Source organism: Rhinichthys klamathensis, unplaced genomic scaffold (assembly GCF_029890125.1).
Source record: "Rhinichthys klamathensis goyatoka isolate OS25496 unplaced genomic scaffold, OSU_Roscu_1.1 h1tg000076l_1, whole genome shotgun sequence".
In the NCBI taxonomy this organism is placed as follows: domain Eukaryota; kingdom Metazoa; phylum Chordata; class Actinopteri; order Cypriniformes; family Leuciscidae; genus Rhinichthys; species Rhinichthys klamathensis.
Genome location: NW_026606618.1, coordinates 4,107,964 through 5,261,396, shown reverse-complemented (window position 1 = coordinate 5,261,396; position 1,153,433 = coordinate 4,107,964). Strand labels below are relative to the sequence as shown.

The window sequence follows — 1,153,433 nt, the reverse complement described above, 5'->3', positions numbered from 1 at the left end:
GAGGACATGTTCAGGGTGCTTGGGAACCGATATGGGAACAAGTCTACAATTGCCTTGGAGACAGTTGAGGATCTGGAGAAAATTCCTGCTTTAAGAGCAAATCAGCCTAGAAAAGTTATCGATATGATCCAAATTATAGAGAAGGCCCTGGATGACCTCAGAGCTTGGAAACACAGGAGCCATCAACAACCCTCTAGTGATCAAATCCATAGAAAGCAAGTTACCTGATAACATCGAGCGAGATTGGCTTGTCTTCATGGTTAACCCGAGGAATAATGTCACGCCGGACGAGAACCTTCTTAAATTCCTGAAAACACATGAGGAAATTCTTGAAAAATTAGAGCAGCTGGGAGTAGGTGAAAAGCCAGAAAATAAATATGCTTGTATGGAAAGAAGATATGCGTCCACACGTTCCACAAGGAAAGGCGGCTGTGTTGTCTGTGGAGATGAAAAGCATAGAGAAAAGATCTTCTTTTGTAAGCGTTTCAAAGAACTGAAGCCTGTGGAAAAGTTGGATGCTGTAGAAAAGCTGGGGGCCTGCAAGAGGTGTTTGGTCTGTCATGGAGAAGATGATGAATGCAAAGACACTTACCTGTGCAGGAACAGAGACTGTAAAAAAGACCACCATTTCTTTCTTTGCCTGAAGGGAGATTTCAAGAGGAGTGATTCAGACAGAAGACAATCAAATGTGAGAAGGCATAAGCTTACAGAGGAGCAGGAGGAATTTGTATCATCCCCAGAGATGGCAGAGAAATTCAAGAAAGCATTCACCAACATCACTGGGAAAACAAACTGTATTATTAAAAAGAATCAGCTTGGAGTGACTGAGTCAAATGCAGTAGAAGAATTGCCAGTTATTCTAATGCTGCTCGAATATACTAATAACTAATAACTACATCACCCACAGAGCTGCCAGGAGATTAAATCTTCAAAGTGAAAACATCACTTTAGTCGTTCATGGAGTCGGAGGAATGGCCATGAAGGTTAGAACCAGAAGATATCTCCTCAGAGTGAGGGTTAAAACGCCCATAGGCACGGAAAGAGCTCATGAGCTTATCTGCTATGGTTTGAATGAAATTGCCAACATCCACAGAGTCATCAAACCTGAACAACTCAAGAGGTTCTTCCCAGAAGTCAAACTAGGAGATCTGAGGAGACCAGAGATAATTGAGCTACTGATAAGCCACCGTGAAGGAAGACTTGCTCCGCAAAGAGTGAAGGTGATTGGAGACCTTGTCTTATGGGAAGGCCCTCTAGGAAAGACTGTTGGTGGAGAACATCCAGGTCTGTTTGAAGAAGTGTGGAAAATAGCATACACAGCTCAAGTCCATGAGATGGTGGAGAGAAGAGCAGCAAAGAAACTCACCAAAGAGATCATTCCCAGCTGGAAAGGGCCAGTATGGTATGTCAGCCACTTAGTGGCACCAAACCCACACTCTCTCACAACACCTGTGCGACAGGTATGGAACAGCAGCCAGAAGTTTAAAGGGGTCAGCATGAATGACCTTCTGCTGAAAGGGTCTGATGTCCTCAATCCCATCCGAGCAGTACTACTCAGGTTCAGAAAAGGCATCCATGCTGCCCTTGGCGACATCAAGAAAATCTACAATTCTGTGTGGTTGGAAGACCTGGAGATGCACCTCCACAGATTTCTCGAGAGACACTGAGGAGGAAGAGATTGAAGAGAATGCGATCACCAGAGATCCTGAAGGCAGGCGGGTTCTTCCTCAAGCCCTGGGTCCGGTCAAGTCAAAGCGGGAGGCAGGAGATCGTACCAGGAGAACAAGGAGCGGAGTCAAGCACAGTACTCATTCTCCCAAACCAAATGAGGGAAGGAGACAATAAGGCCCTTGGAGTTGGATACCTTGTTGAGGAGGATAAACTGTACCTCATTACTTCAATCAATTTCTCAAAGAGGAAAAATAAAATGAGAGTCGGCCAAAATCTCCTTAATGAAGAGGTGAGAGGGAAAACTCCAAACCCACTGACGAGAAGAGAACTGCTTAGCCAATTTAGCCTGTATGACCCAATAGGCCTCGTCACACCTGCCAAACAAAAGGGCGCCATTCTTGTCAGAAAAGCGTTTCAGGACAAACCTTTGTCTGAAAAATTGAGGGAAGAAGCCATCAAATTCTTTGAGGAATACATACGTCTTGGCCAAATCACTTTCCACAGAAGCCTCACACCAGTCAACTGGATTGGAAAACCTTGGGGAATAACATTCTCTGATAGAAGTGACAAGAGCTATGGAGCTGTAATGTATTTCAAATGGGAGACCGAGCAAGGCATCCAAATCAGACTGGTTGAGTCTAAAGCAAAGCTCACACCATTAGACCAAAAGGAAGAACCAGTAAAAGCTTAAATCTGCGGTGCTGTCTATGCAGCATGACTAAGAAAGTATGTCGAAAAGCACAGTCGAATAGAAATTGAACGATGGCTCCATTTACTGGACAGTCAAACTGTGTTGGGAGCAATCCAGAGAGACAGCTATGGATATCAAACTTTCTTCGCAAATAGAGTTGGAGAGATCTAGAAAACCACATCCGTCGAAGACTGGTGGTGGATCCCGGGAGGCCTGAACAGTGCTGATGTCATAGCAAGAGGGGCAGCCCCAGAAGACCTTCAGGAAGATTCTATGTGGCAGAATGGACCAGCGTTATTGTGGCAACCTGTGGAAGAGTGGCCACATAAGTCAGCCAAAGAAGTCGCCGCATATGCCAAGGAAGGCATAAACAAACTTCAAAGGAAAGCTTTCTCGGCAGCACTAACTAGAGCGCAGGTTAAGAGCAACAAGAGTGATGCACAGCAAAATAACCCAGATGAACCTAAGACTCAGATCCAAAGATCACCAGCCGGCTCTGCGGTAACCAAACTGATTGACATCAGGAAATTCAGCAGCTTGACCAGGCTGATCCGGGTCAGTGCCTGGGTTTGGAGAGCTGCAATGAGATGGAAAGAGGTGTTGACCAAGAATTCAGCCTCAGATAAACCAAAGTGGGAGGAAGCTCTTTCAACAAACTGGAGGTCCAGAGCCAAACAAGCTGTACTCACTGTCGGGGAGTGTGAAGATGTACTAAGAGACCTGTTCCTTGCAGCTCAAGAAGGTATAATCTTTCAAGACACCACTCTCAACAGACTCGCTGTTTACAGAGAGGAAGAGACTGGGCTCTTAGTTTGTGGAGGAAGGTTCCAGATCTTTGATGAAGACGAGACTGCCGTACCAATTCTACCATATGAGGCATGGATATCCACTCTCCTAGCTCAAGAGGCCCACGATGCAAACCATGAAGAAATAGCAGGCACACTCCTCCGGATGAGGAAGAAAGCCTGGGTGATAAAAGGCCGGAAGCTGGCTAAAAAGAGAGTTGATAACTGTGTGGTGTGCAGAAAGGCCAGGGCCAGAAAGTGTCAGCAGATCATGAGTGACCTTCCATCCGAGCGGATAACACCAACCAGACCATTTGAGTACACAACAGTGGACTTATTTGGACCGTATGAAGTCAAGGACAAGGTGAAAAAGAAAACCAAGCTCAAGGTGTGGGGAATTGTCTTCTGTTGCATGGCACCCAGAGCTATACACACAGATGTTGTCAGTGACCAGTCAACTGAAGGCTTCCTACTGGCTTACCAAAGATTCACGGCACTGAGAGGGCACCCAAATAAACTGTGGTCAGATCCTGGAAAGAACTTTGTGGGTGCCAGACCTGCCCTCAAAGAACTCTACCTCTTCCTGGATCAACTGAGTAAATCTGAGCTTCCAAGCATGGGACAGAATGGAGCTGGAAAATCCACCCAGCAGACTCCCCTCACAGGAATGGAGCTGCAGAAGCAGCTGTTTGCACTGTGAAGCGGGCTTTGTATAATCTGGGAGGAGAAGGACTCTTCACATGGGGTGAGTTTCAAACATTTCTCTACACGGCTGCTAACCTTGCCAATGAGAGGCCCATAGATGCCAGAACTTAAAGCCGGGAGGACTGCGTAAAATACATCAGCCTAAATTCCCTTCTGCTTGGACGGACTGGACCCAGAGGAGATCTTGGATGCTTTGATTTTGAAAACTACCCATACAAAAGATTGAGAGTTATCCATACAGAAGTTGACCGGTTCTGGAGGAAGTGGAGTCAGTTAGCTGGGCCCAATCTATTCATGAGGAGTAAATGGCACACAACACATAGAAATGTGACTGTTGGAGATTGGTGACCAAAACGCCTGGAGGGGTCAGTACAGACTTGGCAGAGTCATCAGTGTCAGCATTGACAAGAAGGGCATCGTCAGAGATGTGCATGTCAGAACTTTTCCCAGCTACCCAGTCCCAACTGTAAAGTCTGCTCGAGAGAAGTCAAAGAAACTCTCAACCAGTTCTTCATAGGGATGTCAGACGCATCATTGTTTTACTTCCTGTTGAATAAGGAAAAAACCTGACAACTGAAATCAAACCTACCCCAACACAGAGGTTCGTGTGACCTCCTTGGGTTCAAGAACCAGGAGGTCAAGTGGGAGGTGTTGCGTCAAAGAACAGAACACACAAAAAACATGAGTACAATGGCACCTTTTCCTTTAAAGGGTTAGTTCGCCCATTTAAGACATGAAGTTGAATGCAATCCTTACCAGCACTATAGTGCATACACACTGACCCACTCTCTTGTCACCTCCCTGGTCAGAGTTCTGGCCGCTGGAAGTTTTTCAATGAAGTACTCCCGGTTATTTTACGGGGTCACAAAACTGTGCGTTTTTAAGTGAAAAAATGATTTGCGTTTCAAAGCTTGATTAATTTACCACACAAAAAACACGCCGGTCAAAATTCATACCTCAGTTTTAATCGGCACTATTTTCTATCCATTTCTATCAATCCGCGCTGCTGTCAACGTCAACAGTGCGCACGTTCCGATCAGCTGTTGATAGCGCGACTCGCTGACAACATGTCTGACTGCGAAACTTCTGATGATAAAACCAATTTTAGCACAATGTCAGACGGATCAGATGATGAAAGTATTTTTTGCACAACGACAATGTTATTGATTGCAACACCAAACCTCAATTGTGTGTGTGTTCAATCAAATAGTTTTCTCAGCAAATTGTACCAATATCCCTATAGGCTATACTGTTTTTATATTAGACATCTTTTCACGTGTTTTATAATGGAGTCTAAACATCAGCTTGTTTACCGTACAGTTTAGACATGGGATCATAAATTTAGTAAATAGAGCTTACCCGTGGTACTGGTACAGCAAAACTCTTTAATTTTCCTTTTCCTCCTTGGTTGTAATCGTCTTTGCTGAAGTGAGCACTACACACACAAAAATCCTTTATTCTGGACTGGATATTTTAGCTCCCGCAGAGTAGCCGATGGCAACCAGCCAAAGCTGTCTCATTATATTCGAAACAGGAAAACGATGGAATCTGAACTTTGATCCCGGTACATCGTTGTGGTCACAGCCTGGGAATTTACAAGTTCGCACCATTGTTAATTTAATACTTTTTACGTCGTTGTCAATCGATTGTGTAAACACTATGGAACGCGTGATTTTTCCCCCCAAACCACTTCAGCGGAAATCCCGCCCTGCAGCCGATTTCATTGGTTTAGGTTACAGTGACGGGTAGGTTTAGCTGATCGGAACGTGCGCACTGTTGACGTTGACAGCAGCGCGGATTGATAGAAATGGATAGAAAATAGTGCCAATTAAAACTGAGGTATGAATTTTGACCGGCGTGTTTTTTGTGTGGTAAATTAATCAAGCTTTGAAACGCAAATAATTTTTTCACGTAAAAACGCAGTTTTGTGACCCCGGAAAATAACCGGGAGTACTTCATTGAAAAACTTCTAGCGGCCAGGACTCTGACCAGGGAGGTGACAAGAGAGTGGGTCAGTGTGTATGCACTATAGTGCTGGTAAGGATTGCATACAACTTCATGTCTTAAATGGGCGAACTAACCCTTTAACCCTCTGGGGACCAAGAACGCACCTGTGCGTTTTGGCAGATTTTTTTCACATAGCAGAAAAATAGACTTAAACTACTCCATCATTTCTGGTCATACAGAGTTATGAAACATATTAAACAAAACTGTTAAATGTCTACTTTTTTATGTGCCCAGCTACAATCGGAATAAAATATTGTGCTTTTGTAAAATAAAGAAAATAAACAGGGTGTGCGTTCTGCCTCTCCGTGTCCGTGAACTTTTTTTCTGGAGCACGTCTCTAAACTTAAAAAAAACTCCCACGGAGAGCGCGCGCTATTCAAACGCTAATGATCTGAAGCAACACATTGACACATGTAAAACACCCATATAAACTCTGTAAACACACTTTATTTACTCAGATTAATGTACTGTCGTTTTGCGCGGCTGTGAGGAATAATCCTGGGACATTTACCTACCTCAGAACAAGTGCTGGTTTATTTTCACTTCGAGGAGCGAGCTGAACTGTAAGTGCTTTATTCTTGTGCTTTGTTCTAATCGCGATATATAATAACGTTAGTGTCTGTAAATGCAAAAATAGCCTACTGTTTAAATTTGAATCATGTTTCTGTGTGTGTGTTTGACTAGGATAGATTATAAAGTTTTAACTCTAAAATAGACATCAAATAAGCTTTTGTTAGCAGTTTCTGCTCATATGTTAAATATATAGTATGTTTTGTCAAAAATAAACTTATCAACTGTTATAGTGTTTGTTCCAGCTAGGCTATATCAAAATAATGAATCCTTAACTTTGAAATATGTATAATAAAAAATTTATTGGCATACTTTAAAAAATAATACTTTATAAGAGATTTATGGAAAAATATATTTTCCTTGCATTCTTTCTTGTGACACACCTGAATGAAATGAATGCATCTTTGTCTTCTCAGGTGAGAATCACCTAATTATACATGAGGGGGTTGGGCCGTTCACGCCCATTCACATATTGCCTTTCAAACAAAAAAATGTTTTTTCACAATTTAAAGCAATCTATGGTGTTATGTGAATGATTAGAAAGGATGATTTTCAGATCATTTTGAAGCAAATACTCTAGGCCACAACTTCCATTAGTCAAAAGTCTTGTGGACACATATTTAGTATGTGTTTTGTGGCCTTATTTCAGAAACTTTAATTTTTACTTTTATCAATAAACATGCAGAAACAATATTCTCTCAAAAATACAAACATGTACATACATGTTGCTTACATATTATGGTAGCCCTGTTTGTGCTAAATAGAGTGTAATTTCACCTGTACCAGTAATATGTTTATAAGCAACTGAAAAAAGCACAAATGTTAGGGCATGTCAAAACATCTCAAGGACCCCAAAAACACCTTGGTCCCCACTCCCCAGAGGGTTAAAGAACTCCAGGGCATATAATCCAAACACATGAGTGGAACTAACAATTGAGCCAGCATTTCTGGAGGCACTGCTTTTACCTGCACACCTGGCAGATAAGCATGGGTATAAAATGTTTGGGGTTAGCTTTTGCTTAATTCCTCAACCTACAAAAGAGAGAAAAAACAACTCATTGTTCAACCCTAAAGAAGCAACTGGTATGTAATGTTTGGAATGATTTATAATGTTGCATTCAGTGTTTAATTCCATGTTTAATTCTGGTATGAGTGGTGACTCCTTTTATTGTGAATATTTCCTGCCTGCAGATTAGGGATGGGGAAATTAAGCCTTGTGAATCAAGAGGCTTTCCCCTGACTGTTCCGGGAAAAGATTCAAAGCTTCGAGAGTGTCGAGAACAGCGCCATCTGGTGCTTATTTAACATAAAGCAGCCAGAAGCCTGCGTTAAAAGCTCTGTCAGATGAAGCAACCACAACACACTCCATAATTTCATGGTATGTGTACAAATAAAAAGCCTTACACGGAACATCGGAACATACATTGGAAGCTATAAGCTAAATATATTCCCAGTTAGGGGAAGTCTTCCTTTTTTTGGCTGTTGCCATTGCTGTAAATACAAACCCTTCACCAAACACCAAATTACCTAAAAAACACCAAAAGTGCAACGATCTTACAAAAACAAAAAGACACAACAACAAAAAAATAATAAGTAGTTTTGGTTATTTAAATGTAATGTATTGATTAACTTTCAAAGTACAGCACTCTCCTCACAAACCCATCAACCAGACTGAGCCAACAAGGACCTTTGAGCCCTTTTGACACCCAAAGCGAAACGCGCACGTGATTGGACAGAAAGTGAGGCTTTGTTTGTCATCGATCACGTGACCTCTGGGAAACCAATACACACCCCGATACGGGGCTTCAATGGGCTCTATGCACGGCGGTATTTCCGGTGAAGGTCTAAGGATGCTGGATTACTTACGCCGATCGTAGAGTCCAATGATATACCGAGAATTTATATTGGTTTTTATACTCTATTGCTATACTAAAGAAACGTTAGTCACAAAAACAGACACCCCTCATTTTGTTTATGCTTCTTTGTTTATTATATTAAATAAACATAACTATATATAAAATTACATCTAAACGTATTAAAGTTTCGTTTCAAAGACGAGAGGACAGTACATTTTGAAGTTTCTGCTATAATCCCGTTTTCCTCGGTTTTCCTCCGCTTTAAATCTCCCCAACCGGAAACGCAAGAGCATCCTTGCATCAAACGCGGGAGTTATGCGTGCATATAGCCCATAGAAATTGCTTCGCTTTCGCGATACGCACATCGAAGCTTCAGTGTCATATGTAACATCACTACTGCAGATAATGTGGCAGTTGAAGTAATTGCTTAAAGTGCTAGATTACATTGAGAATGTTTAAATGTTTACTTTATTCAAAGCCATGCTTTGTTGCTGTGTCATGGATTGTTTATTGTGTAAAGTAATGCATGTTTATTTTCTGTTTTAAGGTTATCAGCCTATTCCCATTCATTAGTCCCTAATCATCTGTCATTCAATTCATTTCAACTGCTCTATTCAACAATTCAACTGTTTCAACATATTCAACCAATGCCATCAAAACCATCTGGAAGAAAAATAAGCATTTAAAAGGAATTGAGTTGTCCCTTTGCATCCTTCATGTGTTGAGCAAGCCATTATCAAGTTTGGGCAGAGCTGAAGTTATTATAACACCTAGACAACTTGACAATAGTGTATCACACCCCCTGATAAGAATGAAAGTAAATGTAGATCAAACGTACACGAAGGGTTGTGATGAGAGTTTCTGGAAAAATACCGGGGGGTGTTTGGGGAAGGGCGGCTGCCTTGTGTAGCATCTGGAGCAATCGGACACACAAATTAGTCATTATATTTAATGAATCATCCAGCAAACTGTGGAAGTTCTGTGGAACTTCCCCCAAATCAAGCTAACACGCTGGCAAAACTCTGTGTCCTGTTACAATTCAAAGGAATGTGCAGGGAATAGTGACTTAATTCTTGCTGAGAAGGAGAAATTAACCCTTTTAATCCTATCTATATATATATATATATATATATATATATATATATAACCATGTGATAAATGTATTAACATGTATCTAATTTTTCATCTCATGATTTTCCTTTTATGTGGTTTGGCCTATGTCTTCATTCTCTCTTCTAAACTATTTTGGTTTGAGACATGACTTGCATACTATGGTTAACCAAAATCATATGTGTAGCATGTTTAGTCTCCATAAACTCCAATCTTCTTCCCCGATTTGTTAATTTACATTACATTTTGCTAACTTTATGACACATTAGTATTATAAGAATCTTGAAGATTCTTTTCGTAAACATCCAATGAAATTAAACATTCAAATGGCCTGCTAGAAAAAAAAAGGGTCGTAAAAAATTCCCTCCAAAGGGACGGCTTCGTATTGGCTCACGACACCTCCAGAGGGTGTGACATCTTCACACTTTAAAAATCACTAATCACAAGAATAGCCCTCTTGTCATTTTTAGCTCCCTTGTTCTCTTAGCCTCTTGCTCTCTTACTCTCTTGGTCCTTCCTGAGAAGTCATAATGTGAAGATAATGCTGAACTAGAAGTCCCTCAAGGACCCCCAAGTTTGCGCCAGGCTGCGGCCTTGTCTTTCCATTCACCAAAGATCCTCTGACTCCCACTGGTTCTCTCTCATCAAGACCACATCAGCAAAGATCAACTGGAGCCTCAACAAATTGCATCAGGACAGTTTAATTCAAATGGGCGAGACATGAAAGTACCAAGCTTATTATTTGATACATTATAAGTATCCTTATCCCTTTTAAAGAAGGGTGTGTTAGAACTAAACTGATGGTTTGCTCAGGCTGTTGATCTGCTGAACTTCAAACAATGCTATAACTCTCTTTCCCCTGGTAAACTGTATGGATGTGTATGTTAAATGTTTAGTCTAGTTAATAAAATCTTGTTCATGTCACACTTAAAGTTGTCCTTTTCTTGGATCTGTGATTTATCATGCTCATAACATAGTCATTAGCCAATAAGCATATTTGGCTTCAAGTATATGTTTTGACTAACTATCAGATGCATTATGTGATTAACATATTGTAATGCATAACTGGCAGGGCTCTACGCTTACATTTCTTTTTAGGAGCATTTGTGTAAATCAAAAAACATTTCTGATTATTTTCAGTTGTACACTTTTTTTTCCCCAGGATTCTTTGAATAGAAAGTTCAAAAGAACAGCATTTAAGTTATCTGAAATAGAAAGCACTACTGTTCAGTCAGTACATTATTTATTTATTTTTGGTTGTTGAATGAAATTAATACTTTTATTCAGCAAGGATGCATTAAATTGACCAAAAGTGACAGTAAAAACAATAGGTTACTGTCGTAACCCCGGTTCTCTGAAACATCGAGTGGAGAGATCCACCTATGGGAAGGGTATCCGTACCTGACCTCTGCAGAAGCATCCAATTGCACCAAGTCTGGCTAACAGACAGAAGCGCGCAGCCAATGCCAGGTGAGGCCACACCCCCTTACCTACGGGCATATCACAGCTGGGCGCGCTGCTATTCCTCAATAAGTATAATCGCTTCTCGTGCGGCAAGCGGGGCATAGCTGGTGGATCTCTCCACTCGATGTTTCAGAGAACCGGGGTTACAACAGTAACCTATTGTTCTCTTTCATCATCTCGTTTCGAGATCCACCTATGGGAGAGACATGGACAGCTCCCCGATTGCCCAATACACTCACAGTGAGGTTCTGAAGGCCAGAGAAGGACGGTCACCTCAGAGAGGCGGTACCTGACACGTCCCACAAACATGACCCTGCAAGTTTTCCGCCACGCTAACTGCTGTGGACAAGCAGGGCATGAAACATGCATGAGACACATACATGATAATGGCCCCCGCACCACCAATGCACATAGCTAAACCCAAGAAGGAATGCGAATGCTTGGTGACAGGAGTGAACATGGCCAGCCGGCCCATTCACTCCTCGTTGGTTAAGCAAATGGGTCTGTGGGAAAGGGCTAAGAGGACCCTACCCCTAGGACCAAGTGTGCCACCGAAGTTCTGGTGACATCCAACCGGTAGTAACGCTCAAAGGTATGAGGAGAGGCCCAGCTGGCCGCGGAGCAGATGTCCTGCAGTGGCACTCCCCTGAACAAAGCCCAAGAGGCGGCTAAGCCCCTTGTGGAATGAGCTTTTGATGCCCCTTGGGGCTGCACTCCCTTTGCTTCATAGGCCATAGTATAGCGTCCACGAGCCAATGTGAGAGGCATTGATTTAAAATGGGACTCCCCTTGTGCAGAGGAGCCCTCGAAACAAAGAGCTGGTCGCTCTTGCGGAAAGCACTGGTCCTGGTCATATATGCTTGCAGAGCACGGACGGGACACAGAGCATTCAGCCCCTGATCCTCCAGGGAGGCAAAGGGTGGAGGGTGAAAAGCGGATAGCTCCAAAACCTCCGAAGTGAACGCAGGGAAGCATTTCGGCATGAAGGCCGGGTTAGGCTTAAGGAAAACCTTATCTCCACTTAGCTAATACTATTCACCCAGACATGAGCAATATATGTTTATGATCATTTAAGTTTGTACTTTTAAATTATCTAATTTAAAACTAAAATAAATATTCCCTGTTTATCTAATCTATATAAAAAGAGAGATGTGTCAGCCATTCTCATTATCGTTCTCGCATCTCATTATTCCGCTAATGTGACACGCCCACGGAGAGCGCGCGCTATTCAAACGCCAATGATCTGAAGCAACACATTGACACATGTAAAACGCCCATATAAACTCTGTAAACACACTTTATTTAGTCAGATTAATGTACTGTCGTCTTGCACGGCTGTGAGGAATAATCCTGGGACATTTACCTACCTCAGAACAAGTGCTGGTTTATTTTCACTTCGAGGAGCGAGCTGAACTGTAAGTGCTTTATTCTTGTGCTTTGTTCTAATCGCGATATATAATAACGTTAGTGTCTGTAAACGCAAAAATAGCTAGAGTTAAAAAGTTTTAACTCTAAAATAGACATCAAATAAGCTTTTGTTAGCAGTTTCTGCTCATATGTTAAATATATAGTATGTTTTGTCAAAAATAAACTTATCAACTGTTATAGTGTTTGTTCCAGCTAGGCTATATCAAAATAATGAATCCTTAACTTTGAAATATGTATAATAAAAAATGTATTGGCATACTTTAAAAAATAATACTTTATAAGAGATTTATGGAAAAAGACAATTTTCTTTTCAAGATGTTGCAACTCTAACTTTGAACCAATTCTATTGAATGGCCCATATAACCTATTTGAACAGGATTTGTTTCCAGGTATGACTAAAAATGTGCTTTTGACTTTCATTTATATTTTGATTATATATATATATATATAGTGTGTGTATATATGTATATATATATTCCTTGCATTCTTTCTTGTGACACACCTGAATGAAATGAATGCATCTTTGTCTTCTCAGGTGAGAATCACCTAATTATACATGAGGGGGTTGGGCCGTTCACGCCCATTCACATATTGCCTTTCAAACAAAAAAATGTTTTTTCACAATTTAAAGCAATCTATGGTGTTATGTGAATGATTAGAAAGGATGATTTTCAGATCATTTTGAAGCAAATACTCTAGGCCACAACGTCCATTAGTCAAAAGTCTTGTGGACACATATTTAGTATGTGTTTTGTGGCCTTATTTCAGAAACTTTAATTTTTACTTTTATCAATAAACATGCAGAAACAATATTCTCTCAAAAATACAAACATGTACATACATGTTGCTTACATATTATGGTAGCCCTGTTTGTGCTAAATAGAGTGTAATTTCACCTGTACCAGTAATATGTTTATAAGCAACTGAAAAAAGCACAAATGTTAGGGCATGTCAAAACATCTCAAGGACCCCAAAAACACCTTGGTCCCCACTCCCCAGAGGGTTAAAGAACTCCAGGGCATATAATCCAAACACATGAGTGGAACTAACAATTGAGCCAGCATTTCTGGAGGCACTGCTTTTACCTGCACACCTGGCAGATAAGCATGGGTATAAAATGTTTGGGGTTAGCTTTTGCTTAATTCCTCAACCTACAAACAAGAGAAAAAACAACTCATTGTTCAACCCTAAAGAAGCAACTGGTATGTAATGTTTGGAATGATTTATAATGTTGCATTCAGTGTTTAATTCCATGTTTAATTCTGGTATGAGTGGTGACTCCTTTTATTGTGAATATTTCCTGCCTGCAGATTAGGGATGGGGAAATTAAGCCTTGTGAATCAAGAGGCTTTCCCCTGACTGTTCCGGGAAAAGATTCAAAGCTTCGAGAGTGTCGAGAACAGCGCCATCTGGTGCTTATTTAACATAAAGCAGCCAGAAGCCTGCGTTAAAAGCTCTGTCAGATGAAGCAACCACAACACACTCCATAATTTCATGGTATGTGTACAAATAAAAAGCCTTACACGGAACATCGGAACATACATTGGAAGCTATAAGCTAAATATATTCCCAGTTAGGGGAAGTCTTCCTTTTTTTGGCTGTTGCCATTGCTGTAAATACAAACCCTTCACCAAACACCAAATTACCTAAAAAACACCAAAAGTGCAACGATCTTACAAAAACAAAAAGACACAACAACAAAAAAATAATAAGTAGTTTTGGTTATTTAAATGTAATGTATTGATTAACTTTCAAAGTACAGCACTCTCCTCACAAACCCATCAACCAGACTGAGCCAACAAGTACCTTTGAGCCCTTTTGACACCCAAAGCGAAACGCGCACGTGATTGGACAGAAAGTGAGGCTTTGTTTGTCATCGATCACGTGACCTCTGGGAAACCAATACACACCCCGATACGGGGCTTCAATGGGCTCTATGCACGGCGGTATTTCCGGTGAAGGTCTAAGGATGCTGGATTACTTACGCCGATCGTAGAGTCCAATGATATACCGAGAATTTATATTGGTTTTTATACTCTATTGCTATACTAAAGAAACGTTAGTCACAAAAACAGACACCCCTCATTTTGTTTATGCTTCTTTGTTTATTATATTAAATAAACATAACTATATATAAAATTACATCTAAACGTATTAAAGTTTCGTTTCAAAGACGAGAGGACAGTACATTTTGAAGTTTCTGCTATAATCCCGTTTTCCTCGGTTTTCCTCCGCTTTAAATCTCCCCAACCGGAAACGCAAGAGCATCCTTGCATCAAACGCGGGAGTTATGCGTGCATATAGCCCATAGAAATTGCTTCGCTTTCGCGATACGCACATCGAAGCTTCAGTGTCATATGTAACATCACTACTGCAGATAATGTGGCAGTTGAAGTAATTGCTTAAAGTGCTAGATTACATTGAGAATGTTTAAATGTTTACTTTATTCAAAGCCATGCTTTGTTGCTGTGTCATGGATTGTTTATTGTGTAAAGTAATGCATGTTTATTTTCTGTTTTAAGGTTATCAGCCTATTCCCATTCATTAGTCCCTAATCATCTGTCATTCAATTCATTTCAACTGCTCTATTCAACAATTCAACTGTTTCAACATATTCAACCAATGCCATCAAAACCATCTGGAAGAAAAATAAGCATTTAAAAGGAATTGAGTTGTCCCTTTGCATCCTTCATGTGTTGAGCAAGCCATTATCAAGTTTGGGCAGAGCTGAAGTTATTATAACACCTAGACAACTTGACAATAGTGTATCACACCCCCTGATAAGAATGAAAGTAAATGTAGATCAAACGTACACGAAGGGTTGTGATGAGAGTTTCTGGAAAAATACCGGGGGGTGTTTGGGGAAGGGCGGCTGCCTTGTGTAGCATCTGGAGCAATCGGACACACAAATTAGTCATTATATTTAATGAATCATCCAGCAAACTGTGGAAGTTCTGTGGAACTTCCCCCAAATCAAGCTAACACGCTGGCAAAACTCTGTGTCCTGTTACAATTCAAAGGAATGTGCAGGGAATAGTGACTTAATTCTTGCTGAGAAGGAGAAATTAACCCTTTTAATCCTATCTATATATATATATATATATATATATATATATAACCATGTGATAAATGTATTAACATGTATCTAATTTTTCATCTCATGATTTTCCTTTTATGTGGTTTGGCCTATGTCTTCATTCTCTCTTCTAAACTATTTTGGTTTGAGACATGACTTGCATACTATGGTTAACCAAAATCATATGTGTAGCATGTTTAGTCTCCATAAACTCCAATCTTCTTCCCCGATTTGTTAATTTACATTACATTTTGCTAACTTTATGACGCATTAGTATTATAAGAATCTTGAAGATTCTTTTCGTAAACATCCAATGAAATTAAACATTCAAATGGCCTGCTAGAAAAAAAAAGGGTCGTAAAAAATTCCCTCCAAAGGGACGGCTTCGTATTGGCTCACGACACCTCCAGAGGGTGTGACATCTTCACACTTTAAAAATCACTAATCACAAGAATAGCCCTCTTGTCATTTTTAGCTCCCTTGTTCTCTTAGCCTCTTGCTCTCTTACTCTCTTGGTCCTTCCTGAGAAGTCATAATGTGAAGATAATGCTGAACTAGAAGTCCCTCAAGGACCCCCAAGTTTGCGCCAGGCTGCGGCCTTGTCTTTCCATTCACCAAAGATCCTCTGACTCCCACTGGTTCTCTCTCATCAAGACCACATCAGCAAAGATCAACTGGAGCCTCAACAAATTGCATCAGGACAGTTTAATTCAAATGGGCGAGACATGAAAGTACCAAGCTTATTATTTGATACATTATAAGTATCCTTATCCCTTTTAAAGAAGGGTGTGTTAGAACTAAACTGATGGTTTGCTCAGGCTGTTGATCTGCTGAACTTCAAACAATGCTATAACTCTCTTTCCCCTGGTAAACTGTATGGATGTGTATGTTAAATGTTTAGTCTAGTTAATAAAATCTTGTTCATGTCACACTTAAAGTTGTCCTTTTCTTGGATCTGTGATTTATCATGCTCATAACATAGTCATTAGCCAATAAGCATATTTGGCTTCAAGTATATGTTTTGACTAACTATCAGATGCATTATGTGATTAACATATTGTAATGCATAACTGGCAGGGCTCTACGCTTACATTTCTTTTTAGGAGCATTTGTGTAAATCAAAAAACATTTCTGATTATTTTCAGTTGTACACTTTTTTTTCCCCAGGATTCTTTGAATAGAAAGTTCAAAAGAACAGCATTTAAGTTATCTGAAATAGAAAGCACTACTGTTCAGTCAGTACATTATTTATTTATTTTTGGTTGTTGAATGAAATTAATACTTTTATTCAGCAAGGATGCATTAAATTGACCAAAAGTGACAGTAAAAACAATAGGTTACTGTCGTAACCCCGGTTCTCTGAAACATCGAGTGGAGAGATCCACCTATGGGAAGGGTATCCGTACCTGACCTCTGCAGAAGCATCCAATTGCACCAAGTCTGGCTAACAGACAGAAGCGCGCAGCCAATGCCAGGTGAGGCCACACCCCCTTACCTACGGGCATATCACAGCTGGGCGCGCTGCTATTCCTCAATAAGTATAATCGCTTCTCGTGCGGCAAGCGGGGCATAGCTGGTGGATCTCTCCACTCGATGTTTCAGAGAACCGGGGTTACAACAGTAACCTATTGTTCTCTTTCATCATCTCGTTTCGAGATCCACCTATGGGAGAGACATGGACAGCTCCCCGATTGCCCAATACACTCACAGTGAGGTTCTGAAGGCCAGAGAAGGACGGTCACCTCAGAGAGGCGGTACCTGACACGTCCCACAAACATGACCCTGCAAGTTTTCCGCCACGCTAACTGCTGTGGACAAGCAGGGCATGAAACATGCATGAGACACATACATGATAATGGCCCCCGCACCACCAATGCACATAGCTAAACCCAAGAAGGAATGCGAATGCTTGGTGACAGGAGTGAACATGGCCAGCCGGCCCATTCACTCCTCGTTGGTTAACCAAATGGGTCTGTGGGAAAGGGCTAAGAGGACCCTACCCCTAGGACCAAGTGTGCCACCGAAGTTCTGGTGACATCCAACCGGTAGTAACGCTCAAAGGTATGAGGAGAGGCCCAGCTGGCCGCGGAGCAGATGTCCTGCAGTGGCACTCCCCTGAACAAAGCCCAAGAGGCGGCTAAGCCCCTTGTGGAATGAGCTTTTGATGCCCCTTGGGGCTGCACTCCCTTTGCTTCATAGGCCATAGTATAGCGTCCACGAGCCAATGTGAGAGGCATTGATTTAAAATGGGACTCCCCTTGTGCAGAGGAGCCCTCGAAACAAAGAGCTGGTCGCTCTTGCGGAAAGCACTGGTCCTGGTCATATATGCTTGCAGAGCACGGACGGGACACAGAGCATTCAGCCCCTGATCCTCCAGGGAGGCAAAGGGTGGAGGGTGAAAAGCGGATAGCTCCAAAACCTCCGAAGTGAACGCAGGGAAGCATTTCGGCATGAAGGCCGGGTTAGGCTTAAGGAAAACCTTATCTCCACTTAGCTAATACTATTCACCCAGACATGAGCAATATATGTTTATGATCATTTAAGTTTGTACTTTTAAATTATCTAATTTAAAACTAAAATAAATATTCCCTGTTTATCTAATCTATATAAAAAGAGAGATGTGTCAGCCATTCTCATTATCGTTCTCGCATCTCATTATTCCGCTAATGTGACACGCCCACGGAGAGCGCGCGCTATTCAAACGCCAATGATCTGAAGCAACACATTGACACATGTAAAACGCCCATATAAACTCTGTAAACACACTTTATTTAGTCAGATTAATGTACTGTCGTCTTGCACGGCTGTGAGGAATAATCCTGGGACATTTACCTACCTCAGAACAAGTGCTGGTTTATTTTCACTTCGAGGAGCGAGCTGAACTGTAAGTGCTTTATTCTTGTGCTTTGTTCTAATCGCGATATATAATAACGTTAGTGTCTGTAAACGCAAAAATAGCTAGAGTTAAAAAGTTTTAACTCTAAAATAGACATCAAATAAGCTTTTGTTAGCAGTTTCTGCTCATATGTTAAATATATAGTATGTTTTGTCAAAAATAAACTTATCAACTGTTATAGTGTTTGTTCCAGCTAGGCTATATCAAAATAATGAATCCTTAACTTTGAAATATGTATAATAAAAAATGTATTGGCATACTTTAAAAAATAATACTTTATAAGAGATTTATGGAAAAAGACAATTTTCTTTTCAAGATGTTGCAACTCTAACTTTGAACCAATTCTATTGAATGGCCCATATAACCTATTTGAACAGGATTTGTTTCCAGGTATGACTAAAAATGTGCTTTTGACTTTCATTTATATTTTGATTATATATATATATATATAGTGTGTGTATATATGTATATATATATTCCTTGCATTCTTTCTTGTGACACACCTGAATGAAATGAATGCATCTTTGTCTTCTCAGGTGAGAATCACCTAATTATACATGAGGGGGTTGGGCCGTTCACGCCCATTCACATATTGCCTTTCAAACAAAAAAATGTTTTTTCACAATTTAAAGCAATCTATGGTGTTATGTGAATGATTAGAAAGGATGATTTTCAGATCATTTTGAAGCAAATACTCTAGGCCACAACGTCCATTAGTCAAAAGTCTTGTGGACACATATTTAGTATGTGTTTTGTGGCCTTATTTCAGAAACTTTAATTTTTACTTTTATCAATAAACATGCAGAAACAATATTCTCTCAAAAATACAAACATGTACATACATGTTGCTTACATATTATGGTAGCCCTGTTTGTGCTAAATAGAGTGTAATTTCACCTGTACCAGTAATATGTTTATAAGCAACTGAAAAAAGCACAAATGTTAGGGCATGTCAAAACATCTCAAGGACCCCAAAAACACCTTGGTCCCCACTCCCCAGAGGGTTAAAGAACTCCAGGGCATATAATCCAAACACATGAGTGGAACTAACAATTGAGCCAGCATTTCTGGAGGCACTGCTTTTACCTGCACACCTGGCAGATAAGCATGGGTATAAAATGTTTGGGGTTAGCTTTTGCTTAATTCCTCAACCTACAAACAAGAGAAAAAACAACTCATTGTTCAACCCTAAAGAAGCAACTGGTATGTAATGTTTGGAATGATTTATAATGTTGCATTCAGTGTTTAATTCCATGTTTAATTCTGGTATGAGTGGTGACTCCTTTTATTGTGAATATTTCCTGCCTGCAGATTAGGGATGGGGAAATTAAGCCTTGTGAATCAAGAGGCTTTCCCCTGACTGTTCCGGGAAAAGATTCAAAGCTTCGAGAGTGTCGAGAACAGCGCCATCTGGTGCTTATTTAACATAAAGCAGCCAGAAGCCTGCGTTAAAAGCTCTGTCAGATGAAGCAACCACAACACACTCCATAATTTCATGGTATGTGTACAAATAAAAAGCCTTACACGGAACATCGGAACATACATTGGAAGCTATAAGCTAAATATATTCCCAGTTAGGGGAAGTCTTCCTTTTTTTGGCTGTTGCCATTGCTGTAAATACAAACCCTTCACCAAACACCAAATTACCTAAAAAACACCAAAAGTGCAACGATCTTACAAAAACAAAAAGACACAACAACAAAAAAATAATAAGTAGTTTTGGTTATTTAAATGTAATGTATTGATTAACTTTCAAAGTACAGCACTCTCCTCACAAACCCATCAACCAGACTGAGCCAACAAGGACCTTTGAGCCCTTTTGACACCCAAAGCGAAACGCGCACGTGATTGGACAGAAAGTGAGGCTTTGTTTGTCATCGATCACGTGACCTCTGGGAAACCAATACACACCCCGATACGGGGCTTCAATGGGCTCTATGCACGGCGGTATTTCCGGTGAAGGTCTAAGGATGCTGGATTACTTACGCCGATCGTAGAGTCCAATGATATACCGAGAATTTATATTGGTTTTTATACTCTATTGCTATACTAAAGAAACGTTAGTCACAAAAACAGACACCCCTCATTTTGTTTATGCTTCTTTGTTTATTATATTAAATAAACATAACTATATATAAAATTACATCTAAACGTATTAAAGTTTCGTTTCAAAGACGAGAGGACAGTACATTTTGAAGTTTCTGCTATAATCCCGTTTTCCTCGGTTTTCCTCCGCTTTAAATCTCCCCAACCGGAAACGCAAGAGCATCCTTGCATCAAACGCGGGAGTTATGCGTGCATATAGCCCATAGAAATTGCTTCGCTTTCGCGATACGCACATCGAAGCTTCAGTGTCATATGTAACATCACTACTGCAGATAATGTGGCAGTTGAAGTAATTGCTTAAAGTGCTAGATTACATTGAGAATGTTTAAATGTTTACTTTATTCAAAGCCATGCTTTGTTGCTGTGTCATGGATTGTTTATTGTGTAAAGTAATGCATGTTTATTTTCTGTTTTAAGGTTATCAGCCTATTCCCATTCATTAGTCCCTAATCATCTGTCATTCAATTCATTTCAACTGCTCTATTCAACAATTCAACTGTTTCAACATATTCAACCAATGCCATCAAAACCATCTGGAAGAAAAATAAGCATTTAAAAGGAATTGAGTTGTCCCTTTGCATCCTTCATGTGTTGAGCAAGCCATTATCAAGTTTGGGCAGAGCTGAAGTTATTATAACACCTAGACAACTTGACAATAGTGTATCACACCCCCTGATAAGAATGAAAGTAAATGTAGATCAAACGTACACGAAGGGTTGTGATGAGAGTTTCTGGAAAAATACCGGGGGGTGTTTGGGGAAGGGCGGCTGCCTTGTGTAGCATCTGGAGCAATCGGACACACAAATTAGTCATTATATTTAATGAATCATCCAGCAAACTGTGGAAGTTCTGTGGAACTTCCCCCAAATCAAGCTAACACGCTGGCAAAACTCTGTGTCCTGTTACAATTCAAAGGAATGTGCAGGGAATAGTGACTTAATTCTTGCTGAGAAGGAGAAATTAACCCTTTTAATCCTATCTATATATATATATATATATATATATATATATATATAACCATGTGATAAATGTATTAACATGTATCTAATTTTTCATCTCATGATTTTCCTTTTATGTGGTTTGGCCTATGTCTTCATTCTCTCTTCTAAACTATTTTGGTTTGAGACATGACTTGCATACTATGGTTAACCAAAATCATATGTGTAGCATGTTTAGTCTCCATAAACTCCAATCTTCTTCCCCGATTTGTTAATTTACATTACATTTTGCTAACTTTATGACACATTAGTATTATAAGAATCTTGAAGATTCTTTTCGTAAACATCCAATGAAATTAAACATTCAAATGGCCTGCTAGAAAAAAAAAGGGTCGTAAAAAATTCCCTCCAAAGGGACGGCTTCGTATTGGCTCACGACACCTCCAGAGGGTGTGACATCTTCACACTTTAAAAATCACTAATCACAAGAATAGCCCTCTTGTCATTTTTAGCTCCCTTGTTCTCTTAGCCTCTTGCTCTCTTACTCTCTTGGTCCTTCCTGAGAAGTCATAATGTGAAGATAATGCTGAACTAGAAGTCCCTCAAGGACCCCCAAGTTTGCGCCAGGCTGCGGCCTTGTCTTTCCATTCACCAAAGATCCTCTGACTCCCACTGGTTCTCTCTCATCAAGACCACATCAGCAAAGATCAACTGGAGCCTCAACAAATTGCATCAGGACAGTTTAATTCAAATGGGCGAGACATGAAAGTACCAAGCTTATTATTTGATACATTATAAGTATCCTTATCCCTTTTAAAGAAGGGTGTGTTAGAACTAAACTGATGGTTTGCTCAGGCTGTTGATCTGCTGAACTTCAAACAATGCTATAACTCTCTTTCCCCTGGTAAACTGTATGGATGTGTATGTTAAATGTTTAGTCTAGTTAATAAAATCTTGTTCATGTCACACTTAAAGTTGTCCTTTTCTTGGATCTGTGATTTATCATGCTCATAACATAGTCATTAGCCAATAAGCATATTTGGCTTCAAGTATATGTTTTGACTAACTATCAGATGCATTATGTGATTAACATATTGTAATGCATAACTGGCAGGGCTCTACGCTTACATTTCTTTTTAGGAGCATTTGTGTAAATCAAAAAACATTTCTGATTATTTTCAGTTGTACACTTTTTTTTCCCCAGGATTCTTTGAATAGAAAGTTCAAAAGAACAGCATTTAAGTTATCTGAAATAGAAAGCACTACTGTTCAGTCAGTACATTATTTATTTATTTTTGGTTGTTGAATGAAATTAATACTTTTATTCAGCAAGGATGCATTAAATTGACCAAAAGTGACAGTAAAAACAATAGGTTACTGTCGTAACCCCGGTTCTCTGAAACATCGAGTGGAGAGATCCACCTATGGGAAGGGTATCCGTACCTGACCTCTGCAGAAGCATCCAATTGCACCAAGTCTGGCTAACAGACAGAAGCGCGCAGCCAATGCCAGGTGAGGCCACACCCCCTTACCTACGGGCATATCACAGCTGGGCGCGCTGCTATTCCTCAATAAGTATAATCGCTTCTCGTGCGGCAAGCGGGGCATAGCTGGTGGATCTCTCCACTCGATGTTTCAGAGAACCGGGGTTACAACAGTAACCTATTGTTCTCTTTCATCATCTCGTTTCGAGATCCACCTATGGGAGAGACATGGACAGCTCCCCGATTGCCCAATACACTCACAGTGAGGTTCTGAAGGCCAGAGAAGGACGGTCACCTCAGAGAGGCGGTACCTGACACGTCCCACAAACATGACCCTGCAAGTTTTCCGCCACGCTAACTGCTGTGGACAAGCAGGGCATGAAACATGCATGAGACACATACATGATAATGGCCCCCGCACCACCAATGCACATAGCTAAACCCAAGAAGGAATGCGAATGCTTGGTGACAGGAGTGAACATGGCCAGCCGGCCCATTCACTCCTCGTTGGTTAAGCAAATGGGTCTGTGGGAAAGGGCTAAGAGGACCCTACCCCTAGGACCAAGTGTGCCACCGAAGTTCTGGTGACATCCAACCGGTAGTAACGCTCAAAGGTATGAGGAGAGGCCCAGCTGGCCGCGGAGCAGATGTCCTGCAGTGGCACTCCCCTGAACAAAGCCCAAGAGGCGGCTAAGCCCCTTGTGGAATGAGCTTTTGATGCCCCTTGGGGCTGCACTCCCTTTGCTTCATAGGCCATAGTATAGCGTCCACGAGCCAATGTGAGAGGCATTGATTTAAAATGGGACTCCCCTTGTGCAGAGGAGCCCTCGAAACAAAGAGCTGGTCGCTCTTGCGGAAAGCACTGGTCCTGGTCATATATGCTTGCAGAGCACGGACGGGACACAGAGCATTCAGCCCCTGATCCTCCAGGGAGGCAAAGGGTGGAGGGTGAAAAGCGGATAGCTCCAAAACCTCCGAAGTGAACGCAGGGAAGCATTTCGGCATGAAGGCCGGGTTAGGCTTAAGGAAAACCTTATCTCCACTTAGCTAATACTATTCACCCAGACATGAGCAATATATGTTTATGATCATTTAAGTTTGTACTTTTAAATTATCTAATTTAAAACTAAAATAAATATTCCCTGTTTATCTAATCTATATAAAAAGAGAGATGTGTCAGCCATTCTCATTATCGTTCTCGCATCTCATTATTCCGCTAATGTGACACGCCCACGGAGAGCGCGCGCTATTCAAACGCCAATGATCTGAAGCAACACATTGACACATGTAAAACGCCCATATAAACTCTGTAAACACACTTTATTTAGTCAGATTAATGTACTGTCGTCTTGCACGGCTGTGAGGAATAATCCTGGGACATTTACCTACCTCAGAACAAGTGCTGGTTTATTTTCACTTCGAGGAGCGAGCTGAACTGTAAGTGCTTTATTCTTGTGCTTTGTTCTAATCGCGATATATAATAACGTTAGTGTCTGTAAACGCAAAAATAGCTAGAGTTAAAAAGTTTTAACTCTAAAATAGACATCAAATAAGCTTTTGTTAGCAGTTTCTGCTCATATGTTAAATATATAGTATGTTTTGTCAAAAATAAACTTATCAACTGTTATAGTGTTTGTTCCAGCTAGGCTATATCAAAATAATGAATCCTTAACTTTGAAATATGTATAATAAAAAATGTATTGGCATACTTTAAAAAATAATACTTTATAAGAGATTTATGGAAAAAGACAATTTTCTTTTCAAGATGTTGCAACTCTAACTTTGAACCAATTCTATTGAATGGCCCATATAACCTATTTGAACAGGATTTGTTTCCAGGTATGACTAAAAATGTGCTTTTGACTTTCATTTATATTTTGATTATATATATATATATATAGTGTGTGTATATATGTATATATATATTCCTTGCATTCTTTCTTGTGACACACCTGAATGAAATGAATGCATCTTTGTCTTCTCAGGTGAGAATCACCTAATTATACATGAGGGGGTTGGGCCGTTCACGCCCATTCACATATTGCCTTTCAAACAAAAAAATGTTTTTTCACAATTTAAAGCAATCTATGGTGTTATGTGAATGATTAGAAAGGATGATTTTCAGATCATTTTGAAGCAAATACTCTAGGCCACAACGTCCATTAGTCAAAAGTCTTGTGGACACATATTTAGTATGTGTTTTGTGGCCTTATTTCAGAAACTTTAATTTTTACTTTTATCAATAAACATGCAGAAACAATATTCTCTCAAAAATACAAACATGTACATACATGTTGCTTACATATTATGGTAGCCCTGTTTGTGCTAAATAGAGTGTAATTTCACCTGTACCAGTAATATGTTTATAAGCAACTGAAAAAAGCACAAATGTTAGGGCATGTCAAAACATCTCAAGGACCCCAAAAACACCTTGGTCCCCACTCCCCAGAGGGTTAAAGAACTCCAGGGCATATAATCCAAACACATGAGTGGAACTAACAATTGAGCCAGCATTTCTGGAGGCACTGCTTTTACCTGCACACCTGGCAGATAAGCATGGGTATAAAATGTTTGGGGTTAGCTTTTGCTTAATTCCTCAACCTACAAACAAGAGAAAAAACAACTCATTGTTCAACCCTAAAGAAGCAACTGGTATGTAATGTTTGGAATGATTTATAATGTTGCATTCAGTGTTTAATTCCATGTTTAATTCTGGTATGAGTGGTGACTCCTTTTATTGTGAATATTTCCTGCCTGCAGATTAGGGATGGGGAAATTAAGCCTTGTGAATCAAGAGGCTTTCCCCTGACTGTTCCGGGAAAAGATTCAAAGCTTCGAGAGTGTCGAGAACAGCGCCATCTGGTGCTTATTTAACATAAAGCAGCCAGAAGCCTGCGTTAAAAGCTCTGTCAGATGAAGCAACCACAACACACTCCATAATTTCATGGTATGTGTACAAATAAAAAGCCTTACACGGAACATCGGAACATACATTGGAAGCTATAAGCTAAATATATTCCCAGTTAGGGGAAGTCTTCCTTTTTTTGGCTGTTGCCATTGCTGTAAATACAAACCCTTCACCAAACACCAAATTACCTAAAAAACACCAAAAGTGCAACGATCTTACAAAAACAAAAAGACACAACAACAAAAAAATAATAAGTAGTTTTGGTTATTTAAATGTAATGTATTGATTAACTTTCAAAGTACAGCACTCTCCTCACAAACCCATCAACCAGACTGAGCCAACAAGGACCTTTGAGCCCTTTTGACACCCAAAGCGAAACGCGCACGTGATTGGACAGAAAGTGAGGCTTTGTTTGTCATCGATCACGTGACCTCTGGGAAACCAATACACACCCCGATACGGGGCTTCAATGGGCTCTATGCACGGCGGTATTTCCGGTGAAGGTCTAAGGATGCTGGATTACTTACGCCGATCGTAGAGTCCAATGATATACCGAGAATTTATATTGGTTTTTATACTCTATTGCTATACTAAAGAAACGTTAGTCACAAAAACAGACACCCCTCATTTTGTTTATGCTTCTTTGTTTATTATATTAAATAAACATAACTATATATAAAATTACATCTAAACGTATTAAAGTTTCGTTTCAAAGACGAGAGGACAGTACATTTTGAAGTTTCTGCTATAATCCCGTTTTCCTCGGTTTTCCTCCGCTTTAAATCTCCCCAACCGGAAACGCAAGAGCATCCTTGCATCAAACGCGGGAGTTATGCGTGCATATAGCCCATAGAAATTGCTTCGCTTTCGCGATACGCACATCGAAGCTTCAGTGTCATATGTAACATCACTACTGCAGATAATGTGGCAGTTGAAGTAATTGCTTAAAGTGCTAGATTACATTGAGAATGTTTAAATGTTTACTTTATTCAAAGCCATGCTTTGTTGCTGTGTCATGGATTGTTTATTGTGTAAAGTAATGCATGTTTATTTTCTGTTTTAAGGTTATCAGCCTATTCCCATTCATTAGTCCCTAATCATCTGTCATTCAATTCATTTCAACTGCTCTATTCAACAATTCAACTGTTTCAACATATTCAACCAATGCCATCAAAACCATCTGGAAGAAAAATAAGCATTTAAAAGGAATTGAGTTGTCCCTTTGCATCCTTCATGTGTTGAGCAAGCCATTATCAAGTTTGGGCAGAGCTGAAGTTATTATAACACCTAGACAACTTGACAATAGTGTATCACACCCCCTGATAAGAATGAAAGTAAATGTAGATCAAACGTACACGAAGGGTTGTGATGAGAGTTTCTGGAAAAATACCGGGGGGTGTTTGGGGAAGGGCGGCTGCCTTGTGTAGCATCTGGAGCAATCGGACACACAAATTAGTCATTATATTTAATGAATCATCCAGCAAACTGTGGAAGTTCTGTGGAACTTCCCCCAAATCAAGCTAACACGCTGGCAAAACTCTGTGTCCTGTTACAATTCAAAGGAATGTGCAGGGAATAGTGACTTAATTCTTGCTGAGAAGGAGAAATTAACCCTTTTAATCCTATCTATATATATATATATATATATATATATATATATAACCATGTGATAAATGTATTAACATGTATCTAATTTTTCATCTCATGATTTTCCTTTTATGTGGTTTGGCCTATGTCTTCATTCTCTCTTCTAAACTATTTTGGTTTGAGACATGACTTGCATACTATGGTTAACCAAAATCATATGTGTAGCATGTTTAGTCTCCATAAACTCCAATCTTCTTCCCCGATTTGTTAATTTACATTACATTTTGCTAACTTTATGACGCATTAGTATTATAAGAATCTTGAAGATTCTTTTCGTAAACATCCAATGAAATTAAACATTCAAATGGCCTGCTAGAAAAAAAAAGGGTCGTAAAAAATTCCCTCCAAAGGGACGGCTTCGTATTGGCTCACGACACCTCCAGAGGGTGTGACATCTTCACACTTTAAAAATCACTAATCACAAGAATAGCCCTCTTGTCATTTTTAGCTCCCTTGTTCTCTTAGCCTCTTGCTCTCTTACTCTCTTGGTCCTTCCTGAGAAGTCATAATGTGAAGATAATGCTGAACTAGAAGTCCCTCAAGGACCCCCAAGTTTGCGCCAGGCTGCGGCCTTGTCTTTCCATTCACCAAAGATCCTCTGACTCCCACTGGTTCTCTCTCATCAAGACCACATCAGCAAAGATCAACTGGAGCCTCAACAAATTGCATCAGGACAGTTTAATTCAAATGGGCGAGACATGAAAGTACCAAGCTTATTATTTGATACATTATAAGTATCCTTATCCCTTTTAAAGAAGGGTGTGTTAGAACTAAACTGATGGTTTGCTCAGGCTGTTGATCTGCTGAACTTCAAACAATGCTATAACTCTCTTTCCCCTGGTAAACTGTATGGATGTGTATGTTAAATGTTTAGTCTAGTTAATAAAATCTTGTTCATGTCACACTTAAAGTTGTCCTTTTCTTGGATCTGTGATTTATCATGCTCATAACATAGTCATTAGCCAATAAGCATATTTGGCTTCAAGTATATGTTTTGACTAACTATCAGATGCATTATGTGATTAACATATTGTAATGCATAACTGGCAGGGCTCTACGCTTACATTTCTTTTTAGGAGCATTTGTGTAAATCAAAAAACATTTCTGATTATTTTCAGTTGTACACTTTTTTTTCCCCAGGATTCTTTGAATAGAAAGTTCAAAAGAACAGCATTTAAGTTATCTGAAATAGAAAGCACTACTGTTCAGTCAGTACATTATTTATTTATTTTTGGTTGTTGAATGAAATTAATACTTTTATTCAGCAAGGATGCATTAAATTGACCAAAAGTGACAGTAAAAACAATAGGTTACTGTCGTAACCCCGGTTCTCTGAAACATCGAGTGGAGAGATCCACCTATGGGAAGGGTATCCGTACCTGACCTCTGCAGAAGCATCCAATTGCACCAAGTCTGGCTAACAGACAGAAGCGCGCAGCCAATGCCAGGTGAGGCCACACCCCCTTACCTACGGGCATATCACAGCTGGGCGCGCTGCTATTCCTCAATAAGTATAATCGCTTCTCGTGCGGCAAGCGGGGCATAGCTGGTGGATCTCTCCACTCGATGTTTCAGAGAACCGGGGTTACAACAGTAACCTATTGTTCTCTTTCATCATCTCGTTTCGAGATCCACCTATGGGAGAGACATGGACAGCTCCCCGATTGCCCAATACACTCACAGTGAGGTTCTGAAGGCCAGAGAAGGACGGTCACCTCAGAGAGGCGGTACCTGACACGTCCCACAAACATGACCCTGCAAGTTTTCCGCCACGCTAACTGCTGTGGACAAGCAGGGCATGAAACATGCATGAGACACATACATGATAATGGCCCCCGCACCACCAATGCACATAGCTAAACCCAAGAAGGAATGCGAATGCTTGGTGACAGGAGTGAACATGGCCAGCCGGCCCATTCACTCCTCGTTGGTTAACCAAATGGGTCTGTGGGAAAGGGCTAAGAGGACCCTACCCCTAGGACCAAGTGTGCCACCGAAGTTCTGGTGACATCCAACCGGTAGTAACGCTCAAAGGTATGAGGAGAGGCCCAGCTGGCCGCGGAGCAGATGTCCTGCAGTGGCACTCCCCTGAACAAAGCCCAAGAGGCGGCTAAGCCCCTTGTGGAATGAGCTTTTGATGCCCCTTGGGGCTGCACTCCCTTTGCTTCATAGGCCATAGTATAGCGTCCACGAGCCAATGTGAGAGGCATTGATTTAAAATGGGACTCCCCTTGTGCAGAGGAGCCCTCGAAACAAAGAGCTGGTCGCTCTTGCGGAAAGCACTGGTCCTGGTCATATATGCTTGCAGAGCACGGACGGGACACAGAGCATTCAGCCCCTGATCCTCCAGGGAGGCAAAGGGTGGAGGGTGAAAAGCGGATAGCTCCAAAACCTCCGAAGTGAACGCAGGGAAGCATTTCGGCATGAAGGCCGGGTTAGGCTTAAGGAAAACCTTATCTCCACTTAGCTAATACTATTCACCCAGACATGAGCAATATATGTTTATGATCATTTAAGTTTGTACTTTTAAATTATCTAATTTAAAACTAAAATAAATATTCCCTGTTTATCTAATCTATATAAAAAGAGAGATGTGTCAGCCATTCTCATTATCGTTCTCGCATCTCATTATTCCGCTAATGTGACACGCCCACGGAGAGCGCGCGCTATTCAAACGCCAATGATCTGAAGCAACACATTGACACATGTAAAACGCCCATATAAACTCTGTAAACACACTTTATTTAGTCAGATTAATGTACTGTCGTCTTGCACGGCTGTGAGGAATAATCCTGGGACATTTACCTACCTCAGAACAAGTGCTGGTTTATTTTCACTTCGAGGAGCGAGCTGAACTGTAAGTGCTTTATTCTTGTGCTTTGTTCTAATCGCGATATATAATAACGTTAGTGTCTGTAAACGCAAAAATAGCTAGAGTTAAAAAGTTTTAACTCTAAAATAGACATCAAATAAGCTTTTGTTAGCAGTTTCTGCTCATATGTTAAATATATAGTATGTTTTGTCAAAAATAAACTTATCAACTGTTATAGTGTTTGTTCCAGCTAGGCTATATCAAAATAATGAATCCTTAACTTTGAAATATGTATAATAAAAAATGTATTGGCATACTTTAAAAAATAATACTTTATAAGAGATTTATGGAAAAAGACAATTTTCTTTTCAAGATGTTGCAACTCTAACTTTGAACCAATTCTATTGAATGGCCCATATAACCTATTTGAACAGGATTTGTTTCCAGGTATGACTAAAAATGTGCTTTTGACTTTCATTTATATTTTGATTATATATATATATATATAGTGTGTGTATATATGTATATATATATTCCTTGCATTCTTTCTTGTGACACACCTGAATGAAATGAATGCATCTTTGTCTTCTCAGGTGAGAATCACCTAATTATACATGAGGGGGTTGGGCCGTTCACGCCCATTCACATATTGCCTTTCAAACAAAAAAATGTTTTTTCACAATTTAAAGCAATCTATGGTGTTATGTGAATGATTAGAAAGGATGATTTTCAGATCATTTTGAAGCAAATACTCTAGGCCACAACGTCCATTAGTCAAAAGTCTTGTGGACACATATTTAGTATGTGTTTTGTGGCCTTATTTCAGAAACTTTAATTTTTACTTTTATCAATAAACATGCAGAAACAATATTCTCTCAAAAATACAAACATGTACATACATGTTGCTTACATATTATGGTAGCCCTGTTTGTGCTAAATAGAGTGTAATTTCACCTGTACCAGTAATATGTTTATAAGCAACTGAAAAAAGCACAAATGTTAGGGCATGTCAAAACATCTCAAGGACCCCAAAAACACCTTGGTCCCCACTCCCCAGAGGGTTAAAGAACTCCAGGGCATATAATCCAAACACATGAGTGGAACTAACAATTGAGCCAGCATTTCTGGAGGCACTGCTTTTACCTGCACACCTGGCAGATAAGCATGGGTATAAAATGTTTGGGGTTAGCTTTTGCTTAATTCCTCAACCTACAAACAAGAGAAAAAACAACTCATTGTTCAACCCTAAAGAAGCAACTGGTATGTAATGTTTGGAATGATTTATAATGTTGCATTCAGTGTTTAATTCCATGTTTAATTCTGGTATGAGTGGTGACTCCTTTTATTGTGAATATTTCCTGCCTGCAGATTAGGGATGGGGAAATTAAGCCTTGTGAATCAAGAGGCTTTCCCCTGACTGTTCCGGGAAAAGATTCAAAGCTTCGAGAGTGTCGAGAACAGCGCCATCTGGTGCTTATTTAACATAAAGCAGCCAGAAGCCTGCGTTAAAAGCTCTGTCAGATGAAGCAACCACAACACACTCCATAATTTCATGGTATGTGTACAAATAAAAAGCCTTACACGGAACATCGGAACATACATTGGAAGCTATAAGCTAAATATATTCCCAGTTAGGGGAAGTCTTCCTTTTTTTGGCTGTTGCCATTGCTGTAAATACAAACCCTTCACCAAACACCAAATTACCTAAAAAACACCAAAAGTGCAACGATCTTACAAAAACAAAAAGACACAACAACAAAAAAATAATAAGTAGTTTTGGTTATTTAAATGTAATGTATTGATTAACTTTCAAAGTACAGCACTCTCCTCACAAACCCATCAACCAGACTGAGCCAACAAGGACCTTTGAGCCCTTTTGACACCCAAAGCGAAACGCGCACGTGATTGGACAGAAAGTGAGGCTTTGTTTGTCATCGATCACGTGACCTCTGGGAAACCAATACACACCCCGATACGGGGCTTCAATGGGCTCTATGCACGGCGGTATTTCCGGTGAAGGTCTAAGGATGCTGGATTACTTACGCCGATCGTAGAGTCCAATGATATACCGAGAATTTATATTGGTTTTTATACTCTATTGCTATACTAAAGAAACGTTAGTCACAAAAACAGACACCCCTCATTTTGTTTATGCTTCTTTGTTTATTATATTAAATAAACATAACTATATATAAAATTACATCTAAACGTATTAAAGTTTCGTTTCAAAGACGAGAGGACAGTACATTTTGAAGTTTCTGCTATAATCCCGTTTTCCTCGGTTTTCCTCCGCTTTAAATCTCCCCAACCGGAAACGCAAGAGCATCCTTGCATCAAACGCGGGAGTTATGCGTGCATATAGCCCATAGAAATTGCTTCGCTTTCGCGATACGCACATCGAAGCTTCAGTGTCATATGTAACATCACTACTGCAGATAATGTGGCAGTTGAAGTAATTGCTTAAAGTGCTAGATTACATTGAGAATGTTTAAATGTTTACTTTATTCAAAGCCATGCTTTGTTGCTGTGTCATGGATTGTTTATTGTGTAAAGTAATGCATGTTTATTTTCTGTTTTAAGGTTATCAGCCTATTCCCATTCATTAGTCCCTAATCATCTGTCATTCAATTCATTTCAACTGCTCTATTCAACAATTCAACTGTTTCAACATATTCAACCAATGCCATCAAAACCATCTGGAAGAAAAATAAGCATTTAAAAGGAATTGAGTTGTCCCTTTGCATCCTTCATGTGTTGAGCAAGCCATTATCAAGTTTGGGCAGAGCTGAAGTTATTATAACACCTAGACAACTTGACAATAGTGTATCACACCCCCTGATAAGAATGAAAGTAAATGTAGATCAAACGTACACGAAGGGTTGTGATGAGAGTTTCTGGAAAAATACCGGGGGGTGTTTGGGGAAGGGCGGCTGCCTTGTGTAGCATCTGGAGCAATCGGACACACAAATTAGTCATTATATTTAATGAATCATCCAGCAAACTGTGGAAGTTCTGTGGAACTTCCCCCAAATCAAGCTAACACGCTGGCAAAACTCTGTGTCCTGTTACAATTCAAAGGAATGTGCAGGGAATAGTGACTTAATTCTTGCTGAGAAGGAGAAATTAACCCTTTTAATCCTATCTATATATATATATATATATATATATATATATAACCATGTGATAAATGTATTAACATGTATCTAATTTTTCATCTCATGATTTTCCTTTTATGTGGTTTGGCCTATGTCTTCATTCTCTCTTCTAAACTATTTTGGTTTGAGACATGACTTGCATACTATGGTTAACCAAAATCATATGTGTAGCATGTTTAGTCTCCATAAACTCCAATCTTCTTCCCCGATTTGTTAATTTACATTACATTTTGCTAACTTTATGACGCATTAGTATTATAAGAATCTTGAAGATTCTTTTCGTAAACATCCAATGAAATTAAACATTCAAATGGCCTGCTAGAAAAAAAAAGGGTCGTAAAAAATTCCCTCCAAAGGGACGGCTTCGTATTGGCTCACGACACCTCCAGAGGGTGTGACATCTTCACACTTTAAAAATCACTAATCACAAGAATAGCCCTCTTGTCATTTTTAGCTCCCTTGTTCTCTTAGCCTCTTGCTCTCTTACTCTCTTGGTCCTTCCTGAGAAGTCATAATGTGAAGATAATGCTGAACTAGAAGTCCCTCAAGGACCCCCAAGTTTGCGCCAGGCTGCGGCCTTGTCTTTCCATTCACCAAAGATCCTCTGACTCCCACTGGTTCTCTCTCATCAAGACCACATCAGCAAAGATCAACTGGAGCCTCAACAAATTGCATCAGGACAGTTTAATTCAAATGGGCGAGACATTAAAGTACCAAGCTTATTATTTGATACATTATAAGTATCCTTATCCCTTTTAAAGAAGGGTGTGTTAGAACTAAACTGATGGTTTGCTCAGGCTGTTGATCTGCTGAACTTCAAACAATGCTATAACTCTCTTTCCCCTGGTAAACTGTATGGATGTGTATGTTAAATGTTTAGTCTAGTTAATAAAATCTTGTTCATGTCACACTTAAAGTTGTCCTTTTCTTGGATCTGTGATTTATCATGCTCATAACATAGTCATTAGCCAATAAGCATATTTGGCTTCAAGTATATGTTTTGACTAACTATCAGATGCATTATGTGATTAACATATTGTAATGCATAACTGGCAGGGCTCTACGCTTACATTTCTTTTTAGGAGCATTTGTGTAAATCAAAAAACATTTCTGATTATTTTCAGTTGTACACTTTTTTTTCCCCAGGATTCTTTGAATAGAAAGTTCAAAAGAACAGCATTTAAGTTATCTGAAATAGAAAGCACTACTGTTCAGTCAGTACATTATTTATTTATTTTTGGTTGTTGAATGAAATTAATACTTTTATTCAGCAAGGATGCATTAAATTGACCAAAAGTGACAGTAAAAACAATAGGTTACTGTCGTAACCCCGGTTCTCTGAAACATCGAGTGGAGAGATCCACCTATGGGAAGGGTATCCGTACCTGACCTCTGCAGAAGCATCCAATTGCACCAAGTCTGGCTAACAGACAGAAGCGCGCAGCCAATGCCAGGTGAGGCCACACCCCCTTACCTACGGGCATATCACAGCTGGGCGCGCTGCTATTCCTCAATAAGTATAATCGCTTCTCGTGCGGCAAGCGGGGCATAGCTGGTGGATCTCTCCACTCGATGTTTCAGAGAACCGGGGTTACAACAGTAACCTATTGTTCTCTTTCATCATCTCGTTTCGAGATCCACCTATGGGAGAGACATGGACAGCTCCCCGATTGCCCAATACACTCACAGTGAGGTTCTGAAGGCCAGAGAAGGACGGTCACCTCAGAGAGGCGGTACCTGACACGTCCCACAAACATGACCCTGCAAGTTTTCCGCCACGCTAACTGCTGTGGACAAGCAGGGCATGAAACATGCATGAGACACATACATGATAATGGCCCCCGCACCACCAATGCACATAGCTAAACCCAAGAAGGAATGCGAATGCTTGGTGACAGGAGTGAACATGGCCAGCCGGCCCATTCACTCCTCGTTGGTTAACCAAATGGGTCTGTGGGAAAGGGCTAAGAGGACCCTACCCCTAGGACCAAGTGTGCCACCGAAGTTCTGGTGACATCCAACCGGTAGTAACGCTCAAAGGTATGAGGAGAGGCCCAGCTGGCCGCGGAGCAGATGTCCTGCAGTGGCACTCCCCTGAACAAAGCCCAAGAGGCGGCTAAGCCCCTTGTGGAATGAGCTTTTGATGCCCCTTGGGGCTGCACTCCCTTTGCTTCATAGGCCATAGTATAGCGTCCACGAGCCAATGTGAGAGGCATTGATTTAAAATGGGACTCCCCTTGTGCAGAGGAGCCCTCGAAACAAAGAGCTGGTCGCTCTTGCGGAAAGCACTGGTCCTGGTCATATATGCTTGCAGAGCACGGACGGGACACAGAGCATTCAGCCCCTGATCCTCCAGGGAGGCAAAGGGTGGAGGGTGAAAAGCGGATAGCTCCAAAACCTCCGAAGTGAACGCAGGGAAGCATTTCGGCATGAAGGCCGGGTTAGGCTTAAGGAAAACCTTATCTCCACTTAGCTAATACTATTCACCCAGACATGAGCAATATATGTTTATGATCATTTAAGTTTGTACTTTTAAATTATCTAATTTAAAACTAAAATAAATATTCCCTGTTTATCTAATCTATATAAAAAGAGAGATGTGTCAGCCATTCTCATTATCGTTCTCGCATCTCATTATTCCGCTAATGTGACACGCCCACGGAGAGCGCGCGCTATTCAAACGCCAATGATCTGAAGCAACACATTGACACATGTAAAACGCCCATATAAACTCTGTAAACACACTTTATTTAGTCAGATTAATGTACTGTCGTCTTGCACGGCTGTGAGGAATAATCCTGGGACATTTACCTACCTCAGAACAAGTGCTGGTTTATTTTCACTTCGAGGAGCGAGCTGAACTGTAAGTGCTTTATTCTTGTGCTTTGTTCTAATCGCGATATATAATAATGTTAGTGTCTGTAAACGCAAAAATAGCTAGAGTTAAAAAGTTTTAACTCTAAAATAGACATCAAATAAGCTTTTGTTAGCAGTTTCTGCTCATATGTTAAATATATAGTATGTTTTGTCAAAAATAAACTTATCAACTGTTATAGTGTTTGTTCCAGCTAGGCTATATCAAAATAATGAATCCTTAACTTTGAAATATGTATAATAAAAAATGTATTGGCATACTTTAAAAAATAATACTTTATAAGAGATTTATGGAAAAAGACAATTTTCTTTTCAAGATGTTGCAACTCTAACTTTGAACCAATTCTATTGAATGGCCCATATAACCTATTTGAACAGGATTTGTTTCCAGGTATGACTAAAAATGTGCTTTTGACTTTCATTTATATTTTGATTATATATATATATATATATAGTGTGTGTATATATGTATATATATATTCCTTGCATTCTTTCTTGTGACACACCTGAATGAAATGAATGCATCTTTGTCTTCTCAGGTGAGAATCACCTAATTATACATGAGGGGGTTGGGCCGTTCACGCCCATTCACATATTGCCTTTCAAACAAAAAAATGTTTTTTCACAATTTAAAGCAATCTATGGTGTTATGTGAATGATTAGAAAGGATGATTTTCAGATCATTTTGAAGCAAATACTCTAGGCCACAACGTCCATTAGTCAAAAGTCTTGTGGACACATATTTAGTATGTGTTTTGTGGCCTTATTTCAGAAACTTTAATTTTTACTTTTATCAATAAACATGCAGAAACAATATTCTCTCAAAAATACAAACATGTACATACATGTTGCTTACATATTATGGTAGCCCTGTTTGTGCTAAATAGAGTGTAATTTCACCTGTACCAGTAATATGTTTATAAGCAACTGAAAAAAGCACAAATGTTAGGGCATGTCAAAACATCTCAAGGACCCCAAAAACACCTTGGTCCCCACTCCCCAGAGGGTTAAAGAACTCCAGGGCATATAATCCAAACACATGAGTGGAACTAACAATTGAGCCAGCATTTCTGGAGGCACTGCTTTTACCTGCACACCTGGCAGATAAGCATGGGTATAAAATGTTTGGGGTTAGCTTTTGCTTAATTCCTCAACCTACAAACAAGAGAAAAAACAACTCATTGTTCAACCCTAAAGAAGCAACTGGTATGTAATGTTTGGAATGATTTATAATGTTGCATTCAGTGTTTAATTCCATGTTTAATTCTGGTATGAGTGGTGACTCCTTTTATTGTGAATATTTCCTGCCTGCAGATTAGGGATGGGGAAATTAAGCCTTGTGAATCAAGAGGCTTTCCCCTGACTGTTCCGGGAAAAGATTCAAAGCTTCGAGAGTGTCGAGAACATCGCCATCTGGTGCTTATTTAACATAAAGCAGCCAGAAGCCTGCGTTAAAAGCTCTGTCAGATGAAGCAACCACAACACACTCCATAATTTCATGGTATGTGTACAAATAAAAAGCCTTACACGGAACATCGGAACATACATTGGAAGCTATAAGCTAAATATATTCCCAGTTAGGGGAAGTCTTCCTTTTTTTGGCTGTTGCCATTGCTGTAAATACAAACCCTTCACCAAACACCAAATTACCTAAAAAACACCAAAAGTGCAACGATCTTACAAAAACAAAAAGACACAACAACAAAAAAATAATAAGTAGTTTTGGTTATTTAAATGTAATGTATTGATTAACTTTCAAAGTACAGCACTCTCCTCACAAACCCATCAACCAGACTGAGCCAACAAGGACCTTTGAGCCCTTTTGACACCCAAAGCGAAACGCGCACGTGATTGGACAGAAAGTGAGGCTTTGTTTGTCATCGATCACGTGACCTCTGGGAAACCAATACACACCCCGATACGGGGCTTCAATGGGCTCTATGCACGGCGGTATTTCCGGTGAAGGTCTAAGGATGCTGGATTACTTACGCCGATCGTAGAGTCCAATGATATACCGAGAATTTATATTGGTTTTTATACTCTATTGCTATACTAAAGAAACGTTAGTCACAAAAACAGACACCCCTCATTTTGTTTATGCTTCTTTGTTTATTATATTAAATAAACATAACTATATATAAAATTACATCTAAACGTATTAAAGTTTCGTTTCAAAGACGAGAGGACAGTAAATTTTGAAGTTTCTGCTATAATCCCGTTTTCCTCGGTTTTCCTCCGCTTTAAATCTCCCCAACCGGAAACGCAAGAGCATCCTTGCATCAAACGCGGGAGTTATGCGTGCATATAGCCCATAGAAATTGCTTCGCTTTCGCGATACGCACATCGAAGCTTCAGTGTCATATGTAACATCACTACTGCAGATAATGTGGCAGTTGAAGTAATTGCTTAAAGTGCTAGATTACATTGAGAATGTTTAAATGTTTACTTTATTCAAAGCCATGCTTTGTTGCTGTGTCATGGATTGTTTATTGTGTAAAGTAATGCATGTTTATTTTCTGTTTTAAGGTTATCAGCCTATTCCCATTCATTAGTCCCTAATCATCTGTCATTCAATTCATTTCAACTGCTCTATTCAACAATTCAACTGTTTCAACATATTCAACCAATGCCATCAAAACCATCTGGAAGAAAAATAAGCATTTAAAAGGAATTGAGTTGTCCCTTTGCATCCTTCATGTGTTGAGCAAGCCATTATCAAGTTTGGGCAGAGCTGAAGTTATTATTACACCTAGACAACTTGACAATAGTGTATCACACCCCCTGATAAGAATGAAAGTAAATGTAGATCAAACGTACACGAAGGGTTGTGATGAGAGTTTCTGGAAAAATACCGGGGGGTGTTTGGGGAAGGGCGGCTGCCTTGTGTAGCATCTGGAGCAATCGGACACACAAATTAGTCATTATATTTAATGAATCATCCAGCAAACTGTGGAAGTTCTGTGGAACTTCCCCCAAATCAAGCTAACACGCTGGCAAAACTCTGTGTCCTGTTACAATTCAAAGGAATGTGCAGGGAATAGTGACTTAATTCTTGCTGAGAAGGAGAAATTAACCCTTTTAATCCTATCTATATATATATATATATATATATATAACCATGTGATAAATGTATTAACATGTATCTAATTTTTCATCTCATGATTTTCCTTTTATGTGGTTTGGCCTATGTCTTCATTCTCTCTTCTAAACTATTTTGGTTTGAGACATGACTTGCATACTATGGTTAACCAAAATCATATGTGTAGCATGTTTAGTCTCCATAAACTCCAATCTTCTTCCCCGATTTGTTAATTTACATTACATTTTGCTAACTTTATGACACATTAGTATTATAAGAATCTTGAAGATTCTTTTCGTAAACATCCAATGAAATTAAACATTCAAATGGCCTGCTAGAAAAAAAAAGGGTCGTAAAAAATTCCCTCCAAAGGGACGGCTTCGTATTGGCTCACGACACCTCCAGAGGGTGTGACATCTTCACACTTTAAAAATCACTAATCACAAGAATAGCCCTCTTGTCATTTTTAGCTCCCTTGTTCTCTTAGCCTCTTGCTCTCTTACTCTCTTGGTCCTTCCTGAGAAGTCATAATGTGAAGATAATGCTGAACTAGAAGTCCCTCAAGGACCCCCAAGTTTGCGCCAGGCTGCGGCCTTGTCTTTCCATTCACCAAAGATCCTCTGACTCCCACTGGTTCTCTCTCATCAAGACCACATCAGCAAAGATCAACTGGAGCCTCAACAAATTGCATCAGGACAGTTTAATTCAAATGGGCGAGACATGAAAGTACCAAGCTTATTATTTGATACATTATAAGTATCCTTATCCCTTTTAAAGAAGGGTGTGTTAGAACTAAACTGATGGTTTGCTCAGGCTGTTGATCTGCTGAACTTCAAACAATGCTATAACTCTCTTTCCCCTGGTAAACTGTATGGATGTGTATGTTAAATGTTTAGTCTAGTTAATAAAATCTTGTTCATGTCACACTTAAAGTTGTCCTTTTCTTGGATCTGTGATTTATCATGCTCATAACATAGTCATTAGCCAATAAGCATATTTGGCTTCAAGTATATGTTTTGACTAACTATCAGATGCATTATGTGATTAACATATTGTAATGCATAACTGGCAGGGCTCTACGCTTACATTTCTTTTTAGGAGCATTTGTGTAAATCAAAAAACATTTCTGATTATTTTCAGTTGTACACTTTTTTTTTCCCAGGATTCTTTGAATAGAAAGTTCAAAAGAACAGCATTTAAGTTATCTGAAATAGAAAGCACTACTGTTCAGTCAGTACATTATTTATTTATTTTTGGTTGTTGAATGAAATTAATACTTTTATTCAGCAAGGATGCATTAAATTGACCAAAAGTGACAGTAAAAACAATAGGTTACTGTCGTAACCCCGGTTCTCTGAAACATCGAGTGGAGAGATCCACCTATGGGAAGGGTATCCGTACCTGACCTCTGCAGAAGCATCCAATTGCACCAAGTCTGGCTAACAGACAGAAGCGCGCAGCCAATGCCAGGTGAGGCCACACCCCCTTACCTACGGGCATATCACAGCTGGGCGCGCTGCTATTCCTCAATAAGTATAATCGCTTCTCGTGCGGCAAGCGGGGCATAGCTGGTGGATCTCTCCACTCGATGTTTCAGAGAACCGGGGTTACAACAGTAACCTATTGTTCTCTTTCATCATCTCGTTTCGAGATCCACCTATGGGAGAGACATGGACAGCTCCCCGATTGCCCAATACACTCACAGTGAGGTTCTGAAGGCCAGAGAAGGACGGTCACCTCAGAGAGGCGGTACCTGACACGTCCCACAAACATGACCCTGCAAGTTTTCCGCCACGCTAACTGCTGTGGACAAGCAGGGCATGAAACATGCATGAGACACATACATGATAATGGCCCCCGCACCACCAATGCACATAGCTAAACCCAAGAAGGAATGCGAATGCTTGGTGACAGGAGTGAACATGGCCAGCCGGCCCATTCACTCCTCGTTGGTTAACCAAATGGGTCTGTGGGAAAGGGCTAAGAGGACCCTACCCCTAGGACCAAGTGTGCCACCGAAGTTCTGGTGACATCCAACCGGTAGTAACGCTCAAAGGTATGAGGAGAGGCCCAGCTGGCCGCGGAGCAGATGTCCTGCAGTGGCACTCCCCTGAACAAAGCCCAAGAGGCGGCTAAGCCCCTTGTGGAATGAGCTTTTGATGCCCCTTGGGGCTGCACTCCCTTTGCTTCATAGGCCATAGTATAGCGTCCACGAGCCAATGTGAGAGGCATTGATTTAAAATGGGACTCCCCTTGTGCAGAGGAGCCCTCGAAACAAAGAGCTGGTCGCTCTTGCGGAAAGCACTGGTCCTGGTCATATATGCTTGCAGAGCACGGACGGGACACAGAGCATTCAGCCCCTGATCCTCCAGGGAGGCAAAGGGTGGAGGGTGAAAAGCGGATAGCTCCAAAACCTCCGAAGTGAACGCAGGGAAGCATTTCGGCATGAAGGCCGGGTTAGGCTTAAGGAAAACCTTATCTCCACTTAGCTAATACTATTCACCCAGACATGAGCAATATATGTTTATGATCATTTAAGTTTGTACTTTTAAATTATCTAATTTAAAACTAAAATAAATATTCCCTGTTTATCTAATCTATATAAAAAGAGAGATGTGTCAGCCATTCTCATTATCGTTCTCGCATCTCATTATTCCGCTAATGTGACACGCCCACGGAGAGCGCGCGCTATTCAAACGCCAATGATCTGAAGCAACACATTGACACATGTAAAACGCCCATATAAACTCTGTAAACACACTTTATTTAGTCAGATTAATGTACTGTCGTCTTGCACGGCTGTGAGGAATAATCCTGGGACATTTACCTACCTCAGAACAAGTGCTGGTTTATTTTCACTTCGAGGAGCGAGCTGAACTGTAAGTGCTTTATTCTTGTGCTTTGTTCTAATCGCGATATATAATAACGTTAGTGTCTGTAAACGCAAAAATAGCTAGAGTTAAAAAGTTTTAACTCTAAAATAGACATCAAATAAGCTTTTGTTAGCAGTTTCTGCTCATATGTTAAATATATAGTATGTTTTGTCAAAAATAAACTTATCAACTGTTATAGTGTTTGTTCCAGCTAGGCTATATCAAAATAATGAATCCTTAACTTTGAAATATGTATAATAAAAAATGTATTGGCATACTTTAAAAAATAATACTTTATAAGAGATTTATGGAAAAAGACAATTTTCTTTTCAAGATGTTGCAACTCTAACTTTGAACCAATTCTATTGAATGGCCCATATAACCTATTTGAACAGGATTTGTTTCCAGGTATGACTAAAAATGTGCTTTTGACTTTCATTTATATTTTGATTATATATATATATATATAGTGTGTGTATATATGTATATATATATTCCTTGCATTCTTTCTTGTGACACACCTGAATGAAATGAATGCATCTTTGTCTTCTCAGGTGAGAATCACCTAATTATACATGAGGGGGTTGGGCCGTTCACGCCCATTCACATATTGCCTTTCAAACAAAAAAATGTTTTTTCAAAATTTAAAGCAATCTATGGTGTTATGTGAATGATTAGAAAGGATGATTTTCAGATCATTTTGAAGCAAATACTCTAGGCCACAACGTCCATTAGTCAAAAGTCTTGTGGACACATATTTAGTATGTGTTTTGTGGCCTTATTTCAGAAACTTTAATTTTTACTTTTATCAATAAACATGCAGAAACAATATTCTCTCAAAAATACAAACATGTACATACATGTTGCTTACATATTATGGTAGCCCTGTTTGTGCTAAATAGAGTGTAATTTCACCTGTACCAGTAATATGTTTATAAGCAACTGAAAAAAGCACAAATGTTAGGGCATGTCAAAACATCTCAAGGACCCCAAAAACACCTTGGTCCCCACTCCCCAGAGGGTTAAAGAACTCCAGGGCATATAATCCAAACACATGAGTGGAACTAACAATTGAGCCAGCATTTCTGGAGGCACTGCTTTTACCTGCACACCTGGCAGATAAGCATGGGTATAAAATGTTTGGGGTTAGCTTTTGCTTAATTCCTCAACCTACAAACAAGAGAAAAAACAACTCATTGTTCAACCCTAAAGAAGCAACTGGTATGTAATGTTTGGAATGATTTATAATGTTGCATTCAGTGTTTAATTCCATGTTTAATTCTGGTATGAGTGGTGACTCCTTTTATTGTGAATATTTCCTGCCTGCAGATTAGGGATGGGGAAATTAAGCCTTGTGAATCAAGAGGCTTTCCCCTGACTGTTCCGGGAAAAGATTCAAAGCTTCGAGAGTGTCGAGAACAGCGCCATCTGGTGCTTATTTAACATAAAGCAGCCAGAAGCCTGCGTTAAAAGCTCTGTCAGATGAAGCAACCACAACACACTCCATAATTTCATGGTATGTGTACAAATAAAAAGCCTTACACGGAACATCGGAACATACATTGGAAGCTATAAGCTAAATATATTCCCAGTTAGGGGAAGTCTTCCTTTTTTTGGCTGTTGCCATTGCTGTAAATACAAACCCTTCACCAAACACCAAATTACCTAAAAAACACCAAAAGTGCAACGATCTTACAAAAACAAAAAGACACAACAACAAAAAAATAATAAGTAGTTTTGGTTATTTAAATGTAATGTATTGATTAACTTTCAAAGTACAGCACTCTCCTCACAAACCCATCAACCAGACTGAGCCAACAAGGACCTTTGAGCCCTTTTGACACCCAAAGCGAAACGCGCACGTGATTGGACAGAAAGTGAGGCTTTGTTTGTCATCGATCACGTGACCTCTGGGAAACCAATACACACCCCGATACGGGGCTTCAATGGGCTCTATGCACGGCGGTATTTCCGGTGAAGGTCTAAGGATGCTGGATTACTTACGCCGATCGTAGAGTCCAATGATATACCGAGAATTTATATTGGTTTTTATACTCTATTGCTATACTAAAGAAACGTTAGTCACAAAAACAGACACCCCTCATTTTGTTTATGCTTCTTTGTTTATTATATTAAATAAACATAACTATATATAAAATTACATCTAAACGTATTAAAGTTTCGTTTCAAAGACGAGAGGACAGTAAATTTTGAAGTTTCTGCTATAATCCCGTTTTCCTCGGTTTTCCTCCGCTTTAAATCTCCCCAACCGGAAACGCAAGAGCATCCTTGCATCAAACGCGGGAGTTATGCGTGCATATAGCCCATAGAAATTGCTTCGCTTTCGCGATACGCACATCGAAGCTTCAGTGTCATATGTAACATCACTACTGCAGATAATGTGGCAGTTGAAGTAATTGCTTAAAGTGCTAGATTACATTGAGAATGTTTAAATGTTTACTTTATTCAAAGCCATGCTTTGTTGCTGTGTCATGGATTGTTTATTGTGTAAAGTAATGCATGTTTATTTTCTGTTTTAAGGTTATCAGCCTATTCCCATTCATTAGTCCCTAATCATCTGTCATTCAATTCATTTCAACTGCTCTATTCAACAATTCAACTGTTTCAACATATTCAACCAATGCCATCAAAACCATCTGGAAGAAAAATAAGCATTTAAAAGGAATTGAGTTGTCCCTTTGCATCCTTCATGTGTTGAGCAAGCCATTATCAAGTTTGGGCAGAGCTGAAGTTATTATTACACCTAGACAACTTGACAATAGTGTATCACACCCCCTGATAAGAATGAAAGTAAATGTAGATCAAACGTACACGAAGGGTTGTGATGAGAGTTTCTGGAAAAATACCGGGGGGTGTTTGGGGAAGGGCGGCTGCCTTGTGTAGCATCTGGAGCAATCGGACACACAAATTAGTCATTATATTTAATGAATCATCCAGCAAACTGTGGAAGTTCTGTGGAACTTCCCCCAAATCAAGCTAACACGCTGGCAAAACTCTGTGTCCTGTTACAATTCAAAGGAATGTGCAGGGAATAGTGACTTAATTCTTGCTGAGAAGGAGAAATTAACCCTTTTAATCCTATCTATATATATATATATATATATATATATATAACCATGTGATAAATGTATTAACATGTATCTAATTTTTCATCTCATGATTTTCCTTTTATGTGGTTTGGCCTATGTCTTCATTCTCTCTTCTAAACTATTTTGGTTTGAGACATGACTTGCATACTATGGTTAACCAAAATCATATGTGTAGCATGTTTAGTCTCCATAAACTCCAATCTTCTTCCCCGATTTGTTAATTTACATTACATTTTGCTAACTTTATGACACATTAGTATTATAAGAATCTTGAAGATTCTTTTCGTAAACATCCAATGAAATTAAACATTCAAATGGCCTGCTAGAAAAAAAAAGGGTCGTAAAAAATTCCCTCCAAAGGGACGGCTTCGTATTGGCTCACGACACCTCCAGAGGGTGTGACATCTTCACACTTTAAAAATCACTAATCACAAGAATAGCCCTCTTGTCATTTTTAGCTCCCTTGTTCTCTTAGCCTCTTGCTCTCTTACTCTCTTGGTCCTTCCTGAGAAGTCATAATGTGAAGATAATGCTGAACTAGAAGTCCCTCAAGGACCCCCAAGTTTGCGCCAGGCTGCGGCCTTGTCTTTCCATTCACCAAAGATCCTCTGACTCCCACTGGTTCTCTCTCATCAAGACCACATCAGCAAAGATCAACTGGAGCCTCAACAAATTGCATCAGGACAGTTTAATTCAAATGGGCGAGACATGAAAGTACCAAGCTTATTATTTGATACATTATAAGTATCCTTATCCCTTTTAAAGAAGGGTGTGTTAGAACTAAACTGATGGTTTGCTCAGGCTGTTGATCTGCTGAACTTCAAACAATGCTATAACTCTCTTTCCCCTGGTAAACTGTATGGATGTGTATGTTAAATGTTTAGTCTAGTTAATAAAATCTTGTTCATGTCACACTTAAAGTTGTCCTTTTCTTGGATCTGTGATTTATCATGCTCATAACATTGTCATTAGCCAATAAGCATATTTGGCTTCAAGTATATGTTTTGACTAACTATCAGATGCATTATGTGATTAACATATTGTAATGCATAACTGGCAGGGCTCTACGCTTACATTTCTTTTTAGGAGCATTTGTGTAAATCAAAAAACATTTCTGATTATTTTCAGTTGTACACTTTTTTTTCCCCAGGATTCTTTGAATAGAAAGTTCAAAAGAACAGCATTTAAGTTATCTGAAATAGAAAGCACTACTGTTCAGTCAGTACATTATTTATTTATTTTTGGTTGTTGAATGAAATTAATACTTTTATTCAGCAAGGATGCATTAAATTGACCAAAAGTGACAGTAAAAACAATAGGTTACTGTCGTAACCCCGGTTCTCTGAAACATCGAGTGGAGAGATCCACCTATGGGAAGGGTATCCGTACCTGACCTCTGCAGAAGCATCCAATTGCACCAAGTCTGGCTAACAGACAGAAGCGCGCAGCCAATGCCAGGTGAGGCCACACCCCCTTACCTACGGGCATATCACAGCTGGGCGCGCTGCTATTCCTCAATAAGTATAATCGCTTCTCGTGCGGCAAGCGGGGCATAGCTGGTGGATCTCTCCACTCGATGTTTCAGAGAACTGGGGTTACAACAGTAACCTATTGTTCTCTTTCATCATCTCGTTTCGAGATCCACCTATGGGAGAGACATGGACAGCTCCCCGATTGCCCAATACACTCACAGTGAGGTTCTGAAGGCCAGAGAAGGACGGTCACCTCAGAGAGGCGGTACCTGACACGTCCCACAAACATGACCCTGCAAGTTTTCCGCCACGCTAACTGCTGTGGACAAGCAGGGCATGAAACATGCATGAGACACATACATGATAATGGCCCCCGCACCACCAATGCACATAGCTAAACCCAAGAAGGAATGCGAATGCTTGGTGACAGGAGTGAACATGGCCAGCCGGCCCATTCACTCCTCGTTGGTTAACCAAATGGGTCTGTGGGAAAGGGCTAAGAGGACCCTACCCCTAGGACCAAGTGTGCCACCGAAGTTCTGGTGACATCCAACCGGTAGTAACGCTCAAAGGTATGAGGAGAGGCCCAGCTGGCCGCGGAGCAGATGTCCTGCAGTGGCACTCCCCTGAACAAAGCCCAAGAGGCGGCTAAGCCCCTTGTGGAATGAGCTTTTGATGCCCCTTGGGGCTGCACTCCCTTTGCTTCATAAGCCATAGTATAGCGTCCACGAGCCAATGTGAGAGGCATTGCTTTAAAATGGGACTCCCCTTGTGCAGAGGAGCCCTCGAAACAAAGAGCTGGTCGCTCTTGCGGAAAGCACTGGTCCTGGTCATATATGCTTGCAGAGCACTGACGGGACACAGAGCATTCAGCCCCTGATCCTCCAGGGAGGCAAAGGGTGGAGGGTGAAAAGCGGATAGCTCCAAAACCTCCGAAGTGAACGCAGGGAAGCATTTCGGCATGAAGGCCGGGTTAGGCTTAAGGAAAACCTTATCTCCACTTAGGGAGAATTTTGGCGCACGAGGGGTGAACCGAGAGTGCATGTAGCTCACTGACCTGTTTAGCAGATGCCAAGGCCGAGAGCAAAGCTGTCTTGAGGGACAGCAGCTTAAGGGAAATACTCCCCAGAGGCTCAAAAGGATACAGAGACCGCGCTTCCAGCACCATGGAGAGGTCCCACTCTGGAACAGATCTCCTGATGACCGGCAAAGAGCGGCGTGCACCCTCCATAAATCTGCGGGTTAGAGGGTGCTGCCTGACGGTGGAGCCCCGGTGAAAACACAGCCAGGTAGACCTTAATAGTTGAAAAGGACCTGCCTCTTTCCATGAGGTCTTGCAGGAAACACAAAATATCAGGCACCAAGCACTGATAAGATGTGAAACCACGCCCATCATGCCACCCTTCGAACACTTGCCACTTACAGCCATATAGGGATTGCGTGAAAACGGCCCTGGCATTCTGAGTAGTGGCGAGCCCCAGTGCATTTAGGTTCGTCCTCTCACGGGCCAGGCCCAGAGAGCCACCCTGTCTGGGTGGGGGTGGTAAATCTCCCCGTTGGCTTGGGACAGTGTGTCCGTGCGAGGGGGGAGGCGCCATGGCTCGGCGTATAACAGAGGGATTATCTCTGCCAGCCACGGGGCTTTGGGCCACCTGGGTGCTATCAGAATGAGAGACAGGCCGTGCTCTCTCACCCTGGCCAGTGTGAAAATTATCAGGCACAGGGGAGGAAAAGCATACAGCAGCACTTTGGGCCATGGGTGGGCCAGTGCGTCTGCCCCGAGGGGCGCGTCCATGTCCTTTAGCGATAAGAACATAGGACAATGGTGATTTTCGCGCGAGGCGAAAAGATCTACGGCTGCCTGTCCGAATCTCATCCATAACCTCTCCACTATCTGCGGGTGAAGACGCCAATCCCCGTAGATTTGGTTTCCCCTCGATAGCAGATCCGCGCCTCTGTTCCGAATGCCCGGGACATGAGTAACGCGTAATGACAGAAAAACCTGTCTGCTCCACACCAAAAGCCTGTAAGCTAGAGCGTGGAGTTTTGACGAGCGCATGCCGCCCTGACGGTTGATATAAGCCACTGCCGTGGTATTATCGCACCGTACTAGAAACGGGATGTCCCTGCAGGCAAGGCAGAAAATGATTCAGAGCTTTCCAAATAGTAAAAGCTCTAAATAGTTAATGTGCGCTGAACGTAGTCTGCTCAGCCACAGACCGTTCACTGTTCTGCCTTCCTGGGTGGTTCCCCAGCCTGTTAAGGACGCATCTGTCGTCAAAACTTTTTGCATTATACCGTCCCGAGGGGGGTTCCCCGTGCATAAAATTTCTCGCTCTCCCAATGACGCATGGCCGCCGAGCAGGCGAGCGTCATCGTTACCGAGCGGCAGAGATCGCGAATCAGGCTGAAATGTGGTGACAAAACCCATTTCGTGAACGCTCTCATTTTCAGGAGACCAATGGCACAACTTGGATAGATGAAGCCATGAGATCCTGCAGCCTGAGGCATGTGCGATATTGTACTCTCGCCCCTTCTCTGAACTGAGAGCGAACGCGCTCTTGAGAGAGACGCGCTCGCATGGAGACTGAGTTCAATTCCAAGCCCAGTAAAATGACATTCTGACTGGGAGTCAGATTGTTTTTGCTCGCATTCACCTTGAACCCGAGGGATGTGATGTGCGCGAGCACCCGGCCGGTGTCCAGCGACACCTTCTCCTTTGATTTGGCTATGATGAGCCAGTAAGTCAGAATTCTCAGCCCTGATAGTCTCAGGTGCGCCACGCCCACCTCCGCACACAGACAAAAAGTTCGGGGACTCAAACTGCGCCCGAACGGAAGAACTGTGAATTCGTAACAAATGCCTTGGTAGGCGAAACGAAGATATTTCCTGTGTGGAGGGTAGATGCTTATGTGAAAGAAAGCATCTTTCAGATCGACTGATGTGAACCAGTCGTTCTGCTTTATGGCACAGGCGAGAGAGCCTTGTGTCACATTCTGAAATTGTATTTCCTCAAATGTTTGTTCAACACTCGAAGGTCCAATATAGGGCGGGGGGCGCCACGCCTTTTGAAATATGAAAATACCAGGAATAAAAACCATGGTTTATCAGATTGGGCGGCACCATCTGAATCGCTCCCTTGTTAGGAGGGAGGAAATTTCCTCTTTCAGAATGTGTGAGGCGTTTTCTTCTGTGTGAGGAGAGAACGCCGTTGAAAAGCGGAGGTTTAATTGTAAACTGCAGCTTGTAACCCTGGGTTACGTTACGCAAAAACCCACTCGGGCGCTGAAACGGCTTGCCAAGCCGCTTTGTGACTCGCGAGCGCCCCCGCTCGGGCCGGAGCGGAGCTGTATGGGCCCAGCTGGTTCATTTGTGATGCAAAGGCGCCATCTAGTGGGCACACTAGAGGCGACATGCAGGGGTTAGGGATTTCCTCTCTTTGCAGTGAGAAGTTTTCTCTGCGGAGAGAGGTCTTCTCTCCAAAACGAATTCATTTGATTTGTAGCTTTGTGTGTTTTGTGTTGGGCAAACACTGGGGCCGAAGCCTTTATTGACAGAGTGAGGGGAACATAGTGTGGTGTCCACTGTGCTGAACTTTCCCTCACAAGGTGCCCCCAAAAGTGGGGAAAAACACATATCTCCTGAACACATGAACTGGGCAGTCTCAAGTGCAGGCAGAAAAATAATATCCGCGGAGAGAGATACTCTCTCTGTAACGGATTTATTTAATTCGTTTTTTTTTTTTTTTTTTTTTTTTAAAGTGTTATTTAGTTATGTGTATGTTTTGTGTTGGGGAACACAGGGGCCTTCCACACACAACGTCCACTAAAAACACATCGGCTGGACAGCCGCAACTGAGCTGTGTGAGCCCAGTTGGTTGATTTGTGAGGCAATGGCGCCCTCTTGTGGACGGACTCAGGGCGACATGAATGGGAACAAGAGAGATTTGCTCTTTATGTTGGCAGATATATAAATCTGAACGAATTCATTTGATTCGTTTATTAAATGTGTTGTTTAGTAATGTGTGTGTTTGTGTTGGGAAACACTGGGGCCGAAGCCTTAATAACTGGGTGAGGGGAACCAAGTGCGTGCGGTGTGGTAACACTGCTATGTACTTTTCCTCACGACAGCCCCCCCCCCTGTAACTTGTTGTTGTGGGGGGGAGGGGGACACACACACACAACGTCCACTAACACACGGGCTGGGCAGCCACGAGACGGGATTAACTGACCGTAGGTGGGAGACCCTGAGTTAACGTTAATCCCAATGGTCGAACAACAGGCAGGGCGCTTGCGTCCGGGACCGCCTTCCTAGGAAGGCATAAATTGAAAACCTCAACGCGTAATCGTAACACATCAAGGCCCGTGAGACCGTGTTAACAGTCTAGGAGGACGCTCCAGCCGTGCTTATGAGCTTCGCGAACGCCTTTTTTTTTTTTTTTGGTGGAAAAAACGTTCTTAAGAGTTGTTTCCTCCGACTGGGCGGTGGTCCCAGCGTTTACACGCCGTAAATATTCCTATCCTGGTCGGTGGCGCTCTGTGGAGCTGGCCACACAATGTTGAGACGAACGGCCGCTCGCTCACAAACTTCCAGGAGGATGGACTGAGGCAAAGCCGCGTGAGCGCTAGCCTAGGGAACGCTAAAAGGACCGCGTCATCCCCGTTCGCTGGAACCGACCGGTTCGTCAACGAGAGTGAGGTTTTCCCGCGAAGATGTCCTCTTCAGGGAATGCGGATTGGGCTGATGTCAGCTCAAATATTTTAGAGAGGTGGCGCTCCGGGAGTCCCCCGGTAGCGCGTCATCATCACCGTGTCTCCCCTCCGAGTCAGAAAGGCCGAGCACGGCGCGCTGTGTCGTGCAACTAAAAGCCGGCTTAGTAAAAGCTACATGGGCAGCAATTACAATGACCGCAATCCTCCGGGTTCTCCAAAGCTTGAGCGTGTTAAGCCCAAGCAGACCGCGCAGAACGAGAGGGTCCTTAGCGGCGATGAGAGCACCACACGCGGCCGGGCAGGCTCGTCGTGATAGGCTGTTCCCCGGGGGACGCGGCTGTTTAGACGGTCACATAGCCATGGGTGGGCCAGCGGTGAAGAACTCGGAAAAATCCGTGGCGGGCAGCCATGTAAAGGAGGAGCAGGTGAAGGACAGCGAGAGCTCGGGCGGCTCCGGATGCAAAAAACACAGCGGATAGGCTGAAGAAACGACTGTCACTCATGTCTGGCGGAGGCTGATCTGGCGATATGTCCTCCTGAAGACTCGAAAGTGAGCAGCGTAACGTTAATCCAACCGAACTGTGTCAATGCAGAGATCGCGAGAAGCGAATGTCAACTGAGGAATAGCAGTGCGCCCAGCTGTGATATGCCCGTAGGTAAGGGGGTGTGGCCTCACCTGGCATTGGCTGCGCGCTTCTGTCTGTTAGCCAGACTTGGTGCAATTGGATGCTTCTGCAGAGGTCAGGTACGGATGCCCTTCCCATAGGTGGATCTCGAAACGAGATGATGAAAGAGAACATTTGTAATGTTTCAAAAGCTTTCTATTTCAGATTTAAGTTTGAAGGGCTATAAAGTTACTCAGTGTACCTTTTACGTAATTGTACATTCAGGCAATTAATAGAGTTCCCTAACAAGGATGTGCAATAAAGCTATATAAGCAGTCTGTTGTGATTGGTTTACCGCGCACAGAGCGTGTGTCGAAAACAATAACGCCAATGCTATAACAACGTCAGCTGTCCTGAGGCTTCCTACACTGTAAACTAAACACAGTAATGAACAATGACATCGATTTTCAATCCGAGCACGAGTCCAATAATGAAACACTGCAATAACTAGTTATTCAACCCGAACCTCTATCGCAAGGACGACTCGAGCAGGATGTTTCGCAGTGATACATTACTCAGTTTGAGGTACATTATGAGATGTTGCAACTGTAATTCCTCACCATCAGCGTTAACAAGTGCATGTCCATCAACAACCCGATTATTTTACTTGTACTTAATTTTTTTTAATTAAAATTAAATTTATTAAAGAGTATTTTTCTAATTTATTGTGGTGAACATGTGGAAACCAATAACAGTGCATAGATTAGCCAAGCTCTAGCGTGAATGACTGATGTAACATAGACATTGGTAAAACAAATCTTGCTCCATGCTTAATCTTTCCTCGAAGTAGTGAGAACGACAGACAATCTGCATTAATAGACACAGTTTCAGGTAATAATGGCCCACAACTGACAGTAATAATGTGAGTTAACCAGTTAGCAGAAGATCTACACAATTTAAAACTCAAAACTAGTGAGTTACTAGTATAACTCAAAAAAAGTATTTGAACACCATCTTTCAAGAGCAAGCGGTTTGCGAATCCTGCATGAAACTCAGAGATTTGAGAAGCTGTTGTCAGTAAAATAAAGGGAACACAGCAAAAGTTTAGGATTATATTGCTGTGGTAAAATTTTAACCACTGATTCTTCACATGCTCGTTCTTTTGGCAGTGGAAAAAAACTGGCTTTACCTTCACATTGTAGACCACAGCGTCTTCTCGACATAATGCAGTATCCACAGGAATCAGCTGCAGTGTTCGAGGGGGTTCAAGTTTTCCCTGGTGTCTGCGTGCGCAATAAGTGGGCGGGCAATATGCTAATGTTTCATTCGAAACATGACTCGTTTGAAAAACGATTCATTTCATTTACTCAGACTCTTACTTTTGAAAGACAATAACTTTATATACGGTGCACTTTCAGATTTAAAACTTTGCAGGATGTCTTCATTCACTTATGTTACACACTACATGAAAGGTCACACTACATGAAAGGTCATTTTCAAAAATCCATAATAGAGGCACTTTAATTTTCCTTGCTTTTATTTTGTGATTATTTCAATTCCTTACTGTGTAAAGCACTCTGAATTGCCAAAGTGTATGAAATGTGCTATATAAATAAAACTGCCTTGCCTAATATTGCATCACAATAAATAAATAAAATGGATGTAATTGATTGTGACAGGGAAAAAAGAATATGCTGATGTACATGGACTCAAGTCACTTTTTTTTTGGAATTGATTAAATTTAATTGCATTCATGCAAAATATAAATTAAAGTAAATTGACTGTTTTATTCTATAAAAATAAAGTGCAGTAATGGCAATATACTGTTATATGAAATTGCGGTAAGGGCATCTTACTGTAAAATGAAATTGCAGTAAGGGCATCATACTGTAAAATTAAATCACGTTAAGGGCATCTTACTGTAAAATTAAATTGCAGTAAGGGCATCTTACTGTAAAATTAAATAGCGGTAAGGGCATCTTACTGTAAAATGAAATTGCAGTAAGGGTATCATACCATAAAACACATTTACAGGTAAGCTACTGTAAAGGGGAACTTACAATAACGTACTGTGCTGCCAGTAAAAAATTACCGCAAAAATACAACAAAATGTCTAACAGTGCTGATAACAATCAAAATAAAAGTAAACACAAGGGGTTTTATTACGGTATTCATTTATCTGGAGAAGTCCATAACCGTTGCAAGCTAAAACAAGATTTAATTTGGGCTCAGTGAAAATTTAATAGACATCGATCTAACCATAGCCCAAGTCATCAAACAAACAGCTATGACTTTATACATCTAATAAACAAAAACAAACAAACAAAAAAAATAGCTAAAGGATACTTTTAACTAAAATATAATAAATGGCAATCCATCAAAAAAGAAATTATATAAAGCTTTTTTTAAGAAAAGTATTTTTTTAACAACTTAAGATAAGACAAAATAGTAAAACAAAAACATATATAAACAAATTAATGACAAAATAAAATATTATAAATACAATACAATTAAATATAAAGATTACACATCAAGATTATAAAGAGGGACAACAGGAACTTTTGGGGACATTAAACATCATCAAGCTGTGTTTAAAGTCTTGTTGTGTTCATGATCTTGCAAACTAACTTAAACTTTCCAATTTAGATTTAAAGTTATTGAAAGGTTGGTGGTGGTGATGTCACACGACCGTGCAGTTTGTTTATAGCCTAACTTTAGCTTTTTACCTCTGCTTTTTGTATTTATGCTTCAGAATTTATAAAAGTTGTGATCATTTGTGAAGACTATCTTGATGAATAAAACCTGTAAGGTTCATAAATTTTTGTTGGTCACAGAGTTTATTTTCTGCAATAATCCAAAAGCCAATTAAAAAAATCTCATTGGCTTTTCATCGAGGTAACCAGGATAATGCTTTTGAAACTTCTGGGTTGGCCTACAACATTGCAGAGTTCCTGCAGCACTTGCTGTAGCAAGTTTTGACTGGAACTGGGCATTTTACGGGAAAACGAAAAGGGAAAATGAAAGCAAAGTTAGTCTAAGAAAGAACATATTGTGTTTATGGATGTCTGTTATAAGTTTCACCTTTCCGAGAAATCAAAAGGGTCGAGAAAAATATGTTTTAACAACTTAAGATAAGACAAAATGGTTAAACAAAAACATATATAAAAGAACTAATGACAAAATAAAATATTATAAATACAATACAATTAAATATAAAAATTATGATAAAAATGGAAAATTGTAACTTAAGATAATACAAATATAAATGACAAAATTAAATATTTTAAATAATTCAAAATAATAAATTTAATACAAGTACATTAAAACACACTTAACATTAAAACATTATGGATAAATGACAAAGTAAACCATAATATGTTCACCCTTTTGTTGGTTTACTTATTTCAACTAACAAACTACCAACAGTGTGGTTTCCGCACCCATTAGTTTTGCCATTTAGACAGAATTCCACTCACAAAGAATTCACCTCTGAAATCATCTCACATGTTTTTTTTAATTATTATTATGTGTATGTTATTCACATTAAACTATATAGATTCTTGGGTGAATTTTGGTGATCTCAGCATGAGGGAGAAGGGATGGGAGAAGAGGGAAATAAATGTAGATTAAGTTCATTCTGAGGCGAGACTTGCATCTCGAATGGTAATGCTATACCTTCACAAGAGTGAACTCAAATGTTCATTTCCTTTGTTCTCTCAGAGAGTTTAGCCCTCTCTTCAGTTCCTCCAGTTTTTCCAGTCTTACACCTCACCTGTCTGTCACGTGTTCTACCTCTTTACATGGGCGTGTTTCACTATAAATTCAGTCTGCAATAGATTTGATTTCTCTTCAGCATCACCTCAAATGCTCTATTTGGCTGAAACCTAAATTATACAATTTACAAGAGGCATCTAAATCTAAGAACATTATCTTTTCTCAGAACTGATTTTTTAAAAGAATTCCCTTTTTATCCAGAAAATGTCTACTTCAGACTTATCTTCTTTATTGCTATCTCCACTTCGAAGAAATGCTTATGATGATGATGAAGAAGATAGTGACAGTTCTCAAGATGAAAGGTTAGTATTTTATTTGCTTATTATTAAACTGAATTATTTAGTAAATTGTTTTTTTTTTAAATGTAGAAATATTTGTACATGCTTTTATTGGCCATGTTAATTTCTTGTCATCTAGACGTAAAAAAGAAAAGAAAAATGTACATTTATATACAAAGTAATGTGAGTTTATTAGGGCAGGTCACTTGAGTGTATTCAGAGCAGCGCCATGACAAGTATTAAAAGCGAGGTTGTGAGGAATAGACTTACCGTCTTTTCAGTGGCACCCGCTGTAAAAAGCTGCATAAAGCTCCTAGATCACTCATGATTTTACATAGCTTACATAGAGTTTTTTTTTTCTGGAGCAGTGTTTCAAAACAATTCAGAACAATACAAAAACACATTAAATAATACAACCCTCTAAAGGGATAAATGTCTGTCCCTCACAGCATCAATCATTCCTGTTAAAAACGGCAAAGATGGCGCTGTTATGAATATGTTATGGGGGTGACCAAATACGCACTTGCGGTCTTTGCACTTGACTACTTGTATATATTATGTATTTCCTGTATTTTGGCAAAGTGTTTGGACTGCAAGTGTGTGTAGAACTTTTGATTGGCAATGGGAAACAGACACACTTAGGTTTGGTTATGGTTTCATTAAACTTTCTGCACACTAGTGACAGAGTGATTTGTCTCCTTTCTTCATACTCATAAACAACATCTAAGAATGTGACTGAGCACTTCTGGTGGTAGCTGGAAAAACATATAGAAAAACTATTTTAAAATTAAATAACTCTAATGAAATATATTCAACCGTACATAACCAAGGCCTCCTTTTGGGTCCATGACTGCATTTTTTTTTGTTGCAAAGCATACATACATCTTTATAAAATTGTAAATGACAATTGGTAGTATTGTTTATATCTATGAAATTACAACTACATATTCCACATTCACTAAGTTTTTAGATGTGCATTAAAAGAAAAATAGGTGTAAAAAAAAAAAACATTTAACATTTAATTTTCCAAGAAACTGCTGATTTGATTTCTTTTTCTTTTTCAATCATTATGGGTTAGTCATTGAAGCCCTAATGTTTTTCCATTCTCATGTTTTTAATATATTTTTACATATGTTTTATATTTTAATCTGTTGAACATACCAGATTTGACTTCACACGGACCTTCAACCTGCATCTTTTCTGTGCCTTTTCCGATCTGTATAGGAAACCTTAAAATTGAGAGAAAGAGATAGATAGATAGAGAGAGAGAGAGAGAGAGAGAGAGAGAGAGAGAGAGAGAGAGAGAGAGAGAGAGAGAGAGAGAGAAAGCTTGTCTGAAGTATAAAATCATTGGTTACCCGTAAGCTTATCACATAATGTTTGGTTATGATGTGTGTTATTCACCAGCTCAGCCGCATCGAACTTCCACTGTAAACACATGTATGATGCTAAAACGAAACCATCGAGCGAAATAACAGAGTGAACATGGCTGACCGAGTTTTGCTGCCTCCTTAACCTGATCCTCCATGAGTGCAACCAAGGGGGACACAATCACAACTATCGCCTTGCCGATCCCCCAGTTTCTCGCTGACGATCGGTAATATTTGATAAATTAAACTTTTACCAAAACCTGTCGGGAGTAGGGCCACGACATCACCTCCATTCAAAATGTTTAACAAACACTCTTATTGTTCGGGCTTCAGTTTGGAAATGCCAGGAATATTCTCCACAACAGAGCGAATTGCATCCAAGGGGGTAATCCATCAGCCGGAAGTTGAAGCCTCGCGGGAGCCGCCATTGTAGCAGAACTTCACCTGCTGTTAGCATTCCATTGACTCCCATTCATTTTGGCGTCACTTTGACAGCGAATAACTTTACATCTGAGGCGTTTAAAGACTCCATTTGTCCATTGTTTTTTTCTAAAGAAACACGACAATGTATAAAAGACTCCATTACCTTGTATCTTATGTTATGGCCCCGTAGAAGCAGTTTTTGTAAAAATAGGCTAACGATTGCTTCATAACGAATTGACTCTCCGTCGCACAGTAGAGAAATTATCGTATAGACAGGAGGAGAAGCTCGCAGGCAATCGGGGGGACGTGGAGGCATAAAGTTCGATAAAGTCGAGGGAGAAGCCCATAGAGAGTCATAAAGTTGATCCTGCTGCTAGCTCGTGGACAGCTAATACTCACTCTCTCCGTCTCTGTGAGATTCGGAAGGGAATTATTCAGATTTCACTCGGCACAGCTACTATAAGACATACAGGTTGCTCACGTGACAGGCTCAGTTTGAGCTTGCGCAGTACTCCTGGCTATCAGCTTTTAACGGTCTTCAATTTTCTCCGTTGAAATCAATGGGGTCGCTGTGTCCATTTCTTTTACTGTCTATGATTGCATCCCGTGTCTCCATATCCGCGGTCGTTTTCGATTTCCCCAATCTTAAACTCGGCGCTTAGCGTCTACGTCATGGCTCTCAGCCCACCCTCTGTTCGTTGATTGGCCGGCTGTTTTCAGGCCGGAGGAAAACGTCCCGGGTTACGTATGTAACCCTAGTTCCCCGAAGGGACGGATGCTGCGTGTAATCGCAGTGGGAACCCCCCCCCCCAGTGTAGCGCGTCTGAAGCATGAATGAAATCAGTCAATGGAGCGTCACAGCGAGTGACGTCACCGACCAGGAAGCTATAAATATCCCCTGAATACACAAGCCACCAGCTTCTAATGTTACTGAAGCAAGCGATCCAAGGGGATGCCGAGAGTATGGCAGGACACGCAGGCAGCGTCCGTCCCTTCGGGGAACTAGGGTTACACACGTAACCCGGGACGTTCCCCTTCAGGGACTACCGCTGCGTGTAATCGCAGTGGGAACGCAATACCCACATCCCCATACGACCAAATCCCCGTCGTGTGTCATAAGGAGACACAAGCCGACGAGAGAACCTGAGCCCCGGGAGTGGAGCTAAGGTCAAGGGAATAAAATCTGACGAAAGTGTGCGGTGAGGACCAGCCTGCCGCATCACAAACGTCCTGAAGAGAAGCTCCTGAAAGAAGAGCTGTAGAAGCAGCCATACTCCGGGTGGAATGAGCACTTACAGAAGTGGGCCTCGACCACCCACTTGCTCATCCTTTGCTTAGATGCTGGACACCCCTTCTTAGGTGACCCAAAACAGACAAACAATTGTTCTGATTTCCTCCACAGGGCAGCTCTGTGGACATACGCATCTAAAGCCCTAACGGGACACAGCAAATTAAGTTTCTCCTGGTCTGACGTCAAAAAAGGCGGAGGACAGAAAGCCTGCAGAACTATAGGTCTAACCGAAGTGGTTGGTACCTTATGAACATACCCTGGTCTCGGACAGAGAAAAGCTTTTACCATACCAGGAGCAAATTCCAGGCACGAGGGAGCCACCGAAAGTGCTTGAATATCTCCAATTCTTTTTAGAGACGAGATAGCAAGAAGAAGGATAGTTGGCACGACCGAAATGTTCCCATAGGAGCTCCACCACCTCGGGGTGAAGACTCCATTCCCCGGGCCTCGGCCCCTGCCTCGACAGGATGTCTGCCCCCTGATTTAAGTACCCTGGGAGATAAATAGCTCTCAAAGAAAGAATTCTCCCCTGGGACCATAGGAGAATCTGACGTGCCAGTTTGTAAAGTGGGCGAGAACGCAGACCCCCCTGATGGTTGATATAAGAGACCACCGATGTGTTGTCTGTTCGAACAAGAACATGGTGGCCCCTTAGGTCTGGGAGGAAGTGTTTCAGAGCCTGAAACACTGCCAACACCTCTAGACAATTTATGTGCCATAGACGGTGATGGTCCTCCCACAGACCCCGAGCTGGGCGACCACTCATGATCGCCCCCCACCCCGTGAGAGAGGCATCTGTCGTTAGCATAACACGACGACAAGGAGCTCCCAACACCGGGCCTTGGGACAGAAACCGAGGATCTTTCCACATAACCAGGGCGCGAAGACATCGTCGCGAACTCATGATCATGCGAAACGGATTTCCCCTCGGGGAGAATCCCCTGGTTCTGAGCCACCACTGTAACGGTCTCATGTGCAGGAGGCCAAAAGGTATCACGTTGGACGCAGCTGCCATGAGACCTAACAGTCTCTGGAACGGCTTTACAGTGGACGACTGGCCTAGCTTGACCTGATCTACTGCGGCGAGAATCGAAGCAACACGAGCAGGTGACAACTGTGCCTGCATCGTCGTCGAATCCCACACTACACCGAGAAAAGTGGTTCTCTGTAATGGAGAAAGAACACTCTTCTTGGCGTTGAGCCTCAACCCCAACCTCTTGATTTGAGCAAGAACGGCATCTCGGTGCCGAACCGCCTGCTGTTCTGATTGAGCTAGAATTAACCAATCGTCTATATAGTTCAGAATACGAATGCCCTGCAGCCTCAGCGGGGCTATAGCTGCATCCATACACTTCGTGAACGTGCGAGGTGACAGTGCTAGGCCAAACGGAAGAACCCGATATTGGTACGCTTCGCCCCCGAAAGCGAACCTCAGGAACTTCCTGTGTTGAGGGAGGATGGATACATGGAAGTAAGCGTCCTTTAGGTCTATCGTGACAAACCAGTCCTCGGATCTGATTTGTGACACGATCTGTTTGAGAGTGAGCATCTTGAATTTGAGCTTCCCTACAGTGCGATTTAAGAGACGCAGATCTAGAATGGGACGCAGCCCTCCATCTTTTTTCGGAACGATGAAGTACCGGCTGTAGTATCCTAACTCCCTGCTGGGCGGAGGAACCCGTTCTATAGCCCCTTTGTGCAGCAGAGTTTTTACCTCCTGTTCTAATACCAGAGCCTGCTCGGGGCCCACCACCGTGGGCAGAACCCCTCTGAACCGAGGTGGACGCGTTCTGAACTGAATAGCGTACCCGTTCTTTATAATATTCAGGACCCACTGAGAAACATTGGGAAGCATTTCCCATTCCGCCAGGAACTCTACTAAGGGAACCAGCCTCTCGAGGCTGGCCTCTGGATGAACATCCCGAGTGACAGACACAGCGCCCTGTAACATACTGGCAGGAAACAGCTGGTCTGAGCACTCCACAACCCTCCTCGGAGGGGGCGAGCATCCCTCGGGAAATCGCTCGCCGAGTCTCTCTACGCCCTGTATAGGCAGGGTTAGTAGAACAGACCCCTGAGGGCATCGAGAAAGACAGGGCGCCGTGTCTTTGAGCGGCGAACTCAAGTCTTTCCCGATGGGGACCACCCTCAGAGTCCTGACGTTCAGCCCGTCAGGACTTTTTCGACGCGGCCTTCCTGGCGACAATGACTGTCCTCAGATCAGTCCTGCCCCGAGAAGGCCGCGCCGGAGAGTGCCCCGCCTCGTCCCTCCAGTTTGTCTGCGGGGGGGCACGAGACGCGACACTCCGCTTCTGCTTTGCTCTTTTAGAAGACGAACTCGACGGCTGGGACTGCCCTCGCTCAGCAGCCCCAGTGACGCGCACTTTGAGAGGGATAAACTTATGAAAAGCAGCCGCCTGTTTTTTCTCTTCCTGGAACCTCTCAGTGACAGAGTGAAGAGCGTCACCGAAGAGGCCCACAGGCGAAACGGGAGCATTTAATAGGAGAGATTTATCTTTTTCTTTCATAGAGGTTTGACTCAACCATAAATGCCTTTCTGTGGCCACCATGGCTGCCATAGACCGGCCAACAGATTTAGCTGTTTCCCTGGTGGCCCGGAGAGTGAGATCAGCAGTCTGCCTGAGCTCATTAATCATATCTGCCGAAATTTCTCCCCCCTCACACACATCTTTGAGCAGGTCAGCCTGATAAGCCTGCATAATGGCCATTGTATGCAAACATGTAGCCGCCTGCCCAGCCGCCGAGTAAGCCTTCCCCACCAGCACAGAAGTATTTTTCAGTGGTCTAGAAGGAAGAGCCGGTGCTTTAAGCGAAGATGCCGAGGCAGGAGAGAGATAGCTCGCGAGCGTCTCCTCCGCCTTCGGCATCGTCACATATCCAGCAGACTTTGCACCAAAAATATTACCATAAGCATTGGATTGATTAGTATATATTCTGCTCGAAACCGGTCTAACCCAGGTCTTTGAAACCTCAGCATGAAGGTCTGGGAAGAACGGTAAGCACCAGCGAGAAGGCTGAGGACGTGCAGAGAGAAATCTATCACCTAGTTTACTTTTATTTCTAGATTCCTGTTTATCAGTTGGCCATTCAATACTGAGTTTTTCAACAGCCCGAGATAACACATCCATCAAACCTTCTTCAGCAGTATAATGAAGTGAGCTAGTTTCCTCTGATGCCAAACTTTCGACATCCAGATCCTCAGAACTGGATAATCTAAGTTCCACATCATCATGTGCCTCCACTCGGGTGGAAGTAACCGCCGCAGCGCGTGCTTCCAGAGCCGGGTGAGAGGCACTGGATCCCGCCGGAGAAAGCTGAGATAGGGCGGGGCCCGTCTCAGCGTCGCCAGTGAGATCCATCTGCGAACCCCAAGTCAAGCGCCGCCGCTCTGCCTCAACAGAAGCGGGACCCGAGCCCTGGGGAGCTCGCAGCAAACCACTCTCCTCAAAGAGCGATCGCCGCGAGCGCAGAGTTCTCAAAGGAAAGCGCTCGCAATGCTCACAATCGACTCCCTCGAGAGCCGACTGAGCATGCTGAACTCCCAAACAAGCTACACATAACTCGTGAGAATCCCCACCCGTGATGTAACGTGTACAGGGGGGAACACACTTTCTATACTGCTCGCTCATTTTGTTTTTTTTATATATATATATATATATATAGTGAAAACTCCTGACAGAATCAGACAAACACAATCGAAAGATATCAGACACACACAGAGCGCTGCTGAAGTAACAGAAGCTGGTGGCTTGTGTATTCAGGGGATATTTATAGCTTCCTGGTCGGTGACGTCACTCGCTGTGACGCTCCATTGACTGATTTCATTCATGCTTCAGACGTGCTACGCTGGGGGGCGTTCCCACTGCGATTACACGCAGCGGTAGTCCCTGAAGGGGAACTGAGAGACATGTCGATGTCTCAGACTAAGTACAGAAGCGAAATGAAATTGAGCGGAAGTACGAAGTCTGACGTAGTCAGGCTACTTAAATCTACCTCCTCATTGTAAATATATTCCCTATACTCGTGATATATATACATTTCAACTTTTGTAAATAAAACACTTGTTTGCAGTTAAGTTCAGCTGTGTTTCTGTGTTTCAAATTAATGTTTCTCCCCTTTACCCCTTGATCGACCACCTCAGGGGTCGTAACAGGAGGACTTTGTACTGATATGCCCGACCCTCGAACGCAAAATGTAGGAACGGTCTGTGCTGAGGGAGAATCGAGTCTTGAAAGTACACGTCCTTCTGGTCGATCACTGCAAACCTCAGGGACGGATGCATTCGAAAATGTGTTTCTGCATCAGCGATTCAAAACTCTCAGGTCCAAGACTGGCTGTAACCCACTGTCGTTCTTGGGTGCAATGAAGTAGGAGCTGTAGAATCCCAACCTCATATCGGCTGGAGGGACCGGCTCTATCGTGTCCTTCACCAGCAGGACTACAATCTCTGCTCATAAGACAGGAGCATCCTTGTCCATCACAGAGGTGACCTGATTGCCGTTGAACTTGGGGAGATGCCGGGCGAACTGAATTGCATAGCTGAGTCTGATGGTCCGAATGAGCCAGCCAGGTGGGCGATAGCAGAGGGGGATGAGAGTGGCAAGGCAAAGCGTCGTGCAGTGATATGCATGCCCTCTTGGGGCCCAGAGAGAGAGAAAACTGCTCTTTTATTGATCATTTGGGTACAAAAACAACAACAAAAACAAAACTGAACTAAGGATTTTCTCTTGACACTTTACGGGTTTGGCTGGGGCCTGGATAGGCTGCGACACTTTCCTGCGACCTGCTCCACGCTGTGGCTATCTCTCACGGAGGAGCGGAAGCATAAAAGGAGGAGCGACGACAGTGACGATCGAAACCAGTGGGTCGCGGAGGTGCAGGTCAATCACGTCACCGGCCTCGCTCCGTTCTCTCACGGCCCCGGGCCTCGTCCTGCTCGCCACAATGAATTTGGTTTTTCATACTTATGTTCATAATCACTCGTATATGATTTTAAAAAACTCCAAACAATGATAAACAGACAATATTGTAGGCATTTATTATTTTTAGTATTGAAATTCTCTTGATCAAACAGCATTTTGCACTCAGATAAGATATTACAAAGGGCATAGTGCCCTCAGACGACCACAATAATAAGATTATTTCCAATATATTAGAAACAATATGTTACCATGTGATTTTTTGAAGATAGAAAACTTGTAGCATTAAGCTCAATTAATGCCTAAAAACTGAATTAATACTGTGCAATAATGAGATTTGTTTATATACAAATGTACGTTTTTATCTTTACAGTCAGCAAATGAAGGGAGCAGTTCACAGTTATTTAGAGGAGAGCATTCGTCCGTACATTGATCTGATCGACACTCTGCGGTCAGTTGGCATTCAGAAGGACGTGGCATTACCGACTATTGCAGTGATCGGAGATCAGAGTTCTGGGAAAAGCTCTGTGTTGGAAGCGCTGTCTGGAGTTGCATTACCAAGAGGAAGCGGTGAGGACTGGTTTACTCTCCTTTGCTATTGGAAATTCGTATAAACACAATGACCATTTTAGGTAGCCTACACCTCTCCAGTTTTGCTTTATTGCACTTCCAGCCTGAAAGGTAGGATGGATCAATGAATTCAAATTGTTTATGCCAAAGTCTGACCCTACCATCTGCATGTCACAGCAGAAAGTTAGTCTGGCAGCAACAAACCACTTAAATAAGATTTCATTAGAAAAAAAAATTGTCAAAAAACTGTCATAAAAATTGTAAGCTTGGGAGCACAGACTTAAGTTTGGTCTCATTATAAAGAAGACCATTGGCAGATTATTGCTGGAAAAAATTTTGTATAAAGTAAAAAAAAAAAAATAGAAGTCATATAGGTTTAAGTTTATGAAAATGATTTATGATTTTTTTTAAAAAATTTATATTTTATGAAACATGTTGAACTCTAAAACGGCTAGAAAATCAAAGCCATAAATCTAAACAAGTTGTGTTCCAAATTTGAGGTTGATATCTCAAAAAATGAGCTTTCGGTAAGATTTTGTTTGGGCACAGTAACAGATTTTCCCATTGAGAATGAGAATGTGACGTCACGCGTTTCACTCCGCGTTGCATTGTGGGAAGACGTCGCCATCTTGGAAGGATACGCTATCCGTTGTCATGGTTACTTCGACAGTGAGACCGAGAGAAATAGCAGCAGAGAGAGAACAGCTTGATATTTGTTTGCATTTTTGCGATAAGGCACAGTTTCTTGGGAATAAATGAAGAAGGGGGAAGCAAAAGGAAAGGGGCTCTATCGGGAGAGACTAAATAATCAAGCAGCAGATTATTTAGAGAAACTACTTGACATCAACAACATGGACCCGTACGACCTGCTACAGAATGGACGAAAGACCCAAAGCACTACCACCTTTCACATACCCTGACATAGTCAATTACCTGGTTTATGGTATCAGTGCCATAACGTTACTGCCTACACAATGCAAGAGTTCAGAAGCGTTAAGTCATTAGAAGCTTATGAACAATTCTGCTGCGGCTGGGTGGAAGACTTAGAAACCCCCAAACCTGTAACGTTAAACTGCGAGAGTTCAGTCATACTTGATGTTTCAGGCCTCATTAATATGTGGAAATAAATCTGATATGAATCATGCATGCATTTGCACCTGCCGTGTTGAGACCAACAACACGATGGGAATGGGAAAGCTTGTATGGCGACGTACACAGTGACGTAACGACGTCGTTCGCTGGGCTCTCTAGTCAGTGGAAAAACAAACAGGTTCGCAAGTTGAACCAACTTTGAACCAGCACCAGTTCTGAACCAGTTCCTTTTTGGTGGAAACACGGTAATAGAGAGGCCAACTGAGGTGGCTCGGCTACCTGTTTCGGATGTCTCCTGGACCCCTTCCCCGGGGAGGGGTTCCGGGCGGGTCCCACTGGGAGGAGACCCTGGGGAAGACCTAGGACACGCTGTAGGCTGTCTCCCGGCTGGCCTGGGAACGCCTCGGTGTCCCCCCGGTAGAGCTGGAGGAAGTGTCCAGGGACCACTGGTTTATATAGAATGACTGGATAGCTCATGACGTCATAAAGAGTGAAGCCACCGCGCCGCCATATTGGTATTCCCAAGTGAGCTCACGCATTCTATTGAATCAATAGGAAATTGTAGATTTGACTGAGAAAACATTGCATAACGAGACACCGTTTTTAAATCTAAAGTCTCCCTGAACAGTCTTACAACGCAAACATCCTAAGCATTTAAATGGGTATTTGTTTAAAGTCGGAAATTATTCCTGCTTATTAAAAATTAAGTGTGTATTGTGTACTTAAAATATAGCTCTTTCAGATTGTGTTTTACAGATAGATCAGTAGTCTGTTCAAGTGTTTGATTATTTAGCAAGAACATGTTCAGGAAATGCATATACAAATTGTATGGGTTAATGTACGCCTGTTTCCCCTCTTATTTACCCCTTATTTACACTGCACACGTCTGCGGCGCGTTACGGCTGCGACACGGCTACCGGAGCTGATCGAGCCCACTCTAGTCAATGGATGTGTGAACCAGCCGCGAGTCATTATATAGATCAGTGCTAGGGACAGGGAAGTCTGGGCATCTCTGCTTAGACTGCTGCCCCCGTGACCCGGCCCCGGATAAGCGGAAGAAGATAATGATGATGATGATGAAGTTTATGAAAATGATTTATGAACATTATTTTATATAAAATCTATATTTTATTAAACATGTTGAACTCTAAAACTGACAGAAATTCAAAGCCATAAATCTTAACAAGTTGTGTTCCAAATTTGAGGACGATATCTAAAAAAATTAGCTTTCGGTACTGTTTGGGCGCAGTAATAGATTTTCCTCAATATATACCAGCAAAACTCCACACACAGTTTTTCTCTCAAATATTACAAGCACATACACACATTTTTCTCCAAAAGGCGCTGAGAGGAACTATTTTGTGTACCTAGTGCAAAATAGATTTTTTGGGGGTGAAATAGTAAAAATCCAATAAAAATACACACCTGTGCCACAGTTTATGGAGTTAGCATTAACACAGGCAAAGTGATCAAAAAAACAAAACTGAAAATGACATAAATGTCCATAATGGATTCTGATTTGCTTTCAAAGTTTTTATAGTTTATCAGCTGGAAAAAACATTCTGAAAGTGATTCCATCAATATATTTTTTTCTATGCCGATAATATAGTTGTGGTTTGGATTCTGCTATTCATTTACATACGTACAATTTTTTTTAGAACAGTATCTTTATCGCTATCGTTATCGTCCATGGTGTGATTAAAGAATGATTACTTTTTGTCAGTACATGCACTGTTGTTACACCATTTTCCACTGTCAGTTTTCTTGGTTGCTAACTGAACTGTGTTTGCAATAGGAATTGTCACCAGATGTCCACTAGAGCTGAGGCTGAAGAAGGTAACTGGTGGAGTCAAGTGGAAGGCTGTTCTGTCCTACCGTAAAAAGAGAAATGAATCTGTGGATTCTTCATTTGTTGCAGGTTTATAAATTGCTTGGAGTCTTTTTTGTGTTATTAACTTGATGTTTTTTTGCAACTGACTCGAAATTATCAATCTTACAACTGAATTTAAATCATGAAATTTTGCAGGTCCTATTAAACCCAGCAAATTGGCAAATGGAAAGGTAGCACATTCAACAAATGATGTGAAGAAATTTGAATTTGGAGATCCTTCATTAGTTGAAGAACATGTTACAGCAGGTAAGTAAATCTGCAGGAAAACTCCTTTCTTTTCAGAGTTACTAGAATATAATATAGAGATCAAAATCCCAAATAAATATAAAAATTAGTTTTGTCTTAAAACATTGATGGCTGTTGTCTTGGATGCTGATTCAGTCAATTAAATGTATTATTCCAGTTCATCATATCACTGCACACAGAAGAACTCATATTGCATGGGACGTCCCGCCTGACGTCACGCCATTTGGCGCAGCCATCTTGACGGAATAGAAAATGCTAAACCGCCGGTGATAATAGGGGCTACAGCTCGCCGCGAAATATTCCTATCATGCCTGAGCGATGCTGTGCACTTGGATGCGATCAGATACGTCATCATACAAAAAGAATATCTTTATACCGAAAGCTGATCTTGTATTTTATGACACTTCTTATAAATCGTCAGAAACACAGGTTGAGACAGTATCAATGACAGTTTATCATACAGTGACAGTCAGTGTCACTGTAGTATGATAGTTACAAGTATAAAAAAGTATATAGGCCTACGCATATTATTTAGTTTTTCTTGGATCAAACTAGATTCAACAAATTCATTTAAGATGCACTTAATCTTGTTGGTGATTTTGTTTTGTGTTTTTCCCTGTAAACTCAGTTTAAAAATTATTACAGGTATAATTTGGTGATAAAAATACATTGATCAACCTTTGCGGTGATGATTGAAAAATCCTTCCCCGCTGGAGTCCAGATCAAAGAGTTGCTGACCCATCCGGACTCGTGATACCGATAGCCTGCTTTTGTATGCTTTTAATGAATCTCCGGTGTAGCGTGATGGGAAGTGAATAAGGTAGCTGTAGATGTCACCGAACTCAATGTCAGGAAGTTTTTCTACACATTTAATGCCTGTAAAAAGAACGTGTGGTGGTTCATATGGATCTATGATTCCTAATTCCTTTATCTACCTCTTGTACAGGCTATTTCTTTTTGTGATGCTAATAATATGTGCGATGACATGACGTGTAGAGTTAGCTGACGGCCGCTGCGCTAATAATAGATAGTGGTGGAGGAAAAAAATCGATTCTGTTCATTATCGAGATATTTTGCGCACACAATTATATCAATACTGTAGCGCAAAGTATTGCTATATTTAGGCTAATTATAAAGATAATTATACTAATATTTATATTATTAGTATAATAATATACTAATAATATACATTACCCACGGCAATGGATCTATTAATAGGGGTGGCCCACCCTAAATAATAGATCCGCCACTGAGTAGCTGACGGTTGTATTCCGTCAAAATGGCTGACACGCGGTTAGGGGTCATGTGACTGGGAGATCCCTGCACGCCATGTCGTAATTACTGTAATTATGAGATTCCGACTTGTAAAAAGCACCCATGTCCTCGTAGAAACTCGTAATTACAACTCAGAATTTTCGGAGTTATACCACGTGGCCGCTTTACCCCCTGACTGCTGCAGATTCATTTTGGCATTGAAAGTCTTGGCATAGAAACACATTATTCTGAGTCTCAGGACGTGTAAAGCTCTGAGTAGAACCAGTGTCCCTTTAAGGCAACTTATATCTCTTTGAATCGGAAACATCATATTCTCCAAAACTGTTTGCAAAGCTTACGATTAAATTTCATATTTGTAATCGCCAATGAAATTTGACAACAACTGTCTTATAAATTTTGTTTCTAAACGCTTGTATCATGACAATTTTTTTTTTAAAGCTGGACCAAGCTAATGCGCATGTGGATTCCTAAGCACGCGTCTCAGAACACTGACTGTGACTGTTTCTATAACAAACGGATCTTCTAACGGCAACTGCAGTGACGCAATGACTTTACCAATCGCCAATTGGCTCTTTTCTTTAGAAGGCCATATTGCACGTTGCACTTTCTCCCATTCACATACATAGGAATCATTGCACTGGAATTGATTTATATTGTCATTCGCATATTGCTAAGCTAATAGTAAGAGAAATGCAGAGTATAATTATTGGGTAAAATAGTGTTTTTTAATTTTTAACATTAAAATTACATTGAACTATTTATTTTTATTGATACTTCTAAGTACTGAATGAAATATGTTTAATTAAAATTAATTAAAATTAATTCATTTGTATCAATGAAAGAGCTAAAGGGAAGCTTCAGGCTCATGCTGCTTTAAAGGGATACACCGTTTTTTCATATTAAACTATGTTATTCCCTTAACTAAGACGAGTTGATACATACCTCTCTCGTCTCAGTGCGTGCACTCAATCGCTCTGGCGCGCGAGACACTTTGATAGCACAGTTCATTCAATACGGGCCAAGCAGAGAAGCGACTAAACACCTCCACGTTTTCCCTATTTAAATACAATTACACGAGTAGTGTAACTCGACCAAGAATGGTGACACAAAATAAAACGTTGCACTTTTCTAAGCGTGTAAAGTGGATAACTATAATGTATGGCGGAATACCACAGCAAGTGCTTGGGAGCACTTTGACTCGGCGCAGTAATATCATCACTTGTGAAAAATCCTCTCCCTCTCCGGAGTGATGATATTACTGCGCCGAGTCCATAGATATATATGCGCCGAGTCGAAGTGCTCCCAAGCACTTGCTGTGGTATTCCGCCATACATTATAGTTATCCACTTTGCACGCTTAGAAAAGCGCAACGTTTTATTTTGTGTCACCATTCTTGGTCGAGTTACACTAGTGATGAGAGAGAGGTATATGTATCAACTCGTCTTAGTTAAGGGAATAACATAGTTTAATATGAAAAAACGGTGGAGTATACCTTTAAGGACTATTTTTTCTTATAAACACAGTTAATTTTGCAGTGTGTGTGTTGTTACAGCCCAGAATGAGCTGGCAGGAAGTGGGGTAGGAATATGTGATGAACTCATCACTTTAGAGGTCATGTCACCAGATGTGTGTGACCTCACAGTGATCGATCTACCTGGAATTGCCAGAGTCCCAGTTAAAGGACAACCCCAAGATATTGGAAATCAGGTGAGCAGCATAATCTGATTTTACGCACCACATTTTAGTACCATAGACATCCAGTTTTAAAGCTACGTCTTCATGTCTTGCAGATAAAACATCTGATTATGAAATTTATTAAGAAGCAAGAGACTATAAACCTGGTAGTGGTTCCTTGTAACACTGACATTGCAACAACAGAGGCATTAAAAATGGCACAAGAAGTAGATCCTGAGGGCGGAAGAACTGTCGGTAATGAAGCAGATGATACGCACACAACATCTAATAACATCAAATATCTTTGAGGATTTGAGGACTTCAAATCATCAAATGCACTTTTTACAAAAAACATTTTTTCATTCTCACAGCCATTTTGACCAAGCCAGACCTCATAGACAGGGGAACAGAGAAGGACATCCTGGACATTGTCCACAACAAAGTGATTCCTCTCAGCAAAGGTTACACCATGGTGAAGTGTAGAGGACAACAGCAGATCGATGAGAACATTCCTCTGGAGGAGGCGACACAAATAGAGAGAGATTTCTTCCAAAACCATGACCATTTCAGGTTACAGACTGAAAAGAATATAATTAAACTTTTAGCATGTCATTTCTGAATTCAAATTCATTTTATGTTTTGAGGTGCAAAAAGTAAAAAAAATAAATAAAAAAAAAAAAAATTTAATAATAAAAAAACATTCAGAGTGACACAACTGTCCTGATATAAGTAAAAAAACAAACAAAGCAAAAAAAAAAAAAAAAACACGTAAGAATGAAATTAATGAAAAGAAAACCTTAAGTAGTTTGGCATAATCTTTTAGTAATATTTCTTAGGAAAAACATTTTTTCTTCGCTTCGCTATTAATATTCTTGGAAAAAAGTTTGTCCACAAAATCATATAGACATATAGACTCAAAAAAATGTATCACAGAAAGAAGCCTTGCAGACCCTTAAAACTGTATTAAGGTCAATAAGTCTCAGATATATTTCACCTTTATGTGACAAGGCAAAGCTAGTTGTTCAGATTGTAACGCCCCCAAAACTTAAAAGAATACCTGTTTGCCAAGCTACAGTATGAGCTAAAGTAAGCCCCATCTAAACTAACTGCCTTCTCTTTTTCTACAGAGATCTCTTGAATGAGGATAAAGCGACTATTAAATGTCTTGCTGTCAAGCTGACTCAGAATCTTGTTGATCATATCAAAGTAAGTTTGTAAATGTCTCAAACTAAAAGTCCTAAATTTGGTGAACTGCATTTGTGGTTTGTGAGAAACTATAACCAAATTGTTTCTTACCCATCTTTGTCAGACATCACTGCCACAGCTCAATCAGCAGATTAAAAAAATGTTGTTGGACGTGAAGATTGAGCTTAAGGAGTGCGAGCCTGGACCACCAGAAGATCTTAAGGGAGCCAAACAGTTCCTCGTTGAAGTAGGACCTCAAGTCATCACATCTTCTTGCTTATAGGAGAATTATGATTAGGGGTTCAAGAACTGCTGCTCGAACCCTATGAAATGGAATGTAAACATTTCTTAACCCTTTATAGGGCACTCATTGAAATATTTGGAAATTCTAAATTTTAACCTCAGAAAGCTAATGTTACAGGACATTAAAAAAAAAAAAGAAATTCTAAATTTTTTTCATCTTTGCATTGCAAATCAAGGTCAATGAAGTTACCATATATGAGCACTTGCCCGTCTTGGTAAAATAAATTACCGAGAGTGAATTTTAACAAAATATGAGAAAAACACACAAACTGCAAGGAACATTTATATATTATAGGCACAAACTGCAAGGAACATTTATATATTATAGGCACAAACTGCAAGGAACATTTATTTAGAGACATCTATGTCTTGAGGTATCTGTCTTCTTCCTCTGAGCAATCATCATCGCTGATGGCAGGGTTTATGGGAACAACAATGGTATCCCTCTTCCCATAAAATAGCCAAGCAGACAGCTGCAAAAGTAATATGCTTAGTCAATATTAAACCAACTCTGATTTATTTGTTGAGAGAAACAGTAACAGTGTAATGTAGATCTAATGGGAAAAGAGTATGGACATAGAAAATATAAAAACACAATAAAAACAGAAAATACAATTATAATTATTGTTAGTACCACTTATATTTGCTCATAATTGTGTTTTATCACAAACCAATATTCAGTAATTAAAATCAATTCACACAGTATAGGCCTCACACTAACAATAAGCACCTGTGTATGCCATTTACCTATAATAAAAAAAACATACATTCATAAGGCATATGTCTAAAAATGGACACTTGTGCCACTTAGGTGAACGGGGCATATGATCAAATATGGTGCCTTTAGTTTTCAGCCGAACATTAAGCTAAGCTATGCAAATAAAAACAATCTTAATCTTTAACACAACTATTCAACCAAATAATTTGTGAGTTACATCAACTTACCATGTTTAGTTATGATGTTATTACTATAGCTGTGGGAAAAGCCTAACCTGACTCCGCCAGATGGATTTGCTCCGCATATCCATCTGGAAACCTTCCGTTGAAGTAGTTTTGGTAAGGGGCGAAAATACTGGTTAGCTGATTGGCCTATTTTGGTGATAGACGGGCCAAATCAACCAATCAGATCAACGAAGCATATGACGTGCTAACAGAGCGTATCTTTTCCTCTGAGAAAGGCCTCCAGAGCAGTGTTTTGCTCTTCTTTCAGTGAAGAAATACTCTGTAATTCCGATAAAACTTGCTCGATAGCCACGCTGATGCTAGTTTCATCCGCTGAAGCCGACATGTTCTTTAGACTGAACTGTCGCGCTTCTCGTTGCGTCACACCTCAACCCGTCTCAAAGCCAACGCTGATTGGACGTTCGTTTGGTGAACTGCTCCCAAATTTTCTTTAACGGAAAGTATCCAGACTGATCTGCGAGTGAAACCTTGAAACCTTGAAAGCTCGCGAGATCAGGATGGTCTCACGAGGCTAGGAAAAGCCAGGTTCAAAAAAACAATATTTATGATTTCTCCAAGATGGCTGTGTTTGAGGTGTTCCAGGCCACTGCTGATTGGTCAGATGCCTTGATGTCAATATCTGTCAGATAGCTTGATCTCCCCTGATTGGCTGAGAGAAAACCATATGACTCTACAACTCCAAATGGAGACAGGGGGAGGGCATTTTAAATGTGTGCGGAAGTGACTAAATATGGTTACTTGACCCATAAAGGGTTAATATCCATTTTGTGAAACAGACAGATCCTTTCATGCATAAAATTAGCAGCCCTTTAAAAAGATAAAAACACAGAATACAGGAAAAAAATCAAAATTGCGAGACACTTTTTTTTTGTGTGTTTGCAAAAAAAAAAAATCAGAATAACAAACTCACAATTCTGAGAAAAAAGTTTGAATTGCAAGATTTCTTTCTTAGGGAAAAAAGAATAAGAAAATATTAAATCAGAATTGTGAATAATATTTTGCAATTACCTTAAAGGGGTCATATAATGCCATTTTTGTACAAGCTAGTATGATTCTTTAGGGTCTAAATTAAAAGTTTGTAATATACTTTAATTAAAAATTCTCATTAGTATTGTAAGAAAACACTTATTTTACTTGGTCAAAAACAGCTCTGTTTTCAGCACGCCGTTTCAGTGCATATGACTTTAAATGATCATGAGCTTTGCTCACCCCGCCTCTCTGTTCTGTGTGTACACCGTTTGTAACTCAATAACACAATAACCATAACGCGTTGTTCAGTATAAACGTGGGATTATGAATTATATTGAGAACATCATACATAGAAAACATGCCGTAATCTACCGAGTGTAAACCTTAGACACATTCATTGTGAAGCGTGCAGCTAGCGATTTGCAAAGATTAATATATTAATATAAAGTTTAATAAAACGTTAGACTCACTTCAGTTGTTCTAGAGGTTCAGCAGGAACACGAATATCTGGTACCGATCCTTTATTCATGGCAGCTTCTTCCTTTATTCGAGCAGCTTCTTAGCAAAACCAGCTTTATGCTGACCCTCCTTTATAAAGCAGTCTGCTGAGAAATGATTCGCGCAAACATGAGAGCATTGACGTTGCTCGTGGGGAATATTCCCTTCGAAAACAAACTCAGCCACTGCGTCTTCAGCGGTTCGGATTTAGGAACATTAAAATGACTGCTGTGTTCGTTATTACACCCAAGAACAGAACACCACAATCGCTTAGACGCCATTGTGCTCATAGACAGTGCTCCAGCATATCAACAATGACCGCGCCGGTCCGCGCAGACTATGATTGACAGCTCACGAGCGAGCGAGGTCGGGTCTGTGTTGAAACGCTGCTGTCAATCAACAATCGTGGGAGGGGCGTGCGACCTTGTGACGTCACACGCTCGAACAGCTCGATTTGAGACAGGGGAAAACATATAAGGAGATTAAAACAAAAACACTGGATGGATTTTTATAATTTTATGATGGTTGTGTACAGGCACTGCCAACACACATTTCAGTACAATCAACTTGTAAAAGTGCATGTACCATTATATGACCCCTTTAACGTCAAGTTAAAAGAAGTAAATGTTTGAAAAGCAAGATTCATTCTGTTTAAATCCACTATTGTCTCATGTCTTGTGTGAACAGCCCATGAAAATGTTCTCTGTTCAGATAATACCTCTTTTACCTCCTCAGAAGATTCACTTTTGCATGATATTGTAAAAGGCTAATGAAACAAAAAAAAAACATTTCTTCACAGACCCTAAAAAGATTCAGTGATCAAATCGACTCTTTATCATCAGGGGAACAGATGAGTGGGGAAAACTTGTTTGTCCAGCTTCGGGCTGAGTTCAAGAAGTGGAATGATCATCTTAACAGCACAAAAACAACCTGTCAGTATTTACAACATGCTACAGCTTTGAATTCACTGTTGTTGTTGTTGTTGTTGTTGTTGTTGTTGTTGTTTTCTTAGAGTTCTGATAAAAATGAAAAAGTCAGTAAATTTCATAAGAAATCCATTTTGTTTCCAAACAAGTCAGCAATTCAAAAGAGTTGAGCCAGACTAACAGAGGGAGGGAACTGCCCGGATTCAGTAACTACAGATTGTTTGAGTCGCTTCTGCAAAAACATGTGGCCAACCTTAAGAAGCCAGCCGTTGAATTACTCAATGCCATCAAAGGTACCATCACAAAAGACTTTATGGTTATTGTAGAGAGCCCCCATTATAAATCCAAAAGATTAGATGACCAATTTAATGACATTAATAGTTTTAACAAATGTGGCTGTTTGTCTTCTTGACTTGATGTATTTCTCCTGATTTCTCCTGAAGACATCATCATCGCACATTTGACTGACGTGGTGAGTCAGTGTTTCAGGAACTACTCTGTCCTTCAAAAGACCGCTAAGGTAAATATTGCTCCTAATTGGTGGAAAAACTAAATTTTTTAATCCAGTTTAATCAAGTTCTCTTTCCTCTCTACTTTTTCATTTGACTTTTTCATTTTGCCCATAGGACAAAATCAACAACATTCAGTTAACCCAGCAAGAAAAGATGGAGCAGATGATCTCAGAGCAGTTTGAAATGGAAAACTTGGTCTACACTCAAGATCCCAAATACTTTAAGGTCTTGAGTGAGATTACGAATGAGAAGTTTTCAGAGGATCAGTTACCCATCTTTGACAAAAATTGCAAGTACAGTAAAATGATGGAGGCGTATTATGAGGTAGATCTTCTTAGTTTTGAGAAACAAATAGCAGTGCAGTGTATGTGGAAGTAACTTAGTATCTCTTTGTTTTCTTTCAGATTGTGGTGCAGCGAATGGCTGACCAACTGCCCATGATGATCTTATTTTTCATGTTGAAGCAGACTGCTCAGCTCCTGTCTACTGACATGTTGTGTTTAGTGGATGGGGCAAATGTGAGTGAGCTCCTGTTTGAGGACTCTGATGTCAGCAGAAGGCGCAAAGAACTACGAGAGCGCCGGGATCGTTTGAGTGCTGCTCAGGAAGCACTTAACACGTTTTTTTTCTACTAACTAGAGGGTATATCTGAAAATTCATATAATGTATCTATGTCAATCTTATAATGTATCTGACAACTTCTAAACAAACATCCATTTTCCATAAATAAACCTATACAATTTTCTTCAGAATATTAAAATATACATTCATAAACCCACATTTTATACTTTTTGATTGTTTCCATGTTACTCACAAAATTGGCTAAAGCAGGGCCGATACATTTTGTTTTAAATAGCTAAACAAGTTATCTACAAGTTAAGGTCTAACTTAAGATTAGGTCTAACTTGACATTTAATTATTTTTTGGCTCATATACATTTTTTGAAAATATGCTAATAAAATATATATTTATAATTTTTGAGGGCCAGTGAAAATGATGGCAGTGCATGTATAAGATTGTGTACACTGATGCTTCAACGGTCACCAGCACTCCACAGACTATCATGATACCCTCACAACTACATTTCCCATAACTCACTGCCCGGACAGTGGCGGCTCCAGACAATTTTGATTGGGGGGGGGGGGGGGGGGGGGGGGGGCAATGGGGGGTCCTGGTCATTTCAAGGGGGGTCTCATGAAAACCAACAAAAAATACAGTGGACACGGCTAATAACTGAATATTGCTGCTACTTAACAACAAAAACAACACAGCATTTCAACTACTTTGTTTTTAATTAATTAATCAATTGCAGTTTGCAAACAATATGCTCGAACTTTAATTGCCATAGCCACACCCATGACAGAAAACAAAATAGTATCCTCCTCATCCTCCAATTCCTCGGTGTCCTCTGTTTCCAGTCTTTACTAAGAAATCCTATGAAAAATTATTTACAAAATCTTCTGCAGGACAGTTCAATTCTTTACAATAATATAATATATTATGAAAGAAAATTAAGCTGTTACACTGAGATGGTTTAGGAAAACCATAAAGTGTTTTTGTCCAGTCAATTAATTGTACAGACAGCATTAAACCATCAAAGTTAAAGGAACACTCCGACTTTTTGGGACTTTAGCCTATTCACCCTATCCCCCAGAGTTAGATAAGTCCATACATACCTTTTTCATCTCCGTGCGTGCTATAAGTCTGTTTGACGCACCCACCGCTAGCCTAGCTTAGCACAAAGACTGGATGTAAATGGTTGCAGCTAGCATACTAATCCAAATAAGTAACAAAATAACGCAAACATTTTCCTATTTACCTGTTGTGATTTGTATAGTCACAGAGTGTACAAAAAACAAAGTCACATGAGACACAGACATATTTTAACCGTATAAATACTGGGAACTATATTCTCTGTAGGCGAAGCACTGCTACTTGGGCGGAGTGATAACCGCAGCACATGAGACGCGCTCTCTGCTCCTCACCACGGCTCGTCTCAGGTCCCACCTGTGTCTCATTACTAAACCTAACCCTAACGCAGGTGTTGATCACCTCAGTATTGTCTTAATCTACATCTCTTTCCCTTCACCCCCTCTTCCCCCATCTCTTATTCTCCTATGCCAAAAATCTATATAGTTTATCGTGAACAATTATCATACAACACTATACATGTTTGGTGTCATTCGAAATGTCTGTGCGACTGGTCTCATCCCCACAGAAGTAAACCAAAAGATGACAAAAGGCTTTATTAGTTTAGAGATAGTCTGGGTATGTAAAGAAATATTGCAAGAGGCTCAAGGCACGATTTGTAGTCAGATCAGTCCCAGATGTACTCAGACACCCAGCATTATGTATTTTTTACTCTGTATTTCTTAGCATTTGGTGTTTTGTATTGATTATCTTTGAATTGATTATGTAATTGGCATGATACACTTCCTGAATGTTAATAAATTGTTACATTTAAATGTATTCTGACTTACTCTGAAATTATTAACTCTAGTAGATTACTTTAAATCCATGACCCCACAAATCTACGGTCAGGTTAGTTTAACAGACTAAAATACAGCTTAGGTGGAGCAGAGACTGAAGACTGGTGTATTAGAGCTCTAAATGACACATTGGCATTAGTCATGTATACGTAGAGGCTAATCATGGGTTTTCCCTTTAGAACAACTCGGTGTTAGACCAATCTAAATAGAGATGAGCCTCAACCTCTAATTATTGTAATATTATTCTTACCGAGTGTATGCGGAAAACCACGGCATGCTTGTATAAAGTTACCATTAGAGGAAGTTAAGTTGGTCAGCTTGGTTCTATGGTGATGGTCATTACCTCTGGTTATATAGAGTCTTACCTTAAAGGGATAGTTCACCCAAAAATGAAAATTCTGTCAGTAATTACTCACCCTCATGTTGTTCCAACCCCGTAAGACTTTCGTTCATCTTCGGAACAAAAATTAAGATATTTTTCTTTAAGATATAGGCTTCTAAGGGATCGAAACTGGCCGGCCCAAAAGTCATGAAAGACATCGAGCCACTGTAGTCACTCGGACTATTTTAACGATGTCTTTCATAACTTTTGGGCCGGCCAGTTTAACCTAAATTTGAAGTTGTGATAAAATGGAGGCAGATAACAGTTTAATTGGAATTAAATTACTTTGCCACACTGAAAAGACAGAACGGGCAGAAACCTTCATCCGGTCATCGGAAACATTGTTGGGCAGATCGAGAGGGCCCTACAAGAACAATACATATGGTATTATTACATTTTTTTTATAAACTTTTGGTAAACTTTTTTAGGTAGGCCTAATGAACAAATTATTCCCACCAAGTTCAGGTTTATGAATGCATTGAAATATTTGTTTTCTTTTGTGTGTGTGTGCGCACTCTACTGAACACTGGAGTGTCTTACAAAATCCGTACCTGAATTCAAAGACCCTCAAAAAAATCTATAAACTCATAGGTGTAGAGGACCAAAGGTTAATAGAACATGAGTTCATGTGTCTGTTTTAATAATTTATCTAAAGTGACTTCTAGAGAGGTTAAGTGCTTTGGTCAAACCTACAACCTTCTGGTTGCTATACCTGATCAGCCATTGGCCACTATTAAACGTCACCCTATACAACACACCTTAAAGGGATACTTCAGTTTATACAAAATAAAAATTCTCTCATCATCTACTCAATTGCATGCCATCCCAGATGTGTTTACTTTCTTTTGTCTGTCCAACACAAATACAATTTTAGAAAAATAATCAGTCTCTGTCACTCTGTTTGCACTTCTGCACTCAGGCAGACATTACAGATCTCTGAGCACTAGAACATCTAGCTATAAAAACAGTTCTTTCCCTCAGGCTCTCTCCTTAAATAGCTAGCAATTACTGCCAGTTTTTATATAATTCAGTACTCTTATTGCATTTTTGCCATCTGAGTTAGGCAATATAGATACTATGTGAATACATATACAGTTGTACAGGACATAATGCACACATCTGTAAAGTCTTTTGATCTAGAGATATATTACTTTTTATTGCAAATACATTTTTAAATATTTTTCTTTCTATTCTCTTGTATTCATGAATGTACACTACTATATCCGTCCCTCATTCAGCTGTTACGTGAACGTAGCCTTAGTTTCACACAGATACGTGTTTTCTGGTGCCATTTTAAATGACCAAGCCATTTAAATCTCTTTCCACACAAAGAACAAAAATAATGTCTGACATCTGCATGACTTTTCAGATGTATCTGTAAGTGTGATGGAAAATTACATTTTTTATCACACTTATCACATTCAAATTGCCTTTCTTCAGAGTGGATGCGCAGGTGATTTTTGAAACCGCTGCTTTTTGTAGACTTCAGACTTTTATAGACTTTTGTAGACTTTTTGTCACATTCAGAGCCCTGCGATTTCTTTCTAGAACGAGTTTGCAAATGACGCTTCAGGGCTCCTCGATATGTGAAACTTTTCTTGCACTGAACACATGTACAAGGTTTCTCTCCAGTGTGACGTCTCATGTGAACCTTAAGGTGTGTGTTCTGATTGAAACTCTTTCCACAGTGAGAGCAAGTGAAAGGCTTCTCTCCAGTGTGAATTCTCATGTGAACCTTAAGGCATCTGAAAGTCTTTCCACACTGCTGGCACTTCTCACCAGTGTGAACTAGTCTGTGCTTGTCAAGGCATTTCTTGTCTGGGAATCTCTTTCTACAATGAGGACATTGCTCTCCTGAGTGAATCTTCATATGTAAATTAAGGCCAGAGTGACGTCTAAAACATTTTCCACACTCAACACATACGAATGGCTTCTCTCCTGTGTGAACTGTCATGTGATTCTTAAGATTTCCCTTTTGTGTGAAGCTCTTCCCACAGAGTTCGCAGGTGTAAGGCTTCTCTCCAGTGTGAACTCTCATGTGTGCATTAAGGGTTGATTTATTATTGAAACTCTTTCCACACTGATCACACGTGAATGGTGTTTCGCCAGTGTGAACTATCATGTGTGAATGAAGGGATGATTTATGATTGAAACTCTTCCCACACTGGTCACATGTGAATGGTGTTTCTCCAGTGTGAATTCTCATGTGAATCTGCAGAATCCCTTTTCGTGCAAAGCTCTTCCCACACTGTTCACAGGTGAACGGGCTTTCTCCAGTGTGTCTTCTCATGTGCGAAACAAGGAGTGCTTTATGTGTGAAACTTTTGCCGCACTCTTTGCATTTGTAAGGCTTCTCTCCAGTGTGAAGTGTCATGTGCCTCGTGAGGCTATCTTTATTGCAGAAACTCTTTTCACACTGATTACATGTAAAACGGTTGTCTCCTGAGTGAATCCTCATGTGGTTTTTAAGGCTCACTTTAAGTTTGAAACCCTTTCCACACTGACCACATGCGAAAGGCTTCTCTCTAGTGTGACTGCTCATGTGGGAATTAAGGACGTGCTTCTGTGAAAAACTCTTTCCACACTGGTCACATGCGAAAGGCTTCTCTCTAGTGTGGGTTCTCATGTGGGAATTAAGACCTCCTTTGTAAGTGAAACTTTTCTCACACTGTTCGCATTTGTAAGGCTTCTCTCCATTGTGAATTCTCATGTGGAGTCCAAGGTCATATTTTTGATTGAAACTCTTTCCACACTGTTGGCAGGTGAAAAGCTTCTCTCCATTGTGAATTCCCATGTGGGCTCGAAGGCTGTCATGTTGTTTGAAACTCTTTCCACACTGAAAGCAGGTGAAAAAGCTTCCAGTGCCCGTCTTCTGAGCTCTTTTTCGTGAGAAACTCGTTTTAGTCTGTATGGATTTATCTTTATTTGTGACATCATGCTTCTCATGTTGGTCTTTCGCTTCTATTTCATTCAGTTCTTGACTCTCCTCTTTCAGTGTCATCAGGTCTAAAGCAAAAAAAGACAAGTTAATGTCAGTTTACCATCAAAACCAACAACATGCTATTGGATATTTCGAAGACATAGACCACAACATTCTTTTGAATAGCTTGAGAATTATGCTGGCATTTGTTGACAAACGTTAGCATGGTTTAGGTCTCATCTATCTGATCTTTACCACCTTCTTGTGCAAACAATGAGGCATCTCATCAAACAAAAGTATGATTATTATATGGACATTATAATTAAATTTCACACTATGATAATGACACTCAGTTTTACATTTCCTCACAACATGACCAAACTGCACAACATAGCAGTTTGCAGCGATTATTATTGATATTAGGGCTACATCAAGTAACTGGTAATATCAACAAAAAAATTAATATTATTTTTGATAATGAAAATAATCACCAATACATTTTTTAGTTGATTAATCATGTCTGCATGCAGTGCATTGAAAAATAATAATACTGCAATAATACAGACCAAAATATACAGATCCTAAGTTTACCTGCCAATTTTAACAATATACTTTTTTTATTTAATCCTGCTCTGAAGAAGATACTTCACATAACAGATGTTCATCTATAGTCCACAAGACAAAATAGTAAGTGTATTTACACAAATTACCCAGTTCAAAAGTTTAAATATGTTTGATTCTTAGGCGTGTTGGAAGCGTTTCCAGGCAAAATTGAATAGGAAAAGATGTTTATATGTAATTTTGACACGAATAAATATTAATAAATTACATTTTTATGTTTATAAGTCTATAGGTTTTGACATACCGGTAAATGCAGATATAATTGTAATTTAGAAAAATAATAATAAATAATTATCGATTTTCAAATATTGCACCTGTAAATACAGAACGAAATATTCTGTAGCCTATTTTGTCTTTGCTATATCAGTAGGCTATAACTCTCTATTCATATGTCGTACAAGGGTGATCCAAATCACGATGCAATGTGGACGATTCTGCATCGATGCACTAATAGAACATAATTGTTACAGCCTACTGACGTTTCTCTGATGTGGAAGAATAACAAAATGCAGTAAATGGTAAAATAATTTGCATAATTACATAATTTGCACTACAAACCGTTGTGTTTTTGATTAAATTATGACACAGTTAAGTTACAAACGGCTGTGCCTGCTCTTACTTTAAAAATAAGGTAAATACAGACACGAAGAGCCCTCTAGCGTCTATTAGCCAACATTCAATTAGAAACCTTTGTAGTCAATAGACTTACTCAAAAGACGTTTTATAATCTTGATAATTTTGCACACCTAAGCTATATGATGTATTGATTTTGTATTTAATTATTTATTATAGATGCGTTCCTGAATGTGAATGTTGTTAGCTTAATGTGGATCGCACAAAAAGGTGAAAAACATAAAAACAGCAGTCACTGCATTTCCACATTTCATTTTATAGATGTCTCTCCCACAGCCAATTTCAACCAGTCCGCCTGGAAACAAAGTTGAGCTTACAAGACGGGTTCTGAGTTCAGTTTTTTCAGCTTTGAGAATGAAACCAACCTGTTGTTTCCTCAGTATCTTCTTGTTTCACTCTGAATGTTTCTTCAATCTTTATATCTTCACTCTCCTCTTTAATTAACGCCATCATTAGTGTGTCACTGTCACGTGGATCGCAGTCGCTTCAACTGGAGTTTTTCTGTGTGTTTGGACAATTTGTCATGTTAATATCACTACTTGTCAGTGAATTGATTCGCGTTTACGATAAGCTCATTCAGGATAGAGAGCAAAATGAGACGCACATTTTCTCTTATTGTGCCTATGCGCTTTACTAATAAAAATAAACCTCAATATTGTAAAAACTACTAAATTGTCTGAGGGGTTTACATTGATTTAAAAACTTTTTTAAACGATAAAAGCCACAAACCTTTTTTCAGACGACTCACATCAGATGCAGGAGCGTGGCGCATCCTTATGACGTCATATAGCCAATCCAAACACATATGGCTGTGTAAAATCCATAGCAAAAAATATATATTTAGGCTACTTATGTAAAAAATAAATAAATAAAAAAAGTACAAAAAAAAAAAGGTTTGTCAAACTCAACTTTTATTAGGGTGAGCAATAGGCAATTCCTACCTTGGTCTTAAGTAGGCTATCTGTGTTTTCTAAGTATCTGGGGGAAATATAGAAATAAAAACAACAATTAATAATTTAATTAAAGTTCACTGTTGTTAGTTTGTTAGTTGAAATAACTAAACCAACAAAAGGGTTAACATTTTTTTGTTTTACTTTGTCATTTATCCATAATGTTTTAATGTTAAGTGTGATACTTGTATTAGATTAAAAATATATATATATATTTTAAATATTTAATTTAGTCATTTATATTTGTATTATCTTAAGTTACTATTTTCCATTTTTATCATAATCTTTATATTTAATTGTATTGTATTTATAATATTTTATTTTGTCATTAGTTCTTTTATATATGTTTTTGTTTTACCATTTTGTCTTATCTTAAGTTGTTAAAAAATATATTTTTCTTTATAAAAGCTTTATATATATATATTTTTTGATGGATTGCCATTTATGAGAACCTATTATATTTTAGTTAAAAGTACCTTTAGCTATTTTTGTTGTTGTTGTTGTTGTTGTTTTTGTTAAAGTCATAGCTGTTTGTTTGATGAACATTCTTGGGCTATGGTTAGATGAATTTTTATTTATTCGGTTTATGAAATGAATAATGTGACGGTCCCCTACCTCTGGCAGGGTATTTGTGTGTGTCTCTGTCTGTGTTTTGTTGCAGGGTGAACTTCCTGGTAGAGTCTCGCCACCTTCAGCGATCCGTGCCTGCTACGCTATCCGGCGACAGTATCCTTTTAAGCCTTCTCTTGCTTTCTCTCTGCGTGTGCTTGCCGCCGCGACGCCCAGTACACCGTATATCAGTACACCGTCCTGCCGTTCGGCCTGTCTTTAGCACCCCGTACGTTAACGATGTGCATGGATACGGCTCTCGCTCCCCTGAGGGGACACAATCAGAGGAGGAACTCGTTTCTCACAGAGCGGGGCTTCTCAGCCACCTGGAAAGCCTGGGTCTAACGGTCAACTGGACCAAGAGCTCGCTACTGCCCAGCCAGTCAGCCTCTTTTCTGGGCATAGAACTGGACTCTGTAGCAATGACGGCCCGGCTGTCGACACAGCGCGCGCGCCGTGTCCGGCTCCTGGCCGCGTCTTTCCAGAAAGACAGCGTTGCATCTCTAAAGACATTTCAGAGGATGCTGGGTTATATGGCCTCAGCTGCAGCAGTACTTCAGCTGGGTCTACTGCGCATGTGACCGCTACAGCGCTGGCTGATCGCTCGAGTGCCTCGCCGGGCCTGGGCGTCCGGCGACATTCGAATCAGAATCACTCAGGGCTGCGTTTCAGCGCTGAAGCCCTGGCTAGCGGCCAGTTGGTACCAGCGGCGAGTGACAATGGGAGCTGTCTCACACCGACAGGTTATCGCAATGGATGCCTCCAACTTAGGTTGGGGCGCTCTGTTCAATGGCAGACCAGTCTTCGGCCTATGGTCAGACCGTGAGAAATGCCTTCATATAAACTTTAGGCGCTCCTTTAGGCGCTCCGAGCAGCTCTTTGTTTCGTTTGGAGGGCGCACCAGGGGTCTCCCCGCCTCGAAACATAGCCTGTCCAGATGGATAGTGGATGCTATCGCAGCAGCTTACACGTCAAAACACCTGCAGTGCCCTATGGGCATCAGGGGCCATTCCACTAGAGGCATGGCCTCGTCATGGGCTTGGTCCAGCGGGATTTCTATTCACGATATCTGTATGGCGGCAGGCTGGGCCTCCCCCTCTACATTCGTGAGGTTCTATAACCTGGAAGTTCCCGCCTTGCAGGCGAGACTTTTGTCAGTCTAAGGGGATGTGTGTGTTCTGCCCAGTTGTCATGTGCAGACCACTCTCATTTCAGCGAGGCGAGCCTCGCCGTATGTAAGCCGGCTGAGCCTGTTCGTGTTTCCCTATGACGCGTCAGTATGCATGTGCGGGCCCGCGTTGCTGGCCGCCTATTTCCCTAAAAGCTGCGCGAAGGTTTTTTTTCGCTTTACATAGTCCAGCAAAATCTTGCTCTATTGTGTGCTTGTGAACTGTGTTGGCCCGCGTTGCTGGCCGCCTTTACTCTAAGTCTATACATAGACCGGCAGTGCCGCTCTGTGCTCATATCAAGCGTCTATTACATGTGCTGGCCCGCGTTGCTGGCCGCCGTTGTTCTGCATGTTTGTTCCACGGGTCTCCCCGGGTCTCATGCAGCGGATGCTTGGCGCGCACGGCGTTGACAATGGGTTCTCGTAGCGTAAGCAACTTACGCAATACGAGAGAACCTCTCGTAAGAGAACGTACTTGGTTACCTAATGTAACCTAGGTTCTCTCTAGAAGAGGGAACGAGTATTGAGTAACCTGCCGTTCCCGCGCCGCAAGCTTATTCGCTTCAGTCAAATGAAAACCAGAGTTCAGCCCGTTGAGCCCCTCTTTTATATACGTTGGCCACTCCCACTCTGGCGGGCCGTGACGCGTAGAGGGCGGCTCACCGATAGGCTGCTGCATTTGCCGCAGGACAGCCAATGAGCACTCTTACTCAGTCTGCTATGGTCTGCTGTCTGCTGCACTGCGTTGACAATAAATACAAAATTAAGGATAATTTTTGGCTTCAGATCTCGAGAAAAGATGACTTTACCCGTAGCCTAAGCAACTTAGGCAATACGAGAGAACCGAGGTTACATTAGGTAACCGAGTACGTTTCTGCGTGTTCTGTCTTTTCAGTGTGGCAAAGTAATTTAATTCCAATTAAACTGTTATCTGCCTCCATTTTATCACAACTTCAAATTTAGGTTAGAATGCCAATTGATTATTGACCATTATATAATAATTTATCTAGACTTTTGATTATTCTATTTAACTCTTTATTGAAATTACACTCGTTCATTCGGATTCCTATTAACACTTGTCTTGTACCGGCCGGGTATTTCAGATCTTAAACTCGGTCATTAGACAGAGGTGGTTGACTAATATTCTAGACGGCTGCACTCTACTTGCTCATTAGAATATACAATTTAGTCCTCATAGATCTGAACACACTTAATTAAGGTAAGACTATATATAACCAGAGGTAATGACCATTACCATAGAACCAAGCTGACCAACTTAACTTCCTCTAACTTCATACAAGCATGCCGTGGTTTTCCCCATACTCTCTGTAAGAATACTATTACAATAATCAGAGGTTGTGGCTCATTCCTTTTTAGATTGGTCTAACACTGAGTTGTTCTAAGAGGGAAAACCCATGATTAGCCTCTACAGTCTAGGTATACATGACTAATGCCAATGTGTCATTTAGAGCTCTAATACACCAGTCTTCAGTCTCTGCTCCACCTAAGCTGTATTTTAGTCTGTTAAACTAACCTGAGCGTAGATTTGTGGGGTCATGGATTTAACGTAATCTACTACTCGCCAACAGCCATATCACCCTGTAGCCCAAGACTGGTTGCCCACTAAAGCTAAGCAGGGCTGAGCCTGGTTAGTACCTGGATGGGAGACCTTCTGAGAAAACCAGGTTGCTGCTGGAAGAGGTGTTAGTGAGGCCAGCAGGGGGTGCTCCCCTGTGGTCTGTGTGGGTCCTAACACCCCAGTATGGTAATGGCGACACTATACTGTCAATTGAGCACTGTCCTTCGGATGAGACGTTAAACTGAGGTCCTGACTCTCTGTGGTCACAAAAAATCCCAGGATGTCTTTTGAAAGAGTAGGGGTGTAACCCTGGCATCCTGGCCAAATTTGCCCAGTGGCCTCTGTCCATCATGGCCTCCTAATCATCCCCATGTATATATATACCAATTGGCTTCATCACTCTGTCTCCTCTCCACCAGTAAGCTGGTGTGTGGTGGGCGTTCTGGCGCAATATGGCTGCCGTCGCATCATCCAGGTGGATGCTGCACATTGGTGGTGGTTGAGGAGATTCCCCCTTCTATGTGAAGCGCTTTGAGTGTCCAGAAAAGCGCTATATAAATGTGATGAATTATTAATTATTATTATTATAGAGTTAATAATTTCATGCAAGCATCCTGCAGTCAGCGCGGGATTGGAAATTGGAAGTGGACCTTGATAAGAAGCTTGTGTTTCCCCCAGAAATAGTGGCTACAACACTCCGGCCAGACATGGTCCTGTGGTCTCCATCAACAAAGCTGGTATATGTTGTGGAATTAACAGTACCATGGGAAGATGGGGTTGAAGAGGCTTATGAGAGAAAAAAAATAAAAAAATTCCGATCTGGCAGCTGAAGCATCCCAGAACGGCTGGAAGACCAGTATCTTCCCAGTAGAGGTGGGATGCAGGGGATTTGTTGCCACATCTACCACCAGGTTGCTGAGAAAAATAGGGGTGAAGGGTCGCTCTCTCCAACAGGCCATCAAGTCCATGTCAGGTACTGCCAAAAAAAGCAGTAACTGGCTTTGGATCAAGCGCAAGGACCCCAACTGGGCAGCAAGGTAGAGACAGATGGTATGCGGTCAGGCTTAAGCCCAACTCAGGGAGAAGGACGCCCCTGCCATGCAGAGCCCATCAGGAATATGGAGGGTATGGCATGGAGGGGGGTGTACCTGGGACGCTGGGTACACCGTTGAGCCTTCTGGAGACGTTGTGGGCTTCAATCAACGAAACGTCGATGAAGCAGGGTGCCCACCTGATGACCCCAATGACATACCTTACCCTCCTTTTCACCACTCCACACCGACTGCTACTGTCAAGAGTTTCCTACTTAAGGGATTGAAACATCTAGTTATATTAGCTTTACTGATCTTCTGGAAGAAAATCCAGTGACTGTTGTGAAAGTGCAGCTGACGACAAGGGAAAGACCGTGTGACAGCATGGAGAGACAGCTGACAGGAGGAAATAGACCCCAACAGGGCTGTTATGGGCTAGCTACCCATAGCAGCAGGCTCCGTCACCCTATTAGGGCACAAGAGCCACCTTTTCTGGCTACGAAAAGTTCAAAAAGAAGAATACCCCTAGAGTCTGCGAGAGCAGGGGCGCAAGAAGACTCACAGACTGACCTCCCGGTAATGACCCTTGGAATGGACATGACATTGAATAAAGGAAGTAGCAAGGCTCTTGAGAAACTAGCAGCTGGACATGTTCTTCAGACTTGCGTGTGTGGATGGGCGAAAGTAACATCAACCCATGGTCTCAAGGTACATCAAGGACGGAAGAAATGCCTGAAAACCACCAACCCAGGGCCCCGCATTGACCGGATGCTGTCAAGAAGAAGGTTAAATCAGTCGGATGAGAATCAGCGGCAGGAAAAAAACCACAGTCCGCAGAGAATTAGCACCCCAGGGAATGAGCAGGAAGCTTCAGGCAGAACCACCAGTCCAAGACCACAACCAGCCCACCACAAAAAAGAAAACATGCAAGGACGTAAGCCGTTGGTCAAATGGCCGAAGTCTAACAGCAAGGAGTGGGAAACCATCAACACAGACTTAAGCCTTATCCTAAGTAACATCAGAGGATCAGCCGAGAAGAAGCTGGAGAAGATGGGCGACCTTATCTACAGCTATGGAGAGGAAAATTGTGGAGTGAAGGAGCAAGTCAGAAAGAAAGACGTGCTTCCCGCCCCCAAGTCCCGTCGGCTGAAAGAAATCCAACAACTGGTGAAAGAGAAGCGACGGCTAAGAAAATTGTGGAGAAAGGCGACAGTAGAAGAAAGGGAAGGCATAAATTTCCTTCAAGAGGACCTAAAGCACAGACTCTCAAAACTCCGTCGAGCAGAAAGCCTACGGATGCGCCGGAACAAGAAGGAAAAAGCCAGAACCGATTTCTACAAAGACCCTTTTAAATTTGTGAAAGGCATATTCATAAAGGAGAAGAGTGGATCCCTGAAAACGTCAAAAGACCAGGTTGAAGAGCATCAGAGAATCATCTATACTGATGAGAAAAAAGATGAACCTATCGTTGTCCCCACTGACATCCCTCCAATATCACCACCACAACATCAGTTTGATATCAGCCCTCCCAAGCTGAGTGAGGTAAAGCAGGCAGTGAAAAAGGCAAGATCGGCATCTGCACCAGGCCCTAACGGCGTACCGTATAGTGTCTACAAGAACGCTCCAGATGTTTTGAAAATCCTGTGGAAAAACATGAAAGTGGCGTGGGAAAAGCAAATCATCCCGAAAGCCTGGCGAAGAGCGGGAGGGGTGTTCATCCCAAAAGAAAAGAACTCAACGACCATTGAACAGTTCCGCCAGATAAACCTTCTGAACATTGAAGGCAAGATCTTTTTCAGTGTGTTGGCACAGCGACTGACACAGTATTTAAAACAAAACCACTTTATTGACACATCAATTCAAAAGGCTCGCATTTCAGGCTTTTCGGGATGCCTGGAACATAACAGCATCATATGGCATCAAATTCAGACTGCAAAGAAAGAAGGGAAAGATCTCCATGTCTTGTTGCTTGATCTGGCCAATGCCTATGGGTCAGTCCCTCATTCAATTCTGTGGGCTGCCTTTGAGTTCTTCCAGGTGCCGACTATAATCACAAATTTAGTGAAACACTACTTCCAGGATCTACAGTTTTGCATTACAACGTCAGGCTTCACCACAAGTTGGCAACCACTGGAAGTAGGCATCATGGCGGGGTGTACCATCTCCCCATTGGCCTTCACAATGGCAATGGAGATCATTATTAGAGCCTCGAAATGGGTCGTGGGAGGAGAACGACTACAATTTAATCAGAGGTTACCACCAATTCGAGCCTATATGGACGATCTAACAACACTCACAACAACTGTCCCCTGCACCAAGAGATTGCTGGAAAAACTTCATCAAAATATAACATGGGCGAGGATGAAGTTAAAGCCCAATAAGTGCAGAAGCATCTCCATAGTGAAAGGCCAAGTTACAGACCAGAGATTTCACGTCGGCGGAACACCTGTCCCAACTGTCTCAGAAATGCCAGTAAAGAGCTTGGGGAGATGGTATGATGCGAAGCTCAAAGACACCGAGCAGTTTGAACAACTAAAAAATGATACCAGCATGTATATGGAGCGCATCAACAAGACCTTGTTGCCAGGAAAACTCAAGTTATGGTGCTTTCAGTTTGGCATACTCCCAAGACTCTTGTGGCCGTTAACTGTGTATGAGATCCCCATCTCTAAGGTTGAAAAGTTGGAACGGCTGATAAGCACACAGCTAAAGCTTGCACAGGCTTGGAATTCCACGTTGTTTAAGTTCCGTCGGACTTTATGGACATGGCAAGTTGGAATTACCAATCACAGGGCTCGTGGAAGAGTTCAAATGCACCAAAGCAAGGCTCGTCATGACCCTAACTGAATCTGAGGATGCAGTCATTCGAACAGCGGCCCCCCGGGTGGTAGCTGGAAGGAAGTGGACTCCATCAGAAGCTGTTCAGAGTGCAAAGTCTGCGCTTCAGTTCAGAGATGTGGTTGGACAAGTACAGCATGGGAGGGCAGGGTTCGGACTTATCCCAAAAACTGTTCTGTGGCATAAAGCAACATCAGTGCAGAAGAGACAGCTAGTGGTAGAAGAAGTCAGGAGACAAGAGGAGGGAGAGTGACATGCAAAAGCCGTCTCAATGGCCAAGCAAGGGAGATGGACCAATTGGGAGGGTCTGGAGAAGAAAAAGCTCAGCTGGCGTGACATCTGGCAGATGGAGGGAGCACGGCTGAGTTTTGTCATCAGAGCCACATACGACCTGCTACCCTCCCCCCAAAATCTGAAAGAGTGGTATGGAGAAGATCCCGCCTGTTCCCTGTGTCAAGTACCTGCATCCCTAAGGCACATTCTATCAGGGTGCACTACAAGTCTCACCCAAGGGCGCTATACTTGGCGGCATAACCAAGTACTCAGAGAGCTGGCATCAATACTGGAACAAAAGCGAACCACCACAAACAATCTCCCACAAACATCGGCAAGACAGGTCAACTTCACAAATTTCGTACCAGCTGGCCAATATCAAGAGCATAGTATAACACCTAAGGATGCAAGCATCCTGCAGTCAGCGCGGGATTGGAAATTGGAAGTGGACCTTGATAAGAAGCTTGTGTTTCCCCCAGAAATAGTGGCTACAACACTCCGGCCAGACATGGTCCTGTGGTCTCCATCAACAAAGCTGGTATATGTTGTGGAATTAACAGTACCATGGGAAGATGGGGTTGAAGAGGCTTATGAGAGAAAAAAAATAAAAAAATTCCGATCTGGCAGCTGAAGCATCCCAGAACGGCTGGAAGACCAGTATCTTCCCAGTAGAGGTGGGATGCAGGGGATTTGTTGCCACATCTACCACCAGGTTGCTGAGAAAAATAGGGGTGAAGGGTCGCTCTCTCCAACAGGCCATCAAGTCCATGTCAGGTACTGCCAAAAAAAGCAGTAACTGGCTTTGGATCAAGCGCAAGGACCCCAACTGGGCAGCAAGGTAGAGACAGATGGTATGCGGTCAGGCTTAAGCCCAACTCAGGGAGAAGGACGCCCCTGCCATGCAGAGCCCATCAGGAATATGGAGGGTATGGCATGGAGGGGGGTGTACCTGGGACGCTGGGTACACCGTTGAGCCTTCTGGAGACGTTGTGGGCTTCAATCAACGAAACGTCGATGAAGCAGGGTGCCCACCTGATGACCCCAATGACATACCTTACCCTCCTTTTCACCACTCCACACCGACTGCTACTGTCAAGAGTTTCCTACTTAAGGGATTGAAACATCTAGTTCTATTAGCTTTACTACAGAGTAAGTCAGAATACATTTAAATGTAACAATTTATTAACATTCAGGAAATGTATCATGCCAATTACATACTCAATTCAAAGATAATCAATACAAAACACCAAATGCTCATAAAAAAATACAAAAGGCTGAGTGTCTGGAGTACATCTGGGACTGATCTGAATACAAATCGTGCCTTGAGCCTCTTGCAATATTTCTTTACATACTTAGACCTATCTCTAAACTATTAAAGCCTTTTGTCATCTTTTGGTTTACTTCTGTGGGGATGAGACCAGTCGGGCAGACATTTCGAATGACACCAAACATATATAGTGTTGTATGATAATTGGTCACGTTAAACTATATAGATTTTTGGCATAGGAGAATAAGAGATGGGGGAAGAGGGGGTGAAGGGAAAGAGATGTAGATTAAGACAATACTGAGGTGATTAACACCTGCGTTACCCTGTATATAGCTAGCTCTTAGTTATAGGAAGTATATTTATTTTTATTGTGTAGGAATAAGGTTTTAGCTTTGTTATACTGGCAGCCAAGTAATCGACATTTCGTTGTCAAATTTCACTGTGTGTTTTTTGTACAATGACAATAAAGGAAGTCTATTTGTTAGGGTTAGGTTTAGTAATGAGACACAGGTGGGTGCAATCAGGGATGAGTTCGGGCAGTGAGTGAAATGTAGATGTGAGGGAATCATGATAGTCTGATGTGGAGTGCTGGTGACCGTTGCAGCATCAGTGTACACAATCTTATACATGCACTGCCATCATTTTAACTGGCCCTCAAAAATTATAAATATATATTTTATTAGCATATTTAAAAAAAATTGTATATGAGCCAAAAAAATAATTAAATGTCAAGTTAGACCTAATTTTAAGTTAGACCTTAACTTGTAGATATTTAGCTATTTAAAACAAAATGTATCGGCCCTGCTTTAGCCAATTTTGTGAGTAACAAGGAAACAATCAAAACTTATAAAATGTGGGTTTATGTATGTATATTTTAATATTCTGAAGAAAATTGTATAGGTTTATTTATGGAAAATGGATGTTTGTTTAGAAGTTGTCAGATAGATTATAAGATTGACATAGATAAATTATATGAATTTTCAGATATACCCTCTAGTTAGTAGAAAAAAAACGTGCTGAGCAGCACTCAAACGATCCCGGCGCTCTCGTAGTTCTTTGCGCCTTCTGCTGACATCAGAGTCCTCAAACAGGAGCTCACTCACATTTGCCCCATCCAGTAAAGTCAACATGTCAGTAGACAGGAGATCAGCAGTCTGCTTCAACATGAAAAATAAGATCATCATGGGCAGTTGGTCAGCCATTCGCTGCACCACAATCTAAAAGAAAACAAAGAGATGCTAAGTTACTCCCACATACACTGCACTGCTATTTGTTTCTCAAAACTAAGAAGATCTACTATAATGCGCCTCCAGAATTTTACTGTACTTGCAATTTTTGTCAAAGATGGGTAACTGATCCTCTGAAAACTTCTCATTCGTAATCTCACTCAAGAACTTCAAGTAGTTGGAATCTTGAGTGTAGACCATGTTTTCAATTTCAAACTGCTCTGAGATCCTCTTCTCCATCTTTTCTTGCTGGGTTAACTGAATGTTGTTGATTTTGTCCTATGGGCAAAATGAAAAAGTCAAATGAAAAAGTAGAGAGGAAAGAGAACGTCTCAGGTTACGTATGTAACCCTGGTTTCCTGATAGGGAACGAGACGCTGCGTTTGAGACGTGGTGGGAACGCTCTGCGTGATTGCGTCATGAAGCACGTGTAAAATCAGTCCAATGGAAGCCCGATACGTCATAGGTGACGTCATAGACCAGGAAACTATAAAGCACCCCTGAAAACAGACCGCGACAGCTTCTGAAAAGTCTGAAGCTAGTCGATCAGGGCATGCAGGAAGTATGGCAGATAAACGCAGCGTCTCGTTCCCTATCAGGGAACCAGGGTTACATACGTAACCTGAGACGTTCTCTTTCAAGGGAACTCGAGCTGCGTTTGAGACGCGGTGGGAACCCCATACCCACTATGCCATAGTGACAAATGCCCATTCTGTGTGAAGTCCTGCGCACACTAAGAAGCAAGCAACCTCGCCCCTGGAGTGGAGAGGTCAAGGTCATAAAACCTGACAAATGTATGCGGAGAGGACCGACCTGCCGCATTGCAAATATCAAGAAGGGAAACACCCGAAATTATTTGCTCATCACCTGTTTAGATGCAGGGCACCCTCTCTTGAGTGACCCAAAGCACACAAATAATTGTTCAGACTTACGGCACAGGGCAGCTCTATGAACGTAGGCATCTAATGCCCGAACTGGACATAACAGGTTCAGTTGTTCCTGATCTGGGGTATTAAAAGGTGGAGGATAAAAGGCCTGCAGCACTATTGGGCCCCCAACATTAACTGGGACCTTAGGAATATAACCCAGTCTAGGGTAAAGAAATGCCTTCACCATACCAGGTGCAAATTCCAAACATGGAGGAGCAACCGACAGGGCATGCAAATCTCCAATTCTCTTGATAGATGAAATAGCGAGGAGAAATAAAGCTTTCAGGGTGAGGAATTTCTCTGAAACCTCTTCAATGGGCTCGAAGGGAGCCAAAGCCAGACCCTCAAGTACAATGGCCATATCGCAAGCTCTAGAGTGCAGTGCAGGTCTCAACCTCAATGTACCATGGAGAAAACGAGTAATAAAAGGATCTCTCCCGATAGAAGCACCCCCCAGAGGGGTGTGGTAGGCCAATATAGCCGCCACATAAACTTTTAAGGTGGAAGGAGATAATCCAGCAGAGAAACGGTCTTGCAGGAAATCAAGAACTGAACCAACAGGGCAGTTAACAGGATCTAACTGACGCTCACCACAGCAGGTGGAGAATAATTTCCATTTCAGTGCATAAAGTTTTCTCGTGGAAGGAGCTCTGGATTGGAGAATGGTCTCAACGACCTCAGTCGAGAGACCGGATTCTATGAGCCTGGCCCCCTCAGAGGCCAGGCCCACAGTTTCCACAACTCCGGCCAAGGGTGAAATATCGTGCCCCCTGCCTGAGACAGCAGGTCCCTCCTGAGTGGAATCTCCAAGGGAGAGCCGTTCAGAAGTAGGGTTGGGTATCGGTTGGGTTTTATCCGATTCCAGTACCTACTCGGTATTTTTTAAACGGTTCCGGTGCTTAAACGGTTCTTAAATCGGTACTTAAGAAGATGAAACCGTACACACTTTATAAAAAAATAATACCCTTTAATTTACAGGGCCAAACTGGACACAATATTAACTTAAATCTTTAAACAATATAAATACAAGTAACATATGGTAATAATAAAACCAATATAAAATAAAAAATCATATTTACATAATATCAAATGAAACAATATTGTATCAAACAATGTAATAATACTGGAGATTAATAGAGATTACTAGCAGGCAGAGCTGCCAACTCTCACGCATTGACCGTGAGACTCACGCAAATGACCCTTTTCACACAGAAAAATCGCGGACAAAGAGGACACTGACACCGACAGACAAGACAGAGAAGGTTACTTTTGATATGGAACAAATCCACAGCTGTCAGATTCTGTCAATATTTTTACGAGATTCACACAATAAATAACGTTTTGGCTCTTTGAAATGTGACAGATCGCTGTAGCGCGTCAGTTCAAACGGCACGTGATACAGCAGCCTACAAATCCACTGCTTCTTAGCTACGCAGCGTTGAGTGAACCTATGAAAGAGAACATCTCTGGTTACTGGTGTAACATATCCCTCAATAGGGAACGGGACGCTGCCAAGCTCCTCGCGCTGCCGACCAGCTTCCTTTTTCGGCAGAGAGCAGATGGCGCGCGCCAACATAATATGACGACGTAAGTGCGTCGATGCGGCGCCCGCGCCATCAGCCAATGAATTGGCTTGATTCTATATGGGATTCAGACTATCGGCCCACCCAGAGCGCGTTCTGACACGTAATTTTACACGTGAAATGCAGCCAAACCTTGCGAGAAAGAGCGCGCATGCGAGACAGAAGAAACTGTGCTCCAAACTGTGTAGCACACGCACGGCGGAGAGGGAGAGAGCGAGAGACCTTGCGCGTGTGTGTGTGCCTAATGAAGTTAGGCACCGAAATCAGGCACCGAAATTTTCGTTCTTATTCGGTCTGGTTACAACCGTTAACGTCGGAACCGGTTCCCTATTGGCACCGAGTTTCGGTACCCAACCCTATTCAGAAGAGACACCAAGTCCGAGAACCAAACTCGGGTCGGCCAGTAAGGGGCTATCAGTAGCAGACGAGCCCCTTCCCGGCGAACCCTCTCCAGAACCCTCGGAAGCATAGATATCGGGGGAAATGCATACAGGTGCAGCCTCGGCCACACCTGCACCATTGCATCCAGTCCAAGAGGAGCTGGGTGTGTGAGGGAGAACCACATGGGACAATGGGTTGAATCTGACGATGCGAAAAGATCTACATGAGCTCGACCAAATCTCTCCCACAGGAGCTCCACCACCTCGGGGTGAAGTCTCCACTCCCCGGGCCTCAGCCCCTGCCTCGACAGGATATCCGCTCCCACATTCTGATATACTGAAATACTGCTCTGAGAGATAGCAACTTCCCCTGGGCCCATAGGAGGATCTGATGGGCCTGCTTGCAAAGGTGACGTGACCTCGGACCCCCCTGATGGTTGATATAGGAGAGCACCGATGTGTTGTCCGTGCGGACCAACACATGATGGTCAACGACCTCAGTCCACAAAGATTATTGTGGACTTCCGCAAAAGCAGACCCAATCACTCTCCTCTCTGTATTGGAAATGAAGTGGTAGAGAGGGTGCCATATTTAAAATTTTTGGGCGTATCTGTGACTGATGACCTGTCCTGGGGAATCAACATCACCTCTGTGATAGGGAAGGCCCAGCAACGCCTCTACTATCTGAGGCAACTGAGGAGCGCCAGGATTCCTAAACAGCTGATGGTCAACTTTTACAACTGTGCCATCAGCAGTGTTCTGACGTATGGCTTCTTAGTGTGGTTTTCCAGCTGCACTAAGGCCCATCAGCAAGCACTCCAACGAGTGGTAAATACAGCGGGTAAAATCATTGGGACCACTCTTCCAGAGATCAGCAACATCTATGATACCCGCTGTCTGAAGAGAGTGCATAGCATCTTGCGGGACCGGCATCACCCGGCCCATCATTTGTTCCACCTGCTGCCTTCAGGGAGAAGGTACAGGTCTATTGGTGCCAGTAAAACCAGACTGGCTAACAGCCTGTACCCTTACGCAGTGAGGCTGCTTAATGCTGCTTAATGCTGCTTAATGATGCCCTTCCTCACCCTCCCCCCAAGGACAGTAAACTATATCTCATTGTGAAACAGCTGTGAACAGGACGTTGCATTGTTGCATTAACCACATCCATCCTGCTTAATGATGCTTAATGATGCCCGCCCCCTCCCCCTCATACCCCTCATACCCCTTGTAGCGACATTGAGATGTGCCTTAATTATCATACGTAACCTGTATTATATGAGATAACTTTAAGGGAATCAATTGGCTATCAAACAATCGGTTTGTCCAGCAAACGGCTGTAAGATTAACCCATCAATTAATTCAACAACGTTATCCCTTTTTATAAACTCCAAGAAATCTCAATGTTCCGGCCGTGAACATTAATTTTCTCGTGTTTATAAAATTTACGTTACTGATATAGTAACAACTTGTAAAGCTTTGTAGCTAGGATCGCATTTCATTGACTTGTAAAATATGAGCATTCAAAACAATCAAGAATATAATGGTTTTAATAAAATGAAACTACGGATACAGAATTCTACATTTAAACACGGGATACATGTATGTACAGTAAACAGTAAAACTAACGAGACAGACGAATAACAAACAGGAGTGAGAGAGAGAGAGAGAGAGTAAGAAGATGAGAGATCTTCTAGTTTGGCAAAATTCATCACAGACAGAACCTTTTTAGACACCAAGGATCAACAGATCTCAAATAAGCATAGTAAAACGGATACTTGCACAGGTACAGCTCTTGGGTGTGACCGATCTGAAAACGGCGTGTGCGTGTATCTCTGTCAGGTGGATGCCGAGCGTTCGGGTTCTTCCAGCGAGCGCGGCGCGTTTGAATGTCCTTGTAGGTGAAGCTTGCCAGTCTGGCTGTGTTCATTTTCTTCGCGAGAAGACATGAACAGAGGAGACTTCGAAAAAGATAAAATAAACTTAAAGAAAACAAAAAGAGAAACGATGGATCATCACACTAAGGCGATGTCCAGACGCACGAGGGGTCACATGATGAAGCCACGAAGAGCAGGAAGAGCCAGGGAGTTTTGGCAGAGGGTTTTCAGGAAGCTTTCAGAAGGGTTTCAGAAGGGTTTCAGAAGGGAACAAGGGAAGCTCGGCGCGTCTCTTTAAGGACACTTAGGTTCACGCCTCTGTTTGCGCGAATCACACATGACCGTCCGCGGATCTGAAGCGGACACAGTTCTCTTTGTCCTGTGGGGGATGCCCACTTCATGTGGAGATTGCATTTGAGCCGTTTGGCTCCTGAAATATGAAATGTTTAAAATAATGCACCTTACTTCATCATGCTATCGGAATTCGGCTCCGTTAGATTGAGCGAATTACAGACATATCAGACACGTCACATGAAGATTATCGGAATACAGAGTTACATAAGATATGCATTTTATAAGCATTTAATGTTCCTTCACACGATTATAAAGCCATAATACCGGCTACCGTGACCTAGGAAATATCAAACTCATGTTTATGCATTTCTTAAGTGGTTATACTTATAGACAATATAAGATTGCAGAGGCTATTCCCCTTTCTTCATCAGAATTCAAGTGGGAGCTGTGATTTCCCTTGGAATTTCTTTTGGGAGTCATAAAGTTTTATGACCTAGCAAGAGGGAGAGTTATAGAATCTTTCTTTAGAAATAAACTTTAAGGTTCGAAGTTACAGAACAGTTAAAATTACATCTATAGAATAAGACAAGACTAATTAGATATGCATGCATACCGGAAGGTTGGATACAATTTCTGTGTTATACAGTATACATTTATATACACATTATAGGACATTTGTGTGTGTGTGTGTGCAATCAATGTGTGATTGTCCTTCAGCGTTCAGGCAGCTTTGTGGACTCTTTCTGTGGGGGGGATGCGTGTCCCGTGAGACGGCGAGGTTTGAATGGTTGACTATTTGTTGAAGACAACGCTGGCTTGTTCCAAATGTGTCATGTGCTAGCCATAGTGGCACCAATCTGGTCAACATGCCCGAAGGGGGTCGTATACAGAATGCCCCTTTGTTTACTCACGAATGGAAGAGACTTTAGTAAATTAGAATCTAGTTAATTTACTCCACATACCAGAGCTGGCTCGATTACCTATCTGATTATCACTACATTCCCCCTTTTGGCGGTTTGGCAGGACCCGTGTGGGCGGCCTCGTTAAACCGTCACATTGGTCAGATGGTAGGTAAGTCATGAAAGTAGGATGGCAGGTGGAACCTGATGGTAGGATAGCAGGTAAGTCATGAAGGTCGGATGGCAGGTGGTCGTTAGGACTGAGGGCTCAGCCCGATGAGGTTCGGCGTGGTCTCTGACTTGGCTCCCCCTTTTCCGGGGATGCTGTCTGAGACCTTCAGGCACGGCTTTCGTGAGTTTGGCTGAAGATGTTTGCATCTCGTTGAGTCTCCTTTGCAGAGTGGAGGCCAAACCTAGTGTCAGAGTGTGGCCGGTTACCGTAGAGATGCACCGCGCAGTGTCGGCTGCGGTCCAGGCTTGGACCACAGGTGCGGTAGTCAAGACTGGCGGTTGAGACAAGGCTTGGAGGGCTGTGTCGATAGGAGCAATGTCAATTCACTGGGACCCCCCCTTTTGCAAACCACAATTCCCGTTCTGGAGTTAGGGTGACAGTGTGGTTCCGGAAGAAGGATGGGGTTTCCAGTGCTAACCTGTACTCTTTGCTTGGAAGATGGAACAATGTCAGGTCATCCAGGTGGAGGATGGTACCTTTCGGTACTTGAAACCACACGCTCTGGTTAAGCAAGGTGACACGGGTGGCAGTCTCATGTTGGTTGTAAGTGAGAGTAGCTGTTCGCACGGGAGTGTTGACGAGCCATCTGTCACCTACAGTCTCTGCTTGTATCTCGGTGCCTTGTGTGCGAGGCTTGGCTTCCGCAAGGCAGCGTGTGTCGCTGATCATAGGTTGCACACCGCAGATTCCGTCAGTGTTGTCTCTGAGGAAGGGTTTACTAGGGCAGAGATAGTGAGTGTCTTTGGTCGTGGGCTGCACATGTGGGGCCAGGTGCAGCGGTGTGTCGCTGGTCATGTGGTAGGCCACCCCGTCCGGGGCTGTGACCAGCGGAGTTTGAGCAAAGTCTTTCTGGAAGACAGTAAACAGCTGTTTCATGGATTTTACTGTCTGGTTCAGCAGAACGCTGTGAATGTTGAGAATTACCACAGTTCCCATCAATGTCTTTCCGATGGTCTGCAGGGATGCACTCTGTGTTGTGAGTTGCAGTCTTAGCTGTGGGACCTCAGTCCGAATTTCAGTCATATGGTTCACTGCGTTGGCACTGGGCATACCAATGCTTAACAGAGTTCTGACAGCAGCGGCGGCTCCGAGCAAAGCTCCCAGGAACCGTTTGAAACGGTGGTTGTGTCCACCTAAGTCCGCTTGTGTGACAAACGTTTTATCAAGTTGGTTGAGCATGTGCTCGGCCTTGGCCTTGGCGTGAGCGAGGGAGTCCTCTGTCCATCGGGCACGGGTCCAGCTGTACAGCTGGGCTGCTGTGCTGGGGTGAGGTGCTCTGTAGACGTTGCGGGGGTTGCGTCGAACACACACTTTCTGGGTGTGGTTCCTGCAGTTGGTGATCAGGAGTTGTTGTCCTCTCCGGACGATGCCTGCTGTCGGACCTGGTAAGATGTCCGATTGCGGCTGTCCTCTGGTTGGCTGGAGGCACAGGCATCGCGAACCACAGCAGCATCCTGGTAAAAGTGAAAGGGAGAGAGAAAGAGAAAGGGAGGAAAAATTTCAGCGAGTGTCGTCCTCGGTTGGCTCGGACAGTCTTTTCGCTTTGAGGATGCCGGTATGCCACTTGCTTCGGTGTCTTGCAAGTGTCTCTGGTGCTGAGCAGCACGTGGTGCGTCCAGGGCGTACATTGGCATGACCCCCCTTTTGCACTGTGGCATCACAAGCTTTGGCGCAGTGATGGCATCAGGTGCAGAACGCTGAATGTTGTCCTGTGCACGCAGCATGTGCTTGTTGACGTAGGGTGTCAGGGGCACTGGTTGTCGCTGGGTGCAGACGTCGTTCGTGGGTGGTTGGCGGGGTAGAGAGGTGGTGTCTCATAGTGTCCATTGTTTTTTTTCACAGTCTGTGGTAGCTATAAGGTTAAGGTCAGGTGAAGCAGGGGCTCTGTGACATTTGGTCATACTTGTGGTGAGAGGCTAATGCATGACCCTAAAAGTTCAGAACCACGGTTTAATGGGTTCGCTAGATATGTAGCATAAAGTTAGGTGTTTCATGTGTATCTAGCTAGTGATGTGTATCTAGCTAGTGATGTGTCTCTTTTATCTTTATCATCTTGGCTGTGGATGTTAAGACTTATGTGGTTCCGAGAGTATTTCCTGGAAAGGGCATAGCCGAGATTAAATAAATGACTTAAGATGGCTCTTACGACTTAATTATTTCTCTGGACTTAAGTAGTGGTTCACTACGGCTTGACGAAGTGAATGATGGGGAGAAAAAGGACAGCTTTCCCATTCCAATTATGCTTATTATCAATCCTTTGGACTATAGTTGTGCCCTAGTAAATTGTTGAAATTACCTGTGTTGCAGGGTCACAAAAATGAGTGCACTTGTTGAAAGTAAGCACAATCACAAATAAAGGTGTCTCTGTTTCCTTTCTGGGCCCAATGGGAAATGGAACCACATTCGAACAAGAGAGTAAATTAAATTAAATCATATAGATGACCAAATAGACCGGGGAATAGCTGACTGCTATTATTATCAAAGTGGGAAAAGTAAATAAATAAATAAATAATGAAAACAAAAATTTAAAAGAATAAATAAACATAAAGTAAGTAATCAAAACAGCGGTAATGATCTGAATGTGATAATAATCAGTAGCACTAGTGACTAACTTTGGATTTGCCCAGACCAACACTCCACAGTGGGTTACAGCGGTTACGTGTTCAAGGCCACACTCTGTGTGTCCCTCCAAATGTTAAGTCAACATGCTGATGGAAATTCTCATTACTATACGAATTCTTCTCTAGCTGCACAGTTAACATGTAGTTAAACTTAAGTTTATTTGACAGGGCATCTGCAAATTTAGCTTACAGCGCTCAGCCAGGACTATGGTTAATAAGTGAAGGTGAAAGTTTAGCTGAGAGGAATTGAAAGTAAGGAAAGTGAGGAATTACAAACCCTAACTGGGGTAAAAGAAAGTATTCGAGAATACTTTGAATTGTGTAAACAAAAGCTGCAATTAAGGCTTTCAGTGAATGATGCTAACTGCTAACTGTAGAAGTTATTATTTAGCTTAGCCTAAGCTGGGTGAATGCTAGGGTAGGTTAGCCTAGCCATGTAGGCTGGTTTGTTTACAACGTGACATCACAAGTTAGCACTTCCTGTGACCAGTTGTTGTCATGGGAACCAGATCATGTCAGAACAATTCAACAGTATCTGCAGAGTGTCTGCACATTTTACTGAGTTATGCATGTTTAAACGGTTTAGAAGGGGATTCCTATACTTTAAGTCTTTCAAGAACTTGTTACATTCAGTAAAATGCAAATGTGTTTTGGCATTTGTTACTTTTACTCATGGAACTCTTCTCTTTACTTTAAACAACTTATTCTATTTGTTTACAGAGTAAGAAAATAGATTAGCTGTACGTCAAAGCTTGTCTAAGCCTATATAGTTTTGCCCTCTTATGCATAAAAGCAGACTTTTCAGCTAGTGAACAGTTTTGACCGCTAGGTATCACTCTGCTTGTAGATGCAGCAAAAATTTAGGTTTTGGTGAGCACACACACAAAAGGTTTTGATTATCTTAGTAGATGTGCATTAAGCAGCGTCGACTGGTGACTGGTTTCTTACATGTCATAACCTATTACTCAAAACAAAAACAAAACAAAAAAAATTGCATGTTGGTTCTTTTCAGATGTTATACCTCGAGAGTAACAAAATAGAGTAAAAACAAAAATAAGAGATAGGATGAAACCAGAAATGAAGAGGAAGAAAGGAGTGTTTTACCTATTTAAGTTTAGCTAGGAGACATAAGTAGACTGTTGTTCCTTATGGGTAAGCTGCTGTTTTAGACTAAACTGGCAGGGACACATCAAACATCAAGGTCAACAGAAGAAGAAACCAGGGGAAGTGTTTGCAGTTCTGTCTGGGGCCTGCTGTGCATTGGTGTCATCTGTACTTCATGTACTTAGCTTGGTGCTAAGGAGTGAGGAGGGGTAAAACACAAACAGGAAGTAGAATATTACTGACCTGTGTAACTCGCTAAGGAAACAACAGTCGCTAGATATTGTAATCCTATAGAGAGAAAGAAGATGAGGATAGTGACTAGTGATAGTGACTTTATCTAAAATAAAGTAAAGGTACAGTTAGGGCGTCCTTATAGCTCTATGAGACTAGAGGGAGAGCGTATCAGGCAATGTAATTAAATTTCAAATCTAGTTAAGCTTTGTTGAGCTGAATAAGGATTCAGGCTGAAACCTGAAGTAAATAAATTGAAATAAAATCAAAATAAAAGGGTAAACATCGAGTGTTCTCATAGCTCTAGTAACTAGAATGGAAATCGACTAAGCAAATTGATTTAATTAAATCCCAAATTTAATTTAATTCAACTGAACTGAGTGGGAATGTTCAGGCTCAACAGGTGTAAACACTCACAAATAAAATAGGGGTCGCCTTAAGTCAAAAATAAAATAAATAACAAATGAAAACAAAAGTATCTGGGTTTCAATTTGAAAGTGAAAGTGAAACCAAGAGGGAGGGGGTCAAGAGGTGGTTAAGCAAAGTCTTTATTGTGTCAGAAGCCCGCATCCGCTATTTTGGTTGTCGTAAACAGCGGAGCCAGCGGAAGTGGCTCTGAGGTAGGCAGTTTAGTTCGTAAAGTTGCCAAGCAGTGTTTATTCACCTCAACCTTGAGGGTTGAAAGTGGCCTCAGCTCGTTGTTTAATGCGCCAGGTTTGGCAAGGGCATGTGTTTGATCATATAGCTGCAGGTCAGTCATGACCTTTGGGCAGCAGGTGTCAAAGTCTTTTAGTGAGCTGTAAGGTGCAGGGTAGCACAGTTGAACCTTGACCTGGTGTTGAGTCTGTGTCTTTTCATGGCTGGCTGTGGGAGTTCCTGTGATCTCTGTGGCCTGCCAGTCTGGCTCTGGTGACCTGTGTGACTGAAGGGGGTCAGGTTCTCGCACTTGAGCCCAAACTTGCAGTTGTTTGAAGTCTATTAAAGGCTCAAATCGATCTAGCAGCTCTTTGCCAATTCGAAGTGAAAAAGTGTTCATCTGTGAGATGAGCACGTGATGGGCTGGACTCGAAGGACCAATTGTCAGGTGGATGTGAGCTACCTGTTCTAGCCAGATGTTGTTCGGGCTGTACGACTGCACGTTCAGCTCACACGTTTGAGATGTAAGAGTTCGATCTTGTCTCTTAGCTTTGAGTCTTTCAAAAAGTTCAGCTGATATCAAAATCAGGTCTGAGCCTGTGACTAGCAGGGCTTTAATGCTGAAATCATTGTCTATCGTGATGGCTAGGTAGAGCTTTCGGGCCGCCCCCTTTTGGATCAGGTTTCCCAGGAGTCTTGGCGTTGGGGCTGGTGTGTTGATCGATGGGCGGTTAGGGCCGGCCTTGTGTGGGTCGCTGCGGAGGCAGGTAGCCAAAACAGCATTGCTTGGTCTTTCGGGACTTTGGTCCCAGTTGTGTGACACTGTGCTGTCATGCTCAGGCTGTGCAGCGGTCAGCTGTGGTGGCTGGGTGATGCTGTCACTTTGTGGTGTGACGGCTGGCTCTGTGGCCTGGGGCCGACGAGCAGTGTTCAGGGTGCTTAGACACAGGATGTCGGGCTCGTACCTCTTGTTTCTCTTGTGAGATCTCCCGTGACGAAGCTCTTTCAGCACCTTCCGGATCTCTGCCGTCTCTGACGTGGCTGGGTGTTGTGGGGCGCCCTCTATGGGCAGCTCTGAGTAGTGTTCAGAGACAGAGTAGATTGTTGGGTTTTTCAAAGTCTTTTGGACACAGTCTTTTGCTTGGTGTAAGCTTTTTGGGCCACGTCTCTTAGCTGGTGGTGTTTTTTTTTTTGAACGGTGGACTTTCACCTTTCTTTTCAGCTCTGTGTTGTTGGCTGAAAGGTGCGGACCGGCTGGTCAGGGGAAACCTTGTGGTGTGCGTTTCCCCTTTCCGGTCGCTTTGTAATCTATAGGAGTGTTTCAGCTCTCTGTGAACAATGTCAATTTTGTATATGATATTGTCTTTGTGCTGAATGAGTTCATGGATTTCAGCTTGGGCCGCTTGCAAGTGTTTTTCGCAGGCCTTGGCTTTAGTGTCTATTTCTTTTAGTTCAGTCTCTGCTCTTGCAAGGAGAGCTTCACCGTTTTGGAGTTTCATGTTGAGCTCCTCTCTGGTTTCTTTCTCTGACTGCTCTTTTCGGTCTGTGTGTAGACGAAGATCAGACAGGGCAGTTTGAAGTCTTTCCACTTCCTTCTGTAGCTTGGGGTCGGTGTCATCCTCTTCCTCGGTTTCGAGGAGTAGTTGATCTAGACGATTGACGATCTGGGCCTCCTCTGCTTGCATCTTTAGCGTTGCTCCTTCATGCTCCAGGGCGATGCGGCTCCTTTCGTGGAGGCGTGCTTGTGCGATGAGCTTGTGAGCGAGGTTTCCGACGTGTCGGGCCCAGTCTTTGTCGTTGTAGCTTTGGCTCGGTTTGTGAGCCATCAGCTTGTCCAAGTCGGCGTCCAGCTGCTCTTGGCTCGGGGGCTCTGAGTCACTGGCGACCTTGGGCAGGAGTGGAGGTGTTGTGGATCTCGGCCATGTCTCCAGGTTGTCCCAGCGGGCTGCGGGACAGGAAGACCGGAACATACTGGCTCACTGCGGGCGAGATGGAGCACAGCACACACACACAAGAAAGCAAAACCACTGCAAGTTCGTTTACGAGCTAAGGAATTATGCTAATACGGGCTATGCCGTCTATGAGAATTTTGGCTAACTGATGCAGACAGTTAGATTGGGACAATTTGCGTAGGTCAGCGCAAGGCCTAAATAAAGAGTTTGACAGGGCGGCAGCCTAGTGGGTCACATGGTGACGCTAGCTGCTCAGTGGTCGATCTTTTATTTAGCTGTCCTTTGTGTCATAGGTTCTGTCTCAAGGTGAACTGAAAGAAACAAATCACAACAGAACGAAAAAAATAGTGTGATAGAAAAGATTGCAGTAAAATTAAACAGAACAAATGAATAGGTCTGTAATAAAAGGGGAGATATACTAACACAGAGAGTGTTACAGGGGATAAGGAGGCCTGGTGCCTGCTATTCAGCTGGATTTATAGCCGGGCCCACGGGCTAGTGGGTTTACCGGTGGGAAGCCTAGGAAAAAGGGGTGTGGCTTAGAGAAGAGAAGATGGGCTCAACACTTAAATGGCCAGGGGAATATCTAATATTCTCTGGCCTAGCCTAAGTGGATGGATTTTACCTTATTTAGTTTGCCTGGGTGAATTGAGGTCACTCTGGTTGGAGCCAGCGTCGTGGTTAATCCTTCCGTCGCCCCCCACGCTCAACCGCCGTGTCCTCGGGCCTCTCTGTTCATCTGTACCAAGGTGCGTTCCTCTCAAACAATCTGCGACTTTGGAGTGCCAGATTTCTGATGACACAGTTTTATGTGTCGCACCAATGGGGAGAGACAGAAAAGTCCGAGACTCACTCACGGTCCGCGCCGGTAACGCCAGTCAGACAAACCAGCTTGCCGGAAACCAGCCAGAGATGATCGTCAAATCACGACAGCGCCCTGGGGAATTCTACGTACAAATACAGAACAGGATTTAGCAAGCGAAACTCAAAGTGAATTAAGGTTTTCTTGTTTAACCCAATGGAGTAATTATGTATGTAGAAATAAAGGCAAAGGCTTTATTAAATAATAGTAAACAAAAAGGAAATTATGATAATGTTGGTAATTATCAAAATGACCTAACCCAAAAGAGAAAATAGAAAATAACAAAAGCCAGAGGCACAAAGGAGGAGGCAGGTAGTAGCGTGTTTGTGTCACTTGAATAGACAAACTTAATTCAAATTTAATTCAAAGAGGGTTAAATTAAATTTAAATAAGCATGTACGAAGAATTAAAGGGAAAATCAGAATAATATCAAATAATCACTAATGATAGCAGTGAAGTATCATCCACAATTATTAGATAATCAAAAACGAAAGGTAGAACGAGAGAGAGCAGGCTGAACGCAGGAGGAAGTGAACCGTAGTAGTGGGTTTTTGCCACCAGGGGGCGCACTTGTGGTTAACCTGGTTGAATCAGCCACCTTAATTTAAATTTAAATTCAAAGGAGTTGAAATCAAATCTAAATATGCGTGTAAGGGGATTGAAAAGTCAAGATGATATCCTATAATAATTAACGATAACAGTGAAGTATCGTCAATAATTATACAATAATCAGAAGGGAAAGGTAGAAATAAAACAATTCAAAACGGAATGAAAAGAGAGAAAAGAGAGAAAACAAAATTGGCATGAGAAACTTAATTCAAATTAAAGTTAGGAATTTGATATTCCAAACCGAATTTGAATAAGTGTAAGACGAGTTAAAGATCAGCATAATATCTGATGATAAATCAGATGGCTGAATAGGCAACTTGATTTAAATTAAAATTAAAATTTGTTAAACTCAATTTAAATAAGCGTGTACCGAAAGTTAAAGATCAGAATTATCTCTGATAATAATCAAGATTACTGCAAGGTATCATTAATAATTATGAAATAATCCAAAGAGAGAAGTAGAAATAAAACAATTCACAACGGAATGGAAAAAAAAAGGAAAAGAGGAATTGACATGAGAAACTTAATTCAAATTTAAATTAGGAATTTGATATTCCAAACCAAATTTGAATAAGTGTAAGACGAGTTAAAGATCAGAATAATATCTGATGATAATCACGACTACTGTAAGGTATCCGTGATGGCACATCAAATAAAACCAACTGGAAATTGACCACTTCAAAACAGAATGAAAGCAGGAAAAGTGATAAACCGACTTAGCAGGGGATGCCACGAGGGAGCGCCCCTTTTTAAGTGGGTATCAGTGACTGAGCTGAGAGTCTTAACTTAAATTTTAATTCAAATCTTGTTTGAATCAAATTCAAAATAATTGTAATCAGTCAGGGGCAGGAAAATCTAACATCCAATAATATTTAGCACAAGCAGAGCTGTTAATGCACATATATATATTGAAGTTAGACCGCAGAGTTCATTATCACAGGGAAAATGAAAAGGAGAAAAAAAAAAACAAGAGAGAATTTGAAAACAAAGTGACCTGTTTGCCAATACCCACACGGTGGCGCAATTTAGCTCGCGCAGAATGATGTCACGGAGCGGAAGTAATCTGAGACTATACTGGAATGCTGCCCTCCAGTGTTCGTCAGCGGAATTACATTCAGTGTGATTTTACGCTGAGAATTTCTTTCTCCTAACGTCCACACGATGGCGCCATTTGAAGTCATGGGGTTGAAGTAACTTGCACTATTAAGCACTAAAAAGGTGTCTTTAGTGTTTGTCAGCGGAACTGAGCACTCGGCTTCAGAGTGATTTAACTCTGAGTGCGTTTCTATGCGTCAGTTGTCTGCAAAAATCACAATTATTTCAAAATCTCGGCGGATTTTTGGTGCTATATTTCACAAAAGTGTGTGGCAGGATTTCTTCACTGCACTACACGTAAATTGTGGACAACAGGAATTATTCATCTGTTGCTTCGGCTCCCGTACACACACAATCAATAGCACTTATGATTCAAATGTGTTAGGTTTACAATTGGTTAGCTACGCCAATTTGTACCAGGAGTTATCGTTAATCTAACGATTATATATCAGGCCTTTTACTACTGAATCAAAGGACTCTCGCTTTGATCAGATTGTCTCACACTAAAAAGAGATTCCTTCGTCTTAATAGGCGGTTTTAGACATATTAAAATGTATCACCTGCAGAGAGTTGTCTTCATCTCAAAACAGGACATTCGTGATATTAATACTGCAGTGTACTCATTTAACAGTGATAAAAACATGTCTATGCATATTTTAGCAGCTGTTAACATGTAACGTTACTGACTGACGTCGGGTTTTTGCCTGTCAGTTAGGAGTGAGTTCGCAGTGCGACTTATCTCACAATTTCAAAATTCCATATCGTGCGTGCACAAAATTATTAATAACCATATAAACAGATTGAAACTGAATTTGCTCATAAAACAAAGTTTGAAATGCGTCGCGTTCTCCACCATCTTTGTAGCGACATTGAGATGTGCCTTAATTAGCTCAAATTATGCATAGGGAATTTTAATAATTAATCATGAATATGATTAATATATTGCATATTACAGTTAAATTATCGAAATTGAAAATAGATCGATTGTATATATGAATGATCAATCATAACGAATTATAATTCCTCATTCATATATCAATGGTCTCATTACAGATCGATTATATGAGATAACTTTAAGGGAATCAATTGGCTATCAAACAATCGGTTTGTCCAGCAAACGGCTGTAAGATTAACCCATCAATTAATTCAACAACGTTATCCCTTTTTATAAACTCCAAGAAATCTCAATGTTCCGGCCGTGAACATTAATTTTCTTGTGTTTATAAAATTTACGTTACTGATATAGTAACAACTTGTAAAGCTTTGTAGCTAGGATCGCATTTCATTGACTTGTAAAATATGAGCATTCAAAACAATCAAGAATATAATGGTTTTAATAAAATGAAACTACGGATACAGAATTCTACATTTAAACACAGGATACATGTATGTACAGTAAACAGTAAAACTAACGAGACAGACGAATAACAAACAGGAGTGAGAGAGAGAGAGAGAGAGTAAGAAGATGAGAGATCTTCTAGTTTGGCAAAATTCATCACAGACAGAACCTTTTTAGACACCAAGGATCAACAGATCTCAAATAAGCATAGTAAAACGGATACTTGCACAGGTACAGCTCTTGGCTGTGACCGATCTGAAAACGGCGTGTGCGTGTATCTCTGTCAGGTGGATGCCGAGCGTTCGGGTTCGTCCAGCGAGCGCGGCGCGTTTGAATGTCCTTGTAGGTGAAGCTTGCCAGTCTGGCTGTGTTCATTTTCTTCGCGAGAAGACATGAACAGAGGAGACTTCGAAAAAGATAAAATAAACTTGAAGAAAACAAAAAGAGAAACGATGGATCATCACACTAAGGCGATGTCCAGACGCACGAGGGGTCACATGATGAAGCCACGAAGAGCAGGAAGAGCCAGGGAGTTTTGGCAGAGGGTTTTCAGGAAGCTTTCAGAAGGGTTTCAGAAGGGTTTCAGAAGGGAACAAGGGAAGCTCGGCGTGTCTCTTTAAGGACACTTAGGTTCACGCCTCTGTTTGCGCGAATCACACATGACCGTCCGCGGATCTGAAGCGGACACAGTTCTCTTTGTCCTGTGGGGGATGCCCACTTCATGTGGAGATTGCATTTGAGCCGTTTGGCTCCTGAAATATGAAATGTGTAAAATAATGCACCTTACTTCATCATGCTATCGGAATTCGGCTCCGTTAGATTGAGCGAATTACAGACATATCAGACACGTCACATGAAGATTATCGGAATACAGAGTTACATAAGATATGCATTTTATAAGCATTTAATGTTCCTTCACACGATTATAAAGCCATAATACCGGCTACCGTGACCTAGGAAATATCAAACTCATGTTTATGCATTTCTTAAGTGGTTATACTTATAGACAATATAAGATTGCAGAGGCTATTCCCCTTTCTTCATCAGAATTCAAGTGGGAGCTGTGATTTCCCTTGGAATTCCTTTTGGGAGTCATAAAGTTTTATGACCTAGCAAGAGGGAGAGTTATAGAATCTTTCTTTAGAAATAAACTTTAAGGTTCGAAGTTACAGAACAGTTAAAATTACATCTATAGAATAAGACAAGACTAATTAGATATGCATGCATACCGGAAGGTTGGATACAATTTCTGTGTTATACAGTATACATTTATATACACATTATAGGACATTTGTGTGTGTGTGTGTGCAATCAATGTGTGATTGTCCTTCAGCGTTCAGGCAGCTTTGTGGACTCTTTCTGTGGGGGGGATGCGTGTCCCGTGAGACGGCGAGGTTTGAATGGTTGACTATTTGTTGAAGACAACGCTGGCTTGTTCCAAATGTGTCATGTGCTAGCCATAGTGGCACCAATCTGGTCAACATGCCCGAAGGGGGTCGTATACAGAATGCCCCTTTGTTTACTCACGAATGGAAGAGACTTTAGTAAATTAGAATCTAGTTAATTTACTCCACATACCAGAGCTGGCTCGATTACCTATCTGATTATCACTACACCCTCATACCTCTCTGTGAAATAACTGTGAACTGGACTTTGCATTGTTGCATTAATCACATCCATATCCAACTCTGATTATCATACTCATCATACTTTTTGTCCTGGTTGTCTTTTTGTTTTGTAAAGCCTCTTGCTGCTATTAAGAGTGAATGTCACTGGTTCTGTGTTTTAAACAACTATATACTTCGATGTGCCATGTTTACACAGGGGTATTTATTACTTATTTGTTAGTGCACTCTAAGAAACCATGTACGGTTGTTGTATGCTCCAAACACAATTTTCACGAGTTCACACTTACAAATAAGTCAGATAGAATAAATGCATATTTGGCGTGCTGTCCGAGGAGAGGGCTCCGGGCTCGATATGCGGCCCGAAACCCATAGTACTCCCCCGTTCCTGACTGTGGAAGAATGAGCCAGGAGTGAGGAGTCGGGGTGGTGGAGGGATGCTGAAACTGTCAAGGAATGTTAGGTGAGTTGACAGTGGATATTTATATATGCTTCCTCTCGTGCTGATAGGGTAGACATGTAATAGTTTGGTGACGAGTTGATTGGAATGATTTATTTGAACGTGCTCCTCCCGAACCTTGTTTATAAAACATCATTCGTTGTTGTTCTCTGGATGACAATGACAATAAACGTGAAATGAATGGCCTCTCAGGTCTGGCAGGAAATATTTGAGAGCTCGAAATACCGCCATCATCTCCAAACAATTTATATGCTAAGAAAGTTGATGGCCCTGCCAAAGACCTTGCGCCGAGCGGCCACTCATGACCGCCCCCCATCCCGTGAGGGAAGCATCCGTCGAAAGCGTGACGCATCGACAAGAAGCCCCCAGCACTGGGCCCTGGGCGAGGAACCAAGGTTTCTTCCACATGACCAAGGCAGGAAGGCATAGCCGCGTGACCTTGATCTTGCGGAACGGATTTCCCCTCGGAGAAAACCCCTTGGTTCTGAGCCACCACTGCAGGGGTCTCATGTACAGCAGGCCAAAAGTAATCAAGTTGGACGCCGCTGCCATGAGCCCCAACAGTCTCTGAAACTGTTTTACAGTAAGTGACTGGCCTAGTTTTACATTCTTTACGGTTATGAGAATCGCAGAAATACGAGCAGGAGACAGACGTGCCTGCATTGTGGTCGAATCCCAAATTACACCTAGAAAAGTGGTCCTCTGAGCCGGGAGGAGAACACTCTTTTTGATGTTGAGCCGCAAACCCAAACTCTTTATGTGGGACAGAACGACATCTCGATGCCGAACTGCCAACTGCTCTGACTGAGCTAAAATCAACCAATCGTCGATGTAGTTTAATATGTGGATGCCCTGGAGTCTCAAAGGAGCCAGACCTACATCCACGCATTTTGTAAAGGTGCGGGGTGATAAACCTAGGCCAAATGGAAGAACCGGATACTGGTATGCTTCGCCCCCGAAAGCGAACCTAAGGAACTTCCTGTGATGAGGATGGATGGATACATGGAAGTACGCGTCCTTCAAGTCTATTGTGACAAACCAGTCCTCGGACTGAAACTGTGATACAATCTGTTTGAGTGTAAGTATTCTGAACTTGAGTTTCTGAACTCTGCTGTTTAAATGGCGCAGATCTAGAATAGGACGCAACCCTCCATCCTTCTTTGGAACAATGAAGTAACGGCTGTAAAACCCTGACTCTCTGCTGGGAGGAGGCACCCCCTCTATAGCTCCTTTTTGAAGAAGTGTCAGTACTTCCTGCTCCATAACCAGAGCCTGCTGAGAGTCCACCACTGTGGGAAGGACCCCTTGAAATCTGGGCGGACGAGAACCGAACTGAAGTCGGTAACCCTTTTCTATTATGTGCAGGACCCATATAGAAATATTTGGCAGAAGTTTCCACGCTGCCAGAAATTCTGATAAGGGAACCAGCCTCTCGAGACTGGCCTCTGGATTTGATTGAACAATCATTTCGGCGCCCTGAAGCGGCGAACCGGCAGGGAACAACCGAACTGACCGTTCTACAACCCTCCTCAGAGGATTGCACGGGGACGCTGACACCTCGGTGCCCTGAAACGGCGAACCGGCAGGGAACAACCGACGTGGCAGCGCTGCGACTCTCCTCGGAGAATCGCCCCCCGGAGGGCGCCAAAGAGGGACGGTTCCTCGGAATCGTTCCTCCCTGGAGGGGACCACCCTCAGAAGCCTTACAGACTCGGTGTCAGGACTTCTTCTTAGTCCAAGCTCTCTTGGAGATGACAGTCCTCATATCCTGTCTACCTCCAACAGGCCTGGACTGCGAAGCAGAAATGATGTATTTTTTAAAGGTTTGGTGGGTAACGTCGGGGGTTTCAGTGATGACGATGACTCGGGGGAGAGATAGCTCGCAAACGTCTCTTCCGCACGAGGCATCGTCAAGTAACCATAGTGATCAATCCCTTTAACTTTACTATAATTACTAGTCTGTGGATTATGCACTCTGAAAGACGCCGGTTTATTCCACGACCTCGATACCTCGGTGTGGAGATCGGGAAAAAAACTGGAGTTTCCGACGAGGAGGTCGTGATCTAGATGGTAAATAATGTTCATCTAAAAGACTCTTTCTAGATTCCACATCAATATCATCAGCTGGCCAGTCGATATTTAATTTAGCAACACCACGAGATAAGACCTCCAAAAGCTCCTCATCAGCAGGGGTATGAGCTGTCGAAGACTCAAATTCCCCCATATCAACGACATCCAGTTCCTTAGAACTGGATAGCCGCAACATTGGTGCCTCAACCTGGGGAGGAGAAACCGCAGCGCGGGCTCCTTCCTGGGCTGAGACACCGGATCCAGCAGGTAAGGGCTGAGAAAGGGCGGGGCCCATCTCAAACCCCGCTACTAGATCCATCTGCGAACCCCAAGATGCACGCCGCCGCTGTGCCTGTGCTGAACCGAACCGTCCTCCTCAAAGAACGCGCAGCGAGAGCGGAGAGTTTTCATGGACAAACTCATGCAATGCTCACAATCAGCCCCCTCGAGGACCGACTGGGCATGCTCCACTCCCAAACAAGCAACACACATCTGATGTGTGTCCCCACCCGTAATATAACGAGGGCAGGGAACAACACAACGTTTGTTATCTTGTTTGCTCGCCATACTGATAAATCAATGAATATATAATGCTTGACAGACAACAATAAATAGACAAGGACAGATTCACAGAGAGCGCTTGCTGAAGACAACAGAAGCTGTCGCGGTCTGTTTTCAGGGGTGCTTTATAGTTTCCTGGTCTATGACGTCACCTATGACGTATCGGGCTTCCATTGGACTGAGTTTACACGTGCTTCATGACGCAATCACGCAGAGCGTTCCCACCGCGTCTCAAACGCAGTTCGAGTTCCCTTGAAAGGGAACTTGATTAAACTGGATAAAATTTTTAGTTTTTCCACCAATTAGGAGCAATATTTACCTTAGAAGGACAGGTCTTTTGAAGGACAGAGTAGTTCCTGAAACACTGACTCACCACGTCAGTCAAATGTGTGATGATGATGTCTTCAGGAGAAATCAAGTCAAGAAGACAAACAGCCACATTTGTTAAAACTATTAATGTCATTAAATTGGTCATCTAATCTTTTGGATTTATAATGGGGGCTCTCTACAATAACCATAAAGTCTTTTGTGGTGGTACCTTTGATGGCATTGAGTAATTCAACGGCTGGGTTCTTAAGGTTGGCCACATGTTTTTGCAGAAGCGACTCAAACAATCTGTAGTTACTGAATCCGGGCAGTTCCCTCCCTCTCTTAGTCTGGCTCAACTCTTTTGAATTGCTGACTTGTTTGGAAACAAAATCGATTTCTTATGAAATTTACTGACTTTTTCATTTTTATCAGAACTCTAAGAAAACAACAACAACAACAACAACAACAACAGCGAATTCAAAGTTGTAGCATGTTGTAAATACTGACAGGTTGTTTTTGTGCTGTTAAGATGATCATTCCACTTCTTGAACTCAGCCTGAAGCTGCAAAAACAAGTTTTCCTCACTCATCTGTTCCCCTGATGATAAAGAGTCGATTTGCTCACTGAATCTTTTTAGAATCTGTGAAGATTTTTTTTTTTTCATTAGCCTTTTACAATATCATGCAAAAGTGAATCTTCTGAGGAGGTAAAAGAGGTATTATCTGAACAGAGAACATTTTCATGGGCTGTTCACACAAGACATGAGACAATAGTGGATTTAAACAGAATTAATCTTGCTTTTCAAACATTTACTTCTTTTAACTTGACGTTAATGTAATTGCAAAATATTATTCACAATTCTGATTTAATATCTTCTTATTCTTTTTTCCCTACGAAAAAAATCTTGCAATTAAAACTTTTTTTCTCAGAATTGTGAGTTTGTTATTTTTGCAAACACACAAAAAAAATGTGTCTCGCAATTTCAATTTTTTCCCTGTATTCTGTGTTTTTTTTTCTTTTTAAAGGGCTGCTAATTTTATTGATGAAAGGATCTGTCTGTTTCACAAAATGGATATTAAGAAATGTTTACATTCCATTTCATAGGGTTCGAGCAGCAGTTCTTGAACGCCTAATCATAATTCTTATAAGCAAGAAGATGTGATGACTTGAGGTCCTACTTCAACGAGGAACTGTTTGGCTCCCTTAAGATCTTCTGGTGGTCCAGTCTCGCACTCCTTAAGCTCACTCTTGACGTCCAACAACTTTTTTTTAATCTGCTCACTGTAAAAAATTCCTGTAAATTTACATGGAAATTTAGCAGCAAAATGCTGTTTTCATGTAATAACTGTAAGTTACTGTTTTTTTGCAATGCATTATGGGAGAACTTGGTCGCTTCAAATTTCGTCTTGACCAGCAACAGTATGACACTGTTATTTAACAGTATAATACCATATTTTCCCATGTACATGTGAGAAGACATTTTAGTTTCTGCATGAGGTCATTTTGCAGCTCTGCCTGTTATTCATTTATTTGTAAACTACTACTTTTAAATATTACATTTTAAACATCCAGTGATGTTTTTGGGATTTCAATCGGATAAAGAGACTGTTTTAATCCACGAGATACCACAGGAACGTGATCCCATTGTAGGCTACAGACTGTCATCACATCACATTCAAACGGGTAAGAAACTTTCATCTAACTTGCACATTTTCCTAAAATTTATCTGAGTATAAAAATTAGTGTGAAATGTTTTTCTTCTTCTTGTGTGGTTACAATTTTAAAGTGAGATTCACTGTTCATTATCTGCTACTGTTATTTGCAACTATGTATTTGATTTGATCTGTAGCCTAAGTTACCAAGTAGGCTACCTCCAAATATTAACATACAGTATAAAAATGATCCAGCTAAGTGTAAGATGACATGATAGCATGTTTTAATCATGGAAAAAGTAACCGAGTAAAAATATGATAGCTTGTTTGTGAGCTCGTTAGCATTCTCAGACTGCATTTGGTTTGCTACCGTCACATGCACACTTTATGCATATGCAACGGACACATGTCCCAATCTTTAGCTTAGCAAAATATACGTGAGGTATGATAAAAATTCATAATTCTTGTGTACTGTGAACGTGCGTGTTCAAACCGCTGCAGAAATAGTGACCGTAAAAAAATGTTTCATTTCTAAGGCTATAAAAATGTTACTGAATGATCTATCAGTGCATTTCCAACAGATATTGAAATAATAAAGGGTCTCAATGAAATATGTGCAGTGTCACATGTTTACTGTAAATTGTCACATGACCAGAGCTGTTTATTTCCTGTTTGTGCCAAGAGAAGAGGATTGCAGCAAGAAAGCTCCCAAAGAAAAGATCAGTAAAGCATGTTAACATAAAGATAGGACTTAGATTTTTGGTACACATCATGTTTAAGGTGTCTAGTATTGATATATGCATTTGCAATTACTCAACATTGTTTAATGTGGTCATAGAACTTACAAACATGTCACCGGCAACAATAGTGACCGGTGGGATAACCCATTGTATCTACATGCTAATACACATAGGCTAACTGTTCTACCTTACTTTCTGCTGCTACCTAACTTTCTACCTAATTTTACACACACACACACACACACACACATACACACACACACACACACACACACACACACACACACACACACACACACACACACACACACACACACACACACACACACACACACAAAGACTAGCTAGCTAACTAATTCTACCTAATTTTCCACACACACACGCAATTACAGGTAGGCACACACACGCACACCACACACTCCACACACGCACCCCGCACACACCCCACACACACGTACACCACACAACCCACACGCACCCCACACACACGCGCACCACACACCACAGACCCCACGCATCACACACCCCACACACACGCACACCCCACACACACACACACACACCAGACACCCCACACACACGCACACCCCACACACACACACACACACACCAGACACCCCACACACACGCACACCCCACACACACACACACACACCAGACACCCCACACACACACGCACACCCCACACACACACACACACCAGACACCCCACACACACACACCGCACACGCACGCACACCGCACACCACAGACCCCACGGACACCAGACACCCCACGCACCACACACACACCACACACCCCACACACACACACGCACACCCCCCACACACACAAAACAGACACCCCACACACACACACACACACACACACACACACCGCACACCCCACACGCACGCACACCACAAACCCCACGCACACCACACCACAGACCCCACACACAAACCACACACCCCACACACACACCACACCCCCCACACACACACCACACATCCCACACACACGCACACCCCCCACACACACACACCAGACACCCCACACACACACACCGCACACCACACACGCACGCACACCACACACCACAGACCCCACGGACACCAGACACCCCACGCACCACACACCCCACACACCCCACACACACACCACACACCCCACACACACACGCACACCCACCACACACACAAACCAGACACCCCACACACACAATCCGCACACCCCACACGCACACACACCACAAACCCCACGCACACCACACCACAGACCCCACACACAAACCACACACCCGACACACACACCACACCCCCCACACACACACCACACATCCCACACACACGCACACCCCCCACACACACACCACACATCCCACACACACGCACACCCCCCACACACACACACCGCACACCCCACACGCATGCACACCGCACACCGCACACGCATGCACACCACACACCACAGACACACGCACACCACACACCACAGACCCCACACACACACACCACAGACCCCACACACACACACCGCACACCCCACACGCATGCACACCCCACACGCATGCACACCACACACCACAGACCCCACACACACGCACACCACACACCACAGACCCCCCACACACACACACACCAGACACCCCACACACACACAACGCACACGCACGCACACCACACACCACAGACCCCACGGACACCAGACACCCCACGCACCCCACACACCCCACACACACACCACACACCCCACACACACACCACACACCCCACACACACACACACACACCGCACACCCCACACGCACGCACACCACAAACCCCACGCACACCACACCACAGACCCCACACACAAACCACACACCCCACACACACCACACCCCCCACACACACACCACACATCCCACACACACCACAAACCCCACACCACACCACACCACACACACACACCAGACACCCCACACACACACACACACCACACACCCCACACGCACGCACGCACACCACAAACCCCACATGCACCCCACAAACCCCACACACATACACACATACACACGCACACACACACACACACACACACACACACACACACACACACACACACACACACACACACACACACACACACACACACACACACACACGCGCGCACACACACACACACACACACGCACATGCACACACACACACACATGCACATGCACACACAAACACACTGCACAGGTCCTATAGACCTATATTCAGTCTGTCCAATGGTTGATACAACACATTATCCCACCGGTCACAATTGTGACCGATCATAAAACTCACTTTTTCACACACTTTTCCAAGAAAATTTAAAAAAATTATGATTGATTGTTTCAAAGGGATACTAATGACACATGATTTGGATATTTTTATGTCTGGAAAAAATTTGGGATTAAATGGGTTAACCTAATGTTGTCTCTTTCTCTTGGAGGAAAAATTAAGATATTGTCGAGGAGAAATTATGTTTGTTTGTTTGCCCAAACAATGGAAGACGAATGGGGACCAAGCTCCAAAAGGAACATAAAGGTACAGTAAAATTAAAGGGATAGTTCACCAAAATTTGCCCATGATTTATTCACCCCGAAGCCATCCTAGGTGTATATGACATTCTTCTTTCAGACGAATTCAATCAGAGTTATATTAAAAAATTTCCTGGCTCTTCCAAACTAATGTCAGTGAATGGGCCCCATTTTTTTAAGTCTCATCTATCCATCATAAAAGTGTCCAAAACAGATCAGAGGGGTTAATAACGGCCTTCTGAAGTGAAGCGACGCGTTCTTGTAAGAAAAATGCCCATATTTAAAACTACGCCACAAGAGTAACACATAAAAATGTATGACATAGATGTAGGAGTAGCGTAAGCTTTGACGCCTCTCTCAGTTCAAACACACAGGGCTGGGCAACTGCATTCGTCATTACGTTGTGTGTCAAGTTCAAATGTTATTCTTTTGCCGTAAATCAATGCGTATGGCCTTTGCAGGAAACTAGTTATTTTAGTTGATAAAGTTTTATGGATATTTGTCTTACACCAACTAGGGGTGTAACGGTACATGTATTCGTATTGAACCGTTTCGGTTCGAGGCTTCCGGTTCGGTGCGCATACAAACCGAACGATTCCTTGGACCATTTTTCCTGCCGACAAAATTCGCGCTGGCGCGATCACCACAACGTTGCGCAACATCAAATGGCAAGCGTAATGATAGCGGAACGAAACTGCGCTACTCATTATATTGTGCTTCACGGACCGTTTATAAGTTCGGACCAGCAACATCTGTGCAGCGCGAGCCGATCTCGATCAAGCGACACTGTTACTACACAGCGCTAAGAGATCCAGTGAAGAAAACATTTGAATTCGCCACTGAAGTAATAACATCGCTGCGAGATCTAGTGAGAAGCATTCACATTTCTCCGTTATTAACCGTAGATCTCTATTAGATCAAACAGCGCTGACGTGGACACCAGGAGAAACATTGTGCCGTGAATGAACTAGTAATACTTTACGTCCACAGACCAGCAACATTCACCATGGATTTAATATAGTAACACTAACTGTAACCAGTTTGGCTGGAATAGTGAAATGCTTTCAAGTACTTCACACATCTTTTCCCAGCACTTCAAAACTCAAATATTATATAAATAAATATATGAAGAGTTCAGATGCAAAAGCCTCTAAATGCCATTTGAAAATTTCTTCTAGAATGATCTTTTTATGAAGCTTGTATATTTAAGTTCAGTAATTTCACTCAAATGACAATTAATAGGTAATCTTCATTGCCATTTAAGTGAAATTACTGAACTTAAATATACAAGCTTGATAAAAATGATCATTCTAGAAGAAAATTTCAAATGGCTTTTGCATCTGAACTCTTCATATATTTAAATGTTATTTTTAATGTGATGATGACCAAAACATTATTTGTTCATCCTTCAAAGATGACACCCATTTATAAACCTGAAAGTTTTAAGATGTAGGAAAACTCACACTTATTTAAAAAATATTTTTTCTTTTAACAAATAGGAAATTCTCTGGCATTTCTTACTTTTTGCTGTATCGAAAACGTACCGAACCGTGACTTTAAAACCGAGGTACGTACCGAACCGTGATTTTTGTGTACCGTTACACCCCTAACACCAACACATCGCTTCACTTCAGAAGACTAGAAGGCCTAGATGTACGATGAAAAGTGTTTGGTCTGTTCTCACCCAAACAAATTGAATCACTTCAGAAAACTAGTTAAACCATGTGACCCATATGAATTACCTTTATCCTTCATTTACTATGACTATTGGTGTTTGAAAGTTTGATCCCCATTCTCTTCTTTTGCATTGTAGGGACAAACAGACATTTCATCCCAATGAAAATATCATCTTTTGCATCATTGGAGTTTAAATTTAAATAAGGGTGAGTAAATGAAAAAAATATAATTTTTACATAAACCATTCATATTCTGAATGATAGGCCTATTGCCTCTGTAGAATATAAGCAACAAGTAGCACATTACGTTTTAAAAATATTATTTGCAGATACTGTCAGTCATCTTAATTGTTTTATTTACCAATAGATGTCTGCCACTCCTGCTGACCTTGAGAAAATTCTTGCCTGTGTCTCCTTGTTTTATCATTCTTGGTAAGTATGTCATATATGTCTGCATTTTGTTTCACTAAAACAAAGCTCACATTTCCAGACTGACACATAACTTGACCTGTGCAGTTTATTCCAAGTCTTCAGTTAATTATCCAGTAGTTTTTGATTAGACATTTTTAAATAATCAAAATTAGACACTGCAAATCATTGGAATAAATCTGTAAAAGAGGACCAAAGCTGCACGGAGAAAAGAGGTGTGTAAAATAACTTGGAAAACTGTGCAGAAAAGACTTTAACCATCAGTCCAAAAGTATCAAATACTGATATTTATTTTATAAACTATTTGTTTTGATATAAAGTAATGGGCTAATGTTCATTGAAACCTGACTTGAGAGTACATTTGTATTTTATGAACAGTTAAGGTATGCATGTATGTAATTACTGTATGTATGCCTGTTTTAAGGCATATTGTAAAAGTCTTTCTAGTGTTGTATGAGAATAAATCTAAAAGTTTATCTAGTGTTGTGTTCTCTTTTTTATCCACATAACAGAAAATGCAGGGTATATTTAAAATTGAGATGGGGTTGTGAGTAGTAACACAACTACTATGATGAGCGTACAGTGATGGCAAAGGCTCTAAATGTAATGGTGCGTTCAAGCCATGTTGGAAAGATCGTATTTACGAGTTGCACATGTCGTTAATATGAGTGGAAAGCTTGGGATTTTCTTTAAGCCCTGATTTTTATGAGTTGGGGGCATGTCAGTGAGAAACATGGCAGAATACCACAGTACTTAAAGGTATTTACACTGTAAAAAAAATAATCCTGTAAAAAAACGGTAAACTACTGGCAGCTGTGGTTGCCAGCATCATACCGTAAAAATACGGTGTGTTACTGTTTTTGAAATTAACAGCTAAATACCGTTTTGTCAGCTACAGCTATATGCTGTTAATTTACAGTTATATGCTGTAATTTAACAGCATATAGCTGTAGCTGACAAAACGATATTTGAGCATTTGATCATTCAAATAAACCTCGTCTATAAAGCAGTCTGGTGAGAAATGATTCGCGCAAACATGAACGCATTGACGTTGCTCGTGGGGAATATTCCCTTCGAAAACAAACACAGCCACTGCGTCTTCAGCGGTTCGGATTTAGGAACATTAAAATGACTGCTGTGTTCGTTATTACACCCAAGAACAGAACACCACAATGGCTTAGACGCCATTCTGCTCATAGACAGTGCTCCAGCATATCAACAATGACTGCGCCGGTCCGCGCAGACTATGATTGACAGCTCTCTCATGGAGCTGATCTCACCCGCGAGGGCGGGTCTGTGTTGAGACGCTCCTGTCAATCAACAATCGTGGGAGGGGCTTCCGAGCGTGTGACGTCACACGGTCGAACGGCTCGATTTGAGGCAGGGGAAAACATATAAGGAGATTAAAACAAAACCACTGGATGGATTTTTATCATTATATGATGGTTGTGTACAGACACTGCCAACACACATTTCAGTACAATCAACTTGTAAAAGTGCATGCACCATTATATGACCCCTTTAAGAACGCAAAAAAGACTGCAAGCAATTTATAAACCTGCAACAAATGACGAATCCACAGATTCATTTCTCTTTTTACGGTAGGACAGAACAGCCTTCCACTTGACTCCACCAGTTACCTTCTTCAGCCTCAGCTCTAGTGGACATCTGGTGACAATTCCTATTGCAAACACAGTTCAGTTAGCAACCAAGAAAACTGACAGTGGAAAATGGTGTAACAACAGTGCATGTGCTGACAAAAAGTAATCATTCTTTAATTATTAAGGCCCATTCACACCATGGACGATAACGATAGCGATAAAGATACTGTTCTAAAAAAAATTGTACGTATGTAAATGAATAGCAGAATCCAAACCACAACTATATTAACGGCACAGAAAAAAAAATATTGATGGAATCACTTTCAGAATTTTTTCCAGCTGATAAACTATAAAAACTTTGAAAGCAAATCAGAATCCATTATGGCCTTTTTTTTGTGTGTCTTTTTCCGTTTAGTTTTTTTTTATCACTTTGCCTGTGTTAAAGGAGAACTCATTTCGGCGCGAAATGAACCTTTGGTCTAATTACACATTGTTACCTAGTCAACCGTTATCTGAGATTTGTTTTCATGATTATCGAATGTAAATAGTTTTATCTCTAAAAACAGTTTAGCCTATAACGCTAGTATATTGGGCACAGTGTAATGACAAATAAAAATCGCTTGTTAATACCACTAACAAGGCTGAAAATAGACCCACACTAACACGTAAGCATAATGAGGGTCCCTACCTTCAAACCGAAGCATTGAGAACTTTGTAAGTGTACAGACAGTTTAATAAGAAGATATTTTAAACATACAGTCAACTTCGCGTATACAGGCAGAATCTATCTTTGAAATACAGCCTTTACCAGTCGATCTACGAACGCCGATCCAAGCCTGCTGTTCGCGCTCACCTTATCACAACTTATAGCTCGTTCACATCTCACCAGCGCACTTGGATCGGCGTTCGTAGATCGACTGGTAAAGGCTGTATTTCAAAGATGGATTCTGCCTGTATACGCGAAGTTGACTGTATGTTTAAAATATCTTCTTATTAAACTGTCTGTACACTTACAAAGTTCTCAATGCTTCGGTTTGAAGGTAGGGACCCTCATTATGCTACCGTGTTAGTGTGGGTCTATTTTCAGCCTTGTTAGTGGTATTAACAAGCGATTTTTATTTGTCATTACACTATGCCCAATATACTAGCGTTATACTAGCTTTATAGGCTAAACTGTTATTAGAGATAAAACTATTTACATTCGATAATCATGAAAACAAATCTCAGATAACGGTTGACTAGGTAACAATGTGTAATTAGACCAAAGGTTCATTTTGCGCCGGAGTTCTCCTTTAATGCTAACTCCATAAACTGTGGCACATGTGTGTATTTTTATTGGATTTTTACTATTTCACCCCCATTTCCTTTAAAAAATCTATTTTGCACTAGGTACACAAAATAGTTCCTCTCAGCACCTTTTGGAGAAAAATGTGTGTATGTGCTTGTAATATTTGAGAGAAAACCTGTGTGCACCAGTGGAGTTTTGCTGGTATCTATACTGCGCCCAAACAGTACCGAAAGCTTATTTTTTGAGATATCGTCCTCAAATTTGGAACAACTTGTTTAGATTTATGGCTTTGAATTTCTATCAGTTTTAGAGTTCAACATGTTTAATAAAATATAATGTTCATAAATCATTTTCATAAACTTCATCATCATCATCATTATCTTCTTCCGCTTATCCGGGGCCGGGTCGCGGGGGCAGCAGTCTAAGCAGAGATGCCCAGACTTCCCTGTCCCTAGACACTTCCTCCAGCTCTTCCGGTGGGACACCGAGGCGTTCCTAGGCCAGCCGGGAGACATAATCCCTCCAGCGTGTCCTAGGTCTTCCCCGGGGTCTCCTCCCAGTGGGATCCGCCTGGAACCCCTCCCTGGGAAGGCGTCCAGGAGGCATCCGGAAAAGGTAGCCAAGCCACCTCAGCTGGCCTCTCTATGTGGAGGAGCAGCGGCTCTACTCTGAGCTCCTCCCAAGTGACCGAGCTCCTCACTCTATCTCAAAGGGAGCGCCCAGCCACCCTAAGGAAAAAGCTCATTTCGGCCGCCTGTATCCAGGATCTTGGCCTTTCGGTCATGACCAACAGATCATGACCATAGGTGAGAGTAGGCACGTAGATTGACCGGTAAATCGAGAGCTTCGCCTTGCAGTTCGGCTCCTTCTTCACCTCGACAGACCGGTACATCGACCGCATTACTGTAGAAGCTGCACAAATCCGTCTGTCAATCTCAATAGCTTACGGCCATACCACTTTGAGCACGCCCGATCTCGTCTGATCTCGGAAGCTAAGCAGGGTCGGGCCTGGTTAGTGCTTGGATGGGAGACCTCCTGCGAATACCAGGTGCTGTAAGCTTGATCCTAGGAGCTATGTTGTCCGGGGCTATATGCCCCTGGTAGGGTCTACCAAGGCAAACAGGTCCTAGGTGACGGGTCAGACTAAGGGCCCCAGCTAGAAATTTTACGTTCCCAGAACGTTCTGAGAACGTCCCCGCTGGTGTCAAGGACGTCGCCTGGTAACGTTCCCACAACGTTCCCAGACAGACACGATGTGGAGTTCTTTAAAGGGTTTGGGGACGTTATTTGGAGGACCTTCAGGGAACATTCAGGACGTTCTGGGAATGTTTAGAAGACCATATTTAATTCAGAAATCCAATGTTTCCAAAACATTCTGAGAATGTCCCGCTGGTGTCAAGGACGTCGCCTGGTAACGTTCCCAGACAGTCATGATGTGGAGTTCTTTAAAGTGTTTGGGGACGTTATTTGGAGGACCTTCAGGGAACATTCAGGACGTTCTGGGAACGTTTAGAAGACCATATTTAATTCAGAAATCCAATGTTTCCAAAACATTCTGAGAACGTCCCGCTGGTGTCAAGGACGTCGCCTGGTAACGTTCCCACAACGTTCCCAGACAGACACGATGTGGAGTTCTTTAAAGGGTTTGGGGACGTTTTTTAGAGGACCTTCAGGGAACATTCAGGATGTTCTGGGAACGTTTAGAGGACAATATTTAATTCAGAAATCCAATGTTCCCAGAACATTCTGAGAACGTCCCCGCTGGTGTCAAGGACGTCGCCTGGTAACGTTCCCACAACGTTCCCAGACAGACACGATGTGGAGTTCTTTAAAGGGTTTGGGGACGTTTTTTAGAGGACCTTCAGGGAACATTCAGGATGTTCTGGGAACGTTTAGAGGACAATATTTAATTCAGAAATCCAATGTTCCCAGAACATTCTGAGAACGTCCCCGCTGGTGTCAAGGACATCGCCTGGTAACGTTCCCACAACGTTCCCAGACACACACGTTATGGAGTTCTTTAAAGGGTTTGGGGACGTTATTTGGAGGACCTTCAGGGAACATTCAGGATGTTCTGGGAACGTTTAGAGGACAATATTTAATTCAGAAATCCAATGTTTCCAAAACATTCTGAGAACGTTCCGCTGGTGTCAGGAACGTCGCTTGGTAATGTTCCCAAAACGTTCCCAGACAGTCACAATGTGGAGTTCTTTAAAGGGTTTGGGGACGTTATTTGGAGGACCTTCAGGGAACATTCAGGATGTTCTGGGAACGTTTAGAGGACAATATTTAATTCAGAAATCCAATGTTTCCAAAACATTCTGAGAACGTTCCGCTGGTGTCAGGAACGTCGCTTGGTAATGTTCCCACAACGTTCCCAGACCGTCACAATGTGGAGTTCTTTAAAGGGTTTGGGGACGTTATTTGGAGGACCTTCAGGGAACATTCAGGATGTTCTGGGAACGTTTAGAGGACAATATTTAATTCAGAAATCCAATGTTTCCAAAACATTCTGGGAACGTCCCCTGGTGTCAGGAACGTCGCTTGGTAATTGTAATGATGCAGCGGACGAGGAGAGATCCATTTCCAGGCTTTATTAAATAACAGGGTCAGACAGACAAGGGTCGAATACCAGCGATATAAGCAGAGCAGAATACACACAATCAGAGTCCAAAAACAGGCAAAGGGTCGGGGCAGGCGGCGAAACAATCAGAATTCAGGCAGAGAGTAAGGCAGGCAGCAGACAACGAGAGGTAAGGTCCAGATAAAGTCGTAACAGGTAAACAAACACAGGGTACAAACGCTCAGAATAGTTCACTGGGAAAGCAATACTTTGCACCGAGTGAATGTGAAAACCAGGTATTTATGGTGTGAGAGAAACAAGGTGATAAGACACAGGTGAATGAAATGAGTGCTGATGAATCCGGGCAGTGAGTTATGGGAAATGTAGTTTGTGAGGAAGTGATCATAGTCTATTGTGGAGCGCCCTCTGGTGGCTCTCGAGGGCACTCCAGCTGGTGATCGTTACAGTAATGTTCCCACAAAGTTCCCAGGCAGTCACGATGTGGAGTTCTTCAAAGGGTTTGGGGACGTTATTTGGAGGACCTTCAGGGAACATTCAGGACGTTCTGGGAACGTTTAGAAGACCATATTTAATTCAGAAATCCAATGTTTCCAAAACATTCTGAGAACGTCCCGCTGGTGTCAAGGACGTCGCCTGGTAACGTTCCCAGACAGTCATGATGTGGAGCTCTTTAAAGTGTTTGGGGACGTTATTTGGAGGACCTTCAGGGAACATTCAGGACGTTCTGGGAACGTTTAGAAGACCATATTTAATTCAGAAATCCAATGTTTCCAAAACATTTTGAGAACGTCCTGCAGAACTTTTAGGGACCAACTTAGAATATTATTTTTTTGTCCTATTAAGGTCTTCTGTTATATTTAAAGAATAAGAAGCTGATGCTTCTCCGCTTTAACCTGATCTGCAGGCTCTGTGTGTGTGACAGGAGTTTTTTTTTTATATATACTATGTACATTTTGCTGCCATTGTTGCTGAGCTTAAAACGTCTGCATTCTTGATTTTATAATAACAATTGTAAAAGACTGTTTTACATCAACGAGCCAAATAGCGGGATCACCACAACTTTTTCCCCATGGAAAAGTGGTGTAGCCTTTACCAAATAATAGGAAAAAATGACAATAAAAGAAAAGAGACAAAAATAATACAAACATATTCTAAAGACCCTCGCATTGAACTTTATGCCACTTAGATTTCGTGAGGAGACCCTGCAGGCTATATAAACAAGAGTTAAAATAAGCAAATTGGAATAGGCCTAGCGCTTACATTAGCTTGTTTATCTAAAAAAAAAGCCAATATAGCCTACGCGAGAATGGTTCATTAAAATAACTTTACATGATAATCACATTGGCTTTTTCTGGCTCGCTGTCGGTGAAGAAAACAGGAAAAAGACCGCCGTCAGGTGTCCGTCCGAGAAGGGTCCAGCCCGCAGACAAACCAGATAAACGCGACAGAAGTTGACGGAAGTTGAACCTCGGTTCGTCCCACGTCACCGCGCACAAAACGTGATGTATAGACCATTTCAAGGACGTAAACAATAACAAACGCGTTGGAATGCTACTGCGCATGTCTGGCCCTGAATCATTTCCGGTGGCGCCATTTTAGAACCACAGATCTGTGAAAACCATAGGTGAAAACAAGCTCGTACTTTTTAAGTCTAGCAAAAGGCAAGTTAAAGTATTTCCAAAAACTGATAAAAGGTCCGATGATTTTAATCATCATTTATTTTAAGACGTTGATGCGTAAACTTTTTACCTGAATAGTCTGACGGCTCATCTGATTGCGTGTTGCGGCTGCTTGCGTGTACACGAGAGATGCGATAAAAGCATATCGCAGTCTGGATGCTTACAATTAATTTCTTAGCGGAAAGGTTGGGAACATTTATTCGTACAATGTGGATGACATCTGTCTTGTGTTTGGTGCAGATGAAGCAAGTCAAACAGCGTCAAAAACGTACTTATGGTTTGTCCGACGAAGTTACGAGTGGGCATTTCACTTGCATTGCTGGGTCAGTCTGTATATCTATGCAAATATTCATATTTATTTGTACAGCGCAATTCAAAATACATATCGTTTCAGAGCAGCTTTACAGAACATGCATGTATATTACAATGCTAAATGTACGCTAGTAAACTAATCGCTGTATGCCATTACTCATTTCATACGTTTCCAAGGGTGTGTGTTTAGTTAGGTGAAGTTTGTTGCTGTGGAACGGTGTGCGAGGGTTTAAATGTCCTATCTGAGCCATTCATGTGGTCACAAATAAATAGAAGGTGAATGCAATTTAATGCTGGCTGTCTTTATTTTCTAATGCCTGTATTAGCCATTTAAGAGAAACATGCAGATTAATAATTGTACAATTAAGAATAAAACACACAGAATACACTTTTCAGGTCCTTGAAGGTAATTATGTTCTTTTATGGTTTTCAAGTAGTCACATACAGATTTGCTGTGTATGTATACAGGTGAAACTCGAAAAATTAGAATATCATGCAAAAGTTCATTTATTTCAGTAATTCAACTTAAAAAAGGTGAAACTAATATATTATATAGACTCATTACATGCAAAGTGAGATATTTCAAGCCTTTGTTATAATTTTGATGATTATGGCTTACAGCTTATGAATTCAAAATTAGAATATTGTGAAAAGGTTTTCACAATATTATTGACACCTTTTAAGTTGAATTACTGAAATAAATGAACTTTTGCACGATATTCTAATTTTTCGAGTTTCACCTGTAGTAGTCAACTTTTGAAGTGGATCAAAAAAGTTAATCAAAGTTGTCCTAAGACAAGAACGTGTTTTGTTCAATACTAATGTATAACTTTGATGAAAGGGTTAGGTCCACTTCAAATGTTGACTAAATTTCTTATTGTGTGTTTACTTGTATGAACACAAAATGCTTCAACAACTGAGACAACAACATAAAACACATTTCACAGAATGTTTTTTTTTTTACAAACAGAAATGGAGTTATGAGTCCCTGAACAAAGGGGGTCAATATCAATCCTCAAGTACTCCAACACATCTGGGGGTTCATACAGTGTGTGCAGAATTATTAGGCACGTTGATTTTCTGATCATATTTTTTTCAGGCACATTTTACCAATTCCAAACCACATTAATCTTAATAACTACTATTCATTTAATTTTGTATTTAATCATTTACAAGTGATATATAATTGTTTATGAAGGCTGGAAATGAAAAACGCCTTATATTCAGGTGTGCATAATTAGGTATGTTTTCATAATTAGGTAAGCAAAAATCGCCACTGAAAAAAATCACAAGCTGAAGTGTAGTAGAATACATGATCTTCCAGAATCTGACAGTAACTTTTGGGAGTTCATTTTTAGTCCATCTCTGCAAAACGGACTTCAGGGTAGGAGATGGACTAAAAATTAACTCCCAAAACTTACTGCCAGATTCTGGAAGATGAATTCTTCAAACAGTGGTACAAGAGGATGTGGTGCTGGTCCTTCAGGAGTCACTCTCGATCTGTCTGTCCATAAAGCCATAAAAAACAGTCTTCATGTATTTTACTAACTTCAGCTTGTGATTCTTATTAAGAGGGGGTAATTTTTTAGGATTCTTTACCTAACCTAAGTCTCTGAGATCCTGATATCTTGCTCTTCTGGAGACTCCAGGTAGGTAGCAGTTCTGGAAAATGGCGGCGCTGGAGACTAAAGGGTTCCTGATGGTTTCACGCTTAATTCTTCACCTTAATTGTTTTACAGTTAACATGCGTCTTTTCTTCTCCACCTGTTTTCGTCTGACCCAATGAGCATTTCACTGTCCAATGGTCATGCCTTAACTGCAATTCCTAGTATTGGATCCTTCTCATGGGCATTTAATGATTTTTGACTTTTCAGTCTGAGTTAAATCTCTTTTTTTGGCTTATTTAATCTGTAAAAGAAAACATGCCTAATAATTATCAATTATTATCCACCTGAATATAAGGTGTTTTCATTTCCAGCCTTCATAAACAATTATATCACTTGTATATGATTAAATACAAAATGAATAGTAGTTATCAAGATTAATGTGGTTTGGAATTGGTAAAATGTGTCTGGGAAAAAAAATATGATCAGAAAATCAACGTGTCTAATAATTCTGCACACACTGTATGGTCACATGTGGTTTGGCACTGCAGGACGATTAGCTGTCTCCCTGTAGCAGTGTTAAGCGTCTTAAATTACAGATGATGGCTTTCCTATTGAAGACAAAAGTAGAAACACAATTATTTAACTTAATCTGGTTAATGCACAATATTTAAAAAACAATGCTATTGTGTAATACATCAGTAAATGTTGGAATTAACATTAGCCAAGCTTAATAGCCTAAGTGATGAATTTTTTTTTACCTTTACCATTTGTAAACTACTGCAGTTAGCTGTTACACACCATTCTGCAGTTGTCAACTGACTAGACAGCTTGACAACAAATGTTAACTCCTAACTTAATTAATTACAGCCCACAGAACATTTAGGGAAAAAAGGAAATAAAAACTTGGCCTTTTTTCAATACACGCGCGTCAAATTGCTAGGTGCATAATATGTAAACAATTACGGTCGGACCCACAGTGCTATCTTAAATTATGCTGCATCACACTTAAAACAGTTAAAGTAGAGAAATACAAATAATCCAATGAAAAAATAAGTATTTTACTTACCAGAATCGAAATGTGTACACTGTATATTGCTAGTTGCTTAGTATCCATTCTTCTCGCTTCACTGCTGCAATCCAGGCGCAGCAAATTTCGAAAATATAAACGCTTTGATTACCGAGAGCAAGTTATTTCCGGGCCTGAGAGAACATCCAACCACTGAACAACATGCTCCTAATTTTAATTTTGACATGTTTTATTCGCATGAATAAGAAAATTATCGCACAATTGCGGTAAATAGACAGTAAATAAAGCGCTTCCCGCCGTTGTTTCGAATGTGCGCTCTAACTAACCGGAAACGTCTGAGGGCCAAACACGTCACTTCCGTACATCTACAAATAGCCGTTGAAATGGTCTATATGAGAATGTTCTCATTAAGTTAGTCACAAAATGTTCTCATATGGTCAAAAGAGAACCATATGGGAACGTCCTTATTATGTCCTCTTTGTAATGTTGCTATGTGACCATAAAATAACCAATATGGAACGTCCCCCTAAAGTCACATAAAGAACGTCATTGTATGACCAACTTAGACCCATATGAGAACGTTTTGATTACATCCTCTTTGTAACGTTGTTATGTGACCATAAGATTACCATTACGGAACGTCCCCCTAAAGTCATATAAGGAACGTTATAATAGGACCAACTTAGAACCATATGAGAACACTCTGATTATGTCCTCTTTGTAACGTTGTTGTGTGACCATAAAATAACCAATATGGAATGTCGCCCTAAAATCCTATAAGGGAGGTTATTTTTATGACCAACTTAGACCCATATTAGAATGTTCTCATTAAGTTAGTCACAAAACGTTCTCATATGGTCAACAGAGAACCTTATGGGAACGTCCTTATTATGTCCTCTTTGTAACGTTGTTGTGTGACCATAAAATAACCAATATGGAACGTCCCCCTAAAGTCACATAAAGAACGTCATTGTATGACCAACTTAGACCCATATGAGAACACTCCGATTATGTCCTCTTTGTAACGTTGTTGTGTGACCATAAAATAACCAATATGGAACGTCCCCCTAAAGTCACATAAAGAACGTCATTGTATGACCAACTTAGACCCATATGAGAACACTCTGATTATGTCCTCTTTGTGACGTTGTTGTGTGACCATAAAATAACCAATATGGAATGTCGCCCTAAAGTCCTATAAGGCAGGTTATTTTTATGACCAACTTAGACCCATATTAGAATGTTCTCATTAAGTTAGTCACAAAACGTTCTCAACAGAGAACCTTATGGGAACGTCCTTATTATGTCCTCTTTGTAACGTTGTTGTGTGACCATAAAATAACCAATATGGAACGTTCCTCAAAAGTCACATAAAGAACGTCATTGTATGACCAACTTAGACCCATATGAGAACGTTTTGATTACGTCCTCTTTGTAACGTTGTTATGTAAGGGCATGTTTATCTCGCTCGGCTCGAAGGATCATGTTGTTCATTTGTAACTTTTCTGGTTCGGAGAAATTGAATGGCTACAATGAAGTACACTGGGGGGAAATGTGATCAATAACTCGTGGCTTAAATTTTTTTTTTTTTACATTAACTATGTAGTTTCACAGTCACACATGTAGACTTTCACAAGTCAAAGCAATTCATAGGTTTAACAGTTGATATGACTGGACAGCCATTTGGATTATCGGCTTACTTAATTTAATGCAGCAACAAATTATTTTACAGTGTACTAGGATCATTTAAAGTTCATTTACCAGCAGTGAAGGTGTTGCTGCTCTGGCTGTGGGTCTGAGGAAGAGCTGAACCCAGGGATGCCCTCCACAAGGTTCACAATCAACCCAAGGGCCAGCTCTTCTGCCTGGGTAATGTGAGGGTGCAGGACCACCACCTGTTTGTTTTTCTTTTCTTTTTATTTCTCAGCAGCAAACATTTATTAATAGTGCCTTTTTAAAAGAGACTAGTATAAGTAGTACAAATTACTATTATGTAGAATATTCTAGTACTTCACTTTTACTTGTTCCCATGTTCTAGTAGTGGGTGGTGACTCTGACATTACAATGAACAAAGTTATTCATTATTTAGAAATTATTAAATATATACTGTAATAAGTGATAAAAACATCTAACTACAAACTTAATTTGTCTGCTACTTTTTTTCCAGCCCTCTCTCTTGGCTTTTGCACACTTTAAGGTGTTCCCTGGCGTTTTAATTAAGTTTTCAAATTCAGCATATCCTTCAAGCAATAACTCTTGCTCTTCTGTGGAGAAAAAAAACTGAGCGTGCTCTTTGGCCACGGTGAGCAGCCAATAGCAGCGTTGCTGATCAATGTTTCTACTATCGATACATATCCCCTTTTAACCAAGCGCATGAACGCACAATAATCTCAGATAACTCAATCCAGCTATACTAATCATAACCGGCAGGAGCCTATTGTTCTCTTTTAAAATGTTTGATTTTAAAACTCTGATATCATGTTTTATGTGTATCAAGTATGTGTGGATATTCCCAAACTCTCTGACCGTGTGATCTATCTATGTGATGTAATTTAAATTAAAATAAAATAATATCTCTATTAAAGAAAAAATGATTGATAAATACATAGGCCTATTTAAAATGGAATTAAATAAGTACTTTTGGTGTCTTGTTCCTTATATTTATTTTCATATTCAAGCAACAAAACTTCAATTACATCCAGTTTATTAGCAACATGAACCACTATATGGATAACATCATGGAGAAGCTCACAGCTTTGCAAAGGCAAATGGATCGTTTCGGAGACCAAAATGGACCAGGAGCTGTGTAAATCGGAATGCGGCTACTCGTCCCAAGACCAAACAATCCCAATCTTATCTGCTTTCGGCCCCCCTCATCCAGCACTGGCCTTGGCCAAGGCTGCTGTTGGAACAACAACTCCTCCGGAAGAGCACTGCAGTGAGACGCTCTTGCGTTCCTTCCCCGACTCCCCACAGACACCTGCTGATTGTTGACTCTGTCTGGGACATGATCAGGGTTATCTCCATGGCAACTTGCTGTGTATCGCTATGACAATCCTGCGGACTTGAGGCACCTAGATTATGATGCCAGGCATAGCGACTCTCCAGGCCTACACATACACAAACTCTTACATATATACAGATATGCAATCACCCCCCCACCCCCCATCCCTCGCCTTCAACGCTTTGTACCACCAGTCTGACAGGCGGGTCTGTGACCAGCGCCGAGAATGGCTGCAGGACCGGATGGCTGCCTGCCTGTGCTGGGTTACCTCCATCCCCTAATCCCCTCCCCTGTTGCATGTCTTTTGTGTTCATGTTGTAGAGTGTACTGATTATGTGCTAATGTTGCTGAGGTGTTTTTTACTGTTCCCAAACTGTACTCCTCACAGGAGCATAGTCTGGGGGTTGCCTTTTTTTTTCTCCTCACCTCTCCTCATGTTATGCTGTATTTTCTTCCTAAATGCTCTGTCTTCCTGTCCTGTCTACCCCCTTGTCATATTGTATGTATGTTTGTATGGACAGGTTGATGGCTAATTTCGTTGGTACTTGTGACCAATGACAATAAAGGCTACTACTACTACTACTACACCGTGCACGGGCGTGAATCCCGTGAATCCCGCGATATCCACCTTTGATCTCACAGGAGTCTGATCCACTGCGAGAAGCGAGATCTGTCCGGCTTGCCTGCGCTTTTTTCACTCCTCCTCTCACTGCAGCCGCCTACTCTCGACTACATTTCAGGCGAGGCAAGGCGCATCTCAAACAAGCCTATTGTTATTTGTTATAAAACTGTAAAAAGCCCCTTTGGAGTCTTCCAAACTCCCCCGCCTTTGTTCGTGATTTGGACTGTTCCAAAACTTTCCGGGAAGTTGGAAAACATTAGATGAGAGGAAATGTGTATACTTGTTCAATGTAAATAATAGTTTAAATCATCAGAAGTGTTGTCAGCTAAGGATTTTGAGGATTATGTGTGTGCGTCCAACTAATTGTAAGTAGCTACCTTTGCATATTTTATTGTATTGGACGTTTATAAGAGAGAAGGAAGATCGCTATATCCAGGCATTCCGTCTAAGGCTGAATGTTTACATTGTTAATTATGCTTGCACTTTCTATTATTACCTAGATGTCACATGATCTTCCCATGTTATTTATCTGTACAGTATTTAATGTTATGAATATCGTGTAGACTTCGACTGTGTCTCAGGGAACATGAACGGACATGTTTGTCCGTTTCGAAGGGCCGTGTTGTTCACTTTTCTCAACTTTTCTGGTTCGGAGTAGTTGAATGAATGACTATATGATGTCCGATTAAAACAATATAATGCTTAGGCACAACAGTTAGTCATCTACTTTGTATTTATTAACGTGGTGATCAGCTTGTATCTTGTCCACATTGTAAATCCGCTCCACTCCGCTATGAAAAGCGACTCGTCTTTCAAGTCTCTCCAGACCCTAGTAAAAAATAAAATCCAATCTCGCTCTGTGAAAACCAGATCGGTAGTGATGGGGACGAGACCGCCTATGCCGAGTCCGAGTCAAGACCGAGTCTTTGAAGGATCGAGTCCGATTTGAGACCGAGTCCATTGGTTTTCAAATACAGTCGAGTCCGAGTCAAGACCGAGTCTTTGAAGGGTCGAGTCCGAGTCGAGACCGAGTCCGTTGGTTAATACAGTCGACTCCGAGTCAATACCAAGTCTTTGAGGAAGCAAGTCCGAGTCGAGATTTTGTCTCGACATGTCAGTTTTGATATTCATGATTTAATATCACCCCAGTTAATAATCAACAGTTAGGCCTACAGACTAAGCTAGATTGGGAATTGTTTAGAGGAGCAGTCTTAACTTGTGATGGGGACGAGACCGCCTATGCCGAGTCCGAGTCAAGACCGAGTCTTTGAAGGGTCGAGACCGAGTCTTTGAAGGAACAAGTCCGAGACGAGTCTGAGAAAGCAGAAAACGGTCTCGAGTACTACATCACTACAGATCGGGTTGTATTTGATTTAAATCTCTCATCGTTATCCACATTGTTTTGTCAAAATCATACGTGCGTCCGCCAGACAGGTGAAAAAGTATACCGTATTCCACATATTCCGTTGGTTCACGGTGAAACCTTCCACAATTTTTCGCGGTGCTAAAGTCAAATCCACCATAGCTTCAGCAATAATTCTCTCTGGAGTCTTTGGTTCTGCAGTAGCCATTGTAGCTGAATAGTTCTCTTACGAGAGTATCTCTCGTACTGCGTAATATCTTACGCTATGGGGGAAAAACCTCTTTTCCACGAGATATTGAAGCCAAAAATTATCCTTAATTTTGAATCAATGTAAAACGCGTTGCGACAGCATGCAGACCATAGACAGTAAAAGAAATGGACACAGCGACCCCATAGACTTCAACAGAGAAAAGTGAAGTCAAATAGAAGCACTGACTTCCTGATTGCCAAGCGAACTGCGCAGGCTCAAACTGAGCTGGACGACGTAGATGTGACGAAAGCAACCTGTCTCACAGTTGTACGTCTTCTAGTAGCTGTGCCAAGCGGAATCTGAATCATTCCCTTCCGAATCTTGCAGAGCCGGAGATCGTAAGTATTAGCTGTGTATGAGCTAGCAGCAGGATCAACTTTATGACTTTCTATGGGCTTCTCGCTTGACTTTATGCCTCCACGTCCCCCCGATTGCAAGCGAGCTACTACTTCTGTCTATACGGTAATTTCTCTACTGTGCGACAGAGAGTCGCGTGTTATGACGCAATCGTTAGCCTATTTTTTATAAAAACAGCTAATACGGGGCCATAACGTAAGATACAAGGTAATGGAGCCTTTTATACATTGTCGTGTTTCTTTAGAAATAAACAATGGACAAATGGAGTCTTTAAACGCCTCAGATGTAAAGTTATTCGCTGTCAAAGTGACGCCAAAATGAATGGGAGTCAATGGACTGCTAACAGCAGGTGAAGGCTTGTTAGCCAATGGCGGCCCCGGGGAGACTTCAGTTTCCGGCTGATGGATTACCCCCTTGATGCAGACATAGGCAAGGCGGCTCGCGTTCCTATTGGCTGACCTGTGGCAACAGCAGCAGCCTATCGAGAGAGGCCCTGCGTGACGTGATACCCAATGGGGGCGCTTCGCGCCCATTTACATCACGTCCCGCCAGAATAGGCGTGGGCTTGGCCTATAAATATAGCTCGACAGGCTGATACAAACTGATTTTCATCTCTTCAGCGAAGCACTACTGCATCGCTGGATCCGGAGTGAGAAGCCGCGCCGTCTGAGAAAAGCCTTCTGCGGGACGAGCCTTCGAGCCTGAAGCCGCTGGCCTTCACCTCGCCGCCTTCAGCCGCCGTACCTGCTACGCTTTCCGGCGTTTATATCCTTTTACTGCTAAGAGTGTGTGTTCGCCGCTGCGACTCACACTCTCCCTGTCTATATCTCTCTCCTAAAAGAGGTTCGTCTTTTTAAAGATGCAAAGATCCTGCGGCTCGTGCCGAGCCACACTCAGCGACGGGGACCGCGATGTGATCTGCGTTCCTGCCTGGGTGAGGATTATGCGGCTCTCGCTCTCGTCGACGGCGGATGCCCTCACTGTGAGCTGATGCCTATGGTGACTCTGAGGACTCACCTGGCATCCTTCTCAGAGCCCGCACTTCTGCCCGCTGTAGCGCCGCGCCGTAAAAAGCGCCGTGCTCAGCGCGCCCCCGAGCCTTCTCCTGCCCGCCAAAGCTCGCCGGTTCGCCCGCCAGCTTCGCCGGCATCGCTTGAGTCGCTCACCGACAGACAACGGCCGCCGTCTGCCGCCGCTTCCGCCTTTGAGATCAACAAAGCAGCCCGCTGTAGTGCCGCGCCGTTAAAACGCCGTACTCAGCGGGTCCCCGAGCCTTCTCCTGCCCGTTAAAGCTCGCCGGTTCGCCCGCCAGCTTCACTCGAGTCGCTCATTGACAGACAAAGGCCGCCGCGCGCCGGCGCTCCTGCCTTTAATGACGACGAGATAGCTCCATCTGTAGAGAAGGACCGCGGCTAGCTTTCTTTACGTTATAAGAAAGCTACCCCTCCCCCCGTGGGCATGCGTCACCGGCGAAATGAGGAAAGAGTGTGTTTTTAGTCCCGCCGAGGCCGGACCAATCTCCATTTCTCAAACATTTCTCAGCTCCTCTTAGTTTGAGGGGCTGAAAATGTCAATATTGCACTTACGAGCCTGTTGTTTAACACGCACGCCTGCAAACAAACGCCGACACACACACAGAACTGTGATGACACTCTCTTATCTGCACAAGCTTATGTCGTTTTCCCCTGTGGCTCAGTGGCGAAACCCAAAGCCTTCACACGAGAGACCCGTGTTCAATCCCAGCTCTCGCAGCAGAAAGAAATTTAGTCTCGCCGCGGCCAGACTTCCACAGAAACTTTTTGCTCGTTCAGTTCCAGAAAATGCGACTGTTCCAGTGTATTTCGCAGTAAACAAGCCGGTACCACGGCCCGCTTGCCTGCACGCAAACGCTATTTTTACGCCGACCCAGATAAATCTCAAAAAGAGTGTATTTTCTGGTATTCCGGCCACGGCCGATGGTGTTATGAGTTTTGTAAGAATGCCCACGCCTCAGTGCCCATTCCCACACACAGACACAGCCCGCCAAAGTACAGGGCTAGCACAAAAAAATATCAACTCATGTCAATTGTGCAATAAATGTAGTGAACGTGCCGACAACACAGTGGCCACAAACACTACACGATGCGTGTCCTGCGGTTTCTATAAAAACAAAACCAGCACACATTCAGTCAGCACAAGCTGACGGTGTTCTCAGTGCAGTGAGTGTGCCCGCTGTCCCGCGCCCACATTCCCCCACAGACACGCTCAACCCCACGGGGTTTGTCCCGCTCGCTCGCTCTCTCTCCACAATCCGTCATAGAGAAATCGAGCGCGGCCAGGCTGCCCGCCGTGATCGGCGTGCCCCCCGCCTCGCACACTGTAAACACGGTGTTTATATCTCAGCACACCGAAGCTCTGCGGCCGCCGCTATGCCGCGGCCAGAGCCCGGATTTCATTCCACCTCCAGCTATTCACGCACAGGGACGTGCACAGGGGGGTTGCTCAGGTTGCCCGGGCAACTGCCCATATGCCCTTCTCACTCAAGTTGCCCTTCTCACTCAAGTTGCCCTTCCGAGAAAAAAATTAAATCGTACAATGGATGCAGAATTTCACGTAGGCCTAGATTTTAAAAAAATCGCAAAGCCTCATTCACTTCCATTCGGGCACCGAAAGTGAAAGTCAGTATGAAGGGCAAACGCTGCACGCGACCATAGACTGCACGCGACTGGCGTAGGGCCACGCAAATTACTTAAGGCCACGCCTCCATCTCGTGTCATAGTCATAGGGCGCCGTCAAATGTGTAGCTACAACATCCACGACAAAATGAAGTGAAACTATCCTTCTGGTCACGAAAAGAGGAAGAAGAAAAAAACTATGAGAGTGAATTGCGGGAACAACAATCAGGTAAACTTGTGTTCTCTCCTCTCTAAGTTTGATGTCAGCAAAGTTTAATGTTTTTCTGTCTTGCTAACCTAGCTGGGCAGGCAGTGCATCTCTTGCATCACTTTGTGGCTGACAAAAGTGAGAGTAAAATACAATTATTTATTACGTTTGATTTTGATAAACGACCAAGTGCAACGGTGTTTGTTTACTACAGCTCGGAAAACATAACCGCGTCGCGTGTGTTATCGTGCGTTCATATGCGCGTGCACGAAATGAAACTCGCATTTTTCAAGGAGAAATATGTGGAGACCAGACATACTGTACAATACATGCACGTGAATGATGGCACTCCCAGTCAAAGTACACATTATACTTTTAAAACAAGACACTGATTATCTAGTCTCAGTGTAGTTAAAAACTCTAAACAACTGCACTAATTATGCAAGATAGAAAGCAATGTATTGACAATTTGACATTGATTGACTATTGATTTATAGGCTATATTGAATTTAAAATGTTGATTAGCTGGACATACTGGTCAATATGGATGCACATCCCTCAGTAAATAATAACCATAAATCAAGAATTGCTTCAACATGCATAATAAAAAATTTAAAAAATCATACTGATGCCGAAAATGCCCAGGCTGTAGAAAGAACCAAAGTTAATCCCAAAAGCCAAAGCTCAGGGTTATAATTTATTATTTTCTTCTTATTTATGTTTACGTTAATATTCACTTACTTAATAATATTCATTTATTATCTTAACAATCTATAGAAAATACTCTATTCAATAAATATTGTGTGTTTGAACCTCATTCTGTTCTATATTGTTGTACTTATTCTTTGACTGTTTTGTTTAAAGGAGGGAGGATTGTATGGGAGCGCTGAAGTGTCTGTCAGGTGTGACTGTGGCAATGGCAAATGGTTTACATAGCTCACGACATCACAGGTCAGGTAGAGGGCCCCTTAGCAGAATTTTGCTTAGGGCCCCAGGGAGGTCAGGATCGGCACTGGGTGTAGCAGTCGATTCTGTTCCTTACCGGAATTCCTGTTCCCTTTACGCAATCATACTACAAATCATGCGTAGTTTCCCAGATGAGCAAAAAGCACAATTGAATGTACGGGAAGCCAAAAGGTTAAAAAAGGATTGTATTTTTTTCGAAATCTAAGCGTTTTTTTTTATTTATTAGAAGTGAGTTTTTCCCCATCTGTCAATTCAATCCAGATTAATTATTTAAAAAAAAATAATAATAATAATAATAATTAAAAAAACAATAAACAATAATATGAGGAACTCTTTTTCTTATGTGTATTTTGGTGACATTTAACATATTGTTAACCCATTTGGTCCCACTTTATATTAAGTGGCCCTAATACCTGTGAACTTACATGGTACCTAGATATGTACTTAGTATGTAACTACAGTGTAAATACACATTGGTACATAGTATTTACAACTGTAATATTTGTGTAACTACACATATGTAACAACCCACGGAAAGGTATGTGTAAGTACAAATGTGTAACAGGACATTGGTAACAACACTTTTTCCACTAAAGTAAGTACACATGTGTAACAGGCATTATGTAACTACATTTTGTAACAACAATATGTATTCACACAAGTTGTTCCACTTCCACACGCAGTCTTCCATACTGTAGTTACCAGTTAAGAACACACTGAAACCATGATGATTCCTATGTGTATACCATGTATTTACTATATGACCGGCAGGACTTATGTTGAATTGCAGCTAAAGTTTTCCCTTGTGGTACCAGTGTACATACATGATAACTCCTCAGGAACTGTCCACTTAATATAAAGTGTAAAATGGTCATAACTTACTGTGTATTATGCAAAACCCAAACCTCTGTGCAACTGTACTAACAGTGTACATACATGATAACTCCTCAGGAACTGTCCACTTAATATAAAGTGTAAAATGGTCATTACTTACTGTGTATTATGCAAAACCCAAACCTCTGTGCAACTGTACTAACAGTGTACTTACATGGTAACTCCTCAGGAACTGTCCACTTAATATAAAGTGTAAAATGGTCATAACTTACTGTGTATTATGCAAAACCCAAACCTCTGTGCAACTGTACTAACAGTGTACATACATGGTAACTCCTCAGGAACTGTCCACTTAATATAAAGTGTAAAATGGTCATAACTTACTGTGTATTATGCAAAACCCAAACCTCTGTGCAACTGTACTAACAGTGTACTTACATGGTAACTCCTCAGGAACTGTCCACTTAATATAAAGTGTAATTGTTAGGGTCATTGTTGTGTACCACAGTAAATACAACCACAAGGTTACATAGTGGATATTAAACTCTGAAATATAAATGTGATAGTTATGCTTTGATAGATTCTGGGATATTACGGCATAGCACTTTTAAAGATTTACTCTTTATTTTAGATTTTTTTTATTTGACATTGTGGTGACCTATTTGCCTTTACAGTAAATTACAGTGTTCTGTAAACAATAAACAAGAATAGCATACACTTTAAAACCTTAAAAATACCTTGTTTAATCGTTTAACCATTTTGTAGTATTTAGTTCATTTACCGTGAGACACAAAAAGCGTTTTCTCCAATAAAACACAACATAAATTCACAAAAAACATAAATTGTATTAGCCTGATGTAAATGTAAAAAATGGTCATTACTTACTGATGGTCAAAAATGGTCATTACTTACTGTGTATTATGCAAAACCCAAACCTCTGTGCAACTGTACTAACAGTGTACTTACATGATAACTCCTCAGGAACTGTCCACTTAATATAAAGTGTAAAATGGTCATTACTTACTGTGTATTATGCAAAACCCAAACCTCTGTGCAACTGTACTAACAGTGTACATACATGGTAACTCCTCAGGAACTGTCCACTTAATATAAAGTGTAAAACGGTCATTACTTACTGTGTTTTATGCAAAACCCAAACCTCTGTGCAACTGTATTAACAGTGTATTTACATGGTAACTCCTCAGGAACTGTCCACTTAATTTAAAGTGTAAAACGGTCATAACAGAGACCATCTCAGCAAACCCAAACCTCTCATAGTTTTATTAACAATAGCATTAAAATATATTTTGAGCCACTAATCCTACTCATACCCCTAAACCTACCCATAACCATTCCTTAAAACTACGTAGGCTAACGTTACACTTATGCAGAAAATAAAAACATAACAGACAGACAAGTAACGTTATAAATTTCACAATAATTTGTTTATTGCGAAAAATGTTTAAAAAAACGGTACCAAAAGACGTCGTTCACATGATGATGCGTTGCAGCCGCTGAGCCGCAGTCCTCTCTGGCAGTATTATAACAGTTGTGTATGAGGTACAGATCAGAGTATAAATTATTAATCCATGAAAATGTTAATCCGGTTTCGGTTCGCTCTGTGAAGGCAATGGTGAAGGCGCGCGCGCTTCTCCATTTCAAATGTACTACACCGACTGAAACACGGCATGTCGCAATCTGTGACGAAGCAGGCGAGAGCCAATGAGCGTTTGACATCACGGCCGTAAAACATGTCGTAACGCTTCTTGAAGGCGCATTTTTTTAATTTGAATTCATCACCAGCGCGCCTGAGCGCGGGATTTGACGTTTGCGGTCGCTGCTGAGAAATGGAGATGAAGATCATAAAGGGCTGAATTTGGATCTGTTTCTTGCAAACAACGTATGGATTCTAAAGATTTGGATTACATTTACATCAGGCTAATACAATTTATGTTTTTTGTGAATTTATGTTGTGTTTTATTGGAGAAAACGCTTTTTGTGTCTCACGGTAAATGAACTAAATACTACAAAATGGTTAAACGATTAAACAAGGTATTTTTAAGGTTTTAAAGTGTATGCTATTCTTGTTTATTGTTTACAGAACACTGTAATTTACTGTAAAGGCAAATAGGTCACCACAATGTCAAATAAAAAAAATCTAAAATAAAGAGTAAATCTTTAAAAGTGCTATGCCGTAATATCCCAGAATCTATCAAAGCATAACTATCACATTTATATTTCAGAGTTTAATATCCACTATGTAACCTTGTGGTTGTATTTACTGTGGTACACAACAATGACCCTAACAATTACACTTTATATTAAGTGGACAGTTCCTGAGGAGTTACCATGTAAGTACACTGTTAGTACAGTTGCACAGAGGTTTGGGTTTTGCATAATACACAGTAAGTTATGACCATTTTACACTTTATATTAAGTGGACAGTTCCTGAGGAGTTACCATGTATGTACACTGTTAGTACAGTTGCACAGAGGTTTGGGTTTTGCATAATACACAGTAAGTTATGACCATTTTACACTTTATATTAAGTGGACAGTTCCTGAGGAGTTACCATGTAAGTACACTGTTAGTACAGTTGCACAGAGGTTTGGGTTTTGCATAATACACAGTAAGTTATGACCATTTTACACTTTATATTAAGTGGACAGTTCCTGAGGAGTTACCATGTATGTACACTGTTAGTACAGTTGCACAGAGGTTTGGGTTTTGCATAATACACAGTAAGTTATGACCATTTTACACTTTATATTAAGTGGACAGTTCCTGAGGAGTTACCATGTATGTACACTGTTAGTACAGTTGCACAGAGCTTTGGGTTTTGCCTAATACACAGTAAGTTATGACCATTTTACACTTTATATTAAGTGGACAGTTCCTGAGGAGTTACCATGTTAGTACACTGTTAGTACAGTTGCACAGAGCTTTGGGTTTTGCATAATACACAGTACGTTATGACCATTTTACACTTTATATTCAGTGGACAGTTCCTGAGGAGTTACCATGTAAGTACACTGTTAGTACAGTTGCACAGAGGTTTGGGTTTTGCATAATACACAGTAAGTTATGACAGTTTAACAAATTGTATCAAGATGTTGCCTGAGGAGTGACCATGTATGTACACTGGTACCACAAGGGAAAACTTTAGCTGTAATTCAACATAAGTCCTGCCGGTCATATAGTAAATACATGGTATACACATAGGAATCATCATGGCTTCAGTGTGTTCTTAACTGGTAACTACAGTATGAAAGACTGCGTGTGGAAGTGGAACAACTTGTGTGAATACATATTGTTGTTACAAAATGTAGTTACATAATGCCTGTTACACATGTGTACTTACTTTAGTGGAAAAAGTGTTGTTACCAATGTCCTGTTACACATTTGTACTTACACATACCTTTCCGTGGGTTGTTACATATGTGTAGTTACACAAATATTACAGTTGTAAATACTATGTACCAATGTGTATTTACACTGTAGTTACATACTAAGTACATATCTAGGTACCATGTAAGTTCACAGGTATTAGGGCCACTTAATATAAAGTGGGACCATACATTTTGTATACTGTTTACAAAGTTGTATATCATAAACCTGTCATCTTTGACGTTTGCAATCTTTATAAATAATAATAAGACCATAATATGAGGCATTGCGTTTGGACATAAACACGATCAGATAAGGCAATTTGTATGGGCAAAATTCAACTGAATATATTCCTTCATATAGCCCGTGAGTTTTGGGGGTAGTGCCCTTTTTTCAGGTCAGAGCAACTGCCCCACAAAATTCCTGTGCACGTCCTTGTTCACGCAGATGCGTGGGCAAAGCTCCCCGGGGTATCAGAATGGGTGTTGAACACTATAAAAAGAGGCTATTCACTACAGTTCGCTCGACGTCCCCGCCGTTACACGGCGCGAGTCGAAACCACGGTAAACAACGAAGTATCTCATCTACTTCGAGCCGAAATAGCGAAACTACTGAGCAAAGGGGCCATAGAACCTTTATCTCAGGCTCAGAGCCAAGGGGGGCTATACAGCAGATATTTTCTGGTACCGAAAAAAGACGGGGGTCTAAGACCCATTCTAGATCTGCGACAGCTGAACAGAGTGCTTGTGAAGCGCCAGTTCAGAATGCTGACAACCAGGAAAATCCTCGCGCAAGTTCGCCAGGAAGACTGGTTTATGTCAATAGATCTGAAAGACGCCTATTTCCAAATACAAATAGCGTCACGTCACAGGCGATTCTTGAGATTCGCCTTCGAGGGCCAGGCATGTCAATACACAGTCCTACCGTTCGGCCTGTCCCTAGCACCCCGTACATTTACGAAGTGCATGGACGCGGCTCTCGCACCCCTGAGACTTCAGGACATGCGAGTTTTGAACTACTTGGACGATTGGCTGATTCTAGCTCGATCACACTCAGAGCTCATAGAACACAGAACCACATTACTCAAGCATCTCGAGAATTTGGGTCTCACAGTCAATTGGACGAAGAGTTCGCTGTTTCCCAGCCAGAAAATTTCTTTTCTGGGAACAGTGCTGGACTCGCTGTCTATGACAGCACGTCTGTCGCCGGAGCGCGGACTGGACATTCAGCGCGCCGCGAAATCCTTCCGCCGCGGCTCTATAGTCCCGCTCAAAAGGTTTCGGAAAATGCTGGGCCTCATGGCCTCAGCATCTTCGGTACTCCAGCTGGGCCTGCTTCGCATGCGCCCACTGCAGTTATGGCTGAAAGCGCGAGTTCCACCCCGGGTATGGACCTCTGGTCTGTTTCGCCTCAGGGTCGACATGAAATGTGTTTCGGCTCTGGGACCTTGGAAAATAGCCGACTGGTATCAGTCAGGCGTGAGTCTGGGGACTCCCTCGAGTGTGAAGGTGGTGTCCACGGACGCCTCCACCTCGGGATGGGGAGTGCTGCTCGAGGGCAGACCGTTCTTTTGCCAGTGGTCAGAACGGGAAAAGCTTCTACACATAAACTGTCTGGAAATGTTGGCAGTCGACAACGCGCTACGGCGCTTTTGTCCCCAGATAAAAGGCCACCACGTCTTGGTCCGGTCGGACAACATGTCAGTGGTGGCATAAATAAATCGCCAGGGCGGCATCAGGTCCCGAAACCTTTACAGGCTGATGGAATGCCTCCTGGTCTGGGCTCAGCACAACCTGCTTTCACTGAAAGCAGCGCATGTGCCTGGTCACCTGAATCTGGGACCAGACAGACTGTCCAGAAACAACGTCCCAGCAGGGGAATGGTCACTGCACCCGCAGACGATCCAACTGCTGTGGCAGACATTCGGCAGAGCACAGGTGGACCTGTTCGCGTCCCAAGAAAACGCTCACTGTCCAAACTTTTTCTCCAAGAGCAGGGATGCGCTGGCCCTCGTATGGCCCCGCTGCCCCCTCTATGCTTTTCCCCCCGTCTCGCTCCTGCCTCAAGTGTTGGAACGAATCAGGGAAAACAGATGCCCAGTGCTGCTGCCCGTGGCTCTGCTCTGGACAAACCAGATTTGGTTCCCAGTCCTGATGCGGCTGACCAGCACTGCCCCGTGGCCTATACCGGTGAGGAGAGACCTCCTCTCTCAGGCAAAGGGCTCGATTTGGCATCCTCGTCCGTATTTATGGTTCCTACATGCATGGGCCATCAACGGGTACCCGCTAACCTACCGGAGGGAGTGTTAACCCTCTGGGGTCGGCGGTCTCGCCGGCGATACCAGCTCACTTTTTTCCTTATCAGTGCAAAAGAGACTCAAATTACTCTGTTGATTTTGATCTTACATATAAGTGTTGTACATCATTCGATCCTGTTAAGTTTGTATTTTTTTTATAGAACCTCATAATAAAAACAAAGTGTTGTGCTTTTCGCCTAATAAAGAAAAATAAACATGATGCGCGTTCTGCGTTCTCTCTGTCAGGGAAGTCCATTCTGAAACGCGTCCGAAAAATTAACTGTAACTCTGCAAATACTCAGTCAAACAGGTATACAGGCACACAGGCATGAAGCCTGAATTATCTTCTTTTAAATGAAGTAATTTATATAAAAAACAAATTTTCTCATTTTATGTAATCTGTACGAAAAGAGAGAGATGATAGTCGTTCTCGTCTCAGGTCATTAACCCTCTGGGGACCAAGGTGTTTTTGGGGTCCTTGAGATGTTTTGACATGCTCTGACATTTGTGCTTTTTTCAGTTGCTTATAAACATATTAATGGCACAGGTGAAATTACACTCTATTTAGCCCAAACAGGTCTACCATAATGTGTGAGCAACATGTATGTACATGTTTGTATTTTTGAGAGAATATTGTTTATGCATGGTTTTTGAAAAAACTAAAAAATTTAGTTTTTGAAATAAGGACACAAAAAACATACTAAATATGTGTCCACAAGACTTTTGACTAATGTACGTTGTCGCCTAGAGTTTTTGCTTCAAAATGATCTGAAAATCATCCTTCCTAATCATTCACATAAAAAAATAGATTGTTTTAAATTGTGAAAAACATTTTTTTGTTTGCCAAGGCAATATGCGGATGGGCGGAACGGCCCAACCCCTATCATGAATAATTAAGTGGTTCTCAGACAGTGACCCTGCATAATAATGAGCCTTTCATTCAGGGGTGTCACACAAGAAAGAATGCAAGGACAATATATATATATATATATATATATATATATATATACACTCAGCGGCCACTTTATTAGGTACACCTGTCCAACTGCTCGTTAACACTTAATTTCTAAGCAGCCAATCACATGGCGGCAACTCAGTGCATTTAGGCATGTAGACATGGTCAAGACAATCTCCTGTAGTTCAAACCGAGCATCAGTATGGGGAAGAAAGTTGATTTGAGTGACTTTGAACGTGGCATGATTGTTGGTGCCAGAAGGGCTGGTCTGAGTATTTCAGAAACTGCTAATCTACTGGGATTTTCACGCACAACCATCTCTAGGGTTTACAGAGAATGGTCCGAAAAAGAAAAAACATCCAGTGAGCGGCAGTTCTGTGGGCGGAAATGCCTTGTTGATGCCAGAGGTCAGAGGAGAATGGCCAGACTGGTTCGAGCTGATAGAAGGGCAACAGTGACTGAAATAACCACTCGTTACAACCGAGGTATGCAGCAAAGCATTTGTGAAGCCACAACACGCACAACCTTGAGGCGGATGGGCTACAACAGCAGAAGACTCCACCGGGTACCACTCATCTCCACTACAAATAGGAAAAAGAGGCTACAATTTGCAAGAGCTCACCAAAATTGAACAGTTGAAGACTGGAAAAATGTTGCCTGGTCTGATGAGTCTCGATTTCTGTTGAGACATTCAGATGTTAGAGTCAGAATTTGGCGTAAACAGAATGAGAACATGGAACCATCATGCCTTGTTACCACTGTGCAGGCTGGTGGTGGTGGTGTAATGGTGTGGGGGATGTTTTCCTGGCACACTTTAGGCCCCTTAGTGCCAATTGGGCATCGTTTAAATGCCACGGCCTACCTGAGCATTGTTTCTGACCATGTCCATCCCTTTATGGCCACCATGTACCCATCCTCTGATGGCTACTTCCACCATGTCACAAAACTCTAATCATTTCAAATTGGTTTCTTGAACATGACAATGAGTTCACTGTACTAAAATGGCCTCCACAGTCACCAGATCTCAACCCAATAGAGCATCTTTGGGATGTGGTGGAACGGGAGATTCGCATCATGGATGTGCAGCCGACAAATCTGCGGCAACTGTGTGATGCCATCATGTCAATATGGACCAAACTCCCTGAGGAATGCTTCCAGCACCTTGTTGAATCTATGCCACGAAGAATTGAGGCAGTTCTGAAGGCAAAAGGGGGTCCAACCCGTTACTAGCATGGGGTACCTAATAAAGTGGCCGGTGAGTGTATATTGTTTGTCCTTGCATTCTTTCTTGTATATAGCCTATATATATATATATACACACACACACACACACACACACACACACACATATATATATATACAAACAATCAAAATATAAATAAAAGCCAAAAGCACATTTTTAGTCATACCTGGAAACAAATCCTGGTCAAATGCTATATGGGCCATTCTACAGAATTGGTTCAAAGTTACAGTTGGAAACATCTTGAAAAGAAAATATTCTTTTCCCATAAATGTCTTATAAAGTATTATTTTTTAAAGTAGACCAATACAATAAAAATAAACCAGTCGCATTTCAAAGTCGCTCGCGAAATGACCGCCAGGTGGAGCAAAGGGACATTTATCAAAACGTAAGTGGGGCTAATGTCAATTAACAGTAAGGATGAAATTCTACAAGTTATGGTAATTTACAAATAAGCCTACAACAAACATTTATTTTTAAACAAATATTTTTAAATATGCAACATGCACGTTTAAACAACAAACAATACAATCTGAACCAGCGCTTCTGCTCCTGTATTGAGACATGCAGCGCGTTTCAGTTACGATCCTGGTTCCAGTGGCCTTAATACATTCACGGCTTTTTAAAATGTCACAAAGCGTTTTGAGATGGTTTTGAATGAAATATTGAAGTTTATAATTAGGGTATTTTGGCACACCACGCCGAGTGGCTATGCATTATTCTAAAATCTGGCTTTATTCTGGCATGTTGAATTAGAGTTTGACAAACGCGGCGGCGCGTTCATTTGAATTTATTTTTCTCATAACAGCTAAAAGAACGTACTGCGTAATTGTTGGTCATACAGATAAGATATCATCTTTTAAAACTGTAAAAGGTCTACTTTTATTCATGTAGGCTAAAGTAGGCCTACACTCACAGGCTAACGACAAAACGTTTTCTCGCTCATGTGAGAAACAAACGTTTGGGCATTTCTCAGTGAGGAAATTAATAGCCGAGCGGTAGAACTGACGGTTCAATCATCAAGATGACACGGGTTCGAATCTCGAACAAATATTGTGTACTGTAAATTTTATATTTATTAAGGCAGAGAGATATGTCTAGCTCTAAAACTCTGTTACACCATACAGTTTTTTGCTTATATTTATAAAATAAAATTACCATGCATTTCCATTTTACACTAAGGAACAATAGTATCCAACAGAACGACTTTGCATCTGTACCAATCGGGTACCAATCGTAATTTCAAAAGCAGTTCTGTAAAAAAAGTAATTTTATATATATAGCCTATATATATATATATTTTTTTTTTATTAGGCCTTTTATTATTATTTTTTTGATTCCCTACAACCTAGAGTTTTTAAAAACATGGTTTTAAAGGGGTCATATAATGGTACATGCACTTTTACAAGTTGATTGTACTGAAATGTGTGTTGGCAGTGCCTGTACACAACCATCATATGATGATAAAAATCCATCCAGTGGTTTTGTTTTAATCTCCTTATATGTTTTCCCCTGCCTCAAATCGAGCCGTTCGTTTTTGTGACGTCAATAAAACGGACGCCCCTCCCACGATTGTTGATTGACGGGAGCATTTCAACACAGACCCGCCCTCGCACATGAGGTAGCTGTCAATCATAGTCTGCGCGGCGCGGACCGGACCGGCGCGGTCATTGTTGATGTGCTGCACTGTCTATGAGCAGAATGGCGTCTAAGCGATTGTGGTGTTCTGTTCTTGGGTGTAATAACGAACACAGTCATTTTAATGTTCCTGAATCCGAACCGCTGAAGACGCAGTGGCTGAGTTTGTTTTCGAAGGGAATATTCCCCACGAGCAACGTCAATGCTTTCATGTATGCGCGAATCATTTCACACACCAGACTGCTTTATAAACGAGGGTCAGTATAAAGCTGGATTTGCTAAGAAGCTTTGCTAAAAAGGATCGGTACCAGATATTCGTGTTCCTGCTGAACCTCCAGAAGAACGGAAGTGAGTGAAACGTTTTATTAAACTTTATATTAATATATTAATCTTTGCAAATCGCTAGCTGCACGCTTCACAATGAATGCGTCTAAGGTTTACACATAGGGTACATTACGGCATGTTTTCTATGTATGACGTTCTCAATATAATTCATAATTCCACGTTTATACTGAACAACGCGTTATGGTTATTGTGTTATTGTGTTACAAACGGTGTATGCACAGAACAGAGGGGCGGAGTGAGCAAAGCTCATGATCATTTAAAGGCATATGCACTGAAACGGCGTGCTGAAAACAGAGCTGTTTTTGACCAGGTAAAATAAGTATTTTCTTACAATACTAATGAGAATTTTTAATTAAAGTATATTACAAACTTTTAATTTAGACCCTAAAGAATCATATTAGCTTGTACAAAAATGGCATTATATGACCCCTTTAAGTAAAGTGTGATTTGCCAGGGGGGACGGGGATTTCCTTCTGGTCTAAACATCCCTGCTTCTGCTGAATTATTTGAATCCCCACACCCCTCCCTCCACAGTAATCAATGCTATACGCTACTTCACCAATAGACCATATCAAATATAAAATAGAGATATGCAACAAGCACGTTTAAACGACAAACAATAAAATCAAAACCAGCGTTTCAGTTGTTCATTAGTTCCAGTGGCCTTAATGCATGCACGGCTTTTCAAAATTTCACAAAGCGTTTTGAGATTATTTTGAATGAAATATTGAAGTTTATAAATAAGTGTTTCGGCAGACCACGCCGAGTGGCCCTATGCATTTTTCTAAAGTCGGGTTTTATTCGAACTTTTGCTAACGACAAAAGTTTATCTGTCGTCTCTGTCTCCGGGAACTGCGCGTCACAAAAATGAACCGAAAGCCACTTCAGCTCAGTCACTATAAGAAATCGGCTATGTCTAAAGCCTTTAAATGTCTAAATATTCAGGCTAATAAATGTTATCTGATTATGTAATCCATAATGAAAACGAGAGGTACAGAGGATCTACTCAAACATGTAGCCTGTGTAAGCGCTTCCCAATGAGAAAATGACAAGACAAGGGTGAAAATCTCGCTCTAATTAAATGTAGCAGGCTAAATCGCCCTGAATTAAAATGTAAAAACAGATCAAATAATGTATTTGTCGAAATGTTGCGATATTGTTTAATTTAAGTTCATAATTATTCTATACATGTTATTTAATTTAGCAGCATTACCACGAAGCACCGTGGTTCGATATTTATTTGAATAATAAAGAAAGAAAAAAACTTAATTCACAAATTGCATGCCTGGTTGTAAGGATCCAAAGATCCCTGTAGAATTTAATATTGAGTTGAACATTTTGTTCATGACAACAAATTAACATGCGTTTTTTCATATTATATTTAGTTTTGCTTGGAAAAAGCTGGCCCAAACCAGTTTTATTTCATCAATTACTGAAATAATGAAATATTTAGTAATAAACTTTTATGACAGAAATATCACTAGGCTACATGTAACTTAAATCATTTAATTCCTTCATTATCAACACTGTCTAGAATAGCGATTTAAGTGTGAATTGCGACTTCTCTTTGTGTTAAATCAGCCTCAGACTCCGATAGCCGGTGGGGGGTTGGAGGGATAGTTCAGTGCTGTATCGAGCGCGCAGGACAATAGGCCTAGGTGTTAATGTTCCTCTTTCATATGGAGAGCGAGGGAGACTAAATAAACTTGTTAAAAAGAGATTCAGCGTGAGAGAGGCAAAGAAAAACGCATGTTTTAATTTAGTTATGTTGCTTTGGACAATTTTCGTTTTGTAGGCCTACTGTTTTAATTGTTTAATATAGCTGTCATTTCTTTGGCAATACAAATTTAAAATGTCGCAAGAATAAGATTAGCCTAGTGTTTCTTATTTTGCATCGCAAAAGAAATAAACTCTAAACCCGATGCAACCCTGTTTTAAATAAAAAAAAACTGTCCCGACACTTTATTTAAACCTTGAAATGTTCGAACTTGGTTTCAAACTTAAGTAATTTTAGTGTTCTTTTACATTACACAATAATTTAGCAGACTAAAGACGTGCTTCTTCATTTTCATTTTCTGATGCAATCGGCTGACAATCTTCCTTCATCAGTTTATGTCCTTTGTGCAGCGCTGCGGTTCCAGGAATGTAGCAAATTTATGTTGTAATAATAATTAAACAAAACTCTTGACTTTAAATAAGTAAACAGTTATAAACAGTTAGCTATTTAAGCATCAAGAAGGTAAAATATAAACTCTGTTGGCCAACATCGGTTAACAACATGTATGCTACATTGAGTTTCGATCTTGGGTCGATTGAAGCTCCTCGAAGCTCGTGTTGTTGCGTTAACCACTGAGCTACCGTCTGTACGTCTGTAAATGTTTTTATTGCAATGTTTTATTTTTTCATTATTTATTCAATTTCATTTTAGTAGCCTAATTTCAGTATTGTGATTATGAATTATTTTAACTACGTTTCACTTGTTGAATTCATCTGCTACCAGCTTTCAATCGCGAATGAGCCGCGGTGCGGCGCAGATTACGCATTAGAGAGAATAAACAAACACTTTTCAGAGTCTATGATTGTAGCGCCTCTTGGCGGTAAAAGGCAGAAAATACACCCCACATTTTACCGCCGCGGTGGAACGGCTGATGTGGGCATTGTCATGGCTTGCCTCAACATTTGCGTTTGAATAGCGCGCGTCCTCCGTGGGCGTGTCAGATTAACGCGTAATGAAGTGTAATGAGCTGGGGGGGGGGAAAATCTGACAGCACTCTCTTTTCATACAGATTACATAAACTGAGAATATTTGTTTTTTATATAAATTACTTCATTGAAAAGAAGAGAATTCAAGCTTCATAAAGAAAAATCTCTCATGCCTGTATGACAAGTATTTGCAGAGTTAGAGTTAATTTTTCGGACGTGTTTCAGAATGGACTGCACTGACAGAGAGAAGGCAAAACTCGCATCATGTTTATTTTTCTTTATTTGACAAAAAGCACAAAACTTTGTTTTTATTGTGAGTATACAGAAAAATAATAGACAATTAACAGGATCGATTGATGTATAACACTTATATGTACGATCAAAATCAACAGAGTATTTTAAGTCTATTTTTCTGCTATGTGAAAAAAAAACGGCAAAACACGCTGACGCGTTTCTGGTCCCCAGAGGGTTAAAGTTAATTTGACCACGCCCACGGAGCGCGCGCTCTATTCAAACACAAATGCTCTGAGGCGATCCACGCCCACATCAGCAGGATAACCCACCGAAAGAGACTCATATTTACGACGCTGTAAGGAATAATACTATCTTAATAATAATCCTGGAAAAAATTACCTCAGAAGTAGCCTACAGGTAGTTTCATTTGGAGGAGCAACGGATCCAGCTGAGGAATAGGTAGGCTACATTCTTTATTTTCAAGTGCTTTGTTCTAATCGCGATATGAAATAGTGTCTGTAAACAAAAAGACTGTTTGAAAATGAATCGCATTTTTGTGTGTGAATGAATGAACAGCTTTTACCTAACTATATTCCAATACTGAGATGAGTAAAAATCGACTGAAATATGTTGAAATAAAATATTTTTGTATAAGCAACGTATTAAACTGCAAATTAACATTTATATGTCCTAATCATAAAAACGATATGTTAAATATGAAAGACAAGATGTCGTTTTTACTGTAAAATACTGCCACATCAAATAAGCTTGTTTGCTAAGATGTTATTATAGTGTTTGTTCGATTGTAGGCTATATTCAAACTAATTAATCCGCAACTGTGAAATATGTATGATAAAATGTATACTTTAATATATACAAAGAAAGATTACATTTGAAATATAGTTAATTTTAATTGTTGTTGTAATTGTAACCTTTTTATTAAAATAGCAAAAATATATGTAGGCTACATATAAATAAATCTTAGGTAAATCTTAAAAGCTCAATATAAGCCTCCTCTTTAAATTATTTGTATTGTGTTTTATTAGTGACACATTTGGGATATATTCCCAAACTTTCTGTAAAAACAGTATGAGAATTAACTGCACAATTACTAGAAATGTTTACATTTGATATTATACAATTTGCAAGCACAATTTGAAAAATAAATAAATAATTGGAACTGTGAACCAATTTTGTATTATATAGGCATATATATATATATATATATATATTGTAAGGACTGGGCGAGGGTGAATCTGAAAGGACTAAAAATATCCGTGCTAAAGTCCCAAAGCCCCGAAAGACTGAATGTAACACACACACACACACAAGCCCTTCCCTCCCCCAACACACGAGGGAAGCTCCTGTTACGAGACTTTATAACCCATCGGAATGTCGCAGAATGTCTCTGAACAAAGAGACGGACATTTCTGTTGGGTAAAGACATAAAAACCATTAAATATATTTTGTTAAATGTATATGTGTTTTTCCCCATGTCACAGTGAAATATCTTTGTTTGGCCACAGCATAAATAGACATTAGAAATACCTTCTTTATGCATATTAAATACCTCTGTATTTTTCCTTTGACTTTCATTTGATGTGTTTGACACCTCTAAAATGCTCATGGAACGGGCTATCTGAATATGCACTGAGATATAAAGTAAAGTGTATTTTTAATAGGTTTTACCGCCATTGAAGATTCAAACTGTTAAACTATACACCCTCCTTGAACACACCCCTGTACCACGAGGGGCACGTTCTCCCAAACAAAGGACAATAAACCGAGGGTTCCCGCGTGCAACATCCATTCCCCGATTGGCCCAGTGAACAGGAAGGGGATGGATTTCTCCGAGGTGATAAATGTAGGAGCGCGGCTCCGCCCAACTCTCTCTTGAACTTTCCAGCGCGTCAGAAACATGTAATTCACGCGGATGTCCCCTCAGGGGATCAGATCCTATCCTGGATCTTTTCTTTACTTTCTAGCCTAAGATCTGTTTTCTGTACTCAACTTGTTTCACTACCACGAAGTGAAATGACCTGAGCCGATTTATTTCCGTTGGTAACGTGACCTAAAAGACTTCCGACTGCTGTTCAAAGACTCGCGCCACATCACGTGACTCCACGGAACCAAGGATTCAGCTCACGCACGCAGCTAAACCATGCGGGCCGCACGCGCACGGAGAACAAAAGATCTGCCGTCCAAAACGCGGCTAGACCATGCAGGCCGCTCAAGGAACGCAGCAACACATGAGAGAACCCTTCCACATGCAAGTAAATTTGGGTTACCCTGTTTTCAGAGCATTAAGAATGTGTTTTCGTATTGTTTCAGGAAAGTTGACTGTCTAGGTGAACGTAACCCTCTCTCTCTCTCTCTTACTCGCTCTCACGCGTGTAATTTATCCATATCTCTATATCTCAGACACTTTCTCGTTCATTGATGTCTTATTGTGTTGTTTATGTCTTTTTTGTTTGTAAATATATATATATTCCTGTACCGTAGTAAATATATAAGTAGACATGCCTTTATTAAATCCATTATATTCATTTTGATTGATGTTACTGTGTCTGCTCATACTCCAGGTCTCTGAAATGACTAGATCAAGCTACGGCTTTATTAATTAAAGATACTTTAAAGAGTATGTGTTTATAGGGCAGAAAACCCAGCTCTTCTGGCCAGAGAATTGCGTTTCCTGAAATCCTATGAAGTAAGATGATATGTGGGATTCCCCCAATATTAATCTGACAATTGAGCTAATTAAATTTTACCTGTCTGTAAAACGTGATCTATGCAATCAACTTGTAGTTAAAATGCAAGGATACACGTATGCATGCAGGTAAAATGACAGATCCTCCCTTAGAGGGAGATTAAATTTAATGTAAGACTGATCTAATCCAAACATGTATGAATAATTATTAATTACCAATGTGTAGTGACTGTGACATACATAATTCACCTTTGGGTTAAATGTAGTTCTATACATTGTTGGTGATAAATGCAGTACTTTGTTCTTAGCGTTTTTTTCCTCATAACTGTTCAGGGATCGTGGTCCCTTTAAATGTTCTGTATGGGTGATGACGTAGGACGCTTGTCAGCGCCATTGGTTTGCTGTTAGTTTTGTCATACGAAATAAACGACACACGTATTTGTGTGCTCAAAGTGAGAAGTTGTCTCTTGCTAGTTACTGCAATTTCCACACTGGTGACCCCGACATTAGTCTGCTGGACGTATCCAGAGACACGACACGACCATGACCGCGAACGCTGTCACCCTCAAACTCCCCGAATTCTGGGAATCGTCGGCATCTGCATGGTTCGCACAGACTGAAGCGCAGTTCGCGCTGCGTGAGATCACCGCGGATACAACAAAATACTACTACGTAGTGTCGGCTCTCGGTAATTCAACGGCATCCAGAGTGGTGAGCCTTCTAACAAATCCTCCGGAAAACGAGAAATATGCAGCACTCAAAGCCCACCTGTTGAAAACGTTCGGACTGTCGGACGCTGAGAGAGCCGGCAGGCTTTTCTCCCTTCAAGGACTGGGTGACAGCAAACCGTCCGAGCTCATGGACCGCATGCTGGATCTTTTGGGAGAGCACAGACCCGATTTTCTGTTCATCCAGCTTTTCCTGCGTCAGCTGCCTTCACAAGTGAGAGCTGCATTAGCCAACACCACAATCACTGACTGTCGGAGACTGGCTGAGGAAGCTGATAAATTTTTCCTGGCGAGTCACGGACATTGTGCGGACGCGCTTTTTCCCGCGCACATCGCTTCGGTGACACGTGACGACTCCACCTTCGTCGCGGCAACTACTTCTCGGCGGCAGTTGTCTTCTGGCCCCCAACAACTTCCAGGCTTATGTTTCTACCATGCTAAGTTTGGAACCAAGGCTAACAAATGTCGCTCACCATGCAGTTTCGGCGGGTCGGGAAACGCCGGGGCCGGCGCTCAGTAGTGGCCATGAGCGTCGGCCGCGTAGGCAGGCTGCTTTTCATCCACGACAGCATCTCTGGACGGCGTTTTCTGTGCGACACAGGAGCACAGAGGAGCGTCCTGCCTGCATCCCGTTTGGACATGGTGACCGACAGCCACGGCCCTCCTATGGAAGCTGCAAATGGTAGCCCCATCCGCACATATGGAACGAGGTACATCGAACTGTGTTTAGGAGGACAGCACTTCGGCTGGAACTTTGTTACCGCAAAGGTTGCCGTTCCCCTCCTCGGCGCTGATTTTTTGTGTGCACATAGACTGTTGGTGGATGTAAAGAATCGCCGTCTGATTGACGCTGTCACGTTTTGCTCTTATACATGCACGCTCAGCGGGACTGACTCCATACGGCTGTCTAGCATGCTTTCAGCTTCTGATGATTTCCACCGTCTGCTTGCCAGTTTCCCAGCCCTCACTCAGCCCACTTTCTCTGCATCAGCCGTGAAGCATGGTGTGGAGCACCATCTCGCCACCACTGGTCCACCCGTCTACGCCCGCGCTCGGCGCCTCGACCCAACCAAGCTTGCCGTTGCAAAGGCTGAGTTTGCGAACATGGAACGCCTGGGAATAGTTCGCCGATCTGACAGCCCATGGGCATCGCCCCTCCACATCGTCCCCAAACCTGGTGGCGGCTGGCGCCCGTGTGGCGACTACCGGCGGCTTAATGAGGCAACGGCGCCTGACCGATACCCAGTCCCGAACATACAGGATTTTTCAGCACACCTGTCTGGCAAGGTGATTTTTTCCAAGGTCGACCTCGTTCGTGGATATCATCAGGTGCCGGTACATCCACTGGACATCCCCAAAACGGCAGTGATCACGCCGTTTGGTCTGTTTGAGTTCCTGCGTATGCCGTTCGGCCTTAAAAACGCCGCCCAAACTTTTCAACGCCTCATGGACTCTGTTTTGCGGGACCTGCCTTTTCTTTTTGTGTACTTGGATGACATTCTAGTAGCGAGCACGTCCAAGTCTCAGCACCTGGCGCACCTCCAAACCCTTTTTGAGCGGCTTAGCCAACATGGATTGATTGTCAACCCCGCCAAGTGCCAGTTCGGCCTCTCCACCATTGACTTCCTTGGACACAGAGTCACTAAGGACGGGGCGGTCCCTCTCCCATCAAAGGTGGAGGCAGTCACACAGTTCCCACGCCCGCTCACTGTCAAATCCCTGCAGGAGTTCCTCGGCATGGTGAATTTTTACCACCGCTTCATTCCTCGAGCTGCTCTGCTCATGCGGCCTTTGCACGAGGCCTTGAAAGGTAAACCACAGCACGTTGTGGACTGGACTGAGAGTAGAGACAGGGCTTTTGCCGCCACTAAGGCAGCCCTAGCGAACGCCACCATGTTGGCACATCCTTCTCCAACAGCCCCCATCGCCATCACCTCGGATGCCTCAGACTATGCTGTCGGTGCTGTCTACGAGCAGTGGGTAGGCGGTGCCTGGCAGCCGCTGGCTTTCTTTAGCCGTCAGCTGCGCCCCTGTGAGCGGAAGTACAGCACTTTCGACCGGGAGCTGCTGGGTCTCTACCTCGCCATCCGACATTTCCGTTCCCTGCTGGAAGGCCGACACTTCACTGCGTTTGTGGATCACAAGCCGTTGACTTTTGCCATGGCCAAGGTGGCTGAACCGTGGTCCGCCCGCCAGCAACGTCATCTGTCCTACATTTCAGAGTTCACCACGGACTTGCAGCACGTTGCTGGTAAGACCAACCACGTGGCTGACTGCTTATCACGGGCTGTGGTGGGGGCAGTCCACCTGGGCTTAGATTACAACCGCATGGCGGCCGCTCAGGCCACAGACCCGGACGTGCAACTCCTGAGGACCTCGACTACAGGTCTGCAGATCGAGGATGTAGTTTTTGGCGATGCCGGCACCACGCTCCTGTGTGACATCTCCACAGGTAGTCCTCGGCCAGTCGTTCCCTCGGGATAGAGACGACAAGTTTTTGACGCCATCCATGGTCTCTCCCACCCAGGTTCGAAAGCGTCACAGAGACTGGTTGCAGCTAAGTTTGTTTGGCACGGCCTCAAGAAGGACGTTAGGGATTGGGCTAACATCTGTGTTGAGTGCCAACGGGCCAAAGTCCACCGCCACACTAAAGCCCCGTTAGGTTTGTTCCCGGTTCCGGAGAGACGTTTTGACCATGTAAACGTGGACCTGGTCGGTCCTCTGCCCTCCTCTCACGGTTTCACATATCTGTTCACCATGGTTGACAGGACCACCCGCTGGCCCGAGGTTGTGCCTTTGACGTCAATGGCATCTGTCGAGATGACACGGGCATTTATTAGCACCTGGGTTGCCCGTTTCGGCACTCCTTCGGACATTTCCTCTGACCGAGGCGCGCAGTTCACGTCTGAGCTGTGGGACGCTGTCGCACAGAGCCTCGGAGTGAAACTCCACCGCACGACCGCATATCACCCGCAGGCTAACGGACTCTGTGAACGTTTTCATAGGTCAATGAAGGCTGCCCTGCGTGCCAGCCTCAAAGACAGCAACTGGGTCGACAAGCTCCCATGGGTGTTGCTGGGCATCAGGACTGCGCCAAAGGAGGACCTTCAGTCCTCATCTGCGGAGCTTGTTTATGGACAGCCACTGCGGGTAAGCTTACTAAGAACCGGTTTGCCTTTCCACCGGCTAGAGAGCCACAACAGAGCCAGATCTTACGTCACTGCATACGTCTCATGTTGCCCAGCAACGCTAGTGGGGTAGCGCCAAACAAACACAAACACGCCAGGCTTGTTCGAGATGCATAGGGTTCTCGCAGATCGATCGCCGCATGACATCAAAGGAGTCGTATGATCTCCAAACACTCCCGCAGCTCCGATCGGTCCGCGCCGCTCCGATGCATCTCGAACAAGCCATCAACAATAATGGACGTTGCGTTACTATGGATGCTCATGGGTTTGCAAAAATACATCGGAATCCAACGCGTTTGTGCAGCTCGCCGTAACTTACATAGACGGATATTAATATAATCAAGCTGCTATTAGCTCGACTAGCTGCTATTTAAAAATGGCGGTCACAAGTTTCTATTCGTCTTGTTGGTCACGGTAACCCCGCCCCCAGCCCCTGACGCAAGCGGTTCTTACTTGGCTCTGTTCTAGACCAGCAATGATTTGGTGCTACTTAAGAACCACTTTTCCTGGTTCGGAGCTGGTGCTTTGCGTGTGGAAAAACAAAGAACCGAATTGAAACTAGGCTCTGGTTCCGAACCAGCACCAGCTCTGCCTTGGTGGAAAAGGGGTACCAGACCCCCTCCAGTCCCTGTGTGGGAACTTTCTACGGTTTGGAAGCCATGAAAGGTGCCCCATTCGAGCCAATCCATTTGTCAGACATGAAACATCTGTCTTTCAAGACAGTGTTTCTTATGGCTCTTGCTTCAGTGAAGCGCATAGGGGACTTACAAGCGCTTTCTGTAAGCGCGTCATGCATGGAGTTTGGCCTAATGACTCAAGTCATACTCAAACCAAGGCACGGGTACGTGCCCAAATCCCTCAACACACCGTTCAGGGCCAAGGTTATTTCCCTGTGCGTCCTCCCGGTTCATGTTGAGGAGGAGGACGCGAGTCTCCTTTGCCCTGTCAGGGCACTGAGAGCTTATGTGTCCCGCTCGTCTGTCTTCAGACAGACCGAGCAGCTCTTCGTTTTGTTTGGCGGACGCTCCAAGGGACTGGCTGCATTAAAACAGAGCCTATCCAGATGGATAGTCGATGCCATAGCGCTGGCTTACACTTCTAAGGGCCTGCAGTGTCCTTTGGGTGTCAGAGTGCACTCCACGAAAGGGGTGGCCTCGTCGTGGGCGTGGTCTAGCGGGATTTCCTCGCAAGATATCTGTATGGTGGCAGGCTGGGCCTCGCCGTCTACATTTATAAGGTTTTATAACCTAGAGGTTCCCGCCTTACAGGCCAAGCTGCTGTCGGTCTAGAATTCAGTACTATCTGCCCCGCTGCGCCGGCTCAGAATGCTGAGTTTTGCTTGTGCATCGTTCACTGATCGATAGAACAGCTCCATGGGTGTTGAATAACCCGTACTGTTACCCAGTTCAGGCTGAACGCGTTCACCCTGTCTGCGTGAAACACTGTTAACATAACTAGCTCCTGTAGGATGCTATTTCATGGGGAATGATGCTTGCAGCCTCTCTTCTCCGAGTCTCTGTGAGTCTATGGTGATTATGCACTATATGAGCCCCGGGCTACTGCCCTTGGGACTTTGGTGTCGGATCCCAGTACGCACGGCGTGTTGCATTGTGTTCCCCATAGCGTAAGATATTACGCAGTACGAGAGATACTCTCGTAAGAGAACGTACTCGGTTACTAATGTAACCTCGGTTCTCTCTAGAGAGGGAACGAGTACTGCGTATCTTGCCGTACATACAACAGCTCTGGTTCGCTTCAGCGATGAAAACCAGTTTGTATCAGCCTGTCGAGCTATATTTATAGGCCAAGCCCATGCCTATTCTGGCGGGATGTGACATAAATGGGCGCGAAGCGCCCCCATTAGGTATCACGTCACGCAGGGCCTCTCTCGATAGGCTGCTGCTGTTGCCACAGGTCAGCCAATAGGAACACGAGCCGCCTTGCCTATGTCTGCATGCTGTCGCAACGCGTTGTAGCAACATCGAGTTTTGCCTTAATTAGCTCAAATTATTTATAGGGAATTTTAATAATTAATCATGAAATATGATCAATATATTGCATATTACAGTTAAATTATCGAAATTGAAAACAGATCGATCGTATGTATGAATGGTAAATCATAACGAATTATAATTCCTCATTCATATATCAATGGTCTCATTACAGATCGATTATATGAGATAACTTTAAGGGAATTAATTTAGTTATCAAACAATCGGTTTGTCCAGCAAACAGCCGTAAGATTAGCTTACCAACTTCTCAACGAAGATATCCCTTTTTATAAACTCCAAGAAATATCAATGTTCCGGCCGTGAACATTAATTTTCTTGTGTTTATAAAATTTAGGTTACTGAAATAGTAACAACTTGTAAAGCTTTGTAGCTAGATCATCATTTCATTGACTTGTGATATAAGCCAGAAAGCAATCAAGAATATGGTTTTAATAATTGAAACTACGGATACAGAATTCTACATTTAAACACGGGATACATGTATGTACAGTTAAACAGTAAAATTAATGAGACAGACGAATAACAAACAGGAGTGAGAGAGAGAGAGGTTGCGAGAGAGAAAGATTGGGAGAGAGAGAGAGAGAGTAAGAAGATCTGGAGAGATCTTCTGGTTTGGCAAAATTCATCACAGACACAGAACCTTTGAATTAGAAGAATCAACAGATCTTAAATAAGCATAGTAAAAACGGGTACTTGCACAGGTAAAGCTCTTTTGTGGTTGATGTGAAGAAGGCGTGTGTGTGTATCTCTGTCCTCGAGTCACGCGTTCACGTGGTCTTTCAGAGCAGCCAAGCGCGTTAGTTTGAATGTCCTTTGAGGTGAAGCTTGCCAGTCTGGCTGTGTTCATTTTCTTCGCGAGAAGACATGAACAGAGGAGACTTCGAAAAAGATTAAATAAACTTGAAGAAAACAAAAAGAGAAACGATGGATCATCACACTAAGGCAAGGTCCAAATGCACGAGGAGTCACATGATGAAGCAGGAAGAGCCAGGGACCAGGAGGCGCGCGTTCAGGAAGAGAGTTTTTAGGAAGAGAGAGTTGGAGTGAGCGCGCCGACATATATCACCGGAAGAGATCCAGCCTCTCCCTGTCGGCTTGGCCAATCCGAGAGTTGGAAGTCACAGGCGGGAATTCAGTTTTTATTACTCTTTGTCTGAGAGCGCACGCTCCTTATCTCTGTGTGCGAGTGGGGAGGGTTTACAGTCTGAAGACACTTCGATCTTGAATGAGAGTAAAACTGATAAAAAATACACTTTACTTTATATTTGTATGCAAATTCGCGTTGTTCACGCCACGAGTGTTCTACAGGTAGTAAGAACGTTATTGTAAGAGGAATATGCAGTTATATTCAAAATGCATAATGAAGGTATTTATAATTCACTTTATGCTACGATAAAATCGTAGTTATTCCCATGTGACATGGGCAAACAGACACACATAAAAACACATCGAATACATCTGGTTAACCCTTTGACGCGTACGATCACACCGGTGTGATCAGTCTTGGCTGGTCCCTGGAGCGTACGATCACACCGGTGTGATTAGAACGGTCAGTGCATCACGTGATCAACTGCTAAATTCAAACTTGCTTTCGCGCTTTGGCTGGCGCTGAGCCAGAGACGGACGCACTCAGTGCTGTCATATATCACAACTATTGAGTATTTTAAACCACATAATGTTTATTTTAGGTTTCAGACATTTAAATACACATAAGTACCAGCAAAACAGTGATTTTGAATTAGTAAAATAGACACTGATGTCTATGGAAACGGCAACAATAATCATTTCCATTATAATAAGACGAAACGTTTTATTCATATCAGATACACATTGTGTAAGTAGCTTTACATTTGACCCTATTCTTCTCCCAGTTCACCGGCCACTTACTTTCATGTATTTCGTGAGAAACAACAGATCCGATTCTCTGAACTGTGAAACAAACTAACATGGCGCCGCCCATCGCGCATACAGCTCAACTAACGCGATCGTTATAAAGATGTTTAAACAACAAAACACATCCACTTGCACATAATTGACAATCGGAATATCAGTGTTTCATGCTGTAGCTAATACATTTGTGAATATTTTGAATAGAAAAGGAAAAAAGACATAAAAGCAGATCATCACTCATTCAGCTCTGTGTTGTGATTGCGCTGTGTCACGTGACAAGAAATGACGCGTCACCATGGAAACATTAAAGTGACAAGTTCTAAATAACGGTCGCCTTGAAAAACTCACGCTGGGGGGTCAGTTAGAATATTTTAAACTTACGTGTGAAAGGGTTAAATGTCTTTCAGTGAGGATATTGGAGAGGGTTTGTGTGTGTGTGTGTTGGAGTGGGTAATTGTCAGCATTCAGGCATTCCTTTGTGGATCGACCCACTCATTACACAATGCTCTGTTTGTGAGGTGATCAAATCAGAGGAGACCCTAAGGGGCTGTTCTCTGGAAAATCTTCGGCCAGACTCATGAGATCTCATCTCGAGTCACATGTCCAGAGCTGGCTCAACTCGTAAGCAAAGCACTTCGTTGTTCATGTGCGAATGGAGTCAATGATTTAATCAATTCAAAACACTGTCCCCTTTGTTTCACGAATGGAAGAGTGAAGGGGAACTTTAGTAAATTAGAATCAAGTTAATTTACTCCACATACCAGAGCTGGCTCGATTACCTTTCTGATTATCACTACAGCGTTTTACATTGATTCAAAATTAAGGATAATTTTGGCTTAAATATCTTGTGGAAAAGAGGTTTTCCCCCCATAGCGTAAGATATTACGCAGTACTCGTTCCCTCTCTAGAGAGAACCGAGGTTACGTTAGTAACCGAGTACGTTTTCTACTTGAATAAAAATCACAAGTAACTGCGATTTTGCAATCCTTTTTAAAACACTTCAGGCCAACCCCCTTAGAGTGATGTCATCGCGTGCGTCATCCAAGTGGTCCAATGAGACAATAAGGACATCCTCTGTGCGTGTGTGAGGAGGTGTGTGTGTTCTATTTTCCTACGCACGTCATCTGGGTGGTTGTGTCGTGGGAGGAGTCTGCGTCTTTTTTTGTGACTTTTTAACATCTAAAAATGTTGTTTTAGATATTATTTCTCATTTTTTTCAATAAAAACACAGGCCCCTATCTCTGACTCTATCATTTATTGTACATTTCTTAAAATATATTGTTTTTTAATGTTTTTTCATCATTTCTGAACATTTTCCTACATTGAACATACAAAAACCCATAATGCACCTCTAGTACTGTGGGAACTACCTGCCCGTGGGAAAACTCCCACGCTCCAGGTGTTCAGCCCATAAGGGGGTAAGAAGAGGAGGGGCTAGCCTGGGAAAACTCCCACGCTCCAGGTGTTCAAACCGGAAGTGGGTGGGTGGGGTAGAAAGGGGCGGGGCTTGGAGCGTGGGGACCTTTTTATTGGGCAATAAACCTGTCAACTTGATGGCTTATGCCCTTATAACTCTCTCTGATCGCCTCGTTCAGATAATGTTGCACAATTGAAATGAAAAATGACATGCATAGTATCATGTTATACAATGTTTATTGTAAGGTTCAAATAAGTTTCTTGTCTAAACTGCGTCTGGCCATTATTTAACATTATTTATATAACGTCCACTTGTGAATGCCAGCCCATTCTCATCCCAAGGCGGCATCTAACTGACGCTTTTGACCATGCGTCAACATGCCGATGCACATGGTACCCCTTAAGCGTCAATATGAGACGCGCCTCCTAGTGGTCTAAACCTAACCCTACCCCAGACCTAAACCTACCCATAACGGAAGCGTCATCTAACTGACGTTAAAGGGTGCCATGTGCGTCGGATTTAGACGCATGGTCAAAAGCATCAGTTAGATGACGCCCGAGGATGAGCGTCTCATATTGATGCTTAAGGTGTACCATGTGCGTCGGCATGTTGACGCATGGTCAAAATTGTCAGTTAGATGACGCCTTGGGATGAGAATGTGTTGTGAATGCAGACACGATGCCTTGATTGCGTTTACATTACACTTGAGATCTGATCGCAATGTGCCCTCGACTACCTCCAAACTTGGACACGCTGATCGGATAACATTCCGATCAGAATTGCGTTTACACTTGTCTTTTCAATGCTATGTGGACAACATCTGGATACAGGTCGCATGTTAAGGCCAAGTGTAAACACAGACATAAATACACAGTGATAATGAGACAATGACAAACAGCTGTGATAATTAATGAGTGTCCATGGAAACTGATGAGTGGCGGGAAACTGAACAAAGGAAACAGGCAACAGATGAATACAAACTAAAAGTCAATGAAAACTATGGGATTAAAATCCTGCCATGATTCAAAACTGAAAATAAAGTTCTGAAAGGTTGAAACTAAGTGTTCGAAAACTCAAAATCTTACAAAAAAAAGTTTTGCAAGATCGAAAAATAAGATTTGCAAGCTTGCAAAATGTAAAAAAATTAAAAATATCTCTGCAAACATTATGTTGTTTTTGAGATTTCCTTCTTCAGAACTGCAACATTTTTTTTACGATGTTGCGCAAACAATTTTTCAGAGTTTCAAATTTGTCAGTGTTCTCCCACTGTATTAGTTTGTTTTCCAGGTTTAAAACCTTGTAAATGGTGATCTGAAAACTGGTGTGCGAATGTGTGAAAAAAAGTTTTGAAACTCTGAAAACAGACTTTTGCAGGCTTGCAAAGGGGTAAAAAAATTTAAATCTCTGCAAATATAATTTTGTTTTTGAGTTTTCCTTCTTCAGAAGTGCAACACTCTTTTTTACGGTGTTGTGCAATCATTTTTTCAGAGTTTCGAATTTGTCACTGTTCTCCCAGTATATAGTTTGTTTTCCAGATTTGAAACCTTGTAAATGGTGATCTGAAAACTGGTGTGCAAATAGGTGAAAAAAAGTTTTGAAACTCTGAAAACTGAGGTTCGAAAGGCCGAAACTTATTACATTACATTACATGTGCACTCCTATTGCAGACTATTTTTTCAGAGCTGAATTTACAACACCCACTTTGCGGAGATACGCCCACACAGTTGCGAGCTTGCGACTCACATGATTTGTGGCAGCGTTGTCACGCAGTTCTGCTCTGAAACTCAGACTGAGCGAAAATGAAGCTTCGCAACTTAAAAAAAAAGCCTGGAGGGAGGGCCTTCTGCTCTTGGCCAATGCTTTGCTGTCTGCTGACGTACAGTCCAATCACAAGTCGTATTTACTGGAAAGGTGGGATTGACTGACTGCTCCGCCAATGACGAAAGCGTAGGGGATGAATATAATATATTCATGCATTCTAGAAACGGAGCAATGAATGCACGCATGTCACCTGTCAAAAATTGCACATCTTGTTGCATGCACAAGTTCTGAGCTACATTAATACAAAATCGAGGTTTTGTATTAACAACTATATGGCTCTAGTTGTACAAAATGCTGCACATTCATGTGATTCTGGATTTTGCGCACACATTGAATTGTATTAGTTTAAATGTAGTGACGCACATTTATGAATTTGTCAAATAGATGTGTAGTTGTGCCCACATTAATAATTAGCAAGCTTGCAAATCTTATTTTTCGATCTTGCAAAACTTTTTTTTGTAAGATTTTGAGTTTTCGAACACTTAGTTTCAACCTTTCAGAACTTTATTTTCAGTTTTGAATCATGGCAGGATATTAATCCCATAGTAAACAAAACTAACTAAACATAGTTGTGACAGACGGTCAGCAGCAGGTTTATTAGGCTGCTGTCACTTTAAGACCTGCTACTTATCTGACATGCATCTTATTTTCTCATAACTCTTTACGTTAATTTAAGACTTAGGTCACACTTTAGATCAGGTTCCAATTCTCACTATTAACTAACTATTGACTATGACTTTTGCCTCAATAAACTCCTAAATACTGCTTATTAATAGTTAGGCAGTTGTTAAGTTTTGGTATTGGATAGGAACTGGGTAGGATTAGGAATGTAGAATATGGTCATGCAGAATAAGACATTAATATGTGCTTTATAGGTACTAATAAACAGCCAATATCCTAGACATATGCATGCTAATTAGCAATAGTCAGTAGTGAGAATTGGACCCTAAACCAAAGTGTTACCAAGACTTTTACTTATTTAAGACTGTGCTTATGATTATACTTGACAAAATGGGCCTTTTGGCATAATTTTGTGTTTCTGTCTGTTTAAGCATGAAATATATACTCACATATACTCACCAGCCACTTTATTAGGTACACCTGTTAAACTGCTTGTTAATGCAAATACTGTATCTAATCAATCAGCCAATCACATGGCATCAGACATGGTCAAGACCATAGACATAATAAATACATAGACGCCCTATTGGCCGCTTTGGAATGTTGCTGCGATACGTCAACGCGTCCGCCATTTTGCGGAGGGCAAGACTGCACTGTAATCAAATGCAAGTGAACGGGGAGCTGCGGTTTTTCTGGATAAAAAAAAACAAAACAAAAAACATTTATCAACCGATTTCAGTTGTTTGTATACGTGGTGTACAAAAAGTTCCATCTCTATTTATTTAAAATCTCGATAGTTAGACTTATAAAACATTTTAATTTGGAATTGTCAAACATTTGGAATTGTCAAAGCTCAGGCTTGTCATGTAGGCTATCTGGCTTTTTATTCTTGGATAAGAATTGAAGATATAATTTAATTTTTACATTAAATAAAATAAAGTTTTCTTATTGTGGAAAAAGCTTTTTCTGTGATTGACCCGATTTTAGCAATAACAAAGATAACTGATGGATCCTTTATGGTAATACATGATATGGTACAACTACAGTGCAATGCAAATAGTAAATATAAGATAAAGTGAGAAGTAATAGTAAATAGTTTAGTCAATAAAATAAACAAACTAGTAATTAATAGTAGCTATAATTATGTAATATTAGTACATCATATAATAATACAAATATTGATAATAGCATATAGTTTATGTATAATACTATAATAATAGCAATCGAATAAGAAATATCAATTACAGTATAGACAATAAAAAATAATAAGTTAAATAGTGACTATGAATAGTACAATCATTTAACAGCATACAATGTAATATCAATTGCAGAATAATATAGACAATATGAAAAAAATATGAAACATTATAATATTGATCATTAAACTGACATTTAACAAAAAGATTTGTCATTTTATTTTATATAGGCCTACAGTGAAGAGAATGTATAAAATAATTTATATATTTTAAAATATTCCTACATAGGCTATATAAAATAAAATGTCACAACCCTGTTTATTTTTGTGAGACCAAATATCGCCCGTAAGATATACACAAGACGAAATATACCTCATGTTTAACCACTAGACTAGAGACATCAGAACCAGCGGTAAACATCAGAAGCTCTAGCCGAGGTAAGGCTGTTCCAGGCGGGGTACATGAGCGCTGAGCGCCCGCTGATCGCATGGATCTCACAACTCCGAAAACGTCAGATACAATTTTTAAATAGGCGCTATCTTTATAAATAAACCACAGATTTGAGCTTTAAACAACTACATTGTCGACTGAAAAACTATTAAAACTACATTTCGTGACACAATAACAGTAGTATTTTTAAATTTCGCGGCCTTTCTCATCTGAACGTTACTATTAATAATTATATCATGACCAAATACAACCAGAAACAAATGTTCAGTCTTGCTTGTGAAAGATAATTCATCGAGACGTGTTGTCAATTGTGTGGCGATTTGTACAGCCCGAACAGCACACGAAACAGGCATTTTTCTCAATTCTCGTTATGAGAAGTATAAGAAAGTTGCCCTCCGCCATATGGCAGCGCAGTTGACGTGCGCTCCAGCGGCCAATAGGGCGTCTATGTATTTATTATGTCTATGGTCAAGACAATCTGCTGAAGTTCAAACTCAGCAATCTTAATAGGAAAGAAAGGTGATTTAAGCAACTTTGAATGTGGCATGGTTGTTGGTGCTAGCACAGGCAGGTCAAGACAGGTCAGGACAATAGAAGATCGGAAAAAACATTGCCTGGTCTATTGAGTCTTAATTTCTGCCGAGATATTCTGATGGTAGGGTCAGATTTTGGCGTATAAAACATGAAATCAAGGATCTATTCTGCCTTGTATCAACAGTTCAGGCCGCTGGTTGTGTCATGGTGCGGACGATATTTTCTTGGCACACTTTCGGCCCCTTAGTACTGACCGAGTAACGTTTAAATGCAACAGCCTACCTGAGTATTATTGCTGAACATATCCTTCCCTTTATGACCACAGTGTACATCTGATGGCTACTTCCAGCAGGATAACATGTCATGTCACAAAGCTCAAACAATCTATCTCAAACTTGTTTCTTGAACATGACAATGCGTTCACTATACTCAAATGCATCTACAGTCACCAGATCTCAATCCAATAGAGCAACTTTGGGATGTGTGGGAATAGGAGATTTGCCTAATGGATGTGCAGCCAACAAATTTGCAATAACTGCATGATGCTATCATGTCAATATGGACTAGAATCTCTGAGGAATGTTTTAAGCACCTTGTTGAATCTATGCCATTAATAATCAAGGCAATTCTGGAGGCAAAAGTGAGTCATACCAGTGGACTAGCAAGGTGTACCTAAAAATTGGCCGGTGTGTATACAGTGGGTACGGAAAGTATTCAGACCCCCTTAAATTTTTCACTCTTTATTATATTGCAGCCATTTGCTTAAATCATTTAAGTTCATTTTTTTTCCTCATTATTGTACACACAGCACCCCATATTGACAGAAAAACACAGAATTGTTGACATTTTTGCACATTTATTAAAAAAGAAAAACTGAAATATCACATGGTCCTAAGTATTCAGACCCTTTGCTGTGACACTAATATATTTAACTCAGGTGCTGTCCATTTCTTCTGATCATCCTTGAGATGGTTCTACACCTTCATTTGAGTCCAGCTGTGTTTGATTATACTGACTGGACTTAGGAAAGCCACACACCTGTACGGTGGCCGAGAGAGCTCAACGCGCTGCAAATGAGAAAACACATGCAAATAGAAAAAAACACATGCAAATAGAAAAAAACACATGCAAATAAAAAAAAACACATGCGAATTAAGAAAACATCTTCATCAATTTTACAAAACACGTGTGCTCCAAAGACTCACAACACAACCAAATACGGAACGCGCTGCAACTACGGAAACGCGCTGCAATTACGGAAACGCCCTGCATATATGGAAACGCGCTGCAACTACGAAAACGCGCTGCAAAAGTTCACAACACAACGGAAATGATTCCAGGGGACCCAAACAAGTGACGAACCCGGCTGGCTGGGACATGCGTAGACCTTAATAAGACCTCGTCAGTGGTGTTGTCGTCTGTCCATGACCTGAAAAGTGAGTTTGTTTTACTTTATTTTAAAATCCTGATCGTATTCATTGGCCCTTTGGATATTATTAGCCTAAATAATCTGAAATACACAATTAACTGTGAAATGTTATGTTCATGTTACTGGATTACTCTAAATGAACAGGGAACAAGCCAGTAAAACTACCTATAGGTTTTGCTGACACTACTAATATGAAATTAAATCTTTTTATTTCTTATCAGTTAAAAATTATTAACCTTAACTTAACTAAACTCTGATCAAAGGATACTAATACCAGTTATATAACTTTATGAAGCTAACAAAGTACATTGAGCATACAATTTAGAGAAAATAGCCCATTTCTTATGAGTGTTGACAAGCTATATTTTCATTCAGTGACAATACGTATGAATACCTTTTGTGTATGTTGAGTTTCTCAAATATCTGTTTTCCATTCCAAGTCAAAATGACTGCTGTAAAAATGTCTAGGCTATATCAGTGGCTTTAATTTGCTTAGTTACATGTTAGTATTGTTTAGTACTAAGCAGTCACATTGTTTCTCTTCCAGGTTATGTATTGTCCATATTGTGGACTTGAATTGGCTGGATATATTGGATGCTTTTGTGGTTCCTGTGGTAGCAACATTAGATTTCTGGCACCTTTTCTACAGAATGGTAAGCTCTGATAATACACTCAATCAGTTGTTTATTTAATTATCAAGTTGAGCCAAGTGATTGTATGATACACAGAACTAAACACAAATTCATGGAATCAACATAGACCTCCTGATACGGCCTGTTAAAAGTGGTAAGCTTAAATGGCAGCCCAAGTTGTACTTTTGTTCTTTGTGCCTTTTAGTACCTGGATTTGTGCAGAAATGAGCAGATTACATATGTACATTTTTCAAACTGCATCAAATAGTTTACCTGTTTATTTCTTTGTTAATGCTGAAACTATAGGGGCACAGATGTTTTTTACAAGTCTGGTTTTGACGTGTGCTTCTGCCTTGAGTAAAATAAACACATTGTCCATACCTTCTGGTTAAAGTCGGATATGCCAAACTTAACTTCTACTTTCTGCTAACAAACAAATTCAAGATAAAGTGCTACGGGCACGAGCACAGTCTTGCATGATATGCTGCACACAGGGCCGCATTAAGAGCTCACTGGGCCCCGGGGCTATGAGTTACTGCAGGGCCCCCCCCACCACCACTTTAGGTCACCAACTACATGAGCTAAATGTTCTATCATTATACGAGTAATTTTATTCATCTATGATATACTTCACAGTTAAGTTACATTACTTTTAATACGATTTTTTATCATATCAAAATTCTATGCCACTAAAATTTCATAATTCTTGTGACCAATTTCAATATCACAAAAAATAATAGTAGCTTAAGAAAAGAATCTCAAGCTTACTGATGACAAGAGTCACAAATAACAATAGAACAAAGGCACATAAGAAATCGACCTACTTGAAAAACTTAAAGCACTGAATAATATTATATTGTAAATAATACATAGTTTTCACTATAAATTCAACATTCATTCTTATTAATTTTACAAAAGTGATTCAGTCAAGGGCAGTAAATTACTTTATTTCTGATGTTTGATTAACATTATGGACACAAATGGCGACAGCAGCTTTATTAGCAGCTACTGTCACTTTAAGACCTCAGGGTCGGAACTCAAGTGCGCTGTGCAAAACCGTCTCAAGTTCACCATGGTCTCAAAACCAAGAGTTAAATAGAGTTTGATCAAACACAAAAAGCATCATACATCCATCAAGTTAATAATCAAACTTACGAAAATTTGTGGGGTCGATGATGACGCATGTGTTTTAAGAATAGTCTAATGAAGTGAAGAGTGGAGGCGATTGATTGGTTGATGCATATATTCTAATAAGGCGCAGGCAGCCATCTATAGGCCTACGTGCAGCAGCAGGTAGATGTTCACAAGTTAAATATAGAATAAATGTATTTGTTATATCAAATTAAAACGTGACGCTTCAATTTTATAGAATAAATGTATTTGTTATATCAAATTAAAACGTGACGTTTCAATTCACCATTCCTTGCTGCCCACGGGGGTTTGATTGACAGGTGAACTGGCCAATCATAACGCCGAATACGCAATTTTGTCCGACAACAAAGCTGTCAGTAGATTAACGTCGGTGGACTTGAACTTGAAAACGGTATTGTTTAAATTACTTAAATGACAATATTTGAAAGTTGAGACTTTGTTTCATATCAACAGTAAGCTGCTCTGAACTCTCTCTCGTAGTCAATTGTGTAATGTTAGTCTTTGCCCCGCGATGTATTTTCCAGTGCGTGAGTGAGAACATGATGTGCGTGACTCGTGAGAGCCAACTGGCTTGTCACACAGTAACTAAAAAAGGCGGGTCTTTGCGAACGGTCACTATAATATTAATGATTCCATGATAATGAATGGAATATACGGCAAAGCGCCACTAAATAACAGGGCTAATTTGTGGGGGGCGTTGCGTGGTAAGGCTTTGACAATCAGATGGCTAGTATCTACTCCACAGCCAATCACGGGCCCCCTCCTTGCTCGGGCCCCGGGGCTTTAGCCCCGCCTAGCCCTATTGTTAATGCGGCCGTGGCTGCACAGCATGCTCGACACGGCTTGTTTGACCTTCCATTGTGCTACCTGTAACTGTATAAAAACAAAAACTCAATATAATGTCTCTAACAGAAACATTTTTATGTTTAAGATTATATTTTTGGATTCTTGCATTCCTAATGACGCTGTTCTCTTTTCCCTTCAGGCCCAGAAACAGTGTCAGCTGAACTCACAGAGGCAGACCTTATCCATAAATATTTCTCAGAGGGCCACACATATGAAGTGATCCTTGATTTTCTTGGAACAAAGCATAATATTTTCCTGAGTCTGAGCACCTTAAAGAGAAAGCTAAGGAATGCAGGCCTAACAAGGAGGACAGAGTATACTCCCATTAACACTGTGAATGCCGCTATTACACATGAACTGACAGGCTCAGGTCAGCTTTTGGGTTACAGAGCTCTGTGGCAGACATTGCGACAGAAGTATTTCCTGACAGTTAAAAGGGATGATGTAATGCATACAATTCGCAGACTGGATCCATCTGGAGTTCAACTTCGCCATAGGCACAGATTTGTCCGAAGAGGATACATTACAGCAGGACCAAACCAAGTGTGGCATGTTGATGGGTATGATAAGCTCAAACCATTTGGTGTTGCCATCAGTGGCTGTATTGATGGGTTTTCTAGGAAAGTGATGTGGCTCAGCAGTGGCAGCTCTAATAACGACCCAGGGATAATTGCTTCCTATTACATGCAGTGTGTATCAGACTTTGGACTTCCAGCACGCCTTCGCACAGACTGTGGGACAGAAAATGGCACTATGGTAGCCATTCACTGTGCATTAAGAGCACAGCATACAGATGATTTTGCAGGAGCCCTCAGTCACATGTATGGCACCTCAACTGCAAATCAACGTATTGAAAGTTGGTGGTCCTTTTTCAGGAAGCAAAGGTACAGGCCTTTTAAGATTAATCGCAAAAACAAAAATGTAATGCTACTAATTAGTCAGGTTTTTTTTGTGTGTTGTCACATGATCGAGGGTTTAAGCTGTGCCACAACATATATTATAACACTAGACTAAAATTTAATGTAAATCTTTTTCCTGATGCTATAAGGTTTTATTTACGAATACAGTTTAACTAATACCATTTGTTTGAAACATTTGTTTTAGAAATAATTTCCATATAACATTTATTCAGCACTGAAGTAAAACATTGTGTATACTGTCATTTCATCATTAGGACCCAGTTCTGGATTGAGCTCTTCAGTGACCTGAGAGAGAGGCACCTTTTCAATGGCAGCCATGAGCATAAGTGCCTTCTACGGTATGTCTTCTTGAGCATCTTGCAGAAGGACTTTGATGAGTACAGAGAACTCTGGAACAACCACACCATCCGACCTGTTCGTCAGTCTCGATGTCATTCTGGTAAACCAGAAGCAATGTATCACCTGCCTCACAGGTTTGTATTTAATCCATGCAATGTGTGACCATTTTCAGTAAAAATCAGATTGCGTTTTCACATGATTAAATTTAATCATTAATTATTTAAGAAATTAAATAATTATTAAATCATACTATATGATTGCCTAAAGCTGACGCAGAAGTGTATAGTGGAATGTCTCAGAAATTTCTACTGGGACCCTTTCCACAAGTCCCTCACTTGACGATTATCCTATTTTTTTTAAATCAGAAAACAAGATTGATATTTAAAAAATAATTCCAATACTCTTAGACAAAAAAAAAAAAAAACACCATTCCACAACAAAACCGAAATGTACAATGCACAAAGCAAAAAAGGTGGATTTTTCAGATTCAGTAACGCAAAGTGCCTTTGTAGTCGAAGCAAATATAATGACCATATTTGACCTCAGTCAACCTTTTGCTGATTTGACGTCAAATTCAAAATAAAAAATTGGGTTATAATTTATTACAGCTGGGGAACTGACTTGCATGAGCATTTTTTCCCACCTCAGCCTTTGTAGTTTTTAATATTAAAATTTGTAATGAGTTGACTCGTAGTGTTTTGATTTCTGACTGGCCTTAGGTTTGATGAAAGGGATTGTGGATTCCCAGTGTCACAGGAAGTCATTCAAGATTTTGAGGACATTCTACCACCACCGCAGCCCAGTCGTTGTGGTGACGGTAATCTCCAAGTTCGCTTTGCAGACTTAGAGAGACAGAGTGGGCTGTCTCCACCAGTCAACTGGATAAATGCTGTTGAGAATTACATAACACTCAAAAATATGTCTGGACTATAAAATCATTAGTTTATGATTCTGTGATATGATTATTTGTGTTACACATGCACATGTTACTGATGCCAATACAGTTAAGTCTTCTCATAATCTACTGGGTAGCTTGATCTGCTATTTGCAAAGAACATTTATGCTTCCAGGAGGGTATTGATTCTGGAGATCCTGTGTGAACAGCCTTCACATACTTTAAAGCACAGTATTTGTTATAATCCCTATTTTACTCATGTACACAGTATAGTGTAACTTATTAACTATTGACTGGGTAGATACATGTGCAGAAGTCAGAAGATTTTCACTTTTTTTCTTCTTCTTTTTTATAACTTTGTCATTTCTAAATGAAGTACATCCAACAGCTTTATACATTTTAAACAACTTTATTTGTTCACTGCATGTTTACACCAGTGTTTTTCTGAACATCAGTGATTTAAGCTCTGTGTATAACACAAAATCTTAAGTTTTGTGCCAAGAACATGGCATGCATTTATGTACTAAAAAAAAGTTTTGGTCCTTGATGAAAAATGTCTCTTGTGAAAATATTAAAACTGTTATATTATTCCTCAAAACTCAGCAGTGCATCAATACAATCAAAACTGTTAACCTGAGCTTTCCTTCCTTTGAGTGGCTTGAAATGTTTAACTAGTGCAGGTTAAAATGTACAAGTTATACAAACACACCTGCATTTCAAAATAGTAAAGAAAAAGATGAAAAAGATTTCAATAAAACCGTTAACTCTGACCTAAACTCTGGTCTATCAGCCAAAGATGTTTAGTTTCAAGGAAGCCCAAAACCAGGGGAGTTTTGCAAGCCATAATCCATGGCTTCTTGAAACTCTTCATAACTGGGTAAGATTGGAATTTTGATTGTATTTGAACATACATTTGCCATGGGAAAGCGTGAGATCTTCTGAAAGACTAGCAGTGGCTGTGGCTGTATTGCTGCAGGAGGAACTTCCTTCAGCCCAGTTCCAAACATGAGGACATCTTCCAAAGAAGGACTAGTCTCTTTTTCTAGGGCGAGCAAAAGAAAAATATGTTAGACATTATGTTTTTTAGTTTGTTTCCATTTATTTTTTACTTGTTGCTACTTTCAAATCAGTGTAGTTATCACCTTACAGCTGTAAAAGGGTTTAAGCACAGTGCTGATTTGTTGCATGGAGGTGGTTTGCAGAGGTGTAAAGTCCAGGGGTGTATTCCAGAAAGCAAGGTTAACTTACCGTCAGATATACCTTGAACTCTCGGTAGATTAACCCAAACCTTACTTACTCGAGGTATGTTGGTTCCAAAAACGCGTGCGGGGAGTAAGTTAATCCAACCCAGAGTATGTTCCCGGTTAACACACAAGACATTCTCAACAGAGTAACAGACGCTAAGAAAAAGCGTGCCATTCTACTTCCTCCTTTTGTTTAATGGCGATTTATATAACCTACTTAGTGCACATCGCCAACTATTTGGTGGATCTTTTCAATCTTTATTCATTGAGAATAAGGATTATATTGTTTATTTGATGCTAATTAATTGAATGTAGATCCATGTCTGAGATGACAATAAAATAAATATATTTGAATTTAATAAACATTTAAACATTACCTTGTTATAATAGTGCTTTAGAATTTATAGTGCAACTATATAACAAATTTTGTTTTATTAATTATATAACGTATCTGAATACCTCTTAAGCAAACTACTTTCCGTGGTTGCTATGGCTACTTACATACCCTGAAATGTTTTTGGAACCAAAATTTGAGATTATCCCCTTACTTACTCTTAAATATACCCAGATATGTCACATAACCTGCTTTCTGGAATACCCCCCAGGTTCAGAAAGTAAAAGTCCTCCTCAGTATTCTGTTCCAATCACCTGGATTTGCTAATTAGCACAGTTTTTCAGCCAGGAAATAGAACTAATTAGTGAAATCAGCTGGCTGAGTTCATGGGTGGAATAAACATATGGCAGGACTTTTACTCTCGTACCCCTGGACTTTACACCTCTGGTGGTTTGTCATTTCTCCTAAACCACATGTGGCATAATGGAACCCAGTTTAAATTCTAATGGACCGCATAGCAAGCAATTGTGGATTTGTCCTTTGTGTATAACACTAAGGTTCTTTGAACTGATGTAAATTTCTGACATAAATTACTTTATCTCACCGTTTGCTGTAGTGATAATTCAGCACATTTCTTATAATTTTAACCATAAATAATACCTTCCAGGTAGAGCAGATAATCTCGCCAGTAGCTCAGTACTCTGGCCTCCTCCTGACGGTTGGTGCTACCAGGTTGACTAAACTGCACTTGGAAGATGTTCTCCACAGCATCAGCTGTCAGCTTGGTCTCAGTGTAGCACATGAATGAGAAGAAGAGTGAAGGATGCTGTTCCAAGGCATTGACAAAATCAAGAGTTTGGTCAAAATTGAACATCTGTATATGAGGTGACTACTTCAACCACCATATTTAGCCCTTATTAGTATAAAGTGTTGAAAGTATTAAAGTAGTCATGTTATTAAAAATGTATATTTAACTTTATATTAAAGTTTTGTTACATGCCCACAGAGTAAGTAGAATATTATACCTCTGGATGGAAACATGGTTTCGGTAGATGAAATACCACTGAATGTAATCATCTACTACTTTATTCTTATCCCCCAGAGTCCTCATGAACCGATAGCAGCCTGCTGTCTGAAGCATGCTGGAGTGTTTTTCTGTGAGTCCCTGGAGTTCACTCAGTGATGTAGCATTCTTTATCTAGAGGAAAATAAAAAGGAATGAAATGTATTTATTTTTATTGGACCAAATAATAGGCCACATTACATTTATACAAATTAGTAAGGCTTGGACTATTCATAATTTTTCTTTTTAAAAAGTGGTTTGCAATGACACAAATATAAAGCAAGATGGGATCATCTAAAACAGATAGCATAGATACAAACAGAGCAGCATTGAACAGTAATGTCAGATTCAAAAGAATGAAATACTGTGACTCATTTCTTTCTATACTGTACATATTTAGGCATATATTGATCATTTATGGTCTTCCTTCCAGCACCTATGCAGACTGAATAAAGGCTTTTTTGGGTGTGGCACATCAAAGATTCTGATAAGAATATCCGTTTTCAAGCACAAATGTAAACATTTCTTTGACCTTCGTAATGGCAACCAAAACATCTGATTCTGATGTTGAATAAATTGACATTTTGAGGGATTAAATTAAAAATCAAATGAACTCATATTGATAATGATATTAGGTTAAAAAATTTCCAATAATGACATTTATTTGAGACATTAAATTCAAATGCTAGAGATTTAGAACTACTGCTTTGAATTTACACTGACTGCCCATATAAAAGCGTACCCTCTATTACAGTATTGTCAATCGTACTGTTTGTACAGCTATTAAGGTATCAATACTAAGGATAGTTTTGTGTCAGTTGATGAAAGTAATGTCTCAAAATTGTTTATAATCCCAGCCTAACAAATTACCTCAAGGAGGGTCTTCTTGACCTCATCATCAGGTATGTCCTCAACTGGGGCCTCAATTGTCTTTACTTTACCAATTAGGTAAAGGAAGAAATTTGGGGAAAGACAACGAGGCCCTGGACCTCCATGGACAATTGAGACAGCAATCATTTTTCCAATCTGGAAATACTCATTGTCTTCTGCAGCTAAAAATGCCAATATTGCAATGTTAGGACACATTGATTTGCAACATTGTAAAAACTTCACAAAAAAAGCATTACCTTTACAATCAAATGAGAGGTATTTGGCATTTTCTTTGCCTTCAAATACCCTCCTGGTTTTGATGGTGTCCATCAGCAGGGTCAGAAATTCACGAGAAGGGCCCCCGCTGTCCAAAGCCTCTTCAGTCAGCCCCGCATCATCTGTGAATTTCACCATCAAGCTGCAGGTGGGGTCAAATGAGGATCGCCTGAAACCTCTTAAGGCACCATCCCAGACATTTGCCCGGTTAATGTTAAATCTGCTACAGGATGATTTTTTAAGATTAAGTGACAGATTTGACACTACGTCTGCAGCTGTTAGCCCATCATGTCCATCACTGTAAAATAAAGAAAACAGTCTGTGAAAAGCAAGAAATATTAACACGACCTCTTCTTAGTTTGGTGGATTATTTAAACCAGGACTTTTTAGGTTTATAGTCTTTTATGGGCCCTTTATAATGAGTAAGCTATACAACACTGCTCAAAAATGATAAGCATAATTTGGACATCAAAACTTTAGTAATAGATTTTGAGACTCCGTCCACAAAACCACATTCTTCTGCAGAGGGATAACTGAAGAGAAACAGCCTGACAGATTTTTACTTCTAAACCTGTTGCTGAACTGGTAGAACATTGCGTTAGCAATGCAAAGGTCATGGATCCGAGTCCAACGGAATACACATACTGATAGAATATATAGCTTGAATGCACTGCAAGTCACTTTGGATGAATGCGTCTGCCAAATGCATAAATAAATTTTACACTCTATTTATGACTACTGAAGGCAATTAAAAATGTTGGTTTGTTTGAGACAATAAATATTACCAAAATAAGAAAGGCTGAAGAACAAAGTGCAGAAGTACTTCTTATGTGATAGTACCTGTCTTTCTCTGGCAGTTTCTCTACTTCCTCAAGATCTGAGGAACTGCTGTCAATGGTGATAGGTGCATATATATTGGTATATGTACTGTGGAAGAGAGGTACAAGAACAACAATAACAGAGAGTTAATACAGAAAGTATTCTGACACAGACATGTTTTGTTGTTTTGGCTGTAGTCCAGTACTTTAGTCTAATAGTTTTATTTCAAATCTAGTGTTCTGAAGTACAGAGCCAAAACAATAAAAAACTATGTCCTAATACTAAAGATGTGATATAAAGTTATGTCTTATAACCGACCTGTAGAAGTCACTTGACTTAAGTTCACCCACTGAGGAGGTCGTCTGTTTGGGTCTTGTTGCACTGTTGGCCTGCAGCACCAACATCACAGCACAATTAGAACTTACAGAAATACCTTGATTATTAACAAATTCCAGTGTATTATATTGCGGAATATGACATACTTGCTGGGATCTCTCAGATGTTGTGGCTGACCTAAAACATACAAACAATTTAGTAGAAATTTTCACTGTGTTATAGAGAACATAGAATGCTTTCTTTATAGCAATTTTTTTAATGAATGAACTAAAACATACTGACATTCATATAGGTGGCACAGGGACCAAAAAAATGTGTCAGCAGAAATTTCACTTACCAAGGTCTATGCTCTGGTGTACTGCTTTCGGGACCAGACCAAAGCTGAGAGGTGTAAACATAAAACCCTAAAGTTATCCATAGCCTTAACACTGTCTGTATATGCTTTTCTATTTCTAATGGTTGACCATTCCAGGAGATTTCATTACATTATACTGTAGCTGCACTGCAAAGACATCTTGAACACCTAAATCCCTGTGATGTACCTACCACTGTGTCAGAAAGAGGTGACATATTGGGTTGCACCCTAACAACTTCATCCTCATCCTCATCTTCTGAAACGGAGTCATCTTCATGACCTCACAAAAGATTTTGTGATCAATCTTTATTTCATATTACATGTGCAGTATTGTTAAATGTGTAGGCTGTAACTGTAGTTGGAATCCCACTGTCATCATTTACTCAGCCTCAAGATGTTCCAAACCTGTATACATTTCTTTGTTCTGCTGTACACAAAGGAAGATATTTGGAATAATGTTTGTAACCAAGAAGCTCTCACCCCCCATTGACTACCATGGTAGGACAAAAAATACTATGGTAGTCAATGGGGGGTGAGAGCTTCTTGGTTACAAACATTCCAAATATCTTCCTTTGTGTACAGCAGAACAAAGAAATGTATACAGGTTTGGAACATCTTGAGGCTGAGTAAATGATGACAGAATTTTGGCTGAACTATCCCTTTAAAGCACTTATCACATAAAGTATTTTGTTTGTAGTTTAAATGTGCATAAAATATATATAAAACATACTACTTCAATACTTACTCTTTGACAACAAATCCTCAAGGGTACAGATGTACAATGTGATCCTTTGAAACGCCTTTCCAATGGCCTCTTTGTATTGTCCAATGGTAAAAGGTGTGTCAGTCCCAGGGATATTTTTTATCTGAGAGCCATCTGGATAAAGCAAGACATATTCTCCATCTTCCATGTCTTGATTGAAATCTTTTTGTTTTTTCACTGCAGCTGCCAAGAGTTGCTCAGATGCCCACTGGGGGTCAACATGTAGAGGTAGGTTTTTCCCTCTCATGGGCTTAAAGCCATTCCTGGTCTTGCTCATGATCCCAACAGAAATCTAGATGATCAGTGAGAAAAGATGGAATAATGATAATTATCAACGTCAACAACATCATTAACTTAAAAATAAAAATTTGCTTACCTTTACTGTTTTATTTGATTTCTTTTTACTTTTAGAAAATGTCTTCCTTTCAGTTTCTTTTACTTCTCTGTATTTCATAAACTGGAGAACAGTTGGCTTTGATGGAATGGCACATGCATCAGTCACTGAAACACAATCAGAAAGAGAGAGAGAGAGAAAAAGATTGACTCAATGTAGTTGCTATAATTTGATGGATGGAACAATAGAAATTGAAATTGATATCTCTGTAAGAGAACATTACCTGCTCTGGGCACAGTCATACGTGACACATGGTCATCACCTGCAGTTCTAGAGGCGTTCTCTACAAAGCTTACATCTCGCCCACAGGTGCTACAAAATCTGGGCAAAGTCGGCCATTGAATGCCACAGAAAGGACAAAACATTTTTATCTGAAAAAGATGAGTAGACTGAAGTTAGCACAATGTACTCTTTTGTCCATTCTTTCAATAGTAAAAGGGTCTGAATACATTTTTAAATATTATTATTACCATCAATCTGCAATTTTCTTTGACCTGGTTTTAACCATTACAGTAAGTTTTTCAATTGCTAACAAGCATTGGTCAGTACTAAAGCCACATTTTCAAAACTCTTCATATAGTCTGCATTACCAAGATCAATCTTGGCCCAAAACTCACTCAGACCAACAAAACACTTCATATTTGTTTCAAAATTAGCTCATTCCACCAATCACTGGCAACAATTCTCATTCAGAAAACATACATGGCATTCATAACACAGTGACCTAAAAAAGACTAACAACAGGGAGCATTACATACATTTAATTACCATTTTTCTATGTTTGAATGATTTTTTCACATAAATATTCATTATATGATAAGAATAAGATCGTTTCTTTTTACTGACTGTATTACAGCATAAAGAATAAATGAGAAATGCAGAAATATGTTAAAAACATAACATTTTCAATAAAAAAAACTGTATTTTGCATTGCGGAATTTATTTTCCTGAACCTTGATGTTATTTAGTTGTGAAAGTAATTAGCCTGCTTACATACTAACGTTTCACAGTTAATTGTGTATTTCAGATTATTTAGGCTAATAATATCCAAAGGGCCAATGAATACGATCAGGATTTTAAAATAAAGTAAAACAAACTCACTTTTCAGGTCATGGACAGACGACAACACCACTGACGAGGTCTTATTAAGGTCTACGCATGTCCCAGCCAGCCGGGTTCGTCACTTGTTTGGGTCCCCTGGAATCATTTCCGTTGTGTTGTGAACTTTTGCAGCGCGTTTTCGTAGTTGCAGTGCGTTTCCATATATGCAGGGCGTTTCCGTAATTGCAGCGCGTTTCCGTAGTTGCAGCGCGTTCCGTATTTGGTTGTGTTGTGAGTCTTTGGAGCACACGTGTTTTGTAAAATTGATGAAGATGTTTTCTTAATTCGCATGTGTTTTTTTTCTATTTGCATGTGTTTTTTTCTATTTGCATGTGTTTTTTTCTATTTGCATGTGTTTTTTTCTATTTGCATGTGTTTTCTCATTTGCAGCGCGTTGAGCTCTCTCGGCCACCGTACACCTGTCTATATAAGACCTTACAGCTCACAGTGCATGTCAGAGCAAATGAGAATCATGAGGTCAAAGGAACTGCCTGAAGAGCTCAGAGACAGAATTGTGGCAAGGCACAGATCTGGCCAAGGTTACAAAAAGATTCTGCTGCACTTAAGGTTCCTAAGAGCACAGTGGCCTCCATAATCCTTAAATGGAAGACGTTTGGGACTACCAGAACCCTTCCTAGAGCTGGCCGTCCGGCCAAACTGAGCTATCGGGGTAGGTATAGCCTTGGTGAAAAAGGGTAAAGAAGAACCCAAAGATTACTGTGGCTGAGCTCCAGAGATGCAGTCGGGAGATGGGAGAAAGTTGTAGTAAGTCAACCATCACTGCAGCCATCCACCAGTCGGGGCTTTATGGCAGAGTGGCCCGAAGGAAGCCTCTCCTCAGTGCAAGACACATGAAAGCCCGCATGGAGTTTGCTAAAAACACCTGAAGGACTCCAAGATGGTTGTGGCGAGGGGGGCGTGGTTCAGCGGAGTCTGTAGCGGGAGAGCGAGGGCGGAGCCGAGCGGTGAGTAAGTGGGTCAAGTTCAAATGACAAACACCTGTTTGTGATTTCAGTAATTGGCGTGAGGAGACCGCATATAAGCGGGCTGTGCTGATAACGGAAGAGAGAGAGAGACTGGAAGCTCGTGCACGCTGACGATCGGGACCAAAGGTTTATGAAGCTGTGAACAGTGGAAAGAGTGCTGCCTCGTTGGTAACCTGAGAAGCTGTAGTCAGCGGGAAGAGTATTGCCTTACATGTGAAAACTGAGTGTTTTGTTTTGAGTTAATTCTGAGAGCGCAAGAAAGCGCTGTGCAAAGAGCATCATTAATAAAGTGCACGAGCTCCACTACTTGCCGACCCCGAGTCTCCTTCCATCACCCACACACGAACCCTGAGCTACATCACACTGGTGCCGAAACTCGGGATGGAAGGAGAGGCCGCCGCCAGAACCACTCTGTCATCGCCATTTGCGGACATCATCAACACGCTAGCGGGACTCCACCAACAACACCAGGAGGCTCTGCTGAAGATGGAGGATCAGCAACAGCGCCGTTTCGAGGCACTCCTCCAGACCCAGCATGAGGACCGCGAGCAGTTCCGGAGCTGGCTAGACCGGGAGGCTCGGGCGTCTACTTCATCGGCCCCGGCCACGGCCCTTCCCCTCCACAAGATGGGTCCCCAGGACGACCCGGAGGCGTTCCTGGACCTCTTTGAGAAGTCGGCCGAGGCCGGGTGCTGGCCGCCCGCGGACTGGCCCATGCGTCTGATCCCGCTGCTCTCGGGCGAAGCGCAGATCGCCGCCCAGCAGCTGCCAGTCCGCAACCTCCTGGTCTATGAAGACCTGAAACGCGCCATTCTTCAGCGGGTCGGCCGGTCCCCGAGCACAGTCGTCAGCAGTTCCGCTCTATGGAGTTCGGGGAATCCGGCCGGCCCTTTATCTTTGCGCAACAGCTCCGGGACGCGTGCCGCAGATGGCTGATGGCCGAGGCCCGCGACGTCGATGGAGTCATCGAGTTGGTGGTACTGGAACAGTTCATCGCCCGTCTGCCAAAGAAGACGGCACAGTGGGTCCAGTGCCACCGCCCGACGTCGCTGGACCAGGCCATCCAATTGGCAGAGGACCAGCTGGTGGCGTGCCCAGGGGTCGGCGAACCCCTACCGACATCTCTCTCTCTCTCTCCCTCTCTCTCTCGCCCTGTCCCTGCTCCCAGGTCCCGAGGTGGCTTTCCACCACGCCCGGCGCCCCGCTGGAGGACCAGCCCTGCAGCTGATCCGGCCCCTGCACCACGTGCGCCACCCCGGGGAACCCCATCGATGGTTGGCGGTCCGCCAACCCCGGCCCCTGCGGTCTCCTCACGTCAATCACCTGACCCACTTCCCGCCACTGGGATGGCGGGGAGGCCTGGGCCGGCCTGCTGGCGTTGCGGGGACCCTGGGCACTTCGTGGATAGGTGCCCGGTGATGGAGGTCGGAACGCTGGTCAGGGTCCCCGACGCACCACAGGTTGCCCCCGATCAAGCTGGGTTGTACAAGATACCAGTAAGTGTAAAGGGGGGTACCTATCAAGCTTTGGTGGATTCAGGTTGTAACCAGACCTCCATCAATCAAAGTTTGATTCATCCAGTGGCATTTGATAGGAGCCGCGTGGTTAAGGTGCGGTGTGTGCATGGTGAGGTAGTGGGTTACCCCTTAGTGCCAGTCACTATCCAATTTTGGGGGAAAAAGCATAGTGTAGAGGTGGCAGTTAACCAGCACCTCCAGCACCCGTTGATTTTGGGAACCAATTGGCCGGGGTTTAAAACATTATTGGCTTATTTATGTACGGGTGCTTCTGGGATTAATAGAAGGCAGGAGAAGAGAGCGGTGGTTCAGGTTGGAGAGGCTGTGCCGGGAACCTCGGGGTCTGTCTCAGAGGAACGAAGCGCTTCAGAAAGGGAAATCCTTTTTGACCGCGATGATTTTCCTCTGGAACAGTCCCGAGATGATACACTTAAAAATGCGTTTGATTAGGTCCGCGTGATCGACGGACAGCCTGTCCACCCAGACCAACCGCTCTCGTATCCTTATTTTGCCGTGATAAAAGATAAGTTGTATCGGGTGACCCAGGATACCCAGACAAAACAAGATACAACTCAGTTGTTAGTTCCAAAGAGCTGCCGGGAAATGCTTTTTCAGACGGCTCACTGTAATCCGATGGCTGGGCATTTAGGGCAAGCAGCTACACTGAATCGTCTAATGACCCGATTTTTCTGGCCAGGCATTCACGAGAATGTGCGCAGGTGGTGCGCGTCTTGTCGTGAATGTCAGTTGGTGAATCCACCGGCCAACCGAAAAGCACCTTTGTGCCCCCTTCCATTAATAGAGGTCCCCTTTGAGAGGATTGCCATGGACCTCATCGGGCCGTTAGAACGATCCGCATGGGGGCATCGCTTTGCATTAGTTCTGGTGGATTATGCAACGCGATACCCCGAAGCAGTGCCGCTTCGCAAAATTTCTGTTAAAAGTGTTGCGAGTGCACTGTTTCAATTAATCTCCCGGGTGGGAATCCCGAAAGAGATTCTCACCGATCAGGGCAAGGCGTTTATGTCACGCACAATTCGCGAACTGTACGAATTATTGGGTATTAAATCGATTAGTACCAGCGTCTATCACCCACAAACAGACGGCTTGGTAGAACGATTTAATCGCACGTTGAAGTCCATGATTCGTAAGTTCGTACAGGAAGACGCCACAAATTGGGATAAGTGGTTAGAACCCCTCTTGTTCGCTGTACGCGAGGTCCCCCAAGCCTCCACGGGGTTTTCCCCTTTCGAGCTGCTCTTTGGTCGCCAGCCCCGCGGGGTGCTGGATGTACTTAGGGAAGCTTGGGAGGACGGACCTTCGAATAGCAAAAACGAAATTCAATACGTCCTGGACCTGAGAACAAAACTCCACACGTTGGGGCGGCTCTCTATGGAGAATTTGTTACAGGCCCAGGACAAACAAAGTCGGCTGTACAACAGGGGGGCTAAACTACGTAAATTTGCACCGGGAGATAAAGTCCTTGTATTGCTTCCCACATCCAGCTCTAAATTACTCGCCAAGTGGCAAGGACCGTTTGTGGTCACACGGCGAGTCGGGGATCTCAACTATGAGGTCCTTCGATCAGATAGGGACGGAGCACATCAGATTTACCACCTCAACCTGTTAAAAAAGTGGAATGAGGCGGAGTCAGCGATGCTGGCGACGGTAGTGAGTGGGGAGGAGGATCTCGGGCCAGAGGCGAATTTAAAGTCTCAATCCTCCGCTCTGGCCATTTGCGGAGACCACCTCTCACCGTCCCAGATCGCTGACATTCGAAACTTACAAACAGAGTTTGCTGATGTGTTCTCGCCCCTCCCTGGTCGAACAAACCTCATAAAGCACCATGTTGAGACCGAACCGGGTGTGGTAGTACGCAGCCGGCCATATAGATTGCCTGAGCATGAAAAGAAAGTAGTTCAGGCTGAATTAGAGGCTATGCTGGATATGGGAGTAATAGAAGAATCCAACAGTGACTGGGCGAGCCCGATAGTTTTAGTGCCTAAAACTGACGGCTCAGTGCGGTTCTGTGTGGATTATCGTAAGGTGAATGCTGTATCGAAGTTCAATGCATATCCAATGCCACGGGTGGACGAATTGCTTGATCGGCTCGGCACGGCTCGATTTTACTCGACACTGGATTTAACAAAGGGTTATTGGCAGATCCCCTTGTTTTCAATGACTAAAGAAAAAAACGCTTCCACGACGCCGTTTGGATTACACCAATTTGTCACCCTTCCTTTCGGTTTGTTCGGGGCACCTGCCACCTTTCAGCGCCTAATGGATAGAATCCTCCGGCCGCATGCTGCATATGCCGCGGCGTACTTGGATGATATTATCATCTATAGTAATGACTGGCAGCGGCATATGCAGCACTTGCGAGCTATCCTCAGGACGCTGCGAGGGGCGGGGCTCACGGCCAACCCAAAGAAGTGTGCGATTGGGCGCGTGGAAGTCAGGTATCTGGGCTTTCACTTGGGTCATGGGCAGGATGGAGGCTGCAGACGGGCGGTGGGGGTATGTGGCGAGGGGGGCGTGGTTCAGCGGAGTCTGTAGCAGGAGAGCGAGGGCGGAGCCGAGCGGTGAGTAAGTGGGTCAAGTTCAAATGACAAACACCTGTTTGTGATTTCAGTAATTGGCGTGAGGAGACCGCATATAAGCGGGCTGTGCTGATAACGGAAGAGAGAGAGAGACTGGAAGCTCGTGCACGCTGACGATCGGGACGAAAGGTTTATGAAGCTGTGAACAGTGGAAAGAGTGCTGCCTCGTTGGTAACCTGAGAAGCTGTAGTCAGCGGGAAGAGTATTGCCTTACATGTGAAAATTGAGTGTTTTGAGTTAATTCTGAGAGCGCAAGAAAGCGCTGTGCAAAGAGCATCATTAATAAAGTGCACGAGCTCCACTACTTGCCGACCCCGAGTCTCCTTCCATCACCTACACACGAACCCTGAGCTACATCACAATGGTGATAAATAAGATTCTCTGGTCTGATGAGACCAAGATAGAACTTTTTGGCCTTAATTCTAAGCGGTATGTGTGGAAAAAACCAGGCACTGCTCATCACCTGTCCAATACAGTCTCAACAGTGAAGCATGGTGGTTACAGCATCATGCTGTGGGGGTGTTTTCCAGCTGCAGGGACAGGACGACTGGTTGCAATCGAATGCGGCCAAGTACAGGGATATCCTGGACAAAAACCTTCTCCAGAGTGCTCTGGACCTCAGACTGGTCCGAAGGTTCACCTTCCAACAAGACAATGACCCTAAGCACACCGCTAAAATAACAAAGGAGTGGCTTCACAACCTGAAAATGGCTGTCCACCGACGTTTACCATCCAACCTGACAGAACTGGAGAGGATCTGCAAGGAGGAATGGCAGAGGATGTACCCAAATCCAGATGTGAAAAACTTGTTGCATCTTTCCCAAAAAGGCTGTATTAGATCAAAAGGGTGCTTCTACTAAATACTGAACAAAGGGTCTGAATACTGAATACCATGTGATATTTCAGTTTTTCTTTTTTAATAAATGTGCAAAAATGTCAACAATTCTGTGTTTTTCTGTCAATATGGGGTGCTATGTGTACAATAATGAGGGAAATGGCTGCAATATAACAAAGAGTGAAAAATGTAAGGGAAAATGAAAGTCTGAATACTTTCCGTACCCACTGTATATCACAATATGTTAAAGGAGAACTTCGGTCATTTTTAACATTGAGCTCATTTTTTTGTAAATTTGGAGTGCTGTCAGTACAGAGAACAACGACAAAAATCGGTGTTGCCTACACCGTGTTATCCTCTTTTTAAGATTTGCACCCTGTTGACTTCAATGGGGTAAGTTTTAAACCTGCTTTTAGCCTCTTAACATCCTTGATTTGTCATTACAAGTGCACAGCCATGTGAGTGAGTATATTCAGAGTGAATACGGTGAATCTGACTGCAGTAGTTGTGAAAAATATGAATAAAAGTGATGTTAATTCAGCCAGCTTACATACCTGTGTTAACTTCCTGTTTTCGGTCAAAGTCCACAGTAGTCGATTGTCGAGTTCACGCATGAGATCATTGCTAACTAAGCAAGGTAATGATCGCGTGCGTGAATTCGACAATCGACTACTGTGGTGTAGGCAACACCGATTTTTGTCGTCGTTCTCTGTACTGACAGCACTCCAAATTCACAAAAAATTGACCGGAGTTCTGCTTTAATATGCTGAAGAAAGTTATCCAGACTTAGTTATATCTAGTGTTATCTATAGAGTTTATACATAGCCTAAGATTAGCATATGGTACATCAGATTTCCTTTCAGATAATTTCCTCTAGTCAGTAGATTGCTCAGATAAAATTGCTAATTCTTTCCTGACAAATGCTCAAACGATCCAGGCGAGCCTGTGTGTCTTTGCGCTGTTTACCGACATCAGAGTCCTCAAACAGAAGCTCACTCACATTTGCCCCATCCAGTAAACACAACATGTCAATAGACAGGAGATAAGCAGTCTGCTTCAACATGAAAAATGAGATCATCATGGGCAGTTGGTCAGCCATTCGCTGCACTGCAATCTGAAAAAAAAATCAAAGAGGTACTAAGCACTGCAGTCCATTCAGTCTCTAAGCAAACTACATATTTGTAACTGAAAACTAAGAAGATCTACCTCGTAATATGCCTGGATTATCACACTGTACTTGCTTTTTTTGTCCAAGATAGGTAACTGCTCTTCTGAATACTGTTCTTTGGTAATCTCCTTCAAGAACTTAAAGTGGATTGCATCTTGAGTGTAGACCATGTTTTCAATTTCAAACTGCTCTGAGATCCTCTGCTCTGCCTTCTCTTGCTGGATTGACTGAATGTTGTGAATTTTGTCCTATTTAATCCAGTAAAGATGTACAGAGGAGGCTTGATTAAAATGGAAGATTGTTTAGTTTTATTTACCACTAATAAGGAGCAATATTTACCGTAGTGATATCTAGAAGAACAGGGTATTTCTGGAAACATTGATTTACTACATCAGTAAACTGCTCGATGATGATGTCTTCAAGAAAAATACAAAATCAAAAGGACAAATAGCCACAAATGTCTCACAATTCTGATAAAACTACAAAAACATTTACAGTGTTAATCTTTTGGTTTTAAAATGAAATTACCCCAGTGAGCAAAAAGATCTTTAGCATGGAGATGCGTGATGGTACCTTTGATGGTGTTGAGTAAGTCGATGGCTGGTTCTTTAAGTGTGGACACATGCTTTTGCAGAACGCCCTCAAACATTTTGTAGTTGCAGAAGCCGGGCAGTTCCCTCCCTCTGTAATCCTGGATATTTGCTATCTTCGCTTCAGTTGATTCGTTAACTTATTTGGGAACAAGGCAGATTTCTTTTGAAATTATTTGACTTTTTCATTTGAAGAGCACAAACATCAGAGTCAATTAAAACTTGTTTATATTTTTTAAATTTAAAAATATACTAACAAGTTGTCTTTGTGACATTAAGATGAGCATTCCACTTCTCATATTCAGCCCGAAGTTGGGCAAACAAATTTTCTTCAATGATCAGCTCTCCTGATGATAAGGACTTGATTTGATCATTGAATCTTGTTAAAGTCTGTGAGAACAAAAAAAAACATTTGTTACCTAAAAAGTTACATTACATAATAACATTAATCAAAGACAAATACAATATAAACTGATATCAATTATTTATTCTGGCAAAACTTGAGGACTTAGTATAGTCAATATTGCAATAATTTATTATAGCCATTACGGTTACACAATTACTGTGAGAAATGTAATTTAGCATAATATGGCTGCATCTCACAAAGTTTGGTACACATCAGCTGCTTGGACCCCAAATTATAATTTTGAGAAGCAAGGAAATCAAAGATTAAAGTGTTACTTCAGTGAGGAATAGTTTGGCCCCCTTAGGATCCTGTGGTGGTCCAGCCTCAAACTCTTTAAGCTTATTTCTCAGATCCCACAGCTGCTTTTTTATCTGCTCATTGAGGTGTGGCAAAGATTTCTGACAAAAATGAGTAAAAAATAAATTCACACAATAGATTTGGAACACACTATGTTCAATAGATCTAGTGATAGAAACATATGACCAGAAATTTATGCTCAAAACCAATGGCATTTTTTGCCATTTGGGCCTTGTTCATACTGCTAATGAGGTGTATGAAACAACATAGGCTACTAAACATACAACCAGATAAGAAAAATACAAAATTACTCAATTGTCATAGTGTAGGGCAGGGTTCATCTAATTCAGCCCCTGAGGGCCACTGCCCTGCAAAGTTTAGCTTAAGCCCTAATCGAAGACACCTGAACAAGCTCAACACTCAGTTTCGCTGACCCTTATTTTTTTTTCACACACACACAAAAAAGGGAATGAATAATTTAAAATATTAACTCTTTCCTGCAATTGATGGAATTTTCTGGCAATAAATGTTTACACTGTTATACGGTAGGGAGTGCTATTACACATCTTCTGAAAGAGTACAGAATTTCTGGATCAAAACACAAGTTGCGAAGAAGCAAAAACAAGCATTAAAAGCGTTGGTTATGAACAATGTAGTCTTTGACAAAAATTGTATTTGTTTTTTTTTATGAAACTTGCCCACATTCAAGTGTTGATTAAAAAAGAATGCATGAAGTTAGAATAATTTTTTTTTGTTTATTTGCCTTTTTTATTTTTTTTATTTTTTTAAGCAGAGGCTCTGTTCTTTATTTTGATATATTGCTTGTTCAGATATTCATACAACAAAATATTCTGGGGGGCAATGTTTTGAGAAAATGATAAAAAATGCTGGAGGTGGCTGGCAACTTCAAAAATAAATGCTGCCAGGGAAAGGGTTAACTGTATCAACAGTAAAAAGTGTAGCCTTTATGCTTAAAAAAATAGTGGGGGTTAAACCTTAACCTTTTACTCAGGTCCCTATCTTACACCCAGCGCAATGCAGCCCAAGCGCAACGCAAGTGTTTTTTGCTAATTTCAGTCCGACGCAGTTATCATTTTCACGTCCTGCGCCACGTTGTTTAGCAAATGCATTTGCAAAACGAGGTGTGTTCAGGCGCATTGTTGGCGTGTTGCTATTTTGAGGCAACAGAAATAGACTGCGCCATTGACCAACTGAAACCTGGTCTAAAGTCAATGGCGCAATATTTTTTTTGTTATTTAATAAGCGCGTTAGTAATGTGTGCCTATAGGCGGATCCACAACACGTGTACACTCTGCTTATTAAATACACAGGGACGCACAAGCAGCACACAAACATGCCAAATATTTAAAATAAAAGGACTATAATGTAAAAGATTATTATTGTGTACATACAGATATGGCAGAATCAGGCTTGTCCTGTAGATGGTCTGCTTGCGCACTTTTACCTTGCGCACGAGCAGTTCCGTTCGGCCTTTCTACTATCAAATTCCGTCACGTAAATAGCGAATCTGCGATGGCGAGAGCTCAACTGGCATTTAAAGGGAATTGGAGATGAGACTCTGATTGGTTTAACGCACGCAAATCCCAAAACACACCCATTACTCCTTATGAGAATAGGGACAACCCTTTTATACCATGCGCTGACCATTTTTCCAGTCGTTAAACTAGCAAAAGTGGATTCGGATATGCCCTAAGTGAACTTGTGCCGTGCGGTTTAGACCATGCGCTTCGTTAAAATAGAGCTCTAAAAGTCTTAAGTCTGCTCCCTTTTACTTAAACTCATTACTTCAGACTTATGTGCCATCCAGAAACTTGTGCTCTGCAAGTGAACACTGTCTTGTGGTGCCATCTCAAAGAGGCATAAAATCTCTTTCTCAGACCTTTTCCTGGTCTGTTCCATGCTGGTGGAATGACCTGCCCAATGCAACCAGAGCTGCTGAGTTCATTGCCATTTTCAAGAAACGTCTGAAAACACATCTTTTTAGGCAACACCTGATCCATTAATACTAACACTTTATCATCTATTCTATATCTATTATCTTCAAAAAAATTACTGCGTTAGATTAAACTATGAAGGGTCATAGCACTTGCATATTGTTGTCCTATTGTTAGTTTCACTGTGTCTATTGTTCTCATTTGTAAGTCGCTTTGGATAAAAGCGTCTGTGAAATGAATAAATGTAAATGTAAACGGATTATTACGTTATCTCTACAGACCAGCTACAGTTCGGCACACTTGTGATTCGCAGAATAAATGTATGTTTAGTGTTATGTCTGAAAACTTCCGAATCTTCGCCACGCTCACCTTATCGGATGATAAGTACGTCACAGCCACGACCGCCTTGAAGGCCCACTTCAGCTCCGGAAGAAGCCGGCGGATGCACCGTTTTGAGTTCCGTCAGAGAACGCAAAAGCCGGGTGAGACCATTGTCCATGTATCAGCATTACGTGAGCTGGCTAGACTTTGTGATTTTGGGGCTTTGGAGGATGGACTTATAGTTGACCAGTTAAGAGAAAACGTCATGTAACCAACTGAGGGAGAGACTTTTACTAGAGCCAGACTCCACGACACTAGCGGATGCTTTAGTAATTGGAAAGCAGTTGGAAACGGCCCTAATGGAGGCGCGCAAGTTTGGCCGCGCTGCGCACGAGCCTGTGACATCATCACCACCGTCAGTTCAGCACACAGAGACTGCAGATGCGGCTGACTGGGTGAGTGACCATTTGGATGTACAGAGAGTGGACAGGGGGCCCAGGGAGAGTGGGCACAAGAGCTGTAGCAACTGTGGCTCCCCTAAACATGCAACCAGAGATCAGTCATGCCCTGCCCAGGGGAAACGTTGTCGTAACTGCAACAAGTTGAACCATTTTGCGCTGCTTCCCCTGCTTGCCATGATACTGCGGCTGTCCCCATAAACACTGTACAGACCTCACAGCCTTCGTTCAAGCTCTGCACATGCCGTGTGGGCACAGCTCTCATTCCACTCCTCGTGGACACAGGGGCGAAAGTGTCAATTCTAAACAAATGCACATATGATCGCTTTTTCAGTCGCGTGCCTCTGGAAGCAGCGGCTAAACCCCTGTTAGGCTACGGCCATTCTCCCATCTTCACTCTGGGTGTGGCCCGCCTGCCCGTCAGGTATGATCAACAATGTGCGCCTGCCACCAAGTTCTGCATCACCCGGAAGGGAGCTAACATTATGGGCCTAGACTTGTTCCTTGCCCTGGGTTTTAGTGTGAGTGATGCTAGGGGCCTGCATGTCCTGCAAGTTGCCACCTCATGGGCTGACCGCTACCCATAACTGTTCAACGGGTGGGGCCGCATGACTGGTTTTGTACACCAGCCCACTGTAAACCCGTCAGTCCGCCCTGTAATCCAGCCCCTACGGCGCATTCCCCTTGCCCTCCGTGACGCGGTGGAGGCCGAACTGCATCGCCTTGTGGAGGCGGACGTCATAGAGCCTGTCGACGCCTCGCCATGGGCGTCTAACCTGGTGATAGCCAAGAAAAGGGGGGGTCGGACTGCGGCTCTGTGTCGACCTCACAGATGTCAACAAAGCCATCATCCCTGATAAGTATCCCCTACCTACGGCTGAGGAGCTCACTAGCCATTTCCACGGCTCCACTGTTTTCAGTAAGATGGACGAAACGGCTACCTCCAGGTCCCTCTGGCACCGGCCAGCATGGATCTTACGGCGTTTGTCACGCACATGGGGGCTTTCCGGTTTAAACCTATGGCATTTGGACTTTCATCAGCCCCGAGCTGTTTTCAGAAGATAATGTCACTCATATTGGCTGGTATCCAGGGTGTCTCCATCTACCTGGATGACGTGGTGGTGCATGCGCCCTCCACCGCACTGCATGACGATCGCCTGGAGCAGGTCTTTCAGCGTTTCGAACAGCATGGGGTCAAACTGAACTCTGAGAAATGCATTTTCGGGGTTGAGGAGGTCGAGTTCCTGGGCTTCAGGCTCTTGAAGGAGGGCATCGCCCCAATAATGTCCCACACAAGGCCATTCTGTCCCTGCCAGACCCGCATTCACCATCCCAGCTGTCTTCCTTCCTGGGGATGGCCGCTTACTACCTCAGATTCATGCCACACTACTCTGACTCAACGGCCCCCCTCCGCCAGCTTCTCAGGAAGGATGTTCCGTGGGACTGGACCCCGGCCTGCCACGAAGCCGTGTGCATCATCAAACGGCAGCTCACGACCCCACCCACACTGTCCCATTTTAGCCTGACCGCGGCCACTATGGAAAGATTGAATAAAACTCTTAAAAATGGAATCTGAGCTTGTCTGGAGGAAGGGAAAACCTTCAGCAACGCACTCGACCAAACTCTCCTGACCATCTGGGCATCCAAACATTCCACCACTGGAGTGTCACCTGCATTGCTCATGATTGGGCGCGAACTAAAGCAACCACTGGACTCTTTGAGAGCTGAGCCAGCCCCTACACGTGGAAGCCCAGGGCTCCAGAAAGCCAGAGCTCAGGTGAAAGGTTCGCAGGCTCGGATGAAAGCGATGTTTGATGTCTCGCACAGAGTGCAAAACCCCTCACTTTCTGCAGGGGTTTGGGTCAGGATCAAACACCTCCACCGCCAAAATAAGCTGCAGTCATACTGGTCAGAGCCCTTGCGGGTGACTAAGCAGTTGGGTCCTGCCACTTACAGACTGGAGAATGGGACTCGTTGGCACTCAAACAACCTGCACAGAGTTGCAGCCCCCACAGCACCTGTATCACCTCCGTCCCCAGCAGTGGCTCTAGGTTGGCAGCCCAGGCCAAGAGCTAACCGGTTGGGGGGTAATCCACCAGCTCCGCCCGACGCAGCATCACGGCCAGCACGCCCTCAGAGAATGAGGGTCCCGCCCGTCTGGCATGGGGACTATGTGACAGGGTGATTGTGACACTGGGGAATGGGGGCTGAATGTTATGTTTCAGTTTCCAGGGGGGGGGGGGAGTTATGTCTGAAAACGTTCAGTATTGTTTCCTGTTGGACTCTGTATTGTTATGCACTGCGAGTGACAGGTTACGGTGCCTTTAAGGCTTACGGCAGTTATTTACGTCAAGGGTCAACAAATGTAATGTTTGCGTCAGTTCAGTAAAACGCAACATGAACGGAGCTACACGGTGTGGTTATTGAGTCTTTCACAAACACAACATTTAGTTGCCATAGAGTGAAAGGTTATCATTTGCACGTGTTTTGTCTTGCTAGTTTATACATTCAATAGATAAACCATTCCAGTGCTGTAAAGCCTGGAACACACCAAGCCGACAGTCGGCTGTCGGCCAGTTTTTGTGCCTCGGCCGACTAAGTTTTCTCAGTGTGTTCCGCACCGTCGGCTGAAATTGGATTTTCCCATAGGCTTTTGGATTATTGCTAAAAACAAACTCAGTGATGCCAGATGTAAAAAGCTAAAGGTAGGCTGTAAACGAACACACCAAGGTCCCACAAATTCAACGTCACCATCACTAAGCTTTCAGTTTTTATCTAAAAACATTTTCCCCAAATGTTTGAGTTAGAATAGTTTGTAAGAGCACAATAGGGGCTTTCGCACTGGGTAGTTCTACTAGCCAACAGGGTGGTTCCCTGAGAACTATCCAAGTGCGAAAGCCCCTATTGTGCTCTTACAAACTATTCTAAGTACGGAAGTCTGAAGTGACGTAAGCCACGCTTATTGTTGTGACTTTTATTTTGACTTCGCGGCAGACCTCTATTTTGACAGCGCTGAGAACGCCAGCCAGAGCCTGTGCACACAGTGCTCACATTCTCCGTGTTCATTCGTTTACAATCTGTTTAACAGTCCTGTCTAAAACGATATTATATAGATCTATTATGCATAGAAATTAGACAGTATATGAAAAGGTAGCATATGCCGTGTAGTTTTAATGTCCAGTGTTGCTAGCTGAGCAGAAATACGTAATCATGCTTCGCGGTAAGAAATTTTGTCTGACTTGAGACAGCACTGACGCCACATGACTGTGACGTATGCTGTCAAAAAGTACAGTGAGAGCACATATTTCAGACACATACTGTATATTACCAATACCTTTGTACCATATATTATATATTACATTTGTACATAAACTTTGTCCAAACACAGTACATTTATACACATTGTCAATATAAATATAAAGAACATGAATCATTAGGCTAAATCTTACTAACCACGTTTGCTAAATGGGGTAAGCACACTAACCTTCTAATTTCAGATGTGTTCTGAGTAAAAGATTTGTTATACACAGATTCAGACAGTGACGTCTCGTGAGTTCAGTGTTGGACAGATCAGTTGTTTTAGCCATTCATTCATTCAAAATTGATTGGTTCAAAGGAGTCATTAGGTCGCGAATCGGACATTAGCGGACGTGGATTCTTTATGTGCTAATCCCAGCTGTTAGGACATCGCAAAGGTTTCTTTTCAGTCGGTCATGTTAGCTGCTACTGACCGACGAATAGAAATCTCGCTAGAGAGGCCAATCTACTTCGAGTGAAACTAAAACGAGCCAATGAACATTGGCATGCGATAATTGCATCAGCTGCTCTGCCTCGCAGTGCGGGTTTATAAGAAGCAGCAGGTGCATACATCTACAACTTTTCGCTTCGTAATGGAGAGCCGTTCGTTTGTTCCTATCTCCGATCTGTAAGCAGTGTTCTCTAAAAGATCCAGTTCTTCAAGGAAGAAGCTTTCTCTGATCGAGTCTTCTTGTTTGTGTGTGTGCACCTTCAGTGAGCGCTAAAAGGCTGTTCTTAAAGCTGGTGATGTTGCACTTTTTCAGAGCGCTAAAAAGCTGTTATTACAGCTGGTAAGAGCTGCGCCTTCAATGAGAGGGAATGCACACTACAGGCTGCACATTCCCTGTCAGTGTTACCGCAATCTTTTCCTGTGTGCTTCAGCATCAAGAGAGCGAGTCTCCTATAAGAGCTTACATTGGTTTGAGTTGAGTCTTTCTAAAAATGACATTCCACCCGTGTGTTTCTGTTTGCATTGGCCTCCATCAAGAGCTGCTCCTGACAAGCTGGATGACCTTCCAAATGTTGTACTGCCCGGTCTCCGCCCAGTTCATATGTGTATTCTCCACGTTACCTCCCTTCGGGCAGAATGTGGCTTCCACAGCGTCCCTTACTTCCATGTACAGGGAATAGGGGTGTAACGGTACATGTATTCGTATTGAACCGTTTCGGTTTGAGGCTTCCGGTTCGGTACGCATACAAACCGAACGATTCCTTGGACCATTTTTCTTGCCGACAAAATTCGCGCTGGCGCGATCACCACAACGTTGCGCAACATCAAATGGCAAACGTAATGAAAGCGGAACGAAAATGCGCTACTCATTATATTGTGCTTCACGGATCGTTTGACCAGCAACATCTGTGCAGCGCGAGCCGATCTTGATCAAGCGACACTGTTACAACACAGCGCTAAGAGATCCAGTAAAGAAAACATTTGAATTCGCCACTGAAGTAATAACATCGCTGCGAGATCTAGTGAGAAGCATTCACATTTCTCCGTTATTAACCGTAGATCTCTATTAGATCAAACAGCGCTGATGTGGAAACCAGGAGAAACATTGTGCCGTGAATGAACTAGTAATACTTTACGTCCACAGACCAGCAACATTCACCATGGATTTAATATAGTAGGCTAACACTAACTGTAACCAGTTTGGCTGGAATAGTGAACTGCTTTCAAGTACTTCACACATCTTTTTCCAGCTCTTCAAAACTCAAATAATATATAAATAAATGTATATATATTTACATGTTATTTTTAATGTGATGACCAAAACATTATTTTTGTTCATCCTTCAAAGATGACCCCCATTTATAAACCTGAAAGTTTCAAGATGTAGGAAAACTCAGTTATTTAAAAATATTTTTTCTTTTAACAAATAAGAAATTTCTCTGGCATTTCTTTCTTTTTGCTGTATCGAAAACGTACCGAACCGTGACTTTAAAACCGAGGTACGTACCGAACCGTGATTTTTGTGTACCGTTACACCCCTAACAGGGAACGCTTTCCCAGTGGTCCTGTAAGAACAGCAGTGACTTCCCTGGCCTAAGCCCTGTCCCTCCCCGCCTTAAATTGCGGGGGGATCTGGAGGCTTTGTCTAGGCACTGGAAGGTGGCAGCACTAGATGGCGTTTTAATTGGCATCCCAATCAGTCGACACGTCGACTACGTCGACCGTGAGCGACTGAGAGGGAATGTCTCGGTTACATATGTAACCTTCGTTCCCTGAAGGAGGGAACGGAGACATAGTCCCGTCGCCACTATTGCTGGACCACCGCTGACTCCGAGTTACACTCGGCTCCTCGGGGAAAAACAACTAGTGCGTGCATCCACTTCCGTATTTATACCCGCGCCGCGAGGGCGGAGTGTGTGATGCATTTCACACACGCCAATGTGCATTGGCTCGTTTTAACAGTACTCGAAGATGACAGGCTCTCTAAGCGAGATCCCAATAAGTCGACACGTCGACTACGTTGAACGTCAGACATGTTATTCAGACTCGCTATTGGCTGCTGCAGGAGTCAACCACACAATTAGCAGCTATTAGTCAAACGAACACTTTCAAATATGTTGGCAGCAACAAGAATAAATGAATAAATAATAAAAAATATTGCTGTGAATGCCATTACCTCTTTCAAAACAGTGAATTGCTATTTCAAAATCCCTGACCATTAGGAACTTACTTTGATATGATCAACGAGATGCTGAGTCAGTTTGATGGCAAGACATTCCATAGTCGCTTTATCTTCATTCAACAGGCGTCTGTATAAAAATAAAAGCCACTTTTTGTAAGGTGGTATACTGTATAGCTTGATAACCTTTTTTTATCATAAGATGATTTGGTCAAAGTAAACAATACTACAAACTGAAATTATTAAAAGTAATTTTAAGGAATGAGCTAACTGATCAGAAATGCTACTGTAATGTGTGTTGCGTTTTGGAATATTGTCCAACTCATTAATGGGACTGATTGGGGAATGAGGAACACAGGGCAGGAGCTGTGTATTCAAAGATGGGGGTGGGAAAAGACTTAAAAAGAGCGCAAAAGACAATTGATTCGGGCTCAGTTATGGTTAAATTGGAGGAAACAGGACGGCAGTACTTGCAATTGTTGGGAGGGGTTGTTGTTCGTGGTCGGTTAGGTCGTGATAGCGTTGTCACCATCACTGAGCGGAGTTTTGCCGCTGTTGTGGACAAGCACCGTAAACAAGGCTTTATACACTGTACGCCACATCCGCACGAGAGTGAACATGGGCGCGGCAAAAATGACATCATAGCGGTGTGTGCGGTTTGTGCGCGTTGAGTGCCCTATGTGAGTGCCCGAGACCCCATTTCAATTTGCGTTGTGCATTGCATTTTTTTTTTTACTTTTCGCACAGCTCCGCTTCCGAAAGTGCATGACTTTGAGCCTATTCTGGCTGAGAAGGTACATCTGTACCGGCATCAGCACCCAGTTTGCACTTGTCCAAATTAATTGCTGACATTTACAAAATGAGCCTACAATAGCCGAAATAAGACTTTTTAAAGAAAATAAAGGTCCATGTTCAATAAACTTTTTTGATGAAATTAAATGTTTAATGAAGCATTTTATTCTAATGTCACAAGTAATAATCTCAAGGGATTTTACACAATTCTTTAGCGTGGGTTTGGTGAAGTGTAGTAAACTACAGTGGCCCAGTAGTGCACAACAGGGACTAAAAAGCAAACATAAGTTCACAACACAACAAAAACAAGCCACAACACAACGGAAACAAGTCACAACACAACAAAAGCAAGCCGCAACACAACGGAAATGCTCCCGACCACTAGTTAACTCCAGGAGCACGGTCCCTTGCCACTGTTCTATAGAGTAAAATCTTACAAAGATATCAACATCACTATTAGTTTTAACAGTATGTAACCATTGTATATCGACATGAAATATTAATTCAAAATCACCTACGTGCATTACAGCTCTAGAATGCTTTGATGCGCTACCACAGCACATTATGCCTAGCGGTGCGGATCCACTTGCCCGTGCGACACTTCTGTCGCGCCGCACTCCACTTTATTCCTATGGGTGACATCAAGCAACTTTAACGCGCCCGCAAAGCATTCCGGGAAGGCGGCGCTGCATTTGGAAATGGCAAATGCTGGCCGACAGAGATATGTCTATGCTGGCCGATGCCCATCTTTATTCAAATGGATCCGTTGAACGTGACGCGACTATCCAATAGAAGTAGAGCACATGGAGACGGGGGGAAGTCTCTCGAGGGTCCTTTGTTCTAGACTGCCCGCTGGCTCAAAACCACGCCCATAGCGGTAAACTTGAGGAACGCCCATCAACGTACAAATGAGGAGAGGCATCGCAACACCACGCTTCGGCTTCAGTCGTGTCCATACCGAAAAGTGGATCCATACCGTAACGGTGCGTGTCCACTGGCACGGAGCGAGCGGAGCAGAGCGAGCGTTTTCAATTAATTCCTATGAAAGTCGAGCTTCACGCTCGCACAGTGCATTCTGGGATTGACAGCGGACCAGAGAAAGCGTACAGAGCGGCCGAAGAGGTTGGGCAGTTCTCGAATATACAATTAGCAAGCGGAAAACGCGGTCGGCTCTGCAACCAATCGCTGTGAGGTTTGGGTTTTGACGTCTGTCTTTAGAGTTTCAAAATATGTAGATTGTGCTTCGTTTTTTTTTACGAATTATAGGCTTTGCAGTTGTTATGTTAAATATTTTATTTTGGATGTGTTCATTGTGATTATATTGGCTGGGTTTATAAAAGTTTATAAAATTGAAAGGATATCTTTGCTTGGTGCATTTGGAAACCAACCTTGTCTATTTCTAAGTGTAATCGCGTGTATCTCTGATGATTATACTGTCCGTTGAAAAAAACTTAGATTAAACACACTCGCAACCGACACACCCCAAAGCGGAGGTGTTATAGAGTTGCCAGTGGTACTGAGCGGAGTTTTGGCGTAAGGGCGTCGAGTAGAGTTGAAGTCAGGTTAAATTTATGGTAATGAGCTATGACGCAGTTAGGCGGCAACAAATTGGAATGTAGAAGTCCTCCGCTTGAGAGGATTCCAGAGAACGCAGTCCTGTAAACTTTGGTTCTGACCACATTAGTTCCCAAGCATAATGGAGGAGAGGTTTGACAAGATTTGACAAGAAGGCGCGCAATACTATAGGCAACATTTTCGCGCTAGAACGCTTGTTTTTCAGTGGGAATGTAATTCATTTGATCAAAACAACACCGATTTGACCAATAGCCTGCACACAAATTAATGTTAATGTTAATTTTTAAAACCAAGGCTACCACACGTCTCCTATAAACTGCATGTTGAAATTAGACTAGGACTTAACCATGAACACAAAAGCCACATTAGCAAACATGTAGCGGTTGTTTGGGGTCAGCCTGATCTAAACAGTGCAAATCAAGTCCCATAGACACATACATTTTAGAGATCAAAATGTTAAATTATGGTTAAAAGGCTAAATATTCTTTTCAGACTGTAACCTGAAATGGTCATGGTTTTGGAAGAAATCTCTCTCAATTTCTGTTGCCTTCTCCAGAGGAATTTTATCATCGATCTGCTGTTGTCCTCTACACTTCACCATGATGTAACCTTTGCGGAGTGGAATCACTTTGTTATGGACAATGTCCAGTATGTTCTTCTCTGTTCCCCTGTCTATGAGATCTGGCTTGGTCAAAATGGCTGTGAAAAAGGAAAAAAATTGTAAAATTTGCATTTGTTGGCAGAAGTGCTTTAAGATATTTGTTGAGAAGTGTTGAGCAGATCATCTGCAAATTACCGACAGTTCTTTTGCCCTCAGGATCTACTTTTTGTGCCATTTTTAAAGCGTCTGTTGTTGCAATGTCAATGTTACAAGGGACCACCACCATGTTTATAGTCTCTTGCTTCTCAATAAATTTCATGATCAGACATTTGATCTACAAGACATAAAGACAACTAAAAAACGAAGGTACTGAATGTGGCGTGCAAGACAATAATAAATCAGATTATACTGCCCACCTTGTATTCAATATCATCCGGTTGTCCTTTAACTGGGACTCTGGCAATTCCAGGTAGATCGATCAGTGTGAGGTCACACACATCTGGAGACATTACCTCTAAAGTGATAAGGTCATCACATATTCCTACCCCTTCTCCTGCCAGCTCATTCTGAGCTGTAGAAAAAGCATTCCGCATAATTACATGTGTTTCTCAACTTGAATGCATTGGTCAGGTTAAATACAGAGCACTCCTGCATGGTTGTGCAAGGCTAAAAGTTGTACAATACAGCAGTCTACAGTAGCGTCAACCCACTGTAACAGAGAAGCATGCTACAATTACAAAAGACTATCCCCAGTGTCCAACTTGGAACCATTTGACAAGATTGTCCCAAATGTTGACAACACCCTCACTACATGATTTTTGCTTGGATTTTTCCATTACATAGATTTTGAGTCGACATCACTTTGGAGTTGACAACAGAGCCGCAACCCACAACCTATATAAAAACTTTTGATTATGTTTGCTTGTGTGAAAGGGATCCCTTGCCTGGACTGCAATATCAACCGAGTCCCCTTGAGACATATAAATATATAAAGCCTGGGAAAGGTTCACTTTTCACAGATTCACAAAGATTGCGCTCCCGCATGTCATGTGATGTGATATTGTGTATTGTTTCAAAACTGTTGCTTTAAATCTCAGTGACGTGAAGCACGAGGTGGTGTGTTGCAGGTTGTTAATAAACGCGGTGTTCATCAGAAGCAACTTCCTATTTACGGTCATTTTACATGGTGTCAGAAGTGACGGATAATGGCGAAGTTTAATCCAACAACATGTTTTTCCAACAACATCATTGTAATGTTGTAAAATTTAAATAAGACAACAAAAACCCGGCAAAAGAGCAGAAGCGTTAATCAGAGCGTTGTGCGAGCTGTCCGAGCACTGTGAGTTCGACGTCATGAGAGAAGAAATGCTGCGCATGCAAGTTTTGAGTGATAGCTAAATTGTAGTAAAAGTTTGTATTGGAAACTTTAAATTTTCCTTCATCCTCTTCTGCCCGCACCACACCGTGACAGAAGATTGGACCACCCTAAAATGGACGATGGGGTAAGAATAATCGTCCTGGCTCAGGAGAGCCAAAACCTTTTTTGCGTTTACCCTAGGCTTTTGCCGCCTTGCTGTCACCAGCGCCCTTGACGACGAGAGCCTGTGCACCTTGTTCCGGATCGGGGCCACATTTAATCATCCTATAGACCTCCCAGACACCACCGGACTGGACTGGAGGGCAACTGTCATCCGGTGTCTGGAGAGTGTCGTGCCTCAATCCGTACATGGCCAGCCCCAAGGGATCTTCACGTCACGCCTGACCAGCCTGATCCTGATCTTCACGTCATGTCTGACCAGCCTGATCTTCACGTCAGTCATGCCTGACCAGCCTGAACTTCACGTCAGTCCTGACGAGCCGGGCGTTCTCCTGAACTACCGCTACCGTCCTGGAGTCTTCAGTCCAGGTGACACAGGTGCCATGGGTATTAATTTTGTTTTGCCTATATGTTTTTTTGACTCCCAAAGTGAGATAAATTAACAGCGAGTTTTCACTTATGGGAACTATCCTTTTAACCCTCTGGGCTTCTTCGTTTAGGGGTTACACTTAGCTTCCTTTCGGTTAAAAAAGACCGAAGCCTTAAAATCTTTAAAAAAGAGAGAGCAACTACGCGCGACTGCAGAATCCGACACGTGCGCCTTGCGGTCGCGAGAGTTTTTTGACACACGTCAGCATGACATCAGAGCAAGGCGGACCGCACTCGGACACATTTCTAACCAGCATGCGTCTCGCGGTGATCACCGGTGATCGGTTCTGCGCAGATTTTGCTCATCTCAAACAAGCCTATTGCTCCATTGGGCTGTGATTATGGGGCGTGTTTAACCGAACCAGGAAAAAAATGCCTGTGCACTCAATTGGATCGACAAATGCCTTGATCACGGTTCTCTGTTCCTCTTTTAAAATGAATGCACTGTCTACATCTTCTATAACAGACGCGATTGCTAAATCTACATATCTAAATTCTCCAGCGGCAGCCATTCTTTGTTGTAACAAATTCAACCCAAGCGCTCTTTGGTGACGTGGATGATACGTTACTGTTGATCATCTGTCCATCATCGTATAAAGCGCGCCCTGACAATTTGATTGGTCCGAAGGGGCTAAGTTCGGCTGGCATCCATGCTAGCGTTGACGTGCAGACAAATCTACAAATAAGTGGACTCCACCCACCGTTTCCTCAAGCCAACCAGATAATGGCTACATTTAGCTGACCAATCGTTGCGCGTTCTCACTACTACCAATCACCTTAGGCTTTACACTCGGGGCGGTCTTGCCCTGAAATAACTTTGCTCTGCATTGGCTCAAATAGGAAGGGTAAATGATCATGTTGGAGTTGGAGCTTATCGAGGTGGAAAAACAGTTCATTTTAGTAAAATTACTAAAACTAAAAGGCAGAAACGAGAGAAGAACACGCCGGAAATGCGTAAGAGGAAATGCGATGATACCAAGCCGACCAATCACAGATCTTGCGGTCCGCGTCGTCGTGACGTGTATGGTACACGTCTATGCGTATGCTACGGCGTACCTATTATATAAAGTATAAATTGGCCTTAAAAATTTGGATTTGGCCTTAAAAATTTGGATTTCGTTATAGTTGGACCATTAGATTGTGTATCAAACCAAGACACATTTTTATGAGCCTTTGAAAATGGCAGAGAAACAGCGTGTACATCTCTTTTATAGGAAATGTAGCTTCGCGTAAGTTCTGCCGGGAAGACTCAATCATTACGTCACTGTCTATCTTCTCTTATCCAATCGTACTCTAATTACTCGTGGTATAAAAGATCGAAACTTACACGTTTGAGTTTGCAGATGCTGACGCTTCCATTCACCTCCATCCTCCCCTCCACCACCAAGATGTCCCTTCTCCTCCACCCACCCCAACACCACCACCAGGATGGCCCCGTCCCATAGGGGGGTCGGCTGCGCCACTGCCTTCGTCTTCAGGCAGGATATGCAGATTCCGTACCCTCGGAATGCGAAATACGGACGGGGCCTACGCCAAAGAACCTCATATCATATTATGCTTGCTGAGTGTTAATGTTCACTGGTAACGGCATTATTCTCCCGAGTCTTTCTGGTAGAACAATGCGTCATGGAAGCGTCACGTTATTCATGATAGAACAGAAAAGCATCAATAAGTTGCTGACTAATGAATATAGATTCAACGTCGTGATAAATACGCAAGTTTGTGTAATATACTGTAGGTGTAATTACTGTCACAACAGCCATCAGCTTTTCCCACTTCTTCAGTCAAGTTTTAAATATGTAGCAGGTCCGTGGATCTAAATGATATAGAGCATTAAATATGTTAAATAGTATTTTAAACATTAAATACCTGTACTACGATTTCTTTTGTTTGTAGAGAAGAGGTGGGTTCTATGAACCAAGAGGTTGGTAGTAGCGAGAACGTGCTACGATTGGTCAGCTCAATGTGGCCGTTATCTGATTGGCTTCAGGAAACGGTGGGTGGAGTCCACTTATTTGTGGATTTGTCTGCACGTCGACCCTAGAAGTGTTTCAAAATGCACAGATGCATGAGGGGATTTAAATGCACAAGAAGCAATTCACAAATGCGTGCAGCGATTTACAAATGCACAAAGCTCATTTTATTTATTTGTGAATTTGATACATTTTTGTGAATCTCTTTACATTTGTTTGTGAATCTCAATCTATTTATTTGGAATAATGCAACAATCCTAACCCCATAGAATAAGTCTTGCCTTCAAAATAAAAGAGCCTATCAACGATTGGTAAAGTCATCGCATCACTGCAGCTGTTGTTAGAAGCTCCGGTTGCTCTGGAAACAGTCAGTGCGCATGTGCATTGGCTGCTCCAGCCTGAAAAACAAGCTTTTTAACTCTATTTGTGCATAAGAAACCACATTTATGATACAGTTGTTGCCCGATTTCTTTGGTCATTTCAAATATGAAATTTAATCTTAAGCTTGGTGAACTGCTTTGGAGAATTTAATGGTTGTCCGTTCAAAAAGTTGAGAGCTGCATGACTGAAACGGCTGCCAGTAGTTACAACATTAAATCACAGCATGCCACAGGAAATGTGTTCAAAAGCATCCACTACAAATACTTCCTTAAAGTTAAACGAACTTAAAGTTCATATACATTTTTTTACTTCTGGATAATGATTTTATATAATTTCAGTGCTTAACTCCTTTAATAAGAGTGGCATATTTAATCTAAATGTGGAAATGGAAAACTGAGTTTAAAATTATTCTTCCTTACTTCGCTCCATCAATAAAAGAGTGTGTGTGTACTGTCTAGAGTCCGCAAATATTTATGCCTAGTTTATTTTTCTTTATAAATTCCTATGTGTGTAGAAAATTGCATCTGCACATTTCTATGCCTATGTAAGACTTGAGAAATTAGGGCAGTCTGGTTGCGGAGCAACCACTCCCTGAGAGGACAAAGGACCTTGCTGGAAATCAACATTTGAACTCTGTCTTGTGAAGTTAGCATCACCATTTGAGACGAAAAGTCTCACCTCAGAATACATCTCTATCTCTCCCCCCACTCCTTCTCCCTCACGCTGAGATCACCTGAAATTCAACTGAGAATCTATATAGTTTAATGTGAATAATTATCCTACAGTATTACAGATATCATTTGAAATGTCTCAGTGCGACTGTACAAAGGTCTCATTCTCAAAGAAGTAAACCAAAAGGTAATAAGGTATTTAAGAGTTTAGAAATAATCCACATACAGGAGGGTGTGTCTTCCAGGCATATGGTCTCATGTTCTCAGTAGGTGTAAATCAACTTTTACCCCCAGTAAGTCTGGGACGGTGATTAATGTGAATTCCCACTGTGAACTCATGTTTACATTTGAAATGAGGTTTCTGCCTTCGTCTGTCTGTATAATGAAATGCGACTATAGAGCTTGGCGCGTTTTCTGTAACCCAGATTAGCCCGTGATGCGAAGTGTACGCAAAACACTTCGCATCTTTTTATAATGTCATGGTATTGCATCTTCTCTCTTTATTCTAGAGCATTTGATGTTTGTATCTATTATCTTTGAACTGATTATGCAACTGGCGTGATTCATTTACCGGACATAATAAATTGTAAACATTTGGTTTTATTCTAATCAATTTCAATTTATTAATGGATAGCCCCTTGAGATGCAACATCTCATTTTCAAGAGGGTCCAAAACATATAAACATAAAACAACACCAACAACACCCCCAAAAAAAAAAAAAAAACTAAGCAGCTCACACCATTACCATAAACCTAAGACACATCATAGCTCTGACATAACTGTCTCAAAAAACACATCACATTTACTCATTGTGCAAATGGAATCATAATGCAGGAAATCAGTAAACAAAAAGATGCCACATAAGAACCTGGGTTAAATCAACAGGAGATAAATCAATTAGAGTCTGGACAATTTCATAAAACAAAAGACAATTACAAGCATTACTATGCAGTCCAACATCAATAGCATGCACACACAGTGTTTAGATATTGGAATAAAGTTAACTTGAATCTACGAAAAGATAAGATGGACCTCAGGAAAAGAGGAAGATTATTCCAATCACTAGTAGCTTTGTAGTGAAAAGATTTTTGACCAGTGGCTGAAACGATTCCTGGTACGGTAAAGACAAGAGATTGCATATCTCTAAAAGGATACAAAGAACTACGTGGAACCAAGAGTTCTCTCAGATATGGAGGACATTCGAAGTAGGCACATTTGAAAATAAAAAGAAACCAATGAAAGTCTCTTCTTGATTTCAGCTGAAGCCAATTCAATGATGCATACATTAAGCAATGATGTGTTTTAAAAGGACATCTCAAAACAAATCTACATAAAGAATTAAAAACAACATTAAGTGGCTTAAGAGCAGCATCACTAGTGTTCATATAGATAATATCAGCGTAGTCGATAATGGGCAATATCAACTGGGCAATTAACCTTTTCCTAACTTCAAATGTAAAGCAATTGACAGATCTATAAAGTGTACTGAGACAGCCATATATTCTCTTTGTGATATAGTCAATGTGAGGTTTAAAGGTAAGCTCGGAATCCATCCACAACCCAAGATACTTTAATATGTCAGATTTCACCATAGAAGACCCATTAGCAAAATACAGTTTTAAGTTAAGTGCACATGGACTTCTATGCCTCGTCCCAAACAACATACAACAGGACTTGTCCATATTCAACACTAGATTGTTCCTGTGAAGCCATTTTTGAATCATAATAAAGTCATCTTGTAACCTATTCTGGATCTGGTGAATATCAGAGTCTGCAGTATAGATCACTGTATCATCAGCATAAAGATGAATCTTACTCATGGAGCAGGTGTGTGATAAATCATTGATAAAGATCGAGAACAAAAAGGGTCCTAAAGTAGAACCTTGAGGAACACCCTTATCAACCAATAAGTAATCAGACAATGAACCTTTAAAAGCAACACACTGCCTTCTATTTTGAAGATAAGAGTTAAACCATAATAAAGCACTTTGATTCAGACCTATTGCATAAAGCTTGTCAAGAAGAATGTAATGATCCACCATCTCAAAGGCCTTTGAAAGATCAATAAAAATAGCACCAGTTAGCTGTCCCATATCACAGGCAGAAAAAATATCATTGGTGAACTTTAATAAAGCTGTGGTGGTAGAAAAATTAGGCCTAAAGCCATGAAATGCATATTATTCTGAATAATGAATTTTGATAATTGATTAAAAATAATTTCCTCAAATAATTTGGCAATGGAACATATAATATAAATAGGACGGTAATTATTCATAATAGAAGCATCACCAATGCTTCTATAATCGACTCGGATATAAGTTTTATAAGCACAAATGCTCGCCTTGCTCTGTTCTGTGATGCGCGTTCGTGACGTCACGTAATACGCAATTACGTTGAAAAGGTCTCACAGAACAGAGTCATCACAGAACATGATTTCCATTACACGAGAGTAGATGTTAAACCTCATGCTGATTTGTACTCGGCTTTCGCCAAGATAAGCACAAACTAAGACGTAGCTTAACAGTAACCTATGCTTCTCTCTCTCCATCTCTCCATCCATTTACGCTTCTTTCCATATGGTGATGTGAATCTTCTTCTGTCCAGAGTTAACGGCTGCAGTGTACTTGGCGCGTCAGTACACACAACGGCTGCAACTACAGTGTGGTCTCCCCAGTGGACCAGCACGACAACCGCCTGGATTGAGCCGAGTAGGGGACATCTCTAGGGTCTTTAAGTGGGCACCTTCCATCCTCAGTGTTTCGTCGACTAGCCCACGACACATCAAGAGGGCTCGACAGTGACTCTGCGTCCCAGAGTCACCCCACTCCGTCCCCCACTCAACTCAGCCCAGCTTACTGACCTTTACATCCCTCCTGCTGCTGAGGTTGCTCCTTCCTCGTAGTTCACGTGTGACCTAACCGCAATCTCACAATCTCTCCGCAACCCAACCATACGCGCCAACCCGTTTGACCAAGGCTGTCGAGCCCCACTGGTGCGTTAATGCAGGTGGCCTGTACACAGCCAGCCAGAATCTTTCCGTCTCAACCACAGCCATTTGCTGCTCCTCTCTGCTGCTTCAGATAAGTTCTTTACTGTGCGACGCAACTCTTGGCCACTGAATCTGACGTCTCTGAGGAACCGGGTTGTAGAGTGTGCCACAAATTCTCGACAACCCACTTCCACTGGATAAACCTGGACTCTCCATCCTCGCTGTTCTACTTCAGTGGCCAGATGAGCATGCCGCAGTTTCTTCCTCTCATATGCCTCATCTACAGCATCCTCCCATGGCACTGTTAACTCTATCATTTGAACAATGCGTGCTGATCCAGACCACAAAACAATATCTGGTCGGAGGTTAGTGGTGGCAATCTCAGGTGGAAAAATAAGCCGTTGATCAAGATCAGCCAGCATTTTCCAGTCCCTAGCAGCTTCCAGTTGTCCTGGGCGAGAATTGGTTTTAACACCTTTTCTTGGTGGTTGCTCGCCTGGGCGGAGGAATATGTGGAATATGTCTTCTGTGTGTAATGTTTTGCTAGAACAGGTGGCAACTTATTGGTCATGTTGCGCTTGCCTTCCAATGCTAAAGCCAAACATCGCAGTACTTGGTCATGGCGCCAAGTAAACCAACCTTGGCTAAGAGCCACCTTACATCCTGTCAAAATGTGCCTTAATGTGGCAGGTGATGAACACAAAGGACAAGAGGGATCCTCTCCTACCCAGAGGTTTAGGTTCTGTGGTGATGGGAGAACATCATTATGTTGACCTGATAAGGAAACTGATCCTACTCTCTTCCATTGACCAAAGGTCTTGCCAGCCCATCTTGCGTTGTTCCACAGTCTCCCATCTCATCCACTCTCCCTGATTGGCCTGGGAAATGCCCTTTATACACCTCATCCTCTCCTCCTGCGTTCGCACCTCGTTGACTACCAGCTTCCTCCTTTGAGCTGGGCCTGCCTTGTGCCATTTAGGAGGAGCTAAACTTAGTCCAAAACCCCCTCTTCCATGCTGTACCTGTCCCACGATATCACCAATTTGAAGGGCAGCCTTTGCCTCAACCACCGATTTCTTTGCTGACCACTTCCTACCAGTTTTTAACACAGGTGCTGCGTCCCTTACACATTTGTCGCGTGACTCTACTAAGGTCATTTCCAGTCTGACCTTGGCGCACTTAAACTCCTCGGTTAAAGCAGAGACTGGCAGCTGCAATATTCCTTTACTATAAAGTCCCACTCTGCTGAGGCAGCGTGGAACTCCCAACCATTTCCTGATGTATGAACTTATTAACGCTTCCAGCTTATCCACTATTGTCAAAGAAACCTCGTACACAGTCAGTGGCCACAGCAACCTCGGCAGTAGACCAAACTGAAAGCACCAGAGTTTTAGTTTGCCTGGTAGAGCACAGCTGTTTATGCTCTTCAACCCTTCCACTGCTTGTTGTCTAACTTCTCCCACTCGAACTGTGTCCTTTAGATCCCCATCGTACCATCTCCCAAGACTCTTCACTGGCTTCTCAGAAACTGTTGGTATTGCCTCACCATTAATGAAGAATGTTTTATCTACTACCTTTCCTTTAACTATCGAGATGCTCCTAGATTTAGAGGGCTTAAATTACATTCTTGCCCATTCAATATTATCGGTTAACTTACCCAATAACCGATTAGTGCAGGCTACTGTTGTAGTCATGGTTGTCATGTCATCCATGTATGCTCTGATTGGTGGTAGTCGCAACCCAGAAGCCAAGCGCTCTCCTCCTGCTACCCATCTCGATGCCCTAATGATTACTTCCATTGCCATGGTAAAAGCCAGTGGAGAAATGGTGCAACCTGCCATTACTCCAACCTCTAAGCATTGCCATGTAGTGCTGAATTCTGGAGTTGAGAAACTAAATTGCAAATCTCCAAAATAGGCTTTCACTAAATTTGTTATTGACATTGGTACTCTGAAAAAATCAAATGCTGCCCAAAGAAGCTCATGCGGCACTGAACCATATGCATTAGCCAAATCCAGGAATGTCACATGGAGCTCCTTCCTCTCCTTTTTAGCTGATTGAATTCGTTGCCAGATAACACTGATGTGTTCTAAGCATCCTGAGAAGCCTGGAATGCCCGCTTTTTGAACTGAAGTGTCAATGAAGCCATTCTTTAATAGGTAGGTGGACAATCTCTGAGCAATAATGCTGAAGAAAATCTTACCTTCAACGTTTAATAGCGAGATAGGACGAAACTGACTGATGCTTGTAGCATCTTTTTCTTTAGGTATAAAGACTCCACCTGCTCTCCGCCATGCTCTAGGTACAACCTGTTTTTCCCATGCCACTTTAATCAATTTCCACAGAATTCGTAGAACTCCTGAAGCACTCTTGTACACTCTGTAAGGAACTCCATTAGGCCCTGGAGATGATGAAGCCCTTGCCTTTCTCACAGCCTGCTCTACCTCTTTCCACTTAGGTGCACAGACCTCCATTTGGTATTCTGGTGGATTGATAGGTGGGATGTCTGATGGAATTGACATAGGCTCATGCCTTTTTGCATCTGTATGCGTTTCCTCCAAATATCTCTCTAGCTCAACCCTAGATGCTTTTAAGATGCCATTCTTCTCACTGGTGAATAACTTCTTTACGAATTTGAATGGGTCTTTATAGAAATTAGCCCTTGCACGTTCCTTCTTTTTGTAGCGTTTCCGTAGGCACTCAGCTCTGCGTAATGTTGCCAGCTTATCTTTTATGGCCCTTTGTAAGAGATTGAGTCCCTCCTTCTGACTTTGTTCTGCTCTTTTCCATTGCTTCCTCAGCTGTCTCCTTTCTCTAACTAAGCCTTCAATTTTCTGCTGCCGTCTAGACATTCCAGGAGTAGTTTGTACTTTTTCCTTCCTTTTTTCGACACCAAACCTCTCACTTCCATATGCGTAAATGATGTCCTCAAATTTATCCAGCTTCTTTTCAACTGTACCAGTTAATCTTTCCAATGCGAAGCATAGATCTGTGTTTACCGTGTCCCATGCAGTTTTCTCACAAGCTCTTGGCCATCTAACTCCAGGCCTATGCCCGTTGAGGTTCTTTTCTCTCTTATGCTGGTTAGTCTGACCGGGTTCACAAGTATCAATATGTTCATGACCAACTGTGCAAACCCTCCTCTCCTCTATGACAGGGGTGCTGATATCCTGCGAGCTGTGGTTTGCTTCCTGTCGCTGGATTTCATTCGACTGACTTGACTGACTTCGTAAGAAGTACTGATCAATGCGAGCCCCTTGTCCCTTCTCCCTCAAGCATTTCATTTTCCCTTGATGAATCTTCAAACCCCTGACCGTTGTCGCCTTGCTCCAGCCACAGACACAAGCTTGGAGTTCAATGACTTTACTAACTGCAGATCTTGAACTAGTCTTACTCTCCATACTCACATCCGTTTCCATTCCTAAGTTGTTAACCATGTTGTCCAACATTGAGTCATCTTCCGCCCCCGCTCTCACAGACTCTAGGGGTATTTTTCTCTTTAATTTCTCAGAAGCCTTGGGCGGGTGTCTCCAGCATCCTGTAAACACGGAGCTGGATACTGCCGACAAGGGTAGCTAACCCTTACCAGCCCCATTGGGGTCTCTTTCCTCCTGTCAGCTGTCTCTCCAGGCTGTCACAAGGTCTTTCCCTTGTTGCCAGCAGCACTATTCACCGCAGTCACTGGACGTATCCAGATCTTCAGGATTTCCATTACACGAGAGTAGATGTTAAACCTCATGCTGATTTGTACTCGGCTTTCGCCAAGATAAGCACAAACGAAGACGTAGCTTTACAGTAACCTATGCTTCTCTCTCTCCATCTCTCCATCCATTTACGCTTCTTTCCATATGGTAATGTGAATCTCCTTCTGTCCAGAGTTAACGGCTGCAGTATACTTGGCGCGTCAGTACACACAATGGCTGCAACTACAGTGTGGTCTCCCCAGTGGACCAGCACGACAACCGTCTGGATTGAGCCGAGTAGGGGACATCTCTAGGGTCTTTAAGTGGGCACCTTCCGTCCTCAGTGTTTCGTCGACTAGCCCACGACACCTCAAGAGGGCTCGACAGTGACTCTGGCGTCCCAGAGTCACCCCCCTCCATCCCCCACTCAACTCAGCCCAGCTTACTGACCTTTACATCCCTCCTGATGCTGAGGTTGCTCCTTCCTCGTAGTTCACGTGGGACCTAACCACAATCTCACAATCTCTCCCCAACCCAACCATACGCGCCAACCTGTTTGACCAAGGCTGTCGAGCCCCACTGGTGTGTTAATGCAGTTTCAGTGGCAACGGTTCCGTATGGCATACTACCTACCGCAAAACACAATATCTGCCCAAACACTCCTGAACTCCCAACAGAGCAAGGCGCACAATTGTGCTTATAAAACTTAAACTTTTTTATTTATTTTTGAAATGACAGATCGTTTCGTATCTGGTATCGTTTAAATGTTATATTAGCCTACTACATATATTTCACTCAGTTTTGAGATTAGTCTATGACACTACTTATGTGTAAATAATACCTTATGTGTAATGCATTTTGTTTGCAAATAACTGCTTAGGTTATAATGATTTAGTGAAATATATTTCAGACTCCAAAAAAATATGTGAAACTGTCTAAATACAATATATTTTTTATATATAAATGTTCAGTTTTGGTTAGCCTATGACACTACTTATCATGCGTAAATACTGCCTTATGCACAGATGTTTGTGAATAGATGTGTAAATGTTTGAAATGTAGTGATGTGTACGTCGTTCGCGAACGATCCGTTCATTGAGTGTCTCAGTAAATGCGTGCGGTCTATATGGGCCATAAACAGATACTCGCGGTGACGCGGTCTATACGGCCCATCAATAGATTTTTCTCCGTCCATCAACAGATATATACTTACATTGTGCATCCATACCCATTAATTGTCCATCAGTTTACTTTGGATAATGTATGCTAACAGTTGTTTTGTTTTTTAGGAATGTGGCTGCATCATGCTCTCCTTCTCCAGCAGGTGTCGTTCAGTTCTCAGTGCGATCGAGAATCATACTAAGTGCATAGATGTAATATTTTATAGATGTAATGTAGCCTAATTGTGGTTACATCGTCATAATGTAAAAGTTCCTATTCTTGTGTGAAATTACAAAAAACTTATATTTTTTTATCCATGGCAATTAGTGATTGATAATGATAATAATACAGTTTCTTTGATTGTGTTATCAGCATGCTCACACTTTTTCTTTCTTCTTTTTTATAACAGATGTGACAATGAACATGTCCAAGCACCAGTTCCGAAGAGAGCCAAGGCAAACAAGCAGACGAGCAACAGGCAGTCACTCTGTCATGGAAAACAGAGACCGATGTTGACATGGTTCCACAGACACTGCGATTCCTTCCTACACGGGAAACTGGACCGCAACTGAGCTCTGTAGACTCGCATTCGCCCATGAGTCTATTCAAACTATTTTTTTCAGAAAGTGCTGTGTCAACTCTGTGCCACAACACCAATGCCCAGGCTGCCAAGGCAACTGCAAAAGGCTGCAAATATAAATGGTCAGATGTCAGCATCAGTGAGATGTACCGCTACATAACTAACCATCAGCCTTCAAAAATCATTCTGATATGATTTTTTTAAAATCAATGTTGGAAACAGTTGTGCTGCTTAATTTTTTTAACTTGTGGTAGTTTTTTTTTAGGATTCTTTGAATACATTTTTTTTATATAAAAAAAAACAAGTTTGGTCTTTTTATGTTTGTTTTTTGAAAGGATGTGTTGAGTGATAGTAATGACTTTAAGTATTTACGTTCTTAGGAAAGATTTTCTTCTTGAATAAATGCTGTTCTTTTTAACTTTTTATTCATCAGTGAATCATTCTTAGTTCAGGCTGCCTCACAGCACCTTGATGGGGCATTGGGCATTGGGGGAGTGTCTTTAGTCTCCCCAGGTGTAAATCACATTAATATTCATGGCCATTCACACTCCCACACATACAGCAGTGCTGACCCAAAAACTGACGTAATAACTGATGTGATAATATATTGATTACTTCTGTACTGGTTTGCGCTTGGCAAAGATGTTCAGATAGCCATTGTTTTTTTTTTACAACCAAAACAAACGACTAAACTCCTGCTTTCTCATCTTACTAGGGCGGTAACGATAGACCAAACCTACAATTCGGTTCGTATCACGATTTTTGATTTGAAAAAAAAAATTCATGTTTTCGGTGCTGATGCAGTGGTGACGCGTTCATGTAAAATGTAAGGGTGGCGCTGCCAATAAAGTATCTTAAGCTGTCACAAAGAACCGGCAAAAGTAATGATTATGAATATGCCAAATATAGCAAGGAGACATTTTAATTGTTTATTAATAAAGGAGTCTTTGTCAGTGTTGGGTGCAAATATAAAGGTGACGATGCTGACTCGCGATCTTCGCAGTAGTGAACGCGCCAGAGAGAAATGCACATTTCATACGGATTAGGCTACATAAGCAGAGAGCAGTCTGTAGTCTGTTTTCTTTCATTTTGAATTGTTCTGTTAAAAAGTACACATTTCAAGCTTTCTAGGCTATTTATCAGGTCTGTGTCTGTGAGGCAAGCAGCCTACCGTAGGCTATACGCTGAATTTTGGTTAATTTATTAGAGGAGAGTTCAGTTCACGCGCCGGCGCCTCCGTGTCAAGATTATCTATTTTCTACTATATTTACTTCTTATTTATTAAATCCAGGCAATTGGTTGATGAAACATTGATTAAAATTAAGATACAATTAATAAAAAACGAAATTCACTTTAAAGAAAGGCTTTGTGCTTTCTGTAGGTCTCTGAAAGTTTTAAAGTCACTTTCAGAGCGGTCATGTCCGTAACCGAGAACTGTCACGTCCCTAACATTTTTTTTCCCTCATAAATGCGAACACGAAAAATAAAATAAAAATAATATTTTATGTTATGTGGAGGCCAACCCTTCTCTTCATCCGGTGGGTAGTATTACTTTTGTTTTGCGCAGCGTAGTTCATAGAATTACTAAATTTTGCCAACTAAAAGTTAAAGATTTTTTGTGTCACATCACATGTGTATTTCCCTCATATTAAATATAAAACGTGTATGTGTATACTGATATTTTTCTAATGTCTGGACTCCTTTATTAAGGGAGTATGAATAAGTTATATAAACAGACGTTTCAGTGTTAAATGCATTTTCTGAGAATTTATATTTCAAGTTTTGACTGCAAATGTCACGTCCATAACGCTGGAATTGCCCAATTTTAAAGAATTTATCCTCGACTAGTTTTTTTGGTGTAGGTCTACGTATTATGTTAACTTCAAATAATACTAATAGTAGGCTAATTTAAAAATGTGGTAGCCTAACACAATTTCAGTAGATTTACTCACTAACATTGTTATGAGCCGCGTTTCCACCGCAGGAACTTTCCCCAGGAACTAGGAACTTTGGGGTGGTACTCGGTGTGTTTACACCGCAGGAACCAGGGTCTAAATGAAGTTCCGGGTAAAAAATTTTCCCCCCAGAAAGTCCCTGCTGGCGAGGTAGTACTTTTTCAGAGTTCAGGAACTTTCGGGGTGGGACTTGTGCGCTGAACATGCTGATTGGTTGAGCTCACGTCACATTTGATTGGTTGACTCCACACAGCATTTTATTTTAGCCGCCATTTTTAAAAACCGCGCTTCCTGGCTTTGTGCAGTAAAGAGTTGTCGGGAAATTAATATGGAGTTTACCAAAAAATACGACCGCTGGACCGACGACGAGGTCCAGGCTTTAATAAGCGTATTTGCGGAAGAAGAAATCCAGCGGGAACTGGAAACTGCAATCCGCAATGAAAAGGTATACCTGAAAATATCGAGTCGGTTATACGAGCTGGGCATTGTTCACACTGGAAAACAGTGCAGAGAGAAGTTAAAAAAATTAAAACAAGACTACAAAAAAGTCAAGGATCACAACAATAGAAGCGGATCCGATCGGCGTACTAACAAGTGGTTTGACCGCCTGGACGCGTTGTTGGGACACAGGCCGGCATTCTCTGGAGCAGCGGTGACAAAAGACTCGGCAATTGCATTTTTGGAATCCATTCATGATTCTGAGGACCAGTCAGTTGAAGGTAAATTATCACACCTCTACATGATATTGTCTTAACTCTTTGCAGTGATAAAACAAACTAACTTTTTTCAACGTGTTTTTACAGATGAAATGAATGGCCCCAATGATGTGCAGGCAACAGAGACCAGCGTGTTTTCCCCTGCAATCACCAGTAGCCCTCGTCCCATGTCTTCCGCCGAAACACACACACGACGAGGTATTAAACAACGTTGTCTATTGATAAAAATATACTTCAAAACTAGGGGTGTAATAATATATCGTGCAACAATATATTGCAATACAAAAATGCAACAATATGTATCGTGGACAGTTCACCCAAAATAAAATTACTGTGTGAGAAAAAATTTCAGGTTTTCAGAGTTTTTTAGTGTCAGTACTACATTAAAATTATGTTGATATTAATGTATAACCTAATGCAATGGGGGAATATTTGTGGGTCCTAATAATGCCAAACATCTATGTTACCAATGTTAAACATATTCGTCTAAAATAATTCAGTATTTTCAGCTTCAGAATTATGTTTATTCTGGTGTCACCATTGTCCTTGAGTTACAAGCACCAAGTCCAAGCATGGAGCATGATGGCAAAGTTTTAAATTTAATATTTTGTAAAGAAAACACTTAAAATACGTATTTTATGGTTTTCAGGGTGGGCTTGTGTATTTATTGTCATGTGTTTCTCCACTTAGGGAAGAGGAAAAGGGATTGTGACTTCCTTGATGCGCTGAGGGACATGGAAGATTCTAACCGGACCGCCCTGCAGCTTGGACAAGAACAGCGCGACAAATAGGCTATGCAGCTGTTACTTGAGAGCCAGGCTGAGGAAAGAGAGATGAGGAGGCAGGAGTTGGCGTTCCTGCAGTCGGAAGCTGAAGAAAGCAGACGGCAGCAGAGGGACTTTCAGGCCGGGTTTCTGTCTGTTCTTGGACAGTTTGCCCAGTCATTCAAAAAGTAGCCACTGAACTCTGAGATTGGACTTTAAATTGAACATTTGCATTTTTTGTTTTTATTTGCACAATTCTAATTTTTATGAGGGCCGGGTTTTTGTCTGTTCTTGGACAGTTTGCCCAGTCATTCAAAAAGTAGCCACTTGAACTCTGAGATTGCACTTTAAATTGAACATTTGCATTTTTTATTTTCTTTGCACAATTCTAATTTTTATGTATTGTTTGCATTCCTGCAGAGGGCCAGGTTTCTGTCTGTTCTTGGACAGTTTGCCCAGTCATTCAAAAAGTAGCCACTTGAACTCTGAGATTGCACTTTAAATTGAACATTTGCATTTTTTATTTTCTTTGCACAATTCTAATTTTTATATATTGTTTGCATTCCTGCAGAGGGCCAGGTTTCTGTCTGTTCTTGGACAGTTTGCCCAGTTGTTCAAAAATACATTTGTATTTGTTTTTCTTTACACAATATATTACTGTTCTCGTAATTTATTTCTTTTCACATGATTGTATTTTAAAATATATATATTTAGTAAGCAGTACTTGCCTTGTGTTAAATAAAGTTTGTAAAATGTCACTTTGAGATCAAGTGCCTTTTCATCTCAATGGTAATTTTAGCTCTTACATAAGGTTCCCTTTCGTTGTCACTCCGAGTTCCGTCGGATGACGACGAATGGGGGTTTCGCTTAGAAGCCAATCAACTTCAAATACTTCAAAACGAGCCAATGGCAAAGAAATGCCATGGGTCTGCGGAATTTGCATAGCGTAACTCCGCCTCACCTCGTGAGTATATAAGGAGAACGCTGGCAGCAAATAGCATGTTTTCGCTTTGGAGCCAAGTTAATCCTTCGTTCCACAAGCCATTCCTGAAATTGTCAGTTCTTCAAACGAGCAAGATTCTCTGGTGTTGGTGTGACGGCGATCTTCGGCGAGCGCGCACTTCCTGCTTATCTGTCTGTGGTTCGACAGCGAGTGTGTTTCTCCCCGAGCGCTTCAACACAATCAGGTTTCTATTCTCACAAAAGAGCTTGCACGTGGCACGTCTTTTTAAAGATGCCTCGCCCGTGCACTTCTGGTTGCGGTAGGCTGGTTGACGACTCTGATGGGCACGGGTGCTGCATAGTGTGTTTGGGCATTGATCACGCTAGAGCAGCACTCGTGGATGACTCATGTTCTCTCTGTGGGAACATGACCATCGCAGCATTACGGTCAAGACTCGGTGATCTCGCAAGAGTGAGGGTCCCCTCATCCACACCCCGATCTACTGACTCTAGAAATAGAGCTAGTACTTCGGCTGGTGGCCAGGGTGATCTGAGGGTGACGGTTTGGAACCAAGCGCCGACTATCAGTCCGTGCCCAGCCGCACCCTCTCCAATGCTGCAACCCGTGAGTGTTCAGGGGATTCCGGCGAGATCATCTTCGGGTGTCCCGCGGGTTTCCTTTGGCGCTCCAGAGGAAGATGCCATGTCTATTGCAGCATCACAAGGTGGGTCGGAGTCTGCTGGAAGTGAAGACTCATCACTGCTGCCGCCTTCGGGTGTGACTACAGTTGTGCCAGAGTCAGATCCAGAGATGACGGCCATGCTGTCTCGAGCCGCCGCGAGCATCGGGTTAGAGTGGAACCCTCCGCCCTGTCCCGAGCGCTCGCGGCTGGATGACTGGTATTTGGGTCAGGCTGCGGACCCCCGTCCGCGTCAGGCCCCGATACCTTTCTTCCCGGACGTGCATGATGAGATCTCGAAGTCCTGGAAGACTCCCATGTCTTCCCGTGACCGCTCGATGATCTCATCCGCCTTTCCTCCCCTCGATGAGGCCGCTGCCCGTGGGTACACTGGGCTTCCCCCGGTCGAACGCTCTGTTGCGATGCAACTGTGTCCTCAGAGCGCTTCGTCTCGTGGTGAGCCAAAGCACCCATCCAAAGCCTGTAGGTATTCGTCTACGTTAGTGGCGAAGTCCTACAGAGCTGCGGGACAGGCAGCCACCTCTTTGCATGCCATGGCCATTCTGCAGGTCTACCAGGCCCAGATGCTCAGGGACATGCACGAGGGTAGGACGGACCCAGGGCTCTTCAATGAGCTGCGTGCCGCCACCGACCTTGCTCTCCGAGCGACGAAGGTGACCGCACGCTCCCTGGGTTTGGTGATGTCCACAGCCGTGGTCCTGGAGAGACATCTTTGGCTTAATCTTGCCGATATGAAGGATGCCGAGCGGTCCCGGCTGCTCGACACCCCCATATCGCAAGATGGCCTTTTCGGCGGTGCAGTCGAGGACTTTGCCCAACAGTTCTCGACTGCGCAGAAACAGACTGAGGCTATCAAGCATATTCTGCCCCGACGGCCCGCTGCTGCCTCCACCCAGCCGACCGGGCAGAGTACTCAGTCTGTTCGCCGCCGAGGGCGCCCTCCTGCGACTCCCGCCCCTCCCGCCCGGCCCAAGCAGCAGCCTCCACCCGGGCCCGGTCGCGGAGGAAGTCGCAAGAAGGCGCCCCAGCCCTCTCCAGCCCCGCCCCCCGCTAAACGCCGGGCCAAGCGGCGCTCCTGAGACGGGCTGCTCAGGGATGACGTGTTTTTCTCAGGAGGTGGTTGCAGGACCACTCCTTCCCCCGGTGGAGGGCCGGGGGAGAATCTTTTGTTCTCCACTCCCCGCTGCTCACCCACGGGTGGGCAGTACCCTAATGTGGTTAAAGAAAGAAATAACACGTTCATCCCTGAGCACACAGAGTTCTTGGACGACACGGTGCGCCGCCCCCGGGCCGTGCACCCCTCGTCCTCCTCTGTCCCAGAGCCGGATGACAGTGCGTGCCGTCCCCGGACCGCACCACTCTCATCCCCCTCTGTCGCCAGACCCCTGGCAGAGCAGACCCCCGTGGAACGTTCGTCCTTCCCTGGTCTCCTCTGTCAGGGCGCGGTTCATGACTGCACCCCCACATCGGGCCGCTATGCCGTCCACGTCTGGGTCAGTCATACCGCCTCGCTGCCCCACCGACGGGAAGTCTGTGGTTCGCATGACCCCGCTGGTGCAGTCCTTGGGAGCTTGGTTAGAGCTTCCCAACCTGTCCCGCTGGGTCGCACGAACGATCAGGCTCGGCTACGCGATTCAGTTCGCGCGGTCTCCTCCCCGCTTCAGGGGAGTCCGCTCCACTTTGGTCGGTGGCAATGCCCCTATCATGAGAGCGGAGGTTGCTACCCTGCTGGCGAAGGGTGCGATCGAGACTGTCCCTCCAGCCGAAATGAGGTCCGGGTTTTACAGCCCCTACTTCATTGTCCCGAAGAAAACCGGTGGGTTACGGCCAATCCTGGACCTGCGCGTATTGAACCGCTCCCTTCACAGGCTGCCGTTCAAGATGCTCACCGCCAAACGCGTTTTCGAATGTGTGCGGCACCAGGATTGGTTTGCAGCGATCGACCTGAAGGACGCCTACTTTCATGTCTCCATTCTCCCTCGACACAGACCGTTCCTACGGTTTGCTTTCGAGGGACAGGCATATCAGTACGCAGTTCTCCCATTCGGGCTAGCCCTGTCCCCTCGCGTCTTTACGAAGGTCGTCGAGGCAGCCCTTGTTCCCCTCCGGGAACACGGGGTTCGCATTCTGAACTATCTCGACGACTGGCTGATTCTAGCTCACTCTCGAGATCAGCTTTGCGAACACAGGGACTTGGTACTCCGCCATGTAGCCCGTTTGGGCCTTCGGGTCAACTGGGAGAAGAGCAAACTTTGCCCCGTGCAGAGGATCTCTTTTCTCGGTATGGAGATCGACTCGGTCGCCATGTCCGCGCAGCTTACGAGCGAGCGCGCGCAGTCACTGCTGACTTGCCTGAGACAGTTCGAGGGCAAGAGTGCGGTTCCACTGAAACACTTTCAGAGGCTCCTGGGGCATATGGCATCTGCAGCCGCGGCAACGCCGCTCGGATTGCTTCATATGAGACCGCTTCAGCTTTGGCTTCGCGACCGAGTCCCGAGGTGGGCATGGCAACACGGCACGCTCCGAGTACCAGTTACTCCGACCTGCCGTCAGACCTTCACCCCGTGGGGGAACCTCAGCTTTCTACGGGCAGGAGTGCCTCTGGAACGAGCTTCCCGGCATGTTGTTGTAACGACAGATGCCTCCACCACGGGCTGGGGTGCCATGTGCAATGGACGTGCTGCCGCGGGCTCCTGGACAGGACCCCACCGCTTATGGCACATCAATTGCCTCGAGTTGCAGGCTGTACGTCTTGCTCTGCGCCGCTTCCGGGCCGTGCTCAAGAATCAACACGTACTAGTCCGAACAGACAATACCGCCACTGTAGCGTACATCAACCGTCAAGGTGGTCTGCGCTCCCGCCGTATGTCGCAACTCGCCCGCCACCTCCTCTTATGGAGTCAGAAGCATCTGAGGTCGCTTCGAGCCATTTACATCCCTGGAGCCCTGAACTGTGCAGCCGACGAGCTGTCACGGCTTCAGCCCCTCCCCGGAGATTGGCGACTCCATCCCCAGACGGTTCAGCTGATTTGGGACCAGTTCGGGGACGCACAGATAGATCTGTTTGCCTCTCACGACTCGACCCATTGCGCCCAGTATTATTCCCTGACCGAGGGCACGCTCGGCACGGATGCTCTGGCGCACAGCTGGCCGCGGGGCCGCAAATATGCGTTTCCCCCAGTGAGCCTTCTTGCGCAACTCCTGCGCAAGGTCAGGGAGGACGAGGAGCAGGTCACTCTGGTCGCGCCGTACTGGCCCACCCGGACCTGGTTCTCCGAACTTGTACTCCTCGCGACAGCACCTCCTTGGCCGATTCCTCTGAGGAAGGACCTCCTTTCTCAGGGACGGGGCACCCTATGGCACCCTCGTCCCGATCTGTGGAACCTCCACGTGTGGCTCCTGGACGGGACGAGGCAGGTTTGAGTACCCTGCCACCAGCGGTGGCGGCTACCATCACTTCCGCTAGAGCGTCGTCCACGAGACACCTCTATGCGTTGAAGTGGAACCTCTTCGTCAGCTGGTGCTCTTCTCGCCGAGAAGAGCCCCGGAGTTGTTCGATCAGTGTTGTGCTTTCCTTTCTTCAAGAAGGGTTGGAGCGAAGGCTGTCTCCCTCCACCCTTAAGGTCTATGTAGCCGCTATTGCCGCACAGCATGACCTTATAGAAGGTAAGTCTTTGGGGAAGCATGACCTGATCGTCAGGTTCCTGAGAGGAGCGAGGAGACTGAATCCTCCTCGCCCTCCTCTCGTACCCTCTTGGGACCTCGCAGTGGTCCTAACTGCCCTGCGTAGTGCTCCCTTTGAGCCTTTGCAGTCAGTCGAGCTAAACTTCCTATCTATGAAGACAGCGCTTCTGACTGCATTGGCCTCCGTTAAGAGGGTGGGGGACCTGCACGCATTCTCCGTTGACGAAGCGTGCCTAGAATTCGGGCCGGGCTATTCTCACGTGATCCTGAGACCCCGGCTTGGATATGTGCCCAAGGTTCCTACCACTCCCTTCCGGGACCAGGTGGTGAACCTGCAAGCGCTGCCCCCGGAGGAGGCAGACCCAGCCTTGGCACTGCTCTGTCCAGTACGTGCTCTTCGCATCTATGTAGACAGAACGCAGTGTTTCAGGACCTCAGACCAGCTCTTTGTCTGTTATGGTGGGAAGCTGAAGGGAAAGGCTCTCTCCAAGCAGAGGTTGTCTCACTGGATAGTGGACGCCATTGCTTTGGCATACCAGCAGCAAGGTCGACCGTGCCCCCTTGGTGTGACTGCCCACTCCACCCGGAGTGTGGCATCCTCTTGGGCTCTAGCGCATGGCGCCTCGCTAACAGACATCTGCAGAGCTGCAGGCTGGGCAACACCTAACACATTCGCCAGATTCTACAATCTCCGAGTGGAGCCTGTGTCCTCTCATGTACTCGCTTCAACCAGCTAGTACCGGACCCGCTCAGGTGTCTTCGCTTGCTCGCCATTCCACTCTACGGACTGGATACGTGCGATATTCTCCTCAGGTGAGCTTCTCCGAAAGCCCTGAGCTCCTCCAGCACTCCTGACGTCGGCGCCAGTGTCTCTTGCCTGTGCGTCGGCTAGGTGCCTCCCGTGTGCATGGTACCTCCCGGAGCTACCCCCACATGTGTATTCCCACTGTAAGCCTCTCTGAGCATGTGTCTTTCCCTTGGCAAGCCACCTTGCCACCCCTGGGGTTGAAATATTCCACCTGCGGCTGGATACCCCAGTGATTCCCCATATGCATCCCTCGGGGTCATATGTGTATTTCTAAGTCCCCCCCTCTGGGTTGGCAGTAATTGCATACTTCCCTAAGACCTGGGATATGCTCCCCAGTGTACCTTGGTTTTCCTGTGTTAAATAGGAGTCCTTCGTCCGTGCTAGTCTCACGACAGGGATCTCAGATTTACGCAGGGCACTGGAAGACAGCTGAGAAGTGGCGTGATTAGACTGGTATCCCCATTCGTCGTCATCCGACGGAACTCGGAGTGACAACGAAAGGGAACGTCTCGGTTACGGATGTAACCCTCGTTCCCTGAGTAGGGAACGGAGACGTTCCGTCTTCCTGCCACTTCCGCTGTACCGCGGGGATCGCCTGAACTCAGGTTGGCTCCTCAGCGAAGAAACATGCTATTTGCTGCCAGCGTTCTCCTTATATACTCACGAGGTGAGGCGGAGTTACGCTATGCAAATTCCGCAGACCCATGGCATTTCTTTGCCATTGGCTCGTTTTGAAGTATTTGAAGTTGATTGGCTTCTAAGCGAAACCCCCATTCGTCGTCATCCGACGGAACGTCTCCGTTCCCTACTCAGGGAACGAGGGTTACATCCGTAACCGAGACGTTTTGAAGTGCTGGTTAGATGTAAAACATTTCTGGTGAAAGTGCACAGGTTAAAATAAGCAAAGTGTAGGTAATTTAAGTCACTCATGAAATTACATTTTATATTTGACAGCCAAATATACAGGTGAAACGTCTCTGGTTACTCACGTAACCGTAGTTCCCTGAGAGGAGGGAACGAGACATTACGTATGGGGAAATCCATTTTCCTCGAATCATGAAGTCTGATAGAATAACTCTTTTGCTTGCAAATAGCCAATGGCGGTCCCGCCATCACCTGATTGGCTGACACTGCTCAATATAGGTGACGGCGGGCGCCAAAAACCTCAGAATCTTAGCTGAACGAGAGTAAGGAGACTGAGAGTCCCTCCCACACGGCAGGTTACGTAATGTCTCGTTCCCTCCTCTCAGGGAACTACGGTTACGTGAGTAACCAGAGACGTTCCCTTATCGAGTCGGTCTCTCGACATTACGTATGGGGAACAATAAAACCCCCGCCGCGTGGGAGAAACCCCGCCCAGCTCTCAAGAACAGACACCGGACCTGGTTGAAACATCTATTGGCACAGAGCCAACTCGGCATCTGCACCAACGAAGGCCCCTCCCATCAAGCTAAGCACGCTGAACTGAATGGAGGGAGATTGCAGCAAGTGATTGGTGCTTAGGAAAATACTGCCGGCTAAGAATGCGGACATAACAAAGGGCACAATATAGTGAACATGATAGCTATGGTAATAATAACTCGCACTGTCTGACGACCAGGGGTGGACTGGCCATCTGGAGCACCGGGACTTTTCCCGGTGGGCCGCTGGCCAATATGGGCCGGCCCGGCCGGTACACAAATATATATTATATATATTATATATATATATATATATGTAAAACAATGACGGAAATCACAATATTACGTTTTCTACGCAAATGGATGAGGGAATCGATCGCGCGGGCGCGGCTGACAAGGAGTGTGTTTCGTGTGCATGCATGTGAGTGTCCCTCCCTGTTAATTAGTTTGGTCCAGAGCCATAGAGAGAAAGAGTTGCGACACTCCCATAGACCGCCATAGGAACTTTGGAATGCGGAAGTAACGCGTGTCGTGGAGCAGCCAATAGTTCCAAACTCTGATAGTTCCCCCATTGAACCCCATTCATTTTCAGTGCTTCCGAAGTACGTTCGCTGGTAAATGAATGAAATTACTGTATTTTTTTACTTTTACACACATTAGCCGACCTCTCGTGAATCTAGTCTGTAGTTATATTTTATGTAGCCAGTTTTAGTAAATGTTTATTGGAAGATAATAGGTTAATTGCAGCTATAGCTTATGTGACCAACACTTCCCTAACGTTAGCTAACTGGTAACCTGATGTATATAATATATAATATTTTTAATAATATTTTATATGTATATATATATATATATATATAGCCTATATATAATATTATATACACACACACACACACACAATTAATTTATTTAAATGGGTTAGGGCTATGCATGTGCTTATATGTATTTAGGAACATAGTTAATTCACTCATTAACTATCTCTCCGGTTTAATTTTATGAAGAATATTTTTCGGTTGAATATTTACCGAACATTGCTGTATATAGTCGTTGCTTTCTACGTTATGGGAGCAGTCTATTCCCTCCTAAATCATTCATTTGTACATGCACAGCGTAATTATTTATATTTTATGTTGGTTGGAATTCTGAACGGACCGCAGACCTCTTTGCGTGATCACGAAGCGGAATTTATAAGCAAGATCACGGGAATCAATAGCCTAAAACAGCCCAGTTGTGCTAAAATAAATATCATGAGACGTCCATCATCAGATGAATGACATGGAAAAGTTAAGCTAGAGCCGCTAAAGCCAGTGCTATTACTACCCATGCGAACATGAACACTAGCGTTTCCCTCCAAAAATATAGCCTAAAACCTATCTAAGTTGTCACCCTGCCTCTCCAAATGCAAAACTGACATTAACAAAACGCAATAACAGTGTTGTGATGTCTGTCTGTGTTCCCCCTGTCTTTGTGCACTTGGTTCAGTCCTGTTCCCTGTTTTCCCGCTCCCCGTTATCTCTATTAGTCTTCCCAGGTGTTTCCCGTTAACCACGCCCCCTTGTTATCCTGTTTAGATCGTTTGCCCTTGTATTTAAGCCCTGTGTTTCAGTCCAGTCCTTGTGAGTTCTTGTTGTTGTAACCTTGATGTTGGTGGTTCTGTTCCTGAGTCTTGTGCCCTAGCCTGAGTCTTTATGTAGTTTGAGTTTATTGAATAAAGTGTGCTGCAATTGGATCCTGCTTCCTCCTTGCTTCCACCTCATCATAACAGAAGAACTCACCAAAGATGGATCCAGCAGTTGCCAGCAATGGAGTGCTAATAAGAATGCTTTCTTCAATGTTCCAAGACGGACAGCCGATAGAGTGGTATGTGAGGGACTTTGTGAATTGCTGTCATCTGGGATCCTTGGATGACACCCAACTCTTGGACCTGTTCTGGAGCGGGCTGGATGCGGATATTGCTCAGCGGATGCCGGACGACTATACCGGCTGGACCCTAGAAGGGTATATCGACCTGGCCCTTTACTTGAGCGGTTCAGCTTTTACTGTGGGCTTGGCCGATGAAACACCCCGCAAGCTCACAGTACCCCCTGAGTTCCTTCACGTCAGCCTTACAGAGACCGTCCAGCCAGAGACCGTCCAGCCAGAGACCGTCCAGCCAGAGACCGTCCAGCCAGAGCTTCACATCCTCCACGGTCCTGCGCCAGAGACCGTCCAGCCAGAGACCGTCCAGCCAGAGACCGTCCAGCCAGAGACCGTCCAGCCAGAGACCGTCCAGCCAGAGACCGTCCAGCCAGAGACCGTCCAGCCAGAGACCGTCCACGTCACGTCTGCCCAGCCAGAGACTGATCACGCCACGCATGCGCCGCCTGAGCCCTCAGTGACCGCAACACTGGCCATTATGGCCACAGCCATGTGGTGTGTGTGGGCTACGCACACACTTGAGCCGGTGTCCGCTGATCCTGCGCCAGAGCCCGCTGATCCTGCGCCAGAGCCCGCTGATCCTGCGCCAGAGCCCGCTGATCCTGCGCCGGTGTCTGTTCCTGCTGGTGACCCCATGGCTGCCCCTAAGAAAATTTTGGGGGGGGGGCAGTAGGACCCTGGATGGGACTGTGAAGGCCGCACCGCCATGGCCGCCCGAAGGGTCCTCTCCGCCATGGCCGGCCGAGGGGTCTTCGCCGCCGTGGCCGCCCGAGGGGTCTTCGCCGCCGTGGCCGCCCGAGGGGTCTTCGCCGCCGTGGCCGCCCTGAGGGGTCTTCGCCGCCGTGGCCGCCCGAGGGGTCTTCACCGCCGTGGCCGCCCGAGGGGTCTTCACCGCCGTGGCCGCCCGAGGGGTCTTCACCGCCGTGGCCGCCCGAGGGGTCAGCTCCGTCCTGGACGCCCGAGGGTCCGACAGCTCCGCCCTGGACGTCCGAGGGTCTGACAGCTCCGCCCTGGACGCCCGAGGGTCCGACAGCTCCGCCCTGGACGCCCGAGGGCCCACAGCCTGCTCCGCCCTGGTCACGCCCTCAGCCTGCTCCGTCGTGGACACGCCCACGGCCTGCTCTGTCATGGACACGCCCACAGCCTGCTCCGCCCTGGCCGCCTGCACGTCCAGCTCCGCCCACGTTCCATGGCCCAGGTCAGCCCACGTTCCATAGCCCATGCCCGTCATTGCAAGGCCCTGGTCCCGTTCCCTGCGCGGACCTGGCCCTCCGTCCCTCCCCCGGGACCGCCTCCACTCCACCGCCCTCCCGAATTGTCTTGTGTCCTGTTTTGTTGGGCGTCGGGAGCCGCCCATAGAGGGGGGGCTATGTTGTGATGTCTGTCTGTGTTCCCCCTGTCTTTGTGCACTTGGTTCAGTCCTGTTCCCTGTTTTCCCGCTCCCCGTTATCTCTATTAGTCTTCCCAGGTGTTTCCCGTTAACCACGCCCCCTTGTTATCCTGTTTAGATCGTTTGCCCTTGTATTTAAGCCCTGTGTTTCAGTCCAGTCCTTGTGAGTTCTTGTTGTTATAACCTTGATGTTGGTGGTTCTGTTCCTGAGTCTTGTGCCCTAGCCTGAGTCTTTATGTAGTTTGAGTTTATTGAATAAAGTGTGCTGCAATTGGATCCTGCTTCCTCCTTGCTTCCACCTCATCATAACAAACAGCTTAAAAAGTACTTGGGTGTGTGTTTTATTTTATATTTACCGTTTAATAATGCAATCGCTGCTGTCTGTCCATAGAAGAACATGACAGCCCGCGTACGTTTTGGAACTATTGGAGCTTACATGAACCACGTGACAGCCGTCGCGGCGACATCAAAGAGTGTCGCAACTCTTTCTCTCTATGGCTCTGGTTTGGTCTACTCCGTTGCGTATCTTTAAACACGCCCTCTATAACGTCCTGGAAAAACACAACACCAAGCCGCGCAGATGAAAGCCGACTAGCTCGCGTCGCCTGTGTCGTGGGAAAAAAAGCTTCATTTGAACACACCGAGAGAACTACAGCCGACTGTTAGCTAAAATGCGCGTTCTGCGCCTGGGTGTAAATGAAACAACTGTCTATTTCTGCAGATATATTCGTCTATATTCGCCATTCAAAAAGAGAAACCGACTCTGCCCGCTGCAGTGCGTGCTTACCGTTTTGAATCCTCCTAAAGACTTTCTTTATTCCACTCCGCTCATGTTAATATTTAAATATTCGCCAAGGAACACTCAGGTAAGAAGACATAACATTAGAACAGCCATGGATGAAAACGGGAAGAAAAGAAAAGGTGAAGATGTAAAGTTACGCGTTAAAAAAAGCATTTAGAGGTAGATGCTGTGAAATGCTTCAACAGATTATACATTTGGCGCGAAGAGTAGCAGTTCAGCAGGCTCTGAAGGCTCTAGCTCCCCCTTACTAGTTGTGTTACTTAAAATAAATGTTTAAATGGCATTTCTTTTTGTATTGTGTTATATTTGTATGCTATAAGTGGTGTTAAAATATTCTGCACATTAATGGGCCAATTTGTTATGATCTGGGGATGTGGTGGTAAGGTGGCCGAGAAAGCTCAACGCGTTGCAACTGAAGAAAACACATGCAAATAGAAAAACACCGCAATCTTCATCAGTTTCACAACACCACCCAAATACAGAAACGCGCTGCAAAAGGTCACAACACAAATACAGAAATGCGCCGCAAATAACACAATGGAAATCTTTCCAGGGGAACCAAATAAGTGACTAACCCGGCAGGTGCTTACAGCTTAAAATTCTACTTTATGTATTTATTTATTTTTGCAAAACATACAGAGATTACATTTTTATGACATACAACTTATATACAATATACAAAATGTATTAACAATATGTTCAATGTCATCAGAATACAAATGAGAAAAGAACAATGAGCTGAAAACTAAACTAAATAAATAAAAAAAGATAGAGAAGAAGAACAAGAAGGAAAGATATTGCCCTTCGAAGGGAGTAGGGCATAGGAAAGCTCACGAGCAATAAGCACGTCCCAGCCGGGTTCGTCACTTATTTGGTTCCCCTGGAAACATTTCCGTTGTGGTCTGTGTTATATTTGCAGCGTGTTTTTGTATTTGGTTGTGTTGTGAACTTTTGCAGCGCGTTTCTGTATTTGGAGCACACGTGTGTTGTAAAACTGATGATGATGTTTTTTTCTATTTGCAGGCGGTTTTTTCTATTTGCACGTGCTTGCTTCAGTTGCAGCGCGTTGAGCTCTCTCGGCCACCGTACGGTGGGCTGCTGTGGGCCAGAAAGTCCAGGGCCACTTTTTGATCCCAGTCCGCCCCTGCTGACGACTAGTCGAACCGTAGCTAGAGCGCGCGCCATCGGGGCAGTCTAGCCTAGTCCAACGACAGCTCAGCTTTCTCTCCCTGCACTGACAGACATGTGGTGCGAATGAAGGGATATTCAAGTTATAGAATCTCGCGAAGGTATTACGAGACGACCAACCTGCCGCGAAACAAATGTCTTGAATAGACATGCCTTTCGCCCACGCCCATGATGACGCCAAACTCCTAGTGGAGTGGGCGTGCACCCCTATAGGGAAACGGCTTCCCGTGAAGCATAAGCCAGCCAGTGCACAGCCTCCACTATCCAGTGAGATAGCCTTCGTTTCGACAGCGCGCCGCCTCTTAGCACCCGCGTAGCAGACGAAGAGCTGCTCTGAAGTTCGAAACTGGCTAGTTCTGTTCACATAAGCACGCAGGGCACGCATGGGGCACAAAGCGTACTTCTGAGGCCCCGTCCACACTACTGCGTTTTCGTTTAGAAACGGAGACCTTTTGCTACGTTTGCATCTCCCGTCCACACTAAACCGGCAAAAACGGAGACCCAAAACGGAGAAGTTTAGAAACGCTGCCGACCCGTTTTTCGTTTTGAATCTCCGGAGGACGTTTTAGTGTAGACGGGTCAAGACGGAGGACTTTAGAAACGATGACGTAGTAGAGGCTCACGCTCGACTCTATGATTGGGTGTCATCAGTCATGGCGTATATCTTTGCTAGCCGCTGTTGTACAAGTAAATTCTGCATTTTACAACGCTATAACTGCCTACATGCTGTAGTGATAATCAGATAGGTAATCGAGCCAGCTCTGGTATGTGGGAGGGAATTAACTAGATTCTAATGTAGTTAAGTTCCCCTTTAACTTCCATTCATGAAACAAAGGGGATAGTGTTTGAATTGATTAAATCATTGACTCTGACTCGCACAATGCAGCATCTTTCTCTAATGAATGAACAACGAAGTGCTTTGCTTACGAGTCGAGCCGCTCTGGACATGTGACTCGAGATAAGACCTCATGGGTCTGACCGACGATCACGGGGTCTGCTTGATTTGATCACTTCACAATGCTGCCTGAACGCTGAAGGACAATCACACATTGATTGCACACACACACACACACAAATGTCCTATAATGTGTATATAAATGTATACTGTATAACACAGAAATTGGATCCAACCTTCCGGTATGCATGCATATCTAATTAGTCTTGTCTTATTCTATAGATGTAATTTTAACTGTTCTGTAACTTCGAACCTTAAAGTGTATTTCTAAAGAAAGATTCTATAACTCTCCCTTCTTGCTAGGTCATAAAACTTTATGACTCCCAAAAGGAATTCCAAGGGAAATCACAGCTCCCACTTGAATTCTGATGAAGAAAGGGGAATAGCCTCTGCAATCTTATATTGTCTATAAGTATAACCACTTAAGAAATGCATAAACATGAATTTGATATTTCCTAGGTCACGGTAGCCGGTATTATGGCTTTATAATCGTGTGAAGGAACATTAAATGCTTATAAAATGCATATCCTATGTAACTCTGTATTCCGATAATCTTCATGCGACGTGTCTGATATGTCTGTAATTCGCTCAATCTAACGGAGCCGAATTCCGATAGCATGATGAAGTAAGGTGCATTATTTTACACATTTCATATTTCAGGAGCCAAACGGCTCAAATGCAATCTCCACATGAAGTGGGCATCCCCCACAGGACAAAGGGAACTGTGTCCGCTTCAGATCCGCGGACGGTCATGTGTGATTCGCGCAAACAGAGGCGTGAACCTAAGTGTCCTTAAAGAGACGCGCCGAGCTTCCCTTGTGCTCTGCTGAAACCCTTCTGAAAGCTTCCTGAAAACTCTCTGCCTAAACTCCCTGGCTCTTCCTGCTCTTCGTGGCTTCATCATGTGACTCCTCGTGCGTCTGGACCTCGCCTTAGTGTGATGATCCATCGTTTCTCTTTTTGTTTTCTTCAAGTTTATTTTATCTTTTTCGAAGTCTCCTCTGTTCATGTCTGCTCGCGAAGAAAATGAACACAACCAGACTGGCAAGCTTCACCTACAAGGACATCTTGCTCTCCGAGCGACGAAGGTGACCGCACGCTCCCTGGGTTTGGTGATGTCCACAGCCGTGGTCCTGGAGAGACATCTTTGGCTTAATCTTGCCGATATGAAGGATGCCGAGCGGTCCCGGCTGCTCGACACCCCCATATCGCAAGATGGCCTTTTCGGCGGTGCAGTCGAGGACTTTGCCCAACAGTTCTCGACTGCGCAGAAACAGACTGAGGCTATCAAGCATATTCTGCCCCGACGGCCCGCTGCTGCCTCCACCCAGCCGACCGGGCAGAGTACTCAGTCTGTTCGCCGCCGAGGGCGCCCTCCTGCGACTCCCGCCCCTCCCGCCCGGCCCAAGCAGCAGCCTCCACCCGGGCCCGGTCGCGGAGGAAGTCGCAAGAAGGCGCCCCAGCCCTCTCCAGCCCCGCCCCCCGCTAAACGCCGGGCCAAGCGGCGCTCCTGAGACGGGCTGCTCAGGGATGACGTGTTTTTCTCAGGAGGTGGTTGCAGGACCACTCCTTCCCCCGGTGGAGGGCCGGGGGAGAATCTTTTGTTCTCCACTCCCCGCTGCTCACCCACGGGTGGGCAGTACCCTAATGTGGTTAAAGAAAGAAATAACACGTTCATCCCTGAGCACACAGAGTTCTTGGACGACACGGTGCGCCGCCCCCGGGCCGTGCACCCCTCGTCCTCCTCTGTCCCAGAGCCGGATGACAGTGCGTGCCGTCCCCGGACCGCACCACTCTCATCCCCCTCTGTCGCCAGACCCCTGGCAGAGCAGACCCCCGTGGAACGTTCGTCCTTCCCTGGTCTCCTCTGTCAGGGCGCGGTTCATGACTGCACCCCCACATCGGGCCGCTATGCCGTCCACGTCTGGGTCAGTCATACCGCCTCGCTGCCCCACCGACGGGAAGTCTGTGGTTCGCATGACCCCGCTGGTGCAGTCCTTGGGAGCTTGGTTAGAGCTTCCCAACCTGTCCCGCTGGGTCGCACGAACGATCAGGCTCGGCTACGCGATTCAGTTCGCGCGGTCTCCTCCCCGCTTCAGGGGAGTCCGCTCCACTTTGGTCGGTGGCAATGCCCCTATCATGAGAGCGGAGGTTGCTACCCTGCTGGCGAAGGGTGCGATCGAGACTGTCCCTCCAGCCGAAATGAGGTCCGGGTTTTACAGCCCCTACTTCATTGTCCCGAAGAAAACCGGTGGGTTACGGCCAATCCTGGACCTGCGCGTATTGAACCGCTCCCTTCACAGGCTGCCGTTCAAGATGCTCACCGCCAAACGCGTTTTCGAATGTGTGCGGCACCAGGATTGGTTTGCAGCGATCGACCTGAAGGACGCCTACTTTCATGTCTCCATTCTCCCTCGACACAGACCGTTCCTACGGTTTGCTTTCGAGGGACAGGCATATCAGTACGCAGTTCTCCCATTCGGGCTAGCCCTGTCCCCTCGCGTCTTTACGAAGGTCGTCGAGGCAGCCCTTGTTCCCCTCCGGGAACACGGGGTTCGCATTCTGAACTATCTCGACGACTGGCTGATTCTAGCTCACTCTCGAGATCAGCTTTGCGAACACAGGGACTTGGTACTCCGCCATGTAGCCCGTTTGGGCCTTCGGGTCAACTGGGAGAAGAGCAAACTTTGCCCCGTGCAGAGGATCTCTTTTCTCGGTATGGAGATCGACTCGGTCGCCATGTCCGCGCAGCTTACGAGCGAGCGCGCGCAGTCACTGCTGACTTGCCTGAGACAGTTCGAGGGCAAGAGTGCGGTTCCACTGAAACACTTTCAGAGGCTCCTGGGGCATATGGCATCTGCAGCCGCGGCAACGCCGCTCGGATTGCTTCATATGAGACCGCTTCAGCTTTGGCTTCGCGACCGAGTCCCGAGGTGGGCATGGCAACACGGCACGCTCCGAGTACCAGTTACTCCGACCTGCCGTCAGACCTTCACCCCGTGGGGGAACCTCAGCTTTCTACGGGCAGGAGTGCCTCTGGAACGAGCTTCCCGGCATGTTGTTGTAACGACAGATGCCTCCACCACGGGCTGGGGTGCCATGTGCAATGGACGTGCTGCCGCGGGCTCCTGGACAGGACCCCACCGCTTATGGCACATCAATTGCCTCGAGTTGCAGGCTGTACGTCTTGCTCTGCGCCGCTTCCGGGCCGTGCTCAAGAATCAACACGTACTAGTCCGAACAGACAATACCGCCACTGTAGCGTACATCAACCGTCAAGGTGGTCTGCGCTCCCGCCGTATGTCGCAACTCGCCCGCCACCTCCTCTTATGGAGTCAGAAGCATCTGAGGTCGCTTCGAGCCATTTACATCCCTGGAGCCCTGAACTGTGCAGCCGACGAGCTGTCACGGCTTCAGCCCCTCCCCGGAGATTGGCGACTCCATCCCCAGACGGTTCAGCTGATTTGGGACCAGTTCGGGGACGCACAGATAGATCTGTTTGCCTCTCACGACTCGACCCATTGCGCCCAGTATTATTCCCTGACCGAGGGCACGCTCGGCACGGATGCTCTGGCGCACAGCTGGCCGCGGGGCCGCAAATATGCGTTTCCCCCAGTGAGCCTTCTTGCGCAACTCCTGCGCAAGGTCAGGGAGGACGAGGAGCAGGTCACTCTGGTCGCGCCGTACTGGCCCACCCGGACCTGGTTCTCCGAACTTGTACTCCTCGCGACAGCACCTCCTTGGCCGATTCCTCTGAGGAAGGACCTCCTTTCTCAGGGACGGGGCACCCTATGGCACCCTCGTCCCGATCTGTGGAACCTCCACGTGTGGCTCCTGGACGGGACGAGGCAGGTTTGAGTACCCTGCCACCAGCGGTGGCGGCTACCATCACTTCCGCTAGAGCGTCGTCCACGAGACACCTCTATGCGTTGAAGTGGAACCTCTTCGTCAGCTGGTGCTCTTCTCGCCGAGAAGAGCCCCGGAGTTGTTCGATCAGTGTTGTGCTTTCCTTTCTTCAAGAAGGGTTGGAGCGAAGGCTGTCTCCCTCCACCCTTAAGGTCTATGTAGCCGCTATTGCCGCACAGCATGACCTTATAGAAGGTAAGTCTTTGGGGAAGCATGACCTGATCGTCAGGTTCCTGAGAGGAGCGAGGAGACTGAATCCTCCTCGCCCTCCTCTCGTACCCTCTTGGGACCTCGCAGTGGTCCTAACTGCCCTGCGTAGTGCTCCCTTTGAGCCTTTGCAGTCAGTCGAGCTAAACTTCCTATCTATGAAGACAGCGCTTCTGACTGCATTGGCCTCCGTTAAGAGGGTGGGGGACCTGCACGCATTCTCCGTTGACGAAGCGTGCCTAGAATTCGGGCCGGGCTATTCTCACGTGATCCTGAGACCCCGGCTTGGATATGTGCCCAAGGTTCCTACCACTCCCTTCCGGGACCAGGTGGTGAACCTGCAAGCGCTGCCCCCGGAGGAGGCAGACCCAGCCTTGGCACTGCTCTGTCCAGTACGTGCTCTTCGCATCTATGTAGACAGAACGCAGTGTTTCAGGACCTCAGACCAGCTCTTTGTCTGTTATGGTGGGAAGCTGAAGGGAAAGGCTCTCTCCAAGCAGAGGTTGTCTCACTGGATAGTGGACGCCATTGCTTTGGCATACCAGCAGCAAGGTCGACCGTGCCCCCTTGGTGTGACTGCCCACTCCACCCGGAGTGTGGCATCCTCTTGGGCTCTAGCGCATGGCGCCTCGCTAACAGACATCTGCAGAGCTGCAGGCTGGGCAACACCTAACACATTCGCCAGATTCTACAATCTCCGAGTGGAGCCTGTGTCCTCTCATGTACTCGCTTCAACCAGCTAGTACCGGACCCGCTCAGGTGTCTTCGCTTGCTCGCCATTCCACTCTACGGACTGGATACGTGCGATATTCTCCTCAGGTGAGCTTCTCCGAAAGCCCTGAGCTCCTCCAGCACTCCTGACGTCGGCGCCAGTGTCTCTTGCCTGTGCGTCGGCTAGGTGCCTCCCGTGTGCATGGTACCTCCCGGAGCTACCCCCACATGTGTATTCCCACTGTAAGCCTCTCTGAGCATGTGTCTTTCCCTTGGCAAGCCACCTTGCCACCCCTGGGGTTGAAATATTCCACCTGCGGCTGGATACCCCAGTGATTCCCCATATGCATCCCTCGGGGTCATATGTGTATTTCTAAGTCCCCCCCTCTGGGTTGGCAGTAATTGCATACTTCCCTAAGACCTGGGATATGCTCCCCAGTGTACCTTGGTTTTCCTGTGTTAAATAGGAGTCCTTCGTCCGTGCTAGTCTCACGACAGGGATCTCAGATTTACGCAGGGCACTGGAAGACAGCTGAGAAGTGGCGTGATTAGACTGGTATCCCCATTCGTCGTCATCCGACGGAACTCGGAGTGACAACGAAAGGGAACGTCTCGGTTACGGATGTAACCCTCGTTCCCTGAGTAGGGAACGGAGACGTTCCGTCTTCCTGCCACTTCCGCTGTACCGCGGGGATCGCCTGAACTCAGGTTGGCTCCTCAGCGAAGAAACATGCTATTTGCTGCCAGCGTTCTCCTTATATACTCACGAGGTGAGGCGGAGTTACGCTATGCAAATTCCGCAGACCCATGGCATTTCTTTGCCATTGGCTCGTTTTGAAGTATTTGAAGTTGATTGGCTTCTAAGCGAAACCCCCATTCGTCGTCATCCGACGGAACGTCTCCGTTCCCTACTCAGGGAACGAGGGTTACATCCGTAACCGAGACGTTTTGAAGTGCTGGTTAGATGTAAAACATTTCTGGTGAAAGTGCACAGGTTAAAATAAGCAAAGTGTAGGTAATTTAAGTCACTCATGAAATTACATTTTATATTTGACAGCCAAATATACAGGTGAAACGTCTCTGGTTACTCACGTAACCGTAGTTCCCTGAGAGGAGGGAACGAGACATTACGTATGGGGAAATCCATTTTCCTCGAATCATGAAGTCTGATAGAATAACTCTTTTGCTTGCAAATAGCCAATGGCGGTCCCGCCATCACCTGATTGGCTGACACTGCTCAATATAGGTGACGGCGGGCGCCAAAAACCTCAGAATCTTAGCTGAACGAGAGTAAGGAGACTGAGAGTCCCTCCCACACGGCAGGTTACGTAATGTCTCGTTCCCTCCTCTCAGGGAACTACGGTTACGTGAGTAACCAGAGACGTTCCCTTATCGAGTCGGTCTCTCGACATTACGTATGGGGAACAATAAAACCCCCGCCGCGTGGGAGAAACCCCGCCCAGCTCTCAAGAACAGACACCGGACCTGGTTGAAACATCTATTGGCACAGAGCCAACTCGGCATCTGCACCAACGAAGGCCCCTCCCATCAAGCTAAGCACGCTGAACTGAATGGAGGGAGATTGCAGCAAGTGATTGGTGCTTAGGAAAATACTGCCGGCTAAGAATGCGGACATAACAAAGGGCACAATATAGTGAACATGATAGCTATGGTAATAATAACTCGCACTGTCTGACGACCAGGGGTGGACTGGCCATCTGGAGCACCGGGACTTTTCCCGGTGGGCCGCTGGCCAATATGGGCCGGCCCGGCCGGTACACAAATATATATTATATATATTATATATATATATATATATGTAAAACAATGACGGAAATCACAATATTACGTTTTCTACGCAAATGGATGAGGGAATCGATCGCGCGGGCGCGGCTGACAAGGAGTGTGTTTCGTGTGCATGCATGTGAGTGTCCCTCCCTGTTAATTAGTTTGGTCCAGAGCCATAGAGAGAAAGAGTTGCGACACTCCCATAGACCGCCATAGGAACTTTGGAATGCGGAAGTAACGCGTGTCGTGGAGCAGCCAATAGTTCCAAACTCTGATAGTTCCCCCATTGAACCCCATTCATTTTCAGTGCTTCCGAAGTACGTTCGCTGGTAAATGAATGAAATTACTGTATTTTTTTACTTTTACACACATTAGCCGACCTCTCGTGAATCTAGTCTGTAGTTATATTTTATGTAGCCAGTTTTAGTAAATGTTTATTGGAAGATAATAGGTTAATTGCAGCTATAGCTTATGTGACCAACACTTCCCTAACGTTAGCTAACTGGTAACCTGATGTATATAATATATAATATTTTTAATAATATTTTATATGTATATATATATATATATATATAGCCTATATATAATATTATATACACACACACACACACACAATTAATTTATTTAAATGGGTTAGGGCTATGCATGTGCTTATATGTATTTAGGAACATAGTTAATTCACTCATTAACTATCTCTCCGGTTTAATTTTATGAAGAATATTTTTCGGTTGAATATTTACCGAACATTGCTGTATATAGTCGTTGCTTTCTACGTTATGGGAGCAGTCTATTCCCTCCTAAATCATTCATTTGTACATGCACAGCGTAATTATTTATATTTTATGTTGGTTGGAATTCTGAACGGACCGCAGACCTCTTTGCGTGATCACGAAGCGGAATTTATAAGCAAGATCACGGGAATCAATAGCCTAAAACAGCCCAGTTGTGCTAAAATAAATATCATGAGACGTCCATCATCAGATGAATGACATGGAAAAGTTAAGCTAGAGCCGCTAAAGCCAGTGCTATTACTACCCATGCGAACATGAACACTAGCGTTTCCCTCCAAAAATATAGCCTAAAACCTATCTAAGTTGTCACCCTGCCTCTCCAAATGCAAAACTGACATTAACAAAACGCAATAACAGTGTTGTGATGTCTGTCTGTGTTCCCCCTGTCTTTGTGCACTTGGTTCAGTCCTGTTCCCTGTTTTCCCGCTCCCCGTTATCTCTATTAGTCTTCCCAGGTGTTTCCCGTTAACCACGCCCCCTTGTTATCCTGTTTAGATCGTTTGCCCTTGTATTTAAGCCCTGTGTTTCAGTCCAGTCCTTGTGAGTTCTTGTTGTTGTAACCTTGATGTTGGTGGTTCTGTTCCTGAGTCTTGTGCCCTAGCCTGAGTCTTTATGTAGTTTGAGTTTATTGAATAAAGTGTGCTGCAATTGGATCCTGCTTCCTCCTTGCTTCCACCTCATCATAACAGAAGAACTCACCAAAGATGGATCCAGCAGTTGCCAGCAATGGAGTGCTAATAAGAATGCTTTCTTCAATGTTCCAAGACGGACAGCCGATAGAGTGGTATGTGAGGGACTTTGTGAATTGCTGTCATCTGGGATCCTTGGATGACACCCAACTCTTGGACCTGTTCTGGAGCGGGCTGGATGCGGATATTGCTCAGCGGATGCCGGACGACTATACCGGCTGGACCCTAGAAGGGTATATCGACCTGGCCCTTTACTTGAGCGGTTCAGCTTTTACTGTGGGCTTGGCCGATGAAACACCCCGCAAGCTCACAGTACCCCCTGAGTTCCTTCACGTCAGCCTTACAGAGACCGTCCAGCCAGAGACCGTCCAGCCAGAGACCGTCCAGCCAGAGACCGTCCAGCCAGAGACCGTCCAGCCAGAGCTTCACATCCTCCACGGTCCTGCGCCAGAGACCGTCCAGCCAGAGACCGTCCAGCCAGAGACCGTCCAGCCAGAGACCGTCCAGCCAGAGACCGTCCAGCCAGAGACCGTCCAGCCAGAGACCGTCCAGCCAGAGACCGTCCAGCCAGAGACCGTCCAGCCAGAGACCGTCCACGTCACGTCTGCCCAGCCAGAGACTGATCACGCCACGCATGCGCCGCCTGAGCCCTCAGTGACCGCAACACTGGCCATTATGGCCACAGCCATGTGGTGTGTGTGGGCTACGCACACACTTGAGCCGGTGTCCGCTGATCCTGCGCCAGAGCCCGCTGATCCTGCGCCAGAGCCCGCTGATCCTGCGCCAGAGCCCGCTGATCCTGCGCCGGTGTCTGTTCCTGCTGGTGACCCCATGGCTGCCCCTAAGAAAATTTTGGGGGGGGGGGCAGTAGGACCCTGGATGGGACTGTGAAGGCCGCACCGCCATGGCCGCCCGAAGGGTCCTCTCCGCCATGGCCGGCCGAGGGGTCTTCGCCGCCGTGGCCGCCCGAGGGGTCTTCGCCGCCGTGGCCGCCCGAGGGGTCTTCGCCGCCGTGGCCGCCCTGAGGGGTCTTCGCCGCCGTGGCCGCCCGAGGGGTCTTCACCGCCGTGGCCGCCCGAGGGGTCTTCACCGCCGTGGCCGCCCGAGGGGTCTTCACCGCCGTGGCCGCCCGAGGGGTCAGCTCCGTCCTGGACGCCCGAGGGTCCGACAGCTCCGCCCTGGACGTCCGAGGGTCTGACAGCTCCGCCCTGGACGCCCGAGGGTCCGACAGCTCCGCCCTGGACGCCCGAGGGCCCACAGCCTGCTCCGCCCTGGTCACGCCCTCAGCCTGCTCCGTCGTGGACACGCCCACGGCCTGCTCTGTCATGGACACGCCCACAGCCTGCTCCGCCCTGGCCGCCTGCACGTCCAGCTCCGCCCACGTTCCATGGCCCAGGTCAGCCCACGTTCCATAGCCCATGCCCGTCATTGCAAGGCCCTGGTCCCGTTCCCTGCGCGGACCTGGCCCTCCGTCCCTCCCCCGGGACCGCCTCCACTCCACCGCCCTCCCGAATTGTCTTGTGTCCTGTTTTGTTGGGCGTCGGGAGCCGCCCATAGAGGGGGGGCTATGTTGTGATGTCTGTCTGTGTTCCCCCTGTCTTTGTGCACTTGGTTCAGTCCTGTTCCCTGTTTTCCCGCTCCCCGTTATCTCTATTAGTCTTCCCAGGTGTTTCCCGTTAACCACGCCCCCTTGTTATCCTGTTTAGATCGTTTGCCCTTGTATTTAAGCCCTGTGTTTCAGTCCAGTCCTTGTGAGTTCTTGTTGTTATAACCTTGATGTTGGTGGTTCTGTTCCTGAGTCTTGTGCCCTAGCCTGAGTCTTTATGTAGTTTGAGTTTATTGAATAAAGTGTGCTGCAATTGGATCCTGCTTCCTCCTTGCTTCCACCTCATCATAACAAACAGCTTAAAAAGTACTTGGGTGTGTGTTTTATTTTATATTTACCGTTTAATAATGCAATCGCTGCTGTCTGTCCATAGAAGAACATGACAGCCCGCGTACGTTTTGGAACTATTGGAGCTTACATGAACCACGTGACAGCCGTCGCGGCGACATCAAAGAGTGTCGCAACTCTTTCTCTCTATGGCTCTGGTTTGGTCTACTCCGTTGCGTATCTTTAAACACGCCCTCTATAACGTCCTGGAAAAACACAACACCAAGCCGCGCAGATGAAAGCCGACTAGCTCGCGTCGCCTGTGTCGTGGGAAAAAAAGCTTCATTTGAACACACCGAGAGAACTACAGCCGACTGTTAGCTAAAATGCGCGTTCTGCGCCTGGGTGTAAATGAAACAACTGTCTATTTCTGCAGATATATTCGTCTATATTCGCCATTCAAAAAGAGAAACCGACTCTGCCCGCTGCAGTGCGTGCTTACCGTTTTGAATCCTCCTAAAGACTTTCTTTATTCCACTCCGCTCATGTTAATATTTAAATATTCGCCAAGGAACACTCAGGTAAGAAGACATAACATTAGAACAGCCATGGATGAAAACGGGAAGAAAAGAAAAGGTGAAGATGTAAAGTTACGCGTTAAAAAAAGCATTTAGAGGTAGATGCTGTGAAATGCTTCAACAGATTATACATTTGGCGCGAAGAGTAGCAGTTCAGCAGGCTCTGAAGGCTCTAGCTCCCCCTTACTAGTTGTGTTACTTAAAATAAATGTTTAAATGGCATTTCTTTTTGTATTGTGTTATATTTGTATGCTATAAGTGGTGTTAAAATATTCTGCACATTAATGGGCCAATTTGTTATGATCTGGGGATGTGGTGGTAAGGTGGCCGAGAAAGCTCAACGCGTTGCAACTGAAGAAAACACATGCAAATAGAAAAACACCGCAATCTTCATCAGTTTCACAACACCACCCAAATACAGAAACGCGCTGCAAAAGGTCACAACACAAATACAGAAATGCGCCGCAAATAACACAATGGAAATCTTTCCAGGGGAACCAAATAAGTGACTAACCCGGCAGGTGCTTACAGCTTAAAATTCTACTTTATGTATTTATTTATTTTTGCAAAACATACAGAGATTACATTTTTATGACATACAACTTATATACAATATACAAAATGTATTAACAATATGTTCAATGTCATCAGAATACAAATGAGAAAAGAACAATGAGCTGAAAACTAAACTAAATAAATAAAAAAAGATAGAGAAGAAGAACAAGAAGGAAAGATATTGCCCTTCGAAGGGAGTAGGGCATAGGAAAGCTCACGAGCAATAAGCACGTCCCAGCCGGGTTCGTCACTTATTTGGTTCCCCTGGAAACATTTCCGTTGTGGTCTGTGTTATATTTGCAGCGTGTTTTTGTATTTGGTTGTGTTGTGAACTTTTGCAGCGCGTTTCTGTATTTGGAGCACACGTGTGTTGTAAAACTGATGATGATGTTTTTTTCTATTTGCAGGCGGTTTTTTCTATTTGCACGTGCTTGCTTCAGTTGCAGCGCGTTGAGCTCTCTCGGCCACCGTACGGTGGGCTGCTGTGGGCCAGAAAGTCCAGGGCCACTTTTTGATCCCAGTCCGCCCCTGCTGACGACTAGTCGAACCGTAGCTAGAGCGCGCGCCATCGGGGCAGTCTAGCCTAGTCCAACGACAGCTCAGCTTTCTCTCCCTGCACTGACAGACATGTGGTGCGAATGAAGGGATATTCAAGTTATAGAATCTCGCGAAGGTATTACGAGACGACCAACCTGCCGCGAAACAAATGTCTTGAATAGACATGCCTTTCGCCCACGCCCATGATGACGCCAAACTCCTAGTGGAGTGGGCGTGCACCCCTATAGGGAAACGGCTTCCCGTGAAGCATAAGCCAGCCAGTGCACAGCCTCCACTATCCAGTGAGATAGCCTTCGTTTCGACAGCGCGCCGCCTCTTAGCACCCGCGTAGCAGACGAAGAGCTGCTCTGAAGTTCGAAACTGGCTAGTTCTGTTCACATAAGCACGCAGGGCACGCATGGGGCACAAAGCGTACTTCTGAGGCCCCGTCCACACTACTGCGTTTTCGTTTAGAAACGGAGACCTTTTGCTACGTTTGCATCTCCCGTCCACACTAAACCGGCAAAAACGGAGACCCAAAACGGAGAAGTTTAGAAACGCTGCCGACCCGTTTTTCGTTTTGAATCTCCGGAGGACGTTTTAGTGTAGACGGGTCAAGACGGAGGACTTTAGAAACGATGACGTAGTAGAGGCTCACGCTCGACTCTATGATTGGGTGTCATCAGTCATGGCGTATATCTTTGCTAGCCGCTGTTGTACAAGTAAATTCTGCATTTTACAACGCTATAACTGCCTACATGCTGTAGTGATAATCAGATAGGTAATCGAGCCAGCTCTGGTATGTGGGAGGGAATTAACTAGATTCTAATGTAGTTAAGTTCCCCTTTAACTTCCATTCATGAAACAAAGGGGATAGTGTTTGAATTGATTAAATCATTGACTCTGACTCGCACAATGCAGCATCTTTCTCTAATGAATGAACAACGAAGTGCTTTGCTTACGAGTCGAGCCGCTCTGGACATGTGACTCGAGATAAGACCTCATGGGTCTGACCGACGATCACGGGGTCTGCTTGATTTGATCACTTCACAATGCTGCCTGAACGCTGAAGGACAATCACACATTGATTGCACACACACACACACACAAATGTCCTATAATGTGTATATAAATGTATACTGTATAACACAGAAATTGGATCCAACCTTCCGGTATGCATGCATATCTAATTAGTCTTGTCTTATTCTATAGATGTAATTTTAACTGTTCTGTAACTTCGAACCTTAAAGTGTATTTCTAAAGAAAGATTCTATAACTCTCCCTTCTTGCTAGGTCATAAAACTTTATGACTCCCAAAAGGAATTCCAAGGGAAATCACAGCTCCCACTTGAATTCTGATGAAGAAAGGGGAATAGCCTCTGCAATCTTATATTGTCTATAAGTATAACCACTTAAGAAATGCATAAACATGAATTTGATATTTCCTAGGTCACGGTAGCCGGTATTATGGCTTTATAATCGTGTGAAGGAACATTAAATGCTTATAAAATGCATATCCTATGTAACTCTGTATTCCGATAATCTTCATGCGACGTGTCTGATATGTCTGTAATTCGCTCAATCTAACGGAGCCGAATTCCGATAGCATGATGAAGTAAGGTGCATTATTTTACACATTTCATATTTCAGGAGCCAAACGGCTCAAATGCAATCTCCACATGAAGTGGGCATCCCCCACAGGACAAAGGGAACTGTGTCCGCTTCAGATCCGCGGACGGTCATGTGTGATTCGCGCAAACAGAGGCGTGAACCTAAGTGTCCTTAAAGAGACGCGCCGAGCTTCCCTTGTGCTCTGCTGAAACCCTTCTGAAAGCTTCCTGAAAACTCTCTGCCTAAACTCCCTGGCTCTTCCTGCTCTTCGTGGCTTCATCATGTGACTCCTCGTGCGTCTGGACCTCGCCTTAGTGTGATGATCCATCGTTTCTCTTTTTGTTTTCTTCAAGTTTATTTTATCTTTTTCGAAGTCTCCTCTGTTCATGTCTGCTCGCGAAGAAAATGAACACAACCAGACTGGCAAGCTTCACCTACAAGGACATCTTGCTCTCCGAGCGACGAAGGTGACCGCACGCTCCCTGGGTTTGGTGATGTCCACAGCCGTGGTCCTGGAGAGACATCTTTGGCTTAATCTTGCCGATATGAAGGATGCCGAGCGGTCCCGGCTGCTCGACACCCCCATATCGCAAGATGGCCTTTTCGGCGGTGCAGTCGAGGACTTTGCCCAACAGTTCTCGACTGCGCAGAAACAGACTGAGGCTATCAAGCATATTCTGCCCCGACGGCCCGCTGCTGCCTCCACCCAGCCGACCGGGCAGAGTACTCAGTCTGTTCGCCGCCGAGGGCGCCCTCCTGCGACTCCCGCCCCTCCCGCCCGGCCCAAGCAGCAGCCTCCACCCGGGCCCGGTCGCGGAGGAAGTCGCAAGAAGGCGCCCCAGCCCTCTCCAGCCCCGCCCCCCGCTAAACGCCGGGCCAAGCGGCGCTCCTGAGACGGGCTGCTCAGGGATGACGTGTTTTTCTCAGGAGGTGGTTGCAGGACCACTCCTTCCCCCGGTGGAGGGCCGGGGGAGAATCTTTTGTTCTCCACTCCCCGCTGCTCACCCACGGGTGGGCAGTACCCTAATGTGGTTAAAGAAAGAAATAACACGTTCATCCCTGAGCACACAGAGTTCTTGGACGACACGGTGCGCCGCCCCCGGGCCGTGCACCCCTCGTCCTCCTCTGTCCCAGAGCCGGATGACAGTGCGTGCCGTCCCCGGACCGCACCACTCTCATCCCCCTCTGTCGCCAGACCCCTGGCAGAGCAGACCCCCGTGGAACGTTCGTCCTTCCCTGGTCTCCTCTGTCAGGGCGCGGTTCATGACTGCACCCCCACATCGGGCCGCTATGCCGTCCACGTCTGGGTCAGTCATACCGCCTCGCTGCCCCACCGACGGGAAGTCTGTGGTTCGCATGACCCCGCTGGTGCAGTCCTTGGGAGCTTGGTTAGAGCTTCCCAACCTGTCCCGCTGGGTCGCACGAACGATCAGGCTCGGCTACGCGATTCAGTTCGCGCGGTCTCCTCCCCGCTTCAGGGGAGTCCGCTCCACTTTGGTCGGTGGCAATGCCCCTATCATGAGAGCGGAGGTTGCTACCCTGCTGGCGAAGGGTGCGATCGAGACTGTCCCTCCAGCCGAAATGAGGTCCGGGTTTTACAGCCCCTACTTCATTGTCCCGAAGAAAACCGGTGGGTTACGGCCAATCCTGGACCTGCGCGTATTGAACCGCTCCCTTCACAGGCTGCCGTTCAAGATGCTCACCGCCAAACGCGTTTTCGAATGTGTGCGGCACCAGGATTGGTTTGCAGCGATCGACCTGAAGGACGCCTACTTTCATGTCTCCATTCTCCCTCGACACAGACCGTTCCTACGGTTTGCTTTCGAGGGACAGGCATATCAGTACGCAGTTCTCCCATTCGGGCTAGCCCTGTCCCCTCGCGTCTTTACGAAGGTCGTCGAGGCAGCCCTTGTTCCCCTCCGGGAACACGGGGTTCGCATTCTGAACTATCTCGACGACTGGCTGATTCTAGCTCACTCTCGAGATCAGCTTTGCGAACACAGGGACTTGGTACTCCGCCATGTAGCCCGTTTGGGCCTTCGGGTCAACTGGGAGAAGAGCAAACTTTGCCCCGTGCAGAGGATCTCTTTTCTCGGTATGGAGATCGACTCGGTCGCCATGTCCGCGCAGCTTACGAGCGAGCGCGCGCAGTCACTGCTGACTTGCCTGAGACAGTTCGAGGGCAAGAGTGCGGTTCCACTGAAACACTTTCAGAGGCTCCTGGGGCATATGGCATCTGCAGCCGCGGCAACGCCGCTCGGATTGCTTCATATGAGACCGCTTCAGCTTTGGCTTCGCGACCGAGTCCCGAGGTGGGCATGGCAACACGGCACGCTCCGAGTACCAGTTACTCCGACCTGCCGTCAGACCTTCACCCCGTGGGGGAACCTCAGCTTTCTACGGGCAGGAGTGCCTCTGGAACGAGCTTCCCGGCATGTTGTTGTAACGACAGATGCCTCCACCACGGGCTGGGGTGCCATGTGCAATGGACGTGCTGCCGCGGGCTCCTGGACAGGACCCCACCGCTTATGGCACATCAATTGCCTCGAGTTGCAGGCTGTACGTCTTGCTCTGCGCCGCTTCCGGGCCGTGCTCAAGAATCAACACGTACTAGTCCGAACAGACAATACCGCCACTGTAGCGTACATCAACCGTCAAGGTGGTCTGCGCTCCCGCCGTATGTCGCAACTCGCCCGCCACCTCCTCTTATGGAGTCAGAAGCATCTGAGGTCGCTTCGAGCCATTTACATCCCTGGAGCCCTGAACTGTGCAGCCGACGAGCTGTCAAGCTTCAGCCCCTCCCCGGAGATTGGCGACTCCATCCCCAGACGGTTCAGCTGATTTGGGACCAGTTCGGGGACGCACAGATAGATCTGTTTGCCTCTCACGACTCGACCCATTGCGCCCAGTATTATTCCCTGACCGAGGGCACGCTCGGCACGGATGCTCTGGCGCACAGCTGGCCGCGGGGCCGCAAATATGCGTTTCCCCCAGTGAGCCTTCTTGCGCAACTCCTGCGCAAGGTCAGGGAGGACGAGGAGCAGGTCACTCTGGTCGCGCCGTACTGGCCCACCCGGACCTGGTTCTCCGAACTTGTACTCCTCGCGACAGCACCTCCTTGGCCGATTCCTCTGAGGAAGGACCTCCTTTCTCAGGGACGGGGCACCCTATGGCACCCTCGTCCCGATCTGTGGAACCTCCACGTGTGGCTCCTGGACGGGACGAGGCAGGTTTGAGTACCCTGCCACCAGCGGTGGCGGCTACCATCACTTCCGCTAGAGCGTCGTCCACGAGACACCTCTATGCGTTGAAGTGGAACCTCTTCGTCAGCTGGTGCTCTTCTCGCCGAGAAGAGCCCCGGAGTTGTTCGATCAGTGTTGTGCTTTCCTTTCTTCAAGAAGGGTTGGAGCGAAGGCTGTCTCCCTCCACCCTTAAGGTCTATGTAGCCGCTATTGCCGCACAGCATGACCTTATAGAAGGTAAGTCTTTGGGGAAGCATGACCTGATCGTCAGGTTCCTGAGAGGAGCGAGGAGACTGAATCCTCCTCGCCCTCCTCTCGTACCCTCTTGGGACCTCGCAGTGGTCCTAACTGCCCTGCGTAGTGCTCCCTTTGAGCCTTTGCAGTCAGTCGAGCTAAACTTCCTATCTATGAAGACAGCGCTTCTGACTGCATTGGCCTCCGTTAAGAGGGTGGGGGACCTGCACGCATTCTCCGTTGACGAAGCGTGCCTAGAATTCGGGCCGGGCTATTCTCACGTGATCCTGAGACCCCGGCTTGGATATGTGCCCAAGGTTCCTACCACTCCCTTCCGGGACCAGGTGGTGAACCTGCAAGCGCTGCCCCCGGAGGAGGCAGACCCAGCCTTGGCACTGCTCTGTCCAGTACGTGCTCTTCGCATCTATGTAGACAGAACGCAGTGTTTCAGGACCTCAGACCAGCTCTTTGTCTGTTATGGTGGGAAGCTGAAGGGAAAGGCTCTCTCCAAGCAGAGGTTGTCTCACTGGATAGTGGACGCCATTGCTTTGGCATACCAGCAGCAAGGTCGACCGTGCCCCCTTGGTGTGACTGCCCACTCCACCCGGAGTGTGGCATCCTCTTGGGCTCTAGCGCATGGCGCCTCGCTAACAGACATCTGCAGAGCTGCAGGCTGGGCAACACCTAACACATTCGCCAGATTCTACAATCTCCGAGTGGAGCCTGTGTCCTCTCATGTACTCGCTTCAACCAGCTAGTACCGGACCCGCTCAGGTGTCTTCGCTTGCTCGCCATTCCACTCTACGGACTGGATACGTGCGATATTCTCCTCAGGTGAGCTTCTCCGAAAGCCCTGAGCTCCTCCAGCACTCCTGACGTCGGCGCCAGTGTCTCTTGCCTGTGCGTCGGCTAGGTGCCTCCCGTGTGCATGGTACCTCCCGGAGCTACCCCCACATGTGTATTCCCACTGTAAGCCTCTCTGAGCATGTGTCTTTCCCTTGGCAAGCCACCTTGCCACCCCTGGGGTTGAAATATTCCACCTGCGGCTGGATACCCCAGTGATTCCCCATATGCATCCCTCGGGGTCATATGTGTATTTCTAAGTCCCCCCCTCTGGGTTGGCAGTAATTGCATACTTCCCTAAGACCTGGGATATGCTCCCCAGTGTACCTTGGTTTTCCTGTGTTAAATAGGAGTCCTTCGTCCGTGCTAGTCTCACGACAGGGATCTCAGATTTACGCAGGGCACTGGAAGACAGCTGAGAAGTGGCGTGATTAGACTGGTATCCCCATTCGTCGTCATCCGACGGAACTCGGAGTGACAACGAAAGGGAACGTCTCGGTTACGGATGTAACCCTCGTTCCCTGAGTAGGGAACGGAGACGTTCCGTCTTCCTGCCACTTCCGCTGTACCGCGGGGATCGCCTGAACTCAGGTTGGCTCCTCAGCGAAGAAACATGCTATTTGCTGCCAGCGTTCTCCTTATATACTCACGAGGTGAGGCGGAGTTACGCTATGCAAATTCCGCAGACCCATGGCATTTCTTTGCCATTGGCTCGTTTTGAAGTATTTGAAGTTGATTGGCTTCTAAGCGAAACCCCCATTCGTCGTCATCCGACGGAACGTCTCCGTTCCCTACTCAGGGAACGAGGGTTACATCCGTAACCGAGACGTTTTGAAGTGCTGGTTAGATGTAAAACATTTCTGGTGAAAGTGCACAGGTTAAAATAAGCAAAGTGTAGGTAATTTAAGTCACTCATGAAATTACATTTTATATTTGACAGCCAAATATACAGGTGAAACGTCTCTGGTTACTCACGTAACCGTAGTTCCCTGAGAGGAGGGAACGAGACATTACGTATGGGGAAATCCATTTTCCTCGAATCATGAAGTCTGATAGAATAACTCTTTTGCTTGCAAATAGCCAATGGCGGTCCCGCCATCACCTGATTGGCTGACACTGCTCAATATAGGTGACGGCGGGCGCCAAAAACCTCAGAATCTTAGCTGAACGAGAGTAAGGAGACTGAGAGTCCCTCCCACACGGCAGGTTACGTAATGTCTCGTTCCCTCCTCTCAGGGAACTACGGTTACGTGAGTAACCAGAGACGTTCCCTTATCGAGTCGGTCTCTCGACATTACGTATGGGGAACAATAAAACCCCCGCCGCGTGGGAGAAACCCCGCCCAGCTCTCAAGAACAGACACCGGACCTGGTTGAAACATCTATTGGCACAGAGCCAACTCGGCATCTGCACCAACGAAGGCCCCTCCCATCAAGCTAAGCACGCTGAACTGAATGGAGGGAGATTGCAGCAAGTGATTGGTGCTTAGGAAAATACTGCCGGCTAAGAATGCGGACATAACAAAGGGCACAATATAGTGAACATGATAGCTATGGTAATAATAACTCGCACTGTCTGACGACCAGGGGTGGACTGGCCATCTGGAGCACCGGGACTTTTCCCGGTGGGCCGCTGGCCAATATGGGCCGGCCCGGCCGGTACACAAATATATATTATATATATTATATATATATATATATATGTAAAACAATGACGGAAATCACAATATTACGTTTTCTACGCAAATGGATGAGGGAATCGATCGCGCGGGCGCGGCTGACAAGGAGTGTGTTTCGTGTGCATGCATGTGAGTGTCCCTCCCTGTTAATTAGTTTGGTCCAGAGCCATAGAGAGAAAGAGTTGCGACACTCCCATAGACCGCCATAGGAACTTTGGAATGCGGAAGTAACGCGTGTCGTGGAGCAGCCAATAGTTCCAAACTCTGATAGTTCCCCCATTGAACCCCATTCATTTTCAGTGCTTCCGAAGTACGTTCGCTGGTAAATGAATGAAATTACTGTATTTTTTTACTTTTACACACATTAGCCGACCTCTCGTGAATCTAGTCTGTAGTTATATTTTATGTAGCCAGTTTTAGTAAATGTTTATTGGAAGATAATAGGTTAATTGCAGCTATAGCTTATGTGACCAACACTTCCCTAACGTTAGCTAACTGGTAACCTGATGTATATAATATATAATATTTTTAATAATATTTTATATGTATATATATATATATATATATAGCCTATATATAATATTATATACACACACACACACACACAATTAATTTATTTAAATGGGTTAGGGCTATGCATGTGCTTATATGTATTTAGGAACATAGTTAATTCACTCATTAACTATCTCTCCGGTTTAATTTTATGAAGAATATTTTTCGGTTGAATATTTACCGAACATTGCTGTATATAGTCGTTGCTTTCTACGTTATGGGAGCAGTCTATTCCCTCCTAAATCATTCATTTGTACATGCACAGCGTAATTATTTATATTTTATGTTGGTTGGAATTCTGAACGGACCGCAGACCTCTTTGCGTGATCACGAAGCGGAATTTATAAGCAAGATCACGGGAATCAATAGCCTAAAACAGCCCAGTTGTGCTAAAATAAATATCATGAGACGTCCATCATCAGATGAATGACATGGAAAAGTTAAGCTAGAGCCGCTAAAGCCAGTGCTATTACTACCCATGCGAACATGAACACTAGCGTTTCCCTCCAAAAATATAGCCTAAAACCTATCTAAGTTGTCACCCTGCCTCTCCAAATGCAAAACTGACATTAACAAAACGCAATAACAGTGTTGTGATGTCTGTCTGTGTTCCCCCTGTCTTTGTGCACTTGGTTCAGTCCTGTTCCCTGTTTTCCCGCTCCCCGTTATCTCTATTAGTCTTCCCAGGTGTTTCCCGTTAACCACGCCCCCTTGTTATCCTGTTTAGATCGTTTGCCCTTGTATTTAAGCCCTGTGTTTCAGTCCAGTCCTTGTGAGTTCTTGTTGTTGTAACCTTGATGTTGGTGGTTCTGTTCCTGAGTCTTGTGCCCTAGCCTGAGTCTTTATGTAGTTTGAGTTTATTGAATAAAGTGTGCTGCAATTGGATCCTGCTTCCTCCTTGCTTCCACCTCATCATAACAGAAGAACTCACCAAAGATGGATCCAGCAGTTGCCAGCAATGGAGTGCTAATAAGAATGCTTTCTTCAATGTTCCAAGACGGACAGCCGATAGAGTGGTATGTGAGGGACTTTGTGAATTGCTGTCATCTGGGATCCTTGGATGACACCCAACTCTTGGACCTGTTCTGGAGCGGGCTGGATGCGGATATTGCTCAGCGGATGCCGGACGACTATACCGGCTGGACCCTAGAAGGGTATATCGACCTGGCCCTTTACTTGAGCGGTTCAGCTTTTACTGTGGGCTTGGCCGATGAAACACCCCGCAAGCTCACAGTACCCCCTGAGTTCCTTCACGTCAGCCTTACAGAGACCGTCCAGCCAGAGACCGTCCAGCCAGAGACCGTCCAGCCAGAGACCGTCCAGCCAGAGCTTCACATCCTCCACGGTCCTGCGCCAGAGACCGTCCAGCCAGAGACCGTCCAGCCAGAGACCGTCCAGCCAGAGACCGTCCAGCCAGAGACCGTCCAGCCAGAGACCGTCCAGCCAGAGACCGTCCAGCCAGAGACCGTCCACGTCACGTCTGCCCAGCCAGAGACTGATCACGCCACGCATGCGCCGCCTGAGCCCTCAGTGACCGCAACACTGGCCATTATGGCCACAGCCATGTGGTGTGTGTGGGCTACGCACACACTTGAGCCGGTGTCCGCTGATCCTGCGCCAGAGCCCGCTGATCCTGCGCCAGAGCCCGCTGATCCTGCGCCAGAGCCCGCTGATCCTGCGCCGGTGTCTGTTCCTGCTGGTGACCCCATGGCTGCCCCTAAGAAAATTTTGGGGGGGGGGCAGTAGGACCCTGGATGGGACTGTGAAGGCCGCACCGCCATGGCCGCCCGAAGGGTCCTCTCCGCCATGGCCGGCCGAGGGGTCTTCGCCGCCGTGGCCGCCCGAGGGGTCTTCGCCGCCGTGGCCGCCCGAGGGGTCTTCGCCGCCGTGGCCGCCCTGAGGGGTCTTCGCCGCCGTGGCCGCCCGAGGGGTCTTCACCGCCGTGGCCGCCCGAGGGGTCTTCACCGCCGTGGCCGCCCGAGGGGTCTTCACCGCCGTGGCCGCCCGAGGGGTCAGCTCCGTCCTGGACGCCCGAGGGTCCGACAGCTCCGCCCTGGACGTCCGAGGGTCTGACAGCTCCGCCCTGGACGCCCGAGGGTCCGACAGCTCCGCCCTGGACGCCCGAGGGCCCACAGCCTGCTCCGCCCTGGTCACGCCCTCAGCCTGCTCCGTCGTGGACACGCCCACGGCCTGCTCTGTCATGGACACGCCCACAGCCTGCTCCGCCCTGGCCGCCTGCACGTCCAGCTCCGCCCACGTTCCATGGCCCAGGTCAGCCCACGTTCCATAGCCCATGCCCGTCATTGCAAGGCCCTGGTCCCGTTCCCTGCGCGGACCTGGCCCTCCGTCCCTCCCCCGGGACCGCCTCCACTCCACCGCCCTCCCGAATTGTCTTGTGTCCTGTTTTGTTGGGCGTCGGGAGCCGCCCATAGAGGGGGGGCTATGTTGTGATGTCTGTCTGTGTTCCCCCTGTCTTTGTGCACTTGGTTCAGTCCTGTTCCCTGTTTTCCCGCTCCCCGTTATCTCTATTAGTCTTCCCAGGTGTTTCCCGTTAACCACGCCCCCTTGTTATCCTGTTTAGATCGTTTGCCCTTGTATTTAAGCCCTGTGTTTCAGTCCAGTCCTTGTGAGTTCTTGTTGTTATAACCTTGATGTTGGTGGTTCTGTTCCTGAGTCTTGTGCCCTAGCCTGAGTCTTTATGTAGTTTGAGTTTATTGAATAAAGTGTGCTGCAATTGGATCCTGCTTCCTCCTTGCTTCCACCTCATCATAACAAACAGCTTAAAAAGTACTTGGGTGTGTGTTTTATTTTATATTTACCGTTTAATAATGCAATCGCTGCTGTCTGTCCATAGAAGAACATGACAGCCCGCGTACGTTTTGGAACTATTGGAGCTTACATGAACCACGTGACAGCCGTCGCGGCGACATCAAAGAGTGTCGCAACTCTTTCTCTCTATGGCTCTGGTTTGGTCTACTCCGTTGCGTATCTTTAAACACGCCCTCTATAACGTCCTGGAAAAACACAACACCAAGCCGCGCAGATGAAAGCCGACTAGCTCGCGTCGCCTGTGTCGTGGGAAAAAAAGCTTCATTTGAACACACCGAGAGAACTACAGCCGACTGTTAGCTAAAATGCGCGTTCTGCGCCTGGGTGTAAATGAAACAACTGTCTATTTCTGCAGATATATTCGTCTATATTCGCCATTCAAAAAGAGAAACCGACTCTGCCCGCTGCAGTGCGTGCTTACCGTTTTGAATCCTCCTAAAGACTTTCTTTATTCCACTCCGCTCATGTTAATATTTAAATATTCGCCAAGGAACACTCAGGTAAGAAGACATAACATTAGAACAGCCATGGATGAAAACGGGAAGAAAAGAAAAGGTGAAGATGTAAAGTTACGCGTTAAAAAAAGCATTTAGAGGTAGATGCTGTGAAATGCTTCAACAGATTATACATTTGGCGCGAAGAGTAGCAGTTCAGCAGGCTCTGAAGGCTCTAGCTCCCCCTTACTAGTTGTGTTACTTAAAATAAATGTTTAAATGGCATTTCTTTTTGTATTGTGTTATATTTGTATGCTATAAGTGGTGTTAAAATATTCTGCACATTAATGGGCCAATTTGTTATGATCTGGGGATGTGGTGGTAAGGTGGCCGAGAAAGCTCAACGCGTTGCAACTGAAGAAAACACATGCAAATAGAAAAACACCGCAATCTTCATCAGTTTCACAACACCACCCAAATACAGAAACGCGCTGCAAAAGGTCACAACACAAATACAGAAATGCGCCGCAAATAACACAATGGAAATCTTTCCAGGGGAACCAAATAAGTGACTAACCCGGCAGGTGCTTACAGCTTAAAATTCTACTTTATGTATTTATTTATTTTTGCAAAACATACAGAGATTACATTTTTATGACATACAACTTATATACAATATACAAAATGTATTAACAATATGTTCAATGTCATCAGAATACAAATGAGAAAAGAACAATGAGCTGAAAACTAAACTAAATAAATAAAAAAAGATAGAGAAGAAGAACAAGAAGGAAAGATATTGCCCTTCGAAGGGAGTAGGGCATAGGAAAGCTCACGAGCAATAAGCACGTCCCAGCCGGGTTCGTCACTTATTTGGTTCCCCTGGAAACATTTCCGTTGTGGTCTGTGTTATATTTGCAGCGTGTTTTTGTATTTGGTTGTGTTGTGAACTTTTGCAGCGCGTTTCTGTATTTGGAGCACACGTGTGTTGTAAAACTGATGATGATGTTTTTTTCTATTTGCAGGCGGTTTTTTCTATTTGCACGTGCTTGCTTCAGTTGCAGCGCGTTGAGCTCTCTCGGCCACCGTACGGTGGGCTGCTGTGGGCCAGAAAGTCCAGGGCCACTTTTTGATCCCAGTCCGCCCCTGCTGACGACTAGTCGAACCGTAGCTAGAGCGCGCGCCATCGGGGCAGTCTAGCCTAGTCCAACGACAGCTCAGCTTTCTCTCCCTGCACTGACAGACATGTGGTGCGAATGAAGGGATATTCAAGTTATAGAATCTCGCGAAGGTATTACGAGACGACCAACCTGCCGCGAAACAAATGTCTTGAATAGACATGCCTTTCGCCCACGCCCATGATGACGCCAAACTCCTAGTGGAGTGGGCGTGCACCCCTATAGGGAAACGGCTTCCCGTGAAGCATAAGCCAGCCAGTGCACAGCCTCCACTATCCAGTGAGATAGCCTTCGTTTCGACAGCGCGCCGCCTCTTAGCACCCGCGTAGCAGACGAAGAGCTGCTCTGAAGTTCGAAACTGGCTAGTTCTGTTCACATAAGCACGCAGGGCACGCATGGGGCACAAAGCGTACTTCTGAGGCCCCGTCCACACTACTGCGTTTTCGTTTAGAAACGGAGACCTTTTGCTACGTTTGCATCTCCCGTCCACACTAAACCGGCAAAAACGGAGACCCAAAACGGAGAAGTTTAGAAACGCTGCCGACCCGTTTTTCGTTTTGAATCTCCGGAGGACGTTTTAGTGTAGACGGGTCAAGACGGAGGACTTTAGAAACGATGACGTAGTAGAGGCTCACGCTCGACTCTATGATTGGGTGTCATCAGTCATGGCGTATATCTTTGCTAGCCGCTGTTGTACAAGTAAATTCTGCATTTTACAACGCTATAACTGCCTACATGCTGTAGTGATAATCAGATAGGTAATCGAGCCAGCTCTGGTATGTGGGAGGGAATTAACTAGATTCTAATGTAGTTAAGTTCCCCTTTAACTTCCATTCATGAAACAAAGGGGATAGTGTTTGAATTGATTAAATCATTGACTCTGACTCGCACAATGCAGCATCTTTCTCTAATGAATGAACAACGAAGTGCTTTGCTTACGAGTCGAGCCGCTCTGGACATGTGACTCGAGATAAGACCTCATGGGTCTGACCGACGATCACGGGGTCTGCTTGATTTGATCACTTCACAATGCTGCCTGAACGCTGAAGGACAATCACACATTGATTGCACACACACACACACACAAATGTCCTATAATGTGTATATAAATGTATACTGTATAACACAGAAATTGGATCCAACCTTCCGGTATGCATGCATATCTAATTAGTCTTGTCTTATTCTATAGATGTAATTTTAACTGTTCTGTAACTTCGAACCTTAAAGTGTATTTCTAAAGAAAGATTCTATAACTCTCCCTTCTTGCTAGGTCATAAAACTTTATGACTCCCAAAAGGAATTCCAAGGGAAATCACAGCTCCCACTTGAATTCTGATGAAGAAAGGGGAATAGCCTCTGCAATCTTATATTGTCTATAAGTATAACCACTTAAGAAATGCATAAACATGAATTTGATATTTCCTAGGTCACGGTAGCCGGTATTATGGCTTTATAATCGTGTGAAGGAACATTAAATGCTTATAAAATGCATATCCTATGTAACTCTGTATTCCGATAATCTTCATGCGACGTGTCTGATATGTCTGTAATTCGCTCAATCTAACGGAGCCGAATTCCGATAGCATGATGAAGTAAGGTGCATTATTTTACACATTTCATATTTCAGGAGCCAAACGGCTCAAATGCAATCTCCACATGAAGTGGGCATCCCCCACAGGACAAAGGGAACTGTGTCCGCTTCAGATCCGCGGACGGTCATGTGTGATTCGCGCAAACAGAGGCGTGAACCTAAGTGTCCTTAAAGAGACGCGCCGAGCTTCCCTTGTGCTCTGCTGAAACCCTTCTGAAAGCTTCCTGAAAACTCTCTGCCTAAACTCCCTGGCTCTTCCTGCTCTTCGTGGCTTCATCATGTGACTCCTCGTGCGTCTGGACCTCGCCTTAGTGTGATGATCCATCGTTTCTCTTTTTGTTTTCTTCAAGTTTATTTTATCTTTTTCGAAGTCTCCTCTGTTCATGTCTGCTCGCGAAGAAAATGAACACAACCAGACTGGCAAGCTTCACCTACAAGGACATTCAAACACGCCGCGCTCGCTGGACGAACCCGAACGCTCGACATCCACCTGACAGAGATACACGCACACGCCGTTTTCAGATCGGTCACACCCAAGAGCGCCTCTGCAAGTATCCGTCTTACTATGCTTATTTAAGATCTGTTGAGTCTTGTTCTAATTCAAAAGGTTCTGTGTCTGTGATGAATTGTACCAAGAAGATCTCATCTTCTCTCTCTCTCTCTCTCTCTCTCACTCCCAATCTTGCGCCCTCGCAACCTCTCTCTCTCTCTCCTATGTGTACTCGTCTGTCTCGTTAGTTACTGTTTAACTGTACATACATGTATCCTGTGTTCAAATGTAGAATTCTGTATCCGTAGTTTCAATTATTAAAACCATATTCTTGATTGATCCTGAAGTGCTCATTTACAAGTCAATGAAATGAATATCTCGCTAAAAAGCTTTACAAGTTGTTACTATATCAGTAACGTAAATTTTATAAACACGAGAAAATTAATGTTCACGGCCGGAACATTGAGATTTCTTGGAGTTTATAAAAAGGGACAACCTTGTTGAGAAGTTGGTTAGTTAACCTTACGGCTGTTTGCTGGACAAACCGATTGTTTGATAACTAAATTGATTCCCTTAAAGTTGTCTCATATAATCGATCTGTAATGAGACCATTATATGAATGAGGAATTATAATTCGTTATGATTTACCATTCATATATACAATCGATCTATTTTAAATTTCGATAATTCAACTGTAATATGCAATATATTAATCATATACATGATTAATTATTAAAATTCCCTATGCATAATTTGAGCTAATTAAGGCACATCTCAATGTGGCTACACAATATGGTGGAGGACGCTTAGCACATTTCAAACTTTGTTTTATGAGCAAATTCAGTTTCAATCTGTTTATATGGTTATTAATAATTTTGTGCACGCACGATAGGGAATTTTGAAATTGTGAGATAAGTCGCACTGCGAACTCACTCCTAACTGACAGGCAAAAACCCGACGTCAGTCAGTAACGTTACATGTTAACAGCTGCTAAAATATGCATAGACATGTTTTTATCACTGTTAAATGATTACACTGCAGTATTAATATCACGAATGTCCTGTTTTGAGATGAAGACAACTCTCTGCAGGTGATACATTTTAATATGTCTAAAACCGCCTATTAAGACGAAGGAATCTCTTACTAGTGTGAGACAATCTGATCAAAGCGAGAGTCCTTTGATTCAGTAGTAAAAGGCCTGATATTATAATCGTTAAAGTAACGATGAACTCCTGGTTTGAAAAAAACATTGACTTAGCTACTCAATTGTAAAAAACCGAAAAGCATATTATCACAAGTGCTATTTGATATATGCTTGGAGTCGAATACAGATGAATAATTCCTGTTTCCTTTTGCACGACGCAGCGAAGAAAACCTGCTAACGTGTTGAATAAATATAGCACCGATAAAAATCCAAAACTGAAAACATTTTTAAATCAATGCCATTTGATAAATGTTATCGGGAGCCGAAGCAACAGATGAATAATTCCTGTTGTCCACAATTTACGTGCAGTGAAGAAATCTTGCCACACACTTTTGTGAAATATAGCACCAAAAATCCGCCGAGATTTTGAAATAATTGTGATTTTTGCAGACAACTGACGCATAGAAACGCACTCAGAGTTAAATCACTCTGAAGCCGAGTGCTCAGTTCCGCTGACAAACACTAAAGACACCTTTTTAGTGCTTAATAGTGCAAGTTACTTCAACCCCATGACTTCAAATGGCGCCATCGTGTGGACGTTAGGAGAAAGAAATTCTCAGCGTAAAATCACATTGAATGTAATTCCGCTGACGAACACTGGAGGGCAGCCTTCCAGTATAGTCTGATTACTTCCGCTCCGTGACATCATTCTGCGCGAGCTAAATTGCGCCACCGTGTGGGTACTGGCAAACAGGTCACTTTGTTTTCAAATTCTCTCTTGTTTTTTTTCCCCTCTCTTTTTCATTTTTCCTGTGATAATGAACTCTGCGGTCTAACTTCAATATATATATGTGCATTAACAGCTCTGCTTGTGCTAAATATTATTGGATGTTAGATTGTCCTGCCCCTGACTGATTATAATTATTTTGAATTTGATTCAAACAAGATTTGAATTAAAATTTAAGTTAAGACTCTCAGCTGAGTCACTGATACCCACTTAAAAAGGGGCGCTCCCTCTGGCATCCCCTGCTAAGTCGGTTTATCACTTTTCCTGCTTTCATTCTGTTTTGAAGTGGTCAATTTCCAGTTGGTTTTATTTAATGTGCCATCACGGATACCTTACAGTAGTCGTGATTATCATCAGATATTATTCTGATCTTTAACTCGTCTTACACTTATTCAAATTTGGTTTGGAATATCAAATTCCTAATTTAAATTTGAATTAAGCTTCTCATGTCAATTCCTCTTTTCCCTTTTTTTTTTTCTTTCTTTTTCCATTCCGTTGTGAATTGTTTTATTTCTACTTCTCTCTTTGGATTATTTCACAATTATTAATGATACCTTGCAGTAATCTTGATTATTATCAGAGATAATTCTGATCTTTAACTTTCGGTACACGCTTATTTAAATTGAGTTTAACAAATTTTAATTTTAATTTAAATCAAGTTGCCTATTCAGCCATCTGATTTATCCTCAGATATTATGCTGATCTTTAACTCGTCTTACACTTATTCAAATTCGGTTTGGAATATCAAATTCCTAACTTTAATTTGAATTAAGTCTCTCATGTCAATTTTGTTTTCTCTCTTTTCATTCCGTTATGAATTGTTTTATTTCTACCTTTCCCTTCTGATTATTGTATAATTATTGACGATACTTCACTGTTGTCGTTAATTATTATAGGATATCATCTTGACTTTTCAATCCCCTTCCACGCATATTTAGATTTGATTTCAACTCCTTTGAATTTAAATTTAAACTAAGGTGGCTGATTCAACCAGGTTAACCACAAGTGCGCCCCCTGGTGGCAAAAACCCACTACTACGGTTCACTTCCTCCTGCGTTCAGCCTGCTCTCTCCAGTTCTACCTTTCGTTTTTGATTATCTAATAATTGTGGATGATACTTCACTGCTATCATTAGTGATTATTTGATATTATTCTGATTTTCCCTTTAATTCTTCGTACATGCTTATTTAAATTTAATTTAACCCTCTTTGAATTGAATTTGAATTAAGTTTGTCTATTCAAGTGACACAAACACGCTACTACCTGCCTCCTCCTTTGTGCCTCTGGCTTTCGTTATTTTCTATTTTCTCTTTTGGGTTAGGTCACTTTGATAATTACCAACATTATCATAATTTCCTTAAGTTTACTATTATTTAATAAAGCCTTTGCCTTTATTTCTACATACATAATTACCCCATTGGGTTAAACAAGAAAACCTTAATTCACTTTGAGTTTCGCTTGCTAAATCCTGTTCTGTATTTGTACGTAGAATTCCCCAGGTGGTGATTTGACGGTCATCTCTGGCTGGTTTCCGGCAAGCTGGTTTGTCTGACTGGCGTTACCGGCGCGGACCGTGAGTGAGTCTCGGACTTTTCTGTCTCTCTCTCCATTGTTACGACACATAAAACTGTGTCATCAGCAAATCTGGCCCTCCAAAATCGCAGATTGTTTGAGAAGGAACGCCCCTTGGTAGAGATGAACAGAGAGGCCCGAGGACACGGCGGTTGAGCGTGGGGACGACGGAAGGATTAACCACGACGCTGGCTCCAACCAGAGTGACCTCAATTCACCCAGGCAAACTAAATAAGGCTTTCCACCGGTAAACCCACTAGCCCGTGGGCCCGGCTATAAATCCAGCTGGATAGCAGGCTCAGGCTCCCTATCCCCTGTAACACTCTTTGTGTTAGTATATCTCCCATTTTATTACAGACCTATTAATTTGTTCTGTTTAATTTTACTGCAATCTTTTCTATCACACTATTTTCTTTTCGTTCTGTTGTGATTTGTTTCTTTCAGTTCACCTAGAGACAGAACCTATGACACGAAGGACAGCTAAATAACAGATCGACCACTGAGCAGCTAGCGTCACCATGTGACCCACTAGGCTGCCGCCCTGTCAAAATCTTTATTTAGGCCTTGCGCTGACCTACGCAAATTGTCCCAATCTAACTGTCTGCATCAGTTAGCCAAAATTCTCATAGACGGCATAGCCCGTATTAGCATAATTCATTAGCTCGTAAACGAACTTGCAGTGGTTTTGCTTTCTTGTGTGTGTGCTGTGCTCCTCTCGCCCGCAGTGAGCCAGTATTGTGCCGGTCTTCCTGTCCCGCAGCCCGCTGGGACAACCTGGAGACATGGCTGAGATCCACCACACCTCTACTCCTCCCCAAAGTCGCCAGTGACTCAGAGCCCCCGAGCCAAGAGCAGCTGGACGCCGACTTGGACAAGCTGATGGCTCACAAACCGAGCCAAAGCTACAACGACAAAGACTGGGCCCGACACGTCGGAAACCTCGCTCACAAGCTCATCGCACAAGCACGCCTCCACGAAAGGAGCCGCATCGCCCTGGAGCATGAAGGAGCAACGCTAAAGATGCAAGCGGAGGAGGCCCAGATCGTCAATCGTCTAGATCAACTACTCCTCGAAACCGAGGAAGAGGATGACACCGACCCCAAGCTACAGAAGGAAGTGGAAAGACTTCAAACTGCCCCGTCGGATCTTCGTCTACACACAGACCGAAAAGAGCAGTCAGAGAAAGAAACCAGAGAGGAGCTCAACATGAAACTCCAAAACGGTGAAGCTCTCCTTGCAAGAGCAGAGACTGAACTAAAAGAAATAGACACTAAAGCCAAGGCCTGCGAAAAACACTTGCAAGCGGCCCAAGCTGAAATCCATGAACTCATTCAGCACAAAGACAATATCATATACAAAATTGACATTGTTCACAGAGAGCTGAAACACTCTTATAGATTACAAAGCGACCGGAAAGGGGAAACGCACACCACAAAGTTTCCCCTGACCAGCCATCCGCACCTTTCAGCCAACAACACAGAGCTGAAAAGAGGGGCGAAAGTCCACCGTTCAAGACACCACCAGCCAGCCCACAAGAACCCCCGTCAGCGAAAGGGGGAGAGCCTTTCCAAAGAACCCTGCAAGAGGCCACGACGTGCACGCCTACCTGCAAGACATTGACTTTCACTTACAGACTGTTACCAACACAACCGCGTGGGACAGACTTTACCTGATAAGGATTACGTCCAGCCGTGAGGTGCGCAGCCTCCTAAATCGTCAAAAAAGACACTGTCAAAACTGACTACCAGCAGCTGCAACAAGCTTTGATCCGTGAATTCTCTGATCCAGAATCAGACCAAGGGTTATTCACCGCCATGGACCTCAAGCAGGCCCGACTTGAAACCCCACAGACCTTCAACAACCAACTCCGACAAGCCTATTTCGGAGCCCAAAATCACCCAGGTATGGAAGAAGATTTCAACTTCAGAACTCTGTTTCTCCGAAATCTGCATCCCACAGTAAGTCATCACCTAGGTGTCCTGGCCTGTCCCCGTAGCATGTCTACCCACCAGCTAAGAGACTTGGCCCAAAAGGCTTACACCAAGCAAAAGACTGTGTCCAAAAGACTTTGAAAAACCCAACAATCTACTCTGTCTCTGAACACTACTCAGAGCTGCCCATAGAGGGCGCCCCACAACACCCAGCCACGTCACAGATCCTGAAGGTGCTGAAAGAGCTTCTTCACGGGAGATCTCCCAAGAGAAACAAGAGGTACGAGCCCGACATCCTGTGTCTAAGCACCCTGAACACTGCTCGTCGGCCCCAGGCCACAGAGCCAGCCGTCACACCACAAAGTGACAGCATCACCCAGCCACCACAGCTGACCGCTGCACAGCCTGAGCATGACAGCACAGTGTCACACAACTGGGACCAAAGTCCCGAAAGACCAAGCAATGCTGTTTTGGCTACCTGCCTCCGCAGCGACCCACACAAGGCCGGCCCTAACCGCCCATCGATCAACACACCAGCCCCAACGCCAAGACTCCTGGGAAACCTGATCCAAAAGGGGGTGGCCCGAAAGCTCTACCTAGCCATCACAATAGACCTTGATTTCAGCATTAAAGCCCTGCTAGGCACAGGCTAAGACCTCATTTTGATATCAGCTGAACTTTTTGAAAGACTCAAAGCTAAGAGACAAGATCGAACTCTTACATCTCAAACGTGTGAGCTGAGCGTACAGTTGTACAGCCAGAACAACATCTGGCTAGAACGGGTAGCTCACATCCACCTGACAATTGGTCCTTCGAGTCTAGTCCATCCCGTGCTCATCTCACAAATAAACACTTTTCCACTTCGAATTGGCAAAGATCTGCTAGATCGATTTGAGCCTTTAATAGACTTCAAACAACTGCAAGTTTGGGCTCAAGTGCGAGAACCTGACCCCCTCCAGTCACACAGGTCACCAGAGCCAGACTGGCAGGCCACAGAGGTCACGGGAACTCCCACAGCCAGCCATGAAAAGACACAGACTCAACACCAGGTCAAGGTTCAACTGTGCTACCCTGCACCTTACAGCTCACTAAAAGACTTTGACACCTGCTGCCCAAAGGTCATGACTGACCTGCAGCTATATGATCAAACACATGCCCTTGCCAAACCTGGCGCATTAAACGAGCTGAGGCCACTTTCAACCCTCAAGGTTGAGGTGAATAAACACTGCTTGGCAACTTTACGAACTAAACTGCCTACCTCAGAGCCACTTCCGCTGGCTCCGCTGTTTACAACAACCAAAATAGCGGATGCGGGCTTCTGACACAATAAAGACTTTGCTTAACCACCTCTTGACCCCCCTCCCTCTTGGTTTCACTTTCACTTTCACTTTCAAATTGAAACCCAGATACTTTTGTTTTCATTTGTTATTTATTTTATTTTGACTTAAGGCGACCCCTATTTTATTTGTGAGTGTTTACACCTGTTGAGCCTGAACATTCCCACTCAGTTCAGTTGAATTAAATTAAATTTGGGATTTAATTAAATCAATTTGCTTAGTTGATTTCCATTCTAGTTACTAGAGCTATGAGAACACTCGATGTTTACCCTTTTATTTTGATTTTATTTCAATTTATTGACTTCAGGTTTCAGCCTGAATCCTTATTCAGCTCAACAAAGCTTAACTAGATTTGAAATTTAATTACATTGCCTGATAGGCTCTCCCTTTAGTCTCCTAGAGCTATAAGGACGTCCTAACTTTACCTTTTCTTTATTGTAGATAAAGTCACTATCACTAGTCACTATCCTCATCTTCTTTCTCTCTATAGGATTACGATATCTAGCGACTGTTGTTTCCTTAGCGAGTTACCCAGATCAGTAATATTCTACTTCCTGTTTGTGTTCTACCCCTCCTCACTCCTTAGCACCAAGCTAAGTACATGAAGTACGGATAACACAAATGCACAGTAGGCCCCAGACAGAACTGCAAACACTTCCCGTGGGTTCTTCTTCTGTTGACCTTGATGTTTGATGTGTCCCTGCCAGTTTAGTCTAAAACAGCAGCTTACCCATAAGGAACAACAGTCTACTTATGTCTCCTAGCTAAACTTAAATAGGTAAAACACTCCTTTCTTCCTCTTCATTTCTGGTTTCATCCTATCTCTTATTTTTTGTTTTTACTCTATTTTGTTACTCTCGAAGTATAACATCTGAAAAGAACCAACATGCAATTTTTTTTTGTTTTTGTTTTGAGTAATAGGTTATGACATGTAAGAAACCAGTCATCAGTCGACGCTGCTTAATGCACATCTACTAAGATAATCAAAACCTTTTGTGTGTGTGCTCACCAAAACCTAAAGTTTTGCTGCATCTACAAGCAGAGTGATACCTAGCGGTCAAAACTGTTCACTAGCTGAAAAGTCTGCTTTTATGCATAAGAGGGCAAAACTATATAGGCTTAGACAAGCTTTGACGTACAGCTAATCTATTTTCTTACTCTGTAAACAAATAAGATAAGTTGTTTAAAGTTAAGAGAAGAGTTCCATGAGTAAAAGTAACAAATGCCAAAACACATTTGCATTTTACTGAATGTAACGCCAAGTTCTTGAAAGACTTAAAGTATAGGAGTCCCCTTTTAACCCGTTTAAACATGCATAACTCAGTAAAATGTGCAGACACTCTGCAGATACTGTTGAATTGTTCTGACATGCTCTGGTTCCCATGACAACAACTTGCCACAAGAAGTGTTAACTCGTAATGTCACTTTTGTAAACAAACCAGCCTGGGTGGCTAAGCTAAATCTAGCCTAGCATCCAGCTAACTTAGGCTAAGCTAACCTAGCCTAGCATCAAGCTAACTTAGGCTAAGCTAACCTAACTTAGCATCAAGCTAACGTAGGCTAAGCTAACCTAACCTAGCTCCCGTACAGCATAGGCTAAGCTAAATAACTTCCACAGTTAGCAGCTAGCATCATTTACTTGAACCCTTAATCACCGCCTGTGTTCCACAGGGCAAAGTATTCTAGAATACTTTCCTCAACACCAGTTAGGGTTTCTAATTATCCACTTTCCGGGTTTGCAATTCTTATTAGCTAAAGTTCACCTTCACTGGTTTAGGAATACTCCTTGCTAACCGTTGAAGACTAACTTCGCAGATCCCCTGTTAATTAAACTTCAGTTTAACTACATGTAAACTGCGTAACTAACTACAGAAGAATTTGTATACCCATAGGAATTTTCATCTGCATGTTGACTAAACCTTTGGAGGGACACACACGATGTGGTTTTGAACATGCAACCGCTACAACCCACTATAAAGTGTTGGTCTGGGCAAATCCAAAGTTAGTCACTAGTGCTACTGATTACTATCACATTCAGATCATTACCGCTGTTTTGATTACTTACTTTATGTTTATTTATTCTTTTAAATTTTTGTTTTCATTATTTATTTATTTATTTACTTTTCCCACTTTGATAATAATAGCAGTCAGCTATTCCCCGGTCTATTTGGTCATCTATATGATTTAATTTAATTTACTCTCTTGTTCGAATGTGGTTCCATTTCCCATTGGGCCCAGAAAGGAAACAGAGACACCTTTATTTGTGATTGTGCTTACTTTCAACAAGTGCACTCATTTTTGTGACCCTGCAACACAGGTAATTTCAACAATTTACTAGGGCACAACTATAGTCCAAAGGATTGATAATAAGCATAATTGAAATAGGAAAGCTGTCCTTTTTCTCCCCATCATTCACTTCGTCAAGCCGTAGTGAACCACTACTTAAGTCCAGAGAAATAATTAAGTCGTAAGAGCCATCTTAAGTCATTTATTTAATCTCGGCTATGCCCTTTCCAGGAAATACTCTCGGAACCACATAAGTCTTAACATCCACAGCCAAGATGATAAAGATAAAAGAGACACATCACTAGCTAGATACACATCACTAGCTAGATACACATGAAACACCCAACTTTATGCTACATATCTAGCGAACCCATTAAACCGTGGTTCTGAACTTTTAGGGTCATGCATTAGCCTCTCACCACAAGTATGACCAAATGTCACAGAGCCCCTGCTTCACCTGACCGTAACCTTATAGCTACCACAGACTGTGACAAAACAATGGACACTATGAGAAACCACCTCTCTACCCCGCCAACCACCCACGAACACCGTCTGCACCCAGCGACAACCAGTGCCCCTGACACCCTACGTCAACAAGCACATGCTGCGTGCACAGGACAACATTCAGCGTTCTGCACCTGATGCCATCACTGCGCCAAAGCTTGTGATGCCACAGTGCAAAAGGGGGGGTCATGCCAACGTACGCCCTGGACGCACCACGTGCTGCTCAGCACCAGAGACACTTGCAAGACACCGAAGCAAGTGGCATACCGGCATCCTCAAAGCGAAAAGACTGTCCGAGCCAACCGAGGACGACACTCGCTGAAATTTTTCCTCCCTTTCTCTTTCTCTCTCCCTTTCACTTTTACCAGGATGATGCTGTGGTTCGCGATGCCTGTGCCTCCAGCCAACCAGAGGACAGCCGCAATCGGACATCTCACCAGGTCCGACAGCAGGCATCGTCCGGAGAGGACAACAACTCCTGATCACCAACTGCAGGAACCACACCCAGAAAGTGTGTGTTCGACGCAACCCCCGCAACGTCTACAGAGCACCTCACCCCAGCACAGCAGCCAGCTGTACAGCTGGACCCGTGCCCGAGGGACAGAGGACTCCCTCGCTCACGCCAAGGCCAAGGCCGAGCACATGCTCAACCAACTTGATAAAATGACTGTCACACAAGCGGACTTAGGTGGACACAACCACCGTTTCAAACGGTTCCTGGGAGCTTTGCTCGGAGCCGCCGCTGCTGTCAGAACTCTGTTAAGCATTGGTATGCCCAGTGCCAACGCAGCGAACCATGTGACTGAAATTCGGACTGAGGTCCCACAGCTAAGACTGCAACTCACAACACAGAGTGCATCCCTGCAGACCATCGGAAAGACATTGATGGGAACTGTGGTAATTCTCAACATTCACAGCGTTCTGCTGAACCAGACAGTAAAATCCATGAAACAGCTGTTTACTGTCTTCCAGAAAGACTTTGCTCAAACTCCGCTGGTCACAGCCCCGGACGGGGTGGCCTACCACATGACCAGCGACACACCGCTGCACCTGGCCCCACATGTGCAGCCCACGACCAAAGACATTCACTATCTCTGCCCTAGTAAACCCTTCCTCAAAGACAACACTGACGGAATCTGCGGTTTGCAACCCATGATCAGCGACACACGCTGCCTTGCAGAAGCCAAGCCTCGCACGCAAGTCACCGAGATACAAGCAGAGACTGTAGGTGACAGATGGCTCGTCAACACTCCCGTGCGAACAGCTACGCTCACTTACAACCAACATGACACTGCCACCCGTGTCACCTTGCTCAAACAGAGCGTGTGGTTTCAAGTACCGAAAGGTGCCATCCTCCACCTGGATGACCTGACATAGTTCCATCTTCCAAGCAAAGAGTACAGATTAGAACTGGAAACCCCATCCTTCGTCAGGAACCACACTGTCACCCTAACTCCAGAACGGGAATTGTGGTTTGCAAAAGGGGGTCCCAGTGAATTGACATTGCTCCTATCGACACAGCCCTCCAAGCTGTGTCTCGACTGCCAGTCTTGACTCCCGCACCTGTTGTCCAAGCCTGGACCGCAGCCGACACTGCGCGTTGCATCTCTACGGTAACCGGCCACACTCTGACACTAGGTTTGGCCTCCACTCTGCAAAGGAGACTCAACGAGATGCAAACATCTTCAGCCAAGCTCACGAAAGCCGTGCCTGAAGGTCTCAGACAGCATCCCCGGAAAAGGGGGTGCCAAGCCAGAGACCACGCCGAACCCCATCGAGCTGAGCCCTCAGCTCTAAGCTCCACCTGCCATCCTACTTTCCTGACTTACCTACCATCTGACCAATGTGACGGTTTAACGAGGCCGCCCACACGGGTCCTGCCAAACCGCCAAAAGGGGGAATGTAGTGATAATCAGATAGGTAATCGAGCCAGCTCTGGTATGTGGGAGGGAATTAACTAGATTCTAATGTAGTTAAGTTCCCCTTTAACTTCCATTCATGAAACAAAGGGGATAGTGTTTTGAATTGATTAAATCATTGACTCTGACTCGCACAATGCAGCATCTTTCTCTAATGAATGAACAACGAAGTGCTTTGCTTACGAGTCGAGCCGCTCTGGACATGTGACTCGAGATAAGACCTCATGGGTCTGACCGACGATCACGGGGTCTGCTTGATTTGATCACTTCACAATGCTGCCTGAACGCTGAAGGACAATCACACATTGATTGCACACACACACACACACAAATGTCCTATAATGTGTATATAAATGTATACTGTATAACACAGAAATTGGATCCAACCTTCCGGTATGCATGCATATCTAATTAGTCTTGTCTTATTCTATAGATGTAATTTTAACTGTTCTGTAACTTCGAACCTTAAAGTGTATTTCTAAAGAAAGATTCTATAACTCTCCCTTCTTGCTAGGTCATAAAACTTTATGACTCCCAAAAGGAATTCCAAGGGAAATCACAGCTCCCACTTGAATTCTGATGAAGAAAGGGGAATAGCCTCTGCAATCTTATATTGTCTATAAGTATAACCACTTAAGAAATGCATAAACATGAATTTGATATTTCCTAGGTCACGGTAGCCGGTATTATGGCTTTATAATCGTGTGAAGGAACATTAAATGCTTATAAAATGCATATCCTATGTAACTCTGTATTCCGATAATCTTCATGCGACGTGTCTGATATGTCTGTAATTCGCTCAATCTAACGGAGCCGAATTCCGATAGCATGATGAAGTAAGGTGCATTATTTTACACATTTCATATTTCAGGAGCCAAACGGCTCAAATGCAATCTCCACATGAAGTGGGCATCCCCCACAGGACAAAGGGAACTGTGTCCGCTTCAGATCCGCGGACGGTCATGTGTGATTCGCGCAAACAGAGGCGTGAACCTAAGTGTCCTTAAAGAGACGCGCCGAGCTTCCCTTGTGCTCTGCTGAAACCCTTCTGAAAGCTTCCTGAAAACTCTCTGCCTAAACTCCCTGGCTCTTCCTGCTCTTCGTGGCTTCATCATGTGACTCCTCGTGCGTCTGGACCTCGCCTTAGTGTGATGATCCATCGTTTCTCTTTTTGTTTTCTTCAAGTTTATTTTATCTTTTTCGAAGTCTCCTCTGTTCATGTCTGCTCGCGAAGAAAATGAACACAACCAGACTGGCAAGCTTCACCTACAAGGACATTCAAACACGCCGCGCTCGCTGGACGAACCCGAACGCTCGACATCCACCTGACAGAGATACACGCACACGCCGTTTTCAGATCGGTCACACCCAAGAGCGCCTCTGCAAGTATCCGTCTTACTATGCTTATTTAAGATCTGTTGAGTCTTGTTCTAATTCAAAAGGTTCTGTGTCTGTGATGAATTGTACCAAGAAGATCTCATCTTCTCTCTCTCTCTCTCTCTCTCTCACTCCCAATCTTGCGCCCTCGCAACCTCTCTCTCTCTCTCCTATGTGTACTCGTCTGTCTCGTTAGTTACTGTTTAACTGTACATACATGTATCCTGTGTTCAAATGTAGAATTCTGTATCCGTAGTTTCAATTATTAAAACCATATTCTTGATTGATCCTGAAGTGCTCATTTACAAGTCAATGAAATGAATATCTCGCTAAAAAGCTTTACAAGTTGTTACTATATCAGTAACGTAAATTTTATAAACACGAGAAAATTAATGTTCACGGCCGGAACATTGAGATTTCTTGGAGTTTATAAAAAGGGACAACCTTGTTGAGAAGTTGGTTAGTTAACCTTATGGCTGTTTGCTGGACAAACCGATTGTTTGATAACTAAATTGATTCCCTTAAAGTTGTCTCATATAATCGATCTGTAATGAGACCATTGATATATGAATGAGGAATTATAATTCGTTATGATTTACCATTCATATATACAATCGATCTATTTTAAATTTCGATAATTCAACTGTAATATGCAATATATTAATCATATACATGATTAATTATTAAAATTCCCTATGCATAATTTGAGCTAATTAAGGCACATCTCAATGTGGCTACAATGCGCCGGAGTCAAGCTATGATTCCAGCGATCTGTAACAATCCCGTGTGCAGCGGCGGCGTTGACCGTACATGGAGCGTCGGTTTGGGGTTAACCCAGAGCATGGTGGGATAATTGTGTCAATGAAGTTGTGTTTACACCGGCACGCGCACGCCCAGTGTTGGTGAATGGTCACGTGATCCGCGTTTTCAGTCGTTTTAATGTGGACGGAGATCAATTCTAACACGCAGCTAAAACGCTGGTGTGGACGGAGATCGTATTCGTTTTAATTATCCGTTTCTAAACTAAAACGCAGTAGTGTGGATGGGGCCTGAGACTCTGAAACACTGACCTCATCCGGGCAAAATGCTGGAATTGCAACCACCTGGGCTCTGATGAATATACGCAGTAGATAATAGCCCCATAATAGCATAGCACCTCAGTAAACAACAAACACATAGCCGTAGCTACAACTGTGAGTAGACGAGTTAGCACAGAATAGCCAGTTGTACTGAAGGAAACGGGGCAAAATAACAGCATAGCACATGTACGTAACAGCATCGGTCGCTGTAGCGCATCCATGCATGTACATAACGCAGCATAAGTCGCCGTAGCGACAGAACTGCGTAGAGACAGAAACTGAGATGTACAGTTCGATCAGGATGGCTAGCTGCACGGAAACGGGGCAGCATTACAGCATAACACATGGTAAATTGCACATCCGTGCACGTACATACATTCAGAAACTGTGAGTATGCACAGTAGATTAAGATAGCTAGTTTTGCACTGAAAGAAACAGAGCAAGAAAATAGCAACACGCGTCCTTATACGTACATAAGTGCAGTGTAGTCGCTGTAGCGACAAACTGAATATGCAGTTAGATAGGATAGCTGGTTGTTGCACTGAATGATAGAGGGCAACATAACAGCATAACACATCAGTGTGCACATTTTAAACATCCTTGTGTATAATGCAGCTCAAGTTGCTGAAGCGACCGAAACTGCATGAATATGCGTACACAATGGTCCATTACATTGAAGGGCAGCATAACGCTTCAATATCTACACAGCTGCAATGCAAGTCGCCGTAGAGACGACTGAGACTATGCACAAGCATAGTTACATTTTTGTGTACAAAAAACACAGCGTCAGAGGCATAGCGACATCGACTGTAAATACGTAGTTAATCGGAATAGCCGGCTGCACTGAGGATACAGGGCAACATATAACGGCATAAATCATAGACACATATCAATGTACATAACACAGCGTCTGTGGCATCGCGCAACAACTGGGACTACACAGTAAAAGAGTAGCCAGTTGCACTGAAGGATACAGGGCAATATATAGCGGCGTAATAGTTACACATATCAGTGCGTTGTGTGTACACAGCGTCAGTTGCATCGTACAACAATTGTGAATACGTAGTGATCAGAATAGCCATTTGCACTGAAGGATAGGGCAAAATATGACGGCATAGATCATAACACATATCAGTGTGTAGTGTGCACAAACACAGCGTTCGTTGCATCGCACGACAACTGTGAATACGCACTGCGTAGTAATCAGGATAGCCATTTGCACTGAATGACACAGGGCAATATATAATGGCATAAATCATTACACATAACAGAGTGCGGTGTGCACAAACACAGCGTCAGTTGCATCGCACGACAACTATGAATACGTAGTAATCAGAATAGCCATTTGCACTGAATGACACAGGGCAATATATAAGGCATAAATCATAACACATATCAGTGTGTAGTGTGCACAAACACAGCGTTAGTTGCATCGCACGACAACTATGAATACGCACTGCGTAGTAATCAGGATAGCCATTTGCACTGAATGACACAGGGCAATATATAATGGCATAAAACATTACACATAACAGAGTGCGGTGGGTACGTAACAGCGTCAGTTGCATCGCACACGAACTGTGAATACGTAGTAATCAGAATAGCCATTTGCACTGAATGACACAGGGCAATATATAAGGCATAAATCATTACACATATCAGTGTGCAGTGTGTACAGCGTCAGTTGCATCGCACGACAACTGTGAATACGTACTGCGCAGTAATCAGAATAGCCATTGCACTGAAGGATACAGGGCAATATACAACGGCAAATTCATATAGTGTGCAGTGTGTACATAAACACAGTGTCAGTTGCATCGCGCAACAACTGTGAATACGTACTGCGTAGTAACCAGAATAGCCATTGCACTGAAGGATACAGGGCAATATACAACGGCAAATTCATATAGTGTGCAGTGTGTACATAAACACAGTGTCAGTTGCATCGCGCAACAACTGTGAATACGTACTGCGTAGTAACTAGAATAGCCATTGCACTGAAGGATACAGGGCAATATACAACGGCAAATTCATATAGTGTGCAGTGTGTACATAAACACAGTGTCAGTTGCATCGCGCAACAACTGTGAATACGTACTGCGTAGTAACTAGAATAGCCATTGCACTGAAGGATACAGGGCAATATACAACGGCAAATTCATATAGTGTGCAGTGTGTACATAAACACAGTGTCAGTTGCATCGCGCAACAACTGTGAACACGTACTTGCAGTAATCAGAATAGCCATTGCACTGAAGGACACAGGGCAATATATAATGGCATAAATCCTTACACATAACAGTGTGGTGTGTACGTAACACAGCGTCAGTTGCATCGCGCAACAACTGTGAACACGTACTTGTAGTAATCAGCATAGCCATTGCACTGAAGGACACAGGGCAATATATAATGGCATAAATCCTTACACATAACAGTGTGTAGTGAGTACGTAACACAGCGTCAGTTGCATCGCGCAACAACTGTGAACACGTACTTGTAGTAATCAGCATAGCCATTGCACTGAAGGACACAGGGCAATATATAATGGCATAAATCCTTACACATAACAGTGTGGTGTGTACGTAACACAGCGTCAGTTGCATCGCGCAACAACTGTGAACACGTACTTGCAGTAATCAGAATAGCCATTGCACTGAAGGACACAGGGCAATATATAATGGCATAAATCCTTACACATAACAGTGTGGTGTGTACGTAACAGCGTCAGTTGCATCGCGCAACAACTGTGAATACACACTGTGTAGTAATCAGAATCGCCATACAGGGCAATGAATGCTGCGGCGGGGGCTGGGCGCCAGCCACCGGGAAAGCATTGACTGCTATATGAAATGGTATAGCTCGTCCGCGGCATCATGCACGGGGACATTGATAGCCATCTCCTCGGGTTTCCCCGAGCTTCCGCTCTGCGATGCGTCTCCCGTCTATGAAGCGGGTAATAATGTTGGGGAGAGAAGCTCTTTTGCTGAGACATGTAATGTACCTTGTTATTGAAACAGAACACAGCGGTTTCAGAAACAACACATTCTCGTCGAACTCTGGGCGGGAACACGCCCTCTTCGCACGGGTCCGACGAACACGTCCCGCGCTCTTTCCTCCCTGACACGCACATCAGGAGCGCTGTTTTTTTTTTTGTTTTTTTTTAGCGACTTCCTGAACTGCCTCTCGCTTCAGCTTTACGGCCCGCGCCGAGGCCACCTTTCCGACGGCAGCTCCTTGGGCGCTGTCCACTCCAGCACCATATCTGCCACCGCCTCAGTGAGAATGGCCATAAGCTCCGCATCCAAAGAGGCGAGGGCGCCTTCAGACGGAGACTCGGACCATTGGCGTCGTCATCGTCGTAACCGGACGAGATAATTCCCGTGCTTCCTCAAGAGGGCGGTAAATGGCCTCAAGAGTAACTCACGGGCTCTGCCACGTGAGGATGGCGTGGACCTTGGGCCGACGTCAGCGCCTCAACAGAACCCGCGAATGGAGATCTCTGCCGTCTCCCGGTCCGCGGCTCGACGGCGGTAGACTGGGGAGAGGCAGGAGACACAAGGTCGTCGCTACGTGTAACGGCCAGCCTTGCACGAAGGATCTGATGGGAAGCTCCTCACAGGCGGGACATCCCGATCCCTCGAGTGCCGCCTCTGCGTGGTCCCGACCCAGGCACAGCACACAAGTTGTGTGCGTCCGGGGATTCGATGGGTCCACCACACGGGCGACAAAGAGACATAATATAATCCACCGGAACGCGAGAGGGGAATTAAAACTCCTTAATATACTCCGCTCTGAATGCGTACATCAACGGTGAAAACAGACTCGAGTGAAGAAAAAAGATTCTGAGGTTTTTGGCGCCCGCCGTCACCTATATTGAGCAGTGTCAGCCAATCAGGTGATGGCGGGACCGCCATTGGCTATTTGCAAGCAAAAGAGTTATTCTATCAGACTTCATGATTCGAGGAAAATGGATTTCCCCATATGTAATGTCGAGAGACCGACTCGATAAGGGAACTCAAATTTAGAAGTATTGTGCAAAGTTGTTTCAGTAATTCAACTTAAAGGTAAAACTCGTATATGGACTCATTACATGCAAGGTGTATTACATTTTCAAGCCTGTTATAGTTATGACTATATGGCTTACAGCTTATGAAAAGTTCACATTTATTCTAATTTAGAATTTTATTTTTATAGCTGAAATATCTCACTTTGCATTTAAGTTGAATTACTGAAATAAAGTTTTGCATGTTATTCTAATTTTCAAGTTTCACCTGTAAACAGAAGGTGATAACAGAATAAATTAAAACCAAAGCATGATTTAGAAGTAATCATTTTTATTTACAAAAAAAAAGTGTTACACAGCAAAAACAATGTACAACAGGTGTATACAGCCTAAAAAAGTGCATTACAGCACCTGAAGGTGTTTTTCCCTTACCAAAAAAAAAACTTTATGGTGTGTAGCCAGTGATAGTGCAGTTTCCTACACTGTAGTCAAAAACTTCATTAGGCCTGTACGTGCATCAAGACCCTCGGCCTCTACAGTGGATGACAGTGCCCCGTCAGGCTGGTTGAAAGTACCCGTAGTCCATTCTTCTCTGAACTCATCACCATTCATTTCACAGAGGTTATGCAGAACACAACATGCGACCACCAGGGATTTGACCTTGTGTGTATTGCAGTCATTTCGTTTTAGCAAACACCTCCATCTGCCCTTTAGTCTGCCAAAAGCATTCTCAACCACCACCCTGGCTCTGCTTGTTTTATGGTTGTACACAAGTTGTTGGGGTGTCAGTCGTCCGTTGTCGGTGAAAGGTTTCATCAGCCAGCTCTTCAAAGGATAGGCTGCATCACCAAGGACATAGTACCCCACATCATGTCCACAAATGTTCTTGGTTACATCAGGTAGTAACAAACCCCGATCCACTAGGTCCCACAATCCTGACAAACGTAGCACTCTGGCATCATGCAGGCTCCCTGGCGCTCCTAAAAAAACATTCCAAAAGAGGCCTCTTCCGTCCACAACAGCCTGTAGGATGATCGAATGCCAGCCCTTCCGGTTCAAGTACTCTGTGTGGTACTCCTCTGGTGCAAGAATGGGGATGTGTGATCCATCAATTGCACCTACACACTGTGGCAAACCCCATCTGCACTCAAAATACGTCGCCATTTCTTTCAACTTTTCACTGTTTGGTAACTGGATAACTTCTTGCATGAGTACCTTCTCAACAGATGAGCAGAAATCGTGAACACAGTGACACACAGTAGCAACTCCGACTCCAAATAAATGAGAGATATGCTTCTATACTCAGAGTTGGTCGCAAGTTTCCACAGTGCAATGGCGATTCTTTTTTGAATGGGTACACAATGTCGGTAGTTTGTGTCATGTCTCTCCAGTTGGGGTTGCAATCGACGACAGAGGTACAGAAAAGTATCCTTAGACATCCGGAAATTCTTTATCCACTGTGCTTCGGTGAAAGTTGGAACCACGCTGTCCCACCATTCTGTTGTTCTAGTGTGCATCCAAACCGATCGCGAAACACGACGCATTCGATAGTACTCCCATATCTAAAACACACATAAGTTGCAAAAAATAAGTTGATGTAATCGATAATAACATTATTCACAACTCTTGTTAATTTTGGTGGATTAATTTCTTACCAATCTTGTTCTTTCTGCCCGATGGCGCGCGTTCGTCCCATCCATCTCACGGTCAATGTCCACTATAGCTGATAACAAACGCTGTCTACTTTTATATCTAGCATTACGAGCTTTCTGAATACGCTTTAGTATTAATGCTCGTCTCTTTTCTGCCGTTTTGTTAATTACCTCGTTAGTAAACCAATAGATCGCACACAAAAGCAGCACAGCTTGAATATCCTCCATACTCAAAACAAACGCGTCGCGCAGACTGGGAGGGAGGAGCAGTCGCACGCAGTTCCACGTCACCAGACTAATTTACATAATCTTCCCGGTACTTTAGACCGCGGTGTAAACGCAGTAGGCAACCGGTCTGGGGCAAAAAAAAGTTCCTATGAAAAAAGTTCCTGGGACAAATAGTTCCTGGTAATTGCGATGGAAACGTGGCTATGGAAACACAATAAGAATGGAAACTAAAATATAGTATCGTGCTACAGTGCACATTATATCATCAGCAGTTCTGGCGCCTCAGTCCCAATACTGTAAAACTCGACGTACATTCACATCACATGTTAATGCCGCGGTAGAGTTACACTCACAGCAGGACACTGCACTTATTCGCAATCACAAAAGTTCATTATTTGCTCGTGCTTTAAAGCTTTGCCGGGTAAACATTTGATTGGAGTTCTGTTCTTGCACTTTCTCTGAGCGTGTACTGAAGTGCGCGCGCACTTCAGCGCCAAACTGGATTTTTGTTGGGTCAGACCCATCTGATAGCGATGGGGGGCCCAGACCGAGAGAGCTACATGGAGCTACATGGAAACAAATCTGCACCAAACAAGCCACTTTGCAATTTTGCTGTTTTCATGAATACAAAAGTTGGGTGACCCTCACCCTAGACTAAAAAAAAGTTGGATGGCCCTCCCCTCAACAAAGAATAAAAAGACATGACCCTCCCCTATTTTCCTCCGATGGCCCTTTCCATAAATACCGAACGGTCCCATTGAATAATAAAGGTAATGGGTGTGAAGTTTTCGGACAACATGCACAACACAGTTTAGCCAACTACAACACCGGCCCAACTAACCAATCTGAGCCCATTGCCTGTTTCTGAGGGAGTGGTTTCATAGAGTCAGGAAGTCAGCAGTCGTTCAAATGACAGAGGAGAAAGCGGATTACAATAAAGGTGAAATTTATGAAAAATAGGCTTTTTAAAATAAAATAAAACACACGAAGACATGTTATATTGCACCCCATAAACCCCAACCCCCCACACACACACACCCCCACACCCGTTGGCTGGGTCTCCTATCTCGCACCAGGTGTCCAGGATTCTTATCAGACATAGGTGACAAGGCAACCCTAGCTCTAGTACAGTCTAAGTATACATGACTAATGCCAATGTGTTAGTCGGAGCTCTAAAACATCAGTCTTCAGTCTCTGCTCCACCTAAGCTGTATTTTAGTCTGTTAAACTTATGAGTGTATATTTGTGGTGTTAAGGAATAAAAGTAATCTACTAGAGTTAATCATTTCAGAGTAAGTCAGAATAAATTCAAATGTAACAATTTATTAATATTCAGATAAATGTATCATGCCAATTACATAATCAATTCAAAGATAATCAATACAAAACATGAAATGTGCAGAAATACAGAGTAAAAAATACATAATACATAAAAAGACATAATGCTGAGTGTCTGGAGTACATCTGGGGCTGATCTGACTACAAATCGTGCCTTGAGCCTCTTGCAATATTTCTTTACATACTCAGACCTATCTCTAAACTATTAAAACCTTTGTCATCTTTTGGAATGAGACCAGTCGCACTGAGACATTTTGAATGTCACTAAACATATAGAGTTGTATGATAATTGTTCACGTTAAAACCTATTGATTTTTTGGGTGAATTTCAGATGTTCTCAGCATATGAAGAGAAGAGATGGGGGAAGAGGGGGTGAAGGAAAAGAGATGTAGATAAAGACAATACTGAGGTGATCAACATAGTGTGACTGTGCCTTGGATGGGGACGCTAATTTCGCAAGAGAGTTCAAATGTTAATTTTCAGAAAAGTCCTTTGATTTCTCAGAGTATACCTTCTCTAAGCCAGATGGCTTGACTCCAGTCTTACATACTCGCTAAACTACAGTGATTGAATGCTATTCACTCCATCAGTGAACACAATCTTATACATGCACTGCCATAATTTTCACTGGCCCTCAAAAATTATAAATATATATATTTTTAAATTGTAATTTTTTAAAAATATATTTTTAAACATTTTATATGAGTCTAAAAATTATTAAATGTCAAGTTAAACCTAATCTTAATTTAGACATTAACTTGTAGATAACGCACTGACGCTTTTAGCTATTTTAGAAAACAAAATGTATCGGCCCTGCTTTGGCCCATTTTGTGAGTAACATGGAAACAATCAAAAAGTATAAGATGTGGGTTAATGTATGTATATTTTAATATTCTGAAGAACATTTTATTTTTATAGCTTTATTTATGGAAAATGGATGATTGTTTAGAAGTTGTCTGATACATTATAAGATTTATATTATGTATTTTCAGATATACCCTCTAGTTAGTAGAAAAAGTGTTAAGTGCTTCCTGAGCAGCACTCAAACGATCCCGGCGCTCTCGTAGTTCTTTGCGCCTTCTGCTGACATCAGAGTCCTCAAACAGGAGCTCACTCACATTTGCCCCATCCACTAAACACAACATGTCAGTAGACAGGAGCTGAGCAGTCTGCTTCAACATGAAAAATGAGATCATCATGGGCAGTTGGTCAGCCATTCGCTGCACCACAATCTGAAAGAAAACAAAGAGATACTAAGTTACTTCCACATACACTGCACTGATATTTTTTTTTTCTGAAAACTAAGAAGATATACCTCATAATACGCCTCCATCATTTTACTGTACATGCAATTTTTGGTAAGAAGAGGTAACTCCTCTTCTGAAAACTGCTCATTTGTAATCTCATTCAATAACTTCAAGTAGATGGGATCTTGAGTGTAGACCATGTTTTCCATTTCAAACTGCTCTAACATCCTCTTCTCCGTCTTTTCTTGCTGGGTTAACTGAATGTCGTTGATTTTGTCCTATGGGCAAAATGAAAAAGTCAAAGGAAAAAGTAGAGAGGAAAGAGGAACTTCTGGATTAATTTTTTTTATTTTTCCACCAATTAGGAGCAATATTTACCTTAGCAGTCTTTTGAAGGACAGTGTAGTTCCTGAAACACTGACTCACCACGTCAGTCAAATGTGTGATGATGATGTCTATAGGAGAAATACATCAAGTCAAGAATACAAACAGCCACATTTGTTAAAACTATTAATGTCATTAAATTGGTGATCTAATCATTTGGATGGAGGCTCTCTACAATAACCATAAAGTCTTTTGCGATGGTACCTTTGATGATGGCATTGAGTAATTCAACGGCTGGCTTCTTAAGGTTGGCCACATGTTTTTGCAGAAGCGACTCAAACAATCTGTAGCTACTGAAGCCAAGCAGTTCCCTCCCTCTGTTAGTCTGGCTCAACTTTTTTGAATCGCTGACTTGTTTGGAAAAAAAATTGATTTCTTATGAAATTAACTGACTTTTTCATTTTTATCAGAACTCTAAGAAAACAACAACAACAGTGAATTCATAGCTGTAGCATGTTGTAAATACTGACAGGTTGTTTTTGTGCTGTTAAGATGATCATTCCACTTCTTGAACTCCGCCCGAAGCTGGACAAACAAGTTTTCCTTACTCATCTGTTCCCCTGATGATAAAGAGTCGATTTGATCACTGAATCTTTTTAGGGTCTGTGAAGAAAGAAAAAAAAGTTTCATTAGCCTTTTACAATATCATGCAAAAGTGAATCTTCTGAGGAGGTAAAAGAGGTATTATCTGAACAGAGAACATTTTCAGGGGCTGTTCACACAAGGCACGAGACAATAGTGGATTTAAACAGAATGCACCTTGCTTTTCAAACATTTACTTCTTTTAACTTGATGTAAAGGTAATTGCAAAAAAAATAGTGTCACACTTTGGATTTAATATCTTCTTATTCTCTTTTTCCTAAGAAAAAAATATTGCAATTCAAACTTTTTTTTGTGAGTTTGTTATTCTGACTTTTTTTTCTTGCAAACACAAAAAAATGTATGTCGCAATTATTGACTTTTTTCTGTATTCTGTTTTTATATTTTTAAAGGGCTGCTAATTATATGGATGAAAGGATCTGTCTATTTCACAAAATGCATATTAAGAACTAGGGATGGCCCGATACCATTTTTTTTCAAACCGATACGAGTACGAGTATTTACATTTGTGTACTTGCCGATACCGAGTACCGATACCGATATTTCTACCGCAAAAGTAATAGGCTTCCAGAAAAGAAGACGACTATTTTAGAACACAGGTTAGAAGACTGTTTTTATTTTCTTCTCTGCTTGTTTTAACAAGTCTAAAAAATAAATAAAAATTAGTAAAATAATAAATGTATTAACACACAAACCACTGTTAATTTAACATAAAAGCAAGCAGGCTACTGCGTGCATGGTCTGGCATGACTGAATGCGCGCAAAGTGCGCTCCCTTAATAAATCCTAAAAGCTGACAGTTCATCGCGATCTCACACATCTCTGTTATTATCAATGAAGCTGACTGCACAATCAATCTTTCATAATATCCACACTTTGTTTGTTATAATTAGAGGATTTGCCAGCATGCAGAATTCAGCACTGAACAAAAAAGTCCGTTTTGAGCGGTGAGGGGAGTCTATCTTAAATGCTTCTGATTGGCCATTGCGTTCCAGAAATCAACACATATGTCTGTGATTGGCTACATCGCTCAACGCTGTAACCATGTTATGAATAGAAACTCTGTCCTGTAAATCGTTTCTATTTTGTTGTAGTTGTTCTTGTTGCTTTTCTGCAAGAGATTAATAAAAATCTTTTAGTTTTTATGTTTTATTCATAGATATTTCTAGTTTGCGGGAGTCCCGCGAATCGTTTTATTCTCCCGCACCCGCACACACAGAGTGAGTGCATTACCGCCCGCGCGCGCGCTCGGCCATCAGATCTATGATGCGTCTTCAGATGTTTAATTAGATTGCTGGTGTTAAACGATGTACTTTCTTTCCCTCCTCTCGACACCTTAGCTGAACATAACTCACAGTCTGCCTTGCTGTTGTCATCATCCCTTATCTTGAAATGAGCCCAAACCGCCGACATTAGCCTATACTTTCCTATGCCTCAGTTCACCTCGACAAAGCACTCGCGGCGGCCAGTTTCGTTTTGCAAAATGTACGTGGTATCGGTGCGTGGTATCGGCGAATTTTTATGAGTACGAGTACGAGTATATTAGGACAGTATCGGCCCGATCCCCGATGCCAGTATCGGTATCGGGCCATCCCTATTAAGAACCCCTAATCATAATTCTCTGAAGTAAGAAGATGTGATGACTTGAGGTCCTACTTCAACGAGGAACTGTTTGGCTCCCTTAGGATCTTCTGGTGGTCCAGTCTCGCACTCCTTAAGCTCATTCTTCACTTCCCACAACTTTTTTTTAATCTGCTGATTGAGCTGTGGCAGTGATTTCTGACAAAGATAATAAACAATTTGGTAATAGTTTCTCACAAACTACAAATGCAGTTCACCAAATTTAGGACTTTTAGTTTGAGACATTTACAAACTTACTTTGATATGATCAACAAGATTCTGAGTCAGCTTGACAGCAAGACATTTAATAGTCGCTTTATCCTCATTCAAGAGATCTCTGTAGAAAAAGAGAAGGCACTTAGTTTAGATGAGGTTTACTTTAGCTCATATAGCCTGTAGCTTGGCAAACAGGTATTCTTGAAAAAATAATAATGGACAAAGTGAACATCACAAAAACCTAACAAAAAATCTTTTTTTTTAGGTTTTGGGGTTGTAATACCACATGACATTTTACAATATGAACTAACTTTGCCTTGTCAAATAAAGGTGAAATATATCTGAGACTTATTGACCTTGATACAGTCTTAAGGTTCTGCAAGGCTACTTTCTGTGATGATAATTTTTTTTTTTTTTTTTTTTTGCATGTAGTTTATGCCATATGGCTATATGATTTTGTGGACAAATTTTTTCCAAGAATGTTAATAAGCAGCGAAGCTGACGTCTTGTGAAAATATTTTTTATAAAAGAAGTATTACTAAAAGATTATGCCAACAAACTGCTTAAGGTGTTCTTTTCATTAATTTCATTCTTAAGTTTTTTTATTTATTATTTGTTTTACTTATATCAGGACAGTTGTGTCATCCTGAATGTTTTTGTTGTTGCTGTTGTTGTTGTTGTTGTTTTTGTTACTTTATGCACCTCAAAACATAAAATGAATTTGAATTCAGAAATGACATGCTAAAAGTTTAATTGTATTCTTTTCAGACTGTAACCTGAAATGGTCATGGTTTTGGAAGAAATCTCTCTCTATTGCTGTCGCCTCCTCCAGAGGAATGTTCTCATCGATCTGCTGTTGTCCTCTACACTTCACCATGATGTAACCTTTGCGGAGATAAATCACTTTGTTGTGGATAATGTCCAGAATGTTCTTCTCTGTTCCCCTGTCTATGAGATCTGGCTTGGTCAAAATGGCTGTGAGAATGAAATTTTTTTGTTGTAAAAAGTGCATTTGATGATTTAAAGTCCTCAAATATTTTGATATTTGATGTTATTAGATGTTGTGTGTGGATCATCTGCTTCATTACCGACAGTTCTTCTGCCCTCAGGATCTACTTCTTGTGCCATTTTTAATGCTTCTGTTGTTGCAATGTCATTGTTACAAGGAACCACTACCAGGTTTATAGTCTCTTGCTTCTCAATAAATTTCATAATCAGATGTTTTATCTGCAAGACATGAAGATGTAGTTTTAAAACTGGATTTCTATGGTACTAAAATGTGGTGCGTAAAATCAGATTATGCTCCCTACCTGATTTCCAATATCTTGGGGTTGTCCTTTTACTGGAACTCTGGCAATTCCAGGTAGATCGATCAGTGTGAGGTCACACACATCTGGTGACATGACCTCTAATGTGATGAGTTCATCACATATTCCTACCCCTTTTCCTGCCAGCTCATTCTGGGCTGTACAACACACACACTGCAAAATTAACTGTTTATAAGCATAAAATCATCCTTTAAAGCAGCATGAGCCTGAAGCTTCCCTTTAGCTCTTTAGATAGAACAGCCTTCTAGTTGACTCCAGTGGACATCTTCTTCAGCCTCAGCTCCAGTGGACATCTGGACATTTGGACTCCCTCCCCCACCCCCTTACAGCGCCCCTGAACACTCAGTGGGACTCAGAATTATTTGTTTCTATGGCAACACTTTCAATGGCAAAATTAAACTGCAGCCGTCAGCGGTCACGTGGTAAGTCAAAGCTCTCAGAAAATTCTGAGTTGTAATTACGAGTTTCTACGAGGACATGGGTGCTTTGTACAAGTCGGAATCTCGTAATTACGACATGGCACGTGCATGCACCTATCCCTTCATATAACAGGATGTTGCTATGCAATATGAGTTCTGAGCAGTGATTAAATGAACTGGAATAATACATTTAATTGACTGAATCATTATCCAAGACAACAGCATTTAATTTCATAAGACAAAACAAATTTTAATATTTATTTACTGATTGTGACTGCAGCTTGAGATTTTAATCTCTATTTTATGTTCTAGTAACTCTGAAAAGAAAGGAGTTTTCCTGCAGATTTACTTACCTGCTTTAACATGTTCTTCAACTAATGAAGGATCTTCAAATTCAAATTTCTTCAAATCACAAGTTGAATGTGCTTCCTTTCCATTTGCCAATTTGCTGGGTTTAACAAGACCTGCAAAATTTCATAATTTAAATTCAGTTTTAAGATTGATCATTTCGAGTGATCCATGAAACCATCAAAAACCATCAAGTTAAGAACGCAAAACAGACTGCAAGCAGTTTATAAACCTGTAACAAATGACGAATCCACATATTCAAATATCTTCTTACGGTAGGACAGAACAGCCTTCCAGTTGACTCCAGTTACCTTCTTCAGCCTCAGCTCCAGTGGACATCTGGTGACAATTCCTATAACAAACGCAGTTCAGTTAGCAACCAAGAAAACGTCTCGGGTTACAACTGTAACCCTTGTTCCCTGAGAAGGGAACGAGACACTGCGTCGATACGACACATTTGGGGAACACCCCCTCTGGTTGAATAAGCCCTCACGACCAAAGGTGAAGGCAAACTGCGCACCTGATAGGCCATAGATCTGGCCTGAACAATCCAATTGCTGATGGTTTGTTTGGACGCGCGAAGCCCATTCTTGGGCGACCCGATACACACCAGCAACTGGTCTGACTTCCGCTATGAAGAAGACCTCTCAATATAAATTTTTAAAGCTCTGACAGGGCAGAGCAAATTAAGTCTCTCCTCATCCGCCGTCACGTGAGGTGGAGGATGAAAAGCCTGCAGAACTGTCGACCGTGCCACATTCAATGGTATTTTAGGCAGATAGCCCGGCCTGGGATGCAAGATAGCCCTAATATCGCCTGGAGAAAACTCCAGGCACCCATGAGATAATGAAAGCACCTGAAGATCTCCTACTCTCCTCAGAGAAGTAATGGCTAGCAAAAAGGCTACCTTGAGGAAAAAAGTTCTTGGCCTCAGCCGACTCCATAGGTTCGAAGGGGGCCTCGACCAGCCCTTCGAGAACCACTGCCAGGTCGCATGTGGGAACTCTGGTAGGAGCTGCAGGTCTCATCCTCCAAGCTCCACGGAGGAAACGTACGACCAACTGATGTATCCCCAGAGGCCCATCACCCAGCGGAGCGTGGAAAGCCGCAATGGCAGCCACGTACACCTTGAGTGTGGACGGGGTAAGACCAGCCGAGAAGAAATCTTGGAGGAACTCCAGCACTGAAGCCACCGGGCAGTTAACTGGATCCACCTCATGGTCTCTATACCATACGGTGAAAACATTCCATTTTAGGCCGTACAATTTCCTTGTGGAGGGAGCTCTAGAGCTAAGTATGGTCTCGACTACTCCTGCTGACAGGCCGGCCTCTTGGTACTGTGCCCCCTCAGGGGCCAGACCCACAGTTTCCATAGCTCTGGCCGAGGGTGAAATATTGAGCCCTCTGCCTGCGTCAGGAGGTCCCTCCTGATGGGAATCTCACATGGAGGGCCTTCTAGGAGTGATATTATGTCGGAGAACCACACTCGAGCCGGCCACAACGGGGCTACTAGTAGTAGACTAACCCCGTTGCGACGGACCCTCTCTAGAACTCCCAGGCGCAGAGCGATCGGGAGGAAATGCGTTCAGGCGCAGCCTCGGCCACGTCTTCACCATGGCATCCAACCCCAGCGGGGCTGGATGTGTGAGGGAGAACCACAGTGGACAGTGGGTCGTCTCTCGAGATGCAAATAGATCCACTTCCACTGGGCCGAACCTCTGACATATTGATTCCACCCCCTCGGGGTGGAGTCTCCATTCCCCGGGCCTCAGCCCCTGCCTCAACAGGATGTCTGCTCCCTGATTTTGATCCCCTGGGATGTACACTCACCGGCCACTTTATTAGGTACACCTGTCCAACTGCTCGTTAACACTTAATTTCTAAGCAGCCAATCACATGGCGGCAACTCAGTGCATTTAGGCATGTAGACATGGTCAAGACAATCTCCTGCAGTTCAAACCGAGCATCAGTATGGGGAAGAAAGGTGATTTGAGTGACTTTGAACGTGGCATGATTGTTGGTGCCAGAAGGGCTGGTCTGAGTATTTCAGAAACTGCTAATCTACTCGGATTTTCACGCACAACCATCTCTAGGGTTTACAGAGAATGGTCCGAAAAAGAAAAAACATCCAGTGAGCGGCAGTTCTGTGGGCGGAAATGCCTTGTTGATGCCAGAGGTCAGAGGAGAATGGCCAGACTGGTTCGAGCTGATAGAAGGGCAACAGTGACTGAAATAACCACTCGTTACAACCGAGGTATGCAGCAAAGCATTTGTGAAGCCACAACACGCACAACCTTGAGGCGGATGGGCTACAACAGCAGAAGACTCCACCGGGTACCACTCATCTCCACTACAAATAGGAAAAAGAGGCTACAATTTGCAAGAGCTCACCAAAATTGAACAGTTGAAGACTGGAAAAATGTTGCTTGGTCTGATGAGTCTCGATTTCTGTTGAGACATTCAGATGGTAGAGTCAGAATTTGGCGTAAACAGAATGAGAACATGGAACCATCATGCCTTGTTACCACTGTGCAGGCTGGTGGTGGTGGTGTAATGGTGTGGGGGATGTTTTCCTGGCACACTTTAGGCCCCTTAGTGCCAATTGGGCATCGTTTAGATGCCACGGCCTACCTGAGCATTGTTTCTGACCATGTCCATCCCTTTATGGCCACCATGTACCCATCCTCTGATGGCTACTTCCACCATGTCACAAAGCTCTAATCATTTCAAATTGGTTTCTTGAACATGACAATGAGTTCACTGTACTAAAATGGCCTCCACAGTAACCAGATCTCAACCCAATAGAGCATCTTTGGGATGTGGTGGAACGGGAGATTCGCATCATGGATGTGCAGCCGACAAATCTGCCGCAACTGTGTGATGCCATCATGTCAATATGGACCATACTCCCTGAGGAATGCTTCCAGCACCTTGTTGAATCTATGCCACGAAGAATTGAGGCAGTTCTGAAGGCAAAAGGGGGTCCAACCCATTACTAGCATGGGGTACCTAATAAAGTGGCCGGTGAGTGTATGTTGCTCTGAGAGACAACAGTCTCCCCTGGGACCATAGGAGGATCTGATGCACCAGTTTGCATAGAGGGCGGGATCTCAGACCCCCCTGATGATTTATATAGGCCACCACTGACATATTGTCTGACCTAACAAGGACGTGTTGACCTATGAGGTCTGGCAGCAAACACCTCAGAGCTCGGAACACCGCCAACATCTCCAGGCAATTTATGTGCCAGGAGGAATGATGGTCCTGCCATAGACCTCTCGTAAAGCGGCCGTCCGTGACCGCGCCCCAGGCCGTGAGCGAGGCGTTTGTCGAAACGGCTTTCCGGCGACATGCCGCTCCCAACACAGGACCTTGGAACAGAAACCAAGTTATCTTCCACATAGATAGGGAACGAAGGCATCTGCGCGTAACCCTGATCATGCGGAATGGGTTCCCCCTTGGGGAAAACCCCTTGGTTTTCAACCACCACTGCAGGGCCCTCATGTGCAGCAGGCCAAATGGAATGACGTTGGACGCTGCTGCCATGAGCCCTAACACTCTCTGAAAATGTTTTACAGTGATGGCTTGGCCAGCTTTATCCTGGTCACCGTGGCCAGGATGGACTCGATCCGTGCAGGAGACAATTGTGCCCGCATCGTGACTGAGTCCCACACCACTCCCAGGAACGTGGTTCTCTGGGCTGGTGCCAACACGCTTTTTTTCATGTTGAGTCTCAACCCCAGGCTCTGGATGTGGGCAAGGATGATATCTCGATGCCGAACTGCCAGCTCTTGTGACTGGGCCATAATAAGCCAGTCGTCTATATAATTTAGCACCCTGATACCCTGAAGCCTCAGCGGAGCTAGAGCGGCATCCATGCATTTGGTAAATGTGCGAGGGGAGAGAGCTAGGCCGAATGGAAGAACCCGATATTGGAACGCTTCGCCCCCGAAAGCGAACCTCAGGAACCTGCTGTGAGATGGAAGGATGGAAATGTGGAAATATGCGTCCTTCAGATCTATCGTGACAAACCAATGCTCGGATTGAATTTGGCTCACGATGATGGGAATAGTGAGCATCTTGAACCTGAACCTCCTCAGAGACCGATTCAAGTGTCTGAGATCTATTATTGGACGCAACCCCTGTTCCTTCTTGGGAACTATGAAGAAGCGGCTGTAAAACCCGGACTCCCTGTCCGGTGGAGGAACACGTTCTATGGCCTCCTTTACCAATAGGGAGTTTAGTTCTTGTTCCGAGCCTGCTCTGGGTCGACTGCAGCCTGTACCCTTTTTGAATGGTGCGCAGGACCCACAGAGAAATATTCGTTAGATTTTTCCAAGATTTGTTTTCGACCCCCTGAAGCGGTTGTCCGGCAGGGTTTAACCGAAAACGATTCTCAGTGTGCTAACGCGAATGCTGCCTGGCCGTAAGCCTGTGGGGCAGACAGTGCAGCGTGCAGTGCACTTGACGGCGGGAAGCCGAGATCGATTTCCTGGAGGCGACCTCGATTGCTCCGCCACGGGTGGGGCAGCCCGAAGAGACTCAACATTTGTTAGGATCTCTTCCCCGAAGCCTTTTTCGCCTGCAGGACGGCCCTCAGATCGCCCTGATTTTGTTGAGACTTCGGTTGAGAGCGCCTTCTATGCCCCCATGCTCCTTGAGGGGAGGCTCTAGAAATAACACTCTTTTTTTGTGCCTGTCTGTAGGCGGGGGAGCTGGTGGATGGCTGCGGCTGCCCACTAGGGGCAGGCTTCTTCAATTTAGAGCGGCGAGGGAGATATTGTCTAAAGGCTGTAGACTGTTTTTTCGCCTCCTGAAACCTGTCGACAATGGTATTTACGGCGTCGCCGAACAGGCCAGAAGGAGAAATCGGGGTCCTGTCCTTCTCCTTAATGCCTGACAGATTTAACCATAAATGTCTCTCCGAGACCACCATAGCCGCCATGGAACGGCCGATAGCGAGGCTGTTTCCTTGGTGACTCGGAGAGACAAGTCTGCAGCCTTTCTCAACTCCGCAACATCTTCTGGAGTTGTCCCCTCTCCCTCATCAATCGCTTTAAGAAGGTCGGCCTGGTATGCCTGCAGTACTGCCATAGTGTGCAGACTGGCACCAGCCCGACCCACAGCCAAATAAGCCCTGCCCACCAAACAAAGTAGATGTAATGGCAACTCATGGCAAAGTTGATGGAGTAAGGAGGAGAAGAGCCATCCGCAATACCACTGAAGCGACAGAGAAAGCCTCAAGATGGCTATGGCTCAAGAGAGGAGATCCAATGGGGCAGGGTAGCTAGATTTGCCAACTGGACACAAGCTGGGGTCTGACCAGCTGGGTCGCCTGGATGAGGGTGTATGATGTTGAAAGACCCGAAACACCCAATGATTCCAGGAACATCACTGAAGATGTGTCCAGTAGAATCAGTAGATGTATTTGCACAGCATAAAATATATATTTTATATAAAATAATGTTCATAATGGTCATAAATCATTTTCATAAACTTTTTTTTGGTTTCATTTTTTCCCATTTTTCTAACTTCAGCAATAATCTGCCATGGGTCTTCTTTAAAATGAGACCAAACTAAAGTTTTTTATGACAGTTTTTTGACATGGACATTTTTGTCTACTATGGACCTATGTGTAACTTTTTTTTATTTTGTAAATGCTAACTGCATGCATTTTGGAATTGGAATTTACTATTTCATTCCTGTTTTTTGCTTTGGCATATTATAGAGCCAATTGGATAAATTATGCAACGATAATTGTGTGGGTGTGTTGATATGGATGTCAGAGCGTTTGTATGTGTGTTATAAAAAAAATATCTGCGTTTGTGTTTGTAATATTTGAGAGAGAAAAACTCAACTGCAAACAACAAATCCAACCACTGTGTGCAACAGTGGAGTTTTGCTGGCATCCAATGGGGAAAATCTGTTACTGCGCCCAAACAAAATCTTACCGAAAGCTAATTTTTTGAGATATCAACCTCAAATTTGGATTCCAACTTGTTTAGATTTATGGCATTGATTTTCTAGCTGTTTTAGAGTTCAACATGTTTCATAAAATAAACATTTTACATAAAATAATGTTAATAAATAATTTTCACAAACTTAAACCTATATTACTTTTGTTTTACTTTAAAAAAAAAATTCCAGCAATAATCTGCCAAGGGTCTTCTTTAAAATGAGACCAAACCTAAGTCTGTACTCCCAAGCTTAATATTTTTATGACAGTTTTTTTGACACGGACATTTTTGTCTACTATGGACCTATAGGCCTCTACCAAATGGTTGAGATGCTGCATGATGGTAAAAGTACCTATTACATAATTATAAATGTATAATAGCATTTAAATTATCATTTACCTACAAAGACAAAAACAAATTTGAAAATGTAAAAATACCAGGAAACAATTCATATCAAGTAAATTTTATTTCAACAAAAGAACTTCGCTGTGTTAATTTTTGCATAAAATTCCAACAATTTTAACGACAATTGTATTGTCAAAAACATATGGGGCCCTCTCCAACTTCTCAGCTCTACTGTGTATAATCTCCAAAGAACTTTTGTTCTTGCATTGAATGAACTCAAAAACAAAACAAATCTTTCAAATAAAATGCACAAACAAAATAAGGACCTAAGTATCCAAACAGGGGGAAGTACCAGCGTCGTGACTTGGCAGGGGTCTTGTACAGGTGAACCAGCATGTCAGAAAGATCAATGCCACCCATATGCTGATTGTAGACAGCAATGAGTGAAGGGCATGGGACAGCAATCTTCGCTTTCTTGTCTTTGCTCCACCGTTGGACACTTGTAAGGGGCATTATCCCACAGGCATTGCTCAGGAGGGTAACACATTTATTGCCATACCATTTGACTGCGAGTACTCCTTCAGCAGACTTATAGTCAAGAGCTCCACGTCCTCTCTCCATCAGCTTTTTGTCTTCTATCAGGTGAGTTCCCCCGATGCGGTTTGATCGGGCTGTGCCGATGCACTTGATGCCCAGATTTGCGTGCAGGCTCAGGATCAGGTCAAAACTAGTGAAGTAATTGTCAAAGAAGACAACTGAAAGCCGTGGCTGTGTTATGGTTTTGCATAATGTTGTCACCACTTTGCTCCCTAGAAGTAACTCCTGCTCTTCCTCACTTAGATCAACTTTGCAGAATGTGGACGGCCCTTGATAGAGCAGTAGGTCATGGATGATGCCAGATGAACTGGCATGACAGAACACTTTAAAGCCCTACTTGTCAGGTTTATTGGCAATGTATTGGCGGAGATTGCCAGCCCTTGTCCCTTAATAAGACACCATGGCTGTGTCCGAAATCTCCACTCAAACCACTACTCCCTAACCCCTATGTAGGGGGTAGGGAGTAGAGGACTATATAGTGAGCTCACCAGCATAATAGAAACACCACTTTCGGACACTACTCGATCGTCTCTCGGCGCCGTTGATTAAACGCGCCATCATCTGTCAGCTGGTGCCGAGGCAGCTCTGGGCTAAATAGATTTTTTTTTTTTATAAATACATTACATTATATTGAGCTTATTTCTCCAAAATTGTAAAATTAAAAGTCATTTCTTGCCGTTTCTGTTATAATGCGTTACTCCACACATGATTATAACTTATAAACATAAATAAAATTAATACACATATTTCATATATTTTCATTTTCGCGCCACACCGTTTTCTCTTGCCTGTCGACATAGAAGAAAAAAAACAGATCTACGTTATCAAATATCTTGCTCATAATACTCTTAATAAAACAGCTTTTACTCTGTGGAGATGCCACTCAATATTTATCTTTTTTGTTTGTTTGTTCTCGTGATTCAGAAGATTTTGCGGATTAGCAAAAGAAACAGGATTTCAAGACACAGAAAACGACGTGCTGTTCTTGCTACGCTAGCGAGACGTCGTCAAATTGTAAGTTAAAGATGAAGATGATGCTGATAGGTCTTTTACGATCAGCGCAATGCATGATGGTATGTAGGGCTTGGGTTAGTGACCATCGTTTGTACACTACTTTTCAAAATGCATTCTGGGATACATTGAGTGGACTATATAGGGTATAATAATCATCACTATACATTCGGACAGCACTACAAAATGGCGAGCTCACTATATAGTCCACTATATAGTGAATAATGGGAGATTTCGGACACAGCCCATGACTTCATCCACACTGTGCTTGTAGGTGGATGGGATGAGGAGACATTGCTTACGAAGCATCTCAAAAAGGGGTCGGATTTTGTAAAATCGGTCAGGGCTTACATCACACTGCTGATTATCATTGAAGTGAATGTGGCTTGAATCTCCTCTGCGGCATGATATCAGCAATCCCGTTGAAGCGTGATGCAGGGTGCCAGTAGTCCTCCATGACCGGGAAGTAAAAAAAAAACATCAAAAGTAGCATAGCAAGGAAATCTTCAATCTCGCAGGGTTAGTCTTGATCGGATCCCCCAACTCCTGGGCAGAGTAGAGATTGGTTTCATGAGCAATATGTTGAATCATCTCATCAGTGAAGAGCCTTTTGAAGTACTGGAAGGGTGTCTTGACAGCATCAGGGGGTGCAAAACTTGAATCAGAAACCTGGAATTCCTCAATATCTACATGCTTCCAGATTCTCCTGGATTCTTTATCTTTCTTTTCAGCCATTTTCTTCTTCTTTGTGACTGGGGCTGACACATCCAGCTCTTCCATGGCTGTTTTTAGGGTGTTTTCCCCTTTTATCTTCTTCTTAGCAGATGTGCTTGTTGAGGGCATCTCCTCCTCATCCGATTCAGTGGAAAGGTCCCTAATCATTTCTGCTTGTTTGGGCAGATAATCAGGATCCCCTATCATCATCATCATCATCATCATCACTCAGATCAGCCTCAGAGTCTTGAGGATCTTCTGGTACAAGTGCCAGAAAATTCTGTGGCCTTGAAGCATAAAATGATTTAGCATTCATCGTTTGCTTCTAAAACACAGAAATACAAGGCGGGAATATGGAAATGATGCACCATTACATATACATGTCAGCATGTTACAAAAATCATACATATTAAACCATTTAAGTATAATAACACTATAACTGTAACATTAATAACAATGCATGAACAGCAGTGTTTTTATTCCATGGAAAATAGTGCATTTTAATAAAATTAGCATAACTTCACCAAACTCTTACCATGCGGTTGAGCTGTCATTCCATTCCAAGGTTTACCATGGAGTGCCAACTCAACCGTATGGTCAAGCATGTTTTAAAAAATTATTTGATCATTATAAGATCTGTTTTGCATCAATTTACATAATTCTGTTAAGTAACGTGTTAGATGATATAAAATGTTGACAAAACTAACTCACCTTTGAAAGTACAGCCAAAAATAGTCCACATTAGCCTGGATGCCAGCCCGAACCCCGCCCATAACATTTTTTGTTCGGGAAGTTCGGTCTGGACTCAATCCATTGAGGAGTAATTATGATCAGTCAAAAAATGTTCGGGCCAATCAAATTGCCAGGGCGGGCTTTATACGTTGATGGACAGATGGTCTGCAGGGACGTAATCATCACGTTATCAAAGAGCGCGATGACTGCAGCTGGAGAATTGAGATGTATAGATTCCGCTGTCGCGCCTGTTGTAAAATAAATCGACAGCGCATTCATTTTAATAGACGAACAGAAAACTGCAATCAAGGCATTTATCGATCGGAAAGATGTGTTTGCCGTCCTTCCTACAGGATTCGGCAAAAGTGTAACTTATCAGCTGGCTCCGATGGTCGCTAAGAAGATGGGACGCAATGAAACCCTGTGGTCGTTGTGGTTTTTCCTTTGGTCGCACTTATGGAGGACCAAGTAAAAGAAGCAACACTCGTTATTTTACTTCTTCCAGCGTGCGTGCATTTGAATTCTGTAGTTGACAACTGTGCTATGCAAAGTAGTTGACTTACTGCGTTGCTTTGATTGGTTGTAGGTCTATCCAATTGAGTGCAGAGTTTTTTTTCTTCCTGGTTCGGTTAAGACACGCCTCATAATCAAAGCCCTATAGAGCAGTATCAGACACACATTCTGACTAGAATATGAGTATGACGAAGTCAGGCTAAGTCCACATGTCAGAGGTGAATTTTAAATTTTAAACTTGCTAGCAGCAGGATAAGTGAAAAGTTCTACTAGTCAAAAAATTGAGTGACCTCTAGTGGATGTTTGAAGCATAGCATACCTCAACCAAGTTGTAGAGATGACCCAATCAGCTTGAGTTCAGTTCCAAACATTTTTCCAATAAGAAATAGCGACTCAAAAAGTGATCTACCAAATGGTTGAGCAGAATATTAAAGGGAGCATTTAAAGAGACAGACTACAAAACTGTAGTGTGCGCTTATAATAAACAGAACATTATAGTTCCCTTTCGAACGGTCACTTCGTATTGCGTAGCTATTCGCAGTGGGGAAACTCCCTTTCCTCGATTTACTGAAGCTTATATGTAAAACGCATTTGCAGCTGCACAGCCAGCCCCCTGAGCGTCTGACCTGCTCATAGGCTGTGCTGCAGCAACTGCACATCCAATGGCGCGGGCGAATCTGACGCACAACCAATAAGCTAGCCCAATGTCAGAGCCCGTCGAGGGGGCGTGCCCCGCCTATATAGACCCCCGAATTCGCCATTATAGCAGATTTTACTCCTTCAGCGACAGTACACATGTCCCTGAGCTTTTTACTGTAGCATTCGCCGTCGAACAAGCCTTTCAGCCTGAGCGTGCTTCTCTTTAGCAGACTTCGCCTGCACGTCGATTTCTCCTGACGCCGTCTCACCTGTGGCTATCCGGCGACATTTATATCCTTTGTGCTTATTGCTAACATTCTATTTCAGTATGCCTCGTCCATCCTGCGCCACGTGCGGAGGCCGTCTGCACGAGGCAGACCAGCACACGAGCTGCATTTCCTGCCTGGGGATCGACCACGCAGAGAATGCTCTCTCTGCCGGCGGATGTGAGGCCTGTGACTGCATGCCTATATCCGCGCTGCGCAATCGGCTAGCTCTCTCCCGGGACGGCGAGGCCGCTTCATCCACGCTTTCCGTTCCAAGGAAGAAGAAGCGTCGCAGCCAACGGCAACCGGTGGGTATGGAGATTTGTGAACGCACGCCGGCCGCGTCCCCGCGTGCTTCACTTTCTCCGACTCAAACGCCATCACCGGTCCTGTTCGCAGGAGACCAGCGCCTCCGAAGTCGTCCTAGCACGGAGGAGAAAGAGAGAGGGCTCGTGTCTCGCGCTAGCCGGACCACCCTCGAAGAAACCAGCAAAACTTCCCACAGCTCCCTGTTCAGTTCAGGCGGCTGGGGATTTTATTATTGTAAACAGGCCCGCAGCAGTGAGCGCGTCTCTGCAAACAAACGCCGTTTTCACGGCGGCCCAAATAAAGCACAAAAAGAGCATGTTTCACAATCACAACACACGGGTTCACGGTCCCCCTCCACTAGGCGGCCCCCGCCCTGTTGTAACACTGACTTCCCCCCAGGCAAAAGCCTATATAGTCAGTCAAACACTCAGTATGTGCACAAAACACATTATAAGGGTATCAGGTCCTCCTATGTTAGGCGGTCCCCCCCATTCAGTGTGTCACGCCCTAGCCACACGAGTGATGGCCTGGCAAGCCATCCCTGGTGTGTCGAGTTGGGTCATAAACACTATAAAGCGAGGCTACTCGCTCCTACTTCGCTCGCAGACCCCCGAAATTCCAGGCGGTTATCGAGACATCGGTGAGAAGCGGCGTGAATCACGTGCTTCGCACCGAAGTTCAAAAATTATTAGCAAAAGGAGCGATAGAGTCAGTCCCTCTCGCGCTAATGTATTCGGGGTTTTACAGCCGCTATTTCCTAATTCCAAAGAAAGACGGCGGGCTCAGACCCATTCTAGATCTGAGGCGTTTGAACAGGGCTCTCATGAGACGGCCTTTCAAAATGTTAACACTCAAACAGATTCTCGCACAGGTTCGCCCGGGGGACTGGTTTGTTTCAATGGATCTGAAAGATGCATACTTTCATATTCAGATCGACCCTCGTCACAGGCCATTTTTGAGATTCGCCTTTGAGGGGAGGGCATATCAATACACCGTTCTGCCGTTCGGTCTGGCTCTGGCACCCCGTACATTCACGAAATGTTTGGATGCGGCGCTCTCCCCGCTGAAAAGCCAGGGAGTGCGTGTGCTGAATTATCTCGACGACTGGCTGGTGCTAGCGCAGTCGAGAGACGAACTAATAGTGCACAGGGATTTGATTCTCAGCCATCTAAAATGCTTGGGTCTCACAATCAATGTTGCCAAAAGCGAACTGAATCCCAGCCAGACTGTGGTCTTTCTGGGCACGGTTTTGGACTCGGTGACAATGAAAGCGCGGCTCACTCAAGAGCGCGCGCTCTCGGTGCAGACACTGGTAGCCGCATTCAGGGCGCGCGAGCGCGCACCTCTGAAGAGGTTTCAGAGACTGCTTGGTCTAATGGCAGCTACATCATCAGTACTCCACATGGGATTACTGCACATGCGCCCGCTGCAGCACTGGCTGAAACGCCGTGTGCCAACCCATGCATGGCAGTCAGGCAGCCTGCGCATTATGGTGAATCAAGGGTGTTTGAGAACACTGGTTCCCTGGCGGGCTCAGGACTGGTACTGCAAGGGGGTGACCATGGGGATAGTTTCCAGGAGGAAAGTGGTTTTTACAGACGCATCCAACATGGGTTGGGGAGCGCTGCACGAGGGCAAGCCTGCCTCCGGCCTCTGGTCGAGCACGGAGCAGAGCTTACATATCAACTGTCTGGAAATGAAAGCGGTTGGTTTGGCCCTAAAAGCTTTTCTGTCAAACCTCAGGGGTCACCACGTCTTGATCCATACAGACAACATGTCTGTGGTGGCCTACATAAATTGCCAGGGTGGCATCAGGTCAGGCAACCTGTATGTGATGGCGAGGGACCTCCTCATGTGGGCACAAGCCAATCTGAGCTCTCTGAGAGCAGCACATGTCCCGGGCGTCCAGAATGTGGGCGCGGATATGCTCTCAAGGGGCAACACTCCCCTAGGCGAGTGGTCCCTGAACCCTCAGACGGTCAGACTAATATGGGAGAGGTTCGGCGAGGCCGAAGTAGACCTTTTCGCCTCGAGAGCCAACACCCACTGCAGGATGTTCTTCTCGAAAAACAGGGATGCGCTGGCTCATCTCTGGCCCAGCCGCCCCCTTTACGTGTTTCCCCCCGTCTCGATGATCCCACAGGTTATCGAGCGGGTCAGGGAGAGCGGATGCCCAGTCCTTCTGGTGGCTCCTCTCTGGAAATCCAGACCATGGTTTCCGGAACTGGTTCAGTTGTCGGACACGACCCCCTGGCCTGTTCCGATGAGGAAGGATCTCACACAGGCCAACGGAACGATGTGGCATCCCCGACCCGATTTATGGGCCCTCCATGTGTGGCCCCTAAACGGGTATCCGGGGACCTGCCTGACAGGGTCTTAAGCACTATCTCTGAAGCAAGGGCCCCGTCTACTCGGCGCCTTTATGCTTTAAAGTGGTCGGGTTTTTCCAGCTGGTGCTCGAGAAATCGTATTGACCCAGAGTCATGTGAGGTTTCAGTGGCGTTCGCCTTCCTGCAGGAGCTACTGGACGCGGGCCGCACCCCGTCCACGCTCAAAGTGTATGTGGCAGCCATCGCAGCGCACCATGCTCTGGTGGCTGGCCAATCACTGGGAAGGAATGGCCTGGTGGTAAAGTTTCTGAAGGGTGCTAGGAGGATTAACCCCTCCAGGCCCCCTTCGGTGCCGCCTTGGGACCTCTCCACGGTCCTTAGGGCCCTGAGGGGACCACCTTTTGAGCCGCTCCAGTCGGTTGATCTAAAACCACTTTCGCTAAAGACTGCTCTCCTGTTGGCATTGGCATCTATCAAGCGAGTGGGAGATCTGCAGGCCCTCTCAGTGAGTCCTGCATGTTTGGAGTTTGGATTGGATGACTCCAGAGTCATTCTCAAACCCAGGCATGGTTATGTGCCCAAGGTGCTCTCAACGCCGTTTAGAGCACAAGTTATTACGCTATTAGCCCTTCCCCCTTCTGCTGAGGATGGGGAGGTTAATCTTCTCTGCCCTGTCAGGGCGTTGAGAATCTATTTGGAGCGTTCTGCGTCTTTTAGACAATCAGAACAGCTGTTTGTCTGCTTTGGGGGCCGATCTAAGGGTGATCCAGTCACTAAGCAAAGACTGTCTAGATGGATAGTGGATGCCATCTCTTTGGCTTACACCGCAGTGGGTCAGGTTTGCCCCATAGGTGTCAAGGCCCATTCGACCAGAGGTATGGCCTCGTCGTGGGCTTGGTCTTCTGGTTTTCCCATTCAAGATATTTGTGATGCGGCCGGCTGGTCCTCGCCTTCCACATTTATGAAGTTCTATAATATGGAGGTACCTTTCCTGCAGGCGAAGGTGCTTTCGGTATGATTGAGACCTGACAGTGGCTGGTCTTGTCTACGAAAATTACTGTGCATAATCACATACATATTATATAACCCGCTTCGGCCGGTAATAAAGTTATACTAATAATCCCGACGGGGTCTGGTTTTGTTAGTATATTCTGTTAGTGGTGACTGACTTATTATGTATATTATTCAGACCCGACTGTGTCTGGTCTGTTATATATACATGTATATGCATATGTTATTGGGTTCTGGCTGGTTCTGTTAGCTCAGGGGTCCTGAGTGGCAGGACAACCAGTTACTCAGGGTGCGGCGTTTTGCATGGTGTCCCCACTGCGTATAGCTACGCAATACGAAGTGACCGTTCGAAAGGGAACTACTCGGTTACTATCGTAACCTCAGTTCCCTGAGATAGGGAACGAGTATTGCGTAGCCGGCCGCACTATGGTAACTGGTGAAGTTGTCGCTTCAGTCATATAACCTGTTATAATGGCGAATTCGGGGGTCTATATAGGCGGGGCACGCCCCCTCGACGGGCTCTGACGTTGGGCTAGCTTATTGGTTGTGCGTCAGATTCGCCCGCGCCATTGGATGTGCAGTTGCTGCAGCACAGCCTATGAGCGGGTCAGACGCTCAGGGGGCTGGCTGTGCAGCTGCAAATGCGTTTTACATATAAGCTTCAGTAAATCGAGGAAAGGGAGTTTCCCCACTGCGTATAGCTACGCAATACTCGTTCCCTATCTCAGGGAACTGAGGTTACGATAGTAACCGAGTAGTTATCGCGTTATAGTTATCTTTATGGTTCTTGGTGTGAACAGGCCTTCAGAATTCAATTTGAACATCTGACCCGTTCGAGAATTGCGGGTACATTTCAATAGACAAAGAAAACAAAAATAGGAATAAATATATGGTTAAATTTTATTCCTTTAATATTTTCAATATTTGCTGATCTTAAACTTGTAAGATTTAAAATATTAATTCTGAAAATCAATGTAACAGAAAAAGCTGTCAACTCTGTTATAGACAAATTGGGTCAAACAAATACAGTTAACATATGTAACACAATTAAAAAACATGTCTAACTTTTGTTTCTTCTTCCATTAATTCAATTTTAAGCCTAATAAGATAGAGACTTTTTGTTTTGGAGTAAAAATATCAACATGTTTAACTGAAAACTTGACAAGATAATATGCATTTTTACTAAACAGCTTTAAAAATGAATAAAATCCTTTAAAATTCCATGTAGTAAGAATACTAGTTATGCTAATCAGCTTCTGATCAATTTGTTGACAATAAAACACATAATGATAAGCAAAAGATATCAATAACAGAGTTGACCACCCGTAGTTAAAAGACCAAAAACAACATCTTCTGCCAGACTCCAGAAAAAATATTTTAAATGTAAAAACAACGATCTAATCCTTACAAATACATCTGAATTACAAATCTTTCATAAACTTAAAAATTAACTGCATGTGTCTCATGCATTACTGATCTACTTTACCTTTACACCTGCTTTTTGATGCAAATATCTGATTAGCCAATCTGATCAAATTTGATTTAAGTGGTCTGTTGCTGCCAGACTAACTTTCTGCTGTGACATGCAGATGGTAGGGCAGACTTTGGCATAAACAATTTGAATTCATGGATCTATCCTACCTTTCAGGCTGGAAGTGCAATAGAGCAAAACTGGAGAGGTGTAGGCTACCTAAAATGGTCATTGTGTTTATATGAATTTCCAATAGCAAAGGAGAGTAAACCAGTCCTCACCGCTTCCTCTTGGTAATGCAACTCCAGACAGCGCTTCCAACACAGAGCTTTTCCCAGAACTCTGATCTCCGATCACTGCAATAGTTGGTAATGCCAAGTCCTTCTGAATGCCAACAGACCGCAGAGTGTCGATCAGATCAATGTACGAACGAATGCTCTCCTCTAAATAACTGTGAACTACTCCCTTCATTTGCTGACTGTAAAGATAAAACATACATTTGTATACAAACTAATCTCATTATTGCACAGTATTAATTCAGTTTTTAGGCATTAATTCAGCTTAATGCTACATGTTTTCATTTTCAAAAATCACTCGGTAACATATTTTTTTATAATATATTGGAAATAATCTTATTATTGTGGTCGTCTGAGGGCAAATGCCCTTTGTAATATCTTATCTGAGTGCAAAATGCTGCTTGGACAAGAAAAAATTCAATACTAGAAATAATAAATGCATACAATATTGTACACTTGTTGAGATCTGTTAATTATTGTTTGGAGTTTTTTTAATTCATATTCGAATGATTATGAACCAAATTAACATTGAGGCGAGCAGGTCGATGCCCAAGGCTGTGAGAAAACGGCGCGAGGCCGGTGACTTGATTGTTGATGAGCGACCGGCCTCGATCTTCAGTCATCGCTCCTCCTTATATGTTTCCGCTCCTCTGTGAGAGATACGAGACCGGTGCGTCACGCAGGTGTCGCTCATCATCAATCACTCCACCGGCCTCACGCCATTCTCTCACGGCCCTGGGGCCTAACCGTTGCGTATACGCACAAAACAGGCCCTGAAAGAGGCGAACGCCACTTCCGCCATTTCCGCCACTTCCTTGTTTTGATTTATAAAAACAACCTTGACCGGAAAATTTGCGCACCTGCACGCACTCTCTGACACATGTGTACGAACGTTTTGGAGATAGAGCAGTTTGGCGACACCGATGGTGAGCTGGAGTAGAGGAACTACTAGAGGAACTTAATTTCCTTACATCACTGCATCAGGCCCAGTTATTAAAAACATTATACTGGGCACTTTGAGAAGGCATGGCTTTACTTTGGTAGATTCTGTGATTTCAGAACTGGTGGAAGCCCTTTGCCAGCTAAACACATTCTGTGCTGCTTTAGGGGTGGATGGGCCTTTAGGCACAAACTATAGGAGAGAACAATTTACAAAGGAACACCTCTCACTGACTGAGCCAGTTGAGTACATACTTGATAGTAGCAAGAAAAAGTTCCTTCCAGTATGTTCCAATTCTCCCATTATTGTCTCTAGCAGTAGACACATTCAGGACACAATATTACAGAATAGAAGGCCATGTCATGTTTCTACTGAATGCAAATCATTGCATGATGGATCTTTACACAGAAAAAAACAGCTTTTTATCTGGAGATGAACTTAAACTTCCACTCATTCTTTGCATAGACGACTTTAAAGCATGCAACCCTTTGGGGACGTTCCGCAAGAAGCATAAAGTCACGAGTGTGTATTGTGTTGGCAGACATGCCTGCTACCATGCGATCTAATCTAAGTTCCATTTCTCTAGCCGTACTTTGTAAGGCAGATGATGTCACACAATAAGGATACCCAGAAGTGTTGGGGCCACTGCTAAAAGATTTAAAATGCTTGGAAGATAATGGTATTTTTGTGCCAAATCTGGGCAAAGTGGTAAAGGGCACTGTATTTGCTGTAGTAGCAGATAATCTTGCAGCTCACTCCATCGGTGGGTTTGTTAAAAGCTTTTCTTCCTCACATTATTGTCGATTTTGTATTGGAGAGTGTTCACAGATCCAGGAACATGAAGTAAGAGCAGGAATGTTTCCTCTGCGGACTAAGTCCAGCCACACCTTGCATGTCGAAGCAGCATTGTCTGACACTTCTGAAGCTCATCATTGTGGAGTAAGACAGTGTCCCATCTCTCACAGTGTCCCATCTCTGACAGATTGAGTTACTTTCATGCCACATCAGGTTATCCACCTGATCCTTCCTCTGGGACCACGGCCAGGGAGCTCGGGCTAGAGGAGTGGTTACGAACAGAGGCTGAGTTTACCTGAGTCAGGAGACGGCAGCACCAGATGATTCTATAGCTATACCAGCTAACATCAGCATTAAAGACTTTTAAAATAATTTACCTCGAAACTCATTTCATGTTTGAATGCCTTCTGTTTGTGATCCGATGTGGATTCTGATCACCGTATAAGGTAGAAATATTTATACGCGATGCAAAAGACTATGCACGCTAACCATTACCATAGTAAATATGAACGCTTGAAGAAATCAGTCAAATCATAATGGATATCACAATCATGGTTTTATTTTATCTGTCAGGACCCTACGTCTAGTCTCTTTATACCGGACTATCATAAAATAAAGCGTGATTATGCTTTAATCATTTTTTAAAAGGGATTATGCGTGCTCCCTTTTTGGGAGCTTTCTTTTTTTTTACTGAAAATATAACTGTAGCCTACTGGGAGAGAGTGCTAAAGGTGCTATCAGGTTGTATTTTTGGTGGCATATTTGTAGAAATTATCATTCTTTCTAAATGTGATGTAAATATGTCCAGTAACTACACTGTAAAAAAACCCCGTAAATTTACAGGTAACGACCTGTTTTTTTTTACAGAAATTTGCCGTTTTGTCATTATACAGCGAATTCCTGTTATTTTACAGATATTTGCTGTAATTTAAAGGTCCACTATTAAATTTACAGGTAATTGCTTGTATTTTAGTTTTACATCAATTTTACGTTTTTTTAAAGGAAATTGTCTGTATTTTTACAGGGTTATGTGTAATTTTACATAAAATATTCATAATATTTTACAGATTTTTTCTGTTAAATTAGAAAACACAGAAAAGAAGGTATAACTGCAGAAATCAGCAGTCATTTAACATGTTTTCCTTGAAGATCATTAAGCATGTGGGTGTTAAAGTGAGTTTTAAGGTTAAATAATAGTATTTCCGTACTATATACGGTAAAAACTGTGATAGATCTAATGGTACATTTAATGTAATTTTACTGTAAAATACATTTAAATTTACAGTTTTTGAAAGTGAAAAAGAACAACTCGTTTAATTTACAGTGAAAAAACGTAAATTGACATTCCCACAATTCTCTGCGTGACACTTAACATTTGATGTGTTTTTGTTGAAAAAACTATGTTTCTTCATAGTTTTCTTAGTTTTTTTTTTATCAGTTATGTATATTAGGGTTTTATGTTACATTTAATGTTGTTAAACTAATGTTTATTGCATTTTTAAAATTTCATGTGTCACCATGATGGTGTTTAATGTTTGTGCGAATGACACTGTGCAGTTTCTATATATTAGTATTAACTCTCTTGTGGAAGAGCTGCTTGTGATGAGCTTTGAATGATCATGTGACTCATCACCACTGTGGTTGTTGGTTGTCAGTGTATTACAATGGTACAAAACCGAAATTAATACTTCAATAGGTCAGTAAATTAACATTATATCAGATAATAAAAGATAATTTTGTGTAGAATAACAGTAATAAACCATAATTATAGGATAAGAAATTACCATTTTTTTACAGTTTTTTTACAGTTTTTTTCCTGACAGTATTTTTCCGTTTTTTAACAGACATTTTCTGGCGCCCCTGCTGCCAGAAAATTACCGTTTTTTTACGGGGTTTTTTTTTACAGTGTACCAAACAAACAGAAACAGGTCTGAATAAGTAAGTCTGTCCTCTTTCTTTTGTGAAATAGACCCAGAGCCGGCCCGAGGCATAAGCGAACTAAGCGGCTGCTTGGGGCCACCAGGGGGCCCCCAATCGAGTTTTTTTTTTCTTCTAGGTGTAAGGGTAGCAGTTTGAATAAATAATAAACATAGCAGTTTGAACTCTTCTCCACTTTATTATACCACACATCAGATCACAAACTCCAGTATCAAGTGCGCGTGACCAGTTTCAAGTGCGCATGACCCATTCCTATCTACTGCAAGCCCCGAGGGGAAAAATACATTGCATACACACATATACAACGAGCATCCAACAAAGTCTGTTACAATAATAATAATAAAAAAGATCTTGAGGAGTGTTCCACTGTATTGAGTCAGTGGAGAAAAAATAATATTTTTACAGATTTCAATAATAATTGCCATTGTTGAACCCTTGCTTTTATTATGTTTCTGATTTCTCAGTTTTGTCATTATTTTAGCAAATTATGTTTCTGATATCTCAGTTTTGTCATCATTTTAGCAAATAATTTATTTGATATGTTTTGAGACCGTTTGTTTTAAGAAGTTTCAAAGAGTTAGTAAAAGAGTAAAGTAAAAGTTAAAACTTTTTTATTTAAGTATCTATTTTTTATTAAGTATTTATTTTGTATTAGTACATAACCTCACTGTATTAATTTATAATGTATCATTATTGCATGACATTTGTGTCAATAATCGTCAAGCACAGGTGACTCCGCATAGTGCGAGGGCCGGCTCTGAATAGACCTAATGGTAAGCCACTTAATTTCTGTGTGACTAATGTGCAATTTTTGACACAAATTTATCACTTTTGGTACCTGTGGTAAAACATTGATTTTTGGGTTTGAAATATTTAAGTAAATAACAAAAATGCCAGCTATAGGTCGATTTTATCATGTTTGTTTTGTGATAATGCTGTTTCCAGTCATTTCTTTCTGATTAGTTTTCTGATAAAACTTCCATTTGTTGATGAAATTATGGGTTTGTGTGACGTTGTTCCAGAGAGGCTTGTTACGGGCGAGTTTTAGTGAAGCGCTGTGGAGCTTCTGACCCGACAGTTGAAACGCAGTGTTTTGTTCTAGGTGCTACAGGTCCGGGGCTTTTAGCCCGGCATGGCCCGTTTAAAGCCCTGGCTCGCACTGGCCCGACAGTGGAACCGCGGCTAATATGCTTATAAATAAATCTTCAGGAGCTTAATTCTTCAATTCATCGATTTCCCTACAAATGGAATGACATTTTGCATCACGTAAGAGTATAGGAGGCAATGCGCACGAAAACGTCTCGGTTACGTATGGTAACCCTCGTTCCCTGAGTGGGGAACGGAGACGTCTCGTCGGAGGAGTTTCCAACAAATTGGGATCACGCTAGGGAGACCAATTGCCTTCGAGTGAATTAAAACGAGCCAATAAATATTGGCATGCGGGAATTGCATTCCGCGTCCCGCCTATCAATGCGGGTATAAAAGCGGAAGCGAACGCACATACCATTGCTTTACGCTGAGGAGCCAGACGGTGTCCAGTCCCCCGCGAAGGTACAGCAAATATGGCGACGGGACGAGACGTCTCCATTCCCTACTCAGGGAACGAGGGTTACCATACGTAACCGAGACGTTCCCTTTCGTATGGGAACTCCTACGTCTCGTCGGAGGAGTTTCCAATGAATTGGGATCCCAAATAAAACGGCATGGTGCTGGCCCCTTCCAGCGCCCAGCTGAGCTACCCGCCAAGCAGTTTCTTAGTTTCTTTAGGGCGGAAGCTAGCTAGGAAAAAAAATCACACTGCTGTTCCGCAAGACCCGCTCAGTGGACTTGGATAACACTGGGGAAACGTGCCCAACCTGTAGGAGGGAACGTTGCCGAGCCCCTGGCCTGCCCGAAAGGAGGCACTGGAATACACGCATGTACTAGCCCGCAGGGTAGTGAAACATACAGAAGTCCTCGAGGTAGCCCCAGCCCGTAGGGTGGGAGCGTACTCAGCAAGGACGACAGAATGAATCTGTCGAGGGGAAGACACAGAGCTAGCCCGGAGGGTAGCTGGAACGTGGGGAGTGGTCACGTAGAAACCACCGTGAAGGTCACCCAGTCAATTAACAACTTCTTATGAGAGGTAATAGACCTGGCGCCGGGCGATCTGCCTCGCCTGGTGCCGGAGGGTGATGGAGGAACTCACGAGGTTAGCCGTATGTTGGGGAACCAACGGAGCAAAAAAGCACACGGATCCGGCTCATAAAGCGGGAGTGGTGCAGCAAGCCGACAGAACCTATTCCCTTGCGCCACTGGCCGTAGCAAGTAAACAGGAGGAAACCGGTTCAACACGTAAGCTATAAAACCTGGCAAACGTGTTAGGTGTCGCCCAGCCCGCAGCTCTGCAGATATCTGCCAGCGAGGCGCCTTGTGCCAACGCCCAGGAGGAAGCAACACTCCTAGTGGAGTGAGCCGTCAACCTGGGTGGGCAAGGCACGTCCTGGGATTCATAAGCCCGGACGATAGCATCCACTAGCCAGTGGGCTAGTGCTTGGAGACAGCCTTCCCCTTCTGCTGGCCTCCGTAACAGACGAAGAGCTGCTCTGAGGTCCTGAAGCTTTGCGTTCTGTCCGGGACAGAGAAAAGCTAGGGCTGGGTCTGCCTCCTCCAAGGGCAGCACTTGCAGGTTCACTACCTGACCCACAAACGGAGTGGTAGGAACCTTGTGCACATATCCGAACCGGGGTCTCAGGACAACGTGAGAAAAGCCCGGTCCGAACTCCAGGCACGATTCGTCGACCAAAAATGCCTGCAGATCCCCGACCCTCTTGAAAGAGGCCAGAGCCAATAGAAGAGCTGTCTTTTCAGACAAAATGTTTAGCTCTATATCATTTAAGGGTTCAAAGGGTGGCCTCTGAAGTCCCAAGAGGGTATAAGGTGCAAATTACGAGGGGGATTTAACCTCCTAGCACCCTTAAGGAATCTGATGATCAGGTCGTGCTTCCCTAACGACTTCCCGTCAATCATATCGTGCGGCAACATACACTTTGAGGGTGGAGGGAGACAGTCTTCGCTCCAACCCATCTTGTAGGAAGGAAAGCACGACACTGATCGGGCAAGTTCGGGGGTCTTCCCGGCGGGAAGAGCACCAACCGACAAACAGGTTCCACTTCAACGCATAGAGGCGCCTCATAGAGGGGGCTCTAGCGGAAGCGATGGTGTCTACCACAGCTTGTGGTAGGCCATCTAGAACCTCCGCGTCCCGTCCAGGGACCAGACATGGAGTCTCCACAGGTCTGGACGCGGGTGCCATAGAGTGCCCCGTCTCTGAGAAAGCAGGTCCCTCCTCAGAGGGATGGGCCAGGGAGGTGCTGTTGCGAGGAGCATGAATTCCGGGAACCAGGTCCGGTTGGGCCAGTACGGCGCAACTAGCAAGACCTGCTCCTCGTCCTCCCTGACTTTGCACAGTGTCTGTGCGAGAAGGCTCACTGGGGGAAATGCATATTTGCGAAGGCCCCGGGGCCAGCTGTGCACCACTGCATCCGTGCCGAGAGATCCTCCGGTCAGGGAATAGAACAACTGGCAATGGGTCGTGCCCGGAGAGGCAAACAGATCTATCTGAGCGACTCCGAATATTCCCCATATCAGCTGAACCACCTGGGGATGGAGTCGCCATTCTCCCGGAAGGGGCGGCTGCCGTGAGAGCTCGTCGGCTGCACGGTTGAGCACACCAGGTATATGAATGGCCTGAAGCGACCTCAGATGCTTCTGACTCCATAGGAGGAGATGGCGGGCGAGTCGCGACATACGATGGGAGTGTAGACCACCTTGATGGTTGATGTACGCCACGGTCGCAGTGCTGTCCGTACGGACCAGTACATGCCTGTGCAGAAGCAGCCCCTTGAGCCGGCACAAGGCTAAGCGTACTGCTTGCAACTCTAGGCAATTGATGTGCCAATGCAGCTGAGGCCCCGTCCACAGACCTGAGACTGCATGCCCGTTGTATGTGGCCCCCCATCCGTTGGCAGAGGCATCCGTGAAAACCACAGCATGCCTGGACATCTGGACTAAGGGCACTCCGGCCCGCAGAAAGGCAGGGTCCGACCAAGGACTGAAGGTTTGGCGACAGTGCGGGGTAATGTTGACCTGGAACGTGCAGCTCTGCCACGCCCATCTCGGGACTCGATCGTGAACCCAGCGCTAAAACGGTCTCTTATGCAACAGGCCGAGCGGCGTTACTGCGGCTGCCATATGCCCCAGGAGCCTCTGAAATTGCTTCAGTGGGACCGCTGACCTGCCTCGAAAGGACCTGAGGCAGTTGAGCACTGACTGGACGCGCTCCTCGGTGAGGCGCGTAGTCTGACTGACCGAGTCCAGCTCCATACTGAGATAAGAGATCCTCTGCGTGGGGCAGAGTTTGCTCTTGTCCCGGTTGACCTGAAGTCCCAAGCGGCTGAGGTGCCGGAGCACCAGGTCCCTGTGATCGCACAACAGATCTCGCGAGTGAGCTATTATCAGCCAGTTGTCGAGATAGTTGAGAATGCGAACGCCATTTTCTCTCAAGGGAACAATGGCCGCCTCCACGACTTTCGTGAAGACGCGGGGCGACAGGGCCAAGCCGAAGGGTAGGACCTTGTACTGATATGCCCGACCCTCGAACGCAAACCGAAAGAAACGGTCTGGATCGAGGCAGAATCGAGACATAAAACTACGCGTCCTTCAGGTCGATCGCTGCAAACCAATCCTGGGGATGGATGCACTCGAAGATGCGTTTCTGCTCAAGCATCTTGAACGGGAGCTTGTGAAGGGCCCGATTCAAAACACGCAGATCCAGGATTGGTCGTAACCCACCGCCTTTCTTGGGTACAATGAAGTAAGGGCTGTAGAACCCAGACCTCATCTCGGCTGGAGGGGCCGGCTCGATCGCGTCCTTTGCCAGCAGGGCAACGATCTCTTTCCTCAGGACAGGGGCGTCGCCACTCCGCACTTGGGTGAAGAGGACAACCCTGTACCTGGGAGGCTGGCGGGCAAACTGAATTGCATAGCCGAGCCGGATGGTGCGAATGAGCCACCTGGACGGTCTCGGAAGCGCTAGCCAGGCTTCGAGAGACTGAACCAACGAGCCCACTCGGACCACCGGTGTACCCCCGGAGGGGCAGCGAGGTGGAAGGCAGGGACCCGCCCTCGGAGGCATTGCTACGGCAAAGGTGGGGTCTGTGTTTGGTGCAACACTTACCTGCCTCCACCGGGGGGCAAACAGCAGGGAAGGCCCATCTTTCTCTGGGGCGTTCGACTGCTGACTGTCCCGAGGCGAAGGTCGGAGGGGAAATGGGGAGCGAGGCTGGAGGGCGTCGAGTCCTGGCTTCCGCGCCTCCTTGCCCAACGACAGACGAGAGTGACGAGGCCGAGGCGGCATCACTGGCATCTGAGCGCTGGGGCGAGGGGAATGAGAGCGGCGAGGCAACGTGGCGGCGCACACTGTCATTCTGGCCCTCTTGGACGGAGGAGACTGAGAGTGACGATGCAATTGAGCGTCGTTCTTGACTGCCAGTCTCGACCGTGGGAGACCCAGAGGAAACGGAAACTGCTCTTATTGAGAATTTGGGCGGAACAGAAACAAAAGGAAATAGAAGATTCTCCACCCGGCCCTCCTCCGGGGGAAGGAAAGGTACAGAGGCACCCTCCTGAAGAGCAGAAACCGCATCCTCTGGGTGGCCCGTCTCAGGGTCGCTTATCTCCTCTTGCCGGGGGGTTTGGTCGAGGCCTGAGCGGGGTGGGCATCCTTCTTGCAGCCGGCACCCTGTCGCTTAGCTGGCTGCTGCTTGGGCTGAGCAGGGGCGGAGGCGGCGGCAGGAGGGCGCCCTCGGCGATGAGCAGCCGGAGGCGTGACCGTAGGGGCGGGGCAGCCATAGCCCGCTTCCGAGGCATGATGTGCTTTATAACCTCTGACTGCTTCTGGGCGCCGGAAAACGGTTGGGCAAAGTTCTCCACCACATCGCCGAAGAGGCCACCCTGGGATATGGGAGAAGCAAGGAACTTGTTCTTGTCCGAGTCCTTCATATCCGACAGGGTAAGCCAGAGATGTCGCTCCAGGACCACGAGAGTGGATATCGCCCAACCCAGGGAACGCACGGTGACTTTCGTCGCCTGTAGGGCAAGGTCCGTCACCGTGCGCAGCTCTTGAAGCACCCCTGGGTCAGCAAAACCCTCCTGCATGTCACAGAGCGCCTGGGCCTGGTGGACCTGCAGGAGCGCCATGGCATGCAGGGCAGAGGCAGTCTCTCAGTGGATATGTATATATAGGCAGAGGCAGAGGCAGTCTCTCAGTGGATATGTATATATAGGCAGAGGCAGTGTAGGCCTTTCCAGTCAGACTGGAAGAGAACTTACAAGCGCGGGAGGGGGGCGAAGGGTTACCCCGCCGGGAGGAAGCGGAGGTGGGACACAGCTGCATCGCCCCCGCCCTCCACTGGGTTTAGCCACTATGGTGGTGAGGGAGGAGGAGGGAGTCAATCTCAGTCTAGCTGCCAGGGGGTTCGACCAAGACTTCATCACCTCCTCATGCACCTCCGGGAAGAAAGGCACCGGAGCGGGGCACTGAGGACCAGCACGGGCCGCTCCAAGAAACCAATCATCGAGCCGGGAAGGTTCGGGACATGGTGGAGGGTTCCACACGAGCCCAACCCTCTCGGCCACCCGGGCGAGCATAAGCGTCATCTCTGGGTCCGGCTCGGACAACGTTACCACACCCGAAGGGGGCAACGCAGCCGAGTCGTCATTCCCAGAGCCCGACTCATTTCCCTCCGATGCCGCGATCGACATCTGTTCCTCCGGAGGGGCCCCGAAGGAAACGACTGGAGCCACATGTGATGACCCAGCGCGCTCCTCCGAAGACCCCAGTGGCACGGCTGAAGAGGAGTGGGATGTCCGAGGGGGTCTTTCACCCGACAGATCAATCCGCACTGTAACCCTCAGACCACCAATGGGATTAGCCGAAGTAGCCTTCTTCTGGAGAAGAGAAGAAGAACCAGAAGAAGAACTAGATCGGGGAATCTCCAAAGGGACTCCCCCTCTGGTGAGGGATTGCAGTCTTAGTCTCAACACCGTGACGGTTATGTTCCCGCAGTGAGAACATGACTCATCCACGAGCGCTGCCTCAGCGTGCGTGAGGCCCAAGCACGTGAGACAGCGATCGTGACCATCAGCCGGAGGCAGAAGTTGACCGCATCCAGAAACACACGGGTGAAACGTCATCCTGAAAAGGACACGAACTTCACTCGTGTTGCTCTTTCATAGAAAAACGCTCTCTTTATTGTGCTGAAGCACACAGGGATCAAACGCGGCAACACAGGGGGAAACTGCAAGCCCGATGCGTGCACTCAACCGATTTCCAGCTGTGACAACAGCTCTTTTGAAAAAGCCAGATCGCGTGCAGCAACAGCTGGCAACCGGGAGATCGCTAAGATCGCTGATGCGCCGTCACACCAACACAGAGAGGTCTTCAAGGAAACAGCAGACTCATTGAGCGTGAAGATAAATGTAATCTTGAAGCTTATCACTCAGAGGACACTGTGGCTCCGAAGCTAAAAGCAATGGTATGTGCGTTCGCTTCCGCTTTTATACCCGCATTGATAGGCGGGACGCGGAATGCAAATCCCGCATGCCAATATTTATTGGCTCGTTTTAATTCACTCGAAGGCAATTGGTCTCCCTAGCGTGATCCCAATTCGTTGGAAACTCCTCCGACGAGACGTAGGAGTTCCCATACGAAAGGGAACTGGTGCTTGTTACGGATGCCACCTTTGATAATAGGTGACAAAGTGCCAGAAGATGACACAGCGTGGCAGGTTTTCATGACCTTGAAAGATGTTGTTGAGCTTGTCATGGCTCTTGTCCACAACGATGAAACACGAGGATACATGGAAAGCAAGATAACTGAACACCGTCATAGGTATTTGGATGTGTTCCCAGAAGAAAGATTTAAACCGAGACATCACTTCCTTGAACATTATCCATTGCTAACAACTGCTTTTGGACCACTTGTGTTTCTCTGGACCATGCGATTCGAAGCCAAACACAGATTCTTCGAAAGAATTGTGAGGCAGACTCTGATTGATAAGGCATGATTGATTCATGCCTTATCAATCATGTGTGGGTGTGCCAAGTAAACGTGCCAAATGTTAACAAACTGCTATCTCTTCTTTTCCTTTCAGCTGAACACATACTGCCAAAAGAAAATGTTGGTCCAGTTGCAAGTCATCATTGAAGAAAACAATATCCGAAAATGTATGTTTCCATCGGGAATTCCAAATGAAGTAGAAGATCTTGTTTCTAAAATTGTTCAAACATTCAAATTACAAAGGGAATTTGGACTACTCTATGAAGGCAAAAGCTTTGGGAACCAATTTTTCACCGTCACTTCAACTGTCGACCTGGAAGACAAGACCACCATGAAATTAGTTAGAAAAGAGCCTTTGATCACCCTTGACTTGCTTCCACTAGATGAATCAGGACTGCCCTCTACTCTGAGTACCTACACTGTGGATGACGTTATAATGTACACCTCACTTGCAGATGGAGGTGAACTGTCAAGCTCACAACATAATGTTCTTCTCCCTAAATCATGTGGCTCAGTTCTTCTCCCTAAATCATGTGGCTCAGCTCCATGGCCAGTGCCGTTTCAAGTGCCAAAGTTTTCCCATGACATTGAACTTATCCTTCCAGAGGCAAACAAGTCATATTATCCCTCTGGTACTCACTTTCATGATGCAAGTTTAAATCTGCAATAATGCAAGACCTTGCCCAAAGCTTTTTTCTCTTACACAGCCTACCCTTCAAATATACAAATATCCTCAGTGGCGGAAGCCCTTGTTGAGAAGTTTCGATGCTTAAATGGACCTGGGTCATTTGCAGGGATGTATGGCTGGCAGCAATACTTCAAGTACAAGATGCACAATTTCCGTGCCAAGCTTGAAATCACAAAAAATATACATATCCGGAATTGGAAGTAAATACATTGAAGAGAAAGCTTCCGACCAATGCAGCGCCAGCCAAAAGTGTGAAAAGGCCAAAGAAAGCGGAAGTAAATTATCTCCCTCCACATCCTGTTGGAGAAACCCAGGACACATTGGAAAAGGAGAGGCTTGAGTTAGGCACTGTAATTTGCTCTGGACCCCTTCCTGTACGTAGGAGTGATGAGATAGTTAGCAGATTGGCCTCACTCAATGGTTGGCTGTCGAAGTGGTGTCCGCAGAATAATATAGAATTCATAGACAATTGGAAAAGTTTTTGGGGCAAGCCTGACCTGTTGAAAAGAGATGGTATCCATCCCTCCTGGGCTGGTGAATCTCTTCTCTCTAGTAATTTGGCTCATAGTCTTAGAGATCAAACATGACAATCTGGGGCTCAGGTCAGGAAGCAGACAGACTTGCTAAACCGACCGTCTGCTAGCGGCCTCACGTCACCAAGGTCAGATAAATCCCATCACATAGAGCCTCTTTCACCTAGATATCATCATATAGAGAATCCACTCCATGCTTTACACCGAACACACTCAGACGTACAGGGATGCCCTCGATGCTGCCCGCTCAAACTATTATTCATCACTCATAACCTCCTCTATGTCCAGGCCTAAAACCCTGTTCAGGACCTTGGACAAACTCATTAAACCCCCTGTCACTGCCTGTCCTAAGACCCCTGAGCAGTGCCAGGCCTTCTTACACTTCTTTGATGACAAAATTAGCCAAATCTACCAATGCTTCAACCCAAATGCTATCTCTCACTCTTCTTCTCCTTCCTCTCTGGGCCCTCAGCTTTCCCATTTCACTCCTATAGACTCCCTCACTGTCACTGACATTATAAATAAGTCTAACTCCACATCGTGTCAGCTTGACCCTGCCCCCACCCCTCTACTTAAAACTTGCATCACATCCTTATCTGAACCCATTGCATTTATTGTAAACACCTGCCTCAACTCTTGTGTTGTGCCTGCTGCCCTTAAGACTGCTGCAGTCACACCCATTCTCAAAAAAACGGACTGTGACCCCACATCACTATGTAACTACCGCCCTATCTCCAACCTCCCCTTCCTGGCCAAGGTATTGGAAAGAGTGGTGGCCTCACAACTACACACCTTTCTGAATCACCATGACCTGTATGAGCCTTTTCAATCTGGTTTCCGTTCTTGTCACAGTACAGAGACTGCCCTTCTGCGCATCGTTAACGACCTTCTACTGTCTGCTGACTCTGGTTCACTTAACATTCTCATACTCCTTGACCTTAGTGCTGCCTTCGATACCATCAACCACAATGTTCTAATCACCCGTCTGTCTGCTATTGGTGTTTCTGGTACAGCCCTCATTTGGTTCCAGTCTTACCTCTCCAACAGAAAGCAGTTTGTGACGCTTGGTCCTCATCAGTCTTCCAAGTCCCCTGTCACCCGTGGTGTCCCCCAGGGTTCGGTACTTGGGCCCCTCCTCTTTCTCATATACATCCTCCCTATTGGCCCGATCATACGCAGCCACGGTCTTAAATTCCACTGTTATGCAGATGACATCCAACTCTATTTGACCACTCACTCTCCAACTGATTCACCACCGTGCTCCCTCACTGACTGCCTCTCTGACCTAAAATTATGGATGCAAAACAATTTTCTTAAACTCAATACAGATAAAACTGAAATTCTGCTGATTGGCCCTAAAAGCATCCTTTCTAAATCTCCCCGTCTCACTCTCAATATTGATGGTTCATCTGCCCACCCTACCCCTGTTGTCAAAAACCTTGGCATTTTGCTTGACTCCACCCTTAGCTTTGATCCTCATATCAAATCACTCACTAAGACTGCCTTCTTTCACCTCCGCAACATTGCTCGCCTCAAACCCTTCCTCTCTGTTAGTGATGCACACACTTTGGTTAACTGCTTCATTATGTCCCGTCTAGACTACTGCAACTCACTTTTCCTTGGTCTCCCTGTGAAATCACTTCAAAGGTTACAATATATTCAAAACTCGGCAGCCAGACTCCTCACCCATACCAGACGATCAGCACACATCACCCCCATTCTCTACCAACTCCACTGGCTACCAGTTCCATCCCGGATCAAATACAAAGTACTACTACTCACCTTCAAAGCGCTCCATAACCTTGCTCCCCCCTACATCCGCGACCTCCTGATCCCGTACACTCCATCACGCTCACTCAGATCCTCTGACCAAAATCTCTTGGCTATCCCCCGCTCCAGACTTTCCACCCTGGGTGGCAGATCCTTCAGTGTCTTGGCCCCCAAACTCTGGAACAGCCTCCCTCAATCTCTTCGTGACTGTCCTTCACTTTCCCTCTTTAAAGCTCATCTCAAGACCTTTTTGTTTAAGGAACATTTTTCCACACCAAACTCATAGCTTCACACAGATTACTTGTCTTTGTTGTATTGTTTTGGTTGTTTCTGGTGTGTATACTTGTCTTTCCATTATGTAAAGCGACCTTGGGTTTGAGAAAGGCGCTATATAAAATAAACTTATTATTATTATTATTATATAGAGAATGTGTCTGTTCCCCAAATTTGGAAATCCAAAAAACGTCAGGTTAAAAATGTAATTGATGTTCAACAATTAAAAAACAGATGTAATACAGATGAGAAAATGATAAAGCATGGGTTGCTGAATATTCAATCCCTTACTTCAAAATCTCTCATAGTTAATGATATGATTTCAGATTATAATCTAGATGTGCTGTGTTTGACAGAAACCTGGCTAAAACCAAACGATTACATTATTTTAAATGAGTCAACCCCACAAGATTACAGTTATAAACATGAACCTCGTCTTAAAGGCAAAGGGGGAGGTGTTGCTGTAATTTATAGTAATATTTTCAAAACCATTAAGAAATCTAGTTTTAAATATATTTCTTTTGAAGTATTGGTGCTTAATGTAAAAATGTATAGTGTAAACGATAAATAACATTTGAGAATTATGCTGGCTACTGTATACAGGCCACCAGGGCACCATAAAGATTTTATCAAAGAATTTGCGGACTTTCTATCAGAATTAGTATTGGCTGCAGATAAAGTACTAATTGTTGGTGATTTTAATATACATGTAGATAATGAAAAAGATGCATTGGGATTGGCATTTAAAGACATAGTAAACTCAATTGGAGTTAGACAACACGTGTCAGGAACAACTCAGAACTTGATATTGCAACAGAAACTTTTAACTCTCTCTTTTCCTGCACTTTAGACGCAGTTGCTCCGTTGCGCTTAAAGAAGATTAAAGAAAATAGTCCAACGCCGTGGTACAACGAGCACACTCAGGCCCTTAAGAGAGCAGCCAGAAAAATGGAGCGCAACTGGAAGAAAACTAAACTAGAGGTATTTCGGATTTCATGGAAAGAGAGCTCGATTGCTTACAGAGAGGATTTAAAAGCTGCTAGATCTGCTTATTTTTCAACACTATTAGAAGAAAATAAACATAATCCAAGGTATTTATTTGAAACAGTGGCTAAACTAACGCAAAAGAAAGCTTCAAGCTCAGAAGTGTCCAAGCAACACAGCAGTGATGACTTTATGAACTTCTTCACTTATAAGATTGATAATATCAGGGACAAAATTATAACTATGCAACTGTCTAACACAGTATCGCATCCGGGAGTGCATTGTAGTCTCCCTGAGGAAAAATTTGATTCATTTGTTGCTATAGGAGAGGAAGAATTCTGCAAACTCGTTAATTCATCTAAATCGACAACTTGTATGTTAGACTCTATACCGACTAAGCTACTGAAAGAGATGTTTCCAGAGGTCACATATCCTCTTCTTAATATCATTAATTCATCTTTGTCTCTAGGATATGTACCAAAAACCTTAAAACTGGCTATGATAAAACCGCTTGTTAAAAAACCACAACTTGATCCTACAGAATTACTCAATTACAGGCCGATCTCGAATCTGCCTTTTCTGTCAAAGATATTAGAAAAAGCAGTATCTTCACAACTGTGTTCCTTTCTAGAAAGAAATGATATCTGCGAGGATTTTCAGTCCGGATTTAGACCGTACCATAGCACTGAGACTGCTCTCATTAGAGTCACAAATGATTTGCTCTTATCATCCGATCGTGGTTGTATCTCTCTATTAGTGTTACTCGATCTTAGTGCTGCATTTGACACAACTGACCACAACATTCTTTTAAATAGACTAGAAAACTATGTTGGCATTAGTGGAATTGCACTAGCATGGTTTAAATCATACTTAACTGACCGTTATCAGTTTGTAGCAGTAAATGAAGAGATGTCTTATCGATCACAATTTCAGTATGGCGTATCACAAGGCTCAGTACTAGGACTGTTGCTGTTCACTCTGTACATGCTACCATTAGGAGATATCATTAGGAAACATGGAGTTAGCTTTCACTGTTAAGCCGATGATACTCAGCTGTATATTTCTTCAAAACCTAACGAAACTTACCAATTCACAAAATTAACGGAATGCATAGCTGATATAAAAAACTGGATGACTACTAATTTCCTACTACTAAATTCTGAAAAGACAGAGATTCTAATTATTGGACAAAAAACGTCCACACGTAATAACGTCTCGGTTACTGATGTAACCCTCGTTCCCTGAAGGAGGGAACGGGAGACGTGACGTCGACGTGACGACGTTAGGGGATCACTTCAGGGAGCCCTATCAACTTCGAGTATCTAAGAACAAGCCAATGAACGTTGGCGTGCTTGAACGCGTCACGCGCCCCCGCCCCGCAGCGCGGGTATAAAACAGGAAGCGGGCGCGAGCACCCACCGTTTTTCACTGAGGAGCCGAGTTTAATGACGGCCGTACAGCGATGGTCAGCAACTGTGGCGGCGGGACGTCACATCTCCCGTTCCCTCCTTCGGGGAACGAGGGTTACATCAGTAACCGAGAGGTTCCCCTTCAGTCGCTCACGTTCGACGTGACGACGTTAGGGGATACCATGGAAAACGCCATCGGTTGCTGCCACATCCAGTGCCCTACGCAGGACTCTCAGACCCCCAATGCTGGGGCGGAAGACCTGCGTAGAGGGAGAACCTGCTGTTCCACATACCCACGCAGTGAACTCTTGAATAACACTGGGAAGCGTGCCTCTCCAGGGGAGAGGGACGCTGCGGAGCCACATCCTGCCCGAATGGAGGTACCATGTGGAGAATACACATATGGACTGGCCGGTTGGGGCAGTGCAACATATGGAATGTCACTGGGGTGGCTCCACCTAAGGAGGGGGAGGCTACACCAGACAGTGACAGCAGAGCGAGCTCTGCCAAGGGAAAGACACGGGCTCACCGCAGGGAGCTGATCGTGGAAAAATACTCATATGGGATCGCAGCAGGGATCACACATACGGAACCCAGCCTAGCACAAGTTACACAAGCATACGAGCACTAGGCCTGGCGTCGGACGCTCCGCAACGTCCAACTGCCGAAGGGGTGTGGAGGAACTCACAGGGTTCACCTGGTGGGGAACTCGACTGGAGCAAAAGAGCGCACGTATCCGCTCCGTAGAGGGGAGTGGCGCAGCAAGCCGACACTAGAGGGGGAACTTCGGTGTTACCGGCTGGTTGAAGCGAGCACACAGGAAGAACCTACGGGTTGGGCGACACCTAACACGTTCGCTAGGTTCTATAGCCTACGTGTTGAGCCGGTTTCTTCCTGTGTGCTCGCTTCAACCAGCCGGTAACACCGAAGTTCCCCCTCTAGTGTCGGCTTGCTGCGCCACTCCCCTCTACGCAACTAACTCTACAGATATCTGTCAGCGAGGCGCAGTGTGCTAGCGCCCAAGAAGAAGCGACACTTCTTGTGGAGTGGGCTCTCAACCCGGGCGGGCAAGGCACGCCTTGGGCTTCGTAAGCCAAGGCGATGGCATCCACTATCCAGTGGGCCATCCTCTGCTTGGAGACAGCCTTTCCCTTCTGCTGGCCTCCGTAACAGACGAAGAGCTGGTCTGAGGTCCTGAGGCTTTGCGTTCTGTCCACGTACAAACGCAGAGCGTGGACGGGACAGAGAAAAGCCAGGGCTGGGTCTGCCTCCTCCAAAGACAGCGCTTGCAGGTTCACCACCTGGTCCCGGAAGGGAGTGGTAGGAACCTTGGGCACGTATCCGGGCCGGGGTCTCAGGATCACGTGAGAGTTATCCGGGCCAAATTCCAGGCACGATTTGTCGACCGAAAATGCATGTAGGTCCCCTACCCTCTTGATAAAGGTCAATGCAACCAGGAGAACTGTCTTACAGGACAAGATTTTTAACTCAGCTGATTGCAGAGGCTCAAAGGGTGGTCTCTGAAGTGCCGAAAGGACCAGAGACAAATCCCAAGAGGGTATAGAGAGTGGGCGAGGAGGATTCAGTCTCCTCGCTCCCCTCAGGAACCTAACGATCAGGTCGTGCTTCCCCAAGGACTTACCATCAACAGCATCGTGATGTGCGGCAATAGCGGCAACGTACACTTTAAGGGTGGAGGGAGACAGCCTTCGCTCCAACCCATCTTGCAGGAAGGAAAGCACGGCTCTGATCGAGCATGATCGGGGGTTCTCCTCGTGAGAAGAACACCATTCAACGAATAGGTTCCACTTCAATGCATAGAGGCGCCTCGTAGAGGGGGCTCTAACGGAAGTGATGGTGTCAACTACCGCTGGGGGTAGGTCACCTAGAACCTCCGCTTCCTGTCCAGGGACCAGACATGGAGCTTCCAGAGGTCTGGACGCGGGTGCCACAGGATGCCCCGTCTCTGAGAGAGCAGGTCCTCTCTCAGAGGGATGGGCCAGGGAGGGGCTGTCGCGAGGAGCACTAGTTCCGGGAACCAGGTCCGGTTGGGCCAATACGGCGCAACTAACAAGACCTGCTCCTCGTCCTCCCTGACTTTGCACAAGGTCTGTGCCAGAAGGCTCACTGGGGGAAACGCATACTTGCGAAGACCCCGGGGCCAGCTGTGTGCCAGAGCATCCGTGCCGAGGGTCCCCTCGGTCAGGGAATAGAACAACTGGCAGTGAGACGTGTCCGGGGCGGCAAACAGATCTATCTGTGCGGTCCTGAAGCGCCTGAAAATCAGCTGGACCACCTGGGGATTGAGTCGCCATTCTCCCGGTAGCACCTGCTGCCGTGAGAGCTCGTCGGCTGCACGGTTGAGCAGGCCCGGAATGTAAACGGCACGAAGCGACCTCAGATGCTTCTGACTCCAAAGGAGGAGATGGCGGGCGAGTTGTGACATGCGGCGGGAGCGTAGACCACCCTGACGGTTGATGTACGCAACGGTCGCAGTGTTGTCCGTACGGACCAGTACATGCTTGCCTTGTAGCGACGTTTTGAAGCGGCCCAGCGCAAGATGTACTGCTAACAACTCGAGGCAGTTGATGTGCAAATGCAGTTGAGGCCCCGTCCACAGACCTGAAGCTGCATGCCCGTTGTACGTGGCCCCCCAGCCGGTGATAGAGGCATCCATGGAGACCACAGAGTGCCTGGACACTTGTTCTAGGGGAACACCTGCCCGCAGGAACGAAGGGTCCGACCACAAGCTGAGAGTTTGGCGACAGTGCGGGGTTACTGGAACCCCGCACTAGCCGCTCTGCCACGCCCATCTCGGGACTCGATCGTGAAGCCAGTGTTGGAGCGGTCTCATATGAAGCAATCCGAGGGGCGTTACCGCGGCTGCAGATGCCATATGCCCCAGGAGCCTCTGAAACAGTTTCAGTGGTGCCGCTGTTCTGCGTCTGAGTGTACTCACGCAGTTCAACACTGACTGGACGCGTCCTTCAGGTCGATCGCTGCAAACCAATCTTGGGGACGGATGCATTTGAAAATGCGTTTCTGCGTAAGCATCTTGAATGGTAGCCTGTGAAGGGACCGATTCAGGACGCGCAGGTCCAAGATTGGCCGTAACCCACCTCCTTTCTTGGGTACAATGAAGTACGGGCTGTAGAAGCCGGTCTTCATATCGGCTGGAGGGACCGGCTCGATTGCGTCCTTCGCCAGTAGGACTGCAATCTCCGCTCTGAGAACAGGGGCACTGTCCGCCAGAACACGGGTGAACAGGATGCCCCTGAAAACAGGGGGGCGCCGGGCGAACTGAATCGCATAGCCGAGTCTGACAGTACGGATGAGCCAGCAAGACGGACTGGGAAGCGTTAGCCAAGCTCCCAGAGACCGAGCAAGCGGGACCAACGGCACAACAGACGTACCCGGAGTGGGGCAGCGTGATGGAATGCAGGGACCCGACTCGGGCGGCATAGCGGCCCGGAGTGGGGTCTGAACGTGTGGTGCAAGACGTACCTGCTTCTGCCGGAGGGCAGAGTGAGTGTGCGGAGGCGACAGTGCGTCCAGGACACAGCCACTGCTGCCCGCTGGCGATGGAAGAGGGGCTCGGGAGTGACAAGGCATAGCGTCGTCGACTGCCAAGCGCGCCCTCTTGGGGCCCAGAGGTTTCAGAAATTGCTCTTTCTTTGACAAGGTGGGTACCACTTGGGTACCCGTGGGTCAGTGGCGGAACAAAAAGAAAAGGAAACAAAGGATTCTCCACCCGGCCCTCCACCGGGGGAAGGAGTGGCACGTCCGCCATCTCCTGAAGAGCAACTTGATCCACCTCTGGGCCGCCCGTCTCAGGGATGTTTGCACCGGCGCTTGCCTCCTGGCTTAGCAGCGGCCTGGACGGGCGGGGTCGACTTCCTGCAGCTTGCTCCACACTGAGGCCTGGATGATGGCTGCTGCTGGGGCTTAGCGGGAGCGGAGGACGCCGCAGGAGGCCGACCTCGGCGACGAGTAGACGGAGGAGCTGCGGTCGGCGGGCGGGTGGGAGCAGCAGCGGTCCGCCGGGGCAGGATGTGTCGGATGGCCTCCGTCTACTTCTGTGCGGCCGAGAACTGCTGGGCAAAGCTCTCGACCGCGTCGCCGAACAACCCAACCTGGGAGAGAGGGGCATCCAGGAACCGGTACTTATCGGTGTCCCTCATATCCGCCAGGTTGAGCCAAAGGTGGCGCTCCTGGACCACCAAGGTGGAAATCGCCTGACCGACTGAACGTGCGGTTTCCTTCGTCGCCCGGAGGGCGAGGTCGGTTGCCACACGGAGCTCCCGGAGGAGCTCTGGGTCAGAACCACCCTCGTTCATGTCCATAAGCGCCTGGGCCTGGTGGACCTGCAAGAGCCCCATGGCATGAAGAGTGGAAGCAGCCTGTCCACAGGTCTTGTAAGCCCTCGCCGTTAGACCGGACGAGAACTTACAGGCCTTGGACGGGAGGCGTGGGTCACCCCGCCAGGAGGAGGCGGATGCCGGACACAACTGCATCGCGACAGCCCGCTCCACTGGGGGGATCCCCACATACCCCTTAGCTGCCCCGCCGTCGAGGGTGGCGAGGGGAGAGGAGCCACTAGGACGGCTTCGGGCACTATACGGTGCCTTCCACGTCCTAGAAAGCTCCTCATGCACCTCCGGAAAGAAAGGTACCGGGGCGGCGCACTGAGAACCAGCACGGCCCGCCCCGAGAAACCAATCGTCCAGCCGAGAAGGTTCGGGACGTGGTGGAGGATTCCACGCAAGCCCGACCTTCTCGGCGGCCCGGGAGAGCATAGCGGCCCATTCTGGATCCGGCTCGGACAACGCTACACACCCCGAAGGGGGCAACGCAGCCGAGTCGTCATCTCCAGATGACCGCTCCCCCTCCGATGCTGCGATCGACATCTGATCGTCAGCTGGTGCCCCAAAGGAAACGACTGGTTGTTCCGGAGAAGGACCGAGCCGTTCGCCAAGGGGCGCCGATGGCAACAGCACATGAGAGGCGTGAGGGGCCCGCGGAGATTCCCTCGGCGGGGAAGCCCTCACGGTAATCCTCAGATCACCCTGGTCATGCGCCGAAGTAGGCCTATTCTGCGGGGCAGAATAAGCACTAGATCGGGGCATAGGCGAGGGGACTGCACCTCCCTTGAGGTAAGCGAGTCTCGATCTAAGCGCTGTGATAGTCATATTCCCACAATGGGAACATGAGCTATCCACAAAAGCTGCTTCAGCGTGCCGAACGCCCAAACACGAGATGCAGCTATTGTGGCCATCTGCTGGCGCCAGGGAACGACTGCATCCAGAAACGCACAAGCGGAATGACATCTTGAAAAAGACGCAGGGTCCGCTTGTGTTGCTCTTTTAGTAAAATAAAAAAAAGGAAATTGCTCTCACAGTGCTGAGGCGCCCAGGGGTTGCCACTGTGTGGACACACACACACACACACAAACAATAGTGCTGTGTGAACAGCCGTAGAGAGCTGCACTGATCGCGGCCACCGCTGATCGCACCGTCACACCAACACTGGAACAGAGAGATCTTCCTTGAAGTCTTCAAAGGCGTTGAATCTTTAGACATCAGTCACAGGAAACTCGCGCTCCGAAATGAAAGACGGTGGGTGCTCGCGCCCGCTTCCTGTTTTATACCCGCGCTGCAATGTGCAATCAATTCCGCGCTGCAATCAATTCTGAATGTGCATGTGAACGCCGTCAGCGTTAATCACAGGTTCGCGTTTAAAGTCTGATCATTTCGACGGAGGTGAATCAATCAAAATTAACTTTAGCTGGAAAATAACATTATTCAAGAACCGCTATAAAGCCAAACAATCTCTGTTTCTTTAAATTATATGTTTATCTCTGTAAAGCTGCTTTGAAACAATTCATTGTTAAAAGCGCTATATAAATGAATATGACTTGACTTGACTTGAGTTAGTCGATGAAATGAAGAAGAACAACAACGCAAAGGTAATTGAAGAAAAAATGTCAAAAACATTTTCAATTCGAAGACTGGAGGTTGTGACCATCAGCCCGACTGTCAGTCACTTCAGAGAGAGGTGGCTGGGATTATAGGCTCAAGTTTGTCATCTCATTTGTCTAATTAAACTTTAGACCTTTATATTTAGTAACTATAACTGAGAAAATGTTTGTTTCCCTAATTTTCTGGTTTCACTTTTAAGGTGTGACCAGAGAATGTCTAATAAGGGGAGAACTTCCACTCTCAGTGAACTTCCGGCTTCTGAACTGGTTGCAGTTCCACTTTGGGCTCTCACAGGACGAGTGCAGAATGAATGGAGGTCTATGGAGCTATACCCCTCAAAATCCTCTTTTCTCAGGATATAATTTTTTTGTCTAGTAATTTGAATGTGTGTCTGGCCATTTTTAGGTAAATTTAACCATCTCTGAATAAGTGATGTTTAATTATTTCTATTGACTTATTATTAATAATAATAATTAAGTAAATTTTTACCTCACTTTTATTAAGTAGATTCTATAGGTTTGTTTTTACAGTGTATGTATATTTTGTACAACATTTAACTGCTCTTTATCACTCAATTAGAAGCGCTACAATTTAAAATAGAAAAAATAGAAAAGCTCTGTAAACACTTGCATTTGCAACACTATAAGTGTGTCTGTGTCCCATCAGGTAATCAAAAGTTCTACACACACTTGCAGTCCAAACACTTGGGTTAAATACAGGAAATAAATAATGTAAGTAGACACGTGGTCTACAAAAGACCGCAAGTGTGAGTATTTGGTCAGGCCCATAGAACAACACGAGTCAACGATATGGTGCAACCAAACTGATACTGTTACATGATTGTCTGTTAACGTGTCACTCCCTACGTTGCTAGGTTACCAGAGAGTGAGTGCCTTTGTTCATGCAACCAAACTTGCTTCGCAACCTGGTTTCTTCCGACGAAGAAACATAAAAATGATCGAACGTTTTATCGAACGCATTTTTATTGATATTGATTATTCTCGTTATCTTTTTATCGCCCAGCCCTACTTGAATATAAATGTAGGCCTACATTTCTTTTTCTTTTCTTTTTTACATCTAGATAACAAGAAATTAACAAGGCCAATAAAAGCATGTACAAATATTTCTATTTATTTCTATAAATTACTAAATAATTCAGCATTAGTTTAATAAAAAGCAAATAAAATATACTAACCTTTCATTTTGAGAATTGTCATCATCATCATCATCATCATCATCATCATCATCATCATCATCATCATCATAAGCATTTCTTCGACGTGGAGATGACATGAAAGAAAATAAGCCTAAAGTAGACATTTTCTGGATAAACAAGGAAACAATTAAAAAGTCAGTTCTGAGAAAAGAAAATGTTCTTAGTTTCCTTTCGAGAACGGTCACTTCGTATTGCGTAGCTATACGCAGTGGGGAAACTCTTTTCCTCAGATTATTGAAGCTTTTATGTAAAATGCATTGCAGCTGCACAGCGAGCACAGTGAGAGACTGGCTCACTCATTGGCTGTGCTTCAGCAACTGCACATCCAATGGTGAAGGCACGTGTGCGCCAATCAGCTATCAGAACGTAGTCAAGCGTCAGAGCGCCTATAAAAGGAACCCGAATTCGCCATTATAGCAGATTTTCTCTACTTCAGCGACAACATTTGTCTCTGTGTCCTCTGGATAGATTTGAAGCTATCGGCGTGGAAACTAGCCTTCTCTGCCAGAACGAGCCACACAGCGGACTGCGCCTTCACTCACCGCTCTCTCCTGTCGCCGTTCTCCAGTGGCCATCCGGCGATCATCAGCATTATATCCATTTGATTATCTGTTATTTCTTACAGTGAAGGATTCGAACAAGCGTTATTTCAAATGCCTTGTTCGACATGCGCCACATGCAGATCCCATCTGCACGAGGTCGACTGGAATTCAGAATGCGTGTCATGCCTGGGGCCTGCCCACATGGAATCTGCACTCTCTGCTGGCGGCTGCTCTCTCTGCGAGGGCATGCCTGTTTCGGTGCTGCGGACGCGGCTAGCCCTCACCAAGGATGGCGACGCCGCACCTCCTGTTTCCCGCGCTGCAGCCAGCGGCAGCCTGAGAGCATAGATGTTAGCAAGCCCACGCCGGCCATGACCCTGCGTGCTTTGCTTTCTACGGCTCGGACACCATCACCGGTCCTGTTTTCACAGTCAGACCAGTGAAAATGAATCGCATTATGGTGAATCACGGCTGTTTACGAACCCTGATTCCCTGGCGGGTTCAGAATTGGTACCACGGGGGCGTGGCCATGGGTGAGGCCTCCAGGAGGAAAGTGTTTTTTACAGACGCTTCCAACCTGGGTTGGGGAGCGCTGCACGAGGGCAAGCCTGTCTCCGGCCTCTGGTCGAGCGTGGAGCAGAGCTTACATATCTACTGTCTGGAAATGAAAGCAGTTTGTTTGGCCCTGAAAGCATTTCTGTCGAGCCTCAAGGGACACCACGTCTTAGTCCGCACGGACAACATGTCAGTGGTGGCATATATCAATCGCCAAGGTGGTCTCAGGTCGGGCAGCCTGTACTCCATGGCGAGAGATCTCCTTATTTGGATGCAAGCCAACTTGAGCTCTATGAAAGCAGCGCATATCCCTGGCATTCAGAATCTGGGTGCGGATATGCTTCCTCGAGACAACACTCCCCTAGGCGAGTGGTCTCTAAACCCTCAGACGGTTCGTCTGATATGGAGTGTTTTTGCCGAGGCCGAGACAACACTCACTGCGCTGTGTTCTTTTCGAAGAACAGGGATGCGCTGGCCCACCCCTGGCCCAGCCGTCCGTTATATGCCTTTCCCCCCGTTTCCATGATCCCTCAGGTAATCAAACGGGTCATGGAACTGGGAACCAGTCCTCCTAGTGGTCCCCCTCTGGAAGTCTTGACCGTGGTTTCCAGAGCTGGTTTAGATGGTGGACAAAGCCCCATTGCTGGTCCCTGTGAGGAGAGATCTCCTCACGCAGGCGAAGGGGACGATTTGGCATCCTCGTCCCGACTTATGGGCCCTACATGTATGGCCCCTCAACGGGTACCCGGGGACCTCCCTGTGAAGGTCATGAACACGATTACTGAGGCTAGAGCCCCGTCTTCCAGGCGTCTCTATGCTCTGAAATGGTCAGTGTTCTCCGGCTGCTGCTCGGTTAGACACTTTGAACCTCAGTCATGTGAGGTATCAGTGATTCTGATAGACGCGGGCCGTTCCCCGTCCACGCTCAAAGTATATATGTGACAGCAATAGCAGCTTATCATGCTCCGGTGGCTGGCCAATCGCTAGGAAGATATGACTTGGTCATACGGTTCCTTAAGGGGGCCAGGAGGATGAACCCTCCCAGGCCACCTTCTGTAACATCCTGGGACCTCCCACGGTCCTGGGGGCCCTGAGGGGTCCTCCATTTAAGCCGCTTCAGTCGTTGATCTTAAACCACTTTCGCTAAAGACTGCTCTCCTGCTGCCACTGGCATCTATCAAGTGAGTGGAAGATGTACAGGCGCTCTCTGTGAGCCCCTCATGTTTGGAGTTTGGAATAGGTGACTCCAAAGTTACTCTCAAACCCAGACATGGCTATGTCCCTAAGGTGCTCTCAACACCGTTTAGAGCACAGGTGATTACATTATTAGCTCTTCCCCCTACCGTTAAGGATGGGGAGGCTAATCCACTTTGCCCTGTTAGAGCTTTGAAGGTCTATTTGGAGCGCTCTGCGTCCTATAGACAGTCAGAACAGCTCTTTTTTCTGCTTCGGTGGCCGATCCAAAGGATCTCCAGTCACGAAGCAGAGGCTGTCCAGATGGATAGTGGATGTCATCTCCTTGGCATGCGCCTCGGTGGGTCAGTTTTGCCCTATAGGCACTAGAGCTCATTCAACTAGAGGTCATGGGCGTGGTCCTTTGGGTTTCCTATTCAGGACATTTGTGCGGCGGCCGGTTGGTCCTCGCCCTCCACATTTCTGAGGTTCTATAATATGGAGGTCGCTTCCCTGCAGGCTAAGGTCCTTTCTGTATGATATTAGACTCGACAAGATCCAGTCTCATCTATGTGTCAGGTCACTGTTCATAAGCACACTATCCCTTGCTCTAAACCAGCTTTGGCTGTTTTTTGTCCATGTATACTGTATAATCAGATCCAAGGGTATCTGGTCTATTAGTATATTTATTTTGGGGTATGAGCTTAGTGATTTCACTATATATATGATTTACACCTGACGGTGTCTGGTCTTATCAGTGTATATATATAAACAAGCCAGAATTCATGTATTTATATTTATATATATATATATACACTCACCGGCCACTTTATTAGGTACACCTGTCCAACTGCTCGTTAACACTTAATTTCTAAGCAGCCAATCACATGGCGGCAACTCAGTGCATTTAGGCATGTAGACATGGTCAAGACAATCTCCTGCAGTTCAAACCAAGCATCAGTATGGGGAAGAAAGTTGATTTGAGTGACTTTGAACGTGGCATGATTGTTGGTGCCAGAAGGGCTGGTCTGAGTATTTCAGAAACTGCTAATCTACTGGGATTTTCACGCACAACCATCTCTAGGGTTTACAGAGAATGGTCCGAAAAAGAAAAAACATCCAGTGAGCGGCAGTTCTGTGGGCGGAAATGCCTTGTTGATGCCAGAGGTCAGAGGAGAATGGCCAGACTGGTTCGAGCTGATAGAAGGGCAACAGTGACTGAAATAACCACTCGTTACAACCGAGGTATGCAGCAAAGCATTTGTGAAGCCACAACACGCACAACCTTGAGGCGGATGGGCTACAACAGCAGAAGACTCCACCGGGTACCACTCATCTCCACTACAAATAGGAAAAAGAGGCTACAATTTGCAAGAGCTCACCAAAATTGAACAGTTGAAGACTGGAAAAATGTTGCCTGGTCTGATGAGTCTCGATTTCTGTTGAGACATTCAGATGTTAGAGTCAGAATTTGGCTTAAACAGAATGAGAACATGGAACCATCATGCCTTGTGACCACTGTGCAGGCTGGTGGTGGTGGTGTAATGGTGTGGGGGATGTTTTCCTGGCACACTTTAGGCCCCTTAGTGCCAATTGGGCATCGTTTAAATGCCATGGCCTACCTGAGCATTGTTTCTGACCATGTCCATCCCTTTATGGCCACCATGTACCCATCCTCTGATGGCTACTTCCACCATGTCACAAAGCTCTAATCATTTCAAATTGGTTTCTTGAACATGACAATGAGTTCACTGTACTAAAATGGCCTCCACAGTCACCAGATCTCAACCCAATAGAGCATCTTTGGGATGTGGTGGAACGGGAGATTCGCATCATGGATGTGCAGCCGACAAATCTGCGGCAACTGTGTGATGCCATCATGTCAATATGGACCAAACTCCCTGAGGAATGCTTCCAGCACCTTGTTGAATCTATGCCACGAAGAATTGAGGCAGTTCTGAAGGCAAAAGGGGGTCCAACCCGTTACTAGCATGGGGTACCTAATAAAGTGGCCGGTGAGTGTATATATATATAAATACATGAATTCTGGCTTGTTTCTGCGAGCCCAGGAATCCTGGGTTTTCAGTTGTAGCCAGTTACTTGGTGCAGTGTTTTACATTGCATCCCCACTGCGTATAGCTACGCAATACGAAGTGACCGTTCTTGAAAGGGAACGTACTCGGTTACTAACCTAACCTCGGTTCCCTGAGAGTGGGGAACGAGTATTGCGTAGCCTGCCGCACTGTAGATTTAAACCTGCTATAATCGCGAATTCGGGTTCTTTTATAGGCGCTCTGACGAGTGACTACGCGCTGATAGCTGATTGGCGCACACGTCAGAGACGCCTTCGCCATTGGATGTGCAGTTGCTGTTGCAATATGTTTTACATAAAAGCTTCAATAATCTAAGGAAAAGAGTTTCCTCACTGCATATAGCTACGCAATACTCGTTCCCTACTCTCAGGGAACCAAGGTTATGTTAGTAACCGGGTACATTTTAGATGCCTCTTGTAAATTGTATAATTTAGGTTTCAGCCAAATAGAGCATTTGAGGTGATGCTGAAGAGAAATCAAAATTAGTTTAAATCTATATTTCAGACTGAATTTGTACTGAAACACACTCATGGTAACAATGCAAACAGATAGAACTCGTGACAGATAGGTGAGTGGGTGTTATATTGCACACTTTTAACCCTCTGGTGCTGTTCAGTCATTTTTGACAGAACAATTTTACGCTTTGGTTCGGAATGATAAACTTGGAACAGGGTTCTTGCTGTTCAGTCATTTTTGACAGAACAATTTTACGTTTTGGTTCGGAATGATAAACTTGGAACAGGGTTCTTTCTTCTCCAGAATGCTATTAACTGAAGAGTTCTCTTACGAGAGGTTCTTTCGTACTGCGTAATATCTTACGCTAGGGGAAACCCTCTTTTTCTCGAGATATTGAAGCCAAAAATTATCCTTAATTTTGAATTAATGTAAAACGCATTGCAGCAGCATGCAGACATAGGCAAAGGCGGCTAGCGTGCCTATTGGCTGCCCTGCGGCAATTGCAGCAGCCTATCGAGAGAGGCCCTTCTGTGACGGTCCAATGGGGACGCTTCGCGCCCACTGCATCACCCTCCTGCCGAAACGGGTGTGGCCTAGCCCTATAAATATAGCTCGATGGGCTGATATAATCTGATTTTCATCTCTTCTCACGCTCATCGCTGGATTCAGAGTGAGAAGCCGCGGCGTCGAGACAGCTTTCTGCGGGACCGAACCTCTGCACTGAAGTCGCTGGCCTTCACCTCGCTGCCTTCAGCCGCCGTTCCTGCTACGCTATCCGGCGTACTATATATCCTTTACTCTGCTCTGTGTGTGTGTGTGTGTGTGTGTGTGTGTGTGTGTGCTCGCCCCGTGACTCACACGTCTATCATCTAAAAGAGCCGCGTCTTTTTAAAGATGCCATCCTCCTGTGGCTTATGCCGAGCCACACTCAGCGACGGGGACCGCCATGTGATGCGTTTCCTACCTGGGAGAGGATCATGCAGCTCTCGCGCTCGCCGACGGCGGCTGCCCTCACTGCAAGCTATTGCCTATGGTGACTCTGAGGACTCACCTGGCATCCTTCAGCGAGACTGCACTTCCACCCGCTACAGTGCCGTGCCATAAAAGCGCCATACTCAGCGGGTCCCCGAGCCTTCTCCAGCCTGTGAAAGCTCGCCGGTTCGCCCGCCAGCTTCACCAGCTTCACTCGAGTCGCTCACTGACGGATAACGGCCGCTGCGCGCCGCCGCTTCCGCCATTAATGACGACGAGATAGCTGCATCTGTAGAGAAGGCCAGCTGCTCTATCCTGGCGTCGGACAGTGCAGTGAGGATTGGGCGAGCTCTGTGGACCTCCCCCTTCTGTCCGTGGGTCGTCAGGGAAACGGGCCAGCATCAATACCGCGGCTAGCTTTTTTTACGTTATAAGAAAGCTACCCCGCCCCCCATGGGCGTGCGTCACCGGCGAAATGAGGAAAGAGTGTGTTTTAGTCCCGCCGAGGCCGGACCAATCTCCATTTCTCAAACATTTCTCAGCTCCTCTGAGTTTGAGTGGCTGAAAATGTCAATATTGCAGCAACGAGCCTGTTGTATAACACGCACGCCTGCAAATAAACGCATACATAAACTGTGATGACGAGCCCTAAACCGTGACTAGCTTTCTTTACGTTATAAGAAATCTACCCCGCCCCCGCCCCCCATGGGCGTGCATCACTGGCAAAATGAGGAAAGAGTGTGTTTTAGTCTCGCCGAGGCCGGACCAATCTCCATTTCTCAGCTCCTCTTAGTTTGAGCGGCTGAAAATGTCAACATTGCAGCAATGAGCCTGTTGTATAACACGCACACCTGCAAACAAACGCCCACAAATGTTCTCCCCTGTGGCTCAGTGGTGGAACCCCAAGCCTTTATGCGAGAGACCCGTGTTCGATCCCGGCACTCGCAGCAGATAAAAATTTAGTCTCGCCGCGGACAGACTTCCACCGAAACTTTTTGCTCGTTCAGTTCCAGAAAATGCGACTGTTCCAGTGTATTTTGCAGTAAACAAGCCGGTACCACGGCCCGCTTGCCTGCACACAAATGCCGTTTCCACGGCGACCCAGAAAAATCATATAAGCATGGTATTTTCTGGTATTCCGGCCACAGCCGATGGTGTTATGAGTGTTATAAAATGCCCACAGCCCAGTGTTCATTTCTACACACAAACACAGCCCGCCACGGTACAGGGCTCGCACAAATGAAATTGACGCGTGTCAATTGTGCATTAAATGTAGTGAATGTGCCCACAACCCAGTGCCCACAAACACTACACACTGCATGTACCACGGTTTCTGTAAAACGAAACCAACACAAGTCTTCCTAACCTCCTAGGAAAACGACGGTGTTTCAGTCTCGCCGCGGCCAGACTTCCACCGTAACTTTTCGCACGTTCAGTTCCAGAAAATGCGACTGTTCCAGTGTATTTTGCAGTAAGCAAGCCAGTACCACGCCAGCTTGCCTGCAAACAAATGCTGTTTCCACGGTGACCCAGATATGAGTATAATAAAAATGCCCACAACCCAGTGCTCATTTCTACACACAAACACAGCCCGCAAAAATGCAGGGCTCGCACAAACAAAATTACCTCATGTCGATTGTGCACTAAATGTAGTGAATGTGCCCACGTCTCAGTGCCCACAAACACTACACACCACATGTCCCACGGGTTCTGTAAAAACGAAACCAACACACATTCAGTCAGCTCAGGCCGACGGTGTTTTCAGTGCAGTAAATGTGCCCGCTGTCCCGCGCCCACATTCACTCACAGACATGTAAAGCCCCACAGGGCTCGCCCCGCTCTCTCTCCCTCAGCAAACTGCTATAAGGGATTTGAGCGCGGCCAGGCTGCCCGTCGCAATCGGCGCGCCCCCTGCCTCACACACTGTAAACACAGTATCTGCGTTACAGCGTGCCGGAGCTCCCTTGCCGTCACTATGTCACGGCCAGAGCCCAGATCTCATTCTACCCCTAGCTATTCACGCAAAAGTGTGGGCACAGCTTCCTGGGGTATCAGAATGGGTGCTGAACACTATAAAAAGAGGCTGTTCGCTACAGTTCGCTCGACGCCCCCGCCGTTATACAGCGCGCGTCAAATCCATGGTGAAAACAGAAGTAGCACATCTACTTCGAGCCGAAATAGCGACACTATTGAGCAAAGGGGCAATAGAGCCCGTTTCTCAAGATCAGAGCGAAGGGGGTCTGTACAGCAGATATTCCCTGGTACCAAAGAAAGACGGGGGTCTCAGACCCATTTTAGATCTAAGACAACTGAACAAAGCGCTTATGAAACACCGGTTCAGAATGCTCACAACCAGCAAAATCCTCGCGCACATTTGCCAAGGGGACTGGTTTATGTCGATAGATCTGAAGGACGCTTATTTCCAGATACAAATAGCGTCACGTCACAGGCGATTTTTGAGATTCGCCTTCGAGGGCCAGGCATATCAATACACAGTCCTACCGTTCGGCCTGTCCCTGGCACCCCGTATATTTACGATGTGCATGGACGCGGCTCTCACGGCCCTGAAACTTCAGGGCATGCGAGTTTTGAACTATTTGGACGATTGGCTGATTCTAGCTCGATCTCATTCAGAGCTCATAGAACACAGGACCATATTACTCGAACACCTCGAGAATCTTGGTCTCACAGTCAATTAGGCGAAGAGCTCGCTGTCCCCCAGCCAGGAAATATCCTTTCTGGGCACAGAGCTGAACTCGCTGTTAATGACAGCGCGACTATCGCCAGAGCGCGTACTGAACATTCAGCGCCTCACGAAATCCTTCCGCTGCGGCACTATAGTCCCGTCAAGAGATTTCAGAGAATGCTGGGCCTCATGGCCTCATCATCATCAGTACTCCAGCTGGGTCTGCTTCGCATGTGCCCACTGCAGTGCTGGCTGAAAGCACGAGTGCCGTCTCAAACTTGGGCCTCCGGTCTGTTTCGCCTCAGGGTCAATCAGAAATGCGTCGCAGCTCTGAAACCTTGGAAGGCGACCGACTGGTACCAGTCAGGTGTAAACCTGGGGACTTCCTCGAGTGTGCAGGTGGTGTCCACGCACGCCTCCACCTCAGGATGGGGAGCACTGCACGAAGGCAGACCGTTCTTCGGCCTATGGTCAGAACGAGAGAAGCTCCTACACATCAACTGTCTAGAAATGATGGCAGTCGATCATGCGCTGAGGCGCTTCTGTCCCCGAATAAGAGGTCACCACGTCTTGGTCTGCTCGGACAACATGTCAGTGGTAGCCTACATAAATCACCAGGGTGGCGTCAGATCCTGAAACCTTTACAGGGTGACGGAACGCCTCCTGGTCAGGGCTCAGCACAATCTGCGCTCACTGAGAGCAGCACATGTGCCTGGTCACCTGAATTTGGGACCAGACAAACTGTCCAGGAACAATGTTCCAGCAGGAGAATGGTCTCTGGACACGTAGACGATCCTCCTGCTGTGGGAGACATTCGGCAGAGCGCAGGTAGACCTGTTTGCGTCCCAAGAGAACGCTCACTGCCCGAAGTTTTTCTCCAAGAGCAGGGATGCGCTGGCCCACGTCTGGCCCCGCTGCTCCCTCTATGCTTATACCCAGAATACTACAATCGCTTGAGCGCAGCTCGCTAACCGACCAAAAGCTAACATGGGCAAAGTAAGACCCATGCTGTTGCACAGCTCAGGCCGAATGTTTTTCACCCTGACAGTGTGGAACACTATAAAGTGATTAGCTCCCTTAGGATGCTAAAAGTTATTAGGAATGATGCTTCTAGCCTCTCTTCTCAGACTCTCTGTGAGTCCATGGTGATTGTACACTATATGAGCCCCGGGCACCTGCCCTTGGGACTTTGGTGTCGGATCCCAGCACGCACGGCGTTTTACACTGTGTTCCCCTAGCGTAAGATATTACGCAGTACGAGAGAACCTCTCGTAAGAGAACGTACTCGGTTACTAACGTAACCTCGGTTCTCTCTAGAAGAGGGAACTAGTACTGCGTATCTTTGCCGTGACTGCAACACGCTCTGGTTCGCTTCGGCGATGAAAACCAGATTATATCAGCCCATCGAGCTATATATACAGGGCTAGGCCACGCCCGTTTCGGCGGGAGGGTGACGCAGTGGGCGCGAAGCGTCCCCATTGGACCGTCACAGAAGGGCCTCTCTCGATAGGCTGCTGCAATTGCCGCAGGGCAGCCAATAAACGCCTTTGCCTATGTCTGCATGCTGCTGCAATGCGTTTTACATTAATTCAAAATTAAGGATCATTTTTGGCTTCAATATCTCGAGGAAAAGAGGTTTTCCCCTAGTGTAAGATATTACGCAGTACTCGTTCCCTCTTCTAGAGAGAACCGAGGTTACGTTAGTAACTGAGTACGATTTCAAGAACATAACAACTTATGTTATCTTTGTCTATAAATGGATTGAGAACTGTGTTGAAATCTCCAGCAATCACCAGCAGCCTGTTCTGTTTTGTGTCTATTTTATGGTTATAAACACTAACAAGAGTGTACAGCTGACCTTCCAGTTTACACACAACATTTCAACACAACATATGTTCCAGTTATCTTTTTTATCACTTATACATTCAAAATCTAGTGGTTCTCTTACGAGAGGTTCTCTCGTATTGCGTAAGCTAGCTTACGCTGCGGGAAAGATTCATCTTTTCTGAGAAATTGAAGCCAAAAATTATCCTATAATTTTGTATCCATTGTCAACGCAGTTCAGCTGCAGCAGACCATGAGCAGGCTAGCTAGCAGCTCATTGGCTCGCTCACAGGGAACTGCTTAAGCCTATGAGGAGACACGAATGAACTCTCGGCCAATGAGAGTCTGACCTGCTCTCATTGCGTCAGAGCACGCCGAAACGGGCGTGGCCAGAGAGTATAAATTCGCCTCTCAGGCTGCAAACTCTGATTTTCATCTCTTCAGCGAGGCTACACGCATCTGCTGATCCTGAGAGAAGCCGCCGTCGTGGAAAAGGCACCTTCTAGCGAGCATCTGGGAGACTGAGGAAGCCGGCCGTCTTCGCCACCTTCAGCCGTCCTGCAAGCTAGCGCCATCCGACGGATTCATATCCTTTTACCAAAAAGCTTCTTGTATTGTGTGTGTATCTAAAAGAGCCGAGCGTCTTTGTAAAGATGTCTCGTTTTTCCTCCTGCAGTTATTGCCGCGCTCCCCTCGAGACTGGAGACCGCCACGTCATCTGCGCTCTTTGCCTCGGATTGGAGCACGCCGAGCTCGCCCTCGCCGATGGCGGCTGCGATCTCTGCGAGGAGATGCCGTTGTCGACCCTGCGGGCTCGACTTCAGGCCACTAAAGTTGCTTCCGCGCCGCCTCTGACTTCGCCACGTAAGAAGAAACGCCGCTCTCAGAGGCCCCCGGAACCCCAGCCAGAAGCGTTCATCCCGCCGGAGCCTGTCGCCTCCCGCTCTCCTTCTCCGCCGCTTCCGGACATACAGTTGCCGCCGAGTGGCCGCTCTGTCGCCTCCGATGACGCCGCGGACATCAAGGAAACATGTTCGCTTCTCGCTTCAGACAGTGAGGAATGGTCCGGTTCTCACGCCTCTTCGGCCCGAGAATCCTCTGGGACCCGCGCTGGAATCGAGGAGGAATTAGTGCGCCTCCTCTCACAGGCCGTCGAACGCCTCGGGCTCGATTGGTCTCCTCCCCCCGAGCAGACCATCAACCGTATGGACGGCAGCTATTTCCGCCAGCGCTCGACTCCCGTCACTAAACGGGCCGCGCCCTTCTTGCCCGAACTGCACGCGGAACTCACGAAGTCCTGGAATGCCCCGCTCTCTGCCAGAACTCGCTCCGACTCTTCCGCCCCGCTTCGCGTTGTGGACGGAGCCGCAGAAAAGGGCTATCTTTCCATTCCCCCTGTAGAGGACCTGGTCGCCGCACATTTGTGCCCACCCTCCACAGATGACCTGTGCTTCCTTCTAAAGCCTGCAGAGCGACTTCGAGCTTCCACGCCCGCGCTTACTCAGCCGCCGGCCAAGCAGCCTCTGCACTTCACTCCATGACCGTCCTTCAGATTCTACAGGGTGATTTACTGCGTGAGTGGGACGAGTGCGGAAAAAATCCCCCCTCAGTCGCGGATTTGAGGAGCGCCACGGACATTGCCCTTCGCGCTACAAAATCTGCTGCTCAAGCCCTGGGGAAATGTATGGCCGCCATTTGCGTGTCTGAAAGACATTTGTGGCTCACACTCGCCGACATGGGAGATTCTGAGCGCGCCGCTTTTCTCAACGCCCCGCTCTCTCCATCCGGCCTCTTCGGATCTTCTGTCACGGGTATCGTTGACCGTTTCTCCGAAGTGCAGAAAGCCTCCCAGGCCATGAATCTTTTTCTGCCTCGTCGCGCTAGCTCCTCTGCAGGCCGCTCACGTGACCAGCCTCCTGCACGAGCCCCACCCCAGCGCCCAGCTCAGCACAGTCAGACTTCTCAGCGACGCCAGGGCGGCCGCCCTCGTTCTCGCTCTGACAGCTGCCACAGACCGCCGCCTCCCCGGGGGCCTCGGTCCAGGAACACGCTGAAACCTGATCACTCAAAGTCTGCATAGCACAGCTGAGAAAAGACGGCGCTCTCCCGCCGAGGCCGGACCGCCGTCAAAGTTTCGCCCTCTGTTAGTCCCCGCTCACGCGGCTACTACAGCAGTGTACCCCGCCATTACCAAGCCGGTCCCCTTTCCCGCTTGCATCAGCACAAACGCCGTTGTCATGGCGACCCAGAGAAATCTCAAAAAGAGCATAAAAGCCTCACGTGTAGAAAATGTGCCCACAACACTGTGTTCACTCATACACAAAAGCATTTCAGTTCCCGTGTGTCTCACAGAGCCCACTCTCATAAAGCGGTTCCAACCCCCTCGAGTTTCAGAGTGCATAAGCGCGCCCACGAGCCCGTGTGCACGTCCCACCTCTGCTCACTCTGTTACACGGCCCTTAAACTCCTCTCTGAGTGTAAGTCCCGCTGTCATAAACACTATGAGCGCGCCCGCACGGCCCGCTGTGTGCAGCAACGGGGACCATGTAGCCATTCACCCCTTAGCATTACGCTTCAAAGCGTGGGAAGCTATTCCGGGAATTTCCCAGTGGGTGCTAAACACAATAAGGCTAGGCTATCGCTTACAATTTCACCGCCGCCCTCCACGTTTCCGAGCGCGGCTAGAAACTATTGTGAACCCAGAAGCAGTGACTCTGCTCCGTTCAGAGATAGCAAAACTATTGTGCAAAAGGGCTATAGAGAGAGTTCCTCTATCTATGAGCGAGTCGGGGTTTTACGGCCGTTATTTTCTGGTTCCAAAGAAAGACGGCGGCCTCAGACCAATCTTAGACCTCAGATTTTTGAACAAAGTTCTCATGAAGAGACCGTTCAAAATGCTCACTATCAGAAAACTCCTCGCGCATGTGCGCCAGGCGGACTGGTTCATTTCACTAGATCTGAAAGATGCTTACTTTCAGATTCAGATAAATCCCCTTCACAGGCCATTCTTACGTTTCGCCTTCGAAGGCCAGGTTTATCAATACACCGTCCTTCCGTTCGGCCTATCCCTAGCACCCCGCACGTTTACGAAGTGCATGGATGCGGCGCTCGCCCCCCTGCGGAGTCAGGGGCTGCGAATACTGAACTATTTGGACGACTGGCTGATTTTGGCACAATCACAGAGAGAGCTACTGTCTCATCGTACAGTTCTCCTCGACCATCTGAAAAGTTTGGGCCTCTCTGTCAACTGGACAAAGAGCGCACTTCAACCCAGTCAGACTATCTCCTTCTTGGGTATAGAGCTAGACTCGGTCTCGATGACGGCTCGTCTGTCTACACAGCGCGCGCGCCGTGTTCAGCGTCTCGCCGCATCCTTTCAGATGAACAGACTCACACCTCTGAAAACTTTTCAGAAGGCGCTGGGTTACATGGCCTCAGCCTCCGCAGTGCTCCAGCTGGGGTTACTGCGCATGCGCCCGCTTCAGTTCTGGTTGAAGAGCCGTGTGTCTCACCGCGCATGGACCACGGGCCGCCAGCTGATAAAGGTAACGCAGACCTGTATCACAGCTCTGCAGCCATGGACCATGACAGAATGGTTTCAGCGGGGCGTTTCCATGGGGACCTTTTCTCGCCGAAAAGTCATTTCGACAGACGCATCCAACACGGGTTGGGGTGCGGTCTGCGAGGGCTCACCGGCCTTCGGCCCCTGGTCAGCTCAGGAGAGTCTCCTCCACATAAACTGTTTGGAGATGCTGGCGGTCGAGAACGCGCTCACGCGCTTTCTGCCGCGCATTCACGGTCACCATGTGCTGATCCGTTCGGACAATATGGCCGTGGTCTCCTATCTAAACCGTCAGGGCGGAGTCAGATCCAGAAATCTCTTCCGGCTGACAGAACGCATCCTAGTTTGGTCCCAGTGTCACCTGCTCTCGCTCAGAGCGACGCACGTGCCGGACCATCTGAACGACGGTCCAGACAGTCTGTCCAGGAACCCCATGCCCCCCGGGGAATGGTCCCTGCACACTCTTACAGTCCAAAAGCTGTGGCGAATATTCGGCAGAGCAGAGGTGGGCCTCTTCGCCTCAGAAGAAAACACCCACTGCCCAATATTTTTCTCAAAAGGCGAGGACGCGCTAGCCCAGACCTGGCCCAGCCGCCCGCTTTATGCATTCCCTCCGGTTTCTCTGCTACCGCAGGTACTTCAGAGAATCCGGGAAACACGCCACTCGGTGCTCCTCATAGCCCCGCGTTGGGAGGGTCAGACTTGGTTTCCGGAGCTCACTCAGCTGTCACAGACAGCCCCGTGGCCCATTCCAGTCAGAACAGATCTCCTCTCCCAAGCTCGCGGCACGATCTGGCATCCCCACCCAGAGCGCTGGGCGCTTCATGCGTGGGTGATCAACGACTACCCGTTGCTTTGCCAGAGGGAGTTCTAAACACGATCATGCAGGCTAGAGCGGCTTCTACTAGAAGGCTCTATGCATCTAAATGGTCTGTGTTCTCTAAGTGGTGCACCGACAGAAGCTTAGACCCACGGTCATGCGAGGTTCCTTCCTTGCTAGGTTTTCTCCAAGAGATGCTGGACAAGGGCAGGTCCCCGTCCACTCTCAAGGTGTATGTGGCAGCCGTCGCGGCATTCGCTGAACCCCGGCGCGGCCAGTCACTGGGCAAAGATGGCTTAGTCATCCGCTTCCTCAGGGGAGCTAGAAGGATGAACCCCTCACGCCCCCCTTCGGTGCCGATTTGGGACCTTTCCATAGTTCTCGAAGCTATGAAAGCCCCCCCATTCGAACCGTTAAACACCGTGGACCTCAAATACCTTTCGCTCAAAACCATTTTTCTGCTCGCGCTCGCGTCAGTGAAGCGTGTGGGAGACCTTCACGCGCTGTCCAGTAGCGCTTCCTGTCTGGAGTTTGGGCCCAATGACTCCTTAGTCGTTCTCAAACCTAGACATGGTTATGTCCCAAAAGCGATTGGTACCCCGTTCAGGGCACAAGTTATTTCCCTATCGGCTCTGCCTGCATCCGATAGCGAATCTGACTCTAATCTCCTGTGTCCGGTCAGGGCCCTGAGATTATACTTTACTCGCACTGCTCCGGTCAGACGAGCTGAGCAGCTTTTTGTTTCGTTCGGTGGGCGCACCAAAGGGTTGGCCGCCTCGAAACAGACTCTGTCCAGATGGATAGTTGATGCCATTGCAGCCGCATACGCGTCAAAAGACCTGCCATGCCCTCTGGGCATCAGGGCCCATTCCACTAGAGGCATGGCCTCATCGTGGGCGTGGTCCAGCGGAATTTCCATTCATGATATTTGTGTGGCAGCGGGATGGGCTTCCCCCTCCACCTTTGTCAGATTTTACAATCTAGAAGTTCCCGCCTTGCAGGCTAAACTACTAGCAGTCTAGTATGTTACAGCTCTTCTGGTTGAGCTGCACTATAGGGAGTTATTCACTCAGACCGATTTCGCTCTGTCCCTCCTTTTCATGTGCTTATGTACTTCACAATCCCCGGCCCGCTCTGCTGGCCTTTGTCACATGTACATATATTATTCCCACTCATAAGGGTTCCCCGGGGTCCCCCCTGGGACTCATAGTGGATGCTTAGCACGCACGGCGTTGACCAGGTGTTCCCGCAGCGTAAGCTAGCTTACGCAATACGAGAGAACCTCTCGTAAGAGAACGAATCGGTTACCTAACGTAACCTCGGTTCTCTCTAGATGAGGGAACGGGTATTGCGTTCCTGGCCGTGCTTGTGCTACTAGCGTTCTCGCTTCATTCTATGAAAACCAGAGTTTGCAGCTTGAGAGGCGAATTTATACTCTCTGGCCACGCCCGTTTATTTTGTTATTTTATTTCTGTTTTTATTTGACTGGGACAGCGCACAATTTAAAACAATTGCACCAGAGTTAGCTAACAGCTAATTTGCATCTGTTGTCCCTAGGTTTCGGCGGGCTCTGACGCAATGAGAGCAGGTCAGACTCTCATTGGCCGAGAGTTCATTCGTGTCTCCTCATAGGCTTAAGCATTTCCCTGTGAGCGAGCCAATGAGCTGCTAGCTAGCCTGCTCATGGTCTGCTGCAGCTGAACTGCGTTGACAATGGATACAAAATTATAGGATAATTTTTGGCTTCAATTTCTCAGAAAAGATTAATCTTTCCCGCAGCGTAAGCTAGCTTAAGCAATACTCGTTCCCTCATCTAGAGAGAACCGAGGTTACGTTAGGTAACCGATTCGTTTTCTAGTATGGCTGTTCCCTTTTGGGAGGTAAAAACTCCTTCTCCAATGTGTGTCTCTTGAAAGAAAACAACCTCCACATTGTGTAGTTTTTTGTCATTTTCCACATCTCTGTTTCATTAAAATAAAATAAAAAATTAGCCATTAACAGATCTGCTCCAAATATCCCTATTAAACAAAGAGGAATGGAAGGTAGGATTTTTTTTATTTATTTTTTTGTTGGGGAAGGAGGAGGCGGAAACCGATGAACATTTAACAAACTTTAATACCAAAAATAAAACAAATACAAAATGAAAGTAAAAGACAGCAGCCCCTCACGGACTACTGCTGTCACATATAATAAACAAACACAACATAAATCCAGGCCTGGCCTCTCTCGCTCTCCACTGTCGTCGCTCCTCCTTTATGCTTCCGCTCCTCCGTGAGAGATACGAGACCTGTGCGTTGCGCAGGTGGCGCAATCACGCCACCGGCCTCGTGCCGCTCTCTCACGGCCCTCTGCCCTGTCCTGCTCGCCACACTGAGTTTTAAACATTCTGGTGTCCAAAGATATTGCTTTTCTATTGTTATATTCTTTGTCTTACGTTAATTTTGTCTTGGTTTTGGCAACAGTGTTATCTTATACCGGTTTCTCCCATAACAGCTTTCTTTTTAACCAGGTGTTAAGATTCTTACTGAACACAGCCTGGTCTCATTACTTATACTTATAGGTACATAATATTTAAAGGGACAGAACATATTTTTTTGTATGTACAATATGGAAGTACAACATCAAACATGTAAAAATAATTAGGCTACAGCTATATGTATTTAATTTAAGATATTTACAAATCTATCATAATATAATTTATATTGGTATTGGTTTTTTTTTTTATGATTTATTTTAGACCATTAACCCAAACTTTGTGCTTAGACATAACCACTTTTATAGAGAATAAAAATAAATAAATAAATAAAATGCAACAATTAGAAAAATATCTAAATTATGTAAAAACGAAAAAAACAAAAAGCAGAAAATCAAAGATCTTGGAGATTCTTTAGGGGCCATGAAGTTTACATAGGGTGACAAAAGCACACAATGTGCTCTTACGTGTACACCACATCCTGTAAAGATGGGCATTGTGGGTGAACATGGGTGAATATCTTTCTGGGGGAGAAAAGCATTGTTATGTGTAACTGCCAAATATGAAGACAGTTAGGAATGAAATGTCTAGAAAGGAGAAATCTAAAAAATGTACAATAAAAAACTGTGTGTATTGCTAATGCCATTGACCGAAACGTAAATAAATGTATTGATGCCAGTAAATAGAGCATTGACACCAGTAATGTAAAAATGTACGCAAACAGTAAATATGTTAATGTAAGAAGCAGCAACATGTGTGTAAATGTAGAGATGATGTGTTTCAATAGTGATTATAAAAGATTATAAAATTTTAACCCTCTCAGGAGTGGAAGATCTTTTGGACAGAGAGAAAAAGCAAGCAGCAGCAGCAAGCAGAAGTCAGCTATACAAGACCACATCCTCAGATTACAGCTCACAAATAACATAAATATTTATGATCATTTTATGTTGTGTTTTTAGTGTATTTAATGGTCATTGTCCCACAGCAAACACAATAAATATTACATAATGTAATGGTTAAACAATTAGTGAAATATTATTCAATTTAGACATTAAAGTGTGTTTTTGTTTAACATTACATAATCCATAAATTAAATTTAATATGTTGTCAATACGTCATTATCATACGTTTAGTGTTTGTCGAAACGTCACTAAATAAGTTGCTGTCCAAATATAAAGTAAATGTGTGTGGTAAATGTAAAATACAGATTCAAAATAATAATAATAATAATAAAATACAACCCTTCAGTTGTTTTTTTAATGGTATAGACCTTTTAATAATGGGTTTTTAATAAGTGCCTTTTTGCTTTGTCAAATGTTTGTTGGATAAATCAAAGAACAATACTATTATGTATTTCTTTGAATTGTTAAACTATTTTTTTACATTTTTTAAGCATCATAACAATTTGAAGGAAGTTACCTTATATCTACAGAAAAAGTCTGTGTGGAACAGGAGACTGTCGTCGATTCAGCTGTCAAGTTGACTAGATTCACTTATGCACGGTTTGATAATTGTTTCCTTATATATCTACATTTCCTGAACCTGCCACACTTTTACTTTCATTTCTACATAAGTGTGCTCAGAAAAAAAAATTTATATTTCTGAAAAAACTGCAGGAAATGTCACATTGTTGTCAGTTTACATTGTCAACTTGTTTCCAGAGCTCCTTATTTATTACAGTGTTTACTTTTTTCTTTATTTACCCCGAAAAATTTTTAGTGAAATGTGACAACGTGCCCCATAGTGTGGGGCACATTTTAACATATGAGGGGCATGTTGTAACATGACCAAACGACACCTTAAAATGTTATCTGATCTAATGAAAAATATATAGATACAAGACAAACTAAAATATTTTGCCACTAAAATAATTAACTTTTTTAAATATAATAGTGGCTTCTTTTTTTTTTACAATTTTTTACAAAGTTTGACAATGAACTCATTGTGGGCACCATGCTTGGGACGGCCCTGATCACAACACACAGCTATAGCATGGTTTAAAACAATGTGGGCAAATATAAGAAGAAACATTCAGAAAAATACAGAGACTAACACAACACTCACCTTCCCTCCATACACAGCTCTCAGAACAGCCTATACTCTAATGTAATTATGAAATATCAATATATGGAATATATGCTCATATCAAGTCAAAACATATACGGACAACAATATGAAACATAAATTGGAACAATTACATATATTGAAAAATTTATCCCATATAAAAATGTTAATATATGTATTGCAGGCCACATTCACACAGCAGCAGAATACGGTTGTCACGTCATACAGTGCGAGGGAGCCACTCGGCTAAGGGATCACTGTTAAGTCACTGTCATCAAGTCACTGTTCTCCACCATAGCAGCTTCCGTCAGTTTTGTGTTATGCGCGACTTAATGAATTGAGTTTTATCTCTTCATCTCAGCCCTTAACGCGGTCTGTGCCGCTCACATAGCAGCGCTGCACCACTGGAGGAAGGCTGAGTTTTACATGCTTGGGAGTCGGGACCACTGTAAGGGTTATTCATGGATATCATCAACTTAACTAATTACAAAACAAGTACATATTTATTCTCTGGAAGCCGGGCTAAATAAGCAAGCACTGTTGCTGTATTCCTAGCATGGTCTAGACCCGGGGCCTGTTTCAATAAGGAGGTTCAACCAACTCTGAGTTAAAACTTAGTTAAAAGTTGATTTACCCTGAGATGAGTTTTTGGTTTCAGAACAGCTGAATTGAGCTAGTTCAATCAACTCTGAGTAGGTTGACTCCGAGTTAAGCACGTGCACCACGACTATGAATATGAACTATACTATACTATACTTCTGAGTCAATACACAAGTATAATTCTTATTCACTGTTATATTATCCATTGAAAACTGACAGAAAGGCAAGTTATTAAACTAATACTCATTTTCATGGTATTCCACAGGCAAAAAAACACAGTGCTGCACCGCACTGAATTAAAGTGGCAGCGCATTGTTCACATTAAAATAGACATAGATTGACAAGAAACTGTAATAATTTCATCATATACGCATAATTACAGTTAATGTGTAATACAGTTACTAAATTATATGGTCAAGAAAACGATTATAGTCCCAAAAGTTGCAAAATGCCATCATATATGATTTCTCCCCCCACCCCCTCAAAAAATACATATTTGGGGGGAAACTACATGTAAAAAAAATCATTTTTTATACTGTTTCAATGTCTTAAACAATGTCAAAGTTAACTTTTGGATTTAAAATCAAAATGACTTACCCATTTTTGATTTTGTGGCACACAGAAACTGCGGATCAGTAGCGCACTGCAAACGCAGCATATGTGAAAGCAAGCACTAGTGCGTGCTGCTCCTGTACCGTATACTCACTGCATACGCACTGCACACAGAGCTGCATAGGCTGCATAGATTAGGTCAGCCGGAACTGGGAACACTTCCCTTAAATCTTGATGTACTCGCTACATCATAAGAAGAATGGCATCTACGCTAATATTAGTGTCTTTGTTTATCCCGAGGTTTTCCCGCAGCCTGCCGGATCCAGGCCGTGTCCAGATCTGACGAGGGAGCTTTGCCTGGACCCGATGACAATGCAGTGCTGAAGTATCCACTATCCTCTCCCTATGGAGGATCCCTTTCCCACTCTACAGATAAAGCGTTGTGAATTCCGGCTCGCGTACCCCGAAGTGATAAAATAAAACAAAATTCTGTATCAAAATTTATAGGCAAGAAAAGTAGTTTGTTTAGGCTGGGTTGTATGAATTACAAACCTGCGCACATATTTTAAAAAGCACATAACTATAGAATTCTGAATGAGCATGTGAACGCCGTCAGCGTTAATCACAGGTTCGCGTTTAAAGTCTAATCATTTCGACGGAGATGAATCAATCAAAGTTAACTTTAGCTGGAAGTAACATTATTCAAGAACCGCTATAACGCCAAAACAATCTGTTACCTTAAATTATATGTTTATCTCTGTAAAGCTGCTTTGAAACAATCCATTGTTAAAAGCGCTATATAAATGAAGATGACTTGACTTGACTTGACACAGAGTATGTGTGAAATGGGCGTAAGTTGTAACTTATGCACAGTTGGTGCAACCGGCCCCAGGTATACAGCAGTGCAGAGATCGTTTCTTGGCATAAACTGCCTGAACGCGGCCGACTGAGACTTAGCGGCGCGGAACTTCTCAACCACCGTGTTGACCGCCTCCCCGAAAAGACCTGAGTGTGAGATAGGGGCATCCAGGAGGAAACTCTTATCCTTGTCTCGGATCCCCGTGAGATTCAACCAGAGGTGGCGCTCTGCAGCAACCGAGCCCGCCATAGAGCAACCTACAGCCCGAGCAGTGTGTTTGGTGGCTCTTAGGGCCAGATCTGTGGCTTTGCGAAGCTCTTTGACAGCTTTTGGCGTCAGTCCCTCTCCTTCATCCATGTCCTTCAAGACGTCCGCTTGGTAGGCTTGAAGGATGGCCATGGTATGCAGGGCCATGCCTGCTTGACCAGCCGCCATGTAAGACTTCCCAATAAGGGAGGAAGTAGTCCTACAAGCCTTGGAAGGAAGAAGGGGACGCGCCTTCCAGGACGGTGCAGACGACGGGGCGAGGTGGTTAGCCAGCGTGTCCTCGACCGCTGGAATAGCGGAATAACCCTGCTCCACAAAACCCACAAGGTTGGTGAAGTCAGCGGCTGCCGCATTAGTTAGGCGTGCGGAGAAAGGCTGCTTCCAGGATCTGGAGATCTCGTGATGCAGATCGCTGAAAAAGGGCAGCTTTCTTCGCTCTGGCCGAGAATTGGGGCCAGTAGGAACCTCTCGTCGAGTTTGGACGATTGAGACTCGCGGGGCTCATCAGGCCAGTCAATAGAGAGCTTCTCTGTAGCGCGCGACAGCACGTCAATAAGCTCAGTGTAGGCCGGAGTAGGCCGCGCGTCCTGGCCGCTATAGGGATAACGTCATCAGCCAAAGCAGGCCCGAAATCCTCGGAGTCGGAGGCTGCAGTGTAAATCACGTCATCCCAGGGACGTGCACAGGAATTTTGTGGGGCAGTTGCTCTGACCTGAAAAAAGGGCACTACCCCCAAAACTCAAGGGCTATATGAAGGAATATATTCAGTTGAATTTTGCCCATACAAATTGCCTTATCTGATCGTGTTTATGGCCAAACGCAATGCCTCATATTATGGTCTTATTATTATTTATAAAGATTGCAAACGTCAAAGATGACAGATTTATGATATACAACTTTGTAAACAGTATACAAAATGTATTAACAATATGTTAAATGTCACCAAAATACACATGAGAATAAGAGTTCCTCATATTATTGTTTATTGTTTTTTAATTATTATTATTATTATTATTTTTTTTTTTAAATAAATAATCTGGATTGAATTGACAGATGGGGAAAAACTCGCTTCTAAAAAAAAAAAAAAAAACGCTTAGATTTCGGAAAAAATACAATCCTTTTTTAACCTTTTGGCTTCCCGTACATTCAATTGTGCTTTTTGCTCATCTGGGCAACTACGCATGATTTGTAGTATGATTGCGTAAAGGGAACAGGAATTCCGGTAAGGAACAGAATCGACTGCTAAACCCAGTGCCGATCCTGACCTCCCTGGGGCCCTAAGCAAAATTCTGCTAAGGGGCCTCTACCTGACCTGTGATGTCGTGAGCTATGTAAACCATTTGCCATTGCCACAGTCACACCTGACACTTCAGCGCTCCCATACAATCCTCCCTCCTTTAAACAAAACAGTCAAAGAATAAGTACAACAATATAGAACAGAATGAGGTTCAAACAAACAATATTTATTGAATAGAGTATTTTCTATAGAATGTTAACATAACAAGTGAATATTAACGTAAACATAAATAAGAAGAAAATAATAAATTATAACCCTGAGCTTTGGCTTTTGGGATTAACTTTGGTTCTTTCTACAGCCTGGGCATTTTCGGCATCAGTATGATTTTTTTATTTTTTATTATGCATGTTGAAGCAATTCTTGATTTATGGTTATTATTTACTGAGGGATGTGCATCCATTTTGACCAGTATGTCCGGCTAATCAACATTTTTAATTCAATATAGCCTATAAATCAATAGTCAATCAATGTCAAATTGTCAATACATTGCTTTCTATCTTGAATAATAAGTGCAGTTGTTTAGAGTTTTTAACTACACTGAGACTAGATAATCAGTGTCTTGTTTTAAAAGTATAATGTGTACTTTGATTGGGAGTGCCATCATTCACGTGCATGTATTGTACAGTATGTCTGGTCTCCACATATTTCTGCTTGAAAAATGCGAGTTTCATTGCGTGCACGCGCATGAACGCACGATAACACACGCGACGCGGTTATGTTTTCCGAGCTGCAGTAAACAAACACCGTTGCACTTTGTCGTTTATCAAAATCAAACGTAATAAATAATTGTATTTTACTCTCACTTTTGTCAGCCACAAAGTGATGCAAGAGATGCACTGCCTGCCCAGCTAGGTTAGCAAGACCGAAAAACATCCAACTTTGCTGACATCACACTTAGAGATGAGAGAACACAAGTTTACCTGATTGTTGTTCCCGCAATTCACTCTCATGGTTTTTTTCTTCTTCCTCTTTTCGTGACCAGAAGGATAGTTTCGCTTCATTTTGTCGTGGATGTTGTAGCTACACATTTGACGGCGCGCTATGACTATGACACGAGATGGAGGCGTGGCCTTAAGTAATTTGCGTGGCCCTACGCCGGTCGCGTGCAGTCTATGGTCGCGTGCAGCGTTTGCCCTTCATACTGACTTTCACTTTCGGTGCCCGAATGTAAGTGAATGAGGCGTTGCGATTTTTTTTTTTAATCTAGGCCTACGTGAAATTCTGCATCCATTGTACGATTTAATTTTTTTCTCGGAAGGGCAACTTGAGTGAGAAGGGCATATGGGCAGTTGCCCGGGCAACCTGAGCAACCCCCCTGTGCACGTCCCTGCGTCATCCAGACCGAAAGAAACTGATTCGCGGGCTCCCGGGCTGGGGCATAAATAATCATCCGCGAATTCAATCGCGCCGCGTGCGTGCTCGGGAGAGGGAGGGAGAAAAAGGGCGAGGCCCGTCTGCTCATACTCAATATCCTCGAGCTCAACATCCGAGCCCCAGGCCGCGGATCCACGAGAGGCCTCAGCAGTCTCGGGAGCGCGACGGGGGGGAACGTATGACTCCTTCTCAAAAACCGCGAGTCTAGAGCGGAGGGTTTTGAGAAGGAGATTGTCACAAAATTTACATTTTGACAATCCTAATACAGCCTCACGCGCATGCGAAAAACCCATACATTTAACACACTTACTGTGAGGGTCGTCGTTCGAGATAAAACGAACGCATGGCGGAGAGCAGCGTCGATAATCCATGACACTTCACTGTAAGGAGAACAGAGTTCCACTTATACCCGTCGCTGAAGTGTCGAGAGGAAAGCTGAAGTTGAATTTGAAGAATTCGGGCTCAGAAAAACCGAACGAAGGGCGAGATGTGACCGCTTCGTGAAGGCAGAGAAATCTGAGGAGAAGATGGCGCGCGCGTGTTCATCATGCTACGACGTAAGAGCGTCGGGGCGGAGCCAGCTTTGCGCGAGCGCCATCAGCAATGAATTGGCGTGATTCTATAGGGCTTCAGGCCATCGGCACATCCAGAGGATATCCCACTGCGCTTTCCGCAACGTTGAGTGAACCTATGAAAGAGAACTTGTGCATGCTTTTATCACCAGCAGGGTGAATTATTGTAATGGACTCCTCACTGGCCTTCCCAAAAAGACCATAAGACAGTTGCAGCTCATACAGAACGCTGCTGCCAGGATCCTGAGCAGGACCAGAAAATATGAACATATCACACCAGTCCTCAGGTCTTTACACTGGCTCCCAGTTACATTTAGGATTGCTTTTAAAGTATTATTACTGTGTATAAATCATTCAATGGCCTAGGACCTCAATACATTGCAGATATGCTCACTGAATATAAACCCAACAGATCACTCAGATCATTAGGATCACATCAGCTGGAAATACCAAGGGTTCACATTTTAAGCATGTGAGTCCGCTTTTAGCTACTATGCTGGAACCAGCTTCCAGAAGAGATCAGATGTGCTCCTACAGTAGTCACATTCAAATCCAGACTCAAAACACATCTGTTTAGCTGTACATTTAATGAATGAGCACTGTGCCACTGTTCGTTCAACTGTTTAGTGTATTTTATTTTTCATTCTAAACTGTTTTAATTATTCTTATTTCATTTGATTATTTAAATTTATTCGATGTAAAGCACTTTGAATTACCATTGTGTCTGAAATAAACTTGCCTTTCCTACACCTATAAGTTTATCGATCTTTGAATTCAGGTACGGATTTAATAGAGCGCGCACACACACACACACACACACACACGAAACATTTTATTTCAATGCATTCATAAACCTGAACTTGGTGGGAATAAATTGTTCACTATCTAAAAGAGTTTACCAAAAGTTTAATTAAACAATTATTATACATTTTGTATTGTTCTTGTAGGGCCCGCCCGATCTGCCCAATGATGGTTTCCGATGAGCGGACGAAGGTTTCTGCGCGTTCTATCTTGTCAGTGTGACAAAGTAATTTAATTCCAATTAAACTGTTATCACGACCTCAAATTTAGGTTAGAACGCCAATTGATTATTGACCATTATATAATAATTAATTTAGACTTTTGATTATTCCATTTAACTCTTTATTGAAATTACACTCGTATACATTCGGATTCCTATAACACTTTTAAGTCTTGTACCGGCCAGGTATTTCGGATCTCAAACTCACAAGCTCGTCAGTCTCGGTCATTAGACAGAGCCGGTTGACTAATATTCTAGACGGCCGCACTCTACTTGCTCATTAGAATATATAATTTAGTCCCCATAGATCTGAACACACTTAATTAAGGTAAGACTATATCTAACCAGAGACCATTACCATAGAGCCAACCCGACCAACTTAACTTCCTCTAATGGTAACTTTATATAAGCATGCCGTGGTTTTCCACATACACTTAGTAAGAATAATATTACAATAATTAGAGATTGAGGCTCACCCCTATTTAGATTGCTCTAACACCGAGTTGTTCTAAATGGAAAACCCATTATTAGCCTCTACAGTCTAAGTATAAATGACTAATGCCAATGTATTAGTCGGAGCTCTAAAACATCAGTCTTCAGTCTCTGCTCCACCTAAGCTGTATATTATGAAGGACTAAAAATGACATAAGGGAAAATAAATAAATAAATAAATAAATAAAAGTAGAAATAAATAAATAAATACAGAAATATAGTAAAAAATAAATACATTTTGGTAATATGGATGGCTATTTCTGTATTTTTACATGTATTTATTTATTTATGCATTTCAATATGTATTTATATATGTATTTATATATTTATTTCTACATTTATTTATTTCTGTATTTCCACATTTATTTATTTCTGTATTTCCACATTTCTACATTTATTTTTCCCTGCGCCTGTATGCTAATTGAGTGGGGGGTGCCAACATCAGTCTGAAGCAGGATTGGTTAGAGAGATGTGATTGAATCTACTACTACTGCCTTGATTTCACTGGTACAAGGAAGCCTACTCGCCTGGGTTAATATAAGCTGTTGATAGAACATACAGGATGAGAGACTGAGGACAGAGATAATTAACCCTTTCTACATGTTTACCTTACACACAGGTGTACTGATAATTATAAAGTATTGTCTTTTTACTCGCAAAGGTTTTATTGCACGTAAGGAGCGTAGCTGTCGGCAAATTGAGTAGTTTGGAGCTAACTTAACTTCCCCGTCTCCACAGCGACGAAGCGGCGTCTGCGTCTCTGCAGGGCGCTGTGTGCGCGACAGAATGGAGGGGAAGCTGCAGCCTGATCATAAACAGTCCCGAGCCCGTTTAATACCGCGTTTCGGTGCCATCATTACAAACAGTAGCAGTAGCCTCCGATAAGCTCGGACCTTATTGATTTTAGAGAAAGTTTGGGTCCTTTCAGAACCGGGTCTCGATCCCCATCCTTAATAAAAACTATACTGAGTAACAAAAGAACGATGGTCTACACATCATTAGTTGACAGTGTATGGTTTAATTTTTCTAACATTATATTCAATGCACAAATTCTTCAGTGTGGGTGCATCTGAAATTAAGCAAAATGTTCTTGGATCCGCTGATGGATGTCACCATAGATTAAGAAGATGTCAATCAGTAGAACAGGTGTTGTGCCTAATTTCGACCCCCTGCCAAATTATTACCCCCCTCGTTGAAGTCAATACCTGATTGCCTAATCCCAACCCCGCCCGGCAGTGCATGATGGACCCGTCCAAAGCAAAGCATCAGGCTCACAACTAACTGTAAAACTAGGCAATGCTGATCAAATTGATCAGCATTGCCTAGTTTTACAGCTTGTTGTGAGCCTGATGCTCAAGATTCTGTTGCTGGATTGTCTATTTCTCGCTTTGAATCTTTTCAGAAATATATTTCAGTGTACTGTTGAAAACTGACGATCCACAGTTAAGCACTGCCCGACTCAAGATGGTATTACACACTAGCCGCAGCATTCATAGGTAGCCTGCGTGCAGAGATGGATAGATGGATCGTTTGCTTCTGTCTGTTTAGCGATGCGGCCCCCAGCTAACCAATCCTGCTTCAGACTGATGTTGGCACCCCCCACTCAATTAGCATACAGGCGCAGGGAAAAATAAATGTGGAAATGTGGAAATACAGAAATAAATAAATGTAGAAATGTGGAAATACAGAAATAAATAAATGTATAAATAAATATATAAATACATAATTGTATAAATAAATGTATAAATACATAAATAAATACATGTAAAAATACAGAAATAGCCATTTATATTACCAAAATGTATTTATTTTCACTATATTTCTGCATTTATTTATTTCTACTTTTATTTATTTATTTATTTATTTATTTGTCCTTATGTCATTTTTAGTTCTTCATAGTATTTTAGTCTGTTAAACTAATCTGAACGTAGATTTGTGGTGTTAAGGAATAAAAGAAATCTACTAGAGTTCATAATTTCAGAGTAAGTCAGAATAAATTCAAATGTAACAATTTATTAATATTCAGGTAAATGTATCATGCCAATTACATAATCAATTCAAAGACAATCAATACAAAACATCAAATGCGCAGAAATACAAAGTAAAAAAGACGTAATAATCTGGGGCTGATCTGACTACAAATGGTGCCTTGAGCCTCTTGCAATATTTCTTTACATACTCTACATAGAGTCTATCTCTAAACTATTAAAACCTTTGTCATCTTTTGGTTTACTTCTGTGGGAATGAGACCAGTCGCACTGATACATTTTGAATGACACCCAACATGTATAGAGTTGTATGATAATTGTTCACGTTAATCGATTTTTGGGTGAATTTCAGATGATCTCAGCATATGAAGAGAAGAGATGGGGGAAGAGGGGTTGAAGGAAAAGAGGTGTAGATTAAGACAATACTGAGGTGATCAACATAGTGTGACTGTGCCTTGGATGGGGATGCTAATTTCGCAAGAGAGAGATCAAATGTTAATTTTTAGAAATGTCCTTTGATTTCTCAGAGAGTATACCTTCTCTAAGCCAGATGGCTTGACTCCAGTTTTATGTACTCGCTAAACTACAGTGATTGAATACTATTCACTGCATCACTGAACACAATCTTATACATGCACTGCCATCATTTTCACTGGCCCTCAAAAATTATTAAAATATATTTTTTTTTTCAAATTGTAATTTAAAAATATATTTTTATATTTTTAAACATTTTATATGAGCCTAAAAAATCATTAAATGTCAAGTTAGACCTAATCTTAATTTAGAAATTAACTTCTAGATTACGCACTGACGCTTTTAGCTATTTTAGAAAACAAAATGTATCGGCCCTGCTTTGGCCCATTTTGTGAGTAACATGGAAACAATCAAAAAGTATAAGATGTGGGTTAATGTATGTATATTTTAATATTCTGAAGAACATTTTATTTGTATAGCTTTATTTATGGAAAATGGATGTTTGTTAAGAAGTTGTCTGATACATTATAAGATTTACATATATTATGTATTTTCAGATAATACCCTCTAGTTAGTAGAAAAAGTGTTAAGTGCTTCCTGAGCAGCACTCAAACGATCCCGGCGCTCTCGTAGTTCTTTGCGCCTTCTGCTGACATCAGAGTCCTCAAACAGGAGCTCACTCACATTTGCCCCATCCACTAAACACAACATGTCAGTAGACAGGAGATCAGCAGTATGCTTCAACATGAAAAATAAGATCATCATGGGCAGTTGGTCAGCCAATCGCTGCACCACAATCTAAAAGAAAACAAAGAGATACTAAGTTACTTCCACATACACTGCACTGCTATTTTTTTTTCTGAAAACTAAGATGATCTACCTCATAATACGACTCCATCATATTACTGTACTTGCAATTTTTGTCAAATATGGGTAACTGATCCTCTGAAAACTTCTCATTTGTAATCTCATTCAAGAACTTCAAGTAGTTGGGATCTTGAGTGTAGACCATGTTTTCCATTTCAAACTGCTCTAACATCCTCTTCTCCGTCTTTTCTTGCTGGGTTAACTGAATGTCGTTGATTTTGTCCTATGAGCAAAATGAAAAAGTCAAAGCAAAAAGTAGAGAGGAAAGAGAACTTGATTAAACAGGATTAAAAATTTGAGTTTTTCCACCAATTAGGAGCAATATTTACCTTAGTGATGTTTTGAAGGACAGAGTAGTTCCTGAAACACTGACTCACCACGTCAGTCAAATGTGCGATGATGATGTCTTCAGGAGAAATACATCAAGTCAAGAAGACAAACAGCCACATTTGTTAAAACTATTAATGTCATTAAATTGGTCATCTAATCTTTTGGATTTATAATGGGGGCTCTCTACAATAACCATAAAGTCTTTTGTGATGGTACCTTTGATGGCATTGAGTAATTCAACGGCTGGCTTCTTAAGGTTGGCCACATGTTTTTGCAGAAGCGACTCAAACAATTTGTAGTTACTGAATCCGAGCAGTTCCCTCCCTCTGTAATTCTGGCTCAACTCTTTTGAATTGCTGACTTGTTTGGAAACAAACAAAATGGATTTCTTATGAAATTAACTGACTTTTCCGTTTTTATCAGAACTCTAACAAAACAACAACAACAACAACAGTGAATTCATAGCTGTAGCATGTTATAAATACTGACAGGTTGTTTTTGTGCTGTTAAGATGATCATTCCACTTCTTGAACTCAGCCCGAAGCTGCACAAACAAGTTTTTCTCACTCATCTGTTCCCCTGATGATAAAGAGTTGATTTGATCACTGAATCTTTTTAGGGTCTGTAAAAAAAAAAAAAAAAAAAATGTTTCATTAGCCTTTTACAATATCATGCAAAAGTGAATCTTCTGAAGAGGTAAAAGAGGTATTATCTGAACAGAGAAGATTTTCAAGGGCTGTTCACACAAGGCACGAGACAATAGTGGATTTAAACAGAATGCACCATGCTTTTCAAACATTTACTTCTTTTAACTTGATGTTAAGGTAATTGCAATATATACACATACACTCACCGGCCACTTTATTAGGTACCCCATGCTAGTAACGGGTTGGACCCCCTTTTGCCTTCACAACTGCCTCAATTCTTCGTGGCGTAGATTCAACAAGGTGCTGGAAGCATTCCTCAGGGACTTTGGTCCATATTGACATGATGGCATCACACAGTTGCCGCAGATTTGTCGGCTGCACATCCATGATGCGAATCTCCCGTTCCACCACATCCCAAAGATGCTCTATTGGGTTGAGATCTGGTGACTGTGGAGGCCATTTTAGTACAGTGAACTCATTGTCATGTTCAAGAAACCAATTTGAAATGATTAGAGCTTTATGACATGGTGGAAGTAGCCATCAGAGGATGGGTACATGGTGGCCATAAAGGGATGGACATGGTCAGAAACAATGCTCAGGTAGGCCGTGGCATTTAAACGATGCCCAATTGGCACTAAGGGGCCTAAAGTGTGCCAGGAAAACATCCCCCACACCATTACACCACCACCACCAGCCTGCACAGTGGTAACAAGGCATGATGGTTCCATGTTCTCATTCTGTTTACGCCAAATTCTGACTCTAACATCTGAATGTCTCAACAGAAATCGAGACTCATCAGACCAGGCAACATTTTTCCAGGTCTTCAACTGTTCAATTTTGGTGAGCTCTTGCAAATTGTAGCCTCTTTTTCCTATTTGTAGTGGAGATGAGTGGTACCCGGTGGAGTCTTCTGCTGTTGTAGCCCATCCGCCTCAAGGTTGTGCGTGTTGTGGCTTCACAAATGCTTTGCTGCATACCTCGGTTGTAACGAGTGGTTATTTCAGTCACTGTTGCCCTTCTATCAGCTCGAACCAGTCTGGCCATTCTCCTCTGACCTCTGGCATCAACAAGGCATTTCCGCCCACAGAACTGCCGCTCACTGGATGTTTTTTCTTTTTCGGACCATTCTCTGTAAACCCTAGAGATGGTTGTGCGTGAAAATCCCAGTAGATTAGCAGTTTCTGAAATACTCAGACCAGCCCTTCTGGCACCAACAATCATGCCACGTTCAAAGTCACTCAAATCAACTTTCTTCCCCATACTGATGCTCGGTTTGAACTGCAGGAGATTGTCTTGACCATGTCTACATGCCTAAATGCACTGAGTTGCCGCCATGTGATTGGCTGCTTAGAAATTAAGTGTTAACGAGCAGTTGGACAGGTGTACCTAATAAAGTGGCCGGTGAGTGTATATATTCACAATTCTGATTTAATATCTTCCTATTCTTTTTTCCTAAGAAAAAAATCTTGCAATTCAAACTTTTTTTTCCTTAGAATTGTGAGTTTGTTACTCTGACTTTTTTCTTGCAAACACAAAAAAAAATTCTCTTGCAATATTGACTTTTTTCTGTATTCTGTGTTTTTATCTTTTTAAGGGGCTGCTAATTTTATGGATTAAAGGATCTTTCTGTTTCACAAAATGCATATTAAGAACCCCTAATCATAATTCTCTGAAACAAGAAGATGTGATGACTTGAGGTCCTACTTCAACGAGGAACTGTTTGGCTCCCTTAGGATCTTCTGGTGGTCCAGTCTCGCACTCCTTAAGCTCATTCTTCACTTCCCACAACTTTTTTTTAATCTGCTGATTGAGCTGTGGCAGTGATTTCTGACAAAGATAATAAACAATTTGGTAATAGTTTCTCACAAACCACAAATGCAGTTCACCAAATTTAGGACTTTTAGTTTGAGACATTTACAAACTTACTTTGATATGATCAACAAGATTCTGAGTCAGCTTGACAGCAAGACATTTAATAGTCGCTTTATCCTCATTCAAGAGATCTCTGTAGAAAAAGAGAAGGCACTTAGTTTAGATGAGGCTTACTTTAGCTCATATAGCCTACCGTAGCTTGGCAAACAGCTATTCTTAAAAAAAAAAAAAAAAAAAAGTGAACATCACAAAAATGTGATTTTTTTTCAAAAAAAATGTTTAGGTTTTGGGGGAGTTATACCACATGACATTTTACAATAAGAACTAACATTGCCTTGTCACATAAAGGTGAAATATATCTGAGACTTATTGACCTTGATACAGTCTTAAGGGCCTGCAAGGCTACTTTCTGTGATGCATTTTGTTTGCATGTAGTTTATGGCTATATGATTTTGTGGACAAACTTTTTCCAAGAATAATAAGCAGCAAAGATGACATCTTGTGAAAATATTTTTCCTAAGAAATATTACTAAAAGATTATGCCAAACTACTTAAGAATGAAATGAAAGAAACGAAAACCTTAAGTTTTTTTTGTGTGTGTGTTTTTTACTTATGGACATTTTACTTAGGCTACAGGACAGTTGTCACCCTGAATGTTTTTTTTTGTTTTGTTTTTTTGTTACTTTATGCACCTCAAAACATAAAATTAATTTGAATTCAGAAATGACATGCTAAAAGTTTAATTATATTCTTTTCGGTCTGTAACCTGAAATGGTCATGGTTTTGGAAGAAATCTCTCTCTATTTGTGTCGCCTCCTCCAGAGGAATGTTCTCATTGATCTGCTGTTGTCCTCTACACTTCACCATGATGTAACCTTTGTGGAGAGGAATCACTTTGTTGTGGACAATGTCCAGAATGTTCTTCTCTGTTCCCTTGTCTATGAGATCTGGCTTGGTCAAAATGGCTGTGAGAATAGAAAAAAAATATTTTTATTTTAAAGTCCTCAAATCCTCAAAGATATTTGATGTTATTAGATGTTGTGTGGATCATCTGCTTCATTACCGACAGTTCTTCTGCCCTCAGGATCTACTTCTTGTGCCATTTTTAATGCCTCTGTTGTTGCAATGTCAGTGTTACAAGAAACCACTACCAGGTTTATAGTCTCTTGCTTCTCAATAAATTTCATAATCAGATGTTTGATCTGCAAGACATGAAGACAGTTTTAAAACTGGATTTCTATGGTACTAAAATGTGGTGCGCAAAATCAGATTATGCTCCTCACCTGATTTCCAATATCTTGGGGTTGTCCTTTTACTGGGACTCTGGCAATTCCAGGTAGATCGATCAGTGTGAGGTCACACACATCTGGTGACATGACCTCTAATGTGATGAGCTCATCACATATTCCTGCCCCTTTTCCTGCCAGCTCATTCTGGGCTGTACAACACACACACTGCAAAATTAACTGTGTGTATGCACAAAATCGTCCTTTAAAGCAGCATGAGCCTGAAGCTTCCCTTTAGCTCTTTCATTGATACAAATTTAAATGTTGAATTAAAATCACAATTTTAATTAAACATTTTATTCAGTAGGCCTACTTAAAAGTATCAATAAAAAAAAAAAAAATAGTTCCATGTCATTTTAATGTTAAAAATTAAAAACACTTTTACCCAATAATTATATAGGCCAACTCTGCATTTCTCTTACTATTAGCTTAGCAATATGCTAATGACAATATGAATCAATTCCAGTGCAATGATTCATATATGTATACTAATTAATATATATATATATATATATATATATATATATATATATATATATATATATATATTATGTTCTACTAAAGACTTTATATACATAAAGACAGTTCACTCCTTTTACTTATGAATGGGAGAAAGTTCAACGCGCAATATGGCGGACTAAGGGACGTCCCGCCTTCTAAAGAAGTTAGAAGATAGTTAGAAGATCCGATTGCTATAATAGAAACAGTCAGTCTTCTGAGACGCGTGCTTAGGAATCCACATGCGCATTAGCTTGGTCCAGCTTTAAAAAATTCAGTTCCCTTTCGAGAACGGTCACTTCATATTGCGTAGCTCTCTTTTTCTCAGATTATTGAAGTTTTTATGTAAAACGCATTACAGCTGCACAGCGAGCACAGTGAGAGACTGGCTCATTTATGTTGTGCTTCAGCAACTGCACATCCAATGGCGAAGGCGCCTCTGACGTGTGCGCCAATCAGGTATCAGAGCACCTATAAAAGGAATCCAAATTCGCCATTATAGGCATAATTTTCTCTACTTCAGCGACTACTTTTGTCTCTGTGTCCTCCGGATCAATTTGAAGCTATCGCCGTGGAAACAAGCCTTCTCCAGAACGAGCCGTCACACAGCGGACTGCGCCTTCACTCACCTGGAAGCCGCTCTCTCCTGTCGCCGTTCTCCAGTGGCCATCTGGCGATCATCAGCATTATATCCTTTGATTATCTGTTATTTCTTACAGTCAAGGATTCGAACGAGCGTTGTTTCAAATACCTCTTTCGATATGCACCATGTGTGGCAAGGGCGACGGGCATTCGGAGTGCATGTCATGCCTGGGGCCTGCCCACGAGGAATCTGCACTCTCTGCTGGCAGCTTCTCTCTCTGCTAGGGCACAGAGATAGGGACTCGAGTTTGAGACTCATACTCGAGTGCGACTTAAGTCGCACACAGAGTGACTTCAGACTTGACTTCAGACTCATCCTCGAAAGACTTCAGACTCGACTCGGACTCGAGCTGCGGGACTCGTGAACAATGTTTATTTTTAGGAAACGTCTGATGAGCTCGCTGTTATTCCCCTCCCTCCGTTACCTATAACCTATACGTAACACGTACTACGTATCGGCTGCGCGCGCGCGACCACGCATAAGAGGACAACAAACAAACATGTCAACTGCATCGGCCGCTGCTGCGCCATTCATTGTAAGTTTTGGGTTTAAAAACTTCAAACAAGACAGCTCAAACAAAAAAAGCGCTCAATGCTAAATATGCGGTATCAGGACAAAAGATTCTGGCTCAACCACATCTAATTTCATCAGGCATCTGAAAACACACCCTGAGGTCAGTAAACATGTTTAGCTCAGCATTGACCATCTACCGTTAGCTTGCTTCTTGCTTTAGCTACAACCTAACGTTATGGGAGGTTAACTCCGACTGTCTTCCTTATGAAATAATGCTTCCATTACGTTAATTATTAACGTTGTCTGCAAACAGGTTACAGGATTATTGTTGTTTCATTTAGTTATAACGTTACACTGGTTTGAGAGTCTGGGATGTGTTGCTGACTTACAGTAGTTTATAAGCTATGATTAGTTGCGTAGGCAGTGCACATTAGGCCTACATGGATCTGCAAGTGATGGCGGGGGCGTGGAAATCACGAGCCACACGCGGCTGAGAGATTGCACAAATTTTTCACGGCAAAATACAGATATTAACATACAAGTAAAGCATTCTTGGTGTTTTTGTCATATTGCAATAGCCTGTTTACACTGATTATATACCAAAATCAAAGCTGATACTTTATGCTAATAGATAAAGGAGTCATAATAACATATTACATGCTTTGAATTCCTTATATATAGATATGCAGTGTTCTATGCAGCCTGGATGGGTCGCTGTACGTGATGCAACACTTATTATAACCACAAGAGACTTGGACTCTAGCACAGAGACTTGAGACTTGACTTGGACTCTAGCTCAGAGACTTGTGAGCATCTCTGCTAGGGCATGCCTGTTTCGGTGCTGCAGACGTGGCTAGCCCTCACCAAGGATGGCGACGCCGCGCCTCCCGCTCTCTCGTTTCCCACACTGCTTCGGCCGAGGACGAAGAAGCGTCACAGCCAGCAGCAGCCCGAGAGCATGGAAGTAAGCGAGCCCACGCAGGCTACAACCCCGCGTGATTAGTTTTCTCCGGCTCGGACACCATCACCGGTCCTGTTTTCACAGGCAGACCAGCGCCCCAGTCACAGGCCTGCTCTGTTCTTTCCTGAAGTTCACCAGGAGCTGACCAAGACGCAGCGTGCTCCATATTCTGCACGTACAAGTTTATCTATGTCCGCAACACTCTCCTTTGTGGATGGCGCATCAGTGTATCAGTGATTCTCTCCTTCCTACAGGAGCTGTTAGACGCGGGCCGTTCCCCGTCCACGCTCAAAGTATATGTGGCAGCCATAGCAGCTTATCATGCTCCGGTGGCTGGCCAATCGCTAGGAAGAAATGGCTTGGTCATACGGTTCCTTAAGGGGGCCAGGAGGATGAACCCTCCCAGCCCTCCTTCTGTACCATCTTGGGACCTCTCCACGGTCCTTGGGGCCCTTGAGCTGCTTTAGTTGGTTGATCTTAAACCACTTTCGCTAAAGACACTGGCATCTATCAAGCGAGTGGGAGATCTGCAGGCGCTCTTACCCCTTTTCCACCAAAGCATTTTGAGAGCCGGTTCGGAGCCGGTGCCTACTCGCGAACCAGTTCTTTGTGTTTTGACAGCCAAAGAACCGGTTCTCCAAAGGATCTCCAGTCACGAAGCAGAGGCTGTCCAGATGGATAGTGGATGCCATCTCCATGGCATGCGCCTCGGTGGGTCAGGTTTGCCCTATTGGCACTAGAGCCCATTTAACTAGAGGTATGGCCTCATCATGGGCGTGGTCCTCTGGGCTTTCCTATTCAGGACATTTGTGCGGCGGCCGATTGGTCCTCGCCCTTCACATTTGTGAGGTTCTATAATATGGAGGTTCCTTCCCTGCAGGCAAAGGTCCTTTCTGTAAGATTAGACTCGACAGGGTCCAGTCTTTTCTATGTGTCAGGTCACTGTTCATAAGCACACTATCTCTTGCTATAAACCAACTTTTGCTGTTTTCGTCCATATATATATAATCAGACCCGAGGGTATCCGGTCTATTAGTATATTAATTTTGGGGTATGAGCTTAGTGACTTCACTATATATATATGATTTAGACCCGACGGTGTGCGGTCTTATCAATAAATATATACATTTATGAATTCTGGCTTGTTTCTGTGAGGTCAGGGATCCTGGGTTTTCAGTTGCAGCCAGTTACTTGGTGTGGTGTGTAGGGTATCTGCTCTGTGTCAGGATGTCTCATTCGATTATACATGTAAAAATGCTCCTAACCTCTCTGACTCTGGTCCATAACTCCGGCCTGGAACCACAGAGTCTGGGTCCTAATTGCCCCCACTGACACTTTGTGGCATACGTGAGAGAAAAAACCAACAGCCATAAACTTGAACGCCCGAGCCTCAAAGAGATCAGTATCTCCTAACACCTCCTCCCTGCGAAGGCAAGAATGTCAGATGGACAAGAGCACATTCCAACACACACACACACACACACACACACACACGTATTAACTTCCTGATATAAAGACTTTACCGAGATACAGTATATTTGATATGTTTTTAAGTGGACTTGCTGGCCCACTTCACAGTGGGATACCTGTGACGTTATCATAGTATTAAATGGACTGTAAGAGCCTATATTATGCATTTTAATGTAACCTTGCAAGATTATCCTCTGTACATGTTGTTTTTGATACCTACAGAATCCCCTGGGGCTGACCAAGCCATATATGTATATGAACATACCGAAAATTGCATTTTACTGAGTGTACCAGCTTTGCAGTGATTCTGAAAACATTTCTGTCACTGTCATAAAACATGCAAAACAGGCCTCGACAGGACAAAGGAACACTTTTGCTGCGCACTTTTCTCACAGGTGATTGGTTCATTCACGCGAGAGAAGGCGTGAACCGAATTGCTTTAAAGAGACGAGCCAAGCTTCTCTATCCCTCTTACCTCTTCCTCGCATTACCATGTAACTCCTTCGTGATCCTCCTCCGGGGATCTTTTTCTTTCGTTTAAGTTTTATTTTTCCTTTCGACTTTGTTCATTTCCCCAGACAGGTAAATGAACTTAGCCTGAATTGTTTCTTTGGTAAACTTTAAGTCAACGGAGCTTTAAACCTTTAAAGTACGCGCCTCAGACACCTCCGCAGACCACGTGACGATCCAGACGGAACACGCATCCTCATGCCTTCGAAGCAGCCACACAAAGAGTAACTGTGCAAGTATTCGTCTAATCGAGCTTTCAGCATTAAAATTGTGTTTTTCCGTGTTGTCTCTTAACCCTCTGGGGACTGTGTGGTACCGCCCAAAATGGCATACTTTTACAAATGTGTAATTATCTATTAATGATAGAGAGGTGCAGTCTTTTTTACCGTCTTCCTCAGATTCCGCTGAAAAGAGTGATAGCCAGCTTGTAAATATACACACTTCCGTGTTGCGCAATACCACTATGTAAAATGCCAATGAAATCGATGTTGTTTGGCAGATTCCGTGAGCAACAACTAATGGAAAAATTGCCGATGGAGAAATATTTTTTCTTACCCAATCAGAGGAAGGTTACCATGACGTATTCTAGCAAATCAGAGGACTCTGTAGCCTTGCAAGGGGTGGGACTATATAGTTAGGGATATGACGCAAACAGCGTTGAATGGAGAGAAGGAGAGAGAGCGAACGGAGGCTTACGGAGCGGATTATCAGAGATTTATATGAGAGAGAGACAGAACAATTATATATATATATATATATATATATATATACACACATACAATTATGGCATTATAGTTGTTTTAGCACTTGTAGTGATAATCAGATAGGTAATCGAGCCAGCTCTGGTATGTGGAGTAAATTAACTAGATTCTAATTTACTAAAGTCTCTTCCATTCGTGAAACAAAGGGGACAGTGTTTTGAATTGATTAAATCATTGACTCCATTCGCACATGCAGCGTCTTCTCTGATGAATGAACAACGAAGTGCTTTGCTTACGAGTTGAGCCAGCTCTGAACATGTGACTCGAGATGACATCTCGTGAGTCCGGCCAAAGCCCACGCGACCCCTTAGGGTCTCCTCGGTTTTAATCACCTCACACACAGAGCATAAGTGTAATAACGTGATCACCACCACTCAAATGATTAAACTCATCAACTCAGAGGAGTACGCACACACACAAAACTCCCCGGAGGGGGAGTGAGCGAGAGTCCACCACCCCGGCAAACTCTAACTGAACTCTGCTACACACACACACGCAGAAACACTCATTCATGAACTTTTAAATTCCTACCTCTTTAAACGTATGAAGTGTTTCTCTTGTTGTGTTTTACAATCCCCATGTGACCAAATTGATGTAACTATAAGCTTTTATGGTATGTAATCAGTTTGACATTCGTTTAATCACGAAAAATCATCTATCTGCATTTTACTAGCCCTAGGAATGTCGCGCTTGGTATGATTGGAATCAGAGGAATCGAATAAGATCGAATCACTGGAATCAGAGGAATCGAATAAGATCGAATCACTGAACCAAAGTGCAACATGAGGCATACTTTTATCAATACCAGTTTAGAAGTGTATTTTTACTAAATGTTATCTTCCATGCACATGACCCGAAGGGCGTGTGTTTTCGCAAACACAGAAGTTTGACAACACGCATCCTCACAAAAACGATTGGATCAGACACGCAAGAAAGGCGTGGCTCTAAATCCTTCAAAACTCGAACGCCACAATCTGTTCGAAGCAGTTTCTACGCCACATGAGAGCTTTTCCTGTGAGAGGATCCATGGCTCCTTCGGGGAGCTTTCTCCGTTTTCTTTAATCTTTCTTTATTTTCGTCTTCGGACTTTTCTTACGTTTAGTTTCAGTGAAATGAACGTAATCGGCAACTTCAACCTGAAGGAGACTCTTCGAATCTGCAGCGACCACGCTCGCCCAGAAGAGCTGAGAAAGCACGCACCCGCTCCTAAGGACACGCACGCAAGACGCGGTTTTCCTCAGCAACACCAGGAGAACCAAAGACCTTTAAGCCTTCATTCAAACTAACGCGCTTTGCCCGCTCTGAAATAACCACGTGAACGCATGACGCGAGGACAGAGACACGCACCCTTCTTCACATCAACCACAAAGAGCTTTACCTGTGCAAGTAACCGTTTACCATTCTTTCGAGGTTTAAGATCTGTTGATTCTTGGTGTCTAAAAAGGTTCTGTGTCTGTGATGAATTTCGCCAAACCAGAAGATCTCTCATCTTCTCACTCTCTCTCTCTCTCTCCCAATCTTGCGCTCTCGCAATCTCTCTCTCTCACTCCTGTTTGTTGTTCGTCTGTCTCATTAGTTTTACTGTTTACTGTACATACATGTATCCCGTGTTTAAATGTAGAATTCTGTATCCGTAGTTTCATTTGATTAAAACCATTATATTCTTGATTGTTTTTGAATGCTCATACTTTACAAGTCAATGAAATGCGATCCTATAGCTACAAAAGCTTTACAAGTTGTTACTATATCAGTAACGTAAATTTTATAAACACGAGAAGATTAATGTTCACGGCCGGAACATTGAGATTTCTTGGAGTTTATAAAAAGGGACAACCTTGTGGAGAAGTTGGTAAGTTAATCTTACGGCTGTTTGCTGGACAAACCGATTACTTGATAAACTAAATTAATTCCCTTAAAGTTGTCTCATATAATCGATCTGTAATGAGACCATAGATATATGAATGAGGAATTATAATTCGTTATGATTTACCATTCATATATACAATCGATCTATTTTCAATTTCGATAATTTAACTGTAATATGCAATATATTAATCATATTCATGATTAATTATTAAAATTCCCTATGCATAATTTGAGCTAATTAAGGCACATCTCGATGTGGCTACAATATGGTGGAGAACGCGACGCATTTCAAACTTTGTTTTATGAGCAAATTCAGTTTCAATCTGTTTATATGGTTATTAATAATTTTGTGCACGCACGATATGGAATTTTGAAATTGTGAGATAAGTCGCAACGCGAACTCACTCCTAACTGACTGAGGCAAAAACCGACGTCAGTCAGTAACGTTACATTTTAACAGCTGCTAAAATATGCATAGACATGTTTATCACTGTTAAATGCTGAGTACACTGCAGTATTAATATTGCAGATGTCCTGTTAAGAGATGAAGAAAACTCTCTGCAGGTGATGCATTTTAATGTTTAAAACCGCCTATTAAGACGAAAAAATCTCTTTTTAGTGTGAGACGTAAATCTGATCAGAGCGAGATTCCTTTGATTCAGTAGTAAAAGGCCTGATATATAATCGTTAGATTAACGATAACTCCTGGTAAGAATTGGCTTAGCTAACCAATTGTAAACCTAACACATTTGAATCATAAGTGCTATATTGATTGTGTGTGTACGGGAGCCGAAGCAACAGATGAATAATTCCTGTTGTCCACAATTTACGTGTAGTGCAGTGAGGAAATCCTGCCACACACTTTTGTGAAATATAGCACCAAAAATCCGCCAAGATTTTGAAATAATTGTGATTTTTGCAGACAACTGACGCACTCAGAGTTAAATCACTCTGAAGCCGAGTGCTCGTAGTTCCACTGACAAACACTAAAGACACCTTTTTAGTGCTTAACAGTGCAAATTACTTCAACCCCATGACTTCAAATGGCGCCATCGTGTGGACGTTAGGAGAAAGAAATTCTAAGCGTAAAATCACACTGAATGTAATTCCGCTGACGAACACTGGAGGGCAGCCTTCCAGTATAGTCTCAGATTACTTCCGCTCCGTGACATCATTCTGCGCGAGTTAAATTGCGCCACCGTGTGGGCATTGGCAAACAGGTCACTTTGTTTCAAATTCTCTCTTGTTTTTTTTTTCTCTTTTTCATTTTCCCTGTGATAATGAACTCTGCGGTCTAACTTCAATATATATGTGCATTAACAGCTCTGCTTGTGCTAAATATTATTGGATGTTAGGTTTTCCTGCCCCTGACTGATTACAATTATTTTGAATTTGATTCAAACAAGATTTGAATTAAAATTTAAGTTAAGACTCTCAGCTCAGTCACTGATACCCACTTAACAAAGGGCGCCCCCTCGTGGCATCCCCTGCTAAGTCAGTTTATCACTTTTCCTGCTTTCATTCTCTTTTGAAGTGGTCAATTTCCAGTTGGTTTTATTTGATGTGCCATCACTGATACCTTACAGTAATCGTGATTATCATCAGATATTATTCTTATCTTTAACTCGTCTTACACTTATTCAAATTTGGTTTGGAATATCAAATTCCTAATTTAAATTTGAATTAAGTTTCTCATGTCAATTTCTCCTTTCTCTTTTTTCCATTCCGTTGTGAATTGTTTTATTTCTACTTCTCCCTTCTGACTAGGGTATAATTATTGACGATACTTCACTGTTGTCGTTAATTATTATAGGATATCATCTTGACTTTTCAATCCCCTTACACGCATATTTAAATTTGGTTCGAGACCAGTTTGAACTTAAAATTTAGATTGTGTTGGTCTGTCAGCCACTGATATCCACTTGGAGGAAACAGCGCCACTGTGTGGCCTTGTGGATACCAAATCGGTATCACTCTTTTCCCCTTTTCACTATCTGGGAGTGTGCATGTATATCGTCTTTCTCTCCTGATTATTTTATAAATAGGACTGATACTTCAGTGTATCTGGACTATTGTAGGATATCATTCTGATTGTTACATTACCTTACACATTTATTTAGATTTGATTTCAACTTCTTTGAATTTAAGTTTAAATTAAGGTGGCTGATTCAACCAGGCTAACCACAAGTGCGCCCCCTGGTGGCAAAAACCCACTACTACGGTTCACTTCCTCTTGCGTTCAGCCTGCTTTCTTCAGTTCTACCTTTCGTTTGTGATTATCTCATAATTATGGATGATACTTCACTGCTATCATTAGTGATATATTATTATTTTTATTATTATTATTATTATTATTATATATTATTCCGATTTCCCTTTTAATTCTTCGTACATGCTTATTTAAATTTAATTTAACCCTCTTTGAATTAAATTTGAATTAAGTTTGTCTATTCAAGTGACCTCAATTCACCCAGGCAAACTAAGTAAGGCTTTCCACCGGTAAACCCACTAGCCCGTGGGCCCGGCTATAAATCCAGCTGGATAGCAGGCTCAGGCTCCCTATCCCCTGTAACACTCTCTGTGTTAGTATATCTCCCATTTTATTACAGACCTATTAATTTGTTCTGTTTAATTTTACTGCAATCTTTTCTATCACACTATTTTTTTTTCGTTCTGTTGTGATTTGTTTCTTTCAGTTCACCTAGAGACAGAACCTATGACACAAAGGACAGCTAAATAACAGATCGACCACTGAGCAGCTAGCGTCACCATGTGACCCACTAGGCTGCCGCCCTGTCAAAATCTTTATTTAGGCCTTGCGCTGACCTACGCAAATTGTCCCAATCTAACTGTCTGCATCAGTTAGCCAAAATTCTCATAGACGGCATAGCCCGTATTAGCATAATTCATTAGCTCGTAAACGAACTTGCAGTGGTTTTGCTTTCTTGTGTGTGTGCTGTGCTCCTCTCGCCCGCAGTGAGCCAGTATTGTTCCGGTCTTCCTGTCCCGCAGCCCGCTGGGACAACCTGGAGACATGGCCGAGATCCACAACACCTCCACTCCTGCCCAAGGTCGCCAGTGACTCAGAGCCCCCGAGCCAAGAGCAGCTGGACGCCGACTTGGACAAGCTGATGGCTCACAAACCGAGCCAAAGCTACAACGACAAAGACTGGGCCCGACACGTCGAAAACCTCGCTCACAAGCTCATCGCACAAGCACGCCTCCACGAAAGGAGCCGCATCGCCCTGGAGCATGAAGGAGCAACGCTAAAGATGCAAGCGGAGGAGGCCCAGATCGTCAGTCGTCTAGATCAACTACTCCTCGAAACCGAGGAAGAGGATGACACCGACCCCAAGCTACAGAAGGAAGTGGAAAGACTTCAAACTGCCCTGTCTGATCTTCGTCTACATACAGACCGAAAAGAGCAGTCAGAGGAAGAAACCAGAGAGGAGCTCAACATGAAACTCCAAAACGGTGAAGCTCTCCTTGCAAGAGCAGAGACTGAACTAAAAGAAATAGACACTAAAGCCAAGGCCTGCGAAAAGCACTTGCAAGCGGCCCAAGCTAAAATCCACGAGCTTGTTCAGCAGAGACAAGATCTCGAATACGAACTTGATATTGTTCGCACAGAGCTGAAAAGGGGGGGCGAAAGTCCACCGTTCAAGACACTACCAGCCAGCCCACAAGAACCCCCATCAGCGAAAGGGGGAGAACCTTTCCCAAGAACCTCTGCCACTAACCACGGCATGGCTCCCAAAGAACTTGACAAGCTGGCCAGAAACATCCCGACCAGTGATGGGAATAACGGCGTTATTACTAACGGCATTACTTTTTCCAGTAACGAGTAACCTAATTGATTACTCTTCTCATCTTAATAACGGCGTTCCCGTTACTGCCAAAAAATGCGGCGCGTTACTATAACTGATGAAGCTGGGTTTTTTTTTTTCATCAGACCAACTAGATCTCTGAGCGAGAGACAAATACTTTTTTTACTGTTCTTCCTTGGTTAGTGGGTAGAGCACGAGACAGGCGCATAAATCCTGACGACTGAGGTAGAGTAAAATGTCATTGTAAGCCAATCAGAGGTAGAGTTGGGCGGGTGTTCGAAAGCACGCATAGTAGTAGGCATTCGGCACTTTTGACTCAGCTCACTGAAAAGAGCCGGCTCTTTTGGCTCACAAACGGCTCTTTAAATGACTTTGACTATAATATTTAAATTTTTATTACATAATTATTTAATTTCTATAGGCTAAATTTGTAAAAATAGAGTCGGCTCTTCAGATATGCTAGCCAGCTCCCGACGTTCACCTAAAAGAGCCGGCTCTTAGAGTAACTAACTCTTAGAATCGCGAACGACCCATCAAAAGCTCATTCGCGAACGAGTCGATCCATCATCACTAACGGCTAACGCTCATGAATTGCGAACGACCCATCATAACGCATAGTCGGACAGGACAGGACACACAATGAACAACACAAGCAAGCCAGTCAGTCAACGAGAGAAAGGTATGGCGACGAGCTTAACAAGCTTAATTTAATTTTGCCCAGTTGTGGCCTGTTGAGGGGCAATAAATATCAAAAGTTCCAAAACATCTATTGTGTTATTTGCATTGATCCACTATATAAACATAATATCTACATGGCATTTGATTGGAGGCTAGTCCCACAGCAACATTTATTTTTTTTAGATGTGTGTAATGTTTCATGTTTCTGTTAATAATGTATTGTATTAAGTGTCCATTTCATTATAATATTAAGATTTATCATAAATAATTGAACATGCACATGTATTGTAAAATCCGTTAAAGAGGGGTAGAGGTGGGGTCACATTTGAGCATTTAAAATTTAATTTTACTTGAAAGTAACGCAATAGTTACTTTCTTAAGTAACTAGTTACTTTTAAAATTTGTAACTGAGTAACTAAATTAGTTACTCAGTTACAAATTTTAAAAGTAACTAGTTACTTTTTGGAAGTAGTAACTAGTAACTGTAACTAGTTACTTTTTGGAAGTAGTAACTAGTAACTGTAACTAATTACTTTTTAAAAGTGACTTGCCCAACACTGATCCCGACGTTCACTTCGAACCCTGCAAGAGGCCACGACGTGCACGCCTACCTGCAAAACCTTGACTTTCACTCACAGACTGTTACCAATGCAACCGCGTGGGACAGATTTTACCTGATAAGGATTACGTCCAGCCGTGAGGTGCGCAGCCTCCTAGATCGTCAAAAAGACACTGTCACAACTGACTACCAGCAGCTGCAACAAGCTTTGATCCGTGAATTCTCTGATCCAGAATCAGACCAAGGGTTATTCACCGCCATGGACCTCAAGCAGGCCCGACTTGAAACCCCACAGACCTTCAAAAACCGACTCCGACAAGCCTATTTCGGATCCCAAAATCACCCAGGTACGGAAGAAGATTTCAACTTCAGAACTCTGTGTCTCCGAAATCTGCATCCCACGGTGAGTCATCACCTAAGTGTCCTGGCCTGTACCCGTAGCATGTCTACCCAACAGCTACGACACTTGGCCCACAAAGCTCACGTTAAGCAAAAGACTGTGTCCAAAAAGACTTTGAAAAACCCAACAACCTACTCGGTCTCTGAACACTACTCAGAGCTGCCCATAGAGGGCGCCCCACAACACCCAGCCACGTCAGAGACGGCAGAGATCCTGAAGGTGCTGAAAGAGCTTCTTCACGGGAAATCTCACAAGAGAAACAAGAGGTACGAGCCCGACATCCTGTGTCTAAGCACCCTGAACACTGCTCGTTGGCCCCAGGCCACAGAGCCAGCTGTCACACCACAAAGTGACAGCATCACCCAGCCACCACAGCTGACCGCTCCACAGCCAGCCATGAAAAGACACACTCAACACCAGGTCAAGGTTCAACTGTGCTACCCTGCACCTTACAGCTCACTAAAAGACTTTGACACCTGCTGCCCAAAGGTCATGACTGACCTGCAGCTATATGATCAAACACATGCCCTTGCCAAACCTGGCGCATTAAACAACGAGCTGGGGCCACTTTCAACCCTCAAGGTTGAGGTGAATAAACACTGCTTGGCAACTTTACGAACTAAACTGCCTACCTCAGAGCCACTTCCGCTGGCTCCGCTGTGTACAACAACCAAAATAGCGGATGCGGGCTTCTGACACAATAAAGACTTTGCTTGACCACCTCGTGACCCTTTTCACTTTCACTTTCACTTTCAAATTGAAACCCAGATACTTTTGTTTTCATTTGTTATTTATTTTATTTTGACTTAAGGCGACCCCTATTTTATTTGTGAGTGTTTACACCTGTTGAGCCTGAACATTCCCACTCAGTTCAGTTGAATTAAATTAAATTTGGGATTTAATTAAATCAACTTGCTTAGTCGATTTCCATTCTAGTTACTAGAGCTATGAGAACACTCGATGTTTACCCTTTTATTTTGATTTTATTTCAATTTATTTACTTCAGGTTTCAGCCTGAATCCTTATTCAGCTCAATAAAGCTTAGCTAGATTTTAAATTTAATTACATTGCCTGATACGCTCTCCCTTTAGTCTCCTAGAGCTATAAGGATGTTCTAACTTTACCTTTAATTTATTTTAGATAAAGTCACTATCACTAGTCGCTATCCTCATCTTCTTTCTCTCTATAGGATTACAATATCTAGCGAACCCATTAAACGGTGGTTCTGAACTTTTAGGGTCATGCATTAGTCTCTCACCACAAGTATGACCAAATGTCACAGAGCCCCTGCTTCACCTGACCTTAACCTTCTAGCTACCAAAGACTGTGCCAAAACAATGGACACTATGAGAAACCACCTCTCATACCCCTCCAACCACCCACGGACGCCGTCTGCACCCAGGGACAACCGGTGCCCCTGTCACCTTACGTCGACAAGCACATGCTGCGTAAACAGGACAACATTCAGCGTTCTGCACCTAATGACATCACTGCGCCACAGCTTGTGGTGCCACAGTGCAAAAGGGGGGTCATGCCAATGTACGCCCTGGACGCACCACGTGCTGCACAGCTCAGCACCAGGGACACTTGCAAGACACCGAAGCAAGTGGCATACCGGCATCCTCAAAGCGAAAAGACTGTCCGAGCCAACCGAGGACGACACTCGCTGAAATTTTTCCTCCCTTTCTCTTTCTCTCTCTATCTTTCACTTTTACCAGGATGCTGCTGTGGTTCGCGATGCCTGTGCCTCCAGCCAACCAGAGGACAGCCGCAATCGGACATCTCACCAGGTCCGACAGCAGGCATCGTCCGGAGAGGACAACAACTCCTGATCACCAACTGCAGGACCCACACCCAGAAAGTGTGTGTTCGACGCAACCCCCGCAACGTCTACAGAGCACCTCACCCCAGCACAGCAGCCGAGCTGTACAGCTGGACCCGTGCCCGATGGACAGAGGACTCCCTCGCTCACGCCAAGGCCGAGCACATGCTCAACCAACTTGATAAAGTGACTGTCACACAAGCCGAGTTAGGTGGACACAACCGCCGCTCCAAACGGTTCCTGGGAGCTTTGCTCGGAGCCGCCGCTGCTGTCAGAACTCTGTTAAGCATTGGTATGCCCAGTGCCAACGCAGTGAACCATGTGACTGAAATTCGGACTGAGGTCCCACAGCTAAGACTGCAACTCACAACACAGAGTGCATCCCTACAGACCATCGGAAAGACATTGACGGGAATTGTGGTTTGCAAAAGGGGGTCCCAGTGAATTGACATTGCTCCTTCGACACAGCCCTCCAAGCTTTGTCCCGACCGCCGGTCTTGACTACCGCACCTGTGGTCCAAGCCTGGACCGCAGCCGACACTGCGCGGTGCATCCCTACGGTAACCGGCCACACTCTGACACTAGGTTTGGCCTCCACTCTGCAAAGGAGACTCAACGAGATGCAAACATCTTCAGCCAAGCTCACGAAAGCCGTGCCTGAAGGTCTCAGACAGCATCCCCGGAAAAGGGGGAGCCAAGTCAGAGACCACGCCGAACCTCATCGGGCTGAGCCCTCAGTCCTAACAACCACCTGCCATCCGACCTTCATGACTTACCTGCTATCCTACCATCAGGTTCCACCTGCCATCCTACTTTCATGACTTACCTACCATCTGACCAATGTGACGGTTTAACGAGGCCGCCCACACGGGTCCTGCCAAACCGCCAAAAGGGGGAATGTAGTGATAATCAGATAGGTAATCGAGCCAGCTCTGGTATGTGGAGTAAATTAACTAGATTCTAATTTACTAAAGTCTCTTCCATTCGTGAAACAAAGGGGACAGTGTTTTGAATTGATTGAATCATTGACTCCATTCGCACATGCAGCGTCTTCTCTGATGAATGAACAACGAAGTGCTTTGCTTACGAGTTGAGCCAGCTCTGAACATGTGACTCGAGATGACATCTCGTGAGTCCGGCCAAAGACCACGCGACCCCTTAGGGTCTCCTCTGTTTTAATCACCTCACACACAGAGCATAAGTGTAATAACGTGATCACCACCACTCAAATGATTAAACTCATCAACTCAGAGGAGTACGCACACACACGAAACTCCCCGGAGGGGGAGTGAGCGAGAGTCCACCACCCCGGCAAACTCTAACTGAACTCTGCTACACACACACACGCAGAAACACTCATTCATGAACTTTTAAATTCCTACCTCTTTAAACGTATGAAGTGTTTCTCTTGTTGTGTTTTACAATCCCCATGTGACCAAATTGATGTAACTATAAGCTTTTATGGTATGTAATCAGTTTGACATTCGTTTAATCACGAAAAATCATCTATCTGCATTTTACTAGCCCTAGGAATGTCGCGCTTGGTATGATTGGAATCAGAGGAATCGAATAAGATCGAATCACTGAACCAAAGTGCAACATGAGGCATACTTTTATCAATACCAGTTTAGAAGTGTATTTTTACTAAATGTTATCTTCCATGCACATGACCCGGAGGGCGTGTGTTTTCGCAAACACAGAAGTTTGACAACACGCATCCTCACAAAAACGATTGGATCAGTTTCAGTGTAACAAACTTACGTTTAGTTTCAGTGAAATGAACGTAATCGGCAACTTCAACCTGAAGGAGACTCTTCGAATCTGCAGCGACCACGCTCGCCCAGAAGAGCTGAGAAAGCACGCACCCGCTCCTAAGGACACGCACGCAAGACGCGGTTTTCCTCAGCAACACCAGGAGAACCAAAGACCTTTAAGCCTTCATTCAAACTAACGCGCTTTGCCCGCTCTGAAATAACCACGTGAACGCATGACGCGAGGACAGAGACACGCACCCTTCTTCACATCAACCACAAAGAGCTTTACCTGTGCAAGTAACCGTTTACCATTCTTTCGAGGTTTAAGATCTGTTGATTCTTGGTGTCTAAAAAGGTTCTGTGTCTGTGATGAATTTCGCCAAACCAGAAGATCTCTCATCTTCTCACTCTCTCTCTCTCTCTCTCACTCCCAATCTTGCGCTCTCGCAATCTCTCTCTCTCACTCCTGTTTGTTGTTCGTCTGTCTCATTAGTTTTACTGTTTACTGTACATACATGTATCCCGTGTTTAAATGTAGAATTCTGTATCCGTAGTTTCATTTTATTAAAACCATTATATTCTTGATTGTTTTTTAATGCTCATACTTTACAAGTCAATGAAATGCGATCCTATAGCTACAAAAGCTTTACAAGTTGTTACTATATCAGTAACGTAAATTTTATAAACACGAGAAGATTAATGTTCACGGCCGGAACATTGAGATTTCTTGGAGTTTATAAAAAGGGACAACCTTGTGGAGAAGTTGGTAAGTTAATCTTACGGCTGTTTGCTGGACAAACCGATTGTTTGATAAACTAAATTAATTCCCTTAAAGTTGTCTCATATAATCGATCTGTAATGAGACCATTGATATATGAATGAGGAATTATAATTCGTTATGATTTACCATTCATATATACAATCGATCTATTTTCAATTTCGATAATTTAACTGTAATATGCAATATATTAATCATATTCATGATTAATTATTAAAATTCCCTATGCATAATTTGAGCTAATTAAGGCACATCTCGATGTGGCTACACACTTTTATGATGGCAAGCAGTAAACTATTTACGGTGGTACAAGCTCTGGAACAATTACTGGAGAGTGACAAGGAGAAAGCATTGCTTAGAAATTTCTAAGCATTCCTAAGAAAAACGCCTGGGAGTATTTGTAAATAAAGTTACATTTTTCATTGTTCTTTACACATTTTATTTAACAATTACACATGTCTGTTGTCAAAGGCTTTGACAAATATATTTTTTGTTCAAAAACTGTTCACTATTGTTGTGTGATTTTCAGAAATAAATGACAAATCTAATTTCCGTTTTTGAAAATCTCTAGTTTATTGTGCATTTTACACTCATACTTCCTTTATAAACACATTACATGCATGCTTATGTTAGCTTAGGGTCTTCCGAATCCATAGATACCAAACACATAGGGCCCTATTTTAACGATCTGAAACGCAAGTGTCAAGCGCAAAGCGCAAGTAACTTTGTGGGCGGGTCTTGGGCGCTGTTGCTATTTTACTGGCGGGATAAATGACTCTTGCGCCCGACGCAAGTTTAAAAGGGGTTGGTCTGAAATAGCTTCATTATTCATAGGTGTGGTTTGGGCGTAACGTGAAATAAACCAATCAGAGCGTCATCCAACATACTCTTTAAGAGCAAGTGCGCATGTTGCATGGCAGATTGCTATTATAACGGCGGATTTACCAGGCGCGCGCCAGGAGCGGTTCACAGCCGAGGAGACCAACGTTCTTGTCAGGACCGTGAAAGACAGAGAAGTGACGTTGTATGGGGATGGGAGAAACCCACCCAAATCAGCGTCGGTTAAACAGGCGTGGGAGGAAAAAAACTAAAAAATGTTACATCTTCATGGACACTGCACAATGATTTCCCTCATGTGTTAATATTTTTCCTTGTTATAATTCATGATTTGCAAAAATAAAAACTGCTGCATATGTGTTGATGAGAGAATCAAAGTGTATGCGCGTTGTGCACCCGCTACATTATCGCCAAGCATGCGCGCTTAAAATAGCATTATGAACAACGCGCCACTGACTTTAGACTAGGTTTTTTCTGGTCAGTGGCGGAATTGTTTTCTGGAACTGCAAAATAGCACTAGGGAATGTTTGCGCCAAAACACGCACCCTTTTTGCGCCCACCCGCCCAGGGAGCGCAAGTTCATTTCCTAGTTTACCGACGTGCGTCTGTGGAGGGAAAAGCGCGCTTTGCACGGGTGCAAAATAGGAATGATACATGCGTCAGTGTACAAAGTTATTTGCGCCGGGTGCGAGATAGGGCCCATAGTGGTCCATCTCCATTACATATGGTTTATAAGGCCAAATGTAAAAATAGAGAAAACGGACCAAAAAGGGCTTAGTCCCCAGAGAGTTAAAGGTTTAACTGTCCAGGTGAATTTTGCCAAACTGTGATCCTTACAGAGATCTATCTCTATCTCTATCTCTATCTCTATCTGTTTGTATATACATCTATCCCATGTAATGTTAGTAACTGTAACGTAGTTTTCATTTATTAAAATACATTATATTCATTTATTGATTCTGTCTCTTGCTCATATACTGAGGCACCTTCCCCTTTGAATGTGCAGTTGCTGCAGCACAGCCAATGAGTGAGCCAGTCTCTCACTGTGCTCGCTGTGCAGCTGCAATGCGTATTACATAAAAGCTTCAATAATCTGAGGAAAAGAGTTTCCACACTGCGTATAGCTACGCAATACTCTTTCCCTACTCTCAGGGAACCGAGGTTACGATAGTAACGGAGTACATTTTTTGTCATGGTACAAGCATTTAGAAATAAAATTTATGAAACAGTTGTCAAATTTCATGGGGATTTCAAATATGAAATTGAATCATAAGCTTTGCAAACAGTTTTGGAGACTTTAATGTTTTCCCATTCAAAGAGATATGAGTTGCCTTAAATGGGATGGTTCCTTAAAGGGACTGGTTCTACTCAGAGCTTTTCACGTCCTCGGACTCTCTTCGAATTATTTGTGTATATCTGGCAACACTTTCAATGCCAAAATGAATCTGCAGCTGTCAGGGGGTAAACCGGTCACATGGTATAAGTTGAAGCTCTCCGAAAATTCTGAGTTGTTATTACGAGTTTCTACGAGGACATGGGTGCTTTTTACAAGTCGGAATTTCGCAATTACGACATGGCACGTGCATGCACCTATCCCTTCACATAACAGGGTGTTACTATGCAATATGAGTTCTGTGCAGTGATATGATGAACTGGAACTTAATGAATTTAATTGAATGAATCAGCATCCAAGACAACAGCAATTAATTTCATAAGACAAAACAAATTTTAATATTTACTGCAGCTTGAGATTTTAATCTCTATATTATGTTCTAGTAAATCTGAAAAGAAAGGAGTTTTCCTGCAGATGTACTAACCTGCTGCGACATGTTCTTCAACTAATGAAGGATCTCCAAATTCAAATTTCTTCAAATCATTAGTTGAATGTGCCTTTCCATTTGCCAATTTGCTGGGTTTAATAGGACCTGCAAAATTTCATTATTTAAATTCAGTTGTAAGATTGATCATTTCGAGTCAGTTGCAAAAAACTTAAGAACGCAAAAGAGACTGCAAGCAGTTTATAAACCTGCAACAAATGACGAATCCACACATTCAATTCTCTTCTTACGGTAGGACAGAACAGCTTTCCAGTTGACTCCACCAGTTACCTTCTTCAGCCTCAGCTCTAGTGGACATCTGGTGACAATTCCTATAACAAACGCAGTTCAGTTAACAACTAAGAAAACTGACAGTGGAAAATGGTGTGACAACAGTGCACGTGCTGACAAAAGTAATCAGTCTTCGGGTCATTTTGACCCGGAGAAGATTTTCTTTTTACCAAAAATACTAGTTAATGTTATCGCATTGGACTGAAACTTAGTGACTTTGTTCCCAAAGGGTATAACAACTTCGCAAATGTTTTTTTGAAAATTTTCGTACTTTCGGGGGGGGAATGGGGGTTTGTTACCTTGTTACACTTGGTCTTCCCGGGTCAAAATGACCGGCCTATAAAAAATACTTATAAATAACTCATACCATATTTTCATCCAATCTTGGATTCAATCTTTTTGTCAACTTGTTCTCTTTCAATTAGGACTAGTTTTGTATTTCCATTTGCATCTAATTAATCGTGGGCCTAATTTATCTGAGAATAGACATCTCATTTTTTGAGTAAAACAAACTTTATTTTTTAATAATTTTGGATTTTTTTTATTTATTTTTTAGAAAAATGGTACTGTTGATGACACTAGTCTACTTTAAGTGTGTGTGTGTGATAATGTCAGATAGATGAATGGATATTAGATGCAGTTCAGGGTAGGATCAATTTCATCACTGTGAAAAAGAATGTGTCATTCAGAAAATAGTTTGTGTGTGTGTGTGTGTGTGTGTGCGCGCGCGCGTGTGTGTGCGCGCATGTATCCACGCATGCACATGTCCAAGAGCTCTATGTCTTCAAGCACACATGTACATATGTGAACATGAACATGCTCCTGACAACTACATTTTTCTCTAATTTTTAGTCTCCCCCATTCACTTTCAATGACCGGGAACACCACAAGTGTGACGGTGTCATTTTGTGCAAAAAAAACCCCACACATTTCAAAACAAACGGTGTCATTAAATATTAAAGTAGACAAGTGTGATCAACAGTGCAATTTTTTTCATATTTTACTCAATATTGCCAAAATTATTAACAAATAATGCTTTTTTTCACTCAAAAACTGAAGTGCATAAGCTCGAATAAATGACTCCTACAATTAAACCGTTTGAAAATTAAATACAAAACCAGTCCTAATTGAAAGAGAACAAGTTGGCAAAAAGATTGAATCCAAGATTGGGTGAAAATATGGTATAATGAGTGATTTATAAGCTGTTTTTTATAGGCCGGTCATTTTGACCCGGGAAGACCATGCACAAATGTGACTGTGCCATTTTTTTACAAAATAAAAGTTTTTCAAAACAAACTTCCTGATGAAACATTAAAGTAGACTAGTGTGATCAACACTGCCAACTTTTTAAAATGTTTTTATTTAATATTTCCAAAATTATTCAAAAATATAAAAAAATAATGCTTTTTTTTACAAATAAAATGAGATGCCTACTCTTAGATAAATGAGGCCCACGATTAATCAGATGCAAATAGAAAAATAAAACCAGTCCTAATTGAAAGAGAACAAGTTCACAAAAAGATTGAATCCAAGATTGGGTGAAAATATGGTATAATGAGTGATTTATAAGCTATTTTTTATTGGCCGGTCATTTTGACCCGGGAAGACCACAGGTGTTATAGGGTTTTGAACACCACATGAGGGTTAATTATTAAGGCTCACTCACACCATGGACGATATAACGATAACGATAAAGATACTGTTCTAAAAAAAAATTGTATGTAGCCTATGTAAATGAATAGCAGAATTCTTTTTCAAGAATTCCCACTGTAAACTCATGTTTACATTTGAAATGAGGTCTGTCTATATAACGAAATGCAACTAGAGCTCGGGTGCACCAGAGCACTTCGCATCATGTCGTTTTTATAATGTCACGGTATTGCATCTTCTTCTCTCTTTATTCTAGAGCATTTGAAGTTTGTATCTATTATCTTTGAACTGATTATGCAATTGGCGTGATACATTTACTTGACATAATAAATTGTAAACATTTGATTTTATTCTAATCGACTCGGATATTATTTTCAATAAAGAGTTATAAAGAATAGTCAAACATTCGCTCACACTTGATGATGCAGATATATCATTAAAACCTTTTTCATTTATGGAGTCAGATGAAATAACGAGTTAAGGGATGTCCCGATCCGATCCACAGCATCGGTATCGTGCCGATACTGGCCCAGAACGCTAGATCGGAGATTGGAGGGGAGAAAAAAATATGATCTTATAGGCTACCTATCCAACAATGCTTGAAAATTAGCATTTCCCTTGCTGCGACATCCAGTTAAGCGGCGGGGGGAACCTGCAGATTGGACAGTTTTGCAATCTATTTTGCGGGCAAAAATAGGTTTGGGTTGGTGGAAAAAATTGGGCTGATTTTGGATCAGTTCGGCGGGTTTTTGTCGCCGAAAACACCGGCACTTCAGATCCTTCTTTCGGCGACCGTCTCACTCACTCACTCACACACACACACATCTCTGGCTGACGCGTGCCTCCTACAGTAGCACCTCAATGCAGTACATGAGATCCATGGGGAGAAGGCGGATCAAGATCCAAGGGGTGGAGATGGGTGGGTTTAGGGATTAGGGGTGGGTTTAGGGATTAGGGGTGGGTTTAGGGATCAGGTGGCAGAGATGGGTAGGTTTAGGTATATGTAAGGTGGGAGGAGTTGGATCTGGATCCGACTCCTCCCCGTGGATTTCATGTTCTGCAGTGGACCATCTCTCCTCCTAAACTCACATCATACACTCCCTCCCACTATACCTTCATTGTACTATAAACACGGTTTCCCAATCCATCTCCTCAGTTTATAAACTGTAGGCTACACAAGATTTTGACACATATCCAAGCAAGGGTTTGTGCAGAGTGTGGAGCGCGCACTGTATGGCACGGAGCGCGGGCGCGAACACTTGCGTTTTCCTTTCAGTGGAAACAACTTAAAATACTCTATCATTTCTGGTCATACAGAAAATAACTTATTTACATTTAACTTACGGCAATATTTATTTTTTTTGCGCAGCTTTTGGTGTGCATACAGTTCCAATTCAAATTTTGGTGTTCAACTTTGCGTTTTAAAAATACAACCGTTAATTTTTCATTTTACGGGTTATAAAAGGAAAAACGAATGGACGCAAGAGTACACGGATCAATGGGTAATTTTAAAGCTTGTTAATGATTAACTTTAAACCCGCTACTGAAGTAGCCTACCTGTATTTTTTTTTTTAGTGTTTGAATAAAGGGTGGCAGTCTTTCATTATCAACTGTTGTTGTGGACTAGCCTATAATGGAGAAGTATTTGTTCTCCATTTGAGTGAGGTTGCTAATTGAGCAAAGTGCTTCCATATATTTTATTAGTATTAGTTCAAGAATAAAATAGAATAAAATAAAAATATCGGATTGATTTCGGTATCGGCAAAAAGCCAAAGCTGCAGAATTGGTATCGGTATCGGAAGTGAAAAAGTGGTATCGGGACATCCCTAGTTAATACATATGAGAAAATGTATTTTATTTAATCAAATTATTTTGCCACACAGAAAGATGGTAACGCGCAGAGACCTTCACCCGCTGACCGGAAAACCTTCTTTGGGCCGATCCAGCCGGTTTTTACAGTACACAAAACACTTCCTCTCAGCGCCTTTTGGACAAAAATGTCTGCTTCAAAATATAAAGTTTTACTATATTTTACCAGATGGTGCCATTTTCTCAGGTTTGGCCTATAAAGCAATTACCCGCTTTATACCCGTTTTGAAGTTCGGCATATTATAGAGCCTATTACTTTCTGCCAAGGGTCTTCTTTAAAATGAGACCAAACTTAAGTCTGTTCTCTTTAGCTTAACATTTTTATGACAGTTTTTTGACACAGACATTTTTGTCCACTATGGACCTATGTGTAACTTTTTATAATTGATGCACAAGGGTTAAGAGCTCAAGCATTTGAAGCAGACTACAAAACTGTAGTGTGCGCTTCTAATAAACACAACATTATTGTTCACTGGTGTGGTTATCGTTATATAGTTATCGTTATTGTTAAGAAGACACCGCAAATGAAAGCACTCTACATCAATAAGGGCGATCTCCAGCCAATAAGAGCGCTCTCCACTGCGTGACGTCAGCCAGTGTGTGCCTGCTGAAGAGAGATAAGCATTAATGGCGCTTTTCCACTGCTGGTACGGCTCGGTTCGGCTCGGTACGGTTCGACTCGGCGCGGAACGGTTCGGCTCGCTTCGCTTTTCCACTGCGTGGTACGACTCGACTCGGTACGGCACGGTTCGGTTCGCTTTAGCTCGGTTGCTTTTCCACCGCAGTTAGTACCCCTTCAAAGTGGGTGGGACTGATCGTTATTTTGTCCCTACACTGTTTGTAGGTCCGGTGATAGCCGTGTGCGGCTAAGAGCTGAGCTTCATCTTGGAACACTTTTTCATTCCGTTTTGCCCCATCCAGCTCTCGCTGGATCCGCTCCTCGGCAACCAACGAGAGGAACGTCTGCACCTCGTCCACTGACCACGATTCAGCCATTTCTTTTTAAAGTTTAAAAAACAGATGCTACCGCGTTGGCTGTTGTCTACTGGTTATTTAAATCTAGCGGGTTTAGTGTCCAAAGACGCTGGTAGTGACGAATCTGTCTGACCAATCAGTGATCTGCAGTGTTTTTACGTCACATTTTAGTACCGGTACGGTACGCTTGGAACCTCAACAGACCAGGTACCATTTAAAGCGAGCCGAAGCGAGCCGTACCGTACCGGACCATGCAGTGGAAAAGCACCACAAGTGAGCCGTACCGAACCGTACCGTACTATGCAGTGGAAAAGCGCCAAAGCGTGCCGTACCGAACCGAACCGTACCGTACTATGCAGTGGAAAAGCGCCATAAGTTTCCTGAGGCTGAAACAACAGCAAAACTTCTCCATAAAGTGGACATTCCTTTTAGTGAGTCATTGAAAATACGTAAGTGCGATTCTCTGTACTTTATTAGGTGACTTTATTTGCTAGTCAAGTGATTGTATGACTTATTGGTTTATTATCGTCAGCTTGTTCACTCGCACGAGCAGTATAGTGATTCGTGTGTACAAGTTCATCTTCTGTATTGCCGCCTAATAAGTTTAATTCTTCATTTAGTAGTTTAATGGATGTTTGTAGGTAATACATTTACAGTATTTAGTATGTTACATGTGTGGATTATTTATTTCATGTCGTTCGTCACATTTACCGTGCCATTTAATAACGTAGCAAAATTACCTTTTACCTACTTTATTCCGCGCGCTTCATGCGCCACCTGGTGGCACTACATAGTATTGTAATTATGTTTATTTCAGAACATGTTATATACTTTATGATTGTTTCTAGCCAATGGTAATAAGTTATTGTGATTATTGTTTACTCATTGTTATCTTTGTTATTTACAGACCACATCTATAAATGTCTACTATATGAGACTTTTGAACAATAAATGCCCGTGGTCTGACAGTGCTGTCATGTCTGAATAATTTCATTCAATTCTGGAAACTGAATCCTGACTCCGATGTCCTGACCGACACACCAGTGCGAACACGCACCCACCTGAACTAGTGCATATGGAATAAATCCCTTTTTCATAGTTATAGTTATCTTTAGTTATTGTTCTTAGGGTGAAAGGGCCTTCATAATTCAATTTGAACATACGACCCGTTCCAGAATTGCGGGTACATTTCAGGGGCCGGTTTCACAAAGATAGACTTTGACTATGGCTTAGATATAGTAGATAGACTTCAGATAGACATCTAAATCAGACCGTTGCACAAAGCACTTAAGACTCTGACTATCTTAAGTAGGACTACACTGCAATGCATTCTGGGTAAAATGAGACACTTTAAAAAAAAAAAAACATGGCCGGATCGAGTAAGCGCATTCATCCGCTCAGTGCCGTTTACCCCAGCGGAAAATATGTGTTTGTTGGAGGAGTATAACAGTTACAAGGACATTTTACTTGGGAAATTCAGCGGAGAATGTAGTAAGAAGAAATGTTTAATTTGGAAAGGGCTATTTTCCCTTTGTAATGTAACTGATTGTTACTGTTGGTTGCCAAGGTAACAGAGTCTTAAGGTGATGATACACAGGGCAACTTTTTGAGCAATGTTGCTGGGCAATGTTGCCGTCAACGGGCAACCAGATGAGACACAGGGCCCACGACCGATCTAAATTATCCAGATAGAAATGTATTGCCCATTTCTAATGGGAAAGTGCCCAAGCAACAATCGCTCGGCAAGATTGCCCTGCAACATTGCTCAAAAAGTTGCCCTGTGTATCATCACCTTTAGACCTAAGTTAGCCTGGGGCTAAGGGGTCTAATTTTTTTGGTCTAAATTAAGTCAGTCTTTATTTTTATGAAACAGTCTAACTTGCATTAGATTAGTCTATGAGCAAATTTTAGACTTGTCTAACACTATAGACCGGTCTAAAATAGCTTTGTGAAACCGGCCCCTGGTAGACAAAGAAAACAAAATTAGGAATAATTATTCGGTAAAACTTTTCTATTTTCATGGAACACACTTTAATATTTTCAATATTCGCTGATTTTAAACTTGTAAGATTTAAAATATTCATTCTGAAAATCAATGTACTAACAGAAAAAGCTGTCAACTCTGTTATAGACAAATTGGGTCAAACATATACTTAACATATGTAACACAATTAAAAAACATGTCTTCCTTAAGATAACTTTTGTTTCTTCTTCCATTAATTCAATTTTAAGCCTAATAAGATAGAGACTTTTTGTTTTGGAGTAAAAATATCAACATGTTTAACTGAAAAGTTGCCAAGATGGTATGCATTTTCACTAAACAGCTTTAAATTTTAAAATTCCATGTAGTAAGAATACTAGTTATGCTAATCAGCTTCTGATCAATTTGTTGACAATAAAACACATAATGATAATTTTTAAAGCAAAACCTTAAAACAAACAGAGTTGACATTGATGGTAACAGAGTTGATATCAATAACAAAGTTGACCACCCGTAGTTAAAAGACCAAAAACAACATCTTCTGCCAGACTCAGAAACCATTTTAAAGCAACACTATGTAACATTTTTTACCTTAAAATAATGTTTCCAAAATCTTATCAGTGGTTTATCAAGTCGTAACAGGGTGAAAGGCACTTCTGCCATAGCCTGACGGGGTCTGTATCGCTTTTACTGGCACTACGGAACTTCGGGGTTCGGGTAGTAACCCGACCACAAAAAGAACTACAAAATTCGACTGCTTTACGTCAAGCGCTACAATGGTCATCATTACGTTTTTCTTCCTTTCTGAGGTCGCAATACATCATCCTTTCATGAAATCATGTAACATACTCTACCTTGTCTGTGGACATCGTTCATTCTAAAGCCGGTGCTGGATAAACAGCGAGCATGCGTGCGACGGTAGGCTAAATTATTTACGACAGCGGTAAAGGACAATTTAGTTTCCAACCAGTAGGGCGACCGAAGAGGAAAAGTTCCATGGTGTTGCTTTAAATGTAAAAACAACTATTAAATCCTAACAAATACACCTGAATTACAAATCTTTCATAAACTTAAAAATGAACTGTATGTGTCTCATGCAATACTGATCTGGTAACTACTTTACACCTGCTTGTTGATGCAAATATCTGATTAGCCAATCGGATCAAATCTGATTTAAGTGGTTTGTTGCTGCCCGACCAACTTTCTGCTGTGACATGCAGAAGGTAGGGTCAGACTTTGGCATAAACAAATTGAATTCATGGATCCATCCTACCTTTCAGGCTGGAAGTGCAATAGAGCAAAACTGGAGAGGTGTAGGCTACCTAAAATGGTCATTGTGTTTATATGAATTCCCAATAGCAAAGGAGAGTAAACCAGTCCTCACCGCTTCCTCTTGGTAATGCAACTCCAGACAGCGCTTCCAACACAGAGCTTTTCCCAGAACTCTGATCTCCGATCACTGCAATAGTCGGTAATGCCAAGTCCTTCTGAATGCCAAAAGACCGCAGAGTGTCGATCAGATCAATGTACGGTCGAATGCTCTCCTCTAAAAGACTGTGAACTGCTCCCTTCATTTGCTGACTGTAAAGATAAAAACGTACATTTGTATATAAACAAATCTCATTATTGCACAGTATTAATTCAGTTTTTAGGCATTAATTCTTAATGCTAAATGTTTTCATCTTCAAAAATCAGATGGTAACACATCGTCTCTAATATATTGGAAATAATCTTATTATTGTGGTTGTCTGAGGGCACTATGTCCTTTGTAATATCTTATCTGAGCGCAAAATGCTGCTTGGACAAGATAATTTCAATACTAAAAATAATAAATGCATACAATATTGTACACTTGTTCAGATCTGTTAATTATTGTTTGGAGTTTTTTTTAAATTCATATTCGAATAATTATGAACATAAGCATGAAAATCCAAATTAACATTGCGCCGAGCAGGACGAGGCCCACGGTTGTGAGAGAACTGCGCGAGGCCGGTGACGTGATTGTTGATGAGCGACCTTCTGTAGCCGCGTTTCCCTTACCCTTCAAATTGCGCAAATTGCGAATTGAAAATACGCCCAATGGAAACACGTCGATTTCGCAAAAACTTTTGCGATAAATGGGAGTTTTTACGCTCGCACAAGGTGGTTTTTCAGGCAATTTGAAAAATAAATATTTCGCAAAACTGCAATGGAAACAGTTTTTGCGCATTTACAGGTCACTTGATGTAGATGACGCGGTAATATTTGGACAGAAAACGAGACAGAGTTCTTTATTAGATTCATAAAAGACAAAAGAATTACAGGAATACTGGATTCTAAACATCAAAGAAATGCCACAATCAAGACTTTGAAGCAGATATGAGGGAGAATCACCAGCCGTTCCGAGTAGGCTATAAGGGTCTTTCCTTACCATTGATGCTTGGATAAACACACATATGTCTCCTTCGATAATAATAATGGCCAGCATCCGTCGCTGTGATTTTTGGAATGACTTATCGCGAGAGGAAAAACATTAGGCTACGTTTTAATCATATAACATCGGTCAATGGAAACGCCGTCATTTCGCAATAGTTTTTTGTTGACATTTAAAAAAAAACGCGAAAGTTTTGCGAAAATCCGTATGAAAACACGGCGTCGCTCCTTTTATGCTTCCGCTCCTCCGTGAGAGATACCAGACACGCACGTCAAGTATGGAGGACCAAACCTGCAGAAATTAAAAATGAATAAATAAACTTATTATAGCCTACTTTATTAATTATTTAATTATTAATTATACTATAAAATAATACTTATTTTTGTAAAATTATATTTTTTTCCACTTTTATTTATTTTCATATTTATTTAAGTACATATGTATTTATGTTTACATTTATTTATGTATACATTTATTGCTCTGTAGGCTAATGAGGGGGGCGTGTTTTACCTCAGACATAGCCATCCAGCTCAGAGTGGCAGTTTGAGGCCACGGTGACACCTTGTGGTGTGACCAAACAATACGCAAGAGGTTTGTGAACCTGACTTGACAGGTCACACAGGAAATAAATGGGTGTATTCACACCTGGCTTGTTTGGTTCGATTGAATCGAACTCTAGTTCGTTTCCACCCTTGGTGCGGACCTTTTGGGCAGGTGTGAATACAGCAATCGAACTCGGGTGCGGACCAAACAACTGAACCGAGACCCAGCCGAAGAGGTGGTCTCGGTACGGTTCCAAACGAACTCTGGTACGGTTCGTTTACGGTGTGAACATGAACCGACCCAATTGCAAGAAAGCACTGCACCTTTGAGTTAACAGGCTTCCGTAGTCGGAGTTGCGTTATGGGAAAGTGATCTGTTGTAGCCTACTACATTTGATAAAATGAGTCGTGGTTTGACCTGGAGCTTCGAAGAGACGAGCTGCGTTATTAACATTTGGGCAGATGCCCATCTAGCACAGCTGCTGGAGAGGACACATAAAAATACTGATGTGTTCAACAGGTTTACTGAACGGATGAAGGAGAGGGGATATGAGAGTTCTCCCGCACAGTGCCGCATTAAAGTAAAAAAAAAACTTCGGCAACATTACTTGAGAATCCTTGTCCAATGAATGGACGACCTTAGCTTACGTGTGGTTTTGTTTACAAATTTTGGTTCACTTGCAAAAAGAGCAGTGTGAAAGCGAACCGTACCAAAAAAAAAAAAATTTATTTGGCCCGGACCAAAGCAAGTGAACTATCGGACTTTCCTGGTGTGAATACACCCTTAGATATGGGCAATATGGCCAAAATCTTATATCACGGTTTATGTCATTTAATATCATCCTAACTGTATAGCTATAGGTTTACCATACATAGGCCTACTCTTTATTCCGGGCATGGCCTTAAAACATTATCAGGTCGGAATTTCTAATATGTCTGGGCCAGGGGCGTGAACTGAGGGTGAAACCAGTACTGATTAACAGGCCCCCAAGGGGAGAGAGGGCCCTTTAAAAAGTCTGGAGTACATTTTATTTTACCTATATATTTTCATTTCCTAATTCAATTTCCTAATGAATGTCAGATGAAATGTAAAGTTATTGTATTGGCTGAATAGCTTGGTGTCACGAACGCACACAGGGAAAGACAGATCCATTAGCAGTATGTTTAATAGGGTAATCCGTACTCACAATCCAGTCCAAACAAGGTTCAAAATCCAAAAGGCAGTCCAAAACATAAAACACCAACAAGACTCAGGCAAAGGCAGGGCACAGAAGTGTGAGGACATAAAACAACGACTCCGTCACACATACTGACACAGACAGGGATTATATACACACAGATCTAACAAAGAACTAACAAAGAACTAACAAGGAACAGCTGGGTATAATGATTACGGGGAACAGCTGAGTGCAATGAATAGTGATTGGTACAGACAAGGATTGTGGGGAATGCAGTTCATGAAAGGATGACACCGTGGGGAAGAGGACCTCTAATGGATAACCGGGGAAACACAAACCAGACACTGTGACACTTGGTTGATTGACTGACTACATTTTGTGTACAAAATAGTAAAGACTATCTAAGGTCTCACAGGCCCACCCCTTGCTAATGCGCCAAATGGTATAGTCCATCTGCACACATTTTGTTTATCTTAGTAGTTGAGCATCTGGTGTAGCGCAAACTTCTACTGTAGAAATGTCTTTCTCAAAGAAAGCCAAATCAGGCTGCCAAAGAAGAAAGAAAATGGGGTTAAGGGAGTTTGAGGAACAAGCGGGCCCATCAGGACTGCCTATGCATAGGGACCGGGATCTTGTGCTACGCCCCTGGTCTGGGCACAGAATCCGCTGATAACAGACACTTTGACACGGAAGCGTGTCAAATTAACCACTATTAACCACATGTTATGCTATTATTACACATGTTTGATATCATTTGAAATGTATCAGTGCGACTTGTACAAAGGTCTCATTCCCAAAGAAGTAAACCAAAAGGTAATAAGGTATTTAAAGAGTTTAGAGATAATACGCACAGATGAGGGTGTGTCTTCCAGGCAAATGGCATCCTGCTCTCAAAGGTGTAAACTCTGAATGTAAATTCTCATTGTTAGCAAATGTTTCCATATGAAAAGGTCTGTATAATGAAATGCACCGAGAGGCTCGGCACGATTTGTTACTCAAATTGGCCCGTGATGCAGAGAGGATGCCGGCACTCCGCATCATGTATTTTATAAATGTCAAGGTTTGCATCTTCTCTCTTTATTCCAGAGCATTTGATGTCCGTATTATCTTTGAACTAATTATGAAATTGGCATGGTACATTTACCTGACATAATAAATTGTAAACATTTGATTTTATTCTAACTGACTCTGACATTATTTTCACAGTAAAGAGTTAAAAAGAATAGTCAAACATTCACTCATATTTAATGATGCACAGATATCATTAAACCCATTTCATTTATGGAGTCAGATGAAAAAACGAGTTGTTACTTATGAGAAAATGACAATGACAATCTATTCCAATCAATTACAAGATGTTTCTGTCTGCAAAGGATTAGATTGCTAATTGTTTTATTATGGGATACTGGGGTCAATAATTCAAGTATTGCTTTCGATTTGTTACCTGCTTAGATTGAAGTGATGATTAATACAGAAACCCTGCTTTGTCTTGAAATAAATGGCCTGACGAAAAAGACAACTGTATTGGAACAACATGTTGTTAATATGCAACATATTTTACTAACGTAAAAAATGTATATGCTTTTTCTTTTTAACAGGAGGACGAACTTGAGGGCCACACAAACCAAATAATGAAAGTTGTGATGCATAATCCCGTGGTTGTTAGCTTAGAGGGCAACAAAGTACTGACTGGATGTGGAAACAAGTGGAACAACCATAGAATGCATTCTATTGGTGAGGCTGATGTATGCCCTCAAACCCAAAACCTTTACTTTTGACATGTTCCAAAAATATTTTTGGAACTTGATGCATGCAGCAAAACCACTCAAAAAGGTTAAAAGCCTCAAGTGCAAGTTAATGGAATGCACTGTTCTACTGCTACATGCTACTGGTTATTTTTTTTTATTAGAAGTTCAATGTTATTGATTTAGGCATGATTCCTCTTCTTGGGGGGAATTCTATTTTCCCCTAATTTTCGGGTTTCACTTTTAAGGTGTGGCCTTGCGTTGCCTCTGCGGCGGTTCAATATGCAGCTGTGTTTTGAAACCAGCGAAAATTGCAGGATGTGGAACATGGATGCACACAACGTCACATCACGCACTTAAAGCGCTCCTGTGAACGGAGAAAAACAGAATAAAAACTATAACTAAGGCTGTGCATATGCTAAATAAATCTCACTTAAATTACAGATTAACAAAACGACATTTTTGATGGCAGTCGGCAGAAAACGGCATTGTGCTTGTTTTCTGCATTTTACAAAAGCTTTACAGTTTTGAATCGTGTAGCCTATTGCTTCTATCCGACCATCCTCAGAAGGACACACAAATACCCGCGTCGCGCACACAACATAAGCTAGCATTACATCGCACTCTGTTAATTATCAAAGTAAATACAGTCAACCAAACATTGAAAGTTACACTGCTCAATTTAAATAGTCCGAAATAGGCTACAATCTGTGCCGTGCAGCGTGACCACAGTAGCTATAGCCTATGTGAAGGATGATAAGATTTTACGTCGATAATGCGAGTGGTGTGAGCCTGTTGTGTGAACCGGCGTCCGACATAACATGCGATTTTCACTGAATTGTAGGACTATTGTTTGACAGTTAGGCTACATATCTTCGGAAAAACTAACACCGGCGCATTGCCATTGCAACTTGATGACTTGACAGCTGAGCGCGATCATATCACTCACGTTGATCTTGGCTATGCGTCAATATCACATTTGCACATGTCTGTAGGCTATACTATTCGAATTCGAGATTGGTTGTCTGGCAAATTAAAATATTAAACATAACGATACAATGTTATAAACGTTATGGCCAGTTAATGGCATTTCAAATAAGCGTTTCTGTTCAGAACGATTCAATTTGATTTTGTTTTCAGTAATTTAACCGGTTCGGAGCCCTGCTTGCTGCTACATTTTAAACTTGAAAGTAGCCTACAACGTTTAAACATTCATTTTATTTTATATATTTTATGTTCGGCCTATAATGAAGTTCTAAATAAAGGTTGAAAAAGAATCCCATATGAATGAGTACATTTTTTTAATACATATAGCCTACTTTAAAATGTAGAAAAGAAAAGAAATAGTCCTTTCCATGTGGTCATATTAATTTATTGAATTTACAGAAAATAGGCTACTATATCGTGATATACAGCTCGTTATCGGGATATGAGATGACTTGTATCGTGATATGAGATGTTGGTCATATCGCCCAGCCCTAAATATCTCCCTAGTATTTCCCTATCCCTAGTACATTTATTTTTCTTTTCTTTTTTTACATCTAGATAACAAGAAATTAACTAGGCCAATAAAAGAATGTACAAATATTTCTACATAAAAAAATAATTCAGCATTTGTTTAATAAGCAAAAAACAAAATAGCCTACTAACCTTTCATTTTGAGAACTGTCACCATCTTCATCATCATCAAACGCATTTCTTCGAAGTGGAGATTCTCCTGAAATAGACATTTTCTGGATAAACACGGAAACAATTAAAAAGTCAGTTCTGAGAAAATATAATGTTCTTAGTTTTAGATGCCTCTTGTAAATTGTATAATTTAGGTTTCAGCCAAATAGGTTTGAGGTGATGCTGAAGAGAAATCAAAATGAGTTTAAATCTATATTTCAGACTGAATTTATAGTGAAACACACCCATTTTAACAAGGCAAATGCAAACAGAGGTAGAACACGATACAATAACACCCACTCACCTGTCTGTCACGTGACAGACAGGTGAGTGGGTGTGGTGTTATTGCACACTTTTAACCCTCTGGTGCAAAAAAAAAATGGTGCTGTTCAGTCATTTTTTACCGAAAATGTTTACGCTTTGGTTCGGAATGGTACGAAACTTGGTAAAGGTTTTGGCACTTGTGTGAATACACAACAACAACAAAACATGGACATGATTCGCAAAGGTCAATGGTCCTAAAAAAATAGCCCCACTTGTTCGCGGTCAAAAATGATCGAATTGGAAATGAATGGGAGATGAATTTCTTAATGCATGACTTATCTAAATGCTTGTAAAATGCCTTGAATGCCTGGGTTGTTTTGTTTTTTTGTTTGTTGACCCTGAGTCTGCAATAGTAAAGGTTTGGTTGATCTTTTAGTGGATAATTGTGGTAGATTTTCCCCTGCACCTGAATTAGGGTGAACCGGGTGTCCTTGACACGTGAAAATATTATACTGAGTTAGTATACCTACATCTGAACGTGCAGGTTGACGCCTAGGAGTTCTTACAGCATTCATAAAAATTCCCAAGAATTAAAGGTGCCATGTGGAATGTCTGCCAAAAAATAAATTCATATTCCACATATTCCATACCAGATGGGGGCAGTATACCTCCAGAAAGTTGGCCTACTCTAGTCTGTTTTTTAGTTTCGATTTGTTAAGCTTCTAAAACCGTCAAATCGTCCGCTTTGTCCCGCCAAAGCCTATTTTGATCGGTGAATGATGTAGAATATAATGACTGCTGCGCTTGACAGGGCGCATAACGAGCAGAGAGAGAGAGAGAGAGAGCGCCCCGGCCGCGCGCGCGCACTCTCACGTCTTCAAACAACACGAGCGCAGTCCTCCTGCTCTCTCTCTCCCTCGCGCATATTAATCAAATCAATTGACACGATAGTAAGACCGCAGTTCATTTGGAGATTAGAGACTCAATGAACAACATCTCAACACTAAATTAATGTTGACATATATATTAATATATATATATATGAATGTTGTTTTTACTCTGTTCCACTTTAGTCAAAGAGGTCTGAGTAAATATTTGACTAAATTACTTTGTGTGTGTGGTCTGTTTGTTCATTTGAACAGCTACTGCAGCAGTAATAGATCTTAAATCTTATCACAGCTCGCAATGTTTTGACAAAATAATACCTGTCAGTAATTGTTTATAAGCTCATTAAGGTATGCAGGAAAAACTCAACATTTGGCCCTTCATACATGACATTTAAAAGTGTATTAGTGCTAAACTAAAATTCTGCATGATTATATTCTAAAATATATTAATTTATTAATTGACTAACTTTTTTTATTGTATACAATTTTCAAGAAATCACTTTTCGAAAAAGAAAATATAATGCCCCAGCTAATTATAGATATGGTTATAATGGTTTGTCTGTTTTTACAGGAGCTGGTGTTTATCAAGAAGAGCACACTGGAATGGACGAAGGGAGGCCTGAAGAAGAGAGTCTTGCATCTGTCCCAAGCCCCATGCAATCTAATGTTGATGACCACGGCTGTACATCTAAAAACGTTGCCTCTGTTGGAACACAATGGGAAGACCACATCTTCGAGGAGCATTGTTATAGCAAGAGACAGCACAGAGTAACTTATGTAAACCAGTCAACACAGTGTGATACAATCAAGCCTCTTACTCTGATGAGCGACTCTGACTCAAATCTGTACACCGGGCTCCCACTCCACTCATTTCATACGCTTGTAGCTGTTCTGCGTCCCCATGCGAATGTGGCATACCAGACTGAAGTTGAACAGCAAATCTTGCTCACACTAATGAAGCTGAAATTAAACCTTTTAATAGAAGACCTAGCCATTCGATTTTGTATATCAGTGAGTCAAGTGAGCAGGATCATTTCTTTTTGGATTGACACTATGGCTGTAGTCTTGAAGGATCTAATACCATGGCTCCCCAAAGAAACAATAAGAGCCACAACACCAGAGGCATTTAAGCAACATTATCAGAATGTTACCTGTATCTTAGACTGCAGTGAAAGTGAAATCCAAAAACCAAAGAACCTTGACTCAAGGTCTGAATCGTACAGCCACTACTATGCTTGCAACACTATCAAATACTTAGTGGCTATTGCACCTTGTGGTCTAGTAATGTTCATATCAGCAGCATATGGGGGCCGCTGTAGCGACAAATTTATTACGTGTGACTCTGGCATTCTTGAAAACCTTAAACCGGGTGATGAAGTGATGGCAGATAGGGGTTTTTTGATAAGAGACTTATTGTATGAAAGACAGGTCAACTTGATAATTCCTCACTTCGCCAACCAAACACAGCTGACAGAAGAAAAAGTCACGTGCAGTCGCAGGATTGCAAATGTAAGGATACATGTTGAACGTGCAATTAGGAGACTGAAAGTGTACAAGGTGTTGTCACAAACCTTGCCTATCAACCTTATGCCAAAGATTGATAAAATTCTGCGTATATGTGCAGCTTTAGTGAATCTGCATGGTGACCTGATCCGTGAAGCAGAAAATTAATGCTCAGTCTACATGTAATCAAATTTGTACATATATATTTAATCACAATACTTTACATTTTTAATTCTAAACAAATCTCAATGTTTTCTGTTTTTGTGTACAATGTACATGGATAGATATATAATTGTTAATTTGTTTAAATATTATACAACACTTGTGCAAAACCTGTAAACAAGGAACTACTATCAAATAAATTCAAAATGTTTTTGAAAACTTGCCTTGACACATTGCCAGAACCTTTTTCCTCCTAAATGTCAGGATCTATACACTTATACACAAAAAACGGTTAGTCTTTGTACAAGTTATTTATGCTTTTCTGACTATATGCAGGTATTTGCCATTCAGTTTGAGTCGTCCGGCAATGAATTCATCCACTACTCTAGGAAGCATCACAGAGAAGTAAAAGCCTCTGAGACGAGTAACCTGCTCTGCTACATACTCTGCATCATATGGTACATTTATCAGAATGTGTTCCTTTGATGACCAGACAAGTAGTTTTGCCATTCTTAGCCCAGTACAAAACATGCCTAATTGTATCTGTCTGTAGTAGCCCCTGACTCCATTCCTCTGTAATTCAGGCTTCCCATCAACCGCTTTGATGTCACTATAGCTGCTCATTGTGAAATGGTCTGCTAGAGAGGTGGTATTGTTCTTAGGGATAGGGCACTTTATTTCCAGAAGTTCTACACCACTTATTATGCCATCAGGGCTTGCAGACAGCCATGGCTCTGTCAGGCTGACCCTGGTACCTGAGACGGACACCTGTAGACCTTGTTCTACAAGAAGGTTTCGAGCTATTACCTCTTTCTCACTCCCATACTTTGTAGCCGCATTACCCCGAAAGGTAGGGAAGAGATGCTCTCTCAGGAATTTATCAGGATTTGTTGTTGCTCGTACTGGTACACCTTTAGCTGAACTAGCAGTGATTCTTATCTGTCTTGCACTATGCCAAACCTCTGACAAGCTCTGATTCTGTGTTTGAATCTCCAATATAGCTGCCTGGTCGCTGTTCATCTCTATGTAGTTGCTGTAAAATGCTTTACATTTACTGCAAGTCAAAGTCTCCCCATGTGGCTGGTGGGGTTCTACACTATCAATGTCATCTGCCTGCTCTGGTACATTTGCATTGTAACACTTTTCTAAAAGACTATTTTTTAGTTCAAACAGAGCTTTTGTATCTGAAGAACTGACTCTCTCCCTGAAGTCATGATGCGTGTCATAGCATGGTGTCGGTGCTAGTCTTTCTCCCTCCCTGGCTGATGACGCATCATATACTTCCTCAGCTCTGTGATGTCTAAATGTTATCTGGCTGATTCGTTTTTGTTCATGATTTCTTCTGGTCCCTGCATTCCATCTACGCTGCTCATCAGTGCAAGATATCCCTGTTATACCACTGGCCACTGCATTCTGCACCTTTCAAAAATCAGAGCATATTGTTTACTTCATTACTTATTGCACAGTACATCACCATTAGCACACAAAACGTTTTTTTCAAGCCAAAGAATTTTATTAATTTACATTTATTATTGTTTAAATATTGCTGTAAAAATTAATTATTCAAGTTGAATCACTCTGCACATAGTATTTGCTGTATGTTAAGCCAGACTAGCAGTGTTGCTCTATTTATAAATACCCACCTTCCACAACACAGCAGCAGCATGACTACAAGACCTACCAGGGCCAGCTACGCAGGAGCATCCAGCTGTTTCCACTACTCCGTTATTTTGTACCATAACCCACGCAATGTGATGGGGTTTATTTATAGTCTGACTCGGCTCTACCTCCGCTTTTAAGATTGTGAACTGCTGATGATTATGGCAAAGAATTCGTCCAATTTTGTTACTGTGTAAGTAGTTGTATGCTTCCGTGCTTTTATAATTTCTAAGCTCCTCGCCGTCGACACCCTCAGACAAAACAAGATAATTAAATATGTCAACATATGTGACTGATGGCCATTGTGTCATATCATCAATCCAGGAGGTGGCGCTTGTCAATTTCGTAGGATGAGGGACAGACAAAGTTACGTTTTTAACGGTTTTCGTCAAATAATCTTGCCCGTGCTGCCACCGCAAACTAATGTTGCCATTGCTTGTTGCCATAATTGCCATTAAAATTAAGTAAAAGAGATTACAAACTTTGTTTCAGAAATGTCCAATAACGCCTACATAAACAACATCAAGCTGCGAACCGGAAGTTTTGAGCATCCTGTCTACGCGCACGCGCAAAGCATGACGGGTAGTTTCGCGTCCCGTGAAAAAGGTGAATAGGGCTCACAAAGACTCTCACAAAGAGTCGAACGACGTCTCGCCCTATTGACACTATCACTTGGAAAATATGGTCATTAGTGTTTAAGGTCCGGGTATCGTTCGTTCATTTGTTTTTGCTTTCATACCTATATGAAAACGTTTTTTTCGTTTTTCGTTTTTTTCGCTTTTTTCGTTTTTTCGTTTTATTTGAAAAACGAAAAAACGAAATTATGACTTGATTTTTGGTTTTCTCGTTTTTGCACGGAAATTAGAGAAACCACTTGATATTCCGATTTCCCCCTGTGGGTGGGGCTAAATCTGATTGGCATGAAATGCATTCATTATTTTTCAAATTAAGAGTTTTCCAAACACTGTATTTGTTAGCCTGTAAGATTAATAGTCTATATGCATGCTATTTGTCACCCAATTATCTGGCTTCACTGACTGAAAAAATCTATTGAAATAGCCTCAATGTAAACATTTTCACGCATTGAAGTTGTCACGGTGGTTATCAAACAAAAGGCAGAATGGAGAGAAGGCCCTTCTTATTGTTTATATTGCATTCCATCACAATATAGGTTACTTTTGCCTCCCCTATACTCCTGCTCACTACAGTTTAGAGGATGCCTTTCAAGACAATCATTGGCAAACACCATAGACAGTAAAAGAAATGGACAGAGCGATCTCATTGGAACTCAGTTGAGACAGTTGAAGCCCACTTTTAGCGATTTTTGAGAACTTCCGTTCCTGACGCGCAGACTCAGACCGACTCAAACTAAGCTTGATGACGTGAGCAACCTGTCTGACAGACGTTAATCTTCTAGTAGCTGTGCGTGAAAATTGCCAATGTTAATCTTGCAGAGACGGGGAACTTGAGCAAAGAGTTATTTGGCGTGAGTGAGCAGGAGTAAGTATTCCGTTGCTTTTATGGACTCATTATCTATGGGCTTCTCCCTTGACGGGACGTCCCCCCGATTGCCTGCGAGCTTCTCCTCCTGTCTGTACGGTAATTTCTGTACAGCGCGACAGAGAGTCGAGTGGTTATGACGCAATCGTTAGCCTATTTTTACTAAATCTGTTTCTACGGGGCCATAATGTAACATAGAAGGTAATGGAGCCCTTTATACATTGTCGTGTTTCTTTAGAAATAAATAATGGACAAATGGAGTCTTTAAACGCCTCAGATGTAAAGTTATTCGCTGTCAAAGTGACGCCAAAATGACTGGGAGTCAATGGAAATGCTAACGCAAGTGAAGTTCTGCTACAACATGGCGGCACCCGGCCGGCTTCAACTTCCGGTCGATGGATTACCCCCTTGGCAAATACCTACAGTAGTCAACCAGAATGCCTCGCCGCAGAAAAAAATAAACCAGTCGCATTTCAAGTACTTCGCGAAATTACCTCCAGGTGGCGCAAATGGATACTGTGCAAAACAGCAGCAATTGCCGCATTTTGAAATGTAAGTGGGGTTAATGTCAATTAACAGTAAGGATGAAAAACTACAACTATGGTCAACAGAATATATATATATTTTTTTTTTTAGGCCAGAAAACGATAACAATATATTTCATATTGTAGGCCTATCTAGACGTCGGTTGGCGACATAAGCCTCTTCCCCGGGGGAGCAGCGCGAAAAAATTAGGTGCAATGAAGCTGATTTTTACTATTCTATTGAGGAATGAATGAAGAGCGCTTTTAGTCCAAAAGAGCGCACATTTAGAAAAAAATATTATGTTCACGTCTCATTGCTTTAGAGAGAATTATTATTTCTATAAATTTGTTCACTAAATGATGTGCTCTCGAGGGGTTTGAGTGCTCTCTCCACTGCCACCACAATAGAATAAGCATAGGCCTATATGTCATCAAAATGGAAAAAAAACCCCGAAAAAAAACAAACGTTTTATATAACACGAGCCTATAATATGTGAGTTATCACACCAGCAAAAGTGCTGATTTTCTGAACATCTGCACAATCGCAAATGGGAAATGATACAACAGTTCAATAAAGTTACTGAGTAACTTTTATAGATAGGCTACCTGGCTACATTCTTTTTTTTTGCTCTGTCCAAGAAAACGACTCGGTTACTAACGTAACCTCGGTTCCCTGAGAGGAGGGAACGAGTATTGCGTAAGCTGACTCTATGGGAAAACTCCTTTTCTCGAGAAATATTGAAGTCTTTATGTAAAACGCATTGCAGCTGCACAGCATACAGCAATGAGCGAGGCAGCTCGGTCATTGGCTGTGCTGCGGCAACTTGCACAAACCAATGACGGGGCGACTCTGAACCCGCTTCCAATGAGCGTGCTTCGCGCCCACGCGCGTCAGAGCCCGCCAAGATGGGCGTGGCCAAGGGCTATATATTGGGCGCCCCGTCGTCTGAGTTCTTTAGGTTCAATCGACTGAAGCAAACTGACCAAGCACAAGCACGGCAGATTACGCAATACTCGTTCCCTCCTCTCAGGGAACCGAGGTTACGTTAGTAACCGAGTCGTTCCCTTTCGAGAGGTTCCTCCTATTGCGTAAGCTTACGCTATGGGAACGCCATGTAAAACGCCGTGCGTGCTGACTTCGCTCTATTAAGCCGGAGGCAGGTGCCTGAGCCTTTGAGCGAAGTAATTATCCAACAAGCCAGCCGAAGGCGGGCTTTATAAAAGGACAACATGGAACGGCCCGATGGGCGTCCGGAGACACACACAAGCACATTTTTATGTACTGTCATGTATGAAAAATCCTCCTCATCAGTTTCAAAGATGTGATTCTATGAGGGAGGAGACAATGCTCAGCATGTACACACCCCAGCCTATGCATAGTTAGACCGACAGTATGTTAAAGTGCAATGAGGGGACCTGTAGGTTATAAAACCTGATAAATGTGGACGGTGAGGCCCAGCCTGCAGCCGCACAAATATCTTGAATGGGTATCCCACTCGACCACGCCCACGAGGAGGCCATGCTTCTCGTAGAGTGAGCTCTGATGCCCAAGGGGCACTGAAGGCCCTTGGCTTCATAAGGCAGCGCTATAGCATCAACTATCCAGGGCGATATTCTTTGCTTTGAAACAGCCAGACCTTTAGTGCGGCCGCCAAAGCATACGAACAACTGTTCTGTCTGTCTGAACAGGGCAGAACGTTCCAAATATACTCTGAGTGCCCTGACCGGGCAGAGTAAATTAGCGTAGCTTTCGTCTGCTGGGGACGATAGCGCGGCCAAAGATATCACCTGTGCTCTGAAAGGAGTAGAGAGCACCTTAGGAATATACCCGTGTTTTGGCCTGAGGACAACCCTGCTGTCGTTAGGTCCAAACTCCAGGCAGGTAGCGCTTGATGACAGCGCGTGCAGGTCGCCCACTCTCTTGACCGAGGCGAGAGCCAGCAAGAGAGCAGTTTTGAGCGAGAGCTGTTTAAGGTGCACAGTTCGGAGGGGTTCGAACGGGGCACGCTTAAGTGCGTCCAGGACCGTGGCCAGGTCCCAAATCGGCACCGAGGGGGGGCGTGGGGGATTTATCCTCCTGGCGCCCCTCAGGAAACGAACAACTAGGTAGTTTTTCCCTAGTGTGCGTCCTTCGGCCGGGTCATGTGATGCCGCTATGGCAGCCACATATACTTTGAGCGTGGAGGGGGTGCGGCCTGCCTCCAACAGCTCTTGTAAGAAAACGAGCACACTCGGTACTTCGCATGTCCCAGGATTCAGGTTCCTGGATTTACACCAGTCACTGAACACCTTCCATTTCTGGGCATATAAGCGCCTCGTAGAGGGCGCTCGCGCCTCAGTGATGGTTCTCAACACTCCACTGGGGAGGTTCCCGGGAATCCGTTGAGGGGCCACGCATGGAGGGCCCACAGATCGGGGCGGGGATGGAGGATCATCCCGTTGGCCTGCCTGAGGAGATCTAGCCTCAGTGGAATCAGCCATGCGGCAGATTGCATCATCTGCATCAGTTCTGGAAACCACGTCTGGTTCTTCCAGAGTGGGGCTACCAGGAGCACTGCACATTTCTCCTCCCTGATCCGACTGATGACCTGAGGTAGCATCGCGACCGGAGGGAAGGCATACAGCGGGCGGCTCGGCCAGACTTGGGCGAGCGCGTCTGTGCTCTTTGAAAAGAAGAGAGGGCAGTGCGCATTTTCCTTGGAGGCAAAGAGGTCGACCTCTGCTCTGCCAAAGGTTTGCCATAACCACTGAATCGTCAGGGGGTGGAGAGACCATTCTCCTGGGAGAACTTTGTCTCTGGACAGCATGTCCGCTCCCTGGTTCAGAACACCTGGCACATGCGCTGCTCTCAGCGAGCGCAGGTTGCGCTGGGACCATAGGAGGAGCTCCCTGGCCATCGAGTGCAGGGAGCTCGATCTGAGTCCACCCTGACGATTTATATGCGAGACTACCGTCATGTTGTCCGTTCGGACTAGGACGTGCTCGCAGGGGCGTAGCCATCATTTCAAAAGTGAGGGGGACAGAATGTCAAGTTTTTTTCTTGAGACTTTTGTTGACAGGTTTTTGCATAATTGGTTTAATATGCAATTTATTTTTAAAGCAAAAAAACAGAAAGAAAGAAATGCAGATGTTCAGTACTTTATATTGCACATGCAGGGTTTTTGGTTGAAAACGAGGCGGAGGTGGTAAAATCCCGACCATGTATTTAAATTAGATAATAAAATGTTTATTTTTCGTAGATCACCATATAGCCTGTGTTACCCACATTATTTTTTTAGGTGGATCTCGGTACTTCTAGGGGGGTCCGGGGGCATGCTCCCCCGGAAGAAAATGTTGTAATTTTTAAAGATAAATTCATTAATCTGGTGCACTTTGAGTCCCCCGAATCCACTGTTAAAAATAAATAATCCACCCGTCAACCGCCCAAACATATGATATTCTCTGATTTATATTTGATCATCGCATTTCAATTATTAAAATTATCAGTGTTAAACATGATAATATGGTTAAATATCACACTGAAGTAGACTGATTTAAAAATAACATTTAGGTTACTTAGAATAAAAGTTCTTCTTTTGGCAAAATTAAATTTCCTTAAAAGCCTAAACAATGTCTGTCTTACTAAACTTTCCAATTGAAAACCTTCAAACTTCAAGCTTTTAAAACTTTCTAGTTAGGCTTTTTCAAGAGAACTTAAAGTTTGTCTATAACTTTTTTATCTAAATGTAAAGTGTTACCGAATTATGGTAAACATCATGTAAATGTTACAACGCTGCCTGATTCAAGCAGATCGTGGCTGTTATTGCATGAAAATACAAATTCAGCATTAACAATCACCATGTTTATTCTAATTTGAAGGGCTTTGATAACATATCTGTGAAAATAAAAGACATTACGAATAAAAAAAGATTGAAAATAGTGCACGTTTTTGCGGGTAGTGAATATTTTCAATTTACAACAAAACTTCTTAATTCAACAAGAGAAATAGGCAGAGTTATTCATCATTGTGCAACACAATTCGGATACCACATGACAACTTACTTACAGTGCTTGACTTTTTCGTGAAAAACGAGTGAAGAGTTTTTGCCGTTTTGAACTGATACTGATGGATTCGGCGCAGGTGCGAGCATGGGCGTGTAGGCTAATGCACGAGTGAATGATTACCATGGAAACGTGAAAGTCACGTATGTAGATAGACTATCCTTGACTCTTTGGATTTTAAATCTCGATGTAGGCTACACACACCCGCGAAAACCTCAGCTTGTTGTATACACACTTGCCCTATGAAAAAGTGCGGGGGACGAATTTACATTTTATAAAAAGTGGGGGGGACACGTCCCCCCCGTCCCCCGCGTAATCTACGCCCATGCGTGCTCGTCCTTCAGGTACGGGAGCAGGGCTCTGAGAGCCAAAGCGACCGCTTTCAATTCCAGACAGTTTATATGTAGGCGCTTCTCCGGGTTTGACCACAAGCCGGAGACAGGCCTGCCCTCGTAAAGGGCCCCCCAGCCTATTTTGGAGGCATCTGTCGTGATCATTTTTCTCCTTGTGTTCACGCCCAAACTCACGCCGGACTGATACCAGTCGACAGCTTTCCAGGGCGTCAGGGCTTTTATGCAGCCGTGATTTGCTCTGATTAAAAAGTGGCCCGAGCGCCACGCGTGAGTGGGGACACGGCTTTTGAGCCAGCGTTGGAGAGGACGCATGTGCAACAATCCTAGCTGGAGTACAGCTGATGCTGAGGCCATGAGACCGAGCATCCTCTGAAATCGCTTGACGGGGGCGCGCGCACCCGCTCTGAACGATGTTGCAAGGCGCCGGATAGTGAGCGCGCGCTCTGATGAGAGGCGCGCCGTCATCTGCACTGAGTCTAGCACTATTCCCAGAAAAGAAATATTCTGGCTGGGGAATAGTAGCCTGGCTCCGCCCTCCTACGCACTTCCGCTCAATTTTATTTTCCTTCAGTACTACGTCTGGGATTGTGCTGTAGACTTTGGTTTCCAGAAATAATTTTTTTACCGGTCCAATCAGCGAACAGAGGGAGTGGCTGAGAACGATGACGTTGATGTAGCGCGTCAGTTTGAGTTGGAGTTCAGTATTGGCAGCGGAGAAAGACGTGAGAAAATCTATTCGGTCCGTTGTTGCAAAACTGCCGAATATCCAGAAGTTAAAGCCCGAGCAAGATCAATGTTTGCTAAGTGTTGTTGGTGGCCATGATTCGGGAAAAGTTTAATTTTCCAGCTCACTCCGCTAGTGGTGAATGAGTTAGCTAAGGCGAACGATAGGATGCAAAGCCGATAGTTGTTGTCGTCTCTTCTTGTTGCACTAATGGAGGACCAAGTGAGGGAGGCAGAAAGGTTAGGAGTTGGTGCTGGGCAGCTCGGCGTGCACGATGATCACTGTAACGTTACAGCATTTGCGGCAGATCCGAAACGACCGCAGCGGCGTATTGTTAATGATTACACCCAGCTTCGACAGTTGATTGAATACATCACTGTCCTTAGTGTCAAATATACATTTAGAATTTAGAATTGTTCCTTGAACTCTTAAATTCGATGAACAAAACATGCAGCTCTCGTTGACAGACATCTTATTCTAAACATAATCCTCTGATCATTCGGACTTGTTTTTTTTTATTGCTTAAAACAATACACAAGTAATAACAGAAAACATAATACAAAAACAAACAAAAAATAATAATAAAAACAAAACAAAAATAAAACAGTAGGGGGATAATATAAAATAAACATGAACAAGTTAAGAGAATTACATGACACTGAAAAAAGGAAAATAATTACAAACAGATAATGTTTTTAAGGCTTTTTTTGTTCTCAGACAACTTAATTGAAAAGAGGTATTTTTAAAATTCTTTCACAAATATAAGAAAGAGAGGTTTAGCATTTAGATATTTAGATTTATGAATATGGAATTCGGACTTGTTCTTTCCAGCCGGTTTCGGCGCATGACATACGTCACGACCACACGTTAGCGATTGGCTATGGCAGATCCTGAGTGACGCTGGGCAGATCCAATAGTTTTGAACTTTAACAGAGAACCCGCCTACAAGGAAGTAAACGTTTCTCAATGGAGCGAGGCCAGACTCTCTGTACAAATGAAATGTACGAGAGTCTGGTAGAACCAGGCTAGGGGAATAGCATGCTCTTTGCAAAATTGATTTTTAGACCTAGGCACTCTAGATGACTGATAATCCAAGACCTGTGTGTCACTAACTGGCTCTCTGATTGTGCTAGGATTAGCCAATCGTCGAGATAATTTAGTATTCGCACTCCCCGCTGTCTCAGGGGGGAAAGTGCTGCATCCTTACATTTCGTAAATGTACGGGGTGCCAGTGACAGGCCGAATGGTAGTACTGTGTACTGGTATGACTGTCCCTCGAAAGCGAATCTCAGAAATGGCCTGTGATGAGGCGCTATTGGAATGTGAAAGTAAGCGTCTTTCAGATCCACTGACAGAAACCAATCCCCCGGGCGAACTTGCGCGAGGATATGCTTGGTTGTTAACATTCTGAACGAGCGAATCATTAAAGCTTTGTTCAGATGTCTGAGATCTAGAATGGGGCGGAGACCGCCATCCTTTTTCGGGACGAGAAAATAGCGGCTGTAAAAACCTGCCTCGCTCATAGAGGGAGGGACTGTCTCTATAGCGCCTTTCTCTATCAGTTTGAGCATCTCGGTGCGTAGAACATGTGAAACATCTTTTCTCACTTTCGTCTCTACCACTGCTGTGAAGCGGGGCGGTCTGCGGGCGAATTGAAGCGAGTAACCGTGTTTTATTATGTTCAAAACCCATTTCGACATGTCGGGGATATTTTCCCAAGCTTTCGCTCGCACAGATATGGGCTGAATGCTGGCCGGAGGCGTGTCGCAGTGACGTATGGCTCCCGCCAGCGAATCGTTCTGTGTTAATACCGAGCTTACAGCTCTCAGCGGTGCGGGCGCGCGCTGAGCAGCTCTGTTGAATGCCGAGTGCAGGCAGGGGCGGACTGGCCATCTGTGTGATCTGGAGAATCACAGAACGGCCGGTACTCCAGGACGGCCGGTGGGCCGGCCCACCACCCGCCACACACGCAGTCACAGACATCCCAAGTCTCCCGGAAGTTCCCCGCATATTTATAGCGGCTCACTGATGCCCGCAAATTAGTTAAAATCTCTCGGAATCTAGAGCGAATAAGAGTGCGCATGCGTAGTGCGCGCACGGCAGAAAGAGGGAGCGAGCTAGAGACCTTGCGTGTGTGTGCTAGTGTGCGCGTGTGCCTCACGAAGCGCATGTAAGGACCCAACCAATCAAGTGCGGGCGGGCTTTTATCTCTACTACTGACGAACCGAATTAATCAGAAATTACTTTGCAAGTTACTTGCTAGGGATGATGTTAGGAAGTGATATTCAGCTTGCTACATTTTTAATGATTACAGTAGTTAAAACAGCTAAACTTCAACATTTTAGCTGTAAAATGCCACATGCAGTAGCTAATATTAAGAAATATGTTGTGCTTTTACTTTTAAAAATGTTGGTAACGTTACAGTTAATTTGCTTACAAACTTTGAAGATTTTGAATACAGAAGTTACATTTGTAATGGTGTAGCCTATTTTCATTTAGATGTGGTATTATTATTTGTGCAGTAGCTAAGATTAATTACTGCATAAATTAATTAAGATTATTAAGTAATAAATTCATTTTAAGACAGCATGGAATAGATTGTATAATTTGCTGTTAGCTAGGTATAGTATTATGAGCCACAATTAAAGTCTTGTGACACTCATGCCAGGCAGCAGGCGTTATTGTTGTTGTTGTCGAGTTTCCGCGCGCCGATTGCTTTGGGCCGGGCCTAGTCAAAGTCCAGGGCCGTTTTTTAGTCCCAGTCCGTCCCTGAGTGCAGGGGTGCGTGTGAGATTACAGGCACGCTCGCTGTAATGCTCACAGAGTGAGATGGGGAAATGTTTAACACTGTGTGTATAGTGCTTATGGGTGGGGGTGCATAGACTGTGGTAGGCACGCGCGCCACTTTCATAAAACTTCCCGCTCGTGGCGGGAGGTTTTTGGTCATATAAACAGTGTTTGTGAGTTGGGGTGCGTGCATAACAGCGGGCACACGCGCTACTCTTATTCAACTTCCCGCTTTTACTGGGGAAGTGTTTATAACTGTGGGAACAGTGCTTGTGTGTAGTGGTGCATACGTGACAGTTGGCACACAATCTACATTTATGGGGCGTCCAGCTTGAGCTGGGAAAACATTTGGCACTGCGTTGACAGTTTTGATATGTGGGAATGCGCACTTTGGTGTGGACACGTGACCCTTTAATGACACAGGCAGAAAATAGCTCTTTATGTGATTTCTGTGTGTCGCCGTAAAAACGGCGTTTGTTTGCAGGTGGGCGAGCTGTGTGGCTGGCACATTGGCTGCTGTATAGACATTTCCAGCCGCCTGTAAGGGGACTGGGTAATGCTTTAAACGTTTTGGAGAGAGCGGTCCGGCTCTTGCGAGACACGCGCTCTCCCTTTTTCTCCCTGTAGCTAGGAGGACTTATGAGGCTCTGGGTTCAGCACAATCTTGGGCCGAGGTCCCCGTCGCTCGGGCGGTTGTTTCCTGTTGGCAGAGCGCGAGCGGCGTCGAAAATCCGTTTCAGGTTTGGGCTGAGAGACGGGGGGCGCCGTCTTAGCTCGCTGCTGCTGAGGCGGCCGTTGGCGGCTCTGCGATGAGCTAGATCGCTTGGGCAGGAAGTGACGCATAGCCTGTGAGTCCTTACGGGCTTCGGTGAAGCGCTCGGCGAACTCCTTCACCGCTGGTCCAAACAGGCCGCTTTGGGAGATAGGCGCGTCGAGAAATGACGCCTTATCTGCATCCTTCATCTCTGTTAGCGTCAGCCACAGATGGCGCTCAAGGACAGTCAGGTTAGCCATAGCACGGCCGATGGATTGGGCGGTGGCTTTTGTAGCTCGCAGCGCTATGTCAGTGGCGCTGCGTAGGTCCTTAAATGCCTCAGGATCGGGTCCAGACTCGTCCATACTGCGGAGAAGTTTAGCTTGAAACACCTGGAGGACAGCCATAGAGTGAAGCGCTGATGCAACTTGGCCGGCGGCGGCGTATGCGCGACTGGCGAGAGCTGAAGTAGACCGGCAAGGCTTCGAGGGATGAGAAGCTTTAGCTTTCCATCCAGCGTTGGAGGGTGGACACAGATGATTGGCCACAGCCTCCTCGAGGGGCGGAGTCCCCTCATAGCCTCTTTCTTTCGCGCCGTCCACAGAGGAGAGCGACAAAGAAAAAGAAGGCTTCAGGCGAGCGGAGTGCGGGGCTTTCCACGACTTCGTGAGTTCGTCGTGAACTTCCGGGAAGAAGGGGGAGGGTCTTTGTCGAGGGGCCTGTCGGCGCCCCTGCAGGAACCACTCGTCCAGTCGGCTGCGGGCGGGTTCTTCCGGGGAAAACCAATCGAGCCCGAGGTCTTCCACGGCCTTAGATAGAATGCGGACGATCTCCGAGTCCATGCTGGAGCCCGCGCTCGTGCCCGCTAATGTCGATGGCGCGGGGTCAAAGGACGAGCCCGGCCAGTCGTCGGATGCAGCATCACAGGAAAAACTGTCATCCTTATCATCGTCATCCCCTGACGCGCCAAACGAGACGAGCCCCATCGCTCCGCTGGAGGGGTGCTGGTCCGCCTGTGTGAACTGGACTGGCGGCGGGGAGTCTTCGGGTGGTGGTGAAGCACGCGGGGATTGGCCCGGCGTGACATCACTGCAAACCGCGTGCTCCGGCGGCCTCTGTGAGCGGCGTTTTTTCTTTCGCGGCTCGACTAGAGGAGATGGCAGCACGGAAGAGGTGGGCTCTTTCGCGGTGAAAACGGCGAAGCGAGCGAGCAGCTCGGTGAGGCCCAGGGCGTCACACTCGGGACATCCGCCTCGAGTAAGGGCAGCCTCTGCGTGGTCCGGTCCCAGGCAGCGGGCGCAAATGATGTGACGATCCCCGTCCTGAAGAGGGCCTCGACACGAGGCGCAGGAAGGCATTTGAAACAACGCCTTGTTAAATTTGCTCTTTTAGAAAGTGTCGCGGGGGCGAACACTGATAGCTTTTGAAAGGATATTAGATGATGCGCGCCGGATGGCTTAGCAGAAGGGCGATCGAAGGCGGCTGAAGGCGCCGGCGTCCTCGAAGCAGTCCTGCTGTAGGCTTGTCGACGGCGGCGGCGAAAAGACTCCAACAAATCCGGAGGATCCAGCGAAGAGAAGGTTCTTTGCAGAAGGAGATTAAATCTAAAGAACTCAGACGACGGGGCGCCCAATATATAGCCCTTGGCCACGCCCATCTTGGCGGGCTCTGACACGCGTGGGCGCGAAGCACGCTAATTGGAAGCGGGTTCAGAGTCGCCCCGTCATTGGTTCGTGCAGTTGCCGCAGCACAGCCAATGACCGAACTGCCTCGCTCATTGCTGTATGCTGTGCAGCTGCAATGCGTTTTACATAAAGACTTCAATATTTCTCGAGAAAAGGAGTTTTCCCATAGCGTAAGCTTACGCAATAGGAGGAACCTCTCGAAAGGGAACAGAACAAACAGCAGAACCGCTGCGCCTCCGAGCAACACGCGTTTTGTTCCTCAAAATATCTGCATTTTTGACAGATTCAGACGAGTAAATGATTCATGTAGACTACCCATTCATAAATACAGTCGTTTGTTAGGTTAAGCGAATTAGGATTTTTAAACGACTCTTTTTAATAAAGGATTCAACTCCCTCATTAAGATGGAGACTTGCCGCCACCTACTGGCGCCTGGCGGTGTTAGTTTCATAGTTAAAAAGTAGACGTTTCACTTTTTTTCAATCATTTCATATTTCTACCTACAATTGTTTTACATTTAAAACATTAATCTCTTAACATAATTGATGCAATTATAATTTGCTGTGTAAATCATCATGCCATGTCTAAACAGCCTGTGTCAATCCAAAAATGTATTTTATTGATACCGACTTTCTTTTATTTGGTCATAGTAGCCATAGGCTACACCATGTCTTTGCATTCTGATTGAATTTGTTGACTAAATGTAAGAATCTGTCATAAGAGGACAGATATATGACAATGATCCTGCATTATATTGTATTATAATGACGATGTAATATTAGCCTACCACTAAACTTTGACTATATGCCTAGGCATGCTTATTACTTGTTCTAGGAACCTCAAAGCATATTTACATTTTTGTCTAATTTGCTACTCCGTCATGATGTTGTAGGGCCCAAACATTAACTCAAGCCCAGGAGCTCCCAGCCCCCTAAATCTTGCCCCCTAAGTCCTGTATGTGCATACAGGCCATACATAACAAATAGACATTATAAAAAATATATTATTCATGAGTATTTAAGTTAATAAAAACATCTAAAACAAAGAATAAATGTATTATTTAAATTTGTATAATGACAACTGTCAGTGCGTGAACACTGGCTTCACGCACTGACAGTTATAATCTGTCAAAACGAAAAAACGAAAAAAGGAGTTGTTTTCTACTTTTTTCGTTTTCATAAAGAAAAAACAAATGAACGAACGATGACCGAGCTGGTTTTCATTTCTCGTTATTCCATTCCAAACAGAAAATGAAACGATCAAAAAGTACACGGACCCCTAATAGTAGCCTAGGCTAAATATAAATAGGCACAGTCAATAGTAAATTGTAAATATAGTAAATAGCAAATATAGCCTATAAAATAGTAAATATAGCCAAGCTTTTAGAACGGTCATAATATGCAGCACTAACGTTATACCAATGTAACGTTAGAAGAAGAAAAAAATCAATCAATAAATAGGCTTATATAAACCTGGACCGAAAGAAATGTTAGCAATGTTAGGTTTTTTTTTTTTTTTGTACTGACTGACCTACAAATCTGCATGCAGACACCCAACAACTTTACACATTAATAACACTTATGTAGAATAGAGTCATACTATTCAGTAGCCCTCTGCTTGTTTCCATGGCAAGGACCCACCCAATCTCACCTGATCTCACTTCCTCCTAATCAATGGTTCACTTTATAAGCCCCACCCATTCCTTTGTTCTGCCTGGCAGCAACACAAACCACAGGTGAGGACCCTCAGTCTCTGTGATTCAGATACTATCCATGGTTGTGCGTGATAAAAAAAACATAACCGTCAAGCCTAATCATCTCACGTTGCTCCACATGTGTGAACAGTGGCAATAAATGGCTTAAACGGAATCCTTTGTCCCTTCTCCATTCTTATCGATGTACCATGGTGATGCTCAAACTCCTGTGAACCAAAGCTAGATAGATTTTACAACTTATCAGTCCTGACCCTGAAGGATCATGTTGTGCAGAGTTCAGCTCCCAACACACTTTCCTGGACATTTCTATACATTCTGAAGACCTTGCTTTGGTTCAGGTGTGTTTAACTAGTCTAGCTAAACTTTGCAGGACATTTGCCCTGACATTAGCTTGTTACATTAATTGAATGTGATTTATCAACAGCGAGTAGCTACATCTTAAAATATAGAGCTCATGACAAATAAAAGTTCCAGATGGTCAAACATTAAATGCAAAAACCAGTGTGAATAACAATAGGCTATATTAAAATAAACCAGAGAGTGGCAAACTTTGAAGTAGGGTTCAAGTTTTAATTAGTTGTACAACTTGAAGTGTAAAGCTTGTTCTCATACACAGATGTGGCCTATTTACATTTAAACTGATGCAAACAGGGAAAGGGAGTAGAAAAGACTTATCCTGTCGCCCCCTCTAGTGGACAGCATTAAGTATTACGACCTTCATTGCTCAGATAACGCAAGTCAATGGTTTTTTTGGGGAAGTAAGTCTGACCAGTTAGAAAAGATATAAGCGAGTCAGACCAGTCTGAAGGTCTGAGCCGAGTTTGGTGAAGCATTTAAGTTATAAGCGGAGTCAATTTCTCATTATAATAATAAATAATAATATTTAACCCTCTGGGGTTGTTCGGCCCAAATGGACCCGAATCATTCAAAAAAAATTTTTTTTTAAATCACAGCTTCTTCGGAATGGTCCGAAATTTGGTGACTTTGTTGGTATTTGGTATATGAACACCCAAAAAAATTGGGGACAGGATGTGAACAGTCTAAGTGGTTGTAAAAAAAAATAGTCACACTCAGGACCTTCGGGTCCAAATGGACCCCCATAGGAAATGAATGGGAAATTGGCAAAAATGTGAAAAAACAGAGTTTTTTGGTGCGTACAATCTACAAATCAGCCACAATCCATAAAAAAAGCACACAACAGTGAAGGGGTGAATCTATAAAACATCAACAGTGCAAAACAGACATCCACACACACACACACACACACTTTTATACACATACACACTCATAAATTCAGATTACATAAATCTGTTTTGAATTTTTTTAAATCACAGCTTAATCGGAATGTTACGAAACTAGGTGACTTTTATGGTATTAGGTATGTGAACACACAAAAAAATTGGGGACAGGATCTGAATAGTCTAAGTGGTTGTAAAAAAAATAGTCAAACTCAGGACCTTCGGGTTCAAATGGACCCCCATAGGAAATGAATGTGAAATTGTCAAAAATATGAAAACACAGATTATTCAATATGAAAACACAGACTATTCAAATAGAATAGTCTATTTGAATAGTCTAAGTGGTTGTAAAAAAAAAAAAAAAATACTCACACTTAGGACCTTCGGGTCCAAATGACCCCCATTGGAAATGAATGGGAAATTGTCAAAAATATGAAAACAGTTTTTTTGTGCATACAATATACAAATCAGCCAGAATGCAGAAAAAATGACTCAACGGTGAAGGGGTGAATCTCTAAAACATCAAGAGTGCAAAACAGACACACACACACACACACACTGTATTATATATTTATAATAATCTGTATTATAAAGTAAAACTGGCACTTCAAATTACCATTTAAACCAAACAAACAAACAAAAAACAAGACAAAAATAGTCTTTGAGAATCTGTTATTATATTTTAAAAATCAACAACCTGAAAAAAATTGGTATATATTTGCAAAAATCACTAGAATCCCCCAGCCTTTCTACAGAGAGCTGTAAATCCACTAGTGGTAAAAACGTGCTATTGCGTGATAAAAATGCTCAGTGTGTCCACCAGATGGCATCTATATTTTTTCAAAAATTGCTTTCATGAGGCTTCACTCTAAAATGTTACTCCAGTTCACTCCAGTTAAAAGAGGAGTTAAAATCTGCTGGTATTAATTGTCTGAGATTACAGAATGTCCTTATAAAGGTCATAAACTCTTATAAATTTCCTGAAAATTACAGTTATATAATAAAATATAGGTTTTACATTTACTCTTGATATCAACACCTCATACTCCATCCCAGTTGGTGGTTGAATATGCACCATAAGCTGGTTTGACAAAAATGAAAAACAAGATCAGGGGAGTTGGTCAGCCATTCGCTGCACCACGATCTGAAAGAAAATCAAAGAGTAACATCCACACACAAGTATAGCCTACTGCAGTCCATTCAGTCTTGGAGCAAAACAATTATATTTGTTACTGAAAGAATATCTACCTCATAATATGCCTGGAGCATTTCACTGTACTTGCTCTTTATGTCAAAGACAGGTAACTGATCTTCTGGAATTGTCTCTTCGCTAATCTCATTTACCTGATTAAAGGGATATTTCGGGACAAATTAAGTTCAATTAAAAGCATTTGAGGCATAATGTTTATTATCATTACAAAGATGGATATTTTAATTAAAAAATTAAAACTTTGTCATCATTTACTCACCCTCATGTCATTAAAAACCCTACCACTACCACTTTGACATTTTAAAAAGTTCAGAAAGAGATTGTGAAAATAATCCATATGAATAGAGCGGTTTAGTCCAAATTTTCTGAAGAGACACAATCGCTTTAAATGATGAACAGACAGTAAACTTTTTTTAGGCTTTTTCACACATAAACATTGATGACGAACATAAATAGAAGCTCAACCTTCTTGCAGTTCTTGCGGAAGCTCAAATGTGCTGCGTAAAACATAAGCATGAACCTCATTGGTTCTTGCACATCAAGCAATCATGCTTGAACTTCCATTTAGCGTCTGGACCAATCAGACACACACAAAGTATTCATTATATATAATGAATAATACAGTAAACTCACTATCCCAACAAAGGTCTGTGAAACTTACTACATCAGCAAAGATCAACTGGAGCCTCAACAAATTGCATCAGGACAGTTTAATTCAAATGGGCGAGACATGAAAGTATCAAACTTAGTCTAATTATTTGATACATTAAGTATCCTTACCCCTTTTAAAGAAGGGCGTGTTAGAACTAAACTGATGGTTTGCTCAGGCTGTTGATCTGCTGAACTTCAAACAATACTATAACTTCTTGCTTCCCTGTATTCTGCTTCAGCTCTCTTTCCCTTGGTAAACTGTATGCATGTATGTATGTGTTAGTTTAAATGTTTAGTCAATAAAGTCTTTGTAGTTAACCTTTATATGACCAAAAAAGTTGGTCATGTAAGAGCTGCTTATGGTTGTAGAAGGATATCTCGGTTAAAAATTGGACACTCTACTCTTAATAAATCAATCAAGATGATAGGAAAACATGAATCAGTCAGTGTAATTGTGGACTTCCAGAAACAGTAGAGCATGTGTTGATTAAAAGTATGGCATTTGAGTGGGAAAGACTCCAGTTAAAAGAGGAGTTAAAATCTGCTGGCATTAATTGTCTGAGATTACAGAATGTCCTTATAAAGGTCATAAACTCTTATAAATGTCCTGAAAGTTACAGTTATATAATGAAATATAGGTTTTACATTTACTCTTGATATCAACACCTCATACTCCATCCCAGTAGGTGGTGGAATATGCACCATAAGCTGGTTTGACAAAAATGAAAAACGAGATCATCATGGGGAGTTGGTTAGCCATTCGCTGCACCACATATAATTTAATAATTTCTCATTAAATTAACTTTAACTTTCTTATAAAATCCCAACAACAGGGAATTTAAGGTTTAATGTAATGTTGAAAATATACTGACAGGTTGGCTTTGTGCTGTTAAGATGATCATTCCACTTCTTGAATTCATCCTGAAGCTGGATAAACACGTGTTCTGCATTAATCAGCTCCCCTGATGATAAGGAGTTGATTTGATCATTGAATCTTGTTAGGATCTGTGATAAAGATTAAATATTTTTTACATGAACATGTTATTGTACATTATCATTTTACAGAAAAAGTGTCTCTGGGGAGGTAGACAAAGACAGTTGGGTGAGAAAATAATTTAGAATACAACAAAACAACAATACAAGGAGTTCAATAGATGCAGCTTTTCAATCATGATCTCTAACCATAGCACCACCTATTGTCAGACAGTGGTGTGTACGTGTGCCTGAACAGTGATGAGATTTGGGACTATCTCTGATGCCAAGATATTTTTAGTGCCGGTACATAAGGAAAAAGGAGAAAATCACAACAAACACAGGGTTCTAGCAGCTTGAACTCCAAATGATAATTCTCAGAAGTAAGAAGATGCAATGACTTGAGATCCTACTTTAATGAGGAACTGTTTGGCTCCCTTAGTGTCCTGTGAGCCTCACACTCTTTGAGCTCATTCTTCACTTCCCACAACTGTGTTCTGCACAATGAGCTGTGGCAGTGATTTCTGGCAAAGATAGAAAAAAACATGATTTATTATAGTCTCGCAATCTATCTGCATTTTTTGCAATACACCAGTAAATTCATGTTCAGTGTAAACAGGCCTTTAGAGTGAGACATTTAAAAACGTACTTTGATATTGTTATGTTCCACCCAGTCTAGGATAGGGGAAGCAACATTAAATAACTAAAATTACAACAAAACAATGTTTGGCTCCAAAGGTTACATACCAATCAACAACAAATGTGGTACAACAAGATTTATTTGGTGTATCACAAGTATATGAAGTTTTAAGACTTCAGGAGTGAGAAAAGCCAAAGAAAATACATAAAGAAAATACCTCTAACTAGGGAACCAATAGGCCTATCTATTAATTTTTTGGAATGCTTTTCTCCTGTTTAAAGTAGAGAGGGAGGCAGGGAACTATTTTGTTGTTTCTTTCCTTAGGTAAGTGTAGATTGGTTCCCTAGTTTGTTGCTGAACCCAACTGTTATACTGTTTATTTTGATGCTTCTTTTACAAAAGAAGCATCAAAATAAACAGTATAACAGTTGGGTTAAGCAGCAAAAAGTGTATACATCAACGTAACACCATTTTAGAGGCTTTTAACAACAAGAAGAAAATAAAGTGGGTTGATTTTGAAATTGGTCACAACCAAACAGCAGCAGCAATGTAAAGACACAACAAAGTCAAATCCAACCAGCAGGAAAACAAGCCTTCCTTCAGTGGAGATCAGTGAGGCTTTATATTCTTCTTTTCCTTTGAAGACCAATCCCAACCGAGTAGTCATCAGCAGAGGTGATCACCCTCACCTGGCTTTACCTGCACAGAAGGAGGCAGAGAAACAACCACTACTGCCACCCAGTGGCCTGTCACACATAATATACAGAGAAACTAAATAAAATGACACTGTAGGACGTAACAGATATGATCAACAAGATTGTGTGTCAGTTTGACAGCAAGACATTCAATAGTTGCTTTGCTTTATCCTCATTCAAGAGGCATCTGTTGAAAATGACAAAGCACTTTTTGTAAGGTGGTTTAGTTGTCCAAATATCCTGCTAACCAGCTAGGAATAGTAATGTCCATGGAACACTTTTAATCCATTTTCTTTATGGAAAAGGATGCTAGTGTATAAAATGTTCTTCACACTAAAACATTTTTTTAAGAACTGTTCACTGAAAGGTTCTTTGGAGAACCAAAATTGAAAATGTTGTTGAAATTGAAAACAAAATATGACCTAAACCGTATGAATCAAGTCTTTCAGAATAATTTTTTGGAACACAAAGTTAAATTAGAAAAACAGGTTGTAACCTGAAATGGTCATGGTTTTGGAAGAAATCTCTCTCTATTTCTGCTGCCTCCCCCAAAGAAATTTTCTCATTTGCTGTTGTCCTCTTCACTTCACCATGATGTAACCTTTGTGGAGAGGAATCACTTTGTTGTGGACAATGTCCAGAATGTTCTTCTCTGTTCCCTTGTCTATGAGATCTGGCTTGGTCAAAATAGCTGTGAAATGAGAATGAAAAATAGATAAGATAAAACTTTATTAATCCCTGTAAGGGGAAACTCATTTGCCACCATTGCACATTACAAACAACACAAATAGACAATTGAACACTGAAAAGAATAACAATCAATACATACAAAAAATGACACAACTTCATTAAAAAACCTAACTGCAGTAGGAATTTAAAAAAAACTTCTAAATTGCTCTGTAGAACACTGATGCATTACTAATCTTCCACTAAATGAGCTTTTAAATCCACTAAAGTGTAGTGGATGACCTTTGTAAAACAGAATCATTTTTAATTTTGCCCTTGTTCTCTTTTCCACAATGACCTCAAGTGAATCAGGATTAAGACCAATAACCGAACCAGCCTTTCTAATCAGTTTATTAATCCTATTTTTATCATCTACAGTGATACTACATCCCCAACAGAGCGCTGCATAAAACAAAACACTGACCATGATTCCCTGATAACAAACATAAAGAAGCTTCAGTTCTGACACCAATGGAACTCAACTTCCTCAAAAAGAATAGTCTTGATTATGCCTTCTTAAAAACAGTCTCACTGTTCTTCTTCCAGTTTAATTTACTATCCAAATGGACGGCAATATTTTTATAAGACTGAACAATCTCTATTTTCTGACCTTTAATTGTCATTGGTAGTATCACTTCTTTTTTCCCCGTCTTAAATCAATGATCAACTTCTTCACATTCAATTTTAGGAAATTTTCATCACATCATGTAACAAATAATTCAAACTCTCCTCTATAGTCCACATCATTACCTTGATTTATTAAACCCACAAGAGCAGTATCGTCTAAAAACCTTTGTATACAAAATGTCTGAGTGTGCCTATAGTCAGAAGTATACAATGCAAATAGAAAAGGTGATAAAACTGTGCCTTGTGGTGGATATAATAATGTCAGATATTTGATCACCCAGTCCCAGCCTAACAAACTGGGGTTGACATAGAAGATAATGCAATACCTACATAATAGTTGTACTATGTAGGTTAAAACGCAAAAACATAATCCTAACAGAACTGGCAGTTGTTTCCAAATTATTATAAATATTATCCAACATAAAAAGTATGACATTTCCCACGCCTTTTCGATATGCAAATTGTAATGGATCTTGAAAAACGAAAAAATGTCTACCCAGATAACCAAGCATAATCCTTTTAAAACATTTCATTATATATCAAACATTTAAAAAAATAGTTAAATGTTAAAAATATGAATAGTTACATCAGTAAAATATATATATACTCTCACCTAAAGGATTATTAGGAACACCATACTAATACTGTGTTTGACCCCCTTTCGCCTTCAGAACTGTCTTAATTCTACGTGGCATTGATTCAACAAGGTGCTGAAAGCATTCTTTAGAAATGTTGGCCCATATTGATAGGATAGCATCTTGCAGTTGATGGAGATTTGTGGGATGCACATCCAGGGCACGAAGCTCCCGTTCCACCACATCCCAAAGATGCTCTATTGGGTTGAGATCTGGTGACTGTGGGGGCCATTTTAGTACAGTGAACTCATTGTCATGTTCAAGAAACCAATTTGAAATGATTCGAGCTTTGTGACATGGTGCATTATCCTGCTGGAAGTAGCCATCAGAGGATGGGTACATGGTGGCCATAAAGGGATGGACATGGTCAGAAACAATGCTCAGGTAGGCCGTGGCATTTAAACGATGCCCAATTGGCACTAAGGGGCCTAAAGTGTGCAGAAAACATCCCCCACACCATTACACCACCACCACCAGCCTGCACAGTGGTAACAAGGCATGATGGATCCATGTTCTCATTCTGTTTACGCCAAATTCTGACTCTACCATCTGAATGTCTCAACAGAAATCGAGACTCATCAGACCAGGCAACATTTTTCCAGTCTTCAACTGTCCAATTTTGGTGAGCTCTTGCAAATTGTAGCCCTTTTTTTCCTATTTGTAGTGGAGATGAGTGGTACCCGGTGGGGTCTTCTGCTGTTGTAGCCCATCCGCCTCAAGGTTGTGCGTGTTGTGGCTTCACACATGCTTTGCTGCATACCTCGGTTGTAACGAGTGGTTATTTCAGTCAAAGCTGCTCTTCTATCAGCTTGAATCAGTCGGCCCATTCTCCTCTGACCTCTAGCATCAACAAGGCATTTTCGCCCACAGGACTGCCGCATACTGGATGTTTTTCCCTTTTCAAACCATTCTTTGTAAACCCTAGAAATGGTTGTGTGTGAAAATCCCAGTAACTGAGCAGATTGTGAAATACTCAGACCGGCCCGTCTGGCACCAACAACCATGCCACGCTCAAAATTGCTTAAATCACCTTTCTTTCCCATTCTGACATTCAGTTTGGAGTTCAGGAGATTGTCTTGACCATTGCTTGATTAGATAATTGCATTAATGTGAAATTGAACAGGTCTTCCTAATAATCCTTTAGGTGAGTGTATATATGTATATATAGTTAAAATGTGCATTTGTTGACAAAGGTGCTCATAAATCAAAGTTATTTGATGAGAGTACATTACCGATAGTTCTTCTGCCCTCAGGATCTACTTCTTCTGCCATTTTTAATGCTTCTGTTGTTGTAATGTCAGTGTTACAAGGAACCACCACCAGATTTATAGTCTCTTGCTTCTCAATAAACTTTGTTATAAGACTTAATCTACAAGACATTAAACATAGTTTAAAGAATGTGACCTGTAAAATCAGATTATGCTGCTCACCTGGTTTCCAATATCCTCTGGTTGTCCTTTTACTGGTACTCTGGCAATTCTAGGTAGACTGATCAGTGTGAGGTCACACACATCTGGTGACATGACCTCTAAAGTGATGAGCTCATCACATATTCCCCTTTTCCTGCCAGCTCATTCTTGGCTGTAACACATTTGTATGTTTTAGTTTATTAATAAATGAAAATATGTTGTTTTAACATGTGTCTTTCTGTTTCACTTTCATAATTTCTACACTTCTACAATAATCTGGCAAATGTCTTCTTTAAAACAAGACCAACCATCTTTATTCCTAAGGATTCTTGAATTACAACCATTTATGTTTGGATAGTGATTTTTATGTCTATGGGAAAAAAAGGGTGACAGTCAAAGGGTAAGTAAGAATGACCTAAGAACTTCTACAGCATTTATTCGTGTTAATTTCACATTTATTATTGTCTTATTAAAATCGAAATTTGTGTTTTTAACATAGTGACTGTGAACTGACATGAACAAACAATGAACAGTTGTATTTTTTATTTACTAATGTTCATAAGGATGAATAAAAACTGTAAAAAATGCATTGCTCATTAGTTAATGTTACTACATTACCTACTAACAAATGAGACCTTATTGTAAAGTGTTATATAAATTTCCAATTTTTTTGTACATAACAAGAAATCAATTAGGCCTATAAAAACATAAAAAAATTATTTGTAAATAAATGTACAATTAACTATCTTAAAAAATAGTTTAGTAACAAGCAAATTACATTTTTGACTAACCTTTTGTTTTGAGAGTTATCACTGTCTCTCACTGTTATCACTGTTGAGAATATATCACCGTCATCCTCACTTCTTCGATCTGGAGAAGAGAATTAAGAAAATGTGCATGAACTGTTCATTTTATGGAAAAACAAAAGAGGAAAAAGCAAAGTTAGTTCTGAGAATAGTTAATGTCCTTGTTTTTGGATAACTCTTAAAAAAATATTTAATTTAGGTTTCACCCAAACAGAGTTCATGTTGATTTGAGAAATCAAAGAGAGTTGAAATGTGTGTGTCAGACTGAATTTATAGTGTATAAGAATGAAATTGAAAGTAGACAGAATATGGTTAAACATTTTCATAAATTTGGATTAAAAGGAAATGCATTTGTGTGTATGGGTTTACCTGATGTGCCTGCAGGGCAGGATCAGGGGCCAGTTGCACTATGCGACTGTTAAAACTGTGTCTTGGATGTGTTATGTAGTTTGCTTGGTTCTTTTGATCCTAATCAAAAAAGAAAATGATACATTTAGTTAAAAAAAAACACAAAAAAACGCTTTTACGATGTACATTTTGTGACAAAAAGAATGCTGTGTGTTGGGCTAAATGTGCTCATTTTTTGTGCGTACATGTAATGGTTTATTGAGACCCATGAAAAGGTGGGACTCCTCTTTGTTTTGCACACCATGTGTAATGAAAGCAGTTTGTTTTATTGGCAACCCAGTCTAGTGTATGTTGCCTCATATGCAGAAAGTGAGCAGAGATGGCCTAGTGTGTGTGTGGTGGCAGGATGCCACTGTTTTGGCTGTTAATAAATGTAAATGTTCCTCTTCAATTGATGTTGAGTTTGTTTATTAAAAAGGAATACTTTCTTAAATCGGTCTTAATTGGACCTACATAATTTTTTCATGCAACTGACTTTTAGGTATGACCAACTTGTAATACCAGTCAAAGCAGTTTATGCATCCCTCCTCACTCTTTGTTGCCAGAAACATTTGGTAACGCTTTATATTACGACCCGCAAACAACTGCGTAAGTACACCGAAATTACGGTGTACGTTTCTGTCATTTTAGTGTACCTCTGTGTAGGTATAAGGGAACAATATGTTAAGTTTTGGGTAATAAAGGGGTAACAAGCAGATATACAACCTGCAAAGAACTTCGTAAGTAAACCGAAATTACGGTGTACGTTTCTGTAATTATAGTGTACTTCCGTGTAGGTATAAGGGAACAATATGTTAAGTTTTGGGTAATAAAGGGGTAACAAGCAGATTATACAAGCAAATTATTTATAATGTAATTATTTAAAAACAGGTACCTATTCTGTTAATATATTCCAGACAAAAATTGTACGTCTGTTATATATAAAAGTTATCATCACATTTCTGGCAAAATATGTTCTTAACGTATATATATGGCTGTATTTACATAGTTTTTTATTGAATTTATTGGCTTTTTTGCTAAATTATTAATAAGTAAAAAAAAAAATAGTTTCTGCTATGATTTTAATTTAGACCGTACCATGTAGTACTTAGTAGGCCTACTTACCTTATCACATTGTATTGCAATGACACTTAAATGTCAGGGCAAATATACTGTGTAATTAAGCGTTTTTTTTTGTTTGTTTTTTTTTCTGCGCTTGTTACCCCCTTGTTCTGTGTAGTTACAGGGTAAGTGCAACTCCTGCGGGCTGTAAATTAAAGTGGTGCTTGTTACCCCCTTGTTCTGTGTAGTTACAGGGTAAGTGCAACTCCTGCGGGCTGTAAATTAAAGTGGTGCTTGTTACCCCCTTGTTCTGTGTAGTTACAGGGTAAGTGCAACTCCTGCGGGCTGTAAATTAAAGTGGCGCTTGTTACCTCCTTGTTCTGTGTAGTTACAGGGTAAGTGTAACTCCTGCGGGCTGTAAATTAAAGTGGCGCTTGTTACCTCCTTGTTCTGTGTAGTTACAGGGTAAGTGCAACTCCTGCGGGCTGTAAATTAAAGTGGCGCTTGTTACCTCCTTGTTCTGTGTAGTTACAGGGTAAGTGTAACTCCTGCGGGCTGTAAATTAAAGTGGTGCTTGTTACCCCCTTGTTCTGTGTAGTTACAGGGTAAGTGCAACTCCTGCGGGCTGTAAATTAAAGTGGCGCTTGTTACCTCCTTGTTCTGTGTAGTTACAGGGTAAGTATAACTCCTGCGGGCTGTAAATTAAAGTGGCGCTTGTTACCTCCTTGTTCTGTGTAGTTACAGGGTAAGTGTAACTCCTGCGGGCTGTAAATTAAAGTGGCGCTTGTTACCTCCTTGTTCTGTGTAGTTACAGGGTAAGTACAACAAGTATGCTGAAACAGACAAACCTACCTTCACCATTAGCATTATCAACAAATTTCTAAATTAGTACTTGTAAAAGAACAGTAGCACAATTAAACCAAAAACATTTATTAAAACAAGTTTAACAAAAAACAATCAACACTGTACAAACTGTAAACAGAACAAAAATAATATTGAAATCACACTGTACAGTGTATAACTAACAAAAATAACCAACAGTTGAACAGAGAAAACAAACAATTGGTTTAAACAAACTGTACATCAACAACAACAACAAAAATATCAATGGCGAAACTTATTTTTTATTGGTAGCAGCTTTTTGTTTTTTTTCATGTCCTCAATTTTCAACTTAAGTTGGGGACAGGAGGCCACAAATTGCTGCAAGTCCTTGGCATAGGACTGCAGAGTTGTCCCTGGGGAATACGTGGGGACAGAAAACTGTTCCCCATCTGATGCTATTGCCACCTGTAATCACAAGTACAGAAATGTAATTAGTAGAATATTAAAAAAGGTTGCACTAGTACACCAATAACTTTTTGGGTATCACATAAACAGTGATGGCCCTATCATACACCCGAACGCAAGTGTCTTTTGCTAATTTCAACCCGGCACAATGATCATTTTCACGTTTAAAACTATGTAAATACAGCCATATATATACGTTAAGAACATATTTTGCCAGAAATGTGATGATAACTTTTATATATAACAGACGTACAATTTTTGTCTGGAATATATTAACAGAATTGGTACTTGTTTTTAAATAATTACATTATAAATAATTTGCTTGTATATCTGCTTGTTACCCCTTTATTACCCAAAACTTAACATATTGTTCCCTTATACCTACACGGAAGTACACTATAATTACAGAAACGTACACCGTAATTTCGGTTTACTTACGAAGTTCTTTGCAGGTTGTATATCTGCTTGTTACCCCTTTATTACCCAAAACTTAACATATTGTTCCCTTATACCTACACGGAGGTACACTATAATTACAGAAACGTACACCGTAATTTCGGTGTACTTACGCAGTTGTTTGCGGGTCGTAATAATATAAAGCGTTACCAAACATTTCAGGGACTAAAATATTGGTTTTGCATCCAGACAGCTATTTCCAATCATATACTTGATCCTGATGGCTCAAACCCTCATTCAAACCCTAACCATATAACATAGTTGTTAATTATACTCTGTACTTAAATGTATAATTACACTGTAACAAGGACGCCTTAAAAAAGTGGGTTACACTTTATTTTAAGGTGTTCTTGTTACAGCGTAATTATACATTTAAGTACTGAGTAACACTAATTAACTACATGCACTTACTATAAGGTAGGGTTAGGATTAGGGTTTGATGTAGTCTTTGTTGCATGTAATTATGCATAATTTACTGTTATTACTATAGTAAGTAAATGTAATATTTGTAACAAGAACACTATAAAATAAAGTGTTACCAAAAGGTGTAACCAAATAAACAAACATATTGTGTGTTTTTTTTTTCATCCTGAAGTTCACAGATAGGAATTAATTATTTGATTGGAGTCTTGATTCAGTTATAAACGTACCAATTTTTTGGTCTTTGCAGGATTTACTCAATTAAGGATGAATTTAAAAGCAATAGATGTTAATGGGCCCCAGTAAGGAAGCATGCATTGCATTTTGTTGGGGGTTTGATGAAAGAATAGTGTCATAATGGACACTATCATTGTGCTCTCATCCACACTGTGTTTTTTAGGGTTGTGTTAGTCCTGCATCACAAAATATGTTACCCATGCCATGGCTACATCAAGCTGAATAGATGTGCTATATTTTACAACAGTCTCTGCCTCAGTCTATGTGCTTTCCATGTTGTAATTTGAAACATACATTATTAGGTCATCCTGAGCACGTAGTTCACATTTCTTTTTAGTGAATCAAATGAGCGAGCAGGCAATTCCGACTCAAGGATTTGTTCTTGAATTGGATTGATCAGAGTTGTCTTTTATTTAATTTCACTTGGCAGGATTCATTAATAAAATAATCTATAAGCAATCATAAGCCATTATATATATAAAATAATCACTGTATAAGCCAATCAAATGTAAGTAATTTTAATCAATGAAAAAATAATTCATTTAGTGTGATTTTCCAGTTTTTCTCACACAAAATAACAATACGAGGTGATGTTGGACTGTATGATAAAAAATGGATTTTGTGTATTTAAAAATATATGAAAAAACTTATGATGAAATTTTATTTGAATGAAGGCCTATTATTTGTAAGATAATTTGTATTTTGAATTTAAGTATACATGTCGGTATGTTTAGTTAAATTGTTGTTAGAGAAAAACAAGCTATACCTTTTTTTATTCTGATCTTTATTACAGTAGGTAAGCAAACTATCACTGATGGTTTGTCATTTACATAACATGTTATATAATTAACCACAGTCATTTATTTTGAGGGTTTATTATTTCAGATAAATATCTTTTTTTAAATGGATCTTAAACAGTTTCAATCTGATCAAATACATTTAAAAAAAATCTAAATGTGCATTAAACCCCACAAACACTGGACACTTTGTAAGAATATTATAATGTTGATCATCATCTTTCCTTCGCTGCTGACCATAAAATAGCCTGTTTCATGTTTAGTGGCTGGTCCATTATGTCAGGACAGCTCTTTACCAGAGAAAACGTCTGTCTCAGAGGTATATACTGATGCGTTCATGTGCCAGACGCAACCGCTCCATGCGTTGGTGTAAGTCTGCTCTCTTCAGACCAGACTCTGAGTCCTCCAAGAGCAGCTTCACAACATCCGCTCCATCCCGCAGGTCCATCGCGTGAGCCCGCAGCATCACGGCAGCTTCCTTCAGTATGAACAGCAGGATCACCATAGGAATGTAGTCGGCCAGACGCTGATACACAATCTGTTCGATTGAGAGACCATGTGGGAGTTTTTTAGTGCAATAAAAACCAAATATTCAGCTAATACTGAAGTCAGAAACTGATTTACACCTCGTAGTAGATGATCAGTTTATCAGGTGTCAGGCTCCTGGTGTCGAACACAGCACAGTTGTTGGGTGAGGTTGCGTTCTCTCCCGTATCCAAACTAATGGACTCATGCTGCTGTCTCATTTCCACAAACTTGAAGTCTACAATTTTCTGGGTAAAAATGGGATCCTGCGTGTACACAAGCTTCTCCATGTTAATGTACTCATGGATCCTCTTATCCACCTTGCTTTCTTGTTTTGAGTGAATTTCATCAATATGGTTCTAAGGGAACATCAGAGATGTTATGTTTAAGACTTTTATTGTCTTTTAAGATTATTTAATGTGATCAACAAGTGTAATTTTAACACACCAGTATTACGTGTCTCAGATGAGGGAAGTTTGGGAAACACAGCTCACACACGACTCTAAACTCCTTTTGCACAATACCTAAGGTTATATTAAATGAGAACTGTTATTATAAATAATTTCAAATATAAACCATATTCAACGTAAAAAAAAAAAAAAAGCCAGTTAATGTTCAGGCAGATACCTCGGATGAGCTTCAAAGTATCCAATGCTGGTTGTTGAAGATCTCCAACATGTTTCTTTACCATTGATTCATACACACAGTAGTCACTGAAGGTCACTATTTCTCTCCCACGATGGGCCTCGTCATATTTTTCAGTCATCTCTTTTACAGACTCTCTGACTAAAATAAAATAAAAAACACAAATTATAAGATTAAAGGTCAATGGTTAAAGTTTTGCATGTTAGTTCCTCAAATTTGATTGGCCGAGCAGCAGCACTTTGGTCTTTTCACTGTATCACTCGCTATATGTCCAGCGAGGAGGAGCGAATGTAATTTGGGCCTAATGGGTGGAGATAGAATATCCTAATCGTGCTAAATCATACCAAGAGAAAAAAAACTGAAGAAAAATTGGTTCTCAATAATGTTATGTCACCATATGACGTACACGATGCTTTGGAGTTACTCAGCTGACATTCCCATTGCTTGAACACTGGTCGAAGGACCGAGTAGATGTTTCCATTGTCTGATTCTCCTGTTCTACACAACTCGCTTATCTGATCACCGAACTCCAGGATTTTCTACACGTACAGAGAAACAGAAGTTAATTTTAGCCAGGATTGCTCAGATATTGGACAATCCAAGGAATAGCTAATGCTTGCACTTACTGTACCTTGCTGAGATAAGGCCCCATGCGCTCAAGCTCTAAAGGAGGACCTTCATCATAACACTTGAGCTCAACTCTCACTGCAGACAAGTTGATGTGAATTTGATCACTTAGAGATGGAAGTGAAGCCTGTAAAATAAGGAATAACTCTATTATAAATAATAATTTAAGTGTTTAGAGAAAGTTTCAGAATATTTTGCAATGTTTAGACTTGCCTTGATATGTGCGACCAGCTCTTTAGTGAGTCTGGTGGCCAGGCAGGATATTGTGGCTCTTTGCTCTTTAAGAAGATAACTGGTGGCAACAGAATAAAAAACTCTTAAGTGGCTTTGAACATTACATAAAATACTACAGATAAATGAAGAATATCTACCAGGTTAAATGCAACGTAATACCTGAAGTCCGTGTGATTGGCGAAGAACTCATTTTCCTGTCTTGTGGCTTCACCCAGAGAAACGTTTTCATTGATGTCACTCTGGCCTCTACATCGGACAATGGTGAAGCCCTTTTTGAGAGGAACCACTTTACCCTGCAGTACTTGTAAGATGTCAGCCTCTGCTCCTTTATCTATCAGGTCTGGCTTTGTCAATATTGCTGAAGCAATAAAAAGTGTTTGAACAGACATGAATGAAATTGTCGTGCGGTGATATTATGTGTTGTATCAAGCAAAACTAATTTTTTAATCTAAATACTCAGATGTGTAATAATACCTAAAGTCCTTGAGCCATCAGGATCAACACCCTGAGCCATTCTAAGTGCTTCTGTGGTTGCGATGTCAACATTGCAGGGAACAACAACTAAATTAATGGTTTCTTTTTTTCCAATGAATTTCAATATCAGGCGTCGAATCTGCAATTGATCAAAGGCTAATTTATAAGAAAATGAAGACCTGAAACATTTCAAACTGTAGTATGCATGGAACATCATCATGTTGCAGGTTTTATTCAGCAAGTGGTGTCCAGTTTTCAAATTTATTCTTTTATATTAAATTTTATAAATGTTTTTCTCATTTTTGGATGCACCTTATTTTACAGTACGTGTACTTGCATGTACTTACACTGTACCAAGAAAATACTGGGTATTATAAGGTAACTACAGGGGTTAGTACCTAGTTATTACCCAGTTATTGTAATTACTGTAACAAGTACATAGTATGTACACGGGGAACATGACTGTAAGTACTTATTCTAGTAATAACGGGGTAATAACTAGGTAACCCTATATGCACATACTGTAAAATGAAGTGCAACAATTTTCGTATCACCTGGTCTCCAATGTCTTCCGGTTGCCCTTTTACAGGTACTCTTGTTATACCAGGTAGATCGATCAGTGTGAGGTCGCAAACATCAGGTGATGAGATCTCTAAACTGATGAGATCATCGCAGATTCCTACCCCATCTCCAGCAAGCTGATTTTGTGCTGTTAAAGACAAATACATACTTACTCAACATTCATTCATTCATTATATATTAAGCTATATTATAATGATTATTTATAAATGATAATAGCTTGATATATAGCCTCACCACTTCTGACGTATCTTTCAACTTGTGCGGGATCATTAAAGGTCTCTCGCACATCATTGTAAGAGATTATGCCGGTCCAGACGCACCCACTTTTCAGTTTCCTGAGTTTAAGCTCCAGTGGACAGCGAGTTACAATACCTGAATGGACCATCAGAATATATAGATGCCTCCTAACGTAAGCAGAAGAATGTAAATAAGATATATACAGTGTTTTATAGGTGTACAACATACCACTCCCACGAGGCAGAGCGACTCCTGACAGCGCCTCTAGAACAGAGCTTTTCCCTGAGCTCTGGTCTCCCACCACTGCAATGGACGGCAGTGCAAGTTCCCTCTCAATGCCAATCTGCCTCATGAAGTCAATCATCTCAATGTAGGGCCGAACCTGTGCTTCCCACTGCTGCAGAAATATTCCACTGTTCTCGGGACTTAAAAACACATTTGACAGTTACACTGAATTTGTTTCCAAAAAGAAGCATTGTGGAAAGTTTGAAGCCTGCTTTGTAAGTTTAAGTGCAGAATAAAAAATGTTCCTTACCCATTTTCATCTGAAGAATCAAAATCCAATATTTCTGGTGAGCTGTCCATGACTGAAATGATATAAATCTCACTGATTGATCCTAAAAAATGTTTTTTTAAGTGCTTTCCTTTAGCTGCAAATGTGTTTTAATTCAGAAAAAAAGTCCTGGCAAATCAGTGTCAAATGCATACTATGAACCTTTTATAGGGTTAATATAAGGGGGAGGGAGGGGGGGGGGGGATGTCCACAGATAACAATAGTAAACCATAAGCAGAATTTAGTTTTACAGTTTTACAGAAAGGATATGGTCAGCACTACAGAATGCAAATATACTGTGGTTTGGGCCATTGTTTTATGGGAACTAGTTGCTTTGTGTAGCCGTTGTATTATTGTGTTTCATGTGCTTATTTTTCAACTATCAAACTTGGAAAATAATTGTTTTCTTAAATTCCATTTTTAATAGTTTAACAGACTCAGATTCCACAATGAGAAAATTATTGAACGATAATTTGTCGCTGTGCTGTATATTTAAGCTATAATATTATTGACGAGACCTGAATGAGGAAACAGTTACCACAAAAGCTGAATTGCAAAATCTTATAAAAAGATGTTTTGTTTTGTCTTTTGCATTTGTTGTAAACATGCCATGCAGTTTCAGTAAATGATTTCCATACAGCTACAAAAAAATTAAAATGCTATCCCTCGGGTTATGGGTTGCAGCATAAGTTATTACAAGATGTAATGTATTATAAAAATACTGTGGATCTACAATCTCAAATACTATTTCAACATACTTTTATCTTGGGCACTGCATTTTTAGAATGCTGTGTCAGCAAAAAAAAAAAAAACGGTTAACGGTTAAATATATGACGTGTATCTAGCAGCAATATTTTGTGAGGAAGAAAGGTCCATTGTCAATAATGTAGCTATGTATGAAGAATGTCTCACACAAAAGTCACTTTCAAACCAAGTAGCTTTCTATTGGTCAACACAGCAAATCCATGTAACCAACTTGATCCCGTTACAAAATCTGCAATGTGTAATTCCATTTCGCATGGATTCCTATTAAAATTGCTGGATTTTTTCCAGATAAAATTTGCCGAACATCAGTAAATGCGAGCCCACCTTTAATCTCAATTTAAAGCTGTCATATCAATGCTCGAATAAGTCCCCTCATCAACTCTCTCTACGAAGAAAACAATAGGAAAACATATTCTACTTACTATCTCCATAAAGAATATTTCTAATTTCGAAGGCTGCATCCTCCTGAGGTCACATTTGTTGGTCACATACATACATCATTAAAGCTGCCCCATTTCAGAAAAGTAACCATTACATTCCAAAGGAAGAATGATATTAGAGTAATTTATGCTCCATGAGGAATAACTGTCAGTTTTATAATGGTTACTTTTCTGAAATGAGAAATCCTCAATGACATATGCAGCCTTCAAACTGGGACGCTGCTCTTCTTCTAGTCAAGTGCCTGGTTTCACAGACAAGGTTTAAGTCGAGTCCCAGACCAAAATGCATGTTTGAGCTTTCTCAACTAAAAGCAACTCGCACTGACAGGTCTTGAAACATGTCAGTGCCATTGTTTTGTCTCAAAAGGCACAGCAGTAATGTATTTTTTTAAGCCACGTTTATAAAAGCGACTTAAATGTTCTAATTGAACTAAGGCCTAATCCTGGCTCAATCTAAGCCCTGTCTGTGAAACCAGGCCTAGATTTTGTGGCACTAAATAAATATGAATGATTTAGCACAAAGACTGAAACAATAGCTTTAATCAATGCATCCAAGAACCTGAAAATAGTGGGAATAAACTTAACATGAATTATCCATTAGGTTTTGTACTGAACTGCAATGTACTAGAACTGTACAGCTCTGAACACAGCTGGGAACACATTTCCTCTAAATGTGTCTCAAGTAAAAGGGTCAACTTAACCTGAACCACTTTACCTTAAATAATTTATTATTTTAAATACCTACAGAAAGAGCAACATTGATGCTTTTAAGTGCTTCAGAGTGATTTCAAAATCTCTCGATTAGTTTCTCGAACAAAAATATTAATCTTTTCCTGTCCTCGGCATATGGGGAGTGTGGTTCAGTTTGTCCCGTGGCATTTGTCTCAAGAGCCATGGCGGTTAAAGTCTCTCTGTCTCTTTCAAGGGCCGCTCTGTCCCGCTCCAGTCTCGCTCTGTCCTGTTCCAGAGACGCTCGTTCCCTGTCAATTGCAGCTCGGTCCTTTTCCAACTGCGCTCTGTCTCTCTCCAGTGCGGTTTTCTCTCTGTCTGCGACAGCTCTCTCGCGCTCCAACAGCACTCGCTCTCGGTCCAGGTCTGCGTGCTCCTTCTCCAGAAGCTGTCGCTCTCTTCTGAGTTTGGCTTTTTCATAGTGTAGCTCGTCATGAGTCTCTGGGGGGCTTTTTTCCATCGGTCTCTCTTTCACGCTTTCTGCTGTGTCTGATGAGGGTCCATCATCGGCTAGCGTCGCTTGAGTATTGACCTCGATGACTGAATGAGTCAGTAGTTCTAAAATATCACTCCCCATTTCTACCTGATACATCTTCTTGCAGGGCTGGGCTGCACATTCGGTCTCATCCGCCAGGTTGGTCAGTAAGGTCGGTTTAGGAGGGTCGACGTCAGTGGGATCGCCATCTACTGCCTTTTCCATGAGTCTGAACCACCGCCAGGATTCAGGTTTAACCGTTTCAACATCCTTCGCAAGAGCTTTTAAAACCTAGGCAAAAAGCGGAGAGAAAACTACATTAGGACAATTGCATGCAACTAGATTTGTATATTTTCTGAAGAAAATAAAGAATGAGTGGGGTGCAGGTATACAAGTAAATCATTTTAATAACATAAGACAGACCCTATGCATCCATCTTACCTTGTATTTGCATTTTAGGTTCTCCCACTTTCGTTTTGCTCTTTGAGAAGTAATATTTCCATTCAGGTTTGATTTTGTCTCTTGAATGAACATCCTACAAACAGAAAACTCTCTTTGTCAATTTCTCTTTTTCAATTGAATATAGATAAAGACTGGGGATTTTAGAACTGTTTGGGTGACACTAATGTCTATGAAAAATTTGAGATATTTAATTTTTCTTTACATTTTTAGGGCTGTCACAATTTTAATTAGAATTTAATTCAATTTTTATATTATTATATTTGTAGATTTTTTTTATATTGTTATTTAATATTTTAAGAATAATTTCTAAAAATATATTATTTTATAAAATAAATTATATTTATATTATAACCATTACTTGTGCTGTTTATTTCTAATGAGATCTCTTTTGCCAGTGACCTTAATCTGGCTTGTTTGGTGCTGTATGAAAATATTCTCTGTAAATCTGCTTTGTAACTATATTTATTGTGAAGACTGCTAAAATAATTAAATGTATTTAATTTAACATTAAATTGTAATCTAACTAATCTAAAGTGGGTAGCAACAAATACAAAATCAACTTAAAATAACTAAACCATAACTAAACATTTGCCAAATATTTTAAATGATTAAATAGCATTCTAACTTGCATAGCAACTTAGAAAAAAATAAACGTAAATAATTTATATACAATACAGGCAGTAATTAATATAATCAATATTTTTATTGTTAGTATTACACAATATAAATAGGTTATTATTATATATGAAGTATGTATCTTTATATATTAGAAAGGGGGTTACAATAAATGGGGGTCCCTGGTAAGAAAAATGTGAAAACCCCTTTATTAATAGTTCTTTATTGTAAAACAATTGCAACAACAAACAATAAGCATAGAAAATGAGGATACAAACAACATGTACATCAGATGCAAAAAGAATCACAATGAATACATACTCCCAGCCATTTCTGCAAGTGTTTCTCCAGCCTGAGAATAAATAGCCATGGGCCATGCGCCACCTGATCAGTGTCTCTGTGTCCTTGTGAGACCCTGAAACAGAACCGCAATGCAAACAAACAGGACAATATGAATTCACTATAGGTTTGTACATGTGATTTTATATAGAAAGCAAACAGCCCAGTCAAACCACATTATAAACACTGATAACTGACAGTCTGAAATAATAGTAATAAATCCTCATTTATTAAGTTATTTGTAACTGCGCATGTCATATACATTAAACTGGTTTTAAATCCACGTTGAATTACATATGAACTCATAAAAGAGAGTTACAGAAATGTGCGAAAGTTTTGCATGCGTGCAGACACAGTGCAGCTTTACAGAATGACACTCACACTGTTGAGATGATTGCGCCATTTCTTAAAGTGAGAGAGGTGGCCAAACTCCTCTAATGAGATATAAAGTAATATCATGAATATTATGGATTTCTTTCATCTCTTCTTCATCAACCGTTTGTGTCTGTTGCAGACAACACTTCTTCACAGCTTTTCCCGTTTCTAACAGATAGACGAATGATGTCAGATTATTGCCCTCTAGCTGTCAGGAGCAAAACAGCTGAATGAAATTGGATTTCATATTCAGTTAAAATAAATAGTAAATCTACACGTTTTATGAGAAATCGAGTCTAAATAATGCAACAACAAAAAGCGCTAAATAATTTTCTTTTAAAGCTAATAAAATAAAAGCTAAAATAAAATACAACAGACATATTATAGTTATAAATATTATTAAAAACTTAAACTAAAGGAATATTAGAATGGTTTCCTGCAAGTAACTGAAATAACTTTAAGATGAAGCACTTAAATCTCTGGAAATATAAAATAACTGCGAGAAAAAAAAGAAAACTGAAAATATAAAAATAAAAGTTAGTTTAAAAGATTATTTAAAACTACTAAAATAACGCTGATCTCAACAGTCACTGGGTAAATGATTACATGTAATCTGGATTATTTATCTGATTCCAAAAAAAAAAGTACTTGTTATAGCCTAAATTTTAAAATACTCGTAATTAGACTACAGTTACTTTTCTAATGATTAGCTACATGATTACATGTTATTCTCACAATGTAAATTATTCATAATTCATTGATTCACCCTACTACTTTTTTTTAAAACACAGCATTTGATCACAGGATTTACAGAAACTTTTTTTACTGCATATATCTAATCAACTCTTGGGAACACATTATTACTATTTGAATTATCACGCAGTGAGTCATTTAACCATGTATTACTGTCTTTGGAAGGCATTCAAGTACAAATTCACGTCATTTCGATTTTTATTTCAATATGGTACAAAGTTTGGTACAATATGTTATCCTGTTCAAATCAATGTGGAAAACGAGTTAGGTCAAAAGTAATCTAAAAGTAATCAAAAGGCCATATTATCTTAATTTAAATGTGTAATGTAATGAATTACATAACTACAGTTTTTGTCATGTATTTGCAATCAGTGACTAATTAGTAAGTAATCCACTGTCAACAGTAAGATTTTTCTGAGAGAATTAAGATTTCGTGTTGATATACTTGGATCCAAAAGTCTAAATGCTTTTATTTTGAATTATTTTCATGTAAAAAAAAAAAAAAAAATGGCAAATTTCATCTTATTTTATTTCATCTGCATTATTTAATATACAGTATTAATATACATTTATTATAATAATATATCTTTTTTTATTTATCATTTTATTTCATGTTTTGTTAACATTTGAGTGGAAATTACACTTAAAAACTGTGAGACCAGTTGTTACACTTTGTCTAGTCAGTGTATATTTTTTAGTTATGTTTATTGTTGACACCTTACCACTCATTGAAAAAACATTGATAATTTGTGAGTTTTGTGACTAAGTTTTCACAAATGGAACCTGTCATTAAACAGCTTTTTATACTTTTTAGCAAACTTTTAACACTAAAGTAATAAACAATAAAATCTAAAACCCTGGTAAACTATATTCAACTCTCCCTTGCGCATCTGAATGAAAACACAGTGGACCACCAATCTTGGGTTTTGACCTTTATGGCACAAACGGTATACTTAGACAGACAGACACTATTATATTACATTATATCAGAAATAAAGCATCACATCCTGTGTTTCTTAGTCAACACTCACAAATAATTTAACAAATCTCAAAAACATTTTAATTTAGGGGCCCTTGTGCACCCTACCAATCTATGTGGTAAGGGAACTCCAGTCAAGTCAATACTGTGTTTGATAAATGTGATGGATTTAGGAGTGAAAATTACAAAAAACATATTTCATAATTTCAATAAAAGACTGCGAAGACAACAACCCAAGGAGCGTTCAGATATCCTATCTCACAGTATTTTCCCTGAGGTTTGCTTCATTCTCAGAGTTGCTTCACATTTTTTCAATTACTCTTTCAAGTAAGAATATTAATTTTTCTCTGTTCTTTTCATGAGGGCAGTCCAGTCCATTGCATCCTGAACTGCTTTTTACGTGATTTGTAAAATCCGCCGACTTTCTGTCTCTTTCAAGGGCCACTCTGTCCCTGGCCAATGCGTCTCTGTCTTTCTGCAGACGGGCTCTGTCCTGTTCCAATGACACCTTGTCTCTTTTAACTGCAGCTTTGTCCTTCTCTACCTGGGCTCTGTCCCGGTGAAGAGCCGCTCTTTCCCGATCTGCAAGGGCCCTTTCCCGCTCCAGAAGGGCTTTTTCTCTGTCCAGGCCTCCAAGCTCTTTCTCTAGAAGCTGTCTATCTCTTTGAAGTTTGGTTCTCATGATGTCCAATGAATAGCTCTCTGCTGTATGTTTGCCTTTTCCCTCCTTAACCAGATGTGGTTTGGTGGCTGCTGGCACATTCACAGAAGTTCCTTCCTCTTCCAGAAATTCCAATATTTCCCCTTTGACTTTGATCTGACGTAACCTCTTACTCGGATGAGGTGAATTATCATTTTCAGCTTCTGATGTGATCACTTGCTGGCTGATCTTTTCTTCAAACTCTTCACTCAGAGCATCGTCCATGAGATTGAACCATTTCCAGCAGGTGGGGTTCTTCTCCACACCGGTGGGAGGATATTTTGCATCCTTGAATTGGTAAATTCATTAAACTGTTGAATATGTTGGCATTTAAAAAACACAATTGGCAGTGAGACCAACCTTGTATCTTGCCTTCAGGTTTTCCCACTTTTTGGCAATCTGCTCAGTTGTCATCTTTTCATCAAGCCCCATTTCTCTGAGTATTGCACTATAAGGGGGGAACAATTAACAATATAATAACTTTTAATCAGAATACAGGCTGTGAGAGATCAGTGCAAATTCTAAGGATACAAATCGCACCTCCAGGCTGTTTTTGACGAATTTTTCCTCCCGTCAAAAAGCGCTGAGTTGCTCGACCGCAGCTGTATCAGTTTTGTGATATCCTCAGTAGACACTAGTGTACATCAAAGAGCCAGTTAGTTAGCTTAATGCTCACATTACTTATTATTTTCGCGCAAAATCGAACGACTTACTTTTATAGATGTGTTTAGAGCTGGTCGACGCTGAATCCATATTTTATATCACTTCGTAAAACAGATTTCTAGGGCCCTTAATAGTGCACGTTGGCAGTGTGCTTCTGTTAACATTCCCTCCCAGGGAAAATGGCGCCGTACAAGCACATCCTGGATAGGCTGCCTACTAAGTTCCCTTATATTGAAGGAGCGAATATGCTTCTTTGGAATGCTTATAAAACTACTTATCGAAATGCAAAATCTAGTTTGACCTAAACAGAATTACTACGTGTGCTTAAAACATTAAACTCGAACGCACTAACGAGCTCTTTCTATGGCTACTGACTAGGCTAGAAAAGACCAAACCAAAGACCAAAGAAAGGAATTAACATTAAACGGGGCGTGGCTTATTGGACCGGAGGTTGTCTCTAATATGTATAAATAATAATTTTAGCTACTCTCTGTGTATTTTCGATTAAAAGACTATTTAAGTATTTTAGTAGGTTTAAATTCTTGTCATACGGTATTCACAAACAACTGTGATTAGTCTATCCCGAACAGCGCTGAGAAAAATAACAGGCACCACTGGACAATACAATCCAGTGACAGCTGTTACTTTTCTCAGCGATGATCAGAATTGACCAATTAAAGTTGTTTGCGAAGTTGAAGATTTTTAAAATCATTTTTCGTGGGTCAGTTTTGCATGCTAACTTTTAACATAGGATATTGATAGATTTAACCAATTATACTTTTTAGTGAACAAAGGTATCCAATAATAACGTCCTGAGATTTTTAATGCACTCGTTGAGGTTGCGGTTCTCAGCCATGCGCCACCTGGAGGATGACCACTTTTGTCCCATAGAAAACATACCAAGCAACACATTTGCACCCAATGGTGAAGGGGAGAAATTAGATATCCCAATATAAGCAGATGGTCGTTGTGTTTAGGATATGAAAAAGTACATCTTTCCACAAATTCCACAAGATTAAAATGTAAAAGTTTAAAGAATAGTTGGGTCTATGAAAGTATGCCCTTTGCCCAGTGAAAAAAAAAACATTGTATCACTCTACACGAAGGCACGACGTAAGATTGGTTATAATTAATATAATAATGGGTTGTAACATCTCCACGTCAGATTTACTTGAAATAAGTACAGTGCTCTTGTGCTATTACTGTATCCTATCCAGATGATCATGTTTGAAATCTCAACCAATGCATTTGACCTTTACAAGCCTCTGCTAAACTATTAATAATAGAGAGGGACTTCTTCCCTAATGAAGAAACAGTCAACAAGTCCTGTCAAGATGGAGTGTCAACATACAATTCATCAACTAATTGGACAAGAGAGATGTGGCCCAGTTAATGCATGATCTGCCAAGCAGCTAATGCATAAAACTTTCAGATGCATTTAAAAGGCAGGAAAGTGTGTAAGTATGGCACGTCATTTGTGCCCAAAAAAAAATGTTTGATTGGTTTGTACAATGCATTTGTCTATGTCTATATTGTTAAACCTGTATTGACATTCTACCCGACAAGCGCCTATTCACCATGTTCAACCCGAGAAAACAAGACTAAAAACTATAGTCTTTATGTTTCATCTTCATGCTCCGTCATAATGTTTTAGGGTGTTTTCACACGTGGTTAGAATGCCTGGGGTGAACCCGCGGTCTGATTTTGCCAAGTAAAGACATAAAGACATGTTCCTGGATCAACATCTTTTGTGCTTGTGTAAAAGCACCCCAACAGATTTTGTTTTTGGCACAAACAGAATGCCGTAATTTTATCAAAACAGCCTTTCATAAATGACAGAACAAGATGACATAAACAAAGAACATACACATCTAATTTTTCATAAATTTCTCAACAATTTTATCCCTTAAAACTCATCTTTGATCACCAAAATTACATATTTAAAAGTTTTTTCCTTCAATGTCTTCATGCCTTAAAATAGCTTGAATGTAACTCTACACCTTTGCCTTATTTAGTAATCTATACGGAGTTCTATGAAAATGCAAATTAGCCCTGCCTCCACTCACTCACACCAGCTCAGAGATCCACTTGTTGACGATCACACGTTGACGTGATTGGTTACAAGGTAGTTAGTGACGTCAGAAACACCAGCGATTTAAAACCGTGATTTTGAGACTGTTTTTGGTTCACTGCAGTATTACAGTAAGGAGAAAATGCTCAGCAATGGTGTGACTTATGCATTTGCAAATGGTTTGTCTTAAAGCATATTAAAAATACCACATAGACATAAACAACATTAAAGGTTGATTTTCACAGGGGGACTTTAAGTACACAATGACATGGACAAATTTATAGTAAAAAAGCAGTCGATTCCTTTCTGGCACATATTGAACATCATACGGAAGTGGAACGAGCAAAACTCTGTTACATCGATATATTGCCCACTTTACTTTATCGTATTGATAACAAAATGCATTTTGCATCATCAGTTCAGTCATGTGAAAGGGTGTCTTTTGTTGTCCAGCGTGGCGCAAGGGGGCTAATCTCTGTGCATATGTCCTTAAAAGCACTGATGCTGTTTTCCTCTTAAATTATTAAGCTTCTTCAGCGGCTTTAAACCATTGAGAGAAGATTAGAGAGGTTTTTCTGTGACGGTGTGTTTGTGCGTGCGCGTGTGCACATGAAGTGTGTAAGGTTAATGGTGTGTTTGTGTCTTCTACGTTCTGTTTGTGCAAGGATGCTATTCAATATCTCAATGTGAGCACTCCAACAGAGGCTGATCGATCCAACGGTGCCAATTAAACCTCAAGCCCTTGTCTTTCAGAATCACGTTGGCCCTTATGTAAAGTGTTGCATCTGTCACTCAAATGGGTATTTTGTACTTACAGTAAAATCAACATCTGGATCAGATACGGATGTGTATTTAACATGTTTAGGTGTATAAATACAATCTTATTAGAGCATGAATGTGTTTTTATTCTCAACAGTGCATTTGAGAGAGTTTTTGACATGCACTGTATTGTAATTTCCCTCTATGTAAATCTGTGTCTCTCTAATCCAGCAGTCTGTATCCTGTGTTGGGGAAGAAGAGGGGGTTGTATGTGTTTCTGTAATCTTGCTATGTCTGTGTGGAACTGTGTTGGTAATCCTGCTGTGTGTGTGTGTGTGTGTGTGTGTGTGTGTGTGTGTGTGTGTGTGTGTGTGTGTGTGTGTGTGTGTGTGTGTGTGTGTGTGTGTGTGTGTGTGTGTGTGTGTGTGTGTGTGTGTGTGTGTGTGTGTGTGTGTGTGTGTGTGTGTGTGTGTGTGTGTGTGTGTGTGTGTGTGTGTGTGTGTGTGTGTGTGTGTGTGTGTGTGCGCGTGTGTGTGTGCGCGTGTGTGTGTGTGTGTTCGCTCGAGTGTGTGTCTTCAATGTAATCCTGTGACAGCGAGCAGTTGTGTACGTGAATGGTCATCAAAGTTGAAGCATACATGCCTTGTGCGTTTAGTATCATTTTACGCCGTATGGCCGGCTGCACAGGCACACACTCGACTCCATGTGTGGGCAGGGTTTGACATCATCGGCCGTCATTGCGGCACTGAGGTGATACGGGAGGGCAGGGCCTGGATCAGGAAAGACATTTGGCTTGATCTCTAATTTACCAGAGGCGTGGCTGGGGGAGGGGAACGACCGGTTCGGAATGACAAACTGGAGTTATGATGAAGATAGTAAGTAGTCTCAGATCAGCTGTTCCAACTTTTTAACCATTATGGAAAAATCTAAAAAATCTGGTCTCATGTTGCAGATTTTGTGGGTTTAAAAAAATAGGAATGTGAATTAATCCAGGTGTTTAAGCGATCAGTAGTGGTGACGAATTTGCAATTTAGTACCTTTAAATGTAAATAACACTTAATTATAATCAAGTAGGCCTACTTCACATCTGCTTTGGTATGTTGGTCAACACATCAAAATATGTGTATGTAACAGAGGCCAACTAGTAAGAGCTGTGCATGTAAACCTCACTCCCCTGGCCTCAAGAGGCACTGTAGCGACTGACGCTAGAGGCTGCGGTCTTTAGCGTCCTTGTTAGCCTGCCTGCCTCCCAAGCCAAATCTCGCACGGAACAGGTCAAGGACCGATTACATTTGGTGCCGTGACCCGGTTGAGAGTGAGGTTTAGAGGGGTGAGTGTAACGGAGGCCAGCTAGTAAGAGCTGTGCGAGTGAACCTCACTCGCCTGGCCACAAGAGGCACTGTAGTGACTGATGCTAGAGGCTGCGGTCTTTAACGTCCTTGTTAGTCCGCCCGCCTCCCATGCTGGAGACGCCAGTTCGAGTCCCACTTGGAGCGGGGCGAGTAGGACTGGAGCGGTTACATGTAGGCTAGTCTCAGCCTCAGACGTCACGCCCACGGAACGTTGGCTAAACGTCTGATGCATATGGTACACTTAACTGGAAACACTTCAGGAATGTCGAAGTCGTCATCTGATTGGTTGAATTTTATCGGATTTCCGGGGGGCGCGAGTGTCGCGTTTATTTTCGGTCCGCCGGGAAAAAAAGCGCAGACGTGTGATTGCGGAAGAAAAACTGTTGTGTTTACATGAGTGACAATGAGCATTTATCAAGATCAGCTAAACGTAGGATTCTCAAAAGTATGCGAGGTTCACGGCATAGACTCTTGAAGTTTTCTTCTCCTTCTTTGATTTTCTATGCTGACTGACTTGTTGCACGCCGGTCTGTTTGTGGGGACATTTCCACGCCCCGAAACGTGACGCTGAACGAAACGAACTGTAATTGGTTGTTTGACATGTCGGTCAAACGGCCTTATGGGCCGGCCTTGGCCAAAGAAAGCTGCTATGAATTCCAGACCTTCAGCCGTCAGTCTGAAGGTCTGGCTACGCGAGACTACATGTAGGCTACCTCTTTAAAACATGACAAAAGATTATTAAAATATTAATCAAAATGTACTTTAAAGTTAAACGTTTAATTTGACCTTATTACAAAGTGCACTTTTTTTTAAAACTGTGCTTAAGTGTGTTAAGAAACATCATGATACTCTCTTTAAGTACACTTAAGTAGCATTTTATTTTAATCATATTAGGCCATCTGCAGGTCCCTTTTTTTAACGGTTAATTTTTTGAAGTAGCCTACACTACAAGTGCATATTACATTCAAATAAGCACATATCTTTTTTTCCTTATTTTTTTTTTTTTACCAGGGGTTGATATGGCAAAGGTGGAGGTAGAGATGGATGCTCAATCAAACCTGAGCTACAGTGCAGCGGGTTTAGCGATGGAGCGCGCGTCGCGAGAGTAGAGGATAGGCAGAACTATTTATAGCTAATCCTGTTTAAGCGAGGTCATGCTCTCTACCGTCCCTGAGACAGAGCCGTGGAGTTAAACGCTCGCGTGCCAGCGTACGAGGAGCATCGCCTGCGCTTATGGTGCATACCAAACACACACACAAAAAACACATCCCAAGAGACTATATAGCATTATAAATATCACAGAGGATTTTTATATGCTTATTATTTGGCTTATATGGGACGACACATTCCAACTATTTTCAGATTTATTTTTATAAATAGTATTCTTCAACAGCCTCTATCCTCAATCTTTAGACAAAAATACTAATTCACTCAGTCTTCATTTTATGTGGCTGGATAGTGGAGCTAAAGCCTTCAATAAGATAATTCTGTAGGCCTACTATGGCCCTCCTCTTGTTGCTAATAATAATACATCAAGTTTATCATGGCCCGCTTGTCCATCACATCTCCCTATCTTTGCTGTTTGCTGGTGATGACAGCTGTTTCAACAAGGGATGACACCTGTACCTGGGACAAGCCCTGGCCAATGGGAGTCTGCGTTAAATCCCGAGCCGTGCCTCTGACGTAAATCTTCCACAGACTCCAGCGCGGTGGGCGGGTCGTTACGGATCGAGTTGTAGATCCACTGCGCGAGACTACTGATGCCAAGTGGAACTGACGCGCACCGGTTCAAAGTGAGTACACATGTATACAATTAAAATGCATTATTATACGGTATATAAAATGATTGTTTCAGATATTACAGTACCTAGGGACCAAATTACATTTTTATCAAATGGCAAGCGATAACAGATTCGGGTTATTAGTGGAAACAGGCTACGGTTTGAAGTTATCCTAACATTTTAGCTTGTGGAAACCGCTTTGTTTTTGCATGCCTTTTATGATTTCCTCCTTATGTTCTGCTTTATACTTTCTGACAGCAAAATATGATTCTTTATAAAAATTAATTACTGTTCCGTCACTTTCTAAATATTCCCCCAGACTTAGGCTATGCAACGAAGAAAAAAATAATGTTTTTTTTTTCTCTCAGATGAATTTTAATGTAAAGCAGTATTACATGTTTAGATACTAAGGCCTATTTCTGACAAAGTTCGCGTGCGTCAGTCGAGTTATACATGAGAACTGTGATTGAGAGACTGTCGTTTACTCTTCCTTCTTGTAGCCTAAACTTCATGCTCATAAGCAACACAGAATCATATATGGGCCCATTACTGCGCGCAATGCTGTTTGTGTCGCCATGAGGATTTTGCATGATGGCACAATGACTTCATAATCATAACTGCCTGCATCATGCTTTCTGCCTTGGGGGCCATGAGCTTTAGGTTTGATTTGTCTTCAGGCCATTTCATGTTTATAATTTTATGGTAATAAAATAGACCAATAGTAGAATATGTTTATAATTTTATGGTGATGAATGTCATAATATTAACATTTTATCCCATTCACTGAGGGTGCAAATTGTGGGGAGTAGTCAAAACAAAATGTGGTAATGTTAACACTTTATTTTAAGGTGACGTAGTTACACGTTACCACATGTACTTACTAATAACAGTAAATTATGCATAATTACAAGTAACTAACCCTAAACCAAACCCTAACCGTAAGTCTTTACGTGACGTGTAGTTAATTAATATCACTGAGTAGGCTACTTATTTGAGTAATTACAATGTAACTACGTCGTCTTAAAATAAAGGGTTACACTTTATTTTAAGGTGTCATTGTTACAGTGTAATTATATATTTAAGTACTGAGTAATTACTATAGGGTTAGGGTAGGATTAGGATTTGGTTAAGGGGTTAGTTGCATGTAATTATGCATAATTTACTGTTATTATTATGGTAAGTACATGTAACATATGTAACAAGGAAACTGTAAAATAAAGTATTACCAAATAAAGTGTAACCCAAAATGTTGATGGGGGTCTCAAAATATGTACAATTCAGCAAAGTTTTTTTGTTTAAGTAACCACAAAGTTAATATACACAGACACTAGCGAACAGATGGTGATGATAACCATAGCAACAGTTAGCTGCTCGAGAGGTTTCCACACGTCGACGAAACGTACATACCACTATCTTTTATTATAGGTTTACACATTTGTCACTCAAAAAACGTAAGTATTTTGCTTTAAAAGTTCTTTAAGATAAAGCTAACTATTAACTCACTTTGCAAAAGACAACCTGGGGTGTAAACATCAAATAAAAATCCCTTAACGCCTTAAAGGCTTTTGATACTTTATTTTGAGCCGTTTTAAAACACTAGTTATTCTTGTTTCTGCCATATGTCTAAATATTGCCATTGCCAACATAGACTATAGCCATTGTGCCTATCTATGCAAAGTGTATTATGATAGAGTTATGTGAAAGTCATGTGATATTTCATGTCATACAGCAAAAATATACAATACTGAACATATTAGATATAGTTATAGATATATATAGTCCTGTAAAATAACAAGATATTCCTGTCAAATGCTCATTCATTAACACTTCTCACTTATTCCCTTCATTTAGACAGTAATATTCCATATCTGATGCATGAATGTGACTCACACTTCTCATTCACAGCATGGATAAATATGGATTTTAGTTTGACACATTGAAGAAGGTGCAGCTGTGTGTGGATAAAAGTCAGATTTTATAATCTTACAATACCAGTTTGGACGTCACATAAAATGATTGTGTATAAAACCTCAAATAGTGACATTCAAGCTGTTCTTTCAGCCTTCTTTATGAAATTCCCCTTAAGTTTATTTGTGATTCAAATAAATGTACCAAATAAAAGCTTCTTTGTTTAATAGGAACTCTTGGGCCCCAGGCTCTATCCGGCTCCCTCAGAAGGCTGAATGAACTGAGGGTACTATCTAGGAATGAGTAAACGTGTTTGTCTGTGTTCAACAGTGCATACTCTTCCATATACACAGCAGCCGTGGCTGTGTGTCTCACTACTGCCACGGATTGTCTAATTAGATTAAGCAAGAAGCTTTCCTAAGATAATCATTCAGCAAGCCATTTCCTCCAATGGAGACTGTGCTCCTCAAGACTGTAAACTGAAGGTCAAATAATTTGAAGTAAAGGATCATTTTTGGCATGTCGCTTTGTAATAGAGACTTTTATGTTGTTTGGGGTAATTGTACATGACAGCGAGTCACACAGTCTCTGAAACCAGCACCTTCTGACTGTGCTGGTCAAGGTGCTGCATTTGTCTCGTTGCAGGAATGGAAACAAATCTGTGAGTATATACTTTTTCGTCTGTTTAATGATAATGAATTGAAGTATGTCGACTGTCACGGTGGGTTTTAGTTTAGCGCTTCTGTAAAATAATGATTTCAATCGTTTGATTGGCATGTCAAGGTTGGATTTTGTTGTTTTCTTCTCTAATTGAGAAAAAGACTTATTTGACACTGATCAAAAGTAAAGATGAAACTCCAGTAGTATTGCGAACAAGCATTTAATGTCTGAAGAAATATGAGGTGCTTTAAACTGCAGATTTGTTCAAGATAACCAGAACATATTGTGTTGTCTATGACCTTTGAGAGGACTTTAGATGTCACTCCAAACAGCCTTTAAATCCTAACATAATTTACAATTACAATAATGCCGGACTTTATTGCTGATTTGCAGTGAAAATTGTTTGTTCATTTGTTTGTTTGTTCAATCCAGAGTTATTATTGTTAAGTAAACTATTTGCAAAATGTTAATGAAAACTATAATAGTATAAATAAGACTAAAATAACACTGGTTTGATCATCTGTTCATTCAGTTATATCCTCTAAAACTTTATTTCCCACTCTGTATTTTGAACAGAACTTTTGAGTCACGTCTATTGTTTTTGGCAGGTCTCTTCTAGACGAGATGCCAGTTTTATGTAACAGAACTAATTTTAGCATTCCGCTCTTTAAGCAGACGTAACGGATCTTTCCACTGAAGGGTCATTACAAAAGCCTAATGTCACTTTGTATACCTATCAACATCATATTTAACAGTGACACATGGTTTGATGTGACTTCCTTTGTTGATTGACAGTGGTATCACTGGATCTGGCAGTTGTGACAGGACACGAATAATCACATTTTATTTGGCTTCAGGAGCTAAATGTTCATAAAAGCTGACATTGGAATGATAGAGCATGTAATGAACTTGCTTTCTGGTTTTGTTTCAGATGTAACTTGGTGCACACCTGATGATTTGACCTTCAGTGACCCCAATCAAACGAAGATGAGAGAAGATACACCAGAAAATCAAGTAGAAATGGCATTCGAATTACACCTGGTTTGTCATCAAAAGAGTCGCTTTTTGCATCCCTGAGGAAATAAGTCTGGATATTGTCACCGCTTGCCCAAGGGGAAGCCACTTCTCCTCAGTTTGTTGGTGCGCTTCTTCGGGACCATGGCCAGAAACTCATTCCGTGGGTCGAAGTACAGGGCAGAGGCCAATCATGATGGAGAGTTTGGCTGTACACTCAAAGAGCTACGCTCTCTCATGGAATTCAGAGGGACAGATGGATTACAAAAGATTCAGGAGTGCTTTGGAGATGTTCAAGGACTCTGCTCCAGGTTAAAATCATCACCAACAGAGGGTAAATATTTCATTAATAATTGACAATAGTATTGTCTTTTTTGTTATTTCCAAAACAAGCCCACTTTGTGCATAACTTTATATTTGGGTAACCTGGAAAACTGTCACATTTACTGTGCTAGTCAGGTTTGCTGTTTAAGTCATTTCAACTCAATTTTTTAAATATTGCCTAGATGAATCTTGTATAACTTAAAAACAAAGTTGAAATTGGTCAAAACACGAAAAACACGTTTCCATGACTTATTGATCTTTTAAAAAAATTTGATTACAGTGCGTAGGAAATAAGCATGCACAATTAAATATCCAATATCAACTGATACGATAAATGTACAAAATCTCTAATATCGTCCGGTTACCGATATGGTACCGATATATCATGCATACCTAGAAAGAAACATCACTTTCAGCTCTGCTGAGCCACAGGTCTTATTAAACCAAATAGTTTAGTGACGCTGAGGCTGATTTAGTCTGGTGGGTAATTATACTATAGATCTGAGCTGAGCAAAGGTTGAATCTGATCCATGACCTCTCACCATTTCGCTCTTGAGCAAGGCATTTAACCTCAGGCCCCACCAGGAAGATTGTCTCTGTAACAAGTGTACTGTACACTTTGGATAAATGCGTCAGTTAAATAGCTAATTAGCAATTAGACGTTTCAGACTTCTTTTTCCATTTGCCTGTGTGCGTAAGCATTGTAGCTGTCATCAAGGACCATATAGGTTTGATCAAGGACAAAATATTAGCTTTTAAGACTCTCTCAGCATCTCCTTTGGATGATGGAGCCCATAATGAGGTATATAGTTCGTCTCCAGGTGACCACTTTAAAAACATTGACAGCCAATCAGAATCCATCCTGCTTTAAAGAGCGTGAGCATTCAAAACGGCAGGCTACAAAACTGAGAATAAACAGAACGATATCATGCATTAGTGTGAACGCTAATATAGTAATTGTTATAGTTATTGTTCTTGGTGTGAACTGGCCTTAACTCATGTCTTACAGTATAGGCCTATGTCATTTTGCATTACCATTGAAGTCACTTTTAAATAAAAAACAATACTGTGATTGACTCGACAAGCAGCATATTTTGCGATATGTCACATAAATTTAATGTGATCAATACAAATGTATAAAACATGCACAATGCATAACACAGGCCTACATAATTTTCATTACATAGAAAAGGAAATGAAAAAATCACGATAATAGTGATTATTTTGGTAAAACTTTACAATGTTTAATTTGTTAACATTAGTTAACATCAACTAACAGTAACAATGAAAATACTTTTAGCATTTATAATTTAATGTAAAATTCAGCATTTACTAATACATTATTAAAATCAAAAGTTGTATCTGGTGTTAATATTTTTTAATGGACAATGAACATTTGTATTTTTTGCTAATTGTTATTTTTATGTTAGTTTATGTATTAACTGACATGAACTAATGGGACCTTATTGCAAAGTGTCAATGAAATTTCAAATGATTGACAACCCTAACATTTTAGTCATTATGTCTGTTTTTCTAAGTGTCTTTCTAAGTGCCCATGGTTAGGAATCAAAGCTATAATGAATAACAATATTTAAAAAGTTTAATTAACCGCCCTTACACTTGTAGTTAAATCTCAGTTATTATGTGTCAGTCAGTTCAAATAGTTTAACCACTGCACTGGAAATGATTGCCTTTCTTGCTTAGCAAGTGGCATCTGGCATTTGTCACTTAATCATCATGGTTATCAAACTGACCATGTCGTCTTAGATTTTACAGTCGCTTTCCAGTTTGTACATTTCACCTTTTTATTCGTCTCCTTCTGTGCTTAGTTTAGACCAATCCGTTTTCATAATATTCCAACAAACTCAACTCCAATCATTTGTCTTACACCATGATAAGCTTATGTTTCCCTTGATAATTCCAGTGAAATATGTTTACAACTACTCTTGTGATTCTTTCATTTAAGATTTTTTATGTGCATTATAAATACACAACCTTTCTGTTTTGAAAGACTCTCTTGTAACAACCTGATCTTGATTATTGGTGCATTAAGTCCGATTTATCTTGTCATCCATCTATATTGTCTGGTTCGATTTGCACTGGCTTACTGCTCTGTGCTGAGTCTGCTGACATATTTAGCTTTGTCATGAGCCATAACAGACAGTTGTAGTTGTGACAGGTGGGACCAGATCAGTTTACCTCATGTAATCCCACTCACCTCAAACCAAGGCAGGCTCTTCATTGCTCCGCTTCACGCTAATCTCACTGGCCGCTGCTCTGCTGCATAGGGTTTACATTCATTTTTGCCCTTGCCAACAGTGGGTAAACCTTTGAGGGGACAGAGGACTAGCGTTTTGCAATTGAGCAAGGGCAGGAGGAGAGGGATTACACTGTGTTAGTGTTCAGGCTGTGCTCTTGCTTGCGCAGGGGTTGGCTTGATATGTTTTGGAATCCATTATGTTTAAAATGAAAAACAAAACAAAATATAAACCCTCTCCAAATCCAATTCAATTTCTCAAGCATTGGAAAATAGAACTAGAATAAGTCCCAAGTTTGAGGATTGACTTATTCACTCAACTTGATCCATCCGTCATTTTACAAAATGATTTATCATTGCAAACTTAGTACATATTAACCTCAGCCTCATTCAGACTGTCAGTCCACATACAATTTTTGGAATATAAAGCCACGCATACCAGCCTTGTACGTTTCTGCCACTCCCTCATAAGACACAGTAGTCCAGCGTTGCATCTACACATTGTCATTTTGTAAATAAGACAACATTTGTATTGCAAACCCCTCCATGCATATACCTACCAATGCAACATCATTGGCCCTGTCCCAAATGGCACCTTAAACACTCGCAGTCTTCTTACAAGTCTCTGCAAAAGTGTGCATCAAGGGTGCCTATCAACCGCAAAGGGGGGCGTTCACACCCTTTTGAAACCTAAAATGACAAATGGGATACGCGCACGTGCACGCGGCAGCCATTGTAAGTCCACAAGACCGAAAGTGCATATGAAGTGTGCCATTTAGGACAAGGCCATTGCCATAGAAACCGATGCAGCTTTTCCGGAAAATAAAGGAGTGGCATAGGACAAAATTCGGATCTGAACAGTTGCAATACACAATGTGGACAGTCGATAATTTTAGATCAGATTCGGATACACAAATAATCAGATATGGACTGACAGTGTGAATGTAGCCATAGATACCCCATAAGGTGTGATTTATAGATATTTAGGTCATCTAAAAGTCAAATCTGATTCAAACATTATCTTACTAAGAAACCTTTCAGAAATCTCTTCATCTTTGAACAATGCAGGGGTGTTAAATTATGCAATTAGAAAATCCTCTTTGACTGTAATGGTGGTATAATATTTTTACAATCAGAACCATAACCTTCCCAACCATAACCATAACCTTGGAATCAGAACCAAGAAATTGTTACAATACAATATTATAAATACAATATTTGTTGTGGTTATTTGCCCTTAAAATCCACCACAACATTTTTATTATCTATACATTATTGTTTTCTGTAATAGTAATGCATAAGTAATCTTACCCTGCTCTTTCTCTTTGTCTAGGATTAAGTGGTCATTCTGATGACATTGCAAGAAGAAAAGAAGAATTTGGAAAGAATTTTATACCACCTAAAAAGCCCAAAACATTCCTTCAGTTGGTGTGGGAAGCATTGCAGGATGTGACTCTAATTATTTTGGAAGTTGCAGCCATAATATCCTTAGGCCTTTCCTTCTATAAACCTCCTGATGGCGAGAGAGAATGTGAGTATCGTAGGGCTTTTAGGCTTGCAATGAATAATATTCCTCTGTTTCTCTTGCTCAGTGGTACTCTGGAATAACAATGAATTTGAAATTGTAACATGGCCTGAAGGTGACGTAGTGCTATTATGTATTCAGCTCACCCAGGGCTTCTGGTTTTAGCAAAAAAATATTTTCAAAAATACTTTTATCTGAGCCCTGCTCTGCATTTAGCAGTAAAGTCCTGCATACCCTGCTGAAAAATCCAGCATAAATTCCATTTTGGTCCAGGCTGGTTTATGCTGGTTTATGCTGATTAGAGCTGGTTTAGTGCTGATATAGCTAGTGAACCAACGTAGTCATGCTCTTCTCAATCAAAACTGAGCTGGCGTAGCTGGTCCACCCGCATTACCGTTTCCCATTCTGGTACCATGCAAAACACACCTTTTATTGTTTAACGGCAATGCCAGATTTTCAGCATGGCATCCTTTACTTATAAACAAGGTGCAAAATCTATGAAATTGCCTTCCATGGGCCAGATTAACGTGAGACTGCAATCCCGTAAAAACACCAATGGGAGTGGAAATTTCTGCATGCTATTTACTGACACAGACAAATTCGCATAGGGTCTCAAACAAGCAGAGCTGATGATAATCGGGTGTGTGTGATCTACTAACAACACAGGCAAAGAATGCGTTAAATAATCGTTCAAATACCAGTGAATTGAATACCGCAAACCTTAGTAAATCATGTTGCATGATTCATTTAAATACTCTCCTCCCATAAATATTGCGGAAAAAAAGGAAAGTCCTACAAATGCATATGCAATAAGGTCAGGTGTAAAAATGACCGTGTCCACACCATTTCATCGCTGATTTTTCACTGTGGGTATTTACTAAATCCTGACAGTAGTTTTTGCGCTGGCCCCAAATATGTTGTAATATTTTTATTTGAAAAAACATGGGTCAACATCAATTATTTTCTTGCATGTTTGTGACATGCAATGGGTCAGTTGCAGCATCATATTCAAGATGAGTCAGTCTCTCAATGTTAAATTTGGACCCTGCTTATGCTGTACATGCAACTAAAGTACCTGAAATTCTCCTAAATTAACACTTCAGACTTATATACACTAATCAAAAGTTTGGAGTCTGTAAGATTTTTTAATGTTTTGGATTTGAAAGAGGTCTATTATGCTCACCATCTGCATTTATTGGATAAAAAAATACAGTAAAAACTGTAATATTGTGAAATATTATTACAATTTAACATAGCTGTTTTCTATTTTAATTTATTCCTGTGATCCAAAGCTGAATTTTCAGCATTATTGCTCTAGTCTTCTTTAGTGTCACATGATCCTTCAGAAATCATTCTGATATGCTGAATTGCTTTATTATTATCAATGATAAAAAACAGTTGTGCTGCTTAATATTATTGTGGAAACAGTGATACATTTTTGAAGAGTAGAAAGTAAAAGAAAAACAGCATTTATTTGAACTAGAAATCTTTTGTAACATTATAAAAGTCACTACTGAACTGAACTGCTGAACTGTCACAACTGAATTGAATTGCTGAATAAAAGTATTAATTTCTTGCAAAAAAAACCCCCAAACTTTTGAAAGGTAGTGTGCGTTTAAAATATATCTAGTCTTATAATCTAAGACTTATATACACAAGTTGCCATTGTAGCTATTTCTTACAGTTGCTTTCACATTGGTGCAGACTGTGGTAGGGCGGCTGGAGGAGCTGAGGACGAGGGTGAGGCAGATGCGGGCTGGATTGAGGGTGCTGCCATCCTCTTGTCCGTCGTTTGTGTGGTTCTTGTCACGGCATTCAACGATTGGAGCAAAGAAAAACAATTCCGAGGACTGCAGAGCCGCATCGAACAAGAGCAGAGGTTTACTGTGCTTCGAGGCGGTCAAGTCATTCAGATTCTTGTATCCGAGATTGTGGTTGGAGACATCGCACAAGTAAAATATGGTAAAATGATGGACTCCCTTAAGATTCAAAACTGTTTTTTATATATTACAATTAAGAATGAGTCAGACATATTTTTTAGTATGTATTCAAGATTTCATTATTTGCTCAACCCTCGTGTTGCTTTAAACTCACATGCTGTTAGATGGAAGTTTTGAAGAATATTTATACAGCTCTAGCCATAAAGTGACTGGTTATGGTGACCATATCTGTCAAGCTTAAAAAAAAGACTTTTTTTTTTTAATTCTGCATGTGAAAGTGCTAGATGAAAGGTTCAAGGGAAGTCAATATTATCAGTAAATGACATTTCAGTTTGATTCTCACACAGACCTATAACTTCAATAGAGTCGTGTGAACTGGTTTTGTGGTTCTTTAAATTGTCGTTGTATGAAAAGAGCTGTATGAAGGGGAAACAAGCTGCATACTGGTTTGGAACAACACGAGGATGACAAAATCATCTTTTTTGGATGAACTATTCCTTTAAAAAATAATATTAAAGTATATAAAATACAGGTTTTTTGCATTAGTCTGTTTTTTGTTCTTGCGTTTTGGTTTGCATCGGTCTTGCTCGTTTAAAACCTCTCTTTTGGCTTGCAAACATCTGTCTGTTGTGTCTCAGACGACACCATCTGTCCTTTGTGCTTGCAGGTGACCTCCTTCCTGCTGACGGTGTACTAATCCAAGGCAACGATCTGAAAATTGATGAGAGCTCCCTCACTGGAGAGTCAGACCATGTCAAAAAAACTCTGGACAAAGACCCTATGCTTCTTTCAGGTTTTTCCTCTGCTTTTCTTGAAGTGACAATAATCGTACAATTCTAAAGGTCAAGACTGATGCAGTTTTGCCATTGCAATACTCAGATCCCTATATACATGTCCATTTTTATCCTGTTTGCTCAGGCACGCATGTGATGGAGGGCTCCGGAAAAATGCTGGTCATTGCAGTGGGGGTGAACTCTCAGACGGGAATCATCTTCACTCTGCTCGGAGGCGGAGATGATGATGATGATGATGATGATGACGATGAGGAGAAAAAAGAAGAGAAGGAGAGGAAAAAGAGGGAGAAGGAGGAGAAAAAGAGGGAGAAGGAGGAGAAAAAGAAAGAAAAAGAGAGGAAGAAGAAGGAGAAGAAAGATAAAAAGAAAAGTATGTTGCTCAAGATGAGTTACTGAAATGCATTTCCAAAATAATTCCTCAAGTATCGATTCTTTTCTAACCGAGTTTAGAAGTTTGAAATGCATTTATTTTGAAATGTTGGCCAGGAACTGTGTAGATACATCATTTTAAACATACATGACTAAAACCTCACATCATCTCCAAATGATCTGTATCTATAAATATCACAAATATGTGATTGATCCATGTCACTTTTCAGACAAAAAGCCAGATGCAACAGATAAAAAGAAAGGTGTGTATGAGCACATATGCTGTAATCGTAGATCATAGCATTTCCTTTAGATCAGTGGTTCTCAGCTGGTGGGTCGTGACATAAATGTGCCGCAAGTCTGTTCTGATGGGTTGCAGATTTTGACAGCTGGCAAAAACACTGCTAAATGCAAATGATAAAATGCGACTAACCATTTAATCAGACATTGCTTTATTTATCTTTGGTTGTTGATCAATCAAACCAATGAAACAGTATTTTTTGGTGCAAATTCATCTGCCACTTGGATAAATCTAGTCAAATTAGGTAGATGACATGACCTCATTGTCACAAAGTCATTTTGATGGGCCTATGCAGTGATGATATTAATGCATTTTAATGTTTGGCGTGACATTACCCCCCCCAGTTCAGCGTAAATCCCGCCCTGCAGTTAATTTCATTGGTTAAGGTTACAGTGACGGGTAGGTTTAGGGATCAGTGTTTGGTTTAGTAGGCAATCAGTACAGTGATTAACATGACCAATGAAATCTTTAGAATCGGCTGCGTTGCGGGATTTCCGCTGAACTGGTTTAGGGGGGAAAATCCCGCATTTAATATTAAGGACATTTTCACTTTTGTATGACAAAACCAGTTGAGAACCACTACAGGAAAATTAGTTACAGGAAGTAGCAGTCACTGACATTGTTCAGTCAATAGTTGCTCTTTTGCAGTAAGAAGACTGATATGATTAGCAGTAAGAAGATTAGCGCCTTTGGCCTTACAGCTCTACTTTTTCCTCTTGTCCACATACAAACACACACAGGCAGACACATACTGTAGGTCTCCACAGTAAACAATGTGTCACAGTTTACACAAAAGTATTAAGCAGAACAACTGTTTTCAACATTGGTAATACTAAGAAATGTTTCTTGAGCAACAAATCAGCATATTAGAATTATTTCAGAAAGATCATGTGAAATTGAAGACTGGAGTAATTATGCTGAAAATTTAGCTTTGCCATTACAGGTATAAATTACATTTTCACGAGTTCACACTTACATACAATTAGAGGGAGTAAAGTTTAATGCGTATTTGGCGTGTTGTCCGGGGGGAGGGCTCCGAGCTCGTAATTCGGCCCGAACCCAGAGTACTCCCCGCCCCGTATGTAAATGGTTAGGACTAGAAGAGTGGAGAAGGGGTGGTGGAGGGATGCTGCTAAACTGTCAATGGATTGAGGTGAGACTGCTGAATATATATACACCTCTTATCGTTGATTGCTGAGTGCTCTCCACCCGTGTTAATTATCTGAACGTGCTCCTCCCGAACTTTGTTAACAAAACATCATTTAAAAAACGGAGCAATTCCAATAGGGTCCTCACACCATCGGTGCTCAGGCCCTAAATATATTAAAATAGAAAAGTTAATAAACACTGTAAAAAGTTAACATACAGTTACATTATGAAGCTATTTAGTATATTTACGTAGCGCAATGTATTCGGGTTAAGTCATTTTGACTTTAAAAATCACATTTTTAGGTTACATGACAAATCATTTTAGTTCAGTAACAGTTCGATTACATGCACTTGCATAGTTTTAAACTTCACTTTTTGGTTTCTGCCTCATTCAGAGAAGGATGGAGGCACAGTGGAGATGGAGCCCCTCAACAGTGATGATGGAACAGAAGAAGAGCAGAAAAAAACCAAGATACCAAAGAAAGAGAAATCGGTACTTCAAGGGAAGCTTACTAAACTAGCTGTACAAATTGGGAAAGCAGGTAAAAAAAAAAAAACATAAATCTGTGATTTCTTCAAATTTGCAAGATACTAAGATTATTTTTGGTCCAATTTATATGTGTTGCCTTGTTTCACAACTCATAGAGGTGATGTGCATGTGCCTGTTTTTTTTTATTCTTCTTCTTCCAGGTCTCTTAATGTCAGGCATCACAGTCCTCATTCTTATCGTGTTCTTTTTGGTGGACACTTTCTGGATCCAGGGGCTTCCGTGGATCAAAGAATGCACTCCCATCTACATCCAGTTCTTTGTCAAGTTCTTCATCATCGGTGTCACTGTGCTGGTTGTTGCCGTGCCTGAGGGTTTACCCCTTGCCGTCACCATCTCATTGGCCTATTCTGTAAAAGTATGTGGTTCATGTTTTGCAGAACTTTAATTACAAACTTGTACATACAAAAGGTACTTGTACTGAAGTAAAGTCATCTATGCCATTATCTGTAGAAAATGATGAAGGACAACAACCTAGTGAGACATCTGGATGCTTGCGAGACGATGGGCAACGCCACTGCGATTTGCTCTGATAAAACGGGCACCCTTACCATGAACAGAATGACAGTGGTTCAGGTGTATATTGGAGACAGACACTACAGGAAGGTCCCAGATCCTGATATGATTCCTGGCAACATCATGAATCTGCTCGTCACAGGCATCAGTGTTAACTGTGCGTATACTTCAAAAATAATGGTAAGAAACAATATTTTGCATGAATGTGTGTTTGTGTGAGAGAGTCCTCAAAGACCAGCAGTTATCATCAAAATACTTTTAAATATACAGTGGAATCCCCAAAAATGTGACCACAGGAGAAAATTATTCTAATTTGCATATTTGTTTTATTACAAATTATATTATCACTTAGTATAGAAATTTGAGTGACTTTAATTATGCCCCATTTTGATTTAATGGCACCAACACATGAGCTGCGTGAACTCCACAAGCTTCTGTAAAATAATCAGTGTCACAAGTTAGTATAATAGATTAAATATAATATAGTATAATATATTATATAAAAATGTCTTCATTTTATGTATATTATACTATATTTAATTAATTTCTTCATTTTATGTCATATCCTTTATTTCTAATTCATGTCTATATATATATATATATATATTATTTATTTAAAGATAAATCAATGTGGTTTCAGACTTTTGGACCACACTACATTCAAACTTTTTTTTTGTCATCATTTATATGATTTAAGCTCTTTTTTGTTAGTTTAGACTTGGTTTCATGATTTTTATAAATCCATTTTTTCTGTCTAGGCTGCTGAGAAAGAGGGTGGTCTGCCGCGACAAGTTGGGAACAAAACTGAATGTGCCTTGCTAGGGTTTACCACTGATTTACGGAAAGATTACCAAGCCATTCGCTGTGAATATCCGGAGGAAAAACTGTACAAAGTATACACATTTAACTCAGTCAGGAAATCCATGAGTACCATCCTTAAAAATTCAGATGGAAGTTACCGTATGTTCAGCAAAGGAGCGTCAGAAATCCTCCTGAAAAAGTAAGTACGCATTTAATATTTCAGATGAGAATGATTTTGAGATTATTTGCTACCTGCTAGATGGTTACAGGTGGTATTATTAGGGGGGAGAAGCATTCTCAATACAGCATTTGAGTGGACAAAAATCTGTATAGTTCAGGGTGAGTCATCATTATTTTTGATCCAGTTTTCCTGGAAGAGACGGAGCATTTAATAGTTTGGAAAAACTAAAGGCACAGTCACATTACCAAAATGTTGGTGAAATTAACTGGCAAAAAAGGTCCATTGTCTGTTGTCAATAGATGCACAAAGCACCATTCATATGGAAGAAAATATGGAAAAAAACTTGGATCAGCATGGGGAAATGCTTCACCCTTTTGGAATATTACAGATATTGCTGATTCCTGTTGAAATGACTTAATTTAGCCTGCTAAATGTGACCGCGGTTTTAGATATTTCTATGTTTTTGAAAGAAATCAACACTTGTATTTACCTAGAATGCAATAAATGGAGCAAAAATGACTGTAAATACATTTGCAATGAAAGAAATGAAAATGATGATGTCACAAACGAAAGCTTAGTAATACTAATTGGTTTGAACGCGAGACTACGTACTTGTATCATTAACTTACAAGTTATAATCTTTAATATTTCCCCAGGTGCTGTAAAGTCCTGTCAACCAATGGCGATGCCAGAGTCTTCAAGCCCACTGATCGGGATGACATGGTGAAAAAGGTGATTGAGCCCATGGCCTCTGAGGGCTTGAGGACCATCTGCCTCGCCTACAGGGACTTCCCTGTTTCAGATGGAGAGCCTGATTGGGATGATGAGGCCGATATCCTGACTGGTCTCACCTGCATTTGTGTGGTGGGCATTGAGGATCCTGTTCGACCGGAGGTAATTTCTCACATGACCCTTAATCCTATTCCATCCACTTTCATACATGGAAAATGTGCATTTGATAGTGAAAACAAAGCAAGGACGTGCTGAAGTGCTCATTACTGTGAGTCAGCATGTGTTTGTTAACACCTAAACCCTGGGTGGTATAATCTCCACAGGTCCCAGATGCTATTAAGAAGTGCCAGAGAGCAGGTATCACTGTGCGCATGGTCACAGGAGATAACATTAACACCGCTCGAGCTATCGCAACCAAGTGTGGCATTATCCACACCGGTGACGACTTCTTGTGCCTTGAAGGCAAAGAGTTTAACAGGCGGATACGCAATGAGCTGGGAGAGGTGAGGTGGTCAAAAAAAGTTCTTGATCATTTTTCATTCAAATAAAAGGTTGACATTAAAGGCCTCATCGTCTATTCAGATTGAGCAGGAGCGCTTGGACAAGGTCTGGCCCAAACTGCGCGTACTTGCAAGATCTTCTCCAACTGATAAGCATACATTGGTCAAAGGTAATCAATTTTAAAACAGGACTGTTGCTAATACTTGTGGTGCGTATTACAGTCTGACTGCATTTGAAATGTTTTGCTGTTTCTTCAAGGTATAATTGATAGCACCGTCGTTGAACAGAGACAAGTAGTTGCTGTCACTGGAGACGGAACCAATGATGGCCCTGCGCTAAAAAAAGCTGATGTTGGATTTGCGATGGTATGATTTTTCAGTTTTAAACAACTGACTAGCACATCACCGTAACTGACCTAACAATTTCAAATGAAAACTGAAGTTACGACAAATGAAAAAAGAAACAATCTCACTGTTTCAATCCATGTTGCGAATTTAATCTGAATATTGCAAAAATAATGAGCAAATGAAGCAGTGTTTCATCCGATGTGTCCCAATAGAGCAAAATGTTTACTTATGGGGAAATAAGCGCAAATGAAAATTCCCCAGGATAATCACTGTGTGGGCACATTAAACCATATTCAGTGGTCACAAGTCACATTCAATTAGACAAAAATTTCCCTGGGCAAAAAAAAAAATCCTTGTCCATTGTCAATAGTGTATGAAGTCACTTGCACAAAAGTCACTTTCATTTGAAATGCAATATCGCAAAATTAGCATGAACAAGCTTACTTGGAAAATGAATGAATGTTGAACATTGAATGAATGTTGAGTAAATTAATACATTTTGACAGTGATGTGTCATTTGTAGGGCATTGCTGGTACAGATGTGGCCAAAGAAGCATCAGACATTATCCTGACAGATGATAACTTTAGCAGCATTGTGAAGGCAGTGATGTGGGGGAGGAACGTCTATGACAGTATCTCCAAGTTCCTCCAGTTTCAGCTGACCGTTAACGTGGTGGCTGTCATCGTGGCGTTCACTGGAGCCTGTATTACACAGGTACTGCTCCTTCTTTCTTCTGTCTATATTTCTTGTACCACTTCATTATTTCCCTTAAACTTTTTTGCTTTTTGTACACAGGACTCCCCACTCAAAGCTGTACAGATGCTGTGGGTGAATTTGATCATGGACACGTTTGCATCACTAGCTCTAGCGACGGAGCCTCCCAATGAGGCTTTACTGTTGCGCAAACCGTACGGCCGCAACAAGCCCCTTATTTCCCGCACTATGATGAAGAACATCCTTGGACATGCTGTTTATCAGCTAACCATCATCTTCACACTGCTGTTTGCTGGTGAGCAAATATAAATATCGAAATATTTAGCGCATCCAATTGGAGGAAACCGGCTAATATATCTCTGACTTTCCCTTTCTCACAGGTGAGCAGATATTCGATATTGACAGCGGAAGGAACGCTCCTCTTCACGCTCCTCCTTCAGAGCACTACACCATCGTCTTCAACACCTTCGTGATGATGCAGCTCTTCAACGAGATTAACGCTCGAAAGATTCACGGTGAGAGAAACGTTTTTGAGGGCATCTTCAAAAACATGATCTTCTGCACCATCGTATTCGGGACCTTTGTTATCCAGGTACGTCGCATTTTAATCTCTAAAAGCCTGCGTCAATTATCAACAATTGTTCTGAATTCCAACATGGTTGTGTTTTTTAGATTGTAATCGTGCAGTTTGGAGGGAAGCCTTTTAGCTGTGTAGGTCTCTCTGTTGAGCAGTGGATGTGGTGTGTTTTCATCGGTTTTGGCTCTCTTCTTTGGGGGCAGGTAGGCCTTTTAAAGCATTTAAACTCCTGCTGACTTTTTTGTTTGTTTGTTTGAATTTTTCTTAAAGAAACCACACATGCACAATACAACCAATCAATTACTATACAACAACTCCTGCTGAACTTTGACATGATTACTGGTTGAAATGTATTGTTTTCCTCACCAAAACCCCTATGACTTCTGACAGTTGGTTACCACCATTCCCACAAGTCGCCTGAAGTTCCTGATGACAGCAGGTCATGGCACTCAGAAGGAGGAGATCTCTGAGGATGAGCTGGAGGAGATGGAAGACATGGATGAAATCGACCATGCTGAGATGGAGATGAGAAGGGGGCAGGTTTTGTGGTGTAGGGGTCTCAACAGAATTCAGACACAGGTACTGAATAAAGTTTTCACTCCTTTGTTTTGTATTTTTATCAATATGTTTCTTCAACTTCAGGCACTTTTACGTCCCAGTATTACATTTTTTTATTAAAGCTAACAGAATATTTTTCATATATAAAGGTCACATACTGTATACTCACAAAGGTCACAAAACTGATACTTTCTTCTACTTTTCAGATGCCTTCTATGCATAGATTTTGTTTTTATCCCTGTCCTAGACTCTCAATCTTAAAATATAAAATCTATCATAAAAATGATTACAAGTTAAAGACCTATAATCTAAAAGAAAAAATATTGTGAAAGTTATTTTTTCAAAAATAAAAAAAGGACACAAAATTCACAATTTCAACCAGATTCAACAGCTGTTCCCCTAATAGGTTTTTTTTAAGTTTCTGTGTTATAAACACAACGGTGTCAGTGAGAGATTGTGAGCAGAATATTTTAATTGTTTGTCATTGCCAATCAAGCTGTAATTGTGTACAAATTATGTACAAAATATGAAAATATTTGTGTATTTAAGATAAATAAAATGCTAGCTATGAAATGAGCCTTAGGTCAATTTTCCATTTTATTCCAAAAATGTTTAACCTATTATGCAAAATTCACTTTTATATATATATTTTTTAACATAATTATGTGTACACAACCACCCTATTGTGGTAAAATTCCATCCACTCCATTTCCCTGCTTTTTAGGTTCACAGACAAACCTTGTGTGTATTTGTTAGTTTAAGCGCAATAAGACGCGAAAGAGGAATTAGTTTAATACTCACGCGACTTGCTGTGTGACAGTCAGTTTTCTGTGCGCTCAGAAGATTATCAGAAGTTTAAACTGATATGGCTTTAAAACGCATTCTAATAATGAACTTTCATGATGACGAAGAACTGCAATGTCACGTGAGCTTGAGATTATAATCAAAACCAAACAGATGTTTTGTTAGTTTTTGTCAGAGTATTCGAGGCACGAGCTGGAAAGGCACAGTACTATTCTGGATGGGGAGCAGCAACTCATTTGCATTTAAAGATACATGCACGAAAACAGCACGTTTTTGCTTCCACTTAAAAATGGGTATTTACCACATGGTAAATGATCTCTGGGCTATTTTGAGCTGAAACTTCACAGACACATTCTGGGGACACCTGAGACTTAAAATGTAATCCATCACAGAAGGATATTAAAAACAATACATCATTTTGAGGTGTGGCATAAATGACACTGTAGTGGAATTTAATTTAAATAATACTTATCTAATATATGTATACTGTTTGATATGGTTAGTTGACAAATAATTGATTGATTTTTTATTTATCAAAGAATCCTTAAAAAAATTGCTTATAATAAAAATGATTATTGAACACAAAAATCAGCATATTAGAATGATTTCTGAATGATCATGTGACACTGAAGACTGGAGTAATGATGCTGAAAATTCAGCTTTGCATCAGAGGAATAAATTGCATTTTAAAATAGAAGAAATCAGGGTTTTTTTGTTTGTATTTTTGATAAAAATAAATGCAGTCTTGGTGAGCCTAAGAGACTTCTTTCAAAAATATGAAAAAATCGTACTGACCTCAAACATCAAATTGATATTTTAAACCTGCAGTGCAGAAAGTGTCATTGGTTAAAGAAACACCCAATTGGGGATGTTGTTGTTGTTGGTGGTGGTGGAGGGTTATGTTGTTTCGCTATCTGAGTTCACTGACCTCTGATTTCCATTGGGTTTTGGTGCTTTTTCTTCAGATCCGTGTGGTTAATGCTTTCCGGGACACCATGTCCCCTTATGACGGCCTGGAGACGCCGGAGTCTCGCAGCTCCATTCACAACTTCATGAGCCACCCAGAGTTCCGTATCGAGGATTCAGAGCCATCCATCCCCCTCATCGATGACACCGACCCTGAGGAGGATGCACCTACTAAACGCAACACGGTTCCTTCCCCACTGCCTCTAGTTTTATCCTCCCCTAATCAGAACAATAATGCAACCGACAACAGGGGTTACCATCACCACAAAGATCTAGCAAAAACTGTCCTTCCTCCAACTCCTGGAAGCCCCCTTCACAGCCTGGAGACCTCTCTCTAATCCAGTACCACCTACGTCAGACCACGCCAACAACCGAGGGCACATTAAGGACAAGGTCAGGGCTTCTGGGCCTCTGATAGTGAACTGGAAAAGTAGTAAAACTTGTTTTTTTTTTCATTTTGTTTTTAATTTCATAGGGGGGTTGTTTCGTTCTTTTTATTTTATTTTACCTGCACACCTGGAAAGTGTATGGTTTGGGAATGAAAGTGTTGCTGAATTGTTCAAATTCTTTCCCTTTTATATTTTGTTTACTTATACATTTTGATAAATGATAGTTAAACCATTTTGAGACGGTTTTGGACACTTTCTTATTTTGGATGAAAAAAAGATTCACATGTAGTTGCTGTTTTGAAGGTGCACTATTTGCCTCTAAATAGGTTTTGATTTTGATTTTTAGAAAGCTAGAAGATGAAAATTAAATGGGAAAAGATGCAATGCCTCAACATTTTTTAAGGGGTACTGCAGGACAGTTAAAGGTAGGGTAGGCCATTTCGGAGAGGCTAGCAATAGCAAGCTAGCTTTGAAAGCATTGCATCCCACCCTCCCTTCAGAGTGTTTTTCAAAAGAGCCAGAGCAGAGTCTGCAAAGCGTACCACCTGACTGCTGACTGGAAGAACATCACGGGTTGCCATCTTGTAATTACGGTTACGGGATGGCGTGAACGCAGCATAAGCTCATTGTTTTGGTTCAGAAGGAACTGTAAAAGGCGGCTGCTGTTTGTTTGTGGCGCTGTCTGTCTACAACTCTGCATAGTCTTACGGAACAGGCTGATGACGTGTGATGTCTGTGCGAGCAGGGGCATGGAGGTATGGAAATACATATGTTGACAGGCAAGTAGGACATTGTATCATTGCATTCAGACCAATTTTTTGGTCTTCCACAGACTCCCACAGAAGATATATGAAAAATATATATATATATATATATATTTAGACCACTTCTATTATTGATTGCTATCAGGATGTAAAGAGAGTAACAAAAAGTGTTTATGAAAAAAATTGCCTACCTTATTTTTAAAGATTTTGAGCCTCTTATTTCATGGAAAGTAACTATACTCACAAAAATGACACATCCAAGGTGTTATTAAGGGAATTAAATTCTTTCTTTCTTTAGTTGACCAAATAAAAATGAAGAAAGGACATGTGGTAGTTCAGGGAGGCCACGCTAAAATGTAACAGTGCATTTTCTGTTTGAAGTGTTTTTATCAGCTTTGATCCACTCCACCTCCTCAAAGACGAGGGCTCAAGCACATTACACAATTATGAGGTTCAGTCAAGAGGCTGTTGTATGAAATATTGTGATGGTAATATGTGGGGACATGAATATGGTTTCAGCAGAATGTGGTTTAGGATTTGTTACAGAAGTGTAAACAATATAAGAGTAGTACAAGCAAATAGGAAAGAATTGGAGAGAATTTGTGGGTTAATTTTGTTATTTCACAGTAGCTTCATTCCCATTTTGGGAATGAATATTTTCCATCTGTTTATGGAATATAATTTTGTAAATGTAAATGGTTATTGTGGTTTAATTTACATTTGAAAAGTCTTTAAGTATGTGTATGGTTTTTGCCAATAAAATATTCATATTTAGCTTAACCTAATCATTGGTTTTAATTTGGATCTTGGTTATAGAATACACACTCCACATTTATATGCACATTATGACATTATAAAATAGCATTAAAGTGCATTAAACTAAATTAGAAATGTAGTTTCTTCAACTATTTATATTTAAATATACATACTAATTTCTTAAGCATAGTTATTCAAGTAAAACAAATAATAGCATAAACATGGTCATACACATTTTCAATTAAAGGGTTCATCCAAAAATAAAAATTCTGTCATTGCTTACTCACGCTTATTTTGTTCTAAACCTGTATGAGTTTCTTTGTTCTGTTGAACACAAAACAAGAAATTTTAAGGTGTGTTCAACGGAAGAAAGAAAACGTATACAGGTTTGGAACATGGTTTGTAACAACATGAGGGTGAGCAAGTGATGACAGAATTGTTAGCATAGCAATTTAGCAATTTTTAAATGTTTATTTTTGGGTGGACTATCCCTTTAAGTAGTCAGTAGATTTTGCTCTGGGCATTGCTCAACGTCAACATGACGACTGCTGCGTTCCGGAAACTTGCTCCACCAATCCTGTAGCAGGATTCCTGTCACGTGATCTTCGAAATCAGACTGGCCAGTGGCCACGAAATTTGAAATGTGGAAACTGATCGCAAGTGCCAGTTATTTTTTGTGAACAGACAACAACAGTAAGATTAATAAATATAACCATAGTACTGCAAACGAACAGTAAGTACTTTGGCTGTAGTACATGTTTATAATCTGTTTTTAAGATTAAATTAGAATAGCATCGTTGATTAAACCGTATGAATCCATGAGCTTCCACGACTTCTATTATGTTTATGTAGCGTTAGTTATACGATAAAGTGCTCGTTTTATTGAGTACCGTTTGTTTTATTTCGAGTATTTTAAACTGCATTTGGGTTAAAATGTACTTTTTGTTTTTTCGAACGTGTTGTAATCAAAAATTGGAACCACATTAACTGTAAACTGATGTTAACAGGATTTTGGCCTCCATTTGTTTTCCTTCCTGGCTGAAGATGGCATCACTCACTCACAGTGGTAATGACGTTTTATCTGATCACTTTCTAAACTAACCTTACAAAAAAGTACTGTAGTGGTACTATAGTACTTGACAGAATAAAACAACAACATTAAAATGGTACATGCCAAAAACACCATAGTATTTGTACTTTTTTTGTAAGTGTAGTATAACAAGATAAAGAAAATAAACACTGATTTGGCTTGTTTAAACATTTTTTTAACATAATTTTAAAAACTGTTTTTGTGTGTGTGTTTTACTTCTAGATTTTGTTTCACTGGCTGAGGAGAAATTTGACTTTGATGTTTCACTGTCACCTGCAAGGTTTGTTTTCAATGTTTAATTTAAGGCAGTGTTGTTATTGTTATCTAAAACTATTAAAACTAATTTGTTAATTGTGATATAAAATATAAATACTAGAGAACAAACTTAAACTTAAAAAATGAAAGTTAGAATAAAAACTGAAATAAAAAATAAATAAATAGAAAACAAATCTAATAAAAATGACTTAAGCACATAATAAAATTACTCAAACTTGACCTTACATTAAAAAAGAAAACTGAAAATACAAAAAATAAAAGCTATTTCAACTAAATTAATATACTATTACAGTATTAATACTAAAAAATAATTTTAACTCCCATAGCCATTACAATGTTAAAGGATTAGTTCACTTTAAAAAAAACTTTTGCTGATAATTTACTCACCCCCATGTCATCCAAGATGTCCATGTCTTTCTTTCTTCAGTCGACAAGAAATTAAGGTTTTTGATGAAAACATTCCAGGATTTTTCTCCATATAATGGACTTAAATGGGAACCATACGGTCCAATGTCCAAAATACAGTTAATAACAGTGTCAGATGCAGCTTAAAATGTCTTTAAACGACACCAGACGATGAATAAGGGTCTTATCATGCGAAACGATCGCTCATTTAAAAAATAAATAACAACGTTTAAGTTTTATAAGCTCACATGCCCGCCTTTCTCTGTTCTGTGTGACTCTCCTGTTCGAACTCGTTCATCTAAATGAACAAATCTTTTTTCGAGTCATTTGATTCATTTAACGACCGAAATGAACGAATTGACTCGGAAAAAGATTTGTTCATTTTGATGAACGAGTTCGAACAGGAGAGTTACACAGAACAGAGAAAGGCGAGCATGTGAGCTTATAAAACTTAAACGTTGTTATTTATTTTTTAAATGAGCGATCGTTTCGCATGATAAGACCCTTATTCATCGTCTGGTGTCGTTTAAAGACATTTTAAGCTGCATCTGAAACTGTTATTAACTGTATTTTGGACCTTGGACCGTATGGTTCCCATTTAAGTCCATTATATGGAGAAAAATCCTGGAATGTTTTCATCAAAAACCGTAATTTCTTTTCGACTGAGGAAAAAAAGACATAGGCATCTTGGATGACATGGGGGTGAGTAAATTATCAGCAAAAGTTTTTTCAAAAGTGAACTACTCCTTTAATGTGTGCTATACATGAATTATAATGTGGTTTTAACATTTTATGATGATATATGTCCTATGGAAATGTTCTCTTATAGCTCTAAAGGAGATTACGATGTTGAGGATGAGGTCTTCGTGGGTCCGGTTGGTCATAAAGAGAAATGCATTTCTCATGGAGTGGAGATTCACATGAAGGACAGTGTGAGCAGTGGTCCGTCTCTGGGAGAACAGCCCAGCTGGAGCCCTCTCACAGGAGAGAAGTTTGATGAAATCTGCAAAGAAGCTCATCTAGTCGCCAGCCACCTCGAGCAAATCATCACTGACTCTGTAGCCGAGAGCAGCGTAGTGTCCTCGTGCCAACCTGAGGAGGCCGAGGCGTTCGAGGAGGACACAACAACCAAACTGAGCATGTTCATCAAGCCAGCTGGTGTGCTGAGTCCCATCAAAAGAGAGACCTTTCTTGTGCAGGACAGCCCGATGAAGCAGCTTCCACCCGCCATTCAGAAGCAAATGCTGAAGTCTAAAGGGATGGCCAGGTTTGGCAAGCCACGTCTCAGTACGTCGAGTCCAGTCAGGACTGCTGTGACGCAGCCTAAGATGGCTTCTAGAGGCAAAGTCCTTGTGGCTAGTTGTGGGGTGTTACCCAGCAAACCCACAGCCCAAAGGAACTCACGACTTTCCACCAGCACAAAACTCCCAGCAGCCACTAAAACTAGGCTTCCTCCTCCCAGCAAAGTATGAATACTTCTCTCCATTTATTTATACACCATTACAGTTTGACATATGAGATTTATTTTGAGTTTATCAATGTCTTTCAGGGTAATTTTGGGCTGAAGCTCAGTCCTAGCAGTAGAAATTCAAGTATAGCTGGTTCTTCTGAAGACCTTCTCTCTGATACCACCAGTGTTGCTTCTGATGTCAGCGATTCCTCATTTAACACTAGTTTGCCAGGAAGAAGCAGCATTCCAACCCGGAACAAGGTAAAAGGACCTGTTGTTGTTGTATACTGTTTTATTCTTCAAGAATTGTTGATAATAGTCATACATCACTGTTTAGAAACCACTTTATATTTTTGATAGAGGTCTGTTATGCTCAACAAGGCTGCATTTATTTGATCAAAAATACAAAGATGATTTCTACAAAGCCTCTCCTTCCGAAAAGCTCAGTGCTCTGATTGGCCAGCTGACCCAGTACTCTGTGATTGGCCGAACACCTCAAGCATGTGTCAGAAATGTAAAGCCCCTCACCATAATCTGTTCACAGTGGAAAACCCCCCAAAAGTGAGACGTATCGAGCCGTACCATGCAGCGGAAAAGCACCATTTGTAACTTTGCAGATCGTATACATGCACAAACAGATAAATTACACTCTAAAGGAAAAGGAAACCATTAAAAAGCATCATATGACCCCTTTAATATTTATGTGGGTACAGTGATAGACTTTTTTCAGGACTCTTTGATGAATAGTTATATTAAAAGAACAGTATTTATTTGAAATAGAAATCTTTTGTAACATTATAAATGTCTTTACTGTCACTTTTGATCAATTTAATGCATCCTTTCTGAATAAATGTATTAATATCTTTAAGCAAATCTTTTCTGACACCAGACTTTTAAACAGCAGTGTACATTGTTTTTAAATGTACAATAGGCTTGGTTTGTAATTTACCACTAATATTGGAGGAAGCACAATTTTAGGTAATTGTTCGACAATGCAGAATAAAATGTATTTATGTATTTAAACATTTTTCAATATGCTTCAGACAGAAATGCGAGCTCCATCTGCTCTTAAAGCTCCTTCACTTCAGAGCTCTAGAGTTGTGGACAGGAGGAGAAACACCTCGTCCTCGTCATCTTCGGTGTCCAGCATCAACTCTAGTCTAACCATCTCTCCAGGAAGCAAAGGTGACCTTTGCCATCATCTAATGCTTACTTATAGTTTTTAATAATTCAATAGCTTAAAATTATCTTTAGCAAATTTTAAAATGAGTGTCATTTTTTCATGCTTTACATTATAATGCTGAGATGCCTAAATTATCAAAATTATTTTTTTGTTCATTTTCTTATGATTTAATTGTTTACAAGCCTATGAAGATGTAGTTTTGAAAAGAAAATGTGGTTGAATTTGATTTCATTTAGACTTTAACCTGTTAACTGTCACCCCCCTTTTTTTGAATTGACATGAAAATGCACATTTCGAACATAAATGGTTGTAATTCAAGAATGCTTTGGAATATAGACGTAAGATTGGTCTTGTTTTAAAGAAGACATTTGGCAGATTTATGTAGAAGTGAAATAAATTAAGAAAGTGAAACAGAAAAAAAGTTATAGAAGTTTGAGTTTATGGAAATGTACAATGTAAAAAAATTATTTATTCATATTTTATATAAAATATATATTTTCAAAACCTGGGCTACTCTAAAACTGCAGAAAAATCAAAGACAAAAATCTGAACAAGTTGTGTTTCAAATTTTAGGTTGATATCTCAAAAAATGAGCTTTCAGTAAGATTTTGTTTGGGCGCAGTACCAAACTTTTTCACTAGATGACAACCAGACTCCATTACTGCCCATATAAGGGCGCTTCCATTTCCAAATGTGTTTTGAGTGATATGAACCATTATTTCCATAATTTTCATACAATTTATGAAGTAGAGATCCTATTCAGAAGTAGTATGGGAAAGTTTGGCAGATTTTGATATGAATTCAACCTCTAATAAACACATACAAAGAACACGCATGTGCGTCATAGCTCGCTGCCACATCACAAATGGTGAATTTATTATTTTTTTCCTTTATATTTAAAACATTTTCAGACCTTTTTTTCTAAAATAATTTAATGGATGCTATCTTTTGAACTCTTGGCATGAAAACAAACTAGGTTTCTACAATTTTTTTCATGATTTTTCATGTTCATTGCTATTTCAAAATAAAGGTCTGAACACGCCTTAGGAGTATGAAAATATTATTGTTGCAAATTGATAAATTACGGCTCCTCTGTAATTTTTTTTGAAAATCAATCACCAAATATGGAAACTAGGGATTGTAAGCTTTCAAATGATATATAGTTTGTCAATATTACTTAAGGTTTTAACTAAGATATTATTGTTTTAAAAATATAATGGCAAACGTCCCACCTGTGGGACGGTGACAGTTAAGGGGTTTTAAAGTGCAAGTGATGCAACTTATGTATCTACTGCCATCTGCTGGTTGTTTACATGTATCAACTCCTCCTTTCACCAGCCAAACTCAATTCATCCTTAAACTCCAGCACTAACAGCATCGGTGCTCGTTCACACAGCAGCATGAGCAGGTTGCCCAGTTCTAGCCGCAAATCCTCTGTTGTTACCAGAAACCCAGAGCCACCCGTCAGCAGACGGACCTCCATCTCTACACAGGGGAGGAGAGCATCTGAACTTCTCCCCAGGCCTGTCAAAGCTACGCCCATTAAGAAAACGGTCCCATTTCCGCCTCCACAGTTTCATACCCCAGCAAAGACTACTGCTGAAAAGACCACTACTTCCAGCATCCCTGCATCTAATGCTAAGATGGGAAGTGCTCTAAGGGAAAACCCTAAACTCAAGGTCACAGTGGTGCCAACACCCACTAACTACCTGAAGGGAGTTCACAAATCCGAGGGTGAGGGAAAACATAATCATGTTAATGTATAGGAGCTGTTAGGATGAATCTCACTCAACCTGTTTCAAGAGCACTTCACACTAAAATCAAAAGAAAAAATGATATATATTTAGCATATGAAAAATGAAGCCTTTTTTTGGGCCATCAAGATTTTTTGCTTTGAGAAATTGTTTTCTTCACCATTGAAGACATTTTCTTCACAAATGCTCTTTATATAATAAAAATTATTATTAAGGGAGAAATCATTTAAAAGAAAAATTAAAGAATAAAATGCTGTACAAATACCCAATATATGTTTACAGTGACTTTTTAAATTTATTCATAATAAAATATTATTTTTACACACGCATATAAATATTTTTGTTTAGAATTTCTATATTTAATTTAATACGTATTACCTTACTAAAATATTGTATTTAAAGTATTTAGATGACTATTACAATGAGAATTTGCAACAAAAATATGAAAATAATCTTAATGATCCTACAGAGAGAGTTATTTTTATGTTGAATATAATTTCCTAATTCTTTTCATTTTGATTTTGAGGTGAAATGTGCCCTGAACATGTTTTTGTGGGATTTAACCAGGACATTATTGCATTCAGTCATGCTAACTTCTATTGATTTTATAGTTTCCTCCTCACCTGACGTTCCTCGTATCATCAAGCCAAAGAAATTATTATCTGCATACAGTGTGGATAGGTAATATAGTAATATTTTCTCAGAACATCATTCCATTTCTTTTAAAGGATTCTCTTAACTCTGATACATGTCTTGGTAGTATTCCTGATAATCTAGTGGGTCTCCTGACGCCCTCGGCTATGGGCTGTAAACTGCGGAGACCCTCGGCTCTTCCCACCCCAGTCAACCGTCGTATCTCTGGCATCCCTGCTCTCACACCCAAGAGCGTGTCACGCCTGAGTAAACCTTCCCAGCTCACAGAGCGCTCATCGACCTCCAGCCAAGTGGCCACTCATCCAAGGTGCTACTTTATGGGCTTCTGAAATACTTCAGTTGATCTCAGTTAATCTATAGCTTATCTCAATCTCTGTATAAGTAGAAATCTAAGTCAAACTGTCTATCTATGCAGCCCAGAACACATGAAGGAAACTGAGAATCAGGAAGATAAGGAAACCTCAGTGTCAAATGAGGAGACCTGCCCTCCAGCTGACCTCCAGCCCTGCTCCCTGGTCTTTAATTTGGAGGATGACCCTGAAGGATCTCCTGCCTGTGAGCCAGCAGCTGTGGAGAATCCCTCTGAGCCTCTGTCATGTGATCCAGAGCCTCCTCAGGTCGACATGAAACCCCCAACACTTCCGAACACAGTGGACACCCAAAAACACAACCTACTCAAGAACGAAGAGAAAAAGGATGTTAAAGAGGTAAAATAAAATCAGTTTAAATGGATTTTTTTTTTATAAAATGTGTTAGTAAAACAACCGATCTGAAAATGTTGCAATTGTAGGTTTTGCTTGTGGACGCACCTGCACCAGCACCTCAGCTGTCAGAGAAGCTGCTAATTGATCTCTCCAACACCCCAGACCTGATCAAAACCTCCTCTGCAAAGCCCTGGGGAGGACAGGTGAGAGGACATTTGATATACACACACTTTCTTTCAAAAGTTTGGGGTCGGTAAGATTTTAAAAAGAATATTCATTAAACATTTTTTTATATTTAATATTTTACTGTAAAATCATTACTCCAGTCTACATGATCCTTCAGAAATCATTCTAATATGCTAATTTGATGCTAATGAAACATTTCTTATTATCAATGTTGAAAACAACAATAATTTTGTGGAAACCATGATACATTTTTTCAGGATTCTAGTTCTAAATTCTAAAGTCAAGTTCTAAATAGCTGCACTTATTTGAAATCTAACATTAAAAATGTATATTAATTTATAAAAATATTATAAAGACTTACTGACTCCAAGCTTTTGAATTGTAGTGTACAGTGTGTAGTGTTCAGTTATTGCTTGCATTCATTTATGTATAATTTATCCCACAGTTAATTGACCTGAGTTCACCTCTTATAAAGTGGAGTCCAGAGGACAAGAAAGAAAATGCTGAGAACGCGGCTCCACTGATCGACCTGTCTTTTTAGAGGACCTGCAAATTGTACTGTGAACCGTGCCAAGAAAAAATATTAACTTCAAACAACTAATGAAATGAATCTACGAGGGAGCTTGGATGCTGCTGTGCTTTATTAGTCTTCGATTGTGACCTTCTTTTTATTTGTATCGTCTGTCTTGCATAATTGTATGTAATTATGGTGATCTGCAGTATTTTATAGATGAAAGTTGAAAAGGTACAAATAAATGTTAAATTTACAATGTTGTCAAAGTTTTATTTATGATGCGCTAGCACCCAAACAAACTCCCATACAGCAGGGGGCAGTAAGCATTCAGTGGTTTTAGAACTCTAGCATCTGAAATATAGAATAAGACGCCCATAGATAGAGCGGCATGATCATTTAGCAGATTCAATGTTTATTTAGATCACTCAATTAAATGAAGTTTGATTCATATTTGTACCTTAATGCATTCGCCTCCCTCATCTTGTGATTTAAACCAGTACGTTTGAATAACTGAGATGTGAAAATGTCAACGCTCGTACTGGATAATGGTGCGTACTTTGCCAAAATCGGTTACAGTCATGAGAAAGTCAGGTACAGTGTTTTTATTATGCATTTCCTTGATATGTAAAACGTATTATAGTTTTTGGTAGTTATGTTGAGCTAAATACCGAATCTTTTTTTTTAGTGTTATCCCAAATAGCCAATTCCGTTCGAAGACCTCTAGGTTGAAAACTTTCACTGCCAATCAGCTGGATGAAATCAAAGATCCGTCCGGACTCTTCTACATCCTCCCTTTTCAAAAGGTATTGCCTCAATATGAATTATACACTTCCCTGCACATTGATAAATAAAGCACATTGTGTCTTACTTCATCTCGTCTGCATCAATATTAGGGTTATCTTGTGAATTGGGATGTGCAGCGCAAAGTCTGGGATCATCTGTTTGGAAAGGAGATGTTTAAGGTACTTGAATGATTACAAACATATCAAATTTTTCTGTTTCATAAATGTACACTATGAGATATTGAGCATGTACACAACATATTTGCAGGTGGACTTTGCTGATACCAACATTGTGATAACTGAACCGTACTTCAACTTCACCTCAATTCAAGAATCCATGAATGAGATTTTATTCGAAGAATATCAGTTTCAGTCAGCTCTCAGAATTAATGGTACGTTTAGTGTACTAGGATGCAGCCTACTTAGATTATGTATGCGGAATCCATAAATCTGAAAATCTTTTTTCTTTAAAGCTGGATCATTGAGTGCTCATCGATACTTCCATGAGAAAAACTCTGAGTTGTGTTGTATTGTGGTGGACAGTGGATTCTCCTTCACACACATCATTCCTTATTGCAGGGGAAGAAAAATGAAAGAGGGCATCTGCAGGTGAGCTGCTCATTAGCCATATAAGTCATATAAATGCTGAACATTTCATAAGTCTCTGTGTCATTCCTAGAATAAATGTAGGAGGAAAGCTGCTCACCAACCATTTGAAGGAGACCATTTCATACAGGTACACTTGCCACCATTTGAGTAAAGAAATTCTTTGGTTTTTCTTACAGCAGATTTCTCCTTGAGCTTGTGTCAATTTTTTGTCTTAAAGGCAGCTGCATGTGATGGATGAGACCCATGTGATCAATCAGGTCAAGGAGGATGTGTGTTATGTGTCTCAAGATTTCTACAAGGACATGGAGATTGCACAGTAAGTTTGCATCAACTTGATCGTAACAAATTAGCAATTTATTGCATAAGCAAATTGATTCAGCTTTGATCACAGGAATACATTACATTTTACAATACATTTAAATAGGAGACAGTTTAAATTGTAATAATATTTCACAATATTACTGTTTTTACTGTATTTTTTATCAAATAAATATAGCCTTGGTGAGCATAATAGACCTTTACTCACCCTCATGTCGTTCCAAACCCGTAAGACTTTCGTTCATCTTCGGAACAAAGATTAAAATATTTTTGATGAAATCTGAAAGCTTTCTGTCCCTCCATTGATAATCATCGCTATGTATGATGAACAGATTGAATTTAGGCTATTATTCACATATAAACATTCATCAACTCACACATTAGTTGTGGTAAACGGAAGCACAAGCATGTTTACTTGACGTGTGAGAACCAATGAGGTTCATTCTCGTGTTACACAGCACGTTTGAGCTTCCACAAGAGGTTTGTCCTCATGTGTCAAGCAGGTTCGGTTGAGCTTCTGTTTATGTTCGCTGATCAATGTTCAAATGGGAATAAAAGCCTAAATTCAATCTGTTCATCACATAAAGCAATCGAGTCTCTTTAGAAAATTTGGACTAAACCCCTCAATTCATATGGATTAGTTTTAATCTCTTTAGAAAATTTTTGAAGCGTTAAAGTGGTAGTTGCGCAGCGGTCAATGGAGGGACAGAAATCTCTCAGATTTCATCAAAAAGATCTTCATTTGTGTTCCGAAGATGAACAAAGGTCTTACAGGTTTGGAACGACATGAGGGTGAGTAATTAATGGCATAATTTACATTTTTGGATGAACTGTCCCTTTAAAAAAATCTTGCCAACCACAAACTTTTTGGACAGTAGTGTATATATAATATAAATATTTTTGGTGATTTGACAGATTTAAAGGAGAAGATAATATGGTCATGAAAGACTATGTGCTGCCAGATTTCAGCTCTATCAAAAAGGGATTTTGCAAGGTAAACCATTTGGCATACTATGAAAAAATAAAACACAGTACACTTTGTCTTTTACTAATACAGCATTTTTTTTTTCTTTGTGCTGCAGCCTCGAGAGGAGATGAATTTTACTGGAAAATATAAGACAGGGGAGCAGATTTTGCGGCTCACCAATGAGAGGTTTGCAGTCCCAGAGATGCTCTTTCACCCCTCCGACATCGGCATTCAGGAGATGGGCATACCTGAGGCTTTGGTCAACTCCATTAACAACATGCCGGAAGGTATATTTCATCTGGCATTAGATGTATTTAAAATGTTATTTCATTTAAAGTACTCTAATATACGCTTACTTTTTATGTCCAGAGATGCAATCCCACTTCTATAAGAACATTGTTCTCACTGGAGGCAACACATTGTTCCCTGGATTCAGAGATCGGGTTTACAAAGAAGTCCGTGCACTCGCTCCCGTAGAATATGAAGTTTCTGTCGTTCTGCCACAGAAGTATGTTTTGAGAGTTCTGAAAAAATGATTGACATTTTGTCTGGTTATTCTTTACTGAATATATTCTTTTGTTTACAGCCCTATTTGCTACCCATGGGAAGGGGGGAAGTTATTGGCCGAAAATCCTGACTTTGAAGAGATGGTGGTAACACGAGACGATTATGAGGAAAATGGACATTATGTATGTGAAGAGAAGTTTGATATTTGACCTGCATATTAATTATTTGTCTTTTGGTGCAGAAATATTGAACACTGCACATATGTTTTTGTATGAAAACTAAGCTGTACATTGGCAACTGTACATTACACTCTATATTACTCAAGTCAACAGGCTTTTTGACTTTGAATGTGATAAATTTGTATTGGTTTCCCTTTTTTTTACAAGACATTTCTTTTTGTATTAAAATGTGAACTGTAAAATAAAACTACTTTTTTTACTCAGTTTCTTGGTAAGAAAATGTATTTAACCTAATTTGTATATGACTAATAGCTTACGTTTACGTTAAAGACCTATGATTTCACTAGTCTAATAATTTATTATGAAGTGCATCTTCAGTCAGGCAGCACGTCACGTGAGCCGCGCGCAGTCATCCTCTCGCGCTCAAAATACATTCCGCGCGAAAAATCACTTTAGAGACGCAGATAAAACCGTCGCCAAAACATTAAAATAATTAAATATTTTTCTCTAAATAGTTCGAATAATATCATACATCGGTGATAGTTATTACATTTTGGATAGTTTTCTAGGCTGGAGTGATTGATTAGAGTAGAGAGATCACACACTCGTCAGGTAAGTTAACGTTACAGATGATTCTGTGTAGATTCTTGCAGAGAGGTAACTTAACCTTACATAAAGTATTTTTTTTTTAGCTTTTGTGAATGAAAATAGTTTTATATAACCTATTATATCTCGTTTCAATTATTGTAATACAATGCTTTCATTATGAACGATGTCACGTTAGAGCTAATAGTAAGCTCAGTGATATTTTTTAATTGATTAACTTAGCATGTGCGGGTTTGTATTTGAATAGATCATCAGTCTACTGCTAAATACTCTTCATACAGTGAGATTATGGCAGCTTCAGGGAGAAAACAAAACAAGAAGACCAAACACACTGACAGCTCCACAGACCTGAAAACGTTTGACTTCAAAAATCTTGAGGAAAAGAAAGGAAGCGGATCTGAGGATGATACGAGAGATGGTGTGTCTGTGTATTTTATTACTAAATAGTTTATTTTATAATTATATACTATTAAAAAAAAAGAAATTGGTGTTACAGTGATGGCATTAGACGTAATACCATGGTAGCGAACACACACACACCGGGAGCAGATATATAAAATGTTTATTTAATTTAAATATAATTATATATTTATGTGTGTGTGTGTGTGTGTGTTTATATATAGATAGATAGATAGATAGATAGATAGATAGATAGATAGAAAGGCCTAGATAGAGAGAGAAATAAGTGAAAAGGTTTTACCATGGTAATTAATGATATAATTAAATCGAAATTAAATGTCTATATAATTTATATGTATATGAGAGAGAGGGAGCAAATTATATAGCTGTGAAGCATGTTTAATTTTGTTCTAATGTATTAGAAACTCCAATCATTGACAAGCTGACCAAGAAAAGATCTGCAGAGGCGTTTGATGATGATGAACTAGTACATCCTGGTATGGGGTAAGTCAGCAAGATATATAAACCTAGCCAAAGTTATGAAGCCTTTCTCTGGATCGAAAAATCATTTGCTGTCCTTTATCTCAGGAATGAGGTTCAAAATATGCTGGAAAGATTCGGTGGTAAGTGAAGTCAACAACTGCATATAGTCTGCGTTGAAATACTGTTTAATACTCAAAAACATGACTGAACTGCCATTTAGCGGACATCAGCAAGGCCATGCAGACCAAAAGGAAACGCTTGGAGGTTCTCACCAAAAACTCCTTAAAAGGCAGCACTCTGAAACTGGAGCAGATGTGGAAATCCCAGCAGAATCAGAGGTAAATGAAAGCACTGTATGGAAAATGACACATTCTTCTTTATTCACATCCACTCTGATGTTCATGTTGATTTTTTTTGCAGGCAGAAGCTGACACAAGATTATTCTCAGCAGGTGCTGTCTGTGCTTCAGCAGTGGGAGACTGATGTTCAGAAATCTGAGGAGCAGGAGGAGAAACTAAATGTAAGAGCAGTGCGGGTCCTCTTTATATGCATAGGACGCCCCCTTGCTCTCAAGAATGATTTAGGGCTGTGTTTTAGTTTCGTTTTTGATTTTGCCTTCCTACGATTATGAAAACATAATGCCACTTTCCGTTCTTTTCCTTTAAAGCGGTGCGCTGTCACCCAACATCCAAATCAGTCCAAACATGTAACGTCACGTGTAAAAGCTTATTGAGCTTCAAAAGAGACTGTTCAACATGCGGCTTTTTGTCCGCGCGATCTGAGATAGAGAAAAACACGGACAGTACAGTAGGGGTGGGCGATATGGCAAAAATGTCATATCACTTTTTTTTTTCAGGAAAATCTCGATCCATGATTTTTATCACGATTCTTTTTCAAGTTGGTTTTACTATTTTGCAAGTGCACCTTTAGTCCCTGTGCGCTTCGGGTGTATGTACTCAGAAAAGCACATGTTAGAACAGAAATGTTATGCGAATATCATGCGAATGAAATGTTTAACTGGCAAGGCTTTAAAGCACATGCAAATAATGAACTGCAAATGAATTGCAGTGTCCCGTAGGCCTACCTCTGCATTAATATGTGATTTGTATGTATGTCGCGTTGGACAGTATGTTGGGACGGCGGTGCCAGAACTGCAACTGATAGAATGCACTGTAACACAATACTACAATATTTCTTCAAAAGCAGATCGTGGAGACATTTTAATCATCCACGATTAAAAATCGTGATATCGCACACCCCTAAAGTACAGGTTACTTTGGGCTTCAGGCGTGTGCTTAAACGGACAAATACACAAAAATGAGTCAAAATGTCTGTCTTGGGGACTTTTTTAACCTAAACGCATTCAGTTATGTCTTCAGTAAACATAAGCAGCTGGGAAAGTAATCGAATGCTTGCCAGTGTATTAGATCTGTCCATTTGATCTTAAAGTGACAGCAGCCTAACTGCGTTCACACCGCCGCCGGCGAGAGCGTCAAAGTGCCCGGAAGTCATTAATTTTCAATGAGAGCCGGCGGCGAGGGCGGCGCGGCGCGTCTTGGACGGTGAGAGCGGCGAGGAAAGTTGACGTCATGTCAACTTTATGGTAACAAGCAATGACTCGGAATGTAGAAGTGCTCCGTTTGAGAGAATTCCAGAGAACGCAGTCCTGTAAACTTTGGTTCCGACCACATTAGTTCCCAAGCAAAAAAGAAGGCGCGCAACACTATTTATAGGCAAGATTTTCGTCCTAGAACACTTTTTCAGCGGGAATTCAAATTATAATAGTACTTAACCATGAACACAAAAGCCACACCACACAAATGGCTTTTAATTTGTTTATTTCATTAGCAAACATGTCACTATAATTGTTAAAGTCAATTTAAAAAAAAAATTCTAAACACATTAGAAATGTTAGAAATGTATTGCTAAAACATATTACAAAGACTGTGAACTGTGAAGTACTGAATTGTGGAGCTAGATCGTTAAACAGTTTTTCACCATTGATATTTTACGGATTTTTTGGGCGGGGCTAAAACGGGGCTCGATGACGCACTGGAGCCCCTGAGCTCCTGGACACGCCCCTACTTGATGACGCACTGGAGCCACTAAGGCTGTCCGCTCCCCTAACAATATAGAGCACATTCACATCTGTTTTGCCACTCAATCTGAGTTACGGTCAGTACTATTAGTTACTACAGCAGCCTACAGATTGCTAGCTAGCTATGCCTTCGTCACAGAAAAGCGTCGGCCTACTACCTGGATGCGATCACCGGATCACATACAAAACAGATCGGTGTCCTTATTTAAATTTCCGAAAAACGATTACATCAAGAAGAAGTGGATTCATTTTGTGAAGAGCCACCTTGATGGAGAGCTGAGGATCACTGCCAAAACCCGCCTCTGTAAGTGATCATTTTACACGGGATAGTTTTATAAACTTTCGTCGGAGACAACTGAGACATTCACTGATAATCCGTTGTAACTGGTGAATGGGGCCGAACTGACTATCTTCCGCCTCGGCATTCATCCTCCCGTCGCACCGACAACTGGTGCCATCATCGGCAGTGCGTGCCCACCGTGCGAGCATCTATTCCGGCTGTAGAGTTGAGTGTGGCGACGGCAGCTTTCCCGCGAGTGGGCGTGGTTTCAGTGCAGCCAGCGGACACGCCCCTAGCGTTTGAGAGCAGAGAATACTGCTCATTTTTTCAAGATTTTGATAGCTTATTTTATGTACTTGCTGACTTTTTTTATCATTCAAATTTGGCAGGGTGGCTAATAACACATTTTTCTGTGGTGTGACAAACTCAGAACACATACAAAATTTTGACTTTACAGGGACTTTAAGTTCTTTCCATCGATCAATTTTCTGCAAAAATAATGATCGACATGCTTGTTTGCTTTGCGGCCCCTTTAAATACAGTTTTAAAAAAGACCACGCATTCGATCTACGTCAGAGCATCAGAGCGTCCACGAATCTTTCCACGGCGTCGGCGGCGGTGTGAACGTACGGTAATAAACCTGCTGCCATCTGTGTCATTTAATGTTAATCAAACAACAAAAGAAAATGAGAGAATCATTTACTGCTCTACTCTGAATAACATTATTACTTTAATAAGAACCAATGTATATTTAATTTAAATACGTAGAGTGAAGACTATGAATTTTTGTATTTATTATTATTTTATTTTTTTACATTTCATTTGTCTTTATTCAATTTCTATATAGTAGGCTATTAGTAGCAGTAGGTTAAATTGTTCATTTAATTTCTTGTATTTGTCCTTGTAACGCAGTTCGTTGTTATGGGAAGAAGGAGGCGGGAACCCGGCGAACTTTAACACACATTTTAATACCAAATTCAAAACGAAAGTAAAAGACAGCAGCCCCTCACGGACGACTGCTGTCACATATAATAAAACATAAAACACAACAAGTCCAGGCCTGTTCCTCTCTCGATCTCCACTGTCGTCGCTCCTCCTTTTATTCTTCCGCTCCTCCGTGAGAGATACGAGACCGGTGCGTCGCGCAGGTGTCGCTCATTATCAATCACTCCACCGGCCTCGCGCTGCTCTCTCACGCCCCTCGGCCTCATCCTGCTCGCCACAGTCCTATTGTTTTGATTTTTATTGTATTACTGAACGTTTTAACTCACTGTTGTTGGTTGACAGTGAAACTGCTCTGAAAGAATAGATTAAGGGGTTTGGGGTCATTTGGTTTTTTTTATGAACGCACTGACAGGGGCCCCCAGACAAAGTTTTGTCAAGGACCCCCAGAAGTCTAGGACCAGCCGTAAGTAAGACTCAGTAAGAGCCAGACATTCGTCATAAAGATGAAGCCAAGAAGTTTTAAAAGTTGCAAGATATCATTTTGGGTCACAACATCCCACTAAGGGAATTGTTAATTCTAGGATTAAGGGTCTCGTGAAAAAAATAATACCTCTTTTTGGGATATCTAGCAGCCATTTAGAGATATTTGATGTGAACGTCTCTCACTTTGCCTTTGAACTTCCTAATTTCTGTTTTCACAGAATTTGTTTCGCCAGCAGCAGAAGCTCTTCCAGCAGGCAAGGGTTGTGCAAAACCAAAAAATGAAAACCATCAAAGACCTGTATGAGCAGTTTGTCAAGGTTACTGATGCAATCATCACTTTAATTATTTGAAAATCAACCAAGACTTTTTTTTTCATCATTTGGCTGACCGAGGGAGGTCTTTCATTTCTGTGCAGAACATGGAGGAGATGGAGAAAAGCCACGAAGCCTTCCTGCAGGGCACCCAGATGGAGCTTAGAAAGGAGATGGCTCTTCTGCAGAAGAAGATAATGATGGACACTGTGAGTGCTTCACAAAAAGATTTCACACAACAGAGTTTAGACTCTGAATATTAAACATGGCTGCTTTAAATAGTCTTTCAGTGTAACGTAATTAATGCTACATCACCAAAGTAACTAAACCAGGCTTGGAGCTCATTTATGAAAAACAAGAAGGAATTTCTGTAAATTGTTCATAAAACATTTTTTTTATTTTTACATAAATAGCAGATTCAGTTCAATGTAAGAATGAATTTCAAAACAATGAAAATGTATTTAACATTTATGAACAATGTTTTTATTTTATTGTTACAGCAACAGCAGGAGATGGCCACTGTTCGGAAGTCCCTCCAGTCCATGCTGTTCTAAAAACATCTTTCTGTTCTAATGTCATCAACAGAAATGTGGTGTGGATGACTTAACCTTATGTTCTAAAAGGAAGGTTTCTTTTAATGAATATGAGTTTATAAGTTATCTCTGTTTTGTTTTTTTACATCACTTTTTTCATTTTAATAAACAATTGTACTCCTGTTGAATTATATAAAATTATCCAAATAGATTCTTGTGTATTTTTTTAATCTAGCGTCAAGATTAAAGGTTTTCCTTCCTGTGTTTAGGAATTTTCTATTGAAACAGAATGGTTTGGGTGGGACATGTCAAAGAGCTTTCCCTTTTTTAAAATGGCCCATTGGCTTGTTACATCACAGCCACGCATCTTTTTTTTTTCTTTTTTTTACTGCTTGCTTGTAGGTTACAGATGGCGTTGGGTGGGATATTCTCATTATAGAGAGCGTTTGATTGGACAAAATTATGTGTAGTGCAGGATGAGCAATATTTGGGGGGGGGGAAGCCCCGAAGAATCCCATTAGGGGAAAGTTTTGAAAAAGACCAATTCTTTTTCTCACGTGAATAGGGTAAAAATGTTAACCTTTAGATATCATCATGAAAATTACTGAGTTGATTACTTACCTCAAGACAGACGAAAAATGTAAGTTTTTTTAAATTGTTTGTTAACATGGGCAAACAGTGCATAATCTAATTGCGTATGTGCTAATTTGCATAAATAACACAACATATCTAAACATTGGGTATAGCCAGGTGAAAATGTATTGTAGAATCTTGTTGACATCTTACAGTAAGACTATAGAGGCAAACAAATGTCACCATAAGGGGCAGAGATTCAGCCATTCATTCAAGGTCCACTCGACTGTCACTCGGGTAAGAAAGATTTCCTTTTGTTTCTCCTACGTGGATTAACTGGATTGTCTGATCCCGAAAGCTTTAATTTTACCTACCTTTTGTCTTCTGGATTCTCCTTACCCGTGTCTCGATCTTGTTCTTCCCTCAGACTCATCCCCTAGAAACAGACCCAGACCCAACACCATCTCTGCAATAATAATTAATAAAGGCTGGTTTCTAAAGTACTTCTTCCTGCTCCTATGTATTAATGCTCATGGGTAGCCTAAATGGTTAAGTATGTTACTTTTATATGTCAACAAGATTCAACAAGACATTTTCACCCAATGTTTCAAGATCTGTTGCGGTATTTATGCAAATTAGCTCATACGTAATTAGATTATGCACCGTTGGTCCAAACAATTAAACAAACTTGTAATACACATTTTGTTTGTCTTGATAAGTAATCAACTGAATAATGTTCATGGGGATATCTAAAGGTTACAATGTTTACCCTATTCACGTGAGAAAAATGAATAGGCGTTTGAATAGGCTAAATTTGGGTCTTTTTCGAAACTTTCCCCTAATGGGATTCTTCGGGGCTTTTTTCCCTTACTCATATATCGAGGAGACATATTGAGGATACAACATCAGTTGAGTTTGCTTCTGTTGCAATTTGTTCAAACTTTTTTCATAAAATGACTGGACTATTGAATAAGATAAGGCTTTTTCTTTACGTGAGAGTAAGAAAAAATAATATGTTTCATTTAAATACAACTATCCATGTGCCGGAAGTGGCGTCACCGGAAGAAACCTCGAAAGTTCTATGGCGGTGTTTTCCATTGTGACTTCCCTGATCGCCGACGCGGTATCTAAGCGAAGATTTTTGCTTTTCACAGTGGTATGATTTGTAAATATGGTGAGTAAAGTTAACATATTTCAATTCCATAATAAACCAGTGGAGTTTTCGTAAACTATGACCCTACGATCTAATTGCTTGTTACACGGTTACCAGCTTCAGTTAAACGTCGAATCCAACCGACTGCTTCGTCGCAGATCAGTTAAACTCCTCGGTACTGTTGTTTTCGCGCACACCCGGGGGACCGCGAATTCCTGTCAGTGGATATAATGAATAACTAATTCACTAACAAAGAACTGTACTGTTTTACTTGTCAGTGAGATATTGTTAAGTGTAAAATGTTTGCATTTAAAAGGGGCATAATTACAAAGCGTCATGGTCTTGGTGCGTTTAAAGAGGCTTTTATGTTTCTTCATGTCTTGTTTCCCCTCTTCCTACACTCAACAGCACACAGCCTGTCAGCTATAGCCAAAATACAAACACTTTAAGCCATATTCAGAAGTGATGGATAACCTACAGGACAGCTCAGACTCAGAGGCCGGTTGTCCTCTGTACAGTCCCCGGATGGAGCCAGACACTCCGGACTCCTTGAACAACGCCTGTCTGTTGAATGACAGCGAATACCTGTTTGAAGACCCTGGGCTCTCTCACGAATTCTCCTCCACTTTTGTTCCCGAGACCCCTAGGTAACATTTCATCTGTAAATATCATATTTATATAAATTATTTGTATGTTTGGCATGTAATAGACAAGTCGTCAATTCATATTAACGAGAGCAAAGAACTTAATTTTACAGCCCACTGATTCACAGAGGAAAACGACACTCTCAAAAAGATGACGACAAAAGTGTGGTAAGAGAAAAAGGGCTAGTTCACATTGCCATGCTACTATACTAATTACTAATTAAATACTCATTTCTGTAGTATGTATGCAGTACACACAGTATACCATTTTCTTTATGCATACCAGTATCAGATGTCCTACTACATTTGCTAAAATGTGCAGTGTGCATCAGAGAATACTGTATCCCAGCACGCTTGATATTACTCCGTTACAAGTAAAAATGGTAAAGACAGAGTTTTACTTAAGGAAAAGTACAGAAGTACTCGTTTTTAAAAGTAAATGTCAATGCTTTGTTTTATATTGTTGTATGTAATACTGAATCTATGCCTGCCTAGTGCCTACCTATCCTCATATCAATATCAAATTTATTTCTATAACACAGTTCCAGGGGGATTGAATGTGCACTCAATAACGTCCACAATGGTTTCGGACACTCAAATGGCTGTTCCCTCAAATAGTGCCCTATTTCAAGTTTTTTGTCTTTTAGTATGAATATGTTAGCCACACTGTTATCTATAAGCTAGTGTGCTCCAAAACAATGACAAAATTTGCATTTAGAAGACCAAACCCAACGTTGAAAATGAAAATCAGGTTGATGTCAGAATCCAACGTCAGATTGACATTGATCTCCAACGTTGGACAGACGTTGTATTGTGGTTGAAAATGAAAATCGTGTTTACATCAGAAACCAACATCAGTCGGGTTCTGACGTAAACCAGACTTTAATTTCTAATCAAAATGCAACCCCTCAACCAAAATCATCCCGACTGACGTTCCTACTTTCTACTCAAGGAGTAAAATGTACGATATTTGTCTTTCAAATGTAGTGAAGTTAAAGTAAAAAGTTTCCAGATAAAATCATGCTCAAGTAATGTACAGATACTCAAAAAGTGTACTTAAGTACAGTAAATATACTTTGTTACTGTCCACCTCTGCTATAGACCATTTCAAGGACGTAAAAAATAACAAACTCGTTGGAATGCTACTGCGCATGTCTGGCCCTGAATCGTTTCCGGTGGCGCCATTTTAGAACCACGGATCTGTGAAAACCATAGGTGAAAACAAGCTCGTACTTTTTAAGTCTAGCAAAAAGGCAAGTTAAAGTATTTCCAAGAAGTGAAAATAAATGATAATTAAAATAATTGATGACCCTTTTAAGACTTTGATGCGTTAACTTTTTACCTGAATAGTCTAACGGATCATCTGATTGCGTGTTGCGGCTGCTTGCGTGTACACGAGGGTCGAGAAATGCGATAAAAGCATATCGCAGTCTGGATGCTTACAATTAATTTCTTAGCGGAAAGGTTGGGAACATTTATTCGTACAATATGGATGACATCTGTCTTGTTTGGTGCAGATGAAGCAAGTCAAAATAGCGTCAAAAACGTACTTATGGTTTGTCCGACGAGGTTACGAGTTGGCATTTCACTTGCATTGCTGGGTTTGTCAGTCTATCTGCAAATATTCATATTTATCTGTACAGCTCTATTCAAAATACATATCGTTTCACAGCAGCTTTACAGAACATCCATGTATATGAATGCTAAATGTACGCTAGTAAACTAATCGCTATATGCCATTACTCATTTCATACGTTTCCAAGGGTGTGTGTTTAGTTAGGTGAAGTTGTGCTTCACGGTGTGCGAGGGTTTAAATGTCCTATCTGAGCCATTCATGTGGTCACAAAAAAATAAATAGAAGGTGAATGCAATTTAAAGCTGGCTGTCTTTATTTTCTAGTGCCCGTATTAGCCATTTAAGAGAAACATAGATACATGCAGATTAATAATTGTACAATTAAGAATAAAAACACACAGAATACACTTTTTAGGTCCTTGAAGGTAAAATGTTCTTTTATGGTTTTCAAATAGTCACATACAGATTTGCTGTGTGTGTGTATGTATATAGGTGAAACTTGAAAAATGAGAATATCATGCAAAAGTTCATTTATTTCAGTAATTCAACTTAAAAGGTGAAACTAATATATTATATAGATTAATTACATGCAAAGTGAGATATTTCAAGCCTTTATTTGTTTATAATTTTGATTATGGCTTATGAATTCAAAATTAGAATATTATGAAAATGTTTTCACAATATTATTGACACCTTTTAAGTTGAATTTTTTTCACTTATATCACAATATCACTGTGATATTGTCACAATATCACTTTTGCATGATATTCTAATGTTTTGAGTTTCATCTGTAGTAGTCAACATTTGAAGTGGATCAAAGAAGTTAATCAAAGTTGTCCTAAGACAAGAATGGGGTTTGTTCAATATTAATGTATAACTTTGATGGAAGGGTTAGGTCTCCTTCAAATGTTGACTACTGCATTTATTCATAAATACATAAACAAAAGAAACATCCTCTAAGTTTCAACAGCTTTTATTTTCAGCAAATTTCTTATTATGTGTAAATACTTGTATGAACAAAATGCTTCAACAACTGAGACAACAACATAAAACATTTCACAGAATGTTTTTTTTTTTTTTTTAACAAACAGAAATGGAGTTATGAGTCTCTGAACAAAGGGGGTCAATATCAATCCTCAAGTTTTCCAAAACATCTAGGGCTTCATACAGTGTCTGCAGAATTATTAGGCACGTTGATTTTCTGATCATATTTTTTTTTTCAGGCACATTTTATCAATTCCAAACCACATTAATCTTAATAACTACTATTCATTTTGTATTTAATCATTTACAAGTGATATATAATTGTTTATGAAGGCTGGAAATGAAAAACGCCTTATATTCAGGGTGTGCATAATTAGGCATGTTTTCTTTTACAGATAAAATAAGCCAAAAAAGAGAGGTAAAGAATCCTTAAAAATGACCCCCACTTAATAAGAATCACTAGCTGAAGTGTAGTAGAATACATGATCTTCCAGAATCTGACAGTAACTTTTGGGAGTTAATTTTTAGTCCATCTCTGCAAAACGGACTTCAGGGTAGGAGATGGACTAAAAATTAACTCCCAAAACTTACTGCCAGATTCTGGAAGATGAATTCTTCAAACAGTGGTACAAGAGGATGTGGTGCTGGTCCTTCAAGAGTCACTCTCGATCTGTCTGTCTATAGGGCCTATAAAAAAACAGTCTTCATGTATTTTACCAACTTCAGCTTGTGATTCTTATTAAGAGGGCATCATTTTTTAGGATTCTTTACCTACCCTAAGTCTCTGAGATCCTGACATCTTGCTCTTCTGGAGACTCCAGGTTGCAGTTCTGGAAAATGGCGGCGCTGGAGACTAAATAGTTCCTGATGGTTTCACGCTTAATTCTTCACGTTAATTATTTTACAGCTAACATGCGTCTTTTCTTCTCCACCTGTTTTCCTCTGACCCAATGAGCATTTCACTGTCCAATGGGTCAAGCCTTAACTGCAATTCCTAGTATTGCATCCTTCTCATGGGCATTTAATAATTTGTGACTTTTCAGTCTGAGTTAAATCTCTTTTTTTTGGCTTATTTTATCTGTAAAAGAAAACATGCCTAATAATTATCCATTATTATCCACCTGAATATAAGATGTTTTCATTTCCAGCCTTCATAAACAATTATATCACTTGTATATGATTAAATACAAAATGAATAGTAGATATCAAGATTAATGTGGTTTGGAATTGGTAAAAATGTGTCTGGGGAAAAAAATATGATCAGAAAATCAACGTGTCTAATAATTCTGCACACACTGTATGGTCACATGTGGTTTGGCACTGCAGGACGATCAGCTGTCTTCCTGTAGCAGTGTTAAGCGTCTTAAATTACAGATGATGGCTTTCCTATTGAAGACAAAAGTAGAAACAATTATTTTACTTAATCTGGTTAATGCACAATATGTAAAAAAAAAAAAACAATGCTATTATTGTGTAATACATCAGTAAATGTTGGAATTAACATTAGCCAAGCTTAATAAGTGATGACAAAATGTTTACCTTTACCTTTTGTAAACTACTGCAGTTAGCTGTTGCACACCATTCTGCAGTTGTCAACTGACTAGACAGCTTGACAACAAAAGTAAACTCCTAACTTACTTAATTACAGCCCACAGAACATTTAGAAGAAAAAAAAGGAAATAAAAACTTGCCCCTTTTCACTACGCACGCGTCAAAATGCTAGGTGCATAATATGTAAACAATTACGGTCGGACCAACAGTGCTAGCTTAAATTATGCTGTATCATACTTAAACAGTTAAAGTAGAGAAATACAAATAATCCAATGAAAAAAATAAGTTTTTTACTTACCAGAATCGTGTACCAAATGTGTACACTGTATATTGTTGCTTAGTATCCATTCTTCTCACTGCTGCAATCCAGGCTCGAATTCATATCGAAAATCTAAACGCTTTGATTCTAAAGTTAGTTCCGGGCCTGAGAGAACATCCAACCACTGAACAACATGCTCCTAATTTTAATTTTGACATGTTTTATTCGCATGAATAAGAAAATTATCGCACAATTGCCGTATATAAAGAGTAAATAAAGCGCCTCCCGCCGTTGTTTCGAATGTGCGCGCTAACTAACCGGAAACTTCTGAGGGCCAAACACGTCACTTCCTTCCATCTACAAATAGCCGTTGAAATGGTCTATAAAAACATCTGAAGTGATATGAAATTGCAAAATAACCATTTTATGTATTATATAAAAACGCAAAACAAAAATATACTTGTAAAATTACAAAAAATAGTACAATAAAAAATACCAAAAAATTAGTATGCAGTTTAGAGAAGTATGCCATTTCAGAATTCTAGTATTCCATTCAGAAGATACCATTTTTTCAATTATATTTATAAATGTTTTTATGCTTGATTAAAACGTTGTTTTTAATTTTAGGCGACTTCGTCCTGTTTGGATGAGAAAAAATGGGAAAGACGAGAACACATCCCAGGATACCTCAGCACCACTCCAGCCTCCCTAAGAACAATGAAGCGGCGCAGACTGGAGGACTCAAATGCAAGTGCTCCGCGCGGACACTCCGGCATTACGCCGGGAGCAAATGGATTTGTAACGGCCTCGTCTCTTTTACACTCTGATTTCACATGGTTGGAGTCTCCACGTCCAGCAACCTCCTCTGCCTCTCATGTTTCTGCATCTTGCAAGCCTTCATCCTCAGCTGGGTCTTCCACATGTGCATCAGATCAAACTAGTGATCCGACATATTTAAACGAGCTGCTAGTGACCGGTCGCACCTCTATGCAAAAGACACTAAGCACAAGCAATGGAAGGGAACCGAGGTCCAAAAAGAGCATCTATAGCAAGACCAGATCTAAAGCCTCTAAAAGTACAACATCACACTTCCCTTTACTCGCCACTGAGGATGAAGCTTTACTGCTGGACGCAGGTACAGTTAACCAGGATCCAAACGTTTGGATATTCCTCATCAACCTTTCTATAATGAGTCTTTCTGTTCGTTTATAGCAAAGAGAATGCAAGGACCAGCAAGTTCACCTGTATGTCCGATACCTGAAGATATTGTCGTCATAGAGGATGATGCTGATGATGTTATGGTCCGCTCCGTTCAGATGGCTGAGGATGAGGCGTATGCCAAAAGCCTTCAGGTACGACTCGCTCTGCTGGTCCTTATCGAGCAACAATAGGGAAGTGACTAACTCTGTTGTTCTGGTGTGTGCAGGAACAGTTTGATATGGAGGAGCGGATGGAGCAGCAGAGGCTACAGAGCAGATCGCCAAGTAGAAACAGCCTCAACCATATGGTCAGTTTATTCGTATTGCCGTTTTTCTTCCGAGCGTTGAATGATGGTGCTGTGATCATAGGCAAACAGAAAGTGATGCAGGTTTCATGCAGGTTGATCCGTACGTTGGCTTGGGCTGGATCTCTCCTTGGGCCTCATTGATGAACTCGGCTTCGTTCTCACATGGACACACTGAGCTTTCAGAGCTACAGCAGGCCATCTTTGGAGAACAACCCCGTAAGTCACCATAGATGATCCAGATATATCAGCTCAAATAGAAATCATTTGATTCTGTCCTGATGATTTCATTTGAATTAAAGATTTTAATCATTTATACATATTATATACTGAGAAAAAATAATAATAATTCAGCAGTCATTACTCCAGTCTTCAGTGTCACATGATCCTTCAGAAATCATTCTAATATGCTGATTTGCTGCTCAAGAAACATTTCTTATTATTATCAATGTTGAAAAGAGTAATATTTTTGTGGAAACCGTGATAGATTTTTCAGGATTCTTTGATGAATAGAAAGTTCAAAAGATGCATCTTAAAAAAAAAAGTATTTATTTCTTGATAAAAAAAAAAAGAAGACCTTTGAATGATAGTGTTAGTACGGAGCCCCTAAAGGGACCTTTGCAAAAATAAAAAAATGCACGCGATACTTTCTCGTGAACACGTAAAAGTCGGTATATTTTTATTTTTGCCAAGGTCCCTTTAGGGGCTCCGTATGTACATTTTTTTATTTATGAATGAACACATTTTACATTCAGTTTTATTTAATTTTGGACAGGCAGACAGGGTCGTCGGCAAACCAGCAGAACTCATAATTCCCGGCGCAGACCGGCCGCCCGCTCACAAACGGACTTGTTTGATGACAGCCAGGGAAATAATTATGAGGTTTGAGTTATGCTACTTTACAGAAATCACATGCTTAATTATTGCGTGCTTCCTCATCTTTGATATTGTTCATTGTTTTATAAGGCTCTCTTAGCGTTCGAGGAGCAACAAGGTGCTGTAGTATCCAAGAACACTCTGACTAAGGCCGAGATCGAACGGCTGCCCATAAAAACCTACGATCCCGCACACAGCGCAGGAAAGACAGAGTAAGTCACAGAGCAGGACGCCACAAATGAGATTTCCCATAATGCAATATTGTAATCATACTCTCTTTGCAGCTGCCAGATCTGTTTCAGCGAGTACAAGGCGGGTGAACGACTCAGGATGCTTCCATGTCTCCACGATTACCACGTGAAATGCATCGACCGCTGGCTAAAGGTCTGGCTCGCTTTAACGACACAATCCCATAATTCATTTCAAAGTCATGTTTTGCTAATCATTTTTCCTATTTTCTTACAGGAAAACGCCACCTGTCCCATCTGCAGAGCGGATATATCAGATATCAGTGGTGGTTTTTCTTGAGCGCGCACAACTTCAGGACTCAGTATCTACCTCACAGCTGGTCATGTGACTCCGTTTGTCTTTTAGTCTTATTTTAAGTGTTATTTAACGCTTTTTAAATTAGTAATATTGTCTGGTGTTTGAACCAGCATAAGGCACCGCCAAGCAACTGATTTATTAGAAAGATCCTTCTAAAACATATCAGATATGAAAATCACACCAGTGGCAACAAATCGACACTGTTAGCAATAGCGAAATTCTCATTTGTTGATCTTCAAATAAAATCAATTTCTATACATTTTTGCCTGTTTTTATTGTAACAGTGGTATTTTTTGTAATGTAATTAGGAGAATAAATTATACATGTTGCTATTGCAGTCATACTATTGTTATTGTTCTGTTGTTTATGTAAATGACAGGCACAAGCGCAGCATGAGAGTTTATTCACTCCGTTTCGTAATATCGCTTCTTCAAAGTTCTGTACTTCCGGAGGTAATACAGCGCTTCGAGCTCTTTCACCACAAATTCTCCTCGGCTGATGAGCTCTTTGATCTTCTCTGGGTCTCGCACATCTTTATTCTTGGCAAACGCAGCCCTCAGTCTATCTCTGAAATAGTCGGCTCCTTTCGGATACTCCCGTCCAAGAAACACCAACTTCAAGCAGAAGAATCATAAGACAGGATTATGACTTTCTACTGCCTGGAGTCACAGATGTTTGCAGGCAGTAGAAATACTTAAATATGTTTATTTTCTTAAAATAAAGAAAGGCTGTGACTAGAACGGGGCTAGTTGTCACACTGTTTACAACAATTCATATATTTGAGTGTATAGATATTTTGGAGGTCATTCTGGGTATAGACAAAAGTTGTTTTGCTGACATTTCACTGTAATCGAACTTTTGACTCAAAACCTTGTATTTACTAAGGTTTAAAACCCCTGTGACTTACAATTTTAAACTTAATTTAGTGACACATGTATGTGTACAGTATATTACATATCACACACATGGAATTTAAAAGCAGAAGGGGGCAGTGTACTCACAGTTTTGTACAGTTGCACTACCTCTGCTCGGAGTGGATTGGCCATTTCCCAGTGATAATTCTGATCTCAGCCAAACAACCTGCGTAAACAGCGGACTAGTTGCCTCTCATTCAAGGTTTTTGAAAGGCAGACAATCTCAAGACTGAATACTGATAAGCTTTAAGTTGTAACAATGAAAATAAAAGGTCAAGAGTTGTTTTTAATCTACTTACTTGCTAATGTGTCATATTGCCCTTTGGACGCTTTGAAAACCATAAGCAGGAGTGTTACATCTGCGGTCGTCGAAAAAATGAAGTCAAAATAAAAGTCCTCAAAAGTTTAAATAAAGAATTAATACACTAGCTGGCTACGAATAGAATGTTATTACTACTATTATACGTTAAAAGTATAAGGGTGATATTTACATAACAATATACATTTTATTTACAGACCACAGATATTTTAGGCAAAATAAAAGTCCTCAAAGTAAAAACAAACCTAACGCCTGACATAAAACAATTGTCTACGCATAGCTTTTGTTTTGCTACAGTCATGCTTGTAGTGAAACAGAAAAAAAGAAAGAAAAAAAAACCTATACATGAATGCAGAAATAATTTATTAGGAATAGGAAGACACCTTACAAATGCAGATTCGGTGCACAGTGTACAGGACAATGTTTTTGAGTTAGTCTTTTGCTTTTTATTGCCAAATGCACTGCCAAGATCATATGAAACTGATTCAAAAGAAGTCATGTATTGAAGCACTAGCATTCACACAATCTCCATACACTCCTTTTGAAGCTGCAAAACACCTACAACTCTACTCTTATCCAAAATCACCAATGTCCTTTCATTTTTAGCATGTGGTTTGCACAAATAATCTGGACAACAATTTCAAACGAGTACAATTCAAAAGTGGCAAAATCCACGCTGAGATGTTTCTTCACTATCACATTCATGCTTTTTACATCCTAAGTGCCAAAACGTGTCATTTTTTCCCCCTATAAACTAGTCAGGATATACAAAACACACACCTTGGAGAAAAAACAAAGCGTGTTCTCTTCCTTGCTATTTGATTATAAGGCATATAAATCTTACAAAACACGCTTTATAACCTAATACAAAATTGTGTGCCAATATGACAAATGGAAAAGCAGACTGTGAGCGGTGGTCTGCAGAGTAAAGGCACTAGTAGAAACTTGAGCTACTATCCGTCCTCTGTTTCCGGTCAGTATTGCGGACCGCCGCAGTGGGAGACGCGGGTCCATGGATGTCTTTAATAATTGGCTCGCAGTCGTTTGTTTTCTTCCTTCAGTCTCTCTATCTCCTCCACGAGCGAATCATTCACCGAGTACTTCTCAATCAGACCATGGATTTCATTCTGTAAAAGATAAATGGCACTATTAAAGAGGTGTAATATTAATTTTTACCTTTTAATTTCTTTTTTCTAGCTATTTAATTATGGATTTGGTTGGTAAAAGAAACATGTACCAGCTGAATATAGAACTGGCGAACCATCTCCACCTGTAGATTAATGATGTCTCTATGACTGGTGTCCCTGGAGGAAACAACAAACAGTTTCGAGTTAGTTTAGTCAGTAATATCAAAATGACTAAAGAATGTCTGCTTTAATTAGTGCATATACATACATAGTTTCAATTCATAAATTCAATAAATTTGATGATAATAAGAAATGTTTCTTGAGCAGCAAATCAGTATATCAGAATGATTTCTGAAGGATCATGTGACACTGAAGACTGGAGTAATGATCCTGAAAATTCAGCTTTGCATCACAGGAATAAATGACAAAATATTATATTTAAAAAAATATAAAAATACAAAACAATTATTTTAAATTATGTTTACCCAGTCTGTGACCTCTAAATGACGAATATGTGGTGACTCACCTGAAGTCCTCCAGTGCCTCGTGGATCATGTTACGGACAAAGCTCATCTGAACGGCGGTGAGTGGAGCTCCACGGCCCTCGGCTACAGATACGACTGCTGCAGCTGGAGCTTTAGATCAAAACATCTGTCACACATTGTGTCCCATTGAAATGACTTTTAATCTAATTGTGGCCCATTCAAACATACCGGGTGCAGCTGCAGGAGGAGCTCCGCTGACAGGCGAATCATAGGTGAGCTGGGTGAGCAGATCTCTCCTCTGATTGGCCTCAGGAGTGTTGAGCGGCTGCGTGGACTGAACGCGTGTGCTCTGAGCAGCAGGTGGCGTGGTTATGACATCATACTCCTGGCGGAGGCCGTTATTTTTCTCCACCTGTCAATAATCCAGAGGAAAGTAAGTTGAATTCATGAATACAAAAATGTTTTGGGATGATAATCAAAACGAGTTGGACCTTGGTGCCATTCTGTGCATCAGTCTGTTGTGGTGGGGTAGTGATTGGCTCCTCTTCTTTGATTGGTGGAGGAGTGTGAACCACAGATGGACTGTAGCAGCGACTTCCTGGAGTGCCCAATGGGGTCTTCCTCTGGGACGACCCACCAGGGAAAAGAGGTAGGTATTCAAAGTCTAGTAACACAGAAAGTGCTTATGTTGGTAAAGGTAAATAAAACCATGTTGTTTTGCTCATTACAGTTGATTCAAATGTCGATAGGAAAAACTTGCCTTTCTTTCCACTTGATGCATCACTCAGTCTGTGCCCTTTGTAATCTATAAAGATATGGTTTAATTAGTAAATATGTATATACATGTGTACACACACATACACGATCAATGAAAAGTTTGGGGTCAGTAAGCTCAGTATGTACTTGTATTCATAAAGGACCAATTCAATTGATCAAAAGTGTCATAAAGATTCAATTTCAATATTTCTTATAAATGCTGTTCTAATCAAAGAATCTTTAAAAAAAAAATTATTACAGTTTCCACAAAATATTACGCAGTACAACTGTTTTCAACATTGATGATAATAGGAATGTTTCTTGAGCAGCAAATCAGCATATTAGAATAAATTCTGAAGGATCATGTGACACTGAAGACTGGAGTAATGATGCTGAAAATTCAGCTTCGCACCAGGAATATATGAAATTGTAATCATATTTCCAAATTTTACCGTTTTACTGTATTTTTAATCAATAAATGCAGCCTTGGTGAATTTTTAAACAGTAACAAATCTTGAAAATGCCAACGGTAGTAAGTGTACATTTATTAAATAGAGGCCAAAGCTGTGAAAGACCGGTTGGAAAAGTTCCCTCACCATCTCGTACAGGTGAAAAGATGTCCAAGCTGTTTCTGCCGACTGTGAACCGGTCAGTGCTGTGCTGACCTTCTGCTTCCCTCGAGAACATATCTATACTGCCTCCTACGTGTCGAACAATCATTGAGCCATGTAATCATTGCACGCCACATTCATAATCTCTTGAACTCTGCCATACATGATTGAACATAATAAACAAAGATGAAAAAACTCACCATTTCTTGAAGTTGGAGTATCACCAAAACCATGTGTTTTGAAACCTGCAGAGAGGATGGAAAAGCACAGTATGGACCCATGAAATGAGAAGACAAGGACAATATATGAAAAATGCAAATGAAGCAACATCAGCGATTTTACCATCATTAAGTGGGGAGAAAATATCCAGGCTTAGGCTGTTCCGACCTATGCCGCTAAATTTCTCCACGTTGGGCAGCTGATCTTGACTGTGCTGACCCTCGCCCTCTCGGGAGAACATCTCACCTGCAGGGCCTATAAGAGACGACACCGTTCAGCACCGTTAAAAATCATTACAAAAGCTACAAACAAGGCTTTAATGCCAACTGAGCAAAAATAAAACCTTCTATAGCCATAAAGAGGAAGGTTGACCTGTGACTTGGGCTTGGCCATCTCCAGGAAATTCAAAGCCAGGCACACTTGGTGGGACTGCAGATGTTGGAGTGGAAGGTCCCGTCTGTTGACCGCTCAGTTTGACTGAAATCCGCTTATTTGATTGAGAAGACTTGCTGGATGTTTTAGTGGACTGTGGAAACAGGGCTGGATTTTAAATATGCTCTATAGTCAGAAGTATTCAGAAGTAAACATTATTGAATATAGGGACAATACTGTATTTTCAAGGAAAATGTGTATCTTTTTATTTTTTAAAATAATTAATTAAATCTAATAAATTAAAATTTCGAATGTCTTATAAAACACATGGCATGTTACATACTTTAATCATAATCACAATCATTTATTAAATATTCCTAGAACAGATTTTTAAATCTATATCAGATGTTACAAAAAATTAAAAATAAATCAATTATATTTAAAACATGAATTAACATTTAATTAAATTAATTCGAACTAATTAAATAAAAAAATCTAAATTCATAAAAACACACTGCATGTTACATAATTTAATCAATGAATTAAACATTCTTCATCTGAAAATTTGGAATAATTATTCCTAGGACAGACTGCTTTAAAATTACAAAATATGTTACAAAAAAAGTAAAAAGTCAAATAAAATTTAAGAAATAATTATACATGAATGAAAATGGTATTAAATTAATTAAAACTAATGAAATAAAATTTCTAATTTTATACAAACACACTGCAAGCTACATTACTTCCAAAAATACATAAATCACTAAAACAGCATAAATTACACAAAAATCATCAAAACTACATACATCAATTAAAGTATATTCTCAATCTGAATAATTAATTATTCCTAGAACAGATTAAAAAAATTATATAACAGATTTATAACTATATTATGTTACAAAAATGTGAAATAAATAAATTAATAGATTCATTATAATTCAATTAAATTAGTTCAAACTAATTAAATAAAAAATTTAATTTAATATAAAATGCATGTTACATGCTTAAAATACATCAGATGTCACAAAAAAAGTAAATAAATACAATTTAAGAAATAATTATACATTAATTAAAATGTAATTTTTATCAATTAGTTAAATTAGTTAAAATATATTCTCAATCTGAAAAATTTGATTAATTAATTGTTCCTACAACAGAATTTTTAAAGCTATTTCTTCATAAATAAATAAATAAAAATGTATGTGCGTTATTTTTGTCTTCATTTTTTAAATGTTGTCCCCCATATTCATTCATTTCTGTAATGGTGATACGGAGATAAATCAGTTCAACAAAAACAAACACTACCTCACATGAAACATGAAGGGTGCTTCTGTAGAAATGTGTTTATGTACACATAACGTAGTAGACAGCTGTACCTTTAACTTGGAGGTGGAGTTCTGGAAGCGAATGCAGGTCACTGACGTCTTGTGAGCTGTGGTGATTTTGATTGGCGCGCTGAGGTTTCTCAAATCATACAGGTAGATCCTGCCCTGCGTTGAGCCCACAACCAGTCCAGCCCCATCAGGGGTAAAATCGATGGCTGTGAGTGGAGACTCCACCTGCTTATTACGAAACACCCTGTGGGGATGCGCACACACATTAAATTAACTAAATCAAATTCCAAAATGTCCAAAATGCATACTAAATGTGATGATTTTCTTACATTTTGCTGGAGGTATCATAGCAGATGATCTTCTTATCAAGCCCAACAGTGATGAAGAGCAAATCATTGGCTGGGGAGAAGGCCAACCCTGAACACGGGGCTTTGTGCGCCCCCTCGAACAAGTGCAGCTCCTTTTGAGTGTTAGCGTCCCAGAGTGCCACAGAGCCACTGTCAGATACAGTGCCCAGCAGAGACCTCTTCACCAGCGAGTACCTCAGATCATGGATTGGCTGAAGAGAGATCACATGGTGTATTTTTTATTAGGGCTGCACGATTAATTGAAATAAAACTGAAAACTTATGGCTTGGTGTGATCATGAATTGCAAATGCCGTGATTTAATTAAATAAAAGATGTGGAGATGTGATCTCTGCATCTGCTTTGAGTCTGGGTCGCTTATAACATGCATTTGGAAACATAACATGAACAAACCATCTTCCCCAAACTTGTAATGTGAAGCGTTTATAATCGAGCTGTTACAGAAGCTTTAATGGCACTGTGCGGCTTTCCACCTATATAAAAGCTTTATGGTTTAACGTTTGAAAATGAAAAAATTAAGACAGCCATAAATATTAGTATTTTAATTTAACAATTGTACTGTAAAATAGTAATAATTCTTACTTTGTTTAATATTTCATTTAGTGATGATAATAATAATCATAATAAAAAATATCCATTTTTTCATATTGATATATAATCACTATATAATCACAAAATTTAGGGATAAACTGTGCAGCCCTACAAACAAGCAAAGCAAACCTGGAACTTTATATATATATATATATATATATATATTTAGCCATATACGTCTTTAGCCATACAAAATATTATAAAACATAACATTTTATAATATTTTGTATGGCTAAAGACATCAAACTCACCACATTTGGCCCATGGCCGAAGGGTTTGCTGGACAGGTTGGTTGTGATACTGTGGAGGATGATATCTCCACTAGTGGAGCCTGAAGCTATATAGCTATCGCCTCCATTAAAAGACACACATGTCACTTCCTCCTTGTGGTCCTATACAGAAAGAGACAAGGGAAATGGATTAGGATGTAGATGTCTGTGTAGTAGATGATCTAAACCTTCCCCTGAGTGTCTTTTGTAACTTGCAGTTATGCCTGAAATATGCAAGATATACGACAACAAACGGTTTGCAACAATGCGATACCTTAAGGGTTCGATGCAACCTTTTTGTCTTTAGGTCCCAGATATTAACGCTGTTATCCAGTCCTCCACTGACCAGGAACTGTGACGTGGAGTTCAGACTGACACGGGTTTGTTTTTTCTATAAACAAAAGGCCATTATGAGACACACATAATCTTGATATATTGAAAAACAGTAAGGTATCAAGTTTGTCAGCTCACCCCTTCACCCAGCTCCATCACTGGTACTGGTGACGACTTGAGACTGGAAACCACCAGCTTGTCCCCTATACTGCTGGCACTGACCAGGTACTGATCTGAACACTGTCAAGGCAAAGCGCTTTCATCTATGAAATAATAAGAAAACTAAGTGCTCTGTTATTAATACTTATGCACCATGTTTCTCCAAACATGTTTCTCTTTAGTGTATAAAGACCTAACTATGACTCATTTAAATTGGTATACAATACTATACCAATTTAAAATGTTATTTAAAAAAATAACAAGTTTCTATTGTTACATTAATCTTTCTTTTCTATTAGTACTGTACTGTACTGCACACTTCACTTGGTAAACCAAAGGGAATATCTCTTCTAAAAGATGCTACACACATTGTCATGTCTTAAGCATACTGGCATTACTGTGGGACATGTGAGTGATGCTGAAAAAAGAGTGATTTCACAATGAGAGAGGATACTGCTGCTGCTCCAGCACACTTGAGCCACTGGATGTGTGGCACTGTGAGGGTTGAACTGCTCCACCACCGTCATGGAGGTCGAGTCCCAGATCTTCAGACAGTCACCTGACGACACCAGCCGCGTGACATCCTCCATAGCGACGGCTGCCAGGAGAAAAAAAGATGGGACAGCTGTCAGGTGCTAACACTATCAAGTTTGACTTAAATAATAGATGATTCACTTTAAAAAAAAAAACAGTAAAGGAAAAATAGTTTTAAAATAATCATGAAATCCGACTGTGCTGCACTTTAAAGTGCTGTTAATGCAATTTTGTTACTTTTTATGATTAGCAACAGACTAAAAGATTACACTTTTTTTGTACAGAGTCTGTCATTTATGTAATTTTGTCATTTATGTGACCGGTTTAACAGACAGGCTTTTAGATTAAGCCAGGATTAGGCCTTAGTTTAATTAGGACATTTGAGTAGCTTTTATAAACATGCCTTAGACTAAACATTACAGGTGTGCATCTTGAGACAAAACAACATATTTTAAGATATGTCAGTGCAAGTTGCTTTCAGTTAAAACTACTCAAACATACATTTTAGTCTGGGACTCGAATTAAGCCTTGTCTGTGAAACCAGGGGATGGTGTAATTCTTAGTCGGGTTTATTTTTTATAATCTGAATTGTGCCAAAACTAAGCTTAAAATATCCTCAATGACTCTGACTACATTATATGCAAGTTAGCCAACAAGCATAGCAGCTAGTTCATGTCAATCTTCTTTAACTTTAAAGAATCAGATTCAGTTACATAAAAGTGACTTTAACCGCTAATTCTGACGAGAAACATTTAGAATAACCCCGTTACACTCGTTAAATATATTTTACTCTCCAATTCGCACTTATTTGTTGCTGTTCGTGTTGTTGTGCTAATAGTTTCTGCATTCATCAGCTGATTAGCAACGGCTAGCTACTTACCCTTGGTTTAGACTATAAAAAGTATGGAAAATTTGAACGCTATGCTGGTAAACACTTCACAATACATCCACGGTGATTGAGTAAATGTATCCTTTTATTTGAAAGTAAAACTTTTTCATATCAACAAGAGTTTGAACATCCGTGGCTCCAGTAAGGAACCGCCACTACGGCGCGCCGCTGGGCTCAAAACAGGCAAACATTCGGAATTACACCAACGCCAGTGTGGGGAGAGCAACTAGATGTCATTGCGTTTCTGTGGCAAAGTTTGCTTTAATAAACACGTCTGAGAAGGAATATGCGTTTAAATATTTTTAGGACTCTTAAATAGCAAGTAAACATAGGTTATTTTACTATTTGATTTATATTCATTTCATAGTGAGAACACTGGATATTTAAGCTAGCAGATTGTAATGCAGTTCAGTGCACATTGGGATTTATGTCTATCTTTATTTAGGACAAATAAAGATAGAAATATTCGCTCTTGAGAAGGATCACATACATCAACATTCATAGTGCACATAGGCTATAATATAAAGGATATTTAAGACTTTAATATAGCAGCATATTTATTTAACATCTTGAGATTCATAAAAAAATCATCAAATAAGGAATACAAGGCAGGGTAGATGACTTTGCATAGTGATCATACAGATAAATATACAGGGCTCAGAAGTGCTTGACACATTATTCTTTATCAAATAATCAAAGTTTCTGAATCTCCAAAAGCTTGAAAAGTTCATGTTGTCCAGATGCAGTGCTTTCCCACCGTCATTGTGGCAGAGGTACAAGGACTTTGACGTAGTTCATGGGAAATAAGCCAGACACCCCTCTGATCATACCCTCATACCAGTTCTCGTCAATCTGGTTGGTCAGAATGATGATGTCACCCTCCTTAAAGCCGAGCTCTCCCTGGTTTTCTGTCTGGAAACTGTAAAGTGCCCGACAGCAAGGCTGATCCAAGGGGGGAGCGCTATCATCTAGCACACATCAAGAAAATAAGCTTTATTTATACAGCTTCTGTCTCAAGGTTAAGGTCACTTTAAAGCAAAAATTGAAAACTATTATGCAAGTTTCCTTCTTTATTTATGTTACTATTATATTAATATACTATTATATGTTACTATACTATTATATTATATTAATATATAGCAAATTAAAGTCTAAGAGCACATTGCAAATCAATATTTAAACCTCTAAAAAATGTTAAATAAAGAAGCATTATGTAAACTGAATAAAAAATAGGATTAACTCTTAGTTATTTATAAAATAAAAATATACAAAAGGTTTTTAAATGTTTGGTTTTTTTTAAATACAGTAAAAACAGCAATACTGTGAAATATTATTACAATTTAAATGACTGATTTCTATTTGAACATATTTTAAGCTGTTAAGCTGAATATTCAGGATCATTACTCCAGTCTTCAGTGTCACATGATCCTTCAGAAATCATTCCAATATGCTGATTTGCTGCTCAAGAAACATTTCTTATTATTATCAATGTTGAAACCCGTTTTCAGGATTCTTTGATGAAAAGAAAGTTCAAAAGAACAGCATTTATTTAAAATAGAAATCTTTTGTCACACAATAAATGTCTTAACTGTCACGGTTGATCAATTTAATGCATCCCTGCTGAATAAAAGTATTCATTTCTTTAAAAAAATCTTACTGACTTCAAACTTTTGAGACATTTTGAGACATTTTTTTGGAGGCAAAATGATCTTGCTCACTGTTGCTGGTTGGCATGTCTGTTGTTTGAGGGTTTATGTTGACTTTCTCGGGAGGGTGAACCACAACCGGGGCATCTGTTAAAGTAAAATTGAAAGACATTAGTAGCAAAACTTGCTGGTGTACCTCAAACTACCTATAAAAAAAAGAGTGAGAGTTTGTGTATCACATTTAAAATGACTTGCATTTTGTACTCAAAGCTTCAGTGATCTCAGTATCTGTGGTACATAATACAGTATTTCAACAGTTCATGTTTAACACAATCAAATAACCTATTACCACACCTGATGACTGTCCTGATGAGCAGGCGGAAAGTCCATAAATATCCGTGTAGCACACTGTGCTCCTAACTGATTTAGATGCAAATTCCCTTTTGGGCTGATTGCTTGCATCTGTTATCCTATATACAGGGGACAAATAAGAGGGCATATTAAATGAAACCAAGGTTAGTACAGGGACTCTGACGTCTATGGACTAATCATGATTCTAACCTGCTCTGCAAATTGCTCCTGAGATTTTCTAGAATCTGGGATGACTGGCGGTGGTAGTCTATTACTGCTCCTAAAAGACCTGAGAGGTGTTGCATCCGTTGGACCTAAAACAAAATGTCAAACGATCCATTTAATAATACATCATTCTAAACTGTAAAGGGTCTACTTTTACTTGTGTAATGTCACAATAACTACAAAACGTTGTGCTTTTGTAAAATAAAGAAAACAAACAGGATGAGCTTTTTGCAACAAACTTTGCACACACAAAATTGACGTCACTGTAAATACTTTTGGTCATGGCTGTATTTATACATATACTAACTTACATCTCTCTCTAGGAGATTAAACATGCTTCTCTCAGCCAGTTCTTTGGATTCTTCAAACTTCTCGAGTGCTATCTTCATTTCAGAGTCTGAAATCTTTCCTTTACGTCTCTTTTTGTAATCCAAATCTAGACGGCGGCCTTCAAGTTTTCTCAGATGATACTGACAACCAGAAAAAGAAGGAAAGCTATGGTTATGTCTTCATTCACAACGAAAATGCATACTATTTTCACTTCGAATACATTTAAAGTCACACAATCACAACATTACACTAATGCTTTCATGATGGGGATTAAATGCATCTGCAAAAGGACAGATAATCTGAACATTAGTAAATTGAAGCATACAAATTTATCAACAAAATTATATTTATATTCAGGACTGACCTCAATTTCCTTCAGCTCTCTGTGCTGCAGGGACTGCAGAGGATCAATGAAGGTTCGTTTCACTCGCGCATCCATACTGTCTCTTGCCTGCGCTACTTGTTTCAACGCCTCTCCCATTTCAAACAGAGCATAACCTACAATTGTAGCCAAACTCAAAACTGATATTTTGACATTTTAAAGCAGTAAACAACATCATTGTGCTTTGTTATTGTGCAAACATACCAAAACCAGACTCAGCTCCAAGCTCACTGCCATAGTGCAACATGCAATCTCCCAGAATGCCCTCTGTCTGTGGATAGCCCACAGCCTTCACCTGCCCACGCATTCTGGACACCGTGTTGAGCATGCTGAGCTTTGCTCTGTATGCTTGAAGAACAAAAAAGAAGAATCAGCGACAGACATATAATAAAAGAAAACACTGAATAAACCTTCAAAATAATAACCGTCCTTTAATATTAAATACCTGGGTTTGGCTGAAGATATCCTATAGTTTTTGGAACAAGGTCAAGAATCATTTTGTGGGTAATATCAGTTTTCTACAATAAAGCAATCAATAAAATAGACAAAGAAAAAAAGCGTTTTTATGCATACATTTTTGAATATTTTAAATAAACTATTTTCTTTATTTTGCTGGGATTCATATTATACCCTTTCCATGTTGAGGAATTCCTCATCCAGTTTTGTTCCTTCAACTCCATTGATCTTTTCCTTTAGCAACTGTAAGGATAACCAAAGAGGGGAAAAAAATAATATTACTTATTTGTTGAGTGGGCTTAACAAAAAAGGTTTATGCGGTGAGTTAAGATATGTGATCGGACTCAATTCATCAGATGAACATTTCACTATTTTGACACATAATAGCTTTTCATAACTTCTATGTTATGAAGACTATTATGTGTTTATATAGTCACTAGTTTTTCTGCAATGTCCTTAATATCATGATTAGAGACTATTTCAGCACATAATAGTCTTTATAACATATAAGATGAAATTAAAAGACACTACAGATAGAGTTGGTTTATTACCTTTATAGTTTAATAGCAATCTTTACACTATGATATGATAAAGAGTGGCTGATCTAATAACAACACAATCCAATGTCTACAACATTTCAAAACAAAACCAGGAAATCCGCAAGCTTTGCCGTTTTTAACACATTGTGATGACTGAGCATCTGTTTCCTGCGGTTCATAAGCAAAACTGTTTATGAAGGTCAGTCATTTGGCCAATGAATCCAAAATAATAAGAGAATTCAGATTATCATGAACGAATCGAAAGAATGTGACCTTGGAAAACATACTTTGGTGGCTTGAGTAGACTACCTAGAAACCGTCCCTAATACTGCAAACAAAAACTCCAGGGGTGAATGATCAGGCTTTATTATAAATTCCAGTATATTTTATTATCCACAATGAACTCAATATGAACAAAAACAATAGCAGATAGTTAGTGGACTTTGGATCCAAGATACCAGACAACACCCATGGCTTGTTTCTCACAAGTTTTCATATTAGCACACTCAGTCCTCAAACCTCTGCATTAACAATAATTCAATAACACAAGGTGAGAAGGACATGTTTGATTAAATAAGGTGGGAGAAGCACAGTTCTAGCGTGGAACTACTGAATTTAAACATTTACATTTAATGCCCTTTATATTTTAATATTGTATGTTTCCGTCATGCTTGGTGGTTGTGAACACTAAGACAATTCATCATTAACTGGGCCGTGAGGTCACGCACGCACAGTTAGCTACTACAGCCTAGATGTGATGAACAGAGAAAGATTGCAATGAAGTGAGGAAAAGTCCTATTAATGTTCGAGAATCGGTTCCTTCGAACGCATCTTTTCAAAGAATCGGTTCAAAAACGGTAATTACGTCATCGCATGGTTCAAGGGACAACACATCGTTAATGACATATGTTTTATAATTACGATATCATTTTAAGGGTGTTGTTCATTATACTTTAAAATATATCTCAGGTCAGGTCGTTGCTGCCATGATTCAGTTCAGGAGAAAAAGTTATTTAGGCTTGCATTTTGCATTATTAACTTCTCTAAAACTTTTTGCACGTTTTAATAAAATGCAGCTCTGTTTTTATGTGTCATAAAAGTAAACATAAAATATTTTCGTACGCTCCAGTCCAATGAATCGAGTTGTTCACTCAAGAACCACCGGATCGGATTCAGTCAGACTCGCTTGTGAAGCAGTTCGACTGATTCATTAAATAGAGCCGACTCAAAAGAACAATTGGTTCGCGATTCGGGCATTGCTATTAGGCTACTATACTATTCACGCAGTCAACAAACTCAGAATGTCACACAAGTACTCAAACTCTTTAAAACCGCGATTTAAAGCGCCGTTAACAAAGTCGTCAAGGCTGTATCACTTTTTTTTAATGATTAGATCACTGAAATAAACCTTGTTTGCATCGTCGCACAAAAGCTTTACCTGACTTGCTTTGTGAAACTGTTTCTTCAATCCTGCCACTGACATTCTTATCGGCGTTCGTCCTCAATTGTTTCACATGAACAAACGTGTCGGGATGGTTCAGTCTAGGCTACTATCCGTGAGTCCACATTGTTCTCCACCCTCTTCCGTCCGTCGCAATGTAGCCTGTACTGTGATTTTGCACCTTGGGACATTGCCCAGATTTCATTGGTGGGGCTGTACTGAGATCCTGCAACTATGACAGTCCTAGAGGTCACTCATCGGTTACTGGCATGTCTACTGCAAGAATTTCACTAGAAGGTGATACAGACGACTGTTTTGAAGATGTAGGGCAGTATTAGCCTACATAAAGACTTATATTCTAAAAGTTTCCATAAATAACTAGACTATAGGGAAGAGTTTTCACACTTTTTACTCCAGTACATTTTTCTCAAGATGGCTTTTGTTCAAAGTCAGTTTTGGTTGAAAATAATGGTAACACTTCATAATAAGGTTTCATTTGTTAACATTAGTTTATATGAAATAACCATGAGCAATACATTTGTTTCTGTATTTGTTAATCTTTGTTAACGTTAGTTAATAAAAATACAACTCTTCATTGTTTGTCCATGTTAGTTCACAGTGCATTAAGTAATGTTAACAAATACAACTTTTGATTTTAATAATGTATAAGCAAATGTTGACATTAACAGCATTTATTAATCTTTGTTAAAGTAGTTAATTATTAGTTAATGTTAACTAATGAAACCTTATTGTAAAGTGTTACCAAAATAATTATTAAATTGTATAGATTTATACACTATTCAAAAATATTGTTTAGTCTCTTATGCTCTCCAAGGCTGCATTTATTTGATCAAAAATACAGTAATAAAATAATATTGTAAATATATATATATACACCGGTATATATATTTCAAGATGTCATTTATTCCCATGGTGGCAAAAATGATATTTTAAACAGCAGTCTTCAGTGTCACATGGTCCTTTAGAAATCATTCTAAAATGTTGATTTCATATTATTATCAATGTTGAAAACAGTTTTTTTTTTCTGCTTAATATTTCTGTGAAAACTGTGATGCATACCATTTAAAAGTTTAGGGTAAGCAAAAGAAAAAGAAAAGGGAAAATAAATAAATGCATGCTTTTATTCAGCAAGGATGCATTAAATTGACCAAACAAACGGAAACAAACAAAAGCACAACTATTTTCAACATTGATAAAATAAGTGATAGCTTGCCCCAACCTGACATTTAGGAAAATACCCTTAACACAGTTCAACTGTGTTCAATTGTTTAACAGTTACAGCAAAAATAAGATGACACTGGAATTTGTGCAGATGTATTCATAATGTTTGAAATGAATATTGAATCAATAAACACATGCTGCTGCAGCATTTATGAAAAAGGTTTCAGTCCCTTTCAATAATTCCTAATAAGCAGTGAGAGTTTATCTGGGACTGTTGCCAGCAAAATACAGACTTTTCCATCCAAGCCTTTGCTGCTCTTTATAACCTCCTCTTCATTCCAAATATATTAATCATAAACTCTCTTCGTAATCGGTGTATTTCTTCAGACACTGGATGGCAGGGTCTTGATTGCATCGCATGGCCTCCTGTAATGCGTTGTTACCCCACCTGTGAACACCGGCAGCATAGATTAGTCCTGTTGGCTGGTAAATGCTGTGACGTGTGATAATAGTCATATCCTACACGACTTTCACAAAGTTACCTGTCCTTGAGTGTGCAGTTTGCACCTGCGTTCTCCACCAGGAACTTGATGACTTCCAGACGGCCCTCAGAAGCTGCGACATGCAGCGCTGACCGGCCATCATAATCTACAGCGTTCACATCTGCTCCTGACAGAAGGTACCTATGAAAGAAGAATCAACTCTTGGTTTCAGTATAGTTCACCATTAACAAACTTTATTCAAATATACATTTTTAGCTATATTGACGTGTGTGTGTGTTCCCCCTGCTACTCCATATCATATCTTGGTGATCCTACCTTCGCAGAGACACCATGTCCCCTCTGTAAGCAGCTAATAGTACATTCATGATTTGGTATCCCTGTATTTCAAGAAAGCAATATATTTATTCACCTCCATATCCCCCAACAGTGTCAAGAATTTACATAAATGATTTAAATACAATTCTGTAAGCTAAAAATAAAACTCATTAACCAGACCTCTGACTCCACCTTCCACTGTCTGTAACACAGCACCTGTCTGAAGGGAGTCCTGATGTCAAAACTGTGCAGCTGGAAGGTTGAAACCAGCTCCTTTGACAAAACAGACAATAAATAGTCGCCATTTTCTCAAGACCAGACCCTCTTTTTCAATGGACAATAGGCTTAGTTTGTCAGAGGGCTAGACAGAGGCTGTGGTATTAGGGTGAGAGGCATTATTATACAAAAGAGAATCTGATTGGCCATACATTTACAGGAGGAAATATTAAACAAGATGTTTTGCATTAACAGATAAACATTCTAAAACCTTTTCAGGTAAAATCTCACTAAACAAGCTTACTACATAAAAATGTTGTATATTGATCCAGTACTTTACCTCGCAGAAATGGACACCCCTCCAGGAATTTCCATTGCAGTCCAGGCCAGGTGACCAGCACATGAGTCCCAGAACTCCAGGAACCACGATCAGCACGACACCAGACTGACTGGACTTGGCGGGCACAGACGTCTGTATTGCATGATGATATTGAATGCAAATATATTATCCAACCTAAATTTTGCTTAAAATCCTCAGCAGTTTACCATTGTGAAATATGCAAATGATCCCATAATTTACTCACCCTCAAGCCATCCTAGGTGTATATGACTTTCTTCTTTCAGCCAAACATGATCAGAGTTATAGTTATAAAACTATTATAAATATGGATATTTTATAAATATTTGTAAAAAAAAGTTATAAATATGATATATATAATATAAATATTTTTTGTACAAAAATGCATCGCTTCAGAAGGCCTTTATTAACCCCCTGGAGCCGTATGGATTACTTTTATGATGGATGGATGCGCTTTTTTGGGCTTCAGAAAAATGGTACCATTCACTGCCATCATAAAGCTTGGAAGAGCCCAGATATTATTTAATATAACTCTGTAACTCTTGTGTTTGGCTTAAAGATGAAAGTCATATACACCTAGGATGGCTTGAGGGTGAATATATTGTGAAATAATTTTCATTTTTGTGAGAACTAACCCTTTAAAGTGACAATATAAAGCAATTTGGACTGTCTCCATTAGAGGGCAGTAGGGGAATACATAATTCTTACAGACATTGTTTAATTCATGGACACCTCCACTGATGTTCATTACTGACCATTGTTACCATTATTGCTAATTATGTTCCAGGGTTCGGGCCGTTTTAATTAGTTTAATTAGATGAAAGTGTAAGCATCTTTTAGAGATGTGGGAGTACATTTGAACTGTATTTCGGTGGAAATGAAACTGAGCTGATGCTAAGCCTGCAATATATCACACAAATATGACTCATTATATACCCGTCACAAACTCACCCTGAAATGAAATGTTCTGGAATAATCATTCATTCCAGCCACCTGCATCATGGAAAGTGCACTGCGGACAGCGTGGGGGGACATCACTTGGTCACCTGACAGAGGGCACAGTCCTCCATTAGCTAGGGTTGCGGCCAATGCCGCGCCGGACTCGCAGGTGACTTCTGTCGATAAACACTAAGATATATGCAAAATTAAAATGTAATCATCTAGTCTTCCTTTTCAAGAATATATGTCAATCTGAATACCTGTAACAGTAAATCCAGTGTAGAATTGATCCCCACACCTTCCGGAAAGCACTGGAATGCATGGTTTAGTTATTAAACACAGATGAGTTTTGCCATGTAGAAACAAGATTGATCGTGTGAGGAATTATCCAGGACTTACTTTCTTCTCTTGCAAGTAAAATGAAAGAGCGTGGAGACGGATGATGTCTTTTCGCAAGGTTTGATAACTGCAATGGCAAAGCTGACAGTTGAAATTAACACCAACAAATAAACAGAAAAAATCAATTTCTCATAGAAATACCTGGTGCAGTTTAGGTTTGCATGCTCTTTGTTGCACAGTCTTCTGATGATATTCAAAACCTGCGTGAGAATGGTTTGCTTGAAAGATTGCTTTATGCCTTTTTTTTTATTAAATGTAGCTGGCTGATGTAAAAGTTAAGCTTACAGACTCGTACTTTTCTTCTTCATCAGTGACTTGCCTGGTTGCCAGCTGTTTTAGGACAAAAACAGTCAATACAAATACGTTTTTGTACTTTTATAAACAAGCTACGTTATTACCTGTAATAAAGAAGTGCAGATAATGGCTCCTGTCTCAACCAGCGGACTATGAGGAACACCTGTAAACAAGTTTACTGTAATGAAGCCTAAAAATCTTTGAACTGAACATCAAACTGTTCTCGAATCCAGAACTGGACATAAATCAAGGTAATGGAATATGTGGAATGAACTGAGGGAACTTACCTTGCTTGGTCAGGGTAAATGGAGACTCATATTTGGAATATTCCTCCATTCCAACAAATCTGTGCACGTAGTCGGATCCTTGCTGGTCCACCGCCAGGCTGTATACGAGAGGCCAGGATATCTCTCCCAGAATGCAAGGTTCAGCCCAGTCTCCTAAGGAAAGTCTAGAGTCCAAAAACAACAGCATCTCATTTAAACTTCAACAGGCAAACTGAAGTCATAACTTTAAATTTGAGTATTAAAAAAAAGATGTATTGAAATGGTATATATTTGTTTATATAATATATATTTATATAACAAAATAATATAATTAACTATAGCTGAACTTTCAATTCTTACTTGTAGCTTTGGTCAAGATAAATTCAACCAAGATAATGACGTTTACGAAAAATGAAAATGTTTGTTAAAATACTAATTATATTATTATAATGATTATATATATAATATATATATACTGTATATATTCAATATTGTTCAGAAGTTTTTTAAGGTTGTTAATACGTATTTTATGCTGACCAAAGATGTGTTTATTTGATAAAAAATAAACAGGTTTTTTTTCTATTTTCTTAGATTTTAAAATGTAATTTATTCCTGTGATGCAAAGCTAAATTTTCAGCATCATTACTCCAGTCTTCAGTGTCACATGACTCTTCAGAAATCATTCTAATACCGGTATGCTGATTTTGGTGCTCAAGAAACATTTCTTATTATTATCAATGTTGAAAACAGTTGTGCTGCTTAAAATTAATATAAAACTGCGATATTTTGGGGGGAGTATATATGTGTGTAACATGTATTGGTTTAGTTTCATTGTGTTTTGGATCTGTTTTCCCTGTTCTGGTTTGCCTGTTCCCTAGTTGGTTTCCTTGGTTTTTTAATTAGTTCTACGTAACGCACCTGTTTCTGTTCAGTTGATTACTCTCCCTTCTATTTAAGCCCTGTGTTTCCTTAATTTCTTTGTCCGCTATCGTCAATGTTAATGTGGTTGCGTTTATGTTAAGCGTGGTTATTTCTTGAGCTTCTTCCCTGTGATTCTCCTATGTGTGGAATTTACTATTAAAGACTCCTTTTGTTATCCTTCATGATTGTGCGCTTACTTCAGCCTACACAGCTCCTGACAATATATATATATTCAAATCATTTGAATTGGACTTCTGTGTGATACCTCTGCCCATCCACAGTACAAACTGAAATGCCCCATTTTGTGCTGCTCTCTCTTACGTCTTCTTTCTCCTGTTCATAAATACACAGGATATGAGTCACGTTGTGATATTTTTCATGCAAAAAATCAATTAGAAAATAACCTGTGCACTTTAAGTCTTCGTTGCACACCAGACTGTTATATAAAAAGAACAACAACAGCGGAAACGGATTTGACGCACCTTAACAGGGGACAGTTGTTTGCATTTAATAAACAGCTTTTGTGTTTCCTCTGCAAAGGTAGAGAAATCTGGAATGACAAATCTTCCCTGCAATGCCTTCAGGATGAAAGACACAAAGCCTGTCACGCACCTGCAAGATGTTCAGAAATAAGGCATATTAGCAGCACAAAAGATTAGGGGTGTTTAGAATGTTCTTTGACATGATTTGACTATTGGTCTGTTCTGTCTGGCCTGTGAAAAGTGTTCCTGTCAACAGTTCCATCTGCTTCCTGTAGTTTCCGCATCAGGCTGTAGCAGTCTTTAATCCGCGGGTCTGTTCGGATGATTCCTGAGCTCCACAGGGCCTGTCAATGTACAGACAGATACGACATCCTGCACTTTTGAATATAATACCCAATATTAATGTTGCTTCTCAAGTACCTCAAAAAACTGATTGCAGTTGACTCTTCCCCCAGAGGCGAAACTATCAAAGAGCACATCAGCAGCCCTTTTGGAAAACAATGTGTTGTGTATAGTCAGTCAATATACATATTGTATGGCTAGTAGCATGTTGAGCGAATGCTTTGAGACTCACACTTTTTTCTTAAAATGACCTTGAGGGGTCTCTGGTCGGCCCAAGTGTTGCCATGCTTGGCTAGCTTGAAGTTTGTCCTGCTGTGGTACTGTCCGTTTTGTGCCTCCGTTGCTTATAAAAAATGGCATGCCTAGGGAAAAGAATGGGAATTTTATTAGAGCGGAAAAATGAATCCAGACAGTACTTGCTAGGCAACTATCTGTACAGTAATGTTCAAAAGTGTGTGTGTGTTTTTTTTGTTTTTTTAAAGAAGTCTCTTATGTTCACCAAGGCTGCATTTATTTGATCATATATACAGTAATATTGTGAAATATTATTATAATCTTAAATTACCATTCTCCGTTAGAATATAATTTAAAATGTCAATTTATTCCAGTGATGGAAAGCGGATTTAATCATGATTACTCCAGTCTTCAGTGTCACATGATCCTTCAGAAATCATTCTAATATGCTGATTTCATGCTCAAAAAACATTTCTTATTATTATCAATGTTGAAAACAGTTGTGCTGCTTGATATTTTTTTTGGTTTAAAACCAGGATACATTTTTCTTTCAGGATTATTTGAGGAATAGATGGTCAAAATAACCTTATATGACATTGTAAATGTCTTCACTGTTCCTTGATGTATTCATTCTAAAAGTATTAAAACCTCCCCTTTTGATTGGTAGTGTACATCAAAAATTACGTAAAGAAAAAAATATGGCTTAAATTATATTATATATTATTACATAATATAATACATTTTTATATTTATATAACATTTATATAACCAATTATGCTTTGGTAATATGATGTCATATGTCATTTAAGAAGACATTAGGATATTTGCATGATTAAGACTAAATGTGTGTAAGCCAGCTACTGTGCAGTGGTAAGGCAGCAATTAAATATGTATGGCAGAAGAAATCAATCACAATTTATAATGCAAATAGATGTTTAAATGAAGACCAATCACAATTCAGCATGCAAATATAACAATGGCACCATTGTTTTAAAAAAAATTAAAAATAATAATAATAAAAACGACACTGAAGTTATCTACAAAACAATGTTTGAATGGAGTCCATACGTCAAGCAGTGCATGGCCAATTAATTGCAGATATTTAGTACTAAGGTTAGAAGTGTAGAACAAACACTAACCAGAATGTTTGAGAAATATTAATACACTGCTGCTACATGAGAGCTGTAATAATTACAACAAAAGGAAGCAAGTGTACAAAGGCACATAAAAGCAAAAGCGAATTAACAGGAGGCAGACATGTGTGCCATTGGAGATAAGAGCACATAATGTTTTATTTAGCTTTTTCACCTGTAGAGCCTGGAGAGACGTAATTGACTGGCCTCTGGGATGGAAAGGTATTTCTTGGCACAGAATGTGGAATGTTCCCGGCGGATTTTGTTTCCTAGTAACACAAAAAAACAAACAAAAAAAACATGAATTGAGAGCTTGGCTGCATCGGAAAAATGTACTATATATAGACCATTTTATATTAGCATCAGGCAAACAGTCTGCATTTGAGTTTATGGGCCTAGATGTAATGATGACTTAGCTTATCTAAGCGTTTTACACTTTTTGAAGCCTGATGAAATACATGCAACATAATGCTGGTGCCAGACGTGTCTTTGAAGTCTAACTAATTGCAGGTGTTTAGGTTTGCGAGGAAACATATTGAGACAGATATTACTCTCTCATGTCAGCATGCTAGCTAACAAATTTTAGCCTCAAGCTGTAACAACGTCTACAGGGCAGGGATTTTATTACAGGTGAGGTACATGCTAACTTTCTGCCTTTGTACAGACATGCTACACTAAGCAGCACTGAACATTTGTCTTTAATGTCAAGCACACTGGAATTAAGGGAATATTCTGGGTTCAATACAAGTTAAGCTCATTCCAACACATTTAATAATCTTAAATACCACAAAAAAAAAATTATTTCATCCTTAACTTGAAAAAAAAAAGAAGCAGAAATATGGATTACAGTGGGGCACTTACAATGGAAGTGAATGGGGCCAGTTTGTAAATATTAAAATGCTCACCGTTTCAATATTACAGCCACATGATGTAACCATTAACCAATACCCTTGTGAAAAAGAGGTGCACTTAATTGTATTGAAAGTGCACTTGTAGTGTAGGCAATTTAAGTATACAACTTAAAGAGAGGCACTTTACACTTCTAAAAAACTGCACTTTGTAAAAATGTCAAATTAAAAGCTTTACTTTAAAGTACATTTTAAATCATTGAATAACCTTTTGTTGCGCTTTAAAGTACACTTATTTTGATGTGCTGACTAACATACTAGCACATGTAAAATACTTGATTATAATTTTAACTGTACTGTTTTTTAGTGTTAAACATTTTTAAATGTTCTAATACATCATTACAAATGTGTATTACAAATATATTTAAATACATGACATACACATTTCAATAGAAATGACATTAAGATATATTAGTTTACCTGTACTGTTGAATGTCAGTACATTCAACACTAAAACATATTTCAAATGAGTAATTATGAAATTACATATAAAGATGTACTTATGTCCTTAAGTGGGTTAAAAGCACCTAATCCAGCTAATTTCCGCTAAAAGTCCGGCTAATTACATTTAATATTAATTTAAACTATAATAAAAAAAAAATTAATTGCAATTAAGTGTCTAAAAAATTACATTCAGCTAGCAGTTAAGTTAAACCCTATTTAAATATCTTTAAAGAGCGCAAGTTTAATCATAAGAATTAATCAAAGTGCTTTTATAATATTATGGGCTGCACATTTCTGCTTTTAAAACCCCCCAAAATGGCCCCATTCACTTCCATTGTAAGTACCTCAATAAAAAAATAAAAGTCAAAATATTTTTTTTTAATAATCAACCATTTGAGCTTAACTTTGAACCTGGAATATTTCTTTAAATCAGAACATCTCTTTTGCAAACGTCAGCTGAATGAGTCTCGTTTTAGAAAGCAGTAAAACAGCACATTAGCACAGGTGTATTGAAATGTCCCTGGCCTAAATCTTTGTAATAATGCTGGTCATAGTTTCCACCTCCAGGTTTGTTTTATAGTTGTGTGTGTGGGTGTGGTTATGAGAGCAATACAGGTCTCAGCACGTACCTTAGACGCAGTAAACTTCACAGGGTCTGCGTTCCTGTTTGTGAGGGCATCTGTCATCTCTCCATTTTCTGAATGAGTGGGGGGTAAAAGAATAAGAACCCAGGATAAGAAAAAAATCCTCCTTTGCTGAATCTTGAGAGAGGTTTAAAGATTAAGATTAGTGCTTATTTGTGAGTGCGAGATTTAAAAAGGATTTTCCAAGTTGAAAACCACTAAGCATTGCCTCAGCAAAGAATGTATATGAGGCTATTTTAGAATCTAGGACACCATGTTTCTTGCGAGTTTAAGACATTGTTTGTGTTGTGTTGTCCTCTCAGTCCAAACCCTCAGCAAATCCCACACAATAACTCTCTTTGAAAGCTAAAACATATGAAATCATGGTGCTGTGGATATAGGGAACAGATTTAATTTGTCTATTTTTACTCTCAATCTTCCATCCAAAAGAACAATAAATCGTAAAGGGATAGTTCGCCCAAAAATGAAAAACAAAAACAAAATTCCTTTATGTTGTTCCAAACCTGTATGACTTTCGTTCTTGTGCAAGACACATAAAAAAGATATTTGTATCGATAAAATAAAAGTCAATGGGATACAGTGTTGTTTTGGACCCCATTCACTTTCATTGTACAGACAAAAACACTTAAAACATTGTTCAAAATATCTTTTTCTGTGTTCCGCAGAAGAAAGACATGCAGTCAAAACAGTGATTTACATTTTTTTGTTTCTGAGTGAACTATATGGCTTTAATAAACATACAAATGTACAGGATGGCCACAGCAATTTTAATGTAAAAGATATTTGCAACAACAGCATTTTTGAGGGCTCGTACAGCCATCCTCACCTCAGGAAGTTGATTTGGTGCCCAGCTAGGGTGGTACATGCCAGACGAAGTTATGAGACAGTGCTTCCACCCCTTAGGGTGAAACTAGAAAGTGTGTGTTTCTTTTAAAGGAAACCCACATAACTTAAATATGGTTTACCAAACAATGTCAATGTGCTCCATAATAGTCTAAGGAGTTTTACTCCTTGCCACAAGCCTTTGCTATGAAGGAACATTTTTTTATTGTGAAAATGCTGTAGAAATTAATATAAAAACTCAACTGTTTGTAAAACGGGCTGTATTAATTGCTTGTGTGATTTAAGTAAACAACAAGCTAAGTTTCGGTGCACTTATAAAATCAATTCATTCATTATGAGTCATTAGCTTTCCCGAGGAAAGTTGAGTGATTAAAAAAAAATAAGAAAAAAGCTGCTTGACCAAATTGATGCACCTCTTGATGGAAATAACATCACAAAATTTATTTCCATCAAGGGGTGCATCCATTTTTGGGCAAGATCTTGTATTTACAGTCAAGCACTCTGTAAAGTCTCCTCCAGCACATCCCAAAGACTTTCAATGAATTAAAGTCTGGACTCAGAGGTGCCAATTCATCTGTGAACCTCCCATTCTATTACAATTTGAGTCTGATGAATCTTGACATTGTCATCCTGGAATATGGCTTCTTACATGTTTAAGAAATGAAAAGCTACACACTCCATAGTTAGAAGAACTGTTGCCAAACATATAACATGTTAGAAACATAATAATCACTGCAATAATGATCCAAGCATTGACTCTTAAAGGAGAACTCCGGCGCAAAATGAACCTTTGGTCTAATAAAACATTGGTACCTAGTCAACCGTTCTCTGAGATTTGTTTTCATGATAATCGAATGTAAAGAGTTTTATCTCTAAAAACTGTTTAGCGTATAACGCTAGTAATGGGGGCATATAATAATAAGTAAAAAGAAATCTCTAGTTTATACCACTAACAAAGCTCAAAATAGCCCCACACGAACACAGTAACATAATGAGGGTCTCTACATGCAAAACGAAGCATTGAGAACTTTGTAAGTGTACAGACCGTTTAATAAGAAGATAAAGATAAAGACAGTCCACTTCGTGTATACAGACAGGAGCCATCTTTGGAAAACAGTCTCGACTAATCAAACCACGAACGCCATTCATACAGTTCAGAAGTTCACTGAACTTCATACAGTTCAGCTCACTTAGCACGTCGTTCGTGGTTTGATTAGTCGAGACTGTTTTCCAAAGATGGCTCCTGTCTGTATAAGTCTTTATCTTTATCTTCTTATTAAACGGTCTGTACACTTACAAAGTTCTCAATGCTTCGTTTTGCATGTAGAGACCCTCATTATGTTACTGTGTTAATGTGGGGCTATTTTGAGCCTTGTTAGTGGTATAAACTAGCGATTTCTTTTTACTTATTATATGCCCCCATTACTAGCGTTATACGCTAAACAGGTTTTAGAGATAAAACTCTTTACATTCGATTATCATGAAAACAAATCTCAGAGAACGGTTGACTAGGTACCAATGTTTTATTAGACCAAAGGTTCATTTTGCGCCGGAGTTCTCCTTTAAGTATTTGCCCATTTAAATCCAAACAGCGACTTTTTTTTTGTTTTTTGGGCTGGGCAGAGTCTGCCACATCACTTTTCCCCAGAACACACCCACTGCCGTTGCACATTTTTATGGCCCAGATGTTGACCACAAGCCTTGTTAAATGAAAACATCTGCAGAACCGTCCCATTCATTTGGCCTAGTTTCAGAAGCTCTCTTACACTGATCTTGGAGTTTTCCTGCTAATGTGAGATCAGTGTCGCAGAGTGGTAATACTTGGGATTTGGCAGTGACCCATGATCCATGATAAAAATAAATATAAACACTTTCCCAGAGCTAAAGTGACGCCCACACCCCAGGTCACTGTCAGTGGAAATCACCAAGTTCACAGCATCTAAATGACACGTTACAGTAATTCGTTCTTGTACCTCTTGTCTCGTCCTCCTTATTTGGCTCCAGCAGTTTGTTGCCATCCAGGCCTCCGTATCGCTTTCTCCATTTACGTCTGAGAGACGGTGTTCTCTGAAAACTTGAAAAACTTTTTGTACTATGTGCTCACATGGGTTTCTATAAAAAGCATACGTCTCATTTTGAGTATGGATTTAAAAAAAAGTTAGAAGTGCAAGTGTTTTCTTGACAGCTTGCCTTTGGGCATAGTAAACATAAGTAAACTACATTAATATCTAATTCCCACACAGGATTTTGTGAATATACACGGAAGACCTTGGGATCAAAGCAAGCGTGTCTGTGTAAAGACAAGTCTAGTCACGAAGAGAAACATCTGACACAGTTATCAATTGTCAGCTCAATGTCAAGGCTGTGCCTGAGTGCTTGATGAGAGAATATATTTTGTACTTTATTTGACTTGAATTAGTTAAAGCACTCAGGGCTAAACTGAATAGAAAAGACTCAAACTTTACGCATCTAAAACATAATTTCTGTATTTAAAAACAGTAACAGTTCTTACCACAGATAGGGATTTTCCTCTGCTTCGTGGCTTAAGCTGTTCTCCATGTTGATACTTCTCTTTGTGCTTTGGTAAAGGCAAAATCAACTAGAGTTTTAAGAAATCCAAATGGTGTGTTTGTCTAGCACCTGCAGACAAAGATGAGTCTCTTTGACAGCTGTGCATACAGTCAGACAAAGTGTTTGAGCCGGTCTCAGTGTGAACAGACAGTTTTTAGCTGGATGAAAATAGGAGGAACTAAACTGCATCTTGGAGGAGGGATCTCTGGAAAGGAATACTTTGTAAATAATAGGAGAACAAAATAGACAAGAAACAAAAATACTACTAAACAACAACTACAGAATTATTATTATTATTATTAACAACAATAATAATAATCATCATTATTTGTATTATTATTAAAATCAGCACTACTACTAACCATCATTTAATAATATGCATTATAATATATTTAATATATTATAAGAATTTAACTTTTATATTATTATATTACATTACAGTTTTTCTCGATTGCTTAAACACATTTCTTGAAACTATGCCTCGTATTCTCAAAACAGTAAACACAAATCCATAACGTCTCACCCAATTCCCCAAACATCCTATTTTCAGGTCAAAATGAAGCTCTACACTCAAAACCATTCACTCTTGCTGAAAAACCAAACTCTGCCCTCAGACAGGACACACAAGCCCTCAAAAATACACACACTACAACATAGTCTTACACACTAGTGCAATAAATTCAAAACAACATTTCCAAAACTGGGAAGTCATGTTGCTTGTGGTGGTCCCGCCACCCCACCTCCCTGTGATGATGGAGGCGACGGTGAAGCGACTCAAATTTGGCTGTACTCGTTGCCCAGCCTCCCTCATAGTCATACCATGGACAAGGACATGGCCAACTAAAGTGGCTTGAATTTAATCCGAGACTGCTTGTCTTCTTGCCCTTGCCCTTGCCCTTGCCCTTGCCCTTGCCCTTCCTCCTCCTCTTCCTCTCCCTCCTCCTCCTCCTCCTCCTCCTCTTCTTCATCTCCCTCTCCCTCCTCCTCCTCCTCCTCCTCTCCCTCCTCCTCCTGCTCTTCCTCCTCCTCTCCCTCCTCCTCCTGCTCTTCCTCCTCCTCCTCTTCCTCTCCCTCCTCCTCCTGCTCTTCCTCCTCCTCCTCTTCATCTTCCTCCTCCTCCTCATCCTCTACCTCCTCGACCTATTGCTTAATTTCTCTGTGGATCCATTGTTCCAAAACTCAGTAAACTGATTTGTATCTTTTATAAAAGATTGTATAACCTTTTATCTATCTATTGAAGGATTTGACTGATGTGTGTACAATTTTGACTCTTAGTGTTTTCACCTGGGTAATTGTGTACTAACTGAGCTGAAGCTGAGCTGACTTGAGTGAACAATATTGAATGCTAGTGCTTTCTAAATGACCACGTGGTGTAGGCAATGAGAAATGAAGGGATTTGTGTGTAGAGTTTTGCTGTGACAGTTCAACAAATCTGACTAATGTGTCAAAACAGGGGAATAGTGTTCATAGTTTAGTGAAATGGGTGTGCTTTTTGATAAATGGCATTATGGTTTTGAAATTTTAGTTCAAAAGCCTGGTTATAGTGTTTAAGCAATCGAGAAAAACTGTAATAATGCTAATAAAATCAGCACTACTAATAGTTCTTTATTTAATGATACGTCTATTATTATTACCGATACAAATACTAAAATCACTACAACTAATATCAGTTATTTATTTAATAATAATTTAATAATATTATTATACTTATGTAAATATATTTTATTTTATTTATTTTTATTATTATTACTACTACTACTACTACTACATCTAACACAACAAAAAACTACTACTAGTATTTTATACTACTATATTATGTATGTAATTTATGCCAGCAGATGAAATATCTGCTCAAACACCGCAGCAAAAAAAAAAACTGCACACTGTTCTGCGCATTTAGCGCGCATATTTGACGCTCTAAACGTATATGCATGGTTTGTTGACATGCGCGCGACCTGCAAACTGCTATCATCACAAGAAACTCATGCTGGTCAGTCTCTCACTCAAGATTATGTCTTTTAGCTCATGCATTCCCAAATTCTCGGTTTTGTTCGAATATCTTTTCCCCCACTCGTACACCCCTCAGCATCGTGCAGTCGGACGCGTTTGACGCGGAAACTCACACTTTACTCGCAATACAACACGATGCCTAAAAAGGACAAGACGGTAGGGCTCATTACAACTACATGAATATGAATGTATTTTGTAGTGATTACAAGCCAAAATTTGATTACAAATGGCTCTTGGCCTTAATATGAGTCAAGTGTTGACTTTAATTTTGTCTTTACGTAGTACAATGATTGACTGACTGCCAATTAAAGAGATTGATCTTGTAACAAGTTAAAACGGTATTCCCATTTAGAGCAAAAGCAACCCCAAACCACCAGAGACACCTCCAGGCCCCGTAACTAAAGTTAAAGACGGGACAATTACAATAGCAATACATGCTAAACCCGGGGCCAAACAAAACGCAATCACAGGTAGAGTATCGTAAATATATGAATAAAGAAATAGCTCTTATCTATGAGGAGTCCATGCACCACAGCCGTTGTTTTTGTGGCAGATGTGTCCGAGGAGGCGGTGGGTGTCGCCATTGCTGCTCCTCCGACAGACGGAGAGGCCAACGCGGAACTGGTGCGATATTTATCCAAAGTCCTGGAGCTGAAGAAGAGTCAAGTATCATTAGATAAGGTCAGCATAGTGTATTTAAATGTGTTCTTCCCAATATGCAGAATGAGACATTATTAATTATTAATATGGTTTTTAACTGCATCATAGGGCTCCAAATCCAGAGAAAAGGTTATCAAGGTGACTGCAGCTGTCAGCCAGGAGGAAATCCTGAAGAAACTGAGGACAGAGGCTAGTGGCTGACATACTGAAATGGATTGTTTGCTTTAAAGGGATAGTTCACCCAAAAATGAAAATTCTGTCATCATTTACTCACCCTCATGTTGTCCCAAAACTGTATGAATTTCTTTCTTCTGCTGAACACAAAAGATATTCTGAAGAATGTCAATAACCAAACAGTTGATGGGCCTCATTAACTTCCATATTATGGAAAAAACACTATGGAAGTCAATGGCTCATCAACTGTTTGAATACCCATATTCTTCTAAATATCTTCTTTAAATGATGACAGAATTAATTTTTAGGTAAGCTATCCCTTTAAACCACATATTCCGGCATATCCTTATTCCAAGAAGAAGAAAAAAACAGTCACATTTTCTACATGTCACCGTGCAATATTATATTTAGCCTAGGTTTTTGTTCAATAAAATTAAATGTTATTTTTGTGTATTTACCATTTTTAATTATTTTGTGTGTAATAAGGATGCTATTGCTGGGAATGTTGAATGCAGTTAAAACATGTTTGTAAGGATAGGGAAATGATGATCTTATTTTTATAATAGTATATACATAACAAAAAGACTCAGAAATAATCATTTTTGGTAACACTTTACAATAAGGTTCATTAGTTAACATTAGTTAACTATCTTAGTTAGCATTAACTAATAATGAACAATACTTCTACAGCATTTATTAATCTTAGTTCATATTAATTTCAACAATACATTATTAAAATCAAAGGTTGTATTTGTTAACATTAGTTAATACACTGTGAAGTGTGAACTAACATGAACAAACAATGAACAGCTTTATTTTTATTAACTAACGTTAACAAAGATTAACTAATACAATAACAAATGCATTGATCATTGTTAGTTCATGCTAGTTAATGCATTAACTAATGTAAACTAATGAACCTTATTGTAAAGTGTTACCGAATTATTTTTACTAGTTCAAGTTTTAGCTACTTGCCCTGCAACATCACCCTTGCACAAACAAAAAGGATACATTTTATTTTTAACAACATATTTTATGTCTTTTATGTCACAAAGTATATTTTTCCATTTAATATTTAAAATCCATAAGAAATTCATGGAGGTTTTGCACATTGCAGTGGATATTTCTTTAATGGCATTAAAGTTCAGGACAATTATCCAGCTCCTGCCTTTTTTTAAAGACCACAGCTGCGCCTGAAGCCCTCCACCAGTGACAAATGTGTTCATTAAGAAGAAACCTAATGAGTATAGTTATCAGACATTCGCTAAGAGCCCTTCAATGAATATTAAAGCTGCTTAGAGTCTTAATTTATGAATTTAAATCCTATGTGGTATCATTTTGGAGATCAAGAATGTGTTCCTAGTCATTTTCAACAGCATATATCATACAAAAGCGTCACACACAAACATATCAGTGCAATTCAAACTCTTTCTGCATCTCACATCATCTGTGAGCTTCACGCATGCATGAAAAGCAAGCAAAGATTTGTGATGTAAAATTAGAAATTAGACATGGTTTTGATTACAAAGTGAAGATGCAAACACTCTATTTTTCTTTTACTAAGTGACATTTGAGGCATCCCTCTATTAGAGGAGCCAGGAGGACTGAAACATGTTTACATTTAATCACGCAGCCGTAGCTCTGCATCCTCCTACATTCATTATTCTTGCAATATAACCTCTCCATAAATGGAAATCTCTGGTTACTTGCCTGTTTCCCAGAGCTCGGTCTGTAATAAACCGATATTGCATATTAGGCCTTATGAAATGTAAACAAATGAATTTTCATCTATAAATGTTATGACTTGTTCAATTAAAAATTAGTTGTCAGAAATATCCTTACACTTGTTATACAATAAAATAACACATAGAAGTAGGTCTTGCATTAAAATGTTTGTTTGTTTTGTGAATAACTAGAAAGGGTTACTGAGAGCTGAAATAATAAATTCTGTTTATCAGCTAAAATCAGTGATGGGTAAGTTACTCTAAAAAAGTCATTAATAAATAACATCTTCAACATTGTAATTAGATTACTGTACTAATTACTCTTTCTAAAAAGTATTACATTACTTTTACTAATTACTTTCTAAATCCCATATCAACTTTGAGCAGTTTACCAATACAAGTATAGACATGAAACTGCAATTTTAATTCTTTCAAATAAATAGTATAAAATTGTAAAAAATATTTTTTATGTGACCAGAGTATTTAAAGGAGGAGGGTTACATTAAAAACATACATTTTATCATTAGACATTCAATTTTGATGTTGAATCCACTATTGTTTTTCTATTTCTATTTTCCATTCTAATTTTTCTAGTCTACACAGTATTTAATGCAATTACACCAGAAGTAACTAATTAAATTACAGAAAAATGAAGAGTAATTTTCAAGAGAAATGTTACTAATTACTTAGTGATGCATCAACACTGGCTATAATTCACCACTGTTAGTGTTACAATTAAATGATGGTAAGATTTATGTTTTATATTCTTAATGTTTTAGGGATGTACACACTTAAAATCCCATGTGAACCTGTAAAACATTGAAAATATAATTAATATGTACTTTACTATATTTGAAAAAATAAATATAGACTTTATATTTCACTTTATTTCTATAAAAAAGACTTTATTTTTCATAAAAAAGTTTTATTACATTTAAAAATGCAAATAGAAACATATTGTCTGGTCATCTCAGACTTTTGGGTCCCACATGTATCTTAGATTGCATTTTGATTTATGTAACCTTAAAATCATGAGAACTCCACAGGTTGTTTCGTTTTCGATCTTTAGATTTACTACAAGTGACTCAATGATTTTTTCTTACTTGTACAACTAGGCTTGATTAAACCAATGTATGCTGTCATTACCACAGTCATGAAGACATATGTTGTTATTACGAGACTGTGTGAATGATTTATGCCCTGTGGATGGTGAAATCCTAGTAGTAATTGAGGAGAAAAGTCTCTTTCAGAGCTAAATGAAGAAGAGTGGGAGGGAGGACACACTGGCCCTTCGTCTACTAAAGTCATATTTCACGAAGCTGCTTTTCTGAAAGCCATAGAGCCACACAATATGTCATGGTTCAAACACTGTTTAATGGGATGAGTATTTATTAAAGTCATTGTGTGACATATGTTAATTGCAGGATTACTTCATTCAACTGCTGCCCTCAGCTATTAAATGTGGCTTTTCATGTAAATCTCTCTGAGTCACTGAAATGAAGAATTCATATGCAAGATCTCATCCTTGACTTCAAATACGGCCCTCCGCTGGAAGTGCAAAAATACATTCAAAAATAAATACCTTAGCCAAACTAAATTTTACTTACAGCTACATTGTAGATTTACATATAAATCAAAGTCTCATGAATATTAGTTTTGTTATGATGATGTGGAAGCAGGATCCACTTGCAGCACAATTTATTGAATAAACTCAAACTACATAAAGACTCTGGCTAGGGCAAAAGACTCAGGAACAGAACCACCAACATCAATGCTACAACAACAAGAACTCACAAAGACTGGACTGAAACACAGGGCTTAAATACAGAGCCAAACAAGCTAAACAAGATAACAAGGGGGCGTGGTATAACGGGAAACACCTGGGAAGACTAATAGACAGACAGGGAACCACTAAACATGACAAGACAAACCCACACCGTGACAAGTTTAATCTTTCTTTGCAGATTAATACTGGTGATGTATGGTGATATACTAAACCAGATTTATCTCTTCTGCTAGCAACATCATATTTCAGATCAGCCTATAGCAATGAAACCCCTCAAGCCCTTAAGACTTACACATTGATGTATTGAACTGAGACCATTGTACATCTATAAGATCAGTTTAATAATGAATGTTATATTTGTAATTACCCAAGAGGACCCACACCAAACAGATGTGACAATACCACTTCTATTCTCAGGCGACATCCTACTTTTATTGTTTATGATGACGTTACTCTAATATAAAAATGAATCCAAAAGGTTTATGGAGTAAAAGCTATGATCTGCAAATCATTTTATTTAACGCACTTCGAATAAATGTTTACAGAATGAACATTTTGATCATTCATCATGAATGGGACATGATCATTCATTTGATGTTTTCAGTGTTTAAGAAAGATATCAAGCAGAGACAGAAGAAACCATTTATTATTATTATTTCCATCCATCCATCTTCCAAAACATTTCTCCTATAGGGTTGTGAGTACATTTTATTTTATTTTTAACCAAACCACTTGCCCTACTGTGGATTTATTGATTTCTTTTTCATTTTCTGATATCACATACATTTGAAAGGTTGGACTCCAAGATTTCTCCTTGTAACACCAAAGATTTGAATACTGAATAAGCAAATATGTAAATATTGGAATCATTGAACAATTGCTAATTTAAATATACGTCAGAATACTTGAAATATTTTTTAAAGATTAACACATGCAAATATGTGGCAAAATAAATATGCTTATTTCATATATCAAACTTAATGAATGGTGTGATTCAGGTAAATGAGGTGTAAATACACAAAGGGAATGCATAAATGGTTTGAAGTTGGTTAAAAAACATATAGGGTTAATGCGCTTAAAGAAATATTAATACAAACCAATTGAACATGAAACTTTTGGGAATTCCTTGTCTTTTTGAGCAAAGTACAGGAAAATATTCTCAAATTTCAACCCCAATCAAGCAGTTTTCAATGCATCATTCAATCATTGTTGTTCTGTATTAGAGCAGATTTCCCTCCCTGCTATCAGCATTTTAATTAAGTATGCTTTTTTTTGGTAATACACTATAACAAGCAGCAGCTGTGCCCATGTGAACGTGTACATCCCGAGCACATGATGATATTCACTGGTGATATGGGAGTGGAGGATGAATCAAGAGGAGATAATGAGGCCTGGTCTCTCCCACACAGGAAAAGAGAGACCTCTACAGGGATTCATCTTCAAAGAATGGGTATGTGCTCTCGTTCTCACGCACACAAACTCATATCCTTACATAGTTACTTGGGCCCTTGTAATTAAACACTTTCTTGCCTGGATACACGCAACATTAAATTATGCTTAAACTGACATAACAAACAGATTTTGATCATGCATTCCCCTTCAAGAGTCAAGGGTCTAATATTTTACATAAAGACACTTTGCGCCATGCAGTTTAATACTTACAATATCTGCAGTATTTTGTAAGCTTCGCAGAGCTGATGTCACATGGTACCCATGACCAGCCAAGAAATCTCAGAGATCATTAAAAACGTGGCCTTTGAAGAGTTTCTCTATGATCTCCCTAAGTGTTATTTCTCGTTATTCGCCTCTTTAATCATGGCAATCCTCCAAACACAAATTCCTACCAAAGTAAATGAACATCATTTAGTAATGTCTGACAAATCAGCTTATGAGAAAAACTTTACTGGGGCTGCTCAAGTGATGCTCGCACCATTCTACTGACATGAAAAGTAACGCAAAACAAGATGACAGCTTAACCCCTAAGGCGCTGATAAAATCAAATTTGCTACCAGCCACTTGCATTGAGGCTGATCTGCCTGTCAGAATGAGGAATTGGGCAGATGTAGACAACAGCTGTAAGTGACATGGCCTTTAAATTCAGGGGCCTGTAAGCACCAAAGGCTGTTCTGCCGTCCTGTCTCCTCAGGCCTGAGACATGAGAAACAGCTCTGCGGTGGCCAGTAAATACACACAACTGCTGCTAGCTAGCAAGAGAATTCAAGAACCTTATGAGTGTTGCCTTGTGTCATTTGTCCTGTCTGTTAACATCTGCAATCTAGCAATGCAATTGACATTTGTGGTAATGAGTTTGGTTGTATAACACTTCAGATATACTACATATAAAAAAAAAAATGTATTTTTCTATAATTTAATTTAATATAAATACATGATTTTTGATTCCTGACTATTCATGTAAAGTCATCTATGTAATGTATAGTAGGTAGGGGAGAGCGGGGCACAACCTAATACATTTTGGTTTTGGCTCAATTATTAAAAAAAGAATTAAGTTAGATTCACCTTTTTTTTACACAAGCAACATACACATCTCTGCAACAAAGTTTTTTTCTAGGACCTTCCATTTTCGTACAGTTGCACTGAAAGTGACAGAAGTGCAAATGTTACAACCTACCCCATATGCGGGGTTAATTGTAACAGACAGAGGGGTTATAGTTGTAACACTTGTATGTAACACAGAATTCAGTACTATTTTATCTGTATAGTTTTATATTGTTTGTGCATCTCTATAGATAGATATCCATACATCCATCCCTCATCCAATCATCCTTCTATTATGGATCAATATCATGGATAGAGATATGAAAGTGCTGCACAGTTTTGCAAGCAATAAATAAATAAATAAAATATTGTAATTGCAATTGAATTACATTTGTGTGTGGCAGCTGCATGTAAAATTGTTATTATTGATAACAGTAATAATAATAAAAACGAGCTTAAAATACAATTATTGCATTAAAACCAGGCTATATTTTTTCAATAAAGAAACAAGTGATCAATGCATAGTAAACTAAATAATTTTTTTTTACAATTCCAACATTGTTTGTGAAAGTCCAACAAAGTTAAATATATAAATAAATACTCAAACCTGAAAAGTTGTGTGGCTCCGTTTAATTTGATTATCATTGTACACTTGGCGGCTTAGTTATAACACTGTGCTACAACTAACCCCGCTGTGTAAAACATATTTTAAGCCTAGCTAACAGTTGCTAGGAGTTGCTGACATGTTTCAAAACGGTGCTATGTTTTAGCAAATAAGACAGTGATTAAGGCAATATAAAGTTAGATTTGGTGACGTACACACCCAACTCAGAAACCGAAAAAACCTATTATGAAAAAATTTGTAGAGTGTGGGTAACTCCAAGACTCAAGAAACCGGGCGCTGATCCTAATAATTTTTCCAACTTTCGCCCAATTTCCAATCTACCTTTTCTTTCAAAAATCCTGGAAAAGGTTGTTGCATCTCAGGTTCATGCTCACCTATTAAAAAAAAGAACCTGTGTGAAAAATGTCAGTCTGGTTTTCGTCCATTGCATAGTACAGAGACTGCCATGGTACAAGTTGTTAATGACCTGCTGATGGCAGCTGATTCTGGACTACTATACGTATCCTACTTAGATCTTGTTTAGATCGTATCTCTTCAGATCATACTCTTCATCTGTTTCCACTGGTGTCCCTCAAGGCTCTGTTTTGGGCGCTCTTTTATTTATCATTTACTTACTACCTCTTGGTTACATTTTTAGGAAATACGGTATTAGCTTTCATTGCTATGCGGACGACACCCAGCTCTACTGGTCTTCTAAGTCCAGTTCTACTCTTCTTTCTTCTTCTCCTTTATACTGTCAAGAGATTAAATCCAGGTTTTCATGCAATTTTCTCAATACTGATAAAACTGAGGTTCTTCTTGTTGGTACTAAATCCAATTTGGAAAAATCCAACAGCTTTTCACTCTCCATTGATAATTCTACAATCTCCTCAGGTTAAGACTGAGTCTGGGTGTTGTCCTTGATAGTACATTGTCTTTTGAAAGACATGTGAACAATGTTATTCGGTCTGCATATTTCTACTTACGGAATATCTCTACTTATCTTCATCCATTTCTCACACAGTTCCACAGCCATTCTTGTACACGCTCTAGTCACTTCACTTATTGATTATTGCAACTCTCTCTATGTGGGTTACCTCACAAACTTCTTCATAAACTTCAGTTGGTCCAGAACTCAGCTGCCTGTATAATTACTAGAACCTCCTCCATTGAGTATCTCTCCTTTTCTCGATCATTTACACTGGCTTCCTGTTAAATATCAAGTAGCGTACAAGATTCAGCATCTCACTTTTAAAGCTCTTCACAATCTTGCACCCTCTATCTTTCCAATTTGCTTTCATAAGCGTATTCTTAGATCTTCTTCATCTGTTTCCCTTGTTGTACCCTCTGTTCGTTTAGTCACCATAAGGTCCAGGGCGTTCAGCTGTGCTGCTCCTCCTTTTTGGAATTCTCTTTCACATTTTTTAGCCAACGAGAAAGAGATTGTCTGACTACTTTAAATCCCACCTTAAAACGTATCTATTTAAATTACCTTTCTCTGATTAATATTAAATTATGTAATATTAAACCGCTTTTGTTTTGTTGTATTGCTGTCTTTTTTTATGATTGTACGGTGTTTTGAAAGACACCTTTAAATAAAATGTATTATTGTTGAAAGTTGAAAGTCCAAGTTGGGAAAGAGGTTAGTGACCTCTGAGAGGTAAATTTGATTCTTTCAAGCAGGATGTAATTAGATGTTAAACACTATCAGGGTGTGATAAGTACTTTGTCTTGCTCATTTCTGAGGCCAGTTGTTTTGTGTTGTTGCCTAATGATCAATGGGCAAATCAATTGGCTGATTTTGTTTCTCCCCCACAGGACTTCATTTGACTGTCACATTGATAAACGAAACAGTCGGAAGTGGAATGCCTGAAGTCTGTGTTTAAAACGCACACAATAATGGCCAATTTGTTCACATTCAGTGACTGTCACTTTATGATAATTTTACATCCTTCCAACCTAATATGAAATTATTATGATTCCAATCCACAATCTTCCTTTCTGCAACAATGGATATGATGCACTAACGAATTAATAGATTGTGAAACATTTAACTTGCTTCGTTGAACTTCTTTATGACCGGGCTGATTCCAAACAACCTGTAATAACCTTAATTGTAATTCCTGTCCTGTCTTTAATAAACTGCAGCAGGTATGTCATATTGCAACAAAAGTATTACCACTATACGATCATAAGTGTAAATTAGCCAGTTGTTTAGGATAGGAACAAGCGACCAGTCATAAACAGAACAGTGCTTCCCTCATGAAATATTTACGCGCTATTTACAGTAACAAAAACTTTCACGCGCTGTATTTCCTTACAGCGTTTGAGGGGGGAAACCAATGAGGGAAAACGCGTAATTTGTAAGATGTCGTTTTTATAGTATTACTAAAGTCTGTTCAGGATAAACTACATTAAGAATTGTGCCCAACTGACACGTAGTTTTTTAATCGGGTCGCGTGATATATTCGTGAAATCAATGATGACATTGCGAACATGCAAAAATACTGATGTAGGCTAGTCTACTCTGAATGAAACAGATATGGGTTAACTATTTTAAGTGTGAAAAACCAACGTGTAGCCTTTAAGTGTATATAACCACTCTAATTTGTGGGGTAGCAGGTAATGTGGTTTAATTTGATCTTGATGCGACACTCACCCGTATAGCCTATGGTGCAGGAAACCGTCCACGATCAGGATATGAGGGTATATTGACTTACTTGGCTAAATCACGTTGTGCGTCACCTTTAACCTGTTGAACATAGCTCATTTATCGTTTATAAACTGTAACCATGAATTCAGATGTCTTTGCACTTTTCTCAATGCATAAATTACAGAGAGACTGATAGGCTAATCATGGGGAAAAGCATGGTATGTCAAACACTGCAGGGGTTATGGGACTGGGGATGAAGTTTGCGAGGTTGAGGAGGCAAATGGGGGTTTTGGAAGACGTGCAGACGTGGGCAGACATAAGCGGATCCCAAGGAGACAAATGGGAATCAAATCATGCCCCATAGCGAAGACCGAATATGGCAGTGGAACAAGGGTAAGATTTTAAACCCCTTAACTCAACACTCACTGCAGTGCTAAAAATAGCTGAAGGTCTGTGCACTTGCTGTGAAAACACCCTGTTTCCAAGGCCTTGGGCAAATATCACTGGCAGATTTTTGATTTATGTGATTTTAACATCTGAATAGCTAGTTGATGGATGATGACCATCCTTTTGATCATAAACTGTCAATATTCCATGGTTTTCCGGTTTAATATGTGAAAAACAAAATATTTGTCTTCAATACCCATGAACTGGACAGTTGCTTCTGGTAAAGCTAGTTAAATGCTTCCCAGACTAGCCAAGCATCCAGATAAGAGAGGTACTGAATGTTGTGATATTTAGTGATATTGAAACCATACATGTGCACACAAATTTCTGATTTTTCAATATAAGCTTGTCTGGTGGATATATTTTTAATGGGAGTTCGGGAACATGTAATGAAAATGGTTTTCATTCACCCATAACCTCTATTTCCGATCCAGTCCTGTTTGGAAAGAAGAACGAGTTTGCTCACCACACTGTTTGATTTATGAACTCATTGACAGGGGTTATGGGCCAAATCTTTCCAGTTAGTTTCTTATTATGGCATCCATTTTCATTTAGAAGAATGAGAATTTTGCAACAAAATTAAATATGGAAGTGAACTTTTCTCTGTGAACACACCCCAGTCTGTGTTTTTAAAAGCTTTTTACAGACGAGATTGGCTGAATTTTTCTAAAAACACTTGGTGTGTTTGCCATTGATCGGTTATATTTTGATATGAATGTGGACTAAGGAGAATGAGTCATATGCCTCACACCCATTGTTAAAGGGTCCTGTTGGGAAATTAAAAACCATCACCTTTGATATAACGCTTGTACGGGTTAATCCCAGGCATATATCTAACAGGAAACTTATTTTATTTTCACAAATGAATGTAACACCCTAACTATGAGATGTATTCTCCAAATGAATGTGAATGTTGTCAGGCAGAAATGATTTGATCTGCTGATACACAAATAGCCTATCAAATTCAACCGCAAAATAATTTCTCCTACATGTGACGTCACAGACGGGCAAAAATATTTACCCAAGTAAAAAGCCTTCCATTGGAAAACTATTTTTTCCCCCTTGAAATAAAAAAAAAAACCTTATTCACCTCCCAGTGAGGCTTAGACGATTCTAGACGTGCTTAAGTAGTTGGGTGTCACTTTCAGAGTGCAGATGGCTCTTGGCTCCTTGCAATTAAACATATAAATGAGAGCATTATTCAGCTTTTCTCAAATCACTAATAAGCAAACTTCCTCTTCAAATGATCACTCTTCAAATATTAGAATGTTTTAGTTCTCATTTGAAGTTACTGAGAAGTTTAGGCATTGAAATGCTAAATAAAGCAAAGATCACACATTTAATTTATGCAACCACATGATTTCTAATGCATGTGCTTTAAATATAATATTCATTCAAATGTAGGGAGATAGATAGATAGATAGATAGATAGATAGATAGATAGATAGATAGATAGATAGATAGATAGATAGATAGATAGATAGATAGATAGATAGATAGATAGATAGATAGATAGATAGATAGATAGATAGTATATTTGAATGGACATGTATATGAATATTCATACAAAGTCTTATGTAATCAGACTTAAACAGCTATGCATGCCCCAAAATGTTCAAAAGCTGCGCTTATACAATCATCAGCGCCTGCAGTATTTTCATCTGCTCCTCACCACTGAGTCAAAACACATAGACCGATGTGTCCTTAGTGAAGTTGAAAACATAACATTCCGGGGGCAACATTAACGCATTTGATGACTTGTCTTCAGCGCATTTACGCAATGAATGATCGCGCTTACGTGCGAATGAAATCAATGATAAAGGCGGGGCGACAACAGATCACATAAATGCATGCATTTTGGAGCACATAAAAGGGTGCAAGGCTGTCGAGATGGTTTATTTGCGCCAAAACTTTCAACAGAGACGTATAACGACGTTGCTCGCTCAAGTGCCAAAGCTCTCTCCATTCAGGACCATGGAGAGCTCCAGTCTGAGGACGCGCATGGCTGTGTGCGCGCTGCTGCTCTGCTTGTTGACCGGAGCCAGAGCGAACGAATCTGAGCCGGAGATAGAGGTGGAACTGGACACGAGAGCCATCAGAGACTTTTACCCCAAAGACCCAAACCTGACAAGTGAAAAACAGCTTGTGAGTAATTCATATTTTTATTGCGCAGTAGAAAGCTTAACACTCTAAAAAATGCTGGGTTGTTTTAACCCAATTTTGGGTCAAATATGGACAAACTCAAACATTGGGTTAAAAATTTAACTTAAAAATGTAACCCAATGGCTGGGTTTGTCCATATTTGACCCAAAATTGGGTTAAAACAACCCAGCATTTTTTTAGAGTGAACTTAGACAACATCGTGTATTTACACAAAAGTGTCACAACTTTTAATAGTTTTTGCTTTATTTTTTTTTCCGTGTGAAATGTTATATTGACATGTTTTTAAAGAGACTTGACTGAAGGGACTGAATAGAAACATGTTTTGTCAAACCAGCTCGGGGCTCTGCAAGAAGTTCTGGAAAAGCTGCAGACGAAACGAATTCCACCTTGGGAGAAGAAATTTGGTCAAGTTCCCATGGTATATTTATATTATACATTTTAACATTACGTATAAGTGCGTGTTGCTTGTGCTGGCGACATTGGTCATTGCGCAACACTGGTACTGTTGCATGGATATTGTCTTGGCTGTTTTTTTATATGTTCATCATGTAATAAAACATCGTTTTGTTTATCAATAAACAGTATTTGTTAGATGAAAATTGAAAATTCCTATTATTGTATGATCCACTACGTATCCAAACATAAGCCTTTACCAAGTGCGCTTTTACGCAGTGACTCAAATGCTGTAATGGCAAAAGTAACATGATCTCTCCTGTTTTCTCTTGCTAGTGTGATTTGGGGGAGCAGTGCGCGATCAGAAAAGGCTCGCGAATCGGGAAGATGTGCGATTGTCCGCGCGGAGCTCTCTGCAACTTTTTCTTGTTAAAGTGTTTGTGATGAAAAACACACATTCCGGAATGGATTGTAATGAGATTGAGGGAATCCATATGCATTATATATCATAAATAACTACAATTTTATTTATATTAATATTTTTTTAAGTGAAGAGACTGAAGACACTGACGCAAAGTTGTAAAGAAGTTGTTCTTCATATATTTGTGATGTAAACATGTAATACTGTCATATTTAATGTTAATCTGCTGTTTTGTGCATTAAAGTGCAAACTTGTTTTGTAAAATTGTCTGTGGATCAGTTGCCTACTTCTATATTTGCATAATAAGGAAAATGTGATTATGTTTTTGATAAAAAGACAATAACAATTATTTTAAAGATCACTTTTTTGCCATAAGACTTTAAGATAGCCTATACAACACTGATTATAAAGGATTATTTAAATAATTGGGAAAGTTTCTACGAAAGTAAAGCTAAATAAATAAATAAAATAACACAAAATAAATAAATTGAATGTGATCCATACACTGCACAATTAGTTGAAAATGTTTAAATTTTTGTTAAAATTGGACAGCAGTGTTTTATGATAGCAGTGTTGAGATAAGAATAGGTTTAATAGAGTCTATTGCCCCTTTATAGCTGGACTCACCTCCAAAACATTAGTGAGGTTTAGTTTCCATATTCCATATTCAGATTCTGTAAAATTAATTCATAATAATAAAATAAATAAATAAATACGTACATACATACATACATAGACATACATACATACATATATATACATACATAGGCTACATACATGCATATGCATACATAGGGCACATACATACAAAAAAAATTCACATTGTGTTTAAACAAATCAATTCTTCAACTTTTTCTACAGTATTTATTATCATATTTATTTCATATTACATTTAACTAGGCCAATAAAAGGATACAAAATGCTACTGCATGTCCACAGGAGAAGCATACATATATGTAGGTAAGGAAAAAAATAATAGTTAAAAATAATAATAGTGGACAATTTCCAAATAGCCTACTGCATAACGTATCACCATAAGCATCATGTTGTCATTCAATCTGTACAGACCTGAAAATACTTATCTATCCTTTACCTGTAAGTGCTGTATTTACATCTTCTTTCTATTTTTGGAATCAATTAGTTGCTACTTGCTCAAAACAAAAGCTAAACAAGGTTCTGACCATGTTCAGACTTCACTTTACTTTGCTTTTGCATAGCTGTCTCTGCTAGCGAGGTCTTAACATACAAGTCAGAGTCTGATTGTTGTGATCAGGGCTGAGTTTCCCGATAACGTTGTCTCTTAGCGCGCTACGACGAAGACTCTTAAGATATAACTTAACTGAAGGTATACCATTTCTAGGCGTGTTACTTCCCCGAACTATTACCTAGAAAGCTGCTTAAGATATACCTTCTTACGTGCGACGTTACCGGGTGCTGTCCGTGGCGATGGTGCTGAATCTGTTGATATCGATGACTCGAGAATCAATTATTCTCTCGTGCAGGGGCTGTTTATGTGAGAAAGCGCTGTTCTTTATAAAAGAAGTACTTCAGAAATAGTTGAAATTGCATTTACTAGGACTCATGGGATAATCCAAACTATAACAGCCTAATAGCCTTGCCTACATATTTTAAAATTGTATCTCATATTGCTGCCATAATAACCATTAACATTTTTTATGTGCTTTCTTCTCTTTCCCTTTTTTGTTCGCTGAGGTGAGCTGCGATGAAATATTGTTCTTGTAAATACTTTCAAGCATTTCAGTAATAGAAGTGTACGTCACGTAGCTACGGTGCTCGGCAGTGATCAAAAAGGATTTAAACAGTGAATTTTGAATCTCTTCTTGTAAACTCAGAGATGTGGATTTAGACGGCAATTAAATTACCACACGACCTGTTTGTCAAAAATCAGTAGGTACTAATTTGGACAGAGATTTTTACGCGGGTTGGGTAAGAAAAAACACTGATATTATGGATTCGGACGGCACTAAAATAACCGACTTACCCCTGTAAATGCATGATAAACAATATTAGCGTCCGAATAGGACTTAACTGACAGTAGCCTATGCTTTCACTGGCCTTTAAAAGCGCTCTTTAATTAAAATAAATTTATAAAATTTTATTATATAGGCTATAATAATATAATTAAAATTCTAACAACAATCAGTGTAATGACAATTTTATTCTTTGCATGAAAACACTTGAATTAGCCTAATTAAACACTGTCTGGGTGTATTAAAACTTCAGAATTATATTTATAGACCTTTAACAGTGATAAGGTAAGGCTAAGTGGTCCAGACCAACCTTCCGAACGTATGACTTAAGGTATACTTAAAGGGATACTCCACTTTTTTTTGAAAATAGGCTCATTTTACAACTCCCCCAGAGTTAAAATGTTGAGTTTAACCGTTTTTGAATCCATTCAGCCGATCTCCGGTTCTGGCGGTACCACTTTTAGCATAGCTTAGCATACATCATTGAAGTGGACAAGACCATTAGCATTTCGAAAAAAAAAAATGACCAAAGAGTTTCGATATTTTTCCTATTTAAAACTTGACTCTTCTGAAAATAGTTCCGTTGTGTTGACGGAACGGTAGCCTATTTTCAGGCGCTGCGTCATATCATTACGCCTGCTGCTCTCATGGTACGGCAGTGAAGTTTCTTGATTACTACGCAGGAATGAGAGTATAGTTCCTAGCCATATCAGCCTAGAAAATCGCAACTTTACATTTTCCGTCGGTCTTAGTGCACGATGTAACTACAGAAGAGTCAAGTTTTAAATAGGAAAAATATCGAAACTCTTTGGTCATTTTTTTTTTTAGAAATGCTAATGGTCTTGTCCACTTCAATGATGTATGCTAAGCTATGCTAAAAGTGGTACCGCCAGAACCGGAGATCGGCTGAATGGATTTAAAAACGGTAAAACTCAACAGTTTAACTCTGGGGGAGTTGTAAAATGAGCCTATTTCCAAAAAAAGTGGAGTATCCCTTTAACTAAGAGCGTTTCGGGAAACACGTATTAACGATAAGGTACAGCTTAAGGTGTAACTTAAGAACGACGTATTGTTAAGAAGGTTTCGGGAAACTCAGCCCAGAGCCTTCAAAAGGAATCCATAATGTAGTTCGAAGCCAATAGGGGAACATAAGTTGATAAAAAAAAAAGTGAAAATGCTTGACTTTAGTCTTGAGTTCAGTATTCCCTCTGACTTGTTCAAATTATGTCAAAATTGCCTCTCGTACGGAATACGACGATGATGACAATTAGCATAACATGAATTGGCGTCTTCGCAGAAAGGAGCTGTAAATCAATATTTGAAGTGCCTTGCTTTGACTCAGCTGTCCGGAACTATTTCAGACAGACAATTTGATCTTATGGTTATTTGATAAGTTGTTATTCCCAACACAGGCTACATCCGTCCTCACCTTCTTTAAGGTGCTTATGTGTGCCTTAAGACTTATTGCTCGGCTTTGTCACTGATGCCACAAATGTATGCTGCTCCCCAAAACCCTTTTTGCAGATCAATATTTCATCATTTTTGGAACGAAAAAGGGGTGTGATGTTGCCCCCTAGAGACATAAAAGAAAAGTTGGGCCAGGCTTGATATGGCTTTGAAAAGCTGAATGACGGTAGTGCTGAATTACTTCTACCTGGTCCTTGAATGGATTTCTGCTGCTGTCAATGTGGAGGATTGAAAATGTTCATACCTGTAATCACTTGGTGTTTGTGAGGTTGATTGAATGGCCACTTAATCAGGACAGTAACAGCTAGGAGATTATGCTTCTTGTATGATATTGAGATTGGCAGAGCTCAATTATTTGCTCAGTACTAATACGGTTCAATTTCAGAAAGAACAAATTTGGTCTGAGATCTAATACGGTTTGATAGCTCTGAGGAATTTTAGAGAAGCTTAACATAGAACTCAACATTAAAGGGATAGTTCACCCAAAAATGAAAATTCTGTCAGTAATTACTCACCCTCATGTTGTTCCAACCCCGTAAGACTTTCGTTCATCTTCGGAACACAAATTAAGATATTTTTTACAGGGCTCCAGACTAACTTTTTTCACGAGGAGCACAGTGGCCCCCAAATGAAAATTTTAGGGGTACAACCAGAAAATTTAGGGGCACACACCGTAAATCAACATGCTAACCAAATATTCACATTTCTACTAATTTCAACTGTATTACTAATAAATACTTTGATAATAGATACAGAAATTACAATGTGCTGTTTCAAATTCAGTGTCACATTTTATTGTGCACGTTTGAAGATGCAACAACAAGGTAAACCGACCGCACATGTCAACAGGAGAGGAGCAAGCAGAACAGAACGAGAATCTTTTTACATTTCACTTTGACACCAAATATTCCGCAGTCACCTTTATTTATTAAGCAGACATTTTCAGTTTAATAGTGTCTGTTCTCTAACTGAACTAAATGATTTTATATATAAAAAAATCAAATCGACAGTGGGGGGCGGTGCCGCGGTGGGCAAGAGATGTAACCGGTGTTGCTGAACACACCGGTAACACTGACTATCGTAGCAAGCCTAGTGCTTAGTAGTCTCGCGTAGCCAGACCTTCAGACTGACGGCTGAAGGTCTGGAATTCATAGCAGCTTTCTTTGGCCAAGGCCCGCCCATAAGGCCGTTTGACCGACATGTCAAACAACCAATTACATTTCGTTTCGTTCAGCGTCACGTTTCGGTGCGTGGAAATGTCCCCACAACAACAGACCGGCGTGCAACCCGTCAGTCAGCATAGAAAATCAAAGAAGGAGAAGAAAACTTCAAGAGTCTATGCCGTGAACCTCGCATACTTTTGAGAATCCTACGTTTAGCTGATCTTGATAAATGCTCATTGTCACTCATGTAAACACAACAGTTTTTCTTCCGCAATCACACGTCTGCGCTTTGTTTCCCTGCGGACCGAAAATAAACACGACACTCGCGCCCCCCGGAAATCCGATAAAATTCAACCAATCAGATGACGACTTCGACATTCCTGAAGTGTTTCCAGTTAAGTGTACCATATGCATCAGACGTTTAGCCAACGTTCCGTGGGCGTGACGTCTGAGGCTGAGACTAAGTGCTTAGTAACAAAGTGCTTAAAGGGATAGTTCACCCAAAAATGAAAATTAAGTCATTAAAGTCCCTGTAAAGGCAATAAAAAAAAAAAAAATCTAAACACTTTATAAATGTTAGAAATGTATTGCTAAAACATATTACAAAGACTGTGAACTGTGAAGTACTGAATTGTGGAGTTAGACCGTTAAAGGAACACTCCGACTTTTTGGGAGTTTAGCCTATTCACCTTATCCCCCAGAGTTAGATAAGTCCATACATACCTTTTTCATCTCCGTGCGTGCTATAAGTCTGTTTGACGCACCCACAGCTAGCCTGGCTTAGCACAAAGACTGGATGTAAATGGTTGCAGCTAGCATACTAATCCAAATAAGTGACAAAATAACGCAAACATTTTCCTATTTACATGTTGTGATTTGTATAGTCACAGAGTGTACAAAAAACAAAGTCACATGAGACACAGACATATTTTAACCGTATAAATACTGGGAACTATATTCTCTGAAGGCGAAGCACTGCTACTTGGGCGGAGTGATAACCGCAGCACCTGAGACACGCTCTCTGCTCCTCACCACGGCGCGTCTCAGGTGCTGCGGTTATCACTCCGCCCGAGTAGCAGTGCTTCGCCTTCAGATAATATAGTTCCCAGTATTTATACGGTTAAAATATGTCTGTGTCTCATGTGACTTTGTTTTTTGTACACTCTGTGACTATACAAATCGCAACATGTAAATAGGAAAATGTTTCCGTTATTTTGTCACTTATTTGGATTAGTATGCTAGCTGCAACCATTTACATCCAGTCTTTGTGCTAAGCTAGGCTAGCGGTGGGTGCGTCAAACAGACTTATGGCACGCACGGAGATGAAAAAGGTATGTATGGACTTATCTAACTCTGGGGGATAAGGTGAATAGGCTAAAGTCCCAAAAAGTCGTAGTGTTCCTTTAAACAGTTTTTCACCATTGCTATTTTCCGGATTTTATGGGCGGGGCTAAAACAGGGCTCGATGACGCACTGGAGCCCTTGAGCTCCTGGACACGCCCCCACTTGATGACGCACTGGAGCCCCTGAGGCTGGCCGCTCCTAACAATATCTAGAGCAGATTCTAGAGCAGATTCACATCAGTGTGCCGCTCAATCGCGAGTTACTGTCAGTACTATTATTAGTAACACAGCCTACAGATTGCTAGCTACTAGCTATGCCTTCGTCACGGAAATGCGTAGGCCTACTACCTGGATGCGATCACCGGATCACGTACAAAACAGATCGGTGTCCTTGTTTAAATTTCCGAAAAACGATTACATCAAGAAGAAGTGGATTAATTTTGTGAAGAGCCACCTTGATGGAGAGCTGAGGATCACCGCCAAAACCCGCCTCTGTAAGTGATCATTTTACACGGGATAGTTTTATAAACTTTCGTCGGAGATAACTGTCTGGGATTCACTGATAATCCGCTGTCACTGGTGAATGGGGCCGAACCGACTCCCGCCTCAGCCTTCATCCTCCCGTCGCGCCGACAACTGGTGCCATCATCGGCAGTGCGTGCCCACCGTGCGAGCATCCATTCCGGCTGTAGAGTTGAGTGTGGCGAGTCGACGGCAGCTTTCCCGCGAGTGGGCGTGGTTTCAGCGCAGCCAGTGGACACGCCCCCAGCGTTTGAGAGCAGATTACTGCTCATATTTTCAAGATTTTGATAGCTTATTTTATGTACTTGCTGACTTTTTTTATCATTCAAATTTGGCTGGGTGACTAATAACAAATTTTTCTGTGGTGTGACAAACTCAAAACACAAGTTTTGACTTTACAGGGACTTTAATTACTCACCCTCATGTTGTTCCAACCCCGTAAGACCTTTGTTCATCTTCGGAACACAAATGAAGATATTTTTGATTAAATTTGAGACCTGGATCACTCCTCCATAGGCTTCCTAAGGGAGTGAAACTTGACGGCCCAGAAAGTCATTGAAGAAAATGTTTAAATAGTCCAAGTGACTACAGTGGCTCAACTATAAGTTTATCAAGCGACGAGAATACTTTTTGTGCGGAAAAAACAAAACAAAAATAACGACTTTATTCGACTATTCCTTTTCCTTCTTTGTGGGCCTGAGACGAGAGGTCAAGAGATTTCCACGACGCATGCGCGAGAACTGAACAAGAAGTAGTAGAAGAAGAACGTCCTCTTCTCAGTTCTCGCGCATGCGTCGTGGAAATCTCTTGAACTCTCGTCTCAGGACCACAAGGAAGAAAAGGAATAGTCGAATAAAGTCGTTATTTTTGTTTGTTTTTCCGCACAAAAAGTATTCTCGTCGCTTGATAAACTTATAGTTGAGCCACTGTAGTCACATGGAATATTTAAACATTTTTTTCAATGACTTTCTGGGCCGTCAAGTTTCACTCCCTTAGGAAGCCTATGTAGCAGTGATCCAGCTCTCAAATTTAATCGAAAATATCTTCATTTGTGTTCTGAAGATGAACGAAGGTCTTACGGGGTTGGAACAACATGAGGGTGAGTAATTAATGACTTAATTTTCATTTTTGGGTGAACTATCCCTTTAAGAACCTTTAGGTCATTTCACAGTTACAAACAATACTTAAGAAATATTTGTAGACATTGGGGGCACTGGCCAATAACATTCCACTAGAACAAGGTAGCGACTGCAACTTTCGCAGTTCATTGATTTCGTTTCCTTCCAGTACCTCAACCAGCTGAATTCTCGCAGCCAGTCTTCCCGAAAATGGTGGGTTCGGACCTTTTTCGCCACACAAACCTCTGACTCTGAATCACCATCCGACTGTGATACTGTAGACTCTGGCACTCGCCGCAGGTCAGAAGAACGAGTCGATACGATAGATCGCTTGCTCATTGCTCAGACGCACAAAGCAGGTTGTGATTTTTGTCTCCGTCTCCTTCCCACAGACGTTTACGCGCGCTCGATTATCTCTAGGACCCTCCCCCTCCACACATTATCCACTTACAGTGGCCATTCCCTATTCTTGTCACACTCATTGGCCTCCCACTCATTCCGGATTCACGTTTAATGTGTAAAAAAAAGGGGCAAATTTACTGGTCGCACATGTGCGATTGACTGGATGTAATATTCTGTCCCACACTCTCAAATTTTGGTCGCAGTCTGGAGCCCTGTTTTATTAAATCTGAGAGCCGTCTCACTCCTCCATAGGCTTCTATTGTAATTGAAACCTGCCGGCCCAGAAAAGTTAGTAAAAACATAGTTAAAATAGGCTAGTCCAAGTGACTACAGTGGCTCTACCCTAAGTTTTTTAAGCGACGACGAGAATACTTTTTGTGTGCAAAAAACCCCCAAAATAACGACTTTATTCAACTATTCATTTTCTTCTATGTGGGCCTCTGAGTGAGTTCACGTAGTGTAACAGCGCAGCGCTACGTCAGAACGTAGGCTCACTATTGGCCAGTATCACACTCATGACCAGCGTCGGCCAATAGTGAGCCTACGTTCTGACGTAGCGCTGCGCTGTTACACTACGTGAACTCACTCAGAGACCCATAGAAGAAAATGAATAGTTGAATAAAGTCGTCGTTATTTTTGTTGTTTTTTTCGCACAAAAAGCATTCTCGTCGCTTGATAAACTTAAGGTGAAGCCACTTTAGTCACTTGGCCTATTTTAACGATGTTTTTACTAACTTTCCGGGCCGGCAGGTTTCAATTACAATAGAAGCCTATGGAGGAGTGAGACAGCTCTCAGATTTAATAAAAAATATCTTAATTTGTGTTCCGAAGATGAACGAAAGTCTTACGGGGTTGGAACAACATGAGGGTGAGTAATTACTGGCAGAATTTTCATTTTTGGGTGAACTAACCCTTTAATTACATCTACACACATAAAGAAGATGTCCCGGCTAGTAAGTTATATTGATGACTTTTTCCGGTGAAATCTGTGATTCCAAATGACAGTATCCACTGACTGTGACTGACAGCCGCACATTCTCCTCAAAACATTGGATTCATCCGGGCTGTGCTGTGCTGTGCCGAGGCACAACCCACGTAAAGTTGATAATTCCACGAATGACTGCAATTGCATATTTCGAACAGAGATGGCGACAAAGAGGAAAAACTACAGACTGCAGCTTTAAAAATACATTAATAAATATGATTAAAATATTTTAAATGATTATTTAATAATTTAATATTTTCATAAAACATACAATAAAATATAATAAATAAAATAAATTTAAAATAAGAAAGGATTCAACTGCATGTGCCACTGTGTTTAGGTAACACATTGTTACCATATTGGGAATTCTTAGCAACTTTTGCACTTTTTCATTCCACTTATGTTGAGATTCAAGATTGCAACCTTCAGATGACTTACTTTACTAATTTCTGTCTGCTTGCATTCTGAGCCTTTTTAGTTATTATCCAATAGCTTGCAGCTACAAAAATGTAGAACTTAATATAAATTATATGTAAAATACATTAATAAATATTATAAAAAGTGAAATAAATCAATATAAATAATATGTAACATATTTTACCATTTTTATTTAAATGTTTTTTTTAGTTAAATGTTATTATTTTAATTTTTATTTGAACTTAATACAAATTATATGAAAATATTATGCCAATGAACATTATAAATAAATAAAAAATGAATCAGTTATGATTTATATTTTTATATTAGCCTATATTTTATATTTCAAATACAAATTTCACTGATGTTGAGATTCACCGATGTTGGACCTTAAAGGAACACTCCGACTTTTTGGGACTTTAGCCTATTCACCTTATCCCCCAGAGTTAGATAAGTCCATACATACCTTTTTCATCTCCGTGCGTGCTATAAGTCTGTTTGACGAACCCACCGCTAGCCTAGCTTAGCACAAAGACTGGATGTAAATGGTTGCAGCTAGCATTACTGCTCCAAATAAGTGACAAAATAATGGAAACATTTTCCTATTTACATGTTGTGATTTGTATAGTCACAGAGTGTACAAAAAACAAAGTCACATGAGACACAGACATATTTTAACCGTATACATACTGGGAACTATATTATCTGAAGGCGAAGCACTGCTACTCGGGCGGAGTGATAACCGCAGCACCTGAGACACGCTCTCTGCTCCTCACCACGGCTCGTCTCAGGTGCTGCGGTTATCACTCCGCCCGAGTAGCAGTGCTTCGCCTTCAGATAATATAGTTCCCAGTATGTATACGGTTAAAATATGTCTGTGTCTCATGTGACTTTGTTTTTTGTACACTCTGTGACTATACAAATCACAACATGTAAATAGGAAAATGTTTCCGTTATTTTGTCACTTATTTGGATTAGTATGCTAGCTGCAACCATTAACATCCAGTCTTTGTGCTAAGCTAGGCTAGCGGTGGGTGCGTCAAACAGACTTATAGCACGCACGGAGATGAAAAAGGTATGTATGGACTTATCTAACTCTGGGGGATAAGGTGAATAGGCTAAAGTCCCAAAAAGTCGGAGTGTTCCTTTAAGCACAAACTCCATGACTTACCGTGATCAAATCCTTCTGCTTGCATTTTCTGGGTGAGCCTTTCTAGTTACTATCCAATATGGCAGATTGCAGCCAAAAATACCAGCATTACCTGATGGATCATTGAGTAGGACTGCAATGTCATCTTACCTGCTGTCTGGATTTGTGAAGTATTTGCTCTTCAGCTTATGTGAAAAACTGCCAGATCCATATCAGCTCAGCATCTAAGTTAGGGCAGTAGTGGCCAAACAGCAACATTTTGGACTTGTCAGTCAAAGTGTCTGTACTTTAAATCCCAGAGGTGCTGAGGAATCAGACAACAATTAAAGAGTCATTGAGGTTACAAAATTGTTGACGCACTGCTCACCGTCCAAACAAAGCATTTATGTTTATTGTATCTGATATGTTGTGTATGCAGTCTGTCTGTTCATTTGTAAATGCATTATAATAAATGACAAACAACAATTACTGTTACAAAAATATTCAGAAATGTGAGTACTGCACTTGTCTATTAAGTCCAGCAGAGTGCAGTATGGGCTCATTTCTGTTAGACTAACAGACTGCTGACTCACTGGAAAATCCAGCCCAAGACCAGACAGGTGCTTCTGCATGCAAACTCACCTTCAGAGGGAAAGCCCAAGCTCTTATTTATTTATTATCATCGCGTCTCCCTCCTTTTCTCTCTCTGTTTTATATATCGTTAGTTGCCTTAGGAAATGTCTGATGTATGCAGCTTTAAGGATGAATGAAAAAATACATGTAGAGGTCATTCCTTACCCCACTCGGACCCACATGTGTCTATTCACTTTTCTCTGTGTATTTTAATTAGTTTTTGTCATTTAATCCCAGCTAACCATATTTGGTTCCAAGAACTTTCTGGGAACCAAATATGGTTAGCTGGGATTAAGGTTAGCTTTGTTTTTGTTAGCCAAAGGTTTCGTGACAGAATTTAAAAAAAAAATTTTTTAGGTTTGCAGAACGTTCCCCTTCCCATAATGTTCACAATCTTAAAGGATTATTATGCAGGTAAGTCAGTCTATTATTAGTATTATTTCACACATCATTTCTTTTGACTGATAATATTAATGATAATGATAAAGGAAACGGACAAATTCACACAAAATTGTGTCAAAAATGCCATTATTATTCTAGTAAACATAATCAGTTATGGCTTAAGAACGTAAACAGAGAAAAACAACACGTGTGTCAGTGCATCAGGCTAAAGTGACAGCAGCCTAAAATTTATGCTGATGTCTGTGTTTTTGATGATAATCAAACAACAAAGGACAAAGAAAAAAATCACTGAATAACTGAACTGAATAACTTTAGTTAATCTATGTTTAATTTATACAGTGAAGACTATGTTATTTTACATTTGATTACTTTATTTAAAACTACTGTTATTGTAACTTTTAATGTTATCTATATTCATCAACATTTTCAACATTTATATTATGTCTACAGTAGGCTATATATATATAATTATAAAAAATATTTGTAATGTTACTTTTAATGTTATCTATATTCATCAACATGTTCAACATTTATATTATACAGTATATAGGCCTACAGTAGGCTGTATATATATATATATATATATATATATATATAATTATAAAACATTATTTTGATATATTCAGAAATGTAATTATATACAGTATATATATATATATATATATATATATATATATATATATAATTACATTTCTGAATATATCAAAATACATTTTTATAACAGTCTAATTATTTTACATTTTATTGTTGAATGTTGAATTAAATAATTAAAACCAGTGTCCATTGTAACACCAGGAATAATTCAACCTCATTAAACAACAGTTGATTAAACAACAGTTAGATTACAGATGAATATTACATTTTTTGGCGTCTATTTTTTGGCGTCGAGCGTGACATCACACAGCTGCATGGTCTTTCGTCCAATCACAGGCAGGTAAACAGCGCCTAGTTTCGCCTGGTGTCAGCAGCAGCCCTCCCGGTCTTAACTCTGCAGACGGGGCAGGTGGCAGTAGTTGTCATGGAGATAACTGCGGGCCTGGCGTCGGCTCCAGGGGTTGTTTCCATGGAGATCCCGCCCCGAGGACGAGGTGCGCTTGCAGCGGTGGAGGAGGACGAGGACCGCGAGCAGTTTCAGCATCCCCGCCGCCGCGACCCGACCTCACGCCAGGGAAACTTTTACATGCTCATCGTGATCGGTGAGATCGCGACAGAGCATCAGCTGCACGCCGCCAGACAGCACATAGAGCGCGGTGAGCCTCTGTTATTGAAAGCATGCCTCTTCTGACACTAAATATGCCTAATATATTTTTCTTTCAGAATTTAAAACACGTTTAAATATGTACTCAGAGAGAATTATGCCAGATAACGAGTAGGCTTATGCATCCTTGTATTTATATTAATTCATTATGGGATATTGTCCAAAATAAATCTGAGAAATGTCTTGCATAGGCCTACTTCATTTAACTTGATTTAAATGAAGTTTACAGCTTTAGACTGCATACTTTGCTGCGGTGGGCGTGTTCATTTAATCATGGACGTTTCTTCAGTCTGACGCTGCAAATGCCTACTTCCAAATCATTCCCAAAGATATAATTTGTTTAATGGAGCATCATTAAGGACATCTCTTGTCTTCTGTACTTCCTCTGAGGGATATAATATCCGATGGGACCATTATTGCATAGTAAGATCAGCACACTGCGGCGACCTCGCGTGACTGCACTGAGCACTGCGCCATGAATTGTGCATTTTTAGATGAAATTGATGAAGCTGCGGTTTTTAGGGTCGGGGATCTCATGATATTATTGCTGTTTCAAATGTTGTTTATTTAGCAGTATATTTTTGGGCACGTGTTTAAACTTACTATAGGGCTGTGATTAATATGACAGCAGATGTTGATTATCTTTTCAAGTATAAACGAGTCAATGAAAAGGTGCACAGCCTATTTATTCAATAGAATCATCTTCATGAACATTTGTGAAACGGGACCACAAAACCAGTCACATGGGTCTTTTTTTTTTAAATTGAAGTTGAATTTATACATCAAAGCTGAATATAAGCTTTCCATTTATGTATGGTTTGTTAGGATAGGTCGGACAATATTTGGCCAAGATACAACTATTTGAAAATCTGGAATCTGAGGGTACAAAAAAATCTAAACATTGAGAAAGTTGCCTTTAAAGTTATCCATTTATGTTCGCGATTGTGCTGCATTCACTCACAAAAATTAATGTTTTATATATTTTACGAAATATCTTCATGGAACATGATCTTTACTTAATATCCTAATGATTTTTGGCATAAAAGAAAAATCTATAATTTTGACCCATACAATGTATTGTTGGCTATTGCCACTAATATACCCGTGCTACTTGTGACTGGTTTTGTGTTCAGGGTCACGTTTAAGCTTGTGTATAATGAACAGTTTGAAAATTGTAGCCCTTTAGCTCTTGTTATATGATATAGGCTAGATATAGAATTTTCATTGCAATTAAAACACTGTATTATTGTAGAATTCTTAAAACATATTTGTTTCCAACCTTTTAGGTTCTCACAGGAATTTCCATCATTTTGGCATGATTTAATGTTTTTCAACTCTGATTTATTCATCTGTACATTCAAAGTGGCCAAAAATCATTAGTACTTTGATTTAAAATCAGCAAATGAATGTAACATTTCAATTTTAGTGTGTTGAATTTTTTTCACTGTGCACATATCATGTAACTATAGTTTACAGAAAATACATCAAATTTAAAAGTACAAAGTTAAGTGTTTTCATCATATGGCAGAACTCATCTACTGTTTGCTGTTCTTTTTAAAAAAAAATTATCGTTGCTTTAGTACTCTAAAATATGTTTATATGGTATTTTTTGTTGTCATAAAAATTTGGCTTTGCTAAATTACTAGCTAGTACTACTACAAACCTGAGGAACCTGCCTGTGGGCCTATTGGTTAGAGAGTCAGGCTAATAACCCTAAGGTTGCAGGTTCGATTCTCAATACTGACAGGAAATGACCGAGGTGCCCTTGAGGAAGGCACCTAACCCCTAATCGCTCCCCGGGCGCCACAGCAAAAATGCTCTGGGTGTGTGTGTCCACGGTTTGCAGTGTGTTTGTGTGTGTGTTCACTACTCACTACTCCTAATGTGTCTGTACTAACTTGGATGGTTTAAATGGCTGAGGACAAATTCCCAGTATGAGTTTAAATACTTGGCCTTTACATGTCAAAAAAAAAAAAAAAAAGAAGAAGAAGAAGAAAAGAAACAACCAAATTCAAACACAATATTTAGGGTCAAATGGTAGACTTGTTACATTCAGTACATTTACAATCGTGCAGCATTCTCTAATGTTTGGACATTTAGAAACCTCCCATTCTTCCTGACAGACATTTAATAAGCAATTAGCATATCGATGAGAATAAAATCAATACTATAAGGAATGCTGTGTTTCTATAGACTGTGTAAATCTTATTCTGGGAAAATAGAAGTATCCGTTCATCTCTGCGGTCATTACCTGTTTTAAATCCCAAATGACACAGCATTTCTGAGGACAAACACTGCAGTGTTTGCAACATTTACACTTCATCTACAAAGCAAAATAGAATCTGAGGGAAACAGCTCTTCATCTGTATGAAGAAGAGATGATGAAGGACACAGCCGAGGAGAGTTAAGAGTCATAGAGTTCATTTCATTCCCTAATTCTCCAATTTACACTTTGAAGTTCAGCACAGTTGGAGCTTAAGAGACTAGAGCATCTGAACTTTTGGGATCTTAGGCTATGTAATCCTCGATGAATATTCTGAGCATAACACACTGAATCTCATGTGAAGAACTATATGGCAGATCTGAAAATACAGGGTCGAAATATCGAATTTAAACTTATGAGAAATAAGAAGAATAAGAAGAAACTGGATAAATTAATTTAAATATTTGAATGATTAATATTACAAGTAGATTATTAATATTAGAAATATAATAAAAAATAAAATGCAGATTCATTTTTGAACAAATGATATAATATATCATATTAAGTAATATAAAATATTAAGTAATGTAATAGTTTGTAATGAATAAAATGGAATGATATACATACGAAAATTTAAGGAAATCTATTTGAATTTTTCAACACAAATTGTTATAATAATATAAAATAATAATAATGAATTGTAAAAGAAAGAAGGATGATATATGAAAGAAAGATGCCAAATGAGGGTGTGGATGATAATTGCATACACATGTAGCTAATCTTTAAGTGCTGTGCTCATATTAATCATGTCACATTTCTCTCTGTACCTGCAGGTATCCGATCCTGGGACATCAATGTGTCAGAATGTGACCTGGACCAACAACTACAGCTTTTCATAACCAGACATTCCGCCCAGTTCTCAGCCGAGGTCAGAGGTCAGTTCGATTGAAAGGGTGACATCTAGATCCTGCAGCAGTGTTGAATGCAAATTAAGTCAGAAGTATACCGTATATATTAAGATAAACTGTATAAAAAGATAAAGCTCAAAGCTAAATGAACAATTACATGATTACATACATTTCTTTTCATTTATTAATGCCACACATAAATAAATATTTTCAATGAAAAGTTGGGAATCAAGCTATTGATTCACATACTGCCAGCCCAAGGTCACACTGCAGTGTTCTTGCTTACAGCAAGCTCACAGATAGCATGCACAACATGCAGCCAATCAGCATGTGTGTTTGCACGGGTGCTGCCTGGCACAGTGCTAATCAAAGAGCTGTGTCAGGAGGAGAGGAGCTGCAGAGCCCTGCTTGACTGCTGCAGTGTGTGTGTGTGTGGGGTGGGACGGGACGGGGCTTGAGCTGAGGCACAATCGGTTTCAGTATAAAAGTGATAAAAGGCTAGCATGCTATTCATTTCCTAACTGCTGAGAAAGTGCTTTAGTAACCATTTTTAAACCTTAAGCTGCTGTTGATGGGGTGAATTATAAAGTACCTGGAGACAGATTAATGTAAATGGCTATAATTTGGTAATCACGCGACTAATAGTGCTTTTATTTTCAGAATATATAGGCACTTGACCGTAACCACATAATCACAGTCAATATTGAATAAATGATAATCAGAGTGTGCTGCAGGAATTATGTTTTTCTGTAGGCCAAAACCAGGAAACTAGTTTTAGCACTTCTGGTTCCATCATCCAGAAGTCAATGTTTTTTTTAAATGTTTTTTTAGGGTGCTTTCACACCTGAGCGTTTGTTTCGGAACCTGGTGCGTTTTCTCCCTTGGTTGGGTTTGTTTAGGTATATGTGAACACGGCAATCGCGCTCATATCCGCACCAAAACAATCGCTTCGAGACTGCCTGAACATGCCGGTCTCGGGCCGATTGCAAACGAACTCTGGGGCGGTTCGCTTGAGGTGTGAAAGCAATCCGACCCAACGGACCAATTCATAACGGGAAATGTACTATATAAATAGCAGTAGTGTCTGATTCTGTGAGTGAGTACATTAGTTATCACAGTTGAAAACCAAAAGAGCACCTCTTCATCTTAGAATGTTGTGCAATTGCGCTTCTCCGTGCAATAATGCTGTCCCGATGAAGCCTTGTTTCCTGCTCTAGCTGCATTATAACATTCGTATAGTGTTTGCGTGTGTCTTGACACTGTTAACCTCTAGACAGCGCTGGGAAATCCAGAGAGAGCGCGCGTTTGAATTTGCTGCAGTATTAATACGAATGTAGTATATAATTTAACAGCGGGAATGACGGCTACATTCGTATAGTGTTTGCGTGTGTCTCGACAGTTACAAACAAAGCCACAATAAGCTCATGGAGCGAACTTGTCAATCATCTTGATGGATGACGAAGAGGAAATGCTGACCAATAAGAGGACAGTTTCTCGGCATGTAACTTGCGCGAACACATTTTGGTACGCTTTAAAGGTTGCCTTGTAAAAGCGAACCAAACCAAGAAGAAAATGCAACATTGTAACAAATTAAATCCCTGTTTCGGAACAAAACAAACGATCTATAGGTGTTAAAACGCTCATGTTAAATGTCTGAAAAAAAGCTCTAGAGATGTTTGAAATGAAGCCACAAAAGAACTGCTGCGCTTCTCCTATAGCAACACACATTCATTCCTGAATGAATGTGGTTTTGAATGAATCAGTTGAGTGTATAATTCAATGACTTGCTCATACAGACTGGTTTTGTTCCTATATGAATCAGTGTTTGAACGAATCGCTTGAAAGAAAAATTCTACGACTCACTCACAAAGACAGTGTCCGCATTCGAAACCGCATACTTCCCTACTATATATTAGGCGAAAAAATGCGACAAAAGAAGTATGTCCGAATTCATGGTACTCATAAAAGAGTAGGTAAAAAAAGTACCGGGATGACCTACTTCTTCCGGCTAAATTCTGAAGTGTGCATACGATGGACACTTTACTATCCCATGAGGCCACGGGAGAGGATTTATGAATGGCAGTGAAGCATAACTGACGCTGGTAGGTCACATGATAATGACAACACAACGAATGTAGTACGTCCAGATTACATTCATACTACACACACTCATACTATACAGAAGAACATACTTTTTTAGCAGTCGTGGAGTAAGAACTTATTCTAAATAGGTACCTACTCAAGAGAGTATGCGATTTCGGACGCAGCCACAGACTTGTTTTGTTCCTGAATGAATCTGTGTTTGAACAAATAGCTTGAAAGAATGATTCCGTGATTCAAACACAAAGACAGTCACTTTTTGCCCCCTTTTCTGTGATAATTTTGCAATGTGTTTTTTAAGTTGTTCTGAATTTTTCAAAAATCATAAATCTGACCGTCTAGAATAGGAATAGCACACTTCTCCTTAAGCTACACTATCTGAGGTAGATACACGTCTGTAGCACAGTATGTGAACTATGTGCCGAAGTGTATTGCTTACTAGGGTTAGAACAAAAGAGCACCACTAATAAACTGCAATGCCAAAAAATGATCAAATGGCGCTTGGGAGGTGGAGAGACGCCCTCTGACCCTGCTGAAGGGCACAATGTGTGCTTAGATTAGATTGTGATGACTGGTCTGTGGGGTGATACAAGGTTAACAGCCACTAAAGGTTGATGTCTCAGATTGTGCTTTTCTGTGGCTCAAGGCCTGTCAGACACAAGGCTCCTGGGTTGATGGTTCAAATGAGACCACAGTATTGATTGTACCCTATCATATTCAGCATGCACCTTAGCATAGATCAATTACATTCAAGCTAATGGGAATTCAGTGGCTGTCCTACGGCACAAATAGATTTGTTTCTATTCTGATTGGTAACAAAATGGAAAATAAAGTATTGGCTAAATTAATTGCTTTGTCTAGGACTGATGGATATTTTGCTAAAAATGTTTGGCCATATAAGCACTTGAAGTTGAATTAAGGATATACTGCATGTTTTTTTTATTTTTATTTTATTGTGTTCTCAGTCCTTTCCCATCCTGTTCATAAATATAAAATGATGAGCTGCTGCCATCTAATGGATATTGTAAGTAATGGAGAACAGATTATACACACAGACGCACACACACACACACACACACACACACACACACACACACACACACACACACACACACACACACACACACACACACACACACACATAAAAGCAACTGTTTTCAACATTGATAATAATAAGAAATGTTTCCCGAGCACCAAATCATCATATTAGAATGATTTCTGAAGGATGGGTAGTAATGCTGTAGTAATGATGCTGAAAATTCAGCTTTGCATCACATGAATAAATTAAATGTTAAAATATATTCAAATAGAAACCCGTTATTTTAATAATAGTTCACAATATTCTTGTTTTACTGTATTTTTAATCACATAAATGCATCTTTTGTGAGCATATGAGACTTCTTTCAAAAACATTAAAAAATCTTATCGACCCCAAACTTTTGCACAGTAGTGTATATTTTTTTAAATCATAAAATCACATTTAAATTCTCATAAGAGTGAATTTTAAATCACTTCATTCACTCTGGCTTTAGCAAATGTTGCGATTTTTCTTATAACACTTATAACATGACAAAAATGGCAATTTATTAAGAAATTGTCTTGGTTCCCTAATGACATCATCAACCAGGAAGTGACGTCTATATTGATTGACGAACAACAGCACAAACATCAGCACAAAGTTCATCAAGTTTATCTTGTACAGAAATTGTATGTTTTTCAAATGTAAAAAATTGTTTAAAAAGTGAATTAACTGTATATTCCTCACAATGACTAACTTTATATATTTATACACACACACACACACACACACACACACACACACACACACACACACACACACACACACACACACACACACACACACACACACACACATACCTTTGGTTTTAAGTGTCCGAGCTTGACCAGAGCATATTATTAAATTGTGTTATGCCTTTTTTAATACTTTCCTTACAACACAAGCATATCATATTTTAAAGGTTGTAGAGTTTAAAAGGTGCCGCGTAACAGGACTGATCCCTTCAATGTCTCACAGAACCAAGGAAATGAGGCATCAACAATCTCCCAGATTATATAAAAGCGCAAACATCAGCAGGTATAACTTCAGTCCCTCGTCTCACAGCAGAAATGACCTCGATCAGTCAGAGCCACAGTGTCTTGAGGTTTAGCTTCTAAAACTGTGGCTGATGGGGAGGTTCAGAGCGAGGAAACGGCATGATCAGTGTTTTCATTTTTACTGAGTCACTCAACCTCCTCCTCTCTTCTTCTACTATGTTTCCATGGTGACCTGCATCTTGGCATGAGCCAAGGTGAGCGCCGATGTGAGGAGCTAATGAGTGCACTTTGTCAGGAGAGAAGTACTATATGCACACAATGAAAGCAATGACTCTTGTTCCCCTATTTATATAATGACACTATGGATTTATGATATCTAATGTATTCCGAGAAATGACATAATGGCCTACAGTAAAATTAAAGTAATTGTTTAGACTGTGATTTTTTTTAATGCCAGATTCTGCCATAATTGGTTTCAATTAAACTGTGACCATATCCCGCATTAACTGCTGACAGGCTCCATCCCCTCGAATATCCTATTATAGAGGCCAAATGAGACGTTTCAACCACCGTTATGCTCTATGAGTCAATGGTTAAGAAGACTGATTGTCTGCAGGCTGGAAAGTAATGGTCTGGAGAAGAATTTTCTGATATTTCTGGCCCGTCTTATTCCTGGAGAAAGCTGTCTGTTAGCGTTCCCATTCATCACAAAGACATAGTAGTGAAGTAACCAGCCGAACCTTGACCCCTCACCTTGTCTATCTCTTCTGCGAGTGCCCTGGTTAACAGCACCTAGCTGGCGCTATACCCATAATCTGGTGTCTGATTCTGTTATCAGGGATTTCTTTGCTAGTTTGTATGTCTCCTGTGAGTCGGAAACCCTCAAAGCAATACTTTACAACCCCAAACACTTAGAGTGTTATGCTTATGTTGCTTATGTAAAGTTTGCATGCATAGACAAAATCTTTACTTTCACGGTTTAAAAGGGGGTGGGAAAGAGTCATTTTCTGTAATGGTGTCACCGGGAGTGCAACAAGGACCTCAATGTACAAGTTTATGGTCCACATTTGACTCTTTCCTTTTCCTCCCAGGATACACACAAAGGAAATTGGTACAGTAGAGCTGAAAGCCTCAAGCTGGACCTATTTATAATACAAGCACTGAGCCATAATTATGAATTTCACTGATGCTGAGGGGGAAGTGAACGATCACATGACTTTCAGACAGACTGATAATTAAGGCCCTGAGCCAAAACTTCATACCTCTGAACATTTTTAAAGCACTTTTGAAGTAGGCTTATGTAACGGCTCAGGAAAGGGCTGCTGCTCTTGACACTAAAAAAAAAGAAAAAATCACACACATACATTGAGGTAAATAAATTCATCAAATATTATCCATCTCTGAAAATCAATTTATCCAGTTCTGGTCTGTATGACATTTGTAATCGCCAGACAAACACAATCCCCCTCAATTGTTTGGGCAATCTTCAGTGGGCTTTTGTTTTTGACTGATACAAAAGGCCAGTGAGACGTCCGTGGCTCCGCACAGGCACTGAAATGAGGAACAAAACAAACACTCAAGCTGATTAGACAGATTTTGACTATGCAGTCTTATTTAAAAAAATATTTTATATTATGAATGTCACCACGATCGTGTTTCAGAGGGGATTTCTTGTGAAAATGTTTACAGTGAGCTGACCTTAGAGAGGGCTGTCATACATTATAGATGAACAGTGAGCAGGGTACATTGGAAGAAAAAAAAACACTCAGAAGTTGGCGGACTTTCTCCGAATTCCTGCTTTGTTACTAACCTTGACTTTGGAAATAATCACTTGTTTTGGTTAATATAGAAGTGTGGAAAATAATTTCAGATTATATATCATACCCAGCTAGAAATTTTACGTTCCCAGAACGTTCTGAGAACGTCCCCGCTGGTGTCAAGGACGTTGCCTGGTAACGTTCCCACAACGTTCCCAGACAGACACGATGTGGAGTTCTTTAAAGGGTTTGGGGACGTTATTTGGAGGACCTTCAGGGAACATTCAGGATGTTCTGGGAACGTTTGGAGGACAATATTTAATTCAGAAATCCAATGTTCCCAGAACATTCTGAGAACGTCCCCGCTGGTGTCAAGGACGTCGCCTGGTAACGTTCCCAGACAGACACGATGTGGAGTTCTTTAAAGGGTTTGGGGACGTTATTTGGAGGACCTTCAGGGAACATTCAGGATGTTCTGGGAACGTTTAGAGGACAATATTTAATTCAGAAATCCAATGTTCCCAGAACATTCTGAGAACGTCCCCGCTGGTGTCAAGGACGCCGCCTGGTAACGTTCCCACAACTTTCCCAGACAGACACGATGTGGAGTTCTTTAAAGGGTTTGGGGACGTTATTTGGAGGACCTTCAGGGAACATTCAGGATGTTCTGGGAACGTTTAGAGGACAATATTTAATTCAGAAATCCAATGTTCCCAGAACATTCTGAGAACGTCCCCGCTGGTGTCAAGGACGCCGCCTGGTAACGTTCCCACAACGTTCCCAGACAGACACAATGTGGAGTTCTTTAAAGGGTTTGGGGACGTTATTTGGAGGACTTTCGGGGAACATTCAGGATGTTCTGGAAACGTTTAGAGGACAATATTTAATTTAGAAATCCAATGTTTCCAAAACATTCTGAGAACGTCCCGCTGGTGTCAGGAACGTCGCTTGGTAATTGTAATGATGCAGCGGACGAGGAGAGATCCATTTGCAGGTTTTATTAAATAACAGGGTCAGACAGGCAAGGGTCGAATACCAGGGATATAAGCAGAGCAGAATACACACAATCAGAGTCCAAGAACAGGCAAAGGGTCGGGGCAGGCGGCGAAACAATCAGAATACAGAGTCCAGGCAGAGAGTAAGGCAGGCAGCAGACAACGAGAGGTAAGGTCCAGATAAAGTCGTAACAGGTAAACAAACACAGGGTACAAACGCTCAGAATAGTTCACTGGGAAAGCAATACTTTGCACCGAGTGAATGTGAAAACCAGGTATTTATGGTGTGAGAGAAACAAGGTGATAAGACACAGGTGAATGAAATGAGTGCTGATGAATCCGGGCAGTGAGTTATGGGAAATGTAGTTTGTGAGGAAATGATCATAGTCTATTGTGGAGCGCCCTCTGGTGGCTCTCGAGGGCACTCCAGCTGATCGTTACAGTAATGTTCCTACAACGTTCACAGACAGTCACGATGTGGAGTTCTTTAAAGGGTTTGGGGACGTTATTTGGAGGACCTTCAGGGAACATTCAGGACGTTCTGGAAACGTTTAGAAGACCATATTTAATTCAGAAATCCAATGTTTCCAAAACATTCTGAGAACGTCCTGCAGAACTTTTAGGGACCAACTTAGAATATTATTTTTTTGTCCTATTAAGGTCTTCTGTTATATTTAAAGAATAAGAAGCTGATGCTTCTCCGCTTCAACCTGATTTGCAGGCTCTGTGTGTGTGTCAGGAGTTTTTTTTAATATACTGTGTACATTTTGCTGCCATTGTTGCTGAGCTTAAAACGTCTGCATTCTTGATTTTATAATAACAATTGTAAAAGACTGTTTTACATCAACGAGACAAATAGCGGGATCACCACAACTTTTTTCCCATGGAAAAGTGGTGTAGCCTTTACCAAATAATAGGAAAAAATGACAATAAAAGAAAAGAGACAAAAATAATACAAACATATTCTAAAGACCCTCGCATTGAACTTTATGCCGCTTAGATTTCGTGAGGAGACCCTGCAGGCTATGTAAACAAGAGTTAAAATAAGCAAATTGGAATAGGCCTAGCGCTTACGTTAGCTTGTTTATCTAAAAAAAAAAGCCAATATAGCCTGACCATCTACGCGAGAATGGTTCATTAAAATAACTTTACATGATAATCACATTGGCTTTTTCTGGCTCGCTGTCGGTGAAGAAAACAGGAAAAAGACCGCCGTCAGGTGTCCGTCCGAGAAGGGTCCAGCCCCCAGACAAACCAGATAAACGTGACAGAAGTTGACGGAAGTTGAACCTCGGTTCGTCCCACGTCACCGCGCACAAAACATGATGTATATGAGAATGTTCTCATTAAGTTAGTCACAAAACGTTCTCATATGGTCAACAGAGAACCATATGGGAACGTCCTTATTACGTCCTCTTTGTAATGTTGCTATGTGACCATAAAATAACCAATATGGAACGTTCCCCTAAAGTCACATAAAGAACGTCATTGTATGACCAACTTAGACCCATATGAGAACGTTTTGATTACATCCTCTTTGTAACGTTGTTGTGTGACCATAAGATTACCCTTACGGAACGTCCCCCTAAAGTCATATAAGGAGCGTTATAATATGACCAACTTAGAACCATATGCGAACGCTCTGATTATGTCCTCTTTGTAAAGTTGTTGTGTGACCATAAAATAACCAATATGGAATGTCGCCCTAAAGTCCTATAAGGGAGGTTATTTTTATGACCAACTTAGACCCATATGAGAATGTTCTCATTAAGTTAGTCACAAAACGTTCTCATATGGTCAACAGAGAATCAAATGGGAATGTCCTTATTCTGTCCCCTTTGTAATGTTGCTATGTGACCATAAAATAACCAATATGGAATGTTCCCCTAAAGTCACATAAAGAACATCATTGTATGACCAACTTAGACCCATATTAGAACGTTTTGATTACGTCCTATTTGTAACGTTGTTATGTGACCATAAGATTACCATTACGGAACGTCCCCCTAAAGTCCTATAAGGAACGTTATAATAGGACCAACTTAGACCCATATGAGAACGTTTTGATTACATCCTCTTTGTAACGTTGTTATGTGACCATAAGATTATCATTACGGAACGTCTCCCTAAAGTCCTATAAGGAACGTTATAATATGACCAACTTAGACCCATATGAGAACGTTTTGATTACGTCCTCTCTTTGTAACATTGTTATGTGACCATAAGATTACCATTACAGAACGTCTCCCTAAAGTAATTTAAGGAACGTTATAATAGGACCAACTTAGACCCATATGAGAACGTTTTGATTACGTCCTATTTGTAACATTATGTGACCATAAGATTACCATTGCGGAACGTCTCCCTAAAGTCCTATAAGGAACGTTATAATATGACCAACTTAGACCCATATGAGAACGTTTTGATTACGTCCTCTTTGTAACATTGTTATGTGACCATAAGATTACCATTACGGAACGTCTCCCTAAAGTCCTATAAGGAACGTTATAATATGACCAACTTAGACCCATATGAGAACGTTTTGATTACGTCCTCTTTGTAACATTGTTATGTGACCATAAGATTACCATTGCGGAACGTCTCCCTAAAGTCCTATAAGGAACGTTATAATATGACCAACTTAGACCCATATGAGAACGTTTTGATTACGTCCTCTTTGTAACATTGTTATGTGACCATAAGATTACCATTACGGAACGTCTCCCTAAAGTCCTATAAGGAACGTTATAATACGACCAACTTAGACCCATATGAGAACGTTTTGATTACATCCTCTTTGTAACGTTGTTATGTGACCATAAGATTACCCTTACGGAACGTCCCCCTAAAGTCATATAAGGAGCGTTATAATATGACCAACTTAGAACCATATGCGAACGCTCTGATTATGTCCTCTTTGTAAAGTTGTTGTGTGACCATAAAATAACCAATATGGAATGTCGCCCTAAAGTCCTATAAGGGAGGTTATTTTTATGACCAACTTAGACCCATATGAGAATGTTCTCATTAAGTTAGTCACAAAACGTTCTCATATGGTCAACAGAGAATCATATGGGAATGTCCTTATTCTGTCCCCTTTGTAATGTTGCTATGTGACCATAAAATAACCAATATGGAATGTTCCCCTAAAGTCACATAAAGAACGTCATTGTATGACCAACTTAGACCCATATTAGAACGTTTTGATTACGTCCTCTTTGTAACGTTGTTATGTGACCATAAGATTACCATTACGGAACGTCCCCCTAAAGTCCTATAAGGAACGTTATAATAGGACCAACTTAGACCCATATGAGAACGTTTTGATTACATCCTCTTTGTAACGTTGTTATGTGACCATAAGATTATCATTACGGAACGTCTCCCTAAAGTCCTATAAGGAACGTTATAATATGACCAACTTAGACCCATATGAGAACGTTTTGATTACGTCCTCTTTGTAACATTGTTATGTGACCATAAGATTACCATTACGGAACGTCTCCCTAAAGTCCTATAAGGAACGTTATAATATGACCAACTTAGACCCATATGAGAACGTTTTGATTACATCCTCTTTGTAACGTTGTTATGTGACCATAAGATTATCATTACGGAACGTCTCCCTAAAGTCCTATAAGGAACGCTATAATATGACCAACTTAGACCCATATGAGAACGTTTTGATTACGTCCTCTTTGTAACATTGTTATGTGACCATAAGATTACCATTACAGAACGTCTCCCTAAAGTAATTTAAGGAACGTTATAATAGGACCAACTTAGACCCATATGAGAACGTTTTGATTACGTCCTATTTGTAACATTGTTATGTGACCATAAGATTACCATTACGGAACGTCTCCCTAAAGTCCTATAAGGAACGTTATAATAGGACCAACTTAGACCCATATGAGAACGTTTTGATTACGTCCTCTTTGTAACATTATGTGACCATAAGATTACCATTGCGGAACGTCTCCCTAAAGTCCTATAAGGAACGTTATAATATGACCAACTTAGACCCATATGAGAACGTTTTGATTACGTCCTCTTTGTAACATTGTTATGTGACCATAAGATTACCATTACGGAACGTCTCCCTAAAGTCCTATAAGGAACGTTATAATATGACCAACTTAGACCCATATGAGAACGTTTTGATTACGTCCTATTTGTAACATTGTTATGTGACCATAAGATTACCATTACGGAACGTCTCCCTAAAGTCCTATAAGGAACGTTATAATATGACCAACTTAGACCCATATGAGAACGTTTTGATTACGTCCTATTTGTAACATTGTTATGTGACCATAAGATTACCATTACGGAACGTCTCCCTAAAGTCCTATAAGGAACGTTATAATACGACCAACTTAGACCCATATGAGAACGTTTTGATTACGTCCTATTTGTAACGTTGTTATGTGACCATAAGATTACCATTACGGAACGTCCCCCTAAAGTCCTATAAGAAACGTTATAATAGGACCAACTTAGACCCATATGAGAACGTTTTGATTACATCCTCTTTGTAACGTTGTTATGTGACCATAAGATTATCATTACGGAACGTCTCCCTAAAGTAATTTAAGGTACGTTATAATATGACCAACTTAGACCCATATGAGAACGTTTTGATTACGTCCTCTTTGTAACGTTGTTATGTGACCATAAGATTACCATTACGGAACGTCTCCCTAAAGTCATTTAAGGAACGTTATAATATGACCAACTTAGACCCATATGAGAACGTTTTGATTACATCCTCTTTGTAACGTTGTTATGTGACCATAATGGCGCTTTTCCATTACCAGTACCAGCTCGCCTCGACTCGACTCGCCTTGGCTCGCCTCGACTCGGCTCGCTTTTCGCTCCGTTTTCCATTGCAGAAAGTACCGCCACAAATAGTACCCGGTCGTCATAGCGACGCATTTCGTTCCTCGTTGCCCCATCAAGCTCTCGCTGGATCCTCTCTTCGGCAACCAAACAAAGGAATGTCTGCTAGGGATGGGCATTATTAATCGACGATCGATAATTGATCATTAAGAATTTCGTCGATCATGTTAATTTGTTATCGATAAAACTAAAACTAAAAAAAAACTAAAAAAAAAAAAAAAAAAAATCCTTTCCTCTAAATCCTCGCTTGCCTGGCTTATGCTACTCCGAGCTATGTCTGAACTTTGTATTTTGAGCACTTCTTGCGTTGCTTTTGCCTCTTCACGATGACTCGCTTGGTTTAGTCCTCAGTTGTAAGTCGCTTTGGATAAAAGCGTCTGCTAAATGACTAAATGTAAATGTAAATGTAATATGGTTGCGTTGCGTAATGTGAGCCTTGAAGCAATGAACCGCTGGATTGCACCACTGCAGACGGGTGGAAAGTGAACGGAATAAGTTGTTTCCCGGGCTGGTCAAGTTAGCGCAGAGGTACCTGTGCATCCCGGCAACGTCAGTCCCCTCAGAGCGGGTGTTTTCGGCGGCTGGACTGAAGAGTTTGTTTACACTCGACCTCGACGCGTCCGCACTAGCACGAGCAAAGGTGCGCGAGGCAAAAATGACGTCATTGCGGTATTCGGCGTTTTACAGGCGAGCGCGTGGAGTATAAACGCCTCGTCCGTTTGCGGAGAATCGCGCTGCAGAGCCAGGCAAAAGTATAAACGAGGCTTGACGGTCACCATGTTGCGGTCGCGTCTGACCCCAGGCCCAGTCCATGTCATCAACATGCTTATCTTTCTCAACAAAAATCAGTAGACTGGTGCAGAAGTTTTATGTGAGTTAATAGATATTTTTTTTGAGGCTTTGTTAAGTAGCCTAATTTGTTGCTAGGTAGGCTAATCTCTCTCACACTCTTTCTCGACTTCGTACCTTGGATAGTTTTGAGTTACATTGAGTATTATTATGTTTTTGGTTAATTTATTGTTTAACATGATTTTTTTTATTATTATTTTGGAACAAACGATCGGGTCTCTGTTTGAGGACGCCAACTCGCAGCTGCAGGTTTTGTTGCTTTTTAGAGCACCGCAGCGCATATTTCAAGTTTAGCCGAATGTCCAGTTTAACTGCCGCAAGTTGATTATCTTGTAATAAAGATCTCATCGAGGAAAAACACGCTGTATTTTTGTATTTTCATTGCATTTTTAATTTATAAAAAGTTAAATAAATAATTAATTTTAATATATAAAAAATATTAATGATTAATCGATAGTCGATCGTTAATTCTCCCGACGATCGACTAAGAAAATTTAATCGAATGCCCATCCCTAATGTCTGCACCTCCTCGTTTGACCACGGCGTATTCTTCCGAGTTGCCATAATAATAGTAGTAAGTTTAGTAACTATCTCTGGCCAAACTATTTAAAAATGGCGGGGTTATTCTGGATACTCCATCTGGCGCGTGCAATGATGACGCAGATTCTCTGTGACCAATCAGCAGTCGGCATTGTTTTCACGTCACATTTTAGTATCGGCTTAGCTCGCCTCAGCTCGCTTAGAACCTTGCCGGAGGTGGTACGAAAAAAAGTACCCGAAAGCAGGTACAGGTACAACTTTTACACGGTGGAAAACCAAACAAAGGTGAGTCGAGTCGAGCCGAGCCGAGCCGAGCCGAGGCGAGCTGGTACTGTGTAGTGGAAAAGCGCCATATGATTACCATTACGGAACGTCTCCCTAAAGTAATTTAAGGAACGTTATAATAGGACCAACTTAGACCCATATGAGAACGTTTTGATTACGTCCTCTTTGTAACGTTGTTATGTGACCATAAGATTACCATTACGGAACGTCCCCCTAAAGTCATTTAAGGAACGTACTGAACTGCAGCACTTTCATTACCAAAAGAGGACGTTTCAGGAACGTCCCTAATGTTCTGTAAAGGTTCGGAATGTTCGTCACCTTTAGAGAACTTTTAGGAAACGTTACCCATGGTCGCGGGAACGTCACCTTCTACCTGGGTAGTCACCTTCTACCTGGGTAGGCTACATTACCTTTCCAAAGTTTTCCAAATATTACTACTTCGAGTTTTAAGATATTAATACTTTGATTTAGCAAGGTGTTTGTAATGAGTGCACAATGACGAAGGAGTACAAACAAACGGTTTTTATAGTAAATCCAAATGGAAACACGCTTGAGAATCACAAGGAGTAATAGTATAAACAACCACGTAAACTGAAACGACACGGAACCATGACCAGAGGGTTTAAATACACAGACAGAGAAATCAACAGAACTAAGAACAGGTGAAGAACTAATGAGTAACCATTGGAACAAACTAGCAGAATGAACTCAGGCAAATCAGAAAAGAAAACAGAAATAAACTGAAACCAAAACAGAACTAGAACGTATTGATTAAAAGTGACAGTAAGAGCATATATAATGTCACACACACACACACACACACACACACAAAAATCATATTAGAATTCTGAAGGATTATGTGACACTGAAGACTGGATTAATGATGCTGAAAATTCAGCCTTGCATCACAGGGATAAATTACATTTCACTTTAAAGAATAATAACAGAAAACATTTATTTTATATTGTAATAATATTTCAAAATATTACAGTTTTTACTGTATTTTGATCAAATAAATGCAGCCTTGGTGACCATAAGAGAAAAATATTAAAAAAAACGTACTGACTCCGAACTTTTGAACATTATTTAGTGTATACTATATTAAACTTACTGACAATGTTTTTTCTTCTTCAAAAAGACGTAATATAATAGTGTTTTAGAGCCGTTCATTCATACATTTGTGCTGACATCCTAAAGAGTAGAGGAAGGCCAGACATGCATAATTGAGGCTGCTCAATAATTTATGATTTGGATACTGATAACACTGCAGATTCTGTTTGAGTCAAAACACAAAACCATAGCATAAAAATCACCTGGCACTGATTTTAGCATACTTTGTCTTTATGATGTTTTTAATAAATCATTATATTGATGCACTGGTTATGACAGTAAGTTTCCCAGTGCATTTTAAGGTGGAAAACAACATGATTCATTCATTAATTACAAGAATGAATAAAATACACCGAGGGAAAGAGAGAGAGAGGAAATCATTCATTTCACAATTACTACCCATATAAATGAAGAATAGATTAAGACAGTGAACCTTCATAAATGGAGTCTTTTCTGGTTATCTGTGCTGATTTGACCGAATTACACCTGAAAAACTGATCAAATTAACGTGGATTGTTCCACAGAGAGAAAATTGAGCAGAATGGACACAGAAAAAAAACACTGCACCAAAATTCAGTTCTCTTATCATGAAGGCACTTTTTTTATATTAAAATAATAATAAAACAAACAGAAATATTGAGAAATATCTTAAAAATGATGCAAACTCACATGAGATGAAGACTCCAGTGAATCAGTGGCCATTCACACAAAGTATTTTGCATTGAAAAACGCAATATGCTGCAGTGGAATGGGAAAAAAAAGTTGATATTTTTTTAACATGTTTTTAGAAAGTCGTATCATGATGCTGAAAAAGACGTGAGCGCAATGGTCATAGACGTCCGAATAGCGCACATTTACATAGAAAAACAATGGAACAGCTGTTTTAGGGGCTTTTCACACAGAGCGTCCCAGACAGCGACATAGTGTCAGCCCAGATCCGGCCCACATCTGGTACGCGTGGAATCCCCATACAGTCCCGGATCTGGGCCGACACTATGTTGCTGTCTGGGGTGTTTTGGGGGTTAAAAATGTGAGACACGGGGCAATGGAACAAAACAAACTTCTTCAACTTCTTATAACTTGACTGTGGCATTTTTTAGAATAATGTGTTGTGTGAAATGCTGCAAAAGACACTAGATGCAAGAGCAACGGTCAAACACATCTGTCTAGCTCATGTTGTCTACATAGAAAAACAATGGGAAAGCTGTTTTAGGGGCTTTTCACACAGAGCGTCCCAGACAGCAACATGTCAGCCCAGATAAATGGACTGCATTTATATAGCGCTTTCACAGACCCAATGGCCACCAAAGCGCTTTACATTTTGCCTCACATTCACCCGACGGCGGTGTCAGCCATGCAAGACGCCATCCAGCTCGTCGGGAGCAGCTGGGGTTAGGTGTCTTGCTCATGGACACCTTGACACTTGGTCAGGTGGAACCAGGGATTGAACCACCAACTTTCTGGTTTGTAGACAACCTATATGAACCACTGAGCCAGATCCGGCCCACATCTAGTACACGTAGGAATCCCCATACAGTCCCGGATCTGGGCCGACACTATGTTGCTGTCTGGGGTGTTTTTGGGGTTAAAAATGTGAGACACGGGGCAATGGAACAAAACAAACGCAAGTTCAACTTCTTATAACTTGACTACGGCATTTTTTAGAACACTGTGTCGTGTGAAATGCTGCAAAAGACACTAGATGCAAGAGCAACCGTCAAACACATCTGTCTAGCTCATGTTGTCTACATAGAAAAACAAAGGAAAAGCAGTGCAATGGAAAGCAAAAACATGTTCTGTGTAAATGGACATTAACTTCTATTCTACATGGAGCAGGCCGTCGCCTCATGGATGCCACCATATGTATATCACATGACTGGGCGTGTGATGCAGCCATTTATATTGCAATTTCAGGCTTTATAAAGAGCTTGCGTGAGGCCGGTGCAATGCAGCAGCCAGAACAAACCACCAATAAAACAAAGAAAATCAGTGAGACTGAACCCACAAATTCACGAAAAGGAACCAAACAAAAGATACTAAATATAATATTATAAATATAATATGATGATGTAATATAATAGACAAGACCAGACAAGACATGAAAGGGTTACTTGTGGTGCATTGAAAGTATCACTAACTCCCCCTCCTCCCCCTCCCCGCCTGCCCCTCTTCTTCAGACAGTAGCTGCATCTGTAGTTTAATCGGCGGGTGGCTGCAGCCAGAGTTGCTGCAACCATCCTGCTCTTCTCGAGAACCCAAATCTGCCAGCCTCACACACTCCCCGGCCCCTCCCACACACGACTGCGCTCCAGAACACCCATCAGTCGCGAGACACACGACGCACTGTTAAAGTGGCCCGCATCAGCATACGGTATGTATCACTTTCTGTCATGCAGACTACTGAGACAGCGTTCTAGCATGCGATGCGGTGACTGGCGTGACTTTTACGCAGTGTCGCAGTGGCCGGGACAAAGAGTCTTGCGATGCGAGCTGCTAAACAGTCTGTGACACTTTGCTTTATGAGACTGTGAGGTCTTGGAGGGTGCGTATCCTTATTTGACCGCATATTTGTATACTTCTTGACATTATTTATGACTTTGGTCGGGTAATCGGGGCTTATGGCGCGCGCGACATGCGCATAATGATGTGTTTTTGACGCGTTCCGTGACGGCGAAAAAAATTGGTAATTAAACACCCAGACAGTCGTTTAAATCTACCTGTAATTGCGATTTATGTCTGGGGACAGAGTCTACGATGAACACCTTCCTGTGCTTTATCCAACTAACTGGATTAGTTTAAAGGTGATGGACGGAGGGAGGTTGGTTGGTGGAGAGCTCGCGCGGACAGACGAACTTTGTTGCTTTGAAGATCTGTTTTATTTGGCTGTTTAACAGGTTGTGAAATTATGTGTATTTGACAGTTGCTGTTTAAAGTTGTTTTGATTTGTATTATTTTGTGCTTGTGCAAAATGATCACCTCAAATGATTATTTGCAGTATGACGCACGTATACGTGTTAAGATGCTAAACGTGTTAGTCTTTGTCTGTGAATAATATATTAGCCTATGCTCAAAAGTTTTGAGGCGTAATCTGAAATATTAATGTTAAAGTTGAGGAAATTATTTAAACGATTTCAGTTCATTAACGATTCTTTTTGTAGCCTACTTTTGTGGAAGAAATATTTGGACAAAAGAAATGTAATTTCATTGCTGCAGTCAGATATCTGACATTTGTCAAATGATGAGATCGTTTCAGATTTCCACTAAACAGTCATTCTGCGAAAGATTTGTTTACATAATCTTTTTTACTCATTTTTCAAAGATATTTTGGAGGCATTAAATATAGCCTGTAGGCCTATAGGAGATTTAATAAAAACCGAGTTCATTCAGTTCGTTCCAAAAATAGCTACAACAGATTGCAATAAAACAGGCAGTAAATGAACTGTTTTAAGTCTCACTAGCCCTACTGTATAACATACCACAACACCGTTATTAGTTTATGATACCATAATATCTAGTTATAATTAAATACAAAACTTGCGGTTCATTATGAGTCATATGAATACATTAAAGAGTCGGCTCGTAAGAGCCGCTGTATGTTTTGATTCACTAAAAAGAATCGACTCTATTCATTCGTTCTGGAATTGGACTACACTATTCACACAGTATGTTTTGATTCACTAAATCAAACTGTCTCAAAAGTCATCAGTTCGGGAATTGAACTACACTGGATGTGCTTTATGTTTTTGATTCAATAAAAAGAACCGACTCAGAAGACTCATTCGTTCGAATCAATTTAAAATCGAAATAATGCAACATAGCCTACTGGCTCTATCTCAAAATCTTATAATGCCCAAAAATGCTGTCTAGGCAAGCGGCTCAGCAGGTTTTCATAACAGTCAATACACAGTCATCTCTACCACTCTTCTTTTAATTTACTGGAATACATAATTAATATCCCATAAAATCTTGATACATTCAAACAATTATCAATCCACCACCAAGCTGCCTACTTAGAAAATGTTCCATTTGACTATGATGACCATAAATATTTTCTAGCTTGTCAGTAGGTTTTGAGACACAGCCTGTGATTTGTTTGCCGCTCCGTGACTCAGCGTTGCTGTGACTCGTTCTCTCTTTCCCTCTTTCTCTCTCGTTCTGTTTGCAATACGTTCGCACATCTAGCCGCTTAAGGACCATTCATGAAAAACAATGACTAAATTGATGACTCGTTCCATGTTTGAATATCATTGTGGAGGCTAATTAAACTCACAAAATGACTCTTTGCCTCATTTGGCACAGCTAACATTTGAAACTACTGTATTAATATATTCAACTGTTCTGCTCTTGATGAACTTATCTACATCATACAAGTACAAACAACATCAGGGAACTAAATTAGACCAGCTTGAACTAAAATAAATCTAATTGATACCATGAAGAGTTGATAGTCTAAATCATTGTTATCTTTTGAGGAAATGCTGCTATTTTAAATACATTTGTTTGTCATTTCACAGTTCTGAAATGATTCAGTGCTTCTCTTTTCTGGCACAGCTGTCTGGGTGGGATTCTTACATAGAGAAACACCCACTGACATCAGTGGGTCTAAACAGCATTAGCTGCTGAGTCATTTTTCCATTGCTACTGTTTGTAGCCTAAAGCTGGTAGAGGTGCAGAGTGGACCTGCTTTTCTTTTATTTCTAATATGAGATGGAAGTTCCTTCAGTATATAATCTTAATTAATTGAAATGTTTTGTGGCAGTGTGTTGGGTTATTAGGCTTAGGAAGATCCATCATTAAGCTTTCATGATATCATTGGTGTTAGGACACTGAAGGGCACATCCATCTGCCACAGAGTAAAAATGGGCCATTGAAGACTTTGAAGACAAGGGTGAATGTTGTAGGGCTTTACCAAAGTGACTCATGCTTTGTTCCGTTTGACATTGGAAAATGCTGGGGGGGGGGGGAAAGAAACAGCAATTTTAGACCTACTGATTACAGTTTCCATGGACAACACAAATGGTCCAACCTAGAAAATATTAGCAATTCAACTTTGGACTTACTGGATAATCTTTCAGGATTTAGAAACGGCCAGTTGAGACAAACAGACTCAAGGGACACGACCTAAGTGGCAAGAGGTGCCCGTCTGTGGATTGTAGCGCTTTTAATTAAAAGACAATCTCTTAGACAGGCATACAGTTTTGTCCATATGTTTTCCCTCAAACATTTAACCGTAACCTTTGCTTTGCTGCCATCAAAATAAACCGTTAAATTCTAATTTACTTGTTTACTCTCAGTATTTATACTAAGTCAGCTCATTAGCCGATTTAAATGCATATCGGCAGATCTTTATGTAACAGCTCATGGCGCCTGCTCATTAAGTTTATATTAAAGTTGCATTCAACAGAGGGAATTTAAACAGTCTTGATGAAAGTGCAGCTGACCAGCCATGCACACTAGTATGGCAAGCCGTTTTAACTTTTATTCATTTCCAGGATATGAATTGTTGATATCAACAATTACATTTTTGATATCAACAATTACATTTTTTAATATCAACAATTACATTTTTGATATCAACAATTCAATTGTTGATATCAACAATTGAATTCTTGATATCAACAATTCAATTCTTGATATCAACAATTGAATTATTGATATCAAAAATGTAATTCTTGATATCAACAATTGTATTTTCACTAGTGAAATGTCACCATAGACTGCCATTCAAAATCAATTGTTGTTATCAAGAATTGATTTCTTACTAGTAGGAATATAATTTTTGATATCAATAATTACATTGTTACTAGTAAAAATGCGAATTCCTGATATCAATAATTAAATTATCACTAGTCTAAATGTCTATTCTTGATATCAATAACTGAATTGCTACTAGTAAAAATTTTCATTTTTGATATCTGAAAATGTATTTCTGATATCAATATTATTTTAGATATCTAAAATGGCTTTCTTACTAGTAACAATCACAATCATGATATCAGAAATGAACATTGTCACTAGTGAAAATTGAATTATTGATATCAAAAATGAACATTGTTACTAGTAGCAATTCAATTGTTGATATCAAGAATAGACATTTCAACTAGTGACAATTTAATTCTTGATATCAAAAATAAAGGTTTTTACTAGTAAGAATTGTATTTCTGATATGTGAAATTGGAATTTCAACTAGTAAGAAATCAATTCTTGATATCAAGAATTGATTTTGAATGGCAGCCAAGCCGTTTTAACTTTTATTCATTTCCAGGATATGAATACTTGATATCAACAATTACATTTTCACTAGTTAAAATGATAATTATTGATATCAGGAATAATATTTCTACTAGTAACAATGGCAATTTTTGATATCAGGAATTACATTTTCACTAGTAACAATGCTAATTCTTGACATCAACATTTACATTTTCACTAGTTAAAATGATAATTCTTGATATCAACAATTGAATTGCAACTAGTAAAAACTATAATTCTTGATATCTGTAATTGTATTTTCACTAGTGAAATGTCACCATAGGCTGCCATTCAAAATCAATTCTTGATATCAAGAATTGATTTCTTACTAGTTGAAATTCCAATTTCACATATCAGAAATACAATTCTTACTAGTAAAAACCTTTATTTTTGATATCAAGAATTAAATTGTCACTAGTTGAAATGTCTATTCTTGATATCAACAATTGAATTGCTACTAGTAACAATGTTCATTTTTGATATCAATAATTCAATTTTCACTAGTGACAATGTTAATTTCTGATATCATGAATGTGATTGTTACTAGTAAGAAAGCCATTTTAGATATCTGAAATAATATTGATATCAGAAATACATTTTCAGATATCAAAAATGAAAATTTTTACTAGTAGCAATTCAGTTGTTGATATCAAGAATAGACATTTAGACTAGTGATAATTTAATTATTGATATCAGGAATTCGCATTTTTACTAGTAACAATGTAATTATTGATATCAAAAATTATATTTCTACTAGTAAGAAATCAATTCTTGATATCAACAATTGATTTTGAATGGCAGTCTATGGTGACATTTCACTAGTGAAAATACAATTGTTGATATCAAGAATTAAATTTTTGATATCAATAATTCAATTGTTGATATCAAGAATTGAATTGTTGATATCAACAATTGAATTGTTGATATCAAAAATGTAATTGTTGATATCAAAAATGTAATTGTTGATATCAAAAAATGTAATTGTTGATATCTAAAATGTAATTGTTGATATCAAGTATTCATATCCTGGAAATGAATAAAAGTTAAAACGGCTTGCCTAGCCTATGGTGACATTTCACTAGTGAAAATACAATTACAGATATCAAGAATTATAGTTTTTACTAGTTGCAATTCAATTGTTGATATCAAGAATTATCATTTTAACTAGTGAAAATGTAAATGTTGATGTCAAGAATTAGCATTGTTACTAGTGAAAATGTAATTCCTGATATCAAAAATTGCCATTGTTACTAGTAGAAATATTATTCCTGATATCAATAATTATAATTTTAACTAGTGAAAATTGAATTGTTGATATCAAGTATTCATATCCTGGAAATGAATAAAAGTTAAAACGGCTTGCCATACACTAGCGTAGACGTGTTGTGGCTGAGTTAAATGTGCTGAAAACGAGATGTGATGCAACAAACCGTTGCTGTGAACTGCTTGCTGTCATGGCGAGGTTGTATGATGTAAGGCTGTCCCATTTACTCCAAAGTCACCTTTTGGTGAAATATTTCAGTCTTTTATTCATTCTTTTGAAGGCGTTTGTGTTGGTGGGTATGTGGGTGAGAGCACAAATGGCCATTATCCCTGGGAGCTTGCAAATTTAGAGTGGGAGGATCACCCTCTCTTTCCTATGTAGTGCTGCAGTGAGAATTCCTCCACTGCTGCTGAATCACTGTGGTCCAAGTTGGCCAATTATTGTTGCATGTTCTGGTTTAAGATCTTTTACCTTTTTATTTGCTAATCGTACAGATTGCCTTAGGACATTTTCTGTTTAAATGGTGTTTCTTTGGCACAGTTCTTTGTATGAAATGTAACTGCGGCAGGATATTGGAAATGTGGAGCGATAGAATCTGTGTAAGCTGTGAGTTAAATATAAGCTTGAGCTCAGTAATAAATCTTGGATTTACTTAATGCATGGAAATGAGACATCGACAGCCAATATGTAAAGAGATACCGTACAGGGAGTCGGTCATTAACATAAAATAAAAAACCCAGGCATCAGGAATTAATTTGGATCTATTATTTGATAATGACTGTCTGACTATACACTATTTGGTTTATTAGATTGCTGTTGATCAAATAAAGAAATATTGAATTATACCAAATTTTTTGTAGATTATTTTAAAACTTTAAAAATAGTTCATTACAACGTAGAAAATCAACCTCCCTACCTAGCAACGAGACAAAAGAGAGCAACAATATTAATAAATAGATTTAAATATTGTTATTATTATTAATCTCCATTCCAAGTTACTTTTACTATGGACTAGTTTGCTCAATTAGTCCATAACATATTTAACAACAACATAACATATTGTCTGCGATGTTAAGGTTATAACTTACATTTTTAGTTCCTTCCTTGTTTTTCTGAACAATTTTTGCACAGTTTTATGGTCAAAATGTTAATTTGTCTACTGTTTTAACTGTTTAAAGTCCCAAGATAAGAGACCATGAGCGATACGAGAGACAAAAAAGTAGCAGCGGTATGTTGCCACAATGGACAATGGCCAAATATATACTTTAGTGCTCATGATACAAAAAATACTTCAGTGCTCAACACTCAAGTATTCCAAAGAGGTGTGTATAAAAGAGATAAAAGATTAAATCATTTTGGATTATTATTTGGAAATATCATCACTATAATTTTAATCATTATCAACTTTTAGGTAGATGGGCAGTCATGGCTGAGGTTCAATGGAGCAAATTTGACATGATTTGCAGTCACTACAGCTGGGAAGATTTGTAATAGGATCTCTTCAAAAGGCTGAATAATGATTAGGACAAAAAGATTTATAATAGGCCTAAATACAACTTCTCTGGTTCTGTTCATGTAACTTCTAAAAGCCTTGTTGTTAACAGTCATTTGAAACCTTACTCTAATGTTAAATGAATTATGCATGAAACATTGCACATGATTTACATTAAAATTACCTTATTTATATACTTTGATTTTAAAAATGGCAAAATTAATACTCAAGATCTATTTACATACTATCAAATGTTATTATTAGACGTACTGTATATAATTAAAAAAAGGTTGAAACCTCAACCTGTCAGTTGCTAATTTTCAAGTCGCTGTCTATAAATCATCTGGTTAAAGGACCAAGGAAACACTGACATTTCAGAGGAGATGCTGACTCATAGAACAAACCCATGTTCTCTCAGAAGATGTTTAGTAGCCTCTGTATTGCAGTTCAAACCTGTTATTAACTTTTCCATCACTTGCTTTATCATGACATTTTCCTTTATTTGAACTGCTAATGTGCTGGGTATATGTGCTTTACTCAATAAAGCCAATTATAAAAGATGCACTTATCGAGCACTTAATATTTTCTTAGGTCTAATGCTTAATTGTTCTTTTGTTTCTGCCTATTGACCATATTATGTTTATAATGATAAGAAGTCTTTGTGGCACCAGGACGATGTGGAGTCTCGTCAGTATTGGAAAAACATCCAGCCTTTATTCAGAAGCACAAAGACGTGGCTTCAAATGCTAATGAACGGTCTGTGTGGTGGCATGATCTCATAGTTGGCTCAGGTTTAGGCTGGAGTTTTCTGGCCCCCCAGGAAACAGTGGTACAGCACCAGCAATCTTCTCGTAACCTTTTCTTTCTTTAAAACTTGCTTCCTCCTTAGCCCACACCTAATGTGCTCTTTTCACAATGTGCAAACTTAAAATCTATATGTAATGAATACTTAAATGTCTAATGTAATGTAATGCAATCATTTTTATAAAATTAAGATTATTTTGCATATGCTGCTTCATTTATGTTCCATTTGTGGACTGCCAACTTATTGTGCAAGTTATCAGATGTTACTATGTTCGAGTTCTGTGAACCAAAGAACTTTGTATTGTGCCAGTATAAAAGTTAATATCAGAAATCCATGCAAATAAGGCATAAAATCAGAACATGCTGGGGCATTGTGCCGTTGCCACACCCTTTACCCAGGTGGCTGTCTGAGATTCAGTGACACATCTGCGATAAAAGAGGCTTTAATATGCTTAACAGCAGAATCATTCGGCATTGCCAAATCACAGGACTAGGATTACCAGAAGAAACTAGGGCACTCGCTTCTTGTGTAGATGCAACACAGAGCGTCAAAGTCCAAAGAAATTTTGGGCAACTTGTGTTAGTATTGTTTTAGGGCTTTATGGAGTGTATAGAGCACTTTCATCATGTACAATTATATATTAACTGTAGTTTATAATAATTTCTGATTATTACTTTAATGGTATTTTTAAAGGCACAATATGTGGGATTTTTGGATGAAAATCACCAAAAACCACTAAAACAATGTTATATATTTTGTTGACTTGTGTACTTACATTATCCCAAATGTTTCCAACAATGTTTAAATCCAGAGAAATCCGCTATTTTAACTGATGTGTAACGGACAATGTCATTGCTTCGCCTGTCAATGATGTCTTATATGTGCTACCCTTGATTTCCTTAGAAAGCAAGGAAATGCCTTATACGCTTTAATATGTTATAATATGCTTTAATATGCATTTTATGAGACAGGTGAGCAACTGTTTGGAGACTTTTATTGACAGAAAACTAATTGTTATATAGCTCAACACAGTCTTATTGTTTGAATCTCGATTTCTTGATTTACCGCTAGTAATGTACCATGGCGTACGTACCGTAACAGTAATATAGCATTTTCTCCACCATAAAATATATTTTAAATTTAATTGCATTTCATTTAGGAACACAAGTCATCCAGTTTTTATTAATATGAAATTCTAATATCGATCTAGCTTACTGCAGTGTGCAACAAGTGTCTCATACCAACCACTGAGCTAACGGACAGAGTAACGTTAACTTTCAACACACTCAAATGTATTTAGTATGATTCTTTTGACAAAGTAAAACAGGATAGCGTTACACCACAATTTTAATTAGTCAGATAAAGTGACCTGTATGAGTAGTAAATTAAACATTTGCAGCTATTTCATTAGAATGAAATAAAATAATGTGCATTTAAGTGAACAAACATAACAAGTTCAAGTTCAGGGACGAAGGAGGCAAACGTTAAACAACTTTGATCGTAACTTTAATCATAAGTTATGCATAAACTACACAACGTAAGGAGGGGTAGCGGCCGTTTGCGGCATATAAGCATAATAAAAACTGCAACAGAAAATGTCCCGGTGCTCTTGGCCCTCCCCTGCTTCTTATAGTAACGTTAATAAAACTTTTATAGAGCCCCTATTATGCTATTTTGAAGGTTCCTAATTTTGTTTTGGAGGTCTTCTACAACAGTTTTACATGCACCAAAGGTCAAATAACACTTTCATTTTCTCATAATTTTCTTTGCTCTGATTGGCCAGATGGCCCAGTCTGTTATGATTGGGTTACCGCTTACAGCTTTAAGGTAATATTCGAAAAAACATTAGTTCACCAATTAACATGATTTCTGCCTGAGTCCTGTTTTGTTTTTCCATCGGCTGTGGAGGTGAAGGCGACAATGATTCCACGCTCATTTATGGCGTCATCAAGCTTTTTTGAAAAAACGACCTCTAGCGGTGAAACTTACACACTGTGCCTTTAAGTCTCCCATCATACTTCTCTCAACCAGTGGTGTGGACTAAGTCTGGATTGATGACACATTTATGGGATTACCATAAGCCCTTTAAAAGTAACATTAATTCTCTTCGTTGTGAAAAGCTAGTTAGATAAAAACAAACACCTGTGGTGCTTTATGCTTCATGAACGTTCATGTCATATTTTAAATAAAAAGAAATGTCATAATATTGCTAACCTCTGTGTCATCTGTACATGAAATGGGACTTAAATGGCTTGTTCCACTGGGATAAACAGATTTAGCATCACTAATACAGTGCACCACAGCAAAACGTTCAGAAGGTTATTTGCTCCCAAAAGCACATAGGATGGTGGCATGAGTGACTGTTTTAGATGCTCGGATGAGGCGATTCTGTTCCCAAACTTCCAGAGGCCTCAATCTCTTGGGTGACCATATCTAGAGCAAAATATCTGGAGCAGTGCGGATGCTTGGTCTGTCTTCTATCACAGCACTGTTTGAGCTTATTTTAACAGAGTGCTCTAATTTTTAGAGTTCATGAGTGGATATTTATACCAAGCGGGTCAGGTGAGGTAGGACTGGATCTCTACACTGAGATCTTAAAAAATAACTGTTTTATGATGCTAAAAAATAACTGTTTTATGATGCTAATGCAATTAAGAAGTTTCTGTAGTCAAACCTAAGTCATTAATTAATAATCAGCAGTTATGAAGATGCTTGTACTTCAACAGATACACTGGATACCTTAACTTAGCCTTGGACTTAATGCTACATTCTTTCCCATTCTTTCGCGACTGTGGAAAAGTGCCAAAAGGGAGTCGTGGAAACTGGAAGCTGGCTGAACACACTGCTCTGCAAAACCATCTGTTTATTCAAAATGGCAAAGGAGTTTTGTGGTTCTTAAGCTCTACTCCTCAAAGTTGACAAAATTCACTTCTAACAAATATATACATTTAAAATTCTTTCTAATTGCAGGTTTGTAAAGATCCATCCACAATTATATATTTTCTTTGTATTTAAAAATGAAATTTAAACTTTGTATTGCCCTAATTTTTTCAGCTAATTCTGATTGTCAAGAGTTCAAAAAAGTGTCATTTTTTTATCACCTACATTTGTTAATCCTCTGAGTTCTGCCTCCTCCTAAGATTTTCATCAAACAACAACAAAGAGGGAAACACGCAATGTATTAATTACAAAAAGCCAATAGACCAATGTTGTTTTGGGCATTGTGCCAATGGGGAGGCATTGCAGTGCCTGAGACTTTCATGCCTTTCTTGTTTATTTGTACTTTGTCACTCTGCTGAGGGCAGCAGGGTCGAAGCTACTAGTTTGTCGTTTCCGTGGCAGCCTGTATTATTTGCATTCAGTTTGTCCTGGTGAGATCTGCCTCACCAGTCTTCACATATGTTGTACTTTCACTTCTGTACTTCCATCCCACACCATCTGGCTCACTGAAGCAACACTGGGCTTAGGCCAGCTTGGTCCAAACCCCAGTCGTGCTGCGTTCAGCAGCTCTTTGATTATCCCTCTAATTCCTCCATACACCCTGCTCTTATAACCCTCTTTACACAACTGAAAACACAGGATAAATGTGTTTGGACTGGACTCTTCAGACCATGTAAAGACTAATGTTGCATTTGTGATTTCTCCCTATTAGCTTCACATGGATATCCTCTTATCGTAATATACACTTAAAACCCTAAACCCCTTACTTCTGACTGTAATCCAAACATCCATGATGCTGTGGACATGCTATACTGTACACCTTGGAGTCCTTTTCTAAATCAATGAAATTTGATTTGAGTGATAGCTATGCCTTTCAGGTACATTAATTTTGATTAACATTAATCAATCATATGGCTGCTATCATTGACTTTCGAATGAACAAATCAATGCATTGTTACGGGACATGCGTTTGGAGGATTAAGCTCAGGCTGCTGTGTTGTGCATTTCAATTATAAAAAAGCATTTAGCGCTTTCCCAAATAAGTTTCCCATATAATTTAGATGAGTCTGTTTCCCTTTTTTTCAGAATACTGGCATACAGTTTTGGTTACACTTAAACAAGTAACCTAAATTAGTTTGTCCTAAAGTTTGATTCAATCTAGTGAATTGATTCATCCTAAAGTGTGATTCATTGAGTTGAATCAGTTTATTTGGACAGTAAATTAACAGAATAAAAAAAGAATCATTGATTTAAAATCCATATTTACTTTACCATGTTTTTGATCCAGTTATATACCTAAAGAATATTCTTATTTCATTTGTTATATTTATTGTAAATTAATGAGATCAAATTTGATGTCACCCTATTTGGGATCATTCATTCATTCCCTCATTCATTCAAACCTTTAATCTTTTGTGCCAGAAAAGTGCAGTTTTGATGAAATTAAAATCATAAAAAATGTATATAGTTCTATATACTGTATATATATACACTCACCGGCCACTTTATTAGGTACCCCATGCTAGTAACGGGTTGGACCCCCTTTTGCCTTCAGAACTGCCTCAATTCTTCGTGGCATAGATTCAACAAGGTGCTGGAAGCATTCCTCAGGGAGTTTGGTCCATATTGACATGATGGCATCACACAGTTGCCGCAGATTTGTCGGCTGCACATCCATGATGCGAATCTCCCGTTCCACCACATCCCAAAGATGCTCTATTGGATTGAGATCTGGTGACTGTGGAGGCCATTTTAGTACAGTGAACTCATTGTCATGTTCAAGAAAACCAATTTGAAATGATTCGAGCTTTGTGCCATGGTGCATTATCCTGCTGGAAGTAGCCATCAGAGGATGGGTACATGGTGGCCATAAAGGGATGGACATGGTCAGAAACAATGCTCAGGTAGGCCGTGGCATTTAAACGATGCCCAATTGGCACTAAGGGGCCTAAAGTGTGCCAAAAAAACATCCCCCACACCATTACACCACCACCACCAGCCTGCTCAGTGGTAACAAGGCATGATGGATCCATGTTCTCATTCTGTTTACGCCAAATTCTGACTCTACCATCTGAATGTCTCAACAGAAATCGAGACTCATCAGACCAGGCAACATTTTTCCAGTCTTCAGCTGTCCAATTTTGGTGAGCTCTTGCAAATTGTAGCCTCTTTTTCCTATTTGTAGTGGAGATGAGTGGTACCCGGTGGGGTCTTCTGCTGTTGTAGCCCATCTGCCTCAAAGTTCGACGTACTGTGCGTTCAGAGATGCTCTTCTGCCCACCTTGGTTGTAACGGGTGGTTATTTGAGTCACTGTTGCCCTTCTATCAGCTCGAACCAGTCTGGCCATTCTCCTCTGACCTCTGGCATCAACAAGGCATTTCCGCCCACAGAACTGCCGCTCACTGGATGTTTTTTCTTTTTCGGACCATTCTCTGTAAACCCTAGAGATGGTTGTGCGTGAAAATCCCAGTAGATTAGCAGTTTCTGAAATACTCAGACCAGCCCTTCTGGCACCAACAATCATGCCACGTTCAAAGTCACTCAAATCACCTTTCTTCCCCATACTGATGCTCGGTTTGAACTGCAGGAGATTGTCTTGACCATGTCTACATGCCTAAATGCACTGAGTTGCCGCCATGTGATTGGCTGCTTAGAAATTAAGTGTTAACGAGCAGTTGGACAGGTGTACCTAATAAAGTGGCCGGTGAGTGTATATAAAAAGTTACCTCCTTAAGTAGCTTTCTTTACAGGATGACCTTTAACTTGTGTACCTCTCCATGCTGCATCTGTTTTAGATCATGAAAATCATGATAAGGGCTCAAAAGCCGTGTTTCAACTGTTTTTTTTTTTTAAGTACCACCTCGCGAGCAGAGACTTTCTGTGGGGGAAATTTTTCCAGGAACTTCATTTAGACCCCGGTCCCTGCTGTCGAAACACACCGAGTACCACCCCAATGTCCCTAGTTCCTGGGGAAAGTTCCTGTGGTGGAAATGCAGCTATCGAGACTAGTCACAATAGAAATGTGTAACTTTATATCTGAATATAAATAAGAAAAAACATATTTCTTTCTTCCAGGACAAAGGACTCTGCACCACAAAAGTGATGTTCTTGAGACGGTTGTATTAGTAAACCCGTCAGAAGATACTGTTATCTCTGAGGTAAGTTACTTAAAGAAAATCTCTGTTGGACAAGGTGCTGTATGTTTCTAATAAAGATTGATGAATAGGTTTGATGTTGGACTTAATAACCTTGTTTAAGCACAACCTTGCTACAAACAGACTGACTCTAATACACTAATGTGTTTTAAATGCCCTCTATGTCTCTTAATATGTCCTAGATCCATTGTCTTATATCTGACCCAGCTGTGCATAAACTACTGGTCCTGAGTGGGCAGAGCTCTGACCAAGGTGACCTGGTTCTCCAAACCGGAGTGCTCAGTCATCAAACCTTCTCACACGTGTTTGCTGATCCTGGAGTAAGTTTAGATAATATAATTGTATTCAAATTGATAAAGCACAATATATCTTCACAAATTTTTTACTTGTTTTCCTCATGTAGGTCAGTAATTTGCTGGTTAAAGCCAGCTCTGGACAGCGGGGATCACTGACTGTGTCTTGTCGTGGTGAGGCAGGCTGGAACTCTCTGGGACAACAGCAACGCATTAAGGAGTTGCTGAATTATAGGCTGAATCCAGAGCCCATACTCCCTAAGATGGAGGGGGTCACTGAGTTTACCGAATATATATCTGAGACTGTGGATGTACCATCCCCATTTGACCTTCTTGAGCCTCCAACCTCTGGAGGATTCTTAAAGCTCTCAAAGCCTTGCTGCTACATCTTTCCTGGTGGACGGGGGGATTCTGCGCTTTTTGCTGTCAATGGTTTTAACATTCTGATTGACGGTGGCTCTGACAGAAGGTCGTGCTTTTGGAAGCTTGTCAGACATTTAGATCGTATTGATTCTATCCTTCTCACCCATATTGGTGCTGATAATCTTCCTGGGATCAATGGACTCCTTCAAAGGAAGGTTGCAGAGCAGGAGGAAGAGCAATCTCAAGGCTCAACCACCTACAGTGATTGGATGAAGAACCTGATATCGCCAGAGATCGGAGTTGTATTCTTCAATGTACCTGAGAAGCTTCGCACATCAGAATCGAATTTGAAAGTTAAGCGAAGTATTGAGGAAGCCTCTCTTACATTGCAATACCTCAACAAGCTGGGAATTAAGTCTGAGCCTCTTTTTCGAGTGGTTAGTAATACCATTGAGCCAATTACACTTTTTCACAAGATGGGTGTGGGCAGGTTGGACATGTTTGTCCTGAACCCTGTGAAAGACAGTAAGGAAATGCAGTTCCTCATGCAGAAGTGGGCAGGTAACAGCAAGGCCAAGACAGGGATAGTGCTTCCCAATGGAAAAGAGGGAGAAATATCTGTACCTTATTTGACATCTATTGCTGCTCTCGTCGTATGGCTTCCTGCCAACCCCTCAGAGAAAATTGTAAGGGTTTTATTTCCTGGAAATGCATCTCAGAACAAAATCCTTGAAGGGCTTGAAAAGTTGAAGCACCTTGATTTCTTGCGGTATCCAGTAGCCACACAAAAAGACATAAATTCTGCCGTTTCACCTTCAGCTGTAAAACAAACAAAGCTAAAGCAAAGAACTGACAGCAAAGAAAGTCTCAAATCATCTCCCAAGACTCATGCACCAACTAAGCCAAAGAAAGAAACCGACGAGCATGAGGATGCATCCATGGTCGAAACGAAGAGTGACTCTGTCAAAGAGAACAAGATTGAGAAAAAAGAAGAAAAGAAGCACACCAAGCCATTGAAACCGAAAACAGAAGTGACAGAAAAGAAAAAGTTATTGAAGGAGAAATCACTGAAAAAACACCCAAAGGAAAGGTTGTCCAAAATGGATGAAAAGAAAGACAAAGAAAAGAGGGAAGTTAAGAAAGAAAAACGTGAAATTAAAAAAGATGATGGTTTGAAAAAAGATGAGAAAAAGTTTAAAGCCAAGGACACTTCAAAACCCGAGCTGAGGAAAATTACTAAACCTGACCTGAAACCTTTCACACCAGAGGTCAGAAAGACCCTCCACAAGGCCAAAACTCAAGGTAAATCCAAAACAACAAAGAGCAAACCTACAACTGCCAAGGCAGAGTGTGCAGAGATTGAGGCAGAACCAGTGGCTGAGAAGATCAAGCTTGAAAAACAGGAGAATGGGACAGGAGAAGCTATATTTTCTCCATCTACTCTTAAAGATTTAACAAAAGACTTTGATAAAATGAGACCTACTGAAGCGACAGATCACTCTGAAGCCCCTAAAAGTGCCCTTACTGTCTCCAGATTACCAGGTGAAAGAGACGATGGAACTTCAAATGCTGCTGAGGAACGAGAACAAGATCATGTTACAGAAACTGATATTGTGGAACAGGAAACTACAGAGAAAGAAGTAGCCCTATCAGCAGAAATCAAAGAAGTGCCATCAGCAGAAGTAAAAGAACAGGATGAGCCCCAAACATCAGAATTAGAGAAATTTGAGGATGAGGGTGCTGCAATTGAAGATGAGGATGAGGAGGAGGTTGAGATAAAGCCTGTTAAGAAGACAGAGGAGGAGGAGGAGGAAGACATGGGAATAGGAGATGAAGAGGACGAAGAGGGAGCAAAGGAATCTAAAGACTTGGAGGGAGTGGACAGAAAACATGAGGTTGAGGAAATGGAGAAGCAAAAACAAGCAGAGGTGAAAAAGATTGACGTTGAAGAGGAGCAGCTTGAAGAAGAGGATGTGATTGAAAAAGCTGAGTTAGAGGAGGCAGAGGATTTGGATGCCATTGCAGATGAAGAAATAAAAGATCTCTCTGCTGAGAAAATCAAGGAAGAAGAGGATGCATACTTGTCAAATGTTGGAGGTGTCACAGCTGGCATTACCTCTACAGCCCAAGGAGCTGCTGCAGCAGAAAACTTATCATATATCCAAGATGAAACCATACCAGGTTACTCTGAGACTGAGCAGACCATCTCAGATGAGGAGATCCACGAAGAAGCAGAGGACAGGATACCACACCTTCAATATGAGGTTGGTAGCTATGATGTCTCTGTCCCAGACCAACCAGGCTCCTTTGATGCTATCCCTGGAATGAGAGAAATACAAGCAGCTGCAATGGGCAATGGAACAGGCAAAGTATTGATGGGTGCACAGGAGCCAGCTATTTCCATCTACACCAGCATACTCGCAGCTCCATTAGCTGAAGAGGAACATGTTTCTTCAGCAACATCCATAACAGAGTATGACAAACTGTCTTCTTTGCCCACTTCCGTTGCAGAAGATCAGTCAGTGGCATCAGTCACAGCACCTCAGACTGAAGACACTGGAAAAAGCTCCCTGGTCTTGGACACCGTTCAACCAGTTACTCAGACTGAGGCCACCCAAGAAAAAGAGTACCTACACTCCGCTGGAACCATCTCACCAACATCCTCCTTAGAGGAGGACAAGTGCTTTAAATCATCTCCCTCTGATGAATCTCCTCCACTTCCCTTAGAAGGTAAAACCGAGGGAATTGAGTTGGCTGCTCATTACGATGATGAAGAGGAGGATGAATATGAAGATCAAACACCAAATGTTGACATTTCACTTGGAAAGTTACAAGAAGGATATGCCTCACCTGATAAACTTGAACACAAGGAGAAAGAAATGGACAAACCCAAAAGTCTTGTGCCTTTAGTTCCTGATACTTCATCTGATGAAAAATTCTCACCTCCTGAGATGGAGAAGGCATCGGTGTCACCTCCAAGGGAGGATTCATCTTTCGAAGTACAAACAATACTCTCTTCCCCATCGCACAGTGATTCTAAGCTTCCTGTTTCTGAAGCTAGTGTTTTTCCAGAGGTGGAAGACCGGTGTATTAGCCCCGATGACAGCACTGTGAAAATGGCTACTCCTACACATTCTGGACCACCTAGTGCATCTCACTCTCCCTTCAGAATGTCACCTGTGGAAAGGAAAGATAAAATGCTCCTTAAAGACACCCTTCAAGAAGAAGGAGTGCCACTTAGCACCACTGAAATTAAATTTGAAAAGGAGAGTGGGAAACAAAAACCTGACATTTTAGATGAGAAGGAAATACCTCACGCAGAGGAGGAAGAAAAAAAGATAATCCAGGAAGCAACCTCTGCACCATCTCCACTTGTTGAGGACTTCTTAGCTAAAAAAGAAAGTATATCAATTCTACCATCAAAAGAAATTAGTGATACAAAGGTAATGCCTGATCCAAGTGTTGAAAAGAAGGGTGAAGTTCAAAAGGACTTAAAAGAGAGCAGTAAGGCTGTAATTCTTGAGAATAAAGATACCAAGTTATCTGATGATCATGACGTTGAAGAAACTTCTGATTTAAAATCCTCCACAGACAAAGAAGAGAAAAGAGAGAAGGATAAAGAAAAGGATGGTGAGAGAGATGATGCTGAAGAGAAGCATAAGGAGAAAGACCAATTATTAAAGTATGCAGAGGCAGATAAAGGTGATGTAATATCAGAGCCTGAAAAGGCAGCATTGCCGCCTAAAGAGGATTTTGATAAGAAAAATGCGAATGAAGAAGAGTTTCAAGATAAGAGTTCTCCAGCAGTTCTGGAAAGGTCGGAGATAGAGAAACAGGAGAAACAAGAAATTCAATCAGAGAAAGACCAAATTTCTTCTAACTTGGTAAAAGAATCCAAAGAGAAAGATCTGACTGATGCATCTGGTCATTTTTTAGAAAGCCCAGACATCAAAGCAGAAACATCAACATCTCATACAGAGACACAGGACACTGTAGAGACAGATATGACAACTAAACCGGAAAAGACCTCTGAGCAGAAATCAGAGTCACTTGATATTATACCTGAACATGTGGCTTCAGAGAAAACTGATTCATTCATCTGTATAGCCCTGTTTAAGGAAGACACAGATGGCCTCAAATCTCAAATACAACAGTTAAGTGAAAAAACAGATGTTGCCTTAAAAGATGAAGAAAAGGTGGAAAGTAAAAGTGAGGCTGGGCTGACATATGAGAAAAAGATTTCAGCTGCCAAAGAACATGAAGAATCTAAGGATAAAAATAAAGAGGAAGTCAAATTTGTGACACAAGAGCAAATTTCCTTCTCAAAGCCAGATGTTCAATCTATAGAGATGCATGCAGAGGTGTCTGCTAAAGATGAACAAGAATCTAAAGGAAAGTCTGTGCAAGAGTTGGAACCTCATATATTAGGGGCAACTCAAAGTGAGACTGAAATTACTAGTAAACAAGATGAAGACTTGAAGGAGAAACTATTGAAAGAAACTCAAACCACACAACATTTAGAAAAAGCAGATGTATCATCCAAAAAAGAGCCTCAAATTTCGCATACCATCATTTCACAGGACACAGATGATGTGCACCAAACTAGCCAAGATATGGAAAAAACTTTAGAAGACACTAAATCCAGAACACAAATATCCATTTCAGACAAAATGGATTCCTCCCTAAAATTAGACCAAGAATCTAAAGATGAACCAGCATTGATCCAAGGTCAAGTCTTGCTGTCTGAATCTGAGAAATTAGATTTGTCTGCTAAAGATGAACAGGATTGCAAAAACAAAGAGGTTGTGAAGCTAACTCGCAAAATGGATGAAGAACCTACAGAATGTCAGACTTATGAAAAAGCAGATAAGCTTACCATCTCTAAATCTGATTTTGGATCTGTAGTGAAGAGCGACTCCCAGGCAATAAAAGAATCAGTGAATAAAGTTTTGCAAGCTAAAGAGGATGAAATAAGCAAAGGCATATTTGTCAAATCTGAACAACCAGTTGAGTTTGAAGACATATCCTCAAAACCATATGAATCTAAAGATAAGTATGTGGAGCATACTCAACTTCAGATATCTACGGATCAATCACTATCTGATAGTACCGATATGGGTGCTAAGAAGGACCAACAGTATGAAGAAAAACACACAGAAGATACTGTAACTGAAGTATCTCAAACAAGTATGGTGACAGATGCACCATCAGACACAAAACAAAAACTTAAGGCCATATCTGTGGGAGAAGAAAAGATAGAACAGATTACATCAGAATCTAAATCTGTGGTTTCAAAATCAGAACACGGTACTGTAGACCTTCCCATTGTAGAAGATAAAACAATTGATTCAAAGGTTAGCAAAGAGTCTGATGAGCAATTAATGAAAGAAGATGTGTCAACATTGGTGTCCGATGAATTAGACACAAAAATTGACTTGGGAGCCAAACAAAAATCTCTGGATAAATCTTCAGAACAAATGTTTGAGAACTCAGATCTGAGCTGTAAAGAGAAATTGGAATTGAAAGATGAACCTAAAGAAGATATCAAACAAGACACATCATTACATGAAACAGATACATTTCTTTCATCAGACATTGGATTCAAATTAAACTTAGATTATAAAGAAAAATGCATTGAAGAAACCTCAACTGTAGACAAAACAAAAGACATCAAGTCAACCTTTGAAACTACATTTCCAACCAAATTTTCAGATGAAGATGAAAGTACCGAGGAGGATGAAGGAGATGCTGTTTGTATGGGAGGTGCTGGTTCAAGACCATTATCAGTGGAACCATGGAATTTAGAGGAACCAAAGGCAAGCAGTTCTGCACAACCACCTGAGACAAGTATGAAAAAAGAGGAAATTGTGGCCCATTTAGAAGAGAAAGAGTTGACTAGAGATTCAAGTGGCACATCAACTAAACCAGAGAAGGAGTGCACGTTTGATACAACATCACTTTCACCTACTGCAGAAACAAGTAAAAAAACTGTCACGGAGACTCTAACTGAGAGCAAACCAATGAGTATCACACTGCCTAGCTTCGACAATCAAGGCAGTGTTGAGGATAGTCAACATCAAACATTGATCTCTGAAAAGGAAGCCACAAAACTTCAGAAGGAGGATGAGAGGGAAAGGGAAGGAGAACGAGAAGCTGCCTCTCCAGGGTTAGAGTCACATTCTGATTTTCAAAAGACTGACAGTGCTGATGAGAAATGTGCTGAAAAGGCTGATAGTGAAAGAATACAATCTGCTGAGAAGATGATGTATGAAGTGGAAAAAGAAAGCTATGAAGCTTCTAAATATGAGCCTTATGAAAAGCCCATTTCAAAAGACACTGAGAGAGAAAGAGAGGAAGAGGACCAGTACCCTAGTTTGGATAGAGATTTAGATGACAATAGAAAAAGTCAGGCCTCATTGCTTGGAGCTACTTGTTCAGAAGAGGAACAAAGTGATGATGAGCCAGTGTCTTTTAGCAAGGTTGATTACCAGACTTCAAGTATTCACAGCAGCCACAGTGCCTACTCAGAGCAAGACAATAAGGAGCGATACCAAGAGGAAGAATTGGTTAGAGAAGAGAGACCAGATCTTTTTGTTGACAATAGTTTTAAATATGACAGCAAAGCCATTTCGGTAGCAGGTTCAAGCTCATTTGCCTCTAGTGATTTGCAAGACAAATCAGAGAAATTGAAGAGAGAAGAAAAGGAGAAGGAGAAAGAGGTCACACATTTTCCTCCTCAAGGAAAAGATGATGAGAGTCATGTTAAATTGTTGGATAAAGAACCATGTACATCTGCTTCCTGTCTTTCAAAACCTGATACGCAAGAGAAAGACCATAAAACAGATGACATATTGGAAACGTCTCATTCAGAGGACTTGGACAAGACCAAAACCCACGTGACTGAAGCTTCCCCTCAACAAGGCCCTCTCACATTATCAGAAGATCAAAGTCTTCAGAGTCGAACAACTTCATCAACATCTGCCTACGATGAGAACAAAATGGAGAGTCCAATATCAAGTCATGGTAACAAAGATAAAAACAAACTGGATTCAGCTGAAAGCAAAGATGACACATTTTCTTCTGGTCGGTACTCACCACCTGAAAAGGACATGCTTCCTGCCAGGTTATCGGCTGAAGATCCCAGCATCGCCACTCCTGGTTCTTCAGGGCAGTCTATGAAAGTTGATGACAATGTTCTTGCAGTTGAGTGCACTGGCAAAACAGATTCTCTTTCCAGCAAGACATTGATTGTGAGTGCAGAGACAGAGGAATGCTTGGTCAGAAGCCAAAAAATATTTGCAGTAGAAGAGGATGACTATGAGGATGAGGAAGAGGATGAGGAAAATGCAAGTGACTTGGATGTTGAAAAGGGTGCCAGAGAGATGTCCGAGAAAGAGTCTAAAGCAGCATTTGATACCACGACTACATCTAAACCACTTGAAACAAAACAAGAAGACACTACTGGTTCCTTAGCTTTTGGAGCAACTGCAAAAGTTCTACAGACAGACATGGTTGGTGACTCATACACGGAAAAAATATCCCCCACAGCAAAGCCATCATCAGTACATGGAGAGCCTCATGATGTAATCAGCAAGGAGCATGAACAGTCCAAGAAAGAAGACACTAGTTCATTCCTATCTGACATACCCAAATCCAGCGATGACAAACATGAACCACGGAAAACTTCTGATAAAAAGTATGAAGTGTCTGAATCCCTAGCTGTTGCTCAAGGAACCATGTCTGATACAACTTACTCATCATCTTCATCCTTTAGTTACTCTTCTTCAACCTCTGCCTCATATTCAACTGGTCAACACCTTGGAGAAGGGCTAGAACCACAGATTACTTTTCCTAGTGTCCAACTAAGGTCAGATGGAGACAGTATATCATTTGAGTACTCATCCCTAAAAGAGGAAGAGTCACCCGTTATGGATTTGCCTTGTTTAAAAAAAGATGAATATATGGAAGTCTCAGATCGAATGACACCTGCTACAACAACAGCTGAGTCAATATCCAGTCTTGCCAGGTTTTCTCCTCTAAGTCCCCTGGAGGAATCTAAATCGTTTCTTCAAGATCAAACATCATCGGCAGAGGAAAAGTCAGAGGAGGATATGTCAAGCATTAAATCTGACAGGGATCTAGTCTCTGTTCCTAAACATGTTGCAGAAACACATTCTTCAAAACTGCCAGAATCAGCAACTACTGAGCATGCAACTCACCCAACTGAGTTGGCATCTTCCACATCCCTCAAGTTTGACATTGTACCTTTGGCAAAGGCTGACTCTACAGACAAACACTCACAAGAAAAATCCTCTGATGATGAGCCTGAAGATAACAAAAGCAATTTTGAGGAAGGAACCTTGCCATGCAGAATTGAGTGTGAAAGATATTCAGCTACTGAAAAATTAAGCACAGCGTCTTTACCGGAGCAACATACTAATGTAAAACCCTCAACCACAACATTACATTCATTTGATCTGCACACAACAGATGGACCAACAGAAATTACAAGTTCTCAGAAGGTGCCAGTCACAGCTTGTGGGACTCTCAGTACTAGCACATTAAGTGAACTATATATGAAGCAAGAAGGGGCAGAGACGTCTGAGGAAATTAAAGACTTGGCTGAGAAAGTACTGGAGAGGGTTGAAATTAAAGAAGCAAAAGTGAGCAAGATGGAATATGAAGAGAAGAGTAAGACAGATGAGAAAGAAGAAGTAAAACATAAAGCAATGGAGAAAGAACAGATACATTCTGAAAAGGAGGTTGAAGTGAGGTCAGAAAAGATGGGAGAGATCCTAGATTGTGGCAAGAAGTCAGAGCAAAAGAGCGAAAGTGAAGGGAAACCTGAAGAGTCTAAAGTAAAGAAAGATGTAGAACAAACTGAAATGTTTGTAGAAAAGGAATGTAAGGGGAAAAATGAAGGGAATGAAGAGCTAACAGTAGAAAAGATGATGGAAAAAGACAGCGAAAAAACAAATACAGTTGAGTCTAGCCAGCATAGTACCCTTGAGTCCACAATGCAGCATGAAGATGTTGTATGTCTAAAGGCTCCACCTGGCTATGGGGAAGATGTTTATGAAGGTATAGAGGAGGAAGAGGGGGCTGAAGAGGAGAAAGTGAAGTATGATTCAAAAGAACATCCACCAACTCCACCATCAGGAGCACAGGCTTGTTACCCTGAGGTCTCCAAGAAGTCAGATGAAGGATTCACTCGACCCTCTGATCTCGGTATGGAGGCCACATCCTCCCATTCACCTTCGCTTTTCAAACACCGTAAAGGAGATATCTCGCCATCCTTTATTAATCCAAGCCCACAGGGGTTATCAAGTGAGGAGGAAGAGGAAGATGCCAGAAGTGATCATTCAAGAGATGATGAGCTTGAGCAGCACTCTGTCAAAAGGAGATCCCACAAGCAGCAGCATTGTCATCCCCACAGTCGCCATGAGGAAAGCAAGGAGGGATCGCAGAGCATCCCGAGCAGTACGGCGACAGGGCATGGCATTATGCTAGCAGGGGAGGAAACTCCTCCTACATCTTTGAGCGAGTCACTCCCATCTCAGTCTGACTCAGATGTTCCTCCAGAGACTGAAGAATGTCCATCAATTACAGCAGAAGGAAACCTTGACTCTGATGAAGATGCAGAACATCTACCAGTAGACAAAATGTCTGCAGCTGGCAGCAGCGGAGGAAGCCATCATTCCTCCTCTCCGAGGAGTCATGATCCCCCTCCCATGCCAGTGAAAGACCCTCTTCCTCACCCACCACACCCTGATGTGTGCATGGTGGACCCAGAGGCCCTTCTTAATGGCCAGACCCACACAGAACGACCAGTGAAGAAAGACCTTAAAACAAATAGAGGCTTGAGGAAGACACTGGGAAAATCTGCATCGCCGTCACGTAAAGGAGATGCAAAAGGCAGGAGATCTACTACCCCTGTGAAGCAGACATCCAAAGACTCCTCACCTCATGCTCTTAAAAGAAAAGATTCAGAGAAGACTCTTCGCTTGTCCAAAATGTCTGAGACACAGGGATCCAGGGGAGACATATACAACCCAGGAAGAGGATTGGTCAATGGTGTTAAGAGTAATGCAGGTACAACTATCAGGATGCATGATACATTAGATTTTATTCATTTATCTGTCGAAATTGAATACTTAGCTGGCATTTTTACATTTAAATGACCTTTGCTGTCATGTAACACTCACTTAAAGTAATGTTTAAAAACACTATTTTATAATACTTTTAAGTGTAATCTTTAGCAAATCTCAAAATTAATGTTTTTCATACTGTACATTATAATGCTGTGATGCCTAAATTCACTTTATTTAAGTTTTTAATGCATTGTTTTTCATTTATTTAGACAAACTAGTACATATATTTTTTATATTGTCCATTTATTGGTTATCAAACATAACATAAAAATAAATATCGGTATAAGCCAGACAATTATCAAATAACCAATGTTATATTTTTTTAGGCTCCAACCTGAAATCCAGCACTGGGACTCCACCTGGACCATCTATCTATGTCGACCTAGCTTACATTCCCAACCACTGCAGTGCTAAAAATGTTGATCAAGAGTTCTTCAAGCGAGTGCGAGCAGCATACTACGTCGTCAGTGGAAATGATCCAGGCAGTGGTGAACCCAGTCGTGCAGTTCTAGATGCACTCCTAGAAGGGAAAGCGCAATGGGGCACTAATCTCCAGGTACCATTTTACTTTACATTAAAAACTAAAAGTCATGGAACAAAGTTGGTGCATCTGTTGTAGTAATACTCTAAAGTGGGATATGGGGACACAAGGAGTGTTAGGGAGTAAGCAAAAAAAAATTGGATTTTCAAAAACATTTTTTTTTAAACTAAATGTATTTTTTGGCCTGTTAAAGTTCAAACTCAAAATATTAATTAAATATGTTTAATGTAAGGATTTGTTTGAAAATTGACATTACTATTTTCTATTACTGGTCTCTAAACTTTTTCTTTTTCTTTTTTAAACAGATCTTTTATAGTTAATCTGACAATGACAATCTTCTTCTCATTTAGGTCACTTTAATCCCTACACATGACACAGAGGTAACTCGGGACTGGTATCAGCAGACCCATGAGAAACAGCAGGACCTGAATATAATGGTCTTGGCCAGCAGCAGCACAGTGGTCATGCAAGATGAATCTTTCCCTGCCTGCAAAATAGAATTTTGAATTGTTTTTCTTTTAAAAGCTTGCCATTCATTCCTCATTCATTTCTAATCTTTTAGGTTTAGATGAGTTACTCCACCCACAGCCTTCCATCCGCTAATATTTATAGTTGATATTCTAATCCTCAAAATGCAACAAAATCCTAGTGCTGTCAAAGGACTTTAATGTAAGCTTTGGTCCTGAATCTATTGTACATTTTTGATTGCTTCTGCGAGGCTTTGGCAGAAAACTGAATGTTCACTAGCTAGCTGCTATGAAATAGTAATATAATGTTCAACGTAGGCTGAAGTTGCATTGCAAATTGAGTTTTTCTTATTTTCTTTAACATAACTTAAAGAGACCAAGATTTTGTCCTGCCTGGAATTTGAATTTCGAAGCACAAAAAATGCCCTCTGTAAGTTGGTTAATGCACCATCTGATTCATGTTCTGCATCATTTATCATCAATCTTAGCTACATATAGACACAGTTGCCTGGGAAAAAATACTCTAAACATAAGGTCACATGGCCTTAGAGCAAATAACTTCAAGAACAGACTCAAAACAGTTTTGTCTTGTGAGCTACTATTACAATGAGGCTAGACACAGACTCTCCATGAGATCACATACCAGCACATAGAGTGAAGAACGAAATAACTGTACTCTAAATTGCTAATCCAAAGAGGTTTTGTGCCAAATCTCAGTTCTTTCAAATGGTGATTTAAAAAAAAAAAATCAACCAACCATAATCCAAGATTTATGTCCTTTAGTTGACAAGAGATGGATCATTCTTTATTCAAACATGCAATCCAAAATAGTTTTATCTCAATAATGTGATAGTAGTGAAGACTGTACATGCTTATACATGCTTTTAAGAGTAAGGCAAAGTAGAGGGCATCTTTACAAACTACCAATTCACTAATATGACAGAACTTGGTTGAATAGGCTCTGATATGAAAATATGACTGGCTATAGAAGGTTATAGAAAGAATAACAGTTGTGTTTATTTGGCATTGTGGTTACTTTCCTAAAGCATGATGCTCTTCAGACTAAACTTTGTCGGTATATTTATCTAGGGATCCGTTTAGGGGTTCTGTTGGGTCCACCTTTCTCTTCAAAAACGGACTAATAACGAGCATCTCGCATCCCATCTGTCCATTATTTGAGTAGACCACCATTAGAGTCAGATGGAAATTGTATTTTACTGTCAATTACATGATGGTCTGTTGCTTGAGTGATTTTGTTATGATAATTTTATATAAAATCATCAAAGTATGATTGAAATTTAAATGCAGCCACTTTAGGATCAACTTAATCTGTTTTATATGTTAATGTGGAGGATCCAGACTTGTAACTTGCTGAATGTTTTTTTTTTGTGTTAGGCTGATATACAGTACTTGACCAGATTCCAAACCCCCCCCCCCCCCCAAGCTGAGATTCCCTTACCCACAAGCACTTTAGGTTTAACTGGTTTAAAAGGAAACTGGCGGTGGAAATGACACTATATATCAAAATGTAGCAAAAGAGACATTTGTTATAGAGAGACTAATAAATAGAATTAAATAGATTTCATGGTTGTTGTGAGAGCAGACAGTGAGGGTAACCCTCGTGTGCCTTTTGCGTGTTCTTTGACGAAGAAAATGCTGAGTCATTACACAGACGTTTGGTTTATATATATATATATATATATATAACAATACTCCTGTGTAGCCTATTGTATTATCTGGAATTAGAAATTCTTTATAGCCTTACTTCAAGTTTACGCTAATATAGTTATTACAGTTTTGATTTAATGACAAAGAGTATTATAAAAGGTGTTTGAAATGATAACATTGCTGCACCAAGTACGATTGCACTTTTCTAAAATAAAGTGAGTTTAGTAGATAGGCATCATGTAAATAATTAAGTAATATTAATTTATTTGAAAAAGCTAATTTTGTCTGACGAATTTTGTCTGACTAAGCCGGTTTTCCACCGTCGGGCTGAACGGTTCTAAGAACGGTAGGGAACAGTTCCACTTGAGCTTGGTTCAGCACAGCATGATTACAAACCGTTCTCGGGGCGAAATTCTCAGCAAGGTTGGTGCTACGTGCGTGTAATGATGTGGCCACTCAGGATTGGTCACTTGTCTGTTGCCTGGCTGCCAGTTTCTCTGTAGCTAGCCAAGCACGCTATTTGAGCAAGTTTAACGCAAGTTAATAATAAAATTAAAATCTGATCATCCTCCATAACGCGGTCACTATTTAACTCTCATGCCATACCAAGGCAAGGACTAACGCATTTGTATTACATTCCAAAGAGCTGTTATCAGCCCCGCAGTGGAAAATGAAACCATATCACGGAATGGAACGGTTAAGCAACGAGAACGGTTTGACCTGACAGTGGAAACGCGGATAGACTATATTAAACTGTATGAAGGTCAGTTATTGAAAACAGTATCAATAAATTCACTGGCGTTTTATGGAGCTTATCTCGTTTAATGATGGTAAAATATTAATTCAACCTAACCTGAAATTACACCATTTACAAAAAAGGCAGGAAGAATGTATTAGCAGTCTGTCATTGGCTTATGCATTTGAAACTGAAATAGACTTAATTTGAGAAAGCTGCCCTACATATTTTACATTATGAGCCGTTTCTCTAATAGCAAAACATCAAGGCCTCATTGGTAAATGCACAATTGTTTTGTCCTTGAAAGTAGCCTTGCTTTAGAGGCAGCAGTGCCATCATCTACCATTTTCCAAAGCAAGCTCTGAAACACTGAATCTCTTACCTTAATCCAGTATATTTACAATGAGTGGATCTGATTTTAGTCTGTCTAGATTTTTTTTTTATGTAAAAGTCAGTATTTAGCATTGCAGTGGACTTCATATTGTGTTATTTGAATATAGATTTAGTTCACTCAGAAAAGTTGTCTTTAAGATGGTCAAAGTGACAGGGTCTTTGTGTACTTTAACTAACAGAACGCACAGGTTACCAGTGGTGGTCAAAGAACTCACTCATAGAGCCTCTAAAAGACAGTAGCCTTGAAAATTAAACTAGTTTATTCGTTTAATATATACAGTCTAATACCCAATCCCACTGGTGTGCACAAATGAAACCCACACTGAGACCAAAATCTTTTTTTTTTTTCCTCTTTTGCTAGAAGGATTATGTTAAAATAGGCTGAATATGTACTGTACTGTACGTCCTATGGTCTGGATATATTTTCATATTTGAAAATGTTTTATTTCAAATAACTGGCCTTAGTAACAAGTACTATATGGTCTTGTTGATTAGCTGTGATTTCTTTACACAAAAATAGTTTTGTGTTAAAGATGAATGCACTAACTTTAAATAATATTTTTGAATGTAAAAATTGCTTTGCTGGATGCTTCTTGAACAAAACAAAGAACTAGCAAAATATGCACATGGAACAGTGAACCTCAGAAAATGGGTCACCGAAAGAATCGTGGTTAGAATCGTGAATGACTCATGACAAAATATTACATGTTCAGCTATTGCTGATTTTAATACAATTACAGAACTCTCTTAAAAATAAGATTCAACAACTTTGGTTTGCAGAGGGCTACCAACTACACACTGAACACTGAATACACTACAGACGTAAGGTTTCCTCCTTTACAATGACTTGAAATGCCAAAATAGAAATCAAAACAAATGGCGTAACCTGTACATATAAATCAATATAGCTGACGTGGTCATTTATGTGAAACGCTTTCTTTTCAGGAAGTTCTATGGTTATTGTAATTCTAATTTCCTAAAGGTAAAAAAAGACTGCAAAGTTAAAGTACCTCTACAAATCTCTATTAGTTCAATTTCATTCCACATCATCATGTGATGGATTCATTTGGCCATATGTCATGCATACGTATCCATCTTTGCATGTGACCTTATTAGTTATACTCCTGAATGTAATCGTTTAATGATCAGAAATTAAAACAAAACTATTTTAAGAAGATATATTTGAAGCTAACTGTCTTTATGGTACTGAAATATGCATATATTAATGGGCTTGGCTTCTGTTTACCCTAAGATGTTGTCGAGAAGATGCTGTGATATTTCCTCGTTCTTTGGCGCTATATGAATCTTAGTTCTCTTCTTCTTTAGTGCAATATTCAACATTTTGTCTTTAAAATCTCAATGCAAAAGTAGATTTCTGCTGATTTGCTGTAAAGGGAACCATCCTGGTGATCATCAATAAAAAAACATAAAAATTTGGGAAAGTCTTTCTGTGTGGTTCGTTTTGTTATTTTATTTTCCACTGACACTTAACTTGTCAGACTGTTGACTTAAAAAACACTGCATGAAAAGAGGTGTATATGGACCAGTATAACCACTGTAGAATTTTGGACAAAACTGGGAGTATTACTGACCAGATATGGGAAATACCACAGGTCCGTGCCGAAATGATACCAATTCGGATGTACAGTATATTGAGGTATTCTTCCATGCGACAGCCATTTATTGCCATGGCAAGTAATCCCCTTAAAGCCGGGTTCACACTGTACGATTTGGCTGTTTGAGACAAATGTTTAAAATCCTAAAAGGTTCCTCTGATCCTAGGACAAAATCTGAAGTCTTTGATCACTAGTTTGACATGTTCGCCGACAGCCGATTAATGACCTTTGCGATCAAATTTGACCTCCAACGAAATTCTGCCAGTGTCCGAAGATTTGACTCACAGTCCTGGTTTGTGGCTTCTCCTACGACGATCACACATGTAATGCAGCTCACAGTCACCGAACGTCACGGACTGATGATGTAAAACTTCGGACGAGTCTGTTTTTAACGCGTCTTGACTGTTGTACAGTCTGACATGAATGGCAACTGAGATCCTACAGTGTGGCATGGCTTACAGAGGTATTCATGTTCATACAGTCTGACAAGCAACAGTCGTAAAAAAAAGGACTATTATAAATCGTACAGAGTGCACCTGGCTTAAGGCATTTTTTCAGAGGAAATTCACACCTTTGTGCCACCCTCCCTTTTTGGTCGTTCATGTTAATGGCTTGGTTGCTTTGAGACTAAACCCACCCCCAAACCAGCACACAGACGGTCCTCAAAAATCATTTCAATTTTAAACTTGAAATCTATCCCACCCAAAACCCTTAAAACAAAGTGACTTGGTTGGTTACATTTAAAATATATCCCTCCCAAAACCCTTACAGCTGGGTGATGGCCCAACCTATGCAATACAACATCTACTTTCAGTCAAAGATTTCAAACAAAAGCAGTAAATAACACATGAAATGATGTGTACCTGCAGATTCCATTCCTCACTGTAGCTCCTGCATGCATCCATTAACAACATCTTCCTCATCCTATATTGAGCTCCCCCATTTCTGTCCTTCACAATGCTCTTTCTGTGTTTGTCTCGGTTGACCTCGTCTCCTGCAACTGCAAAATAACAGTAATGTAACAACCGAAAACACTCACTACAAATTAATAACAGCATACCTATTTAAAAAGTTACATCAAGTGTTTTATCAGTTTCTAAACTTACTGTTGTCTCTCTTCTGCCTTTTTTGACTGTTTCAGCTGGGCCTTACTGGGATGAAACTATGAAAACTTCTTCCTCAGCCTCACTATAAATATATAAGGGAGGCAGGATACATAAGACATTAAATATATGGTTAGTAAAGAGAAAATATTTAATTGGATAGATAAAAAACAATATAAAAAATGGATATTAAAAGATTGCAACAACCTTCTGAATGTTACTTTTTATAATCTCAGAAGATGACCCTGGGAAACTGGAAAAGAGGAACCAATATCTGAGGATATATATATAGTTTTGACATTAAATAAATTAGTTTTACATAATATAGATAATCAGTCATACTTGGTTTGTGCTTGATGTTGAAGTGGATTCTTCTCAGAACTGTGCAGGCTTGTGTTTCAGTCTGTAGCTTTGGCTGAAATGGTTCCTCAAGAAGTCTGCCAGGTTTCGCTAGAGAAATAAGCAACCTGGTCTCAAACAACGAGCCCAAAATATGCAAACTGATCCGGCAATTTAAAACAAACAAAAAAACCTAAGTGACCCCTGGTTTTGGGGGGTGGGTAGCAGATCACCAGCCGCTGTGCCTTCAACTGACGGATGCACAGAACAACAGATAAACGCTTTCTCTCGTGCATTCAGATGGGCAATTAAAGCAATCTGCAAATAGATGTAGTGTATCTATAAATGTTTACAGTGAAAAAGAAATTACTGGCTTCTTTGATGTCATTGACAAATTATCAGAACAAAATAACTTTTTTAATTACTTACGGTATTTAAAAATAACAATTTCACTCTGGAATGATTGAAAGGGATTTTGTTCCAGTTTTCTGTTATGTTCTGCCAAAATGTTAGTTTTCATTCCTTGTTTCAAGGACCAAATGACATGGCATTGCAAAATGTATTCTAACATTAGGGGAACATTATTTTAAAGTTAGGGGAATATTAAAATAACGTTAGGGGAACGTTAAAGTAACGTTATAATATCGTTAGGGGAACATTAGAATAACGTTATAGCACCATCAAAATAATGTTACAGCAACGTTAAAATAACATTAGGGGAACATTAAAATAACGTTAGAATAATGTTAAAGTAACTGTTAGGCCTACATTCCCCGAACTGTCTCGGGAACAAAGGAAAAAGCGTTAAAAAAAAATAAAAAATAAAAAAGGGGCAGGCGAGAACACACTTCAATCCTCCGTCCCAGAGTGAAGACGACATTTATATACATCAAAGAAAGGATTTTATTTACAACAACAACAACAAAAAAAGACCCCCAAAAAAGGACAGAACATTGGTTAGCCTACTAGGGAGCAATGGCTCAGGAGAGAGCAAGGCCTAAAATAACGAACAAAACAGCCCACTAACTAATTTTGGGAAGAGTCCTAACTAACCTAAGAAAGGTTAAACAAAAAGAAATAAACAACATAAACTTCCCTCAACTCCCTTGCTATACAAAAACAGGGAAACAAAACAGTATTTAAAGAAAAAGGCACTCACAGCTTCCCTCACAATAGTAACCATTAAACAGGTTAACAGGAACACAATACCTTCTGTTTAATTTTTAGTTGAAGTGAGATCAAGATCACTTAACACGGGTCACTGCTAAACTCAGTTAGCCACCGCTAATTCACAAATAACGTTAACGTTACTGTTTTTAAATGTCAGATGCAAACAGATTTTTTCAACAGATCTCATCTGGAGCAGGGGAGAAGTGTGTTTCTCTTACGAGAGTATCTCTCGTACTGCGTAATAGCTTACGCTGGGGAAAACCTCTTTTCCACGAGATATTGAAGCCAAAAATTATCCTTAATTTTTTATTAATGTAAAACGCTTTGCAGCAGCAAGCAGACACAGGCGATACAGCTCGCGCGCCTATTGGCTGCTCTTGCGGCAAATGCAGCAGCCTATCGAGAGAGACTCTGCGTGGCGTAATGACCAATGGGGGCAACTCGCGCCCATATCGTCACGTCCCGCCTGAAAGGGCGTGGTCTCACTCTATAAATATGCTCGTTAGGCTGGTACAAGCTGATTTTCATCTCTTCAGCGAAGCACACGCATCGCTGGATCCGGAGTGAGAAGCCGCGCCGTCGAAGCAAGCTTTTCAGCGGGACGAGCTCTGGAGTCGCTGGCCTCGCCGCCTTCAACTGCCGTACCTGCTGCGCTTTCCGGCGTTCTATATCCTTTTATATCACTTTGTATCCTTACTCTGCTGAGAGTGTTTGCTCGCTTACTTGACGCGACTCACACTTCTCATCACAAAAGAGCTGCGTCTTTTTAAAGATGCCATCCTGTGGCTCGTGCCGCGCCCCACTCAGCGACGGGGACCGTCACGTCATCTGTGTGTCCTGCCTGGGTGAGGATCACGCGGCCATCGCACTCGCTGACGGCGGATGCCCTCATTGCGAGCTTTTTGCCTATGGTGACTCTGAGGACTCGCCTGGCATCATTCTCCGAGCCTTCACCACAGCCCGCCGTGGTGCCGCGCCGCAAGAAGCGCCGCGCCCAGCGCGCTCCCGAGCTCTCTCCAGCCCGCCAAAGCTCGCCGGTTCGCCCGCCAGCTTCGCCGGCTTCGCTCGAGTCGCTCACTGACGGACAACGGCCGCCGCCTGCCGCCGCGTCCATCCACGAGTTCGACGAACCCACCGAGGCTTGTTCTCTTCTGGCATCTGATAGCGAGGATTGGGCGAGCTCCGTGGACCTCCCCTCCGCTAGCGTTTCCCGCCAAACCACTGGTAAGAGAGCCGGCATTGAGACTGAGCTGATGCGTCTGCTCTCTCAGGCCGTGGAAAGCATCGGCCTCGACTGGGAGGCGCCCGCGCAACAGCGCGTCGTCAGGGAAACGGGCCAGCGAGTCGTCAGGGAAACGGGCCAGCATCAAGACCGCGAGCCCTAAAACCGCGGCTAGCTTTCTTTACGTTATAAGAAATCTACCCCGCCCCCCATCGGCGTGCGTCACCGGCAAATGAGAAAAGAGTGTGTTTTAGTCCCCGCCGAGGCCGGACTAATCTTTATTTCTCAAACATTTCTCAGCTCCTAGTTTGAGCGGCTGAAAATGTCATTATTGCAGCAATGAGCCTGTTGTATAACACGCACACCTGCATACAAACGCATACAAACTCTTATCTGCTTGTGGTAATGTAGTTCTCCCTGTGGTCCAGTGGCAGAACCCGAAGCCTTCGCGCGAGAGACCCGTGTTCGATCCCGGCTCTTGCAGCAGATAAAAATTTAGTCTCGCCGCGGCCAGACTTCCACCGAAACTTTTCGCTCGTTCAGTTCCAGAAAATGCGACTGTTCCAGTGTATTTTGCAGTAAACAAGCTGGTACCACGGCCCGCTTGCCTGCACATAAAGGCCGTTTCCACGGCGACCCAGAAAAATCATGTAATCATTGTATTTCTGGTTTTCCGGCCACAGCCGATGGTGTTATAAGTGTAATAAAATGCTCACAGCCCAATGTTCATTTCTACACACAAACACAGCCCGCCACGGTACAGGGCTCGCACAAATGAAATCGACGCATGTCAATTGTGCATTAAATGTAGTGAATGTGCCCACAACCCAGTGCCCACAAACACTACCACGGTTTCTGTAAAACGAAACCAACACAAGTCTTCCTAGCCTCCTAGGAAATCGACGGTGTTTCAGTCTCGCCGTGGCCAGACTTCCACTGAAATTTTCGCTCGTTCAGTTCCAGAAAATGTGACTGTTCCAGTGTATTTTGCAGTAAGCAAGCCAGTACCATGCCCGCTTGCCTGCACACAAATGCTGTTCCCACGGCGACCCAGATAAATCACATAAACGGTGTATTTTCTGGTATTCCGGCCACAGCCGATGGTGTTATGAGTGTATTGAAAATGCCCACAACCCAGGGCTCATTTCTACACACAAACACAGCCCGCAAAAATGCAGGGCTCGCACAAACAAAATCGCCTCATGTCGATTGTGCACTAAATGTAGTGAATGTGCCTACGTCTCAGTGCCCACAAACACTACACACCACATGTCCCACGGGTTCTGTAAAAACGAAACCAACACGCATTCAGTCAGCTCAGGCCGACGGTGTTTTTCAGTGCAGTAAATGTGCCCGCTGTCCTGCGCCCACATTCACTCACAGACATGTTAAGCCCCACGGGGCTCGCCCCGCTCTCTCTCCCTCAGCAAACTGCTATAAGGGTTTTGAGCGCGGCCAGGCTGCCCGCCGCGATCGGCGCGCCCCCCGCCTCACACACTGTAAACACAGTGTCTGCGTTACAGCACGCCGGAGCTTCCTTTGCTGTCACTATGTCTCGGCCAGAGCCCAGATCTCATTCTACCCCTAGCTATTCACGCGAAAGTGTGGGCACAGCTTCCTGGGGTATCAGAATGGGTGCTGAACACTATAAAAAGAGGCTATTCGTTACAGTTCGCTACAGTTCGCTACAGTTCGTTACAGACGACGGTGAAAAATGAAGTATCTCATCTACTTCGAGCCGAGATAGCAAAACTACTGAGCAAAGGTGCTATAGAACCTTTATCTCAAGCTCAGAGCAAAGGGGGCCTACACAGCAGATATTTTCTGGTACCGAAAAAAGATGGAGGTCTCAGACCCATTTTAGATCTGCGACAGCTGAACAGAGCGCTTGTGAACGCCAGTTCAGAATGCTTACGACCAGGAAAATCCTCGCGCAAGTGCGCCACGGGGACTGGTTTATGTCAATAGATCTGAAAGACGCCTATTTCCAACTACAAATAGCGTCCCATCACAGGCGATTCTTGAGATTCGCTTTCGAGGGCCAGGCATTTTAATACACAGTCCTGCCGTTCGGCCTGTCCCTAGCACCTCGTACATTCACGAAGTGCATGGACGCGGCGCTCGCACCCCTGAGACGTCAGGGCATGCGAGTCCTGAACTACTTGGACGATTGGCTGATTCTAGCTCGATCACGATCGGAGCTCATAGAACACAGGGCCGCATTACTCGAGCACCTCGAGGAGCTGGGCCTCACAGTCAATTGGGCGAGGAGCTCACTGTCTCCCAGTCAGAAAATTTCCTTTCTGGGAACAGTGTTAGACTCGCTATCCATGACGGCACGCCTGTCACCAGAGCGCGGACTAAATATTCAGTGCGTCGCGAAATCCTTCCGCCACGGCTCGATAGTTCCGCTCAAAAGGTTTCAGAAAATGCTGGGGCTGATGGCCTCAGCGGCCTCTGTACTCCAGTTGGGCTTGCGTCGCATGCGCCCACTGCAGATGTGGCTGAAAGCGCGGGTTCCACCCAGGGCATGGACAGCGGGTCTGTTTCGCCTCAGGGTCGACCTACAGTGTGTTTCAGCTCTGGAACCTTAGAAAATAACCGACTGGTATCAGTCAGGTGTGAGTCTGGGGACCGCTTCGAGTGTGAAGGTGGTGTCTACGGACGCCTCCACCTCGGGGTGGGGAGCGCTGCTCGAGGGCAGACCGCTAGCTGGCCTGTGGTCAGAACGGGAAAAGCTCCTTCACATAAACTGCTTGGAGATGATAGCAGTCGACAAAGCGCTACGGCGTTTTTGTCCCCAGGTAACAGGCCACCACGTCTTGGTCCAGTCGGACAACATGTCAGTGGTGGCATACATAAATCGCCAGGGCGGCGTCAGGTCACGAAACCTTCACAGGCTGACGGAACGCCTCCTGGTCTGGGCTCAGCACAACCTGCTCTCACTGAGAGCAGCGCACGTGCCTGGTCACCTGAATGTGGGACCAGACAGACTGTCCAGGAACAATGTTCCAGCAGGGGAATGGTCGCTGCACCCGCAGACGATCCAGCTGCTGTGGAAAACGTTCGGCAGAGCACAGGTGGACCTATTCGCGTCCCACGAAAATGCTCATTGCCCGAAGTTTTTCTCGAAAAGCAAGGACGCGCTGGCTCATGTTTGGCCCCGCTGCCCCCTATATGCTTTTCTTCCTGTCTCGCTCCTGCCTCAGGTGTTGGAACGAATCAGGGAAAACGGATGCCCAGTGCTGCTCGTAGCTCCGCTCTGGACAAACCAGACGTGGTTCCCTGCCCTGATGCAGCTGACCAGCACTGCCCCATGGCCTGTACCATTGAGGAGAGACCTCCTCTCTCAGGCGGAGGGCTCGATTTGGCACCCTCGCCCGGAGCTGTGGTCCCTGCACGCATGGGCCATCAACGGGTACCCACTAGCCTCCCAGAAGGAGTATTAAACACGATCGCGCAGGCTAGAGCTCCGTCTACCAGGCGGCTCTACTCCTCGAAATGGTCTGTTTTCTCTGCATGGTGTCAAGCCCAGAGTTTTTCACCTGTGGAATGCGGGGTTTCGGAAGTGCTTTCCTTCCTTCAAGAGCTACTGGATAAGGGCAGGACCCCATCCACGCTCAAAGTATATGTGGCGGCCATAGCAACGTTTGCAAAACCGGTGTCTGGCCAGTCGCTGGGGAATAACGACTTAGTCGTGCGTTTCCTTAGGGGAGCTCGGAGGCTAAACCCTCCCAGGCCCCCTTCAGTCCCGACGTGGGACCTTTCCACGGTCCTGGAGGCCATGAAAGGCGCCCCGTTCGAGCCAATCCAGCTGGTGGACATGAAACACCTGTCGTTCAAAACAGTGTTTCTCATGGCTCTCGCTTCAGTGAAGCGCATAAGGGACTTACAGGCGCTTTCAGTAAGCGCGTCATGTATGGAGTTTGGGCCTAATGACTCGAAGGTCATTCTCAAACCTAAGCACGGGTATGTGCCGAAATCCCTCAATACACCGTTTAGGGCTCAGGTAATTTCCCTGTCCGCCCTTCCGGTTCTCAATGAGGAGGAGGACGCGAGTCTCCTTTGCCCCGTCAGGGCATTAAGAGCTTATGTGTCACGCTCGTCTGTTTTCAGACAGACTGAGCAGCTTTTCGTTTTGTTTGGCGGGCGCTCCAAGGGACTTGCCGCCTCAAAACAGAGCCTATCCAGATGGATAGTGGATGCCATTGCGCTCACTTACACTGCAAAGGGCCTGCAGTGCCCCTTGGGTGTCAGAGCGCACTCCACGAGAGGCGTGGCCTCTTCGTGGGCATGGTCTAGCGGGGTTTCCCTGCAAGATATCTGTACGGACGCGGGCTGGGCCTCGCCGTCTACATTTATGAAATACTATAACCTGGAGGTACCCGCCTTACAAGCTAAGCTTTTGGCGGTCAAAAAAATTCAGTGCTATCTGCCCCGCTGTGCGGCCCAGATGCTGAGTTTACTGGAGCCCCATGAGTGTTGACACACGTATGGCCACCCAGATCAGGCTGAAAGCTTTCACCCTGGCTGCGCGTTTTATTGTCATATGATAGCCCCGCTGGGTGCTATTTTATAAGGAATGACTCTTCCAGCCTCTCTTCCTCCACTCTATGTGAGTTTATGGTGATTATGCACTATATGAGCCCTGGGCTTCGGCCCCTGGGACTTTGGTGTTGGATCCCTGTACGCACGGCGTGTTGCATTGTGTTCCCCTAGCGTAAGCTATTACGCAGTACGAGAGATACTCTCGTAAGAGAACGTACTCGGTTACTAACGTAACCTCGGTTCTCTCTAGAGAGGGAACGAGTACTGCGTATCTTGCCGTGCTTGGAATACGCTCTGGTTCGCTTCGGCGATGAAAACCAGCTTGTACCAGCCTAACGAGCATATTTATAAAGTGAGACCACGCCCTTTCTGGCGGGACGTGACGATATGGGCGCGAGTTGCCCCCATTGGTCATTACGTCACGCAGAGTCTCTCTCGATAGGCTGCTGCATTTGCCGCAAGAGCAGCCAATAGGCGCGCGAGCTGTATCGCCTGTGTCTGCTTGCTGCTGCAAAGCGTTTTACATTAATAAAAAATTAAGGATAATTTTTGGCTTCAATATCTCGTGGAAAAGAGGTTTTCCCCAGCGTAAGCTATTACGCAGTACTCGTTCCCTCTCTAGAGAGAACCGAGGTTACGTTAGTAACCGAGTACGGTCTCACTGCTGCAAACACTGGACTGCCCCATCTCAGACACACTCGACATAAACGAGTTACAGGTGCATGGTTAAAAATTGGACATGAACCACACCCTCTCAAGTCGAATTTACCACTGGGAACTTGATCATTTTGATAACTTAGTCAAGTTACCGAGTTGGACGGGCCATAAACTTTAAACATGGCGAGAACGATAGCTGGCTGTAACCGCTATTCTTTATTAGTTTGTTGATGTCAAAGAACAGGACGCTAAGTTACATATAATTTTCGCTGTAATAAGATTTTCCAAAAAATAACGAATAAAGGTGTCCTCCGTGATTCATGTTCCTTCCGACAACAAAGCACATGAATTCGACGAGCTCGTATTAATCACGTTAGAAAATTTCCGATAACACCTGAAGGCAGCATTCAACAGTTTCTCCTCCTCTCTCTTAACAAGGACATTACCTCATACTAATATACTAACTGAACATTCACAGCTCTTCCAAAATCTCTTGGCAGGAGCTGAAGTGGTTGTAAGCCTCTCAGTCTCCGGGAACCGGCCGATGACACACTTCTTAATTCGCGAGCTCACCGTCGCCGAGTATTGGACTCGAGCTGTTGCTATGACGATTACCAGCAGGCCAGATTTTAGAGCAGAGAGGTGGGAGCAATTTATGATATTGTCTTTCAAACCTGATTAATAGCCTCGATAACCTGTCAGAATTTATATCACACATACATTGTTAACGTTATATGAATTATGCAGCTACTATGCAATTCAAACTAGGCAAAGTCAATACGCATGATATAAATCACTTCAAAGACCCGATCTGAATTTTATTTCACTATTCCACTCCATCAGGTCCCTCTGGGAAAACATACTCTGGACGTTTACCATATGTCCCCACATGAATGAAAATGAGCTAACAGTAGCACAGTATGACTTCATCTTTAGCTCCCAGGTTGCCTGTGATGACTTCTCACACACACTTTACTTTGCAGTCTCACAGTTGAAGTCAATAAGCAGATGAGAATCCGTCCCTATAGCAACACAGCAGCACAGCTGAGGGCAAAGCATGAGTCATCATTATTGTTTTGCTTCACTCTCTTTGAGACACACCACAGATTGAATTTTAAAACTGCATTAGGTCTGAGAGACCAACAAATCATTTTCAGGTACAAGTCAATGGTTCGGTAAACTCTGAAGCACCCGTGCCTTTCATTCATTAAACATAATACCACACACAAATATACATTACAGCAATTTTATTAAGTAATACAATTCTCTAAAATTAAATATACTTATTTAAACTTACAGCGTAAACACAACAGCAGATTGCAAACAGCTGAACATTCTCGAAAGTCTATTGCAGCTCATTGGGCACACATTTATTCATTCCCAAACAATACCTTTTGCATTTCATAGAATAAAAATACAGCAATTTTCTTTTAAATCTGAAAATAAATCATAATCAAACATCTAAAAAAAAAATCATAAAATAATTCTAATATACACAAACCAAAGAACAGTGGTAGAATTACATTTACTCGACTGGTATTAAATATTCATATTTCGTGTGGTCTTATTGGTCTATTTGCTCCTTTGGGTATTTATTCGAGTTGCATTATTCTGTGCCGTGTAATTACATTGGTGTGGGGTGACAAAAAAAGAAGCACAGACAATTACCATTGTCTGTAATGTCTGTCTCTCTGCCACTGAATCTGGGATCATAATTACTATCTGACTCCAACGGAAGAGCTAATTACTGGTTCCAGAGCTGTATTTGCTGACAGATCAAACTATCAGCTGATGAATCGCGGCCAAAATGGCTCTCTATTGTTCAGGCAGAAGTGCAGATAGTACGATATTAGCAGCTTACAAGTTATAACTAGGACCATATCAATCTTAAAGTCGATCTTTCTGCAAAACTGATCAAAAGTGTTTCCAAGACATCTACTCGTTGAATCCAAAGTTGGATGAAGACTCTGCTACAGATGGAGACGATGGCCCAGAGCTGGATACCGTACTGGAAGGCTCACCGGTGTCTGCACACACAAACATACACAGAGTTAGAGGTCCGTTGCATGAAAGGGATTTTCAACAAACATCTTAACCGTCACTCTTACCTATAAGTGTTTATACTAAGCAGTTCACAATAGTTTCTAGCAAAACACGGCAATGAAGCAGAAGCAGTTGCTATATGTACGATATCTCCCACAATAAACTGAACATATGGACCACTGACTTTTAAACAAGTTTAACATTTACGTAACTAAGCAGCTGTACTACAATATTTGAGTTAGGAAGATTTTTAATGGGGACTGACGGATGATAGAGCATCCTAAAGTCCGAGCACACTGTTTCTATGAGTGTACACAGGATACCTTTATATTTGTCAAACGCATAGTTTTTGTACTCACGCATCAACGCCACTGTTCCTGTATGGTGATTAGATTCACTGATTTTGCCACCCTGAACTTAAGCACGAAAGTACAGAATGATGCATCCTGTGTTCGGTGCCTAGTCCTGTGTGCTAACCGGCTTTACAGTACTGGAAGTAAGAAATCTAAACCAAACTGGTCCAAAGACAAAAAATCTATTATTTTAGGGGGCAGGGGAAAACACCCAAGCCGGCCGCAATAAACAGTTGCTTTTTACAGAATTTTTTATTTGTAGTTTTTGTCTTTTGAAGAAAATATCCTTTAAATGTATTCGTGTCGTATCATATTAATTAATTTTAATACATTTTTCTTTTGAATAAAATGACGCATAATTTTAATCGAAAAACATATTTTAGACCGAAAGATTAAAATATATATTTATACACTTCTATTGAAAAGTTTGGGGTTGTGCTCTTATGCTCATCAAGGCTGCATTTATTTGATAAAAAATACAGTAAAACAGTAACAACAACAAAAATTAAAATCCTTTTTGCAATTCCACTTGGTACTGCTAATGTCACAGTAATTTACACTTCACCTTTAATTGGGTCATATGATGTCATTTTAAAAGTTCTTTATTTTCATTATAGAATGTTAACATGCTTTAAATGTAAAAAAACAAAACCCATTATTTGTCATATACTGTATTTTATTGCAGCTCCTCTATTCCCAGTCTGTCCGAAACACTCTGATTTCTACAAAGCCCCTCCTTCTGAAAAGCTCAGAGTGCTCTGATTGGCCAGCTGACCCAATGCATTGTGATTGGCCAAACACCTCAAGCATGTGTCGGAAATGTAACAATCCTCACCTTAAGTCAAACACAGCGTATCCGCAACATGATGACAAAACTACAATTCACTGAAGCCTTGTCTTCTCTATTTGAGGCATTATGCTAATATTTCACATTGCGACTTGGACGTTTAAGGTTATAATATCTGGACTTGGATCGAAGCGTTTGTGAGCTTTGTAAATTTGCAGATCTTATACATGCACAAACAGATACATTACACACCAAAGCAAAAAGAAAACATTAAAGGGATAGTTCACTTTGAAATAAATTTTTGGTATGTTTTAGCTGACCTCAAGGGCATCCAAGATGTAGGTGTCTTTGTTTCCGCAGTAGTTTCAATTTTGATATTTTTAGGTCAAACCGTTCTTGTCTGTCAGTCATATAATGCAGGTCTATGGTAACTTCCTCAAAGAGCATGCACAGAGAAGTCCAAATTGAACATGATTTAATGACTCGTAAATGTAAGTACACATTAATGGCCTAAGACACGAAACGAGCGGTTTGTGTGAGAAAACGAACAGTATTTATATCGTTTTTACCTCTTGTAACGCACAGACCGAAGCGCCCGCGCCCTCAGATCACTTGGACGTGACTGTGATTACAAGAGGTAAAAACGATATAAATACTGTTCGTTTTCTCACACACACCGCTCGTTTCGTGTCTCAGGCCATCATTGTGTACTTACATTTATGAGTCATTAAATCATGTTTAATTTGGACTTCTCTGTGCATGCTCTTTGAGGTGGTGACCATAGACCTGCATTATATGACTGACAGACAAGAACGGTTTGACCTAAAAATATCAAAATTGAAACTACTGCGGAAACAAAGACACCTACATCTTGGATGCCCTTGAGGTAAGCTAAAACATTTTAAAAAAAAATATTGCAAAGTGAACTATCCCTTTAAAAAGCATCATATGACCCTTTTAAAGCACATTCAAAATGAATCTTTAAAAAAAACACACAAAAAACACACATTCAGCCAAACCAGAACCTGTTGGCAGATTATACGTATTTGTTTCATCAATCATCATTCACATGACCACATTTATATAACCGATATCCTTCTGTAGTGCCCTACATAAAAATCCTCATAGAACTAATGTTATGTAACCAAAAACAGAACAATTACACTATTAATCTAAGAGATACATTTGTCTTCCAGCATGTTCCTGGCCCTGCTTTCACAAACAATGATATTATAGTAAATGGGTTGCAAAGAGGCAGACATAGCAGTGACTAACGCAACCTAGATTTTTACTGAAAGCTGCTGCTAAAGCCCAGACTGCACATAAATCACTAAACTCTCAGGGGAAACTCTGCGGCATTAAAAGCCAACAGTAATCATCTAAAATGTCAGAGTTAAAAAATATAATAAACTCAATGACTTATCTACTTCTGCAGCAAATACGGGGTTTCACATCCCTTCTAATAATGACCATTGAAAGTCCCCTCAATGTTCCTTCCCCTACTAAAAAACATACTGTGGAGGACGGTTATGAGATGGCGGTACGTTGAAATATATCATGGTGAAGTGAGGTATACTCACACCAGATGGGTTTTGCAGTCGGTTGGTTCAGCTGGACTGGGGTGGACACTGGGGTCTCCTGACTATCAACATCTATGGATGGCTGGGAGTGTGACTCAAACATGGCAGACAGAGCTAAAGAGAAAATAGAAGGATATGTGATTTGTACACTACCGGTCAAGAAACATTTCTTATTATTATGTAACATATAATATCCCTTATGATCAATTTAATGCATCTTTGTCAGGGGTGCCATAACAGGGGGAAGGTTTGGATGCTTCCAAGGGCCAAACTCTTGAATGGTAGTAGTCTATCGCCGTGTTCCACAAAAATATCAAGCAGCACGACTATTTTCAACATTGATAATAATGTTGGAGAGTTAGTCATTCATTTCCTTCTCTGTGGGCCTCAAATTAGTTCACGTAGTGTAACAGCGCAGCGCTTCTGTGTTGTACGTCACATGCATCACACACATGACCAGCATCGGCCAATAGTGAGCCTACGTGTGACGTACAACTCACTCGAGGCCCACAGAGAAGGAAATGAATAGTTGAATAAAGTCGTTGTTTTTGGTTGTTTTTTGCGCACAAAAAGTATTCTCGTCGCTTGATAAACTTAAGATTGAGCCACTGTAGTCACTTGGACTATTTTAACGATGTCTTTAATGACTTTTCGGGGCCGGCATGTTTCAATCCCTTAAGAAGCCTATGGAGGAGTGATCCAGCTCTCAGATTTCATTAAAAATATCTTAATTTGTGTTCCGAAGATGAACGAAAGTCTTACGGGGTTGGAACAACATGAGGGTGAGTAATTACTGACAGAATTTTCCTTTTTGGGTGAACTATCCGTTTAAGATGTTTCAATGTGTTTGGTGTCCATTCCGTGTAAATTAATTATAGTTTGTGTAAAAGTGATCAACATCCTCGTTTAAATTAGATTTCATGATTACCAAGTGTAATAATAAACATGAATGTATCCGTCCACTTACATTTGAGCCTCTTGAATTGTGCCTGACTCCCGTTCTTGCACAGCACCGTGAGGAACTCGTCCACCTGCTTGAGGGACAGTGAGTTGTGCAGTGTCTCCAGTGGATAGATGGAGGGCACCAGGGAGCAACCTTCAAACCCTGCAGCAGATTCCAAATTCAGTGGCAGCCATCATTACAGATATCCCACAAACACTCTTTGAGCTCTTGTACACGAGACAATCAAGCCAACCTCATGTGACCTGCAAGCACTGTATGGCCACACAAACTCCACCTAACACCATTTAGTCATTCATTGGGGATACAGAACTGTATTTAGGCAGCCCAAAATCTCAAAGATGGAACAACAGCACCATAAAGCAAATGAAATAGCATTTTACCATGTTGTTGGCTTTGGACACATTAGAATCTTCACAATTAATTTGACGGAAATGAAAACAAGTTCTAGAACTTTGGTCTACTAACAAAGTGTTTGGCATCTCGTATGCTGAAAGAATTAGAATGGAGAAATGCTGCAGAGTGCAGACTAATAAACCAATTAGGAGCTTTACATGTTTAACTAACCAAAGAAATGCTGGAGAAACGAACTTTAATGACACTAATACAGTAGATTGAAATGAGTTTAATTACTTCTTTGTATGCTTATGTGTTTAGGTTAGCAGTAATGTAACTAGATGATGATAAAGAACACGCTTAATATTTAAGTGGCACTTTTCCCCAGTTTAATTATGACGAAAAAGAACATACTCAACCTAGAGGCAGTTTAATTCAGCTCTTCATATGACTAGGGAGTTTGCATATTGTTAAAAAAAGCTTTCTTTATCTCTTAAGCTGGGTGCACTGTAATTCTTGTCTGTCCTTTACAATGGTTGGTTATCAGACTGAACGGTGTCCTCCAGTGACCTGTTAACTTGAGAACTTCAGCAAGCGGATCATTCAGTCAGTGAGTTGAATTCGTGAACGAATCAGTCCCGATTTATGAGCGAATCATTTTGTGTTTTCAAGGAAGCAATCAATTTTGTCAGGCTGATTTGTTTTGCATAGCAAATATAGTCATGCTGTTTGTACACCGCATATGGCAACATCTACAAGCAATAAAAACAGTTTGACTACTCTGCTATTTTTACTCCAGACGAACCAGAACACTATGAATCAATTAAAATACAAAACCTTAGAATGATTAACAAATAAGTGATGCACATTCCTGTTCCTTACATATGTTGCATATTAAATACATTAACTGCTTTCTATTTGAATACAGTTTAAAATGTAATTTATTCCTGTTATGCAAAGCTGAATTTTCAGCAGCCATTATTCCAGTCTTTAGTGTCACATGATCCTTCAGATATTTTGTAACATTATAAATGTCTTTGGACCTCACTTTCTGACCTCAATTTGTCCTTGCTGAATAAAAGTATTAATATCTTTAAAAAATTCTATATATATATATATATATATATATATATATATATTATATATATATATATATATATATATACACACATATATATATATATATATATATATATATATATATATATATATGTATATATATGTATATATATAGTATTAATATCTTTAAAAAATGCTATATATATATATATATATATATAGAGAGAGAGAGAGAGAGAGAGAGAGAGAGAGAGAGGAGAGAGAGAGAGAGAGAGAGAGAGAGAGAGAGAGAGAGAGAGAGAGAATTAAAACCTTATAATTGTATAAATAATAAATGTGTTGTTAAACTATTTTATGAGCAGGATGAATAAAATAAGCAAAATTTCATATTGAACATCAGTGTTGAATCATAATTCATGTTTTACCACTTCATAAAATCAAAACAGCACTGAAGGCATTTACATTACTTTTACCTAATTCTTTTTTCTGTTTTTGGAAATGGTAAAATTGCATTTTCAATCAAGTTAAGTACTCTAAAAAAATGTGTAAAAAGGTGCAAGATGGCTTCATAAGAGCATTATACTTACTCTATGCAGACGTCAACATAAGCAAGCGGTCTTCACATTCATCGAGCCATATGTACATGCATGCGGTAAGAAAAGAGGAACAGAGGTTATGAGGTGTTATACAGCAGAAAGAAAGGCCACTGAGTGAAGAAAAGCAAGAAGTCAGATAAAAGAGCAGAGCAGATCCTGTAATGCAATGGCATAAGCTGAAGCCTCACACTTCCAGAAGCGGGGGAATGACTGAGCAAATGACAAAAGGGCTGACCAGAGAGGCATTCTGGGGGCTTGTGGCCAGCACAGAGCAGGTGGGAGGAGCAGTGGTGTAGGTGGTCAGCAGAGAGCCCAGCTAACAGCTTTACCACCTGATGCTCATCTAAGAGCGCTGATGGAGAGAAAGATGAAACACTGAAAGGATGCAAGTGGTGAAGGTTAACAACAAATGTCTGGAGAGAGGAATTCTGGGAAGGTAGAGGAGAGGTGGGAAGGTAAAGAATCGTGTTAGTTTTGATTGAATAGTACTTTTAATTTGTCATTTGTATTTATAAAAGCAAAAAAAATAATGTTTTATTAGCAAATAAATATATACTTTTATTTATTTAAACAATAATTAAAAAAAAAGTCCAGGCATGAGAATTCTGGGAAGGTAGAGGAGAAGAGAGAAGGTAAAGAATAGTGTTAATTTTTTAAAGTATTATTAATTTCTCATTAATGAAGGAATAAATAAACAAACAAAAAACAGGAATTATGAGAAGATGGAGCGTGGAAGGTAGTGATAGTATTCTCATATTTTTTCCCATCACCATGTAGTAACAGGAGGGATGAGGTAAGCAAAGATGTGGCAAAGATGGAGGAGGGATGGTGTGGGCCGTAGGGAAGCAAAGGCTTCGGGGATTCAGGAGGGAACTAAACACAGCAGGTTGAGCGGGAACAAAAGGATGACAGTTGGAGGAGGAGAAGGAGGAAGAGAGAAGAAGGAGAGGCACTGCAATGAGGATCCACTGCCTCAACCCCTGCTGAGATGATTTTATAGGAGTGACTCAGCAACGTATAATTGATGACCTGAAATAATGTTTTTTGTTTTGTCAGGACCTATTTTCAGAGGCAGCCCGAGTGCAATTAAAGTCCATGTAAGAAGCAAAGCCTCTGAACACAGCCTGAAGATTGGGCGAAGCTCTCTGCTTTAGCAACAAATGTTCAACTTATGCTATTTCTATTTGAATGAAACACTTGAATGTTTCACATAGCATGCAAAAACTCCTGAAGTTTGTTGTACTTACAAAGTCAGCTAGAGCAATAATCTTGACCTGAAGCAATTTTCCATGCACTTCTGTTCTATGAAAGCTAATTTTACACAACATGCATATAATACAAACTATTGCCTCTGTATTATCTAACTGATATACTTCATCCGTTTTTAGACAGAAAAACAGTCCAAATAAATTACATAATATTTCCAAATATAAATAATCAGTATTATTTACATAAATGAGAATGAAATTACAATAATTTACAGTGCAAAATGTCATTAACAGTGCAAAATGCTAATGATCACAAATTAATCACATCAATAGTGCAAAATGCTATTGATGTCAAATTACAAAAATTACTAATAATTATATAAATAGTAATTTAATAAATTACAAAATTAATGAGTTAAATTAAGTGACATCAACAGTGCCAAATGGTACCTAAATTACAATTTATCACATAAATAATATAAATTAATAATACATTAAAAATTACAGAATGAATAATACATTAAATAACAATAAATAAAAGTGCAAAATTCTATTGATGTCAAATATAATAATTATAGTTATTTTAAGTTTCTTTGTTACACTATAATTATACATTTAAGTACTGAGTAATATTAAGTATACATGAAGAGTTTGGTTCCAAAACGCGATAAACGCCATTTTTTAAAAAAATTAGTTACTGCAAAAATCAGTATTGTATCTGGTTGGTATTGAAAAGTCAATGTTTAATTTTAAGTAAAATGCGATATCCGCCGTGTTATTCTGTCATGTTTTCTCCCTTTCTTTCCAAACCGCGACAAACGCCAGTCTCCCTTCTCTGCAGAATGCTCTCAACCAATCACAACGCACCATTCCACGCAATGTAAACGGTAACGGCAGCGCCTTAAATACACCCGGCTTCCTAGTTTTTCTTATCTATTTTGTATCTATTTTCATTTGAATATGAAAAAAAAAAACTTTTATATTGATTCAATGAATTAATTGCATTTTGAATTTTAAAAAAAAAAATGGATTTATTACATTTTGGGGAAAAAAATAATCAGTTTTTATAATAAATCTATGAAAATCAAAACCTGGATTTTAATTATTTTTGTTATTATGACCTACAAATGCTATGTGAAAGTTTGAAACAGAAAATAGTGGTTTTCATCTTTCCACTTTCTTGGTAAAGAAAACACATTTTTACTCAAATTAATCTAAATGGATTTATTGCGTTTTGGAACCAAACTCTTCACATGTACTTACTATAGGGTTAGGATTAGGATTTGGTTTGGTTTAGGGTTAGTTGCATGTAATTATGCTTAATTTGTAGGTATTACTATAGTAACTACATGTAACATAGTAACAATGACACTGTAAAATAAAGTGTTACCTAATTATATAAATAGTAATTCAATAAAATTACACAATTGATAATAAATAAAATGACTGGCATTAAAAATGCAACACACTTAGGTAGTCGAAAGCTTACGATTTCGCATTGAAGTCACAGAAATTCTGGATCCTGGGTGACTGTGCTTTATTTTTCAGGTTGTGTTTATTTACTGATTTTACTGACTTGATCCCCTGCTTAAATGGGCCAGCCCTACATTTTTCTTACATTAAATCGGACAGAAGTGTTTTTTCAACCGTAGGCCAACAAGTTCAACTGCATCATCCATTACAGCCTGCAATTCTACTATAAATCACAATTCAAAACCTAGTCCTGATGCACTGCAAACGCTATATCAGTGGAAAAACAGGATTTTTCATTTGTGCTGACAGCATGTCAATAGACAATCTTCCTCAGTCTCGTCAAATATGTTAAAAGACTGGAAAAATGACTGACACGTGTTGATAGGGAACACATGGATAGCCTGTCTGGGCTTTTAGATTTGTGGCCAAAATGTGTTTCCCTCAAGCAGTGTTAAACTGTCACATGAAATAAGCAGTGTTTGATCACTTCAACTCTTCGCTGGGCTGTACTGTGTTGAGAAAAATACTTCAAATTTAACCTCACCAAAACCCAACTGAACTAGATTCCCTACAGAGACACAAACATTCAAAAATGACAGAGAAAAAAGGCTAAAAAAAAAGTCTAGTGCTAAACATGTGCTTCATTACGAGCTCAGTCCATCAGCAACAGACTTGTTTGATGAGCAAACTTGGAATGAGTATAATGATCATATTAAACATATTGAATCTCAAAAGGCAAAGCTAAGCAAACATCTTGGTAAACACTAAAGCTTTGACACATAAATGCCAGCTTCTTCTTGACAAGATAAACAGGACAAGAAACAATCAATAAGAAAGAGCATGCAAATATAATGACCTACATACAACATTCATAAATAATTTTCATAAATGTCATTGCAATCAAGATAATGAATCAAGTAAAAAAAAAAAAGATGTTAACCCTCACCCCCATTAGCAACTATGATCATCATGCAAAGATATTTGATCACTGTATCCAAATTACAATAAATATATTTGAACACTGCAAAAAAAAAATATATATATATTTTTGTCTTGTTTTACAGTTAAAATGTATAAATATCCTTAAAATGAGACGCATTTAATTGAAAAGCAAAACTAAAGATATTAAAATGAGTTTTCAGAGAATACTGTATATTGTTTTTAAGCATAAATTAAAACAATAAAAAACAACAATGTATATTCTCTGAAAATGTATTAATTTACTCAGTATCTCAAAAAAAATAAAAAAAATTTACTTCTTTTTAAGAATGTTTTGATATTTTAAATAGGCCATATTACGCCCTTTTCAAAGTTTTGTTTATGTTTTTGGGGGTCTACTAGAGAATAGGTGTCATTCTTGAATGTTCAAAAACACCTTATTTTTCACATATTTTACATATAATAGTTGCACCTCTATTCCCAGTCTGTCAGAAACACTCTGTTTGGTTTCGGTCTCTATGAAGCCCCTCCTTCCGAAAAGCGCAATGTGCTCTGATTGGTCGGCTGGATCAGTGTGTTGTGATTGGTCAACTGCTTAGAGCTCGTTTTGGAAATGTCATGCATCTTACCATTACCACGAGTTTCAACGAACTACTAGTCCCGTCGAAAAAGTAAAAAAAGCATAATAGGTCTTCTTTAATTTTAAGATTTTTTTATTATTATTTGCAATTAAGATGGCTATTTTTGCACTTAAAGTAATGCACAAGTTATGTGATCATTAAAGCAGTAATGGTGGTGAAAGGGTTAACCATTTCTAAATTAAGTGGATCAACATGAAATGTGGTCACACAAACGACAATATATCGAGAGATATATTCGGTACACAACCCATGCATCTAGCCAATCAGAAGGAGGAATGATTTAAGCTGGGTGTGTCTTGTGAATTCAAAGGAAAAGGGTGAAGAAAAGCCTCTCTAATTTATGAAAAGAATTAAACAAAAATCACAAACGGTGCTAAATTACGAACGCTATGTTGAAAGCAACGGCAGAGGACATGCAGGAGAGTGTCAACAAAAAAAACATGGACTCCAAACATACCATTAGTCGGATGCCTGGCATACGACACAGAAAATCTCTTTACTGGTGGCATAGAGAGCAGCTCTGAGGAGATAAAAGAGGCATTCTGCATTACTCGTGTCACTGTGCTCCTCATGAGCTTTTGGTCTTAATCAAAACTACCAGCTTTTTTTAATCCTCCCACCATCAAGCTCTCTGTCCCTCATAAAATCTTCTATAACAAGCAGGTGAAAGTATCAGTGGGGCCAGATGTTGCCCTTCAATATAGGGATTGAGAAACTCAAAAACAACAGATGGTCACAACAAACTATCCAGCATTCTCTGTGCTACAACATCCTTTTGGATACAGCATGACATGGCAGTATTTTGAGTGTTATTTCAAATGTCTTAGACGAGGTAAATCTCAGAGACACAGCAACACCCTGTGGACAAAACTGTTAATGCTGCTACCAAGGAGTGAGGGGTGAAAATTCATATAAACAAATAAATCATCTAAAAAATAAACATGTATTGTTTATATATATATATATATATATATATATATATATATATACACATATATATATACACATATATGTTTTGTTTATAATATATATATATATATATATAATGCAATTTAATAATAAAATAATTCATTTAAAATAATATTTAAATGTCAATAAAATATTATATTAATAATTCATTTCAAATAATGTATTTGATACTGACGAAATTAGGGAAAATGCATTTCTTTCCGATGTATGCATGACATTAGAGTGCAATTTCCAATAACTGTTTACAAAATAATCATAATATCCAGAATTATTCAATTAATCATTAATGATTGTGGTAAAAGCGTTTGCCGTTTGTTTTACCATGGATATTATCTATCGCAATCCATTAAAACACATTCCCAGAAGTGTCAGAGAATGCTAAAATGTGTCCTTTTGCATTAAACAGATGGCTAATTTGTGCAATTTACCAAATTACTGAACAAATGTTTGTTTACGTGCACATGCACCATGCAAATAAACAGTTTGGAGTTAGCAAAGGTGACACGATTAGTAACCATATTATTCAGTTACTGTGGAAACCTATTTCTCTAAGCGAGACCTTGATAAACAGCAAGACAAATGGTTTAGGAACAGCTCCTGCTGTGTGTAAAGACTTGATTTGGGATGTTTTTAAAGGCTAGAATAAAATTTCAAATATATTTTAAATGAAGTATGCTGAAACACAGTCACTAGGAAGGACACAGTGTACAAGAAATGGTCTTAAAAGGAATGTTGAAAGCTAATCAACCATTTTTGTTGCATTAAGTGAGAGTCTATTAAGTAAACGGGAATTATTCAGAAGAAATGTAAACTGGGACGTTTGTGATGATAGGAATCTTCAGGTCTTCTGGTCACAGGTAGGTGAGGTACATTATAACCCTGTATGTGTATGTGTTTGGGACATACCGGCTTGAGAAGACACATTCCTGAGCGAGGAGGGCTTTTTGCGGGGAGCTCGTGTTAGGTCTCTCAGGTTGGGGAAGGAAGCACTGAAGAGGCCTGCACACTGGGAGCCTGCGAGTGGGAGGGAGACCGTGGGGTGGAACGTGGGGTGGAAGGTGGTTAGTAGTGGTTAGTTTTCACAAGTGAACATGCAGCTTCTCATTTAAAGAAGTTAAAGGGATAGTTCACCAAAAAAAATGAAATGATCTGTTCTATAGTTACTAGGGATCATGTAACGGTACACAGAAGTCCAGTTCGGTACAACAGGAAAAAGCAACAAATCCCCAATGCTAGGTCTCTTTTTATTTATTTTGAACTGACAGTAGACCAAATTACAGTTTGTTCCACCTAGCAGCATTTAGTCCCCTTGAAGTAGTTGGTACAGTACAGCCTCCTTTACCCCCGGTTTCACAGACAAGGTTTAACTCGAGTCTCAGACTAAAATGCATGTTTGAGCTGTTTCAACCAAAAGCAACTCGCACTGATATATCTTAAAATATGTCAATGCCATTGCTTTGTCTCAAGATGCACAACAGTAATCTTTTTTTTTTCAAAGGCAAGTTTATAAAAGCTACTTAAATGCCCTAATTGAACTAAGACCTAATCCTGGCTTAATCTAAGCCCTGTCTGTGAAACCAGGCCTTAGTGTATTAAGCACTAAGCAGTAAACAGAATGCACTCTTGCATAGGTCTTTTTTTTTTTGGTAGGGCTGATAAAAAACAAAAGGTATTTGGTCTCAATCAGCTACAAAACTGAAAAAGCATCTTGTGTTATAAAAGTTTAAAATAAACAGAATACATTAAATAAACAGTACATTAAAATTCAATTGAATATTTATATCAATTGTATTACCTTTTACTTGATGGTTAAACCACAACATTTATGCCTTTTTTAAAGTAAATTATTAAGTACTTCAATTTGAACTTCTTGAAAATCAAAACGATACGTTTTACAAAACTCATGAATAGAAATAACTTTGCACAAGCATTGTAAACTAGATTATTTTCTTCTTGACACTCTTATTTGTCATTGACCCATTTTGACATTCATTTTTTTGTTGAACCATCCTTTAAGCTTATTTCCAGGTGCACAGACGACCTTTGCAAACAAAACCCAGTTAAACTGCTGGTCTTCTGCTGGGAACATAAATATATTGCCAGTGCAGGAGGGTGAAACTGACCAAATGTAATTGGAGTAGGTATGTGGCTCTAAAAGATCAAAAGGACATCTCTACCTTCGGGCATCACTGATATAACAGCATTTGTTTAAAAGCCTACATGTAAGACATGCCAGATGCAACATGCACTTAGATATAAAATAGTGACTTCCAAATCATGCCGTAAGTCTTTAGTAAGGTGCAACCAAACCTGGGAAACAGTGTGTATTGTTGCCTTGTAAAAGTTCTTTGAAGATAGATATAGTACAGACAAGAATAGCAGAGAGAGTCCTGCCATTAGCCATATTTAGACCACTACTGGCAGCATGGACACATTTCCGACGCAGTGGGCATGGCTGGGTCCTTGAACGGTGTCATTGGTGATAAACAGAAACAAGTGCGTTTAACGGTCGACTACACCATGTCACTTCTGAGAAGTTGAAAGGTTTCTCCAATTAAACTGATGACAGGAGAGATATTCAACATGAAAACAACACAAATGAAATGCAATTCTCACCTAGCCCGCTGGGTTTGATCTCAGGGGACTGACGAGAAGACGACGGCAAGAGACGATACGCCAGTCCACGAGAAGAAGTGTTGCTCTCTGAAAGAGCCTGCAAAGAGAGGAAAACAAAGGCATATGGACAAACATTTAAAAAGCACATCTTCTTTCTATGTAAATTCAGCTTGTTAAATCTTTTTTAATTTTTAAGTTAGACCAGGGGGTTTCAAATTTTGATACCAAGAATCCCCATATAATCAGACTATATATACAGGGCCGTCGCAAGGGGGAAATCATTCTAATATGCTGATCTGGTGCTCAAGAAACATTTCTTATTTATATAATCAATGTTGAAAACAGTTGTGCTGCTTAATATTTTTGTGGAAACAGTCATATATTTTTCAGGATTCTTTGAGTAGAAAATTAAAAAAATATATAACAGCTTTTATTTAAAATGGAAATCTTTTTTTAACATTATAAATCTTTTCACTGTCACTTTAGATCATTTTTAGGTATCCTTGCTGAATAAAAGTATTAATATCTTTTTTTTTTACTCTTACTGACCTGAAAAAATATTACATTTTATGATAATTTTTTTTAAATAATTGTTTCCAAAGTTAAATAATTGCATTTTATACTGTTAAGACAAATGATTAAAATATTATCTAAAACATTTAACTTTTAAAGCCCTAAAATACTTATTTTTTTCACAGACCCCTTAAATGCGAGGCCCAAATTTTAATAAAAGTATTTTTATCATGTCAGCAGTTGTTCATCAAATAAAGAAAAGTAAAGCTTAGTAGCAGAGCTCATAGTACAGTACTGTACCTCCATAGATCCAGCCTTGCGGTTGCGTATAAGTGGCGACTTCCTCTGAATATTGATTGGCTCAGTCAGTACGGCTCTGTCGGGCTCATCTTGGGAAAGGTCTTCAAGACTGCCTTGGTTTGTCTGCTTCTCGTGGTTCTATTACATATGAAATGGGAGAGTTGGAAGCGGTCCAGCACATTAATATTGTCAATATTTCTTAAGACAGTTGTAAATAAAATCCTATAAGCCGAGTGAAACACACAGACCTCTGAGGAGGCGGGCCGGAAGCCGAAACCCATTGGTGCATTATCCTCATCCTTGCACCCCTTTACCCCTGGGCTAAAGTGCAACTCCACGTGAAAACGTTCCTCTGAGGAAGGGTCCTACAGATACAAATGTAAGCAAATAAAGCAAGAATAGAAATTGGGCACAAACGGCTGATGTGGCCACATCTCGTACCTTGTTATTGTCCTCATACAGCATAATAACAATCTGTGTCATATAGTTGAGTTCAGTCACGGCGCTGAGGTAGTCCATAGCCTGCTTCCACTGTTCATCTTTTTGTTCCTAAACAGACACAGATGAGATAAAGCAGTAGTAACTTGCATTAAACATGATGCTGGGGGTAATGTGCGTGTCTGATGATCGCTCACTCACGTCTAACAGGCCTCCGTAGCGGAAGATGCTAAGCAGGGAGTGTACGTGGCTCTCGCTAGTGAAATAGAGTCGGGTCCGAACGTGCCGACCCGGAGACATCACTCCCCGCGAGTACCTGAACCACCAAAAGGGATGAAATACACAATCTGATCACTCACAGGTTCTATAGGTCATGGCTGAGTCTTCAGAGCTTCTATAACAATGTGAGGTCATACAATAAACAACAACTGAAAATATCAGAAGTACATACCGCACTTGTGATGGTAAAGTAGAAGTTTTAAATATGTACTAAGTACGTCAATATAAGGACCAGCAATGTCAAAAGTCGGCACTAAACGTACAGCAATTGTATATATAAAAAAACGTATCTACCACTGTATATAATGGCATTAATATTAATCCACAATATTGACAGTAAATAAATAAATATACATTTTTCACAATTTTGGTTTGAAATACGATCAAATCAAAATACAATAACTGACTAAAAAGCTGTAAACATCAATATCAACAATAATGAAAATGAATATATTTATTTATACATTTTTCCAAATGTTGGAAAATTTGTTTTATTTTGCTGAAGTTTTTTTTTTTTTTTTTTTACATATTATTGTCAATAAAAAACAAAATGTTATTTTTGTTGACAAAAACCTGCACCATTTTACCATTTTAGTGAATGTAAAATGGACAACATTTAATAAATATGGCATGACGAACATCAAAACATTAACTATGAATGAAACAAATAAACAAGCAAAAACTGTACAAGTGAACACTGTTTGCATCAGACAACAACAGTACAGCGCAAACCCCTCCTCTTACACAGCATGAGGAGTTGTGGATAATATTAGCCCTGAAAGCAAGCATGGTTTGCCTACTTTCAAAATTCACAGGAAAAAATAAAGTGAAATGTACTAATAGTAATTTGGCACACTAAACAGGATGTATAATGTGATTTAGCCTTCACACTGTCGGAAAGTTTGGCGTTGTGCCCCAGTACAGAGACTCACAGTGGATGCAGCTTGTTGACGGCCTCGTCCTCATGAGTCCTCTGAAGATCCAGCTGAATCTTCTTGACCAGAGGCAGACAGTAGGCACTAGCGATGTCTAGCTTCTCCGCTTTAGTGATTCCATACTCCTGAAAGACAGTGTGCGTGCAGGTAACAAAAAGATGAAAGTTAAATAAACAAACACTGTTGTATATCGATTCCTCTACCTGGGGGATGATGATGTCCGCAAGTGCTCTGGACAGACGGAAAAGCTCCAGCGTGTCCTCCAAACTCAGAGAACTGTTGTGCTGAGTGTCATATTTCACACAATCGTAAATGTCCGGGATCTTACTGATGTCATAGCGGCAATTTTTCATGCGGAAGTCACGCTCCAGTTTGGACCAGCGTTGCAGCATGAGCTCCAGAGTCTCGCTGTGGTATAGCTGCAGGTCTGTGAATATCACATAGACATTTAAGGGATGCTTCACCCAAAAAGGAAAATTCCGTCATCATTTACTCACCCTCAAGTCGTTCCAAACCTGTATGAATTTCTTTCTTCTGCTGGAACAAATATTTTGAAGAATGTCGGTAACCAACTCTCGGTTTACCCATATTCTTTAAAATATCTTCTTTTGTGTTCAGCAGAAAAAATAAATTCATACAGGTTTGGAACGACTTGAGGGTGAGTAATTGATGACAGAATTTTCATTTTACATTGATCATTATAATTTAATATTAAATTGTTTAACATTTGATTATTTAATATTTTGAATATTTACAGTTGAGCAATAACAATACTGTAACACTTAGGATGCACTTTAAACATTCAAGACTTCTTATAAGAAGACAAAGAGCTCCAACCTGCAGATTTGGGGTCTTCGAGCCTTTTACAGATCTGGCAAGTAAGGCTTTTAATGAGGGTGTGAACTTGGTCACAAGTCTTGACTGGATTGACAATTACCCTCATGGAGTTTACCAAAGATGGGCTGCCTGTTGGAGCCAACTTAAAGAGACAGGACACATTTAGAACTAGTTTAGTTATACGGAGATAATGAGCAGTTGGGACTTTGTTCACCTTGTTGTAGTCCTCCTCACTGAAGTCTTTGTTCTTCTGCATGATCTCATGTAATCGAGCTTTGACTCTCTGCTGACAGTCAGTGAGAGAGTCGCTGTCACTGTCCAGCAGTCCGTTCATGTTGGCACTCTTCACCATCTGAACGAGGATTGGAGTCAACTCTCCTTCCAGTGCTAACAGACCCTAAACACAGTCAGACATAAAAAAGTATTGTAAATTAATACCATATGTGATAACCAGTAGGGGCCAGAAAGTCTGAGATGACATAAAAATTCAATTTAAACATAATGAGATAAAATAATGAGATAGTTTAAATATTCTATAAAAAAAAATGTAAGATGCACCTAATGATAATTTATATACAATATACAATTATAATAAAGTTTTAAAAAAGAATTAAAGTGCATTTTTTTATTATTAAAGTAAACAAAAATAAATACATAAAAAGCAGTTTACATCAATCCCATCTAAAAGCATTATGTAATACCAACATATCCCTGCAGACAAAACCCAGGCAAACCTTTGCGAATGCCGCTGCAGTCATCTGCACACGACCTTCATCGGAGGCGTAGATTTTGAGGTCATGGCGGTAAGTGCTGTGCAAACGGAGAAGGCCACAACCGGGGAAGCCGGCATAGTCGCCTGCCAAAGCACAGAGAAGCAATCCTTGAAATAACAATGATCACAAGAACAAAACCCCAGATGTATGTGCATATCCTGGAAAAGAAAAGGGTCTGAAGAGACACACACATTCATAATACAGAACCACTGTTTAAAAACCTACAGTACGTATAAAGTGATGTACAATCAACTGGCTGAAGATTTGCTCTACAAAACTCAAAATATCATTTCATGCATTTCAATAAATTCACACTATTGAAAGCAACTGGCAATACGGGTTTAGGTGCTTCCCACTCAAGTTGCAAACAGAACTCTGATTTAAGATTCCAGAATGTCCATTTGCGAGAACAGAAGAGCCCCCTAAAACAAACTATCTGACAGTTAGATTCATTTTTGAGGCCATTCACACAGGATGCATTCTTGCCGTCTATCCATGTTGTTGTTTTTTTGTGTTTGTCAGATAAAGCAAATTTGAGCAAAATTAAGTTCATAATATTTAGCAATCGACAAAGTAATAGCAAAGTTAAAATTAAGATTAGTAATGAGGAAATAGAAAGAGTATATGAATATAAGTTTTTGGGGGTTATAATAGATCATAAATTATGCTGGAAATCACATATAAATAATGTAAAAACAAAAATGTCTAAATCCATTGCAATATTAAATAGAATAAAACATATTTTGAATGAAAAGTCATTATATGTATTGTATTGTTCACTCATAGTTCCATACATTACTTATTGTGTGGAGGTGTGGGGTCATACATATAAAACTAATACAAATTCAATATATATGTTACAAAAGAAAGCAATAAGGATTGTAAAACAGGCAGACTATTATGAACCAACAAATAGATTATTTATTAATTTACTAGCTTTAAAATTTGTTGATTTAGTTGACCTTTATACTGCACAGACCATGTATAAAGTTTATAAGAATTTACTTCCAAATTGTGTTCAGAGGCTGTTCGAAGTAAGAGAAAGTCAGTATAAGCTAAGAGGAATGTATATGTTTAAAAAAGTAAGAGCAAGAACTAACACAAAAAATAGATGCATATCTGTTAAATGAGTAAACCTATGGAATAATTGTGACAAGGAATTAAAATTGTGTAATTCACTCTGTAATTTAAAAAAACAAGGTGATAAATATTTATAAAACTCAATATGATTAATTTGTTTACGTTATATGTTAACTATTGAAATAATGTCTGAGATGTGTACCTTTGTAATCATGTATGAACATCTTGGAAATGTTCTTATGTAAAATGTACGTTTATTTTGAAAAGTTAAATCCAGAGAGAAAAGTGCCGCTAATTGCGTAATTATGTACAAAAGGTGAGCATAATAAGCATAGGCTTCAGCCTACACCTTTTTTTGGTTGTTATGCATGTATGTATATCTGTATAATGATTGAAAATAAAATTGAATTGAAAAAAAGATATTCAGTCACTGCGCTAAGAAGAGCATTACATTTTTAACACATTTTAAGGAGCACAATGTGCTCTGTCCTGTGTGTATGCAGCCTTAAATAGAAGCCCATTTCCACCAAAAAGGATAAAATAATCATGCTTTGGTAAATCATAATTAATTAGATACTAAACCCTAATGAGATAAAAAGGCGAAATTGTGACGAAAAAACTTTTTTTTTTATGTATTTATATCTCATAAATTCAACTTTTTTACATAATTATGACTTAAACTCTGAATTTGGACTTTGTCAATTTTGACTTGTCATGATTCTGCATTATCTCATAATTTTGACTTATTGATCATTTTGAATGTTGACTGTCACAATTATGGCATATCAATTTCAACTTTTCGTCATAATTTCAAACTTCTGTCATAACGATGCCTTTTTATCTCATTATTTTGACTTTTATCTCATAAATATGACAATTATGATTTGCCAAGACATGTTTTTTCTTATAGCAAAAACAGGCTTACATAGAAAAGAGAGAATTTAAACTATTTGAAAAATCTTATTCTACCTACGTGCTGACAAAAAGCGAACAACTTTTTTTTGCATGAGATTTAGGAGATAAACCTGAAATTGATGCTACCACAATACTACCACTTAAGTCATAGATTGTTCAAATAATGGCACAATAGTCTAAGAAAATGTTGTACGCATATCACCAAACAAATTATGGGAAAAAAGTTATGTAGAAAAAAATTAGAAGACTTCAGATTTCTAATCATGCTGAAAAAAATAATAACTGGCTAAGCTCTCCAGAACTATGATGTTTTATCTGAGTATGTCCGAGTACAACCAATGTCCATATCATGGGATCTTCCACACAATCAGTGGCAAAAGCAAAGCATGGAATGTTACTGTGCCGCCCCTCTGATCGGATTAGTTTAATGAGATAGATGTCAATGAATTAAAATGATAAATGGGGCAAACAATGCATTAACCCAATATCAAGAACACACACAAATCCAAAAGCTCTTCTTACCACAGTCAATAGGTGACTCACAGCCAAGGGACCTGCAGCTGTCTAGTTATCAATTGAAGGTAAAGAACAGCATATTAACCAGTAGTGCAAGATACTGCTGACTCAGGCTACGTTCACACTGCAAGCCTAATGCTCAATTCCAATTTATTGCTCGGATCCGATTTATTTTGTGTAGCTGTTCACATTGTTGTTTTAAATGTGTCCAATATCAGATTCCAGTGTGAACAGATCATCGCCCTGGACTGACCTGCATGCAAGAATAAAAAGATGACATGCAGCATGATGTCATACAGAAGAGGACATTAAAGTCCATACACGGAGGACATTATAGTAAGTGATTACATGTTTATTTATAGCGTGATCTGCCGCAGAAGCCAGCAAATATATGCGCAGGCGATATAAAAAACTACGAGAAAAAAGAGAGCAGAGTTTTTAAACGCATGATACAAGCCCTCATGCCCTATGCTTGCATATAGAGCGGTCACTGTAAATGCTTATAAGTTCTGACACATCACTGTCCTTCACTGACTACCTTTCGAAACAATCTTTATAACTTGATAACTTTGCGTATGTAAAATCTTTGAAGTGACTCCCATGAGCGCAGAATTGTGACAAATGTTGCTCTAGAGTGACATAAAAAAAAAGTTGAATGAATTCCGATATGCCTATTTAAACTGAGGTCGCATTGCAAAACATCTGACCTGTCTCGGATTTAGGACCACGTATGGAAGTGGCCCGAAATTGAAAAGATCAGATTCCATGTGGTTTGTGCTGACAAAAACAGATCTGAGTCAGATTGGGCCACATTTATCTGCAGTTTGAACTCAGTGAAATTAGAAAAAAATGGTTTGACTTTGTTAGTCTGTGAACTCTCACATTTAATGAGTTACATCCAATTAGGTGCAGTGTGCAAATATGGACTCGAATTTGAGGTCCGAGGGAAGTAACTGAACTTCACAGGAAAGAATCCACAGCTAAGAGGTATTTTGTGTTGCTGTAAACTTGTTACTTGAGGTAAAGAAAGTTTTCATTCCTCCTCGAGTCCTGCCCTTACATGCTTTTGTTCACCAAGCCCACTGAACAAACAGGTTAAACAGGTTTCCTGTTACAAACATGCACAAAGTCTGACATATCTTGCCATGGCATCTCATTTATCATGATCTCCTGCAAAGGGAGCACAGAGCTCCCAAAACAACTGCTCCTGCAAACAGATGCTAGGCTGCATGGATGGGCGGAAAGTTCTTGCCCAGAACAGAACCATACCATCAAACCAAACTGTTTCTTAATAATATTTAACAGTAGTGGTTCTGACAGAAAGTATATGGACACTTAAGTCGCACTAAAACATGTCTGAATGTCTTTGTATTAGATATATCAAACCAAGTGGTTTTCTTACTGTTAAGTGTGACTTCATTTTCAAAATAGTATTTGGGTCTATTGTATCTGTATCCTGTTTATTAGTAAAGCTTTCCAGCTGATGCAGGTGTAGTGTTATACCTTGTCCTCCAGGGTACATGCAGCGGAAGGCTCGTCCCAGCTCCTCAGCCTGAACTCTACCTGCTGGGGTCAGCTCACCACCCCACTTCAACACCAGCAGTAGAGATGGACCCTCCTTCAGAGTGTCTGCCATAGGTTCAGAGGTCAAAACTTATACAACAGCAAGGTAACGTATATTAAAACGCATGTATTAAACACACACACCTTCCTCCTCACTGGATGCTTTGGGCTGTCCATTTGGCAAGTAAGTCAGCTGCACCTTCCTGTTGATCCCAGAGAAATGGCCATACCTGAAAGACAATACATGGGGCAGGGGGACATAAACATACCAGCCCCTCTTTATAAGCATTCTCCCACTGAACAACACAGACAGCACACATCAGACATAGCATTGGGCTCAAACCACTAGCAGGTGCTCTGTGCCCCCCATGTTTCTGGAAACATGTATCTGAGTGACCTTCCCAAGCTGGCAGGGGTTAATCTGTGCCATACCAGGGCTGTCTTTACAGGAATGACAGGCTTTGGGAGGAATAAAACGTGGCTTCTGCAACAGTGCCACGTTTTTTTTTTAAGTTACACAATACAGCAGAGAGTGGAGAATTCAGGATGGTTGGTCTCTAGTCTACAATTTAATTATAATTTTTTTAAAATAGATTTTAGATAAATCATTAATATGCATATACTACTGTTCAAACGTTTGGGGTCCGTAATAAAGAAATTATATTAAAGGGGTCATATAATGGTACATGCACTTTTACAAGTTGATTGTACTGAAATGTGTGTTGGCAGTGTCTGTACACAACCATCATATAATGATAAAAATCCATCCAGTGGTTTTGTTTTAATCTCCTTATATGTTTTCCCCTGCCTCAAATCGAGCCGTTCGAGCCTGTGACGTCACAAGCTCGCACGCCCCTCCCACGATTGTTGATTGACAGGAGCGTTTCAACACAGACCCGCCCTCGCTCATGAGGGAGCTGTCAATCATAGTCTGCGCGGACCGGCGCGGTCATTGTTGATATGCTGGAGCACTGTCTATGAGCAGAATGGCGACTAAGCGATTGTGGTGTTCTGTTCTTGGGTGTAATAACGAACACAGCAGTCATTTTAATGTTCCTAAATCCGAACCGCTGAAGACACAGTGGCTGTGTTTGTTTTCGAAGGGAATATTCCCCACGAGCAACGTCAATGCTCTCATGTTTGCGCGAATCATTTCTCAGCAGACTGCTTTATAAACGAGGATCAGTATAAAGCTGGTTTTGCTAAGAAGCTGCTCATGAAAAAAGGATCGGTACCAGCTATTCGTGTTCCTGCTGAACCTCCAGAAGAACGGAAGTGAGTGTAACGTTTTATTAAACTTTATATTAATATATTAATCTTTGCAAATCGCCAGCTGCACGCTTCACAATGAAAGCGTCTAAGGTTTACACTCAGGGTACATTACGGCATGTTTTCTATGTATGATGTTCTCAATATAATTCATAATCCCACGTTTATAATGAACAACGCGTTATGGTTATTGTGTTATTGAGTTACAAATGGTGTATGCACAGCACAGAGAGGCGGAGTCAGCAAAGCTCATTATCATTTAAAGTCATATGCACTGAAATGGCGTGCTGAAAACAGAGCTGTTTTTGACCAGGTAAAATAAGTGTTTTCTTACAATACTAATGAGAATTTTTAATTAAAGTATATTACAAACTTTTAATTTAGACCCTAAATAATCATATTAGCTTAGCATATTAGCAAAAATGGCATTATATGACCCCTTTAAAAGAAATGAATACTTTTATCCAGAAAGAATACATGATCAAATGTGACCATACAGATAATAATGTTACAAACGATTTCTATTTCACATAAACCCTGTTCTTTAAATATGTATCACGGTTTCCACAAAAAAATATTCAGCACAATTGTTTTCAACATGAATAAGAAATGTTTCTTGAGCACCAAATCAGCATATTAGTATTACAATGCTTTCTAAAGGATCATGTGACTGAAGACTGAAATTATAACTTTCACATAATTTCTTTTCAGTCACACCTTGAAGTTTACAAGTTCAGACAAGGGATGCACAATAAATCAATACCATACCAGTCAATATTTGTAATTTATTGGTATCTGGTAAGTAAATGGCCATTATTGAATATTAATATTTTTTATTTATATTATTATTGTTTAACCCCTTAACTGTCACCGTCCCGCTACCGGGACGCCTAACTTTACTTCACTATATTTCCATTAAATCCTAATCTAATTATGACAAATTATATATCGTTGGAAAGGTCTAAGACTTCTAAATAGATATTCTACCCCTGTTTTGTGTTACAAATTATGTAGGAAGAGTAATTGATGAATTTATGACAAGAGTGCACCTCAAAAAATCTGCATCATAACAGGAGGTCTGACCTTTGTCACAAAAAGTCGATGCACCCATATTTAATCATTGAAACTTATGTTTTTATGCTAAAAGTTCACAATAAAACATATAATCTAGTATTTTTCAATAAAAAATTGTAATATAATATTATCCTCTAAAAAATATAATATATATATTATCCTCTAAAATATAATATTATATTTTTTATCGCCTTTTTTATTATATCACATATTTTAGTAGTTATCATAAATTAGGTATCATTTGAAAGCTTATGAACTCAGAATTCCTCCTGTGAAAACCGTTTTATAATTGAACGTTGCGTTACCATAGAAACGGTCCTCTAAATTATTTTATCAGGCTCCTCCCCTTTTGGGCATCATCATATTTCATAATTTATGATCAAAACCTTTTCTAATCTTGACAAAACACATTGTCAGAAAGGTCTGTGTCTCAAGGTTCCATATTTTGTGACAGAATTGATATTTGGACAGAAATTTATTAATTTGTTAAGGCAGAATGTTTACAACTAAATTCAATGGAATTCAATGGCACCCGGTGGCTATTTTTGGTACTACGCCTAAACAAAATCTCATGGGAACTTCAATTTTTGTGATATCAACTTCAAATTTGGAACATAACTTGGTTAGATTTATGGCTTTGATTTTATAGTAATTTTATAGTAAAAAATATTTTGTAAAATATATATTTTATATAAAATAAAAAATATATAGTACAGTATATTTGATTTACTGTATATTTAAACTTACATAACTTTTTCATACTTTCATTTTTTGAAGTGTTTTCACTTCAGCAATAATCTGCTGAGTGTTTTCTTTAAAACAAGACCAAACTTGGGTATATATTCCAAAGCATTCTTGAATTACAACCATTTAAGTTTGAATAGTGCATTTTAACCCCCATTCTCAAAAGGGGGGGTGACAGCTAAGGGGTTAAAACAATTGTAAATAATGATAAAAATAGGCCATTCGGCCATTTATCAGTTATAACATAAAAAAAATTATCAATTGAATATCAATCTAATATGATACAACTTGGTCTAAACCTGGTCTGAAGGTGTTCTTTTTAATCTCATTGGCTAGAAACCAGCTCTGGAGTGAATTTGCCACCATTTGCTCCACTGCATGTAATCATACCAAAGCAAAGCACTTCCCCAAACACCTGTTTCCTAGTTAATCTATGACCCTGAACAACCGATAATGTGTTGATTAGGTCCCTCGTTTGAGTTCAGTGAGAGGAGGAAGGAGGAAGTGAGGGATCGTCAGGGATTAGAAACACTTTCAAAATGGCATGCAGATGCCACACAGAATTGCAAAAGGGATTCATCTCCAAGGTACGGTCAATTTTTGGAGCGCTCATTAAAGTGTCAGTAATTTGGACAAGATCTCAGGTTAATGAGGGTTAGGATCCACTTTGCCTGATTCTAAAGAGACAGGGGATATGAGGGTGCGCACTGATTATCATTCAGACTGGATTCCCTTTGGAGAGACCGGCCAGGACACAAAGAGGGACACAGAGAGAGGAAAAGAGAGAGAAAAGGAATGAAGTTAAGAAACTCATCCATATGAGGACAACTAAGGAAGCAAATGAGTCAAGGTCACACTATAGTCAGTTACATACAGTCAGCTGTTCGTGAAATATCAAATGTTTTTCTTGACATAAGCATCCATGACGCTCAAGACTAGAAGACAGAATAGCAATCCAAGTTTAACAATGAAATTAAGTCTGACTAGGTTTGCATGTAATCATATTCTATTCAAAATATCTCTGCAAAGCAAATTCATTTGACAACTTCTTGCCTTCTGTAGACACAATATGAAATACAGCATAATCTTGATCTAAATCTCTCACCTAAATCTCAACGTTACAACTAGCGATGCACAACATAAATGTACTATATCGTTTAGCCAACATTAGAGATTTTTTTATTTATCAGTATTGGTTAAGATTGGATTTAGACCAGGGGTCTCAAACTCGCGGCCCGCGGGCCATTTGCGGCCCGCGGGGTGATATTTTGTGGCCCCCTACTTGACATTAAAGTTTAATGTTAGTGCGGCCCGTCGTTGCGTGTGCCGCGTAAAAAAAAAAAAAAAAAAAAAGTATCCCTTATGAGCTACCATAGATAGTCTCGTGACAGCTTACGGAGGGTTTGTTGTCAATAGTTGTCATAGACAACCGCGAAGTACAAACATACTGCGCCTGGAAAAAATGAGCGCGTCGCTTCAATTATGAGCGCGGTTGCCGCGCGCCTACATTTGAAATTACGAACTTGAGCGCGCAAAATATGTGAGCGCGATATGTGAACGGCCCCTTGGCGAGCTACCACCAATCAAGCCACGAGCTACTGGTAGCTCGCGAGCGACGTGTTGGAGAGAGACACTGCTCTAAAACAATGTGAGAATAATCACTTTGAGCTTGTAATATGTGTCCAACAGGTTGATAAGAAGGTTTGCTTTGATTTGTGCAGTCAGTAATTTGAGACACTATACAAAGAATTCAATAAGACGGGCAGACATGACTGCAAATATTTGTATTTCAAAAGCAATAATTGTTTTTCTAAGTATAATAAAAGGAAATGTGCCTTCCAAAAAAAACATTCAATATCATTAATGTGTTGTATAAAGAAAATAAAAAGGACATAAGCAAATATAAATATCACAAATATGTGTTATAGACAAAGAAAGTTTGTAAAATGAACTTCAACTGTCAGAAGGACAGCTCATGAAGAACCAATCATGTACAGAAAGGAATGTTCAAATTCAGAGGAACAGTTCAGAAGAAACGTTAACAAATATTGAGAAGATTGGATCAGTTGTGCTCCTTTTTTGGAATACTTGAATACTATTTTTTTGTGGAATACTTGATGCGGCCCAGCCTGACCCAGACTCTACCTCTAGCGGCCCCCAGTTAATTTGAGTTTGAGACCCCTGATTTAGACCTTTGGACAATTAAAATTGTGTCTTTAAAAACACAAATAAGTTAAGAAAACTGTTAAATGTAATCTTTAGCCAATCTCAAAACGAATATCCATTAATCCTGTACATTTTAATGTGGTGATAAACTTTTTTTTTAAATTTATATTTAGGCAAAACAACACAGAAATTTGAATATTTGCCATTTACCGGTTATTGGCCGTAGCATGAAAATAATTATTTATCTGCTGTTCTGCTTCTATCAAGCAAAATTGAAATATCAGTGCGTCCCTAATTACAATTCAATGTATTGAAGTTAGCAACCATTAATATAAAACATATTTAGTGCGTCACACTTGTTACCAGCCCCAACTATCTATAATATTTTTCTTAATTTTTCTTTTTACATTTTAAATTCAAAAGTAAACAATTCTTTGTTTCATTCTTTTCTATTTTAGCGTAACTGATAAAACCGTGTATAATTATATATGCAAACATCTGTGCAGATTCTGCATGGGCCTACTGATGACTAATTTCTATAGTTAAGCTGATCAAGAATACAATATTTGTTTGGAAATGATTACATTTTTGACCAGACCTTGTGCAAGAGAAGTGGGAATCTTCAGAGGAGTAAATAGAAGACAGAAGGAATCCAACATGTTTTAGAAATGGATCGAGAGGAGATGATGTTGTGTGTACAGTAGCTTTCTACCATCTCACAAAGTTGGAAACGAAGGGTTGGGTATAACAGTATTATAATTTTGAACAGTTTACTCACATCTCCAGAACCGTCTTCAGCTGTTCTAGTTTGGATTTCTTTTCCTCAATTTCACAATCATTATGTAGGACCAGTTCTGCCAACAGCTGACGGGCAATATCCAGCACTTCCTGTAAAACATCACAGCTGAAAAATGTTAAAATCAAAGTTTTAAAATCGATACGTGCCTGTATGGGAAGCCAGAGTAATTGATAAAGTACAATGGAAATATTTTGGCAAACAGTTGTATGAGTCAGTACCCGGACGGCTGAGTTCTGGATGTATTACAGTTTCTTAATTAATTGTTATGATAGGATTAAATAGGCCTAGACATAAATCAATTGACCACATGGTACATTTTCACACAAAACCCAACAGCAGATGCACATGTGCATGACACCTCGATGAGTCTCATGGCTGCAGCATTCCAGACATAACAATACTACATCTCTCTTAAAAAAAAAAAATCATAAGGCTGAAGGCAAGCCTGTTCTGAAACAAACATTGTGTAAAATTGCTTGCATTTGTCATAGAAACAAATTAAATGCGTAGATCACTTGCGCTTCAATACAGACCCACCTGGAGCTGTTTTGGTTTCTTCAGCTTGAGTTTTCCGGACTTATAGCCACCGTATTTTTCGAACAATTCAAAAAACCTAAGAAAAATGGGATGTCATAACCAGAAAATAAAATTCTTCAATCATAGATATATCTTTGGTCCATTCACACCAAGGACGATAACTATGATAACAATAAAGATATATATATAATTTCTTTTGTATGATAAAAACATCGAGCCAATCAGAATCCATCATGCTTTAAAGAGCTTGAGTATTTAAAGTGGCAGACCACAAAAGAGAATATAATAAATATTATAATAAACAGAACCTTATTGTGCGTTGGTGTGGATGCTAATATAGTTATCGTTATATAATTATAGTTCTTGGTGTGAACAGGCCTTTAAGCACTCAGAACAAGAGTCACAACTGTATTTAGTTTTAGTGTGAAAGCAGCCTATCAGAATGTGTCACTTACAAGGCGTTCCTGACCTCCATCTTCATCTTCTGTTTGGGCGTACGGTCACCATGACGAATTACAGCAATAACACAACGAAGCTCCATCCTTCAGACAAAGATGACATGTCCCGTTTCAAAAGCAATGACACTAATTGGTTTTAATAATCAAGACTCCACAATAAAAAGCTACGGGAAAGAGAAATATATTCTTAGGACAAGAGTGGTAACCCACATGGTTCCTGAGGTAGTCGGGACAATAGGGATGTCCTCTGCTTCCATGGGGATGGACCAGGGAATGTGAAACTGAGGAGCCAGCTCTCGCATCACCATGTTCCTGAGGGAAATGCATCAAATATGAGCTAAAATAAGCAGAAATGATCTTATAAGATAAGAATGAGTACATCCCAGCTGAACAACGACACTATTCCTTTCTTAAGAGCTGCTTATAGCTGAATTAAGCTCCTTTCATAATTTGATTAACCTTATTGCACTATTATTAAACTAGACTGAATCAACATTGAACTAAATTGAGCTGAATAATGACACTATTGTCTTCTTTAGAGCTGCTTAAAGGGATAGTTCACCCAAAAATGGAAAATTCTGTCATCATTTACTAACCTCCAAGTTGTTCCAAACCTGTATACATTTCTTTGTTCTGCTGAACACAAAATATATTTTGAAGAATGTTGGTAACCAAGCAGATCTCGGGCCCCATTGACACATAGTAGGGAAAAGTATGGAAGTCAATGGGGCCCGAGATCTGCTTGGTTACCAAAATTCTTCCAAATATCTTCATCTGTGTTCAGCAGAATAAAGAGGTTTGGAACAACTTGAGGGTGAGTACATTTTGACAGAATTTTCATTTTTGGGTGAACTATCCCTTAAACAGCTGAAACATGCTCGTTTCATAACTGAAGAACTTTTCAACATTAATACTGTTATTTTCTTGTTACCTACCGTGAAGCTGCTTTGAAACAATCAGTATTGTATAAAGCGCTATATATATATATATATATATATATATAAGTATAAAGCTGGCCTTAACTTCCAGCCTGCCAAGTATTTAGCTGGTTTAGATATGAGCTCAGCTGAAAAGTGCCCAAAACCACCCCAAATCCAGTAAACAGACCAGCCTTACCATGCTGGGAGACCAGCAAACAAGTTTAGACTGGTTTAATATGTTTTTTCAGCAGAGATGCATTTTAAATTCAAAGCTTAGTTCAGAAAAAGAAATGTTTGTTTGATGATCATGTGTTGACTTTCAAAGAATAGGTGAAATTGTTATATATTATGCGGTTACATAGTTGGAAAATTTGATTTTCGAGTTACCACAGACAAGAAGGCAGCAACAGGGCTTCACCTACCCCAGAACTTTGGCACAATCATCATAGTACTTCATGGAGTTCTTTACAAAGCTGAAGCCATTAACGTCACAAACAAAAGAGTGGCCATTTGCTCGGAGGAGGTCAAAACCACACACTGTTTGCTGGGTTGGAAAAGACGTTATGAAACAAAAAACTCATTCATTATCATTCTTAACCTTTAGCTACTGACAAAACACTGTGTTTTTCTTTTGCGAGGCTTACCTTAAACGCAAGACACACTTTTCTGGCCACGAGCTTCTCCATTGCGGTTAGCATCACAGGATAGCGGATCTCCTTTCCCTCACTGTCTCTCTCTACTTTCCCATCCAGAGCAGGAGACTTACGGGCCTCGGCGTGAGCGTAGTCAGGCCCTACTGTGTAAACCTACAACATCCATCAGGAATAAACAAACTATCCAGCCACCACATGATGTTTAGACATGAGAAACTTAGGTACCTTAACATCTGTGCCATCTGTTGGCATGAACTCCTCGTAGATGTAAGATCCAGTCTTACGAACGGTACTTTCAGGAGAATACACACTGCTCCGACTGCCAATCTGCAGAAGACGGTATGAGCTCCAGACCAAACAAATCTAAAGTTATTAAAAGTTAAAAGTACCTTTCTAAAGAGACGCTGGCTGCCCCCACCGGCCGAGGTTGGGTAATAGATGTAGACATTGTGGTCCTCGGCGGAGACAGGCTTCTCCACAAAAGGTTTATGAAACACTTCCCCGTTCACTTCCACATGGTCCTCGCTCTCCACCAGGTTACACTCTGATGTCGCAAAGTCAAAATGTCACAATCTTTCGCAATACAAAGAGTATTTATGTACACACTTATGAGGAACTTACAGGGAAAAAAACAGCATATGGGTTTGGAACAAAATGACAGTGAATATATTAAGGTGATGTATATATATAAAATGATGACAAAGGTAAATAACCTTTACCCTCTGGTCTGTCGGGGTCCCTGTTCAACACTGCATAGCGTGGAAGGTCAATGCCTTCTTCCTGTAGAATCCTGTAAACTTCCCTCCTAAAGCCGTGAGCATAGAGTTATGTCTCAGTCAACTCTCCAAACGGGGTTTACTTGTCAATATTATTTCAGAGAAAGATTTACCAGACCTGTCTTGAATGAAATACTGCATGTTGAGGTCGTTGATAAGGAGGGGGTTTCTTAGTTTGGCATAACCCACTGCTTTGTCAAGGGGAAATCCTTCAAGATGAGAAAAAAAAATTGGTATTTTAATGTTACATGGTATAACAAGACTATCTATGGCAAGAGTTCTTTTCAGTCAGTGGATTCTTTTCCACCTGATTATTTTCTTTTTTCCTTTGTATTCCAAAGGACAACATATACAGGTCCTTCTGAAAAAATTAGCATATTGTGATAAAGTTCATTATTTTCCTTAATGTAATGATAAAAATGAAACTTTCATATATTTTAGATTCATTGCACACCAACTGAAATATTTCAGGTCTTTTATTGTTTTAATACTGATGATTTTGGCATACAGCTCATGAAAACCCAAAATTCCTGTCTCAAAAAATTTGCATATCATGAAAAGGGTCTCTAAACGAGCTATTAACCTAATCATCTGAATCAACGAATTAACTCTAAACACCTGCAAAAGATTCCTGAGGCTTTTAAAAACTCCCAGCCTGTTTCATTACTCAAAACCGCAATCATGGGTAAGACTGCCGACCTTACTGCTGTCCAGAAGGCCATCATTGACACCCTCAAGCAAGAGGGTAAGACACAGAAAGAAATTTCTGAACAAATAGGCTGTTCCCAGAGTGCTGTATCAAAGCACCTCAGTGGGAAGTCTGTGGGAAGGAAAAAGTGTGGCAAAAAACCCTGCACAACGAGAAGAGGTGACCGGACCCTGAGGAAGATTGTGGAGAAGGACCGATTCCAGACCTTGGGGGACCTGCGGAAGCAGTGGACTGAGTCTGGAGTAGAAACATCCAGAGCCACCGTGCACAGGCGTGTGCAGGAAATGGGCTACAGGTGCCGCATTCCCCAGGTCAAGCCACTTTTGAACCAGAAACAGCGGCAGAAGGACTGTTGCTCAGTGGTCCAAAGTACTTTTTTCGGATGCAAGCAAATTTTGCATGTCATTCGGAAATCAAGGTGCCAGAGTCTGGAGGAAGACTGGGGAGAAGGAAATGCCAAAATGCCTGAAGTCCAGTGTCAAGTACCCACAGTCAGTGATGGTCTGGGGTGCCATGTCAGCTGCTGGTGTTGGTGCACTGTGTTTTATCAAGGGCAGGGTCAATGCAGCTAGCTATCAGGAGATTTTGGAGCACTTCATGCTTCCATCTGCTGAAAAGCTTTATGGAGATGAAGATTTCATTTTTCAGCACGACCTGGCACCTGCTCACAGTGCCAAAACCACTGGTAAATGGTTTACTGACCATGGTATTACTGTGCTCAATTGGCCTGCCAACTCTCCTGACCTGAACCCCATAGAGAATCTGTGGGATATTGTGAAGAGAAAGTTGAGAGACGCAAGACCCAACACTCTGGATGAGCTTAAGGCCGCTATCGAAGCATCCTGGGCCTCCATAACACCTCAGCAGTGCCACAGGCTGATTGCCTCCATGCCACGCCGCATTGAAGCAGTCATTTCTGCAAAAGGATTCCCGACCAAGTATTGAGTGCATAACTGAACATAATTATTTGAAGGTTGACTTTTTTTTTTGTATTAAAAACACTTCTTTTATTGGTCGGATGAAATATGCTAATTTTTTTAGATAGGAATTTTGGGTTTTCATGAGCTGTATGCCAAAATCATCAGTATTAAAACAATAAAAGACCTGAAATATTTCAGTTGGTGTGCAATGAATCTAAAATATATGAAAGTTTAATTTTTATCATTACATTATGGAAAATAATGAACTTTATCACAATATGCTAATTTTTTTAGAAGGACCTGTACCGCGCATTTGTGGTCTGCTCTCCCGATTTAATTTACGATACATCACATTAATAATTTGCTGGATTGCACTAAGGATCTCTTGTTTTTCTCCCCAAATCCTCACGTCTCTTTCCAGGTTTTTTTCCTGTTGCCAACTATTTTCAATGGAAAGTAGCTAAAGCCCGTTCAAAAAGTCGTTAGATAAAGTCATACGCAAATTAGCATATCCATGACATCATCACGTCGCATTTGCATTTTGTCTAGTGTCAGCCCTTTTCATTTCTTTGCTTCTCTGCGCTCACATTATGTATTTTAATACAGCCAAATTCCAAATAAACTTTTCATCTAGATATATTTATCAGTTTCTGTTGTCAGACAATAGGACGAATATGAATTGTGACTGAATCATGGCCCATTAAGACACACATGGCCCATTAAGACACACATGGCCCATTACTGCTGCTCTGCAGTAAAATCCTCATTTCTAATCGAAACACTGTCTGACAAAATAACAGTTGCTGTAATTTCGGCTATATTTACACATAAAATTATCCCTCAGGTTAGAAGCAACAGAATTTTATTCTTTCTAGAATATCAGTATTCTCACACTAACATAATAACGGTTTTCTGTTTGAATATATTTTATTCCTGTGATGGCAAAGCTGAATTTTCAGCATCATCACATGATCTTTCTGAAATCATTCTAATATGTTGATTTGTTGCTTAAGAAATGTTTATTATTATAAATGTGAAAAACTTTGTGGAAAATGTTAGGCATTTTTGCAGGATTCTTGAAGGAACAAATTTTGAACAGAAATCGTTTTTATTTATTAAAAACGTGTTTACTTTGTGTCAATGTAATGCATCCTTGAATAATAATAATACAAAAAAACTCTTACTGACCAGTGACCCCAAACTTTTCAAACAAAAGTTTACAGTTAACAGTTGTGCCATAATTTCACTTCCCTCATTTGACACACAAACTAACTCTAAAAGGCAGGGCTCAAAGAGTTTCCAATTGGTAAAAGTGACTTTATGATTTACTAATCTAATAAATACAGTCATTATGACATGTTTTGAAGGCAGCATTAATAATACAAGACAATATGGCACATCAAGACTTAAAGATACTGAAAGTGCAAGTGAAACTGTGTGTGATGTCAGATACCTTTGGAATGGAAGGAAATGAGGCAGTCACACAACGGCCACTTCTCCACCGGTTCATGGAGTATAACCTCCTCTGAAAAAATGACCACGGTGATGTACTCAAATTTACAGAGCCTCTCCATAATCTCAGTCATTGGTTTGGAATTTGATTTCTTCATCATGGAGCAGATCCCCACCACGATCTGACCCTCTGCCTAATAAAAGAAGACATCACATGATCATCACAATTCAACAATGCTTATATCCATTAAAAGATCCCATTAATAGGAATATCATTGATCCCTGGGCAATTCCGTACCTGATCCTCCTCCTCATCCTCTCCGTAAGGCCCTGAGATGTTCCTCATGTCTTTGTCATCCAGTTCTCTGCTTTCACCACCCTCACTTCCAATCAGGAAATGGGGGAGTCCGCTCTTGGACATCCCCTGTCCGCTTGACTTTGACATTTCTGTCGAGTCTCTGTCAAACAGTCAAATTCCCAGCACACCATCTTGTGCTGAAGCTCAGTGGTGGAAACATTAGATGAGGTGTGTAATTCAGTTGGATGAGGCTCTAGAAGTGACTTCAACGCTCAGGTTGATTTAGAAAATGATGGTGTGTTTAATCCTTCCAAAACAAGGAATATTTTGAATTTATGCAAATTTATTAATTTCTCTCACAAAATCTCTTCCCGCTCCTTCCTGCAATAAAGTAAGATCCAACACACAATATAAGTTCATATATTTATGCACAACTGTTTAAAAATTAAGTCAGTAAGATTGTTTTTGAAATAAATGAATACTTTTATTCAGACATTTATAAAGTTATAAGATACTTTCTATTCTATTAATTTACAATATACAACAAATGTTAAATTATACAATATTTAATTTACAACTGGTATATGCAGAAATTAATACAATACTGAAAAATTACTATTCTTTGTTATTTCACGTTAACTATTGTGTTAACATATGTAACCTTTACCACATTTTCTTGAATATGTATTAATTTTGCAGATGTTTAATCTAAAATGACATTCAAAAGAGTAGTAAAACAATGGCCTGGTTTCACAGACAAGGCTTAGATTAAGCCAGGATAAGGCCTTGAGACATTTAAGTAGCTTTTTAAAAAAAAAAAAAACATTACTGGTGTGCATCTTGAGACAATACAAGTTGCTTCCAGTTAAGACTGTTTAAACATGCATTTTAGTCTGGGACTAGCTTAAGCCTTGTCTGTGAAACCGGCCATAGATATTAAAACTTTTAGGACAAAATGTGAGTGAAAACTTGCCACCAGAATTCTAGGACGTCAGTGCATTGCTACGTGTTTGCTAGAGTGTTGTGGGTGGTTAAGGTTTTGCTAGTATATCATTCTTGTGCATATAAGGAAAAATAAAAGTAATGTTTGGCTTAGCAAGTGCCACTAATAACGCTAATAAAAATTCTTAAGTAGTTAAACTAAACAAGTCTTACAGTTACACTTGGCCCACCCTTCCCAGTATGCTGACTGCAAGGAAAAGAATGCACTGTTGCATGCATATGCGGTTTCATATCATATTTCCATACCATGCTGATACACGCCATGCTAGCTATCCCTCTAAACAAACATCAAGCCATCCAGATATGAAGGTGATGTGTTCCTCGGTTATATTTTGCGCTTTTTAAGAATACTACAAATTTCAAATACTAAAAACTTTGCATGTGACTTAGGGCCCAATAATAGCCACAGGACCCTGGCAGAGGTGAATCTGGGGGAGGGGGGAGACTTGGATCAAATGCTGAGGCCTGCGGCTTCCAAAGATAACTCATCACGCTGTGGACGTGTTGACAGGGAACATTAAGTTGAGAGGAAGCCGTCTACAGCGACCCAGGGTCAGGCAAAACACACACAGAGATAAACAAACTCATAAATAGCTGTTACTATCACTTACAGCTAAAGCAACAAAGTCCAATATCCTTACAAGATAATATGAAGATATAAGCCTTTTGAAATATTTTTGAACACCTTAACGGACACAACGTTGATCAGAAACCAAAACGAGGTAATAAATGCTTGCAAAAACTCCCTTGGGTAATATAAAATACATTTGACATTTCTGCCTTCTTCTGTTGTCCAATCTAGATTTCGTGTTATGCAAACATTTCAAAGTAAGTGTTCAAGTGCATGTTGAATACCACATACTATGTAAATGTCTACTATGTTTATTCATTTTTCATCCTTAAGTCTACAGATTTCATTATGTTTACATCTCTACAGCCTTGTTAAATGTGAAGGCATTTCTGGAATTGCAAAAAATGCTTCTGAACACACCCCTATCTGCTATTGGTCAGACAATCAGATAGCTCCGCCCCAAACACGTGTTATTGGTTGAGTTGATGTTGCTGTGTTGGGCTGGTCTGAAATTTTGGTGGCATTTACTTAACGCTCCAGCTTTTCCTTTGTGAGGAAATAGCTTATCATTTAGGCTTATGAATCGACAGCCTGTTTGCTAATCTTCAACATGTTTTACACTAAACAATACTTTCGTTGGGAACTAATATGTCGATAAAAATGTTATTTCATGAGAGAAGGCAAAGTAGGGAATGAAGCGACAGGTAGAACTCATTTACAGCATCACCACCAGCAAATGTGTAGTAGTATTTAATAATAGGCATTATGTAATATTGAGTGATATTGTATACAGTATATTGTCTAAAGAAAATAAACAATATCGATGTTTTTTCTGGTTTTACCAATTATAAAAAGACTTGAATGACTATGACTGCCATGCACTATGAGGCTGATATAATGCATTTTAATTAAAAAGAGAGAAAATTTATAATTTAATTATAAATATTGTATTCTATTGTAATTTAATGAATTTTTTTTTTAAATAATGATGTGTTCCCTCTATGGTTTCCAGATTTCAACAAATAAATTAGACTTGAATTGTAATGATGTATGACTGCTGTGTAAGCCTAATAATGATAACGTTTTTTTAATGAATAAAGGTAAACAAAATATAAAGATTTTAATAAATAAATGTATTCTTTCTATAGCTTAATAGCGAAACAACACCAAATATAGAACATTTATTCACAAGACGAACGCAAAACTCTGAACGCTAGCCACTGACATCAATGCCATTATATGATAGGCTGAGGTGCCTCATGTCATCCAAATTAGCCGTTACGCTTTTTCCAATGGTAAGAGCCACAGACCCTCTCACTTCCCAATAACAAGACAATTTCTGACTCGGTGCCAATTTCCGTCTTACGTCATAGGAAACAAATCAGAGGCCAGAACATTTTAAAATGCCAATATGATCCTATGATGAATCTACAGTAGCAGTCCAGCACTTGCAGAGCCAATGACCTTAGAGATCATATCCTGTAAATTGCTTTTATTATTATGACTGGGAGGATTGCCACTATTTAACAGGTTGTCATAAATTATTTATCATTAAAGGGGTGGTTGATTATGATTTCACTTTTCTAACTTTAGTTAGTGTGTAATGTTGCTGCTTGAGTAAACAACATCTGCAAAGTTACAATGCTCAAAGTTCAAAGCAAAGGGAGATACTTTCTTTTAAAGAAATTGCTTTTTAATGACTACAACGGCTACTACACGACATTTCTCCCGGGTTAGTGACATCACAAACCCTAAAATTTACATAAACCCCGCCCCCGGGAACGTGATTTATAGATTATCATGACAGAATATGCTAATCAATGACTAGAAGATAACTACACATAAGCTACATAAATTCATCAACTAACCATTCAGAAATGTCCTGTTGCATTCTACATGTTGTCACTTCTTCCTGAGTCTCTCCATCATTGTCTGACTCCGGTTTGAACATAAAAGGCTAAAAGTTTTTGAAATTTTCAGTGCATGTGTGTGTGAGATAAAAGGACACAAGCTGTTGAAGCTCCGCCCCCTGTGCTGGGAGCAGCATCACATTATTTGCATTTAAAGGGACAGACACAAAAACTGACTGCTCACTCTCAAAAAGTGACAATTTTAACATGCTAAATTAAAATATCTGTGAGGTATTTTGAGTTAAAACTTCACATACACACTCTGGAGACATCAGAGACTTATTTTAAATGGGCATTATACCACCCCTTTAAGATATAGAAGATAAAAGCAGCACTGCAAAACCCTTGCAATTGTATACCAATGACTGAACGTGACTATGATTTATTCATCTAAATATATAACCATGTTATTTTCTTGGAATAAAAAAAATTATTTAAAGTTATGAATATTTTGGTTTTTGTATTTATGTTGACAAACAGCATTTTTTTTTTTTTTTTTTACATTTTGAAAAATGCAATTTATCCATTTACTTAAAGTTATGAATGTTTGCATTTGTTCTTGATGCAAATTAAGTGCAAGAATGTGCATGTATTAAAGTGAATGCTTTACTGTAATTATTAATAATTGCACAACTTATTAATAATGTAGTAAAAATGGAGCAACAAGCAAATTTGCTTGGAGTTGCAGAATATGAAGAGTGCTAAATTGCCCAAGTGGTCCAAAATGGTATATAATTAACTAGCAAGTTAACCATTACCAGTCTATGGTAAGAATCCTTGCGATCCTATAATGCTACTAGATAATAATAAAAAAATCTAAAACATGCTGGGGGTAGGATCAAACTAAGAACATCTGGCAAAGCATATCAGCCATTTTATTCAACGTTTACTCACCCTCATGTCATTCAAAACCATGATATGAAAAAAGAGCAACTTTGACATTATGTTTAAAATCCTATATCCCACAGAAGACAGAAAGTCATACAGGAAGAAATTCTCATTTTTGGATGAACTATCCATTTAAGTGTTTCTTTGGCCATTAACTGAGATTTGTTACCATTTTCAGGAGACTTTTCAGTTTCCCAGGCATGCAACTGGCACATACAGTACCATTCTCACAAATTAAATAACCACAATAAACAAGCATGCCATGCAAAAGCACAGCATGATCAAACATAGTGTGTAGACTGAGATCTGCAGCTGTCAGACTGATGGCTGCATTTTAACAATGCCATATAAGTAGTTATAATAAGTAGTCACAAGAGGCCAGGGAACACGGAGCCCGAGTGCCATGCTGTGGTGGACCAATGAGGAAAAGAAGTCGCAGCACAATGCACCTCATAACTGACAGCTCTTATGCATCTGTTTCTGTGCAATAAAACATAATGACGAGTAAAAAGACACGATATAAGACAAAAGTGAGTTATGGACACAAAATTGGTGTTTATATTGGGCAAATAGAAACAGAAATATGAATACAACATCCTCTTCTCATCGCATCGTATCGAATGACAAGTCAAACAAGTGTTGCAGCGCTCCATCACTCAACCGACTTCATATAAACTCAAGCAGCAGAATATGTCTACAAACCTAAACTTAAGTAAAAAATAAACAGAAACGACTGCAACATGTAATGGTCCATACTGAAGGATACTCACTTGCTTGTAAGAGGAACTCGGTCGCGGACAGTGTTTGACTTCCTCGTCTTCTGTCAGTGTGAAACTAGAGCCTCGCAGCGTGAATTTACCTTCAGAAAACATTTGACAGAAAAGCGCCGTCTTTCGTGCTCTGGGACACGGGAACTTCACACGGATGACTGCCTCCTACAGGACGGGCGAAACAACAGCTTTTGTTTAAGCCCTAACCCTGTAAGGCCTGACATATGAAATAATACCAAAAAAGTATGACCTACTAATCAGACATGTAGTAGTTTGTGGTTTTTCAGCAAAATTTTGATCATGTTGATAATTTAGAGGCCTTATTATGTTTTTAAAACACACTGACAGTCAAGTTTCACCCTTAAACTTATCATTTCTACAAATGCTTACTACAATAAAGCATAGCCTAAGCCTACATGGTGCAATATGTTACTTACAACCAACTTGCTCTCGAATGTTCACTGACTGCTCCATTATGGCGGACGGCTTACGTATAGAGGCCCATTGAAACGGACCCTTATAAGGATATATGTACTGTATATTTATGCTTACAATTATCATGATCCTACCATGTTATCATATGCAAAACCTGAAATTGTAGCTATAGCAAACAAATAGCTGTTCAGTTTGTAGTCATAAAACCCATTAGAAATAGCTGAGGTGAATGGTGAATTGACCTTAAACAAAAAGGGTTACACTATATTTTAAGGTGACATAGTTACATTGTACTTACTCAAATAAGTACTGAGTAATATTAATCAACTACATGTACTTAGAGTTGAGGTTAGGGTTTGGTTTAGGGTTAGTTACATGTAATTATGCATAATTTACTGTTATTACTATAGTAAGTACGTGTAACTACACCTTAAAATAAAGTGTTACCACAAAAAGTAGGTTTCATTATATTCCCAGGTCGTATTTTGAATGCCAATTTTGAAACATCTGTTACAAAATCCAAAGCAGTTTGAATTTAGTTTAAAGACATATGTCTTAATGTCTTATTTTAATTTAATTTAACATGGTCAGCTACTGTATATGCTGGGACATGAGAGTCTTTTATATTTGTAGTAGGCCTATTTACAGAGTATCAATGTTCATTCAGATTAATAGCAAAAAACCTCTACAAAATCACACACACACACACACACACACACACACACACACACACACACACACACACACACACACACACACACACACACACACACACACACACACACACACACACACACACAGCCCTACTGCTTGAGATCATGATTCCCAGACTAAGAGAGCAGCTCTGGCTCCACTGAGGTGAACTGAAGTCTAGACAATGTTCTGATGCCATAGATAAAGTGTCTCTGATGGAAAAATATGAAATGAAATGGTCATTGAAACATGGAGCAGTATTTATAGTGCTTAGATATTGTTCCAAAAAATATATGATAATTGAGTCTTAAATAGAGTGGGAAAAGAGAGGGTCCAATTATTGTTTGTTTGTTTTAAAAGAATGAAACTAAATTATTATAAAAATCTAATAATTAGAAAACCATTTAAATTAGTAATACTATAATAAACAAATTATTAAAAATAATAAATAAATAAATAATTTAATTGTGTAAACATTAGATTACATTACATGCTGTTAGTATAAATTTCCAAAAGTCAAATCTATTATTATCTATTATTTATAATAATATTATTATTATTATTATTATGCATTTTATTTTAGGCGCCTTTCTTGACACTCAAGGTCACCATATATGGATGTATGGTATAATAATACAATTAAATTATTATAAAATTGTAAAAACAACAACTAAAACAACAAAAATAATAAATTCATTATTAAACTGAACCATAAACAGCTAGCTTAGGTAATAATTTTAGTTTAAAAAAATACAATATTTAAACTTCATACTTTATTATGTAAAGTGTAAATGTAATGTAGAAGTAAGTAGGCCTATATGACTCTGTACATCAATAATTATTATATTAATGGCTTTGCAATGTAAGAATCAATGTTAGCAAATTACTGTAGTATGCTACTGTAAATACAAATGCCCATAAGCCATGTTTACTGTCTATATATTATTTCTAATAATTAAATCAAATTATAAGACATTAAATAAATATGAAACAAATAAATAATAATAATAATAATAAATAAATCAATTAAATTATTTGTGTAAATACCAAGCAATTAGCTTAGGAAATCATTTGAATCTTACATATTCTGACTTCATGCATAAATGTCACTTTAATTCATATATATTAATACATTCGTTTAAAAAATAACCTCTCTGTAACCCGTCAGTTGACCACTGAATGCTCATATACATCAGCAGGGGTCCGTTGCTGTGACATCTCCATAATACCTCCATTCATTTAAACGAAACCCAGTAAAAAGACTGCTTTCCCCCCCTTAACGGACACCGAAAAGCTGTGTCAATACCCTGTTGAGCAGGCGAAATGGGAAGTGAGTCAATGCGAGCTTGTTCAAATCCAGGCCCTGCATCAAATTGGGGTGAGGTTTGAGAGTTTGGGTTCAAGATCTGCGCTGGGGTCAAAGAGGACAATCAGGTGTGTGTGACTCACTACAGCATGTACGATCACAATTGATCACATGTCAATCAGTTCACCGTAGTAAATAAGGGGTGTTTCCAATCAACACACACATAATAATGAATAATTTAAAATATAAGCTTTTTTTTTAGCTTGAGATGTGTCATGTAGAGTGTTGTCGAGAGGCCTGGGAGAAGTTTAGGAAGGCTCAGTACAATGGAGTGGTTTCAAAAATGCCAGTTGTGCTTTATTTTGGAAACGACAGCTCACAAGGTGCAGTCGAAGTGCAAAACCCCCCCCCCCAAAAAAACAAAAAATAATAAAACTTAATCCAATACTGGTGCTAAAAACAAAAGAAAAAATGCTGTGAGCAGCAAAACATGGCACTAAACAATGCCTATAGTGGCACATCCACAAAATTATCATGTCTCACCTCAAACATGTTCAATCGTTTGCACAGTATACACAGAATGCAACATTCCTCTCAAACCTGACCAGACAATGGTTTAAATACACAAGTTTCCCGCCAAACACTAGTGGGACGAACCATTGTCACGGGGTGGAACCTTTCCTCGTAACACTCACTGAATTCCACAGCAAAACATTGGCACATAAATATAACTAATGTTCAAGAACTCATTTCTGACATTCAATAATCATAATACAAACAGGCATAACATACAATCACAAACTCAAACATTTAACACCTCATAGCACTCATGCCTCTCTAACCATCTTGAAACATGGTTATGCGCCAAAACCCAACTCCAAAACACTGGCTCAGACAGGTAAGATCTAACATGTGCTATAATATGCAAATGTATCTACAATAAAAAAATAAAATAAAACAAACAATGGTTCTCTATCATCAGTCAAACATTAACACGTTGAACACTTAATGTTGGAAATTTCCATCCACATTTACATTGTCAACATATTCCTGCAATCAGCACACCAAGTAAATTCAAAATAGCACTAGGCTGGCACTCTAGTGATGATGTCATTGACCTGGTTCATCATCACAAGATGTCAGACCACTAATGACTATGAATCAACCATTATATATAAGGTCTCTAAACGTTTCAAAAATTGTCAGGACATTTTCAGGGCAGCCAAATTAAGACATGAAGCAGACAAGTATATTTTTGCACTATGAATCCTCTGTTTCCATAATTCATTTGCCAGGAGCTAAATGCGAAGATAAGCCTACTTGCATTGGCACTTGACCAAAGAACAAGAATATTAGTCATAAAGAGATCACACAAATATTAGGTTTGGTGGTTTGTCAAGGTCTTACGTTATCGTGACATGATTTAAAACAGTGTATCTCTTCATTTTATGGCCAGTTTAGAGGCTGGTACACTTTACCTCTTACACGGTGTCCATTATGCCAGCGTTTCTCAAAAACAGCAATGGACCCTCATACAGTATTTCAAACGATCCTCAGGGAACATCTAGAACAAAATATGCTCATTAATGTAAGCAATTTCTTTTACGTAATAAATGACATTTTCATAAAATGTACAGCCCCTCTGCAATTACATCAGGGACAACTATAGGCCCAAAGACCCCTGATTTTATGATTTATTAAATTACGTTAGTATATTAAAATGAACTACATGTATGCAACACAATTAGAACAGATGTAGAAGTTCTAAGCCATATTTCAGTCATTTGTGAACAAAATTTTTCTATCCCATGATTACCCTCATCCCAAACAAAAACTGAAGCATCAGCGGTCCTTGACAGACCTGAAATTTGTCACCTCAAAGAAAACGCTACTGTTTTTCATCCCTTCCACATGTTGGTCTGCAAAATTCACTCTGATGAATATGTGTTTCTCGGTTTCGTTTTAGAGAGCAATCAGGGCTCATCCTGTCAACAAAAAAAATACTGTCATGATGGTCTGAATGACATCTTTTAAAGCTTTTTCACAAAAAATATTAAGAAGTACAACTGCTTTCAACATTGATAATAATACGCAAACATTTTTTGAGCAGCAAATTTAGACTGATTTCTGAAGGATCATGTGACACTGAAGACTGGTGTAATGATGCTGGAAATGCAGCTTTACCGTCACATAAATAAATTACATTGTAAAATATATGGGGGAAAAAAATCATTTAATTGCAAGAATAATTCATTCTATAGAATAAACTGTGATACAATTTATAAAATAATAAAAAATAATCTAGTTATCCAGCTCCAAATGACAGTACACATTCAAGAGCATTTAAACCTGCAGTACAACACATATATTGATATAGCAATTTAGATGATGTCACCACTTTACCTGTTCATAACTGTTAACTAGTCTCCAGGGCATGTGAAATCCTGTCCCTAATGAACTCCCCCACCCTCCACCACATCGAACTTCACTAAACTAACTAAGCACGTTATACGGGTCAACTTTTCACCCCTAAGCCCAGACAATACCTGCAATTCACTGACTTCTGGAATATATTTAGAAATAAACCTAAGCGGTCACTCGTGAGACCTCTAAGGTTGTTCGATTCGTAAAGTAGCAACACAGAGCAACAATGTGCTAGTATGAGAATCAACAAGCACAGTTTGTGTGACCAGACACAATATGTTTTTGTTTGACCCCTCTGGGGTTTTCAAGGTAATTAAGTTTTTATTTTACACACATGGTTAATAATTCACACATGTGAATATATTGCAGGTTTTGTATATGTTGCATGTAATGAGGTGTGCCAGGGCATTGCAGGTCCCTTCTTAGGACATTATAGATGTGGCTGTAGAAAGTACCTGTGGGAAATGTTTCCTATGGGAATTTGTAGAAGTCTGAAGAAAACATTCAAAGTGTATCCAAGCATTTTTTACGTAACTTCTACTCTGCTCTGTTAAATGTCTGAAATGTTGGACGTTGTGTTTTCTCTAACATAGCCAGTCTTATCACACTGCCTGTGACAGGGTTCATGGGTTTAAAACTAAAATTTCAGATTTCTGACCATATAACCTATAAGTATGGGTGATGGATTCTATCACACTGTTTTATTGAATTAATTTATGCGCCATAGCGAGCAAGTTCAGTTGCAGTATCCAAGATAATCAACTTGGTTGTGTATGTGAAGAATATAAAATACCTATTGGCCAAAGGAAGTTTCTTCCCATATAAGGATACGAGAGTATCTCACACTTCAAAAACTTGCAGAAAAACTTGGTGAGTCAGCACTTTAAAGTTTGAACTGTGAAATTCCAGCACCATCAGACGCAGACTGATATTTGGTTGAGAGATTCTTGCAAGCTTTTCCAGTGTCCCTAAATATACCAGACCAAAGGCCCGCGATAGAGCTATAAAACCTGTACTACACAGGAAACTGAAGCTTAGACATATATTTCCACAGTAGAGTCATCATATTCACGCCCACCTGATGATGAAGACTCATAAACTGTTGACAAATATTAGTGATATTAACTTAAATACTGGTATGAAACTTTATGATGGTTATAGTGAAATTGGGGTTCATTGGAACAATTTTCATTCATTGTTGATAATGTCCGATGAAAGAAACATTTTATTGGGTTATTTTTAATAAGTCAGCTGCTGGGTAATTTTTACTGTCAATACAAATGACCCCCTCACATACCTATTCAGTGCTGGGTCAATGTGACCCAATGTTTTGTAGTCTCTGCCAAACCAGTTCAAACTGGATAAATTTGTCAATGGTCATTTTGTGTTCAGAAAACATCCTGAGTGGAAATTTCCAGAATGAATTTAAAGGTTGTAATACAGTGTTTTTCTATCAAATTACTACAAACAAATAGGAACACGTCTGTAGTCGCACATGGGAGCGCTAGTGCACTAGCATCGCAGGGATGTGTTCACGTTATTTGTTTCATGGGTCAGAATCTAAATGTCTGACAGATGAGATAGCAAAAGGTAAAGCTGTTTTGATGCAGATTTTGCAAACATGAATATAAGTTTAAGATTGAACTGGAAGAGCCTACTGATACCAGTTTTCTTCCCACAGATTCCCATTGGCTGCTCCTGTCACTTACTAAACTATTTTGCTATTATTGTAAATGACCGACTTGCCATTGAATAAAAAATATTTTATACGATTTTTAGAGTGCATTTTTATTATTTAAAAAGAAAAACTTTCAATATCAGGTTGATTGACCCGGCACTATGTTATAACCCAGAAAACGGGTTAATGTATAAAACAAAAAGCTGGGTCAAAATAACCCAGCATGTGTTCTGTCCAATATTTCACCAGCACCGGGTTGCCAAATAACCCAGAAATGGTTGTTTTAAACCCAGCCTTTTTTTAAAGTGTAAGTGCAAATGCAAATGAAATTAAATGTAAAACCCAGACACATTCAATGTTAACAAGTAACTTTTATATCCTATCTTTGCGAGATTTTGAACTTTTAATTTTTTAATCAATGATTGTGGGTAAAGAGGACAAGCACATAACACTTGTGTGAAAACATCCTATTATGGCCCAGAACTGAATCCTGTGCCAATCAAATCCTCTAGCCTATCAACGCAGTCTCCCCTAAAGTTGTGATTTGAAAATTCAGTATGCCACTCAGGGAATGGGAGTGGGGACTCAATAGTCCCCACTCCCATTTTTCTACCTCCCTCTACCCTTTTCTGTCTCTCTCTCCCACTCACTTTGCTAAACTTGTGCCCAATTTGAATTAGAGCCCTTTCTGCTCCTGACTCACACAGGGAAGGCAAGCAGTCCAAAAACACCGGAATTTAGAAATTTCCCAACAGATTAATGCAAGACACAAAGACACTGCAAAGAACAACTAAGACAAGCAAGAAGGGACAATACTAGTTTGGTAAGTTAAAAAAATATATATATATTTATAGTTATTAATATTGATGTAGCTTAAAGTTTGAGTTTATACAGTAAATGCATTATTTGATATATGTATGCACAGCAATATGTTTATTTATTATGTATTTATTTGTCTATTAGTATTAAATTAGTTTTATTGATTACTTCTCAAATTCCATTATTTTATTAATATTCAAATTTAAAGCATGTGATTAGAATGATAAAATTCAATATTCAAATTCAAATTAAATGATATGGCTATATCTATTATATTTTCTTTTATCTATTATATTAATATCTAACCAGCATCTACTTTTTCTTTAATTTCGTCGAAGTAATTACATTGAGGTTTGGGTTTTTGGGTGCAAATGGCAGTTGTATCTTTTTTTATACAATTTCAAGGCAACATGGTTGTTGCGGTTTTATAATTTGCATTTAAAACATTAGTTATTATTTCTAACTTTTCATATTGCATGTAAAATTCTCCTGATAAGGCTGGGCAAGGCGTGTCGTAGGTGAAGCTTCTAAATTGATTGCAAGTGCATAATAGTTGTGATCTATGACCTAACGCATGCCGATAGCTTATACTGTATGTAGTATGTTCATGTACGAACATAACATACATTCACTGTACCATATTACAGTACTAGGCTTGCTTACCTGCCACTCTGTGTATTGAATGTGGACAGTGTTCTGGTTCTGTGGCTCTCTTGGGGGTTTGGTAATGTAGGGGCTCCTGTGGAATACAGCGGAGTGTTTACATTGGCTTTAACGCAGGCCTGGGTCCATGAGCACAGACCACAGCAGGAACAGAACTCTGCTTATTGGCCTGAGCCTGATGGGAAGAGAACACACCACACTGGCTGAATGGAGATACTGTGGAAGTCCTCTCTCCACCTCTACTTGACAAGACCAGAATATAACTGTAGACGTGAAGTGGCATTTGAAAGGCACATGTGACTGGTCATTTTAAAGAAGGCAGGACACAGTTGACTGTAAGACTAGAGTTGGAGCTAGCCAGTAAGCAGATATACTTATAAAGAAGTAATTAAATTTAATTAAATAAAAAACTTTAATTAAAAGTATTCATATGAATAAAATGCAGTTGTTTTTATACATCCTGACTTGAAACAGTCCATTTTGGTTGTAAAAAAGAAAAGTCATCATTCATTCACTGTGGGACGTTATTTATTCCTCTGGAATAGAATGTAAACTTGTCTTCATGACAGAGGAGATCCTCCATGACTCACCTCAGACAGCTGAAGTAACATATTTCCGTCTATCAAGCAGATGTTGAATGTAGTGCTTCTCACCTCACACAACCTATTTGTGTGTGTGTGTTCGCGTATGTGGTGTGAAAAACATACTTTCATTTCAGAATCTATTGGAAATAGAATAAATAGATTAAAATATAAAAATAAACGGCCAAGCTATACCGACTACAGATTTTTGTCTCTCAGTGCAATATAAACCAGTGAAAGCATGTTCGAGGTCTCATTTACTTGTATAGGAAGTGGTCTTTTGTTCTTAGTTCTGGTCCAGTAAAACAGAAGTAAGGCATTAGAGGTGGGAGATAAAAAGCTGCTTCAGGGCCGTGCCAGGATGGAGGTCTCCTACAGTCACTCAGTGCATTTAAAACAGCTTGATTCAGAAAACCTGAGCAGCAGCCAAGAGGGAAAATTTAGGCAAAGTGGTAAATTATACACTGTGGTCATTATCAAATTTAACTGTAGCATTTATATATCATACAAGAATTTTTTTTTTTTTTTTCAGGGAGATTTGACCGTAGCCATTGATTAAAATTCAACTTACCAAGCTCAGAACACTTCCTGTTGCACAAACAGTGAACTATTCTTCTTTAGAGAGAGACAGAGGGAGACAGAGTGTATGTGTGAACATTTAAATGGAAGAGTGAATTAATGACGTCATGTTTCCAATCTATTCCAAATTTCCACCCAGAGTACAGTAGCTCAGTCAGGCCGTGTGAAGACTCGGAAACAGAGAAACTCCCTTTGAAATGACTTGAGTGATTTGCTCAGTTCAGTGTGCCCTGGATACATGCTCAGAATTTTTTTTAGCAAAACTTGTACCTTTAGGGGTACAACATCTTGTCACTGGGACATTATCTTTAAAGAAACATCTGTGTACCTTATCTACCCCTAAAGGGTTTATAGTAGTACCTTAAGCCAGGGTACTTAATACTAATGTGCAACTTCAAGGTTTATAAGAAACAAAGTTGCGTCTTTAAGGGTACTGCCCCATTGATAAGCTGTTGTACCCCTAAAAGTACTATACAAGTTATAATTTTTTTCCTGACAGTGTATCTTGTTCTGGCTATTGAGGCTTTAGTACAATGCATCACTGTTGAATATTAGCCATACGTGCATGGTGCCGTATGAATTCATGAAAAATGAAAAAACTACTCTTTTTCTGTATTTTTTAAGGTGAATCATGTCTCTGACTTGGCTTCTGCTGTATACATGCATCCATGCCATTTATGGCATGATATTTTTCGGAGACATGGCTGGTAGGTGAACATTTGGTGCATTTTGGATGGCTATGTTTCTTTTAAATGAATGAGAATTTCAAAAAGTTATGTTGTACAGATCAGGACAGCACCCTCAGTGTGAGCATCCCTGTGGAACAGCCACTGCACCCCCTACTTGGCGGGAGCATGGTCATACCCTGCTACTTTCTGGACAACACTGTCCAGGACCCTGGTGCCCCAACCATCGCCCCACTGTCCCACCGTATTAAGTGGAGCTACATCTACAAGGGCAGAATATCCCTTATTCTGGTTGCCACCGGTGGCTTGGTGCACGTTCAGACCGACTACTTGGACCGGGTTCATATGGTAAACTACCCCATGGTGCCAACTGATGCTACTATTGAGATCTCAGAACTCCGCTCCAGTGACTCTGGCACCTACCGGTGTGAGGTCATGCAGGGGATTGAAGATAACTATGATTCAGTGGGAATGCAAGTTCAAGGTAATGCACTTTCAAACTTTTCAGGCAAAATAAAGGACATTTAACAAATATATAAATAACAGAAAGTGAGAATTAAATTAATGGGTCAAATTTTTACAGGTATTGTGTTTCACTACCGAGCTATTTCTACCCGATATACATTGACATTTGAGATGGCAAAAGCAGCCTGCATCCAGAACAGTGCTGTTATTGCTACTCCCGCACAGTTGCAAGCTGCCTATGATGATGGATACCATCAATGTGATGCTGGCTGGCTTTCAGATCAAACTGTGAGGTAATATGAAAAGGTCAATATCTAATAACTATATAAATAAAAACCACAAGCAGTCAATACACAATCAATACAAAGGAACTATAGAAAAATCTCATTCATTCTCCATAGGTATCCTATTCATGAGCCAAGGGAGCCTTGCTATGGAGACAAAGAAAATTTTCCAGGGGTACGAACATACGGAGTCCGAGACATCAATGAGACCTATGATGTGTACTGTTTTGCAGAAAAAATGTCAGGTACCTCAGGCAGTGTTTCCAAAATAAAATGTAACTAGTTGGTGCGTTTTTGCTATGTTTTACTTTATGGATTCTCCTCGTCATCCAGGCAAGGTTTTCTACTCCATGTCTGTGGAGAAGTTCACCTTTGCAGAGGCTGAAGATCAGTGTGCAAAGTTGGGAGCCCAATTAGCCACCACGGGGCAACTGTACCTGGCATGGAAGACTGGCATGGATGTGTGCAATGCTGGCTGGCTAGCAGACCGGAGTGTGCGGTACCCCATTAACATAGCTCGACCCCAGTGTGGAGGGGGGCTTTTGGGAGTGCGAACGGTTTACCTGTTTCCAAATCAGACTGGTTATCCATACCCAGACTCCCGCTATGATGCAATCTGTTATGAAGGTAAGAACAGAGAATGTATTTCATATATTAGCTTATTGCATTTTTGTTTTTTGTTCGCTATATCATTTAAAATCATTTACACATTCCAGATCAATCATATCATAAAATCAATAAAGGAATAGAAACTCAAAAATGAAAAAAATACTATTAACTCACCATTGTTTTATTCCAAAGCTTATACCTATTTTTCCATGCAGTTGCAAAGAATAGGCAAAGATAGAGCATCCAAGCAGATCCAAGTCCTGATATGACTCAAAAGAGTGTAAATTCTCACAAACATTGTCAATTATTTTTCAGAAGACACTAATAAAGTTTTAACAAAGACCTCACCATTTCCTGAAATATACACTACCACCGATTCCATGTTCAGTGTGGCTACAGTCACCTCAAGCCCATCAGACTATACTGAAGACGTGACCACAGAAGGGGAGGCCCGTGGGCAACTGGTTACAGATGAGCCTCTTAACACCACAAGCATAGAAAGTCCCCTACTACTACCTTACAACATAACTGAGGTTGAGGAGGATGCCATCAAAGTGGCCACAGCTCTGCCTTATCTGGGATATGAGATTGCCAAGGACAATGTCACAGCTAGTAAGTAAACTAAACTGGATCCAATGTGTGAGATAGCCACATAATGTTAGCACTGTAAATGCCAATGCAATCACACATACCACTGAAGGACCTTATACCGACATAACATGAAATTATTGAGCCAAAAAAAAAAAAAAAAATTGCATGCACAGAATTACAGTTTTTAACTCCTTAAATGGTTCCCAAATATTAAATATGGCCAAATCTTTCCTCACCCTAGAAACGAAGGGAGTGGTATTCCACTATCGGGCTGACTCGAGGCGCTATGCTTACACCTTTGAGGAAGCACAAGTGGCGTGTCAGAAGCTGGGAGCAGTCATAGCCACCCCTGAGCTCCTTCAGGCTGCTTATGAAGCTGGCCTTCATCAATGCAGTGCAGGTTGGCTACAGGACCAAACTGTCAGGTAAACATATTTTTCACAAAGTACTGCCCTAAATGCTTACTCCATTTGTTTCTGCTGAATTAACTAGAATCTTGGCTCACATACTGGCATGTTGACAGACACCATATGTAGTATTCTACATTGTGTTTAGGTATCCAATCGTGGATCCTCGAAAGAAGTGCTCTGGAGATCAGGAGGACACCCCTGGTGTGCGCTCCTACAATGTTAGGCCTGCACATGAGCGTTACGATGTGTACTGTTACATGGACCAAATAAAGGGTGAGTACAAGTTTATTCATGACAATTATACAATTGACATATTGTATATTTAATCGTCTATAATCTTGCTGTTTGGTCTTTATCCCTTAGGGGAGATCTTCCATGCAAGTTCACTAGCAGGTTTCACCTACTACGAAGCTGCTGCCCATTGCAGAAAACTGGGTTCTACTCTAGCCTCAACTGGAGAACTATATGCAGCATGGAATCAGGGTTTCCACAAGTGCAGTCCTGGCTGGCTGGCTGATCGCAGTGTCCGCTATCCTGTGCGCAACCCAGGCTTCGGTTGTGGTGAAAACAAGACCGGAGTCAACACTATTTATGCTGAACCAAACCAAACAGGCTTCCCAAACCCATACTCCAGATATGATGCATACTGCTTCAAAGGTATAAAAGCTTTTAAGCCTGCATGTATGAGTTTCCATTGAAAGACAAGACTGGGTGTTGATCTTGGAGATTCTTATTTATTTTTCAGCAAATTTGTCTATGCTCCTTGATGAGGATATGTTGAATGCTACAAGGATAGAGAAGGATCTTAACATGACATACCTTCAAGAGCTGCTGAGACCTGGTATCAAATATATTTGATTTCTCCACTTCCTACTGCTAATTTATGCTGCATTATGGTCATATTTAGGCATGCTTACTTTCAGTAATATGTGTTACAGTTCGTCCAATTGTCCCTCCCTTGATTGTGGACCTGTCTGGATCTGGATCAGGTTCAGCATCAGGAGATCCTGATTCCAGTTCTGGATACATGTCAGGGAGTGGCATACCCAGTGGGAGCATCTCAGGTTCTGGCCAAAGTGGTGAGGGATCAGGTCACCTTGTGAGGTTCCAAGAAGGTGCAGATACACTGATATTGCAGACTTCTGCCTCAGGCAGTGCTTCGGAGGCTAAAGAAGGTAGTGGCAGTGGTAGTGGTGCTATCATTGCTTCAGAAATAGAATCAGGGGACCAAGAATCTGGAGAGGAGTCTGGCCTCTTCCAAGCACAAAGTGGAGCTAGTGGCCTTCCATCGGGACTCAGCAGTGGAATTAGCGGTTCAGGAACAAGTGGATTCTTCAGTGGTGGGGAAACGAGTGGGTCAGGTGTGTCATTTATAGACACAGAAATGATTGATCTGACTGCAAGACCGTCTGGAGAACAGGAATTGTCTGGTATAAACCCATTTGACTTGACTGATATTAGTGGTTCTGGCTTTCCCTCTGGCTTTGGATCTGGCTCTGCCATTGACTTTGGATCTGGCTCTGCCTCTGGCTTTGAATCTGGTTCTGCCTCTGGATTTGGATTTGGATCTGGCTCTGCTTCTGGCTTTGGGTCTGGTTCTGCCTCTGGATTTGGATCTGGCTCTGCCTCTGAAACCTCAAGTTATCCCAGTCAACCCTCAGGTGAGGTGTCTGGCCACATTCAGAAACAAGATGGAGAGATTGTCATTCTAATAGACAATGAGGTAATTGAGTTGACATTTAGTTCTACCATTGGACCAGAACAGGGTCGTGGATCAGTGGAGATCAGTGGAGAGGGCAGTAGTCAAGCACAATATGTTGAGGAGATCTCCATATCTCTTTCTAATAGAACTTTATATGAAGATTACTGGAATCCCAATGAAGCAGATGATCCCCTACCAGAAAGAAATGAGCAACTTAATTTCACCACACAGGTGTCTGATCAGTCACCTCTGAACACCACACCACCCACCACTGTATTCACCACTTCACCTTCAGCTTCACAACAAACGTCAAAAGCTATGGAAGAGCCATCTGTTACTAATGGTAATAACTGAACAAAAATATCCTTTTGTTGTTATTCAACTAGTGTACAACAACCTTCATATTAACATTTGGAAATTAAGGTGAATATATCTATCTTTGGCAGCTTCTGCTAACTCCTGTGATCCAAACCCCTGTGGTCATGGTTTATGCTCTCTACAAGATGGCAGTGCAGTATGTCTGTGTCATCCAGGATTTAGTGGGGAAAACTGCTCAACACGTAAGTTAAAAGTCAGAGCATATTAAAAATAACTGACCACAAACATACCATCGTGTTATGTACTGCATCTGTTGTGACCTAAGGAAAGATTTAACCATCCATCTCTATTTCCTTTGTCTTGCTGTCTTTTTACTTCCTAAACATACACTTCCTACACATCTTACATGAAATTATAAATCCTAGGGGGTGTATGTTTATGACTGATGTTTATGACTTACTAGGGTATTTGAAAGGAACACATTTTGCCTAGTGAAGTACCCAGATATAACCCTGCACAGTGTATAGAGAGCAGTGAAAACTGCACAGGGACCCTGTGAGTTGGAACGCAGCCTGTCAGTTTGGCGTAACTAGCCACCCCTTAAAGAATACATAATAAAAACTATATGAAATTCATTGCTTCTTTTGTGTTGTCAGTGATAAAGGGATGTGCCGAGGGGTGGATGGAGTTTATGGGCAGCTGTTACATCCATTTTGATGAGCGTGAGACCTGGACCAGTGCTGAGCAGCGCTGTCAAGAGCTAAACTCTCACCTGGTTAGCATATCCTCCCGACAAGAACAAGAGTTTGTAAGAAGTGAGTTGAATTTGATTTCTTATAAAAGATAAGTACCTGCTTTTTGAAAGCACTTATACATTTCTAAACCCACTAGCTCAAGCTCACGACTATCAATGGATTGGACTAAATGACAGGGATGAACAAAATCAGTTTCGCTGGACAGATGGAAGTCCTATGGTGAGACTAACTTTCTCTACATTTTTTTTTTTTTTCAGAATTGAGTAACATCTATGATCTGAAGGATCTGCAGTATGTCATTGTTTCAACTAGTGCTACTTTCTCTGCAGGAATATGAAAACTGGAGACCCAACCAGCCAGATGATTACTTCAGCACAGGAGAAGACTGTGTTGTAATGATATGGCATGAGGATGGCCAGTGGAATGATGTACCTTGCAACTATCATCTTCCTTTTACCTGCAAGAGTGGGCCTGGTAAGAAGAGGTGATAGACATTAACTTCAGCACCAAGTCGGCCCCACCTAATCAGCTATGTGAGCTCATTAAATAGCTACATCACAATAGCTATTTAATGACATTACAGTCATTATGTTATGTTTATTACCAATGGATATTGTAAATGCAAAGCAACTACTATTCCTTGTTTTAATAGGAAGGAAACGTTTTTTTGCTATTTTGTTTTACTCTTTTTACTGTAGTCACATGTTCATCACCTCCTGAAGTGAAGAATGCCAGGATGTTAGGCAACAGGAAAGATCGCTACCCTGCTAACTCCATCATTCGATACCAGTGTGACAGCGGATTCACACAGCGTCACCTTTCTGTAGTGCACTGCTTACCTGATGGTCAGTGGGAGGAGCCTCAAGTGGAATGCATAAAAGGTTAGTATATCCCACACACGCTTGAAGAAAAAGTTAAGGTTAGTATGTTATGTTTTATGGAGTAAAGTTCCAACTCAAAAGTCAACAAAATGTTTGTGTCCATGTTATTACCTACTTCAACAGGCAAAACAAACAACAGGCTACGGAAAAGATTCCTCAAGGCACTTACCAAGGCAGTCAATGGTCAGACGTGGAGGAAGGTCCTCTAAACAGGATGAAAAACACACACTTTAATACATCCAGAGGACTGTTATCATCTGTACAGAAGCCTTATTTACTCAAAAGAAAATCTCAATGACAAGGGAATAACCTTATGTAGTGACACACTTTATTTAGCCTGTCTGGCTGGCTGATTGGTTTACAAGTTCTACTCATAGCTCTGTTTTGGGGAGAAGAAGAAAAAAAGATATCTGTGTTCATTTAAATTTATTTGGCATTTTAGGATTGTATTTCTACCACTTTTTACCCTAACCCATAAATGCTAGGTCACAAGAGATAATCTAATCTATAAAGAATATTAAATTGCACAGAGTGCCATTTATAAAACCTAAAAAAACAGGAATTTACTTTACCATTAGCGCATTTCCCTCCAGGCCACAAGGTGACACTAATGCTTACTTGTGTGAGCACTTTCCCATTATTTGTGATTTGAGGCTATGTTCAGAATTAAATACTAGCTTACTACTTTCTGAATATGGCACAGTATACTGTATACTGTATACAGTATACTGCCTACAAGTTTTTTTTAAAGGGAAATAGTAGGCATTGAATCGTCACATGACCTATTACTTTGCATATGAGAAGCATCAATAAAATTAGCATACAAGTAGTATAGCATTATGCAATTCCAAACATAGCCTCTAGAACTGTCCATTATGTATCCCAATTTCCATACTCCTATTACGTACTTAAAGTATGTACTTCGCCAGTGATTGGAAAATGCAATTTTTTTTAATATGTAGAAACACAATAACAGTATTGGGATATTTTTTATTGTTTAGTATTGTTGCATATTGTTTGCATTTGAATGTAAGCATTAGGATGAAGCTACACAATTAGCTTAATTTTTCGGTTCATACATTTACATGTGGCAGGATTGACCTTGCATTCCTTGTTATTTAAAAAGAGGAGACAAGGGTTGTGAGCAATATTAGCCCAAAAATAAAGCACAGATGCACTTCAGAAATCTGCCAGAAATAGTGTAACATCCAGGCACCTTTGGCATACTATTTTCAACATACTATGATTTGAGATGCAAAAAAAATGTATCTGCCATACTATTTAGGGTAGACAGTGTTGTGATTGGGACAAAGTCCAAAAACATCTGTGTATTAGGATGCACAAATGTAACATTGTCTATGTACCCCTGGATAATACTTAAGTTCAGAACAAGACAAAAGGCTTTAATGATCACAGCTGGAAACAATTACATTCAAGTGCATTAGTATTTCAAATTCTTCAATTAAGATGTGTCTTTTTTATTTGTTTTGTTGTTTCTTGTTAGCCTGGTTAAAACCATAGACTGGTTAAAACCAGACCATTATCAGTTGTAACTGAGTTATGGTCTGGCAAAGCGTCATAGACAAATCATTTCCAGAGGGGCGTCACCAACGGACGTCGCGGATAGACCTAAAACCAATCAGAGCGATGAAGGAGATGACGTATGCAGAGCGGCGGAAAAAACATCTCCGAGTGTTGTTCTTTGCTCGGTTTTTAACTAAAAGGAAACGTTCAAATCGCTTAAAACAGACGCGATAGCTGATTCGAACGAGTGATGTTCGACGGCGGCATCCATCTTTGTAATGTAGGTAGGCTACAAAATCTGTAATCGTGTAAAGCCCGCCCCAACGTTTCTGATTGGTGCCGCGATTTCGGCGGATTGGAAATGAGCTTGAATGAGTTCTTTGGCAGACTAACTTTCAGAGCAAATCTAAATTTGCCGGAAGTTGTCTGGGTTTTCCCAGGCTAGTTTGTTGTAGTATAAAATAAATGTTTAAATATCTAGTTGTATCTCAGTGAAACTGTGAAAGATAAATTCCCCGGCTTCTTCTAGGTCTGATTTTAGGTCAGCTTGCAAATGTTTACTCAGACTAGAAAAATATAATATCCTGTCTACATTAGCTGTAGTGATAAAATGATATTTGTGACCTTTCTGTCACAGGAAGTGAATGGCTGCTAGTGGCACTTATTCCATGTTGTGCAATGCATTAGCTTTTACTTAATTTATTAATTCACAAGTTCACATGATTTGTCTTGGCCTTCATAACAGACTTGAGCTCTAATATAAATGAAATTTAGAAGATATCAAACAACCTAATTTATGTCTCTAGAGACAAGCATGCATATTCAAATGAGCATAAAGCATCAGAAAACAAGACAAGAATTTTGAAATGGCCTAAAAACGTTAAAAAGTTAATTTGCATATTAACCCCCTGGGGTCGGCTATCGCGCCGGCGCGATAGGCAGACTTTTTTTCTTATCAGTGCAAAAGAGACTCAAAATACTCTGTTGATTTTAATCTTACATGTAAGTGTTATACATCAGTCGATCCTGTTTAGTGTATATTATTTTTCTGTATACTCACAATAAAAACAAAGTGTTGTGCTTTTTGTCAAATGAAGAAAAATAAACATGATGCGAGTTTTGCCTTCTCTCTGTCAGTGCAGTCCATTCTGAAACGCGTCCGAAAAATTAACTCTAACTCTGCAAATACTTGTCACACAGGCACGAGAGATTTTTCTTTATGAAGCTTGAATTCTCTTCTTTTCAATGAAGTAATTTATATAAAAAACAAATATTCTCAGTTTATGTAATCTGTATGAAAAGAGAGTGCTGTCAGAATTTTTTACCCCAGCTCATTACACTTCATTACGCGTTAATCTGACACGCCCACGGAGAACGCGCGCTATTCAAACGCAAATGTAGAGGAAAGCCATGACAACGCCCACATCAGCTGTTCCACCGCGGCGGTAAAATGTGGGGTGTATTTGCTACCTTTTACCGCTAAGAGGCGCTACAATCATAGACTCTGAAAAGTGTTCGTTTATTCTCTCTAATGCGTAATCTGCTGCTCATTCAGAGCGATTGAAAGCTGGTAGCAGATGAATTCAACAAGTGAAACGTAGTTAAAATAATTCATTACCACAATACTGAAATTAGGCTGAAATACTGAAATGAAATTGAATAAATAATGAAAACATAAAACATTGCAATAAAAACATTTAGGCTACATCAATGAAGCTTTACAAAAGCATAAGACTTTAACTCTAACAGCGTACAAACGGTGGCTCAGTGATCAACGCATCAACACGAGCTTCAGGGAGCTTCAATCGACCCGAGATCGAATCTCAATGTGGCATACATGTTGTTAACCGATGTTGGCCAACAGCGTTTATATTTTACCTTCTTGATGCTTAAATAGCTAACTGTTTATAACTGTTTACTTATTTAAAGTCAAGAGTTTTGTTTAATTATCATTACAACATAAATTTGCTACATTCCAGTAGAACCGCAGCGCTGCACAAAGGACACAAACTGATGAAGGAAGATTGTCAGCCGATTGCATCAGAAAATGAAAATGAAGAAGCTCGTCTTTAGTCTGCTAAATTATTGTGTAATGTAAAAGAACACTAAAATTACTTAAGTTTGAAACCAAGTTCGAACATTTCAAGGTTTAAATAAAGTTTTTTTTTTTATTTAAAACAGGGTTGCATCGGGTTTAGAGTTTATTTCTTTTGCGATGCAAAATAAGAAACACTAGGCTAATATTATTCTTGCGACATTTTAAATTTGTATTGCCAAATAAATGACATTAAACAATTAAAACAGTAGGCCTACAAAACGAAAATTGTCCAAAGCAACATAATTAAATTAAAACATGCGTTTTTCTTTGCCTCTCTCGCGCTGAATCTCTTTTTAACAAGTTTATTTAGTCTCCCTCGCTCTCCATATGAAAGAGGAACATTAACACCTAGGCCTATTGTCCTGCGCGCACAGCACTGAACTGTCCCCCAACCCCCCACAGGCTATCGGAGTCTGAGGCTGATTTAACACAAAGAGAAGTCGTAATTCACACTTAAATCGCTATTCTAGACAGTGTTGATAATGAAGGAATTAAATGATTTAAGTTACATGTAGCCTAGTGAAATTTCTGTCATAAAAGTTTATTACTAAATATTTCATTATTTCAATAATTGATGAAATAAAACTGGTTTGGGCCAGCTTTTTCCAAGCAAAACTAAATATAATCTGAAAAAACGCATGTTCATTTGTTGTCATGAACAAAATGTTCAACTTAATATTAAATTCTACAGGGATCTTTGGATCCTTTCAACCAGGCATGCAATTTGTGAATTAAGTTTTTATTATTTTTTTTATTATTCAAATAAATATCGAACCACGGTGCTTCGTGGTAATGCTGCTAAATTAAATAACATGTAGGCCTATAGAATAATTATGAACTTAAATGAAACAATATCGCAACATTTCGACAAATACATTATTTGATCTGTTTTTACATTTTAATTCAGGGCGATTTAGCCTGCTACATTTCATTAGAGCGAGATTTTCACCCTTGTCATTTTCTCATTGGGAAGCGCTTACATAGGCTACATGTTTGAGTAGATCCTCTGTACCTCTCGTTTTCATATGGATTACATAATCAGATAACATTTATTAGCCTGAATATTTAGACATTTAAAGGCATTAGACAGAGCCGATTTCTTATAGTGACTGAGCTGAAGTGGCTTTCGGTTCATTTTTGTGACGCGCAGTTCCCGGAGACAGAGACGACAGATAAACTTTTGTCGTTAGCAAAAGTTCGAATAAAACCCGATTTTAGAAAAATGCATAGGGCCACTCGGCGTGGTCTGCCAAAACACTTAATTATAAACTTCAATATTTCATTCAAAATAATCTCAAAACGCTTTGTGAAATTTTGAAAAGCCGTGCATGCATTAAGGCCACTTGAACTATGGACAACTGAAACGCTGGTTTTGATTTTATTGTTTATCGTTGTTTAAACGTGCTTGTTCTGTTGCATATCTCTATTTTATATTTGATATGGTCTATTGGTGAAGTAGCCTATAGCATTGATTACTGTGGAGGGAGGGGTGTGGGGATTCAAATAATTCAGCAGAAGCAGGGATGTTTAGACCAGAAGGAAATCCCCGTCCCCCTGGCAAATCACACTTTACTTAAAACCATGTTTTTAAAAACTCTAGGTTGTAGGGAATCAAAAAAAATAATAATAATAGGCCTAATAAAATATATATATATATATATTGGCTATATATATAAAATTACTTTTTTTACAGAACTGCTTTTGAAATTACGATTGGCCTCATACGATTGGTACAGATGCAAAGTCGTTCTGTTGGATACTATTGTTCCTTAGTGTAAAATGGAAATGCATGGTAATTTTATTTTATAAATATAAGCAAAAAACTGTATGGTGTACCAGAGTTTTAGAGCTACACAAATCTCTCTGCATTAATAAATATAAAATTTACAATAGACCATGTTTGTTCGGGATTTGAACCCGTGTCATCTTGATGATCGAACCGTAAGTTCTACCACTCGGCTATGAATTTTCTCACTGAGAAATGCCCAAACGTTTGTTTGTCATGAGCGAGAAAACGTTTTGTCGTTAGCCTGTGAGTGTAGGCCTACTTTAGCCTACATGAATAAAAGTAGACCTTTTACAGTTTTAAAAGATGATATCTTATCTGTATGACCAACAATTACGCAGTAAGTTCTTTTAGCTGTTATGAGAAAAATAAATTCAAATGAACGCGCCGCCGCGTTTGTCAAACTCTAATTCAACATGCCAGAATAAAGCCAGATTTTAGAATAATGCATAGCCACTCGGCGTGGTGTGCCAAAATACCCTAATTATAAACTTCAATATTTCATTCAAAACCATCTCAAAACGCTTTGTGACATTTTAAAAAGCCGTGAATGTATTAAGGCCACTGGAACCCGGATCGTAACTGCAACGCGCTGCATGTCTCAATACAGGAGCAGAAGCGCTGGTTCAGATTGTATTGTTTGTTGTTTAAACGTGCATGTTGCATATTTAAAAATATTTGTTTAAAAATAAATGTTTGTTGTAGGCTTATTTGCAAATTACCATAACTTGTAGAATTTCATCCTTACTGTTAATTGACATTAGCCCCACTTACGTTTTGATAAATGTCCCTTTGCGCCACCTGGCGGTCATTTCGCGAACGACTTTGAAATGCGACTGGTTTATTTTTATTGTATTGGTCTACTTTAAAAAATAATACTTTATAAGACATTTATGGAAAAAGACTATTTTCTTTTCAAGATTCTGTAGAATGGCCCATATAGCATTTGACTAGAATTTGTTTCCAGGTATGACTAAAAATGTGCTTTTGGCTTTCATTTATATTTTGATTGTTTGTATATATATATATATATATATATATATATATATATATATATATATATATATATATATATATATATATATATATGTGTGTGTGTGTGTGTGTATATATATATATATATATATATATATATATATATTTAGGCTATATATATACAAGAAAGAATGCAATGACAATATATATATATATATATATATATATATATATATTGTCCTTGCATTATTTCTTGTGTGACACCCCTGAATGAAAGGCTCATTATTATGTAGGGTCACTGTCTGAGAACCACTTAATATTCATGATAGGGGTTGGGCCGTTCCGCCCATCTGCATATTGCCTTGGCAAACAAAAAAATGTTTTTCACAATTTAAAACAATCTATTGGTTTATGTGAATGATTAGGAAGGATGATTTTCAGATCATTTTGAAGCCAGAACTCGAAGCGTCAACATCCATTTGTCAAAAGTCTTGTGGACACATATTTAGTATTTGTTTTGTGGTCTTATTTCAGCAGCTTTCATTTTAATTTTTTTCAATAACCACGCATAAACAATATTCTCTTAAAAATACAAACAATGTACATACAAGTTGCTCACAGATTATGGTAGCCCTGTTTGTGCTATATAGAGTGAATTTACACCTTTGCCATTAACATGTTTATAAATAACTGAAAAAAGCACAAATGTAAGGGCATCACAGAACATCCAAATGGCCCCAAAAACACCTCAGACCCCAGAGGGTTAAATTGCATACAAACAAAGCATATTAATCCAACACACAAAGTGTGCCTCACAACATTTGATTGACAGAGTCAATCGTTTCCAATACAGCGAGTGAAGACACTGGAATTGGTCTCTCTTCCCAGCAATATCCATCTCTCATTTTGCACTCTGTCACTGTCATCTCTATGCTGAGCTCGTATCTGTCCTTGTACCCCTGAAATAAACAGACTAAACGAGTGTGAATAAAGGTGTTTTTCTTTTAATACCAGAGACTGGTTAAAAACCAACCATTGGAACACAAAAACCGAGTAGCAAAAATATGGCTGTTTCCATCCGTCTGCCATTGGTCAGCCAAACAGATAATCCCACCCCAAATTCCTGCTATTGGTTGAGCCAATGTTGCTGTTGCCCGGGTGATCAAGATGTTCAAACAGTCACACTGTGCTCAGACTTTTTTGGGAAATAAACCTACCAATAACTTATAGTATTTTTCTACATATTAAAGTGGGATGGAAAATATTTTAACATAAAAACTTACTAACATGTAAGTTGTTGAAACTGTTCTGTTTTCACTAGGTAGAACTTGGTCTCCATTTAGTCAATATAGTCATTTTACCCCAAATTATCATAAGTATTTTTTCCTAATGTTTACTCTATCCAGGGTTCCCACACCATGAACAATGCATTTCCATAACTTTTCCATGACATTTCCAATCATTCATAATTACTATTCTTTGGATACTGAAAAAACATGGCCAATATATAAATGTATTTATTTATTACATTTTCAGGACTATTTTTTGTTGTTGGGAGTGTTGTTGGCAGTGGGAACCCTGAATTATGTACACAGTGGCACATTTAAAAAGGTCTGAATTGCATTGAGTTAGAAAATATAAAAATCAAGTGGCACCTGTAACAAATGATAACAAATTCACCTCAAAGTCATTTTTTTTCATTTAAACAAATGGCGTTAAGGTAGAAAATAAAGTGTCCAGATAATTTTTGTCTTCATTTTGAACATTTTATCTTTTGATTTATCATTTGACAAACTTCTATTGTGATAGGCCTATTTATGGTACAGTGTACACTGGGGTGGTACCCTGTACACCTTTGTACCTAAAAAGTGCATATATTAGATTAGTACCTCAAATGTATTGGTACCTAAAGTGTGTATATTATTACCTGAATGGTAGGCTAAATAGTAAAACTTTTTTAAAGGGTACCCTACCTACCATCCCAGAGACAGCTTTTGTGCCATTTTTTCTGACAGTGTTTTTTCTTTCTTTAATATAAAAGTTTTGATGAGACACCGGTCAAAGCAGTTCATGTGGACAGATACACCCAACATTACTCAACAAGACCTCAATTATACGGCAAACAACACCGTGCCTATGACATTTTCTCAAGGGAAAATAAAATCCTAAAAGCACCTCTCTTACCTAACACTGTGCATCTTTATGTGCAGTTAGCAGAGTGAAAAAGCGAGACTGAGGAACACTGCTGGCTTTTCATGTGCCTCCCCCGCCCTCCATCCATGTTTGGGAAGCAGGTGTAAATAAGGCACAACTTTGACGCCAAAGCATCCTGAAATCCTGTGGAAATAAGGGTGGGATAATCATACCCTCTCCCATATTTGTTAAACAGTGACACCGTTATGAATGATGTCGGCGGTTTGCTAACTGAGAGAGTAGTTGTTTGTTTTAGTTCTCTGCGCGATCCCGCTGACTCATTTTAGCGCGCCCCCTGTTGGTCAGGGTAAGAAACTACCCAAATGTCATAAAGAGGACGGGACAAGGATGATTTATTCCAAAACACAAACAGGCCTTGTCTGCCTGTCTACGTGATTTATAGGGTGGTCTGGACATTTGAAATTGCTGTAAGTAAACACATACAGAATACTTGTTGGGGAAAACTATTTATTGGCAAGACATTTGGCTTTTCGGATGACGACGTCTCATATGATAGTAAGATAAGTCATGCATACAAATGTGATACCAGCAGATGGCACTGACTAACTGAGATTTGATTTATTTTTTGCATTAAAATGCTACATAGCTACATAATTCAAGAAATCAAATCATAAAAGCATTTTTTTTAAAGACCCACCACAAACTTCAGGCTTCAACCCTAAAGAGAACATTGTAGAACTATATGCTGAATGAAATGTATAACCACACAAAGCGAGTTAGTTTTAACCTTAATTTTTTTTTTTTAAGTGTAAATCCAAATCAGCACTGGGAATGTAGTTTTGCCACAGTATAATATTTTAGGGGAATTCCAGGACATTTCATTTCAAATCAAGACACAATACAAACATGTTATTATGATTTGAATATCAGTAGTGTAGAAAAAGAAGTACTAAACTGTTTATTGTGGTTTTCACAGAAGTGTTTATACATTTGAAATTAATTGTACAATTTACCAGCGGACTTTGTAGCAATACACGCCATGTTTTAAATGCTTTGGAGGGAAGCCAAAGCTGCGCACACCTGGTTCTGATGTACCACAATTCACCCTGGGTTGGACGATTGGGTAACGTACACTACCGTCAGCCAACCAGCCCGCATCACACTGGTCAAATCCCACAAACCTCCAGGCTGCGTATAACTGGCCAACTTTAGCAATGTGACCTCCATCGTTCTGACAGGCCTCCACCGCTTCAGTGAAATTTAGTTGGATAGGATGATGCAAGAAGTAGACCTCTCCTGAAGTTGAAGAAAGACATAAGGTATTTTCACATCATATTTGGTGACTTATACAAATATGACCTCACCTCAGAATTGAATGCCAATAATTGACCCCAGATAGACTGCAGAAGCAAAATATAACTGGCATATCAAGGCACACCGCTTTAAAATATATGCATGACTCATTAAAAGTCATGGGGAAGAAGCCATTTTATTAATAATCCTTGTTGGCAGGTTGACCCTAAAACAGGAATTTTTTCAGAATGAGCTATGCAGCCACAATTACAATATACTGAGGGGAATTTACTATTAATCATCTTTGTCTGATTTAAAATATAAAACACCTGAAGGAAGGTGCTACGGAAAATTATAAAACATTTATCGTTTAAAGATTCCATGGAAACACATGTAGCCTAAGCCAAGACTGGATAAAGTTATACAATGTTATATAAAAACTCCACTTGTCAGTGTAAATATGCTACAAACATTATTACCTCTAATGGACGAGGTGAAGCAGAAGGCATCAAACCGGTCCAGACTTTTGTCTCGAACGCCATAGCTCCGTACACCAGCTGCCAGGTCGGTGCCGCCACAAGCCTCTCGTGGCACTGAGACAGGATATTGTGCCGTCCCATCAACAAGCCACCCAGCGTTACACCAGTCCAGACCTTCCTGCCAAGCAGCGAAGAGCTGCTCAAAGGTAGCCAGGTGTGCATCTTGCTTCTCGCATGCCTCCTTAGCCTCGTGAAAGTTCATCAGATAGCGCCCCCTTGGGGAGAAGTAGGGGAACACCACACCTGTGGAGCACAAGAGCACAATGCACCACTGAAAAAACTGTACATAGCCTAATTAAAAAAGAATAATATCGCACAAAATAATAAAATAAAATGATATTGTTATAACGCGGACTGAGCTCATGACACACCTCGAAACTTAAGCTGTACAGTCACGCTCTCGTCCTCGAGACCATCAATAATTTCACACCGGTAACGGCCGGTATCGTCGGACTGTATCGGGTTGATGACGAGGGACGCATCGCCTGGGACGTTCCGGCGGAGCCGCACGCGTCCTTTGAAGTCTCCGTAACTCCGGTGACGTGTGCCGATGGCCACCATGACGTCACGTTCCTGCCCTCCGCCGTTTACGGGCAACCAGAACCACTTGACCCGTGTTCTGCGGGGCGCACTGAGCACGGGCTCGTAGCGGTAATGACAGGGCAGCGTGACATTACTGCCCTGAACAGCTGACACAAAAGACTCAGGAGATTCAACGTGAAGACGGATCTTATGGAAGTATACTAAAAAAATAAAGAAAGAAAAAACATTAAATGATTAGGCCTACATATCTATCTATCTATGGCATAAACCATCCTAAATGTAAGCCTATAATAAAAATAAATGTAGCCTAATATATAAGTTCCATTGAATTTAGGCTATAGCAAATGTTTGTTCTGCTTTTTTAAACAATTTTAAATAATAATACTAAATCTTTATAGCTATTTTAGCTTTTGGAACATGGTAGCTGCATGGTTTGTTATTTTGCACACTTGAAAACACGTGAAAATACCAAGAGCAACTCATAAATAAATCAACTTACTCTCCTTATTTACATTGCCATTTCCATTAACAATGTCCTGATAATAATAGCCATTGGAGTATCGCTGTGCAAAGCTTCCGAGGATCAGGTGCACAAGAAAAACCAGCAGATGGCGTACAATCCTCATATTCACGGTGTTCCCCTGTATCCCACAGATTTCCAACAGGGTCCTTACATTTTAAGACAAGCCAAGATGTGTATAAAGATCAGAAATGAGTTCATCAAACAAACCTAACGCAATATATATTTATCTTTTAGTAGCCTACTTTTAAAGTCTGATTTATTTTAAAAAGAATTTGATTTGCTCGCCATAACTGATCGTCATACAGTTAGCCTACAACAAGAACTGCATAATTGCGGCTTAATAGACGATTGCAGAAACAAAAGTAAAAAAGATACAACTAGCTATACATTAAGAGACATAAAAAGTAGTTACCTTTAGTTAAACTTAGTTCACAATAGTCAAACTTAAAGATATTAGCCTACGCATTTAACATACAAAGATTTGAAGTCATAATCGAAGCAGGCGTTATAACATGATGTAGCCTAGTTAAATTCAGCATTCAAAGGATCTGCTGACATGCACATTGATTAAATAATAAAATAATTTTCGCAACTTACCAATGTAAAATACTTTCTCAGGGTCCTTTTGCTACAACTACTCTGTTCATCGTCCGAGGTGAGGGATAATAGCGCTCGCTCGCTCTCTCTTTCTCTCTCTCTCTTCCTCTCTCTGTAATAATATTGTGGAACCGTGAGGTGACGTCACTCAGGCATCTCTTTTGAAGTTCTCCAGCTCGCGAACAATAATTATTGTGGGGTCTACAAAGCAGGCGAGGGCTGCTGCCGTCCATCATCACGGTATAATTTTACAGCATAAGGTGTGTTGATAATTTCCCAAAACTGAAACTGGAGCTTGTGCTCACGGTGCCAGCGAGAATATATTCCACCCATGTCTCTTGTTACGTGGATTTGTCACAAAAAAAAAAAAAAAGAAGAAAAAAAAAATCTTATTGGCCCCAGAGGCTAATGCCTGGCCTAATAACACAGTTGGTAATAATAGTCACATTGTCGCATACCTAGGCTATTTGTTTTTTTTTTACATTCCTAATGCAGTGTTATAAAGTATGCCCTATTAGGTGCAAAAATAACCTTAAAACCTGTACAGTAAAATATATATTTCACAGACATTAACAATAATGAAACAAGCATTGGTGATTTTTGTTGTATTCCTATGAAATTACACACCAGAAGCATGACTGCTGACCTTTGACCGAGGTCTCAAAAAAGATTACCATGGGAAAGTCAGTGGTTGAAATTCCACTTAGCCTCCAAAGTGTGCTGATTTTCCAAAGTCAATAGCAGTGGAAAGTATCCAGCCTTGCAGATGTGAAATTTTCCTCTTACTCGTGACCACCAGGGATTCAAAAGTTTGTTGTTCTCTGTCAGCACACCTCTGTCCAGCAGCCAGTAGTGTTCATCTTTTATCTCTTCCCCTAAATTCTGACCTTTTTTCCTTGTTATTTAGTGCTACAGTTGATGTGAGATCTAAATAGCAAATTTTAAAGAGGAAAGGACTGTTGGGCGGCCTTTGGAGGGACCAGGATGTTGGACTGACAGCATCACTCATTATTGTGACCCCTAAATGTACCACATCGCACCACCCTTATTCAGCGAATTGTCACGGACGAAAAACAGTAACTCAATCCACCTTATTTTTAAAGTAAGAACCACCTTCCAGCTTGATATTTCCAACTGGTATTTTTTATCATATTGATTTAATGTAGGCCTATTGTCATAATTTTAAACACGTTTGTAGTAGCGCAAATTTTGTTATTCTTCTGATGAACGATAAAAACTTTGAGAGCCAATCAAAATCTATCTCTTTTAAAGAACGTGAGCATTTAAAACTGCAGCACGCTTCGGAAAAACAGAACGATATCGTGCGTTGGTGTGGACGCTTATAGTTATCGTTCTTGGTTCGAATGGGCCTTTAGTCAGCATGGCGAATCCGCCCTCACGCGAAACTCCCGATCACCTTTTGGAAAGACTGGGGGTTTGTTTACATGACACAGTTTTTAACTAAAAACTGAAAACTTTGTATGTGTTTTGGCCCTTCATTTACAGGAGGAAGTAGTTTTGGGGGCCTGAAAACAGGTTTCAAAGTGCAAGTTTTTTTAAAAACGATACCGTCATTGTCTCAGTGTGAACTACAAAAACGTGAATTTGTGAAAACAGTGACATCATGCGCATAATGTGTTCAGTCTATAGGCGCATATTATGACATCGCCAATTACTGGCCTGGCATGCACAATACACGTTTTTAGTAGATTTCGAAGATCCGTGTGATATGAGATCGTTTTGACAACATTATCTGTAGGCCTACGTGAAAAAAATGTTTTTTAGTAGGGCCTACATCGTTATCGTGTAAACGTGTCCACCCGAATCTTCACCGTAGAATGGTAAATTGTCCCCGCACTAGTTATTTACCTAAGTAACTAATGAATGAGAAGTCACGCATAGCTTAGATTAAAAAAGTAATTAAGATATAAAAAATAAATAATTAGCTAACTTACGCTTTGCAAAATAATGTGCATATGAATTCATGCAATCGGAAATGTCACTTGAGACAAATTCTCCCCTTTGACCAACAGAAACTCTGTTAACAGGGAACATTCTCAGAAAACGTTCTGGCAAGATTCGCTCAAAGTTATAAACAAAAGTTCTTCCACTAACATTAATAGAATGTTCTTTTGTAGCTAATCATCTGGTCTATAATGTTCTCAAAACATTAGCGCAAAAACATTATTTATATACATTGTTTCCGGGGGAAAAAAATTCCATGACCATTGTAGCAATACGTCTTTTTTCCCCCTTGATACTACTTGTTTCAGAACATCTAGAGAACATTCAAAAAGTAACACCCACAATGTTTACCAAAAGATAACCAAAAAAACAGTTCAGAGAACATTCTGAAATAATCCCAGATAATGCCACATGTACATCTCTAAAATGTCTGCTAAAGAGCGCTTAACCTCGAAAACATCTGTTGTGTACAAACATCTGATAAACATCTTAGAAAAAGCAGTTTGACATACAGTACATTATAAATCATAAACATCTTAAAGACGTTTTCTAAATGTCTATTTGACATCTCTCAGGAAACGTCTTAGAGACATATTGCAGATGTAAATGCAGACATCAAATAGACATCTCTGATAGCTCAGAAGCTTGGTTTGAAAGTGACTTCTGTGTGAGTTTGGTACATCACACTAGTAACGGACGATGGACCTTTTTTCCCCACACCTTAACACCTTAAAAGACGGTGAAAGAGAGGGCGCAGATTTACATCGCCTCTCTCACAGATGCTCAGAACATTAGCGACGCATTTGAAGATCCCCCGTCAATTAGTCCCACAACCAAGATGAAAGCCCTCGCCTAAGGCAAGGAACGCCAAGAGCCTTTGAATAGCTGTGGGCTTCACAGAAGCATGAATTTGGCAGCTATCTTCGGCAAGGACATTGTACTCTAATTGTTTGCCCAAAATGAATAGGTTCAAAATGGTTGGATGTAAATGTTTTAGATTCTCATGACGCACTTGTCAGTCTTAGTTACAACAGCCTGCCGGTGAAAAACTTTCTTCATTTTATTAGAGAAACAGGATATTTAGGTTTTTAAACACCACATCAGACAAATTAAGTTTTTAAATGTTAATAATTACATTGTGCAAATCATTCTAATAAATTCTAAAAATAATTGTGCTGCTCAATGTATTTTTTTTATTATTATTTCATGAATAGAAAGCTCAAAAAGAACATCTATTTGAAATATAAATCTTTTGTAATATTATAAATGCCTTTGTCAGTGTCCTTGCTGAATAAAGCATTAATTTCACATATTTAACAATATGTTGTTGTTTTTTACACGAGGGACACAAATCAGTAGCAGAATCAGTAGCATATACTGTATATCTATTTAGATTACATTTTTTCTTTAAAAGGGAATTTCTTAGGGGTTGTGATCCTTATGAATAATTGCGTTGAGAAGCCTTGAACAATACATGTACGTGCTTCCAAACTGCAAAATGAATATATGCATGTGAATGAAAGGAATTCAGCCACACAGTTTTGTGGGTTTCTGATTTATTTTGGCAGTTTCCATCAAACAAGCTTCCAGTGAAACTCTAGTAATACTTGTGTTTATGCGGATGATTTTGACATTGAGGGTGAATTTAAAAAATGTTGACCCAATTTACAACCCCTCATAAACTTGTCAAGCAATGAGGCGGACGAGGCGAGATTTCCTTTGTAAAGATGTTATTAGAAAGCAAAGAAGGTTTGCTCCTGACAAAATATTTGCCACAATACCTCATTCAAAATAGCTTTGTTTTTCCAGAAAAGAATCCTTCCTGGCTTTGCCCATCGGGTGCTGCTGTTTTCCTGCCATTCTTTAGACTATCACTTGATTCTCTCCTGCCTTCCTGCTTTAAGCCTCTATAGAGCAGCTATTAGTATGTCCCCAGTCAATCATCAAAACACATAATAATGTAATAAAATCCTCAAATCATTTTCTTAAACGGTATTATTGGTAAAATAATTGTATTAATTATTTGTTATATATATCATATTATTAGTGGTCTTATATAATTAAAAATTTTTTTTAAATGTATTAAATTTGTTTTGTGGATATTGGAAGACTTGAGAGAGTTGGGGATTTCCAATAAATGAGTGTGGGGAAAGATTTTACTTTTCTTATTGATAACAGCATGCTCTACGGAGAATTCATAACAAGACACAACATGTTTCAAAAGCCATAAGTATATATTTATATTCTTTATTTCTTTCTACAGTTGAAAACATGAAGAAAATATTTCAAGATATACTAAGGAAATGCATCTAGTCTAAACAATCTGAACACAAGAAGTGCTACAGTATGAGGCATTAAAACATTTTTTGAAAGAGCACACTGAATCAATGCGTCAACTTTCTGAGAAAAACCAAATGCTAACATCGGTACAGAGTCCAAAAGAAAGAAAAAGCATGCAGCCTAGATGCAGAAATCATGCTGGATTATTAGAATATACTTCAGTGTTTGTTACCTTGAATACCACTTCAATTGTTCTCAGAAAATATCTCAGAGAAATACTGCCCATATTTAAAGCTCCATTAATATTAATTCATATTAATACTTATATCATATTGCACAAGCCCAAAATTGTAAATTTATTCGAGTGGAAGGGTTGGGGGGTGGGTCACAATGCATCATTTTGAAAACATTATGTAGATTGGACGGTCATATCAGAGATTCAGTGCCACCGTAGAAATCATTCTAAATTAGATTCGCACCCGTCCCCGCATCTTATTATGCGACCAAGCTTGTGACGGTTCATGTCAAAGCTTATACTGTAAAAAACAAAACAGATTACACATTTGCAAAAATGAGACCACTTGGGGTTTTAAGAGTACTTTTTTTGTACAAAAAAAAAAAGGTTTATTTCAGATTTATGTTGGAATAAAAAAAAAAAATTAAAATTCAGTAGCACACTGCAATTGATTCAACTGCACCTGAGATCCGTGGCATCTCTGGCCAAGGCATCAAATTTACAACAAAACTGATCAAATAATAATAATTATTTCATATTTAGGTGTGATGAGGTTTAAACAAATGTATTAGTCTTAAAAAAATGTAGTGGATTTAAAGCAAATATTGTTTTAAAAGAAGAAACATGATCAAATGGCAACTATCATTATACAAATTAGCGCAGAGCACAACAATATTTTGTGATTCATCATTTGCTAAATTTAAACTACTTCATAGGATAAACAGCTTGACTGCATTCACAACCAAACTAACACACCGATTCATGTGAAAATAAATAAATTATGACTCATTTGGTATGTACAGTATTACTTCTTTCCGATTGGTTGTCATTCTTTACTTCGGTTAGTAAGCCATTTCCTAATGTCTAATTTCCTAATCTAGGGCAAATAAACATTAATATAAATTAGCATTGACTTCATCTTCAAAGGGCCACTGCAGTCAGACTCGCGTTAGAAAACATTTAATGCTAAACGCTTCACACTGTGGGTTTTCTGCCGGCCGCCGTGACATCAGTCCCCTCGCAGTGCAGAGTCGTGTGGTGATGGTGCCCTCTGTTGCTAAGAGTGAGGCAGTGCAGGTGTGGATGAAGGAAGAAGGAATGGAGGGAAGTATAAAAGAGGAGAAGGAGAGAGAGAGAGAGAGAGAGAGAGAGAGAGAGAAGGAGGAGTTCTACTCATCGCAGCCCAGCAGCTCCATTCGCAGGGTGATGCGTTCATGCCACGCCCACGGCAGGACGCGGACGAATCGCGCGTAGAAGGGGGGCTCAAACACGTTCTTTTTGTGCACGTTGTTGTCACTGTTGCCAGGGAAAATCTGCAGGTGAAGCAGAAGAAAATATAGATGGGGTGAGACAAGGACATGACAGATGGATAGGGAAAAAAAAGCTAAATATACTCAAAATGACATTTGAAAAGATGTGGGGGAAATTTGGAATCTGTTCAATGAAAATTGTACTATCATGTCTGTGGAACACAAAAGATGATATTTTGAAGAATGTTTCAACATTTTTTAGTCCATCTATTGAAGTCTTTGGGGTTCAAACAACATATTGGTCACCATTCATTTTCATTATATGGGAATTTTTTTTTCAAAACATCAAACATCATTCCATAGTAGAAAGTCAGTCATACAGGTTTCAATTGTTTTTTTGTTGTTTTTTAAATGTGATTTTTTTTTATCAAAATGCATCTGTGTTTTTGAACTTCACAGCACCTACAAGTAGACCAGTGTTGAACACATAAACATCACGTGACAGTGTTATTTTAGTATTATTTATATACTATTATTAAAAAATATATATATATTTGCTTTTATTTTTATATTTTTAGGTTTCATTTTAAATTTTAAATGTAGTAATTTTGTCATGTGCTTTTGTCATTTTAATCATTAAAAATTAATTTAATCAACGTCAAATTAAATTTATTTTATTTAATTTAGTTGCCAAGGCAACATTTATCATTTTTGTTTGATTTTTAAGTTAAGTTTTTCATACAGTATAATATCATCAGCTTTATTTCATTTAACGGATTTTTTGTCACCTATCACAGCCACTAAATACATGAAAACAAAAAATATTTTTAATCAACATGAAACAACATTTGCAACCCATTTGTGTTCTGAGTGAAACTTTTAATGTGTGGAAAGGGACTTTATCCAAAAGAAGCTAGGTAACATAGGCTGTGTCCGAAATCGCATACTCTCTTGAGTAGGTACTTATTTTGAATAAGTACTTTGTGAGTGCTAAAAAGTATGTTCTATTGAATAATTGTGTGTAGTATGAATGTAATATGGACGTACGTACTACATCCCCCATGTTGTCACTATCATGTGACCTACCAGCGTCAGTTACGCTTCACTGCCATTCAGAAATCCTCAAAAGTGTCAATTTTGATTTCATGTTGACTTAAATTGAGGCATTCAATCTTTTTTAGAAACTAACCTGATCTGTTTTTGTCTTGTCGTCTTTGAGTATGGTCCAGTACTTGCCGTCATCACTGTGAGCTACTTTATAGGCGGACAGAAACTGCACATTGCCAAAGTCTTTGGCCCCTTGCGTGATGATCCCTGTGATGCGCTTTGGTCTGAGCAGATCCACCTTAAAACAGACAGATAAGAAAAACTCAGCATGTGGTCTTACATCAAAAACCGGCATTTAGTTATAATCATCCATGCTATGAGAGATTCATTATTGGCCTCCTGGTAATTGTGTAATTGTAAGAGGATTGATGTGTGTAAATGATGGCCTCCCAGGACATTGATTTCAATTGGTGCGATCCAATTGCGTTCAGCCTAAGAAAGGTTATCCGATGTGTGAATGTGCTAAGATCCCAAAGCTACGATTAAGAATGAATTAATTTCCTATGCAAACATTTAAATGGTGCCAGACATTACATTAATAGAAGGGAAGACACTCAAGCTCAACATGGACAGTATCCAGGTAATACTCCCACTTAATAAAACATCATATACACCGTATATGTGTACATACTGTAAATTCCTATTTAAAATATATCACGATTTCCACAACAACAACAAAATTAAGTTGAAACATAATAAGAAATGTTACTTGTGCACCAAATCAGCATATTAGAATCATTTCTGAAGGATCGTGTGACACTGAAGACTGGAGTAATGATGCTGAAAATTCAGCTTTACCATCACAGGAATAAATTACACTTTAAAACTTTATAACAAAGTTTTAGTTACTTTATAATAAAATATCACAATATCAATGTGTGTACTGTATTTCTGATCAAATAAACGCAGCCTTGATCAGACTTGAGCCTTTGCTATTGCCGGCCCTAGGCTGTAGAACATCCTTCCGGTTTACATCAGATCGGCGCAGTCTTTAACTGTTTTTAAATCGTAAAATCGAATCGCCCCTTTTTTTTCCTTGTTAATCACAAAATTCAGCTAAAGGCATAAATATTACTCTAGATATTACACAAGGCAGTTAATGTAAATATTGACGTTATTCTGTCCCTTTACAGCCGTCTCACCTGCAGCCACTCTGAGCGGTCATTGGTGGCTGCTGTCCAGGCGTTGGTCTTGCCCTGCTTGTCCAGACGAGCGTAATGTGGGTGCCAGGTGAACGACTCGATCCCCCAGGTGCGGAAAGAGCTGGAAGCCGTCAGCTGCCTGTCATCGATCAGCCGTGACTTGATACCTAGCGGCTCGGAGCAACCTGTCGTGTTCAAATACACTGTGAAGTGAGACAACAGAAAGAGGGAGGGGGCGGGGACAAGAAGTGGCAGAGAGATGGATGGGAAGCGTGTCAGCACAAGCGGCACAAACCACATCAGCTCAGAGTGGATCGAGAGCAAGTTTCATGCAGGTGAGTGGCAAGATGCTGTGTGTGATGGGATGTGTGTGTGTGTGTGTGTGTGTGTGAAGCGCATGCGGGCGAGAGCCGGCGGTGTGTGAAGCATGCATGCAGCTGTGATGGACAGCCTGAGAGACACAGATGGAACAGTGAAGTGGGCAATACTGTGAATAAAACAGACATTTGCATCATTTCAACGATTATATATGAGACTTTCATGTAGGGATGCATTTTTTCATGTATTTAGACAAAATAATATAGTATATTATTGTAAAAGTACATTTAATATTATGCATAATTTTATAATATTATAATAATAATTTTAATATCGACCATTAAAAAAATATTATTAATTGGATAATTTATTATATAATTTATTTCATATTTTTTTAATTTATTAAATGTATTAAAATGTATACATATTTTAAATTATTTTATTCTTATTGCAAAATTTGTTATTTATTATATTTTTTTATAATAAATTAAACAATTTATAATTAATTAACCAATTTATAATGTTACTTTAATGTAAAGTTGTTACTAATGTAAATTTAATTAATTTATTGGACAAAATAATAGTTTTATAATAATATAATATAAAATAAAATAAATGGTCAATATATAAATTAAAATATAATAATATAATATAAATTAAATAAATACATTATGAAAAGACTTCATCTTTCTTAAAGATTAGCAAAAAACAAGAACGAAATGTACTAAGCACATACCACAGAAATTAACCAGTGTGATTCATCATCACTAAAAGCAGCTCAAAATTGTGTCACATTTGCTAAATAAGTCAAAATCGGAGAGTTTTATGCTCAGAACATTTACTGGCTAGAGTCCCAGTGTGGAGAGATGTGACTATGCTCCTTCAGCCAAATAGACTGTGGTCCTTGACTTCACCACAAACGAAGAGGAGCAGGAAATTGTGCAAATTGTGATGCTGCTTACTCACTTTTTTTGTTTTCCATAAAACCACAGCAGTATTACTATATTCTAGTGAAGTTGTTTTGTCTTTTGGCTCCCATAAATCTATTCATAAGAATGTATAAACATGCAAAAATATTGCTGGGACTTTACCGTTGAGTTCACAGCCCACCAGCTCCACTCTCAGAGTACAGGCTTTACGACACACAACAGGAACGATTCGTATGTACTGAGCTATGATTGGAGGGTCAAACAAATTGGTCTTTGTCCCATCATTGTCAATATTACCAATGAAGATCTGGAGAACAGAAATGCATACATTTATTAGTTACTCAGAGATTATAATATAGTTACAGGTTGTGAAAAACTTGATTTTGATCTTGAACTTATTTGGCCACTGTTATGTTCCAGGAAGATTATTTTATAAACAGATTTTTTGTTATATGAAGATTACATAAAAGAGAAATCTTGGAAATCTTTCATAATGGCTTAATTTATTTTTCACATGCCTATTATGTATTAATCCTATTGTTTAACCTTGTCCAGGACCCAGACTTTTAATCTTAAACTATGAAAATTATTATTACATGTTTGAAGGGGACCTATTACGCCCTTTTTCAAAGTCTTGATTTTGTTTTTGGGGTCTACTAGAATAGGTGTTCATGCTTGAATGTTAAAAAAAAAAAACATTAGTTTTCACATATTTCAACAACTACAACTGACCAAAAGTGCCCATAGTTGAATAAACACCTATAAACACTTTAAAGCTCAAAGCCCAAACCGAACAAAAAGTAAAATTAAATAAAACGACTGAATCATCACCATGTCTTTGTTTTGGCCCTCGGGTCTGTACATAGTGTAGGTTCGCCCATCCAAACTGGACGCCACCTTGAAGGCTTTGATGAACTCGGATGTGCCCATGCGACTGGCACCCTGGGTAATGATGCCAGTGAAACGCATTTTCCTCTGTAGGTTGATCTAAAATAAGCGATTAAATGGGTAAATTTGGGGTAAATATAGATCATGTTTTGGGTCCAAACTGAACACACTAGTTTACCTCTATCCAGGGGTTCTTGTCATGTGTCGCAGAGGTCCAAGCATTAACAAGTCCCTTGTTATTCAGTCGGGCCAGCTCGGGCCCCCAGCGCTGCAGTCCCAGAATGCCGTAGTACACAGAGGAGGCGGAGATCTGAGACTCTGCGATGCCTCCTCCTTCCATTCCCAGCAGAGAGATGCATCCTGGGAACCAGAGCCAGATATTAGCAGACATTCAAGCACTCAGGAGACAAACAGGCTTACTGGGCGACAGACAGATGGATAAACAGTGTGATGACCACATTCACAGGGGAGAGACACAGACATTGTGTGCTGAATATAGTCACCAATTGAAAAGCCAAATATGTGGAGGAATTAAAGTGAAAAACAGTCTGCGTCCAGGAGCCGGACATGTGTGTGCTGGCAATGTCCTACTTACGCAGTTGGCAGTGCTTTCCCACATAGGGTGAGGGACATTTACAGGTGAAATCGCCATCAAGATCTCGACAGACACCTCCGTTCCGACAGGGCTGGCCGGCACAGTCGTTCACATCTGCAGGAATCATAAGGTTTCTGTAAAGCTAATCAAAACTGGTCTGGAAAAGCCTAAAGTTATCAAAAAACAAAGCTTTGTGACCTCTAGGTGGCGCTCACTAGCTACATGCAACTTCTACATGGTCTGAGGTAAATAAAATATATTATCTAAAGAAACATTGTTTCAAAAGATAATTTTATCTAATATACATATTTATTCTGCAAAAATGTCTGCCTATTAAATTCAGAACATAGAAAAGTCATTAAAGTCACTCATTTAGTATATTTATATTTATTAATTTTTTAACAGTTTTTTGGGGGGTTCTGATGCCCTGGTTTTGATAAGACATTTCTTTTTGTGACCTAATGGTTTACTTTATGCAAACACGAATCACCAAATAAAACACTAATTAAAACTGTTAAAATACAAAAAAACATCTCAAAAATATCTCATCTGAAAAAAGGACAATGTGGACCTAAAAATGATCTAGAAATGTAAGCCACACATCAAAATGTATATCACTGAATTACATAAAATCAAACCAAGTGCCATTTATTTTAAAGAAAGTTTTTTTCCAAGCAAAAAAAAAAACATGGAACAAAAAAGCATTTGTTCAGGTTTTAAATGATATACAAAACAATACATAAATATATGTATTATAATATATATATATTGTTATGTATGTATGCGTTTAAATTGTTTTTGTGGAATTAATTTTTCCAAATAGAATATTTCTTATTTTATTGTAAAGTTTGTTTTGCTATACAGTACCAACTTAGTACTCAGTACGAGAACATAATTCCAGCTGGACTATTTGGTTTTGACAGCTATGTGAAGAACTAAATCATGGATTTTTCTTAATGTATACAGTCTTGGAAAACTGCTGTTCCAAGAACCGTTTGCTCATCCAGTTAGAAGCATTTGTGTCATTCAGTTAACAGCAGGTGTCCAGGAGGTAGGTATTAAATCGAGCGCAAGAACTCTTGTCAGAAGGTTTTCAAGTTAATATGTTCTGTGACCTGAATTGAGAGCATAAAGAAAACCCACATATATGACACAACATAATCATAGCACAACTGGATCTTTGCAGTCGTTCAGTAAGAGGATATACCATCTGACAGCAGACCTATTGAAGTTCCTAATCCACTTATGAGCAACAGGGCTACGTCAAATCGCCAACATGCTTCAGAATGATTAAAAGGTCAACATGATGACTCAGTGCAGTGGTGTATAATGGTCTTCAGTATATGTTGTGGAGGGGAAAAAAACATTAAATACAGAGAAAAAAACAGTCATGGATTTCAGATGTAAAATGGCACCAATCAAAAAAAAGAAAGAATAGAACATTCCAGCAAAACTAAAGGAATTCAGGGGGATTATCTGGCGTGTGCAGATGGAGCGTGACTGAGGGCGACCGGTCACAGCGGTCCAGTGCCAAGGCAGTGCTCAGACATACTGAAACACTTCCAAACCTCCAGAGGTCAGCGAGCGACACTTCCCTCATAGGTGTAAAGAGCGGTCACAGTCGACTCGTGTTGCAGTGACTTAGAATGACCAGAGAATGTCTAATATGAAGAGAACTGGCACTCTCTGGTTACTTCCGGTTTCTGGACTGCACGTCTCTGTCCATGCGGGGGCGCTCGCAGGCGAGTGCAGAATGAATGGAGGTCAATGGAGCTATACCCCTCAAAATACACTTTTCTCAGGATATATTTTTTGTCTAGTAATTTGAATGTTGTATTCGAAAGGAGATGCAAAGAAATTACACACAGCTGGGTGTTAGATTTTTTAGAGTCACTTATTTGCTTTAAAAAGTATTTTAAAGTGTCAATGACGTCATACACATCGTACGACCAGAGATACTGCTTTACGGCAATCCTTCAGTCGCTTTGGTGCTTTCGCGCTCTGCACTTTCTTTTCTCTTGAGGCATCGGCAACACAGCTGACACAGGTAAATACACGTGCTAGAAAGTGTTTTTGTTTTGTTTGTTTCTGGTCCCTCTTCGGATGCCACGATGCCATCAAGCGGTATCTCTGGTCGTAATCAGTCCTTCACTGACCAATCAGCGTTCATTAGCAGAATGCTAGTGTGTTATGGGCAACATCAACTCAACCTGTAAGTGATCGAAAGGACATAACTACTCGTTCATTCAATTTTCGACCTATAACCCATGTTGAACTTGCAAAACCTACAAAAAAATCTGAGATTTCTCAACGGCAATCGGGTGAAAGAGACAAATTTAGCCGTCTAGCCCCATTGACTCCCATTCATTCTGCACTCGCCCGCGATCACCTCCAGTGGAATTCTAATGGAACTGCAACCAAGATCGATACAATGGGGCTAATAGGAAGTGCCAGGGCTTTCCGTCGACGGGCCTAGTTGATCAAATTTGCATTCGTTTCAAGCACTAATTATGTGATGTGATAAAAAAAAAACCCACAAAAAGTACTTTTTTTTTTTTTTTACCATAGAACGTCAGCTTTCTAAAAGTATTTCATGTCAACTACCCAAATGCTAGACATCACACCCTCCAAAAACTCATTTCTGTGAGAAATGACGAAATCTGCAAGTGGTCACAGAAGTCGCATTAGAAACGCGTGATAATACCAGATCTAACGGTAATGCATCTGAACAATGGCTGACCACTTGTGAGCGGTTCACTAAAAAACGCATCTTAATAACAGGTGGAAAGAGGCTTTCTCTCTTGCTCGCTCGATTTCCGAGATATTGTATATAATTCTATCAATATGAAGGAGACTCTCTGACCTTCCGAGAGAGGTGTTTAGCTGTCTAGCCTCTAACAAGCTAATTAGCAATGCTTTTAGAAATCATCTTTCCTAAAGCATTTCATGTCAACTACGTAAAACTAACTGCATCATTATAAACTGAACTCGCTATGAAGCTAATTTGCTAATTAATTTCAAAAACTTGAGTGGCTTTTAATATTTAGCCTGCTGATAACTACAGGTTTGCCAACTCTGACTGGCTTGTTATATATAGCTTATATGGTAGTTCAAGTTAATGGGGACAGTTTTTAAAAAGTGCATTAAGTACAACATTAGGCTTAGGTATTTTGATCATTTGCATTAAGACTGAATTAAAATTAAAGGGTTGTATACTTGAATCCTTAAATAGGGCCATGTCATTGATTCAGCATGTCATCAAAATCTCACTCCAGCCAGGCAACCAAAGTTGGCAACCCTAGGAGGCTATTGATGGCATTTAGCACTGGACCAAATACTAGCATTAAGATTTGAGACCCTTTTAGTTCAAGTTCCTTCTTCAGGCCTGGAAACTCATAAAACCACAAAATGCTAACCGTTATTCCTATTCTAATGCTATTGTGAAGCATTGAACGGAGAAGCCATTTAACACAGTAGTGTATTGTATTACTCGGAGAACATCAATATCTAGCTACATAATGTGAAATGCAATCTTATGTCAGTTGCCACATCATCCAAATCAATAAAATGCAAAGTTAGCAGGTCTCCACTTCCACACGTGACAGTGAAATTGGGGCATCCAAGAGAAAAGACTGAAGCATGCTGGGAAAGGACAAAGGAAAGCTTTTATGACTTGCTGATTCTGCAATCTTGTTTTGAAATGGCCTCCCTACAATACAGTAGCTACACATCGAGTCCATGAACAAAAACAGTGTATAGACATTTTTCACTTTTTTCTTGTGTTTTTTGAACAACGGTTCATAAAGGTTGCAGCACCATTATGTTTATGTATTTATTCACTTTCTACATAATCTATACCTGCTTGCCCATCATACTGTCTCTTCCTGTGGGCAGTTCTTGACCAGAATAAGCTGTGGACATTTTGCTAAATAACCTCTAACTAAGAAGTTTATCTGAACAGTGACGCATAAGTACAGTCAGTTAAGTGAAACAACAAAACCATTGATGAGATAATGTTAGTGCTTTTTTTGGGATCAATTTTCATTTATATTTGATTTATATACGTGTTTTATTTTCATCAGCCATGGTCTGTGGACCAGTGTTGTTATTGTTAACTATTAAAAATTGTTTTCATTAATTGAAATAAAGCTGAAATAAAATATGAATATTTATATATTTTTTTAAAACTTACGGAAATTAGAAAATATACAGATATGATATACAAAGATAGAATATAATTCAAAATATTAATAAATATAGTAGTATATAAATAATGCTAAAATAACACTGCTGTGGACCACAGTTTGAGAAGAATGCTTTACGCTCAAGCTCAACAGCCATTAAAATCCCTTGACTGCATTGGCAAAAAAGACTAGTGAGAAAAAAAAGGAAAATGGAGACACTAGTTGAGAAAAATACAGCAATTAGAGGTGGGAAATTTAACTGAGTAATCAAGCTCTTATTCAGTAGAAAATAAGGAAATTACACCATAGTGGCAGAAAGGCAGCACCAATTTAGCTAGCTTCAGATGGAAGAATTGAGCTCTCGTTAACTCTTCGACTTACTTGCAGACACACAAAAGAGGCACTGACTCTACATTTAAACCCTACAGCAGGTTTCTATTTCAAATCACCACAGCTAATGTGACCAGTGCTCCACTGCATAAAAGCTTTTGACACAGATTTCATGGCCTCTTGCAGGGCTTTCAGACCAATTTCATGCTGTCAGTGAAACATTTCTGCCAGCTGAGAGCCGAGGATGTGTGCGGACTTCATTTACTTTGCCTCCTCCACTTGCATTTTACCCCAGCAACAGGGCCAGTGTGCGACAGTGTGGGTGTGCTTGTGCTAGCTAGGCTACAGTCATATTTTAATTTATACTGCCACTATGTTTGGCACTAAACTAAACTATGCAGTGTACGAGTTTGCGTACTCCACAATCTTTGCCATCATCCAAGCATGATTTAGACGTCTCCCTGAGGGATTAAGAAGCTTTTAAACAGTCAATTCAATGTCATCGTCTTTCTAATCTAGCCACATTCCAGCCGCACTCTAAAGATGAGCCCGCATGCTATACTAAACCCAGTCAAAACATCATAACCCTGCTATCAAGCACGGGAAAGCTGGCACCGAAGCCATAATATCCACCGTAATCAGAGAGAATGTGAGAGAGTCTCTGTGGTGAACTAAATAATCCACGCTGTCCTAAATGTATAGCGTGGAAAAGCAACATTCAATTATGTGAGGATTTCTGGCTTATATTTTTCTCTTCTCACTGATTAATTCCTTACCCACAAAACAACGTTTACTTGTCAAATCTGTAAAAATCCAAATCAAAAATGGGAGAATAACAGTTGCCCAAAACTGACCCAATATAGTTTCTTAACACAGGGATTTTTTAAGACCTGCGCAAATAAAATGAATGCCATATATATCCATACAGAACAAACCCATTCAAAAATAAATCATGTATCTCAGATTCTTTTACTTAATTAAACAGGCTGGATCACATTTTCAAAACATGGTAAATACAAGTTTTAAATACTCAAGACGTTTTATTCAACATATGTATTGAAATTGACTTATTTAACGTATCATTCGTATCACTAGATTTTGCTGATAATAATATGCTTAAAGAATGGCAATAAACGTATTTTATTGTTCTGATCTCTATATTAAATGTGTTAAATAACATTCTTAGTCTTTCCTATTTATGACGCACCAGCCCAGAGAGAAGCTACAAGAGTTTACATGGAATTAAATGGCAGATTCAATTGATTGTGTAACCAAAATATCAATATTCATCAAAAAAGATTTTATGTGTAACGAGGAACTTTTAATTATAAATAAGCCGAGATACACTGAGACTCTTATTTTTAAATATCTATGCTTTACTACTTCCAGCTGCTCATTCAAAAAGATAGAGGGTTAAAATGTGTAGGCTACTCTTGCAACATGCAACATATTACAAAGTAAAACCAAAAAGTAAACGCTGTCATAATTCATCAACATGAGATAATAAGCAATCGCTTATTAAATAAATAAACGTGCAATATTGCTTGATTGCGAACTGCTTGAAAATGTTTCTGATTTTACTCGGAACTATTCTTCAGTGCAAAGTATTCCAGAGTCAAATGTTTGTCTTCGTAATCTTTAAATGTACTTTATGCATGACATCACCAAGGGTATTTTTAAACCCACCCCATTTATTTATTTATTTATTTATTATTAGTTCCTTTATTTTTCACTGAATATCCTGTTTCACATAGAAATAAGGCCAACTATGGAAGTAAAATTGGTTGTAAATGCATGTCCTGTTGATTCGATAACAATCGTGTTGCAATCATGCTTATGTTATTTGTCTAAAATGTGAGATGCAGTCATGACTTGGCTGTTTGTTGTGTTGTTTTGTGCTGAGGGCTGTAAGTCTGTTCGCCCATCAGCCAATGGTAGACGACAGCAGAGATTGAAGCGGTTCTCTGCTGTCTTAACACTTGCATCTGTTAACATAGCGGAAATTCGACCATCTGCCCTCATTACATCCAGAGAGCTTTTGGGATTGACGTATACCACGGTACTTGGTGAAATAATTAGTCACACATTTGTGAAGAGAACAGCTGCATGTGATGCATTTGCCTTGCTGTGCAATTTTTTTTATCTTCTAAGAAAAACTTCCTGCAATACAGTATCAAAATTATCTTCACATCAGAGCTACGACCAGTCAAAGTTAAAAAAAGCTAAATAAAATTTGTGTGAATGTCAACTACGGTAGTATTTAACATTCAATCTGCTCACAGATACAGCTTAAGCGTAGGTTTCAGATCTGAGACTATTCAGCTTCATATTCAAAGTTAAACACATTACACATACAAATCTTTTACAATATTGGCTTTTCTAAAGCAAAATAATAGGAATCCATTTCGAACAACAACGCACAAATTCACCATGTTGACCAATAGAAAGTTGCTTGAATTGAAAGTGACTTATGTGCAAGCAGTGCTTTATGCATCGCTACACTATTGGCAATTCTATTCAGTAAATCTGACTGAATCCAGATGATTTAGGCAGTTTATAGGTACAATTTGCCATTTGGGTTCTGTTCTTTGTCAATTAATGACCATTCGGATACAAATGTGATCTCTGTCCTGATGTAAATTTTATTTCACAACAATCAAGTTTGTCATAATTCTCAATGGTGACACCTGATAACCACCTACACGTTTGTAATGAAAAAGATCAAACCGTTTGAATAAAAGCGACTCACTGTTCTGGCAGTGGATTCCATCGAAGCCTTTTGGGCACTTGCAGACGTATTCGCTGAAGACGTCTCCTCGGCGGGAGTTGGCGATGATCTCACAGACACCATCGTTTTTACAGGGGTTAGGGTTGCAGGGCCCTGAGAGCAAAGTTCATGTGAGAAAAGATCTGCCTCAGCTGAAATGGATACAAGTAACCTTTGCACATACAGTGTCGCTTCTTAACTTAACAGTTTTTCCCCACATAAATATAAATAACTGATTAGATTGTTACCAATCTCTGTCTCGTTGCAGGTGTGTCCAGTGAAGCCATCATTACAAATGCAGATAAAGGGATCTTTTCCCGCTCCGGTCACACAGGTTCCTCCGTTCAAACACACATTTACTTCACAGTAGTCAGCTGAGAAAAGACAAAGACAGTGGATTTGATTTTACATTCATTATTGACAAAATCTTCAGAAAAAACTCAATGGCCCTCATTCATTAAACACGAGTAGAATGAACGTCTGTGTAAAATCATTTATAAAAATGTTATTTGAATAAATTGTCACATTCAAATCAATGCAACATGAATTTTCGATTGAAAAATTATTCATCATGTGTTTTGTGAATGAGGCTCATTTGGGTTTAATTCACTGGCCATCAGCAGTTTTCTGATGGGGCATTACCGATAGTTAAGATTTTCGTTTCTTTACAAAAGGCAAGTGAAAAAAAGCCACTGGGTTCACAGTTTGGTCATGTTTTTATTAGAGCCGGACGGGAAGGACACGACCCAAATTGCTGACGAGGCAAAAAAATAGAAATTTCTTTGAAGACTGCAGTCCTGTGGTCTATAGAGAAATGGTTTGTCAGGATGTTACGTAGGATCACAAAGCACAGAGGAAAAAGTATGGAAATATTGAAAATGCACATGGAAATTTAGAAGAAGAAAACAAATAAAATGCGTTATTGAATAAAGAAACTCATAAATGCAAATAAATATGTAATAATTACACAAATACAATGCAATATATATAGCCTATGTATATTATTCATCCAACTCCAACTTTTTGGAGCTGTTATTTAAAGGTTAGTTTCAGCCTGACAGATATAGGCCTTGAATGTGCAAAGTTACAACTTTCCACATTCTGTGCTGGCTTCCCACAACTCTGTAAATGACACCTCAGTGAGAGACTTCCTGCGCATCGTTGTGTCCTCCCCTGGCGCCCATCCAAAATACCACAACGGAGACACTCAGCAGAGTTTATTCGAGGTAACCAGCAATCAAAATGATAATTAGCACACGTTTAAAGCAGCTCCACCGCAGGATTCAACCGTGTGAACTTGTTTCTCGCCAAGACATAATTTGGCCAACAATCTCCTCTAATTGTGACAAAAGGCAACAGCCTTCAAGCTCAGGGTTGGAGCTCCTGGGATAAGGATAAAGCCCTGGCCTGCATAAACAGAAACCTTCTTATCCAAACGATTGCTATGTTTATCTTTGGAATGGAATGCATCCTCCTTTTCACGCTAAACCAGAAGCCTGAAAGCACAATTCCCTTTGCTCTTCTCAAAGAATTTTAGTACTGAAAAAAAAAAAAAAATGGAATTGCCTAACATCTTTGATATAATATTTCCTGGAACAAACTGATTAGAACTCAAATAAACCCATCCATCACTGATTAGCACAGAGAACTCCATTGGGAACAGAAACGGTCTATGGATAGCCTAAAGGTTTCACAGTCAAAAAGTTGTTTTTGCCCAACGGTTACGACGAAATTGACAGGGGAAGTTGAGAACTGAAAGTAATTCATTGCGGATTAATAACTTTAAACACAACTCATACTAGTCACAGTTCTGCTTGTGTTTCCAGAGAAATGGAAACTCTGAACAGAAACTGTTGCTGAACATCTGCATGGAATGTCTTTGCCCGCTTTTCGAGGTGCTGACACGGGCACATTGTGGGCAAACTCTTACTTCTAATAAGATAAGTAACCAAACTGAAAATCGTGCCAGGATTTTTTCACCCTCATGTCGTTCCAAACCCATGTGATTTTCTTTCTTCTGTGGAACACGAGACCTTTAGCAAAATGTCCAAGCTGCTCTTTTCCATACAATAAAAGTAAATGTTGACCAGGGTTGCCAAGCTCCAAAAAAAAATAATATAATTATTATTAGTAGTAGTAGTAATAAAAACTTGATTGGCAAATTTAAAATGTGTATTTTAAAGTTTCCCTTAAATATATAATTGAATAATTTTATTTTAATTAATAATAAAATATTAAGAATTGTATTTTTGTAATTTATTAATTACAAATGAATTACATTAGTTGTTTTAAATATGTCTGTGAATTCAAAATTATTTATTAAATTATTTATTTTACATTAATTAATTTAACAAACAAAAGTATGAAACATGTCTTTTATTTTTATGTTTAAGTGACACTAGTCCACTATAGCCATCACTTTCATCTGATCGCAACTTTACATTTTCCATCGGTCTTAGTGCACGATGTAACTACAGAAGAGTCAAGTTTTAAATAGGAAAAATATCGAAACTCTTTGGTCATTTTTTTTTTAGAAATGCTAATGGTCTTGTCCACTTCAATGGTGTATGCTAAGCTATGCTAAAAGTGGTACCGCCAGAACCGGAGATCGGCTGAATGGATTCAAAAACGGTAAAACTCAACAGTTTAACTCTGGGGGAGTTGTAAAATGAGCCTATTTCCAAAAAAAGTGGAGTATCCCTTAAAAAAAAAGCATGCAGCTTTGGAACAACATTAGGTTGAGTATAACTACTCCTTTAAACTATACCTGAGATTATACGTATGAAAACTAAACAGGGTGGATAATAGTAAATGTCAGGACACATCACGATGTATCATCTCATCTCACATCTATACCTGGTTTTAATTTAGAGAGAACTCAATGTCGGCCTAATACGTTCTGGAAGGCCAATAGACAGAACTGAACACATCAGCTGAACGCTGTTTGATGAAGTGAAACATCTGATCAGCGTCTCATCAGCTGAGCTGGCCTTTTGATCAGCAAAAGCTCTGAAACGGAAGTGAGAGCGGATTATTCCCACAGGCTTTCGGATAGATAGGCACTATAGTATATCACATGGTTTTTTTCTGAGGTAAACGTGTATAGGCAGGCAACTGTGGGAGTGTTCGCTGCTCTCTCACAAATGAGCCATGAAAACAAGGACAAAAAAAAAAGAAGCAATGGAGTTTGGCCAGGCAACTGTGCCCCTGAAAAAACAAGCAGGGCAGCGCCGAGCCAGCTCAGAAAATGAGTAATAACCAACATGCCATGTTGCTATTGACCTAGTCCCAATATGGTAAAAAATAATAATAATAAAAACAACATAATTTTGACTGTCCTGATACTGAAAGAGTGCAGGCTTAAAAGGATATTCCACGCCAAAATGAAAATTTTGCAATGACTTTGGGGCACCAAAGGAACCAATGGCTGGCCGGTTACATAACAATATTTTTGCAATTCAGTTTGGTGAGACTCGTGACACAGAAATAACACACTTCAGCTTTAAATTTTGGAACAACTTAAAGTAAACTGTCCAATAACACATTTGATGTGCGACTATTATGATTATGGTTTGCCAGAAAAACACTAACTAAAAGAACCAAAATGAACAGTTCAAACTGAAAATAACAGAACCACTCAAAGCCATAAAACCACTCGCTCTTTCATTTCAAGTATCTAGGACGTAACTTCAGTCATTTCAAAAAGAAGCATGACCTGATCTGCAATCTTAAAAGGCACAACCATTATACAGTAACTGATAACGTTTAAAAGTAGGGAAGGGCTTTAGAAGTGAGTCATCGGCATGAGGAGTCATTCAGCTACAATCTGCTGAGCGGATCACGCACACGCCGGCCAACAAAAGAACCCTTGACTGTCGTATTAGGAACAGGTACAAAACAAAAACAACAGACTGGAGGACAACCAAAACACTGCACACGTGCATGTGAGAGCACGCAAATGCAATAACACACCTATGCTGAGTCACCAGTTTGATTCTAGAGGATTCATTAAACAACAGGAAATGCAAGCTTACAATGCAGTGCACTCAAATGCAGGAGTCTCACACCAGCTAATTTGGTGCTAAAAATCTTTCTACTGGTATTACTTGATACTGGTACTTTAGTGCCTTCCTGTAAAATCTTAAATGGTATGGGGAACAATTTATTGTAACTTATGTACGATAAATGGCTGACAATTCTTTTTATATATATATTTACGAAATACACTAAAAAACACTGTAAACTAATATTGTATAGGCCTAATGTACAGTATGAAAACTGGATTTTCATTTGAAGGGATGGTTCCCCCAAAAATGAAAATTCTGTCATAATTTACTCACCCTCAAGTTGTTCCAACCCTGTATGAATTTATTTGTTCTGCTGAACACAGAAGATGATATTTTGAAGAATGCTGGTAGCCAAACAGTTGATGGAACCCATTGACTTCCATAGTATGAAAAAAATACTATGGAAGTCAATGGGGTCCATGATTTGATTACCCATATACTTCAAAATATTGCCTTTTATGTTCAGCAGAAGAAAGAAATTCATACAGGTTTGGAACAACTTGAGGGTGAGTAAATTATGACGGAATTTTAATTTTTGGATGAACTAACAACAGTAGTGTTTTAAAAGTTTAACTTCAAGTGAGCATTACATGCTGGTAAAGGTAATACTGTCTAAAATAAAAAATATAGGGGAAATGAGCATGCAGAATTAAATGTCCAATATTGACAGATACAGATAAATTATAAAACAAATAAATATATTTAAAAACAAAATGCAAAACATTTTCAAATAGCTGATATGGTACCAATATATTGTTCATCCCAACTTTTGATAGTTCCAACTTCCAAACATTAGTTTTATTTTTAACAAAATCCATGATCATTTAAGACTGACCCCTATTTAAACATAATAAAGATCTGTTTTAGCGGCATATTTCAGTAAAAGTTAATCAAATGTGAAGGGGGCATCTAAAAGACACAGCAGCTGCAACAAAACACCTAGCCTATAGTTTATGCACTCGTAATAACTTCACCAACATTATAAGTGGACAACATATAATGAAAAGTAAAAGAATAAATAAATAAACAATGCCCCTGTAAGAATTGAAATATCCATACAACATCCAAGTAAAGTAACAGATCCATTTTAGTTGTTAAAAATAGGTGTCTATATGTGCTGTCGTGCTGATTTGTGTTCATGTGTTCATACCTTCATGTATATTTAGAAGCCTAAGTGTTACAACCTTCATGTATATTTAGATGCCTAAAGTGTTACTTTACCTTTTAAGACCGCCTTAGAACTTACTTTATGGCTTATGGGTTCACACTTTACGCTAAAGGTGTCCTGGAAAACACATTAATGGTGCGCGTTACTATTCAATGTGTTCTCAGCTATGTGCTCATTCACACATCATTTAAGATGCCTTAACACAGCCCTGGGGAACTTGGTGTTCCAAACATTGTGTTCCTACGTCACTGAATCCCACATAAAAACTGATCCCAGAACAGATCAATGCACTGAGGCATTCAGCTTGCACCTCTTAATGACCAAGCAAATGACCCAAAGATATGGTGTGCACACAAGAAACATCCTGTTCTTGGACCAATAAACTGCTTTTTATTTTTTTTATTTTTTTAAGTAAACTGTCAGTGAGCTTGCATCTCCAGGTGAGATTTCTATAATCTAAAGGCATTTCTCCAGAACACCACAGCAATCTGTTCTTAAAAATATCCCACCAAATCTAAAAATACACTCTGACGTACACAGAAAACAGCCATTCTCTAAGCAAGGCAACGCAAATAGGCTTATATTAATCCTACTTGGAAATGCGATAATGCAAATGCATAATATTTTGACATGTTTTACACTCAAGCCAAAGATACAAAATAGACCTTTATCATGCAAGCAGCAAAGCTTATTTGTTCCAATTCTGGTAACAAAAGTTTCTTGAGAAGTGTTGGAATAGGGGATTTTAAAAATTCAATGCAGCAGATTGGAAAATGGAGCATGAGACCAAGATGGAGCGAAATCATATGAGAAATGCCATGTTGCGCTGCCTATGAATGAAACATTGATTAGGGCTTATTGAAAATTAATCACAGGAGAATCAGCCCTCATTGGACTGCTATTAGAACTAGGAGTCGTCAGGACAAATGAGCCCATTCCCGGAGGGGAAGACCCCGCTGCCAGATGGCACGGGCCACACGACAGCTTTTCAACGACTTGCAAACACATTCGTGCAAAAGAGAGTGAGTGAAAAGCAGGAGGCTGTGAGGTTGCTATAATTAGAGTACTCTCCGTCAGCTGACCTGAGTTGTGTTGTTGTTTTTTGCATTGATAAAATCCTTATTTGCTGATTTTAAAGGAGAACTCCAGCGCAAAATGAACCTTTGGTCTAATAAAACATTGGTACCTAGTCAACCGTTCTCTGAGATTTGTTTTCATGATAATCGAATGTAAAGAGTTTTATCTCTAAAAACTGTTTAGCGTATAACGCTAGTAATGGGGGCATATAATAAGTAAAAAGAAATCGCTAGTTTATACCACTAACAAGGCTCAAAATAGCCCCACACGAACACAGTAACATAATGAGGGTCCCTACATGCAAAACGAAGCATTGAGAACTTTGTAAGTGTACAGACCGTTTAATAAGAAGATAAAGATAAAGACTTATACAGACAGGAGCCATCTTTGGAAAACAGTCTCGACTAATCAAACCACGAACGACGTGCTAAGTGAGCTGAACTGTATGAAGTTCAGTGAACTTCTGAACTGTATGAATGGCGTTCGTGGTTTGATTAGTCGAGACTGTTTTCCTAAGATGGCTCCTGTCTGTATACACGAAGTGGACTGTCTTTATCTTTATCTTCTTATTAAACGGTCTGTACACTTACAAAGTTCTCAATGCTTCGTTTTGCATGTAGGGACCCTCATTATGTTACTGTGTTCGTGTGGGGCTATTTTGAGCCTTGTTAGTGGTATAAACTAGCGATTTCTTTTTACTTATTATATGCCCCCATTACTAGCGTTATACGCTAAACAGTTTTTAGAGATAAAACTCTTTACATTCGATTATCATGAAAACAAATCTCAGAGAACGGTTGACTAGGTACCAATGTTTTATTAGACCAAAGGTTCATTTTGCGCCGGAGTTCTCCGTTAAGCAGTTTTTACTAATGAGGGTAAGATTTTGATGGATGAGTGTTGATCTTAGATCAGCTTGAGTGTGCAGCTTCCATCCAAAGCTGTTTACCTTCTCAACCCGATAAGTGAGACAAACAATTCTCAACATTTAAAGGGATAGTTCACTCAAAAATGAATTTTTTTGTGACATTCCAAACCTCAATGATTTCTTTCTTCTGTCAGAAACAGAAGACACATCCTTCCGTTAGGCATGATGTTGACCCTGTTCTTTTGCATACATTTGCCAGTGAATAGTGACCAGGAGCCGTCAAGCACCAAAACGCACCTAAAAAAGTGTCAAAAAAGCAGTTCATATGACTAAATTCCAGGCCTTTTAAGGCCATATGTAGCTTTGTGTGAGGAACAGACAGATTATTCACTGAAAATCTCATTAATGCTATTTGAATGTGCCTTGTGATCGGTTACTAGATCCATTAGTATCAATGATGGTTGGCATCTTTGACATCAAACCAGGTTATCAAAGTTATAATATGGATTAAGAAGAGTTGGAATATAGTGCACAACCCATATGGACCACTTTTATGGAGATTTTTGTCCTAGTCACCATTCACTTGAATATAAAACAGCAGTGTGAACTTTCTACTAAACATCTGCTTCTGAGATCCATGGAATAAGGAAATCACACAGGCTTTGGAAAGACATGAAGATGAGCGAAACTGGATTAATTTTTTTGTTTGTTTGACTGCATCTAAAATATCAAAGAATGGCAATTTCATCACATAAAGTATGAAAAAGGAAGATCAATAAGGCGGCAACTAAGCCATTTGAAAACTCCACAGAAAATGCTTTGACAGTGGAAACTCTCTGGAAGCGGTCAACTTTACACTAATGAAACTCTGCGGGAAAGAGGATGATTTTTCCGAAGTTTGCGCAAACCTGTCCTGCTGCACTGGTCATTAGTGGCAGGAAGTGCCCTGGCCTCATTGGGCCCCACAACATATGTATTAAAGTGGCCACATTCATGGGAAGTGGTTCAGTGATTTGGTCATGTGAGCCACACCTACAGACTGGAGCCCTATCACGGCCTGAGGCTCAACGGCAGACGGGGAAGTGTATTCTTAAAATGGAGAAGAACATCAGTGGGGAATAAAAAATTATTAATAATTTGTTTAGACATATTTACATATAGACATTACCGAACAAGACTGAAGTACAAAAAAATCTATTTTGTGCAGAGGATATGGAGGAAATTAATTTAGACATGCTGTCAGTAATCTTAGCACACATGAGTTGTCAAGGCATGAAATAAGTGCCCAATGCTCTTCCACATCTGGCCATGCAGCTATAAAAGCCTGTCCAAGCCTGTAGGTCACTGGTAATGGATTGAAATCAGGACATGGTGTTTTGTATACACTACTAGTATAACAATAAAAGGACAAAGCAGAGAGCCAAAGGCGTTAAACGCAAGTATGAACAAGAATAATGTCAATTTTGGTTCAAGAGAGACATCAACTAGATGTCCACAGGGACCTTTCATTACGTGATGAAGCCGCCAAGACTTATTTACAAAACGATAGTGTAAGAATGGACAGCATCATTCATTCATTCAATCATTCATTACTCCAGTATCATCATGGCTATATACTAAAATAAAAATATACAGAAAAGAAGCTGTCTTGGTTTCAAATAAATAATGACCGTAGAATAAAACTTGCTTTGTTTATAAATGTAGTTTGCCATGCTGTCTCTGTAGCGCTCAGACGAAAACAAAAACACTTACCGCTCGCAGTGAAGACTGAAACGGCAAGAAAGCACGCCGCAAAAAGTGGGAAACTAACAAATAAGCTGGGTAAAGTTCTCATGGTGCCGAAGTGTAGTTCTTCGGTCAACTTCTCGTCGGTCTCAAGAGTCGTTCGGTGTGAATCCGTTCGCCGTTATGACTACGGGCAAGATTAGAAGCGAGAGGGACAATATGTGCGCTCCCACGTGTATCTCTGCTCTCAGCCAATTACATTCTGTTGTTAACAAATGGCCCCGCCCATGACCCCGCCCCTCGGAAAGTCATTAGTTCGAATAACGGTGCTCTGCTATTGATTGACTTGATACTGTAAACAAAGCGCGGCACGGTTTGCAGACCGAGAAAACATTTGGTGGTTTCAGGCATTTTGATGTTTACAGGGATAGTTCAGCAAAAAAGAAACATATTTACTCACCCTCATGTCGTTAACTTGTAAAACTTTCTTTATCCTGTAAAATATAAAATGACCTAGCTGGCCATATTAGGTTATCAGGAAGTTAACTTTTGGTTATAAAAATAAAACCTAAAAATAACCATTAGCGATCGTTTTATGAAGGTTTCCTTTGGGTTGTCTCATTAAAAATCCCTAGCAACGCTCTGTGAAGATTAGAATAAGAAAAGCTGAAACCAAATAAGAACTTTAGGGAACGTTATTGCAAAGATGGAAAATGACAACGTTTAGTCACCGTTCATGCTTATTCTATCTAGCTACTTTCCGTTCAATGAAAGTGAATAAGGGTGTGTTTCTGTTCAACTATAAATAATAACTGGGGGACGAATAAATTATGACAGAATCTTCATTTTCATCTTCATGTTTTTCTGAATTCTGCCATGCTTCTGAAGATGTTGGAAGTGTTTATTTAAAGCTCATCTAGGTCTAACTTCATGCTGTTAAATTATGCAACTGAAGATAAATGGTTTTGTAGTTTTATAACAGTAATGAAAAGCGAGTTAAACCGGATTGTTGTGACATAAACAACTGCTGCATTCATGCAAAAGCAGTAATTGGGCTTTGACAGGGTTAAGGTAGTGGGTGTGTTGCTCTGGAAAAGATGCATTTATGCATGCAGGTCGATGCAAAGTGTGGGTGTTGGTCAATTGGTGATGTTCTTCGCTGAAAACGTGCTTTTTTTAGTATCCTGCCTGTAATGCAACCTGAAAAGATGCTGGGCAATGTAAACTGGAAGATAGAGTAACCTTAATAAAAAATAAATAAAGATAGATGCTATTAGTTAACCCCAAACTTCAAAGGTCTCCACAAAGTCAAAACGTTTAAGAAGGAGACCAATTGTTCATGCACCATCTATTTTATACATGAGAAATAGCTTGTTAATGTCTCTTGGCTCTGTCGCTTGGGCCCTTAAGAGCTGGTCTAAATGCTTCTCCACAGACACTTCAGCCAGCCCCACTTGATTTGATTGAACATTAAGTGAGGTTAATTTTCTTCCAGTGGAGCCTCTAATCTTTAATAACATAGGCTGATGGATGTCGGCTGTGGGCAAATCATGGAGCTGGATTTTAAACATCAGACATTTAAAATCCCGGTTGTCTTACAAAATATCCATATTATTTAGCGTCACTTAGAGTGACTAACTGAGTTTCATTTATGGCACACTTACGGGAAATAATAATCATTTATAAAGGGGGATTAAATCAGTTGTGTAGGCCTATTACAGAGTGCAATTATTTGTTGTGTAATTGCTATAGGCCTACTGAGTCTTCAAGATGTTCTTGGACTGCTGATCCACTGCTGTTGTCACTTTTGCATCTGGTCTCTCCAGTTCTCTGAATTTCTGTGAGAACACATCACTCTGACGAAAGCACTTGTAATACATGGAGATTGTAAACAACTTGCTCCACACATGTCATGGTGTGTGTTTTCAGTTGTATCCTGCCATCTTGTGGCAATTATCAATACGCACACTGTTCATGATATTGCTAAGGAAAGCTGTATTAAATAAAAAAACGAATATTATAGACCTATATGTATTTATGTTATTGTTAATTAATCGCGATTGTGTTTACATAATACAATAGCCTATATGTAAACACAAAGTCTTATGTTAGATCTATGCGAATAACCGATTCGACAGCAATAATTTATGTATTTATTTAATTATCCATTTTCCTTTAAAAAAAAATCAATTTTGTGCCCGTAAAATGAATAACATAATTTTTTATTTAGCCTATTTAATTTATCCATAATACACAATCCACATTTATTCCTCCTTTTCCATATTTTCGTTTTGTGATATGCTAAAACATAAATGTGCAGTAAAGACGTTTAAAAGAATAACATTATTTGTTTATCATTTAATTAGGTGGGAAAACTTTATTCTGTTGAACAATGGAAATACAAAGAAAAAAAATATATATATATTTTTTTACGTTTTTAACTTCAGAACTTTCTAATTAAAAGTTTACGTTTGCTTTTAAATGCTTAAACAGGCCTCTGATTATACTTGTTGAAACTTTTTTGGCTACATATTTTGACTCTATTTTGATCATTTGACTACATGAAATATTGAATGACAGTGAAGTTGACGCTATTATTATTGCTAGTGCACAGTGATAGTGCAGTAATGAATATGAATAGCACTGTTGGCGCGCCGAATCTGACGTCATTCTGACGCTGCTCCAATCAGAGGGCACGAATGAAGACGCGCTCCAGTTGCTGGGTGTAAAGTGAATGACGATGCAGCTGCGTGTTGTTTGTAGTCGTCTGATGTCTTTGAGTACAGTGAAGATGCCAAGAGCAGCGGCACAAATGAGTCTCTCTGGACAACTTTGAAATCAAGGTGTGTATTGTCTTCTTTGTACTTGTTGATTCGATTTTACAGTTAGGCTTATATTATATTAATATAACAGCATAACGTACAAACAATACATAAAATGCCCAACGCTCCTGTATTGTCTTATGACCAGTAAGTTACACGTTCGATATGACTCAAAAATGCACATGAAAAATGACACAGCAACTTTATAATGAATAAAGAAGAATTCGAAAAATATTCTGTTTATTTTTTCATATCTTTAAAAAAGTTTGGTACAAGAACAAAATGAATGGTAATTTTCTGGCTGCATGTTACATTTGATCTAATTAACACACCTCTTATCTACGCGTTGATGTCAGAAGTATGCTTAATTCTATGGATGTATACAGTATATGTATGTTGCACACATTTTGTACACAGCAGCAGGCAGTTCAGGAGCTCTTGTTTGTCACTAAAAGCAGACAGATGAACCCCCTGTAACTCTTGCATGATGCAGGATACTTTGACTGGATGACACATATGGGTCAGTAAAAGTGCCTCTGTTTTTCTGTAGGACTGAACCTGAACACTGAGATTCGGGAGGTGCTCTGTAACCCAGCACAGATTGTTCAAGAGTCAAGGTGTCGTATGAATTTCATAGCATTTTACGTACAATATTCTATGTCCACATTTTCTTGGAAAACTATACTGGTGAGATAGTTGTTTGCTTTATCCAGCCCCAACAGACTTATCCTGACTTTATCAGTGGCTCGTTAGGGGTGATAGAGAAATATATTTGTATTTTCTTTTTATTTGACTAGATATGCATTTAAACAAAAAATTCAGTATGTACATTTACACATTATTTCATAAATATTGAGAGGGTTTCTTGGACTTATTCCATTTGATCTGAACAAAAGCATACAAGTGATATTTAGACTTTGTTATTATATTTAAATGTGCTTATGTATTTATTGTGTATGCATTTATAAGTTGAAATAAAATTCCTTTTATTACATTTTCCTTACATACAGCTATTAGTAAACTAATCCACCATGAGTGCCCAAGTGGAGGCAGACGTCCACACCATATCTCCTGAGATGCCTGCCATGTTTGATGGCGTGAAGCTAGCCGCTGTAGCTACGGTGCTGTATGTCATTGTGCGGAGCCTGAATCTGAAGTGTCCCACGGTGGCCCCTGACATCACCTGTCAAGATACCCCTCTCAATCGCTACCTGCTGAAGTCTTGCCCCGTTCTAACCAAAGAGTGAGTACTGTGACCTAGAAGACTTTCTTGTCATCTTTCATCTGACTTCAAGTTCTCACACATGGCAAAGTACAATAAATATGTAATCTTTCTCTTTGCTGTAGAATGACTGTAGAAGAATCTAGAAGTAGATATTTAGTTAATTTATTTATAAATAAATATTAATTTAAAATAAAATATTTAGTTTTTAGCACTTGGATATTTTTGAGCAGGGGTGTCCAATCCTACTCCTGTAGGGCCAATGTCATCCAACATCCTGAGTTTAGCTCCAACCAGCTCCAACACACTTGCCTGGAAGTTTCTAGTGAGTCTGAAGATCTTGGTTGCGTCTCAATCAGCTCTCTAGTTCAGTAGTCAGGGCACCGATCAGGGACTCTTGTCTTGTCTCAATCGCAAAATCCTACCAGTGCACTGAAACGTTCGCTCCTTAAAAAGTCCCACAATGCACCGTGAAAACCAGGGAGCATTGATGCTCACTATGTTCCCTTAACAGAAGATCTAAAGCGCAAAACATAAATCGCGTGAGCCAACTCGCTACACATAACGACACGCGATAGATCTTTTTAAAAATACAATCCATTATTTAATTAAATTTCAGCATAAACATACATCGCTTAGACAGCTAACATCTATCATTTATTTACGGCTGAAATGTTGCACATATGTAACAAGCTAAATATGTATCATAAATGTACTGTAAATAACATTAAAAAAATATATAATAAAGATATCAGTTCTGCTGTTGTTCATAACCAGTAGTGATGTTGTACATTGAGGACGTTGTCATGTCGCCAGAAATAGACTAGAGTCATCACAGTAATCCTAATGTGTAGTGAGTCAGCGTTCTTTACTGTCCTTACCAGTGCCCGAATTTGTAAACACAATATACTGATTGAGACGCACCCATTGATTAGCTGGTTTCAGGTGTGTTTAAGGGTTGGGCCTAAATTCTGCAGAGCAGGAACAGGTTTGGACACCCCTGCTTTTCTTTAGTTATACAGTTTAAACTTTAAAACTATCACCCTGTGCATCCAGGTACATCCCTCCCTTGTTATGGGGAAAGAGTGGACATCTCCAGACTGCTCTTTATGGGAAGATGGGAAGGGTGAAGTCCCCTAAACCCTGTGGGCTGCGCAAGTACCTGCCCATGCAAGATGGAGCCACTGCCACCTTTGACCTGTTTGAGCCACAAGGCGTCCACAGCACTGAGGGTGAGCTTGGGTTTTGCATTGAATGGATAGTTAACCCCCCCCCCAAAAAAAACACAAAAATGTTGTATACATTTTTTAAAAGATCGGAATATTGCACACAAATGATATGGATTACTTGCTTTTAAGGGTGCCTTTTTAGACCTTGACAGCTCGTTCCCATCCACTAAGGGTGTTTACCGTGTTTATAATTAAAACAATTTCTCTGGAGAGGGAAAGGTGTTGCTCCTACTGTTACTGGAGTTTATCTGTCTCCGTCTCATCACAGACGACATCACCATGGTGATCTGCCCTGGGATCGGTAACCATAGTGAGAAGCATTATATACGGACCTTTGTGGATTATTCCCAGAAACAAGGCTACAGGTGCTCCGTTCTCAACCATCTCGGAGCGCTACCAAACCTCGAGCTGACTTCCCCAAGGATGTTCACCTACGGTAAGCCACGTGTGTTTGTTTTGAAACCCCACACTTTTGAACGGCAGTGTACAATGTTATATATTTATATATATGACATTTTATATGATTTGAATAATTTATTTATATACTTATATCTAAATACACATGTACAGCAACCACTGAAAGCTAATTTCTATGTTGTTTGTCTATGGTTTATTATGCAACACTATGTTAAAGGTTGTACCTGGGAGTTTTCAGCCATGGTGGGCTACATTAAACGCACATTCCCACAAACTCAGCTCATTGTGGTGGGATTCAGTCTGGGAGGGAACATCGCCTGCAAGTACCTGGGTGAGAATCCAGCCAATCAGGAGAGAGTGCTGTGCTGCGTCAGTGTCTGCCAGGGATATAGTGCTCTGAGGTGAGAAGTGTACAATTGAATAATATTGTCTGTTTTGAGTAGTGTTTTACATTTATATTTATTCATTTAGCAGACGCTTTAATCCAAAGCGATTTACAAATGAGAACAATAGAAGCAGTTAAACTAACAATATGCAAGTGCTACGATCCTTCCCAGTTTAATCTAATGCAGTATGTGTCCTTTTTTTTTTTTAAATTACATTTTTTTTTAAAGATAATATAGATATAGAATAGAAGATAAAGTGTTAGTATTAATGGATCAAGTGTTGCCGAAAAAGATGCTTCTTCAGCGCTTTCTTGCAAATGGCCACGGACTCCGTTTTCTATTCTATATATTTGTGTTTAGGGCTCAGGAGACATTTCTACAGTGGGATCAGTGCAGAAGGCTGTACAACTTCCTCATGGCAGACAACATGAAAAAAATCATTCTATCTCACAGGTTAGTATTTTAAACTATTGTGAGGCTCTTTTGGAAATTTGATTCTGATTTGTCAAACACTGCATTCTGGGGTCAATGAACAGTTAATTAATAATGATCACAAAATAAACCACTTCAGGATGATACAATAGTCTCAAAGAATGAACACTGTTTTTACTTCCTGAGCACGTGTAACTAAGTCAAGTAAATCTGTCCTGTAGGGGAAGTTTATTTGGTATGAGCTCTAGCAAAATGGAGTTTGCCGACCTCAGCCGTCTGTATACAGCCACCTCACTCATGCAGATTGATGACAACATTATGAGGTACTTCAAAAGCTTTCATGAGACAATTCTGACCTGCATTAAAGCATTAGTACCAAGGATAGCTCAGTGTTTCATTTAGGATAGCAGCAAAAACCTGTGATGGACTGCAGTTATGTGCCTATAATGATTTTTATCTCTATTAGGAAGTTTCATGGACACAACTCCCTAAAGGAGTACTATGAGAAGGAAAGCTGTGTGCGTTATATTCACAATGTAAGTAATATCGTTGAAAGCAGGTCATATTATTTGGCAGTTTTTATGAAAACCATACTCTTTGTCTCTTATGCCAGATCAGCGTTCCTCTCCTCTTGGTGAACTCTTCAGATGATCCACTGGTCCACCAGTCACTGCTGACAATCCCTCGCACACTAGCAGGTATTTAAAAATTCAATTATTTATTTATCTATTTTATTATTTAACATGTTTATCCACTGAAGGACAGATTGTGGATTATCGTAACATGCTTTACATTTCAGTACTTTACAATAAGTTATTTTTTACTTTTACTTTACAATTATTTTACATAAATAAACTACATTAATTAAAGTGACGCTATAATATTATTTTCAAGGTTCCTAATTTAGTTTTGAAGGTCTGCTACAATAGGTTTACATGCATCCAAGGTAAAAAAAATAGAAGATTCAGAGAATAGAAGAATAAAAGATTCAGTCTCATTAAACCCCTCCTTTCTGAGAGCCTACTCTGCTCTGATTGTTCAGATGGCTCAGTCTGTTGCATTGGTCTACTCTGCTCTGATTGGTCAGATGGCTCAGTCTGTTGTGATTGGTCTACTCTGCTCTGATTGGTCAGATGGCTCAGTCTGTTGTGATTGGTCTGCTCTGATTGGTCAGATGGCTCAGTCTGTTGTGATTAGTTAAATTTACCAAATGCATGAACTAATGTTAACAAATCAGACCTTATTCTAAAGTGTTACCAACATATCAGCACCGTAAAGCAAAAGCCCATGCGTTTTCGAGACGTATGGCCTAATAGTGCTTTTAGGTGCCCATAAGACTCTCAGCACTGTCGAGTCTAAGATCCTGCATTGGACACCTGTGCTGAATTTTTCAGGGCCATCTGATCCTTCCCTCTGAGATTATTGATCAGATTACTGCCGTTAGCTTCTTCCTTCAAGCCTCGGGTGAAAGATCCAACAGCGAGCCCTTATTAACAAGTCTGCCTTGCACAAAGGAAATATGCGTCACTTAATCTTCAGCTCCTTGCACTGAGCTTCAACAGAACTTTAAAGTTGATGCATTTTTTAAGAGGCCACAACAGAGGTCTTTGCAGCTTTGCAAGCTTTGGATTAATTATTTAGCCTTTTGAGTATATGTCTAATTGATATTTTAATGCTGTTAATCGGGTTATATAATTTTTTCAATTTATAATGATAATAATATGGTCCATAATAGGATTGATAACCGGTTCTTATTTTGGTTTAATGCGCTGCACACAAAAAAAAACAATATATAACTTGGTTCTTTTTAGTAAATCGAAAAAATATTGCGCAACCAGTGTAGTCTTATTCCCGAACAAATGCCTTTCGTGAGTCGGTTGTTTTTAGCGAATCAAAAGCCTGTTGCATAATCAATGTAGTCTGATACCCGTTCCCGAACAAATGCTTCTCGTGAGTCGATTCTTGTTAGTGAATCAAAAGCTTGTTGCACAACCAGTGTAGTCCGGTTCCAGAACAAATGCCTTTCTAGTGAGTTGCTTATTTTTCAAAGGATTATGACATTGATCTTTATTGATTTTTACTTTTTTATTTTATTTTTTATATATATACACTCACCTAAAGGATTATTAGGAACACCATACTAATACTGTGTTTGACCCCCTTTTGCCTTCAGAACTGCCTTAATTCTACGTGGCATTGATTCAACAAGGTGCTGAAAGCATTCTTTAGAAATGTTGGCCCATATTGATAGGATAGCATCTTGCAGTTGATGGAGATTTGTGGGATGCACATCCAGGGCACGAAGCTCCCGTTCCACCACATCCCAAAGATGCTCTATTGGGTTGAGATCTGGTGACTGTGGGGGCCATTTTAGTACAGTGAACTCATTGTCATGTTCAAGAAACCAATTTGAAATGATTGGAGCTTTGTGACATGGTGCATTATCCTGCTGGAAGTAGCCATCAGAGGATGGGTACATGGTGGCCATAAAGGGATGGACATGGTCAGAAACAATGCTCAGGTAGGCAGTGGCATTTAAACGATGCCCAATTGGCACTAAGGGGCCTACAGTGTGCCAAGAAAACATCCCCCACACCATTACACCACCACCACCAGCATGCACAGTGGTAACAAGGCATGATGGATCCATGTTCTCATTCTGTTTACGCCAAATTCTGACTCTACCATCTGAATGTCTCAACAGAAATCGAGACTCATCAGACCAGGCAACATTTTTCCATTCTTCAACTGTCCTATTTTGGTGAGCTCTTGCAAATTGTAGCCTCTTTTTCCTATTTGTAGTGGAGATGAGTGGTACCCGGTGGGGTCTTCTGCTGTTGTAGCCCATCCGCCTCAAGGTTGTGCGTGTTGTGGCTTCACAAATGCTTTGCTGCATACCTCGGTTGTAACGAGTGGTTATTTCAGTCAAAGTTGCTCTTCTATCAGCTTGAATCAGTCGGCCCATTCTCCTCTGACCTCTAGCATCAACAAGGCATTTTCGCCCACAGGACTGCCGCATATTGTATGTTTTTCCCTTTTCACACCATTGTTTGTAAACCCTAGAAATGGCTGTGCGTGAAAATCCCAGTAACTGAGCAGATTGTGAAATACTCAGACCGGCCCGTCTGGCACCAACAACCACGCCACGCTCAAAATTGCTTAAATCACCTTTCTTTCCCATTCTGACATTCAGTTTGGAGTTCAGGAGATTGTCTTGACCAGGACCACACCCCTAAATGCATTGAAGCAACTGCCATGTGATTGGTTGATTAGATAATTGCATTAATGAGAAATTGAACAAGTGTTCCTAATAATCCTTTAGGTGAGTGTATGTTGATGTTCTCTCTTTTTGCACAAAAAACGATACACCAGTCGGATCTTTTGAATGATTCAAAGCATACTGCTCAACCAGTGTATTCTGATTTCCGAACGAATGCCTGTCATGTACCGCTTCTTTTTAGTGAATTAAAGCAACCAGCGTACAGTTCCCGAAACTTTAATTCTTCTTTATTTGTGCTTTTTATTTACTATAAAAACACACTACGACCACCAGTGTAGTTCGACTCTCTAATGAAAGACTCTTATGAGTCTAATCTTTTTATCAAATCAAAAACATGCAGTGCAGTGAGTAAAGTCCCATTCCTAAACTGATGACACTTATTTTTTGATGAATCAAACACATACAGCTTACATCTAATTAGGGCCCAAGCCCAAAGGGCGAAGGCCCTATTGTTTTCCTTAGGATTATTAGGGCCCAAGCCCAAAGGGCGAAGGCCCTATTGTTTTCCTTAGGATTATTTATTATTATTATTAGGGCCCAAGCCCAAAGGGCGAAGGCCCTATTGTTTTCCTTAGGATTATTTATTATTATTATTAGGGCCCAAGCCTTGAAAAGGCGAAGGCCCTATTGTTTTCCTTAGGATTATTAGGGCCCAAGCCCAAAGGGCGAAGGCCCTATTGTTTTCCTTAGGATTATTTATTATTATTATTAGGGCCCAAGCCCAAAGGGCGAAGGCCCTATTGTTTTCCTTAGGATTATTTTTTTTTTTTTTTTTTTTCTCTTTTATTTTTCTTACGACTATTCGGGCACTTTTGGGGCTCTTAACGTGCACGAAAACTCTTGAAACTTTGCACGCGGGTCAGAACCCGCGGCCATCAGGGTCGGGGTGAAGATGGTACCCGGGCGTGGCAGGGGGGCTCGACAGCGCCCCCTGGAACGGGGTCCGAAAACTTGGTCCATAAATCAAACACGCTTGTATGTAAGAATATGAAACTCGGTACACATATAGATCTCATCGGTTCATATATACTTCATGCTCTTACTTTTTACCCCAGCCCAACAGGAAGTCGGCTATTTAGGGTTGTTTGTAAAACGCATGCAATGGAATTTAAAGTACTTCTCCTAGAGAATTCAAAGAAATGCCTCGAAACTCGGTCAGCATGAAGTCAAGACATTGAGGATGAAAAATTGCGAGGGGATTTTTGATATCTCGAACGGTTTGGCCGTGGCGGGGAAACGAAATTATGGCGAGAAACGTGAAACAGGAAGTGTGTTATAACTTCTGCATACATTAACTGATCTTGATGAAACTTCACCAGTGTGTTCGCTGTAAGAGGCCGATCACATGGATGTGACTATTGTGAGTCAAAGTTATAGCGCCACCAACTGGCAGCAGGAAGTGTGTCACTTTCAAAATGCTTCGAAATCACCCTCTTATTTTAACCCAATTTGCTTCAAACTTCATCTGTATAATGTAAACATACGCCAGATGTAGACCTGTGAATGGATTCTTGATATCTTTGATACTGTTGCCGTGGCAACACATCAAACTTTAAAATTCTTTTTTGATGCTTTTGAGACTCTTAGCATGCTTGAAATTGCATGAAACTCGACAGACATGTCACATATATTAGCCAGTAGACATGTGCAAAGTTTCAGGAACGGGCGTGGTGCAGGGTCTCAGTAGCGCCACCTTTTGACAAAAGTGAGAGGGTTAGTTTCATAGTTTTACCTGCAATCTTAAAACTCGGTAGGCATATTGTTCAGATCAAGCCGGACAACTTTCTAATTTACAGTTTTTGGTTCCGAACAACAGCAAGTCAGATATTTTGGTTTGAATGGGATGTTTTGGAGTAATCTCTGTCCCTCTCTCCCTCTCTCTGCATACCTCTGTGTCTGTGGGGGGAGGGGGATGTGTCTGTTTGAGTGACAAAGCTTTTAATTATTGTTGATCAAGGTTTCGGGGGCTTTTGGGGCCCTTAACATCCTCTAAAACTCTTGAAACTTTGCACACGGGTCAGAACCCGTGGCCATCAGGGCCGGACTGAAGCTGGTACCCGGGCGTGGCAGGGCGGACCGACAGCGCCCCCTGGACTGGGATTCGAACACTTGTCCATAAATCAAAGACACTTGCATGTAATAATATGAAACTGTGTACACTTATAGATCTCATTGGGTTAAACAACTTTCGTGCTCTAAGTTTTACGACATCCCAACAGGAAGCCGGCTATCATGGTTTGTTTGGAAACGCATACCCCTGAAATTCTATTTAATTCTCCTTGGGAATTGATCGGATTTCAAGCAAACTCGGTCAGCATGACGTCAAGACATTGATGATGCTAAATTCCGGAGGGATTTTTGATATCTCGAACGGTTTGGCCGTGGCGAGGAAATTAATTTTATGACTAAAAAAGGACACATAAAGTGTGTTATAACTTTGCTCGTTTTACCTACAGTTACAAAACTTGCCACGCATATTGTTCTCATCAAGCCAATCGACTTTCTAATTTAAAGTCATTAGCTCAGAGCAACAGAAAGTCAGATATTGTAGTTTGAATGGATTTCTTGTCCCCCTGCCATTCTGTTTGTGTGTGTGTCTGTGTGGGGAGGGGAGCAGAGGGGAGGGGAGGGAGGGAGGGTTGGTGTCTGTGTTTATGTGTGTGTGTGTGTGTGTGTGTGGCTGGCTGTATGATTTTTCCTGCATTAAAGGATAAAGAAATCTCTAAGTCCTTGTCTTTTCGCATAACAATTTTTGTATTTTTTTTTAAATGACAAAATATGCATCACTCCTCTTAAGTGGTTTATTTTATTCCCACCAAACTTTTTCAACATGATGAAAATACATTAAAGAAGCATAATTGTGAATATCTATTGAATATCTCTAATTGTTTTGCTATGGCGAGGGATTAAAGTCATGTAAAAAAAAAAAAAAAACACTAAAAGCTTCATATCTTCTAAAAATGTAATTATACACCATTTATTTCTAGATAAAATTATACAAATATCAGAACTAAACCCATTTTATTCTTGTTTTCAATTTAAGAATAATGTACAAGTTTAAAAACAGCCAGGATGCACTATTCAGTTAAAAAATAAATATATCAAATAATACATAGGGCTATACTGCCCTCTTGTGTTCAAAATCAGGTAGGCCTGTTGTATTTAAATATAGGTAGCTGCTATGTGACTCCGAGAATTTTTTCTCACCGGTTATTTGACGTGTAACACCGGGGGCTTTTATATCGCTAAGTTAAAAGTGAAAGTAAAGTAAGGACATTTATAGTGGTGGCGCTCGCAGTGCGCTCGAATGAATTTCTATGGAAGTAGAAATGAAAAAACGTTCGCTCTGTTTTGCTCGCTCGTCGCCATGGATGCGCACTGTAATGAATGCCACTGCAGCCGCATACTTTTTAGTGTCACTTTAAAATTAGTGCAATATCGGGGGCCAATTGCTTGAATTGTGAGTTCAATAGTCTATTATTTTTCACGGAAAACACAACAACAAAAGAGTACAATGACAGATTCGCTTAAATAGGCGCTTTTACATAAAATAGCCTATTCCGTCATCATCTTTTCAGTCAGCACTTCACTCTCGTGATTAATGAAATTTATTGCTGATATTTGCTGCAACTTTCGTTCCGCTCACAATTTAGTAAGCAAACACGCTTCAAATGTGTTTTTATTTTATTTTTGTGTATATGTGTGTGTATATATATATATATAGCTTATGTTTCAAATATGAGTTAATTAACAATCGTTTGAAAGAATGATACTTTTAAACATATCACTAAACCATCATTAGGTGTCGCCAGGCGACCGTCTTAATGAGCGAGTCATTGATTCATTTGTTCGAACGATTCGTTCGAACGGCTGAGTCATTCATGAATGAGACAGATTATGGATTGGTCATTGAATCTTTGAGTCAACCGATTCGTTCAAAATGCTGAATCATTCAGTAATGAGAACGCGTTGCTGTGAGATGCTCGATGGTTCTGCTGTGATCTTTGTTTAACTATTTTCGCTGCTGAAACAGAAAAAAGTCAATATTGCATCTAAAATGTAAGTGATTTGACTTGTGTGTGTCTGTGTCTGTGTCTGTGTCTGTGTGTGTGTGTGTGTGTGTGTGTATGATTGTGTCTGTTACAGTGATTGTTTAACCCTTGTTAAAGTTTAGGCTGTCTTTTTGGATATATATCTTTTTATATAAAAAAAATAGGCATACAACCCATATATTTTAAATGTATTGTTTGCTTTAAATTACATTAAGATTTGTATGTTTGGTAATTGAACCTGAATGAATTTTAAATGAATGTGCTATATTTCAGAGTTTTCCTTAAAATTTGAACTAACTTTATTCTCATCTGAATGATAGACTATTTATTTTTGTATAAAATAAAAAAGAGATTTTGGTTGGGTGACAGTTGTAGTTTACAGTTTGACAAAAGCACAATGTTGTGTTTTATTGCGATTGTACACAAATATAAGTAAACACTTTGCAGTTTGAATAATGTCCTGTATGAACAAAAGGACGGAGTATGTTTTAATGTCTACATTGTTCAATCACGTTTCACACACACACACACACACATACACACACACAAACTTTTTTCTAATCAGATCAGGCAAGTAATATTCTGTCTTGGCACACTTGATTTAACTTTCAATCTTGTGTACTTATTTCATGTGTCCATTAAGTCCATGAGACCGTAGGGTGTCTCATTTTTCATTTTAGGTTTCAGAAGGTTGCTCACGCATATGATATGTGCCCTCAATGCACACTTTTGCAGAGCCCACACCAATGCAAGCTCTACAGTACACATCTTCTCAACAGTCAAAGCGGGGTTAAGTTATTGCCCGTCATGCACAGTAACCCTAAAGGCACCAGGGTGGCGGTGCCACCGGCTTGTTTATATATATATATATATATATATATATATATATATATATATATATATATATATATATATATATAGCTGCGAGCAGCGATGAAGGGCCAAAGCCGGTGGCACCGCCACTCCGGTGCCTTTAGGTAACTAAAGGCACCGGGGTTGCGGTGCCACCGGCTTGGGCCCGTAATCGCTGCTCGCAGCTATATTTATATATATATATATATATATATATATATATATATTTATTATTATTATTATTATTTTATCGACTATTCGGGCACTTTTGGGGCTCTTAACGTGCACGAAAACTCTTGAAACTTTGCACACTGGTCAGAACCCGCGGCCATCAGGGCCGGGCTGAAGCTGGTACCCGGGCGTGGCAGGGGGGCTCGACAGCGCCCCCTGGAACGGGGTCCGAAAACTTGGTCCATAAATCAAACACGCTTCCATGTAATAATATGAAACTCGGTACACATATAGATCTCATCGGTTCATATATCCTTTGTACTTTTACTTTTTACCCCAGCCCAACAGGAAGTCGGCTATTATGGTTTGTTTGGAAGCGTATGCCCCTGGAATTCGATATACTCCTCCTAGAGAATTCAACCAATCGCAAGGAAACTCGGTCAGCATGATGTCAAGACATTGAGGATGAAAAATTGCCAGGGGATTTTTCATATCTCGAACGGTTTGGCCGTGGCGAGGAAACGAATTTATGGCGAATAATGGAAACAGGAAGTGTGTTATAACTTCTGCATACATTAACTGATCTTGATGAAACTTCAACAGTATGTTCGCTGTAAGAGGCCGATCACATGGATGTGACTATTGTGAGTCAAAGTTATAGCGCCACCAACTGGCAGCAGGAAGTGTGTCACTTTCTAAATGCTTTTGACAAAAGTGGGGGGGTTAGTTTTATCTACAGTTACAAAACTCAGCGTGTATATTCTTCTCCTCAAGCCAAACAACTTTCTAATTTAAAGTAATTAGCTCCGACCCTCAGAAAGTCAGATATTGTGGTTTGAATAGGGTCATTTTCTCTCTCTCTCTCTCTGAGCCAATATGGCAAGCCGCTTTAACATTTAATCATTTTAACCTACTAGTCTCTATTTTCATGCTACTAGTACTTATTTTTAGATACTAGTATCTATTCCATTAAGTACTGGTACTTATTCATTAGCGACTAGTGCTTATTCTTTAGTACTAGTGCCTATTCTTTAGATACTAGTGCTTATTCTTTAGATATTCTTTTGAATACGTATTAGTAGCTAATGAATAAGTACTGGTATCTATTTAATAGGTACTAGTATCTAATGACTTAGTACTAGTATTTATTGAATAAATACTAGTATCTATTAATAGGTACTAGTATCTAAAAGGTCATTTTCTCTTTCTCTCTCTCTGAGCCAATATGGCAAGCCGTTTTAACATTTAATCATTTTAACCTACTAGTCTCTATTTTCATGCTACTAGTACTTATTTTTTAGATACTAGTATCTATTCCATTAAGTACTAGTACTTATTCATTAGCGACTAGTGCTTATTCTGTTTAGAATATTCAAAGTGCTTATTCAATTTTTTTGCTTATTTATATTTTCAGAGCAGAAAATCCGATTTTTCTGCTTATTCAATATTGCATCTAAAAATGTAAGTGACTTGACGTGTGTGTGTGTGTGTGTGAGAGAGAGAGATGTGTCTGTTACAGTGACAAGAGTTTAACCCTTTAAGGCCTTGTCTTTTTGGATATATATTTTTTTTATTTAAAAAAATGTGCATACAACCCATATATTTTAAATGTATCGTTTGCTTTAAATTAAATTAAGATTGTATGTTTGGTAATTGAACCTAAATAAATTTTAAATTAATGTGCTATATTTCAGATCAATATATTTGTTTTCCTTCATTTTAATCAACACTAACTTTTAGGGCTGCAACAACGAATCGATTAAATCGATTAAAATCGATTTTTGAAAGAGTTGGCAACGAATTACATAATCGATTCGTTGCATCGCGCGACACGGAAATGTTTGAGTATAAAAAAAAAATTGGAGTTGAGCGCGGAGCACTGTCGCTCAATCGCGGAGCGAGCGCGAGAGAGACCGAGTGTGTCCGAGATCGCGCGCACGAGAGAGAGAGAGACCGAGTGTGTCCGAGATCGCGCGCACGAGAGAGAGAGAGACCGAGTGTGTCCGAGATCCCGCGCACGAGAGAGAGAGAGAGAGAGAGAGAGAGAGACCGAGTGTGTCCGAGATCGCGCGCACGAGAGAGAGAGACCGAGTGTGTCCGAGATCGCGCGCACGAGAGAGAGAGACCGAGTGTGTCCGAGCATTGGTAATTTGGTACATACTACAGTAATATATAATTAGGCCTACTATATAAGATATAAATAAAAATAACAATTACATTCTTACCACTGAATTAGCTGACTGTGATTTGAATCAGATAGACAGGCGATGAAAACAGTTTCTTTTCTGTCCAAATAGCCTACCACTACAAGGGCAGGGGAATATTTTTTCCACAATTTGCAGCACTGATTTTTTCGATCTTTACTCTAATGACTCAGAGAAACACTATACGTATATAAACAAAATACCTTACACACCATAGGAGATGGTCAATCCATTGTATTTGTTTTTAAAATATTATTTAATATTGTATTTATATTTTATATACATTGTATTTATAATTAATATTAGGATAGACTACAGATATTATCTTCTCTTATAATTATTATTATTGCTATTATTATTACCTATTATAGGTAATATGATAATAGGTGCATTTGCTTGTTAAAAAATGTCAAACATTTTGTTAAAGATTATAACATCTTTGACTAAAACAAAACACAAGTTTGTGAGTGTGTGCATCTGTGAGTGTGAGAGTTTGTGAGTGTGTGCTAGTGTGGTGTAGAGAACAAGTTCTGACGTTCAAACAAATCCTGTTAAGTTTTCTGATTGGTATTTTTCTTTATTTTTTATCAATTATTTATTGTTCTGACAGCAGCTCACTTTATTTTTAAAAAGCATATATTATTTGGCAGATGTAAAGCATACATGTGTATGTTTTTGGTTAGTCTATTTTTTTGCACTGGACTTTTTTTCACGGTGAATTTGCACTGTCAGTTCTGTTTTTTAATAAAGGATTGGAAATTAATGCTTTTTTTTATTATCCGATTCATCGATTAATCGTAAAAATAATCGACAGATTAATCGATTATTAAAATAATCGTTAGTTGCAGCCCTACTAACTTTATTCTCATCTGAATTATAAAGAATTTATTTCTGTATAAAATAAAAAATCCCGAATAATCCAGACCAACCAGAGCGCACTATTTCTACAACATCATCAGTGCTGAAGCGAAACTACCAGAGCCGTTCGGCAGATAGCAAGCAGATATTTTGTGTCACGTCGTGCACAATAACCCTAAAGGCACCAGGGTGGCGGTGCCACCGGCTTTATATATATATATATATATATATATATATATATATATATAAATATAGCTGCGAGCAGCGATGAAGGGCCCAAGCCGGCGGCACCGCCACCCTGGTGCCTTTAGGTAACTAAAGGCACCGGGGTTGCGGTGCCACCGGCTTGGGCCCGTAATCGCTGCTCGCAGCTATATTTATTATTATTATTATTATTAGGGCCCAAGCCTTGAAAAGGCGAAGGCCCTATTGTTTTCCTTAGGATTATTATTAGGGCCCAAGCCTTGAAAAGGCGAAGGCCCTATTGTTTTCCTTAGGATTATTAGGGCCCAAGCCTTGAAAAGGCGAAGGCCCTATTGTTTTCCTTAGGATTATTATTATTATTATTATTATTATTATTATTATTATTATTATTTTATCGACTATTCGGGCACTTTTGGGGCTCTTAACGTGCACGAAAACTCTTGAAACTTTGCACACTGGTCAGAACCCGCGGCCATCAGGGCCGGGCTGAAGCTGGTACCCGGGCGTGGCAGGGGGGCTCGACAGCGCCCCCTGGAACGGGGTCCGAAAACTTGATCCATAAATCAAACACGCTTCCATGTAATAATATGAAACTCGGTACACATATAGATCTCATCGGTTCATATATCCTTTGTACTTTTACTTTTTACCCCAGCCCAACAGGAAGTCGGCTATTATGGTTTGTTTGGAAGCGTATGCCCCTGGAATTCGATATACTCCTCCTAGAGAATTCAACCAATCGCAAGGAAACTCGGTCAGCATGATGTCAAGACATTGAGGATGAAAAATTGCCAGGGGATTTTTCATATCTCGAACGGTTTGGCCGTGGCGAGGAAACAAATTTATGGCGAATAATGGAAACAGGAAGTGTGTTATAACTTCTGCATACATTAACTGATCTTGATGAAACTTCAACAGTATGTTCGCTGTAAGAGGCCGATCACATGGATGTGACTATTGTGAGTCAAAGTTATAGCGCCACCAACTGGCAGCAGGAAGTGTGTCACTTTCTAAATGCTTTTGACAAAAGTGGGGGGGTTAGTTTTATCTACAGTTACAAAACTCAGCGTGTATATTCTTCTCCTCAAGCCAAACAACTTTCTAATTTAAAGTAATTAGCTCCGACCCTCAGAAAGTCAGATATTGTGGTTTGAATAGGGTCATTTTCTCTCTCTCTCTCTCTGAGCCAATATGGCAAGCCGCTTTAACATTTAATCATTTTAACCTACTAGTCTCTATTTTCATGCTACTAGTACTTATTTTTAGATACTAGTATCTATTCCATTAAGTACTGGTACTTATTCATTAGCGACTAGTGCTTATTCTTTAGTACTAGTGCCTATTCTTTAGATACTAGTGCTTATTCTTTAGATATTCTTTTGAATACGTATTAGTAGCTAATGAATAAGTACTTGTATCTATTTAATAGGTACTAGTATCTAATGACTTAGTACTAGTATTTATTGAATAAATACTAGTATCTATTAATAGGTACTAGTATCTAAAAGGTCATTTTCTCTTTCTCTCTCTCTGAGCCAATATGGCAAGCCGTTTTAACATTTAATCATTTTAACCTACTAGTCTCTATTTTCATGCTACTATTACTTATTTTTTAGATACTAGTATCTATTCCATTAAGTACTAGTACTTATTCATTAGCGACTAGTGCTTATTCTGTTTAGAATATTCAAAGTGCTTATTCAATTTTTTTGCTTATTTATATTTTCAGAGCAGAAAATCCGATTTTTCTGCTTATTCAATATTGCATCTAAAAATGTAAGTGACTTGACGTGTGTGTGTGTGTGTGTGTGTGTGTGAGAGAGAGAGATGTGTCTGTTACAGTGACAAGAGTTTAACCCTTTAAGGCCTTGTCTTTTTGGATATATATTTTTTGTATTAAAAAAAATGTGCATACAACCCATATATTTTAAATGTATTGTTTGCTTTAAATTAAATTAAGATTGTATGTTTGGTAATTGAACCTAAATAAATTTCAAATTAATGTGCTATATTTCAGATCAATATATTTGTTTTCCTTCATTTTAATCAACACTAACTTTATTCTCATCTGAATTATAAAGAATTTATTTCTGTATAAAATAAAAAATCCCGAATAATCCAGACCAACCAGAGCGCACTATTTCTACAACATCATCAGTGCTGAAGCGAAACTACCAGAGCCGTTCGGCAGATAGCAAGCAGATATTTTGTGTCACGTCGTGCACAATAACCCTAAAGGCACCAGGGTGGCGGTGCCACCGGCTTTATATATATATATATATATATATATATATCGCTGCTCGCAGCTATATTTATATATATATATATATATATATATATATATATATATAAATATAGCTGCGAGCAGCGATGAAGGGCCCAAGCCGGCGGCACCGCCACCCTGGTGCCTTTAGGTAACTAAAGGCACCGGGGTTGCGGTGCCACCGGCTTGGGCCCGTAATCGCTGCTCGCAGCTATATTTTTTTTTTTTTTTTTTTTTTCTCTTTTATTTTTCTTACGACTATTCGGGCACTTTTGGGGCTCTTAACGTGCACGAAAACTCTTGAAACTTTGCACGCGGGTCAGAACCCGCGGCCATCAGGGTCGGGGTGAAGATGGTACCCGGGCGTGGCAGGGGGGCTCGACAGCGCCCCCTGGAACGGGGTCCGAAAACTTGGTCCATAAATCAAACACGCTTGTATGTAAGAATATGAAACTCGGTACACATATAGATCTCATCGGTTCATATATACTTCATGCTCTTACTTTTTACCCCAGCCCAACAGGAAGTCGGCTATTTAGGGTTGTTTGTAAAACGCATGCAATGGAATTTAAAGTACTTCTCCTAGAGAATTCAAAGAAATGCCTCGAAACTCGGTCAGCATGAAGTCAAGACATTGAGGATGAAAAATTGCGAGGGGATTTTTGATATCTCGAACGGTTTGGCCGTGGCGGGGAAACGAAATTATGGCGAGAAACGTGAAACAGGAAGTGTGTTATAACTTCTGCATACATTAACTGATCTTGATGAAACTTCACCAGTGTGTTCGCTGTAAGAGGCCGATCACATGGATGTGACTATTGTGAGTCAAAGTTATAGCGCCACCAACTGGCAGCAGGAAGTGTGTCACTTTCAAAATGCTTCGAAATCACCCTCTTATTTTAACCCAATTTGCTTCAAACTTCATCTGTATAATGTAAACATACGCCAGATGTAGACCTGTGAATGGATTCTTGATATCTTTGATACTGTTGCCGTGGCAACACATCAAACTTTAAAATTCTTTTTTGATGCTTTTGAGACTCTTAGCATGCTTGAAATTGCATGAAACTCGACAGACATGTCACATATATTAGCCAGTAGACATGTGCAAAGTTTCAGGAACGGGCGTGGTGCAGGGACTCAGTAGCGCCACCTTTTGACAAAAGTGAGAGGGTTAGTTTCATAGTTTTACCTGCAATCTTAAAACTCGGTAGGCATATTGTTCAGATCAAGCCGGACAACTTTCTAATTTACAGTTTTTGGTTCCGAACAACAGGAAGTCAGATATTTTGGTTTGAATGGGATGTTTTGGAGTAATCTCTGTCCCTCTCTCCCTCTCTCTGCATACCTCTGTGTCTGTGGGGGGAGGGGGATGTGTCTGTTTGAGTGACAAAGCTTTTAATTATTGTTGATCAAGGTTTCGGGGGCTTTTGGGGCCCTTAACATCCTCTAAAACTCTTGAAACTTTGCACACGGGTCAGAACCCGTGGCCATCAGGGCCGGACTGAAGCTGGTACCCGGGCGTGGCAGGGCGGACCGACAGCGCCCCCTGGACTGGGATTCGAACACTTGTCCATAAATCAAAGACACTTGCATGTAATAATATGAAACTGTGTACACTTATAGATCTCATTGGGTTAAACAACTTTCGTGCTCTAAGTTTTACGACATCCCAACAGGAAGCCGGCTATCATGGTTTGTTTGGAAACGCATACCCCTGAAATTCTATTTAATTCTCCTTGGGAATTGATCGGATTTCAAGCAAACTCGGTCAGCATGACGTCAAGACATTGATGATGCTAAATTCCGGAGGGATTTTTGATATCTCGAACGGTTTGGCCGTGGCGAGGAAATTAATTTTATGACTAAAAAAGGACACATAAAGTGTGTTATAACTTTGCTCGTTTTACCTACAGTTACAAAACTTGCCACGCATATTGTTCTCATCAAGCCAATCGACTTTCTAATTTAAAGTCATTAGCTCAGAGCAACAGAAAGTCAGATATTGTAGTTTGAATGGATTTCTTGTCCCCCTGCCATTCTGTTTGTGTGTGTGTCTGTGTGGGGAGGGGAGCAGAGGGGAGGGGAGGGAGGGAGGGTTGGTGTCTGTGTTTATGTGTGTGTGTGTGTGTGTGTGTGGCTGGCTGTATGATTTTTCCTGCATTAAAGGATAAAGAAATCTCTAAGTCCTTGTCTTTTCGCATAACAATTTTTGTATTTTTTTTTAAATGACAAAATATGCATCACTCCTCTTAAGTGGTTTATTTTATTCCCACCAAACTTTTTCAACATGATGAAAATACATTAAAGAAGCATAATTGTGAATATCTATTGAATATCTCTAATTGTTTTGCTATGGCGAGGGATTAAAGTCATGTAAAAAAAAAAAAAAAACACTAAAAGCTTCATATCTTCTAAAAATGTAATTATACACCATTTATTTCTAGATAAAATTATACAAATATCAGAACTAAACCCATTTTATTCTTGTTTTCAATTTAAGAATAATGTACAAGTTTAAAAACAGCCAGGATGCACTATTCAGTTAAAAAATAAATATATCAAATAATACATAGGGCTATACTGCCCTCTTGTGTTCAAAATCAGGTAGGCCTGTTGTATTTAAATATAGGTAGCTGCTATGTGACTCCGAGAATTTTTTCTCACCGGTTATTTGACGTGTAACACCGGGGGCTTTTATATCGCTAAGTTAAAAGTGAAAGTAAAGTAAGGACATTTATAGTGGTGGCGCTCGCAGTGCGCTCGAATGAATTTCTATGGAAGTAGAAATGAAAAAACGTTCGCTCTGTTTTGCTCGCTCGTCGCCATGGATGCGCACTGTAATGAATGCCACTGCAGCCGCATACTTTTTAGTGTCACTTTAAAATTAGTGCAATATCGGGGGCCAATTGCTTGAATTGTGAGTTCAATAGTCTATTATTTTTCACGGAAAACACAACAACAAAAGAGCACAATGACAGATTCGCTTAAATAGGCGCTTTTACATAAAATAGCCTATTCCGTCATCATCTTTTCAGTCAGCACTTCACTCTCGTGATTAATGAAATTTATTGCTGATATTTGCTGCAACTTTCGTTCCGCTCACAATTTAGTAAGCAAACACGCTTCAAATGTGTTTTTATTTTATTTTTGTGTATATATATGTGTGTGTATATATATATATATAGCTTATGTTTCAAATATGAGTTAATTAACAATCGTTTGAAAGAATGATACTTTTAAACATATCACTAAACCATCATTAGGTGTCGCCAGGCGACCGTCTTAATGAGCGAGTCATTGATTCATTTGTTCGAACGATTCGTTCGAACGGCTGAGTCATTCATGAATGAGACAGATTATGGATTGGTCATTGAATCTTTGAGTCAACCGATTCGTTCAAAATGCTGAATCATTCAGTAATGAGAACGCGTTGCTGTGAGATGCTCGATGGTTCTGCTGTGATCTTTGTTTAACTATTTTCGCTGCTGAAACAGAAAAAAGTCAATATTGCATCTAAAATGTAAGTGATTTGACTTGTGTGTGTCTGTGTCTGTGTCTGTGTGTGTGTGTGTGTGTGTGTGTGTGTGTATGATTGTGTCTGTTACAGTGATTGTTTAACCCTTGTTAAAGTTTAGGCTGTCTTTTTGGATATATATCTTTTTATATAAAAAAAATAGGCATACAACCCATATATTTTAAATGTATTGTTTGCTTTAAATTACATTAAGATTTGTATGTTTGGTAATTGAACCTGAATGAATTTTAAATGAATGTGCTATATTTCAGAGTTTTCCTTAAAATTTGAACTAACTTTATTCTCATCTGAATGATAGACTATTTATTTTTGTATAAAATAAAAAAGAGATTTTGGTTGGGTGACAGTTGTAGTTTACAGTTTGACAAAAGCACAATGTTGTGTTTTATTGCGATTGTACACAAATATAAGTAAACACTTTGCAGTTTGAATAATGTCCTGTATGAACAAAAGGACGGAGTATGTTTTAATGTCTACATTGTTCAATCACGTTTCACACACACACACACACACATACACACACACAAACTTTTTTCTAATCAGATCAGGCAAGTAATATTCTGTCTTGGCACACTTGATTTAACTTTCAATCTTGTGTACTTATTTCATGTGTCCATTAAGTCCATGAGACCGTAGGGTGTCTCATTTTTCATTTTAGGTTTCAGAAGGTTGCTCACGCATATGATATGTGCCCTCAATGCACACTTTTGCAGAGCCCACACCAATGCAAGCTCTACAGTACACATCTTCTCAACAGTCAAAGCGGGGTTAAGTTATTGCCCGTCATGCACAGTAACCCTAAAGGCACCAGGGTGGCGGTGCCACCGGCTTGTTTATATATATATATATATATATATATATATAAATATAGCTGCGAGCAGCGATGAAGGGCCAAAGCCGGTGGCACCGCCACTCCGGTGCCTTTAGGTAACTAAAGGCACCGGGGTTGCGGTGCCACCGGCTTGGGCCCGTAATCGCTGCTCGCAGCTATATTTATTATTATTATTATTATTATTATTATTTTTCTGCTACCTTTTGGACACTTTTGGAGGCCTTAACATGCTCAAAAACTTCTGAAACTTTGCACACATGTCAGAACCCGCGGCCATCAGGGCCGGGCTGAAGATGGTACCCGGGCGTGGCAGGGGGGCTCGACAGCGCCCCCTGGAACGGGGTCCGAAAACATGGTCCATAAATCAAACACGCTTGCATGTAATAATATGAAACTCGGTACACATGTAGATCTCCTCGTTTCATATATACTTCACACTCTTACTTTTTACCCCAGCCCAACAGGAAGTCGGCTATTTAGGGTTGTTGGTAAAACACACGCAATGGAATGTGAAATACTCCTCCTAGAGAATTCAAACAAACGGCACGAAACTCGGTCAGCATGAAGTCAAGACATTGAGGATGAAAGTTTGCGAGGGGATTTTTGATATCTCGAACGGTTTGGCCGTGGCGAGGAAACAAAATTATGGCGAGAAACGTGAAACAGGAAGTGTGTTATAACTTCTGCATACATTAACTGATCTTGATGAAACTTCAACAGTGTGTTCGTTGTAAGAGCCCGATCACATGGATGTGACTATTGTGAGTCAAAGTTATAGCGCCACCAACTGGCAGCAGGAAGTGTGTCACTTCCTAAATGCTTTGAAATCACCCTCTTATTTTTACCCGATTTGCTTCAAACTTTATGTGTATAATGTAAACACACGGCAGATGTAGACCTGTGAAAGGATTATTGATATCTTAGATACTGTTGCCGTGGCAACACATCAAACTTTAATATTCTTGTTTGATGCTTTTGAGACTCTTAGCATGCTTGAAATTTCATGAAACTCGACAGACACAGGTATGCATATGGTTCAGATCAAGCCGGACAACTTTCTAATTAACTGTCATTAGCTCAGACCAAGAGGAAGTTAGATATTTTGGTTTGAATGTGGATGTTTCTGAGAATTTTCTCTCCCTCTCCCTCTGACAGAGAGAATGCACCCTGCCATTCGTGTGTGTCTGTGTCTGTGTGGGGAGGGGGGGAGGGGCTCTTTTAGTTTAAACACAAAATTATACATAGGGCCATACTGCCCTCTTGTGTCCAAAATTATATTTATATATACATTATACATATATTTGGTATGTGACTGAGGACCGAGAGCTTTTAAATACGGGACATTGATAATGGCCACGTGCAGAGCGCTCGAGGGAATTCCTATGGAAGTAGGAATGAACTAAAAAACGTTCGCTCTGTTCTGCTCGCTCGTCGCCATGGACGCGCACCATTATGAATGCCAGTGCAGCCGCATACTTTTTAGTGTCACTTTAAAATTAGTGCAATAACGGGGCCGATTGCTTGAATTGTGAGTTCAATAGTCTATTATTTTTCACGGAAAACACAACAACAAAAGAGTACAATGATAGATTCGCTTAAATAGGGGCTTTTACATAAAATAGCCTATTCCGTCATCATCTTTTCAGTCAGCTCTTCACTCTCGTGATTAATGAAATTTGACTCCTGTTGCTGATATTTGCTGCAACTTTCGTTCCGCTCACAATTTAGTAAGCAAACACGCTTCAAATGTGTTTTTATTTTATTTTTGTGTATATATATGTGTGTGTATATATATGTGTGTATATATATATATATATATATATATATATATATATATATATATATATATATATATATATATATATATAGCTTATGTTTCAAATATGAGTTAATTAACAATCGTTGGAAAGAATGATACTTTTAATATCACTAAACCGTCATTAGGTGTCGCCAGGCGACCGTCTTAATGAGCGAGTCATTGATTCATTCGTTCAAACGATTCGTTCGAACGGCTGAGTCATTCATGAATGAGACAGATTATGGATTGGTCGTTGAATCTTTGAGTCAACCGATTCGTTCAAAATGCTGAATCATTCAGTAATGAGAACGCGTTGCTGTGAGATGCTCGATGGTTCTGCTGTGATCTTTGTTTAACTATTTTCGCTGCTGAAACAGAAAAAAAAGTCAATATTGCATCTAAAATGTAAGTGATTTGACGTGTGTGTGTGTGTGTGTGTGTGTGTGTGTGTGTGTGTGTGTGTGTGTGTGTGTGTGTGTGTGTGTGATTGTGTCTGTTACAGTGATTGTTTAACCCTTGTTAAAGTTTAGGCCTTGTCTTTTTGGATATATATCTTTTTATATATAAAAAAATAGCATACAACCCATGTATTTTAAATGTATTGTTTGCTTTAAATTACATTGAGATTTGTATGTTTGGTAATTGAACCTGAATGAATTATAAATGAATGTGCTATATTTCAGATCATATATTTGTTTTCCTTAAAATTTGAACTAACACTAACTTTATTCTCATCTGAATGATAGATTATTTATTTCTGTATAAAATAAAAACACATTTGATTTTTCTTTTTTAATCAATGTAGAATGTGTAACTGAAAAAATAAACAGATTAGGGCTCTGATCGAGGACAATAATGTCAAAAAAAGAATCAGGGCATGTCTCATATCTTTCTAAAATGTAATTATACACCATTTATTTTTATATAAAATTATACAAATATTAGAACTAAACCCATTTTATTCCTTTTTTTTCAATTTAAGAATTATTTTTAAGTTTAAAAACAGCCAGAATGGTTGTTTAGTCAAAAATAATAATAATCCAAATCATATATAGTGCTATACTGCCCTCTTGTGTTCAAAATCAGGTAGGCCTATTGAATTTATATATTTATATATTAGGGATGTTACTATGGGAATATTTTCCCACCGGTTAATCAACGTGTGATTGTGTAAACCAATTGTGTAAACCTCCCGCTGGGGGGTTTAAAAACACTAACTTGAAAGCGAAAGTATAATATGGACGTCCGCACGGACATTGAAATGGTGGCGCTCGAATGAATTCCTATGGAAGTAGAAATTAACTAAACGTTCGCTCTGTTCTGCTCGCTCGTCGCCATGGACGCGCACCGTTATGAATGCCAGTGCAGCCGCATACTTTTTAGTGTCACTAAAATTAGTGCAATTTCGGGGGCCGATTGCTTGAATTGTGAGTTCAATAGTCTATTATTTTTCACGGAAAACACAACAATAAAAGAGTACAATGACAGATTCGCTTAAATAGGCGTTTTTACATAAAATAGCCTATTCCGTCATCATCTTTTCAGTCAGCTCTTCACTCTCGTGATTAATGAAATTTGACTCCTGTTGCTGATATTTGCTGCAACTTTCGTTCAGCTCACAATTTAGTAAGCAAACACGTTTCAAATGTGTTTTTATTTTATTTTTGTGTATGTGTGTGTATATGTATGTATATATATAAATATAGCTTATGTTTCAAATATGAGTTAATTAACAATCGTTGGAAAGAATGATACTTTTAAACATAACACTAAACCGTCATTAGGTGTCGCCAGGCGACCGTCTTAATGAGCGAGTCATTGATTCATTCGTTTGAACGACTGAGTCATTCATGAATGAGATAGATGTTTATGGATTGATTGGTCATTGAATCTTTGAGTCAACCGATTCGTTCAAAATGCTGAATCATTCAGTAATGAGAACGCGTTGCTGTGAGATGCGCGATGGTTCTGCTGTGATCTTTGTTTAACTATTTTCGCTGCTGAAACAGAAAAAAAGTCAATATTGCATGTAAAATGTAAGTGATTTGACTTGTGTGTGTGTGTGTGTGTGATTGTGTGTGTGATTGTGTCTGTTACAGTGATAAGAGTTTAACCCTTGTTAAACTTTAGGCCTTGTCTTTTTGGATATATATCTTTTTATATTAAAAAATAGTCATACAACCCATATATTTTAAATGTATTGTTTGCTTTAAATTACATTAAGATTGTATGTTTGGTAATTGAACCTGAATGAATTTTAAATGAATGTGCTATATTTCAGATCATATATTTGTTTTCCTTAAAATTTGAACTAACACTAACTTTATTCTCATCTGAATGATAGATTATTTATTTCTGTATAAAATAAAAACACATTTGATTTTTCTTTTTTAATCAATGTAGAATGTGTAACTGAAAAAATAAACAGATTAGGGCTCTGTTTGATGACAAGAAATGAAAACCAATGCGATATGATGAATGTCCAAAAGATGGCTCCCACAGACTGTTTTTAAATAGGATTGTTTGATATTTTTTGCTTTTAAACTGTGTGTGTGTGTGTGTGTGTGTAAGAGATTTTGGTTGGGTGACAGTTGTAGTTTACAGTTTGACAAGAGTTTATAGCTTGACAAAAGCACAATGTTGTGTTTTATTGCAAGTGTACACAAATATAAGTAAACACTTTGCAGTTTGAATAATGTCCTGTATGAACAAAAGGACGGAGTATGTTTTTATGTCTACATTGTTCAATTACGCCACACACACACACACACACACAAACACACACACACACACACACACACACACACACACACACACACACACACACACACACAAACACTATTTTTCTAATCAGATCAGGCAAGTAATATTCTGTCTTGTCTCTTAAAAAAACAATATATATATATTTATGTATATGTATATATATATATATATATATATATATATATGTGTGTGTGTGTGTGTGTGTGTTTGTGTGTGTATATATATAAATATAGCTGCGAGCAGCGATGAAAGGGCCAAAGCCGGCGGCACCGCCACCCCGGTTATAGTGCCACCAACTGGCAGCAGGAATTCTGTCACTTTCAAAAAGCTTTGAAATCACCTGATTGCTTCAAACTTCACTACTATGATGTAAACACACGGCAGATGTAGACCTGGATGTAGACCTGACCTTTCAGAAGGTTGCTCTCGCATACTTTGTGGTTGATATGTGCCCTCAATGCACACTTTTGCAGAGCCCACACTGATACAAGCTCTACAGCACACTTCTTTTCGACAGTCAAAGCAGGGTTACGTTTTTGCACGTCGTGCACAATAACCCTAAAGGCACCAGGGTGGCGGTGCCACCGGCTTTATATATATATATATATAAATATAGCTGCGAGCAGCGATGAAGGGCCAAAGCCGGTGGTACCGCCACCCCGGTGCCTTTAGGTAACTAAAGGCACCGGGGTTGCGGTGCCACCGGCTTGGGCCCGTAATCGCTGCTCGCAGCTATATTTTTTTTTTTTTTTCTCCTCTTTTATTTTTCTTACGACTATTCGGGCACTTTTGGGGCTCTTAACGTGCACGAAAACTCTTGAAACTTTGCACGCGGGTCAGAACCCGCGGCCATCAGGGTCGGGGTGAAGATGGTACCCGGGCGTGGCAGGGGGGCTCGACAGCGCCCCCTGGAACGGGGTCCGAAAACTTGGTCCATAAATCAAACACGCTTGTATGTAAGAATATGAAACTCGGTACACATATAGATCTCATCGGTTCATATATACTTCATGCTCTTACTTTTTACCCCAGCCCAACAGGAAGTCGGCTATTTAGGGTTGTTTGTAAAACGCATGCAATGGAATTTAAAGTACTTCTCCTAGAGAATTCAAAGAAATGCCACGAAACTCGGTCAGCATGAAGTCAAGACATTGAGGATGAAAAATTGCGAGGGGATTTTTGATATCTCGAACGGTTCGGCCGTGGCGAGGAAACGAAATTATGGCGAGAAACGTGAAACAGGAAGTGTGTTATAACTTCAGCATACATTAACTGATCTTGATGAAACTTCAACAGTGTGTTCGCTGTAAGAGGCCGATCACATGGATGTGACTATTGTGAGTCAAAGTTATAGCGCCACCAACTGGCAGCAGGAAGTGTGTCACTTTCAAAATGCTTCGAAATCACCCTCTTATTTTAACCCAATTTGCTTCAAACTTCATCTGTATAATGTAAACATACGCCAGATGTAGACCTGTGAAAGGATTATTGATATCTTTGATTCTGTTGCCGTGGCAACACATCAAACTTTAAAATTCTTTTTTGATGCTTTTGAGACTCTTAGCATGCTTGAAATTGCATGAAACTCGACAGACATGTCACATATATTAGCCAGTAGACATGTACAAAGTTTCAGAAACGGGCGTGGTGCAGGGACTCAGTAGCGCCACCTTTTGACAAAAGTGAGAGGGTTGGTTTCATAGTTTTACCTGCAATCTTAAAACTCGGTAGGCATATTGTTCAGATCAAGCCGGACAACTTTCTAATTTACAGATTTTGGTTCCGAACAACAGGAAGTCAGATATTTTGGTTTGAATGGGATGTTTTGGAGTAATCTCTGTCCCTCTCTCCCTCTCTCTGCATACCTCTGTGTCTGTGGGGGAGGGGGATGTGTCTGTTTGAGTGACAAAGCTTTTAATTATTGTTGATCAAGGTTTCGAGGGCTTTTGGGGCCCTTAACATCCTCTAAAACTCTTGAAACTTTGCACACGGGTCAGAACCCGTGGCCATCAGGGCCGGACTGAAGCTGGTACCCGGGCGTGGCAGGGCGGACCGACAGCGCCCCCTGGACTGGGATTCGAACACTTGTCCATAAATCAAAGACACTTGCATGTAATAATATGAAACTCAGTACACTTATAGATCTCATTAGGTTGAACAACTTTCGTGCTCTAAGTTTTACGACATCCCAACAGGAAGCCGGCTATCATGGTTTGTTTGGAAACGCATACCCCTGAAATTCTATTTAATTCTCCTTGGGAATTGATCGGATTTCAAGCAAACTCGGTCAGCATGACGTCAAGACATTGATGATGCTAAATTCCGGAGGAATTTTTGATATCTCGAACGGTTTGGCCGTGGTGAGGAAATTAATTTTATGACTAAAAAAGGACACATAAAGTGTGTTATAACTTTGCTCGTTTTACCTACAGTTACAAAACTTGCCACGCATATTGTTCTCATCAAGCCAATCGACTTTCTAATTTAAAGTCATTAGCTCAGAGCAACAGAAAGTCAGATATTGTAGTTTGAATAGATTTCTTGTCCCCCTGCCATTCTGTTTGTGTGTGTCTGTGTGGGGAGGGGGGGAGGGGGAGGGGGGGGGGGGGGGCTCTTTGAGTGATAGTTTAGTTTAAACACCAACTCATACATAGGGCTATACTGCCCTCTTGTGTTCAAAATTATATACATATTTAGTATGTGACTGAGGATCGAGAGCTTTTAAATACGGACGTCCACATTGATAATGGTGGCGCTTGCAGAGCGGTCGAATGAATAAATTAACTAAACGTTCGCTCAGCTCTGCTCGCTCGTCGCCATGGACGCGCACCGTTATGAATGCCAGTGCAGCCGCATACTTTTTAGTGTCACTTTAAAATTAGTGCAATATTGGAGGCCGATTGCTTGAATTGTGAGTTCAATAGTCTATTATTTTTCACGGAAAACACAACAACAAAAGAGTACAATGACAGATTCGCTTAAATAGGCGCTTTTACATAAAATAGCCTATTCCGTCATCATCTTTTCAGTCAGCTCTTCACTCTCGTGATTAATGAAATTTGACTCCTGTTGCTGATATTTGCTGCAACTTTCGTTCAGCTCACAATTTAGTAAGCAAACACGTTTCAAATGTGTTTTTATTTTATTTTTGCGTATATATATGTGTGTGTATAATATATATATATATAGGCCCTATATACATATATATATATATTTATATATATATATATATATATAGCTTATGTTTCAAATATGAGTTAATTAACAATCGTTTGAAAGAATGATACTTTTAAACATATCACTAAACCGTCATTAGGTGTCGCCAGGCGACCGTCTTAATGAGCGAGTCATTGATTCATTTGTTCGAACGATTCGTTCGAACGGCTGAGTCATTCATGAATGAGACAGATTATGGATTGGTCATTGAATCTTTCAGTCAACCGATTCGTTCAAAATGCTGAATCATTCAGTAATGAGAAAACACGTTGCTGTGAGATGCGCAATGGTTCTGCTGTGATCTTTGTTTAACTAGTTTCACTGCTGAAACAGAAAAAAGTCAATATTGCATATAAAATGTAAGTGATTTGACGTGTGTGTGAGAGAGATTGTGTCTGTTACAGTGACAAGAGTTTAACCCTTGTTAAACTTTAGACCTTGTCTTTTTGGATATATATCTTTTTATATTAAAAAATAGTCATACAACCCATATATTTTAAATGTATTGTTTGCTTTAAATTACATTAAGATTGTATGTTTGGTAATCGAACCTAAATGAATTTTACATGAATGTGCTATATTTCAGATCATATATTTGTTTTCCTTAAAATTTGAACTAACACTAACTTTATTCTCATCTGAATGATAGATTATTTATTTCTGTATAAAATAAAAACACCTTTGATTTTTCTTTTTTAATCAATGTAGAATGTGTAACTGAAAAAATAAACAGATTAGGGCTATGTTTGATGACAAGAAATGAAAACCAATGCGATATGATGAATGTCCAAAAGATGGCTCCCACAGACTGTTTTTAAATAGGATTGTTTGATATTTTTTGCTTTTAAACTGTGTGTGTGTGTGTGTGTGTGTGTGTGTGTGTGTGTGTGTGTGTGTGTGTGTGTGTGTGTGTGTGTGTGTGTGTGTGTGTGTGTGTGTGTGTGTGTGTGTGTGTGTGTGTGTGTGTAAGAGATTTTGGTTGGGTGACAGTTGTAGTTTACAGTTTGACAAGAGTTTATAGTTTGACAAAAGCACAATGTTGTGTTTTATTGCGAGTGTACACAAATATAAGTAAACACTTTGCAGTTTGAATAATGTCCTGTATGAACAAAAGGACGGAGTATGTCTTTATGTCTACATTGTTCAATTACGCCACACACACACACACACACACACACACACACACACACACTATTTTTCTAATCAGATCAGGCAAGTAATATTCTGTCTTGTCTCTTAAAAAAACAATATATATATATTTATATATATATATATATATATATATGTGTGTGTGTGTGTGTGTATATATATATATATAAATATAGCTGCGAGCAGCGATGAAAGGGCCAAAGCCGGCGGCACCGCCACCCCGGTTATAGCGCCACCAACTGGCAGCAGGAAGTCTGTCACTTTCAAAAAGCTTTGAAATCACCTGATTGCTTCAAACTTCACTACTATGATGTAAACACACGGCAGATGTAGACCTGGATGTAGACCTGACCTTTCAGAAGGTTGCTCTCGCATACTTTGTGGTTGACATGTGCCCTCAATGCACACTTTTGCAGAGCCCACACTGATACAAGCTCTACAGCACACTTCTTTTCGACAGTCAAAGCAGGGTTACGTTTTTGCACGTCGTGCACAATAACCCTAAAGGCACCAGGGTGGCGGTGCCACCGGCTTTATATATATATATATATATATATATATAAATATAGCTGCGAGCAGCGATTACGGGCCAAAGCCAGTGGTACCGCCACCCCGGTGCCTTTATTGAAATTCTCTTCTTTAACTAGCGTAGTTACAGAGTGGTCAGTAGTAGGCTATTATTTTACATTGATGAATGAATTGTTACCACCGTTTTGTTTCTATTGCATTTATGCTTCTTCTAAAAAGACTGTAAATCCTTACTGTTTCCCCGCAGAAAAAAAGGAAAATGTGATCTTTGCACTGACACTGCATGGAGGTCATCTCGGCTTCTTTGAAGGTGCTGTTCTTTTTCCTCAACCCCTTTCCTGGATGGACAAAGTCATAGTCAGTTACGCCAATGCTATCTGCCAGTGGGTAAAACACAGGCAACCGTGCCTCAAGGAAAAATAATGCAGTGTGCAACACAAAGCATAACACTTTCTGGAGTTTTGCTTGTTCGCTCTGAGTTGAGGTTAGATGATGGTTTCTAAAGGTTTGACTCACCAGAGTTTGCTCTGACCTTCAAGAAGGAATTCGAGAAAGCACATATGGTAATTTACACTGACTGTACGTTGAGTCAGATGTCAGTGGTGTATCGCTACAAAGCTGGACAAACTGTGCAGAGGGGTTCCTAACACGTTTTTAAAAAGGAACCTTGTGGAAAAACATATTTGGCAAGAGGAGATGGTAAAGAGGTTAAGACTAGTAACTAACACAAGTTCACCAGCTGTCATTTACATAGTTTTTACTATACTATGTTGTCAGCGTATCTGTTGTCAATTCACCTTTGTGAGATGTTAATTTTGATTAGTTTGAAAATGATGTTAATATTTAGATAAGTTTCTTTTGAATAGTCTTTCAGGTTGCCTTGTGTTTTATTGACACTTTATTCCATTTTTAAATGTGTCACTTTATTGCTGCTTCAGTGGCACAATTATTTTCAGTAAATGTAGTTAAGTGTTTGCTGTAGATGGGAGCACAAACGATTGTAGCATTATTCATTTGTCTGGGAATGTCTCCTTGTATTGGCCTCTTTTATAAGCACACATTTTTATCACTATTTTATTACAATGGTGAAAATATGTTTTTCTTTTCAATCTCTGTTGTTCTTACTATCATTCTCTTTGTTGCGTTATATTAGACCAATAATACATGTCCAATTATTTGCTTTAAATGTTACATTAAACCAAGGTAAGAACAATGACATATGGTGTTTTTATTGCACTCTGAAAATCGTTTAGCCTTTTCACCTCACGTCTTGAATTGTCATTGAATGATAACCACGTAAAATCTCTTCTTGACAGTATCTGGAAACAGACAATATCTAATCTGAACTCATTTATGATTTTTAGTAGAGTACAATCAACTTGGATGTTTAGGTCATTTCTATAGAATGACCTAAACATCCAAGTTTAAATTACATTAAACCGACTTAAATAATTGGTTGAATCTTGTATAACAATAAAAAATCTGTTTTTTTTTAAATTGAAACAACTTCAAAGTAGTTTAAATAATAAATGTTATAATTTTTTTTAATTGCTTAACTTATTTTGATGAGTTAAAGCAATGTAAAAACATATGTTGTCAACTTATTGATCATATAATTTTCTACAGTGCAATATTCTTCAAAATGTAAAAGTAGAATATTTGTGTTCAGCACACTGTAAACCCGAATAAGCTGGAAAAACTAAATGAAATTGAGGCAATCACTTGCGTCAAATTTATTAAGTTTATTTTAAGCATGACATCATATAACATTTAATTTTAGTAGTTACTCTCCTTTTGAGAGTCCTTTTTGTACCCTATTTGTGGGAAATGCCATAATTTTTGTCCAGAAAAAAGATCGATATAGCACTCAAGCACAATGTTTGACATTCCAAATGGATTTTATTTATTGTCTTTTAAAGGAAATGCATGATAATGGAATAAAGTTGTCATTTCAAGTGTGCACTTTATTGCTGATATAACATAACTGTTATAATATAGAAAGTTATACATTTGGAACATTATATATTCTTGTAAATATGCTTTTAACATTCTCACTTAACAAGAGAAACAACAGAAAAGTCTGGACTCTGCATGTGCTTCAAAAGAATATCAATGTTTTGGGGTAAATTTGGAAACGGCCCAGCGCCAGATTAGCAAGGAATGTAAAACACTCTTATAGAAGGCAGGGTCACAGAGAACTACCAGATCTTATCTGTTTTCATTCCTCTTTGATGACATCTGGAGACCTGTGAGGATGGCTGTTTGGAACTGGGAAATCTCTATGCTGCTGAGTTCACTCTCAGACAAAACACATTTGATCATTCTGTAATACAACACAACTAAAACAACACACTGTCGCATTCTTGTACAGTGACGGATAAAAAGGAGCTCAGTCGAAAAGATGTGCTGCTGTGACCTTGCCATCATATTTCAGGCCTTTCCCATCAAAGTCTGAAGGCAGGATTTCAGCGTCAAACTCCTTGTAGTAGTTCTCCAGCTCATCACCGTGGACAAACACCTTCAAAGACACAGAAAGTCAAAATCAGAGAGTCCATTATAAATCATTATTTCTACATTAATTATTTGCAATAAACCCCTTACCCTTTCCAGCAGTTTGCTCTTCATCAGGGGTTTGACCACATTGTAGGTGGTGGTGAAGTACCAGGGCTGGTGGATAAAGTGCACTGCTTTGAAACGTGCAGGGAAAGAATCCTGCCATACAGAAACAGAAATTAAATGTAAGCAATTAGCATAATATAAAGATTGACATTCATTTAGAGTGTGTTAACGGTGCACTCAATGTTGTTTTAATGTCATCTTGGACTTACGCTGACACCTAGTGACGTAGTTGCAGCATTACATAGAAGCAAGTTTTCAGTTACTGATTTTAATTATGTTATTATTAGTAGGTTTCATAATGTAATACCTATCTTTATGAATTTCACATGGTTAAGTTTGGTATTTTTAATGCAAAACAAAGAGGTTGAATTTTTACGTAATAATATTTTGATTAAAGGCAAGTTTTATTTACACAAATGTAGATTTGTTAGAGTTGCTCTAAGTTTTGTGGTATTTAATTTGGATTTCAATAATTAAAGCAGTTTAAAAAGGAATACCTAAAACTCTTTAAATTATATGCAATATATATTGATTAACTCCCCCTTAATTGTAATATATTTAAGTATTTATTTATTTATTTTTCTCTTTCAATGAATGCTACTTGGATTTATTGTAATAAAAGTCACCTGCAACATGTCCACCATTTTCTTCAGCTCTGTAGGTTTGATGCCGGAGGCTTGCTGCATGGTGAAACCCTTGAAGTTTTCAATGATGCAAAACCCGTTGATCTGTGTCTCCTCGTTTTCCAGAAGCTTCTCCAGGATCACACAATAGGCTCTGAGGATCTGGAGCAAACACAATATCAATACATGAAGCAGGCTTAGTCTGTTTTTGTTTTGTTTTTCAGCAATGTAAACATGCCATTTTCTACCATAAAAATAAATAATACATTATATTTTTATTTAAAAAATAATTTAAGTAAAAAAAAAAAGAAATGTAATACATAATAAATATAAAAACATAAAAATGTTCAAATATTCAGAAAAATTGTGAAATATATTATTCAAATATAAAACAACTATTTTCTATTTAAATATATTTTAAAATTTAATTTATTCCTGTGATGGCAAAGCTGAATTTTCAGCATCATTACTCCAGTCTTCAGTGTCACATGACCCTTCAGAAATCCTTCTAATATGCTGATTTGCTGCTCAAGAAACATTTCTTATTATTATCAATGTTGAAAACTGCTCAGTATTTCTGTGGAAACCATAATATTTTTTCAGGATTCTTTGATGAATAGAAAGTTCAAAAGAACAGCATTTATGGGAAATAGAATTAACAATGTAGAAGTCTTTACTGTCACTTTTGATCAATTTAATTGGTCCTTGCTAAATAGTAAAGTAAGTAAAAAATAGTAAATAGTAAAAAGTGTTAATATCTTCTTTTTTTTCCCTTTTTTAAAATGTTACTGACCTTTTGAACGGTAGTGTGCATTTTTATTAATACAATAAAAAAAGGGAAATCAATCAATATACAATCCTACCAGTTCAGCTTATTATCACAAACAAACAAAAAAATCACCTCATCAAAGGTGATCTCCTCATAGTCCCAGTTCTCAATGTTGAAGAGCAGCACCACACGGCCGTATTTATCTCTGCTCGACAGGATCCCTGGGTATCCGGCCTCAATGGTGCTGCGGACAGCCTCAGGGGTCAAGTTTTCAAAGAGCTCTGGGTAATCCCGTCTGAAGCGCACATAACCTTTAAGACAATAAAACCAATAGTAGTCTGTTTTAGGGCGAGTAGCATGGCAACAATCATAAACCTATCTGACAAAACTGCTTACCCTTCATGAGTTCATAGGCCCTGTTTATTTCATATTTCCTGGCACGAATGAACCTCACCAGCACGCCATCGGCTTTTTCCCCAAAAGTGTCCTGAACACCTTTAGCGAGTTCGTCTCCAGAATCCGCCTTCTCTTTCATAATACCTCTTAGTTCCTTTACGGCTGACACTCGCTTCTCATCCGTCTCATTTAGCTCATCTTTAGCCTACAATGACATCACAAGTTGAAAATGCAACATTTGTTATTAGTCAGAATGTGCAAGTATGCTAACTTGTTAGCAGCTTGTGGTAATTAAATTTGTACATTTTCTCAAAAAATCTTGTGTCACCATGACGCTGGATGTTTGCTAGGTTGTTACTAGGTTGTTTTGGGTGGTCACTATGTGGTTGAAATATAATAATAGCATCGTTTGACTTAGCAAACAATGCTAATAGTGAATTAGCTATAGTAGATTCATATTTAGACAGCTAAAATGCTGAGTTCAGTTTAATTGCGTTTATATGCATTCAAACTTTCTAAAGACTTGCTCACACCTTCTGCACCGTGTGGTCGGGTATTTGTTCACAGGATCCGAACACCGGCCCGTGATCTTTGACCGTGAGGTGCTCCAGTTTAGCCCTGAGGGCCTGCTCCTCCTCGGACACCATCCGGAATGATCCACTCTATAGAAAGTTATGGAGAAAGACTCATGAAAACATCCTAATCCTGAGTTTGAAGCAAACACTTTAGTTTAGTGGCCCTAATCAATGGAAGCTAGTGTGGGCCAATGCTAAGCTCACTCACATGAATTGCATAAAGCCTAGTAAACCGGGTCTGAGATTGGGGATAAGCCGCTAATGTTCATAGTTCTATCCCTGTACTAAAAACGGCTTGTTCTTAAAACATTTGTTCACTAAATGAGTGACAGTTTGGAGGAAAGAGGGTGAGATCACGTTGTGTGACATAACAGGGACTTATGACTTCAGATTAGTGGAAAATACAGAGTTAATGCTAATATAACAGTGTAAAAGTTCTCTATTATAATAACATAATATGGTCAGTAAGCATCATTGAATGTGGTTTTACATCTTAATGTGAAAAATAAGACAAAATAAACAAAAGTGTACTTACAACAACAGCCATTGCTTCAGATGCTCAGTACAATGTTCTGTGGAAAGAGAGATATTTATCACAAGAAAAATGCTTGCCAACAAAAAAGTTTTTATGACAAGGGTATCACGGTTTTTCCAAACCATGAGAGATTATAAAAGTTGAGTGACTTGGTCAAACTTCTATCATCATAACAAATAAGTTGTTCTGCTATACTTAACATTTAAGACAAACACTAATTAGTTTGATTAACCAAATTTTGTAAGAAAAAAAAGAGAAATGTTTCAACTGAAAGCAGGGGTTTTCATTTTGATGCCCAGGAGGACCCCTAAATATGATGATTCCCCTTGCAAGGCAGATATGTATTTCATAAAATGTTATATAAACACTAATAATGTTTGAGGAAAAAAACAACACATAATAAAGACAACATGTTGTTTCTGAAATTAAATAAATGGCTTTTATATTGTCATTTTACTAAAGGAAAATAAATTATATAAATATAATACTACATTTTTCACATAATATTTTAATAAGTAGGCTATATTTCCCCACTTTTAGAGTAATAAAATACCAACAAAAAAAAAATATATATATAATAAAACAAAACAAATAACATCTTTTTTTTCTTAATAAAAGATTGTTTTCTTATTATGTATTGTTAAAATTAGGGCTGTCATATAATTGTGATTAATCTCATGATTTGTGTAGTCTTCAGAAAGAAAAATTGAGCAATATAAATAATAATTTCAATTATTATTGGTATTGCTTTGTATGAAGTCTTTTTAAACTCACCATTAGAGTAATAAAATGCCAAAATAATCAAACAAATGAAATAAAATATTACCAATAAAATAGCAATAAAAACCAATAAAATAAAACTGATTTCTTCTTATTAAAAGATGGTTTTCTTAAAAAAACAAAAAAACAAAACAAAGTTGACCTCATTACAATCACCGTCACTTTAAAAGTAAGAATTATCCATCCATCATCATTATTAATATTTTAAAATATTCTAAAACATGAACAACAAAACAAATCCCATCTATAGGCAGGAATTGGCACTTACCTGCTCAAGCCACCAGAACTGAGTGAGGTGAGGAACAGGTGGCTTTAATAATTTGTAGTGTAACCCCTGATGGATTAACAGCGTCATATGGGATTATGCAGAGCAGATTTGATGTTAATCAGCGAAAAACATTGAGAAAAGGAGCAAAGAGAACATTGACCAATAGCCTGCAGCCAATAGCATCATGGCTCTAATATTTTAATAAAGAGAAGCCTTCCCCCACCCCAAACCTTGACTGAATTAAAATATAGCATTCACAAAGAGAGTGGACAAGAATGTGTCAAAGGTATTCAAGGTTAAATTAGGAGGATTTGGCAATCCATGGACCAATAAGATTTCACTGCATTCCAGAACCAGTGAAAAATATGTGCTGGCAACGTGAACGGTGTCTGGAAATAGACCTTGAGTTGAGACTTTAAACACAAAGCTGTGTTCTCACATGCCAGGATATAGAAGTAGGCATTTTCACTAGAATCAGATTAGAAAATAGTTATAGGTAAATAAAAATAGTCAGCGATTAAAATTATTTACAGTATGTCCTGTATATTTAGGTACAATTTTCGTACAAGGTACGTTGTAGAGGATGGACCGAGAGTTTGGGCCATATATGTTTCAAAGGGCACAAATCAGTACTAGTTTTTAAGTTGTAAGTAGCCAGTGGTGTGAGTCCAGAATGCCTCCCACGTCACTACAATGTTTCCTGGTGATACATTGACCGGTGGGGTGGCTTTAATCCCTTAAAGCAGGATTTAGCCTTTGAATGTGAGGGTCTGTTACTAAAGCAGTGGGATTGCAGCACAATAGTCGTCTCTGTGCTACCAGAGCTGCTCAGAGTCTCAGCTTCACGACTCTTTTGTAAAGGCAATGACAAACAAATAGTGGATAGACAATAAATTTGATGATTTTTTATTATGCAGGTACTTTGTAGGTTATATTGTTACAGCCAATTTGAGCCAAAGCAGAATATTTAGACAAATGAAGAACTTTTAAGACATTGCTTCCATTACATCAGTTTCAATCTAACCTTTGTCATGTGCCAGTGAAAGCTTAACACCAAAACACTAGATTCAGGGTATTGAAATGTACATCTTGACAATACAGCTACTGTGAGAGCAAAGAAACACCACATAGGTCAAGAGAGTGACACGATATTCGGTTGGACCAAAATATGTTTAGTGATAACGGAAGTAACGGCAGCTAAGCTATATGCTTTTAATTACAGGAGAGCTTGTATAATTGTTTACCTCGCCAAATCAGATGGCACAAGTGACCACTGAAGAGTCATTGATGGCATGGCAGCAGTGTGAAGCACAAACGGGATGGCAAAAACTGAATTAGGAGCATTATTGCTTTGGGGCTGTCCGTGACCAATTACAATTTAAACTACTTTAATCATGTAATCTTTGGGAGTTCTGATCATCTTCCTGAAATCAAATGATTAGGCCTACATTATAATCCTAAAGAGTTGACGCCACAAGCCAGCGATATTATGGATTTACAGTTAAACTTTAGGCTGGGTTGTGTTTATGTTAACATTCATGTTGCATACGAAGTCATAAAGAGCTAGATCTCTGTTACAAAGTGACCCCCAAAGATCTCCTTTGGGTAGCGTGAGGGTCCGTTTGTGAGAAAAATAAATGATGGCTCTACCCACAACAAAAGACACAACTTTCTACAAAAACAAACCTGATGCATGCAGATAATCTACAACCCAAATGACAGTTAAAGCACAGTCGGTCACATATATTGAATATATTCGTGAGTGAAATCTGATTATTTCGATAGTAAATATGGAATTTCGTGCGAGGACGAAAAAGTTCCACATGCAGATTTCACTTGGATTCAATTTCGCCACATTGACCGACAGTAATTTCTTTGTTTGAAAGCGACAGTGCTTTTTCGACTAACCTTTGGTCGCTAGTGAATTAGTTTCAGAGTAATTTCGTATCCATAATCTTTATTTAGACATTTTTGTATTTAAACTTTTGACATGAATGTGTTTTCAGGATGAAGAGCATTGTCAATATAACAATAATGCTATCTGCAACTCCACAGAAAGCATAATTATTGATATCATTGATATCATAACAGGTTGATAACATTGATCATACAAATGAGAAACTCACAATGGAGTTAATCCCTAAAATACAGACTGTGTAGATTCAAAAAGCTTATTAACTTAAAAATCCCTTTATGAACATTATCAACTTTTACAGTCAAAGTTTAAGTTATTAAACAAGTTTTTCAAGTGCAATATTACAGTTCTACAAATTACACTTCCACCTTTCCTTACTGAATGTTAACATGTCAAGTTTGAGGTTTAAATAACATTAAACAACAAAGACGATTCGTGGCATTGAGGTTGGCATCGTTATCCTAACTCTTGGTCTTGGACGCTGCAGTCCATCAAACTTTCCGTCCAGTACTGGTCTTCCGCCATCAAACTTTCCGTCCAGTACTGGTCTTCCGCCATCAAACTTTCCGTCCAGTACTGGTCTTCCGCCATCAAACTTTCCGTCCAGTTCTGGTCTTCCACCATCGAACTTTCTGGCCAGTACTTGTCTTCCATGTAGTGCTTTAGGGAGTTGTTGGGGTTTGAATTACGGTCCGTGTTTGAAACCCAGGACAGGATGCATTTTTCCCACTCATCCCCTACCAGCTTGTACAGGTCCATGGCAGCACGGGAATCCTCTACAGAGCAGTGACCCATCCTGCTAATCTGAGAAAAATATCCAGTATGTCAACAAGCAGCAAGTAAAGAGAAAATGTATATACACCAAGCCTGATGTCCCCAGTTTATCTCATTAAAATGACCTGATCTTACCTGTATGGTCCTATTAAGAAGAGTCTGAGCCAGTTTCTTTAAAGAGATTTTGCATTTTTCAGCAGAATTATACAACTTCCGCAGCAAGCTACAGGAAGAGGTATCCCTAATCATTCGTGCCGGGACGGAGATGTCAAGCACCAGGAAGTCATTAAATAAGGCATGGCCAACAATAATCTTCTCTTTGAGGATGTTGGCAATCTAGAAAAAAACAAAACAAAAAAGAGCGCATGGTGTTATTTCAGTCATATTCTATGAAATTTAGTAGTCGTTTATAAGCAGGGCTCAACAATGATGTTATGGAGTTACATTAAAGCAGTATAATTTCCAGCTACAACTAGGCTATTGAAAAGCAATAATGTAACTAGTGTATAAAAAGGTTTACATATTTTTAAACTTAAAATGCACTTAAATTTTTTAGAAATATGTAAAATATATTTTAGAACAGCTGCCGTAAATTGTAAAAAGGAAACAATACTAAATCCAATATAAATAATAGGCATATAAATAGAACATAAGCAATATAATAGATAAGTATAATGTATATATAAAATATTATCACTCAAGTTACTAAATTACTAACATGGTACGGTTAGATTTTTTACTGAGAACCGTTACAACCCTAGAATTTATACTATTAATTATATTAATAATACCTTTAACTTAATTTAATAATATTATATAAATATTCATTCCACTTCCTTTATTTTTACATTTTTGTGGTTGGACCAGTGAAATTATAGACAAGGCAATTAAAAATCTGAACTACTGGCCTCAATGAGCCAGCAGGAAAAAATCCTTATAGTTCAAAACTACTACACATTGTAAACCCACCTACACACAATTTTTTTTTTTTTTTTTTATAAAGCAGACCTAATAAACCGACAAGAACAGAATACAGTGGTTTAAAGAGTGCCATCTCACCTCATTTTGAGCATCCTCAAAAGGCACTGCTTGTGCTAAATGATGTTTCCTAATGCCACTCCATCTTGTGCGGTAGTCTGTGACTGGATGCCGAGGTAAAATATATTTATCATATATAACACTACCATAATAATTTACAATACTACAGCGCGCCACTTCACTACACCGACCACCAGGTCCAGTGCCGACCATTTCACAGTCCATAGCTACTAGCCTAGAGTGGTCTATTCCCACACATGGCGAACTCCTGCCACTAGTGGGAGGGCTGGTTTCAGATGAAAAGCCACTGTCCACTTCCCAGCTGTCAGTGAGAGGTAGTGCAGACTCAGCTTCACCAGTCAGTGTATGAGGGGTTATTCTAGGCCTTTTGAATTGCACATGATTTGACTGTTCAGATACAGATTCCGAAACATCTCCATGTTCAACACTCCCCGTCTTGTTTTCCAGAAGCTCATCTGACTTTCTTTTCTTTCCTCTTTTCTGGTCACATGACAATTCAATGGTGGAATCTTTTATTTTATTCTTTTTCCATCGTCTACATCTTTTAGCTTGATGAGAAATAGTGGTTGTTTCTTTGTTTGAGGCTGACAAGATGTTTCGGTCCACACCATGGCTGGTGAAGTATTTCCAGGGTAAAGCAGACATTATGTCAGCATGTAGTTTAACAGCTGTCAAAAAAGAAGTCACTGTGTCAATCAACATGTGTGGAGGATGTAGCCTACATTGTAAGTCGAGAATCATGACATTAAATCTCTCTCCTAAAAAAACTAAATGACAAATAATATCAAGACCAGTGCAAGCTTAATAAATTATGCAGCTAGCAAGTCACTAAATTGAGAAGCATGATCGATATTAACTCCATATTTGATTATATAAAAACTATGAAAGGAGTAGATGGTCATTTAGCACTGGCTAGCTAATCATTTAGCAAAGAAACAACGTAATTTGTAGGGTTTACGTGTAATAACAATACATAACTGACATAACACTACATTGTAAAACACCTCGACAAAAAAACAAACACTTATTAGCATTGTAAACCTTTATATTTGTACACAATAGCTCTGTTAGCAGCACATACCTCTGCGTACACGTGGACCCGGTTAGAAGCAAGGCTATGAGAACATGCCGAGCCCGAGACAAGACACAAATCCCGCGATTTGATTGGCCGGCCCGTATGGACTGTATTGCACTCTGATTGGCCAAAACGAATGGCAGCACGGAGCTCCTCCCCCAGGATCTTCCAGCCTTGTTGTCGAAAATAAATTGATGTAAGGACGTAAGGTTGTTTTATCTCTGTAAATCGATATGTTAATTTGACGTTAGAGAACTTTTCTTTCTGAATGGAAGTCAATTAAGGAGATTTTTTCAGGAAAAAATCAGGAAACTGCTGAGAGATAAATGGCAATAATACCAAAGAACAGTGCAGTCTGAAGGAATTTGACGACTAGCAAGATACTAAGCTGAGACAAAAACTATGAAAGCAACAGGCTATCATATTTGACTATACAGAATTCATCAAAAGAGAGTTTTTTTTTACTTCTCTATATTAATATGATATCGCATTAAAGTTGTGAATATGTTTCAATATAGTTACTTACTTAATTGGCACTAGCCATACAGCTGCTTTTGTGTGGAAACACCTCGTTGCATAATAAACTGACTGCATGTCCGGTTAACTTCAACATGTTTGCATTACATATTCATTTTAGTGTGAGTCATATTTGGGATTTTATACTATAAAACAGTTGCTGTTTTAAAAAAAAATGGTAAAGATTGTGTGACAGCAACGATTCGTTTTACGTAGGTATTACACATTCACTTCGGCTCAATTCGGAAAAGTGTAATCACTGAGCATAATACGTTAGAAATAAGTTTTAGAAATGTGTTAAATGTATATAGTTTGAACCTACAGTAATTTGCCACTTCAGTTTGGGTAAAGAGCAATGATGTGATGAAATGTGTGCGTTTGTTAACCCCCTGAAATCAATAACCACAAACCAGCTTTACAGCTACAGTTCTCGAATGATAAAATGTTGTATAAATTTAACATTGTGACGTTTTGCTTTTCTGATTTGTTTTTCTTCTTTCAGTTGTTCGGACTGGTTGTTCAAGTAAGCATCCTCCTGGACTGGATACCATTGGCTGAAGAGTTTTATATGCTTGTAAGTGTGTCTGACCTTTTTTCTCTGAATGAAGTTTGATCATGATGATCTCTGCTGTATTCTGCCTCTGAATCATGAACACTGTGCTTGTTTATTTGATTTCTTTTATTTCCCAGACCCAGATGTACATCAGGCAGGGCTTTTCTGGATAACATGCATCAACGGGAAGTCAAGACATATTTCAGCCCTCTGAGATCACTGATAAAGATCACAATAGCAATAAATATTATTAAATGGAAAGATCAGCCAAAAAGGAAAAATCTGTTATCATATATTCACCTTCAAACTTGAATGACTTTCTTCCTTCCATGGGACACAAAAGGAAAAATTATGAATAAAATAGCCTACTGGTTGTTTTTTCCTATACAGTTACTATGAACTGAACAGGAACTGGAGTTTTACATACAATTATAATAAATGATTCTTCAAAAACTTAAGAAAGAAAGTCATATGAGATGGATGGAACGGCATGAGGACGGCTGCAAATCATGATACAAAACAAATGACCGTGTCCCCACTAGATGGCCTTGTCCTTCTACAAACCAAAGCTGTTCACTTACACTGATTGGATGGACATGGGCCAACCTCCTGAAATCACTATTAATCCTCTTAGAGACAACAAAACTCTTACTCGCCCAATCCGCTGCGTCTTTCCAATGTGCCCACCCTTTTCTCCTCTCTCCATTTCCCCTCCCCACGCTTATGAACCCACTGGGTGGAGAGATTGTAATCCAAGTGGATTACACTGTAAATTGGGTGATGGAGGATTGCATGCTCTGGAAGTGAATCTCAACTGCAGCAGTGTGCTTGCCTTTCGTTTGATTCATATATTATTTACAACTGGGATTATTTTGTGTCAGGAACCATGGAACTTTGGAGAACACCTTTCAGATGTGATGCTTTGCAGATGACATGATGGAGAGAATCTTACAATATTGATATCATGTTTGCCTGCTTTTAACAAGAAGGAAAAAGGACTTAATGGTAGCATTAAGTGGATTATTTGGATTATCGGTATCATCCCGAATATGAGAAGCATTGATTACTCAAAGCAGCCCAATGGGAGTTTGAGAAGTTTCTGGAAGATCTGAGCATGATTAGAAGTCTTCCGGCGTGGAACTCAAGGCCCTCCAAGAACTTTTGGATGTGCAAATTCAGTTGATGAGGAGCTCAGAAGGGTCGTAAGAGACGTTTGAAACCATTTAGGCCAACATGAATGGGAGTGAGTGGAATGGAAGTTGGGTTTTAGTCGTCTTACTGGAGTAGTGGGTTCTTTGAAACGTCTTCTCATGACTTCACCTTACCGATGTGGCTCTTAAGCATAGATGTCATCATGTGTCACATCAGAAGGTCTTCCTGGGTCACATTCCTCATGGTCTACACAGGCTGGCTGTGTATTTTTACACATGCTCAAATGAAGATTCCACCTGAAACGTAAGATTCACCTTACTTTCATCTGTTTTATTCTTATAGGCATCCCTGGTTTGATTTTTAAGGAAAACAATATAAAATTAATATCAAACAATATCAAATTAAGCTAAATTCTTTGTTTGATGTATTTTTGGGTAAAAGTTACTATTGATGATATAATATTAATTTTGTTTCCATTGTGTTACTGTCCTGTTTTATTTTATCAATGGTTTGGTAGATGCTTGGAAGACCAGACTATTTCTGGGTGTAATTTGCTCTGTGCCATCTTCAGTTTCATGCACATTGGAATTTCAAATGAGACAGGAAGAGAAATTGCTCTGAGAGTTGTATGATCATTTTTAGTAATTCCCTGATTCCCTGAGTTTGTTGAGGTGTAAAATTCAGTTCTCATGAGGCTTGGAAGTCGTTCAGTGCAATAGCAGATGGCAGACACTTTGCAACATACGTAAGCTAAGCAGCTGTGAAAATATTTTAAGGTGGAGACGCAAGATAATTTGGTTGTATATGGATAATTCTTTCATTACTAATACAGAATTATTATTGAAAAGTATGTAAACTATTTGTACACCCAAAAATTAAAATTTTGTCGTCATTTACTCACACTCATGCCATTTCAAATCTTTATGACTCTTTCTTCCGTGGAGCATAAAATAATGTTCTGAAGACATTTTTTGTCCATTAAAAACACTCACAATATTTTCATTTATGTTCCACAGAGGAAGAGTCATACAGGTTTGGAACAACATGAAAGTGAGGAAATTATGATTTTAATTTTTTCAGACATTGTCAACTAGTAGGTTAATGTCCTGACTTGAAGTGGCTCTGTTTGATACACTCATGGATCACACCAGCTCCTTCACAGATGGCAATACAGGCCACAGGCCCTGTGCATAAAGGAATATCACTGGACTTGAGCTTTTGAGTACTGATAACGTTATTTTCATGCATAAAAATGATAGTTTCATAACAGTATGTGTACTAGCCCAGCTCGGGATGTAACACCAAGCATATTTCATGACTAGGCCAGTGCATCTGTGTTTTAAGGATTTATTGCTGAAAACTGTTTTTCTCTTGACCTTAATCCCAATGTTTATTTTTAGATTTTTTGGATTTATATAACTACAACAATTCAAGGACAAAATTGTTCCACTGCATTTAAAAAAAAAAATAGTGTCATCAATATTTAAAAATATATTCAATAATAATTAGTATATATTTCAAAAGTTTGGAAGTCTCTTATGCTCAGTAAAGCTGCGTTTATTTAAGCAAAAATACAGTATAGACAGTAATATTATTTCACTTTAAAAAAAATGTTTTCTACTTTTATATATTTTAAAGTGTAATTTATTCATGTGATGCAAAGCTGAATTTTCAGCATCATTACTCCAGTCTTCAGTGTCACATGATCCTTCAGAAATCATTCTAATATGATGATTTGCTGCTCAAGAAACATTTCTTATTATTGTCAATGTTGAAAACAGTTGCGATGCTTAATGTTTTTGTGAAAACCATGATTTTCCCCAGGATTCTTAAATGAAAAAAGTACAATTTGTTTTAAAATAAATTATTTTATACAGCACCATATTGTACTTTTATTCCTAAATTTTGCTTATGCAGGGAAAAAAAATAATATCTTCATGGTTGCTTCCCAATCTGTTGGGTTGTTCTTGACTCCCTGTTGATTTCCCTCGCTGTAATAGTATCAGTATCTGCAACATTGCCAAGCTATTAACACAATTCCCTAGCCCTCATGATGATCCCAGACTCCTTCAGGTCAACAGAGATTCTTCAACATAAGACTGATGACGTTAAGACAGACTGACCAAGACCTCAATTCTTATGACAAAATGCTGACAAGGCTCTTTATATGACTAACCACAATGCTTCATTTGGTATTTTGTGCCCTGTACATCAAGCATGACAGAGGTGTTTTATTATAGACTGTATATTTGTGATGTTTATATCATTTACAGTGACCTCATATGTACTTTTAATGTATAGGATTGTTTGAGTTTGGATTGCAAAGTCTCCATTCACTGTCAATGGTCAGAGATCAATAGATTACTTGGAATCCTATCAAGTGATTATGGGCCACCTGCAAACTAAGACAATTATGTATATTTATAGACCGGCAGATGGGGGGGTTGATCAAAGCAAATGTAGACATTTGTTTAATAATTTTAAGTTTACCAGGGGAATTTCAACTAAATTCTTTGCTGTGTACCAACCCAGCTAACAGGGAACGTTCACAGAACTTGTAGCTACGTTCTGGCAAGCTTCTTTCAAAGTTAGATAAAGAATATTTATCATTCAAAAATAATGTTCCCATAATGTTTGCAAAATTATAAGATGAAAATGTTCCCTTAACATTTATAACCAAGAATTCTTTAAAAAAAAAAAGTTGAGCATTCATGTAAAAATCAGAAATAAAGTTTTCATAACTTAATGGGAACGTTAGCAAAACATTCTTAGAATATATTTTTCTGGGTAAACACTCACTCAATACAATTTTTTTTGTATCTCTAGGGTTCAGAAATGGGCCATCACCCTTTCAGAGCAAATCAATGCCATTGCATCAAAATATTCAGGAGCTGCTCTATTACAAAAGGTAAATATCAATGAAATTGTAACCTTTCCCAGTCCATTTAAAACATTTTTTTTTTTTTTGTCATATTAATAGTCAGTAAAATAAAGGAGCTAAATATAATGACTGTTTCTTGCTGCCTTCTTTTTTGCATGTTCAATCGGGAGAACCATTGCATATATTCCATAATTAAAAACAAATTGTCCTTGAAAAGCATAATGCTAAAACCATTCTCTCTGTTTGCCCAGAAACTCAAAGATGTTGAATCCATCATCAGAATAGAGGACATGGATGGAGCTCGATTAGTGCTGGAATTTTCAGATGAAATCGAGAGAATGCTTGGCAGCAAGATGAAGTCTGTGAAGGTCAGTGTAAGGTGCTCTTTTAAAAAAAATTTAGATTGATCCTAATTTTTAAGACTCCGATTCACAGTTTTATAGTGTTATTTTCTGAGGAACTTTGGTTTTAACTCATAAGAATGAATCAAAACGATACTGTTCTCTTTTTCCTCAGAGGCTCGCAGACACAGCTGAGGATGCTGACCTGTATCATGAGTTTAATGCATCTTTAAAGGTAAAAAAAAACATCAAAATAAAACGGATTTGCTATGTAAACCTGATTGTAAAATTATGCCATAAATATCACTTATTAAATTGAAATTAATTAAATAAATAGATCATTCAAATGTATTAAATATGTTATTATATAAATAGTACATTTTATATAATACATATATTAAATTAAGTAAATGCAATTATTGCATGGTCATATTTTTGCTATATTTTTCTATCAGTTTGACTACTTTAATTCACTATTGGTGAATACTATGGATGAAGAGGGAAATTTCATTGAACTTGGAGGCGAATTTCCATTGGAGGTCAATGAACATTTCAACAAGCTGTCAGTCAACACTTTAATGAGTGACATCCAAGTTCCAACTAATGTGTACAACAAAGGTATGATAGCAAAGATGAGAATCTCCACTGGCTTGCTATCTGATTTAAACACTGGTTAATCAATGGGGAAAAAACCCACTGTTATTTTGAACTTTTGACTTAATTAAAATTCAGTATAAAAAAAAAAGTCGGTATATTGTATCAAACTTCACTGGATGAAGATTACTTATGATTTGAGTGCTTAACTCTATATGTGATGGTTGCATTTATATTCTGAACGGTGTGAACGGAAATTAAGAATTTTTCCTTTTCTATGCCTATTTTGTGCAAATGCAAAATTTAAACATCTAAAACTAATTTGCGTCATGTTTATTTGCAGATCCAGACATTCTTAATGGAGTGTACATGTCAGAGGCCTTGAACGACATCTTCATCAGTAACTTTCAGAAGGATCCCACGCTCACTTGGCAATATTTTGGCAGCTCAGCAGGCTTCTTCAGACTCTATCCAGGTTTGACCAATTCTGCTTTCAGGAACATTGTTTTATATTGATCAGTCCTACAACTTCAACGTCCAAAAAAAAATTTGCATTATTAATGTAAAACATATTTCGTTTTGCTTGTCTTTGTACCTTTTAGGAATCAAATGGACCCCTGATTCTAATGGCGTTGTTGCTTTCGACTGCAGAAACAGAAACTGGTGAGACAAAGTAAAGCATTTGACCTAAAACATTTGACCTCCTGCTTGTCCAAGTGCTTGGCAATGTAGTGAGGTTGATTCATTCATATGAAATGAAATGTATGCCAATTGACTTGGATTCAGCAAGACCTTTTCCTGACCCAGAGTGCACCGCAGGATTATCTGTGTGGATGCCACCCAAAGGTCTGCTTGTGTCTATAGTAGCACAGCCAGTTAGGCTCTGATACCATTGAAAGACTTTAATCTCATTCTTAAGTGGTTAGCAGCTCAACAGCCAGGTTAGTAGGGCTGACACAGGCTCCATATGTGAGTGTTTATACAAAGGCAAGTGATTGCAATGAATCTGAATAAACACACCAGTACGAAGACACGGCCATTTTGAAACAAGACAGAATTGGATGTACGTCATCATTGTGTTTGTGACTGTCTAGCCTATAGGAGTGAGAAAATTATAAAGTATCTTATATACAGTACATTTTGATATTTATGTGTTTGCACTGAAATGAGTGAAAAAAACCAAAGAGATGAATGATGCTGAAATTAGATGAGATGATGTTAAACTAAAGAAAATGTACTGTTTTAGTCCAACATAAACGGTGCGTCCGAAATAGGTACTGAGTAGGTACTACATTTGAATTTGAACTTCGCGACCGTTAAAAAAGTATGTTCTATATAGTATGAATGTGTGTAAGAATCCGGACATACTACATCCGCCATGTTGTCATTATCATGTGACCTACCAGCGTCAGTTGCATCGCTTCACTGCCATTCATAAATCCTCTCCCGTGGCCTCATGGGTCAGTATGTGTCCATCGAATGTGCACTTCGAATCTTGCCGGAAGTAGGTCATCCGGGAACTTTTCGCCTACAGTTTTTATGTTCATAATTTTAATGTTATCGTTATCGGCCTGATAAGAAAATTTGGCTGATATTAAAGCCAATAAATAATGGATTATTACTTTCCGCTGAGACATTTCAGATGCGGACTGTTCGCTATGATGGTTTTGAATTGCTTGAAATATGATTGGAATCACTTCAAAAAAGGAACATGCACAGCACAAGTCGGTCATTTAGGCTACATAAAATTACAATAAGAACATTATAATTGTGTGCTTGGGATGTGGGACGTGGCTTTTAATAATGAGACTTGTTTTTGTAATCAGGCTCTCAAAAATTATATAAAAATTTGGATTTAGATTTATCGGCCAACATATCGTTATCAGCTTTCAAATATAAAGAATTCTCAGTTATCGGTATTGGCCAAATTTTCTTATCTGTGCATCCCTAGGGCCTCATGTACAAAGACTTGCGTTGAATTCATACTAAAACATTGCGTACGGACAAAGCTGTAAATGTGCGTGCGCACAAAAAAAAGCAGATGTATGAATCTCTGCGTACAAAGGATCCCACGCATATTCTCTTTGTACATCCCAATTAACGTAAAGCGCACATGCACGAGCACAACACCCCACCCAGTCTCCTCCCCCAATTAAATTAATTTAAATATGGTAATTAGTCCAATTTGGCAAAAGAAACCTGCAAGAACATGGCTAAAGCAAGCAAGAAACGAAATTTCACTGAAAATGTCTTCTATGTGAATATACACTCACCGGCCACTTTATTAGGTACCCCATGCTAGTAACGGGTTGGACCCCCTTTTGCCTTCAGAACTGCCTCAATTCTTCGTGGCATAGATTCAACAAGGTGCTGGAAGCATTCCTCAGGGAGTTTGGTCCATATTGACATGATGGTATCACACAGTTGCCGCAGATTTGTCGGCTGCACATCCATGATGCGAATCTCCCGTTCCACCACATCCCAAAGATGCTCTATTGGGTTGAGATCTGGTGACTGTGGAGGCCATTTTAGTACAGTGAACTCATTGTCATGTTCAAGAAACCAATTTGAAATGATTAGAGCTTTGTGACATGGTGGAAGTAGCCATCAGAGGATGGGTACATGGTGGCCATAAAGGGATGGACATGGTCAGAAACAATGCTCAGGTAGGCCGTGGCATTTAAACGATGCCCAATTGGCACTAAGGGGCCTAAAGTGTGCCAGGAAAACATCCCCCACACCATTACACCACCACCACCAGCCTGCACAGTGGTAACAAGGCATGATGGTTCCATTTTCTCATTCTGTTTACGCCAAATTCTGACTCTAACATCTGAATGTCTCAACAGAAATCGAGACTCATCAGACCAGGCAACATTTTTCCAGTCTTCAACTGTTCAATTTTGGTGAGCTCTTGCAAATTGTAGCCTCTTTTTCCTATTTGTAGTGGAGATGAGTGGTACCCGGTGGAGTCTTCTGCTGTTGTAGCCCATCCGCCTCAAGGTTGTGCGTGTTGTGGCTTCACAAATGCTTTGCTGCATACCTCGGTTGTAACGAGTGGTTATTTCAGTCACTGTTGCCCTTCTATCAGCTCGAACCAGTCTGGCCATTCTCCTCTGACCTCTGGCATCAACAAGGCATTTCCGCCCACAGAACTGCCGCTCACTGGATGTTTTTTCTTTTTCGGACCATTCTCTGTAAACCCTAGAGATGGTTGTGCGTGAAAATCCCAGTAGATTAGCAGTTTCTGAAATACTCAGACCAGCCCTTCTGGCACCAACAATCATGCCACGTTCAAAGTCACTCAAATCAACTTTCTTCCCCATACTGATGCTCGGTTTGAACTGCAGGAGATTGTCTTGACCATGTCTACATGCCTAAATGCACTGAGTTGCCGCCATGTGATTGGCTGCTTAGAAATTAAGTGTTAACGAGCAGTTGGACAGGTGTACCTAATAAAGTGGCCGGTGAGTGTATAGTAAAGTGTAATTTATTCCTGTGATCAAAGCTGAATTTTCAGCATCATTTCTCCAGTCTTCAGTGTCACATGATCCTTCAGAAATCATTCTAATATGATGATTTGATGATCAAGAAACATTTTTGAGTATTATCAGTGTTGAAAACAGGTGTGCTTCTGCTTCATATTTTCGTGGAAACCGTGATATAGTATTTTCAGGATTCTTTAATGAATAAAAACTTAAATCAAACAGATATAGAAATCTTATAATCTTTTGTAACATTATAAATGCATTTACTCTCACTTTTAAACAAATTCAATGTGTCCTTGCTGAATAAAAATTTTACTTTCTTTTTTTATCTTTACTGTCCGAAATAATGAAGTTTATTTTTTATTCCTAGTTAAGCCAACGCTGCCATTGACGGGTTGTATCAATTTGGACATGCTTTATATAGCCTATGTTCTTACTTAATTGCATAATATAATATTTTAATAAAACTCGTGTGACAATAATATGTCAAATAATTTATCAATTACAAATTATAAGCAATATCTGACAGCTGGTGGTGCGATAGAACAATTCGTAGTGTAATGTTTGCCACTTCACTTTATTGCCTCTATGAGTCGCCAACGGACAAAAATCACGACAAATATACGTATGCCAGACATGAAGTTTACTTGGAGGAACGCACATTCTTAAGTTAATTACACTGTTAGTACATCTGGCCGTGAACGTGAAAGCTGACGTACGCCGTGTTTTTGTGCGTACGCAGTGTTGATACATGAGGCCCCTAGTGTTTATTGTTTAACTAAAACAATAAAAATAATAAAATATAATAATATATAGGCATATTATCCATGTTTTTTTTTCACAAAGTGAAAGATTAAAATTGTATCTAATATTTGATCAATTAATTAAAATAATGAATCATAGGCTATATTTTTATACAAAAATAGTACTAAACAGCAATATTTACCTACATCTATAATTTACTTAAATATTTTCATATGTTTTAAGTGCCACGCAAGGGCATCTATGAACATTGTTGAGTGATGATGCACACTCTCTTATCAATGAATCAGAGTTTTGAATCAGTGAAATGGGCAGTTTGTGTCACGTCTTGTTTTGGTTCATGTCTCTGTCATGTAATCCCCTGTTCTAGTCATGTGATCCTGCCATGTGTTCCCTTGTCTTATGTGTCATGTTCTGATTGGTTTATTGTCTTGATTGTTCACAGGTGTCCCTTGTCCAGTCCTTAGTCTTGTGTGTATTTAAGCCCTCATGTATGCCTTGTAACTTTGTCAAGTATTGTTTCCCTGTAACCACTGTTGGTGAGCACCATAACCCATGCCATGCATGCTATGTTTTTGTTTTGAATTTCATGCCATGCCTTTGTTTTATGTTTGATCTTGCTTTTGAAGAGTATTAATATTAAACTGCACTTGAGTTCTACAACTTGCCTCCAGTGGATCACCTGTTACAGAATCAAACAATGAACCAATCAGAACATGACACATAAGACAAGGGAACACATGGCAGGATCACATGACAGAGACATGAAACATGAACCAAAACAAGACCTGACAGTTTGAACTGATTCACAAACTTAACTCAAACACGTTTAAATCGTAAAAACCTGTAACGTAATGCTCTCATAATCATAATACTCCTATATTAATTTGGTCACACTTTAGTTTAGGGTCCAATTCTCAGCTAACTATACGACTTTTGCCTCAATAAACTCCTAATTACTGTTTATTAATAGTTAGCAAGTTAGTTAGGGATGTAGAATATGGTCACGCAGAATAAGGCATTAATGTGCTTTATAAGAACTAATAAAAAAACAATATCCTATAATAGTTATGCATGCAAATAAGCAACTAGTTAATAGTGAGAATTGGACCCTATAAACTAAAGTTTTACCATTAATTTTGGTCATAACAGTCCAATAGAAAAAGCATTAAATTGTTGCACTTTCCAAAGTGTTGCTTAATTTTATAAGAAAGTCATCACGGGACTGTTTGATATAATGCCCAGTCTTAGGCCTAAATTGGATACTTAATAATAACTTATCATTATTATAATAAATCATTTAGCAATGCAATAATACACTGATCTGTCCTGGGCCATCTTCTAAGAAGATCCTCTCTCTCTGTCGCAGGTATATCCAGGCTGCCACCTCTCCTAAGGACATCATCATCGTGGTTGATGTCAGCGGCAGCATGAAGGGTCTGAAAATGACCATTGCCAAACACACCATCAACACTATCCTGGACACGCTCGGGGAAAATGACTTTGTCAATGTTATTGCAGTAAGAGTACACTTTGCTTTCCATATAGCATCATTTTCTCATTTTATCAGCATTGTAAAATTTTGCACGTCCTTTCCTTAGTACACTGATTATGTCCGCTACGTGGAGCCCTGTTTTAAGGGAACATTGGTGCAGGCAGACTTGGACAACCGCGAGGTAAGTCGATTATCCACTTCACTTGAGCCTGAGTAACTAAGCCAATGACTCCAATCGCCACCGCAGGATACCGGCACCCTACCATTGCCTCATATGCACTCACGTATGCCTCGCACAGTTACACATGTAGTTACACATTATTATTTTCTTTTCTATCATTTATTTAGATATGTTTTATTTATTATCTTTATCATTTATACTAGATTTGTTTTTTTCTTGTTGTTATATCTCGGAATTATTACATTTGATTCAATGTTATTTAGGTCTTGTGCAATTTTATGTTGAACTGTTTTCATTCCATATGACTCTTATTTCAATCAGATCTAAATACTCCTTCCATCTGCCTTTATTTGGAAAAACAGATTGTCCCAGCCCAAACTCATCCCACTGGTTGAGCCAATGTTGCAATGTCGGGCTGGTGTCAACATTTTTACACTTTTTGGGAAATCAACATATGCATGTTTTACTTGGTTATAGTTACTTATAAATAAATTTACACACACACACACATATATATATATATTGGTTACTTATAAATAAACGTATGTATGTATATATATATATATATATTATATATTAAAAAAAATAGTACATTTAAATATAAAACAAAACTATTTTTAAAAATTACTTGCTTCACAGAATTAAATGTTTACACTCGAATGAATTTTTTTCAGCAATCACTGAAACAAACGGCGTTTATTTTCAGGGACACTAGGCTGTAGCTTTGACAGGGAAACTAGGCCCATCCTCATTCTGCTGTTGCTTTTAGTCATGTGATGGGCTAGCGGGTGCATGATTTGATCTAATGTGCAGCTTTTTTGCTTGTTATGTATCAGAGAGCAAGTAGGGACGTACTCTAATCTCTGGAATTACAGTTGATGTTGGATACAGATTTATAGTGCGATCGGATAGTGACATTACTAGAGGTAGCACGTTTCATCCTTTGGATCACTCTCGTAATACTGTTTTGTTAGTGAAATCAAAATTCAGACAGTTTTCTACATGCAGTAGAAATAAACCATATATTTATATTTATTGATAATGCCACGAACCGATTAATTTTTTAATTTTAATTGAATTAATTACATGATAAGCTGATAAATTAATCACAAATATTCTCACATATCAGTGTTTGCGAAGAAAAGACCCCAAATTAAGATAATTCAAAGACTTAGACCGTTTTCTGCACCCCTGAGCGCACTAAATGGCCATACAACATAGTCTACTATTGTGCATCTCTAAATACCCACAAATAGGATAATGTAAATTGTGTAGGACAGTTGGACATAGGTCTGTGCATTTACAGAATGGGACTTAATACAGGTTGATGGGTCAGTACTTGTAATGATATTCACGGTCTAAGTCACTCTGCATCTGCTCAAGGTTCTGACACAGATCCTCTGGGAGCCCTGTCCCACCGGCTCAGATGAACTTGATCCTATGTTTTGTCCCATTTTTGAACGATCTCTCTAAGTCTTAACCCTTTTATTGCCACTGGTCAGTTATTATCTGGGGAAAAGACATGCAAGTTCTCAAAATTATGTTTTAAAAAGAAGTCAGCAATAAGATTTGATAAATAAATTCATAAACAAGTTTTCTTTTCAATTTTTACTTCTCAGTGCCTATATTTATTTCTTCTACTTTCTTCGCCATTTAAAGTTTTCGGTAGTTATACGGTAGGGGGCGCTATTAGGCATCTGGTGAAAGAGTACTGAATCTCCAGATCAAAACACTGGCGAAGAAGAAGCAGAAACAAGCGTTATCATAAGCATGCGTGAGTAAAATAATGCGATCTTCAACATTAAACAGCATCTAAATCAAAATTGCTTAATGACATTCTCTGATGTTACTGAATGAAATGTCGACCCAGGACGCGCTATAGGACTGTGCAAGCATTAGGGGTGTTGATGGACTCGATCTACTCCTCCGTCTATGTTTTGATCATCGTTCTGAATTCAGACGAAAACGCGATTTTCTCATTTTTTTGCTAAAAATGTTGCCTTTTTAATTAAACTTACCCCCATTCAAGTGTTGATTAAAAAAGGCATGCATGAAGCTAGAATACTTCTTTTTTTTTAAGCAGAGGTCTGTTCTTTTTTTTATATATATTGCATATTCAGATATTCACACAACAAAATATTCTGGGGGCCATGAAACTTCTCTGAAAATGATTAAAAATGTGGTGGCTGGCGACTTTTTTAAAACTCTGGCGGGGAAAGAGTTAATCCCATTGCTTTCTAGGACTGTGTTTTTGTAGTTTTATTTACAATATTTTTAATTAACTTTTAATTTGAAATGTTTTCATTTGAATATAAGTGATCATTTTTACTTTTTATTTATATTTAATTTTAGGTTAGGTTTTAGTTGTTTTGACATTTTTATTCTTTTTTTAAATATTTCTTTTTATCTTGAATTTCTTTTTAGTTTAATCATGTTAGTACTTCAATTTAAACTTATTTTATTTAACATTTCAAGTTTACGTTTTTCATCTAATATTTATATTTTATTTCAGCTTCACTTCAGTTAACAAAAACTATTTGTAATAGTTTTAGTTTTATATTTCATTTTAGTTGACAATAACAACACTGGTCGAGGAGAGGTAGATGAGATACTGAGATTTAGATTTTTGGGGAAAGTGTAAGATTAAAAACCTCACTTTTTTCCGATCCCATCTCTCCTTTCAGCATTTCAAGCTGCTTATGGATGAACTCCATGTAAAGGGAGAGGCTAAAGTAAAAAAAGCCATGAAGGAGGCTTTCCGCATCCTCGCTGATGTCAGTATCATTCACAATACTTGTTCACATAAACATACAAAACTGCATACGATGCCAACCCTCTGCATGTCCCCCATGTTCCTCTTCCTGTCTCCTAGGCCAGAGCAAATGGTCAGGGCAGCCTATGTAACCAAGCAATTATGCTGATCACAGACGGGGCCATGGAAGATTTCCAATCAGTGTTTGAAGAGTTCAACTGGCCTGACAGGAAGGTAACACACAATCTGCTCACGCTACAGGGAACGGAGGCTGTAACATATGACGTACAGCATCTATAAAATCTGCATACTGCTCTGTAAAATTGTTGAAGAACCTTCTGGAAAAATGTCCTGGTGTGCATTGCTCACTTTACCTTCATAAACAGATTTTAAGACAATGAGACTTGATTGAACAAATAAAATGTATGGATATATTTCCAACGGAACAATGATCAAACTACAGTAACATAAAATGTAATGTTTTCAGGTACGGGTTTTTACTTACCTTATTGGCAGAGATATGACCTTCTCAGAAAACGTTAAATGGATTGCCTGCAACAACAAGGGTATGAAGTCAGCCAAAAAAGAAAGAAATAAACAATAATTTACTCTCCCTCGTGATTTCGTATTGCTTTCTTGCTTTTGTAGAACACAAGATTGAAATGTTCGAGATTCAAAAAAGGACACAAAAGCACAATAAAAGTATCATTTTCGATATGACTCATGCTGTACAGTATTTCAAATCTTCTGAAACCATATCATAGTTTTTGAGTCTTTGTAATGAACAGAAATTGAATCTTCCCCTCCAGTGAGCTGTTAACCACTACAACTGAGTCAGTGAATTGAACTCGAGACAGACATCAATTTGATTTATCAGTGAATCATTTAGGTCAGATTACTAATCAAATGAATGATTCATTAATGCATTCTTTGATGCACCATTCAGAACAGATGATTCTTGTGAACTGGATCAACTGATTCATTAAAAAAAGACTCATTTAGATTTGTTCCTGATTTGTTCTGGTGAAGATTTTAAGTTAGTAATAACTCTAACATAATATCACACAACTTCAGTAAACCTGAAATATAGTGCATGAGCAATTGATCAAGCTTTTGTGTCTTTTTGGAAGCTTGAAAGCACCATTATCCACTCATTATAATTTCACTCATTATAAATCAACATATTAGAACCATAAGAGCAGATGGTTATTGGTAAAATATTAATCTCTTTTTTCCATCAAGAAAATATGCAAAAATCGTATACGTACATTTTATATTTACAGGATATTATACTCACGTCTCTACACTAGCTGACGTACAGGAGAACGTCATGGAGTATCTTCATGTTTTGAGTCGACCAATGGTCATCAACCATGACCATGACATAATCTGGACCGAGGCATATATGGACACTGTTGTGAGTAAAAAAAATGTATACCAATCAGAAAAACACCAGAGAATTTGATAATACAAAATCAGCTTGAATTCACATTTAATAAATTCCCAATTCTCATTTTCCAACTGTTCATAACTCATTTCAAGGCATTTCAATGTGATTTTTTGAGCTTTTTGACCCAAACGTGTGCTAATACTATGTATTGTGTCATATTTCCTCATAAATCACTGTTCTAATGTGATTCTTTCCCATTCATCGCCATCATCAGCTTCCTAACACTAAGGAGGTAACTCTTATAGACAGTAAAACACGCTTCACTGTATTTTAGCATGTTTCATTAGAAGACTTTAGATATTTAGCCTGTGCTCAGAGTATAATGTAGTTGCTAACCTGGTCAGCATAGTAGGACTTCTTGTTTTAGGACGCCCCCTACTGTTTATCATTATTTATCACATTTGATGATCCAGCTTGCACTATTAAAATCAACATGAAATGTGGTTTGCAACCCATCTTACTTCTGTAATGACATATTTCCAAGTGAAACAAAAAAAAGTAAAGTGAGGCTGTATTTTACTCATTTGGGATTGTTTTGATCGTGAAAAATGATACTATAAGACTAGAAATGTGCATGTAGATGGTAAATGGGGTTCATTTTGATTTCATGTTGATTTTAACTGTGTGCTTCAGCAGTCTGCATGTTTGGTCTTCAAAGTGTTCTCAAATCTCTCCCATAGCTGTTCAAAAGCAAGGCTCACAGTCTGCTGCTCATGACGTCAGTGGCTATGCCAGTGTTCAGTAAGAAGAAAGAAACGCTTTCTCATGGCATTCTGCTGGGAGTGGTGGGAACTGACGTCCCCCTGCTGGAAGTTATGAAACTTGCCCCGCGATATAAGGTACAAGAAAGCCACCACTTGGGTTACTAGTGAAGTTTGAAGCTTTGAAGCTTAATAATGTACTTATTAGATATATGATAATAATTTGAAGCATATATATATTTACCACAGGTGCTATTTGTGATTTCAGTACAATATTAGTGGGTGACGAGCTGTTAATTGGAACTAAATATGAAACATGTCCACATCATATTTCAGCTCAAAATCAAAAGTGAGAATATATATATTGGAAAATATAGCAAATTTTAGGACCATAAAATATTTTATAGTTTTTTATTAAATATATATTTATATTATGACATTATTTTTTTATAACAAGCACATTTACCTCACAAATGTTAGGACCATAAAATATTTAATATTTGTATATTAAGTTTATATTCTGACATTAATTTCATAACAAGCACATTTACCTCACAAAATCTCATTATCATAAGGAGTTTGTGTGTAATTCTCATAATTCACAATGATTTAAAAAAAAACCTCACTGTAATATATATTTTTATTTATTTATATCAGCTCAGATAAAAGGCTGTACAACAAATGCTGACGTGTTTTATAAATATGTAATAGTATAATATAATTGGAAATCTAATGTCACATTATCACATATCAATTTAGCTTCTTTCTTGGTAAATTATTTATAGAAAATTGTGACTGTACATAAATATTTCGACATATTCAGACTCATCAGACCCATAACTTTGGATGCTTTTATTTGAGACATTTCAATAAACAGCCACAAATGCTGAAAAGAAATGTTAGCATAAATATGAAAGTGTGGATGCTAATGGGTGGTATCTTTTAGCTTGGAGCGCATGGTTACGCCTTCCTCATCACAAACAATGGATATATCCTGGCACATCCTGATTTAAGACCACTGGTGAGTCCCTCTGAATCCTCTTACTGTCTCACTCACTCGAACATTCTTCTAGATAGACCCAAATACTATGAACAGCTGTATACTGTATATTGATTTGTCATCCCTCTTGTTTTTGTAACAGTACAGTGATGGGAAGAAGTTGAAACCCAAGCCTAACTACAACAGTGTGGATCTGTCAGAGGCAGAGTGGGAGGACACCGAGGACAGTGTGAGTTTTCCAAATATATGCACTTACTTCCTGTAAGTATCCTCAGCGAAGTCTTTATGATGTCCTGCCCTGTCTGTGCAGTTGAGAACAGCCATGGTGAAGGGAGAGACTGGAACTCTAGCTTTAGATGTGAGAGCAGCTGTGGATAAAGGGGTGAGCATGTTTGCAACTTTCATGTCATAATGTTAAATTACTTTAACTCCTTCTTTTAGGTGAATCTTACGAGTCCTGTCAAGAACGTTACAAGAACAACAAGAAGAACCATAATTTAACTCAGATTCTCATTATCGTGTTTTTCCTCCATATATATTTTGGACATGTTCTTTATAGGTTTTATAAGATTCACCATTTTAATAAGTGTTACATAAAGTGACAATGAATTAAATTTAATGTAAATGTTATATTGAGCAATAACCTATAGGTATTATAGATACAAATCTGATAGTCTTTGTGATTGTATTTTTCCATTTATCCCCCAGAAAAGGCCTTTGTTCCTCAAAAATGATTATTTCTACACAACCATCAATGAAACTCCATTTAGGTTTGATATGCTTCTCACATTCTTCGAATATTCCCGTCATACTTACTGTACATGAAATAGATTATTGTAAAACGCATATTTTAGTAACAACCTTCATATGATGCTTGTTTCTGATGTGGTTTCAGCTTTGGGATGGTGCTTACGAGAGGTCACGGGCAGTACATGGTCTTTGGCAATGTTTCTGTGGAGGAGGGTGAGTTTACAGTATGATTAACATGCATGTGTGTGTTATACTGAGGTGGGAATCGTACACTACCGTTCAAAAGTTTGGGGTCGGTAAGATGTTTTTTCTTTGTGAAAGAAATTAAGACTTATTTTCAGCAAGGACACATTTAATTGATCAAAAGTTACAGTAAAGACAATTATAATGTTACAAAAGATTTCTATTTCAAATAAATGCTGTTCTTTTAAACTTTATATTTATCAAAAATTGTTTCCACAAAAATCTAGACTGGAATAATGGCTGCTGAAAATTCAGCTTTGCCACCATCGGAATAAATTACATTTATATTAACAAATATATAATAATTTACAAATATAATAAAACTATATATATATATATATATATATAAAATTGTAATAATATTTAAGAATATTGCGAATATTGAATATTATAATCAAATTGCCTTTGTGAGCATAAGAGACTTTTTTCAAAGACAATAAAAAAATCTTACCAACACCAAACTATTGAACGGGAGTGTATGTGAGGAACTGTTTTAATTAATTTAAAAATGTATATCATTTTACAGATATTTTTCACAAAATATACATTGTTTATTCCACTTTTTTGATTTAGATAATCATAGTTTTTCAATAATTTATATTTTGATGTTTAAAGATTTTTGAAAGTCTGGGGAAGGGGGTAAACCAACAAAACCTCTACCTAAAAGGCATTTCAAAAGTAGCGAATAATAAAAAATAACAGTGCCCAAAGTTGAAGAAATTGTAAAAACACGTATTGAAAAGAATTTAGCTGCTACCAATTTCTCTTTCTTTAGGTCTTCATGACCTTCAGCAGCCAGACCTCACTATAGCAGATGAATGGTAAGTACTGCTGAGTTGAAGCAGAAATGTATCTTCTGAACACCGTCAGGACAGGTCTCGAAAAACCTTAAAACTTAGTTGTGTCTTGCTAAGTTGAAGTTGGTTTACCCACTCAGGACGTATTGCGAGACAGATATTGACCCACACCACCGTAAACTCACTCAGCTCCAGGCTGTGGTCCGATACCTGACTGGGAAAGAGCCTGACTTGGAGTGTGAGTTTTCCTCATCTGTGTTTGACCTTATTTTACAATATTTTCTATGCAGATGCTAAATACTCAATGCTTCTAACAGGCCCATATGAAGCTCTGCTAATCCCTGTCTTTTGCCTGTTGATTATAATTTGGCTAGTTTAACATGCAAGCAGTTATCAAAAATACCATCCTGTATTGCTTAAGTAAATATTTGAATTGTGATAGGTGACGAGATCCTGCTACAGCAAGTTCTTTTCGATGCAGTGGTAACAGCACCACTGGAGGCCTACTGGACAGCGCTAACGCTAACCGGCTCCGGGTAAGAGGCTTTATTTAAGCTGTGTACTATGTTGTGCATTAGGCACCAACACAAAGCCAGACTTCTCTGTATGTCCTATAAAATCCCACTGTCATTTTGGAAAGATTGTTTATAGCCATTCTCCTTTTGCTTTTATCTCCCTATAGGGTAGATGAAGGCATGGAGTCAGCTTTCCTTGGAACCCGCTCTGGGCTCATGCGTGTGATCAGATATGCAGGAAGTGAGAAACGTGTGGGAAAGTGAGTGAGATATTGTAAAATCAACTCCTAAGTTGCATACATTACTAAGTAGTATTAAAATATGTGTGTGTGTTAGTCATTTAAAGTCCCCATGAAATCAAAATGGAATTTTTTGGTAAATTCTTTTAGTATGACTATGTTAGCCCTACTGTTATCTATAAGCTAGTGTGCTCCAAAACAATGACAAAATTCGAACTTACAGTCTCTCACTTCCGCCAATTTGAATCAATGATTTTGATGACATCACTGCGCTTTAGCTTCTCATCAGATTTTCTGTCCAATCAAATGCTCAATATGGAGATTAGGAGGAGAAATGGTTAGAGATTAGGAGGAAACTGTGGCTTTGTCGAGCTGTGATATAAACAGAACGCTATTGGCTATTTTAATAAAGGGGAGGAGCTGCTCCATATGCCCCACCCAGTCTTCCTGTTTCACTGGAAATTACATCAACACATTGGATAATGCTGCGCGTTTTAAGGCATTGGCAGCTGGACCAGCTAAAACAATTTTTAGCATGATTTGAGATAAAGAAAAAACATTTAGGATACCATTGTCAGATTTTATTTTTCATTTGAAATATGTTATTGAAACAGTATTTTCAAAAAACATTTCCCCTTTCCCCAAATCTCCTGATACTTTGACCTCACAGGAAGTTCTTGACCCGTGTGGACAAAGAGAACCTCTTCACAGTGGATCACTTTCCAATTTGGTATCGCCTGGCAGTTGAGAACAAACCGGGTCAATTCTTCTTCTATGTCCCACATGATGATATAAACAAAGGTGCTTGAATACTGATTATCAAATTTACTTGTAGAAAAGTCAAAGTTTCCAGAAGGTTACAGTATCCTATAACAGTCTCCTATGTCCAACAGGCAGGAACACTTTTGTGGCAGTAACATCTGTGACAGTGACTGAAGGGAAAAGAACAGCTATTCCTGGAGGTAAGATATCTGTCTGCCATAGTTTGAATTCTGAAATCTGATTTTACATTCAACATATAATGATTTAGCATCATTAATTATTAAAAATTGAGTGACCATATTTGAATTCTGTTTGGTCGATATTAAATATTTAATTGTTCATGCTCATTTCACCTATTTTTACATTTTGATTACCTTAGTCGCAATCTAATGCTCATTAAAGTTAATCTTTAAAAATACAAATTTCAAAATAAATATCCATTTTCATATTGTACGTCATAATGTAGTGATGTAATTTGTGTCGTCACTTGAATGTAATCACTTTAAAGCATTTAAAATGATTGATTTTAGTGTATAATTTTCCATTTATTTTGATGCAATCGTATAGAATTTTAATAACACGATGCTTATTTAATCATAAATAGAAGCTTATATACCATAACTATCATAATTATCGACCAGAATTTGAATATATGTACTTTAATATATATGTATACTGTACTTGCATATTGAACATAGACAAACACATTTAAAATATAGTCTGTTTCTAAATTTGAGAAAAATATACTATTTAATATGCTAATTAACATGATCGATAGCAACCATAAGAAATCAAACGACTTGGTTTGTTAGGAAAATTCATAGCAAAATATAAAAGATTACATGAAATCATATTCAACAACATTGCTTCGAAATGTTCATTTGATACCTTTAGTGAGTACCACTTAAGAATTAGGCTCTGTTTACACCTGGTATTGAGATGCGTTTTGGTCGATCGGATCACAAGTAGACGAGGGAGACACATTCCCGATTACACCTGGTGTTTTAATCTTTCTCCTTTGTCCACTTTCAACCTCTTCTGTCCTGATTTCTTCGAGAGGAGGGACTTGGGTGGGTAAATGTATGGGCCTTTTCAGATCTTTCTTTCTAATTGACGAAATAATCTCACGCAATTTACATATGAACGCGAGAGAACATTGTGCTTGGTACGTTTTCCGTCTTCAAACCAAATTTGGGTCTTCAGCTGGCAAAGTTTAAATCCCGTCTGGCTTGTGCGCATCCCAAAATGTTTACGCATTAGGTCAGTAGGCAGAGAGCAGGAAGTCTTTTGTGGTTGTTCGAATGCATTTGACCAAATGAGCGTCTACACTTCGAAAGCAATCCGGTCGAATGTGTTTTCAACTACCTCTGGAATTGGTAGAGTGTGGAAAAAACTTTACACCTGTGTTTAGCGTCGTCCACTTGTGATCTGATCAACCAAAACGCATCTTAATACCAGGTGTAATCATTAGTTTTATATATATTGTGTCTTTAATTAGTATGAGCTATAATTGCTCCTGAGCTACATTGGGTAATTTGCCCTCTCCCTCCCAAACTAAACATTTATAAATCTATGTACATCAATGATTAAAAAAAGCACCAATAAAAACCCCTTATGAGTTCCTTATGTGCTTTAAACACACACTTCTGGAGGGAATGCCATCCACCCTACGCACTCTGTGGCTTCTGCTCCCTTTCCGATAGTCGGCATCAGGTCCTCTTTTTCATCCTGCTCTGGTTCCTTGGCCACCATCAGTGGCTGTTGCTGCTGGCTGTTCCCATGCGTCAGCTGCTGATGTTCATTTGCGACCAGCGTCGCGTAGATGCAGCCGTAGGTGGCCGTTACCACCATCAGCACACACACCACTCCGCACACCACCCCAGCTACCACCACTGTGGCCGTCGCCCGCCTCACACTCACAGGGCGGTAGCGCTGGCGGATGCAGTCTCCTGCTGGCCCGGCTGGGACCTGGTGACCCTCGGCAGCAGATGGGTTCCTGGTCTCGAGATAGAGGGGGTAACAGTGTCTGAACATCTCCATAGGGAGACTGCGAAGATCCTTACCATGCAAATTAGAAGGAAAGGAGCAGTTGGCGGAATCTACATGGCCACCTATGGAATGACAAAAAAAGATAGAATTGAGAAAATAAAATGAAATTGAATAAAATATAACATATTCATGTTTTAAATGCATTTTAAACCTGTTAAAAGTGTTTGTCTATGTTAAATATTTATGTGCAGTGTCTTTAATTGTATAGGTTTTATGAAATATATGAAAATTAGGACTAATAGTAAGCTAGTACTAGTAAGCTGATAAATATTTTCATGCTTTGGCTGATAACTAATAAGTGCCTAATAATTTAGACTATAAACTTTATTTAGACTAACAAGTCTAAAATAAATAAATTAAACAGTATAAACTAAAAAAACTACTAATTTATTTAATAATCATTTATAATTTGTGTACACACACACACACACACATACTAATAAATGGCCAATAATAAATTCTATATTATTTTGTAAATACCTTAAAAATAAACAGTACCGGTAAACAAAAAAAAAAAAGTTTTAAATGCTATAAGAGAAACAATATAAAAATGGATGTTCATTTTGAGATTTCCTAAAGATAACATTTAACAACAGTTATTAAAGTTTTTAAAAATGAACTTAAGTCAGCATGAAATGAAAAAAAACAAATATATATTTTCTATTTGCCTGTTACGATCTAATTGTGAATGTTTGATCTATGCATATGTTTTGCTTTTACAATTTGTTTTATACCTCATAATGTCATAACTCGATCTTCTGGTGAAAACAACCCTTCTCTCTCGTGATGTATGCCGGATTTCTCCAATCATTTAGTCCGCTTGAACTCCGCCCCTTTCTTACTACCAACTGCAAGCGCAGATTCAGATCCGCCTCCATCCAATCAACAACCGACGCATAGAACCTTGTCCCCTGTTTATTTATTTATATTTCTGTTCTTTTTCGATAATCCGTTTTACTCTGATATATCACAATAAGGAACAAATGATCTGCTGCTACCTGTACTTCTGTAACATTGTGACTTTAAATCTCTGAAATCTCTCTAAATCTGCCGATAACCGATATGGTACCAATATATTGTGCATCACTAATTTCCAGCAGTGATGAATGACCTCACTCACCTGTATACATGATCCATTCCAGCCAGTGCTTGAGTGGGATTAAGTTGCAGTTGCAATTCCAGGGGTTTCCGTCGAGCAGAAGGTGCTGTAGAGCAGTCGCTGGCTCAAGTGTGGTCCGCTGCAGGGTTCTCAGCTTGTTGCCCACTAGCGAGAGCCACACTAGGTTCTGGAGCCCATCCAGTAGGTGTGTGGGCATGGAGATGAGACTGTTTAAGGAAAGATCCAGGCGCCTAAGCTCAGTCAGGCCTTTGAACTGGTCTGGGTTCAGTTCCTTTAACCTGTTGTCTCTTAGAATCAGCTCTGTTAGGCTGCCGAGATCAGAGAACAGATTGACGGGGAGCCTCACAAGGACGTTTTCAGAGAGATCTAGGAACTCCAGGTTGTTCATCTGGGAGAAGCTAGAAGGAGAAACTGTAGAGAGAAGGTTTCTGGAGAGGTCTAGATATATCAGGATGCTGAGATTGGAAAAGCTCCCTGCTTCCACAATGGTGAAGTTGTTTTTTGAGAGGTTGAGGTAGCTTGTGTTGAAGGGAAGCTGGTCCAGGATGGAGTTCAAGGAAGCCAGTCGGTTAAGGTCACTGCAGTCTGTTTGGTTCACATTGCAGGAACAGACCGATGGACAACTTGCTGATGTTCCACACAGGCTCAGAAGGGTCATCAAACTCGAGGAAACTACAAGAAAAGTGAGAGGGTTAGGAAACTGTAAGAGTTGAAAAGATTGAGGATACTTATAATGAGTTGAGGGTCTTACTTATAATGTTCATCCTGGTCAAATGCTCTTGTAACAGTCCCTCAGCAAACAGGAGCATCCACTAGTCTACACCAAATGAATGCCATGATGAATCCACCTGGAAATCTCCTGGAATTGCTGTAATTTTTACGATAATGGGAACAAATACCCTTAGAAGAAGATATTTTAGGAGGATAGGTCATATGGTGCATGCACAGCTGGTACAGATTAATTTATGATGGTACTAATAAGCTGACTAAAATTAAAATGTAAAATGAATGCCCTGCGAAGGCTGAAAATGAGTCAGACCTGAAATGGATTTGAGTCTTCAGAAGGAAAAGAAAAGAGTGAACGAGAGTACTTTGTATAAAAGCTGCCCAGAGGCCCATTACTTTTTGTAAGAGCATAAAGCCTATTGAAAAACTAGATGCATTTGAGGTTACTTGCTATTATTCCCTTTTGCCCATCACATTTGCTGCATTAAACTATCACGGATTAAACTGTCCACACCATTAGATAATAATCAGAGTTGAGAACGACATCCGCTTTATCAGTGAAAAGAGGATCAAATAGTGCATGCTGGAATGTCCACTTCTTGTAATACATAAAATTGTATGAAATCTGTCAAAAATACAATTATATTTTAATATCTGATTAAACCGAGTTGTACTAAAGAAAAGGTTGTAAGAAAAAAAAGCCTAGAACTAAGGTATGAACTATGGTTTGAACTTAAGTTATACTAAAAACTGTTCAAATTAACGCATTTATTCTGTGCAACAAAGTCTTAAATACTGAATGAGCACAAACAACGACCATTGCTTATTTAAACAAATCAGTGAGAAATGATTATGATTGCACTTCTACGAAAAGTAAATCAGACCAGAAACATACCTTTCTGTAGTGCTCATCATCTATAGGTCCTCATAATTGCTCCTATCAAGACAGAGTGAGCAAATCAACAGAAAATGAAAGAAACAAGAGGAACGTACAGTTGTTCCTCACAGCTTGCAATGCCCAGTGTGTGTATGAGCGTGGGTCACATCAGTTAGTAGGACTAACATTAGAACAGTCTGTGCCGGAGAGAGAGAGAGAGAGATAGATAGATGGACTGAGGAGGGGGCAAAAGAGAAAAAACATCAGCTGATACAGCTTAGAAATGGGAGCCTCTTAATTTTTTTCATGACTCTTTTCCTGTAGCTTATGATGTTGCACATATGAGGATTAATCATGTGATATAGAGCATAAACAAAAGTTTTCCAGGAAAACATGAATACAGGGTTCTTACGCGCATGAAAAGCCTGTAAATATCTGGGAATTACCTGCACTTGAAAAATCATGGAAATGACTAAAATAGTACAATATTTAGGGAAATTGCTTAATTGTCTTGTTATGATCAGCTCTAAAATATTTAATTGACTAGAAATTATGAATGCAACCTCTTAATTATTATTTTTTTAATTCTGGAAATTATGTAAAAAATATTTAAATATAAAATACCTCATCTATTCATACTGAATGTTTCTTTGATTTTCCCCTTGTTTCTTCCATGTGCAGCTATTGGAATGCAAGCATCCCTGGACCTGCTGGAAAGAGTGTTCTTTTCAATTGCCAAACAAGTGAGTTTGACCTGAAAAATATTCTTAACACTTTACAATAAATCCATTTGTTTACATTAGTTAAGTACATTAGTTAACTTGAACTAACAGTAAAACCATTTACATATTTTAAAACATTTTTAAATTTGATACAAAAATATACATATTAAAAAATTCAAGAGGTGTGAATTTGCTGTGTAGCGAATGACAACAATCTAGAAATATGAGATGTTGTTGTTCTGAAGGTCTTTGGTTAATGGTGTGTATCAGTTCCTGTCCGCCTTACCCTGACGAATGAGCAAATAGTGTTTGTCACTGGAGGTTTCGAAGCGTACATGTACATGCTCACGTCTGCAGGCCTCCGAGGGATTTATCAAGATGCTTGCTACTTAGCAAACTATCCAATGTGACTTGCCACATGCCTTATTGTCCCCTCTGGGGTTTAAACCTACTAGGACCTTTCAATCACCATCCCCGTTTCACTCAAGGGCTCTTTTCTTGTCCTTTGTAATCTGGTGCAACACACACAAATCTACAAACAACTATCTGAATCACCTAACCTTTTCCTTCTCATTTTTTTTCTTCCCTAATTTCCTGTCAGCCAAACAACACAGATGTAAGTATTGCATTGTTGTCTTCACTTGATTTTTACATTAAAAGAAGCCAAAAAGCACTTATAAAGTACATTACACTAATATGGTACACTTTGGTGTCCTATTACTTTTTAACAGCATTAGGTGCACAAATTTGTACATGCTTTTTTTTTAATGAGAAATATTAGATAAACTGTTTTATAACATAAAATTGAGATAATATGAAAAGCAGCTTGCACTGTAAAAAATATTGTTGGTTTAACTTTAAAGTAACCAACCTGGTTGCCTTAAAATTTTGAGTTAATTGAAATAAAAAATGTGAGTTAATACAATAAAGGAGATTGGTTTAATCAACAAACTCAAAATAGTATGTTATCTGAACCACATGAATTATCTAAGTTGATTTTATATTTAAAAAAAAGTGTGAGAACAAATTTTTTACAGTGTAGTTTTGCACCTCAATGGTCTATATCCCCCTTCAAATGGGATTTTGGTCTGTCAGAGGTCCAGTATCCAACAATTAAAATGGAATTATTTTAACAATCTGTTCAACAAAAAAAAAATTTTTTTTAGGTGAGCCCCGCATTTTGCATGCAGGCCTGTTACCACAAGATCACTCATTAAAGTAACAGTCATTAAAACTTACTTCTTAATTTTCAATGTTACCCACGTTATCATATGAAAAATGATCAAACAAATATTTCTCTTTAACTTATGTGAAATATAAGTTTGTCAATAACTACAAACCAGCATTTGTTCCCGAGTCAACTTCTCTTAGGCTAAATTTGCAACCGTCACCAATTCTTTTTTTACTCGATAAATTGTATCTATTTAATTTCAATGTGATTTGATTTAATATTATTGCTATTAAAGAACACAAATTGAGACATGCACCAAGGTTGCAAAATTTGCTGAAGGTTTAGAACCTTCATTTGTTGACAAAAAATGTTTTAGGCCCTAATTTATACCATATTCATGTAAAGTACCATAATGTAATCTCTACACGGGTAACAGTAATTTCCCCACTGTAGTGTTTCCTAAATATAATGTATCCAATAAAATGTTCTTGTCCATTTACTAAAGCCCTTGCGGTTGTCTTCTTACTCTTTGCAGTGCAGTGATGTGGAGGGTATATGTCCTCTCAGCTGTGAGAGCATCGTGAGTGAAGCTGATAGACTTTTCGTTGTGTCATCTTTTGCCCTGACCCAAATGGCACACTTCATATGCACTTACAGTCTTGTGGGCTTACAATGGCCGCCGCATACACATGTCCACTAAGTCCACATGTCCGTAGGGTGTCTCTTTTGTCATTTGTGGCCGATATGGACCCTAGATTCGCACTTTTGTTGAGCCCACACTGAAGCGAGCCCCACAGCAGACTTCAAAGCTGCGTTACCTCACGAAAGGTTGGCAGACCGTGAGGGTTTAGGGTGCCGTTTGGGACAGGGCCTTTATGTAATCTGTGAATCATTGTTCTGAATCAGTTCATTTACACAAACCGAGTCACTGGAATGAATTTTGGTTCAGCAAGGGAGATTGTCAGTTCTAATCCAACTGTGTTTTTCACAGGATATCAACTGTTACCTTGTTGACAATAATGGCTTCATACTGGTCTCAAAGGACAGAGGAGATGTGAGTATATAAAACCAGTCTTTAAGTAAAATAAAATGTAAAAAAAAAAATCCCACTAATTATGACAAAATTGGGCTAAAACAGGGACTAGTTGTCACACTTTTTACTCCAGTGAATATTTCTTAGCATAGCTCTATTTTTGAAAGTTAATTTCTGCATAGACAGATAGCTTGAAATATTTATTTAAAAGCTGTGGAACATTTCCATCATTATTGCTCAGGATAAATTCAACACGCAAAGTCACTGCTGGAAAAACCATTAATTTGCTTTTGGGTTATGAGAAATGCATTGGCATGGTGAGCTGAGCCTTTCCCTGAGAATAGAAGCAGAAGATGGAAGATGGTTATCTGTTTTTTTGTGACGGTTCTAGCTGCACGTTTCCTTGCCCAGGGGGTTAGATGTGAAGGGCAGGTGATGGGGTAGGCGGATCCTCTCCCTTGAGGACTCGATAATGTACCACAAGCTTGCCCTTAGAGCAAACAGATGGGGTCCCAAATGAGACATTGATTGAGAGAATGAGAATTGACTTAGACTGCAGGGTAAAATTGGATTAGTTGAAAAAGGTTGCCATATATTTAATATATTTTTGGCCTTTTATTTATAGGACAGTACAGTGCAGACAGAATATATGAGTGTTGAAATGGAGAGTGACATCATATATGCAACTGAATATTATGCTTGCATATATTATTGGAGTTTATAGTCATAGTAGTGTTTTGTGTGACAAAAAAATCCTTTCAAAGTCTGCATGAAACAGAAGGTGTTATAGTCTTTTCTTTCTATTGTAACGTACAGTTGTAATCAAAACCAGGTAAAAAAAAAAAGAGGTCATTTTACCTTTAAAAAAGGTAATTTTCTTTACCTTTGAACTTTGCAAACTATGCTTCAAACGGTTTCTCAACATTTCGTGCCTCTGCTATCTATTTGTATCCTGTTCCTTGTTTGTGAAGGGCGATGATAACTTCTCTTAACTTTTTGGACCATTCTTTTGACTTAGCCATATTTCTAACATGCAGTCAAACGTGACGCTCAACAAACCTGGTTAGTTCAGATATTTCATGTGTTCTAGCTCAAGCACACCTGGTGCAACTAATGAAGCCCTTGATTATTTGCATCAGGTGTGCTTAAGACAACATCTGTTTAGCAGATTTGTGCTGTTGTGAGGGATTCTATTCAGGGGGTTGAATAATTTTAAGACTGCAGAAGTCATTAAAAGTTGCATTTTCAGTTAAATTTGGGGAAACCACATGTGTTTTGTTTGATTTGTTCATTGCACACTCTGTTTGTTTCCGGTCTCTATGAAGTCCCTCCTTCCAAAAAGCGCATTGTGCTCTGATTGGTCGCCTGCACCAGTGTGTTGTCATTGGTCAATCAATCAGCTTGTTTTGGAAATATCACGCTTCTTACCAATAGCTAAGTTTTAGTTTCAACACACTACTAGCGCAACTCAACCAGGCCCACCCTCTTTTTTTGCGTATGTTTTGAGCAGGAATTACATAAAAAAGGAATATTTTGACGTGTCCTTTCCTGGAAGAAAACTCAAGCCTACAATTGAATATCATTTTTCTTTTTCAAAAACATTGTTAGTGTATTCTATTGTATTCAAATGATTGTTCAAATTCAAATTATTAACGTCATCATTATTGTTGAATTAGTTATTAGATTAACGGTTTCATACCATTTAAAATGTAAATGCTGTGTATTTTGTTGCTTATCCATCTCTATATGATGACAATGGTCTCATACCATAACTGCAGCTGTTTGTAACAACACGTGCACGCACTGCAGCTATGTGAGCAGTAGTCAGGAGATTAATGCTTATGGAATCTAATCCCAGATTGCCGTGGGTCAGGTAGGGCAGTTTCAGGCATCTGCTTGCACATCTGGATCACTGCACATCAGTCTGTATGTGAGCGTGTAGGTGTGTGTGTCTATTCATCTTGGGAATGGTTAGATTCATACTGTGTTATACTGTTTATTAAACCCCAGAAGGGATCATAAGTAATCCCTCACTCTGTGTTGTAGTCTCTGTGTATGTTAACATGTGATTTCTGTATTTCTTTTCACACAGGTTGGTAAATTCTTCGGGGAAATAGATGGATCTGTTATGGCCCAGTTACTAAAATCTGGCTTGTATAAAAGGTAACTGGACGCTTCACATACCATTTTGAAAGAAATTAAGGTTTTTATTCTGCAAGGATGCATCAAAAGTGACAGCCATTTTAGATTAGGGTCCAATTCTCAATATTAACAAACTATTAACTATGACTTTTGCCTTAAATAAACTTCTAATTACTGTTTATTAATAGTAAGATAGTAAGTTAAGTGATGTAGAATAAGCCATTAATATGTGCTTTATAAGAACTAATAAACAGCCAATATCCTAGTAATATGCATGATAATAAGAAACTAATTAATAGTGAGAATTAGACTCTAAACTAAAGTGCTACCAAAATATCTACTTCAAATGAATTCTGTTCTTTTGAACCTACACCTATATGTGAAAGAATCCTGAAAAAAAGTATGTTTTCACAAAAATATTAAGAAGCAAAAACAAAATGTTTTCAACATTAATAATAATAAATGCTTCATGAGTAGCAAATCAGCATATTAGAATGATTTCTGAAGGATCATGTGACACTAAAATAGAAAACAGATATTTTAAATTATAATGATATTTCACAATATTACTGTTTTTACTGTATTTTTGATTAAAGAAATGCAGCCTCGGTGAGCATAAGAGACTTTCAAAAACATTAAAAAAAAACGTATCAACCCAATCTTTTATATATTTATTTATTTATTTTTTTACAAAAAATATTTCATATATAAATTAAAAAAAAATCTTACATAGACTGAAGTGAACATTTCTGAGAGATTATGGGGGAAAATGGACTAAAATCATCACAATATTCATACTTTCAGATCCCAAGCAAAATGTATTGCTGATTTAATATAATAAAACATAATATAAAAATGGTCATTTTTTGGTGACTTTGTTTGATGGGACTTTAAAAATGTGCTCTTCTATATTGTTCTATAGGGTGACTCTGTATGACTACCAGGCCATGTGTAAGACCGCCCATCATCACACTAGTGGAGCTCGACCACTGCTCAGCGTATGTACACCTTAGCATCTATTAGAGAGAAACATCTTTATAATGTAGTCTTTATTGAGCTGACACTCCACCTCTGTTCACCTCACAGCCTTTCTATGGTCTGCTGGCGTTAATAAAGTGGTTCTTCTCACATTTCATGATGTAAGTGCTGTTTGAGGTTGTGCCACTAGAAGGAACATGAGCTATTTTAATTCTTTTGAAATGTAACTTGATTTGCCAGTAGAAATGAATCCTCGTATCTAAACTTTCAGGTTTCTGTTGGAGTTCAACATCTGCGGACTTTGGCATAACGACTATGTAGTGGACGGTAAGTTAAAAAGTTATTTTACTGTCCTGTTTCGCATGAACATACTACTGTATGTACTTATTTTAGTAATGACACTAACTGAGTAATAACTAGGTACTAACCATGAACATACCCCTAAACCTTAACTTAACCCATTAAGTTACCTAACATTACTCAGTACTTTTGTGGGTAAGTACACTGTAAGGTCATTGGAAGTACACATACCATAAAATAAAGTGCAACCAAAGTTATGAAGGATGTAACAGTAAAACTGCTGAAATTGTGATCCCAATATAATCAATAGAGGACTTGCATCGTGTCATGATGTGCTTGTAGTTCACGGACACTTCAAAAATCCTCAAACATATAAACATCATCTCCATCTTCATATTTCCGTATCATTTAATGTCATCTTATGTAGTGTCTGTCATTCTCCATTTCCATTGTTGTTCATCCCTTTGCTGTAATTGTTTCTCATTGACGCTGTGCAGCTAAAGCTGGGTTTCATGCAAGTAAGTGTGCTGAGTGTGTACATGAGCATGTCCTTCATCTAGTTTGAGCCTTTCTATAGCCAAGATTGGCTTAGAATGCCAACTTTGATCCTGAGATTGCAATTTGTAGGTAATGAAACGCCTTAGTCATCTGTAGTGCTTTTAGTATAGATCTAGGTTTTCTATGGTTTTCTAGACAAAATATAAGTAGTAAGCTAGTCTGAAAGTTTAGGAGATCCTGATTTATTTTGTGAGAATGGGGAAGTAAGCATTTCAAATAGTTTAATCCAACATCCAACCAGAGGTTTTCAAGCTTTTTAATGCCAACATCCACCAAATATGATGTATGTATATATATATATATACTGTATATATATATATATATATAAATTATTTTTTTTCTTTAGAAAGTGGAAAAATATAGTACATTTGGTGAATATAAGATTTTTAAATGACCTTTTCTATTTTATTTTGATCTGCAATTTTGTATAAATTGTATTTTGTTTTTATTTATATAATTTCATGAAATTAATTATATATATATATATTCCAATATTATTTTTAAAACCCCAGTTTAAACACCTCTGGTCTACACACAGACTTCATGAAGTACTTATCTATGGGTTATAATGAAAATCTTGTCTTCTCCAGCACACAAACAGAAGAAGGTGGATCTAATGCAGCCTTGTAACACAGAGTATCCCAGCTTCATGTACGACACGTCCATCAGAGAGACCAACAGCATCATCAAATGTGGCCGCTGTCAGAAGTAAGTCCATCTATCAGATTGTCCTCAGGTTGGTGGGTTTGTACCAGTAACAATTTGTCAATTCATCTCTGTTTCAGGATGTTTGTCCTACAGCAGGTTCCTAACAGTAACCTGGTCGTGCTGGTGGTCCAGGCTGACTGCGACTGCTCCCGACAGTACGCTCCCATCACACTCATGCCCAAAGAAGTCAAATATATCCTTCCATGATGATTGGCTTGTCTTTAAAAAGTGGTTTTGGTTCAACTTTGTTTGAAACTGAAGTCTTCTTAACTTCTTTGAACATAATGCCACAGTTAAGTGCAACAGGATGAAATCTCAGAAGATTCGCAGACGACCCGAGTCTTGTCACGCATACCATCCTCATGTAAGCCACCCTGTTCATATTTTCCGACAGTATATACGTATTCCCCAAGCACAAGCAAGTACAAATGACCATTTTATTGTATTGTGTTTTTGCAGGAAAATGCCAAGGATTGTGGTGGAGCATGCAGTATAGCAGTATCTCTCACACTGTACTTCATATGTCTGGCTATCTCATTGGCCCTCCGCTGAATAATAAAACGTCCTTCTGCCATGACCGCTGGCCCACAGTGGACTCAAGGCACACCAAACAGGACACTTTTGATAATCAACTGTGGATCTCTAAGATGAGGAATTCAACCAATAACAGGTTTACATAGAATTTATTACAATTTAAACGGATAGTTTACCCAAAAATGAAAGTAATTCCGCTTTGGGATTACATGAAGACTAATGATGACCAAATTGAGTGAACTATCCCTTTAACATGCTTCACACACAGCAGTTCTGCCCCCTACTGGACTCACCATGACACTGCACAGATTATAGTTTTCTCAGTGGGAGCGACAGCGAGAGATATAATCTTAGATTGTCTCGTGTGACTTGATGTTATACATCAGTTCTGCTATTCTCTTAATTTATTTTATAATATGTTTAGGAATACAATGAATGTTTTAAAGCAAATATAGAGCAGTCGCAGCTAAACTGCTGTTTGTCTTCATGATGGTTGCTACTTAACGTTTTTCATTGAGCCATTTTCTAAAACTCAGTAATGAAAAGCAATTCATTTTGTGTAAGATGGATACGGTTTAATTTTTTTTTTTAAACAGACTTATATATGTGTGTATTTTAGTATCTGTATGTTTATTGATACAATACCAATATAGTTTTTAAATATGGCTTGACAATGGTTGAAATGTTTTACGTGAGTACAGAAAATAGCGAATGACGATGGACTTGGTGTTTGTGTGATTAAAAAGTACAGCAAGTGTGAATAATTTCTGAACTTAGAAATTTCTGAATTGTTTAATTTGTTTGTGTTTCTAATAGACACTTTCTATACACACACTAATTTACACAAGGGAAGTGACCTTAATAAGCCCATTTTTTTATTTTTAAATATATAGACACACATACACACTTTATTTTATTATTTAATATATAACAGATTAATAACACACATGAAACCACAATAAAGGCCAGAGACATTATTTATTGAACACTGACTGTTCTGACAAATAAATATGACAATAAGAGCACTGATGTCCAATATATTCCCCACTGAAGTGCCAATAACTTTAAAAAGGATGATTGATTCCTAACAAATGTTACTGGTTTTAGACCATTTGAATTTTTTTGCACGTTTGCCAACACTGAAAAATTAACCAACATTACTTTGCAGCTCAAAATTTAAATTTTATCACAAGTGCAAAGTGACAGAAAGCCTTCTTTTTCCCCCAAAGAGAATCACAGGAACCGGATTCCAGCCCCAAACTGCACTCCATCACATATCCTGAGATACAAAACACATCAGCACATTATATCATAAATTCAAAATAAGAGAAGATAAATGCTAGTACATTACAAGTGTATCACTTGTGTATTAGTGATTGATAGATTGTCTACCTATCTCCGCTCTGGACACCCATGGGAATGCAATAGTTGAGCTCCAGGCGAGCGATGTTCCCCAGACGCAACACAATGCCCGCTCCATAAGACCAGCGGATACACTCGGCCAGTTTGCTCAGGTGTGCCCTCGGCCCTTCCCCTAGAGGACGATTTAAAGCACAGCAACAAATGTAAGTAAAAACAAAGCATGTTTCATGAAACAAAAGGAGGAAAATTTGCCCTTCGAGGCATTATTTATCTTACCATAGTTGAGGTTACACAAGTTTCCGGCATTGAGGAAGAAATGTGTCCTGAAAAGGTCGCCAAATCCACCTCGGCCTGGCCTGAATGGAAGAGGGGTGTACAGATGAACCCCCCCAGCCCAATACGCCTCCCCACCGAGGTAATCGCCTGTCACCAAAGTGAGAAAACAAGACCTTAGTCATGAATATATATATATATATATATACCCTTTGTCAGGGTCAGAGTCCTTTACCTTCGCTCTGAGGGCCGATGCTGTACATGCTGAAGCCCCTCACGCTGGTCGGACCACCCAAATAGAACCTAAATACACCAAAACCACCATTACTTTGAGTGTTTGTGGGTCTTTTTTACCAATGACAGGGAATTTGCTAACCTGTCAGCAATGCAGGATGGCCTTTCTCCAAGGGGCAGCAACATACCACCCCACAGAGAGGTAGAGAGCACCTATAAGAGACGAAAATCAGCAAACGGAGCCTTGCCAGTGTTTAAAAAAATCAATAAACCAGTGGTGTTTTCGTTAATTAAAGCTAAAAACATTTACGTTGATTAAATTACTAAATTAGAAAACATGTTAATTGAAATAAAATAAATATTACCTTAAATAAAAAAAAATATATGTATAAAAAAATAAACATTTCTAATTTTCGTTTTGAGTAAGCCCTCTAAAAGTTTTTAAAACAACCAGATAAACCAGTGTTTTATTGTTAACTACGACTATTAAAAAACATTTACTTTAATTGAAATAATGTTAATGTTAAGTGGAATAAAATAAAACATTAAAAAAATGATTTTAAGTTAGTTGACATTTAAAGGGATAATTCACCCAAAATGTTGTCATCACTTACTCACCCTCAAGTTGGTCCAAACCTGTATGCATTTCTTTCTTCTGTTAAACACAAATGAAGATATTTTGAAGAATATTGGTAATGAAACAGTTGACGGACCCCATAGTAGAAAAAAAATACTATGGAAGTCAATGGCTACCGTCAACTTTCTGGTTACCAACATTCTTCAAAATATCTTCATTTGTGTTTAACAGAAGAAGGAAACTCATAGAGGTTTAGAATAACATAAGGGTGAGTAAATGATGACAGAATTTTCATTTTTGGGTGAACTATCCATTTAAACAATCACAACCTAATAAAATGATAAAAACAACGAAAATATAAAAATAAAAACTAATTCTAAATATTATTAAATACTAAATATATTACTAAATACTACTAAATACTATAGTATATTAATGATAATAAAAAGGTCAAATTATATTATTTAAGTTAGTTGCCAAAAAATATTTCTAATTTTCATTAGGTTTAGTACTAAAATTATTAAAACTAATACCAAAATAATCATGAATAAAAACACAAAATTACTAAAATAAAATATACTCATTCACAATATTACTGAATACCATAAATAATACTAAATACGTACTATAGTAGATTAATGATACTAAATTAACACTACAACAAACAGACATAAGCAATAGTTTTTTCCAAAGCATCTTACCGAGTCCCAGAAGAGAGTCTTGTTGAGCTGAATTTCAAAGTCTTCCTTCAGGAATCTGACATCTCCTCCGGTGTAACCTGCCAGTTCCTGACAGACCATAAAAAAATAAGTAAATAATGACAGTATTTTCATTTTTGGATGAACTATTCCTTTCATTTACAAGGATAGCAAACAAACCTGGTTGATCTTCAGTAAGGCACCTTTTCTTGGAAGGATGGTAGAATTGCGTGTGTCGATGACCATTGCGTGCTGTGAGGAAAACATCATATTCAAAATCAGATATGAAATATCAAGGAGTGTAATAACAAAGCCAAGATACAGAGAAGACACATACAGAAAGTGAGGACTTCAGGGAATGGCCACTCTCCTCTCTGACAGTGAAGGAGGCCGTACGGGCCAAACAACCCAGCTCTCTCCACACACCCTCCCATTTCAATGTGTGATTTGTCCTCCAGATGGGGAACTGGGGATCATAGATCAAACAATGGACAATCAGTTAGATAATTTCTTACATATCTACTAAAACTTTTGACTTTTAAATCTACTAAAATTATATTACATAAAATAATATTGGTTATATATAATATATATATATAAATAAATGATTAAAATGAAGTCCATTACACTGAATTCTGTGGAGACCCCTCTGTCCGTTTCTCTGAGTGAGCTCCATGGGAACTGCCCCGTGACTTTATACAAGTTAATGGAGAAGCTGAAAGAGTAAGAGAAAGAAATGTGCTTGACTTTAAAGTGCCCCTATTATGCTATTTTAATGGTTCTTAATTTTGTTTTTGGAGATCTCCTACAATTGGTTTACATGAATCCAATACATATTATGAATTTTTCTCATAATATACATAGCAGCATCACCTTATTTCTCACAGAGTCAAACAGTTCAATAAAAGATTCAGTCTCTAAACCCCTCTTTTCTGAGAACCTACTCTGCTCTGATTGGTCAGATGGCTCAGTCTGTTGTGATTGGGCCACCACTTACAAAACTTGGAAACAAAACTTCTATTGCCATATCTGAAATTGAGCTCTGGAGGATTCCTCAGCACTTGTATATGAACCGTAACGACGCGTCGGTTTTGATGCATCAATTCGAGCGAGTTCTCATCCTTTCAAAGTTCATCCAAAGTAGATTTGCTTTCACAGCATCTTCTCGACATCTCGAAACAAACTCTTCCAGGCCTCAGCTACAACTACGGTGTTTGAGGCAAGTCAAAATAGACGTTGTTTACGCAGCCAGTGAAGACCATAGGCTGGCATTATTCAAATTTGTTTCAAACCAACATAGGTTTGTGCAGGAAGTTAGACTGGAATTACTGATGATTCTATATTACGCACTACATGAAAGCTGATATCTGAAACAGGGGAACTTTAATGACTAACTTAAATGACTGACTTGGGCAAGATGACATTTCTAACAAAAGTAAATGTAATTGTAAACAGAAATACAATGCCAAGAAACATACTTCCGTTCAAAGTGTCCAGGCTGGGGCTTGAAGAATGACAGGCCATATGATGTTTCCTTAGTCCCATAAGAGAACTGAAAAGTCAGCTTCTCAGCACGGCCAAAAACATTGGGTAATTTTAAACCCAGCACCTGAGATGAGAACCAGAACAACACTTGTAAATAACCTCAGTTTCTCATTTAGACACACAGCCAGCAGTGATGATGCAGATTGTCAGTAGCTCACCATGCTTCCCTCGTTGTTCCCAACCATAGTGTTGTAACTTCCCGTCATTCTTCTCAGCTCCTTCACCTCAAATGTCACATCCAGCCCGTTAGGCAGCGCATCAGTACCTAATGTTTTTAAAAAAATATTTAACGCAGACTTTAATGCATCACTTTGCTTATTGTTTATTTACTATTTGTTGTTTAAATAATTGTTGTACCTTCAGCAGTGTCAATGACAACTTCCACATGTCTGAATATCCCCAGACGCAAAAGTTTCTGTCTGGCCTCATGGGACTTCTTCATTACCTGTTAAGAATGTGTAAACACAAACACAATTTTAAATATAGTTCAAATTTGAATATATATATATATATAAATACTCACATCAATCAAGTTGTTGGCACGGAAAACATCTGCAATCTCATACGTTAAAAAGTCTTCCTTTGTTCTTCCGAGACCATCAATGTGTACATGTTGTACTACAACCTAAACAATTGAAAGATACATATGAAAACCTGATATGAATCTAAATGTAGGCATATGCAAACACTGGATAGACCAAACACATAAAGATCAATCTTACATCTTTATTTTCCAGAACTTCCTGTTTCTCCTCATGCTCTGGTTCCCCCAGGTCCATGTCATCTGCTTGAACCCCCAGTTCAGGTCCTTGCATAGGAAGGGGGTCCAGACTCTGGGTCAACAGATATGTAGCAGTGAATTATAGTGTTAAAGACCTATTATGTTATTATAAAGCATACTCAAAGAATCTGATTTCTCTAATAAATTATCTTAGGATCACATACAGTATGTAAACGGCAAGAATTGTGCATAATATAAAGGCAAGTATTGACAGCTATAGTTAATCAATGTCGATTGATACATGATTCAGTCAGTGTATAGTGAGAGTGACCGTTTATATGTGCAAAATTGATTTACTATCTTACTGACAATTAATATGGATCAATGTGTAGTACAAAGCATCATCCTGAACTCGGCCTGTCATTCAAAGACTCTGTTCAGAGGTCATTGCTTTAGCTTTTCCGACAACTTTGGAAAAAAATGCGCTTACCCTGGCATGCACGGTCCCCATGTTTAAACGCCTGTTTACATTCAAACGTCCCCAATATGATAATAAACAGAGTTCAATCTAAAACAGGACAATCTGCGGTCTGACCGGGTCTGACTCTAGCACACTACAACAAACTCCCGGCGGCCGCCATGACACTTGGTAACCACGCCCATCGGGAATGATGATTGGCTGAGGAGGACAGTACAACCAGAGTACAACAACGTCATGTTCGTCACTATTTTCCTTTAAAACAATATGACAAATTGCAGTTTATGTGTCGATCTAAATGAATCTGCACTACTTATCCGTTGGTATTGTCCTTTTGAAAAAATGTTTTGTGAATGTTTTTTCAGTAGGCGGGGCCAACACCTGATTGACACCCTATTGCCACAACATATCCATGGGAACAGCTGAGCGTCCTCGACTGTGGCTACAAAGGTTGACTGGTTGGCAACAAAAGTTGTCGTCTTTAGTTTGGACACCGATAGTCTAAATACGAATTTAACACGAGAATGCGTCCGAGGTCAGCTGTGGAAAGTTGGGTTAGTATGAAGACATTCTACTTATATAATTTCTGTAAGAAAAATGGCTAAGTTGAACTACCAAGGAAATAGGTTCTCTTATGAGGCTACTGGTCCTTAATAAAAGCTTAATTAAATACTTGCTAATTGTTCAAGTAATTTAACAAACGTTGTACATTATAATATTGCAATATATAATTAAAAAAAGATGAAGGAAATAAAAAAAGGAAACAAAAGCTATTTCAAAAAAGCTTTAGCACTACTAGGGGTGTAACGTGTGTTAACGATACCCTCAGCTCACTATTCGATACCACGATACCGAACTGACGATATGGTATTATTGCGATACTCAAAGACATGTATGGTAAAAGGTTAACAAAAAAATTAATTGTTGATTAAAATGCTATTTTTGGTATTTCATCGGGTTTGGAAATGAATAGGCTTGGACTTGTTGCTGGTAACCTAAATTAAAATAATAAATTAAAATATTCATGATTCTGAAGCTGAAAATCCAGAATTATTTTAGATGAATATGCTTGCACTCTGTCACTGACTATAGATATATTTAAAATAATGTAGGCCACTTTTTACTGGTAACATAATACATTTGGCATTATCAGGACCCACAAATATTCCCCCATTGCATTATTATACATTATATTCATCATTATATATAGTAGCTTAATGTATTACTGACATTAAAAATCTGTAAACCTGAATTTTTTTACCCACAGTAATTTTCATTTTGGGTGAACTATTCACAATACATAATGTCACTATCCCCGATACATATTGTTGCATTTTTGTATTGCGATATATTGTGACACAATATATTGTTACACCCACAAAATGTTATATTGGTTATGTTCAGGTCTCCCGGTCAGCAGAGAGGCCTCAAATCTCTGGCCATATAGATCTGAGGCCTGTGACACAAGGGCTCACCATCATCCCTAGAGCTAAGAGTGCGTCTCGAACTTCCACAGGAGAATTCTCAAGGAGAAACACTCTCAAATCTGACTCTGGTAGGGTTTATGCGGTTTATTTAGTTGTTTTTCATTTGTATTATCTTGGTAGTGATGGAAAAGCATTTTGTAGAGGAGATTTTCCTAAATTTTTTTTTTTTTTTTTTTTTTTACAGCCTCTTCTGTGCAGTCAGTGGCAGATGAGAACCTTTCTTTGGTGGACATTGACAACATACTCTTGGAGAGACTCAAAGACAGAAAAGATGACTTGAAGGTTGCTTTTGAAGCCTTTGACCAAGAAGGGAACAAAACAGTCACCAAAGGAGAGTTGAGACGTGTCATTGAGGGCTTTCTGGTTCCGCTCACCGAGTCTCAGTTTGAGAGTCTGTTGGCTGAGGTGTGTTTGTTTAGAATTATAACACTCACCACTTTCAGTGCACTTATTGTTATTTTGTTGTACTAAGGCAGTGATTTTTTTCATTTCAACTTCATTAATATATTTATATTAGCTTGACTTAAGAGAAAATGGAACAATTCCCTATATGGAGTTTCTCAGAAGATACTGCAAGGTTTCATCTGCTGTGGGCAGGTAATATATGCTTTTGTAGATATTTTCTCAATTATTGTATTTCCTTAATTTTTACACTACTAAAAAAAAGAAAAGTCTCCTAAGCCATCCAAGGCTGCATTTATTTGATCAAAATACAGTAAAACAGTAATATTGTGCAATTTAAAACAAATGTACTCCATTCTTCAGTGTCACATGATCCAGAAATCATAATGCTGATTTGAAGCTCAAGTAACATTTGCGTATTATTATCAATGTTATTTGAACCGTCATATTTTTTTTCAGGATTCTTTAATGAATATAAAGTTCAAAAGAACAGCATTTATTTTAAAATAGAAATCTTTTGTAACATTATGAATGTATTTACTGTCACTTTTGATCAATTCCTTGATCAAAAACCTGACACCAAACTTTTTAAATGGTAGTGTATAATATTTCTTTATACGTGCAATATATAATCTCTTAACAGAATCCCATCCAGGAGTGAAAGTCACAGAAACTTGTCACTTGGAGAACTACAGTGTCGTCTGAAAGATAAGGTGCGGGTGATAAGGTATGCATTTTATTTAAGTATTAGCATCTAAGTGTGTAATATCCATGATTCTCATCATTTCAGATCGGAGGCAATTTGAAAAACATCACCAGGGCTTTTCGGCTGTTTGACTACAACAGTGATGGACAGATACAGCAACATGAGCTGCGTAAAGTGCTAGAAGGATACTGCTTTCCCATGAGTCAGCTGGAATTCCACAGGTCCTGGTTTTTCCGTTTAATTGAACTCTTGATGTGTTAGCCTATTGTTGTTTTTCCCAGAATACTAAACGTTTTGTGTCTGTCTTTCCTCCAGACTATGGTCACATTACAGCGTGAATAATGCTGACACAATATCTTACAAGGAGTTTCTTGAGCAACTTGGTGTTGACTGTGAAAAGTATAGAAAAATTGCACCAGATTCTATACAACTGGGTACCGTTATTCAAAATAAATTCTGTAATGACAATAATAAAATAATGATTCATTCAAATGTATGCTTAGATTTATGCAATATATGTAAATAGTTTTTCTTATTTGTTTTCAGCACTGAGTTGGGATGCTGTCAGTCGCACTACAACAAGACCTAAAAGTAAGACAAGCGTAAGGGCTTTTTCAGGCAAATCCAGGGACACTTTGGATGAAGTCCAGACCAGGTTTTTGAGTAAAGTGAGTATGACGGATTCTTTTTCATCTCATATATATGAGCATTTCATTAAAATCAGTTTTCTACTTTGATTGCCAATTTACAGATCAAGAAAAATCATAGCCTTGTTGAAAAAGCTCTGCAGGCATTTGACATAACAGACAGTGGGTTTGTCTCCCAAGAGAATCTCAGATCTGTCCTCAGTAATTTCCTCTTTCCCATGGATGATATTATATTCAAAGAGTTATTAAACAGGTATGAGATTTTAACATATCGTTTATGTATTTACCTGATTGCAGTTCTGAAATTCATCTAGTGATCATTTACTGTCACAGATTTGGAGTGGGTAACACAGAGCCTGTGCAATGGAAAATATTTCTTGGATTGTTCAAAGATGACATAACTGCACAGTAAGTTGGCCATACAGTTATTGTTTGGGTCCTATAAATCAATATTATTTAAAACACACTGCTGCAATATGTTGAAGTATATATATATATATATATATATATATATACATAGTTTTGATTACGCAAATATTTTGTAATGTCTCAGGAAAGATTCTGCTCCAGCAACTCCAGAATCATGCAGTATTGAAGCAATTCTACCAAGACTACGTCAACATGTACTTAATCAGCTTCTTCTGACAGAAGCCTTTCTGGAATTTGATACAGTATGTTTTGTGATTCAGAAAAAGACTAATTGTGCTTTAAATCAGAACTATTCAGAATAATGATCATTGTTTCTGCAGAACAGAACAGGTTTTATCAGTAGAGATGAACTATACAGGGCCCTGGAGAGTCTGAATTTTCATCTGACCGATGAGCAGTTCACAGCTCTTGTTGATGTCTTGGATGTGGAACATACAGATGTCATAAATTACCAACAATTCCTGGACTTCCTCCATCACAAAAGGCCAATCGTGGTATTATAACATTTGACATTATTTTGAGGACAATTAAGCTCAATTTAATTTACCCAATTCTCATTACTGCAAAATTCATATATATATGTATATATACATATACATATACATATATGTATATATACAGTATACATATGAAAATATTAAAACAATATAAATACATTTGATAAATATAAAAATTATAACTTTGCTGTACTGTAATACTCATGCAGGTGAATTTTAGGACGAATTGCCTGGGTCACATTTTAACCTTAAAAAAAAAAAAAAAAAAAAAAAAAAAAAATCTAATAACAAATATTGAAATATTATTAGGACCCTTTGGATTTTTTGCATTGTGACATTATTTTTAGGACAATTAAGCTAATTTTACCCAATTCTCATTACTGCAAAATGCAAAAAATATTTCCCATTCTGATTACTGTAACATAAAAAAAATGAAGATGCATTTTTTTAACTCCCATAGATTATTTAAAAAAATTAATAATGCAATGCAGTAAAACGATACATTGCAATGAGAATCATTACAAAATACTAAGAGAGACATACTAAGAGAGCCATACTGTAATACAGATTGATGGGTATACAGTGGGTCCTAATATGTCCTAAAAAGTGTCCAAAATAGTGAATTTGTTTTTCTTTATGCAAAATATAATTTCTTATTATTTTTCATGACAGGTTTTGACAGATTCTCCCATATAGAGGTTATTCGCACATTTAAAATGAATCTAAAAATAACCCTGTTCTGTGCATTAATTTTAGCAGACACCCAAGCTCAATAAAAAGTCTCCAGCATGGGTAAACACATTGCCTTCCACAGCAACAACAACATGGAACGCAGTAAGTAACCTGCAAAGTAACTTTACAGTATTTTTTATATATTTTTGTGTATAAAGCTGGCTTATTCACCACTAGGATATCTCAGAATGATCAAATGAATCACTTGCCAATACTAGTTCTTTTACATACATGATTTCTACAGGTAGAGGGGATTTTGAAGGAGAAGCTCTCTGAGAACCATGCCATGTTAATCGAATCTATCACCAACACAACCCAAAACCAGAGTGACATCATCCCACCAGAAGACCTTAGGAGATTGATCCAACAATACGGACTGCCACTGTCTGAATCCCACTTCAGCAAGTGAGTCTCACTTTTCTACCCTCAGCCTTACCTCTGGATACTGACTAATTTCCCCTATTTGCTGTCAAGGCTCTGTGAACCATTTTTGGAGGGTGGAGGTGTGAACTACAAGCTGTTTTTGACAAGCTTGGGTGTTCCAGAGAAGAATGAAGGCATCAGTATGAGTGAGAGGTCTGTATAGTCAATGAACATGAGAAGTGATATGCATGCAACACCCTGTCCTGATGAGGAATAAATGTTTTTTTGATATACTACAGGAAGGAAAAGGAACATGAAGCCTGCGTGTTAAACATAAAAGCACAAGCAGTAAAAGATGTTGTCCTGAGGAAACTCAAGGACAGGTGTCAGAGGCGTGGGATGACCCTTCAGGACTATCTGATGTCCACCAGGAAAAGCTCAACAGCAGCGCTCACCCTGAGAGATTTCTGTAAGGTATGGCCTGAGATCTGCTCGCACTTTTTGTTTATATTTTGGTTAAACTCATTACAGGTACTATAATTCTGATTGCAACATTCATGCAATATCTGAAACAATGGCTTCTTTACATTGATTTATGTCACTCTTGATTTTAGATTCTGGATGATTGTGGTATTTTCCTGGAGGGATCCCAGTTTCAGATGCTTATTGAGTCTCTTGGTTTTAATTTGGGTCCGATTTCTGTTACTGACTTTGTGGCCAAATTTGAAGGTTTGATATTTCACAACACACAAACTGTTTTCTTAACACAAACATATGGCACAAACTAGTAAAACATAATTTTTCTCATTTCTTTTCACCACAGAAGTAACAATACCAGAAAAGGACAAAGATAGACAGACAAAAAATGTGCAAACTTCCACACTTTTGACTGCAGAGGATTGTCTAGGTCAGCTCAAAAAGAGGATCAAGGAATATCATGGGGTATCAAAGCAACAGATCATTCTACTTATTTACTTAAATAATCCTTTTACTTATAAAGTAAAATAATTGTAAAACGCACACATACCGTATATGTTTTTGTACATATATATGTATACATATTTGTAATGCAATGAATTTCATAAAAAAAGTGTCTAAATACACATTAGGCCACTGTATATTTACTCTTTCTCATGTTAGGCTAAGTACTTAAAAACTACACTATTCAAGTTGTGGCAGAATATGTCCTACTGCTTAAGACATTTTTACCTCGCTTTTGTTTGCAGGATGCTCTGACCGCTTTCCGTCTCATGGACAAGAACCGAGATGGTACAGTTAATCGGAATGACTTCAGGACTCTGTTTGACAGCCTGATGTTTGTAACCCAAGAGCGAGAGTATCGGAGATTGCTCGAACTGTTGGACCTTACGCCTGGCGCCACACTCAACTACACTGAGTTCTACAACAAAGTCCTCTCTAGTGGCAAGATGAAATCACATCAAAATGATAACACCTTGTAAGAACCTTTTACTTCTCTGGAATTAATCGTTATATTTATCTTAGCTGTTTTGGTAAAGCTAACAGCTCAAGAATTCATGTTTTTCAGACAAGATGAGTGTCTTGATAATGCATGTGACCAAGTTCATGACTATCTAGCAGCCATTGCACACAAAAGACCTTCAGAGCTCTCAAAGGTAATCTCCATCATGTCCTGCTTACTAAAAGGGCACTCTTTGGTGAAACACTGCTTCATGAAGCTTCGAAACCTTTACGAATCTTTTGTTTCGAATCAGTGGGTTGGAGCGTGTATCAAACTGCCAAAGTCATGTGATTTCAGTAAACGAGGCTTCATTACATTATGACTGTGAGAGATCAGGTAAAACCTATAGACACTTTTTCAATAGTTCACCGCTGGGGGAGGGGTTGGGCGATCTGTGTGAACCATAGGTGTGAACCAAATCACTGAGGATTCACATGTTCCCTGCAGCGAACCATTGAACAAGTGTCTATAGGTTTTACCTGATCTCTGATCGGTTTTATACATTTGTAGACATTAAATTAGACATTACATTAGTATAATTAAAAGGAATAATAGTAGTTAATACTTATTGGCCTGTTTAGCTGAGCAATGGAACAAACTAAACAACCCCTGAAAATACTTACTAAAGAACACATACATTATACAGACACTTAATATTTAATCTTAAAGGATGATTAGTTTATTGCATTTGATAGATTTTACTTTTTCAATTTACTTAAAATTTGTTGCATTTACACTGTTCTGACCAGCAGGGGTCACCAGCATGTGGCGCTTCAAAACAGTGAATCATTTTGCGAAGCAATTGGTTCAATTGATTCGAAGCGATTCTCCCATCATTACTTTTTGGTGCTATGTGGCAGCTGTCTTGGACGTACACTGACGTGCCTATATATAGCATAATGCAAAAATATAGCAATGTGTAGAAAGTGTAGAAATCTGTATAAATGCATTATTAGCAGTCAGCCATGGTTATAGCAAAAGATGTGTTTATTTTTAGCAAGATAAACTGAGCAGTATTTGACTGATCATATGAACTCAAAATGGCGGCTCCCACGAGGAGACCCCTCCATGTAAAAACGTTTTAATGAGGTAAAAATGATTGAGTGGTCTTTTAAACTAAACTTTGCACTTAATAATTGTGTTGACAGGTCTTTTGCCAGTTGGGTGACGATGGTGAAAGCATCATGACCAAAAATGATCTAAAGCAGATGCTTTTTAAATATTCCATGCCTATCACACCAAATGAGTTTGAAAAACTCTGGTGCAGGTAAGCAGCTTCATTTTGTTTACATTATATTTCACTTTAATGTGTGTATGAGTTGCTCAATGCATTTAACAGCTGATCCAGAATCAGTATTAGCATGGAATTAACTAAAATACATAAATGGCAAAATTAAAAAAATTCAGATGTCTAATATCTGCTGTAAATAAAACTAAAAAACTCTCCCATAGATATGATGAGGAGGGGAAGGGCTTCCTCACTCAGACAGAGTTTTTAAGAAAGCTTAAAGCCACATCAGATGAAGACAGTCAGTCGGACGCTTTACAGGAACAGCTCACAGAGAGGATGATTTCCACAACACCTGATCTAGAGGTTATGCTACAAAATCTTAGGTGAGAATGGTCTCTCTCAAAATGACAAACGTAATGGTGGATGAAAACACTCTCCTCATACATAGTGTTACATGAATCTATCTGTGTTTGAAGGAAGTGGATCGGGAGTGACTTTGAGAGTGTGAGCGGAAGCCTTGTGGTTCTGGATAAAAACAAAGATGGTTACGTGACTGTGACAGACTTGCTCTCTCTCCTGCACAGAAATGGCTTTCAACTAACAGAAACACAGCTCACATGTCTACTGAACCTGTAACCCTCCATTACAGACATGTTCATTTCAAAATGTGAGAAGTGTTGTCAGCCACTGCTTTATTCTTCTTCTGTTCTCTTGATTTTTCAGCCTTGGCTTTGATGCTTGTCTGAAGGAGCTGCCTTACCTTGATTTCCTAAAACATCTCACTGGACCTCCAGTCTCGAGTGGGACTGCAGTTGACCCTCCTCAAACTATGGGCTCTCCAGAACCAGTGGAGGATGTTGAGGAGCTGAGCCCAGACAGAGCCATACAGAGAGTCAAGGAGCTGATTACTGCTTCCTCAGACACTCTCTACAAGGTACAGACTATTTATAAAATATATTAATACTGTTAAGACATAGGAGCTGTGTGAAAACATTCCTTCTTGATTTAAAGGAATAGTTACCAAACCTGTATGACTTATTTTATTTTTTTAATTAAAAGAAGACATTTTAAAAACTCTTGAAAAGAAAATGGACGTTCCAATTTCACATTCAGTTTTTTTGCAACATATATATATATATATATATTATTCAGTAAATATGCATTAGCCTAAATGTATAAATTATAATGTTGCAGAAGATTTCTGTTGCAATCAAATTGTGTTACTGTGAACTTTCTATTCATCAAAGACTCCTGAAAAAAATGTATTATGGTTTCCACAAAAATATTAACATTGAAATAATAAGAAATGTTTCTTGAGTGCCAAACAGGGTTATGAAAGTCAAATGAACTAAAACCATGAAAAATATTTTTGTTGCTATATATATATATATATACCGTAATATTAAAGTTTAATGTAAAAACCTTAAACATATTTTATTTCAGCTAGTTGTCAAGGCAACATTACTCATTTTCATATAGTTCAACTAAATTGTCTAAAATTACTAAAAACTCAAATAAAAAAATTAAAAATATTAAAAACTATAATAGTATCTAAATGACAATAAAATTTACACCAAATGACACCAAAATTAGCATTTTCTGAATGATCATGTTACACTGAAGAGTGAAGACTGGAGTAATGGTTGCTGAAAAATCAGCTAGAATGAAATAGAAAATAGTTATTTTAAATTGTAATAATATTTCACAATATAACTGTATTTTCGATCAAATAAATGCAGGTTTGATGAGCATAAGAGACTTATTTTAAAAACACTGATAAATCGTACTGATCTCAAACAAAAAATTGCTCCTGTGTTTTGCTTGTCTAGGCCTTCTCTGCATTTGATAAGACTGGAGACGGTATGATACCGCAAACAGAGTTTCGGCAAGTGCTGGACCATTTCTGCATGCGTCTCTCAGATGTACATTTCAGGAGGTTGCTGTCTGATATGAGACTGAGTGAAGGAGAGCAGATTATGGTTGACTGGAAGAATTTCCTCCAAGTCTTCAACCTTCACACTCAAGAGGTCAGAAATTGTTTTATGGTCGAGTTTTTACTTTTTGCACACTATCCGTATCAAATCACCAAAATGTAGAATGGTCTTAGTTGCATATGGTGTATATTAAAATGGCTATTCCTTAAATCTAACAGACAGCAGATGAATGGCTGAAAAAAATCCACAAGATGCGGTTTCCTAATCAGACCCGACCTTTAGTCATCTCTGACATTTTGAGGCGGATACAGGAGGTTGTGTCGGCCCGCATGTACACTATAACAAAGGAGATAGTAGACATTGACTACGCCAATATAAACACAATCACCAAAATGGACTTTAAGACCATTTGTGATCGTCACTTCATGAGGCTTACCGACGACCAGGTAATTTTCAGTACACTCTCAAATACTATAAAGGTTTGAAGTACACTACAAGTGCACATTCAATGCATTTAACAATGCCATAGAAGAACCATTTAGGTTCCCCAAAGGAACTTTTCAGTGAAAAGAAGAACATTTAAAAAAATATTAAGAACCTTTTTTGCAATGGAAAGGTTCTTCATGGAACCATAGCTCCCAATAAAGAACCTTTATTTAAGAGTGTACCACATGAACATCTTTAATAGTTCCTTCAATTGCTTGAAACACAATCAACTCTTTCAGTTTCAAAGCCTGTGGAAAATGCTACCAGTTAATGGCTTTGGAAACCTGAAATATCGAGAGTTCCTGAAAAAGTTCAGTGGAGAACAGAAAGGCCTGGAAAAGGTTGCTAAATCATTACCAGGTTCAGCAAGATCAACACCGGAGAGACCAGCACCCCTCAGACGCCCCAAAACAGCACCTTGCACCTTTACACGCTCTGTGGTACAGTGCATTACTTGCTTCATTTGCTGATATTGGTTGTTTCCTCTCTCCAAGTGTCTTCAGTGTCATTTGTATCTCGCAGCCATCAGTCTCAGAGCGGCTTCAGAGGCCCTCCACGGCGGGCAGAAGGTCCACGCCACTGCTGAACTGTGAGGATGTGGAGATGAAGGTGCGTTCCAGGATCCAGGACTGTTGGAGGCACATCCAGAGGAGATGCAGGCAGGCGGACCCTGACAGAACAGGGGAGATAGATGTGGATATATTCCTAGGTACATGTTTGAGGCCTGATTTATTTCCATTTATCAGTCACAGCACATTTCAACCATGCAATACCCAGTCATAAAAAAAAAAAAAAAAATTTCAATGAATGATTTATTATTGAATTATAATGATTTTATATCAATATAAATAATATAAGATAATTGACTTTAATAAACTAACTTTAATATATGCCTAAAATGTCATAATATACAATTTCATAGTATATATTATATATAATTTGTATAATTATTATACAATTATTATTATTTTAATCAACTGAAAAATCATGGTTAAGTCATGGAATTATTTCATTTTCCTGAATTAAATTTCTATCAGTGAATCCGTCTGAATTATAATGATTTTTATATAATATAGTTTGTATGTATTTTTCAATATAACAATATACAATTATATATATATGAATGAATAAATAAATGCATTTAAAATAATTTTCCTTAATGATTGATTAGCAAATCAATTTTTAAATAATTTTAAATAACATAAAATATATTATATTGGGAATATATCATTTTTATGTATTTTGATTGATATAAAATTATATAATTTTTATTTTCTAATCATATATATATATATATATATATAGTAGGCATACACTTTTTAAATATATTATATATAATTTAATTATAAAAATAATTAATTTATCAAAAAGTGCAGGACCCCTAATAATAATAAATGGCAAAGGACAATGGAAACATTGTCATATATTGTCACAATGTTGTTTGTAAATGGTGAATTTGAACTGATGCTTTGCAGAGATACTCCAGGGCCTCCATATTGAGCTGAGTCCACCTGAGTTTGAGCAGCTGGCTGTCAAATATGACATCAAAAACAGCGGACGTCTCTCTTACCCGGACTTCCTACGGCACTTTGTGCTCATGTTCAGCCCTCAGGTCAACACTTCATCCAACAGACTCAAACTGCAGCTCCCCACGACACCAGTGAGTTCACTGCAATGACAGCACATCTTGAGTGGTTATAGGCCAGTATAGTTCATCCAGCATTTTCTGACTTCCTCCTTTAGATGAATCCCGGTTCACTTAGTGGTCAGTGTGTTGAAGCCATGCTGAGAATCTCCAGGCCTATCCAGCTCGTCTGGAGGCAGATGAGGCAAAAATTCACCTCCTTTGACAAAGAACGCACTGGAAAGATCTCTCTTCAGGACTTTAGAAAGGTACAAGGCACTATTTTGTACTTGAAAAAACGTTTCACTCCACGGCCTGTATTTAATCATGCAACTTTTGGATTATTGTTTTTCAGGTTCTGAGACAGTACAGCGTTAATCTGTCAGAGGAAGAATTCTTTCATTTCACATCTTTTTTTGACCGTAACCTCTCGGGGAGGATTTCATACAATGATTTTCTGCGCATTTTCCTAAAATGAGATCAGTTTCCTTTGTTTATTAGTTTTGAGTGCCATATTGCACTGCTTTAGCTGCACTGATGTCACAAATGTTTTCAAAAAAAAAATAAACTGATTATTGCGATCCTTTATTTCTGTTGTTTTTATTCATATAGAAAGATAAAATAATCATAAAAAATATAATATTTTTAATAAAACATTTATAAATGTTATATTTGATAAAAAAAAATTTAAAGTCCTTAGAAAATAATCATTGCTTTCAAGATCACTAATGTTTTGACAAGAAAATCACTAGCAATGTCCCACATATTGTTTTTCCCTGTGATCCCTGTGATTGCAACACTCTGTTTCGCAATAGTAGAGCATTGCCAGATCAGTGCTTATGATTGACCAATCATTTGGACTTATTATTTATAGCACCTGCACTGCGTAACCTCAGGGATTCATACAGTGCGTTGAAAAACATGCAGGAGTCTGCTAAAGAATGGAATATCTCTTTTGCTGGCTGTGGATTTCTGATGGCTTACTACTGTGGAGTATATAGCTGTTTATTCGAACGGGCCCAGTTTCTTCTTAAGGGGGTGACAAAGATTTGTGGGGCTTCATCTGGTGCTCTGATGGGTGCAGTGATAGCATGCCAAATGTCTCCAGGTAAGTTTCAACAATAATTTGTGGTTTATAAACACCAGAAAGTTGTAAAAGATAAAAAAAAAGTTGTGTGGAAGGTCATGGATTAGACAAATCTTTCACACACACACAAATAATACTGAATAGTAGTTTTAAAATCCAAATATCCAAATCGATAGGTTACTGACGTAACCCCGGTTCTCTGATAACATGAAGTGAGGTATCTCACTATGGCAACGCCTCTGGGCGTGTCCGATCGCGGAAGCACCAATTACACCACGTCTGCCAACTATGGCAGACCAATCGCTGCAGCGATCAGGGAGTCCCGGCTCCCTGTATATAAACGCAGCTACCTGCCGTTTCGTCATTCTCCGCATATCTCTTCTCCGTGCGAAAAGGCAAGGAGGGCAATGTTGTGAGATACCTCACTTCATGTTATCAGAGAACCGGGGTTACGTCAGTAACCTATCGTTCTCTTTCTAACATTCGTTCGGTATCTCACTATGGGATATAGACAACTCCCGTATTGCCGATATGCTGACGAAGCAGACTGAAGAAGAGGGGATATAAATAATACTAAATCATGATCCCAGATGGAAGAAAAACAGAATGATATGGGGACAGGTGCCCCCTTATTGAAACCATTTAAACCTCCTCCTGACTACTTACTCCCAAAACTGAGTGTGCCAGAGAGGGTTCCGTAACATCCAGTCTATAAAAACGGATAAATGTGTGCGGAGAGGACCAGCTGGCCGCCGCGCAAATTTCTTGAATAGAAATACCCTTGAATAGAGCCCAGGATGTAGCCATCCCCCTAGTAGAATACGCTCTTAGCCCTACTGGTGGCTCTATATTCATGCTTTTGTAACATAAACCAATAGCCTCCACCACCCAATGAGAAAGGCGTTGACGGGAAATAGGTTTTCCCTTGTAAGAGTCAGCCCATGAGACAAATAGCTGGTTGCTCTTACGCAATGAGTGGGTTCTCTGTACATAACTGTACAGCGTGCGAACCGGACATAAACAGTGTAACCTCTCCTCTTCTGGAGAAGAAAAAGGAGGAGGATGAAAAGCTGGCAAGTCCACTGCTCTTACGGTATCCGCGTGAACATATACTTTGGGCACGAACGCCGGGTTAGTTCTGAAATAAGCTCTTTGACCACCCGGAGCGAACTTCATACATGAAGGGTGAACTGATAACGCCTGTAGTTCACTCACTCTCTTTGCTGTTGTAAGAGCAAGTAACAGAGCCGTCTTTAAAGCGAGCAGCTTTAAGGCAATGCTATCAATGGGCTCGAACGGGGCTTTTGAGAGCGCGCTCAGGACCACAGACAAATCGGGACCAGCGGGACCAGCGTCTTTGATACTGGGTGTAACCTACGTGCACCTCTCATAAAACGACAGACTAGAGGGTGTTGACCCATGGTAGCTGAATCAATGCCTACATGACATGCCGATATGGCGGACAGATAAACCTTCATCGTGGAAAAAGCTCTGCCTTTATCCAGGAGGTCTTGAAGAAAACACAGCACATCTGAAACAGAGCACAAGAACGGAACAATGTTCTTATCTGCACACCATTCCTCAAAGACCCTCCATTTTAGGTTATATAAAGAACGGGTCGAGGCCGCCCTCGCGTTCTGAATCGTCTCAATAACCCTTGGAGGTAATCCGGCTGCACACAGATTCAACCTCTCACGGGCCAGGCCCAGAGAGCTAACTTCTGAGGGGAGGGATGGAATATTTCTCCCCGTGCTTGTGAGAGGAGATCCCTGCGCGTTGGTAACTGCCAAGGCTGGTCGTAGAGCAGTTGCGCAATCTCCGCAACCCACAGTCTCCCCGGCCAGTACGGCGCGATCAGAATTAACACATGTCCGCGCTCCCGAACCCTCCGTAGTGTCGGCTCGATCAAGCTTAACGGAGGGAACGCGTACAGTAACACGTCTGGCCACTCGTGGGCTAGCGCATCCACACCCAATGGTGCATCGTCGCCGACCAGAGAGAAGAACAGGGGACATTGTGCGTCTTCGCGCGATGCGTAGAGATCTACGGCAGCCTGGCCGAATCTCTGCCACAACATGAGGATCACCTGGGGGTGGAGTCGCCACTCCCCGTACAGGGGATTCCCTCTGGACAATAGATCCGCTCCCCTGTTCATTATCCCCGGGACATGAGTCGCGCGTAAAGACAGGAAGGTCCTGTTGCTCCACATAATCAGTTTCTTCGCTACCAAGTGAAGCGTCTGAGAACTCACTCCTCCCTGCCGATTTATGTAGGCTATCACCGTTGTATTGTCTGTCCTGACCAATACGTGATGATCCTTTAGAAAATGCGTGAAATGTCTCAGAGCTAGAAACACTGTCAGTAGCTCTAGAAAATGTATGTGCTTTTCTCTTAGTGCGGGAGACCAAACTCCTCTCACTGTCCTGCCCTCGAGCACTGCGCCCCAGCCTGTGAGAGATGCATCCGTCGTCACCACTTTTCTCAGTACGATCGGACCCAGAGGGCATCCTGTCCTGAGAAAAGACGGGACTCTCCAATGACAGAGAGCGCTCGTGCATTCTGGTGAGACGCGCACTCTGCGGCTGAGGCGGCTCTCGGGGCGAATGCCCTGTGACGCTGTCCAGTTCTGAAAATCTCTCATACGTAACAGCCCCAGGGGAACCACTGACACAGTTGAGGCCATCAGACCTAGTAGCCGAAGACACAACCTGAAAGAGACTGATCTCCCTCGTTGGAAAAGAGCGAGGCAGCTGTGAAAAGTCTTGATGCGATCCTCTGATAGGAACGCTCGAAACGTCACAGAATTCAACCTGAGACCCAGGTAGACAATTTCCTGAGAAGGAGATAGACAACTCTTCGCTTGGTTTATCTTGAAACCTAATCTCTCCAGATGCGTCACTAGTGTGTGTGTTTCGCTCTCTGCCTGCCGTCGGCACGGCGCGCAGATAAGCAGATCGTCCAGATATGACGAAATTCTGATCCCTGATCTCCTCAACGGAGTCAGGGCTCCTTCTACACATTTGCTGAATACTCGAGGCGCTAAAGCTAGGCCAAAAGGTATTCTCGTGTACTCGTATGCTGTGCCCTGATAGGCGAACCTCAGATATTTCCTGTGCGCAGGAAAAATATCTATGTGAAAATATGCGTCCTGGAGATCCACCGAGGTGAACCAGTCTCCTTGCCGAATATTTTGACACAACGTTCTGGTAGACAGCATTTTGAATTTGTATTTTCTGAGGTGTCTGTTGAGGACCCGTAAATCCAGAATGGGACGGAGACCTCCCCCTCTCTTGGGAATCACAAAATAACGGGAGTAGAAACCCTTGTGGCTCTCTTCCGTTGGAATCACTCTTATAACTCCCTTTTTCATTAAAGAGGCTATTTCTTCCTCTAAAACCAGAGCTGCTTCCCCTTTGGCCACTGAAATTACCACTCCGTTGAACAGAGGAGGTTTTACAGCGAATTGGAGCCTGTATCCCCTCTCTACAGTGGTTAATACCCAGGGATGAACTGCGCATGCGCGCCAGTTCACCGTCTGAGCAGCGAGTGGGCCCTTCCCGTCTTCGCTCACTAGAGGTGCCGCAGCACACTCTAGCGGCAGAGGGGGGGAAGACCGCTCCAGTGACGGAGTTATATTGGTCTTTATTTGTGATTGTTTTATTCTCTTGTGAACTTTTTCTCTTTTTTTCACATTCTGCGCCCTCGGTCTTAGACCTGGATGCGTCAGAGGAAAATTTATTTGTAAACAACTGCTTGTGAACGTTAGACCTTCTTCCCCTGTAACAGACCTCGAAGGTGGAGGGGGAGATGATCTCTTGGGGGGCACTCGCAGAACGGTGGCCACATTCCCGCACACATTGGACTCTGAACTGTCCACACAAACACTTTTCACCTCTGAAAACCTTCTCCTTTTCCCCGCGGGAGGGAGAGAGGAATCGTTCTGAAGAGATGGGACAGAGAAACCCTGGGTGCTGTCTCCCAACCCTTCCTGATGCAGAACTGACGTATCAGGTCGACCGCCTCTTCTTGTTCCCCTGGGGGGCGGGCGATCGGTGTTTTGCTGCTGCGGCCGCGAAAGACTGTTTAGGTCTAACGAAACCGGGTTTTGGTTGTGGGGCCGGCTGTTGTGGTGGGGCAGAGCGGGAAGGCTGATAATCAGGATGCCCTCCTCTACCTGACGGTCTGAAATTCGGCCGGTTCGGGTGATAAGGCCGAGCCGCCGGCTTTCTGGGGAGACAGACCTGGAAAGCTTCTCCCTCCTTCTTTCGCAGGTCACACTGCTGCCGCATCGCCGTTACTGTCGCGCCGAACATGGCTTTTGGATCTATCGGAGCATCCAGAAACTCTGCCTTCTCTTTTTCAGAGAGCCCTGACAAGCCCAGCCACAGCGATCTCTCACCCACTACTGCTAAGCCCATACTCCGTCCGCCACTTTGAACTGCTCCGCGGGACGTGCGCAGGTTCAAATCTGCGATGACGCATATCTCCTCCCAGAGCACTGGGTTCGGAGATCCGGAATCCAGTTGACGACCCATCTCCTCTAAAAGCTCCGCTTGATAGGCTGTAAGGAGGGACGTCGCGTTCAAAGCCCGGACGGACAGTGCAGTCGATTTATAGATCTTCTGAAAAACAGAGGCGGCGAAGCGCTCTGTTTTCCCTGGCAGCGACGCACCGGTTGAAGAGAGCGCCGCCCTGCGGCCCGGGTGCAAATGATTTGCCACTGAAGTTTCCACCGGGGGAGGATCCGCCATCCCTAGATCCTCCATTCCCTGAACATCCAGCCTCGAGAAACCCTTGACGGGCACTCGATGAGAAAAAGGCTTGTCCCAAAACTTCTTCATCTCCGTCACACAGGCCGGAACGGCCGGAATGAACTGCCTTGCTGGCGGGAGACGTGACGGAAGTCTCTTTCCATCGTACAGGTCTCTTTCAGCCCCTTGACCTGTCTGTTGGGATGGCCAGTCGATCGATAATCTAGCCGCGGCCCTGCGACAGACCTCGATTAGATCCGAATCCGTCTGTACAGGGGAGGGTGAACTCTCATCCTGTGCACTCGGCGGCCTAGACTGGTTCGGGGGAAGAATGGCATCTTCGTCGTCGTCGTCCTCGTCCTCGAGGATGTTCGACAACACTTCATCATCGTCATCTTCCTCACCCGCTAACGGATCATCGAACAGCGGGGGAAGGACGGGAGAAACCTTCTCCATCATCTCTGCCCATGAGGTGGTGGTCCGGGGACAATCCATGGGTTCCTCTCTGGGTTGAGCAGAGAGGCATGGGTCCGATTTTCCACCGACTGCCACGCGGAGCCTTCTTTCTCGGGTCTTAATCGAGAACGTAGCGCAGTGCGGGCATCCCTCGGGGTTGGACAGCGCTGCCTGCGCGTGTTTAGCGCCCAGACAGGAAATGCAGAGGCCGTGTGCATCCTTAGCAGAAATCCACATTCCACAGGCACACGGATGTGGAGGGCGACCTTTCCCTCCGGGGCTCTCCGGTTCTATCGCGGTGGCCATGATGGGGCTAGCACTCTCTTTGTACGGTGAGTTCTCACCCAACGTGACAACTGGTACGGAGCTGTGCTGCGATTAGAGAGCTGTCGTTTTCCTTGTCCTTTTGGTGCGTGGTAAGCGCCCAGAAAAACTTGGAAAAAGATAGAGAACTTAAGAGCAAGAAAACTCGTCTTGACACGTTAGTTATCGTACTCTTAAGTGACGAAGTCACTCAACGACCTAAGGAAATTATAGCGTTTGGGACGTTACCTGTCGGCTCCGTCTGAAAACTGTTAAGCAAAATAATTCCCAAAGTCTGCTGAGGACAGCTTCCAAAATCTTCCACGGGGAAGAGAGCGAGAATGACGAAACGGCAGGTAGCTGCGTTTATATACAGGGAGCCGGGACTCCCTGATCGCTGCAGCGATTGGTCTGCCAAAGTTGGCAGACGTGGTGTAATTGGTGCTTCCGCGATCGGACACGCCCAGAGGCGTTCCCATAGTGAGATACCGAACGAATGTTAGAAAGAGAACATAAAAGATAGAACCACACCCCCATGTAATACATTTTGATTACTTTTATATTGATTCGAATTCGTGGTCATAAAGGATATTCCATTTTGAAGCCAAATGCTCTGAAAATCTGCTGGAAATGTCCCGAGAGGCTCGGAAAGGCACTCTGGGTGCTGTGCATCCCTCCTTCAACCTACTGAAGATAGTACGAAACTTCTTAAGCAGAGACCTGCCCGATGACGCCCACCTACTCGCCAATGGACGGCTATATGTGTCACTCACTCGAGTGTCAGATGGGACAAATGTGTTGGTGTCTGAGTTTGACAGTAAAGAAGATCTCATTCAGGTGAACTCAACTACGTTGTTGTCAATGGCTTTTGTTTCCTGATGAATAGATAAGTATTCATGAGGATTGATGATTTACAATTTGCTCCCTGTCTGCAGGCTCTGATTTGTAGCTGCTTTTATCCACTGTATTGTGGTGTGATGCCTCCAAGCTATCATGGAATAGTACGTAGCCAAACACAGACTTTTGACTGTAATTTTGTGATAAAATTGCTTGCAGTTTTTCAATTAAAGGTGTACTCACTCATTTGTACACTTTATTAGTACATTTTATTAGTTTTAATGTTTTGCTGGCCTTATTATCTTGATATTATACTGACACCTAGCGGTGTGAATGCAGTATCTCGCATTAGAAAATGTACCCATAGTTATGGTAATATAAAACGAGCTACCGGTATTAACAGTAAACCTTTTATTCGATGAGCGAAAGTGTCTGATAACTATCTGCATAAAAAAAATAAAAAAGTAATTGCGATTTTTACGTGATATAAACTCGCAATTCTGAGAAATAAAGTCAGTCTAAGTCTTTTTTCCCCTCAGAATTTGACTTTATAACTCACAATTGCAAATTTAGTCTATATATCTCACAATTCGAATAAAAGGTCAGAATTTCGAGATGTAAACTCCCAATTGTGAGATGAAAAGTTGCAATTATCTTTAATATTTTTTTATTCTGTGGCAGAAACAAGCTTCCATGTACAGTATAACAGGCGAGTTGCTGAGATAAAATATAATTGTTCTCTAAGGGAACGAGACACTGCGTCCTAGGATGTTAATGGGGAATGCCTCCAGACTTCTTGTCTGAAGGAGTACCTCTTTTCAATTATATACATTTTATCCATCCCCCCCCCCCCAATCTTATCTGCTTTCAGAGGTATGTAGACGGAGCATTGAGTGATAACATGCCTTTCTCTAGTCTGAGAGAAACAATCACAATCTCCCCTTTTTCTGGAGAGAGCGACATCAGTCCTTACGGCAACCCTTTTTACTTCCATGAAATATACTACAATAACGTCAGCATTCATATCAACTTCATCAATGCACACAGAGTGGTTATTGCATTTTTCCCTCCAGAACCAGAGGTACATTTTTGAATTTATGTTTAATTATCTTGGTACATTTTCAAATCCATACCACGCCCACATACCCTTTTGGTATTTCATAAGGTCTTGGCTGAGATGTGTCAAAATGGATACAGGGATGCTTTCATTTTTTTACAACAATATAGTGAGTAGATTACACTCTTCCTGAGATGATATTTAGGGTAATTGTGTGGCTGTTTAGATCCAATTTTGTTTTGCTTACCAGAACTCCTGAAGCTTAGGTCGCCATTGTCAGAATTATGGGATCATATTCCAACATCTAAGAAATATATCTGTGAAAACAAGCCAACAGTGACTGGGAATTCTAAAAGTTTCCTTCCAGAATCCATCAAGAAAGGTAAGACAACAAATAACTGACATCTGACACCATGAACTCATAAATCTGGAAAATTATACATGGAGAAATTGATGTATTTTTCACCCCATTTAGTGTTTTGCAAGTCTAGAATGATGGAGAATGAAGAAATACGATGTCCTTTCTCAGTGAAACTGGTTTCTTGTCTAATGTGGTGTATTCTGCCAGTGGAGATGGTGCACATCATGCTTCTAAGGTAAATGTCAAAAACGAGTAAAATTAAATATTCAAGTCTTTTAATTTTATTCTAAGACTCTGACTGAAATTTAGGCTTGCTGAGTGGACTCCAGAGATGTGTAAGATGACAATTGGAATGATTGGACGAATATGGAAGAGAGCTTTCTTAAGAAGGTTTGAAAGATATTACATATACAAATAATTAAAATATTAAGTGGATCTAAATAAGAATTTTCTGCCTTCAGGTATTTACATTCACAGAAATGTCCAACTCTTCAAGACCCCTCATCTTCAAACCGAACTCACTGACCTGCACGAATGACTATTTACAATTATTTCAAAAAAAAAAAAAAAAATCAATACCCTTTTGAATGATTTTAATGCCTATTACAGATCATTTACAATGTTGATAGACTTACACTTTTTCTAGCAGTTTACAAGCTCTTCTCACTAATATATTGTATATAATACTGAATACTAATATTCGAGAAATAAACGCGCACAAGTAGAAATCAGGATAATTGTATTTTAATGAAAAAAAAAAAAGATAATGATGTTTACAGGAGTCAAAAATAGCACCAATAAGAGCATGTGGATTATTCCATAAATTATAGCATGCTCAAGATTAGTTCAGCCATCTTCATTAGTATTAATGGTCACACTGTATTCTATTTTACAGTATTGAAGGCGGAGAGGTGACTGTGCATTTTTAAAACAGTGATGTTGAAGCTTCCTCATAAGGAAAACATTTAAAGACATTTACAATCATCAATAATTTATCTTGCAGTGGCATACAAGTTCTTAAAACCATCATGGTTGCATCCGGGCAACATGTAAAAAGACCTCATTTGTCACGTGATGATAGTAACAAAACATTGTTTAAATGTTATCCTTATAGATTTAGCAGTATGATCTTTAAAATTGACACTTTAAAAAAAATTGGGTAGTTAAAACTTAAAATATTACTACAGAAACAGACAACAATACGTCCCATCTAAAATATCAAATAAGAATAGAGAATGCTCCTTATGAAAAAATCAAGTATCAGTCCCTGATATCACATAATGCAATAAACCAGTGCTCAGAACCTCGTACACTACACTACTGAAAGTAACATCAATGACTCTAAACCATTAAATGTAAAAGATGAGTAAATATTCCAATTCCATAGAAATGCTAATTCCTAAAAGGTCTAATTGAAATTCATTGCAAAAACTGTTCTCTTCTTTACTAAAGAGGCATTCGAGATCCCAAAGGCCCCCAATTGAAGTTCAGAGGTACAGTTTCTTTAAAAGCGTAGCAGCCATTGGATTCTCCTTGTGCAAGTTGGGCCACCTTGTATGATACTGTGATTCCTCAAATCGTTCCTGAAATTATATTGTAACAGTCGTCACAGCAGCGCACAGGAGAAAGACACCAGCGCACTTTAAGACTCCTGTGTTTGATTCTGAGAAGATAGGAGGCACAGCATCTCTGGAAGAACACAGGAACTCCTCCGACAGGCTTCGTCTGAAGTCCCTCGCCATGGTCTGTCCTCATACACCCCAGGTTTGGGCTTGAGAGGAGCTGCCGATGTCAGGGATCTGATCGGCGAAAGACTGCGTCATCCACTGACCGTCCTGAACTTGGCTAACAGCGTTTGGATTCGTTGGCGCCTTCTCGGCTGTGTTGGCTGGAGGTTTGAACAGAAATCGATATTGAAGGTGCAGTAAGCATGATTTTTTTATGTTAAAATACATTCTCTTAAAGGGTAATGAAACCACAAAACACATTTTTTGAAAACACTAAAAGCACTCATTAATTTGATCAATAAGTGGATATTGGTTATTTTTGCGTTTATCAGAGCAATTTCGTTCTTCCGGATTGAAAAAGCATAGCTGAAGCAATTTGACGGAATCTGAGCAATGGGGTTTTGTAAGAAAAATATCCATATTTTCAACTTTATAAACTATAATCAACTGATGAAAGCGGAAGTGCTGAGGATATAACAAAACAAAAAAGCTGGTCACAAATTAGAGGTCTATATATAAGTCCGATACAAGAGAAGAGAAGCTACGTCCTATGTCGGGTCGGTCAGGTCAGAGGTCACCCCTCCGCCGAAATTAGACTCTCGTGAACGCACGTACGCCCATTGCCGGAAGCCAGTGATTATAGTTTGGGAAAAGATATTCAGTTTTGGGTAAAGGACCTTCAAAGAATAAACAGGTCATGAAGAAAAAGTGAACGGGGCGTTGTGATGCCATGCGCTACAATGGACACTTCAATAACATATAGCATCATCATGCACCCGTTCAGAAAGACAAAAGTTCCCGTTTATATTGTTTATTTTGATGTGTCCAGTGTAGACAGCCTCAAAACAGTTGTGGGTGTCAAAAAAATGCACCCGGTGAACATTCGTTGGATGGGTTTATTATAAGCGAGACGCTCACGTTCGCTATAGACAGAGGCTGCATCCAAAATGGCATACTTTCCTACTATATATCAGGCGAAAAACAGTATGTGACAAAAGTAGTATGTCCGAATGAAAGACAAAAATGGTTAAAAAAAAAAATCTTCTTTTGTTTTCCGCAGAAGAAAGATGATACCAACCTGTCTCCTCCGATGTGGAGAAGTTACACAATCCATTGCTTTGGCCCCCTTCAGGTGCTGACTCTCCATAAGCTCCTCCGAAAGCAGCCTCATAACCAGGATCATACTGCTCTTCCTTGACGGCAATCCTCTTGGCGTCCTCTGCAAGAGAGAGGGAAGTGGTTAAATACAGTCCATAAGTGTATGTACATCACTTATAATATGATTAAGAAAAGAAGAGCAATCATAAAAGTTCTGTATGCACCTTTGGCCAGGCCGAGGTCAAAGGTATATTTGACTTCCTCGACCTCATTGCTCTTGGTCACACCCTTCAGCTCATCTCGGAGCTCTCGGAGCTTGATGTAAAAATGCACTTTGTCCTGAGCACGAGGAAACTGAGCACAGCGGGCGCTGGAGGACGGCATTAGGTACAACGCCTACGGAAAAGCAGCAGTATGCAGCATATAACTCAAATTTGATAGAGTTTTGCTTTTATCATGCAATGAACCAAAAAAAGGTTTCTTACCGTCTCACAATCAGGAATTTTGTTAGGCTGTAGGCCAAACTGTAGTGTTTTGGGCTTTTTCCCAAATATCTCCCTACAGAACATTTCATAAATACCTGAAACATTTCAAAGTAATTGTTAAATGCACGTCTTTGTGACAGTTGTATTCTTCACGTTCTGTATCTGTGGTGAAAAACGTACATTTCCCGTTAAAAACCGCTATGAGTGGCTTGAATTTTCTTAGTTTTTCCACTAAGATTTTTCCACCTTCTCTAAGTTCCTTGCTGCAGAAGGGTGACAAGCAAAACAGGTTAGAAGAACGTCACCGCTTTCAGTCATGAATGAAAGCAGCGTGATTATATCCCGCACCTAGAGAGATCTTTGCTTCCTGGTGTTGCCCTCTCTACCATATTTGTGAAGCCGATGCCGTATTTCTCGGGCAAACTCAGATCATCCATGTGATTTAGCAGCTTGTCAGTGAATCCAGACAGGAACAGGCACTTCCCTTAAAGATTGACAAAATGAGAAATTTTGAACAATTTATTAAAAAATATATTAATATAATATAGAAAAAAATATTTTATTGATTATACAACTATTTACATGCTTTACATAACAATATTGCTGTATAATTATATTATAATCAATTAACCCTAACAATATAAAATACCTCTTTTTATATTTGTAAACAACCACTTTTTAAAAAAAATTTGATTATTAAATAATGAAAATAATCATATTTACATTGTTATATCATTAAAAATAATATAAATATAATAATTGTTCGAAGATCAGTTGAAGATGACTAGGAAGGGTTGACAAAATTGCAGATTTTGAACAGTTCCTTTTTAAAATATTAGTATAAGACAGCGAATTGGTATATTAAGGTTTATAATATTATTGATGTAAATTATTTCTGTTATATTAAAATATTTTATTTGTATTATTTTGTATTTGTATTATCTTATCTTACCTATTGATCTCTTTTTTATATATATTACGGTATTATAATAGTAATAATATATGAATATTTATATTAGCAATAATACAAATGAAATAATATAATAATCTAAAATGTTAAAAAGGAGTAGAATTAAAGCCGACTTACAAAAATGGTTTCCTGGTCCAGGGAACCATTTTCCAATGTAGGCCGCCATCAACCCTGGATTAATTCCGATCTGTATCATAAAAAATAAAATATTAATTTCAGTCATTTGGCTTCAATTCCATTTTGGTTTTAACATTCTTCATCATATTTTGGACAAAAAACATAAAAACTTACAATGACATAGTCCAGATTGGGGATAAGGATGTCAGGCAGTGTCCTCTTCATGACTTCCTCCTCCGACATGCCCTTGAAACGATCAACTTTCCTCTTGACTTTCTTGAAGGTTTCATCAATCTTCTCCTGTCCTTCAGCAGGCGGGGCCTCCTTATCCTCCTTAGCTTTCTTGGGTTTGGGTCCGGGTTTGGCTTTGGCTTTAGGTTCACCTTTGGCTTTGGGTTCTTTGCTCGCCGGCCTTCCTCGCTTTCCTTTAGCAGGTGCTTAAAGGGAAAAAAACCCAAACATTTGATTTACTTAATGCAACATGAGGGTTTGCATTCATTTTGCAGAGCTCATTTCTACTGTTTGAAAATACACGGCACTGGAAAACTACCTTTCTGTGCAGCAGCAGCCTGTTGGGCAGCATCCTCTGGGTGTACAGGCATCTGCTGCATGACCCCGTCCTCTCTGGGTCCCTCCATCATAAAGCCAGCATTGCCATTAGCCATGTGAGGATACTGAGCCTGAAGGGCCTGCAGATGCTGCTGAGCTGACTGAACCCTATTTCAAAAATAAAAATAGGGTCCGAAGTTGTCAGTCCAACTTATACAAAAAAAAAGGCCAATTCTACAAGTGCATATTTAAAGGTGCAGAGAGCGATTTCTGAGAAATGCTGTTAAAGGTTGTATCAGCGATTTCAGGCCCAAACATAAATGATCACATTCATCTAATCTTTCCTAACAATCCGCTAGCTGCCCGCCCCATAAGCAGGCCGTCAAAAAAACGCGTCTCTGTAGGCAGCCTAGCCTCTGAGATCTGCACACAAAAACAATTGGGTACACCAACCACTCAAAACCAAAATAAATAGTGTTCCAACCAATCACCGACAGGGGTTCGTTGATAGACGCTGGCTTCTTCTTCAGCTCCGCCTTCGCGTGCAGCCGTGCACGAGCGCAAAACCTCACAACACCCGCCCCCTGTCGGTGATTGGTTGGATTGGTTTTGAGTGGTTGGTGTACCCAATTGTTTTTGTGTGCAGATCTCAGAGCCTAGGCTGCCTACAGAGACGCGGTTTTTTGACGGCCTGCTTATGAGGCGGGCAGCTAGCGGATCGTTAGGAAAGATTAGATGAATGTGATCCTTTATGTTTGGGCCTGAAATCGCTGATACAACCTTTAAGAGTTGATCGGACCGAGCAGCACAACACACTTGTAACCAATCAATCAGTGTGTTTTTTTAACGATAAATGGCAAAATTTCTTATCTATACTGTTTCTAAAGAATAACACCCAACACTGTGAAAACAATGGTGTTTACAGGTAAAGTAAATTATATTTGGTATTATTTGCATAATTAATTCTTAACTCAACAAGTAAGAAACATGTAACAGTTAACAAAACGAAGATGAAAATACATTTGTAACCACTTAGATTGCAAACATTTGCATAAATATAACGACATCATATTATTATTAATCATGGATTGATTGTTTATTAATTATTAAACAAATATATTTATAATAACTTTTCAATTAGTTTTTTAATAAAATAAATGTAAAATAAACATTAAATATAGTTTCTTATCATTTCTAGTACAAAAAGAAACACTTATTTAACAATTACACAACACGAAAAGATCAAATTACATTTGCACCCACTTTGATTTCAAAGTTCAAACCTTTGCATACATTTTATATGGCACAATAATAATAATAATAGTAATTATTGATAATTATAAAAGTATAATATATTTTATAATAACTAAAAAAAAATGTTTTACTAAAAAGTTCCCAATTAAAATAACCATTACAAATAGTTTAATTACTTGATAGAAGTACTACTACGTTACAGTTATCACTTATCAGACACACACAAATAAGCAGCATCAGTCAAACAAAGAAAAGAAAATATCTCGAATGCAAATAGGAGCAATTTCTATAAAGTGATACTAGGTGTATAATTTGAGAAAAGCATAACATTAATGCAACCCGGATCTGCAAATAAACATGTTAATAATTGCAGAAGCAAACACAAGTGGAAACGCCAAGGCAGGTTTTCAATAATTGTTGTTATTGTTGACTCGTGCATTGCCGTTAGTAGCATTCAAAACCAGACTGAAGTGCTGAATGTTATTATATAACATAAAATCAGTGGGATCTTAATTAATCTTGGCGCCAATTGATGACAAATGGGGGACACTCACCATTGTTGGAGGTATTCCGAGGGGGCATGGGGCAAAGATCCATAGAGCCTTTCATCCATCTCTACGGGATTTACTTAAATAAATCAATATGTGTGTTCATATCAACAGCAATTTCAGTGGTACTCTCACAGGAGAATATTTATAACCTGCCCTTTTTATAGGCTCACGTATAGATTACTTTAATAATTAATATGTTCAATTATATATAAAACTCTAAAATGCATTCCTAAATGAATATCAAAACATATCCAGTCTAGGTTGGCTTAAGTGTATAAACCAGATCAGAAAAGGTTCGGTGTGCTGGATTTTAAACACTCCACGTAATCACCAGCACATCTCGCACCCCTATTTTGGCACAGCAGGCAGTAGTTTACTTTAAACTGCGATACATTGCGAACTTAAATTAATTTAGCGACCACATATTGTTCCAACAGGTAAACGGAAAAAGATACTTTGTTTTCGTTAAGAAAAACAATATATGTGATACTGTTAGCATGATCGGCTAGCGCTGGCCTAGTGTGCCAATTCATTGAGTACAATGAATGATGGTCGCTAGCTTACTGTGCAGCGCGTTTCTATCGATATAAATGGCCTTTCCATAGTGTTATTAGTCAAATTAAGCTCTTATTTGTTAAATTAATACATACCGTTATGATATGATTCGAACGATAGTCCACTGAAATGTTGATTTTTCTCGTTTTAGTAACAAAACCGGTGAAAGCAACAAAGACGAGACCAACAGCTAGAAATCAATTTGACAGTGGAGCGAACCAAAACATTAGGACTGGGGGTGTAATGGGCACATCATGTCTATTTCTTCCGTTTAATGTAAAAAGGAAAAGAAAGGAATCATAATTTAATATTAATTATATTTATTTTAAATGTAAAAACTGAAAACGTATTCCAGGCTTTTCTTTTTATTTACATTTTAGTATGGCAATGAAAAACTCTACCCCTCTAAAGTTAATAGTATGACCCCGGTCTCCTGTGACATTTAAACGCTTCAAAGCGAGCTTCCTATTGGCTGCGCTTAAATAAATAAGAAATTCTCTTTTCCCGTTTAGGAAATGTCAAATATATATATATATTTATATATATAAACAAGCAAAACTGGTATTGCTGTTAATAAACGAAAAACATTTTCCAAGACTCGTTTAGGATTGACTACACGAGCCAATGGTGCTTCGACCCCGATATATTTTTAATTGTGACAATAACTAATACACATTGCTTTTCATCATATTTGCTTTGCCTTTTGCTTTTATTTGCCCTAAAACAGTTCCATTAGTAATACATACATATAAAAAATAAAATACAACTTACAGAATAACATACATAGTACAGAATTCTCACAGCAACAATAAAGCTGGAATATTATGATGCAACAAAACAGGTATAATGATAATAAACAGTTATGCCCACTGACTGCAAAATAACAAAACAATTCTAAAAAGTCTAAAAATACCATTCAAAAATGAGGTAAATTGGGTGATCGGTATTCAATAAGCACCATAATGTGGGATTGAGCATGCCATATAAATCCATGCATTGAAGGCATGCACAGTGATAAACCTCTTCCAGAGGCCAGTCATGGTTTGCAATTTGCTACACTGAAATACTCCTATTGAAAAACATGTGCATGTCAAATATTAGGTCTTCTCAGAATAATCCTAATACCACAGAAATGTATAAATTTAGTAAATATGAAACTATATAAACAAACAGTCAACATACATTACCATTCAAAGGTTTGGGGTCAGTAAGATTTTTTGAAAGAAGTCTCTTCTGCTCACCAAGGCTGCATTTATATAATCAAAAATACAGTAAAAACTGTAATATTGTGAAGTATTACTACCATTATATATATATATATATATTAAAATGTAATTTATTCCTTTGATGGCAGGCTGAATTTGAAATCATTCAGAAATCATTCTAATATGCTGATTTGGTGGTCAAGAGACATATTTTATTATTATCAATGTAGAAAACAGTTTAACTGCTTAATATTTTTGTAGAAATCGTGACATTTGTCAGGATTCTTTGATGAATAGAATGTTTAAAATAATGTTTATTTGAAATTGAATTTTTTTGTAACATTATAAATGTCTTTACTGTCACTTATTTTTTTTTAAGTATTAATTTCTTTAAAAAAAAAATCTTACTGACCACAAACTTTTGGACAGTAGTGTATGATTAAAGTTTCCTTAAAAAAATAATAAAAAAATATAGTGGCACAAAATTAGTAAAATGTCTCAAACAGAAAGTCTCGCATTCATTCAGGCAACAAAGCTTTGTTGCGCACACACACACAGAAATCATATACATTAAATATTCCAGGTAACAACTTAGCATCATCACTCAGGAACATAGCCAAAACATATTGAAATATTAAATAAAAGAATAAAAAAAATGTTTAGTTGGTCCTTCTCAGTACATGCAGTGTAGACAAACAGTCTTTGTGCCATAACTACTTTTCTCAGGTTGTTCGGCTGTTGCTACATCTGATGTCTGGAATCTGGTCTGCAAACGGCTGCATTGTCCACCGGTTGTCCGTTACCTGGTCTAGAGAATGTTGACAATTATTACGAGCACCTGACACATAAAATTGTTCATATTCTTTCCGAACACAATATGTATGTGCCTGTATCTGTAGAAGGATGGGCTCCAAACGCTTGCTGTGGTTCCCCCCATGATCCATGCGCACAGGTCTTCTCGTACTCAGGGTCATGCTGCTCTTCTTTAATTGCCAATCTTTTGGCATCCTCTAGAATAAACAATAACAAAAGACTTTGGTTAACAACATGTTTTCTAACAGCACATTAATAGAAAACTATTTTAAAGTCACCTTGGATTATTGCAGCATTTATTATAAATGATTTATCTGTTGTGCAAATCATTACTTTTTTCATTCATGTAACCCTTGTAATCTTTATTCAAAATAACTTCCCCTTCCCTCTTCTCTTCTATGACGACATGTTTACTGGAGCGAGAGCGGGACAACCAGTCACTCACATGAGATCGACCAATAGCAAACCACAACCATCCAAACAATTCCAGATGGAAAAAAACAAGTCCCGCCCTACATTTTTTTCTTGCTCGAGAAGCCGTTTAACTCACAATAGGGAAGAAATACATCACAATAGGGAAGAAAAGAAAAAAACTATAGCAACTTCCGTTTCATGCCGACTTTAAATTGTGAAACTCTTCACCTTTGGCCAGAGTCACATCAAATGTGTAGTTTGTCTCTTGGATCTCCTGAGTCTTCCCCTCTCCCTTCAGCTGATCCCTGAGATCTTTTAGCTTGATGTAGAAATGCACTTTGTCCTGAGCACGAGGAAACTGGGCACAGCGTGGGCTAGACGATGGCATCAGATAGCAAACCTGGACAACAGAACCTCATTTCTAATCAATATGCAACTTTAAACAGGGAAATTCTAAGTACTATCAAGAAAGAAACTCGTACCGTCTCCGTTTCGGGCACTTTGTAGGGCTGCAATCCGAACTCTAAGTTCTTGGCCTTCACTCCAAATATCTCCTTGCAAAAGGTTTCATAAATACCTGAAATAAAGGATTCAATTACACAATGGCCTGGTTTCACAGACAGATTAAGCCAGGATTAGGCCTTAATTAAATTAGGACATTTGAGTTGCTTTTATAAACGTGCCTTAGCAAAAAAACATTACTGGTGTGCATCTTGAGACAAAACAATGGCACTGACATGTTTTAAGATATGTCAGTGTAAGTTGCTTTCAGTTAAAACCGCCCAAACATACATTTTAGTCTGAGACTAGTCTTGAACCTTGCCTGTGAAACCGGGGGTATAAATGAGAGTTTAGACTTAACTCAAAACCAAATCGAAGACTTACATTTCCCATTGAACACAGCGATTAAAGGTCTGTATTTCTGGAGTTTTTCCAAAAGCTGGTGGCCACCTTCACGGATCTCTTTGCTGCAAAACAATACTTTTTTCAAATGTACTCACATCAAGAATTTTCTAAGGACTTAACATCAAATTAGGGCAAAAACACATTTTAAGGTGCAGTCGTATTTGTGAAATGTCAGCAAAACTTTCAATAGTATATAAATGTATGAAGCTCAGCCAATGTCAATGCGGCTAATTCGTGCGGAAATCCTTCGCCCTTGTGAAATTTCCAATCGTGTGGATTCCAATTTAAATGACTGGATTTCGTCTGTGAAAATTCGCCGTACAACGGTAAATGTGACCGTACCTTTTTCCACAGATAATGCTAAACTCTTACTTTGATAGGTCTTTACTCCCAGGTGTGGTCCTCTCCACCATATTGGTGAAACCAATGCCATAGCGTTCAGGTAGTGTCTGATCGTGCATGTGGTTCAGCTGTTCTTCAGTCAGCCCGGAAAGAAACAAGCACTTCCCTATAAGACATTCAAATCAAAAATCAAGTATACATAAACAACCTTTAACATGAAATCAGCTAAATAATACATACAAAAATGGTTCCCAGGATTTGGATAATGCCTTCCCTTGAAGGCTGACAACAGTCCAGGATTGATGCCGATCTATAAAATTAGCCAAAAAATGTCATAGAATAAATAAATTTAAACCAGATTTATATATACATATATATATATATATATATATACACACACACACTCTTACTAGCCACTTCATTAGGTACACCCGTTCAACTGCTTGTTAATGAAAATATCTAATCAGCCAATAACAAGCAACTCAATGCATTTAAGCATGAAGACATGTTCAAGACAATCTGCTAAAGTATAAACTAAGCATCAGAATGGGGAGGAAAGATGATTTAAGTGACTTTGAACATGGCATGGTTGTTGGAGACAGACGGGCTGTTCTGAGTATTTCTGAAACTGCTGATCTACTGGGATTCTTGGGTTTATAGAGAATGCGCTGAAAAGGAGAAAATATCCAGCGAGCGGCAGTGCCGTTGGTGAAAATGCCTTGTTGATGCCTGAGGAGAGTGGCCAGACTGGTTTGAGCAGATAGAAAGGCAACAGTAACTCAAATAACCACTCGTTACAACCGAGGTGCAGAAGATCTTCTCTAAACACACAACATGTCAAACCTGATGGCTACAACAGCACCTAGTTGTTGGCTGATGGCTACAACAGCACCTGATGGCTACAACAGCACCACAGAGAATTACAGCAGTTCTGAAGGCAAAAGTGGGTCCAAACTGGTACTAGCAAAGTGCATCTAATAAACTGGCAAGTGTGTGTGTGTATATAAACAAGTTTAAATGATTAATGAAATTATAAAAATAAATTTATAGAATAAATAAATTAAAATACAGATCAAATTTGCAGTCTATATAAAACAATAACTCACAATCAGCAAGTCAAGATTGTGTGTGATGACGTCTGGCAGCTTTCTAGACATAACTTCCTCCACTGACATGCCGTTGAACCGATCTAACGTCCTCTTTGCTTTCTTGGCAGACTCCTCAGCTTCTGTCCTTTCCTTTCCTTCACCTTTTAGAGGCCTTCCCCTTTTCTTTCCTTTTGCTGTCAATGCCGGAGGGGCTGTAAAACAGATATTTGATAAGTTGTACAAATGGGCTGCAGAAATATCCAGTTAAAAGGGCTGTGAGGAAAAGGCTGTACCTGGTTGTTGGACAGAGGGTTGATGATGATGATTTTGAGGTTGATCCAGATATGAATCTTGATGAGGTTGATCCAGATATGGATCTTGATGAGGTTGGTCCAGATATGGATCTTGATGAGGTTGGTCCAGATATGGATCTTGGTGAGGCTGATGAGGTTGATCCAGATATGGATCTTGATGCACTGCTAAATCAGTCATGATTTTGTCTTCCATGGGTCTCTCGGCGTACTGTGTGGCATTAACCAGCTGGTGGTACTGTGGCACCTGCTCCGGCTGGTACTGCTGGGGACTGGTTTGATACCTGAGAAAACAAAATTACAAAGAAAGAAACGCTGCACTTACTTGATACGCTTAGGAATAATCTGACCTTTTCCTTGTCAGTGCTTTCACATTTAACATACACCATCATATCCCATTTTGAGAGCATTTGTCGAGATGTTAATATTAATCACATTATCACATTAAATCACTAGTTTATTTCAAAGATGCATGAACTCTTTTGGGTTCTTTTTGGGCTGGGCAAACTTACCAATACTGAAGATAATCCATAGGGGCCGTCAGAGATGAATACTGCCTTTCTTCCATCTTAATTGGTGGTCTTACTTTAATAGATTAATATTCATGTTTATGTTACTAATATGCCAGCTGGTAAACCACACCTCCCTTTGTTTGATCTTTTGTTACATCAGTCCCGTTTTATTAGACTTTGCTTATAAATTAAACGTCCCAAGATCAAATAAAATACACATTAACTAGAAATGTACATATTTTAAAGACTAATTAGCCTCATGTCATGGGCAACACTTTAGGATGCAGCTAACTAGCTCATTGCATTCAATAGGCTAAGAGCTGTGTGTGGACGCATACAAGCATAAAATAACTCGTTTCGTTACATACAGATATATTTCTGTGCGTTTGGGTTATGAATCTTACCTGCCATATATATTCTTCAGACCTTTTCTGGCACATATCAGTATTTAATGCAGAAAAATATGAGCTAAATTATGCTACACATGATGAATGAAGCCGGTGTAGGTAAAAATGTCAACAAAGGTAAAGGCTAGATTCAAAATAAAAGTCCCTGTTACTGATCCAATTACATATTTTTGGACCTAAAGCTTTACATTTTTATTTAGTTATTATAGACGACGATTTAAAATTTGACGTTTTAAAATATCAAGACAAAAAAAGACATTCGTGCTGAACTTACATCCACACTTTTATACAATAAAACATTAATTTTCTAATGGTTGGCTTCACACTGTTGGACTCTACCATTATTTACAAAGGGGAAGTGGTATTTTTCTATTCATACATTTCTATATAAAACGCATCTTCTGGCATACATGAAATTACTACAGGTCAAATAAGTGACGAATAAAGTATTTAATAATTTTAACAAATTTTCATCAATTGCTTAGGGAAAATAGGAAAAATATTTAATTTCAGTACACCCCATGATAAACGTGACTTACAATCCTGCCAAAGCGACCATGTGAGACAGACATGTAACAAGAACCTTTACTGCTGAATGTCGAATAACGAAAACATGTTATTTCGACTATAATTTAACAAGGTTAGTATTTCGTTCTCCAGATTTGATCCGGCTTAATGTAGGAAATATAATCCTGTTGTCATTCAATTACACATTCATTTGTTGCTTCGTTTAAGATAGCTAGCAGTGATTAAATGACCTTATAGCAAAAACCATGTAATTAAATTGACTGATAAAATACTTATACTCACTTGAAATGTTTGTGTACATTATTTATTTTTTGAGTTGCTTCGGAATAAGCGTTGATTGACATATGCAACTGTGTTGTAGACTAGCTGTAAGGTAAACCTAGGAAAATAATAATGGCTTATTGTTATAATGTTGATACAATTTTTTTTTTATCTAAACATGTTTTATTGTTATTATTATTTAAAATAGATATTACATTATTTAAAATACTAGTAATGGGTTAACATAACCCACATTTTTCGTTCCTATTTAAAATCTAACACTATTAGTGGTGCAATTATAACTTCTTTTTTCTTTCTTTAGGAATAAATTCTCTTAATTGGCATAACACTTGTCAGCCAGCTGAGATTTAAGGATGCCAGCAGGTGTATCTTGGCCAAGATATCTAAGGATGTTTGCAGCCAGTGTGTTCTCAATGTTTGCTGGAGCACAGGTTGTGCATCAGTATTACCGTCCTGATTTAGTAAGTTTCCAGATCCGGTTTTGGGCTTTTTAATTTGTTTAGGTGCTTGTACAACTTCGATGCTTGTCTGTAAATGTGATTTGCTATTTGCAACCAATTTTATTTCTGTAATTTTACATATTGCCTGTAGGGATTTTACTTGACTATTTTATTTTTTAGGAATTACATGCATCAATTCATGTTCTAATTAAGTCCAGCAATGTGAATTATAAAAATAAATTAGATTAATTTTAATTTCATGTTGACTGTAAACACTATGTACGGCATAAACAATTTTTTTTATTTTTTTTCCTTCCTAAATCATAGACCATTCCAGATGTCCCACCAAAGCCTGGAGAACTGCAAACAGAACTTCTTGGCTTGAAAGAAAGAGAGACAGACTCTGTGTCTGAGAAACAATGACCCATTGATTTGTTTTTCATAGCTGTTTATATAAAACATCAAATCTTTTTTTCAAAGCCTAAGTGAAATAATGCTAAAGTTATTTTATTCTGTGAATAAAGTTATTTATACGTGTACTGTCTCCATTTGTCATATAAAAGACTTTCTAACTCAAAAATATGTGTCTTTATCTGTACAGTTGTTTTTGTGTTATAGACTAATTGAGAGTTTCTGCAACCATTTCAGATCTTGATGCTTTTATTTGGAAAAACTGAATTAAATATCTGGAAATTAAACTGTCTTAGTAAAAATAAGACTTTTCTCTGAAAAAAATTATCAACTGTTTTCGTCCGAATAGTTTTTTTTTAACAGTAGATAGACTTTTATTATGGAAAGCAGCCTGTAGCCGTGCAAACGGAAGTATGCATGTGTATATTTGAGGATGTACAGTTGAACGCACTTGCCTGACACTATCTATCATTCAGAAGGCAGCTCTGGTGCGGGGGAAATATGCCGACCTTGTCCTTGCCTCTTTCAAACCTGCTCAGAAATAAAGAGAGTTTTAAGAGACTGATCACGCACTTTAAGTATCTGCACACTAGAAGCGGGACATGGTCGGTCAACAGCAGCACTCTATTGACCAGACGCTCCTGGGGACCGATATGTGCTCTCGTGTCCCGGAGGCAGGGTCCCCTGGGAAAACTGACAGCAGGGAACATGTGCACCAGCTCCAGTGACGACAAGACCAGCTGGCTCTGGTCTGTTTACAATGAAACCAAACAGCGAACGCAAGGTTAGTTAGTATGTTATAGAAATGCCTGTTTCCTCTTAAGATCCTGGTGATCTGTCAGAGGACAAGACGGCTGTTTGGATGTTGTATATGAGCAATGCATAAATACAAACTTTTTTAAATTCTGTCCCAGTGTCATTTCATGTTATATTTTACTGTATTATATTATAGATTGTTAAAGTTGAGTTATTTATTGCTGTGATATGTGTTGGTCTCTGTATGCCACGATTGGAGATGTTATATGACTATAATGCATGCATTTATGTGCTTGCAAACCACATTTATGAGTGTGTGTGTATGTATATATAGAGAGAGAAAGAGAGAGTTGTTTTATTTAAATGCTATTATAGTATTTAATTTATTATATTTTGAATGCACTTTTGTTCAACTTTGAATTGATTTTTGTTTTGTTTTTACATCAATTTAAAGATGTCTATAGATCTGAACCATTTTTCTCAACACTTAAAGAAATATATCCTTGAGAATCAGTTGTGTCAGCATCAGCACAATTAATGTATATATTATGGGTAGAGATTGTCTTTTGAATATGTTCTCTCATTTTGAACATCTGTTTGTTTTTATATGATTTTCGTTGACTAATATTATGTGTAGCCTATTTGTCATTATTTTTACTATTGATAGTGGTTTTGTAATGTAATGTTTTAAAAATTGTGTGCACCTGCCCGGGGACTGCGGATGAAAAATAGCTTCGGCTAACTCTGGCACAAAACATCTTTTCGCAAGATTAATGTATTTTGTGCATTGTCCCTGATAAATAAATAATAATAATAAAAAAATAAATAAAAAAAACCCACCCAAGATCATATTAGCATGCAAAGAATTTCTTTTCATAATGAATGTCTCACTACAGGTTAATCATTATTCATTTGAGTTCCTTTTGAATTTATTCTTTTTATTATATGTTAAGCAAGCATAATAAAACTGTGAACTTAAAGGGTCAATTATTTATTAACACACAATTATGTTGTTTTTTCCACAGATTTAATTCCTGTGATATCAAGTAACTTTGTCAACCCAGACACCATCTTTGCCAATAATCAGATGAGTCTGCAGGACATTGAGATCTATGGCTTTGACTATGACTACACACTAGCTTTCTACTCCAGTCACCTTCACACACTCATTTTCAACATCGCCCGAGACATCCTCATCGAAGAGCACAGGGTGACTGACCCAAGACTTTATACATTAAATTACATTAAATATATATAGGCCTATATACACAAACACATTCTGTTATGTTAAATAATGTAATTTGTAATAATTCTGAAATCTGTCAATATTTTCCATGTGGTGGTGATGCCAGTGGCACAGAAATTACACACTTAAAAGATTTTCAGTAGGTTTAACAAATGAATGCCTTTGGAAACAATATTTTGTCTTTTTCTGTCCACATAACAGTATCCAGAGGGATTGAGGGAATATGATTACATCCCTAATTTTGTGATTCGTGGTCTGCACTATGATGTCCAAAAGGTATGTGTTCAGTCCTGATCTGACAAGTTATGCATTGAAAACTCAAGAAAATTCTAATCTCATCCATATTCTAGGCCTTACTGATGAAGATTGATGCCTTTCATTATATCCAGCTGGGTACTGTGTACAGGTAGAGTGCAACAAACATATCTACTTTGCTAATTTTATATATTATTATTAATCTCAAGATATGTTTGCTCATTGTCATGTCAATGTCTCCATAGGGGTCTTAATCCTGTGCCAGAAAAGGAGGTCATTGCTATGTATGAGGGTTCCCACGTACCCCTCGAGATCATGAGTGACTTCTATGGCAAGGTCTGTGTGCTTACCGTCTTTTGCTTGTCAAGGGGTTTGTTTGATATCTTAAAGGTGCGGTCACGCTATTCTAGTAGACCCCAAAAACCAAATCAAGACTTTGAAAAAGGGCATAACAGTTCTCCTTTAACACAGCTCTTCTGATCTCTCGTGCAGAGCTCTCACGGTCACACCATGAAGCAGTTCATGGATATCTTCTCCCTGCCAGAAATGACTCTGTTGTCGTGTGTTAATGACTACTTCCTGAGGCACAACATCGACTACGAGCCTGTTCATCTTTATAAAGACGTCAAGGTATAGTTGTTCCTCAAAACATCAACAATAAAAAAAATCAAGATTTCCTTCGCCGATATCAGTTTCTAAGGAGACGAAGTGGTGTCATATTTACGATACCGCAGATGTCAGAAGGCTCAGAATCTTTTGACCACACATTTTGGATAAATATGGCTCCTGAAAGGGCTATTTAAGTTTGTAGAGAGCAGCATGGAATGGTCTAATTTTAGAGGAAGCATTTGGAAACACCATCTGTGCCACGTGCCTGAAGAGAAGCAGTGTTACAGATGGACGGATGTCTTTTAGTGGGTCTACAGATCAATTTAATCAATATGAGATGCACATCATTGCTTTTATGTTCAGTCCTCCTTCATTATGCATTAACAAGTCTCAGAGGATTTATGACTGTCCCCAGATACAATGAGCGAGAGCTTTCACAGGAGGTGTCTGGTAGTGCGTCAGGGCTTTGTGCTTTGCTTCAGTGCTGAATATTGATGTTACGTTGGCTTTGATATTCTGCATCTGGTGTGTTTCTCCATTCCCAGGAGGCCATTGGAGATGTCCATGTCAGAGGGATTATGTATCGAGCGGTAGAGGCTGATATCGGTAATTTAAGCAATATGTCTATTTGAGAGATCTGACCAAATCTGTCAAGCATCTTGTGACATATTCACATGAATTGTTTAATAATAATAATAATATATCCTTATAAATATGATTGATAAATATGTAATGTAATATACATACATATATAAAAATGTGTGCTGTCAAATCGATTAATCTTGATTAAGCACATCTAACTTAAAAGTGTGTAAATATATATGTGTGTGTGTGTGTGTGTATTACACTGAACAAAATGAAAAAATTTTCGGGACCCCCCGAAAAGAAAAAGGTTGTTGATTGTGGCCTGTGGAATGTTGGTCCAATAAAAAAACTTTTATTATTATGGTAGTATTTAATATGATGGACATATATGTACCCACTACTCCCCTGTTTTGTAATCATCAGTGCAAATGATACCATTTAGATGTTCTTGTTATTCTTGTTTGTTCTTTTCTGCAGAAAAGTACATCTGTTACGGTGAACAGACACATGCTGTTTTACAGAAGCTGTCTAAGATTGGCAAGAAGATGTTTTTGATAACCAACAGCCCTTTTGATTTTGTGTGAGTGCAACCAAGCTACTAAATTGAAAATAAATTAAAAATAAACATCAATACGCATAAATAAATGGATCATATGAGAGACACCCTATTACAAAGAATTTATACAAAGCCATTGTGACTAACCGCTTGTAACAAACTGCTTTTTTCAAATAAAATGTCTTTTAATTTCCTTATTGTAGAGATCGAGGCATGAACTATATAGTTGGGAAAGACTGGCAGGACCTGTTTGATGTTGTCATAGTGCAGGCCGACAAGCCAGGCTTTTTCAACGACAGGAGGAAGTAAGTTCCAAAAATCCTAAGAAATCTCTGGCCAGGTCTGGCAGTGTTGCATCACTTCTAAATCAAAGTCATTCTGACATTTTTCCCCCGGTTTCTGAAGACCATTCAGACGAGTCACTGATAAAGGCGTGTTGTTATGGGACAGAATTCACCAACTTGAGAAAGGGCAGATCTATAAACAGGTAATCTTTCATGGCCCAGTGTTCAGCTGCCAGCTGTTTCTATTCAGTGATGATGGTGGAATCTGATCTGTTCACTTTGTCTGCTTCCAGGGAAACCTGTATGAGTTTTTGCGGCTTACAGGATGGAGGGGCTCAAAGGTTTTGTACTTTGGAGATCACATTTACAGTGACCTTGCCGTAAGAATCAGATTCTGTCCTTTTCAACATATACACAAACATATTATTGTGCTTTGATTTGATAATAAGCATAAAAACACAGATATTAGGTATAAAAAAAATTGAACTGCTGTTTTCATCACAATGCACTCAGAGGGTCGGTGGTAGTTCTGTCTTACTAATATTATTTGCAAGTCAGAATGCAAACATGTCTCAGCATGCCCTGTATAGATATCACAGACAATGACTTGGTCTTCTGAAAGTATTGTTTTTGATTTTGTAATGAGAATTATGTCATGATGTGGGTAGGACCTGACCCTGAAACACGGTTGGAGAACAGGAGCTATCATTCCTGAGTTGCGTAAGGAGATCAAAATCATGAATACTGAAGAATACGTCCACACCATGACCTGGCTGCAGGCCCTGACCGGGCTTCTGGAACAAATGCAGGTCAGACCACTTTTTTGCGCATTAAAGCAAACAAAAGGGGACGCTCTAAAACAGTGTTATTCAAATGGCGGGCTTGGTTCCACCCGGACCGTGGGACACAATTGCACCATTTTACCTATTCTACCGATTAAAGATTAAAATCAACGGAGCGGTTCACACCACAAGCACTGCTGACGCAGTTATTTTAAGTAGCAGAAACACGGTGTGCAGCAAAATAGATACTTTCGCTAAAACACTGCAGAAAACGAGAATGTAGCTAATACAATTATTTGTATCTGTCATACAGATGACTCTGACCGTTTAAAGGTGAAATATTATGCCCCTTTCCCCCAGAATGTGTCTGTGTGAAATTTCAGCTCAAAATCCCCCCCATATCATTTATTATAGCTTGTCAAATTTGCCCCCTTTGGGGTGTGAGCAAAAACACGCCGTTTTTGTGTGTGTCCCTTTAAATGCAAATGAGCTGCTGCTTCCCGCCTCCATTCAGAAGTCTGTTTCGTTCGATACAAAAATAAAACACCCGAATCTCACTCATCCAATTTTGATTTCTCATTTCATGAGCCCTTTAAGTGCATGTACATTTTAAGAACTGCTGAAGATTACATTTAACAATGTTATTACATTATTATTGTTTTTAAAAGTGAACTTTGTTTTAACATTAGATGAGTGCAAAGGTAATCTATAGCGTAAATAAGCATGCAAATGTCCAATATTGACCAAGTTAAACATTCTCTACGCCCAATGAAATTTCCACCGAGCTAGTTTTGCTCAAGCTGCATTTGTCTTTATGTGGCAGGTGCACCAGGACCCTGCGTCACAATCAGTGATCCAGCAGTGGATCAGTGAAAGAGAGGATATGAGGTAACTAATCTCAGATTAATCTTTAAATTTCTTTTTTACACTTCGACCAGTGTTATTTTAGTACCATTGAGAAACTATTATAGTTTTCATTCATATGTACAATTAGTTTGTATTCTTATATTATCTGGTTTTATTTTAAATTTAGTTTAGTTTTAATAATGTTGCTGTTTTTGTTATTTTTATTGTTATTAGTTTTTGTTTTTTAAAACATGTTTATATCGTTTTTCAAAAAAAAAATATTTTCAGTTTTAGCTATTTTAGTACATCAAGTTAAATGAAAATGAGAAATGTTGCTTTGGCAACTAGCTGAAATTAAAATAAGCTTATGTTTTATATTAATTATTAATTCATATTAATATTATATTTATGATTTTATTTCATTTCAATTAACTTTTTTTTTTTAAAGTTAAATTTTTTTTATTTATTTTTTATGGTTTTGATTTTAGTTTTAGTTAAATATAATAATACAGACACACATTTCGGTTCATTATAGAGGAATGTGGCGTTTAAAATCATTAATTACACAACATTATTTATCTTCTAACCAATGTATAGAAAATATTGATGGCATAGAGAAAATTATACACTGTAGAAGAACTTAGTTTCTTCAGGCATAATGACTTGTATTTTATTGTATTTGATTTCCTCAAATTGAGCTTGAAATGGCCAATTCTTAAAAATAACCAATTCTTCAAAATAATTTGTTGTTAACAGGTTACGGACCAAAGACATTTTCAACGGCAAGTTCGGGAGTCTTTTTCGCACGTACCACAACCCGACCTACTTCTCGCGCCGTCTCTCCCGCTTCGCCGACATCTACATGGCGTCCCTCAGCTGTCTGCTGAACTACGACCTCCAGCACACCTTCTACCCCCGACGCACACCCCTCCAGCACGAGTCTCCTATCTGGCCCGAGCAGACCAGCTTCCAGAGCCACAGGACAACCAGCGGGTCCCAGAGAGAGACTTAAGGACAGAGGCTTTAAAGTGTACGTACCACAGAACAGCCACGGTTAGATGTTACATCTCTTCCGTCAGATTCAGCATGTAGTTTTGTTTCGATAAACGTGAGTCGCTTCAAATAATATAATTCTAGTGTAGATCTGCGCTGTGGTACATGCAATCTGTCGATACCTTAATTTTATATGTAACCTTTCTTGTAAAATGGATGACAATGGAGTTTACATGGATAAGAGAGGACTTGAGGAACTTCGTGCTGTTTTAATGTGCCTCGGATAGATTTTATTTTTACATTTTGTAAGTCTTTCTTTCATCATTGGCCTTCATGAATCCATCCCCATTAAGCTTATTGAAAGATTAAGTGAGTGGATACTTGACTCAATCAAACACGTTTTCTTTTTTTTCTTTTTTTCAAAGTGAACATATTGAAGGGTTAAAGTTGATTCTGAGCTGCTGGTTTCAGATAGCTAATGAAGAACAAAAGGGAAACTCTCAGGAAGATAGACGGACACTATATTCATCTTGAAATTATCATAAAAATAACTTCAGTGTTTAATGTTTTAAAAGCCTTACATACTGTGTTTTTAGCAATATATGATGATAATATACAATGGGCTTCAAAAGTGTGAGACCACTAGTGAAAAAAATACACTACCACTCAAAACTGTGGGGTCAGTAAGAATACATTGATCAAAAGTGACAGACATTTATAATGTTACAAGAGATTTCTATCTCAAATAATTGAATACATTTTACTCCTCAATAATGACTGCTGAACATTCAGCTTTGCCTTCACAGGAATAAATAATTGTAAAAAATATATTAAAATAAAAAAGTGATTTTAATTGGTAATAATATTATTTTCTTATCAAATAAATGCAGTGAGAGACTTTTTCAAAACCATAAAAAAAATCTTGCCAACCTTTGAACGGTAGTGTATAATTTGATTTTATTACAAATTATATTAAGTATAACAATTAAGTTTAACTGAATTTTTATTATTTTTATTATATACTTTTCAGGTTTAAATTCAAATTTTCAATGAGGTTTCAGATTTTTGCTCACTCCTGTATGTTTTTGTCAAATGTTCACATTGTGTAACTGTTTAGAAATCAACATTTATAGCAGAATAAAATATCAATAGTTGCTGTACAATGAGAGTTCGCATGACTCTTAAAGTGAAGGAGTGTATTGTACTACTTTATTTTTTTTGACATGGTAAATATATTTTTGACTTTTAAAAATAAGTTCAGTATACTGAACTTGGTATTGTATGAATGTTTGCATTGTATTTTGAATACGCACACTAATTTTTTTTTGTCTGCTTAACTTTCTTTTTGATACTGAAGGAAGTCAGAACCTGCCATTTATTTGACATTATTCAAATGTGTTCATCTTTATTAGAAGTGTATTTTATTTGTGATATTTATTACAAATGGAAACAAATGAATCATTGTTTTGTCTTTTTTTTATTGTTTTATGCTTTTGGTAGTACAATGCAAAGTATACTGTCTATATATAATTATCTTAAAACAAAATCTCAGCAGGCATCTCCAATTTTATTTTCTAAGCCTGCTTTTATGAATAAGATTATTAATTAGCTGGCAAAGAGTAATTTGACAAATGGCCTTTTAACAATTGGATACAGTGACCAGATGCTTCAGATTACTTTTTGCTGGTATAAAGAAAAAAAATCATGAATTAGCTGTAGCCAATATCTGATCTCATTCTTTAAAGCCGATAATATGATGGTCTGACCGGCTCGGAACAAAACGCACTGCCGTCACACAGTCTCCAGAGCTCATTCTCAATCATGGAGAGCTTCACGACAACAGATTTGGCTATGACGGTACAACCTACTATTTTTCCACGCGTGGGCTACAGCATACTTTCATACCTCATGTTTATAAACACTCTACTTTCTGTGTTTAATAATGTGTTGGTAATTGCCGTAATGCTGAAGAACATGCATTTTCTCAATGCGATGAACGTCATCATTCTCAGCCTGGCTGTGTCAGATCTTATGATTGCCACCTGCGGCTCTGCGATCGTCACCATCACAAATTATGAAGGGTCTTTCTTTTTAGGGCATGCATTCTGTGTTTTTCAAGGATTTGCTGTGAACTACTTTGGTGAGTACTGATCAAAATGTTATTTTATTTGTTTTATGTTATATAATGTATCCCCAAATATGTTGATGCCCTTCTGAGTGTCAGAGGATTTTTTTCCCATGTAGAGGATATAATATTTTTCCATGTACAGTATATTCTGTATATGTTCATGTGTAAAGACCTAGTCATATAAAAGCCAATTATTCAATGTTATATTTAAAATATATAATAAGAATAATATAAATATCCAATATTTTTTGCATTAAACATTTAATATTAATGTTATAAGAATTTATATTATTTACACATTTTGAATGGGTCTTTACACATGAAAATATAATCAAATGTTTGAGGAAAATAAAAAGTATTTAAAATATTTAATAATAATTCAAATGTTTTTTTTAATAATTACAAATATTAAATATTATATGAATATTAAATGTTTAAAACTAAAATATTACATACTTATAATATTAATGATATATTTTAAATATAACATTGAATAATTGCCTTTTATAGCAAAGCTATTTCATGTGTAAAAACCCATTTAAAATTTGTAAATAATATTGATATTAAATATTTATACATATTAAATATTACATATGTATTAATATGACGCATTTTAAATATACAATTGAATAATTGGCTTTTGTTTTAAGGCTATTATATTTTCATATGTTAAAGACCCATTTAAAATGTATTAGAAAAATATTAAGTATTTCAATTTTTATTATAAATATTTTTTAAATGTCATTTATAAATATAATTTTTTTTTATAATGTTACATGCTTACACTAAAAAAAAGTTAATGTGTAAAGATATATAATATAATGTAAACAGTATTTAGATACATTTATTAAAAATAAAATGTAATTATAAAAAAAATCTTTTTTTAAAAGACAAATATTATATTTATTTATAATAATTGGCTACTATTTTTATATTATCTGTACTAAATCCAATGAATGATTATAACCGTATCTGTAAAATATAATAAAATAGTGATTCATCTCATGACTTCAGACCAGTTTTGAGTAAGCTGAAAAAGCATGAAAGAAACTGTTGTATATAACTACTGCATAAAAAAGTCTAATAAAATGTATGTTAATGTCTTATTTTCTAGGCCTGGTCTCATTATGCACTCTCACACTACTGGCATACGAGCGGTACAATATAGTCTGCAAACCCATGGCAGGCTTCAAGCTGAACGTCTGCAGGAGCTGCCAGGGCCTGGTGTTGGTCTGGCTCTATTGCCTCTTCTGGGCCGTCGCTCCACTGCTGGGCTGGAGCTCGTACGGGCCCGAGGGCGTCCAGACGTCCTGCTCATTGGGCTGGGAGGAGAGATCCTGGACAAACTACAGTTACCTCATCGCCTACACGCTTATGTGCTTCATATTACCCACTGCTGTCATTATATACTGCTACAGCAACGTCCTCGTGTCCATAAGGAAGGTATGCGACTCGCTCTTGGTTCATAGTCAATGATTCACTCATAAAAACTTCACTTGTGTAAAAAATAAACAAATAAACAAAAGATCAATAAGTTATGACAACATATGTTTTTACATAGCTTTAACTCGTCAAAGTTAAGCAATTTTCAACTTTTTTGTTATATTTGTTATACAATTTTTTTAAAGTCATTTTGATGTCATTTAAAGGGATAGTTCAGCGAAGCGATGAGTTTGTGTAAGAAAAATATTCATATTTAAAACTTTATAAAGTAAAAAAAGCTTCCGGCCAAACGAACATATGGATTCGACTTAAGTCTAAGCGCAACTTATGCGAGTAATGCGACGTACTGCTGATATTTACGCCATGATGCACTACGTACTTCCGACGTCATAAGTTGCGTAAGTTGCTCTTTGGGTGTAAGTAGACTTTTACTTTGTAACGTGTTAAATATTAATATTTTTCATACACAAACTCATCACTTCACTTCAGAAGGCCTTTATTAGCCCCCCGGAGCCGTGTGAGCACTTTTATCATGGATAGATGCACTTTTATGGACTTCAAAACCGAAACAGCAATTCACTGCCATTATAAAGCTTGGAAGAGCCAGGACATTTTTTAATATAACTCCGATTGTATGTGTCTGAAAGAAGAAAGTCATACACCTAGGATGACTTGAGGGTGAGTGAATCATGGGCTAATTAAAATTTGTGGGTAAACTATCCCTTTAAGTTGAAATTACTCAAACATCCAAGTTGATTGTACTTAAAAATTCAAGGCAGGAACTTTTTTTTTTTTTTTTTACAGTGATTAATCTCTTGAATGAATAATCTTTTTTTTTTTCACCACATACTGATGTAACTATGTAATTGATATACAGTCTTTATTTGAAGTGTCAAGCTACTTTCAAAAGGTGATTTACTCTATTTTGATCGCTACCATAGACATCCGTGTTTATATCCGAACTATGATCTTTTATCCTAGTACTTCTCATATCACTGCAAATGACATTCCATTCCAGATCAACAAAAGCATTGAACTTCAAGGAGGAAAAAACTGCCTGGAGGACAATGAGCATGCGGTACGGATGGTCCTGGCCATGATCGTCGCCTTCTTCATCTGCTGGGTGCCTTACACCGCCATATCTGTGGTTGTGGTTGTGAATCCAGAGATCTACATCCCACCTCTGGTCGCCACCATGCCAATGTACTTCGCCAAAACCAGCCCGGTCTACAATCCCATCATCTACTTCCTTACCAACAAACGGGTCTGTTTCATGTGCCTGCATATTCTTCGACAGAATGCATTGGTATTTATATTGGTATTTGCCAGCAGCCATATCACCCTGTAGCCCAAGACTGGTTGCCCACTAAAGCTAAGCAGGGCTGAGCCTGGTTAGTACCTGGATGGGAGACCTTCTGAGAAAACCAGGTTGCTGCTGGAAGAGGTGTTAGTGTTAGTGAGGCCAGCAGGGGGCGCTCACCCTGTGGTCTGTGTGGGTCCTAACGCCCCAGTATGGTAATGGGGACACTATACTGTCAATTGAGCACTGTCCTTCGGATGAGACGTTAAACCGAGGTCCTGACTCTCTGTGGTCACAAAAAATCCCAGGATGTCTTTCGAAAGAGTAGGGGCGTAACCCCGACATCCTGGCCAAATTTGCCCAGTGGCCTCTGTCTATCATGGCCTCCTAATCATCCCCATGTATATATATACCAATTGGCTTCATCACTCTGTCTCCTCTCCACCAGTAAGCTGGTGTGTGGTGGGCGTTCTGGCGCAATATGGCTGCCGTCGCATCATCCAGGTGGATGCTGCACATTGGTGGTGGTTGAGGAGATTCCCCCTTCTATGTGAAGCGCTTTGAGTGTCCAGAAAAGCGCTATATAAATGTGATGAATTATTATATTATTATTATTATTATATACAGGGAACACTGTGCAACGAAACGCTCCAGTCATTCTCTGAAATATGTTTGTTCAGTTCCGAGAGTCCTCTCTGGAAATCCTGTCCTGTGGTCGATACATCCCCCGTGACACTGCTGGTGTAATGATGAGCCAAAGCAGGGTTATTCCAGCCTGATCTGAGGTCTGTCAATGTGAATCATTGTGTATTACTGTTTAAAAAGGCATATACTATATAAGTTTGTGGTCAAAAATAATTTTTAAAGAAGGATAAAAAATAAATATTCAATAATAATAAAAATCCAAGTTGATTGTACTTAAAAATTTAAGGCAGCAACTTTTTATTTTATTTTATATTTACATATGCCAAGATGATATTAAAATGCAGAGCAGTAACCTGATAAGGTTAAAAGCGAGCATCTTAATCTCGTAATTAGAGAATAAAACCTTTCCCAAATTAATCCCCTCAAAATAAGATTACTGATGTGATCACTATGACAATAAGAGCATAAACTACAGCCTTAATCAAACCAGTGCTTATTATGACTAGGCTATTCTATTAAAAATAACGACTCACTTCTTTCAAATAAAAAATTTATTTAACCCAGTTCAAAAATGTAGACCTTGCCAAGAAATCAACAAATGAATAAAACCTTAGTGGCAGAAATAAAGTGGAAAATAATTCAAATCAGGCTTGTGCAGTAATTGGCATTGTTCCGGTCTGGAGATGACATCTAGGAACCAGCAAATTGCCTAAAACAAAAAAGCATCCCTGGTGACCATCAACCCTGCAGGGTGTTAATTGAAAAACGCAAACAAATTGAGAACCATGGTAATGATGAGTGTTAAAGTAAAGGGCTTTATTAGCTACTGCAGACTCTCAAAAAGCAAGAGAAAAGAGATGGAGTAAAACTAGGTGCAACTTTATTCATAGTAGAAATCGACATGTGATTGAAAAAGACATGTAATTAGCCGTTATTTGACTGGAGATGAGAAGTAATTCCACCGTTGTTTGGGGACCAGTGAACAACACATGGCAAGACACTATAGAAGTTGCATTTGTGGCTGCCAATTGTCTAGTTTTGCTGGTGACTTTACACGTAGGACTTCTCGCCAACTTGTTCGTGGCGTGGGCCGTGCACCACCAGAAGTCTCTCCAGACGTCGAACAACGCGCTCCTGGTGAATCTGGCCGTCATTGACATCCTGCGATGCGCCATCGACTGCCCGTTGCTCCTCAGCATTGTTTTGAGCGCTCGCGACGCGGCGCGAGACCTCGGACTGGTTTTCTGCAGCGCGCAGATCGCGTCGTTTTCTCTCATCTGTTGCGTCCAGTTGCTCACGCTGGCGTGCATCAGCGCCGAGCGATATCAAGCCATTGCGCATCCGTTTAAAAGCGCCGAGAGCAGAAAACGGGTAACAGTGTGGATTCTCTTGACCTGGCTGGCTCCAATCTCCATATCGGTCATTTGCGTGATATTTGCGAAAGACTCGCCGGTGTACATAAGATGCAGAGGCTTGCGGATGGAGACTTTCGACTCTTACGACACTTTTGGACTTTATATTTTGACTCCCGTCTGGTGCGTTTGTTTGACGGTCATCGTTGGATTCTACGGCCGCATTTTCCTGTTGGTAAGAGCGCACGGTCGGAAAATATTCGATAAGGGTTCACTTCCACCACCTGGTAAAATTAAAGAGGATAAAAAGCAAAAACAGGAGGAAACAAAGAATAGTATTAAACATGAGACAGAAAATACACAGACAATGGATACTGGTCATTTAAAACCCAATGAAAAAGAGCCGTCTGGAGAAAATATCCAACAATATTTACATCCAACATCTGAGGAACTTCCCACAACAACTGTGACTGACTATTTAGATATAAATGAACCAGAGATCGTGACTGAAAAATCCATGAATGAACTTCCCAATGAAACACCACAGGTTCTAGAAGGTATTGTGGAACCACCACAGGTTCTAGAAGGTATTGTGGAACCAAACGACCACCAAGATACTTCTCCATCGGCCAATGAAGAAGTTGGTGCTGTAGAGTCAAGCAAAGTTACTGATGGAGAAGTTTCTGGAGGATCAACTAATGGAGAAGAGGGTGATGATGAAGACCCAATTGACCATCGAGATAAAACTTCAGAAACTTCTCCATCAACTAATGAAGATGGTACTGTTGAGACAAGCGCTCCACAAGATATTACTGAAACTTCTCCAGCATCAGGAAATGGAGAAGGTGCTGAAGAGCAAAGCGCTCCTCAAGAAACCACTGCAGCATCAACTGGAGAAACCACAGCTGCTCCACAGGAGGAGGAGGAGGAGGCGGTGGGTGCTGTCTGTATGATGCCGTGTCTCGCTCAGAGAGAAAGAGGAAACGCCAAGAAGGAGAGCAAACTGGCCAAGCGCTCCGGATACATCATCTTCACCTTCCTCATATTTTGGATCCCGCTAATTGCGACAGTGGTCTTGAATCACTTCTATTACCGTGATGGCAATCTAACAGTGAGTTGAGTTGCGGGATAATATAATTTGTCTCACAATTTAAATGACAGCACACTTACATGAGAAAACTGCGTTAACCTAATTCTTGAAGGAGGCATTTATGTCTAGCTCAACTCTTTTCATTCATACTGCAAAAAAGAAATATCAATATTAAAGTTTCAAGATTTTGCATTAAAATGTAAACCTGCACTGTAAAAAAAATTATATGATCAATACGTTATGACAAATGTTTTTACATGGCTTTAACTCATCAAAATAAGCTAAGCAATTTTCAACTTCTTTAAGTTATACAAGATTCAACTCATCATGTAATTTAAGTTGAAATGCCTTAAACATCCAAGTTGATTGTACTTTAAAAAATTAAAGCAGTAACTTTTTTTTTACAGTGAGCTACTTAAATTGTGCTTTAAATACAAATAAATAGTAGATTAAAAAAAGTAATAATACTAAACAAAATAGCAGTAAGGCAATGAGTATAAATGTACAGATAAGTCGTTTTTCTTCTTTTAAGTGTAAACCCTTTATAGATTTTGTTTATGCTTATATCTTCCATAATTATTATTTATTTATTTTTTGTTATGAGTGTTCAGATGTTTGTTCTAGAAAATAATACTGATTTTATTTAGTTATTTAGAAGTGCATTGACCATACTGCCAAGTTGAATGAATGGGTATATCATCCAGTAGCTATAACACAGTTATTAATGTGTTTCAGGTGGATGTTTTTCGGGAGCTGGATATTTTAACAGTGTCTTTGGTCTGCATGACATCCCTCACTAACCCCATCATCTACGCAGCGGTCAATCCTCAGTTCCGCACAGAATTTCATAATCTGAAGACGAAATGGAAAGCATTTTTTACACATTCATAGAGTTTTATACTCTTTTGACTTTTACTTGTGGGGTCATCAGAGCTTTCAAATATCCGTGATTGCTACTCACAAATAAAATCCAGCATTTATAATGTATAATCTTGTAAATCAATTGTTCCCCCAGAAAAAGCCAAACACTGATTTTGTTTATTTTAATGGTTTTTTAAATTTATTTAGTCAACCTCTTCAAGGCAACATTATGCGACAGATTGTTCCACACACTCCAGAGATTTATCCTAAACTTCATATATTTTTTAAAGATAGAAAATACTCAAGACAAGTTGTTAAAATAGTTATATCACAAATATACTTTTTAGACTTCTGTTTAAAAAGACATATTATAGACAGTAAGAACAACAGATCAGTGCAACAAATCAAATTGTTACCTCAAATAGGTCACTTTGCAAATATTTTAAACAACGGCATCTATACTATGACTTCATCTGTATGATTTCAAATACATGGTTAAGTAACTGATGGTTCATCATTAGGGCCTGTACAAACACCCAGCACCACACTAACTAAAACTGAATTCTTTTTTTTGCAAAATACCAAATATGTTTCATAATAAAATAGTTTTAACTATTATTTATGTACACTCCAAAATAATTTATTGTGCGCCACATTTTTATTAAAATAATAAATCCTATTATCACAAGTATTCTTCTGTACTTCTGCAAGTAAAGTGCTAAATCAGATCAGATTCTTGTTGAACAGAACAGAAAAGAATTGTTACTGATGTACCAAAGAATAAAATGTTATGAATAGTAATAGTCTAAAACACACAGTAAAGCTAAAATTAATATGAAACCATAAACAGTGTTTCATAGTGTAAATTTCATAACCAATGCATTGTGCTGAAATGTCTTTGCCTCTCAACAACCAGCAGGAGATGGAGCAAAAAAATACATTGCCAACAGGATGAGATACACCACCACAAGAGCAGTACCTGGAATACAAACACACACAAAAGAGAGTTTTAACAATTAACAAAACTCATTCAAATCAATATGATGAACAAAGAAAGAACAGTGAAGGAGATTCTGGTACTAATTATTAAAACAAAAAAATTAGTGTACATAATCACAAATAGCTTTATGTAATGTTTTTTTTTTTTTTAGTTGATTTTTTTTTATTTTATTTTTTATAAAATAAATAAAAATGATACATTAATATTTTTGTGGAAACTGTAATGTATTTTTTTCCAGGATTCTTTGAATATAAAGTAAAAAAAACAGCATTTATTAAAAGACTTTTTTTGTAACATTATAAAAGTGTTTCCTGTCACTTTTGATCAATTTACTGCATCCTTGCTAAATCAAAGTATTCATTTCTTTCAAAAAAGAAAAATCTTACTGATGCCAACATTTTTAACGATGGTGTAGTTTTTGAACTTTTTGTAATGAAGAGCCAGTACTGGATGTCTTAATTCTCGATAAGTTTCCTAACCCCAGATTTACAGAATATTTAGCTTATTACCTTGAAAGTAATCCGACTTTCCGTCCATAAAACTATAATTCACAACGATGACACTAAAGATGCTGGCCCACAGATGCAGGTCGCTGAAGATGAGTACAAAGCCAACGTCCTGTCACAGAAAGATCATTAGGAAAACACATTGACATATAGCCATCAGTGAGCTAACTTTGAGTGTATGTACAATAGCATGTGTGCATAATATCTCACATAAAAGACGTTGAATAAAACCAGGATGGGGATCTGAATCATGCACACCTGCACCGCGATGCAGCTTCCAACCTCGAAACTGGGAGAAAACAACAAAATGCATGTATTTTTAGTTGACAAGACCAGATTAAACCAACCAGGCAGGGATTGAATGAATGATTCCATTGTTTTTTCATGACCTAAGGCATGTTAACAAATATAGAACTCACAGGATGGTGTTACCGAACAAACTGACCTCAAACTGATTTGATTCTGAAGAGCAAACTGGACTCCATTGACAATTTCTGGGATTTCAGGGATCATGGCCAAAAGAGTCACACCTATGAAATACTGAGATGAAGAGCTGGGATCATAATACATTAATATTGAGCTGTTATTTACTGTCTGACTGATTTACTGCAGTATTAACCTGAGATACAGACGAGCGGTTGAGTATGGGCTGAATGTGTTCGGTGGTCAGATCGGCACATGCTGACATCAGCACTGTGGCAATGATGAGGATAAGCAAAGCTCTCCAACGGGACCAGTGCACAGACGCTCCAAGATGACCTGCTGTGAACACACACATTGTGTTTCATATCATTCTGCAGACCTCCAATGATCCTAAATTAAACTTCTAATAATCACTACACCCTAACCCTAATACATGTGGGAAAATACATTATTTAGCTTCCTTATGAAGTTGTGGTGGTCGGTTCAAAGCTTCGTATTAGTCATTTTATTGCAAGGTTTAGCAAACTCACCCGTTCCGTCACCAACGTGAATGTCGTAGATGTGTGAATGTGTTTTAAGCGTAAAGATGAGGCCGATGATATAGGATATGGGCAGTAGGACGGAAATGGTGTACACTAGAGGCCTGAGAAAACAGAGACGCGTCAACAGCCACAACAAAACGATATTAACAGTACTAAAAATATGAATGATTAATCCTTTTTTAAATTATAATTATTATTTATATAGTTATATATATATACACAAAGTACTGAGTATACAAAATGCTCACACTATGAACTTACTCAATGTGACTGTGAAACAAGCTGTAGTTGTTTTCAGTCTAGTGGACCAGAAAGAAAAAATGCGCAGAAAATGGCTTGATGTTTCACTTTCCGGTGTCATGTTTTTTCATTTCTACGTGATGCATGTTTGAAATCTCACCAGGTCGTAGTGGCAGTTTTTGCACATGAAGGATCCGCTGCTGTTGGTTCCTGTAGAGTTGGTACAGTCCTCACACACTAGATTCCCATAGGCTTTGGAGAAGAGCGTAGGGGCAAACACTCCTACAGAGACGATGGAGCTACAATAGTCTCAAAATGTATTGATTTATGAAATATGATTCATTGCTATAATTAAAACTAATTCACATTCACAAAACAGCAAACAGCATTTCACAAACTTAAACTTTCACAAAATACAATTTGGTTGTGCATTTGCAAATCATATTTTGTGAATATGAATAAGGTTATGAGTTTGTGAATTGCTATTGGCTAATATATAAACCTTTTTTTGTGAATGAGCTTACGCATTAAATGCTATTTCACATTGCCTTTAATTACTCCAAGAGAGAAGAGCAATAACAAGCAGATTTCTGCCGCCTCATCTTACCCCCTATTGATATGAAGAGTAGAGAGGAGCTGACCCCTGCTGAGCGACTGTTAAACCTCTGCTCCCTGTGCCTGAGTCCTCCGATTATCATACAGATCCCCTGAGACAGACAGATATAATGGTCATCTACTGCACACTTTGCAGATTTAAGATCCTCTGTAAGGTAACGTATGGAAAACTGTTTTTCCGCCACAGAATAAAAAAAAATAAAAAGGGTATTTGTGACTTTGTGAAGTTTATGTCACATTTCTGACTTTTTTTCCTCTCAATTCAGAGTTTATATCTTATAAATTTATATCAATTGTGAGATATAAAATCGCAACTGTGTTATAAAGACAGAATTGTGAGATATAAACTCGCAATTGTGAGAAAAAAGTCAGAATTGAGGGATAAAATTACCTTTTTTAATATTAATTTAATCTTACAATTCTGACTTTTTTTCTCACAATTCTAAGTTTAAAAAGAATCGCTACTTTTTCAAAAAAGAATCGCTACTTTTTTCAAAAAGAATAATGTAACAAAATAATTATGTAACAAATGTATAATAATAATAATGTAACAAATGTATAATAACACTGTAATAAATATATATATATCACAATTCTGAGTGAAAAAAGTCTTAATTGCGAAATAAAAGACTCAATACATTTTTTTTAACACCGAGTTTAAATCTCACAATTCTTACTTTTTACCCAATTCTGGTTTATATCTCACAATTCCTACTTTTTTCCCAATTCGGAGTTTATATCTCACAATTCATACTTTTTTCTCGCAATTCCAAGTTTGTCACAGTTCTTTTTTTCTCCTCGGAATTCCGAATTTATATCTCACAATTCTTACTTTCCCCCCCAATTCTGAGTTTATATCTCACAATTCATACTTTTTTCTTGCAATTCCGAGTTTATATCTCACAATTCTTACTTTTTTTCTTGCAATTCTAAATTTAAAAAGTAAAAAGTAGTAATTCCCTTGACTTTTTTAAAATTACCTTTATTCATCCTAATTATATGAACAAAAAAGTCAGAATTTAAAGATATAAACTCAGAATTGAAAGTCTGAGTTGTGGGATATAAACTCGCAATTCTGAGAAAAACAGTAAGAATTCTGAGAAAAAAAGTATGAATTATGAGATTACCTCTTTAATTTTTTTATTCCATAGTGGAATCAAGCTTCCATAGTAACGGATGACATACTGGTATGAAGAGGATGCAGCCCAGCAGGGTTCCAGTAAGAGCCGCCTTCACTATCTCCTGCAGGCACTTATTTCCCTGGTGGTGACCTCTGAGCAATGCTGTGATGTAAAAGGTCAACTCTGTGATGGAACCGAATGTTGCGTTCACCACGGCCCCGACAGCAAAGTTACTCTGAGCGGAAATACTGAGAATAGAGATCAGAAATTAAATACGGCATTAATGTTGATCTCAAAGGTATTGGTGAAGTTCTGGTGTTGTGCTGGAGTAACTGCTCACCTTGCAATGCCCATGCCAATATAATACGACAGTGGAATGATGGAGCTGATTGCTGTGGCAAACTTGACTTCTGAGCTGGCAAACTGGTTTGTTTTGTCCACGTAACCAATTATTAGTGACACTATAACTAATGGTAAGAGATCTAAAGTAACTCAATGTAAGGAAAATGGCAAAAAAAAACCAGTAAAGAGTGAATCTTTTTCCACAAACATATTAGGCAGCACTGTTTTTCAACATTGATAATAATAAGAAAGAAGAAATAACACTGAAGACTGGAGTAATGATGCTGAAAATGCAATGAATTGCATAGTAAAATAAATTCAAATAGAAAAAGAGTTATTTTGAGTAATTATTTTTCACAATATTACTGTATTTTTGATCCCATAAATGCAGCCTTGTTGAGCATAAGATACTTTTGGACACTGGTACTACATGCAAACTGACGACATATTTCTGAATATCAGCATTAAAAAATAACAGATTTAAACTTCTGTTTATAGTTTGATATAGGATACTGACAGCAAAAACATTGATCCCATCCACTGTGTATTTATAGTAGTAGAGATTCACTGCATGGTAGCAGCACAGAATGACTTGGCCTTCATTCTCCTGAGCCTAAAAATAAGAATAACAATCTGTTAAATTGTGTAAATTTGCAAATATGATACACGGTTTTAATCAGTATTAATTCACAGATGCCAAAACCTCAGTGGATTTCATAATCATAGTACAGTGCTCTCACCGCCGTGGCGTGGCTGATGTGAATGTGTTCGGGGGGCATGAGCAGGATGGTGTGTAAGGTCTTGGCGCTCATCTTGGCCACAGGAATTGTGAAAACCAGCAGCCAGGAGATCAGACACACCACAGAGTGTGTGACGACGAGGAGAGGGTAACCCACAAACAGCCATGCATATGTTCTCAAGCGCCACTGAAATCATATGAGATCCACATTATGGGAAAGCTGGAATCTAGTGATATCAGTACAAAATCTAAAGGGAAAAATACAAAAATGCTAGAAATGGTGTATCGGGAGGATACATTCTCAGTTAAGGACAGATGATACAGTCCTGCAACAATAACTCAAGGTTTGAATTATAGATTTTACACCATCAGACTATTTTAGTGAACTCCAAATGAATTATTTATATGTATAAATTATATACACTACTGTTCAAAAGTTTGGAGTTGGTACGACTTTTTAATGTTTTATTTGATGGAAAAATATTAAAATTATTTTACATTTATTTGATGGAAAAATACAGTAAAAATAGTAATATTGTGAAAAATATTACAATTCAAAATTGTAATATATTTTACAATGTAATTTATTCCTGTGTAAGACTGAAGAAAACTGGTTGAAGCTGGAAATTAACATTTGGCTTCCCCCCTCTTCCCCGGAGACAAAAGTCTCACCTCATCTACATTTCATTCTCTCTCAGTGACGCATAAAAACTCACATAAGAATATGGTTTAATGTGAATGATTATCATTGAGTATTTTGTTTAGTATAATTTAAACTGCAGGGTGAGTGGTACAGATGTCTCATTTCCAAATTGGTAAAACAAAAGCTAATAAGGTTTTTTAGAAGTTTAGAGATGACACACAAAGGAAGCTGGACTCTAGGCAAATGGCCTTTCTCCCCTACCCCCAAAATAAGGTGTAACCTGAATGCAAATTACCATTGTAAAGAAGTTCTGGCTATTTAATTGAATGCAGCAAGGAATCGGGGCTCTTTCTGTATTTCAGATAGCCCGTGAGGATTAGCTCATGTAGTTCTTAAATGTTGGGTTTGCATCTATTTCTCTTATCCTAGAGCATTTGATGTTTTGTATTGATGATCTTTGAACTGATTATGAAATTGGCATAATACTTTTACCTGACATAATAAATTGTTATATTTGATTATTCTAACAGACTATGACTTCATTTCCATTGGAGTTAAAAGGAATAGTCAAACATTAACGTATATTTAATGATGCACAGATATCATTGAAAAACTTTTTCATTTTATGGAGTCAGATGAAACGAGTTAATACATAAGATAAAATGTATTGCATTTAATTGAAAATCCCTTTGCCATGATGGGAAGAGACGGAACACGCGTGAGACCTTCACCGCTAATTTGAATGCTGCCATTGGATCAAATTAGACGGCCTTACACCTGCGATGATGGCAAAGCTGAATTTCCAGCATCATTACTCCAGTCTTCAGTGTCACATGATCCTTCAGAAAACATTCACCAGAAATCATTTGCTGCTCAAGAAACATTTATTATTATTATCAATGTTGAATACAGTTTTACTGCTCAATATTTTTGTTGAAATCCTGATACTTTTTTTTTCAGGGTTCTTAGATGAACAGAAAGTTCAAAAGAACAGCATTTATTTAAACATAAATATTTTGTTTGGTTTTTAGTTCTTAACCATTTGAATCACTTATTAGCGTATTTGTATTTCACTAAAATAGTCTGGTGGTGTCAAAATAATATATATACAATGGTGGTACAAATAATATGTAGTCTCTTTATTAATAAATGATGTTTTACAGGCTACATTTATAATAATAATGATACATTAATTTATTAGCATGTTACTATGACATTTCATCTTATATCTGTTTCACACTTCTCACCCAGTAGTGGTGGTCCTGTGGACTTCCTGTGGGCTCTTCTATGGTCTCCTCCACTGGTGTGGGCAGCAGGAGAGGAGAGGAAGGCTTTCCGTTCTCCTCTGCCTCTAGAGTGGAATTACCCTGGAGGATCTTCACACTGTACACTGGCACAGAGACACTGGCCTGAAAACAGCAACATTGGGTTCAATCCTTCCAAACCACGAAAAATCCATGAATGCAGTATTAGCCTGATTTTCATGGAGCAGGCAAAAGAAAAGAGACTGTGTGTGTAGAGCTGTCATAAGACTGATAAAAAAATCAAGATTGCACAAACATACAAATATCATTTGGATATAAAACGAAACACAACCTTTGCGATTGATTTCCCAAATGGCCACAGAAAATAGCAGGACAACCTCCAGCAGAGATTCCCTGAAACAAGAAAGTGCCACCTTTGTGATCCAGGGAGAGGCACTAAAATGTATTGATACTTATTTAGACCAATTCTTACCATAGGGGATGCCAAAAACTGTGAGGAACATTAGGACACCAACGAAAACATAAACCAGAGAGATCCACCAGCCAAACAGAAGCACGTAGAGAACATTGCCACAAGTAAACAATGAACCTGCTGAAACCCGAGAATAAAAAAGACTGATATCATTACAGTACAGGGGAACAAATTAATGTACTGCCACGTTTCTCTAATTAGTGGATTTGCTTTCGTTTTGCATCAAAAAATCATCATAATAATGCATTACAACATTACCTAGATGTAATATCAAAGGGCTTATGGCATGAGAAATAAAAAAGTATTACATTAAATTGTTTTTTGATTGAAATATACAGTACAAGTATAAAATAGATTGAAAGTATGAAAATTTAGATTCTTTAATAATAATAATTTTTTTTTTTTATAATTTGAATAGTTTTGACTGTTTTATTTTCTATATTTTCAAATAAAAGTAATAATACAAATGAGAAGGTATGTCCAAACCTTTTACTGATACTGTACATTTACTACAGAAGGAAATAAGAAGAGCTCGGTCTAACCTGAGCACGGTTTGATAACGTTCAGCTCAGAGTAAAGCTCCTTCACAATATCCGACCTGTACTCAAAGGGCCGTTCTGTCACATGACTCTTCCACTTCCTGAATCCAAACTTAAATAAAGAGGACAGAACGACATCAGCATCAACATTACGCTAAATGAAACTAGACATATGTGCTCAATGTACATTTACCTTATAATTATTTGCGAGTTTTTGGGCCTCTACTTCGTTTTCAGCACTTATGGTGGTCTTGCACGGGTTCTCATCGTGTATTTCATCACCAAAGCTGCATGCTGAAAAAAAAATAAAAGGTAGTGGCATTAAAAAGTCTCAAACCAGTTCAGAAAAAACACCCTTGCTTTTATGCAAAGTGTATATGGGCTCTCACTTCTCTGTTGGTTTTTAGGTGTGTAGGAGGCGCTTGTTTGCTGTAAACAGGACTGAGCAGGGCCATCATTGGCTTCTGAATGAATGTGAGCTACACAAACCCTGTCACAGCCAGAGCCAGGCAGATGAGCTCCATCATGGTCCTCCGGAGGATCTGAGAAATTAGATGAAATCATGGAATGGTTTATTATTAAGTATTATTAAGTATAGTTTTTTATATATTATGTTATGTAATCTAATGATATTCTTACATTCTTACCCCAAAATAAAAATTGTCATGACTTTCTCACCCTCAAGTTGTTCCAAACCTGTATGAGTTTCTTTCTTCTGCTGAACAAAAAAAAGAAGAAGATATTTTGAAGAATGTTGTAACCACACAGTTGACGGAGACGGACCCCATTGACTTCCATAGTGGGAATAAAATACCATGGAAGTCAATGGCTACCTACCGTCAACTATCTGGTTACCCACATTCTTTAAAATATAGTCTTTTGTGTTCAGAAGAAAGATACTTAGGTTTGGAACAACATGAGGGCAAGTAAATTATGACAGAATTTTAATTTTTGGGTGAACTAGGCTAAACCCTTAAGTGTCCAAATACCGCTTAGACCACTGTATATCGAATATGCAGTATTTTCAATAAATGTTTTTACACATAAATTTGCGTTTCAACATCAACATGTTAATTCAGATATATCCCAAGACACACACCACAGAGAGGAAATAATGCATAGTATGGGGAAGTGTGGACTGATGCGGTTTCAGAACCATTTCACAACAGAAACCTGACTGACTGCAAATGCATTAGAAGCCATTCTTTCTTGAGAAATCCTGATTCATTTATGTCCAGGATAAATCACAATACAAGTTGACCCATTCATGTAAAATGCAATAGACATGCATTCATTATTCACGTCACGTGAGTTATTCGTCACGTTATCTAGTGTTCCATATCAAAAGTCCGATGTAATTGAAGCAAATGTGCAACTGTCTACTGTAGTAAAATAATGCATTGCACTATTGACAATTCAAGTCAGTGGATTAGTACTTCCGTTTACATAAAATGGTCTTACTTTTGTGTTATTGTTTACCTTGATTTTTTGTGTCGAGTTTCCTTCTTCGTGTCTCTATATTCGTTGTCATTTCAGCACATTGTCTTCTCTGTCAATCCACGCAGTCTCGAATGATATGACAGTTCGCAGTTCTTCAGTGTAATCAGCTTCATGTGATTCAAACGCACTTACGCTGAGCGACCGTGTTGCCAGATCTCGCTAGAAAAATAAGCCGACATGTCTGACAAAACAAACCCAAAATAAGGTATCCCCTGTTTTTTTTTTAAAACACTCAGTATAGAAGCTTGTTTCCTCTATGGAATAAAAAATTAAATTCTCACAATTCTGACTTTCCCCTCACAACTCCTAGTTTATCTCACAATTCAAAAAAAAAAAAAAAAAAAAAAAAAAACTATAATAAAAAAAAAGAAGTGCGAGTTTTTGGTCGATTACCTTACCTTTTTTACTTTTTATTCTGTGGTGGAAACAAGCTTCCATATTTCTGAACACTGATACAATCAATCCATAATACTGAAAAACAGATAGCGCTGTGCTCCTAGAAACATTTAGCGCAAACCAGAATTGCTGACCAAAAAAACGAACCTCGTTACACGATATAACGATGAATCGTCATACTTTATTAAGCTATGGTGGGAAAATAAATGTAAAAAAACCAACAAAACAACAGCACAAATTCGCTTATAATAAGCAGACATGGCAACCCTTGATGGTTTGCTAAGATTAGTGGGAAATGTTGTTCTCAAACACAGCTGCGATTCAAGAGCGAATAAAAGTTATTTCTCTGCATTAAAAACAAATATGAAGATGTATTTGGTCTTCAAGAGCACAAATTCAATAAACAAAGGTTATTAAAACTTAAATATTTATTTGAAAGAACTTTCACAAACCTGACATACAAGCCAGAAAGCATTCCAAAATAATGTGAAAGCAAACATTAAATTGTGAAGCAACCATTGTTTTTATAATTGCCTTACAAGATGAAATAACCTTTATTAAATATGTTAATCTCATCATCAAGCATCAGAAAACAAAATCACAGTACAATCAATGCAGATTCTGTAAAAATAAGGTTCCTGGGTCATTACTACCTTAGCATAACCTGAATAACCTTTATTCAATGGTAAACTTCACTTGCATTATGCAGCACTAAAGAAAGGCTTTAACAAGGCTTTTTTTTCAAGGCTTTAACATTTCTAAACACATGCAAAGTCCTTTCCACCACTAGTCTGGATATCCAAAGCACTTAGTGTGGTCAGAGAAAATACCTGCAAGCTTGTAAGATGTATTCACTTGGCAAGTAAACGTTTGGCAGTGGAGATGTTCTCAAAGGTTCTCAGAGGAGATTTGTGGTGTTCACAAATGTCTATTATATAAACAAACATCTCTCAAATCACCTGAGGGAGTCATTTCTTGTCCATTTTCCAACATTTTGAGAGGATACTGATGGCCCACCAAGTGGAACACCTGCTACCAGCAGATATCAACACTGCTCCACTAAGAAATTAATGCTAGTTTTTTCGTGCTGAGCCTGAACGTTTCAGTAGGTGAACATAGAAGGACAGGTATCTTTGATGAGATGTATTCTGTAAGAGGTTATGTGAGGAGCCTGGCCACCTGCGTCTTCACCTCCTCGTCTGGATGTGAGAGCAGCAGGGGAAGCTTACGGTGCAGCTGAGAGGAGTTGTCCAGTAGAACACAGTACAGAGAGTCCTGCCTCGTCCTCAGAGCTTCAGCCACCTGTGCCGAGGGTCTCCACGCACGCAGGTTCCCCACGAAAAACAACAGGCGGAGAAGAACAGATGTGCTTGTGCAGCCGTCAAACAACAAAATCAAGGAGGCTGGAGCCTAGGAACAGATTTACAAGTAACTGGAGGAGCGTGTGCAAATACATAAGCTCTTAACAATAGAAGAACTAAATTAGGAATGAAAGATAATTAAAAAAAACGAAATCACAAAAAAGTCGGTCATTTAATAAAAAAATTTATATATGCGTGCCTCAGAGAGAAGCACTTCCTGCCGCTTTCCACTAAAATAAAAGTTTAACAATGGTTTAACATTTTAAAATGAAGACAGCCATAACATTATTATATTATTCTTATTTTAAAATATTATTCTTATTTTGTTTGATTTTTTATTTAGTAATAATTATAATCATAAAAATTATATTTTTTTCTAATTAGTCGATTAAAGCTGCAGTAGGGAGTTTTGAGAAAACGTTGACTTAGCCTGAAAATTTGAACAAGCACAACTTACAGGTCCCACCCCCTTGCTCTCTGCTGCGCTACAGCCCTCCCTCCACAGCTCGTCCTCCACAACGGAGCCTGTCGTGAACGCGCAGGCTAGTAAACAGGGCCACCGATAACAGCGAATAAAAAGTTATATGGCACATTCACTAATAGGGACTAAACGTCAATAATATGCTTTACATTGACTATGGCCTGCCCATACTTTGACTACAAACTTGGTCCTCAAATCATTATGTATTTTGCAATAGCCTACATGTAACTTTATAACGTTGCACTCTTTCTATAAGTTATAAATAGCTAGTAAGATAACGTTACAGTATGTAAGTAATTATTCTAGCGATATATAATGCTAGATAAGGTGTGCTAGTACATTATTTCAGCATCATGACAAGCCAGTGAATTAGCAGGTTTCAATTGTTGCTTAGCAGAGTGCGTGACATTTTATCTACATGTTATGCGGCTAGAGTTTTGACACCGAGTCAATGGGCTCTGTGTAATTCTTTCTTTTTCGCTTGTTTATCGTCATCAGTCTTTTTCCTTTTACCTCTTTGTTTTATGAGCAGGTGTCACTCGAGAATTGGCAGTTTAGGTTGTTTCTCCGTCATAAGCACAGCTGCAGCACGCCGGCAATCTTGAGTTTGAACGACGGCTCGCGCTGTGCAAGAGAGGGGTGTGATCAGCGCGTACACGAGCGTGATTGACACTGCTAAGACATTCCTCCTGGCTCTGATTGGTTGTTTCTGACCGGGAGCGTGTATTTCTTGCAAATGGCAATAAGACGACTAGGAGGAGCCAGAGGAGCTTGACTTTTACACAGATTATCTGTCTCATATTCTACTGTCAGGACATAATGACAGTTTTAGCAAATACATTTTTTCAAAAGTTACCTACAGCAGCTTTAATCATTTAGTTAAAGCTGCAGTCCGTATCTTTTCCTCTTTGTCGCCATCTCTCTGTTCGAAATCTGTAACTGCAGTGATTCGCGGAATTATTATCTTTACGTGGGTTGTAAATCGGCATGAAACAGCGCGGATGAACACAGTGCTTTGAGGCGAGTGCTGCTGTCAGTCACAGCGCTGTGTGGATACTGTCATACAGAATCACAGATTCACTTTTTGAAAGTTTGACCAACATAAGAATTTTCATAAGAAAATGTCTTCTGAACAAGTAAGTAACATCCATTTTTGTTCTGACCAACTAAGGGGGAAAAAGCATTCGACATGATAAGCTTCGTTAGATTTAATCAACGTGATTTACAGCAACCGTGCAAATTATAGCCTACTTTGTTCTCAAATTGTTCATGTTAACAACATCAGCATTGCGTGACTAATGTTAAATTTAATGTGTTTTATGGTTAGCAGCTACCTGCGTAGTTCAGAATTCATATTCTCCATAATAGCAAAACGAGAAAGGCACAACAAAGGAAACTCCATAACTGTGTGAATTAAGAAAACGTACTGTTACACGATTGAACTATTGAAATGTCTTAACTTACTTGTTCAGCAGAAAAAAGCCGTCTCTTCTTCCGTTTTGAACCCCTTCAAAACACGGAGTTCACTCACTTTTCAAAAGCCCCGCCGATGTTTAAATCCTTGTGTTCGCATGAGACGGTTTCTTTCTCTTTCTCTAGCCACCTTAAATCCGAAGTACGAAGTCTTTTGGGTTTTATAACTGCTGAATCTCCAGTTGACACTGATGATTGTTGTTTGGATCTTTCTGGATGCCATAAGTTTAATTATGTAAAGTGCTGCGAGAAAAGCCTATACATCTAAACATCTCGTCACGCGCAGTATAGCCGGCTAGCCGAAACTCCTTCTTTATGTGTACGGGTGTGACGTCATGACGCAAAGACATGCTCGAATTTCCCGCGGAAACCCACCAGTACCACTGGAATTAAAATCATTATTACAAGCTAACCGTTTTGAATCTAGCTATGGCAAGCAGATAGTTTTGACCACTGGCAGAATAAGTTTTTTTTAATATAATTATTTTGGATTATTTTTAACTTAAAAAAGTTACGGACTGGAGCTTTAAGTTGGAAATAAATAATTACCGTAACTTCTTTTTATTAATCTTTCAAAATTTCTTATTTTGTTTAATATTTTTATCTAGTAAGGATTATAAATTACAAAATAAAATTTTTTTTTCTATTGATTATTTTTCCAGATTAGTCAATTTATCATGATTATTCTATTGGTTATTTTCTGATTAGTTGATTAATCCTGTAGTTAACATGCCAATAAATAATAACTGTAACTTCTGCCATTAATCTTACTTTCAACAATTTATTCAAACCTTTTCTCATACTTTACAAATAAAAAATTGCCAAGAATTAAAAGGCATCTATCAGAAATGTTCATAATGTCTGCGTTCAGTGACTGTAAATTGACAACAGCATTTGCTAACAGGAGTGAGTCTTGAAATGTTTTGTTCATTCAGCTGTTTGAATACATATCTGTATGAACGAACAGCTGAAGTCACTCACAACATCATTTGAACTCAGGTAACAATAGCGACAGTCTCAAAGATGGGGACGTCCATAACACCAGGACGATTGATCACAATTGACAGTGAGTTATTAAATAAACATTATGTTTCAGCCCTAGTTGATATATAATCACAAATATTTGGTCATATTATGAAGCCCTACAAACAAGCACAGCAAACCTTAAGTATTTTTTATTATTAGATTTTTTGCCACCCCAAATCGAGCAGCTCTAAACTAAATCATGGCCACAGACTGGCCTTGAAATAGATCTAGGCATCAACAGGAAGCCAATGGGACAAACTAGGACACCCAGCAACCAAGAGAGTTATTTATAGGGTTATCTATTTATAATCATATTGTGTTGGCATGAGTGAAAAGTCACTAGACTGGATCTCACCTACAATAAAGTGAAAGCGTAAAAGACAAATTTGTTCACCTGAGCTTGCACAATATCGTCCATCAAATCTGGATTGGAGGAAAGATTTACTAGGACCTTCAGGACTTGGATCTGCAGGAACAGATTAAATATTCAATAAATCTGATTGTGCACACATATCATTTATCTCATAAATCCAAAATCACCTGTAGGACTGCATTGCTCACTACGAGCAGAGATAAGAGGAGGGTGATAGAATTCTTCATCAGATGCTGGTGATTATCGGTGACTGACAGATTAGTGAGTAAGCGGAGCGCTGCCAGCTGAGGGTCAGAGTTCACTGGTGACATCTCAATCAACTGCATCACTGACGGGATATATATCTGAACAACAACAGAGACGTGTGGGAGAACATGGTATTTTAGTATTATTTATATAGCATTTATTAATTATTTGAATTAGCTTTTATTTTAAATTTTAAATTTCATTCAAGTTTTAGTAATTTCGCTTTGTAGTACTCATGTCATTTTAATTAACTTTTTTTATATATATATTTTTTTTGTGTATTTCTATTAGTGCTGTGAAATAGATGAATCACGATATATATATATATATATATATATATATACAAACACACAAACTTTTATGTTAGATGCAACTAATAGTGATCAATCGATTTGACAGCACTAAATTCCATATAGTTTTTAACATTTATTTACATTTTAGTTTTAGTCATTTTTATACTTCAACTTATTTGAATTTGCCTTCATTTTTTAAGTTTAAGATTTTCATCTGTTATTAATATATATATTTTTTTTTTCAGTTTTATTTTATTATCAAAAACAATTTTGAATATTAGTTAGCAACAACAAACACTGGTTCAAAAGCAACAGGCATGTACCAAGATAAAAAATAATACAAAAAAAGCCTATATAATAAAATCTATACAGTATTCGCAATACCTTCAGCTGCTCTTGATTGCGGATATTCATGCTTAAGTTGTTCAGAGCGTTTAGAGTCTGAACCCGGATCTCCGATGAAGGGTCTGAGAGGAGGCCTGCTATGATGTGAAGACCTCCAAATTCTCGCAGAAGATCCTACTTAAGAAAAGCAAAAAATTATTGTAAACATGATATCAACTGCAATTTGAGAGCTTTTTTTTACTCTTCTGCAAAAATGTCAGAATAATGCACAATGTGTAGATGCCAAACCATTAGATGACCTGGTTTACTGTAAAGGCAGCAGCATTTCCTAAGGTTACGAGCACGTTTCTCCTCTCTTCTGGGTTTGGGCTGCTCTGCAGAAGAGAGAGAAGCATGCTCAGATGTCGAGGCTCCAGGCTGGCAGCAGATTTTGAGTGAATATCACCTTATGAGAAGAAAAAAACAGCAAAAAAAAGTTTGCATGAAAAGATCTCCCCATAATTAATCAATACAATGTGTTTGATTCAAAAACAAATATTGTAAACACTTATATAGAGCTGTCAGTGTTTACTTTCATAATATACATCATAAAAACCATTTGAATGTCACTTACTAGATTCAGTCTCCGCAGACGGATCCAGATTATCACTCTTACTGACCACTTTAAATCCAGATACTTTGGCCATTAAGCTCCCAGGCTGAATAGTCACACTTTTAGCAGACTTTCTTCTGTTCACTCCTCCATCTCCTGCACGACCAGCGACTAGTTTATAAATGCCATATGAAGCTCCGGCTCCTGCTACAATCCCCAACAGAGCCTTCATGCTGCCGAGCCGGGCTATGACATTGTCATCTCCCATTCTGCGATATGCGCAGATTTCATTCAGAAAATGTTAACACATGGCTGTTGTCCGACAGGATCAATAAAGATGCACCCACTTCCTGGTCATCACACTATATTCGTCAGGTTCCTCTGCACGTTGCCGCCTATTGCATCAGTGGACGACCAAAACGTTTCGCGGAGTTGCGTTCATGAATGATGTTAGCTAATATATAACAAATACAAAATATATAACAAGTAACAAAAAACACAAACAAAGAATAATTTCACATTTTTGAAAAACAAAAATGTCTGGCCAACAAAAAAAGTCGCTGTTTGGATTTAATAAGAAAATACTTAATTGCAGTGATTATTATGCTTCTAACATGTTACATGTTTGGCAACAGTTCTTCTAACCCCAATTGATGGAGTGTGTAGCTTTTCATTTCTTAAACAACCATGTAAGAAGACATAAGACATAAGAAGACCATATTCATCATGAAAGAATGGTTGGGAGGAAGCATGATGAATAATTTTCACACATGAATTGGTCTTTGGGATGTGCTGGAGGAGACTTACATAGTGCTTGACTCTTTCTCTTGCATTGTCAATACAAGATCTTGACCAAAAATGTGTGCACCACTTGATGGAAATAAACGTTTTGATGTTATTTCCATCGAGAGGTGCATCGATTTTTGATTTAAGATATTATATTAATAATGCAAGAGTCAAGCACTTCTATAAAGTCTATACTCCAGCACATCCCAAAGACTTTCAACGAATGTAAAGTCTGGACTAGTTTTGTGTGTGTGTGTGTGTGTGTGTGTGTGTGTATAATAATATAGGAAAATTACGAACTAGGTATGTTTGCTATTAATACATACTCCAATGATTTTTTCATCTGACCAACCACTTGCTCAGGTCACCAAGCAACATGAATGTAAATATTGACAGAAGCTACAGGTGTCTCAGGTTATTGTTGCACTGACTGCAGGAAATGATTAAACTACTTCTTCAGCTGCCATCGTTTTTATGATGACTTCTTGGCAAGATTCAGATCCAATATTGAGAGACTACTTCATTAAACATTCACTTCCTCAGATTTACAAGGTGATTTAATGATCTAGTTAATGAATGAGCCAGCCAAGGAAATAGTGTAATTGAACACAATCCGATTAATTTGTTTATAACATGTAAATGTTATTAATAATGTTTATATATATATATATTAGTTTAAAGGATTATTTATGATATTTATTATATATATCTTTTAACTTATTTTGCATTTAAACTATAGGCTTTGCTTGCTGGGTTATGTGTCTCATGCCCTGAAGATCCTTTGCACTTTATAGAAGAGAAGATCCTATCAATTCTCGAAGATCAGGATTTCGAGATTTGCTGGTATGTGGGCTTGTGTATAATTTGTGACATTAGAATATAAATGTATAAATCAAGTTTATAAGCTTGTAAGCTTTACTGTATTATACAGTATAATACAGTAAATAATACTAATAATAGCCCTAAAATGTAAATTGTTTCTGAATTCTTTAGGCACACATTTATTGACAAAGACAAACAAATCTCCTCACTGGCAGGAAGCATTGTGTATGATATTTTTGGAAATTCAGAAGACAGCCAGGTAAATCTCATATTCTTAATTCAGAGTGAATAGGGGTGAGCTATCAAACCTTCATCTGCTAAAAATCATTTATTTATTTTTTCTCACAGTTTCTGTCGCATTCGTTGGAGAAAGCTTTCTCATGTTATCGAACCAACCTGACCAAAATGTGTTTCATGTGAGTGTCAAAACTGTACTATAAAAAAGCCACAACAGCAAACAAAACCTGCTTTGGATCCACTCTTAAAAATAATTGTTCCAAAAGGGGTTTGTCACATAGTGATGCCATAGAAGAACCATTTTTGGTTGCCCAAACCTTTTCATTGATTAGTTCTTAATTTCTCAGCGTGAATAACTTTTTAAAAATCGAATAAACCCTTTTCCACCAGAAATAACTTTTTGTGCAGTGGAATGTTAAAGGTTCTTCATGGAACCACAATAAAGAACCCTTTTTTTAAAGCACTGGGCCTGTATCACCTATAGGCTAATGTCTGACTTCTCATGTTAAAGGGGTTGGAAGAGTTATATTTCGAAGAAGAAAATGAAAGCTGCCAGGCTCCTAGAGAGAATGGAAGAGACTAAGTTGTATCACACACAGAGAAGGATAAAACAAGCTTTCATCAAGTGGACAGCGTGGGTTTGCTTTCGAAAACACAGGCAGAATGGTACTGCCTATATATTACATCATGGAATACGAAGTTGGAATATTTAGGAAATCCAACTAGTTAAACACCATTTTGTTCTCTATTAATATTGTAACATGAAGGCTTTACCTATGTTATCCAGATGCTGTGAGGAAACTACAGAAAGCACAGGAGTCTGTTCACTGCAGAAACATCATTACATCTTGGCGTCGTGTTGTGCATGAAGCTAAAAGAACAAAGGAATATTTTAAGGTAGTTTTTCAAATTAAAATGTGTGTAACACAAATGCATTTGATTAACAAGATATTTAGGTATGTCTGTATGTTCAGAGGCTAGAGAGAGAGATACAAGAAAGTCTGAACTCAGAGATATCACAGGGCAATGGACAGGACAGACTATCACTGCTGCCTAACAAGCTGTCTCTTAAGGTATCACTTAACCTCTGTGATGTTACCATTATATAACTGGCTTCAAGTCAACTGTGATTTTAATAAAGTATTTGGTGCAGATCTTCCAATGTCTAGGTGTGCGTGACCTCCTGAAATGCGCTCAGGTGTGTCATTCTTGGAAAGCGATCACTCAAATCAGCTCACTGTGGACTGAGGTCAGTGCAGCTCACTTAAACACTTTAATTCAGCTACACCCTTGTGGAAAAGAAGTGCACTTAGCTGTATTGAATATGCTCTTGTAGTGCTCGCCACTACATGTTTCTTGACATTTTTAAAAAGTGCACTTTGTAATGTCAAATTAAAGTTTTACTTTAAAGTACATTTTACATCATCAATTTTTAATAATATTTGGTTCATGCTTTAACGAAGTAGGCCTACACTTATTTTGATGTGTTAACTAATATACAAGTTATTATATTTTAAATGTAGGGTACTTGCAACTTCATCATTACAAATGTGTAATTAGAAATATATTTAAACATACAAGTTTAAATAATAAATACATTAAAGTATATTTTAGTTTACCATAAATGCTTGTCAGTAGGCTACATTGGGCTGTAAGTAACCAACCATATTTAAAGGTAGGCTACACTAAAACATTTTGTTCAAAATTAACTAAATTTAAATGAGTCAAAACGTGTTGTCTTGATTCAAGCATATTACAAGTGTTTATATTTCAGACAGGATGGTTTTCAAAGAAAAATTGCATATATACGTCACTCACCCGTGCGTGTCTCCACATAGGCTATCCGTAAATAAAGAGAAGTTGCTCTGGCTACTTTGACGTGTGTGAGAAGGTTGTGGGAGCAGCTAAATCTCGAACCTGCGGGCCCCGTTTTTAAAAAAGCGCTGACAGAGCTCGTCATAAATCAAGAATCAACATTCTTGGCTTTGCTCGGCTTTCTGATATGGCGAGAACTAAGGGATTTGAAATGTTGTAAAAACATTGAGAGATGCAGTTTAATTTACTCAACAGGTGAGTAAGGTATTTTTTAACAGATAAATGACCATATGTAGCCTATTGTATATTTTGAATGATCATTTCACTATGGGCTGTAGGCATTTTTTTTTAAGGACGTAGCCTACAGTGTCTATTAGTGCTAGTAAGTTCCTTTCCATCTAAACTGGTAATATCTCTTAAGCCTGTGTTTTATGAGCAGTAGGAAAATATCTCTTTTTTAGTTATGAGAAAGAACCATATTCATTCGCACTGTCACACAGAGCCGAAGCACAACCAAAACAATGTTCTTCCGCAACATGCTTGCAGTTTGGTTTCTTAACCGCTAGAGGGCAAAGAGTTACACAGTGTGTAAGGCTGTAGGCTACCATTTTCATTTAATTTTAAATAACATTCATTTAAGTGACCGGAAACATAACATTCAGTTTTAACTTAAGTAAATTCTTGTAAAACATTGTATTTCTGCAATAAGCCTATTGTTTTTAAAAGTATGCTAAAGTGTACTTCTTTTTCACAAGGATATATAGGCAGTATAATCTGTAAAATGTGTTTCCACAGATTGATTTCTCCCCTGAGGGCAGCTGGATCACAGATCAGACTGTGGAGAGAAAACTGCGGGCACATCGTGTCTATGTGATCTCTGTGAACCTGTGCGGTTGCACAATGGTGCAGGGCTCGAGCTTCAGACGCATCAGTAAAACTACTTTAATCAGTCTAAAAATTACACACATTTTCAGTTTGATCAATGATATGATAAGGATATCGCATGTGTTTTATTTTCAAAGGTCAATGCCGAAATCTTCAAGAACTCAATCTGAGTGAATGCCAAAATGTTAATGCAAGTAGAAAACAAACACGTTGTGATTCTAGGTTTCCCTGCTTCTTATCAATCTAACACCTGTTTTGTTTGGAAACAATCTTGACAGGATGAAGATATGAAGATGATTTTAGAGGGATGTCACTCTCTCCTCTATCTTAATCTGGCCTTAACTCATATTACTAATGGCACTATAAGAGTCCTCTCAAGGTACAAACCTCTTATATGTTTGTCAGAACACAAGCATAATGACAGAAATAACTGTATTTTTTATAGTTCTGGTACTGACTGTTGTTTAAAAGATGCTGTGTGACGCTGCGGTCTCTGAATCTGGCACACTGCATGGGTTTCTCTGATGAAGGCCTGCAGTGTCTGACCACAGGGAAAGGCTGTCACAGACTCAGTCATCTAGACCTCTCCGGTTGTTCTCAGGTTAGAGTTGACACATATAGGAAATGCACACTAGTAATATTAGTTAATATTTACAGGCGTTTCACTGCTCTGCTCCTCCACATCTTTAATCATTGCGGCATTTTTCATTGCTTTTTTCAACATAAAAGCTGTTCAACTTTTGACCCACAGTGCCGCTCATCAATGTCCGTTTCAAAACAGTGCAAACATCACAACAATGCGTTTATCGTAGCAACTGTAACACTTTACAATAAGGTGTCATTTGATAGCATTATTGTTTTTGGTAACACTTTACAATAAGGTCTCATTTGTTAGCATTAGTTAATGTTTTTACTAACATGAACTAACAATGAACAATACATTTATTACTGTATTTGATCAGTCATTGTTAATGTTAGTTCAATAAAAATAGTTGTTCATTGTTTATGTTAGTTCACAGTGCATTAACAAATACAACTTTTGATTTTAATAATCTATTAAAAAAATTATTAATACATTCTGTAGAAGTATTGCTCATTCTTAGTTCTTGTTAACTTGTTGAAATGAAATAAAAGTTGAAAATTGCTTAACTTATTTTGATGAGTTAAAGCAATGTAAAACATATGTTGTCATAATTTATTGATCATATCATTTTTTACACTGTAGTAGCCTACTTCTGTGTCCAAGTAGTAGCTACCATGGTACATTGTTTTGTTTGCTCACGGGAATAAATCAGAATAAAGATTGATCAAATTAATTGCATGATAAAAATGTTTCCCCCCTACTCTACAGATATCTGTGGATGGATTTACATATGTCGCTGAGGCTTGCAGTTCACTTCAACAGATTGTGTTAGATGACCTGCCCACCCTCACTGACACCTGTGTGCAGGTACAGTGTGTGTTATATGTACATCAAATATGACGTCTATTAGACACCAAGTTTGAATTTGGAGATTGTTGTTTTTCTTTGTTGCAAGGTCTTAGTGTCTAAATGTCGTGTGCTGACTGTGATTTCCCTCTTGGACTCGCCGTTTCTATCTGATGTGGCATTCAAAACAATGGCGGAAGTGATCGGCCTCACCAAGATCCAAATAGAAGGTTTGTATTTGTGCGCTCAAATAATGTGGCATGGCTAGAAAGGCTGAATTAGTAAAACAGAAACTGCGTGTTCTGCATTTCAGGGAATGGGCGAATGACAGACAGCAGCTTGAAGGCCCTGTGCAGGAGCTCTCAGAAACTCAGTGAGGTCCATGTGTCCGACTGTCCTCGCATGACTGATGCCAGCTTGAAGTCTTTAGGAAATCTGACAAAACTGTGCAACCTAAATATCTCAGGCTGTATCAAGTGAGAGAAGCCATTGCACCGACGTGAATATATAGAAAAATGCAAACACAGTGTTACACTAAGTGCAAATAGCACTAAATTCTTTTTACACTATCTAAAAATAGCAGTATTTTCTTCTTTTAGTAAGTGTAAATATAGCTTCTGCCAACAAGGCGGGCTATTTGCTTTTGATTTTATTTGATGCTACATACAGCAGAAAAAAATAATAAATATTTCACTTTTCCATTCGCTCCCCCAATCTAGAATATTTGGTTACATTCTTGACATGCATTTCAGATTCTATAAAAATGCATTCAATTTATGTTTTGTGTTTTTTTTTTACCCGATCTAGGGTGACTGATATGGGAATCTATTACATCACTGAAGGACCGTCTGCTGTTGAACTGCGAGAGCTTGATCTTTCTTACTGCCCAAAAGTTACAGACCTGTCCCTGAAGAGAATAACTCAGAGGTGAAAACAGTTAACACTTACAGACAGTTCACTCTTTTAAAAAATCCTTCATATACAGTGACTGTATGAATGCAAAATTCATTTCCAGATGTAGCAATCTGACTCACCTGGCCGTGTGTTTCTGTGAGAACCTGACCGATACCGGCTTTGAGTGTCTGGACAAATGTGCTTCTCTGGTCTCTCTGGACATCACCGGCTGCAAAATACATGACAAAGTACACTTAGTGTATCATTTATTACACATAATCCTTTTACAGCTGTAGTCAAAACTGTTATTATATTAAAGATGTGTCTTTCACAGGGACTGGCAGTTCTGGGGGCCAATCACAGTCTGAGAAAACTGACCGCAAACGAGTGTGTTTTCATTACAGATAATGGAATAAAGGTTTGGCTTACAATTTTTATCACTCCATTGTGCAAAGATTTATGGCTTGCCATGAATTTACAATCTGATTACTGTTTATTGGAAAGTTAATGTGACATAATTTTGTCTCTGTGCAGATGTTTTGCCGACAATGTCATCGTCTGGAGCTTTTGGATGTGTGTCACTGTGTGTGTCTGTCTGATCGCGCGATCAAAGCCCTTTCCTTCTTCTGCAGGACCATTGCCACAGTCAGAATAGCTGGATGTCATAAAGTACTTCTTTAAATCAGTAATCTTGAAAGACTAATAAGTGCACAAAGTAGCTTGTCAGGAAATAATTAACTGTTAACAGATGAACAAAAAGTGCGTCCCAGTTCGAGTATAATGCACTATTCTATGCCATTTTGTAGTATAAATAGTGCGATTAGTGTTCACACTGAAAATTTTAAGTAGGAAAAGTACACTTAAAATACCCAGATGGTGCACTTAATTAATCGAAAAACGAAGGCTGCATCCGAAATTGCATACTTCACTACTATATAGTAGGTGAAAAAAAAGTCACATGACAGTGACAACATGGAGAATGTAGTAAGTCTAGAATCAAAGTATGCGATTTCAGACGTAGCTGAGGGGGAGGAGCTATCAGACTCCAATGTTGAATGATAAAATAACCTTTTAAAATTCATATACTACACAGATGAGTACATAATGCACAAGTAAATAGTGTATAAGTGCATAGTGTATAGTGCGTCATTTTGGGATGCAACTAAATTGTTATGAAAATATTCCAGAATAATACAACTAAATTCACTGAGATTAAAATAAAATTCAAACCAGAAAATATAAAATGTTAAAAATATTAAATGTATTAAATATATATTTTAGGATTAGACATATTTCAAGGTCATTAATCAAATGCTTGAAATTCAACTTTACTCAAATTGTTATGCTGATAATATGATTTGTAATAAAAATACATTCAATTAGAACAGGCTTATCAAACTTTTAGTTGACGGACCCTCGAATATGATCATCCTCGTGTGATGGACACTTGTTCTAAAATTTAAAAGAAAGCTAGATATTTTTGTGTATAAATACCCAATTTATACTGTAAAAAATGAACACTAAATATGTATAAAATAAATAGGAAATATTTAGTTTCTTTTATGTTACATTATTTTTTTCTACTCACTATAGTACTGTACTGATGTATTTATTAATTTCAACCTAATTTATATTATTTTTATTATTTATTTTAATCAAATTTATTTATTTATTTTACATGTTTTTTTCTATAAAACTTTTTCCACGTACCCCAGGCACTCCCTTGTTGCTCCAGTTTGAAAACCCCTGAATTAGAAAATGCAAAAAAGTATTTACACTAGTGTCTTTCACTATATAGTATTTTCACTATATAGTCCTATGGTAAAGGTAAATATCACATAATAGCTGAAACTATATTTTGCTGCATCAGATGACAGATACAGCAGTGAAATATCTAACAAGAGCTGGTCACTTCCTGAGGGAGCTGGACGTGAGTGGCTGTCCTCTCCTGACCGACCGCACTCCTTCTTTCCTCCTGTGCAGCGCTCCACATCTGCGGTCCATCAGCATGCTCTACTGCAAGAACATCTCCAGGTGATTCACTGTGCCATTTCCCTTCCATGACGGCAACACAAATGCAGTGCATAATATCGATGGACAGATAGGAGATATTGAATATTTCGTTTCATAGAGTTGAGCAGAGATAGTCCTATGTTAATGATTATAGTGTTAAGTACCTTTCTCATCTCAGACAGGCCGCTCTGAATCTGCAGTGCCGAGTCCAACACTGGAAACACAGTCACGATGACGCCCCCTACAGTCTGGATTAATTACTGCAACTCGACGAGATATGGCAGGATGAGGACACTACAGACATGACCAGTCGAGTCAACACTTAATCTATAGTGGAAAATATTTTGATATTATATAACATTTATGCATTTGATATGAAATCTCTTCCCAAAGGTGTGTTTTTTCTTGTTTCTTTAGGTACAAAATACTGTCAGGGTATAAGACCAAAAGGTTGAGAATCAGTATTAACTGAAAACTTGCAAAGAGAGAAAAAAAAAATCATATGAGAATGTAAAATGAGGACGCTACCATGCCATATTTCACACACTAAAAGTGTAAGTTCACCCAAAAATGAAACTTCTGTCATTAATTACTCACCCTCATCTTCTGAAACAGATATTCTTGATGAAATTTGAGAGGTTTCTGTCCCTCCATAGGCATAAATCTCATTGCAACTTTCAAGGCCCAGAAAGGTAGTAAAGTCACCGTTAAAAAAGTCCATGTGACTACAGTGGTTAAACATTAATGTTCTGAAGTGACAAGAGTACTTTTTGTGTGCAAAAAAATAACAACTTTAATCAACAATCTCTTTTCTTCCATGTCAGTCTCCCACACTATTCACATAGTAAACACAGTGCAGCGCTTCCAGGGGCCTGTACCATGATGGGAGTTGAACAAACTCAGGGTTACAGGATTGGTTTCGAGTTGACAAAATCAAACCAGTTTGTTCAACTACCATCATGATACAGGCCATCATGGTATATTTGGTCAACTCTTACTATTGCTTGGGTATTTAATATTTTAAGATTCTGGAAACTGTGGGACCTTTCTTTGAATTACATACATTAATTTATTTGTTTTTTTTTTATATCGAATCACAAAATAAAAATAAAACAGGAAAACAATCATATGCACAGTTCACTAAATAATAGTAGTTGCCTTATATTCTAAACTTAAGTATTTGTATTTTATTATATCTTATTAAGATGTTAATATGCTATAAACTTTAAAATTATCTGTTGAACTTTAGACACTATTCTTAATGCTAAAGTATTGTGTAGTATAGTATTTGTATTGTGATTAAAACCAGGGTTTACTAATACAATAAAATATTGCAACATAACAGGATGCTTCTGTTTTCATTTAGTTAAAAAGAATGCAATAAAAATGCTGAAATAATGATTTATTAAATAATATATTTACTATTTTTTTTCTTGAAAACATACAAAAGTACAATTTAAAAAGTATTTACTTTAAATGTAACCACAATTTAGTTAGTCAATTAATTTTGTCTTCTTGCATTGAATTTATTCTTGTATGATGTATTGTATCTTACTGGAATCAAAACTTAACTATTTTTTTCTCTCTCTAATAGGCTAATAGTAATTCCACAAACAGAACTAATTTCATTTAATCTTTGTCTATATAGGCAAAGATTTGCATTTCAACCTTAACTTTTATTTAAACTACACAGGCTGATGCATTTTATTGTCAAGCATGCAGTAAAATCCGCATGATAAATGAAAATGAAAAGTGGGCCATATGCAGGCCTACACGTCACACACATTCATGGCTTTGCTGTAAAACTATAGGTCTAGCATTGTTAGGAAGTGAGGAAGACGAAGAAACATGCAAATGATCAGGCAAATTAGTGATAAGAAGGGTTGGTGGACATTACTAAAGGAATAACATGACAAAACTACCATAGACATCCACCCTGCCAGCGAAGAGAGAGTCTGGGGTTGGTTCTTTTAAAATGAACTATATGTGAAAACACCGGGTGTTAAGTGACGATGCGGACGTTTACCTGCATGGCCCTGCTCATATGCGTCAAAGGTAAAATCTTACAGGTGTTTCAATTAATTTGGTTATATTTTCACACGTGCTTCATTTGTGACATAAAACGAGCTGTTTTTTCTCTCCAGAATCTGTTTTATAAAATAGACGTATATCACTATATTTTGTATGTCTTATATAACTTCATCTTAGCTGATTACTATAAGAACTGAAATATATGTTAAATTATTATGATGTGTAGTTGTGGGCACTTGCATTTATCTGTACCACCATGACTTTTTTTGTTTGTTTGCAGGCTGTCTTTCTCATTTGAATGGTAAGAGCCCCTCTAGATGTCTAGAAAGAATGACATGACATAATCTGAAACCCCATGATTATTAAAAAAGAAACATTTATGTGATCTCATGCTAGTGCAGCTTGTGTCACTATTCTTTTTCTCTCTCAGTTTGTGGACGTCGCCCTTTAAAAACCCGTATTGTGGGTGGAGTTGATGCGCACGAGGGGGCGTGGCCATGGCAGGTTAGTCTTCACAGCCCCAAATATAAAGGTCACTTTTGTGGAGGTTCCCTCATCAGCAGTGAATGGGTGCTCTCGGCTGCTCACTGTTTTGCTGGGTTAGAATCACATAACATTATTTGAAATCTGTGTAATTATGTTTATGTATACATGTTGTTCTTGTAATATTGTTGTTTTCCTCGTGGTCTATATATTCAGTGTCAACAAATCCAGCCTGGTTGTGTACTTGGGAAGGATGACACAGCAGGGAGTTCATGCTCATGAAATCAGCAGAAATGTCAGTACGCTTGTCATACATCCTGACTATAGCAGTGACACCTACAACAATGACATCGCTCTCCTGCATCTGTCCTCTTCAGTCAACTTTACTAACTATATTAGACCGGTGTGTCTAGCAGCGGAGGACAGCATTTTCCCTTCTGGCACCAACTGCTGGATCACAGGCTGGGGACAAACTGCATCTGGAGGTCACACACACACACAGATGCATACGCACGCACGCATGCAAGCACACACACCTTCTACTAACATCACATACTGATGATTGTGTTTTGTCGTGTGTCCAGTGAATTTGTTTTATCCTGGGACTCTGCAGGAGACTGTGGTTCCAGTGATAATTAATTCTCAGTGTAATGATCTGCTGGGTGCCGGAGTCATTACAGACAACATGATGTGTGCTGGTTTACTGCAGGGAGGCAAAGACACCTGCCAGGTACAACAACCATAATTACTACTTATCTACATGTGCACACTCATGAGGGTTGTGCAGAATTCAATTCAATTACAAAAAAAGAACTGCAATTCAAAGAAATTCAAAATAGTCACTAAATCCATCAGGTGAGCCTACATCCTATGGTTCGCATGCATTTTGAACATTTAGAGTAGGGATGTCAAATTACATAAATTCCCATAATTTATTATTATTTAAATTAACGACCAATTAATCATTAACCTTAACCTCTTAATTCCGAAGCATGGGTGGTTGGGTGCTACTAAGTTATCATGTTACTTAACAACCACTTGCTTGACCAACCCAAAATAGGTGTCATTATAAATCTTAGAAGCTTGGCTTTACAGTAAATATAGGGAATATGACCATCACTTAAAAGACCCCCTGTGGTGAAAATCAAGCTTTTTATGTTGTTTGTTGTATGTCTATGTGGTGTTTTTAATGTGCTTTAAGACAAACCATGTGCAAAGTCAACACCATTGCTGAGTATTTTCTCCTTAAAACTGCAGTGAACCAAAGACAGTCTCAAAAACGCGGTTTGAAATCGCTGGTGTTTCTGACGTCACAAACTACCTTGTAACCAATCACGTCAACTTGTGATCGTCAACGAGTGGATCTCTGAGCTGGTGTGAGTGAGTCGGAGGCGGGGCTAATTTGCATATTCATTGAACCACGTATACTAAATGAGGCAAGCGTGTAGAGTTACATGCAAGCTATTTTAAGGCTTAAGGCATGAAGAAATTTCTTTCATTTTTCATTTTGGTGATCAAAGATGAGTTTTAAGGGATACAATTATGGACTACAGGGGGACTTTAACAAGTGCTTTTAAATTAGCTGACATTAGAATACAACATGCATATTTGTTTCAGTTAGAGACCAAAGTATTTGTATGAAAAAGCGGCGCTGACGGATGTGTAAACAGTATACTCATGATGCTTTTGCGCCACATTTTTGTTTGTAACAGCATGAAACATTTGTAAATCTAGTAAAAAATTGTATATCACAAATCTGTATTATATCAGCAGGTGGTCTCGAACGAGCCCAAACACAACATAAATAGTAGATCACAGAGTGATGTGAAATGCTGCTTGGCTAAAGCTATAGGACTTATGGGATCTGAATAAGTCACAAGCAGGAATGATGCAGTGTTTTCCAACATTGTTTGAAAGTTTAACCAATGGAAACTGGATCGTGGGTGTGGTGTGTGGGTATAGTGGGTAGGGACGATGTGTAGAGACCAGCCTGACACTGTTTTACAGCTGGAGCGCGCTTGGATTGGGTCGATCGCTCAGAATGACACGTCTTGATTTACCATGTGCTATAGGAGTGCATAGCTGAAACAGTACTGGAAGATCACTCATAAACCAGAATCTTATTACTTGTTGTTCATTCTATGTATTTTTATTGTGACGCAAGTAAGTAGTTCTTATGTTCAGTAAAATCACTAGCCTACTTAATCCATTGCAAATCTTGAAAACATGAATACATTTAGAATAGGTAACTACGGCACGCTCACTTAATTTTTTACAAATTAAACTGTGAATTTTCAAATCATGCTGACTCTACTCAATAACTAACTGCATAAGTGTGTATACCCCTGAACTTACACTTAGTTGAAGCACCCTTTGATTTTATTACAGCACAGTTTGTATAGGAGTATATCAGACTTGTAGACTTTTTATATTCACTGTTTTATGTTAAATAGTGCCACAAACAAAAAATGTAACTGAAAAACATACTACCTCTCTCTTTTTCTGTTGTAGGGGGATTCTGGTGGTCCAATGGTGAGTAAGCAGTGTTCAGTGTGGGTCCAGTCTGGTATCATCAGTAGGGGTCACGACTGTGGTCAGCCCAATGAACCTGGAGTGTACACCCGCGTGTCACAGTATCAGCAATGGATCAGGACCTCAACTGGCCCGAACCTCCCAGGATTCGCCACCTTCAACCCCCTAAACTCATGCTCTACTGCCAGTCAGGGTAACACCTACATAACCAAAAGCATGTATACACAGACACAGACATCACAAAACTGTATATTAATGTTAATTGGTTATTTTTTTTAATTGCAGTTTATTGTATAGCGGTACATTGGGCTTTATTAAAGAGCAAACTTAGCAAAAAGCTATATAAAAAGCTAATTCATAAGTATTCTTGTACTTGTTCGCATTAAATATTATATTACATCATGGTTTCCCAGACTGGTGTTTTAGAACATTATATAAGTACTTAATTTTTGGAATCTGATGTAATCACTTCCTACCCAGCACTGAGCATTTTTGGAAATTAATTTCATTTAACTCGAGTTATTTACCAAATGTATTCTCTCAATATTTGTTTTTGTCTCCAGGTTGAGGTGTAGTTGTATAAAACAAACTTACCTGCACTAACTTCCAGTGAATGCTGCCTTTGAAAGCTCTACAATGACAGTAACCAGCTCCACTGCAGACCGCCTGGCTCAGAACTTCACTCATGAATATGAACACAAACTGCATAGGTTCAACATTTGTTGAACAAGCACTGTTTTCTACAGCATTGACCATTGAAGGGTGAAACTGAGATCGTGAGGAAAAAGCAGGAGTTTGTTAACGGGTTTTCTTCATTTAGCAAATATCAGTACAACTCTTACACATAAATGTGTCTTTATATCAGCATAGAATAACTTTAAATCATTTTTTTAAATACCTTTTTTTTTATTCAGCTAGGATGCATTCAATTGATCAAAAGTAACAGTCATTTAGAATGTTACAAAAGATTAGCGTTTAAAATAAATGTTGTTCTTTTGAACTTTCTATTCATCAAAGAATCCTGAAAGAATATATCACAGTTTCTACAAAAATATTAAGCAGCACAGCTGTTTTTAACATTGATAATGATAATAAATGTTTCTTGAGCAGGAAATCTTCATATTGGAATGATTTCTGAAGAATCATGTGACAGTGAATAATTAATAAACGCTTTAAATTTAATGGTTTATTTCTTTATTTTGGAAAGTTGTTTTAATCATGTAGGTACTATTTAGCATCTAATCTGGTGTACCATAACAGGACGTTTTGCAATTTGTGCAAAACATGAGGACCACCGCTTGTAAAAGGTAGTTTTACATTATAAGCACATCTTTGGTTGCATACTCTATTCTTCGAGGCAGGACGTACCCACAACCCCACCCATAAAATGACAAGCATTCTGTTTCAAACATGTCATTAAGATGCATTCACCACTCTTATGTCAAGACACAGTTGTATCGCTCAACTTTGTAGAGTCTTTTTGGACAGATATACACAAGATCCATTAACCTTCACTGAAGTGGGTTATTTGGTGCCAGGTGCTTCTGTGCAGTGTTTAACTCTGAGCCCCAAGTCTGAGAGTCTCAAACCAGCTCTGGTTTCTCAGGTTCACAGCACCTTTTTCAGCTGTGGCTTTGATCCATCGTTCTTCATACATGCCACCATTCAAACGAGCTATAAGGAATACATAGAATGTAATGAATGCATAGAATATGTTAGATCAATGTGGTTTAAACAGTCAAATTGCCATTTTTGTTTTACACTTGCACTTATTATTTCTGTGATCCGTGACCACAATACTTTCGGCAGGAATTTAATCCCTTACAACTGAACAAATAAGTATGTTTCAAGCAGTTAAAAGACATGAAGTGAGTCTGGCTTTTTTACTCACCCGTGACTGTTGTCTTCCCATTAGCTGAAGTATGTTCAGTCTCTTGACATTCTATCTCTGAGCTAATGCTAACAGAGGTTCCACACAACTGCACTGCTGTTTTCATGCTGGAGGGAAAACGCACACTCACAGCACCTGGTCCAATGACAAATAAAAGTTTCCACCATAAAGAGGTGAGTCGTACCACATGACATTTTACAATCTGACCTAATCTTGCCTTGCTGTAAGAAAGTCAAATGATCTAAAGACTTATTGACCTTGACACAAAGTAATGACGGGTCTTTAAGTATGTATCAGAAATATATTACGATTATAAGTACAATAAATTTGAAAGACATTTTAAAAATGAATGGATAAATGGATAAAAAGAAAGTAGGCAGGTAAGTAGATATGTTCATACTAGGCTAGTCTTGTGTATGAGTTTCTTTGATGTCCATTATTAGTACCTTGTTGACTGTGAAGTTCTGCACTTCCGTCTTGCCCCACGTACGCATCAATGTTTCCAGCAGCAGTAAACACCTTCAGGGCACCACTTGAGCTGTCTGGGACGCAGGAAGGACATCTTTAGTGCACTAAACTAGTGACTAATGACCTACTGTCAATTCAGAGTCAGACTATCACTTACCAATCATGATGTTTCCTGTTTCACTGCGTACAAGAGCTTCACCTGTAAAACAACAATGATACATGTCCTAACTGCACATCAGGCGTTTAAAATGAACCGTTATCGTCCCTCTCCCTCACCGTGTACGTGGCCAATCTGGATGTTCCCGGAGGAAGTTGACATCGAGGTGGATTCGCCATAGATAGCCTTCACTTTCAGATCCCCGTGTTCTGTGGAGAGGTTCATCGTGGTTCCCTGAATTTTCTTAATATCGATATTCTGGAGAACAAAAACAATGACTTAATAACAATTTCAGAATGTATGCAGTTTTATATATCAAGAACTACTTACACTGTCCCCAGATGTGCGGATATCTACATTCCCATGTAAGGTCTTGAGTCCAGTGACATTTCCTCCTGTGGACTGAACTTGAACCTCATGACCCTAAATCAAATCACAAGAATTAAACAGATCCTTATTATCTCAATAAATAAGATATGTTTAGGCCTTTATGACACATTAACTCTGGGTTTAAATCTTTTAGATCTCAGACCACCCAAATCTGATCATTGTGACGCAAGGGACTCACTTCATAAAATTTAAAAGGGCAGTATATACACAATACCGATCAAAAGTAAAAAAAGAAAAAAAAAGTTTGAAAGAAGTCTCTGATGTCTACCAAGGCTGCATTTATTTGATCAAAAATACAGTAAAACAGCTATTTTAATATATATATATTTTTGCAGGATTATTTGCTGAATAGAAAGTTCAAAAGAACAGCATTTATTTGAAATATACTTTTTATCTAAAAAATATAAATGTCTTAACGGTCACATTTGATGTTGTGTGTTTAAATGATGTTGTGTCCTTGTTGAATAAAAAAAAAAAAAACTTTACATACCCCAAACTTTTTATTGGTAGTGTATATTCAAATATTTATTTTCAATTGTAATGTTTTACAATATTACTGTATTTTTTTTACTGTATTTTTGATCAATTAAATATTTAGTTTCTTGTATGTCACTCTCTATAGTAATGCACTCTTAGATGTATTATTTATCTATTGATTTAAATCCAATTTTTTTATTTTCATGAATTTTTATTTTTAAATTAATTGATTTATTCACATAGTTAACCCTTTTCTTCTCTAAACTAGTTTTCCATGGACCCTCTAGTACTCCTTTGAGGCCCCAGACCCTATTTTGAATTTTGATAAAAGCTTATGTATTACCTTTACAGATTTTAGGACACAGTGTCCTCTCTCTGTGAGCACGTGGCAGAGGTCACTCTCCATATTCTGGATCTTCACGTTGCCTTTGTCTTTAGTCTTGATGTGGAGATCTGGAGGGATGGATAGGGGCTAGAATGATTCACATGCATTTCAATGAATTTACATGATTAAAAGTACACTTGTTACATTAACTTGCTGTAAATACAGTCTACATAGTAAAACCATTATTAATATTAACATAAATAAATTTAAAAAAATTCAAATAACATTAATTATAATTACATTTTAACATCAATTAAACGAATAAGCAACAATATATTAATATAATATAAAAAAATACATGCCTTATTATTTTCTTTACAAGCCGGAATACAGATCCTTACCACATTTAATAGGTGCTGTCAGTTCAACAGTGACATTGCTATCCATCTCATCGGCCAAAATCTGAAGTTCATTGCTTTGATCATCATAATGAACATGAAATCTGTTCACATTAAGAGTTTGATTCGCATCTATCACGTGCACAGTAATAAATACCCGATCAGATTCTGGAAAATTATGTGGATCCAGTGGTTTTATGGATATATTGCAGCCTAAATGACACCTGACCTTTGTATAAGGACTGACTAATAATTCCCATTGCTTTATAGGTTTATTCAAGTCTTTCGTGGTTGCAGGAGCATCTGAAAAACTTCGGAGAGCCTGAGAGATCCAAGCCCTGGTGAAGAGTGTTGAACATCTCTGCACTGAGCCCAGACACAGACCGTGACGTAACCGCTGCGTAACTGCACAAGCAAACATCACTAAAGCTTCACTTTGAGTGCAAAGACTAAACTACATAAGTGCTCATTAGAGCAAAATACAGTACTACTAGTAGTGGTAAGCGTCGTGTAGTAATGTTTATATCTCGAGGTCACGCGAGCAGCGCAGAGCAATGACAACAAACCGGAAGAGCGCGCGAGAGGAGTTATGGGAAGTGAAGTCAAACGAAGGCCAGTCCGTGATACCAAACTGAACATCAAGATTTGACTAATGTCTGTATGCTAAAAAATGGTTAAAATGAAGAAAATAAGCATTTGTGATATAAACACTATATCAATAGCTCGAGATATAAACATCACTGACACTTACCACTGCATAAATTAAATGTTAACTTTCCACTATAAATTTGAGATACTATTTTCTATTCATTAACTCAAACATGCAGCCCTCACTGAACCTTTTTATATTTTGGCATTTTTTATTGTTTATTAAGCCTGATAGCCTACTTATGGGGATTGTCTGGTCTGCAGCTGTTTCCCCCTTTTACTGTCTATGGTTTTACTGTTGTTGTGTGGACATTTGTCCCCACAATAGGCCTACAGACAAAACCAGACCCAACCTGTTTTTCCATTTGCCAGTATAAAATTGAGGGAAAGCGTATACTACTGTGTAGTAAGCAGCTCATAACTGTCATATCTTGATGATTTTAAACTCCCAGTGCAAGTCATTTTTGAGCTGAGCAGACACCACGTCATATCGGGGCGGATTTTCCGTCTGGTTTTCTAATAGCTAGGAGCAATATTATTCATGACAGTACCTCACTGCTTGTGTAACTACTCTTAATTCTTTCAATGAAGGCCGAAGGGCATTTTTACTGAAAATGATTCATGATCCTGAAACAAAAGGGCCACAGTGAAAAAATGGTAACGAATTGCCCAGTTATTGTTATATGTAGTAGCCTATAAATCGCCCAGTAGGTGGCACTCTAGTCATTTCACATAACGTGAAGTCAAAGGATTACAATGGGGCCTTTTGACAACAGATAACAGTGCATAGTTTGTCATCCTCCTCCACATTAGCTTATGAATTAGTGTTGAGTTATGAGGAGGGATTTAGTATTTGTCCTCAAAGTTAGGACAGCCAAGTTCAGAATTTAATAAAGCATGTTAAAGGTACAACTAAGTAAAAATGCTTGAACAGCCTACATTTAATGCACATTAAGCAACTGCATTTTTCTTAATTAAGGTATAGTCATGCTGTAATACTTTTCAACACTTATAGTAAAAAAGTGTGGTTAATATGAGAGGATGTGTATCGCTGGTGGTACCTGTCATATTTCATTAATTTAGCTGAATTACTATTTTCAGACAGGTAGTATTACCCTTCTTTTCAAGAAGAAACCATAAAAGAGGAAATTAAAAAGCCTCTCTAGACATCAGTGGCTGATGGTCGAGTCAAGAGCATTGAGGGGAATCAGAAGGTCATGGTCATGGTCAAAGTTCACACATAGAGCCAATGAGATGGAGTGAGACATTTTCTAGATAGCACAAAGAGAGTAAACTCACTCAGAATTCATGACACGCATAATAAAACTTTATTATCATGGCTGGAACAGAAATATTGTCATTTGTACCATTTTTGAGTTTGAACTCCATATAGAAATCACAAGACAGTCTGACAGAATCAAAGAAAGGTTTTTATAAATGGTGAAACCTAAACCATAATATAAAACAACTCAAGATTCAGCCTGTTTATTGATCATTTATAACAAGAACACTAAAAATTTACTCACATAAAGATAAAATGAAATGTTGATTGACCTCATTTGACTGGTTTACCAAACTGTCTATATTGTACTGTGTTCATAGGCTATATATACACATGTATCACACAGCAAGTCAGACAATAAGGGTAGAGAGACAAATTATTTACACCATCCAGTAGTCCGTTATGGCAAGTCACATTCATAGTCATCTTCACTACACAGGAACATACAGGCCTGCACTGAATCCGCATCTGCCGTTCACAAAGTCCCACACATCACCCGCCTCTTGCATGTTCTGTTATTAAATTTCTTGGTAATTTCAGATCATAAATAGGATCTATATGATCAAATATACTCATACACTACGGTTCAAAAGTTTGGCGTTGGTAAGATTTTTTTGTTTTTGAAATTTGTCTCACCACGGATGCATTTCTTGGATCAAAAAACAGTAATATTGTAAAATATTACTACAAATAACTGATTTCTATTTGATTATATGTTAAAATGTAATTTATTCCTGTGATCCAAAGCTGATTTTTTTTTAACATCATTACATCATCATCAGTCTTCAGTGTCAGATGATCCTTCAGAAATTTGCTACTCAAGCTCATTTCTTATCATAATCAATGTTAAAAAACAGATGCGCTGCTTAATATTTTCATATAGACCCCATTTACTTTCTTTCTTTTTATATTATTTGTGCACGTTATTCCAACAAACTCCGCTTCTGAAAAGAATTTCCTTTTCGTCTGACGTCACCTGTTCCACTCGACTATACCCGCTGGATATCACATTTTCCAGTTTCATTCAGAAATGAATCACATTAAGGAAGTAGAATGCCATTACCCGTGGACTTTAAATCCATCCCACAGATTTTCTCACTCAATCAGTGGTGAAAATGTGAAAAAGCTGCACAGATTCCATGTGGACCTCCTAGTATGTTCTGTTTGACACTAAACCTAAACAGATTATATAAAAATATATAAGAACTACGGAAGAAATCTTGTCGGAAAGATTCAAATGGCCTGGACAGAAAAGATTAATCTGAACAGAAGTAAACAAAACATAATAAGATCATTCATATCGGTCATTCAAAGTCTGAATTGGACGTACAGGCATCACAAGAACGTTCGTCACGTGGGTCCAGTGTTCACCTGATATCTTCATTATGCTGCGTTCAGTTCGTAGTATGAAGGCATGCACAACGTTTTATTACACTTTTCACAGAAAATAAAATGGTCAACGAACGCTCAGGTTACGCCGGAGAACACGATGCAGCTGAGATGTCTCGAAAGCATCTTCCAAGAGCATAAAGGAATCAGATGGTCACAGACTGCAAGAAGCACTGAAATGCAACCCTACAGATGAAACGTTAATGGGGTGCCAGCCAAGGTCCCAGGGGATCAGGACCATCTCATGCTCGACTGGAGAACCTCAACTCCACAGGTCACGGCTCATCATAATCTATTTACAGCGATTAAGGGAGTGTTCGTGCCTTTTAAGTCTTTCACAGTGTCCTTGGGCAGCGTTTCTCCTCCTTTAATGATGAAAGCCACCTCTGGCAGCCAGTCCAGTGTCTTTCATGAACAGCAATGGCTTTGTTTTGTCGTTTTCCTCTCCCTCCCTCTGTCTGGTGACTTTGTCTTTCAGGTGCAGCAGTCACGGTCGAGGTTACTCTGAGAGGAGATGAGAGAGGGGTAGGGTGTCATCTTATCAATGTTGACGTATGTGGTGTTAAGGAGGATGTAGTGCTCTCCGCTGAAGCTGGAGAAGATGGAGGCGATACGGGACACTAGCTCTGAGAAGGTGGGCCGACGCTCCGGTTTGGGGTGCCAGCACTCGATCATGACATTGTATCTACAGAGAAATGAGAAAAATGCAAAGTGTAAATGTAAATGCTTTTTTTGAATATTACCTTTCATGTAGTGTGTGTATATAGCCAGATTTGTGAAGGTAAAAGTTCAGCAAAGTGCACGATAAATGGAGTTATTGTCTCCTACAGAAATGAATCGGTTATGAACAGCTGAAACGATTCGTCAGCAATTCCAGGCTCACTTCCTGTTACAAACCTAGATAAAAATGTATCAAATTTGCATAATGCCAGCCTATGGTCTTCATTGGCTGCCCGCGAACGACGTCTATTTTGACCCGCCCTTAAACACTGTAGTTGTGGCTGAGGCCTGGTTTGTGTTGGCAACACTGTTTTCTGCACTGCGACTCCACTTTGCATGCATTTCCAAAGGACGCATGCTGGGATTGATACGGTAAAACTGACGCCATCGTTACTGTTAGTATCACAGTGCATACAAGTGCTGAGGAAGCATCCGGAGCTGAAATACACATATGGTATAGGCGTTTTCTTTCCAACAGGCACTGTAAGCAGGAGACCAATCACAACAGACTTGGCCGTCTGACCAATCAGAGCAGAGTAGGCTCTCAGAAAGGAGGGGTTTAGATAGACTGAATCTTCAAACTATAACCGTTTTCAGCCTTTTTGAGAAATTAGGTGATGTGCAATGTATATTATGAGAAAATTAAAGAGTTTTTTTAAAGTGTTGCATGTAAAACTATTGTAGGAGACCACCAAAACAAAACGAGGAACCTTTAAAATAGCATTATTGGGGAACTTTAATACAAGTGTGGTCTGCACACATTATTCAGATGGGAAAAAAGTTTTCAAAGTCATTAATTATTTCATTTTTGTGGCACAAAGAGATGTTTAATAAATAAAAATGTGCTTATATAACAGTTAGCAAGCACCACTAATAATGTTACTGCCCACTTTGCAGAATCCAATAATATGAAAAATTGTTAAATATATATTTAGTTACATTTAGCTTTGCCTTTAAACATGAACTAAATACAATACTGTTTGGGGTAAGATGTTTTGATGTTTATTAAATTAGTCTCTCATGCTCACCAAGGCTGCATTTATTTGATCAAAATCACAGTAAAAACAGTAATATTATTACAATTTAAAATAACTCCTTTTCTATTTGAATGTATTTTAAAGTGTAATTTATTCCTGTGACGCAATGTGAATTTTCAGCATAGTTTGTCCAGTCTTCATTGTCACATGATCCTTCAGAAATCATTCTAATATACTGATTTGATGCTCAAGAAACATTTATTATTATCACTGTTGAAAACTGTGATAGTTTTCCCCCATGATTTTTATAGAATTTTTTTTTGTAACAACATAGAAGTTACTGTCACTTTTGATACATTTCATGCTTCTCTGCTGAATAAAAGTATTAATTTCTTTTTTTTTTTAAATCTTACTAAACCCAAACTTTTGAATGGAATTTATTTGTCATTTTGATTCATTCTGAGCTCGAATGAATCACAAGTGTACTGTAAGTCATCTAATTTCTCCGTTCCCATCCCAGCTGTTTGCTTTGGCATTTCGGTGCCTTGAAATTTATAACCTTCAGTGCAAACCTTCATTGCATTTCAGAACGACTTTCCATTGTTTGTCTTGCAATAGTCTGCTGAGCAGAGGCACTGAGACCTGGGAGGACTGGCTCATTGTCCCGTCCATGAGGGAAGGGAGTGATGACCCACATATCTCTGTTCAGAGCTGGTTATTTGATGGCAGTGTGTGAAGAATGTTTGGAGGTCGACTCATATCATACGGTCAGGGTGGGGAGTCGATGTGTGCCGAGCTCAGGTAGTCATGCAGAGCTGAGTTGGCCAAGAGTTTTGAAGAACTACTACTGCTTGACTGAATCTGCGGGTGGTTAACAATGGCTCTCTGTTTTACACTCTTGTTGACGCACTCCCCTTTGGAGTGCCGTACGCCGGTCATAATGAAGAACCAAGTGTGTGTCACATGGGTGCGCTTACAGTGCGTCTGGGCAGAACTCAGGCTGCAGAAGTCTCCGGCCTTGCAGGAGGAAGACTGTGATGTCGAAGGAGTTCACATCGGAGTAAGGCGGGGCACCCCGGGTCATGAGTTCCCATAGCAACACACCGAACGACCACTGTGTAAAGATCAGATTCAAAACAATGAGTTATGAGGAAGGCAAGTGAGCACCTGTCAAAACAAGTGAACTTTGGGTGACTCTAATTTCATCAGTTGTTGGAGGCCAACAAAAAGGGATACAGTGAGGAAACGCACAGGAATGCTGAACTCATAAATCTATTTAAGGGAACAGTCAAGTCAGTATTTGGGAAATGTTGAAAAAATGATCTCCCCCAGAAGTGGCAGTATGTAGTCATCTATTTTATTTGAAATGCAGGTAGGTAGTTAGAAAACAGGACGTGACTCATGGCACACCTTGAGCCTGACATGATGTGTGCATGCATGAGTCAGTTTGATAGAGAAAAACTTTGTGCAAATCCTGTCAACGTGACCCAGAGACGTTGCTTAAAGCATAGCTTTCAATCAGTAGAATTAGAATGGAACCAGACTAAAATCTCATAGTAAAACAGAGATTTGCAGTAAGAAATTATGTACTGCTGTAAGCTACCAACGTAGTCAGCATTTTGGGGCATCATAGGCACACTTTGTTTTGATTCAATGCCTATGATGCCCAGAATTGATATTTGATACGTGTTCAAATGTTCAAAAATGTTTAATTTGAACATTCAAGTGTACTTATGAAGTTATGATGATTAAAAATGCTCTTTTTGATAATTCAAATTGCTTATGATGCCCAAAGGTGCTTGATTTAAACATTTAAACGTGCTTACGATGCCTGAAAATGCTCAATTTGATCATCTTGAAATTTGCTTTTGATGCCCAAACGTGATCAGTTTGGAAATTTAAATGTTCTTAAGATGCCCCAAAATTTTCGGTTTGATTATGATGCCCAGAGATGCTCGATTTGATCATTAAAAAATGCTTATGATGTCCAAAAATGCTTGATTTAATTATTGAAATGTGCTTATGACGCCCAAAAATGCTCGATTTGATAATTAAAATGTTCTTATGATTTCCAATAATGCTTGATTTGATCATTAAAATGTGCTTATGATGTCCAAAAATTTTCGATTTGATCAGTAAATGTGCTTATGTCCAAAGATGTTCAATTTGATCAGTAAATGTGCTTATGTCCAAAGATGTTCGATTTGATCAGTAAATGTGCTTATGTCCAAAGATGTTCAATTTGATCAGTAAATGTGCTTATGATGCCCAAAAATGCTCGATTTGATCAGTAAAAGTGCTCATGATGTCCAAAAATGCTTGATTTGATCAAATCAATACTTGATTTGAACATAGTGTAGCCTACATATGAAGACCAAATATACTGTCTAGGTTAGCATCTCACTTTTGAAACAGTCAATGAAAATATTAGAAAAAACAAGAATCTTCAATTTATAGGCTATCTTTATAGGCTGATCTTTGGTCAATAAAACTGCAATTAGGATGATATTACAAACTTGCTTAATATTATTTGTCAATTGTTACTGAGATACTCACCACATCAGATTTGGTGGTGAACTTATGCGTCTGCAGGCTTTCTAATGCCATCCATTTGACGGGCAGCTTCACCCCGTGCTTGTTGTGTACGCTGTAGTATTCTTTATCATACACGTCTCTGGCCAGGCCAAAATCAGCCACCTTTACTATATAGCTCTCATCTAGCCTAAAAGGGATGTGACCAACATTTACATTAGGTTAAACAATCACAAATACAGAGTAATTAAAATTCCAATTTATATGTAATACTTCAAGACACCCTGATGCACATAATGTGCCTTGCACATACAGTACGATACTTCAACCCCTATTGGGTAATTTGTTGAACAACTCACATGCAGTTTCTTGCCGCGAGGTCTCTGTGTACAAACTTCTTGCTGGCAAGATATTCCATTCCTTTAGCCACCTGCAGCCCGAAACCCATCAGGTCCTTCACTGTGGGGTTCTGTGGGAATGAAAACAATCACTCCATTTAAAAACAATAACGATAAAAACAACAAAGCACTTCACCACAAGGTACTGTCACCATTTAATTATCTTTATTATATTTTGAATAGCCATAACCCTGTCTGAAACTACAGTCTGATACTGAAGTTGTGCTGAAAGTCGTTGGAGACGCTGCCACCACGTACGTGAGTTTCATCTCTGATGAAGTTGCGTAGATCTCCATGCTTCATGTAGGGCAACACGACGAGAGGCGAGCCCTCGCTGGGCAGGCAGATTCCCAGCAAAGAGAGTACATTCGGATGGCTGAAGTCTTTCATGATGATGCCCTCCTTCAGGAACTGAGACACCTCCTCTATATCAGTGATTCCTGCCACATAAATGCACAATAAGTCTCAGCAGTTCAAAGATCACCACAATGGTTTTTAGTATCACCCCCAGCCTAGATTTACACATGCAAAATGACTCCTTTAAAATCTATCCTGCTATACATTTTCTGAGTAAGCAATAAACCTGCCAAATTGTCAGTGAACTATTCACCATGACTTATAAATTATCCCCAACACTATCAAGTGTTTTATCACACACGGCCTGATATTTCACCCGGGAGGTTTCAGAGCGGAGACATAATCCACTGTGATATGAGCGCACCTTTACTAGCTGAGCTCTGAGAATCTGTTGGTCCTGCCATTTTAGCTGTGCCTCGCTTAATCTTGTTGGTGGAGCTTTCACGTTTTGAGGAGATTAAACAGATGTTTAACCTTTCACTAAGAGAATGAGAGGCTTATGTGTACACAAAAAAGAAAAGGCCTGTGTGTACATGTCTTACAGAAGACTGATTCTGAGCAATGAGGCATCCTACGCTACACTGAATCCTGTCAGTGTAGCTTAGGATCCTCACAAATCCAAAACTGTTCTGGGAACAGCCCTAAAGTAGTCAATCAATTCCTCATTATTAACTTTGCACCAGGGTTATTATAATTAACTAAAACAAAAATCATTAATAGTCACTTAAGTTACATTTTCAAACGTTACTTTATATATAAAAAAGTAACAAAAATATATATCGTTCCCAAGGCAACATTTCTCATTTTCATTTAGTTTCCATTCATGTACTAAAATAACTAAAACTGAAATTAAAATTAATAAAAACTTTTTTAATCATGACAACTCTCTGAATAGTTTTAGCATGTTATTAAATATGGCAATGTTAAAGTATTTGATATTGGCAGACTAGATCTTCTACACTGCTGCTGATTATTCCTGCTTCTGCAGAGCAAGTACCAAAAGTTACACAGACACACTGCTGTGAGCAGGTAAGATTTGCTGCTGCTGCTGCATAAATAGACATAAATAAATGCCTTAGCGCAGTGGTTCCCAAACCTGTCCTGGCGACCCACCAACACTGCACGTTTTCTTTGTCTCCCTAATCAAACACACCTGATTCAACTCATTAGCTCATTAACCCATGTGATAATGAGCTGATGAGTTGAATCAGGTGTGTTTGATTAGGGAGACAAAGAAAACGTGCAGTGTTGGTGGGTCGCCAGGACAGGTTTGGGAAGCACTGCCTTAGCAGATCTAGGCAGGTGGAGCTGGGGGAGGTGGAGGATTTCAGAGGAACTCTGATAGTGCGCTGCAGGACTAACTTACAGCAAACAATGAACCAGATTATTTAAATATCAAGCAATAAATCTCAATGGCTGCAGGATCAGCAGATCAATCAGCCTGTGCCATGCAGTAATGATGCGATTGCTTGGAGGCTGCATGTAAAGGTCAGTCTGCGCCTTCTAGAGTTTCATGACTGCAACTATATATATATATATATATAAATATATATATATACATACGTATGCATATATAGTATATATACAGTAGTCAACATTTGAAGTGGATAAAAAAAAAAAATCACGTTTTAAGGTACTATATAAATAAGACCTTGACCTTGTTCAAAATTCCCGTATAACTTTGATGAAAGGTTTTGATCCGCTTCAAATGTTGACTACTAATATATATATATATATATACAGGTCCTTCTCAAAAAGTTAGCATATTGTGATAAAGTTCATTATTTTCCATAATGTAATGATAAAAATTAAACTTTCATATATTTTAGATTCATTGCACACCAACTGAAATATTTCAGGTCTTCTATTGTTTTAATACTGATGATTTTGGCATACAGCTCATGAAAACCCAAAATTCCTGTCTCAAAATATTAGCATATTTCATCCGACCAATAAAAGAAGTGTTTTAAATACAAAAAGTCAACCTTCAAATAATTATGTTCAGTTATGCACTCAATAGTCAATACTTGGTCGGGAATCCTTTTGCAGAAATGACTGCTTCAATGCGGCGTGGCATGGAGGCAATCAGCCTGTGGCACTGCTGAGGTGTTATGGAGGCCCAGGATGCTTCGATAGCGGCCTTAAGCTCATCCAGAGTGTTGGGTCTTGCGTCTCTCAACTTTCTCTTCACAATATCCCACAGATTCTCTATGGGGTTCAGGTCAGGAGAGCTGGCAGGCCAATTGAGCACAGTAATACCATGGTCAGTAAACCATTTACCAGTGGTTTTGGCACTGTGAGCAGGTGCCAGGTCGTGCTGAAAAATGAAATCTTCATCTCCATAAAGCTTTTCAGCAGATGGAAGCATGAAGTGCTCCAAAATCTCCTGATAGCTAGCTGCATTGACCCTGCCCTTGATAAAACACAGTGCACCAACACCAGGAGCTGACATGGCACCCCAGACCATCACTGACTGTGGGTACTTGACACTGGACTTCAGGCATTTTGGCATTTCCTTCTCCCCAGTCTTCCTCCAGACTCTGGCACCTTGATTTCCGAATGACATGCAAAACTGAGCAACAGTCCAGTGCTGCTTCTCTGTAGCCCAGGTCAGGCGCTTCTGCCGCTGTTTCTGGTTCAAAAGTGGCTTGACCTGGGGAATGCGGCACCTGTAGCCCATTTCCTGCACACGCCTGTGCCCGGTGGCTCTGGATGTTTCTACTACAGACTCAGTCCACTGCTTCCGCAGGTCCCCCAAGGTCTGGAATCGGTCCTTCTCCACAATCTTCCTCAGGGTCCGGTCACCTCTTCTCGTTGTGCAGCGTTTTTTGCCACACTTTTTCCTTCCCACAGATTTCCCACTGAGGTGCCTTGATACAGCACTCTGGGAACAGCCTATTTGTTCAGAAATTTCTTTCTGTCTTACCCTCTTGCTTGAGGGTGTCAACGATGGCCTTCTGGACAGCAGTCAGGTCGGCAGTCTTACCCATGATTGCGGTTTTGAGTAATGAAACAGGCTGGGAGTTTTTAAAAGCCTCCGGAATCTTTTGCAGGTGTTTAGAGTTAATTAGTTGATTCAGATGATTAGGTTAATAGCTCGTTTAGAGACCCTTTTCAAAATATTAGCATATTTCATCCGACCAATAAAAGAAGTGTTTTAAATACAAAAAGTCAACCTTCAAATAATTATGTTCAGTTATGCACTCAATAGTCAATACTTGGTCGGGAATCCTTTTGCAGAAATGACTGCTTCAATGCGGCGTGGCATGGAGGCAATCAGCCTGTGGCACTGCTGAGGTGTTATGGAGGCCCAGGATGCTTCGATAGCGGCCTTAAGCTCATCCAGAGTGTTGGGTCTTGCGTCTCTCAACTTTCTCTTCACAATATCCCACAGATTCTCTATGGGGTTCAGGTCAGGAGAGCTGGCAGGCCAATTGAGCACAGTAATACCATGGTCAGTAAACCATTTACCAGTGGTTTTGGCACTGTGAGCAGGTGCCAGGTCGTGCTGAAAAATGAAATCTTCATCTCCATAAAGCTTTTCAGCAGATGGAAGCATGAAGTGCTCCAAAATCTCCTGATAGCTAGCTGCATTGACCCTGCCCTTGATAAAACACAGTGCACCAACACCAGGAGCTGACATGGCACCCCAGACCATCACTGACTGTGGGTACTTGACACTGGACTTCAGGCATTTTGGCATTTCCTTCTCCCCAGTCTTCCTCCAGACTCTGGCACCTTGATTTCCGAATGACATGCAAAACTGAGCAACAGTCCAGTGCTGCTTCTCTGTAGCCCAGGTCAGGCGCTTCTGCCGCTGTTTCTGGTTCAAAAGTGGCTTGACCTGGGGAATGCGGCACCTGTAGCCCATTTCCTGCACACGCCTGTGCCCGGTGGCTCTGGATGTTTCTACTCCAGACTCAGTCCACTGCTTCCGCAGGTCCCCCAAGGTCTGGAATCGGTCCTTCTCCACAATCTTCCTCAGGGTCCGGTCACCTCTTCTCGTTGTGCAGCGTTTTTTGCCACACTTTTTCCTTCCCACAGATTTCCCACTGAGGTGCCTTGATACAGCACTCTGGGAACAGCCTATTTGTTCAGAAATTTCTTTCTGTCTTACCCTCTTGCTTGAGGGTGTCAACGATGGCCTTCTGGACAGCAGTCAGGTCGGCAGTCTTACCCATGATTGCGGTTTTGAGTAATGAAACAGGCTGGGAGTTTTTAAAAGCCTCCGGAATCTTTTGCAGGTGTTTAGAGTTAATTAGTTGATTCAGATGATTAGGTTAATAGCTCGTTTAGAGACCCTTTTCATGATATGCTAATTTTTTGAGACAGGAATTTTGGGTTTTCATGAGCTGTATGCCAAAATCATCAGTATTAAAACAATAAAAGACCTGAAATATTTCAGTTGGTGTGCAATGAATCTAAAATATATGAAAGTTAAATTTTTATCATTACATTATGGAAAATAATGAACTTTATCACAATATGCTAATTTTTTGAGAAGGACCTGTATATATACACACACACACACACACACACACACACACACAGTATATGCACCCTTGTCTAAAAGTTAAAAGTAAAAAGGTAAACATTATACATTTATAGTGTAGTTAGGCAACAGTTCTTGTTGAGAACTGAGACAGAAAAATAAAGCTCGGGTCATAAATCTAAAAAAGCTCTCAGTGACATGACATGATTAGAGGCATCTCTAATGTGATATGGCTGCTCTGCTGTGCATTCATCATCATCATCTTCATCACACAGCCATATTAAAACAGTCTCAACAGTCATACGTCATTTCTCTGTAAAGAGATGTCAAACTGCATTCAGAGTGGATGTGTAACCTATGTGTAGCATAATTATGGGTATCCTAAAGGTATTTTAACATCTTTTCGGTAGGATTTAATAGGGCCACTCAATGATACATTACAGTGGTTTTCCCATGTTTAAGGAGTGTCTGGCACAATAAAGTGCCTAAAACCCCCATGAAAGTTGTTGAATGTGGCTCATCCAATCAGATTTTAGAGCTGCATTTCTCTGTGCTTGCAACTGTACCATCTCAACACTCATGTTGTTAAACTCACTGTTCAAGGACTTGATGGCGCAGTGCTGCTTCTGGCCATCTGGTTCGAGCAGGGTTCCGTGGAACACGCAGCCAAAGTGCCCTAGTGCACACAAAGACAGGAAAAGATGCAGAGATTATTAGCACATCAATCTATCAAAGCATTTTATGCCAGAGCGAAGTGTGGGCATAGCAGGTGCGTATCGCGTCGAGTCCAAAAGCAAGAACAATGGAGTGTGAATATATTGTACTGGGACAACAATTGATCCGTTATACTCAAACTTTCTCTCTCCGAGTCTCTTCGTCTCACGCAGTATGATTTTGTACTTTCTAAATCACAAAAAGTGACATGTAAACCCAACAGTATGAGGTTCGTTTTAGTTTTTACTGTACACCTGCTTGTTTAATTCTGTTTTAGCACCTTTTTTGACAAGGGACAATACAGAGAGGGCATGCAGAATGGGATCTGGAAATGTTGCAAGCTTTCACATCACGGAAATAAATTACATTTTAAAATATATTCAAATAGAAAACAGTTATTTTAAATTGTAATAATATTTCACAATATTACAGTTTTTACTGCATTTTTGATCAAATAAATGCACCCTTGTTGTTGAGCATACGGTATTTTTCAAAGACATTTTTAGAAATCGTACCGACTACAAACTTTTGAATGGTTGTGTACATTATTATGGCAACTGCTATAGTGTTATTGACCGATATTCAAACATGTTATGTCTAATTGGCTAGACGTAACCTGCGTGATTTGAAGGAAAGTATAATTCATGTCTGTAGCACAAATAGCGTGCAATGCAATTTAATAATTAAGGCTGTTAAAATCTCTGACCCTAATTATGAGCTATAGTAATAGTGAGACTTTGCAAAACAAACGCATAAAAGAATGACTGTAAGAATGCTGTGAAATATGAACTTGAACAGAACGTCTGGAGGGCAGCGTGGTGTATAACTTAAAGATGAACCAATTACAAGTGTCTGGGCAGGGTATTCTCTCTAATGAGGGCATGGAGAACAGAGGGCGAGAGAGAGTCGGGGTGTTGTTTTGAAATAATAGAGCGTGGAGTGCTGTAATCTCTCTCCAGCTCTGCTATCACGTCTTCCCAGATGGCAGCCGAGTCAGATTACCGGCAGGGAGCCCTGAGACGGCCCAACAATGAGCCTGGAATTTAACACGGGAACAAATCACCACACATGCCACCCCAAGCACCCCAACATACTCACATGCACGCACGGCCTCTTCCTCTCGCTCTATAAATCGCTTTGTGTCACATGCACAAACATGGGCATACACACACACATACAGGGCTTGGTTTTCCCACAGGGGTGATGGGTTTTAGGAGTATTGTGCAGGGGTTTAAGGAGGACTGGAGAGTGGTTTTCACCTGAGCGCCATAGTAAATATGATACACACGTTCATACCCCCACTTCTGTAGTACAATAAGAGGACGGGCAATTTAACGTTCAAATGTCCAACCTGCCGGGCTGATTGTCACAGTTTAACCTGTTAACTTTAACCACGTCTGAAACTGATTCCCTCAGCTAAATCCCTCAATTTGAGCTATTGGATTTCTTGTAATGCACCTTTTTTGCAAAGCTTTGTTGCCAAATGTGCTTGTAAGTTACAGTAACAGTACAAAGAAACTAGATTTTTGGGTCAATGACAAATAAAAAGTACAAATATCTAGTTTAAAACTTGTATTTTTTAAATGAGGGTTACTGACCTTGACACAAATACAGCTGTCCTCTCTATGATATCTTTTCTTGTTTTATGCTATTTTTTTCTCAATGTTGGTCGCACACCTCATGACTTTGATTTGGCAGACAAAAGTTTTTCAAATATTAATAACATTTTTACATAACTGGTTCACTTCCTGGTTTTAAGAAAACTTTTTTTAATGAGGCTTTTTTTTTTATCTTCATTTAGATATCAGGACAGCTGTATCACATTTTTTTATTATACCCCTAAAAATATCCAAATTAATTTTGATTAATTATAGTATTCAAGTGTGTTCAAGTCATTTTAGGTATAATTTTTTTAATAAATTAATTCCAAATATCCAACCTAAGTATGAGCAATGGTAATAAAGGTTTTTGGGTATCTTGGCAAGCACCACTATTTTGTAAAAGTAAACTACTGTTCAACAGTTTGGGGGACGTTACGATTCTTTTTTTTTTTTATTAATACAGCAAGGATGCATTTAATTGATCAAAAGTGACAGTAAAACATTTATAATGTTACAAAAGATTTCTGTTTCAAATAAATGCTGTTCTGTTGAACATTCCATTCATCAAAGAATCCTGAAAAAAAGTATCATGGTTTCCACAAAAATATTAAGCAGCACAGCAGTTTTCAACATTGATAATAATAAGAAACGTTTCTTAAGCAGCAAATCATCATATTAAAATGATTTCTAAAAAATCATGTGACATTGAAGACTAGAGTAATGATGCTGAAAATTCAGCTTTGCATCACAGGAATAAATTACATTTTAAAATATATTTAAATAGAAAACAGTTTATTTTAAATTGTAATATTTCACAATATTACAGTTTTTTTTCTTTTTGTATTTTCAATCAAATAAATGCAGCTTTGATGAGCAGAAGAGACTTCTTTTAAAAACATAAAAAAAAATCTTACCAACCCTAAATGTTTGGATATCAACAAGCAGTAATGACCATCATTTTAACACTGATATTTGTGTTCCCTCACCTCTCCCGATGATCTCATTCACATGCAAGAGCAGATCTTCTCGGGCGATGACCACATGCTGCACTTCCTTCAGCAGCTCAGGGTGAAGGCTGCCCAGATCTATGGGTGCATTAGAGGGCAACAGCGGAGACGCCAGATCCCCTTCCATCGGCCCCAGCATTGGGGACAGATCCACATGGGCATGTGCGTAGAGATGAGGCCGGCAGGACTCTGTCTGTGACAGAGGCAAGTTTTGGTCTGCAAGGCAATGGGGTCGAGAGGTCAAAAGTCAATGACTTGTTCGCAGAGGCCTGGGGTCACCTGAACAAAGCAGTGAAATTCTGGGAGGCAGAGTCATTACACCAACTACAAAGAGCTGAGGAAATTCTAAACCCGTCTATACAGATGAGAGGGGATTTTTTTGTCTTTTCAGACAAAAAAGGAGGCAGAGGCAAAGCACGGAAGCATGTAATATCTTCAGAGAGAGAGGGGAGAGAGCAGAGGGTAAGGTCAGAAAGCGTATGTGTTTGGAGAACTGGAAAAAAGTTGCCTTTCTGCGATGATCTAAGACCAGTCTTCACTATCCAGAGCCGTGAAGAGAAAAAAGCAAAACTGGTCTGAGATCAGCAGATAAGGCAAACCTCCACCAGCGTGTGTTTTGAGCGAGAGGCAGCAAAGCGTGAGAACATACCCTCAAGCAAAGTGGTTCTATAGTCCACCGACTCGTGAGACACCATTTCATTAGTCGGACTGACACTCCTCGCGTTTGCCAACATGTCCAAGTGCGGAATGTGAGCCCGGCCGTCATACCAAACCATAGCCTTAGCTAAATCTACAACCAGAGAGAGACAGAGGGTGAGAGAGAGACCAAGGAGAGGAAAAAAGGGACAGATCGCTCCACCATTGACTTCAGCAGCGTCAACTCCCACAAACAAACCCAGAAACCCCTCTCTTTCTTTATCTCACAATCTCATAGCATTCAAATTCAGTTCATTTCATTTCAAATAGCCATCAGCAAGTTCAACATCTCTGGTTATGAGATCAGGTGGAATCAGAGGTGGTTGCTAAACTGACTTCTGAATGAAAAGTGAATTACTGCCAAAAAAAAAAAAAAAAAATTCTTAATCTGTATTTTTTCCTTGTTTTCCAGTAAAAATATCTAAACATCATCAAAACAAGATAACTTGATAAAAAAAACTGTATGAGCTATTACAACATATTTTTGTCCGGAAAATACAGATTAATAATGATTTATTTATTTTTGCAAGACAGGCTGCATCTAAAGCTGTTTTGAATAATAAAGTTTTCCATTCTGGATATAAAAGTCGATATTTGCATTATTTTTTATAGAGGTAACTGCTCTTTAGCTATACAAATGATGTGGAACATTTGCATGTAAAGTGTTGCACATTTATCTTGAATAGCCATAGGAGGCTTCAAAAACAGCTTAAAGATTATAAATGAAAACAGACAGTCACATACCATCAATATGCTTCTTCCTCTTGATGCAAACAAAGACTCCGATCAGGAGCAGTAGAAGGACGGACACACACACTCCTCCTGTTATCAGTATACTATAGTCCTGGTCTTGAGCCAAGACCACACGACCTAGGATCACGGATGATGTGGCCTGCTTCCACTACAATGGATACACAAATTACTTCATGTTATTTTCAGTAAATATTAGTGATCATAGCACCTAATTTTGTAAAAAAAATTTTTTTAAATAAATCAATATTTAATATAATCAATTTTGCAGGATAACAAAGATAAATATTTAAAATAAAACGTTTTATTATACAAAATAACATTATATTATATAATTATTTTTAGAGCAGTATCTGTTTGATTAATAAACAAAAAAAATTTGACCAAAAGCAAATATTATTACAGATACAAAAGACAAGCAAGTATGTGCAAAACTACAACTAGGGAAGATCTACGCCATCACATCTGCGGCACATTTGCTTCAGATTTCATATGCCGCGAAGTGTTTACATTTGAACCTCCAACATCACAACAATCCATCTAGAAACATCCTCAGGGTGCGTTTACACTCAGAGAGAGGGCTTCACTGCTCATAAAGCAGCATGGCAAAATGAAACGCACACATCCACTGCAGGCAGGAGGGGAAATTGGATCAGAGATAGAGCCTCTCTTATGTGGTGGAGTGTTATTGAGTTTGGGCTGAGATGAGTTTTACCGCGCTATATTGTGATGGGGTCAGATTAGAGCATCGTGTCACACGCACGTTGTCCGTCTCTCCCTGACAGATAAGCACTTTATGCTGAGACCAACGCTTCCTTGATCTTTGCACCAATCATATCAGACTGTCTGGGGCCAGAATCGGGGCCTGAAACGTTTTTTTTAATGTTCTTGTTGAGCTAATGGTGACCAGAAAGGAAATACAAGAAAGGCAGGTGGACCCTGATATATAAAAATTACAATATGAGCACCTTTGAGGAAATTACTCATTGATATTAATCCTCATATCCTGGAGGGATATGGGTTTTGGAGTTAATCTGGAAACTATAATCATTTGGCAACCCAGAGGCCTCTGCTAAGATCAGAAATAGCTCATGTTTGGTGCTTTGAGAGACTTCTGAAACAAGCAGGGCAGAGTTGGCTGGCTGACGAGTGGCTCTTATGGGGGCCGTCTGGATTGGAGTGGTCTGAAGTCGAGTAGAGAATGAAAGAGTCTTGTACCTCCACCTCCAGCTCTTTGGCAGCTGTCTGGAGCTCCATGGGTACGGTGCATTCGAGCGTGTTGCCCACCAAAGTGACGCTCTCACAAGTCCGGTTCGAAACTCTCAGCACCTCGCCGTTTTTCACCGCCTCCTGATTCACAGGGGGGACCTGCAAGGGAAAATGAGAGAGAATGATGATAATAAAAAAACTTGCCTCGCTTTAAATTGCCCCATGACTGAGCGTGTATATGGGGCGTATAGATTGTGCAGCATCTCTGGTGTGGAGCAGAGCAGAAGGCAATAAAGACAGCGATCACATTCCTTACATGACAGCCTGGGCTTTACAGATTGGACACACTCCACTACTGCACCTGTCACCATACAGCACCGGCCAGCCTGAGATCCAATACGAACCGACACACATATACACTTACAAGTGAGACCCAGCTCCCTAGAGGAGATTAGGCCATTCACAAAAAGAAAATGATCACAACTTAAAAACCACCAGCACTGTGAGATACATGTAAAACAAAAAAAGTACTTATATATATTTTTTTCTTTCTTCTCACCTAGATCAATCAACCATGAGAAGACCCTATGCTTACAAGACAAAAAGGTTCCATAGCTTTTTAATATTTTTAGAAAACGTATCATATTTGCAGTTTTCTCTTTTTTGTATGTATTGCTGTATGATCTGTAATACCTGTCAAACAAGGTTGTATATCATTTTTATGTTGCAATAAAACAAATATTTATATCTTTTTCCTATTTTAAAAAATATATATATATCATTTTATTTAAATGAAAAATATATAAATACATAGTGTGTGAATAAGCTATTCTTTTTCATTAAATAATATGATTTTATATAATTCAAAGGTAGATTAAAATATAATTAAAATAAATACAAGTTACTTAAACAAAAAAATTACCACTTAAAAAGCAAACTTCCAGGCAAAATCTCCATTGGCACCAGTAACACTCACAATCCCTGACATTTTGATAAACCCCTTGAGCGTCAGCAGTGCTGCCAAGTGCAATTTTATTTCCCTAAAGAAGGCCTTAAGTATCAAGCTGCAAAATCTAAACAAACAGACTGCATGGGAATAAAGTGCATGATCTGAGTGATAGGGCAGTTTAATGACAATTAAGCTAAACTGAGCCTGCTGTTGTGCCCATTATTGAATATAGTGGCTTTAAATGAGCCTAAGCGGTACACAATGTTTAGTGTGTCTCTCTCTCTCTCTCTCTCTCTGTGTGTGTGTGTGTGTCCCAAGAGGGGTACCGAAGGATTTGATGCTGAGGTCTCGCATGGGAAGAAAAAGTAGAATCTCACGCGACCTCTCCCCCCTCCCCTTCACAACAGCTGCGTTTGACTATTGAGTGGCGGTTTAAAAAAAAAAAAGAAGAAAAGTGTACTCTTATATTTCATTGTTAAAAACGCTGTTTTTTTTTCACCAGCCTAACCTCACCAGGGCAAAGGATCTCACCATCAATGTGTCAGAGGCTGTAACCTTCAGGGAACGAGAACAATGTGAAAGATGGAGGTGCGCAATGGGAAACGAACTAAACTTCCTGTTTGGTTTCAGTATTGTTTACTTCCAACTCAATGAGCAATGTGAATGTGTGTATGTGTGTTTGTCTGAGATCAAATATGAAACTGCTTTCCTGCAGAGCGTCGCTCTTACCTTAATCTCCAGAATGCTCTTGTTGCCTCTCGGTGTAACGGTGGGCTTCTGAAACTCCTCGAACTTGGGATCTTCCACATACAGTAGGTCATACTGATCGGTGGAGAAACCATCTAACACAAAGGTCATTTTTGTGGCAACTGGAGGCTGAACACCGAGGCCTTTCAGGGAGGGCGTGATACAATGGATATTTCGCTTATCCTCATCATGACTGCAGGTCTAGACATAGAGAAAAAGACAAACACAAATATTAGCCATCTCGGTCGTTATAGTTGTGCCAAGTCAATGCTTAGGCATGTTACCGGTACATTCTTTTGTGTGGCCAATTTGTATTATCTTTTGTTTGTTTTGGAGTAAAGCATCTTTATATATAAGTTTCATACAAGTCTTTAGTGTTTAACCAGGGGCCAAGTTTTCGCAAGATTCGGGGTAATTACATGACTGAGCATATTTAAGTTCAGATTTCAGAGGCTTTCTAGAAAACATTCAAACTGCAAACATTATTTACATTACATTCACATTTATGCATTTGGCAGATGCTAAGATCTTCCATGTTCTGTGTTTCAGTGAAAGCAGTGAATTACTATAATTTAAAATAACTCTTTTCTGTTGTATTGTATTTAAAAAATGTCATTCATTCTTGTGATGACAAAGTTGAATTATTTTACTCCAGTCTTCAGAGTCACATGATCCTTCAGAAATCATTCTAATACGCTGATTTGATATGCTGATGTCACTTCTGATCAATTTAAATATTCACTTCTCAAAAAATTAAATCTTACTGACCCCAAACCTTTGAACAGTAATGTTTATTACTTTTTTAAACCAGATGCGAGACACATCCGTTTGCATAGCATACATCGCAAACTTTAAGAGCAGTGGACAAGGAGCCTTTGTAAGATTGAAGAACTGTTTCAATGCAATTATGCATGAGTTGCAACTCAAAAGCTTCACATGCCAGCTGTGGCTCCAGCCCTGCCAGGTCTTGCCACACACCATTTTCATTCCACATTACAACACCACAACAGCCCATTTTACAGTATGCCTGTTATTTGCATGTCACCGCCATTTAATTAGCTGTCCTCATGTGAACGCTCCACTTCATAAAGAATAACCCTAGAGCAAGAGACACATTCAAATTGTTCAATGCCATTATTTATGAACATAAGGCATCCGAGTCGTCTTTGCTCCAAGACTTCCATCCAGCAAACCTGTGTCTCCCTCTGCACACTTGGCAGGTTAACAACGCTCGAGAGTCGAAAAACCAAAGAAATTCTCACTTCACATAAGGGTCGTTTCAGAGTCAAATGCCCACACCGGTTTAGGTCACAGTAAATATTTTTAATCACATAAAAGACATTGATATTTTATATTGTCAAAAAGGCAATTAAGGCATTGACCTGGGAGGTCACATAAAGATCAGATACTAAGAAACAAATTTAAAGTGAATGGAGGAAGATACCTTAAAGTAACTGATTGCTGTTCCTCACTATATATGGCTATGTATACTGTACAAAAAATTTCCTGACAACATCTTTCCTTCGCTAATGCTCTTTGTTGAGCAATACCCCAGATGGAAATCAAAGACTATTATCACTGAAGAGAGCGAATTGTGAAAAAGTATTTGCAAATTAACACGTGTATTTGAATAGCAACTCTTTGCATATTAAGAGTTCTGAAGACTCATTTGCTGAGACTAGTCAAATACTTGTAAAGTAGTTTGGCTTGGTGTGCTGCTCGACAAACACAACCTTTAATTGTTTAGAATAGATCAAGTATCTCAAAGGGCTTAAGGGGGTTGGATAACAGCTGCTAAAGAGAGCAGCCAAAGGATGATGGGAGACACTGAAAACATTTCAAATTGGTGTTTGGGGAATAGATATACCCGTTGTCAGTTAAAGTGATGTTTTATTGCAGGATTTTCATGGGAAGTTATCATATACTGTAGGTATTTCCACTGATATAACCATCTTTGATGACTCCTTTCAATGTGTTTTCGATGTGTACTACTAATACATCAATACATATGAAGTAGAGGTTGACCAATATTAAATTCTATGCGTTTAATGCAAGGCAATAAAGAGATTATTGTGCCAATACTAGTCAAATCTATATACTTAGTGTATATATATATATATATATATATATATATATATATATATATATACACTAAGTTCTTAGTCTTTCCTTAACAGGGTGGCCTAAAGAGAAGCCACATGAGTTTACAACGACTAAAGCCAGATATAGTTTGAGTCATCAAAATACCAACAATTACCAGGAAAAAAAAGATTTTATGCAGAATGCAGGACTTTTAGCAACTTTTAGCATAAACAATCCCGAAATACATGGATTATTATTTTGAAATGTCTATGCTTTACTACCTCCAGATGCACAATCAAAAAGAAAAGGGAGATAAAACATTCTGTTTTACATCCATCTACACATATTACAATGAACAAACCATAACGTAAACATGTTGAAATTCATCAACAGTAGATTAAAAGCAATCCCTTAGTATAAACAGTGCCGCCTTATGACTTTGAACAGACTCACATTTATTTATTAAACTTCAAATATCTTTGATTGAATTATTCACATTGTGATTCCTGTTTTCAAAACCAAATTTAAGACATCTTAAAATGATAATTAGGATTTAAGATATTAAAGATTTTCATGGCCTTAAATTTGATCAAACTGAATTTAAGACATGTCAAGACTTCTTAAAGATCCACAGGAACCCTGTTTTAAAGGGGGTAAAGCTAAGGAAGGAATATGAAATTTCGGATATCATGAGGCAAAGTGGAGTAAGGTGTCAGCAAGATCATACTGAGATGAGAAAGCCAGATTTTGGTATGTATAGAGAGGGATGTGGCATGAAAATGACCCCCTTTGAATCCCAAAAACAGGTGTTGTTCATGCTTGAAACCCCTCTGTGGTGTCTGGAGCATGTTAGAGTCCTGTTAACACCCCTCACTTCCTTTAGGAACGTCCAAGACAAAGCAAAACTTGAACATGACCCTTGGTTAGTAACAAGAAGAATAAGATGCCATACCCCTAAACAAATAAAACCCTCTCAGGTTTGCTCCTGACCGTGGGCAGTGCCAATTGCCAGCGACAAGCTGCAGCCTGTGAAAAATGCTTTTTATGTTGGTGGGAAAGGCGAGATTGGCTGATCCCTGGATTAAGCAGAGATCTCAGAAGTAGATATTCAAGAACGCTCTTGAGATTTCTTCCATTTCTCCTGAGCCACCACAATTTGCCTTGGGTCTTTACCCTCCTTCATTTGGCCCGCCGAGCTTGTCCATGTATGATTGCAAGAGGAACTAAAATGCAACTGATGGAGGGATTCGCAGTGTCCTCGAAGAAAACGAGATCACGGTCCGCTTTTCTTTCATTTTAGGCCTGTCAGCAGCTAGATTGTGAATGCAGCCCACAAGAAACCTGAGCTCCTGACCGCTTTTCTGTTTCGGCCATCGTTGATCGAACCTCAGCGTAACAGATGACAGCTCAACTCGGGTTACACAGTCGTATTCAGTGTGATTCAGAAAAAAGCTGACAGAAGACAGGAAGTGTTCAACCACAATGCTCCCCAATAAAAGTGTGAGGAAAAAAAACAATAAACCTCTTGTGCTTTACAAATTAGGAAAAGAATATTGTCTTAATCCCCACTGTTTATAGAGAAGAATTTACAGGCTGACAGCTGCAGAGCCATCTTAAATCATTTGGAAGGATAGCCTGCATTTCATGCCGTCTCTGCTCATTTTGTGTTCTAGATGCCTTAAGAAAAGGCAGAAATTTTTCTCTTTCAAGTGAGCTTAAAATCATTGACAAACCCATCACGTGTTTTTTAAAGTGGCACTATCCACTTTGCATTAAGTACAGTATCTTTGATTTGAGATAAACGAGTAAGATAATTACCGTAAGTACCCTGATGTTTTGAGGAGGTACATTTTGAATCTGAATGGAAATTAAGAGATACAATCAGAATGAAGATGTGTGTCAGTACGAGTCCTGTCTTGGACTATAACTAAGACTTGTGTGCTTAAGATTAGATAGCTTTGTTCACATGCACTGTTCCACTGCACGACCACACTCCACCCCCAGAGAAATCAGATAAGCGGAAACTGTGTGTAAATGAGTATTTGTCTGGTCCCATTGAGAGAGGAGCAGTTCAGGTTAACCACAGCTCTCAGGAAATGAGATGTGAAAGTGTGTTCAAATGGTTGAAGAAACTTGAATAGAAAAGAAAATTAGACAAAACATATATATATATATATATATATATATATAAAAAGTTTTATTATTATTTTGAATACATTTAAATTAGATTAATTTAAAAACTCCAGAAATTGAATAAAAACATTTAAAATAACAACTTTGATTTTAATTTAATTTAATTAGATTTTAATTTAACTTTACAAATGGATAAAGGAACTTGGATAGGTAAAAAAATTGACTAAATAAATAAGTATCAATTGATTAAAAAAAATGAAAAAAGTGTTTTAAAGAAATTTGGATAGGGGAAAAATGACGCATTACAAAAAAGAAATTTAATTTAAAACCTACAAATGAAAAAAAAAAACTAAGAGTCGGAACTATCTAGTTTTTAAAAAATATTTCGGGAGCTAGAAGTGATAATCGTATAAAGAACATTGCGTGTGCTTTTTCCAAGTGCAGTTCTGAAACATTGCTTCCTTTATTTCTCAGATCAGCAGATCTGCTTCACTATTCAGTGGGGTTAATGATACTAACATGCCTGTGACATGGGAGGAAAGGTATTTGATGTCTCGGCACTCTGTGAGGGCCATGTACAGTACACTCACCACTTGGAAAACTTTGCCCTCTGTGGCGGCAGTGAGGACCATCTGAGGTTGGAGAGCTGAGTGGAGGTAGAAACCATGAACTGTCACTGTGCTTCCTCCACTGTGGACACACACGCACACAAAAACCTTGCTGTTAAATGCATATTTATGCACTCTTCCAGTTGAACCCCAACTTCAAGCACATGTTAAGTCGCTAAATGTTGGCTGCGGGACTGACCTGATAAAGGAATGCTTGGGCTGGATGCTGGAGATGTGTGGGTTCTCGTTGTAGGTGTAGCTGACAGGAGCTTCACGAATCACTCCATCAATGTGCAGCTGTACCTTGTGTTGGGATGGTGATGGCTGAGGTGGTGTCCGACAAGTCAACATTGTGGCTGAAATACTGCAGAAAGGCAAACACAATGTTTTAAACAGACACTTATGCATAATAGTGGTGTTTTCCTGAACAAATCTTTTAAGTGAACCAAAAGACCAACCTCATGACAATTTTTTTTATTTTTTTATACTAGGGATATCAAATCGATTAGTTGCGATTAATCGCATCTAACATAAAAGTTTGTGTTTACATAATATATAAGTGTGTATATATATATTATTAAATGTATGTATATCATGCAGTGGTGGGCCATCAGGGCCAGCAGGGCCTTCTCTGCAAAAAAAAAAAAAAGTTTTTCATAATTCAATTAAATGAATGTGTGTCTGAAAAATTACTGTCTATTTCAGTACGTTACGATTATATTTCCAGAAAGAATATGGTTATTTTTTGTGAGGCTGAGTTGGATTTTCCACATGTCATCTAAACGCAGCTCCGTGGACCAGCACTAGTAGTATATCTAGCCTTCTGTTGAAGCTGCCATTTTCCAATCACATTTTGATGCATAGTGACAGAACGCCCCAGAGGCCCAGCGATAGGTTGGGGGAGCCAACCAACCTGGGTTGGGGGAGGTTGCTATACAATGCTAAATCAGATACAATACATGTGTACAATAACAATTTTCGGGAAAAATAACATTAAGTGGAGATCATTACTGAAGGCCCTGACTGAAACCCCACGGTACGCCACTGCATACATATGTATGTGTGTGTGTGTGTGTGTGTGTGTGTGTGTGTGTGTGTGTGTGTGTGTGTGTGTGTGTGTGTGTGTGCGCGTCTGTGTGTGTATATATATATATGTATAAATATGTGTGTGTGTGTGTATATATATATATACACACAGTACAGTATATATGTCTGTGTGTGTATATACTGTATATATGATATATATATATATATAAATTTAACTATATACACACATATATTATGTAAACAAACTTTTATGTTAGATCTGATTAATCACAATTAATCGATTCAATCGATTCGACACTTCAATTTTAAAGTGTTTCCAAATGAAGGAAGAAACTTGAGTAGATGTGAATGACGCTTAAACACTCTCTGACTCTTAGTAGATTTGTAGACATGCAAACCTCTGCAGCACACAGGTAGCGTTTCCCATTGTAACCAGTTGCAAATTTCCACTGTCCAGGAATGAACCTGTGATAGTGAGCATTGTTCCGCCAGACTTGGGTCCAAACTCTGGGAAGATCTCTGTGATAACTGGGTTCTAGACAGATAAAACATTGTGTTAGTAAAGTACAACTAATTCACACATTGAGGGTCTTTGACAGAAATAACATTTATGATATTAGTATCGGTTTGTATTTTTGTTGCATCATGCTAGGGAGGCCCAACATAGTTTAGATCTCATTGATCCAAAATCCTGCTCCAAAGTCCACATATCTGTATATTACATATTACACAAACATACTAATTGGTTTATATTTTGTGACGCTTACAGTGTAGAAAGAAAATGTATTTGCCGCTGTTTAGGACACCATGTAACCTTAACCCAACTCCAAATAAGTGGGGGAAAAAAAAGAATAGAATAACATCCTTGGGTCCTTGTGCACTATGAAAACCGCAATACTGGAAAAAAAGTCAAAAACATATTACTCGAATGTGTGCTTAAGTACTTATGCTGTGATTTGTGAGGATTCTTACCACAAATGAGAAACCGTCTTTCTGGGCCTGTTCCTTGCCACTGCGCACCCTGACCACAGAGTCAATGCTGGATGCGTTCACATGATCTAGTCCGCAGACCAACCTGACATACAACACAAAGACATAAACATCTCCCGCTAAAAACAGCGAACAAGACGTGGTTGTAAACTAGTGGAGTAAGCAGGCTATTAGTCCACACTAATTTAATGATAACACTACTACTCGGCAGAAACTACACAGGAGCTATTCTCCGAGGGAATTTCTCCTTTCCTCTCACAATAGGACGGCTGTAGGGTGGTATGTCCGGGGGCACAAAACCTCATGAGTTTTGCGTCTTAATGGTACTATAGTTTGACATGGAAGGCCAAGATGCACAATAGAGCACTTTTGCGGACCAATTTAATGTTCTGCAGGGTTGCAACATGAGCACTATGTTGAGAATGTGACCTTGCATGTTTCTGAAGTTGTATTTACACAGAGTGCAAGAGGATATGCTTACATTCAAGTGCAATGTTTATTAATCTACAACTAACTAACAATGTGAATGTATTTTAAATAAGCCTTACAAATAAATTATTTATCAACTCACCGATTATTGCTACTGTCTTTCCTCTCCAATTTACACTTTGTTCCAGCAACAACCACGTTGATCAGCTTGGTATCAAAGCGGTCTTTCTTATTAAAACCAAAGTTTTTGCCACAGATTGTCACGTTTGTGTGGCCTCCGAGCGGAGCAGAGGAAGGAGAAATCTAGGAAGAGAAAGAAAAAGCTGTGAGGTAAAATTGTGACAGTGTTTTTCTTTCAGTGTCTACCCTCCTGCTGTGTGTCTTTATGCCAAGCATTTTCTCTGCTCATGAGGTTGGTAACCACTGACAATAATTTGTTTTGGTTGTATGGACACTCTGAAGGCAGGGGGTCTTCCAGTAAATGGTGAAGAAGACAAAAAACGAGAACAAAACAACCTTCCTGTCTTCCTTTGTGCTTTAGTCTCTTGTGTTAAAACTGCCCTTTAGGTTGAGCCACCAGCTGAGGTTAAGAACCTTAAAGGTGAAGTGTGTAAGTTTTTCAATGTTTTCAAAGGTTTTCTTCACATATCCCAGCTTAACATGCCCACACAACTGTAAGTAAGCCATTTGTAAGTTAATCAAAATAATAAAATAAAACTAAATGTATTTACTTTAATAAGTAATTAAATAAATAAGTAAATAAATATTTTTTTTTTTATATTTGATTAAATAAAATAAGTAAACAAGTACTTACAGTGAAATGAAATAAATAATATACAACACCCCCACCCCCCCTAAAGATTTACTTTATTTTTTACAATTAAATTAAATTAAATTCAGTTTAATTCGATTCAATTCAATGTAATGTAATGTAGTTTTGTTTTCTATATGGTTTCTGAATGTCCTGGTTCTGAGATGTTAGTTCTTTATTGATAAGCAGATGGTGTCGTTTTGAACACATGGACGAGAAGGTCTAATTTTGGCTCAGAGTTAATAATTATTCATCAGATCACCACTTATCATAAGCAAAGGCTCTTACACAAATACAAATATAGTTCAGTCAGCTCTGCAGCAATGAATGGCTTTAGAGGAAGCACAGAAGGGCAAACAAATTCCTTCTGATATTTAGAATCAATTTACGTCTTTAAAAGAAGACCAGAGGTCCTTGAAATCCATGCATCAGTGCTTATCCCTGAAAATATCAATGAAGGTCAGAGTTTCATATGTGCTCTCTGTACTTAGAAAGCACTCATTCTATTAGCTACGTGCTATTAGCTGCTTTAAAACCATGGTAATGCTGTTTGTGAGAAGGCGAGGTGGTTACCGTGGTGATGAGGAGAGGGCAGGAGTCCTGGATCCAATGGGAGGGGGAGCACTGAGGAGCCCTCATGCAGCGATCGGTGGTCTTGCACCATCCGCAGCCCATGAAGGATGGGGCCAAGAGACAAGAGCTACAAGTCCACAGTTGCTCACATCCAGGGCCTATCAGGGGAACCTTGGAGACCTGAGGGGGCACACACAAAAGATATCACACTTAAATTACATTTATTCATTTAGCAGGTGGTTTTATCCAAAGCAACTTGTTGACAACATTTTTCAGAGGAGACTTTACTTACTGATGTCTCTTTGTTTCTCTGTTGCAGTCATACCTTGTTTACTATGTCACTTAGTCTTAAATCACCAGTGTGTCTGCTATCTATTCACTAGTGATTTTTCTGAAAATATTTGACCCATTTCCCTGAGACATTTTAAGAATGGCTGTGTCGTTCACCTTGTTTCCTGTTACCAACAATAAGGAGCCGTCGTGACGTTGTGGAGACAGCAGGGCCATCTCTGAGGACACTGGGAGCGTGTCCAAGCGGAAGTCTACATGCGGCTCAGTCTTGCCAAAGCGGGAAACCACCACCTGTGGAGGATGCCAGCAAAAACGGGTGACCTTTTACATCAAAAGCCTAAACGGTAAGTGCAGGACCTTAATAGAGAATGTTTGTGTTTACAAAAAGACAGCATGTTTATCCTTTTACTGGAATAAGGCTGCATTCCACATTGATGATTAAATGCTGCTTTTGCATCCGGGACACATCCGGGAACACGTCAATAGAAGGACACATCTTGAAATTGGTCTAAAAAAATGTATTATGTTGTTGTTGTTTTTTTCACAAAAATTAGGCTTATTTAAGGACCATTAAGATATTTTGCAGTATGACCTTATTTCCATGACAATTAAGAATATTTTGCCCCCAAATAGTTTAATAATTTCTTTGTAAAAATGAAATAAAATAATAAATAAAATAAGATCATATTTTAATAATAAAATAAAACTATACAAAATACAATCGTTTTATGATTTTGGGGTGAAATATGACAGACATATTGTGAGATTCACCTACATAATGTTGGTACCACTTTCAAAACCTGAGATTATACAAAATCTTATTCCTGAAAACCAGACATTCTGCATGAGTTGGAGCTGGTGCAAAACCCTGTTGTTTTTTCCTACCAGGTTATAAATCTTTAAATTACAGATCATGTCTGGAACTTTCCTTGGGAAAAAGGAAGAATCAAAGGAGGATGCAATCTAGAGGCAGTCTTTGTAAAGGAACAGCCTCTGCTTTGCTATGGATACTGTAATAACCGGTGTCTCTGCCTTTCAGGGCAAAAGATGACAGATTGAACTGCGATGACTGTGGTTGATGGCAAGGAGTGGGAACAGACAAAAGCTTAGGCCTGTAGGCAAGTGCAGACGTAAAGACCTCTGTCTATCTGGCATGTTGGGAGGTGTCAGAACAGTGGCTCCATCCACACACCTGGACTAACATTTATCATGGTTACATTGCAATTACAGGCCTCCAAGACAGCCTACGTCTGAATAGTGCTTGTGCTCCATTAGCGATCAGTGGATCACATCATTAATAGCCCTGGGCTTCAAGCATGGGGCATCTGGTGGTGGAGAGAGTATGTCATTACTGTGGTTTTAGTGATTTTAGGATGGTGTGCATGACATATCTCTATCTCACTTACTATAGTGCACTAATGTGACTCCTTTTGTGGTCTGTTTAAAAAGCCTAATCTTAACATATCAGATTGGACTGTAAAAAATGAAAATGTGCAGTTGTTACCTGAGCTATTACTGGATGATCTTTCACTGGAGCAATGCAATGTAGTCAGGGCAATTCAATCACAATATTGTTTTATTTCATGAATAAAAGCAGTTAATTTAGGTGCTACCACATGTTTGTGTTACCAGACTAAATGTTTTCACTATGTAGCTCATGCAAACTCTACGCATTTATGTGTATATATAATACTATATTTAATATATATTTAAAAAAAAAAAATTTCAATACAAAATTGAAGTTATTAAATATATTAATTTAGGTGCTACCACATGTTTGTGTTACCAGACTAAATGTTTTCACTATGTAGCTCATGCAAACTCTACGCATTTATGTGTATATATAATACTATATTTAATATATATTAAAAAAAAAAAAAATTTCAATACAAAATTGAAGTTATTAAATATATTAACTATATTATAAAATATTATATTTTTTAATAATTTAAGTAAATTATATTTATTTTATAATATAATTTTATATTATTCTGTTTGTTGGTGCTGTGCAAATGCATTATGCTACATTCCCGATTCCAAAACTAGAACCCAGAGCTAAAACTTGGCGAGTTTCACGTGGCCCAGAAAGTTTCCAATAGCAATAAGCCATAAAAGGATTTTGAGTCCCAGAAGCGACCAAGCTACGCCAGTCTTAATTAAGCCCGGGCATGGCAGAAAATGGCTACAAATGGACCAGTTATTGAAGGAGGAATGTTACACACTCTGGGGAAAAATACACACCACGGAGCCCTAATAACCGTGTGAATTACAGCTCATTGTGTATGTAAGGGAAGTCCTGCTCACAAACACAAGGCAAGGTGTTGAGTTTTTCTCACCGAGAGTGTGGCAGAGTGGGAGCACTTCCTCATACAGAATAAGGGCCACTGGGACTGTTTCTGCCCTGCAGCCCCCCTCTTCCCAACCTTTTAAAAAGCTTGTGGGGCTCTTGAAACTTTCATTCACACAATTACCCACTACTCGCTTGCATTCCATATTTTATTTAACTTAATCAGTCTCTCACAATCTTTTTTTGCATTCTCATTGTCAAGGCCTCTTAAACACTCACCCACTCTCTTTGTCTTTGTAAAAACTCTCTCTCTCTTTCAAATGAGACAGCTGGACCAGCACTCACCCCTTACCAGGCCTCAACATCCAGACAAGAGGCGAGAAAAAGTTGAGAGGGAAAAATTTTAAAAAAGGAAGAGAGAGAGAGAGGGGACGACAGCTGCAGCCGTTCCAAAAAAAATGCCATGCGAGGACGTGTCATCGAAGCCCAGTGCTTACTATTAACGTACCATTCGGTTCCTCCGCCACGCTTCCGTGCAGCTGTCACCTTTTCTCTCGCTACTCATTTCTCAAACATTTTCTTGAGGCATTTACAAAATACCACAAGTCTCTATCTAACACTTCCGTGAGCAAATCGTCTCATTTCTGGAGCTCATGCAGGACAGATTCAATATTTGGGTCGGTGCCACTCCTGCACAATGAACATATTGAGAAAAACATTGATAGGTCGAAAGTTTCACTTTGTGTGCTTTTTAGATTGGAGAGCTGCTACAGTGCTGCTCAGAGGTCAAAGGTGACTCAAATGCAAACAGGAAAATACCATATTTCCCAACCTGCCACTGGCACCTGCATTTTCCTTCATTCAGAGCTGTTTTCACTAGTCACGTACTTACATCCTGCCTATTTGCATACACAATAGTGCTGGCAACAACAGGACTTTGACAAAAAATATCCATTTTAAATTTAGATTCTGCAAATGCTTTACCGTTTCTTTTTTCCAGAATGAGGTCAGCCAAACCTCTTCCAGCACTATCACTCATAAATTAAATCTAAACGTTGACTTTCTAATCCAAACATTATTTAAAAGTTTAGCTTTAACGGTTTTAAAGGGGGAATTCAGCAGCTCTGACAAGATGGGCTTTTAATAAAACTTGGCTGTCCATGCAGTAGAAATGCAAAATGTTTTGGAAATCTTTGCTACATGACAAAAAAAAAAGGTCTGTGGCATTCCCTTTTGCCAAAAACTTGACTCACAATACACTTTTTCTGTTGATCTGACTGTCCGTGGGTAGGGAGGGTTACAAAAATTCGATCTGTAGTTTTAACAAAAGTCCTGAAGCTGTCAAAAGTCAGCCAGATGGTGCAAAATGACATGTTTTTCCTCAACATGGAGAAAGAGTACATTTACATAATCGGCAAACTACTATACATGGAACTACGTGGTTTTCAAAATACATTGTGGAAAAAAAGCTAAAGCTAACATGTCTCACCTGGATGACTCGTCCCTCAGCTGTGCCTAGGCTGACCACAGTGTGGTTTTGGATGGGCACCACAGCTATGGAAGTGAGAAGAATGTTCCGGAACCGTCCATGGAAGTAGTCCCGACGTGGGTTGGTGCTTGTAACTTCCAGCCGGTAGCCTCTTTCATGTTTCCCACAGCTGAAGGAATCTCCCACAAAACTCTGGTAACAAAAAGAGAAACACATGGACAATTTAAACAAGTGATGTTCTACCTGGCAAAAACCAGAAGCTCTCAATACCATATTGGTGGCACATAATAATGTGTGGATGAATTTTGCAGCACGGCCATTTTTTTACATAGGACTGGCCTCAAGTTCACCATGCCAAAAGCAATTTGTGAGTTAGATGCTTGTAGAAAAAAGTGACTTCGGCCCCACACAGTAAAGCTCTATCTAAGCTCGGCATCTACTGTTTCATCCTGGCCAATGCAGTTGAGTGTTTTCTCCCATGGTGCTTGGATCATCCTTGCCGCATTCTGACGGCTGTGCTCACAGATGGCAGGAATTCATGGGAAACTGCGAGGAACGTTGGGCTTGCTGTTGCTCTGTTAGAGCTCCGATTGAGGCCAGCTTTGTTTGGCTGCAATCTCTACAACCTGTGGAGTTTTGGAAGTTTCAGAGAGGCTGTATGGTCCCCAAGATATTAAAGAGGCCATATTCATAACACTTCTGTAGCATTTCTTTCCCCCTTGAAGTCAAACAGTTATAATAAGGTTTTACATAACATTAACGATCCATTTCTGCAAACTGTACCTTTAAGACTGTTTTGTATATCATGTACTGTATTGTCTCTCTGTTATGATTGGCATAGTTCACCGTGTCATTCATCAGGGCAGGCCAAGTTGATGAAACCAAATAGGCACAGAGGGAAGAAGCTTTGTATTGTGAATGTCCTGTGTTGTGTTGTGAATCCTGTTTTCCCTGATATGTCCCCTTTAAGAAAACGTATTTTTGTGGAAACCGTGATACATTTTGTTCCAGGATTCTGTGATGAATATAAAATTCAAAAGAACAGCATTTACTTAAACAGAAATCTTTTGTAAATATCTGTAGCCTACTGCCGCTTTTGTTCAATTTAATGCATCCTTGCTGAATAAAAGTGTATTCAAAATATATCTTACACTGACCCCAAACTTTTGAACAGTAGTGTAGCAGTCCAATTTGTGAACGAATCATTCAGACTATATTTGAAAACTGGATCAACTGATTCACTAAGAAGTTCTGACTCAAAATAATGATTCATTCATAAATTGGACTTCTCTCATGAGCTCTCGTGAACGTGCCAAAAAGATGTGATTTTCAAGAATAATTAGGCTACTTAATTTCAGTTTCTCTCAAAGGAGGATTTGGAATATAGTGAACAAGACCAATATGAACTACTGTCATGATTCATTTATGGTGATTTTTTCCCCTCCTTTTGAGCTTATCAATCCCAATACACATTGATTTTAATAATACTATAAAGATTAATCTTTTGTATTTGAAGAAAGCAAGTCATTCAGGTTTGGAGCACCATTTGCAGGAGTAAACAGTGAATTTAAAGGTATAATTAAGGGGACAGTTCAACCAAAAATAAACATTCTGTCATTATTTACTCACCCTAATGTTGTTCCTAACCTGTATGACTATTTATTCTGCGAAACATAAAAGAAGATTTTCTGAGAAATGTCCACACAATGAAAGTCAACGGTCACCAAAATTGTTTGGTAACCAATATTCAAAAGCATCTTCTATGTTCTGCAGATTTGAAACGACATGAGGGTGAGAAAAATAATGAGTGTATCCAAGTTAGAGTTTACCTAGAGTAACCTGAAAAGGAACAGGGCACCTGAGGGCTACACATTGGTCAAGCTCAAAGGGTCACAGACCCGGGTATGAAAGTAAAGAAGTCATTAATAATTAATGAAACCAGACCCTGGCACCATAGGCCATGACTAAAATGCCTGTTGGAGCACAGAGAACAGGCGGTTAATGATTAACACCGTGCTCACTCAAACTCTTCTCAAGTTACACTGTATGGTGAAGGCACCCTGACAAAAACACTAAAAACACACCCATGAAAAATCAGACAGGCATAAAAAGGACACTCCATACTGTGCCAGAAAAGTTCTCACTCTTTCTTTGGTGATGTGAGTAAGACGCATGAGTCAGTGGGATACTGCGGTTGCAGCTTCATTTTGAGGGCAGGTCTCAAAGGGCTGCTTTGAAGATGCAGAGAACAATACAGGTATACGATAAATCAGGCCGAACGAGCGCTGGGCCCTGCTCTCATTACAGGGCAGCGCGGGCTGGCTCAGAGGCACAGAATCGGTATACAGGTGTAAAAGCCAGCAAAGATGAGGGGGGATTACAGGCTAGCTTATCCCATCCCCTCAAGGCAGAGGACTTTTCTGGACCTCTATTGAGGGAGCGACAGAACAAGAGAAAGTGAGACACATGTAGCATGAAGCAACCAGGGAAATCATCAAACTGTGCACAAGATGCCTTTGATGTGCAAGTGTGCTTTGCAGGGTTATATAAGCCCACCGCGATCCATCATAACGGCCGAGCTGCCACGTATTTCAATAGGACTTGCGTAAGCATTCGTAAGTAAGCACCGTGGTTTGGCATTGATTCGGGGGGCTCTATGAAGCCTGACCTATCACCAGCTGAGCACACCCCTGAGAGTCAACGCTTGTTTTAGAGGGAGAGAAAAAAAGAAGGTTTGTGGGGTTATTTTCATAGCAAATAAACCTCACGTTTTGCTTTGTTTTTGAAAAGGAACACATTCCACCGCTTAGCTCACGGTACTGCAAGGATCAAGGGTTGAAATTGAAAAACCTGGGCAGTGTTTTGACAAGCTTTGGTTGCTCTGATCCCGAGGCTCCTCCACCAACCGGGTGTCTTGCAAGGTTTTCGAAGATTTGCTCTCATCATTTCTCACTTCACTTATTAAAGGGAATATTCGGGGTTCAATACAAGTTAAACTTAATCAACTGCATCTGTGGCATAATGCTTATACAGTGCTGCAGGGATGAAATATTTTTTTAGTCCAACCGAAAATATCGGTTGATTCTACAAAAAGCCAAAAGGGTTTCCATTGGCTTTTGGATTACTAGATAAAATAAGCTCTGTGACCAACAAAAGTGTATGATTCTCACACGTTCTGTTTATCAAGATATTCACATCAAGTACCGTATTTTCCGCACTATAAGGCGCACCGGATTATAAGGCGCACCTTCAATGAATGACCTATTTTAGAACATTTTTCATATATAGGGCGCACCGGATTATAAGGCGCACCTTCAATGAATGACCTATTTTAGAACATTTTTCATATATAGGGCGCACCGGATTATAAGGCGCATAAGATACTGCAGTCAAACGTTTGACTGGGTTTGCGTTATGCATCCACTAGATGTGCTAAAGGGAATGTAGCGAGTGCGCGGCGCAGGAGGCGAGGCGTTTATTAGTAAGCGTGAGCGCACTGGGGCGAGCACGTAACTTACATTCGCAGCCTGACTCATGAGTATTCATGTGCGGCGGCTCGCTGACAGCAACAGCTGGCTGTTTTGAATGAGACGACCCGGTTCCTGTGAACGGGGAGCGCTTTATGAACATACTGTGACGCGCAAGCAGCGCCGGGGACAGTGTGTCTGTTCGTGTGTCTGTTAGTAAGAGTGAGCACTCGTGAGCGGGCACGTGACTTACACACAACCTTTACGAGGTTGAACTGGCCGTGAGACAATTTAATTGGCGAATTTAATAACGTGGAGCGTTATTAACCAATTGATCCAATTAACCAATTGATCCATATATAAGGCGCTCTGGATTATAAGGCGCACTGTCGTTTTTTGAGAAAATTAAAGGCTTTTAAGTGCGCCTTATAGTGCGGAAAATACGGTAAAAAGCTAAAGTTACACTACATCTGCATGACTTTAACATCACCATCTCATTCAATCTTTACTTTTAAGTTTGAAGGAGTGTGATTATAAACAAAACAAGGCTGTAAAATCAGACTAGTGAGTAAATACGTTTTCCAGTTTGGTGAGATGACGTTTAACCACTGTAGTCCCATTTTGCAACTGCTAAAAAAGTCATGACTAGGGTATAATAACTGATAACTGTGTCAGGCATTTAACCTGTTAACTGTCACCCCTCTTTTTTTTAATAGACATGAAAATGCATATTTCGAACATAAATGGTTGTAATTCAAGAATGCTTTGGAATATAGACGTGAGATTGGTCTTGTTTTAAAGAAGACATTTGGCAGATTTTTGTAGAAGTGAAATAAATTAAGAAAGTGAAACAGAAAAAAAGTTATAGAAGTTTGAGTTTATGGAAATGTACAATGTAAAAAAATTAATTATTCATATTTTATATAAAATATATATTTTCAAAACCTGGGCTACTCTAAAACTGCAGAAAAATCAAAGCCAAAAATCTGAACAAGTTGTGTTTCAAATTTTAGGTTGATATCTCAAAAAATGAGCTTTCAGTAAGATTTTGTTTTGGCGCAGTACAAAACTTTTTAACTAGGTCACAACCAGACTCCATTACTGCCCATTTAAGGGCGCCTCCATGTCCATATGTGTTTTGAGTGATATGAACCATTATTTCAACAATTTTCATACAATTTATGAAGTAGAGATCCTATTCAGAAGTAGTATGGGAAGTTTGGCAGATTTTGATATGAATTCAACCTCTAATAAACACATACAAAGAACACGCATGTGCGTCATAGCTCGCTGCCACCTCAGAGATGGTGAAATTTTTTTTCTTTTTTTTTTAAAAACATTTTCAGACCTTTTTTTCTAAAATAATTGAATGGATGCTAGCTTTTGAACTCTTGGCATGAAAACAAACTAGGTTTCTATTTTTTTTCATGATTTTTCATGTTCATTGCTATTTCAAAATAAAGGTCTGAACACGCCTTAGGAGTATGAAAATATTCTTGTTGCAAATTGATAAATTACGGCTCCTCTGTAATTTATTTTGAAAATCAATCACCAAATATGGAAACTAGAGATTGTAAGCTTTCAAATGATATATAGTTTGTCAATATTACTTAAGGTTTTTACTAAGATATTATTGTTTTAAAAATATAATGGCAAACGTCCCACCTGTGGGATGGTGACAGTTAATTAACCAAAAGCCCATTTAAAAACACACACTGACTTCGGGACAATGGAACATGAAGTGCAAAAATGGGTCCATTTCAGGGTTTTAGGACTCATTCCTGCAGCACTCCATAAGGATTAGAACAAAAAAATATTGTATCTTGCCGATAGTTTTCTTTAAAAACTGCAAAAATAGGTGTCACGGTAAGGCACATACAATAAGGAGTAAATGGAACCAATTTTTGCAGGACTTAAAAGCAATGTTGTGAAGCGTTTCATTTTTATGAATTCTCCCATTAAAACTTTGTTTAAATCAACATTTTAGTAATTTCAGTCACATTGCATTGCAACAAAGTTGTAAAATTGGATATTACACAGAGAAGGTTAGCAAGCGATTTTATCACACTAAAATCATGTTACTTTGCAAATTGTTTACATCATGTGGCTATACTACTGAAACAGTAAGTATTTTAATGATTACACAATTGCCCCATTAACTTCCATCGTAAGCTTTTTGCATTTTTTTTTAAAAAGAGGGAAAAATCAAAATAAATTGTCCATATTATGTGCTGTAAATGGAAGTTAACTCATATTGAACCAGGAATATTACTTCATATACAAGTATTTTGAGTATTATTTCAAAGAATGCCGAAAAATATCACACAAAAATATCCTGCGTAGCTCCTCTTTGACACATTAAGCAGCTCTCATTGTGTGGGGCACAATGCTGCGGTGATAGGGTTACCGTGCCCCACCTTTGGTGCTTTATAGCTTTGTGGCCTTTGGCGTCGTCTCCAAAAAGCTTGATATGAGTGAAAGGAGATCTGTACGGCCAAATGTCACCTTCCAAAACTTTCTGTTAACCTCCGGGCCCCGGTGCTGTTGCGATCACGTACAGCGTACGTGAAGATTTCTGGAACGACATTGCTCCACACTGCCACCCTTCAGCTGCTTCTTGACGAAAATAATGTGACTTTTGACCTCACAGAATTTTCAGTAATGTTGTATATGTTTATATGCATGCATGTATGATTGTGGTGTGCACCACCTTTGCATTTATTCAGCACGTCGCAAAGCAACCCGATTCTTGTGTTTATGCGCCTTTCTTGGATTACTAGGTCGTGAAGGTCAGTAGTCTGGGGAGAATTAGAGAAGCTGACAATAATGTGGGATTAGAGGCTGGCAGTCACCAAACAGTCCTGGTGCCTGGCTGCTGGTGTGTAAATACCTGTGGATGTCTCGAAGAACACTTGAAGAGCCTATTGTAGAGCTCCGCAATTTATCGCAATAAATCTGATATCGTGATATGGCTAAATGGGATGATCATTAAATAAATATATGAGCTGTCAGTTTCAGATTGAAGATTGCTCATTTACATGCAAGCTCATGATATATTGTTATCTCAGAGCAGCTTAGTTCATTTACTTGTCGTGAGCTGCATGCGTGTAAATCAACATAGTGCCGCGCTTCACTCTGAAACTGACAGTGCATATATTGAATTTAATTGCAGCCTTCGTGATCTGAATATCTCATTAAGCAATATTACGATAAAAAAGCTTGATGGTTTAATGTTTGAAAATGAAGAAATTAAGATGTAAATTTTAGTATTGTAATTTTACAGTTGTACTATAAAATATTCTTTAATTAAATAGGCCTACTTAAATGTTTTATTTTACAGTACATTATTATTGTAATTTTCCTTATTTTGTTTAAAACTTTTTATTTGATAAATCACAATTATAATCAAACAAACTCACCCCAATCATTCTAGAATGATTAATTCTTTCCAAATATAGCTCATTCGATTTTTTTTTTTTCATATCACAATATATTTCACAGAAAAATAAGTCTCCTGGAGACTGTCAAAGTCACACCTTGCTTTTTAACAGCTGCTGTCTGGGAAAGATGCTGTTGACTTCTTGTTTTCAGTTTTCTCCTCATGTTTCTTTGCCTCACGTTCCTCTTTTTGGCCTTATCTTGTCTTGTTACTCAATTTTCACTTCTCTCACTCTTTACCTCTCAACTTGCTCTCCCAATCCAGCAGTCAAGTGATCTGTCAGCAGGGGACTTTGTTCTTCACTCAGGTTTCCAACTGGGAAACAAAACACGGCTCGGTACAACCACTCGTATGTTTGCTAAAAAACGAATCCATTTATTCAACTGTTCATGGTTAAATCCCTACTCATCTAGAGATTTTGAACTTGTTGCTGCATGCTACAAGACGATTCGCTCAAAAAGCACCATGATTAATACGCCTGGACAAAATATTTAATCATTAATCAAACTGAAATTGAGATTAACGAAAGAGATTTGTTAAAACAACAGGATGAAATATTAGGATTGATTATTTTTTTAAGTTAATGAGCCATAAAACACATATTGGGCCAACGCTACACAGTTTATACTAGCAAAAATAGCGACAAGCTAAACATAAGCGAGAGAAAGCCATCATTCTGACATACAGTGAAACATATTATGGACGTGCTTATGAACCATGCTCATCCATTCAATTAGATAAACAGACATAAGCAAAGGGGGGATAATTTAGTGTGGAGTCCACTCCAGAGGCCCGGAGGTCTGTCATTATTTACTCGTCCAGCATGGATCTATTCAAAGCATTAGCGGAAACGCCCATTCATTAAAGCAGACAAGATGAGCACGCTCAAAGCATTGCTCTCTGCCACAGTCCACAAGCATGCTGGAGTGAAAACCTCCACCCTTGTGCAAGGAGCATGGATCTGATAAAAGGGTAAAAAGCACTGCTTTAAAACCATGAAGCGTTGAGACCCTTTAAAAGATCAAATCCAGTCCTTTATGGAAGAGGCAGAGCATTCAAATGCCTGGTTTGCAGTTGGCCAGAATAATCAATTCCAATCTTGACTGTAAAGACTTGGCAGGGCTGCTTTTCTGTGATGATCTTATCCTTTTTTCACATGTCAGAGGGAGCAAAACGTGCCTCTGACAGGACAGATCAGACACAAGACTTTTATTTTGGGAGCTGTTAAAAGAGTTTTGCAGATTCTCTGTTCCTAATTTCAGCTCATTTATTTCCGTGCATGACATTCTGCCGAGAACTTTGCTCCAAAGAAATTCCCTTAAACTCATAAAAAGCTGAGAATGAACATGTGTTAAGTCCATACTTCTTGACACATTTAGTATGCTGTAAAAAGAGGCTGTACGATGATAATGGCATAGGCCCTGTTTACAACTGATATTAAGAAGCGTTTTCGTCAATCAGATCACAAGTGGACGAGCTAACGTGTAAATGGATTCTAAAATGTTTTGAGCTTGTCCACTTCCAGAGGTAGTCGAAAACGCATTTGACCGGATTTCTTTCGTAGTGTAGAATCTCATGTGGTCGAATGCGTTCGACCAACTAAAAAGACAACCAACTCTCCGCCTACTGACCTAACATGTAAACATTATGGGAAGTGCGCTTGCCAGACGCGATTTAAACTGTCGAATCAAGACGACAAATATACCAAGCACAATGTTCTCTCACCATTCCTGATTTCTAAAACACACTCTCCGCGATTGGTATCTTGTGGCTATCAGAGCAGAAACGAAAGCTGCTGCTCTCCGTATGTTTTTCCGTCGTCTCCGGTCGCGATCATACAGTATGTAAATTGCGTGAGCTTATTTCATCCGAAAGATCTGAAAAAGCCCATACATTTACCCACCTATATGGGCCACTCCCCTTGAAGAAATCAGGACAGAAGTGGTCGAAAGTGGACAAAAGAGACGAATTAAAACACCAGGTGAAAACGGTAATGTGTCTCCCTCGTCTACTTATGATCCGACTGACCAAAACGCATCTCAATACCAGTTGTAAACAGAGCCATATTGTCTTAGAAGACATTAACACACAGTTCAAATTGCTTATTATCAGTAGTTGGCATGAGCCGTCCTTCCTAGTTGACATTAAAAGGCAGATATGATGAAATCCTTATGTCAATTTTGGCCTTTGCAAAAACACACTACACGTCCTAGGCAAAGATCAAGGTCTTTACTCTCAAAATGCCCTCTTTCTGCCAGAAAAACACAACTGACATGTGATAAAGAGTATGAGCATGCAGCAAATTCTGTCGTTTGTCATATTTCTCAGCACTATGATTCAAATCGAGCAGGTGGCATCCTTTTTATGACACATGATTTCAGTGCCAGTCAGCTTTTATACTAAATGTGTAAAACTATGCAACAAATGGAAAACAAACAATTGAGCATGGCGGTAATATGTAAAGCATGACCGCATGGTAGAACAATGCATCATTGTGCTATCTTTTGGTAAACCACTGGAAGGTGCATGTATTATTATTGCCTTTTTTTCCAGACACTGTACAAAGCCCCTGATAAATCCCCTACAGGGATTATAGTCAAACTAACACGTTAATAAAACACATCTGTTTGAGGTAGAGGGGGGAACTGATCCATCTCTGGCCACAGGCAGGGGAGATTGATTTGTTGAATACAATAGTCAAAGGTGATAACTCTTTGTCCTCTTGTTTAGCTACGCAGTCTTTGAATATTACATAAGTAAAATAGTTTCCTTAAGTCTCTCTTATGACATGCTCACCACATCAAATTTACTCGTAGACTAGGAGAATGAATGATTTTCATGAAATTTGGTTCTATTAACGGATCTCAAACGGTTCTTTTTAGTTACTCAAAAACATACAGTGTAGCCTGATTCCTGAATATATGACTCTTATAAGCCAGTTCTTTTTAGTTAATCAAAAAATACAGCACAGCCACTTTAGTCCAATTCTCAAATATATAATTCTAAGAAGTCGTTGTTATTATTTTTATAATTTCTTGTTTGAATCAAAAACATACAGAACGGTTCATGTAGTCAGAATCCTGAATGATTCTCTAAAAACAATCGGCTCATAAGAATCAAGAACACAGAACATGACCTGAATGAATGACTCCTATGTGGGGTTCTTTTTAGGGAAATTCCTTTTGATTGCCATGAATACTTAGCCTGACTTCGTCATACTCATATTCTAGTCAGAATGTGAGTCTGATACTGCTCCATAGGGCTTTGATTATGAGGCGTGTCTTAACCGAACCAGGAAAAAAAAAAAACTCTGCACTCAATTGGATAGACCTACAACCAATGAGAGCAACGCAGTAAGTCAACTACAGTAAGTCAACTACTTTGCATAGCACAGTTGTCAACTACAGAACTCAAATGCACGCACGCTGGAAGAAGTAAAATAACGAGTGTTGCTTCTTTTACTTGGTCCTATGAGTGCGACCAAAGGAGTAACCACAACGACCACAGGGTTTTCATTGCGTCCCGTCTTCTTAGTGACCATCGGAGCCAGCTGATAAAATAAACTTTTGCCGAATCCCGTAGGAAGGACGGCAAACACATCTTTCCGATCGACAAATGCCTTGATTGCAGTTCTCTGTTCGTCTATTAAAATGAATGCGCTGTCGATATCTTTTACAACAGACGCGATAGCTGAAACTATACATCTCAGTTCTCCAGCGGCAGTCATCTCTGAGGGAAACCAGTTAAGCGCTCTTTGATAACGTGATGATTACGTCCCTGCAGATCATCTGTCCATCATCGTATAAAGCCCGCCCTGGCAATTTGATTGGCCCGAACATTTTTTGACTGATCATAATTACTCCTCAATGGAGCGAGTCCAGACCGAACTTCCCGACCAAAAAATGTTGTGGGCGGGGTTCTGGCTGGCATCCAGACTAATGAATACTCACACTACTTCGAACCCTGCATGACTGACACCTGAAGTCCACTCCATTAGCTGACCAAACACTGGCTGGCATGCCCCACAAAACTCACAAGTCAGGTATCAGGTAAAAGCTTGCTCTCTTTTCACACGATCACAGGCTGTGTCTTCTGAGGGATAAGCTTGGGAGTATCTGACTGACGTGCTGAATGAGGTGAAGGGACAGCCACAGATAAGCTTTTATTTGTGGTGCATTGTTAAGTTCTCACCAGGTGATAAAGTAGAATAGTTCCTGGCCAATTCAATCCGTTCCATTACTTAAGCACACATTCATTCAAGCCGGCATCCTATGGAACCATTGTGCCGGCATTAGACCCAGGGCAGCTCAGCGTAATGGCTCTTTTGACCTAGTGGGGGAGGTTGAGTAGCATACCCCGAAAAGTTTATTTGTGGTCCCTGCTGTGTAAGCCAAAACAATTAGTAGAGGTCTTTGAACTGCCCAAACAATTAGTCTGGATCGGTCAACTCCAGTCGTTTAGCGGTGAGGGCTGATTGAATATCCAACCTGACCGGGCTCATTAAATGCTTCAGCGGGTATTTGATTTACACCTGGTCAGGATGTCTTTAACCTTACATGGAGGTTTCAAAATTGAGCTCTTTGATGAAGCCGTGTGCTCACAGACCCAGAGAGCAGGAAATTACTGGAGGGAGTAAAAAAAATGAGGAAGAGAAGGTATGGTGGATGCCAGAGATGGATCAACGTGCCTCTGGGCCACTGACTCACCAAAGCAATCTATCCCTTCACCTGACACTTACACATGTTTGTGAATTATGCCCAGAAGAGTACCAAGAAGTATTTCAAGCCTGAAGGCTGCGTTAAATACATGGGCCAGTCATCACAACATCGAAGGAGGAAGCTGTGGTGCAGTAAACCTGGAGTAAACAGTGGAGTACCAGCCAATCGTGTGTTTGTTTTTATGTGAAGTTCCTCCTAAAGGACAGATTGTGAGCGCAAGCGTTTATCAGTTGTATGCTTAACTGCTTTATGGGAGTATTTAAGACACACATATGTGGCAAGAGCGGGAAAACAACCCAAGGACAGGGAGAAAAAAACAACATACACACACACACACACATACATATATATATATATATATATACTCGTACGTGACAGCAATGATCGATCATGAAAACGATGATTGGTTATTGCAGCATTTTGGGCGGTACCTGAGGTCTGATTGGTAAGTGTTAGGACAGCATGCAGTCCAGACGGAATGTATTTGAAAGTGCGCAGTGATGTCTGGAATCACTTTGATCATGAAAATACAGTTAAGTGCAAGATGTGCAGAGCCGATCTGCCATATACATAACACTATAATGAGAACACTATTGTAATAGAATGTTGTAAATTTTTTGTGCTTTAGTTGCCTGTGTTTTAGCAGTGTTGTCACGTGAAGAACGGGAGTTACACATTCAGACAAGCACGGTCAAGTTCACTTCCGCATTTGTGTCCTTTTGTCCAGATGTAAGTTATAATATTTTTTGTTGTTGTATATCTGATTAATCTCATATAGGAAATAGGATGTTTATTAACCTGCTTGCGCTTTAGTTTACCGGTGTAATTCACTCTTTAGCATCAGCTCAAGCGGCAATGCCCGCATTATTGATCATGACTGGGTCATATTGCTTCTTTTTAGATGTACATTGATATTATTAATAATCCAGCAGTGTTCTTTTTTTCTCGTCAATTTTTTTCAACAATAGGCCTATGTTTCATTTAAACTGGTTTCTCATCATGGCTTTGAAAACGCGCAAGAAATTTCAATATAGAATAACATTTATTTAAAATAGAAATTGTGACATTTTAAATGTCTTTACTGCCATATTTTATCTGCTCAATTTAATGCATCCTTGCTGAATAAAGAAGTATACATTTCTTTCAATAAACAAATCTTACCAACCCCAAACTTTTAATGGTAGTGTATATAAATATAAAGAAGACTTTTAGTACACAGAAAACTTAACACAGCAAAAATAAAGAAATAAAAGTCATGATACATCCCCACAGGTGCTCTCATCCCCAGATGTAGATGAGATGAGCAGTTCGCACCTGGATACCAGCTGTCCGGTCTCCTCTAGCTAACATTATGGTCTAAAGTCACGCAGGTTTCCGCCAGGGCAAGGTTGCCAACATTAGCTCACTGCAGGGGCTTGACATTTTGAGAAAACACACAGCTGCACACTTCCACCAGCCCCTTGGTCAGAGCTGTTGGTCTGTGATGTGTACGTGCCTGCGTTTATGTGCTTTTGCCAGAAATGATTCAGGGTGACTTAATTCCCCAGTACAAACCTCAACTCACCCACATAGAATACATTTCTTACACGTGTATGTATACTCATAGAAACGCAACCATGCAGGAAGCTTATCGCAGCTTCTCCAAGCAGAGACAGGATACAACAAGTACCATGTCTTTCAGCATGATTTTGCACCTCCCAGAGCTGAAGCCATGGCCTATAAATTCTCCAGGTTTTGCCGCTTTTGCGCAAACACATCTGGGAATAAGCAGGCAGCAGCACGTATGCTTTTTATAAGTGCTAAGTACAGTGCATTAGCGTGTCACCCTGTCCTTACATGACCAAAACACACTATAATCCAAAAGATTGAGTGAGGTACAAAGATCTAAAAGTATTTGATTTACATTGATATGGGCTTATTCACAGTCAAAAAGATGTGGGAAAATGTTTACAAAGCAAGTTAAAAATCAATGCACTGCCTTTTTGCTTTGCTTTACACTTTTAGACTTGCCATCTCAAAGCATGTTCATTTAGCCACAATGGCCGTAATAATTAAAATGGCTGTCGATCAAAACTCCCTCTTTAGGAATTATATTACAGGCGGCAATCAATCAAGCTTCAGATTCAATTTTAAAGTAATCAGCATTTGCCAGTTGTTCCCCTGATCAATTGTAATCTAATGATAATTTTGACCTTAAATGTGGCTGTTTGTTATTGCTGGTCTCAAGTGTCCCCCTCCCCTCTGCTCTTTCAAGACGGGGGGCGCTGGGTTTGTTGGGGTGGTTCCAACTCGGATACATCCATTATTCCAAACAATAAGGACTATATTTCTGTCTGTTTTATTAACGAATATTGCTGAGCTAGAGCAGACTGGCCAATCGATAATTTTAAGAGCTTGGGTGAAGTCAGAAAGCTGTGGTGTCTTTCTCTCGAAGGGTAAGAGTCTATTACGGACTTTGGTGATTTATCTGATATGATATTCATATAACTTTGGCTCCACATTAACAAATAAAACAGGAAAGCAAGGCTACATTCAATCAAAACTGAAGCACAGTGTCAGATGCCCATGTTTCCAAATAAAGGCAGGAGATGTTGGACCCCAGTATGTGGAGTCGGTTGTCTAAGAGCAAAAACAAGATATTGGGATCAATTTATCATGCCTATTTACAATGTAATGGTTTTATGACACTGCGTCAATTGCCCCTTTATGGGATGATAAGACAGACTCTGCATAACATATGCTACCAGTATCATAATTCTCAACGATGGCACCATGATTTGCCATCGGCCTTAACACACTCAGACACACACACCCAAAACAAACAAACGCACATGCACACATTCACACACTTATGGACAAAAACTGTATTGGAAACAGACGCACATCCCTTTCAAACTGTAAGTAAACACTTCTTCTAAGACGCCTAGGGAAATGTCTTCCAACTGCTATTGCCATTTAAGCTATTGTACATCCGCATAATGAAAACTGATAGAACCGCAGCTGACTTTGAGCAGATGTTTGGATCAAGGATCCCCAGAATGAAAATATTTAAAAATGTCTTAAGTGCTTCAGTCTGCAGATCTTCTGCTGTAATAAATGACTGAGTGCACTTTGTGAGCTTGGCCAGATAAAGTTCAGGGCACTGAAGCAACTACACCAGACTTGAGATCTGTGTGACTTTGGGACGAGGCCAGCCGCTCCAGTCTGGCCCATATGAACTGCTAAAGCGACCAGTACAAATACTGTTAGAGACAGTTGAAGAACACCTGCTGGGTATTGATCTGGGCTTCCCCGCTGTATGGACTCTGCTAAGATAACACTCAAGCAAATAGAAAAGTGCAGAGAACTAAAGCATGAGTAATGGTTGTTATTGTTAAACAAGCCTGATTCTTATGGACCTCAAACAAACCTAGTTTTCAGATTATTCGCAATCTTCATTTGAATCTACACCACCGAGTTTATAACTGAAGTGCTCACACATTGTCATATTAAGAGATTTACACAATAAATATTTAAAATTCACCTTAGTCTACAGTGAAGAGAGTAAATTGTGTTGATTGTTATATGTTAAACAAGTAACATTTAAACTGCACATGCCCTGTTGTTTCCATTCACCTTCTGTGCCATGCTGTCCACTGTCCAGCTTTAGTAGCATCTAGATATGTTCGTAGGCTTTATCTTTACATATTCACAACATTAACCGCTGTGTATTACTATGCAGATCAGAGCGATGTATGACTATGTTTTGTAATGAACTCTGGGAAGTAATAGCCCTGCATTATCGACAGGCCCTGAGGGAGTCGTCAGCAGTTAAATTTGTGTCATTTATTGATCTGCATGATTTACTGATTGATCCAACAAATGGTGATGGATAAGTAAAAAAGACGAGGAGGGTCAGTGATTTATGATGGCCGAGGATAAAGACAAGCAATTGGGCTGACAAGAAGTCAGATTTGCTCTCGGTTGGGCAACGTTAGCTAAAATTGACTGGAGAAAATGCATGATTTGGTTGAAACCTCTTACCTGGTTGAAGGTTTTCTCCTCCGACCCTGGGAAGTGATGGAGCTTCCTCGTGTGTCCCTTATGAATGAAATCCCTGAAGAAGTTATTGATGTCCGAAATGGAGATAAGGCAAACGGCAGAGCTGGCGGTGGGCTCCGGTGAGTCAGGTTTGCTGCGGGCAAAGGCAGCAAACAGCACGTCCTCTCCTTCTTTCAGGCCCATCTCCTGCTGAAAGTCATAGCCGACTTTGGCCACATGCGCAGCCTGGAGAACATTGAAAACCACCTGGGCCGAGCGCTTCTTTCTCCTTCGCTCAGAGTAAATGCACTCAAAGGGCATTTCTACGTAGCGCAAGATCTCAGGATCCGAAGAGCACATGCGTACGATCCTCGTGTGGAAGGCATTCGAGCTGCCACCTTCACGTTGGACGGTGAGAAAATAAGCATATGGACCACTCTGGAAGGAGTAGACGTAGCGTAGCGGGTAGTTTCCACGCAGACCTGGGGCCAAGTCCATGTAGGATTGCTCAGAAAAGAACTCAAAGCCATCTTGAGTCTCTCGCATCTTCCTAACGGAGATGGTGTGGTGGAGACGAGGGCTGGTAATGTCAAGAGGCTCAGAGTTGGCGACGAAGAACCTCACGACACCGCTGCTCATCACGCTGAGGATCTGCGTGCCAGAGGGTCCTGCTAGGCAGTCTGGGCAACCGTGGCTGCTACCTTTGTTTTTCTCAGAATACATGCAAGTTACTTCCGTATCCAGGGGTCCATCCTCTAACACGTGACGGGTGCAGACGCCGTTCCCCACCGAACCACAGCTGAAGAGCTCAAGGTCGTAGAAAGTTTCAATCACCAGGGCCATATTGGTGTTGTTCGTGTTGGGGGGCTCGTCTCCACAAACAAAGCATGGTTTTGGCACCGAGCAGTCCGGACCCTCGTAGACCGGTCCGGTATTATACTTATGTTTCTTCTTGAGGTCTTTTGACAGAGCGTAAAGCTTGTTGATGGCACCTACGTACACAGTTTCATTGAATTCCAACAGCTTCTGGATGGGAGTGTCAGACACAAAGTGAGGAAGGTCGTAGGTCACAGAGAGATCGAGTTTGGAGCTTTCTATTGGTTCCTCACATTGACTATTAAAACCCCACCACAGCGTTTGAAGGATGATGAGGATGCAAGTGGTTTCAGAATAGTGAATTCTCATCTTTGTTCTTCTGCAGAGTAAAAAAGTCAACATTTATTTAGCAAATTAACCATGTAAAGTCTGACATATGAAATAAGTCATAAAATTCTAAGAATTTAGAAATCGTTTTATGTTTTGTTTCATATTTGATACATCAGGCCTATATAGTGAGAATATGGAGCTTCTGATATCTTGTTCTGATATCTTGTAATGTAAATCAACGAGATCTTTACTACTTACATAAGATACATTTTCAAAATCTGTTGTCACTCTATATCTCCCAATAATATGACTTATTAAGATGGGGGTTGTGCTTAGTTCTATGACCAAAACTCAGTAGTTTTCAGTAGTTACTTTCAATGAGAGGGCAGAAGGCATTTTTGATCAAGTTTTGATCATGTTTATAATTTACAGGCCGTATATCAAAATAAGATACCGAAGGCTTTATAGGGTTAAAACAAATAGCATTTTTGTGAGAATTCTGATTCTATATATAGAGCCCATTAGTGCACAAAACACAAGGACACAAAAGCTTTATGAACGAAGCTACTCCGAACAAATGACACTTGTAAATCACAGCCACACGGACTGCAACAACAATGATATCACTAGTTTCCTTGCATTGTAGAAGCCTCAATAATTCACCACTCACTGTGTATGACAAATCCATGGATAAAAGAAAGAGGGCAACTCTAAACGATCCTTGTGCCTCTGACTTGGACAGCACTTTTGTGGCTGTGTACCAGAAGAGGCGAATCATCAAAGAGTCAGCCTACACTGAGTGCACTGCGGTGACAAGTCTAACTTTAGACAGCGTTCTCAAGGGAGTGGTTGATAAACTCAATTAAGCCTGGTAGGCTGCAGACGCCGGAGAAGTGATTTATTGTTGGTGTACTTAAACGCTATTCCTCCAGGAGGTCGCTTTTAAGGTTGAGATGGAAAGAGCGGCAGAGATAGAGAATATGGGATTCACCCTTACTGTTATCTAAGATATTGAAGTGTGCTGAGGAGCACTATAGGTCTCAGCAAGCTCCAAGTATAACTGTGAGAGACTGAAGAACTGTTGCACTTTCTGTCCTTTTGGAAATTTCAGTCAGTATCTGACCGTTTACCTATACAGCATCTCCTCTTTAAAAAAAAAAAAACCTGATTAGATTTTATATTGTCTTTTCATCTTCCTTAAACGCATATCTAAACAACCACTTCAAGTGCAGTAACAAAAATGCTTGGCTCAGATCATTATTTAATAATATTTATTTTACAACACACTGGGACGTACATAATGCAATTCCATTTGTTTTTAAAATTAAATTGATTTATTATTTTTACTGTTTTACATATTAACATTTACCTAAAGATAAACATGGTGATGTTTAAGATTTTAAAGCCAATTCTTAAGTAAGACCAATGTTTTTTTTCTCAGAAATTTAGCCCACTCACTTGCTGTCCCACTCAAATGACTCTCAAATGTCTGTAACCCCAGAAAAAGAAAGATAAACGTGTTTAGAGATAAACAAGTCTAGATTTCCAATAATAACGTTACTAAACTGAACAAAAAAATAAAAAAAGCTTTAGTTTTCTTAACTGAGTTTCAAGGAAACGTACAGATTTATAATGACTCACACTGTCAACAACTAAATGCACACCTCCCAGACAATTCCATGAAAACCCTTCAACTAAAATGATTAGCAAACTAAAAACAAGAGAAGTATTTTAGTAGCAACAACTACACTTTAATAACATAACTTCCAAATGAATAACCTTCCGTAATACTTGTAATCATACTATAAACGTTCAGAAATAAAGCAAACGCTCACTCACCTGTAAAATAAAAGACACCTGTCTGAGACAGAAAGGGAAAATAATCACATCTTTTAACGGTCCGGTTTGCTCAAGACGCGCGCGCGCTGTTTGTGGCGGATGCCAGCAGTCTCGAGATGGGATGCAGCGGTGAGTTTCTGCGCGCTTTCTGCTAAAAAAGTTGCCTGCTCTTCCTCCTCCTCTCCGTAACACCGCAATCACTGACTCGGAGAATGTGTACTCGGGTGACTCACGCTCAGAATGGGTCAAATCAGTGTAAAGGGTTTGTTGTTGTACTGCATAAAGGCTGCGGGTCGTTACTCCAGGGTGCGCGTGCCATTGGATGGAATGGGTCTCTCAGGTGAGCGCAGTCAGATCTCTGACAGTTACGTCACTTGCGGTGGAGTAACAGAGTCCGATGATTGGCTGCTGATATTTTACAATTAATAATAGTATTGGGTAAATTCCATAAACATCAAGTAAAATGTTAACATTTGTAGGCATTTTAATGTTTTAGATTTTATCTAAATTTATATGTTCTAGATTAATTTTTTTCCCTTTTTATTCTAATGTAGATAGGCTGTAGGATAGGGCTATTTGTATATCTTTAAATAAATAAATAATTAAACATAAAAAAAATGTATGAGTGAAAACAAACGTATTTAGTTATTATTATTATTAAATGTAATTTCCTGTTTTATTTTATTTTTATTTTTCATTTTAATGTTTCTTTTTATTTTAACCATAGTTTAATCAGTTATACTTTTTAAAAATTGTTCATTATATATTGTGAGTGAACATTTCTCTTGCTGTTGTTTATGGTAGAATGCAGTATGCATATTCATAATAAAAAAGATTTTATGAAATTTACTAAAATTGATAATGACGACAATAACGAGAAGAAGAGTACAAAGAAAAAGAACAAAAATAGGAAACTAATAATTTCACTTCCGTTCCTCAATTTATTTATCAAACACTGCATTTGAAGCAAGGATAAAACACAATATTGTTGGTTTAACTTAAAAAAGTTGGTGTGAACCTGGATGCCTTAAAATTTTGAGTTCATTAAAATTAAAAAAGTTGAGTTAATACAATGCAGAAGATTGGTTTAAACAACAGAAACTCAAAATATTATATTATCTGAACCACATTAATTATCTAAGTTGATTTGACAAAAGAAAAAAGCTGTGATAACAAATCATCAACAAAACATTTTACAGTGTGGTGGTAATTTGGAGTTTGTATCTCATTAATCACTCTAATGACCAAACTGGTTAATTGCATTATTACATTGTGTAGCATTAAATTCATATGCATCGACCTTCTATCAGTGACTAAGTGAGCTCAAAACATCAAAACTTACATGCAAAGGCTCAATACTCTGCATTCAGAGGCTTTATGAAGTCTGTCTCGCCACATTAGACTCAGACTATCGGAATGTTTCGGGCATTTATTGTAGTTTGAAAGGTTTTGGTTGGGCAAGTGTGCTGATTTATCATAGCCTATTGGAAAACGCAAATGGAGGGAAGTTTATTACACTGGTCAATTTTACACCGCCACCCAGTAACCACTAAAACTGAAGTGTGAAATTCTGGATCTATGACTTTCTCTTCAACTATGCAGTATCTTCATCCTCCACCTGCCATGGTATGTTACTGTTTTAAAGGGCCTCGTGACCATGACACATTTGACAAATATTTTGTGGTCTTTTTTGAAGCGAAGAGGCTTATCATAATATCATGGGGGGGGAAAACATATATATATATTTTATTTGGCCAATGTGTCATTTTAACAACAGATTGTAATGTGGTTTTTGTGGCACAAAGTTCGCATAGCCTGCATACAGGATAACCCTGTCATTAGCACGGAAGCTTTGTTAGCCATTCAAGGCATCGTAACGCCACCTAGTGGTGACCTAGTCCTAGTGTTCGAGATTTATGAACTAATCAATAAAAGTTGTGAGCTGGTGTCTGACACAGAGTGAGTGGAGGGAGGACAGCACAGATAATCTATAAAACTGATCCGTATAGATTAATACCCACTCTAACTTAGTCTCAGGTTTTATTTATGACCTTAAGGTCAATAAAATCCAGGTTAGTGCTGACCTGGTCATTCTCCTATACTGTAAAACCTCATTGACGACTGATCATTTAAACCTGCCACGGTTCATTTGGAAAAGGGCTTTTAAATGTTGCGCACATCAGCAGCATTAATTTAACTATCCTCTTGACATTAGTATATATTGCGAAGAATGACTGCTGACATGCATGGATTGATCATTTTAATACAGTTGAATGCCTTAAAAATGTATGACTTTCAGAAAATAAAGATGCAATTTTATCAGTCAAACTTTAGATCTGAATGAAATGTATTTAAATCACAGAGGGAAATAAGATACAGTATAGCCTATATATTGCGGAAAGTAATTTGGATTTATATTCCTCCGCCCTGGGCCATCTCAAAACCATAATATATTGAGAAACGGATTTGACAGTGTTATTCCAGGAAAAAGTTTTAACAGGGTAAACAAACACAGAGCCGCATTTTAAAAACTTTACACTCAAACCAGTCTTACAGCACTTAAGCTGATTAGTTCACCCAGTTGGCATTGTTTTCCTCTGGGTCACATGACCGCTCTCAACTTCATTTCTGATTTATTACATAATCATAATATTATTTTATATTATGCCCAGTAAAACTTCTGAAGATTTTTAAAACCTGGTCCTTGATAGCAAACCCAACAGGCTTTATGATTTATTTAAATTGGATAATATTGTTTTTCATTTTGTTGAATGGAATGAAGCTTCAGTCTCCTTGCAAAAAATAAGCACAATTTACCATATACTTTTAAAAAGGGTGCTTATTATTACAGAAATAATATGCTTTAAAAGAAAGTAAACTCAATGTAATGTTTTCAAACACTTAATTGCATGTTTACAATTCAAAGAAAATATGTTAAAGTTTAAATTTATATTAGTTGGACTTTAGAGTACTTTTTGGCCTAGTTTAGACCTTATACATCTTAATACGTAATTTCTGTCAAAGAAAATTTATTTATTACACCTTTGTAATGATAAAGTTGCAATGTAGTACATTTAATATACATTAACTTTAAATGTAACATAAAAAAACACACTATGAAGTTAAAATTATAATCAAGTACATGTGCTTTAGTCGACACATCAAAATAAGTGTACGTTGTTAAGGAATGACTAAAGATTATTAAAACATAATTATGTAAAATGTATTTTAAAGTAAATCTTGACATTATTACAAAGTGCACTTTAAAATTGTGTAAATAGTGTTGAAAGTGTACACCTAGGTTGCCTTTTATTTCATTAATATTATATTATCTGCAAGTAGAGTTTTTTTAATATACTTTAAAGATTTGAAATACACTTCAAGTGCACATTCAATACAATTAAGCACACTGTTTTCCCTCAAAGAATACGAAGAGCTTTCCTTCAATAACTCAACATGGGCGGCCATCATCCTTTCCGAGGGACACTTTGTTACAGTTTTACAAACGGCATCTGCCACTAAAATCTATCCTTTGTTCACTAAGTAGGTGATTGTCCTGAAAACCTTTGCAAAACAACCCAATTCCACCTTCAGATTCAGTAAACACAGTAATCTCAAAAAGACAACATGGACAAAAACACTCTGAAACACCTGAAATTTTGACAAAAACAGGTCATTTCCCGGATTCTAATGTTTTAGTCCAGCTGAACAGTGTGACAGGCCTACTGTTTTTTTGCTTCTATGGTGACAATGATTCAAACAAAGACAGTGGAAGATGGAAACCTGGTGGTGGTGTGGATGGCTGGCTGCTCAGAAAGTACCATCTGTTCTGTGTCTGATCAAACAGCTGAGATTTGATTTACCTCGACTTGTTTGTACTCTCCATGTAAAAGAAATACAGGAGATGTATGACTCAGCGCAGTTTTGCGTATAGGCTATTCATAGCAGTATATTCTGATGATAACAACATCTGAAAGAAACAGGTGTTGTGATGCCCACGGGGCTAGGGGAAAATGAACAGCCTCCTAAACCATAAATCTTCAGAAGTTTTACTGGGCATAATATCAAAGTACATAGCAGCCTATAAATTAGCCTATATTAAACACACGTAATTGCACATTGAATCAATTCAATGACTCCGCCACATGGATACAACGAATAATCAAAAAGACATGCTTGCTATTGTCTTTATTTACCAGGAGGAGGTGTTGTCACACAACAACGATACGTAGGCTACGTAATAGACTAATTCTGCATGGTGACGGTAATGTTTCTCAGTGTTTACCTGACAATTAGCCTTTTGCATTCAAATGCAAATTCATTCATATTTAAATCTTTGTCGACAAATAATGGGCCTCAAAGAACTAATTCAGACAGGAATCACTTCTCACGGTCGAACAGCAGGTGATTCTGTGTGTTAATATCCACAGTTCCCGTAGGGGGCAATACATTTCCTTTGAAGCATTTTACAGATTTGAATATAGGTTATTTTCCTAACAAATATAGGTTCCCTTGTCAGGCTTTCCCATTGTTTATGTGTGAAAGTGACAGGAAATTCAGTTGATGCTTTTAACATCTTTCTTGTGGTTATTATTCTTTTAAGACATGTTGGCCAGGATTGTTATAGCTAACTAAAACTTCAACCAAAACTATATATATAGATATATACATCACATTACATATATACATAACATTTTCATTATAAAAAAAAAAAAAAAAAAAAAAAAACACTGAAATAAAATAAAATATACAAAAACTTCAACGTAATTTACCTCAGCTAGTTGGCAAAGGCAACAATTTTCATTTTCATTTAGCCTAGCTGACAAAAAATGTCAAAAACAACAAAATTACTAAAACTGTAACTAAAATTTAAATGAAAACAGAAAATACAAAATTAAACCTAATTAAAAATATGAATAAAAATTATAATAGCATCTCAAAATACTAAAATAATACTGACGTTGTCTACATTATGTAAGGGTTAATGCCCGACGAGGTGTCCGTTGTAAGGTTTTAATGGACGACGGCGAGGTGTAAACCGGCCGACGCGCAGCGGAGGACGGTTGCCTCCGCCGAAGTCCATTAAAACCTTACAACAGACACCTCGAAGGGCATTAACCCGCTTATACCATGGTCACTTGCCAAATAAAACATTTTTAAAACATTAGTTTATATTTTAATTAGGCTAAATCTAGTTTTTTCAAATAATAACTTGCCTGACGATTTATTTAGCAACTTGAGATATATAGTCTGCTCAACTTGTAGAACCCTTCAGGTTCAAAAATGCATTTTTTTTTTCATGAAACACAAAGGTAGGCATAGTTATTTTTTTATTACACATAAAACACTATGTGTTACACGAGTCTACACTAACCACAGCCTCCGAAGCACCGCTGTAGGTCGAATCTCCGATGCTGGACTGGAGAGCCGTCAAATAATGTCGGTGACAGCCAGGCCATCGATGCGAGAGCAGTCTGCGGGCTTGCTCCGTCAGTCCGTGAGAGACTGAAGATGAAATAACGAAGTCGCTCATTGTTGTATTAGTAGGCTATGTAATATCTAACTGACGTTAGATGTTTGTTTTGATAGAGCAAATTGTTAACGGATACTTTGACTGCCTGTTGCTATGGTTACTCAGTCACAGCTGTTGTAGGCAGCGCATTTATTTATTAATTTCGAACGGTAAACAGGCAGTTTCACCAGAACTCCTTTACTAGGTGTCCTCTATCACTTTTTAACGGACACCCTGCAGCCAATCAGAATCGAGTATTCACCCAGACCATGGTATAAAAGAAGGTAAAAGTGTTCAGTTTCATTAGACTAGATGAATGATTGTTTTGAGGTTCAGTCCAAATATTCACTAGAGGCACATGAAAATGAATAAGCACTGATTTATTTCTGTCCACTTTATTTTAGTAACCCTGAGCTTACGTGCTTATTTTTGGCTTCTCTTAAAATACTTCAATATTAATTGCTGTGGGTTTTGCTGTGTACACAAATAAAGAAAGCCTTAAAATGACCACATAGAGGTTAAAGCAACCCAAAAGGGCTTTAAACAAAGTCCTAAAATTTAATCAAAGCCATTTAATCAAAAACTTTTTCATTACAAGAAAGCAAAGCCTGCGCCAGTGCAACCGTCCACGTGCAAATAAAGACGCTGAATGAACCAGACAAATGAAATCAACTTGTTTTATATTAAATTTTCTTTAATGTGCACAGCATTATGTGATTTTACAGTAAAAGCAAGGAAAGAGAATTTCAGGTTTCATATAAAAATATGAATAAAAATAACAAGATCTCATGTACAGAGGCAGACTCATTGAAGCAAATGCATCGCAATAGATACTAAGACAGCAGGTAGACAAAGAGGTGACCAAGTCAAAGCGGGTAGACGAAAGGTGACAGAAGTGAGCATAATGTCAGTACAAAATACTATATAGACCCCACTTTAGCAGCAGCCTTTGATGCTGGAAACTTGGTTTGCTGCCAGTCTTTGCCAGTGTGAGTGTGTGAGTGTGTGTGTGTGTGTGTGTGTGTGTGTGTGTGTGTGTGTCTGACAGTGAATAAACAGAGAAGCAGACCGGTTTGTTTACGGGACAAAATTCCAAAAACCAAATGATGTCACAATGTTGTACTACAGAAACAACTTTTAAAAAAATGCAAAAAAACTAATTCTTCATCTTCAAAGACTGCAAATAAAGTTTAAGTATATGTTAAGGCTGTGGTAATGTGCTTTAGTGTTAAAAAAGTTCAATCTTCACAACCTCGCTAGCTTTGTGTCCTATAGTTGCTAGATTCACATGATGTCTCTCTGGAAATTGTAAAGACATTCTCTGCCACTCCAAAAGCTGTTGACATGATGACCGGTTTGAAGCGTTACATGTCAGAGCCAGGAACAGTCTCTTTGTTAGTATATGCTGAGTTGGCAAAGGGTTCAGTGAGGGCATCTCTTTTGCCCCGTGTTCGGGCCATCCACCATATTTAGTGGCAACATGCAGTGTGACGGGCAGTCTTAACATCAGCAGGGCCACGCCTACTTTTTTCTCTAATATTCGTTCAGTTTCCCCGAACCCTCTCCCAAAAACAAACAAAAAACGTTTGGATTACATAAACCCAGTGATGGCAAAAAAAGGGTGATGGTACCCAAATGGAAGAATGAACATGACAAAACTATTCGAATCTTCTATATAATGTTATGGAACTATTTTGGACAGACTTAAGTGGACGTGTCAATGAACGATAGGGGACAAAAAAAAAAACAAAAAAAAAAAACAAGTTCACAGCCTTGTCCCAGCAGGCAAATCTTAAAGGGATAGTTCACCCCAAAATGAAAATTCTGTCATTATTTAACTAAACTAATGTCATTCCAAATGTATACACCTGTAATGTATCTGTGGGATACAAAGTGGAAAGTTTGCGAAATATTTAACGATAAAAGTTCACATTTTCTGTTGTTCGGCAAATTTTCACGGTTGAAATCCAGTTACTTCAATAGGAATCGAAGTGATTGCTAATATGACTGGAGCTAAAAATATTTATTTTTATATATTTCACAATTTCTTTAATATTTATATATATTTTTATATATTTATAAATGATATTCTATGTGATAGTGACCATTGTCAAGCTCCAAAAAGGACAATAAATCCCCCCCAAAAAAGCACCATTAAAGTGGTCAATATGACATGTTCTGTTTCATATCATTCATATGACTTCGGGAGACTTGAATAATAGCGCACAAGTCACGTGGATCACTTTTATGGTGTTTTTGGAACTTGACGGATGTGAAATGACACGAGGGTAAGTAAATAATAACAGAATTTGCATTTTAGCATGAACTGTCCCAAAAAATGAGAATTTTTACCACACACGTCCCAAGGAATCCAAAGCTGAAAGGAGACAAAGCTCATAAATACGCTGAAAAGAAACGGAGAGGAGAGTCTTACCTAAGGGCCACCTAACTACAGCGCAACCCTCCATCTCTGTTCACGTTTATTTCGCCCTCTTTATTATAAAAGTTTATCATGTGATTTATCTCCCCTCCCTGCTTTGGACATTGGTTTCCCCCATCCCACCCGATCCCTCTGGCTGTTTTCCTTCTCCCTGTCCCTACACCACCTTGGTGGTGGTGACCCGCACGCTGCTGAAGCACTTCCCCATGGCTTCGAACAGAGGGTCGCAGAAGGTGTGCACACAGATGGAGTAGACTCGACTGATACAGTGGATCTCGATTAGGTAGCTCTTCACGCAGGGCACCACGGCCCAGATGTGGATGAAGGAGAGGATGGCGAAGAAGATGCCCCACACCAAGGCGAGCGGGATGCCCACCAGGGCCGTCAGCAGCCTGTAGCACCAGTACTTTGTTACTGTGAAGGTGGTGAAGCTCGCTTTCCACACGCCGTCGAAGCTGTAGGTGCCGGCAGGCTCAGCGATCACGTCCTCAAAGTCCACCTGGAGATGAAAGGGATTTCAGAATTAAATCATTGTGTATTGAATATAATAAAATCAGACATAATTTCATTTTGCACAACTAACCCATTGGAACTGTTTTCCAATAAACCCATGTTTGATTGCTTGCTAAAGGCCTTTACCATGATAAATACTTTTTCTTTTACTGCATGTCTTCTGCCCTCTGGTGGATTATACATGAGTAGAAATACTTTTACTATTTCAAAAATGATTTCAAATCAATAAATCAATCAACTAATCTATCTATCTATCTATCTATCTATCTATCTATCTATCTATCTATCTATCTATCTATCTATCTATCTATCTATCTATCTATCTATCTATCTATCTATCTATCTATCTATCTATCTATCTATCTATCTATCTATCTATCTATCTAAGTTATCCGAGTATTTCTGCATGTTTTCATCCATATAAAGTGGGCTGACATTAAGACATCCAGCACAATTCCTCCTCCCCCTCTTCATCCATCTCCAAATTCCTCATAGACAGCATCTTTACACTGTCCAGCCCCCTGCTCTGGTTCACTCAGACTGGTACGGCCTGGTTCATGCCCAAGTCCCCTTATTTTAAACCTCCTGTATCAACCGCAGATTGGATAAGATAGTGCCTGACACCAAACACTAACATTTAGAGAAGACATGTAAATGTAAAACTCTTTTAATAAGCCCTGGAAAGCTTGGTTCAGACCTTCAAAGAGCTGGCAAACCTCACACCATCACTGTATAGCAGTACACTTTCTTTTAAATACAGACGTGTTTATTTCAGTTGTGACATTTTTGATTAAACAGGGGAAAAGCACAAACAAACACACCCTGTCCTTCACGGTCAAACAAGAAAGTCAAGATAAAGCTAATATTTATTTAAGAACTCCTATTTGAATCAGAATAACTAGTCAGAAAAAACAGACGTACCTACATTTTTAGATAGCAGTGTTGTTTATGATGATCTTTAAACTGATAATATCTGAAAATGACTGTTTTGCTAACTGAAATGTAGGCAACTTAACCACTTTAGACTATTTGTGCTAGTTTAAACAGCATAGCCTTAGTAGCAAAGAAAAAATAAGAAAAAAGAAAAGAAATGCTGGTTAACCACCACAGTCTATCTAATAAAGCTGGTTGACCAAAGAAGGCTGACTGGTTAAGTTAGCTAAGAAGACTGGTAGGCTCACCACAAGGTTTGGACAAAATAGAAGTGTCTCGAGTAAATTGAAGTTCCTGTAAGAGTAAAATGATAAATTACTACTTGTCCAAGGGCTTGAAACCATCATGGCTCAAGTTGGCAACAAAATACCAAATTATACAGTCTTATAAAAGCCTATCCTCCCCATTCATTTATCTACAGTATATCCCAATTGGCTGTACACATAGTTTCCATTACTTGAATATTACAACTATGACTTTCAACAACGTTAAAATAAACAGTTCTTGAGCTGACTGCACAGTGTTCCCTGATAACACCCTCACTGTACTGACAGAAGTATCAACTTGCATTCTTCAGATCTGGGGGCTTGTGATTATATAAGACCCGTCCACATAGTTAATAAATCACCAGTGTGCAGTGCACGGTTTATGGAGGAGTAGTGCCACTGATCAATTGAATCAGTTTTTTTTTTAAACCCAATAAAATAAAAATAAAAATGTAAATAATAAATAATTTCAATAAATCACATTTAAAACGGTTTACTTAATGATATTTAAAAGGACAATATATTTAACAATAAAACAAAATGAAATAAAATAAAAATGTTAATAAATAAGTTACTGTTTATTTAATAAACTGTTTACAAATGCAGCTATATAAAAACATATATATGTGTGTGTATATATATATATATATATATCATATTTTCAAACTAGAAAATAAATACACTTTATAATAAAAAATAATAAATAGATTTAATTAATTTAATTAAAATTAAATAAAAAATATAAATAAATCATATTTCAAACTGACAAATAAACAGACATATTTAATTACATATATAAATGTGTAATTAAATATTAACATATCAATTCATTACTTTTTTAAATGAATGTTTATAAATAAATAAATATTTATTTTTTTAAGTAGTCCTCCACAGTATGCATCAAAATATTGAACTTGGACAGACAACAAAAGTTGTGCAAAAACAATGGCATTGTTGAGGATCCACAACGGTTTAAATTAAAAACAATTATAGCTATCTTGTTTATTTTTTCTAAATCCTCGATCACGATGGCAACAGCCTGTGATTCATTTCAAATCGCAAATTCACGTGCAGTGACTAACAAACCCACCGAAGCCTTGGTACTGTAACTGTATTAGCTATGGAATGTTTTCATATTGGTCAGCCAGGATTTATAGTCCTTCTGCAAACACTGTATACTACAAGCATAATCTCATGCATTCGTGATGACTACGCGGAGGTCACTAGACTGTGCTCTGGCCAGATTCCCACGTGGAATCCTGCTCCAGCGTGCTATTAAAAGAATGCACTTTTATGAGAGGAAAATATTCTGTTCCAAGGGAAAGCTACGCATGTGTTTCTGCACACAAGGATCTTTGATGTGGATGTCTGTGGGAGTGCACTTGAACCACGAGTGCATCATGGTCTGGAGGAACGCCCCATGTGTGCAGAGGGATGTGTGTGTGTGTGTGTGTGTAAGGAGAACTTTTGAAAATGGAGATGGGAATTCCCTGCTACGCTCTCCTACACAAGACCCCTGCGAGTGCTCAACCCCTTTTAAGGACAAAATAAAAGGACTGTGTTCACAAAATGAGTCCCTTTCAGAGCCCTTGTGACGGCAATCCCACAATTCCAAGCAAACAGCAAATTATAAACAGAAAACTTGCTTTCGGTGTTCTCTGGATTCAATTTTCAGTCAAATCATAAGAGGCTTTCAACTGCATGTGTCCTCAGGGATGTGACTCAGTGTCATGTTTTGGTGGGAGGGGAAAAGACATGCGAAAAAATAATGCGAAAGGGTGGCGATGGATGCAGGGGGGTCGTTTTTTGAAAGCTGAGTGTATCATCAGGTGACCCAGTCGACTTTTCTTTCAGGGAAAGCTGCTATGCAAGGCATCGCCCAACGCCCAGGAAAAATTTCACTAAGAATGTTAGGTGTGCAGTCTTTGCTCAAAAACAGGAAACTGTTAATATTTCCTCTATAAAAAAAAGACCTTACTTTGACAGCTCGTCACCACATGGGAGTTACCACAGCATTATGCCCGTCCAAATGAGAGCAACGGGCAATTATTGCATGCACGGATTTCACAAACTTGTGCCACAGTCCCAACATTTCACATTGAAGAGACAGCTGCTGCTCCAGTGATAATTGTTTCCACCCTGATGGAAAATCCAGCTTAAGCTGGTAGCTGTGGATCTTCTAGCTGTGCTAGAACTAATTTGACTACTGGTATGACCAGCTGGTCTATGAGGCAGAACAAGCTTAGATATCAACTGCTGCTCCAAAACACCTAAGAAAGCCTGGTAGGGACACCAGCACATCAGTATCATATAGTAGAGTCCAGGTGAGACTGAATGCAAGTGCGTTTAAAAGTAAATTTAAGGTTTTGCAAGTTCTATAACAGGATTTGAAAGACAGCTGCTGCTTGCAATAATTGTTTCCAGTGCCACCATGACAAACTGACCAGTGACTCATCGCCTTTGTTATGAAGCCAAACTTTCTGTTGAGTTATAATGCCAAACTATAAGGATATGCATAAACTATAATGCTCTTTGAAGACGTTTTATTAAGTTTAATATAACAAAGCATAACATTTAATAGTTATGATATATATATATATATATATATATATAGTTAGTAATAACTTAGTAATAGTTATGATAATTATAATACAACTAATTATTAATAAATTACATTATATAATATATTTATTCTAATATATACTAAAATAATTACGTATGAAAAGTTGCATGCAGTTGTTTCATGTTACATTGTACTAATTATAAATGCATTTAAAGTGACTGGCCAAAGAAAAAAAGTTGCATAAAGCAGAAAAATTAAGTGAATGACCTACCTTCACCACATCGTCATTTAAATGTTTTGGGTCCCGGTTGACCAGGTCAATCTCCTTGGTGTGGACATCCCGAAGTGTCTTTTCGTTGATGCTGTCGTTATCCATTTCTTTATTATTTGGTTTGTAAATGTTCCCCTGTTTCCTGATGAACGGTGAGTGAGCGTATTCCTGCGGTTCCAAAGAAAACAGAAAATGAAGTTCATGAGCGCGGAGGGGAGACTGGGGCTCAACTCAGCACAGCCCTGGCATGGGATGGTTTTAAGCGGATAGAAATGAAGCACCACACCCCTCTGGAACACAGCAGAGCGACCCGCCGCAGGGCGGCGCCATTTTATACACCGCGCGTGCGTTGCTCTTATTCCGCAGCAGAAAATATATAAGAATAGAAATCCACCCACAACTGAAATATCAAACTTTTAGGACGTGTTTTAAATATATTAGTTATTCCGAATAAAAAAATTGCATTGCGCTTCGTCAACATGCGCTGCAAACTTGCAAATTATTCCACCTATGGATAGTGAGCAGTTCATTTACCTAATATTCGTATTCCATCAAATTGTGTTTGCACAAAGTGTGCACAAAGTAAACAAGGGAGGCTTGCCGAACAAATACGTGCCAGTAAAAGATAAGACCTCACATTATATCCAACATGCGCGAAAACAAATGGAGCAAGTGCCAGCACACCGCCTTCATGATAAACCCCTAAAAGTGTTTGAGTAATAAGTTGCACAATGAATTGGCATCAAAAATAAAAGATTTCCGAGGTAAAATAGTTGTAATTCTTACCTCTTCAGGTGTCCCGTCCTTGTATCCGCTAGTCATGCTGTCCTGTGAGTGACTGAAGTACGATCAGATGAGTGTGTGTGGAAACAAGACAATCAGTACAGAGGAAGCAGTGTGGGAGGCGTGGGGAGATTACTTTGGGGAGTCCTCTTCCTTACAACAGCCCTCTTTTTTGCCAACTGAAGTCCCATAAAACTTTATCTATGAAATGTTTTTATCTCTCCTTCAACCTCGATCTCGTGGCATCTGTGGGAGTTTCTCTCAGTCACTGAGGACATGCTTGTGTTCAATGAATGAAACCTTCCATTAGCCTGCCACTCACAGAACTACGCAGTATTAGTGGTTGGAGATTTTGACGTGATTTTTCCCGAATGGGAGGCATATTTGGGCACTGTACCATATTTTCCTGCACGATCGTGTAGCTACACTAAACATCCACATCCACTCGCGTTAGAGCAAGGGTAACACAAATTGGGGGGAATTAATGGTAATAGGGACACTTTTTGCCATTGAAATTAAAAAGTGTCCCAATCAACCTGAATTCAGAAGTATGAGGATTATGTAGGCCTATGACCAAAATCAATTGGTAAAAAAACCAAACTATATTTCACCAAAGTAGCCATCCTATCTTTCACAGCTATATTATGCATGAGGTGCATGTTATGTTTTTTAAACCAATTGAGAATGCTGAACACTTATTGGCTACTATTTTAGTTTTAGTTTAAAGTTTTAGCTTTGTAAAGAAATTCTTTCTTGACTTGAAATTTATAAACCTGAAAATGTGACTCTAAGGTCGGTTTGCATACCAAAATACACCTCAAGGCAAAACTTGCACTTTAGTTTGGAATGTTTTCAACAATAATGCAGTTGTTTACTCTGGTTTTTTCTCAAATTTTTGTAACTTATGATACTTATTAGGCTTTAACAATCATTTACTTTACATATCTATACATCTTTTAGTGTCCATTTATTGTACATTTGTGTATCTAGTTCAGGTGCTGGGATGTGCAGGCAATGCAAAATATGCAAACAATGACGAGATAGCGGCCAAAGGTCGCTGTTGCTCAGGTAAAAAAGTAGCATGTTTTAAATCTGTTTAAACCTTTATATAATGTTTTTAATTAATTATTACTTTATATTAAATAAATGTCTCCATGAATGACAAAAAATCCTCATAGTAAACCTATTATTCTACAAAATCAGAATGCAGATTGAGACATTTAATAAAACCCATCTGTTAAGAACTCAACACAGACCCTTCTCTAAAAACATACACTTTTAAAGCGGGTCCACCGTTATCCGGCGTATCTGCTGCATTGAACATGACCCGCGAAGGGTTTTTCACATTGCACAAGATGTTAAATCTTGTCAGGTTAACATGTGCCACACAGTGATCTTCATGGTATGGTTTCTCAGCAAAGAAAACAGTCCATTCAAATTCCAAAAATAATTTTATTTGTGAACTGAAAGGCATTTAGTTCTGTCTTTCATAAGCTGAGCTGTGTTCAAGATGTTTGCTACATGACATCATTCAACAGGGGTGAGGAAACGGCACCTGAGCCTCTAATGTTCCATTGCACAGTCAAATATTCCATTTACTCTGCGGAGCCACTACTAACAAAGCACAATCAATGGCAAACAGCATGTCAAATGTGGCTTTGCAAGTCAAACTAATCGCCATTTGGGCTCTACCTTATCATTCCAAAAAGAAGTCATTAACACAGAAGAAAACGTGATATTTGTATAGAATGCTCTCTATAGTAGGAATGTACCTGAAAATCATAAATAGTTTTTACACTGAAATTCCATCAAATCATCTAATTTACTCTTGTTGATAAAAATCGATCAACTCCAAACAATATAAATATTAACTCAGAAATAAATCGCACAATACTACAACCCTATTGGAAGTAGATGCATCATTTTTTCCTTACAAGCACATCATGTGCTTATTGCAATGTCATATTACATGCAGTAGCACACTATCTTATCCTTAAGTTAAAAATCTCAATCATTACAATAAAATCTTTAAAAAGTCACAAAAGCTTAATTAGACTTACATAACAGTATTGAAAAAGCATGTCAACACTGACATGTCCTCCTCGCCCATTACGAGGAGGACATGTCAGTGGCTAAAAAAACGGAATGAATATTTCAATTGTCTACTGAAATTAAAGAAAAGCTCTTTCTCTTCTCTTTCCTTCAGAAGTCAAGGAAAACTTATCCTTCAGCTAATAACCCTCAAAAAGGAGGCCAGAAGAACACGACAGAAAGATTCTGCAACACTTCTATGCGGAGTTAGATTTGGACAGACTTGCTCAGTTTTGCACAGTCTTGATATTGATGGATGACAAGCACCGTCCAATGCTGAAGAAGAAAGGCCCTATAAACATGTCCATCAAGCTGGTCCAGATCACTTGGATGGAGGGGAGTGTCATCATGCAGCCATGGATCATTGGCATCACCAACCTGCAGATGGAAAATAACTCATCATCATGTGTGCTGATATATAGGGCTTATATAATAATCATTCACATCAAGGTGAACGAGTTCCTCTCTCTTTGTTCTGGAGTACAATGTACCCTGGAAAGTGTGCAAAGCATTATCCTTCATTTCAGATGGTTCCATTAAATCATCACCTTTGATATTGTTGACATTAAAAACATATGCAAGATCTGTCACTGGCCATCTGTAAGGGATTTATAAGAGATGAGAGAAATATAAAGTGTGTTTCCATCTACAGCACAGGTCTAAAAACGTATTTTTTGTAACAATCTTCCTATTAATAAGATTAAAGGTATTTTAGGACATTCATAACATACCTAATTTATAATGAACCACATTTTTGTTACAAATAATTTGTTTATTTAAAATAAATATTTAATATGAGTGGTGCCTCACTTGTGCAAAACTCAAATCCTCAATGTTGTGGGTGTTTGCTAGGGTGTTGCTATGCAGTTGCTATAGTTCTGTGTGGTTTTAGCACTATTTTGGGTGGTTGCTAGGGTGTTGGTATGCTGTTGCTACAGTTCAATGTGATTTTAGCACTATGCTTGTTGTTCTAGATGGTTGCTAAAACATTGCTATGTGGTTGCTAATATTCTGCCTGATTTTTTGCACTATATTTGACGTTCTATATGGTTGCTAGGGTGTTTCTATTCGGTTTCTACGGTTCTGTGTGGTTTTTAGCAGTTTGATTGGGGGTCTAGGTGTTGCTATGACATTGTATTGCTGTTTCTAATGTTCTGTGTGGTTTTTATCATTATACTTGGTTATCTAGGTGGTTGTTAGGGTGTTGCAAATATTCTGTGTTTTTAGCATTATGCTTGACAAGCTAGGTGGTTGTTAGGGTGTTGCTTTGTAGCTGCTAAGGTCCTGTGGTTTTTGGCAATGTGCTTGGTAATAGGTGGTTGTTAGGGTGTTGCTTTGTAGCTGCTAAGGTCCTGTGGTTTTTGGCAATGTGCTTGGTAATAGGTGGTTGTTAGGGTGTTGCTTTGCAGCTTCACTATGCTTGGCGATCTAGGAGGTTGTTAGGGTGTTGCTATGTTGTTATGTGGTTGTTGAGGCTCTGTGAGGTTTTTAGCATTGTACTTGATGTTCTAAGTGCTTGTTGGCGTGTTGCTTTGCAGCTGCTAATATCCTGTGGTTGTTAGCACTATGTGCTTGGTGATGTAGGTGGATGTTAGGGTGTTGCCATGTTGTTATGTGGTTGTTGAGGTTCTTAGCATTGTAGTTGATGTTCTAGGTGGTTGCTAGGATGTTGATAGATAGATGATTGATAGGAGTTTGGGAAAAGTAAACATTCCTCAACAAGCTGCACAATTTGAAGCATCATTCATGTCTGTGACACTTTAAATATACAAAATCCTATTAGCACATTGCTACGCAATTACTAAGGTGTACTAGGTGGTTGGTATAAGGAATTCTGGGTAGACGCTAGGTGGTTACTTACTTACCCCAAGTAAAAACAGCCCATTTTCCAATTCTTTATGATATTCTGGGATGAGGTTTTTTTTTTTTACTTTGTTTTAGCATCTACCAGACTATGAAGCTAAAATTATAAGTACAATCATTTAGAAAAGACACATGTATCCAACAAACCCCACAATTTAAGTTGTCGCCCACTATAGCAACGTAGATTTTAAAAAGTAGTTTTCTCTTCTTCCTTAATGAGCTACATCTTGACATTTGATCTTATCTGGCAAATTTGTCAGCACGACACATTTGGGTTCACTCTGCTACTCTGGGTTGTAAAGTTTGTAAAGTGTGCTAATGTGTGCACCTCAGGAACACTGACCCTGAAAGAGCTGCTGATCTAAACTGCACAAGGGTCAAGCACCAAGCTTTGCCAAGTTTCTGCTTGCATGTGTCAAACCCCTAAGAAGTCAGAGAAAACCACTTGACTAGAATGTTAACAATCCAATGAGAGTTATGTGTGGATTTTTCCACCATATGTGAAAATGCAGGCCCACCTGTGCTGCACAAAACCAGTATGCAAGACTTTCTCTGTGGTATTTCTTCAATTTTGTCAAATGCAAGTCTTTATCTAGGTGGGAAGTGGCCATGGCAAATATTTTGCAATTGGGCTGTGGAAAATACAACAGAGAGCCAACAGCCTTCCCCAACAAGAAGTCTTTTCATACCAAATATGTATACAGCTGAGGATCCCGAAAACAATCCCCGCAATAAATGCCAAGGGAATAGCCAGAAACATGGTGAGGATCCGGTAGAAGACGTATTTCACCAGCTCGAACACAGCATGACTGCTGATCCACACTTTGTCAAAGCTGTGCGTGGAGATCGGCTCAGCAATGATGTCTTCAAAACCAACCTGTGGAATCAAACATAAAATATGAAAATCAATAGTGCACAAACTCAACTACTAAATTAGTCCAAATTTATAAAATGAAAAAAAAAATGTCAAACTTATATTTTAACTACACACCTATAAAGACCAAAAGATCAGTGTTGCTGAAAGTCTAGGTAACACTTTATGTTGATGGTCCCTTTGGAACATTCTGTTGACTATAAGTAACTTTGCAACTACATGTCAACTAGCTAACTCTCATTAGAGTTTTAGACTGTCTGCTAACCCTTTATTGTAATGGTCCTCTAACAGACATACTACTGACTATAAGTAACTTTGCAACTACATGTCAACTTATTCTAATCCTACAAGTCTACTAATACTCTACTAACACTCCAATGAGAGTTAGTAGGTGCAACGTTACTTATAGTCAACAGAATGTGTTGAAAGGACCATCAAAATAAAGTGAAACCAGTCTATTTTATTTCTATATTAATGAGGCTACTGTAGGCTATGCAAAACAATCATGCCAATAAAAAAATATTATTACTGCGCATGTGCAATTACACTTATTCAAATAGAATAGACTCATTCTGAAAAACATGAATGCACGTGATGGCGATAAGTGAAAAAAACTTCGCTTAATACCGTAAGAAACACGTTATCAACTCTTATATCAACGATGTTTGGCACCAAAGTTTAGCATATTAATAAAATAAGTGATAGTAAAATATCTCGCATTAAGTTGTCACCTACCTTTAAGTGCGAGTTAATATCTTTAGGATCTCTGTCCGGGACCTCTGAATACACTTTCGTTTTTTTTGCAAGTATAGGTTCAATCGATCTATTGAATTCATCCTCATCCATAATGACACTGGTCTCCGATTTTTCTTTTTCAAGTCCCATTTTTTTTTGTTTTGGAGGTGCGAGGCGCGCTGCTGTCTGTCGCGCCTGCTGTACGCGCACTGTGCGCTCGAGGCAGGACGCGTCCACGCCCCTCACGGAAGACGCGTTCACGCGCAGACAAAACACACAAACGGCGCTCATTCACTGCTCCAGACAAATGTGGAACAACGATAAGGAACCTTTTTAGGAATACATCCCTGTCTAGTCGTCCTTATCTCAAAACATTGTTAATTGAAACAGAATTCAAGGAATGTTAACAGATTGTTATTTCCTCTAGTAGCCCAGCCTATACTGTAGGTCGCTATTTTTTCGTCAACCGTTCATTCATTCATTCATATTAAGTTTTAAAACTTTGGGGCATTGCTAAATGTTTATCTCCCTCAGTTTTGCTCTTCATTAATCATTAAGCTTCACTGGATTCTTGGAGGAGACATTTTTATTTACACATAGTAGGCTATACCTAAAAGTTCTTTATTGTCCTGAAGAATCCTTTTAAGCCGAACTGTCAAAAATCCATTGAAAGCAACATTGATTTTCTGGAGCTCAGCCATCTAACAGACCGTCAACACACAATTATTGATTTTATGCATAAACTGTACTGTTTTAAAACCAAGTGTAGCCTACTACCTTAGAAGGCAGTATTTTTTTTAGATTTCAGACACAGTCTTAACTTCAGCCAATAGGCTGCTCTCCATATTTTTTACACTTGAAACTGCAGTGATTGCTTTGCTATTTGACTTTTTTTAAAGGGACAGTTCACCCAAAAATGTGCATGTTGTCATCAAAAACCTGCCTTTCTTTGTGTAAAATGTCAGGGTGATGGACCTGCCCTGATACCATATAATGAAAAAAAGCATATATTTTTTAATTCTTGAAACCTTTTTGCATAGTCGTTTAAAATGTCTGGTATTAAAATAATATTTTAACTAAAAAATGTTGCCCTTATTTTTTTTCTGCCAAATCAAAGTCATGTGGTGCAACCAACATGTATAAAAAAAGAGAAGAAAGAAAAAAAAAAACAGGAAATGATAAAGACCCTCATTAGTGTGTCAATAAGAGTATTCAAATATCAGATAAATTGACCTAACAAAATGTCCTAGCTGTTCTTTTCCACTATTAAAGTGGATGGTGACCAGCTTGATCATTCTGCTAAACATGTATAGCCCTAACACTTTGTTTTCATAATTCTTACCAAATGTCTGCATATAATGTTTATCTATATCCAGAAGGAATGGAGGGAGTTTCACTGGAACTAATACACACATAAACAACAAACTCATTGTGTTGTAACAGTCGGGAGGAAAAAGGGGAGAGGCCGTGGCGGCTCATGACAGCAGAGCAAAAGCACAACAGTGGGAGTGAAAAGCACATTCTACCCACATGGACACGCACAATACAGGCCATAATCCCTATGGATAAACACACAGCTGATTTCCAACAGCAAAACAACGTGTGTGATTGAAGCGGGGAACTTTGTCAGCATCATGATTCATGAAGGGTGTATTCTATTTTTATCGATTTTTTGGTCCAAATAAAAATGTGAAACAGAGCAATCAGACTTCACTGCTAAACTCTTCAATGAATGTATCAAGTACTATAATCTGTGATGAAGGGTTTGGCAGGCAAGTCTGATTGATCTATTCAGGAGCAATCTTTTACAGTCATAATTACTTAAGTTTCAACAGTTTTCCCCTTGAGGATACGGGACCAGCCCAACAAGCTAAGCAATAATCAAACCAATATTTCATTTTCATGACAACTTAGCAGGTGAATGACAGCTTTCTTATAAGGTTGCATGAAACGAGTCAAATTTAATAGGTAATTAGCAATCACTCTTAAAAAAAAGGGTTCCTCTGGGTTCTATATAGAACCCTGGGGTTCCATACTTGGCCAATAGAACCCTTTACCGACAAAATGGTTCTATGTAGAACCCTTGGAGAGCAAAGAACCTTTTTTATTAAAATGGTTCTATAATTCATGTTTTATGACTGAAGTGTAAACTAAAGATTCACGTTACACAATAATTATACACAACACATTCACAAAGCTTTTTGAGTCAAGAAGACCCATGAGAATGACTAGTCAAAAACCAGAGTTAACAAAATGTTAATATCTAGTCAATGTATGATTTGAGATTTCTTTATGCACGTTTGTACATTAGCATGAAACTTATATTTCCTAATACATTATAGTTTGCCTTTTTGACCAATCATTTTGTAATAAAACATTATAGGCCTAATAATAAACTAACAAAGTGTTTTCTTTATTTTGTGTACCATATAGTTATGGATTTAATCTATCGAAGGGAACATTAAAAATAATAATCGTAAAAATGCCCTCTGGTGGCGTATATGCGTTGCATCATCCTTGAATTCCTATTGGTGGATTGGCGAAGATGAACAATAGTAACCGACTGCAGAACCGCAGAACCATACGTCATAGCAGTGTGAGGACGACAGCGCCAGCCTAACCGTCTGATGCCGGAAGTGGGCGTGGCCAGGCATTGCGCTACTTCTGTGTTTTAGAAAGTTTAAAACAATGCTATTATGAATATATTTTTTAACGATTTCATTCAAAATATATATTTAAGAGATAGGCCTATATATATATATATATATATATATATATATATATATATATCAATCAAATATTATAAAATATAATATTTATAAAATTATAAAGTATAATAACTATGTTTTGTCCTATTAACAAAAGACAGGCAATGTAGCCTATTAACAAATGTTAATAGTGTTTTTTAAGTTAAAATGATACTTTATGCATCTGTTTTGTGTCAAATGATTAACAATATAAATTGAACAAAGCTTAAAACAAACAAAATAATAAAACGAAAACAAAGCTTGAGCATTTGAACATTTGATTTAATTGAAAAGCATTTTTTAAATAAAATGAGTTTTTCCCCCTCTGAAATAGCAAAAGCATCACACACTAGCTGTACCTGCTCCAAATAAATAATAGTAATTAAATCAAAATATAAAATCAAAATAAATCAAATAAATAAATTATATAAAACAAAATCAAACCAAAGAAAATAAATCTTATTAAAGTTATGCAGGCACACATTTAACAATAATTCTCAAGTGACAAATAAACTAAATAGATCAAAACTCCATACACATGGAGTTAATCCTGATGATTCCTGAGGCGCCTTTCGTCATGACACTCGCTTTTATTTTCTTTGGTTTGATTTTGTTTTTTATAATTTATTTTATTTAGTTCGATTTTTATTTTTTATTTAATTACTATTATTTAGCTATTTAGAGCAGGTACATCTGTTTGTGATGCTTTTGCCATTTCAGAGGAAAAAAATAATTGCATTTAATTAATCATTTTTGTTTCAGTCCACCATAGAATTATGTGGTTTGGTCTATGAAAAAAAATTGTTAGTTGTGAAATGGTTGAGTATTAACAAAATAGTTTTTTAAAAGTTAAAATTATACTTTATCCATTTGTTGTGTCAAATGATTAACAATATAAATTGAATAAAGCTTTAAACAAAAATAATAATACAATTAAAACAAAGCTTGAACATTTGATTGAATTGAAAAGCATTTTTAATAGTAGTATATTGTCTTTTGTTAATAGGACAAATAATTATTATATTTTATAATATTTGATATATATATATATATATATATATATACAGGTGAAACTCGAAAAATTCGAATATCGTGCAAAAGTTATTATTTTGATAATCATGGCTTACAGATTATGAAAACCCCGAATTTAAAATCTCAGAAAATTAGAATATTACATGAAATCAATACAAAAAAGGATTTTAAATACAGAAATGTCGGCCCTCTGAAAAGTATAATCATGCATATGTATATATATATATATATATATATATATACTAAATATATTAGTTTCACCTTTTAATTTGAATTACTGAATTACATGAACTTTTGCACAATATTCTAATTTTTCGAGTTTCACCTGTATACACACAACTATATATATATATATACACATCTTAAACATATCTTTAATTAAATCGTTTAAACAAATATTTATAATAGCATTGTTTTAAACTTTGAAACGTTCTAAAACACAGAAGTAGCACAATGCCTAGCCACGCCCACTTCCGGCATCAGACGGTTAGGCTGGCGCTGTCATCCTCACACTGCTATGACGTATGGTTCTGCGGTTCTGCAGTCGGACCTATCTCAAGATGGCTGGTGCCAAGATGGCCGAGTGAGTAGACGCTTTCTACCGAGCTCTGCAAACGAAAGTTTTGGAAACGGTAAAACTCTATTTTTTGTCTCGCCACGCACTAAGTTTTATTCTCTTAAATACTACACTAATCGAAAAACGAACTTTTGAGCAATGTCAAACCAACGCGAAAGGAAAAGAGGCAAAGAGAGCGCCGGACGGAAGCTAATTCCAGATGATAGCAATGCTGCTACTTCTAAGGCTGGCAATGTTCTAGTTGACAGTTGTCACGATTATTCCTCCGCTTCCCTTCCTCTCCCTACTGCGGAAAACTTCATGGAAGAATTTCCACTGCTGCCTATTACTCCCAGTAAGTCACCTGTTTCGAAGAAAATGATGTGCACAGTCGGGTCTGAACATGCTAACGCTAGCGATATCGTAGCCAGCCTCTCAACCCTAATAAATACGCGGTCAGACAGCATTGAAAGCATGGTCAGTGCCAATGCACTTAAAATCGAAGGACTTAAAAAGACAATTGACTTTGTATGTGCTGAAGTTAAGGATGTAAAGAGCAAAGTGTGTACACTCGAGGTGAAAATGGCGAGAGAAGAGAAACGAGTAGACGCATGTCAGCAAAGGGTCTCGGAGTTAGAAAGATATGCTAGGAGATGGAACCTTAGACTTTACGGAGTTGATGAAATAGAAAAGGAAAACATACGGAGGAAGGCCATCGAGATCTGTCAGGCTGTTTTGCCTGAGGAAAAGAACAGGCTGGCTGATACTATCGACACTGTACATCGGCTCGGCAATAAGCGGCAGAATGACCACAGACCCAGAGGCATCATCATCCAGTTCATCGCACGTGTCTGCAGAGATGCCGTGTGGAAAGCTGCCAAGACATCACCATACCTGCGCAACAACGGCTTACGATTTGCAGAGGATCTGTCTAAGGAAGACAGAGAACGAAGGAGCAAACTATGGCCAGTGATAAAAAAAGCTCGAGAGGAGGGCAAACCAGCCTTCTTCATTGGAGGTCGCGGGTTTATCAACGGTTCAGAAGTTCCTTTGCCCACCTAAGAAACAGACTTGCCTGCTGCCTTTTAACACAAGGACGCCTACTGGTTTGATTTGCACTACATTCAGAGTTGATAGTGTATATTTAGTGTTTTTGTTATCCTGCAACTAGGTCTTTACAGTTTTTTTTTTTTTTTACAAAATCGCTGCCATTTCTATTATGTTCTGTTTTTTAGGGCCATTTAATATCCAAGGCAGCTGATGTGCTATTTAGTTGGCCGGGACTAACAATTTGTTCCTTTCTTTTTTACCGATATATTTTTTTTCTAGGATGCAGCACTCGGTCCCCTTACTTAGGAAAACTCTCCTAATACATTTGTTATTGGTTATTCTCTAGTTTATTCTTCGTTCGTGTTCTTTAATAACTTTGTCTTTGTCCATTGTTTCTTTAAATGCCAGGGGTTTAAGACAGATTTGTAAAAGGAAAGCCTTATTTTTATTTGCTAAACAACTTCGTACGGATTTTTGTTTTTTTCAGGAAAGCCATTCCACATCTGCTGATGTAAATTTTTGGAAATCTCAGTGGGGAAACGATATTTGGTTTTCTCATGGTTCAGAGAGATCTGCTGGGGTAACCACTCTTAAAAATACTTTCACTGGTGATGTCCTGCACTCAGACTGTGACTCCTTGGGACGTTACATATGTCTTATAATTAGAATTGACAACATTTATATTATAATTATTAATCTTTATGGTTATAATAATAAGCTCGAGAATGACAAATTACTTGATTCAATAGAGGAAAGAATCACATTCTGGCTCACTAGATATCCAAACTCTCTTCTTCTAATTGGTGGAGACTTTAATATTGCTCTAGATAATGCTATTGACAGGTGGCCTCCTGGGCGGCCTTCCTCCATCAGCACAAACCTTAAGAGACTTATGGGAAGATTTAACATTGTGGATGTTTGGAGAGAAAAGTTCCCTGATAAAAGATTGTTTACTTGGAGCAACAGGTCAGGTTCCAGCCAGTCTCGCATTGACTTGTGGCTATTATCCAATCACATTGATAAAGATAAAATTACAGTAAATATCCTGACCACACCCCTCACTGACCATAGAGCAATTCATATAAGCATCCATTTAAATGCATCAAGTACATTTCATAGATCTTGCTATTGGAAGTTGAACAATTCATTGTTAAAACATGATAAGGCTAAGACTGAAATTATTAAGTTAATTACTTTTTTTTACAGCAAGGCAAAAAAGGAAAAATCCTACAAAACTAACTGGGAACTACTTAAATTTAAGTCAGGAGCATTTTTGAGACAGTATGGGACGTCTATTGCCAAAGCTAAAAGAGCAGAAGAAGTAGAAGTTATAAGTAAAATTTCTTCATTTTATCTAAGAGCCCCTGATGAGGTTTCAGAGGAGGATAAACTACTTCTTTTACAACTCCAAAACAAATTAGACGATTTATATCGACAAAAAGCAGAGGGAGCCTTTGTAAGGTCTAGGAAGAGATGGCTGGAGGAGGGGGAGCAAAATTCGGCTTACTTTTTCCGTCTTGAAAGATACCGTTCCAAAGTCAATTCCATCTATAATTTAAAAATTAATGGGGTTGTTACTGATGACGCTAAAGTAATCTCAGATTTTTGTTCTAAATTTTATAGTAATTTATACAGTTCAAAATTTAATGAAGAAGTTACATCTCAATTTCTTAACTCAATTAATAACATAAGACGGATTGATGAGATAGACAAAGAGTACTGTGATACCCCTCTTACAATGGAAGAGGTCACTGAGTCAATTGCTCTACTCAAAAACAATAAATCCCCCGGCACTGACGGTTTAACTGCAGAATTTTACAAAACGTTCTCTGATCACTTAGCCCCTTTTTTACTGCAAGTTTTTACGGAAAGTATAGAGAATGAGACCCTTCCTCCTAGCCTCACTCAAGGGCTGGTCACTTTGATCCCCAAGCCTAGGAAAGATATACTTTTTATTGACAGCTGGAGACCCATTTCTCTATTAAACAATGACTACAAAATTATGGCGTTAATACTTGCTAGGAGAATTAAAGAAACTCTTGACACAATTATAGATGAGACACAATCTGGCTTTATGAGGAACAGACACATCTCTAACAATCTTAGATTGGTGTTGGATGTTCTTGACTACTCTGACTTGATATCTGAAGATAGCTTTATCCTCCTCTTAGATTTCTATAAGGCTTTCGATACGATAGAACACAAATTTATTTTTTTGTCCTTAGAGAAATTTGGTTTTGGGGATTTTTTCTGCAAAGCAATTAGAACCTTATATATTAATGGCAATAGTTCTATCAAACTGAAACATGGAACTTCCCCTAGATTTAATCTGGAACGGGGCATTCGTCAGGGATGCCCGATTTCCCCCTATCTGTTTTTGCTGTGTACGCAAATTCTCACAACTCATGTTCTTAACAGCTCTATACAAGGAATTTCTATTGCGGGTAGGGATGTCCTCATCAGTCAGCTTGCTGACGATACCACAATCTTTTTAAAAAATGCAAGCCAGATACCCGTCACCATTCAGGTAATTAGTCAGTTTTCAGAGGCCTCTGGTCTATGCCTAAATATTAATAAATGTGAGCTGTTGCCCGTAAAAGAGTGTAATACACAAACTATTTGCAACGTTCCGGTCAAGGAAGAAGTTACCTATCTGGGTATTGTTATCTCTAAAAATCAGAAAATGAGATGTCCTTTAAACTTCTCTCCGATCATTAAAAAAACTCAAAACAAACTGAACCAGTGGTTGCAAAGGGACTTATCTCTAAAAGGCAGAGTGTTGCTTACCAAGGCTGAAGGTTTATCCCGGCTCACGTACGCAGCTCTCGCTTTACACCTTGACAATACAATTTGTAAAGACATTGATAGAATGCTTTTTGACTTCATCTGGAAAAATCGGACCCATTATATCAAAAAAAGTGTAATTATGAATAATTATGAATCTGGTGGCCTTAACTTTTTGGACTTCAATACTCTAAACAATACCTTTAAGATTAATTGGGCTAAGCATTTTCTTAAAAACCCTGTCTCGATTTGGAATTTTATCCCCCATTATGTTTTCTCTCGTTTTGGTGGTCTGGGCTTTATTTTGAATTGCAACTATAATGTGGACAAACTCCCTGTAAAATTGTCCAATTTTCACAAACAGGTATTTTTAGCATGGTCTCTTATTTATAAGCATAATTTCTCACCTCACAGGTATTTAATTTGGAATAACAGAGATATTTTATATAAGAACAAATCACTCTTTTTTGAGAATTGGGTAAGCAACAAGATTCTGCTGGTGGACCAGCTATTTGATGAAGAGGGGCGACTTTTTTCCTATAGTGAGTTTTTGTCTACCTATAACATTCCAGTTACGCCAAGAGAATTTGCAATTGTATTTGACGCCATTCCATCAGGCGTAATCATGCTCTTTAGGTGTTCTAGCAGACTTTCACTTACTTCTGTCTCCCTCCCCAATGTGGCTGAGTCACCAGTTGGGAAAATCTGTTTCTCCCAACTTCCTCAGAATAATAAGAACGTTCGTGCCTTATTCCAGAGAGAAATTGTTTCAATCCCAAATGTTACGTTTTATTGGAACCGATTTGTAAATACTATTGACTGGAAAAAGGTTTGGATGATCCCTCACAGATACCTGTTAGTAAACAAGGTGAAAGAAGTGTCGTTTAGGATAATTCACAGATATTATCCTGCTAGTCATTACATGGTTAAGTTTAAAAGAGACATAAATACAAACTGTTCTTTTTGTGAGGACTACCCTGAAACTGTTTTGCACCTATTTTGGTATTGCTCATACACCAGGAAATTTTGGCAAAACCTCAGCAGATTCATCATTGACCATATTTATAAAGACTTTGCTTTATTGTGGAAGGACGTTGTTTTGTTTTTTTATAGAAGTCATAGTAAAGAAAAGACATACTTCATTATAAATTTGTTAATTATTTTGGCGAAATTTCATATTCATAAATGTAAATTCAGTGCTAAAAAACCTAACTTTGTACTTTTTTTTAACGAAGTTGAATGTTATATTAAGCTGATTTCTGGCTCCAACAACAAAAAGGCAATTAAAACTGTCAACATATGGTCCTTTTTTTCTTTGTAAAGCCCTTCCCTGGCAAAACTGTTTTGTATTTGTTTATATGTTATATGTCTGTATATTGTAATGTATATTTTGTTAAGTTTTTTGTGATGTGATTTGTACTATGTTTTTTGCAATAAAAAAAAAAAAAAAAAAAAAAACCTATCTCAAGATGAACCTACAAGTGACAGTTAATTTTTCAAACTGAGGAGTCCGCCATTTCTGCCCGTTCATACCCTCAGGTAAGTTAAGTTTTTACATTTTTGAAATCATTTTACTGAAATATTTAGTATTGCAGTTAATATTTCTATTGGTTAGAGTATAGTCCTTGTGTTAAATACTGATACTAGAAGCAAAATGGATTATATTTAGCAGCTACCTCAGTTAAAAACACTGCTGTGTAAGTTAGCACCGATGGGCTTCGTCAGCCGTCGGTTCAGAAAGCCCTGTTAAATTGATTTTGCTCCGGTTTTTAAAGTAATTAAGTTACAGTCTCCCTTTATTTGCTTGTTATAGTTAATGAAATGGTCAATAACAATAAGACAGCTGTGTTATAAGGAGACGAGCTTCGAGACAGAAGCGTGAATGTTAATTTCAATGAAGCGCACGCTCGTTTTTCTTTAATGGTAAGTTAACGATAGGCGCCGATTGAAATAACGTTAAAAGCAAACCGGGTGCAAGACGGAGGTGTATGATATGTTAATGTTTGTCGCAGTTTCACACATAACCAAACGTTACTAAGTTTGCGTTGAGTATTTTTCCCAGGCCTATATTAACAGGTGTAACGTTAGACGTTCTTAACTGTTAACTTTGGCCCGCGAGGTCCACTTTCGTGCAGTTTTTAGCTCCAACCCAGATCAGACTGTTACTTTTCAGTAACTTAATCCCGAAGATCTTGACTAACGTTAGCTTGTTCAGGTGTGTTTTATCAGGGTTGGAGCTAAACTCAGCAGGTGAGTGGACACTGCTAACGTTACAGTTGAGAACTTCCAGCCGGTCTCCATTAAAACTGCACGGTTGCAGTCAGTGCAGCGTTCGTATCCGCACATACTCTTATGTTCATTGTTTACCGTGATGCATGCGCTGGATTAAAGTGGTGATAGCACATGGTTAAATGTGTAGGTGTGTTTAATGCATAGTTGGTTTGTGAAGTGTTATTTATGCTCTGTTTTCTTTTCCCCCCAGGTAACGATGGTTGACAAAAAGAACTTAAGTTAAAAAAGTAAGTCTGTGTTGTTAAATATTAAACATTGTTGCTAAATAAACAAACTTGTGCTAAGCAAGCTTAAAATCCTTATCTTAATCTTAATTTATATTTTTTCTTTTTCGTCAAACAGCCTGGAAACTGTTTTTTGGAAACTCATTTGTTGCCAAACCTTGGCCAGCAGTGGGACTCAACGCATGTAAGAATTTTGATTACCACGCCCAGTATTTTTCTTATTGAACATTCTCGGAAATGCTTCACTATATGGTAGTCAATTGCAACCTCCAGTTCATGCTGACTTTAAGGAACTTGTTTGGCTGAAAGTGTGTAATTTGGATATAAGCACCTGAAGTAAACAAATGTTTTGTATTTTTTAAAGATGCTGCATGAAATGACGATGAGGTTTGGAACAGACTTGGCGAAGAACATGGAAACATCTCTAAATGAAATGGTGCCCAAACATCATCAGGAGTGCAAAAGAAGGAAGTAAAAAAAGAAGGAAGGAAGAGGAAACCACAGAAGGTAACCACCATTTTCCCCATCCAACCTATCTATTCCATGCCCAGTGTAACGTTGCATTGTCAATGTAAAGGTTAAATTGAATGAGTGAAAACATGGCATTAAAATAGTGAAAGTATTAAAGGAATAGTTTACCCAAAAATGAAAATTGTCATAATTTATTCACCTCTTGTCATTTCAAATCTTTATGACTTTCTTCTTCAGAACACAAAAGATATTTTGAAGAAGGATGGTAACCGAACAATGGCGGTGCCCATTGACCTGCTGTATTAGTTTTGTGTCCATATAATTGAAGTGAATGGGTACCAGCATTGTTCGGTTACCAACATTCTCCAAAATATATTTTTTTGTGTTATGCTGAAGTAGTAAAGCCATATAAGTTTAAAATGACAAGAGTGAGTGAATGATGACAGAATTTTCATTTTTGGGTGACTATGCCTTTAATTGATTTCTGTACCTAATGGACAATAATTTGTATCTGTTTGTAGGTCTCGTTAGGAATGCTGCACTCATTTTATTGCCAGCACTATTTAAAGAAAACGCCACCTTCCTCTACTGTGTAGATATTGTAAGTATAAAGTCTTCTGTATTTTCATTAACATTTGATGCACTTGACTTGAATTAAAGGAACTGTTCATGCAAATATAAAAATATTAGTCAGTAGGACTGGGCGATACATCGATTTTATCGATTAACTCGAATGTGTAGTTTACGTCGACTTCGTTACGTCAACTCCAGGGGTTAATACTTGTCTTCTAAAGCAAAATGTTACATACAAATGGTACGTTAGTGAGATAAAAAAAAAAAGATTCAATTTGCCAAGATAGGTTGCTATAATTAGACTATGTATAGATAAGAGAATAACATCCAATGGGGTGGCACATCAGCTCCACATCAATAATTATGAGTCTTGTTGGTTCTTGCATGTCACGTGCCTAGCTGTCATATCCGTGTTGTCATGAACGATTCAGTCGCAAGAATGAAAGAATCAATGAAATTCAAAGTAATCAAACTGGAGCTGATGTGGTAGCATGTTGAATGTTCATCAGTAATGTTGACATTCAAACATATTACAAAGCTTGGAAGAGCTAGGATATTATTAAATATATCTCAGATTTTGTTTAAGTGAAGAAATAAAGTCATACACATAGGTTGGCTTGTTGGTAAATTATGGGGTAATTTTTGGTCTATTTGATGACTTCTGTTAATTGGTGAAAAACACTCAAAAGGTAAAATATTTGTTTTACAGGAACCCAAAGGTCCTACACCAACCAGTGTTTAACGGCTCTCCTGATCTCCTCAAGACTGAAAGTGTCAGCAGCATTATAATGGAGGCAGACATGACAAAGACTGTGGAATGCCTGTTTCCAGTCGCACAATGACTTTTATTCAAAAATATATGCATAAACTTAAACAAGAGCATGACACAAGAACACCAATACCTGTACTAAAAATGTACTGTCAACTTGTGTAAGTTGTAGTGCTATTTATTAGATGTTTTAATTGTTCATGTATTGTTTTTTATCTGCTTTGTCAAATATCAAAAATATATTGTATTGTTTTTCCTCATTTCAGAGATGCATGTAAAAGTTAAGTACTGTACATGTACATAAACAAGCTTATGTATGCTTATTGCTAAGTGAAAATGCTTAAATTAAATAATTCAAACTAAATGGTTGAATGTAATTTAACATCTTAAATGTAAAAAAAAGTTTTGCTGTATAATACAGAGTATACGGATGTGCAATTTTAAGTATGACACTAATATTTTTGTATAATCAATTTAATAAATTGAAACTTTTGGAATTTTCTGGATTGGTTATTTTTGTATTCATATAATTAACTGGTTTAATAATATAGAACCCTTAAATGGTTCTAAATAGAACCATCTAACTTGGATTTAAAGAACCATTTGGGGTTCTTTTTATGGAACCTATTAAAATGGTTCTATATAGAACCATTTTGGAGTACCATATATGAAGCGGGTGATAGAACCATTTCTGGTTCTAAATAGAACCATTTCTTTTAAGAGTGTAGCAAATCAAGTGAAGCAGTTTTAAAATCCTCTCAAATTCATACTTTCCATGAGGACCAATTGTTGGTCAATCACTATTTTTGGGCACTCGGGTCAATAGCACTGATTATATATATATAATATATATATATATATATATATATATATATATTTTTTTTACATTTTACAAAAATACATTAAATGTAATCCTGGATTAAGAATTCTAATTTCTGAAATAAAATCATTTTGATTTTTTTGGGGGGAGCATAAAGTCATACATACATCTGTCCTGGAATCATAATGCATTTTTTTTAAAGGATAGTTTGGCACCGTCTTTTATTATTACTTTTTATTAATATATGAATATATAATAAAAAACGATATTGAAAAAATATTTTCACAACAGTGCAATCATCATGCAGACAATAAATCAGGAAATATCATATGACACTCATGACTGTTTCAAAATCAGTAAGTCTATTAAAATATAAAATAATTCGACTTTTTAATGACAAGGTAAGGTTAGGTCAGACTGTAAAATATAATGCGGTGTCACTTTCCAAAAACATAAACATACATGTATAAAGATTAAAATGTACACTCACATGCTCAGGGTGTGAGGAAAACTGTTCACCCTAAGGCACAAACAGTGCTGGGGATTTTTGATGAATTAGCCAAAGGTCACATTCCATGGTTCTGTGATATAAATCTACCTGCAGAAAAACAATGAAATCAGCACAATGATATCAGATGGGCCTTCATCTGTTAAAGCTCTCAGCTCTGTGAATCTCCTTATACCGGCACATCATAATAAACCCTGACATGCGGTAATCGTGAGAATCAGCCTATAGCAATGTTACTCTATTGTCATCACCTTCCAGGTCTGGAACCTCATATTTTCACATGCATTAGAGTACAATTACTACAATTACACTATACAAAAAAATGAAGTGTGAATATACAGTATTCCTGGCTACTTGTAGAGCAGGCAATTGGCAATCAAAACAGATTTCAATAAAGTCTTCAGCAGAAGGAAACAGCACATTCAGCACTCACTGATGAAAGTCTTTGCTTAAACATTGCATAACTCATTCAGACATAAAAGCTGCATTTGTTTCTCCATTGACTCTTATAAAGACTGAACTTAGATCAACTTAAGGAAATGAAAGTAGACTAGAGAGAATACATTAGCCTTCGTGCTCTCTGCCAGCATGTACCTTTGTCTATACAGATCAAATTTAATGCTTTGTAACTTTTCCAAGCACAATAATCCTGTCAAAAGCACCCAATCTCTTCATCTGTACCCACGTTGCTCTGTGCTTGCGAACACACACTGGCTGAAGGTGTGGTAAACACATCAGGGATCCGCCCAGAGCCTGAGGTCGCATAGAGTATGAGCTTTGCGGGAAGAGATAAATACGTTTTTTTTCCATCTGTACTAACTGTGGAGCAGCTTTTGCTGAGGTGTTACATGAACAAGCCCTTGAGTCCTTGCAAGCTTCAATCCTGCAGCTTTGACACGGCTGCCCAGTCGCACACGGAGGAATATTCATCTCCATCGCATGACAGACCCCTCAAACCATTTTCCAGCATAGTTTAGATTAGATGACTCTAAACGTTTCAGATCGTGCATACCGGTGCTGTTACTCAACAGCTTCAGGTGTGCCTTTTCCCTTCATTTTAGGCCAAGTCTGGAAATGCTGGCCAGTCATCCTGTTTCATGCACCTCCTTTGTGCTTTTATAAGCTGCCCTAGTGATAAATGTTCCCTTCATGAAAACATACTGCCACACTGGACAGAATCATAAACTCAGAATGTTTAGAAATCATATTAGTTGTTATTGATCACATTATCACATTTGGGTGAACATAGGAGTGTGTTAAATATTTTGTACATTTATGTTAATATTTAATAAAACTAATAAAACTAATTTTAAATAACATCTAAAGTGAAAAGGAATTTTCTTTGTGAATATTTAATGTTTTTTCTGTGTCCTCAATGTTGTTTCCATCATGTTACTCATGTTCGAATATGCCTATTTTCCTACTGTATAGTATGTGAAAATGATTAGTCCAAAATTAGTATTATGTCTGAATATGCAGTATTCTTAGACAATGGGCGTGGCACGACTGTTGTCAGGTCAACAATTCCAACATGGCAACATCCTTCTCCAGAAAGATACATCATCTATGTATAAAACCACAAAGATCTCTAGACAGACAAAGTAAACAAATCTTTTTTTAAATAAGTTATTAAATAAAATTAGAGACCTATCTATCTATCTATCTATCTATCTATCTATCTATCTATCTATCTATCTATCTATCTATCTATCTATCTATCTATCTATCTATCTATCTGCATCATGTATAGTCGCAAAACATGAATGTGTTACATAAACCAATTATTTTTATTCAAGCTTTAATTTATCATTTTCACAGTTAGCTATTAGCTATATGTGTACATTTGAACCAGGTGACTGAAAACGCTGGAGTAGCCGTGCAGTCCAAAGCAAACACTGTCAACCGTCACTGCTCTAGTAGTTTTCCAGACTTGTTTGCACTGGAATATGAGGACTACACTTGAATGCGCTACTTGAATTAGCGTGCATAAAAGCATAAGAACCATGTTAGCCACGGACCCCCAAATTTACCAACAGTGAAGTTTTATAGGAACACTCACCCTGATTCTGTGCCAAAAGGGTGTGGGCTGAGGAGAACACAATTAGAGAGAGAAAAGCCCTTTTGTTTTTTTTTCTGTAGTGTTTTTTCTTCTTGAGTTGAGGGCGGTTAGCATGTTGCTAATGGCCTCTGCAGCAGTCAGTCACGCAAACTCTCATCTAGGGTTCCCCCAAAGTGGCATTCCCAAGTTAAATTTAGTCTTTAATTACGCCTTCTCTCCCTCGTTCTCTCCAACCACACTATCAGCTCACACACAGCTTTCCTTCTCTTTCCTTCCAAGTTAACGATGAAACGGTTCTGTTGAGGCTATTTTTAGGCCTCGGCTGCCTCCTTTCCACCTTGCTCCACAAACATCATATCAGGGATACCGATGAGTGGTTAATTGTCTCATTTATGCAGTCTACATAAAAGTGTGTACTCTAAATCCATCAATCTATCATTATGGACATTAGTACGCAAGGAAAACTCAGCTACATAAACTGTACGGCCTTCACTGCAGTCTTTGACACTGTGAACCCCACAGGCTGAATTCCAAGCTCAGTGTCATCAAACCTTTGTCTTTTCATGGAAAAACGGTGTTTGAAACCAAATACGCAGCTATCGGACCACACACTTCCCGCGGTATGAATGTGACCTGGAGTGAATGAGTGTGCGCAGGTGGGTGGAGTGTCCCCCGGGGAGTTCAAAAGGAAGCTCCGGTCATCAACACACAATAATGAGACCACCAATACCCTGCTCGCATGATTGAGGGTGTAATGAGTATTTGAAAACAGATGTGTGAGAGATCACTGCTCTTTGCTATCCCAATATTAGCACAAACAATGAGCAGACAAAAAACAAAGGGCGTGGTCATGAGGAAGCTGAATTTCCATTGGGTGCTCTTGAGGAATGTGATCTTCTTAAGACCTCTTTTGGCTTGCGAAAGCTATCTGGGTTTAATAAAAGGTTTTAGAGTTGGCAATTTGTTTTCAAACTGGCGGTGCTTTTGAAAGTGTTCCAAAGATCATGCTAATGCTAAAACTATGTCCTTTAGCCTAGTAATTCAAGGCAGCTATTTTAAATCATGACTACAGCTCCTGTCCAATTAAATGGGGAAACAAAAACTTGCCAAACTCACATTTCAATAACATTTAAATTCAGCAGTAAAATCTGACAAGGCTGGTACCATAAACATTGTTTCATTCTTACCTTTCAGTAATGCTAAAAACTCGATATTCTGGAATCTGGACGGTCCAGCCAATGTACATGCACTGAGTGAGTTTCAAGCAAAGACCAGGTGGTGACTTTGCCGACTGGCTCTTTTATTTGCAAGGAGGGACTTACTTTACTAGAGAGCCACCATATTGGGCATTCCAATTTCTTCCATCCCGGCCCATCTCAGGTACAGTGAATACAGTCTCAGGCTCAAATATGAATCATTATTGTTTCTGATCATTTCCATTGAATAATGACTTTTTTTGTCTGGTCAATGCAAAGCTACAATATATGATAATAGAAGATATAGAGCATGACTGTATAGATTCGTGATACTTTACGTACATGTGTACTACTGTGATCAACTTTGCCTTAAAGGGATAGTTCACTTTAAAAAAAAAAAAGTCATAATTTACTCACCCTGGTGTTGTTCTAATGCATTATGCCAGTCTTTCTTTTTCGGTTCAGCAAAGGAATTTTTTCAAACTTGTCCATATAATGGCAATGATAGCGACCAGCATCAAGGTTTTAAAAAAAGATGGAATATCACAGAAGTATCACAGAAAGGTCCCGTGCAACACGTGTTGTACTCCAAGTGTTCTGGGATTATACAATGGGGTTTGGTAAATAACAAACCCAAATTTAAATCCTGACCTTGGCTGTTTGTCTTTTGTGCAGGACTACACATTCATGAAACTCTAGCGGCGCAGTTCAATAGAGTCTCATGAGAAAACCAATGACCAAGGTCAGGATTTTCACTAAATAATACAATAAATGTTGTTAGTTTTTCACAGAACCCTATCGCATACCCACAGAACACTTGGAATATACGACACGTCGCATGGGGACCTTTCTGATTCATTTCCATCTTTTTTTTTTTTAAAGCGTGAAGTCTCTATTATATTCACTGCCATCTTATGAATGAGCGAGACTGGGACATTTTTTTTTAATTCTTCTTTTCTGGTCCGAAAAAGAAAGAATGGCATACGGCATTAGAAAAACACCATGGTGAGTAAATGATAACTGACTTAATCAATGGAAATGTTTATTTTTGGTTGAACTATCTCTTTTGTGTTTTGAAATTAAATGTACTCAAATGTGCTTAATGACATTATTTAGACAACAAGTCAGCGAAAAAATTTTCAGGTGTTGTGGAGGGGTGGTTAAATGCCGCTGATGTGTGTTAACAAGTTAATGGAAAATCACATCCGCTTGTACAAAGGCAGGGAAGAACATGCCTCAGGCTTCCTTCTTATGGAGGCTAAAAAATACCTCTCAACATGCCCAATTAACTTCAATTGAAAGATTACACAGTCCTTTGACAGGAGTAGATACTGTTAAAGGGTTAAACTGTGTGTGTCCCGTTTGAGCTGTTGTAGGAATATAATTAATCACATAATAGGGACAACTCAAATCTACATATTAGGCTATCAAATATTCAAGGTCATAAAAAAGAGGCTGAAAATGGGCTGAAGCGTGTTCGCTGCAAGTCCCCATCATTGTCTTTTTTTGTTCCTTTTTCTTTTTAGCAAAACGTCTGCACAGCTCTTAAATTTGATGGCGAACTCTGAGAGCAAAACATAAAGGTCCACTGGGACTTTCAACCGGGGAATTTTAAACACACAGTCCTCAGGTTTTTTTCTCTTTGGTGACGGCAGGAGCATGTCCATATCAGCTGCTCGACAGAGTTAAATGTTTCCACCAAAACCATGTAAGGACTTTTTAGGGTACTTCAGGATCCTAGCATGATCCCAGACATTGTTAGGGAAGGGGGGGACGGACCACTCATAGAAAAATTAATGGGAAAATCGCAACACTTTATATAGCAGCTGTAGAAATGGTTTCAGTTAAAGAGACAATGATCTTTTTAAAAGAGTTGTTTACTCTACAACACGCTTGAACTTAAGTTCTATCTGCTAGTCTGAAAAATACACTGTTTTAGAGCTATATGATTTGAGCTACATTCATGATGCTACATTTAAAATGTTTATAAAATGCAAACAGTTAAAATTTAAAGTAGAAAGGTGCTGCACTTTTATTGCCCTCCATAATGGCTGCCGAGTGAACTGATTTGCCTTAAAGGGACAGGCATGATGCAAGCCTTCAGTGCTGATTTTATTTTTCATGTTCAAGGGGTTTGAAAGTGCTTGTTTCTTCACAGATTCAGAGACACATCACCTTTAAACACAAATGTTCCTCAGAGCTGTTGCCAAAAATCTCTGTATTTACTCATCATTTCCTTGCAGACGTCTCCGGTCGGATACGCTGCCATCTAGCATAAGTAGGCTGTGATTGGTTGGTTCTAAAGCCTATGGTCAACCGCTCATCATACTATGGAGAAAAGGGAGGTTTCAGTTGATTTGGCAACATCACACTGTTCATGTTTAAAGGCGGGCATATTCAGGAGGAATTAAGTACAGTGACCAATGTGGATTCATAAACAGAGCAACTGCATTGGCAGCAAGTCCTCTGAAGCCTCTGTAATCTGTTAAGAAGACACAGACCACTGTGGTGACAGTGGTTTCGTCTCCCGAGACAGACATAAGAAGATGGGCATTCAATCGTGATTCATTTGAAAAAGCAATTTTTCAGGTGTACCGATTCATGGGATCTGGACTCCATTTGTTATAGATAGATTTAAATGTTACGAAACTTCTAAGAATACTGTGGTTTTGCCACAGTTACAGATGCTTTGGACATCAGTGAATATGAAATATTGCAAAAAAGCAGTTCAGACAAATCATCTAGGGGGTTTTCAAGCTGGGCTCCGGAGATGCTAAAGGGTCCATGGAAAATCTGAGAGAGAAAAAGATTTTACAAAATAATTTGAACCTTTTTGAGTTACCCTAATTTTTTTTTTTTTTTTTTTTTTTTTTTTTTACTATTACTATTAATATTGTTTTCACATACCACATATTTTTTATATTACCTTTTTACCAAATTTTATATTTTTATTTTATTACCGTGTTCTAAAAACTGATCAGAAATCATGACGTTAATGACAACAGTTATATTTCAATGACAGCCCTAGTTATAACTTATCAGTACTAAATAAAAACTAAATCTATTTTAAACAGGTTTATACCTATTACATTATAATAGTGGGGACATGCCACCTAAAATAAGTAAATATTTTTCATATAATATTTTAATAATTTAGTCTGCCTCCCTCACCAACCTGATGCAGGAGTCTCTCTGTCTATTTCTCTCTCTCTGAGTGGACCGGCCTGCCTCAGTGCTCATGCAGGATGTTATGTACAGTTGATAACAGAGAAAACAGGAGGAGTGGGCCAAACTTCTTCCTGAAATGGGATGTCAGTAATTAGCAGAGACCGGGGAATAGCATTTGTTTTCCTTGTGCAGCTGAACATGAAATTAAAGCTTTATCTGAAGGTAACAGGCCATTGGTCCCAGGGGTCAAACTCATGTAAGTGGACTGGGCTAAATGGCCAAAAAATATCTACAAAAGATCAATTTTACAGTTTACAAGCACAATATTAATTTTGAACCATAACACACTCATTTCTCCAAGTCATATGCTGTTTGTACTCCATCATCTCTTATTTTCACTTACTATGTTCATGTAATTGAAGCTCTTGCTGTACAGTATCCCTCTATTGATACCTAAATCTACACCAAAGAGGGAGTCCCGAGGAGCTGTAATGCTATATAAAGCCCTCTGCCGCAAAACTCCACCAGTTTCTGCCCATAGTCTTCCCACAGCCGAGCTGCCAAGCCGACACACATTTTCCTGGCCAGAGTTCAGGAAAGTGCTGCTCCGAGCTGAAGGATGGAAACTTCAGACTGCCTTTGCCTGGATACAATAAAAAACACAAACACAGGGCCCGGTGACTCAGAGTGATGCAGACAGTGCCTTCTTTATCAGGAAGGGGGCTCGCCTGGTGGATACGTCCCTTATCAGACCTCTGTACCCATTAGTAACAGATACAAGTCATTAAAAACACACTGTCTGACATGTGAGGAGCCATAACTATCCTTCACTGTTCAATTTTTAAATATTATCCCTAATGCCAACATACTACAAACCACAAGGGAAAATGTCTCTCATTTTTTGTATCCCTCATTTAAGTCCTGTGAGTCATACTCCCCTCAAAATGCAACATTCCCATCTCTCACAAATGATACAGAGGGCTCTGCTCAAATGGGTTGCTTTAATGTTACATGGGAATGACAAAGAATAAAGGAACTCTCCTCGGATCAAACTGAACCATTAATAGGAGCCTGAGTGGTTGTATAAATTAAAGTGACAGAAGTGCCATAATTGATGCAATTAGTCAGGGTATGTAATTAGATCAATTAGAATCAAACTGAGGTCCAGGGATCCTGAGGGCTCCGTTGAAAAACGGACAAAAAAAAAGAAAAAAGTACTTCTCCGGGTTGTGGAAGTTAAGACACGAATAAAACATGTAACCATACAAATATAAAATAATAATAAAAAGTTATTTTAACATTTACCAAATTTGATATTTATATTGATATGATATGGTATAACATCTAGATGGAAGCATAGGCCTATTTTTAAACAGGGTTGGGAAAAGCCTTGTTGCTGAGAACAGTGTTTTCAGACATAATTAATAACTTTTATTAGCTATTGCATTTGGATATACACTCACCTAAAGGATTATTAGGAACACCTTTTCAATTTCTCATTAATGCAATTATCTAATCAACCAATCACATGGCAGTTGCTTCAATGCATTTAGGGGTGTGGTCCTGGTCAAGACAATCTCCTGAACTCCAAACTGAATGTCAGAATGGGAAAGAAAGGTGATTTAAGCAATTTTAAGCGTGGCATGGTTGTTGGTGCCAGACGGGCCGGTCTGAGTATTTCACATTCTGCTCAGTTACTGGGATTTTCACGCACAACCATTTCTAGGGTTTACAAAGAATGGTGTGAAAAAGGAAAAACATCCAGTATGCGGCAGTCCTGTGGGCGAAAATGCCTTGTTGATGCTAGAGGTCAGAGGAGAATGGGCCGACTGATTCAAGCTGATATAAGAGCAACTTTGACTGAAATAACCACTCGTTACAACCGAGGTATGGAGCAAAGCATTTGTGAAGCCACAACACGCACAACCTTGAGGCGGATGGGCTACAACAGCAGAAGACCCCACCGGGTACCACTCACACTCCACTACAAATAGGAAAAAGAGGCTACAATTTGCAAGAGCTCACCAAAATTGGACAGTTGAAGACTGGAAAAATGTTGCCTGGTCTGATGAGTCTCGATTTCTGTTGAGACATTCAGATGGTAGAGTCAGAATTTGGCGTAAACAGAATGAGAACATGGATCCATCATGCCTTGTTACCACTGTGCAGGCGGGTGGTGGTGGTGTAATGGTGTGGGGATGTTTTCTTGGCACACTTTTGGCCCCTTAGTGCCAATTGGGCATCGTTTAAATGCCACGGCCTACCTGAGCATTGATTCTGACCATGTCCATCCCTTTATAGCCACCATGTACCCATCCTCTGATGACTACTTCCAGCAGGATAATGCACCATGTCACAAAGCTCGAATCATTAGGGCCCAAGCCCAAAGGGCGAAGGCCCTATTGTTTTCCTTAGGATTATTTATTATTATTATTAGGGCCCAAGCCCAAAGGGCGAAGGCCCTATTGTTTTCCTTAGGATTATTTATTATTAGGGCCCAAGCCTTGAAAAGGCGAAGGCCCTATTGTTTTCCTTAGGATTATTATTATTATTATTATTATTATTATTATTTTATCGACTATTCGGGCACTTTTGGGGCTCTTAACGTGCACGAAAACTCTTGAAACTTTGCACACTGGTCAGAACCCGCGGCCATCAGGGCCGGGCTGAAGCTGGTACCCGGGCGTGGCAGGGGGGCTCGACAGCGCCCCCTGGAACGGGGTCCGAAAACTTGGTCCATAAATCAAACACGCTTCCATGTAATAATATGAAACTCGGTACACATATAGATCTCATCGGTTCATATATCCTTTGTACTTTTACTTTTTACCCCAGCCCAACAGGAAGTCGGCTATTATGGTTTGTTTGGAAGCGTATGCCCCTGGAATTCGATATACTCCTCCTAGAGAATTCAACCAATCGCAAGGAAACTCGGTCAGCATGATGTCAAGACATTGAGGATGAAAAATTGCCAGGGGATTTTTCATATCTCGAACGGTTTGGCCGTGGCGAGGAAACAAATTTATGGCGAATAATGGAAACAGGAAGTGTGTTATAACTTCTGCATACATTAACTGATCTTGATGAAACTTCAACAGTATGTTCGCTGTAAGAGGCCGATCACATGGATGTGACTATTGTGAGTCAAAGTTATAGCGCCACCAACTGGCAGCAGGAAGTGTGTCACTTTCTAAATGCTTTTGACAAAAGTGGGGGGGTTAGTTTTATCTACAGTTACAAAACTCAGCGTGTATATTCTTCTCCTCAAGCCAAACAACTTTCTTATTTAAAGTAATTAGCTCCGACCCTCAGAAAGTCAGATATTGTGGTTTGAATAGGGTCATTTTCTCTCTCTCTCTCTCTGAGCCAATATGGCAAGCCGCTTTAACATTTAATCATTTTAACCTACTAGTCTCTATTTTCATGCTACTAGTACTTATTTTTAGATACTAGTATCTATTCCATTAAGTACTGGTACTTATTCATTAGCGACTAGTGCTTATTCTTTAGATACTAGTGCTTATTCTTTAGATATTCTTTTGAATACGTATTAGTAGCTAATGAATAAGTACTGGTATCTATTTAATAGGTACTAGTATCTAATGACTTAGTACTAGTATTTATTGAATAAATACTAGTATCTATTAATAGGTACTAGTATCTAAAAGGTCATTTTCTCTTTCTCTCTCTCTGAGCCAATATGGCAAGCCGTTTTAACATTTAATCATTTTAACCTACTAGTCTCTATTTTCATGCTACTAGTACTTATTTTTTAGATACTAGTATCTATTCCATTAAGTACTAGTACTTATTTATTAGCGACTAGTGCTTATTCTGTTTAGAATATTCAAAGTGCTTATTCAATTTTTTTGCTTATTTATATTTTCAGAGCAGAAAATCCGATTTTTCTGCTTATTCAATATTGCATCTAAAAATGTAAGTGACTTGACGTGTGTGTGTGTGTGAGAGAGAGATGTGTCTGTTACAGTGACAAGAGTTTAACCCTTTAAGGCCTTGTCTTTTTGGATATATATTTTTTTTATTAAAAAAAATGTGCATACAACCCATATATTTTAAATGTATTGTTTGCTTTAAATTAAATTAAGATTGTATGTTTGGTAATTGAACCTAAATAAATTTTAAATTAATGTGCTATATTTCAGATCAATATATTTGTTTTCCTTCATTTTAATCAACACTAACTTTATTCTCATCTGAATTATAAAGAATTTATTTCTGTATAAAATAAAAAATCCCGAATAATCCAGACCAACCAGAGCGCACTATTTCTACAACATCATCAGTGCTGAAGCGAAACTACCAGAGCCGTTCGGCAGATAGCAAGCAGATATTTTGTGTCACGTCGTGCACAATAACCCTAAAGGCACCAGGGTGGCGGTGCCACCGGCTTTATATATATATATATATATAAATATATATATATATATATATATATATAAATATAGCTGCGAGCAGCGATGAAGGGCCCAAGCCGGCGGCACCGCCACCCTGGTGCCTTTAGGTAACTAAAGGCACCGGGGTTGCGGTGCCACCGGCTTGGGCCCGTAATCGCTGCTCGCAGCTATATTTCTTCTTATTATTTTTCTGCTACCTTTTGGACACTTTTGGAGGCCTTAACATGCTCAAAAACTCCTGAAACTTTGCACACATGTCAGAACCCGCGGCCATCAGGGCCGGGCTGAAGATGGTACCCGGTCGTGGCAGGGGGGCTCGACAGCGCCCCCTGGAACGGGGTCCGAAAACATGGTCCATAAATCAAACACGCTTGCATGTAATAATATGAAACTCGGTACACATGTAGATCTCCTCGTTTCATATATACTTCACACTCTTACTTTTTACCCCAGCCCAACAGGAAGTCGGCTATTTAGGGTTGTTGGTAAAACACACGCAATGGAATGTGAAATACTCCTCCTAGAGAATTCAAACAAACGGCACGAAACTCGGTCAGCATGAAGTCAAGACATTGAGGATGAAAGTTTGCGAGGGGATTTTTGATATCTCGAACGGTTTGGCCGTGGCGAGGAAACAAAATTATGGCGAGAAACGTGAAACAGGAAGTGTGTCATAACTACTGCATACATTAACTGATCTTGATGAAACTTCAACAGTGTGTTCGTTGTAAGAGGCCGATCACATGGATGTGACTATTGTGAGTCAAAATTATAGCGCCACCAACTGGCAGCAGGAAGTGTGTCACTTCCTAAATGCTTTGAAATCACCCTCTTATTTTTACCCGATTTGCTTCAAACTTTATGTGTATAATGTAAACACACGCCAGATGTAGACCTGTGAAAGGATTATTGATATCTTAGATACTGTTGCCGTGGCAACACATCAAACTTTAATATTCTTGTTTGATGCTTTTGAGACTCTTAACATACTTGAAATTGCATGAAACCCGACAGACACATCACATTTATTAGACAGTAGACATGTGCAGAGTTTCAGAAACGGGCGTGGTGAGGGGCTCAGTAGCGCCACCTTTTGTCAAAAGTGGGGGGATTGATTTTATCTACAGTAATAAAAATCGGTATGTGTATTGTTCTCCTCCAGCCAGACAACTTTCTAATTTACACTCAATAGCTCCAACCAACAGGAAGTCAGATATTTTGGTTTGAAAATTGTCATTTTATGTCTCTCTCTCTCTGAGCCTACGTCTATGTGTGTGTGTGTGTGTCTGTGAGTGTGGGGAGGGGGAGGGGGGCTAGATTAACCATTTGACTGCTGTGTGGTTTGGCCTGCATTAAAAAAGAAAAAAAAATGTCTTACGCCTTGTATTTTTTAAATAAGTTGTATTAATAAGTAAAGGCATATAACCAGTTGAATTGTAGTGCATTGAAAATAGTTTTATATAATTAGTTTATTAATTAAATTAACTTGGTCAGAAAATTTGGTCCATAAATCAAACACACTTGCATGTAATATTATGAAACTCTGTACACATATAGATCTCATCGGGCCAAACAACTTTAAGCCAGCCCAACAGGAAGTGGGCTATTTTGGTCTTAATGTGGATGTTTTGCAAAACCAGGCTCTACATTTTTACCCACTCCTCTTAAGTGGTTTATTTTATTCCCACCAAACTTTTTCAACATGACGAAAATACATTAAAGAAGCATAAATGTGAATATCTATTGAATATCTCTAATTGTTTTGCTATGGCGAGGGATTAAAGTCATGTAAAAAAAAATAAACACTAAAAGCCTCATATCTTCTAAAAATTTAATTATACACCATTTATTTCTAGATAAAATTATACAAATATCAGAACTAAACCCATTTTATTCTTGTTTTCAATTTAAGAATAATGTACAAGTTTAAAAACAGCCAGGATGCACTATTCAGTTAAAAAATAAATATATCAAATAATACATAGGGCTATACTGCCCTCTTGTGTTCAAAATCAGGTAGGCCTGTTGTATTTAAATATAGGTAGCTGCTATGTGACTCCGAGAATTTTTTCTCACCGGTTATTTGACGTGTAACACCGGGGGCTTTTATATCGCTAACTTAAAAGTGAAAGTAAAGTAAGGACATTTATAGTGGTGGCGCTCACAGTGCGCTCGAATGAATTTCTATGGAAGTAGAAATGAAAAAACGTTCGCTCTGTTTTGCTCGCTCGTCGCCATGGACGCGCACCGTAATGAATGCCACTGCAGCCGCATACTTTTTAGTGTCACTTTAAAATTAGTGCAATATCGGGGGCCAATTGCTTGAATTGTGAGTTCAATAGTCTATTATTTTTCACGGAAAACACAACAACAAAAGAGTACAATGATAGATTCGCTTAAATAGGCGCTTTTACATAAAATAGCCTATTCCGTCATCATCTTTTCAGTCAGCTCTTCACTCTCGTGATTAATGAAATTTGACTCCTGTTGCTGATATTTGCTGCAACTTTCGTTCTGCTCACAATTTAGTAAGCAAACACGCTTCAAATGTGTTTTTATTTTATTTTTGTGTGTATATATGTATGTATATATATATATATAGCTTATGTTTCAAATATGAGTTAATTAACAATCGTTTGAAAGAATGATACTTTTAAACATATCACTAAGCCGTCATTAGGTGTCGCCAGGCGACCGTCTTAATGAGCGAGTCATTGATTCATTTGTTCGAACGATTCGTTCGAACGGCTGAGTCATTCATGAATGAGACAGATTATGGATTGGTCATTGAATCTTTGAGTCAACCGATTCGTTCAAAATGCTGAATCATTCAGTAATGAGAAAACACGTTGCTGTGAGATGCTCGATTGTTCTGCTGTGATCTTTGTTTAACTAGTTTCACTGCTGAAACAGAAAAAAGTCAATATTGCATATAAAATGTAAGTGATTTGACTTGTGTGTGTGTCTGTGTGTGTGTGTGTGTGTGTGTGTGTGTGTGTGTGTGTGTGTGTGTGTGTGTGTGTGTGTGTGTGTGTGTGTGTGTGTGTGTGTGTGTGTGTGTGTGTGTGTGTGTGTGTACTTGTATTTCTTACTTTATGGGGCCCAGTGACCAGGAGCACACCAACGGTATGGGGTCCAACAACCTTGTGGGGCCCGAAATGGTGGGCCCCACACCGATTTCAATGTAAACTGCCTCAGAAGCCTCTGCTGATATGCCTCATGCTTTTTTTTCACTTTCCCCACAAGGTGATAAAAACTGGTTATGAGTGTGTATGTGTGTATGCTCTCTATCGCCCCTGTAGCTGGGAACGTGGTATTGCAGCAGATACACACTACCGGAAGTGTGTGTGGCTTTAGCCAATGAGAAAGGCCCACGGAGAGGGAGGGAGGAGCCGTGTAGTTTTATTGGATGCGCCCACGCTACACGCACATTGTTACTGGGTTTTAATCTTCAATTCCTCGTGTTTTGACTCTGTTTCAACTGAAGAAACACTTCATGTAGGCTAAGCAACAGGATTCTGTAATCCTATAGTATTTAACTATACATCTGATATAGTTTAATGTGTATTTCTAGTCGTGTGAACAGAATGATGCTTAATGAAGTAAGGTTTTAAACAGATGGCTAACATTAGCTGCTAAAAGTTCACGGAGACGGCATTTTAAACCGGAAGTTCCACGCGCTTCGACTCTGAACACACGGAAAACACTCTTCATGTGAGAAACCGGTAGGTGAATTTATTTGACTTTTTACATGATATTCGTTTCAATTCTTACTCAATTTCATAGCGCACCTAAATGATAGTTAATGATGTAGGATTTTATTCAGATAGATAGCTGATAATGTTATGAGCTGGTGATGCTATTTATAGATCGATAGCTGATCATGGCGGCTGCGTAAGAAGCATTTTATTGCATTAACGTTACATGATAATTTGACTCCGTTGTCTTTATAGTTTTGCAAAAATCCATTAATGTATTGGTTTGCCAACTATTTCACAGACTTTTTTTAGCTCATGTTTTAATTTATCAGACATGATTGCAGATCACGTGCAGCTGACAGACTATCTGTTTATTGATCTATTTTACAGTATTTACAAAATGGCGGAATAGATCTAACTATCATTTCTGTGTTGTTGTCTGACCTGTGCAAGGTAGGCCTACATTTAGATCTTAAACCACTGAATATTAACGTTACATTACTTGAAATTGTTAGATTTTTTTTTTAAAGCTAATTTCCCCATGCTAATTTTATTTATTTTTATTGTGTATGTGTAACTATTTTCAGAGCCATAATGTTGAAAAGAAAGACAAGGATACGGCCTGTTGATGATGCCAGGACACACATTCTGTCATTGAGGGACAAGCCTGGGTTTATGGAACGATTTATCGATAGTAACAAAGGTATGGGACAGCATATTACACATTCATTTCTTAGTACTGATCGTTTGCATACGCTTACATGATAATCCATGTCTTTGTAGTTGGAAAATTATAAATTAGCATTGGTTTTGTAAAAGTGTCCACATTGTGTGTTAATAATAGAGCCAGGCCGATATTAGGCATTTTCCTAACTATTGGTATCGGTATTTATAATGGCCGATAAATTAATATTTTAAATGCGGGATGCGGTTATTCATGTCAGGGTGGCGCTGCCAATAAAACCTAAAAGCTGTCACAAAGAACTGGCAAAAGTAATGATTATGAATACATCAAATATAGCAAGGAGACATTTTAATTGTTTATTAATAAACAAGTGTTTTCAGTCAGTGTCGCTGCAAAGATGAACTTACGACGCTGACTCGCGATCTTCAGTGAACACGCCAGAGAGAAATGCACATTTCATACGGATTACATTTAGCAGAGATCAGTCTGTCTTTCTTTTTGAATTTTTCTGTTTAAAAGTAGACATTTCAATATAGATATATTTCTCAGGGGCCGTATTCACAAAGAATTTTAAGGCTAAAAGTAGCTCCTAACTGGCGAATTTAGGAGCAACTCTTAAAAATAATGTCACTCCTAACTTAAGGACTCCTAATTTTTTTCACTAAGAGTAATTCACGAAGCATTTTAGCCCTATAAGTAGCACCTAAGTCTGGGACAGCTTAAAAGAAGTCGAGAGGACTCCTAACTCACTAAGACCTATTCACAAAGGATTGTAGCGCATACCACCGCCTCTCGCAGTCGTCCGGGCTCCGCGACACAAGCGGGAATGCTGCATTGATCTGCAAACAAATCCTCTCCCATTCTCACGCTTAGTTTTGCTTGATATCCCAGTGCCGAATTTCACTTTGATTATGTTTTTTTTTTTTTTTTTTTTAAGCACCAACTCGGCCAGCAGCAGTAACTGATCCTGCGTCCAGTTGGGCTTTCTTTTTTACGTTTTGGCGACTTCATAATCCACTGTCATTCAACTATTACATTACTTCAATAAGAGCAACATTTCCTTGCTTTAAGTAGTCTATTTAGGCTAATAGGATGTCAATTAACCAAGCAAGTGTTAATGCAAGTGTTGTTTTTCATTATTAGGCAAGTGGCGGTTTTCATTGGGGTATTAGACTACCTTAATTTAATTTAATTCACGACTTTTCTCTCTCTCTCTGCCTTTTTAGAATCACACTTAACTGGAGCCTGCACAAACATGTCATTATATATGCATTTCGATGACATTACTATTATTAATTTGGTGTAGGACACAGACATATTTAGATGTCGTAATTCCATGATTTGTTGCGTCTGTGTTATGCTCCGCATGATGGCCCTGTCATCTAACAACCAATCACCGTGATCACTGCGAGGAAGCTTGTGCATGAGAACTGACGTCATCCATAGCAACGAAGACTCACTCTTAGTTTAGGAGTTGTCATTTTCCTTACTAAGAGTAGGTCTGAAAGGTGCTGTGATTCTGTGATTGTTTTTTCCTTTAAGAGAAAACTCCTAGCTTAAATATTTTAGTGCGATTTAGGAGTACTCCTAGTGGTAAGATAAAATTCTTTGTGAATACGGCCCCTGGTCTATATGCTGAGTTTCTGTTCATTTATGAGACGAGCTCCAGTTCACCCGCCGGCGCCTCCATGTTGATTATCTATTGTTCGCTATATTTACTTCTTATTTATTAAAGGAGAACTCCGGTGCAAAATGAACCTTTGGTCTAATAAAACATTGGTACCTAGTCAACCGTTCTCTGAGATTTGTCTTCATGATAATCGGATGTAAAGAGTTTTATCTCTAAAAACTGTTTAGCGTATAACGCTTGTAATGGGGGCATATAATACACTTCGTGTATACAGACCATACAGACAGGAGCCATCTTTGGAAAACAGTCTCGACTAATCAAACCACGAACGACGTGCTAAGTGAGCTGAACTGTATGAAGTTCAGTGAACTTCTGAACTGTATGAATGGCGTTCGTGGTTTGATTAGTCGAGACTGTTTTCCAAAGATGGCTCCTGTCTGTATACACGAAGTGGACTGTCTTTATCTTTATCTTTATCGGTCTGTACACTTACACAGTTCTCAATGCTTCGTTTTGCATGTAGGGACCCTCATTATGTTCCTGTGTTCGTGTGGGGCTATTTTGAGCCTTGTTAGTGGTATAAACTAGCGATTTCTTTTTACTTATTATATGCCCCCATTACTAGCGTTATACGCTAAACAGTTTTTAGAGATTACTAGCGTTATAAGCTAAACAGTTTTTAGAGATAAAACTCTTTACATTCGATTATCATGAAAACAAATCTCAGATAACGGTTGACTAGGTACCAATGTTTTATTAGACCACTGTACTGTACATATGAAATTAAAAACGTTTTCATTATGATATTATTAATTTTACTTTAGTAAAAAGATCTGAGTTATTCCTCCACTGGTAGAGATTAGAGGAATTAAGACTAAAAATAGAAGATAATAAGGTTTTGTCAGTGACACTTTTGATATTTATTGGTACAAGTTATGTTTTATATAATGTGACTAAATTAAAATACAAAGTCGTTAGTGAAGATTATGCAACAGTATTTAGAATAATATAACATGCAATGCAAACTAGTTTGGTTACAGCTCAAATGTATCATTCTCATTCTATCATTCACCCTGCCTCCATTACATATCTTTGTCACACAAGTGTTTGATCACCTCATTTGAGTAGGGTTGGGTACCGAAACTCGGTGCCAATAGGGAACCGGTTCCGACGTAAACGGTAGTAACCGGACCGAATAAGAACGACAATTTCGGTGCCTGACTTAATTAGGCACATGCGCGCGTGCGCACACACACACACGCACAGTCTCTTCTGTCTCGCATGCGCGCTGCCGCGCTCTTGCTCGCAAGGTTTGTTTGGCTGCATTTCACGTGTAAAGTTACGCGTCAGAACGCCCTCTGGGTGTGCCGATAGTCTGAATCCCATATAGAATCAAGCCAATACATTGGCTAATGGCGCGGGCGCCGCCTCGACGCACTTACGTCTTCATATTATGTTGGCGCGCGCGCCATCTGCTCCTCAGATTTCTCTGCCGAAAAAGGAAGCTGGTCGGCAGCGCGAGGAGCTTGGCAGCGTCTCGTTCCCTATTGAGAGAACATAGGTTACACCAGTAACCAGAGATGTTCTCTTTCATAGGTTCACTTAACGCTGCGTAGCTAAGAAGCAGTGGATTTGTAGGCTGCTGTATCACGTGCCGTTTGAACTGACGCGCTACAGCGATCTGTCACATTTCTAAGAGCCAAAACGTTATTTATTGTGTGAATCTCGTAAAAATATTGACAGAATCTGACAGTTGTGGATTTGTTCCATATCAAAAGTAACCTTCTCTGTCTTGTCTGTCGGTGTCCTCTTTGTCCGCGATTTTTCTCTGCGTGAGAAAATGGATGTGTGGCGTGAGATCGTGAGTCTCACGGTCAATGCGTGAGAGTTGGCAGCTCTGCCTGCAAGTAATCTCTATTAATCTCCAGTATTATTACATTGTTTGATACAATATTGTTTTATTTGATATTATGTAAATGTGTAAAATGTAGCCTAATGTAAAAAAAAATATTTTATATTGGTTTTATTATTACCGTATGTTACTTGTATTTATATTGTTTAAAGATTTAAGTTAATATTGTGTCCAGTTTGGCCCTGTAAATAAAAGGGTATTATTTTTTGATAAAGTGTGTGCGGTTTCGTTTTCTTAAGTACCGTTTCAAGAACCGTTTAAGCACTGGAACCGTTTAAAAAATACCGAGTAGGTACTGGTATCGGATAAAACCCAACCGATACCCAACCCTACATTTGAGTGGTCATTGCAAAAAAAAATTTTTTATACTGTGTATTCTATATACAGTACCCATCAAAAGTTTGTACACACCAATAGGAAAGTGTCCAAACTTTTGACTGGTACTGTACTATAATACACATATACATAATATTGCTACTGTATTGTAATATACACATAAATAATATCGGCCGATATCGGTATCTGTCTTTTTTTATCGGTATCGGCCCCTAAAAATCCATATCGGTCGGTCTCTAGTTAATAACCTGAATCACAGACCCCATCCACACTACTGCGTTTTAGTTTAGAAAGGGAGAATTAAAACGAATACGATCTCAGTCCAAACCAGCGTTTTAGCTGCATATTAGAATTGATCTCGGGCCACATTAAAACGACTGAAAACGTGGATCACGTGACCATTCACCAACACTGGGCATGCGCGTGGCGGTGTAAACCTAGAGACTTTCAAACATAGACTGTAAAAAAAATGCTTTCAAACATCAAAATGTAATTTATTATGTATTTGTGTAAATAAATGCTATGCTATTTAAAAAGCTAAATTGCAATGAACCATGACGGGTAGCCCTCTGTGCGCACACACTCGAAATTAGTATTGGTACCGTTCAGATATTTCAGTATCGATATTTTTGACAACACTAGTTATACCACATCTGTATGTGAAGGGTTAAGACAACACATTTTTCTTCCAGTTAAATGTATTTTTAATTGTTTGTCCTCATAGGAAGAGGAGTGTTTACTACCCAGCCTGTGGAAGCCGGAGCTTTTGTTTTGGAGTACAGGGGTGAACTCATTTCAGCAGAAGAATGCCGGGCAAGAGACTACACTGAGTTACAGAGCACATTTCTGTTTGAATTTGAGTGGCAGAAGCGTCACTGGTGGTGAGCATGGAAACACGCATGTTTTGTAGAGATGTTGAAAATTCTAATGAAGACATGTAACACACATTATTGAGTAGCTGATGAATGAACAACAGCAGGACCAATCTTTTAATCGCACATGGCTGGTGAACCGCAGCAGTTAATTCCAATGATAAGTCTTGAAGTCCCCCTGCTGTCAATCATTTTATGGGTGGTGAAATTTGGTATTGTAGTTCAACAACTAAAGGGTGGGTTTCTTATTTATTTTAGTATTGATGCATCCAAAGAAGACCGCTCCCTTGGAAGATTGATTAATGACAATCACAAATCTCCAAACTGCACCATGAAAAAAATCGTAGTAAACGACAGGCCACATTTGTGTCTATTTGCTGTGAAGAAAATTGAAATAGGAAGTGAAATCGAATACAACTATGGTGATTCACAATGGCCATGGCGTAAAAAGGTGAGTTGGTTATATTAGCTATACTGATTTTAATTATTTTTTTTTAAGTGCTGAATAGCACAGCTACATCTGTTTTCTACAATATGTATTTCATTATAAATCGTATATTAACCTGATTATCTATGCATAGCTATGTGATCTCATATGCATGATCTGTTTCTTAGAACTTTTTGTATGATTTCCAGGGGCCAAAGCAGCAGACTTCTGTTCTAGAGACCAAAACATCCCTAACAGATCACTCTTCCCATGATGACTCCAACAAAGATGCTGTCGTCACACAGGTAAAGGAGTAACGTCGACTCTGTCATCACAATCTATTCTAGACTTGCCCTCATGCTGCATGTCAAGCGCTCACACACACACATTTCTAGTCTAGGCCTTATGGGGCCCACACACACATTTCTAGTCTAGGCTTTATGGGGCCCTCCCCTCAAACGAATGAATTCACAGTTAAGCTCAAACACACACACATTTCTAGCCTAGGCCTTATGGGGCCCACACACACACACACATTTCTAGTCTAGGCTTTATGGGGCCCTCACGTATGGATCTCACTCTTAGGGATTTTACATCATTGGTACAACACCTGTCAATATTTAAAGTAGTGTAATTGCAGGTGTAATTCAACACTTCTCAAGCTGCTGCATGTTCAGAATGAGTATTTTGGATGTAATGCATTGCAACATCTTATTTGTTGCTGTTACCTCTAGAAAAGATGAGTGTATGCTCTTATATTTCAGCTGTGCTAGATGAGAAACTGTTTTCACATGAGCTAACTTTTGTTAACTTTGGTTTCTGTTGTTTTTTGTCTGATTTCCAGGAGCCAAAGCAGCAGACTTCTGTTCTAGAGACCAAAACATCCCTAACAGATCACTCTTCCCATGATGACTCCAACAAAGATGCTGTCGTCACACAGGTAAAGGAGTAACGTCGACTCTGTCATCACAATCTATTCTAGACTTGCCCTCATGCTGCATGTCAAGCGCTCACACACACACATTTCTACTCTAGGCCTTATGGGGCCCACACACACATTTCTAGTCTAGGCTTTATGGGGCCCTCCCCTCAAACGAATGAATTCACAGTTAAGCTCAAACACACACACATTTCTAGCCTAGGCCTTATGGGGCCCACACACACACACATTTCTAGTCTAGGCTTTATGGGGCCCTCACGTATGGATCTCACTCTTAGGGATTTTACATCATTGGTACAACACCTGTCAATATTTAAAGTAGTGTAATTGCAGGTGTAATTCAACACTTCTCAAGCTGCTGCATATTCAGAATGAGTATTTTGGATGTAATGCATTGCAACATCTTATTTGTTGCTGTGACACTTGCTGTTACCTCTAGAAAAGATGAGTGTATGCTCTTATATTTCAGCTGTGCTAGATGAGAAACTGTTTTCACATGAGCTAACTTTTGTTAACTTTGGTTTCTGTTGTTTTTTGTCTGATTTCCAGGAGCCAAAGCAGCAGACTTCTGTTCTAGAGACCAAAACATCCCTAACAGATCACTCTTCCCATGATGACTCCAACAAAGATGCTGTCGTCACACAGGTAAAGGGAGTAACGTCGACTCTGTCATCACAATCTATTCTAGTCTCGCCCTCGTTGCGCATGTCAAGCGCTCACACACACACATTTCTAGTCTAGGCCTTATGGGGCCCACACACACATTTCTAGTCTTGGCTTTATGGGGCCCTCCCCTCAAACGAATGAATTCACAGTTAAGCTCAAACACACACACATTTCTAGCCTAGGCCTTATGGGGCCCACACACACACACATTTCTAGTCTAGGCTTTATGGGGCCCTCACGTATGGATCTCACTCTTAGGGATTTTACATCATTGGTACAACACCTGTCAATATTTAAAGTAGTGTAATTGCAGGTGTAATTCAACACTTCTCAAGCTGCTGCATGTTCAGAATGAGTATTTTGGATGTAATGCATTGCAACATCTTATTTGTTGCTGTTACCTCTAGAAAAGATGAGTGTATGCTCTTATATTTCAGCTGTGCTAGATGAGAAACTGTTTTCACATGAGCTAACTTTTGTTAACTTTGGTTTCTGTTGTTTTTTTGTCTGATTTCCAGGAGCCAAAGCAGCAGACTTCTGTTCTAGAGACCAAAACATCCCTAACAGATCACTCTTCCCATGATGACTCCAACAAAGATGCTGTCGTCACACAGGTAAAGGAGTAACGTCGACTCTGTCATCACAATCTATTCTAGACTTGCCCTCATGCTGCATGTCAAGCGCTCACACACACACATTTCTAGTCTAGGCCTTATGGGGCCCACACACACATTTCTAGTCTTGGCTTTATGGGGCCCTCCCCTCAAACGAATGAATTCACAGTTAAGCTCAAACACACACACATTTCTAGCCTAGGCCTTATGGGGCCCACACACACACACATTTCTAGTCTAGGCTTTATGGGGCCCTCACGTATGGATCTCACTCTTAGGGATTTTACATCATTGGTACAACACCTGTCAATATTTAAAGTAGTGTAATTGCAGGTGTAATTCAACACTTCTCAAGCTGCTGCATGTTCAGAATGAGTATTTTGGATGTAATGCATTGCAACATCTTATTTGTTGCTGTTACCTCTAGAAAAGATGAGTGTATGCTCTTATATTTCAGCTGTGCTAGATGAGAAACTGTTTTCACATGAGCTAACTTTTGTTAACTTTGGTTTCTGTTGTTTTTTTGTCTGATTTCCAGGAGCCAAAGCAGCAGACTTCTGTTCTAGAGACCAAAACATCCCTAACAGATCACTCTTCCCATGATGACTCCAACAAAGATGCTGTCGTCACACAGGTAAAGGAGTAACGTCGACTCTGTCATCACAATCTATTCTAGACTTGCCCTCATGCTGCATGTCAAGCGCTCACACACACACATTTCTAGTCTAGGCCTTATGGGGCCCACACACACATTTCTAGTCTAGGCTTTATGGGGCCCTCCCCTCAAACGAATGAATTCACAGTTAAGCTCAAACACACACACATTTCTAGCCTAGGCCTTATGGGGCCCACACACACACACACATTTCTAGTCTAGGCTTTATGGGGCCCTCACGTATGGATCTCACTCTTAGGGATTTTACATCATTGGTACAACACCTGTCAATATTTAAAGTAGTGTAATTGCAGGTGTAATTCAACACTTCTCAAGCTGCTGCATGTTCAGAATGAGTATTTTGGATGTAATGCATTGCAACATCTTATTTGTTGCTGTTACCTCTAGAAAAGATGAGTGTATGCTCTTATATTTCAGCTGTGCTAGATGAGAAACTGTTTTCACATGAGCTAACTTTTGTTAACTTTGGTTTCTGTTGTTTTTTGTCTGATTTCCAGGAGCCAAAGCAGCAGACTTCTGTTCTAGAGACCAAAACATCCCTAACAGATCACTCTTCCCATGATGACTCCAACAAAGATGCTGTCGTCACACAGGTAAAGGAGTAACGTCGACTCTGTCATCACAATCTATTCTAGTCTCGCCCTCGTTGCGCATGTCAAGCGCTCACACACACACATTTCTAGTCTAGGCCTTATGGGGCCCACACACACATTTCTAGTCTTGGCTTTATGGGGCCCTCCCCTCAAACGAATGAATTCACAGTTAAGCTCAAACACACACACATTTCTAGCCTAGGCCTTATGGGGCCCACACACACACACATTTCTAGTCTAGGCTTTATGGGGCCCTCACGTATGGATCTCACTCTTAGGGATTTTACATCATTGGTACAACACCTGTCAATATTTAAAGTAGTGTAATTGCAGGTGTAATTCAACACTTCTCAAGCTGCTGCATGTTCAGAATGAGTATTTTGGATGTAATGCATTGCAACATCTTATTTGTTGCTGTTACCTCTAGAAAAGATGAGTGTATGTTTTTTTGTCTGATTTCCAGGAGCCAAAGCAGCAGACTTCTGTTCTAGAGACCAAAACATCCCTAACAGATCACTCTTCCCATGATGACTCCAACAAAGATGCTGTCGTCACACAGGTAAAGGAGTAACGTCGACTCTGTCATCACAATCTATTCTAGTCTCGCCCTCGTTGCGCATGTCAAGTGCTCACACACACACATTTCTAGTCTAGGCTTTATGGGGCCCACACACACATTTCTAGCCTAGGCTTTATGGGGCCCACACACACATTTCTAGTCTAGGCTTTATGGGGCCCTCCCCTCAAACGAATGAATTCAGTTAAGCTCAAACACACACATTTCTAGTCTAGGCCTTATGGGGCCCACACACACACACATTTCTAGTCTTGGCTTTATGGGGCCCTCACACACACACATTTCTAGTCTTGGCTTTATGGGGGGCTCCCCTCAAATGCTCGCTCCAATGTCAACCTAGATACACCTAGATGTACCATACCTAGATATTAGGGGTGGAACGGTTCATGTATTCGTATCGAACCGAAACGGTACGGGCGTCACGGTTCGGTGCACGAATTTACACGGAGAATACACGGTATAAAAATAAATAAAACTCGCGTGCAAATTAATTAATGTAATGTGGAACTACTGTTAGATACGCGGGTTCTTTAGGGACATATAATCTGTACCATCGGCTTAGCTCTGAATGCGCGTTCACTTCAAACGTTGGCTACGCGCGTCCTATTCGCTTTGGACTAGCGTCGAACTAGACGCGAATTTGAAGCTCTATTCGCGTTTGGTGTGACCGTGACCGCATAATGAACAGGCTGCGATGTCAAGATTGCAATGCTGGAGTGTGTGTGTGTGCGAGAGAGAGAGAGGCCTACAACCTAACTATAACCTACAACTGTCACCCAACCAAAATCACATACACACTGTTTTAAAAGCAAAACATATTTATCCAACTCCATTTCAAAACAGTCTGTCTTTTGGACATTCATCATATTGCATTGGTTTCCATTTCTTCTCCTCGGAGCACTAATCTTACACATTCTACATTGATTAAAAAAGAAAATCGAATGTGTTTTTAATGGTAGTATTATTTTATACAGAAATCAATTATTTATAATTCAGATGAGAATAATGTTACATTGCCAATTAATAATGTTAATTAAAATTAAGGAAAACAAATATATTGATCTGAAATATAGCAAAATAATTTTAAATGAATAGTACAATTACCAAACATATCGCAAGGTCTTTTTGTCTTTTTATTAATTTAATTAATAAACTAATTATATAAAACTATTGTCAGTGCACTACAAATAAACTGGTTCTATGCCTTTATTAATAAAACTTATTTAAAAAATACAATGCCTTCTGCATTTTTGTTTTGCTTTTTCCCTCCATTGTACCGAAATCGTACCGAACCGTGATGTCTGAACCGAGGTATGAACCGAACCGTGACTTCTGTGTACCGTTCCACCCCTACTAGATATGTTTTCTATTATTAGTAGCGTGTCCACATGTTTGTGCTAATATTAACTCTTAATGTGTATTTATTTTGTTTAATTATATTTAGGTATTTACCATCAAAGGGTTTTCCCTAGTGAACTATCCCGAAAGTGATGAGACGGATGAGTATATTAAAGACAACCCTCCAACTCCACACTGTGATGTTGTTCGAAAGAAGACGAGGAATGGAAACATTCAGGTATGCTTCAGATACTGTACTTTAAAATGCTGCTGTTTCTATAAATGGTTCAAACGTACTTCCCCGTGACTAATTTTAATAGAATGTAAGCCAAAATGTATTACATCTTGAAATTGAAACTCCTTTTTTGCAGGTGGTTGGAGTAGCTGATTTTTCTGATCCTCTGATTGACTCAAATGAGAGTATAATAGATGAAACTGATGAGGATTCTAGTCTGCAGTCAGACAATGAAGTTGTTCCAAAAAATATTTTGGTATGTCTCTGACACTCTGGGCACATTTCTACCAAAATATTTCCCCTGTATTAGATTTCCATAGAATGTGAACAAAAATGCATAATCATACATGACATAATTCCCTTTTTGCAGATGGATAGAGTACCAGATTTTTCTGTTCCTCTTAATGAGTCAAGTGATGACAGCATGGATGAGCCTTCCACTTCTATGTCTGAAATGGCTTCACAAAGGCCGAGGAGAAACTGTCACCGCCCTGTAAGCCTAATTTTTTCATACATTATATCACTTAATGGTTAGTGCTAACTAACGCAGTGTGGGCGGCGTCAGATGTTTAACGACATACCGCTGATCATGTACTTCAAAACAATTTTACCCCCAAGCGAAATACAAGAACTTCGCCGTGAGTATATCGGGGCCTTTACTCTCCTCACGTAATAAGGGAAAACTTTGTTCATATTGGAACTCGATCTAACAGCTTTGTGTAACGATAAAGGTAAACATTAATAAAATACATTTTTTTAAAATATTTTTATAGCCTGTGATGCGACTAGAGAGGAGTCAAATGCACATCTCCAGAAACTTGAGCCTTAAATAGTTTATAGTCAAACTATAGTACTAGTAACTTTAGTTATTTCACTCATTTACCTGATGCTAGGGATGCTCCGATCCGATATTCGTATCGGGTATCGGGTCCGATACTGCCATTTTTGCCGGATGGGGTATCGGTCAGACGAGGCCGATCCAAATCCGATATTGTGCGTATAGCCTACTATTCTGTGTTATTGTTAAGCCCCACAAAAGGCACAAAAACATTATAAAGCACCATAAAGTTTTCGTGTACTATATTACAAGTGTTCTTAAGCCATTATAGTATAATGTGAGATAGAAATGAACATTTAAGTCATTAAATTCAAAATCACGTAAACTTTTCCCTCCGCTGCGGCTGTCATTCATTCTCCATTCAGCATTCAAACAGCGCGTCGCCTTCGGTTACGAGTCAGTCAACATGATGAAACCCTCTCCAAGATGATTCAATGTTACTCTTATTATACTTGATCTGTAGATAAAGCTCTATGGTTTCGCATAAAACAACTTTATCTTGCTAGACTTTATTGCTGTAACTTAATCCTGTTACTTTCTACCGGCCGGGTGTCTGTTAGATCACAACACTGGAGTCAGCTGCACTATAATTGTTCTTCACACGCACAGTAACTAAAATTTAAAACTGTTAAAAGAAAAGGTTTAATAAACTATTGCATAGATAGATACTGTATAATACACTATGCGATATGTCTTTCGTTTGTGCTTTGAACTTTTCAATGCGGACTCGACGCGCGATTCCGTGTTGCTTCAAGCGCATCATTCTGCGCTCGGGATGCGCATAAGCGCTTTGTGCCGCACTGTATTGCAGCCTTTCATAATCATAATACAGTGACGCAATGAAAGATTATTAATAGCCTTTCTTGTTCTATCTATCATATGTTGCTGCCTCATTAAACAGCAGTGCTATACATTTAAAACATGTCTCAATTTTATAGTAGCCTATAGCTATAAAATAATTTATCTTTTTGATTTTTATCTTGTTTTTCATGAATGTATTTTACAACAATACAAAGAGCAATGTGTAACGTTTTACCAGATTTAGTGTTACATTTATTGTCTCTTATTTGTTTTTTTCACTAAATGTTCAGATTTTATACAATTATTGTCGACTCGTGATTTTTCTAGACTAAATTTTATTGCTGAATTATCCACTAATCTAGTTTATAATAGCATTTTTGTCATAGATTATGATCATATATTTTTTGAATTAGTTTTTCTTTATAATGAAGTTGTCTGTATTAAGTAGATTGTGTTTAACACACAAAAGAGTGCTTATCAGAGTTCAACACACAAAGAGTTACATAAATTCTACTTGATTTAAAAAAAACTGTGTTGGTATCGGATCGGCATCGGTATCGATCGATACTTTGAATTTTTGGTATCGGATCGGTTCTGAAAAAAGTGGTATCGGAGCATCCCTACCTGATGCCAGTCAATTGTTTCTCCAAATAATATTGATAGGGGTGTGCCCTTTTATGCTTTTCTCTATATTCTCTTGTTTTTAGGCTCTTGGTCTAATCGTTATCAACAGTACGTTTCTAATTTCATTTACTTGGATTAAACTTAATCTACATTTTACTTAACGCCCCTATAGAATGTATGTCATCCCAATATGCAATGGTCAGTTTATCATACTAAAGGATTAAAATGTAAGAATTCTCAAATTACTCTATCCCATTCCAGATGTGCATGACCTTTATTGCTCACATGAGTAGTTTAAGAAAATAAACTTTTAGATATTGAGACATGGAATGGAAGCCGATGGTAACCAACATTTTCAAGACTTGATTAATGATAATCCATGTCGATACAATTGAAAGAAAGCGCTCTGTTTTATAAATCCATGTTAAAGACGTTTCTTACAGTAGTCCATAACTGCTGGTCAAAACGAGTTGTGTATTTATTTCAGTCATGTTATGAAAGGTCACTGAACAATAGTCATGCATATCTGGGATGAAGGTGAGCTAATTTTTTTTTTGTCTTTTTTGGGGGGACTAATCCTTTTTAACTTTTTTTTTTTTGAAAGATTCAAAGGAGTCTTGTAGAATCCGATGACTCATGTTGCGATAGTGAAGATGAGTATATTCCAAATCCCAGGGAGGAAAGCAATGACAGTGACTGCAGCTTGGAGTTATCCCTGGAAAATAAAAGGAAGAATGTCAAAATGTCATCCATTAGTCAGTGCAGAAACAAGTCTTCAAGTCAGAGCCGATTTAAGTCCAGTCAGAACAAAAGTGAGTCTTCAAGTCAGAGTCGATTTAAGTCCAGTCAGAGCAGAAGATTTGAAACAAGTCATGACTCGGTACAAAGATTTCCTGATAGCCTAGAAGGAAAACACAAGGAGACGAGTGTTTCAATGACACCTGAAGAAGAGCCATCGATCTTTGTTAATCCAGTTTTAAAGAAGGAGGATGGTTCCAGAAGATATAATAAAAAACATCACTGCTTGTATTGTGGACAGGTAGTTCAGAAAATGTCAAGACACTTGTCGCGTAGACACAGCGATGTGGTTGAGGTCGCAAAGGCATTAAGCTTGCCAAAGAATTCAAAAGAAAGGCGACGACAGTTGGATTTTATCCGAAACAAGGGTAACTTTGAACACAACACTCAAGTTTTGGAGAGTCGCAAAGGCAAACTCATCCCATGGAAGCAGCCAAAGAAAATGACAGATGGACAAGAATTCATGCACTGTGTTTATTGCTATGGAATGTTCCGAAAAAGAGTGATGTGGCGTCATTTTCAGGTCTGTAATTTCAAGCCTCAGGGTAAGACATCTAAACGAGGTAAAACAAGAGTTCAAGCTTTGTGTGCATTTGCTGAACCTGCTCCAATTGGATTTAGCGACGCGTACTGGAAGTTCTTAAGTGGTATGAATCAGGATGAGGTTGCAGTTGCTATTAAGGAAGACCGCTGCATTCTTGAGTATGGTTACAGACAGTTCAGAAAGAATGAGTATGTAATAAGCCAGCACCAATATATTCGACAAAAACTGAGAGAGCTTGGCAGACTGTTACTGGAAGCAAAAAAGTTGACACATGTGAAGACAATCAAAGAACTCATAAAGCCTGAAAAGTACACCCATGTTGTCTCGGCTGCAAGATGCCTTGCTGGATTCAATGGTGAAACTGGCAAATATAAACGTCCGTCTCTTGCTCGCAAAGTTGGACATGGCTTGCATGCTTTAGCCATGTTTATCAAATCTGAAGGATTGAAGATGAAAGATACACAGACTACCAAAGATGCTGAGGAATTTGCACTGCTATACCAAGAAAGTTGGAAATTTGACATTGCAAGCCAAGCGCTAACTCAGCTTAACCAGACAAAGTGGAATTCTCCTCAGATTCTACCATTCACACAAGATGTCCACAGACTTCATTTCTATTTGTCTGAGAAACAGCAGAAGCAATTGAATGCCCTGCAAGAAGAGCCTTCTCCCTTGAACTGGAAGGACCTTGCTAAAGTGACCCTGGCGCAAGTTATCCTCTTCAACCGACGAAGAGCAGGAGAAGTATCCCGAATGTCCTTGTCGGCGTTCCTGTCAAAGGATACATCAGAGACACACGAAGATGTTAACCTAGCCCTTACAGCACTTGAGCAGAAGCTTTGCAAACATTTTGTTCGGATTGCCATAGTAGGAAAGAGAGGAAGGAAAGTCCCTGTTCTCCTGACCCCGGTCATGAGAGAATCGCTCGATACTCTGACTGAAAAGCGAGAAGAATGTGGAGTACTGAGTGAAAACGGATACTTGTTTGCATTGCCTCTCTCTGTCCATTATTTGAGGGGTTCCGATTGCATTAGGCAGTTTGTGAACGAATGTGATGACATCAAACACCCCAAAGCACTAACCTCAACAAAACTTAGGAAACACATTGCTACTCTGTCGACTGTTCTGAATCTCAAGACTACAGAACTTGACCAATTGGCAGATTTCCTTGGGCATAACATTGAGGTCCACAGAAAGCACTACCGCCTTCCAGAGGGCACCCTCCAGCTTGCTAAAATAAGCAAAGTTCTTCTAGCGCTGGAACAGGGACGGCTAGGAGAATACAAGGGGAAGAATCTGGATGAAATTCAGCTTGATGTGACTGGTATTAAGTCTTTTTTTATTATTAAAGGGATACTCCACCGTTTTTTCATATTAAACTGTTATTCCCTTAACTAAGACGAGTTGATACATACCTCTTTCATCTCAGTGCGTGCACTTAATCGCTCTGGCGCGCCATGACACTTTGATAGCACTTAGCTTAGCCCAGTATATTCAATGGTATCTAACAGCAATGAATTTAGAAGTGACCAAACACATCAATGTTTTCCCTATTTAAAAAGTTACACGAGTAGTTATACTACTTGTGTAACTGTCACTAGCACTTATCACTAGCACACCTACGTCGCGTCTGAACGTGACAAGTTTAATTCGTTTGAAGTACTTGTATTAAATGTTACGCTCTCAGATATAAGAAAAAAATCCCTATTATCTCTAGCCAGGGCCTTGCGCTGATTTCCTAAAAGAGTTTGCAGATTTTCTCTCAGATCTATTGGTCAACGTCGATAAAGCATTAATTGTTGGAGATTTTAACATACACGTAGATAATTCAAATGATGTGTTAGGGGCTGCGTTTACAGATTTATTAAACTCCTTTGGGGTCAAGCAAGTGTCTTGGTTAAGGGAATAACATAGTTTAATATGAAAAAACGGTGAAGTATCCCTTTAAGGAAAGTTAAAAAGCACAGCATTGTCCATCTATAAATCGTTCTCTTTTAGAATAGCAGATAGTATTTGATAAGTAAAAGAATAGAATTGATTATAACAGAGTTGAAGTATTTGACCTCAACATACTGAAGAAGAGGGCAGGTTTTATTGTTATAATGTGACTAACTTGATAATTTTTGTCTATTCAGCTATTTATGTAGCCATTTTGTATACTCTTGACAGATTGATTGCAGTTTCAGGTTTACAGCTCATTCATATTGTATTACTTGCTGTTTTAGAGACTGTTGACATGGATGGGTGTTCACAAGAGGAAGGTATGTTTGTATGATTTAAAAAAAATTGGTTATGAAAGATCTCTCATTTAAATTAGACAATTAAATGTAGATGTTATTGCACAATCATTACAGGATTGCACATATTTGGATGTTGCATTAATATAACCTTTCAGTTTAAATTAATAGTTGACATGTTTTTGACATGCTGCCTGTTGCATGTGGGTAATGTTTGACATTGTTTCCAGTTGATTGTGTGGCACAGTAAGCTACACCACAGGTATAGTTATCCAAAGGTAGTTGATCTCCACAAGAATTGTGTCCTTTAGCAAGATGATTCATCCCATTGCTCCAGGGCTATTGCCACTGTAATGTGTTCTGTAAGTTGCTTTGGGGAGAAAGTATCTGCCAAGGGCATACATTTAAATTGTGCTCCCAGTGTGAATGCAAGTCTAATTTAAACCGGCTCTCTCTACCACTGTATTGTAGAATTATGGAAACCATGTGTAATTTGTTGTTCAACTCGATTTGTTTATGTATAGCGCTTTTCACAATACATATCTGCAAGACTCGTGCCATATACTGAATATTTATAAACTTGTACTGTTGATCATTGCTTTTTATGTCACCATGACACAAATTTTATGCATAATTGATCCTTAGTTTATATTTTGATTTGTATTTTTCCTCAAACTTTTTTTTGCACTCAGATGACTTTATTCCAGACGTACAGGAGCCTGAAGTTGAGGACAGTGTGGCATCCACACAAGAACCTACATCCACACAAGAACCTACATCCACACAAGAACCTACATCCACACAAGAACCTACATCCACACAAGAACCTACTTCCACGCTGCATTCCCAATACCAGAGAAAGTCGGCAAAAAAGAGAGGTGAGCTTAGAAATGTTAAGTGGATTGATTTGTCCCGTTCGTCTTGAAGACAGAAAGCTTTATTCTGAATTATATTATTTTATCAAATCTTTACTTTTGATCACTGCACATTGATAGCTGTCACAATAGGTTTTGTTTACACAGTCTAATATTCTGATTATAGTTGATTTACAACCTCAAACCTGAATGAGTTTGTTTCTTCTGCTGAACACAATAGAAAACTTCCGGTGGCGCTGCACGGCTGCGACCCGGGCTCTGGCTACATGTGTCTATGTTTTAATGTTTTGTTTGATTGCTTTCTTTTATCTATTTTAGTTATTTATTATCTTATCAGTTAGAGCGCGCTAACGAGTTACTCAATGGCAACAATCGCACACATTCTAGTCTGGATATTTATTACGTGGGAGCTCTTATCACTATGGCTTTTAACAACCACTATGTGTGGAGAGACTCGAACTCTTATATCATATACAAGAGAAGCTCTGTTTTTGCTCTCACCTCGATTAGTGGATTTAAATACGTTGGTGGACATACCGGAGGAGCTGAAACGGAATCCAGATCAACGCTGGAGATCTCGCAAAAGGGGCAGACGAGGTGGAGTTTTACAGCGTCTTAGACGGAGGTCAAACAGGCCGCCTCTCCCTTCCATTATTCTCGGGAATGTACGATCACTCAGAACCAAGATGGAGGAACTCCGTATCAACGCCAGATCGTGCTTCGAATACCGGGACTCAAGTGTAATGGCGTTCACAGAAACTTGGCTTCATAAGGACATCCCCAGCTCGCTTGTGGAGATTGAAGGCTTCTCTTTAATTCGAGCGGATAGAGGGGAGTCCTCGGGAAAAGTCAGAGGTGGAGGAGTTTGTGTGTACGTGAGTAATGAATGGTGCACACAATATACTGTGAAGGAAACCGGCTGCACTACTGACGCCGAATACCTCTGTCTCAGTCTAAGACCTTTTTATCTCCCGAGGGAATTTGGCAATGTAATACTGTGTGTAGTGTATATTCCTCCTAGTGGTAACGCATCCAGAGCTGCCTTAAGTATATCTGACTGTATTCAAAAACAGCTACAGCGAACCCCTGGAGCTCCAGTCGTTGTCTTAGGCGATTTTAATCATTGCAAACTTGAGCCATATCTACCAGGATTTTTCCAATATGTTAAATCTGCGACCAGGAAGAATAATGTTCTGGATAAATGTTATGGCAACATCAAGGATGCCTATAAGGCAAAAACTAAACCTCCCTTATCCACGTCTGACCACAACATAGTTCATTTAATACCGACATATAGAACTGTTTTAAAAAGAAACAAACCTTTGGTCAAGACAGTAACTATGTGGGATGAAGGAGATGTAGAGACACTAAAAGGGTGTTTTTTAAGTACGGACTGGTCAGTATTTCATGATATCGATTTGAATACAGCTACTGAGACGACTACGGACTATATTCGCTTCTGTGTGGATACAATAATCCCAAAAAAGGAGATAATGGTGTTTCCTAATAATAAGCCTCACATAACTAAAGAAGTGAAAGCTTGTATCAATAGGAAAAAAGCAGCTTTTCGGAATAAGGACCGGATGGAGATAAAAGTCGTCCAAAAGGAACTGAATAAATTATTATGGGAAGCTAGGAAGCGTAAAAAGGACTACATTGAACAAAACTTCTCATCTATGAACAATAAAAAACTGTGGAACTCACTAAGAACTATTTCGAACATGGATTCCAAAAAACAACGTTTCATTACTACTGATGATTTTAAGAAAGCAAATGAGTTGAATTACTTTTTTGCAAGGTTTGATAATAATGATCCTGTTAAGGAATGTGAAGAGTTTTTGCTAAATGTTGATTGTGCAATGGGTTTAAGAATAATTGTGGATCCTCAAGAAGTTACTGCTCTGTTTCGTAAAACTTGCACTAAGAAATCAACTGGGCCAGACGGTATCTCAGCTTATCTCTTGCGGGAATGTGCAGAAGAACTAACCCCAGCTTGGTGTCCAATTTTCCAGCAATCGCTAGACAATCATACGGTTCCGTCGTTATGGAAAAAGACTATCATTACGCCAGTTCCTAAAAAAACAGGTGCTGTTGATAATAATGATTTTAGACCAATTGCTATAACTTCTGTAATTATGAAATGTTTGGAGAAGTTTGTGATATCAAAACTGAGATGTAGTGTAAATTCATTATTAGATCCATTTCAATTTGCCTATACAGTGGGAAGAGGGACTATCGATGCTGTTAATACTATCACTCATTTGACTCTTCAACATCTAGAAACCTCCAATGCCTATGCACGATTGCTCTTTGTAGATTTTAGCTCCGCTTTTAATACGCTTCAGCCGCAGTTACTTCTGAGTAAGCTTGGAAAGAGTGATGTTAACCCTTTTATTATTAAGTGGCTCTTCTCTTTCTTAACCAAACGTACTCAAATTGTAAAAGTAAATAATACACTCTCTGATCTCATACCTATTAGTATTGGTGCGCCTCAAGGTTGCGTATGTTCTCCTTTTCTGTTTACTTTATATACAAATGACTGTCTTAGTATAAATAAAAATAATTATATAATCAAATATTCTGATGACACAGTAATATTGAGTCTTTTGGCGAAAGATCATGATATATCAGTGTATCAGTCTGAAATTGAGAATTTTGTGCGGTGGTGTAATGTAAATCATCTCATCATAAATGCATCAAAAACTAAAGAAATTATAATAGATCCAAAAAAACTAGGTGATTACAGCCCAGTCATCATCTATGATAATTTTATTGAGCAGGTGGATACCTATAAGTATCTAGGTGTGGTTATTGATTGTTCATTTACTTGGAAAGCCCACATTGATTACATTGCCTCAAAATTCCAACAACGCTTGTATTTTTTAAGAAAACTTCGGCTGTTTGGTGTAAATCAGAGAATTATGCAATTATTTTATTATGCCGTTTTAGGTAGCCTTTTAAATTATGGCATGCAAACTTGGTATGGCAATCTTTCGGTTCAATTAAAATCACAGCTTGCACGTCTTGTGAGAATTGCAATGAAAGTTATGGGTATAAGAGAGTACTCATCACTACAATCAATTTATGAATCGTTGGTTTTAAAGAATGCACAGACAATAGTAGGTGATACCAGCCATGTTTTATTTCCAATGTATGAGTTGCTGCCATCAGGGAGACGGTATAGAGTCCCATTGTGTAAGAGTAACCGTTATAAAAAATCCTTTATTCCTTTATCAATTAATATGTTAAATAGCAAGATGTAGTAATGTAGGTCTATAGTTTGTGTGTGTATTTGTTGTATGTATGTTATGTATTAATGCAGCCTTGAGTCCAAGACAAATTTCCTGGAAAAGGACAATAAAGTATACAAACAAACAAACAAACACAGAAGACATTTTAAAGAATCTGGGTAACCAGACAGTTGATGTCACCAATGACTTCTATAGTATTTTTTTTCCTACTATGAACGTCATTGGTGCCGTCAACTCTCTGGTTACCCACATTCTTTAAAATGTTCAGCAGAAGAAAGAAACTCATACAGGGTTGGAACAACATTATGGTGAGTAAATGATGACAGAATTTTGGGGTTAAACATTTTCATTATATGATCAAAAGAAAAATTGAACTCTATAACGATTTGCTTGGATTTAATCAAAAGTGTGGGATGCACAAAGGGAAGATTTTGCGTTTACACAAGTTTTAATATATTCATCTGCATATCATTTCCATATGCATATTCCCATTGATGTGAGACTGCTGTGTTTAACAGGACAATACATAAAATATGAGATAGAGACTGTAAAAATCGAGTATCTTTGCCTTGTTTTTAAAATAAAAATGTCCGTACAACAAAGTATATTTGCCAAAATTGTATAAAATACTTTTAAGTAGACGGTCTACTAATGCTGTAATGAGAGTTAGTTGACATGTAGGTGCAATGTTACTCCGTTAACAGAATGTCTAAAGGGGACCATCAAAATAAAGTGCTACCACACCTTTTACTGGATTGCACTGATTTATTATTATTAGTCAAATGTTTTATTCAGAAACAAACTAAGAGTACTTTTAGCCTCTGAACCAAGTCAATATGGCAATGAATGACCTGTGTGATCAATACAATAGTCTTTCAGTTCAGATTAAGGTTTAAAAATCCTGAACTTAAGACATTAACCTAAACTTAATAACATGTTCTTTTTATGTTTACTTAGGTAAAGAAACTGCTGTCAAAAGAAGCTGGACAACAGATGAATGTGCGGCAGTAGAAAGACACCTAAGGAAATTCATTGTGAGGAGCCAAGTTCCAGGGAAAAAGGACTGTCAGCGCTGCGTTGATGCAGAAGCTCAAGCGTTAGGAAATCGAGACTGGAAGGCGGTCAAATACTTCATCAAAAATCGTATTTCTGCCATAAGAAGGAAAGTACAGTGAAATACAGGTAGCTCAACGTATTGGATGCCTTCCCACTAGCATTTATATCGGGATATACATTTTAAGTGTTTTCAACAGTTTACATTTAGTTGTTTTCATTGTATTATCCTCTTAAAGGGTTAGTTGTCATTTACTCTTTTTTTGTCATTTCAAACACATAAGAAATTAGTTCATCTTTGGAACATAAAATATGTTTTGAATGAAACCTGAGAGATTTCTGTTCCCTCCATTGTTTGCATTGCCTCTCTCTGTCCATTATTTGAGGGGTTCCGATTGCATTAGGCAGTTTGTGAATGAATGTGATGACATCAAACACCCCAAAGCACTAACCTCAACAAAACTTAGGAAACACATTGCTACTCTGTTCATCCTAAACTTTCAAGCTTCAGAGCATTTATAACGTAGAAGTAATCCATGTGGTTTAATCCCTGTTTTATAATGTGAATGCGCTCTCACTTAATCCACCCACTTAACATTATCCAACAATTGCAATAACTGTGAACTGGACTTTGCATTGATGCAGCACACACAATTATACACATTTTCTGGTTAATAGTGATTCTTTGCCTCGTATGCCCTTTTCCTTGTTTGTTATATATTGCTCTGCCCTGTTTTTGTGCTATTGTTGATCTCACTTAATCAATCTATTATTCATATTCTCCACCAATGCAATAACTGTGAACTGGACTTTGCATCGCTGCAGCGCACACAATTATTCTCATTTTTCCTGGTTACTAATAATTCTTCGCCTCGTATGCGATTTTCTTGTTTGTTATTTGTCACATTGATAACTTTTTCTTTATGAATGTTTTGAAGTTTGAAAGTTTAGGGTGAACGGTTTTTAAATGGAAAGATGGAAATCTCTCAGGTTTCATTCAAATATCTTCAGTTGTGTTCTGAAGATGAACAAGTTTCTTATGGGTTTAGAATGCCTTGATGGTGGGTGAATGAAGGCAGAATGCTCATTTTTGGGGGAACTAACCCTTTAAAGTTCTTTGTTGTCTTATACTATAACATATAAAAGGGTTAGATCCAGTCAATTGTCTTAAGTGTTTTATAGCAACAACAAAAAAAGACTGTTGGATTGTGTTTCCTTGAGTTGCTTATAGCATGTTTATTGCTGTAACATTTATTTTGGTCAATGTTATTAAAATGTTGTATAACCTCTTTTTGAAAAAAAAAAAACATTGTGTAATACCAAATATATGTTCATTGAGGACGAATCATGTTTTAAAGTTGTTGTTTTTTAATCCAGTGTTTTGTGTAAAATATTACTCACTGTATTAGTGCTATAATTCCACTGGGTCTTAATCTTTATTCATCAGATGAATAGGGAGTTTTCATGTGAAGTCCTCAATTTAAATGAGTATATTATCTTTAAGCTGCAGTGAACATGACTGGCTAGGAACACAACTTCATTAGAAATAGTGGACAAGTAACCATGGGACAAACAAGATCCCCTTCAGCAAAACCGCACAGTTCATTCAATAACCAATACAATGCAGAGAAAGTACAGTTGGTGTCCTGCAGACTGAAGAAGTTCAGGCTGTGACCAAAATTTGAGGGCTCATTGATTTAGAAAAGTCTCTGGATTGGCTTTTGGCTTATGCCATGTTAATGGCTAAGCTAATATAGACGTGTGCAGATTAATTTAGAGGATATACATTATAATCTATAAAGGTTTATATGGTAATCAAGGGCAAATAATGGAAGTAGTTGATGTTTTACAGATAGTGACTTTGGTCCTTGCTAAGATATAAAGATGAGAAATGTGTGTGTATCTATGAAAGCGGACCCCACAACTCCTAAATGTTTAATCCAGGCCCCACAAGTGACACAAAAACGCATGTGCAAACAATTTTGTTTGAATTTTGTTATATTGAAGTGATATTTCTTATTAGGAAATTTTTGTTATCTTGCTTGATTTTTTATAAGTCTGTAGAACCACTGGAAATGGTGGACCCCACAATTAGGCAAAAAACGGTGGACCCCCTTATGGTAGGAAAACAAGTATGTGTGTGTGTGTGTGTGTGTGTGTGTGTGTATGATTGTGTCTGTTACTTTTTGGATATATATCTTTTTATATAAAAAAAAATAGGCATACAACCCATATATTTTAAATGTATTGTTTGCTTTAAATTACATTAAGATTTGTATGTTTGGTAATTGAACCTGAATGAATTTTAAATGAATGTGCTATATTTCAGAGTTTTCCTTAAAATTTGACCTAACACTACCTTTATTCTCATCTGAATGATAGATTATTTATTTCTGTATAAAATAAAAAAGAGATTTTGGTTGGGTGACAGTTGTAGTTTACAGTTTGACAAAAGCACAATGTTGTGTTTTATTGCGATTGTTCACAAATATAAGTAAACACTTATGAGATAGATGTTTATGGATTGATTGGTCATTGAATCTTTGAGTCAACCGATTCGTTCAAAATGCTGAATCATTCAGTAATGAGAACGCGTTGCTGTGAGATGCGCGATGGTTCTGCTGTGATCTTTGTTTAACTATTTTCGCTGCTGAAACAGAAAAAAAGTCAATATTGCATCTAAAATGTAAGTGATTTGACTTGTGTGTGTGTGTGTGTGATTGTGTGTGTGATTGTGTCTGTTACAGTGATAAGAGTTTAACCCTTGTTAAACTTTAGACCTTGTCTTTTTGGATATATATCTTTTTATATTAAAAAATAGTCATACAACCCATATATTTTAAATGTATTGTTTGCTTTAAATTACATTAAGATTGTATGTTTGGTAATCGAACCTAAATGAATTTTACATGAATGTGCTATATTTCAGATCATATATTTGTTTTCCTTAAAATTTGAACTAACACTAACTTTATTCTCATCTGAATGATAGATTATTTATTTCTGTATAAAATAAAAACACCTTTGATTTTTCTTTTTTAATCAATGTAGAATGTGTAACTGAAAAAATAAACAGATTAGGGCTCTGTTTGATGACAAGAAATGAAAACCAATGCGATATGATGAATGTCCAAAAGATGGCTCCCACAGACTGTTTTTAAATAGGATTGTTTGATATTTTTTGCTTTTAAACTGTGTGTGTGTGTGTGTGTGTAAGAGATTTTGGTTGGGTGACAGTTGTAGTTTACAGTTTGACAAGAGTTTATAGTTTGACAAAAGCACAATGTTGTGTTTTATTGCGAGTGTACACAAATATAAGTAAACACTTTGCAGTTTGAATAATGTCCTGTATGAACAAAAGGACGGAGTATGTCTTTATGTCTACATTGTTCAATTACGCCACACACACACACACACACACACAAACACTATTTTTCTAATCAGATCAGGCAAGTAATATTCTGTCTTGTCTCTTAAAAAAACAATATATATATATTTATGTATATATATATATATATATATATATATATATATATATATATGTGTGTGTGTGTGTGTATATATATATATAAATATAGCTGCGAGCAGCGTGAAAGGGCCAAAGCCGGCGGCACCGCCACCCCGGTTATAGCGCCACCAACTGGCAGCAGGAAGTCTGTCACTTTCAAAAAGCTTTGAAATCACCTGATTGCTTCAAACTTCACTACTATGATGTAAACACACGGCAGATGTAGACCTGGATGTAGACCTGACCTTTCAGAAGGTTGCTCTCGCATACTTTGTGGTTGACATGTGCCCTCAATGCACACTTTTGCAGAGCCCACACTGATACAAGCTCTACAGCACACTTCTTTTCGACAGTCAAAGCAGGGTTACGTTTTTGCACGTCGTGCACAATAACCCTAAAGGCACCAGGGTGGCGGTGCCACCGGCTTTATATATATATATATATATATATATATATATATAAATATAGCTGCGAGCAGCGATGAAGGGCCAAAGCCGGTGGTACCGCCACCCCGGTGCCTTTAGGTAACTAAAGGCACCGGGGTTGCGGTGCCACCGGCTTGGGCCCGTAATCGCTGCTCGCAGCTATATTTCTTATTATTTTTCTGCTACCTTCTGGACACTTTTGGAGGCCTTAACATGCTCAAAAACTCCTGAAACTTTGCACACATGTCAGAACCCGCGGCCATCAGGGCCGGGCTGAAGATGGTACCCGGGCGTGGCAGGGGGGCTCGACAGCGCCCCCTGGAACGGGGTCCGAAAACATGGTCCATAAATCAAACACGCTTGCATGTAATAATATGAAACTCGGTACACATGTAGATCTCCTCGTTTCATATATACTTCACACTCTTACTTTTTACCCCAGCCCAACAGGAAGTCGGCTATTTAGGGTTGTTGGTAAAACACACGCAATGGAATGTGAAATACTCCTCCTAGAGAATTTAAACAAACGGCACGAAACTCGGTCAGCATGAAGTCAAGACATTGAGGATGAAAGTTTGCGAGGGGATTTTTGATATCTCGAACGGTTTGGCCGTGGCGAGGAAACAAAATTATGGCGAGAAACGTGAAACAGGAAGTGTGTCATAACTACTGCATACATTAACTGATCTTGATGAAACTTCAACAGTGTGTTCGTTGTAAGAGCCCGATCACATGGATGTGACTATTGTGAGTCAAAGTTATAGCGCCACCAACTGGCAGCAGGAAGTGTGTCACTTCCTAAATGCTTTGAAATCACCCTCTTATTTTTACCCGATTTGCTTCAAACTTTATGTGTATAATGTAAACACACGGCAGATGTAGACCTGTGAAAGGATTATTGATATCTTAGATACTGTTGCCGTGGCAACACATCAAACTTTAATATTCTTGTTTGATGCTTTTGAGACTCTTAGCATGCTTGAAATTGCATGAAACTCGACAGACACAGGTATGCATATGGTTCAGATCAAGCCGGACAACTTTCTAATTAACTGTCATTAGCTCAGACCAAGAGGAAGTTAGATATTTTGGTTTGAATGTGGATGTTTCTGAGAATTTTCTCTCCCTCTCCCTCTGACAGAGAGAATGCACCCTGCCATTCGTGTGTGTCTGTGTCTGTGTCTGTGTCTGTGTGGGGAGGGGGGGAGGGGCTCTTTTAGTTTAAACACAAAATTATACATAGGGCCATACTGCCCTCTTGTGTCCAAAATTATATTTATATATACATTATACATATATTTGGTATGTGACTGAGGACCGAGAGCTTTTAAATACGGGACATTGATAATGGCCACGTGCAGAGCGCTCGAGGGAATTCCTATGGAAGTAGGAATGAACTAAAAAACGTTCGCTCTGTTCTGCTCGCTCGTCGCCATGGACGCGCACCATTATGAATGCCAGTGCAGCCGCATACTTTTTAGTGTCACTTTAAAATTAGTGCAATAACGGGGCCGATTGCTTGAATTGTGAGTTCAATAGTCTATTATTTTTCACGGAAAACACAACAACAAAAGAGTACAATGATAGATTCGCTTAAATAGGGGCTTTTACATAAAATAGCCTATTCCGTCATCATCTTTTCAGTCAGCTCTTCACTCTCGTGATTAATGAAATTTGACTCCTGTTGCTGATATTTGCTGCAACTTTCGTTCCGCTCACAATTTAGTAAGCAAACACGCTTCAAATGTGTTTTTATTTTATTTTTGTGTATATATATGTGTGTGTATATATATGTGTGTGTATATATATATATATATATATATATATATATATATATATATATTAGGGGTGGAACGGTACATGTATTCGTATTGAACCGAAACGGTACGGGCGTCACGGTTCGGTGCACGAATTTGCACGCAGAATACACGGTACAAATAAAAAAACCCTCTTAAATAGCGATAAATTTCGCTCTATTCGCTTTTGGTGTGACTGTGAACGCAGCAATGAACAGGCTGCGATCAAGATTGCAATGCAGGAGTGTGTGTGTGTGTGTGTCTGTGTGTGTCTGTGTGAGAGAGAGAGAGAGAGAGAGAGAGAGAGAGAGAGAGAGAGAGAGAGAGAGAGAGAGAGAGAGAGAGAGAGAGAGAGAGAGAGAGAGAGAGAGAGAGAGAGAGAGAGAGAGAGAGAGAGAGAGAGAGAGAGAGAGAGAGAGAGAGAGAGAGAGAGAGAGAGAGAGAGAGAGAGAGAGACGCGATCGAACAGTGTGTGCGCGTGCGAGAGAGAGAGAGGCGCGGGCGCGATGAACAGTGTGTGTGTGCGCGCGCGCGAGAGAGAGAGAGAGAGAGGCGCGGGCGCGAATCGCGCGATGAACTGTGTGTGTGTGTGCGCGCGCGTGCGAGAGAGAGAGGCGCGGGCGCGAATCGCGCGATGAACTGTGTGTGTGTGTGTGAGAGGCAACGGGCGATCGAACAGTGGAAACGTAAAAACATACTCCGTCATTTTTTTCATACAGGACATCATTAAAACTGCAAATTGTTTACTTATATTTGTGTACACTCGCAATAAAACACAACATTGTGCTTTTGTCACACTCTAAACTCTTGTCAAACTGTAACCTACAACTGTTAACAAAAGTTTTTATGGTAGTATTATTTTATACGGAAATCAATTATTTATAATTCAGATGAGAATAAAGTTAGTTAATTAAAATGAAGGAAAACAAATATCTTGATCTGAAATAGCAAATTAATTTTAAATTCATTCAGGTACAATTACCAAACATATCTCAAGGTCTTTTCGTCTTTTTAATAATTTAATTAATAAACTAATTATATAAAACTACTGTCAGTGCACTACAAATAAACTGGTTCTATGCCTTTATTAATAAAACTTATTTTAAAAAATACAAGGCTTAAGACATTTATAAAAATGCCTTCTGCATTTCTGCTTTGCTTTTCACTCCATTGTACCGAAATCGTACCGAACCGTGATGTCTGAACCGAGGTATGAACCGAACCGTGACTTCTGTGTACCGTTCCACCCCTAATATATATATATATAAAGCTTATGTTTCAAATATGAGTTAATTAACAATCGTTGGAAAGAATGATACTTTTAATATCACTAAACCGTCATTAGGTGTCGCCAGGCGACCGTCTTAATGAGCGAGTCATTGATTCATTCGTTAAAACGATTCGTTCGAACGGCTGAGTCATTCATGAATGAGACAGATTATGGATTGGTCGTTGAATCTTTGAGTCAACCGATTCGTTCAAAATGCTGAATCATTCAGTAATGAGAACGCGTTGCTGTGAGATGCTCGATGGTTCTGCTGTGATCTTTGTTTAACTATTTTCGCTGCTGAAACAGAAAAAAAAGTCAATATTGCATCTAAAATGTAAGTGATTTGACGTGTGTGTGTGTGTGTGTGTGTGTGTGTGTGTGTGATTGTGTCTGTTACAGTGATTGTTTAACCCTTGTTAAAGTTTAGGCCTTGTCTTTTTGGATATATATCTTTTTATATAAAAAAAATAGCATACAACCCATGTATTTTAAATGTATTGTTTGCTTTAAATTACATTGAGATTTGTATGTTTGGTAATTGAACCTGAATGAATTATAAATGAATGTGCTATATTTCAGATCATATATTTGTTTTCCTTAAAATTTGAACTAACACTAACTTTATTCTCATCTGAATGATAGATTATTTATTTCTGTATAAAATAAAAACACATTTGATTTTTCTTTTTTAATCAATGTAGAATGTGTAACTGAAAAAATAAACAGATTAGGGCTCTGATCGAGGACAATAATGTCAAAAAAAGAATCAGGGCATGTCTCATATCTTTCTAAAATGTAATTATACACCATTTATTTTTATATAAAATTATACAAATATTAGAACTAAACCCATTTTATTCCTTTTTTTCAATTTAAGAATTATTTTTAAGTTTAAAAACAGCCAGAATGGTTGTTTAGTCAAAAATAATAATAATCCAAATCATATATAGTGCTATACTGCCCTCTTGTGTTCAAAATCAGGTAGGCCTATTGAATTTATATATATTTATATATTAGGGATGTTACTATGGGAATATTTTCCCACCGGTTAATCAACGTGTGATTGTGTAAACCAATTGTGTAAACCTCCCGCTGGGGGGTTTAAAAACACTAACTTGAAAGCGAAAGTATAATATGGACGTCCGCACGGACATTGAAATGGTGGCGCTCGAATGAATTCCTATGGAAGTAGAAATTAACTAAACGTTCGCTCTGTTCTGCTCGCTCGTCGCCATGGACGCGCACCATTATGAATGCCAGTGCAGCCGCATACTTTTTAGTGTCACTAAAATTAGTGCAATTTCGGGGGCCGATTGCTTGAATTGTGAGTTCAATAGTCTATTATTTTTCACGGAAAACACAACAATAAAAGAGTACAATGACAGATTCGCTTAAATAGGCGTTTTTACATAAAATAGCCTATTCCGTCATCATCTTTTCAGTCAGCTCTTCACTCTCGTGATTAATGAAATTTGACTCCTGTTGCTGATATTTGCTGCAACTTTCGTTCAGCTCACAATTTAGTAAGCAAACACGTTTCAAATGTGTTTTTATTTTATTTTTGTGTATGTGTGTGTATATGTATGTATATATATAAATATAGCTTATGTTTCAAATATGAGTTAATTAACAATCGTTGGAAAGAATGATACTTTTAAACATAACACTAAACCGTCATTAGGTGTCGCCAGGCGACCGTCTTAATGAGCGAGTCATTGATTCATTCGTTTGAACGACTGAGTCATTCATGAATGAGATAGATGTTTATGGATTGATTGGTCATTGAATCTTTGAGTCAACCGATTCGTTCAAAATGCTGAATCATTCAGTAATGAGAACGCGTTGCTGTGAGATGCTCGATGGTTCTGCTGTGATCTTTGTTTAACTATTTTCGCTGCTGAAACAGAAAAAAAGTCAATATTGCATGTAAAATGTAAGTGATTTGACTTGTGTGTGTGTGTGTGTGTGATTGTGTGTGTGATTGTGTCTGTTACAGTGATAAGAGTTTAACCCTTGTTAAACTTTAGGCCTTGTCTTTTTGGATATATATCTTTTTATATTAAAAAATAGTCATACAACCCATATATTTTAAATGTATTGTTTGCTTTAAATTACATTAAGATTGTATGTTTGGTAATTGAACCTGAATGAATTTTAAATGAATGTGCTATATTTCAGATCATATATTTGTTTTCCTTAAAATTTGAACTAACACTAACTTTATTCTCATCTGAATGATAGATTATTTATTTCTGTATAAAATAAAAACACATTTGATTTTTCTTTTTTAATCAATGTAGAATGTGTAACTGAAAAAATAAACAGATTAGGGCTCTGTTTGATGACAAGAAATGAAAACCAATGCGATATGATGAATGTCCAAAAGATGGCTCCCACAGACTGTTTTTAAATAGGATTGTTTGATATTTTTTGCTTTTAAACTGTGTGTGTGTGTGTGTGTGTAAGAGATTTTGGTTGGGTGACAGTTGTAGTTTACAGTTTGACAAGAGTTTATAGCTTGACAAAAGCACAATGTTGTGTTTTATTGCAAGTGTACACAAATATAAGTAAACACTTTGCAGTTTGAATAATGTCCTGTATGAACAAAAGGACGGAGTATGTTTTTATGTCTACATTGTTCAATTACGCCACACACACACACACAAACACACACACACACACACACACACACACACACACACACACACACACACACACACACACACACACACAAACACTATTTTTCTAATCAGATCAGGCAAGTAATATTCTGTCTTGTCTCTTAAAAAAACAATATATATATATATTTATGTATATATATATATGTGTGTGTGTGTGTGTGTGTTTGTGTGTGTATATATATAAATATAAATATAGCTGCGAGCAGCGATGAAAGGGCCAAAGCCGGCGGCACCGCCACCCCGGTTATAGCGCCACCAACTGGCAGCAGGAAGTCTGTCACTTTCAAAAAGCTTTGAAATCACCTGATTGCTTCAAACTTCACTACTATGATGTAAACACACGGCAGATGTAGACCTGGATGTAGACCTGACCTTTCAGAAGGTTGCTCTCGCATACTTTGTGGTTGATATGTGCCCTCAATGCACACTTTTGCAGAGCCCACACTGATACAAGCTCTACAGCACACTTCTTTTCGACAGTCAAAGCAGGGTTACGTTTTTGCACGTCGTGCACAATAACCCTAAAGGCACCAGGGTGGCGGTGCCACCGGCTTTATATATATATATATATATATATATATATATAATATAGCTGCGAGCAGCGATGAAGGGCCAAAGCCGGTGGTACCGCCACCCCGGTGCCTTTAGGTAACTAAAGGCACCGGGGTTGCGGTGCCACCGGCTTGGGCCCGTAATCGCTGCTCGCAGCTATATTTTCAAATTGGTTTCTTGAACATGACAATGAGTTCACTGTACTAAAATGGCCCCCACAGTCACCAGATCTCAACCCAATAGAGCATCTTTGGGATGTGGTGGAACGGGAGCTTCGTGCCCTGGATGTGCATCAAATCTCCATCAACTGCAAGATGCTATCCTATCAATATGGGCCAACATTTCTAAAGAATGCTTTCAGCACCTTGTTGAATCAATGCCACGTAGAATTAAGGCAGTTCTGAAGGCGAAAGGGGGTCAAACACCGTATTAGTATGGTGTTCCTAATAATCCTTTAGGTGAGTGTATATTTAGATAATTAAAGACTACTTTCTGTCAGAGTTTAAATTTGACTTTTTTGTAAATGTTGATGAATTTTCTGGTGAATTAACTGGTAAACAGTCTTCAACTTATTCTTTGACCTCCCTCTGTGTGTGTGTGTGTGTGTGTGTGTCAATTGTATACTTTTGATGGTTTAGAGTTTAACCCATTCATGCTTTTGCCAGCATCAATGGATAATACGTCTCTTAGGCCTTCTCTTTTTCCATCAATTTAAATAACAAACTAAAGGCATAGAACCAGTTCATCTGTAGTGCACTGACAACATAGTTTTAAATAATTGGTTTAATAATTAGGTTAATCAAAATATAAAAAGACCTTAAGATAAATACTTCTGGACTTACAAAATGGCCCGTCATCGCTGTTTGCCTTTGGCAAATTGATCTGGCCTGAGATCTTTTCAGAAAACATCCCTTTTTCAGAATACAGTACAAAACCTCTTCTAGATCCTGTGGAAAAATAAAAAATAAGTGGATGTGACCAAAAACGTAGTAATACATACCTGCACAGAACTCCAAACCCCGAATTGTGTCAGAGAGGGAACTCCCTGACTGAGTGTTTAAAGCCAAGCCCATCCAGGAACCCAATGTGAGGAACATTCTGTCAACATACGCCACAGCCTCCAACCGCACAAATACACAGTTCCAGTTCCCACAGCGTTGCCATGACAGCAAAGAGCCCATTACATAATGTTGTGGTGACCCACTCTTTCCTGCAATGGACTCCAGGCAGGATGTGTTCGAGTTGTGATGAATGTGAGCTCTCTGTGAGATTTTCCCTGATGCGCCATGTGCAAAAAATTAATCTACCTTCTGAGATCATGTAATTTCAGGAAAAGATCTGGTATCCACGATAAAATTATAGGGAAAATAATGTTGTTAAATGGATAGTACATAGTTCACCCTCAAGTCATTCCAAACCTGACTTTCTTTTTTCTACGGAACACAAAAGAAGATATTTTGAAGAATCTGTTCCATTTGTTTGAAGACTTTGTCCATACAGTGAAAATCAATGGGGACCAAAACATTACATTGTGCGTTAGGGAGATAGAGACTTGAGGTCTGGTTGCTAACATAAGTTCTCTCTCAAACAGCTTTGTTCCTTGCAGAAGCACATGTGTTTGACATTCAATTTCAGAGACGAAAAAGCGATACAGTTAATAGCAGACATCAGGAACAAAAGGAGAAACAGATGTAAGGTAGGAAGACAGAACGACGTCAGCTGGCTAAAATTATCCGAGGACATCCCTGCTCGCCACGTGGGTCGTCTGTGAGGGAGAATTCTTCTACTGGAGCGGGGAACTCCTCCTGTCAGTGGAAGCCCATACAAATGGGACAGAGAGCATAAATCTCCCCCCAAAGGTCTAAGACACACCGTTGTATTGTCCTCCAGCTTGGAGTAGCTTGAGGAAACGACTGCAACTGTTTTTGGACAGGAAACGTAAAAAACAGTTCCTCTTAGAGATGTCTACTTTTATCATGCGGCTTCGGCCGAAAGCTTCCGACTATTGACTGGCCATCTTTGCTTCTCACACAATGCATTTATCAGTAGATAACACCAGATGGGAAGATGGTTGAGGGATGTTTCAATGAGGCGTATAGCAGATGTGAGAGGCGCCATTAATCTTCTTTAACGCTGTGCTAATGGAAGGTATCTAACTAAATGGGGAAAGACTGAAGATTATATTTCAACAACATGTTATATTCATAAATAAAATGCAAAATAGTATAATACATTTTGCTACTTTAGCTCATCACACACACAAAAAACAGGTGACATTTCTATTAAAAACGTGATTGGCTGTTTTAACCAAAAGGCGGGGCTTCAATTCCTACAGTTGCCATATTCTGTTACAAGTTCCCTCATTTATTTATACTCTCTCTGCCCACCCAAAAATGAAAAATCTGTCATTATTTACTTACCCTCATGTAACATAAATGAAGATATTTTGTAAAACATTGGGAACCAAACTCCACTGACTTAATGGACAAAAAAAAATCAATCTCAAAATATCTTCTATGTTCCACAGAAGAAAGAAAGTCATACAGGTTTTGAACGACACTGGGGTGAAGAAATTATGACAGAATTTTCATTCTTGGGTGAACTGTCCCTTTAAGATGCTGCAGTACTGTTCAGTTTTCATCATTATGACTGAATGAATGCACAGTGTGGTTACTGTGTGTCAACAAAATGTTTCTGTATTTTGTTTATAACCATGGGGGGGATTGAATTTTGCTCAGATACTCAGACTTTAAAAGCATCACTGTTTCAATCCCAAAAATCAAACACACATGTCAGCCGAGGGGAGTATTCCCCATTTCAATTCCAAACCACTTTTTTGTGTAATACTTCTAAAATGTCATTATTTTCAGCATTATCCAATCACAACACCGCACCTGAAATTGATTTGGGCAAGTGAGCATGAGTTTGGTACGGTAATAATTTTAGTTCAGAGATATTGCTTTAGAATGTACAACCAATATTTAATTGTACAGGCTGATCTAAAACAATGGTGGAACACAAAGATAATAAAGGCATGGTTCTACAGTAGTGCCACTACAAAAAAGTTGTAACATTAAGAGAATAAAGTCATAATGTTTTGATAATAATTTCATAAATGATCATAAAAAAGAGAATAGAATCAATAGGCATATTATTACATTATCTCATAATAGGCCCATAACTTCATTCTTGATTTTTATTTTATTTTACTGTGAGACTAAAACACTGTCCTAATTATGAAATCATTCTTAAAACATCGCAACTTTATGCTAATAAGAGAGATAAAATACTGTAATACATCAACATGACCTTACCCTTAATCAGCATGTAAAAACAAACTACATTTTTGAACACATAGTCAAGGTTTTTACATTATAAACAGATGGGCTCTGCAAGACTATTTGCATTACATGTTAATAGGAGAAGACTGCACCTGAGCGGAATAGGAGTGGCCAGTGCAAAGAAAAAAAAAAGGATAGTGAGTCACTGGAAACGCATTATAGCTTATTTGAAGTTGCTGCCACAACATGGCACATTCTTTGGGAAAAGACACAGTACCTGGCATTCTCCCATTTCCTAGGGCTACAGATTTTACAGAAGCAGGATAACTGCTTAAATACAGTATATATTGTTTCTATATTAATTGTTATATATATATATATATATATACGGTGATTAATTACATGTCTTATACATTTATTTTACATTTTAAAATAATTTTTAAGTATTTCTCTTCACAAGTGTTTATTTAAGAAGGCCAGGTCTGGAGGAATTTCGGAAAGACACATGACATGAAAACAACAGGGCAGGCACCAGCTGGATGCACTGACATGAATCAGAGGTTGTTTTCAAACCAAGCATCAGCATAGCGATATCATCTGGAAGATGTTAAAAAAAAGTTTTTATCAGGGTGTGTCTCTATCTATTCAGCCTCCCACTTTTTCTCACTCTTTCTGTTTTTCTTATACAACACACATACATTCTTCTCAAACAGATGAGCTGTGAGCACAGAGGTGTGTCTGAAGAAGCTAACCACAATCATTATACAGTGCTGAGGGACACTTGGGAATTCACAAATATGTCATTCCTCCCTTGTTTCCTTGGAGTTCATTGTGAGTCGCTAAATTTATTGCTTGGAAAGACCCCAAATGTTTGGCAGAAAATGGGGTCTTAACCATTGATATGTCTGTTTGAAAGATAACCGGCTTTGACTGAACTCTGGAGGGTTTTTTTTCTGTATACAATCAAAGCAAGCCAATGAGGGCCAACATTGTTTCAGACTCTATATTGACATTCATTGTTTGGACAAAAACAGTTAAAAATTCTTTAAAACAAAAAGTGTCCATACTGTTTGAGGCCACTGTAATTTATGTCACATCGAACCAGATGCAAAATGATTTTGAATGTGATTCTTAGTATTACATTCTGATTTTTGGAAAGACACTACTGTTCAAAAGTTTGAAGAAAAACAATCAAAGAATGTATCACTGTTTTCACAAAAAAAGTAAGCAGCACAACTGTTTTCAACATTGATAAGCAGCAAATCAGCATATTGGAATGATTTCTGAAGGAAGAGACTAGAGTAATAATGCTGGAAATTCAGCTTTGCATCACAGGAATAAATTACACTGTAAAACACATTAAAATAGAAAAAGAGTTATTTTAAATGTCACAAAATGTCTGTATTTTTGGTCAAATAAATGCAGCCTCGGTGAGCATATGAGACATCTTTTTTTTTAAAAACCTGAAAAATCTAACCAACCCCAAACTTTTAAACATTAGTAACAGTAAACGTACAGGGAAGAATCTCATTGAAAAAGCCCTGCCCTGGCACACCCCTCAGCCCACAGGTGCCCACAGGGTGTATAACCTACAAACACAGATATAAATGAGCATATCCTCCCTAAAGCAAAGACTGAGAGGAGAGGAATTTTCCAGAAGTGGTGTGAAAGGCCCATGTGTCTCTTCAGTTTAGATTGCAGCAACGGGAGAAAGAAACAGTCAGAAAGAGGGAGGGAGGGAGGAAGGGAGGAAAAGAGAAAATTCGCTAATGAAATTGGGTAAAGTATGGCTTGCTCAATATATTGTCATTAGAGAGCAAGACAACTGAACCCACCCGTGTTTTCTGGAAGAGAGGTAAGGTTGGGAAACTCCTTCCACATGATGGAGGATTCTCCTCAAATGCCGCAAACAGGAACAAGTTTGTCTTGGTTGTTTGTTGGTTTTTCATGAATGATGTGTATAAAAAGACTGATCTTCAGTATTTCTTCTGGGAAGCAAAAAAAGAAGAAGATATTTTTAAAATGGCAAAAAAAAAAGTGCTTTTTGGCCATACAATAAAAGTCATTTTATTCATTATATGGACCAAACCATGATATTTAACATGAGATTTTAAACAGTAAACTATTGTTAAAACCCAAGCGAAGTGATAGTAACCTGTGTCTGACACAAATTCTGCAAAAATACAAATACAATATTGCATAAATAGCCTGGATTATTGCACCATTTAGCCATTCCGAGCTGCTGGTGGATCGCAAAGGATTTCACCCAGTGCCCTGTGAAACCTACTTCACACAACTGTTAATCTTTCCACACTGTTGCCGTTTAGACTGTTGGCATGGCAATGGGAATAAACTGGTGCTGTTGCTTGAGGAGGCATTTCGTATAAACAGTATCCTCTTTATTTCAGTGATATCGGATTTATGATCTGAAACCAACAGATGAGTTTGGTGCAAAACACTCTATGCTCATTAAAATACAAGACAGAGTCCCTCTTATGTGTATATGAACGTATAAGTATAAGTTATATTAAAAGCTTTGATCTGGACAACAATGTGACTGCAAGCTGTTGTGATGAAGTTAGTTCATTGCATGACAAAAATCTTTCAAGAAACTATATGTGAGCGGAGGCCAATGCCACCTAAGATGTAAAGTGTATTTTGTAAATACTCTTAATTACAGGGTTTCCAAACAAATGGAGAAAACAAGCAGAGATGTGTACAATCTTTATTTGGCAATCAAAGGAAATAGAAAAGTAGGTTTATACAAAAAAAACAATCAAGAAAAAAAGAAAGAAATACACCATTCACAAATACAATAACATACACAATGAAGAAATGAATCCTGATGCCATACAGGGGTTCACCTGTAAAGTCAGATCCTAAACCATTTCTATCAATATCCCATGGGATAAATCAGCAGGTGGGGGGGGGGGGGGGGGGGGGGGGAGGAAAAAAAGAAAAGAAAACAAGAAAATCCAAAACCAATTAAATTCAAACAACCTCAGTTCACACCCTCATACAATTTTATAACCACACCCACACAATAAACCAATCAAACATATAAATGAAGTAAATCCTCCCAAGCCCAGCAGCTAATGGCCCTTGTTGGTTACAGAGAATTTTGACAGTAGGTAAGAATAATGACAATACCAATGATAATGAAAGTACTTCCAGAACCCAATTAACAGACAAAAGAATACCCAATCAAAAGAAAATACAATGAAATCAACTAATACGAAAAAAAGAAAGAAATATCCAGTAACAAATAATCTCAACACTTTTACACACACACAACGAACACGCGCTTACACCAACTCACTCAAACACGTGCTCGCCTCAACACACACTCACACAAAGACTCATTCACCTAAAACTGTGCTCACACAACCACGCGCTTGCATCAACGCTCACTCATATCCACACACATTTACATAAAGACTCGTTCGCATAAAACTGTGCTCACACAACCATGCGCTCGCATCAACGCTCGTTCACATAAAACCCCGCACACTTAACCGCGTGCTGCTAAATCACAGTAGTCAGCGGGACTTGAGCGCACAACTTCTCCAGTCTCCGCAGCACAACACCACGAGTCGCTGTAACGGACCGCCACCCAGCAGCAAAACAACAGCGGGCAGATTTCTGCAGCACAGTTAACTGGCCCTCGGTAAGAACGTTGCACACATCACCAATACTGCCTTGATCACGCTTAAAATATGCACTTGAACATCCACAGGCCCACGTCAAGAGTTAAAGGGAATTTCCGCTTATGCAGGTCTACGGCACTTAATCCGCGCTCAATGCTTAATGCACCATAGGTAGCTCTTGCGACCCGAAAGAACGCAGCCTGCATACCATGCCGGAGGGAAAAACGGAAGTGAAAGGAAATCTCCGCGGTTTTAAAGGGGCCGTGAGCTTAACTCCCGCCCAGCTCCATCCACCCACACAGAATGGAAACCCCCCCAAAAAGGGTCACCCCATTACATTCTACCCCTGGCTTTTCTTTCATCGTCCCGATGATACAATCTACAACCATGGACGGAAAGGGCGACCCTGGGTCTGACCAGGTTGAAATGGAGTATTCGCAGGCCCTCTATCCAACTATACAATTTGAACCATTGCTGTGGCCCTTGGTAGATGATAAGGATTAGAATGTTTACCGGCAGTAGCCCGAGTGGTTTGACGCCGACTTCCCTCCCCTGTTTGAATTAGGGGATTAACAATCAACATAGGACCTTCACTCCCAATTTCAACAGGACTTTCTACAAACCTCTCTGGCTCCAGTGGTATATCTACTTCAGCTGGACTCAAGGCAGCAGGAGTTACATCTACAAGGGCTACATCCCACTCTTCCACTGCCATTGGGGAAGCTAAAAACTCCTCCAAGTTGTCATCTGACAACCCCAACCCTGGATCAGCCATGTGGCCAGAGCATGCTACGGGTGGTACTGACTTTAAGTGAGACCTGTGCACTTGTTTCACCACGAGAGGGTTATCTACCTGTGCTATAGTATACACACCACCATCACCCCTAGGAGCTCTAACTACTTTGTGAACAATGTTGGACCAATGATTTTGTATTTTATTACGACCACGGACACCATAGTCCCGCAGATAAACTTCTTGACCTTCCTGCAGCACAAAATCCCTTCCTCCCTGATCATGGCGCCTTTTACGAAGCTCAGCCGCTCTGTCCAGCCGAGACCTCACTCTCGTAAAAGTTGTTTCAAGTCTCTCCCTATGCTCCATCACCCAGTCTCTCACCAGTGCACTGGCTGGTTCATCCACTGCTGAAAGCAGAAAATCCACTGGAAGTCTAGGGGCTTGGCCGAACATCAAAAAATGTGGTGACTCACCGGTGGTCTGGTGAGGAGTTGTATTATACGCAAAACATACCTGTGCTATATGATAAGTCCATGACCTTTTCTGCTCTGAAGACAGTGTACGAAGTAAGTCATGAAGAGTTCGATTAAAGCGCTCACACTGCCCATTTCCCTGAGGGTGATATGGGACAGTGCGAGTCTTCTTAACTCCATACAACTGACAGAGCTGGGAGACCACGGCACCCTCAAAACTCCGACCTTGGTCTGAATGGATTTGTGCCGGTACACCAAACCTATAAAACCACTCATGGACCAAAATATTAGCTACCGTAGTCGCTTTCTGGTCCCGGGTGGGCACAGCCTGAGTGTACTTCGAGAACACATCCGTAATAACCAGGACATGCTCTCTTCCATCACTAGCCTGTTCCAAAGTTGTAAAGTCAACTGCCACAATCTGATTCGGCATTGATGCCAACAAATGGCCCATGGGAGCACGGACTGGTGGCTGATTTGACTTTGCAATAGCACACTGACTACATTACTGGCATTGCTTCCTGACATCCGCCTCCATCCCCGGCCAATAACACCGGCTGCGTATCAGCTCATAGGTACGCTCCCTACCTTGATGGCCATGAGCACTATGCAATAGCTGAAAAACCTCTGGCTGAAAAGGCTCAGGAAGCACTAACTGGTCCACCTCCTCTCCCCCATCGGGTAGTTTTAAATGACGATACAACAAGCCATCTCTCTTGAACAACCGACTCCACTGACGGAGTAATTCCAAAAAATTTTTTGGACATAGACTGACGTTGTTCCTTAGTTGGATACACTTTAGAGGGAAAAAACCCAAGAGCTGGACCAATGACTGCATCCTGCTCCTGTGCCCGTCGTAAATCTACTTTCGATGTTGCAGAAAAAGCAGAAATTACACTCTGTACTGCCTCTACAGGCCTCCCCTTATCCAGCAATTCTACGAGAGTCGCCGGCAGAACAGTTCCACACTCTTGCTGTGGGGAAGGTGTCACAGTATACTGCCTAGACAATGCGTCCGCATTACCGTTGGCACGGCCAGGGCGATACCGAATATCAAAGTCGAACGCAGCTAGCTGGGAAGCCCAGCGTTGCTCCAAAGCACCGAGTTTGGCCGTCTTCAAATAGCTCAAGGGATTATTATCTGTATAAACTAAACACTTCTGCCCTAAAAGATAATCCCTGAACTTTTCAGCTAGAGCCCATTTTAATGCCAATAACTCTAACTTCATGGAGCTATAATTTTGCATATTCCGTTCAGTGGGTCTAAGACCCCTACTAGCATATGCCACTGGCCTCATCTTACCATCCCTCTCCTGCCCAAGCACTGCCCCTAACCCAGAGTGGCTAGCATTAATCTCCAACACAAATGGTAGGGAGAAATCTGCGTACGCCAAAACAGGAGCAGACACCAACCGCTGCTTTAAAGTCTGAAACCCCTGCTCACACTCATCAGTCCAACAGCTTTCAATTGACTTTCCCGAACCCCTCTTCTTCTTCGTCCCTACCAAGCTTGCAACCAGCCGATGTAATGGGGAAGCCAACTGAGCAAATCCCTCAACAAAACGCCTATGATAACTTGCGAACCCTAAAAACGACCGCAATTCAGTCACATTGGTTGGATGCTTCCACTCTGCAACAGTGCTGATCTTAGCAGGATCAGTAGACACCCCCTCCTTGGACACTAGATGCCCCAGGTAGCCCACTTCTTGCCGGAAAAAGCAACATTTTTCTAACTTGGCCTTAAGTCCCTCTTGCTGAAGTCGGACAAAGACCATTTCCAACCTCTCCAAGTGCTGTGCAATGGTAGATGAGAAAACAATAATGTCGTCTAAATAAAGCAACAACGTCTGGAACCTTTGGTCCCCGAACATGCGCTCCATAAGCCGTTGAAAGGTACTAGGTGCATTGCACAACCCAAAGGGCATTCGATTAAACTCAAATAACCCAAAGGGTGTGCAAAAGGCGGTCTTACACTTATCTCCCTCTGCCACCGGAACCTGGTTGTAGCCACTGGCAAGGTCTAATGTGGAAAACCACTGGGCTCCACACAGGGCATCCAGGGACTCCTCGATCCGGGGCAGAGGAAAAGCATCCTTCCGTGTCTTACTGTTTAGCTGCCTATAATCAACGCAAAGACGAATCTGACTATCTTTTTTTCTCACGACTACAATCGGAGAGGCATAGGGACTGGAACTCTCTCTGATCACCTGACTCTGCAGCAATTGGTAAATATGCTGCTTAACTGCCTCATAGTCGGAAGGGGGCAAACGCCGATACCTTTGCCGTATTGGGTCAGTATCGAGCAGAGGAATCTAATGGGTAATGAGCTTAGTACAGCCCAAGTCACCCTCATAAGCTGAAAAAACAGACCTATATGCATGCAAAAGGGACTTAACCTGAGCCTGCTCATCCTGCGGCAACCGAGCCAAGTCCATCTTCTGAATTGCCTCCTCCATTTTATCTACTTCGACTGCCTGCGATGCAATAGTGGCTCGGTGCAAGAATTGTTCCTCTGCTGGTACAACAACATCACACTCCTCCGACTGTGAAACAGTCTCGACTTTACACAATGTTCCCACCGCAACATGAGGCTGCAGTAAGGCGTCCTGTTCCCCTATATTAACTATAGGTACAAAGGCGAACCCTCGGATAATTGGTACAAGCGATACCGAGGCCAAAAGGCCAGCAGGGAGCGAAGTCTCTTTCCCCAAAGGCTCAAACAGCAACACAGGTAAAGGGCCTACAGGTAAGGAAAACGTAACGGGCAAAAATCGCAATGAATTGGCAGGGATTCGCAGTTTCTCTGCCCCCAACCCTAGCCAGTCGTTCAGTAATCTCATCAGCACCAGTTTCAGTTTTCCTACAATACTGCAGGGCAGACAGCCATGCAGGAGTCTCTTTCACTGTTGGAAGGTCAAAAAGCGTATGTCCATGTTGACTAAACAACTCCCTGTAGCACTCCTGAATAACGTTCATGCCCAACAACCCCGGTAACCCACCCGGTAAGGAAGAGTGGGACAGGTCTTTTACCACAAGTACCCCCTTTTTCTGGATTTTCTTCCCAAGAACAACAAAATCTAACTCCAAATAACCCAGATAAGGTATATCTAAGCCATTTGCAGCCCGCAACTGTAGCCACCCACAACCAAGTAACCTCTCTTTACCCCAAGGCTCATAATGTTGGAGAAAGAACCTCTCTGATATCGTGGTCACCATCGACCCAGTGTCCAATAGACAGGGAACCTCTACCCCACCCATTGTAATAGTGACAGAAGGGCAACTACCTACTAATTTAAAAAGGGCCTGGTTCCCACCTAATTCAGAGGGCCGGGAGCCGACTGCCTCCCCTCCTGAAGTGTGGCTCATCAATTCAGGGGGTTGAAGTTTTCCACTGGCCTACTAGGATGCAGAGAGCCACCTGGCTGTGACAAAGATCCCTGCTGCTCGGTAGATCTACGAAAATCCAAAACACAATTTCGGGCAATATGGCCTGGTTGGTTACAACGTCTGCAAATTATAGGGTTAACTCGCCTAGATTGATTAAAAGCATGCTGCGACTGTAGTTGTTGTAAACCTTGGGTGAGTTGATTTAGCTGCTCTTGTTGGGCCCTCAACATCTCTTTCAATTCAGCCAACTCAGACTGATTCTCTCGACCACGGGAGGGTAAACTATGCCCTTGGACTCTATACTGAGTAGCGAGAGATGGAACAGAGTAACTTCTTTCCCGTGTATCATGACGAAAACCCTCATCAACCCACCTAATTGCCTCTTTCCTTACATCCAAAATGGTAGACTGTGGATGGAGCCGGACATGGCGCTTAAGCTCACGGCATAAGCTATTATCGATCACGTGTTCTACAAACTGATCCCTAAGTAAAGTAGAGGAGTTAGGCACGCCATCTGGAGCGCATTGTACTACCTTCTCCATCAACGCAAAAAGGGCATGTGAGAAGTCTTGCAAGGACTCCCCCTCTTCCTGTTTACGGGAGAAAAACTGCTTCTGAAGAGAAATATACGAGCGTGCACACCCATATAACTCTTTTAATACAGAAAACACCTTTTCAGGATCCTCCCTCTCCTCCCTTGATCTAAACTTAAGTTCGCTTCTGGCAGATCCCCCTAGATGGTCAAGGATAAACAGAGCTTCCTCCCTTGCTGATAAATTTCGAGCCCTTAAATTACTCTTAATCTCCTCAACCCATTCAAAAACCTCCTCGTCATCCCTTCCACTAAACAAAGAACATCGTCTCTCTCTAGGGACAAGAATGACACGCTCTGCCATGGGCCTGGGGGCATCCACCACACCGGAAACACGAACGTGTGTATCAGCGGCAGCGCTAATACTAACCGAGGGCCCTGCTGCAGAACTAGCTTGACGCTGTAACTGCTCATTCTCTGACTGCAAGGACTGAACCTGTCTTCGCAGCTCTTCCAACTCGTTCTCCATTAGAAAAATGCAAAAACAAAAACGTACTCACGAATAATGAGCTTCCGTTGTTCACTGCCCGCTGCTGCTTTGCCGCTGTAAAATAAACTCACCCGAAGACAAAAAAACAACAACAACAAAAAAAAAGACACAAATACACCTCAAATTTTAAACATATACAACAAAGTGTCCCAAAATTGAAAGTACACACCCCTGCCTGAAAAGTATCCTGCTGACTGCGCCAAATGTGAGCGGAGGCCAATGCCACCTAAGATGTAAAGTGTATTTTGTAAATACTCTTAATTACAGGGTTTCCAAACAAATGGAGAAAACAAGCAGAGATGTGTACAATCTTTATTTGGCAATCAAAGGAAATAGAAAAGTAGGTTTATACAAAAAAAACAATCAAGAAAAAAAAGAAAGAAATACACCATTCACAAATACAATAACATACACAATGAAAAAATGAATCCTGATGCCATACAGGGGTTCACCTGTAAAGTCAGATCCTAAACCATTTCTATCAATATCCCATGGGATAAATCAGCAGGTGGGGGGGGGGGAGGAAAAAAAGAAAAGAAAACAAGAAAATCCAAAACCAATTAAATTCAAACAACCTCAGTTCACTCCCTCATACAATTTTATAACCACACCCACACAATAAACCAATCAAACATATAAATGAAGTAAATCCTCCCAAGCCCAGCAGCTAATGGCCCTTGTTGGTTACAGAGAATTTTGACAGTAGGTAAGAATAATGACAATACCAATGATAATGAAAGTACTTCCAGAACCCAATTAACAGACAAAAGAATACCCAATCAAAAGAAAATACAATGAAATCAACTAATACGAAAAAAAGAAAGAAATATCCAGTAACAAATAATCTCAACACTTTTACACACACACAACGAACACGCGCTTACACCAACTCACTCAAACACGTGCTCGCCTCAACACACACTCACACAAAGACTCATTCACCTAAAACTGTGCTCACACAACCACGCGCTCGCATCAACGCTCACTCATATCCACACACATTTACATAAAGACTCGTTCGCATAAAACTGTGCTCACACAACCATGCGCTCGCATCAACGCTCGTTCACATAAAACCCCGCACACTTAACCGCGTGCTGCTAAATCACAGTAGTCAGCGGGACTTGAGCGCACAACTTCTCCAGTCTCCGCAGCACAACACCACGAGTCGCTGTAACGGACCGCCACCCAGCAGCAAAACAACAGCGGGCAGATTTCTGCAGCACAGTTAACTGGCCCTCGGTAAGAACGTTGCACACATCACCAATACTGCCTTGATCACGCTTAAAATATGCACTTGAACATCCACAGGCCCACGTCAAGAGTTAAAGGGAATTTCCGCTTATGCAGGTCTACGGCACTTAATCCGCGCTCAATGCTTAATGCACCATAGGTAGCTCTTGCGACCCGAAAGAACGCAGCCTGCATACCATGCCGGAGGGAAAAACGGAAGTGAAAGGAAATCTCCGCGGTTTTAAAGGGGCCGTGAGCTTAACTCCCGCCCAGCTCCATCCACCCACACAGAATGGAAACCCCCCCAAAAAGGGTCACCCCATTACATATAGTTATCTGCTGACAGAAGAAGCCAAGCATGTTTTCTCTTTCTCACATTAACTCTGGCACAACAGTTTTAGAAAGCAATGTACAGTATGCATTCACGTCACGCCTGCTGATCCAGAGACTGAGCTTCACGTCACGCCTGCTGATCCAGAGACTGAGCTTCACGTCACTTCTGCCAATCCAGAGACTGAGCTTCACGTCACTTCTGCCGATCCAGAGACTGAGCTTCACGTCACTTCTGCCAATCCAGAGACTGAGCTTCACGTCACTTCTGCCAATCCAGAGACTGAGCTTCACGTCACTTCTGCCAATCCAGAGACTGAGCTTCACGTCACTTCTGCCGATCCAGAGACTGAGCTTCACGTCACTTCTGCCGATCCAGAGACTGAGCTTCACGTCACTTCTGCCGATCCAGAGACTGAGCTTCACGTCACTTCTGCCGATCCAGAGACTGAGCTTCACGTCACTTCTGCCGATCCAGAGACTGAGCTTCACGTCACTTCTGCCGATCCAGAGACTGAGCTTCACGTCACTTCTGCCGATCCAGAGACTGAGCTTCACGTCACTTCTGCCGATCCAGAGACTGAGCTTCACGTCACTTCTGCCGATCCAGAGACTGAGCTTCACGTCACTTCTGCCGATCCAGAGACTGAGCTTCACGTCACTTCTGCCGATCCAGAGACTGAGCTTCACGTCACTTCTGCCGATCCAGAGACTGAGCTTCACGTCACTTCTGCCGATCCAGAGACTGAGCTTCACGTCACTTCTGCCGATCCAGAGACTGAGCTTCACGTCACTTCTGCCGATCCAGAGACTGAGCTTCAAGTCACTTCTGCCGATCCAGAGACTGAGCTTCACGTCACTTCTGCCAATCCAGAGACTGATCCTGATCCTGATCCTGAGCCTGATCCTCTTCCTCTTTCTGAGCCTGTGTCTTCAGACAAGATGGCCGCCTCCGAGCCAGTGTCTACGGACAAGATGGCCGCCTCCGAGCCAGTGTCTACGGACAATATGGCCGCCTCCGAGCCAGTGTCTACGGACAAGATGGCCGCCTTCGAGCCAGTGTCTACGGACAAGATGGCCGCCTTCGAGCCAGTGTCTACGGACAAGATGGCCGCCTCCGAGCCAGTGTCTACGGACAAGATGGCCACCTCCGAGCCAGTGTCTACGGACAAGATGGCCGCCTCCGAGCCAGTGTCTACGGACAAGATGGCCGCCTCCGAGCCAGTGTCTACGGACAAGATGGCCGCCTCCGAGCCAGTGTCTACGGACAAGATGGCCGTCGTCATAAAGTCTGTTCCTGCTCCTGAGCCAGAGTCTGTTCCTGTTCCTGTTCCTGTTCCAGAGCCAGAGCCAGAGCCAGAGCCGGTGTCTGTTCCTGAGCCGTGGCCGCCCGAAGGGTCTTCACCGCCCGAAGGGTCTTCACCGCCGTGGCCGCCCGATGGACTATCTGCTCCGCCCTGGCCGCCCGATGGACTGTCTGCTCCGCCCTGGCCTTCCGTCCTGTCGCAGTCTCCAGGTCCTCTTCTGCTCCACGGACCTGGCCCTCCATCCCGCCCCTGGATCCGCCTCCATGCCACCACCCACCTGGACAGTTTTGGAGCGTCTGGAAGCCGCTCATTGGGGGGGGGCTATGTAACGATCACCAGCTGGAGTGCCCTCGAGAGCCACCAGAGGGCGCTCCACAATAGACTATGATCACTTCCTCACAAACTACATTTCCCATACTCACTGCCTGGACTCATCATCACTGATCACATTCACCTGTACCTCATTGTCACTGATTGTATTCACCTGTGTCTTGTCATCCTGCTAGTCTCAGTCTATTTATACCATGTTCATTCACTCACCGCGAAGTCTTGTTGTACTGTTACTGCATTTCTGAGCGTTATTTTCCCGTGTTTGATTTCTGGTTTTTCTGATCTTGGATTGTTGCACCGTTTCCTGTTTGTTCTGCTGCCTGCCTCGACCCGGATTGTTTATTGGACCTTGCTTTCTGCTGCCTGCCCCGACCCTTGCCTGTAACTCTATTCTGCTCTGTGATTCTCTCCGTTGTACTGCCTGCTGTTGATTTACCCTGCGTGTCGACCCTTCTATAATAAAGCTGCATTTGGATCTGAATGACACCTATGCTTCGTGACAATAAACAGCTAGTTTCAAATAATTCTATTCTAATTCTAAGAAAACTAATTCTCATTACCATAATGTAAAAAACAAATTGTATAATTTTATAGATATTTTGAATAGTAATTGTGATTTTTAAATTTTGCATTGCCTTTAACTTAAAATCATGCTGTTTTTTACAATAACAAAATAAAACATGAAACCCCAAACAAAGCTAAACAAAAACAGAAACACAAAACAAAAAACAAACATCAAACAAAACACCAAACAAAAACAAAACAAAACACGGCACTAAACTAAACTCCAAACAAAAAACAAAACATCAACAAAAAAAACTCCAAACAAAAACAAAATACCAAACAAAGCAAGACACCAAACAAATCTAAAACCAAACAACACCAAACAAAACACCAACAATATATATATTTTAAACAAAATAAAATGCAATAAAATTTTATAACATATTTATATTTTATAACAATTTTATAACATATTCATACAATTGAATAAAAACAATTACTAAAATCATCTTTTCCTTTCAGTTTTGGCTTGAAATATGACCTAAACATGCTTTGTGAATTTCACCCAGTTATTTTAGTATAGTTAATCATAGTTATCATATATAAACACTGGAGGTTTCTGAAAAGAAAAGAAACCAAAAGAAAAAAGATAGCGAATATTACACCAAGATTGCATATGATTTTGTTTCAGATTATTAGCATAATCTGCTTGATCACCTTACAGCCCAGTGAGGGGGTTGAAATGGTTGCTCCACACTTTTCTGCATTTACTCCATTACCTCAGACAGTAAGAATTCCAGAGCCACAGACTTATCAGTACAGCATGTTTGTGAAAACACTAGGACATACTGTTACCAATTCATTCCGTGGAATAAATGGCATTCAGTTTCAGACTTGGATGAGGAAAACAGAATAATGATTGTTGATATATATATATAGGCTGTTTCACATCATTGAGACCTGTCAAACCCAGGCAATCACATGAGCAGAATTACATGAGGCGTATTTTACTTGAGTGCCTATGATGTCAGGTTTGTATAGAAAAGAAACTGTAATGGGTACAGAACGTGTTTTTCCATTCCATTGCGGCAATGGTTTTCAATGTTAACATGCCGTTTTTAACAAAAACGCATTCTGTGCGAACCAGCCCCTAGTCTGCTTATGGCTGCTTTTATCTTATCCCTCTAATTCACTACAGCTCAAATCTTCATGGCTTAGTGTTTCAAGGCAAAGGAGGTGCAACTAAGTAACATCCAAACAAGTCTGTGACAAGTTCGTATTGTTCGTGATACTTGGCTCGAAAGTTACAGTGATACAAAGACCGGCATTCCATGAGGTGCATTCTTTCAGCAAGCATGGACCAGCTCTCTATAGTAAATCAGTCTCAGGGGAAGGGAAATGATTGTTGTGTAATGCCAAAACAAGGCAAGCACAGCCATGAAATAATGTTAAAAGTTTACAGACTCACAGGCTAGTTAGCAATGAAGCGGTAAGCAGGCCAAATCGATTCAAATACCTTTGAGGAAGGGTTACGCTGAACTGGACAGTTTGGGGAAAAACTACCTAACAGGGCTAACGTTATATAAAGGTTGTGTAAACATTAGAGACAAACATTCCTAGAATCAATAACCCAAAAATTCTTTCATATTTACTCATGCAATTCCAACTTCCTGTCTTCAGTGGAATACAAAAGAAAATATTTTGATCATTTTCACGCAGCTATTTTCCATACAGTTCAACAGTTCTTTTTGGAGTTTGACAGAGGAGGTCATTTGAACTAGTTGGAAAAGATAGTGTGAAAAAACTAAAATGTCTTCTTTGGTGTTAAATTTCAGATTATAAAAAGCAATTTATATTCCAGAAAATATGGTAATATATTATTTCCTTGTAAAACTGGGAAATAATTTACAGTTCTTAGAATAATTGTTCACTGTAAAAAGTGATCAGTTGTCTTAACTTAAAAAAGTGAGGAAATCCCGATGACTTAAAATTATTAAGTAATAAACTTCATGCACAATTGAAAGAAATTAAGTTATGTGAACTAGACAATTCTACATAACTTTTTCAGTTACGCATGAAGTTTATTTACTTATTTACTCATTTTAAATCATCAGGGTTTCCTCGTTTTTTTCAAGTTAAGTCAACTAATCACTCTTTACAGTGTTCCTAAAAAAGAAAAAATGTAGACTGTAGTGTACAGTTCAAATAAAGTAGTATTCTGTACATATTCAACAACTGAAAAATTGCAATAATATAAATCAATGTTCATTGAGAGAGCGTTTCAAACATGTTATGTTGCTAACATTCCCACAACCAAACTATAATGTTTGCTAAATGTTTTGTAGAGTATAAATGTGCTAGCTGGGAGTAAATCAGCTCTGTTTGGATATAAAGAGCAATTTCAGCAAACATCTTGTTAAAAATAGCATTAACTTATTCTTAACTCTTCTCCATGATGTGGACACTCAGTTTAAAATCAAACTTTTGAATATTGTTTTTGCTGTAAAGTGGCACCAAAAGTAAAAGTTATGAAAGATGTGGATATAAAGGTCAAAGGTTAAAGGCTCAGAATTGGGCTAATTCTGACATTTCTCTGTCACCTGTCAGCAGAATGTGCAGTACAGGAATGGAGAGTCTTGTCCTCTGTCTTTTGATGTCAAATCTTAAACATCCACTTTTCTCTTTCATCCAAATGATGGATGGGTGGAAAAACTGATGGAGATGTAAAAAAAAGAAGTTCAGAAACGTTTACAAGAGCCAGACTTTGACCCCTCACATTCTCACCTCAGTATTTGTCCTTCACAGAGAGATGATACTCAGTGGCATCAGCAACATTCAGGAAGAGGAATCCCCTTCCTTCTGTGCCACCTTTAAAAAGTCCTAGAATGAGAGAAGATAGTGTTTTCTTTTTTTTTTTTATCTCTTTTTGACCTTCCCACCTCACCACCTTTAGAAATCCCGCTTATTTAAACCACATTAAATAAAGTAAACCTCTTTGCTGCAGAAAGATGATAGAAAAAAAAAACGGGCTCTTGATTTTCATGCCCATACTGTCACGGTACGGTTACCAAAAGTGAAGGAGAGGACTCAAGTGCAGCATAAGGGGTATATTTATTAACAAAACACAAAACAAAAACCCACGAGCGGGAAAACATAAAAGATAAAGCATAAAACAGAACCAAACTAGAAAACCAACCTGACCAGGAACAACATGAGCATGACAAGGAAAACCGGGGAAACATAAAGCAAAGATCCGACAAAGACTGCATACAAGGGGAGACTTATAAAGGGAACAAATCAAGAGGGAAACAGGTGGTTGAACTCAAACAATAATCAGGTAACGAGGGGGAGGGATCAGACAATGACATGAGCACATGGCCCAACATAACAAACACCCAAGTGTCACACAGGACAGGACAGACACGTGACACTACCCCCTCCCTACGGAGCGGCTACCAGACGCTCCATCCGGTGGCACGGGAGGGACACACCAGGGGGGCACGGGAGAGACAGGAACATAGGGCGGCCAGGGCGGTGAAGAGCCCTCGGGCGGCCAGGGCGGTGAAGAGCCCTCGGGCGGCCAGGGCGGTGAAGAGCCCTCGGGCGGCCAGGGCGGTGAAGAGCCCTCGGGCGGCCAGGGCGGTGAAGAGCCCTCGGGCGGCCAGGGCGGTGAAGAGCCCTCGGGCGGCCAGGGCGGTGAAGAGCCCTCGGGCGGCCAGGGCGGTGAAGAGCCCTCGGGCGGCCAGGGCGGTGAAGAGCCCTCGGGCGGCCAGGGCGGTGAAGAGCCCTCGGGCGGCCAGGGCGGTGAAGAGCCCTCGGGCGGCCAGGGCGGTGAGGACCCCTCGGGCGGCCAGGGCGGTGAGGACCCTTCGGGCGGCCAGGGCGGTGAGGACCCCTCGGGCGGCCAGGGCGGTGGAACAGGAGCAGGCACCGGCTCAGGAACTGCAGCAGGCACCGGCTCAGGAACTGCAGCAGGCACCGGCTCAGGAACTGCAGCAGGCACCGGCTCAGGAACTGCAGCAGGCACCGGCTCAGGAACTGCAGCAGGCACCGGCTCAGGAACTGCAGCAGGCACCGGCTCAGGAACTGCAGCAGGCACCGGCTCAGGAACTGCAGCAGGCACCGGCTCAGGAACTGCAGCAGGCACCGGCTCAGGAACTGCAGCAGGCACCGGCTCAGGAACTGCAGCAGGCACCGGCTCAGGAACTGCAGCAGGCACCGGCTCAGGAACTGCAGCAGGCACCGGCTCAGGAACTGCAGCAGGCACCGGCTCAGGAACTGCAGCAGGCACCGGCTCAGGAACTGCAGCAGGCACCGGCTCAGGAACTGCAGCAGGCACCGGCTCAGGAACTGCAGCAGGCACCGGCTCAGGAACTGCAGCAGCAGGCACCGGCTCGGGAGCAGCAGCAGGCACCGGCTCGGGAGCAGCAGCAGGCACCGGCTCGGGAGCAGCAGCAGGCACCGGCTCGGGAGCAGCAGCAGGCACCGGCTCGGGAGCAGCAGCAGGCACCGGCTCGGGAGCAGCAGCAGGCACCGGCTCGGGAGCAGCAGCAGGCACCGGCTCGGGAGCAGCAGCAGGCACCGGCTCGGGAGCAGCAGCAGGCACCGGCTCGGGAGCAGCAGCAGGCACCGGCTCGGGAGCAGCAGCAGGCACCGGCTCGGGAGCAGCAGCAGACACCGGCTCGGGAGCAGCAGCAGACACCGGCTCGGGAGCAGCAGCAGACACCGGCTCGGGAGCAGCAGCAGACACCGGCTCGGGAACAGACACCGGCTCGGGAACAGACACTAGAACAAACACAGTCGCAAAGACAGACACAAACACAGACACAAAAACTGGGTCAGGCTCAGGAACAGGCACTGGCTCTGCCTCCGGCTCTGGAACGAGCACCGGCTCAGGAACGGGCACCGGCTCCGGCTCAGGAACGGGCACTGACTGTTCCACTGGCTCAGCCTCCGGCTCGGAAACGGGCACTGGCTTTGCCTCCGGGTCAGAACCCGCAGACACTGGCTCTGCCTCCGGCTCAGGAACGGCTGAGACTGGCATATCCAATATCCGAGCCAGACGCTCCAGGTAGTCCCCGTTCAGGAAGGCAGAGGAAACAGGGACAGTCTCTCGCTGTGCAGACGGGACGGGGACAGTCTCTCGCTGGGCAGACGGGACGTGAACAGTCTCTCGCTGGGCAGACGGGACGTGAACAGTCTCTCGCTGGGCAGACGGGACGTGAACAGTCTCTCGCTGGGCAGACGGGACGGGAACGGTCTCTCGCTGGGCAGTCGGGACGTGAACAGTCTCTCGCTGGGCAGACGGGACGGGAACGGTCTCTCGCTGGGCAGACGGGACGTGAACAGTCTCTCGCTGGGCAGACGGGACGTGAACGGTCTCTCGCTGGGCAGACGGGACGTGAACAGTCTCTCGCTGGGCAGACGGAACGGGAACAGTCACTCGCTGGGCAGACGGAACGGGAACAGTCACTCGCTGGGCAGACGGGACGTGAACAGTCTCTTGCTGGGCAGACGGGCCTTTCCTCCTTCTCCGTCCGCGACGGCGAGAAGCAGGTCTCGAATTGTCCCCATGGACCGATGAAAATTTGGTTGAGCAAAACGTAGCGATGAAGTAGTCCGGGCAATCCAAATACTCGTCATCCATGTGATGATCAACCAGATTCGCCCAGTAAGACTCCTCGTCCTTCATGCTGCTGAGTCCCTTAGTGGTCGGATCTTTCTGTCACGGTACGGTTACCAAAAGTGAAGGAGAGGACTCAAGTGCAGCATAAGGGGTATATTTATTAACAAAACACAAAACAAAAACCCACGAGCGGGAAAACATAAAAGATAAAGCATAAAACAGAACCAAACTAGAAAACCAACCTGACCAGGAACAACATGAGCATGACAAGGAAAACCGGGGAAACATAAAGCAAAGATCCGACAAAGACTGCATACAAGGGGAGACTTATAAAGGGAACAAATCAAGAGGGAAACAGGTGGTTGAACTCAAACAATAATCAGGTAACGAGGGGGAGGGATCAGACAATGACATGAGCACATGGCCCAACATAACAAACACCCAAGTGTCACACAGGACAGGACAGACACGTGACACATACAAGGTAGTTACACATTCCTGCTTGAGACGTTTATTAGCTCTTCAAATTTTTCTCCAATAGCTTGCTAAATACAGAATACAGCCTTTAAGAATTCTACAGTCTTAACTATCTTTCTACAGTTAAAACAAAAATTAAGTGTGGGGTTTCATATTTATGTAAAGGTTAAGTACTTCAGTCAATGTGCATCATCATTATTGCGAAGTAGCCGACACGTGAACATATGGTTATACTGACAGGAAAAAGTTACTATGTTTAACGTGTGATTATGTGATATTGTGTTTATACTCCATCTCCATTGGTCAATCAAATAGTTACACCCCAAACTCATGGCATTGGGAATGAAAAACAACCATTACTTGCCAGTTTAAATATATTTTTTCTCCAAAATGAGTGGTACAAGTTTGGAGTTGTGTAAGAAGAATCAAACAACAGATGATCCATTGAATGGGATATACCATTTGTGGCATTTAGATAATTTATGTCTTGCTTCACCAGATTATTCACTTCTCTTGGCCTAAACTACTTTGCGTTTCTGAGGTGTTTAAATGACTGAGCTCTGATGGATTGTGTTTGCCTGCTTGTACGTTTTTCCAGGGTGAAGAATGGGAAATGAAACAGTTTACAAAGGCAGGAAACTGAGGCAGTTGCTAGGCTATGCAAACTGAACCTTGAGAGCCCATGGTTGATGAGGCCTGTGAAATCTGTGTCAAACACTGTTGAGTAAACATCAGCTCCAGAAGTAACACAATACACCAAGAATATACTGGAATAATCGTTATAATTTTTCATTGTTCTGTAGATTCTCTGCATTCTTGCCATAAGCAAGAAGTCCACTTTTGTACTTCAGCTTTGATAAATCTATCTTGACTGAAATAGTTTAAAGATCGTTTGAGCAGAACACCTTAAAAGGTCTCACATAGACAAAAAGCAATCAATTTGAGAGCGACTACCACAACTTTTCTAAATATAGTGGCCCGAAAAAGTATTTGGACACTTACACTAGGTTTAAAAAATGCAGCCTACCAAATAAATTAATACATTTACTCAAGAACAAAATTCAGAGTAGCCTAGGCTATTTTCAATATAAAAACATATACAAATGAGCAACTTCCAATGTAAACACTATATTGCCAGTTACTTTTTTTAATCCTCTGCTAAAGAAAAAAAAATCGAAGCCAAGCACAATCTATTGAATGACTCTAAATGAGTTGATGACTAATGAAAGGTAACTTATTTATCTGAATGCCTGCAATCAATGAGGCAAAACTGCTCCTGACGATTTATTGTAGGCTACACTAAATGTTTTGGAAATGTAAACAGGTGTAGTTTAAGCTTAACGTTGAAACTGTAGACCTTAGGCAGGCATCTTTACTGTTTTGAACTTCGGGAGCTGGCATATGCTGTCGATGAGTAGGCAAACTGGTGAAGTGAATTTACATATTGTGGAGTTACTGTTAACGAAAGTTTTCATTCATGGGCATTGTCATATTTAAAGCAGATGTCATAAATGCCAGTAGACCGGGAAGATTTTAAAACGAGCGGTTCATATTTTCAGCTCCATTCGTTTGAACATTGTCTCCAAAGCATATGGCTGAATCTGTTATATGATTGAATGAGTGCTCTTGATGTTTAATTTCAGACACCAAATGGCTGTCCCCTCAAGTAGTGCACCGTAAAAGGGTATATTGGTGATTTCGGGCACATCCATTTGGACTAGGCTAGTCAATGAAGGAGTATAGCAATTTCGGAATAGGCTATAGTCTGTCTGGGAGTGATAGAAATGGCGTAAGCCAGGTCCCAGTGCCGCTATTTATCAATGCAGGTAAAATAGGCCACTTTTTGTTAAACGTTTAGATTGTTTAGATATTTAGATGTAATTTTTTTCTTTTCTTTATTACATTTGTTAACTTTAAGGTCCTGCTATAATACTTCCATTTGAATACAGTTGATATAATGTGTTATTTGCAAGGTAGGCCTATATAACAATAATCATTCTGAGATCACTCCAGAAAAATTTCTTTTCAGGTAAAATGGGCCAGCTGGTCTGGTTTATAAAAAAAAAATCCCTGATTTATATAAAAAAAAATCCTGTATCTTAATTAAAAACACATGATTTATTAACACATATTATCAAACAAACATATCCACACAACATATTTAACAAACACAAAAGTATATAGCCTTTTGGCTATATATGATTAGTAAAATTCATCAGTTCACTCAATGCATGTGTCAAATTCAAAGCAACTGATAAAACATGTTGTGTTGACATTAAATTTGATGAAATCTGAATATCAGAATATTCAGAAATCAGAATATGGATGTAGATAAACTACAACACATGCAACAACAAATAGGCCAACAAAATTTCAATAAGAGTAACATTTAAAATGGTAACCATATTGTAAAACCTTTTTTCTGTTTGTTTTCTCTAAACCCTTTAAATGAACTTAAATTGTGTCTATATATTCTGCATCTACATTTAGCACCTCTCATCCTTTCTCTACTCCACAGATTGAACATAATGCCTATTCTTATTTTCTGCTCTTTCTTTCATCTCTGACTTGAATTTCCTAACGGCACACTCATTTATGTTTTCTAAAAAACATGTCAACTATAATATTACCAGTGTATGTCAATTTATTTAATGAATTTGAGTGTAATTACTGAAGGTTAAAGGTCGCCCACTTTACCTGAATCCCACTGGCCCACTTTATCATTCAGCCAAAGTGGGCCAGCAATATTTAAACACCTTACAAGAAAACTAACATATTTTTTATAATTTAATTCTTATTCACTTTACCTGATGGCCCACTTGACCTGCATTCACCATATCTGTGCAAATATCTATGTGTCCGTCCAAGAATAGGTCAGTCTGTCTGTCTATCCATCCATTCATCAATTGGGCCAATCAAATTCGAGGATCGGAACTAACTGCGATATTATAGTGCAATTCATTTCTCTATATTTGAACTGTTGCATAAGTATCCAGATGTGTTTTGTACATTGTACAATATACAGTGATTACGAACCATCAGTCCTAAAATTGGGTGTTTTGCATATTAATGTATTACTTGACATAGGCCTACTTTTCTACTGTTTTCTAATGTTCTCTAATCTACTATATTTAATGATTGATGTGAAATGCTAAACCAAACGTCCCAAAACTCTAAAATGTACAAAAGAGAGTTATCTCATCCTAATTCACTGTGCTTAAAACATTTTTGTGCTACCCAAAATAAATACCCACGATGCCAAAGAAAAACACTCCCAGTGAATAATAAGTTTCACTAATGTCTTAAATGGTCTTGGTGGAGTATGCATAGCACATGCCTCCTCAACTATGTTTGGGGAGAGCTACATTACTCTTCATCTGGGTGGGGCTTCTCCATTTTTGCCCTAGAGAAAAAGAGATAAACACACTGGGAGAGAAATAGATAGAATGAGTACATCAAACAATGGTCTAATAAACCAAAGGTGGGTGTGGAGAGTTCACTTAATATCATATTTGACTTGACACAATGAAAAAGGCAGGAAAAGGAGGAGTGTACGAGATCAACAAAAGCACAAAAGAGCGCCGAAAGCACCCAAAGCCAACCGCAGATATGATTTAAAGACCATTTGGGCTGTGCCAGGGATTTGCTTTATTTGCCTGCCCAGAGTTGGTATGAGCATGCCCAGATGATAGAGGCGGGGAGTACACCTGGAAACCCTGGTCTTGTCTGCTTAATATCAGCACACATGCAAAAACAGCTCAAAAAGAATTTGGAAAGCCGTTGAAGAGAAATGTGAAGAGAGGTGTCCTTAAGGTTTTATGGCTGAGTAAACATCACTGAGGTGACTAGAAAAGCGTCAGGCCAATTCTGGCAGGCAGCACACTAGTTCCTTCTGTTTCGTCACTGTTGTGTGTCAAACTCTCCCTCGTTTTCTCTTTTTTTAGGAGGAATGTTGTTGGGGAGGCTTATCAGTCAAAGAGACAGCTGACATTTAACTTGAGTTCTGAGTCTGCCTCTGCCTCCTCTCTCTTTCTGTAGCCTATTAACATTCCTATCACAATTTACCTGGAGCATCTGGACGAGTCTCATGCCGTTGGATCATTACTTAACAATGAACAACAAAAAGTCGCATAACTTGCCAAGTAAGACTACGTTTCTTTGACAATATTCTTGTTATAACCTTAACCACACACTTCCCAAAAAGAGAAATTATTATTGGATAAGAATGTTGTTCAAGCCTCAAACCAGCCCTACAGGCCAAACCCTAATCCTGGTTAACAAAAATGTTGTTCGAGGACCAACAAGCATGTCGTACAGCACCATACTAAAAAAAAAAAAAAAATCATGGTGAGCGACATACAATCGTTGGGACACAGTAGCACTGCACATCGCAATGAACTAAATAGTGAAGGCTGGTGCTGTGCAACAATATATTGAATGTGAAAGAGCGCCCTCTCCAGGATCATCTTAACAATTGCTGCTAAAGCTAATGAACCAAAAGGAAACGGGTGTCCGAATGAACATTTGTTTGTCTATCTATCCATCTATCAATAACATTTCATTTTGATAGTCCCCATTAGAACGTCTACTACTAACTATAAGTAACTTTGCAACTACATGTCAACTACCAGTCAAAAAAAGCATAGTTAACTTGTCGCCTTACTATCTGCTAAACTTTATTTTGGTGGTCCCCCAAGCCCAACAGACATTCTACTGACTATAAGTAACTTAGCAAGTACATCAACGTATTCTACTAACCATAACCTAACAGTCTGCTAATACTCTGAGTTAGTTGACATGTAGTTGCAAATTTACTTGTAGTTAATAGAATGTCTAAAGTGAACTATAACCCAACTATCATCTGATTGCACTGGCCATGTGCACTTTAATAATGTGCTAACACCAGATTATTGTTCAATACTGAACTACACAATGGACCGGTTTTGTTTCTATGTGCTAATCTAGGAATATTTTCTCAGCTAAAGGCCAGATAAACATGACCACAATGAGGAGGGGGTCTTGCAATACAAACACTTTTAACTAAGGCTGAAAAGACATCACTGCATAGTTAGCCAGAATATACAGTATATAGGCAGAAAGAGAGGCCTAACCTAACAACCATATTTTGCTATAGGCCTATTGTTATTTCTCAAGTGTCTGTAAAAAAAAAACAAGCTCAACAGTTTTGTGACAAACGAGTGCAATTCCAGGATCCCGTCTCTCACATTTCTGCTGTCACCAGTAGGATCCTCCAGGAATTTGGATCATCTCCCTGGCCTGTCTTCACTCTTCATGTGTGGGGTCTGTGCTATAATTTCGCTGAACAGCAGTGGTGCTCAACACTTTGCATCTGGGTTTCATCACCTCAGGGAGCTACAAATCAACAGATCATATCTCTTGCACAGTTAGTGCTCATGGGGAAAACAAGTGCTAAGGAGGCAAGCGTGCAAGTAAGTGCACTTCATGTTTGGCAGGGAAAGCACCATGTAAATAAATTCCTGCACGAGGGGTGACATTGAAGGAAAGAATTCCCTGCTGGAAAACTCCACCCTAGTGTGGCGTGAGGTGAGGGGAGGTGAAACAGTAAAGACCCTTACCGTGGACAGTTACGATGGGAGGAAATGACGGCATAGTCTTAAGTTCGCCGCCATTAGAGACAATGGAACCGGGCTTCCTTGAATTGTGCCCGGTTTCCACAGCTAAGTGTAAGAAAACACACAGAGGACTAACTTTTTCCCAAAAGTGCCGGTCTAGATTGGAATTTTCAATGGTGTGAAATGGTCAAGACGTTAACATGAACGTAATACCTGTCCCTCGAGATCCCGAACTTGTATGTCACAATAACGATGGATATTTGGATACATAGTTGAAGTAGAAAGATGAGGAAATAATCCATTCATATTACTGCAAAACATTTATTGGGTTACATGAATGATAAATGAAAGCTATGAAAAAATAAAGTGCAATTTTAGACCTAAAAACGGGAAAGATAAATTCAGTAGCCAAAGAACAAAAGCCATTATTGCTTCTGTTTATTAATACTAAATTAATAATAATTAAGACACTGTCACATTGACAACACTTATTAAGTTGGTTCATCAGCCGCTGCTCCACCGTATTGCTTATTATTTCTCAAAAACCATTCAAATGACATGAAAATTAAGATTGGTCATACAACTACATTCATTTCTAAAATAGTGGGAGTATATATTTATTATGAGTAATACATTAGGCAGAACTGGTGCTCTGAGCACTTTCCCAAATAAAGTAGAATTCCTAGGTGTTCCTTCATGAGGCCATGATCTTTTTCTTGCACTCTACGGAGCAGAGCAGCATTCCCTGCAGGGCCATGAAGCGCTGGCCCATAAGGCACTTGGAGCAGCAGGAGCACTGGAAACACTGGGGCTCAGCGTGCCAATGGTGCTCTCCATACGACACGCGCTGAGCTTCAGGCTCGATGGGGTTCTGACAGGCCGCACAACACTGTGAACACAGAGGGACATGGAAAAATTCACAGGAAGAAGAAGTATATCATAGTAAATGTATTTGTTTGAAATAACACTTGTGACAAAGGTCTTTGATTACATATGTTACAGGCACAATCAAGCTAGTGCATTCTGGGATATAAATATTAAATAAACATTAAATATGTATATTTTGCATATGAATATTTTTTATTATTAGTATGATTTATTTCTTCATTTTTGAGCATATGAATATTTATTCTAAATAATATTAAATATTACATTTATAATGATTAAATTACATTAAACATTCATTCATATTTTAATAGTTAATATAACCATTAATATAATTAATAATCATTATGTATATTTTATATGCCCTTCAGCAAGGCATCCCAGGACATTGCACCTGTAATAAGTGTAATCAAAGTTATTTGGAACCAAGCTTAATTAATTATTAACATTATTATATCAATATAATATATAATTATATTATTAAAAATAATAATTTTACATATGTGTAAATAATTATTATACATATTATTTTAATATAATATACAAATGATAAAATATAAAAACTCTGCTTTTTTGAATGTCTGAAGTTTCCTTTCTAAGCTGATGTCTAACAGATGAGTCATAAGAGCTGTGTGTCATTGGACATGCAGGCGTTGAAAGAGAACGGTGGTGTCCGATATCACACAACTCCATTATAAGCGCATCCACCCTCCCTTTCCTCTGGTTATCATGTCACTGGCACTTCCTTAATCTCCTTCACCTGCTCCTGAACCAATATGGCTGGCAAACACATGCCGAGCCTGTTAGTTTTAATAGCCCAGGCTTAGCAGGAATTCACTTCCATTTAGGCATGACATGAATGATACTTGAAGAACGGTTGTAAAGCTAAATGTTTCAATGATTGTTCTATCTATCTATCTATCTATCTATCTATCTATCTATCTATCTATCTATCTATCTATCTATCTATCTATCTATCTATCTATCTATCTATCTATCTATCTATCTATCTATCTATCTATCTATCTATCTATCTATCTATCTATCTATCTACATTCTATTCTGAGGAAGATAAAAAGAAATCCAATTGAAAGAAAGATACTCAAAATCACATAGAGCAGAGAAACAGTGAGGGAGAGAGAAAGTAAGGAATTTCTTCTCTTTACCACAGCGTGGTTCTTCATGTAGCAGGGTTTGCAAACAGGCTTGTCTTTCTCCATGACGTAGGTCTCTCCAGCCAGCACACAGTCACAGTGAAAACAGCAGAAGTGCTTCAGGTGCCAATCGTGGCCCTCGGCCTGAGTGTACTCATTACTGAAGATGAGCTGGAGACCACACACACACACACACACACACACACACAAACAATTGTGTGTTAAACAGTTTAAGAACATTCAACAAAATTGCATTCAATTGTTCACTTGGTCAGATTTTAAAACGAAACATATGGTGGGGTCTAAACATCTGAGATGACATTAAATATCGTCAGCACTTTTTACTGTACCAATCTTTTTTTATGAACCATTGAAATTAGAATATAGGACAATGCACACCGAGCCACGTATTGCACAATCAGCCCAATTTGCGGTGCGGTTTCTAAGGTGCCACAGAGTATACGGTAAAGTGGACAGAAGGACTTTTTACTAGAGGTAAGCCAAATTTTTAGCACTTTACTGTACCAATCTTTATAATGAACCATTGAACTTGTCATCTAAGACAGTGCACACTGAGCCGCCTATTGCACCATCTGCCCATTTTGCAGCGCTATTTCTCAGCTGTTACAGAGGATGCATTAAAGTAGACAAAACGCTGTTATAGTAGACTTACTGCACTAACAAAATCCAAATTTCTAGCCTTTTTGACTGTACCAATCTTTCTTTATGGACCCTTGAACTTGGCATATAGGACAATGTACATGGAGCCAACTACTGCGCCATTAGCCCATTGACCTTTTGTTTGACCTGGAAATGATCAAAGTTAAGGTTTCTAAACATTTAAAACATAGCCATTATTAAGTTATTGAAGATTCTGAACTATTTCCAGGTTGCTAAACAAATGTAAGCAAATTTGTGACATTGACCATGTGAATTACTTTGCCTCCACTCACCTCATCGCAACCTGCACACCGAGGCTTTTCGCTATCTCCATAATGGCGGCCACAGTACAGCTTATCCTTCTTCCAAAAATAGATCATGTCCACCAGTAGCTCGCTGCAGTTACAGCACACAAAGCATGCAGGGTGCCAGAGTTTATCATAGCCTGCCCGCTCGGCGTAAACCGCCGGCTCACCCTTCTTCATGGGCAGCTGGCACCGGTGACATGACTGTGGGCAGAGATTCGGTGATGAGTTCAGCTTGGCATAAACATCAATGAAGAATGAAAGGGGGGGAAACACAGTGGAGGGAGGTTGGTATTAATGAAGACCAGACACGGTTCACTTAAAAAATTCATCACCCCAGGTGAAACATGAATATTGGAAATAGGAAAAACTACTAAGTCTAAAGGAATAGACCCAAGATTTACATTATTTTATATGACAAAATGTGACTATTTCTCATAATTACTTTATATCTCGCAAAAAATACAACTTTATATCTAATAATTATGCCTTCAATCTCACAATATGAATTTGTATTGATCTTTATATCATAATATAACTATTTCGCATTATTATGAATTTACATCTTGTATTTATGACTTTATGAGAAACAAAGTTGTAATTATTATATATACTTAACTTTATTTCTCACAATATGACTTAATCTCATAATCATAACTTTACTTCTCGTATTTATGACTATATATCTCATAATTCTACTTTTTCAGATTTCAAATCAATTTATCATATTTATGACTATCACAATGTAATTATCGCATGCAATAACTATTTCTCATATTTATAACTTTATTTCACTTACGACTTCTTGTATTTATGAGTTTATATATTTCAAAATCACTCACAAAGTGATTATTTTACATAATTAGGACTATTTCTCATATTTATGACTTTATATCTTACAATGCACATTTATTTTGTATAATTATGACTTCATATCTCACAAAAGAACTTTATTTCTCATAATTATAACTTTATATCTGTTTTATATTTATAATTTTAAACTTTATTATACAATAACCTGCTTTGGGAAAGCTGCAGCAGAGGGCAAGATTTTCCGTGAATAACATTTCAGTTTGTCCATCAGAAAGTTATTGTTTGACTTCAGAAGACTTGAAATATAGTGAAGGAATTGTATGGATCACATGAATGGTGCTTTTCGGAGCTTGAGAAATGGGATCACTATGAACTGTTGTTCTATGCAAAAGAGCTGCTGAAGATTGTTTTAATTCTTATGCGTTCCAGGGCAACAATAACAGCATAGAGGTTTGGAACAACATTAGGTTGAGTAAATAAAGACACACACAATGTTCATTTTAGGTGAACTATCCCTTTAAAAAGGGCAAGAACATTAGGCTGATGGCATACATGTGTTTCCATCATGAGATTTCAGATGCTTACAATAGATTTAGGAAAAATCCACCTGAGCTTGAACATAACCACAGGGACTAAGTGTGGTAATTTATGAAGATCTCTGGAAGAACAAAACGTTCATTCCAGCTGCCTGACTAACACAGGCTTGGCAGTATATGAACTGCTCTTATATTAATCAAGTGAATCTGGAGATAAGCACTGGAGAATGATTTGACTCCTGTGGCGCACATGTGGTGGAAATAAATACTCCAAAGGCGATTTTTCATTAATAGATGTTGACATTCAACTGGAAATAATCTAGATTGAGATTCATTTAGATATAAAGGGGTAATGAGAATAAAAAGGTTACAGACGCTATTTGTATGTAATAGAGAAAAGTCTTCATGACAAGCAACATTCACAATAGTTGTCCATTACTACCGTTAATACTTACGTAGTTACCAGCAGGTCCACTGAGTGAAGTTCCATCAGCCCCTGGGGTGCCAACTTTTCCCATTGTAGCAACAGCATCACCTTTGTCTCCTGGTGTCCCTGTTGTTCCAGCACCAGGCTTCCCTCCAGCCCCGACACCTTGAGGGCCGCTCTCCCCGGCCAAACCTGCCTGCAGCCCCATCTCTTCGGGCAAGGTGATGTCGCCTATGCCCAAAGCCTCATCCTTGTACTTTCGGACATACTGCTGCATTTGCTTGACCTCGTTGGGTGAGAGTTCGTGGCAGCGCTCAGGGTCTTGGTCGTGGTCGGGAAGCTGCTTGGCCATCTGCTTCTTACGGTAATCTGCTCCCGCCGAACCAGCGATGGGTCGCCGCTCCGGAGGCAGAAGTTCCATGTAGAGCAGAGCCTGAGAGGACAAAAGTGAAATGAAATGAAATGGGATTTGCCACTCTTATTTGACTTCTGTAATGTGATGTATTTTGTATTGAAACAGGGTATTCAAAAATAAATGACAAAGGAGTGGCAGGACTTTCATTCTTGGTGAACCATTCCTTTCATATTTAATATATATATATATATATATATATTGGAATAATTTAATTATATTAATAATAAAAATAATATTAAATAAATATAAATGTTTAATTTCATAATAATTGAAGTTTTATGTATAATTTTGCAACAGAAAGTTTACAGAAAATAACAGAACAATGTAGGCCTACAGACAAAAAGGTCAGCTTGATTTTTATTAATGAAAGGTGTAACTTTTCATTACTCAAAGAATGTTTTTAATCAAAACTAAAAGAACATGCATTTGTATATTCTTTTCTGAAGAGTAATGTTTTTATTGAAAAAAAAAGTAACATAACTGCTAATATTTTAAACTTCTGTTTTTTCCTCATTTTTAAGTATCAGCTAAATTACAAATGCAAATGATATTTCTAGTATTCAGCATTTTATATTTTAAGACGATCAAAATATTGGGAGAGCACAAACGTTTTACAAACTTTCAAGAGGGCAGTCTAAAAAAGAAGAAGAGAACAGTGACCTCTAGTGGAGCCAAGTATCATAGTACGATTACAAACTAACCCTCAAGCACAAGTTTGAATAAATAAACTATATATAATATTATATATAAAATTAATTGAAATATAATGTAATGTATAGTAAATTATAGTATATGATTTTAAGATTAAGAGAGTTACCAAGCCTTGGTTGATCCCAGGTGGAGCCCATTCATAGGTAACGGACTTAACCACATCTGTCTTGGCAGGCACTGCAGTGGGGGTTGGGACAGCAGTAGTGGCAGCACCAGGGCCTTTAGATGGGATGGAAGCACTATGGCTTGTCCCTAAAGCAGCAGTACGGCCTGTTCCAGATGCAGCAGTACGGCCTGTTCCTGATGCATCACTATGGCCTGTTCCTGAGGCAGCAGTACGGCCTGTTCCTGATGCATCACTATGGCCTGTCCCTAAAGCAGCACCATGGCCTGTTCCTGAGGCCGCAGTACGGCCTGTTGCTGGGGCTGCAGGGGAGTGAATTGACGCTCCTGGGACCGCAGTGGCAGCAACAGGTGGGGCATGAGCGGACTGAGCGTTGGGGGTGTAGGTCTGGCTGGAGCCGGGGACAAAAGAGGAAGCAGGAACAGGAGTAGCAGTGCTGATGGAGGCTGCCGGGATGCTGAATGTGACTTGGTTGCCTTTATAAGACGGGATGCCATCTCTCTTCAGCTTGGCTATGAGGCCTGTGTACTTGGTGTCCTCAAAAAGCCTTCCCACCTTCTTATTCTCCTCCGTCTCGAGCTGCACGTCATGGTCCTCAACGCCGCACTTGCAGTTTCGGCAAATCTTTCTGATAAAGAGAATGACGGAATTTTTATTTTGGGGTGAACACTTGTGGAAACACTTAAAGCATGCACTACAATTTAAAGGTTTGCGGTCAGTTAGATTTTTTTGGAAATAAATTAATACTTTTATTCAAAGATGCATTAAATGTGACAGTAAAAGACATTTATAATTTTACAAAAAATGTATATTGCAAATAAACGCTGATCTTTAGAACCCTCTTTATTTATTGAAGAATCCTGATGGGACTATCAAGGTTTCCACAAATATAAAGCAGCACAACTTTTTTCAAAATGAATGTTTCTTGAGCAGCAAATCAGCATAATAGAATGATTTATGAAGGATCATGTGACACTGAACACTGGAGTAATGATGCTAAAAATACAGCTTCACAGTCACAGGAATAAATATTTTAAGAATAGAAAACATAAGCACAAGAGACTGAGCCCAAACTTTTGAACTGTAAGCAAACAGCAGCATACTGGGAAATAACAAAACAATGATTGATAGAGAATGAGAGTAGCATATTATTACTGTAGGACGAGCTGTCTCTCTGAGTTACGTCTGTTTTGTTAAGTTAAGAGTCTGATAACACTAGTTTGGATTGCTGTGCACGTCGAGTTACGACATGCACAGAGTATTCAGTGATTACTTGGAAAAAGAACAACGCGGGTTACATGCTGAAACCCTTTCGTCATGATTTTTAACCGCAACATAAAATAAATAAACCACATTTTGTTGCATTCAATGACACCTGTGAACAGTTTGAGAAAAGACTTTGGTTTCTGTAGAGCAGGATAAAGTGCATTGTTTATCTGCAAGTTGACTTAAGGTTTATATGGGACATGTCATGAAAAACTCTTTGTTGACAATTTGAATGGAAAATGAATGCATTCTGGTTACTTTGTTGCTTCGAACCACTGTAATTAGCTATGTTTTCCATCCACCATTTTTTTATGTGAATTTCAGCATATTGCATAAAAAAATGCTGGATGGAAACACCAAGATGTGCATAAAAATGTATGTGCTCAATTGAGGCGGATCCATTTTTTATCCAATAAGGATATTATTGAAGGATAATCATGTTTGCGCTCCCAAACACCACCATCCGAACAGACGATAACATGACAGCATTTGTTGTTGCGTTTTCTCAAGCAATTTACTATGTAGGTAAAAAAGCCACAGGCTTCCCCAATTGCAGCAACTTCTATTTTTTTTTAATTATTATTATTGATTCTTTGCGCCAGTTTCCCAGGAAGTGATGATTTTGTTCTCTTGAACACACGGGATGGAAACGGTGCTTTATTTTGCAAATCTTTTATGCAATGTTCCAATTATGCGCATAAGTTACATTCACAACTTTGTATGGGAACCTAGCTATTGTGAACGCAGGGTCAGCGAGAGGGTAATCAGGAAAACTAAATTATGACTTTTTGGTGCAAGAAACCCTGACATTATAAGGGAATAAAATAAAATACTACAAAAGTAGAACATGGCCCCTTTTAAGGACACTTGGAGCTGTGTTTAACATATCAAAAAGAGCCAAGCAGAAAGAATGATGGTCTTTGGAAATGTTACAACATAAATCGTAGCCAGAAATCCAAAGAGGCTTTATCTTCACCCAAAAGAAATGTTTCAGCATGTCAGTGATCCAAAGCATCAAAGCACAGATGTTTTTACCCAAAGCGTTTAACAAACAAAAGACTGAGTTAAAGACGAGGAACAGGAAGTGGGCCTACGCCTGTCTGAGTCACTTTACTCCCACTCAGATGTCACTAATTCTGTTCAGCCACTGGATGGCTAGTCTCCCATCTCTACTGCATAGAAACAAACACAAAGATGAAGTCTCTGGCTCTGCATCCAATGACCTCCACGTTGACGTCTTTTCATTCAAAGAATTCCTGAAGCCCCACGAGGGCGCTCGGGAATGGCATGCAGCGCCGCTGTAGCGATAGAGCTTCGGCACGGGCATCTTGGCACCTGTGACTCTCGTTTCAGAAAAACTGGTGAAGTGCAGCTAATGGCCAGAGCTCTCTCAGCATGACACTTTTCTGGCCATATTTGTCAGATAGATATGGTACTGCATGTTGCCGTGTTTTTCAAGATGTTGATGGATAAAAACAGAGAAGTCAAACCAATGATAGCCCAAACATGATTACACAGATCTCACAGTAAAAAACACATGCATGAATAACATCACTACACAAATACATAGGAAGGAAGCAAGTACAAACCGCCAGAAGTGAAGATCAAAGCCTTCACACTTGTCCTTGCATTTCAGACAGGCAGCTCCGGCTCCTATCTCATGGCCCAGGGTTATCTGCCAAAACAATGCATAAAGACACATTGGATAAATCAACCCGTATCAAACACATGTGTTGATCAAACCATCTGAAGTTTAAAAAGTATTTGCATAGTTTATGGTATTTTAAATAACCATATGGCACTTTTCACAAATTTGGTATGAAACTCTTATTACGTTTTTTTTTAAAACAAATTACCAGTGAAAGGATGTGTGGAACCATCAGAAAATGTTAATTATCAACCTCAGGAGATATTAAATGAATCATTTTAAGAAATTAATCATTTTATTCAGCAAGGACGCATTAAAGTGATCGTAAAGATATTTATGTTACAAAAGATTTTCATTTCAAATAAATGCTGTCCTTTTGAACTTTCTATACATCAAAGAATCCTGAAGGAAATATTCAACATTGATAATAATAAGAAATGTTTCTTGACCAGCAAATCAGCATATTATAATCATTTCTGAAGGATCATGTGACACTGAAGACTGGAGTAATGACTGCTGAAAAAAAGAGTTAACCTATATCAAATTGTAATAATATTTAACAATATTAGTGTATTTTTACTGTATATATAGGCCTAATGCAGTTTTCCAACAATAATAAAAAGGCCTAAATAAATAAACCATGCCAAAACAGGTAAAAGGTTCGCAAATTTAGCATAATATTAAGATGTCACTCGGGTTAGCAAAATTTTGGGACCAAATTATTATTATTATTCAGGATTATTTCTTTCTTCTCTAACATAGTCCCACCCCCAAGTTCATAAAAATAAAGCATTTGTGTTTCCAATTATTTATAAAAGAGAAAAGACCAACATGTAACATATTACAGGTCTTACTATTTAGGACAAAATAAAAGACTTTACAAAAACACTTCAGTATGAAGCAGGACATAATTTACATAATTAAAGGAAAGAAAATAATCTGACACCAGTCTACTTCACTAGATATTCTAATATTTAGATTATAAAGTTCATTCCTGTCTCAGCATTTCTCAACAGTAAACCTCCCGAGCTGGAAGACCGCCTTATAAGGTCTAGTATTTATCAAGATGGAGAATGCCTGGAGGGATTTTTTTTCTGCCTAAAATACGGAGAGATCCCTCCAGATCTGAGGAGTTACTGTTGAACGGCAAAACTTGGGAGGCCCACGGTGGCATAAACCTGTAACTACTGTTATTTATACTGTACCAACACTAGTGCAAGGCTCAATTATTGCTTTTAAAAACATGGCAATTTTGTAGTTCTCGTAAAGATTTAACAGGCGAAAAATATTGCATCTTAAAGATGCTTTAAAAATTACAAATGTAAATGTTTTTTAATCGTTTCTTTGATAGACTCTTGAACTCTTAGTACACTAGTGGTGCAACTATAAAAATGTGGAAATGTTATATACATGAGAAACTGTCCGTTTCACGCAAACATTACAATTCTCTGAAGACTGTTGGAGTCGGACACTTTTCCATGTGATCAAAATGAACTTTCAAGCAAAATACATGCAAAGGTGCCATAAAAGTATAATTAAAGTAGTCCTTAATACTTGTATAATTTAAGTCTTCTTTATAATAATTGTTTTTTTTATTATATATCCAGTTAACTGTGTTGACTGGATCATTGAATCAGCAAGTTGAACTCAAGAACTAGACCAGTCTGATTTGAACAAATCATTTAGATTCAATTTCAGTCTGTTCATCACACAAAGTGCACAATGCATATTAACTATGTTTATGTTGAATTTAGTATCTTTTGTGTTTCACGAAAGAAAGAAAGAAAGAAAGAAAGAAAGAAAGAAAGAAAGAAAGAAAGAAAGAAAGAAAGAAAGACATGTGGGTGTAGTAACAGTAGTATTATAATTTTGGGTTGAACTATAACTTTAAACTGTCAAGAAGTGGAACTTCACATCTTTACATCCTCATCTTGCAAAACCCCACTTCTTTCTTTACTGTACCTACATGCATGTCACAACATATTGCAACTTGGCTTGTGGTTGAATAACTGCAATGTGCAAAGAACGTTTCTGCAGTAACACCTCTATAAGAAAAGTGAATGTATCTGCAGAATGATATATAATAATCATAACATCTTCCAGTTTGTTTACAATATGGAAACATTTAAATATATTGGCTCCATCAACTCAAATTCATTTTTTACTATCAAATAAAGAGGGACCAGGATCCTCCTCCTATGTTTTACTTCCTATTAATGACCACTTCCCGTTTCTTAATAAATGTAACCAAGCTTTTTAACCATTTGCTCGTAACCAACAGTCGTTATAACAAATGTTTCGCCATGTATAACAATGGCAGTGGCTTTACCTTTAAGGGCGTTGCCGAATGTTTCAGCAAATAACCCTTTGAACCATGACCAGTTTAATAAGCGTACCTTTTTAACTTCTTTCTCGATCTCCATTCTTGTCGAGCTTGTTTAGATTTGATAAACAGCGTTGACTATTCCCACCGGCAACTTTCCCTGAAGGATCACTTTTGTTGAACGGGACAGTATACCTCTGCCCCTCTCTGAGAGACTTCCGCTCATTGTCAATGTGTGCTGTTCAACCAATAGAAGCAGAGATGTCCATGAGAACTACCAATAAGAGCCAAGCATGACATGTAAAAGTTACAAATCGAAATAATCGCGCATAGATCGCTATATGAATAGTAAAATAGTCTACTGTATTTCACTGTTATGCTGTGTGTGTGACGTTACGTGGATTGCATTGCTTCATTTTTAAATTATATTTATGCAATTATTTATTTTAGATATTAATTTGAAATGATTATAAATAAAATGTAATTGTTTAAAATAAAATATTTTTGTCTTTTGTATAATATATCAAATCATATAGATAGATAGATAGATAGATAGATAGATAGATAGATAGATAGATGATAGATAGATAGATAGATAACGAAAAAACTTTATGATGATGTAAAACAAATAAGAAATATTTAAGCTGATATGTATGATGTAAATATGTACAGTCAAGTGAAAAAGAAAGGACACCTCATTGAATTATTTGGTTTTATGTGTGACATAATAAAAAATCATCTGGTCCTTAGCAGGTCTTAAAATTAGGTAAATACAATCTCAGATGAACAACAACACATTACATATTGCACCCTTTAGTATTATTATTATTTTTTTAAAAGATAGGCCAAAATGGAAAAGCCATGGTTGACAAATTAACACCCTTACTGCTTCCATTACACGAGAGTAGATGTTAAAACTTCATGCTGATTTGTACTCGGTTTTCGCCAAGATAAGCAAAACTAAGACGTAGCTTTACAGTAAATATGCTTCTCCATCCATTTACGCTTCTTTCCATATGGTGGTGTGACTCCCCTTCTGTCCGGCGTTAACGGCTGCAGTGTACTTGGCGCGTCAGCACACGCGACGGCTGCAACTACAGGACCAGCACGACAACCGTCTGGATTGAGCCGAGTAGGGGACATCTCTAGGGTCTTCAAGTGGGCACCTTCCGTCCTCAGTGTTTCGTCGACTAGCCCACGACACCTCAAGAGGGCTCGACAGTGACTCTGGCGTCCCAGAGTCACCCCCCTCCGTCCCCCACTCAACTCAACCCAGCTTACTGACCTCTACATCCATCCTGCTGCTGAGACCTAACCACAATCTCACAATCTCTCCGCAACCCATCCATACGCGCCAACCCGTTTGACTAAGGCTGTCGAGCCCCACTGGTGCGTTAATATGCAGTTTCAGTGGCAACGGTTCCGTATGGCATACCACCTACCGCAAAACACAAGATCTGCCCAACCACCCGTCATTCACGCAATATCCACAGGAACGTATAAATAAACCAACAGACTCTTCAAGTTTTCAAGAATTCTACGAAACCGCAGCGTGGCGGCCTGTACTCAGCCAGCTAGAATCTTTCCGTCTCAACCACAGCCAGTTGCTGCTCCTTTCTGCTGCTTCAGATAAGTTCTTTACTGTGCGACGCAACTCTTGGCCGCTGAATCCGACGTCTCTGAGGAACCGGGTTGTAGAGTGTGCCACAAAACCTCGACAACCCACTTCCACTGGATAAACCTGGACTCTCCATCCTCGCTGTTCTGCTTCAGTGGCCAGATGAGCATACCGCAGTTTCTTCCTCTCATATGCCTCATCTACCGCATCCTCCCATGGCACTGTTAACTCTATCAGTTGAACAATGCGTGCTGATCCAGACCACAAAACAAAACCTGGTCGGAGGTTAGTGGTGGCAATCTCAGGTGGAAAAATAAGTCGTTGATCAAGATCAGCCAGCATCTTCCAGTCCCTAGCAGCTTCCAGTTGTCCTGGGCGAGAATTGGTGTTAACACCTTTTCTTGGTGGTTGCTCGCCTGGGCGGAGGAATATTGTCTTCTGCGTGTAATGTTTTGCTAGAACAGGCGGCAACTTATTGGTCATACTACGCTTGCCTTCCAATGCTAAAGCCAAACATCGCAGTACTTGGTCATGGCGCCAAGTAAACCGACCTTGGCTAAGAGCCACCTTACATCCTGTCAAAATGTGCCTTAATGTGGCAGGTGATGAACACAAAGGACAAGAGGGATCCTCTCCTACCCAGAGGTTTAGGTTCTGCGGTGATGGGAGAACATCATATGTTGACCTAATAAGGAAACTGATCCTACTCTCTTCCATTTACCAAAGGTCTTGCCAGCCCATCTTGCGTTGTTCCACACTCTCCCATCTCATCCACTCTCCCTGCTTGGCCTGGGAAATGGCCTTTATACACCTCATCCTCTCCTCCTGCTTTCGCACCTTGTTGACTACCAGCTTCCTCCTTTGAGCTGGGCCTGCCTTGTGCCATTTAGGAGGAGCTAAACTGAGCCCAAAACCCCCTCTTCCATGCTGTACCTGTCCCACGATATCCCCAATTTGAAGGGCAGACTTTGCCTCTACAACAGATTTCTTTGCTGACCACTTTCTACCAGTTTTTAACACAGGGGCTGCCTCCCTTACACATTTGTCGCGTGACTCTACTAAGGTCATTTCCAGTCTGACCTTGGCACACTTAAAATCCTCGGTTAAAGCAGAGACTGGCAGCTGCAATATTCCTTTACTATAAAGTCCCACTCTGCTGAGGCAGCGTGGAACTCCCAACCATTTCCTGATGTATGAACTTATCAACGCTTCCAGCTTATCCACTGTTGTCAAAGAAACGTCGTACATGGTCAGTGGCCACAGCAACCTCGGCAGTTGACCAAACTGAAAGCACCAGAGTTTTAGTTTGCCAGGTAGAGCACAGCTGTTTATGCTCTTCAACCCTTCCACTGCTTGTCGTCTAACTTCTCCCACAACTGTGTCCTTTAGATCCCCATCGTACCATCTCCCAAGACTCTTCACTGGCTTCTCAGAAACTGTTGGTATTGCCTCACCATTAATGAAGAATGTTTTATCTACTACCTTTCCTTTAACTATCGAGATGCTCCTTGATTTACCACCTACCTACCATGACCTGAAATCTGTGAGTGTTTAAATTACGTTTCTTATGTTTTTCAGACTTTCATTACCTGTTGTATCTTTTAAACAATTTTACACACAAAAATCTACAATAATTTGATCTTCACCATGCTGTTTGCAGATTTACTCTTTCATGGACATGCTTGTGGCAGAAAACAGTAATCTGGTCAGGAATAAAGAGGGCTAATAACAGTCAGGTGCTGCTAATCAAATGTCTTTGATTAATTGATCATCAGCAAGCGTGATCACATCTATAAAAGCAGAAGTTTTGGCAGGTTGCTGTAATGAAACATTTATGGTGTGTGTATGTTAACACAACGCCAAGGAGGAAAGACATCAGCATTGATCTCAGAGAAGCAATTGTTGCTGCCATCAATCTGGGAAGGGTTATGGCCATTTCCAAACTATTTGAAGTTAAGTCAAAGTTTATTTATAAAGCACTTTTTTAAAAACAGCAAGTGTTCATCAAAGTGCTGTACACACATATCCCATATCAAACAGTCAACAGCACATAATAAAACAACAAAGCAACTCTCACATAGCGTCAAATGCCAAATATTAATAATAAAAAAACGTTTTTAAGGTAGTTTTAAAAACAGCAATGTGCATTATTCTACATTAAGGTAGATTATTCACAAGTGGAAAACATTCAAGACAGTCGCCAGTCTTCCCAGGAGTGGACATCCCAGCAAATTTACCCCAAGATCAGACCGTGCAATGCTCAGAGAAACTGCAAAAAACCCAAGAGCTACATCTCAGACTCTACAGGCCTCAGTTAACATGTTAAATTTTAAAGTTCACGACAGTACAATTATAAAAAGACTAAACAAGTATGGCTTGTTTGGAAGTGTTGTCTCTCTTCTCTAAAAAAAAAACATGGCAGCATGGCTTATGCAAAGTTTCATCTGAACAAACCTCAAGACTTCTAGAACAATGTCCTTTGGACATGATGAGACCAAAGTGGAGATGTTTAGGGGTTTATTAAAGATTTGTGTGGACTTGTCTTCATTAAGCCTGCTTGAATTCCTTGCTTTCATTTTTTGGACATGAAGCAAGGATAGCATGGCCAGTGGCACTGCTTCATTGTCATGACTAACTATATTGTCACTATTGATAATGTCATTGCTGTCTGAATATAATCAGACACTGAGTGTGTTTCATGTCTTATCTTGGGTGTAATTCTTACTCACTCAATACACAGTCGTTCCTTTAATTAGCTCTGTTTCATCGACCAGATTAAACGTGTCTTTGCAGACAGATCTTCAACCAATAAGCTGTCGCCACTACAAATCCTCACATAGACAAAAACTTCTTTAAGCAAACTGAAGTGAATAGTGTATTTAAATTCTGCAACCAATCATGTTTTAAATGAGAAGTCTGTGTATTGACTAAATCGCACCATAAACAGCTTGTTCTCATTCATCAGACACCAGTGTTACACAAAGTTGTGAGAACCAAAGCAGCAGGCCTGCCTGAGCTTATTAGTGTCATAAGGTCAAAACTATCCTCAGTGTTTCCTGCTCTTCTATTCCACAAAGCAAAATCCTGTTTTGCAGAGATCTAAATGCATAAGGTTAATCTCTTTGATGGTTTTCTATAACCATTCTATTCCTGCTTATTCCATTTGATGAGGTAAGAAGAAATAAGTTGTAATTAATTGTGACCAACTGCTATCTGTGTCTAAAGTAGTAATATTATGAAGGGCGAGTTTTTTTTACATGGGAGTGTATGTGACTTATTTAACATTTAGGTGTGCCTCTCCTGGCTGTCAGGATATGAATTATTATGAGGTTGTGCAGATAAGAAAACTCAAGAAGTAAATGATTACCATGGATTGGTTATCTTGACCTATATAGTAAAATCTGATAAGTTTTTGGTATAAATGCAACTGTTCTCTATTAATTTATTATTATATAAGAAAGGACTACACCAATAATTTTGCATATTTGCCCCAAAGGACACAGTCATGACTCTTTGATTTGGTCTTGTTTTTACTATCTCTCTGATTTCAGGCAATACCAGCTGAGGCATATTGATTACATTTACTAGTCAACTGAGGCATATTGATTACATTTACTAGCTTATGTTGCTATAAGTAACATTTAGGAAAAACAGCTGCATTCCTCTCACTCCAGCATTAGTATCGTACAATATTGTGGGAACTACAGCAGCAGGTTTCCCTTTCCATTACCACCTCAAATACAAGGTCACAGCCAGTGAGGCAGTACATAAAAGATGTCTCTAGTTCTACTCATATGGAAGCATATGGATAGCAATATTCAAATTTAAATGTAATATGCAAAATTGCATTTAAATTAAAATGTATTAAGTTGAAGGAATCGTTTTCTGTATGACAGTATCAGTCTCTCGCATCGCTGTGGAGGAATTTTGGCCCTCTCCTCTTTCAACGTTGCTTCAGTTCATTGAGGTTTGTGGGCATCTGTTTGTGCAATGCTCTCTTAAGGTCCCCCCACAAACCTCAATGAACTGAAGCAACGTTGAAAGAGGAGAGGGCCAAAATTCCTCCACAACGATGCAAGAGACAGATACTGTCATACAGAAAACGATTCATTCAACTTATTGCAGCTAAAAGTGTCTCTACAAGCAATTGAATCATAGGGTGTACTTACGCAGACCGCAACATAGTGTCGGCCCAGATGCGGCCCACATCTGGGCCGTGTGGAATCCATGTGTACCAGATGTGGGCCGGATCTGGGGCGACCCTATGTTGCTGTTTGGGTAGTTTGTCACCCATGGCTTTTCCATTTTGGCTTTATTTTAGTTAAATAAATAATGACACTGTGTAAAAATATGTAATTTGTTGCTGTTTATGAGGTTGTATTTATCTAATTTTAAGACCTGCTAACGACCAAATGATCTGTTAAAGTGCTGAAACAGCCGCGTCAAGTGAGCGGTGCTTTGCAAGTTCCTTTACTCATAGAAATTATCTAAGACAAGCTGTCTGAGATTGCTTGCTCTATTAGTATGATTGTACTATATGTTTTTGTGTTTGTGTTTTACCATTCTGATAACTCTGGTGATGTCTAAACCCATCTTTCACATCTTAGAAAGTACTTTGGTCTGATGTGAATATGTGTTGGTGGTGTAAGGGTGTGGGGGGTATTTTCTTGGCACACTTTGGGCCTCTTAGTACCAATTAAGCATGGGTTAAACATCACAGCCCGAGTATTGTTGCTGACCATGTCCACCCCTCTATAACCACAGTGTACCTACCATCTTCTGATGGCTACTTCTGGCAAGATAACGCACATGTCACAAAGCTCAAATAATCTCCAACTGGTTTCTTGATCATGGACACTGAGTTTACTAAACTGAAATGACCTCCACAGTCACCAGAGCTCAATCTGAATGTCAGAAACCAAACAGTAGATGGGCCCCATTGACTTCCATAGTATTTTTTTTTCATACTATGGAAGTCAGTGGGGCCCATCTACTGTTTGGAAACTATCTTCTTTTGTGTTTAGCAGAAGAAAGAAATTCATACAATTTCGGAACAACTTGAGGGTGAGGAAATGATGACAGAATTTAAAGTTTTGTGTGAACTATCCCTTTAAGAGTCTCAGGAGGAAGCTGTGGCTGAGTGTTAAGGAGGAGGGTCAACATGGTTAAAGCTACAGTGACAGAACATAAAGTGTGATTTTTAGTGTTGATAGTTCTACTTTATGTAAGAAGATGAACAGATTACTATTTTTAGGTGCTCTGTTTGTGGCTGTTTTTGCCAAAAAGACTTTCGAGAGGTGAGTTACTTTGCGGCTTAAATGGATAATAGTTCATCCAAAACTGATAATGTACTCAATTATGACATTCCAAACCTGTATGATCCTGTACAATACAAAATAAGTTGTTGTATTTTCATATCGTAAAAATAACGCCACATTTCATGTCTAAAAACATAATTAAACATATGGTGTTGATGATGTCAGAGACCAGGTTCTTCGGATCAACGCAAAAGATGAGGCACAAATCTCTCTCCTGAAGGAACTTTCTGAACAGGGGCATCTTGGGGTAATTCTCACATCAAGACCAGATATTTACATGTTTTATGTTTCTCATATGCATTTGGTATTTAAAACTGTGAACATCAGATTTCCTTGTTTCCTTCTGTGTTCAGCTGGACTTCTGGATGGAGCCCGTTCATGAGTCCCTGCCTGTGGATGTTCATGTCCCCTTTCACAGCCTCCAGGCTGTCAGGGCGTTCCTGGCATACAATCAGATCCAGTATCAAGTCATGATTATGGATGTCCAGGTTGGAATATTACTGGAGATAAAAAACAACTAATATTACTATTTACATTAACTAATTAAACTTTTTGACTATGATTTTTATTTTAGACGATAAACAATAATACAACACCCATTCATTGGTTACACCAGGGGTTCCCAAATAATGTTTTGGACCAAACTTAAAATATATTATAGGCCTATAAAGTACCAGGCCTGTGAGATTTGAAGTTGATATTTTAATACTTTAACAACAACACATTCACATGTTCTCTGATGTTTGTATGGTCACATATTTTATCTTAAAGTTTGATTGTTTTTATTAAAAATTTATTTTTTATTTTACATTTTTATTTATTATTAGCTTATCACCAACTCTTGAACCTCCTGCATTTCCATCACAAACCCCAGATTGGGAAACCCTGGGTTACTCCACAATAAAACCATTCTTCTTGCACCACAAGGATTTGCTGGAAGATGAAGAGCGTGAGATGGGGAAATATAATGCCTTTCCAAGAAGTACAGATGACTTTGTCTACTCCACCTACCATGACCTGAAATCTGTGAGTGTGTTTAAATGCGTTTCTTATGTTTTTCAGACTTTCATTACCTGTTGTATCTTTTAAACAATTTTACACACAAAAATCTACAATAATTTGATCTTCACCATGCTGTTTTCAGATTTACTCTTTCATGGACATGCTTGTGGCAGAAAACAGTAATCTGGTCAGCAAAATTGTGATTGGTAAGAGCTATGAGAGCCGTCCCTTGAACGTCCTGAAGGTAGGCCATGATAAATAATTATGTGCAGTGTTGGGTGTGATGCATTACTTAAGGAATAATTGATGACGGGCTGTCAAATTATTAGAAAAATAATGCACACCCGAGTGTGGCCACGACGCATTATTATGTGTATATATATACACAGAAAAATAACTCTTTCTTAACATTCTAGTTGATTTACAAGCAGACGAACACATAACTAATCTATACACACAAATCACGCATACTGTACATAGGAAATGGAAAAGTGAACCTGGAACAGAACAGGGGAATGACGCTATGGGGAAGTGTAATTTAACCATCTGAAAGAAGCATCAGTTTCTTACTTCAAAGCACCTTTGTTAACAAATGGGGTTCACAGCTTATACGAAACCTCTGTTTAGTTAATTGTACGATACTTGCAATGCCTTGGCCATTGAAAGAGTGCCTGGATGCAGTCTCAGGAGAAAGTCTTGATGATTCCTTGAGTTGATGGTGTTGAAGTTGCAATCAATTTCTTCTGCTTTAAATGATGAAGATATTAATGAACTTGCGATGTTAGTCTGACTCTGTTACTGTTGAGGAAGTTACACATGGCTTAATGTGTTGAGCGCACCGGCTCTGGGGCCGGAAGAGGCCTCACACAAACAGCAACCAGAATACGCAAAGAAGAAGGAGCCTGTGTGGGTGCTTTTTCACCTCTGAGGGAGGTCATTCCTCAGGGGGCCATGCAGTGAGCCAATAGGAACTTAAACCTTTAGAGGGAAAGTTTACTACCCTTTGTCTTTAAGCATGGTCTTTTGCATAATATAACTGGATTAGCAGTTTGTGTCCTTTCATACTCTGAATTAATCTAACAACAATATAATGCATGCTATATGTACACCAATGTGTAGGGCATTACATGAAGATTATTTTGATAGGACGCATGGTATAGCTGCATGTTATATAGTGGTTCTATCATAAAGCATATATAAAACAGTATAAAATACACTATATAAGACAGTTATTAATCCTACTGTTCTGGAGATATCATGTTCCTTCTTGGAAGGTTTTCTATGAATGGATGGGGAAGAGTCCTTTTTTAGGGGCATCGTGTGTGTTTCAAAAGGGAAATGGAGATTTTGTTCACATTCCTTCTGATTGTAATTGGCTTTCATGTCTGGGGGTTAGTTGCTCTTCGATTGTTGTCCACAGATACCTTGGTGTCTCGTTTTGTAGTTGGTTGAGATTATTTAAATATAACAAATAATTGTGTATTTGATTTGTCTCAGTCACTACATTACGTTTTTAGAGTAACTTGCCCGGTGCTTATTATTTGGAACCAGAAGTTTGAGAGCTTTTGTTTGAAAGTTTTATTTAGCATTTTTTGTAATTTCATACTTTCCTCATTACTAATTATGTTATCTATTTTATATGATCAATTATCAATTATATCAACAATTTGAGTGAAAATTTTAAATGAAAAATGAACATTAATTTAATAAATAGGTGAATGTACTGGACATAAACAGACAAACAAATAAAAAGGATTTTGAAAGAAATGTAGCTCTACAATAAGGTTTCAGGTTTTACTAAGGCTTTACTTTTTTTTAATACATTTTTTTACACTTAATCCAAAACATTTCCAGATTTGTGATGTAATTTCTGCATCATTAGCGCCACCTACTATTACTGGATATGTGAAATTTGAACGAGCAAACACATTCACGCCATGTCGTAATTACCGTAATTTCGAGATGACAACACGTGACGTCCTACTCTGAGCTGTTTACGTCGTCAGACTGGGAATTATGCGTATCTTTGGCAACACTATCAATGCCTAAATCAGGGGTGTCCTCCTAACTCGGTCCTGGAGGGCCACTGTCCTGCAGAGTTTAGCTCAACAACTTGCCTCAACACACCTGCCCGGAAGTTTTTTAGTAGTAAGACTGGTTCAGGTATGTTTAATTGGGGTTGGAGCTGAACTCTGCAGGACAGTGGACCTCCAGGAGCCGGGACACCCCTGGCCTAAATGAATCTGCAGCGGTCACGTGGTTCTCAGAAAATTCCCAGCTTACAAGTTATGGTGTGAATGTACATATAGTCCCACCCACAACTCAAGACACTGGCTGAGTCAGAGTTGTGTAGAATTAAATGTTTTGCTCAAAACAGAGGAATTTTCATAGCGCTCCTAAAGCACATCGTTTACAGTTACAAGAAAGTTTAACCTATGAATGACTCTGCAGTATTTTAACACCAAGACATTTACATTATTCAGCTTCAAAAGAGATTTTGAATCTCATACTTTTCCAAATGTATATTTAAATGCAGAATGTCGTATGTGTAATATAATCAAACTTTTTTTCCATTGTGATCATGTCTTTTCACTCAGTTCAGCACTGGAGAGAACCGTCCAGGTCTCTGGATTGACACTGGCATCCACTCCAGAGAATGGGTCACCCAGGCCAGCGGAATCTGGTTTGCCAAGAAGGTAAAGCTATTTATTCTTGAGTTAGCAAATACAAAGATGCTTTTCAAAAAAAGATTCATTGGTATAATGGAACAGGAATTGACTTAAGCACATATACCCATGTGTTTTGTCTTGTGCAGATCGTGACCGACTACAGACGTGACCCTGTCCTCACCGACATCCTTAACAACTATGATATCTTCTTGGAGATCGTCACCAACCCTGATGGTTACGCCTACACCCACAGCAGAGTGAGTTTTAGAGTCTGATGCCTGGAAGACTTCAACTGCACATTCAACTCAGAACAGCTATATTTTGGGAATAAATCCCAACTGACTGCTTTTCAATTGCGAATCTGTTTGTTTAAGGACCGCATGTGGCGTAAAACCAGAAAGCCGAACCCTGGCTCCAGCTGTGTTGGAGTTGATCCCAACAGAAACTGGGACGCTGGCTTTGGAGGTGAGATGCTTTCATCATTGAAAGTTGTACTTTAAGGCCCATGTCTTGGGGCAGGTGTGTGTGTGTGTGTGTGGGGGGGTTGGGGGGGGGAATGCCTTCTTTGATTTGATTGGCCATCTCAATTATTTTGACATTGACGGGTGCTGGTAGACCAATGAAGCAGACCAACCTTAAAATGTAACTTGGTTACACTTTATGTCAATAGTCCACTTTAGACATTCTACTAACTGAGTAACTTTGCAACTACATGTCAGCTAACTCTCATACGTAGACTATTAGGTTAGGGTTAGTAGAATAAGTTGACATGTATTTGCAAAATTACTTACAGTAGAATGTCTGTTGGGGGACCAACGAAATAAAGTTTTAGCAGATATTAAGAGACAGTCTACTAATACTCCAATGACTGGTATGTAGTTGGCTCCAAAGTTACCTATAGTTAGTAGAATTTCTAAAGTGTACTATTGAAATTACTTGTAACTTTTAAGGGGCTCTAAAGATTTATAGTATGTAATAGTTTCTTGTAATTGTCTGTTTTTCGTCTATAGGCGCTGGATCCAGCAATGACCCATGCACTGAGACTTACCGTGGACCCAGTGCTCATTCTGAGCCAGAAGTCAAGGCCATTGTGGACTTTGTGAAATCTCACGGCAACCTCAAGGCCTTTGTGTCCATCCACAGCTATTCCCAGATGCTCCTGTATCCATACGGATACAAGAGCACTCCTGCCAAGGACCAGGCTGAACTGGTATGCATGTGGAAACATACTATTCTAGATTTATTTAAAAACATTTAAAATTAATTCTGTATTGTCTCTTCAGTATAAGCTAGCCAGGAAGGCCATCTCTAAGCTGTGGTCATTGTATAACACTTACTACAGATATGGAAGCATCATTACCACCATCTGTAAGTTTAATAAGAGTCACTTAATTTTAGTTTTGCATCCCGGTTACCCTGCTAACAATCTCTGTTTTGTTCTCAGACCAAGCCAGTGGAGGCACTATTGACTGGACTTACGATCAGGGCATCAAGTACTCCTACACCTTTGAGCTGAGAGACACTGGTCGCTATGGTTTCATCCTGCCAGCCAATCAGATCGTCCCGACTGCTGAGGAGACCTGGCTGGCCCTGATGGCTATCATGGAGCACACCAAGAATAATCCATATTAAACATACAACAATATTTCTTTTGTGTCGAAGTGTATAAAATAGTGTTAATAAAAACAACATAAAGAATCACCATCTTATGGATGTTGCTTTGATATACATGATCAAATATAAATAATACGCTGTTCAGCCCTAAAAAGCTTCTGGATACTGATATATCTGTATCATATAATTTATCAGGCGTTATTTTTTTTTAATTTATCAGCATCGGTTAATATTGGATATTTAATTGTGCATGCTTATTTCCTCTATTTTTACATTTAGATTATATTTTTCATCATCTAAATGCTCTCTTAAAGTTCATCTTTATAAACACTAACTTTAATGACACTGCTGAATGTAATCTTTAGCAAATCTCAAAATGAATATCTAAAGATTTATAGTATGTATACTTTCTTGAATATCCATTTTTTCATACTTTACATTATAATGTTGTGATGCTTAAATTCACTTTATTAACGATTTATTTTAGTTTTTAGTGTTTTATTTATTAATTTATTTATACAAAAGAGTATATAATTTTAATAGACCATTTATTGGTTATTGGCCATAATATGGAAATACTTATTAGCTAATCAATGCAATTAGATATTTTATTAATCTTTTGCAGTAAAAGAACTCAAAACTTCCTCCCCAGTCCAAATAGCATTTATATGGCATTATAAGAATGCCATACATTTCTTAAACCAAAAGGCAAAAATAATTTGATAATTCAATAATTTGAATTGAATACAATAGTGACATCATCCAGATGCATCAACACATGACCGCCTACATTTACATATGATGCCTATTGGGTGAAACCCATTAATCAGAATAATGATATAATGAACAGGAAGCAGGTCAGATGTTGTTATTCCTAAACACTAGAAAAACTAGTGATATAAGAGTAAAATGGGCATCAAGCCTTTCCTGTTGATCTTTAAATTCCTCCAAAGGATCCGAAAGTTTGAAACAGGCGACTGAAGATTATTTTTAACAGGAACCCAATCATATAAGTTTTCAGATTTATGAATCTGTCAGTACAGAAAATGTATGTGGAGTATTTAATCAGATTATTTGAGCAAATATTGGTGGAACTCTTTCCTTCTTTCCTTACCTGATAATGTTGAAAGCTAAAGTGATTGTAACTTTTGTTATCTAAATGTTCAGGTTAAATCCCATGTTTTCTATCCTATCAGTTCTAAGAAAGATTTTTACCTTTAAAGAATAAGAAGTTAATGGATACAACTTTAATGGAGTCAGATTTATTATATTGGAGTCAGATAAATAATTGAATTATTCACTTTATGCTTCAACTGCTGTTTGTTTCGATTATTATGTTATTGAATGATATTCAATTCACATGCAAATGGGGTGTTTCTTTAATGCAAAAATGCTAAGATGTAACAACAACAAAAAAGAACGCACTTTAACAGGGAAAATGGATATAAAAATTAATTTCAAACCCATGATTTATGCTTCCAATGATCACGTCACTCTCATAATTTCTACAAAAACTTACATCAGCAATATTCGCAAAACAACATCAAAATATCACAGAAAACAAATGAGTAGGTTTGCATAAAAGACATATGTAGATTGTCGTAAAATATGACCTATAGTGACTATAGACTGAATTTACAGTTTACCTCCTCATTTGACAGCGACTTGAAAAAAGTACAGCAACTTGGTTTCTGGTCAATAAACCCTGACTTGCTATATTTAGAAACAGGCGAGAAAACAGATGCAATGCTCTCATCCCTTTAAACTCCATCACAGTGTTTTATAAGGTTGTGAGAACTAAAGCAGCAGGTTTGTCTGAGCCCTGACCCTGTTCCTCGAATCCAGTCATAATCACCACCATGATAGTAGGCCTATATAAAGGGGTTGCTATGAGAAACTCTACTTCAAGCAGCAAGATGAAGGGGTTACTGGTTCTAACGGCTCTTTTTGTGGCCGTATTTGGCAAAGTGACTTTTGAGGGGTGAGTTCTCTTGTGTCTCCAAGTATCCATTACTTTATGCTTTCAAATTCTCGGTTAATAAATAAATGTGTTATCATATTCTCCCATGATAACAGCTGAAATACAGAGAAACAAACAGTGACTTCCATGTGCCAGTTTCTGTTCTATTTATTTAAAACATGCAAAATACTATACTCATTATTCTGAATATTGAAGCTGAAGAAATTGTATAAATGTTTCTACAGAGACCAGGTTCTTCGGATCACTGCAAAAGATGCAGAGCAGATTTCTCTCCTGAAGGAACTCCCTGAACAGACACTCGGGGTAAGTGTGTGTGAAGCCCATAGATCATTTGATTGTTTCAGATTTTTTGGGATAAAGCCAGGTGATGTGTATACTGTATATATATATATATATATATCACACACACACATATTATATATTTACAAACTTTTGTTAGATGTGATTAATCGGTTTGACAGCACAATGTAATAATTAATTATTAGCCTACTATATAGTTTATATTATACTCATATTTTAATGTAATATAAATTACTTTATTACGCTATATTTTCTTCTGTGCTCAGCTGGACTACTGGATGGAGCCCGTTCATGAGTCCCTGCCTGTGGATGTTCATGTCCCCTTTCACAGCCTCCAGGCTGTCAGGGCGTTCCTGGCATACAATCAGATCCAGTATAATGTCATGATTGAGGATGTTCAGGTGGGACTATTTCAAAGCTGTGATCGAAAACAAACAAACAAAAAGCTGAAAAAATCCTTACTTATTTGATGGCTTTCTGTAACATAAGGATTTGCTGGATGATGAGGAACGCGAGATGGTGAAATTTCGCGCCTTCCCGAGAAGTACCGATGATTTTGTCTACACCACCTACCATGACCTGAACTCTGTGAGTGGTGCAACTTTAATTCAATAGCTTTACAAGACATTGAACTTTTAACATCAGCCTTTTCAAAGAAACTATATGATGTTTTATTGTACTTTAAAATTGTTTGTATCAAATTTGTTTGTGACTTCAGTTACATTTTTTTGTGTATAAGCCTACAGAACCTATAGCTTTACTTACATCCATGCATTTGATCTTCACCATACTGTTTGCAGATTTACTCTTTCATGGACATCCTTGTGGCAGAAAACAGTAATCTGGTCAGCAAAATTGTGATTGGTCAGAGCTATGAGAGCCGCCCCTTGAATGTCCTGAAGGTTGGTCACGATTCACAATCAATAACAATCTTACGATATTCTTTATGCTTATTGTACTATTAGGAAACTTGTCTTATTACGTATGGCAGGATTGAATAGAGATGGAAATACGTTATTACATCCCAGTTTGCTTCAATCTACAGTATATGCCAGATTAGTGTGTCCCAAATCATAGAATGATATGCCAATAGTAAAAATACCAAATCTCCATGAAAAAGTCCATGAAATATGCATTGTTCATCATTTATCGGCGAATAGTGCACACAACCTATGATTATGCTACGATTTCAGTAAACTAATAAGGATTTTTAGTATAACAATTTTATAAGGTGGTATCAAGATGCAATTTTATTTCACTGCTATACTACTTGCTGATAATGCATGCTTTACAGTTTCCAGTGTGGTGTAAAATGGTACATTTGTATTAAAGAATTTGGATGCATGCAGTGCAAGTAATATAAATGTCAGGATAACTGATATTTCCATTTGTTCATTATGACTAATATCCTATCACTCAGTTCAGCACTGGAGCGAACCGTCCAGGTATATGGATTGACACTGGCATCCACTCCAGAGAATGGGTCACCCAGGCCAGCGGAATCTGGTTTGCCAAGAAGGTCATCTGAAATTCTGAAATACAATCTACGACAACATAACTGAATCAAAGATTTATACCCATGTATTTTTTGTTGAGCAGATCGTGACTGACTACGGACGTGACCCTGTCCTCACCGACATCCTTAACAACTATGATATCTTCTTGGAGATCGTCACCAACCCTGATGGTTACGCCTACACCCACAGCAGTGTGAGTTTGATGCCTGGAAGACATTACATGCACATTCGGTTTAACAGAACAATATTCTCATGAAATTTGCCTTTTTTCTTGTGGAATGCAATTGGTTGTTTAAGAACCGCATGTGGCGTAAAACCAGAAAGCCGAACCCTGGCTCCAGCTGTGTTGGAGTTGATCCCAACAGAAACTGGAATGCTGGCTTTGGAGGTGAGATGCTTTCATCATTGAAGTTGTACTTGTCTTGGGGCAGGTGGGGGGGATTGGGGGGGATTGGGGGGGGGGGGGGGGCAGTGCCTTCTTTGATTTGATTGGCCATCTCAATTATTTTGACATTGACGGGTGCTGGTAGACCAATGAGGCAGACCAACCTTAAAATGTAACTTGGTTACACTTTATTTTTATTATCCACTTTAGACATTCTACTAACTATAAGTAACTTTGCAACTACATGTCAGCCAACTCTCATTAGAGCATAAGTAGACTGTTAAGTTAGGGTTAGTAGAATAAGTTGACATGTAGTTGGCTGCAAAGTTACTTAGTTAATAGAATGTCTAAAGTGTACTACAGAAATATAATGTTACTTGTAACTTTTAAGGGGCTGTAAAGATTTGAATAGTGTTTAATAGTTTCTTGTAATTCTCTGTTTTTCATCTATAGGTGGTGGATCCAGCAATAACCCATGCACTGAGACTTACCGTGGACCCAGTGCTCATTCTGAGCCAGAAGTCAAGGCCATTGTGGACTTTGTGAAATCTCATGGCAACCTCAAGGCCTTTGTGTCCATCCACAGCTATTCCCAGATGCTCCTGTATCCATACGGATACAAGAGCACTCCTGCCAAGGACCAGGCTGAACTGGTATGCATGTGTAAACACACTATTTTAGATATGTTTAACAACATTTAATATGAATTCTGTATTGTCTCTTCAGCATGCGCTCGCTAGAAAGGCCATCTCTGAGCTACAGTCATTGTATAACACTAGCTACAGATATGGAAGCATCATTACCACCATCTGTAAGTTTAATAAGAGTCACTTAATTTTAGTTTTGCATCCCGGTTACCCTGCTAACAATCTTTGTTTTGTTCTCAGACCAAGCCAGTGGAGGCACTATTGACTGGACTTACGATCAGGGCATCAAGTACTCCTACACCTTTGAGCTGAGAGACACTGGTCGCTATGGTTTCATCCTGCCAGCCAATCAGATCGTCCCGACTGCTGAGGAGACCTGGCTGGCCCTGATGGCCATCATGGAGCACACCAAGAATAATCCATATTAAACATACAACAATATTTCTTTTATGTGTTTAAGTAAAAGAGGGTTAATAAAAACAACATAAAAATCACCATTTTATGGATGTTGCTTTGATGTACATTATCAAATATAAATAATACATTGTTCAGCCCTAAAAAGCTTCTGGACACTGATATATCTGTACCATATAACTTATCAGCCGTTATTAGAGATTTTTTTTTAAATTTATCAGTATTGGTTAATATTGGATATTTAATTCATGCTGATTTCCTCTATTTTTACATTTAGATTAGCCTATATTTACCATCATGTAAGGCTCTCTTAAAGTTCATATTTAAAAACACTAACAGTTTTTTTTAACACTATTAAATGTAATCTTTTAACAAATCTCTAAATGAATATCCATTTTTTTCATATATTATAATATTGTGATGCCTACATTTATTTTGTTAACAATTTATTTTAGTTTTTAGTGTTTTAATTTATTTAGACAAAAGAGTATATAATTTTAATATAGACCATCTATTGGTTATAGACCATAATGTGGAAATAATTATTATCTTAATTCAATTCAAAAAAAATGTTTTACATCTCATTACAATTACATCTTTTGCAGTAAAAGAGCTCAAAACTTCCTCCCCAGTCCAAAAAGAGCACTTATGTGGCTTTAAAAGAATGGCATACGGTGCATTTATTAAGCCAAAAAGCAAAAATAATGTTTGAATTCACGCAACATTGTGACATCATCCAGATGCATCAAAACATGACCGCTCATTTACATATAATGCCTGTTGGTTGCTAAAAAAACATAAATCAGAATAATGAGAACAGGAAGCAGGAAAAATGTTTTCATTCCTAGAAAAACTAGTGATATAAGAGTAAAATGGGCATTGAGATTTTCCTGAGGTTGTTATCTTAAGAAGGTTTCTTTATTGAGAACATGAGCTGGGCTGTTGCTGTAGTGGCTCAAGCTCGTCTGAAGTCTAAACTAAGGGAAACGCTCCCTTACAATATAAACATTTGGGGGCGGAGCATTACATTGTGATGAACAAAGCATGTGAATGATGTATACCGGTTTAGGACCCTGCTCTAGACTGAAAGTGTTACCAATCCTACTCCAATCAACATGGCCATTCAAACTGAGTCAGGAGAACTGGACGGGCAGAAACTCTCTTGCTGAGACAGGAACTTCAAAAGCAATTAACAGTTTCAGTAATCTGACCAATATACAAAAGCAGGACTGGCCAGTTACACAGCTGGAAACTCTGCATTTATACCTCAAATGCTAAATTCAGTTTATATACTATTGTAGTGGAAACCTAAATTAAACATTTAATACATTTGTAATCCTCCACTTGTCAATAAACCCTGACTTGCTATATTTAGAAACAGGAGAAAAAAAGATGCAATGCTCTCATCCCTTTAAACTCCATCACAGTGTTTTATAAGGTTGTGAGAACTAAAGCAGCAGGTTTGTCTGAGCCCTGACCCTGTTAGCTCCTCGAATCCAGTCATAATCACCACCATGATAGTAGGCCTATATAAAGGGGTTGCTTACTATGAGAAACTTTACTTCAAGGCTCAAGATGAAGGGGTTACTGGTTCTAACGGCTCTTTTTGTGGCCGTATTTGGCAAAGTGACTTTTGAGGGGTGAGTTCTCTTGTGTCTCCAAGTATCCATTACTTTATGCTTTCAAATTCCCAGTAAATAAATAAACTTGTGTTAACATATTGTCATATGACATACCGACAGCTGAAATACAGAGAAACAAACTCTAATTTCCATATGTGCCAGTTTCTATTCTATGTATCTAAAACATGCAAAATACTATACTCATTATTCTGAATATTGAAGCTAAAGAAATTGTATAAATGTTTCTACAGAGACCAGGTTCTTCGGATCACTGCAAAAGATGCAGAGCAGATTTCTCTCCTGAAGGAACTCCCTGAACAGACACTCGGGGTAAGTGTGTGTGAAGCCCATAGATCATTTTGATTGTTTCAGATTTGTTGGGATAGCGGTGACTGTATTTAGATTTGTATCTGTGAACAGCATTGAATAGCATTATCTGCTAAATGATAGTTTAAGTTTATATTAATATATTATAAATTATTATTAATATATAATATTAATATTTATTATAACCTATATTTTATTATAAATATATATTTTGTTCTGCTACTTACACTATCATCATTATTAGCTTTTATTGCTATTAATTTCAATAACATATATACTGTATATAAATGCTGTCAATTCGATTAATCACATCTTACATAAAAGTTGTAGCTATTAGGGCTATAAAAGTAAACGCGTTAACGCACCTATTTAACGTAGCATCCATTTTTCCCCGTCATCCTTTGGCTAGTGATCATGCTCTTATTTATGCAAATGCATTCAAATTCGGTTAATAAATAAACGTGTTATCATATTGTAGTGTTAAATTAACAGCATTACTGACAGCATTATACAGTATGGCCTATATAATGTTATTGAAATTAATAACAATAAAAGCTACAATACATCTGACACAGATCGGAATTTGTTGCACAAAACCCGCACGAGATCCGATTTTTTCGCATCCGATGTGAGCCACTAATAACAAAAGTTTTTTAAAAATCAGATATATATCCGACATCTGGACATTCGACTATGTCTAAACACGTATAGGCATATCAGATTCCCCTTTAAATTCCAAGCCACCACAAGGCGAAGGTGACACGTTTGCCCACAAAGATAGCTTTTTAATGTTGTAGCCTAGAAGCAGATGTGTCCTACCTGTATGCACTCACGCGCAGCTTTTTTATTGAGGTGGGAACTTTAGAAAGGCCATTCAAAACCAGAGGATCTACCATCCATGTGCAGAGTAAAGCGATCACCGACAATCATTTTGGGTAGGAATTAATGTAGGCTAAACACCGATATCGGATACCAGTCTTGTCAACCGTGAATGTAGCCTAAACAGGCGGGTCAAAAGATCAGATCTGTGCATTTGCAGTGTAATAACATGGCTATAGCCTATATAGGCCTATGTATATATATATATATATATTACTATTATATATAGATTAAAATTATACTCACATTATGTTATATAACGTAGTACATCCTTCTGTGCTCAGCTGGACTTCTGGATGGAGCCCGTTCATGAGTCCCTGCCTGTGGATGTTCATGTCCCCTTTCATAGCCTCCAGGCTGTCAGGGCGTTCCTGGCATACAATCAGATCCAGTATAATGTCATGATTGAGGATGTTCAGGTGGGACTATTTCAAAGCTGTGATCGAAAACAAACAAACAAAAAGCTGAAAAATCCTTACTTATTTGATGGCTTTCTGTAACATAAGGATTTGCTGGATGATGAGGAACGCGAGATGGTGAAATTTCGCGCCTTTCGGAGAAGTATAGATGATTTTGTCTACACCACCTACCATGACCTGAACTCTGTGAGTGGTGCAACTTTAATTCAATAGCTTTACAAGACATTGAACTTTCAACATCAGCCTTTTTTTAAAAGAAACTATGATGTTTTATTGTACTTTAAAAGTGTTTGTTTCAAATTTGTTTGTGACTTCAGATACATTTTTTGTGTATAAGCCTACAGAACCTAGCTTTAAATACATCCATGCATTTGATCTTCACCATACTGTTTGCAGATTTACTCTTTCATGGACATGCTTGTGGCAGAAAACAGTAATCTGGTCAGCAAAATTGTGATTGGTCAGAGCTATGAGAGCCGCCCCTTGAACGTCCTGAAGGTTGGTCACGATTCACAATCAATAACAATGATATTCTTTATGCTTATTGTACTATTAGGAAACTTGTCTTATTACGTATGGCAGGATTGAATATTGATGGAAATACGTTATTACATCCCAATTTGCTCATATCTATAGTATATGCCAGATTAGTGTGTCCCAAATCATAGTATGATATGCCAATAGTAATAATATCAAATCTCCATGAAAAAGTCCATGAAATATGCATTGTTCATCATTTACCGGCGAACAGTGCACACAGCCTATGATTATGCTACGATTTCAGTACGGTAAACTAATAATGATTTTTAGTATAACAATTTTAGTTATAGATGCTAATAAGGTGGTATCAAGATGCAATTTTATTTCACTGCTATATATACTTGCTGAAAATGCATGCTTTACAATTTCCAGTGTGGTGTATAATGTAGGCTACGTTTTTATTAAAGAATTGGGATGCATGCAGTGCAAGTAATATAAATGTCAGGATAAATGATATTTCCATTGGTTCATTATGACTAATATCCTGTCACTCAGTTCAGCACTGGAGCGAACCGTCCAGGTATCTGGATTGACACTGGCATCCACTCCAGAGAATGGGTCACCCAGGCCAGCGGAATCTGGTTTGCCAAGAAGGTAATCTGAAATTCGGAAATACAATCTACGACAACATAACTGAATCAAAGATTTATACCTGTGTATTTTTTGTTGAGCAGATCGTGACCGACTACAGACGTGACCCTGTCCTCACCGACATCCTTAACAACTATGATATCTTCTTGGAGATCGTCACCAACCCTGATGGTTACGCCTACACCCACAGCAGAGTAAGTTTGATGCCTGGAAGACATTACATGCACATTCGGTTTAACAGAACAATATTCTCATGAAATTTGTCTTCTTTCTTGTGGGATCCAATTGGTTGGTTAAGGACCGCATGTGGCGTAAAAACAGAAAGCCGAACCCTGGCTCCAGCTGTGTTGGAGTTGATCCCAACAGAAACTGGGACGCTGGCTTTGGAGGTGAGATGCTTCCATCATTGAAGTTGTACTGTAAGGCCCATGTCTTGGGGCAGGTGTGTGTGGGGGGGTCTGTCTGCCTTCTTTGATTTAATTGGCCATCTCAATTATTGTGACATTGACGGGTGCTGGTAGACCAATGAAGCAGACCAACCTTAAAATGTAACTTGGTTACACTTTATTTCGATAATTCACTTTAGACATTCTACTAACTATAAGTAACTTTGCAACTACATGTCAGCTAACTCTCATTAGAGCATAAGTAGACTGTTAAGTTAGGGTTAGTAGAATAAGTTGACATGTACACTGTAAAACCCAACAAGTTAAGCTAACTCATTTCATTTGAGGAAACCGATTACATCAATTAATTTAAGTTTAGAAAAAACAATAGTCATGAGTACTCTGAACTTATTTTATTTGAGATCACTAAAACAATAATATTTCTTAAAACACAATTAAACTTTACACTGCATTTAATACTGTATATAGCTGACACTTCACTTTATTGAGTAAAAACAGTGAAATGACAAACTTTAAATGAACTCAGAGCACTTGCAGTTACTGCTAGCTCACAATATCACACACAAAGTCAAATCCAATGAGTTAAGCTAACTCATTTCATTTGAGGAAACCGATTACCTCAATTCATTTAAGTTTATAAAAAACAATAGTTATGAGTACTCTGAAATTATTTCAGTTGAGTTCACTAAAAGTAGATATTGCAGTCAATAAATTAAGTGATTAATTAAGTGATTAATTAAGTGATTGTTGAGCATTAATGATGAACACCTGCTGTTAACATCACTGAAGGAAAGAGAAACACAAGAACTACAACCGACTTCCAACCACAACATTAGATGAAATCAACTGAAGATACAATATTTTTAAATCTCTCAAGATCTCAGCAGAGGAGAATTGAACAACTCCACAAACAGCATTACTAGCTTCACTTATTACTAACCAGTTTGACTTTTATCATGCGTCTACAGAAGTTATTATTGTGAATGAACAGAGGTTTAGATGAAGATGATTTATTGAGTTTCATTTAAAGACACCATGATAGTGGTCAGTGTTTGCTTTATAGTTGGGCTCTTGACCCTTGACTTTATAACACCAGTTTTTCCTCTGGCTGCTGTAACCGAGTGTTTATATAACACATTTGTTATGGCACAAAAGCCAAAAGAAAAATTTATTGTGATGATGATTTATGGAATGATGAATCAACATTTGGTGTCTTGATTCTCTGATCTTTTCTAGAGAGTAATCTCTTATAAACAGGTGATATATAACTTGTGTTATTCATTATAAAATAACTGATTCTGCTGCAAGGACCTTTCAATCAGATTTTAAAAACCTCTATGGTATCATGCTGACATATACAGAAATCAAGAATCAGTATATGAATCTCAACAATGGTGACCATTAAAAAACTATTCATGCTGCAATGCATGCTGGGAGCCATGGATGAGGTTTGTATTATGGTAGTACCCAGCATGCATTGCAGTATGAATAGTTTTTTTAATGGTCACCATTGTTGAGATTAATATGCTGATTCTTGATATATGTGTTAGTTTTGGTAATGAATCACATTTACTGTAAAATTCTTCATACTATCTTAAATTCATATCATTGCTAGTTCTTATGTTGTAGAATCTATTTTCAAATACAACCAATAATATAATCAGAGATTAGACTCTGAATGAGATCAGTGAATCAAGTCATTAAGTGATGATTGTCATCATCAAACCTTGACCTTTATCACTCGATCATACTTTTCCTTGACTTTTGTGCCATAACAAACGTTTTATAAACACTCAATTACAGCAGCCAAAGAAAGACTTGTACTCAAATATCAAGGGTCAAGAGCCCAACTAAAGCAAACGTTGATCTCCATCATGGTGACCTTAAACCTTGTATTTCTTGTGTTTCTCTTTCCTTCAGTGATTCTGCTTGTTAACAGCAGGTGTTAATCACTAATGAGCAATCATCACTTAATTGATGATTAATTAACTTAACTATACAATTATTATTCAATTATCATTCTGGGATCTAGAAATGTTCTATAACTCATTCAGTTTGAGTTCTGTTTCAGTCATTCAAGACACTTCAAAGTTTCGGTATTATTTGAGTGCAGTGACCTCAATTTAATTGAGTACATAGTACTGTTAGGTTTTACAGTGGGCTGCAAAGTTACTTAGTTAAAAGAATGTCTAAAGTGTACTACAGAAATATAATGTTACTTGTAACTTTTAAGGGGCTGTAAAGATTAAAATAGTGTGTAATAGTTTCTTGTAATTCTCTGTTTTTCATCTATAGGTGCTGGATCCAGCAATAACCCATGCAATGAGACTTACCGTGGACCCAGTGCTCATTCTGAGCCAGAAGTCAAGGCCATTGTGGACTTTGTGAAATCGCATGGCAACCTCAAGGCCTTTGTGTCCATCCACAGCTATTCCCAGATGCTCCTGTATCCATACGGATACAAGAGCACTCCTGCCAAGGACCAGGCTGAACTGGTATGCATGTGGAAACACACTATTTTAGATATATTTAACAACATTTATTATGAATTCTGTATTGTCTCTTCAGCATGCGCTCGCCAGGAAGGCCATCTCTGAGCTCCAGTCATTGTATAACACTAGCTACAGATATGGAAGCATCATTACCACCATCTGTAAGTTTAATAAGAGTCACTTAATTTTAGTTTTGCATCCCGGTTACCCTGCTAACAATCTCTGTTCTGTTCACAGATCAACAGAATGATGGAGTTGATGGAGTCACTATTGACTGGACTTATGATCAGGGCATCAAGTACTCCTACACCTTTGAGCTGAGAGACACTGGTCGCTATGGTTTCATCCTGCCAGCCAATCAGATCGTCCCGACTGCTGAGGAGACCTGGCTGGCCCTGATGGCCATCATGGAGCACACCAAGAATAATCCATATTAAACATACAACAATATTTCTTTTATGTGTTTAAGTGAATAAAAGAGGGTTAATAAAAACAACATAAAAATCACCATCTTATGGATTTTGCTTTGATTATAAAATATAAATAATACATTGTTCAGCCCTAAAAAGCTTCTGGACACTGATATATCTGTACCATATAACTTATCAGCCGTTATTAGAGTTTTTTAAAAAATGTATCAGTATTGGTTAATATTGGATATTTAATTAATGCTGATTTCCTCTATTTTTACATTTAGATTAGCCTATATTTACCATCATGTAAGGCTCTCTTAAAGTTCATATTTAAAAACACTAACAGTTTTATAACACTATTAAATGTAATCTTTTAACAAATCTCTAAATGAATATCCATTTTTTCCATATATTATAATATTGTTATGCCTACATTTAGTTTGTTGACAATTTATTTTAGTTTTTAGTGTTTTAATTTATTTAGACAAAATAGTATATAGGCTACTTTTAATATAGACCATCTATTGGTTATAGACCATAATGTGGAAATAATTATTATCTTAATTCAATTCAAAAAAATGTTTTACATCTCATTACAATTACATCTTTTGCAGTAAAAGAGCTCAAAACTTCCTCCCCAGTCCAAAAAGAGCACTTATGTGGCTTTAAAAGAATGGCATACGGTGCATTTATTAAGCCAAAAAGCAAAAATAATGTTTGAATTCACGCAACATTGTGACATCATCCAGATGCATCAAAACATGACCGCTCATATTTACATATAATGCCTGTTGGTTGCTAAAAAAAACATAAATCAGATTAATGAGAACAGGAAGCAGGAAAAATGTTTTCATTCCTAGAAAAACTAGTGATATAAGAGTAAAATGGGCATTGAGATTTTCCTGCTGATCTTTAAATTCCTCCAAAGGATCCGAAAGTTTGAAACAGGTGTTTATTTTTAACAGAAGCCCAATCAGATTTCAGATTTATGAATCTGTCAGCAAATATATGTGGAGTATTTAATCAGACTATATTTGAGCGAAAATTGGTGAAACTCTTTCCTTCTTTCCTTTTACCTGATAATGTTGAAAGCTAAAGTGATTGTAACTTTCGTTCCCAGACAGTCAGTCACTTTTAATGCTCACCTGAGAGCCCAATCCCCTTCAAGTAGTAACTGAACAGGTCGATGCACATTGGCGATTGAGATTTGCATTGCAAGCCATTGCCCGCTACCGGGTATATAAGGCAGCATGCAAACACTAACATTAAGCTTTCGCTTTGGAGCCGAGTGGACGTCGTTTCAATCTGCTCTTCAATCATTGTTCCAGAGTAGCAGAACAAGAGGGATCCTGTACCTGTTCCTGTGTTGGTGTGATGGCGCATTCCAGCAGAGGTCGCGAGTGTGTTCACGGTTAAGTGCAGCGGCTGTTCCCCTGGGTGCTTCAACATCTAAAGAACAGTTCCCCAAAAGAGAAAATACAGGTGTGAAGTTGCGTCTTTTTAAAGATGTCATTCCACCTGTGTGTTTCTGGATGCTGTTGTTTCCTGGCCCGTCTGACAGCAACGATCTCTGCCTCATGTGTCTGGGCCATAATCACGCTGAGCTGGCGTTCGTTGATGAGTCATGCACCCACTCTCACTACCCTCGATGGCGGGGGCAGCCAAAGGGTACATGGAGATCCCCCAGGTGGAGCGTACAGTTGTGCCTGCAAAATGCTGCCACCTGGAGGGGTCGTCAGCATCTCCCATCCAAGGCCTGTAAGTTCTCGTCATGGCCACAGCAGCTGACTTCACCCAGGCCACAATGTCGATCTCCCCGCATGAAGATCGCCTTCTCATACGTCTCCAGCCTCTCCCTCACGGGAACTGTGGAGCCAGGCAAGTGTGCCCACACTCAAGGTCCCCACATCAGGACCCTGTGAATTCCGAGGTGGGCCCCTGTGATCCACAGTGTTGCCTTGTCTGTTGTCCCTCTGGTCCACCTTGCAAGGTGTCTGGAAATCTGGCTAGCGCTTACCAGCCTGTCTCGCTGAGTCATTCGGATGATCAGACTCGGCTATGCGATTCAGTTCGCCTGGCGGCCCCCCAGGTTCAGCAGCATTCGGTTTACCTCAGTGGCAGACAAGGATGCTCCTGTCCTGTGTGCAGAGATCACAGTCCTATTGGCGAAGGATATGATGAGAGACCAGGTCCCTCCAGCCGATATGAAGTCAGGGTTTTACAGCCCTTACTTCATTGTACCGAAGATAGGCGATGGGTTTCAGCCGATCTTGGATCGGCACGTCTTTAATCGGGCCCTTCACATGCTTCTGTTGGCAGAGACTCTCTTTTCTCTGTACGGAGTTGGACTCTGTCAACATGAAAGCGCGCCTCACGAACAAGTGCGCCCAGTCAGTTCAACTTCTTGAATATGTTCAAGGGCAGGATAGCAGTTCCACTGAAACTGTTTTAGAGGTTCCTGGGGCATAGGGCATCCACAGCCGCGGTCATGCCGCTCGGATTGGTTCATATGAGCAGTGGTTAAATTGGGGCGGGGCTCTCCGAGGCTCAGCCCCGGCACATAAGCCTGCTCGTTTGTGTCCTGATGTGCCTGTTTGCAGTCAGTTGCCTACTGGAAATTATGTGACATAAAATTTTTGGAAAGTGATGCTTTTGAAAACATATTCCTGACAATAAATGAAAGATTTTTGAAATGGTATGTCTATTTTATCTCGGCGGAGCTGAGATGAGAACAATCGGAACACGGCCGTATTCTTGTTCAGCTGCTTAATCTTGTTGTCAGTCGACCATGATCGCGCACAGCTCGCGTATGCGCATCTAGGTGACACGGATAAATGTACGCAGCAATATATAATGAATGTTCCTGGGAGATCCGTAGTTGCAAAAGTTTGCAAAAGTTCCAGAAATGTACAAAAAGTGCCCTGGCCTTGAATGACAAGGTAAGGAAAATGAGTCAAAAATCAAAACTACATACTTGGTTGCCAAGCTGGCAGCTTTGAAGAGTTTATGTTGAGTCCTGGTTAGACTATGTGTGTGTTTGTTTGCCTTTGTGTGTGTGTGTGTGTGTGTGTGTGTGTGTGTTGTAGTAGTAAAGAGAGAGAATGGGAGAAGGAAGTTTGTGTGAGGTGGACCTGGTCACCACAGACCCAAATCTTCTCAGCTGTTGCTAACTGTCATATGCTGCACTGTCTCTTCATGTGGCACATTATGTTTGGCACATCGTATGGGTCACTTAATCATAACAAGCCAAGGTAATATAATGTGTAATCAAGTGATGACTGATTAACAGCAATTAAATGCTAAATGTCCTAATACCTGTGGATACTACAACAATGCAAAGTATATGCTCTTAACCTTGCAGTTTTTCACATATCATAAGACTCAATTTCTCAATTTCTTTGCACAAAACTCTCCAGAAAGTGCCATTTAATGTTTTTTTTTTTTTAATTCCAGGGGGGGCATACCCCCGGACCCCCCTAGAGAGAGCCCACACACAAAATAAATCCCAATTTAACCCCTGCATATGAGACCGCTTCAGAACTGGCTTCACAATCGGGTCCCATGACGGGCATGGCACCACGGCACACATCAAGTGGAAATCACACCGATCTTTAGCCGTACTTTCAATTCGGGCCGGTCGACTATGACGTCGTCCTGAGACCCCGGCCTGGATACATGCCCAAAGTTCCCACTCCTTTCAGGGACCAGGTGGTGAACTTGCAAATGCTGCCCCTGGAGGAGGCAGACTCTTTTGCTTTGCTGTGTCCTGTTCGCGCCTTGCGCTTGTACGTGGACCGCACGCAGAGCTTCAGAACCTCAGAACAGCTCTTTGACTGCTATGGTGGCCAGTAAAAGGGAAAGGCTGTCTCCAAACAGTGGTTGGCCCACTTGATAGTGGATGTCATCGTCTTGGCGTACCAATCACAAGACGAGCTGTGCCCCCTCGGGTGAGATCTCACTCAACTCGGAGTGTTGCTTCCTCCTTGGTCTTGGAGCATGACGCCTCTCTGGCAGACAAATGTTGAGCTGCAGGCTGGGCGACACCTAACACATTCACGAGATTCTACAATCTCCGAGTGGAGTCGGTGTCTTCCCGTGTGTTGGGTACAAACAGGTAATATGAGAGAAGTTTAACTCGGTGTCTCGCTTGCTGCTGCGCCTTTCCCCTCTGAGGGTGGGACATGAGCTCCTATTCTGCTCCTCAGGTGAGTTCCCCGGCTGGTGAACCCTGGGGGAGTTCCTCCAGCATCATCAGCAGTCAGATGCGGCAGATGCATCTGACGTCAAGTCTAGTACTTGTGTGTATGCTTGGTTGGTCAGACCCTGTACTAGACTACATGCCCATATGTTGTGATTCCCCTTTAGGTGATCCCATATGTGTATTCTTCCACGTACTGTACAGCTTCCCAGTTGGCGAGCCCGTGTCTTTCCCTTGGCAGAGTCCTCTGCCATCTCTGTAACGGTATTGACTCAGAGACTCGGGATCTACCACAGAGATCTTCCATTTGTAGCACTGCCCTGTTGGCCAGCCCATGCGTGTTACCCCCCTATACGGGTAGGATGTGGTCTCCATAGCGTCCCTTTCCAGTTGGAATAGGCCCGCTTTCCTAGTGTTATCCAATAATTTCACTGTACGGGGTTAAATGGAACATCAGTGATTGACATTTTCCGTGCAAAGCCATGTCCTTTCTTCTGCCTCAACAGGTGCGGGGAGACCAAGCGGCTTACTCTGGGTGCTGGAAGGGCAAATCGCCAGTCATTCTGATGTGATGTCGAACGTGACTGACTGATAGGGAACGTCTAGGTTACTAATGTAACCCTTGTTTAGAGAAGGACATTACATCTTGTCGCCACAACTCCGGTACCTCTGCTGGTACGACCGGGACAATGTCTCGGCTCCTCAGCGGAAAACTTAATGTGAGACTTTGCATGCTGCCTTATATACACAGAAGCAGGGAGTGACTTGTGATGCAAATCTCACTCGCCAATGTGCATTGGCTTGTTCTGTTACCACTTGAAGGTGATTGGGCTCTCAGATGAGATACCAATTCGTCAGTTGTTGTCAGGGAACGGGGGTTACTTATTTGTTTATGATTTCAAACCCATTCTGACTGAAGGACAAAAGACAAAAGGATCACTTCACTCTCGTCATTTCTACAAAATATTACATCAGCAATATTCGCAAAACAACGTAAAAGACATCACAGAAAACAAATGAGTAGGTTTGCATAAAAGGATTAATAACACATGAACATTATCAAAAAATATTAACTGTAATAACTATAATCTGAATTTCCAGTTTACCTCCTCATTTGACAGTGAACCATGGACTTGAAATAAGTACAGCAACTTGGTTACTTGTCAATAAACCCTAAGTTGCTATATTATTAAGAAACAGGAGAGGAAACAGATGCAATGTTCTCATCCCTTTAAACTCCATCAGTGTTTTATAAGGTTGTGAGAACCAAAGCAGCAGGTTTGTTTGAGCCCTGACCCTGTTCCTCGAATCCAGTCATAATCACCACCATGATAGTAGGCCTATATAAAGGGGTTACTATGAGAAACTCTACTTCAAGCAGCAAGATGAAGGGGTTACTGGTTCTAACGGCTCTTTTTGTGGCCGTATTTGGCAAAGTGACTTTTGAGGGGTGAGTTCTCTTGTGTCTCCAAGTCTATCCCTTACTTTATGCATTCAAATTCCCAGCTAAATAAACATGTGTTAACATATTGTCCTATGATATACCGACAGCTGAAATACAGAGAAACAAACAGTGACTTCCTTATGTGCCAGTTTCTGTTCTATTTATCTAAAACATGCAAAATACTATACTCGTTATTCTGAATATTGAAGCTAAAGAAATTGTATAAATGTTTCTACAGAGACCAGGTTCTTCGGATCACTGCAAAAGATGCAGAGCAGATTTCTCTCCTGAAGGAACTCCCTGAACAGACACTCGGGGTAAGTGTGTGTGATCGTCCCAGATCATTTAGATTTTTTGGGATAAAGGTGATGTGTATACTGTATATACACACACACACACACACACACACACACATATATTATATATTTACAAACTTTTGTTAGATGTGATTAATCGGTTTGACAGCACAATGTAATAATTAATTATTACTATTATATAGTTTATATTATACTCATATTTTAATGTAATATAAATTACTTTATTACGCTATATTTTCTTCTGTGTTCAGCTGGACTTCTGGATGGAGCCCGTTCATGAGTCCCTGCCTGTGGATGTTCATGTCCCCTTTCACAGCCTCCAGGCTGTCAGGGCGTTCCTGGCATACAATCAGATCCAGTATAATGTCATGATTGAGGATGTTCAGGTGGGACTATTTCAAAGCTGTGATCGAAAACAAACAAACAAAAAGCTGAAAAATCCTTACTTATTTGATGGCTTTCTGTAACATAAGGATTTGCTGGATGATGAGGAACGCGAGATGGTGAAATTTCGCGCCTTCCCGAGAAGTACCGATGATTTTGTCTACACCACCTACCATGACCTGAACTCTGTGAGTGGTGCAACTTTAATTCAATAACTTTACAAGACATTGAACTTTTAACATCAGCCTTTTCAAAGAAACTATGATGTTTTATTGTACTTTAAAATTGCTTGTATCAAATTTGTTTATGACTTCAGTTACATTTTTTTGTGTATAAGCCTACAGAACCTATAGCTTTACTTACATCCATGCATTTGATCTTCACCATACTGTTTGCAGATTTACTCTTTCATGGACATGCTTGTGGCAGAAAACAGTAATCTGGTCAGCAAAATTGTGATTGGTCAGAGCTATGAGAGCCGCCCCTTGAACGTCCTGAAGGTTGGTCACGATTCACAATCAATAACAATCTTATGATATTCTTTATGCTATACTATTAGGAAACTTTAATTATTACATATAGCAGGATTTAATAGAGATTTGCGTATATCTATATGCAAGATTAGTGTGTCCCAAATCATGCTGGTAATAGTAACCTTGCAAAATACCAAATCTCAGGTGAGATATTGCACACAATCTATGATAATACTATGATTCCAGTAATGATTTTTAGTATAATAATTTTAGCTAGATGCTAATAAGGTGGTATCAAGATGCAATTTTGTTTCACTGCTATTCTACTTGCAGAAAAATGCATGCTTTACAATTTTCAATGTGGTGTATAATGTACATTTTTATTAATTGGGATGCATGCAGCGTAAGTAATATAAATGTCAGGATAAATGATATTTCCATTTGTTCATTATGACTAATATCCTGTCACTCAGTTCAGCACTGGAGCGAACCGTCCAGGTATCTGGATTGACACTGGCATCCACTCCAGAGAATGGGTCACCCAGGCCAGCGGAATCTGGTTTGCCAAGAAGGTCATCTGAAATTCTGAAATACAATCTGACAACATAACTGAATCAAAGATTTATACCCATGTATTTTTTGTTGAGCAGATCGTGACTGACTACGGACGTGACCCTATCCTCACCGACATCCTTAACAACTATGATATCTTCTTGGAGATCTTAACCAACCCTGATGGTTTCGCCTACACCCACAGTAGCGTAAGTTTGATGCATGGAAGACATTACATGCACATTCGGCTTAACAGAACAATTATTTTAATGAAATTTGCCCTCTTTCTTGTGGAATCCAATTGGTTGGTTGTTTAAGGACCGCATGTGGCGTAAAACCAGAAAGCCGAACCCTGGCTCCAGCTGTGTTGGAGTTGATCCCAACAGAAACTGGGACACTGGCTTTGGTGGTGAGATGTAGCATTAAGTTTGGGATATTGATTCTGATTGATTTATGTATACAACTGTATTTACTGTTTATACTATTTATACTACTGTTTCAACTATATTATACTATACAGTATACTGTTTTTCGTCTATAGGTCCTGGTGCCAGCAGTAACCCGTGTTCTCAGACCTACCATGGACCCAGTGCTCATTCTGAGCCAGAAATCAAAGCCATTGTGGACTTTGTAAAATCTCACGGCAACCTCAAGGCCTTTTTGTCCATTCACAGCTATTCCCAGATGCTCCTGTATCCACATGGATACACAGCAACTCCTGCCAAAGACCAGGCTGAACTGGTATATGTCACAGAAACATGCTGATTTCGATGCTTTTAACATATTCGATCTGTTCAAATCAATTCTGCATTGTCCCTTCAGCATGACCTCGCGAGAAAGGCCATCACCGAACTTAAGTCTTTGTATAACACTGCATATACATTTGGCAGCATGATTACTACCATCTGTAAGTACATTTCCAGTGAACCTAAAGCTCTAATCTAATATCATAATGAATATTAATCTCATTGCTAACAATCTCTTTGCTCTCAGACCAAGCCGATGGAGTCACTACTGACTGGACTTACAATCAGGGCATCAAGTACTCCTACACCTTTGAGCTGAGAGACACTGGTCGCTATGGTTTCATCCTGCCAGCCAATCAGATCGTCCCGACTGCTGAGGAGACCTGGCTGGCCCTGATGACTATCATGGAGCACACCAAGAATAACCCATATTAAACATACAACAATACTTTTGTGATGAGTCAAAGTGCATAAGTTTGTAAGTGTACGCATGAAGTAAGGAATAATGTACAGTCAGCTGGTCATTATGACAAAAAGGGGTTTATTTCACGACAATGACTATCAGATTGTAGATTATTCATCTTATTAAATTGCTTCTTGACAAATTAATAAAGCTATAGACGTGAAATATTGATTTGAGTGGAAAGTGTTTTAATCTTATTTCTAAGAAATCTTTTGATGTCAAGAATTGAGTGATGACGTCATTGATTAATCAAGAATTCATGTTTTTATTATTGGAAATGTAATTCCTGATTTTAGCAATTGTTCCAAGTAAAACTTGACATGATGTCAAGAATGATAATTTTAACTACTGATAATTTAATTCTTGATATCAGAAATTCATATCCTAGGAATGATTAAAAGTCAAAGCAGCTTGCCATAGTTGCGCCGGTTAGTTAAAAGAGGTCTGATATACAGCGTTGCAAGCCAAGGACGACAGTGAATATTAGAAAATATTAGGCCACTGTATAATAGTCTGTTACAATGTACAAAATATACAGCTTAGCAACAAGACACACACTGCAATATCACAGTAATATTAAGGTAGGTACCACTTAGGTCTACAATATAAAATTGATCTTTATTCATACTTTCATTACAAAAGAACAAACCAGGTAGTTTTCATTATATAGATTACATTAAATTATTAATTGGTCAATAAAACAAGGTCTGTGAAAGAACAGGTTAACTGTTTTCAGTCAATCAGCACAGACAACAAAGGCCAAACAAACCAGTCAAAGCTCTTTCTACCACTCCATGTACTCCATGTAAATGCACTTTAAGTTCCTTCATCACGCTGCAACAGACAAAGCAAAGTTTCACACAGCAACATCAACTTCATTAATGCCAGTAATCACATCTACATTTCATAATATTCAAATCATAGTTGAGCAGATGCAGATGAAGGGAAATCTTCCACACTGGTTCAGAAAGCATCAATCGTTTAAATAAATGCACTGAACGAACAGATTAGCTATAGATTTAAGGCATAAAAAACATCCAGCACATCTAAAATACTTCTAAAGGAATGCGCCATACATACTGTGTCTACTGAGCAAGTAAACATACAGCATGCTCAATGAACAGATCATGTCATAGCACAAATAAAGCAAATAAAATGACCACCAAGAGGTGGAGTCCTTCCACTAAGACCTGCTTACTTATGTAACAGAGAAGAACCCTACATATGCATTAAAACAGCTAGATGTCAAACCATAGACATCTTGTACCATCATTATAGTATAAATGGTTCTTGATGCCAACAAGTTGATGACTGCGCAAATCAGATTTGAAACATGTAGTTTAGATTTGGAGTCAGCAAGTGCAAAGATATGTGTATAAACTGAAATAATAAAACAGTGCTATTTGGGTGTACTACCAGGACCAATAAAATGTTCAATTTCTTCCAGTGTACTTCTGAGAATTAAACCATGTGCATGTGGCCAGTAGTTTAGAGTGTCCATCACAGATGTTCACAGGAATCCTGCAAAAGTAAAATATAAAGGCTTTATTTGCATTGAAGTGAAGACGACAATGGTGAGAGTGAAACGGAAGGTTATTTCCAAGGCCGACTGCTCCGTGAACGAGCGCTTTCTGATCCTGCTATGGATGAGCCCTGTCGACTGCTCCGAACTGTAGACGCTTTGGAGCCAGCGCTGCTAGTGGACAATCTACTGCTGAGACGACCTACAATGTGTGTGTGTGTGTGTGGGGGGGGGAAATAGTAATATATTAGTATTTGTAAATGTGGCTCACAGAATAAAATAAAAACGACATGAGGGTGAGTAATTGATGATTTTTTTTTTTTTTGGTCAGTAAAAATGGTTAATTAATTTCATAATTTTTGAAATGGATGACTCACTGCCAGGCTCGCTGGGTATGAACACCTCCTCTAGGTGATGCTGGATTCTGCTGAGGTCCTCTGAGGTGAACCGCCACTTTTTTTCTGCTGCCTGTGACGTCTGCTGTGGCATAGATCGCTTACGACCTCCAGGTCCCGTGGGTGATGGCAGACAGGAGATGGGAATGGAGCCTGTAGTCATTCCTTCAGGGAACTTCTGATAAACCACTTTTAAACCTTGTTGAGAAAGGAAAAGATGAATACTGAAATACTGGCAGGATTAACCCACGTGTATTCTTTGGAGATAATTGAGACCCCAATGATCTAGGTATAACGATATTAATTTTATAAGGAACTTCTTATTTTCCCTTCTATGAGAAGTAATGTAGAAAAATGTTAATGGAAGTCTTTGAGGTTTGTTATCAGTCTCCAGTCTAGCTGGAAGAAGTCGTCACGATGACTTACCCCCCGACAACATGAAGAGATTCTCAAACCCTCTCTCGCACATGGTGGTGGCCGCTTGACTTGCTATCCTCTCATCTTCATCATACAAAATGATGATCTTTCCCGACGCATTTTTCTGTGTAGCTGTTAAAGATTTTAAAACTAGGAATGGGCACGAGTACGCAAGAACTTGAAATGACAGAAATTATTGATCGCACAAAAACAGTGTGACTTTTTCCAATGGTATCATGGGGTCCTATGAATGAATGCACAATTGATATTTTTTAAATTATTTATTTATTGTTCATGAATGAAATAAAATGACTTATTCCTTCATTCATAGGACCCCCTTATAAGTATTATACATTATAGCGCATTTCATAGATGCACATCAAAGTTTCGATGAATGAATGAATGAATGAATAATAAAATTATTCAAAGTAAAAAAATATTATAGTGCATTTCATACATGTACAATAAATAAAATATAAATTTATTGTGCTTCTGTGCATTAGATGCACACTATAGGTTTGCAATACATTTTAATACAGAACAAACATTTTCACATATCAGGAATGAAAGGATACGTAATCAAGGACTTCTTTCGTGTATGGGTTCATTGTCCTTGATAAGGTCGCTATGGGGTAATTATAAGCTGTGAGCAAAAAAAAGTTTTTTAATAATATTATATTAATGTATTTCATGCTTTGAGCAAAATTGTGTTTTCCAGGTAAGTTTCCTACCACTGATAATATGGCACTGGTCATACTGGTCTCTGTCCCGCACATCCAGCAACAGATACGGGCAGTCAGGTAAGGGGCACTCTGTGGTGTTGGAGGTAGACACTGGAGACAGTCGGATGGTCTTCTGTCCGTTCTTGTCCAGATCCAGTTCTCCCACGCCACTGATGACACTATGAATGAGCCCAGAGATTCTCGATTACATCGAGTGAGGACAGTCAGGGGTGCTCAGTGTTACAGGCTATATCTCATTGTTCCCCCCCACAGGGTCTCTGAGGACGGAGTCCGATTGCACCGACTGTCCCCAAACAGACTCAATGGCACTAGGGGCCATGAGAAAGCAGCCTGGCCAATGAGAGCTCTTATGGGTGTACAATAGAGGAAATGCTAGAGGGGGATCAATTAGATGTATAAAATGATAGTCTGATGTGACCGGTTGAATTAAGGACATGGACAGGGGTGTCACAAACACAAAAGTGATTTGACTACCTTTGGAGTGTAGATCTAGGAGAAAACCCAGTGTCGCCGGATTCCTCATTGTTGATACACTGCGAGTTAAGAAGTGTCGGCTCTGGGGAGCCATAAATCTGATCGGAGAGACCATCGAGCCCCGGTGACGCTGAGAATATTGAAATATCATCTGAAACCATATACAAAAAATAAAAATAAAAGGAAAACGGTTGTCAGGGCGTTGTTATGAGATAGTATCTATGACATACAACATGAGATAGTAGGGAAAAACTACTTTGCAAAGCTCACAAAACTTTTGCACTCCCTGAGAAAATTCCCATTCACTTGCGCTACTTTTGCTATTTTGTTTCCCCAAGAAACTTTGCATTTACTTGCAAATATTTTGCATTCCATTAAGAAATTTTGCGTTTACTTGCACAAATTTTGTGTTCCCCAAGGAACTTAGCATTTGTGCACACAACTTTTGCGTTCCTTGAGGAATTTAGCGTTCGCTTGCACAAATTTTGCATTCCTCAAGGAACTTTGCGTTTGCTGAGTTGGCCTGAGCATTCGCTCAAAAAAGCGTTTAAATATTTTTCCTCCCAACTTAAATTGTTTCCATCTGCAGTTTTGCAGGCTCGTGCAAAAGAAACAAGCAAACGCAATGTTTCTCAGGTGAGCGCAAAAGATTTGAAAGCAAACACAAAGTCATTGCAATATAATTGCAATTGCCATTTCATGTTTTCCATCACCATGTCCCCTTAGGGGCTCCATGGTGTGTCCTGAGTTGTAGTTAATATGTTGCTATGCAGTTGCTAGGCTGTTCATTCGTAATAATCATAATAATTGTTAGTAAAAACTACTAATGAGAATAATAATAATAAAAATAAAAAAATAAAAAAAGAGTAACAAAAGGGAAATGAAACTACCATCTAATCCAGGCATTTCATCTTTAATGTTGTCATTCTGATCTGACACAGAAGCAACTTGGATTACCTGAAAAAATAAATAAACAATTATATACACAAACACACAATTAATAAGTGTTAATAAAGACATTTATGTCATCATAAAAAAATATTTTAAATAAATGCTATTCTTTTGAAATTCCTCTTGCAAAGAAGCACAACTTTTTTCAACATTGTTAATATCATAATACAAAGAAATGTCTCTTGATAAGCAAATCAGTATATTAGAATGGTTTCTGAAGGACCATGTGACACTAAAGACTGGAGTAATGATGCTGAAAATTCAGATTTGCCATCACAGGAATAAATTACAATTTAAATTATATTAAAATAGAAAATAGTCATTTTAAATTGTAATAATATTTCAAAAAATATATGTTTACTGTATTAAAACTGAAAGTAAAGCATATGCTTTATGTAATTTCTTTTTCACTTACCAGCTGAGCAAATGTAGTCACTTTAAGTCTTTTAAATAGCTCATCCTTCCTATATCTGTAGTCTGGAAAAAAATATATAAAATAAACATGCATTTTCAAATGATGCAGAGCTGCTGCATAAAAACATTTCTGATGCATTTTACCTGGATCCTGAGTGTTACCATTTCTCACTTCATCTTCATTTAAAGACACATCATTTAAATTCACACCCAAAATATCAAACTCCATTTTGATACAGATTAAACTCACTAAACTTGACTTTAACAAGCCAATTGCTGCTACAAACTGAGACGAGCTCTGCCAACGTCTCTTTTTATCTTTGGCAAGAACTCCAAAGTCCAGCCTCACCACCAAACCCACTGTAAGACTCCAAGTGACACCACTGGATGAGGTTATGCATCTCGGTTTCACTACAGACAATCTTGACAGAGGAATTACTGTAATCTACAGTACAATAACCATCCATTGCTCATGCATTCAAAAGAAGGAGCAAGAATTGCTTATCCTTGAGAAATCAGAGGGAACTTGTAACAAGATGACCAATATGGACAAAGCAGTCTTTCTCTCCTCATCAGGTGAGTAAATATAAGTAGGACAAGTGCATTTGGAGACAAAACAGCTGAAACAAGTCATTAAGGAGCTGTACACAAAAGATGCATTACTGTGCCATTCTGCACTGTTTTGTATATTTTTAATGTAAATACACACTAGTTTTGTAGACCACTGTGATGTGCTTGAATGTCTGCGATTTGTTAGATGTTGTAAAAAAAAACTATTAGTTAGAATAACCCTTCTGAATTAAATGCACCATGACATTTTGAGATATTAAAAAATGTTTCTTCAATAATATGGATTTATAATATTCTGAACTTACTTTTCCTGGCCTCCTCTAGTCTCTCCATATATTTTGTCAGACTGAAGCCTAGAAAATAAACAGGGTTAGTCATTACATATTTTGTCATATATGCAATGAATATTCAAAATGCTAGCCACCAAAAAGTGGATACCTGTATCAAGTCGTGTTTTTACATGTTGATATTTGGGGTTCTGTGGAATCCTCTTCTTTAAATACTGGGGGAAAATAAGCATTAATTTCAATAAATCATACTCTCATTGTGTAACTAACGATTCTGAAATAATTGTTTTTGGGATCAATGTAATTGTTTAACGTTTGCTAAACACTGGCAGACAGTGGCTCGTCACATTCTGAGAAAATGATGTGTATGAAACAAACATTGAGTTTAATGTGAATATAAAAGCCACTGTAAGTAAGCGCCAATAACAGGCATTAGTATATAAATGGTTTATTTATTGATTAGCACGGGTAGAAAATAATACAACATGAAAGCATCAGTCAGTGAACTGGTGTTGATCTATGGTGTTGATGGTCAGACAGGTATGGCAACGGAGGAGCAGCTGCGCCGGTGTCAGATTCCCTTTTAAACCCCAGCTTCCCATGTAAAACATTACCTGAGCTAGCTTTCAAAATATACGTTTTGCAAATGACACTTTGCAGAAACATAAAAACACTGACCTTTAAATCGCCAATCCCCCGCTTGACCGACATCTTCCAGTAGCTGAGCTTCGGCGGCTAACGTTAGCTTCCAAAATCAAAACTCAAAGCGTTGCCTCTTTGAGCAAAGTCTTCACTGATTGGCCCGTTGAATTGATTATCCAATCAGTGACGGAGTTCTTTTAACCTCAATGTTAGTTCTACTGCTTTACCGTTTGGGGTTGTTGCTATGCAACGGCGTTATTTCCAACGCTTTTTCAACTGTGCAGTGACAGAGAGCATCGTCGGCAGAATTTATTAAATGCTTTTTCTGATCTATGTATTTTACCAGTAATTCCTCAATTATTATTTTTTATGAAGACAATTGTTTACAATGTTTGGCTTGGATATGCAACTAATTAATTCTACAGACAGTATAATCTTTGTAAAACAAGCTTGCACATTTTAGTTTTAATCCCAGCAAGCCTTCTGTTGCATTAAGAGGATGGGTTAACGTTACATTAGCGGTTTCCATTGACTGCATGTAGAGCTGTGTGAATTAGTATTTTGTCAGTCGATTCATACATCTAAATAATTTGATTGTAAGTCCATATTGCTCATCTAGTACCGCTGACTCGATGATTCGGAGCGTGATTTGTTTGGTCTGGGGAAAACGCGGCTTGTTTGACAGATGGGAAGTGGCTCAACATGAATGAGTTTCACTTGTTTACTTGTAAAACAAAGAACAAACTGCACCAAATTCAAAAACTTTCTCGACGTTTTCCAGAACAATGGCGTCTGTAATGGTAAGACTACTTAGCAGAAACATTTTAAAGTGCAAATGTAGACATTTTATTTAGTTTCTGGTTTAATTAGCTCTGTGCAAATGTGCTGGAAAGTTTCGTGTTTATGTTTGAATGGAGATACTAATATTGGTTATATTTGACGAAATTGACAAATTTCACAATATAATACAAAACAATATAATTAGCAAACAAAAAGTACTATGGAACTAGCATAGTTTTATGAAAAAAAGAAGTGTGAAGTCCGCACACTGAAAAAGCTGCTCCAAAGAATTTATTAGCAAGGCAACGTTTAGCAAGGCAACGTTTCGACCATCAGGTCTTCATCAGGCATGAAGACCTGATGGTCGAAACGTTGCCTTGCTAATAAATTCTTTGGAGCAGCTTTTTCAGTGTGCGGACTTCACACTTCTTTTTTTCATTTGTATTACTCAGTTGTCCTGCACCTGCGCCCAATCTGGGTGTTTGGGATGTGCACACCAGTTGTGTATTTTTTGATTCACTAGCATAGTTTTAGACATAGTACCGTGGTAACTTACAACCATTGTGTTGTCACCATGTATGTGAATGTTGTATTATGTGTGTGTGTATATATATATAACTTAAGAAATATGTATGTACTCACATTGTTTTATTGAAAAAACTTTGGAAAATAAACATTTTACACCTTATTCTAATATGATATCCTTTTCAGGAGGATCCCACCCTTGAGAGACATTTTAAAGGTCACAAAGATGTTGTATCCTGTGCTGATTTCAGCCCCAATAATAAACAGCTGGGTATGTCATTATTATTTATCTTCTATTTTCAGTCAGAGAACATCCCAACATAACCACTTGCAACTTCTCTTGCAGCTTCTGGATCCTGTGACAAGAACCTTATGATCTGGAACCTCGCTCCAAAAGCAAGGGCGTTTAGGTTTGTGGGTCACACGGACGTCATTACAGGTGTTCATTTTTCTCCAAGCGGTTCTTTGGTGGCATCTTCATCCAGAGATCAGACAGTTCGACTCTGGACACCCAGCATGTGAGTACAGATGATCCCTTTCGAGTTTTAAAGGGTTAGTTCACCCAAAAATGAAAATTATCCCATAATTTACTCGCCCTCAAGCCATCCTTGGTGTATATGACTTTCTTCTTTCAGCCAAACACAATCGGAGTTATATTACAAAATATCCTGGCTCTTCCAAGCTTTATAAGGGGAGTGAATGGTACCTTGTTTTTTTTAAGCCTAAAAAAGTGCATTCATCCATAATAAAAGTAATCGATACGGCTCCAGGGGGTTAATAAAGGCCTTCTGAAGATTACTGTATTTATAACTTTATAAACTATATTCATTAGCTTCAGGTAACGGCCGTACGCGAGTCAAGTTCCGGCAGAAGAGGGACCTCTGACCCGACGTTTTGACGAATGCGGAAGCGCAGAGGATAGAGCAAAAAGAAAAACACCGGTCACAAGTCAGAAGTATTACAAAGAGAAATGTCAGAGGCTCAGAGCAGCTTGAGTGAGCTGATTGCGGTTTATAAAGTTATAATTATGGATACTTTTCTTACAAAAACACCGCTTCACTTCAGAAGGCCTTTGTTAACCCCTTGGAGCCGTATGGATTACTTTTATGATGGATGGATGCACTTTTTTGGGCTTTAAAATCTCAGTTACTATTCACTCCCATTATAAAGCTGGGAAGAGCCAGGGTATTTTTCAATATAACTCTGATTGTGTTCGGCTGTAAGAAGAAAGTAATATACACCTAGCATGTCTATGTGTGTTACAGAAAGGGCGAGTCAACTGTATTCAAAGCACACACAGCGAGCGTTCGAAGCGTTCATTTCTCCAGCGATGGCCAAAGGCTGGTCACGGCCTCAGATGACAAGTCTGTGAAAGTGTGGGGTGTCGAACGGAAGAAATTCCTCTACTCTCTAAACCGGCACACCAACTGGGTACGCTGTGCGAGGTATGAGAGTATGTGTCTAACCTCTCCGGTTTTGTCACATAAAGTGGGATTTCTCTCACTGTCACTTGTCCTGTCTGTCCCTGTCAGGTTTTCACCAGATGGTCGTCTCGTTGCTTCCTGTGGCGATGACAGGACGGTTCGCCTCTGGGATACATCCGCGCGTCAGTGCATAAACGTTTTCACAGACTACGGCGGGTGAGAGTTGAGCGTTGTTGGTCCTTTTTGAATCTACTGTATGTTTATTAGACCAAAGTTTCCTGATATTTTAAACTGTCTGTTTAGGTCAGCGACATTTGTGGACTTCAATTCCAGTGGCACATGCATTGCATCATCAGGAGCGGACAACACATTAAAAATCTGGGATATTCGTACAAACAAGTTAATACAACATTACAGAGGTAGTTAATATAAATGGAGATGGTTTCACATCATGAAAATTAATTTGTTTTTAATTGGTCACAAGACTGGTCTTGTTTTCAAGCATTTAACTTTGTCTTGCAGTTCATAGCGCAGGGGTCAACGGCTTTTCCTTCCATCCATCCGGAAACTATCTGATCAGTGGTTCGAGTGACAATACAATGAAGATCTTGGACCTGCTGGAGGGGAGGCTCATCTACACCCTTCACGGCCACAAGGTGTCACCCTCTTCTAATAGCGTAGAAGACGCTCATCTTTTACTCACCCTCATGTCATTTCAAACCCATATTCTTTTTTCTTTTTTTTTTCTTGCAAATGGCAATAAGACGACTAGGAGGAGCCAGAGGAGCTTGATTTTTACACAGATTATCTGTCTCATATTCTACTGTCAGGACATAATGACAGTTTTAGCAAATACATTTTTTCAAAAGTTACCTACAGCAGCTTTAATCATTTAGTTAAAGCTGCAGTCCGTATCTTTTCCTCTTTGTCGCCATCTCTCTGTTCGAAATCTGTAACTGCAGTGATTCGCGGAATTATTATCTTTACGTGGGTTGTAAATCGGCATGAAACAGCGCGGATGAACACAGTGCTTTGAGGCGAGTGGTGCTGTCAGTCACCGCGCTGTGTGGATACTGTCATACAGAATCACAGATTCACTTTTTGAAAGTTTGACCAACATAAGAATTTTCATAAGAAAATGTCTTCTGAACAAGTAAGTAAAATCCATTTTTGTTCTGACCAACTAAGGGGGAAAAAGCATTCGACATGATAAGCTTCGTTAGATTTAATCAACGTGATTTACAGCAACCGTGCAAATTATAGCCTACTTTGTTCTCAAATTGTTCATGTTAACAACATCAGCATTGCGTGACTAATGTTAAATTTAATGTGTTTTATGGTTAGCAGCTACCTGTGGTTCAGAATTCATATTCTCCATAATAGCAAAACGAGAAAGGCACAACAAAGGAAACTCCATAACTGTGTGAATTAAGAAAACGTACTGTTACACGATTGAACTATTGAAATGTCTTACTTGTTCAGCAGAAAAAAGCCGTCTCTTCTTCCGTTTTGAACCCCTTCAAAACACGGAGTTCACGCACTTTTCAAAAGCCCCGCCGATGTTTAAATCCTTGTGTTCGCATGAGACGGTTTCTTTCTCTTTCTCTAGCCACCTTAAATCCGAAGTACAAAGTCTTTTGGGTTTTATAACTGCTGAATCTCCAGTTGACACTGATGATTGTTGTTTGGATCTTTCTGGATGCCATAAGTTTAATTATGTAAAGTGCTGCGAGAAAAGCCTATACATCTAAACACCTCGTCACGCGCAGTATAGCCGGCTAGCCGAAACTCCTTCTTTATGTGTACGGGTGTGACGTCATGACGCAAAGACATGCTCGAATTTCCCGCGGAAACCCACCAGTACCACTGGAATTAAAATCATTATTACAAGCTAACCGTTTTGAATCTAGCTATGGCAAGCAGATAGTTTTGACCACTGGCAGAATAAGTTTTTCAAAATCTAATTATTTTGGATTATTTTTAACTTAAAAAAGTTACGGACTGGAGCTTTAATTGATTCATTCATTTTTGTCAATTCTTTTTAGCTTGATAGTCATGATCAACTGTCATTGTATGGCAAGAGCTAATAATAATAAAATAATTATTTTTTATTATTCCTAACATTTTTGTGTATTTTGTGATGTAGACCTGCATTAAACAGCCTACCCTTAGAAGAAAATCCATAAAGTGTCATTTTTTTTCCACTGCTCTCAGGGTCCAGTGTTGGCTGTGACGTTTTCTCGAGATGGAGATCTGTTTGCTTCAGGAGGTGCTGACTCTCAGGTAATTGTGATGTAATGTTAATGTTTTACTATCCGATTACCGTCGAGCTGATCATGTCACTTATGCTCGTGATCGTCTGGGTTTCAGGTTCTAATGTGGAAGACCAACTTTGATTCACTGAACTACAGAGAGCTGTTGAGCAGGCATAGCAAACGAGTCACTCCAGATCCCCCTCCACACCTGATGGACATTTACCCTCGATCGCCTCACCGACACTATGCTCAAAATGGCACAGTAGAGGTCAGTGACCACAACTGAAGTGCTACTACAATACCCATGTGTTTCACAAACAGTACTGAGTTTTCTCTTTGGGATCAGTACAGCGTCAACACTGTAGATTAATCCAGTACATTGCAGTCAATATGTTAGCTCTGTGACACCAGCACACACTGCATTCAGGTTAGTTATTATCTCTCATTCTTTCATTTCCTTAGATTAACCCCATTGTTGCTGATACTCAGTCTGGTGACCCTCAGGTGGTTGAAGTGGGACGTGTTCTTTTCTCCGCAGCGGTAAGATCTGAGCTCTGACAGGAACTGATTCATGAAGTCAGAACTGTTTCACTCCAACCACTAGGGGGAAATATAGGCTAGCTAATGTCAGCCCTCATCGAAAAGTGTACTGTCACTGCCACACTTTTGCTGTCCCTCATGTTTTCCTTTTAAAAATGATCACTCCTCATCAATATTTATCAGTTTAATTTTTTTCCTCATTATTATGGTTTTACTTTTGTCTACTCCATACACTTCTGTTCTCTTGTAAATATGACAGTGGGGTGTAAAAATCTGAGACCACGTTGAAAATCTGGCATTCTGTTATGAAACCAGGAGAACAAAACAAAAGAAACTAGTAAATTCCTGCTAATTTTTCACATTAAATTTGAACTCGGATTGCTATTCTCATACTATAATTTGTCATAAAATATTAAATACATTTTTCACTAAGTTTTCACTCATTGCTTTTCTAATTCTTATAATCATTTCAATAATTTGTAATGAAAATTAGATATTTAATTATTTATTAAATGTAATTTTAATATATATTAATAATAATAATAGTGTGTGTATGTATGTGTGTGTGTGTGTATATATATATATATATATATATATTTAATATAAATATAAAAAAAATAGAAGCACTTAGTCTTGCGGCAAATTTTTGGACCCCACTGTATAATGATAGTTAATATGATGCACATGATGGCTATTAATGTGGCTGATTTTCCACAAAAAAAAAAATTTGGACTGTTTATTATATTCAGCCCAGTGTTGTTTGTGTGGCCAGCAGCTTTCCAAATCTTTCTTATTTACTGCGTGCCTTGTTCTGATCCGAATTATGGGAATGTCCTCGTGCTTCCGTGCAAAATGCTGTGCTTTCTGCTTTACAAGCGGATTGAGGAAATGCTGCGAGACAGCACACAACAGACCGTGGGTGCCTCGCTCACGTGTTTACAGGAAGTCTCTTTTTCTCCCCCTCTCATTCTCTCTCTCTCTTTTTTTTGAGTGCTCTGATTCTGGCTGTGTAGAGTAGCTCGAGCGTGAAAGCAAAAACACACCGAGCACACACACGTGTCTAAAGCTGGGCTCTGATGTGACCTCACTTTGCTGCTGGAGCCATAGACTAATAATAGACTCCTCCACACTGTGACTTTAGCTCTCTCTCTCTCTCTCGCTGTCTCTCCCTTTCTTCCATTTGTTCCTTTTGTCTGTACACACTGTAGTGCGTAGAGAAAACAAGTGTCCGACTTGGACGTCTGCACACTCGTTGACTAGTCGATTCGTTATGCCAATAGACTCACTGGATATGTGTTGACATTGTTGATCATGTGACTTTAATTGCACTTGTTCTATATGGTGCAAGTTGATGTTACTGTACTGCGTCCCAGTGTTGCTATTTGTCTACGTAGGCCTACCACATTCAGGTTTTTGCAAGGCCCATCCTGGTTCGATTTACAAGCTTTAGATTCAGTTCTTCAATTCATTTTGATTCGGTTTCATTTGAGTGCTTTATCAGTTGTAATGAAAAGATATGAAAGAAAATGTCCATGTTTTTGTGAGTCCCATCCGGATTTGATTCTGATTCACAAGGTTAAGATTCAGATCTTGTTTCGGTTCATTTTGAGTCTGTTTCATTTGGGTGTTTTTCAGTTGTAATGAAAAGATTTGAAAGAAATTTTCCCATTCTGATTTACAAGCTTTAGATTCAGTTTTGATTTTAATTCAGTTTGAATTGATTCTGTTTCATTTGGGTGTATTTCAGTTGTTCTTCAGATATTTCAGGGTTTTTCCTGCTTTGAAAATATTTTGGCAGCCTCCAAAATGAATCTTTGTCCCGCCAAAGATTTATTTTGATTTATTTTGATCATTTAATGTGACAATACCAATAACAGAACAAAACAATCTGATACTGTATGTCAAATGATCTGTGCATTAAATCTTGGACTGCAAATGCAAAATAATAGACCTGCCACTACACAACCATGTAGTGGTTATTTTTTATTTCATGAATAATAGGATAAGTTAATATTACAAATAGTTTCTTTGCATTTATTTTGGATGCATTATGAGTATACTGGCCTGGGTAAGGTACTTTGTAATGTGTGTGTTGATGACTGTGTTCGTCCGCCACCACCGAAGACCCAGGAATTGTCTCTCTGCTAATGCTGTGTATTATAGAGGGCAATGATTCAGAATCTTTCAAACTGGCACCTTGTCTTTTTGAACTAGTTATTAAAAGAACCGACTCATGGGGCTAATTTGTTTGTGAATCAGACTACACTGGGTGAACTACCTCTTGCCAGAAACTAAAAAAGGCTGCTGAAGCTGCATGGCACCCGGTTTAACCCACTGACTAGTCAACTAATCTTCTGGATGACAAGTTGAGTAGTAGAAAATAGCCATAGTGCACGCACATTCACTTTTACCATTCACACTTAAAAAATGTTCAGTCCAGGATGCCCTCCCGAATCCGACCTGTCAGGGCCCATTTCCAGGGAAACCCTGTCATTATCTGGCCGACAGAGTTTCCTCATTCTGCTTCCCTGCCTTGCGTGCATTGGAGCAGAGACATGAGGAAGTGGACGGCAGAGAGAAGTATGACCCGTGGCGCCTTTTTGTGTGACGCTTCCTGCCATCACTTCCTCTTGACTGACTCTCTCTGGAGTCCTTTCAGCTTGACTGTGTGTGTGTGTGTGTGTGTGTGTGTGTGTGTGTGTGTGTGTGTGTGTGTGTGTGTGTGTGTGTGTGTGTGTGTGTGTGTGTGTGTGTGTGTGTGTGTGTGTGTGTGTGTGTGTGTGTGTGTGTGTGTGTGTGTGTGTGTGTGTGTGTGTGTGTGTGTGTGTGTGTGTGTGTGTGTGTGCAGTGATGCGGTCCTCAATTGGTGGAACTCCTCTGCATCTCGGTCCTTGTTGACTCCCTGATGCATTATGCATAGACAACATAAGCAAGACCAGAGGCATCTGAACAGCAGGGAACGGACCACGACCCAAGTATTAGCCTGTGTCAAAGCACTCGTGGGTCTGGTGGTTAGCAGTAGTTAGTTACGTCACTTTCCCATCCCACTCCCACCTCTTATACATCAGTAAAAGCGGTAAAATAAATCATATTAAATAATATTTTACTATAATAATACCTTTTTTTACTTGTATCGATATGTCTGTTTATTTGAGCATTCATATCACATCCTACAGTGCAAGAGATATTGAATTAGTCACAGTCCAATTACAATATTGTGATGCATCACTGCATATTGAATCTTGATGTATCGCATGGTGAGGTAGTTGGCGATACTTGATATATATATATATGGTAAAAATATTGTTTAACCAAAACATTATATGTTATAATATCATCTAATAATTAATAATACATAGATCAATCAATTAATTATATACATTAATAATGTTACTTTAAATTATGAATCATTTTATACTTTAAAAAAAATATTTTGGTTATTTTAATACTTACATTTTTGTAGACATTGTACTGCAACATTAATATTTAATTCAACAATGTGCTGCTATTCAGCACAGTTCAGGAAGTTCAGTAAGTGTGATGTAAAGTGTAACATTCACTCTGTAAAAATGTCATTCTGTGGTTTATCTATAAATCAAATCCAAATGGGATTCTAAACAAAAGGTTTTTTGTGCTCTATATATGGTCATAATAATCATTGTGGCTCCATGAGGATGATTATTTCACTGTTGTACAATATAAATGGGTTATTAGTTGTAACTTTATATTAGATGTCAAAAAAGTTAAAAATTGGTACAGTTTTCTGATTGTGTCTGCTATTGAGGTGGGATACGAGTAAGGTTAGAGACCGATTTCATGGTACGGTTAGGTTTTATTGTGAGTTAATAGTGTAATAATAGATGCAATTAGAGGCAATTACACGTAATTACAGGCAGGTGTTTTTTTTTTAATATAAGTATAATGTAAAAATATATATGCAAAAATGATTAATTGTAGGCTATTAAGTGCTTTCAAATTAGTATTCAAGAATAACATGTAAACTAATCAAATTAAACTCTGAAGAAGATGAAACCTTTTTTTTTATTTATCATAATATAGTTGTTCATCTGATACGTTCAACCGAGTGTGTGCATGCTTGTTTGTTTGAGGATCTGTAGATGTGTGCGCGCCACCTGGTATTACGTTTCTGAAGGTTGCTTGTAGGGGTGACAGACAGGAAACGGGCAAAGAGCCTCTTCCTGTTTTGTAAAGAGCAGGAGATTGGGTGGCCGCGAGGTGTGGATGCCAGCTTGAAGGCCTGCCACTGGCTCCGGTGACAAGATGTGACATGACGGAAGTAAATCGCTAAAGATAGAATGGCCCAGGGGAAGGTTCACTTTCCACCGGGAGAGCTTTGAGAAAGATAGCCTTACAGGGAGAGAGAGTGACTTGTCATTCTCAACCAAAAAAACAAGCTCTTTCAGCAGGAAGTACTCATTGATTTGAATCAGATTGCATTGGAAGAGATATTCAGTTTATTGTTTGTGCTTTTTAGAGTTGTTTACTCAACCTTTATGGTGAAACATACAAAGCACCTTTCATTGAAGAAATGTAGGTGGTGAAGTGTGGAAATATGTGTTATGGTTATGCAACCGTAGTCATGTTTCAACTGTTATCGCAAATATCCTTTTGTTATGACAGTAGGCGGCATTGGCACTAGAGTTATTACACCTTTCTTAGATTCTCCTGGAAGCGCAAACTAAGGCAGATAATAAAAAGGGTCAGTTTGCATGTCTCATCCGGCCCATAATCCCCTGCACTGACCCAGGGACCTCAGACGCGGACTCCAGCAGACAAACAGGCGCTCACACATCAAAGACACAGGAACCCGGGTTGGTTCATCACTTATTCAGTGTAGGGCACACCCAGAACTCTGTGTGTCCGCCTTAATATTTCATCTTGTTTCTCGCCCATTGTGTCCGTCTGCACCTCTTCCTTTCTTTTCTGCCTGTCCATTAAATACTGTTTTTCATCCACCCCTTTCATCTCTTTTTTTTCCATTCATCTGTTTTATCTGCTGTCTTTCGAGTTCCACCAAAGGCTATTGACCCCTCTCCTAGAATAGAGCTGTTCCATCCATTGAGTCACACTGGCACTTTAACTTAATGGCTGATCTTACTTCCTCCATTAAAGCAGATGGTTCCTAAATAGTTCAGACCTCATCTTAAGTACCTGTCAAAACGGAGCACAATCACGTTGACTGTAGAGTTGAAAGGACCTTATCAGAATCTGGCTTAGGGTCTGTTTTTCCTCTCTCATCTGACATTTTTCTCTCTCTCTCTCTGTCTCTGAGCTCTCTCTCTCTCTATGAGCTCTCTCTCTCTCTCTCTCTCTCTCTATGAGCTCTCTCTCTCTCTCTCTCTCTCTCTATATGAGCTCTCTCAAGGGTATATGGTGGCTTAGAGGGGCATAGCTTAAAATACGCTGACAGTTCGTCAACATTGATTCTAAATATAGTGGGTCTGTGCTATTGCAGGTAACAGGGACACCTCAAAGGCAAACGGTGAGCTGCTCTCCTGCAATGCACTCACTGTGCTGTCCGTCTACACAATCTCTTCTGTTTCAGATATTATGCTACAGCAGAAAAAAATAATTGTTTAATTTATTTAGTTTTGTTTACTGGATGAACCATCCTTTACAAAATTACACATTCAGTTGTTTGGGGTCGGCAATATTTTTAATGTTGTTAAAAGAAGTCTTATGCTCACCAGGCAAGGCTGCATTTATTTGATGAAAATGTAACTTTTCTTTTCTTTTATTCACTAGTGGTGCAGAGTTTATACTTTTAATCATAACAATAGGCTTTATGCCGAGCGTCACGTGACCAAACCGGAAAACGGGTCTCATTGCATCCGCTTGTCAGAGAAAGTGTTAACGGCCGTAAGAACTAACTACGATATCTATGGATTTTTAAGGTAATCAGCTAACCTACTAAGTTCACTTTGTTATTGGTGTTTTATGCTATTTAAATATCTAAACGTTAGTGTGAAGAAGAAAAATAAAAAAACTTTTAAATATCAATCTGCACATGCGAGGGACATTGGTTATGCTCATTTTTGCTTGCTCCTTTTAAGTTATCTTGAGTAAAACCGCAAAAAATGTCATGAAGCACATACAAAAGAAATGAATCGGTAGCGATGTGATCTGTTTTCCGGCTTGGTCACGTGACCCTCGGCATAAAGCCTATTGTAATGAGCTTTCCAGACATTTGAAAGCATGCTAAAAACAGTTATACATCCTATTTCATCATTATTAAAGGAACTTGCAGATTTCAAGCCAACATTAGACCACCACCGCAATGGAAGAATAGATTAACTGCTCAATACTTTTGAATACCCACTCAATCCTCTATAATATATGATGCTAAATATACACTCCTCGGCAAACAGGTTTGTACATTATGAGCACTTTTATGCAGTAAAGTGTTTGTTTGTGTACATGTTTTTAACACCACAGCTACAGTATGGCCTCTTCAGAGCAGCAGAGCCTCTGTAAAAACGTAGCAATTAAAAACACAGGTCATCCCTCCATGACCCTTTACTTTAATAGAGAGGCGCTGCATGCGCGGTTTCATGATTTATTTTGATGCTCCATTTTACTGTCGCTTACCTCTTCACCTGTATGAGTTATTTTTAACGTAGCATGAATGGAAGGCGGAAGCGCCTCTGTGAACTGCGTAGGATAAAAACAGCGCTTTTCACTGATGGAAAAAAATGAGCACATTTTTTAAGCTGAAAACCAGCTATGAAAACTAAACAAAAATGAACCTACACATACTCTTGGTAAATTGTTTTTGTGGAAGTTTTATTTTTAGTTGGTGAAGAGGTGAGTTTTGGTTGATTTTTCGGAAAAATAGAGCTGAGTCTTAGATTAAAACGATATTTTTCAGAGTGTTTGAAATGAACAGGGGTAAGAAAACAAATCAACTTCCTCTGAGCGAGAGTACAGGAGGGTCATGGGCTCCGGAGGTACAGCTGAAACTCAATACTGATCAGGGTTAGAGGGTAAGATGCGTCCCACCTGTTAGGAAGTCATTCATTTCTATTCCTACACCAGCGCTCCCTCCCTTCTCTCCCATCTCATTCACTCTATCTAAATCTTCCTGTGTCAAATGTTGTCCCAAAGCTCTTTAGTTGTATTGCGTGTGATAGCTGTTGTAATATTCTTTTTGTAAAAATCAATGTACATTTTTGAGTCATTTTCAAAATATGGTATTTTTTTGAGAATGACTCACGTTTCCATTCTTCCTATTGTACTTTTCACACTCTTTCCTGTTTATTTTTTCTGTAGTTTTATACCACGACCCTCCCTCTTTCTCTCACACCAGCCCTTTCCGACCCTGTTTTCCTTTCTTTTTTACACAAATACCACACGCACGCCGACAGCACCACTGTTGCCTGTTTGGCGTCAGCTGGCCTCGGCCTCACAATGAAACACGCAGGGAATGTCTATGACCCTTTGAACCTCAACCCCTTGCGTCCCACTCTCCCTGCCGCCCCTTCCTCTTCTCCTCTAATCCCCAACATCCACCTCCAGCCACAGACCCGCAAGGGCTGTCAGGCGCCTCTCTGCCGACCCGTCTGGGCCTTATGGGCTTAACCCCGCACAAGTCACAGCATTCTTCCTTGCCTGTGGGAAATGCGTTAGCATTACTCATTCTCTTTCCCCTCTAACCCCTCACACCTATTCCCTTGAAGATGAGGGGAAGTCTTTGGGTTGAATTGGGCCGGGGGGCTTTGACGTGGAACTTTGAAAGGAGGCAAGGCCCAGTCTAAAGTGCACTTAACCATAAAGCTTCACATTCCTCCCAGGGCCTCCTCTTGCGAAAGCAGTGACTACGCCAACCGCATTATACACATCTATCTCAAACACTCTCCAAAAATTCGGTGTTAAGAGATTGAGGTCAGTGAAGTCCTTATCTCAGAGTGCGTTAATGTCTGTGTGTGTACACATCACCTTTTAACCCTTCAAACACTGCTTTAAATGCATTTCATTGGTGCGACAATCTGTTTTCGCAAGCCAATTTTAATGCAAGCAATAATTGCAATGGAATTTTACACAAAGAAGTATTTTTTGTTATTGTTGTATCCCAATATCCAGTGAAGTGAACCAATTTTAAAGATGAAAACCAATGAAATCCTGTTGTCTTGCTGATTCGCAATTAGTGGCAAGCTCATTGTGTGTCGCAGTTTCCCACAGATACTTTGCAGTTGATTTGGTATTACCAAGTTCAAAAGCAGATTATCTAGCATTTGTGTAGCAATGGGGTTTAGCTTAAATTAAATCCCACACAGGGACCCTCTTGTTTCCGTGTATTTGTGAATTTACCTACATTACTTTCTGATGTTTGAAAGTTAACTGTTTTGCTGTTTTTAAGCCTGATAGCTGTAATTCTAAAGGAATTACACCAGTTATACAAAAAAACAAAAGCTCTAAAATGTGAAGTTAAGGCTGGTGTACATTTTTGTTTGTTTAAAGTAATTACTACATTGTGTATTCAATGTTTTCATGCTAACCATGTCGTTCATACTAGACTATAAAGCATGAATCTCAGTAATTTATCAAGACATACCATAATCATTTTTAGGGATCCATGATATTTTGGTACCCTGTCAGTTATGGACCTCCAATAGAATTAATTGTTATTGGTCAATATTGCATGTTTCATTGTTCATGCTCATTTCCTCTATATTTCCTTTTAGATTTACATTTTGACCTTTGCCATAAATACAATATTTAGTATCTTTTTTCATACTGTGCATTTAAAATGATTACTTTTTTTTTTTTTTTGTGGTTTGTCAATTCATTTAGATGGAATAGTTATATTTATGCCGTTTCCTAGTAAGTGTACCCTTACCTTGAGTTAATACTAAATTAATATTCCACTGCACCAGCAGACAACAGTTGTGTTTGTAAATATGAGACTCTTTTTATTGACGTATGATGATCATATGATGAACATGCAGGAGTTTCTTAGCCAGTATGGAGCCTCTTTTCCATCAGGCCCGGAAGCTAGATCACCATTAGCACAGAACTGAGAGAAACCTCCTCAACCTGAGAAATGACCCAGGGTCAGAATGTCTCCATCTCCCTACTCTCTTGCAATTTTTGTCCTAGTCAAAGTTGATATTTGGAACTTGTGTGTGAGTACGCATGTAGTTCACAGCACTGGCAGATACTTATTCTGGCTGGTGTCACAGGTTTCCTGCCCATGATTTGTTTATTATGTACTTTCAATAAGGTTGCAATAGCTTACACACAGAACAGGGAGGCTTTACTTGAAATAAACATGGATTTCAGTTTTTCAGGTGTGTCTAACATTAGTATTCAGGTAAGAAATACTACAGAAATTAAAGTAATCAAATAGTAAAGTAAAATAACACTAGATAGTTTTCATTGTAAAATGAAATACAGATGAATGCTTACAATTAAGGTTACTAAAGTTATTCAGTTCCAAAAAAATGACTGTATTTACCTTAATACTTGGCAAGAAAGGCATTTTGACATAATTTTGTATTTGGCCGTTTAAATGCAATAAGTCATGAAAAATAAGCAAATTTTGGTACTCACAAGCTGTCTGAGTGGCGGCTTTATGTGTGCACCACTTATATAGATCAGTAGTGCACGCACTTTTGGTGTGAGCGTGAAAACTGCGGGAATGACTAAAATTATGCGCAATACAAGCACTATTCAACCCGAGCGAATGAGACGAGACACTGTAGAAAATTAGTATTGGAACCGTTTTAGATATTTCAGTACCAATACATATCGAAATATCAATATTTTTGACGACACTAACACACAAATATATATATACAAACACATTGAATAGCTGGGGCTCATTTGAGGAAAACAATGCTCCTAGATCAGAAAAAGACCAAGTATTTTACTATTAATGGTTTCAAAAAATGTGAAATGATTGGGTAATTTAACATACCTACCAAACATTCCAATTTCTAATACCTTTTTATCTTCCTTTACCCCCCTGGCTCGTGACAACCTTCCAGACCTCGAGTTAGCATATTCAAACTGTACAGCCCTCTGAAATCTCATTATCTCTTCTTCGTCGGACATTGCATGATTGTATTTTTAGAAACCTGCGTCGCTGCTGGGGGGGAAATTGGTTGCTTGCTTCACCTCTGCTTCCGCCACATCTTCCATAAAGACTGATTTCATCCCACTCGCTCTGCCTCTGCCTCTTTCTCTTTGTGCTATTTACAGACTACCTCATGTGAGGGCAATGAGTTAGGAAACATGCTTAACAAGCGCTTCGCTGATGTCCCTGATTTTGCATGGATCAATCGGATTAGCCAGAATCAAATTACAGAATGTGTGTCCCTAGCATTGACTGGCACGACAGAAGTCATATGTCCTGCAATGTTCTCTCTGTGTTTTCGAGAGTTGACACTGCCCTCATTTTCTTAATTTTACTCATCCAGATGTGTTGAGGCTTAACTTGGAAGTCTGAGGTTCGTATGTAAATACAGTACAATATACATGTTAGAGGGTTTACGTCATGCATGGAAATTGCATGAACTGTAGACACAGCCAGGTAATCATTACTACTTAAATTTGGCTAGACAAACTATATGCTTCCAAATTACCACTCTACCAATGTTCTAGGAATGGGCAGGATGGTCATCCAGTGGTGGCGGTGGATGAATTTAGAGATGCTGACTTTCCTGAGTGTGTTTTAACATGTCGTGTTTAGCAGGCAAATCAAGTTCATTTCCTTCTGGCCAATAATTTAGATTTCTACTCCCCCCCCCCCCCCCCTCCCCCCCCCACATGGTGGGAGGAAAAAGTACTGTTGGGGTTAAAAAGCAGTCATCAGGCCAAGTGATGACCACAAGTAAGTTAAGTCATTATGGAGATCACTCAGCAGGAGCCCTTGTTAAATCAGGAAGAGCCACTTTGAATTTGAAATTACTGCATTGTTGAATTCACTTTGGATCGGAGAAATCCTCTATTGCAGGCATTGTTCTGTTGTGGTCATTGTCGTAAGTATCAGATTAAAATGATAAAAGTTCTACTCTGGTCTTCTGCATCCCCCTTTAACACTGGAATCTTTTTATTGACTTGCTATAAAAAGCCTTGCGTTTCCGGTGAACTGCAGTAATGGTTCTCCCCTGCTTGACAACCTTCGGTATTACCATGCAAAAGCACAAGTGTAAACAGCTGCTCTCACTTTATCAGAGGGGGGATCTGCTTGCCCTCAGCCTAACCTTCAAGTAGGTGATGGAAGAATTGTGGAGGAATGGCGTTGGTGACTCTCTCATGTTTACTTACCTAAGTGCGTCTACATTTTTTCCAAGCCAACACTGGAAAACATCCACCTCTTCTCCGGCCGCTCCTCTTTCCCATCATTCTCTTGACCTGCATTGACCCCCTCGAAGCAGCAGTGGGGTCAGGTGTCAGGCTCGAAGCTCAAGTTCCAATGCATTCTGGACATGCCTCAACATTTTCTCTTCCTGTTTTTTCCCCCACCTAACTGATATCCATCACTGTAGCATTTGGAATAGCGATGTCAGTGTTTTTTTGGCTAGGGATAAAATTAGCCACTAGTTTCACACCTTTCAAGTAGTAGGTGTATGTGATACCCCAGAGATGCCCAAAACTCTGTTCCGGTTTCACTGCTACTATCTGCTCCTGTCTGGAAAATGATGGGCTGTCTACTTAGCCTCTGAGAAAAGCATATCGTAGTCTGAGCTTAACTGTCATGTTTTTAACATCCTCTCTGGCACTGGAAAAAATGGGATTCCATCTCATTTTCTGATGACACTGTTCATTCTTAGCAGATCATAATCATCATCATCATCATCACTACTATTACTGCTAATAACAACAACAATAATAGTAATATATAAATAATTAATAATGCTTAAAAAATAATAATTATTATTAACACTGTTACTACTATTTATACTACTAATATATAAATATTAATATATAAAGCATTAATAATATATATAAAACAATGTATTATTATTATGATAATAATTTTAAAAAATATATACACTCACCGGCCACTTTATTAGGTACCCCATGCTAGTAACGGGTTGGACCCCCTTTTGCCTTCAGAACTGCCTCAATTCTTTGTGGCATAGATTCAACAAGGTGCTGGAAGCATTCCTCAGGGACTTTGGTCCATATTGACATGATGGCATCACACAGTTGCCGCAGATTTGTCGGCTGCACATCCATGATGCGAATCTCCCGTTCCACCACATCCCAAAGATGCTCTATTGGGTTGAGATCTGGTGACTGTGGAGGCCATTTTAGTACAGTGAACTCATTGTCATGTTCAAGAAACCAATTTGAAATGATTAGAGCTCTGTGACATGGTGGAAGTAGCCATCAGAGGATGGGTACATGGTGGCCATAAAGGGATGGACATGGTCAGAAACAATGCTCAGGTAGGCCGTGGCATTTAAACGATGCCCAATTGGCACTAAGGGGCCTAAAGTGTGCCAGGAAAACATCCCCCACACCATTACACCACCACCACCAGCCTGCACAGTGGTAACAAGGCATGATGGTTCCATGTTCTCATTCTGTTTACGCCAAATTCTGACTCTAACATCTGAATGTCTCAACAGAAATCGAGACTCATCAGACCAGGCAACATTTTTCCAGTCTTCAACTGTTCAATTTTGGTGAGCTCTTGCAAATTGTAGCCTCTTTTTCCTATTTGTAGTGGAGATGAGTGGTACCCGGTGGAGTCTTCTGCTGTTGTAGCCCATCCGCCTCAAGGTTTTGCGTGTTGTGGCTTCACAAATGCTTTGCTGCATACCTCGGTTGTAACGAGTGGTTATTTCAGTCACTGTTGCCCTTCTATCAGCTCGAACCAGTCTGGCCATTCTCCTCTGACCTCTGGCATCAACAAGGCATTTCCGCCCACAGAACTGCCGCTCACTGGATGTTTTTTCTTTTTCGGACCATTCTCTGTAAACCCTAGAGATGGTTGTGCGTGAAAATCCCAGTAGATTAGCAGTTTCTGAAATACTCAGACCAGCCCTTCTGGCACCAACAATCATGCCACGTTCAAAGTCACTCAAATCAACTTTCTTCCCCATACTGATGCTCGGTTTGAACTGCAGGAGATTGTCTTGACCATGTCTACATGCCTAAATGCACTGAGTTGCCGCCATGTGATTGACTGCTTAGAAATTAAGTGTTAACGAGCAGTTGGACAGGTGTACCTAATAAAGTGGCCGGTGAGTGTATATATATATATATATATTATATTAAAAAAATCTAAACAAAAATGTTTATATATATATATTCTGTTGTATTTATGTGTGTTATATGTGTTTCTGTTTAATTCATCATTAAACATTTAGGTGAGATAAATGTAATTTACTCCCCCTTAGCATTAAAAAATCATATAATAAAGTGATAAAGTGTGGTACCGATATATTTTGCAACCCTAATTCTAAAGAAATGCTCAAATCCAGATCAATTTATATCAGTTGTTTACAGATGAAGTCTGCCATTAGTTCTTTAAGTCTAAACATGATCAGAATTAGTCGTCTGGCCTTTTTATTATGATTGTGTTTCTCAGCTTCACTTAAAACGTAGAGGGGACTTTTTAGGACATTAATGGAATGCACAGGCCTCTTGAGGCCAAAAGTTTGAGCAGACTTCTCTAAAGCTGTAGGTTAACTTTGGACTAATAGGTTTTCTAAGGAATCAAATTGTGGGAACTCACAAAGAAAGGGTCCAATACAGGCGTGATTTCTCTGTGAATGGCCTAATCGGCTTGCACTAGAATGAAAAGGTTTCACTGTCTTTAGTTTGTTGGCCATGCTGCTTAAGCAACACCTTGCATCAGCTTACAGCCAGACAGATAGCCTCTTTGTAAGTCTGGGATAAAGTGAGACGGCATGAGATCTCGCTGTATGCTAAGGTCTGTCGATTGAACCTGAATTGCTCACAGAAAGCAACATCCATATTGAATATCATTGATTTTCCAGTTATATTGGAAATTTGGCTTGTACAGTACATGCCAAAACACACACACACACACCAACACCAAGCAGCAAGTGAAAGAGTGCACCTGTAGTTTTACATTTTCAATTTGAATTGCAGATGTCATACCTATTTAGAGCAACAGGAAGCTCTTCTCACTAATTTGCCGCCTCTGGCACCGGCTCATATGAGAGGAAGCGCAGGGGAGCCTTGATATTCTGCTTTATGGGGTTGACCTAGGGATATGCTGCACTCGAGCTTGCAGCTTTTTCACATGGTGACACTATTCTGAGACTCCCCGCCACTGATATCATCTCCTCTCTGCTTGTTCATCAATGCCTCATTTCTCCAGTGGCACGGGGGAAAATGATAGCATCTAGTGGGGAAGCTTCTGGAGATGATTTACAAAGAGTATGATGTTAGTATGTTGCTAAAGTAATAGAGCAATACTCTTATAAAAGATGCATGATATATCTATACTATATTGGTTATCAGAAGATAGGCAGTGTTAAAGTTTCTACCTTTTGAATCAGCCTTGTGGAACAGTGTTTCTTAGGAACAACAGAGTCGGCAGCCCATGTAGCTCTCGGGCTGATTTGACGTGAAGGTTCTGTCCGTCCGGTTTAGGGAGTAACGGTGGAGTTGAGAGGTGGCATGCTGAGACTGAGGCTCCCTGACGGAGCTCGGTGAAGGGCACAGGCTCAGCTGGACCCCATGCCACCTGCTGCTGTAGCTGTCAATCAAACGGCTGAACTTTCACTCTGTCCGCACTCTTTGCTGCAGTGCTGCAAGCTCATAAGCTGGAAATAGTGAGGAATACATACTAAGACACTTTCTACTCGACTCTGCTTTTGAGAAAAGGGATTAAAAATGAGGGAATCTTGTATGTGTTTTTGATCCGCAGATTAAATGCAGCATTTGGTATTCATTACTGGCTCATGCTTAGGACGTTTCCGCCTGTTCTACTTGTTTGTTTTATGTATTAAGCACTGTAATACGGAAATGATTTATTTCCATGCCTGCTGAGTGCGTCATTTGGCATGTGTTGCAGAGAGGGGTAAATATTTTAAAAGTGGATAATTCTTTGAAAGGGGATTTAAAATAGGTTAATGATACGAAAAGACGCCTGATAGACTCCTGCAAGGGACGCCGCCTGTCTGCCAGTATTCGACTCAACGGGGAACAGAAAAACAAGCAGGCAAGAAAGTGTAAGAACAAATCTGTAGTCCATAGTAAATATGAAGACTACATAATAATGAAGTTTAATGAATTTCTCAGAGAATTATTATTTTTTTCCTTCTGAATATCATAAATTGCAAATTACTCAAAGGTACCTTACAATAGGGCAACAGCTAGGGGTGCACGATACGACTAATTAGACTTTCAATTAAGTTTTGTAACCGACTAGTCTGAAACTAAGAAACACCCAGAAGACATTAAGCACTTGGCATGTTTGGTACGATTAAACAAACTCTGGTGCGATTGCTCTGTTAGTGTGGTTCATTTGAATAAATGTGAACGCTGCCATCCGAACCCTGGTGGACGGCAAACAAGTGGACCGAGACCGCTGAAAAGATGCTTCCAAACAAACTCTGGTTAAATATGAACGCAACACAGACCAAAGACATGTAAACGAACAAAAAACAGGACATGATGTCACAAGATATGACCCAAAAAGGAAAGAATGCTCAAGCATAGGCCTACCTGTTTTTTAATCGTCAGTCACGATGTTGCCCATCACAGTTCGGTACAGGCATGAGAACCGCTTCTCCTCGCAGCAGATCTTCGTTTGTGTGTGTGACGGAGAGATTCCTGCTGCTGTTTTGACTCCTTTACACATTTTATAAGCCTTTCACGAGTTTTCAGCTCCATCATATGAACGCACATACGGTGAGCGCATTTAGCAGTGCACAGCATTGTTTTGGATGTTCGACAAGTTCTGTCGCTAAATATATGTCATAAAAGCCCGTTTTTTTGTATCTTTAGATTTGGTGTTAAAAATTAATGTGAACCAGGACTAAAAGTGTTCTTTTTCTTTTTTTTTTGGTCTGAACTCTGGACCAAAAGAACCAAGAGAACTGAACTACAAGTGTGAACACGCTAAAAAAAAAACTTGTGTGTGTATATATGATCAATTTGAAATACTTAATCTATTAACCAAACAGTCAAATCCCATAATTAATGCAGCTAAAAATAGGTCCTATGTGGTGCTTGCCTTTTGTTAAGATCATTTAACATTTAGGCGGTCTTAAAAAAAATAAAGCAACCATTTAAAATTAGCCAATTTAGGTATATTTATTAAACTCAACTGTATCAATGGAGGATCAATAACTACAAACAACCAACCTTGACGTGATCATTTTCCGCCCTGTTATTGTATGGCTCGATGATGTTTCCGGAAACCTTGTCCTTCAACAAAACTGAGTTGTCAAGTAAGATGTCTCTTGCTGTCATCTTTAGGATAAGTGCAGTTATTTTTTTTTTAGAGCCGACGAGTTGAAGTGAATGACATGATGGGGATTTGCTTGATTTGGCTACTCTCTCCTATGCTAGGACTTATGTGCCAGTGCTGAATATGTTTAGGCATGTCTCCAGTTGAATTATTATATGCAATAACTTGCATAAAACTTTTCCATTTTCATAAAACTTTTAATTTTTTTCCCCATGCTCGTTTTTCGAGTGGTCATTTCTGAGGCTGCCGCGGAGAAAACGATTAAAAGATTTTAAAATAAAAAGATTTTGTATCTTCTCCAGATACACTTTTGAAAATAATGTATTGTAAATGTATTATCAGCATCATTTAGAAGCAAGTAATTTGATACCAACAATTCTCCAGTAATTACCACTCAAGTACACCTTAAACATAGGGGCCACCGCTCAGCTTCTGTTCCTTTTCCAACCCATTTTCCAATTTAGTGTTCAGACAGCAATAGATCTTGAGTTCACATCTGATAGCATTTGAGGTCTCACCAACTCATCTCTTTTCAGCACCAGCATGTCACGATTTTGTGAGCAGCAGGTAGCAATGTTCTGTTGTAGTTCAAATGCATTTGGATCATTGCAGAGACCATGGGATTTGGACCAGGTAATTTCTGACAATGTCCCACTCTTAAATGGAAAATCCACAGTATTCTGGCTCTCACAGCTGTGCACAGCCGCCGTTGAGCAAGAGAATTAAAAATTAAAGCAGAAATGGGTGATTGAGAGAGAGGAAGAACGAGAAGAGGAGGGGGTGAGATCGGAAACAAATGTGCTGACTGCACCTTAAAATAAGTGGAAGTGCAGTGAGGATGGCGACAGGCTGGGACAAAATGTTAGAAATAATAATAGTAACAATTGGCACATTGTGTAATTCAATTAGGTTTTTTTATATTTAATTTGCAGCATCTTGTACTATTAGCTGTGTTTTTTAAACACGCTAAAAGTAATTCAACTTTATATCATTATAATTATATACAATATATTACATATAATTAAATTATATATAACATTTAATTTTTTTATTAATTAGTTAAAAATAAAATAAACATTTTTAATATAGAACATGTTATTTTTTAATTAATATTGATTATTTGTATATATATATATATATATATATATATATATCAAATTAAAAAATTGGATAATTGAAAAGTGGATAGCATTGAAATTAGGAAAAGGAGCATTGGGGAGAACTATCGAACATGGGAGAATATTCTGTCACGTCCAGCCCACATTAAACAATGCTGGCCACTTTCAGCGTAATGCAACTGACAATCACCCACTTGCATGTCATATAATGTTAATCCCATTTTCTTTTCACACTTTTTATGAGAGTTTTATATGACAACTCTATTAACACCATCAAATCTCCCAATGTCACTTACGATTGCACAACGTGCCACATGTACAGCACACGGCCTTTATGTGTCAAACATTTTTACGGCATGGTAGTACATCATGTTCTCATTTAACCTTGTGCAAGTGTTTTCTTATCTTTTTTTCTCCCACACTTAAAAGAGCATTTGATTATGAAGCCACAAAAAGCAGAAGAGAGGATGTGGACTCTCTTGGTGTGAACAGTTTGTCGATGGGGGTTGGATCCAACACGTCTCAATGAGGTGTCAGTTGGCGGCGTGATATCTCCTGCTGATAGCAAAGCTTTTACAGTCAGTGGGCTGTTGACCCTGGCGTTAATCATTGGCTGTAAGATCAGTACCGTTGTGCATAAAAGCCAAGATAAGCATGGTGCTTTAGTGTTCAATTGGGCAGCTTGTGTTTTTTTATTGCAGTTTTGGATTTCCAATGCTGTTGGACTTTGCCTTTTTTTCTCATCTTGCTTATGCAGCCTGGCAGATATGTGCTATGATTGTCATCATGCGTTTGCTCATGACCAAGGTTTTAATTTATTACATTTATTGTCAAATTATAATACATTTTATTTTAATTTTTTATTATAATTCATTTGGTTTATTTATTTGTTTATTTTATCATAGACATGTTTGATTTCATTTTATTTTGTGATTTCGCTAACTCAAATAACATGACCTCCTTATCCCTTCTTCCTGTTTGGCTTCTAGACAGATGGCAACATAAGTGAGATGGGGTGACAGGGAAGGAAGTATAGTACAGGGAGCTGAAAGTATCATAAAAGTAGTCAGTGAGACTTGAGTGCCATATTTTTCCAAGTCTTTTGAAGCCATCAGCTTTGCAGGAGCAGATTTGAATCAGACAGCTGGAGTTGAACTCAAGAACTGAATCAGTCTGTTTAGTGAACGAATCATTCAGACTCGAACTCACCATACCTCTCTGTTTTCCTCATCCCTGCATGACCCACATCCAGGGTGCTCTTAGCCAGCAGAAGGCAGTAATAATCAATTACCCACAGGGAGAACTGTGACATCAGTTACTCAAAGACAGCCGAATTTAATTTCCTGCCCTCCATCCGCCGCGTAATGCCATGTTAATGGTTTCCTGCTTAGAAACATTACGGCTGCCACAACGGGCATCAATTTGTATCTGCTGCGAGCAGCGCCACAGTGAGCTGACCTGAGCCAAACACACTTTTCTCTGCCTTGCATGATATTTGGACTGTAGAGTTTAGACTGTACGCTGAACTTGCCTTCTCTACTGATTTTTTTATTTTATTGTGTTGATTATATAGCGGGGTAGTGTTGAAAATGTTGCAACAATGTAACGTTTTCAGAGACAGTATTTTTTAGCAATCAAGTCGTACAGTATATCTTGCTATGTTTGATTTGTGAGTGAATCACTCTTTTGAGTTGGTTATTTCAAACGAGTTAGAAAAAAAGTCTGAATCACTTTAAGTCTGAATCATTCAGACTGTTTTATAAGAAATTTGCTGTTTACCCAGAAGACTAATTTGCCACTGGTTCCTTTGAGATTTTCCTATGGGTTGTTATAATGAGGCTTTTCAATTTATGATTAAAATAAGGTCTGTGGTAAACATAAGTTGACTATACTTGGACACCCCAAATTTTCTTATCTAGTTACTTATTAGAAACATACAGTTTTTTTGTTTTTTTTTAATGAACATAGCTTAAAAATTTGCATTTTCAATATGTGTGTCTAATTTCTAAAGAACAAAACATCCTAGTATCATCAACTTATGTATAAAAACCCATAGGAAGATCTTGAGGGAACTACTGGCGAATTAGTCGTCTGGGTTTTGACATCATATCAGCACCACTCAATTGTCTATGAAATTTCCTTGCAATTTCGGAGTGAAAATTGTTTCTACACCAATTCTTTTTCAGTGTAGCTACTTTGTGTAAACACATTTTTGCTTTTGAATAGTTGGTAGCTTAGCTAGCTTCATTTTCTTTTAATCCCAACACTGAGGCTGACTTTGTGTCATGCTAAGCCTGTTTTTAAGGTCGATATTTTTATCCACTCCTAAAGTAGCATTTTACCCGAGGATAGTTAACACATTTCTGTTTGTCTTTGTTATAATGAATTAAAATAGTGCATAAACTGTACCTTCAAGACTTAACCTTCACCTTAACCTTTTCTCACAGTGACTCATCTTTGCCTACTCTGAGAGGCTAAATTTCCTCCTACTCATCCTCAGTTAACACCACTACCACCTACACTGCAGCCTGTATGTTTAACCTTGCATGCATTCCTGGCAACAGGGCGCTGCGTTCCAGACAAAACAAGCGTTTCAGGCAGCGAACTTCGGTCGCTCCCGCAAGGGCATTAAATGGGGCATTTTTCCATCACGACTGCCGAGCACCGGGAGTCACAGGCACTTGAGTGAAAATGAATGGAGGTGTTTGAATGCTGTAGAATATGCTTGATAGGGAAATGATGGACATGGTTTCCTAGAACTTGGTCGAAAATTCAAAATTCTTGTAATCTTTTTTTTCCTATTCCTATTTTCTAAATCAGCCTAGATTGATTTCTGAATGTGACACTGAAGACTGCAGTATTGGCTGCTAAAAAGCTTTTATTCACAGGAAATTTCATTTTAAAATTATTATAATATTTACCAGTATTAAAAAAGATACTACTTCTACTAATAATAGTACTAATAAATAAATTAATACTAATACATAAATTAATAATATTTTTATTTAATAATATAACTTATTTTTTATGTACAGTAATTTATTATTATTATTTTACAAATTAGTTCATTAGGAGTTTAATAGGTTATTAATGTGCTTTTAATGTTCAAGATGTGATGGAATGAGTGTCTTCCCTCATGTCAGCGTCACCCGACCTTCTCAATGCCCACTCACCACAAGGACACGTTGCCCTCCTTCATACACGGGACACATTGTTTTAATTTTCCATACGTTTCGGTTTTGTGATTTTTGGGGCGTTTGGAACCATTAGGTGTGTGTGTGTGAGCGTGAATGCGCCTGATGACTCATCCAGTCTGTGGGATCTGAAACTGTGCCTCCAATAGGAATTGGGTCAGAACTCAGCATTCATCATCCCTCTTTGCCTGTTTTGTGGAGGGATCCCCCATTTTCTTCAAGCGAGGGCTTCTGATTTAAGTTCCACCAGTCGAATTTTGATTCTAATTGAATGAATTACAAAGAATCCCCTAATGATATCACATCATTCAGTCTGATTGTTTTTAAATCTATTCTTTTTTTTTCCAGATACATTTATTCAGTGCATCCTGGTTTGCATAAACGAGTTATATCATATCCTTTGGACTTGGCATTTAATGGTTTCAGGTCACTGGCGGTATCGGCACTCATTGTGAACACGGCTCATGGAGAGCAGATGAGATTGTAATGACAGCGATCTGCAGGTTTTATTGCTGTGTTTGGTTGTGTTGTTCCCGATGAGGGCGTGCACCTCAGTCACAATCGAAATGTGACATAACCACTTAGTCACAGAGCTGGTTATAAAATGCTGCAGTTTTGTGGTATCTCTGAAAACGGATATTTATCTTCCCTGAAGCCAACGTGTGGGCGAGCGAATGGTGGTTTGATACGAGAACAGACGGAGAGGGAAAAAGGAAGCGTCTGCTTCCCCTACCATAGCGTGCTGGAGCCATCTCTGATATTCCAGTTTTTCAGTACATCTTTTCATCTGGAAGACTAACCAAACAGCTCTGCTTTTAAAGCCCAGGGTCAGGTTTTGCGTGTACATGTACATGCATGTGTTTGTTCGTCTCGAAAGTGTGTGTTTCTCATTTCGGGACAAAGACCCTTTTCAAAGCCCATTTCCTGAGTACCGATACACACCAAAGCAAAAGCAGGTCCTCTTTGGGCTTCACCCATAACCTGACCTTCTATGTGAAGCTCATGGTGCTGCAGACAGCTGTGGTTTTGGTCCCCTGACAGGATATGGCCTACATTCAGAGTGACAAGTGTTGGTTTCACTTTTCCACTAGGCCAGCCAGCGCGAGGGTCAAATACACCATGTAATAAAGAAGTCAGGTTTGGCTTGCAAAAATAGCCGTCATCAAAATCAGTGAAGTAGGACATGTGCAAATATGATAACATGACATAGCGGTGCAGGGATTTTTAACTATAATGAACTGTCCAGACAGTAATGCTTATCATTCACAAGTCTATTTCTGTGTGTGTGTGTGTCTGTTTGGATTAATGCTTAAGAGTCTATGATTGGATCATTATTGCAGTGATTATTATGTTTCTAGCATGTTATACATTTGGAAACAGTTCTTCTAACCCTATTTGATGGTGTGTAGCTTTTCATTTCTTAAACAACCACGTTAGAAGACACATCATGGCCATATACCAGGATGACAATATCAGGTGCATCAGGCTCAAATTGTGAAAGAATGGTTAGGAGGAAGCAAAAATATGTGCTTGAGTAGACTTTACTGGTTGCTTGACTCTTGCATTATTTCCATCAAGAGGTGCATCAATTTTTGGTCAAGATCATGTATTGACAATCCAAGAGTCAAGCACTCAGTTAAGTCTCATCCACCACATCCCAAAGACTTTCAATGAATTTAAGGTCTGGATTCATGTGCAAAAAAATCAATTATTCATGCTTAGGGTTAGAAGAACTGATGTCAAACATATAACATGCAATGATGCAATAATAATCACTGCAATAATGATCCAATCATTGACTCTTAAAGGGGTGATGAACTGAGAAATCAAATTTTCCTTGAGCTTTTGACATCTAAGAGGTCATCATTTTATAAGAATATCCTGTAAGTTTCAGAACTGAAAACGCCCTTGTTAGTCCAATAAAAGCTTTTATTGACACCAGGCTCAGCAAACGACTCGTTTTTCAAAGTGGGGAACTATGACGACAAAGAGGATAAAACACCACCCCCGCAGAAGAAGATCAATGCCTACTTCAACACGGACGGTTTAGCCCCGCCCACCGATTCGCGCATTAGACGAAACTCATTATAATATGCAAAACTGTTATCCACTCACAGCAGTGGGCGTTTACTTCCAAGTCTTCAATGCTAGACGCCCATAAAAACCGAGCGTTTTTGAGCTAGGCTTAAAACTAGGGTAGAAAATAGCCTATTACTTATTCATTTTGATGTTTTTGAATGTAAAAACCAAGCGAACGTCATAAGTTGACCTCAGACAACTATATAAAAAAATTTAAAAAGCCAGTTCATGACCCCTTTAAGTATTTGCCCATTTAAATCCAAACAGCGACTTAAATCCAAGACAGTTCACTTAAAAGCAATGAATAATTTTTCAGCATTATTTTAAAAGGCTATGAATCTAAAATTGCTCTTTTCTTTTTCCCATTTTCCCTGTCAGTTGTTTCAGAGTCTCTGTTGAGTCTCAAAATTGAGTCTTATTGAGTTCTGGAGCCAGATACTAGCTTAAACCCCATTATAGCCCGCCTTTAGAAGACACTTCACACAGCAGAAACCAGCCTCTGATCCATAGAAAGACTGTTGAAAGAAAAAGATTTGGAGATATTGGGGTATAAAGAGGCTTGCAGGTCAAAGGGCTAATGCCTCCTTCCTTGATCTCGATAAGGATTTCCTTGTACAAGAGAGCTCACTTTAATGGCATTACATGGCATCCTGTGACAAGGAAATATCTTCTGTCACAAGACCAGATCAGTGAGTGGTTTAAGCCGCGTTTCCACCGCAATTGCCCGGAACAATTTGTCCCAGGAACTTTTTTCCCAGGAACTTTTTTTGCCCCAGACCGGTAGCTTTCTGCGTTTACATCGCGGTCTAAAGTACCGGGTAAACTGCGCGCGACTGCTCATTTCTTGCTTGTGACGGACAGTAGACTGTAAAAGACAGTAATCAGTTTTGAGCGCCACATTTATAATAAATATGGAAGAGATTCACACTGTGCTGCAGTTGTTTGAGATGTATTGGTTTACTAACCAGGTAATTAACAAAACGGCAGAAAAGAGACGAGCACTGATACTAAAGCGTGTTCAGAAAGCTCGTAATGCTAACGTTAGATCTAAAATTAGACAGCGTATGTTATCAGCTATTGCGGACATTGACCGTGAGAAGGCTGGGACGAACGCGCAGAAAATTTCTCTTCCGCAAATACGCTTAATAAAGCCTGAATCTCGTCGTCGGTCCAGCTGCCTTTTTTATTTTTATTAAATTCCATATTTGCAGACAGACAACTCTTACTGCATGGAACTTCATTACTGCATGAAGCCACGAACTGCAATAGATTCTAAAAATTCCGGTTAAAATAAAATGCTGCGCGGAGTTATCCAATCATAATGCGGCGTGAACACAACCAATCAGCATGTTCAGCGCACAAGCCCCACCCGCGAAAGTTCCTGAACTTTGAAAAAGTACTACCTCGCGAGCAGGGACTTTCGGAGGGGGAAATATCTACCCGGAACTTCATTTAGACCCTGGTTCCTGCGGTGTAAACACACCGAGTACCAGGCCAAAGTTCCTAGTTCCTGGGTAAAGTTCCTGCGGTGGAAACGCGGCTTTAGTGGCAGTGAGGAGGGGTGCTTATCTATTTAAAATACAAAAACGAACCGTTTTGGGACTTTCAGTGCCTATCCTTGAGGACAAGCATACGCTTCTGCAAATGAAGGACATTTGACATTTCTCGCACTGGCACGGACACATCGTTCTAATATTAGCGCTGATGAGGAGCCGATATTGTTGTGAGGGGGCCGTTGAAGAAGGTGTCTTCCCATTTTTTAATGAGTAGACGACCAGACACGACTTCAACGGCTGCTCTGATCTTGTCAAGTATCCAGTCATTATGCTCCATTTCCCAGGTGTTCAATGAGGAAAGCAGTGATATTTCAAAGGGTTGTTGGGGGGTTTTCGATGTTGTTTAGGGAGCTCATAAATATTCCCAATGGCCCAGTGAAGTACCTGCTTAGCGGCCAGCAAGCCTGTTGACATAAATTATATCTGCGCTCAGTGCGCTGGCATAAAGACCCTTGGTCTCAGAGCTGAATGAATATGTTCAAACTGTAATGACCCACCTGTGCCCACTTCAAACCTCAGACTGCAACACCGTTTTTGACTGAACACAACAGTTGTTAATAAGATGCACATTCTCAGAACGGTCCAGGAAAGATTGAAGTCAGTTCACATATCGCTTACACTGTCACCAAGGGAACAGAACGAGTGTAATTCTTTGCGAGCAACCCCATGTACCCCTGTTGTTATGGCAACTGGTGAAGCAATCAAGAAGAGGTCATTCACCCTGCAACACAGGATAGTCTCTTGCCTAACCTGAGCCCATTGAGAAAGCAGAAAGGTCAGATTTGGCCTAGTGTTTCTTAAAGGCAGCATTATGTGCGATTAGATATGACAGTATGAAATACAAGATAACTCTAATGTTAGAGCTGTTTCTGCTTTGAAAAGGTTGCCTCTGATTTTTCCTAGAAAACCTTAGAAAAGTCAAATAAATGAATTGTCTTATGCAATAAACGATATGATTGTGTGTTTTTTAGTGAATCGAACGCATACAGCTTACTATTGTGAGACTCACTGGTTGTTCATATTGCAATGTGTAGTTAAAGATGCACATTATTAGCTTTGTCGGTAGTATTTTATTATTAAAAAAAATATATATAAAAAAAATAAAGTATTTTTATAAAAAAATAAACTTTTTTTTAATAACACCCTATCTATTTCTAAATGATTGATCTTATTGTGGAGCATTCATCCATACATGTTTTATTTTTTAATTATTAATTCTTTATTTTTACATCATAATTTATAATCATAATATTACTATTACACATTACTTGTGATATCATCTTCCGTTGAAACAACAGTCGTCAACCGTCGACTTCTCCAAACGTTAAGTCTGCTTAAAGCCCGCCCCAGGAAGCTCACATTCATCTGCCTCAATTCTTTCAAAATCAAAGAAATCTTAATGGAACTATTAAGGAACCAGAAGCATTAGGGGTTTTCACACCAGATGAACATTTTCATAGTTCCTATAACTAATGGTGGAAGTACCCGCTTTTTGTCGTGTTTGCAGCGCAGGAACTGGGAACGATTTTAGTTCTAGGAACGCCTTTTGGGGAAACTAACTAGCTCCTACTTCAGAGTAGGGTCTAACCCAGCACAAAAGGATCTACCAGTGACGTAAGTGTACACTGATTGGACAAATGCATGCGAAACACTGGAACCCGCCATTTTTAAAAAGCTGTGCAAACACAGTTTACAGCCTATATATTTACTCCATGAACATGCAAATGGCGATAGATGGACCGACGACAAAGTCCAGGCACTTCTCAGCGCCGTCAAAATAAAAGTCCCGCACAACATCCAAAGAGGCAGGACATAAGGTGATGGCTTATATGACTTGAAAGTTCCAACTGGCGGTCTGAATGCAGTCAGGAAAATGGTCCTATAGGGGAACATTTAGTTCTAGGGGGACTGCTCTAGTTACTATAACTTAGTTCGGTGCAAAAGCCCCTATTTAGAGGAATCTGAGCTGGAGATTTTTTCCTGGTTTGAACCGTTATGTCATGCACAGAGACCCTTACCTTACCTCAGTCATTTTCACAAATGAGACACTGCTACTAGCACAGACGGCATTTTCCAAGGGCTGTTTTCCACTAGGATAGAGAAACTAAACGCACACGGAAGAAGATACTAGGTTTGGAGCGTAGCATGATCGAGGTCGGAGCGTGAAGCGTGTAAATGAGGCTAGCAGATGTTTTCCAGATGTGGCTGGTGGGTGCCGGAGGACCCCAGAACCAACCCTTCAACACACTGACAGCTTTGTTCACCTACTCCCTCCCTTCCTAGGCCGTGATGCTGTCTCTCAGGCCTGAGCTTTGAAGTCAGGACGCTGCACAGGAAGTAAGGGTCTGCAATCGATTTTCTTCCTGCATTAGGGCAGGAATGTATGACCCTCCCCTCCTCCTCGCTTTGTCTCTCTGTTCTGGAACTGTTCAAGATTTTGGTTGTGTGCATGATAGGGTCAGAGGCCCATGTACTGATTCTGTGTTTCTATCATGTATTGTTAGCAAAAAGATGACTGTGCTGTGGTGCATTTTTTTCACGTTCAACTAATATGTCTACCACAATGAACCTGAAAATTTAAATCATTCACCTCATGTCATTCCAAACCTGTATGATTTATTTATTTATTTATTTTTTAATCTGTAATACAAAAGAAGAAATTAAAACATTGTTAGTGATGCACCGTTTTGGATGAAACATTTTTTTAGGGCCACAATCAATGACCAATACTCGTGTTTAATTAGCGAAAAAATATTATAGCATTTGCCGTGTGGCCAATGTTGCTAGCTGAGCAGAAAAACATTTATGTTTCACTTGGTTCCTTCAAAGTTGTGTTGGATTTCCTCAGCGGTCGCCGGCCCTTCTATCGCTATCGCTGTTTTCCATGTTTATGGAGTGAATAAGGCTATAAACTGTGTGTACATGTCTAAGTAGGAGCTAATTTAGTACCCCAAAAAGGAGTTCCTATATCTAAAATCATGGGGTACTTTCATCATTATTTATATTAACTATGAAAAGGTTCCTCCGGTGCAAAATCCCCTTATGAAAGTGAATAGGGATCGTTTCTTTCAACCTCCAAAAATGACAAAAAAGGACCATAAAAGTAGTCTTTATGAAGTCTTATGAAGCCATAAAATAGCTCTGAGTGAGGAACAGATCTAAATGTTATCTACTTTTATGTTGTTTGTTGATTGTTTCATTGGAAATAAGCACCTGGTACATTCTGCTAAACATCCCTTTTGTGTTCTGCATAAGTCAAACCGGTTTGGAATGATATGAGGGTGAAAAAAATTATAACAGAACTTTTAATTTTGGTTTCCTAATTCCTCAGGATGTAAGGAGCCATGATATTGGCACAAGCAGCAGAGATCAGCACATCTCAGGTATTGACTCAGGTCCAGCTCGGACTCATAATCGACCCAAAGATGGGGAGGATGAAGAAGAAAGGTTTCCTGGTGGCATGACAGCATCTGCAGCGGAGCACTCTGGTATCCCATCAAACCTTACTAGCACTCTGGAGAACATTGTACAGCAGTTGGACATCCTGACCCAGGTGAACTGCTTTTAGGTCATCGAAGTCTGTTGAATATTGCTATTTTGTCTAGATCTACCCAGCAAATCAGCTTGTTTTTCCTAGTCAAATCTGAACTTTGTTTAAAGATAAGGTCATATTTACTATTGTTTGACCATTTTTGCGGGTAAAATCAACTCATTTCATTAGGAATCCATGCAATGGGGAATTTCGTGTGTGGTGAAAGATTTCCTCATGCAGATTTCGCAACAAATTTAAGTTGGTCATGCAAATTTGCTGTGTTGCCCAACAGAAAGTGACTTCTGTGTGAGCTGTGATTCATAAATAGCTACACTAACCCAGTCTACGAAATGTCGCTAACGTGATTGTGCCTTAAACTGTTTGTTTTCATATCTCAGACCGTTGCTGTCCTCGAGGAGCGTCTTACACTGACCGAAGACAAACTGAGGACATGCCTGGACAACCAGGTCCTGCTTTTGCAACAGACACAACAAGTGGACCGATCTGACGAGGAAACCGAAGGATCATCTGTGTGAGGGATACCCAACCCCAGTGGTCCTCACTTCAATGGTAACTTCCTCTGGCCTGCAGAGGGGGACCAAATCCCTTATTCTTTTTTCATTTTAGCTTAAAGACATCCAGCTGTGTCATTCCAAATGAGGACATTGGACTTAACAATGCAAAAATAAGGACACAAGATGAAAAGACTGAAAGCTGGATGAGGGTAGGGCAGATGGGGGATTTGAGGGATCGTACAGCAGTCTCACCCAAAAAAATGTCATGTTAAGAGGACAGCTGCAGCTAAGACAACATCCCAGTCATGGTTTCACAGCAGCGAGGGAAGAGACTGAAAGAATAGACATACATGCACAGATTTTTACTGTATCCAAAGGTTTGTGTCTGCTGCATGTGTTATGTAAATTTAGACCATTATGAATGAAGTACAGCTCAAGTCTTTGATGCGATTGTGTCCCAGGCAGCATGAATGGCTTGTGCATGTGTATGTAAGAGAGAGAGAGAGACTGAGTAAGTGTCCTCAGAGACACTCGCAGTCTTGTTTACTCTTTCTCAATCAGTCGCAGCCTTGTGGCTTTCCTCTGGCTGGAGGTCAGACGGAAGTAGGGAGCCAATCGACAGAAGGCCCAGCGGTGCTTGTTTGCTTTGTGTACCGCATCCGTCTGTGTGCAGGAGCTCTACTTAAGTCTTCACCACAGTCTTGTATAAAAACAAAGCATCCAACGGCAGTGAAAGAAATAATGTACCTGATATCTTCAACATAATGGTATATTAAACTGTATAGATATGCATATGTGTGTCTGTGTGTGTGTTTATATTAGGGCTATCAAATTAACACGTTAACACATGCGATTATTTATTTCCGTTTAACGTCATCCTTTGGCTGCGGTGCAGTATATGATCACTCTATCATTCATTCAACTGCTATTAAACCATTCAAGCGTGATAAGACTTAAAAAAGACATAATCTCACAGACTTAAATGAGTTAAATAAAATCTTAAATGGCCGTAAAGAGTTGAGGCCATGGGATATGTGTCAGATCCGCATCACGTGCTTCAGTTCTTAAAGTGACAGCAGCCTAATAAACCTGTGGCTGTGATGTCTTTCATTTATGTAAATCAAAGAACAAAAGACATAGAAAATCACTCACTGCTCATGACTGCATAACATTTGTAGCTTTAATAAGGATTAATCTCTTTTTAAATTGTGAAGTGCTTGATAACGTAATATTTTTTTTTAAATCATTTGGAGATTAACTGTGAAATTAGTACAATATAAAAATATATTAAAAACTATAATGTTAGGTGCAGAAAAATGTGATTAATTAGTTTATTTTTTAATCGATTGACGGCAGTAGTTTATATATATTCTCATAAGAATTTGTCATAAACACAACAAAAAATCCAGCATGTGACTGTTGTTGTTGCTGCAAATTCCAGCCAAACATCTCTCCAACTACTTCCTGTGCAGCACACAGTCTCGCACAGACAGCAGGTGTGCGTGTGACCTCTCTGTGCACAACACGAGTCCCTTGTCTCCGGTGGGGCCCTGAAAAAGGGCTTAGAGCAACCAACTTACGAATGAAGAACAAAGAGAAGACAATGGAAATGTACGCATGTGTGCCTGTGTAAAAGTGGTTTTGTGTGGCTGTGTCTACTCAAGCATGTGCCTGTGTGCTTATGGATTTGTGCGCATGCACGTTCTTGCTAGACCCACATATGGTAAAGTGGTTGCCTGCTCATGAGGCAAAGGAAGGTTAACATTATCCCCCCCACAGACATCAGAGGACGAGTTCTTCCTTCTGTTAGCCAGGACTGGCTGGCGTCGAATCAGAGCACTTTTAGGAAATTCCCTCTGACCTTCTACTCTATAGGGAAGAACAGATAAAGATAGAGGAATGGAAAAGAGGTCGCTCGTATTGTTTCTGCAGTGCCACCTGCACAGAATAGACCTGCTCCATTTTTTTTTTTTTTTTTTTTTTTAGATTAGGGGAACGTCTGTTGAGAGGTTTTCTTTCAACAAATATAGATGGCGGAAAGTTTAAAGATAGGTATACATCTGTTGTGGGTCGGAGATCTTTCTTGAAGTTTCTGAACTGGTAAGAGAAACCCTGGTTTGAGCCGTACAGGATGAGGGAAAACGCATTGCTGTTGGACAGTGTATTAAAACCACTGAACATTTGAAGAGCAGAACTAACTGCTGCTTCCAAGCGTTTTGATCTGTAGGGCTGAATTGGATTCACTTGTTTTAGTCTCGTCTTGTCATAAATCCATCATGCACGTATCTTAGGATCTGTGGCTCACACTATGACCTTTAAATCATATGTTCCTATTCACAGCTGTGTTTTAAAGCGTCCTCACACCTGGTTTATTGAGCGGGGTGTTTTCCAAATCCAGGTGGCTTCACCCCAGTTTTGATTATTTTTGGCTAGTACATAAACTTGTTCCAACCTCGCAGTTTTGAAATGCTTATTGTTCTCTAAAACAACATGGGGTTGTTTTTAAACCCCAGATAAAATGTAGGCATATACTTTCCCTTTTTAATAAAAAAAAATTATACATTTCATATTTTTAGTCTCCATTTTAATCAACTTTTATTTACAATAGTTGATGTATACGTATAGCATGTCACACTTCTTGATGTCATGTTTATTATTAAATATTTTCAATATTACTTACATATTTTTAATACTTTTCTGAATAATTTCTGAATAATTTGTAATATTTCTAATGATGAGTGTTATCTTTGAATATTTAAAAGGCTGTGGAGCATTTGCACTATTTTTATCACAGCTGATGGAGTCTTGTTGGCGTTTGCGAACAGTTGCATGTCTGAAAATTTGCAATGGAAATTAGGACAAAAATGATGAATGAAAAACAATCGCTTGGGTTAACACAGACTCTCAATGTGTTAAAATCTCCTTAAGAGAGGTGTTTTAAAAGGTGTGAAGGGTTAATAACCCCCCACCCAGACACTTTCCTCCTTGGCTTTTCCTCAAAACCTTAAAACAAGTCTTTCCTGCTAACCGGAAACCCCCCGTGCTCTTATCTCAAACTGTTTTTTTTTAAACCCTATGTCCTTTGAAGTCACACATTTGCACTGCCTGTAGCAAATCCTTTGACCCCAAGTGTGTTTTAGTTTTCTTTGATTGAATAACACAAGGAACCTGATGTGTTTTCAGAAGAAAGATGTCAAGTTCAAAGGACACAGGGGTGTGTTGATTACAACAGCTGCACTTAATAAAATCTTGGAACATGAAAAGAGAAAGAGAGTGTGTTTTTATTTCACAACAAAAGGAATTTTACATTAAAGTGATTATTAGTGATGTTTTTACATATTATGTCTGTCGTTTTGCTTTTTTAAACTGTTTTTACCTTGATAGGTTTTTTTATTCTGCCGGGAATGCCATTTGTGTGGGAAAACGCACCAATGTTGGTGAGATTTTACACCATTTGTCATGATTCTCCAAGCACTGATTCTGTCTCTACAATTTCCTCTCACTTCTGAAACTACCCTATATTCTTAGTTTTGCTGACATTTCACAAAGTCTAGCAAAGGGCCATTTTCCTGTAAAGTCTTACGAGCTTCCGGTTTTCATAGATATCAGTTTTTTTCTTTCTTGTGTCCATTCAGCTGGAGGAGGAAATGTGGGAACAGGCTGTCTCTGCTGCTGATAAGGACGTACAGAACTTCCCACCTTCCACATTTGGGACCGGCCCTTTAACTGGAAAGAGGTGCTACCAGGGGTCATTGCAAAAGCTAGAACATCCGTCCTGTCTCCCCACAACCGGTTTGAGAAATCTGACCTTGTCAAAACATATTTACTTTGTACAGTAGAAATGAAAAGAGGAACAGAACTGCCTGTATATAATTTTTTATTTGTATACCTATCTCATTAGTAATCCTAGGTATTCGTACATAAAATGTGGTTACAGCATGCACACTTTTGCATAGACATTTATTTATTTTATTGTTTCTTTTATTTATTCTTTCTTGAATACATTATTGGAATATTGGAAGCATTTTACTTCTTTTAGGTTTTTTTTTATGCTGGTTAAAAGTCTCCACATCCTTATAGCAATCACTAGGTTAAGTGGTCTAAATGTATTGTGTGTGTATATATATATATCTACGGTGGAAGGCGAAGGACCATAAAATGTCCGTCTAATCATTGCATTAGGTCCGAATCCAATGGTAAGATTGTCCTACCAGCCAGTCAACGCATTTCCATATCTCCGCGCACCTGCTTGCACAGACATCACTTGTCATCAGCATGTTTCATGTTTTGAGTTAGACAGACGTCAGTCACCGAGCACCGCAACCGAAACAGCAGCCACATTTTACAGTTCCTCCTAAACCAAAACAACAAGCTTATGCTGCATTCACGCCATAACTACTGCAATGTGGAACAAGAGATGGAAACCTGTAACGTTATACTCGGAGCGGTTTGTGACTCGAATTTATGCGTTTAAACGGCAACACTATCAACACCGAAATGAATCTGCAGCCGTCAGGTGGTACAGGTCAGTGCTTTTTAAGTTGTTTATGTTCATTATGAGACATGAGGTAGTTTAACGCCGTCTTATGTCTCGTGACGCTTTACAAACTCTGCTGTGTGCGTTGATGTGTTTGGAAGGAGGCGTGGCTTTGGAGACGCTTTGAAGGGAGGGGGGATCCAATGCTTACCAAGCTAACTTGCTATTGCTAGCTGCTCCGAAAATTGCCTACCCTACCTTTAAATGAGTCATTTACCTTGCCTAAATTTTAAAATGTTACACTGAATGAAATTAATTTAATTGAATTATTAATTAACCAATTAACTTTTAGTGTGTTTACTATTTGAGAGCTATAGGTAAAACAATTACAAACACATCATAAAATTGTAAACGTAATCCATTCTTAAAAATGTATTCAAAATATCAGTAACACTTTACAATGATGCTCCATTAGTTAAAGTTAATTAATGTAATTTGTTACAGTACTTATTAATATTTGTGAACATTATTTAATAAAAAAAAATACAACTGTTCATGTTAGCTCAAGTTTATTAATAATGTATTAGTAAATGTTGAGATTAATAAATGCTTTAGAAAAAAATTTGTTTACTGATGTAGTTAACTAATGTTAGCAAATTAAACTTTATTGTAAAGCGTTACCAAAATATCGTTCAAAATATAAGAGTGTAATATTATCCATATTTAGGGTATGGTTGGGGGTTAGGGGTAAAGCTGTGCATATGCAGGTACTTTTACATTTTAGATGCTGTCAATACATCCATATGTTTCAGCATATTCAGTGTAAACGTTATGTATGAATGCCTACAAATTCAAATGAGATCAGACTTGACAAATCATTAAAAAAATATATAATTTTGGGATAATTGCTGTTTTTGTGCCCATTATAAATGGCATACGTGTTAATAAATCCATTTATTTACTAAAGTAAAAAGTGTGACAACTAGCCCCGGTCTTCCCTACAAAAGTGTTATTTGTTACAAAGCCAGCATATTTTTTTAATGCTATTTAACTTTATTTAAAACAATTCTCAATTGAATCAACTGAACACTAATTGTGCCTGGCTACAGAGACATTACGTGCGTGTGCGTATGTTCTTATGTGTAAGACTGCATCACAGCATTTGTCTGTTCTAGTGTCCATGTGCCTGTCCAGTCATGTGCCACTCGAATAGCCAGACTCCATCTCCACTTCTCAGTCCTGATGGCTTTTCCTTAAGCAAGAGTTTCAGCCTATTCCCCTGATGCCTCCTGTCTGAGAGCTGGCAGGTGGAGACATCTGTGTAATCTTCCTTCTCTTCACCCTCTCTCTCTAGCCGGGTGGAGTGGGTCTCAATGAACCTGCGATGTTTGTCAATTCACCCTTTAGGAGTGTATGTGACGGTGAAACTCATTGACCTCCGTGGCTCAGCTTTCCATCTGGCCTGATTGGATTGGCTGCATGACAGAGTTTTACTTCAGCTTGTTGAAAAAAGTTAGGTCAAGTTAGGCTCCTCCTCTAAACTCCCTGAGCCTTTCATGCTTAGAAAACACTTTTGTGGTTTTATTAACTTTTAAATCTCTCTGTAAGTGAATCTCATGAATAAATGGTCATATTTCACCCCAAAATAATAATAACAATTTTTTGGACAATCCATTTTCTTTTCATTGAATCTATGACATTATTTTATTACATTTCTTTCAGTTTTACCCCAAAGTGTGTGTGTATATATATATATATATATATATATATATATATATATATATATATATATATATATATATATATATATATATATATATATATATATATATATATATATATATATATATATATATATATATAAATTGTAATTTGCAAACATACTAAATCAACAATTTGGGAATGATGTGGGAAATGGGAAAATTGAAAAGAAGTAATTGGCAAGATTTTAAAAAAGCACTTAAAAAGCGACCTTTTCTTTTTGCGGAATATTGTTTTTAATTTTAATATAATTAGAATATTAATTCTATTTTTATAATATAAGTATAATACATTTATAATATTCTTATAAATATAATATATTTTGTAAACTAATTATTTAATAATAATTCATTTTAATACTATAATAATAATAACAATTGTATATTCAATTATTACTTTTTAAATATAATTACATTTTTTTTCCCCTTTTGTTTTATTGGGTGAAATATGGGTATTTCCGTTTTTGTGAGATGCCTGTATTAGTATATAATACAATTATATCATTTTTTTGTCACACCACTAATCCTTGATAGGTGTAGCTTAAGTCTTCCTTATTTGTTTTTATTCTTTTCAATTGGTCACATTCCATCAAATGAATCAGGCTCTGGTTTCATAAATTGTGCTGTTATTGTCTTAACCTACTGCTTATTATTACATGCGGCATATACTCCAAGCAGCATTATGCAATGACTGTGTGTCTCGGTTACCTCATTTTTTTTTTTATGACACACAGTAGGATAATACACACTTAGTCCACTTATGTCATCTCTTCTTCCTGTCTGTAAGCCTTTATGTAAGCAAATGGTTGCCATCCATCCCACACTGATGTGCAGGTGTGTTATGGGAAGGCCCTGCTAATCCCAAAAATGGCCAACAAAGCAGTGCCCTAGAGAACAGAGCGCTTTGTATGTGTCTCTCCTTGTCTGTAATCCTCTCCAGGTGCTCTCGACCATTCTCAACTCTTCTAATCACTCTTCTTGTCTTCGGCTGAGGGGGTGGTACCTGCCAACTGCTGTTTTTGTTTTAGATTAGCCGCTTCCCTAAGTCCCGACCCTCGGCCGGATGTCCCAAACCCATCTGTCACCGAGCCCTCTCCCAGAACGGAGGCTGAAAGGATATAGAGGAGGAGGCCAAGAAAAGAGGATGAGCTAGTGAAAGAAGCTAGGAAGTAATTGCATCTGGTGTTATTCCTCTCAGCGCTAGAGTCCGTTTTTGCTGTTGCAAGGGCTACATGCTAATGTCCTGATATTCACAATGATATGATTTGGTTAGTTGATATTAAAGCCAAGCCAAATGATCACATTCATATAGCGGTAAATGTTAGAAATGATTTGTAGTGGGGTGGGGGGAGTGTTTGCAAAGTATAATACGAGAACAACCCATAACTATCAAGAATATGCTAATTGCTAAGTCCATAATTCTTGTTATGGACTTAGCAATTAGCATCAACTTGATGTCTATGGGTTGATCTTGTATACTTTGCAAACACTTTTTTTGTGTGTAGAATAGGTGCGTTCTATTCAACCATAAGTGCCCTACGAGGTGGACTTCACAGGGTAATCCTCCTCAAATCCGAAGGGAGCGAACTTGTTCTTTGCTAGTTCCGCTAGTTTAATGTATTTGTCAACGTCAACCTCATTGGTTTTATTAAATGTTAACTTATTGTACATTAGGAAGAAGATATTTTCCCCATAGCTAGTTTGCTAGCAAGCTAATTTTTGTCAATAGTTTGTAACTACTTTTTCACTCAAATAGCGTCTATACTTAAAATCATGATTTGCTTGTTGCCTGACATGCTACAAATTGATTTTATCCTCCAGCATTGTTGTTGACATAGCCTACATATTGTAACCCACTAGAAAAATCTTGAGAGTGGGAGACTCAGACTCTCAGTTGAGATAATAAAGAGATCTTAGTGACTTTCACAAGCATATGTGCCTGCAATGATCCTTTGTGGATGTGGTTGTCACATTTGGTCAGGTGAGCCTGTGTTTCCGGCAATGTTTCCGGTAGTTTTGTGTTAAGCCGGTTAAGAAGCATTTCCTAATCTTTTAAGATGCTGTTGCGCACGAGACCATGCAGGCAGCCCGGCTGGATGAGGGGATGACAGTGTTTCATACGCAAACCTTCATCCAACAAGCTGGCAGGAGTAGCCTACGTCACGCTGAGGTGGGCAGTATGCTGTCTATCTCAGACCTGTCTCGCCATTGCGATCTCGCTGTCAGATTAACTGGAAGGATGTTTATGTCTGTTTATATGCTTAGGCTCTTTTAAATAGCATTTGTGGTTGAATTTGACATGAGATGTGAGGTGAATCATAGCTGAGCTGCTGCTAAGTATGTTAAGTTGAATCACTACTGTTTATGGTATGCATTTAAAAATTGCTCCTGGCTCAACTTAATAAAATAATCAATTTTTTTTTAAAGCTACATGAACAAATTGGGACTACATGTACGTTGTTCATAACCTTGCTAAAACAGGCAGGATTTATATATAAAATGTATATATATATCGCCCTTTTGGGAGTAAGTATTATGCTAGTAAAAGTACACCTACAATTTACATTTTATGTGTTAAAAAAAGTTACATTTAGCATAATAATATGTAGTTAAGCTAGTAACTGCAAGAGTTGGTTTCACACACATAAACTTTAATGGGTTCATGTTGAGAATATTATTGCTTAATGTTCTGTTATCTTGTCGTTTTGGCAGTTAGCATGCTAGTTATATTATACTGTATATTGCTCCATAATATGCTATAAAAATGTTGTTTGGCATGCTAATATGTGCTATTACTAGCTAGTAAACTGCAAGTGATTAATTTGAACTAATTTTAAATGTGTAAACTTTATAGGATTTATTGGTTTGAGAATGTTATGCTTAATGTTCTCATTCTAATTAGTTAGAGTTATGTTAGTTTATACTTTTATATTGCTCTGCAAATTGCTAGCATGGAAAGAAAACCTCATTTGTGTGCTTCCTGCCCACAATTTACATAATATTTCGTAAGGAAATGTTATATTTGGCATGTTAATATATGCTAATGCTAGCTAAGCTAATAGTTAACTGTGATTCATTTGAGGTATTTTTAAATGCTTAAACTTTATAGGATTTAGTGGTTTCATGTTGAGAATGTTATGCTTAATGTTCTGATTTCTGTTTTGGGAGTTAGCATTATGCTATTTTATACTTTATATTGCTGTGCAAATTGCTAGCATGGTAAGAAAACCCTTATTAATGTCCTTCCCGCCTACAATTTACATAATATGTTGTAAGGAAATGTTATATTTGGCATGCTAATGCTAGCTAAGCTAATAGTTAACTACAAGTGATTCATTTGACCTTGTTTCAAATGCTCAAACTTTATTGGGTTCATGCTGACAATGTGCTTAATGTTCTGTTATGCTGCTGTTTTGGGAGTTAGAATTCTGCAAGTTATCTTAGACTGTATATTGCTGTGCAAATGTTAGCATGGTAACAGGTCTCCTCCTCAAACTTCCCATCTTCAATTTAGGCCATTATACGTAACAAATTGGAATTCGCAACTATTTTTACATGTGAATTTTCGCAATGTTATTCGTAGGTTTTTGTACAATCTGCCCACTGGTTTATTTCATGTTTCCACTACACACAAGGTATTTGAGTTTAATAATGTTAAAGAAATCCATTTCCAATGTGTGGATCCACTGTTCTTTTTTTTTTTCCAGTATGTATAAGTAGAAAATAATGTGTGAGTTGCGTTTCCTGCTAGATTTGCCGAAGTGAAAATACAAAGACAACTTGCAATATCTCACCCTTTTCCTTTCGCACACTTTTGCAGGTTGTGAAAATGAGACGGTGGAAATGATTCGGGTTGCATCTGCTCTTTTCCTCTTGTTAAACCTACATCTGCCAGACCATGACACCTTTAACACCCTCACATGCTGACAGTGATTTGGACATCCGCAGCTGGTAGGGGCTCACCTGACCTCAGACTCTAATTATTGCAGCTTCTGTTTTCCCTCAAGTCTGTTAGCATCCAGAAGCTCTCGAACAGCTAGGCTTTACAAATCTTGAGGGTGGATTGTGGTTCAGAAGGCCCCTACATTTTCACAAATTGCATTACAAATATGAGTGAAATAGTCACAGCTGTGAGATATGATTAAAGTAATTTGTCCTTGGGCTTGACAATGTAAGCCAAGACACTACAGGCAAAAACAATGTTCTTTCATCTTTCATGCACTGATCATTTTCTAAGTATGGTGATATCTAGTTATTTTATACCCTATTCACCTTGCGGTGTCTTGCTTTAAACTCAACTAAGAGGTGAATAATGCCGTTTAGAATGAGACAACCAAGTGTAAACTCGAATGAGAGATTTAACACTCTTGTATTTAAGTTGAGGACTTGTTTAGTCTGGGCATTAAATATGGGCAGACCAGCATGCCAGTCCAAGAACGTAATGGGTGCCACCAGCTCCTTTTACATTAACCCTTAATGCACCACTTTGAAAGGCACTAAACCGAGTGGGACTGCAGCCCCTTTAAGATTTTCTGATCATTTGTCTCAATTGCCCTTGAGAAAATTTGAATGGCACTTGAGTAATTGTTTCAGGACGTCTTAATCTTTTCTCAAAAGAGGGGAAACAATAGTCCCATTGAGGCGGTGGGACTGGCCATAACCTTGTGGGTGGTCCCGGAGCAAAGCACCTCAGATATTATTATGGAGCAGGGCTGCTTTTTGAATCCTCGCACCTTCGTATAGCGTGACCTTTGTGTGAGACTCCCCTCACAGAGGGATAAAAGAGATGCTGTGAATATGCTAGTGGGGTGGCGTATCACTCCAGCTCCCAGCCTATCGACCGTCTCCAGCGGATCTTTCCAGAATAGCCCCGCCGTCTTGCTTGAGGAACTGTTGAAACTCTTTGAGGGGTGACGCAACGCTTTGGGTCTGACTTACCTGGCTAAAAATGGGCATGTGTTGGACGAACACTCAGCCTTGGTGGGTGGTCCGTCCTTATGAGCCGTTTTCCGAGCAGCTTTTATGTCTTTGTGAAGCGAGGCTGAATATGAATCCTGACGCTTTTGTATAATTCTCGTTACAGAGGACGGGAGGAAACCCTTGCTGATAGCCGAGATTCATTTAGCCAGTTTAAACGAGTATATATCAGGAAAAAAAATTATTTAATAAAAACTTGCGTTGATTGACAAAATGGCAAATGTAGTGAGGCTCAAATGTCTATAAATAAAAAGCTTAATATATGATATTTAATATATAATAATATCAAAATACATAAATATATATATAAAAAATGATATAAAATATAAGATAAAATTTTTTAAATAAATGTAAATATATATTGGATTACATATATATAATAGTATGTTAATATAATAATATTAAATTATTTTTTATTAAATAAAGATTTATAAAAAAAAACTTTACATGTCATACAAATGTTGTGAGGCCAAAATGTCTGTAAATAAAAACAAAGTTTGCATATTGAGGTCGAATTATATTTCTTATTATAATAATACTTCTTGCTTATATGTCACAAGCAATTGTGTCTATAATATACAAAGAAAACTATCCATTTCCTTCATCTCAATGGCAGTTGCTCGGCTGACGCAAGACTTTTAGATTTGATTTAGTACTAGATTTTTCGGAAACTTTTGATGCATCCGCTAGACCAGGCACCGCAGGATTCATGTGAGTGAGCTTGCGATCATTATGGTGTACAACATTAAGAGAACAAAGCGTAGAGGTGCAGATATACTGGAAGTTAAAGGAAAGAATAAACACATTCCACTATTCCTCTGCAATTTGCCTTTCCATTACGCCTCAGCACAGACCAGTGGGTCGCTGCTGGGACTTGCAAGAGGATGTAAAGTGTTCCCCTCTCAGCCAGCACTGTAATTACACGCCATCAACTCCTCAGTTGCCATACAAACACATAATAACCTTCATCCTGCTCTCCTTCAATTACCCTCCCCTCTCTCTGCTATTACCCAGGATACCCCGGGGCCCCCTGTCTGCCTCTGTTTACAAATTCCTGCCATATTTCAGGATCTGCAGGACCTCTGTTAAAGGGGTTGAGGAAAACAACTGGGTCTGGAATGATGCCTTGCAGAAGGGTCTTTCTCAACAGCTCTGGGCCTCTACCATTCATTCATCAAGAAAAGTGTTGAAATAAGAACATTCATTCTCGGTGGAGGAAAAGGCGTGCGGTGGGAAGGATGACTTGAGAGAATGATTATGGGTGTTTCTTCAACTTTGGCCACTTTTACATCCCAGGGGTTGATATTTATTAAAACTAACAGTTTCGACTTTTTTTCCTTGTGTTATCAGAAGGTCACATTGAAACTTGGAAACTTTTTGCAATGCGTTCATCTTTCACAGTCCTTTTATTTATAAATTTGACTGTTTTATACTTTTGGCCCACACCAAGACTTTTAATCTTAAAATCTTATTTTTATCATAAATATTTGATTTATTTTTTAAATGTTTGAAGAGAAATGCAAAGTACGAAAATATTATTTATTTGTGTGTATTTAGGATACATTAAATGGCAGCACTGAAATGATCCTTGGCCAGAAAAAAATAGTCTTCAGTTTTATTATTCAAAATGTCTTCAAATCTTAGAATTATTTATTTTATTTTTTTAAATTGTGATGGAAATGTGACTGCTTGGGATTTTCATTACTTTCAGAAAAAAAAAAGAATAAATATATAAAGACAAAATTATCCTACTGTTTAAAGGTTTGGGGTCAGTAGGATATTTTTTTTTATATACTTTTATTCAGCAAGGATGCATATTAAATTGGTTAAAAAAGACATTTATACTGTTACAAAAAAAAATCTGTTTCAAGTAAATGCTGTTCTTTTGAGCTGTCTATTCATCAAAGAATCCTGGAAAGAAAAATCCAGCTGTTTTTTTTAAACATTGATGATAATAATTTTTTTAAAGTATTTTAAGCACAAAATATGCATATTCAAATGATTTCTGATGGATCATGTGACAATGAAGACTGGAGTAATGATGCTAAAAATTCAGTTTTGGTCACAGGAATAAATTAAAATTTAAATATATTCAAATAAACAACAGTTGATTAAAATGTAAATAACATTTCACAATATTACTGTTTTTTCTTTATTTTAATCATAATTGCAGCCTTGGTGATAACAGTCTTCTTTAAAAAAAAAAAACGTTCAAAAGTTTTGGACATTGTTAATGGGCCGATTAAACTAATAGACTAAAACTAAGTTTTTCTGAATGGTCAAAAGTGCCTGCAGTTGAGCAAACACTCTTAGACATAATTGCAATTTTAATGGAATTTTTCTATAAGTGGAATTTCAGAGTTTTAGAGCTTTAAGGATGTTAATGTGAAGTGACTGTTGTGGAAAACCTGATGAAAACGAACCATCACAAAGGGCTTTTGTGTTTAAGGGTGGTCCAACAAGACATGCCCTGTGGGGTGATAATGGTTTTATAGTTGTATGTATCCAGATCGATAATGTGTCCTGGACATCTCCTGAGACCCTGCGGCCTCATATGAGGACATTACATTTTTGCCTCTTGACACAATGATAGTCAAATTTGTAAATCTTAGACATGTTGGCCACATTTAGGGGCACTGCCCACACCATCTTGTAGTGATATCACAACATTACACCAATGTCAGTGAGAAGAACATGACCCTAACCCTAACCATAACATTTCTACACCAGTTCCCGAAAGAAAAATGACCCAGGTAAAAAATCTATTCAAATTATATGAATGAAACAAATGTATTTATGTACAATACTGTCTCTATCATCATATGGGGATTAAAATTTGACATATTTTAGTAATAGTAGCACTCTAGGACATCAGTAAATATGAAGTACTCGTTTGAGGACATTGGGACTATATTACGTTATCCCCTTAACTGTCACCGTTCCACGTGGGACGTTTGCCCATATATATTTAGAACAATAATATCTTAGTAAAAACCTAAAGTAATATTGACAAACTAAATATCATTTGAAAGCTTACAATCTCTAGTTTTCATATTTGGTGGCTGTTTTTTAAAATAAATTACAGAATAGCAGTAATTTATCAATTTGCAACAAGAATATTTCATATTCATTAGGCGTGTTTAGGCCTTTATTTTGAAATAGAAAAAAAACATGAAAAATCATGAAAGATTGGTAGAAACCTCAGTTTGTTTTCATGCCAAGAGTTCAAAAGATAACACTAATTAAATGTTATGAGAAAAAAAGGTCTGAAAATTTTTTGAATATAAAGAAAAATATTATGAATTCTCGATTTGTGATGCGGCAGCGAGCTATAACGCACATATGTGCTCTTTTTATGTTTATTAGAGGTTGAAATCAAATCAAATACTACCAAAACACCCATTCTATTTCTGAATAGGATGTATACTTAATAAATTGTATGAAATTATGGAAAGACATGGTTCAGATCACTCAAAACATATGAAAATGGAGACACCCTTATATGGTCAGTAAGGAAGCTGGCTGTCCATCTAGTGAAAAAGTTTGGTACTACGCCCAAATAAAATCTTACTGAAAGCTCATTTTTTGAGATATCAACCTAAAACTTGGAACACAACTTGATTTTTGGCTTTAATTTTCTAGCAGTTTTAGAGTAAAATATATTTTATAATATATATATTTTATATAAAATATAAATAGTTATATTTTTACATTCTATATTTTCATAAACTCAAACTTATATAACTTTTTTTCTGTTTCACTTTCATAATTTATTTCACTTCTACAATAATCTGGCAAATGTCTTCTTAAAAACAAAACCAACCATATGTCTATATTCCAAAGCATTCTTGAACCAACCATTTTACAACCACAAGTTTTTTTTTTTATTGCTAGTACTGTGTCCTCACACGAGGACATCATATGGTAAATCATAGACCCACTGTCCTCACATGAGGACATCATTTTCTGCAAAAACTACTTCCTGTACAAAAACAAATTTTAGTTATTATATTTATTAGGTCCTACTTATCCCAAATAGCAAGAACAATTATAAAATGCACACCATCAGGCAAACTCTCGGGTCTCAGGAGGTTAACAGTCGCATGACTGAATATCCATATGTATGCATGAAATCACATGAATAATGTACTAAATCGGAGTGAAAGCCGTCCTGACTTAATAGTTTGTCGATGACTTCTTAACATGGGATCTCGGTTTCTGAGCACTTCCTGTTTGTAGGGCTGTTGTTTGTTTACTGTGGTTCTCTGGAGAGACCCTCATGGCTCTGCTTCCTGTTTTGATTCAGAGAGTGCATTATTGTGCACAACTAAAACCAGCCCAGCCTTGAAACCTCTATTAGATTCCCTGGAGTGTCCTTTAATGTGTCCCTCCTCTCAGCCTAAGGCAAACCCATTTATTGTCCTGCTAAGAGTTCAAACAAGTGCTATTCAAACACACAGACTGGAAGCCAATTATGAAATTACTAGGAGAATAGCTGCATAGAATAGCTCCTCAGGATGAGGATTTGTATAAAATTAGGTAGAATTTTAAATATTGTGATGGTTTTAATGGGCTTCATTTTAAATGACTTTTGTCACCTTCTTTTAAAGGGATAGTTCACCCAAAAATTTAAATTATCCCATGATTCACTCACCCTCAAGTCATCCCTAGGTGTATATGACTTTCTTCTTTCAGACGAATACAGTCGGAGTTATATTAAAAAATGTCCTGGCCCTTACAAGCTTTAGAATGGCAGTGAATTGCTGTTTCGGTTTTGAAGTCCATAAAAGTGCATCTATCCATGATAAAAGTGCTCCGGGGCGGGGGTTAACAAAGGCCTTCTGAAGCGAAGCCATGCATTTAGGTAAGAAAAATATCCATATTTAAAACTTTATAAAGTAAAATAACTAGCTTCCGGCCAAACAAACATACGGATTCAACTTAAGTCTAAGCGCAACTTATGCGAGTAATGCGACTGCTGATATTTACTCTACACCATGACGCACTACGTACTTCCGACGTCATAAGTTGCTCTTTATACGCAAGTAGACTGCGTTTGGCCGGAAGCTAGAATTGTTCTTTGTAACGTGTTAAATATGAATATTTTTCTTACACAAACTCATCGCTTCGCTTCAGAAGGCCTTTATTAGCCCCCCGGAGCCGTGTGGAGCACTTTTATCATGGATAGATGCACTTTTATGGACTTCAAAACAGAAACAGCAATTCACTGGCCATTAAGCTTGCTTAAAGCTCCCATAAAGCTTGGAAGAGCCAGGACATTTTTTATAACTCTGATTGTATTCGTCTGAAAGAACAATGTCATATACACCTGCTGACTTGAGGGTGAGTGAATCATGGGCTAATTTGAATTTTTGGGTGAACTATCCCTTTAAATGACTTTTGTCACCTTCTTTTAACCTCTCAAACAGTGTTCTTTACAGGCATGACTTGCAGTTATGATGTTTATGAAAGTCCACCAACCCCCTGGAAGAAATCGGCTCACAAAGAGGAACAAAAGTCAGTCAACAGGAGAGAGGAAGTAAACATCACGAGGGCAGGAAGTTGCACTGTATCATAGGTGAAAAGGAGGAGGTGGGGGCAGCAGTTAGTTTAAGAAAAGAGAAACCCTGGAGATTCAAAACACAATCAGATTGACCTTTCATCCCAAGAGCACTATGGGCTGCTCTCAGAGATGGCGGGGGGTCAGCAGAGACAGAGACCCGGCAGATAAAAGCGGAGCCGGTATTGTCTAAACCTCACAGTCTAGTGGGCCTGTTGAGCGGCAGAAACTTCCAGCCCCACCCAGGAACCGAGGAAGAGTTAGAGAAAGAACTGTCACTCCCCCCCCCCCCAAACCACAAGTCTACACACGCTATCCCAAACATGTCCCTAAAGGTATTTGAATGTATTTGGATAGAAACATTGTCATTCATACACGACTGCAAATGGTCTGTAACGTGCATCTGGCTAAATGAAAATAGCTGCAAAGTTCAAGAGTTTTGTATGTTCCATCCACAGGGCTATTTTGTGCTGCGCTTGCTTCTGACACACAAGATATCATCAGTTCTGTGATAATAGCAGGAAGAACTGAGCGCTTATCAGTTTGCATGCCGGCTGCTGGAGCCGGATGACCTGCATGTGTCTGTTTAAAGGTTGACTTTAACTGGAGTCTTGATGGTTTGCACCATTTTTTGTTGACAAACATGACAGATCGATGTATTATAATAAGATCTCTAATAAATTAGGGGATTTCTCAAAATAAGTGTCCGTATTTATTCTAGTGTACAACACACTAAGGAAAATTCTTTATTAATTTATTTCTGTGATTTTGAATTAACTTCTAAAACATTTTCATTTAAGCTTTGACAAATCAAAAATTCCATGTTTTCACAAAATATTCTATTCTTTATATTTTTTTGTATATTATTTGTGTGCTAACTAAAAATATTTTAAAATTATGATTAAACTATATATGATGCTATCTGTCTGTCTGTTTATTTGCTCATATATATATATTAAAAAATTAACATGTTTTATTATTATTAAGTTTCATTAATGTAATTTTGTTAAAATAAACAAATAAAATGTATGTATCTGCCTCTAATTTTTTGTTTATATTCTATTTAATTTTGTTACAATACAAGTCATATATATATGTATATATATATATATATATATATATATAAATTCATATTATTAATAGATTTTTTAAAATATTAAAAAAACAAATTATATATAAAATATATATGATAATATCTGTCTTTGTCTATTTTAGAATTTTGTTAACATTTTATTAATATTAAGTTTTATCAATGTATTTTTTTGTTAAATTAAAATACTCAATATTTTTGTATGCAGCAGCCATTTTGTTTTTAGTTGTGATAGGTAATATTTTTATTTTATTATATGTATATATGTGTGTGTGTTTCTTTTTCAATTTTGATCAAAGGAATAGCAAATGAAATTATGGTACATCTGTTTGAATGACATTCTAGTAATCATGATGATTAGTATCAAATTTATTTATTTTGTTTTCTTTTTAAACTACTGACAATTGAAAGAATCAAGGGATTTATAAGATTTAAGATTGTGGAAATTGAAGAGGGACCACGTCTCTCAAAGACAAAAGCTCATCCAGATGGACAGTAAAGCAGCCAAAGTGGATTACAATGAGAATACAATTCAGCCTCCCCAGAAGGATCTCCACGAGCTACAGGATAATGGCCATTATCTTGGTACTGTGTGGCGTTTCATATGTTAAGCGGGGTGAAACTGAACACACCTTTGGCCCATGTGACTCCTGTGCATGTGAATGATGAGAGAGAGCCTTGATGGACAGTTAATGAGCAATTCACTGCCAAATGACACAGGAGACAGGAAGTCTGACAGCATGTTAATCAGGTCACCCTAATCTGGGCTACTACATTCACTTGAAGATTACACATATTTCATGAAGATTATTATTTTAACATGTTAAATATCAGGTATTCATATAGGATAGGCATAAAGCAAAATTATCTAAACTCGCCTACTTGATGCAAAGTTAAATAACATTTAGCCTCTTGTTTTTAAGCATCTGGTTTAATGTATGCGCAGGAATCCGGTGCAGCTGTTGAAGGATTTGTGAGTGATTTTTTTCAAAGCTTGCACGCACGTGGTATGTCGACACACAAGATGACAATATAGGTTCAGTGTAGGAAATGACTATAGGAGGTGAAGAGAAACTCCCATTCACATCTGGTGTTAAACTATTTTGATGACCCTGTTTGTGTGTTTATTGGGGCGATCCATTCGCGCTCCACACCTTCATTGAATTCGGATTGAGCCATCGATCAAGGCAATAAATTCAGGAGAATTGATCAAATCACGCACGATTTTGCCTGAAATACTGGGGTAAAATCTTCCCCAGATAAAAAATCTTACCATGTTTTTATCTTTATGCATTGGCTGTTTTATTTGACATTTTATGCAATTCAATTTCTGGCACTGTCAGTTTTTATTATGCAAATGTTTTGTTGAATGGTTATTTCATTGTTATTAGGCTATTATTTCTTACTTATACTGACAAATAATGTTGCTTTATTTATTTATTTAGCCAGAGTTTTATTGTGTGTGTTGATCCTTTTATATGATGACAATTTGTAGGCTAACTTAGTTAGTGTGCATACTGTAAAAAAAATATTGGTTTAACTTAAAAAAAAATGTTGAGTTCATTCAAATGAAAAATTTGATACAATTAAATATTATGTTATCTGAACCACATTATCTAGGTTGAATTGACCACTTAAAAAAAGATAAAACGTGATAAATAATGAAAATATATAGGCTATATTTTTTTTTACAATGTATGAAATTATAAACGACTTGACACAGACAGCACATATATGAAATAGGCTACGTTCATTTAATCGTCGGCAGGCAGCGACGCACGAGACTCCACAAACCGACCTACAAACAGCAGCTGAAACGTGGCTAAACAGAGTTCAAGTGTGTAACCTGAGCATGAGGTAGGATATAGACCCCTCACCAAATACTCCTTCCTTCCCGTGCAGTGCCTCTTTACTGTTTGTTTGCACTCCGCTGATCCGGAGCGGAAATTCCTTTCCGTTTTTGTGAATGACAAACTTATTAACAATTCATCAACACAGTCTGTTCCATCCGGCCCCGTTTCCACAGCGACGATTGCTCGGCGCCTCCTGATTGGCTGGCCGACTTAATGTATCCATTGAAACGCCTCGCGCTTGTATCCATTCACGAGCTCGCTGTGACAGAGAGCGCATCTAGGACTAGAGGACGCAGTGTTGCATTCTCCGGGATAAATCACGCAGGGAAATAAAGCTACGAAGCGTTTTGCATTCGTTATTAGTCTACTATCAATATTCGACTGGATATCGAGATTGATTCGTGCGAAAATCGACGGCGCGAGAGAAAATAGGTTATATAACAGATGATAACGTCAGTGGCTGTGGCTCGCGCACTCACTGGCTAGTGTGAGTCATTGATAAATGCACACAGTTGCATGAATGAGGTGGAAGTAGAGCGAGTCTGCGCTTGACTCTCGAAGGAAAACCCGAGGATTTAAATCATCTTGACGGTGCAGAAGAGACTTTGACGTGAGAATCTCTTAGCTCCAGGCCTGAGACGTCCACGGCCTCTTGCAGCGCGTCTTCTCCGCAGTTTAAGGTCTCACGGTACCGTACCTTATTTCACTAATGCTCGATAAGTTCAAACCCGTGCAGTTCGATTCGGTCATGGCTATAAGCAAGACGGTAGAGTGGCTGAAAGAGCAGCTGGAGACGCGCAGGGACTGCTTGCTCGTAATGGACTGTCGAGCGCAAGAGCTCTACGAATCGTCGCACGTCGAAACGGCCATTAACGTGGCCATCCCGAGCCTCATGCTCCGGCGACTCAAGAAGGGCAACCTGCCTATCAAGTCTCTGCTCTCCAACGGAGAAGACAGGGAGATGTTTGCGCGGAGGTGCAAGACGGACACTATCGTGTTGTACGACGAGTACAGCCGAGAGTGGAATGAAAACATCGACGGCGGGTCCGTGCTGGGTTTACTGCTGAGGAGAATGAAGGACGAGGGCTACAAAGCTTTCTATCTGGAAGGTACGTTCATTTCTACTGCATTTTATGATTTTACTTGGTATAATTTTGGCAACAAAATAGTAGGCCTATCTGTTTTATGTTACTAGTATTTATGAATTGCTCACATGTATTTCACTTGTAACCATTTATTACATATTTATAGTACTAACTAGTATCTATTCATCTAGTCACAAGTACTTATTTGTCACGTCCGTTGTTAACTATTTCAATTGTACTTGAAGCAAATTTCAAATTTTACCGTTTGTTTCTATAAAAATCTGTGGTTCGTACTTACAAGATATTAGGCTATATACTGAAAAATGGCCTGCTGGTCATTTTTTATTTTTTTTATTCAAAACTAGTATCTCTTTATGATATACTACCAAATATCCCAGTTGATACTTGTCACATTTCGTAATCCACTGTAGTTGCAGTTGGCTACCTTATAGTTGAATTAAAAATAGTAGTAGTCATATTGAAAATATTATTAGTAACAATGGGAAAGCACAGTAATGTCTAATAAATAGGTACTCTAGTGTCTTTTCAACTATAAATTATCAAATAGTTACTAGTAAATAAAGATTACTAGCATCTAATGAATGGTGAAACAGAAAATGATACTAGTCACTACTTGTAATTAAAAATGAGTACTCATCAGATAAAAAAAAGGATAGTTTGTTAGTTTGAAGGAATACATGTTAAATGGTTTTCTAATTTGAACTTTACAGGTGGCTTCAGCAAATTTCAAGCTGATTTTCCCACAATGTGCGAGACGAACCTCGACGGTTCCTCCAGCAGCAGTTCACCGACCTCCCAGGTCCTGGGTCTTGGAGGGCTTCGGATCAGCTCTGACTCCTCAGACATCGAGTCAGACATCGACCCAAGCAGCGCTACTGACTCAGATGGCAGCCCTCTGTCAAACCCCCAGCCCTCATTCCCCGTGGAGATCCTGCCGCATCTGTATCTGGGCTGTGCAAAGGACTCCACGAACCTGGATATCCTTGAGGAGTTTGGCATCAAGTACATCTTGAACGTGACCCCTAATCTTCCCAACATGTTTGAGAATGCTGGGGAGTTTAAGTACAAGCAGATTCCCATCTCCGATCACTGGAGCCAGAATCTCTCACAGTTCTTCCCAGAAGCAATCAGCTTTATTGGTAAGAATCAGTTTTAAACAATTATTCTCACTTTAATTATAGCTTTTTATTCAGTCCCTGTTTTGATTAAAACTATAGGCCCTTTCAATGTTTTGAAACCAAACGGACAGCACCGTATTTATTGTTTGCATAGTAACATATCCTGCGGCTTGTGACACAAAGGCTTATGATGAAACAGGAGACGGAGGGGGGAGGCAGTAATATGAGCTCAACAGGAAGGAAGCAAGCAGCATTGAAAGTAATCTAGGACAGAGCAATGTTTCGCCACACAATGAGGACCATTTACAGGGCCGTGTTGACATCCTGTTAGCCTTGACAGGGTGCTGCCATGACTTCTACATTTACACGCCCAAATGGCACTATTGTCAAGTAACCTGGCAAGCGGAAGGATCATTTGATTAACCTTAATAGCCCATTTCCACGTCGCATTCTCTGAGAAAATGAGCGAGTTGTTTTCAGTCATGCACTAGATATCCCGCTGAATGAGGCCCCTTTTGTCAGCGCAGGGACCGTAATGAATTCCGACAGCCGAGCTTATGTACAATTGCATATTCATAAGTCAGTTGCACACAGATAACTAATCATCTCGTCTTTTTTTTCCCCTCAGATGAGGCCCGCGGACAGAAGTGCGGCGTGCTCGTTCATTGCCTCGCCGGTATCAGCCGTTCTGTAACTGTGACGGTGGCGTACCTCATGCAGAAGCTCAACCTGTCCATGAACGACGCGTACGACATTGTCAAGATGAAGAAGTCTAACATCTCACCCAACTTCAACTTCATGGGCCAGCTCTTGGACTTTGAGCGCACGTTGGGCCTCAAGAGCCCATGCGACAACCGCGTGGCGGCCCCGACCCAACCATTGTACTTCACCACGCCAACCAATCACAACGTTTTTCAGTTGGACCCTCTGGAGTCCACGTGAGGACCCTCCTTTTTCTCAAATCGAGCGAAACACAAGTTTCATTTTTTTCGACACTTGTCGAGGGATTCCTGACGTTATTGATGTTGGCTTGAGATGACGGCCGACCAGAGTAGCCACTGATGGGGCATGCGGTGTGCCCAGAGCTTCTACGCTGCTGTTAAACGGAGAGAGATCATGTGACTCTGTACCTCCGAGACTCTATAAAGTAGTTTGTTTCATATATTTACGTATACATACATATTCAAGCATGGAAAGACCGTCCGATGTTTTGGGTCTGGTGTGCCAAAGAGACTTGACTGGAACTGAACAATGACAAATACTCATTTGTTTTGTTTAGCGCTTGCACCTTGACATTTTCTAGGTGTGCTCTTCTTGTCTTCAATGAAGACTTGCCTGTTTTCGGGATGAGACTTCCCTTCGGTAATGATGGCAGAGTGTACTGTACTCCAACTTATTTGCGTGGAGAAATTTTTAAAAACATTTATACATGTGTATATTAAGATGTTGGTAAGCCTTGCCGTAGTTAGAATACACCTGTTTTAAAGGAACGGCTGTAGATTTTTCTTCTCCTTTTCGTCCTCTTTATGTTAAAAAAACTGAATATCGATCAATATTATCTTTATCCAAGAGTTAAATGCCAAAAATTTTAACAGGTTTTTGCAAGATCATCAATGTGTATATGTATAATATATTTATAGTTTTGCTTTACGGATCAATTCCGCCTTTCTCAGCCTTTTAACCACCATCACGGATCAAAGTCGTCATTCTCTTGCCTTAGTTCTGTACATACGTAAGTGTTATTGTGCAGTAAACGTTTAGAGCAGTTCCCCATATGCTTCTTTTCACATTTTTTTAGCAAACCTGGCCATACCAACTTGCACGTTCAGAGGGGTTGTCCAAACTTGTACGTGTACGAGGCATTCCTCGAATGCTATGCGGCGGGGTTTCAGATGCATGCTCATTTAGGACCCATACGCCTTTATACTACTCGCTTTTTGTAATCTTTCTGGGGACAATGGAAGGGTCGAAGCAAGTAATGCAGATTTTTTTGTGCGCAAGGGTTTAAGGTCTGTGTTGACAAAGCTGGGAGAATGTTTTGTGTCTCCTGTTCAGGGAAGTTCTGTGACATGCAGTTTTTTTGTGAGAAAAGTGATGGTTTTCAAGAGTGTTTTGTTGTCCCTCAAAGCGAAGGCCTGATTGGGGGGAGGGGCTGTTTTACAAAACCATTACCCCCCCCTCCCCCCAATGTTACGAATGTAAAGAAATAAGTTATTAATAAATTGCTATTTTGTCTATTCAAATGTCTCTCTGTTTTCTATGCTCAAATGAAACATGAATTCAAACTAATTACAAAATCCAAATGTATTCAGAAAAAGTGCTGAATACTAGCACACAGTTCATTAATCACTCATAAAAATATATAACTTAGTATTTAAATGTCAAAGCTAACCAAAGACTAGATTCATCTTTGATATAGAACAGTTGTACAATGAAAAAACAACAGATAAAGTGTTACTGAGTGTTAAGTGAGCCAAACAACTTTCCATGTGGACTGGCTGGTATTTCCAGGTATGGGTTGGTTAGAGTGAAATGTCCCCCCCTGCGGCACTTCCTGTCAGGAGATCAGGCTCCTGCTCTCAAAGCAAGTCCAGGCAAAACAAGCTGTAAAACCTGACACCCTCTTGGCTTTTGCATACATCAAATAAAGGGATAATCCTAAATACATAAAGTGTATTGTTGTTATAATATTAACAATGATCTATTCTACGTATCTGACAACATGAAAAGATATACATATCTGTAGGAGTAGTATTAGAGAATGGATTTTCTCATAATAGACACTCCTGTAGTTTTAATTCGGTGATCTGCATTTGAATCCCGTTAATTTATTTTGCATCCTTATAACTATTAGATCATTTTAGACATTCATATATTATATCACAATAAAATACATATATATATATATATATATATTAAGACTAATGAAAAAGTTTAATTACATATAATAGCCTTGTAAATAGTCAAAATGTTGTGTGTGTGTGTGTGTGTGTGTGTGTGTGTGTGATTATTCAAAATGTATTTCAATGAAATCTAATATCTTAGCCTATTTTATATATATATATATATATATATATATATATATATATATATATATATATATATATATATATATATATATTAGTGCTGCTGTCAAATTGATTAATCGTGATTAATCGCATCTAAGTTTGTAAATATACATATATTTGCAATTTACAAATAATATGCTAATATTATTAAATTATATGTTATTGCTTTTAGGGACCAAGGCACAATGGTTTTAGGACAACATGTGTCCATTGTCCCAGTATTACTGTTACACGTCTGTAAGTCTTTAAAGCATTGAAAATAAACCCAACAGATTGTGACTATACTTGGCCAATGTGCTAATCCTGTGTGAAGGGTTTCAGTCCCTTGTCGTCCTCTTGTTACAAACTGCGCTGTGAAGGATTTGCCAACATGCCCAGCAATTTCCGGTGCTCAAGTTCCAGCGACCCAAACCCCACCCGCCCCGTAGTCCCATCAGGCAACGTCCACCCACCACCTCTCTGCTCACCAGCTGCACTCCTCCATTTGTGTTGTTATGTGAGTTGCAGGAGTACAGGCCACCCCTGGCTAGATGACCTTGCCTGTTGTCAATCACTTTTAACGGGCAGGTGCATAACCAGCCAGTCTATGGGGCCAAAACAGATGGTGTGATGATCCATCCCCTTTCTCCATCGATGGGTTCATTAGTGCATGATTTTCTTTGCAATTTTACATTTAAAAAAAAAAAAAAACTTTGTTTACAGACTAATGCCATTGGACAACCTTTTATTTTCCAGTTCTTCCAAAAACAGTTCGTCAAAATCCAAAAAGCCGATCTGGAAAACCTATCAAGAACATTTTCAGCCAAAAAAAAAAGCATCTCAAGAACCTGATACAACTAAAAAGTGTAAATCAAGCGATGGACTCACATACCAATTAAAAGCTTACACATCTGTGCTTTTTCTGTCAACATGGTGGAGGTGTACAGACTTAAAAGAAATATGGAAGCATGTCTATTATCTCATCTTTCTTTTCTTCCATAACAAACAGCTTATCAAGACTAAACATCCTGGAGGTTATACACAGGGCAAAAGAGAGTTTGAGTGCTGTGAGTAAACACCATAGTGGGCACAGTGGATACGCTGTTATCACACTTAACTGCTACGGGCTCTTCTCCAAACCACCCACATGGAGAGTAAGAACTTCCGCCAACGTGGGGAGAGAACTCACCCCTGGCAAAGTGATCTCTTTACCTCCTGCTCTCCATCTCGCACTCACTTTGAATACAAAGAGGCTTCAGAATAAGCCAGAACTGCTTAAAAAAAAAGACATCAGTAATGTTGATATTTTTCATCAGAATTTGAAGAGCCATGCTGTACATGGGATGGGAATCCAGATAAGTTGCTGTTACAGCACATATACTGTATATATATATACACATATATTAGTGCTGTCAAAACGATTAATCGCGATTACTTTGCATTGCGATTATTCGCATGATCGCATCTAACATAAAAGTTTTTGTTTACGTAATATATATATATACGTATATACACTCACCGGCCACTTTATTAGGTACCCCATGCTAGTAACGGGTTGGACCCCCTTTTGCCTTCAGAACTGCCTCAATTCTTCGTGGCATAGATTCAACAAGGTGCTGGAAGCATTCCTCAGGGAGTTTGGTCCATATTGACATGATGGCATCACACAGTTGCCGCAGATTTGTCGGCTGCACATCCATGATGCGAATCTCCCGTTCCACCACATCCCAAAGATGCTCTATTGGGTTGAGATCTGGTGACTGTGGAGGCCATTTTAGTACAGTGAACTCATTGTCATGTTCAAGAAACCAATTTGAAATGATTAGAGCTTTGTGACATGGTGGAAGTAGCCATCAGAGGATGGGTACATGGTGGCCATAAAGGGATGGACATGGTCAGAAACAATGCTCAGGTAGGCCGTGGCATTTAAACGATGCCCAATTGGCACTAAGGGGCCTAAAGTGTGCCAGGAAAACATCCCCCACACCATTACACCACCACCACCAGCCTGCACAGTGGTAACAAGGCATGATGGTTCCATGTTCTCATTCTGTTTACGCCAAATTCTGACTCTAACATCTGAATGTCTCAACAGAAATCGAGACTCATCAGACCAGGCAACATTTTTCCAGTCTTCAACTGTTCAATTTTGGTGAGCTCTTGCAAATTGTAGCCTCTTTTTCCTATTTGTAGTGGAGATGAGTGGTACCCGGTGGAGTCTTCTGCTGTTGTAGCCCATCCGCCTCAAGGTTGTGCGTGTTGTGGCTTCACAAATGCTTTGCTGCATACCTCGGTTGTAACGAGTGGTTATTTCAGTCACTGTTGCCCTT

At 39.8% G+C, this 1,153,433-nt stretch overlaps 52 protein-coding genes, 8 long non-coding RNA genes and 1 other non-coding gene across 99 annotated transcripts; 29 read left to right on the top strand and 32 right to left on the bottom strand.

The window, feature by feature from the left end:
- Positions 1-55,877: 55,877 nt before the first annotated feature.
- LOC130085379 (interferon-induced GTP-binding protein Mx3-like) lies at positions 55,878-76,992 on the top strand. Its single transcript, XM_056251115.1, has 14 exons — positions 55,878-56,110; positions 64,484-64,680; positions 67,568-67,690; positions 67,799-67,909; positions 70,737-70,891; positions 70,975-71,113; positions 71,230-71,428; positions 71,986-72,064; positions 72,168-72,290; positions 75,576-75,708; positions 75,852-75,995; positions 76,146-76,222; positions 76,329-76,538; positions 76,619-76,992. Exons 1-14 carry the CDS (start codon positions 56,013-56,015, stop codon positions 76,847-76,849), a joined length of 2,019 nt encoding a protein of 672 aa, XP_056107090.1. The 5' UTR covers positions 55,878-56,012; the 3' UTR covers positions 76,850-76,992.
- Positions 76,993-80,279: 3,287 nt separating this feature from the next.
- Positions 80,280-83,709, bottom strand: LOC130085400 (gastrula zinc finger protein XlCGF26.1-like). Its single transcript, XM_056251149.1, has 2 exons — positions 83,625-83,709; positions 80,280-82,091 (listed from the first exon to the last, which is right to left on the bottom strand). The coding sequence occupies exons 1-2, from the start codon at positions 83,707-83,709 to the stop codon at positions 80,320-80,322; spliced, it is 1,857 nt and encodes a 618-aa protein (XP_056107124.1). The 3' UTR covers positions 80,280-80,319.
- Positions 83,710-92,618: 8,909 nt separating this feature from the next.
- Positions 92,619-208,130, bottom strand: LOC130085399 (interferon-induced GTP-binding protein Mx2-like). Its single transcript, XM_056251148.1, has 12 exons — positions 207,983-208,130; positions 206,819-206,973; positions 206,598-206,736; positions 206,302-206,500; positions 203,486-203,564; positions 194,752-194,874; positions 194,328-194,460; positions 194,054-194,209; positions 193,820-193,896; positions 193,519-193,728; positions 93,965-94,191; positions 92,619-92,739 (listed from the first exon to the last, which is right to left on the bottom strand). The coding sequence occupies exons 1-12, from the start codon at positions 208,128-208,130 to the stop codon at positions 92,619-92,621; spliced, it is 1,767 nt and encodes a 588-aa protein (XP_056107123.1).
- On the bottom strand, positions 93,829-399,252 carry mxg (myxovirus (influenza virus) resistance G). The gene is made up of 15 exons (XM_056251113.1): positions 399,187-399,252; positions 393,043-393,239; positions 385,102-385,224; positions 290,670-290,780; positions 289,880-290,034; positions 289,658-289,796; positions 289,346-289,544; positions 288,612-288,690; positions 288,390-288,512; positions 286,605-286,737; positions 286,339-286,485; positions 286,129-286,205; positions 285,819-286,028; positions 285,502-285,735; positions 93,829-93,965 (listed from the first exon to the last, which is right to left on the bottom strand). The coding sequence occupies exons 2-14, from the start codon at positions 393,230-393,232 to the stop codon at positions 285,505-285,507; spliced, it is 1,917 nt and encodes a 638-aa protein (XP_056107088.1). The 5' UTR covers positions 393,233-393,239; positions 399,187-399,252; the 3' UTR covers positions 93,829-93,965; positions 285,502-285,504.
- On the top strand, positions 126,719-126,837 carry LOC130085401 (5S ribosomal RNA). Its single transcript, XR_008807141.1, has one exon. It is a non-coding gene; the product is annotated as a 5S ribosomal RNA (ribosomal RNA).
- LOC130085377 (uncharacterized) lies at positions 290,968-331,523 on the bottom strand. Its single transcript, XR_008807139.1, has 3 exons — positions 331,460-331,523; positions 306,841-307,037; positions 290,968-291,016 (listed from the first exon to the last, which is right to left on the bottom strand). It is a non-coding gene; the product is annotated as an uncharacterized LOC130085377 (long non-coding RNA).
- A 24,021-nt stretch (positions 399,253-423,273) lies between the features above and the next one.
- LOC130085378 (uncharacterized) lies at positions 423,274-423,733 on the bottom strand. Its single transcript, XR_008807140.1, has 2 exons — positions 423,664-423,733; positions 423,274-423,354 (listed from the first exon to the last, which is right to left on the bottom strand). It is a non-coding gene; the product is annotated as an uncharacterized LOC130085378 (long non-coding RNA).
- Positions 423,734-432,078: 8,345 nt separating this feature from the next.
- mxh (myxovirus (influenza virus) resistance H) lies at positions 432,079-435,996 on the bottom strand. The gene is made up of 13 exons (XM_056251112.1): positions 435,876-435,996; positions 435,569-435,765; positions 435,338-435,475; positions 435,076-435,230; positions 434,522-434,660; positions 434,207-434,405; positions 434,027-434,105; positions 433,818-433,940; positions 433,593-433,725; positions 433,169-433,327; positions 432,989-433,065; positions 432,643-432,900; positions 432,079-432,554 (listed from the first exon to the last, which is right to left on the bottom strand). The coding sequence occupies exons 1-13, from the start codon at positions 435,923-435,925 to the stop codon at positions 432,330-432,332; spliced, it is 1,932 nt and encodes a 643-aa protein (XP_056107087.1). The 5' UTR covers positions 435,926-435,996; the 3' UTR covers positions 432,079-432,329.
- Positions 435,997-437,620: 1,624 nt separating this feature from the next.
- Positions 437,621-440,262, bottom strand: zgc:113426 (uncharacterized protein LOC562128 homolog). The gene is made up of 4 exons (XM_056251110.1): positions 440,100-440,262; positions 439,701-439,794; positions 438,744-438,837; positions 437,621-438,593 (listed from the first exon to the last, which is right to left on the bottom strand). The coding sequence occupies exons 1-4, from the start codon at positions 440,119-440,121 to the stop codon at positions 437,886-437,888; spliced, it is 918 nt and encodes a 305-aa protein (XP_056107085.1). The 5' UTR covers positions 440,122-440,262; the 3' UTR covers positions 437,621-437,885.
- A 1,783-nt stretch (positions 440,263-442,045) lies between these two features.
- On the bottom strand, positions 442,046-443,547 carry zgc:171459 (uncharacterized protein LOC562056 homolog). The gene is made up of 4 exons (XM_056251111.1): positions 443,239-443,547; positions 443,066-443,159; positions 442,886-442,973; positions 442,046-442,813 (listed from the first exon to the last, which is right to left on the bottom strand). The coding sequence occupies exons 1-4, from the start codon at positions 443,276-443,278 to the stop codon at positions 442,127-442,129; spliced, it is 909 nt and encodes a 302-aa protein (XP_056107086.1). The 5' UTR covers positions 443,279-443,547; the 3' UTR covers positions 442,046-442,126.
- Positions 443,548-449,046: 5,499 nt separating this feature from the next.
- Positions 449,047-469,242, top strand: atp2b1b (ATPase plasma membrane Ca2+ transporting 1b). Of its 3 annotated transcripts, none has more exons than XM_056251104.1 (21): positions 449,047-449,163; positions 452,651-453,067; positions 456,648-456,845; positions 458,544-458,801; positions 459,447-459,572; positions 459,698-459,943; positions 460,173-460,205; positions 461,788-461,934; positions 462,083-462,297; positions 462,393-462,635; positions 463,214-463,455; positions 464,094-464,331; positions 464,493-464,672; positions 464,752-464,839; positions 464,929-465,035; positions 465,541-465,732; positions 465,814-466,027; positions 466,113-466,324; positions 466,405-466,512; positions 466,700-466,888; positions 468,637-469,242. In XM_056251104.1, the coding sequence occupies exons 2-21, from the start codon at positions 452,878-452,880 to the stop codon at positions 468,973-468,975; spliced, it is 3,765 nt and encodes a 1,254-aa protein (XP_056107079.1). In that variant the 5' UTR covers positions 449,047-449,163; positions 452,651-452,877; the 3' UTR covers positions 468,976-469,242. The 3 variants fall into 3 exon arrangements, with proteins under 3 accessions (XP_056107079.1, XP_056107081.1, XP_056107080.1); XM_056251105.1 differs by lacking the exon at positions 449,047-449,163 and adding an exon at positions 451,487-451,720; XM_056251106.1 differs by lacking the exon at positions 460,173-460,205.
- Positions 469,243-471,137: 1,895 nt separating this feature from the next.
- Positions 471,138-479,018, top strand: gtse1 (G-2 and S-phase expressed 1). Of its 3 annotated transcripts, none has more exons than XM_056251107.1 (12): positions 471,138-471,279; positions 471,551-471,612; positions 471,859-471,916; positions 473,147-473,783; positions 473,867-474,028; positions 474,811-474,952; positions 476,289-476,684; positions 477,316-477,385; positions 477,465-477,665; positions 477,774-478,065; positions 478,149-478,265; positions 478,694-479,018. In XM_056251107.1, the coding sequence occupies exons 2-12, from the start codon at positions 471,591-471,593 to the stop codon at positions 478,787-478,789; spliced, it is 2,193 nt and encodes a 730-aa protein (XP_056107082.1). In that variant the 5' UTR covers positions 471,138-471,279; positions 471,551-471,590; the 3' UTR covers positions 478,790-479,018. The 3 variants fall into 3 exon arrangements, with proteins under 3 accessions (XP_056107082.1, XP_056107083.1, XP_056107084.1); XM_056251108.1 differs by having other exon boundaries at positions 471,151-471,279; positions 471,554-471,612; XM_056251109.1 differs by having other exon boundaries at positions 471,167-471,239; positions 471,554-471,612.
- Positions 479,019-479,233: 215 nt separating this feature from the next.
- actr6 (actin related protein 6) lies at positions 479,234-482,387 on the top strand. Its single transcript, XM_056251103.1, has 11 exons — positions 479,234-479,353; positions 479,448-479,565; positions 479,656-479,724; positions 479,813-479,936; positions 480,018-480,153; positions 480,224-480,280; positions 480,371-480,469; positions 481,387-481,465; positions 481,554-481,725; positions 481,808-481,946; positions 482,025-482,387. The coding sequence occupies exons 1-11, from the start codon at positions 479,286-479,288 to the stop codon at positions 482,152-482,154; spliced, it is 1,191 nt and encodes a 396-aa protein (XP_056107078.1). The 5' UTR covers positions 479,234-479,285; the 3' UTR covers positions 482,155-482,387.
- A 158-nt stretch (positions 482,388-482,545) lies between these two features.
- Positions 482,546-488,478, top strand: sycp3 (synaptonemal complex protein 3). Its single transcript, XM_056250778.1, has 9 exons — positions 482,546-482,736; positions 483,012-483,148; positions 483,552-483,633; positions 483,718-483,752; positions 483,833-483,950; positions 484,033-484,132; positions 487,637-487,735; positions 487,834-487,938; positions 488,230-488,478. Exons 2-9 carry the CDS (start codon positions 483,019-483,021, stop codon positions 488,281-488,283), a joined length of 723 nt encoding a protein of 240 aa, XP_056106753.1. The 5' UTR covers positions 482,546-482,736; positions 483,012-483,018; the 3' UTR covers positions 488,284-488,478.
- A 1,412-nt stretch (positions 488,479-489,890) lies between these two features.
- On the top strand, positions 489,891-498,270 carry si:ch211-59o9.10 (uncharacterized protein LOC561841 homolog). 2 transcript variants are annotated; one of them, XM_056251100.1, is made up of 11 exons: positions 489,891-490,009; positions 490,507-490,635; positions 490,746-490,800; positions 495,629-496,136; positions 496,214-496,353; positions 496,428-496,508; positions 496,601-496,724; positions 497,281-497,387; positions 497,472-497,593; positions 497,666-497,765; positions 497,847-498,270. In XM_056251100.1, the coding sequence occupies exons 2-11, from the start codon at positions 490,514-490,516 to the stop codon at positions 497,907-497,909; spliced, it is 1,422 nt and encodes a 473-aa protein (XP_056107075.1). In that variant the 5' UTR covers positions 489,891-490,009; positions 490,507-490,513; the 3' UTR covers positions 497,910-498,270. The 2 variants fall into 2 exon arrangements, with proteins under 2 accessions (XP_056107075.1, XP_056107074.1); XM_056251099.1 differs by having other exon boundaries at positions 490,397-490,635.
- A 43-nt stretch (positions 498,271-498,313) lies between these two features.
- On the bottom strand, positions 498,314-499,008 carry lyrm5b (LYR motif containing 5b). The gene is made up of 2 exons (XM_056251101.1): positions 498,929-499,008; positions 498,314-498,541 (listed from the first exon to the last, which is right to left on the bottom strand). Exons 1-2 carry the CDS (start codon positions 498,971-498,973, stop codon positions 498,332-498,334), a joined length of 255 nt encoding a protein of 84 aa, XP_056107076.1. The 5' UTR covers positions 498,974-499,008; the 3' UTR covers positions 498,314-498,331.
- Positions 499,009-499,502: 494 nt separating this feature from the next.
- nedd1 (NEDD1 gamma-tubulin ring complex targeting factor) lies at positions 499,503-507,376 on the bottom strand. Its single transcript, XM_056251098.1, has 17 exons — positions 507,197-507,376; positions 506,237-506,380; positions 505,762-505,856; positions 505,565-505,681; positions 505,273-505,413; positions 504,394-504,623; positions 504,107-504,308; positions 502,731-502,884; positions 502,482-502,613; positions 502,340-502,384; positions 502,125-502,229; positions 501,533-501,577; positions 501,264-501,436; positions 501,001-501,184; positions 500,814-500,922; positions 500,398-500,464; positions 499,503-500,287 (listed from the first exon to the last, which is right to left on the bottom strand). Exons 2-17 carry the CDS (start codon positions 506,370-506,372, stop codon positions 500,183-500,185), a joined length of 2,040 nt encoding a protein of 679 aa, XP_056107073.1. The 5' UTR covers positions 506,373-506,380; positions 507,197-507,376; the 3' UTR covers positions 499,503-500,182.
- Positions 507,377-507,492: 116 nt separating this feature from the next.
- LOC130085364 (glutaminase liver isoform, mitochondrial-like) lies at positions 507,493-525,883 on the bottom strand. 2 transcript variants are annotated; one of them, XM_056251096.1, is made up of 25 exons: positions 525,511-525,881; positions 524,972-525,072; positions 522,141-522,208; positions 520,335-520,428; positions 519,025-519,154; positions 518,871-518,937; positions 518,682-518,794; positions 518,451-518,580; positions 518,234-518,301; positions 517,069-517,232; positions 516,886-516,944; positions 516,773-516,817; positions 516,629-516,687; positions 516,488-516,554; positions 516,349-516,399; positions 516,101-516,277; positions 510,770-510,838; positions 510,585-510,657; positions 510,344-510,487; positions 510,122-510,255; positions 509,739-509,897; positions 509,413-509,516; positions 509,206-509,321; positions 508,924-508,998; positions 507,493-508,173 (listed from the first exon to the last, which is right to left on the bottom strand). In XM_056251096.1, exons 1-25 carry the CDS (start codon positions 525,555-525,557, stop codon positions 507,965-507,967), a joined length of 2,523 nt encoding a protein of 840 aa, XP_056107071.1. In that variant the 5' UTR covers positions 525,558-525,881; the 3' UTR covers positions 507,493-507,964. The 2 variants fall into 2 exon arrangements, with proteins under 2 accessions (XP_056107071.1, XP_056107072.1); XM_056251097.1 differs by lacking the exons at positions 507,493-508,173; positions 508,924-508,998; positions 509,206-509,321; ... (4 more) ...; positions 510,585-510,657; positions 510,770-510,838 and adding exons at positions 513,700-514,205; positions 514,300-514,440; positions 514,576-514,637; positions 514,756-514,848; positions 515,132-515,263 and having other exon boundaries at positions 525,511-525,883.
- A 1,605-nt stretch (positions 525,884-527,488) lies between these two features.
- cunh15orf40 (chromosome unknown C15orf40 homolog) lies at positions 527,489-528,510 on the top strand. The gene is made up of 4 exons (XM_056251094.1): positions 527,489-527,735; positions 527,932-528,049; positions 528,133-528,260; positions 528,348-528,510. Exons 1-4 carry the CDS (start codon positions 527,595-527,597, stop codon positions 528,438-528,440), a joined length of 480 nt encoding a protein of 159 aa, XP_056107069.1. The 5' UTR covers positions 527,489-527,594; the 3' UTR covers positions 528,441-528,510.
- On the bottom strand, positions 528,137-557,082 carry LOC130085362 (uncharacterized). The gene is made up of 3 exons (XR_008807137.1): positions 556,961-557,082; positions 551,809-551,962; positions 528,137-528,230 (listed from the first exon to the last, which is right to left on the bottom strand). It is a non-coding gene; the product is annotated as an uncharacterized LOC130085362 (long non-coding RNA).
- On the top strand, positions 539,984-541,364 carry cart2 (cocaine- and amphetamine-regulated transcript 2). Its single transcript, XM_056251095.1, has 3 exons — positions 539,984-540,268; positions 540,621-540,704; positions 541,016-541,364. The coding sequence occupies exons 1-3, from the start codon at positions 540,014-540,016 to the stop codon at positions 541,121-541,123; spliced, it is 447 nt and encodes a 148-aa protein (XP_056107070.1). The 5' UTR covers positions 539,984-540,013; the 3' UTR covers positions 541,124-541,364.
- map1ab (microtubule-associated protein 1Ab) lies at positions 553,651-600,773 on the top strand. Of its 2 annotated transcripts, XM_056251091.1 has the most exons (7): positions 553,651-553,922; positions 556,967-557,068; positions 587,464-587,546; positions 587,726-587,863; positions 587,947-598,291; positions 598,677-598,906; positions 599,242-600,773. In XM_056251091.1, the coding sequence occupies exons 1-7, from the start codon at positions 553,691-553,693 to the stop codon at positions 599,395-599,397; spliced, it is 11,286 nt and encodes a 3,761-aa protein (XP_056107066.1). In that variant the 5' UTR covers positions 553,651-553,690; the 3' UTR covers positions 599,398-600,773. The 2 variants fall into 2 exon arrangements, with proteins under 2 accessions (XP_056107066.1, XP_056107068.1); XM_056251093.1 differs by lacking the exons at positions 553,651-553,922; positions 556,967-557,068 and adding an exon at positions 573,836-574,005.
- Positions 562,649-604,959, bottom strand: LOC130085363 (uncharacterized). The gene is made up of 3 exons (XR_008807138.1): positions 604,878-604,959; positions 604,655-604,771; positions 562,649-562,747 (listed from the first exon to the last, which is right to left on the bottom strand). It is a non-coding gene; the product is annotated as an uncharacterized LOC130085363 (long non-coding RNA).
- Positions 604,960-614,043: 9,084 nt separating this feature from the next.
- On the bottom strand, positions 614,044-649,442 carry ppip5k1b (diphosphoinositol pentakisphosphate kinase 1b). Of its 10 annotated transcripts, none has more exons than XM_056251080.1 (31): positions 649,296-649,430; positions 648,999-649,191; positions 646,035-646,125; positions 645,854-645,945; positions 645,530-645,684; positions 645,366-645,467; positions 645,132-645,293; positions 644,910-645,031; positions 643,778-643,879; positions 643,565-643,651; positions 643,110-643,185; positions 642,552-642,661; positions 640,316-640,339; positions 636,665-636,750; positions 636,461-636,586; positions 632,408-632,529; positions 631,888-632,070; positions 631,674-631,815; positions 631,040-631,263; positions 630,834-630,961; positions 629,824-629,947; positions 629,626-629,733; positions 629,433-629,549; positions 629,185-629,322; positions 628,372-628,468; positions 626,662-626,769; positions 625,244-625,306; positions 620,761-620,868; positions 618,541-618,678; positions 617,574-617,687; positions 614,044-614,837 (listed from the first exon to the last, which is right to left on the bottom strand). In XM_056251080.1, exons 1-31 carry the CDS (start codon positions 649,416-649,418, stop codon positions 614,746-614,748), a joined length of 3,657 nt encoding a protein of 1,218 aa, XP_056107055.1. In that variant the 5' UTR covers positions 649,419-649,430; the 3' UTR covers positions 614,044-614,745. The 10 variants fall into 10 exon arrangements, with proteins under 10 accessions (XP_056107055.1, XP_056107057.1, XP_056107058.1 ...); XM_056251082.1 differs by having other exon boundaries at positions 629,824-629,938; XM_056251083.1 differs by having other exon boundaries at positions 629,824-629,938; positions 645,860-645,945.
- Positions 649,443-656,655: 7,213 nt separating this feature from the next.
- Positions 656,656-662,838, bottom strand: LOC130085357 (uncharacterized). The gene is made up of 4 exons (XR_008807136.1): positions 662,650-662,838; positions 662,455-662,530; positions 658,349-658,434; positions 656,656-656,871 (listed from the first exon to the last, which is right to left on the bottom strand). It is a non-coding gene; the product is annotated as an uncharacterized LOC130085357 (long non-coding RNA).
- Positions 661,638-670,842, top strand: acanb (aggrecan b). 2 transcript variants are annotated; one of them, XM_056251078.1, is made up of 18 exons: positions 661,638-661,795; positions 664,239-664,321; positions 664,401-664,784; positions 664,884-665,058; positions 665,167-665,294; positions 665,383-665,676; positions 665,974-666,270; positions 666,491-666,674; positions 666,805-666,932; positions 667,023-667,316; positions 667,405-667,500; positions 667,598-668,704; positions 668,808-668,921; positions 669,336-669,494; positions 669,571-669,653; positions 669,764-669,908; positions 670,133-670,315; positions 670,439-670,842. In XM_056251078.1, exons 2-18 carry the CDS (start codon positions 664,246-664,248, stop codon positions 670,522-670,524), a joined length of 3,933 nt encoding a protein of 1,310 aa, XP_056107053.1. In that variant the 5' UTR covers positions 661,638-661,795; positions 664,239-664,245; the 3' UTR covers positions 670,525-670,842. The 2 variants fall into 2 exon arrangements, with proteins under 2 accessions (XP_056107053.1, XP_056107054.1); XM_056251079.1 differs by lacking the exon at positions 670,439-670,842 and having other exon boundaries at positions 669,764-669,918; positions 670,133-670,188.
- Positions 670,843-679,342: 8,500 nt separating this feature from the next.
- On the bottom strand, positions 679,343-681,895 carry hapln3 (hyaluronan and proteoglycan link protein 3). Its single transcript, XM_056251077.1, has 4 exons — positions 681,727-681,895; positions 681,056-681,427; positions 680,625-680,927; positions 679,343-680,148 (listed from the first exon to the last, which is right to left on the bottom strand). The coding sequence occupies exons 1-4, from the start codon at positions 681,851-681,853 to the stop codon at positions 679,862-679,864; spliced, it is 1,089 nt and encodes a 362-aa protein (XP_056107052.1). The 5' UTR covers positions 681,854-681,895; the 3' UTR covers positions 679,343-679,861.
- A 4,648-nt stretch (positions 681,896-686,543) lies between these two features.
- Positions 686,544-709,453, bottom strand: mfge8b (milk fat globule EGF and factor V/VIII domain containing b). 2 transcript variants are annotated; one of them, XM_056251075.1, is made up of 10 exons: positions 709,270-709,453; positions 700,586-700,711; positions 700,320-700,451; positions 693,057-693,170; positions 692,640-692,821; positions 692,405-692,560; positions 691,736-691,880; positions 690,327-690,529; positions 689,267-689,422; positions 686,544-688,140 (listed from the first exon to the last, which is right to left on the bottom strand). In XM_056251075.1, the coding sequence occupies exons 1-10, from the start codon at positions 709,349-709,351 to the stop codon at positions 687,997-687,999; spliced, it is 1,440 nt and encodes a 479-aa protein (XP_056107050.1). In that variant the 5' UTR covers positions 709,352-709,453; the 3' UTR covers positions 686,544-687,996. The 2 variants fall into 2 exon arrangements, with proteins under 2 accessions (XP_056107050.1, XP_056107051.1); XM_056251076.1 differs by having other exon boundaries at positions 690,327-690,511; positions 709,270-709,451.
- Positions 709,454-711,954: 2,501 nt separating this feature from the next.
- On the top strand, positions 711,955-744,124 carry abhd2b (abhydrolase domain containing 2, acylglycerol lipase b). The gene is made up of 11 exons (XM_056251074.1): positions 711,955-712,085; positions 712,615-712,681; positions 713,075-713,307; positions 714,343-714,518; positions 714,784-714,951; positions 715,150-715,333; positions 715,679-715,771; positions 715,972-716,073; positions 716,217-716,286; positions 716,364-716,448; positions 743,706-744,124. The coding sequence occupies exons 3-11, from the start codon at positions 713,096-713,098 to the stop codon at positions 743,879-743,881; spliced, it is 1,266 nt and encodes a 421-aa protein (XP_056107049.1). The 5' UTR covers positions 711,955-712,085; positions 712,615-712,681; positions 713,075-713,095; the 3' UTR covers positions 743,882-744,124.
- A 1,432-nt stretch (positions 744,125-745,556) lies between these two features.
- rlbp1b (retinaldehyde binding protein 1b) lies at positions 745,557-749,012 on the bottom strand. The gene is made up of 7 exons (XM_056251073.1): positions 748,976-749,012; positions 748,399-748,527; positions 747,866-748,070; positions 747,602-747,780; positions 746,704-746,862; positions 746,060-746,170; positions 745,557-745,976 (listed from the first exon to the last, which is right to left on the bottom strand). Exons 1-7 carry the CDS (start codon positions 748,985-748,987, stop codon positions 745,848-745,850), a joined length of 924 nt encoding a protein of 307 aa, XP_056107048.1. The 5' UTR covers positions 748,988-749,012; the 3' UTR covers positions 745,557-745,847.
- A 2,951-nt stretch (positions 749,013-751,963) lies between these two features.
- Positions 751,964-754,945, bottom strand: isg20 (interferon stimulated exonuclease gene). Its single transcript, XM_056251072.1, has 4 exons — positions 754,853-754,945; positions 753,772-754,439; positions 752,848-753,048; positions 751,964-752,742 (listed from the first exon to the last, which is right to left on the bottom strand). Exons 2-4 carry the CDS (start codon positions 754,414-754,416, stop codon positions 752,395-752,397), a joined length of 1,194 nt encoding a protein of 397 aa, XP_056107047.1. The 5' UTR covers positions 754,417-754,439; positions 754,853-754,945; the 3' UTR covers positions 751,964-752,394.
- Positions 754,946-756,466: 1,521 nt separating this feature from the next.
- On the top strand, positions 756,467-789,708 carry cacna2d4b (calcium channel, voltage-dependent, alpha 2/delta subunit 4b). 4 transcript variants are annotated; one of them, XM_056251066.1, is made up of 39 exons: positions 756,467-757,370; positions 759,894-759,975; positions 760,200-760,316; positions 760,465-760,524; positions 760,745-760,907; positions 761,227-761,358; positions 761,486-761,546; positions 766,503-766,653; positions 766,735-766,809; positions 769,494-769,583; positions 769,682-769,795; positions 770,049-770,127; positions 770,845-770,978; positions 771,226-771,243; positions 771,692-771,850; positions 772,659-772,733; positions 772,855-772,941; positions 773,023-773,094; positions 773,421-773,482; positions 773,608-773,675; positions 774,481-774,526; positions 774,643-774,740; positions 774,945-775,038; positions 775,185-775,277; positions 775,927-776,057; positions 776,150-776,218; positions 781,472-781,533; positions 782,114-782,128; positions 783,219-783,263; positions 783,675-783,737; positions 785,809-785,879; positions 786,781-786,856; positions 786,945-786,997; positions 787,108-787,163; positions 787,634-787,654; positions 788,285-788,402; positions 788,480-788,598; positions 788,687-788,766; positions 788,862-789,708. In XM_056251066.1, exons 1-39 carry the CDS (start codon positions 757,243-757,245, stop codon positions 788,952-788,954), a joined length of 3,330 nt encoding a protein of 1,109 aa, XP_056107041.1. In that variant the 5' UTR covers positions 756,467-757,242; the 3' UTR covers positions 788,955-789,708. The 4 variants fall into 4 exon arrangements, with proteins under 4 accessions (XP_056107041.1, XP_056107042.1, XP_056107043.1 ...); XM_056251067.1 differs by lacking the exon at positions 771,226-771,243 and having other exon boundaries at positions 756,468-757,370; XM_056251068.1 differs by lacking the exon at positions 787,634-787,654 and having other exon boundaries at positions 756,468-757,370.
- On the bottom strand, positions 777,446-781,009 carry lrtm2b (leucine-rich repeats and transmembrane domains 2b). Its single transcript, XM_056251071.1, has 4 exons — positions 780,809-781,009; positions 779,939-780,046; positions 779,188-779,859; positions 777,446-778,129 (listed from the first exon to the last, which is right to left on the bottom strand). Exons 2-4 carry the CDS (start codon positions 779,994-779,996, stop codon positions 777,651-777,653), a joined length of 1,209 nt encoding a protein of 402 aa, XP_056107046.1. The 5' UTR covers positions 779,997-780,046; positions 780,809-781,009; the 3' UTR covers positions 777,446-777,650.
- Positions 789,709-790,113: 405 nt separating the features above from the next.
- On the bottom strand, positions 790,114-795,006 carry samm50 (SAMM50 sorting and assembly machinery component). The gene is made up of 15 exons (XM_056251065.1): positions 794,837-795,006; positions 794,348-794,458; positions 794,149-794,250; positions 793,983-794,070; positions 793,784-793,890; positions 793,559-793,689; positions 792,708-792,795; positions 792,418-792,546; positions 792,261-792,332; positions 792,084-792,170; positions 790,948-791,018; positions 790,807-790,874; positions 790,575-790,721; positions 790,329-790,470; positions 790,114-790,215 (listed from the first exon to the last, which is right to left on the bottom strand). The coding sequence occupies exons 1-15, from the start codon at positions 794,855-794,857 to the stop codon at positions 790,170-790,172; spliced, it is 1,410 nt and encodes a 469-aa protein (XP_056107040.1). The 5' UTR covers positions 794,858-795,006; the 3' UTR covers positions 790,114-790,169.
- A 243-nt stretch (positions 795,007-795,249) lies between these two features.
- On the top strand, positions 795,250-807,430 carry efcab6 (EF-hand calcium binding domain 6). The gene is made up of 31 exons (XM_056251064.1): positions 795,250-795,378; positions 796,229-796,379; positions 796,496-796,716; positions 796,829-796,908; positions 797,357-797,426; positions 797,504-797,640; positions 797,735-797,853; positions 797,966-798,087; positions 798,171-798,319; positions 798,400-798,474; positions 798,620-798,737; positions 798,816-798,989; positions 799,752-799,826; positions 799,969-800,129; positions 800,199-800,300; positions 800,387-800,561; positions 800,702-800,816; positions 800,911-801,029; positions 801,314-801,543; positions 801,634-801,721; positions 802,716-802,834; positions 803,020-803,181; positions 803,275-803,430; positions 803,522-803,732; positions 804,628-804,825; positions 804,951-805,178; positions 805,458-805,658; positions 805,741-805,927; positions 806,694-806,878; positions 806,962-807,111; positions 807,198-807,430. The coding sequence occupies exons 1-31, from the start codon at positions 795,349-795,351 to the stop codon at positions 807,318-807,320; spliced, it is 4,431 nt and encodes a 1,476-aa protein (XP_056107039.1). The 5' UTR covers positions 795,250-795,348; the 3' UTR covers positions 807,321-807,430.
- A 285-nt stretch (positions 807,431-807,715) lies between these two features.
- On the top strand, positions 807,716-816,282 carry LOC130085172 (patatin-like phospholipase domain-containing protein 2). Of its 4 annotated transcripts, none has more exons than XM_056250773.1 (9): positions 807,716-807,950; positions 814,044-814,276; positions 814,375-814,440; positions 815,148-815,357; positions 815,442-815,502; positions 815,584-815,715; positions 815,809-815,929; positions 816,004-816,084; positions 816,156-816,282. In XM_056250773.1, the coding sequence occupies exons 1-9, from the start codon at positions 807,764-807,766 to the stop codon at positions 816,217-816,219; spliced, it is 1,155 nt and encodes a 384-aa protein (XP_056106748.1). In that variant the 5' UTR covers positions 807,716-807,763; the 3' UTR covers positions 816,220-816,282. The 4 variants fall into 4 exon arrangements, with proteins under 4 accessions (XP_056106748.1, XP_056106749.1, XP_056106752.1 ...); XM_056250776.1 differs by having other exon boundaries at positions 807,832-807,950; positions 814,027-814,276; XM_056250774.1 differs by lacking the exon at positions 816,004-816,084.
- A 140-nt stretch (positions 816,283-816,422) lies between these two features.
- Positions 816,423-823,225, bottom strand: tdg.1 (thymine DNA glycosylase, tandem duplicate 1). Of its 3 annotated transcripts, none has more exons than XM_056251061.1 (11): positions 823,096-823,225; positions 822,449-822,521; positions 820,642-820,808; positions 820,266-820,528; positions 820,092-820,161; positions 819,353-819,488; positions 819,185-819,267; positions 819,005-819,099; positions 818,744-818,915; positions 818,500-818,640; positions 816,423-817,582 (listed from the first exon to the last, which is right to left on the bottom strand). In XM_056251061.1, the coding sequence occupies exons 2-11, from the start codon at positions 822,505-822,507 to the stop codon at positions 817,446-817,448; spliced, it is 1,323 nt and encodes a 440-aa protein (XP_056107036.1). In that variant the 5' UTR covers positions 822,508-822,521; positions 823,096-823,225; the 3' UTR covers positions 816,423-817,445. The 3 variants fall into 3 exon arrangements, with proteins under 3 accessions (XP_056107036.1, XP_056107037.1, XP_056107038.1); XM_056251062.1 differs by having other exon boundaries at positions 822,449-822,509; positions 823,096-823,223; XM_056251063.1 differs by lacking the exon at positions 822,449-822,521 and having other exon boundaries at positions 823,096-823,222.
- A 1,522-nt stretch (positions 823,226-824,747) lies between these two features.
- Positions 824,748-829,163, bottom strand: tdg.2 (thymine DNA glycosylase, tandem duplicate 2). Of its 3 annotated transcripts, none has more exons than XM_056251059.1 (11): positions 828,996-829,163; positions 828,592-828,664; positions 828,062-828,363; positions 827,787-827,980; positions 826,921-826,990; positions 826,711-826,846; positions 826,318-826,400; positions 825,915-826,009; positions 825,661-825,832; positions 825,093-825,215; positions 824,748-825,008 (listed from the first exon to the last, which is right to left on the bottom strand). In XM_056251059.1, the coding sequence occupies exons 1-11, from the start codon at positions 829,000-829,002 to the stop codon at positions 824,947-824,949; spliced, it is 1,317 nt and encodes a 438-aa protein (XP_056107034.1). In that variant the 5' UTR covers positions 829,003-829,163; the 3' UTR covers positions 824,748-824,946. The 3 variants fall into 3 exon arrangements, with proteins under 3 accessions (XP_056107034.1, XP_056107033.1, XP_056107035.1); XM_056251058.1 differs by having other exon boundaries at positions 824,748-825,013; positions 828,996-829,161; XM_056251060.1 differs by lacking the exon at positions 828,592-828,664 and having other exon boundaries at positions 824,748-825,013; positions 828,996-829,159.
- Positions 829,164-830,128: 965 nt separating this feature from the next.
- On the top strand, positions 830,129-830,792 carry LOC130085342 (uncharacterized). The gene is made up of 2 exons (XR_008807135.1): positions 830,129-830,269; positions 830,576-830,792. It is a non-coding gene; the product is annotated as an uncharacterized LOC130085342 (long non-coding RNA).
- A 233-nt stretch (positions 830,793-831,025) lies between these two features.
- On the top strand, positions 831,026-837,809 carry nt5dc3 (5'-nucleotidase domain containing 3). Its single transcript, XM_056251056.1, has 14 exons — positions 831,026-831,443; positions 832,441-832,625; positions 832,863-832,937; positions 833,012-833,067; positions 833,162-833,252; positions 833,409-833,546; positions 834,071-834,131; positions 834,588-834,690; positions 834,870-834,971; positions 835,072-835,153; positions 835,244-835,330; positions 835,619-835,759; positions 836,556-836,620; positions 837,335-837,809. Exons 1-14 carry the CDS (start codon positions 831,161-831,163, stop codon positions 837,588-837,590), a joined length of 1,725 nt encoding a protein of 574 aa, XP_056107031.1. The 5' UTR covers positions 831,026-831,160; the 3' UTR covers positions 837,591-837,809.
- Positions 837,810-839,338: 1,529 nt separating this feature from the next.
- On the top strand, positions 839,339-846,479 carry LOC130085336 (opsin-VA-like). Its single transcript, XM_056251052.1, has 5 exons — positions 839,339-839,711; positions 840,814-841,142; positions 842,161-842,406; positions 843,123-843,227; positions 846,265-846,479. The coding sequence occupies exons 1-4, from the start codon at positions 839,393-839,395 to the stop codon at positions 843,219-843,221; spliced, it is 993 nt and encodes a 330-aa protein (XP_056107027.1). The 5' UTR covers positions 839,339-839,392; the 3' UTR covers positions 843,222-843,227; positions 846,265-846,479.
- Positions 844,017-845,559, top strand: LOC130085398 (uncharacterized). Its single transcript, XM_056251147.1, has one exon. The coding sequence runs from the start codon at positions 844,033-844,035 to the stop codon at positions 845,557-845,559; it is 1,527 nt and encodes a 508-aa protein (XP_056107122.1). The 5' UTR covers positions 844,017-844,032.
- Positions 846,480-846,601: 122 nt separating the features above from the next.
- On the bottom strand, positions 846,602-856,848 carry cax2 (cation/H+ exchanger protein 2). 4 transcript variants are annotated; one of them, XM_056251049.1, is made up of 21 exons: positions 856,736-856,848; positions 856,317-856,496; positions 855,227-855,379; positions 855,031-855,131; positions 854,841-854,949; positions 854,299-854,415; positions 854,158-854,219; positions 853,809-853,970; positions 851,920-852,105; positions 851,693-851,792; positions 851,178-851,319; positions 850,902-851,085; positions 849,709-849,808; positions 849,262-849,383; positions 849,123-849,160; positions 848,850-848,962; positions 848,516-848,655; positions 848,342-848,436; positions 848,107-848,185; positions 847,900-848,008; positions 846,602-847,369 (listed from the first exon to the last, which is right to left on the bottom strand). In XM_056251049.1, the coding sequence occupies exons 2-21, from the start codon at positions 856,366-856,368 to the stop codon at positions 847,296-847,298; spliced, it is 2,238 nt and encodes a 745-aa protein (XP_056107024.1). In that variant the 5' UTR covers positions 856,369-856,496; positions 856,736-856,848; the 3' UTR covers positions 846,602-847,295. The 4 variants fall into 4 exon arrangements, with proteins under 4 accessions (XP_056107024.1, XP_056107022.1, XP_056107021.1 ...); XM_056251047.1 differs by having other exon boundaries at positions 854,299-854,418; positions 856,736-856,847; XM_056251046.1 differs by having other exon boundaries at positions 848,516-848,658; positions 854,299-854,418; positions 856,736-856,846.
- A 46-nt stretch (positions 856,849-856,894) lies between these two features.
- Positions 856,895-863,269, bottom strand: armc10 (armadillo repeat containing 10). The gene is made up of 6 exons (XM_056251051.1): positions 862,945-863,269; positions 862,631-862,776; positions 862,371-862,505; positions 861,615-861,791; positions 861,469-861,540; positions 856,895-858,143 (listed from the first exon to the last, which is right to left on the bottom strand). Exons 1-6 carry the CDS (start codon positions 863,189-863,191, stop codon positions 857,892-857,894), a joined length of 1,029 nt encoding a protein of 342 aa, XP_056107026.1. The 5' UTR covers positions 863,192-863,269; the 3' UTR covers positions 856,895-857,891.
- A 778-nt stretch (positions 863,270-864,047) lies between these two features.
- Positions 864,048-872,180, top strand: fbxl13 (F-box and leucine-rich repeat protein 13). The gene is given in 21 exon segments (XM_056251055.1): positions 864,048-864,261; positions 864,449-864,552; positions 864,703-864,790; positions 864,880-864,947; positions 865,280-865,434; positions 865,556-865,665; positions 865,743-865,841; positions 865,922-866,017; positions 867,379-867,591; positions 867,593-867,658; positions 867,747-867,847; positions 867,940-868,069; positions 868,820-868,918; positions 869,007-869,127; positions 869,211-869,373; positions 869,705-869,824; positions 869,913-870,039; positions 870,126-870,209; positions 870,326-870,460; positions 871,662-871,825; positions 871,983-872,180. Coding segments are annotated over 21 exon segments (2,400 nt in total). The 5' UTR covers positions 864,048-864,183; the 3' UTR covers positions 872,062-872,180.
- LOC130085339 (uncharacterized) lies at positions 865,501-876,948 on the bottom strand. The gene is made up of 3 exons (XR_008807134.1): positions 876,809-876,948; positions 869,932-870,020; positions 865,501-865,639 (listed from the first exon to the last, which is right to left on the bottom strand). It is a non-coding gene; the product is annotated as an uncharacterized LOC130085339 (long non-coding RNA).
- si:dkeyp-93a5.2 (tryptase) lies at positions 874,266-877,586 on the top strand. Of its 2 annotated transcripts, XM_056251054.1 has the most exons (5): positions 874,266-874,339; positions 874,535-874,803; positions 874,903-875,048; positions 876,830-877,043; positions 877,414-877,586. In XM_056251054.1, the coding sequence occupies exons 1-5, from the start codon at positions 874,311-874,313 to the stop codon at positions 877,416-877,418; spliced, it is 663 nt and encodes a 220-aa protein (XP_056107029.1). In that variant the 5' UTR covers positions 874,266-874,310; the 3' UTR covers positions 877,419-877,586. The 2 variants fall into 2 exon arrangements, with proteins under 2 accessions (XP_056107029.1, XP_056107028.1); XM_056251053.1 differs by lacking the exon at positions 874,266-874,339 and having other exon boundaries at positions 874,474-874,803.
- Positions 877,587-878,027: 441 nt separating this feature from the next.
- fam185a (family with sequence similarity 185 member A) lies at positions 878,028-881,514 on the bottom strand. 2 transcript variants are annotated; one of them, XM_056251045.1, is made up of 9 exons: positions 880,960-881,514; positions 880,577-880,686; positions 879,697-879,789; positions 879,486-879,624; positions 879,367-879,408; positions 879,188-879,283; positions 878,742-878,876; positions 878,407-878,524; positions 878,028-878,376 (listed from the first exon to the last, which is right to left on the bottom strand). In XM_056251045.1, coding segments are annotated over exons 1-9 (1,152 nt in total). In that variant the 5' UTR covers positions 881,378-881,514; the 3' UTR covers positions 878,028-878,375. The 2 variants fall into 2 exon arrangements, with proteins under 2 accessions (XP_056107020.1, XP_056107019.1); XM_056251044.1 differs by having other exon boundaries at positions 878,028-878,524.
- A 2,900-nt stretch (positions 881,515-884,414) lies between these two features.
- On the bottom strand, positions 884,415-932,934 carry met (MET proto-oncogene, receptor tyrosine kinase). 2 transcript variants are annotated; one of them, XM_056251042.1, is made up of 21 exons: positions 932,794-932,934; positions 929,812-931,003; positions 914,165-914,356; positions 910,545-910,679; positions 910,098-910,277; positions 908,856-909,016; positions 908,267-908,369; positions 907,693-907,829; positions 906,447-906,611; positions 906,230-906,329; positions 901,407-901,625; positions 899,738-899,887; positions 898,514-898,670; positions 897,723-897,863; positions 897,053-897,289; positions 894,347-894,427; positions 889,161-889,342; positions 888,864-888,973; positions 888,529-888,694; positions 886,950-887,086; positions 884,417-884,960 (listed from the first exon to the last, which is right to left on the bottom strand). In XM_056251042.1, the coding sequence occupies exons 2-21, from the start codon at positions 930,991-930,993 to the stop codon at positions 884,750-884,752; spliced, it is 4,146 nt and encodes a 1,381-aa protein (XP_056107017.1). In that variant the 5' UTR covers positions 930,994-931,003; positions 932,794-932,934; the 3' UTR covers positions 884,417-884,749. The 2 variants fall into 2 exon arrangements, with proteins under 2 accessions (XP_056107018.1, XP_056107017.1); XM_056251043.1 differs by lacking the exon at positions 897,723-897,863 and having other exon boundaries at positions 884,415-884,960.
- Positions 932,935-940,519: 7,585 nt separating this feature from the next.
- On the bottom strand, positions 940,520-946,253 carry cav1 (caveolin 1). The gene is made up of 3 exons (XM_056251041.1): positions 946,078-946,253; positions 945,292-945,459; positions 940,520-941,244 (listed from the first exon to the last, which is right to left on the bottom strand). The coding sequence occupies exons 1-3, from the start codon at positions 946,111-946,113 to the stop codon at positions 940,903-940,905; spliced, it is 546 nt and encodes a 181-aa protein (XP_056107016.1). The 5' UTR covers positions 946,114-946,253; the 3' UTR covers positions 940,520-940,902.
- A 1,930-nt stretch (positions 946,254-948,183) lies between these two features.
- cav2 (caveolin 2) lies at positions 948,184-951,859 on the bottom strand. The gene is made up of 3 exons (XM_056251040.1): positions 951,638-951,859; positions 950,718-950,905; positions 948,184-948,543 (listed from the first exon to the last, which is right to left on the bottom strand). Exons 1-3 carry the CDS (start codon positions 951,785-951,787, stop codon positions 948,393-948,395), a joined length of 489 nt encoding a protein of 162 aa, XP_056107015.1. The 5' UTR covers positions 951,788-951,859; the 3' UTR covers positions 948,184-948,392.
- A 27,486-nt stretch (positions 951,860-979,345) lies between these two features.
- Positions 979,346-1,002,682, top strand: LOC130085397 (serine-aspartate repeat-containing protein F-like). The gene is made up of 17 exons (XM_056251146.1): positions 979,346-980,026; positions 980,587-980,702; positions 985,287-985,443; positions 985,693-985,885; positions 986,071-986,166; positions 986,706-986,801; positions 987,351-987,446; positions 987,986-988,081; positions 988,620-988,715; positions 989,255-989,350; positions 989,814-989,909; positions 991,372-991,503; positions 991,637-991,756; positions 991,871-991,993; positions 997,331-997,366; positions 998,035-998,220; positions 1,002,426-1,002,682. Exons 2-17 carry the CDS (start codon positions 980,594-980,596, stop codon positions 1,002,477-1,002,479), a joined length of 1,782 nt encoding a protein of 593 aa, XP_056107121.1. The 5' UTR covers positions 979,346-980,026; positions 980,587-980,593; the 3' UTR covers positions 1,002,480-1,002,682.
- A 38,734-nt stretch (positions 1,002,683-1,041,416) lies between these two features.
- On the bottom strand, positions 1,041,417-1,052,258 carry tes (testis derived transcript (3 LIM domains)). 2 transcript variants are annotated; one of them, XM_056251016.1, is made up of 8 exons: positions 1,052,101-1,052,258; positions 1,049,646-1,049,731; positions 1,047,009-1,047,418; positions 1,046,773-1,046,936; positions 1,045,569-1,045,973; positions 1,043,753-1,043,968; positions 1,042,812-1,042,970; positions 1,041,417-1,041,649 (listed from the first exon to the last, which is right to left on the bottom strand). In XM_056251016.1, exons 1-8 carry the CDS (start codon positions 1,052,125-1,052,127, stop codon positions 1,041,455-1,041,457), a joined length of 1,662 nt encoding a protein of 553 aa, XP_056106991.1. In that variant the 5' UTR covers positions 1,052,128-1,052,258; the 3' UTR covers positions 1,041,417-1,041,454. The 2 variants fall into 2 exon arrangements, with proteins under 2 accessions (XP_056106991.1, XP_056106990.1); XM_056251015.1 differs by having other exon boundaries at positions 1,046,773-1,047,418.
- Positions 1,052,259-1,058,838: 6,580 nt separating this feature from the next.
- LOC130085311 (carboxypeptidase A1-like) lies at positions 1,058,839-1,064,335 on the top strand. The gene is made up of 11 exons (XM_056251024.1): positions 1,058,839-1,058,942; positions 1,059,129-1,059,210; positions 1,059,317-1,059,451; positions 1,059,891-1,059,989; positions 1,060,108-1,060,209; positions 1,062,563-1,062,661; positions 1,062,781-1,062,891; positions 1,063,009-1,063,099; positions 1,063,645-1,063,844; positions 1,063,918-1,064,002; positions 1,064,079-1,064,335. Exons 1-11 carry the CDS (start codon positions 1,058,878-1,058,880, stop codon positions 1,064,264-1,064,266), a joined length of 1,257 nt encoding a protein of 418 aa, XP_056106999.1. The 5' UTR covers positions 1,058,839-1,058,877; the 3' UTR covers positions 1,064,267-1,064,335.
- A 1,783-nt stretch (positions 1,064,336-1,066,118) lies between these two features.
- Positions 1,066,119-1,069,572, top strand: LOC130085310 (carboxypeptidase A1-like). Its single transcript, XM_056251023.1, has 11 exons — positions 1,066,119-1,066,229; positions 1,066,454-1,066,532; positions 1,066,796-1,066,930; positions 1,067,019-1,067,117; positions 1,067,330-1,067,431; positions 1,067,950-1,068,048; positions 1,068,129-1,068,239; positions 1,068,344-1,068,434; positions 1,068,885-1,069,084; positions 1,069,158-1,069,242; positions 1,069,319-1,069,572. Exons 1-11 carry the CDS (start codon positions 1,066,138-1,066,140, stop codon positions 1,069,504-1,069,506), a joined length of 1,281 nt encoding a protein of 426 aa, XP_056106998.1. The 5' UTR covers positions 1,066,119-1,066,137; the 3' UTR covers positions 1,069,507-1,069,572.
- Positions 1,069,573-1,070,995: 1,423 nt separating this feature from the next.
- On the top strand, positions 1,070,996-1,077,276 carry LOC130085325 (carboxypeptidase A1-like). Its single transcript, XM_056251038.1, has 11 exons — positions 1,070,996-1,071,132; positions 1,071,366-1,071,444; positions 1,072,605-1,072,739; positions 1,072,827-1,072,925; positions 1,073,136-1,073,237; positions 1,073,775-1,073,873; positions 1,073,954-1,074,064; positions 1,074,169-1,074,259; positions 1,076,573-1,076,772; positions 1,076,846-1,076,930; positions 1,077,007-1,077,276. The coding sequence occupies exons 1-11, from the start codon at positions 1,071,041-1,071,043 to the stop codon at positions 1,077,204-1,077,206; spliced, it is 1,293 nt and encodes a 430-aa protein (XP_056107013.1). The 5' UTR covers positions 1,070,996-1,071,040; the 3' UTR covers positions 1,077,207-1,077,276.
- A 5,463-nt stretch (positions 1,077,277-1,082,739) lies between these two features.
- On the top strand, positions 1,082,740-1,085,744 carry cpa1 (carboxypeptidase A1 (pancreatic)). Its single transcript, XM_056251025.1, has 11 exons — positions 1,082,740-1,082,830; positions 1,083,063-1,083,141; positions 1,083,393-1,083,527; positions 1,083,615-1,083,713; positions 1,083,924-1,084,025; positions 1,084,472-1,084,570; positions 1,084,649-1,084,759; positions 1,084,869-1,084,959; positions 1,085,092-1,085,291; positions 1,085,373-1,085,457; positions 1,085,544-1,085,744. Exons 1-11 carry the CDS (start codon positions 1,082,766-1,082,768, stop codon positions 1,085,729-1,085,731), a joined length of 1,254 nt encoding a protein of 417 aa, XP_056107000.1. The 5' UTR covers positions 1,082,740-1,082,765; the 3' UTR covers positions 1,085,732-1,085,744.
- Positions 1,085,745-1,085,856: 112 nt separating this feature from the next.
- On the top strand, positions 1,085,857-1,086,176 carry LOC130085328 (uncharacterized). The gene is made up of 2 exons (XR_008807133.1): positions 1,085,857-1,085,918; positions 1,086,014-1,086,176. It is a non-coding gene; the product is annotated as an uncharacterized LOC130085328 (long non-coding RNA).
- Positions 1,086,177-1,086,760: 584 nt separating this feature from the next.
- On the bottom strand, positions 1,086,761-1,092,352 carry cep41 (centrosomal protein 41). 2 transcript variants are annotated; one of them, XR_008807131.1, is made up of 12 exons: positions 1,092,211-1,092,352; positions 1,091,684-1,091,747; positions 1,091,551-1,091,598; positions 1,090,677-1,090,738; positions 1,090,198-1,090,267; positions 1,089,311-1,089,461; positions 1,088,825-1,088,994; positions 1,088,669-1,088,736; positions 1,088,103-1,088,217; positions 1,087,659-1,087,874; positions 1,087,072-1,087,483; positions 1,086,761-1,086,997 (listed from the first exon to the last, which is right to left on the bottom strand). XR_008807131.1 is itself a non-coding variant. In XM_056251028.1 (11 exons), exons 1-11 carry the CDS (start codon positions 1,092,241-1,092,243, stop codon positions 1,087,353-1,087,355), a joined length of 1,128 nt encoding a protein of 375 aa, XP_056107003.1. In that variant the 5' UTR covers positions 1,092,244-1,092,352; the 3' UTR covers positions 1,086,761-1,087,352. The 2 variants fall into 2 exon arrangements, 1 of the variants encoding a protein (XP_056107003.1); XM_056251028.1 differs by having other exon boundaries at positions 1,086,761-1,087,483.
- Positions 1,092,353-1,092,798: 446 nt separating this feature from the next.
- poc1b (POC1 centriolar protein B) lies at positions 1,092,799-1,143,132 on the top strand. Of its 3 annotated transcripts, none has more exons than XM_056251019.1 (13): positions 1,092,799-1,092,974; positions 1,093,666-1,093,750; positions 1,093,826-1,093,997; positions 1,094,745-1,094,924; positions 1,095,012-1,095,119; positions 1,095,207-1,095,322; positions 1,095,426-1,095,559; positions 1,097,118-1,097,186; positions 1,097,274-1,097,426; positions 1,097,621-1,097,698; positions 1,125,400-1,125,621; positions 1,125,999-1,126,170; positions 1,142,771-1,143,132. In XM_056251019.1, exons 1-12 carry the CDS (start codon positions 1,092,960-1,092,962, stop codon positions 1,126,134-1,126,136), a joined length of 1,470 nt encoding a protein of 489 aa, XP_056106994.1. In that variant the 5' UTR covers positions 1,092,799-1,092,959; the 3' UTR covers positions 1,126,137-1,126,170; positions 1,142,771-1,143,132. The 3 variants fall into 3 exon arrangements, with proteins under 3 accessions (XP_056106994.1, XP_056106993.1, XP_056106992.1); XM_056251018.1 differs by lacking the exon at positions 1,142,771-1,143,132 and adding an exon at positions 1,129,751-1,129,968; XM_056251017.1 differs by lacking the exon at positions 1,142,771-1,143,132 and having other exon boundaries at positions 1,092,800-1,092,974; positions 1,125,999-1,126,907.
- Positions 1,143,133-1,146,066: 2,934 nt separating this feature from the next.
- Positions 1,146,067-1,150,302, top strand: dusp6 (dual specificity phosphatase 6). The gene is made up of 3 exons (XM_056251027.1): positions 1,146,067-1,146,941; positions 1,147,649-1,148,077; positions 1,148,685-1,150,302. The coding sequence occupies exons 1-3, from the start codon at positions 1,146,542-1,146,544 to the stop codon at positions 1,148,996-1,148,998; spliced, it is 1,143 nt and encodes a 380-aa protein (XP_056107002.1). The 5' UTR covers positions 1,146,067-1,146,541; the 3' UTR covers positions 1,148,999-1,150,302.
- Positions 1,150,303-1,153,433: the final 3,131 nt, after the last annotated feature.

Bases quoted from the DNA above. Each gene is read 5' to 3' on its own strand.
- LOC130085379 (XM_056251115.1), top strand. From the start codon at position 56,013: ATGTCTACTTCAGACTTATCTTCTTTATTGCTATCTCCACTTCGAAGA. The intron at 67,691-67,798 runs GTTTATAAATTG...GAAATTTTGCAG, and splicing joins GGATTCTTCATTTGTTGCAG to GTCCTATTAAACCCAGCAAA. The intron at 72,291-75,575 runs GTAGGACCTCAA...ATTTCTTCACAG, and splicing joins CCAAACAGTTCCTCGTTGAA to ACCCTAAAAAGATTCAGTGA.
- LOC130085400 (XM_056251149.1), bottom strand. From the start codon at position 83,709: ATGGCGTTAATTAAAGAGGAGAGTGAAGATATAAAGATTGAAGAAACA. The intron at 82,092-83,624 runs GTTGGTTTCATT...TTTTTGCTTTAG, and splicing joins AGATACTGAGGAAACAACAG to ACCTGATGACACTGAAAGAG.
- LOC130085399 (XM_056251148.1), bottom strand. From the start codon at position 208,130: ATGTACGGATTGAGGCACGACACTCTCCAGACACCGGATGACAGTTGC. The intron at 206,737-206,818 runs GTGGGCAGTATA...TATGTCTTGTAG, and splicing joins CGGATGATATTGAATACAAG to ATCAAATGTCTGATCATGAA. The intron at 193,729-193,819 runs GTAAATATTGCT...TGGATTAAATAG, and splicing joins TTCTTCTAGATATCACTACG to GACAAAATTCACAACATTCA.
- mxg (XM_056251113.1), bottom strand. From the start codon at position 393,232: ATGAAGGGAGCAGTTCACAGTCTTTTAGAGGAGAGCATTCGACCGTAC. The intron at 288,513-288,611 runs GTAAGTTTGTAA...TATCTTTGTCAG, and splicing joins ATCTTGTTGATCATATCAAA to AAATCACTGCCACAGCTCAA. The intron at 285,736-285,818 runs GTATATCTTCTT...GTTTTCTTTCAG, and splicing joins TGATGGAGGCGTATTATGAG to ATTGTGGTGCAGCGAATGGC.
- mxh (XM_056251112.1), bottom strand. From the start codon at position 435,925: ATGGACAGCTCACCAGAAATATTGGATTTTGATTCTTCAGATGAAAAT. The intron at 433,941-434,026 runs GCAAGTCTAAAC...CTTATTTTACAG, and splicing joins AGCTGGTCGCACATATCAAG to GCTTCACTTCCATCTCTAAG. The intron at 433,726-433,817 runs GTACAGTAAGTG...CTGTACGTGTAG, and splicing joins TGGGGCCTTATCTCAGCAAG to AAAATCCTGGAGTTCGGTGA.
- zgc:113426 (XM_056251110.1), bottom strand. From the start codon at position 440,121: ATGGCGCAATCATCTCAACAGT. The intron at 438,838-439,700 runs GTATGTATTCAT...TTCTGTTTGTAG, and splicing joins ACTTGCAGAAATGGCTGGGA to GATGTTCATTCAAGAGACAA. The intron at 438,594-438,743 runs GTAAGATGGATG...CTTTTTGCCTAG, and splicing joins ACCTAAAATGCAAATACAAG to GTTTTAAAAGCTCTTGCGAA.
- zgc:171459 (XM_056251111.1), bottom strand. From the start codon at position 443,278: ATGGATTCAGCGTCGACCAGCTCTAAACACATCTATAAAA. The intron at 442,974-443,065 runs GTGCGATTTGTA...CCCCCCTTATAG, and splicing joins TCGTCAAAAACAGCCTGGAG to TGCAATACTCAGAGAAATGG. The intron at 442,814-442,885 runs GTTGGTCTCACT...TACCAATTCAAG, and splicing joins ACCTGAAGGCAAGATACAAG to GATGCAAAATATCCTCCCAC.
- atp2b1b (XM_056251104.1), top strand. From the start codon at position 452,878: ATGGCCAGAAACTCATTCCGTGGGTCGAAGTACAGGGCAGAGGCCAAT. The intron at 463,456-464,093 runs GTAAGTACGCAT...ATATTTCCCCAG, and splicing joins TCAGAAATCCTCCTGAAAAA to GTGCTGTAAAGTCCTGTCAA. The intron at 466,325-466,404 runs GTACGTCGCATT...TGTGTTTTTTAG, and splicing joins TCGGGACCTTTGTTATCCAG to ATTGTAATCGTGCAGTTTGG.
- gtse1 (XM_056251107.1), top strand. From the start codon at position 471,591: ATGGCATCACTCACTCACAGTG. The intron at 473,784-473,866 runs GTATGAATACTT...AATGTCTTTCAG, and splicing joins GGCTTCCTCCTCCCAGCAAA to GGTAATTTTGGGCTGAAGCT. The intron at 474,029-474,810 runs GTAAAAGGACCT...AATATGCTTCAG, and splicing joins GCATTCCAACCCGGAACAAG to ACAGAAATGCGAGCTCCATC.
- actr6 (XM_056251103.1), top strand. From the start codon at position 479,286: ATGTCAACGCTCGTACTGGATAATGGTGCGTACTTTGCCAAAATCGGT. The intron at 479,566-479,655 runs GTATTGCCTCAA...CATCAATATTAG, and splicing joins ACATCCTCCCTTTTCAAAAG to GGTTATCTTGTGAATTGGGA. The intron at 481,466-481,553 runs GTAAACCATTTG...TTTGTGCTGCAG, and splicing joins TCAAAAAGGGATTTTGCAAG to CCTCGAGAGGAGATGAATTT.
- sycp3 (XM_056250778.1), top strand. From the start codon at position 483,019: ATGGCAGCTTCAGGGAGAAAACAAAACAAGAAGACCAAACACACTGAC. The intron at 483,634-483,717 runs GTAAGTCAGCAA...CCTTTATCTCAG, and splicing joins CTAGTACATCCTGGTATGGG to GAATGAGGTTCAAAATATGC. The intron at 487,736-487,833 runs GTTACTGATGCA...ATTTCTGTGCAG, and splicing joins TGTATGAGCAGTTTGTCAAG to AACATGGAGGAGATGGAGAA.
- si:ch211-59o9.10 (XM_056251099.1), top strand. From the start codon at position 490,454: ATGGATAACCTACAGGACAGCTCAGACTCAGAGGCCGGTTGTCCTCTG. The intron at 496,137-496,213 runs GTACAGTTAACC...GTTCGTTTATAG, and splicing joins AGCTTTACTGCTGGACGCAG to CAAAGAGAATGCAAGGACCA. The intron at 496,354-496,427 runs GTACGACTCGCT...TGGTGTGTGCAG, and splicing joins CGTATGCCAAAAGCCTTCAG to GAACAGTTTGATATGGAGGA.
- lyrm5b (XM_056251101.1), bottom strand. From the start codon at position 498,973: ATGGCCAATCCACTCCGAGCAGAGGTAGTGCAACTGTACAAAACT. The intron at 498,542-498,928 runs GTGAGTACACTG...TTCTGCTTGAAG, and splicing joins TAGTGCAACTGTACAAAACT to TTGGTGTTTCTTGGACGGGA.
- nedd1 (XM_056251098.1), bottom strand. From the start codon at position 506,372: ATGGAGGATGTCACGCGGCTGGTGTCGTCAGGTGACTGTCTGAAGATC. The intron at 501,578-502,124 runs GTGAGGGAACTT...ATATCTTTATAG, and splicing joins CTTTTCACCTGTACGAGATG to ATTACAAAGGGCACAGACTG. The intron at 500,465-500,813 runs GTGAGTCACCAC...TGTTTCCTCCAG, and splicing joins GAGGCACTGGAGGACTTCAG to GGACACCAGTCATAGAGACA.
- LOC130085364 (XM_056251096.1), bottom strand. From the start codon at position 525,557: ATGGAGAACAGCTTAAGCCACGAAGCAGAGGAAAATCCCTATCTGTG. The intron at 518,302-518,450 runs GTGCGTCAAATC...ATTTATGAACAG, and splicing joins AACAACTGTCCCCTGTTAAG to GAGAAAGAAGACGTAAGAGA. The intron at 510,839-516,100 runs GTGAGTTTGTGA...TTATCCTTACAG, and splicing joins CCAGAACATTTCATTTCAGG to TTGCTAAAGGAAAAGATCAA.
- cunh15orf40 (XM_056251094.1), top strand. From the start codon at position 527,595: ATGCATTCCCAAATTCTCGGTTTTGTTCGAATATCTTTTCCCCCACTC. The intron at 528,050-528,132 runs GTAGAGTATCGT...TTTTTGTGGCAG, and splicing joins CAAACAAAACGCAATCACAG to ATGTGTCCGAGGAGGCGGTG. The intron at 528,261-528,347 runs GTCAGCATAGTG...ACTGCATCATAG, and splicing joins GTCAAGTATCATTAGATAAG to GGCTCCAAATCCAGAGAAAA.
- cart2 (XM_056251095.1), top strand. From the start codon at position 540,014: ATGGTTTATTTGCGCCAAAACTTTCAACAGAGACGTATAACGACGTTG. The intron at 540,269-540,620 runs GTGAGTAATTCA...TTGTCAAACCAG, and splicing joins TGACAAGTGAAAAACAGCTT to CTCGGGGCTCTGCAAGAAGT. The intron at 540,705-541,015 runs GTATATTTATAT...TTCTCTTGCTAG, and splicing joins AATTTGGTCAAGTTCCCATG to TGTGATTTGGGGGAGCAGTG.
- map1ab (XM_056251091.1), top strand. From the start codon at position 553,691: ATGGAGATAACTGCGGGCCTGGCGTCGGCTCCAGGGGTTGTTTCCATG. The intron at 553,923-556,966 runs GTGAGCCTCTGT...CTGTACCTGCAG, and splicing joins CAGACAGCACATAGAGCGCG to GTATCCGATCCTGGGACATC. The intron at 598,292-598,676 runs GTACAACTATCA...ATATTTTTTTAG, and splicing joins TGGTGTTAAGAGTAATGCAG to GCTCCAACCTGAAATCCAGC.
- ppip5k1b (XM_056251080.1), bottom strand. From the start codon at position 649,418: ATGTCCAAGAGCGGACTCCCCCATTTCCTGATTGGAAGTGAGGGTGGT. The intron at 643,186-643,564 runs GTAAGTGACACA...CATTTTTCTTAG, and splicing joins ATGGAGGTCAGGAACGCCTT to GTTTTTTGAATTGTTCGAAA. The intron at 625,307-626,661 runs GTATGTCCCAAA...TTATCTCCTCAG, and splicing joins GAATGTGTCTTCTCAAGCCG to AGCTGCTCTCTATGCCACCA.
- acanb (XM_056251078.1), top strand. From the start codon at position 664,246: ATGTCTCTGACTTGGCTTCTGCTGTATACATGCATCCATGCCATTTAT. The intron at 666,675-666,804 runs GTAAACATATTT...CATTGTGTTTAG, and splicing joins CTACAGGACCAAACTGTCAG to GTATCCAATCGTGGATCCTC. The intron at 668,705-668,807 runs GTAATAACTGAA...TATCTTTGGCAG, and splicing joins AGAGCCATCTGTTACTAATG to CTTCTGCTAACTCCTGTGAT.
- hapln3 (XM_056251077.1), bottom strand. From the start codon at position 681,853: ATGAGGATTGTACGCCATCTGCTGGTTTTTCTTGTGCACCTGATCCTC. The intron at 681,428-681,726 runs GTAAGTTGATTT...TTATTTTTTTAG, and splicing joins TGGCAATGTAAATAAGGAGA to TATACTTCCATAAGATCCGT. The intron at 680,928-681,055 runs GTGTGTCATGAG...TGTGCTCCACAG, and splicing joins TGTACAGCTTAAGTTTCGAG to GTGTGGTGTTCCCCTACTTC.
- mfge8b (XM_056251075.1), bottom strand. From the start codon at position 709,351: ATGAGAACTTTACCCAGCTTATTTGTTAGTTTCCCACTTTTTGCGGCG. The intron at 692,822-693,056 runs GTAAGTAGGACA...TCTGGTTCCCAG, and splicing joins GGGAAAGCACTGCCAACTGC to GATGCATCTCTCTGCTGGGA. The intron at 691,881-692,404 runs GTGATGATTCAG...TCTGTTCTCCAG, and splicing joins AGGGCCAAAACAAAGACATG to ATCTTCATTGGTAATATTGA.
- abhd2b (XM_056251074.1), top strand. From the start codon at position 713,096: ATGAGTGCCCAAGTGGAGGCAGACGTCCACACCATATCTCCTGAGATG. The intron at 713,308-714,342 runs GTGAGTACTGTG...CTGTGCATCCAG, and splicing joins TGCCCCGTTCTAACCAAAGA to GTACATCCCTCCCTTGTTAT. The intron at 716,074-716,216 runs GTACTTCAAAAG...TATCTCTATTAG, and splicing joins ATTGATGACAACATTATGAG to GAAGTTTCATGGACACAACT.
- rlbp1b (XM_056251073.1), bottom strand. The intron at 748,071-748,398 runs GTGTGAGCAAGT...ATGTCATTGTAG, and splicing joins CCGACCACACGGTGCAGAAG to GCTAAAGATGAGCTAAATGA. The intron at 745,977-746,059 runs GTAAGGGGTTTA...GTGTCTTTGAAG, and splicing joins AGAGCAAACTGCTGGAAAGG to GTGTTTGTCCACGGTGATGA.
- isg20 (XM_056251072.1), bottom strand. From the start codon at position 754,416: ATGTCTGCTTTACCCTGGAAATACTTCACCAGCCATGGTGTGGACCGA. The intron at 753,049-753,771 runs GTGAGATGGCAC...GTTTTTTTCTAG, and splicing joins TTGAGGATGCTCAAAATGAG to ATTGCCAACATCCTCAAAGA. The intron at 752,743-752,847 runs GTAAGATCAGGT...TATTTTTCTCAG, and splicing joins TTCTTAATAGGACCATACAG to ATTAGCAGGATGGGTCACTG.
- cacna2d4b (XM_056251066.1), top strand. From the start codon at position 757,243: ATGTGGCTCTTAAGCATAGATGTCATCATGTGTCACATCAGAAGGTCT. The intron at 761,547-766,502 runs GTGAGACAAAGT...TCTCTGTCGCAG, and splicing joins GACTGCAGAAACAGAAACTG to GTATATCCAGGCTGCCACCT. The intron at 769,796-770,048 runs GTAACACACAAT...TAATGTTTTCAG, and splicing joins TCAACTGGCCTGACAGGAAG to GTACGGGTTTTTACTTACCT.
- lrtm2b (XM_056251071.1), bottom strand. From the start codon at position 779,996: ATGCTCCTGTTTGCTGAGGGACTGTTACAAGAGCATTTGACCAGGATG. The intron at 779,860-779,938 runs GTAAGACCCTCA...CTTTTCTTGTAG, and splicing joins GACCAGGATGAACATTATAA to TTTCCTCGAGTTTGATGACC. The intron at 778,130-779,187 runs GTGAGTGAGGTC...GTCATTCCATAG, and splicing joins GGAATGGATCATGTATACAG to GTGGCCATGTAGATTCCGCC.
- samm50 (XM_056251065.1), bottom strand. From the start codon at position 794,857: ATGGGGACCGTGCATGCCAGG. The intron at 794,459-794,836 runs GTAAGCGCATTT...CTGTTGACCCAG, and splicing joins TGGGGACCGTGCATGCCAGG to AGTCTGGACCCCCTTCCTAT. The intron at 792,547-792,707 runs GTAATGGACTTC...TATGATCCCCAG, and splicing joins GGGTCTCCACAGAATTCAGT to TTCCCCATCTGGAGGACAAA.
- efcab6 (XM_056251064.1), top strand. From the start codon at position 795,349: ATGCGTCCGAGGTCAGCTGTGGAAAGTTGG. The intron at 798,990-799,751 runs GTATTATAACAT...TAATTTTAGCAG, and splicing joins ATCACAAAAGGCCAATCGTG to ACACCCAAGCTCAATAAAAA. The intron at 800,301-800,386 runs GTCTGTATAGTC...GATATACTACAG, and splicing joins GGCATCAGTATGAGTGAGAG to GAAGGAAAAGGAACATGAAG.
- LOC130085172 (XM_056250773.1), top strand. From the start codon at position 807,764: ATGCAGGAGTCTGCTAAAGAATGGAATATCTCTTTTGCTGGCTGTGGA. The intron at 814,441-815,147 runs GTACGTAGCCAA...ATCTGCTTTCAG, and splicing joins CTCCAAGCTATCATGGAATA to AGGTATGTAGACGGAGCATT. The intron at 815,716-815,808 runs GTAAGACAACAA...CACCCCATTTAG, and splicing joins TCCAGAATCCATCAAGAAAG to TGTTTTGCAAGTCTAGAATG.
- tdg.1 (XM_056251061.1), bottom strand. From the start codon at position 822,507: ATGGATGAAAGGCTCTATGGATCTTTGCCCCATGCCCCCTCGGAATAC. The intron at 820,809-822,448 runs GTGAGTGTCCCC...TTTTTGAAATAG, and splicing joins TCGGAATACCTCCAACAATG to GGTTCAGTCAGCTCAGCAGC. The intron at 819,489-820,091 runs GTAAGTCGGCTT...TCAATCTTTAAG, and splicing joins TGGACCAGGAAACCATTTTT to GGAAGTGCCTGTTCCTGTCT.
- tdg.2 (XM_056251058.1), bottom strand. The intron at 828,364-828,591 runs GTAAGTTTGCCC...TTGTTTTCTCAG, and splicing joins ATGGATTATCTTCAGTATTG to GTATCAAACCAGTCCCCAGC. The intron at 825,833-825,914 runs GTACGAGTTTCT...TCTGTTGTCCAG, and splicing joins AAGTGCCCGAAACGGAGACG to GTTTGCTATCTGATGCCATC.
- nt5dc3 (XM_056251056.1), top strand. From the start codon at position 831,161: ATGCCGACCTTGTCCTTGCCTCTTTCAAACCTGCTCAGAAATAAAGAG. The intron at 834,132-834,587 runs GTAATTTAAGCA...TCTTTTCTGCAG, and splicing joins AGCGGTAGAGGCTGATATCG to AAAAGTACATCTGTTACGGT. The intron at 835,760-836,555 runs GTCAGACCACTT...TTTATGTGGCAG, and splicing joins GGCTTCTGGAACAAATGCAG to GTGCACCAGGACCCTGCGTC.
- LOC130085336 (XM_056251052.1), top strand. From the start codon at position 839,393: ATGGAGAGCTTCACGACAACAGATTTGGCTATGACGGTACAACCTACT. The intron at 839,712-840,813 runs GTGAGTACTGAT...CTTATTTTCTAG, and splicing joins ATTTGCTGTGAACTACTTTG to GCCTGGTCTCATTATGCACT. The intron at 841,143-842,160 runs GTATGCGACTCG...ATTCCATTCCAG, and splicing joins TCCTCGTGTCCATAAGGAAG to ATCAACAAAAGCATTGAACT.
- LOC130085398 (XM_056251147.1), top strand. From the start codon at position 844,033: ATGAGAAGTAATTCCACCGTTGTTTGGGGACCAGTGAACAACACATGG.
- cax2 (XM_056251046.1), bottom strand. From the start codon at position 856,368: ATGACAACGAATATAGAGACACGAAGAAGGAAACTCGACACAAAAAAT. The intron at 855,380-856,316 runs GTAAACAATAAC...CTAATTTCTCAG, and splicing joins ACTCGACACAAAAAATCAAG to ATCCTCCGGAGGACCATGAT. The intron at 848,186-848,341 runs GTCAGTTTGTTC...GTTTTCTCCCAG, and splicing joins CAGAATCAAATCAGTTTGAG to TTTCGAGGTTGGAAGCTGCA.
- armc10 (XM_056251051.1), bottom strand. From the start codon at position 863,191: ATGGGAGATGACAATGTCATAGCCCGGCTCGGCAGCATGAAGGCTCTG. The intron at 862,506-862,630 runs GTCATCTAATGG...TTTCTTAAGTAG, and splicing joins CTGCCTTTACAGTAAACCAG to GATCTTCTGCGAGAATTTGG. The intron at 861,792-862,370 runs GTATTGCGAATA...GTTGTTGTTCAG, and splicing joins GCAATCAAGAGCAGCTGAAG to ATATATATCCCGTCAGTGAT.
- si:dkeyp-93a5.2 (XM_056251053.1), top strand. From the start codon at position 874,479: ATGTATACATGTTGTTCTTGTAATATTGTTGTTTTCCTCGTGGTCTAT. The intron at 874,804-874,902 runs GTCACACACACA...TCGTGTGTCCAG, and splicing joins GGGACAAACTGCATCTGGAG to TGAATTTGTTTTATCCTGGG. The intron at 875,049-876,829 runs GTACAACAACCA...TTTCTGTTGTAG, and splicing joins GAGGCAAAGACACCTGCCAG to GGGGATTCTGGTGGTCCAAT.
- fam185a (XM_056251044.1), bottom strand. From the start codon at position 881,377: ATGTTTGCTTGTGCAGTTACGCAGCGGTTACGTCACGGTCTGTGTCTG. The intron at 879,409-879,485 runs GTGAGGGAGAGG...GTTGTTTTACAG, and splicing joins CCAGATTGGCCACGTACACG to GTGAAGCTCTTGTACGCAGT. The intron at 878,525-878,741 runs GTGAGTAAAAAA...TATTCCTTATAG, and splicing joins TGGGAAGACAACAGTCACGG to CTCGTTTGAATGGTGGCATG.
- met (XM_056251042.1), bottom strand. From the start codon at position 930,993: ATGAGAATTCACTATTCTGAAACCACTTGCATCCTCATCATCCTTCAA. The intron at 907,830-908,266 runs GTAAGAATCCTC...TTATCTGTCTAG, and splicing joins AAGACGGTTTCTCATTTGTG to AACCCAGTTATCACAGAGAT. The intron at 889,343-894,346 runs GTGAGTTTAACA...TTTATGTGGCAG, and splicing joins CGCCATCAAGTCCTTGAACA to GAATCACTGATATAGAGGAG.
- cav1 (XM_056251041.1), bottom strand. From the start codon at position 946,113: ATGACTAGCGGATACAAGGACGGGACACCTGAAGAG. The intron at 945,460-946,077 runs GTAAGAATTACA...TTGGAACCGCAG, and splicing joins AGGACGGGACACCTGAAGAG to GAATACGCTCACTCACCGTT. The intron at 941,245-945,291 runs GTAGGTCATTCA...TTTCATCTCCAG, and splicing joins TAAATGACGATGTGGTGAAG to GTGGACTTTGAGGACGTGAT.
- cav2 (XM_056251040.1), bottom strand. From the start codon at position 951,787: ATGGGACTTGAAAAAGAAAAATCGGAGACCAGTGTCATTATGGATGAG. The intron at 950,906-951,637 runs GTAGGTGACAAC...TTGATTCCACAG, and splicing joins ATATTAACTCGCACTTAAAG to GTTGGTTTTGAAGACATCAT. The intron at 948,544-950,717 runs GTATGAAAAGAC...TTCCATCTGCAG, and splicing joins CTCAGCTGTATACATATTTG to GTTGGTGATGCCAATGATCC.
- LOC130085397 (XM_056251146.1), top strand. From the start codon at position 980,594: ATGTTGAAAAGAAAGACAAGGATACGGCCTGTTGATGATGCCAGGACA. The intron at 980,703-985,286 runs GTATGGGACAGC...TTGTCCTCATAG, and splicing joins ATTTATCGATAGTAACAAAG to GAAGAGGAGTGTTTACTACC. The intron at 991,504-991,636 runs GTATGCTTCAGA...CCTTTTTTGCAG, and splicing joins CGAGGAATGGAAACATTCAG to GTGGTTGGAGTAGCTGATTT.
- tes (XM_056251015.1), bottom strand. From the start codon at position 1,052,127: ATGGAGATCGAGAAAGAAGTTAAAAAG. The intron at 1,049,732-1,052,100 runs GTACGCTTATTA...TTGTTTTGGCAG, and splicing joins TCGAGAAAGAAGTTAAAAAG to ATAACCCTGGGCCATGAGAT. The intron at 1,042,971-1,043,752 runs GTGAGTGGAGGC...TGTGGTCTCCAG, and splicing joins GGTGTGCAGGTTGCGATGAG to CTCATCTTCAGTAATGAGTA.
- LOC130085311 (XM_056251024.1), top strand. From the start codon at position 1,058,878: ATGAACAGATTACTATTTTTAGGTGCTCTGTTTGTGGCTGTTTTTGCC. The intron at 1,059,452-1,059,890 runs GTTGGAATATTA...TTGCACCACAAG, and splicing joins TCATGATTATGGATGTCCAG to GATTTGCTGGAAGATGAAGA. The intron at 1,062,892-1,063,008 runs GTGAGTTTTAGA...TGTTTGTTTAAG, and splicing joins ACGCCTACACCCACAGCAGA to GACCGCATGTGGCGTAAAAC.
- LOC130085310 (XM_056251023.1), top strand. From the start codon at position 1,066,138: ATGAGAAACTCTACTTCAAGCAGCAAGATGAAGGGGTTACTGGTTCTA. The intron at 1,066,230-1,066,453 runs GTGAGTTCTCTT...ATGTTTCTACAG, and splicing joins GGCAAAGTGACTTTTGAGGG to AGACCAGGTTCTTCGGATCA. The intron at 1,066,533-1,066,795 runs GTAAGTGTGTGT...TTCTGTGCTCAG, and splicing joins TCCCTGAACAGACACTCGGG to CTGGACTACTGGATGGAGCC.
- LOC130085325 (XM_056251038.1), top strand. From the start codon at position 1,071,041: ATGAGAAACTTTACTTCAAGGCTCAAGATGAAGGGGTTACTGGTTCTA. The intron at 1,071,445-1,072,604 runs GTAAGTGTGTGT...TTCTGTGCTCAG, and splicing joins TCCCTGAACAGACACTCGGG to CTGGACTTCTGGATGGAGCC. The intron at 1,072,740-1,072,826 runs GTGGGACTATTT...CTGTAACATAAG, and splicing joins TCATGATTGAGGATGTTCAG to GATTTGCTGGATGATGAGGA.
- cpa1 (XM_056251025.1), top strand. From the start codon at position 1,082,766: ATGAAGGGGTTACTGGTTCTAACGGCTCTTTTTGTGGCCGTATTTGGC. The intron at 1,083,714-1,083,923 runs GTGAGTGGTGCA...TACTGTTTGCAG, and splicing joins CCTACCATGACCTGAACTCT to ATTTACTCTTTCATGGACAT. The intron at 1,085,458-1,085,543 runs GTAAGTACATTT...CTTTGCTCTCAG, and splicing joins CAGCATGATTACTACCATCT to ACCAAGCCGATGGAGTCACT.
- cep41 (XM_056251028.1), bottom strand. From the start codon at position 1,092,243: ATGTCGGTCAAGCGGGGGATTGGCGATTTAAAG. The intron at 1,091,748-1,092,210 runs GTCAGTGTTTTT...ATTTTCCCCCAG, and splicing joins GGGGGATTGGCGATTTAAAG to TATTTAAAGAAGAGGATTCC. The intron at 1,089,462-1,090,197 runs GTTTCATTTCCC...ATATGGTTTCAG, and splicing joins AATGCCTGGATTAGATGGTA to ATGATATTTCAATATTCTCA.
- poc1b (XM_056251019.1), top strand. The intron at 1,095,560-1,097,117 runs GTGTCACCCTCT...CACTGCTCTCAG, and splicing joins ACACCCTTCACGGCCACAAG to GGTCCAGTGTTGGCTGTGAC. The intron at 1,097,699-1,125,399 runs GTAAGATCTGAG...CTAATTCCTCAG, and splicing joins GTGTTCTTTTCTCCGCAGCG to GATGTAAGGAGCCATGATAT.
- dusp6 (XM_056251027.1), top strand. From the start codon at position 1,146,542: ATGCTCGATAAGTTCAAACCCGTGCAGTTCGATTCGGTCATGGCTATA. The intron at 1,146,942-1,147,648 runs GTACGTTCATTT...TGAACTTTACAG, and splicing joins CAAAGCTTTCTATCTGGAAG to GTGGCTTCAGCAAATTTCAA. The intron at 1,148,078-1,148,684 runs GTAAGAATCAGT...TTTTCCCCTCAG, and splicing joins AGAAGCAATCAGCTTTATTG to ATGAGGCCCGCGGACAGAAG.